The 1,127,897-nt window shown below is 37.9% G+C and overlaps 6 protein-coding genes, 1 long non-coding RNA gene, 1 other non-coding gene and 2 pseudogenes across 18 annotated transcripts; 5 read left to right on the forward strand and 5 right to left on the reverse strand.

The window, feature by feature from the left end:
• Positions 1-230: 230 nt before the first annotated feature.
• Positions 231-12,410, forward strand: CASP6 (caspase 6). 5 transcript variants are annotated; one of them, XM_071215117.1, is made up of 7 exons: positions 231-335; positions 4,930-4,972; positions 5,511-5,657; positions 6,092-6,168; positions 7,247-7,422; positions 10,182-10,341; positions 11,634-12,410. In XM_071215117.1, exons 2-7 carry the CDS (start codon positions 4,944-4,946, stop codon positions 11,870-11,872), a joined length of 828 nt encoding a protein of 275 aa, XP_071071218.1. In that variant the 5' UTR covers positions 231-335; positions 4,930-4,943; the 3' UTR covers positions 11,873-12,410. The 5 variants fall into 5 exon arrangements, with proteins under 5 accessions (XP_071071218.1, XP_004476232.1, XP_004476230.1 ...); XM_004476173.5 differs by having other exon boundaries at positions 234-343; XM_004476172.4 differs by lacking the exon at positions 231-335 and adding an exon at positions 428-524.
• A 3,052-nt stretch (positions 12,411-15,462) lies between these two features.
• On the reverse strand, positions 15,463-113,863 carry MCUB (mitochondrial calcium uniporter dominant negative subunit beta). Of its 2 annotated transcripts, none has more exons than XM_004476176.5 (8): positions 113,636-113,863; positions 30,500-30,575; positions 29,813-29,983; positions 24,767-24,871; positions 19,740-19,900; positions 17,414-17,617; positions 16,673-16,789; positions 15,463-15,691 (listed from the first exon to the last, which is right to left on the reverse strand). In XM_004476176.5, the coding sequence occupies exons 1-8, from the start codon at positions 113,735-113,737 to the stop codon at positions 15,614-15,616; spliced, it is 1,014 nt and encodes a 337-aa protein (XP_004476233.1). In that variant the 5' UTR covers positions 113,738-113,863; the 3' UTR covers positions 15,463-15,613. The 2 variants fall into 2 exon arrangements, with proteins under 2 accessions (XP_004476233.1, XP_012374141.1); XM_012518687.4 differs by lacking the exon at positions 113,636-113,863 and adding an exon at positions 112,812-113,135.
• LOC111759915 (U6 spliceosomal RNA) lies at positions 21,439-21,543 on the reverse strand. Its single transcript, XR_002793752.1, has one exon. It is a non-coding gene; the product is annotated as a U6 spliceosomal RNA (small nuclear RNA).
• Positions 113,864-158,753: 44,890 nt separating the features above from the next.
• On the reverse strand, positions 158,754-272,494 carry SEC24B (SEC24 homolog B, COPII coat complex component). 4 transcript variants are annotated; one of them, XM_058294265.2, is made up of 24 exons: positions 272,155-272,494; positions 241,025-241,759; positions 231,522-231,689; positions 222,623-222,727; positions 200,984-201,064; positions 198,254-198,477; positions 189,941-190,122; positions 185,597-185,699; positions 183,097-183,223; positions 182,387-182,496; positions 181,545-181,657; positions 174,036-174,154; positions 173,632-173,687; positions 173,163-173,369; positions 170,137-170,260; positions 169,572-169,730; positions 168,685-168,858; positions 167,944-168,054; positions 166,315-166,490; positions 165,552-165,689; positions 164,052-164,156; positions 163,171-163,263; positions 159,870-159,973; positions 158,754-159,639 (listed from the first exon to the last, which is right to left on the reverse strand). In XM_058294265.2, the coding sequence occupies exons 1-24, from the start codon at positions 272,276-272,278 to the stop codon at positions 159,525-159,527; spliced, it is 3,753 nt and encodes a 1,250-aa protein (XP_058150248.1). In that variant the 5' UTR covers positions 272,279-272,494; the 3' UTR covers positions 158,754-159,524. The 4 variants fall into 4 exon arrangements, with proteins under 4 accessions (XP_058150248.1, XP_058150253.1, XP_058150266.1 ...); XM_058294270.2 differs by having other exon boundaries at positions 198,254-198,459; positions 272,155-272,480; XM_058294283.2 differs by lacking the exon at positions 222,623-222,727 and having other exon boundaries at positions 198,254-198,459; positions 272,155-272,491.
• Positions 272,495-402,272: 129,778 nt separating this feature from the next.
• On the forward strand, positions 402,273-402,769 carry LOC105744443 (COP9 signalosome complex subunit 8 pseudogene; annotated as a pseudogene).
• Positions 402,770-403,951: 1,182 nt separating this feature from the next.
• Positions 403,952-427,018, forward strand: LOC111759914 (uncharacterized). Of its 2 annotated transcripts, none has more exons than XR_002793751.2 (3): positions 403,952-404,039; positions 416,503-416,672; positions 426,045-427,018. It is a non-coding gene; the product is annotated as an uncharacterized lncRNA (long non-coding RNA). The 2 variants fall into 2 exon arrangements; XR_002793750.2 differs by lacking the exon at positions 403,952-404,039 and adding an exon at positions 406,686-406,771.
• Positions 427,019-444,499: 17,481 nt separating this feature from the next.
• Positions 444,500-958,460, forward strand: COL25A1 (collagen type XXV alpha 1 chain). The gene is made up of 38 exons (XM_058294312.2): positions 444,500-444,881; positions 445,970-446,039; positions 721,081-721,125; positions 723,521-723,528; positions 758,676-758,693; positions 781,393-781,419; positions 781,564-781,590; positions 813,099-813,170; positions 813,910-814,017; positions 816,219-816,254; positions 835,436-835,462; positions 838,570-838,614; positions 864,785-864,838; positions 866,815-866,841; positions 870,020-870,064; positions 877,509-877,541; positions 877,959-877,994; positions 882,631-882,675; positions 901,304-901,366; positions 905,349-905,417; positions 906,380-906,424; positions 907,902-907,946; positions 908,861-908,938; positions 915,919-915,942; positions 916,568-916,612; positions 920,552-920,596; positions 926,230-926,310; positions 927,215-927,277; positions 927,900-927,950; positions 930,066-930,092; positions 937,378-937,413; positions 938,988-939,041; positions 943,555-943,608; positions 945,113-945,139; positions 946,443-946,496; positions 950,643-950,720; positions 952,532-952,570; positions 956,019-958,460. Exons 1-38 carry the CDS (start codon positions 444,585-444,587, stop codon positions 956,019-956,021), a joined length of 2,001 nt encoding a protein of 666 aa, XP_058150295.1. The 5' UTR covers positions 444,500-444,584; the 3' UTR covers positions 956,022-958,460.
• Positions 958,461-981,668: 23,208 nt separating this feature from the next.
• Positions 981,669-1,003,893, forward strand: ETNPPL (ethanolamine-phosphate phospho-lyase). Of its 2 annotated transcripts, XM_058294321.2 has the most exons (15): positions 981,669-981,949; positions 984,503-984,621; positions 984,925-985,084; positions 987,213-987,287; positions 992,283-992,373; positions 993,249-993,365; positions 995,768-995,850; positions 996,483-996,708; positions 997,620-997,774; positions 998,405-998,494; positions 998,736-998,866; positions 1,000,623-1,000,690; positions 1,002,218-1,002,296; positions 1,003,334-1,003,483; positions 1,003,772-1,003,893. In XM_058294321.2, exons 1-14 carry the CDS (start codon positions 981,894-981,896, stop codon positions 1,003,336-1,003,338), a joined length of 1,455 nt encoding a protein of 484 aa, XP_058150304.1. In that variant the 5' UTR covers positions 981,669-981,893; the 3' UTR covers positions 1,003,339-1,003,483; positions 1,003,772-1,003,893. The 2 variants fall into 2 exon arrangements, with proteins under 2 accessions (XP_058150304.1, XP_004476240.2); XM_004476183.4 differs by lacking the exons at positions 1,003,334-1,003,483; positions 1,003,772-1,003,893 and having other exon boundaries at positions 1,002,218-1,002,778.
• Positions 1,003,894-1,087,966: 84,073 nt separating this feature from the next.
• Positions 1,087,967-1,092,057, reverse strand: LOC101426107 (SANT and BTB domain regulator of class switch recombination-like; annotated as a pseudogene).
• A 16,833-nt stretch (positions 1,092,058-1,108,890) lies between these two features.
• On the reverse strand, positions 1,108,891-1,121,450 carry OSTC (oligosaccharyltransferase complex non-catalytic subunit). Its single transcript, XM_004476185.3, has 4 exons — positions 1,121,228-1,121,450; positions 1,117,465-1,117,558; positions 1,115,678-1,115,875; positions 1,108,891-1,109,480 (listed from the first exon to the last, which is right to left on the reverse strand). Exons 1-4 carry the CDS (start codon positions 1,121,364-1,121,366, stop codon positions 1,109,462-1,109,464), a joined length of 450 nt encoding a protein of 149 aa, XP_004476242.1. The 5' UTR covers positions 1,121,367-1,121,450; the 3' UTR covers positions 1,108,891-1,109,461.
• Positions 1,121,451-1,127,897: the final 6,447 nt, after the last annotated feature.

A 1,127,897-nucleotide genomic window follows, 5' to 3' on the forward strand; every position in this document is an offset into this window, starting at 1 on the left:
TTAAAAAAACAAGAAGTAAGAAAAGGAACTTAGATATGTACTTGGCATAAATAAACTAAGAAAATACAAACTAAAGAGGGAAAGTAGGTTGCTTCGGGCTCCCACACTGGGGCCACGGTTTATCCTGGGTGGCAACTTGCATCTCCCCAAGGCGCGGTTCCTCGCTGCACACGCCAGGGCGGATCGGAGGGCGTCGCCTCTCTCGATCCCCGGGGCTCTGGCACCCGGGAGCTCCAGAGCGAGAGGCAGGCGCTTTAGCAGGAAGCGCGGCCCGGGGCACCACGGGCGTCTAGGGCCGGGCGGCGTGGCGGGACGAGCCGCAGCTGGCCCAGCAGGTAGCCAGGTAGCCGTGCCCGGGCGGCAGCTGGGACGCGGCGGGCGGGGGGCGAGGGCGGGGGCGGGGGCGGAGGAGGAAGGGGCGGGGGCTGCGGCCCGGGTTGCAGGAAGCTGCGCGGCCCGGGCGCCCCCTCGGTGCTCTGCGGAGATGAGCGCGGCGCCGCGGGGCCTCGGCGCTCGGCCTGCGGGTAGGCGGGGGCGGGCTGGGGGCCGGGGGCGGGCTGGGGGCCGGGGGCGGCCGCGGGCGGGGCGGGTAGGCGGGGGGCGGGCTGGGGGCCGGGGGCGGCCGCGGGCGGGGCGGGTAGGCGGGGGGCGGGCTGGGGGCGCCGGGGGCGGGCTGGGGTCCGGGGGCGGCCGCGGGTAGGCGGGGGGCGGGCGCGCGCTCGGGTGGGCTCGTTCCACGGGTTTGCGAGACCCGAGCCAGAAGTTGCGGGCTTCGGGGGAAGCGCTCAGGTCCGGCGAAGGGGAACTTGGCTTTCGAGGGCAGGAGCACAGGCCAGGAGCCGCGCGCCCCGAGGCCCGCGGGGCCGGGCCCTCCCGCCTGTTGCTCGCGGCGCCGCTGTTTGCAGGCGTCGGGGCGTTTAAACTTCCCAAGGCTGCCCCGGCCGCGCCGTGCGTGCCCGCGCCCTGTCATAGGAGAAGCTGACTTTGTAGGGTGTGTCTTGTTTCATTTTCCTACTAATAAGTAAAAAAAAATAAAAAGAAGTAGTTGTGTAAAGTGATAATGGAGGCATAGGCGGCCTCCGGGAGGGCCCGGCAGAGGCCCCTGGAATACGGATTCCCGCGCTTGAACGGGAGGCAGCAGCCAGGCCTGGGTGGCATATACTACCTCCCAAGCTAACGTGTCCTGCGTCCAGGAAACCTGCCAATTTTTGTTGATTTGAGTTGAAACTACAGTAACTTTTTCTCTACAAAGTAATCAACTTACAGAGCGTTGTTCCTGTCCCTTAGTAATTGTATTATCAGTAAAATTTAGAACACTCAAGCATGAGCCTTAGAAGAAGAGACGCTAACAGTCGACTTCAAAGCGCTTTTGTTTCAGAGCGTTCTCTTCTTCGCTGCTTGAAGCAAGCCTTGCTGCGGAGGCGAGGCGTAGAAGTCACTCCGGTCTTAGTGGGAGAGGCCCCGCCGGGGCGGGCGGTGCAGCGCCCAGGCCCGTTCCTGCTTTGGAAAAGCGGCTCAGCGGTGCGCAGCCCGGGCAGTGGTCACTGCTTCCCCGCTCCCGCCGTTCATTCTTTCTTCATTGGCTGCTCCCTTTCTTTTCCTGCACCCCACACCCCCCACCCCTTGCCAGAGTTTGCTCCAGGCCGGACATGGGTTATTAAAAATGGGGTTCCTAAACAGATCTTTGATAGGGAATATGTGTCCATTTTCATAGATAGAGCAGTAAATGAAGAGAATGACCGTTTTAAGTACTGAAGAATTTTGGAGAAATGAACTTTTAGTTTAGAAAGGTGACTGGATTCTCTCTCGTGAGAGAAGGTGTAGCATGGTGACTGGGGGTTCAGGCTTTGGAATCTACAGGCCCGTCTGGCTTCCAGTGCCGGCTTCACTGCTCTGAGCTTGGACACGCCTGGCCCTGTGTTTTCATTCCTGTCTCATGGGCGTTGTGGAGCTGAGTGGAATTACCTTAAATGCCGGACCACCAAGGAATGGTAGCTGGTAGGATTATCTGGAGAAATTATCAAATCAGGTGAGGGGGGAAAGGAGTGATGGGTTTTATAAAAGTTCAACTTGATTAAGGAACAAAGAAGCGATGGTACGTTATGGTAGAAAGTCAAAGTTCTTAAGCCAGAGGCAAGGAGAAGTGAGAAGAGGCCAAAAACCAGGTTTAATAACAGGCAGCATTTTTGATAAATAGATGGTTTTTCTCTATGGCAACAATGCCATTTACAGTTTTAGCCAGTTCATGCAGTACAGCGGTGTTTGTTAAAATGCATCCTTCCTGAGGGGATCTCTGCTTGACTCCTACAGCTCAGGGTGGCCAGACAGTAGTCACGATGCTGTTCTATTTTCTCTAGAATCTGTAGATGAAGTTTATCAACCTTCGATCACTCTTGGGACTTAAGTTCTAAAGTCTGTCTCCTTGGCTTTCTGTTCTGATTCGACATTTGTTAAAATGGCAGCTGGACCTGCTTTCTAGTTAGTGCTGCAGGATGCACATTTATGTTAGAATTTTAGAAGTAGAGAGAGCAGATGTGGCTCAAATGATTGAGTCCCCACCTCCCACATGGGAGGTCCCAGGTTCAGTTCCTGGTGCCTTCTGAAAAAAACAAAAACAAACAATGAGCAAAATAAACAAAAAACCCAACACAAGGAAGCCAATGTGGATCAGTGGTTGAGCACCAGCTTCCCACATGCAAAGTCCCAGGTTCAATTCCCTGTCCCTGGTACCTCAAAAAAAAATAAATAAATACAAACAACTAAAATAGAGTTCTTCCTTTATTTTACAGAAGAGGAACTTGAAGTTCAGGTAGGTTTGAGTGGGTGAAGGTTATTGCCAGCCAGGATCAGAAACAAAGTTTCTAGAGTCCGGTTTCTACATCCATAGTATTTAAAGAAAGAAAGAAAGAAATCCTCACTGAGAATGCCATATCTGTGTAAATTTTAAATGGAATGTCATTTTAAACAAATTATCTTGAGTAGGTGAGAGTACTATTAGAGACAGTCCAAATTCACACCTTAAATTATAGCTAGCCAGGAAGAATTGTGAAGCTCCTCTGTGACTATGAAATACTGGCACTTGTAAAGACCCAGTCAAGCAGACATCTCCAGTGCTTTCACCCTCTAGGACTTGAGTGAGTAGCAATTTGACACATTCCTGTCAGGCACACCTTGAGTTGTCTTAGGCTCAACAACCAATGTGGTACAAAAGCTAGAGGGTGAGCCTACTGGGTCTGCTACCATTTTCTCACCAAGGAACACTCAGAGCTTTCCATGATGTGCAGGAGATTTTTTGAGACTGAGGGGATAACTGGCTTTCAGACATGTAGATTTAATGTGTTTAGTTTGAAGTTATTCTACTTCTTTGAAGTATAATTGTCTTAAATATAAAGAGGTGATATTATCAAAATAAGGTCAATCGTGGATGTCTTTTGAAAATGGAAGGAGTGTAAATCCATGGAATGCCTCCATAGAGCAGTGTTGTGGAGAGGGACTTAGCAGGGTTACTGCGATTACCCAGGACACAGGTCAGATTCAAGAGCTTTCTCTTTAGTTGTAGTTGCCTCTGAAGGAAATCTGAAGTTAACAATTCTGTGATATTAAGTACATTTGACATTATTGTGCAACTTTCACCACTATCTATTTCCAGAACATTTTCATCATCCCAAACAGAAACTTACCCTTAAACAATAACTTCCCATTGCCCCTCCACCCTACCCCTTGTAACCACTGATCTGCTTTCTGCCATGAATTTGCTTATTCTGAGTACTTCATATAAGTGAACCATACAATATTTGTCCTTTCATGTCTGGCTTGTTTCACTCAACATGATATCTTCAAGGTTTATCAATACTTATTTCTTTTTGTGGCAGAATAATATTCTATTGTATGGGTATGCCACAATTTGTTTACCATTTGTCTGTTGGACATTTGGGTTACGTCCACTTTTTGACTATTGTGAGTGACGCTGTTATGAACATCCATATATAAATATCTGTCCAAATCCTTACTTTCAGTTCTTTCCGGTATATCCTAGAAGTAGGATTCCTGGTCATATGATACACTGTTCTATGGTAGTTCAAAGTTTCACGTTTTTTTTTTCCTTTTTTTTTTTTCAAATTTCTCTCCCTACCCCCCAGCCCCCAGTTGTCTGCTCTCTGTGTCCATTCGCCCTGTGTTCTTCTGTGACCGCTTCTGTCCTTATCAGCGGCACCAGGAATCTGTGTTTCTTTTTGTTGCATCATCTTGTTGTGTCAGCTCTCCGTGTGTGCAGCACCATTCATGGGCAGGCTGCACTTTGTTTCACGCTGGGCGGCTCTCCTTACGGTGCGTACTCCTTGCGCGTGGGGCTCCCCTATGCAGGGGGCACCCCTAAATGGCAGGGCACTCCTTGCGCCCATCAGCTCTGCGCATGGGCCAGCTCCACACAGGTCAGGGTGGCCTGGGGTTTGAACCGCGGACCTCCCATGTGGTAGGCGGACACCCTAACCATTGGGCAAGTCTGCTTCCCTAAGTTTCACTCTCTGAGGAACTGCCAAACTGTGCTGTTTTCCACAGCAGCTATCCCATTTTATATTCCCCCCAGCAATTGTGAGGGTTCCTATTTCTCCACATCCTTGTCAACACTTATTACTTTCTTTTCTTTTTTTAATAACAGCCATCCTTGTGGATGTGAAGTGGTATCTCATTGTAGTTGTTGTTTTTCTTTTTTAAGAGCAGCTATAGATTTACAGGACAATCATACAGAAAATAGAGTTCTCATATACACTCTGCACATGCAGTTTTCTCTTATTAACATTTACCATTAGTTTAGGCCTCAGCTTTTACATTCACCAAAACAGAATTGTCTTGGAGTTCCTGCTATGTTTTTACATCCCTAAATCAGAAAGTAAAAGAATTAACAAAACTCAAACTTTTTTTTTTTAATAGGTGAGGAAGAAAACATGACAGAAACAGATGCATTTTATGAAAGGTAAAAATATGTCCTTTCTAATAAACATCTTTTCTGTGGTGGTAACAGCAGAGGGTCATGAAACCAAAGCAAGAATGTGACTGAGAGCTGGAGAGTAGAACTAAGTATGTCACATTTGTGCTTTTGGGGGGTTGATTTGTAGATGAGCAGGTTAATTGCTGCCCCTGGTTGTCTGAGGGCCTGGAGAGATGCCCAAAATATTTACTAATTGGTATGGCATAGGCCCTAGAGCTAGAGCTGGGGCCCAGGCCAGCCAGGCCTTTGTCCTTGGTTCAGGGGTCCTGTGATGAGGGATAAAGGCAGAGATTTTGAAGGGTTGAGGGTGGGTGTTCAGGACAGCAGCTGTTTATCAGCTAGAACAGAAGTATTTCAGGACTTTCTCTACCCGTATGGCGGCAAGGCTTTCCCAGTGAGCCTGGCAAAGGAGACAAGAGGAAGTAGCAGACTTCTGTTTACTCTACCCATTGACCTTTGTCTCACAGGAGCTCACTATTTGGAAGACTGGAAGTGATTGCTTTTTAAAACTTTTCATTAACAGGGAAACTTTTGATCCAGCTGAAAAGTACAAAATGGACCACAGGAGGAGAGGACTAGCTTTAATCTTCAATCATGAGAGGTTCTTCTGGCAGTTAACACTGCCGGAGAGGCGGGGCACCACTGCAGACAGAGACAGTCTCAGACGCAGGTAGTAGTTGTATCTACATGTTGAGAAGAGATATTTAAGTGGTCACAGAATTACTTATCAAACTGTTAGCAATGCTGAGATAAAAGAAAGAGCCAGAGTACTTGAGGTTGGGCCTCACTGGAGTGGACTCCTTTAAGAACTTGCCGGAAGTTCTTTCTTCCTTACCCTGTTCTTTTAAGTGTTAACGGGTTTTGCATTGTTTCTAACATGTTTGTATGGCAGATGAGGATATTCTAAATAGAACTGGCTCTCATGATTAAATCCTTTCTTTATCATGGGTGATCAAGGAAAACCATCATTATTAGATTTTTTCCTCTTTCCTTTTAAAGAAAAGTAAATTCCTAGATCATAAAAATGTATATTGATTTCTCATAAAGTGGTATTTGACAAAGTTGAAAAGCTCCTAAGCTAATACCAATTTAATATGTCACCAGGCTTTCAGATCTAGGATTTGAAGTGAAATGCTTTGACGATCTTAAAGCAGAAGAACTAATGCTCAAAATTCATGAGGGTATGTAGTTTTCTTACTAAATTCATCATCCTCTGATGGGACTGAGTACTCTGGTTATCCTCTCTGTAAAAATAGGTACAAATAATTCACTCTGTTGCAAAAAAAAAAATCTTACTTTAGCATGGGCTATAGACTTTGTGCATCTCTGCTTGTTATCCACCAGATTTAGAGACCCTTGCAAAGTATTGTGCCTCCAGAGTATACATTTAGCATATCACTAATTATAATCTACTACCCTAGAAATGACCAGAAGTACATTTCTAAGGTACTTTAGCATTACATGTCTAAAATGCAAATACTATAGGTTCTGGGCAATCCATAATTTCCATACCCCTCTATATTCCAGATTTTCATTGGCTTCAAAAGAGTGTTGATATACATATACTGTCTTTTAATTTTCATATCACCTTGCAATAGGTATAATAATATAATACAATTTATCATAATAATCTCTTCATGCCATAGATTTTAAAGTCCTTTGCCAATAGACTATTATGATATTTGCATATTTAAAACTTTCTTCAGAGCCCTTCTTTAATCTGTAAATCATTTCCATTTTAATTGGCTGCTTCCCAGCTTTTCTGTTTTGCTCATACTTTGGAGTGTATCTTCCTCATGTCTTAATACTCTTCTGGAAGTGTTATATACATAGGGGGCTGCTGAGTAATTGTTTCTGGGTCTTTCTAGTCTCTGCTCTGAGAAGCTCTCTGCTGATTCAGAGAACCATTTAATTTATTGCCAAAGCAACTCAGATCTGGAAGGGGGTTTCCCGTGAAAATCCCTTTTATGTTTTCCATGTCATTACTCTGTTTTAGAAAAGCTAGTGAACTTTGGCCACTCTATTACTTTGAACTTCAATAAATTGGATATTTAAAGACTAGACACAGTGTGGTATAAATTATCCTGCTTGACTAAAGATAAAATAAGTTGGGTTTTACACTTGTAATAAAATTTCTCCCCTTCCCCCAATCATATGTCTATGACTTTATATATGTATTAGTAATTGAGTTTTTCTGTGTAGTTGTTAACAAGCATCTTATTTTCATTTCTTTATGAACCTTTTGGGGGTCCTTTATAGTGTCAACCTCTAGCCACATAGATGCCGATTGCTTAGTATGTGTGTTCCTGAGCCATGGGGAAGGCAATCACATTTATGCATATGATGCTAAAATTGAAATTCAGACATTGACTGGCTTGTTCAAAGGAGACAAGTGTCAGAGCCTGGTTGGAAAACCCAAGATATTTATCATTCAGGTAAGACCGGTTATGTTATCACCTTTAAAGTCCATGGTTCTTGTGATTATAAAGGACTGAAGCAATTTTGAAAGTAACTTCCTCCAGTAATTGGAAAGACCCTTTTTTGAGTACTGGCCAACACAGAACTACCAAACTTGGATTACGTTTGAAGTGACTAAAAAAATCGCCAATGTGCTATAATCTCTGGTCCAGCCTGTCAAGGCTGAGCCTGAATGGGGTCAAGGTAGACCCTGGTACCAGAGATGGCAACTGCTGAATTAAGAGTGTTTTGCAAAAGGCAGCCTGTTCAGATTAAGCTCGGTTCTTTGTTAAGCTTGGGAACATGTAAGTCAGTGGGAAAATGCAGGAAATCATAGGTCTAGTCCTAGTTTTGCCTCATCCCATTCACATTTTCCCTTAAGCTAAGATGCAGTTTCCCCCTTGCCAAATTGGTATTACAGCTAAAAATATTTTTTTTGGCCAGAATAACACACATTGTTTGGCTCATGAGATTTTGAACGAAAAAGAAACTAATTCCTAACGTACAGTGCTGCGATTCTGTATTTCCATGATTAGTATGTCATCTCTTACTGGTAGGCTGTAACAAAAAAAGGAGATTTAAAGGATGATTGTTTATGGGAAATGGACTTTGGCCCAGTGGTTAGGGCATCCGTCTACCATATGGGAGGTCCGCGGTTCAAATCCCGGGCATCCTTGACCCGTGTGGAGCTGGCCATGCGCAGTGCTGATGGCGCGCAAGGAATGCCGTGCCACACAAGGGTGTTCCCCGTGTGGGGGAGCCCCACACGCAAGGAGTGCGCCCGTGAGGAAAGCCGCCCAGCGTGAAAAGAAAGAGCAGCCTGCCCAGGAATGGCGCCGCCCACACTTCCCGTGCCGCTGACGACAACAGACGCGGACAAAGAAACAAGATGCAGCAAATAGACACCAAGAACAGACAACCAGGGGAGGGGGGGAAATTAAATAAATAAATCTTTAAAAATAAAAAATAAAAATAAAGGATGATTGTTTAGTTTTTGGTTTGGACAATAGCATGGAGGGTTTATGGGACATGCACTGGGAGATACAGGTCTAGAATCTAAGACAAGAGGCCTGAGCTGAAGAAATAAATTTGGGAGTAACCAGGAGATGTACGGTAATAGAAACCATGGGAGCAGAGTGGTTCACTCATGTAGAGTATAGCCTGACAAATGAGTATAAAACAAAAACTGAGGGACGCCAATGAGGAATAAGCAGAGGAAAAAAGATACAACAGAGGATGGTCCAAAGAAAGAGGAGAAAATCAGAAAATAATAACGGCAGATGATTATTTCATGGAAAAGAGAATGACCAACACTGTCAAGCACAACAAAATTAGAAATAATGAATGCAGTACTATGGGAAGATAGCCCAAAAGGAGGGAAATGTTTGGCAAGTTACTCTCTCTATACATCATATTCTTCATCTGTGAAGTGTGAGTAGCAATGGCAACCACCTCATGAGGTTGTTGTGAGGATAAAACCACCTAATGAATGAAAAGCCCTTAGAGCGTTGGCACATGGTAAGCCTTCAGTACAGGGCAGCTCTTATTCTTACTGCTATTGATTTGGCCAGTGGTTTCATTGAGTTACAGGTGCTCAATATTGTATTTAGGAAAGATGGTGGAAAATAAGGCTTGAAAATAAGCCTGATAATACTAAATAAGATTAAAGGCTCCCTGTAAAAAATGAGATATTAGGGATCTTCTGTTTATTTGATAACTTTGAAATCATGTGGGTTTTATTTCTTTTGAAGCTTGTGATTCTTTAATTAACCAAATAAACCAATTGATGCACTTATAATGATACAACAAAAATGTATTAGGTCACTTAAGAGTGGAAATTAATGTTAGCCTCTGTTGAAGTCAGTATTATAGATAAGAATCTTGAGACCTCACTTTAAAGGAGCAAATGGAGGAAGGCACAGATAGTTATCTTCTTCAGTCATGCAGTACTTTTGACCTTTAACAATTAATGGCAGAACCAGGCAAACAAAATCCAATCTGGAAACCTATTTTCTGATTAAATAGAAACACTTAGGTAAATACTGTAGCCTTCAAAAGAGGGTGATGCTTGGTGCTGTGGGCGGTGGTTAATCCATAAGTAAACCACAGGCACTTGCTCCTCCTCCAGTGTTTTTCAACCACCATATTTGGTGTGTAGTTAAGGATGCCAATTTTTTTTTAACCTTAAGTAAAAATAGGAGGAAGTGGATGTGGCTCAACTGATAGAGCGTCTGCCTACCACATAGGAGGTCCAGGGTTCAAACCCAGGGCCTCCTGACCTGTGTTGGTGAGCTGGCCCATGCACAGTGCTCATGCGCACAAGGAGTGCTATGCCACGCAGGGGTGTCCTCCGCATAGGGGAGCTGCACGTGCAAGGAGTGCACCCCACATGGAGAGTTGCCCTGCATGAAAAAAGTGCAGCCTGCCCAGGAGTGGCGCCCCAAACACTGAGAGCTGTCACAGCAAGATGATACAACAAAAAAGAGATTTAGATTCCCAGTGCCGCCGAGAATGCAAACAGACACAGAAGAACACACAACAAATGGGGGGGGAGGGGATAAAAAAAAATAGTAGGGGAGCAACTTTGTCAGCTTTAGTATCCCCTAACCTGAATGCATTGTTTTTGAAGTGCCTGTAAGGTAGTTCCTGTTGATGTGCCTTGTACGTTCACTGTAAACATTGAACATTGGGAAGGAAACAATAGGTAAAGAAGGTAGTTTATTTTCTCCTCTTGCAGGCTTGTCGGGGAAGCCAGCATGACGTGCCAGTCATTCCTTTGGATGTAGTGGACCATCAGACAGACAAACTGGAAGCCAACGTAACTGAGGTGGATGCAGCCTCAGTTTATACACTGCCTGCTGGAGCAGACTTTCTGATGTGTTACTCTGTTGCAGAAGGTGTGTTGGTGTTTTAATGCTAACATATAATTGGCTCTTTGGCTAAGTTTCCTAAGTTTTACCTTCCATTGATTTGGGTCACATCTTCATGTTGGAACATAGTGATTCTGTCCTGAAGCTCACAGGCTTAGAATGAATTTCCTTGATTACAATTCAGAGAGATAAACGAAAGTGTAAAAAACCTTATAGAAAAATCATTCCTGAGACCTATTAGGTAAAACAGGTCTAAGTATATTAAATATTAGCAGCCTGCTATCAAATACTGACAGTGATAGTATCATTGTGATAATACTTATAGGAAGTTTCCACCCCACATTTCCCCCCTCCCCCACATAGTTTTCTGTTAGTTCACTGTTTGCTCACCTTCTCCAGGAGGCACCAGAAACCGAACCCAGGACCTCCCACATGGGAGGCGAGTGCCCAACAGCCTGAGCCACATCTGCTCCCTGTGGGCTGCAACGTCTATTGGCTTGTGTCATCTGCTATTTAGGTATCTGCTTATTGCAGTGGGTGCGGCGTCTAGCTCATTGCAGCGCCTAGCTTGTGGCATCCGCTCATTTTCTTTAGGAGGCATCTGGACCTGAATCCAGGACCTCCCATGTGGTAGGCAGGCGCCCAAGTGGTTGAGCCACACCCACTTCCCTCATGGGAAGCTTTGCTGAGAAATATTTTTATGAGTTTCCTTTGCTTTTAGAATAAATAATTTTTACTTCTGAAAAAATCGTCTCTCAAAACCATCACCTGGCTACCATCTTGGGAAGTTTTAGGAAATGGGGGCAATATAGAGAATTCTGATCCCTTTACCCACATGAGAATAGTTGACAGTTGGAGAAACAGTTTAAAAACCATATTATGTATTGCATATATGACTGTTTTTATAAAATATAAATACAAATAAACTAGAGAGAAGGAAATGGTGGCTATGTGTGGCAGGGAAGCATAGAGAGATTGAGAGGTGATGAGTTTTGTTTGGGTGGTTGGTTGGTTTTTGTTTATTAGTATTATTGCTGGAGTAATGAAAATGCTCTAGGAATGATTGGAGTGATGGGTACATAACTATGTGATTATACCGAATACCCTTGATTATACACTTTGGATGGATTTATGCTTTATTATGTATCAATAAAATTGATTTGTTTAAAAAAAAAAACATATCATGGATGCATTTAGTCTTCCCCAGGGATTTTTGAGAACATAAACTTCTGTAACTGAATTATAAAGGTGTTTTTCAGGCACAGTAATTGAAAGCCAGTAAACTTAAGTGGGGTTTTTCCTCTTTTTATCTTTTTTAGGCTATTATTCTCACCGGGAAACTGTGAACGGCTCCTGGTACATTCAAGATTTGTGTGAGATGTTGGGAAAATATGGCTCCTCCTTAGAGTTCACAGAACTCCTTACTCTTGTGAATAGGAAAGTTTCTCAGCGTCGAGTGGACTTTTGCAAAGACCCAAGTGCAATTGGAAAGAAGCAGGTTCCCTGTTTTGCCTCAATGCTAACGAAAAAGCTGCATTTCTTTCCAAAATCTAAATGATAGGGGCTGTTTTGTTTTTTTTTGCATCTGTATTCAAAATATATTTCGTTTCTTTTAAATTATAAATAAGAATCACTAGGTTTAAGCTTATAGTCCAGCGGTGTAATATGTTTTAAGATTTAATGTCTAGCAGAGAACTACTTTTTTTTAATAGTTCATGTTGGACATGGTGAAAGGTTTGGTACATGGATAAACAGAAAACCTCAGGGAATTACCATAAATAAAATTCTACAAGCTTTGATAATTGATTTTTTTTCTGATTTAAAAAAAAAACTTATTGAAGTAATATGACTCAAATAAACATACATGAACAATAAGTGTATAGTAATAATTGTGAACTGGTAATTGATTTTTATAGTAAACTGTATGGTTGCCCAAAATATCTGGCTAATTTAACTGTACTTTGTGACATTTTAAAATTGAAGTTTATTTTATAATGTTTTTAAAGGTTTTAGAAACCCAGTTATTAGATAATTGCCTTCCCTTAATAAAATATTTGGAGTTCATGTTTTATTAAACTTTTCTAATTCACTTCTTATTTGTGTAATTTGTAGTAGACTTGTTTTTACTTGGCTTGTAAGTGTTCAATAATTCATCTACATAGGAATTATCACATTTGGTATAAAACTTTAACTCCTACTTAAAAAAAAAAATCAGCCTTTAAGAACTATTAAGTGGCATGCGGAAGATGAACTATAAAATAGAATTCTTGGCCAATAAAGCTAAACACCTGCAAAATCTGCTTCTGTCATCATCTTCCATTTAAGTTACTACACACTGTCTAGCAGTTATCCGTTTCACTCATAGACCATGTTAATGGAATAGATGTTACTTTTAAAATTCAACTCTCAATAATATATAAAATTTGAGTAATATTGTTACTAACACTCTAGAGGCTAAAATGGTTATTAAATGTTGGGGCTTTGATAAGTGAAACTTGTGGATTGTTAATTCAAAAGCAATAGTTGGCATATGTTGTTTCAACTCCAATTTAAAGAGTGCCAGTATATACTTTATGGTTAGTGGGACATTTATACCTTTTTTGTAGTTATGGCTGGGGGGGTTCACTAGAAGCAGAATATTTTCCCCTTTCTTTAATCCTAACCCCCGACCAGTAAAGGCACCACAGGCCTTGCCATCTCCCTAGGCTCTACTTTTAAGAGCTAATGACTACAAAAATGCTTTTCAGTTCACTGAATGAACATTTGCCTGGCCCCCTAAGCAAAGATGACACAATTCTGGTACCTAAGAGAAATTAGCTTATGTTATTGAAAAGCCCTAAGAATAATTTTAAAAAGAAAAAAAAATAGTTTTCTTGAATATCATCAAAGGGTTTATTGGATTAAAATACTCTTAATCAGAGGCAGTAACATTGGTGCCCAGAGATGTGGGCTATGAAAGCTGTGTAAGCAATAGGGACACAACTGAATTTTGTGTGTGACAGTTGTCTCAGAATAAGACAAATGCTTTTGTAATAAAAATAAACGTATAATATGATTATATTCCTTTAATTTGGGTTCTAATTTGTTTGGCCTTAAACATAACTGGGCACTTGAAAGATTATAAGCTGTTCATGTCTTTAAATAACTGATGTATAAAGCTTTAGCCTAAATGACATATCCCATTTGGAAAGATAACTGTTTAAATATAAAAAGGTTGGAGTGTCCTGCATCTTATCACTGAGCTTTTATCCCCTGTATACTCAGAAATCAGTTTCACTGGTCATAAACTATAATATGACCTACGTGCAGGTCCTTTGGAGAACAAGAATTACTCTTGGATTTTAACTTGTCAAGTGGGAAGAGAAAAATCAAAAGAAGCTATGTTTCTTACGAGTTAGTTTATTTTTCATATGACTCATTTCTGAAGCCCTAAAGTAGTAGTCTTTGATAACTGTCCTTCCTATTCTAGTTCAGAAGGCAGCAAAATTTTTTCTGTAAAGAGTCAGTAAATATGATAGTGTTTGCAGGCCAGGCTTTTTATATAAACAGGTGCTGGTGTTAATTTGCTGATGCCTGCTCTAGATTACCTCATGTTCCAGAATTTCCTTTAGATCGTTTCAATTCAGTAGCCATCCTTTCCACTCTCCCTAGTCTAGAACGTTAATCCCTGAAAATATACAGGCCTTTTACCTACCGTTTTTGGGCGCCTAGAATGGGCCTGGCACATCAGTGAACAAAGCAGAAGATACTCTGTCCTCCTGGCACTTATATTCAAGTGCTGAATATCTGCCCTAGGTCAGGCACTGTTCAAAGTGTTTTATCTCATTCTCAGTAAGGTCAATGGTATTATTTTATAATTATTTTGATGAGGAGAGGTCAGGTTAATTGCCGAGTGTCTTGGTTAATAAGTGACAGGATCTGCCTGATCCCACAGCCTACTTTCTACAATAAGCTGATTTTCAATCCACACCGTCAATTTCACTCTGCTTATGTTTTCCATGTTAAATCCAGAATTCTGATCCCAGCCTCCCAGTTCCAATCAATAAATCTACTTTTCTTCATTGTATATCCTCTGCTGTAGGGAAATATCTCACAATTACACACTAGGACCTACTCTTCAGGACTTTTCTTCCCATGTTATGTTTTCCCTGCCTGAAATACTTTCCCTCATTCCAAATTCCACCTGACTTCCTTAACTTTTTTTATACTCATGGTTCTGTCGTTCTCTTGGGAATAGAGTTCATTAAAGGCAGAACATTCCTAATTAACAAAATGTAGTCTTAAGTCCAGTCACGATTTCAAAACCTTATGAAAAACATAAAAATATATTGGGGCATTTTCTTAGCTCAGTAATACTAATATATTGATAATTCAGAATCTCTGTATTTCAGAGACATTAATGAAAACAGCAAAAAAACAAAACAAACAAACAAAAAAAAAACCCAGCAAGTATCCTATTTTTATAATGAAGAAACCGAGGTTTAAGATAAAGAAAGTTTGAATGTGATTTGATTAAACTATATATATATACCATGCAACTGGTAGGCCTTTTGTTTGGTTGGGTTTTTTAAAAAAGCAAATCTCTAACATCAGGGTATCATCATTACCATTTATGCCTGCCTCATCATCAAATAATGAAAACAGTGATCTCTTGGATAGTTTACTGAATGCCACTAGTTGTAAATTTACAATGATTTATGCTGGCAAATTATTTAACCTTTCTAGGGCTCAGTTTCTTCATCATAAGAAAGGGAATAAAAATAATATATATGTAAAGTATCTAGAATAGCAGCTGACAATATATTATAAAGGTCTATAGATTTTGTTTTATTTTAAATACTAGTTAATAAAGTGACTTTTAAAATGATCATTTTGTAGCTTGAGCTGTATTTAACACTAAAGATCTTACTTCCAACTATTACGTATTAAAAAGAATTTAATGACGAGGATTCTGAATGAAGCTAAAAGAATGCTAAGCACACTGTCCATTTCATCTCACACAGGGAATCACTACGGGACAGGCTGACAAGGATTTTTAGCTAAACAGCCAAACAGAAGCAGCAGCAGCCATGCCAATTTCTTACCGAAATTAAACCTCAAATTATGAAAATCCATAAATAAAAAAACTCAAGCAAGAACTTCAAAGAATACTTGTATTTTACAAGAATTTTTTTTATTAACTAAAAAAAAGATTTAAACAGTAAAATTGAAATGCACTAGGAGATCCATAAACTTCCAGTTTCTACATTGCAAAGTCAATACATAATGGAAAAAGTCAATGACATTTAAAAATATGAGATTAATCCTTGCCATTGTGTTCCTCTCCTGGCAATCGCAAATAGAGAGAATGGCGCACATGTTTCAACGATTCCTGAGCCTGTCAATGAGAAAAAGAAAAAGTGTGATCAGAGAGAATGAGAAAGATATTAACATACTGCTTGAGAAGATTTCTGTAAGTGTAACGCTTCCTAGGGCAATAAAAATATTTAAACTACAAGTGGCAAATGCTTGTAGTTTTTATATGAACCCTTTTTTAAAAGATGAGTTTATAGTTTCTAATTCATCCTTATGTTTTTAAAAAAAATTGTTTATCCCCTTCTTAATGTCTTTTTCCAGTTCATATAAAAAAGCAAAAAGGCAACCCATGACCTATTACTTTCCCTTTTACTCTCAAATTTATTACCTTAAAAAAAGAATACTTCACAAGGCGTTATTTTAAATCTTAAATGCCCATTCCTATAAACTAGCTCCAAGAACATTCTTTAGCTTTCTTGGATTGTAACATTAAGAGGTAAGTATATCCACTAAATTTCTTTTTAACAAGCATTATATTTTTCCTACTTAGTAGTTATATGAAATAAAATATTTTAAAAAATAAAAAGGGTCCTATCTTCTATTTTTGGATTATAAATATAGTCCAGCTTTTCTTTTTTATTATTTCAGGTATGGTTAGTTTAGAAACTACAAAAGATATGATGATTACTATTAAATGAGCATACATTGAGCAAAAGATACTTTCACTTTTTACCTAAAACTTTGTTATAAAATTTCTAAGAAAAATAAAAAATCTAGTTATGTTGCTGAGAAGGCACCATCTAATAAAAGTTAATGATTAACTCAGGAGGCCAAAGTAAGAAACTGCCCAAGAAACAAGCTGTAAGAGCCCAAGCTCCCAAGTCAAAGTTTTGGGTTGGTAACCCTGATTTTCCACTTTAGCAGTGTATACTGGGAAAAGAAACTTATAAATGCCATTTGAGAGTTCAAAATTCTTTACTATAGTGTTCACCTTCCTAAAATTCTATTATTTTTGTCTAATAGGTACAAATCTGCAATTGAGGTTGATATTAGATAAGATTACCTCATTAAGGTCTTCTTTTAACTTGTTGTATCGCTCCATATCAAATTGTTGTTGCTTTGATTTCTTATGGAAGAAGTGAAGAAACTGCCTACTCTTAATTGTTGAGTAAGTATAATCCTAAAAAAAGTAAGAAAGAACAGAAAAGAACATGTATTGGATGAGCATAATGCTTTTGTGAGAAAGATGCTTGATTTAGCAACACCAAAGCAAATGTAGACAGATGAGTAAAATAATATTTACAGTGGCCATCAGAGCATGCATAAGTTGACATAAGTAAAACATTTAGTTTCATCTGAGATCAGCTGCTACTTCAGGGCTGTTTCAAAAGCAGGCTGCTAGGAAGAGAAATCACCCTTACTAGGGAAGAATGGAAAAAGAGGAAAAGGAAGATATTTGGCAAAATAACCATGAGACAAAGCTGAAGTTACTGTGTGTTCTGCATTACAAATTCAATTTTATTTAATAAATGAGGGTACAGTGTAAACATAAATTGATACATTTATCCCAACAGAAGAATTTGTGAGTTGTATTAATTACTTCTCTACAGAGGCTACATTATAGTTACTCTGTTTCTATGTCTCCTTCTAGCTTCATGAAAAACAAAAAAATTACCAAAAAATATATTATATTATACAAACTCAGATAGCACTAATTCAAGAAATTTGACTTTATTGCTTGATTTGGGTAAGGAATTCTTTGTGAAGATATTCTAATTTACCATTTTCCTAACAAACTACTCACCTGTCGAGTAACTATAAAGTATGCCAAAAAGACCATGGAATTTGCAAATGTGAGGAAGTATGTAACTGGCTCCATAATGTCCCAGGAGTACACCCACCACGTTAGCCAAGCCAGCGCCCCGCCCTGAACGGACAGCAGTGCTAACCCTGTCCACAGGAGTCCACTGGTTTTCACTTTGGAGCAAGCTTCAATTCTAGCTTTCAGCTGAGGAGAAAAAAGCAAGTAACTGTTAAAGTTCAATTTACAGGGCACCAGTTTAGCAAAGAAAACAATAAAAGAAGAAAATGAACAAATACACACCTACATTACTTTAAGGAACTCTGATATATGGAAAAACAATTTACAAAACACAATGGCACTGAATTGTATACTTAATGACAATTTTATGTTATATATACATACTACCATAATTAAAAAATATATGGACATGATGACTCATTTCCAAATCATTTAATTATTAAATAACTTTTTTAAATTATGAAGTTAATACATGCTCATGGAAAATATTTAAGGTAGTATAGAAGGGTATAACAAAGAAAAACTCAGAGGCATTCTTTAGAGGCTAATTAAAATCACATGCCTATCTTCTTTGTCTCAGTAAATTCTCCTATTAATATTTCCTACAGGTACACCTGCACCTATGTGGTTCATTATGGATTCATTCTTAACATCAAAAGACCAAAAATAATTCATATGTCTATCAAGATATTATGTAATTGTAATGTACCAATATGGAGAGATTTCCATGATATACTTACTATTAGTGGAAAAGGTAAGACTACTGTGTATAGTAGAGTATGCTCCCTTTGCTGAAAAAGGGCATAAAATTAGAATATATCTATCTCTGATTGTATATAAAAAACACTGAAATGATTCCTAAGACACCAAAAACAATGGTTATCACAGGTATGAGGGATATGGGAACTGGGAAGATAGAATTTGGAAGACTTTCCATTGGGCACCATTTTTATAATACTCAATTTTTTTTTTAAGATTTATTTTATTTATTTCTCTCCCCTTCTCCCCACCCTCACCAGTTGTCTGCTCTCTCTGTCCATTAACTGTGTGTTCTTCTGTGTCCCCTTGTATTCTTGTCAGCGGCACTGGGAAACTGCGTCTCCGTTATGTTGCGTCATCTTGCTGGGTCAGCTCTCCATGTGTGCAGCGCCACTCCTGGATGGGTTGCACTTTTTTCGTGCGGGGCGGCTCTCCTTATGGGGCGCACTCCTTGTGGGTGGGACACCCCCACGTGGCATGGCAATCCTTGTGCGCATCATCACTGTGCGTGGGCCAGCTCACCACATGGGTCAGGAGGACCTGGGTTTGAATCCTGGACCTCCCACATGGTAGGTGTACATTCTATCAGGTGAGCCAAATCCACTTCCCCTGTAATACTCAATTTTAACCCAAGTAAACATATTGCCACTTTAAAAAAAAAAAGAAAAATGTAAACTAAACAAAATCTAGCCACTCTTGAAGATTTCTTACATCTCCAGAAACTTTCTATTCATATACCAAACTACACATAAAGCCACCCATTTTTTAAAAATCACAAATGAGATAAGGTTTATAGGATGAAGTTCTTTCAATTAAAACAGACCCCTCCTAAAAAATATTAAAGTTATTTTTTCCCACCAATGATTAACTTCAGATTTTGGAAGCCATTACTACTTTCCCAGCTGCAATTCTGTTAAGTGGAGTTGGGGTCCTAAGTCCATTCTCCAAAATATATATATATATATATAAACAAGAAAACTGAGGCAACACCCCAGCTAGTACATCCCAGTTCATATAAATTTTCCAGGTTGAGAGCAAAACATTCAAACAGAAAATGAACTTATAAAGCACTGAGGAAAATGCTCTCAAGACTATAGGTAGGGAAGCGGACTTGGCCCAGTGGTTAGGGCGTCCCTCTACCATATGGGAGGTCTGCGGTTCAAACCCCGGACCTCCTTGACCCGTGTGGAGCTGGCCCACGCGCAAGGAGTGCGTCCTGTAAGGAGAGCCGCCCAGCGCAAAAGAAAGTGCAGCCTTCCTAAGAATGGTGCCACACACACGGAGAGCTGACACAACAAGATGACGCAACAAAAAGAGACACAGATTCCTGTGCCGCTGACAACAGAAGTGGACAAAGAAGAACATGCAGCAAAATGGACACAGAGACTGGACACCTGGGGTGGGGGGGGGAGGGGAGAGAAATAATAAATAAATAAATAAATAAATAAAATAAAATACCTATATATATAAAAAAAGAGATAGCTATCTTTAAAAAAAAAAAGACTATAGGTATTATTTTCATCTACACCCAATTATGATGCTTCCTAACCTGTTCAAGGGAATGCAGCTCTTCCTTAAGGCAGTCAATTTTCTCCAGTAAATGATGCTCTCTCTTTATCAGAAATTCTTCTAAATGTAATACTGTAAACAGTCTCTGAACCAAGGATCTCAAGTTTTCCATATCAGGAGCATGCTCACTACTTAGTTTTTCTGAGAAGACACAAAGGAAAGATAAGGCAGTCATCACATTTTCTCCCTCCAAGGTGTGTAAGCCCAGGGAACCAAATTTGAGCAGTGGGTACTAGGGTGCCTGTCGCAGGCCACCTGAGAGCTCCTGATTCCTGAGGAGACATTTAATGTCAGTCTTTCTCCCTTTCAGATGATTCTAATAGTCTCTCTCCATATAAAGACAATCTGGAATAATAAATCACAGATAAAAGGTCTAAAATTCATTGCCGTTTTGTTTTTCTCTTTGGAAATAATGACTTTTGCGATTTCTTTAAAAATCTGCATATAGGAAAAGAAAGAGGAATATCCATCTACCAGAATCCAGGTAAATACCTCAACTTTGCTCTTAACACATTAGTTATGGGTTCATTTTTATACCTAAGTATAACCTAATGTCCCTCCTTCCAATATTGAACCATCTTTCCCAGAACTGTTTAGGATCTACAGGGGATGGAAACAAAGGAATACTATATATTTGAAAAGCAATTCAAATGTACATTTTTAAAATCAAGGGATGTCACAAACAACAAAGCATACATCTGAAAGGAGGCTCATATACATATTTGAAGAGTCACGATTTTAGAGTTTTAAACATAGAGTTCTTTTGATTATGAATTTCTCTTCTCATTCCCCCCTCTGTGGATTTATAAATCCACATAAAATTATACTACAATTATACCTTTATGAGGGTCATAATTGTCTACCAGCACTATAAGAGAACCTTGAAGGAGATGGACCAGGTGAGGGAAGGGAAGACGGGCCTTCCCATCAGGGAGGAACAAATAACGACTGCACCAACGGAGAGTCAATACCAGCAGAGATTTCTTAGTTATTTCCTGTCCATCTCCACCCTGTTCATCAGGACTCTGTTGTGGTCTTCAACCACTTTCACGTTCTGGGCTGAAGCCCCCACAGAGAGGTGTAAACTAAAAGATCCTTTCTAGGCTTTTGAGGTTTTTAAGTGGTGCCTGAGATTTGTAGAAGACTCAGATTCTTCTTGTTTTGATGAAAAATGTGTTGATATTTAAAAGGCCTATATCCAGAGAAAAGTATATAGATGGGACACAATTTTGTCCATAGCTATAGAGTGACATAAGATACTTACCTGGCTTCAATGACTAGCCCTCCTGGCCACGCTGTTTTAGAAATATCTGAGCACCACAGAACTCACAGCTGTTACCAACCAACACAGGCTCACGACCTTTGCCTCTGACCTCTCCTAACAAAGCCAAATGTGAGACAATCTTTTTCTTCACAAGCTTTTTTTTTCTTCTTTTTTTAACTTTTAAAAAAATCTACTTTAAAACAGGACAGTTACAAAAATAATACAAGCCCCATACAGAGAACTCCAATATACCCCTATCCCCCACATACCCAGTTCTACCAATTTTAACATTTTGCCCCATTTGCCCTAGCTAGCTAGCTAGCTATCTTCTATCATCCATTCTCAGAATACAAGTGTAGGTTGTACAAATCATGTTCCTTGAATGCATATACGGCCATGTACATTTCCTAAGAACAAAAATATAGAACGCGTCACAAATTTGCATGTCATACTTGTGCAGGGGCCATGCTAAAATCTTCTCTGTATCATTCCAACTTTAGTATATGTGCTGTCGAAGCACGAACCACAAGCTGTTTATTCCTTTTATGTTTTCTATGTGGATTGTTTTTCCTACCCTGAGTTTTCAAAGCCAAACTGGCCATTGTTTTAGGAAAGAAATGGAATTTAAATAAATTAACTCTGAATTTGTAATTTTATAAATGTCATTTTCTGTTAATCCAGTATGATTCCTCTGTCATTTTCCTTCCAACCATGCTTACTGTATCCTGTTATTTAAACTGTGGGACTGGGCAAGTCCAAGTCAGCATTCAGTGGAGTACCGGTAACGCTGACAGTGAGACAATTCCTGGACCTCGCAGGAAAGTTAAGAACTCATTGACCATGAAAGCTGGTATCTTAACAGGGACTTCCATCTTCAAAGATCTCAACTGCTATCTTCTCCTGCCCTTTTTTTTTTTAACCCACCCCTACCCCCCGCCTTGTGGCTTTTTGTGTGCTGTCTGCTCTCTGTGTCCATTTGCTGTGTGTTCTTCTGTGTTTGTATTTATTTAATTACCCCTCCCCTCTTGCAGCTTGCTTGCTGTCTGCTCTCTGTGTCCATTCTCTGTGCGCTCTTCTGTCTTTTTGCTTGTCTCCCTTTTTTTTCTGTTGCGTCACCTTGGTGAGTCGACTCTCTGCGGCACTTGCAGGCGAGCCTGCCTTCACAGGGAGGCCCCGGGACATGAACCCAGGGCCTCCCATATGGGAGACGGGAGCCCAGCTGATTGAGCCACTTCCCTCCTGCCCTGATTTTAAAAGAGAATTCAGAAAAGAACTATGTTTATGAGTGTGGAAATGTGTGATTTTTATGAGTGTGGAAATGGGTGACTCATTTAATTTCTTATGTTTCTACACATAACAATTAAAATTCAAAACTTTTTTTTCTTCAAGGGATCTTCAGAGAAATGGCTGATACAGTGCTGGGGTGTGGTAGGTACAAGAAGAGCCTGGATCATAGTTATGCCAGAATGTAAGGAAGTGGTCTAAAAATTGATGGCAGCTAGTCAGAAGGACATTGTCCTTACTTACATGGGTGTTCAAATTGTCCCAGATATGACTAGTGGGCTCCTTTGTTGCTATGACCCTATGACTTGCTTACATCATTTTTTTTCAGCACTTCCTTAGTTTCTTTATCTATTTTCCTCTCCCTCCCCCCTATCCTCTCAACCTAGTTTAACATCTATTGATAGAATTTGGCTATAAAATGATCATTTTCCAACTCCAGCACCTCTCCCACATTTACCAGTATGCACCTGGCATTCTAACTGTAAGCAAGAGTCCTCCCTATTTACTTATTTATTATGGTATAGACTCATGAATTCCTCACCCCTCCAATCACAGCTAATGGGGAGTAGAAGCCGGTGCAGCCAGTACCCATGGGCACACTTAAAATTGTTGAATTGGGGGGAAACGGACTTTGGCCCAGTGGTTAGGGCGTCCGTCTACCACATGGGAGGTCCGCGGTTCAAGCTCCGGGCCTCCTTGACCCATGTGGAGCTGGCCCATGCGCAGTGCTGATGCGCGCAAGGAGTGCCGTGCCACACAGGGGTGTCCCCCGCATAGGGGAGCCCCACGCGCAAGGAGTGCACCCATAAGGAGAGCCGCCCAGCGCAAAGGAGGGAGCAGCCTGCCGAGGAATGGTGCCGCCCACACTTCCCGTGCCGCTGATGACAACAGAAGCGGACAAAGAAACAAGACGCAGCAAAAAGACACAGAAAACAGACAACCGGGGGAGGGGAGGGGAATTAAATAAATAAAATAAATAAATCTTTAAAAAATAAATAAATAAATAAATAAATAAGCCATGGGCATTTTTATAAAAAAAAAAATAGAAAAAAAATTGTTGAATTGCTGGAGGCTCAATGTGCACTAGCTTGAGAGTTAAAAACACTGAAGGCCCAGTCTTAGGGGAGCCCTCCATACTTTTCCGAGTTTTACTACCAGGAGTCCCACCAAATTCTCAGAGGAAAATCCCCTCTTCCTTCCTTGCTTCCAGTATGGAGGAGGGGAAAGTATCCATCTTGAAATATACCCAGGGATTCTGTTCTTTGTAACAAAGATGTGCCATCAAGGGAAACTACTTTACCAGAGCCTCATCTGAGCTTGGGGAAGGCCATTAATCAACTTTAGCACCTTCCATCTAGCCTTCATATCTCATATAAGGGGAGAAAAACTATAGCCTAGGAAACTCTTCTCAAGTCCACGGATTCTAGAACAGTAAAACAACAACAACAAAACAAGATTTAAAATAAGACACAAAGGACTACATATTGTTTGATTCTTTTTTAATAAAATGTAAATATAAACCAATTTATAAAGATGAAATTATATAAGTGGTTATGTAAGGGTGGGGAAGGATAGAGGGATTGAGAGGTGACTGCTAAGGGGCGTGGGGTTTTTCTTTTTGGAGAAATGAAATTGTTCTAAAATCTTTTGTGGTAATGAATGTACAACATTGTGATTATATTAAAAGCCACTGATTTTATTTAATGTAACATTTTTTGTGTGATCTATGTATCTTCAAAAAAATACAATTAAAAAAGTGAGAAGAAAAGCCATTGATTATACACTTTGGATAGAGCATACGGTATATGAATATATCTCAATAAAACTGCTTAAAAATAAATAAATATACAAGAATAGCAGCTACATACAGCAGGGCAAGCATAGAGATTGAGAGATGAAGAGTTTTGTTTGTTTGGTCTGTTTTTTGTTTATTATTATTATTATTGAAATAATGAAAATGCTCCAATAATGCCTGAAACAATGAATGCACAACTATGTGGTTATATCAAATACCACTGATTATATACTTTGGATTAACTGTATGCTTCATTAATATGTATCAATAAAACTGATTTGCTTTAAAAAAATACAGGTCCATTTACCTCAGTTTCTATTGCCCAATACACATTTCAGCTTTCAAAAGAAAATTACAAGGCATGCTAAATGGCAAGAAAAAAATGCAGTGTTAAGAGACAAAGCAAGCACCACAGACAGACTCAGAAATTAAGCATTCAAGGTCCAAAGGAAAATCTTAAAAATCTAAAAAGAGCAGAAGTTGCATTGATGGCAACTTCTACTGATCACTTTACACCCCAGCTAGACAAGCTTAAACACTGATTCTCCAATGCCCTGTTGGTCATTTGGTTAATTAAAAAGATTCTCAAGATAAGTCATGCTCTCTCTAAAAGCCTCAAAACGAAAGGCATGTGTTAAGATAGTGGGATAGCTGTGTTTCTTACCTTTTTTAGGGCACTGTACATCATACGTTATTTTATTAATGACAAGTTTAAAGTCATTCATTAGCAAGATTTCCATCAAAGTTGAAGCTGGAATCTTGCTGCCATCTGAAAGAAAAAACATAATGCAAGTGCATTTGTTTTAAAACAGTTAAGAATCATTTTCGAACACACAGAAAAATACTTTTAACCCATGCCCTTATAATACAGTACTGGACATTTGCATTTTGGTGAGCTCCCCAACACCCAAATACCTTCACTGTTGGGGGGGGAGGGGGGTGGGCAGGGTGTCCCCACCTTTGTTGCTCTATCTCCCATTAAGGCGACAAAAAACATCAGGCATTCCCTCTCCCCAGCTCTCTTGCCGGGACTGAGTGGGAACCACGCTGATGCCCCTGATCAGACTCAGTATCTGCAGATGATCATGCGAAGATCCAGAGTGAGGTGGGAACTCTATGTCAAGGCCAGGGCAGACAAACGTCCCCGCAGGTGGTTCCTGGGCTTGCCTGGTCTCAACCTTCCAATCTGATAGCCTGTTGACATATGACTTCTCTGCTTAGCCAGGGTCCATTTCTGCTGCTGGCAACACATCCCCTAACTGATACATGTAGGCACAAAGCTCTTATTTTTAATTACTAGCAATGACTGATTGTGTTCATTAAAAACTTGGTAGCCAAAAAGTACACAAACTGGCTTACCTTCCTTTCTAGCTTGTGAAAAATGACAAGGGCAAAACTGCAAGGGAGTGGGAGTGGCAGGCATAGTAGTGAGCCTAATTAAACCTAAGGAACAAATTTGTGTTCGTGTGGTTTATTTTGCGAAGGTGGGGAGAGGCAGGAGAGATTCCAACAGCAATTTCAAATATACAATTTCAAATGTCAGAAAAAAAAAAATCTCTTAGAAATTTCTTAACAAAAAATGGGGCTTGCACAGCTTTTCATATGACCTAGTTTTTGTTATTTTATATATATATATATGTTTTAAAGATTTATTCACCAGGAGGCCGTGGGCATCAAACCCTGGACCTCCTATGTGGTAGATGGGAGCCCAACTGCTTGAGCCATACCCGCTTCCCGGTTATTATATTTTTGAACTAACCTTTACTGTAACTTAGGTGTTAAAGCAAACTCACTGAATAAGAAAAAAAGGGCTCTAAATAGGGTTATCTCTTTCTACCATTTTTCTTTCTGAAGGGTCCACACATAATTATGTGAAATAAGGTCTAGGAAATGTTGGATGCATCTTTTCCCCTGGCCTGGTATTTGTGTGGCTACATTCAACTAGAGCTATTTCAGCTACCTTAACAAGAGTGACGACAGAGGAACACTGCTAGTGAATGCATTAAGAACCTGGGTGCCTGCCTCCTGTCTGGCTTTCTGTAGCTCTTTTGTTCCAGAGGCAGCAAGTCAAGTCAGCACCTGGTCTGTTCCTAGAATTTGGCTGTTTGGGTTCCTGTTCATCAGTTCAAGTGAGATCATTTTCCTAAGAATTGCCAAATAATTCAACCCACACAATGGGCAAAATTGTGACAAGCTTAGCACACTCTTTACAAGCCCAAATTAAAATGCAAGCGAATTCCACCCACAGGGCCTCTTTAAAAAAAAAAAAAGAAAAAAAAATCAGCAACACACCAATCCTTTTATATGACTTTGCAAGTGTCATTTAAAAATTTACATTTAAATGACTTCAAACCAGCTCCTTAAAACATTTTAGAAATAAAGCATTTGAATATGATTTCACAGTTAAAATACATTATCTTCTATACAACATGAATGGTAAAAAGATCCAAAACAGTCTTTTAAGGAGCTAATGTTGAATTTCTTTTTATTCTTGGGGAAGGATTGATTTAAACCTCAATAAAATGTTTCACTCAGCCCAAAGAATCCTTTTCCTCTAAGATTTTGACCAAGATAGCCATACTTTCCCCTCAGCTTGACTAAAGTGTGGACAGGCTTCTCCCGGACTGCTCCAGCCCCAGCCCACCCCACACTCTCATCTGGGCCAGAGAAGCCCTCATCTCCCTCCCCCTGACCCAGTCCTTAAGAATCCAGGTGGTCTGCTCACAGAAAAAGGAAGCATTCAGAACCAAATGGCCCTAATTGCAAACCCGGTAAAGCACTCACTCATCCCAGTGATCAATCTCTAACATCCTTCAGTACTTTTCCACTAGCTCACCCCATCCCTTAAAAACCCTGCCACTTTTGTTTCAACAGAGCTGAATTCAGGCTTAGTTTTGGTCTCTCTTGTCCTGTTGAACTGACCTTGAATAAAGGCATCCTTGCCTGTTTAACATTGTCTAGTGTGATTTGTTTGTCAATTCCTAGTCTTTCTGTGTCATATGTTTCAAGACCACTCAAAATTTTATTTAAAAATAAGCAGGATATGATGGAGTTCAATGCCATGTCAGTTGGCCTTACTTTGGAGTTTGTGTTCCTGAGTGTGATGGTCTTGAACTCAGATGTGATCTTTGTTCACAAGCCTCTCCTATTAATTTTACTGGACCTGTGGTTGGCGCTGGCGTTTGGTGTATGCTCAGGGGACCTGAATCTCTGGACTGTCCATGTGATAGCCAGGCCCTGAGCCTTAACAGACCTGTAACTCCTACCCTCTGGTTTAATGAACTTACTCCAGCCAGCTAACAGGGAGGTGAAGGTCAACCACAACACCAGGGAGCCAAGAGTGCCTACAATTGCAAGCAGGAGAATTGCATCCATTGTCCATGTGGAAACTAAGCCCCCTCTTGATCTAGAGGTGGAGGGGACATCGCCATCACAGGGTCCACAGAATGGAGGAATAAAATGTGAACTAGAGTGGACTTACTGATATTCTACTATAAAACTATTGTGACGAGTAATAGAAGAAATTTTAGCATCGAGGTGGAGAAAGCGGCCACAGTAGTTGCTGAGGGCAGGGAGATGGTAGAAGAGATGTGACGTGGGGGCATTTTGGGGATTTTGAATTGTTCTAAATGATATTACAGGGTCAGATGCTGGACTTTATATATCCTGCCAAAACCCACTGAATGTCCTGGGGGAGAGGGTGAACTACAGGGTAAACTATTATCTGTGTAGTACAGCAGTGCCCCAAAATGTGTTCACTGAGTGCAACGAGGGTGCCGCAATGATGACGGAGGTTGTTGGAGTGGGAGGAGTGGGGTGGGGGGGTGGGGGGTATACTGGAACCTCTTATATTTTTAGTGTAACATTTTTTTTAATCTTCAAAAAAATACAGGGAAGCGGACTTGGCCCAATGGATAGGGCGTCCGTCTACCACATGGGAGGTCCGTGGTTCAAACCCCAGGCCTCCTTGACCCGTGTGCAGCTGTGCAGCTGGCCCATGCGCAGTGCTGATGTGCGCAAGGAGTGCCCTGTCACGCAGGGATGTCCCCCGCATAAGGGAGCCCCATGTGCAAGGAGTGAGCCCCATAAGGAGAGCCGCCCAGCGAGAAAGAAAGTGCAGCCTGCCCAAGAGTGGCGATGCACACACAGAGAGCTGATGCAGCAAGATGACACAACAAAAAGAGACATGGACTCCTGGTGCCACTGATAAGGACAGAAGCGGACACAGAAGAACACACAGCTAATGGACACAGAGAGCAGACAACTGGATGGGGGGGCAGGGGAGAGAAATAAATCTTTAAAAAAAACAATTTACAAAAATGATGTGGTGGGGAGTGGGGAGTGGGTTATATGGGAACCTCTTATGTCTTTTGTGTTTCTTAAAAAAATTTTTTAATGTAACATTCCTTGTGATCTATTAATTTAAAAAAACAATAAATAAAAAGGAAAAAAATACTAATTTAAAAAAACAAGAAAGTCCTTACAGCAACCTTCAACAAGGCTTGATGAGAACTTTCCTTTTCCCTCCTTTCTCCTTCTGCCTAGATTCTCCTTTCCAGCCACAGAGGACTCTGCCCCCACCCTACAGCCTCTGCCTGAAGAGTCCTCCTCCTTTCTACCTGGCCAGCTAGCTCATGAACTCTAGGTCGTGACTCAAATGGGACCTCAGCAAGCCTTCCACCCCAACAAACACACACTCACATCCTTTCTCTCTGTTTTATTTTTCTCCGTAATACTTATTATCTAACATAACATATATTTAATTTCTTTATCTTGTTTCTTTCTCCTCCAAAAATGTAAGCTTTATAAGGGCAGGAACATTGTCCTTTGCTCTACTCCCAGCATCTAGAACAGTGCCTGACCTAGGAGGGGTGCTCAATAAATACATATTGAATGAATAAATTCTTCAATCTCCATTTTTCCAACTTCTGTATCTACCCCTTTATTGGTTCTGAACTTGAATATGGAAGGTGAATGTTTATTTCCTTTCAAAAATGCAACAGTGTTCATTTCCTTTTAAATAAGTTTATTCCAAGTATGCAATAAAACAATAAAATAACAATGCAAATATATTCATTTATTTGTATTTGACGCCTCTGCCAGGATGGGGTAAAAAATTCTTTAGGCTGTTTTAGGGGCAGTTGGGCTAAGACCATTTCAAAACACTAGAATATAAAATTTATACTCTAAATTTAAAATATCTAAATGATTAACCAACCACCTCTGCTAGTATTAAATAAAAAATACATACTTTCTAAGAACTAATTCTGTCAAAAAACATAATGTAATTGCTTTATAACAAAGATTAATGAATTATGTGTATATTTTAATTATGCACTGGTTATTTTAATCACTGTAATTGTAGTTGTTTTAATTATTTATATTTTGCTGAAAATTATACACTAAAGCCTGTGACATTACAAATTTCTTAGAGAAGAAATTTTCAAGTACCTTTATGAAATAAGTAACTGAAACGTGCATAAAACTTATTCTATTAATTTTTTTATTCAATGAAGTTAACTTTTTATATTATTAATATATAAAAATGAAGGGCTCATAAAGGCCATCAATTTAATATATTATGAATCAAAGAATCAACTTATTTCTAGAAAAGTAAAGAACCAAAACAAAGGTTGGGAAGCAGAGAGAAAGAAGAGCTGGAACAAAGTTGTAAACACACACACACACAAACACATATATATATATATACCTGATGTGAAGATGCCTGCAATTTTGACACCTTTATCTTCATTTTGTAGGTCCTGAAGGAATGAACCAACTGTTGATAACATTGGTTTGACTACAAATTGACAACGCTCTTTTCTGGATGGTAAAGTAAGTGTTATCAAGGGAAGGCCATGTCTATAATTAACTGTTATTTCTGTTAAGAAAAGAAAATAAAAGAGGTAATATAGGAATGGATATAATTTACTTTAAAAAAAGAAAATACCTTTAAAATATAAGAATTCTAAAAGAAATGCATGAACAGAGACTCTATATTCCTCTGAATTCCTATAATAACTTGCATTGCTTGTTCTAGTGCCTTCTTCATACTATAGATTTCATATTCCCTACCATTTTATAACATTTTGTTATACATTTACCACACAATATTGTGATCATCTGCTTAGAGTCTTCTCAGGTAAAAAGCTAAATCCATGAAGGCAGAATCTGTTGCTTTTTCAGTTTTGTTTCCTGATTACTGACATAGAAATTTGCCCCCTCCACCCCCTCAAAAAACCCTGAGAGATATTTTCGAAACAGAATAGGGAAGTACTGAGCTCAGTCTGATGGTAGGAATACAAGCAAAGTTTGTTTTGCTGAAAATTCGGTTATAACTTTATTTAGAAGAATGTAAATAAATCGGCACACAAATCAAAGAAGTAAGAGAGCTTACCATCAGGTGGCAGCACTGTACTATAAAGGTATGCCTGAAAATATTTCTGATTTCCACACAGCTTCATGGATAACATCTGTAACAAAGAAAGATTTTTCCTTTCTTAAAAAAAAACCAAACCAGGTGGGAGGGATTTCTCCAGGGCATGTATATAGGGGACATAAAAATGTTTGGATATATATTGGGTATTTTCAGAGTAGCTATAGTTACAAATGACAACTGAGGGAGTGCTGAGTTCCTAGCCAGGGGAGCTTTATCACATTCCCCAATGGAACAGCAACAATCCCCCAAGTGCAACAGCAAAGACCAACATAGAAGGATTTTCCAACAATGAGCTCTTGACACTGATGACTATGCTTATGAGTCTGTGTGCCTGAAATATGAACTAGGCCTAAAGCTGCAGTGCCTAAGAGCTTCCACGTTGCTCAAAAGTGGCCACTCTCTGAGCCAAACTCAGCATGTAAATGCATTACACTCCCTTCAGCTTGGCACATGACTCCCAGGGATAAGCCTCTCCGGTGCTGAGGGATTACTATCAAGCACCAGCTAGTGATGTAAATAGAAAAAGACTTTGAATAAAAGGCTTAACTCAGACCAGCAGAATATCTCAGCCCACATGTAGGATCATGTGTTAAAAACTACTTTTTGACCATGAATAAAAGGGGGAAAATGGCAAAGATAAATGAGTTTATATGGCTAAGAGTCTTCAAAAAAGAGTCAGGAGGTCATCAGAGGGGTTGCACTTACATACTCCTCAGGAGGACCCCAGAAACAGCCAAAGTGGATAGAACCCCAGGCACTAGTTCTCCTCAGGGCTATGGAGACCCACAGGGATAAAGTTCAGAGCCATGTCAGTGGACCCTACTTTGGAATTTGTGTCCCTGAGTGTGATGGAGTTGGACTTAGATGTGACCTTTTACACATGCCTCTTCTGTTACTTTTACTGAACCTTTGGTTGGTACTAGAGTTGGTGTAAATTCAGGTGACTTGAATCTCTGGACTGTCCATGTGTCAGCTGGGCCCTGAGCCTCAGCAGAGTTTCAACTCCTACTCTCTGGCTCATTGGACTTATGCAGGTCAGCTAACAGGGAGGTGAAGATGGTCAACCACCACACCAGGGAACTGAGAGTGCCTACAGCTGCAAGCAAGAGAATCCATGATCCATGCATCCATGATCCATGTGTAATCTAAGCCCCTTTTCAATATAGAGATGGAGTGGACATCACCATCCCAGGGCCCAAAGAATGGAGAAATAAAATATGGATTAGAGTGGACTTATTGATATTCTATGATAAAACAATTGTGACTACTAAGAGAAGAAATTTTATCAGTGACGGGGAGAAAGTGGCCACACTAGTTGCTGAGGGCAGGGAGTGGGAAGAAGAGATGTGATGAGGGGGCATGTTTGAGACTTGGATTTGTCCTAAATGATATTGTGGCGTCAGATGCTGGACATTATATATCCTGCCATAACCCACTGAATGGACTGGGGGGGGAGAGGGGGGTGTGAACTACAGGGTAAGCTATTATCCCCATGGTGCAGCAGTGCTCCAAAATGTGTTCAGAATGCGATGAGTGCCACAATGATGGGGGAGGTTGTTGGTGTGGGAGGAGTGAGGCGGGGGGAAGGGGTTTATGGGAACCTCTTCTGTTTTCTATAATGTATCCTTTTTGGTGATGTATATGTCTTTTAAAAAATACAATTTACAAAAATGATGGGTGTGGGGGGTGGATTATATGGGAACCTCTTATGCTTTTTTAAAAAAAAGATATATTTATTTATTTCTCCCCCGCCTGGGTTGTCTGTTTTCTGTGTCTATTTGCTGCGTCTTCTTTGTCCGTTTCTGTTGTTGTCAGCGGCACAAGTAGGGTGTTTCTTTTTATTGCATCATCTTGTAGTGTCAGCTCTCTGTGTGTGTGGTGCCATTCTTAGGTAGGCTGCACTTTCTTTCACGCTGGGTGGCTCTCCTTACAGGGCGCACTCCTTGCGCGTGGAGCTCCCCTATGCAGGGTCACCCCTGCATGGCAGGGCATTCCTTGCGCGCATCAGCACTGCGCATGGACCAGCTCCACGTGGGTCGAGGAGGCCCGGGGTTTAAACAGTGGACCTCCCATGTGGTAGACGGACGCCCTAACCACTGGGCCAAGTCCCCTTCCCTCTTATGCTTTTTTAATGTAACATTCTATGTGATCTATTAACTTTAATTTTTAAAAAAGTGTTATTAAAAAAAACCAAACAGGAACACTGAAGTATATTATCAGGAGATTCTTCTTGACCTTATATGACATGCAAGATGAAAAGTTCAGCTTCCCCCAAAGAAGCTAACTAACCCATTCTGGCTGTATGCTGCTTGTAACTAGAGTGTGCGGTGGCAGTAATGCACTAGGACAGGAGTTCTCAAGTTGGAGTGGGAGGAACCCTGAGAATCCCGAGATGTGTGAGAAGTTTTTAATTCAGCTTTTCTTTTTGGGTGATCATCTAAAATAAGTGGATACAAATATATTCTAAATACTTGCTTCTCAAGGATGGTCTCCAGACCAGAAGCATCAGCATCACCTTGGAGTTGGTTAGAAATGCATGATCACAGACCCAGCCCAAATGAATTAATGAGAATTTGCATTTTAACAAGTTCCCCATGGAATTCATAACGCATATTACTGTTTGACAAACATTGCTCTAGATCTATTTAATATGGCAGCCACTAGCCAAACATAGCTATTAAGAAGGTTAAATGTGGCAAATATGACTAAGGAATAGAATTTTTAATGATATTTAATTTTAATTAATTAAAGTAGCTACATGTGGCTAGTGGCTACCAAGTCAGACAGCACAAGAATAGAACATTTCTGTATGCAAAAAACATACCAAATGTAAACTATGGACCATAGTTAGTGGTAATAGTCTGATGATGTTCTTTCATAATTTGTAACAAATGTTCTACAACGATGCAAGGTATTGGTGAAAGAATGGTATATGGGAAATCTGCGAAGTATGCATGATTGTTTTTTTGTTTGCTTTTTAAAGATTTGTTTATTTATTTATTTCTCTCCCCTTCCCCACCCACTCTGATTGTCTGTTCTCTGTGTCCATTTGCTACGTCTTCTTTGTCCGCTTCTGTTGTTGTCAGCGGAACGGGAATCTGTGTTTCTTTTTGTTGTGTCATCTTGTGTCAACTTTCCGTGTATGCAGCACCATTCCTGGGCAGGCTGCACTTTCTTTCATGCTGGGCAGCTCTCCTTATGGGGCGCACTCCTTGTTCCCCTACGTGGCTCCCCTACGTGGGGCTCCTCTGCTCAGGGTCATCCCTGTGTGGCATGGCACTGCTTGAGCGCATCAGCACTGCACATGGGCCAGCTCCACAGAGGTCAAGGACCTCCCATGTGGTAGACGGACGCCCTAACCACTGGGCCAAGTCCGCCACCCGCATGATTGTTTTTTTAAGTTCAAACGTCTCTAATGAAATATACATATTTTAAAAGAATAAGAACATTTCCATCATCACAGAAAGTTCTACAGGACAAGGCTGCTGAGTCTAGAACATCTGAATGGCTGCCTTATTATGGAATGTGTTTTTAGCATTTGCATTGCTGTTTGTGTTTACAGTTGCGCTAGTGCTTAATGAAGGCCAAATGGCATCATGGTGTACTGTGTGAGCGAAGATATTGCAGGAAGAGATAGAAAGGACACTGAAGAATTGATTCATAAGCAGGTAGAACTCAAAAGAACGTGTGCCAGAGCAATTAGTACCATAGTCACAATGATGGCTATTTTATATTGATCTGGATTTTTGATGTATCATTAGCAATAAGTCTGCCATTAATTACACAATGAAGAATTTTTTTGTAAGTTGTATTTTTCAAGTTCTCAGGATTTATTTGAGGTATACTATTAAATGAAAATAATAAATTAGTGGTTAAAATTGTGTTTACTGCTACAAAGGAAAAAAATAAGATGGCACTGATTCAAATGTCTCATAATGCTCAAAATAAAGAACCTCAAGTGCAGTAGATACATGTTCCAACAAAACATGTTCTCTCACATTAATTAACTTAAGGTTATCCATTTGAATTTTCTAAAAATATAACTCACAACTAAGGTAAGGATGAAAAAGGCAGGTTATTTTTAAAGTTGATATAATTCTCAAAAAATAAAATATGTAGACATTCTTCAAGTTTGGATAATACATATAATACTGTCTGCTACTCCTAGTGAAGCTATTAGAAATTGAGAAAAAAATACATCTACTTGAGAACTCATCAGAATTAACTCTCCATCGAAATATTTCTTTAAAACATTTAATCATATAAATTATTCTCCATTTATAAAAGTCAAATATAGAAATACAGAGAATAAAAATTGAAGTCCCTCCCTTTACTTCCCCACAATCACACAACTTTCCCCTCCCTAAAAGTAATCACTGTCTGTGGTTTGATTTATATCCTTACCACTTTCACCTGAGTTAGATTCTATGCTAGAACCAAAACAATGCTAAAGACTGTGAGCCAAGTTCCTAGGTGCCAATGATAAGTCCTGATCATAAAGCACTTATTTAAAGTTTTCTCTTGTAGTATCTTAAATATATCAGACCACTGTCTTCTTGCCTCCATGGTTTCTGGCAAGAAATCAGCACTTAATCTTATTGGGTATCCCTTATATATTATGCTTTTCTTTTCTTTTGCTGTTCTAAGAATTCCCTCTTTGTCTTTGGCATTTGACATTCTGATGAGTATGTGTCTAAGAGTTGGTCTATTTGGATTTTTTCAGATGGGAGTATGTTGTGCTTCTTGGGCCTGGATATCTATGTCATTCAATAGGGTTGGGAAAATTTCTACCATTATTTCTTCAAATATTCCTTTTGCCCCTTTACTCTTCTCTTCTTCTGGCACACCCATGACACATATGTTTGCACGTCTTTTGCTGTCTTTAAGTTTCCTGAGACCTTGTTCAATTTTTTCCATAACTTTCTTCATCTGTTCTTTTTTATGTTCACTTTCAGAGGTCATTTCTTCAAGCTCATCAATCCTTTCTTCTGCCTCCTCAAATCTGCTATTATATGATTCCAGTGTTTTGTTTGTTTGTTTGTTTTAAAGATTTATTTTTAAATTTATTTCTCCATGCCCCTCCCCCCAGTTGTCTGCTCTCTGTGTTCATTCGCTGTGTGTTCTTCTGTGAATTCTTATATCCTTATTGGCAGCACTGGGAATCTATGTTTCTTTTTGCTGCGTCATCTTGTGTCGGCTCTCTGGGTGTGCAGCACCATTCTTGGGCAGGCTGCACTTTCTTTCGCGCTGGGCAGCTCTCCTTGTGGGGTGCACTCCTTGAGCGTGGGGCTCCCCTATACGGAGGACACCCCTGCATGGCACGGCACTCCTTGCACGCATCAGCACTGTGCATGGGCCAGTTCCACACAGGTCAAGGAGGCCCAGGGTTTGAACTGCCATGTGGTAGGCGGATGCCCTATCCATTGGGCCAAGTCCATTTCCTGATTCCAGTGTTTTTTTGTGGGGAGCCACCCGCTGTGAGGTCTGTTTACAACCTCCAATAACATGGCGGATTTCATAACTACTACAGCCCTGCCCCGCCATTTCCTTCTTCTTCTTCCTCTTTGTTTCTTTGTTCTCCCCTTCCCGCCACAACTCTGCTAACCACAGCAGCACGCATGCTCAAGGTGCGAAACTCTGCAGACCCGGCGCGAACTTTCAGCCAATCCCCTCCTTGGACGACTGCTACCCACAAAACCAGCCTATCACCTATGGACACGCTCCCTTTCCTCAGTATAAATCCCAATGCTCTACCCCCAATAAACGAGGCTTGATCAGAATCCTGTCTTGCCTCCATTCTTCTCGTCCCCTGCCCCCACTTCTTCCCACAGGCCACTGGAATCCGCCCCCACCAGTTCGGACATTTTTTCAATTTCATTTATTATGACTTTCATTCCCATAAGATCTGCTATTTTTCTACGTATGTTTTCAAATTCTTCTTTGTGCTCATCCAGTGTCTTCTTAATATCTTTAATCTCTTTAGCCATCTCACTGAATTTATTAAGGTGATTTGTTTTAACATCTATGATTAGTTGTCTCAACTCCTTTATGTCATCTGGAGGCTTATCTTGTTCCTTTAACTGGGCCATAGCTTCCTGTCTCTTAATTTTTTTTTGGTGTCTTCACATCTGGCTTACTAGGGTATTTATTCTGGGTGCAGTTTTCCTCTTTAGTTTAGGGCTTCCTGCCCTTTCTCCCTTGCTGGTTGTGCAGTAGGAGCCAAGGATGTAGTTGGTGTTATAAGCTGTGGAGGCTGAAGCTGCCCTCATTGCCCAGGAACCAAAGAAGCTTCTCCCAACTTTCTCCTTTGCCAGGGGTTGAACAGTGTCACAGCTGTGTGGAATAATCCAAGTTGTGCAGGCCTAGACAGTAGTTGCCCAGAGAGACTGATGAGGCTTCATGTCCTTTCTCCCCTGCCTTGGGCAGGGATGGAGCTGCAGTTGTGGGCAGCAATCCATGCAGTGCAGGTCCAAGATGACTGCAGTTGCCCCAGTAGACTTCTGATTATACAGTCTGTCCCAGCCAAAGGTATCTGCAGTTATCTGGATAGGCTGGAGCAGGGTTTGCCAGCCTCCTCCCTGCCAGTGGTGGGGCTGAAGCCTAGGCTAGGGCTGCAGGCCGATCTGGGTGAAAGAAACCATTTCCTACCATCACTGTGATTTTCATTCCTGGTTTCTGCTCAGGCTGGAGGCAGAGTCAAAATGGCATCTACTGGCCTCCTTCTGACTTGGACAGATTCACACCCTAGCTGTTCCTACGGTAATACCTTAGCCAGCCGAGTCTACTAATCAGTAGCCAAAATCAGTGGCTAACCATCTCCTCCTCCCCTGTTTTTGGGAAATGGAGCTTCCAATTCCAGCCACAGAATAGTTCCTGGGGCAGCTTGAACTGCCACAGTAGGATGATCACTGGCCTCTACAGCTTGGCTGGTAATTTCCCAGAGAGGCTGGCATAGATCCCCCAGCTTCCTCTCTCCCAGAGGTGAGGCTGGGGCTTAGGCTAGACCTGTAATCTTACCTGGATGGAAAGAAGCTGGTCCCTACCAGCACTGGGATTTCAGTCCACCCTGCTTCCCCTTGTGCCAGGCATGGAGTTAAGATGACAGCTATGGTCCTCTTTCTGACTTGGCCAGGCTCAAACTTTGGCTGTTCTCAGGATTATACTTTAGCCCGCTGAATTTACTCATCAGTAGCTGAAGTTGGTGCCCAGCTGTCTCTTCCCCGCTTCATTTTTGGGAAGTGGAGCTTTCAATTCCAGTCGTAGAACAGCTCCTGAGGCGGCCTGTGCCTCCAGTGGAGGCCGGGCATGAGCTGCCAGGGTGTGGAGCACTCTAGTCAAGAATCTTTGCAGATGGGCAGTCTCCTCCTTTTATTCCTTCAAGGATGTAGCAGGGTACTCTTCTGGTCTCCTGGAGACCCCAAACAGGTGCTTCGGCTAGCTCCAGATAGCTCTGGGCGTTTACTAACCTGCCTGTAGCACGAACTGACTCTAGGAGGGCCTTACTCTGCAGCCATCTTGCTGGTTGTCCCTAAACATGTTTATTTTTATTAATAAAAGAAATACATAATTTCCATTCAAGATAGTGATGTAAGTTAACACTTAAGGGCCCCCCAGCTCCATGCTCAAAAACAACTTCTTTATCTCTAAGACAAAAGGGGGGAAGCAGATGTGGCTCAGGCAGGTGAGTCCCTGCCTACCACATGGAAGGTCCAGGTTTGGTTCCTGGTGCCTCCTAAAGAAGACGAGCAAGGCAATGAGCTGATGCAATGGGGTGGCACAGGGAGCTGATGCAACAAGATGATACAAGAGACACATGGAGGAAAACATAATTGGAATATAACAAGGAAGGGAGCAGAGGTGGCTCAACGAATTGATTAAGTGGCTCCCTCCCATATGGTAGGTCCCAAGTTTGGTTCTGGTGCCTCTTAAAAACAAGAAGACTTGCGCACAACAAACAGACACAGCAAATGCAAACAACGAGGGGATAGGGAGAAATAAATCAATCTTAAAAAAAAAAAGCGAAACACCATGTGACAAACAGGGCTCAAGTGAGGGTCAGCTAGCTTCTGGGTCCTATAGAAAAAAAAATACGTTGCAGTAAAAAAAACTAAGTACCATCAATAGCATACTTTTCTAGGTTATCAAATTCTAAACCTGCTCATTATTTTTTAGCAATTTTGCAAGTTTGTGTAAGTTGTAGGTAATTGATAGATATGTAAATTTACCAAAAAGTGGTTTGACTTCTTTTCCAACACCCTACTTTGAAAAAATTGTCTTCATTTGTGATTCATCTCAATATTTATATAAATTTGTGCCATTTGACTATTCCTTTGAACCAGTTAAAACATCTGCTTACTTCCCTCATATTATATGCATAAAATCAAGTCTTTAATGTGTTAATTTTTATATCTGTGTGAGAGTCACGATTTCACCTTTTCCTGAAAATTATCTTTTAACAGTTTTGGAGGGTTTTCAATGAGATGCTCAATTGAGTCACTGACGGGAGCCAGGTAAACTTTGTCAGATAGAGGTGTTAGGTGTGGGTGGTTTAAGCCCAGACTAATCTTTCCTTCGTCTCTCACAGGTGAATCCAAAGTAGCAATAGAACTTTGCCAACATTGTTTGACATTTCCATTTTATACACTATAACCACTATTTCTAACTTCATTGTTTTCATCACCACAAAAGTAATACATACTCATTTAAAAAAATCTGTACATCACAGACAGCAAAAATAAAATAGAAGTCATCACTAATACCATCATCTAGAATGATCAGTTGACATACACTGATATACACGTCCCAGTTTATTTGCTATGTGTTATATTCAATTTTTCACTGCTGTGACTAAGCTGATTCTAACTACCTCTGCACATAAATCTTTGCATTTTTATTTATTCCCTTAGAGCAGATGTAGAATGATTGGATTATAATGTATTAACAATTTTAGGATCTTTTTTTTTTTTAAGATTTATTTATTTATTTATTTACTTATTTTATTTCTCTCCCCCTTCCCCCCATCCCCCCGCCCCAGTTGTCTGTTTCTGTGTCTATTTGCTGCGTCTTCTTCTTTGTCCGCTTCTGTTGTTGTTAGTGGCACTGGAATCTGTGCTTCTTTTTTTGTTGTGTCATCTTGTTGTGTCAGCTCTCCATGTGTGCAGCGCCATTCTTAAGCAGACTGCATTTTCTTTCCCGATGGGCAGCTCTCCTTATGGGGCACACTCCTTGCGCGTGGGTCTCTCCTACGTGGGGACATCCCTGCATGGCAGGGCACTCCTTGTGCGCATCAGCACTGCACATGGGCCAGCTCCACATGGGTCAAGGAGGCCCAGGGTTTAAACCGCAGACCTCCCATGTGGTAGACGGACGCCCTAACCACTGAACCAAGTCTGCTTCCCCAATTTTAGGATCTTGATATATATTACCGAACTTCTTTTGAGGATTTTTTTTTTCACATTGCTTTACTCAATGTAAGACTAGATTAGTAACAGTCTGAACCAAAACAAGCAACTGTTTTTAAATTCAGAATCGAACAAACAATCATGACACATTTGGGCATCCCTGAACCCTCCTTGAGGCTCACTGCCCAGAGAGCCTACCAGATGTCACTCTTGGCATGGCCAACAGATACCTCAGACAATACCTCCTAACTGAGCATAAACCTGATCCTCCCATTTATTTCTTTTCTTGAAGAACTGACCCACTAATCACGAGTCATCAGAATCTGAAGGTCCAGAGATATGCTAAACAACTTATTCCATAGAGTCAACTGATAAACTGTACAAGTAGGTGCAAGTTAACTATCACTTAGGCCCACAGATTCTACTTCACAGAGAGCTCTCAAATCCATCCTCTCCCCTCCATCTCCTCTTCCACTGCCCTAGTTCAGATCCTCATCATCTCACCTGTATTAATATAACAGTTTCCCACCTAGCTTCTCCCACCAATCTATTCTAATCTTCTAAAATCAAATAAAGTCAAAATATTTTAAAATTTAAAGACCCCCCTTGGCTCTCTATTGAAAAGACAAATAATTCCAAAGAAAACTTTTCATGAGTTGATTTTGGTCCACTTTTTCAGTTTCACTGTTACCTCAGCACCATCTACCTTCTAACTCTATCTCAGACATGTTGAAGTGGTGTAATTTCTTGGCTATGTCACTCTGCTGCATGCTTCCTTGCCTTTGCACTTTTTCCTTTCCTGCTTGGAAAGTCCTTCCCAGTATACTTACCTTGCATGGCTAATTCTTATTCTAATCCCTTATCTTCCTCCCATAAAACCTATGGAACTCTACCTGTACAGATATGTATTTAACATGTAGTATCCTAATTTTCTTAGCAATCACATAAGCTGCATGCTATTATTTCTCATATACTAATTGTTAGAATAGTGGCACACAGGGAGATTAATTAAGCTGTGCCAGGTGACATGGTTGAAAACAACATAGTCAAGCAGTTAAGAGCACCCACGTTTTTAAGTGCTTCATTGTACTGTTACCCTGTGGTAAAGGGTATGTGGAACAACATCTGGCCCAGGCTGTCATGTGTGCACACCCGTGGGGACTAGTGGGATCTGGTTTCAGATGAATAATAAGTAAGAGTGGTGCCTGTTTCCAGGTGAAGATGAAGTTTATATGTGGGCAGATATAAATAGTAGCCACTAAAACTAGCTTCCACACTATTGAAATCCATGTAAAAGAAGGCATCAAGTAATCTGAACTAAAGGAAAAAATATTAGGTATGCCTATTACAAACGAATCCTGAGAAAATGCATTCACAGTGATGTTCTTGAAACCAATTTATTATTTGTAAATACTATGTTTCTTATGTAAGCCATTGTACTCTAATATTTCAATGTGTTTTCCAACAGACAATAGTGGGAACAGGCAAATATAGTTACTAACTTCTCTGGATTGTAATCATTCATTATTTTCTCTCAAAAGAGTTTCCCTGATTAAAAATGGAAGAAAGAGAGAGGAAGAGAGGAAGGGAAGGGGAAGGGGGAAGAAAGCAACACATATTTATACAAGAATGTAAATTTAGGGGTCCTGCTGAGGTCACTTCAGAGCATGAAGAGATGACTGGCTCAAATGTCAAGTGCTAAGAAGAGAATATGTGTGGCTTGACTGAGAAATTATACTCAGTATGTCTGTTCTCTTTCAATCACAGTGTGGATTAACTACTTTTCTTGGACTGTCCACAGCAAAAAGAAAAATTAATTTTAATAATGATGATTCATGCAGTACCTGAGCAAAAATGACACGTTAGGTAAGTGCCGAGTGTGCTAGCATGTGCTGCAAAATGCAGTTTTATTAAGTAGGCTTAAAAAATAAAAGCAGGGGTTAGTAAGAAAAGTTCATCAAAGGAGCTTCAGCAGTTGGAGATTTTCTATGTGTGAGAGAGAAGCAAAAAGATACCATGAAAGCTTGGAGCTCAGCATGAGGTTCTACAAAAAATCATGATGCACCACAGGGTAGAAAACTAATGAACCCACGGACAAGCTTCAAAGCAAAACATGCGATTATCTAACCAAGAAGTTTAAAAAGCAGCTTAAGCTCCCAAAGCACTATTTTGCTTGCTTCACATATTCCTAGACATACTCCATATTAAATGGCACATAAAACAGGGTACGGGATAATTGAGTTTTTATTCATTTCTTAATGTTTATATTTTCCAAATTTCCTTGCTCAACTTTTTTTTTTTAAAGATTTATTTTATTTATTTCTCTCCCCTTTCCCTGCCCCATTGTCTGCTCTCTTGTGTCCATTTGCTGTGTGTTCTTCTGCATCCGCTTGTATTATCAGGTGGCACTGGGAAACTGCGTCTCTTTTTTGTTGTATTATCTTGTTGCATCAGCTTTCCACATGTGTGGCGCCACTCCTGGATGGGCTGCGCTTTCTTCACGTGGTGCAGCTCTCCTTGCAGGGCGTACTCCTTGCACTTGGGGTTCCCCTACATGAGTGCACCCCTGTGTAGCACGGCACTCCTTGAACAAGGCAGCACTGCACATGGGCCAGCTCACCACACAGGTCGAAGGCCCTGGGTATAGAACCCTGGACCCTCCATACAGTAGGTGGACGCTCTATCAGTTAAGCCATGACTGCTTCCCCAACTTTTCTTTTGCATTCATGTTCCTTCCTTCTGTGTGAAATTTTGTCCACTACATTTTTGAGTAAACTCTCAAAAAGATTCTGTGGATAGTAAACTCTGTTTATATTGCTATACATTCAATGATTTATGTCTTTCTAACTATTCTAATTATACTGATTTTCCTTTGCTTTTCTTTATCCTTTCTAGCCTTTCAATAATTTGACTGTTTGGTGGTTTTTTAAAAATATCTTAGTTTCTAGGCTGCTATGACAAATACTATGCAACAGGTTGGCCAAACAACAGGAATTTACTGGGTCATGGTTTCCAAGGTCACACATCCAAATCAAGGCACTGCCTCGAAGGCTTGCTTCCTCACAGGACTGGTAGCGTTCTGGCTGGTCAGCAGAACTTGGGTTTCTTGGCTTTCCTGTCACATGGTGATAGTCTCTCCTCTCTCTTCTAGGTTTCCAATGACTTCCAATTTATGGCTCCTTCCTATAGTTTTCTTTCCTATGCCTGAATTTCTTCTGTTTTTAAAGGGCTCCAATAATCTGATTTTAGGGCCCAAACTCATTCAGTGGGGTCACACCTTAACTAAAATAACATCTTCAAGAGATCCTGTTTACAATGGATTCATACGCATAGAAATGCAGCTCAAGACCAAGAACGTCTAAATTGAAGTAAATAATTCAATCCACTACAATACCCCTTTACTTCTCTCTACTGGTTTGTAAATATTCACTTTTTCTCTATTCTTTCCATGCTTACCCTTTACATTCTGTCATAATTTTACTTGGTTTAAAATCTAAAGTTAATCTCTCCACCCTGCTGCTGAACAGGATCATAGAAAGTATCAATCACAATTAAGAGGGAATTACTTCTACCGTATTTTAGGACCCCAAAGTTGTCATTATGGTTACTGTTTTATATAGTTGATTGTTTCTTAGATATACTTGTAAGCTTTCTAATTTTTTTGCTCTCTAGTTTTTCTTACCTACTGTTTCCATATATATTCAGTCTTATTTTTCTTGAGAAGAGTTTTCAATAAGAATAGTCTCTCAGACTTTATTTTACTGGGGAAAAAAATGATAGTTTACCTGGATATAGAATTCTAGGTTGATTATTATTTTCCCTCTAAGAATGATGAAGAAACTCCTTTGCATTCTGGCCTTGTGTGTTGCTATTAATTTGTCTTCTGTAAGTCTAATTGCTTTTCCTTTACAGGTAATCTTTCTCTGGGAATTTTAAGATCTTTCTGTATCCAGGGTCTGCAATTTCACTACAGTGTATCAAGTGAAGAGTTAAGCTCATGTACCCTAATCGAGACTTACTGTTTTCCCCCAGTGCAGAGCAAGGTAAGAAGGGCACTCACTGAGGGTGAAGAGGTGGCCCAGTGTGGGGAGTCTGAACCCAAGTGTGGTGTGGAGGGCATCCACACGCAGGGCAAGCCCCACACGGGGGCGTTAGACCCTAAGCATGGCAAGGGGAGGGTGAGCAGTGTGTGGAGTCAGAGCCTGAATGGAGTGAAGAGGGCATCTACATGAGAGGAAGGTTCAGAAAGAGGCATTGGAGCCCAAATGAAATAAGGAAGGCATCTATGCGGGGAAGGAGTGTGACAGTGCAAGAGATGGTTACATACAGGAAGACTGACCAAATAAGTAAATATTTTAAGAATAATAAGAACCAGGCGGCGGACTTGGCCCAGTGGTTAGAGCGTCCGTCTGCCACATGGGAGGTCTGCGGTTCAAACCCTGGGCCTCCTCGCCCGTGTGGAGCTGGCCCATGCGCAGTGCTGATGCGCTCAGGGAGTGCCAGGCCACGCAGGGGTGTCCCCGTGTAGGGGAGCCCCACGCGCAAGGAGTGCACCCCATAAGGAGAGCCGCCCAGCGGGAAAGAAAGTGCAGCCTGCCCAGGAATGGTACCACACACACGGAGAGCTGACACAACGGGATGACACGGAAAAGAAAACACAGATTCCTGTGCCACTGACGACAACAGAAGCAGACAAAGAGGACACAGCAGAATGGACACAGAGAACAGACACCGTGGTGGTGGGGGGGGGAAGGGAGAGAAAAATAAATCTTAAAAAAAAAAAAAAGAATAATAAGAACCAAATTTAGCCTGCTAAAGAAGGGATCTACAAGATGGAAAGGGAGAAAACTAGGATGAACTTTGTGGTGTTGGGTTAGAACTAAACGTAGTGTGGAGGATTGTGGGAAGATGGCAACGGACTAACAGAGCCGAATGCTCTCACAAAACCAATGGAGAAAGAGCCAAAAGCTGCCAGAGGGACCTACTTTGGGGGTCAGCAGACCAGGACAGTGCTACACAACTCCCAAGAGGGTGAGGAACAGAGAGAAGAAGCCAAATGACAAACATGAGTTACAAAGCCCCCACAGCAGCCAGGAAGGACTCCCCTCCCCCACCCCCAAGACATTAAGCTGGGGTAAAATATCTGGCTCACTGCTGCTGACTGAGATGGAAGCAGACACCTTCCTCCTTGACAGCTGTTTCAAGGGAAAAGGGAGAGAAGGTTGGGCTGCTTTTCTTCAGTGAAATTGGCCAGCAGAGTCTGCTTTGAATCTCCCTCTGGAAAGCTGAGACTGAAACACTTCTGTGGAAAGGTACACTGATGAGCGCCATCTGTTGGCCAGCCTTGAAATTGCATGGACAAAAACTGTTAGCACTCTGGAAGAAAATCTGCACTCCACTAGTGAGTCCCTGGCAGGACTTTGAAAACTTAAGCTGGGCAAATTTAAAAACTGAAAATAAGTTGAACCAAATATCAAAAAAGAGATGTGAAAAAAAATAGGCAAGAGAGAGAAATGGGCCATGGGAGTAAATTCACAAACATATTCAAATGCATAGATATCAGCAAAAAATTACAAGCTCAACTAGGAAAAAGGAAGAGCTGGCCCAGTCAGAAAACAAACCAGATATCCTGAAGATATACAGGATTTAAGACAATCAGTGATAACCACACAACTCTCCTAAATCATGTCAAAGAATTTAAAGAAAATATGACTAAAGAAATAAAGGATATTAAGAAGACACTGAGAGGGAACAAAGAATAATTTGTAAGCCTGCAAAAAACGAAAGACACTATGGATGAGATTAAAAATACATTAGAGGCACATAGAGCAGATTTGAACTGCTTGAAGGCAAAATTAGTAACTTCGAAGACAGAACATCTGAACTAGAAAAGACAGGTGAACAGAAAGAGAAAAAATTGGGAAAAAATGGAACAGAATCTCGGGAATTGAATGACAATGTGAAACGCAAAAACATTCACATTATTGGTGCCCCAGACGGAGAAGAGAATGGAAAAGGGACAGAAAGAATATCTGAGGAAATAATGACTGAAAACTTGCCAACCCTTATAAAAGACATAAATATCAATATCCAAGAAGGACAACACACCCCAAACAGAATAAATCTGAACAGACTTACCCCGAGACCTCTACTATTCGGAATGACAAATACCAGAGATAAAGAGAGTATCGAAAGCAGCAAGAGAAAAGAAAAGCATCACAATCATGGGAAACTTGATAAGATTAAGTCCTGGCCTCTCATCAGAAACCATGGAGGACAGAAGTGGTATAATGCATGTAAGGTATGAAAAAAAAAAACTGTCAGCCAAGATTTCTGTATCCAGCAAAGGTGTCCTTCAAAAATGAGGTGGAGTTCAGAGTCTTCACAAACAAACAAAAACCAATGGAATATGTTACCAAAAGACCAGATTTACAAGGGATACTAAAGCAGATGATGCAGCCTGAAAGGAAAAAACAAGGGTGAGAGATCTGGAGAGGAGTTCAGAAATGAAGATTATTAGAAAGGGTAAACTAAAGGATAAGAAGACAGACAATAGAATGACAGGACAACAGAGAACTGAAAGACAAAATGGATGAAGTAAGTAATGCCTTTACAGTAATAACACTGAATGTTAATGGATTGAACTCCCCAATCAAAAGACACAGACTGACAGTACGGATAAAGAAATATGAGCTGTCTATATTTTGTCTACAAGAGACCCACTTCAGATGTAAAGACACAGCCAGGTTTTTAAAAGTGAAAGGCTGGAAAAAGGTATTCCACGAAAGAGTTGGAGTAGACCAGAAAAATGTAAAATAACAACATTATAGGATATGAACAATAATTAGTGCAACTGGCAAATTGTTCCTGTGGTCCAATATTCTGTAATTTTCTTCATACAAAATAAACACTTGCTTTTAATTGAGGAGGACTGAAGAAGAGATATGTTTTTGGATACGTCATTTTTCTTTAACCTTTTCTTATTCATTCTCACTAATTTAAATAACCTAGCTGGATCAGTAATGATTTAGCATGACTACTATTGAACAAGATTTTGAGTTTTTCTGCCTTATAAGATTATGAATTGGCAAATTGTTGTCTACTGTAATTCATTCCAATAAGATGTGAAGAATTTGATTACCTAGAAATAATTATGGCCGAAATGGAAATTAAATAACTAAACCAATAATTTATTTTATTCTTAGAGATTATTATGGCCAATAGTTATAGTTATAAAAGTTAGAATTATGTTATAATTAATTTCTATTATATTTGAGTTATTATTTACATTTATAAATATTTGTTACTATGCTATTTTTTAAAAAAGATTAGTTATTTCTCCCCCTCCTTGCAGCTTGCTTGCTGTCTGCTCTGTGTCCATTCGTTGTGCATTCTTCTGTGTCTGCTTGTCTTTCTTTGTTGTATCATCTTGCTGTATCAGCTCTCCATGGGCATGGGCCAGCTTGCCTTCACAAGGAATGCCCTGGGTTAGCGTCCCAGGGCCTCCCATATGGCAGATGGGAGCCCAATCAATTGAGTCACAGCTGCTTCCCTACGCTATCTATTTTTTATAATTGATAATATTAAATCTAACCTTACTTGCACTCTCTTAAAATTTGTAAATTTCTTTCAATCTATTTTTCTATTTATTTTACAATTTTACAATAAAGGGCTTAACAGCTAAAAAAAAAGCCATTGATTACACACTTTGAAACGATCGTATGGTATGTGACTATATCTCAATAAATCCACTTAATAAACAAATAAATAATTGTGCAAGAATAGCCAAAAATAGCAGCTATGTACAGCAGAAGAAACAGAAAGATTGAGAGGTAAGGAATTTTCTTATCTGTGTTTTATTATTATTGAAATAATGAAAATGCTTTAATAATGATTGAAGTGGTGAACGCAAAACTATGTGATTGTACCAAATACCATTGATTGTGCAATCTGGATGAATTGTATGCCTTATTAATATGTATCAATAAAATTGATTTGTTTTTTAAAAAAAGTATTAGTTTCAACTCATGGTTTTCGATATATATAGATAAATGTAAAAATAAAAATTTGAAAGATGCAAATGTGTTATGGATTGAATCATGTCCCCCACAAAGACATATTTAATCCCTAAAACTATAGTCTTATGAGTGAATTCATTTGTAAATAGGATCTTCAGAGATCCTGTTAGTTAAGATGAGGCCAAACTAAATCAGAGTTGGCCTTAATCCTATATGACTAGAGTCCTTATAAGCAGAGGAAACTTGGACATAGCAGGGAAAGATAGATGGGTGCTGAGACCAGCTCAGCAATAGGTTTGCATGAAGGGAAGGCAACACAGAACTGAAGAAATAAAAGGACAGAAAGAAAGACACAAGAGAGGAAATAAAGATGGGACCAGGGGACTCACAGCTTCTGAAACTGAAAGCCTCAACCCTAGTTTCCATATTGTATTTATTTAGGAACTAACAAGCAGTTGTTTATTATTTACTATAATAAGGGACAGGTGCAACATTTATGCTAATAAGGTACAGGTCACACAAAGCTCAAATGCCTCCTCACGCAAACATTTTTTCATGCTGACCAGACATTGTTTCATCTTGTCAAGGCCTGGTGTTTCCTAAGCCTGCACTTTTTGTCTGTGTTATGGAAATGTTTCAACTTCAAACCATGTTCCTTACTGTTTTCCCACAACAGATGGGGAGAGAGGCAGCTACGTGATGGAGGCAGAGATTGAATTATGGATGCTTGACAAGCCACCGTCAGAATGCGACATACTTCAGAAAGTGTAATCCTTCTGACATTTTGGACTCTAGTCTTCCAAACTGTGAAGCAATAAATTCCTGTTGTTCAGGGCAACCAGTCTGTGGTACTTTGTTATAGCAGCCTTGGGAAACTAAAACAAAGTGTTTGTGTATATGTGCATATAAATATAAAAATTTAAATTTTATATATTTTTATATATATATATATATTTAAAAGATTTATTTCCCCGCCCCCCTCCCCTCCTCCTGCCCTGCTGTTTCTGCTGTCTGTGTTGTCTTCTCTTCTCATTTTCTCTCCTCTAAGATTCACTGGGATTCGATCCTGGAGACCTCCAATGGGGAGAAAAGTTCCCCGTCAACTGCTCAACTTCAGCCCCTGGTTTCTGCTGTGCTTCACCTTGACTCTCCCCTCGTCCCTCTTCTGATGCATCACCATCTTGCTGCGTGACTCACCTGCACGGGGCACTGGTCCACCACTCAGGCACCTGTGCGGACACTTGTACAGGTACTAGCTCATCACACAGGCACTTGTGTTGGCACTGGCTTGCAGCACAGGCACACTTTCTCTTCTTCTTTTTCACCAGAAGGCCCCAGGGATCAAACCCAGGTCTTCCCACACGGCAGGTAGAAGCTCCACCACTTGAGCCACATCTGCTTCCCTATACTTACATTTTTATGCTTATGTTTGTATGTATGTGTTTCTACGTGTATATTTTCTCTTTCTGAGAGTGCCTGTGAGCAGCAGCACCCCAATAATGAGAATATCTAGCACCCAGGTCTTGACATTCTTCTATAAGAGGAACAAGGTCTCCTTGGAGAAATGGCTGTTTCCAGGGCTGGGGAAAGGAAAGGATAAGATGAGCCTGTAACATCACAAGAAAACAAGGAAGTACTAAATGAATGATAAGAAGTATATCAAAAGGATAGAGAAGTTAGCCTGAAGGAGCTCCCATTGGCCAAATATGGAACAATTTGAACATTAAAATAAATAATGACAGTAACAGACTATAATCCATTGAAGAAAACAGAAAACCAAGAGTTCATGCTGATATAAATAAATAAATGAAAAAACTAAGTTTGATAAGCAACAAGATATGCACATTGCTGCAAAATGCCGCCACAGAAAAACAATAATTCCAAAGGAAAAATACTAACTTCAAAGGGAAGAAGTCTGGGCAGATATCACTTTGAGAGATCAAAATGAACATTACCGGTAATGGGCAAATTGAAACCATGCAATAAGAATTCACACTTTTGTGAAGTTCCTGCTAAAGATGTATAATCTGAATTATATTGACAGAAAACACGGCATGGTTTGTCTAAACCCAAACTGAGAGACATTCTACAAAATTAACTGTAATCCTCAGAAGAGTTAAGGTCATGAAAGTCAAGAAAAGAATGTGGTACTATTCCAGCCTGAAGGGGATTTAATATCTAAATTCAACTGTGATTCTGAACTTTTTGCAATAAAGAACATTACTGGGAAAATTGGCAAAATATGAGTGGGGTCTCAGAATTGGATGGTAAAATGAATCAATGTTAATTTCCTCAGTTTGATGGTCATATTGTGGTTATGTCAGAAAATGTTCTTATTTGTGGAGTGATTGGCATCATATCAACAACAACTTATCAAATAGTTCAGAAACCAAACATTCTTCCTACTATATCTAAAACATTTCCAAAAGTATGAGATTCTTTCGAATTAAAAAATTTTGGGAGGCAGATGTAGTTCAAGCAATTGGGTTCCTATCTAACATACAGGAGGTCCAGGGTTTGATACCCAGGGCCTCCTGGTGAAGGCAAGCTGACCTTTGTAGTGAGCTGGGCTGCGCAGAGTACTGCCCCGCAGAGAAGTGCAGCCCCGTGCAGGAGTGCTGTCCCATGCGGAGAGCCGATGCAGCAAGATGACGCAACAAAAAGAAACACAGAGGAGAGACAATAAAAGGTGTAGCAGACCAGGGAGCTGAGGTGGTGTAAGAGAATGATTGCCTCTCCCACTCCAGAAGGTCCTAGGATTGGTTCCCGGAGGCGCCTAATGAGAATACAAGCAGACACAGAAGAACACACAGCGAATGGACAAACAGAGCAGAAAATGAATGGAGGGATGGGGAAGAAAAAATAAATACATCTTTAAATAATAAAAATAAAAAATATTAAAAAAAATAAATAAATTCTAAAAACAATGTTTAAACAAACACTCAAATTAACTAATTAAAGAGGAGTTGCCTACTAGGGGTCAAACATTAAATAAACCTTTTTTCCATGCTAGTAGACACTGTGATTACTTAGGGAATTGAAAATAAAAATTAAAAAACAAACAAGCTCCCTAAAACTTACGTACTCTTATTTAGAAACTCCAAGAATATTGGCATTCCTCAGACATGTCAATGAAACTTAAAAGAAAAACTGTCCTACTTACCCTATGGCAATCTTTTCTTAGAGGGAAATTATTAAAAGACCATCCTGAAATCTTTGAAGAACCTACCACATATGCAGAGCTGAACCATTTTAAGATTGACTGACCCAAACTCAGCTCACTCTTTTAGTTTACACTCCCTCCCCCATGACTCATCTTGAGAAGTTTAGCAGTTGCTAATCTCCTTAGGAGGTTCACATTTCCAGGACATAATCAGTTATTTGTAAAGTAAATTTATCTACCAATCAAATTTGAATAGTATTGCTTCTCTTGGATATTAAGAAATAAAAATTGTTTTCAGTATTAAAATCTAATCGAGAATGTACCAATAACTCCAGTACTTGCCATTAACTGAAAATAGTATTTCAGCGAGTGAGACAGAAAGAAAAACTCACTGTTTTCATCCCTTTAAAGTAAGAAAAGCAACTTTTTGTGATCCAACCTGACATTTTAGGGGCATTAGGAGAATGTCAAGTATCAAGTCAAAAACGTGGCCAAAAAAAAAAAGTCCAGCTCAAGCTGAAAAGGAAGAAGATGGAGCAAGGTGACTTCAAAAAGAAACCTTTTGACTGTGGTGAAGAAGAGATACCAATGTATAATGTACAACAGCAGGAACTAGCAAAATTTGCATAGTGAATATAAATCAGAGAGTAGCAGTTCATAGTTAAATTTCTTAGTTGAAAGGCAACAAAGAAATGATACAAAAAAATAAATAAAAGCAGTGTACTCCTAAATATAAGTCTTTTGGAGCCAACTTTAATTACCCAGTTTCAAAAGACCTCTATCTGGCACTACTCTCAGTATGAGTTTTCAACAATAATATGGTGCTACAATTTGCCCTTTTCACATCCATGAGTGAGAACTCCATTATTACTGCTCTTTTCAGGGATCTCTCAATTGTACCAGAGAGATCATTAGACCATGTAATTTACTTTAAAAAGATTTCCCGAAACAAGCTGGAAACCGGGTAAGAAAAAGCAACAGACTGGTTCCTAATAACATTTGGTTGTTCAAAATTATCAAATTCCCTTTGGAAGGATGAATGCTTATCACCATTAAAGATGTTCAAAATAATGTGGCTCAAGGTCTGAAAACAACTCCCTAACTACAGTGTCAACAATATTTTGCAAAGTCAATAAAATTATCTATTCTCCCAAACTAAAGATTACTTGGAGATGTTAGTTCTAGTGTGTACACACACCACACACACTTATTTAGATCAGTACCTATATTTACAGTCACAGTGTTCATATATTACAGAAGTACCTAAAGATCTTCCCATGACAAAGGTGATAGTTACGTGGAACAAGCAGCAACTAAATAAAGGAACACATCTGGATTTCTTTAGCATTCAGATAATTCAAAGATATTACGTACTCTGTTCTGGGAAATGTAGAAGAGACTGCTCCCCTGTATAACAAGTTATGCAGCAGACCCCTTTTTATTGGGGATCTGGATACTCAGATACCGATCAATGAAACTGCAGTATACAATGCCTGAAAATATAAAGCCATTCAGTCAACAATTCAATTAATATTTACTAAGCACCCATTATGTGTGAGTGAACAGGCCTCCTTTAACCTTCTGCCAAACCTACCTAGCCTTTTCTCTGTTACAATGGAAGATACGTGTCTATGTCCCCCAAAGTCTAGCACATTTCCCCTGAGTTTGGGATCCCATCCCCTCAAGTTGCCTGAGGGACCTAACTTACCTGAATATTTTCTCAATCAGATCTTTCCCATAAACACGTAAGCATGCTTAAGCCTCTCTTGCTTTTGACCACTTTCTCTCCATCCTTACTCCCTGTATTAGTCAGCCAAAGGGGTGCTGATACAAAGTACTAGAACTCTGTTGGTATTTATTTGGGTTAGAAGCTTAGTCACAAGGTCCTAAAGAATCCAACTCAAGGTATCATAAGAGGTACTTTCTCACTCAAAGTCAATGGCCATGTGTTGAAGCAAAATGGCAGGTGATGTCTGCGAGGGATGAGCCTTCCTTCTTTCCTCTTAAGGCTCCATGGTCCCAGCTTCTTCTGATCTCAGCTGTAGGCTGGCATAGGCTGGCATAAGGCTCAGCTGCTCTGCTATCTCTACAAGGCCAGCTGTAAACTGCTATTAGAGTTTTACCATAGATTGCCCTCTCTCACCTATATTTTGCTGATGACTAAAAGTTGTACTTCCAATCCAGAGCCTCTTCTGGTGCATCTAACATGCATATATGTGTGGTAGAAATCTTTTAGGGTATCTATCCATTTACGCAATTCCCCATTTTCTGGAAACAGCCTCTACTTACACCTATAGGCAGTGCTAAGTTCCCCAGAACCGCATCTATCCTATGTGACCCCAGATACACTCATTATAACTGAGCAGGCACCTGACACCAGCTGGACCAATCAGATTCCCATCTGAGGAATGGAGAATTGAGAATCAGAGTCTCTGTTTAAACTGGAACTCTTGTACACTCTGGTGAAGTGTATATTACCACTTCAGAAATCTGGTAGTATCTGTAAACATACACATACCAGATGGCCTAGAAATTCTACTTTTAGGTACACACCAAGAAAAATAATTGCATATGTACATAAAAGGCAAATATAAGAATGTTCATAATAGCACTCTTTATAAGCAAAAACTGGAAACAATATATATATTCCTTATAAGTATAATGAATAGATAAATTGTGGTACAGTCATTGAATGGAATACTTTAGCAATGCAACAACATGGATGACTCTCACAAACATCATGTCAAGCAAAAAAGATAGGTACAAAAGAGTACATGCTGTAAGATTTCATTTATATGAATTTCAAAAACAGGCAAAAGTAACCTATGGTGTTTGAAGCTGGGGTGGTGGTTATACTTCAAGGTGAAAATAGTAATTAAAAGGGAGGGTAAGGAGTGCTTCTAGGGCACTGGTAATATTTTGTTTCTTGATCTGAGTTTGTTCATTAGTGAAAATTCATTAAACTGCACACTTGTGAATTATGTACTTCCTGTACGAATATTATTTTTCAAGATTCTCAGCTAAATCTAGACTAGACTCTTGAACTGAGAATTCTTTACAAAACAGGTTTAGGGTGGGAATAATACAAGGACAATGAAGCATAATAATAGAGAGATTAAATAAAGTGTAATAGAACTCCAGAGAAAGAAATAATTTAGAAAGTAAAGCTTTATATGGGGGTTGCTTTCAGATAAGAACATATACAAATTTTCTACTCCTAACCTAAGCCAATTATTAAGAATTCTCTCAACAGAAGAGAATCAGTACTTTTGAGGTCTACCCAGACGGTGCTAATAAAGTTGTCTTCCTTGCTTTGATGGCTGGTGTTTGAGATGATAGAAGGCTGAAAGCCACAGTTGGCAACACTATTCAATTCGTGCACATCAGCACAAAATAAAATGCTTTAAATTTATTCTACTGCAGACATATTTAATGACACAGAGTTTCCTTTACAAAATCCTTATAAAATATTCTTTTTTTTCATTCTATTTAAATAAAAGCAAAACAAAAGACTTCAACTGAAAGTCTGAATGGTTCGAATTTTATTTTTTAGCAGATATTTCTTCACTACTCTCATTTCTAATGTTCTGAATTTAGAATTACACATTTATTTTTGGACACTTCCTAAAATACAATGTATGTATTTCTATCTTCTCTCTGCTCCTTACATCTCTGCTTTCTGACCTCACTCTTCATTGCCTACGTTGTACTTTTATAGTCATTATTTTGGAGTACCAGTCTCAGGACATGACATTTACTTGGCCACTGCACCCGAGACCTGTCAAAACAGTGCTAATACAGAAATTGGCAATGACAAAAGAAAAACTCAAAGGGGAAAAAGAAATCACTACTCAGTTACCTCTGAAAGTAGCTAAACAGAAGAACACATCTTATGATAAGGAGCTCTTTTAAATCTTAGGACAAAGAGCAGTCAAAAAGAAAAGACATGAGGATCTAATTGAACACAGGAAAGATGACTTAAAAAAAAAAGAGGTGACACTAAAACCATAATGTTCGAAGCAATGACAACAAATCCAACGAATAATGGCAGAGTGAATATATTGAGTGTAGGACCACAGTTGGACCACATAGAAATGGAACACCAGCTGGGCTCTTAAGAGAAAGCCAGCCCTCCAACGGTGACGATGACATGGCCACAGAAGAGTGCACAACTGACTACTAAATGGCATGCAATAGAGGACATGTCCAACAGTCATTCAGAGGAGAAACAATTCATTGAACACATTGGAAACCTTTGTGCTGGGCCTTGAAGAAGAATAGAAGTGCAAAAAAGAAAGGCTTGGGGGAAGAAGTTATGAAGGGTGGGGCCAAAAGATGGAAAGCAGGCACCCACAGGGTATACAGGGTATGAAGGTATGCAGAGCAAAGAAATGAAGGGTCTGAAGAAAGAAAAGATGGCAAAGTTTGTAAGAATACTTTGGGTTTAATTTTAATCTACACAGGTCAAAATAACATAGTTTTTAACAACAGAAACTTATTTTCAGTATAGTAAAACCTCATTAAATTTAGATTTCTTTAATTTTGAATTTAGCATGGTTCAGTTAAAGTTTATTTTAACATAACATAAGATTAAAGGGTTTATAAAGGAAAGAAGGGCAAAAAAAAAAAGAATCTCTCAGAAATTGTGTAATCTACTGAGGAAAGAAAGCATAGTGAAACAGAAAAATATTGTGGGGGCAGTAGGTTATATTATTATATATTATAGGTTAATATTATTCTATTAATTGAATCCATCTGAAAAAACTACTCGGCTACAAATATGGGCTACTTTTCAAGGAAAAGGAAGCATAACTCAGATGGAAAAACCAAGAGCCAGAAAGAACCACTCCCAAGCACCAGAACAGAGTCCTAGTAGAAGGATATGTCAATATGTACCTGGTTAGATTTCAGAACTGTTATGAATAACTCTTGTTTGCCTCCCATTTTTAGCCCTTTTTTGAATGAGGTTCCATGGCAGTTATCCCTGTATGTTAGGTATATGGGAGACAATAACCCGTCTTTTTAGTTCACTTCTTCAGATTGAGAGGAAACAACTTGAGGAGTTATACTCCAGAAACCACACCTGAGTTGCCTCAGCTGTTCCTGGACCTGATTTAGATGATGAGATCCTGATCTCTGAGCTGATGCTTTAAAGGGATTAAATTTGGAGGGGCCTTGGGAGAAATGAGTATATTTGGCTTAAGGAAGGAATATGACTCAGTAAGGAGCAGTGGGTAGACAGTGGTAGCCAGACTTCAAGATTACCTGCAATGATTCTTGCCTTTGGTATTTATGTCCTTGTGCAATCCCTTCCCCAAATCTAGCAGGGCTAACCAGTGTGACCAGCATAATACTATGGAAGCAATGGTGTGTGACTTCTGAGTCTAGTACATAAAGGAATTAGCTTTTGCCTTACTCTCGCTAAGGAAGCCAATGGCCAAACCATGAAGACACTGAAGCAACCATGTAGAGAAGCCCACATAGGAACAGTGGTCTCCCACCAAACACCAAACTGCCATGTGAGTTAAGTCTCCTCAGAAGTTGTTCCTCCTGCCTCAGTCAAGTCTTCACATAACTGTGACCCAGCCAAAATGTAACAGCAACGTCATAGGTGAGACCTCAAATCACAACTCTCCAGCCAATATGCTCCCAAATTCTTGACCCACAGAAACTGAGAAATAATAAATGATTATTGTTGTTTTAAGTCAATAAATTTTGAGGTGATATGTTAGGCAGCAAACTATGACAAGTTTCAAAATCAGACTTCTCACTCTTTCAGATTAGACTTTTCTAGTTTACAAAATTAAGAATTTACTTTATCCACACCCTAAATAAACAGGGGTCAGCACATTACAGCCCACTAGCTAAGAATATTTTTTACATTTTAAAAATTAAAGCTTTAAAGAAAAAAAAAGAATATGCAACAACATGTGGTCACAAAACCTAAAAATGTGGTATTTGGCCTTTTACAGAATGAGGTTGCTCACCCCTGTTCGAAATATAGTCTAGTAATTCAGGGAGGTATTGTTTTCAATTTCATTCTTAGGATTTTATTGCTCTTTAATAACATTTGTTGGGGAAGTGGCTGTGGCTCAAGCAATTGAGCTCCTATTTACCATATGGAGGACCCAGGACCTCCTGGTAAAAAAAGAAAAAAAGAAAAAAGGCCTCCCAGACCTGCATGGTGAGGTGCAGGCACGCGCGTGAATCAGACACAGGTGCAGGCTATACGGCAGAGCAACACACCAAAAAAACTCCAAAAAAACAAAACAAAAAGAACATTTTTCTAGAGTAAGGAAGAATGTACAATGAAAGAATTAAGGACTTAGGAGAGGCTCTTCTCTCTCAAGAGCTGAGATTCAGACGTCTGAGAAGAGGGTGTGGCTATGGCTACTGCAGAAACTTTTCAGCCTGCTGTGGCAAGGAAATTTAGCCTAGAGAGGCTGAACTGCCTCAGAAACAGCCCCCAGGTGGGGAAAGAATGGCCTGAGAATACTGCCTAGCAGTCTGTGAGGATCTCTTGCCTCCCACACTGAATGAAAAAACCCAGAACCAGAAAATTCCTTCCTACTGATATCACCTTGCAGTGTCTCCCCAGTATCCTCCACTGACAAAGGCTAATGCTGTGCCAGCTGGCTAAGGAGATAAATTTGCAGGGCCTAACTCAGAATCACAAAGCAGGGCAAAGAAGGGTAGATTTAGAGCTGAGAGATAACAAACTGACAACTGGCATAACCATTAAATTATACTTACTCTTTTTTCCACATCCACTTTGTCCTACATCTTTTTTAAAAAGATTTTATTTATTTATTCACCCCCACACACACTCCACCCCACTGCTTGTGCTCACTGTCTGCTCTGTGTCCATTCACTGTGCAGTCTTCTGTGTCTGCTTGTCTTCTCTTCTCATCTTCTCTTTAGGAGGTACTGGGAACCAATCCTGGGACTTTCTGATGTGGGAAAGAGGCACTCAATCACTTGAGCCACTTCAACTCCCTGTTGAGGGAGTGTCTCTTATTGTCTTTCCTCTGTGTCTTTTTTCAGTTGCATCATCTTGCTGCAATAGCTCTCCACATGGCCCAGCTTGTCACACGGATCAGTTCCTTTCACCAGGAGGCCCCGGGAACTGAACGTGGGACCTCCCATATGGTACAGGAGCCCAATCACTTGAGCAACATCCGCTTCCCTCCTACATCTCTTTTTAGGAAAAACATGTAAGCAGGTTGTGTGTACAGTTTATAATGATATTCAGTATGTCATTATACTTAGTACACATGCCACAGACACTCAATTTCACTCTATTATGTAACTTATTTATCATGTAAAAAAGAGCGAGTTGAAGAAGTTTCATATTCCTATCTAGTTATCCAATGTTGGGAGGGAAAATAAAGGAAGTCTGATAGTTAAAAAGAAAAACAAATTTCTAGAGTTTCAAAGCATAAGATTGAGTGATGCTTCAAAACTAGAAATGTGTTTTTTGGTCATCAAAAACCACAAATCAGGTACCTAATGTGTGTAGTATGGCATTAAACATTATACCAAACAGAATTATACAAACTGTATATAAATGCTTTAGGAGGCTAACAGTTAATTATTTAGCAGAAATTATTTATATAATGTGCTTTCTCTGAAGGAATATCCTCTATGGCGATATCCTTTTAGGCTTGGCCCCAGTTGGGATACCACTGAACACTATCCAGAAATTGAATATCAAAGCAAAAAACACAAAGAAGAGAGAGAATAAACTATCACATAAAGAACTGAAAGAAATTATGTATGCTCTGCATGGTAGGTTGAATTATGTAGACATCTTATGTAGACATGAATTATGTAGACAATTAAGAAAGACATGTTCTTAACCTTATTTCATTCCTGTAGGTGTAAATAGGACCTTTTGAAGATGTCATTTTTAGTTAAGGCTTGGCCCACTGAATCAGGACGGGTCTTAATCCTATTACCTTATGGAGAAGGCCATAGGGAGAAAGCAAGGGAGGAGAAGTTGTAAGTCGATGGAACCTGGAAGAGAAAGAAAAGGAACTGCCATGTGACAGACAAGCCAAGGACCAAAGGATCGCTGGCAGCCAGACTCACAACACCACAGTCTTTGGGAAGAAAGTATTGCCTTGTCAGTGCCTCACATCTGGACTTCTCCCAACCTCAAAACTGTGAGCCAATAAATTCCCATTAGTTAAGCCAACCTCTTTTGTGATATTTGTTATCACAGCTGGGAAACGAAGACATTCTGACATCTATACAATGATGAAGTCTAGGAACTCCTCAAACAAGTCAGTACCTAACAAGAGAGTCCAGGGAAGACAGTATACAATGTGAGAAAAAAAGACACTTTTTGCATCTAAGAAAAATTATTTTAGAAGATTCTTCTTTAATCTGATTTAAAGAAAGAGAGAGAAGCTATGTTTACCAAATCCAATTTATAGTTAATAGTTTAAACTAGAAGAAAGCTCTAATTTAAGTTCTTAAAATTTCTCAAGACAACAAACTGAATTTTACTTCAAGGAATTCATGCTAAAAGAATGAACGAAACTTGATCTTTCATTCTTCTAAGACCCACCTAATGACTTCCGCAAATAATTCTCTAGCAACAAGTACAAAACTACTGTTCCAGATATTTTCACTTTGTTGGTTCTATGACTTTGTCCATGGTTTCCTTTACTTTGAATTCCCTTCTTCCTAGACTCTATTGTAATTCCAACCAAGGAAGAGTTACAAATTTCAGAGATAAATTGCTTGAATTTGAGTCCTGGTTCTAACTGCAGGATACTGGCTCATGTTTTTAATCTTCCCCTAAAACAAAGCAAAACAAAACAAAGAAAACTAATTTAGGGGAGCAGACTTGGTCCAGTGGTTAGGGCATCTGTCTACCACATGGGAGGCCCGTGGTTCAAACCCCAGGCCTCCTTGACCCATATGGAGCTGGCTCATGTGCAGTGCTGATGCACACAAGGAGTGCCCTGCCACGCAGGGGTGTCCCCTGCAGAGGGGAGCCCCACGTGCAAGGAGTGCTTCCCGTAAGGAGACCCGCCCAGCACAAAAGAAAGTGCAGCCTGCCCAGGAATGGCACCACACATACAGAGAGCTGACACAAGATGAACGCAACAAAAAGAGACACAGATTCCCATGCTGCTGACAACAACAGAAGTGGACAAAGACGACGCAGCGAATGGACACAGAGAGCACACAACCAGGATGGGGGGGGGAGGTAAGCAAATAAATAAATCTTTAAAAAAACCAAAAACAATCTTAATACTATTGAAAAAAAAAAAAACTAATTTAGCAGAAGGGCAGAAACTATTTTCCCTCCCAAATCAGCCTCTCCCCTAACCTTCCCCATCTCCATAAATGGTGCCATCATCTACCCAGCTGCTCTGTCTCAGGTGTAGGGAATGGGGAGTTAATGCTTAAATTGTACAGTTTCTATTTGAGTTGACTGTAAAGTTTTGGTAATGGATGATAGCACAACACTGTTAAGGAAATTCACAGCAGTAATTATATATGTGAGTGTAGTTAATGGTGAAATTTTACAATGTACATGTTACTAGAATAAAAATTTTAAAAAAACCTAAGACTGTACAACACATACATCAAACCCTATTATAAATGATGAACTATAGTTAATAGCACAATTGTAAAAACATTCTTTCATGAACTGTAACAAACATATGACACTAATAAAAGGTGTTAATGATAGGGGAAACTATGTATGTGTGTGGGGGTTCAGTATACTTCCATATAATTTTTCTGTAAATTTAAAACTTCTCTAAAAATAAAGGTTAAGTTTATTATTATTTCAAAAATAATAGGGTGGTATATGGGAACTCTGTACTTTATGAATGCTTTTTCTATAAACCTATAATTTCTCTCATAAAAAAATAAAGCTAAAAAAAATTGAATTTTGAAAAAAACGTAATAATGGCCAGCAGATTAAAATTAGTGCATCTTGAGATATGTTAATTTTATTGGCAAACAAAAGACTAATCTCTCTAGCAAAACAGTCTAATAGAATAATTTACTCATTACTCCAACATGTAGTATATATTTCATATATTAACTCTCATAGTTCTTTTTCCTTTTCTCATCTTTACTGTAACATCAATGTTTGACAGTTACCCCCAAACACAATTTGTTTTGTGATGGAGAGAAAAATATCAGCTGTTTTAATCATAATATAATAAAACACAGCAAATGCACCTGACATTCTTCAGTACAATCCTGCAAGTACAGATGCTACCCAGAATCAGAATTCTTGGCAACACAAATAACAGCAAATCCCTAACACTTCTGCCTGCTTCCAATTAGCTTTATACCAAATCCAGCTCTAACTTCAAATAGCTATAGACAGCAGCATACACCCATTTTTTAAACTTTCTTTGAAATCCAGGGAAATGGATTTGGCTCAACTGATAGAGCATCTGCCTACCATATGGGAGGTCCAAGGTTCAAACCCAGGGTCTTCTGACCCGTGTGGTGAGCTGACCCACACACAGTGCTGATGTGTACAAGGAGTGCTATGCCACACAGGGGTGCCTTCTATATAGGGGAGCCCCACACACAAGGAGTGCACCCTGCAAGGGGGGCCGCCTGGCATGAAAAAAAAACACCCAGGAGTGGCACCACACACACAGAGAGCTGACGCAGCAACAAAAAGAGACACAGAGTCCCAGTGTTGCTGACAAGAACACAAGCAGACACAGAAGAACACACAGCAAATGGACACAGAGAGCAGACAACAGGGGGGCAGGGAAGGGGAGAGAAATAAAAAATAAATCTTAAAAAAAAAAAACAACCCACACTTTAGCTCACAAAATGAAAATGAGTTAGGGAAAGCACTCACTAATCAAAGAGACTCCAATATTCTGAGAACATAATTAAGTCTGACCACCTGAAAGGATAACTATGCATCTATTTGGTGAATAACATTATATCACTTATATTTTACCCTAAGGATTTCTTGAAGAAAATATTAGGTATTAAGACAAAATTTTTAATTTATTAGAAAAATGGGGTGCCCATTCATTTAATGATAGTGAAGTATGGTATGAACACTCTTCCAGAGAAATTTGGTCCAGAGAAATTTATAATCTGCTATATCTTCCTATTTCAGAGGAGTTTTATTTCTGCTCCACCCCAAACTATATGAAAATTTTCACACATGAAAGAGGAAAGACTAAGAGATTGGACTGAAATGAATATCAGCTCTGAGGCAAAATGCAAGACTCTGACAAGCTAACTAACCTCTTTGGGCCTCAACTTATTTGTCTGAAAAAGATAGAATTGGACAGGGTGATCTCTACCATGACTACTATCTTTGAAATTCTATCCGTCTGAAAAATACTAAATAATTACCAAAATTAATATAATTAGATGCAGAAAACAGAAATTTAAAATAAAATCAACATTTACTAAAAAAGAGATAGAGAATTCTTGCAAGAAAATTGGGATGAGGAAGGGAAGGGCAGATGAAGAGCAGATTGAGGGCCTATATACAATTAAACTTAAAAGTTACTTGACTTGTCTCTTAAGCAAACTGTAGAAAAATCAGACTGCCACTCAGTACATGTCTCAGTCAAATCATAAGTCCTTACTCATTTGTGAAATCAGGAGCATGGCACATACATAGTTGTTGAATAAATGTGTGAACAACTAAATGCTTTCATTTCCTATCTCAAGGGCCAAAATGTTTTATAAGTTAAAATGAAAAAAGGTGTTTCAAAGGTACTTCAAATGTTATATAGAGGGTATACAAATTGGGCAATAGACCTGTCCACAGTGATATCCTGATGGTTAAATTCGCTCTGCCTTTCTTTTTAGCAGGCCAGGGCTGACTGGTCCAAACTGAGCCAATCAAATTCTCCTGACAATAAGAAAACTTGACCAAATAGGAAGTGACAGAGGTAGCAAATCTTATAGCAGTGACCTAGAGAGATGCACTGATCTCTGCTGCTAAGTTCCAAGAGTTGCTCTGATTCTAGTCCTTCAGTAGTTGGGCATTCAGTTCTTCCTTTGAGAAGCTACTACAATACTCTTCCAGGATATTTCTGGTTATGATGACCAGACTTGGATCCTGCTGTTTATATAAAGATGAATTTTAATTAATTCAGAAAAGGTACAGGACAATACAAACAAATTTATTGCTTTAACTGTAACATTAAAGTTGAGAAAGGAGCTACCACCTATTAAAAATCTATGTCCAGGGAAGCAGGTGTGGCTCAATCAATTGGGCTCCCATCTACCATATGGGAGGCCCTGGGTTCACATCCCAGGGCCTCCTTGTGAAGGCACGCTGGCTTGCACCCGCGAAGAGCTAACAGCCTGCACCAGTGGAGAGCTGATGCAGAAAGATGACACAACAAAGGGAGACAAACAGACACAGAAGAACGCACAGCGAATGGACACAGAGAGCAGACAGCAAGCAAGCCACAAGGGGGAGGGATTTAAAATTTCAATTAAAGTAAAATTTTAAAAAAAAATCCATGTCCTATACATGTCAATAGAAAGAAAGCTAAAGAATAATCTAGGAACTGAATAACACAGTGAACACAGAGGCAGTTGAGAATTGTGGTTATGGGTACAAATTCAAGAGAGTCTTTCTGTTAACTAGAGGAGATGTACATCACTATTGCAGGGTGATGGGAATATGGTGAAACATGGGAAAACTACAATTGGTGTGACCTATAAACTGTGGTTAACAGCCATACTATAATATTCTTGCATTAATGCCAAGCTATACTGTGTTGATTATGGAGGTGTATGGAAAAAGTGTGTCAAATGTATGCTATGGACCATGATTTGTGTAATAGTCTGATGATATTATCTCATAATCTGTAACAAATGCTCCACCAGGTTGTGGAGTTGTATGGGAAATCTACACATCTGTATGACTGTTTCGCAAGTTCACAATATCTGTAACAAAAATACATTTTAAAAAATACTATGGGTTGGGGGAAAATACAACAAATGTAAGATAAGGAATATAGTTGGGAGTAATATTTTGACAATGCTCTTGTATAGTTTGTAACAAATATTTCACACCAATGGAAAGAACTGGTGGAGGGGTGATGTATGAGACCCCTGTGTGATGTTACATATGTTTATTTTGCAAGTTTGCAATCTTTACTATATACTTATTATTTATGTGTGTTCATGTATGAATGATATACTTCAATAATAAATAAATAGATAAATAATCTATGTCCCAGTAAACCACTGTTAAAAATGACTTAATTCTCAAATAAACCCCATAGGTAGGTGCTTTGCTTCCTATTTCATTAAGGCTCTAAGGTTTAAGTAACTTGCAGGGTCCAAGTCACAGAGACCAAGTTCATACCCAGGTCTGTCTGACTTCAAAGTCACCAGGAAACGCTGCCTTTAATATTATTAATTTTATTTTTAAAAATCCCAACTCTCAAAGGATTTTCCTAACTCTGAGTAATCAGAATTTTAACTAATCTGTGAATCAATAAATATATACTATGTAATATATTTATTGTAATAACCATGTTGTTAATACTACATTTTAAAAGATTATATCTACTAAATACAAATGCCCTTACAGTCTTCTTAAAAGTAGCTTATTTATAATCACTGGAGAAGGGGATTTAGATAAGTATTTTTTTCCTTGTAAGTTTTCTCTGCTAGGAAACCTTCAAAATTTTACATATTTTCTATAAGAAATTTCTAGAAGGAATTCAGAGTCAGGGAGAACTATAAAACTAGTCAAGAAGGAAGTGAGGTAGGAGAAAACTGAGTGTCAAGTGTATACAGTGCCAACAAGTCAGTACTGTCATAGCCTGGGGCACGTAAATTTCCTTTGGGTATTGGCTCAGAATGTAGGGCATTGGCCAATGGGAACCTTAATCCAGAACACCTGTTTGAAACTGAAAGAACAATGGAAAAAGGTTAAAACTCAATCCTTTTTGAACTTTTAATACTGAAGACTAGTGCACTTTGAAATGGTCATGAAGAAAAAGACTAGAGTAGATAATATAAAAAGATAATGTAAAAAGACTACTCCCCCCCAAAAAAAACCAAAAAATGAAAAAAGGCTACCCAATGGAAAAACTGCCTTTCATTCTTCTCTCCCTTTTTCCTCCAAACATTTAATGAGCACTTCTTTTGTTTGCCATGTAATGTACTAGGCTCTGGAGATATACTGGTAAACAAGATACAGTCCCTTCTCTGTGAGACAGATGAATAAACAGATGATTGTAATACTGTTTAATGAGGTCTATGATAGAATAAGTTTAATTCCCATCCATTCAAAACTCTTTGTTAGTGTGCTATTTGTTAATTTACATATATTTTTCCAAATTTCAAAAACATTATCTTTTTTATTCCTTGTTTTTTAAAAATCTGTCTAAAATAAGCAAACATGTATTACAGGTTACCCTGGGTTTGGGAAGGAAGGAGAAATAAGAATGGACTTTTGCGGCGGCAGACTTGGCCCAGTGGTTAGGGTGTCCGTCTACCACATGGGAGGTCTGTGGTTCAAACCCCGGGCCTCCTTGACCTGTGTGCAGCTGGCCCATGCGCAGTGCTGATGCATGCAAGGAGTGCCCTGCCACGCAGGACTGTCCCTGGCAGAGGGGAGCCCCACGCGCAAGGAGTGCGCCCCATAAGGAGAGCCGCCCATCGCAAAAGGTGCCACACACACGGAGAGCTGACACAAGATGATGCAACAAAAAGAAACACAGATTCCCATGCTGCTGACAACAACAGAAGCAGACAAAGATGACGCAGCAAATAGACACAGAGAACAGACAACCGGCAGGGGGGGGTGGGAGGGGAAAGAAAGAAAGAAAGAAAAATCTTAAAAAAAAAAAAAAAAAAGACTTTTGTCTCTCATTTCCTAACACTGTTGCATTCTTTATTTACAATAAACATGTATTCCTTTTATAACTGAGAAACACATACGTACGGCATAAATTCCGTTTTATGTTCATGTTTTCAATGGATCAGCTACAGAAGTGCAAGCACAGTAAAGTCATTTTATTGTGATTTAATTATTGTTGGGGAATAACTTTAGTAATGGCATTATATTTATATGACCTGGCATAAAGCAGAGACAAGTACAAAATGATAATGCTCTATTTTACGTATTCTGTCCCTTATTTTATTACAGCATTAACTATAAAATCTTGAGGGATAAAACTTTATTTCTTCTGTATGCAGCTATTATATAACATTATATGCCTCTTTCTCAGGGTACTATAATTCAATACTGCCAACTTAAATTCCTGTACTTTGTCTTCTAAGTATTTCAAAGTACTATACAGTCTTTATTACATCTATCTCACAACATTTCTGCATGACATATGAGCAGTAACTAGGATAATCATCATCTTTTCTCAAATATGTAGGATAAAGACTGAGAATGAATATCTAAATAAACCCTTTGTGCAACTCAGACTATAAGAGGAATCTTCATTTGTATAATCTGAAACAGTTACAGAATTAAAAACACCCTTCTAGTCTCTTGGTCTTTCCTTTTCACCCCATTCTTCTTCGTCAACCAATTCAGTTCATTAATACAATCATGGGAAAACAAAGAAAAAACATTCAGCCAAACTGTTTAAGATTAATTACAGCTTAAGCTAGAAGAATGTTGAAGTTCTGGCTCCTTGAGCAAGGTGTTTAGTCTCACCTCTCTGAGCTTTAGTCTCATCACCTACAAAGAAGAGATAAATTGCTTATTCACTACCTGGAGTTGCTTAAAGGCTCAGAGGAAGAGGCTTTTATAATAAATGTTCTTTACTCTTCATCAATACCCAGCCTCTTAAACATCAATAACAAACACAAAAACATGTATTTGCTGCCATCAAATCATTGATGCACAAGAGCCAGTGGTGATAAAAACTGAACATTACTTTATATGTTGTGAGAGTCCAATGCCTGGCACTCGGAGGCTCTCAACAAACAATCCTTTCCCCATCATCTTCTCTTATTACATCTCATAAATTAATTTGAGTTTCTTCATAAATTAATGACTCTTTAGGGCACATGTATAATAAATTATAGGGTTGAAGGGAGCCAACTAGAATACTTCTATTCTATAACTTAGAATAAAAAGGTTAGAGAAGTAAGATCATTCATTCTGATGCAATAATAGTACTATCAAGTGGTGAACTATTCCCTGCCCACAGCATGCAATAAGAAAGAATACAGGGAAGTGGACTTGGCTCAGTGGTTAGGGCGTCCGTCTACCACATGGGAGGTCCGCGGTTCAAACCCTAGGCCTCTGTGACCCATTGTGGAGCTGGCCTACATGCAGTACTGATGTGCACAAGGAGTGCCGTGCCATGCAGGGGTGTCCCCCGCATAGGGGAGCCCCATGAGCAAGGAGTTTGTCCCATAAGGAGAGCCGCCCAGTGTGGAAGAAAGTGCAGCCTGCCCAGGAGTGGCGCCATACACAAGAAGAGCTGACACAGCAAGATAACACAACAAAAAGTGGCACAGATTTCTGGGCCGCTGACAAGAATAGAAGCATACACAGAAGAAGACACAGCTAATGGACACAGAGAGCACACAACTGTGTGTGTGTGTGGGGGGGGGGGTGATAAATAAATACATCTTTAAAAAAAGAAAGAATTCAGTAAGAGATATAGGCAGGCCTCACTCCTGTTTCTGGGACTGGTAAGCCAGAAGAGGTCCCTCTGTAATCCCTATTGTGGGGTTTCAGAATTTAAATGATCTCAGTATCTGAGAATCTTAAGGCATCTGTGGACAGTGTTAGAGGCAGTGGTGGGTGGATTCACCATCAGCTACCATCAGTGCTCTGTTCCTTCACTTTTTTGCACACATTAAGGACTAACTTCAGAAATGTCCTAAAAGTTTAATGTCAAGAAAAGCACATATCATAAAAAGAAATTCAACATTCAATAATGGACTTGAAACCAGCTAGGATTTCTAGTTTATCAATTTGGAGAAAGCAATTAAGTGCATCCTTTAAAAAGCTTATTGACACTTTTTAAAAAAAGATTTATTTATTTCTGCCCCCTCCCTCCATTGTCTGCTCTCTGTGTCCATTCGCTGTGTGTTCTTCTGTGTCTGCTTGTATTCTCATTAGGTGGCTCCAGGAACCAACCCTGGGACCTTCTAGAGTGGGAGAAAGGCGATCCTTCTCTTGCGCCACCTCAGCTCCCTGGTCTGCTGCGTCTCCTATTGTTTCTCTGTCTCTTTTAGTTGTGTCATCTTGCTGCATCAGCTCTCTGTGTGGGCCAGCACTCCTGCATGGGGCAGCACTCTGTGTAGGCCAGCACTCCACATGGACCAGCTCGCTACATGGGCCAGCTTGTCTTCACCAGGAGGTCCTGGGCATAGAACCCTGGACCTCCTATATGGTAGACAGGAATCCAATTGCTTGAGCCACATCTGCTTCCCTTTTATTGACACATAAGTTGACAATTTTCTTTGGTGCATGTAAGGAAGAGCCTATGGAAAAGACCCTTACATTTAAGTACAGTTTAGACTATGCAACTAGTAAAGATTAATGGTTGTATTAGTCAGTCAAAGGGGTGCTGATGCAAAATACAAGAAATTGGTTAGTTTTCATAAAGGGTATTTATTTGGGGTAGAAACTTGCAATCACCAGGCCATAAAGCATAAATTATTTCCCCCACCAAAGTCTTTTGCCACGGATTGGAGCAAGATGGCTTCCGATGGCTGCGAGGGTTCAGGCTTCCTGGGTTCTTCCTTCCAGGGTCTTGCTGCTTCTCTCTGAGGTCAAGGTTCCTTTCTTCTCAGGGATTGCTTCTTCCTGGGCTCAGCGTTCCTCTCTTCCTGGGGCTGGCTTCTCTTTCCTCTGTGAGCTTACTTCCTGGGGCTCCAGCTTAAGATTTCAGCATCAAACTCCAACATCAAAAGAACATCAGAAAACCCTCAACTCTGTCCTTTGCCATGCCTTTTATCTGTGAGTTCCCACCCACCAAGGGGCGAGAACTCAACACTCTAATGAAATGGCCCAATCAAAGCCCTAATTATAAATTACCCAGGTACAGACCAGAGTACAAACATATTCCAATATCTATTTTTAGAATTCATAACCATATCAAACTGCTACAATGGTGTTTGCTGAAAATAATACCCTCAGTCAAATCATAGGATATTTTATTTCCCTATAGGTTTTACATCTCTGCTAATTATAATTTGTTCTTAAGCTGTGTTCTAACTTTCCATTTTGTTAAAAGAACAAAATAAAAATTTATTAAGAAATTAAGTAATCCAAAAGGTCACAATTATTATATGAGTCTTAGTTTGGTGGTCCCTGAAAGCAGAGCCTCAGACAAGGATATGGGTGCCTTATTTTATCTGGGATCTGATCCAGTGAAGCAGAAATGAGAGAGTGGGAGATATGAGACAGGAAAGGGAGAAAAAAGTTAATGTAGGAAAGCGGATGTGGCTCACGCAAATGGGCTTCCATCTACCATACAGGAAGTCCAGGGTTCTATACCCAGGGCCTTCTGGTGAAGGCAAGCTGGCCTGCACGGAATGCCAGCCCACACGGAGTGCCAGCCAACACGGAGAGCTGATGCAGCAACAAGATGATGCAACAGAAAGAGACCCAGAGGAGAGATAGTAAGAGACTCAGCAAAAAAACAGGGAGCTGAGGTGGCACAAGAGAATGGTTACCTCTCTCCCACTCCAGAAGGTCCCAGGATTGGTTCCCAGAGCCACCTAATGAGAATACAAGCAGACACAGAAGAACACACACAAAAATAAAAGGACACAGAGAGCAGACAATGGAGGGAGAGGGGAAATAAATAGATAGATAAATAAAAAGCTAATGTAAAATTATTATTGAGGTCACTCCTAGAAGCAACAAGTGATTAACTGTGCCAGAATCTATGAATCTGTGAGAAATATTCAGGATATCTCCTAGAATGGTCCACCTGCCGGCTCGAGTGTTTTTCCATCCTGGTTGAAGGATGGCCTGGGGCGGGTGTTAGGGAGTAAAGGGAGAAGGGGAAATTAACTCCACTGCCCTTCAGGCTGCCCTTGATACACAGGCTCAGCAAGTTCCCTAGCTCCTGTGCTTCTGAAGAAGGTGTCAACGTGGAATGCAGAAAGACTCGGGGTAAGGTGAGTTAGCAATGGCAGGTGAGTCTGTACTCACACGAAACCATCCACCACAGTTACAGGTGGAAGGACAAAGGGGATGTAGGCAGGCACCAGAGGAATCTGCTACACATAAAATGCCAAGAGGTTATATCTGAAAACAAGTTCTTGCTTTTGCAAGGCTTTTTCCAGGATTAAACGGAAGCTGTTTTATCCTGAAAAATCCTAAGGAGTTTTGAAAGCATCTTTACCTAAAATAGTATAAAAATACATCAAAATTAGAGAATAAAATTTTTGTATATTCCTTATTTTAGGCTTGATTAATAGCTAATTGGAGTTTATCTCTACAAAGATTAACTGTAACATGATTTACAAAAAGAAAAAGGAAACACTCCAGCTGTCTAATAATAGTGGGTTAAATAAAATATGAAACTATAAAATGTGATTATTATGTACCCAGTAAAATTGTTTTCAAGAAAGTATTAATAAAGCAGATGTGGCTCAAGTGATACGGTCTCCACCTACCATATGGAAGGACCCAGGTTCAATCTCTGGGGCCTCCCGGTGAAAAGGAAGATGAGAAAGCATGCCTGCATGGTAAGCCAGTGCCCACTTGGCGAGCCCAGTGCCTGCACAGTGAGCCGAGTACCCCTGTGGTGAGCCAGTGCCCCTGCTGAGCGCCCACGCAAGCGCCCATGTGGTGCGCTGAGTGCCGCCGCAGTGAGCCAGTGCCCGCGCAAGTGAGTCATGCAGCAAGATGATGATGCAACAAAAAGATGGATGAAAGAGAAAGTCAAGGTGAAGCACAGCAGAGACCAGAAACTGAGGTGGCACAATTGACAGGGAAACTCTTTCCACATCAGAGGTTCCCAGGATCAAATCCTGGTGAATCCTAAAAAGGAAAAAGATGAGAAGAGAAGAGAGAAAGAGAAATAGATACAGAAGATCACATAGCAAAGGGACACAGACAGCAAAAACAGCAGGGTGGGGGTGGGGCAGGGGAAGAAAAAAAAGAAAGTATGAATGACACAAGAAAAAAAGTCACGATGCTATTTTGAAAGAAGTTAGTTCCAAAACTATACATATTGTTATTAGAACTGCATAAGCATATAAACAGGTAGGTGGTCTTCATATCTGTTACATGTTAAACTACCAGCCCTTTCACAATTGTACATTTACACTTCTAAACTACTTTTACACCTAATTTGGACTTCAGTGCATCAGCTAACAACGCGGTTTCTACACCCCCTCACTCCACTACCCATTTGCAAATGTGTGGGAGCCTTTGTTGGTTGTCATGTTGAAATGTGGTTTATCTACCTGAAGAAAGACAGTAGGCCTGCAGCATTTATCCAGCCTGGTTGAGGGTTGCCCCATGCAGTACAAACAAGCAGTGGCCAAGGCCGGCGAGGCTAAATGTTCTGCAATGCACAAAACAGAACAAAAAATTACCCCACCAAAATGCCAACAGTGCAAACACTAAAACCACTGAGCTGAGCTGAGGACCATGCCAGCCAGTAGGTCAGTTTTGCTATCATCTGTGCCAGAGCTGAGATGAATTGGGACTATTTATGTGCTTTATCATTATTATTCTATAAAATTGAATAGAGATGGGTAAATCAAAATGCTAATACTAGTGTTACAAAGCAGACAGATCACAATACAATTGGGACAAAAATAGGAATCAACAAGGGTGCACAGAGGGGTGAATTTTTAATAAGAAACTTGACATTTAGTCTTACGTCAACTAAATATGTATACATTAATTATAAATGAAAAGAACAAAATTAAAGACCATGTTCCAAGTACTGGAAATTCATAATCATGTATTGTATCTAAAAGGTGAAGTATCATTTGCAATTTTGTAACATATTCTTGCTTTCTGGGAAGAGACTAAAACCAAATAAAGCACATTTTTCACTATTTTACTTTTGAATGTGGTACATATTTTACAGAGTCTATTATATATGAACGTGCCTGTGTACAGAGAAAAGACTAGAAGGAAAAAATAAAAGTATTAATATAGTTATTTCTGAGTGGTGAAATTATCAGAGGTTTCAATTTTCTTCTTTACTAAAATAAAGTGGTTTAAAGGAAGACATAAGTCTACAACTCCTTCAAGAAAATATAAGAGTGGAAAACGGACTTTGGCCCAGTGATTAGGGCGTCCGTCTACCATATGGGAGGTCCACGGTTCAAACCCCGGGCCTCCTTGACCCGTGTGGAGCTGGCCATGCGCAGTGCTGATGCGCGCAAGGAGTGCCGTGCCACGCAAGGGTGTCCCCCGCGTGGGGGAGCCCCCACGCGCAAGGAGTGCGCCCTGTAAGGAGAGCCGCCCAGCGTGAAAAAGAAAGTGCAGCCTGCCCAGGAATGGCGCCGCCCACACTGCCTGTGCCGCTGACGACAACAGAAGCGGACAAAAGAAACAAAAGCAGACAAAGAAACAAGATGCAGCAAATAGACACCAAGAACAGATAACCAGGGGAGGGGGGGAAATTAAATAAATAAATAAATCTTTAAAAAAAAAAAAAAATACAAGAGTCAGCAAGACAGGCTGTCACACATGTTTGAAGTGAGTATCAGGTCCAAGTGAAAACAAAATAAAGCTGAGGCTGGATGAGAGAAAGATTTAAAGCTGTATTACTTCATTACTTCCTCACAGTTTCTTATTCTGTTGTGTAATAAATGGCTCATGACACAGACAATTCAGTTCCATTATTTATAGTCTACTAGAGATAAAGTACTATGAAAAGAATGCTTTCAAAGAACTTCAAGATATATAGAAGTAAAAAAAAAAAGGTACATGAGTAAAAACGCATACATAATAAAGACATAAAAGTTTGTCCTATTAGTAATATAAAGTAGTAAAAACAACCCACAGGATTCCCCGGCAGGAGGTAGTTACAATTAAAGCAAAGCTGATTACTGGGAAAGGAAATAACTTAATTAAAAATGCAATTTAGGGGGAGTGGCAATAGCTCAAGTGGTTGAGTGCCTGCCTCCCACATGAGAGGTCCCGGGTTCAGTTTCCAGTGCCTCCTGAAAAAACAAATAAACAAAAAATAAAATAAGCAAAGTAAATGGGAAAAAAAAACCAACTCAGGGAAGCCAATGTAACTCTGGTTGAGTGCTGGCTTCCCACATACAAGGTCCCAGGTTCAAACCCTGGGTCCCAGTATCTCAAAAACAACAACAACAAAAATGCAGTTTAGAAAAAGGGGAACACAGATATATCTTCATTCATTTAAATGTTTGTTGAATGAGATCTATCACTAATCATCTTATATTTATCCTTCCCCTATTCATTCATTCATTCATTTAAGGGAAGTTGTGAGTTTACAGAATTACCATGCATAAAATAGAGAATTCCCGTTTACTACCCTATATATTAACACCTTGAAGTATATTTGTTACAATTGATGAAAGCACTTTTTTTTGTAATTGTACTATTAACTATAGTCCATGGTTTAATTTTGGAGTCTCACTGTTCATATATCCTTTTTAAACTTAATTTTTGGCCCATGTCATCTCTGTGGTAACCTGCAGAGGTACTTCCTTTTGCTGGTCCTCAGTGGGCATTAGGGTACACAGATGATGACACCTGTCACTCACTGATCACCAGCAGTGATATGACGAGTGAGTGTTGCCAGCCAAGAGCCCCCTCTTCCTCAGCAGTATATACAGCGACTCCTCACTGATGTGCCCTTGGATGAGACAGTCTTCAAAGATAAAGAAAGATTATTTTTCTTTGAGGAGTACACTTGTCCTAAAATCACCTCCTTTAAATTACATCTGCTTTAACTTTTTGAGACTTGGCAAATAAATTCATATCTATGACAATCATATATTTCAGGATTTTATACAATATCAGCATCTTCAGGTATCTTCTTTGGGGTTGACCAGATTCCCCATAAAAGACTCATCTAGTCTGTTTAGAGGATATAATCCTGGTATTCTGCTATAGGGTGAAAGATGGCTGGGAGTCTCAACATTCAGTAACTGCTTCAGGCCAATGAGGGGAGTCATCAGATAAGCAACCAGGTGTACTGTGGACAAATAACTTGTCTCTTTAGTTTCCCAGATCTACAGATGGAGAAGTACTGTACTGGAGGTCTGTATTTAAAGTTCTGCATTCAAGGCACATAATCCACACCTGGACCTGATTCAGATAAAATGATCCAGGACTTTGAACTAATGTTATAATGTAAGACTTCTGGGGCCTAGTGAGGGGGTGATTGTATTTTGCATTTTGGAGGGATGTAAATTATTGGGCGGACTGTTACATGTAGCTTTTAAAGATGGTCTTCCAATATGAGGGATCTTTGATTGTGATGGTGTGTACATGAACCTACAAATGTGACAAAACTCTTCAGAACTAAACACACACACACGAATGGGTAAAACTAGGGAAATATGAATAAAATTGGTGGGCTGTATCAATATCAACATCTTGCTTGTGATATTATACTATAGTTTTACAAAATGTTACCTTTGGGGGAAACTGGATAAAGTGTATAATGGATCTCTCTGTATTATTTCTTACAACTGAATGTGAATCTGCAACTATCCAATAAATATTTAAATTTTAGAAAAGATAGTCCTCAATGATTTCCACCTCCTGGTATTTCCACACGTGGTTGCTGGGATGTCATTTCTGTGATTAGATTACAAAAGACTGACTTCAGTCTTGCTGAATTGCCTGTTGCTTTCTCAGCTTGTACTCTTTGGCAAGGCTCACAAGGCAAGGATCTGAGAACAGCCAGTAAGAAAGAAAGACCTCAGCCCAAGAGCCTGCAAGGAACCAAATCCTGCCAACAACCAGCTGGTGAGCTTGGGTGCAGATCCTTTCCAATTGAGCCTTGAGATAACTAGAGGCCTAGCCAACACCATAGCTGCAGCCTGTGAGAAACTTTGAAGCTGAGGCTCCAAGCTAAATTATGTCCAGATAACTGACTCATAGAAACTATGGGATAATTAACATGTGTTGTTTTAAGCAATTACATTTTGGTACGTTTTATTACACAATAGCTAACTAATACAGGTTCCTTACTATTTGTTCCTCTACTTTCTAGCTCCCATATTTTGCTGCTGTTGTCTCCTTTCCCATTCTCTTTATCCCTACAGGCTTTTGTGTGTGAGTGTGTGTGTGTGTTTTTTTCTATTCCTGCATTATTGTTTTGCTGGACTTTGGGAAAGGGCCCTGTAGATCTTCTTGACCCTCCTCTCTTTGCCATGTTTACTTTCACTGGTTCATTTACCACATTAGTCAACTGTCATTTGAAAAGTGAAAGGGAGAGGAAAGTCTATGAAGTGCCAAAATAAAAATTCCAGTGGTTAAGGGGTAGCCTAGCAGAAAAAACTTGAGTTCTTGGGGAACCAAGAATTTGTGAGGCAAAAAGTCCTGGTACTTTTTCCCTTTTAAGACATCAGGGAAAAAAGGTGGTGTCTGTTAAACCTCAAAGTTTGTCTTAAAGTAGCCTAGGGGTTAACTGACATTTGAGTCTAAATTAAACAAAGGCTCTTCTCTCTCTGTTGTTAATCTTTTTGTGAAAAATCATAGGACATTTAAGGTCCAGAAATTCACATTAGTTACAGTTTATATAAATTTTGCCTGCTTTTATACAGTGCACTTTAAAGCCTCATTTGAAAAAATCATGAACATGATTGTAAAAGCCATTTTCATCACTAGTACAATAAACTGGGAGGGCACAAGATCGACAAAATTTATGAGAAAAAAAATTAGTGAACAGTCACTTTTCAGTGACAGTTATTTTATTTTAAAAACTTCACAAGTCTAGTCAAGGAGACCAGGAGAAATTCTATGTTATAAAATGTACCCCTTTCATTTTTTTTCCATTGATTTTTTAAAAATTTATTGAAATATATCACTCATACATAAATGTACATAAACAATAAATGTATAATAGTTGTAAACTTACTACCCCTTTCATTTTAATCATTTGATCAATGCAGCATAATCACAGGGCTTTATTTTCTCCTTTTGGCTTTTGCTAGCAGTGGAATTTAAAATGCCCCAGTTTGCCATCTGCTTCATTTTCACTAGCATGAACCATACCAATAAAAAGAAATAGCCTTCAAACCATTATTAGCCTTTTTTCAGAAAGAAAAAGAAATATATGCAGAATCTATTTGAATCACAATGAGGTTTGGCCCTAATTTCAGAAATCCAAATTCATGATAGCTAAGCAACTGAATCGTTCCTTACATCTCTCTATTAAGTTGTTACTTTTTATTTTAATAATAGGGAATGTCAGAATTATTTAAATATCCTGGGTGGATATGGGGAGGGGGGGGACTTCTCTGGATTTCTCAGTGCTCCTGTTTAAAGCCTTAGCCTACCATGACATGGAAATATTTTTTAAATGATAATGAAGATAGAAAATGTTTGCTTGCACTTCCCCTAGAAACATTTTACTTTTCTCACATCATGAGGATTAGATCTATAGTCATTTGTCTAGTTAATTTCTCTAATCCAGAAGGATAGTAAAACTTCTCTGATCTCCAAAGAGGACCAAAAGGTTACAGCTGAAACTACGCCCCTAGGTTAAGCTCCTAAGGTGCCAGGCAAACTGGAGCACTATCTCCTTAGGTAGTTACAGAAGCCTGGGCCATGAACACATTTCTTGTTCATAAAAACAACAGTAATGTTTATCAGGCCCTTGGAAAGATGTATTTACATTCCAAAAGATTAGGGTAAAACCCAGGAGCCCTTCCATCCTATCTCAGAGGAGCAAAGGCTTTTCTTCTTCCTTTCAGGAGAAGAGGTGGGTGGCTGAGTGCCTTCTGTATATAAACCAAGGAAATATGTTGTTCTCTGTCCTTTGTCTATGTCCCATCAGCTCTCATCATGCTGCCTATGGGTCTGGGTATGGGGGGATTGAGGTGGCAATGTTACTCTGGCTACTGATCTGGTTGAATGTCAATAAAGACCTCTTTTCCCTCACCAGGCACCTTATCCTTCTACAGCAGGAAACAGCAGACCTAAGATCAAACAAGCATTTAGAAAAGAAACATCCACTAGGAAAGCAAATGTAACCCCTCAATATATTGTAGATTGGTGTTACATAAAAAGCCTCCTCAGAGTGAAGAGATGCATCCAGGATCATGAAACTAGAAGGTATAATAAAAACATGTCTCAAAATTCCACAAGTTCCTTTATGAAGGGGTTGTGGACCTCTTAATTTTAGCCCATCCAAATTAAATCTTGTTCTTAAAGCTGTATCAGAAATCAGGGTTATATTCAGGTCCCTCTCAGACCTTCTTTCACTAGCTGAAAGGGATCTAGGGATGTCCAAATACCTAAAAGCAAGGTTTTAGCCACAGAAAGCTGATTACTTTTTAATGTGGGCTCTCTCAAGCATCAAATGGGTGATGGTTAGATGCTCTTTGTCTTAGCTTGCTAAGGGCTGCCAAGGCAATATACCAGAAATGGGTTGGCCTTTACAAGGGAATTTATTAACTTATCAGCTTACAGTTCTGAGGGCATAAAAGTGTCCAAAATTGAGGCATCAACAGCAGATGCTTTCTCCCTGAGCTGCAGCTGGGGGCGATGAGGCACATGGCAGAATCTGCCAGGCTCTGCCTTCTCCCAGCCTCATTACTTTAGGCTTCAGCTTCCTCTCTCCCAGCTTCTGCTGATTGCAGCTTCTTGCTCTCACGGCATTCTCTCTGCTCCTGTGGCTCTCTTTCTGTGGTCTCCTCTCGCTGTATTATTCCAGTTTATAATGGACTCCAGAAAAAGGATTAATACCCACCCTGGGACATGCCCTACTGAAGTGATCTAATGAAAAGAATGTCCCTTAACTGAATCTAATTGAAAGGTTCTACCTACAACGAGTTTACACTCACAGAAATGGATTAGTTTAAGAACATAATTTTCTGGGGGCCACAAAAGGCTCGAACTACTACACTCTTTAAAGTGGCTTTTATTTCTGTATTCATTTTACTATAATAGCATGAAAAAGTAGAAAGTGGAAAACAGATGAAACTCATGGCAACTGGATGAGAGTGCACCTAGTGAGGGAAGGAAAACACTGAATCTGACATTCAAAAACTCACACACTCTAAATGCAGACTTAGAGGTCATCTAATTCTACTCTTTATTTTTCAGGCGAGGGTACCAGAGCACAAACAGGTGAAATAATTGCTAAGGTTACACACGTAGTTTATGACAAAACTAGAATTAGAACTCAGCTTTCTTCAAACATAATACTTTTTTCATTTAATCACTGTAAATTTTTGTAGCAGTTTGATATGGTTATGAATTCCAAAAATAGATATTGGATTATGTTTGCAATCTGATATGTACCTGGGCCTGACTGAGTTATGATTAGGGCTTTAATTGGGCCACGTCATTAGGGCATCAAGTCCCTGCCCCTTGGTGTGCGGGAATTCAGATAAAAGGCATGGCAAAGGACAGAGTTGCAGGTTTCTGATGTTGGGAGTTTTGATGCTGGAGTTTGATGCTGAAGTCTTAATATGGAGGCCCAGGGAAAAGAGACAGAGCTGTTCGCCTGATAGTCTACAGCTGACCTTGTGGACGAAACAGAGGAGCTGAGCCCAGAAGAACCCAGGAAGCCTGAACCCTCACAGACGTCAGTAGCCATCTTGCTCCAACATGTGGAAACAGACTGGTGAGGGAAGTAACTTATGCTTCATGGTCTGGTAACTGTAAGCTCCTACCCCAAATAAATACCCTTTATTAAAACCAACCTATTTCTGGTGTTTTGCATCAGCATCCCTTTGGCTGACTAATACAATCTTCATTCCCTAAAGAGGAAAGGGATTTTTCATTATGGCCTAAATAATATATTCCTTAAGTTTTTGTCCAACAAGAACCTTCTGATTGATTTGCATCCCCAAGATACTTCAGTACTGGGAAAAAACTGACCTGCATATGACATGCTAAATTTTTTTTTTTTTTTTTTTTTAAAGATTTATTTATTTATTTAATTTCCCCCCCTCCCCTGGTTGTCTGTTCTTGGTGTCTATTTGCTGCGTCTTGTTTCTTTGTTCACTTCTGTTGTCGTCAGCGGTTCGGAAAGTGTGGGTGGCGCCATTCCTGGGCAGGCTGCACTTTCTTTTCACACTGGGCGGCTTTCCTCATGGGCGCACTCCTTGCGCGTGGGGCTCCCCCACGCGGGGGACACCCTTGCGTGGCACGGCACTCCTTGCATGCATCAGCGCTGCGCATGGCCAGCTCCACATGGTCAAGGAGGCCCGGGGTTTGAACCGCGGACCTCCCATATGGTAGACGGACGCCCTAACCACTGGGCCAAAGTCCGTTTCCCAACATGCTAAATTTTTAACTGTAAATAAGTGCTAATATGATTTTAACAAAAAGTAAGTTTGGCCACCACAGCTCAGTTTAAACCTAGGGCCAGACCATCCTGAGTGAACTGACCAAGATTTTAAATCCTGGAGACTAATCACAGGATGGAGCAGAGAAAAGTGTAGGGTAGAGCTACCTCCAAGGGCCTTCTAGACAGCGTTCCCTCAATACCACTATGGTATGAAGACCTCTGATTCTCTAAAACACGTTTTGGAGCTAAAAATATTTAACTTCAGCAAATAGTAAAGGTTATTGTTTTTCCCTGTAGTTTTGGAAATGTAGAACCACATTATATATGGAAAATATATAGCCTAAAGGGATGGAAGAGAAACAAAGCTGGGAGAGCCTAAATGGGGTTTGAGTGGCTACTATGTAAAACAAGCATCACCTGATTTGACATTCAACCCTAAGTAAACCTCAGCACTTAAGTTAGGCTTTCAATGCCTCTGTAAACCATGATATCCAATTCTGTTCTTGGACCAGAGAGCTTAAATATCCATAGTTAAGAATACCATCCCCACTTTCACTTTTTTTCCCCAAGTGAAGTGATAGTTTTTGTGGGGTTTTTTTTGGTACTGGAGCCGGGGATTGATCCCAGGATTTCATATATGGGAAGCCAGCACTCAACCACTGAGCCACACCAACTCCTGTTTCTCTTTTATTAAATGTCAAGGAGGGAAGTGGACTTGGCCCAATGGAGAGTGTGTCCGCCTACCACATGGGAGGTTTGCGGTTCAAACCCTGGGCCTCCTTGACCCGTGTGGAGCTGGTCCATGAGCAGCGCTGATGCACGCAAGGAGTGCTGTGCCACTCAGGGGTGTCCACCGTGTAGGGGAGCCCCACGTGCAAGAAGGGCGCCCCGTAAGGAGAGCCGCCCAGTGTGAAAGAAAGTGCAGCCTGCCCAGGAATGGCGCCACACACACGGAAAGCTGACACAACAAGATGACACAACAAAAAGAAACACAGATTCCCGGTGCCGCTGATAAGGACAGAAGGGGTCACAGAAGAACATACAGCAAATGGACACAGAGAGCAGACAACTGGGGGGGGGAGGGGAGAGAAATAAAAAATAAATCTTAAAAAAAAAAGTGTTAAAAAAATGTTAAGGAGGGAAGCAGACTTGGTCCAATGGATAGGGCATCTATCTACCACATGGGAGGTCCATGGTTCAAACTCCAGGCCTCCTTGACCCATGTGGAGCTGGCCCACGAGCAGCGCTGATGCACGCAAGGGGTGCCGTGACACGCAGGAGTGCCCCCGCATAGGCGAGCCCCACGGGCAAGGAATGCGCCCCATAAGGAGAGCCGCCCAACGCGAAAGAAAGTGCAGCTTGCCCAGGAATGGCGCTGCACACACACAGAGTTGACGCAGCAAGATGACGCAACAAAAGAAACACAGATTCCTGTGCCACTGACAACAACAGAAGCAGACAAGAAGAACACACAGCAAATGGACACAGAGAACAGACAAGTGGGGCGGGGGTTGGGGAAAGGGGAGAGAAATAAAATAAATCTTTAAAAAAATGTCAGTGAGATTCGAAGCTTTTTCATCAAAAAAGTAAAAAATTTAATCGCTCTTCTGAAATGATTAATGGCCAGCCTATTAATTGTGACACATCATTTGGCTGATATAGAATAAATGACTGACTATATTCTGAGCAGCTTAATAAATATATTGGTCACTGAACTACTTCCACAATAACTTGAAGAACAAAATAAAATGAACCATTTTGACTATGGAAAGAATAATTTTATAAACATATTTTTAAAGTAAAATGAACTCGATGAGAATAGTCTCATTTTGAAATTCTCAAACAAATCCTTTGTAACAGGCCTCACTGGCAACATGAAAAATCAAGGGCCTCCACGATAATGAAAATAGACTCTGACCCAATTTTCCTGGGATTTAAACTTACTAATTCTCTCTCTCCCCTGGCCTGTTTGATGATACCTGAGGCAGTTTCCCATGCTGATAAAATATCCCACATTTCTTTCTTCCCACTTGTGATGGTTAGACTAATGCATCAACTCAGACTGGTAATGGTGCCCACTTGGCTGGTCAAGCAAACACTATGCTAATTGTAATACAAGGTTATTTCATGGACTTTAATCATCAGTGAGTTGATTGCATAGATGGCTGGTTTCATCTATAATCAATTGAGGAGACTGCTGTCAGCAATGAGTGACATTTCACATAATCAGCTGAAGTCCTTAAAAGGAGAAGTGATTTCAGCATTCAGAGATGGAATTCCAGTCTCTAATTCTGATAGCCAGTGTCTCCTGGGAACTCATCGAAGACCTTCATCAGAGCTCCTGGTTTGCAGCCTCCCCTAAGGATTTTGGACTTGTGCATGCCCATGGTCATGTGAGACAATTTTATAAAAATCTCATATTATTTACAGATATCTCCTGTTAGTTCTGTTTCCCTGGAGAACCCTGAAGAATATAACTTGGTACCTAGAGTGGTTCTTGAGAAATAGTCTTAAAAAATGGTATTTCTGAATTGATTCTGAGATTTTGCGTTTGGCTCTCTACTCTGATTAGATTCAAGGGCACTCTAATGACTCCATTTCCAATAATCAAGAGGACACTGACAGTCCAGAGTATGAGTTGGCAATAGAGATATGCAAAATATCACCACTGGATATGACTACTTCTACACTTTCAAGAGGCAAGGATCAGGTTGACAGGTGTTTTTAACACCTTAACAGAGTTTTGTGAAGGTTGGTTGTGATGTTGGTTGGCTGTTCCTAAACACACTGGATACACTTACAAAAGAAAGGGATGAGCTGAAGGCTTCAAGTTTGCAACTTAAATGCTGCATGAATGATGTGAAAGTTTCTTCTATGTGTATTCTGAAAGAAAATCTTGTTTCATACAGCTGCAAACTTGAGATCTCTGAAAACCAGACTCAGAGTCTCATTGTACAAGTAGAGTTACCAGAGAAACAAAAATCTCAACCTTGTAGGGTGTCTGCAGTTAAAGTGAGGGCATTGATTGGAAAGGAGTGGAACCCTGAGGCTTGGAATGGAGACATAAGTGTGAATGATGATACCAGTGGGGACACTGGAACACTAAACTCTGCTGAGACTGCCAGATAAACCTGTAATGGTCTTCCCTGTGAAGACCACCCAATGTCAAGCTTGTATCATCCAACCTCCAGCTTGCTCCAGAGAATCTGGACCTCTTCCCTAGAGGAGGGTACAACCCAACTTCAAGCTTACTCTGCCCAGTTTCCAGCCTGCTTCAAGGGATCGCTACCTCCACTCTGCCCTGAAGAAACCATCACACCACTGAACAAGCATAAGGGGCAGCCTACTTATGGTAAAGCTGTGGGACTCTTCACTTTGGAGAGTCTCTTAAAAGCCAATGGCCTGTACCTGATCTATCATGCTCTCTTCTGGTTGATAAATTGGGGGAGTATCCTACTCTTGACCCTGCTGCTAACCAGTTCCAAACCACTATTTTCACACATGTCCATAAAATGCTTTTATTGATTTCATCTGCCCAAGCTGGAGGTAAAAAGATGAGTAGAGCAAGGTTGCTGCCCTGCAGATCCTCACAGTCAAGAAGGAAGAAAAGTGGCTGCAATAAAGTATAGCAGATAATATACAAACTGGGCGGAGTATGGGCACTAACGTGGGCATGCTCAATTTCTACCATTGTTTGAGTGGTTAAAACCACTCCAGAGACAGCCTATTTAATCCTGTCCTACCACTTGTTAAGTGAGTGGCCCTGGACATGTGTTTAACTTCTCAGAGCCTTACCAGTAAAATGTAGCTAAAAACAATGTCTATCTCATAGGATTCCTATGAGGATGAATGAGATACTGCCTGATTAATAATAAATGTTTAAAGAATGCCAGTCAAATATTATTACCTTTATTCTTGCCAAGCATCAAGGCATTGCTGCCCCCAAGGAACAACAACCGTTCTAGCACATAATATAGAATAGTCTGGCAGGTTTATAAGCTTCTCTTTTGGGCTCTAGAAGATCTTCTTTTGTATTTACAATTACAACCCACCCTGTCAGTAAATTTATACTAAAGGGCTAGGGTGTGAAGTTGTATGTGGAGCCCCTCCATGCTGGAGCAATCTTCCTCCACCAACCCTGCCTTCCCTCTTCCATCCTCGTTTGGGGCTAAGTTGTGCAGTCATCTTAGGCATCCTTCCCAGCAGATAGTAGAGGCTGCCTTTCTCCCCCTCTTCTTAATGCCAGCTTCTAGTAACCTGACAACAGGCTCCACAATGTCCTTCACAGCTCTTTTGGAAAGCTTAGGGAATCTCATGTAAATAGGCCACATGGTAGAGGGCCATGAGAATCCTGAAGGACGTATGCAAATTGAGCCCCACTGTTACCCTCACAAAACCTTTCAACAATCTGCACAGACTCTGAAGCAGTTTTTCAGGCAAATATTTACTGAGTGCCCAATATTCGTACAGATTGTAGCCCCTGGTAAAGACTGTTTTAGAAATCCTCAGGTATCTGCTGAATTTAGAAGAGAAATGACAGCCTATTGGACAGCAGGTGCTATTAAATATAAATGGAAGCATCAAGCTCCCAGAACACTATACCTGAAGTAAGGCTACACCTCTTCCCTCAGGCTTTTCTCTGCTGGTGAGACTGAGCAACACTTTGCCAATATCCCATATGTGGGAATAAGTCAAGTTGACGAGTACTTTTGGAGTGCTGACACTGCCCCTTGGACTGACTATTCTATTCAAAAGGCAGAAGGACAGCAAAAGGAAATTTAGACTTAAATTCTCTTTCTAACTTCACATCTCTGACACAGTGCCAGGAAGGTATAGGACTAAATAATAAGGAAAAATATGTATTATATTATTAAAGATGAAAAATTAAAGAAAAATTCAAAGTGGCCAAAACTTCTGATGTGGCATCATCACCTTACAACAGGATTGAAAATATTGTACATTGTATCGACCATTTTGAGATAACCAAGTTTTTCAATTACAGAACCAATTTTCAAATAATTTCTTTCTTTCTTTCTGAATAAGAACATTCACTTTGGTGTTCAAAATAAATTCTACTAAAATAATCATTTCATATTTTGGGCACTTTACCTGGTGATCATTATATATGCAGACATAGAAAAGAATGGTGTGTTAGTATGAATCTTTTGTAGACCCCAGAAAATCTTGTTTTAAAAGTTAATCCATTCCTGTACATGTAAATCTATTGTAGATGGAACTTTTGATTCGATTCAGTTAAGGGATCTTCTTTTTTATAATTTTTTTTATTAGATCACTTCAGTAGGGCATGACCCCGGGTGGGTCTTAATCCTCTTATAGAAGTTGCAGACACAGAAAAAAGCTGAGAGACAGAGAAGTCTCCAGAAGTTGAACAATCCAGGAGAAAGAAAAACCACAGAGAGAGCAGCCTGAAGCTGTAGGCAATGAGGACCAGAGGAGAGAGGAGAGACTAGCACATGTTGCCATGCGCCTGGCTGCTCATAGCTTGGGGAGAAAGTGAGCCTGGAACAAAGGGCAGAGACTGGCTAACACCACCATTGTGTCCTACTCTGTGCCTGATTGCCCACAGCTGCAGCTCAGGGAGAAAGCATCTCTGATGATGCCTTGATTTGGACACTTTCATGGCCTCAAAACTGTAAGCTTTTAACCAAATAAATCCCATTGTAAAAGCCAACTCATTTCTGGTATATTGCTCCCAGCAACTTTTAACAAATGAAAACAAATAGGATATCCTTACTTCCCAGAATGTTCAGAAGTAACCTCAAATAATCATTCAGTCTCTCAGTCTTAGATATGCTTGAAAAGCAAGAGGGTGGCATCATGTGTGGCATAAAGTTCCAACAGTTGCTTTACTCAATTCTGTGGGAAAATTGAAAATAAAGGGCACTGGGTATATCTTTCCAAGCTTGCTTTTCAACAAAAAACTGGACTATAGTGTCTCCTATTACACTATCCCCAATCTCTGGGGCAAACTCCTTTTTTTTCAATTATATAGGAAAATACTGGTTAGCATAAAATAAGATTCCTAAAATACTGTTGGGTATTATCCAAATGGTGCCCTTTTTCACCCCTCCTCCCCCCACACACAAAAAGATATGCATGTGTTTATTTGCACATTCATTTGGAATCAACTTGCTGTAGCCTTGAAGTGAGTGTTGGCACTTTGAGCAATGAAAGAAATAACAGACGTTTAAATCAAGATTGGAGTTTCCCAAGTAAAGGACTAAAAGGAATTGAATATACAATACAGAACATACCTGAAATATGTTTTTCCTTGGCTCTCTTACTCTCAGTGTATCCATGTGTACATCACTGCTCTTAAATTCTCCCCCATGACTGACTGAAAAAAAGTGCAAAGGAACTTTCTGGTGTGATGAAAATATTATGGGTTAAACAGATCTATATACTTGTCAAAACTCATAAGATTGTGCCTATAAGATTTGTGTATTCCACTCTATGTAAATTTTATCTAAAAAAGAACTATAAATAAATATTAACTTGAGTAAGTTTGCTTCTTGCAGTGGCATGGTTTAGCAATTTAAAAACTACTATTTTCTGTGTATCCCAGGGCTAAGCAAATGAGTAAATATATTGAAATAATGACAGACAGGTCTCTGTTAAAGAAATCAGTTACAAATGGAAAGGTAAAAGAGGAGAATGTAACATGTGATGTTGGATTGGAATTGTTGACATCAAATATAAACTCATGATATATATGCTTGGGTGCATATGTAAAATATGTATAGTGTGTTATAAAGGCTATAGGAATAATATTTAAAACATATATTTATTATTATTATTATTTACTTACTAGCTTGGTCTTCTGAGATAGTGCTACAGCTGGTAGCAATGGGAACACCAAGCCGTAAGATCTTGGTTCCTAAATACCATTATCCAGTAAAATAAATCAGGGCTCTTTGGAGAACAGGCTGATTCCAAGATCAGGGTAGGGAAAACACAAAATGAGCCAGACCATCTTCCTGAAAGTAAGGAAATGTTCAAAGCATGATGGGAAGACAAGAAAAGGATATAAAAAGTCAAGCAGATGGGACTCCCACTGGTCAAATGCAGGACAATTTTAACAGCACAATAGTGATAGAACTATATTCTAACCTACTGAATAAAATAATACCCATGAGTTCCTACTGACATTGGCACTTGGAACTATTTAGATTTTGGAATTGCAGATAAAGAATTGTGCACCTATACCCAAAAGTATTTCCTGAGCTAGCCTGGAATGAAGCATTTTTCTGCAGACAGACTCACTTTAAATTATTCCTAGAGGGAAGATTAATGCCAGGATGAAGATAATGTTTGCCCTGCTTTTGGCAAAAAGGGTTTTCTGGGAACATCTATTCTACTCAAGGAGGAACTTGTTGGGCCAGGCATGGCCTATACCTTCAGTCAAAAGAAGTGGCTAAAGACCTTATACTTTAGGCTCCATCTTCCTAAGATCTTGAGTAGCCCTTTGAAGGACTACCAGAAGAATGCCAGGATGGCTACAGAAAAACTCTAAAAGGAACAAAATAGTCACCTAAATCCTGAGACTCTTACTACACTTTTATTCTTTTTTCACTCAAGCATTGTTACTGTTATTCAAGGGTTTTCAAAATGTGTTTCCAGAAATTTGCAGGAGTTCCATGAAATGGATGGGGATGACCAGAAGGAAAGACCAGACAGACAAAGGCCAGGAGCCCCAATGCCATTTACCACAGTTGCCCATTTTTACCTGTTTTATATTTGGGGTTTCTCTAAACATAGCCTTTGAAAACTGGATTCCACAGCTTAAACCTGAAAATCTTTAACTCTATGTTGTTTAAACCTTGTTAGATTTCTAATAGTTTATCATAATACTCACACATAAACTGGGGTCACAAATAAATTGATAACAACAAAATAATTCCATTTAAAACATTTAAAATAGCTATGTTAAAATGCAACTTTAAAAAGTCACTTTTTAAAAAGAACTTTAAAAAGTAATTTGTCAAGCTAATCAGAATATCAAATATGAAATTCCAAAAAACAAAATTATCTGGATGAAAGGGTCTTCTAATTTAATATCCAGTTTTTCCTGGAAAATCTGAACCAGTTCAGAGTATCATCTTTTGGAAAACCATAAATTCACTCATGGATTTCAAGAATTTTATGTGAGAACCTGATATATAACTGAGAACCATTATGTAAATAGTGATACAGCTGCATGATAGATTATTAGGTAATCATTAAAATTATGCTAATTATGTGTCTTACTAATATTATTCAGTAAGTGCACAAACATTAAAATATTTTTATTAGAGTAATTGTAGAAATCATGTAGAAAGTACAGAGTTCCCATATAACTCCCTCTCCACACGCAGAGTTTTCCCTGTCTAACATTAGTGTGGTACCATTGTTACAACTGATGAAACATTATTACAATTATATTATTATATTATATATAGTATATAATATATAATTATATTATTATATTATAGTATAGTATAGTATTAACCGTAGTTCATAGTTAATATTAAGTTTCACTCTTAATGTACTATACTTTGTATAGTACAGTTCTATTCTGGAAACCTATATACAACCTAAAATTAACCATTTTAGCGATTTTCAAGTATACAATTCAGTGGTATTAATTACATTCACAATGTTGTGCTACCATCACCACTATATATTACCAAAACATTTCCTTCATCCCAAACATAAATTCTCTTTCAACTGAGCATTGAACCCTGCCCCTAGTAATCTGTATTCAAGATTATGACTCCATGAATTTTCATATTCTAATTATTTCATATAAGTGAGATCATACAGTATTTGTTCTTTGGCTTCTGGCTTATTTCACTCAACATGATGTCTTCAAGGTTCATCCATGTTGTTATATGTATCAGAACTTCATTCTTTTTATAGCTGAATAATATTCCATTGTGTGTATATTCCATATTTTGTTTATCCATTCATCCATTGATAGACCTTTTGGTTAATTCCCCCTTTTGGCTATAAGTGACTAATGCTGGTATGAACATCAGTATACAAATAATCTGTTCAAGCCCTGCTTTCAAGTCTTTTGGGTGTATCTCTAGAAGTGAGATTTCAGGGTCATGTGGTAATTCTCAACTTTCTCAGGAACCACCAATTTGCTACAGAGGATTCACCATTTTAAATTCCCACCAACAATACAAAAGGATTCCTATTTCTCCCCATTCTCTCCAACACTTGTTATTGTATTTTGTTTTTGTTTAATAGTAGCCTTTCTAGTGGATATAAAATGGTATGTCATTGTGATTTGCATTTACACAAAACTTTTTAAAACTTTCCTTATGATTTCTTTGGTGTAATTAAGTTTAATGGGAAATTTATCATTATGTTCATTTATACCTTATACTAGAGAATATAAATATTCTATATTTTCTTCTAATACCTCTATAATTTTTCATGTTGAGCTCTTCAAATTACATGGAATTTATCCTGAGTCTTTGAGATATAAATGTATACTTTTATTTCTCCACATGGATTATCAACTATTCCAATACCATTTACCAAATATCTACCCTTCTCTTACTGATTTGAAAGGCCACTTTATAATATGTTAAATTTCCATTACAATATATTCTGTTTCTCCTACTCTTATTTCAATTCTCTATACCACTTTGACACACCTGGATCAATACTAAGCTGTTTTAGTTACAACAGCCGTAGAGAACATCTGTTGAAGTCCCTTTTCATTGCTTCTTTTCAAAATTTTCTTGACTACTCTTATTATTTTCCTAATTAAATTTCTTTTTTTTTTTAGATTTTAATTTATTTCTTTCCCCTCCCCCTCCAGTTGTCTGTTCTCTGTATCCATTCACTGTGTGTTCTTCTGTGTTCACTTCTACTCTTTTCAGATGCAGATTACACTGGGAATCTGCTTTTCTTTTTGTTGCGTCATCTTGCTGCGTCAGCTCTCCGTGTGTGCAGTGCCACTCCTGGGCAGTCTGAACTTTTGCGCTGGGCGGCTCTCCTTATGGGGCGCACTCCTTGTGCGTGGGGCTCCCCGCACCTGCATAGCACGGCACTCTTTGAGCACATCAGCACTGCATGTGGGCCAGCTCCACATGGGTCAAGGAGGCCCTAGATTTGAACCATGAACCTCCCATGTGGTAGGCGGACGCTTTAACTGTTGAGCCAAGTCCACGTCCTGAATTTCAAAATTAGTTTATCAGGTTCTAAGAAATATCCTATTGAGATTTTTATTAGAATTGCACTGACTTTATAGATTGATTTAGCAATCATTCTTTATACTCCAATCAGTGCCTACAAAAATAAGGAGTTACCAAAAATGACAGAAGCAATTTGAGATTTCAAAAAATAAGAGCCAAGGTTCCTCAAAAAGTTAAATATAGAATTATCATATGACTTAACCATTCGACTCTTAAATATATACCCAAAAGAACAGAACACAGAGACTCAGAACCTTGTACACAAATGTCCACAGCAGCATTATTCACAATAGCTGTAAAGTGTAAACAATTCAAGTGTCCACTGACAATTGAATGAATGGGTAAACCAAAATGCGGTACATACACATACAATGGAATATTATTCAGTCATAAAAAGGAATGAAATTCTGATACATGCTACAACGTGGATGGACCATGTAAACATTAAGCTGAAATAAGCCAGACACAAAATGACAAATACTATATGATTCTACTTATATGAATGTTTTTAAATTTCCTGGCTGCTAAAACAAATATCTTACAGTAGGTTGGCTTAATAACAGGGATATGCTGGCTCACAGTTTCAGAAGCTAGATGGCTTGTTTCCTCCTAAGGTCAGTATCTTCTGATTGGCTGGCAATCTTAGAAGTTCCTGGCTTTTCTGTTACCTAGCAATGCACCTGGCAATGTTTTTTTCTTTCTCCTTTGGGTTCTGTTGACTTGTGGCTTCTGGCTGCTCCCCATGGCTTTTCCTTCTGTGTCCATTTTCTTTTGCTTAAATGGATTTTAGCATATTGGATTAAAGTCCACCCACATTCACTTTGGGCACACATCAACTAATAATCCCTTCAAAGGTCCTATTTACAAATGGGTTCACACCTACAGGACCAGGGTTTAGGACCTGAATATGTTTTTCGTAGGGAAGTGATTCAACCCCAACAATGAATATTTACAATAAGCAAGTTCACAGGAACAGAAAGCAGATTAGAGGTTTATCAGAGGGTGAGGGGAGGAGGTTGGGTAGTTATTGCTTAGTGAGTATAGGGTTTCTGTGAGGGGTGATGAAAAGCTTTTGGTAAAGGATGGTGGTGATGATAGCAGAGCATTGTAATAAATGCCACAGATTGTACCTTAAAAAGGTTAAAATGGCAAATTATATATATATGTCTGTGTGTGTGTGTGTTACCACAATAAAAAAAGAAGAAAAGCCAAGACTTGGTGTGGGCTTCAGAAACTATGACACAGAGACACAAAACTTGACCCATGTCTTTTTGACAGGCATAAAAGGCAAAAAGTTCAGGTGATTTAACTCTGTACTTATTACCTAACAGAAATATGTCAGTTTGTCAGGAGAGGAATTTTTCCTGGTACTGAACTAAGAACTATAACCCTTTAAAAGGAATAAAAAAGGTAGGTACAGATTCTCAATTCCAGGGGTGGAGGGTAACAGTAAAACAAGATTTTCTTTCATTTAGCCATTTCCAATATCAAACTTTGTATGTATGAAATAAAAAGACTTTAGCATCAGAGTACAAACATCAAAATCTCCACAGAAAACACAAAAATAACTTTGTTTAGCTGATGTAGAAAAACAATTGAATTCAGTGGCTCAAACACTAAGCTCATTTTTGTTGCAGTCAACCGACTTCTTTGCTGCTGCCACAGCAAACAGAATAATTTACCTGATGATTTGCATCACCACAGCAGAATGAGAAATGCGCATCTGCTGGCTGCAAAACTTCACCCTCACTTCCATTTCATGCGTTAGCACGGATATTTTTAAAGATGAGAAAGAGATAATAATTTTTTAAAGCTGCCTTCCTGTTAGTTCAGCCACAATTCTACCTTGCCCTCCAGTCAGGTGAAGAAGCAGTCACAAAACTCTGATTTGGTTCTCCATTCAGCAAGGTGAAGCCTACTGCTAAACTAAGTAATTAAAACAAATGATCCTTCTTAGACCTGTCCTTTAGCTACCGCATGCAACTTTACAAGGTTTTTCATTTTAGATCATTTAACAGCCATTAACCACTTAGGATTTTGCTTTTAATTATTTCAAACCTATCAACAGAATTAGCTAACTAGTTTTCATTTCTACTGTGATATTTTTTAAGTACAATAGCAATAGCAAAATTACTACTTCTAAAGTATGTGAAAATAATTTATAAAGCTTCCAGCATGGGCTTTAAATCTATTTTTACATGGGTCCATATCTTATAAAAACTTAAGATTGTGATCTCAGCAATCACGTAAAACTTAAAGCTTTATAATTGGATCATTTATTCACTGCGTCTTATTAAAATCTCCTTTTTTAGAGAATATTTTCACTTCCCATAAACTTTTGTTTCAAGATTATTGTATTAGTAATAAAAAAAAAAGTTTTATGTTCCTTTACTGGGATTTGGTTCCTTTTTCTTCTCTCGTCTAACTGCCATTTTCAGCCTAACATTACATATCCTCTTTATGTCAACTCAATCTCTTAACAAATATAAAGTTAACTGTAATACAAAAGTCTCTTCTAGTAGCAGTAGTCAGGATTTTTGCACTGACCCCTCTGATTGAATTTAAAAGTCAGCTCCTTTTCCTCAGATATTGAATGGTAATTTCAAAACTTAAAAAAAAATCATCGTAAGAAATTTACCTGTCCACAATGTCTACAAAACAAATGGCACCTCTTACATGTAGCACCCTTAGGTAATCACAAACCTGTGTGGTAGTCCTACTATTTTTTTTTTTTAATGTATGGTTGAATCAGAGTACCAACAACTAAAATATGCTGTGAAGGAAAAAAAATAAACCCATACATTTGGAGTTTTTAATCCAGAGGTATGTATTTTAAGAGTACAGAACAGAAGTAGCACATGTGGTTCCTGACTTCAGAGAATGTATAGTCTAATTGCATTGACAAATACAAATGATGGGAAAAATCAATGATGTGTATAACATAATCAACTACAATGAAGACTGCGGAAGCAAGTTACTTCCTACCAACCAAGCTATGGTGGGAGTCACCCCAGATGGATAAAAGGAAGCAGAGCTATTTAGGAATAGTAGAGACAAAACTGGACCTGAGATGGACAGAAAGGTCAGTATTTAGATATGCCAGATGAAAGCAAAATGGGATATGAAAATCGGCAACCAACCAACCAACAAGTTGCTTTTCCTTGCTACTTGTCTTGTTCATTTTTACCAACCCGGAATTAAGAGAGTTTCTTTTTTAGGATTAATCTTGGATTTGCCCAAGTCTAGTTTATTATTTCAGTTTCTATACTCAAAAAAAGAAAAAAAGAAAGAAAAACTTGGACAGTGTTTACTGAAAGTCTGGGATTAAACATAAGCATACTGGAATTTAAGTTGTGGCTCTACCACTAATTGTGTGACTAACTAACTTAACCTTTTTGGGCTCAGTTTCCCATCTATAAAAGAGTAATACCTGTATGACAAGTTGCTTAGAAATTACATGAGAGAGTGTGTATATTCTTAATGAGTTTTAAAATTTTCCTACACCAACCATTCAGATTTCAAAATCTGTATTACTAAGTATTTTATAAGCATAACATTTAAGAAACTGGCCTGCTTTCTTAGGAGAAAGATGGGAAGTGCAGAAGAGAACTATTGATTTTAAGTAACAGAGGAGACAGCGATATACTAGTTTATAATCTTGCTACAAAATATGATGTTGACTCAAATTCTTTTTTTTTTTTTTGAGATACTGGGACCAGGAACTGAACCCAGGACCTCATATGTGGGAAGCCGGTGCTCAACCACTGAGCTATATCAGCTCTGGAGTTGGTTTTTTTCATTTGTTCGCTTGTTGTTTGTTTTTAGGAGGCACTGGCAACCAAACCCCAGACCTCCCATGTGGGAAGGAGGCACTCAACTGCTTGAGCCATATCAGCTTCCTCAAACTGTCTTTTTCTTGTTCTTGTTCTTTTTATTTTATTTTATTTTTTTTAAGTTGTCTTTTGAAGTTTCTTGCCCAATGAGTCTTGTATAATTTGGAGTTATACTCAACATGTAACTGAATTTGCAAAGAATTAAAATCTCTTTTAATTAATTGAAGTTAATTAACTTAATTCCTCTTCTGTAAATCTAACTGCTGTTTATTTGGAAACCTTAAAAAAAGTTTTAGGAAACTTTATACTCCAAATAATAAGTTTTCCACATGAAACTGGTATGGCTAGGTCATCATTGTGGATATATTCAAAATTTAATCGCATAGCTTTTATAGAATTCAAGTATCTATTTCAAATTATAAAACAATCAAGTTTTAGCACTGTTCAAAGCTCTTCTTCAATTGAATCAGCAAAATTTACGCCTGAAAAGGCAGAATTTTTCTCCAAAGTAAAAAAGAAAATACCTGTGGTAGCCTGGAGCACCTCAGAAAAACATGTTTTCAATCTATAGTCATTGCTGTGACTGTGAACCCATTGTAAATTGGACCTTTTGATGATGTTATTTCAGTTAAGGTGTGCCCAGCTACATCAGGATGGGTCTTAATCCTATTACTAGAGGTCTTAAAGGAAAGAGAGAGAAGCTGAACAGAACAGCCAGCTTTGAGGTTAATGGAACCAGAAAGAGAAAGAAGCCAGGAGAGGCCGCCACGTGTACTGCCATGTGACAGAAACGTAAAGGACAAGTACCACCGGCAGCGAGTCCTGGAATGCCAAAATCTTCTGGGAAAAAGCACTGCCATGATGACACCTTGGCTTTAGACATCTTCTAGCCTCAAAACCATGAGCCAATAAATTCCCATTGGTTAAGCCAATCCATTGCATGGTATTTGTTTTAGCAGACAGGAAATGAACAATACCTCATCAATAAATCAGATGAGCTAGAAGGGGCTCAGGCCTTCAAGTCAGACAGTACTATCATCACCTATCTCCCAGGATAGGTGTTCATCAATCAGTAGTATCAACACCTATCTTCCAGGATTGACATGAGAGGTACTGAGTAAGATAATGTACCTAAAGTGCTTATGGCAGTGTATGGATATCATTACATGTATCATTACTAATCGAACATAGGGAGTGCTGACTTCAATAGCTGCTGTTATTAAAAAAACACTTATTGGCTAACAATGAAAAATTCGCTTCTTCATTAAAAATGATCTAATAAAGCACCTGACATCTTTTAACAGTAAGATTGAGAATTCTGCAATTTCAGTTTTAATGAATGTTGGTATTTAAAGGAATAATAAGGAAATAATTTTGGATTATCTGGCAGGGTCCCTGACTCAGGGCCAGAAATCCTCCCATGGTGGCCTCAGGTCCACAACTCTCTCTCCTCCTATCCTCTCTCCCTGTGTGCCACTGCCACTATCCCTAGTTACTGCACCATCCCTGACGGTTCCCCTGCAACCACACCTCTTTGAATAGTCCTGTGTATGTAAATTTGCCTTTAATTATCCTAATCTGACAAGGCCATCTGTTTCCTGTTGGACCCAGAACAATACAACCACTTTCCACTCTCAGTAGCAGTCCAGAAGAGTTCCCACATCATGACATGCACTATGCTTGGGGTATTATCTTTGTTTTTCTTTGCCAATTTGATAGGCAAAAAAAAAAAGGAAAATGTTATCTGTTGCACTGTCACTTTTGTGTTTCTTTGACTATCAGTGAGTTTGAATTTTTTCATGTTTATTAAGCACTTTTGTTTCCTTTCCTGGAATCATTTATGTTCTTTGCCCATTTTTCTACTTAGATCTTAGTGTTTTCCTAATTAATTTGAATACCTAATGCGTGTGTGTGTGTATGTATGTTTATATATGTGTGGATGCAAGGAACAAAACACCTACTTGATTTAGCTTAAACAAGAATGGAAATTTACTCTAAGGACATAGAGGCATGTCTCATAAAGCCTCAACAGAGAACTTGATCTAAGCTACAGGAATAGTCTAAACCCAGGGAATGGAGCATTATAGTGAGGTTGGCAAGTCCTCCTGATTCATATTTCATTCATCCTCCTCTCTGCACATCAGCATCATTCTGTTTTATCACTACAAAATGATTCCTACTGCTACCCAGGCTACAAGATAGAAAATGATCACACCAAACAACTCCAAGTTTACAAATCTTCTACTCAAAAGATCAGCTAACAGAGAGAGGACTCCTGGACCCGACTCTAAATTCCTGGGCCAAATGGCTAACTGAATGAAGGTCATGTCATATTAAAATGGCCAATGCTGCTATAACCAAGTAAACAGAAGAATGGGGACACTTCCAGAAAAGCAAGGGACTAACATAGTCTACAAAGATGTTTTTTACAATTTCAAAACCAAGAACATGTAATAATTTTAATGGCTACTGTTTTAGAAGATCTTTTCTAATGTCTACTAGCTTTAAATAAAAGAGGATAGTTATAAATATTAAGATATTTCATCCTAATTCAGTTCCAAAAGTACGTTCAGGTAATATAATTTCTCTCCAAGAGTCTGGACTTTGATGTTTTCACATAATTGCAGGCATAGCAACAACCGTTGATTACAATGTTTAGTCACTGGCACAAAGTCAGACTTCATTAATTAAATGGCAGCACAATCCCACTAAACAGAATAAACTAAATTAGACTGCCTAGATTTATTACAAAGTGAATTTCATACGTAAAAAGGGTTATAACCTCTTAGTAGAGCAGCCTTGCTTAAGCTCAAATCAATAGTCATGAGCAGCACACCTGTGTCACTTCCAAGCAAAACCTCATCACAAACATTCTAAAACCAAACCTTTTACAGAAAGATTAGTAACATGTAAATAAAAGGCTAAAACAAACCACTACTACTAAATAGCTATTACAGTATTTAGAGGGAGGCAGATGGTAAGGGTGGACAGTAGGCAATGAAGAGGAGCTGAAATTCAGCTAGGCATCTGAATTTACCCATCTCCATATTTTGGCAGTTTCTGATTTTGTGATAATGTCAAAGTCTATGTGTCTAAGGGACCTCACAGAACATTACAGACAAAAGAAGCCTTAGACAGCATGTAACCTTACCTGCCATTTTGACCTGGGCCAGTCAACATGTCCATGGCATTTTAATGGCCAGAGGGGTTCAGGTTTGAGGCTGGAGCCAAGCTCCTGTACTTCAAAACCCAACTACCCCTAAGCAAGCCTATTTCATGGTTTCTCATTAATCCAGTCTTTATCTCCCTATATACTCAGCTTAACTCCCTCATGCACTTACCAGTCTCATATATTTTTTGGATATCTCTGTCTCATTCCCTTTGGGATTGGATTCTCTGTTCCCTGAACAGTCAACTGCTGCTTTCCTTTACATATTTTAACTTTGCTAGTTGGCACTGAAGTTTTGTCAGTAGAGGGTGCTGGAGAGAGAATACAGGAGGAAAAAGGATCTGCTTCCAGCTCCTGGTATGTTTATTCTGCAGGCTCTTGCACTTTAGGAGGCTTCTCCAGCACCAGGGTCCTGCAGCACAGGCATGGTGGCTTCTCCAGCTTGTCTGAATTCTTTGAGGAACCTGGGAATTCTGTACTTTAAAAAGCAATCTATCTACTGGTGAACAGCCAGAATGAATACAAATTGTTTCTTAAACTGTGCTGAACTCTGAGCATCCGTTCTGTCCAATCTTAGCAGTGATTCCTTGCTCTGAAGCAATATAGAATGATAGCCTTCTTCCACATGATGCCTTCTCAGATATTTGTAAACAAATATCTTAACTTTCACCTTCTTTTCACCAGACTAAACATCCCTGGCCCCTTTAATCACCTCTTTACATGAACCTTACCATTTTAATTGCTCTCTGAATGCAACTCCCTCCCCACCGGCTTGTCAGTGTCCCTTTAGAAGTACTGCCTCAGTTAACAAAACAAATACTCCTCAGTCAGACAATCTTGGTAAAACTTAAGGAAACTATCACTTGCTCTGATCAGGATGCTTCACTTCCCTTCAGTCAGGTTTGTTAGTGTTCTTTTTTTTTTTTTTTAATTCATTTTTTTAAAAAATATTACATTCAAAAAATATGAGATCCCATTCAACCCCACCGCCCCCACCCCCCTCTCCCCCCACAGCAACACTCTCCCCCATCATCATGACACATCCATTGCACCTGGTAAGTACATCTCTGGGCATCGCTGCACCCCATAGTCAATGGTCCACATCATAGCCCACACTCTCCCACGTTCCATCCAGTGGGCCCTGGGGGGATCTACAATGTCCCGTAGTTGTCTGTGAAGCACCACCCAGGACAACTCCACGTCCCGAAAACGCCTCCCCATCTCATCTCTTCCTCCTATTCCCCGCACCCAGTAGCCACCATGGCCACCCTTCCCACACCAATGCCACATTTTCTCTGTGGACATTGGATTGGTTGTGTCCATTGCACATCTATGTCAAGTGGGGTCTTAGATTCCACATGGATACTGGATGCAATCCTCCTGCTTTCAGTTGCAGGCACTCTAGGCTCCATGGTGTGGTGGTTGACATTCTTCAACTCCATGTTAGCTGAGTGGGGTAAGTCCAATAAATCAGAGTGTAGGAGCTGAAGTCTGTTGAGGCTCAGGGCCTGGCTATCATATTGTCAGTCCAGAGATTCAAATCCCCTAAATATATCTTAAAACCCAACACCAACTACAATTCCAGTAAAGTAGCATGAAAGTCTTGTGAAAAGAGATCCCATCTGAGTCCAGTTCCATCACACAGAAACACCAGCTCCAAAGAAGGGCCATCTGACATGGCAGTGAACCCCATCTGCCATGACCATAGAACCCGTGGGTCTCTTTATCCCTCAAAAGAACCAATACCTGGGGTTGTATCTACTTTATCTGTCTCTGAGACTCTGCTCAGGTGTACATAAGGGCAATCCTTCTGACAACCTCCAGACTCTTTTTTAGAGACTCATAGCCATATAAACTCATTTCTCCTTTCCATTTCCCCCTTACATTAGGTCAAACAGCATTCTGAAGTCATGTTATTATATGTAGATAGGAATATTCTGCTGATCCGCATTGAACCTTTAATTCAAGGTCATTTTCTAGTTGCATCTTCAGCTGGTATTTGGTAGTGATCCCTTGGTGCCAGGGAGGCTCATCCCCAGGTGTCATGTCCCACGCTGGGGGGAATGCACTGCATCTACATGCTGAGATTGGCTTCGAGAGTGGCCACATTTGAGTAACATGAAGGCTGTCAGGAGGAAACTCCCAGGCACAATGCTGCTCTAGGCCTTGTTCTTATTGCAGGTGTATAGGCTCACAAGCATAGCCATTAGTATCAGGAGCCCACTGCTGGACCCTCATTCCTTCCTGGTTCTTACCGTTGCACCTGGGGGACTGCCGCTGCTCCCCTAAGGACCACGACAGAGCCCCCCCGGCCAGGAACCCAGTACCCCCCCAGCTGTTGTTTTTAATTGTTTCCACTATGAGTATATCTAAACATTACCATGCACCCTGGGCATATGCCCTGTATAACTCCCTGTCAACCATATATAGCCTGTCAATAACATCCCATACCAGTATTCCTCCGCCGCCATTGTTGAACCACTCTGTGATCCAAAACTTCCCGTAAAGTGAATCCCAATGTAATGTCAGTTTCCCTGTTAGTGTTCTTGAAGTCCACTGCTCACAGGTGCCTTGTGAGTTAACTGAAATTTCCTGATTCTTTGCACATAATTTATTGTCAAGCCAGGATATGCCCATCCTATACTTTTTTCCCCACTAAAAGAGACTGTCTTAAAAAAAAATCAACTGTCTTTTTCTAGCATTATTAAATTTGTTTTCTTCTACTAATCTTAAAACAATGATGTGTGCATACCAAGCCCAGATTAGTCTGCTAAAGTGTGGAATGAGAACAGTAAATCTCCAGAAAAAGAATCTCACACAACCTAGAATGATCTTTTATGCTTTGACACTGCCGGGTCAGGCAGAGTTTACAATATGTTCATACCAGCAATAATAATATTGTATCAGCTCTTTAGGACAACTCTTACAATGAAGACTAATTCATGTTTAAAGGACACTTATATACAGTGTCCAAGTTCAGAATATATATCTAGCCATTGCAATATATAAAACAATAATTACACTGAGGTACCATGAAAAGCAATGAGAAAGGAAACATCTCTAATATCTCAAAGTTATACATTTTAAGATTAATTAATAGTGGCACTCAAGCCTGACAGCTTAAAAAAAAAAAGCCTATGTATACACTAAAAAGATGTGATTAAGTGAAAAAATGTAGTCAGTAAACATTATATATGGTCCTGTTAATAAATTTCTTTCTGAATATTCTCCTGAACTACTGTAGATTATCTCAGTAGTATATTATATACTACAACATTTTATTCTAAGACACAGCATCTTTGAACTGTCCTAAGATTTCCTTTTTTAAGACTATAACAAGATTGTCTACAGAATGACCTAAATCCACATACTAGATATGCATGATACTTTTATAAGTTTTACTACTCTTATTTATCTACTAATCACCACAATTTCTCTAGAGGAAGTCCTTCCCAAAAGCCATTTGGTCAGCATTTTCTCTCAGCTGGGCTTCTTTTCTTCCTTATCAGATGTCACTGCATAAACTTGAATTCTGGTCCCAAATTTTAATTGTACCATTAGAATTTATTTCCCTCTCTCATAGCTCAGAGTGTATAAGTGAGACTACTCCTTCGGATTAAGTTACAGCCCTGAGGGCAGCTTATAATGAACTCAACAAGGTGTCAAATGTTCCTGTTCCAGCCCAAATTAAAAATGCTGAATCTCCACCATTTCCTTTTTATGTTTTCCAGGGAGAAAGAAAGTTTTCCTGTATATATACATATTGCTGACAAACACTTGACTTAAGAGGCCTCAATAGTGCCCGGGAAGTTCAGTGCACCACAAAAACAAAACCATCCTATGTCTGGCCACAACTCTGAGGCATAAATAGCTAAATGTCCACTAAAATCCATTTTCCCTTCTTCCACAATAACTGAGTTTTAGTTGGAATGAGGCTCTCAGCCAGGATTACATTTCTCAGTGTTCCCATTCCCTCTTGCATATTCAATGAAATAGTCAATGGAATATGATCATGAGTGATATGTGACACCTTCAAGCCTAGCCCATGACACTTTGAAGCCTAAAAAACTCTACGATCTTTTGACTTTGAAAAACCACGTGTTGAAGATGGCAGAGGAACCAGTCAGCATAGGTCCCTGAATTACTGTGTTGAACAGAGTTACTGCTGACTTGAAAAGTTCACCTAAGAACTGTTACATGAGGAAGGAAAAATTGGCTTAAAGAATAGGGAAGCTTACTTATTGTGCATCTTCTGTGTTAGCAGCATAGGCTACTCTAACTTATAAAAAGATACAAAAAATTCACTGAAAAAGAGTATTGGGGGAAGTGGGTGTAGTTCAAGTGGATTGGGCTCCCATCTACCATATGGGAGATCCAGGGTTCGATTCTTGGGGCCTCCTGGTGAAGGCAAGCTGGCCCGCATGGTGAGCTGGCCCACACTGAGTGCTGGCCCGCGAGGCAAGCTGGCCTGAGCAGAGAGCTGGAGCAGCAAGACGACAAACAAAAAGATACACAGAGGAGAGACAATAAGAGATGCAGCAGACCAGGGAGCTGAGGTGGCACAAGAGATTGAGCACCTCTCTCCCACTCTGGAAAGTCCCAAGATCAGTTCCTGGTGCTGCCTAAAAAAGAAGACAAGCAGACAGAAGAAGGCACAGTGAATGGACACAGAGAGCAGACAATGAGCACAAAATAATGAAGGTGGCGGGTGGAGGGGAGAAATAAATCTTTAAAGAAAAAAAAGAATTGGGAAAGGAAAGAAAAGGGAAGGGAAAGGAAAACTTGCACATGATGGCCAAGTTCAAGTGCCGAGTTGTAATGAAAGACATATTAGAGTTGTGGTTTATGAAAATTCCTAAGAGAAATAAATCTATTGGAATAAATGCCTGTAACAACGTACTGCCTGTTGAACATTCCTTACCCATACCTTCCCTTCTTCACCCATCATGACACTTTTCTCATAGGCATTAGAACTCACCACATGACTGTTTTTACCCCTGACTTCAGAGAGCAATTCATTCCATACCTTAATCCCAGCCTTCCCGTTCTTTCTTTCCTCACATTTGCAGTGCAATGTGGCCTCATGGTAGGTATAAACCTGGCTTTGGAAAGCTGCTGGAACCCCTATACATCTTCACACTCTTCCTCTTGTTTTGCCACTGTAATAGTTTCTGTCATTCAAGCCTCACCCCACAATGACAGGTCCGAACAGCTGCAACAGAGACTGTATGGGCCATAAAACCTAAAATGGTGTCTATCTGGACCTTTCCAGGAGAAGATTACCAATCCTTGATATAGACTAACACCATTTCTCATAAAGACAACGGCTGCTATCTTTATACCTCATTCATTTATCATCACTTGTAATAGCAGAATGAGAAATACAAAGATATATATACCTAAATATATAAAAGACATGGTTTGTGCTCTTCAGGAGTTACAATGCACAGAAAAAAAGAATATGCATGGGGGAAGCAGGCATGCTGCTGAGAGTTAAACAAAAAACTCTAATACAAGGGAGTATACAAGTACTAAATGAACAGTAAAATGAATAAACACTATAGGGAGATATAGGAAGGAAAGATGATTTCTGTCTAAGTAATCAGGAAAGACTTAATTTACGGAGGTAATGGTATCAAAGCTGAACTTTGAACTGGGAATAGAACAGGAGGGTAGAAGGGAGAAATGGCATGAGGCAAACTGATTTTAGATTTGAACCACAGGTAACCATGCTTGAGGCTTCTGTAGTACCACTTTCTGAGCCTCCAATAGCATTGATCTCGTAGTTTGTCTGCTCTTCTGCTTCAACCTCTTCATTCAGAGACTTTTGGTTGGCCCAGTCAGCCACTGTACAAGGTAAGGAATAGGCTAAGCTGCTGTAACAAACAGAGTCCAAAATACAGTGGGACTCAAACAACAGAGATATATGTTTTTCTAGTAGGTAGGCAGTTGAGAACAAGTAAGATGACCTTAAGGTCAACGAGGGATCCAGGTCCCTTCTATTTTGTTCCACCATCCCCTAGGGGATTGTATGCTTTTACAAAGTCCCAACTGGCTCCTCCTCTACATCTACATTCCAGCCATGAGACGGGGGCAAAGGAAGAAGAGGATGTAGACTAGATGTTGTACTTCTTGACTCTATGTCTTGTGGGATATCCAGAAATTTGTCATATGCCAATAACTGGCTGCGAAAGATGGAAAATGTAGCATTTGGGGATAATCCAATATGCTAGAGCAAGGGCAGTACAATTATTACTAGTTATACCTGAGGAAATGGGCTAGGAAGTAATAGAATGTCATGTATTTTCAACATAATCCATCTCCAATCTAATTCTTTAATACTGTTTACTATGTTGTATTCTGTATACCACTAGTCTGGGAGAAGTCAGCAGAAGTACTATGGAATGAAAAAGATCTACGATCATACTCTTTCCCACTCTCAGATCTTCCCAACGTTCTTTAGTAAAGTAAAGGTATCAAAAGTTTCTAGTTAAAGAATCCATTTGACTTGGTATGGCTTAGCCTAAGGTTCTTTAAACTTGTAAAAACACAGAATTTGTTTTTCTGAAACATCTATTAATATCCTAGGGAAAAAATATTCTGTTGAATATCAGTTTGTGACAGTTTAATTTAATAAACATATTCCTGTAAGATTTTAATGTGGTGTCTAAAATGCTAACGGAGGTCAAATCATGAACCACATATCACATGTGCAAAAAACTTTCTGCAGCCTAATCAGAGTGCTTACTAGTCTCCCAAATTCCCTTTCAAATTCTACTCTCTGTGCATATACCTTTTATCCCATTCCAAAACTGTTTGCTAAACCCTTATCCTGCTATCAGAACTTTGTTGAAATCTCACCTCTTTTTCATCTCTGCAATCTCTAATGATGTTCCTTCCCTGAATTCTTCTAGGATTTATTGGCTCTAAAATTTATTTGACCCTCATGAGTCAACTGAGGAAAGTACTCATATCTTTTCTGTCAGTACCTTATGTACCACAACTTTTAAGATCCTTCTGTGCAAGCCTTCAGACTTGGCATCAACCACCATAACTCTTCCACTGAGATCACAGGGCTTAGGTAAAAAGTAAAACCTAATTTAGAGGCAAGAGAAATATGGCAATTACAACCTGAGACTTGCACTAAACCATGCAAGATCAAGAGCACGGCAGTGCTCTTACATCTTACAATAGAACAACTTAACCAGAGTGGGAGAAATTGAAGCCAAACTTTCAACCAAAACATTTTCAGAAATCTAGCCAGAACCTGTACTTGGTGTTGAAGGTGGTGGCAGCACAAACAGCGGCATAGGCTCATACAGCAGATAGAACCTGAATATCATTCTATTTACCCATGCTGGCCCCACAGTCGAGAAATATTGAGACAATGGTCATAGTCCTTGCATGGAACATCTAGTCCCTTTTATATTAAAAAGTCCCTAATAATACCCAAAGACCTTATATTCTAGGTTATACAAATAAATAATGTATGAATAGCAACCACTCTGCAGGATTACCTATCCAGAATTTGAACATTCAACAGACTTTGCTCTGCCCCTGAAGGGCGTCCCTTAACATGCGTCCAAGCACTGGAAGATCCATGGATAACCATACTCATGACAACTCCACACTCCACGGACAGTGTTCACCAATTCTGGAATGATAACGGAGGACTTGATAGTAAAGGTTCTGAATGTTTCCTCATGTCAGTGTCAAAATTTTATTCCTTTTTTTTTTTTTTTGGTTTGTTTTCCAAAAGATACATTTTATATTTTGCCTTGGAGTTGTATCTTACAAATAAACTCTTTTATAATTGATTTTTAAATTAACATTCTAAATTATTTAACTTATAACGATCAAACTTTTAGTACTAACACTAATAATTTTTGGCAACCACATAGTAGCACTTCATGAGTCTAAAACAAATATGATCTAATAGTTTCAGCATCCCATTTAGAAAAGCTCCTTGTTTATGGAGAAAAGAGGTATCCCCACATGTAAACAATCATCCTAAATCAACACCACACTTCAAGTAGCCAAGAAAATATGCCAACCAGTCCTGATAGAATTTATACATTCCATTAAATTATGTTAATTATGTCCTTTTAAAATCTTGATGTGAAAGTACATTTGAAATAAAACAATTTAGCAAATACGATCTATGACTACTGGTTGCAAAAGAAAATACAATACATAAAATGATCATTTTGGTAAACTTTTTAAAAATTCTCACATATACAAGGGTCATCACTTCTACAAAAATGGGTAAGAGTGCTTTGTCTTTTTCTTTCTGCTAGATTAGGTTGAGGAAAATAAGTTGAGAGGTTAAGACCTGAAGAGAACAATCCATTAAGGGACTCTGTATAATATTTCATTCTTTATTATCCATTCATTCATTCACTCCTCTATTCAACATGCATTTATTATGCACCTAATGTGTCAGGGCAGAGGCTATCAAAGATGAAAAACAAATAGTTCTGGACCACAAAAGTGCTGAGGATACAGGTGGGAAAATCATATGAGCACAACTAAGTATAATGCAAAGTTCTGTTAAGTATTGTGGGGTTGAAGAAGAAAGTGTAATTAATTCTGCCTACAGAGATCTGCTGAAGCCTCATCAAAACTGGGATGAGCGCTGGTACTAAAACTAAGTCGTATAGGGTGAGTGGAATTCAAGAGGGAGAGACTGCTGCCTGGGAAACACCATAAACACCAACAGGGAGGGGGAAAAACATGACAAGTCACAAGAACAGAATGGCTAGACTAGGGGATGCGTGAAGGTATGGAATAGAAAATGGAGCTAGAGGATGAGGCCAGAGCATAGTTTCTGGATCAAGTGTAGCTATATTTTAAAGTTTTCTTATCTCTGTTTCAATAATGACAAACCCATAAAAGTGTATTGACAAGGTCATAAGAAATCGTACTTCTCCTAAAAAGAAATTGGGCTGGCACAGAAAGATGACGCAACAGAGACACAGGAGGAAAACATAATGATAGACACAACAAAGCAAAGAGCAGAGGTGGTTCAAATGATTAGGCGCCTCCCTCCCACATGGGAGGTCCTGGATTCAGTTTCCAGTACTTCCTAAAAGGAAGACAAGCACACAAGGAACAGACACAAAAAATGCAAACAACAAGGGGGTGGGGAAAAATAAATAAATAAAATAAATCTCTAACAAAAAGCAAATAAATAAAAATAAAAAATAAATCTTTTTCAAAATAATAAAAATAAAAAACAAAATGAACAAATGACCAAATAGACATTTTAACAAAAGACACAAGCAGACATGAACAGACAGACACACACATATGTGCATACTCTCAAAAACAATAAGGATTTATCAAAAAGAATGATACATTTTTTTCCTTCCTCCAGTAATGTTCCTGGAATTTATTATTTACTGCCATGCCCAAGAGGTTGAAAATAAGCTAATTCATCTTCCCACTACAACAAAATTGAGAGTTCCCAGCAAAGTTAAATATAATAGGATTGCTACCGGTGTCCTGAGCAATTCTTAAAAGTAAAGAAAAAGTAACAACAAAATACAAAAACAACTACTCAATTTAGTAAATCTCATAAGACCTTCGTTTAGAACTCATACTTGTGATGCAATCTTTGCCAGTGTTCAGAGCTTTTTCCTCCCTGAAGTTTGCCACAGGAAATTTGATTGAGGTTCACTGATTTCACTTCCTGCTTCTTCTCACAGGCTATCCAGAAATGGTGTTCAACTCTATCTCCATCTCGTCTCTTTTCACGGTTCCCCATTTTTTGTCCCCAAACCTATTCATAGAAATTCTCTTCAATGGACCTTGTTTACAGGACAGCTTTCATGTATCATTTTTACCAATACTGTAAATCCCAGATAGAAATCTACCTGTCCCCTAAAATAGACCCCAAACAAAAGCCTAGTCTATGATGCTTTTTAGTCCCTTTATGATGAACCTGTAATTAAGATAAACATGCTAAAAAATCAAATAATAGGGAAGGGGATGTAGCTGAAGCAACTGGGCTCCCGCAGACCACATGGGATGTCGGTGGTTTGGTTCCTGGTGCCTCTTAAAGAAGACAGCGAGCTGGGACAACAGGCAGGCATGACCAGCTGACACAACAAGAGACACAAGAAGAAAAACATGATCAGAGAAACAACAAAGCAGGGAGCAGAGGTTCCAGGTGCCTCCTAAGGGGGACGAGCAAGACAATGAGCTGACAGGATGGGCAGGTGCAGCGAGCTGATGCAACAAGATGACACAAAAGACACAAGAAGAAAAGAATGAGAGACACAGCAAAGCAGGAAACAAAAGGGGCTCAGGTGATTAGGCACCTCCCTCCCACGTTGGCAGTCCCGGGTTCAGTTCCTGATGCCTCCTAAAGAAACAGACAGACAACGGCAAGTGCAAACAACAAGGGGGTGGAGAAAACTAAATAAATAAAAATAAATCTTTTTAAAAAATCAAATAACACCATTTATGAGTTCATGAAACAGGAAACTCTCAGAGTTTCCTTGGTATAGTCCTTGATAGTAGACTCAAACTATATTTTAAATCAGGTGGAGCTGGTGGACGGAGGAAAGACATAGGAAGAGTTTAGACAAGTGAAAGTAGTAGAAGAAAAGAACCCATTTGAGTGTGCAAAGAGAGTGAACTCCAGTACCACTACATGTATTTGAAAGAGAACCAGAGGATCAAAATTAGATCCTTACAGTGCAAGGGCAATGTCTAATAAATGAGAACAGACAATTATGCCAGGTGCTTGATATTGATGATTGCACTTACGAACATTTTCTTGAAAACTTGAAACTTAGCCTAGTATTATATGCTGTCTAAGAGTTACCTCCTGAAAGCGTCCTTGTTGCTCAAACATGGCCTCTCTCTAAGCCAAACTCGGCATGTAAATGCCTACCTCCCCCACCCCAGGTGTAGGGCATGACTCCCAGGGACGAGCCTCCCTATCACCGAGGCATTATTACCAAGCACCAATTAACAATGCATCTGGAAAAAGACCTTGACCAAAAAGGGGAATATACAAATGAGCTGTTGTTGTTTTTTTTACATTTTTATTTATTTATTTCTCTCCATCCCCTTATTGTTTTTCACTTGTTGTGTTTGTCTGTCTTCCTTGCTTCTTTAGGAGGCACTGGGAGCAGAACCCAGGACCTCTGATGTGAGAGGGAGGTGCCTAATCGCTTGAGCCATCTCTGTTCCCTGCTTTGTTGTTGTGTCTCTCATTGTTTTTTTCTTCCTGTGTCTCTCATGTCAGTTTTTCGTACCTACCCGCCACACCAGCTCGCTGTCTTCTTTAGGAGGCACTGGGATCCAAACCAGCAACATCCCATGTGGAAGGCAGGAGCCCACTCACCTGAGCCACATTTGCTTTCCCACAAATGAATTTTTGTGGCTAAGAGATTTCAAAGTGAGTCGAGAGGTATTCCAGAGGTTATGCTTATGCAAGTCTCAGCAGGATCTCATTGACTGCCACAGTAAACAATGCCTCAAATAGCAGGGCTCCTGAGGGCTCTAGAGATATCCAGAAACTATAAGCAGGGCAGACAGCTCAGGAATTCAGTGCCCTGTTGGTGGGCCTTACTTTGGAATTTATGCTCCCCAGTGTAAAGAGTTAGACTCCTTTACAGGTTCTCTACACATGGCTCTTCTGTCCCTTTTATTAGCACTATTCTTCATAAAATATGTCCCAGAGACTCAAATCTTTGGTCCATCCATGTGTTGGCTGAGCCCTGAATTTTAGGAGAGTTGCAACACCTATTCTCCAGTTCATTGGACTCATCCAGGACAACTAACAAAGAGATGATTATGGACAACACTCATCCCAAGGAACAGAGAATGTTTGCAACGGCAAGCAAGATAGCTCCATTCCTCTGCCCCATGAGATCTAAGAACCCTGTCAGTTAGAAGCAGAGTGGGCATCATTTTCCCAAAAACCTCAAGATTGGGGAATGAACAATGGACTAAAGTAGACTTATTATAATTCTACTATAGACTTATTATTCTAGCAATGGAAGAATGTTTATCATTTTGTAAAGGCAGTGGCCACCAGAGGTTCTAAAGGCTGGGAGAGGGAAGAATAGATATAATATGGCGGACTTTTTTGGACATTAAATTTCCTGTATGACATTGCAGAGGCGGATACAGGCCATTATTTATTTTGTCATAACTTAAAAAATTGTGCAGGACAGAGTGTAAACTATAATGTAAACTGTAGTCCATGGTTAGCAGCAATGCTTTAATGTGGGTTCAACTACTGTAACAAATGTGCCTCAGTAATGAAGGGTGTTATTAAGATGGCACAGTGTGGGAAGGGTAGGGAGTGGTGCATACGGGAATCTCTTATATTTATTATGGAACATTTATGTAATCTAAAGCTTCTTAAAAAAATTTTTTTAAACCACCACAAGTGAAAAAAAAAATTGGATTCTTACAGCAACTCAATTGAATGCACTCAATATTTACTGAGTACCTTCTATGGGCTAGGCACCCAGGAGACTGCATAACAAGAAAAAAAATTGGTTTGCCACATTTTCACAATTAACTACTTAGAATATCTGTCCAAACACCAAAGGGCTGATTTTAAAATTTCTTAAAATCTTATCATGCATCTTGTCCCAATGAAAGATGATGACAGAAATATGGTCATGATAAAAATGGAGAAAAATAAAGGTAGAGAAAAGAATATGAGACTGTGAGTAGGGTAAATATACAAAATGCATTTCATAAGGTCTTACATATTTATTAGAGATCAGTCGGAATTTTGATCTTGAGCTTTCTGGCAGCCAGTGCATAGAAAGAAATAGCACCAGCTCTCACTTCACTGTGTTTATAAAAAATCGTGCATCTGCTCAGGAGAAACCCAACTACTCTGATAATAAGACCAGACAGTCATCTCTTCCATGGGTTCTCTTAAAGAGCACCTTTTCAGTAACTACAATGCTTCAGGGGGTTGTTTCTTAAAAGGCATGTCATTGTGGAAAACTCCATAAAAAACTTGAGGGTGGCAGTGGGGATCCCATGCAATGCAGTGTAAATAAGTAGCTCAGAGAGCTGGTATTTATTAAAATCAAGGAAAACTAATATGATGGTAAGTTAAATGGTGCCCAAAAAGAAGATTCTTCTATAATACAGCTGAGATGATGCTGTTTGTTTTTTTCAACTTTTGATTTATAGCCAGTAACTTAGCCTCAAATGTCTATTACATAGTGATTTTAGGTAATAATGCTAGATACTGTTGAATATGCCATGTTTCACAAACGAAAATACTGATAATAAGAGAATTGTTAGCAATAGACTTATTTTTTTATGACAAACTAATCCTATCAAATAAAATTCAATTTCTTTTAACAGAGAAAACAGTTACTATAACCAGTAGACAAAACTGCCACTCTACTGACTTCCTAAGATCATAAAAGAGATGAGTTTTCAATCATTAAGACAACCATTCTGACATTGACAATCCTTTGTTCAGTGGGATATTTGTATCCCCTCTGACACTGACAATCCTTTGTTCAGTGGGATATTTGCATCCCCTGATAGAATTACATGGCAGTTTCAGAGACAGATAGGACTTCTGTGACCAATTAGACAAGTCCCCTTGTTCCTAAAAAAAAAAAAAAAAGGTGGGGGAAGTAAAAACAGGCCCAAAGAGAGTAAGTGACTTGGCTAAGTTCATTGGGCTAAGTGGTAGTGGGGCCACAGAGGCACTCAGATGTTCTGTCTGTCCAACACTGACTAAATTAGCTGCTCATTTCTATTCCATGACCTAACACATTCAGTTTATAAGGAGATATTAGATCAACCAATATATAATCTCAGGTTTTCTACCTTAGTTTCATAGATACCTCATTCAATGAATATTTACCTGCCAATAAATAAAACGATTTCTTAGCTTATAATTTGCTATAAAACAGCACTTACACCTAAGTCCTGGGAAGGTGGTAATGTTTAACATTTAACAGACAAACAAGACTAGAATTACTGTGAGAGTAAAGCACCGGTGTCCTTTTTAGTTTAACTATATATAATCACCAACATACAACCAATTGTTCTCAGGAAACAAGTCTGAAACTGAAACCATTATTATAGAATATAATGTACCCATTACAAATACAAGAGGGAGTATGGTAGTAAAGTGTCAGACAAAAATGATATGTTTATTAAATTCAAAAGATGAAAGCAATTTTTAAATTAACATCTTGTGGTGGAATTAAAACATTCACATGCTTTATATCTAGAAATTTAAAAAAATTATGCTCAATACCTAAGCTTCCCTCGATTTTTTAATCAAATTTAGGTGGGCAGGCAAATGTTATAGCAGGGGCACAAATTCAGAGTTTCCCAACGTTGGCAGAAGAAAACGCAAATCAAGAAAGGCACAATTAGGTAAGGGCTTTCTGTTTAGAGATGATTCACCATAATCACTTAAAGCTGCATCCCAGCATACAGAATCACTTCAAGCTGCGTCCCTGCGTACAGAAAGGACAGCAGGAGCCACGGATTGCCCTGACAACCACTCAGCCAGAGCGCAGACAAGCAAGAGATGCTGCCACCTGAACGTGACAATGGACAGTGGGCCAGGACTTGGCCCAGGCTAAGACAACTTGCTCTTGGCTCTCTTATGCTTCAGAGTAAATGTATTCTTTCAAAAGCAATTCTGATACATTAAACCTATCCACACCAGCAATGTCTTTTTTTTTCCACCCACAAAATACTGGCAAACAATTACTAACCCATCACATGAAGGATGAGAAGTGTTTATTTTTCAAAGTTACTAAATGTTCTATAAGGCGCACTCATAATTTCGGAAAAGACCAAATATAATTGGGAACACTTATTTGAGGTAATACTTATACAAGTCCTTACAAATTAGCAGTTTTGGGTTTTTTTACAAGTTAAGATTTTTAAGGGCTATCAGGATACAAACCCCACTTTTTTCCAGCTGCTTTCACAGGCTCTAGGGGTTCGAATGTCTGTGTTGCCACATTATACTGAAATAAGATGTCTTTAGCCAGAGTACCAATGTACAGTACTAGCAGGACTTTGTAATGCAAAGGCCAGGTAATTTGACTTGCAGAAAATGGTTTAGTAGTCCAAGCTAAAGCTCCTAAGGGGTCAGGATATTTCTATCAGTTTCTTTATGGTAAGATTTCAAAGCTGCATATAAAGAAACAAGAAGCTGCATATAAAGAAACAAGCCCCTGGGCTTGTTTTATTTTCACAGGCATCTTTTCCAGACTGCCACTGCTTTAGTTCTTGACAAGTAACTAAATGATATACACATATATCCACTTCTAAAGTTCAGCAAATTGACTACAGTATGAACACTGAAAACTTAAAACCAAAATTTGCAAATGAGAAGTTAAATATAAGGCTTCTTAAGAGGATTCCTGGATGCAAAAGACTAAAGTTTCCCTACTATTAGGTTTAATAAGACCACTTTATCATTTTCTACTTCTTTTAAAAGGGTACCTGCATTCTTGCTGGGATATGCATGCATTAAATTGCATTAAATTGGTTTCACCCTGTATTATAGTTCCAGATGGGAAATATAGAGAAAAGTGCTTGGAGCTGATACCTTGGAAAAAAGGTAGCTGATCCTGTGATACATAAAAAGTCTATTCAAAATGTTAAATGAATTTAATAAAAAAGTGAATCAACATTTGTGTTTAAATGGTGTGTGGTGAAGGAGTTCCTTGTATTGGGTTGTTTTAATGTATATCTTTGACTATAAAGTGTAACACATTTAAAAAGTAGAAAAAGCCTATCTCCCCAATTAGTTTATTAAGTTAATTATTTTATAGTTTAAGACATTTGTCCCCTTTTCCTGGATACCAGTAACAAAATGGCCCTCCTAATTCTCTTTCAAACATTCAGGAAAGGCATTTTTTAAATGTATTTAAATATTTCCTGAATCAGCCTAAACTCAGAAGCTCAGATAACAGTTGGAGAAAAAAACAAAAGAAACAGGAAGAGAAAGTGACAAAATCTCATCGCTTACTTTCTGCTTTTTCCCCTCAATCTGCACAGCTAACAATCTGAAACCAATCTAATAGTGGAGGGGAAACGCGCATACTACCTTAAAACAGGAACAAAGCCTCTCTCCAAGCAGACACACACACATCCTTTTAAAAGGCTGGCTGTCCTCAGCGAGCCCAGAGTTAGGGATCGCCAGTTCTTGTCAGGCTCCATCACAATCTTCGTTACACTCAGCACTTTTTTCCTCTCTACTGTTTTTTCGGTGCACGTCCGCTCTCCTCCCTTCACCTCCAAGCTACGGTTCTCCACAGAGTACAATACAACTGTGTCAGGCCAACTGTTACTCACCAACACCCACTCATGATTCACCCGTCTCTCGGGTGTCTGAACAAAACGCGAGTTTTTCTTCCTTCTTTAAAAGGGCGGAGGTGCGCGCGGTTTCAGGCTGTAAATTTTACTCCCCAATCTTACAACAGTCTACCCCCGGGACAGTCACCCCGCTCGGCTCCGTTTCTTTTAGCCACTTCGGTACCGACCACCGAGGGTGAACACGCCGACGGCAAAGCAGCGCAGGAAACTTGCTCCCGCCCGCGGCTTGGACGAGCACAGACGCTTCCCGGGTGATTTTGCTCCCTCCCCGGGCCGCAGCCCCGTGGCCCCCGGACCCCAGCTGGGCCGAGGTGACGCGCCCCCGCCGCGGCGCCCTGGCCTTCCCGCCCCCACGGCTGCTGGACTCGCGACCAAGTTTGTGCCTCGGGCGACCGCCTGTCGGGGTCACCCAGAGCACGGGGCCCGCGGAGGAAAACAAAACGCAGTGAACTTCCCGGCCACCCGAGACTCTCGCTCTCCCCGACGTTGCCGGACGCAAACTTTTCCACCCGCCTCTCCCGGGTGCCCCGCGCCCAGCGCCGGGCTCTTTCTTACGTGGGGCGGCAGCGGCCGCGGTCGCGGTCGCACACGGCTCCGGGCCCCAGGGGTAGCGAGCAGCCGCGGGCGCCACAGCTCGCGGCCCCTCAGGAGCATCATCCTGCCAGGGGCGCAGGCGGCAGTCAGCGCGGCATCCTCCGGCGTGGCCGGGCTTCTCCGCGGCGCCGCGCAGCTCCGAGCCCCGACGCTGGCTGAGGGCGCAGCCCGCCCGCCTCGCCGCCGCGCCCGCCTCCCCGCCTCCCGCGCGAGGCCGCGCGGGCTGGGGGCGGGTTAAAGGGAGGGTGTGTCTGGGTTTCCTCTTCGCCCCGCTGTACACCCAGGACCGGGAGGCTGTTTTCTTTCCTCCGACCAAAACAAAACAAAACAAAACAAAAACAAACAAGAAAGAGCGAGCGAGAACCACCCTCCCCCATCTTAGGTTTCGAGGGGGCAGCGCGAAGGCTGGGCCTCTCCTTCCTGCAGAAACCCCTCCTGGGGTGAACGAACAAGAGTCACATCACCCGAGCAGTGGACTTCGCAATTACCCATTCATTTTGGACACTTTATGCTCTGAGAGCAGCCTTTTCAACTCCACCCCCACTGGGGGGGGGAGGATGGTGGGGGTGAGGGAAAAAGAGCGTTGGGAGAGAGGGAGAGAGGGAGAGAGGCAGGGTCTCTGCAAGTTAGTCTCCTGGATGGAGCGGGTAAGCCCAAAGGAGCGGGGCTGCCAGGACCCCGCCCGTGGGCTGTGCGCATGGTTGTGCCTGCCGGCGAGGGCCTCTGGCATTGGTGGCGCTGGTTGAATCGGGCGGACAGTCCAAGGCCTACCTCTGCCAGAGATTTGCACTAGGGGGTGCCCTGAATGGGCGCTCATTAAGAGAATCTTCTCCACAGCAGAATTAACTTTTTCTTGTGAAGCGCGCTTCTAATTGAAGGAACTACACAATATAGTCTTTTGAAATACAGGGAAACCAAATGGGTCATTTAGGTTTTGGTTTTGAGTTTTAACCACGTGGAAGCCTAAGCGACTTTTTGTTTATAAAAGCAAATGAACACTATTTAAGGGCCACCTTATGACTTTCACACAGCTTACCATAGAGTTGCCAAATAAAATAAAGGATGTCCAGTTGTATTAGTCCCGGTTCTCTAGGGAAACAGAACAGGCAGGAGATATCTGTAAATAGTATGAGATTTTATAAAATTCTCTCACTTGAGCGTGGGGATGCACAAGTCCAAATTCCACAGGCAGGCTGCAAACCAGGGACTCCAATGAAGGTCCTTCGTGAGTTCCCAGGAGACGCTGGCTATCAGAAGTTGAGCTGGAAAGCTCTCTCGAATATTGAAATCACTTTCCCTTTTCAGGCATTCAGCTGGTTGGATAAAATATCACTCATTGTTGATGGCAATCTCCTCAGTTGATTGTAGATGTGATCAGCCATCTATGCAATGAAATCACTGATGACTAAAGTCTATAAATGTCCTTGTATTACAATTAGTCCAGTGGTTGCTTGACCAAACAACTGGACCCCATTACTTGGTCAAGTTGACACATTAGCCGAACCATCACAGTCCATGCCTTGTCAAATTGGCAGCCGTACACATCACCTTAAACCGTATTTAATCTCTAAATAAAATTTTTTTAAAAAGACAAATCTATCTATATATATATATTTACCTAACAATATTCAACTTTCCTGTGTAAAACCAGTAACACATTAATTCCCTACAGAATAGGGTGCAAGTCCTTGGGAAATATTCACTCTTAAACTTGACATCCTTAAATGTTATGAGATGAAATGAATACAACTTATGTCATATGATAAGGGAAAAAGTTAAAGAAAAAAAAAGAAAAGATATTTGTTTTATATACATATACAGTCATACTCAAAACAAGGAAGAAATATTCATGACCATTACAGTCCTTGTTTCTGTAACTGGTCATGTAGTTGAATTTCGTTATTTATCACTATCTTCCACAACTCATTCCATGTTCCTGTTACCCTCAGCAAGCACCTCAGCTGGCCATGGTTCTTTGACCCACCGTTTATTCCTGAAGATTCTGGGCCCTTGTTAGTCCTACTTCCACTTTATTATGGAGTGCTGCTATGCATGCACAACTTTATGGTTTGGTGAGTCAGACAAAACCAGCTTATGTTAGGTAACTCAAGTCTCATGATAACTTGGTGGCCTGTGGTTAAGCATTTAGTCTCTACTAAGGCTCAGTAGCAGACCAAGTTGTTTCTCAAATGGAAAGTAGTTATCTGCAGAGGATGGCAGGGCTTTGCTCCAAAATCCTAAAGTATCTGCATTGTGATTCTCCGATAGGGGCCTCCCAAAGGCTCCAGACAGCCTCCCTATTTGCCACTGGCACCTTTGGCAAAATTGTTTCTCTTGGATCATATGGCCCAAGTGGCAGTGCAGCTTGAACAACAGCCTGGACCTGTCACAGAGGCTCCTCTTGTTCTGGTCCTCATTCAAAACTAGCAGCTTTTCTGGTCACTCGGTAAATGGGCTGGAGTAGCACACCCAAATGAGAAATGTGTTGTCTCCAAAATCCAAAGAGACCAACAAAGCTTTGTGTTTCTTTTTTGGTCATAGGAGGGGCCAGATGCAACAGCTTATCCTTTACTTCATCTTGACATGCCCCATACCACTGGATGCCTAGAAATTTCACTGAAGTGGAAAGCCCCTGTATTTTTGTTGGATTTATCTGCTATCCTCTCTCATGCAAATGCCTTACTGTAAGTCTAGAATCATTGCTACTTCTTGCTCACTAGGTCCTATCAACATGATAGCATCAATATAATGAACCAGTGTGATGTCTTGTGGGAGGGAGAGATGTTCAAGATCCCTGTAGACAATATTATGACATAAGGCTGGAGAGTTGATATGCCCAGAGGCAGGACAGTGAAAGTATATTGCTGGCATTGCCTACTGAAAGCAAACTGTTTCTGATTGTCCTTACTAATGGCAATTGAAAAAAGCATTTGCCAGATCAATAGCTGCATACCACGTACCAGGGGATGTGTTGATTTGCTCAAACAATGATTCCATGTCTGGAATAGCAGCTGCAATTGGAGTCACCACCTGGTTAAGTTTATGATAATCTACTGTTTTTTTTTTTTTAAAGATTTATTTATTTATTTAATTTCCCCCCCTCCCCTGGTTGTCTGTTCTTGGTGTCTATTTGCTGCGTCTTGTTTCTTTGTCCGCTTCTGTTGTCGTCAGCGGCACTGGAAGTGTGGGCGGCGCCATTCCTGGTCAGGCTGCTCTTTCTTTTCACGCTGGGCGGCTTTCCTCACGGGCGCACTCCTTGCGCGTGGGGCTCCCCTACGCGGGGGACACCCTTGCGTGGCATGGCACTCCTTGCGCGCATCAGCACTGCGCATGGCCAGCTCCACACGGGTCAAGGAGGCCCGGGGTTTGAACCGCGGACCTCCCATATGGTAGACGGACGCCCTAACCACTGGGCCAAAGTCCGTTTCCCTGATAATCTACTGTTACCCTCCAAGATCCATCTGTTTTCTGCACAGACAAAATAGGAGAGGTGAATGGGGGATGTGGTGGGAATTACCACCCCTCATTCTTCAAATTCTTGATGGTGGCAGTAATCTCAGCAAGCCCTCCAGGACTCTGGTATTGCTTTTGATGTATTATTTTGCTAGGTAGGGCTAGTTCTAGTGGCTTCCACTTAGCCTTTCCTACCATAATAGCCCTTGCTCCACAAGTCAGGGATCCAATATGGGGATTATGCCAGCTGTTGAGTATGTCTATTCCAATTATGCACCCTGGAACTGGGAAATTAACCATAGAATGGGTCTGGGAGCCCACTAGACTCATTGTGAGATGGACCTGAGCTAAAACTCCATCAATCGCCTGACCTCTGTAAGCCCCTACTCTGACTGGTGGACCACAGTGAGTTTTGGGTCTCCTGGAATCAACGTGACTTCTGAGGCAATGTCTAATAATCCCCCAAATGTCTGATCATTTCCTTTTCCCCAGTGCACCATTACTCTGATAAAAGCCTGTAGATTTCCCTGGAGAAAGCTGGGAGTGTAATAGGATCCGTCCTCAAGTGGACCCAGCCTTCTCCTCATTGAAGGGACACTGGGTCTGTAAAATGTCTCAAGTCTGGGAATTGATTAAGGGGCCATGATTCTCATGATTCTCTGTGTCTGTAATTCAAATTAGGGTTTGTTCACTCGACCTAGAATTCTTCTGCTTATACAGAGCAAGTAGGAATTTTGTAGCCTGCCCATGTATCTGACTTCTAGGTACCCCATGATCTATTAGCTAACGTCATAACTTTATGTGACTCAGACTCTTCTGATTGATGCTTTGAGTCTGCTTCTGCCTTCATTTCAGTAGCCATGCACACCTTGTCTTGGTGATTAACTGCTGATACTTGACTTTTACCATCCTGAGATCCAATCATCTCCATAATATTTCAGGATTCTAGTTCCATTACCGCAGTTCCTACAGTAATATCTAGACTACAGAGAAGAGCAACCACAGAGCTCTTCAGGGAACATGGAGTTAGTCTTAAATTTTTTCCCTCATAGTCCTGATTAAAGCCGTGTCCTCTGGACATTCCTGGGGTGGGCAGGTCTTAAATGGTAAATCCATTCTAGCATTCCAATCTCTCTAAGCCTTTGAATACCCTCTTCTACTGTATATCAGGGTAAACGGGCATCTCAACCTCAGACCTTCTAGGCCATCTTTGGTCCATATTTCAGTCAGCCACCTGAACAAACCATTAGGCCCTTTCTAACCCCTCGAGCCACAGCACTGAATCCAGAATTTCTGCTTAGTGGGCCCATATCAATAAATTCAGCCTGATCTAACTTTTTATTCCTTCCACCATTATCCCATACCCTGAGCATTCATTCCCACGCATATTCCCCTGACTTCTGTCATATAATTTGGAAAATTTATGCCGATGTTTTAGAATATAGCATACTTCCTCATGGGTCATACTTTGTATTTCACCTTTGGGAATGTTGATATTTTAGTCTAGTAATAGGTCATGAAGAGTAGAGAGGTGGTAGGGGTTGGAGAAGGGGAAGGATTAGAAATGTTTTACAAACTACTGACCTCAGGGCATTCTTTTGCATTTTCTTCAGGTGAGACACGATTAATCTCTTCCTGCAGGGATTAAGAGGCAGATACCTCAGGGCAGGGTAGAGGTTGAACACTGCATGCTGGAATTTGACTGGTACCTCCCTCAGGGCTGGAAGGAGGTCCACATTCCCTGAGGCAGGTTGAGATTGCATGGTCTCCACGAGGCCAGCTATCACAAGTTTATCTGGCAAAGTATCAGCAGAATTTAGGGTTCCAGTGTCCCCACAGCTATCATCATCATTCCAAGTCTCTATCCAATCCTCAGGGTTCCACTCCTTTTCAATCAATGCCTTCACTTTAACTGCAGATAGCCAGCAGGGTTGGGGTTGAGATTTTTGTTTCCTTTGTAACTCTGCTACTTGTACAATGAGACACTGAGTCTGGTTTTCAGAGATCTTAAGTCTGTGGCTGCAGGAAACAAGATTTTCTTTCAGAGTATACATAGAAATTTTCACGTCATTCATGAGGGATTTAAGTTGCAAATTTAAAGCCTTTTGCTCATCCATTTCTTTTGTAACTGTGCCCAGAGTATCTAGGAGGAGTCATCCAACATCATTGTACCTTTCAATTCCACAAAGCTCTGTTAAAGTGTTGAAAATACTTTCACCCAAATCCTTGCCTCTTTTAAGTGTGGAAGTAGGGGAGTCCAGTGATGATATTTTGCATATCTTCATTGCAAACCCACACTGTGCACTGATAGTGGCCTCTTGATTATGGAAGAGAGAGTCATTGGTACCCTTGAGTCCAATTAGAGTAGAGAGCCAATTGCAAAACTCCCAGCACCACTTCAGAAATCCTATTTTAAAGACTGTTTCTCAAGAACCACTTCTGGTACCAAGCTGTATTAGTCAGAGTTCTCCAAGGAAACAGAATTGACAGGAGATAGCTGTAAATAGTATGGATTTTATAAAGTTCTCTCACTTGACCATGGGGATGCACAAATCCAAATTCCACAGATATGCTGCAAACCAGGGGGTCCAATCAGGGGGTCCAATGAAGGTCCTTGATGAGTCCCCAGGAGGTGTTGGCTGTTGGAAATTAAACTGGAAAATTGTCTCTGAATGCTGAAATCACTTCTTCTTTTAAGGCATTCAACTGATTGAATAAAAATCTCCTCAGTTGATTGTAGATGTCATCAGCTATCTATGCAATGAACTTCACTGACAACTAAAGTCCATAAATGTCCTTGTATTACAATTAGCCCAGTGCTTGCTTGACCAAACAACTGGGCACAATCACCTGTCTGAGTTGACACATTAGCTTAACCATCACACCAATTAAATTTGAATTTCAGATAAACAACAAATAATTGTTGTTGGAGAAAAATGGCGCTTACTGGGACACGAAGACTGATATGACCGCAGTCATTTATTTAGAAGCCCTCCCAATGGAGGGGATCTGAAGAACAGACTTCAGCCCCCATCCCCACCAGCATGGTGGGGGTCTGAAGAGAGACTTCAGCCCACTCATGGAAGGAGGGGATTTGATTTATACAGAACTTTCCTAGGCGGGGAAATGATAGTTGGTGGGAGGGGGTTGAGGGTCTGAGTGAAGTTCAGGGGCCAAAAGGAAGCCCTAGAGGTGAAAATTTTCCCTGATAGTGAGTAGAAGATAGTGGGTTAGGGAGTTATGGTTTCTTGGGTTGCTGCTAGAATAGATGTTTCTTTGGTTTGTAGGGATTTTATTTCCCTCTGATATGCAGGTGGGGAAGGTTTCCATTTCCCTTTACTCCTGTCTCTATGTGGTTTTTTTGTTTAACCTGTGGGGAAGCGCCATGCCCTTAGACACATAAGCTTATGGGGGATGGGGTTAGCCTTTCCCCAATGTGTATCAGGGGAAACTAAGCTACAGCTTGTTAATTATTGCAAGCCTCTAACAATTGTTTAGTTTAAGATGTCCCAAATATTGCATGGGACACATTAATTGCTTTAAAAAATGAAATATTTGGGACATACTTATACTAAAACATTATTTGTTATTTATCTGAAATATAAATTTAACTGGGCATTTGGTATTTTTATGTGCTAAATTTGGCAACCCTAACTTAAATCCTATGGATCAAAGTTGGCAAACAATGCAACAAGTAGCAGCTCTCTTCTGATGATAATCTCCTTTCTTTGTTAAAAAAAAAGAGAACTTGAATTTCCTTTGATAGCAAAAACTTTATCACCATTAAAGACTGATTAATGTGTTAACCAGCATCAAAATGCAATAGCCCTGGAGGGGTAATGATACATTAAATAGTAAATCCATACCAGGAAGATAAATTATTTTACTTGTATCCTTTCTTGTACTAGTTAGTGCTCCAAATGAAAGAAAGGAGCTTTATTGGGGGTGAGGGAAATGGTGAAAAGGAGGAAAAAATAGATTTTTGGAGCCAGAATTTGGGAGAAAAGGCCAGGTGAACAAACTGCTTGGAGAAGTCACCACACTGCAGACTAGAAGGGCTAGTTGGGGACCCTCTCTCTACAGTCACCAAGCACACATAGATCTTTTTGGGCACACAACAAATTTACCACAATGTGTGGGAATCTTGGTGAGACAAAATAATTACTTAAGGTGAGCCAGAACATAAATACTACTTGCATTTCACTTTGAATCTCTGATCGCAATTTTTAAAAATTGTTTTTAATGACATTCCTGTGATATAATTTACATACCATAAAATTCACTCATTTAAGTGTGCAAATTGTTTTTAGTAAATTTACAGTGTCTTGTAACCATCACCACAGTCCAATTTTAGAATATTCCTATCATCTCAAAAAGTTTCCTCCTGCCCATTCCTAGTCACTTCCCATTCCCAACCCCAGCCCCAGGCAATCTACCAGTGTCCTTTGTCTCTATAGATTTGTCTTTGTGGATATCTTTTAGAAATGAAATCACACTGGTTGTTTTAAAGTCCCTTCCTGTACTCGATTTTGCATTTCTCATTAGTCCAAAGGTCTATCTCTGATCCTTGCCCTCAGGTTTTTGACAAGCACTTCCTGTTTCTGCATATAGTTCCTACAGTTATCCTTTTTATCCGTGTCCATAGCTCCTGGACTTTCCCCCATTAAATCTTTTTCAAATTATTCTTGCTAGATAGCTTCCTTTCTATTCTTATACTTTCATTTATTCATTGTTGACTGAATCCCTACTTTAAAGTAGGTACTATGCTGGGCACTCTGATAAAGATTAATAAAGCCAAGCACGTTTCCTTGCATTTATAATCTAGCTGGAGAGTCATACATGATTGCAAATAAATACACTATGATAAATGCTACAAAATAAGCAAGTAATAAATACTATGGTACAGTCCAGAGTAATAATAATAGCATTTATTGAGAACTTACTTTGTGCCAGCAAAGTTAATTGACTGTGAAGCTAATGAAGTTCTTCATTTGAACATGCTCTTCCAAGACAATGGGTGGGTCACTAGAATTGTATATACTTGGTCATACATTTTGTAATATCTCTAAAAGTAAGATATTTTAATTGAAATCAATTAAGACCACTGTCTCTGTCACACATACCCTTGTGTCAGGTGGCAGGGTGGCCATGGACATAGTCATGATTCAACAAAGATAAAGGTGAGATGGAGATAAATTAGGTTTGGTTAAATATTTTCATGTGGCTCACAGTCATTTTTAAGTTATTGCTACCCATCCTGAATATAGTATGGTTTTCGGGAATATTCCTAGCACCCACTGCGCCAACTTAGTATTGTGACACAGAAGTGCAGGGTCACATATTTTATTGCAGTATGGATGTGTCTTTACAGTGCCAGGTTACCAAAATGTGTGGCTAGTAGAAAAGAAATTGATGATTGAAATGAATGGAGCCAGAAGGTACTCTGTGGAATATTCTTCCAAACCTTGTATCTCATATATGAAATACACTTAATAAAAGTGTTCCTAAATTTAAGAACAATTGTAAAAATTGACATATTACCAACAATGAGTTCTGATGCTAAAAGACCATTCTTTAAACTATCAATTATATAAAACAATTTTCAATCATGCTTAAGAAAAGACTTTCTATTTTCTCTATAGAAAGTATTACCAAAGTTTGTCATATGAAAAGGTATAAAAAGAGGATGTAGTTTTCCCTCAAAAAAAGTGTAGAAGTAAAAAGTTTTACAGTGATATTTAAGACAAATAATAAAAAACATTTTGTTTCTCTGAATTTTGTGCTATTTGTGATATTTTCCAGCTTTAAAATTTTTTTATTTATGGTTTATGTTTTCAATCTAAATAAGTATTCCATTTCATGTCAATTTTGTATTTTTAGCAGGGTAGATAATTCTAAGGTCATATGGTCAGAATTCAAGCCCAGAATTCTACAGTTTATGCTCTATCTTTTAAAATTTGACTTTATATTGTTCATTTCTTCTAGTATCACTGACTACCTGGACTTCCCATTGCCACAGCTGTCATATGAGGGCTAAGCTCAGGGGGAGGCAAGTGAGGCGAGTCATGCAAGTACAGGGTCAGATCCTATCTGTGGTAAGTTGAATTATGTACCCCAACAAAGAAATGTTCTTAATCTTTATCATGTTCCTTTAGGAGTGAATTTATTTGTAAAAAGGACCTTTTAAAGAAATGATTATTAGTTAGAATGGTCCAACTGAATCAAGGTAGGCCTTAATCTGGGTTACTAAAGGCCTTAAAAAAAAAAAGAAAGCCATAGGGAGGAGCTGGAAACTGGAAGTCAGCAGAAAACAGAAGAGCAGATGCAAGGAGAGAGAGACCACAGTGATGCGGCAGGAGGCAGTAATCTTTGGAACTCCAAAGACTGTGGCACATCAGCCCCAGAATGCTACTGACTCAGAGGTGAAAGAATGGTTTTGCTGACATTTTGATTTGAGACGTATGGCCTTTAAAACCATGAACCAATAACTTCTTGTTTTGTTTAGGTCTACCCAATATATGGTATTTGTCATAGCGGTATGGCAAACAAAGACATTATCTTTATTTAAAATTTTGTTATTTTGTTTATCATGGATTATTAAATTAATTTTTATGGCACTATATTATTTATTTTAAATAATTAAACTTTGGTTATTTGAAATATTTTTTACCTTAATTACAGAGTTTTTTTGGTGCCCTTTTATATTTTGTGCTCAAGGTAAGTACTTCATTCCTCTAGTCCTATTTCCAGCCCTTAATTAAGCCCATATCCTTAATTCAGACTTCAACATTCAGATTTATGTTTAAAACCAACATTCACTAACTTCTAATAAAGGTACTTCCCCAGTTCTATTCAAGGACGTCAATATAATTTGTCCTTACAGGCATTATTCAGCTATGTTCTCAAACCAACTTCTAGACACAGAACTCAGTTTTAAACAAGCTATTTGACTAGTAGTAATTTTGAACTATTGAATATGGGCACTGCCTGCCTCTCACTGGCAGGAAGGGTCTAACTTCAATTAAAGTGGATAGAAAGTTTATTTTTTAAAAAATCTTATATTCATGTCACCTGGTCTTAATTGTAAAATCATCTTACTTGAGCAACCTCTCATATATCCTCTGCAGATTTCAGTAGCACTGAAGTCAAGGTGGACAGTCAGCCTGACTGGGTGGTCCCTTTTGGTATCTTACGTGGATAGATATCCCCGCAATTCTCACTGAATTCCAGTAGTAACTGGGGGAGGCTGTTCCTTTTCCCTATTCTGCCCCCCATTTCTAATGATTGGGGCCATAAAGAACTTTGTAACCAAATGAGAATACACATTATTTTCAGACACAATACATAAGATTTACAACCTAATGACTACATATTAAGATTTCAAAGGAAATCTCCAAAAATTCTTTAAACTTGCTATCACACAAACTATGTTCCTGGAATTAAATGCAACTCCATTACTCCATCTTTAACCTTGGCATTTAAATAACACATTTACAGAAAAAAACAAAAATAAATTCCAAGGTAATTTAACATTCTCTTAATCCAAACATCTCTCATCTAAACTATGCCCAGAGAACCTATTTATTCATAAACTGTTACCGGCTTACACCCTTCCCCTCTACAGCTGCCTACAATAGTTTGGCCCTACTCATCCTATTGAGGTCAGATCATACAACTCCTCTGCTCAAAGCCTTTATATATATATAATTTCTTAAACCTGTCTCTTCCAAGTAGAAATTGTCTGTGACAGTAGCCATCCTGTTTGTTTTGTTCACTGCTTTTTCACCAGTACCTAATAGAGCCTGTCACATGAATGAATCATCAATGGATCAAAATAAAACAGGACTCCTAAGTTGAAAATTGCATCCACCTTTACAAATAACACAAACACACAGGCTCCAGTGATGGAGTGATGAATAAGAAAGATGGGTTTCTTGCCCTCACAAAACATGGTGGAGAAGCTAAGCCATTCAACAAACGATTAAATAAAGAGTTATGAATAAAGCCTATAATAGGAAAAGAACAAGGGCTACGGAAACACACAACCTTGGGTTGAGGGAAAGGCAGACATCTAGACACACGAAGAACTGAAGAATGAGTAGAAACTAGATAAAGGAAGAGGTGAAGACATGTTTCTAGCAGAGGCCCAGAGGCACAGAGTTCATAACTTTCTGCTCAAGAAATATTACGTGGAAAGTTAAAGCTTGGAATAGCCTTTATTGGGACAAACCTAACAACTGTGGGTCACAGGCAAGCATCAAGTTTTGAAGTCTGATGGTATGTGATAATGGACTTAGATTGCTTGCTTCCATATATCTGGCAGTATGAAGCAAAAAAAAAAAAAAAAGAAAAAAGTGAGGTCAGGAAATTGATCATAATAAGCAGGGAGTTTACTTTTGGTCTTCAGTCTTAAGTGGGGAAGAAATGCAAAGAAGGTTGGAATTGGTAGGTGATATGAGGGAAAAGAGCAACTCTAAGAAGGCCTTTATTTTTCTGTTGTACTACTATTTTGTTAAGACATTGACAACCGTTTATTGACTACTTACTACATGCCAGGTGGTGTGCAAAACACTTTACATACATGTTCTATGTAAGTGTCACAAAATGCTCACCACATAATTGTTATTATTTCTAGTAAGGCCGAGGGAAGTTTGGGCGCTTACCCTAGGTCACACAGCTAGCAGAGGAACTGAAATTCAAATTTGGTTCTGTTTATCTCCTAAACACATATTGTTTCCAACATAATGTGACAGCTTAAGAGATAGAATTAAGTTCTTTTTCACAATCAAATATGTCCCCACTATACCTTTCAGATAATCTTTTACTTTCTAGTTAGTGTAACATATATAAACGTTGGCTGGCATTCTTTACCTAATAGGAAGTACAATTCTTAATTTTTGAAGAGTTTGAGTCATTAGTGATCCACTGTTTTACTGAGTTACTGTAGTATTCCATTAACTTTAAGTATTAAGAGCACTCTGGAAAATCCTCTGGGTCCCAGACATAGTTCTCTCTTCCTTATTACATAGCAGCAAATCAATTCCTTTTCAATATCAGTATCAAACCTCTTTTGGCTGTTGGCATCAGAGCCCAAATGGCCAGGTGGTAGTCATATCTTTCAATTCAGTGGTGAAGCAATCTCCGCTTTTGGTAACTAAGACCCTGAAAGTTTGCAAATAGGTTAGGAGGGAATGCTCTCACTTTCAATTCTTGATTCTTAGACCTATGTGTTCCAGCTATAGGAAAAATAACCACAAAAGTTGGTTGCTTGTTTAAAGCATACACTGCATCCTGTAGGATAGCACCCCAACTGTCACTGTAACTGAGTTTTCAGCAGGACATCCCACCATTGCAACAGGCCAGCTGCTTTTGGGGGCGATGGGTTGTTGGTGAGATACTTCTTTTGCTATGAAATGAGTTTTTTCATCAGAAGCAATGTTGTAGAGGTCCCATGGTAATTATTGAGGCATTGTATAAGCCTGTGGATGGTGGTGTTGGCAGAAACACTGCAGATAGGAATGGCAAATCCTTATCCAGAATATATCTATTCTGTTGAGGACAAACTGCTCCATGCTAGAAAAGGCCCAGAGTAATCAACTTGCTGTCAGGTGACTTCCTGGTTTCCTCAAGGAATGATGTCAAATTGTGGAATCATAGTACTCCTCAGCTGAGGACAGCTTGGGTTAGGAATACAGTGGTGGTAGCCAGATGAGCCTTGGTGAGGGGTTGCCCATAATATAGAACCTATGCATAACTTCTATCCCCTCAGGAACTACAACTTTGTGCAGGGGTCGTTGAGCAAATACTTGGGTTGGCTAGGGGGAAAACGCTGGCATTCAGAGGATGAGTCACTTTGTTCATTTGATTGAGGAGGACAAATTTTGCTGCAGATGCCCTTTTGGTGTACATTCATATGAAATACCAGCATCTTCACATTCTGGGTCGATTTCATGAAGTCCTGGCAAACACCTGTTCTCCAAAACTTCTGTCATCATTTTTCCAATCCTGTTCTTTCCAAGTCCATGACCATATAACTAGTAGTTAGTCTCTGCCTATGAATATATAGACATCTATATCTTTTGGCTATTTCATAGTATAGATAAAGTGACCAGTCAATGTACTGCTTGAAGGTCTGCCACAAAGAGAATTTTCCTTCACTACTTGGATACTATACTATATACTGCATGGCAGTTCCATTGGTGCCAATACTTTGTCTTAAAACCAGGTTCTAGGCATTCCTTCCTCAGTTAACTAATCATAGGGAAATACCTCCTGAGGCTATGGGTGTGAATTCAGGAAAAGGAGGCAGAGCACAGGAGCAGACCAAGTATCAAAAGTGTGAGCCACCTGCTCACACAAATTGCTTCAGGCGCTCTTGAGCCTGATGTCTTAGATTCTGTTTTCATTTAAGGATAGACTACTGTTCAGCATGCTCAATCTTATTGCTTGGTTCCCAATGGTCAGCTCACATCACAAGGGCACTTGATGCCCCATACATATATAGACATTCAGTAGTAAGCAAGGAGCTATTTTTTTAAATACATTTTTTTAATTTTTAAAGATACTTAGATTACTAAGAGCTATTCTTGAAAGGAAAAAAGTTTTTATTTTTGTTTTTTTTCTCAGAAGGGGGTATGGCTGTGTTCCAAAACCTTAGAGGTCCATGATTCCCTAATTAAGGCTCCATACGATATTCACATTTGCTAGCTTCACTTCAAGGTGCTAGGTCAATAAAGCCAAAGAAGCAGAGTATTTTGCATTGCAGCCTGACCTCATGTAAAGCCTTCTATTTCTCAGACCTCACCCAAAATTGGCAGCCTTATAGGTTCCTTGGTATAGCAGTTCGATATTATTGATGAATTCCATAAAGAAATATTGGATTATGTTTGTAAACTGGTCTTTTCCTCTGGGCATATGAGATTATATTAGATTCAGATTACTTGATTAAGTAATCAAGTAAACCTCTTGTGTCAGTAGGGTGTTTAGTACCTGCCGCTTGGTGGGTGGGGATACTCAGATAACAGGCATGGGAAAGGACAGAATTGAGGGTTTTTGATGTTGGAGTTTGATGCTGAAGCCTTAAGCTGGAGCCCAGGAACTCAGAAAGACAGACCCTCGTAGACATCAGCAGCCATCTTGCTCCAACATGTGAAAATAGATTTTGGTAAGGGAAGTAAATTATGCTTTATGGCCTGGTATCTATAAGCTCCTACCCCAAATAAATACCCTTTATAAAAATCAACCAATTTCTGGTATTTTGCATCAGCACCCCTTTGGCTGACTAATATACTTGGTAAATGGGTCAGAGGAGCACACTGAGATATGGTCTATGTACCTTTCATAATCCCACAATGGTACAACATGTTGTTGTATTATGTGGCATAGGGAATGGCAACTTGTTTTTCATTTTGAAGGGGATTTTGCAATATGCTCCAGAATATTGAACCTCATTAACTTCCTTGAGGTGAAAGACATTTGAATTTTCATGGGGCTTATCATGGCATTATTCCTAATCTACTGCTCAGATTTTCCTTCAATTTCTATCTAGTATAATATAGTATATTATTCCTCTCATGTAACATATCTCATGTAAAGATACTGCTTCTTTACTGTTGTTTCTGGGTCTTCACTCATTTTATCTCTAACCTGGGATTTCTAATTATTCAATATTGATTCAACAAACACTTACTAAATGCCTACTATGTGCCAGGCACAGGGTACCCTGAGATAAAGAGAACATAGTTCTGTCATTTAAGGGAAGCTCTTTTTTTTTTTTTTTTTTTCAGTTTTTTTAGTTTTATTTTATATACAAAGAACTAGCATAGTTTAGTCAGGAAGATGTCCTGGACAGTCCATTCAAGGAAGATTAGTCCAACTTGATGAAGCCGATATCCTTCGCGTACTGACGGAAACACTGGCGGCACATATTGAGACCGTATTTCCGGATCAGACCATGTCGGTTTGAACAGACGCGGCAAGAGCGGGAACCCTGACCGAATTTTCGAGGATGGCTCCAGTAGAGCTGTTGGTGACCCATCTTACTCTCTGGGCGCAACGAGGGTAAAGGCAAGGGAAGCTCTTAAAAAGAACAGTTAGCCTCAGTTCCTACCCATTCTTTCAAATTTTTTTCTTTATAAGAGAAGTTGCAGATTTACAGATCATGCACAAAATACAAAATTCACATAAACCACCTGTGGAAAGTTTGATATTATTGATGAATTCCAAAAAGAAATACTGATTGTATAAACTGGTTTGTTCCTCTGGGTTTATTAGATTGTTTTAGACTCAGAGATTATACTTTTATCTTATTAAATCAAGATTGGGGCCTTTATTTGACCACATCATAAGAAACACTCGGTTTGAGTCCCCACCTACAGCTAGCCTACAGCTGTGGGCTATATAAATGGATGCTCAATAAAAGACAGGGGAGTAAATACACAGAGAAGGAGAACTCAGAAGCAGATATGCAGGGAGAGCGAGTGCTCCATAGACAAGAGCCCAGGAAGAGAGATAAGCCTGATAGTCTACAGCTGATCTTGTGGAGAGATCAGAACAGATGAGCCTAGACAGAAACAAGTGATGAGCCTTAAGTCAGCCTACAGTGGAGATCAGAAGAAGCTGAGATCTCTAAAAAAGAGTCTGGAGGCTGGCAGAAGGATTGCCCTCATGCACAACTGAGCAGAGTCAGAGAGACAGATAAAGCAGATACAACCCCCAGATAATGGTTCCTTTGAAGGCTAAAGAGACCCATGAGAGTTATGGTCATGGCCGATGGGGTTAACTATCAGGGCAGATGGCCCCTCTTTGGAAATGGTGTGTATGTGTGATGAATCTGGACTCAGATGGGATCTCCCTTCATAAGTCTTTCATGCTAATGTGCCGGAGGTGCAGTTAACGTTGGGGTTTAAGATATATTTAGGGGATTTGAATCTCTGGACCGACAATGTGATAGCCAGGTCCTGAGCCTCAACAGACTCCAGCACCTACAATCTGATTTATTGGACTTACCACACTCAGCTAAGATGGAGTTGAAGAAGGACAATCACCACACCGTGGAGCCTAGAGTGATTACAACTGAAAATGGGAGGACTGCATCCAGCATCCATGTGGAATCTGAGCCTCCTCTTGACATAGAGGTGCAATGGACACAACCAATCCAATGTCCACATAGAAGAGGTGGCATGGAATTGGGAAAAGTGGACATGGTGGACGATGGGTATGGGGAAGGGCAGGAGGAGATGAGAGATGGAGGCGTCTTTGGGACATGGAGCTGCCCTGGATGGTGCCTCAGAGGTAATCACCGGACATTGTAAATCCTCATAGGGCCCACTGGATGGAATGGAGGAGAGTGGGGGCCATGATGTGGACCATTGTCTATAAGGTGCAGAGGTGCCCAAAGATGTACTTACCAAATCCAATGGATGTGTCATGATGATGGAAACGAGTGTTGTTGGGGGGGGAGAGGGGGGGTGGGGGGGGTGGGGATGAATGGGACCTCACATATATATTTTTAATGTAACATTATTACAAAGTCAATAAAAAAAAAATTAATTAAAAAAAAAAAAAAAAAAAAAAAAGGAAGCTGAGATCATAGAGCCTTGAGAGGAAGGAGGAAGGCTGTAACCTCACAGACACCGCCTGCCATCTTGCGTCAACATGTGGCAACAGACTTTGGGTAAGAAAGTACCTCTTATGGTACCTTGAGTTTGACTCTTTAGGGCCTAGTAACTATAAGTTTCTACCCCAAATAAATACCCTTTAGCCAACAGAGTTCTGGTACTTCGCATCAGAACCCCTTTGGCTGACTAATACACCACTCAACTAACAAAAACTTCCATTGGTGTGGAACATTTGTTGCAATTGATGATAGCACATTTTTATAATTATACTACTAATAAAGCCCAAGATTTACACTGTTTATATAGTGTAGTTCCACAGACTCTAGAGGAAATAGAAGATATCATCAGAGCAATTCCAAGTACAAAGATTGAATCAGTCATAAAAAACCTCCCAACAAAAAGCCCAGGACCAGATGGCTCACAGATGAATTCTACAAATTATTCCAAGAACGATTAATACCAGTCCTGCTCAAACTCTTCCAAAAAGTTCAACATGAGGGAACATTACCTAACTCATTTTATGATGCCAACATTACCCTAAAACCAAAGCCAGATAAAGATACTACAAGAAAAGAAATACTACAGACCAGTTTATCTTACGAATATATATCAAAAATCTTCAATAAATAACTTGCAAATCAAATTGAACACCATATTAAAAGAACTATACACTGGGAAACGGACTTTGGCCCAGTGGTTAGGGCGTCCGTCTACCACATGGGAGGCCCGCGGTTCAATCCCCGGGGCCTCCTTGACCCGTGTGGAGCTGGCCCATGTGCAGTGCTGATGCGCGCAAGGAGTGCCCTGCCACGCAGGGGTGTCCCCCGCGTAGGGGAGCCCCACGTGCAAGGAGTGCACCCATAAGGAGAGCCGCCCAGCGCGAAGGAGGGAGCAGCCTGCCGAGGAATGGCGCCGCCCACACTTCCCGTGCCGCTGACGACAACAGAAGCGGACAAAGAAACAAGACGCAGCAAAAAGACACAGAAAACAGACAACCGGGGGAGGGGAGGGGGATTAAATAAATAAAAAAAATAAATCTTAAAAAAAAAAAAAAAAAAAAGAACTATACACTATGATCAAGTGGCTTTTATCCAAGGTATGTAAGCGTGGTCCAACATAAGAAAATCAATTAAACATGATATGCCACATTCACAAAACGAGGGGAGAAAGTCACATGATAATCTCAATTGACACAGAAAAGGCATTTGACAAAACCCAGCATCCTTTCTTGATAAAAATACTTAGAAAAATAAGAATAGAAGGAACCTTCTTCAGCAAGATAAAGGGCAAATAATGAAAAATCCCACAGAAAACACCATACTTGGTGAAAGAATATATTGAAAAATCTATTACAAAGCTACTAGAGCTAATAAGCAAATTCAGCAAAAGGGTGGGGTACAAGATCAACATGCAAAAATCAGTAGTATTCTATACACTAGTAATGAACAATCTTAGGAGGTAATCAAGAAAAAAATTCCATTTACAATAGCAACAAAAGAATCAAATATCTGGGAATAAATTTAACCAAAGATATAAAGGACTTACACATGGAAAACTTTGCTAAGAGAAATAAAAGAAGATCTAAATAATTGGAGGACATTCTTTGCTCATGGATTGGAAGACTAAATATTGTAAAGATGTCAGTCCTACCCAAAATGATTTACAGATTCAACACAATACCAATCAAAATTCCAACAACCTAATCTGCAGAAATGGAAGGTCAATTATCAAATATATTTGGAAGGGCAAAGGTCCCCAAATAGGCAAACCCAGCTGTAAAAGAACAAAGTTGGAGGACTCACACTTGCCTACTTTAATGCTTATTACAAAGCTACATTGGTCAAAAGAACATGGTAGGTAAATGGATGTGGCTCAACCAATTGGGCTCCCGTCTACCATATAGGAGGTCCAGGGTTTGATGCCCAGGGCCTCCTGGTGAGGGCAAGCTGGCCTACTTGGCGAGCTGGCACACGCAGAGTGCTGGCCCATGTGGGAATGTCGTCCCGTGCAGAAGTGCTGCCCTGTGTGGGAATGCTGCCCAGAACAGGAAATCCACTCCGCTCAGGGGTGCCTGCCAATGTGGAGAGCTGGTGCAGCAAGATGATACAACAGGAGACACAGAGGAGAGAAAACAAGAAGATGTAGCAGAACAGGGAGTTGAGGTGGTGCAAGAGAGTAACTGCTTCTCTCCCACTCCAGAAGGTTCCAGGATCTGTTCCTGGAGCCGCCTGATGTGAATACAAGCAGACACAGAAGAGTGCACAGTGAATGGACACAGAGAGCAGACAACGGGGGAATTGGGGTAGGGGAAGAAATAAAAAAAATAAATCTTTAAAAAAACAACAATACCATGGTACTGGCACAAGGATCAATGTATAGACAAATGGAATTGATTTAAGAATTCAGAAACAGACCCTCACATCGATAGCCAATTGATTTTTGACAAGGATGCCAAGTCCACTCAATTGGAAAAGAATAGTCCCTTCAACAAATGGTGCTGGGAGAACTGGATATCCATATGCAAAAGAATAAAGGAGGACCCATATATCACACCATATACAAAATTAACTCAAAATGGATCAAGGACCTAAATATAGGATCCAGGACCTCAAAACTCATAGAAGAAAATATAGGGAGGCATCTTCAGGATTTTGTATTATACAATAGTTTCTTAGACATCACACCAAAAGCACAAGAAACCAAAGAAAAAATACGTAAATAGGACCTTGTCAAAATTAAAAAGTTTTGTGCATCAAAGGACTTTATCACAAAAGTGAACAATCTACTCAATGAGAGAAAATATCTGGAAACCAAATATCTGATAAGGTCTTACAGAATATATAAAGAAATCCTACAACTCATAAATAAAAAGGCTAACAACCCAATTAAAAATGGGCTAAAGACTTGAATAGACATTTCTCAAAGAAGATATATAAATGGCTAAATGTCTCATAAAAAGATGCAAAACATCATTAGCTATTAGGAAAATACAAATCAAAACCACAATAAGATACCATTTAACACCCATCAGAATTCTAGTATTAAAAAAAAAAGAGGACTTCTTGGAAGATGGAGGATTAGAGATCAGAGAGACTACATCTCTCCCAGAAAAAAATAGCTGCAGGACAGACAAGAGATCATCTGGAAGACTGCTTTGGGGCTTAGGATACCAATGAGAAACCACCAAGAAGAGAGAGAGGTGAAGGAAGAGTCTTTTTTTTTTTTTTAATTTTTTAAAAAAAATTTCTCTCCCCTTCCCCCCTCCCCATCGCGGTTGTCTGTTCTCTGTGTCTATTTGCTGCGTCTTCTTTGTCCGCTTCTGTTGTTGTCAGCGGCACAGGAATCTGTGTTCTTTTTGTTGCGTCATCTTGTGTCAGCTCTCCATGTGTGTGGCACCATTCCTGGGCAGGCTTTCTTTCTTTCGCGCTGGGCGGCTCTCCTGACGGGGCGCACTCCTTGCACATGGGGTTCCTCTACATGGGGGGACACCCCTGCATGGCAGGGCACTCCTTGTGCACATCAGCACTGTGCATGGGCCAGCTCCACATGGGTCAAGGAGGCCCGGGGTTTGAACCGCGGACCTCCCATGTGGTAGACGGATGCCCTAACCACTGGACCAACTCCTCCACCCTGGAAGAGTCTTAAATGGCTGAAAAATCCTGTGAGTAAAGCTGCAAAAACAGCAGCATGTTCCTATCCCCCATCTTTTGGAGCAAACAATATTCTGCAGACTGCAGTGGCTGTGGGGTGCAGTGGCTACAGACTGAGAGGGTTGCAGGGGTCCTCTTCTGCAAGAAAGGGGAGAGGGAGGGACACAGCCTATAGCATATTCAGATTTTGGCTAATGAACTTGGTCTGCTGCTTTGGGGGGATCACATACTTCAAGGGTGGGTGGGGCTGACATTGAATTGAGCATTGTGACCTGGCAGGAAGCTAAAGATAACTGGCCTTCTCAAAAAACTGCCTTGGGCTCTTTCCTGGGGAGGCAGAGGGAGGGAGGGTGCAGCCTGCCAAAGGAGGAAAACAGCTTCTGAGAAAGTTTTTTTGTGAAGCTTGGCCAGCCCATAGGACATTGCTTCTGTGCCAGATGCCAGCCCTGGAGTTTCACTGAATGCATTCCCCCTTAATACCTGCGGTCTGAGTTGAGAGGTCTGTTAAAGAGTGCCATCTTCTGGCAGGCAAGAAAAGTGCAGGAAAGAGAAAAACAATAATTAAAAAGGCAAGAGGGAAGCAGACTCATCCCAATGGATAGGGTGTCTGTCTACCACATGGGAGGTCCGCGGTTCAAACCCCGGGCTTCCTTGACCCATGTGGAGCTGGCCCACGTGCAGTGCTGATGTGCTTAAGGAGTGCCATGCCACACAGGGGTGTTGCCCGCATAGGGGAGCCCCACATGCAAGGAGTGTGCCCCATAAGGAGAGCCGCCCAGCTTGAAAGAAGTGTAGCCTGCCCAAGAATGGTGCCGCACACACGGAGAGCTGACACAACAAGATGACACAACAAAAAGAAAGAGATTCCTGCTGCCGCTGATAAGGATAGAAGTGGTCACAGAGGAACATGCAGCAAATGGACACAGAGAACAGACAACTTGGCGGGGGGAAGGGGAGAGAAATAAATTAAAAAATAAATCTTTAAAAAAAAAAAGAAGGCAAACAGGTGAACTGGCTTAGAAACCATTACTGGATCCTTAGCCCTGTTGAGCAACTAAACAGGGGCAATCCTAAAAATCTAGAACAAGTTGAACCAAGAGTCAAAGAACAGTGGTGGCACACAGCTACTTGACAGTAAATCCTTAGCACAGAGAGCAAAAATGAGCATCAGAGTAAACTCAGCATCAGAATCAGATGCCTAGACATGAGCAAATACTAAGTAAAAGGAAGCTAGGACTCAGGCAAAGGAAAAAAACAAAGCTCCAACTGAAACACAAGACTTGAAATAGCTACTCAATGAGGTTCATACAAATCTCCTAAATCAAATCATGGAGTTGAAGGACAATGTGGCTAACAAATAAAAGACATTCAGAAGACACTGGGTGAGCACAAAGAACAATTTGAAATTGTGGATACAAAAACAACAGAGCTTATGGGAATGAATGAAAGACAGAATAAGTGAGATTAAAATACAATAGAAGTACGCAACAGAGATTTGAAATCATGGAAGAAAGATCAGGAATGCAGAGGAAATAACAACTGAAATTACAAAGTGAGAAGAACAGAGAGAAAAGAATGGAAAAAATTGAGCAGGGTCTCGAGTTGAATGATAACATGAAGTGCCTGAACATATGTGACATGGGAGTTTCAGAAAGAGAAGGGAAAAGGGGCAGAAAGAGTATTAAGGAAATAATGACCGAAAATTCTGCAGCTCTCAATGAAAGACATGAATAAACATGTCTAGGAAGCACAGTGTACTCCAATTAGAATAAATCCAAATAGACCTACCCAAGACACATAATATTCAGAATGCCAAATACCAAAGATAAAGAGAAAATTCTGAAAGAAGCAAGGAGGAAGTAAATATTACCTACAAAGGAGGGCCAATAAGACTTGTACAGATTTCTCTTCAGAAACCACGGAAGTGAGAAAGCAGTGGTATGATATAATTAAGGTACTTAAAGAGAAAAACTGCCGGCCAAGAATTTTTTATCTAGCAAAACTGTCCTTCAGATATGATGGTGAGTTTAAAATATTCAGGTAAGCAGAAACTAAGAGAGTTAGTAAACAAGGATCCAACTCTGCAGGAAACACTAAAGGGAGTTAAGTAGTCAGAAAAGAAAAGAGAAGAGAGGCTTGGAAGAGAGTGTAGAAGTGAAGACTATCAGAAAGGGTAATCAGAAAGAAAAGGAAAAATAATAAAAAATAAGATAAAACATATGAAAGCCAAAAGAGAAAATGGCTGAAGTAGTGTCTTTACAGTAATACCATTGAATGTTAATGGATTAAACTTCCCAATCAAAAGACATAGGCTGGAGGATGGCAGATTAGAAAGACATGGGACTCTTTTTGCCCAGAAAAATAGCTAAAGGACAGGCAGAAATGGCCTGGAAAAAAATATCTAGGGTTTAGGATATCAGGGGAAGGCTGGACACCATCCGGAAGAGGGGCACAGCAAAAAAATCTCAATGGAAAGATAATAGAAGCTGCAACTACAGCTTCTGGTGCCCTTCCCTCACTCTATGATCAGACAATTTTGAATTCTCTGGCCTCAGGTTGGCAGCTATAGACAGAGGGAGCCACAGGGATCCATCTCCCCAGGAAATGGGAGAAAGAGGGATGTAGCATAAGGCTGATTCAGCTTCTCAGCTTTGGGCCACCAAGTTTGGTCTGCTATGTCCCATGAGTCCTTACAGGCCAGGAAGTCCACACCATTGTTTGCCCTGGGAGCTGGCACAGGACTAGAGAGATCCAACCCTCTCAATGACCCTCCTACTGACTAGGACTGGTTGTCGAGGACACAGAAGGGAGTGGAGTTATTTCTGACCCAAGAAAAGGGAGGGGGCTCCAGCAAAGGTTAGAGAACAGCATCTGAGAGTTTGATTTGTGAGGTTCTGAATAGCCTCTAGGCAGGATCCTGTGACATCATTGCTGTCGGTGTTGCAGTGCACACACTCCCACCAGACTTTGTACTGAGAGGGCTGTTGAAGAGTGCTCTGCTGGTGGATCAAGGAGGTGCATGTGACTAAATTAAAAGTAAATAAGGAAGAGTTCTTTCTGTCCTTTACAGCCTCCTTCTCCAAGGCCCTTGGAAGCGGGTCTGCAACTCGCGAGGAAAAGATAAGAGTTATAAATGTCTATGCACCTAAGCAGGGTGCCCCAAAATCCATGAGGCAAACTCTGGCAAAACTGAAGGGAAAATAGACATCTCTTCAGTAATTGTTGGAAACTTCAACACAAAACTCACATTATCAGACTGAACAACTAGACAGAAGATCAACAAGGAAAAAGAGAAATTGAACAATATGATAAATAAGCTAGACTCAACAGACATAAATAGAATGTTGCATCATAAATCAGTGGTTTAAATATTATTCTCAAATGCCCATGGATCTTTCTCCAGGATAGACCACATGTTAGGTCACAAGGCAGGTCTCAATAAATATAAAAAACTTGAAAGTCTAAAAAGCACCTTCTCAGACCATAATGGAATGAAACTGGAAATCAATAGACAGGAAATATATGGAGGCCAAACAACATACCATTAAACAATCAGTGGGTTAAAGAAGAAATTGTAAGTGGAGTTAGTAAATATATTGAGATGAATGAAAATGAGAACACAACTTATCAAAACTTATGGGATACAGTGAAGGGAGTGCTAAGAGGGAAATTTATAGCCCTAACCACCTGTATTAAAAAAGAAGAAAGAGATCTAACTAACAACTGGAGCAACTAGAAGAAGAACAGCTAACCATTCTCAAATCAAGCAGAAGGGAAGAAATAATGAAGACTAAAGAAGAAACAAATGAAATGGAGGGAAAAAAACCAATAGAGAAACCAGCCAAAAAAAAGCTGTTTTTTGAGAAGATAAAAAAAAAAGGACAAATCTTTAGCTAGACTAACAAAAAGAAAAAGAGAGGGGATGCAAATAAATAAAATCAGAAATGGGGGGGGGGGGGAGTTATGACTGACCTCACAGAAATAAAACAGATCAAAAGAGGATACTATGAGAAACTGTATGCCAACAAACTAGACAACCTAGGTGAAATGGACAAATTCTTAGAAATGCACGGACAACCTACACTGACTCTACAAGAAATATAAGAACTTAACAAACCAATCACATACAAGAGATTGAATCAGTCATCAAAAATATCCCAACAAGAAAAGTCCAGGATCAGATGGCATCACAGGTGAATTCTAGTGAGCATTTTGAGAAGAATTAACACAAATTCTGTTTAAACAATTGCAAAAAGTTAAAGAGGAAGGAAAATTACCCATCACATTTTATGAAGCCAATACTACCCTAATACCAAAGCCAGATAAAGATAATACAAGAAAAGAAATTACAGATCCATTTTTCTAATGAACATAGATGCAAAAATTCTCAAAAATACTTGCAAGGAAGCAGATTTGGCTCACCTGAAAGAGCATCGACCTACCACATGGGAGGTCCAGGGTTCAAACCCAGGGCCTCCTGACCTATGTGGTGTGCTAGCCCATGCACAGTGCTGATGTGCACAAGGGGTGCCATGCCACGCAAGGGTGTCCCCTGTGTAGGGGAACCCCATGCACAAGGAGTGTATCCTGTAAGGAGAGCAAGATGATGCAACAAAAAGCGATACAGATTCCTGGTGCCGCTGAGAAGAATACAAGTGGGCACAGAAGAACACACAGCAAATGGACACAGAGAGCAGACAACTGGGCAGGGGAGGGGGAGAGAAATTAAAAAAAAAAAATACTTGCAGATAGAATCCAACAGCATAACAAAAGAATTATGCACCATGAAAGTGGGATTTATCCCTGGTATGCAAGAATGGTTGAACATAAGAAAATCAAATAATGTAATACACCACATTAACAAATTGAAGGGAAAAAACACATTATCATCTTGATCAATGCAGAAAAGACATTCATGAAAATCCAGCATCATTTCTTCATAACAGCACTTCAAAATATAAGAAAAACATGAAAATCCCTCAGCATAATAAAGGGCATATATCAATGGGGAAAGGTCAAAAGCTTTCCCTTTAAAATAGGGAATAAGACAATGATGCCCACTGTCACCACTGTTAGTCAATATTTTGGTACAAGTTCCACCTAGAGCAATTAGGGAAGAAAAAGAAGCAAAAGGCATGCAAATCAGAAAGGAAGATGCAAAACTTCCACTATTTGCATGACATGATCCTATATTTAGAAAATCATGAAAAATCTACAACAAAGTTCCTAGAGCTAATACACAAGATCAGCAATGTGGCAGGATACAAGATCAACACAGAAAAATCAGTAATGTTTCTGAATACTAGTATTGAACAATCTGAGGAAGAAATCAGGGGGAAAATTCTATTTACAAGAGCAACTAAAAGACTCAAATACCTAGGGATCAATTTAACCAAAGAAGTATAGGACCTCTATTTAGAAAACTACAAAACGATGTAAAAATAAATCAATGAAGACCTAAACAAATGGAAAGACATTATGTGTTCATGGATTGGAAGACTAAATATCATGAAGATGTCAATCCTACCCAAACTGATTTATAGATTCAATGCAATACCAATTAAAATTCCAATAGCCCACTTTACAGAAATAGAAAAAACAATTATCAAATTCACTTGGAAGGGAAAGTGCATCTGAATAGCCAAAAGCATTTTAAAGAAGAAGAGTGATGTGGGAGGACTTTCAGGGTCTGACTTTGAAATTTACTACAAAGCTACAGTAGTCAAAACAGCATGGTGTTGGCATAAAGATAGACACATTGATCACTGAAATAGAATTGAAAGCCCAGAAATAAACCCTGACCTCTACAGTGAACTGGTTTTTTACAAACTTACCAAGTCCGTGTTGACAGGACAAAACGGTCTCTTCAACAAATGGTGCTGGGAGAACTGTATAGACAGTCATAAATGTCTATGCACCTAACCAAGGTGTCCCAAAATACATGAGGCAAACTCTGGCAAAACTGAAAGAAGAAATAGATGTCTCTACAATAAGAGTTGGAGATTTCAACACACTACTCACATCACTAGATAGAACAACAAGAAAGAAGATCAACAAGAAGAACAACTAGAAAGAAAATCAACAAGAGAACTTGAACAATATGATAAATGAGCTGGACCTGACAGACTATACAGAACATTGCACCCCAAATCAGCATGTTACACATTCTTTTCAATTGTCATGGATTTTTCTCCAGGATAGACCAACTACATGTTGGTCACATGTGGCCACAAAACAGCTCTCAATAAGCTCAAGAAGATTGAAAGTATACAAAGCACCTTCTCTGATCATAATGAAATGGAGCTGGAAATCAAAAATAGGCAGGAAAAGGAATAATTTGCCAATATGTTTGGAGGCTAACCAACACACTTCTAAACAATCAGTGTGTGTGGCAGATTGAGATTATTTATGAACCCAAAAAGAGAAAAATTATGTTTGTCAACTAATCTATTTTGCTGGGTGTGATACACTTTGATTGTATTAAATTAATTTGAGGGGACTTTGATTAAGATTACTTGATAAGATCAATACAGGGATTATGATTGGGCTACATCAGAAGGTGTAATTTAGGTTGAGTCCCTGCCCCCTTGCTGGGTCTATAAATATAAATGGACACTCACTCAAGAAGACACAGCAAAAGAGAGAGAGCTCTGTCATTTTTAATACTGGGGTCCCAGGGAGAGATGAGCCATTCTCCTGAAAGCTTGCAGTTGACTTTGGGAAGAGAAAAGAACAGCTGATACTGATATCGAAGGCCCAGAAAGAAATGAGCCCTATGCCAGGAGAGAGGATTGGAACCCCAGAAGGGAAGGAGAGACTAGGCTAGATCAGCAACCATCTTACTTCAACACATGGTAATTGACTTTGGTAAGAAAGCAACCTTGAGTTGGACTTTTTAATGGCCTTGTGGCTGTAACCTTATACCCCAAATAAATATCCTTTATAAAGGCCAACAGATTTGTAGTACTTGGCATTGGCATCCCTTTGGTGGACTAATACAGTGGGTCAAAGAAGAAATTGCAAGAGAAATTAGTGATATCTTGAGACAAATGAAAATGAGAATACAACCTATCAAAACTAATGGGGTACAGTGATGGCAGTGCTGAGAGGAAAATTTATAGCCCTAATTGCTTATATTAAAAAAGAAGAAAGAACTAAAAGATCAAACTGAGCAACCAGAGAAACTAGGAAAAAATAAAACAAAATGGCAAACCAATCCCAAAACAAGCAAAAAGAAACACCAAAGGTTAAAGCAGAAATAAATAAAATTGAGAACAGCAACAACAAAAAAAACTAATAGAGCAGAGCACATGTAGCTCAGTGGTTAAGCACCTGCTTCCCGTGTATGAGGTCCCGGGTTCAATCCACAGTACCTCCTAAAACAAACAACAAAAAACAAAAAATAAGAAAACACAAAACAATAGAGAAAATCAGCAAAACCAAAGATGGTTCTTTGAGAAAATCAGTAAATTTGACAAACCCACAGCAAGACTAAACAGGGAAAAAAGAGAGGAGATGCAAATCAATAAAATCAGGAATTAAAGGGGTACATTGCAACTGACCCTAAAGAAATAAAAAGGATTATAAGATGATATTATGAAAAACAGTTTGTCAAAAAACTAGACAACCTAGGTGAAATGGAAAATTCCTCGACATGCACAAACAACCTACTCTGACTCTACAAGAAATACAGGAACTCGGCAAACCAATCACAAGTAAAGACACTGAACCAGTCATCAAAAATCTTCCAATGAGGAAAAGTCCATGACCAGATGGCTTCACAGGTGAACTGTACCAAACATTTCGAGAAGAATTAACACCAAACCTGTTTAAACTCTTCCAAAAAAACTGAAGATGAGGAAAATTAACCAACACATTTTATGAAGGCAACATCACCTAATACCAAAGCCAGATAGATAATGCAAGAAAGGAAAATTACAGACCAATCTCTCTAATGAACATAGGTGCAAAAATTCTCAATAAAATACTTGCAAATAAAATAACATATTAAAAGAATAATACACCATGATCAAGTGGGTTTTATTCCCAGTATGCAAGGGTGGTTCAGCATAATTAATTGACATAATACACTACATTAACAAATCAAAAGAAAAAAAAACACATGATCATCTCAACTGATGCAGAAAAGGCATTTGACAAATTCCAGCATTGATAAAAACACTTCAAAAGGTAGGTATGGGAGGAAAGTTCCTCAACATGGTAAGAGAGTATATATGAAAATCCCACAGCCAACATTGTACTCAATGGGGAGAGGTTGAAAGCTTTCCCTCTAAGATCAGAAACAATGTGTATGGCAAAGGAAGCATAGAGAGATTGAAAAGTGATGAATTTTGTTTGCTTGTTGTTTATTATTGTTATTGTAATAATGAATGTTCTCTAAGAATGACTGATGTGATGAATGCACAAATATGTGATTACATCAAATACCATTGATTGTACACTTTGGATTATTTATGTTTTCTAAGCATGTACCAATAAAATTGATTTGTTAAAAAAAGAAAGGTTAGAAACAAAAGTAGGATGCCCACTGTCACTACTATTATTCAACATTGTGTGCTAGAAGTCCTAGCTAGAGCAATTAGACAAGAAAAAGAAATAAAGGCATTCAAATAGGAAAAGGGGAAATAAAACTATCACTTTGCAGATGACATGATCCTATATTAAGAAATTCCAAAATATCTACAACAAAGCAACTTCAGCGAATAAATGAGTTCAGCAAAGTAGCAGGGTACAAAATCAACACACAAAAACCTTTAGTGTTTGTATACATTAGTAATGAGCAAGCTGAGGAGGAAATCAAGGGAAAAAATCCATTTACAATAGCAATGAAAAGACTGAAATATTTTGGAATCAATTTAACCAGGAATTTTTTATTTGGAAAAGAATAAAACATTTCTAAAGGAAATAAAATAAACAAATGAGAGGACATTCTGTGTTCATGGACTGGATGACTAAATATTGTGAAGATGTCAATTCTACTCAACTTGATTTATAGATTCAATGTAATACCAATCAAAATTCCAATAGCCTACTTAACAGAAATAGAAAAAGGCAATTACCAAATTTATTTGGAAGGGAAAGGGGTCCTGAATAGCTGAAAACATCCTAAAAAAGAAAAGTGATGTCTTATGCTTCTGACATTGAAGTGTATTATAAAGCTACAGTGGTCAAAATGGCATGGTAGTGTCATAAAGATAGACAAACAGATCAATGGAATCAAATTGAAAGTTCAGAAATAGACCTGGGAAGCGAATGCGGCTCAAGTGAAAAGGCCCCTCCTACAATATGGGAGGACCCAGGTTCGATGCCTGGAACCTCCTGATGAAAAAGAAGAAGAGAAAGTGTGCCTACATGGTAAGCCAATGTCTATGCAGTAAGCCAGTGCCCACGCGGTGAGCTGAGTGCTTGCATGCTGAGCCAGTGCCCGTGCAAGTGAGTCACACAGCAAGATGATGATGCAACAAAAGAGAGACAAACGGCAATGTCAAAGTGAAGTGCAGCAGTGACCAGGAACTGGGGTGGCACAATTGACAGGGAACCTCTCTCCACATCAGATATCCCCAGGATCAAATCCTGGTGAATGCTAGATGAGAAAGATGAGAAGAGAAGAAAAAAAGAGAAATAGCAAAAACAGCAGGGCAGGGGAAGGAGAGGGTAAAAAATTAAATAAATCTTAAAAAAAAAATAGACTCTACCTTTTAGTCAAATGATTTTTTAAAAAACAAATCAATTTCATTGATACATATTAATAAAGCTTACATTGCATCCACAATGTACAATCAATGACATTTGGCAAATCACATAGTTGTGCATTCATCATTTCAATCATTATTAGAGCATTTTCATTATTCCAATAATAAACAAGACTCATCACTTCTCAATCTCTCTTTCAGCTGATTTTTGTTTATCTTTTAATAATTTTCAGTGCTATTTTATTTTTCAAATTATTATTTTTAAATTTTTTATTCCCCCTTAGGTGACTCCCTCATCTGTCTAATTGTTGTCTGCTTGTCTTCTTTAAGAGGCACCAGGAATTGAACCTGGGACGTCCCATGTGGGAGGCAAGTGCCCAACTGCTTGAGCCACTTCTGCTCCTGTTGGTTGCATCACCTGCAGGTTGCATCACTTGCTGGTTGTGGCGCCTGCTCATTGCAGTGGATGCAGTGTCTGTTGGTTGCAGTATTTGCTCATTGTGGCATTGTTGTGCCTGCTTGTTCTGGCGGTTGTGGGATCTGCTGGTTGCTGTGTCTGCTTGTTGCAGCATCTGCAGAGCCTGTTGGTTGTGGTGCCTTGCTGGTTGTAGCATCTGTTCATTGCAGCGTCTGCTCATTGTGGTGTCTGCTTGTCTTCTTTAGGAGACACTGGGAACTGAACCCGGGACTTCCCATATGGGAGGTGGGCACCCAATTGATTGAACCACATCTGCTACTTCAACTGATTTATGATAAGCCTACCAAATCCACTTTTCTGGGACAGAACAGTCTCTTCAACAAATGGTGTTGGGAAAACTGGATATCCATAACCAAGAATGAAAGAGGATCCCTATTGCACTCCCTACACAAGAATCAACTCAAAAAACAAAACAAAACAAAAGAGTCAACTCAAAATGGATCAAAGATCTAAATATAAATGCCAGGACAATAAAACTCCTGGAAGATAATGAGCGGCAATACTGCTACTAGGTATATACCCAGAAGAACTGAGAGCAGTGACACTAACAGACATCTGCACACCAATGTTCATAGCAACATTATTCCCAATTGCCAAAAGATGGAAACAACACAGGTGTCCATCAACTGAGGAATGGATAAACAAACTGTTGTATATACAAATGATAGAATATTATGCAGCTGTAAGAAAAATGAAGTTGTGAAACATATATCATAGATGAACCTGGAGGACACTGAGTGAAGCAAGGCCAGGCACAAAAAAGGACAAATATTATATGACGCTGCTGTTATGAACTAAATATAATGAACAAACTCATGGAGTTAATAGCTAGAATATAAGTCACCAGAGAATAGAATGTGGTTAGCAAATGGAAAGCTGAGGTTTAATCTGTGCATAATTGGCAAAAAGTTGTTAGTAAATGTTTGGAAATTATAGAAGTGGTTAATAAAGCACATCATAGAATTTGTTATTTTGTAGTGTAATGCAAATGCTATAATTCTGATTGACGTGATGAATGCACAGCTCTATGATTATACCAAATGCCATTGCTTGTACACTTTAGATAAATTATATGGTTTATGAACAAACAAAAAAATAGGGTGGATTGGGGAAAAAATACACCAAATGTAAGATATGGCCTATAGTTAGTAATAATACTTTGATGATGCTCTTTCATAATTAGTTACAAATGTTACACAACAATGCTGGTATTTGTGGAGGGGTGATGTATGGGAGCCCCGTATGATATTGTACATGGTTGTTCTGTAACCTCCCAACTTTTACTATACACTTATTATGTATATTCATGTATGAATGATATACTTCCATACATTGCTTTTAAAATGAAATAAAATAAATTGACTTAAAAAATAAAACTCAAGTGTTAGAAAGGATGTGGAGAAATAGGCACATTAATTCATTCCTGTGGGAATGTAAAATGGTGCAGCTGCTTGGAAGATAATTTGGTGGATCCTCAGAAAGCTAAGTATAGAATTACCATTTGACCTGGCAATCCCTCTACTATGTACATACTCAAAAGACTTGAAAGCAGAGGTTCAAACAGATACTCGCACACCGATATTCAAAGCAGCATTATTCACAATCGCTAAAAGATGGAAGCAATCCAAGTGTCCACCAACCAATGAGTGTAAAAAAAAAATGTGGTATATACGTATGATGGAATATTATTCAGCATTAAAAAGGAATGAAGTTTTGGTTCATGCACCAACATGGGTGAACCTTGAAGACAGTATATTGAGTGAAATAAGCCATACAGTGAAGGGCAAATATTGGATGATCTTACTGAATCAAAATAATTAGAATAAGTAAACTAATAGAATCTAGAATATAGGTTATCAGGGGCTGGGTTTGGGGTAGGGAATGGGGAGTTTTATGCTTAACTTGTACAGAATTTCTATTGTGGTGGATTATAAGTCTTGGAAATGGAGGTAGTGGTAGCACAACATTGTGATTGTAATTAACAACTCTGAATTATATGTATGAATGTGGTTAAAAGGAGGGAATTTTAGGTCATATATATGTTGGTAGAATAAAATTAGAAGCTAAAACAGTACTGTACAACACAGTGAACCCTATTGTAAATGATGGACTATAGTTAATAGTACAATTATAAAAATCTTCTTTCATGAATTATAACAAATGTACCACACTAATGGAAGGTGCTAATAATAGGGAGATATATTGGGGGAAAAATACACCCTAATGTAGACAAATAGTTAATAGTACAATTATAATATTCTTTCATCAATTGTAACAAAGGCACTACAAATACAAAGTGTTAATAATGGGGGGCAGGGAGTTAAATAGGAACACTGTATGTTTTACATGATTTTTCTGTAAACCTCCAATTTTTCTAATTAAAAAAAATTAACTATAAAAAGGCCACAGATGAGTGACTGTAAATGGGAAGAAGGATCATTGGGGAGTGAGAGAAAATATTCTAAAATTGGACTGTGGTGATGACTGTACAACTGCCAATTCACTAAGTCACTGAATTGTACATTTACAATGAATGGCTTTCCTGGTATATAAATTATACTTCAATAAAGTTGTTTTTTTAAAGAAAAGGATGTATTAATGGGCTTTTACGGCATTCACTTGGAGTCTATCAGAGAAGAAGGAAGTGTTCAACATCAAAGTGAAGATAATAAAATTCTCATTTAAAATAACAAAGTTGGGCGGTGGGCTTGGCCCAGTGGTTAGGGCGTCCGTCTACCACATGGGAGGTCCGTGGTTCAAACCCCGGGCCACCTTGACCCATGTGGAGCTGGCCCACGTGCAGTGCTGATGTGCGCAACGAGTGCCATGCCACACAGGGGTGTCCCCCACATAGGGGAGCCCCATGTGCAAGGAGTGCACCGTGTAAGGAGAGCTGCCCAGGGCCAGAGAAAGTGCAGCCTGCCCAGGAATGGTGCCACACACACATACAGCTGATACAGCAAGATGACGCAACAAAAAGAAACACAGATTCCCATGCCGCTGACAATAGAAGCAGACAAAGAAGACGCAGCAAATAGACACAGAGAACAGACAACCGGGGTGGGGGGTGGGGAAGGGGAGAGAAATAAATAAATAAATCTTTAAAAAAAACAAGTGTTCTAGGGCACTCTCAAATGGAACATTTTAGGCAAAAATGAATTGGGTTAAGAATGATTTCTTATATTCTCTTCTTACCCCATTCTCTTTCCTATCACATTTAAAATTGAGCTTAGAGAGTGGCAATTAAAAGAAAAATCACAAGTAACTGAATCTCTTCCCAGACTCTACTAGCAGTGCCAAAATGGAGCCCATACTATAATACTGATTAAGCTGAGCCACGTCCCTACGTACTTTCTCTCAGAATACCTGGTACTTACACTCTCAAAGCATACATCATGTCTTCCTTGCTAGGCTATCCGCTCCATGAGGATAACAATCACATCTGTCTTATTCAATATTGTACACTTAGTGTTGATAAACACGTTTTGAATAAAAACAAATTAATGATATAGAGTAGTGATTATGCTTTTGTTCTCAGGACTCCTTTAACTCATAAAACTATTGAGTTTTGGTTTATGTGGATACCTGTCAATATTTACCATAATTAGAAATTAAAACTGAGTTTTAAAAATATTTGTAATTTAAAATATTTAACTTGTTTAAAATACACAAATATTTGTCATTGAAAATATTTAACTTGTTTACAAACAAGAATAAGCTCATTACATATTAACATAAATAACTTTTTTTTTTAAAAAAAAAAAACTATTTTCCAGAAGAAAATATAATTTAGAGAAGAGTGGTATTGTGGGAAGTGGACTTCGCCCAATGGATAGGGAGTCCGCATACAACATGGGAGGTGCAAGGTTCAAACCCCGGGCCTCCTTGACCTGGTGGAGCTGGCCCATGCGCAGTGCTGGTGCGTGCAAGGAGTGCCCTGCCATGCAGGGGTGTCCCCGCATAGGGGAGCCCCACGTGCAAGGAGTGTGCCCCGTAAGGAGAGCCGCCCAGCGCGAAAGAAAGTGCAGCCTGCCCAGGAATGGCGCCACACACACAGAGAACTGACACAAGATGACGCAACAAAAAGAAACACAGATTCCCGGTGCCGCTGATGAGGATGGAAGCGGTCACAGAAGAACACATGGCGAATGGACACAGAGAGCAGACAACTGGGGGAGGGGAAGGGAAGAGAAATAAACAAAAACTAAATCTTTAAAAAAAAAAAAGAGTGGTATTGTTTTATATTTTAGCAAATCTTTTTTATGTATGGCTTAATAGAAGACAATTAGATTCTTTTATCTGTTTCTACATTCAGTCTGTTGTGATATGCTATTTTGGTGGAAACTTATGAAGAAAATATGTGTGGATAAATGTGTGGATTATCATATCGATAATGTGGATATTCTTTTTCTTTTTAAAGATTTTTTATTTCTTTCTTTCCCCTTCCCCGTCCCCCTCCCCTCTCCCCCTCCCCTGTCTGCTCTGTGTCCAATCACTGTGTGTTCTTCTGTGTCCGCTTGTGTCAGCAGCACCCGCAATCTGTCTCTTTTTGTTGCATCATCTTGCTGCGTCAGCTCTCCGTATGTGCAGCACCATTCCTGGGCAGGCTGCACTTTTTTCATGCTGGGCGGCTCTCCTTACATGGTGCACTCCTTGTGCATGGGGCTCCCCTATGCGGGGGACACCCCTGTGTGGCAGGGCACTCCTTGCGTGCATCAGCACTATGTGTGGGCCAGCTCATCACATGGGTCAGGAGGCCCAGGGTTTGAACCTTGGACCTCCCATGTGGTAGGCGGACGGCGTATCTGTTGGGCCAAAGCTGCTTCCTTGGATATTCTTTTGATACTACACAAACATACAAGTTTTTTCTTAAAGGTTAGTTGCAGTGTGGAATCCAAAACCCTATCACTGAACTTTTTGTCCTTTGATAAAATCCACTTGTCTATTTTGTACTTTGAAAGTATCTTTTACTCGTGCATAATTCTGTAACATCATAGATGGAAAATACTGATTCACTAAAATTACACAGATCTTCCAGGTGTTGCCACATATATTATATATTTAAAAAATCTTATTTGTTAATATCACCACTGATCTCTAAAATTCTGTATTTCATTTGAAATCCTGGATTTTCATCATTGGCAACTGTTAGAGGCTTGCAATAATGAACAAGCTGTAGCTCAGTTTCCCCTGATACACCTTGGAAAAAAGGCAAACCCCCTCCTACGTGCATGGCACTTCCCCACAGGTTAAACAAACAAAAAAAAAACCACATAAAAATGGGAATAAAGGGAAATGGAAACCTTCTCTACCTGCATATCAGAGGGAGATAAAATTCCTACAGAACAAAGAAACATCTGCTCCTGCAGCATTCCAAGAAACCATAACTCCCTAACCCACATCTTCTAGTCACTGTCAGGAAAAATTTTCACCTCTAGGGCTTCCTTTTGGCCCCTGCACTTTACTCAGACCCTTAACCCCCTCCCACCAACTATCATTTCCCCGCCTAGGAAAGTTCTGTATAAAATTCAAATCCCCCCCTTCCAGGAGTGGGTTGAAATCTCTCTTCAGACCTCCACCATGCTGGTAGAGGGGCTGAAGTCTGTTCTTTAGACCCCCTCTGCTGGGACAGCTTTCCAATAAATTCTTTCTCTGCCTGTGATCATATCAGTCTCCATGTCCCAGTAAACGCCATTTTTCTCCAACAGCAACAAATACTGTTTTCCTTGAAATGACAAAAATCACTTCATTTTTCACTAAAATGTCTATCAAATACATTTAAATAACCATAAGTTTTCCATCAGTTGTTCAAGTAAAAATGGTGTATCATGGAAAAAGTGGCTAATTCAGCTCACAATTCCTGCAGTGCTTTTTCTCAAGACACCATTAGGGTGGCGGACTTGGCCCAGTGTTTAGGGCATCCGTCTACCATATGGGAGGCTGCGGTTCAAACCCCGGGCCTCCTTGACCCGTGTGGAGCTGGCCCATGTGCAGTGCTGATGCGCGCAAGGAGTGCCCTGCCACGCAGGGGTGTCCCCGTGTAGGGGAGCCCCACTTGCAAGGAGTGCGCCCCGTAAGGAGAACCACCCAGCGTGAAAGAAACTACAGCCTGCCCAGGAATGGTGTGGCCCACATGCAGAGCTGACACAACAAGATGATGCAACGAAAAAAGAAACACAGATTCCCAGGCCGCTAACAGCAACAGAAGTAGACAAAGAAAACTCAGCAAATACACACAGAGAACAGACAACTGGGGTGGGGGGGGGGAGGGGAGAGAAATAAAATAAAATAAATAAATCTTACAAAAAAAAAAGACACCATCATACTTCAACCTGCAGAAGTACTAAATGCATATTTCCCATTTTGTCACAGAATATTAAAAAGACCTATTCTTAAGCATTACAGTTTAATAAAATTAGTAATTTTTGTTGCTTCACTTGGCACATTTTTAAGATAAATTGGTGTATTTACTCACATGCATATGGTGAAGAATGCAATGACATCAGGTGGTGCTAATTCCTTGATTTCAGCAGTTTTACCACCACTGCTATCATGCCATCAGGCAAATGCCATACAGTGATAAAGACACTTAGAAGTATGAAAAGGTTTTGACTTTACAGATCCACTGAATGGGTCTCAGGGACCCCCAGGGGTCTACGAACCATATTTTGAGAATGATGATTATAGGGGATATTGTAGCACTTCCAAAAGTATTTAACCAAGGGTTACTGTAAATCTTAGTCTAATAAATTTGGGAATATTCCTCCCACAGACTGGCCTTCAACATTGATTGTAGGGTTGTTTCCCTATCACTCATACATTTCCTGGTCTTTCTGTCTTAAAATTGGCTGCACTCTTTTTATGGTGCTTTGGACTTACTGACCACTGCATGTATTTTTACCAATTCCCTCAGACCCTTTACATAAGGAATACATACTTCTAGAAAATCTAGTTTTTAAAATATTAAAAAAAAAAAACTCCATTAATGCCACTAACCCAGAGCCAACTACTAACTTCTTAATGCATTAGCTTCCAGTATTTTTACTATATATACACATAGGTATATAGTCACTTACTTAAAAATCAACAAAAATGGGACAAGGGTAAAAACAGTTTCATAATCTGCTTTATTTAAACTACCGTGTTGACTCCTTTTCATGTCAATAAACATTTATGCAGATTAACTGCTGGTTCCTCTGATCCATTCCTAATCATTTCCCTGCTGTGCTCTGCATTACAGGGAATCACATTTCCTGGACTCCTTCTCTTTTGGCTTTTGAGTTTGGTGGTTGGGATTCACTGGCAGATCAGACAGCAAGAGGAGGGGAGAAGCTAAGGCATTTCTCCCCTTTCCTTTGCCCACTCTGGTATCCCTGGCAATGAACTTCTGGGTTCTGGCAACGAGACCCTTGCCACTGGCCCTTTAGTCCTTTGGGTGGTAGGGGTTTCCTGCTAATGCCAGCCTCTGGGTTGTCTCACAATCCCTTTTGAGCAACTCAACCATTCCATCACCTGGGTAACCAATTCTCTGCATAAAACCATTTTTGTTAAAATATTAAGAGTAGTGTCCATTTTCCTCGGTGGATATGGGCTGGTCCAACACTTTTTTTTGGGGGGGGGGTACTGGGGGCTGGGGATTGAACTTGGGATCTTGTACGTCGCAAGCTGCTACTCAACCTCTGAGCCACCATCAGCTTCCCTGAGTTTTTTTGTTTTGCTTGTTCCATGTCCACACCCCACCACCCCCACCCTGCCCAGGCAGCACTGAGAACCGAACCCAGGACATGGGCACTCAACCACTTGAGCCACATCTGCTCCCTGATCCAACATCCTTTTAAGTAATTTTTCAAAACTTTGTAATGTTTTACTACATAGTTGCACTAAAATTTATAAAAGCAATCCCTTATTGTAGAGAATAGCAGTGTTTTTTATGTTCCCCAATGTAAACAAAACTGAAATCTATATTGACAATTTGCATTTCAACCTACAAAATAAGAGGTTTATCTCCTAGCATCCTTGGCAATATTGGCTATTATTTGTTATTTTTAAATCTGTGTTGGTATGAGGAGTTAAAAAAAATAGTTATCTTATTGTTGGCTTTAAACTGCATCTTACTGGGTGTTAATAGAAGGAAAAGTTTTTTTTTTCATGTCCATTGGTCATTTGTTTTTTTTTTTTAGATTTATTTTTTATTTATTCCCCCCCCAGTTGCCTGTTCTCTGTGTCTATTTGCTGTGTCGTCTGTCTGCTTCTGTTGTTTTTTTTTTGCGAGAGAATTTGCATATCCATATGCTCTTCTCATCATTACTGTACTGTATATTATCTTAAAATTTTTTTGATTTGTAAGTGCCTTTAAGGATTTTGAATTTTTGTTTATCAAATACATGGCAATTAATTTTTTACCAGGTTATTATTTACAGATTTCCACCCATGGTACTTATCCACTTTTACATAATCAACTTTGTCAAGTCTTTCCTTTGGGTACTTTCCTCGAAAAGATTTCACTCCACTCCAATATTATAGAAAAATTAATCTCATTTCTTTCTAGAACTTCTTAGCTTTTTTCTTTCCATTTTCTCCTCTTCCTCTTTTCCAACATTTATATGTTTAATGCATCTGTATTATGTATTGTATAGTATGAAAAAGAGATCTATCAGTGTTTTTCCAACTGGTTAACAAGTTGTTCCAGTATTATGAATAACCCTCACTTTACCCAATAATATAAAATGTTTACCTTTATGACACTCTTAGCCCACCCCACTCTATCCTACATGTTCCTGTGTGAAAATAACTAAATGATTAAGAATTGGAGAAGAACATAGAGAAATAGCTAATTGTTTTTAAAGATAATGAGTTTAAACACATGATTTTATATTATAAAACCATAGCCTTATTTAAAAGAACCCAGAAATAATACAGTACTTACCTTAACTGTGTTTAGAAGTCACTTAAATTAGCACAAATTTACTGGCTAATCAATAGAATGTCACAAGCAATTTATTTCAGCAATGAGGGTATAATTATTATTTGTACCCAAACATATATTTTTAAATGTAGTTACTATTAAACTAGAAACATGTAGTGCAAAAGTCTGCATACATACATCACTATATATGTTACAACTAATCAAATAATTTATAATATTCTAAATGGATAACAAGCTAAAATAACACCAAAAAAAACCATGAACATCTGGTAACGATGATATAACAAAATACTAAGTACTGATTGTAGGGTAGTTTTTGTCAATTATCTATGGGATATTATCTGTGGGAATCCCAATTATCTGCCTATGTACTTTGGGAGTTTTTGCAACATTACACTGAGTAGAAACTAAATTTCTTATCAGAATAGAAGCAGAATCTCAAGTAGATCCTAATAAAACACATTTTCATTCATGGATACAGCAATTTTAGTGGTCTTTCATAGCTCACTTAGTGGATTCCTAGTAAGTAATACTTACTGGCCCCTGAAATGAAAATCTACAGAACTGTGCATTGTTTACCAATGGGAACTAAACAAAGAGCTTTCATTTTGGATCAGCCCACGTCTCATCAGAAGGCAATGCATTACTAGCTCCTGGCTACCCTCCTCTCTTCAGTCACATATACATGTATTTCCTGTCCCCTTGTTCTTGTGTGTGTGTTTTTTTGTTTTGTTTTTTTAAGGGCAAGAGTTCAGGATGATTTATTATTATTATTTAAGGTGTTGGTACCTTTTTTTTTTAGTAATACAATTTTTTAAAATTTTATTTTTACAGAAGTTTTAGATTACAGAAAAGTTACATTGAAAATACAGGGGATTCCCATATACCCTACCTGTTCTCCCTCTAACATTTCCCCCTATTAACATGTTTCATTAGTATGGCACATTTTTATAATTGATGAACACATACTGTAGCATTGCTACTAATCATGTACTATAGTTTATACTATGGTTTACACTTTGCACTACACAATTTTACAGATTTTGACAAAATGTATATTGGCCTGTATCTGCCATTGCAATATCATGCAGAACAATTCCAGTGCCCTAAAAATGCCCCATGGTATACCTATTCTTCTCTCCCCCTTCCCTCAGAACCTCTGGTAACCACTATCTTTATATCAATATTATAAGTTCTTCTATTATTAGAATAATAGTAAGTCTACTTTAGTCCGTAGTTGCATTCCCCCCTTCTGTTTGTTAATTCCTCAATCTTGAGACTTTTGGGATGGTGATATCCACTGTTTCTGATTGAGATGGGGTTTGGATCCCATGGGGAAGATGGATAGAACTACCCTGCTTGCAGTTGTAGATACTCTGTTTTTTGGAATGGGCATCATCCATCATTATCCTTTTGTTAGTTGTCCTGGGTGAGTCCAATGTATTGGAGAGTAGGTATGTTTGTTTGTTCCTCAATCTTGAGGATTTTGGGATGTTGATGCCCACTCTGCTTCAGATTGAGAGGGACGCTTAGATCTTATGGCTGCCCCCTTGCTTTATGATAAATGCTGTTTCTGGAAGGTAGTACAGAAGGAAGGGAGGAGAAGGAAACCCAAACTACTGGTCAATATAAATTCTATCTTTGAATTTGAGAGAGAAGATAAGTAAATCACAAAATAAATGGAATATTTCTGTTTCTATTTTTCAGGAGGTCTGTTTCTTGTGCTAAAATGTGAATTTTTTTTCTTAAACTCTCTCTTTCAGTTATTAGTGATTTCACCTAGATAATGCCTGTAGTGAGTTTTCATCTTTTTTCTTTATGCCTTCAAAAGTATTTCATTGGGATGTTACTTTGAATAGGAGGACTCATGGATTTCTTAACATGTTGCTAATATGTGTAATTCACACCCTTACGAGTTGACAATAGTCATATCCACAAACAGCTATCAAATTGTTTTTAGCACACATATACACATTAATAAATAGAAAATAGAATTTTCTCTTCTCAGCTGCACCTTGATTTTTACCATAGATGCATTTCTCAAAAGCAGTATGAAATATATCTGTAAATCAAATTATATGTTCCTATTAAATTAATGTTCTAATAGGGGATGTAGGGAATTAGTTGAATTATTTGGGCCACTTTTAATATATATCCCTGTTAATCCCCTACGCAAGTGGTGAATATCAGATTTGAGGGGATATTGATGTTTATCCAGAAAGCTCTCCCAGAAAATTCTGACCCCATCCTCACCTCCTACTCTAAGAACCACTGACTTTAAGTATAGTTCCGTAAATGTATTGTCTTCCCCCCAGCGTGGGACATGACTCCTGGGGATGAGCCTCCCTGGCGTCGAGGGATTACTACCAAGTACCAGTTGATGATGTAACTAGAAAATGACCTTGAGTAAAAGGGTCAACAAAGACCAGCAGAATATCTCAGTCTACATATAATACCAGGAGTTAAAAATGCTTTTTGACCTGAACAAAAGGGGGTAATGGAAAGGACAAATGAATTTATATAGTTATAAGTCTCCAAAAAGAGCTGGGAGGTTATCAGAGGGGTTGCCCTTATGCACACCTGAGCAGAGTCCCAGAGACAGATAAAGTATATACAACCTCAGGTATTGGTTCTTCTGAGGGCTACAGAGACCCACAGGTACTATGGTCATGGCAGATGGAGTTCAGTACCATGTCAGTTGGCCCTACTTTGGAATTTGTGTTTCTGTGTGATGGAGCTGGACTCAGATGTTATCTTTGTTCACAAGCCTCTCTGGTTACTTTTACTGGAACTGTAGTTGGTGCTGGGGTTTAATGTATACCCAGGGGACCTGAATCTCTGGATTGACCATGGGAGAGCCAGACCCTGAGTCTCAACAGACTTGCAATTCCTATACTCTGGTTTATGGGACTTACCCCACTCAGCTAACATGGAAGTGAAGAAGGTCAACCACCACACTAGGGAGCCAAGAGTGCCTACAACTGAAAGCAGGAGAATTGCATCCAGCATCCATGTAGAATCTAAGCCCCCTCTTGATATAGATGTGGAGTGGACACAACCATTCCAAGATCCAAAGGATGGAGGAATAGAGTATGGATTAGAGTGGACTTACTGATATTCTGTTCATGAACTATTGTGATTAGTAATCAAAGAAAATGTGGCATTGGTGTGGAGAAAGTGGCCATGGTGGGTGCTGGGGGTAGGGAGTGGGAGGAAGAGATGTGATGTGGGGGGATTTTCGGGGGTTGGAGTTGTCCTGGGTGGTGCTGCAGAGACAGTTACCAGACATTGTATGTCCTCCCATGGCCCACTGGGTGGACTGTGGGAGAGTGTGGACTATGGTGTGGACCATTGACCATGAGGTGCAGCGGTGCTCAGAGATGTATTCACCAAATGCAGTGAATGTCTCATGATGATGGAGGAGGTTGTTGTTATGGGGGGAGGAGCGGGGAGAGGGGGGTGGGGGGTTTATGGGGACCTCATATTTTTTGAATGTAACATTAAAAAATCAAACAAAGACAAAAATAAAAATAAAAAAAAAATAAAGGTAGCTCCAATTGACTGAAAAGGGAGTTCATATAGCTCCTGGTGAGCCTCTTCCTCCCACTCAACATCCCTTGCCTCACAAAATAAACGGCCAAAAATACCTGTCCCACAGTAAAGGCTGTCAGAATTATAGGTCCTCATGCAGCTTTCTTTTCTCTATCCATAACCCATGTTGTGCTGCTTCTTTGGCTTAAAGCTACACAGCAGCTCCCTTGTAAAGAACATCAATTTCCTTCCTCCACTGTTCCCTCTATCTGCCTGGCAAAACCCCAACCCTGGTTAAATACAAGCAACTGAATATGGCTAGAAGAAAATAAGACACAGCCAATGCTAACTGGGTTTCACTTTAAGTCAATGACTCAAATCTCAATTTGGGTCCTCAGTGTTGCCTGAAAATTCTACTACATGTGACCAGTCAACTCCATATCTCACTCTCCTAAGGGACTATTTTATGAAACCTCTAACATTCCTTCCCCTTTCTCAGCTGATAACCCTGAGAAAACAAAAGCAATCAGAAGGTAACTTCTACATCCACTCACTACAAGTTTTCCTGCTTGAATAGCTCTTTTTCCAGATATCCATATAGCCTCATGTCTGCTCAATATTCACCTATTCAGAAAAGACTTTCTTGGTGATACTTAAAAACAGAATTCTCTATCCCCTTAAACAGTTCTATTTTTCTTCATAGTATTCATCATACCTGACATAAATTTATTATCTTTCCCCAATCTTCTACACTCTCACTCTAGAGTTTAAACTCTATGAAAGGGGATTTTTGTTTGCTTTGTGGATAGAACAGTATTTGGCAAGTACTAAGTGCTTAAAAATATTGGCTGAATGACAAGAATATCCAAAGACAAAAGATATTTATCTTTCTTGAAGTAGACATAATACATTTTGTTGTAGAATTACAGTATTTAGTTACCCTTAGAATACTATAGTTTTTCCTAATGTTCAAGAAGATTTTCTCTTGCTGGCGACAACATAGTATAGGTGTAAGTATACTCCTGGGGGTGAAGTGGCACATGGAAGTAGTTGGTAGGTGGGGAGAACAATGGTTTTCAGTATCAGCTCTGTCATTTATTAGTAATGTCATTTAGGATGATTCACTTAACCTCTCATTTTATCTCTATTCTAAAGAATAGAGATCCACCAAACAAAAAACCAGTCAAAATTACTTATCACACACATCACAAGCCTTTTTACTTTCAAAGTGCATCGATGAGACTTACATAGTATACAAAATAAAATTCATTCCAGTCTTAGGAGATCATTAAGAGTTTTTGTTTGTTTTTTTTTTAGTAATAAATAAGCTGTTAGTAAATGAGAGATTTTCCGTAAGAATAAAATCCCTCTCAAAATTCAAGACGGTATTCTTAAAGTCAAATAAATGGGCTAGTCACATATGTTATGAGAACTTCCTTTTGATAACTCAGAAAAAAATGCCTACTTTAAATTGAAAAGACAAATTAAGAGTGTTAGGTAAACCATTAATCAACTCTATTTTGAAAGCAGCTGTTTGTTTTTAGAATACAACCATAATAAGTACTTGGTAATATCCACAATCTAATGAAAATGTATTGATTCACATATATCACTAACTGAAATACACTATCATTTTTATCCCCAAGTATTAAATTCAATATATCCTATATGTAAAAAGCCAACCCAAACAAAAAAAGCAAACCATATCATCAAGCAAAATATTTTTAATTAGTAGGCTGATCATAAATAAATCCACATAAAAGATTTAACAGAATTACAAAGAGTTTTGTTTTTCTTTTGTGGACTCAATTCCTAATGTGTATTAGTCAACCTCATTAACTGTGACAGAAAGAGTTGTCATCCAACAATGCAGCACAGTTTAAGCAATTCATATTCTGTAGTTACATTTTTACATTTTCTTTACAAATGTAACATTTATGTACATTATATATATATATTTTTTTCTATAGTCCATGTACTGAAACTCTATTGTTTTTACAGGGAAAATGTTGAATTCATTTAATGAATACGAATCATTCCTTGTTAAAAAGTAATTCATATAAACAATTAACACAGTACCACTGCCTCTTGGCGTCTCATCAGAATTCAAGTCCAGAAATGTTTTATTAATCATAAGAAAAAAGAATTTATCTAATTTTACATTATGACATATCATTCCACATAGCTACATATATTTGCCAACTTGCAATGAACAGAGCACTGTACTGCTGCACTACGGGAAATGTGTATAAACCAATTCAAAATCTACGTGGTGAAATAGCATCATCATTTACCATTAAATTAGGCTGAAAAAAATCTGTCAAGTTCTTTCTTCCTCTTTACCTTTTGCCAAAGCCTCAGACAGGGTGCTCTGCATTAATAAATGCCTTCTCTTCGAATTTCCTATGTGCTTCTCTGACAGATGTTGCTATACCTAAGTTAAAGACCTTTTTCTTCTCATTATTCAATTTTATTTCACTTCACTTACAAATCTGCTGCTGAACATGAAGTAAAAATTCATAGTAAGAGAATGCAGCTTCTGTCCGGTCTTCAATCAAATGTTGAAAAAATTCCATTTTGGTGGGACTCTCATCTCTAGAAAAGAGAAAAGGTATTTATCTAAAGATGAGTATTAATAAAAAGCTAAGAATAATTACACATTATAAAGTTCTAATACACAGGGACTTTAGGAAAATATTAATTAACAGCATTTGACCACAAGAATATATTTTGATATTATTTAAAGTTTGCTTGGAAGACGAGCAATTTTCACAGAGACTGCACATGAAAAGACAATTTCATTATTAAGTTACAAAAGTACTTACTTTACTACGTGAAGAATTGGGCTTAATGGTCTGCTGTCTCTAAGCCAAGTTATAAAAGATCTGGTTCTTTCTGATGAAAGCGTATCTAGCTCTGGAAGATGTGTCTGGTAAAAGTAATAAAATTAGAAAATTATTTCTTTTCTCATAGCTAATAGCAGATTAGAATTAAGTCATGATTCCCACTACCACCAACCAACTGTAGGCACTATACTCCCTAACTCCAACCAGTATACGAAATTAAACTGTCGATAAATGTTAATATTTTTCAGCACAAGTCAATAAAGCATACACAGTGATTGATATGTCACTGGTATAGAGCCTTTATGTTTCTTCTAAAGGAAATAGCCAAATGCAGGGGGCTACCTGTAAGTCCCAAATTCACTTAACAATTATACATTATACCCTAATAATGGCTATTCTGAGAGAATTTCATGTTTCCTTTAGTCCTTAAATTTTAAATTCAAGGAATTTTAAAGAACATGGATGTACAAATATATTCAAACCACTTGTGGAGTTTTCATTTTTCATTTCAAAGTTTTACTGGTCTTAGTCACTGCCAATGTAGAAAGTTTAATGCTTGATCTTTGCAATATTGCCTTTTCCAACAGCTTGACCCCCCATTTCTCAGATCTTCAAAATCAGAGGTATATAATGTCACTATCTAAATGATTCTTTACTAACACTAGAATAATTTAAAGTCTTACAGTATTTATCTGTAATACAAGGAGAAACAAAATCCTCTCATGGCTAAATATATGTATTTATAATACCTAGGTAATAAGAGTTTAATAATTAAGAGATGGAAACAACTTAAAAAGCCACTTAATAGTGTACCTTGACTAGAATCACACAAAGATTTAGTGGCAGAAGCAAACCAGAACTAAGTCTCTTAATGTACAGTCTGATGTTCTTATTATTAGATCAAGTTGTTTTTCTTTGGGTGGAAAATTAATTCCCTTTCTCCATTTAAGATTATGCCTTTTATGTAAATATCTTGACAGAAGACATCTTTATTACTTAAGAAAAGCTTATTTAAATAATATATCTGAATTATTCTTCAACTGCATCCCATTATTTCAATAACTAGAGGGAAAAAGTAATGAGTTTAAAAGATATTAGCTGCTTTAAAAGAGGTGCATTTCTATGCTTAGGAGGTATAAAGTTCATTTGCTTGCCCTCGATGACTAATGGGTAAAGTTTAACTTGTAGCTGCTAATATAAGTGAACAGCTTTCCTAAATCTAAACAAATACACTATTATTTCAAAATAGTTACCTAAGTACCTGTGTGTGGTGATGAGGATTAAAGTAAAAGTGCAAGATATAGGAAAAGTATAAGAGATAGGAATCCTTGTGTATTATTAATGTAAAATGGTGCAGCCCCTGTCGCAAACTGGTGGTTCCTGAGAAAGTTAAGAACAGAATTACCACATAACCCTGCAATCTCACTTTTAGGTACATACCCAAAAGATTTGAAAGCAGGGACTCAAACAGATATTTACTTAGTGATATTCATAGCAGCATTATTCACATTTGCCTAAACATGGAAGCAAACCAAGTGTCTATCAACTAATGAATGTATAAACAAAATGTGGTACATACATACAATATACAATTATTCAGTTATAAAAAGGAATGAAGTACAGATATATAATCTAGTAAATGAAAAAGAAGCTATGTTGTTATTCTGTTTTGTTTTCCTTAATCGAGTGAGGCTAAACATATTTTCCTTCCATAAATTGTGTGTTCAAATCCTTTGCCCATTTTTCCATGTTGGGGGGGGAAGGGAAGTGTGTCTTTTTTCTTATAGATTTGTAAGAGAATTTTGTACACTACAGAAATTAGCCCCTTTTCAGTCACACAAGTTAGAAATCATTTTCCCTTTTTTTTCTGTCTTTTGGTTTAATTTTTTAAAAACCAAATAGAAATGTTTTCTTTTTATGTTCCCAGATTTATTAATCTTTTCTATCATTGACTTATATCATGCTTACAGAGGTCATCCCCATTTTAATATTTTAAAAAAATCATACATATTCACATATCTTTTTCTAGAAACTTGCCTGGTTTCATTTGCTTATGTTTAAATGTTTGAACCATTTGAAAGTTATTTTGATGTAAGAAATAAGGTAAGTATTTCTTTGTTTTTTTCCCTAATGGCTAATCAGTGGTCCCCAAAGTGTTTTTCTAACATTCGATTATTTTCACAATAATTTGAAATGTTATCTTTATCACATTCTTATTTTCACAAATTAGATCCATTTCTGTTCACTGATCTGTTTATTGTGCATATTTTCAATATGTTTTCACACATGCTGACATTATTCTCCTTTCTCAGACTTTTCCTTATTGTCCTTGCTTAATAATTCTTAGAAATGAACTCTGGGATTAAACTGCCAAATTTGAAAAAAAAAAAAAAACTCACAAAAACCAGACAAACAACAATAATAACAGAGAGTAACAAGGACCACAATGAATTTATATTAATTTCAGGAGAACTGACACATTTATAGTATCTGAAGAATAAGGTAGGCCTCTTCCATTAATTAAAAATACAGAACTACTTTCAGAATCATATTTCTCTGATATTGGTTAGCACACATCCAGTGAAGGCCTAATGGAAAAATTATATTTATTATTAGCGAAATAACTTAATTCAATAATAAAAGTTGTTGGAAAGCAGTTTGACTGTTCTTCAAAGACTTAAACATAGTGACCATATGACCCAGCAATTTTTAGGTATATGACCAAAAGAATGAAAAACATATGCCTACACAAAAACCTTTACACAAGTATTCATAACAGCATTATTCATAATGCAAAACAAACGAAATGTCCATCAACTAATGAGTGCATAATTGGAGGTGCTACATACACACAAAAGGAAATTATTCAGTTACAAAAAGGAATGAAGAACTGATGATACATGCTACAACATGGATGAACCTTGAAAACATTTTCCTAAGTGAAAGAAGCCAGGCACAAAAGGCCATGTATTTCAAGATTCCACTTACATGAAATATACAGACCAGGCAATACCACAGGAACAGAAAGTAGAGTAGTGACTGCCAGGGGATGGGGAAGGGTGGAACTGAGAATGACTGCTAACGGGTACAGAGTTTGGTTTTGGGTTGATGGAAGGAAATGTTCTGGAATTACACAGGGTGATGGCTGGACCACACTGTCAATATGCTAAAAACCACTGAACTGAACACTTTAAAATGGTGAATTTTGTGTTATGTGAATGTTATCTCAATTTAAAAAATTAAAAAATAAAAACGTTCAAGTTGTATAAAATCCACTGACCATTTTCTGTGGTACCGATGCAAAATTAGGATACCCCAGGACATCCTCTATGAAGTTATTGTCACAGCCCTTTCCAATCCAAATGTAAAAAACCTAAAAACAAAGTTAACAAAATATTAAAGCTCCTTAGTCAGTCAAGAAAACCAATTATCATTAATTTTCTCAACATTATCATGCATAAAATAGGTATATTCTTTCAAATAAAGTAGAAACCAACATGAAAATAAAAAGGAAACCTATATTTACATTGTAAATATCTATATCCAGGAATCTAGAGTAGTTCAGTTCATGTCTTCTTTACTTAAACTTCAAGGTTTCATATAAAATTTTACTTTTTCCCATTCTCGGTTTCCCAATAGGAATGTAATTCTTTAATCAGGATAATTAACTCACTGTATTTTCAGTCCATTATTTCAATTACTGTCTCTGTATTTTAACTCATGGGTTTCCTCCTACTCTGTGTCTATCCAAATCCTTTCCCTGACCATGAAAGTATTGTTTAGGAAGCTCTCTTGGCCATTCTGACACCCTCACCCCCTGTCCAACGACTTCTGAACTCCTATCATTTACAGATATGATTTCTTGCTGTACATGTAAGGTGAACTAGAGAAACCTTTAAAGACCCTTATTTGTGATAGTAAATTCTTTGGAGATAGGAATTATCTCTTTGTTTTTTCAAACACAAAAAGATCAATATAATTAAAAAATTTAATTAGGCTATGATTATAAATGATGTCCAACTGCAAAAGTCTAAAATAAATTGACTTTGTGTGCCAGTAATCAATTTATTGCCTCTCAGCTAATCCACATTTCAATGCCTGCTCTATGAGAGCAGAGCTGGACCCAGTAAGTGTTAAACTTTGTCAGCTGAGGGTGCTTACAGAGCCACAGTCCAGAAGGAAAGCACCTTCTCTTGTCAACTTCTCTGCAGACAATTTTTGAAGAGGTGGCTGAGGTACAACCCTGTCATTAACATGTACTGCACCCTACAAAGAAAATAGAATGTGAGTGCGTTTATATTACTATCATTACAGTTTAGAAGATAACAACAACCTTGGGTTTTTTTTGAAATACTGAAAATGACACCTGAGAATTTTCCAGGATGGAAAAGATTATTAATATATTACTACCATGATGAAGAATCAAGACATGCAAATGTATACAAATTAAAAAGCCTACAACATGAATATGTAAAAACATCTGCCAGATTTACCTTTGGGGGTCAGGATATGTTAAAAGTAGGACTGTTGAATCTGATGCATTGCAAACTACATTTAAAAATTTCTCTAGTAACATAACACAGTAAAGATTCCAAAAAGTACAGTTTTAATACAAGGGAAAAGAGAAGACACCACATATTTGCATATTAAAATTATTCTTGGATACCAAACTTGGTTTACAATATGATTAAAATTACAGTCTGATATCAGAAACAATCAGCACCTACAAAATATAAATGGAAATGTTCACTCTACAATTTAGCTTTGTAACAAATATTATAAAAAACAACAAACCCAAAAGGTGAATTGCTTTTCATATAAAACTATTTTTGAAGACTCCATTACTAGAGGTAGTATATGATAGTCCTACCATCCAATCAGATTCACAGCTAGTGTCTTTAATGTATTCTACTACCATAAGGGGAAAAAGGATGGAGAAATTTATTGATATTATGTTACCACCTATGGCAGTTTGAGATTATTTTATGAATCTCAAAAAGAGAAAGATTGTGTTTTTGGACTAATCTATTCCTGTGGGTCTGATACCATTTGATTGCATTAAATTCGGTTGAGGGCCCTTAATTAGATTACTTGGTAAGAATGCTTTAGAGCTTTAGGGTTGGCTGGATCTGATATAAACAGATACACTGAGAGACACAGGTAGAGACAGGAAGAGGAAGCCACCATATTTGATCCAGCCATGTAAGAGAGAGGACTAGAGTATCTCTTAAGCAAGAAGCCCAAAGAGGCTGGACCCATGGAGCAGCTCAAGAGGAAATGAGCCCTGATATATGTCTGACAGCTCACAGGAAGAAAGGAGAGCAGCAGAGACTGATATAGGAGGACAGGAAAGAGACAAGTCCTGTGCCTGGTAGCCCTCAGCTGAGCTCAAACTTTGGCAGAAATTGGTGGCCATCTTGCTTCAACACGTGGCAGCTGACTTTGGTGGGAAAGCATCTCTGACGGTGCCTTGGTTTGGACTTTTCTTGGCCTTGGATCTGTAAGCTTTTACCCCAAATAAATCCCCTTTATAAGGCCATCCCATTTCTGATATTTGCATTGTCAGCCCTTTGGCAAACTAAAACATCACCTTAGCTATAGAATCAACACACTCAAATGCATCAAATTTAAAAATTATAAATGTACTAAAAGAAGCCATACCTCATCTGTCAATCTGTCTATCCTGTATAAGTTGGGATGAATCATTTTCATTAGATGAACAAGTGGCTGAGATTTTATCTGACACATGGCATACACACGATCATCCAAGCGTGTGCTCGTACCAGTTCTAAATGCTTTCTACAAGATAAAGGAAATGCAGTTTTTCAAGTAAAACTAAAATATAACGTACAAATTTAAAAAAAAATCAATCATAGAAAGAGCATAGCCCGCAAAGTCAGATAGACCTTAATTAATACTCAGCTAAGCTATCCAATAAGTATGTGACATGGAGTGAGTTATTTAGCTTCTTTAAGCCATATTCGTAAGAAAAACAGGGAAAATAACATTTGCCTCTCTAGGACATTGTGAGGATTCAATAAGATGACAAGTATATAACACCAATTATGGTACCTAGACCATAAGACCTTCAATAAATATTAGATCCTTTCCTTAGAGTCTCTTTAGGAAGTACATATGAAGAGTGTGCTGTGAGTACACAATTATTCAAACTGCTTACACATATCAAACAAAAAGAACATATGGTTTTATAAGAATCATCATGTATTTGTACACCTTCATTTTCCACTGATCTTTCCCTATTATTCAAAACTCATCAAACACTAATTTGTATAACCCTCTAAGTATTTAAAAAAAAATCTAAAAATCTACATTTTATTTCTTCACCTATGTATCTGAGAATTAAAAAAAACAAAAAACGAAAAACAAACAACTTTATTAAATACAACAGTGCTTGGAGAACTACCTGTTTGAGAAGAGCCAGAACATAGAGAGGAAATAACTTGAGCGAGCTGGGTGCTATCAATGCAGAGTGCTGTAAATTTGAGAGAGTTGAGCCATATGCAGATAATGAATCCACCACAGCATTCACTAAAGCATCTCTTGCATCTGACAGACTTGATGAAACTGACCGGTCCACAGCTAAAAAGCAACCACAAAGAAAAGGTATTCAACCATTTAAGTCCAATGAATGCTATAAACAGATAAAATTTCCATGCATTATTTAAGAAATAAACAAAAATTGGGGGTTTTTTTTTGATAGAAAAAAACTTTCTCTCTCATCTTAAAAGCAACTGCTGTTTACACTTTTTTTTTTTCCTGAATAAATGTGACAATTAAAATTAGTCTAGATACTTTTGGACTTAAAAAAAAAATCTCTTAAGTCTAAAAACACTTAGCCACTATTAATATTAGAGAATTGAGATCATCCATCTACTTCTGGAAAAGCCCTGGTGATGTTTCTATTATTCAAATTGAAGTCAAACGTATAAATTATCATTTTTTCTACATAGCCAAAATAAACTCTTCAGTCTGAGGTTCCCCTTGTGATCCTCTGTCAAAGCACTCCCAGATCAACAAATGAGAGTAAATTATACATAAGTTTGCATCCAGATATTAGAAAGTGAGAAATGAGTGTAAAACATATTTTCTCCAAGTATACATATTTTTCTAAAACAAGAGATAATATTTTTAATACATACGCCCAAGTATTAAAAATAAAATTTATTTAAGAACAATCAGTTATGGTGTAACTAATTTGAAGTCTAGATATGATACTTAAAATTCAGATCCTTTAGTAAATATTATAACGAATGATTCTTCCTCAAATAAGTAACAATGGCTGTTTTTCTTCAGGATTATAAGGAAACAGCAAAGCTCATTTCATGTCTTAATTCATCTAAAACAAATCCATTCAAAACAAAGAATTCCAAGTTCTATTAATTTGCCAAAAGATTTTTAAAAGTTTGCATACAGTAAAATTAACTTTTTGGGGGTATATTTCTATGGTAGTTATGTAAAATGCACTGTAATGTAATCACTACCACAATCAAGATACAGAATAGTCCCGGTACTCCAAAAAAATCCCCCTGTGCTGGGGTTGGATGTTGGTAAAATCCGACACCAGCCCCCAACCCCTCACAATTACTGATCGATTTTCCATCCCTGTATTTTTCCTTTTCCAGAATGTCACATAAATAGAATTATGTGTATGTAGGCTTTTGGGTCTAGTTTTCTGCACTTAGCATAATGCCTTTCACAGTTTAAACAAGTTTGTGCATATTATCAACTGTTCATTCTATTTTATTGCTGAGTTGTATTCCATTGTATGGATTAACAATAAGTTGTTCATACTTTTACCAGCTGAAGGACACTTGGGTTGTTACTAGTTTTCAGTGATTATCAATTTCTAAAAAAGATTTTTAAACTAAAGAATAAGAAATATAAGAACAGTCTAATTCATACACTGTAGAAAATGAAAATATAAAACATAGGCTTTTAAAATAAGCACTTTCTAGGGGGAAAAAATAGTTCTAAACTTCAGTTTTTAGGATAGAAAAATATGTTTCACCTGCTCGCTCGCTTTATTACTTACCCATATTTGCTAGAAGGCAAATGGCAGCTTGTACATCGACTCCTGAATAAACATCTGCCAATGAACTTACCACCGGCAAACAAAGTGTATGCACTCTAATCCTCCGCTCACCTAAACAAAATGATGATTAAATGACCTTACAAAATACATCAGACCAAGAAAAGAATAGAACGAACAAGACAAAATTTTCTCTACTTTATTGTTCTGAATCGATTAATAGAATTTTGAGATGCAACAACAAATTTTTAAAATATATTTCTTTTAAAGAAAATTAAACATTCTCTAAATCTGAAGACAGACCATGATCATATACTATGCTTTATACTTTATTGAACTTTGGTGTTTATTTTCATATTATTCACTCCAAATTACAACCAATAGAGTAATATAAAACTTAGACCATCTAATAACAATGTGAGTTTTAACTGTTATGCAGAATTTTTTGTTTTATGGGGCAAGAAATAATGCTAAGGATAGCACAGGTGGATTTAGTATGAGTTGTTCATCAGAAATCTATGCTCTGGGGAAATAAGTTTTCCCTTAGTCAAAAAAGATTATTTATAGATTCAAAAAAATGTGAGCAAACAAAAAAGAAAAAGAAGAAAAGAAAAGAATATATATTTGATTAACTAGTGCAAATTCCATTACTTACCACTGTACTCCCCACTCCACTAAAGAGCAAGAGAAAGGAGGGAAGAATTAGCGTGGTAGGCCATATTTAATTTCTGTTGATGCAATTACCTTTGCTTGATGTATACAAGAGGGCTGTTTGAAAACACACTAAGGAAGTATCTGTCAAGCTTTCTTCAATTGACAGCTGTACTGCAAACCCAGCATCAGGATTGATGTTGGCAAGGGATAACAAATCAGTAGAACGAACAAAGAAGTTTCCATGAAAAGTGTGCATAGAAAGGCCTATGAAAGAGAAAATGTGATTATAAAAGATGAAGGAATAGTAGTATCTTTATCTCAGGTTAAAGTTTACTTTTTAAGGTCAAAGATGACTCTCATTTGAATCAAAAGGATAACTAGGACTAGGGTTACAGTGTGGGTAAAGGTTCTAAAATACTAATTCCAAAAAATAATGCAGGTTGTATTAAAGTGGGATTACACATCTAACATGTATTACTAACCAGCTAATCTACTAATCTTTATATGTGATTTAGAGTCAGAGAGAATTAATGTACAGAATTAAACAAATGAAGGTTAATGTATGACGCATTCAAGATTTAAAATGAGGTTTAAGAATCACTCAAGCAAGCATTTACTTAAACTGAGGAAATGTAAATTGAGGACTATTTAAATAATTATGCAGACAAAGAGTTTTAATTTGATAATTTTCATTTAAGATCTTTCTTCCATATTCCCCAAATGCTCCTTCTAAAATCACTTCCAATATGGGCTTTCTTTCAGGCTTTTCCTGAATAAAGCAAAACATTACATTTGCCCACTTATTTAAAAGATAGGGCAACAGTTTAATAACTATATCCTTGAAATAGGGTATGGCTAAGGGGGTCAAGAGCAAGTCCTCATGATGAACAGTCATCATTATAGGTAGTTAATATATGAATGTTCATTAAATTTGACGTAAGTATATAAAATAAAGCACTACTTTTACAATTTCATACCTTTAGTACACCTTATTCTCATAACAGCTTCAAATCCAATTTTTCTTGTGAGATATCGTTTCAGGTCTTTTTGTAACTTTTCTGCTTGTGAAGGATTGTGAGTATAGTGGAAAGATGGATAATAATAGATGCACCCTGCAGAATACTTGGACATACAAGCTTTAGAGAGAAAGTTTAAAAAGTATTAGCTACAGAAACAGTAATATTCTACTAGTTCACAGAGTAGCACAGATCCTATTACTATGAAGAAATCTAAGTCATACTAGAAACCTAAGCTGTCAGAATAAGAATAATGCATAAATCTGAGAAAAGAGAAACATTTGTAAAATGAAACTGATATAAGTTTACTGTTAAGCAGAATTTTAAAGAAATCCTGTTATAGAAACAAAATAGTAACAGCATTTTATATTTGTATAGTGCTTTAAAGTTTACTAATAATTTTCACAGATATGACCTATTTAATTCACATGCCTTGTTCCCTAAAATATCAAAAACTTTGAAGAGTTCAGATCTAATTATGTATTAAAAAGTTTATCTAAACATATTAAAAATGATATCTCCTTACCTAGAGAAGCAAGATCAGAATACTGTGAACTTAAAAGGAATAGATCCACTGCAGTCTGCTGCCCTGAGCAATCTAAAGCGAGCTTCTTATAAAAATCAGTCGCAGGACCAAGATGTTGCACAACCTAAATCAAAGGATAACAAAGTAAAAGTAGAAACCTTTATTTCTATGTCTCTCTAACAATAAGGAAGAAGATATCCTTACTCTCTGCTTTTACCAAACTAAGGAGTTTCTAAAATGACTGCACGGTTGGCACACAGTTGCAATAATAACGATAACAATAATTAACATTTATAAAGTAGTTAATACATGCCTCAATGTTTGAGATGTTTTATATATATCAACTTAATATTCACAGTAATATAAATAGCATAGGGCTTTTATAACCTCTGCTTTACAGATGAGGAAACTGAGGCACAGAAGAATTAAGTAACTTGACCAAGATTACATAGCTGGTAAGTTGAGGAGGTTGCTGGCATATAAATCCGAGCAGTCTGGCTCCAGAGTAGTACTGTTATTATATACTGCTATATAACATTATGAGAAGGTAGTAGATTAAGGAAGGTTTATCTTAATAGTGTGAGGAAACTTGAGCTGAGAAGATGGCACTGGAGACTGAAAGACATTAAAAATGAAAGAGCCAGGCTCCAAATTCTTAATCACTAATGCTACATTGCATAACAAAATGTTTTAACTCTTAATTACACTGTATGATGACTATATTAGAGTTTACTCAGGTATGAAAGAATATGTAAACCAGAAGCAATTTTTAAGCTTTCAGTCCCAGGCAAGAAAATATTACTGAAAGTTAAAATGGGGGAAAAATTGTATCAAAGAGTTTAGAAAATATGTAACAGTTTGCTCCATTCAAAACACCTTAGTGTTCTAAACAGACTGTAATGGATTGATTAACTGTATGCTAGGTATACTTGTTCAATGAATTTAAAAAAACAATTGCTCAAATTTATCTTAAAATTAGTGTCTTCCTCAAAAGGAATTAAAAAACACAATTTCTATAAAAATTGAAACATGGTGCCATTTTTCTCTGGCAAATTGGTGGACAATGAAAAACAATTCTTAATGGTGATAAAGGATGAGAATCTTTAAGAGTGCAAGCTGATTTAAAAAACCCAAAGTAAAATACATGAACTTAAATATATTAAGGTTTATGCCCTTTGACTCAGTAATTTCACTTATAGGAATCTGTCCTAAGGACAAAGTGAAGATAAATGACACCAAAAATTGGAGGTCAGACAGAACTCATTAACAACACAACAATGAATTAGATTCATTTATTATTTTAAAAAGGGATTAAAATACCCTGACCAAACCTTCATGTAATACCCAAGTGTTGTTCAGCCTATTTCTTTTTTTTTTTTAAGATTTATTTTTTATTTATTTCTCTTCCCTTCCCCCCTAGCCCAAACCCCATTGTCTGCTCTCTGTGTTCATTCGCTGCATGTTCCTCTTTGTCCCCTTCTGCTGTTGTCAGCGGCATGGGAATCTGTGTTTCTTTTTGTTGCATCATCTTGTGTGTCAGCTCTCCGGGTATGTGCAGTGCCATTCCTGGGCAGGCTGAACTTTCTTTCACACTGGGTGGCTCTCCTTATGGGGTGCACTCCTTGCACATGGGCTCCCCTATGTGGGGACACCCCTCTGCGGGGACACCCCTCCATGGCACAGCACTCCTTGCGTGCATCAGCACGGCGCGTGGGCCAGCTGCACATGGGTCAAGGAGACCCGGGGTTTGAACCGCGGACCTCCCATGTGGTAGACGGATGCCATATCCACTGGGCCAAGTCTGCTTCCCTCATATTCTTTTTCAGTGAAAATACTGGATACAACTTAACTATTCAATGACGGAAGGTACTTAATTAAATAGAGTACTTTTATATTTACTAAAGGATATTTGAGTTTCAGAGAATTTTTAAGGACCTAAGAAATGCTCACAATATAGTCACCAATGAAAAAACTAAGTAAAAAAATACAGTGTATAACTATATGATGTTTAATTATGTTTATTTGTGTGTGTTTATATGATTATATATTAGTAACTCAATAGTGAGATTAATGATTTATATTTTCTCCACTTTCCAAGTTTTATACAATTATCTGTATTACCTTTGTAAATAAAGTTTTTTAAAATTAACATTTAAAAATTTTTACATACCATACAATTTTGCTTATCTTAGATGCAGAGCTATTTATAAGGATATCATTATGAACGTATTAAATTGTAAGATCTTAGATTTAGGGACGTGGTTGTGGCCCAACTGATAAGAGTGTCCGCCTACCATATGGAGGGTCCAGAGTTTGATACCCAGGGCCTCCTGACCTGTGTGGTGAGCTGGCTCACGTGCAGTGCTGCCACGCACAAGGAGTACTGTGCCATGCAGGGGTGTCCCTAGTGTAGGGACGTTCAAGGAGTGCGCCCTGCAAGGAGAGCTGTCCCACATGAAAAAAGTGCAGGTCGCCCAGGAGTGGTGCCGCACACCCGGAGAGCTGACACAGCAAGTTGACGCAACAAAAAAGTGAGTTTCCTGTCCCGCATGATAAGAGTGCAAGCGGACTCACAAGAACACACAGTGAATGGACACAAAGAGCAGACAACGGGGAGGGAGGGGAGAGAAAAAAAAATCTTTAAAAAAAAAAAGAAGATCTCAGATTTAGCAAATATTATTACTTGTGTAATAGAAAGGAGCACTGGATTCAGGAATTCAAGACAAATCTTTACCATTAAATAATTATTTAACTTTTGTGAAGATACTTTAATCAGTTTCCTCAACTATAAAATGAAAGGGTTAGAATAAATGACTACTAAGTTTCTATGACTTGCAAACAAAGTAATAAAAAGAATAAATTACAACTCAAAATCAAAAAGATAATTTGAGTTAAATGATTTTACCAGCTTTAAAAAATTACTAGTTATGTAGAAAAGCAGAACAATAAACAAAGAGCTAATTACACAGTATATGGAAGTAGAAAAGACCATCTTGAATATGACAAGGAAAATAAACATAAAATACCTTTGTACTCGATCTTTGATTAGGATCTTCTCTGGACTGCAGAAGTCCTGCACCCAAGGAAGGTAACTGTGTCTGAAATACAGACACACGGCCACCTGTTGGAGACATTAATTTAAAGGCAGCCTGAAGCGCAGGACCAAGGGCACTGTGTGTTTCTCTCGTATGGGTGAACATATTTGGTAATGCATTCAATAAGTCTTTTATAAGCTGGGAAAACAAAGATTAAAACTGAATTACTGAGAAGGCAAGGCAAACATGTTTTTAAAACATTCCAAAGTGTAGTATGTGCCCCTGCAGGTCATTTTTGGGGATTATAAAATGATCAGTCAACAGATATACTACTTATATTGTCTTTTCTTTGCAATATGAATTACAATATTAACATGCCAAATAAACAAATGGTAAACATTTTAGTAGACAGTGAAATAACAGAAATACTTTGATAATTTAGGAAAAAAGTCTATCTCACCTCTTTACTTTCATATAGATTCACAAGTAAGCTATCCGGTGTAGGTAGGAAAACATCTATTGGGAAAACATACATTTTAATCAATAAAACCATTCAAAAGAATGTAATAAGTTAGAAAAATCTGAGCTTTTATCAGATCACACAAGTAATCTGGGCAATAATACTGCATTATTAAATATATACACTCTAAATATTACACATACATATGTTTATGTGTACGTCTGTGTGTGTATAGATACAAAGGAATAAGAAATTTAGATCAAGTATTTTCCAGGAAAACAATTATATTAAAATGAATATCAGAGTATACAAATTATTATACAGTATATGACAAGATGTATAGTATAATAACGTAGGTCCAATTCCAAAGTCTGTAGTTAGAAAGATCTTTGCTTATTACTTACCATCTATATCAGACACAATCAACATTTGAGGTTGTGATAATCCTTCTTGTAAATTGTAGAAATGAATAGTGCTATCAAAGGTCATAAATCCTATTCTAGTTCGTGAATCCCCAGGAAGCCTAGAGATAAAAACGATGATTTAAAATCAAGTGAATAATATATTTTAATTTAATAAAAAAAGACAAAGAAAGGATAACTAAATATACAGAAGCGTTATCCCTACCTAAATCAATCTATACAAGAGAAGGGCAAGGATGAAACATTCCATTTTTAGATAAAACTGCTGGCATGTTTAGAACTCATACTTCAAAAAACTGAACTTAGGTTAGTAATCAAATAAGAATTAACCAAAATTAAAAATGAAATGATTAAAGAAATAGAGGGAAATGGATGTGGCTCAACCAACTGGGCACCTGTCTACCATATAGGAGGTCCAGGGTGTGATGCCCAGGGCCTCCTGGTGAGGACAAGCTGGCCCACGTGGGAATGCCACTCTGCACAGAAGCGACGCCCTGCGTGGGAATGCCACCCAGCGAGGGAAAGCCACCAGTGCAAGAGTGCCGGATGACATAGAGAGCTGGCGCAGCAAGATGATGCAATAAGAGACACAGAGGAAAGAAAATAAGATACAGCATTATGGGGAGTTGGGGTGGCGCAAGGGAGTAATCGCCTCTCTCCCACTCCAGAAGATCCCAAGATCGGTTCCCAGAGCTGCCTAATGAGAATACAAGCAGACGCAGAAGAACACACAGCGAATGGACACAGAGAGCAGACAATGGGGGGGTCGGGGGAGGAGGGGAGACATAAATAAAAAAAACCATCAGGTTTCTTGCTAACTTTTCTCTGAAACACACTTTTAAAATAAAGTTACTCATATTTTCAATTCCAATATTATAAAAATAGTGTAGTTTGATTAGGCCTTTAAAGAATGACAAATGCATACTTCCCAATAAATGATTTAACATAATGCAAATCAGATTCTAATACATAAGTAAAAACCACTTTTAAGAATATCAAAACATTTTATCCATTGTCAAACTTTTAAAAATTGTCTGTTAGAACTCAGTTTTCAAAAATCAATACTACAGTGCAAAAGAATTACCATTTCATTGCCACCAAACTTTTCTTATTAATAACAAGATGCATGCTTCATTTTACTTGAGTATAGTTTTAAGTACCACCAACCACATTAACTTCAATTATATAATTTATTTTTTAGCAATACCTTTAAAACACTCTTGATTATAAGGTACAAAAAGAGAGTAAGTACCAAAGCAATAGGCACTATTACTATTAAGCATCTCCTATCACCTTTATATTTTTCACTTTTATTTCTTGCTGTAATCAAATATAAACATTAAAAAAATTTCCATTATTAATTATGTCCTTTTGGTTTTGTGTAGTCTATTTAATTTGCAAATAGTCACTCATCTCTGTGTAACCTGTCAAGAGTGGCAAGCTAACCCCTGGCACCTCAAAAACTCCTGACATTTCTCTGCAGAGTGGTCTTCCATTGCCACTCAGCACTAATGCTTCTTCTAAGTAGTTGTGACTAAAATAAGGACAAATACTTCAACCACGGATAAAAACACGAAAACCATGGTACTAAAAAGAAATTAAAAGCAAATCATCCAATGTCTCTGAATGTTTTATCTTGAATGTCTTAATCAGTTTCATACATAGGCTAATATCAGTGATATGTCTATTATGGTGAATATAACTAGCATTCAGAAGAGTAAGGACTTAACTCAAATGGGAGATGGAGAACCTTCAGAATCATCTAGAGTACTTCTGACAAACTACTGATACATAACTACCCCCATTACCACTAAACATGTCAAAAACCATTGCAGTAGTGAACCACTATTTTTCTTCTTTTTAATTTTATTGTTATATTGATAACAATGCCATTTTTAAAAAAAATATTTATTTTACTTCATTTTATTTATTCCCCCCCCCCCCCCCCGTTTGTGTTCTCTGTCTGCTGTCAGCACTCTGTGGTGATAAGGGCAGGCCAACTTGCCTTTACCAGGAGGCCCTGGAAATCAAACCCTGGACATCCCATATGGTAGACAAGAGCCCAATCACCTGAGCCACAACCATCTCCAACAATGCCATTTTAAAATTTTTTATTTATTTTTATTTATTGAAATATATCACTCATACAAACATATACATAAACAATAAATGTATAATAGTTGTGAACTTAACAAACATATATAACACCAAACAAACATATATAATGTCTCACCCTACCACCAATAACTTGCATTGTTTTTAAACCTTTTTAATTAATGATTAAAGAGCATTGTCAAAATATTACTACTAAACAAAGTAATTTTCCCTTAACCAATCCGATTATTATCTTTATATCATTTATATATAAACTTACATAAACAATTAAGTGTACAGTAAAAGTTGTGAACCCACAAAGCAAACATACATAACATCATACAGGGGTCCCACACATCAACCCTCCACCAACACCTTGCATTGTCATGAGATGTTTGTTACAAACTAAGAAAGAACACTATCAAAATCTTACTACTAATCATAGTTCTTATCTTACATTTGGTGTGCTTTTCCCCCAACCCACCCTATCATTATTTTTAAAATATATATATATATTTTTTAAAAGATTTATTTATTTATTTAATCCCCCCCCCCCCGCCCCCGCCCCCGGTTGTCTGTTCTCGGTGTCTAATTGCTGCGTCTTGTTTCTTTGTCCGCTTCTGTTGTCGTCAGCGGCACGGGAAGTGTGGGTGGAGCCATTCCTGGGCAGGCTGCACTTTCTTTTTCACGCTGGGCGGCTTTCCTCACGGGCGCACTCCTTGCACGTGGGTCTCCTCCACGCGGGGGACACCCTTGCGTGGCACGGCACTCCTTGCGCGCGTCAGCACTGCGCATGGGCCAGCTCCACAAGGGTCAAGGAGGCCCGGGGTTTGAACTGCGGACCTCCCATATGGTAGACGGACGCCCTAACCACTGGGCCAAAGTCCGTTTCCCTAAATATATTTTTTTAATGACAGAAGTTGTAAACTTATAAAACAACAATGCGCATGTGCAGAATTCCCAAACAACACCCCTCCATTAACACGCCACAATGTGGTGTGTCATTTGCTACAGATAAAATAATATCATTGGATTATTGCCACGCCCATAGTGTATATTTGGCTCACATTTTCCATACTGCCGCAGTATCAACACAGTACATCTTTTGCATAGATGAAAGAATATTACATTATTACTACTAACCATAGTCCATAAGCCACTCCAGCTGTCATTTTTCCCATGTGTCTCCACATTCCCAACACCCTGTAGTAGTGATATACATTTGTTCTAGATAACAAAGGACACTCTTGCATCTGTACTGTCAACCACAATTCTCACCCACCTCTTGGTTTACCGTGCTATCCAGTACCTGTCAATTGGCATTTGCATAACTAGACTACCATTTTCAGTCACATCCCCATTTATAAACTAGCTCACTGTGTGCTACCATCCACTCTATATATTTCCACAATTTTACAGTAAAGCTAATTAAAACTTCTACATACATTAAACATCAGTAGTTCATTCAGTCCTTTTCGTATCTCCTTTAAGAATCCACCACCTACCACCAGGTCTTGAAGATATTGTCCAATAATTTCTTCTAGAAGTTTTATGGTTGTTTTTATTTTTAGTTTTTTAATCCATTTTTAGTTAGTTTTTGGATAAGGTGTGAGATAGGGGTCCACTTTCCTTCTTTCAGCTATGGATGTCCAAATCTTTCAGCACCATTTGTTGAATGGATTGTTCTGCCCAAGCTGTGTGAGTTTGGCAGGCTAGTCAAAAATCACTTGACCATACCTGTGAGGGTCTGTTTCTGAACCATAAATTTGGTTCCATTGGTCTATTGTGTCTGTCTTTAGGCCAATACCATGTTGTTTTTACCACTATAGGTACGTAATGATTTAAAGTCTGGAGATGAGGGTTCACTTTTCCTTTTTATGATGTTTCTGGCTATTCAGGACTCCTTACCCTTCCAAATATATTTAATGATCGTGTTTTCAATTTTTTCTTTAATGCTTGCAGAATTTTTATTGGTATTGTATTAAATCTGTATATCCATTTGAGTAGAATTGACATCTTAATGATATTTAGTCTTCCAATATAAGAGCATGGAATGTTCTTCCAGTTGTTTAGGGCTCTTTTGATTTGTTTAACATTGAGTTGCAGTTTTCTGAATATAAGTGCTTTACATCATTAGTTAAGTTTATTCCTATTTGAGTTTCATCTGTCATATTTTATTTTCACCACTCTTTTGACACTTTTCGTTACTTTTATTGATATAATCTTCATTTCTAGAGTCTCTTCCAGGCCCCTGTCTCCTGTCTTTTCTTTTCAGGCTCTTGCACACCCTTTATTATTTCCTGAAAACCTGGTCTCTTTCTTAGAAATTCTCTCAGTTTCTGTTTATCTGTGAATATTCTAATTTCGCCCTCATTTTTGAAAGACATATATATGACATATATATGAAAGACATATATATGCTGCATATAAGATTCTTGGCTGTACGATTCTTGGCTGTAAGTTTTTCTCTTGTAGTATCTTAAATATATCAGACCACTGTCTTCTTGCCTCCATGGTTTCTGTGAGAAATCAGCACTTAATCTCATTGGATATTCCTTGTATGTTATGCATTGCTTTTCTCTTGCTGCTCTCAGAATTCTCTCTTTGTGTTTGGCCTTTGACATTCTGATGAGCATGTCTTGGAGTTGGTCTATTTGGATTTTTTTTGGTGGGAGTATGTTGTGCTTCTTGGACAAGGCTATCTATGTCCTTCAATAGGGTTAGGAAATTTTTTACCATTATTTCTTCAAATATTCCTTTTGCCTCTTTTCCCTTCTCTTCTCCTTCTGGGACACCCATGACACATATGTTTGCACACCTATTGCTGTCATTTAGTTCCCTGAGACCTTGTTCAATTTTTTCCATTCTTTTCTTCATCTCTTCTTTTATATGTTCACCTTCAGAGGCCAGTTCTTCAAGCTCACCAATCCTTCTGCCTCCTCAAATCTGCTATTATATAATTCCAATGTTTTAAAATTTCATTTATTGTATCTTTCATTCCCATAAGATCTGCTATTTTTCTATGTATGCTTTCAAAGTCTTCTTTGTGCTCATCCAATGTCTTCTTAATATCCTGAATCTCTTTAGCCATCTCATTGAATTTATTAAGGAGATTTGTTTGAACATCTATAATTAGTTGTCTCAACTTCTTTGTGTCATCTGAAGGCTTATCTTGTTCCTTTAACTGGGCCATAGCTTCCTGTTTCTTAGTGTGGATTGTAATTTTTTGTTGGTGTCTTCCCATCTGGCTTACTAGAGTATTTTTTCTGGGTGTAGTTGTTCTCTCTAGTTTAGGGCTTCCTATCGTTTCTCCCTTGTTGGTTGTGCAGTAGGAGCCAAGCATGTAGTTGGTGCTGTAAGCTGTGGAAGCTCAACCTGCCTTCATTGTGCCAGGGACCAATGAAGCTTCTTCCAACTTTCTCCTTTGCCAGGGGTAGAGACAGAGTCACAGCTATGTGGAATAATCCACGTGCAGGCCTAGACTGCGGTTGCCCAGAAAGACTGATGAAGCTTCACATCCTTTTCTCCCCTACCTGGGGCAGGGATGGAGCTGCAGGTGTGGGCAACAGTCTATGCAGTGTGGGTCCTAAGATGACTGCAGTTGACTTCTGATTTTCAGTCTATACCAGCCAAAGTTCCCTGCAGTTACCTATATAGGCTGGTGCAGGGCTCTGCAGCCTCCTCCCTGCCGGAGGCAGGGCTGAAGCCTAGGCTAGGGCTGCAGGCTGATCTGCATGAAAGAAAACTGTTAGCCCAGCTTCCCATCAGGCTGGGGGTGGAGTCAGAACGGTAGCTACTTGCTGCTTTCTGACTTGGGCTGGTTCTCACCCCAGCTGTTCCCAGGGTTATCTCAGGCAGTCAAGTCTCCCAATCAGTGGCTGAAATCAGCAGCAAACTGTCTCCTCCTCCCGTTTCTGGGAAATGGAGCTTCCAATTCCCATCACAGAGCAGCTCCTGGGGCGGCTTGTGCCGCCATAGTGGGATAATGACCGACCTCCGTGGCTTGGCTGGTGATTTCCGGGAGAGGCTGGCGCAGGCCCCCACAGCTTCCTCCCAGCTGGAGGTGGCACTGGGGCCTAGGCTAGACCTGCAATATGATCTGGATGGGAAGAAACCAGTCCCCACCAGCACTGGGATTCTCAGTCCACCCCGCCTCCCCTCGTGCCAGGTGCAGAGTTAAGATGGCGGCTCTGGGCCTCTTTCTGACCTGACAGGCTCAAATCTTAGCTGTTCTCAGGATCATACTGTAGCCCATTGGATTTCCTCATCATAGCTGAAGTTGGTGCCCAACAGTCTCTTCCTCCCCCATTTTGGGGAAGTGGAGCTTTCAATTCCAGCTGCGGAACAGCTCCCGAGGGGCTTGTGTCACCAGTGGAGGATGGGCACCGGCCTCTGCAGCGTGGAGCACTCTACTTACCAGTCTTCTCTGCACATGGCAATCTCCTCCTTTTACTCCACCAAGGACGTTGAAGGATGCTCTTCTGGCCTCCTGGAGCCCCCAAACAGGTGCTTCAGCTCTCTGGGTGTTTGCTAACTGCCCTGTAGCAGGAGCTGACTCTGGGTGTTTGCTAACTGCCCTGTAGCAGGAGCTGACTCTAAGAGCTCCTTACTCTGCTGCCATCTTGCTGGTTCTCCCCAACAATGTCATTTTAATCACTGTTGAGTGTACAGTTCAATGGTGTGCACAACTCTTACTGACAATCTTAAGTCATATCTTTCATGAGTTTTGGAGTAAAAAAAAAAAAGGAATCTGTTCAAACAACTTTGTTTTCCAGAGATTTGGAAGGCTCATTTTAAAACTAGTTGAAGTGCTGCTTCATGCCTAAAATTGATAGACACAAACGCAGGAACAGATCCAGGTATAAGCAAATTATCTACTTAACCTATTCCCTTTCCATTTCCATACTATAGCTCATTATTAATGTGCCAAAATGAAAAGCTCGCTTTCTGTCTGCCTGAAATATTCAGCACCAAATCAATTCCTTCTTTCCCTTTATCTAGCTCATTCTCTCATGAGTACAATTAAAGCTAGCTATATGGAAAAAATTCCTTGCTCAGGTGTATATTACAGCTAGATTTCTAATCCAGATTCGGATGCTTGGGTGACTCTACCCAAGTCAAGCTTTCTGGGCACCAGTGGTCAGATCTGATAAGTCAGAGGGACAGTTAGATGAGATCTAAATTCTTTATTAATATTAAAACTTATATGATTTTATGATTCTGATACCAAGTCATAAATCATAAAAACTCCAAGTAGTAGGATCCTTATTATATAGTGGATAGGAAGTTCTCTTTCAGTTGATAAATCAATGTAATCAAACAATCAAAACCAACTCCAGAGACTGCTAATACACACTTCACATTTATAAAACATATAATGAAGAAAACTATTCTTACTTGTCTAGATTTTCTAACAGTGACTGGCATAAAATTGTCAAATATCCAGATTCCACTGCATTATGAGACACATCTAAAACAAACAAGTAAACTGCGGGCTGAGGAGGACGAAGCTGAAAGGAATAAAAATAATGTCATTATTTAAAAATAATTATGTAGTTTATTTAGTAGGTTTAATTTGTTTTTTTAATTCATTATTACCACTGGATATTTACTTAGAATATTAAACAAAAAAATACACAAGTAGGGTTAATGTTCTGTAAGATCTTATGCGCTAATGAAACTGACTGACACTCCCTTCTTTCACTTTTTTCCTTGTCAAGTTGGTGGTGGACTACACATGGTAAGACAGTCATTACAAAGTAATAGTTAAATAGGTAAATTTAATGTCCTTTCTAGTAAGGAGTGAGGCTAAGAGATCTTTTAAAGAAAAATTAGCCTTGTTTATTACTTAATACTGAGCTCTATATTCCTTCACTAACTGCAGAAACATTTTTTTTTCCTATTTATATATTTTGAAATAAATTTGAAATCTGACAAACTGCCATTAGTTCCAGCTATTGGGTCAAGTAATCAAGTAAAAATGGCAACAAATTATAAATGTTAGTGCTAATCATATGACATTACAGACATTTCTTAATGATTTTATACATCCTTTTAGGATATCCAAATAACCTTTAGAAAAATATTTTTATTTGTTAAGTATAAACTTTTAGCATAATTTACTTTGTAAATTTCATCCTAGAGACAACTTTAAAATTTGAATAAGAATTCACCTAACAATAAATTACAAACACCATTATCATTGTATCCCATGACTAATTTTCACACTGAATAGTTACCATGTAATCTGAAGAAGCAATGAATTCCACAGTTGAGTTTTGAACTTCTGGTCGTTTATGAGGTTCTCCATAAGATCGCGTAAGGGGGTTATACATAAATTCCTCAGGAACTGCATGAGAATTAGGAATTCATAATAAATTTAATAACACAATTTGTGCTAAACATATACATATATACACATAAAAATAAAATACTTCTATCTTCAGTATTTATATGAGGTTTATCAAGAAGTTCTGAGTACACCTAATGATAAAAAAGAATTTCTGAAAAATACTTTTCTTGGGCTTGAGTCCTACTTATTATATTACATTGCATGGAAAAAAATCAGACAGAGGAAAGTATATTTGAAAGCAATTATAGTAAGGAGACCTAAGAAATGATTAAATGGGGAAAAAGACACATAAATGAACCAAATAGAAGAGACAAGGCTAACTTGTAAGGAGCAAGCATAATTTATCTATATGCTGTCACCTATTTAACCTTATTTTATGGCATTTTTTAAAACAGTTTTGCCCTTCCTTTCACTCTCTTCATTGTCAATTAGTTCTTGACCAGTCAAAATAAAGTGTTCCTGGCCTATATTCTCTCCATTAAAAATTGCATTAAAGTCGATTTTAAAGCAATGAGGAAAGAAATCAGGTAATGGCAAAAAGTTCAGAAAATATTTAAGATAATATTAAAACATATATTTTAAGCATCTGAAACTCACCATCATTAACTCTATAGCACAAATTGCATTTCCATCTACGTTGATCAATGAAGGATACAAAAGGGTTGATATATGTTCGACAAGATCGGCACCTCACAATGGTATTTGATGTTATCACTGGTAATTGCTGGGAAGTAAAACACAGATGTTGTAGCACAAAGAATTACCCCAGGGAAAAACAAAACACACAGACCTCTGCTCCACATACAGAACAGAAACCACAACTGTGTTTTTGTGTGGTTCGAAATGGAAGCATTTTAATAATATCCAGTGATGTACTGAGCAACACAAGTAGCTAAAGTTTTCTCCCTCTATTCTCACAAACCATCAGATATCACTACTAAAGTAATTATACCAAATGCAATAAAAGTTATTGGCTGACAAGAAAAGCATTGTTGGACAAGAAAATAATATAAGTCAGAGCTCATCTGCTAGACTAAAAAAATAACTGTGAGAAAGAAATATATACCATATGTAATACTTTGATATTGTTTATGAATTCCAAAAATAGATAGATATTGGATTACGTTTGTGAACTGGTCTGTTCCTCTGGGCATATTAGATTGTAATGGATTCAGAGGTTTCATTTTTACTTGACTAAGTTGTGATTAAGGCTTTGACTGCGCCATGTCACTGAAAACTAAACAGCAGAGGAGTTAGCTAAAGTTTTAATGCTAGAGCCCGGGGAAGTAAATACACAGGGAAGGAGATAGTGAGGAAAGAGTGAAGGCTCCATTAGACACTGCAAAGGCCCTGGGAAGAGAGACGAGCCATTCATCTGATAGTCTACAGCGACCTTGTGGAGAGAACAAAGCAGCTGAGCCCCGGGAAAGAGGAGATTAGACTTCTCTCAGTCTACAGCTGATATTGGAAGAAGCTGGGACCACAGAGCCTTAAGAGGAAGAGGGAAGTAAGTTTCTACACCAAATAAATACCCTTTATAAAAACCAACAGATTCCTGGTACTTTGCATCAGCACTCCTTTGCTGAATAAATACACCATATATTATAAAAATGCCTTTATCTTTATCTGACTATACCCAGTTCTAGACTGTCAGGTAATGATGATCCTGATGGGAATGAGGCAGAAAGAAACCAAACAGAATGTAATTAAAAAAAAAACTCTGTAAGCATAGTTTGGAAAAAGAACTCTGTATTTAAAATAGGAAATTTAGAAAATATGAAAAAAAGATAAAGAAATCACACACTATCTTCTATCCTGAGTAAACCCCTGTTAACATTTCAGTATATTTCCTTCTGGCCTTTTCCTATCCACACATAAACATTTATAATATTTGTGTTTAATTCTCTTTACATGTCCTCTTTTTTATTACACCAGTAACTACATATTAGTTGTAAAAATTCAAGAAATAGAAAAGAATACGAAAAATCAACCAGATTTTAACACTTTTAACAATTTAGTGAATACACTTCCAGAATGCATCATATATAGAATCTATGTTTAGAGAAAAAGTCTCACCTATGTATAAAGGAAATTATCTTGGTTTAGAGTATTTACTGAGTGAAGAAATTCTTACTACTAATCGCATATTATTTTATTTTCTATTTGCTTTGCTATTCTCTATTCATTCTAGTAGGAAAGTAAACTCCATGAGAAAGCTTGTTGACCTCTGTATCCTCAGCATTTAGCTTGATAGGTAATCCATAAATATTTGTTGGATGAACAAGAGTAAAAGGAACTCAGTAGCAATAGGAGGGGTAGAAAACCACAGTAGTAAAAATGTTTGAAGGGAAATGCAATTTATCAAATTTAAATGTCTTTTGATAAAATCATTTCTGAAGTTTAAAAATTTAGGTTAAATACAATGCATTTGCATGAAATATCAGAAGGATAAGTAAAATTCTAACAAGCTATATAGTAAACTAAATTGACCATGGAAACAAGAAGAAATGTTTTAATTTAACAGATTTGAAGCTTTTGGACTTTCCCTATCATTATAAAGCTTATTTGTTTAATTCAATTAGGAGCAGTTTTCCTCCCTAATTGGACATCATTTTTGGTGTTTATTTCATGTTTAATAAAGGAGTCCTCTAAATTTATCTATCGTTCATGGCCTTTCCAACTTCCAAAACTGCTTATCTTTCAAAATCTCATTTTGTGTACCCATGGGAATTACTCCTCAAACTTACAAATTGTACTCACTACCTCAGTACCTCACAGAATTTGATAAATTACATGTATTAACTATCCAGTATTGTGATTATTTGTTTTTACATTTTTGTCCCTTGATAACTAAGAATTTCTTGGGGGGCAACAGCAATGCCTTAACCAAGTCTCTATTATTAGTGTTTGCTTCAGGGCCTGTCACAAAGCAGGGGCTCAGAAAGTGTTTGTTATATTGAATCTGACAGATATGATTATTTCTAACTTCAAATAAAAGGAAGATGAAAGAAAATTTAAAGACAATATGCAATCTAAATATCTTACACGTAAGTATACATGTCAGCATCCAAAAAATTTTAAAAATATATAACTTTACCGTTAGGTCTCTGAAGGGATGTAACAACAATCCTAAAGGAAGTTTAGCTTTATTCAGTAAAGCCTGTGTCTGTGGAATATTTGTCAAAGTGCACCGAAAAGAACTGCAAAAAACATAAACAACATGGACTAACATTAGCTACCAGAAAAAAATATACTAAGTAGATATGAGTTATAGGTAATTAGGAACACTTAAGGGCATAAGTGAAAAACATTTGGGTATGTTATATTAATCCGACCAGGAAGATCCTATTTACTTCAACAGGTATATAGGTCGTATATGTCAACAGACCTAAATTAAGTACTCAACACTTTCATGATAGAAAGTACAAGACATTCAGGAAAAAAAGGTACTCCATTATGACTAACATGTGGGACATGAATAGAAGGGTATAGACAACATTTGTGAAAAGGGAGTAGAAAACATGAGTAATCTCTATCTTTAATATGCTGTTGATACTTTACAGCCTTTTCCCTCCTATTGAACTCCTACTTTTTCTATGAGACTCATCAAAGTTATAGCTTCTTCTGAAACTTCCCCACCCATGAATACCTGATCAGAAAGATTCTTCCTTTTAGGTCTGAGACCTGTTTATGCTTCTATAAAGTATAGTCTGATTTGCATTAGTTGGTTGTGTATTTTGTCTTCTCCAACTGAGAGATTGTTTGTCTCTGGGTCAACCCTAGCACTGCTCCTCTCATAGATTAAGTGCTCAATAAATGTTTTTGCATTAAGTTTAAGTAGACAAGGAATCAAAAAAGGACGAATCAAAAAGGTAAGAAGGAGCAGTATCATGGAAACCAGAAAAGGAATTTTAATAATAGTTAATATTATGTAGACAGATCCAGGATCTATGTACTTAGAAGAAAAATGAATATGATAATAAGGAATTCAGTGTTGAATTTTGAGAATTTCTGTAGAACACTGAGAACCGAAATCTCATTCCAAACAGCAATTGGGCACTAAGTGAAGGAAGAAAGAACAAAATCACCACTACTACAACCACTACCACCACCAACTGAGCAATGACTACATACCAAGTCATAAAATACATGGCAAAATTCCTGTTCTTTTGCACCCTATATCTATCCAATAATAAAACCCACTGGCTCTAATCTCAAAATATATCTCCAGAATCCAACCACTTTTCACTACCTCCATCACTCCCACCATTACCTCTTGCCAAGACTAGTGTGTTAGTCTCTTAACTGGTTCTTTGCTATCCTATCAATTCCTTATATGGCTGCCATAATGGTCTTAAAAAAAAAAAAAAAATTACACCTCTGCTCAAACCCTTCTTTTCACACTCAAGATAAACTCCAGACACCTTTTCATAGCCTACAAGGACTTAGATGACCCAGCTCTTACCTATTGCTCTGAACTCATCTCCTACTACTCTCTTCCTCACTCATTCTGCTTTATTTACTTCAACCTTGTTGTTGTTCCTTGAACTTGCCAAGCTTATTCTTGCTTTAGAACCTCTGCATCTGCTGTTCATACAGCTTGGAACAATTTTCCCAGAAAGTCACATGGCTTATCCTTGAATTACATTCAGATCTCTACTAATGGGAAAACCTGTCCTGACTTAATTAAAAATAGTCACCCTCTATGCGCTTTACCATTCCTTACTCTTCTTTATTTTTCTTCTTAGTAATACCCTGAGCATTACATTAAATTTTATTGGTTTGTTGTTTACAGTATGTCTCCTTAATAAGATATATATATTCCTTGAGATCAAAGACTTTGTTTTGTTTACTGCTATATCCCCAGCAGCTAGAATGAGTGCTTGGCTTTTAATTCAGGAGACATTTGATAAATATTTATTGAATGAATGGTTTACCTCATATATTGGCACTATTTTTATTTTACAATTAACAATATGAGACTTTGAGAAGTTAAGTAATTTATACAAAGTCTAATAGCTATTTATTAGTGGAACATATATGTATATCCAACTTTAAGGCTTGTACTCCTACTTAATCTGCTTTGTTACTTTGATAAGGTGATTTCACAGAAAAGGCATCACTGGTAGAAACATATATGCCATTGCCCTTCCTTCAGGATGCTATATATATAAATAAGTATACTATATTCAGCTACAGAGGGGATGACTAACCAGTCACACCACAAGGCTATACTTATCAACCTGATAGCAGCTTATATACTCAGAAAGATGGACAGCTGTTTTTACCCTGTAATTCATCATGTCTTACAGTTTTAGAGAAGTGATTCTGACACTGCCTTAGCTCTGATGGGGGTGGTGGCAGAGTATGTAGAAGAGGCTGAACCTTCAGAATGGCTCACTTTCTGTTTTCTTCATTGGGATTCTATATAAGATTCTGGTATGAAAAGAGACTATAGTTTTTGTTGTTGTTTTTTTAAAATGGAAAACTATTGTCTTAAAGAAAGGAAAGGATAGGCTCTAAAGAAGAATACTAACTCTCCTAATAAAAGGAAAAGACAATGTTGTTCTGTGACTCAAAAGTTACTTTGAGAGGGGAGGTTCCAGGAACAGGAATCTAAAAAGAAACTGGATCCAGACGAATATCCTATTCTTAGGGAACAGAAGCACAGAAAAACAGTCAAGAACAAAAAGTGTATGTGTTGAAGGCACTATGAAGCGAGTACAAGAGCTTTTCTATCCAGACGGTACATCAAGGCTTGTTGTCCACAGGATGCAGGTTGCCAGCTAAACTTTTCCAGGAGGTGAAGAAGTAATCAATAAAGGAAATCCCAAATCCAAATGCAGAGTGGACAAGTGAGCCTGGGGGTTAATGATCTTCACGTTCAAGATTTAACTGTATCTAAACCTATATTAAGGATTACATAAGTGAGGTTTGTGTCCTTGTAAAGCAAAGATGAAAGGAGGGAAGACAATTTTAAAGATTCTACCTTATTTAAAAGACATCCAAAAGGGGGAAATATTAAATATAAATGAGCTTTTATGGCTAAGAGATTTCAAAGGTCATTTCAGAGGTTATGATTATGCATGTCTCTGGAGGATCTCACTGACTGCCACAGTCAACAGAGCCTCAAATAGGGGTGCTCCTGAGGGCTCCAGAGACATCTGGACACTATAGGCAGGGCAGACAACCCCAGGAATTTGGCACCCTGTCAGTGGGCCTTACCAGAGAATATATGATAACCTATCTCCCCAATGTATTAGAGTTAGACTCGTTTCTAATTTTCCTACACATGGTTTTTATGCCCCTTTTAATTGAACCTACTGTTAGCACTATACATGTTAAATACATGTCCCAGAGACTTAAGTCTCCTGACTGTGCATATACTGGTTGAGCCCTCAATCTCAGCAGAGTTGCAGCCAACAACCCTCCAGTTCACTGGACTCACCCAGGACAACTAATAAAAGGATGATGACGGACAACACCCATCCCAAGAAACAGAGATTATCTACAACTGCAAGCAAGACAATTCCACCCATCTGCACTATGGGATCTAAGCCCCGTCTCAATCAAAAACAGAGTAGGCATCACCATCCCAAAAGCCTCAAGACTGAGGAATGAACAAATTTAAGGGGGGAATGCGACTATGGACTAAAGTAGACTTATCATTCTAGTAAGGAATGATACTTACAAGGAAGAACTTGTAACACTGATATAAAGGCAGTGATCACCAGGGGTACTGAGGGAAGGCAGGGGGAAGAAGAGGTGTAACATGGTGCATTTCTGTGACATTAGAATTGTTCTGCACGACATTGCAGCGATTATACATATTGTCATTACACATTTGTCAAATCCTATAAAATTGTGCAGTACAAAGTGTAAACCATAATGTAAACTATAGATCATGCTTAGTAGCAATGCCTCAGTATGTGTTCATCAATTGTAACAATGTACCACACTGATGAAAGATTTTTTAATGGGGGAAAGTGTGGGAGGTGGAGGAGGTGGGGTATATGGGACGCTCCTATATTTTCAATGTTAACATTTATATAATCTCAAGCTTCCTTAAAAATTTTTTTAAAAAGCCAACTGATTAGCAACCAAAAAAAGACATCAGACATTATTACTGGTGAAAAGTGAGGAAAAAGATTTAGGAAAAGAAAAATATAGTTAGATTGGGCATACTGCAACCCTTCATTCAAATAGAAGAATTTTTCCTAGCATTATTTGGGGAGAACAGGATTAGGTGGGGGTAGAGATGGGGACAGGACTAGATGACCTAAACTGAATTAGATGTTCCATACAAATTAAAATAGAAAAGTCCTCATTAACAAAGTTTCCAGTTAGGAATTAATGCCATCTACTTTTACTATTTTTGAGAGTCATACAACGTTTTCTTTGAAGTATATTATTTAAGAAAGTTTATAAAATAAATACCTACTCTGGGCTACAGTTTAATTTTCTGAGGTCTAAATTCAAGTTAGGTACAGGAGCCCAAACAGGAGTTGTAGGTAAAATATTTCTTTCCTGAGTGAGGTTTACAGGTCTCAGGCTTTCTGGCTGTGGAGAACTCTGAAGACTCAATCCTCCTAGACTGGAGGACAGCTGGTTCATACCAGGATACTAAAACAAACAAACAAACAAACAAAAAAAAACAAAAAAGAACATTATAGCAAACATAAATAAAATTTCTTATACTTTATATAGGAGTTCGACATAATGAAAAAGCAAGAATAAAATTAAACTCTGCTTGGTAATGGTAAAACAGCTTAATATGGAAGTTCGATTTAAAGCATACTTGGAAAAAAACTCAAAGCAAAATACTTTATATATTTAAATCTCATAATCATGCTTGAGCCCACAACAAAACTTCACCAACAATGCTTTTCAATATGAAGAATGTGGTTTCCCTGAAATTCAGATCATTCTGGAAAAGCAGGATATATGCTTGCTTGCTTGCTTGATTGATTGAAGACTTATTTTTATTTATTCTCTCCCCTTCCCCCACCGCCCCAGTTGTCTGCTCTCTATGTCCATTTGCTGTGTGTCCTCTTGTATTCTTGTCAGTGGCACCTGGAATCTGTGTCTCTTCTTGTTGTGTCATCCTGTTGTGTCAGCTCTCCATGTGTGCGGTGCCACTCATGGGCAGGCTGCACTTTTTTCATGCAGGGTGGCTCTCCTTACGGGGCGCACTCCTTGTGCATGGGCTCCCCTACATGGGGGACACCCCTGCGTGGCACAGCACTCCTTGTGCGCATCAGCAGTGCACACGGGCCAGGAGGCCCTGGGTTTGAACCCTGGACCTCCCATGTGGTAGGCGGACACTCTAACCGTTGAGCCAAGTCCACTTCCCTACGCTTGGTTTAAATATGTGTTTTTCAATGATAATTTTCAGAACAAGTTGATACCATAGAAACCTCCAATGAGGTTTGCGTTTTTTTTCTACCCTTCCTATTTTACATTTTAATATTATTATGAATTCATGACTCTCTGTAAACTCAAAATGATTTAAGGAATTACAGTCACTATTCTTTTTCATGCTTACACTACCCAATCTTTGGCCAGTGGAAGCCCCTATAGCTGGCTCTGCTGTCCAGTGTCATAATAAATAAGATACACTACTTGCTTTTGTTGTGTCTTCCTTGCTTTCTGGAATAACATTTCATACTCTTTGTATTTCAGATCTAGAACTAGTCTTTTACTACTAGTTGTAGTACTGTGTTGTTATTACTTCTAGATTTTTACAATGGGTAGCAACAGAATATAGACATTTTTAAATAGAGGTGAAAAGCAATGACTTTATTTGGTATTTCCAAATCAAATGTAAGATGGCAAGGTTTTAATTTACGTTCTGTGGTTTTTTAACAGATCTCTCATCTCTTTTGCTAATGGCAATACTTTTCTTGAAGTTTTTTGTTTGTTTTTTAAGGTAGATTCCATGTGTCTGGAGGGTGTTAAGACAGAGGAAGAAACAGGCAGGCCAAAGGGCTTGAGGAGAGTACTGTGGTTATAGAGATTTTTTTTTGGTAACACATATATAACATAAAATCAGCCATTTTAACCGTTTTAAGCTTACAATTCAGTGATATTAATTACTTTGACACTGTTGGACTACCATCACCACCTTCTATTATTAAAACATTTTTATAACCTAAAACAGAAATAGTTTCCTAGCACCACTTGTTAAAGAGACTATTCTTTCCCCATTGCATGTACTTGTCACCCTTGTCAAAAGTCAAATGCCAAAGGTAAACAGACATGGCTCAACTGATAGAGCGTCCGCCTACGAGATAGGAGGTCCAGGGTTCGATACCCAGGGCCTCCTGACCCATGTGGTAAGCTGGCCCACATGCACTGCTGCCATGCGCAAGGAGTGCTGTGACATGCAGGGGCACCCCTGTGTAGGGATGCCCCATGCACAAGTAGTGCATCCTGCAAGGAGAGCCGCCCCGCGTGAAAAAAGTGTAGCCCTCCCAGGAGTGGTGCCGCACACAGAGAGCTGATGCAACAAGATGACACAACAACAACAAAAAAGAGATGCAGTTTCCTGGTGCCACCTATAAAGCAAGTGGATGCAGAAGAGCACACAGTGAATGGACACAGAGAGCAGACAACGGGGGGGTGGAGAAGGGCAGAGAAATAAATAAAAAATAAACTAAAAAAAAAAAAAAGTGAAATGCCACAGATATATGGGCTTATTTCAAAGCTCTCAATTCTGTCCCACTAGTCTATATGCCTGTCTTTATTCCAGTAAGTGAATTTTATTTATTACCATAGCTTTGTACTAAAATTTGGAATTGGGAAGTGTGAGTTTTCTAATTTCTTCTTTTGTAGTTCTTTTTGTCCTCAGATTATATCCAACCGAGAGTATACAAAATACTACAGTTCTTTTCTCTGTATCAGAATGTACCCAACGAGACAAACAGGTTCATTTGCTTTTGTTTGTTAGAGGTTCCTCTTATCTTTCTTTTGATTTAATAATGTTTTTGAGTAAACATAATGTTTATATAATTCTAATGTCAAAAATTTACAATAAAATGCAATTTTATTGCATTTATTGTACAATAAAATGCACTCCTGATTCCTCTACCTAGAGCTAACTATTTTATTAGTTTTTTGTTTAATTCTTTATTGTTTCTATTTAAAAATATGTTAACATAAATACTGCTCTAAATATGGTCCCTTTTCCCATTTAAAAAATGTCCTGGAGGGAGTGGAGATAGCTTGAGTGGTTGAGTGCCTGCTTCATATGCATGAGGTCCCAGGTTTGATCCCCAGTACCACCCAAGAACAAAAAACAAACAAACAAGTGACTTCTCAATGGGGAGCAGATGTAGCTCAATGGTTAAACACCTGCTTCCCAAGTATGAGGTGCTAGGTTCATCCCCCGTACCTCCTAAAAAAAAATGTACTGGAGATAAATCTATATTTGTATATAAAGATATTCTTCATTCCTTTTACAATTAATTAGTACTCCACTATGTGAATATACTGAAGAATTCCAGTTAATAAATGCAGAATGAATGGCAAATTCAGGAAAATCACTATTTTACAGCCTATATTGAATAAATGATTCAGGTAATGGTCACCAACAGATGACAGAGCCACTAAGTGAAAGCTTAATAAGGAACTTCACAACAAAGGGATCAGGCTGTCACTATCTGAACCCACCAGTCAATCTTACTAGAACCACTAAAAGTGAGACATCCATATGTTTTTATGAAATACTCCAGCACCCAAAATATACCATATCCTAGCCTAGGTAAATAAATGAAACAATAAGCCTGGATATAAATATAGCCCAAGCCACTAGATATAATTTCCAGGCAACAGAAAATACACTAAAAGAACAAGTTAAATGATACCTCAAGGAAGCAATTAGCTAAACTCAGAATGTGGAACATTCTATAGCATAATTGATCCAGTTTCTCAACAAATAAAAATCATGAAAAAGGGGTGTGTGTGTGTGGGTAAATTAACAGAGAATTAAGGAAAGCAGATGTGGTTTAAGCGATTGGGCTCCCGTCTATCATGTTGGAGGTCCAGGGTTTGATTCCTGGGGCCTCTTGGTAAAGGCAAGCTGGCCTGTGCAGTGAGCTGGCCTGAGCAGAGAGCTGGTGCAGCAAGATGACAAAACAAAAAGAGACACAGAGAAGAGACAATAAGGAACACAGCAGACCAGGGAGCTAAGGTGGCATAAAAGACTGAACAGTGCCCTCCCACTCTGGAAGGTCCCAGGATCGGTTCTAAGTGCCTCCTAAAAGAGAAGATGAGCAGACACAGAAGAATGCACAGTGAATGGACACAGAGCGCACATAAAGAGGGTGGGGGCGGTGGTGGTAAATCAATCAATCAATCTTTAAAAAAAAGAGAGAGAATTAAGAGACGTAAGCAAATTATGTCGGGATTCAGACCTTGTTTGAATCCTGATTTGAACAAACCAACTGCAAAAAGGCATTTCTGAATCAAATCAGGGAAATCAGCACCTGCACTGAATTTTAAAGATCTTTAGAAAATATCAGTCATTTTGTTGGCTATAACACTGGTATCGTGGTTATGGAAGCAATGCTCCTTTTTAAATTTCTTCCTGAGATTAACTTTGAAATCTAAGCAAGAAGGGTAAAAGGGGAGATGAAACAAGTATGGCAAAATGTCAACAGTAATTGAGCTGATGATGTTAAGGGGAAAAAACACAGGGTAATAAAAATATTCTCCGAATTTTCAGTAGGGCTGTAATAGATGAGACAAAATTGATTGTAGAGCCAAGCCCATAAGAATTTAGGGTATAAATAAAGGTGTGATATTTCATCCATGAGAAAAGAATTATTTAATAAATGACAATGAAATAACTAAGGGCTAATCATTTTTTGGGGATAAATGAGATTTATTTCCATTTTGTACCAAAATAAAACCTTATATGGATTAAAGATGCAAAAGTGAAATTACGAAGAACTAAAAAACACACAGCTGTAATATTTTCCTAATCCCAGAGTTGGGAAGACCTTTTAAAGGAGACAAACAAAGAAAAAACCAACAAAATAAATTATAATATGACTACAGAAAAAATTACGTATTTCTCAAATGTAAAAAACCCCAAAACACCAAAATTAAAAACAAAATGTCAAGTTGGGGGAAAAATTAAAGAAACCAAAGAAACTCTCACAGTGGGTTACACTAAGTGCAACATTTAAAGGCACTTCAATTTTTCTAATAGAAGGCTGCTTAAAATAAGAAGGCAAGATACTATTATCTTAACTAGGACTACAAAAACAAATGGCTTCTTTACAGATGATGTTAATCTTAGACGAGAATCTATAATCTTTATTTTAGTGAACAAGTAAGAAACCAAAAAGGTCTTAGATATGTGCTTATATTGCTCACTGACCCCGGAACAGTAGGGTTCAAAAAATATTTTAAATTCAGGCTAGACAAAAATAAATCACAAGGGAAGCAGATACAGCTCAAGTGGTTGAGCTCCTCCTTTCCATGTACAAGGGTCTTGGAGTCAATCCTAAAAAATCCCTGCACCTCCTAAAAAAAAACCACTGCTTTGTAATCTTCCTTAGAGAGATACATATATTAAACCTGATTTGATTTTCTACTGCATGTGTCCCTACTAAAGAGAAAATAAAGTGCTTAAATCTGAACTCCAAGGTTTTTTGCATTCCCAGAACCAAATCTGGTCTTGGAGAGATGATTTTACTTATCTGGGTCTCAATTTCCTCTCTTACAAAATGAAAAGGAGGAGCCTGGAGAGTCTAATATAAAAAGTCAGAATTCCAAATATTCACAAGGATGTGAAGCAACTGGAACTCTCACCCACTGCCGGGGGAGGAATAAACTGGAACATCCACTTTGGAAAACTATTTGGCAGAAACTGTTACAATTAAACATATGGATACTCCAGGAACCAGCAATTCCACCCCTAGGTATACTACAGTACATGTGCAGAAAATTTCATAGTTACACTATTCATAATGGTCCACAACTGGAAGTTTATTCAAATGCCCATCAACAACAGAATAAATTTCAGCATATTCACATAATGGAGTACTGTAAAACAATGAGAATGAATGAACTATAACAACACAGTAAGCATAACATTGAGCACATGACTCTAGACACAAGAGTGCATTTGGTAGAATTTCACTCAATATAAAGCTTAAAAAATAGGCAATGTTAAACTATAGTATTAGAAATCAGAATAGTGGATACTCTTGTCTGGGTGATTAGTGACTAGAAGAATCATGAGAGGCTTCTAGCTGCTAATTAAATGAGTGTGTTCAATTTGTAGAAATCCATCAAGTTGTATGCTATGATTTGTATGTTTTAAAATAATATATTTTATATTATTTATTTATTTTTAATGTTATACTTCAGTAGAAGTGGATGATCTTTAACAGTCTACTGTTGGGAAGCGGACTTGGCCCAGCGGTTAGGGCATTCGCCTACCACATAGGAGGTCTGCGGTTTAAACCCCGGGCCTCCTTGACCTGTGTGGAGCTGGCATATGCACAGTGCTAACGTGCGCAAGGAGTGCCCTGCCACGCAGGGGTGTCCCCCCGGTAGGAGAGCCCCACGCTCAAGGAGTGCGCCCTGTAAGGAGAGCCGCCCAGCGTGAAAGAAAATGCAGCCTGCCTAAGAATGGCGCCGAACCCACGGAGAGCTGACACAACAAGCTGACACAATAGATTCCTGTGCTGCTGACAACAACAGAAGCGGACAGAGAAGACGCAGCAAACAGACACAGAGAACAGACAACCGGGGTGGGGGGGAAGGGGAGAGAAATAAATAAATAAATAAATCTTTAAAAAATAATATTATTTAAAAAAACAAAAAAAAAAACCCCAAAAAACAGTCTACTGTTTTTTTTAAAGAGGCACTGGGGATTGAATCCAGGACCTCATACATGGGAAGCAGGAACTCAACCACTGAGCTTCACCCATTCCCCTAAGAGTCTACTTTAAAAAAAAAAAAAGTTTATTTATTTATTTCTCCCCTCTCCTCTCCATTGTCTGCTCTCTGTGTCTATTCACTGTGTGTTCTTCTGTGTCTGCTTGTATTCTCACTAGGTGGTTCTGGGAACCGATCCTGGGACCATCTGGAGTGGGAGAGAGGCGATCATTCTCTTACGCCACCTCAGCTCCCTGTTTTGCTATGTCTCCCATTGTCTCTCCCCTGTGTCTCTTGTTATGTCATCCTGCTGTGCCAGCTCTCCTTGTTAGCTGGCGCTCCTGCACAGGGTGGCACTACTGCATGGGGTGGCACGCTGTGTGGGCCGGCTTGCCCCTCGGGCTAGCTTGCCTTCACTAGGAGGCCCTGGGCATTGAACCCTGGACTTCCTATATGGTAGACGGGAGCCCAACTGCTTGAGCCACATCCATTCCCTAACAGTCTACTTTTAAATACTATGGTTTTATGATGCTTATTTCAACTGTGATTAATAACCCACATTACTGTTTAGTCTACCAATGTCCCCTTTATCCATCTTCCCCTGGATCCTTGTTCTAGCCTTATGGTATAAACAGGACTCTTGTCAGAAGAATAGAATGAGGTTATAAAAAAACTTAGCATACTGAATATTAATTTTTACTTTTATTCCCAAAGACAAGTTCTTAATTTTTCCAAAATAATCTCCCAAATCAAATGGAAAAAGAATAAACCTTCCAATTCTGTAAAGGCTCAGATAGTAAATACTTTAAAGTTTTGAAAGCTACATGGTTTCTGCTTCAACTACCCATCTCTATCACTATAGTAGAAAAGCAACTATAGACAAGACATGGATATGGCAGTATTCCAATGAAACTTTATTTTCAAAAATAGCAGCAGGCCAGATTGCACAAGGACTATTGTTTGTGAACCTCTGTCCTATATCATTATGGAAGACCACTTACTACTTTAAAATAAATTTGTTTTTCCTCTTCCACCAACTAGTTTACAAGAATCAGATTCTTTCTTTGAACTTGATTTTCTTCTCATTAAAATGTAGAAATAAATTACATTATGACCAAAATTAGGAATCTGCCTAAAGTACAAAAGAATCAGACAAGATTAAATTATAAAGTGTTTTGTCTGTACTAATGGAGCCATAAAGTATATCTAACAAAATAGGAGGCAGTGCTCCCAGTTTTCCTTTTCCCCCATAATTCTAACGTTAAATTCCAGAATCAAATGACTTCCCTAATTTCCTCTAATTTTTATTCTTAGCCCACTATAAGATGAAATTTCTGTAAGGATAATCTAATAACACTATAGTTCCCTATATTTTACTTTCTCTCAACAAATATCAGTTTAAAATACTTAATTGTTCTCTACTATTGAACTGATATTATATTAATGAGATGGTTCATTAGCAGTAGCTAATGAGAACAGGTACTGATGAGCATTTATGTGTTTGGAGGCCTTTGCCACAGTTATATATCACGGGGATTTCTTCAAGTTGAGAACTGGGACAAAAGTTCCATACCACATTTATACCAAGTGATTTCCAAGGGAAAAGCCAGCTTAGTAACATAGAATTTTTTTAAAAAGCAAACCTTAACATTTAATTTTATCATTTAAAAATTTGATATTTATAACTTATCTTTTTTTACATATGAACACAAAAACTGGGATCAAATTCCACGTATGTTTGATCCACACTTATCTGTATTTGTTCCTATGCTCTATTTGAATCACCAGGAATTTCTTAGATTTGATAATAGCCTCACAATTTTTCAAAATGCAATTGTCTTTTACATGACTAAATACATACTTGAGCATACTGCTGGAATCCAGAATATACTGGGTTATTAGGCTGTACTCCAGAATTAAGTGGTGCTGTAGTATTCTGATAAGCAGGCTGAAGAGTTGGATAACCATAGCCAAAAGGTTTAGCCACTTTTGCAGGCTGAGGAGCAGCAGGAGCTGGAGCTGGAGCAGGATCAGGTTCAGGGGCAGGATCAGGAGCAGGACTGCTGGCTGATGAAGAAAGCATATCTAACAAAGGGAAAAACAGTGCTGACACCCAAGAATCAGGGTTCAATAAAGGCTTGACTCCTGGGTGATTTAGACCTTCGGTATTCTCCTTTAACTTTACAAACTTATCAATAACAATTTCAAACATACAAAAGTAGAGAGAAAAGAACAATGAACTCTCACATACTCATCCCTTGCTTCAATAATTACTATTTTGCTAATCTTGTTTTACATGTTGTTCCTATACCTCCTCCTCCTTTTTTACAGGAGCACTTAGAAGCAAGCCCCATATTTAGTATGATTTCACTGACAAATATTTCAGTTGTATTTCTAACAGATAGGAACTTTAAAAATTTATATGTAGCTAAGACAGTTTTTCTTTTATTTTTCAACAGGAATAGGGCTAAGAAGCAGAAAACAAAGCAAAGCAATGAAATAAAAATGGTGTCAACTACTCTTTTCTCTAACTTGTTTCTTATCTGATCTTGCCAGGAATTGTAAAAGTCAGTGGAGTGGTGTATTTGTACAATCTCCTAGAAGTTTGCATTATTTGGCAGAGGCAGAGCTGTGATTAAAGTACAAAAGGTAGTATCTAGAACTTGCCCAGCTACTAGAACAATGTCTGATATATAGTCATGCAAAATAAAAGTTATTTAATGAAAGAATATTCTATTTAAAACCAAAACCTATACTTGATTACAATTGTGAAAAAATTGTAGAAAATGGAAACTTCACAAGAACAAGAACGAGAATAACAACGACAACAATGACAACAATAACAAAACACTAAAAATTATCCATAGGCATGTATAAGCATTATTAATAATTTGGTATATTGACTTTTATTTATATAATGTATATTACTTATTTCTTTCATATAAAAATGATATACCTCAACAGAAATAAGACTCTGCAAATACATGTTCATAAAAGCCTCTGACATAGCAAAATCTATTTTTTATAAGTTTCTTGAGGAATCATATTTCTCTACTGACTCCAGTGTTTCTAATTTTGAAGATACACTCCTATACTTTCTGCTATCTATCATTTGTCCTGTTTTAGGGGCAAGTGTCAGATTTTGATGCTCTGGCAACCTCTAAAAGTAAAAGTAAAAGACAAGACCTTCAATGCAGTGCCATATTGCTTAAAAGCTTGTCCCTCCTCATGGTGATGGGGCCATACAATAGTTATCCACATGAGAAGTAAAGAATTTGAGTCATAAACATGGAGGTCTAAGTATTCTCCCCTTACTCAGAAAAGGGATAATGTTTCATGTGTCTATAGTTCCAAGCTTTATCCTAACACTTGACATGGAGTTCAATAAGTACATGATTATCAAACAAAACTTACTACTCATCTAATGTTACTACTACATATATTCACATCTTTCCTTAATTTTGATGGAGTATAACTAGCCAGAAAACTTGTCCAAAGTCATTCACATAATAAGCACAGTAATGAAATTAAAATTTGGTGACTAGATTTACCAAATTTGATTACATTTAATTAAAACCAAGTGGATATTTCACTTAAGATAGATTTTAGAGCTCATGAAAGATTAAAGTTTTCTACTGATACATACTATGGGGGCAGTAAGACAGTGTGCTTAGTTCTTCAGGACACTCCAACTTCAATCAAACTCTATCCTGGACTACTATCAAAGTGAAAAGAAATAAAGACAGGCAATATTATTTGTTCCATTAGGTCTAAAGTCTAGAGTCATTTAAAAAAACAGGGCAAGAGAAGGTGTGGTTGTAATAGGAGATGAAGAAAAAGGAATATCATAGCACAAGATATTATAATGACGTGACTATCAAATATTAAAAGTTCTGTATATTTTTTTCTTTGAATACTACCCATCACTCCTTTTCCCTTAAGTAATAACTAAAATAAGTTGCTGCCAGATATGGTTAAAGTTGATGTCTCCAAAACCTACCCCCCAAATTAGCTAACCTATTTATCTGGCAGAGGCAGCCAGAAACAATAGGAAAAATAAAGAGTCAAAGAATATTTATATTAAGATGCTATTTGGAAGGAATTCAAGGACCTAAGCAGAAGAACAGAAAGAGGACATTTATTTAACCAGTTAGCAGAAAAAAAAAAAAAAAAAAAAAAGAAGAGCAGAATTATTTTCTAATCAAATATCTTTTAGAGAAAGGAAAAAGATAAAACCATTATAGCAAAAATAAAATAATAAACTTAAGTCTAGAAACTGTATTCACAGTAGTTCTATGACACTTAACATTATTAAAGACTAAGAAATATTAGAAAAATGTCTCTTTTTTTCTTTTTAAAATATAGCCTGTTACACTAATGTAAAAGGTTAATAATAGGAAAACCTGTGTGTGAGGAGGTATATATTCAGAATGCTATATTTTTCTCATGACTTTTTATAAACCTGTAACTTCTGTAATAAAAAAGAAAAAAACATTTATGAAACGTTTGTTTTTCTATTTGAAAAGCAGTTGGTGCCTGATACATTTTAAAATGAATGAATTCGAAAAGCAAACACAAAACGACAAATTACCTGGATAGCTGCCTCCTTCCAGGGCATCATAACTATTGGGCATTGGAGAAGCACTGCTTGTGGTAGAAGAACTGTCAACACCTAAAAGGAAAACCAAAATATTTAGTAAGTTTAGAATGATATTTCTTAGAGCTGCCTTTTGCAATTTTGAAAAAAAGGATGTTTGGTTGAATTAGGAAAATTCCTGACCTGAGTAAAAAAATAAAAAGATTGATGTTTAAAGATTTAAAAAATCATGTATGAATTTCTATTAATAAGAACAGGGATCACAGTGAAGAGAATATGGAGCTGATGAGTGGAATAAAATTCAGGCAAATATATGTGATGGTGCCATAGAGAAGAACAGATATCAAACTACTAAAAGTACTCAAAAATGCAAATATAAATTTTAGATTGATTGAAATGTTAATATGTCATACTTCAATGATTGCATCTATCATATCTCAGTATTAGACTACTTTAAGATACTTTCCATTTTAATGATTTTTATAAGTTATAATGTTGTACAACACAGCTGTATGAAACACTCAGAAGAAGGACTCAACAGCTTGGGTCACTACTTAGCAAGTCACTAAGCTTTTCTGTGCCTCAGTTTATCCAATGGAGATTCTACAGATAAATAAACAAAGGCACAGAAAATACTACCTGCAATATTATATAAGGCAATAAAAATGAAAAGCACTCTAATAAATATGTGGTATAAGAATTTATATTATGTGTTCAATTAAAATCTATAAGATTAATAGAAAATTCAAGTAGTGATTTATGATAAAATTTGACAATAGATCACATGGATAATACAATATAATTTTCTCATTCATTCATTCACTCAACAAATATTTCATGGAGAGTCACAATCACTCTAAAGTCAGTGCTACAGAGGTCATACCTAGATCTCAACACCAATATTAGAACTGGGGTTTAAAGTACATTTTAGGTTAATTTTAAACTGTAATATAAAAAAGGAATAGGTATATGCAGTACCTTTCATTGAATAATTTTGAATACTAAAAAGAATTAGGTAAATTGACTTAAAAGTTAAAAGCTATCTGCACAGGAACATTCTATTATCAGCAAGGAACATGATTTGGAGACAAATTTGGTAAGTTACACGCATCAATTTTCTCTTCTGAAAAATGAAAAGAGAAAAAATGCCCTATGTATTCTTTTTGATGTTCTTATGAGGCTTGCATGGGATAGTAGATATGAAGCAATCTGTAAAGCACCAGGAATATAAAAATAATAGGATACTAACATTTGACTAAGTGACTTATATGTGATATACAGAAAACTGGCTGCTCATATATGCCAATACACTTAGTTAATAATGGGATGTATGGCACATTTTTTAAAATTTTGTCTTTTTTTTTTTTCTGTATTAGAGAACTCGTGGATTTTCAGAACAACTGTGCATAAAATACAGGATTCCCATATACCACCCTATTAATGACAACATGCATTAGTATGAGATATTTATTACAACTGATGACATCATATTTTTATAATTGTACTATTAACTATAATGTGGGATTCACTGTATAGTTTAGTTACATGGAGTTTTTTTTTTTTACTTTTTATTGTTACTATATATATAATTAACATTTTCCCTTTTACTCACATTCATATATATATATCAGTGTTGTTAATTAAGTTAATAAGTTTCTGCTACAATTAATACTATCCATTATCAAAACAGTTCCATCATTCCAAATAAGAACCCTGTACATTTTAAGCATTAATTTCCCATTCCGCATCCCCAACCTGTCCTGTGATAAACTATATTCTGGATTTTGGCTCTTAAGAATTTGCTTTTTCTAATTATTTCGTATGGGTGAGATCATACAATTTTTGTCCTGCTGTGTCTGGCCTAGTTCACTCAACACGATGTTTTCAAGGTTCATCCATATTGTTGCATGTAACAGGACTTCATTCCTTTTTACAGCTCAGTAATATTCTATCATATGTATATACTATATTTTATTTATTCATTCATTCATTGATGAATACATATGATGTATGTATATCCATTGATGCACACTTGGGTTGCTTCCATCTTTTGGCAATTTTGAGTAATGCCAGTATGAATACTGGGTGTGCAAACATCTGTTTGAGGCCCTGCTTTCAATTCTTTTGGGTATATAAATCTAGACGTGCGATTGGTAGGTCATACGGCAGTTCTATGCTTAGCTTTGTGAGGAACTTCCAAACTGTCTTCCACAGCAGCTGCACTATTTTACATTGTTATCAGCAATGAATAAGTGTTCCTATTTCTTCACATTCTCTCCAACACTTCTTATTTTCCATTTTTTAAAATAGCAGCCATTCTGCTGGGTGTGAAATGGTACCTCATTGTATGTCTTACTGCATTTCCCAGATGGCTAATAATGTTGAGTATCTTTTCATGTGCTTTCTGGTCATTTGTGGATATTCTCTGGAGAGATGTCTTTGCTCATTTTTTAACTGGGTTGTCCTTTGTAAGTACAAGGACATCTTTATACAGTCTGGATATTAAGTCTTTATTGGATATGTGGTTTCAAATTATTTTCTCCCATTGTGTAGATTTTAGTTTTACTTTCATGATAAAGTCTCTTTCTTTTTTAAAAGATTTATTTCTCACCCCGCCCCCCAGGTGTCTGCTCTGTGTCCATTCGCTGTGTGTTCTTCTGTGCCTGCTTGTATTTTTGTCAGCGACACCTGGAACTGTGTCTTGTTTTGTTGTGTCATCATGCTACGTCAGCTCTCCATCTGTGTGGAGCCATTGCTGGGCAGGCTACACTTTTGCACTCTGGGCGGCTCCCCTTATGGGGCACACTCCTTACACATGGGGCTCCCCTATGCGGGGGGACACCCGTGTGGCATGGCACTCCTTGCGTGCATCAGCACTGCATGTGGGCCAGCTCATCACATGGGTGAGAAGGCCCTGGGTTTGAACCTTGGACTTCCCATGTGGTAGGCGGATGCCCTATCCATTGGGCCAAATCCGCTTCCCATGATAAAGACTTTCAAAGTGCGAAAGTATTTAATTTTGATGAGATCCCATTTATCTATTTTTTCTTTTCTTGTGGTTTGGGATTAAAATCTAGGAAACTACTGCCTAATAAAAGGTCCTGATGATGCTTCTCTATGTTTTCTCTAGGAGTTTGACAGTTTTGGCTCTTATAATTAGGACTTTGACCCATTTTTATTTGATTTTTGTAAAAGTGTGAAGTAGGAGTCCTCCTTTTTGTTATTGTTGTAAATGGAGATCCAGCTTGCCAGCACCATTTGTTGAAAGGACTCTTCTTTTGCAATTAAGTGGACTTTACACTTTGTTAAAAATCAGTTGTCTATACAGGTGAGGGTTGATTTCTGTGCTCTCAATTCAGTTCCATTTGTCTGTGTCTGTCCTTGTGCCAGGACTATGCTGTTTTTTGATTACTGTGGTTTTGTAATGTTTTAAGATTGGGAAATGTGAATTCTCTAACGTCATTTTCAAGATGGCTTTAGCTATTCAGAGCCCTGTAGCTTTCCATATAAATTTGATGATTGGCGTTTCCATTTCTGCAAAGGATGTTGGAAATTTGATTCAGATTGCAATTGAATATAAATTGCTTTGGAAGAACTGACATCTTAATGATTTTTAGTATTCCATGATACACATGGAATGCCCTTCCATTTATTTAGGTCTTTGTTGGTTTCTATTAGCTATATTTTATAGTTTTCTCTGTACAAATACTTTATATCCATGATTAGATTTATACCTAGATATTTGATTCTTTAAGTTGCTAATGTGCATGGAATTTTTTCCTTTCAATTGTTCATTGCTTGTATATGTAAACACTACATTTTTGGGTGTTGATCTTGTACGACACCACTTTGCTGAATTCATTTATTAGCTCTAAGGATTTTGTTGTGTATTTTCAAGATGTTTTTGTATACAGGATCATGCCATTTGCAAATAGGGGAAGTTTAACTTCTTCCTTTCCAATCTGGATGCCTTTTATTTTTTTCCTTGCTTAATTGCCGCAATTGCTCACTGTGCTCAAACCCACAATGAGATATCATTTCACATGCATTGAACTTCCAGTACAATGCTGAATAACAATTGAGGAAGTTTCCTTATATTCCTAGTGTTTTAAGTGTTTTTATCAAGAAAGGTTTTTGGGTTCTGTCAAGTGAATTTCTGTCACCTCTTTCTTTCCCTATTATTTAAGGAAGGAGTCTAGCCCTGACAAGCAAGTGGCCCCAGGCCCTTGCTGACTCCCTTTCTGCAGCCCAAAGACTCCTTCCACTTCTCTCCTGCTGGTGGCCACAAGTGCCCCCCCACACCCTCCTGCCTTGGAGTAGGTGCTGGGCATTTTGCTGTGGACAATGTCTGTCTTCTCGGTCTTTTGGCAGTCTGTTGCTCCCTCTGCAGCCCTGCCTCCTCATTGCTGCCATGTCATTCTCCTACTTAACACGTTTGCTGGCTCCCTGCTGTCCACAAGGTTAAAGCCAGGTCCCTTAGCTGGACAGGTCCATGATGCCTTAGCTGGGCAGACAGTGCTTGTCTGGCCCCAGCCTTGAGACTGAACCCCACACTGCCTATGACCTGGCCACACCAGATTAAACCAGCCCTGATCACTCCCTGTCCTTCCAACTCCCGAGCCTTTGTACTTGCAGTACCCTTTCTTTGCAGGTCCAGCAAATTCCTCTCACCCCAACTTTCACCTGGCAGACTCCTCTTTATCCTTCAAAGCCCTGCTCAGATGTCACATCCCCTGTGAAGCCTGCTTGACTTCTCTGGGCCTCACAGCACTTTATTTAGTTCCCTTTTAAGACATTACCACCTTATACCATAATAACTTATTCTGTTTAATGATCTGACACCAGCCCGCCGCGTGCACACAGACACACACACAGAATAAGAGACCTTGCCTTACATTTTAGCAATTTAGAACAAAACAAACTTGGGTTTTGTCAAGTGCATTTTCTGAATTAATTGGGATGGTTGCGATTATGTGTGTGTGTGTTTTCCCCCTTCATGGTACTAACTGGTTCTGTTATGGTGAACCAACTTTGTATACTAAGGATAAATCCCACTTGATCATGGTGTATAATTCTTTAATACAGATTGATTTGGTTTGCTAGCATTTTGTTGAGGATTTCTGCATCTATATTCATATGAAATACTGGTCTGTAGTTTTTCTTTCTTGTGTTATCTTTACCTGACTTTGGTATGAGGGTGATGTTGGCCTCATATAACTAATTACAGGGTGTTCCCTCCTCTTCAATTTTCTGGTAGAGTTTGAGCATAATTGGAAGTAAATCTTCTTGGAAGGTTTGATAGAATTCCCCTGTGAAGCCATCTGATGATGTTGGGCTTTTCTTTATTGGGAGGTCTTTGATTACTGATTCAAGTTATTACTAGAAATTAGTTTTTTGAGATCTTCTATTTTTTCTTGAGACAACGTAGGCAGTTTGTCTATTTCTAAGAATTTGTCCATTTCATCTAGGTTATCTAATTTATTGGCATACAGCTGTTCATAGTATCCTCTTATAGTCCTTTTTATTTTAGCAGGATCAGCAGTAAAGTCTCCCTTATCATTTCTGATTTTTGTTATTTGTATACTTTCTTCTTTTTTCTTCATCAGTCTGGCTAAAGGTTTGTCAAGTTTATTGATCCTTTAAAGAATCAACTTTTGGTTTTGTTGATTCTAATTTTTGTTTGTTTGTTTTCTATTTCATTTAGCTCCACTTTCATCTTTGTTATTTCCTTCCTTCTGCTTGCTTGGGTTTAGTTTGTTCTTCTAGTTTTGAGGAAAACTCTCTGACTTGAAGTCCTTCTTCATTTTTAATGAAAAGCATTTAGAGCTATAATTCCACCCTCAGCACTGCCTTAACTGTATCCCATAAGTTTTGGCATGCTGTAATCTCATTTTCATTTGTCTCAAGATATTTCCTAATTTTGCATTTATTTCTGCTTGAATCTACTGGTTGTTTAAGAGTATGTTATTTAATTTCAACAAATTTGGGGATTTTCCATCAATTCTGAGATTCATTCTGTGATGGCTGGAGAATATATGTAGTATGATTTCAATATTTTTAAATTTATTGAGACTTGTCTTGTGACTTGACATGTGGTCCATTCTGGAGAATGATCCATGTGCGTTCAAGAAGAATGTGCATTCTGTTTTTGTTGGGTGAAGTGTTCAATGTATGTATGTTAGGTCTGCTTGGTTTAGAGTACTGTTCAAGTCTTATTTCCTTATTGGTCATCTGAGTAGATGTTCTATCCATTATTGAAAGTGGTGTATTAAAATCTACTATTAATCTAGAATTGTCAATTTCGCCCTTGAAATCTGTCAGTAGTGCTCCACATATTTTGGAGCTCTGTTGTTAGGTGCACATATGTTTACAATTATATCTATTTGCTGAATTTCAAGTATCTTCGAGCTCACTATTTCTTTCTTCTACCAGTTCCAAATCTGCTCTTGAAACCCTCCTGAGACTTGTTTCATTTCTGTTATTGTGGTCTTCAACACCAGTAGTTCTGTTTGGTTCCTTTTTTTTTTTTAATTTTTAATTTTTAAAGATATTTAGATTATATAAATATTACATAAAAAACATAGGGGACTCCCATATGCCCTACTCCCCACATCATTCACATTTACTCCCATTAACAACATCCCTCATTACTGTGGTACATTCATTGCAATTGATGAACACATTCTGGAGCACTGCCACTAAGCATGGATTATAATTTACATTGTTTATACTCTCTCCCACACAATTCTATAAGTTCTATAATGGCCTGTATCTGTCATTGCAACATCATTCAGGACAATTCCCAGGTCCTGAAAATGCCCCTGTATTACACCTGTTTTCCCTCTCCCTGACATCAACCTCCAGTGGCCACTGCCTCCACATCAACGATATAAGGTCTTCCATTGCTAGAATCACAATAAGTCTATAACAGAATACCAATAAGTCCACTCTAGTCCATAGTTCATTCCCCAATCCTGAGGATTCTGGGATGGTAATGCCCACTCCACCTCTAATTGAGAGGGGGTTTCAGTACCATTTGGCTGATGGATGGGACTCTCTTGTTTGCAGTTGTTGGCTCTCTTTGGGTTCCTTTCTAAAACATCTATCTCTTTACTAAGATTCTTATGCTGCTCATTCATTGTTTTCCTAATATCCTTTCATTCTTTCTCTGTACTTTCCTTCATCTCCTTGAGCAATTTTTTAGAAACTACCAGGGATTGAACCCAGGACCTCATACATGGGAAGTAGGGGCTCAGCTCCTTATCCTTCAGCATTTGTCAGATAATCTTATAAAAAAATTTGTTCAGTATGTTTGCATTCTTCCTTCTTCATTGGTGATTTCTGGATTTTTATTCTCTTTTTTTTCTTTGGATGGGTCATCATCTCTTGCTTCTTTGTCTTATATTTTTTTGTTGCACACTATACATTTTAATATTTTAAAATGTTAACTCTTGGATTATTCCCTTAGATGGTTTCTTGATTTTTTAATCAGTTGGTGGTAAGATAGATTTTCTTGAGCTTCAGCCCTCCTATCAGGAAAGTCTGCTCAAGACAAATGCAGTATGCAGGGTACTCCCTGTCTTTCTGGGCCACCGTCTTCTCTTGGGTCTTTGCTTGTTAGCTGTTTTGGAGGTCCCCTGTTCATGAGAGTTTAGTTATCTGCTCTGTTTCCCAGGAGACAGACCTCCTTCCTCTGGGTGTTTGAAGCTGACAAGCCTTTGCTCCACTTTGGCCACCTCAATGATTTCTTCTACTCCTTTTGTTTCCTCAAGCTGCTTTTGCATGGAGGGTAGATTCTGGGAAAAGGGGCACACTGGAGAGGATCTTGCCAGGTCAGTCTTTTTTAGCTGAAACAGGGACAGGAAGGGTGTCAAGCATATTCAAGGGCTCCCCAAAGCTGAGCTTTCTTGGCCTGCCCAGCAAATGAAACCCTTCAACCAACTGTTCTCCACAGCCCCAAGGAAGTGTAGCATCTTAAGTCTCCTTTGTTATGGTATTTGTCTGGGATGGGCTGAAACAATGGCTGCCCTCAGAGTTGGATCCCCAGCAATCTGAAATTCCTAATCAGTAGCCATGATCAATAATTGGCCATGCCCACCGCTGGTATTGGGGAAAAGGATTTTTATGTCCCTTTCTGTCACCAGTGAGCTACCCAGGGGCTGGATCCTATGCAAGTCTGCTATGAGACAGATGGATGGGAGCCTGTAGCTGTCACAAAGAAAGAACAATTTACTGTTCTTTACCAAACTTTATAAGCCTCTACCTCCTAGTCTTCCCTGGCTGCTGTACAGTGTTCTTCTGACTTCCAGAGTTTTGAAATAAATGTTTCAGACAGTTCCTACCTGTTTAATAATTGTTCTGGTGGATGGACTGAGTCCTAGACCTCCACACTCTGTCATCTTCCAACAATCCTCTTTGGCACTTCTTTTTTGTTACTTAGTCTTTGAATTTATAACTAAAGCAGAATGCTGATATATAAGGTCAAAACTCATGAAGCTGGTCTCAAATTTTTTTGTGGTGTTAAGTGCACAACACTGTGATTATACTAAAAGCCAATGACTGCACACTTTGGATAGATTGTATAGTATATGAATATATCTCAATAAAACTGCTTTTTAAAAAGCCATGAAATAAGATCATTAAGAAGTATGCATGAAAAGATGAGTGTATAAAGAAAATGTAGTATAGCTATCCAATGGAATATTATTCAATCATGAAAAGGAATGAAGTACATGCCACAATGTGGATGACTCTCCCAATCATGCTCAGTGAAAGAACAAAGACACATTTACATTTATATAAAAATATTGAGAATAAGTAAATCCACAGAGACAGAACAGATTGCGGGTTGCCAGGGACTAGAGAAAGAGGTTAATGTGAATGACTCCTTAATGAATATGGGGTTTTCTTTTGGTATAATTAAAATGTTTTTAAAACTAGACATAGGTGGTGCTTGCACAACATTGTGAATGTACAAATTTGCCCTGAATTTTTCTATTTAAAATGGTTAATTTTGTGTTATATGAATTTTATATCAGATTACTATAAAATATATCCAAGCAATAATAAAAATTATAAATCCAGAGGAAAGACTAAAGTAAACAAACAGAATCAAACTTTCCTAAACTTACTGTTCAGATTAATATATTATAGTTAGGTCATGCCATTACTGCCAACACAAATCATAATGTGACTTAATATAACTGGTACAAAAATAAAACAAAAGAAAATAACTGGTATATTATGAAACATATATATTAATATTCAGAACATACATAAAAAAAGACCTTCATAATTCCCTCACCATCCTAGAGAAAAAGGTCTAATACTTTTCATTGTCATTCAGGAAAACTACATAGTTTGGCTTCAACTTGTTCTTTCTACCCACATCACTCACTTATGCTTATATTATGTTCCTTCTTTTATCTACGATGCAGTTATACCAAACTTCTCACTCTTCAGAAGATGGAGTGGCAGGTCTTACCCCTCTTCCAAAAATAATAAGACGACAGGCAGAAAATGGCGAAACAACTGTTCTAGGGCTTTTGGAGGCCAGGGGAGTGCTGTGCCGCAGCCAGGAAGGAATGGGACAGAGAGACGGAAAAGCCACTGTAAAAAAAACTGTGAGGGCCAGGGAATGGCACCCATCACTTAAACATGAGGGCAGTAGCCACGCTATGACCCATGACAGACTGCCACTGATGGAGAGGGAATGGAGGTTTTCCTTCCTGGGAAGAGGCAGGGCACAGCAAAGGGCTATGCGTGGCTAAAGACTGCTAGGCCCAGCTCTGAATTACATGTCTGGATGGCTCGGGAAAGGGATTCCTCTGGACAATGGTTCAACACAGCCAGTGGAGGTTGGAAAAAATACACTCTCTCCTAGAGTTGCAAGAAAAGGTTTACCAGAGCTCCATCTGTGGGGCAGGCTAGAATAGTGCACTATGGGGAAATTGAAGGGCTGGGAGGAGACTTTGGGGATCTTTTCTGTCCACCTTCCTAGGGACTTTTGCAAATAGTCTGGGCCCCATTAGTGGGTCCCTGGCCCTGTTCTGATAAGGTTAAACATGGGCAGTTTTAAAGATCTTCAATAAGTTGAATGAACAATCAAAGAAGAGCTAGAACACAAAGCCAATCAATAAAATCCTACACAAAAAAGAGAAACTGACCAACAGAGTAAACTCAAAAAGAAAATCAGATGCCCAGAAATTACCAAAAATACAAGTCACACTAAGAATTAAGAAGATATGGTACAGGGCATTTTTGGGACTTGAGGTATCCTGAAAGGTATTACAGGGACAGATGCAGGACAGTGTTTATCCTGCCATAACCCACTGAATGGACTGGGGAGAGTGTGAACTACAATGTAAACTATGTTCCATGTGGTGTGGCAATGCTCCAGGGCGTATTCACCAAATGCAAGGAATGTGCCTCACTGATGAAAGGGGATGTTGATTAGGAGGAGCAGGGGTGGGGAGTGGGATATATGGGAACCTCTTGTGCTTTTTAATGTAACATTTTGTGTGATCTATTTATCTTTTAAAAATGGACAAAAAAATTAAAAAAAAAAAGAAGATATGGCTCAGTCAAAGGAACACATTAAAACTTCAGATGAGATACAGGATTAAAAACAATGACTCAATGATGTTCAAAAAAGTCTCCTAAATCAATAGAAGGAGGTGAAGGAAAATATGGCAAAAGAGATAAAGGGGAAAGCAGACTTGGCCCAGTGGTTAGGGCGTCCGTCTACCACATGGGAGGTCCGCGGTTGAAACCCCGGGCCTCCTTGACCCGTGTGGAGCTGGCCCATGCGCAGTGCTGATGTGAGCAAGAAGTGCTGCTCCCCACGTAGGGGAGCCCCATGCACAAGGAGTGTGCCCGTAAGGAGAGCCCCCCAGCGCGAAAGAAAGTGCAGCCTGCCCAGGAATGGCGCCGCCCACACTTCCCGTGCCGCTGATGACAACAGAAGCGGACTAAGAAACAAGACACAGCAAATAGACACAGAGAACAGACAACCGGGGGAGGGGGAGGAATTAAATAAATAAAATAAATCTTTAAAAAAAAAAAAAGAGATAAAGGACATTAAGAAGACAATGATGGGTATGATAGTGGTTGAAAGGGGAAGTCTAAGGTCATGTATATTACTAGAAGGAAGGCTAAAAAATGTAACAGGGGTCTATAGGGCATAGTAAAATCTCATATGAAATATATGTTTGGGTAATATTGCATATATGACTTTTTCTTTGAAACAGAACAGATGAATGTTACTGTTACAAGACGTTAATATCAGGTAAAAAAAATAATGCGGGAAAGTGGATGTGGTTCAAGCAGCTGTGCACCCAACCACCACATGAGAGTTCCTGGGTTCGGTTCCCGGTGCCTCCTAAAGAAGACGAGCAAGACAGAAAGCTGATGTGGAGGGCTGGCATGGAGAGCTGATGTAACAAGGAGACACAAAGAGGAAACACAATGAGAGACACAAGCAGGGAGTGGAGATGGTGCAAGTGATTGGGCACCTCCCTCCCACATGGGACGTCCCAGGTTTGGTTCCTGGTGCCTCCTAAAAACAGAAGCGCAGACACAGAGAGCAAATAGCGAGAGAGAACAATGAGAGGGGGTAGAAATAAATAAAATAACTAAATCTTTAAAAAATTATGCTAAATGAATGAAACTGGACACAGTACTGCATACTGTATGGTTCCATTTATATAAAATGTAAATGTAAGCCAATTTATAGAGATGGAAATAGATTGGGGGTTATGTAGGGTTGGGGAAGGATAGAGGGACTGATAGGTGACTGCTAAGGGGTATGGAATTTTTCTTTTTGGAGTAATAAAATTGTTATAAAATTTTCTGTGGTGATGAATGCATACTCTGATTATGCTAAAAATCACTAATTGTATACTTTGGATAGATTTTATGGCACACGACTATATCTCAATAAAACTGCCTTTTTAAAAAAGAAAAAAGACAATATGTAAGCATAAAGAAGAATTTGAAAACATGCAAAGAAAAATAACAGAACTTATGGGAATGAAAGAGACAATGGAGATTAAAAATATATTAAGCTGACACGGCAGGTGGTGTGGCAAGCTGACGCAACAAGATGACGCAGCAAGATGATGTGGCAAGATGACACAATGAAGGAGACACAAGGAGGAAACACAATGAGAGACACAATAAGCAGGAAGCGGATGTGACTCAAATGACTGGGTACCTTCTTCCCACATGGGAGGTCCTGTGTTTGGTTCCCAGTGCCTCTTAAAAAGAAGATGAGCAGATACAAAGAATACACAATGAACAGACACAGAAAGCAGACAGCAAGCACAAACAATGAGGGGTGGGGAGAAATAAATAAAAATGAATCTTTAAAAAAATACATTAAAGGCATATAACAACATATTTGAACTGGCAGAAGAAAGGTTCAGTGACTTAAGAGACAGGATATCTGAAACTGAACAGACAGAACAGACAGAATACAAAACATTGAGCAGAGTCTCAGAGAATGGAATGACAGCATGAAGCAAACAAACATACACATGAGTCCGAGAAGAAGAAGAGAAGGAAAAAGGGGCAGAAAGAACAGCTGATGAAATAATGGTGGCGAATTTCCCAACTCTTATGAAAGATATAGATATACAGGTTCAAGAAGGCAATGCACTCCAAACAGAATAAAATTGAACAGACCTGAGACACATACTAATCAGAATGTCAAATGCCAAAGATAAAGAGAGAATTATGAAAGCAGCAAGAGGAAAGCAACTGATTATATAAGAAGGACCCACAATAATATTAAATAATAATTTATCAGAAACCCTGGAGGTGAAAAGGCACTATAAGACATATATAAAGTACAGAAAGAGAAAAAATTGCCAGCCAGAAGTTCTTTATCCAGCAAAACTGATCTAAAAAATGAGAGTTTAAAATATTCACAGATAAACAGAAATAGATAGAGTTCATCAAAAAGAGACCTGCCCCACAATAAATATAAAAGAAGTTCTGCAGCTTGAAAGGAAAAGACAGGAGACAGGCTTGGAATAGAGGGTAGAAATGAAGATTATCAGTAAGGGTAACTAAAAGGGTAAAATGACAGACAAAAATAAGATATGGCAAATGAAAGCCAAGGGATAAAATGGCTGAAGTTAAGTACTCCCTCTAAAGTAATAACATTGAAAGTTAATGGATTAAACTCCCCAATCAAAAGACACATATCGACAGACTGGATTGAAATATGAGCTATCTATATGCTGTCTAAAAGAGACTCACCATAGACCCAGGGAAACAAATAGGCTGAAATTAAATTTTGGAAAAAGGTACTGCATGCAAATAGTAACCAAAAAAGAGCTGAAATAGCTATACTAACATCAGACAAAGTAGACCTTAAATAAAAAACAGTTGTAAGAGACAAAGAAGGATATTACATATTAATAAAATGGGAAATTGAACAAGAAGAAATAACAATCAAAAGTATTTATGCACCTAACCAGGGTGCCCCAAAATACATGATAAACATTGTCAAGGCGAAATAGACATTGCTACAATAATAGTCGGAGACTTCAAAATACCACCAGCATCAATAGCTAAAACACCTGTATCAATAAAATGGATTTGTTTAACATCTAGATAGAGGATCAATAAGGAAACAGAGAACTTGAATAATATGATAAATGAAATAGACCTAACAGACATATCTAGGAAAATTGAGCTCTCAAACAGCAGAATATATATTCTTCTCAAGTGTTCATGGATCCTTCTCCAGGACAGACCACATTTTGGGTAATAAAACAGACATCAATAAATTTTAAGACTGAAATTATACAAAGAAACTTCTTTGACATAATGGAATAAAGCTGGAAATGAATAACAGAGAATGGGAAAATTCACAAATACATGGAGGTTAAACAACATACTCTTAAACAGTAAGTGGGCCAAAGAAGAATTGCAAGAGAAATCAGTAAATACCTCAGGGTGAATGAAAATGACACCACAACATATCAAAACCTATGTGATGCAGCAAAGGCAGTACTGAGAGAGAAATTTATAGCCCTAAATGATTACATTAAAGAAGAAGAAAAAATTAAAAAAGAAAAAAGCTAAAATCTAAGACCTAACTACACACCTGAATACCTGAAAGAACTAGAAAAAGAACAACAAATTAATCTCAAAGCAAGCAAAAGGAAGGAAAAACAAATATTAGAGCAGAAATAAATGAAATTAAGAAAAAATTAATAGAGAACCAACAGAACCAAAAAGTTTATATTTTGTCCATTTTATTGATATATCAAAAGAGTATCAATAAAATGGACAAAAACTTAGATGGACTGACAAAGAAAAAAAAAGATGATGGAGGGAAGCGGATGTGGCTTAAGCAACTGGACTCCTCCTGTCTACTATATGGGAGGTCCAGGGTTCAATGCCCAGGGCCTATTGGTAAAGGCAAGCTGGCCTGTGTGGTGAGCTGATCTACATGGAGTGCTGGCCTGTGCAGAGTGCTGCAGGAGTGCTGGCTCACGTGGAGACCTGGCACAGCAAGAGGACCCAACAAAAAGAGACACAGAGGAGCGACAATAAGGGACAGAGCAGAACAGAGAGCTGAGGTGGCGCAAGAGAATGACTGCCTCTCCTCTACTCCAGAAGGTCCCAGGATTGGTTCCCAGAACCACCTAATGAGAATACAAGCAGACACAGCAGAACACTCAGTGAATGGACACAGAAAGCAGACAACAGGGGTGGGGTGGGGGGTGGAGATAAATAAATAAATCTTTAAAAAAAAAAGAAGATGCAAATACTTAAGATAAAAAATGAGGGGGTCAGGGAAGCGGCTGTGGCTCAATCAATTGGGCTTCCATCTACCATATGAGAGGCCCTGGGTTAGCATCTCAGGGCTTCCTTGTCAAGGCAAGCTGGCTCACATCCCACAGAGAGCTGACGGCCTGCACCCCACAGAGAGCTGGTGCAGCAAGATGATGCAACAAAGGGAGATAAGCAGACACAGAAAAACGCACAGCGAATGGACACAGAGAGCAGACAGCAAATAAGCCGCAAAGGGGGCGGGGGTGAATAAATAAAAAATAAATCCTTAAAAAATGAGGGGGTGAATACTAAAAGAAGTAAAAAATATCATAAAAGGATACTATGAACAACTGTATGTTAACAAATTATACAACTAAGAAGAAATGGACAATTTCAAAGAAACACAAAGAGCTACATACTACACTGACTCTAGAACAGAAGACCTCACCCAATCAATCACACAAGAGTTCGAATCAGTCATCAAATACTTCCCAACAAAGAGAAGCCCAGGACCAGATGACGTCACAGGAGAATTCTACCAATCATTTCAAGAAGAAATAATACCCCTTCTGCTCAAAACTCTTCCAAAAAATTGTAAGAGGGATGTATTTTATCAGCCAAAGGGGTGTTGATGTAAAATACCAGAAATCAGTTAGTTTTCATAAAAGATATTTATTTGGGGCAGAAGTTTACAGCTACCAGGCCATAATAAGTTACTTCCCTCACCAAAGTCTATTGCCACATGTTGGAGCAAGATGGCTGCCGATGTCTATAAGAGTTCAGGCTTCCTGGGTTCCTCTCTTTGGGGCTTGCTTCTCTTTCCTCACAACCAAGCTGCTCTGTGTGCTTAGCTTCCCAGGGCTTCAGCTCAAGACTCCAACCTCCCTTCTCTGTAGTGCAGTTTCTCTTGTGTGTCCCTGCCTGCCAAGGGGCGGGGACTCAATGTCCTACTGGAATGGCCCAATCAAAGCCTTAATCATTATTTAATCAAGTAAAAGTAAAGCCTCTGAATCCAATACACTCTAATACGCCCAGAGGAAAAGACCAGTTTACAAATATAATCCAGTATTTCTTTTTGGAATTCATCAATAATAACCAAACTGCTACAAGGGAACACTAACTAATTCTATGAGGCCAAAATCACCCTAATACCAAAGCCAGATAAAGATATTACAAGAAAAGAATAATACAGAGCAATGTCTCTAATGAATACGGATGCAAAATTCCTCAACAAAATACTTGCAAACTAAATCCAACATCACATTAAAAGAATTACACACCATGATCAAGTGGGGTTTATCCCAGATACACAAATGGTTCAATACAAAAAATTAACTAATGTAATTCACCACATTAACAAAGTGAAGGTGAAGAACCACATGACCATCTCAATTGATGAAGAAAAGGCATCTGACAAAATCTAGCATCATTCCTGATAAAAATGCTGTGAAAGAAAGGAATAAAGGAAACATCTTCAACATGATATGAGAAAGCCACAGCCAACATTATACTCATTGGTAAAAGATGGAAAGCTTCCCCTTGAAGATCAGGAGCAAGATGATGCCCAGTGTCACCACTGTTACTCAGTATTGTGCTCAAAGTTCTAGCTAGAGCAATTAGGCAAGAAAAAGAAATAAAAGGCATGCTAATCTGAAAGGAAGAAATAAAACTTCCACTATTGCAGATGAAATGATCCTTTATTTAGAAAATTCCAAAAAATTCACAACAAAGCTACCAGAACTAATAAATGAGTTCAGCAACATGGCAGGATATAAGACCAATACGCAAAAATCAGTAGTGTTTCTATACCAAATAATGAGCAATCTTAGAAGAAAATCTAGAAAAACGTTTCATTTACAAAAGCAACTAAAAGAATCAAATTTCTAGGAAAAAATTTAACCAAGGATGTAAAGGACCTGTACTCATAAACCTACAAAACACTGCTAAAAGAAATCAAAGAAGACATAAACAAACACAAGGACATTACATGTTCATGGATTAGAAGACTAATTATCATTAACATGTCAATTCTACCCAAGTTGATTTTGGATTCAACCCAATTCCAAAAAAAATTCCAAAAGTGTACTTTACAGAAATTATCAAATTTATTTGGAAGGGAAAGGGTTTGCAAATTGCCAAAAACATCTTAAAAAAGAAGAATGAAGTTGAAGGAGTCACACTTCCTGACTCTAAAGCATATTACAAAACCACACTGGTCAAAACAACATGGTAATTAGGCATATTGATTAATGAAATAGAATGGAGAGTTCAGAAATAGACCCTTACTTCTATGGATTACTGATTTTTTTTTTTTTAAGGTACGGGGATTTGGGGATTGAACCCAGGACCCCATATGTGGGAAGCTGGTGCTCAACCACTGAGCTACATTGGCTTCCCTAAGTTGGTTTTCTTCTTTGTTTTGCTTGTTGTTTGTTTGTTTTTCAGGAGACACTGGGAACTGAGCCTGGGACTTCCCATATGGGAGGTTGGCGCTCAACAACTTAAGCCATATCTGCTCCCTATGGTCAACTGATTTTTGACAAGGCTGCTAAGCCCACTCAAATGAGACATTGGAGGAATGAAAATGTTCTAAAATTGATTGTGGTGATGAATGCACAACTCTTATCATACTGAGAGTCATTGATTATACACTTTGGATGGATTGTATGGTGTTTGAATGAAACTATTTTAAAAAAAAACAAACAAGTTCTCACTCTTTACCCCGTGTACCATTTTTTCTTGTGTTCCTGCATTGCACATATTGGCCCTTTAGCCTAGATTTCCTTTTTCCTACATGGCAAATTCCCACTCACACTTCAAATTTCAAGCCCTCTGTGAAACTATTCCCATATGCCCAAGGAAAATCATTTACTCTCAAGTAGGAAGTATTTGGAGAGTAAAAACAAAGTTTTCTTCCTTTACTTGCTATCTTATTTAAACTCTAGAGCTTAGGAAAAGATTAAATTTGTAGAACAATAATGAAAATATTCCCACTTGTTAACACTAGAGGTAAGATTTTTAGTATTATATAAAAATCCCCAAAATTTCCTTAGGAATAAAATTAGTGTGAAAATGGAAGGTACTAAATGAACAGGTGACCTGAGCTCTTCTCTTGGGATAAGAATTCCCCCTGTAAGCTTCCCTATCCCATGCAGGGATCATTTGTCATTTCACCAATCAACTAATATTAACTGAATATCTATCTACTAAGTGTCAGGCATGGTTCTAACCACTGGAGGACCAGCAGTTAAATAACCCTTAAAAAAGTAAATAATTTTAATCAAGCAAAGCAAAGCTGTTTAATATAGTAATATTGTAGTTCTCTACTGAACTTAAAATTAAGTCGTAAGTCTTCATTATGACATTAATGCTGAATGGAGAAAAAGACATGTGCAACATATATGGTCTATTATTCTACCAGCACCTTGCTGCCATAAATATAGTACTTATTATTTAGGTATTTAAAACTTAGGTGACTAGTAACTAATTTAAATCTGTTGGGAATGGAGAACTGAAGAAAGCATTAAAAAAAAGGAAAGCATTTTAAATGCATGTTAAAATTACTGCATTAGTAATTATTTTTATAACACAATTAGAAAAAATCTTGGAAATACAAAAATAATAAAGATATGTGGTGCCCATGCCTTACAAAAAATAAAATGTTTTCCTTTTGATAAAGGGATAGTATCAGTAGTAAGCAAAAAAGAAAAAAAATTAAAGATTTGTTTTCTTTGGGCTCATTTTTTTCCTTTTTTCTGTTGTTTTTTTTTTTTCTTTCCTCTTACTAGGAGTTGGAGGTGTGCTCCTTTTCCTTCTTTTGTGCAGATAAAAGGCCAGAATTTAAATCCATACTTTGCTACTTAGTAGTTGTGTGACCACTGACAAGTGTTATTTAACCTATTTGGACCACAGTTACTTCATCTATAAAATGGAGATGATTATCTCTGCCTTGTAGGATTGTTGTGAATATAAAATTGATATAAGGATACAATCTTAATGTTAGTAATGACAGTTAACTTCTTTTGAGTGTTTACCATTTGCCAGGTACTGCTCTGAGCTCTTTACAAAGAATGCCTTCCATTCTCAAAACAACTATTTGAAATTGTTACTATTATTATTACTATTTTACAAATTAGTGTATTGAACTGCAATGATTTTAAGAAACTTACTTAAGGCCACAAAGTAGGTAAATGACAAAGACAGGATTTGAATCCAGAAAACTGACACAAAAATCAAAGGAAACCTATTAGCTCTTTAGGTTGGGACTGGTTCCAGTAAGTGTACAGAAATATAAGGTTTTATGAAAGTCTAAATGTTATATATTCAAGAAAAAAAAATAAGTTAAACAAGGAGAAAGTAGAACAGCAATAAAGGCTAAACTTTTTGATCAGCAAAATTTCGTTTTTTATATAAGCAAATGGAATTTTCACGTTTCACCTAATTGTAAGCAGAACAAAAATGGGAGTAATTTAGCCTGAAATACAACATACAAAATGACACATGTTTGAAATCTGTAAAATAAGGATCATGAGATGTGCCTAGGATATGAATAATATATACATTTAAAAATCATTTAACTTTGGATGGATTTGTGTTTTATTGATATGAATCAATAAAACTGATTTGCTAAAGACATTTTAAAAAAATCATTAGGACCGAGGAACAATGGCCTATCAGTAAAAATAAGCACACACTACAATCAGATCTTGGTCTCTAAAATAATTTTCTCCGCTTAAAGAATCAGTGCTTCTTGAAGAAATGGCTGATTCTAGGGTTACAGTAGGAGAAGTACATGATGAACTAGGAACATCTTATCATAGTCTTAAAGTACTTATTAAAGTAAGTATTCATGGGAGTGGATATAGCTCAGTGGATGAACACCTGCTTCCCACATACAAGGTCCTGGGTTTGATCACTAGTACCTCCTTAAAAAAAAAAAAAAAGTAAAGTAAGTGTTCAAAAGTGCATGGAGACATTTTAATAAGATACCAGAGCAAGTTTGAAAGAGTTGTCACTGGCCTAGTCTAGGATGAGGTGACATCAAAATAACTAATGAAAGTAATGGACATAATCCACAGTTTAAAATAAGAATACAAGAATCAATATGGATCTAAAGAAATCACTGAGGGAGAAGGGAAATCTCTTCTTTACAATAAAATATTAATACCAACTCATACAAGGAATATTAGAATTAAAAAGTTATTAAAACTAATGGGTAAAAAGTTTGATAAAGGACAGGACATGAATGTCTCCACAAATTACTATTAATTTTAAGTGGGGAACATAGTAAGTTTATAGTGGAGAAACCTGGCAGACACCACCTTAAGTAAGAGAATTAATATCATCAATATTAGAACAAACTGACATTGTGTCTGGGATATGATGCCTCAAGAACACAAGATTATTTTAGTGCTAATTCTCCCAGAAATGCATTACTGAATCTAATTGTGAGGAAACATCAGATAAACCCAAACTGAGGGACATTCTACAAAACCACTGGCCTATCCTCTTCAAAAATGTCAAGGACAAGACAAAGACAGACTAAGGAACTATTCTAGATTAAAGGAGCTCAAATAGACACACCAACTAAATGCAAGCATGATCCTGGGTTAAATTTGGACCAGGAAAATATCTGTAAAACATTTTATTAAGTCAATTGTTGAGATTTGAATATGGACTAACATATAACTGTGTCAATGTTCAAGTTCCTTATAACTATATTATTTTTATTCTAAGTAGATACGCACTGAAGTATTCAGTAGTAAAAGCTCATGATATCTCCACCTTAATTTCAAATGGTACGGAAAAACATAGATGCAGCTAAAGAGAATTATAAAGCAAATGGGGTAAAAATGGTTTATCTGGATAAAGGATAATAGGAGTTTCTTTTACTTATCTTACAACTTTTCTGTAAATATGAAATTACATTAAAATAAAAAGTTCCAAAATTTTTCAGAAAGATAGATGGGTATTTACATAAGAATAAAGATTACTCACCCAGCACCCTCCCCCTTCATACCTCTCAAATCATGCCAAAGGGTTTGCATACAAAAATGTACATAGTTAACAGAAACTTTTGTTACATGGATTGTTTGAAGAGGAACTCCTTCCACTCAGTGATAAAGGTAACAGAAGGAGAATCATTTGTCACATATGATAATTTGAAAGATCATCACTTATTGGTTCAGTCTTAAGCTATCAATTAATGCAAGCACTGAACTTCTTACTTTTCTCCATTGTTCTATCTATTGAAGGCAGAAAAAGATATTAACCAAGCTGCAACAGATAACCAGATGCACAAATTCTTCAACTAGCAAGATGTGAACTACTACTTCATGAAGCAAGAAAATAAACGCAAATTCTGGGCCTTCTAAGTATATGACAAGAAGGGCAAAAAGGACCTCGTAGAAACATTGTCCTATTCCTCTATCACTGTTATGAAATCCATGTTCTGTGGTTAGACTAGAGTAGCATGCAAAGCAGAAAATAAAATATTATTCCTAAAAAGGTGCTAGAGCAATCATGAGCCAAACAAAAGCTTTAGTCAGGACTCATTCATTTGCATGTGACATGGAGGAAATGTGTTTCTGAAAGAAGAAAGTACTCTGCCATCGTGAATGATGTATTCTATTATTTATTAAATGGAAAAGATGTCCAAAGGAGGAACAACAAAACAAACGAAACACTTCTTTTCAAGTGACCCAACCTTCTAAAACCCAAACCAAATAGGTTCATTGTGCTAAATCTATAAAGACACTTTTAAAAAAGACTAAGACTGTGGAAATAAAAAGAAAACTTGAGTAGGAAAAGATCAAGAAGAACTGGTGTAAAGCTAAAGCAGACCTGCTTCCTCATCCTCCTCCTCCTCTTCCTCATCATCGGAAGTTGATGACAAGGGAGTTGGTGCGGAGCTAGCTTGATTATTAACATATTCACCAAACTGCATGCCTGTAAAGTGGAAAGCACAAACACAAGAGTCAAACCAACAGGAAAGACGAGAAATAAAATTTTGACATTGCATTAAAAGTGAGAAAGAACTCTGACATTCCAAAGAACATCCCAGCATGCATATTAATATTAGCAAATTGATAATCAAAACTGGAACTGTTAGACAATCTCTGTGAAGCAGTTTAGTACAAGCAGCTTTATTATGAGCTAACAGGTTTAAGTGTGAAAAAAATACCAAGTAGTACACTAACAACATTTAGGAAACTGCAGTGATATTCCCTGAAAATTTTACTGTGCTCTAAACACGTTTACCTTCTTTGACCTTAGGGCCTTTGTGGTATACTTCGTTTGGGACTATGCATTCTTGGTGGGCAGTGATCATTTCTACTGAACTGAATTTATACAGCATACAACACACAAATACTTGGTACCTTCCTTCTGCTAATGCCACCTTGATGGTAACTCAGGTCCCATAACGGAAAAAGAATGACAGTTAAAGAAAAGAACTGTATTCAACATAATTCTCTGCTCGCAGCAGATGCTGAGAGAGTGAGAGAAACTTATAAACTATGGCCCTACAAAAGTGGCAATGACAGAAAAGTGAATTTTCTGAGATAGTATGTTATCTCAGCTTCAGCCTATTGCCTACATGTGAGTCTGAAGAAGGTAAATGACACTGGCACTCTGTGTGTGGGATATATCAAAAGAGAGATCTTTGGAAAAGGCACAACTGGTAACTGCATAATACTTTCCTTAAAAAAAAAAAAAGAAATTTTCATTAATTAATTAATCTAGTAAAATTGGGAATTAAAAAAAAAACATCTATAAGGGCCTTAAAATGGAAAATAAAAGTAATTTTCATTAAAAATGAAGATATTTTATTAATAAGAATAAACTTCCTTCTAAGAAAAATTTTATAGTTCTATTTTGAAAAAAAGGAAAAAAAATCCCAGGAACATAGTGGGGATTTTCAAGAGTACTTCATAATTTTGGAAGGACAAAGAAGCCCTACCTTATGAAAGCTACATGTTAGTCCTCTCATGCTCTCTTATTGCTTTTTAGGGCACCTTTTTGATTAATATGAATTACAAATAAATAGAATTCATCTCTATAATAAGAAAAAAATTGTAAAAGAAAAAACTTTGAGTATAGAAGAGAGTAAAGGTTAAACTGTAGATGAACGAATGTTTGATCTTCCCACTATGACTAAAGGAGGCAAGGAAAAATCTGCTAGCTTTTACTGAATCATCACTTAATATAGATAAATAGCAATTATCACAAATTCATCTGAAAAAAGTAAAAATCAGTATAAAATAAGTTCAAGCAGTAAAAGAAACAAACTTTATACCTTAAAAGACCAAATTCAGAATGGCATGTTCTGCTAACAAAAGTCCAGTTAAAATAAAAATTTTACCAATTTATAAATTAAGTTAAATTATACTAAGGAAGTTATGATTAAACATAGGATAATAGTAAAAAGGTTTATAGGAAAGAAACAGTTTCCTCAATTTAAGGTCTTCTTAAAAAGTGAAGTACTCCCTCAACATACAATTAGCATTGTGTTTAAAAACTATATAGAGGGGAGTGGATATGGCTCAAACAGGTAAGCATCTGCTTCCCACACAGGAGGTCCCGCGTTTGGTTCCCAGTGCCTCCTAAAAACAAAACAAATAAAAACAACCAAAAGCAAACAGATGGGAAAAAAAACCAACTCAGGGGAGCTGATGTGGCTCAATGATTGAGTGCCTGCTTCCCACATATGAGGTCCCAGGTTCAATCCCTGGCCCTGGTACCTAAAAAAGTATATATATATATATATATATATATGAAGAAGAAATAGGAAAAAATCCATTTACCATGCTGAGCTACAAAAAGGCCAAAAAACAAAATAAAAGCAAAAGTGAATTCAATGTTTTCCTGACTGAATATGTAGGCTGTCAACTCTGTAACTGATCAAAGAAACTAAGGTCCAGGATAAACTGATAAGCACTATAAAATAAGTATTTTCCTCTTTATATAGACTTACTAAATAAAAACAGATTTATTTTACATATTAGAAAAACATCCAGTGTTTAAATGGAAGAAAATGAGATGGTTTTACAATGCAATAGAACAAACCTATGAAAAAAAGAGTAATAACATTATTATTTAGTATTTAATATAATTTTAGATTATGATGTGGTTGCCAATATACCATATTAACAGAATGACACATAAAATCCTCAAATTTTCCTTTTCTGAAAAAGTACAATATTTTTCTTTTTCCAAAAGCACTGGAGACAAAAATATCAAGATTTAAGCCCTTTCCTCAACTGACTGACTCCTAATATGCTCTACATTTAGCCTACCTTCCCTTTTTCAAGTAAATTTTTATAAAATTTGGGAATAGAAAAGGACAAGAATATGACATTTTACTTAATCCACAGAGGAATGGTAAGAGCCCTGAAATAATCACTCCATATTTAAAGGCCCTGCTCAAAGGTTGGGTATTCACATGGAGAATGCAATTAACAGGGGGAGTTATGGCCAGAAAGAGGTTGAGAGTCAAGTTATCCCCTCTAGGAAATGTGAGTGGTTGTGAGAATTTACTGAGTTAACTCTTTGTGGACCCTCTGAAAGAGCTAGAAACTGTCAGGTCACATATAGAAGGTGGTAGATGATGACGACCTCTTCTCAGAGAACAGCCTAAAACCCACTGTAGACTCCCTCCTACTCCCTCCACCAAATGGAGAGGGAATGCTATATCCTAATTTATTCTGTATTAAACACATCTTTCAAGGTAGGAATCAAGTAAACAAGAAGTAAACACTTCAGAGAATTTGGCATGATGAACTCTGTCATTAATAGAGCTCAATATATATTTTTTTAAAGACATTCAGTTAAAATTCCTACCATTACAGTACCTCCAGGCAAAACTCTAGGAGACCATGTCTTTGGGGATGTTTAATAAAAGGTATCTTCACTCTTCCCTAGATACAGCTTCACTGGGAATAAACACAACTTGTCTTTAGGAAATAAATCCCTTGTGGAGGTTAGCTTTTTTAAATTCAATGTAGTTCAGACTTTTGAGCAACTGTAATCTTTCCTGAGCTTTAAATTAGGTGCACATACTATAATACTTTCCAGGGGTCCCCACACAAGAAGGGTTTAAAGGGAATCAATTTCCAGATCTTCAGCTTCCACAAGTATCCTAATTCCTAAAACTAATCTACCTATGAAAATGCCTGTACTAATAACAGCCTTTCTCTCATTTTACAAAGGAAATACATACTCTTAAACCTAAATCTTACTGTGACACATTGCCCTAAGGTGTCAAGAAAAAAAATCTTGTGACAAAGGGGAAAATCCTGCTTCCTTAAACGATTAATGAAGACATCCTAAATCTATAGCCTTTCTTTTTTCTTGCCATATATGTTTCAGTTAAAGCAAAAACAGTAAGAAATGCTGAAAAGAGAAGCTGTATGACATGGATTAAATTGGGGACTGTAGGTTCAATTCAAGATTCTACCACTAACATCTCTGTTCTTTATTTACGTCATCTCTAAAATGGGAATAATGACTACCTCACATGGTTGTTTTGAGGATTAAATTAATTAACATAAATTAAATGCTTAGAATGGTGCCTAACGTATATTACACATTATGTAAATGCTAGCTATTATTACTATTGAACTCTAAAAATGTGTGTTTATGTGCATTTAATTAAAACTTGTTTTCAGCTATTCTTAATATTCACCCCATAGGGTGGGCCATTAGTAAGAAAAATAGAACCTTCCACTAATCTGAGCATTATACTTACTTAGTGATGCTAATACTTTTCAAACATGTAGAATGTTTTTTAGGACTTACCAATGTCTTTCTGGATAGATTGGACAAAACTCACAGATAAAAATTTGAAAATTTCTTCTAAATTCAGTGTAAGATGTTCAATAAAGTATTTATAACCTATTTTTATCATATCATGAAATATTTATAACAATTATAGTTAATTATCACATACTTTCTAAAATATTTAATACTATCTACCTCCTATTAACACATATGTATTTGCTAGCAGTGGATCCATTAGTACTTAGGGATATATATTTTTCTTTTTTATTAAATATGAAAGAAAATTTTTATTATGGTATCTGATTTTGATTTTCATGCTTCTTATTTAAATGTATGTATATAAAAACCAAATATCCAAGTTTAATACATGCAATATACATATTTACTGCAGGAATAGTATACTAACTCATTGGCTAATTTTTAAAATCTACTATAATAGTGGACAAATTAATTCTGTAACATTTAAGTTTTACTGCTTTTAGTAATGTATCTTACAAGATACATACTGTAATTTATTTTTCATTGGAGTTAATGAAACTCCCATGAACACATTTCCTTGAACTGAAAAATTAAGTCAAACTTTCTTCTGACAAAGAGTGAAATTTAGCCCACCGCTTTGAGAATGACTACTACCTTTGCTAATTAGATTATTCAGAGATATACAGGGTAAATGACTTAAATTGTGGCTTGAAATTTTTGATACAAATCAACTTAAAAGATGGGATAAGAGATCATATTGATAAAAGTATAACAAAATTCACAATATTTTGAACAACTTCTGAAACAATAAATCAATCACTGAGGTAGGAGGCAGAAGGTCTATACTGTCTTGGCATCCCTCCTCGAGTATGTATAGCTCTGACTAAGACATCTAACCTAACTTCTCTAAGCTCAGTCTTCCTCATTTATAAAAGGAAGATGAGATATGATATGTCTGCCTCATATGATCAAGTGAGATTTATAAATTGTAAACTGCTATATAAAAGGTATTTGTAATTGTAAACTGCTATATAAAAATGATGTTACCAACTACCTAAAACCTCAAAAACATTAAAAGCTGGAAAACAAAATCTAACAAGCCATACAGAAAATTCTGACATGTAACATAGAAGATATTTGTCCTTCCTTGTCTTTCATGGTCCCCAGAAAATTATGTTTTTAAGCTAACTCATTCTTGTGCCTGTAAATGCAGTACAGATGGGGCCTTTTGATTAGATTCAGTAAAGTGACCTTAATTAGATTGCTTGATTGGATCACTTTTTTTTTTTTTTTTTTGTGGTACAGGGGTAGGGATGGTGGGCAGGCAGGGCAGGGAATGAACCCAGGACCTCAAATGTGGGAAGCTGGCATTCAACCACCAAGCCAAATTGGCTCTCCTAAATCAGCTTTTTTCACTCTTGTTTTTGCTTGTTGTTTTGTTTCTTTTTCCCTAGGAGGCACTGGGAACCAAATCTGGGACCTCCCATGTGGGAAGAAGTTGCTCAACTGCTTGAGCCATATTCGGTCCCCTTAGATAGCTTCTGACTGGACAAATCAGTAAGGTCTGACTCAAGTTGTGTCTGTGCCCTCTTGCTGGGGGTCTTACATAAACAGAGACACAGAAAGACAGCTTTCCATTTTGATCTGGCCATGTAAGAGAGGACTGCAGGAAGACAAAGAAGCCCTGAGAGGCTGAGAGAAGTCCTGGAGTCTGGAACTAGCAGAGAAGTGAGGCACAAAAAGAGGCCCCCAAGGTGTTAGGCCCACAGAGCAGCTCAAGTCTAAGGAGATGAGCCCTGCCATATGCCTGGTTGCCCACAGCTGAACTCGGGGAGAAAGTGGAACAGCTGAGGCTGAGAGAGGAGACCTGGAAAGAGACAAGCCATATGTCCAATGGCCCACAGCTGAGCTCCAGGAGACGGTAGATTCTGGAGGGGAAGGCAGGGACCTTGGCAGACATTGGCTGCCATCTTGCCTCACCACATGGCAGGATGCCAGGATCACAAGCAGCTGACACTGGTAAGAAAGGATCTCTGGTGGCGCCTTGATTTGGACATTTCACAGCCTTGGAACTGTAAGATTTCCCCCTAATAAATTGCCCATAATAAAAGCCAACCCATTTCTGGTAGTTTGCATTGATAGTCTTTGGCAAACTAAGACAGCATTTTAAAAAAACAACAAAAAACAACGTTTCTTAAGCAAAACTCTTCCATTACCATTCTCATTTACTCTATGTGAACAAAATTTCTCAGCATTTGTTTCTATGGAAATGAAAACTAGGAATAAAATCTATGTAGCCCTATCTTATTCTAAAAATGAAATACAAAGCAATGATGGGGAGGGGGACGCCAGTCATCCCAATGAAAAATGCATTTCCAATAAAAACTTTCTATATAAATAATAGCAAAATCCATGATATATTTATGTTGGTCAAATACATGTGGATACACTTAAAAGATACATGTCACATCCTTGTTTTAAAACATCAATATATACAATATCCTGAAAATTACTTAACTGCAACTATTTAAACTTTTGATGAAAAATTTTAGTTTTCAATCTGAAAATTGTTCAAGGAGTTATATGGTTATTTCGAATGTCTTTTAGGGGACACACAAGCAAAAAAAATTTGAAGCCTTCCCTTTACAAAGCATCAATAAAAAATGCTGAGTTTAGGAGAACTAAACATGGGTGTCCCTACAGCTAGGTGAGAAAAGACTAATGTCTTTCATGTATTAATTGCATTAATATTTTAATAGTCATATCAGGTCCACAGCATGTGCTATGCAGGTGGTATATTGCACAACCCTAAGAGACACAATTCACATACAATACAACTTGAACTATATAGGATAATCCTGACTCACACAAACAGTTAAGTTTGTGTATCTCATATCTATCCAAAGGCAAAGGGATCACAGTCCTACTTAAGAAAAAGGAACAATAACACCTACAATTCACATGTCTTCAGTATTATCTTTTCTGTTATTTATGCAAGGAGCTTATCTTCAGTAGATCAAGACACTGTTAATAGCCAACAACAAAAAAGTATAGTGTCATTTTTTAAAAAAGAGCATAAGATAGGCAGGTTTGAGTTAAAATTATTTGGCTATGGTTAAAATGGGAAGTTTTGTGTATATGTTTCCAGACTAAAATTAAAAATAAACAAACAAAAAAACAAAGAAAAAAACCCCATAGAACTGTACAACACCAAACAGTGAACCCTAATATAAATTATGGACTTTAGTTAATAGAATAATTATAGTAATATTATTTCATCAATTATAAAAAATATATACCATAATAAAAAGTGTTAGTAAACTGTGTGTGAGAGAGGATATAAGGGAATTCTGTACTTTCTGTATGATTTTTCTGTAAACCTGCAACTTCTCTAATTAAAAAAAAATCTTTTTCTATGCTACACACGAACTTGTGATCTTAGGTGAGTTACTTAACCTCTATGAACCTCAATTTTCTCAGTTGTAAAACAGGGATAATATCTACTTCATAAGATCAACATGAGAAGTAAATGAGATAATCTGGCACATTGTAAGTGCTCAATAAATGGCAGCTTCTTCTGTTTTCAAAATCTGTTTTATTAGTAAGAAAAAAGATAATTGTAATTGTTTAGTGGGAAGGTAGTTTTAAAATGGATTTATAGTAAGATGGTAGGATGATGTTTAAATTAAGATGGTCAAAAAATATGTGACAAGAAGAAAGAAATTAGGAGGGGTAATGTAATGGCTTAGAAGAATCAGGATTATTTAAGAAGTGGAAGGCAGTCATGGGTAGAGAAGACAGAAAAAAAAAGTCACTAGTCATTTAATTAGGGCTTCAGGTTACTTTTTATGTTTTTTCTATTCATGATAATGAATACTTTCCTACAACCTCTTCACTTTGAAGGGAAACACTTGTAAGAACTAGATTCTCTTCCTACTAAATTCACTGATATATTTGGAATCACTGTGCATTCCTTCCTGTGTAGTTGATTTTCCTATAAAAACAAATAAAGACATTTATAATATATAATCTGATAATACAAAGGACTCTGTTGACAAAATCAAATACTCAACAGATATAGGCAGTGAGATCAGTCTAAGAAATTATGTTTTTTCCTTTTCTGTCATTGTGAATATAAGAGAGAGGATTCTTCATACACAAGATTGGGAGCTGTTACTACATAAAGAATACAGTCCCTAAAATACTACTAATGACTGCTCTGGAAACACAAACTACAGATTCCTGAAAACAGTTCTGACCAAATGAAAAATAGAGTATATGAGCCTGAAACATTAATAGTTTAGGGATTTTAGCCAGATAAAAGTAACCAAGAATACTGCCAAAAGAAAGGGCAACATGGGGAAACATTGTCAAAACAAAATATCTTAATTCCTTGTCATTTATTTAACACATGAAGAGTATTAAATAAGAACAAATAAACCATATAGTTTGTTAATGTTGCAAGAGTGCAGGTAATAATTTCATTCTCATCCTTTCTCATCCCCAAAATTGAGTCAAAAGATTAGTTCCCATTTATATTAATGACAAACCCAGAAATCACCTAACAAAGGATATGCAGAGTCACTAAAGAAGGAAATTTTGGTTGTTTTATCCTAAAATAAACTAAAATAATCTTTTAAAAACAGGAAATAGTCCATGATAGAGGGATGGATTAGTACACTATAATACACTCACACAATGGATTATTAGCCACGAAATGACTATAAGGACTGTGCAGATATATGAGAACTGTATATAATTAATGTAAAAACAAAATCTAAAATATATCTAAACTATGACTGCAATTATCAAAAATATATATAATCATAAACAGAGATTGGAAGTTAATATAAAAAAAGGAAAACAGTTGGATTTGGATTGAGATTATTAACTGTATAGTTCATATTTTCATAATTATGGCTATACAGTTTGACTTTAAAATATCAGTTATTTGAATACATGGTAAAATGAATTTCTCAAATACCTTTCTGTTGTAAAAGCTCGGATGGCTGTGTAACTGGGGCCACAGGCTCAACTGGGTGAGTAGCAGCAGGAGGCATTCTGGGTGATGAGGCTCCTGACAAAACAGTGGATACTAGTGGACTGGGCTTGGAAGGCAGAACATTTTGCATAACAGGACAGGATAAAGAATCTGCAACAGAATACAAGAAACTATTTCAATCACACCAACAAACCTGAACTACATTTAAATAGTTACTTACAAAATAGTTTATTTGAAGTCCCTGTAGAAACTTTTTGTAGCATCATTTCATAGGTATCTAGCTTATCTAGAAAATAAGGTGGTTTAGAAAAATTACTTAAAAAACTGCAAACAACTCATTCAAAATGGCAGCTTTCCTAAAAATTTCATTAACTCCCTTACCTTCTTAAACAAAATGAAATCAAAGCAGTTTTTCTTTAATAACTAATAACTGCCACTATTAATATCAATTATTGTACTATGCAATGGTATCTAACGTAAGAAGATGAATACAGGAAAGTGGACTTGGCCCAATGGATAGGGCATCTGCCTACCACATGCGAGGTCCGCGGTTCAAACCCTGGGCCTCCCTGACCCATGTGGAGCTGGCCCATGAGCAGTGCTGATGTGTGCAGGGAGTGCCCTGCCACACAGGGGTGTCCCCCGTGTAGGGGAGCCCCACATGCAAGGAGTGCGCCCCATAAGGAGAGCTGTCCAGCGTGAAAAAAAGTGCAGCCTGCCCAGGAATGGCGCCACACACACGGACAGATGATGCAACAGGATGATGCAACAAAAAGAAACACAGATTCCCGGTGCCGCTGATAAGGATGGACGCAGTCACAGAAGAACACACAGCGAATGGACACAGAGAGCAAACAACTGAGGGGGGGTGGGGGGTGGGGAAGAGAAGAGAAATAAATAAAAAATAAATCTTAAAAGGAAAAAAAAGATGAATACAGGTTGTCTGCCTCTGCAGTGTTGTGGACCCCGGACTCCATAAATGTATCTTCTATCAGTTCAGATCTCATTTTGTATTGTAATCTGTCATTTCTCTATTGCTACTTCTAAGGTAAAGCCCTATTTCACATCTGATGAAGTAAGGGCCTGACAATACACCAGGTTGTCCTTCTGGAATAAGGTATATGTGAATCAAAATGATAGCTCACAGAAGTTAACTTCAGGGAGATAGGCTTTCCCAAAGTCTGACTACTGAGTAGGTGGTAGTGTATCACCTGTCAAAGGAAAAAAATTAAGTTCCGTCAGAGCAACAGAGTAAGAAATAACTGTCTCCAAAAAAAGAAAAGAAATTCCACACCCACCCACCACCACCACCACCACCACCACCCAGCACCACATCTCTCTCTTTTTAGCAAAAAAAAGCACCCAGCAAATATATGCTTGAAAAATGGTTTGACTTCAGTAGAGCAAGATGGCAGTGTGAGAGGCTTCAGGGTTCAATTCCCTCATAGCATCTTTGAACAACTAGCAAAAACTGGCAGAGCTATCTTCCTCAGAGCACCAGAAAGGAGTTAAAGGTTGCAATAACTGGAAATGTGCCAAGTGAAGAACAGGTAACTTAAAAATAGCAAGAAAAGGGAAGCGACTGTGGTTCAACTAGTTGGGCTCCTGTCTACCATATGGGAGGCCCTGGGTTCATGTCCTGGGACCTCCTCGTGAAGGCAGGCTTGCCTGCCAGTGCTGTGGAGAGCTGACTTCAGCAAGGTGATACAACAAAAAGGGAGACAAGCAAAAAAACCTAAAACAAAACAAACACAGAAGAGCACAGTGAATGGACACAGAGAACAGACAACAAGCAAGCCGCAAGGGGGGAGGGCGGAATAAATAAATACAGACACAGAAGAACGCATGGTGAATGGACACAGAGAGCAGACAGCATGCAAAAAGGCATGGGGGTGGGGGTGGGGGGGAAATAGTAAGAAAACCTTGTGGTGCTATTGCCGGCTGATCCCCCCTCTCCCCCGCCCCCCCCACTTTCACTGGCTAGGTGTACAATCAACCAGCACTCTCAATATAGGTCCCTTGTCCTCCTACAGAGAGAGCAGAGTAACCACTATGAGCATAATGATGTGCATATATGTCTGTGCCAATCTATCTAGTGGCAACCAGAAAAACTGAACCAGAACACTTGTCTCTAGCTTGCCACTCCAGAGTTTTCCCTGTACTCAGAAGCAAATTTCCTGCAGACAGCTAAATAAGTGTAAGATCCAGTAAAAAAAAAAAATCAAATTGCACTTGTCTGGGGCAAAGGTATACAACAGAGAAATAGTAAGACTCTTTCATAGGGAGAAGAGGAGGAAATAAGATCCCTGTAAACACAGAAATTCCTAAGTCACAAGTACATGCCTAGGAAAAGAAGAATGGTCAGAAAATACCAGAAAGCACCCTACACTTTTTTTGCTTTGGCTTTTCCCCAGGTTCACTGGTAGGAGAGCTAAGATCTGAAGGAGAGGTTCAGTCAGCACAGAGCAAATGCAAAGACTGTGAGAGTTGTTTTTGCATTTGTTTGTTTTTTTAGCTCCTGACAATCAAGGAAAACTAACAAATCAAGAGTGGGATATGAACTTAAGGAGTGGGATATGAACTTAAGAACAGCTTATGGACTGATTTTCAGAGCTAACAAAATATTAAAAAGCACAGTAGGGAAGCAGATGTGGCTCAAGCAATTGAGCTCCCGCTTACCACATGGGAGGTCCCTGGTTCAGATCCCCATGCATCCTAAAGAAGGCAGCAAGCAAGATGCACAATGGGCAGGCATGGCAAGCAGACACAACAGATTCACAAGAAGAAAAACACAATGAAGGATACAACAAAGCAGGGAGCAGAGGTTCCTGGTACCTCCTAAAGAAGACAAGCAGGACAGTGAGCTGATGCGACTGCCAGGCTTGGCAAGCTGATGCAACAAGATGATATAATAAGAGACACAAGAAGAAAAACATAACAAGAGACACAAAAAAGCATGGAACGAAGGTGGCTCAAGCAATTAGGCACTTCCCTCCTACATCAGAGGTCCTGGTTTTGGTTCCTGGTGCCTCCTAAAGAAACAAGAAAGACAAACAGAAATAGCAAGTGCAAATAATGAGGAGGTGGGGAGAAATAAATAAATAAAAGTAAATCTTTAAGAAAAATAAATAAATAAAAAGCAAAGTGTGCAACAAAAGATTACAAGGTAAATGAAGAAATAGGAAATGAAGGCCCAACCAAAGGAACAAGAAAAATATGAGAAACCATCACCAAAGAAGACAATACATTGGATATTCCAGACAAAGACTATTAAAATATAATTAGATATGTTCAAAGAACTAAAAGTAAACACAAAAAAAGAAATAAAGGCTATCAGAAAAATAATATATGAGCAAAACAAGAATTAAAATAAAGAGAAAGAAACCATAAAAAGGAACTAGACAAATAACAGAGCTGAAGATCACCATAACAGAAATAAAAATTCCCTAGAGGGTTCAATAGTGGATTGGTGCTGGCAAATGAGTAAAGTTGAAGATAAGGCAAGTGAAATTATTCAGGCTGAAGAGGAAAAAGAAAAAAGAATGAAGACAAGTGAACATAGCTTAAGACACCTGTAGTACACCATTAAGGGTACCAATAAGTACATGCTTTACAGAAGTCCCAGAAGGAGAAGAGAGAAAGGGGCAGAAGTGATATTTAAAGAAATAATGGCAGAAACTTCCCAAATTTAATGACAGGCATGTATATATGCATCAGAGAAGCCCAATCAACTGTAAATAGGATCACTCAAATAGATCCATGCCCAGACACAATATAAAAAAACTGTCAAATGCCAAAGACAAAAAGAAACTTTAGAGAAGTATGATGAAGCAACAAGCCATGTACAAGGGAGTATCAATAAGATTAAGTGCTGATTTCTCATCAGAAACAATGGAGGCAAAATTCCAAATGAAGAATTTTATATCTGGCAAAACTGTCTTTCAAATATGAGGGAGAAATTAAGGCATACCCAGAAAATGCTAAGGGAACTCATCACCATTAGACAAGCTATACAAGCACTTTTAAGTGAGATCTTCAGATTGAAAGAAAATAGATGGTGGATTAAAGTGGCATAAAGAAATAAAGATCTTCAGTAAAATAACTACATGGGTGATTATAAATACCAGTACTGTTGTGTTGTAGTTTTGGTACGTACCTCTACATATAGAATACAAAATGCAAATTCATTAAAAGTGATGATATATCTATGGCATCAGATACACAATGAATAAAGATATAATTTATGACAAGAACACCAAAAGGTGGGGACAGTCAGGTATAGGAAAATAGGTTGTGTATGTTATTGGAGTTAAGTTGGTATCAAACAAAATGAGGTTGTTATAGATTCAGGATGTTAAATTGAGGCCCTAGAGTAAGCACAAAGAAAATGTCTGAAAAACATATGCAGAAAGAAAAGACAATGAACTCAAAATGGTTTTACTACAAAAAAGCAAATAAATATGAAAGTAGGCAATAATGGAAGAACTATAGAACAAAAAAGGTATAAGGCATACAAAACAAAACAGCAAAATGGTAGAAGATAATCCTATGTTAGCAGTAGGTACTTTAAATGTAAATGGAATAAATTCCCCAGTCAAAATGCAGAGATTGGAAAAATGGGTGAAACTGCATGACCCACTTATATGCTATTTACAAGAGACTCACCTTAAATTCAAAGACATAAATAGGTTGATAGTGAAATAATGGAAAAATATTCCATGCAAATAATAGTCAATAGAGAGCTGGGGTGACTATACTAATATCTGACAAAACAGAATTTAAGCCAAAAAGTGTTACAATGGATGAATGATAGTATAGACTGACAAAGGGACAATTCTGCAAAAAAATTTGAGAATTAAAAATATAAATGCACCTAAGAGCAGAATACTGACAAGATTTGAAGTCAGTAATAGATGGGTCTACATTAAGAGAACGAGAGTTCAATATACCACTTTCAACAATGGACAGGCCACCTAGACAGAAGATCAATACAGAAATAGAAGATATGAATGATACTATAATCTAGTCAGACTAACAGACATTAAAGGTTTGTGGCACCCCTTTAGCAAGTATCTCAGCGCCACTTTTCCAATGTGCTCGTTTTGCATCTGTGTCACATTTTAATTAAGGTATTTACACTGTTTTTGTAGACATAATGATACCACACTTACCAAGACTACAGTATAATATAAACATAACTTTTATATGCACTGGGAAATACAAAAATTTCTATGACTTACTTTAATGCAGTGGTCTAGAACTGAACTCACAATATTTCTAAGGTGTGCCTGTACTTTTCCTCAGGCATATCATCACTACCCAGAGATGATAGATACAATATGACCATTTATATCTAGTGTCATGTATGTAGTGGACATTTCTATAGGAATGTTTATTATTATTTTTTTAAACAAGTAGCTTTTACATGCATCTTATTTTATAAAGCTGTACATGGTAAATAGCATTAATCAGACATCACTATTTTATAATATGCTATTAATATCAATCATGTGACTCTTATTAAACAAGAAATATTAAAATTAATTAAATTTTTGGCAAAATTCCAAATCTTAGCAATTAGATTCATCTTGCAAATATTTTAATTTATGTGATTTTCAAAACAAAGGGGTACTTTTGAGCCTCAAGGGAATTACAACACCTACTCTCCAGTTCATTATACTCACCTAGGACAACTAATAAGGAGGTGATGATGGACAACCACCATACCAAGGAACCTAGAGAACCCACAACTGCAAGCAAGAGAGTCCCATCTATTAGCCATATGGGAATGAAGCCCCCTCTCAATTAGAGGTGGAGTGAGCATTACCATCCCAGAATCCTCAGGATTAGGGAATGTACTATGGACTAGAGTGGGCTTACTGGTATTCTACTATAGACTTATTGTGATTCTAGCAATGGAAGACCTTATACCACTGATGTGGAGGCAGTGGCCACTGGAGGTTCTGAGTCAGGGAGAGAGAAAATAGATGTAATATGGGGGGCATTTGGGTGACTTGGGAATTGTCCTGAGTGACAGTGCAATGACGGATACAGGTCATTATGTATCTTGCCATAACCTACAGAACTGTGTGGGAGAGAGCGTAAACTTCAGTGTAAACTCTGATCCATGCTTAATGACAATGCTCCAAAATGTGTTTAGCAATTGGAATAAATGTACCATACTAATGAAGGATGTTGTTAATGGGGGCAATTGTGCACAGTGTGGGGTGCAGGGCATAAGGGTAGTCCCTAAAATTTTTATGTAACATTTATGTTATCTAAATATCTTAAAAAATGATAATAAAAAATTAGAAAACAAAAACAAACACAAAAAACCCAAAGGGATACTTAAAAATTTTTAAGAAAATGACTTAAATGAATCCACGGAGTTCTGGTACTCATCTTACTACCAAAGATAGCTATCTTTATCTCCCAGTCATGCACTCAACCAATTTCACCTTGAACTAAAAAACCATTTCTGTACCTTGAGTGATCTATCATGTCATTTTAAATTTTTTAAAATGACCTAATGAAATGACTGCTTTTAAACATTAGCCAAAATTTACTCAGAGTTAACAACAGCATAGCGCCCAAAACAAACATCCTTGGGCAGATTTTAAAAATAAAGTAACCTAAGTTCTAGTGCTGAATTATAGTATATTAACATACTTTCCTAAAATAAAGAGGCAAATGAGATGACATTTAAAGGACCCTTTTATTCTATGTTTCTGACTATTAACTCATCAACTGCCTAAAAATAACAGTATATATCCATCAACCTACTGATATTCACTTAACTCCAGTTTATACTTTTGGTTCTCCAATCCTTTACAAATTACTTAAAGTCATTTAGTTATATCTGAAAATGAAGCTAATATAATAACCAAGTAATAAAAAAATTTTGAATATTTTTGTCAATTACACAAAGGTTGAATTTCTTACAAAAGTATGCTTCATACTTAAGATTAATTCTCAAGATAATTTAATGAGTATCTAAAGCAATATTAAATAGCTTGTCTTTCCAGAACATTAAATTCAGTATTCCTTTAATGGTTTAATGCTGTATGCACCTAGAAAAACATGCTCTTAAATCTTAGGCCTTTACCTTTCTGTCACATGGCAGGATCAAAAATGACAGAGCTCTCTTTTCCTGTGTGAGTGTTTTATATCAGACCTTACAAGGGGGTGGGGACTCAACCTGAGTCACGCCCACTGACTTAGTCGAATTAAAAGCTCAAAGTGGGAAGCGGACTTGGCCCAGTGGATAGGGCATCCGTCTACCACATGGGAAGTCTGCAGTTCAAACCCTGGGTCTCCTTTACCCGTGTGGAGCTGGCCCATGCACAGTGCTGATGTGTGCAAGGAGTGCCCTGCCAAGCAGGGGTGTCCCCTGCGTGCCCTGTAAGGAGCCGCCCAGCGCGGAAGAAAGTGCAGCCTGCCCAGGAATGGTGCCGCACACACAGAGAGCTGACGTAGCAAGATGACACAACAGAAAGAGACACAGATTCCCGTGCCACTGACAACAACAGAAGCGGACAAAAAGAACACACAGCAAATGGACACAAAGAACAGACGATTGGGGCGGGGAGAAGGGGAGAGAAATAAATAAAAATAAATCTACAAAAAAAAAAAAAGAAGCAAATCTTATCACTTAAAAAAAAAAGCCTAAAGTGATCTTATCAAATAATATAATCAAAGATCCCTCAGTTGAATTTAATGCAATCAAAGGGTATCATGCCAAGAGGAAAAGATTAGTTTACAAACATAAAATTAGGATTCATAAAATAATCTCAAATTGCTACACTATATTCAAGATTTGTAAAATGATAACTTTTTCCCAATTAGGTTTTTTATGCAATAGTCAAATGACCCCATATTTCCCTGATTCTACATCTCAATAGAATTTGGTTTCATCCAGGGCCCCATTCCCATCTCAGATATGATAGGAATTACCTGAATTTCCTTTCTGTCATGAAAGTCACAAAATCCTTAAATCAAAGGGATAATAGGGAACTGATTTGTAAAAGGAGAGTTGAAAGAAGAGAGAAAGAAAATACAATTTCTAGGGAACCAAGGGCCCAGATTCCGAAAGGAGAAGACTGGAGTCAGAAGAAACTGAGCTCCAGGCTAAGCTCTGTTTCTAATATTTATCCCCAGAGGCAAACCAACTTGGGAAGGATTACAGAAGAATATGGTTCTGTATAGTGAGCATCACTTGAGATTAAGTTAGAAATACTAATTCTCAAGACTACCCCTGGAGATTCTAGCTCATTAAGTCTGAGGTTAAAAAATCCGATCTGTGCAAGTGATTGATGATGGTGCAGTCATATTTGGGGACAGGCATTTTGTTGAGTCACCCAGTCAATGCAAACTCCCTTCTTTCTGCCCTATTGCTACTATGGAGGCTACAAAGTTAAATATTTATTTTCCAGCCCTCCCTGTAGCTAAGGGTAGCCTTTAAAAATAGCTATGGCAAATGATACTTAAAGGAAGTCCGTGAATACCACCACTACATCTTCCTTTCTGTCTTTTTCCTGCTTCCTTCTGACTTGATGCCTACAGGTTTCATCTTGTTTATCTTGTTTCTATAAACCAACATGCTAAGGATGGCAGAACGGAAAGACAGAAAATACACTGAGGACATCTAGACCCACTGTATCCATCCAGACACTTCTTGTTAGGTAAGAAACACATCCCTCTTTTTGCTTAAACCACCATTATTTGCTCGTAGTTGAAAGCATTTCTAAATGATACAGTGATTAAGGAGTGGATGACCTCAAATGTATAGTTCAGACCTAATATTCTAGAGTTCTAATTTAAAATAACCTAATTGTCCAGGGAAGGATACCTCTCCACAACATCTTGGTTTAGGAAGGTCAGAAAGATTATATGTCTCTTCCTAACCCTTTCCCATCCTTCATTGCAACTTTCCAATTTGGGAATGAAAAAACACCAGTTTTAATACACAGGAAACATCTTTCATGAAAGTCATTAATTAAAAGGGGTTAACTTAGGGAAACCTTGTAGTGTTGTCAATAATCACCTTTTCTATATAATAATTGGGGCTCAAGCTGGAAAAATAACTGTCTCCAAGGGTGAATCCATGTAAAAAGGAAAAGTAGCAGTCAACAATGACTATATCTATTTGGATCCTCCCATTTTGCACTACACCTAACTCATATTAAAGATAACTATTACAGAGGTATAAAACACATCAATAAATCTTGACTGAGATCCCAATATGGCAAAAAACAAAACAGAACAAAACAAAAGCAGGTTAGACAAGGTAGATGGTTATAATTGGTTAGAGGAAGGGTTCAGGAAGATACTACAAAATACTACAATAAAGCAAGTAAAATCACAAAGGTGAGCTAATTTCCACTTTTTCTATTAGGGAATGATTTTAACCTTCATACACATAGCAACCTGATTGCAAATACACTGATTTTCAATCAGGCTTTGGTGAACTTTTTCATTCAACCTACCAGTATTTGTTGCGTTGTTTGCTGTCACCAGGGATCCAGTATGGTTTTGGACAGGATTGTCTTGGGTTGCCGGAAGGCCTGGAGCTGACCATGATAGAGTATTGTATCCTGAAAGATTCTGCTGCTGCTGGGGTTGTTGTGATGGTGGAGGAGGAAGTGGCGATGGATGGCTGATAGCTGTATGTTGACTAGGAAATGAATTATCTTTAACCGGTCTGACAGTTGGAGCATTCTGTGAGGTAAACATTTGCCCAAATGGATCAGCAGCAGGCAGAGAGGGATATGAAACACTAGGATATGCAGCATTAGAAACTGTTGACATAGCATAATGAGCACAAGTAGAGGGAAATCCCTGAGAAGCTACAGAAGAGTACATGGCTGGACTATTATAGTGATTCACAAAAGAAGAGTATGGCTGGGAGTCACTGGTATGCAAATGAGATGCTGATGATGCAGCACCTTGGAAAGATCCCAGAGTGGATCCCATTATATGAGGAGCAGGAGGACCCCTGCCATACATCTGCTGTGCTCCTGGCTGTTGGTTCACTGTACTGGTCGTCACCACATTCTGTGTTGGTACTGTATAGAGACCAGCACAGTAATCACCACACTGGCTATCTGGCGGCAATGAGGTCATCTTCCCAGGTCCTTTAGGGTAATGTCCTGAGGGAGCAATATAGTTTTGAGGATGAAATCCATACCCAGATGGAACCTGCATTTGAATCTGTGCTGGACCTGAAAAAGAAAGAACAAATATACAGAGATTGGTAATGAGGAAAGTAAAAAATATATTGTAACTAAACAGCCATAAAAGTAAGCACCACAGAGGGGGGAAACAGAATCATGGAGTAATTTTTAAGTATAGTTCCCATCTAAATGTTGACTCAATTAATTTTCTTCATAATCCCAACTTGCTATAAAAGATATAGTATTACAGACCCACTGCCGTAGCTAGCCTCCAAAATAGACTTGAACAATCCCCCATATCTTCGTGTTCACCTTTGTTTAGTTCTCTCCCACAATATACTAATAATTTGTGCAACCAATAGCATATAGCAGAGGTGATGGTATATCACTTCCAGTATTAGGTTATAAAAGCCTGTGGCATCAGTCTTGGACCTGGGTGCTCTCAGATCACTCAGTCAGGCAGAAGCAGGCTGCCATATTGTGAACAGCCCTATGGAGAAGCTGTAGTGAGGAACTGAAATCTCTGGCCAATGGCCAGCAAGAAACTGAGGCCTGAAAACAACCACATGAGTGAGGCTGGAAGGAGCTCCTTCAAGTCAAGTCTTAAGATGTCTACGGACCTGGATCCCAGCTTGACTACAATCTCATGAGAGACCTGAACTGAACCATCCAGCTAGACTGCTCCTGAATTCCTATCACTTAGAAACTGTGAAATAATAAATATTTGTTGTTTTCAGGTACTAAGTTTTGGAGTATTTTATTATGTAGCAAGAGATAACTAGTATACCCAGCATAGAAGGAGTTTAGGGTTTTATTTATTTTTTAATTATAAAAGTAACAATGACCATTGTTTAAAAAAAAAAACCCCAAACAATGAAGAATATGAAAATGTAAAAGTCTCTCTCTCTCCCTGGTAGCTGATCTTCTACTTCCCAGATGTAGCAGCAGTTAATGGTTTCTTGTGTATCCTCTGTATACAAACTTATATATGATACCCAGCAAAAGTGGGTTCTTTCCTCCCTATATACTTTAAAGACCAATTCATGAGACACCAGGGTTTCAAAGAGAAAACCCAGAGATAAACCATACAAAAGAGTACAAATTATGTTTCTGTTTGTGTGTCTATTTGTTTAATGTGTATTTTCATACCTCCAGATGGTAATATCAAATTAACAAAGGAAAATTCTAAAGAGAGCTCTATTCAAATTGCTAAAAATTAAATAAGTACATTGTGACAGTCTGAAATTCTTTTATGAATCCCAAAAAGAGAAAGATTATGTTTGTGAACTAATCCATTCCTGTGGGTGTGAGCCCTTTCAATTGGACTACATCAGTGAGACATAACTCAGGTGGACCCTCCATCCTCTTACTGGGTCTGATATAAATGAAGACACACACGGGAAAACAGAGAAGCCCAGGGGAAGGTGGCGACCTTGGCAGAGATCAGCAGCCATCTTGATTTGCCATGTGGCCAGACAACAGGATCAACAGTGCTGACTTTGGTGAGAAAGTATCATTGATTGTGCCTTGATTTGAACATTTTACAGCCACCTCAGAACTGTAAGCTTTTACCCTAATAAATTTCCCATTATAAAAGCCAACACATTTCTGGTACTTTGCATCTGCAGCCCTTTGGCAAACTAAAACCTGCATATATATAAATGACTATCGCTGGGGTCCTAAATAGAAAAACTAATAATATAAATACCCAAACCTTGACCAAATAATTTTTCAGGATGAAAAAGTCATACAGAAAATGAACTAGAGAACTATTTGGAGGAAAAAACTAAAAACTAAAAAGGTTTTCCTGAACTCCTCCACAGGTTTCTATTGTCTATTCCTACCCCCAGCAACTTCATCAAACCGTTGACTGAATTCAGGCCAACACCCAAACAGTCAAGTAAACTGGTTGGGGAAACTATATAGGAAGGGATGGGTGTAGAAAGATGGGAAAGATGAGTTTAGCTTAGAATTCATTCCACTAGGCCTGGGAATTAAGAATGATAGAGACAGAGGGAATGTTAGAGAATAAACCCTGGTTTGCATATTTGTCCTGTAATCCCCCAATCAAAATTTTTTAATAGCCTTGGGATGAAAGTAATTAATAATCCAATTGCCCATTTTCAGTAAGTGAAGAATAAGTCCTTGAAAGTTATGAAAACGTTTTTCTAAATTATGATTGTAACAAATTAAACAATTATAATATATTCTCCAGAGCTTTGAGGTTGTTCATAATTTTAGAATACTATGGAAACAAAGAGGTTTTATCCTCCTCTGGAAGAAGAAAAAATAGTCTCTGCAAATTTGTGTTTAAGCAGGGAATATATAAGACAAGACCTGAATGGATATGTAAGTTGTAGAGGGTTTGTGGAAGTAAATTTTGTTTGTTGTTGACTGTAATTTAATAAGGTGATTTAAAGGTGAAATTTTGCTATAAGGTGAAATAACTGGTCAAAAGGGTTATAAATGGTTATAAAAGGTTATAGGATATTTGTAGAAGCATTTTTTAAACTGAGTGATTTCAAAGTAAATGGCTGATTCTGAGAAGCCATTATTAAGAAGAAATTGAGTTGATACTGATAACAAAAAAGCAACTTCATTGCAGAGAAACCATGCCACCTTAAAGTTGTGATCGATGCTAACTAGGATTTGATGAACTTATTTCTCGAATGATGTATTGATGCAAAACTAAAGTTTGTTTTTCTCTATTAAAGTAAGACTAATTATTGGTCTGTTTTGAGTAGAAAGATATAAAACTTTTTTTTTAAATAATCAATATATAACAGATAAAGAGTGTGCCTTATAAGAATAGCTTCTTGTACTTCATGTTAACTTTATCATAATTAATGGTTAAAAAAAAAAAAGAGCCACTGATATTTTGGATGTTAAGTCTTTCCTGACTATTTCACTATCTTATTTGTCACTGTGTAAAGTCCTGCTGAAACATAATGTTCAAACCTCACAACTTATAATATTCTAATAAAATTGATATCATCAATTTGAAACTGTTGCAAAGAATTTGTTCACTCACACTGTAAAAAGTGAGGTGCTAAAACATATACAGGGAAGCGGCTGTGGCTCACTCAGTTGGGCTCCTATCTACCATATGGGAGGCCCTGGTTTCACGTACCCAGGGCCACCTTGTGAAGGCGCTCTCTGAGTGCCACAGAGAGCTGACACAGCAGGATGATGCAACAAAGGAAGACAAGCAGACACAGAAAAACCGTGCAGCGAATAGACACATAGAACAGACAGCAAAACAAGCTGAGGAGGGGGAGAATAAATAAATAAATAAATCTTAAAAAATATATATATATACACAATTACGAAATATTACAGACCAATCTGACCATTAAAAGACATTTAGGAGAAGCGGACATGGCTCAACTGATAATGCATCTGTCTACCATATGGAGGGTCCAGGGTTCAATCCCCAGGGCCTCCTAAACTATGTGGTAAGCTGGCCCATGTGCGGTGCTGCTGCACACAAGGAGTGCCGTGCCACACAGGGGCGTCCCCATGTAGGGGTGCCCCACACATAAAGAGTGTGCCCCGCAAGGAGAGCTGCCCTGCATGAAAAAAGCGCAGCCCTCCCAAGAGTGGTGCCGCAGACATGGAAAGCTGGTGCAGCAAGATGACACAACAAAAAAGACACGCAGTTTTCCAGTGCTGCTGGATAATGCAAATGGATGCAGAAGAACACACAGTGAATAGACACAGAGAGCAGACAATGGGGTGGGGCGGGGTGAGGGGGAGAGAAATAAAATTTTTTTAAAATCTTAGAAAAAACAGTATCAAGAAATTTAAAAAGACATTTAGGGCAATTTTTTATAAAGAAAGTAATGCTAAAGACCAAAACTGATGTCATCACTGAAATTAACATTTTCAATATGTTTGCATTTAAAATTCATAATGGTAAAAATATAGTCCCAAACTGGAAACTCATAATACTTGTGTAAACTGTGGAAGATGTTAAATGTCATGCTATTTTGACAGTTTTAAATTTTAGAGTCACATTTTATTCTGATCAGAATTTTTACCAAGATGTTAAGCTTTTACAGACTTACATTTACTTCTAAGGGAAATACAATTTATAAAATGATATTATATCCAGTATTAGCTGCTTATTTCTGATACTGAATACTTGCAGAGATCCATGTTACATTTACCGCACTGAAGTTTTAAAAAAAAAAGACTCGCCCTCATTGTTTAAAGTAAATGTACTCTAAGGTGCAAATATTATTCCAATAGGCATGTGATTATCTTAAGGAGGTGGAAACAGGAAGATAATCTTGATTCCAATGGGAATCTTAGGTTTCACAAAATAATTTGGAAAATATTTTTTTCTGTACTGCTGAAGTTTATTCATAAATACCATGTATCAAGGGAGCAGGAGGGAGCGGGAGAGCGGGAGGGAGCTTGAGAGTGGGAAGCGGCGCAATGGCAGGAGCCACTGGCAGGCGGAAGGGGACTTTACTAATTTACAGTGAGCCAGGCCGCTAGGAGCAGGGACCCCCACCCTGCAGTCCCCTTGCAGTCCCAGGAGTGCGTGTACGAGCTGGGTGCGGGGCCCACCAAGGTCCTGCCAGCTGACCAAAAAGCATCCACACAGCTCTCCAAGAAAGACCCACAACGGACCCCAGGACCAGCTGAGTGGTGACGTGATCCTGAAGGAGGTATCTGCAGAGACTGCGACAAAATTAGTGCTTCCTCAGGGTAAAACTGCAGGTTTCTAACCCTGAACTCGGAAGTCGTGGGTAGGTAAATCCCTTCCCCCTAGGGCAAAGGGCTGCAGCTTCCCCTGAGAACTACCGGCCACAAGGCAGAGTTCACAAGGCCTGTGGTCCCTTAAATGCGTGAGCCCTAAGCCCATGTTCTCTGAACCCCCACAACCCACATCTCACAGACCCCCGTACCCTGAGACTACATTCTCCTGGGCCTCTGTTTCCCAAACCCAGTACTCCCGGAAATCTGGCATTGCCCTAGCCCGTCGGGCTAACTCCGGGAGTGGGAGGGTTTAGGTGGGAGGTGTGGAGGGGCCCAAGGAGTGCAGGTTCAATTTTCTGGTGCTCTCCTTTTACTGAGTTTGGAGGAGCATACCAGCTGACTTGAGAGCCTAGGAGGAGAGGAAAGGCAAATCTGCTGAGAGAGCCTGACTTATCTAAACGCCCTGGGATAGGAAACTTGGTCAGGGGGGTGGATCAGAAAACTAACTAGCCCCTCTGTAGCACACCTAAGGGAGAGGGACAGCAGGTTCTGTTTTGCAGGATTACAAAAGCATATTTAGGGTTCCTGGCAAGGGGTGGGTGCTCTCCCTCAAGAAATTGAGACATTATTTTCTGAGAAAAGTTGGGTCACCAGGGACCCATCTGAATCTTCTCCAGGAGCCCTCATACAGCCTTCCTACTGCCCTGGGAGAGGGGAAGTGAGGAAGGGAGAAAGGGGAAGTTCAGACTCCTAAGCAGTTTATTCAATGGCAAAGAGGATTCCTGCCTTGAGGAGTTGTCTGGTCTTTCTTGTTGGCTTGTGTTTTTTGTTTCTCCTTCCTCTTTATCCCCACATGGCCCTTTTATTTCTTTTTTTCCTTTCTCTTGCTTTCCTCCCTTCTTTTCTCTTTTTTTTATATTAGGTGCTGCAGGCAACAATTCTTATTGCTGTGCTTCCTCATCCTCAATTTCCTACTTACTGTGTGTACTTATTTTGGCTACCAACTCTATCCCCTTTCCTTTACACCTTTCTATCCTCCATTATTTATTGTTTCTCTTACATTCCACCTCTTTTTGTTTAGCCCCCAATATTTCTGACTTTTTATCTCTAATACCTCTATTCTGATTTCTATCTTTTATTCACTCTTTATATTGTCCTTTTTTTCTCTTTACTTCTCTCCAGACCACACTTCCTTTTTTTTTTTTTAAAGTGGTTCAGAGGTCTTTTTTTTTTTTTTTTAAGATTTATTTATTTATTTATTTATTTCTCCCCTCTTCCCCCCTCACCCCGGCCCCGGTTGTCTGTACTCTATGTCTATTTGCTGCACCTTCTTCTTTGTCCGCTTCTGTTGTTGTCAGTGGCACGGGAATCTCTGTCTCTTCTTGTTGCATCATCTTGTTGTGTCAGCTCTCCATGTGTGCAGCACAATTCCTGGACAGGCTGCACTTTCTTTCGTGCTGGGCGGCTCTCCTTATGGGGAGCATTCCTTGCACGTGGGGCTCCCCTATGCAGGGGCACCCATGTGGCAGGGCACTCCTTGCACGCATCAGCACTGCGCATGGGCCAGCTCCACACGGGTCAAGGAGGCCCGGGGTTTGAACCGCGGACCTCCCATATGGTAGGCGGAAGCCCTAATCACTGGGCCAAGTCCGCTTCCCTCACACTTTCCTTTTAATTCATACTACATTCCTCCCCATATTCAGTTTACTATCCCATTATAGGTACTCCACTTTTTTTTACTGTTATAACCCCACACAGCTTACATGAGTTCAAATAGCCATTCTCCTAGATCTCACATTGTTCTTCTGCTAACATCCACTATCAATACTATTATTATCTTTTTCTTTTCTTACCCCTTTTGCTGTCTGTGGCCCTCATATTCTCCTTCATGGGAAATTAGCCAACAACAAGGAAATAGAAAAAGAAGAACAAAGAGACAAAGGGAAGACTTAACATGCACACAAAAACAACAACTAATTGAACCCCAACATGAAAAAACAATATCAACTAAATAAACCCATCAAAATACAATGATGACCAGATAACAACAAAAAAACTATAAACCATACCAAAAACCAGGAAAACATGACCTAATCCAATGAATAAACTAAAAACCAGGAAGAGGAGTGGAACACCAAACAACTAATTAAAGTTCTCAAAACATGTATCATGGACCAATTTAATGAAATGAAGGAAGAAATTAAGGATATTAAGAAAACACTTGGGGAGCATACAGAAGAAATTGTAATCATACACAAAAAGATAACCGATATGATGGGGATGAACAGCACAATCCAAGAAATCAAAAATACACTCTCAGCAAATAGCAGATTTGAAGAGGCAGAGGAAAGAATTAGTGATTTGGAAGACACTACATCTGAAATCAAACAGATAGTAGAATTGATTGATAAAAAGATAGAAAAAAATCCAGCAGGGACTTAGGGATCTGAATGACAATGCAAAATGCGCAAACATATGCATTATAGGCATCCCAGAAGGAGAAGAGAAGGAAAGGGGATAAAAGGGGTGTTGGAGGAATAATGGCTATTTCCCAAAGTTACTGAGGGAGATGCATGTACTTGTCCAGGAAGCACAATGCACCCCAAATAACATAAATCCCAACAGGCCTACCCCAAATAGCATAAATCCCAACAGGCCTACCCCAAGACATATACTTGTCAAATTATCCAATGCACAAGACAAAGAGAAAATACTAAAAGCAGCAAGAGAAAAGAGAACCATCACTTGCAAAGGAGGCTCCATGCTGATTTCTCATCTGAAACCACAGAGGCAAGAAGGCAGTGGTATGACATAGTCAAGTACTAAAAGAAAAGAATTTCCAACGAAGAATATCCAGCAAAGATAGCATTCAAAAGTGATGAGAGTTCAAACTATTGACAGATAAACAGAAACTGAGAGAGTATGCCAAGAAGAAACCGGCCCTTCAAGAAATACTAAAGGGAGCTCTGCAGGAGGAAAGAAAAAAACAGGAGAGACAGAGCTGGAAGAGAGTGTAAGAACAACTAAAACAACCAAAAGAGATAAAAAAAAATCAAACAACATATGACAAACACAAATCCAAAGAAAATATGGCTGATATAAGTAATTCCTTGAAAGTAATAACACTGAATGTCAATAGATTAAACTCTTAAGAGACACAGATTGGAAGATTGGATAAGGAAATATGACCCATCTATATGCTGTCTACAAGAAACACATCTTAGACACAAAGATTCAAGGAGATTTAAAGTGAAAACAATCTTACAGGCAAACAATAACCAAAAAAGGGCAGAAGTAGCTATATTGATATCAGACAAAATAGACTTTAAATGAAAAACTATTGTGAGAGACAAAGATGGACACTACATATTAGTGAAAGGGATACTCTTTCAAGAGAAAAGAACAATCATAAATATTTATGCCCCGAACAAGGGTGCCTCCACATATGTGAGGCAAACACTGCAAAATCTAAAGGAAGGAATAGATGCCTCAACAATTATAGTGGGGGACTCTAACACACCACTGTCACCATTGCACAGAACATCTCAAAAAAGAATCAGTAAAGAAACAAAGACTTTGAACAATACGTTAGAGGATCTGGACATCATACACATATACAGAACATTACACCAAAATACAGCAGGACATACATTCTCTTCAAGTGCACATGGATCATTCTCCAAGATAGACACATGCTAGGCCACAGGGAAAGTCTCAATGAATTCAGAAAGAGTGAAATTATACGAAACAGTTTCTCTGACCACAGTGGAATGAAGTTGGAAATCTGCAAGGGCCAGAGACACAGATTAGGCACAAAGATATGGAAGTTAACCAACACACTCTTAGAAAAACAATGGGCCAAGGAAGAAATCTCAACAGAAATCAATAACTACCTTGAAATTAATGAAAATGATAACAACATATAAAAACTTATGGGATGCAGAAAAAGCTGTACTGTGAGGGAAATTCATAGACATAAATTCATATCTCAAAAAAGAAGAGCTAAAATTGAAGAACTGCACAATTGGAGGAATTAGTAAAAACACAACAAACTGACCCCAAAGAAAGAAGAAAGAAAGAAATAACAAAGATCAGAGCAGAACTAAATGAAATAGAAAATAAGAAAGCGCTTGAAAAAATAAACAAAGCAAAGACCTGGTTCTTTGAGAAGATCAATAAAATTGAAAAACCCTTAGCTAGACTAACAAAGAAAAAGAGAGAGAAAATGCAAATACACAAAATAAGAACTGAGAAAGGGGATATCATCACTGACCCCACTGAAATAAAGACTATCATAAGAGGATACTTTGAAAAACTATATTCCAACAAGAAAGACAATTTAGAGGAAATCGATGATCTCAACAAACCAATCACAAGTAAAAAGATAGAATCAGTCATTAAAAACCTCCCAACTAAGAACAACCCTGGGCCAGATGGTTTCACAGGTGAATTCTACCAAACCTTCTGGAAAGAAGTAACACCAATCTTGTTTAAACTTTTCCAAAAAATCGAAATAGAAGGAACATTGCCTAACTTATGATGCCAACATTACCCTAATACCAAAGTCAAAGACTCCACAAGAAAGGAAAATTACAGACCAATCTCTTTAATGAACCTAGATGCACAAATCCTCAACAAAATACTTGCTAATCGCATTCAACAACACATTAAACATATTATACACCATGACCAAGTGGGTTTCATTCATGGTATGCAAGGATGGTTCAACATAAGAAAATCAATTAATGTAATACACCACATAAACAGATTGAAGGAAAAAAAAACACATGATCCTATCTATATTTGCAGCAAAAATTCCCCAAGTGCAATGGCAAAGACCAACTAAGAAGGATTTTCCAACAATGAGTCCCTGATACTGATGACTATGCTTATGAGTCTATGTGCCTGAAATATGAACTAGGCCTAGAGCTGCAGGGTGCCTAAGAGTTACCTCCTGAGAGCCTCCATGCTGCTCAAATGTGGCCACTCTCAAGCCAAATTCAGCATGTAAATGCATTACATTCCCCCCAGCATGGGACATGACTCCCAGGGATAAGCCTTCCTGGCACTGAGGGATTATTAGCAAGTGCCAGCTGGTGATGTAAATAGGAAAAGACCTTGAATAAAAAGGTCAACTCAGACCAGCAGAATATCTCAGCTTTCATGTAATATCAGGTGTTAAAAACTGCTTTTTGACCTGGAATAAAAGGGGGGAAATGGCAAAGACAAAAGAGTTTATATGGCTAAGAGTCTTCAAAAAAGAATCAGGAGGTCATCAGAGGGGTTATGCTTATGCACTCCTCTGGAAGACCCCAGAAACAACCAAAGTGGATACAACCCCAGGTACTGGTTCTCCTGAGAGCTACAGAGACCCACAGGGATATGGTCATGGCAGATAGTTCTGCAGCTCAGTACCATGTCAGTGGGTCCTACTTTGGAATTTGTGTCCCTGAGTGTGATGGAGTTGGACTCAGATGTGACCTTTCTATACGAGCCTCTTCTGTCACTTTTACTAAACCTATGGTTGGTGTTAGCATTGGTGTATGCTTAGGAGACTTGAATCTCTGGACTGTCCATGTGCCAGCTGGGCCCTGAGCCTCAGCAGAGTTGCAACTCCCAATCTCTGGCTCGTTGGACTTAAACAGGTCAGCTAACAGGGAGGTGAAGGTTGTCAATCACCACACCAGAGAACTGAGAGTAACTACAACTGCAAGCAGGAGAATTGCAGCCATCATCCATGTGGAATCTAAACCCCCTCTTGATATAGAGGTAGAGTGGACATCATCATATAGAGGCCCACAGAATGGAGGAATAAAAAATGGATTAGAGTGGACTTACTGATATTCTACTATAAAACTTTTGTGACTACTAATAGAAGAAATTGTATCACTGATGGGGACAAAGTGACCACAGTAGTTGCTGAGGGCAGGGAGTGGGAAGAAGAGATGTGATGAGGGGGCATTTTGGGGACTTTGGAGTTGTCCTAAATGATATTTCAGGGTCAGATGCTGGACATTATATATCCTGCCATAACCCACTGAATGTACCAGGAAAGAGTGTGAACTACAGAGTAAATTATTATCCATGTGGTGCAGCAGTGCTCCAAAATGTGTTTGCTGAGTGCGATGAGTATGCCACAATGATGGGGGAGGTTGTTAGTGTGGGAAGAGTTGGGTGGGGGTTGGGTGGTATACGGGAAATTCTCATGTTTTTTATAACGTAACCTTTTTTGTGATGTATGTATCTTCAAAAAAATACAGTTTACAAAAATGATGGGGGTGGGGGGTTGGGTTATATGGGAACCTCTTAGTTTTTTTTTTTAATGTAACATTCTATGTGATCTATTAACTTTAATAAAAATAAAAAATAAAAAAAAGGTGGAGGAAGTCCTTGCAGATATGGTAGAAATAGCAAGAGAACTAGAATTAGTAGTAGAGCCAAAAGCTGTGACAGAATTGCTGCAATCAGGTTAGTATTTTTTTTGCAACTGTTAAGTTTGAAATTATTTCAAAATAAAAAGTTAAAAGAGAAAATAAATAAACACTATGTATATTACAGAGAGAACACTGTGGATACTGTTGCTTTTAATCCAGGGTCAAATACTTTCAAGAACTTTAAAAAATAGTTTCATTTAATATATTATGAGTGGGTGGGGTATAGGGTATAAGGGAAACCTCAAATGTTTTAATGTAACTTTTTTTGTGATCTACGAATCTTTAAAAAAAAAGACAAAAATAAAAAATATATTATGAGTAACATGAGAAGTATTTGGAAGGTATTGTAAATTGAAGGAATTTTCTAACCCTCGGTTGGTTAAATCTACATAAGTAAAATGTTACTTATATATTATTTATATAGTTAGAGGTTGTATAAAATTCTTAAAGACTTAAGTTCCCACTGTTGATATTCTATCCTAATACTGATCTGCATGGTGGTATTTGTTGGTTATAGTTATAGTTATTCTTAGAAGAATGCTATATGTTATGGAAACAACCAAAATTTTCTTATCAGTTACACTATTCTGCTCTGATACTTCCCTAAAAGAGGATACAGTCAGCTCATATTCAACAAAAGGATTTTAAAAGAGAAGCAAAGCAAGTTTATAAGTAATGTTCTACCTGTAATTAACATAATCCTGGTAAAAGCATAACAACAAAATGAAACAAAATTCTATTATGGTCTGTAGTTAATGATCTCCAGAATAGCGTTATTTAAAATACTGATAAGGGAATTAGCACCTCGATTGTAAGCTCTTGCAGCAGTCACATTTATTCTTGGGCTCTGATCTCTAGTTATTTCTAAATCCTGAGATGCTTTAGTATTTGTGTATAACCTGATAATTCCCTAGAACTTTTAAGTGTCTGTATGACACTCGAGATTCAAAGCTAAAGTTCTCCAGCTCTAAAGGTGCTGAAGAAACAGCATTAATTCTAAAAGACCTCCCCAATTAAAGAAGCCAAAGAATGAATCAATTAAAGGTAAATATGATAACCTAGGTATAGACTAAGATGAATCAGTATACAAGGTAAAACATAATATTACCGATATTTTAAAACTTTAAGTACTATGGGGACCAGAAAGAAGATACTTATTTTGTCAAGAAAAGTCTTCACTGGGAAATTCCTACTATTCTCTCAAGCAATAAGGGCTTCCAAATTATTGAAAACTGTGGAACTCCACAAGGTAAACCGATAAACTCTGAAATATATACACCCTGCCTAATAAAAGGAAATGTGCTAGCAAGATGAGCCCTTGGTTTTGAGGCTGGCACACACGAAACTTATTTCTATAATGACAAAGCTAAACCTAATTATAATTGATGCCTAAGAGTCCCCTCCTGAAGACCTCATTTTATTCCTCAAATGTGGCCTGCTTCTCTAAGACAAACCCTACAAATAAGTTCACTACTTTCCTGTGGGACACGACAAGACTTCCAGGGATAAAGTTTTCCCTGGCTTCATGGGACATGGGTCCCAAAGATTTTCCTGGCAACGTGGGCCTTGACAAGTCCCAGGGATGGGCCTCACTGACAATGTGGGATTAGACAAAAAGGGGAGAAACAGAACAAAATAAAGTTTTAATGGATAAGAGATTTCAAACAGAGTTGGGAGGCCATTCTGGAGGTTACTCTTATGCAGGCTTCAGCCAGATAAAGTGCAGATTGCCAGCCTAAGGAACACCCTGAGCTCTACCTATCTATAAAAATTACTTCCTCAATATAATACAGTTCTACTCTTTTCATTTAAACCTATAATGGTCAATTTACTTATTAAGTTTATTTTTCAGAAACTTAAGCCTCCGGATTACTTCTATGCAGGTTAAACCCTGAAATTTAGAACGCCAGTCTCCTCAGGAATGGCAATCAGTTCCAACTCCAACCTCCAGGGTCAAGGCCCCCTTACAGCAGGAAGCAGTCCAAGGATCAGTCCTTGTCCAGATCCCCAAGATTGGGGAAGTAACAAAAGGGAGGGATTGTAACCTAAGGGTTAAGAATTAACAAATGATTATGATTACAAAATTATTATAGAGATGCTTTTTTCCTTATTTTTCCAGTGTATTATAGAATAGTCAAAAGTTAATCCCTGAAATGACTGAAACTGGCGTCACTTTTGTTTATTATTTCAAAACTAGACTCACCCTTGTGTATACTTACTATTGTGATGGTAATTTTAGATGGATCTTACCTTTGTATGTGGTTATTTCTACCTGATATGATGATGAATATTCCAGAGAGATTTTACTCTTGTATATGACCATTTCTAATGAAATGGTAATCACTCCATCATCCTCTTTGAAATCCCTCAGAAAAACCTCGTAACTAACTTCTGCTCTGTACCTACTGTCCCCAGCTGCCTTGGATTTCTGAAGATTGTTTTGTGATTGTAATAACTTTGTGACTCACCCCCTTTCATCCAGCCCTTTAATGTTTACTAATGAAGTAACTTGAGCCTGGATATGATAAATTATCAGATTTACTACAGTTCCAGGAGGCAGTTTTTGGACATTAGGCCACTGTTTTTGCTTCCACAAATTCTTTCTCTTTAAAACCGTGTCTCAGGGATTGGGATTGGTCTTGTTTAAAAAAAAAGATTTATTTATTTATTTATCCACCTCCCCCTCATTGTTTTACACTAACTGTCTGCTCTCTTTGTCCATTTCCTGTGTTCTTCTGTGTCTGTTTGTCTTTTCTTTAGGTGGCACCGGGAACTGATCCCAGGACCTTCTGGATTGGGATAGTGGTACTCAATCTCTTATGCCACCTCAGTTCCCTGGTCTGCTGTATCTCTTCTTATCTCTCCTTTGTGTCTCTTTTTGTTGCATCATCTTGCTGTGTCAGCTCTCCATGCTGGCCAGCACTCCCGCACAGGACAGTACTCCTGCAAGGGCCAGCATGCTGCATGATCAGCACTCCTGCATAGACCACCATTCTGCATGGGCCAGCTCTCAGCTTAGGTCAGCTTACGCATACGGGCCAGGTTGCCTTCACCAGAAGGCCCCGGAAATTGAACCCTGGACCTCCTATATGGTAGATGGGAGCCCAATTGCTTGAGCCACATCTGTTTCCCAAGAATTGGTCTTTAAAGTGAACTGGGGAAGCAGAGGTGGCTCAAATGCCTGGGTGCCTCCCTCCCAACTGGCAGGTCCTGGGTTCAATTCCCAGTGCCTCCTAAAAAGAAGATGAACAGAGAGCAGACAGCAAGTGCAAACAACGAGGTGGGGGGAGCGGGATAGGAGGGAGATAAGTAAATAAAATAAAATCTTTAAAAAAAAACAAAAAAAAAGTGAATTAGGAAGAAAGAACTCACTCTTGCTGAGTATTATAAATACATGTAATGCATATATAAGCATTTGTATAAATTTATTTTTTAAACACAAATAGGATTATACTATAGTTCTGCTATTTACTTTTTTAAAAAATTACATCCTGGATATCATTGTGTTTCTATATGTATATGCATACGCATATGTATATACCTTCGTCTTTAAAAAACTATATACTACTTCATTGAAGAGATATAACTAAACCCCCACTGATGAATATTTCAGGGTGAACTAACTTTTAATATACTTACAAAAATATATTTATTAATATATCTGTGATGAGTCCGTTGGGTAAGTTCCTAGAAGTGAAACAGGAGGTGCCAAGGGTGTGCTTTTGACCATTATTGCCAAACAGCTCTCCAAAAAGATCTATCAATGTCTACCCCTCATCAATTATGCTTAAGAATGCCTCATCTTGCCAGCATTATCATCACTTTAAATTTTGCTGATATGATAAGTGAGAAGCACTATAGTTCTTAGCTGTGATGCTGAATCTTTTCAAATGTTTATTAGCCATTTGGATGTCTTTCTCAGTCATTTTGCCTTTTTTCCTAGAGAGCTGTGCTTTCCTTAATGATTTATAAGTGTCTTATATATTAAGAAAATTAGCCCTATTTTATTACTACATGCTACAAATATTTTCCATAGGCTATTGTTTGTCTTTTGACTTCGTTCATGCTGTTTTTTGCTATAGTTATCTGATTATTATGTAGTAAAATTTATGTTTGATAGATTTTTTAAATCATACCTAGAGCCTTTCCCATTCCAAGATTATAAAATTATTTACCCATGTTTTCTTCTTGATGCTTTCATGCTTCCATTTTTATATATTTATCTTCTATTACCAAATGTCTTTATTTTATTATGAAACATAAAAGGTAACATCAATCTTAACATTAATTCTATCAATACTAATATAAATATTTTAAAAATACTATGTGCCATTCACTGTTCCAAACGCTTTACATATATTAACTTCTTTAATCCTCTTCTGAACCCTCTGAAATAAATAGCATTATTATACCCATTGTATAATATATAATAACTGAGGTACAGAACTTAGGACATTTAAATACAGTCACATATTTAGGAAAGAACAGGGCTGGTATTTGAATCAAGCAATCAGCTCCGAGTCCATGCTTTCAGTCAATGATCTATTGCATTTGCTACACTAAGATCCAGCTTTATTTTTCAGTCCATAAAGTGGCTGGTAGAGGTTTCTCTCTTGCAAGGTGTATAATGATTAACTGATCACAAGGTTTACAATGGTTAACAAACAGTGACATGCATTCCTATGACACAGAACAGGCCCTCATCCAGAGCCTACGTGTCCAGATACAGTTCATTTCCTTACAAGAATAGACAAAGAAGCCACATGATACCACCCACCCCTCCCACATCCCTAGAATTCACTACCCCTAGCCCACCACCCCCTAGCCATACCTACTGGCCCTCGGGTCTTACCCCAACCCCCTCCCACTGACTAAACATTTTCCCGCCTATAGATGTACTGTATAAATTCTGACTGCCTCTGACAGAGGTGGGCTGAAGTCTCTCTTCAGACCCCTGCCATGCTGGCAGGAGGACTAAAGTCTATTCTTCAGACCCCCTCTGTTGGGAGAGCTTCTTAATAAACTTTCTGCCTGCAATCATGTCTGTCAGTCTCCATGTCCAAGTGAGCGCTGTTTTTTCTCTAACAGTGGCCAATTGTCCCAACATGGAATTCTAGTCTTAGTTCCAACTACTTTTCTTTGGGTTTGGGGCAAATTTTAATTAACCTAGAATCTAGTTTTCCTATCTGATAGAAGGAAAAAGGTAGCTGTGTCACACCTCAAATGAAAGGAAAACAAAAGAATATTCACGAGCTTTTTAAGTGCACTGATACAAGTATACAAAATAAGTGCCACTGTATTCCTTGACATAATAATGTATAAAAATATTTCTCTATAAATGATATATGAACCAAGCTTATATTTCCTTATTCTGTTTTCAGTTTCTATGAAACAATGTAGTGGAATCTTAATTTTTTTGTTATGTAAATACATATTCTATGATAGACACAATGAAATTTTACACAATGAAGCTGGAAGGGAAAAATACTATCCACAGTTCTCCTATAATTCCAGTGGGTATACAGAGAATTGAAGCTCAAATATATTTTTTTATTAAGTTTTATAATTCACTTTTCCTATAAGTAATATTTTATAACAAGGTGATAGTTCAACTGAAAGAATGTATTTACTTATGGAGAAATAAGTCTAACAGGAAATGTTCATTAACACAACAAAAATATTAAATATTCTCTTTTTCCATATTTAAATATATAAAAAGATGGATTTGCACACTTCACTACAGTCTCACAAAAATCCACACTGGCACAATTTATCAATCAAGAAAAGAGCCAAGTTAGAGTTAGATAAATCTATTTAAGTATCTACCCACTTAATGACTGATTTGGCTCATCGATGCCACATGATCTGAAAACAGGGAAATAAGCATCAACATGTCCAAGCTACTGAAATATTCTTCTAAAAATAACAGGAATATTTTATCTTTTGAAAATTACCAGAGGTGAATTACCCACCAGAGGAAGCCTATTTACTTTCCAGTCCATCAAAGAAAATAAAGATACTTTCTCAGGCTCAGGGATATGGGAAAGATCACCTAGTTATATGTTAATGTTTACCATTCCTTATGTCATATCATGTATGAAAAAGCATGTGAAAATAATGAAAAGTAATCAAAGGATAATAAATAAATCAAGATCCCTTTGACCAGACACAAAGTACTACATATTGTATGGTTCCATTTATATAAAATGTAAATATAAATCAATTTGTAATGATGGATTTAGATTAGTAGTTATGTAGGGCTGGAGAAGGATAGAGGGATTGACAGGTGACTGCTAAGGGGTACTGCGTTTTCTCTTTTTGGAGTAATGAAATTTTCTAAAAACTTTTTATGAGGATAAATACACAACACTGTGATTATAAAAGCCAGTGATTGTACACGCTGGATAGATTGTGAATATATCTCAATAAAACTGTAAAATAAATAAATGGGATTCTTCCCATCTCAAAAAAAAATTCTTTTAAATCATGTTTTTAAAAGCCTGTACTAAAAATAGAAGCAATAAACTAGATAAGGATTGGTTTAGGTGAAAAGAAACAGCTATCTAGAGCAAGCAAAGAATATCAACGTAATATTGAAGTGTTATTTATTCTGCTTATACCAAAAACCGAGCCTGGCAAATATTACAAATACATAGTTTAAGTACACCATCTTTTTTTTATTTTTAAACAAGTCTGTAGAACAAATTATGGAAATCTTATTAGTGTTAGCATTTTCACTCACCTATATTTCCTATAATTCCCTTAGCAACTATAACAGTTTAAAATACGGTCCCCAAATTCTTTCATATGTGCTGTTTAAAGGACGGAGCCTATGTCTCCTACCCTTTAATTTGAACAGGCTTATAACAGCTTCTATAATAATTACAGAAGTCAAGCTGTGTGGCTTCCAAGGTTTGGTCATAGATAATTCAGCTTCTGCATTATTTTGATGTAACACTTGCAGGTGGAGCCCTTAGCAGTTTGAAAGAAATTCAGTTATTCCATTGCTACCATACCCTAAGGAAGCCAAATTACATGGAGCGGTTTCATGTAGGCACACTGGTCAAAAGTCCTAGTCTTAAGAGTCATCGCAGCCCAGGAGCAAGATACATGAGTAAATCAGCCTTCCAGATCATTCTGATCTCATCACTGAGTTATTCCTATTTTCTGAATCTTTCCAACTGAGGCCTTAGATGTCATAGAGCATAAATAAGCCACCCACACCGTGTCCTGTCTGAATTCCTGATCCACAGAATCTGTGAGCAAAAAAATTTACTGTGGTAACTTTAGCCCACAAATTATTTGGTACGCCTCACTCCAGAAGGCGGAGCTTAAATCCCCTCTTTTTGGATGTAGACTGCAGTTAGTAAATCGCTTTTAATGAACAGAGTGAGAAAAAGAAAAAACAGAACCTTATGGTGAAAGAATCTGGCAGACACCATCTTAATCAAGTGTCCAAGGTTAGTATCACCAGAACTAAGCTGATATCACATGACCAAAGCAAAATACCAGCAATGAGTTGGCGTTTATAATGAGAATGCATTAGGTTAAAAGCTTATAGTTCTGATGGGAAACAGATGTGGCTCAACCAATTGGGTGCCTGCCTACCACATAGGAGGTCTCAGGACTTGGCCCAATGGATAGGGCGTCAGCCTCCCACACGGGGGGTCCATGGTTCAAACCCTGGGCCTCCTTGACCTGTGTGCAGCTGGCTGATGCACACAAGGAGTGCCATGCCATGCAGCGGTGTCCCCTGCATAGGGGAGCTCCACATGCAAGGAGTGCGCCCCATAAGGAGAGCCACTCAGCGCGAAAGAAAGTGCAGCCTGCCCAAGAATGGCGCCGGTACACACGGAGAGCTGACATGACAAGATGAAAGATGATGCAACAAAAAGAAATACAGATTCCCAGTGCTGCTGCTAAGGATAGAAGTGGTCACAGAAGAACACGCAGTGAATGGACACAGAGAGCAGACAATTGGGGGGTGGGGGGCCGGCGGGAGGGAGAGGGGAGAGAAATAATAAATAAAAAATAAATCTTTTAAAAAAATAAAAAAGAGAATATGGGAATGCTATACTGTGATAACTGTTGTGTAAATCTAAAATATTTAAAAATAAAATGTTGTTAAAATACCAGTGGAAAGAAATGCTGGTAATGACCTAATAAATTGACTGTATGATACAATGCTTTAGAAAAATGACTAGTGACTACATTAAATATAACCAGAGCCATTTTCTTTTGGGGACCAAATCATGTACGCTACAAAAAACACGTAAATAGGACCAATTGTAAACAGGTCCTCTTGTAAACAGGACCTCTGAAGAGGCTACTATCAGTAAGGCATGGACTCATTTGTGAATGGGCCTCAAAATTGTAAGCTTGTAAGCCAATATATTCCCATTGTAAAAGCTAACCCATTTCATGGTATCTGCATTTTGGTAGCCTAACAGACTAAAAGAAATACCTACCCAGCACCTCTCAAATGTCAAGGTGATTAAAACAAGAAAAGGTTACAAAACTATCACAGATCAGAGGAGACTAGGAAGACAAAACAACTAATGCAATATGGTATCCTGGATTAGATCTCGAAACAGAAAAAGACTAGAAGGGAAACTGGTGAAGTAAAAATAAAATCTGTTGTATTTCACCAATATTAATTTCTTAGTTTTGATAAGTTATTGTGATTCTCTAAGACACTAACATTAGTGGGAGCTGAATGAAGAGTACAAAACTCTTCTGAAAGAAAGTGAAGACAGTATAAATAATGCAAAGATATCCTGTGTTAATGGATCAGGAAACATACTATGTTAAGATATCAGTAATAAGGACATGGACTTGGCCCAGTGGTTAGGGCGTCCGTTTACCACATGGAAGGCCCGCAGTTCAAACCCCGGGCCTCCTTGACCCATGTGGAGCTGGCCCATGCGCAGCGCTGATGTGCGCAAGGAGTGCCCTGCCACGCAGGGGTGTCCCTGCTTAGGGGAGCCCCATGTGCAAGGAGTGTACCCCAAAAGGAGAGCTGCCCAGTGCGAAAGAAAGTGCAGCCTGCCCAGGAATGGCACCACACACACGGAGAGCTAACACAACAAGATGATGCAACAAAAAGAAACACAGATTCCTGTGCCGCTGACAACAACAGAAGCGGACAAAGAAAAACACACAGCAAATAGACACAGAGAACAGACAACTGGGGCAGGAGGTGGGAAGGGGAGAGAAATAAATAAAATAAATAAATCTAAAATAAAAAGATATCAGTAATACCTAAAGCAATCTACAAATTCAATGCAATCCACATAAAAATTCCAGAAAAAAATCAGTTTCACTGGGTTAAAGCTCTGGTAACCACAAACTTAGCGGCTTAAAACAATTTAAATCTGGGAAGTGGATGTGCCTCAACCAGTTGGGTACCTGCCTACCACATGGGAGGTCTGTGTCTGGTCCTGGTGTCTCCTAAAGAAGATGAGCAGATGCTGCGCCCACCACAACAAGCTAGACACCATGTCCCTTTCTACTTCAACCAAAAAAGAATCTTACGCTCTTCAGAATTGTGGCAATTTGAGATTATTTGTGAATTCCAAAAAGATATTATATCTGTAAACAGGTCTGTTCCTCTGGGCGTGATACCCTTTGATTGTATTAAATTCAGTTGAGATGATTTTGATTAGATTATGTTAAGAGTAGGACTTGGATTTGACCACATCATTAGGGCATGCAGGGTTGAGTCCCTGCCCTCTTGGAGGGCTGATATAAAGGGGCACTCATTCAAGAAGACACAGAAGAAGGTACACAAGAAAAGAGAAAGAGCTTCATAGATGCCAGAGGAAAGAACATTGTCATGACACAGGAGAGAACTTTGATCCTCTGGCCTGGAAAGAGAAATAAGCCATTTGCCTGATAGCTTGCAGCTGAAGAGAACAGAGCAGCTGAGCTGAGGAAGCTGGGAAAAATCAAACCCCATGCCATCTGTAACAGAGAGAGAGGAAGGCTGAACTCCTGCAGAGACCGGCAAGCATCTTTCTTCAACACCTGGCAACTGATTTTGGTGAGCTGAACTCTTTAGGGCCTTGTAACTGTAAGCTTTTACCCCAAATAAATACCCTTTATAAAAACCAACAGATTTCTGGTAATTTGCATCAGCACCCCTTTGGATGACTAAAACAAGAATTCTTAATACCATTCTCACAGGACTTATCAAAGAAAGGTGTATTCAGTGCCTACAGTCTTTTTTTATTTTTAAAGATTTATTTATTTATTCATTTCTCTCCCCGATGCCACCTCCCATTGTTTGCACTCGCTGTCTGCTTGTCTTCTTTTTAGGAGGCACCAGGAATGGAATCCAGGACCTCCCATGTGGAGGGAGATGCCCAATCACTTGAGCCACCTCCAATCCATGCTTGTTGTGTCTCTCATTGTGTTTCCTCATTGAGTCTTCTCATTGTGTCATCTCGTTGCATCTGCTCACTTGCAAGCCCAATGTGTCAACTCACTGTCTTGCTTGTCTTCTTTAGGAGGAACGGGGAAACAAACCTAGGACCTCCCATATGGTAGGTGGGCGCCCAACTGCTTAAGCCACACCCGCTTCCCACCTACATTCCTTTTCTCCTTTACTTATGCACAGAAAACTCCTAGATAACAGAGGCATTCATGGTTGCACCCCCCAGAGTACCTGTCACTACACAAATAGGAGGTAAACAGAATACATGCTAGGAATTCTGAATTAAATTTATACACAACTGTTGGGATTACATATCTATTACATAAAATAAGGTTTGTGTATTCAAGTTCAAAATAGATGGTGTAGGAGGAAAACGGACTTTGGCCCAGTGGTTAGGGCGTCCGTCTACCATATGGGAGGTCCGCGGTTCAAACCCCGGGCCTCCTTGACCCGTGTGGAGCTGGCCATGCACAGTGCTGATGCGCGCAAGGAGTGCCTTGCCACGCAAGGGTGTCCCCCGCGTGGGGGAGCCCCACGCGCAAGGAGTGCGCCCGTGAGGAGAGCCGCCCAGCGTGAAAAGAAAGAGCAGCCTGCCCAGGAATGGCGCCGCCCACACTTCCCGTGCCGCTGACGACAACAGAAGCGGACAAAGAAACAAGACACAGCAAATAGACACCAAGAACAGACAACCAGGGGAGGGGGGGAAATTAAATAAATAAATAAATCTTTAAAAAAAAAAAAAAATAGATGGTGTAGGAAATAAGTGGAGGGACAAAGATCTTAAGAGAAAGGGAATGGAATTCTGTACCCAAATAATCTGGATTCATCTCAGATAGGGCAAGGACAATAAGACTAATATCATTAGTACAGTCTCTTCAGACTGAATTTAATTTCTTTAGAAGTAAGGTCATTAGTGGGAAGGGAAAAAGGGAGAGAGGATGCTGAGGCATGAGGAAAACGGAGATGTGAAATAAAGTAGAGAAATACAAAGGACTGCTAATTGGTGCAAACATTGTGGGCCCACAATGTAAAGGAGAACCTCAAGGAAAAGAAACCATCAAAATAGAACTATATCAAAATTATATAGCCATTTCCCAGGGGAAAAACAAAAACAGGTTACTAATCACAGTATAAATATTCAAGAATGACAAATAAGTAATAAAAAATACAGCAAAACACAAAAATAAAACAATACACTCGAACAAGGTTATCAGAGTCAATTTCCACTACGACACAATGATGGTTGAGAAAGAAAAAGCAACTGAGAGAGAGAGCAAAAAATAGTAATATGTCTCTAATTCTATCATAGGAGAGCATGAACATTTCCCCAATGACAAGAGACACTTTTTTAAAAAAAGATTTATTTATTTTTCTCCCCTTCCCCGCCCCCACCCCAGTTGTCTGTTCTCTGTGTCTATTCACTGCGTCTTATTTGTCCGCTTCTGTTGTTATCAGCAGCACAGGAATCTGTGTTTCTTTTTGTTGCGTCATCTTGTTACGTGCATGCGGTGCCATTCCTGGGCAGGCTGCACTTTCTTTGTGCTGGGCGGCTCTCCTTAAGGGGCGCACTCCTTGCGCATGGGACTCCCCTATGTGGGGACATCCCTGCGTGGCACGGCACTCCTTGCGTGCATCAGCACTGCACATGGACCAGCTCCACGCCGGTCAAGGAGGCCCGGGGTTTGAACCGCGGACGTCCCATGTGGTAGGCGGATGCCCTAACCACTGAGCCAAGTCCGCCGCAAGAGACACATATTTAATATCAAGAATATTCTTTTAGTTTTTTTCCTAAATTGAATTTCAAGATTTTTTTAAAAGTCAGATTGAAAGTCTTATCTTAACAAGAATATCAAGGTCAGCAAAAGTACAAGCTCCTCTACTCTACTAAGATAAATTCATACTAACGGGAAGAGGCAGAATCAGCTCTAAACACGTAATTCATTCATTACCGAACTACTAAGAAGTAGGCCTCCTTTACTACCCCTCTCCCTGCATTCCCTTGTTTCTCTTTAGTTCCTTTTACAAATAATGGCTTTCTGCACACAATTCTAGAAAACTTGAAACCAACTAAACCCCACTTCTGGCAAACTGAGGTAGATAGTATATTAGAGGAAATCTTCCAAGAACGGATTTGTGGGGGAGCTGGGCAGTTTACAAAAAAATATTAGTAAGATGAAAATAGTGATTGAACCTTAAATGCAATGCGACAGACCACACAAATTCAGTTCAGTGGCCTGTCTTTAAAAGTAATAATGAATGCAAAGCCTAGTTCCTTACTCAATGGAGTGCCTACTATATATTGCCACAGGAAGAAAACCAATGGTATCTCACATCCCAGAACTTAGTGGCCTGAAGGCAATGGAATGAACGGGGATATCACTTGCTAAGCATCTAGTAGGGCAAAGTACTTTCAAAATATTAGACCATTTAATGTAATCCTTCAACAACCCTATAAGAAAGGTATTATTATCCGCTGAACATCAGAGATGTTTATAATTTATATCAAAATCTGTATCCTTTTCACTAGCCCACACCTTCTGGATGATTCTGAGTGTGCTTAGTCTATAAGAAATAATGACTTTCCCAGGGCTGAATAATAACACAAAATCCTATAATAAACAGTGCTGACTGTGAAGATGCCCTCATTTCTAGGAAAGTCATTGAAGACTAGTACAAATCTGTTCTATTTCAATGCCTTTAGCATCAAATACTTCAAGGTTTACAGATGAATTAGGAAGCTGGTTAGCTGAAATACTACGACTGGTGGCAATTTATGTGGTTTACAAAAATTATTACAGATGTGCTCTCAGAAACCTGAGGTAAGGGAGATGGGAGAGGGGACAGAAAAAAATACTGCAAATATCTAAAGAAATACATATAGCAATAAAAAAATAAAAATTAAACCCAGACAAAAGGTGTTTGTTGATATATGGAGTGAATACATCTTTAAGATCCTTGAAATAAGTGTATCAGTTAACTTAGAAGGAATTGATGTATCCAGATAGTTACAGTATCATCATGGCAATATTTTCATGAGAGGATCTGATGCTTCCAGGTAGCTATAAATGAAGACTAGAAATCTGAGACCCAGATGCTATTCTTTTTTTAAAAATTTCTCTTTAATTTTTAAAAAATTTCTCCCCCTTCCTCCCCCCAGTTGTCTGCTCTCTGTGTCCATTTGCTGTGTGTTCTTCTGTGTCTGCTTGCATTCTTGTCAGCGACACCAGGAATCTGTATCTCTTTTTTGTTGTTGCATCATCTTGCTGCATCAGTTCTCCCGTGTATGTGGCGCCACTCCTGGGCACGTTACACTTTTCTCGTGTGGGGTGGCTCTCCTTGAGGGGTGCTCTTCTTGTGCGTGGGGCTCCCCTACACGGGGGACACCCCTGTGTGGCACAGCACTCCTTGCACACATCAGCACTGTACGTGGGCCAGCTCACCACATGGGTCAGGAGGCCCTGGGTTTGAACCCTGGACTTTCCATGTGGTAGGCGGACACTCTAAAAGTTGAGCCAAATCCATGCCCTCCAGATGCTATTCTGATCAAAAGGGACCCACTTCAGACACAATGAGATATCATTTTAAATTTTGCACGTGCTCTCAATGTTGAAAGGGTTCATAAACTGACCAGAAAGTACTGCTGAGTGAATTGTATATTTATATATTCCATAATGACCTCCAATAATTCCCTTTACTACTTCACCTTTCTTGCATTTTTGCACAATAAAATGATAAAACTGCCAATAGTACCAGCCTTGGAAAATGCATAGAGAAGGAAACACATTTTCATTTGAAAATAAACACCATTTGCTTCCTAGCAGTAAAGTTAAAAAGCAGTAATTTATTGTTAAATCTGGGTGCCTATCAAAAAGTCTTTCTGGAGAATTCACTCTTCCCAATTAAAAAATGTACTACAAAGTTATAGTAATAAAAGCAGTGTGGTAATGACACAGGGATAGACAAATAGACCAAAAGAATAGAACTGAAAATCCATAAGTAGACCTACATATCTAGGGCCAAATGGTTTTTTGACAAGGGTGCCAAGTGTATGCAGTGGGGAAAGAACAATCTCTAACAAATAGTGCTAGGAAACATGTATACTCACATGCAAAAGAATGAAGTTGGACCCATACCTCACACCATATATAAAAATTAACTCAAAATGGATCAAAGACCTTAATATAAAACTCTTAGAAGATAACATAGGAGCAAAGCATCATGACCTGGGATTCAGCAATGGATTCTTAAATATGACGCCAAAAACAGAAGCAACAAAAGAAAAATAGATAAACTGGACTTCATCAAAATATAGATTTGCCATGTAACCTGGCAATACCACTCTAGATATATACCCAGAAGAACTGAGAGCAGTGACATTAAGAGACATCTGCACATGGATGTTCATAGTGATATCATACTTGCCAAAAGATGGAAACAACTCAGGTATCCATCAACTGATAAATGGATAAACTGTGCTATATATACATGATGGAATATTATGCAGCTGTAAGAAGAAATGAAGTCATGAAGCATATGACAACATGGATGAACTTGGAGGACATAATGTTGAGTGAAGCAAGCCAGACACAAAAGGACAAATACTGTATGACAGCACTATTCTGAACTAAATATATTGTGCAAACGCATGGAATTAATAAGTAGAATATGGGTCACCAGAAAATAGAATGAGGTTAGAGAATGGAAAACTGAGAGTCAACCTGTGCAGAACTGGTAAAAAGGCTGTTTGTTAATCTTTGGAAATGAATAGAAAAAGTGAAACCAAAACACAGTGTTTGTAACCAGCAGTGTTATATGCGTATGACAGTAGTTTAAAGGGAATGTCTTAGGTCACGCATATTACTAGAAAGAAAGCTAAAAAAGTAACATGGGACTGTATAGCATAATAAAACCTCATGCGAAATATGAATATGGATAAAAATGTATATATAAGACCGCTTTTCTTTGAAACTGAACAAATGTAAGTTAATGTTAAAAGTTGTTAATATCACACAAAATAAAAAAAACTTATGCTAAGTGAAAGAAACCAGACACAAAGTATTACATAGTATATGATTCCATTTATATAAAATATAAATATAAATCAATTTATATAGATGGAATTAGATGAGTGGTTATGTAGGGCTGTGGAAGGATAGAGGGAATGAGAGGTGCCTGCTAAGGGATGTGGAGTTTTTCTTTTTGAAGTAATGAAATTGTTCTAAAATTTTTTGTGATGATGAATGCACAGCACTGTGATTATACTAAAAGCCATTGATTGTACACTTGGGATAGATTGTATGGTATGTGAATATATCTCAATAAAACTGCTTAAAAAATGTGATACATATACATAATGGAATATTACTCAGCCATGAAAAAATGAAGTTCTGAGACATGCTGCAACATGGAAGAACCTTGAAAACATTACGCTTAGTGAAATAAGTAAGGCACAGAAGGACTAATATTGTATTATGTCACTTATATGATATATTAAGAAATAGCAAATTTATAGAGATAGATTAAAGGTTGGTTACCAGGGCTATGGGGAAGAAGGAAGGGAGAGGTTTTCTTGGTGAGTTTAGAGAGTTTGTAAATAAAAATTCATAAAAAAAAAAACAAAATATCTGAAAGATCCCTTTCAATTCAAGTCAACTGGGAACAATTTTGGAGTTATACCATCATTTCAAGGATATTATTTCATTCAATTCTGTATCTAAGGCCTCAGCTTTGGAAAGAATCGCAAAAGGAAGAGTAAGAGCAGAAGCTGAAAAATCTTCAACTAATACCTCACATGCAAACACAAATAAATTTAAAAGTTCCATCTGCTGCTCAATGAAAAACTGAAGTTTAGAAATACAGCCCTAAGGAAGGAAGGTTAAGAGAAAGATATGATAGACTCAAAGAAGTCATTTTCAAATAAGTGAGAAAAAGCATGACAGCAATTAAAGCTAGAAAACAAGTAAAGGTAATGAAGACATCTCAATTTTCTGCCCCCTTTTCCCTTCCCTCCCCAAACATTCAAAGTTTCTAAAAATAAGTTTCTTAAACTCTTCTAAGATAAAGAGTTTTGAACTTGGAATTAGGAGGACTGAATTCAACTTCATTTAACAAATTCTTCAAGAATACTAACAGTTTGCCAGGTCTTGTTCTGTACCCTGAATATACAACAGTGAACAAGTGAACAAGAAACAAAGCACAACCCTCATGAAGCTTACATTGGAACTGGTGAAAAAACAAGCCATTTAGCCTTTATTTTACTGATTTCATCTGTAAAATTAGGCAATTAGACTCGGTGATTTTCAGACTTTACTGTTCCAAAAACAACTGGGCCTCCACCTCTATTTTAACCACTTCACTTTTTTCTAATTTATCTAGTAGGGCTCTACACACATTTCTTTTGGAATAACAAATTTGTTTTTAAAAAACTTTAGTAACCAAGGAACTAAGTGTTCTCTAAGGTACCATTCCAGTTTTACAATTCTGTCATCTGTGATGTTTCATACCCATAGTTACTGACCTATTTCTTTTTTTCCAAGTCTGGTATTCCAGAGAGATATATTAAAAGGCAAACTAGCTTATGTAGAACTGAAGAATAAACCAGAAACCAAATCACTGCTTAATCTTTATCTACCAAATGGCAATACCATTTAGTAAACATTAGGTTTTTTTCCCCTAAAAATTAGCAAATGAAACAAAGACAGAAACTTGATCTTCTTGTTTCTCTACTTAAACCACTCACCTCCACAAAAACAACAAAACTGTCCCTAGTTCTTTATTTCCAAATTTCTTAAGGTAACATTTAAGGCCTGTCTGAGACCTGGCCCCTTTTCATTCTTCCTTTCCACTTCAATGCCTTGGCTTTCCTACCCAGCTTTCTGGGTTTCTAAACATGCCTTACAGTTCCTAAGCATGCCTTACAATTTTATATTTCCAGACTTGTGCTCATGCAGTAACCTCTGCTTAAAGATAGCTTTCCTCCCCCACCCCTACTTGCTAAATCTCAAGGCCAGAACCAATTTAAATGTCAACAAAATACAGATCAGGTTAGAAGAAAGGCCGGGATTCTATCTTATCCACCACATGATTACCCAACTCAAAAGCATGCAGCAAATGTTGCTGAAATGAATTCATTACTGCAACTTTAAAAGAAAGTAATGATTGCAAACAGGAGAAATCAAGCATCATCTATATTTGGCTTAGAAATGTTTCACTTGATTTTTTCCTAAAGATTTAATGTTCTCATTATGCAATTGGCGAAGTAAATATTCTGGCGTTCCTTGAACATTCACAAAATTTATAAGGCCAAGATAGATATTCGCCATTTTATAAACTGTTCACTAAGACAATTTAAACTCGGAAAATCAAGAAAAGACACAATCCTTGAATCACTGTTAACATGTGTTTTAGAGTGGAATAAAAGACTTGGGATCTCTTCCTAAATTAGAGTGTTCTGGTTCCTTCACACACAACACTGTTTTAAAAGCAAACCAAACCAAACCAAGAATTTATATTAAAGTTACAAGAACACAAACAGGGATACAACACCTAAGACACTGTTCACATTCAAAACCCATTATAGTAAACAATGACTACTGAAAGTAATATTGACAAGTATGGCTGATCCAAAGAATATTAAGGCTAAACCATCACCTTTGATTTACGAAAAAAAATTCAATCACTGCTTCTCAGGATAAAGGACAAACTTCGTGTTTGAAAAAAATATCAGATGTAAAAATTAGATGTTAAGTCCAGTAAATATTCATTAGCCAATTAGAAAAAAAATAATCCAGACAATCATTTAAAGAGTACTAGCGTAGTATTACTCTCGTACACAGTACGCACATATTTGTCTAAGGTATTCGGTCAACTACTTTCCAGGGTTCTCACCTGACATACCATCAAGTCTATGGAGAGCACCCTTCCCTGCACTGACTCCCACCCGCCGGTCCGCACCGACCCATGTACATTCCAAATCGCAAGCTTAGGGAATGGATATTCTAGAGACGATCATTTTTCAGCTGGAACTCCTCCAGACTAAAAGCCTCCGACCTTAGCATAAAAAGCGGCTTTCACGTGGCACTGGCTGCTCTCGGTGCGAAGGCCTTGACTCAAAGCAAGGCCAATTCTGGCACGTTTTTGTATTTTATGAAACTGCAACTGGGAAAAACACCCCGATCTAAAGGTATTCGTTTAAATCCGTTTGACACCTGCTACCTTTCAAGCAAACTTCAATCGCTTGAGCAGCCGCCGCAGCAGCAATGACAGATCTTGAGGCCGAATTGGGTCAGGGTTACAGTTAACACTTATGCTGCATATTTACACCCTTTTGTCTGCAAACTTGAACGCTAACTTAAGTTTTCTCCGAGGCAGCGTGCTCGCTGGGCCGTAAAAATAGAAGCAATTTTCTTAAGGCAGGAAGAGCACGACGCACGCTGCTCGATGGCTACCCCAGCCTCGCCAGACCACGCACCCGGCGGCCTCGGCTCCCCGCCCCGCCTCTCAGCAAAGGGGTCGCTCGGGGCAATCCTCCTGCGCGCCGGCTGCATACCAGGGGTTGTACGTCGCAAATCCGCTCGCCTTTTCCCGTGCCCCTACTCGCCTAGGCGGTTTCGGGCCCGGGGTCCCATTACGTAAACACGCCCAGCCCCGGCGGCCCCCGGCGGGCCCGCGCCCCAGGCCCCGGCGCCCCTCCCCGCGCGCGGCCCGCACCGCCCCTCCCCCGCGCCCGCCGGCCCCGCGGCCTCCGCCCCGCGCCCCGCCGGCCGCCCCGACCCGCCGCGCCGCCGGGCCCGACCCACCCGGGTCTGGCCGCGCAGGCCGCCCGGCCGACGCTAGGCCCCGCGCTCCGCCCCGGCCGCCCGCCTCACCGTTCTGCTGGTGCGGCGCTGGGCCGGGGCCCGCGGGCGCGGCGACTCCCGTGGCGGCGGCTCCGCCGAGCTTGGGCAAGATCCGGCCAGCGCCCGGATGAGGGGACCCGGCGGGGGCCGACATGACGGCGCTGCTGGCGGCGGCGGCTCGGCTCCGGTAGGTAGGCGGAGGAAGGGAAGGCGGGGCCGGAGAGGCGAGAGGAAGAGGAAGGAACGCGCCTGGCGTCACCGAGGGAGTGACCCGGGACCGGGGCTGGGCGCCGGCGCTCGGCCGCGGGGATCCCGGCCCGCCCCGCGCGCTCGACTCCCACCTCGGGTCACCCCCCGCCCTCGAGGGCCTGGCGCCGCCGCAGCGCCCCCTGCAGCCCGGAGCCCGGCGGGCCTAGCCCGAGGCGGCGCTGGGGTCTGCGGCGCCTCTGCGGGTCCCCGCGGCCGCTGCTCCGGCTTGGGCGGGACTGCAGTCCCTTTGAGGCGGAAGGAAGGTTCCCAGTGGGAGAGGGTACCCGGGGGCCTGCTCTCACCTGGGGCGGAGGCTGGTACGACCTCGGGGACGCGGGGGGCGCGACAGTGCTGGGAGGGGGATTCGAGGATTGTGGGGTGACACACAGATCCCAGGACAACGCCAGACCAGACTGACCCACGCCCCTTTTTCCTCCCTCCCTAGAAGAGGAATGCTAGTGTTTTGTTTGTTTTTTCTAATCTTGAATTTTGTTTTCTTTAATATTCCAACGGAAATACGGTATTCAAGCTCTCCTAGGGAGTGTATAATTTCTGGGCAAAGGAAGAGGAAACATTTCCCTTTTCATATACAAACGTGAACCTCGGTAAGAATTGCACTATTCATAACTTTGTCACTGACTTAAAGGATCTAGTGAAGGGAAAGAGGAAAATGGAGTAGGGGAAAGCTAGAATACAAACCCGATCTTCCTCAAGATTTTTGCAAGGATTGGCTTATCTTGTTGGTGTTCAGAAGAGGAGCTGTGGCATCCAGAACTAACCATGCTTTCTTTACATTAGTGAAATATTTGTATCTCCCTGGCCTATCCCAGCGTGTTAACTGTCAAGCCCTGGACGATCACCCAAATCGTTTTGCTGTCTTGGAATCCTGATTCTGCTACCAGCATTCTGTACTGGAAATGAAATTGCTCAGAAACACTGAATTCAAAATAACATCTGGCAAGATGATATTTCTGGAGCCGTAAGGAATCTAATTTACTGAAAGATTTTACAAAGCATAAAGTAAAGTGTGTTGTACTGGTTTTTTTTTTTTTCTTTCTTTTTTATAAATGTTTCCTTTTCAAGTGTTTTTTGTTGTTTTTTTAGGAAGTACTAGATATTGAACTCAGGACCTCATACATGCAAGGCAGGCACTCAAACACTGAGCCACACCCTCCCCCTGTATTGTGGTTTTAGTAGCAAAGTTAGGCTGAATTGGTTAATTCTTTTTACTCTGGGAAATGGTGGTTACTGTAATTTCTAAAAGGATTGGTTATTAGTTATTCAGCCTATGGCTGATGGTAAACAATACATCGCAAGACAAGGGAAGGAAAAGCTATTGACAGAGGCACATTGAGAGCACCAATCAGTTTTTTTTTTTTTTTTCATTTTTATTTTTATTATTTTTTTTATTGACTTTGTAATAATATTACATTAAAAATATATATGTGAGGTCCCATTCAACCCCACCCCCCACCCCACCTCTCCCCCCCCCAACAACACTCGTTCCCTTCATCATGACACATCCATTGGATTTGGTAAGTACATCTTTGGGCACCTCTTCACCTCATTTTTATTTTTTATTTTTTATTTTTTTATTTTTTTTTTACCAATCAGTTTTAGTTGGCAGAATAAGTATAAAAAAAAATAAGGAGATTGGAAAAATGAAAGAAAGAAAAAATGCACAGCAGTCTGAGGCTTAGTTAGTTAAACCAAACAACCCTTATCTATTCCACTGGGTATATGATAAAACCCACAAGTCTCTGCCATCTGAGAATTTATAACCTGGTATTCTGAATGGAATGAAATGAAGGGAACTATCATTTACTGAGCATCACTATATCACTTGTTAGCGTTCTAGGGCATCACTATATACCAGGCTGAAAACAGATATTCATAGCTTTGGCCTTCAGTTTTAAAGAAAAAGATGTACTCTACACTTTTTCAAAAAACAGAAGGGATATAGCCCATTTTTAGAACTTTAGAAACACTTCCATAGAAACAGGTTAAGTTCCAAAAGTTTCACTGTTCCTAAGTCCCAGTATTCGCCAGTCCAGAGGAAGTAGGAGAGTGTACGCTCATGGGTCATAAATGCATTTCCACTAAACAGAAACGTGAGCCAATCCTTTATAGTTTTAAAACAGCTTAAGGCAAGGTGCCATCTTTTGGAGTTTATTTGAGCAGTTTACAATTCATGAATCAGGCAGCATCCAAACTAAGCAAGGAAAAGAGCAATAAGGGGGTTCCCTTTAGGGCAATTGAGAAAGCAAGTGAGGAAATGTTCCGATTGGCTGACGTTAAGTTACCATTTTGCACAGGAGGGTCTTACAAAATACATTGATTAGCATGGTATGTTTGTCCGTTCTCATAAATTATCTCTACTGGACCAAAACTAGTTTTTCACCAGGTATATTGCTTATCTGCAGTTCTGAAGGGTGCTTTCCACTGTTGCATTTTCTGGGGAAGCCCCTAAAAGTCAATTGTTTGTCTTATGAAAAATACTTTCTTGGAAAGGGATCCTTCCAGGCAACACCCAATGCAGGCAGCTATTTATTTTACTTAACAAAACTAAACTTACTCTACTCTTTTTTTTTGCTGACAGAAGTTATGAAGTGGTGCCTCATACTTCAGTGGGCATATGAATCACTGGAGGATCTTGTTAAAATGCAGATTCCTGTTCAGTTGGTCTGGGATTGGCTGATTCTGCCTTTTTAAACCAGCTCCCAGTGCAGCAGCTGCTGCTGCTGCTGATCAGTGAACCACACTTTGAATCACAAGGTTCCAAAGGGTATCTTTTCATTTATGTTTAAAATCGGTTCCTGGTGCTGGAAGTTGTCTGTCTGCTGCCCAGCTGTGGGTGTGAAACAGGGTGGGGTTGGAGGACCCAGAGCCAGCCCAGAGCATGCACTGCCAGGCCCCTGTTGTCATGGCAACAGAATGCAGATGCTGGAGCCCGCCCATAGAAGAACCATTGGTGTGACTCTGAGATGCTGCAGTGGGAACTCCAGCTCTCTGGCCCCTCGGCCCCTTGGCCCCCCAGCCCAGTGTGGTATCTTCTGAGGTTGTCAGAGGCTCTGGGGAGGTTGAGACAGGGTAAAGAGGCTTCTCCACCAGAGGCCCAGTCCCCCCATCTCCTCGTGGGTCAGACTCTAGAGGGTTTCCTCACATCAGAAGTGGCTTATTTTTCTACATTATTTAAAAGAGAAGGGACCATATTTTCACAACTCAGACACCACAAGGACCAGCGCTTCTTTATCTGGTGCTCAGTTCTCCGTCAGGTAGCATGTCCTCAGGCTGGATGGTGGCTGCTGGGCTCCGCCCAGAGCCGGCACAGCCTGCTCTAGGGACAGCCACGAGGGCCGAGGGCCGCAAGGCGGCAAGAACATGAAACAGCCCCCAGGGGGCAGGGCTGCTGGGAGGAGGGCAGTGCAGCAGATGGGGGGCTGGAATATTTCTGTAATCATCCCAACCTACTAGTGCCCAGATGCTTCTGAGCCTTTCCCTGAAGACTCATACCTGGGCTCCAGAGAAGTCTTTCCCCATCCAAAGCAGCCACAGAGCCACAGAGTGGCGTGAAGGACCACATCTGTCAACAGTGTCCCTGGGTCCCTAGCTCGGGAAGCCATCCCTGCTCCAAGTTTCCCACACTAATTATGCACACTGAAGTTTAATTAAACCATTGTTGCACTGCTGATAAGATCCCAGCTCAGGCCTACCCAGGGCTCGCTCTTTGCTCCCAATTCAGACAAGGTCTGGGCCCTAGGGGTGCTCACAGCCCTCCTGCTTCCTAGGACAGGTCCAAAGATGGGCACCCTGGCCTTTTCACATGGCCCTTCATGCTTTCACCGCATGTGCTGGCTCTTCCCAGTAGAGAATGCACAGAACTGCTCAGTGGGTGGAGACCCCACAAGAACTGCCTATGTACAGTACCTCTTGACTTGTATATGACCGCTTTAATGTAAAGATGCTGATGTACAAAAAAAAAGTCCTTTGAGGATGGAAATGACCCTTCTTGATGATCCTAAGGGAATACCTTAGCAGCAGCAGTGGGTTCACACCTGCTGCCACTTGTGTACAGATTAAAATGCGGTTTGTATTGCTCTGGCTTTCTACAGCAGCATGATGATTCCTTAGGCCTTTCAGATACCAAATAATCTCCGTATCTTCTAAATTTAAATTGGTATAATGGACGCCTGATGTTGACACTGATCCTCTTGCCAGACTTTCAACAGTGTTTCCATTTTGTCAATTACCTTGTTGTATAAAAATGGCATTTTCACAGATGGCATGATTCACTGTTTGCACATCAGAATTTTTCCCACTTGCAAATGGTTTATCCTATTTCACTGTGTATTTATTATATTCTTTTGGGTTTCTGTTTTTTAAACCTCTGCTTTTGTTATCATTTTCTTCAAATAATTCTTACTAGTACCTTCAAAATGCTCACTGCTCTCTCACTGACATAAATGGTGGGGATAATATCTGTATACATATCTTAAAGAAAACATAAACAGGGAAGCGGATGTGGCTCAAGGGATTGGGCTCCTGTCTACCATATGGGAAGTCCAGGGTTCAATTCCCAGGGCCTCCTGTTGAAGGCAAGCTGGCCTGTGTGGCAAACTGACCCAAGTGGAGAGGTGGCCCAAGTGGAGAGCTGGCCCACATGTCAACCTGGCCCGGGTGGAGAGCTGGCGTGGCAAGATGATGCAACAAAAAGAGACACAGAGAGACAAGAGATGCAGCAGACTAGGGAACTGAAGTGGCACAAGAGCTTGAGCATCTCTCTCCCACTCTGGAAGGTTCCAGGATGGGATCCCAGTACTGCCTAAAGAGAAGACAAGCAGACGCAAAAGAATACACAGTGACTGGACATAGAGAGCAGACAATGAGGGGGAAGGGGAGGGAATAAATAAGTAAATCTTAAAAAAAAAAACACATAAACACAAATAGGCCCAAAATTAATAAAAAGATGATCTGGATCAGAGCTTCCCAACGTGCCAGGGCATATTGATAGGTTGTGATGTGTTCAACAGTGTGCTAAGATATCATTTCCCCTCAGTCCTTAGGACAGCTAAAGGGGTCCTCCAGCAATGCTTAGACCATTCTTCACTGCCTGTAAGAACCCTCACCCATTTACCCCATAAAAATACGCTTCCTTTCTAGTTGTGCCATGACATGAAAGGATCTGGGACTAACTAAAATCTCTGTAACTATCTTCAGTGCCATCTGCTGGGAGTAGACAAAGTTGATAGACTTTGCTCCAAAAGAGATATTTATTTTGGTGAAAATGTTTAAGTAAAAGATTATAAGAAGTGCAATTTCTGTGTTACAGAGGATTTGGTTAAAATAAATTTTACTATTTGAAAGGATAGACTTCAGGTACACGAAAAAACCAATGTTGAACACAGCTCTGTCTTCAAAAAATGCCAGATAAAACCGCGTGGTGGCAGATGTACAATGGTTATCAGTACAAATATGAGAGCATTCTCTCATGAACTAGAACAAATGTACAATACTAATACATGGTGTTAATAATGGGGGAGGATATGGAAAAAATATACCAAATGTACACTGTGGACCATAGTTAGTGGTAATAGTCTGATAATGTTATTTCATAATCTGTAACGAATGTTCCAAACAATGTAAGATTTTGGTGGAGGGGTTTTGTATGAAATTCTGCACATTTTGCATGATTGTTTTGTAAGTTCACACCTTCTGTAATAAAATATATATATATATATATATTTTAAATGCCAGATGAAAGAAATATTGAACATACTAATTCAATTAGAGAGCCCAAACATTTTAAGAAGAATATTGACACACTGGAGCACTACTATACTAGGAAGGTATTTGCAAAGCTTATCATTCGAGAAATGTTAGGGACTTGGTAGGGGTGGGGGGGTTAAAGTAGAGAAGAAAAGACAGTGGGAAAATGATAAATTTCCTAAAATATTAGAAAGTTGTCTAATGAAGAGTGGCTAACTCCATTGCTTCAAATGGCAGAACAAGGACAAGAAATCAAATTTTTGCTAAAGATAAGAAAGAACACTTTACTGTTCATATAATCATAGCCTTGATGTATGTTAACTTCAAAGTAACTAAAGACAAATAACCTGAAACTTAATTCTTTTTTTAACAAATCAATATTATTGATACATATTAATAAAGCATACAATTCATCTAAAGTATACAATCAAAGGAATTAGGTATAATCATATAGTTGAGCATTCATCACTTCAATCATTATTAGAACATTTTCATTATTTCAATAATAATAAAAAACAAACAGGAGAATTCCTCACTTCTCAATCTTTCTGTGTCTCTCCTACTGTACATAGCTGCTATTTCTGGCTATTCTTGCACATTTATTTATTTATTTGGCAGTTTTATTGAGATATATTCACATATGATATATCCAAAGTGTATATCAATGGCTTTTAGTATAATAACCACAAAAAATTTTAGAAAAATTTCATTACTCCAAAAAGAAAAACTCCATATCCCTTAGCAGTCACCTCTCAATCCCTCTATTGTTTCCCATAACCACTAATCTAATTTCATCTTTATAAATTGATTTATCTTTACATTTTATATAAATGGCATCACACAACAGTAGTAACTACTTTGTGTCTGGTTTCTTTTATTTAGCATACTGTTTTTTTTTCCTCATTAACATCATGTAATATTTTTAAAAAAGATTTATTTCACTTTATTTCTCTCCCCTTCTCACTCTCCCCCCCCCCCCATTGTCTCTTCTCTTGTGTCCATTCACTGTGTGTTCCTCTGTGGCCACTTGCATTCTTGGCGGCACTGGAAATCTGTGTCTCTTTTTTGTTGTGTCATCCTGCTGCGTCAGCTCTCCATGTGTGCAGCGCCACTCCTGGGCAGGCTGCACTTTTCACGCAGGGTGGCTTTCCTTGCGGGGTGCACTCCATGTGCATGGGACTCCCCATGCGGGGGACACCCCTGCATGGTATGGTACTCCTTGCGCACAGCAGCACTGTGTGTGGGCCAGCACACTACATGGGCCAGGAGGCCTGCGTTTGAACCCTGGACCTCCTATATGGTAGGTGGATGCTCTATCAGTTGAGCCACATCCGCTTCCGATCATATAGTATTAACATATAGTTGTTTCAAAGAAAGACAGTCTTGTATATACAATTTTACTTGTATTTCTTATTTCTCCTGTGGTTTTACTATGCTATACATTCCCATGTTACATTTTTTAACTTTCCTTTTTTTTTTTTATGAGGCACCTGGACTGAGGATTGAACCCAGGACCTTGTATAAGCCAGTGCTCAACCACTTGTGTTTTTTGTATGTCTTGTTTGTCGTTCATTTTTCTTGTTGTTGTTTTCAAAAGGCACCGGGAACCCAACCTGGGACCTCCCTTGTGGGAGGTGGGAGCTCAACCACTTGAGCCACATCCACCTCCCACCTTTTAATAATATACATGACCTTAGACTTTCCCTTTAAATCACTTTCATAGCCACATAATAGTTCTGCTAGTTAGTAACATCAAGTTGGGCTTTTACCTTTTCTATTCATTTCCTTTTCACCAATTCTGCACAAGTTAATCCTCAGCTTTCCATTGTCTAACCTCATTCCATTTTCTGGTGACCCATATTCAAGTTATTAACTCCATGAGATTACACAATATACTTAGTTCATAGTAGCACAGTCACACAGTATTTGTCTTTTTTGTCTTGGTTTGCTTCATTCAACATTATGTCTTCCAGGTTGGTCCATGTTATGAGCTTTACTACCTCATTTCTTCTTACAACTGCCTAATATTCGTAGTGGGAATACACCATAGTTTGTTTCTCCATTCATCAGTTGATGGGCACCTGGTGTAGCAGATTGGCATTGTCTGTGAATTCCAAAAATAGATACTGGATTATGTTTGTAAACTGGTCTGTTCTTCTGGGCATGTTCCTCTTTGAGTGTATTAAGTTCAGAGGGGGAAGTGGATTTGGCTTAATGGATAGAGCATCTGCCTACCACATGGGAGGTCCAGGGTTCAAACCCAGGACCTCCTTGACCCGTGTGGAGCTGGCCCATGCACAGTGCTGATGCACGCAAGGAGTGCCGTGCCACGCAGGGGTGTCCCTTGCATAGGGGAGACCCATGCGCAAGGAGTACACCCCATAAGGAGAGCTGCCCAGCGCAAAAGAAAGTGCAGCTTGCCCAGGAATGGTGTTGCACACACGGAGAGCTGACACAACAAGATGACACAACAAAAAGAAACACAGATTCCCGTGCCGCTGACAACAACAGAAGTGGATAAAGAAGAAGACGCAGCAAATAGACACAGAGAACAGACAACTGGGGTGAGGGGAAAGGGGAGAGAAAATAAATAATCTTTTTTAAAAAATCTTAAAAAGTTCAGAGGTTTCACTTTACTTGATTAAATTAAAATTAGTGCTTTGATTTGGCCACGTCAAGGGTGGGGACTCACAGAAAAAATGACACAGCAGAAGAGAGAGTTGGAGTTCTGATGCTGGAGTCCCGAGAAGTCAACACGCAGGCGAAGAGCACAGAGGAATAGAGATGGCTCCATAGACAGGGCAGAGGCCCTGGGAAGACAGAGAGCCTGATAGTTTACAGCTGATCCTGTGGAGAAAGCAGTGCAGCTGAGCCCAGGAAGAAACAAGCCTGGGGGAGACACATTTAGGAGGCAGAGAAAGGCTGAACCCTTTCCGAGACTGGCAGCCATCTTACCCCAACATGTGGCAACAAACTTTGGTGAGGGAAGTAAGTTATACTTTATGGCCTTGTGACTGTAAACTTCTACCCCAAATAAATACCCTTTATAAACACCAACAGATTTCTGGTACTTTGCATTAGCACCCCTTTGGCTGACTAATACACCAAAGTTGTTTCTGGCAATAGTGAATAATACCGCTATGAACATCAGTGTGTGAGTCCCTGTTTTCAGGTCTTCCAGGTTTATACCCAGTAGGGGTTTTGCTGGGTCACATGGCAAATCTATATTCAACTTTTTTAGGAACTTCCAAACAGTCCTCCACAGTGGGTATACCATTCTACATCCCCACCAACAGTGAATAAGCATTCCTATCTCTCCACATACTCTCTAACACTTGTAGTTCTCTGTCTTTTTAATACTGGCCATTCTAATAGGTGTAAAATGATACCTCATTATGGCTTTGATTTTCATTTCCCTAATCACTAGTGAAGTTGAACATTTTTGCCATTTGTATTTCATCTTTGGACAAATGTTTATTCATTTGTCCATTTCTTAATCTGGTTGTTTGTCTTTTTGTTTTTGAGTTGTGGCATCTCTTTATCATGACAAAGTCCTGTGAGGTGCTAAAGTGATTAATATTAAAATTAATATTTTTTCTTTTGCTGCTCCTGCTTTGAGTATGACATCCAAGAAACCACCACCTACTACAAGGTCTTTAAGATGTTTCCCTACATTTCTTCTAGTGATTTTATGGTCCTGGCTCTTATATTTAGGTCTTTGATCCATTTTGAGTTGGTTCTTATATAGGGGTCCTTTTTCATTTTTTGGTTATGGATATCCGGTTCTCCCAGCACCATTTGTTGAAGAGACTGTTTTGTCACGTTAACATGGACTTGGGGGAAGCGGATTTGGCCCAACCACTAGGGCGTCCGCCTACCACATGGGAGGTCCAAGGTTCAAACCAGGGTCTCCTGACCCATGTGCTGAGCTGGCTCATGCACAGTGCTGATGTGTGCAAGAAGTGTCTTGCAACGCAGGGGTGTTCCCTGCATAGGGGAGACCTACATGCAAGGAGTGCGCCCAGTAAGGAGAGCCGCCCTTGTGAAAAAAAGTGCAGCCTGCCCAGGAATGGTGCCACACACACTGAGAGCTGACGCAGCAAGAATACACAACAAAATGAGACACAGAATCTGGGTGCCATTGACAAGAATACAAGTGGTCACAGAAGAACATATAGTGAATGGACACAGAGAGCAGACAACTGGGGGGGTGGTAGGGAAGGGGAGAGAAATAAAAAATAAATCTTTTAAAAACACACAAAACATGGACTTGGTAGGTTTAGCAAAAACAAGTTGGCCATATAGGTGAGTTTGTTTCTTTCCTAGACTCTCAATTCTATTTTACTGATTGATGTGTCTATCTGTATGCCAGTACCATGCTGTTTTGACAACTATAGCTTTATAATGTAATATGTTTCAAGGTCAGGCAGTGACATTCCTCCTGTGTAGCTTTTTTTTTAGAATGCTTTTGGCAATTTGGGTGCACTTTCCCTTCCAAATAAATTTGGTAATTACCTTTTCTATTTCTGTAAATTAGGTTGTTGGATTTTGATTGGTATTGCATTGAATCTGTAAACCAGTTTGGGTAGGATTGACATCTTGCGATCCAGATCCATGAACACAGAATGTCTTTGCATTTGTTTAGGTCTTCATTGATTTTTTTTAGCATTGTTTTGTAGATTTCTGCATATAGGTCCTGTGGGCTTTTTATTGCTGTTGTAAATGGAATTTTCCACACTGATTTCCTCCTCAGATTGTTCAGTACTAGTGTAGAGAAACAGTACTGATTTTTATATGTTGATCTTTTATCCTGCCACTTTGCTGAACTCGTTTATTAGCTGAATTAGCTTTGTTGTAGACATTTCAGAATTTTCTAAGTATATGATCATGCTATCTGCAAAATAGTGAGAGTTTTACTTCCTCTTTTCCTATTTTGATGCCTTTTCTTTTTCTCATCTAATTCATCTAGCTACAAGTTCTAGCACAATATTGAATAACAGTCATGACAGTGGGCATCTTTGTATTGTTCTGGCTCTTAGAGGGAAGGCTTTCAACCTTTCCCCATTGTGTATGATGTTGATGTCTTTTTCATATATGCCTTTTATCATATTGAGGAATTTTCCTTTTCGTCCTATCTTTTGAAGTGTTTTTATCAAAAAAAGGATACTAGATTTTCTCGAATGCCTTTTCTGCATCAATTGAGATGATCTTGTGGTGTTTTTCCTTCAATTTGTTCATTTATTATGTTGATTGATTTTCTTATGTTGAACCAGCCTTGCATACCAGGAATAAATCCCTCTTGTTCATAATGTATAAGTCTTTTGATATCTGTTGGATTCTATTTGAAAGTATTCTGTTGAGAATTTTTGCATCTATGTTCATTAGAGAGACTGGTCTGTACTTTTCTTTTCTTGTAGTATGTTTATCTGGCTTTGGTATTAGGGTGATGTTGGCTTCATAAAATGTGTTGGGTAATTTTCACTCCTCTTCAGTTTTTTGGAAGAGTTTAAACAGGATTGATGTCAATTCTTCTTGAAATGCTTGGTAGAATACACCTGTGAAGACATCTGGTCCTGAATTTTTCTTTGCTGGGAGATTTTGATAATGGATTCAATATCTTTAAATGTGATTGGTTTGTTAAGTTCTTTTATTTTGGTGGTGGACTTGGCCCAATGGTTAGGGTGTCCGTCTACCACATGGGAGGTCCGCGGTTCAAACCCCGGGCCTCCTTGACCCGTGTAGAGCTGGCCCATGCGCAGTGCTGATGCACGCAGGGAGTGCCGTGCCACGCAGGGGTGTCCCCCGCGCAGGGGAGCCCCACGTGCAAAGAGTGCACCCCGTAAGGAGAGCTGCCCAGGAATGGTGCCACACACATGGAGAACTGACACAACAAGATGACACAACAAAAAGAAACACAGATTCCTGTGCCGCTCATAACAACAGAAGCAGACAAAGAAGACGCAGCAAATAGACACACACAGAGAACAGACAACCCGGGTGGGGGCAGGGGGAAGGGGAGAGAAATAAATTAAATCTTAAAAAAAAAAGTTCTTGTATTTTGTAGCATCAGTGTAGGTTGTTTATGTGTTTCTTGGAATTTCTCCATTTCATCTAGGTTGTCTTGTTTGTTGGCATACAGTTTCTCTTAATATTCTCTTATGATTCTTTTTATTTCTGTGGGGTCAGTCGTAACTTTCCCCCTTTCATTTCTGATTATATTTATTCGAATCTTCTCTCCTTTTTTTCTTTGCTAGTCTGATTAGGGGTTTGCCAATTTTATTGGTCTTCTCAAAGAAACAGATTTTGGTTTTGTTGATTTTGTTTTTTTGTTTTTTGTTTTTGATATCAATTTCATTTATTTCTGCTCTAATCTTTTTTTTAAGGACTCTTTTTTATAAAATGTATTTATTTACTTTATTTTTTACCCTCCGCCCCTCCTTCCTCTCCCCATCCCCCCCCCTTCCGTTTTGCTGTGTCCATTCGCTGTGTGATCTTCTGTATCCGTTTCCTTTTTTTGTCTTCTCTTCTCATTTTTTCTCCTCTAGGATTCACCAGGATTCGATCCTGGGGACCTCTGATGTGGAGAGAAGTTCCCTGTCACCTGTGCCATCTCGGTTCCTGGTTTCTGCTGTACTTTACTTTGACTCTTCCCTGCGTCTCTCTTTTGTTGCATCATCATCTTGCTGTATGACTCACTTGTGCAGGCACTGGCTTGCCGTGTGGACACTTGGCTTGCCGTGTGGGCACTCGGCTTGCTGCGTGAGCATGCTGTGCTTTCTCTTTTTCTTTTATTACCAAGAGGCCCCAGGGATTGACCCATATGGGTCCTCCCATAGGTAGGCAGAAGCCCTATCACTTGAGCCATATCTGCTTCCCTCTAATCTTTATTATTTCTTTCCTTCTGCTTGCTTTGAGATTGGTTTGCTGTTCTTTTTCTAGTTTCTGTAGTTGTTCAGTTACATCTTTGAGTTTACCTCTTCTTTTTTAATATAGGCATTTAGGGCTATATATCTCTCAAGACTGCCTTCACTGCATACCAGTTTTCATTTCTCTCAATATATTTACTGATTTTGCTTGCAATTTCTTCTTTGATTCACTGATTATTTAGGAGTGTATTGTTCAGCCTCCACACAATTGCAAATTTATTTTCTTCCTGTCTATTAATGATTTCCAGTTTCATTCCATTATGATCTGAGAAAGTACTTGGTATAATTTTAATCTTTTTATATTTATTGAGAGCTTCATTGTTCCCTAACATGTGGTCTATCCTGGAGAAAGATCTACCGGCACTTGAGAAGAATATATAGCCTGTTGAGTTTGGATGCAGCCTTCTATATGTGTATGTTAGATCTAACTTATTTATCACATTGTTCAAGTACTCTGTTTCCTTGTTGATCTTCTATCTAATGTTGTGAGTGGGGTGTTGAAATCTCCAACAACTTGTAAAGATGTCTATTTCTCCTGTCAGTTTTGCTAGAGTTTGTCTCATGTATTTTGGGCACCCTGGTTAGGTGCTTAGATGTTTATGACTGTTATATCTTCCTGGTGGATTGTCCCTTTTATGAATATATAATGGCCTTCTATATCTCTTACAACTTTTTGCACTTAAAATCTCTTTTGTCTGATATTAGTATAGCTTGCCCTGATCTCTTTTTGGTTACTATTTGCATGGAGTATCTTTTTCCAACCTTTCACTTTCAGCAGGTTTGTATCCATGCATCTAAGGTGTGTTTCTTGTAAGCAGCATATGGATGGCTCATTTTTTTTTTTATCCATTCCTCAGCCTGTATCTTTTGATTGGGGAGTTTAATCCATTCACATCCAATGATATTACTGTAAATGCATTATTAAATCCACCATTTTATTCTTTGGTTTTCATATGTCATATCATATTTTAGTCTTTTTACTTTTTTGGTTATCCTTTTTGCTATTCTTTCTTCTATACTCTCCTCCAGGCCTCTCATTCCTTCTTTTTATTTGTTATAAGACTTTCTTTAATATTTCCTACAAAGATGGATTCTTTTTTGCAAACTCTCTTAGTTTCTGTTTGTTTGTGAATATTTTATCCTTACCTTCTTATTTGAAGGACAATTTTGCTGGATAAAGAATTATTGGCTGGCAGTTTTTCTCTTTTGGTATCCTAATTGTATCATACCACTGTCTTCTTGCCTCCATGGTTTCTGAAGAGAAATCCATGCTAAGTCTTACTGGGTGTCCCTTGTATGTGATGGTTTGCTTCTCCCTTACTGCTCTGAGGATTTTCTCTTTATCTTTCACATTTGGTATTCTGAGTAGTATATGTCTTAGAATAGGTCTATTTGGATTTTTTCTGATTGGTGTATGGTGCACTTTGTGGTCATGTAAATTCTTTTCTTTCATGAGAATTGGGGAATTTCAGCTCTTATTTCCTAAAATACTCTTTCTGTCCCATTTCCCTTCCCTTCTCTTTCTGGAACTCCCATGACACATGTTGCATTTCATGTTGTCATTCAATGCTCTGAGCCCCTCCTCAATTTTTTCCATTCTTTTCTCTTTCTGTATCACATATTCTTTCTTCTATCATTTTGAGCCTGCTATTATATGTCTATGGCATGTTTTTTTATCTCACCTATTATGTCTTTCATTCCATGAGCTCTGTTAGTTTTCTGTTCAGGATTTCAGATTCTTCTTTGCACTTGCTCAATGTCTTCTTGATGTCATTTCTCTCTTGAGCGATATTGTCTTTCAACTTATTAATTTGATTTTGGAAATTTGTGTACATCTTGCTGATTAGTTCTTTCAAATTCTGTGTCTCTTCTGGGACTTTGCTATATTCCTTTTCTTGGGCCACGTCTTCTATTTTCTTAGTATGGCTCATAATTTTTTGCTGATTTTTAGGCATCTGGTTAGGATGTAGCCTACTCAGATGCTCAATTTCTTTCTCTTTTGTAGGGATTTTGTGGCAGGAAGCTGTGTGTTACCACTGCTCTTTGATTCTTGGCTTAACCTGGATTGTTCGGATTGTCCTGCTGGTTGCTCAAAACTGGGCACTGGATCCAGTGATTGGTTGTAGACTCACTTCCTAGGGCCTTCAGGAGGGGAGCTATAGAGGCTGGAAAAAGCCTCTCCTACTTATTTTTAGTTTTCTTGTGTGCACTTCCTTGGTCTGCCAGCAGATGTTGCTCTTTGGCAGCTGTCAGTTCAATGCCTGGTCAGAATGTATTTGTTGCAGTACAGACCAGATCAATGTGATAGAGCTTCCTGCCTGGAGGCTAAGAGTCTCATAATTCAGATTTTCTCAGAGACAGTTCTCCAGCCTTCTCTAGCAGCCCTCTCTCCTTTCCTGGGTAGGAAACACCTCCATTCCCTCTGAGATCTCAACAGATAGTCCTGGTGAGTAGAGAAGGAGATTGGGAGGCTTGTGTATCTTTAGCCCCTTGTGGGCTTTCAAGGAAAACTATTGTGCAGCCCCACCTGGCCTGGAAGGGCTCCTGGGACACAGCAGACCAAATTTGTGGGTCAGAAGGTGAGTCAGCCTTAAGCTGTGTCATTGTCTCTTTGCATTCCTGGGGTGATGGATTCCGGGAGTCCCCTTTGTCTTTACCCTGAGGCCCAGAGACCTGAGAATTCTAAAGTGTCTTTAGTTTAGGGGAGGGTGCTGGCAGCAGCAGCTGCTGGTTTCAGCTCACAGTTCTGTCCTCATGATTCTCCTCCCTTGTCCCTCACTCCTCTGGGCAGTGTCCAGCCTTGTGCCCTAAACCCTAGAAGATCTTTCTCCAGGCTGTTTTAGCCTCTCTGCTAGATATTTTTCTGGAGAAGAAGAGAGTCCTGTGTCTATCCAGTCTGTCATCTTCCCAGAAGTCCAGCCTATATCTTTTGATGGAGGGTTTAAATCCATTCACATTCAGTAGTATTACTATAAACGCATTATTTACATCCACCATTTTATTGTTTGGTTTTCATATGTCATATCTTATTTTCATCTTACATTTTACTCTTCTGGTTATCCTTTCTGCTATTATTTCTTCTACACTCTCCAAGCCACTCTCTCCTGTCTTTTTCTGCTAGGCTGCAAGGCTTCCTTTTATATTTCCTCAAAAGGTGGATTCTTTTTTAGAAACTCTCTTAGTTTCTGTTGGTTTGTGAACATTTTAAACTCACCTTCATATTTGAAAGACAATTTTGCTGGATAAAGAATTCTTGGCTGGCAATTTTTCTCTTTCAGTATCCTAATCTTACCACTGTCTTCTTGCCTCCATGGTTTTTGATGAGAAATCCACACTAAATCTTACTTGGTGTCCCTTGTTTGTGATGATTTGCTTCTCCCTTGCTGCTTTCAGAATTTTCTCTTCATCATTGACATTTGACATTCTGAGTAGTATGTGTCTTGGAGTAGATCCATTTGCATTTTTCTGATTGGGGCATGCTGTGTTTCTTGGACATGTAAGTTCATTACTTTTGTGAGAGTTGGGAAATTTTCAGCTATTATATTCTTAAATACTCTTTCTGCCTCCTTTGACTTCTCTTTTCCTTCTGGAACTCCCATGACACATATGTTGTTACATATCATTTTATCATTAAACTCCCTGAGCTCAAATTTTTCCATTCTTTCCTCTCTTCTATTTTAGGTGTTCTGTTTTCTGTATCACTTATTTTTTCTTCTATCATTTTGAGTCTGCTGTTGTATGCCTCTAATATGTGTGTTTTTAAAAGTATTATTCACCATTATAAAAATAAGATTTATTTCAGGGAAAGTTCTTATTTAATCTATTAGAATAATTCATTTTATTAATAGGACCAATAAGGATGAACATCTGATCCCATACAAATGTATGGAGAAGAGAATTGATAATACTTAAATGCCATTCCTCATTTTTAAAAGTGTTATATAATTAGTAAGAGAAGAATACTTCCTCACAGTGGCAAATGGAAACTATCTGGAATCAGTTAGTTACTGATTGTTACTCTTAGAATGCAGCATTTTTAGTTTTTCTTTAAATGTAATCTGGTATGAAACATACATTACCTATAACTATTAGAAAGGAGATTAATATACTATTATTTTTATACTTTATTATTATTTACCTAGGAAAGCTGTGTACTGTCAATTTCTTCACATTGATAAGAGTTTAGCAAATTGTGCATATGAAATAATAGATTTATACATAAAAATCAATAGCTTTCTTATATATTGATAATAACCTGTTCAAAGGCAAGACATCCCATTTGAAAGGTCAATTAGGAGAAGCAGATGTGGCTCAAGTAATTGGACTTCTGCCTGCCATGTGGGAGGTACTGATTCGATTCCCGGTGCCTCCTGGAGAAGGCAAGCTGACATGGTGGGCAGGTGTGGCAAGCTGATGCAACAAAATGATGGAACTAAAGAGACACAAAGAGGAAAGACAATGGGACAGACCAGGAAGCTGAGGTGGCTCAGGTGATTGAGCGCCTCTCTTCTACATGGGAGGTTCCACATTCGGTTCCCAGTGACTCCTAATGAGAAGATGAGCACACAGTAAATGGACACAGAGAGTAGACAGTGACCACAAACAATGAGGCAAGGGGGATAAATAAATAAGGTAAATCTTTTTTTTTTTAAAGTTGTACAGTTAAGTCAACCCTTTAAAAATGTTAATTAGAAGTATAAAATTGGCAGGAATAATATACAAAGAGGTTAAATTTTACTGTTCAATAAAAACAATATATCATTACTTTTAGGTTGCATTATTTTAATAGCTATGTAGTATTCTACTATGGTATTTAATTGTTAACCACTGTGAGATTATTTTTTGACAGAAGAGTTTTAAGATATTTGACAGTTTTAATAACTGTGTTGAATTATTTCTGTTATATTCCATGCCTTTTGTTTTGTTTTCTAGTTTGCTTACTATTCATTTTGTTTTACATATCTCAATGTAGTGCCACATTGCTATATTGAATATTTCCTTTCCTTTAAATATTCTACATTGATTTTGAAAGCACTTAATAATCATGTATGTATCTGTTTTTTTATCTCAGCTGTCATTTCTTTCAAGCCCATGAGTTCTGTTACTTTTCTATTCATGTTTTGAAATTCTTCTTTGTACTCACATAGTGTCTTTTTTTTTTTAAGATTTATTTATTTATTTCTCTCCCCTTCCGCCCCCTCCCCGCCCCTGCCCCGGCCCCAGTTGTCTGTTCTCTGTGTCCATTTTGTTGCGTGTTCTTTTTGACTGCTTCTGCTGTTGTCAGCAGCACGGGAATCTGTTTCTCTTTTTGTTACGTCATCTTGCTGCATCAGCTCTCCATGTGTGTGGTGCCATTCCTGGGCAGGCTGCACTTTCTTTCGTGCTGGGCGGCTCTCCTTATGGGGCGCACTCCTTGCGTATGGGGCTTCCCTAAAAGGGGGACACCCCTGCGTGGCATGGCACTCCTTGCCCGCATCAGCATTGCACATGGGCCAGCTCCACACGGGTCAAGGAGGCCCAGGGTTTGAACCACGGACCTCCCATGTGGTAGACGGATGCCCTATCCACTGGGCCAAGTCCGCTTCCCACATAGTGTCTTCTTGATATCCTTTATTTCTTTAGCCATATTGTCTTTTGATTTATTAATTCGATTTTAGAAATTTGTATGCATCTCCTTGATAGTTGTCTCAAATCCTGTGTCTTATCTGTGGCTTTGATATATTACTTTTCTTGGGTCATTTCTTCCATTTTCTTATTATGGCTTATCATTTTTTTGCCGATGTCTAGGCATCTGATTAGGATGGTGAGATTACTCAGATGTTCTATTTCTCTCTTTCGTAGGGATTTAGTGGCAGAAGCCTGTGTATTACTGCTGATTTTTGATTCTTGGTTCAAACTGTTCTGGGTCTTTAGGATTGTTCCTGTTAGTTGCTCAAATCTGGGCCCTGGAACCAGTAATGGTTTACAGATCCGTTTCCTAGGGCCTTGGTGTGGGAGGCTATAAAGGCTGGAAAAGCCTCTCTTACTTATTTACTTTGAATTTCCTCATGTGTACTTCCTTGGTCAGTCAGCAGATGTTTCTCTTTTGACATCCCTCTCAGTTCAATGCCTGGTTGGAGTGTGTTTGTTGCAATACAGATCAGATAAGTAGGATAGGATCCTTCCTAGAGGCTAAGAGTCTCATAATTCAAACTTTCCTAGAGGTAGTTCTCCGACCTTTTCTGGCAGCCCCTCCATTTTCCCAGGCAGAAAATAATTCCACTTCCCTCTGCATCCTCAACAACCTGTCTCAGTCAGTAGAAAGGGAGAGAGATGGCCGGATTTCTTTAGCCTCTTGCTGGTTCCCTAGGTAAACAATGGTATCTCCTCCCCGTTGGCCTGGAATGGCTTGTGGGACACAGTAGACCAAATTTGTAGGTCAAAAGCTGAGTCAGCCTTGGCTGTGCCCCTCCATCTCCCCTTTCTTGGGGAGGTGGATTCCTGGAGCCCACTTTTTCTGTAGCTGCTAGCCCCAAGGCCTGAGAATTCAACCAAATACCACTGATTTTATATTTTGGATGAATTGTATGCTTCATTACTATGTATCAATAAAATTGTTTTTTTTAAAGTGTCTATATGGTGGGGGAGGATGCCAGCAGTTTGGCCTGTAGCTTTTACCTCATAGTTTTGCCATTGCAGTTCTTTTCCTTTGTCCCTCTCTCTTCTGGGAGGTATCCAGCCTTCCCCTGGTGTCCTAAACCCTAGAAAATTTTTTAACAAGGCTGTTTCTACTGATCCTCTGGTTATTTTTCTGGGAGAGAAGACAGTCCCGTGTCTTTCCAGTTGGCCATCTTCCTGGCAGTGAAAGTTTCTTTGATTTCTTTGATTCTAATACTAAGTATTTTGGTGTTATCATTGTTGTTGTTGTTTTTGAGTTAATTTTTTATTTTTAAAAAAGCTTTGGATTACATAAATGTTACATCAGAAATTTAGGGGTTTCCCATATAACCATCCCCTCCCCTTCCCACACTTTTCCCCATTAACAGCATCTTTCATTAGTGTAGTACATTTGTTACAACTGATGAATATATTTTGGAGCATTGCCACTAAGCATGGATTATAGTTTACATTATAGTTTAAACTGTCTCCTGCACAATTTTTAAAGTTATGACAAGATATATAATCGCCGGTATCTGTCATTGCAATGTCATTCAGGACACTTCCCAAGTCCTGAAAATGCCCCCATATTACACTTGTTTTTCCCTCTCCCTCCTTTCAGAACCTCCAGTGGCCACTGCCTCCATATTAATGATACACGTTCTTCCATTGCTAGAATCACAATAAGTCTATAGTAGGATACCAGTAAGTCCTTTGTATATTTCCTAATCCTGAGGATTCTGGGATGGTGATGCCTGCTCCACCTCTAATTGAAAGGGAGCTTAGATCCCATGGGCAGATGGATGGGACTATCTTGCTTGCAGTTGCAGACTCTCTTTATTCCTTGGGATGGTCGTTATCCGTCATCTCCTTGTTTGTTGTCCTGGGTGAGCCCAGTGAACTGGAGAGTAGGTGTTGCAACCCTGTTGAGGTTCAGGGCCCAGCAGGCACATGGACAGCCCAAAGACTTAAGTGTCTTGGATATACACCTATCAACTCTATTACTCACTATAGGTTTAAATAAAAGGGGCAGAAGTGCCAAGTGTAGGGAAACCACAACTGAATCCAACTCTGACATACTGGGGAGCATAAATTCCAAAGTAGGGCCCATTGGCAGGGCACCAAACTTCTGAGTTGTCTGTCCTGTCTATAGTGTCTGGATGTCTCCGGAGCCCTCAGGAGCCCAGCTGTTTGAGACAATACTGACTTTGGCAGTCAGTGAGATCCCGCTGAGACTTGCGTTAAGTGTAACCTCTGGAATGACCTCCTTACTCACTTTGAAGTCTCAGCCATACAAACTCATTTGTCTTTAACTTTCCCCTTTTTGGTCAAGGTCATTTTCCATTTGCATTGTTAGTTGGTGCTTGGTAGTAATCCCTCTGTGCCAGGGAGGCTCATCCCCAGGAGTCACATCACATGCTGGGGCATGACCTATATACACTTTTACAGGTTTTGACAAATTTAAAATGCCCTGTATCTGTCATTGCAAGATCATGCAGAACAGTTCCAATGTTCTATGTTCCATCTGGCCCTTCCTTCCCCTCCTCTCAGGACTTTTGGTAACCGCTAAATTAAAATTTAAAGTATAAGATTCACTGATATGACAAGCAAATTGAGCAGACCCATAAATCCAGAGTCTGGAAGATAGGTTAACAGGAGACAGAAAGGGAGTAGAGGCTGATGAGCTGATCCTCAATGTGGACAAAATCTATGATAAAATGGAAGGGGGTATTTGGGCAGTGGACGGGGGTGATCGTGGTACAGTGATGTGATTGGGCTCAATTGTGCTGGAATGTGAAGGGGAGTAGGGTTGGGGGGGGAGTTGGGATGGACTATCCATGGAATTAGGGGAAAGGCTGCAGGAAGGAGCAGGTGACTGCAGGTATTTGTAGGTCTGTGGTTAAAACTACAATGGTGGGAATGTTCTTTTGGCAAATATTGCAGGCGAGGGTTGGGGGGCGGATGTCTGGGCTAGAGTGCGCCTGGGCCATGATTCTATGGAATGTGAAAGTGTTCATCTTGTCATAGTATGTTATCTCAGTGGGTGTAGATCCACAAAATAAGCAAGAAAATATTAAACTCCCATCCTGAGGAGTCCTGCTGTGTTCTCAATTAGAGGGCAAGAATCTCTAGAGAACACAGGTAGTGCCTAATAAAAGAAAGCAGACCAATATGTCAGGCCCTCTATATTCTTGCATGTAACTATGAACCTTATTCTTCAAAAAATAATACAATATTTTGTAAGTGCTGATCTTTAACTCATAACTGGCCCCCATTTGTATTCCCTCATTTTACCATGCATGGATTTTGTCAATCCTTAACAGTCCCTTGATGACCTGCTTTGTTTAGCTTAGTCATGTTACTTAAGTGATTTACAACTTTAAGTATTACCTCAGCCAAACTTTGTCCCTTCCTAATGGATGTTAATTAACCAACTTATGACCCAGTTTGTAACCTGTAACCAAGTGTTTACTCCAGCCAACCTCTGGGCCTGTGCTTACACACTTCCAATTAAACAAATCAATCAATATCCCCTAACATCCCTACATCCCTATCTCTACCCTCCTGTTTGAATTTCATAAAAACCCAGTTTCTTCAATTCAGGGAGACTAGATCTGAGAATTGTCTCTTATTATCCTTGCTTTCACAGTGTAATACTCTTCTCTCTTTGAAATCTTGATGTCTTGAGATTGGTCTTTGAGTGCATCAGGCTAATAACCTGGGTGTTTTGACTGGCATCAGATCTTTCATGAGTATGTTGAAGCCCGGGAAATGTTTGATTCCTCTACGTTCTTGGCTATGTCACATAAAATAATTTTAGAACATGCCAAGTTTAGTTAGGCCAGTAAAAATAATTTATTGGGAAATGGCTGAGAAATGGGAGAAAAGGATGGAAATATGCACCAAGATTTGATGTGGGCTCCTCTAGGCAGAGAAAGCGAGATCTGGATTGTGTGGTTACCTTTTAAACAATTATTCCTCCCCTTGCTAATACTAAGGGGAGGGGCCCCAGCTATTATTGGTTACCCCACCAATGGTGGGGGCCAATGGTGAGGTTTGTTTGGAATATCTGGGGTCTCCCTTTGGTCCGGAAAAAGTCCCAACTGTGACTTCAAGGTCAAGATCAAGGTGTTGGCGGGGCCTCACAGCCATGTTGTCTGTTGGCCATGTTGTGGCTTGTCTTCTCCTCATTTCCCTGTACTAAACTGCCTCAGTATCACTCAGGAAGTGAGATATCCATCATGAGATATATTCAACCATAGGATACAAGCACTTCTACCTGGAATCCTGGAAAAGCTGTTCCCATACTGGAAGGGAAGTTCAACTACATGCTCTGTAAGCAATTCCAGGCTTCAAGACCTATAATTTGACTTGCCATTTTTATTTCACTTAATTTGATATTTTCATTAAGTATAAACAGTTTTTTTTAATTTTTATTTTTTAAAGATTTTTTTATTTAATTCCCCCCCCCCCCCCGGTTGTTTGTTCTCTGTGTCTATTTGCTGCGTCTTGTTTCTTTTGTCGGCTTCTGTTGTCGTCAGCTGCACGGGAAGTGTGGGCGGCGCCATTCCTGGGCAGGCTGCATTTTCTTTCACGCTGGGCGCACTCCTTGCACGTGGGGCTCCCCTACGCGGGGGACACCCCTGCGTGGCAGGGCACTCCTTGCGCACATCAGCACTGCACGTGGGCCAGCTCCACATGGGTCAAGGAGGCCCGGGGTTTGAACCGCAGACCTCCCATGTGGTAGACGGACGCCCTAACCACTGGGCCAAGTCCGTTTTCCCTAAACAGTTTTATTAATGAATTTAAAGTTTTAAAAAGCATGTCCAATTTTGTCTAATTTAAACATCCTTTCTGTGGGTTGTTAGAACCAGACCAATTTAAATTCAGCCCCACCTTGGTTTCTGCTAACACCAAGGTCTTGATTGAGGCAGTCCTGTCTTCCATAACCAAATGTTAAAATAGTTTTTTAGTTGCTTAGTTTAAACAAAAGTGCCCCATTTGTTTTGAATTGAAAATGAAGCCTGAAACTTAAACTCAGAGTTAAGAATAAACAAAAAATTATGCTTGCAAAACCATTATATAGATGTATTTATATTATAAAATAGCAAGAGGTTATTATCTGAAATTGCTGAAAACTGACTAGATTTAGCCTAGACCTGCAATTGTGATGATCTTTCTAAAAAGGTCTCACCCCTCTGGACTTAGCCTCTCCCTTGTATATACTTACTATTATGATAGTTATTTTAAACTGAATTTATCTGTGTTTGTTGTTGTTTCAATACTAGGCTCACCCTTGTACGGTACTTACTATTGTGATGGTAATTCTGGGCAGAACTTACTTTTGTTTATGGTTATTTCAGAACTAGGCTCACTCATGTGTATACTTGTCATTGTGAGGGTAAGCACTCTACCCTCCCCAGTTTGAATCCACAAAAACTTCTGCTCCCAGTGATTCTGGGAAGGCAGATTTGAGACATCTCAATTTCTTGTCCTTCCTCCAGTGTTAATAAACCTGCTTTCTCTCATGACCATCCCAGTGTAGACTCCAATTCATCTGCTCCAAGCATGAACCCAGGGGACCCCTGTGCCTTCTTTTCTTCTCTATACTATTCAAGGGTTGAAGTAGATTTTCTTTATTTTTTTGATTCATGATCTCTTTCAAAAAGATTCTTTGTAATATTAGCTTTCTTCTTCCAAATGAAATTAGAAATCAAATAGAGTCCTATACACAGTTGCTATGTAATGAACCAAAACATGTCCTCATCAGACTCTAGCAAACTTATGTGATATTATAAGACTTGGGCTACAGGAAACTCAGGATGGGAGAGGATTATTTTAAACAAAAATTATTCCCATGAGATATTCTTCTTTAAAATATGATGAAGTGGGGAATGTTATTCCCTAGAAATTCTCCATGAGAAAATTTCTCATGAGAAAAATATTCAGAAAGAGAAAAATATACATTCTAGGACAAGTCATATGTTTCTTGCCAAGAAGAGAGGGAGCATCCTGGAAGCCCTAGCTGTTCTGTAAGTGTGGCTGGTGGCCAGTGGCCATAAGAACTCATGGCTTCTCACTTTTACACCACGTTGGAAGAAGGTGGCAAACAAACAGGATAGAAGCTAAAACCGTGAGAGAACAACACAGAGGGACTGATGGATTCAAAGACGAGGAGGAGGGGAGTTTTAGCAAATGTAATGAGTAGAGAAGTTTGGAGACAGGAGAAATATGTAGAGATATTGTAGGAGGGCTTTACTTAGGATTGTTTGGTGAAAGACCCCTGTATTAAACCTTTAAGGAAACTTTGATAATAAAGATTTGTTTCCTTTATCAAAGTTAGCTTCATTATTTTTAAATGAGACTCCTCATAGAAACTGGATCAGTTGGAGCTCCAGTTGTTGACTGCAAAAACATATCCAAAAGCAATCTTGAGGACTAGCTGTTCCTATTTCCTGAATATAGGTAATTTAGAAGGGGAGGGATTTCCTGACTATTTTCAAGTATGAAAGGATTCTTTGCTTTCCATTGAACTCCAGTTGGGCTATAAATTGGATAACCAAAACAGTCATATAATCTATACCCTTTCTCTATAACTTAGGTCAGGGATAGTCAATAGTTCTGGTATTGATCAGTTTTCCTCCTCAAATGAAGTTTGAAAATTTTGTGCATTAAGACACTCATACTCTAGGCTTAAGTAAGATTTCTTCCACGGTGGTTTTTTTTTTTTATAATGGCTATCAGCCAACCAGACTAAAGCAACAGAAAATTATTACCAATATATGGGTTCAATGTAGACATGGAATATAGATGTTTTGATAGTTAATCTACATGTATATAAAAGTTGGCATAGTCATAATTTTGTTGCAAGATCATTAGGTACAAATGATAAGTACTGTAGACACATCTCTGTAATTAATGTCACATGTCCATGTAACAAAATAAATAAAAAATTTGAGGTAAAAATAATTGTTGCCATTTTTTGAACACCTACCATGTGTCAAATATTGTTTTAGTTACTTTAATATATTATTTTCACAAATATATATATATATTTTTAAAATCATTCTACAGATGAGAAATCTGAAACTCAAAGAAATTAAGAAACTCCCTGGGAAGTGGATTTGGTTCAACTGATAGAGCGTCCGCCTACCACATGGGAGGTCCAGTGTTCAAACCCAGGGCCTCCTGATCTGTGTGGTGACCTGGCCCACTGCAAGGAGTGCCATGCTATGCCGGGGTGTCCCCCGCGTAGGGGAACCCCATGTGCAAGGAGTGCGCCCTGTAAGGAGAGCTGCTCCACACAAAAAAAGCGCAGCCTGCCCAAGTGTGGTGCCGCACACACCAAGAGCTAACGCAGCAAGATGACGCAACAAAAAGAGACACAGATTCCCAGTGGTGCTGACAATAATCCAAGCAGACACAGAAGAACACACAAAGCAAATGGACACAGAAGCAAACAAGGGAGGGGGGCGGGGTGGGGAAGGGGAGAGAAATAAAAAAAACCAAAACTCCCCAAGATCACATGTTATTATCCCAAAAATTAGGTGAATGGGATGAGAAATGGGGGCAGTCATAGAAGAAGGAAAAGGAGGAATTGAGGTGCTTATGTACAAGTACAGTATCCAGGAGCTCACGTTGTCCTTTAATAGGATTTTCTCTTGCATGCCTTGGTTGGTGTGAAAAAACATAAGAGATTTCAAACACTGAGGAATGCCACTTTCCACTCCTCCAGCCAGCCAAGTAGCTTAAAGCAGATTACTAAGAATTTTTCTTAAAATATCTTAGCAAAACTACCCAGACATTGGTGTTCAGTATTATTTTGTTTCATTAAAAAAGAACCACAAAATATAATCTAGTTAAATCACTAAAATATACTTGTTTTTAACTCATCTTTTTAAAAAATTGTGCCAGTTTTCAAGTCTCTAAAATCTAACAGTCCCCTTCTGCTTAGCAATTAGCTTTATAAAACAGCAGAAAGCCCCAACCTTTCACTTGTTTTCTCTTCTGTGGTGGTATAAAATATCGATGGGCTTCCAGTGCCATCTGGTGGACCATGTGTGATGTACTCTGGCTTGAAACAACTGCAGGGAGAGGAGGATAATTAAGGAGAAGGATTTTGCATTCAGGAAATTATTATGAAAGGAATACATGGGAATATAAAATTTAAATGGATGAAAAAAACAGAAAATAGGTTTTTTTTTAGGCACTTAGAAAGGGTAACAATTTTTAAGTGGTGGGTTATAGACTAGGATGATACAGGGCCACAGTAATGAAAATATTCTTTAACCAATTTTGCTGGAATCCTTCAACTCCACCCTCTATATATTAAAAAAATGTATTAACAATCCCATCACCATGGACCAACATAAATAAAGCTGTGCAGTGGCCTCATCTGAAGAGACAGAAATTCTATATATCCATTTCTATTTCTATAATCCCACTTATTCTACCCCTAAAATTTCAATATTTAGTATCTATTCCTTTCTGATTAGATTATCCAATTTTTAAATGCATATAGTCCTTATAAATATAACACATCCCTAAAGAACTTGGTTGGAGAAATGGTTAGAAAATTGTGTGGCAGAGAAAAAGCAGCCAGTGCTGCTGGTCACCAAGTAGTTCAAGCACTCCATTTTCTGGTTCATGGTTGGTTTTCACTTTATGGCTGGGTTAGGCCATGAGTCCTGTTCTGTTAAATGAGTTATGAGTTAATATTTTAGGGAAGTGGCTGTGACTCAAACAGATGGGTGCCCTCCTACCACATGGGAGGTCCTGGGTTCAGTTCCCAGTGCCTCCTAGGGAAGACAAGCAGGACAGTGAGCTGATGTGACAGGCTGGTGCAGCAAGCTGACACAATTAAGGGATGTGGCCAGGAGGCACAATGGGAAACACAATGAGCAAGGAGCAGAGGTGGTTCTAGTGATTGGGTGTCTCCTTCCTACATGGGAGGCCCCCGGTTCAGTTCCTGGTGCCTCCTAAAAAGAAGATGAACACCCATAATTCTCAGGATTGGGGAATAAAATATGGACTAGAGTAGACTTACTGGTATTCTACTATAGACTTATTGTGATTCTAGCAATGGAAGAAATTATATCATTGATATGGAGACAGTGACCACTGGAGTTGCTGAAGACAGGGAGAGGGAAAAAGAAGTGTAATATGGAGGCATTTTTGAGACTTGGAATTCTCCTGAATGACATTGCAAAGACAGATACAGGACATTGTATATCCTGCCATAGTCTACAGAATGGAATGGGAGAGAGTGTAAACTACAGTGTAAACTATAATCCATGCTGTGTGGCAATGCTCCAAAATGTGTTCAACAATTGCAGTCAATGCACCACACTAATGAAAGAAGTTGTTAATGTGGGAAAAGTGGGAGGTGTGGGGAGTGGGGCATGTGGTAATCCCCTGTATTTTCTTATGTAACATTTTCTATAATCTATGTATCTTTTAAAAGTAAATAAAAATTTTATTTTAAAAAAAGATGAACAGAGTGCACACAGTGAGCACAAACAATGAGGGGGGAGGGGGAATAAATAAAATAAATCTTAAAAAAAAGTCCATATGAGTCTAGGCAATTAATTAACATTTGAAAACAAGGGAGTAGAGAATGTATGTCTTATCATATTCAGTAATTTTTCTTGGTCGATTTCCTTTGTCATTTCTCTATTTGTGAAATGAATGAACCATTAAGTATACAACCTGCTCAATGTCACCCTCTCCTACAATAGATATATGAGTGGTATGAGATATGATAAAATATAATCAAATTATTTTCATACTTACTAAAATATATTTAGCCACATGAATAAATACCACCTTTCAAAGCAGTTAATTTAGGTAATAAAATGCTTATTTCATCAAATGCTGCTATTGCTCAAGACACACCAGAAATCAAAAGCCTTCCTACTTCTTCAAAAGCCTTACTTCCTTCACTTGCTGGCTAGCCTGGACCAATTGGTAAGCCACTACTAAGCAGGGCAGGAGCTGCATAAGGACCCTTCTCCCCATAAATGATGTTATCTGATGTGACTAGAGAAGAGTTAGTTCTAGGCCCTTCTTGTCTACCAAGTCTCATCAAACCTGACCTCATCCTGCTTACATTGGGTTGTTGACAACTGAAATTTAGGACCAACCCTGCAATTGTGTAGGCCCTCTTCTAGGCCTGGTTTCCTGCCTATAACCTCCAACCGAGGTGGCTCAGTGTAGTGGATAATTTATTAGGTTATTTCTGTCTGGTATCATTTAATGCCCTTTCCCCCCTACTCCAATTCCTCCCCTTGCACATGGTTATATAATAACTTTTAGCCATGTTGCGGATATGTGAATATACTGTTGATTGGACCAAGGTAGGCACTTGACTCAAACTGAGTAAATCAGAGCCCCTTCACTCTCAGTTTGGGATTGAGAATAAAATAATCCAATCTCAGGTTGAAATCTCTGGAATGGGGGAACTATAAACTCTGAAGCCATCTTCAGGCTTAGGGAATGCTTATCAACAGTATTTCCCTCCTCGGCTATCATGGAAAAAAAGGATGAAGGATTGAATGATAGTAATGTGCAAAGAGGAATGACACAGAACTCTTCTGCCAGAATTTAAGGACCTCATTCCAGCCCATTCCAGAGATTCAGTTGCAATCCAACCCTGTATCCTTATAGTAAGTAACTCTCCTCCCTTCTCTTTAAGCTAATCCAGTAGAGTTCTGTTTCTTGCAGTCAAATGAGTTTAAACCAATACCCAAGGTTGTTGTGTGCCTCCTGATGAAGTTATAGAAGAAATAAGTCAGCCATGAAATCAATTTTACTATATTATAATCACCTTTTATGAGTTTGATTGACATTTAATATAGTATATATTCAGTACTTTTTAGTCAAAGGAATGCAGAGATTAGTAAACTAACAGCTTGTTTGGGAGGGGAAACAATACACAGAAATAGTAATAGGTAATAAGTTCTGTGACAGAAGTATAGGGAAAGTCTTTGGGACAGAGAAATTATGAATGTGGAAATAAGATTTTTTTAAAAATGTTTATCCTTTTTTACCAGTTGTTGAAATATTGACAACATGTTGGGAAGTATGTTATGGTCTGGAGATAAAATGCTGAACAAAATAATCCCTTACCTCAAGGAGCTTAAGCAAGCACAAATACATATGGAAGCCAGAGAATCACCTAACTATGTGTTGAGAGGATTTTAGAAGGCATCCAGAAGACAAAATATTTACATTGATATCGAAAATCTAAAGACTAAATAGAATTCAATGAAGAGTGGCTAGAAGAAAAAGTAGAGGAAACCATAAATAACAAAAGACTGCTATTGATACAGTTCTCTTAGCAGCATTAGATACACAACTCTCTCAGATCTTGTTATATTTCACTCTTCCGTTTTCCCTCCTGTCTGACTTTTTCTCATCTTCTTGGTCCTGCGTTCTCTTGTCTTCTCTTTCCTTCTCTTCTCTTCTCTTTCTTCTATCCCTTGCTTGGACTCATCCATTTCCATGGTTTTAACTAACAAATATGTACCTTAAACCTAATCTTTGGTGATTGAGTGTGGCAGTTTGATATGATTATGAATTCCAAAACTAGATACTGGATTATGTTTGTAATCTGGTCTGTACCTGGTCATGATTAAATTATGAGTAAGGCTTTGATTGGGCCACATCATTAGGGCATTGAGTCCCCAACCACCAAGGGGTGGGGACTCACAGATAAAAGGCATGGCAAAGGACAGAGTTGAGGGTCCTTAATGTTGACATTTTGATGTTGGAGTTTGATGCTGAAGTCTTAAACTGGAGCCCTGAGGAAAGAGAGCCATTTGCCTGATAGTCTCCAGCTGACCTTGTGGAGAGAGGCAAAGCCTAGAGAGCCTCATAGTCTACAACTGATCTTATGGATGCAACAGAGGAGCTGAGTCCAGAGGAACCCAGGAAGCCTGAACCCTCACAGATGTCGGCAGCTGTGTTGCTCCAACACATGAAAATAGACTTTGGTGAGGGAAGTAACTTATGCTTTATGGCCTGGAAACTGTAAGCTCCTACCCCAAATAAATATCCCTTTTAAAAACCAACCAATTTCTGGTATTTTGCATCACCTTTGGGTGACTAATATAGGGAGTCTTGTGAAACCTCTGAGTCTTGCACCTTCAAACAGTTTTCTTTGCCACCCAGTGGTGAGATGCTCTGGCCGATTTAGCTGTGACTTGCATCTTCCAGTAAATCCTATTGCCACCAGTAGGATGAATGTTACTGCAGGAGTCATACTTCTCCTCAAAAATCTGAATCTCAGCCTTGGTGAGAAAGATGCCTCTCTAATTTTCTAAATTTCGTTTCTACTCCCTCTTCATTGACCTAGAGGTTGTAACTGCCTTCTGAAGTTGTTATTTCTTTACCCCATAATTTTTCTCTTTAACAATTCTTTATATTAAATATTTCCAGTCAAATAATTGGTGTGACTTTTGTCTCCTGAATGGATCCTGGCTGATATAATGAGAAGAGGGACGAGTCAGGAACTACTTCACAAGAAGCACAAGTCATAACATAAAAAATTAAATAATTTCACTTTGTGAAAATTAAAACTTATGTTCTTTGAAAGACACCATTGAGAGAATGAAAATTAAGGCAGTTCATTAGAAAATACTTGCAGTACATTTATTTGACAAAGGACTTGTACAGAGAATATATAAAGAACTCTAACATCTCAACAAAATACTTGCTAATTGTATTATAACACATCAAACAAATCATACACCATGATCAAGTAGGTTTTATCCCAGGTATGGGAAGTGGATGTGGCTCAACTGATAGAGCATCTGCCTATCATACAGGAGGTCCAGGGTCCAAACCCAGGGCCTCCTGGCCTGTGTGGTAAGCTGGCCCACATGCAGTAGTGACACACGCAAGGAGTGCCATGCCACGCAGGGGTGTCCCTCACATACGGGAGCCCCACGCACAAGGAGTGTGCCCCGAAAGGAGAGCCACCCCGGGCAAAAAGCGCAGCCCACCCAGGAGTGGTGCCACACACACATGGAGAGCTGATGCAGCAAGATGACAAAAACAACAACAAAAACAAAAAAGAGAGATGCAGATTCCTGGTGCCACCAAGAATGCAAGAGGACACAGAAGAACACACAGTGAATGGGCATGAGAGCAGAAATGGGGGAGGGGGGAGGGGAAAGAAATTAAAAAAAAAAATCCCAGGTATGCAAGGATGGTTCAACATAATATCAATCAATGTAGTACATCACATTAACAGATCGAAAGGAAAAAAAATCACATGATCATCTCTCTTGATGCAGAAAAAGCACGTGACAAGATTCAACATCCTTTCTTTATAAAAACACTTCGAAAGGAATAGAAGGAAACTTCCTCAAAAAGATAAAGGATATATATGAAAAGTCCACAGCTAACATCATTCTCAATAGTGAAATGCTAAAGGCATTCCCTCTAAGATCTGGAACAAGACAAGGATGCTCATTGTCACTGCTCTTATTTAACATTGTATTAGAAGTACTTGCTCGAGCACTTAGGCAAGAAAGAGAAATAATAGGAATCCAAATCATAAAGGAAGAAGTAAAACTTTCACTATTTGCCGTTGGCATGATCCTATATGTAGAAAGCCCTGAAAAAGTACAATAAAGTTTCTAGAGCTGATAAACAAGTCCAATAAAGTGGCAGGCTATAAGATCAACATGCAAAAATCAGTAGCAACTTCTGTACACTAATAATGAGCATTCTGAGGAGGAAATCAAGAAAAAAATTCCACTTACAGTAGTAACTAAAAGAATCAAATATCTAAGAATTAAACTAAGGATGTAAAGGACTTGTACAGAGAAAACTATACAACATTGTTAAAGGAAATCAAAGAAGACCTCCTAAATACATGGAAAATATTTCACATTCAAGGATGGGAAAGCGAAATATCATTAAAAGACTATTCTACAGATTTAATGCAAATTCAATAAAAATTACAGCAGCATTTTTTACTGAACTGGAAAAGCCAATTATGAAGTTTATTTGGAAGGGCAGAGGGTCCCAAATAGTCAAAAACATATTGAAAAAGAAAAACAAAATTGTTTTTTGTTTTTTACCTGACTTTAAAGTGTACTACAGAGGTACAGTGGTCAAAACTGCATGGTATTGGCACAGGGACAGACATACTGTCTGCAGGAACTGAATTGAGAGTTCTGATATAGACCCGTGCACATATGGCCAACTAATATTCAACAATACAACCAAGCCCACTCAACTGGGATAGAATACCCTTTACAACAAAGGGTGCTGGGAGAACTGGCTATCCATATCCAAAAGAATGAAAAAGGATCACCATGTCATGCCCCCAAAAAATTAATTCAAGATGGATCAAAGACCTAAATATAAGATCCAAGACCATAAAGCTCCTAGGAGATAATGTAGGGAAGCATCTATGAGATCTTGTAGTTAAGAAATGGCTTCATAAACTTTACACCCAAAGTGCAAGCAACAAAAGAAAAAACGGGCTCCGTCGCCATTTTGCTTGCGGGCAGCCGCCCCCCCCTTTGCCTCTCCACAGAGGCTGGTAGACAGAAAACTGGAATTAGTCAAGTGGAGACCATCCGTCTTTTTTGTAAGTTTGGGGAAACTTAGGTTTTTGGTAGGATTTGGTTCTTTACCCCTTTTTCCTGAGTAGCCTCCAGTTTTGGATATAGGTGAGCTTGGGCATGCCGCTTCTGGGTGGAAATGACAGTAGACTCTGGAAATGACCCCATCCCATCACCCCCTAAAGCGATGTGCTTTCCCTTCTTTACCCCAAAACAACTGCCATCCCGGCCTCCCCCCTCTTTCCCTAGTCTGACCTCAAGCACTGGGTGAACCTGGTTGAGGGGTCACGTGACACCCACTAGTAGCTGAGGCGGCCCAGTGCGCAGGCTCTGGGCACTGGATAAAAGTGGAGCTAGTGAGTCCAGGGCCATCTGGATGGAGGAGCAAGAAACGGAAGGGGGGGGGGGCGAGGTGGAGCGGGAAGCAGCAGGAAAAATACAGCCACCGTCAATGCACCTTCCACTCTTTAATGGGGTAAAAAGTTGCCATTGCTGTTGGTGCAGTTACCATCTTGCTTCTCCTGGCCCTGGGGAAGGATTTCCCTGCCGGTGGGGCAATATGCGAAGAGGGGAGTGTGAATTCCTTTATGTGGCGATGACTAAACTAGGGAGGGATACAGAGAGGATTATCTCTAAGGAAAGAGGGAGAGACCAAAGAATAAAACAAAGACTTTCCCACTAAAAAAAGAAAAAAGGAAAAATGGATAAATGGGACCTCCTCAAAATTAAAAACTTTTATGCTTTTAAGGAGTTCGTCAAGAAAGTTATGGGAAATAGATGTGGCTCAAGCAATTGAGCTCCCTTTGACCACATGGGAGGTTCTGGGTTCGGTTCCTGGTGCCTCCTAGAGAAGACAAGCAAGACAGTGAGCTGATGCACCAGGCTGGCGTGGTGAGCTGTCTCAACAAGATGATGCAATGAGAGTCATAGGGAGGAAAACATAATGAGAGCACAACAAAGCAGGGAGTGGAGGTGACTTAATGATTAGGCACTTCCCGCCCACATGGGAGGCCCCCTGGTCCAGTTGCTGGTGCTACCTGAAGGGAAGACAAATAGTGCAAATAGTGAGTGGGTGGGGAAAAAGAAATAACATAAAGCTTTTTTAAAAAGTAAAAGGTAGCCTATGCAATGGGAGAAAATATTTGGGAACCACTTAACTGATAAAGGTCTAATATCCAGCATATTTAAAGAAATCCTACATCTCAAAAATAAAAAGGCAAACAACCCATTTAAAAAATGGACAAGAGATTTGAAAAGACATTTTTCCAAAGAGGATATACAAATGGCTAAAAATCATGTGAAAATATCCTTAACATCACTAGCTATTAGGAAATGCACATCAAAACTGCAATGAGATATCATCTTACACCTATTAGACTGACTACTGTTAAAAAAAACCCAGAAAACTACAAATGTTGGAGAGGGTGAGGAGGAACAGGAACACTCATCCACCCCTGGTGGGAATGTAGAATGGTACAGCCACTGTGCAGAACAGTTTGGCAGTTCCTGAGGAAGCTAACTATAGAACTGCCATATGATCTAGCAATCCCACTGCCGGGCATATACCCGGAAGAACTGAAAGCAGGAATGCAAACATATATGCACACCAATGTTCATAGCAGCATTATTTACTATTGCCAAAAGTTGGAAGCAACCCATGTGTCCATCAACAGATGAGTGGATAAGCAAAATGTAATATATTCATACAATGGAATATTACACAGCTGTAAGAAGGAATGAAGTTTGACACACATGATGACATGGATGACTCTTGATGACCCTATGTTGAGTGAAGTAAGCCAGTCACTAAAGGACAAATATTGCATGACTTCACTGATAGGACCTAAGCATATTGAGCAGACTCACAGAGATAAAGTCTGGAAGATAGGTTATCAGGAGACAGAAAGGAAATAGAGAGGGGTGGCAGAACCTGGGCAGAACCTATGATAAGGTAGGAGGGGGTGGTTTGGCAGCAGATAGGGGTGTTGGTGGTACAGGGATGTGAGTGCAATCAACGGTGCTGAAGTGTGAGAATGAGCAGGAATTGGGGGTTGAGTTGGACTATCCATGGAATTGGGAGGAGGGCTGGAGGAAGGACCAGATGAACTCTGGTTGGAAGTACAATTGTGAGAATGCGTTTGTTTTTCTTTTAACAAAGAAATTTTATTGATATATATTAATAATGCATACAATTCATCCAAAGTATACAATGCTACTTGATATAATCACCTCAATCATAATTAGAGCATTTTCATTATTCCAATAATAATAATAAACAACAAAAAGCAGACAAATAAACAAGAAAATTCACCTCTCAATCTCTCTACACTTCCCCTGCTGTACACAGTTGCTATTTCTGTTCTTGCACATTTATTTATTTATTTATTAAGCAGTTTTATTCAGATATATTCACATACCATATGCTCTATCCAAAGTGTATAATCAATGACTATTAGTGTAATCACAGTGTTGTGCATTCATCACCACAAAAAATTTTAGCACAATTTTATCACTCCAAAAAGAAAAACACACCATTTAGAAGTCCTTCCCCAGCCTACATATCAACTAATCTACTTCATCTTTAAAAATTGATTTATATTTACATTTTATATCAATGTAATCATACAATATGTAGTACTTTGTGTCTGGTTTCTTTCACTTAGTATAATGGTTTATTTTTTGGTCTGCTAGTAACATTTTTTAGTATTAACATATATATTTGTACAGTTTCAAAGAAAGTAAGTCTTATGCTATTTTACCCATATTCATATTTCACATAGAGTTTTACTATGCTACAGCTTTCCTTTTAGTAATATACTAAAGACCTTAGGCTTTCCCTTTAAACCACTTTCATACCTATATAATAGTTCTGCTAGTTACTAACATTATGTTGGGCTTTTACCTTTTCTATTTATTCCCAAAGATAAACACAACATTTTTACCAATTCTGCACAAGCTAACCCTCAATATTCCATTCTCTAGCCTTATTCTATTTTCTGGTGACCCATTTTCAAGTTATTAGTTCCATGAGATTACATAATATATTAAGTTTATAGTAGCACAAGCATGTTGGAATATTCTTTTGGCAAACATGGCAGGGAAGGATCACTGGAGCAGGATGCTGGTGGTGGGGTGATATGTGGGAAAGGGTGCACCTGGGGCGTGCTTTTATGGAATATGAATGTGTTCATCTTGTCAGAGTGTTATCTCAGTGGGTGGAGACCCACACAATAAAAACAAAATATTAAACTCCCACCCTGGGGAGTCCTGCTACATTCTCATATGGAAGGGCAAGAAATCTCTCAAGTACATAGGCTCTGCCTAATAAAAAAAAACAGACAAATATGTCAAGCTGTCAATATTAGTGCATGTAACTATGAACCTTATTCTTGTAAAATTGAAACTTGGCCTAATAATGTCTGTTGCCTATGAGTTACCTCCTGAAAACTTCCTTGTTACTCAAATGTGGCCTTTCTCTAAGCCAAACTTAGCAAATAAATGCATTACCTTCCCCCTGGTGTGGCACAGGACTCCCAGGAATGAATTTCCCTGGCACTAAGGGACTAATACCAAGCACCAACCTGTTTTGCATTTGGAAAAAGACCTTTACCAAAAGGAGGAAAATCAAATACAAAAGCATTTTTATGGCTAAGAGATTTCAAAATGAATCAGGAGATCATTCCAGAGGTTACATTTATGCATGTTTCAGGCAGATCTCACTAACTGTCACTGTGAACAAAACCTCAGATAGGGGTACTTCTGAGGGTCCTAGATGCATTTGGACAATATAGGCAAGGCACACAATCTCTTGAAATCAGCACCTGTCAGTGGGCTTTACCTTGAAATATATGACAGCCTATTTCCCCAATGTAACAGGGTTACACTCATTTATAATTTCCCTACAAATGATTCTTCTATCCCTTTTATTTGAGACTGTAATCAGTATGTACGTATTAAATATATGTCTCAGAGACTCAAATCTTCAGTCTGTTCATATGCTGGGTGAACCCTGAATCTCAGAAGAGTTGTTAACACCTACTCTTCGGTTCATTGGACTTGCCCAGGACAACTAATAAAATGATGGTGATGAATAACCCCCATCCCCCAAAACAGAGTATCTACAACTGCTAGTAAAATAGTTTCATCCATCTGTACCATAATATCTAAGGCCCCTCTCAAACTGGTCCCAAATTCTCAAGGTTGATGAATGAATAAACATAAGGGGGGATTGCAACCATGAACAAAGTAAACTTATTAATATTGTAATAATGGAAGAACATGTAACATTGGTATAAAGATAGTGGTTTCCAGAGGTTCTTGGGGGAGGGGGAGGGAAAAATAGGTGGTATATAGGGCATTTTTAGGGCATTGGAACTAAGAGTAAACCACAATGTAAACTATAGACCTTGGTTAGTAGCAATGCTTCAATATTTATTCACCAAATGTGCTACACAATTGTAAGATGTTATTAATAGGGGAAAATGTGGGAGAAGGAGAGGTGATGTTTATAGGAATTCCTTATACTTTCGGTGTAACTTTTCAGTAATCTCAAACCTCTTTAAAGTTTATTATATTAAAAAAGGAAGTCTTGGGAAACGGACTTTGGCCCAGTGGTTAGGGCGTCCGTCTACCATATGGGAGGTCCGCGGTTCAAACCCCGGGCCTCCTTGACCCGTGTGGAGCTGGCCATGCGCAGTGCTGATGCGCACAAGGAGTGCCGTGCCACGCAAGGGTGTCCCCCGCGTGGGGGAGCCCCACACGCAAGGAGTGCGCCCGTGAGGAAAGCCGCCCAGCGTGAAAAGAAAGTGCAGCCTGCCCAGGAATGGCGCCGCCCACACTTCCCGTGCTGCTGACGACAACAGAAGCGGACAAAGAAACAAGACGCAGCAAATAGACACCAAGAACAGACAACCAGGGGAGGGGGGGAAATTAAATAAATAAATAAATCTTTAAAAAAAAAAAAGGAAGTCTTAACAGCTCAAAACTAATAAGATAAACAATCCAATAGAAAACATGCAAAAGATTTGAGCAGACCCTTCGAAAAGTAAATGCATAGATGGCCAATATAAAAAAAGATGTTCAGTGTCGTTACTAATGAGGGAAATTTCATTTAAACCTCAATGAGATACACTTTCACATCCAACAAAATGAATAAATTAGTAAGACTGCTTCTGGGAATGTTAGTAAAAACATTTTAGAAAATAGTTTGACAGCTTTTTTTGAAGTTAAGCAAACACATACCATAATACTCACTAAACTCGCATCTAGGCATTTACCCAGACAAATGAAAATGTGATCCACATAAAGACTTAAAACCAAATATTCAGAGCAACTCTATTTTTAACAGTCTAAGTCTGGAAACAACCCAAATGACCTTCAAAAATGAATGGATAAGTAAATTGTTGTATATCCATACAGTGAACTATGGACTATTGCTAAGCAATAAAAAGGAACAAATTACTGAACATGTATGAATTTCAGAAACGTTATGCTTACAAAAATAAGTCAAATACAAAAAAACATGTATGATTCCATTTGTATGAAATTCTGGAACAGGCAAAACTAATTTATTATGCCAGAAAACAAGTCAAAAGGCCAAAGGTGGAGGGACTGACTATAAAGTGTACCAAGGGAACTTTTTGTGCTAATGGAAATATTCTAAGAAATGATTTTGATGGGAATTACATGGGCCCATATATTTGTCAAACACCATTGAATTTTTTTTTTTTTAATTTTATTATTGACTTTGTAATAATATTACATTAAAAATATATATGTGAGGTCCCATTCATCCCCACCCCCCCTCCCTCTCCCCCCCCAACAACACTCGTTCCCATCATCATGACATATCCATCGGATTTGGTAAGTACATCTTTGGGCACCTCTGCACCTCATAGACAATGGTCCACATCATGGTCCATACTCGCCTCCATTCCATCCAGTGGACCCTGTGAGGATTTACAATGTCCGGTGATTACCTCTGAGGCACCATCCAGGGCAGCTCCATGACCCAAAGACGCCTCCACCTCTCATCTCTTCCTGCCTTTCCCCACACCCATCTTCCACCATGTACACTTTTCCCAATCCAATGCCACCTCTTCTTTGTGGACATTGGATTGGTAGTGTCCATTGCACCTCTATGTCAAGAGGAGGCTCAGATTCCACATGGATGCTGGATGCAATCCTCCCATTTTCGGTTGTAATCACTCTAGGCTCCATGGTGTGGTGATTGTCCTTCTTCAACTCCATCTTAGCTGAGTGTGATAAGTCCAATAAATCAGATTGTAGGTGCTGGAGTCTGTTGAGGCTCAGGACCTGGTTATCACATTGTCGGTCCAGAGATTCAAATCCCCTAAATCTATCTTAAACCCCAACGTTAACTGCACCTCTATCACATTAGCATGAAAGCCTTATGAAGGGAGATCCCATCTGAGTCCAGATTCATCATACATAAACACCGTTTCCAAAGAGGGGCCATCTGCCCTGTTAGTCAACCCCATCAGCCATGACCATAACTCTCATGGGTCTCTTTAGCCTTCATAGGAGCCAATATCTGGGGGTTGTATCTGCTTTATCTGTCTCTCTGACTCTGCTCAGTTGTGCATGAGGGCAATCCTTCTGCCAGCCTCCAGACTCTTTTTTAGAAACTCGTAGCCATATAAACTCATTTCTCCTTTCCATTTCCCCCTTACTTTAGGTCAAACAGCATTTTAAAGACATGTTATTTTATGTAGACATGGATATTCTGCTGATCCGCATTGAATCTTCCATATAAGGTCCTTTTCCAGTTGCATCATCAGTTGGTATTTGATAGTGGTCCCTCGTTGCCAGGGAGGCTCATCCCCGGGTGTCATGTCCCACGCTGGAGGGAAGGCATTGCATTTACATGCTGAGTTTGGCTTCGAGACTGGCCACATTTGAGTAACATGAAGGCTGACAGGAGGAAATTCCCAGGCACAATGTTGCTCTATGCCTTGTTCTTATTTTAGGTTTATCAGCTCACAAACATAGTCATTAGCATCAGGGGCTCACTGTTGAACCCTCATTTCCTCCCGGTCCCCTCCGCTGTACCTGGGAGACTGTCGCTGTTCCCCTGGGGACCACGACAGAGCACCACTGGCCAGAAACCCAGTACTCCCCCTGCTGTGGTTTTTAATTGTTGCCGCTATGAGTATATCCAATCATTGCCATGCACCCTGGACATATGTTCTGTACAGCTCCCTGTCAGCCATATATCACTTGTCATTGGTATCCCATACCAGTGTCTCTCCATTGCCATTGTTGAAACACTCTGTGATCCAGAACTCCCCGAAATTTGAGGCCCAATATAATGTCGTGGTCCCTTACTAGGGAATGGCATATAGCGATGGGTTTAACGGATAGATAAAGAACTTGGATAAAGTTAGATATAGAACTTAAGGAATGTTGACTTGAAAAAATTCCACATCTTATCCTTTCCCCCCCCCCCTAATTATTCAGCATTTCTTCATAGGAGTCCTAGACCACAGCAATGCATATATATAATATACAGCATTCCCATACATCCACCATATAACCTTTTTCCTTCCACATCGATACTCTTACACCCTATTCATATCATATTTACTTAAGGTGATGTACAGAGTCTGAGATATTAGATTTCTAACAAGGTAATATCTGTGCTTACATTATGGTGCATACTTTAGGATACACAATTCTTTACATTTTTAGTTATCCTATGTTTTACAATATGGTTTACATTATCAGTCTGTCATCTCCTATATGTTATGGTGTAATATTACATGTTTTATATCCGTTCTTGTGTACTCTCAAGAAACTCCTCTCTTTCCCCCCATTTACTTTGGTTCCACACATTTAACGTCCATTTTCCCTTCCACCTTGGTGCCCACAGTGACAGCCAAGCTCCGTTTCCTGAGGAGCCACTTCCAGAGATAGATGGAATAGTGTTCAGGGCCTAATTTGCTCAACTGCCCCAACGCCCCGGGAGCCACCCTTTCTCTCGAGGGATAGAGTTCCCTCTATTTGGTGGCATTATTCCTCCCCAGGATGTGGGTCCACCCCCACTCTCACTACTTGGGATTCTACCCCTTGGTGTCACCCACTCTGGCAGAGTGAGCATTTAGACATTCTCCAGGAGCTCGTCTTGCATCAGACCCTCCTCTCCGCGCATTCTAAACAGGTAACCCTCTTTATTACATTTTGTTATGATTTCTCGGCATTTTAAAACACCATTGAATTTTAATCTTAAAATGGATTCACGCTATTGTGTGATTACAACTCAATGTTTGCTTTAATCAAAGAATTTACTACACATTACTACCAAGGGTTAATAAAATCTTTAAATATGAAAAAAGCTTTTGACAAGTGTTCTGAGAATATAAAGTACTGGAATAACTATTACTGTCTGTTCAGATATTGATGAATATTTCCATAAAAGTTTTCATAAAATTCCATTAAACCTATATTTATTTTGTATCCTGGCATCAGAGTGTTGAGTTTCTACCTAAGATGCTTTACTAAAAAAGCCAAATAACTTTCCCATAATATTGAAAGTTTTGTTTTAATAGTTTCAGAGCTTTTGATTTGTAACCTTGAGACTATGAGTACTTATCATAAGAAACTACATTTGTTTAAAAATTTTTTTAAACCTATTTGTTTACTTGGAGATACAAACTGTGTGTCAATCAATTTTTGACTGTTAACATGTTTACCAAAATCTTACTGATATGGTTTTAATGAACTCATCCAGTAAATGCTGAGCAGAACCTCTTAATATAAGAAAAATATATAAAGGCATTCCTCCTTGTAAAAAATTATTTTAAACTAGTATGTTTTTATTTATTTATTTATTTTTAAAGATTTATTTTTATTTATTTCTCTCCCCTTCCCTGCCCTCCACCCCTAGCTGTCTGCTCTCTGCTCTCTGTGTCCATTCGCTGTGTGTTCTTCTGTGTCCACTTGTATTCTTGTCAGCAGCACCGGGAATCTGTGTCTCTTTTTCTTGTGTCATCTTGCTGCATCAGCTCTCCGAGTGCGTGGCACCACTCCTGGGCAGGCTGCACTTTTTTTGCCCTGGGTGACTCTCCTTACGGGGCACACTCCTTGTGCATGGGGCTCCCCCACGTGGGGGACACTCCTGCGTGGCATGGTACTCTTTGCGCACATCAGCACTGCATGTGGGCCAGCTCTTCACATGGGTCAGGAGGCCCTGGGTTTGAACCTTAGACCTCCCATGTGGTAGGTGGATGCTCTATCCATTGAGCCAAATCTGCTTCCCACTAATATTTTTAAAAAACTCCCAGAGATTAACTTTTTGATCTTGTATATGGTTTCATTGTTTCTATATCTATTCCTAAATAGCGTATTTTTCTTTTTAGTTGTTTTTAAGTTTAAAAAAAAAGTTGTTATCATCTGCAGGGGCTGACTTTTCCTCACCATGTGTTGGGGATTGAATTATGCACCCCAGAAAAACATGTTCTTAATCTTAATCCATTCCTGTGGATATGAATCTATTGTAAATAGGTCCTTTTGATGAGGTTATTTTTAGTTAACATGTGACCGACTGAATCAGGACAGGTCATTCTCCTATTACCAGAGAGGGGCCTTATAGAAGGCGACAGAGAGGAAGCCAAGGGGAGCAGACAGAAGCTGGAAGTCAATGGAACCTGGAGGAGAAAGGGGAAGGCTCCGCCGTGTGATCTGAAATCCAAGGACCTTAAGGATTGCTGGCCAGCCAGAAGACACTGACCCTGGGAAGAAGCCTTCTAGCCTCTGAAACTGTGAGCCAATAAACTCCTGTTGTTAAGCCAACCCATTGTACAGTATTTGTTTTAGCAACTGGGAACTAAAACACTGTATTTCTAAAATTTATCCATATTGATACATCACTGGAATTCATGTGTTTTTACTGTTTGATATTTCATTATGTGAATATACATTACTTTTTTCATTCTTTCCTGACTTGATGGGTATTTGAGGTGTTTGCAGATTTTTTTTTGCAAGTTTGAATGATACTACAATAGTTTTTTACCTGTATCGTATTGTACGTGTGGAAGTGTTTATACATAGGGCTAGATTTGCTGGATTGTATATAAACTATATAAATGTTCAATTTCACAAGATAATTTCAAACTATTTTCCAACATGGTTCACCGATTTAACTCCTATCACATATATAAACTTTAAAATACATGCAGAATCCAAGCTTTCAAGAACACAATCACCAGTTATCCTAGCATTGTTTTTCCTCTGTGATTCCAATTCCCCAATGTAAGTGTGTGTAAGTGTGTGTGCTTATTTGCTTTACCTCCTTCTGTTCTTCCTGCTTACCATGTGTTAACAGTTCAAGATTTTTGTGACTCCCAAAAAGAGAACAATTATGTTGTAAACTAGTCTGTTCCTCTAGGTATGATACCATTTGATTGTATTAAATTCAGTGAGGGGCTTCTGATTAAGTTTACTTGATAAAATCAATTTAGGGCTTCTTATTGGGCTACTTCAGTAAGGCATAACTCAGGTTGAGTCCCCGCCCCCTTGGTGGGCCGATATAAATGGGCACTCATTCAAAAAGACATATGGGGAGTGAGAGAGCTCTGTCATGTTTGATCATGGGGTCCCTGGGAGAGATGAGCCACTTGCCTGACCTTGGGAAGAGAGCCAGGACTGATACAGAAGGCCTAGAAAGAAACGAGCCCTATGCCAGGTGAGAGAGGAAGCCCTAAGAGACTAACCCTATGCCAGTCTGCAACTGAGAGAAAGTAAGCCCAGAAGGGCAAGGCTGAACCTTTGCAGAGATCAGTGACCATCTTGCTTCAATATGTGGCAACTGACTTTGGTGAGAAAGCAACTTTAAGTTGGACTCTTTAGGACATTTTAACTGTAAGCTTATACCCCAAATAAATACCCTTTATAAAAGTTAACAGATTTCTGGTACTTTGCATCAGCACCTCTTTGGCAGACTAATACACCATGTGTTCAGCAATGGGGTAATCTAGTAGGAATTACAAACAAGTAAATAGCGAATTTACAACTGAGTAAAGTGTGGCTTATGCAGGCCCTCCAACATAATTTGCAGGACCAGTGCCAAATGGAAATGTGGGGAACCTTGTTCAAAGAGCAGGAAAAAAGTGCTATGAAAGGTATTAAAACATAAAATTTGCCCTTTTCTTCTGCGGTCTTAGTTTATCATAGTTTTTTATTATTCGATGTTGTTTAAAGTAAAGAAAAATAAAAAATTTTAATTAACATGAATTTGCCATTCATCTTTGTATTGCACAATGCCAGTTTTAAATGCAAATATGGGAGCAGGTATAGCTCAGTTGTTGAGTCCTGCTTCCCATGTTTGAGGACGTAGGTCCTGGTTTCAATCACCCGTACCTCCTAATAGATAATAGATAGATAGATAGATAGATACAAATATAGGAGCATTTAACCAAAATTACATAATTAGTATTTTGTAACTCATTCTTGCATATGTACTTCCTCTTTTTTTTAAGATTCATTTTTTTATTTATTTCTCTCCCCTTCCCCCCCGCCCCCGCCCTCGTCCCCGACCCAATTGTCTGCTCTCTGTGTCCATTCGCTGTGTGTTCTTCTGTGACTGCTTCTATCCTTATCAGTGGCACTGGGAATCTGTGTTTCTTTTTGTTGCATCATCTTGTTGTGGCAGCTCTTCCCTGTGTGCTTCGCCATTCTTTTGCAGGCTGCACAATTTTTCACGCTGGGCGGCTCTCCTTATGGGGCGCACTCCTTGCGCATGGGGCTCCACTATCCGGTGGACACCCCTGCATGGCAGGGCACTCCTTACGTGCATCAGGACTGTGCTTGGGCCAGCTCCACACGGGTCAAGGAGGCCCAGGGTTTGAACCGCAGATCTCCCATGTGGTAGATGGACGCCCTAACCACTGGGCCAAGTCCGCTTCCCTATACTTCCTTTTGACACAACAGTAGAGATACTATAACAAAGCTTCCTCAACTGTTTTTGTTTCATTTCTTGATATGTGCATCTTCTACCAACACTTTTTACCTTCACTTAACTGATGTATAAGGAAAGACAGAGGAAAAGAACTATGGTTTGCCCTATTTTTCCCTTTCCTTTCTCATCATTTTCCGAGTAAGTGACTTACTATTACCAAGAAGTAACATGAATAAGAAAAGACATGCTAGGGTTCCTTGTCTATTCATGTTTCTTAGAATACCATTGCCTTTCTATCTACATCTATTCTTGCTTTTGTAATCCATTCTACAACACTGTAACCTGAGTGATCTTCTCAATATCATGTCTGATCATGTCATTCCCAGTTTAAAAAAAAACACAACAAAACTTAAATGCCTTGAGAATAAAAACAAAAATCCTTACTATGACCTATAGACTTCAGCAAATTTTGTACTCACATCTTTTTTCCAGTTTCATTTAGAACATGCTTCAAATGAGTGCTCTCCATTCCTGAACATTCCTTGTAGCTCTCTTTGATTACCCTTTTCCACTTCACCTTGACTCTTCTTTACCTCTATTGTAGCCCCTCCTATACCTAATAAACCTCTACTCATCCTTTAGATTAAAGTTCACATAGCCCTTTTTCAGGGGAGTCATCTCTTACTTCTCTGACATTCTATTTATTCTTTCTCATAGAACCACCCTTGTAGTAGCTTGGTATCATTTATGAATTCCAAAAATAGATAGTGGATTCTGTTTGTAAACTGGTCTGTTCCTCTGGGTGTATTAGATTGTATTAGATTTAGAGGTTTCACTTTTACTTTATTAAATCAAGATTAGGGCTTTTATTTGACCACATCATTAGGGTGTGCAGGGTTGAGTCCCCACACCCTAGGTAGGGATGAAATAGACACTCGCACAGAAGTAGACACACAAAGAACTGAGTTTTTGATGGGGGAGAGGGCCAAGCTGTTTGCCTGATAGTTCATAGCTGGCCTTGTGGTGAGACCAGAGCAGCTGAGCCTGGGAAGAGAGACGGGGCTTATGCCAGCCTACAGCTGAGATTGGAGCCTTAGGAGGACGGAGGAAGGCTGAACGCTGGCAGGCACAACCCGCCACCTTGCATCAACATGTGGCAACAGACTGTGGATGAGAAAGTACCTCTTATGGTACCCTGAGCTGGACTCTTTAGGGCCAGGTAACGGTAAGTTTCTACCCCAAATAAATACCCTTTGTAAAGGCCAACGAAGGTCTGGTGCTTTGCATCAGCAACACTTTGCTTGACTAATACAACCTGCCTCTTCTTTGTAGCACTTACTGCATTTGCAATTTTCAATTTTATACTTATTTGGATGGTTCTTTGATTATTATCTATCCTTTCAAACATAAAGGAAAGAGAAGAAACTTATGTGATGGTTAAGTTCATGTGTCAACTTGGCAAGGGGATGGTGTTTAGTTGTTTGTTCAAGCAAAGGCCTAATTGTTACTGTGAGTATATTTTGGGGACTTAAATCATCAGTAAGTTGATTGCATCTAAGGCTGATTACATCTACAATTGAGTGAAAAGATTGCCTTTATTTTTTATATGTTTTTTATTTATTTTTAAAAGCTACATAGATCACACAAAAGAGATTGCCTTTAACAACAAAAGGAGTCTCATCCAATCAGGTTAAGGCTTTAAAAGGATTTCAGCAGTCAGAGGAGAGAATTTCCATCTCTACTTCAGCAAGCTGTTTTCTCCTGGAGAATTCATCAAAAACTTTTATCATCGCTCCCAACCTGTGTCTTGCTCTATGGAATTTGAACCTGCCCACCCCCAGTGTTTTGAGACATTCTTATAAAAATCTCATAATATTTACATATGATGACATTGAATTCCCCAGGAGAAGCCTTAAGTTGGGAACTCTGATAAATGTGACAATGAATTTCCCAGGAGAAGGCGACTGCTGAAATCCTCAGTTCTCCTGTTAGGGCCCCCAACTGATTAGATGAGTAGACTCTCTCATTGCTGAAGGCAATCTCCACTTCTGATGGTAGCCGTAATCAGCCATAGATGCGATTAATTGATGGACGACAAAAATCCAGGAAATATCCTCACAGTAACAATCAGGCCAGTGCTTTCTTTAACACACAACTGGACACCATGACCTAGCCAAGCTGATGTATGAAATAAGCCATCACAGGGCCCTTCTTTTTCTGCCTGTCACTGACAGAGTCCTTTTTGAAATCCTCTCCTTTTTTTTTTAATGTCAGTCTCATAGTATTTGCAACATCTGGTATGGTTTAGAGGTACTGTTGTCTGGGAATAGAAGTTCTTTCCAGTCCATGATATAAATTTCTAGTAAAGCAAATGAATGAATGTATAGCATTCATTTCATTTCACAAGGAAGTTGCCGTGAAAGTGGGCTATTGTAGTAAAAAAAAAAGACATTTGCCTGTTACTTAGTCCCAGTAGCCTGATCACTCCTGCCCAATCAGGACTTTCCATCACATTGTGCTGTTTGCTGTTCCAGTGCTCAGCAGACTGTGTGGATTACAATATGTACATTGGCACTTGTTATGTAGCAAGTGCAAACAGCTGGGTTTCTTGCAGTTCATCCAGTGCCAAAATATTATTTCTCATAAGACCCTCTAACTGCTTTTGCAGTTAGGAACATCAGTGACTGGGAAATCAAACATTTTATCTAGTGGTTTATTAACTTAATGCTATTTTCCAGATGTTTTCTAGGGCAGCTCCTCGGCTGTTGATTTGTGGTGGCGTTGATATTTTCTTTCTTGAGCGTTTTATTGTTTTTGAGCAGTGATATTTAATTTAGTTTTGGGAAATGTCTTTTCCAAATTCTTTGCTTCTGATGACACACGGTTGTTTTGTGTCTCGTGTTAATCCCCAAAACTACAGAACTTGGCCCGATTGTAGACATGACTAGTCAAGAGAAGCTTTAGAATTGCTGTACCAGACTTTCACTTCTATCACAGCTATCAGATACACTGATCGATTATAGGCCCATGGAATTTTAGAGTCAGATGGGACTATTTACTTTGATCCCCATTTTATTCACAAAACATAACTGGAACTCAAAGGTGATAAGTGATTTTCCCTGGGCCACACAGCTAGTTATTAGTAAAACCAGAATAAGGACCCAGGTCTCCTAGACGCAAGAGAGAGAACACGTTTTTTTCCATGCTTCTCAACTGCAGGCATGTGAATTGACTTGTCCTCTCCACTAGCCCAAGGATTCATTGATTGACAAAGAAGTCTCTAGACAGCATTTTAAAGAGGCATGACAAACTCCTGCTTCACGTCTACAGGAATGATCACTTTTACCCAGTGCCTCCCCTGCTTGTATGGCATACCGCCAGCCTTCTTTTCTTACAGGATTATGCTCACACAGATAGAATGACTTCCATGCAAAGCTATTTGCTAAGATCTGTTTCCATGTTTCCAATTTCCAATCCCTTCTTTCTCCCCACAAGCTTTCTCCTACCACACAAACCCATCACGGGCCTCTTGAAGCTTTGTCATACACTGTTTCTCCATCCACAGTGAGAGAGGGCAAAGAATCAAGTTTGCTGTGAGGGAGAAAACTTTTGAGAGTTTGACAGCAGTTTATAAATAACTCAGTGTAGATGTTGCCGACAATGGAAAGTATATATGAGAAGCACCATTTAAAAAATGTGTTCTTTGAAAATGAAAGATGACAGTATTTAGACCAAACCTCCAAAAGCTTAACAGAAATTCTCATAAAACTGTAGGTATGCTCACATTATATTACACAAATTTTAAACTCTGGATCTGGGCCGAAAACACCACCCGCTTTAGGTCTTCAAATAGGCACTGAAGAACTGCAGAATAATACCATTGACCAGCAAAACACTTTAAGATTTGATTGTAATCTATAGACTGTCAACTTGGGGGTAACTGGTAAAGTAATTTGTGGTTTATTTTTGTCTGTTTTAATTGATGATATTTCTCTGCAGCTAAGCTTACAGGAAAAATTGAAACACAGCTGCTGCATTGTAAATCCACCAAGTGAAATGAGCAGTGTCCACTGAAGAACAATAAGGGCCCCAGAATAGCTCCTCTAACAATTCTGCTTGCTTTCTTTGCTGGAATTCTTTCCTTGTAGGCTCAATGATGACTCAAGCAAATACAGTATCGAGGGCATAGAGCCCCTAGTATGCCATTGGGAAGTGAACGAAATGTGTCAACAAGGAATGAGGCCTTGAATATGAACTTCAAAATCTGAGTCAAAACACCCCTATGAGAACACACCGGATTACTCTTACTTGATTGTTCTCTCTTTTGCTGCTTGTCATCCTTTCTGCATCTGTGTATTTAGAATTGTTTGTATTACTGTCCTGTAACATCTACCTATCCAGAGCACATTTAGGGTCTGTAAACTGCAACTGTCCAGTCTGGCATCCTCTCTACATCCTCCACATCCCATTCTCTCTACCTTTAGCATCCCATGTTGATGCCCTCCTGCCTTCTGGTCCTCACACTCCTCTTTCAGCTCAATGTTTAATATAGCCTCTCTTGGCTGTTGAGTTTGCTTTTCCTCCCAGCTGCATTCACATCTCTCCTCTTTGGCTTGAAGCATTCACACACAATCTCAGGATAACAAGGCCCTTGCAAGCTTGGCTTTGCCCTAAGAATTTACCAAATCATATTGTGACCCATGGGGCAGCCTCACCCCGATTTGTCCTGGTTCCATGGATGAGGCTCAGATACTGTTTAAGAAGTGATGGTATTGAGCAGCATATTTTAAAAGACGTTTCTTATTCAAGACGGTTTAAAATAAAGGTAGTCTGGGTATTTAAAGAGGGAGTAAAAAGGTGGGAAAACTCACCTGTTCAGATTATTCAATTACACAAAAATTTTCATTCCTCAACTATTCTGTGTGAATACAATTTAGTGTTCATCAACATGTTGCTGTATTAAAATGTTCTGTATGCAGTTGGTGAATACTTTCCACTTGCCTATTAAACTCTTAGTCTGTTGAGGTCCGGGACTGAACTTTTATTTATCTTATTTTCCTTGCTGAATAGGTACCCAATAAAAAAAAAAAATTTTTTTTGTTTTGAATTTTTTATTAAGTGATGACCTACAGATCCAATGAAGGAGGGTCTCAATGTCAGTAAATGTGAGCTGTTCATTTGTGTACACATCTCATCATTTAGAGGACAATTCCTGTGGATTGTAGACCTGGTAAATCACACTGTGTGGGCATTATTCCCTCTACCTTCCTACTCAACCCCAAAACATTGACATTTTCATTCAGGTGAAATTCCATTAAAATAAATATCAGTTGGAAGAGATTGTTGTTATGGGGGGAGGAGTGGCACGAGGGGGGTGAGGAGTATATGGGGACCTCATGTTTTTTGAATGTAATATTAAACAAATAAATAAAGAAAAAAATAAAAATAAATAAATATCAGTGATGACTTAACCAAGAGAACCAATCTGAGAACCTTTAGTTAGTGAAATTGTTGTGTGTGTACATGTGTGGGTGGGGGGGTGGTAGCACAAGGCTGGGTGAAAATTAGAATGACAAATGTCAGGGAAAGGCAATATTTAGCCTGAGTGGACCTATGGAAGCAGAAAGAGAGGCGCTGTTGATAAGCCATTTACCCCTTCCCAGGTGCATTGCTTAGTGCCTTTGGAAAGGATATAGGTGGGACCTTAACCATACTCTTTACATCTCTCTCCCTCCATCACTCTCTCCTCACTGTCTCTACTCCAGCTCAGATTTTCAGTGTCTCAGACCTGGATTATTGCTAACACCTTCTTAATTTATATTTCTGCCTCTCGTTCTCCTTCCTCTAATCCATCAGATATATCATTGTCAGAGTAATCTAGTTAAAGAAAAGAACTTTGTGTCCATTCCTTAGTCATAAACTTTCACTCACTTTCATTTATTTAAATTCTCTTTATTCCTTGGTTCCTCATTCATCTCGATCCCAGATCTATCTCTAATCTAGCTTTTCTACTGATCTCCCCGTACTCACTTCAAGCACATTATCTTCCAGTTGAAGGGGACCACCCACTGCTCCTCTTAAATCTCCCTAAGCACTTCTGCCTCTAGCCTGTTCCTTGGCTGATTGCCCTACACTACAGACTCATGTATCTAAATCTTTCTCATCTTTCAAGGCCCAGTTTAAGAGCCATCCTGTCTGAAATCATTCCTGAACATCCCTCTGGAAGTGTTATCTGCCACCCCCATTTTTCTACAGTATGATGTGTTTTTGCTTTTCTTGTGATACCTACCACATTCTACCTTTTTTCATTCTTATTTGTGTGCCTAAACTGAGTGGGTTGAATGCTGTGGGTCTATGGCCTAGATTTTAATCCCAGTTTTGATTATTTATGTGACCTTGGTAACTAACCTTCTTAAGTCTTAGAATCTTCACTAGTAAAATGCTGATAATAATTGTACCTACCTCATAGGTTATTTGTGAAGAGTAAATTAAATTGAATGAGTATAGTACATTTAGCCAAGTATTGGGCACACAGTAAACGTTCAAAAATTTATGCATTATTATGTTTATTATTATCATTATTTTTATGGTCTTAATTTTTCTTCCAGACTCTAAATATCTTTCTATGGCCAGATAGTAAATATTTGGGGCTTTGAAAGCCACATACATCTCTGTCACATATTCTTTGATCAATTGATTGATTTACCTTAAAAACTAAACATCATTCTTATCTCAATGTCAGGACAAAAACAGGCTGCAGGGGAGTCATAGTTTGCTGACCCTGCTATAAAGCCCAAAGTGCCCAGATCTGTGCTTTGTTTATAGAAGTTAACTGAGAAATGCTGCCTGATGAATTAAATGAAGTTGCGCATTTGGGCTCTATAAGAGTGCCTCTACTCCTTTCGCAAATCATTACCTTTTGGAAATGATTCCATTTTGTCCTCTCCCATCCTGCACCATTCTAAGTCCTGAATACTTCCGGTGAGCCTGATCCTAGGAATAAGCTGCATGAAAACCCCAAAGCATGCAGTCAGGGGTGAGTTGCCCCATCTACATAGCTGCACCTCTCTGTGTTGTCAGTTTGCCTCTAATCCCAATCTTGCAGTAAACATGTTGTATGCAGTCAGTGAAGTTAAATTATCCTGGGGGGAAAGAGGTGAGAACTAGAACAATATTAAATACCCTATTTTTGCATTTAGATGACAGCTATTTATGTTTCTCTATGCATGTGTAAAATTCCAGCTCAAGCACTGGTTTTAATTGAATGTCTGATAAATTCAACCTTACTGTGGCAAAAGAAAATGAAAATGTTGGTATCAGCGAGTTTTTTTTCATTGCTCCCTGCATTTACATACCAACTCCTGTATTTCTTCCTTTCTCCCTTGTTTTAATCTCAGCAGCAGCATTACCTCTATTAGGCATCTTTCCATAGATCTGTAGGAAGGTGAGTGAGAGGCTTAACTTTGAGAATGATCATTCCTGGAAATTCAGGCATTTCAGTCTATTTTAGAAATAATGTGACATACTAAATTTGAAGCACAGACTATATGTGTATCTTTACTCTTATTTTAAATATTTCTTGATTTCTCTGTTAAGAAATATAGTCATCGGTAATATCCACACAAATTGCATTCCTTGCAACAAGCCAGTTTCATACTTTGAAAAGTAGTGAAATGATTCTTCACTAGGAATGACAAAAATGTCCACTAGGTGTTGCTGCTATACCCTAACTTAGCAAAAAAAAAGGTCAAAGAAATACAAAGTAACAATAATTCTCCCCACAAATTCATTATAATGATTGTTTAAGTGATTATTTTTGGGAAGTCAAACCAAAAAATAAATGGTACCTAACTCATTTGTGTATATTTTGAAGCTACCATTTAAAATTTTATTTCATACATGGAAATAAAAATGTCTTAGGTAAAAAGCTAAAAAGTTAGTACTAATTTTTATTTTTTGGTGAAATAACCAAAAGGAATATACAAAAATAGAAACCTTAGGGAATGTAAAAATTCAAAGATTAAACATATACATTGACTTCAGAGAGACTATGCTTTTTCTTTTCTTTATCAGAGAATTTGTTGGTTAACAGAACAATCATGCATAAAATACAGGATTCCCATATATCTCCCCACCACCAACACCTTGCACTGGTGAGGAACATTTATTACAATTGATGACAGCACATTTTAAAATTATACTATTACTAAAAAGTCCATGGTTAACTTGAGATTACTATTTGTGTAGTGGTTTTCCATGGTTAAGTTTTTAAAAAATTTTATTCTGATAACATATATACAACCTAACGTTTGCTCTATTAATCACATTCAGATATATATATTCCAGTAATGTTAACTGCATTTACAATGTTGTGCTACCATCACCACCATCCATTACCAAAACATTTCCATCATTCCAAATAGGAACCTTGTACAATTTAAGACTTAACTTCCCATTCTCTATCCCCACTCCATCTCCTGGTAACCTGTACTCTAGAGTCTGACTATAGGTTTGCTTATTATAATTGTTTCAAATCAGTGAGATCATACAGTGTTTGTTCTTTTGTGTCTGGCTTATTTCACTCAACATGATGTCTTCAAGGTTCATGCATGTTGTGGTATGTATCAGGACTCCATTCCTTTTTATGTCCAGATAACATTCCATTATATATATATATGTATATAAAATATATAAATATATAAAATGTAATATATATATGCATTTTATTTATCCATTCATCAGTTGATGTATACTTGGGTTGCTTCCATTTTTTGACAATGAGAATGCTATGCTTTTAACAATGTTGGAAAACTGTTGGTTAAGATAACAATTATTCATCTGGGAATCTGGGAATATTCCGTAGCAATCAAGCTGTGTCTTAAAAGAAAGAAAAACCTTAATTTTGATTCTGGTTTAAAATTCAATCCCTATTCATTTTTTCCATGTTTATAGAGCAGCAGTAATTCTTAAAATATCAAGCATAAACTGTAAATTTTATGAAGCATGTTTTCATTTGCCTTTTAAGATTGAGACAGTGAAAGTTCTCTGAAGTTATTGGTACAACAGTACCTAAGACTCAAGTTCCAGAACACTAGTTGACAATCGGCTCTTGCTTTCCACCAATATAGGCATTACTGTTGTTCTATAAAGGTAAAATGCAACGACTTGGAATATTTCTCTTCTAATGTTAGTTTCCATTTTATGCAACCTGTGGGGAAGGCGAATTACCCCAACTGTGGACTGTGCACCTTTTTTCCTCCTCAGCAATGAAACCCACAATGAGAGCTTTACTGCTGCTCTGGTACTTCCCACTTATGGAACAAATTTGCAAGGTCTGTGGCAGTGATTCATAGTTCAGGAAAGACACACCTTCCAGAAGCAAAGATGAAGAAAGAAGGATATTATGTTTAGTCTTTGCTATTTTTACCCTTCATGTTTTCAGTTAAATTGTGACTTACAATTGTATGGTTATGACGACCCATTAATTTATCAAACAGAAGCTCCATTTGAGTCAATACTTAAAAGAAAATGAATCTATATGGCCGCATACTTCCCTGTAATATGTTCTGTCATTTTACTAATGCTGAAAGTCTACCCAGTAGGCCTGGACTCACCTCGAGTAAAAATTTAGAGTTTCGAATGAATAGATGAATAGTGGTTAGTGTTTTCATTAAAAATGAACAAATGAAAAGACCAAACCAGTTTTTTTCCCTGACCCTAGTTTATAATATGCATATTACTATTGTACTTAGTAAACATTTTTAAGATTGAAGCTGAATTTATAGTACTGAAATAATCAAATCTTCTGGTTATGTTATATGGCAGGACCTTGTGGTATATACAAATGTCATTTATGTATTTATTTATGCATGTATTTCTTTAGCATCCACATCTCCCTCTGGACTATAAACACTGCAAGGACTGTTTTCTATAAATTTAGTATACAAAAAGATGCCTAAAAATTTGGGAGGGTAAATTAGAAAATGAATAAGTAAAGATAGACATTGCTGAATTAAACATATGAAATCACGGCCAAGGCTGATTGATTATGTCCTACACATTCAATCTGGATTCAAAAATAATTTGTGAGGAGAGTAGATGTAGCTTAGTGGCTGAACACCTGTTTCACACATACAAGGTTCCAGGTTCAATCTCCAGGACCTCAAGATAATAATAATGTAATTATTATTATTATTACTATTATTTGTGAATGGTGAGTTAGCCAGAATATTCCTGAGATTAAGTGCAAAAACCCACTGGTAGGAGGAGCATTTAAGATGCTAAGGAACTTACCATCTTGGTTGTTTCTTAGATTTTCAAGGTCCTTAATATCTCTTTTAGAATATAGTTTTCAGCACCTTACTTCTTGACTCTGCTGTTTGATAATAATAAACCCAATCCTTGGATAACAGTCATTCTGGTTTTATCTCTGACCTGATATGCCAGGTTCAGGGAAACACCAAGTGATTTAATTGGTGCCATTCAGCATTTATTGTATACTTTCTTGTGTTCAATTCTGTGCTAATATCCTATACACACCATGAGGTTTTCCTTCTTTGTGTTTTCTATAATGCTTATCTCTCTACCTTGAAAGCTTCTCCCTTTCTTCTTCACCTGTGCAACCACCACTCATTCTTTAAGATTCATCTCAGGCATCATCTACCCCTAATGCTTCTCCTGAACCAGCAGACTGGTTTCTCCTAAGACTCTGTGCATAGCTTTATTACAGAACTCAGTCCATTTTATTTACATTCTCTGTTTGTTTCCACATCCACCACTAGGCCAAGCTCTTCAGAGAAAAGCAATTAGAAGCAATCTGAAGAAAGCTACCGTCTATTTCCAGTACTGCATCTACCACCTTACCTGTATCAGTACCCAAATTCTCTTTCTTGCCTCCTGTTAACATGGACAGACTGATTCCATCTAAAGCCAATCCTTCCATTGGGGCACTGAATCTCATTTCTCTTGCCTACTCAATGACTTTTGTCCCTGTAATTCTTCCTCCCATCCCCAACCTTGCCACATCAGTTTCTTTCTCTAACTAAATCATTCTCACCAATAAACAGTTATGTGGTAATAGCTCTGATCTTAAAACATAAAACAAACTCACCTAACTGCATGATTCCCTCCAGGTATCATTATTTATCTGCTTCTGATTAAGAGCAAAATTCCTTAAAAGAGTTTTCTAACTCACTGCCTTCATTTTCTCACCTCTCATTTTTCCTTACCATCATGCAATCATCACTACTCACCTAACCTTGTCAAGGTTACAAAAGACCCCTATTTTGGCAAATTCAATTTTTAAATTTAATCCTCAGTTCACTTGCACTTTAATTTTCTGACTTGATTTATGTATTTCCATTGCATTTGACATAGTTTCTCTCTCTCCTCAAGGTTCATTCATGTTGTCACATGTATCAGAAGTTCTGAATAATATTTCATTGTGTGTATATACTGTTTTGTTTATCCATTCATCTGCTGATGAACACTTGGCTTGTTTCAGTCTTTTGGCAATTGTGAATAATGCTGCTATGAAAATTGTTATTGAGTCCCTGCTTTCAATTCTTTGGGTTATATACCTAGAAGTGGGATTGCCAGGTTATATGGTAATTCTATACTTAACTTTCTGAGGAACCACCAAGCTGTTTTCCACAATGTCTGCATCATGTTATAGTCCCACCAAGAATGAATGAGTATTCCTCTCTCTCCACATCCTCTCTAACACTAGTAATTTTCAGTTTAAAAAAAAAAAAAAGTCATTCTAGTGGATGTGAAATGTTTTCTCAATATGGTTTTGATTTGTGTTTCCCTAAAGGTTAATGACGTTCAACATTTTTTTCATGTGCTTTTTTGGCCATTTGTATATCTTCTTTGGGTCACTCCCTCCTTTTAATATTATTATTATTATTTTTTGTAATACTCTTTTTTTTATAATGTATTCTTTTTTTTTTTAAGATTTATTTATTTACTTATTTCTCTCCCCTTCCCCCCTCCCCCGCCCCGCCCCACCCTGGTTGTCTGTTCTCTGTGTCTATTTGCTGCGTTGTCATCTTTGTCCACTTCTGTTGTTGTCAGCGGCACAGGAATCTGTGTTTCTTTTTGTTGCGTCATCTTGTTGTGTCAGCTCTCTGTGTGTGCAGTGCCATTCCTGGGCAGGCTGCACTTTCTTTCGCACTGGGCAGCTCTCCTTACGGGGTGCACTCCTTGTGCGTGGGGCTCCCATACGCTGGGGACACCCCTGCGTGGCAGGGCACTCCTTGCGTGCATCAGCACTGTGCATGGGCCAGCTCCACACGGGTCAAGGAGGCCCGGGGTTTGAACCACGGACCTCCCATGTGGTAGACGGACGCCCTAACCACTGGGCCAAGTCTGCTTCCCCACTTTTAATATTATTATCTTAATTAATTTACATTTAGAGAAGTTTCATGGCTCACTCCCTCCTTTTACTATTATCTTAATTTATTATTTAGAGAAGTTTTAAATTTACAGAAAAACTCCATCCTTTTTAATTTTAATTTTTATTGTGAAATAGGTAATTTATACAGAAAAACATACAAAGTATATATGTACAGTTTTAGGAACAATAATAAAGTGGACACCATGTAGCACACCCAGGTTAAGAAATAGAACATTGTGGATACTTAGAAGGTGTCCTTTTCCATCAAATATAACCACTAACCTAACTGGTAATTTTTTCATAACTCCTCTTTATTGTTTTATTATCTTCATATATTTTCTTAAACAATGCATTTCTTGTTTTTAAAAAACCTGACAGCAAGCATAAACCTAGCTTTGTAGGGACAGAATGACATTGTCACTGTTAAATGAAAGCCCCAGGAGAATTTAAGCTGAGAAAAGGTAAATACTTTTGTCATTGCCTTAATTTGTGTTTCCCCGTAAGTAGACCCTGAGACAAGGATTGTGGTATAAGTAGTTGATTTAAAAGGTGATCCCATGAAACAATGATAGGGACAAAGGATAAGTGATGTGGGAAGGAAAGGAAGATAATAAAGGGATATCAGTCATCGCTGTGGGCAACTAGCGTTTAACCCTGTTGGAGAATTCTGAGAAACAGTGAGAATAACTGACTCAGAATTACCCCACTCAGGGGCAGGGTTGTTGGGATATTTTTCTACCAGTTCCCATAAGCCATAGGAAGAAGGCTAATCCCAGGTGCTAGATATCCTCTGGCCCTCTGACCTGTCCTCACAGGCAAAGCAGGCTCCACAGATGAAGAGTTACAAGCACTGGCAGTTGGAAGTCGGAGGCTTGCGGAAAACCGGTAAGCCCTGGGGGATGTGAGCAGGCGCTGGTAGCGTCTGCTGCAGCCTAGCCTGGCCTTTGCTGCTACCTTGGGAGTTTCTAAGAGCAGCCCTTGTGGGGAGGTCAGTGGGCCAGGACATGAGTGAACTGTGGGAAACACAGGGAACATCGCTCGGGGAATCTGGCAGAGCTGTAGTATAAACTAAGTACCAAGGTCCTGTAGGGATACCGTTGTGGGAGTGGGCGGCCCCGCATTTCCTGTGTCTAAACGCCACAGCCTGCCCCACCTCTCAGGAGTAGGTGAGAGAAGAGGGCTCAACTGACCCAGGCAGTAAAGTAAAGGAAGAGAGCAGGACCCTCACCAGCACCTGGTTCAGAGAAGCCATGTGCCTGTAAGGAACAGGGTGAGGGTCACCTGAGCATTCTCTATTCCGGGTAAAAAGATGGTACAATAGCATTTTGGTGAACTCGGCCCTCAACTGAGCGTCTGTCTCCTGAGTCACACTGCTCCAATAAGGACTGGTTTTATTTGTGTTTGGTGCATTGCTCTCATCTTGAGATCTCCCTTTACAGTTCACCTGAGGGTTCCCTTAACCTCCTAGGGGTTCCCTGGGGTTCTGGGGTTGGATTTCCTATTTCCAATAAGCTATAGTCTTCCTCTGTTTTGAATTACTTTTTTGTTTTAGTGGAGCATATTATCTTGTAGCTTCTTCAGAAAGATGCAGTGGCAGGGAATAATTTTTCAAAAAGATGTACTTTTTCTAAAGTGTCTTTGTTCTACCCTTGCACTTGATTTATGTTTGTCTAGGTATAGAATTCCAGTTTGGAAATAATTCCTTTCCATAAGTTTGAAGGCATCTTTCCACTGCCTTCTTGTTTTCAGTGGTGCTAAGGAATCCAAATGATTCCCACCATTATTTTTAAAGCTCTATATCATAGAAAATTTTAAATATCTAAAGAGATAGGGAAACGGACTTTGGCCCAGTGGTTAGGGCGTCCGTCTACCATATGGGAGGTCCGCGGTTCAAACCCCGGGCCTCCTTGACCCGTGTGGAGCTGGCCCATGCGCAGCGCTGATGCGCGCAAAGAGTGCCGTGCCACGCAAGGGTGTCCCCCGCGTGGGGGAGCCCCACGCGCAAGGAGTGCGCCCGTGAGGAAAAGCCGCCCAGCGTGAAAAGAAAGAGCAGCCTGCCCAGGAATGGTGCTGCCCACACTTCCCTCCCGTGCTGCTGACGACAACAGAAGCGGACAAAGAAACAAGATTCAGCAAATAGACACCAAGAACAGACAACCAGGGGAGGGGGGGGGGGGGGGAATTAAATAAATAAATCTTTAAAAAAAAAAAAAAAGATAATAAAATGAATCCTCACATATCCATCACTCAGTCTCCACAATTATCAACTCATAGTAAATCCTATTGCTTCTGTAGTCCACCCTCTACTTCCTACCCAACTTCTACTTATTTTGAATCATACTCGACATCACATAGTTTTAGGTTTAAATATTCAGCATTTATTTTAAAAGTTAGAGTTCTAAGCTTTCATAGTTCTGATAATTCATGTGTTATTTTACTTTCTCTCAAAGTTTTTTAGGAAACTACTTTTCTTCCCAGAGTTCTGTAATTTTAGAATGATATGCCCATTGTGCTTGCTTCTGTGGGCCCTTTCTATCTGTAATCTAATGTTCTTCAGTTGCAGGAAATGTTATTATATTATTTCATTGCTGGTTTCTTTGACTCATTATTCAGATGCCGGACCTCCTGGAATGGTGTTCTTCCTTTCCTTTTCTGTTTTTCATCTCTTTGACATTTTGTTGTACTTTCTGAAAGATGTTCTTTACTTTATCTTCCTACCCACCCACCAAAATTTTCATTTCTGCTATTGTATTTTTATGTCTTAAAGCTGTTTTCTCATGTACGCTGAATATTTCTTTTTTATGGCATATGTTTTTGTTTCATGGATGTAATATATTTCTCTCTTTCTCTCTTTGATAACATGATACGTTTCTGAAGCTTTTCCTCTATTCTGAAGTTGCCTTTTTTCCTTTATGTTTACTTTGGTCTTCATCTTGTGTGGTGCAGGCTTTATTCATTTGGCTTGCAATCCCTTGGCTCTCTGAGCATGAGTGAGAAGGTGTGAGACTAAAAACCTGATTGGCAGCACTGTGCCTATGAAAGGGCTTTACAACTTTGAGCCTCACTGAGGCAGAATCTGAGTGGGACATTCGTAGGTGAACTTACAAATCTTTAGATCTTGCTCTTGGACAGATCAAATGCAGTGGAAAAAGATTTTTCCATTTCTTTGCTGGAGGGTAGGGGAATAGCTGCCAGCATTCTGGGAATTGCGTTGGGGAGGAGGCTAGGGGTTTCTGCACTCAGCACTTCACTAGATACAAGGCTTCAGAGCAGCCCTCCTTTGCTTTACCCAGGTTGGGGAAGCGGGATCTGGGGATCTAACTGCTTCTTAAACAGCTTTTACCCACACATCCTTATTTAATAACACATTCACACTCAGTTTCGGATTTTACCGTTGTTGCCAACCTCTGATACTTTTGAGGACTGTGGTACAAATTGTTTTACTTTTGAAATTTCCTTGCTGCCAGCTTGGGAATTGGGTTTCTTGGGTGTGCTAAATCAGTTATCACACATCCATCTGCTTTCCAACTTCCAAAATGTTGTTGCTGCTGTTTTCCCTATACTCGTAGGTTTATGTATTTAAACAAATTCATTTATCATAGTTTTGTGGGGGTTTAGAGGGAATAAAATAGATGTGTGTGTTCATACCATTTTTTAAAATCTTCCCCCTCCTCCAATGGCTCCCTGATCTGTCTGCTCATCTTTAGGAGGTGTTGGGAGCTGAACCTGTGACCTCCCATGTGTGAGGTGGGTGTCCAGTTGCTTGAGCCACATCTGCTCGCCTGTTCATACCCTTTTAACCTGGAAGAGTCTTGAAAACTTGGATTCTGGGATACCACAATGCTTGGGGGTTTTTCGTTTTGTTTGTTTTCTTTTTCTTTACCTAAATACCATCCAATCAAAAAGAACAACTTGACAAATGTATTTTTTCTTTATTAGAGTAGTTGTGAGTTTACGGAACAATAATGCATAAAATGACAGTATTCCCATATACCACCCTATTATTAACACCTTGCTTTGGTGTGGTATATTTGTTACAACTGATGATAGCACATTTTTTATAATTGTACTATTAACTGTAGTCCATGGTTTAAGTTAGGGTTCATTGTTTTGGAATTGTAGTTCCATGGATTTTTAAAAAATTTTATTCTGTTTCCATATATACAATCTAACATTTCCCCTTTTACTCATATTCAGATAAACATTTCAGTGTTGGTAATTGTGTTCACAATGTAGTGCTACCATCACCAAAACATTTCCATCATTTCAAGTAGGAGCCCTGTACATTTTAAGCCTTAACTACCCATTCCCTAGCCCCACCCTATCCCCTGCTAACTTATATTCCAGATTCTGACTCTATGATTTTGCTTATTTTAATTATTTCAAGTCAGTGAGATCTTACAATATTTATCCTTTTGTGTCTAGCTTATTTCACTCAACATGATGTCTTTAAGGTTCGTCCATGTTGTCACATGTATCAGGGCTTCATTCCTTTTTATGGTTGGTAATATTCCATTGAATGCATATACCACATTTTCTTTATCCAGTCATTGGTTGATGAACACTTGGGTTGTTTCCATCTTTTGGCAATTTTGAATAATGTCACTATGATCATCAGTGTGCAAAAACCTGTTCAGATCCCTGCTTTCACTCTTTTCCACAGCAGATGCACTATTTTACATTGCCACCAGCAACGAATGAGTGTTCCTCTTTCTCTGCATCCTCTCCAATACTTGCTATTTTCCATTTTTTAAAAATAGGAGCCACTCTGATGGGTGTGAAACAGTATCTCATTGTGGTTTTGATTTGCATTTTCCTGATGGCTAGTGATGTTGAGTATTCTTTCATGTGTTTTCTAGCCATTTGCACATCTTCTTTGGAGAGATGTCTATTTTTTTAGTGCTTTCTAAATGCCAGGCACTGTTTAAAATAATGGGAAAACAAAACTGAACAAATTTCTGTGCTCATGGGGCATATATTTCCCTTCTTCTTTTCTGTATTATTATCCTTTTTCTGACCTCTAAATAATATAAGGACTAAGACTTGGTCCTCAGATCTCTTCTATTCTCTCTAAAAGTGTTATCGTTCAGTTCCATGGCTTTGAAAACATCTCTAAGATGATAGATTCCATTTACATTCACAGTCTTGATCACCTCCCTGAATTCTAATCTTGTATAATTTATTGTCTACTCAACATTATCACTTGATGTCTGTAGTGGGCTGAATGGTGGACCCCCAAAAATATGTCTACATTTTAATTCCTGGAACCTGTGAATGTCACCTTATTTGGAAAAAGGATCTTTGCAAATGTAATTACTCTATTGATATGAGGAGATTACCCTGGATTATCTGGGTAGACTCTAATGATAAGCCTCCTTATACGAGACACACAAAAGAAGATAGGCATAGAGCAGAAGTCTTTGTAAAGGCAGAGATGGAGATTAGAGGCTAAAGTTAAGCAATGCCCAATAATACCAAGAACCACCAAAAACTTGAAGAAGCAAGGAATGGATTCTCCCCTAGAGCCTGTGGAGGGTGTGTGGCCTTGTTGATACCTTGATTTTTGTCTTTGGCTTCCAGAAATATAAGAGAATAAATTTCTGTTGTTTTAAGATATCAAGTTTGTGGTAATTTGTTACAGCACTTGCAGGAAACTAATACAATGTCTAATAGACATCATGAGTTAAATATCCAAAATAATATTTTTAATTTTGCATGGTTCCCTGCCCCCACTGCTATTCTCCCTGCATCTCCTTTTAAATTCTTCAGTAAATATGCCATTTCTTCATGACTTTCATGATTTTATTCATTGACTTTACAATTTTTTGTTTAATTTCAAATTTACAAAAACATTGCAGAAACTAGTACAAAAAAGCAAGGACATCACAAGAAAAGAAACTGCCAACAAATATCCTTTATGAATATTGTAGCAGTTTGATATTATTGGTGAATTTCAAAAAGAAATATTGGATTATGTTTATAAACTGCTCTTCTCCTCTGGACATATTAGATTATATTGGATTCATAGATTTACTTGATTAAGGAATTATGTAAACCTCTTGTGCCAGTAGGGTGTTGAATAAAGGGTGGGGACTCACAGATAAAAGACTTGGCAAAGGACAGAGTTGAGGGTTTTTCTGATGTTGGAGTTTTGATGTTGGAGTTTGATGCTGAAGACTTAAGCTGGAGCCCTGGGAAGTAAGCTCACAGAGGAAAAAGAAACCAACCCGGGAAGAAAGGAAACTTGAAACCAGAGAAAAGCAAGCCCCAGGGTTGTAGGAACCCAGGAAGCCTGAACCCTTGCAGACGTCAGCAGCCATCTTGCTCCAAATAGACTTTGGTGAGGGGAGTAACTTATGCTTTATGGCCTGGTATTGGTAAACTCCTACCCCAAATAAACACCCTCATAAAAACCAACCAATTTTGGGTGTTTTACATCAGCACCCCTTTGACTGACTAATACAAATATAGACACAAAAAACTTAGAAACTGAATTTAACAACATATGAAAAGGATAATACATGATGATCAAAAGTATTTATCCCAGGAATGCAAGATGGGCTCAACATATGAAAATCAATGCAATACACCATATTAATAGAATAAAAAACAAAATCCAAAATAATAGATGCAGAAAAAGCATTTGAAAAAACTCAACATGATTTCACAATAAAACTATTCAACAAATTGAGAATAGAAGAGACCTTTTCAACCTGATAAAAGGCATCTATAACTTCATGCCCAATGGTGAAAGGCTGAAAACTCTCTTCCTAAGATCAGGAACAAGATAGAGATGTCTGATTTTGACACTTCTATTCAACATCTTATTCTATTCAAGCCCCTACAGGAGGTGCTAAACAAGGCAATTAAGCAGGAAAAAGAAATAAAAGTCATCTAGATTGGAAAGGAAGACTTAAAACTGTTTCTATATGAAGATGACATGGTCTTGTATTAAACAATTACATGGACTCCACTAAAAACTGTTCAGAAAAGTGATGGTTATAACACCAAAAAATCAATTATATTCTTATACAGTAGCAATAAACATGCTGGATGAAATTAAGGAAACAATTTCATTTATAGTAACACTGAAAAGAATAAAATACTTAGGTTAACAAAAGAAGCTCAAGAAATTAAAAAGGATTTAGTCAATTGGATAGACTTTCCATGTACATCAACTGTAAATCTGATAGTCTTAAAATGGCAAAATTCCTCAAAATTTTCCACAGATTGAAAGAATTCTCTATCAAAATCCCAGCTAGCTTTTTTTGCAGAAATAACAAGGTAATATAAAAATTCATATAGTATTGCAGAGAACCCAGAATAACCAAAACTTTTTTTTTTAAAAAGAACAAATTTGAAAGACTCACACTTCCTGATTTCAAAACTTACTCCAAAGCTACAGTAATCAAGGCAGTGTAGAATTGAGGGTTCATAAATATACTGTTATATTTATATTCATTTGATTTTTGTCAAGGGTACCAAGACCATTCAATGGAAAAAGAATAGTATTTTCAATAAATGGTGCTAGGATACCTGGATATCATATAAAAGAAAGAAATTGGATCTCTCACAACTTATACAAATGTTAGCTAAAAATGGAGCAAAGACTTAAATATAAGATTAAAACTATAAAACTTCCAGAAGAAAACATAGAAATACTTGTGACCTTGGGTTAGGCAATGCACAAGTTGACAAAAGAATAATAGATAACTTGGATTTCTTTGAAATGTTAAACTCTTGTGCTTTAAAATATGCCATTAAGCAAGTGAAAAGACAACCCACAGAATGGGACAAATATTTGCAAAACATACCTGATATGGGAATTGTTCTTAAAACTCAATAATTTTTAAAAATCCAATTTTTTAAAATGGTAAAGTATTTGCATAGACATTTGTGGTAGTCAGAATAAAGGTCCCCCAGTGATGTCCATGTCCTAATCCCTGGAACCTGTGAATATACTAAAAAATATTGAATTGTACACTTTAAAGGAGTGAATTATGATGGTACACAAATCAGATCTTAATAGTGCTTTTTTCAAAAACAAAGAATAGTGGAAGGAACTCCCATATATTCTTGACCCAGGTTCATCAAATGCATACATTTTGCACAATTTGCTTTATGCTTTATCCTTCTCTCTCTCTCTCTCTGCTTGTAGGTATGTATGTATATATATATTTTTTTCTGAATTCGTTTAAAAATCACTTAGAATCATTGTGGGATAATATTCAGCAGTGAAAAAAATAACCTATTGATAAATACAACATAGATGTATCACATGATAATTATGCTGAATGAAAGAAGACAGGCAAAAAGGAGTATATATCATGTGTTTCATTCACACAAAATTGTGGAAAATGCAAACCAGTCCATAGTGAGACAGGTGTGTTGTTTTCTAGGCCTAGGATGTGGGGATGGGCAGGGCAAGAGAGAATGATTTCAAAGGGCTACAAGAACATTTTGAGGATATGAATATGTTCATTTCCTTGATGCTAGTGATAGTTTCATGAGTGTGTATATATATGTTAAAATATATCAAGTTATACACTATAAATATGTGCAATTTATTGCATGTCATTTGTATCTCAACAAAATTGTTTAAAAACTCTTCAGGTTGTACACTTTAAATATAAGCAATTATTGTATGTCAATTATACCTCAATAAAGCAGTTACCAAAGAAAGTCAAAAGACAGGTGAATCTGGTAGCATGTTAGAATCCTAGTAGTAGGTGTTCTACTGAGGTTTGGGACTAGTAATGAGTGAAATGATGTCCCTGCCCTCAGGGTACCAAATTTGGAAGGGAAGCCTGAGTCTATGATACAAAGGGGAGCTACTATTCACGAATATAACTTTGGCAAAGTCAACTGTACATGCTCAGCAATGGAAAAAGAAAAGGGAAGGCTGCTGCCAAGGGGTTTCCTTAACCCTTTCACCTGCCTGACTTCCAGAATTAGCTTTTAATGAGAAATCTCATTTGGTGCTTGGATCTAAGTTGGAAGGTCCCTGAGTCCTCCCCACAGGGTCTACTTTCTGGATTTTATGGCCAAAGACTGCCTGGAGGAGATCTCATGTATTAGGACTTTCCACTTACATACAGGTGGGTCCTGGCTGGAAACCCCAACATCTGAGACCCAGGGTACAGGGACCTGTAATTCTTTACCACAGCGGGGACACTCTGCATCTGGAACTCAACAAGTAGTATTGCAGAATGACTACAGATTAGCTCAAATAAGGAAATCTGAATTACCCATAATCCCATCACACACAAAATTGTTAACATTTTAGCAAGGTCCATACAGTAGAGGACTATGCAGCTTTATACAAAAGAAAGACAAGTGGATTCCTACCTAGTGACAGTGAAAGTGCTCTGAAATTCACTATAAGAAGAAAAAAGGAAGTTACAAAATAGAGTGTATATTATCTCCATTTTATAAAAACATACAGAAGGATGGATGGCGTGATCAATAGACAGATGTGTAGAAAGACATCTGGAGGGTAACGAACTGCTCAGTGTGGAATGAAGGAAGAGGAAGGGCCTTAGGAAGAGAACTTGCCTCTTTTGTTTTCTTATGTTTTCCTATTTTGTTCACTTCTATTTACTTGGTTTTAATTTGCTACATTACATGTGTTTCAAATTTAAAAAAAAGAAAACTGAAAAAAATTCTTTTAATTCATAGGTAAAGGGCTAATTTCCTTAATATAAAAGTTCCAACAAATCAGTAAAAGGTCCAAAATCCAACTGAAAAGTGAGTAAAGAATACGAGCAGGGAGCTCATAATAAAGAAAATATAATTGGCCTATGAAAAGATTCTCAACTACACTCATACTAAGAGAAATTTAAATTAAAACAGCAAAATTATTTGTCCATTCTTAAATTGGCAAAGATCCAAAAATTTGCCAGAACCCTATGTTGGTATAAGTTTGGGAAAACAGGTACTTTCCCATACAAATGGTAGGGATATGGGTTGGTACAACTGCTAAGAAGAATAATTTGAGAATATAATCTAATTGCTGTATCCTTCAACCCATCCATTTCTAAGCATTTTTTTAAAGGTTTATTTTTATTTATTTCTCTCCCTTCTCCCCCCCCCCCCCAGTTGTCTGTTCTCTGTGTCCATTTAATGAGTGTTCCTGCTTTTTTTGTCCGCTTCTGTTGTCAGTGGCTCGGGAATGTGTGTTTCTTTTTGTTGCGTCATCTTGTGTCAACTCTCCATGTGTGCGGCGCCATTCTTGGGCAGGCTGCAATTTCTTTTGCACTGGGCGGCTCTCCTTACGGGGCACACTCCTTGCCTATGGGGCTCCCCTACGCAGGGGACACCCCTGTGTGGCATGGCACTCCGTGCGCGCATCAGCACTGCGCATGGGCCAGCTCCATACAGGTCAAGAAGGCCCGGGGTTTGAACCGCAGACCTCCTATGTGGTAGACGGATGCCCTAATCACTGGGCCAAGTCCGCTTCCCGTCTAAGCATTTTTTAAACAGATACACCTGCGTAAGTGCACAATGACCTATGTTCAAGTTTATTCATTGAAGTTTTATTTGTAACAGTTCAAGATTGGTAACATCCATAGAAGATTGATTAAATAATTATAGTTTGACTATTAGAGTACTATGCATCTATAAAAGAAAAAAATAAGAAAGCTCTTTATATGTAGACATGAAATTCTCTCATCTAAGTGAAAAAAGCAAGGTACAGAACAGTGTTTATAGTGTGCTACCATTAGGACTAAAAATAAATCTCCAAATGCATATTTAGAACAATAAACCTAGACTGTTTGGAAGGACACATAAAAACTGCTAGTAGTGGTTGCCTCTGGGGAGCAGAAAAGATTGGGAGTAAGTCTTTTCCCTGCCTATCTTTTCTAAGACTTGACTTTTTTTTAACAAATCAATTTTATTGATACATATTAATAAAGCATAAATCCATCCCAATTGTACAATCAGTAATGTTTGGTATAATCACATAGTTGTGCATTCATGACTTCAATAATTATTAGAGAATTTTCATTATTCCAATAATAATAATTAAAAACAAAAAAAACAGACAACCAAACAAACTCATCATCTCTCAATCTCTTTATGCTTTCCCTGCTGTACATAGTTGCTATTCTGTTTCTGTCTCTCTAGTTTATTTCTATTTATATATATATAAAATTAAATCAGTTTTACTGAGCTCTATTTACATAACATACAATCTATCAAAAGTGTATAATCAGTGCCTCTCAGTATAATGACAGTCCTGTGCATTCATCACCACAAAAAATTTTAGAACAATTTCTTTACTCCAAAGAGAAAAGTTTCACCTTTTTCAGTCACCTCTCAATCCCTCTATTCTTCACCAGTCCTACATAACCACAAATCTAATTTCATCTTTATAAATTCATTTTTTGCATTTTATGGAAATGAAATCACACAATATATGGTACTTTGTGCCTGGTGTCTGTCAGTTAGCATAACGGGGTTGTTTTTTTTTTTTTTTGTCTGATATTAATATCTTGTAACATTCACAAACTTTTGTTCAAAGAAAAACAGTCTTACATATGCAATATTACCTATATTCATATTTCACATGGGGTTTCACTGTGTTATACAGTCCCATGTTACATATTTTTAGCTTTCCTTCTAGTAATATACATGACCTTAGACTTTCCCCTCAATCCACTGTCATGCCCATGTAATAGCACTGCTGGTTACAAATACCATGATATACTTTCACCATTTCTATTCTTTTCCAAAGATTTACAAACAACCTTTTCACCAGTTCTGCACAGATTAACCATCAGCTTTCCACTCTCTAATCTCATTTTATTTTCTGGTGACCTATATTCTAATTATTAACTCCATGAGTTTGCATAATATATTTAGTTCATAATAGTGCTGTCATTCAGTATTTGTCCTTTTGTGTCTGGCTTGCTTCACTGAACATAATGTCCTCCAGGTTCATCCATGCTGCCATATGCTTCATGACTTTGTTTCTTCTTACAGGTGCATAATATTCCATCATGTGTATACATCACTGTTTATCCATTCATCGGCTGATGTAAACTCTTGACTTTTGAGTTATTTGAATATATTTCCAATTTTTTAAAAAATCCTTCATTACTGATACCAACACACTCCTCTTGGGCTGCCACAGTTTTGAGTCACAAATGTATTTGTTATGGTTTTCCATATCTCTGCTCCTCCTTCCCCTCTAACTCATCCTCCTTCCCCCTCTTCCTTCTCCTTGCCCTCTACCCTTTTCTCTCATCTAAGATCCTTGTTCTTCTTTTCTTCTTTCCCTTAGTATTTAAAAACAAGTTTATTTTCAATCCACCATTTCTGAGTGTTTTGCAACATGTAGATTTTCAGATTATGTAGTTCATAATAATTCTAGATACTGAAGCCTTCATTATTTTAAAATATATTTCTTGAGTTGGAAGCTGAGCAAAAAGGTCTGAAAACTTTTTAGCACCTTGGAAGCATGTATCTAATTGCTCCTTATAATGTAATACTGGGGAAGCGGACGTGGTTTGACAGATAGAGCTTCTGTCTACCATATGGAGGGTCCAGGGTCAATCCCCAGGGCCTCCTGACCTGTGTGGTAAAGCTGGCCCACACTCAGTGCTGCTGCAGGCAATGAGTACCGTGCCATGTAGGGGCGCTCCTGCATAGAGGTGCCCACGCACAAGGAGTGCGCCCCGCAAGGAGAGCTGCCCAGCATGAAAAAAGTGCAGCCTGCAGAGTGGTGCCATACACACGGAGAGCTGACACAGCAAGATGACACAACAAAAAAGAAACGCAGTTTCCCAGTACCACCAGATAATGCAAGCAGACACAGAAGAACACACAGCGAATGGACACAGAGAGCAGGCAACGGGGGAAGGGGAGACAAATAAATAAAATAAATCTTAAAAAAAAAAGTTATACTGGAATGCAGTTTTGGCTCAAGCAATCGAGCCCCTCCCTACCAAATGGGAGATCCTGGTTTGGTTCCCAGGAGCCTCCTGGAGAAGACGAGCAAGATAGCGAGCTGGCACAATGGGCTTGTGTGGCAAGCTGACACACAAGATGGTGCAACAAGGAGACACAAAGAGAAAACACAACAAAAGACACAACAAAGCTGGGAGTGGAGGTGGCTCCAGAGACTGAGTGTCTCTTTCCCACATGGGAGGTCTCAGGTTTGGTTCCTGGTGCATCCTAAAGAGAAGACTAGCAGACACAGAGAGCACACAAAGTGAATGGACACAGAGAGCAGACAGTGAGCAGAAAACAACAAAGGGGAAGGATTAAATAAATAAAAGTAAATCTTAAAAGAAATTATACCAATTTACATTTTCACCTACAGTTAGTGGAAGTGTTCCTTTCCTTGAATGCTTGACCCTAGTGCTGTCTATCATTCTTTTTAAATGTCTATTTAGTAGGCTAAACTTATATCTCAGTATTTCTATTTAAATTGTAATGAATTTGAACATTTTTCACAGTGATATTGATCATTTGATTTCTTTTTAGTATTTTCAATTATACAATACATTGATTGCATTCAATTATTGATATATAATTCAAGTGATATAGAAATATAAAAATATATGCAATAGTGGAATTAAATAAGGAATCTAACTGTATTTTTACAGAGTTAACAAAATAGTAGAAGACAGTTCTGGCAGTTCCTCAGAAAATGAAGTGTAAAATTACCATATGACATGGCAACCCCCCTTCTAGGTATATACCCCAAGGAATTAAAAGCAGGGACTCAAACAGATATTTGCACACCAATGTTCTTAGCAGCATTATTCACAATTGCCAAAAAATTGAAGCAAGCCAATTGTCCATCAGCAGAAGAATGGATAAGCAAAATGTGATATATACATACAATGGAATATTATATAGCTATTAAAAATAATGGAATTCTGATACATGCAACCACATGGATGAACAACCAACAATGAATGAGTGTTTTTAATTTCTCCACATCCTCTCTAACACTTAATTTCCATTTAAAAAAATAGTAGCCATTTTAAAAAGTATGAAATGGTATTTCATTGTGGTTTTGATTTTCATTTCTCTAAAAGCTAATGATTTTTTCATGTAATTTTATGCCATTTGTATATCTTTTTTGGAGAAAGGTCTATTCAAGTTTTTGACCATTTTTTTATTGAGTTGTCTGTCTTCTGATTGTTCAGTTTAAATATTCTCAATATTAAGCCCTTATCAGATATGTAGTCTCTCCCTTTAAATAAATTGTCTTTTTACTCTCATGAAGTCCTTCGATGCACAAAAGTTTTTGTTTTAGCTTGCTGAAAGCTGCTGGAACAATATACCAGAAATGGGTTGGCTTTTACAGTGGAAATGTATTAGGTTAAAAGTTTACATGACAGTGTCAAAATAAAGGCATAATTCAGCTTCTGTATAAAATGGTTTCCTCTCAGTTTCTGGCTCCTAGGGACTTCTCTCTCAGCTTCCAGGTTCCAGTCTGTCTCTGGCCTATCTGTGTTTGTGGCATTTTAATCCTCCATGTATAAAGAATTCCAGTAAGAGGATTAAGACCCATCCTAAGTCCTGCAATCTAACCAAAAGCCCTTAATTGAAGTTATTTAATAAAAAGTTCCCACCTACAATAGGTTAACATGCACAGAAATGGATTAGCATTAAGAATAAGATTTTCTGGGCTCTGCCCAGCTTCAAACTGTCACAGTTTTAAATTATGATGAAGTCCCATTTTCCTATTTTTTGTTTCATTCCTTGTGCTTTGGTGTGAGCTGTAAGAAACCACTGCCTAATGCAAGGTCCTGAAGATGCTTCCCTGTGTTTTCTTCTAAGACTTTTGTAGTTTTGGTTATTATATTTAGGTGTTTAACCCTTTTTTTTCCCTTTTTAAATTTTTTTGCTTGACTGATTTTGAGTTAATTTTTTATTTGGTATGATGGAAAGGTCCACCTTCATTATTTTGCTATAGATATTCAGTTTTTCCAGTACCAGTTATGCAGAGACTATTCTTTCCCAATTGAATGAACTTGGCACCGTTGTCAAAAATCAGTTGGCCATAGATGTGAGGGTTGATTTCTGAACACTGATTCCATTGATCTATATTTCTGTTCTTGTGCCAGTACTATGCTGTTTTGATTACTGTGGCTTTGTAATAAGTTTTAAAATTGGGAAGTGTGAGTCCTCCAACTTCATTCTTTTTCAAGATGATTTTGGCTATTCAGGGTCTCTTACCCTCTATGTAAATTTGGTAGTTGGTTTTTCCATTTCTGCAAAGAAGGCTGTTGGATTTTGGTTGGGATTGTATTGAATCTGCATATTGCTTTGGTAGAACTGACATTTTAACACTATTAAGTCTGCCACTCCATGAATGTGGAATAGCCTTCCATGTACATAGGTTTTTTATTCTTTTAGCAATGTTTTGTGGTTTCCTGTCTTTATATCCTTAGTTAAATTTATCCCTAGATATTTCATTCATTTAATTACTATTGTAAATAGCATTTTTTCTTGATTTCATTTTTAGATTGCTCATTTCTAGTATGTAGAAACACTACTGATTTTTGCATTTGATATTTTACCCTGAATTGTTTGTGAGCTTTGTTGTGCACTTTTCAGTATTTTATATGTATAAAATCTTGTCATCTGCAAATAGTGGAAGTTTTATTTCTTCCTTTCCAATATGAATGTCTTTTATTTCTTTTTCTGGCCCAATTACTCTGGCAACACTTCCAGTACAATGTTGAATAACAGAGATGACAGTAGGTATTCTTGACTTGTTCTTGGTCCTAAAAGGAAAGCTTTTGGGGGAGCAGATGTAGCTCAGTGGTTAAGTGCCTGCATCCCATGTATGAAGTTCAATTGCTGGTGCCTCCTAAAAAAAAAAAAAGCATGGCAGTTTTATATTGTTTATGAATTTCAAAAATAGATGCTGGATTATGTTTGTAAACTATTCTGTTCCTTTAGGCATATTAGATTTAATTAACTTCAGAGGTTTCACTTTTACTTGATTAAATTATGATTAGGGGGAAGCAGGCTTGGTCCAATGGATAGGGCATCCACCTACCACATGGGAGGTTCACAGTTCAAACCCCGGGCCTCCTTGACCTGTGTGGAGCTGGCCCACGCACAGTGCTGATGCATGCAAGGAGTGCCCTGCCACGCAGGCGTGTCCCCCATGTAGGAGAGTCCCATGTGCAAGGAGTGCGCCCCATAAGGAGAACCGCCCAGCGCGAAAGAAAGTGCAGCCTGCCCAAGAATGGTGCTGCACACATGGAGAACTGACACAACAAGATGATGCAACAAAAAGAAAACACAGATTCCCGGTGCTGCTGATCAGGATAGAAGCAGTCACAGAAGAGCACACAGTGAATGGACACAGAGAGCAGACAATTGGGGGGATGGGGAGGGAAATAAAAAAAAATAAATCTTTTAAAAAAATTATGATTAGGGCTTCGATTGGGCTGAATCATTAGGATGTCACCAAGTAGACAGGGACTCACAGAGAAAACCACACAGCAGAGGAGAGCATTGGAGTTTTGATGCTGGAGCCCCAGGAATTAAATACACAGGAGAACACAGAGGAACAGAGATGGCTCCATACACATGGCAGAGGCCCCAGGAAGAGAGATGAGCTGTTCACCTGATAGTTTACAGCTGACCTTGTGGAGAGACCAGAGCAGCTGAGCCTGGAGAGAAACAAGACCTGGGAAAGAGACTAGACTTATTCCAGCCTATAGCTGATATTGGAAGAAGCTGGGACCACAGAACCTTAAGAGGAAGAAAGAAGGCTGATCCCTTGCAGACATCACCTGCCATCCTGCTCCAACATGTGGCCAGTGACTCTGGGTGAGAAAGTACCTCCTATGGTACCTTAAGTTGGAGTCTTTAGGGCCTTGTGACAGTAAGCTTCTACCCCAAATAAATAACCTTTATAAATGCCAACAGATTTCTGATGCTTTGCATCAGCACCCCTTAGGCTGACCAATACAGAAAGCTTTCAGTCTTTCACTGATGAGTATGATGTTAGCTTTGAGTTTTTCATAGATACCTTTTATCATGTTGAGGAAACTTCCTTCTATTCCTAGTTTTCTAAGTGTTTTTATCAAGAAGGAGTGCTAGATTTTGTCAAATACCTTTTCTGCATTAACTGAGATGATTTTTTCCTTCAGTCTATTAATGTGATACATTACATTAATTGGTTTTCTTATGTTAAAACACCATTGCATACCTGGAATAAATCCCACTTGATTATGGTATATAATTCTTTCAGTATGCCATTGTGTTGGGTTTGCTAGTAATTTAACGAAGAATTTTACATCTATATTTGTAAGGGATATTGTTCTATAATTTTCTTTCCTTGTGGTAACTTATCTGGTTTTGGTATTAGGGTGGTATTTGCGTTCTAGAATAAATTAGGAAGTATTATCACCTTTTCAGTTTTCAGAAGAGTTTGAACAAGATTGGTGCTAATTCTTCTTGGAAAGTTTAATAAAATTTACCAGGGAACCACTTGGTCCTGGACTGTTCTTTGTTGGGAGGCTTTTGATTACTGATTCAATGTCTTTAATTGTTATTCGTCTGTTAAGATCTATTTCTTTTTGAATCAGTGTAGGTAGTTTGATTCTAGGAATTTGTCCATTTCTATGTTACCTAATTTTTTGGTGTACTTGTTCATAGTATCTTCTTTTTCATCATCTTCTTTTTTTTAAGGTACAAGGGCTGGGGATTGAACCCCAGAATTCATATGCAGGAAGCTAGCACTCAACCACTGAGCCACATTGGCTCTCCTGAGTTGGCTTTTTTCCTTTCTTTTCTTATTTCTTTTTTCTTATTGTTTTCTTTTCTTTTTCAGGAGGCACTGGGGACTGAAACCAGGACCTTCCATGTGGAAAGCAGGTGCTCAACTGCTTAAGCCACATCTACTCCCCAGTATCCTCTTATAATACTTTTTATTTCTATGGGGTCTGTCATAATGTCCCACCCTTTCATTTCTGATTTCAGTTATTTGTGCCCTCTATCTTTTATTCTTTGTCAGTCTAACTAAAGATTTGAGTATTTTATCAATCTTTTAAAACAATTTTTTTAGCTTTAGATTATATAAATATTACATCAAACATATAGGGAATTCCCTAAAAAAACCCTTTAGTTTCCTTGATTGTATCTATTACTTTCTTATTGTCTATTTCATTTATCTGCACTCTAATCTTTGTTATTTCCTTCCTTCTGCTCACTTTGGGTTTAGTTTTCTCTTTTTTTCCTAGAGCCTCCATTTGTGAGGTTAGGGTTCTTATTTGAGATCTTACTTCTTTTGCAATGTAAGCATTTAGAGCTATACATTTCCCTCAGCACTGCCTTTGCTACATCCTGTGAGTTTTGATACATTATATTTTCATTTTCATTCACCTCAAGATATTTCCTAATTTCCCTTGTAACTTCTTCTTTGACGCATTGGTTGTTTAAGAATGTGCTATTTAATTTCCATGCATTTGTGAATTTTTCAGTTCTCCCTGTTATTGATTTCTAGCTTCTTTTGATTGTGGTTGTAGAATATACATTGTATGGTTTCAATATTTAAAAAATTTATTGACACTTGTTTTGTGATCTAATATATGGTCATGCTGGAGAATGGTCCATGTACACTAGAGAAGAATGTGTATTCTGCAACTGTTAGGTGAAGTGTTCTTAGACGTATTTTATGTCTAGTTGGTTTATAGTGTCACTCAAGTCTTCTATTTCCTTAGTGCTCTTCTCTCTAGATGTTCTATACCTTCATTATTGAAAGCGATGTATTCAAGTCCCCTATTATTATTGTGACCCATCTATTTCTCCCTTCAAATATGTCAATAAATATATATGCCATTAGGTGCATATATATTTATAACTGCTATGTCTTTTTGTTGAATTGACCTCTTTTTCAGGATATAGTAACCTTCGTCTCTCAACAATTTTTGACTTAAAGTGTAATTTATTTGATATTAGTATAACTACCCCAGCCTTTTTTTGTTTACTATTTACATTATATGTTTTTTCCCATCCTGTCACTGTCAGCGTACTTGTGTCTCTGAATTTAAGATTAGCCTCCTGTAACTGCATATAGTTGGGTAATGCTTTATCCATTCTGCCAGTCTCTGTCATTTGACTGGAGGCTCTAATCCATTTATATTTGAGGGAATTATTGATAATGCTAGACTTTTTTCTGTCATTTTAATACATGGTCTTTATGAGTCTTTATACCATTTTTGTCCCTCAATTCTTCCATTAATGTCTACTTCTTTTAAATTTATTCAATTTTTGTATTCAGCCCTTTGAGCCCCTTCTCATCTCTTCCAGTATATATTTCTTATATATGTTTTCTGTTTACTATAGGTTTAAAATTTAACACCCTAAATAAATAACAATCACTTTTGATTTGATATCAACTTAGCTCAATACTATACACATATGCTATTCCTATATCCCTTAGTCCCCCCAACTTCTTGTTGTACTTGTTACAAATTATATCTTTATATATTATGTCCCAAAACAGAGATTTATCATTATTTTTCATGCATTTAAATTTTAGAAACTGTAAATAGTAAAAAGTGAAATTACATATCAGAAAGTACAATATAATAATATTAGAATTTATAATTACCTATAGGATTACCTTTACTTGAGGTCTATTTTTTGTGCTGCTTTGATTCACTGTATAGTGTCCTTTCCTTTCAGTTTGAAGAACTCCCTTTAGCATTGCTTGTAGGACAGGTGTAGGGTGTTGGAATCTCTCAGCTTTTGTTTATTTGGAAATATCTTAATCTCTGTCTCGTTTTTTAAAGAAAATCCTGCTAGATATAAAATTTTTGGTTGGCAATTGTTTTCTTCCAGCACTTTAAATATTTCATACCACTGCTTCCATGGTTTCTGAAGAGCAATCAGCATTTATTCTTATTGGGACTCCTTTGTACATAAAACATTGATTTTCTCTGGCAGCTTTCAGAACTCTCTCCTTGTCCTTGGCTTTGAACAGTTTGACTACTGTGTGACTGGGCATGGTTTCCTTGGAGTTTATCTTGTTTGGGGTTCATTGGGTCCTTGAATTTACTTGAATTTATTTGAATGTGCATATTCATTTCTTTCATTAAATTTAGGAATTTTTCTGCCATTATTTCTTTGACTATTCCTTCTGCCCCCTTTTCTCTTTCTTCTCATTCTGAGACTCACACAATGCCTCTGTTGGTATGCTTGTTGGTGTCTCACAGGTTTCTTATGCTCTGTTCACTTTTTTCTTAAGATTTATTCCCTCCGCCCTCATTGTTTTGCACTCACCATCTGCTAGTCCTCCTTTTAGGAGGCCCCAGGAACCAACCCCAGGACCTCCCATGTGGGAGAGAGGCACCCACAGCTTGTTGCTTGTTGTGTCTCTCATTGTGATTCATCATTGTGTTTCTTTGTTACATCATCTTGCGTCAGCTCACTGTGCCAGTCCTTTGCATCAGCTCAATGTCTTGCTTGTCTTTTTTAGTAGGTACTGGGAACTGAACCTGGGACCTCCCATGTGGTAGACTGGTGCCCAACTACTTAAGCCACATCTAATTCCTCTGGTTCACATTTTAAAATTCTTTTTTCTTGCTGCTGCTCAGCCTGAATCTTTTCAATTGTCTTGTCCTTGTCTCACTAATTCTCTCTTCTGCTAGCTCCAATCTGCTGTTGAAGACCTCTAAAGAATTCTTCATTTCAATTGTTGCAGTCTTCCACTCCAGTATTTCTACTGGTTCCTTTTTAAAAATTTCTGTCTCTTTATAGAGATTCTCATATTATTCATTTCTCGTGTTCATGTTATTCTTTAGTTCTTTCTCTGTGTTTTCCTTTATCTGCTATAGCATATTGAGGATTCTTTAAACAAGTGTATCTACTTTGCCCAAAGTCTTGTCTTCTTCATTTATGGTTTCTGGATTTACATCTTGTTCATTTGGATGGGATATCGTTTCTTGTTTCTTTGTTTGTCTTGTAATCTTTTGTTGCAAAGTGTACATTTCAATGTTTTAAAGTATTAACTCTGGGTTTTAGTCTCTCTGCTGCCTGTTCCTTAAGTATGTATCCAGCTAGTGATATGATAGATATCCCGGAATGCCAGGAGCTTACAAAAACAACCAATGCAAAAAAACCAAACCAAAACAAAAAACAACAAACCAAAACAAACAACAAAAAATGCATGTCACAATATTTGCAAATTGGCTCTGCAAATGTGAAATTCAGGGTCTTCTGTCTTTTCTGAACCTGAGTCTTATTCTGGGCTTGCATTTGTTTGTGGCCTTATAAATTCCTCTGTTTACAGTAATACAAATGCCTTCCCTACTCCCTATGAATAGGGAGTACTTTCTCCCCTCCTTATTGCTCTACTATTTGAATTAAAGTAGGTACTCCTTTGTTGGCAGGCTGCTAATTGTTTCTTACATTGCTTTAGCTGTCTGCAAGCTTCTTCTGCCTGCAGGGCAAGTTATGGTAGGGTAAGGAAGAGATGAATGTCCTGGTTCAGTCTTTATGTTGCCACCTTATAGACTGGCACTGACATACAGTCAACTGCATTATGCTCATAGAGGCTGCTCTGTACCCTCTGGAAAAAGGTCAGGGACACACAGTGGGAATGCAGGTTGGCTTCTCACAGTGCTGGGGAGTGAGTGGGGCAGAAGCCAGCAAGTATGGCAGAAGCTTCTCCTACTGTTTTTTTTTTTTAAGATTTATTTACTTCTTCCTATCCCCTAATTGTTTTTTCACACTCAATGTCTGCCTGTCTTCATTTTATTTTTAGGAGGCACCTGGAACTGAACCCAGGACTTCCCAATCACTTGAGCCACTTCCATTTCCTGCTTGTTGTGCCTCTCATTGTGTTTCCTTGTTGTGTAGTCATTTTGTTGCTTCATCATCTTGTTGTGTCGTCTTGTCAGCTCACCACGCCAGCCCCTCGCATCAGCTTGCTGTCTTGCTTGTCTTCTTAGGAGGCATCTGGAGCCCAACCTGGGACTTTCCATGTGGTAGGCAGGTGCCCAAGGGCTTGAACCACATTCGCTTCCCTCCTATTGTTTCGTAAAACTGCATTTTCTTGACTCAGCACTCATGCAGTTACTGCAACCTTTTACTCTTTTCCAGAGTTTGAAGGAGGATGACTCTGCCAGATTTTGCTAGTTATTTAGAGATTCTGTGGGGAAACAGCATCCTAAAGTATCTTATATTACTGTTGGTTAACTGGCAAGAGTTAAGAAGAACTTGAAGCAACCAGTTATTTAAAATCTACACATTTATCTACTGATTTAAAAAACACTTCTCTAATCTAAATCCTTATATTTTCTTGGATGTGTCCCTGGATTTGGAATCTGTTTCATTCACCTATCTTTCTAGAATATTGAGAGAAATACATTGTTTAATTATTGTTGCTTAAGAGTTTTATTTCTCCTCTTTATTCTATGTTATAAAAATTTGGAATTGGAATTTTGAATATAATTGTACTACATGTGTAAATGAGTTTGGGAGTGGGGAGCAGGTGTAGCTCGTGGTTGAGTGCCTGCTTCATATGTATAAGGTGCCTGGTTCAATCTCCAGTACATCCCAAAAAATGAATTTGGGAGAATTAATATTTTACAATATTAAGCCGTTTCATCTGAGAACAAGTTACTTTAATCCTTTTTTTTTAAGATTTATTTATTTATTTATTTCTCTCCCCTCCCCCCCCCCAGTTGTCTGTTTTCTGTGTCTATTTGCTGACAACTGCTTCTGTTGTTGTGAGCGGCACGGGAATCTGTGTTTCTTTTTGCTGCGTCATCTTGTTGTGTCAGCTCTCCGTGCGTGCGTCACCATTCCTGGGCAGGCTGCACTTTCTTTTGAGCTGGGTGGCTCTCCTTGTGCGTGGGGCTCCCCTACGCGGGGGACACCCCTGCGTGGCAGGGCACTCCTTGCGCGCATCAGCACTGCGCATGGGCCAGCTCCACATGGGTCAAGGAGGCCCGGGGTTTGAACTGCAGACCTTCCATGTGGTAGACGGACACCCTAACCACTGGGCCAAGTCCACCGCCCCACTTTAATCCATTTATATAGGACATTTTATATTTCTCAGTAAAATTTTATATTTTCTTTTTGTTGGCACTATATACATATTTCTTTTTTTTTTTTAAAGGTTATTTTTAATTTATTTCTCTCCCCTCCCCCCCCAGTTGTCTGCTCTCTGTGTCCATTCGCTGTGTGTTCTTCTGTGACCGCTTCTATCCTTATCAGTGGCACCGAGAATCTGTGTTTCTTTTTGTTGCGTCATCTTGTGTCAGCTCTCCGTGTGTGCGGCACCATTCTTTCACACTGGGTGGCTCTCCTTTACAGGGCACACTCCTTGCGCTTGGGGCTCCCCTATGCGGGGGACACCCCTGCGTGGCAGGGCACTCCTTGCGTGCATCAGCACTGTACATGGGCCAGCCTCACATGGGTCAAGGAGGCCTGGAGTTTGAACTGCAGACCTCCCATGTAGTAGGCGGATGCCCTATCCATTGGGCTGCTTCCCCATATGTCTTTTTTTAAAAAAGATTTAATTAACTAATTAATTAATTTGTTTGTTTTCGCCCTCCCCTCCTCCCCTCCTCCCGCCCTGCTGTTTTTACTATTTGTTTTATCTTCTCTTCTCATTTTCTCTCCTCTAGGATTCACTGGGATCCAATCCCTGGAGACTTCTGATGGGGAGAGAGGTTCCCCTTGTCTCTCTTTTGATGCGTCATCATCTTGCTGCATGACTCACTTGCATGGGGCACTGGCTCACCACACAAGCACTTGCAAGGGCACTGGCTTGCCATGTGGGCATGCCTTCTCTTTTTCTTTTTCACCAGGAGGCCCCAGGGATCGAACCCAGGTCTTCCCATATGTAGGTGGAAGCTCTATCACTTGAGCCACATCTGCTTCCTTATATAAATATTACTTGTTAATTTTACTCCAAGATATTTGGAAGTTATAGCTCCTCCCCCAGTGATTAGATTACATTTTTGTGTTCTGCTTTTGAACATTATTTTATAGCATTCAGTATCTCTGCAGCTACCAGCAGTACTGCTGCTGTCAAAATAATTGACATGAGCTTTGAATGTCATGGATCTGATAAATATTATTTATTCTTCCTGCACTTGAATGTACCCACCTCTTAGTCTCCTTTTATGACTTGTAGATAGTTGTGGATAGTTTACAGAGACCCTCAACTGGACCAAGAACCAGCTTCTCCTGTTTTATGTAAAAAGCTAAATGATTGGCTGCCAGCTTTTTTAGTGCTCCAAAGAGAGTACACTACTTGAGCTTTTGATCACAAGTGTCTGCTTGGATATTTGATTCCAGGCACTTCCTTCCCCCCCTTACAGGGTTTAAGGCCCCCTCCCCCATAGCTCTCCTAGAAATAATCAACTGCTTGTGGGGAGTGGGTGTAGCTCCGTGGTTTGAGCACCTGCCTCCCATGTACGAGGTCCTGGGTTCAATCTCCAGTATCTCCTAAAAAAAATAAAATAAAATGAATTGCTTGTTTCCATTTGAGTCCAAATCCTATATTTATTAAATATCTTTATGATATCATAGACCATATAAAAGAGGCTGTTCCTGAATCAGAAAATTTTGTAAAGACAAATGAAAATAATAGCACTTTTAATTGAGCGCTCTCTATGCCAGGCACTTTCTAAGTGCTTTACTAGATATATCTCATTTAGTCCAAACAACTTTATGAATCAGGTACTATTAATATCCTAGTGTTACAGATATGGAAACTGAGACCTAAAGAGATTAAGTAATCTTGCTAAGTAGCTGTGATTAGGAAGTCCCATGTTTAATACCATGCTATACTGTTTTCCAAAAGAGACATCTAAGTGTCTTGCACAAGGGGATGGAAAAGAAAGAACAGAAAAGAAAATCTTGTTTGCATTGGCTGTCTATAAAGTAAGAGGCAAAAACTAATTTTTATTGTTTGTCATATTTGAGGAACAGTACAGTAAAATTGTATTCAGCTGTATCTATTCTAACAATGAATTATGAAGTTCAGAGCTAGCAAAATGATTCAGAGAAACATGTTGCTTTTGAATTGCCTTCGAAAAAAATAGGAAGGCTATTTCATATTATCAAAATCAAACTAATATTTCATTTTCCTGTTTGTGTAAACAAACCATAATGAAATAGATAAGCTGAAAGTTCAAATGGATAGAGAATAAGACTGTTCTGTGAAAACCTGACACAGAACTCCTTGTTTAAGCAAAGACTAAGTATTACTTTTAAAGCATTTCTTATGTACTAAAATAGTCTGTATAATGATTTAAAATATTACTCTAAGAAGGAAAGATGAGCCTTAAAAATAGACTATTCATAATTAAACAGCCAATGTGGGGCATGGGAAAAACTGGTGATAGCCATCAACCCTTATTTTTTTTTTTTTAAGATTTATTTATTTATTTATTTCTCTCCCCTTCCCTCCCTACCCCGGTTGTCTGTTCTCTGTGTCTATTTGCTGCGTCTTCTTTTGTCCACTTCTGTTGTTGTCAGTGGCACGGGAATCTGTGTTTCTTTTTGCTGTGTCATCTTGTGTCCTTTCTCTGTGTGGGAGGCACCATTCCTGGGCAGGCTGCAGTTTCTTTCGCCCTGAGCATCTCTCCTTATGGGGCGCGCTCCTTGCGCGTGGGGCTTCCCTACGCGGGGGACACCCCTGCGTGGCAGGGCACTCCTTGCGCGCATCAGCACTGCATGTGGGCCAGCTCCACACGGGTCAAGGAGGCCCAGGGTTTGAACCGGGGACCTCCCATGTGGTAGGTGGAGGCCCTAACCACTGGGCCAAGTCCGCTGCCCCATCAACCCTTATATTGATCTGTATTACTGCTGTACATTTGATTAGACTGTGCCTTAACTTGCATAGATTCTGCATATGCTTTACAAATTCCACATATGCAGTACAAATTCTAATATCTCATGAGAAATGTAAAAATGTGCTCTAGGGCTGTTCTTTAATGGATTGTCTATAATGTAACTCTGCGTGTACTGGATATATTTTGTTTGTTTGTTTCTTTCTTTTTTAACTTAGTTATATATTAAGGTCATCCATCTTCCCAGGGTCTCAAAACCCTGCTGTATTCTCAGGATCAGGAAATATGTTTTTGTTTCCTACCCCCCCCCCCAAATAAATTATTTTTTGAGTTGTTTTTCTAGATCAAATTTTATTTTATTGCCTTCTAGATTTCTTTTACCACCAGACTATTTTTCTTCAGTTAGTGTAAAACATTTACATGACACATTTCTTACAGAAATATGTAAAGTCCTTTCAAGAGACATAAGTCATTTCATACTTTTTTCACAAAGTTATCCTCAAGATAGCCAGAGAATGCTTTACTAAATTGCATTAGTTTAGTTGTACAAAGACATGCAGCAGCAGATAAATAAAGTAAAGAAAATGTTTTAGGCAATGTAAAAATGGCCTCAATTTAAAAATAAGTAAAGCAAAACCCAGCTACTGAGGGAAATGCAGAGGGTAGAGCTGAAATTTTCATGATCGTTACTCTGCTTTGAGCATATTTATACAATGGGATTTTATGGTGAAAGTACTGGTCTCTCATAGAGGCATAGATGTTGTTAAGTAAAATAAAATGGCCTCCTGCTTTGGGCTTTGCTGGGAGAGACCTCTTTGCAGAGAAAGGATTTTCCAGAACAAAAAAGCAATTGACCTGCAGGGACTTTCCAAGAAAATGAAACAATAGAATGCATCTTACCTAATGGCAGATAAGCAACACCTAGCGATAAACTAGTTTCGGTCTAGAAGACATAACTTATCAGAATGGACATGCATTACTGATCATTATATATCTGTTTCCCAATTTGCAAGACTCCCCTATTTTAAATGGAAACTTAACGCCAGCCCAGGAGAACTTTTCCTAGCTTGCATCCGCATTTGCCCTATATCAGCTCCCCCTTTCCACTTCCTTAGCAGAGCTCCTTATCACTTTTGGATGGCTCTGCTCAATTCACAAATCATTTGTTGTTCAAATAAACTTTAACAGAAGTTTTAAAAATGCCTCAGTTTATCTTTCACAATGTCTACATCTCAATAAGTTTAATAGTCAGGTTTCTTTTGGTTACATGATAGAAACCCAACTCAGCTGTGGTTAGATATGAAACTGATTTTAATTGCTCAATGAACCTAAGAAATGATAGAACAAACAAAGTTGGTGTCCAGATCTCAAAAACAGGTGAAACCAAGTCTTCATTTACTGCTAGCATCTCTGCGTGTCTCTTTCTTTGCTTTCTCCAAATGGCAGGAAGCACAGCCACTGACAATGCCCTAAATCTTCCAGGTGTAACCACTGTACCACTGTTTATGGCTGGTCATGTCTCCTCAGCCATCCCTGAGATTATCTGCAGTTAAAAAATTGTTCCTTAATGCCCCAGGCATACACATCAAGCTCCCACATCTCTTTCTGCCTGAGGACATTCCCTGGCTGGGGGAGATGCCCACGACTGCCCAAGAGGGATGGGGCCTGCTGCATAAATACCTCACTTTCCTCATCCTTAAGGGGAACGATTCTGAGTTTTGCTCTTTATAAGCCACATGGAGGGTCCCAGCAGGAATGAGCACCCTCTGTTATTGGCTTTCCTCCCTTCCTTATCTCGCTTCCATATCTCTTAATCATGCACCTTGGGATCATCTCCCAAATCCCCTACTTGCACCCAAATCCTTGCATGGTGGTTTGGAGCTGTATATGCTCTAGAAAAGCATGTTCATGTATTGGGTGTGGACACATTGTAAGTAGGACATGTTGAGGTGCCCACTTCAGTTGAGTTGTGACCAACTCATACAAGATGTGTCTTAATCCTCTTACTGGAGTCCTTTATAAATGGAATGAATACAGAAAGAGAGAAAAATAAACAAAGCCACAGGAGCAAGAAGATGAAAGCAATGAAACCTGAACAAGAAGAGGTAGACCAGCAGACACTGCCATTTGCCTTGCCCCAAGGGACAAAAAGCCCAGGATTGCTGGTACCTTGATGATGCCTTGATTTGGGTATTTTCTTAGACTCTAACTATAAGCTAATAAATCCCCATTGTTTAAAGCTTTGAGCAGACTAGGAAACTAAAATACCTTGTCTCATAGTCTGCTTTGGGTGGAAGTCAAACTAAGACAACTGTTTTGGGCCCTCTTTGTGATCCAGTGCAAAAGTCCTAGGAAGTTCTTCTATCAGACCATTTCGAATCAAGTGTCTACACATGCACCAATTAACTGTAGCCAATGGGGCAGAATCATGCAAGGACCTAGTAGTTATCATATAGCTAGAAGGGGGAACAAGGTGTTATTGGAATGTGTTGGAACATATGGATATAATCAGTGTATCAGAGAGGAATTCTTCAAACTCAATCATTTTTTTTTAAAATAATACTATTCAAAGGTGATCTCTAACCAAAACTTCTGTACAGTGGGTGGAATTATTGAATATATCAGAGAAATATCTGAGTGGAACTGGAGATTATTTAGTGCATTTTGCTGAACAAGAAATTCAAATTTACTGAGCTTAAGAAATTTGACTGTGATAGTCAGTGGAAAGCTAAGAGTATATCCACATCACCTGGGTTCCTTGCTTAAATGTTCTTTTCTGTTCTGCCCCAAACAAGCAAAACTATGCAATCCTCTGTAGCTATCATCTAAAATCCCATTTATGATTTGGTGGGTAATCTAATTTTCAATGTATTCGATGGATCTCATTATCAAACAAATGAAACTTGACCAGAAAAGTTCTCACTTTAAGGACTACTACTTAAATAGTGTTGCTAAAATTAAGCAGCTATTTTATGTCTCAAAACATTGATTCTACTAATAGAAATATCCTCCATATCTAAATGAGCAGCTGTTTTCCTACATTAATTTGTGATATTTAGATTTTTATACTTTAGCTATTATTTTCAATGAGAAAAGGAAATCTTCCCTATGGAGAATGCACTTTAATGGAATATAGGTCCACTCCTCTCATAAGCAACAGTACAAGTATGTTTGAAAGGCTCTTTGATGTAGTAGAAAGAGCACAGGCTTTAGAAGAGTCAAATGTGGTTTTAAATTCTTTATTAATCAATACTAGGAGTGTGGCTTGAGCAAATAACCTTTCTGAGTCTCAGATTCCTCATTCATATAAAGGAGTAATAATATTAATTATTTGACTATCTCTACAACTAAGTACCTACTTTTCAGGATGACAGATAATGTATGAAGAGGATTTGACAAGGTGTAGGTGCTCAGTCAATTGTGGCCATTGTTTCCAACTAGATAATTGCCCCAAAGATTGTGCTACAACTTGGTGGTTGGAAGCATCATTGCAGAGTGAGAAACTAATCCTACCAGATGGTGCTGCAAATTATTCGAGACTGTCATAAACAGTCCATATAACCAGCCTCTAAACTTGCTTCCCCCAGGTTTGGGGCTAGCAGTTAGCAATTGTATTATTCTGTTTCCTCCCACTTCTCCTGAGGCTTAGTTCTTTAAAAAAAAAAAAAAAGACTTCTTTCACTTCTCAAAGCTGCTTAGACTTTAATTTCATCAGGCTTCACTTAAAAAATTATTTTGGGATGCGGGGGGGTGGGGTGGGGGCAGGGTGTCTCCTTACAGTGGGACTTGTTCTACACTTTCCCTGGGGTGCAATTGCTGCATTTATGCATCCTGCTCCTTTCTTAATTAAAAAAGGAACCTAAGCGGCTAGACATAGTAAAGAGATTTCTTGAGATTTAAAATCATTTGGATGGTTTTTTTGCTTTTCCATTAGTTTTCTCATCTCCAAAGCAAATTGGTAAAATAAATTTCATAGTTTCTCATAGGAATGTTTCTTCCCGGGTTAAAGTCAGTAATGTCATGTTAGGTATGAATTACAAAGCTCTAGAAATGGGGCCTATAATGGAACTGCAACTCAGCCATGTATTGGCAGTACTGCAAAGGTGAAGCTTTGATGCAGACTCAGTCACAGCCTGAATGGGTTCTCTACCGTCAAGTCTGATGGAATTGATCCTCCCAGTTCTCCCTGTTTCAACAGAAAGATATCCATAGTGTTACCAATTGTCTGTGTGAATCACTTGCTTTTTCAAAAAATCAATTTTACTGAAATACGTTCATAAACTGTATAATCCATCTAAAGTGTGCAATCAATGGCATTTGGTATAATCAGAGTTGTGCATTCATCACTTAATCAGTTGCCTCTGACTCTAATATTTTTCTTGGAAAGATGGTCCCTCCCTCACCCCAAGATGACTCCCTTGTTGTCTGCTCATTGTTTTTGTTTGTTTGTTTGCTCTCATTGTCTGCTTGTTCCTTCTTTAGGAGGCACTGAACCAGGGACCTCCCATGTGGGAGGCAGGTGCCCAAAACTGCCCAAACCACATTCCCTGCAAAGATGTTTTTAAAAACAATTTGCCCAGCATATGAAGACCATGGAACTTTTTTTGAAAGGGAAGTAACTTATGCTTAATGGCCTGGTATCTGTAAGCTTCTACCCCAAATAAATACCCTTTATAAAACCAGCCAATTTTTGGTATTTTGCATCAGCACCACTTTGGTTGACTAATATAGATATATTGATCATGAAAAAAAGGTTACATTAAAAAATATAAGAGGTTCCCATATACCCCACATCCCATCCCGCTCCCACTCCTCCAACATCAACAACCTCTTTCATCTTGTGGCACATATATTGCATTTGGTGAATACATTTTGGAGCACTATTGCACTGCATGGATTATAGTTTACATTGTAGTTTACACTCTCCCCAGGTCCATTCAATGGGTTATGGCAGGATATATAATGCCCACTATCTGTCCCTGCAATATCACATAGGACAACTCCAAGTCCTGAAAATGCCCCCACATCACACCTCTTCTTCCCTCTCCCTGCCCTCAGCAACTCCCGTAGCCACTGTCTCCACATCCATGATACAATTTCTTCCATTGCTAGAGTCACAATAGTTCTATAGTAGAATACCAACAAGTCCACTCTAATCCATATTTTATTCCTGCATCCTGTGGACCCTGGGTTGGTAATGTCCACTCCACCTCTAAATTGAGAGGGGGCTTAGATTCCACATGGCTGATGGATGCGATTCTCCTGCTTGCAGTTGTAGGCACTCTCAGTTCCCTGGTGTGGTGTTTGACCATCTTCACCTCCCTGATAGCTGAGCTGGGTAAGTCCAATGAACTGGAGAGTAGGAGCTGCAACTCTGCTGAGGCTCAGGGCCCAGCTGGCACATGGACAGTCCAGAAATTCAAGTCTCCTGAGTATACACCAACCCCAGCACCAACCACAGGTTCAGTAAAAGTGACAGAAGAGGTATAGGTAGAAAGGTCACATCTGAGTCCAACTCCATCACATTCAGGAGTACAAATTCCAACATAGGGCCCACTGGCAAGGCACTGAACTCCAGAGCCATCTACCATGACTGTAGATCCTGTGTGTCTCCATAGCCCTCAGGAGAACCAGTAGCTGGGGTTGTATCTACTTTGGCTGTCTCTGGGATCCTGCTGAGACGTGCATAAGCGTGTCCCCTCTGATGACCTCCTGACTCATTTTGAAGTCTCTTAGCTATATAAACTCATTTGTCTTTACCATTTCCCCCTTTTTTTCAAGGTCTTTTTCTAGTTGCATCATCAGCTGGTGATTGGTAGTAATCCTTCAGAGCCAGGGAGGCTCATCCCTGGGAGTCATGTCCCATGCTGGGGGGAAGGTAATGCATTTACATGCTGAATTTGGTTTAGAGAGTGGCCACATTTGAGCAACATGGAGGCTCTCAGGAGGTAACTCTTAGGCACCCTGCAGCTCTAGGCCTAGTTGAAATTTCAGGCACACATGCTCATAAGCATAATCATTAGTATCAAGGGCTCATCATTAGACCATCCTTCTTTACTGGTATGAAGACCATGGAACTTTAACTCAGGAGGAACAGGAGAGGCCACCAGTCCATTCCCAGTTAAAGCAGGAGTTCCCTCTACAGTCTCTCTAACAGATGGCCAGCCAAGTTCTTCCTCATTCAAATTGGTAAAATAAGTCATTCTAAGGAAAAAAGGTGAATTTCTGTATTTTGGGCTCCCCAGTTCTTTCCTTTTCACTCTATTCATTGTCCTCCAGAAACAGAAAATATAATATGAAAGCAAACTAGAACATGTATTTAAAACGCCCTATATATAATTGCAAGATGCAGCACACAGTATTCCTCCTCTTTTTCTTGGCTTAATTTTACTTTATTCTAATGGCATACATACACATATACATGTATGCATGTATAGATATATATGCATACATGTGCCATTAGCATAAAGTATATATATATATATGCTTTTTATATACACACACTTTGTTACAGACCACCTTAAATTATTTTTTTGTGAGTAGCATTTAAAATATTAAGTGTGATGAGACTGTCTGAGCCTGATAATGAGGACTGGCCATTTTACAAACAGCAGTCATGCACTAGACGCAGTAGCATCTCCATTTGCAGGTGTGATTTGGGACCTCCAGCAGTGAGCTTTCAATCATGAGCTGCAATGAGACTCACTCCCCTAGTGTCTTTATTTCACCAAAGGAAGGGCAATCTATAATAGCTAAAAATAGAACCAAATATGATTTAAAAAAAAAAGTACATGTAGACTTTTGTGGTATATTTTAAGCTTTATTTCTCGATTGTCTTACATAGTAGAGAATTATTTTTTCTGCCTGACTTTGTATCTGCCCCTCCAGAGACCCTTTGATGATCAGTCCTGGGCTTATATTGAGCCTTCCAGCCAAAGGCTATTGCATATATTGGGCTGCAGTTTCCACTAGTGCCTCATTTTACACAGGGATGGTGTGTGAGGCAGAGGAATGATTGTGGAGAGCCAGGAAAGAACAGCTGTGTGTCACATAGTAAACGGGGATGGCTGTAGATCAGGGCCAAGCTGGAACACATGGCCAGCTGCAGGGACAGAGCAGAGCTGCTGAAAATTGAATCCTTCCTCCCAAACTCCTGACCCTATCAAATCACAACGCAGGGCTTATTCTTACAGAGCTGCAGTTCCAAATTTTTATTTTACTCCGCACATTTGCTTCTGATTTTACTCATGGTAACCAAAAGAAGGCCTAAAAAGTGGAGAGAATAATATTTCAGGAATTAGGGTGTCAAAGTCTAATGAAACTTCACTTATGCTAATAGGCACCATAATTCAGTTATGTTTTCCACAGCTTGACTCTCCTATTGCCTATCTTTAGAATGGATGAGTTTATGCCATCTAATACCAAGCATTGAATCTACCTTATAGTTACTGTTTCTTATATACCAGTGCATCATAAAAATGAAAGATTAAGGTCACTGTATGTTTACTTGCTATTGGAGATGACTTTTTTTAAAAAACAAACCCAGTGCTTACAGAGATGAAATGCTTACTCGTTCCGGAGCACCTATGCTGCCAGAACTGCTTGTTTACCAGGTTTCAGACACTGACTACTTTCAGGACTCAAGGAACTCTAGCAATTAATACTTGCTTAGGGTAGTTCCACCTACTTAGCAGGACAATTCTACTTAACAGCCAAGATTAACTGATGATCATTTATTTGCCTAGCACTCTAACCAGGCACTTTGGAGAATTAGAAAGAAAGTAGAAGACACAGTCCCCTCCTCTTGGGGAATTTACAATTAATGAGAGAACCAGAGAAAACACAGACAAATAGATACCTTGTAATCTACTATATGAAACAAAACAAAAATCAGTTCTTTCCCCACAGTGTACTGGTGCCCTTAATAGTAGATGTGTTATTCATGTGCCAAGGTCACTAGTTACAGATACTATTGGGTGTCCAAGAAAGAAAAGTGTTCTTAGTATCTTTTCTCTCTCAGAAGTGGATAGTATATTTGGTACTATAGTTACACAATTTCTAATAAATTAAGTATACAATGCAGCTTTGACTAAGTACAGCAGTGCCTCAAGTATTAGAACTGAGGCTTGAATTTGGCAAAGTAGCTTGTCCTAAGCATGCAGTGAACATGCTGTATTTTAGAACTAAATGGCCAGAATTACAGGTATAAAATTCTGAGAGACTTTGTGATTCCATGGATCCAAGGTAGGCTTGTCAATTTAGTTAATTCATTCAGAAAAATTTATTGAGTTTCAACTACCTTCCAAACACTGTGCTAGATGTTGGGGATTTAAGAATGCCTAACAAGGAGGCCTTTCTCTACATGAGCTCATGGTTGGGCGTATATGGGTGAGGGGGAGAAGTTTGGGTAGAAAGCAAGTAAGCAGAAAATTGCATTAGCATATGGCAAGTGCTATAATGCCTTTTATTTTCTGGTCTTGGATTTTGTAGTAGGGTACAGGAAGCTGCTATCTATACTGCTCTTAAACTTTCTAGGGGAGGAAGACTGAGTGTGATGGTTCTGTTGGTAGGTACAGGTATTGAGGGTCAAAGAATCAAGAAACAAAATAGAGCTGTGCTTTCTCCTGTAATTCTGCTGTTCTAGGGACTTAATGGACAGTGCCATAAGCCAACATAAGGTGCCATAAGTCTGTAATAACAGGAGAGAGTCTGCTATAACCCTGCCTTGCCCTGCCCACATCATTTCTGCCTTCTCATCGTAGTGTACTACCAGGGCTGATTTCTGAAGGCCTGTAGGAATTCTCTGGCAGCCTAAGCAGGCTGGATATGCACAGAATTGTTACCCCTTGCCTGTTCCCCAACCTCACCAACAACTGATGGGACTTGGTATATAAATATCCTTTTATTTTCTCCTTTGGTGGGATAGCTGAGACCTGAACCACAGAGTTCTATAGAACATGTAATCTCCCCGTTACCCAGAGTGGTAAATGACTTGAAAACACACTTTTACTGGCTGTCTTCCTTTGCCTGTCTCACTTCTCCATTGCCCTTCTTTATCTCACTTCTCCACTGCCCTACTGGGATCACACCCAAATAAACTGTTTGCTCTTAAATCCTTGTCCCAGGATCTGCCTTGGGGAAACCCAAACAGTCTTTGCAAATAATTGTTCACCTACATCCTGGTTGAAAACTAACTCTGCTGAGAGACTGATAATTGGTGGAAATTTTTGGTGATTCTAGATAGCCGGTAAGGGTAGTCTCTATTAACCCATCCTTCTCCCCACCCCTCTCCCCAATCAACCTAATTTTTCTTTCCTCTGCGGACCCAAATATTCTGCAGATAAATGTCTATAAATGAATGTTCATGCACTGAGGGCTTGCTCACAGATTTCTGCTGAGCAGAGCAGATTTCAAAAACTTTTATGTGTAAAAGTTCTATTCCATGTGATCTTTGTTTTTTTTCTGAGGTACCAGACTGGGGATTGAACCCGAGACTTCTTATATGGGAAGCTGACATTCAGTCACTGAGTCACATCAGCTACCACGAGTTAGCTTTTTCATTTGCTTGCTGTTTGTTTTTTTGTTTGGTTTTTAGGAGGCACCAGGAACCAAACCTGGGACTTCCCATGTGGGAAGCAGGCACTCAACTGCTTGAGCCACATCTGCTCCCCATATGCCATGTAATCTTGACTTCTTGGCTACCAATATAAATAGATCTGGAGTGGGCTGGTTTACCAGTTGACCTAAATGATTCATTCATTCATTTGTCCATCTATTCATTCATTCATTCATAAAACACAAATTAAGAATCATCTATATGATAAACACTAAATGAGGCACACTGGAGATAGCAGTGAACATGGTAGATCTAAACTAGTTCTCTATTAGGAGTTCGAATGCAAAGTTAATGGAGATGGCAAGCAGCAAATGGTGATAGAAGCTGGGAGGAATACACTGTCTACCATACAAGAAGAGAAGGCATTATCAGAGCCCATGGGAGGGAGAGAAGCTGTGAGAGGAGAGGCCATTTAGTAGTGGGAATGTTACCAGGTGTGGCTTCCAGGTTCTAGGCAATGTCTGGGAAAGAATTCAAGGGCTTGCCACAAATTAAGCAAGCAGTCAAAGAATTTATTGCAAAGTGAAAATACAGCATTCAGGTGGTGTATGGGAATCTTGTATTTCATGTATGATTGATTTGTAAACCCACAACTTCTCTCATAAAGAAAAATATTGGTATTGATATTCAATAAAAGAAAACATAATGCAAAAAAATAATTAATTAGATACCTAATTTTAAAAGTAGCAACAATACAATTATCATGCCTTAAAACATTAACAACATGAGCATTAAAAGCCGTGCATGAATAGCATAAGCTGCTTCAGAAAGAAGTGAGTCTCATTGGTTGACAAGTATTTTGCCATGACTCATAAAGACAAGGATTTCTGCTTTGCTGGGTTACTGGTCTACTTTACAGCTTCTGGAATTTTATTTTACTGATATTTTTGTATCTGTGAAACAGCTGCATACTTATGTCTTAAAATATTTATATAAATGATATTTTCTTTTTTTTTTACATTATAGGAAAAGACTTGTGTAAATTGTGAATACAGAAACAGTGGATATACCTTTTTTTTCATTTTTGAACAGGCAAGGTATAAAGAAACAAACTTGTTAGCAAGTAACAAATTGAGGTAGATTGCATCACTGTTCCTGATTCTTCACTCTCCACTGTATTTTTCCCTTTGGCCATGTGACTTTGCAGTTCTCATTAGAGCTAGTACATTTTTGTCACCACATTGACCCTAGACTTGGCTAGTGGAATGTGGGCAGAAATGAAGGGTTCCAGTTTTGGAGCTAGGTCTTAAGAGGTATTACACACTGCCACTAAGCTCTCTTATAGCCTGGGATCCAGCATGAAATCTTTCTATATGAAATTTGAATTTCATATACTTTATACATGCCAAGAAATATTGTTCATTCTAATAATTTTTCCAACAATTTAAAAATGAAAGAACCATTACTGACAGGCACAGAGGCTGGGTTTGGACAAAAAAACAATTCTTCTATTCCTTCTTCACACTTATCTCCTAACTAATGCATTAATTTTAGACAATAATCATATATTTTATATGTCCATCTCTGCTCATGTGTGCATTTGTGAATCTGAATTCCCTTTTTTAAAGCAAATTTTTAATTGTCTTTTTTTAAAAGATACATAGATCACAAAAAAATATAAGAGGTTCCCATATACCCCATCACTACCCTCCATCCCCGCACTCCTCCCACATCAACAACCTCTTTCATCGTTGTGGCACATTCATTGCATTTGGTGAATACATTTTGGAGCACTGCTGCACTGCATGGATTATAGTTTACATTGTAGTTTACACTCTCCCCCAGTTCATTCAGTGGTTTATGGCAGGATATATAATGTCCATCATCTACCCCTGCAATATCATTTAGGACAACTCCAAGTCCCAAAAATGCCCCCATATCACAGCTCTACCTCCCTCTCCCTGCCTTCAGCAACTCCCGTGGCCACTGTCTCCATATCAGTGATACAATTTCTTCCATTGCTAGAGGCTCAATAGTTCTTTAGTAGAATACCAGTTAGTTCACTCTAACCCATATTTTATTCCTCTGTCCTGTGGATCCTGAGATGGTGATATCCACTTCACCTCTAAATCAAGAAGGGGCTTAGATCCCACATGGCTGATGGATGCAATTCTCCTGCTTGCAGTTGTAGGCACTCTCCGTTCCCTGGTGTGGTGGTTGACCATCCTTACCCTCCTGTTAGCTGACCTGGGTAAGTGCAACGAACCAGAGAGTAGGTATTGCAACTCTGTTGAGGCTCAGGGCACAGCTGGCACATGGACAGCCCAGAAATTCATCTCTCCTGAGCATACACCAACCCCGGCACCAACCACAGGTTCAGTAAAAGGCACAGAAGAGGCATGTATAGAGAGGTCATATCTGAAACTAACTCCATCACACTCAGGAGCACAAATTTCAATGTAGGGCCCACTGGCAAGGTATTGAACTCCAGAGCCATCTGCCATGATCATAGAACCTGAGTGTCTTCATAGCCCTCAGGAGCACCAGTTCCTGGGATTGTATCTACTTTGACTGTCTCTGAGATCCTGCTGAGACATGCATACACATGACCCCTCTGATGACCTTAGCCATATAAACTCATTTGTCTTTACCATTTCCCCCTTTTTTTCAAGGTCTTTTTCTAGTTGCATCATCAGCTGGTGATTGGTAGTAATCCCTCGGAGCCAGGGAGGTTCATCCCTGGGAATCATGTCCCATGCTGGGGAGAAGGTAATGCATTTACATGCTGAATTTGGTTTAGAGAGTGACCATATTTGAGCAACAAGGATGCTCTCAGGTGGTAACTCTTAGGCACCCTGCAGTTCTAGGCCTAGCTGAAGTTTCAAGCACACAGGCATGTAAGAAGAGTCATCAGTATCAAGGGCCTATCATTGGACCATCCTTCTTCACTGGTCTTTGCCCTTGCTCTTGGGGGATTGTTGCTTTTCCATTGGTGAATGTGACAGAGCTCCCCCAGCTAGGAACTCAGCACTCCCTCATTTGTCATGTGTAACTCTACCTACTATGACAATACCCAATGAGTATCTGAACATTTTCATATACCCTATATACATGCCCTGGAGAACTCCCTCCCAACTGTGTGTCCTCCATCAATGACACCCTGTACCAGTGCTCCTCCCCTGCCACATTTGAACCCCTCTCTGATCCAAAACTTCTTTAAAAATGAAGCCAAATTCAATTAGTAGGAAAATAAAATTGTAAGGATAGGCTTAAAGATTAGAAATAGAATACATACTAATTTAGAAAAAGAAAAATAAAGGAAAAAATAATTTGGGGAATTAAAAAATGAAAAATATCATAAAACTTTGTTTTTGAAGTTTTGTCTTTCACCATTGTAATAGGTGTTGCCCTGTATGTACAGTGGCAAGGCAATCTCTTCTTTCCTCAGTGTCTACATCCTTTTTTATTTTTTATTTTTATTTTGTCCTCAAAAAAGTTTTAGATCACAGTGAAGTCCCATATATGAATTCCCCTTAAATGATCCCTAATGGTTTTTAGTGTAGATCATAAGCTCTGGGGAGCTCGGGCTTGTTCTTCAGAACTCTTGACTCAAGAAGATGCTAAGTAAACATGTTCCCTCATGACAGCTGTGCCCAGGAGTGCTGCACAGACACCAAACAAAAGTGCCCACAGCCTTTTTTCCTTCAAAATCACAAAGACAGAAAGTGGCCCATAACAAAGGTTATGATCCTCTTTTAAATACACATTTGAAAAAGTAGTCTTTGTTCCCAAGATGAAACTGTACAGTCATAGAATATCAAGTAACAAGAAACTCCCCACAACATGGTTTTACGTGAACTCTTTAATGAATGTGACCTACTCTGTTTACCTCAATAGAGTGTGTGCTCATTACAATTATAATTAAGAGTTGTGCTGTCATCACCCCTGTCAACCTTAGAACACTTCCATTGCTCCAAAAAGAACAATCCTATACCCTGTTATCCTCCCCCATTGTTGACATAGTACCTTTTGCCATTGCTGCAAAAATACTATAATACTACTGTTAACTACAGTCCATAAATTATATTACTTATATTTTTCCCATGTATCACCATATTCTTAACAATTTGTAATAGAGGAACAGTCTTGAATTTGTGGAAGATTCACTCTACCACTGAGGTCACTATGTTATTCAGTCCCTAGATTATCCTCATTTTCTTTTAATTGACATTTACCTCCCTAGACTACCCCTTTCAGCCCCAATCACATTTATAAATCAGCAGTGTTAGTTATACTCACTATATTGTGTTACCATCAACTCCATCCATTTCCACACATTTACAATAAACCTTATTAAAATTCTACATACATTGAGCATCAGCATCACTAATATGAACTAAAAATGATGAGTAAGCTCATGGAGCTAAACTGTAGATTATAGGTTACTAGGAGATAGGATGTGGGTTGAGAAGAGGAAGCTGATGCTTAATGTTTGTTCTTTTTTTTTTTGCCCACTTTAATCTGTTTTATAAGCTCCCTAGTGAAACTTTTGTTTCATTTATTATTGTACTATTCAGCACCAGAATTTCTATTTGGTTTCTTTTCCATAATTTTTTCTCTTTATCGATATTCTCTATTTGGTGAGAATTTGGCTAGAATACTCAGAGAATTAAATTAAATATTTTTCTAGTAAGTCCAGTGTATGTGCTTCCTCATGGACAATTTCTGATACTTATTATTCCTATGAATGGGCCATGCCTCTTGTTCCTTTACATGCTTCATAATTATTTTTGGAAACTGGATATTTTGAATATTGTAATGTAACTATGGTAATCTGGTTCTCTCCCCTCTCTGTATATTTGCTTCTGCTTGTTGTTATTTGTAGCTATTTATTTGTTGGTGCATTTTCTAAACAATGGGCTAAAGTTGACCTATTATTATTCTACTATAGATTCATTATTATTCTAGCAATGAAAGAACTCTAATCATTGATGTAAAGGCACTGGCCACTAGATATTCTGTGGGATGGAAGAGGGAAGAATAGTTGTAATACAGGGGCATTTTTGGGACATTGCTGTTGTCCAACATTACATTGCAGTGATGTATACAGGTCTTTGCATATTTTGGCATAGTCTACAAAATTGTGCCAGACGGAGTTTAAACTATAATGTAAACTCTAATCCATGGTTAGTAGCAATGCTTCAATATGTGTTCATCAATTGTAGCAAATGTACCACACTAATGAAGGATGTTATGATGTAGGAAAGAGTGGGAGGGGGAGGGAGTAGGGCACACGGGAACCCCTTATATTTTTATGTAACATTTATGTAATCTAAAGCTTTAAAAATAAAAAATACTTATTTATTATGTCTTGTCACTCAAGTCTCTGCCCTACCACCTTTCTTGCTAATTATTGATAGAGGTTTCCATAAATGTCTGGATCCAAAATAAAAATGAAATAAAAACACATAATCCGGGGGAAACGGACTTGGCCCAGTGGTTAGGGCGTCCGTCCACCACATGGGAGGTCCGTGGTTCAAACCCGGAGCCTCCTTGACCTGTGTGGAGCTGGCCCATGCGCCGTGCTGATGCGCGCAAGGAGTGCCCTGCTATGCAGGGGTGTCCCCCGCGTAGGGAAGCCCCACGCGCAAGGAGTGCGCCCCGTAAGGAGAGCTGCCCAGCAGGAAAGAAAGTGCAGCCTGCCAGGAATGGCGCCGTCCACACTTCCCGTGCCACTGATGACAACAGAAGCGGACAAAGAAACAAGATGCAGCAAATAGACACAGAGAACAGACAACTTGGGGAGAGGGGGAATTAAATAAATAAATAAATCTTTATAAAAAAACAAAAACAAAAACACGTAATCCAACAGACATATTCTCCAATATTTTCTGAGCACTTACATAACCCTGGACATGTATTATATTTGACCTCATACTTTCCCCAGTTTATAGGGCAAGTTTTTAAAGCCTAGCCTTCTATGTATCTGTCTGTTGTTGTTGTTGTTTTTAACCAGATTCTTCCCTCCTAGGCTTTTAGGTCTGCCTTCTGCTTTCCTGTTAACCTTTATGCCAGGTGGCTATGGGTAGTATATGTCTTTATTTTCAACAATCATCATCTGGAAGGCTCTAACAAACTTGGGAGAGTTTTGAGGAGGGTGATAAAAGGTCAGTGCCAGAAAGTGTGAACCACCAGGCAGATCATAATATACACCCACAATTTTTTTTAGAAGAGGTGTGTATTTCCCCCTTTGGCACCCACAAACTACATCAAGAACATGATTCACTGACTCAAAGGCCCCCTCCAATTTGAGAAAGGAGACTCTTAGGACAGCAAGAAAAATGTTACAGTACTCCCTTAATGAAATTTAATGGATTCTTCTTGTACTTTTTTATATGATTCCAGAGTTCCCAAAAAGTTGATCTGGAAGGTTTTTGCCAGCTTAACCTTCAAAGGCTAAGTGACTTAACTGTTTGTTATTTTAATTTAAATGTTTTGGCTTATAAATTTTAGGTACAAAATCTGGGAATATCCTGTGAAGTGTGTCTGTGTCTTGTATACATGGACAAACATTTGGGGAGAGAGGAAGAAAGAATTAAAACTGTTTTCTATAAGTACCCGTCATTTAGTCTGGATGACCAACTCCATCAGGGCAAGAACTGGGCCTGTGGATTGGTTTATTCATGGTGCCAGCACAGCACGTGGCACGGAATTGGTTTTCAAATGTTTGTCACATGAATGAAGAGATGTGTATGTGGATCATTCAGCATTCTGCTGTGCAGAGTGACTCACATCATTGGTGCCTCACTCTTTGATTGCTAAATTTGTCTTTTTTGAAAGAGTTCTTATGGGAGAATATTCCTAAATGCTTGAGCCTATTGTCCATGAGCTCTGTGTTAAAATTAACACACACTAGACAGGTGAGGTTGCAGTATCTCTATTTCAAAGATATCAGACAATTTTATTGAAGTTTGGGGATGAAAATAATGACCCATTTCTCCCATGCATCCCTAACACCAACACCCCATACCAATGATCCTTTCCTGCCACAGTTGTGAATCTTCGGTGATCTATTTTTGTTTTCAGTTGGATAAACAAGTTTATTTGTAAATTTAAGTCAACACACATAATTGACCTATAAACTTCAAATAGAAGGATAAATTTTAAAACCACGTTGAAGGCCATCTCTATAAAAGTGATTTGACGGTATACCAGATGTAACATAACCCTACATCTTAATTGGCAGAAATTCAGTAAGCTGGAGCTGTGTGTCCTTCTCCCACAACAAGTTTACTCTAAGGGTCATTATACTACAGACTCTACAAGGAAAAAGAACTTTGTTATTGTTTCCTCTTGGTAGAGGAGAAAAACTCAACCTAGTTATGAGACAACCACAACACAATGAAAAGCTGCACTAACTAGTTCAGATTACTAGTAACAGATGATGCTGGTGAGAATAACTTGTATATTCTAGAGCCCTTATAAATAAAATCCCCCATTAGTGTCTGCATTATCGGCTAGAGGGTTAGTTAAATGCAGTAGAATGAGAACTTATGCAAGGTACAATGCGGCATAGCATTTTGCTACTATGAAATCAAGTGCAGTCTAGTTAGGAGAAAACCAACTGGACTCTAAAATTACACACACCTTAATGACAAGACTCCCCACCACTTGTGAATGTAAAACATTTAATTTAAAAATGTTGACACTACAATATATAAAATAGCTATTATAAATGCACATAGTGTATTCTATAGATGCCAGGACTACTTTTTTTTTTTTTTTTTTTTAAGGAAACTGTAAGTTACACTGTGGTTAAGACTTATTTCTTCATCCTTGAAAAAGCCCACATTCTATTACAGTGATGTATGGTCAGATTTACGGCCCCAATTGTTAAAACACTTGGATCAAGTCATAACCAATTTTAATGCAAAAGGACCCTGTACACATTTATCAATTCTAGAACCTTAATAGCTACCCAACAAGTCATTAACATACAGAAACATGCATCATGAGAAGCAGGAAACATCACCCATCCCTTCTGCATATTAGCAACTTGTCACTCCTGAGCAACAGCGCTCACGTCACTGAGGTCTGTGGACAGTCATTTCGCATTCATCCTGAGTGAAAGATGGAATGACTTAAGTACACATGCAACATATTATAAACAATTTCTTACAAAAAAGTCACAAATTAAACCAAAGTATTTTACAGAATTTACTACAAAACACCATAAAAACTGCCTTCTCTTAAGCTCTCTCTCCCCATCCGGCGAGCCAGCTGGAGTGCTCGGGCACGACGGTGACTCTCAGCGTGGATGGCACAGAGATTAGTATCTTCAAATAAACCCCCAGGCACGCCTCGCTGCCTCCCGAAGCGCACCGATGGCCGCGCTCTGAGACCTCAAGTCAGGTTTGAAGTCCTGGGCGATCCCCCTCACCAATCTCTGGGAAGGCAGCTTCCGGGTCAGAAGCTCGGTGGATTTCTGGCCGCGACGAATCTTTCAAAGCGCTAAGGTCCCGGGCCTGTAAGGATGGGGTTTCTCCACCCCGCCGGTAGGGGGCGCGCTTTTCCGGGCAGCCTTAGTGGCCAGCTGTTTGCCGGGAGCTTTCCCACCAGTGGATTTACGAGCAGTCTGCTTGGTTCGGGCCATTTTCTTCTACCCAAAGCCGAAGTCTTAGGGTGCTACTCCGACCGACCGACCGACCGTCGCGCCGCTTCTACTAACCCTAGGAAGAGTTGCGGCCACACAGCAAACCTACCCCGAAGATCGACCAAACCGCTCTGCGCCTCTGTGATCTAAAACCCCTAAAAAATGAAGCCAACAAAATAATGAAATAAAATTAGTAAGAAAATGAAATAATAATGATGGTTTAAAAAATAACAAATAAAATACAAAATCTTTTTTAAAACTTTGAAAAAGAAAGTTTAGACATTATGTCTTTCATCACTGTAAGATCTGTTGTCTTGCATGTACAGTGACATTTTCTTCTTTATATTCCCCCAGTGCTTTATTTTTCTTCATTTTGTCTTCAAAGAAGCTTTAGGGTACAGAAAAGTCACGTACAGAACAAAGGGGATTCCCATATACCCAATGCCCTTCCCCCTTTCTCCTCTCCCCTGTTAATAACATTTTACATGCAGATGGTACTTTTGTAACAATTGATGTACAAATATCGAAGCATTGCTACGAACTATGGTCAATGGTTTACATTATGATTTACATTTTGGACTTTACACTTTTATAGACTTTGATGAAATTTAAAATGGACTGTATCCATTATTGCAAGATCATGCACAACACTTCTAATGCCCTAAAAATGCCCTATATTCCATCTGTTTTTTTATTCCCTCTTCCTCCCCTCAGGACCTATGGTAACCACTAAGTTTCACTTTTTGAAGAAGATTCATAGTTACTTGCAATAATACAGAGGGCTTGACATATTGGTCTGTTTTCTTAGGCACTGCCTATGTTCTTGAGAGATTCTTGCCCCTCTATTTGAGAACATAGCAGGACTCCCCAGGATGGGAGTTTAATATTTTCTTGCTTATTGTGTGGGTCTCCACCCACTGATATAACGTACAATAACAAGATGAACACTGACATATTCCATAGAAGCCTGCCCCAGGTGTGCCCTGTCCTGTATGTCCCCCTAAATCCAACACCCTGCACCATAACCTTCCCTTGCCGTATTTGCCAAAAGAACATTTCTAACATTGTAGTTTTAACCACAGACCTTCAAATCCCCTCCATGGATTTTAAAAATATTTTCATTCTATTACCGTATATACTTCTTTCCCATTTCCCTATTCTGATCTGTCTGAGGAAGAGAGGTTAAGAGACAAAGAAGCAGCAATGGAGAGTGGCAAAGTCATGGAAATGTTAGAACTATAGAATTGGGATACCACAACTCTGTTGATGAGAAAGCAGCAAGGAAATCTGGTCGTGAAAACTATGTGGGGTTTCAGGGACCAGCCAGCTCTCCAAACTCCATTCCTCAGTCCCGGGAGTGGCTCTGTTGTAGGTCCTGTTCTTCCATACCTTTGGAGTCTGAGACACTGGTTTCCTTTTTTTTTAATTTTTAATTTATTTTTTTATGACAAACCTTCAGTAATCAAGAAAACTTGTGAGACAGGAGCAGATGTGGCTCAAGCAATTGAGTGCCCACCTCTCATGTGGGAAGTCCTAGAATCGGTTCCCAGTGCCTCCTAAAAAAACAAACAAACAACAAGCAAACGAATGAGAAAATCAACTCAGGGAAACCTATATGGCAGAGTGGTTGAGCGCTGGCTTCCCACATACAAGGTCCCGGGTTCAATCCCTTGCCCCAGTACCTTAAAAAAATCGTGAGTTAGTATTTTTCATTTTAAAGCCGATTAACACTGTTAAACATTAAAGACGTGATCGCGGAATCCACTTCTCTCATTTGACAGATAAGGAAACTGTTGAGGTAACACGCTGACTCTAATGATATGCAAAAAATTGAAAGGCTAGAAAAAAAATCTGAATCCACTTATAGCAAATATCAGTGTTTCTACAGAGTTCCATGAAAAAGATTTTAAAAGAAGAGACAGTATATTCTTTTTTTTTTATCCCCCCCCCTTGCAGCTTGCTTGCTGTCTACTCTCTATGTCCATTTGCTGTGTGTTCTTTCTGTATGTCTGTATTTATTTCCCTCCCCCCCTTGCAGCTTGCTTGTTGTCTGTTTTCTGTGTCCATTCGCTGGGCGCTCTTCTGTGTTTTTAATTGTCTCCCTTTTTGTTGCCTCACCTTGTTGAGTCAGCACTCTGCGGTGCTGGCAGGCTAGGGGTTCTCTGCAGCTTGCGGGTGAGCCTATCTTCACAAGGAGGCCAAAGGATGTGAACCCAGGGCCTCCCATATGGTAGACGGGAGCCCAGCTGATTGAGCCATAGCTACTTCCCAGTATATTCTTTTTAATATTAAAGATTTATTTTTTATTTATTTCTCTCCCCTTCTCCACACCCTCAGTTGTCTGCTGTCTGTGTCCATTGCTGTGTATACTTCTGTGTCCACTTGTATTCTTGTCAGCAGCACTTGGAATCTGTGACTCTTTCTGTTGCATCATCTTACTGCATCAGCTCTCCATGCGTGCGGTGCCCTCCTGGGCAGGCTGCACTTTTTCCACATTGGGCGGCTCTCTTTATGGGCGCACTCCTTGCATGTGGGGCTCCCCTACGCGGGGGACACCCCTGCATGGCAGGGCACTCCTTGTGCTCATCAGCCTGCACGTGGCTCACCACACAGGTCAGGAGGCCTTGGGGAGGGGTTTGAACCCTGGACCTTCCATGAGGTAGGTGGACACTCTATCCATTGAGCCAAATCTGCTTCCCTCTTTTTAATATTAATCCTTTTGTTTGAGGCTTCTTGGACCTATTTTTGTTGTTATTGTTATTTATAATGATCATGTGTATATGTATTTATATGTATATTTCGCTTCCGGAAACCTTGAAACCAGTGGTGTGTGGGTAAATGCTTAACAACCAGCTCTCCAGAAAAAGAGGAAGAAGACCTAATTTATAACATTTGCCAATCTCTGTGGCATAAATACTCCCACCGTGGCCAATGTCAAGTACACAAGGCATCACTGAAATGGGTGAGCATAATCAGCTCTCCCAAGTGAGTACTAGCTCCAGCTCATCATTTTTAAAAAAATTATTTTTTTATTTTAAAAGAAAATTTAGAATACATAAATGATACATGAAAAATATAAGGGGTTCCCATATGCCCCACTCCCTCTGCTCCCACACTTTCCCACATTAACAACATCTTTCATTAGTGTGGTACATTTGTTACAATCATGAACACATATTGAAGCATTGCTACTAACTGTGGACTACAGTTTACATTATAATTTACACTCTGTCCCACACAATTTTGTAAGGTATGACAAAATATACCAGCCCATCATTTTTTATTCTATACATTTAAGAATCAAGTCTTGTGCTTAAATATTTGCTGAGTGAATGTGACAGAGTAAACTAAGACTATAGGACTAGGATTTTATATTTTGGGTAAAGAAAAATATAGTGTAAATGATGATTTTAATTAACACCTCATACCATTCTTCCTGTTTATTAGTGGCATTGACAAAAGTAACAAGGGAAAGAAAAATTAAATTAAGCATGTATTTATTTAGAAAATATTCTTTAAAAATAATGCTATATATTACATACTGCAACAAATCAGGTTTTTAAATACAAGCCATTTTCAACATAGCACTTTATGGTAATAAAACACGTTGCAAATCAATTTTATTGTTCCTCTCTGCACCCTCTAGAGGTAATAGATATGATTTCCCTTTTTTTACAGATGAAGAAAGTGAGGCACAAAGAGATCTTCAAACTTTCACATAGCGTGTTAATAGAAAAACTGGGATTAGGACTTGAGTCCTGGAATTTCCCAGCTGTAGTTTACTAGGTCATATTTTCAGAAATGTGGACAATTTAAAATGAGACTTTAATTGGCCTTGGTCTGCGGGGATGGCTGTGCTTTCTATTGGCACAATGTACCAGACCTGAAGCTCATCAGGGTGCTGGCAGCACGCCCCCTTGCCAGCCCTGCCCTGCCCTTAGTACCTACTGAGAGGGGCTCTTAGAGGACCATGATTCCCATCATGTTCCTAAACTTTCCATCCCTCAAACCATGGCTGCTAGGATTAGAGGTAGACACCAGACCCAGGAGTGGCCAATCAACAGGTTTGCCTCAACAAAGCAGGACAATCCTACTCCTTCTCTCTAGAAATTGGAATAACAAAGGCTGAGAAAATTCACCAGTGTGAGAGAGTTAAAAGTCAGGATGTAAAAATATGCTGGAAAAGCCCAAGGTGGACTGTGTAAGCTAAAGTTATGCGGTGGAGGAAATTACTAGTTAATAGAAGGTTTGGCTTAGAGAACAGATATAGAGATCAGATAGAGAAATGAATAGGCAGAGAAAGGAAAGTAAATAAACGTTCAGAAAAAAAAAATTCACATTATGAGAAAGGACAATGCAGCACAGGGGAAAAAGAGAGAAATGGAGAGAGTAGCCAGCTCTAAGACTGCTCCGGTGACTGGCAGCTTTCCAGCTTCCATCCATGTATATATATGTATGTTCTGCTGCATGGAACAGGAACTCTGCATTAGTGACTTAGCCCAAAGGGGTTTTGTAGTCCTCACACAAGAAGAAGTCTGGAGGCAGATGATTCAGGGCTGGAGCTGCAACTCTGCAACCTCAATTTACCAGGCTCTTCTAGTTTTCTGCTTCACTATCCTTGGCATGTAGCATTTACCCTCATTTTTGTCATTTCGTAACCTCCAGCCTCCCATCCATTCTCATGCCAGAAGAAGGCAAAAGTGTGTTTTCCACATATGGACAAAACTTACCCAGAAGACTTTTACTTTTGTCTCGTTGGTCTGAATGATGGACTCTTGGCAGTGAAAAGTTTAGGGAGTATAGTTGTTTGTAGCTTAGCCCTTTGCTGCCAGGATAAAATTGGGAGCCCAGTTAGTAAGGGCAACGGGAAGAACTGGGTAAGTAACCAGCAGTGTCAGCCAAAGCCGCCTTATACCTAGACCCCCACCGCTTGGTTAACTTGAGTGAGACTTCTTCTTGAACTAAATTAGCACCAGCATGGAGGAGAGAGGTTTTGCTGGTCCAGAGAAATGTATTTTGGCAATCAACAGTCATAATTCCATTGCCTCCCACTTTAAGTAAATATAGCTGTCCTGTCTAGAAGAATGCTATCTTGTTTTAAAGTACTTAGAAAAAAATTAATTCCTAATAGCAATTTTGAATTTGTTAATAAGTCATGCCAAACTAAATTCATGACATTAAAACTTTTTTAAAAAATTAGATTAAAAAACAGGGAAATGTTGTATATCTAGAATGTTGACTTTGGCAAGGGATTTAATAAAATCTCTTGATGTCATTGCAAAAAAGATGGAGAAATTTGACTGAGTAATAGAGTTATTTTGAATTACTCAGTGTGTTGACAAATAGATTAATATTAACCTGAGAAGAAGTTTTTAGAGGTGACTCAATAAATTTTTTTTTAAAGATTTATTTTATTTACTTCTCTCCCATTCCCCCCATTGTCTGCTCTCTGTGTCCCTTCACTGTGTGTTCTTCTGTGTCTACTTATATTCTCATATGCAACTCCAGGAATCAATTCTGGGACCTCCCAGAGCAGGAGAGGCGATTACTCTCTTGCGCCACCTCAGCTCCCCTGTTCTGCTACGTCTTCTTATTTTCTCTCCTCTGTGTCTTGTTGCATCATCTTGCCGTGCCAGCTCTCCATGTTGGCCGGCACTCCTGTGCGGGGCGGCTTTCCCGTGCAAGGTGGCATTCCCTGCAGAGCAGCACTCCTGCGCAGGGCCGCATTCCAGTGTGGGCTGGCACTCTGCGCGGGCCAGCTTGCCATGTGGGCCAGCTTGCCCTCACCAGGAGGCCCTGGGCATCAAACCCTGGACCTCCTATATGGTAGACAGAAGCCCAGTTGGTTGAACCACATCCGTTTCCCCCAACAGACTCTTGACTTTGTCTTGTTCATTATTTCTGGTGGTGAAGAGGAGGAATACAAGTTTACTAACTCAAAGTTGGAAGGATAGATATTATTACGGATGATGGAATAAAAATATGTGAGCAGAATGGCCTTAGGTTCAAAAGAATCAAATATAGTAGAGAGAGGATTTGCCTTAATAGCAATTTGTCAGAGCAAAAACAGAAATGACTACATTCAATCCAAGCCAGCTGTGATGACAAATGAGGCTCCATTGCCCTTTCTCCCTTCACCTTATTCACCTAGAAAAGCCACAATCAAGGTGAAATCCAATCCTTACTACTCCACACCTGCATTCGTGCAGCTCAACGTGGCTGAAGAAATCACAATCACAGTGGAAGTTCTCACTTTAAATTGATGACCAAATAGACCCTTAATACTGCCATTCAACCGTAGAAACATACCGGGTTGCGCTAGAACTTTTCAATGTTTCCTTCTGCCAAATGACTATTCACACATTGAACCCTCAGTACTTCCTCCCTCTCCCTTATTCTCTCTGTCAGCTAATGTTCTTCCTTCCCCCTTACTGAAGAAATTAGAAAAGAACTTCCACAGACTTCTCCCTACCCATCTACCCACCTTTCAGCATCTGCATCCACATACACTACCTTCTTGCTTCCAACAGAACTGTCTAAAGTGTATGCCCCTACTGATGCACCAGATCCCACCCCTCTGGCCTCCACAGAGACATTCTTCCACCAATTTCTCCCTTCTCCTAAGTCATCAATTGTTCCCTCACCATTGAATAACTCCCACCAGTATTGAATCATGCTATGATTATTCTGTGAACTATACCCAGCCCTGTGTGACACTTGCTCCTTTTTCAGTGGTTCTTTCCCTGGCCTTGTGGAATTTCCTCTTTGCAGGCATGTGTTAATGAGAGTCCACAGATAAAAATTCTCTTAAGGGAAGAACCCCTGCAAATCTTGAGAGCTTTTTCTCTGTGTAGCTCTCTCCTCTCAGGCATTCTGCTCTGTGAATTCTTGTACTGCCTCTCCCAATCCTCATCTCTGTCTCTTCAAAGAAGATCTCCAAGCTACTTTGGTTCCCTCTCAATATGCTCCCTTCAGGGACAGGCTGGACAATCACTGGGTGCATCTCATTTGTTTCCCTTTTCCCAGGGATCACTGTCCAGTGCTGCCTGTTCTCTAATGTCTGAAAACCATTGTTTCATGTATTTTTCCCAGTTTGGTATGTTTGTAAGTTGGAAGGGTTAATCCAGTCTGTAGTTTTCTCCATCATGGTTGGAATTGGAGGCCCTCCAGTCTCTCCCTCTATTATTAATATTGTTGTTGTTTTTGCAATTTAGAAAATTGAGCTATAATTCACATAGCATAAAATTCAAATTTACCTTTTTTTTTTTTTTTTTTTACATACTGGGACCAGGGATTGAACCTGAGACCTCATATGTGGGAGGCCAGCTCTCAACTGCAGAGCCACATCAGCTCCTCTGAGTTGGTTCCCTTGTCTGTTTGCTCATTCTTTGCTCGTTGTTTTAGCTCATTGTCTGGTTTTCTTTTTTTAAACAAATCAATTTTATTGATGCATATTAATAAAGTATACACTTTCTCCAAAGTGTACAATCAATGGTATTTGGTACAATCACACAGCTATGCATTCATCACTTCAATCATTATTAAAGCATTTTCATTATTTCAATAATTATAATAATAAACAAAAAACAGACAAACAAACCAACAAGAAAATTCCTTACTTCTCAATATCTCTGTTTCTCTGTTTCACATAGCTGTTAGTTCTGGCTATTCTTGCACAATTATTTATTTTTTTATTAAGCAGTTTTACTGAGGTATATTCACATACAAAGTGATCTATTCAAAGTATATAATCAATGGCTTTTTTTAGCCGTTAAAAAGCCCTTTGTTGTAAAATTTTAAAATAAGGAGAAAAATAGAAATAACAAATTTTAAACAAGAGTGCAAGGCCAGGTTAGATTTAATATAATCAATTATTTAAAAAAGATAGTATAGCAACAAACATTTACAAATGTAAATAATAATTCAAATAAAATAGAAATTAATTGAACTTTTATATATTTATATTGCTATTAGGTATAATAATCTCTAGGAATGAAATAAATGATTGGTTTAGTTATTTAATTTCTATTTAGGTGATATTCTTTCAAGATAATCAAATTCCTTTTTGGGAGTTCTTTATATCTTATTGGAATGAATCACAACAGGTAACAGTTTGCCAGCTCATAACTTTATGAGGCAGAAAAACTCAAAAACTTGTTCAACATTAGTCATGCTAAATCATTGTTAATCAAGATAGATTATTTTCATTAAAGAATAAGAACAAAGGGTTAAAGAAAAAAGTATGCAAAAATATATCTCTTCTCCAGCTCTCCTTAATTAAAAGCAAGTATTCATTTTGTATGAAAAAAATTAAAGAATACTGATCACAGGAACAATTTGCCAGTTGCGCTGAGTAATTATTGCTCAAATCCATAATATTATTATTTTACATTTATCTGGTCTACTTCAGCTCTTCTTCGGTTACTATTTGTATGGAATAGCTTTTTCCAACTTTTCACTTTTAACCAGGTGGTGTTCTTATGTCTGAGGTGGGTCTCTTGTAGACAAAGTATAGACGACTCATTTTTTAATCCATTCTATCAGTCTATGTCTTTTGATTGGGAAGTTCAATCCATTAACATTTAGTGTTATTACTGTAAAGGCATTACTTGCTTCATGCATTTTGTCCTTTGACTCTCTGTTGTCATATCATTCTCTTGCCTGTCTTGTTATCCTTTACTTTACCCTTCCTTATGATCTTCATTTCTAAACTCTTCTCCAAATCCCTTGCCCTTGATTTTTCCTTTCAAGCTGCAGCACCTTCTTTTGTATATCTTGCAAATTTGTACCTTTGGTAACATATTCTATCTGTTTTTGTTTGTGAAGACTTTGAACTCATTCTTATTTTTGATGGACAGCTTTGCTGGATACAGAATTCTTGACTGGCAGTTTTTCTGTTTCAGTATCTTAAATACAGCATACCACTTTCTTCTCTCCATGGTTTCTGATTAGAGGTTGGCATTTAATCTTATTGAGTTTCCCTTGTATATGATGCTTTGCTTTTCTCTTGCTGCTTTCAGGATCCTCTCTTTATCTCTGATATTTGTCATCCTGAACAGTGTCTCAGGGTAGGTCTGTTCAGATTTATTCTGTTTGGGGTGCATTGTCCTTCTTGGATATTGATATTTATGTCCTTTATAAGGGTTGGGAAGTTTTCAGTCATTGTTTACTCAGATATTGTTTCTGCCCCTTTTCCATTCTCTTCTCCTTCTGGGACACCAATAATATGAATATTTTGTGTTTCACATTGTCATTCTATTCCCTGAGGCTCTCTTCCATTTTTTCCATTCTCTTCTCTTTCTGTTCTCCTGTCTTTACCAGTTCAGATGTTCTGTCTTTGAAATCATTAACTCTGTTTTCAAACAATTAAAATCTGATCTTATGTGCCTCTAGTGTATTTTTAATCTCATCCATCATGTCTTTCATTCCCATAAGGTCTGTTACTTTTCTTTGCAGGCTTTCAAATTATTCTTTATTCTCTCCCAGTGTCTTCTTAATATCATTTCTTTCTTTCTTTTTTTAAAAGAATTTATTTTTAAAAATCTACCGCCCCCCCATTGTTTGCACTTGCTATCTGCTCATCTTCACTTTAGGAGGCACATGGTAACTGAACCTGGGACCACGCACATGGGAGAGAGGTGCCCAATCTCCTGAACCACTTTAGCTCCCTGGTCTGTTGCATCTCCCATTGTCTTTCCTTCTTGTTGCGTCATCTTGTTGCATCAGCACTCCATGCCTGCCAATCATACCAGCCCTCCTTCTCCAGGAGGCCCCAGGAACCAAACCTGGTACACCCCCCCCCCATATGGTAGGCAGGGGCCCACTTCCTTGAACCACATTCACCTCCTCCTTTATTTCTTTAGTCATATTTTCTTAAATTCTTTGAAGTCATTTAAGAAAGTTGTGTGATTTTCACTGATTGATTGTTTCAAATCCTGTATCTCCTCAGGAGTTTTGGTTTGTTCTTCTGCCTGGGCCATCTCTTCCTGTTTCCTAATATGGCTTGTAATTTTTTGCTGATGTCTAGGCATCTGAATTTGTTGGTGGATTTACTCTGATGGCTAATTTCCCTCTCTTGCCTACTGTTTTGTTTTTCATAGCTCTTTTTGATATTTGGTTCAATTTATGCTCAGTCTTAAAATTGCCCAGCTTATGTTTTCAGAATCAGGCTAGGAACTCACTAGGGGGGCACAATTTTCCTCCCAGGGATTGGATACAGAGTGCGCTAACAATTTTTGTCCATGCAATTTCCAGACTGGCCAGCAGATGGCACTAGGCAGCGCACCTTTCCATGGAGGTTTTTGAGTCTTGGTTTTCCTGGGTTCTCTAGAGCAGAGATTCCAAGCTGGCTTTGTCTGGCCAAATTCACTGAAGAAAAGTACCCTGACTTCCCCTCCCTTTTTTCTTGAAACAACTGACAGGGCGGAAGATGTCTGATCCCCTTTCAGTTGGCTGCATTGGACCAGGTGGTTTCCCCAGCTTAATATCTTGAGGGTGGGAAGGGGAGCCCTTCCTAGCATCCGCAGGGGCTTGGTACTCATGTTTGTCATTTTGGCTTCTTTGTCTCTCTGTCTCTCACCTTCCTGGGAATTGTGTAGCATTGTCCTGGTCTGCTGACTCCAAAAGCAGGTCCCTTGGACAACTTTTGGTTATTTCTCCATTGTTTTTGTGGGGGCATTCAGCTCTGCCTGTTAGTATGTTGCCATCTTACCACAATTCTCCTGCTCGTTTGTTTTTGCTCATTGTCTGTTTGTTTGTTTTGGATTGCTGTCTGTTCATTTCTGCTCATTGTCTGTTTGTTTTTTAGAGAGTTGGCTGTTCATTGTTTTTTGGGTTTTTTTTTTTTTTTGCACATTGTCTGCTCATTGTTTTTGATTACTATCTGTATGTTGTCTGCTTGTTGTTGTTTATTTTCTTTAGGAGGCACTGGGAACTAAGCCCAGGACCTGAGGCAGGTGCTCAACAGCTTGAGCCACCTCCACTTCCAAAATTCACCAATTTAAAGTGTACTAGTGAATGCTTTTTACTATATTCACAGCGGTGTGCTACTATCACCACTAATTCCTGAACATTTCCATCACCTCAAAATGAAATCCTATACCTATTAGCAGTCACACCCAGTTATTTAATACTCCCTACTATTATCCCTTGGCAATCACTAATAGACTTTCTGTCTCTATGGATTTGCCTATTCTGGACATTAAATATAACTGGAGGGAAGCGAACTTGGCCCTATAGGATAGGGCATCTGCCTACCACATGGGAGGTCTGTGGCTCAAACCCTGGGCCTCCTTGATGCACGTGGAGCTGGCTCTTGAGCAGTGCTGATGCGCACAAGGAGTGCTGTGCCACGCAGGGGTGTCCCCTGCATAGGGGAGCCCCATGCGCAAGGAGTGCGCCCTGTAAGGAGAGCCGCCCAGCTCGAAAGAAAGTGCAGCCTGACCAGGAATGGCGCTGCACACATGAAGAGCTGACACAACAGTTGATGCAACAAAAAGAAACACGGATTCCCAGAGCCACTGCTAAGGATAGAAGGGGTCACAGAAAAACCCACAACAAATGGACACAGAAGAACAGACAACTGGGGGGGGGGGGGAGGAAGGGAGAGAAATAAATAAAAAATAAATCTTTAAAATAAATAAAAATAAATAAATAAATGGAACCATAAAATATGTGATCTTTTGTGTCTGACTTATTTCACTTAGTATAATGTTTTCAAGGTTTATCCACATTGTAGCACGTATTAGAAATTCATTCCTTTTTATAGTTGGATAGTATTCCATTGCATGTACACACCACATTTTGTTTATCCATTCATTTGTTGATGGACATTTGGGTTGTTTCCACCTTTTGGCTATTTTTTTAATATCCCCCCCTTGTGACTTTTTTTGGTGTGCTGTCTGCTCTCTGTGTCCATTCACTGTGCATTCTTCTGTGTCTGTATTTATTTATTTAATTTCCCTCTCCTCTTGTGGCTTGCTTGCTGTCTGCTCTCTGTGTTCATTCATTGTGCACTCTTCTGAGTTTTTGCTTGTCTCCCTTTTTTGTTGCGTCACCTTGCTGAGTCAGCTCTCCGTGGTGCTTGCAGGCCGGGTGGTGCTCTGCGGCATGTGGGCAAACCTGCCTTTACAAGGAGGCCCCAGGAGGCAAACCCAGGACCTCCCATATGGTAGACGGGAGCCCAACTAATTGAGCCACAGCTGCTTCCCACCTTTTGGCTATTTTAAATGATCCTGCTGTGAGCATCCATGTACAAGTTTTTGCATAAACATGTGTTTTCAATTCTTTTAGGTATACCTAGGAATGGGTCATATAGCAATCTTATGTTTAACTCTTTGAGGAATTATCACACTGTTCCCAAAGGAGCTGTACTCTTAAATTTCCACCAGCAATGTAACAATGTATAAGTATTCCTCTTTCTTGGCATTCTCATCACCGTGTTATTTTCCATTATTATATATATATGTAAAGAGAGAGAGAGCAATCTTCATGGGTGTGAAGTGGTATCTCATTGTGATTTTGATTTGCATTTTCCTAATGATGAATATTATGCCTATTGGCCATTTGTATATCTTCTTTGGAGAAATGTCTATTTAATCCTTTACCAAATTTTTAACTGGATTGTCTTTTTGTTGTTGAATTGTAAGGGTTCTTTGTATATTTTGGCTACTACCCTTATCAGATATATAATTTACATTCCATTCTTTGCACTGTCTTTTCATTTCTTAATAGTATCCTTTGATGCACAAACATTTTTAATTTTGATGAAGCCAATTTATCTATTTTTTCTTTTTTGCTCATGCTTTTAGTGTCTTATCTAAGTAATCATTGCTTATTCCAAGCTCTCAAAGATTTGCATCTATGCTTCTATTATAGGTTGAATTGTGTCCCCCAAAAGGCATGTTTACATCCTAACCTCCAGTTTTATGAATGTGACCTTATCAGAGATAGGGTCTTTGATGACGTTATTAATTAAAATAAGGCCAAGGGAGCAAATGTGGCTCAAGTGGTTGAGTGCCTGCTTCCCACATGGGAGGTCCTGGGTTTGGTTACTATTGCTTCCTAAAAACAAAAACAAAAAACTCACAAGGAAACAAATGAAAAATACAACTAGGGGAGTCGACGTGTCTCAGTAGTTGAACGCCAGCTTCCCTCATATGAAGTCCCAGTTCATTCCTTGGCCCCAGTGCCTCAAAAAAAAAAAAAAAAAAAAAAAAAAGAATGCAATGAAATGAAGTGAAATGAAATAATAAAATTAAATAAAATATAAAATAAAAAATTTAAAAAGCCAAACTGGATTAGGATGGGCCCTAATCCAATATGACTGACATTCTTATAATAAGGGGAGAGGAGACACAGAGACACAGGGGGAAATGCCATGTTAAGATGGATACAAGAAAAGAAAACAGAGCAATATCTCTCATGAATAGATGCAAAAATCTTCAACAAAATACTAGCATTGAGCAGCATATAAAAAAGAATCCTACACAGCTCTAACTGACCTGCCCCCTGTTTCCTCTCTATCTTCCTTCTTACTGCCCTCCCTGTCCCTCCCTCTATTCCAGCCATTCTGGTCTCCTTTTGTTCCCGCAACATGCCACACAGGTCCCACCTTAGAAACTGCACTGCTGAAAGACTCTTTTCCTTGATATAATCATGGCTAATGTTTTTGCTTTAAGACTTTGTTCAAATAACACTTCAATGAGGCCTACCCTGATGACCCTAATTTATACAGGACCCATCCTGATCTTCGAAAATCACCCCTCTCTCCATTTGTTATCAAATGATACAAATGAATTAATTGCTGTTAAGAAAGAAGATGCAATTTTAGACAACTTTAATAGAATCACAATTTCCAAATGAGGAATGTGTAATCTCACTGTACTCTGGAATAATGGTAAGAGTTAAAATTTGTTGAATACTTTCTATGTGCTTTATATCCGTTATTGTAACTTTTAATATTGACAGCAATATTATAAGGAAGATACTATTATTTTCTGTTTCCATGAAGAAAATGGGATGTCAATAGTTTAAGCAAGTATCTTTATTCACACAGCTAAGAACTCATAGAACTAGGATTCAAACTCAGGCAGTTGTCTCTAGAACTCATATTTTTTAATCATCTCATTAGGTCTGGAGTGTAACTAGAACTGAGTGACTGGGTTCTAGAAGCCATGTCATATGAGAGAAGACTGAAGGGAACTGACATTTCCATTCATTTCACACACATTTTCCAGTGTTTGAAGGAATGATATGGAAGAAGGATATGGTTTTTACATTAGTATAGAAAGGAAAAACTAGACCCTACTACAGAGAACTAAAAGAAAGATGCCCTCCTATTCAAAGTGACTATTTCTCTATCACAAAAATTTAATGCAGACCCTGGATCACCATCTCTTGAGGATTAGGTTTTGTAAGTGCAAGTTTAGATTTGACTTTCCAGGTTGCAGATTCTGTGATTCACCTGCCCTTCACCTGGTGGCTTACCCAGGGCAGAGTAAGGAAGGAACTCTGTGAGACTAGAACTGACACACTAGTATGAGCAAGAGAAGTCATCATATCGGTTTATGTTCCCCTCCATCCTACAGGCACCCTGGAGATGGAGGAGGGACCATTTATTTCCCTAAATATAAAAGTTTGTTCCTAAAATGAATGTAATATGATTAAGCTCACAAAGTGTTGTATTTTGCCCTTATTTGGAAGCAGGGCATGTATTAATTGGACTCACAGGAAAACTTGTCATTGCTTAGACTGGAGGACACCTGATTAAACAAATCGTTGATCTTAATTTGAAAAGAATCAAGGAGACAACTCTGACTAGATGTGTCAGAAGAGGGCATTTTGCAGATTGAGGGGGGAGGAATGGGCTGGAGGGATTACAATGGAGCAAGAATGAGAATCTGAGAGAATTCAAACCAAAATTTGCTGACTTGTCCAGAAGGCTGGACCTGCTTTGCTTCTTATCCTCAATATTAGCAGCTTCTTGGCAAATGGGAGGCAGCATAGCATAGCCTGAAATTTGGGTATCAGTCAGACCTAAGTTCACGTCCTGTCCATTTCACTTACTAATTGTGGACTGAGGACTAGAGATTTTATTAGCCACTGAGTCTCAGCTTTAGCAGCTTGATCTTCACATACCTCTAAGGGCTGTTTTCAGGATTGGATAGAGATAATATGGACAAAGCTAAGTGTTGTTTTGGTGTTCAGAAATGTTAGTTCTCTTCCCTCTTCTCAGTCAGGGAAGGGGATTTTCTAGAGTTGTGCCACTCAAAAGATGATTTGCATTCTGTTGCTAGTCCATGAACTGTTGTTAACGTCTAGAGATGAGATAAACAGCTTGCTGCAGACTGTAAATCAAGCACACAGCTTCTTTCATCTAGCAGGTCTACAATAAAAGAAAAGTTAACAGAGCTGATCAGTACTTTTAGTGACCTAGTCATTATATGTTAGTATAAGCATCTTATCTCATTGTGAACTAGTAACAAATATTTCGTGGACCAGCACTTTAAGCAGCACTGTATCTAGAGACATTATAATAAAGATTAAAACATAGAAGCTAGACCTGAGAATCAGAACTGCCTGGCTTCAAATCCTGGTTCCCCTGCTTAGTAATTCTGTGTCTCAGTTATCTCATTTGTAAAGTGAGCATATTAATAATTTCTTTGCATATTAACAGTACCTCTGTGAATTCTTTAGAACACTGCCTGGTATATAGTAATTGTCATGCAAGATTTTGTATTAATATTATTGTCCTCCCAAACATTTTTTTCCCCACTTATTAGAGTGAAAATTTGCTTTCACTCTAATATAGGTTACTTACTCTTTTGTGGATCTTTATTTCCTTTTGTACCATTTTCCTTCTTTTTCTTCTCCTTCTTTTTCTCTCTTGTCTTCTCTCCTCCCATCTCCTTTTGGGATAGATGACATCATGATCTTTTCTGCTATTTTACCAGCACTGACGTTTATTGAGTTCTTGGTGAATTCACTCATCAAAATTAATAATACTTTGGAAGCTTGGCTTATAGTGGGTTTGGACTTAAAATACTTGTCCTGGGAAAGAACATATCTACATCAGTTTTTCAGAGAAGAGAGAGAGGTAAGAGAAGTTCTGCAGATTTGTTGACATCTCTCACTCCTATTTATTAGGACAGGGCTTTCTGGGTTTGTTTGTTTTTTTTTTAGTAGCAAGAGAATTTAATGTAAAGTGGAAGTATACACTCAGGATGGGAGTGTGGGCATGCATGTATGAGTTGCATGAGTAGCCTTTGTTTTGGGGTTTTTTTTTTATATCGCTCATCTTAACACTTGTTCTTCTCTGCCTACAGAGAAACCACCATGGCCAATCTTTTGTGAAGGTTCCAAGAAAAATAAGTATAGTATCATATTTGCAAATAAATAAGAACAAAAAGTTAAATACTTTTGTTAAAAAGGTAGGTAATACAAGTACAGTGTTTCAAGGCAGTCAGAGCGCATAGCCATTTGTGTCTTGTATATGTATGCAAGATATTTCAGCTCATTAATTCTATATCCTACTACATGTTCATCTTTGAATATATCTGTCCTTGTTCATTTGGTTGGTTTTTCTTTCTTTTTTTATATTATTATTTTTTACTTTATTTTTGAAGAAGTTTTAGATTACATAAATGTTACATCAAAAATATAGGGGATTCCCATATACCCCACACTTACCCCCATTAACAACATCTTTCAATAGTGTAGTACATTTGTTACAATTGATGAACACATTGCTACTAACCATGGTCTATAGTTTATATTATAGTTTACACTTTGCACTGCACAATTTTATAGGCTTTGACAAGAGGTATAATGGCCTGTATCCATCATTGCAATATCATGCAGAACAATTTCAATATCCAAAAAAATGCCCCATGTTACACCTATTCTTCCCTCTCCCTCCCCTCAGAACCTCTGGTGACCATTGCCTTTATATCTATGTTACAAGTTTTTCCATTACCAGAAAAATATTAAGTCTACTTTAGTCCATAGTTGCATTCCTCCCTTATGTTTGTTCATTCCTCAGTCTTGAGGATTTTGGGAATGGTGATGCCCACTCTGCTTCTGATTGAGAGGAGGCTTAGATCCCATGGGGCAGATGGATGGAGCTGTCTTGCTTGCAGTTTTTTGGGATGAGCATTGCTCATCATCATCCTTTTGTTAGTTGTCCTGGGTGAGTCCAATGAACTGGAGAGTTGGTGTTGGCTGCAACTCTGCTGAGATTCAGGACTCAACCAGCATATGAACAGCTAGAAGATTTAAGTCTCTGGGACATATTTTTAATGGGTATAGTGCTAATTATAGGTTTAAATAAAAGGGGCGGAAGAACCACATGTAGGAAAATTATAAATGAGTCTAACTGATACATTAGGGAGACAGGTTATCATATTTTACAAGGGAAGGCCCACAATGGGGTGCCAATTTCCTGGGGTTGTCTGCTCTGCCTATAGTGTCTATGGGGCCCTCAAGAGCCCCTCTGTTTTAGGCACTGTTTCCTATGGCAGTCAGTGAGAACCTTCTAAAACATGCATAAACATAACCTCTGGAATGACCTCTTGACTCTGAAATCTCTTAGCCTTAAAAATTCATTTGTATTTAATATTTTCCCCTTTTGGTCAAGGTCTTTTTCCAAATGCATTGCTAGTTGGTGCTTGGTAATAATCCCTTAGTGCCAGGGAGGCTTATGCCTGGGAGTCATATCCCACACCATGGGCGGGGGAAGTTGTGAGTTTATATGCTAAGTTTGGTTTAGAGAGAGACCACATTTGAGCAATAAGAAGGCTTTCAGAAGGTAACTTTTAAGCAATATATAATACTAGGCTAAGTTTCAATTTCACAAGAACATGTTCATAAATACAAGTATCAATATCAAGGGCCTGGCATATTGGTCTATCTTCTTTGGTAGGCATTGCCCATGTACTCTTGAGATACTTGCCATTCTATTAGAGAATGTAGCAGGACTCCCCAGGACAGTTTGTTTTCATGTATTATCCTTTTGGAACAGCAATTTACCTACTTGGCTTGGTGGTTTGTTTGTAGTTGTTTTTTGTTTTTTCTTATTTATGTTCCATTTGGATAACACTGTCCTAAATTTTAATTGTTTCTGGTTTTCATTTAGTAAATAATTGAAGAATAAACATCCGCTATCTGTCCCCACTCCACATGCATCCCATTTCTCTCATATAAGGCAGGGGCTTAAACTCAATTATAGGGAGCCTTCACAAATATGTGAATTCTTATAGCAATGTAACTTGAATTGATAAAAAATAGCAAATTATATTAGTAACTTCTTGTATATTTTTAAAGAAAATGGAATTGTGGTATTTCTACCCCTCACTTTTTTTCCTTTTATTTTTCTCTACCTCCCCCTCTGATCTGTGGGAACTTCTGAGTGTGCTCAGCTTTAGTGGCACGTTATTCCATTAATAAATGTGTTTTGAGGGGTCACTCCTAACTTTCCCCTTCACACTGATGTCCTTACTGATCTTGTTGGGCTAATTTTCAAGTTTTAGAAGCTGATAGAAAGTCATTGGAATGGATATTAATGGCTTTTGAGATAGTCTCTGCTGGCTTCCCATCAACTTTAGCTTTTATGATGCTGTGAGTGTGATCACTAAGCAACTACATACATTTTAAAGTTTGCTCATTGGACTCTTAAAATAATATATTTCTGATTCTTGGCAATAATCCCAAGAATCAGAAATACCAAGAATTCTCAGGAGTGCCCAAGAAGCTACAACAAGACAATTTTAATGATGAAGCATGATAGGGAAACACACTCTTTTGGAAGTTGTGTCTTAATTTTTATTCATGGCCCTCACGAAAAATGTAGATGAAGCCAAGGAAAGAAGAACAAATAATTCTTTTAAAAAATATAGTTTTTCCATGTATGAAATGAAGACAGTATCTTTTCATTAATTGAAAAGTGCTTTCAGTCTTCTGCATTGTAGGTATTCTGGGTGTATATATATTATTCAAATAGAGAATTAAGATAATTGAGATGCAACATTAAAAGATAATATTGCCTGTGTTCTGAGTGGAAAAATTTGGTTTGGCTATCACAATTAGACCAATCAGACAATTGTTCAGACTTTGATTTCTTCTTGTCCCACATAGCTCCCCCCAACTACTCCCACCTGCCAATTCAGTCTATCACAGAGTCGGGATAACACTACCGCATCAATTTTCTTGAATCCATTGCCTTCTCTCTTCGCCTTCTGCACCTTAGTCCAGGTTACCCTTATCTCCAGCCTGGATTCCTGCAATGGTTTCTAACCATTCCCATTCCATTCTAACAGTTCCCAGGTCTCCAATCTTGGCTCTGTACTGAGGCTAGAAGAATCTTTTGCAATGCAAATCTCATCAAGACACTTGCCTGCTTAAACCCCCTAGATACCTTCCTGTGGTCTTCAAGACAAAGTCCAAATTCCTTAAAGTTCTTGTGGTTGTTTTGAAATTGGCCCCTGCCCATCCCTCCAGCTTCACTGCTAGTCACTCTCTTGCTTCCCCTTGAATTCTTGCTTTTAGTAACATTCTCACATTCACCCCACATTTTCACATGCCGTTTCCTCTTGCAGGACCATTCTACCCCCACACTCTACCTGTTGAAATATCCTTCAGACCTCAGCTTAAATGCTGCTTTATCAATGTGATGGACCCATAAACTAGTTAGATTCCTTGCTATAATGTTTTCCTTGAATTTTTTTCTTCCTTACTAAACTACAAGCATCAAAAGGGCAAGAGTTATGTCTGTCTTTTAGCTCTTCCATATATAGTACCTAGCCCAGTGCCTGACAAATTTTTGTTAAATGAATAAGGTTATTTGCACATTATCTGACATACAGTAAACATTTAATGAATAGCAGCTATCTGCATCTACATCTATATCATTTCACACTCACACATGGCTAGGTCAACATTGATGGAATAGTCTTACTGCATATAATAAGACTTACAATGAAGACTGTGATTTATAGGAAGGATATAGTCTATTTATTGAAATTACTGAAAGTGTGTAAATTGGCTCTTTACCCATACTGGAAAATAATCTTATAAATAAGCATGCCTCAGTGCTGCTGAGACTTGAATTTGAATGAGCTTTCTGTGTGGTATAGGTGGTAGAAAAGTACATGTGTAGTGAAATTTTAGTAGTGCATATTATTTGAACATACACAGAGGTTTATGGTGAGCAAATGTTTAAGTTATTACTACTTGACACATTTGCGTGGTACTGAGTGCTCACATTGTGCCTGGGTACAGTGTACAATTTAAAAGTAGATGTGGTTCCATGCCAGGTGGAGTTGCACGTTCTGATTTACGAAGGGTTACAACAGGTTTAGGTTTTGTCAAACCTAAGCTTTACAACAAAGCTTTTCCTGGCTCCTCAGCATTACGTTGGAATGTCGAGGCATTAAAGGTGAAGGAGATCCTGAAGTCAGAGGCGATGAGGTCTCTGAAGTGAGAGGAGTAACTGAGAAGCCCTAACCCTCAGCTGCTGGCTTCCAGTTGCTACTTCCTATCCAAAGGAAACGGTGGTATGCATGAGGCAAAACAAATTAGGGAGCTAGAAAATCTCAGTCTGACATTCCCGTCACTTTCTGTGATTGAAATGTTAACAACTGAAAAGTTACTTTCCCTAGACAATCTCTCATTGATAAGCTCTGTTTTAGGAACAGCTAAGCTACATATAAGTCAATGAAGGTAGTTGCTTTCCCTTCCCAGAATTACTTTATGATCTCGGCATCAGCAGAACGAAATGTGTCTGCTTAAGAGGCTCTAAAAAGTCTACAATATGTTTTCCCAAGGCATATCCACTTTTAAGTTCTCACATATGGAAATAAAGGTTTTATTTCTTAAAAATTAGAATTAGAAAGGTGCACAAAGTTTAGTCTATAACCAAATGGATAAATATCATTATTCAGTCATTCTCCTTTAGCTCAATCAGAATCTGTCAATTTGACACCATCTTTAAAGAGGAGCATCTCTAAAGGGGAGCATGAGTGACTGTGCTCTGTTAAGAATCTGCTCCCCAAAACCTGTGTTACATTAATTCTGTGTTACTATATATGCTAGAATTTGCTTTAGTCAATCTATTGGTTCTTATTGTTGTCCCAGATATTAATTATTGCATTATATACTATCTGTGTGATATATGGAGGGAGCATTGTTAAAAGATATAAAAAGGATGTCCTTTGGGGGGATGTTTATGTCTGATCATAATTAATAAAGTTAGGCTAAATAATACCTAGATTGATGTTTACTTTCTGGTTCCTAAATAAGAGCCATATGGCCCTGGGACATATAGAAGTTAATTTTTTCTCTTTTCTTCTCAAATTCTTCACTGAAGGGGTTGAATAGATAGCTGTTTGGCAAAACTTTAAAAAACAACAGCAGCAGCAGCATTTGTTTTTAACAGGAGTGACCATGGTACCTGGAAAGTACCCCAAATATGTGGATGGCTCTTACTCACTATACCCCACCCTTGAACCGGTTGGAAGCTTGGATTGGCTGTTTGGGGCTATCGCACAGTGGCACTGCCTACAGGTCCAGAGCTGGAGTAAGGCTGGTTCTCCACTCCCCAGCGGCATTTTTTTTACCCTAAAAGAATTTAGGTGTATTCACTTTACAATTTAGGTATAAGGTTTGAGAATATATAAAATATATTCATGTCATATTTTTCTAGCAAAGTGTTAATGTTTTTTTAAACATGTCCTAATCATTTTTCCTATTAATGATCTGATGGAAAGATAGAAATGTTTTTAAATATAATTTAAAAAATTAAAGCAAAATTCAGAAAATATTTATATATTTTCAAAATATGTTAGGCATGGCTGTTAAAATAATGGTATACTGTGTGGAGCTGGCCCATGCACAGTACCAGTGCGCACAAGGAGTGCCGTGCCACGCAGGGCTGTCCCTGCCTAGGGGAACCCCATGCGCAAGGAGTGCGCCCTGTAAGGAGAGCCGCCCAGCGCGAAAGAAAGTGCAGCCTGCCCAAGAATGGCACCACACACACGGAGAGCTGACACAACAAGATGACGCAACAAAAAGAAACAGATTCCCATGCCACTGACAACAACAGAAGCGGACAAAGAAGACGACGCAGCAAATAGACACAGAGAACAGACAATTGGGGCAGGGAGGATAAATAAATAAATCTTAAAAAAATAAAATAAAATAATGGTGTATTAGTATACATATTATACAATAGCATTTTCTTTCCTACTGTAGAAGGGAAAAAAGTCTACACTCATAGATATATGTAATTATTCATGTCCAATTTTTACTTATGAAGGAAGAATAGAGTTAATTTACTGATATGATTTCTGTATAAATTTTGACTGTGAATCGCTCTCTCTTTTTCTCTTTTTTTTCCCCTTGGTTTATTTGAAAAATACAATCCACACCCAGTGATTTGAATATGAAAACAATTCCTAAGAATGTGTGTAATGGCTGTTCATAGTACCACACAGCTGTTATTTTATTTAAACATCACAATTTTAAAGAGACTCTGTCATTCTGGGACATTTGATGTATGTGCGGTATATAGCCGTTCTAGAAAGAGTCAAGGCAAATCCCATTTTTATGGCTTTAGTTTTTAAATCCCAGGAAGACTTCACAGAAAGAGACTGACAAGAGGGACAGGTGGATATTGGCTCCAAGTTGGTGACAAGTTTTCAACCTCAGTTACATTCTTACAACAGGGGGGTGAAGAGCAGCTGGCAGCTTGGGAGTCACTGTTCTCTAGATGGAATTCTTGTGGTGGAGAGAAGAATGTTCTATCTGGCTCCCAATGCTTTATGAACAAAGAGCACAACTTAAGAGATTGAAGCTACTGTTTGATCTAAATGGTGGAGCTCCACTCCCATCGCCCCCCTACCCTACATCTTTTGTATTACAGCTCTGGTGATTTATGTTTAGGAAAGAATATATTTCCCAATTTATTGCTAGCCACTGATTTCCCTGAACTCAATACATTCTTCTAAAGGCTCACCTCTTATATTTGTGAGACTGGGGACAAGAATACAAATGGAAGCCCATGCATCATGTAAGTAAATATTTACAAGATATAAATCAAGTTCACTTTTAAAGGAAAGATATTCTTTAATCCTAACTTGGCTCTTCCTGCCAGAGCATGGAGGTGTGAAGGGAGCCAATCTCCTCTTCTCATCACTGCCTCCATTTGACCTTGCAAGGGCTTCATGTACACTTGTGGGAACACCCCAACTCACAGATCCAGGTCCATCCATACTCCCTTTATCACAGCCGCCCCTTAGCCACTTGTAGGCCTAGAAACTCTGGAAGCAGATTGAGAACTATTTGGGCAAGGGATTCTGGGGTCCTGGAACTCAGCAAGTCCAGAAGGGATGGTGCAGGCTTTGAGTGAGCATATCCACTTTGCCTGGCAAGCTCCTTGGAACATGGGGAAGGGTAGGGCTCAAGGAGGACTAAGATGGGACCCTCTAAAGCACAAGGTTCAGGACAGAGGGTTCTTTTGACTGGTATAATGACCTCAAAATATATAATATTGTACCCTCCATGGCCAGGTAGGGAGGAAGACTTACTTTGTGGTCAACTTCTGAGTTCTCTGTTTAATTAAAAATGGTTAAAGCCAGTCATTTACCTGGTGTTTATGGCCCATCTGCTCTCACACTAGGAATGATTTCAGTAGGGACCAGGTAAAATTCTTACTGCTGCATATAAAATAAAAAAGGTCAGTGGTTCAACATGCAAATTACTCTTCCCCTATACTTCCATAGCATTTGGAAGGATAGCTGCAAATGTGTATTGATTGTTTGGCAGTTAATTATATTTGAGAACACTTTCTTCTGAAAGGTAAATGTTAATTATTATTTCAATCCTGCAAATAAGGGAACTTGGAAAAACTTTAAATTTATGGTTACTTCATATACATAATATAGTAGGAAAGGAGCCAGCAAGAGTTTTACCTGTGCTTATAAATCAGTGAAATTTGAGTTGAGTTAGAACAGAGACCCAAAAAGATCTGAATAATATTGCCTGTTGGTATAGCTACTAGAAATTCAAAAGAAAGAGCAGAGGACGGAATCCCCATTTGCATTTTTCATAATATCACACATAGATTAGTGTGGCATGATGTGGGTAGAAAACCCCACATAATGTTAGTAGGAAAGCTAATGTTACATAGATTTCTACTTTAAAGTCCAGGGGGACCCAGCCAACTGGAAAAATAGCTAAGTTATGGTGAAAACCAAAGACCTTGTTAAAACTGAACAACCAGGTGTTTAGGGAAAGAATGGTATGAGAGACTGGTTTCTTTCCTGTGGAACACAATCATTCACTGTGAACACAGAGAAAGGGAATCTTTGTTGCAAGCTAGAGGAAGATAAAAAATTGTGTATTTGGATGTTTAAAAAACTAACCTGTGCTACAAGTCCATTTTTGGTTCACATAAAATTCAAGGAGAGCTACATTTTAAACTGAATTAAGCTATAGTCTCCAGAATAATCTTACCTGGGGTGTTTCAGTGCACAATCTATAGCAATTCAAACAGGGATAAGTTTGTTCCATAGGTGTAAGATATATTTGCTTTTTCTACATGGTTTTAAAATGATTTTTTAAAAATGAATGGATGTGGATAATCCTCAATTCAAAATATAAACCTTTGGTGAATATGTTATGACAGTGGATGAGAAAGGTTCAGAGTAAAAGATCTTGCTCTTGAAAAATAGTATTACCAACATTTTAAAAAATTGATCTGAGAAATATAAAAGAAATACTTTTTAGTGGCTTCCTGTTGCTTTTGGGATAAAAAATTTCCATGATCTGGGCCCTCCTTTGCTGTCCAGCCTCATTTCCTCAAACTCTCTCTCTGCTCTGCCCTAAACCCGTTAACCTTTCCGTGCCTCAAATGCCTTACTTCTTCCCATTTCACTCATAATGTCTTATTCTTTTCCCTGTACTTGGCTCACTCCTTCTCCTTCCAGGCTCAATTTATATGTTATTTTCTGAGTGGTTTTGCTCCATTTTGCCAGACTGATTGGTCTTCTCGTTGAAGTCTTCTCTTTAAATCCTGTACTTGCCATTCTGTGAAGAAATAAGCATCAATATTATATGATGTTCCTGGCCTTTTCCCTTCCAGTTATTAATGAGGTGCTGGTTTGGTGATCCCCTCTCCCACCTCCAAGGAGGATTTTGGGATGCAGAGGGGACAAGGAAAGCAGGGAAGAAACCAGGGAAATAGGAAATAGAGAACAAGTAGAAATGTTGGGAACACGGTTGCCTGGGGCTTGGCGATTAGATTTTGCGGGTGTGGCTCTAGGGAGTGAGGCAAATAACACGAGAGAGGGAACTTTTAGCTGTATTGCTGAAGGGAAATATTTCCTTCCCATGGTTCTACTAGAATTATCTGCTAATTCTTGGAATGGCTTCTTTGCATCATTGCTGAAACAGAATCGAATGTGTCCTGGTGTGAGCAAGGGGACATTTCTGCAGTTGTATCATGTTTATAATTATTCAGTTGTTTGTGTTATTATTTTATGCTTTTCTTTTCCCTTAATCTCTCTGAGACCACAAGAGCAGGGATCATCCCTGCACTGTTCATATCTAAATCCCCAGTGCAATGGAGCTGCCCTGGATGGTGCCTCAGAGGTAATCACCGGACATTGTAAATCCTCACAGGGCCCACTGGATGGAATGGGGGAGAGTATGGGCCATGATGTGGACCATTGTCTATGAGGTGCAGAGGTGCCCAAAGATGTACTTACCAAATCCAATGGATGTGTCATGATGATGGGAACGAGTGTTGTTGGGGGGGGAGAGGGGGGGGTGGGGGGGGGTGGGGTTGAATGGGACCTCACATATATATATATTTTTAATGTAATATTATTACAAAGTCAATAAAAAAAATATAAAGTGGATATACAAACAAAACAAAACAAAACAAAACAAAAAATAAATCCCCAGTGCATAATACCAGATCTGGCCCATAGTGAATACTTAATAAAAGATGGCTAAATGATTGATTGGTTCATTGATTGATTGAATGAATGTATCAATCCATTCTGCTTTAGATTTCTAATCTCTAAATATTACCTTTGGACTTAAAGACAAAATAATGCTTTCCTCAGGAAATGGTCTCTAAAAGAAGTTGTTCTGAGCTGGTAAATATTTCCCAATGCCTGTAATTAAAAATATTTCAAGGAGGTTATCTGTTTTCCTTGTCACATTCCTATGATGTGAAAAGAGGCAGGGATAGTGATAACACGATTATTGTAATTAAAATAAAATTCACCAAATATATAGATATAGATATTCTTTTCAAAGCATATTAAAGTATTTGTTAAAATAATCGTATCTTAGTATACCTGTTACCTAAGTTTCTTCTCTATTGAAGAGGAATATAAAACCTAGTGGTCGGAAACGGACTTTGGCCCAGTGGTTAGGGCGTCCGTCTACCATATGGGAGGTCCGCGGTTCAAACCCCGGGCCTCCCTGACCCATGTGGAGCTGGCCATGCGCAGTGCTGATGCGCGCAAGGAGTGCTGTGCCACGCAAGGGTGTCCCCCGCGTGGGGGAGCCCCACGCGCAAGGAGTGCGCCCGTGAGGAAAGCCGCCCAGCGTGAAAAGAAAGAGCAGCCTGCCCAGGAATGGCGCCGCCCACACTTCCCGTGCCGCTGACGACAACAGAAGCGGACAAAGAAACAAGACGCAGCAAATAGACACCAAGAACAGACAACCAGGGGAGGGGGGGAAATTAAATAAATAAATAAATCTTTAAAAAAAAAAAAAACATTAAAAAAAAAAAACAAAACCTAGTGGTATATATAATCTGTGCCAATTATTGAAAACGTACTATCTGCCTAGCAATGCAGTGTATGCTAAACACATACTACATCATTTACACATCTAAACAATATTTTGAGGGAAGTATTAGTACCTGATTTTACAGATAAGAATATTAAGATTGAGTGAATTGTTCCAAGTCCAAATTAGAAAGTACTGGAGCTGGGTTTCAAATCTCTAATCTCAAAGCTAATCCTGGGATGAGAATAAAATTCAATTTTTGATTTTGAGGAATAAACTTAATTTATTAACAGTTTTATTTAACTGAGTTTACAGACCTGCTCTTCCTTCTCTTTTTAAGACATCAACATAATTCATTCTGCCTTGAGTCCACACTATCAATTCTAGAACTTGACTACCATTTGCTACAATGCTAGATATAGACAATGGGTATTATTATACTTGATGAGTAGTCTTATGTTAGTTGAGTAACTTTATAGAAGTTTAAAACAACACTAAAAAAGAAACAACCCATTTTCTTCCAGGAATTCTTGGTTGTCACTTTGTTTTTTAAATCCATCAGTTTCTCCTCTGGACCATCTCCCTGTTAATCTCTATTTTCACTAAAAATCCATTTTGGCTTTTGCAATTTCATCCCCAGTGTTACTAGTCTTATAGGCCCATCTTGAAACTTTTCTCCCATGAAAGAGATCTTCACTCTTCTTAGAGACACAGGTACCAAAGGCAGCCAGATTGGTTGTAAGAAATTCCTTATTTCTTTCTATAAATATAAAAAAACAGTATTAACATTTGTTGCAAGCTTACCAAGTACCGGAAATTATTCTAAGTTTTTGACTGTATTAACTCATCTAATTCCCTTAAAAGCTTTATAAAGTAAGTACTAATATTATCCCTATTTTGGGAAGCAGACTTGGCCCAGTGGTTAGGGCGTCTGTCTACCACGTGGGAGGTCCACGGTTCAAACCCTGGGCCTTCTTGACCCGTGTGGAACTGGCCCATGTGCAGTGCTGATGCGCGCAAGGAGTACTGTGTCATGCAGGGGTGCCCCCGCATAGGGGAGCCCCACACACAAGGAGTGCGCCCCGTAAGGAGAGCCGCCCAGCATGAAAGAAAGTGCAGCCTGCCCAGGAATGGTGCCGCACACACGGAGAGCTGACACAAGATGACGCAACAACAAAAAAGAAACACAGATTCCCGTGCTGCTGACAACAACAGAAATGGGCAAAGAAAAAGACACAGCAAATAGACACAGAGAACAGACAACCGGGGCAGGAGGGATGGAGGGAGAGAAATAAATAAATCTTTAAAAAATATATTATCCCTATTTTATTACATATTACATGCTACAGAAAGAAGTTAAGAAAACTTTCCCAATACACAGTTGTTAAGTGTCAGACCAAGAATTGCACTATGGAGAGATATTCTTGAGCTCACACATTTGTGTACAGTACTATGCTTCCTCTTTTTAAGTCTTTCAGTAAACCACATTTAGGAAATATTACTCAATTATCCTTTTTTTTTTAAAGAGGCTGTTTTGTCATGGCTCATCCATTCATTTATTAATTAGAAAAAAGGTTTTGTGCACCTACTCTGTGCTAAGCCCTGTGGGGATTCAGCAGTGAAGAAAGACATGACCTCTGCCCTCAGGGATCTTTCAATTTAGCTAACAGATAAGATAATAAAAACTATATCAAGTCTGAGGTCTGGCTTTGGGGAAGGTGGGGCAGCCAGACAGGCAGGGAAGATGTCAGTGGGGATGATCATGTAAAGAACCTTCAGTTTCAAAACGTCCCTGAATCAATGTGAGAATCAGGAGCTGGAGGTTCCTGGAGGAATTGCCAGAGCCCCAGTGGAAGATCAGTTTCTAGTTCCATATCTGCTCCATTAGGACATGAATCATGCAAGGTATCTTTGGAAAAGAATACCTCTGCTATAAAATCTGCCACTTCTGAACTTGGGGAAATTTGGTCAGTAGGACAGAGAATCTGGCAGAGAGATTTCCCTGGGATCTACACGACCATCAACACCCACCAGTGGTCCGAGATGGTCCAACAAATCATGGAAGCACCCTGAGATGCAACAAGGAGAAGAATCTTCACCCTGGTTTCTCAGACATAGACCTCCATAATAGCTGATGACTTTGCGACCTTTGTTGGGCTTCCTGTAGAAGAGGCTATGAAAGGTATTTTAGAACAAGGATGGCAAGCTGATTCCACCATGAGAATGGTCATGCCCAAAAAGCTGGTTGCAGGGGCCCTGGATGTTTCCTTTAACAGGTTTATTCTCTTATTAGAACCTGCCCCAGTCCCACCAATCCCCAATGGATAGCAGGTAGCCAGACTGACAGATTACGTGGCTTTCCTTGAAAACTGATGTGTCATTCAGAGTTCAAGATTCACCTTCAGAACCCTATGTACCAAAAAATAGAGAAATGTAAAATTCTTTTCAATTCATTGACTGGATTAAGCACCTCGGTATTCCTGAGAATGCGATAAAATACATATATAATATATATTATATGCATTTTGTCCTTAAAATTATGCTGAATAGTTGTTGAAACAATTCTCATTTTGTAATATTCATCAATTTAGATGGAACCCATCAGTATTACTTGGTGAGGTTATGTCTCCTAGTGACTCATAAACGCAGCACTCCTATTTAATGTAGCGTAGTGGTTGTCAGCTCTTTTTCCTGCTCCTCCCTCCTCCCTTCCCCACAACATACACTGATCGGTACTGTTGGTTGATAGTTCTTGATAGTTGTATAATTCGCCATCATCACTACTGGGGATTCAGACCCACCCTCTTTGGAGAATATGCTCTCTTTTTCTTCCCACCTCCTGAGAATTACTATGTAAAATACTAAAATACAGCTGAGGAGCAAAAGACCATTCCTTTAAAAACCAGTTTGTTAATTTTAGACTTTTTCTGATGCTGTGAGTATCCGTTGCTGGCAGTGGAGGGCTTGCCATGAAAATACAACTTAAGACGTTCACGAAAATTGTTGTTAATCATATCTCCTTTCAAAAAAAAGGGAAAGTGAGGAGTATGTGATTTTGAAAGGGAAACTATTAAGAGAAATGATACACAATGTACAACTCTCTTTGCAACCTTTCAGTGGCTTATATTTATCCCTCAGTTCAAGGTCTTTTAGAGAAATACTGAACAAGCAGTCTTTCATTTTTTGTGTGACAGCCCTCTGAACATTTGAACTTGCTGATTGTGTCTTCAGGTATATCTTTAAAAAACCTATATTATTAGGATTAGGACTGGCTTTATGTAATTAAAGAAATACAAGTCAACAGTGATTTAATCAAGAAGGAAATTTAGTTCTTTCTCACATGACTGAAGTCTGGAGGTAGGTGATCAGGGCTGGTACACAGCTCTCCCCTTATCAGGGAAGCAAGCTGCTTCTATATTGCCATCTTTAACATGCTGCTACTGGCCCAAGATAGCTGGACCACGTTCCATATCTACATTCCAACCAACAGAAAGGAAAGAAAGGGAAGAAAGCCACTCCCACTCCACCTACTTTTGCACTCCCACCACCCCCCTTCGAGGAAGGACCAGGGACAAGACCCCCAAAGCCTTGGACATGGGAAGCAGGCACTCAACCACTGAGCTACATCTGCTCCCCAATAAGGGTTGGTTTTTTTGCTTGTTTATTTCCTTTTCTCAGGAGGTACAGGGAATAGAACTGGAGTTTTGTATGTGAGACGCAGGAGCTCAATCACTTGGCTAATCTTGCTGCCACTCCCACTCCTTTTAGGAGACTTGCTATATGTTTCACATTTGCCTAACATCTCATTTGCCAGAAGTTAGTTACATGGCTATATCAAACTGCAAAGGAGGCTGGGAAACATAGTCTGTTACCTTGGTGGCTCCGTGCTTAACTAAACCCAGAGCTCTAACGCTGTTTCAAGGAAAAAGAGGAAAATTGGATTTGGGAGACAATTAGTAAGCTTTCACATTCATGGAAATGTTTTCCAAATTGCAAAGTGTTTTATAAAAATAAAGGTGTTTTATTAAATAGAATTTCTTCCCTTACAATGCTCTTTTTTCTTCAGCTCATTGGGTTTCATTTGGTTTCTTCAGCAATTCCAATATCCCTAAATTTATATCCTTTTCTCTGATGTATTTTGGAAAGAAAAAAGCTAGAAGTCTTTCTCTATGTTTTTGCTAACATTTTTTATATTGTTATCTTTTCGTATCACACAAGAATGAAATATTTCAAAATTCTCCCAAGAGTGAAAACAATCTTTTGGAGGATATTAAATTTTTAATATTATTATTAAACTTTTTTTAAGATCTTGCCTAAAAATTTTGGGAAAAAGGAAGAAACTATTTTGAAAGGAACTGATTCTTGCACTGTCTGCACAGGAAAAAGAGAATCGAGTTATTTTAATTATATAAAAATTTCAGATAATTTTTTAATATTTTTTTTTGTTTGTTTGCCTGTAAAATCCAAAGGGTACCTCCATTCTCCATTTTATTGTTTGTACATGTATCAGTCCATGTCCTGGCATGAAGCTGATGACACAAAAGGGTCAATTTAAAAGCATTTAATGGAGATACTACAGAGGTGTGGGCAGGGTTAAGATAACCAATAAGAAATGGTGACCTCCCAGGGACTAGCATTGATGGGAAGCTGTTACCACCCCTAGCCTGAAGGGGCAAGAGGAGGAAGTGGTATTGCTGGTAATTGGTGAGAACCATAGATGTGGCTGGCACAGGAACCACCCAGCAGGAGCTATGGCCTTAGACAGAGTAATTCAGGATTGACAAATGAGAGCCTGGCAGGGAAGAAGAGGGAGTCTGGGGAGGGATGCAGAATGTATCTCCCAATTTCTCCCTCCTCCAGCAATCTGTTCTCCTGGCAATGCTTCCTATTACCTGTATCAACTGAAAGCTCAGATGATATAAATGGTAGAGGTCAACCTGGGCCACAGAGCAGGGTAGAGCAGGATCTGCAATGGCAAATAAGAATGACTAGCATGATATATAAAGGTGATACAATTATTTGAATAAACCCGTATCTCAGTCCTCTCATGGATTAATTAATGATGGCTGACATCAGTATTATGGATTAATATTCCAACCTGGCTGCAGTTTAGTTTTTCAGGTGAAAATTTCAGATACACATTTCCAATTTTAGAACATAGTACCTAATTATGTTCTTCTGGTTTGGCTGTACTTTTCCCTGGAAATGACCATAGTTTTAGAAAATCTCAGGCTGGTATATAATCTTGTTAGAAGTAGAACTACGATTATCTGATATCCTAAACTTGCTAACAAGGATCTATCAGTCGGGTTTCTATTTAACCCCTGTTGAGTGCCTTCAGAATGTTAACTAGGAGTTGGTGGAATCAGTGATCAATGACTTAACGGAAAGAAAACTCCAAAGCTCTCTTTTCCTTGAATTATTCTTCTATTTTTGCCATCTCTTCCTACCTGATGTGAAATTCCTGCCATTAGATACCACTTCTCTGGATCAGAAAAAGATATATGGCATTTTTTCTAGAAGGAAGTCCATGATGTGAACTAGAAGGAGAAGGAGACTCTTACTTTCTCCCATTAACAAAGGGCTTGATTTCTTTTCATATTGCTTGGTTTTCTTTTGACATGCATAGTGAAACAAATATGAAGGAATCTAGGATAGATAGGTTTCAATGTTTGGGACAAAGAGAACTATGCATATGACTAGGCCAAAATGATCTGGCACTGTGACTATACTGGAGAGTTGGAGGAAAATGGTCTGAATAGGGCTTTTTCATATGCGTTATCCAATTTTTCTTATTTTGATTCTACCACCACCCTGAAAGTTAGACAAGGCACAGATTTTGTCCTTTTTAAAAGTTAAAAGATTAAAACAAGATAAAACAAAACTAAACGGAGGCCCAGATAGGGTTAAGTTACTTACCAAGCAAAATGGCTCTGTAGGTTAGGCCAAGAGCAGGAAATAGAAGTTCTTCCCCATAATTGTTGTGTGGCTGTGGGTAGGCCATTTAGCTATCTGTGGTTCATTTCCTTTTCCTCCTTGTGGTGTAAAAGAATCTTTGAGAAATAAGTAGCAAACGTTCTAGAAATCCCCTTTTAAAAAACTTTGCATAATATGATAGTAGCCCAGCTTTCAAAACTCATCTAAGGTTTGTTTTTCTTTCTCTCTCCCTGGACAAAAGAAATACGTTATCAATCTACAGACTCTGAGAACCAAAATCTTTTTAGAAACTATTCTTTCTTTGCTACCTGCCACTTTCTAAAATCTCCCTTATTCTTTTCTTTACCAGTGTTAGACTTTGACTACTGCACCCAGTACCAAAATTTCAGCTACAGAGGAATAGAAACCTCAGAGTCCTTTGTCATCAATTTACAACAGGTACAAAAGTATTTTTCCTTGGAGAAATCAAGTAATTCAGAAAATTCTATTTTTAAGAAAGCAATTCACAGTAATTAAACAATGTCAAATATGTGTCACTTTGAGTAGTTATCTATTATATTTTTTACCGTAAAAACCAAGGGGCAAGGAAGAGGTACAGACCAGGTAGATGGTCCCTACCTCCAGGGAGACTAAGAGGAACCATTACCAGGGTTAGAGGAGTGATTGCTTATCAAAAATCAGTTGGTACTGCGAAGACAATCATGTGGGGTTCCCAAATTTCTGGTCAGCTTAATGATTTATGAACTCTCGGCCAAGTCTTGTCCATTTTTAGTAGCCCTTGAGTTACCAATTTGGGAGATTGTTCCTTGAGGTTGTTCTCTCCTTTGAGTCATGGGAACAGATGAGATTCCTAATAGACGCCACATGGAATGAGACTAAAAGGGGGTTGTGAACAGAATCTGGGGTGAGAAGATTAAGAGGGTCCAGTAAAGATGTCTGAGGAAGAACAACAAGGAGAAAGGCAGAAGGAGAAATGAGAGTGACATTGAAGAGGGGAGTTGGGACCCAGGCTGGGTTGTGTTCAGACACAGCTTCACACTGTTCCAAGAACTTCTGCTCCTTCTGGTGCCTAGTCATACTGCTAAGGTAACCAACCTTCTGGTTTGCCCAAGACTGAGGGCATTGCTGTGACACAGACTTTCCAGACTAAAACATGGAAAGGCCTGGGCACACCAGAATGAGTTGGTCATCCTACTTCTGCTCTGCTCCATATTTTTTCACACAAGCTAATTTTCAATGAAGGGCTCCATTTCCTCTTCCCTCAGTCCAAGAAAGACTGGCTGTACATGTTCGTTTGTTTGTTTTTCATTTTTAAAACAATATGTTGAAGTATCTCATTTTTACATTACATACATAAACAATAAGTTTATAGTAAAAGCTGTGTTTTTTGCAAAACAAAAATGCATAACATCATATACAGGTGTCCCATAAATTATCCCACCACAATACCTTGCATTGTTGTGGAACATTTGTAACAAATTATGAAAGAGCACCATTAAAGTAATACTACTAACTAGAGTCCATACCTTACATTTGGTGTATTTTTCCCCAAACCCACCCTATTATACATTTTTTGTTCATAAACCATATAATTTATTTAAAGTGTATAATCAATGGCATTTGGGATAATCACTGAGTTGGGCATTCATCCCTTCAATCAATATTAGAGCATTTTCATTACTCCAAAGGAAAAAGAAACAAGAAAAACACAAACCATTATTATATTCATATGTTAGTGCTACTAATTACAAGTCCTATAATGTGCTTTCACCATTTCTATTCATTTCCAAACATTTACAAATGGTTTGAAAATGTTTTAACTCTTTTTTTTCCATTTATTTCTCCCTCCCCCCCACCCCCCGGTTGTTTGCACTCACTGTCTGCTCTCTCTAGCTGTTCATTGTGTGCTCTCTGTAGGTTTGTCTTCTTTTTAGGAGGGACTGGGAACCGAACCTGGAAACTTCCATGTGGTAGGCGGATGCCCAACTGCTTAAGCCACATCTACTTCCTTATATGTTTTAACTCTTAATTGTGGGTTCAGTTCAAGTTCACTTCCTCAAGATCCTTGGACCCTAAAAAAACCAAAGTGTGGATCTAGGTATGTGTTTATTTAAGAGAACATTCTCAGATGGTTAAGAATATTCCAGCATATTCCAAGGCAGCTAGGGGATTGGCTAGCTCAGAGTATGCAGAAAGCCTTAAGAGCTTTACAAGATAAGCATCTCATTTAGTCAAAACTACCCCTGACATCCCGATGAGGGCACCACTTTGAAGACTCTTTTTTTAAAAAATATTTTCTATTGTAAGAGTTGGGACCTTACAAAACAATCATGCACATGCACAGAATTCCAATACAAACCCCCTTCACTGACACTCCCCACTGTGGTGGACCATTTGTTACAGGTTATGAGATAACATCATTAGACTATTACCACCAACCATGGTCCATAGTGTACATTTGGCATATTTTTTCCATATCCCCTATTAACACAGTACATCTTTGGCATTGATGCAAGAATATTACTGTATTGTTGTTGACTATAGTCCATAGGTTACATTAGTTGTATTTTTCCCATACTTCTCCACATTTACCCTGCAGTAGTGATGTACATCTGTTCTAGTTCACAGAAGAACAGTCTTGCATTTGTACTATTAACCATAATTCTCATCCATCTCTGGGTTCACTGTGTTATTCAGTCCCTAGTTATTCTTTCTTTCTTTCTTTCTTTCTTTCTTTCTTTCTTTCTTTCTTTCTTTCTTTCTTTCTTTCTTTCTTTCTTTCTTTCTTTCTTTCTTTCTTTCTTTCTTTCTTTCTTTCTTTCTTTCTTTCTTTCTTTCTTTCTTTCTTTCTTTTCTATTCTTTATTTTCTTTTAAATGTTACATTAAAAAAATATGAGGTCCCCATATACCTCCCACCCCCTCTACCCCACTCCTCCCACGTGAACAACCTCTTCCATCATCATGGCACATTCACTTCACCTGGTGAATACATTTTGGAGCACTGCTGTACCACATGGACAGTGGTCTACATTGTAGTCTACACTCTCTCCCAGTCTACACAGTGGGCCATGGCAGGACACACAATGTCCAGCATCTGTCCCTGCAGCACCACCCAGGACAACTCCAAATCCTGAAAATGTGCCCACATCATATCCTTCTTCCCTTTCCCTACCATCAGCAGCTACTGTGGCCACTTTCTCCACATCAGTGCTACAATTTCTTCCCTTACTAATCACAATAGTTCCCCAGCAGAACCATACAGTAGTTCTTCCCAGTCAAATTCCTGTCTAGCTAAGGTCATTATCTCTTATTTAAGGACTTGCATTTAGGGGTCATTTGTACAAAAAGACATCTATCTTTAAATAACGACTATGCTTATGCAAGTAAGATGGTCAGAGTATGAGAGACTGTCAGGAACGGACTGTGTCTTACAGAATAGCAGATCTCCACTTCAGCTCTAGCTTACACAAGGCTATAAATTCATAGAAAGGAATGACCATGGGACTGCAGGCATTGTGGAGCAAGTTGCTATGTAGTTTGCCGTGAGAACACAGGCTTAGGTGCAACAGAGGCTTTCAGCAAGTGACCACTTTATTACTTACATAGTGCAAACAGTTGAAAAGAGCAGAGGAAGAAATCCCACCATGGTTGTTCCCCTCAGGGAGGCCAGCTGCTCAGTGAGGGTCTGTGGATGGCGGCTCCACAAGCTCTACTTTGCACCAGATGTCAGGGACCAATTGTGGCTGATTCCCCAGGGAGATCATCTACCTGGCAGTTCCACCTGCCTCTCTGCATCAGAGATGAAGGACACTTGCACTGACTGTGTGATGAGTTTTAGACACACCAGGGGAAAGGGGCTCTGCCAGTGAGCCACCCGTGTGTCCTGGCAAGCAACTGAGGCTGATTTAGATTTAATGGCACCTGCGCCCAGAGTGAGTAGCTGTTGGTGCCCAGTAGTTGTCTGTTAACAGGTCTTCAAGCCTTCAGACAAGATGAGTGATAAATCAGACTTGTCTGAAGTGGAGAAGTTCAACAGGTCAAAACTGAAGAAAGCTAGTACTGAAAGAAAAAAATACCCTCGAAGGAAGTTATCCAGCAGGAGAAAGAATGTGTCCAAACATTATAAATGGGGTTCTCCTCATGAGAGCAAATTTCAGCATTATCTGACTATCTTGGGCTTGTTAGTTGTAACCTTATGTGTTTGTAGAGATTTTAGGCATTTTCCTACATCTTCTCACTCATACTCACTTGTTAAGATGGGGCAGTGAATGCCCCATTACCTTTGGTTTAAAACTTCCCATTGATGTGTAAATTCCAGATAGCCAATGCTGTCAACAATCTCACCATTGATGACATTGTGTACATCATCCCTGCACTCCCTACAGGATAACCCACTTTGAGCCTTCTCCAATGGGTACTGCCATTGTTCCTTAATAGTCCTGAAGTTGCATGCTTTTGTAGTTTGTCACAGTTTATTTCCATTTCTAATGTAACAATAAAGTACTAAATTTAATCATTAAAAAAATATTTAATGGCACCAAATACGTGCATTCACAAACAGGAGGGGAAGCATAACAAACACCTATACACAAACAAGCAAGAGAGGAAAAGGACGGGCATACAGGAAGGTTGGGAAATCGTCACTGGTTTTCTCCTTGACTTCCCCAACAGGCTTTGTTTAAATTATTTATGTTTTAAATAACCTTGCCCCTTGTTCCACAGACATGTTTAATTCAATTCATATAAATTAAATCTCTTTACCTAATCAGAGTATAGAATCAGAGTAGGGAAGAAAACTGGTCGTGCGGTCAAAGACTGCATGTGAATGTGGACAGTGGCTTGGAGGTGAGGAGATGCCAAAAACAAGTGCCACACAATATAAGATGGGGCACTTCCAATCACAGTTTTGACCAAGACTTTAAAGGTTGGAAATAAAACAGCACACACCAAATCACCATCATGTGTCAAGGAAAGTGCTGGATTACCTCTTCAGGACATGTTGGAGTGAGTTCTGCAAACATGGACAATACTTTATTTATCCTGGACAAATACGGAGATTGAAGAGGCTGGGAAAGAAGATTTCTTTGGGGAGTCTTGTATGAGTATCCACTCCTTCCATCGAGAGGGGAAAAGTCTTCTTGTATAGATTGTACAACTCACATTGTAATCTATGTGAGGAAGGCTTAAAGGACCCCAATAGGAAAGTGTGGCATGTGTCCCTTGGAGTTGAGACTATATGAGTACTGATACTGAGCGACACATTGTAAGACCAAAAGGAAGAGACATGTACTTTGATTCACTGCAAGCCAAGGGAGCAGGAATTTTCCTGTGAAGCTAGTGAATGAAACCATTGGGACTGAGGACAGGGGAGTAGGCTCAGCCTGGCACCAACTTGAAAGTAATTCTGCCAAGAAGGCTGCAAGGTGAGTGATGGAACTCCAACAGAGAGAGTCTGGGGTGGACTGCCAAATGCCTAGGTGGTTAGGGCTCAGGTTATTGGTGATCAGCCAGAAAAAAGTCCCCTTCCTTAAAGGAAAAAAAAAAACTAGAATTCTGAGAAAACTTCAGAACCACTTTACTAGAGAAAGGGCAAGCTCTAAGCAGCTGCCAAGCTCAGAGTGCTTCAATGCCAAATCACAAATGCACCAGCCATTTCACAGCCATCACTGCAGCCTCTCCCATCGTACCCTCTCCCTGAGGTCCAGAACTTGGAAGGACCAGAGACACTGGCAAGGATACTGGGAGAGAGGGAAGTGAAGTCAGGAGAGAGAGAAAAGCTGACCCTCTGCAACCTCTTCTATGCTGTCCAGCACACAAAAGCATCCAGGTCTAAAGAATTTTGAGTGTGGGTAGGGGGAAATCTCTACGTTAGATAAAAGTTGCACATTTTGATTATTTCATATTATTAGATATTTTAATTACTGAAATATAAATTCTTGGGACAGGGAGTGGAGACACAAAACCTATTATGGAAAAGTTATAGGACCAATTAAAGATTTCATTCAAGTTATAAAGGGAGTTGGAGAGGGAGAGGGAGGAGACAGAGAGAGAAGAGGAGGGAGGAAGGCAGAGAGAGAAAAAGAGACCTTATTGATTTACATCAGTTCAATAAGAGCCGACATTTACAAAGTGCTTACCACATACCCGGTATTGTTCTGTTACCTGTGATAATTTATTGCACGCCCACGGCAACTCTATGAAGTAGGTACTGTTATTCCCTTCATTTGATTGATGAGCAAATTGAGGCCCAGAGAAGTTAAGTAATTTGCCAAGATGACCCAATAAGAGGTGAAGCTGGGGTTTAAAAACAGAGGTAGAGTTCAGGGGTTCATGGTCTTAATCACACTATGTTTTTGCTTGTCCTCTGAGAAAATGGTTACAAAAAGATGCCATGAAACCTTTGGGAAAAAGGCCTTTGAACATGTAAGATCTGGAAACAGATACAATGGTCTGGAAACAGAAGTTGTAGGGTAGGAACCCTTTGGTACTCCAAGTGGAATTAGGTACAATGTTGCTCTGGGACTGCTGTAGGTTTTCACTCCCAGAGGACTTTCAGGAGACCTGGGTTGATGGGCTACCACTTCTGACCAACAGAGAAGACATTCTTGAAGATGAGCCCATTGAGGATCTTGCTTTTTGAATATTTACCTAATCTTTTTTTTGTTTGTTTCCCATTTGAATTCTTTTGCTTCTGCTCTGGTTCCCACCACCTGGACACCAATCTCTCCTAAGTCATCAAGGGCTAATGCTATAAGCCATTGTTTAATTATGATCCTCCTTCAACTCCAAGATGACAGTGCATTGAACCTAAAAGTTTTTTGATTAATTGGGTATCGAGTATCACATTTCATACATAATGTTCATCTTTGTATGCAATGACTCTTTATATCACAGTTTCAGAACGTGCTCAAAACTATTTAATCTGATTCATTATTCAAATAGGACTTGATTATAATAAATTAGACATAATAGAGGACATAATGAAAAAAGGTGTAGATACATTATTGCATAGAGTTAAAATTTCCCAACCTTGAAAGTCAGAGAATACAAAGTCATGGTTTTCAGGGACTCTATTACCACACCACACTTTTATTCACCACAATATAATGAAAGTTATTTTACTGCATTAATGCACAATTTAAGGCAAAATAATGAGGTAGAACTGAGGCTTATAGTACTCCTACTATAGTATTCCTACTTGTGTACCTTTTCCCTATCCCATTCATTCTGGCCATTCCACCTCAAGTTCCCACCCCATGCTGTCAATCTGTTGTAATAAAAAGGTTAGAAAGAGCAGTGATTCAGAGAAAGAAAGGTAAGATTGGAAAGTGGAGCTATTCACCCAGGGGGGTCTTGGGTCCTCCCCTTTCTCACTATAACTTCTTTTTTTTAAAAAAGATTTATTTATTTATTTAATGCCCCCCCTCCCCCTGTTGTCTGTTCTCTGTGTCTATTTGCTGCGTCTTGTTTCTTTGTCGGCTTCTGTTGTCATCAGTGGCACGGGAAGTGTGGGCGGCGCCATTCCTGGGCAGGCTGCACTTTCTTTCGCGCTGGGCGGCTCTCCTTACGGGCGCACTCCTTGCGCGTGGGGCTCCCCTACGCGGGGGACACCCCTGCATGGCGTGACACTCCTTGAACGCATCAGCACTGCGATGGGCCAGCTGCACACGGGTCAAGGAGGCCCGGGGTTTGAACCGCGGACCTCCCATGTGGTAGACGGACGCCCTAACCACTGGGCCAAGTCCATTTCCTACTATGACTTCTTATTTTCCAACTTGGAGTTGAGTTGTTAAAAGAATAAAATTTGAATAAGCTAGATATGGAATACAAGTTTTTCTAATTAATTTTTATTTCTTATCAAATTAATGTAAGCCTGTAGTTAAAATGCAAATTATCAAAACCCTACAGAACACTCTAAACTGGGTCTGAAAAAATTCAATCACATATACTATGGGGTTGTATTACTGTTAAGTGAGTAAAACTATTGGGGGGAGTCTAGAGCGGAGCATGGAAACCAACCTCTAATCACACTATCGTGGAGTTCATGTTTTGGGGATGAGTCATCAAGGGGTTTCCTTGCTGTACTAAAAGTCATAGTTAAAATCAGAAATTCCTCCTTCACCCATTTACAACCCTGACCCCACTCCCAGACATTTTAAGCTGTTAACTGCAGATATTGACATTTATACTTTTAGACAATATTTTGGGGATAACAACAGAATTTATATTATTGGGGTATCTGAATAGCATTCACTGAACAGTCAAGTAGTATACTATGATTTGGGTTCCTTTCTTGCATAAAATTTGCTATGCATTTTTTTTTTTTTAACTTTCATATGTTTATACCCAATTTTTTCCACATGCAATGGCTCAAATATATCAGTAGATCATGTGCTTAGAGTATGAAGTTCAAGTTTACCTTCATTGTGGCAATTAATTAACATTGTTGACTGGTTTACTGTAATTTGTTGAGAACTGAATGAGAAATCAAAGAATAGTCAGTTTTAAAGTTTTATCCCATTAGGGAAGTGGTTGTGGTTCAACTGATAGAGTGTCTGCCTACCATATGGAGGGTCCAGGGTTCTATACCCAGGACCTCCTGACCCATGTGGTGAGCTGGCCCATATGCAATGCTGTTGTGCACAAGGAGTGCTGTGCCACGTAGGGGCACCCCCGTGGAGGGGAGCCCATGTGCAAGGAGTGCATCCGACAAGGATAGCTGCCCCACGTGAAAAAAGTGCAGCCCACGCAGGAGTGGCACTGCACACATGGAGAGCTGATGCAGCAAGATGATGCAACAAGAAAGAGACACAGTTTCCCAGTGCCACCTGATAGTACAAGTGGTCGCAGAAAAACACACAGCAATGGATACCAAGAGCAGACAACACGGGGGTGGGGGAAGGGGGGAAAGGGGGAAAGGAGAAGGGGAGAGAAATAAATAAAATAAATCTTTAAAAAGAAAAAAGTTTTATCCCATTAAATGATTGGAAAAACTAAATGCTCAAAGCATATTTTTTGACTAATTACTCCATTTAAAAATTTTTTTTTTTTTTTTTTTTTTTTAAAGATTTATTTATTTATTTAATTTCCCCCCCTCCCCTGGTTGTCTGTTCTTGGTGTCTATTTGCTGCGTCTTGTTTCTTTGTCCGCTTCTGTTGTCGTCAGCGGCACGGCACGGGAAGTGTGGGTGGCGCCATTCCTGGGCAGGCTGCACTTTCTTTTCACGCTGGGCGGCTTTCCTCACGGGCGCACTCCTTGCGCGTGGGGCTGCCCCACGCGGGGACACCCTTGCGTGGCACGGCACTCCTTGCGCGCATCAGCACTGCGCATGGCCAGCTCCACACGGGTCAAGGAGGCCCGGGGTTTGAACCGCGGACCTCCCATATGGTAGACGGACGCCCTAACCACTGGGCCAAAGTCCGTTTCCCATAAAAATTTTTGAAAATAGAATAAAAATTATAAACTTGACAGAGGTTGCATTCATTCAATCCTTTATTCATTTTTAATATGTTTTTAACAGACATTTTTAATTTTTTTTCTACCAAAAACGGCAATTTCATTTGATTCATGAAAAGCAACTTAGTAGGAGCTTAGTCACTACAGTATTATCCAATCCCTTATTTTACAAACGAGAAAGGAAAACAAAGTTGGTTTGTAATGCCCATCAATAAAGATATAAGAAACAATAAGAAACCATAAAGAGTGATACATTTCTTAGAGCTAAACAAAAATATGATTATTAGCATATGCACTGGAAGTGTAGTTTTACTTTTTGCTGATTAATGGTTCCTGTGGTACACTATGCTTTCCTGTTACTTTACTGTTCTAAATCTGAACATTTTGCTGAAGTCCTATGCAATAGGTATTTTAAAAAAGAAAAAAAAAAATCCTAAAGTGCAAACAAATACAAACATTATAAAGTGGGAGAGTCTGAAAACATGCCTATTTATTTCCATGTTAACATGGAAAAATCTTTAGCCTTCTGGGTGAAAATTCATTAACTTAATTGACTTCTGGCTAGTCAAGTCTTCAGGAGGACAAAAATAGTCTGTGGATTAAATATATTTGCCAGAAAGTATAAAAATATGGAATGAAAGCAACATCTGAATTTTTCTGAAACCAGAAATCAAATACAACAGTAATGATGTAATCCTGCTGCTTTTTCCAGGAATGATCAATAAATGAGGGGAAATCAAGGACTTGAACTCATTAAAGAATAAAGTATAAGAACTGAAAAGAAACTAGAGCTGCATTATTCAGAAGCACATATTGGAAAGAGAAAGGCCAAACAGGAGTGTGAAGAGGAATGGAAAGAAACAAAACTGTTTCATTAAAAAGGTATTTAAGGGGCTTATTCTCCCTTAGCATGTATGTATATAAACTCCATTAATGTTAATGGAACCTAAATGCATGACTCAAGGGGAGAACAGAGTGAGTTGTATATGTGTGGTTAAATGAAGTCTAGGAAAAATCAATTACAAACCACAAATAGTAGTTTAGGAGTCTAATAGAGTTGTAAGTATCTGCAGGAGAAGCATTTAATTTTAATTAATAGAATAATGTGGTTTTCTTTTGCTAAGACAAAATCATAAAAATGACAAAAGGAAAATAATTTTAAATAAGACCAAATTTATCTCTCAACATTATGTCTTAGAGTTAAGGGAAAATTTTTTGAACTCCAGATGGTAAAATTGACCCCTTCTAATAGGTTCATAATTTGCATTCAAATTGGAATATTGAGTTATATAAGGAATTCAAATCGACTGCCTATTTTTCCTAGCTTTAACAGTTCAAAAGAGAGAGAATGGACACAAACACACACAAACACACGCAGAGACTCATTTATGTAGAAACGCTAAAAGAACGTTTCATAAAATGTAAAAAGAATGCTAGCCTTTGGTTATTACAAAAGGGAGCAAAAGCAAATCAAATTTTAAAAAAAGTATAACGTTGCACTAACTCATAGAGAGAGACCTCTTAACTGGGGAAGAAATCTGTTTATGGAAGAATAATCTGAAGGTGCATTTATTTCTTTGTTTAGAAGACCCAGAAAACCAAGAATGTCTTTCTTTGTAGAGGAAAGTTGGGGGTTACAAACAAACTTTCTCTTTATGAGTATTTAATACCTATTTATTCTTAGGCCATGATTATTAGAAACCAAGTTTTTCTGTAATTCTCTATTTTTCATAATTTTTTGTGTATTAGAAAGGTGCTCAAACGTTTAAGTGAAGAAAAATGCATGAAAGTGAGATGGATTTGAAAAAACGCAATCAATGTCTTACCTGAAGTACTTTTCTGTGAAGTGTCTTATCGGTCCTCTGCATTTGGGAAAAGTTGAGTTTAGCACTGAAAAATGCTTTAAAAGGAAACTGAATTCCTAAGAATTTATTTGATCTCTTTTCTAATAAAAGGAGCAACATTTAGAAAGAAGAATGTGAGTGAATCCTCTTTGGGGTAAATGTAATAAGAAACCGATCTTAGAGGGATTTGATAAGACACACTTGCATTAAGATTTAATCTTTTACTCTTTGATATGTCCAAAATTATGGCACTGAAATCATACCTCTTGCTGTAAAGTCAAGTCTCTAATATTGCTATCCTCTTCCCATTAACTTTATTTTTAATCATTTTAAGGGTTCTTTATATTGTAGGATCTAACGTAGCATGATTTTTGAAATAGACGACTCATAAAATTTGCACATTCATAGGACTAGCACCGATGTATGTATATATGTATATACCTACATATATATATATACATATATAGATATATATGAGTATTTGCTTTGACTGTTAGTATCAAATTCCCTTAAATTTAGGAAAAGCTAAACGTGGGAAGTCTAAGGTGAATGAACAGAGTGTAGTGTCATTTCTTTACTAACAGTGTACCTAAGGTAGTGCCTGAATCAGAGAGGAGAAATCAAGTTTAAGGTAAATACTGATTACTGCAGTGATGCTGCTGAGACAGGGCTGCCAGGGGCCCTGAGATAGAGGGTGGGGACAGGAAGCGGAAAACTGTCTCGAAGCAGTGGGAGATGGGTGTGCTATGCCACTTACATGAGGGAATTAGAAAGGACACTGCGATCCCTGGTTTAGGTAAGGGAGTGGAGCAACTGGAACCCTCGTGCACTGCTGGTTAGAGTGCAAACTGTACAAGCGCTCTGAAAAACTGCGTGGCAGCCTCTACAAAAGCTGAACATTGGCAAATCATATGATTTGCCTAAGAACAAGGGCAACAGAAATACTTGGTTGTTCACCGAAAGAGTCAAATAAGTATGTTTTCAGCAACACTATCTGTAATAGCCAAAAGATTGGATACGACCCAAATATCCATTAATAGTAAAATGAATAAATACATTGCGTTATTTTCAAGCAATGGAATATACACAGCAACAGGAATAAGTGTACTAGAGCTACACACAGCAATGTAAATGAATCTCTCAAACCTAGTATTGAGAAAAATAAGTTGGGCACAAACAAGTATGTATTGTTTGATTCCATTTATAGAACGTTAACAAGAAACAGGTCAAACTAAAATAGCAGTTCTCCAGGGGGAAGGGGGAGGGACTTGTGACTGCTTCTTAATCTGGGCACACGTTACACTGGAGATGCATTTTGTAAAAATTTATTGACTTATATACTTAAGATTTGTACAATTTTCTATTACTGTATGTGTGTTTACTCTCAACATTTACTCTCCTCCTCAAGTAAGTTAATAGAACAGGGGTTCTGAGCTAGGAGATTTCAGGGGTCCGTGAGCTTGAATTGAAAAAAAAAAAATCAACATATTATCTTTATTTTTCCTGACTTCTAACTGAAACCTAGCATTCCCTTCACTTATGAATGTATGCAATAAATAAATTACAGTAGTATTCATTTCACCTGACTGGCAAAGGTTAAAAACCCCTGTAAACCCCTATAAAAACCCTGTGGAAGTTTGGGAACGCAAGCCACAAGGAAAGAATTTTAGGAAGAAAGGGTGATGCAGACCTTTAAACAGGAGTTGGAGGAGGGACAGTCAATGGCTACGGTCTGTGATCAGAGAATTAGGTTTGGACGAAACCTTAGGTCACAATAAGTAAACAACCCAGACTGACCATTAATATTCAGAAAAATCTGAAGAGATTCGAGTTTGAGTCAGAATAGAAACAAATATGAATATTAAAAGGATAAGGTCAGAGGTAGAGACAAGCTGGAATGCCATTAGGTAAAAAACAAAGCTGTTGCTGTATGAGCTGTGTGTCACACAGTAGCTTGGATGACCTGCCAAACCCTGCTTGGGTTTAAGGACTCTTGCACAAGAGTGAGTGCTTTGTACAGTTTATATAAAGGGCTGGAGGAAAAATTACATGACTTACCATTTTATTTATAGATCATTTACTTATGTAGTCATGTTCTATTGTTATAAATTTCTCAATTTTTCTAACTAGTCTCTGATTTCTACATGTAAAACATGGTGTAGAAAGCACACTGCCTTTTTTTTTATTCATTTAATTTGCAGTCTCTCATCAATGTACAAATATAATTAAGACTAACCAAGACCCTCCCAGAAATTCTTAGTCATTTATAGAGCCTATGTAAAGTGAAGCAATAATAATAGCTAAGTTATTGAATCCTAGCTATATGCCATAACTGTCTTCAGTACTTTACATATATTATTATCTTATTATCTCACAACCACCCTGAAACTTAGGAGAAATTATTCTTCTCTAAATTAATTTTCAACTTTTTATGTTATTTAATTTTATGATATATCACAAATGTCTCCTATTTTTGATACTTTGGGTATGTTCAATTTTTTCCATGTTATAAATAATATTATAATAATATTATACATGCATTTTTATGCATGTTTTTGTTCTCTTGGCATACATTTTTTTACAAGTGGATATTTTGGTCAAAAGATATGAACATACTCTAAACTTTTGATCCATAGTTCTAAATTTATAGATTGTTTTCAAAGTCAGAGGTAATTTGTGTTTAAAACAAAACTATCATGTTGACAAATTCATGTAAACACTTACAGCAGATTTTTACATCCATATTGCTAGGGCAGTCTAGGATCTCATCACAGATCACTGTGTGCTTCAGACATTGTTTTGTGTGTGTGTGTATGTGTGTGTGTTTGTGTATGTGTGTTTAAGGAGGTAGCGGGGATTGAACCTGGGACCTCGTGCATGGAAAGCAGGAATTTAACCACTTGAGCTACATCTGCTCTCCCAAACATTGGTTTTTGGATGGATATTCCCAAAGAACTCTCTCTTAAAAAATAAAATCAATTAATGAAATTCATCATATTAGCAGGCTGAAAAAGAAAAGATATATACTATCATCTTAAATGCAGAAAAAGAATTTGATACAATCCAACATCCCATTCATAATTAAAAAAAAAAAGCAACTCTCAGTAAACTAGAAATAGAATGGAATTTCCCCAATCTGATCAAGATTATCTATGAAAAATCTGCAAGTAATATCATATTTATGACTGAAATACTAAATGTTTTCTTCCTAACATCTGGAACAAGGAAGAGATACCTACTCTCACCCCTTTTATTCTACAATCCACTAAAGTATCTAGTCAGTGCAATAAAACAGGAAAAACAAAAAGCATATATCTGTCACATGTTTTTATCTGCAGACAACATGATTGTCCATGTAGAAAATCCTAATGAATCTGCAAAACAAACAAACAAATAAAAACCTACCAGACTAATCAGTGAGTTTAATAAAATCACTATATCAATATTAAAAAATCAATTGTTTTTTCTTTAAGATTTATTTATTTTATTTATTTCTCTCCCTACCCCTCCCATTGTCTGCTTTTTGTGTCCATTCACTGTGTGTTCTTCTGTGTCTGCTTGTATTCTCATTAGGCGGCTCTAGGAACTGTTCCTAGGACCTTCTGGAGTGGGAGAGAAGCAATCTTTCTCTTGTGCCACCTCAGCTCTCTGATCTGCTGTGTCTCTTATTGTCTCTCCTCTGAGTCTCTTCTTGTTGTGTCATCTTGCTGCACCACCTCTCCACATGGGCCGGCACGCCCATGCAGAGCAGCACTCTTGTGCAGGGCAGTATTCCACATAGGTCAGCACTCCGCATGGGCCAGCTCACCACAGGGGCCAGCCTGCCTTCACCAGGAGGCCCTGGGCATAGAATCCTGGACCACCTATATGGTAAACAGGAGCCCAATTGCTTGAGCCATATCCGCTTCCTATCAATTGTTTTCAATTGGAAACTGAAAATTTGTAAAAACAAGACTCTCTTCAAATACATAAAAATATGAAATATTTATGGAAAAATATAACAAAATAAGTATAAAACCTATTTGAAGAAAGTAACAGTATATTGATTAGATACATTAAAGAAGATATAATAAATGGACAACTATGCCATGTTCATAGACTGGAAGACTCAGTATTAAGATGTCAGTTCTCCTACAGATGATCTGTACATCTAATACAAAACCTACCCAAATCCCAGAAGGCTTTTCTGTAGAAATTGACAAACTAACTCCAAAACTTTAAATGGAAAGATAAAGGAAATAGAATAGCTAAAACAATTTTTAAAAACAAGAACGAAGTTGGAGGACTTATACATTGTAATTGGGATACTTCCCATAAAGCTACAACTTTCAAAATAATGTGGTATTGGCATCAGGATAGAGATATAAATATATGGACCATAGTAGAGAGAACAGGAATAGATCTATACACACTGTTGGTTGATTTTTGACAATGTTTGCCATGGTAATTCAATGAGGGGGAAATGAGTTTTTTCAACATAGGTGCTAGAATAACTGGATATCTGTATCAGATAACATGACTCTTGACCCTTATTCCACACCATACAGAAAAATTAAATTGAAATGAATCATAGACTGACATACGAAACAAAATGAAAAGTATGAAATTTCTAGAAGAAAACCATGGAGAAAGTCTTTATGACTTTGGGTTAAGCAAAGATTTCCTAGAACATAAAAAGTATAAATCATGAAAGAAAATATTGATAAAATGGACTTCTTTGAATGAAAAACATCTGCTCTTCAGGAGAGGCTGTTTAATAATAAAAAGGCAATTCTGGTCAATTTGAATTTTATGAGTCTCTCAACTGGTGAAGTTGCCCTACTCTGATTGTGCTTTACTGGCATCTGATTTGTGTACTTCCTCTTGTACATCATTTTTTGCTTCTTTAAATCTCTTAGGTACTTTAAATCTTCACTCAATATTCTTGCTCTTCTTAGTAGATTGAGTTCTCAGGAATTCATGTTATTCTTTCACTTAATTACTGCCCTGATGCATGACAACCTTACTCATCCAGTAAATATAACTATTTATTTCAAGATTAGTCAACTGAAAGGTGGACCATACCCAATGGTATGGTCCATACCCAGAGGTCCCTGAGAAAGAAAGCAATGAGAAGTTTATTGCTAGAAGCTTTCCATGACATCTCCATGGAATAGGGGCTATTCTTAAACTATGATCACAAATTAACAATGTCTATCTTGTCTCTCCCTCTGTCTGATACCTTTTCCTTCTTATGATTTCACCAATTAACTCAAGCTCTGGTAACTTTCTCAATCCTAGGATCCTGGTGGGATGCTACAGTCAGGCTTGCTGTCTCCTACAAAAGAGTTTTTATTCCTTCTGTTCCTCTGGGTTCGACCGATTTTCTTCTATTTAAGAATAGTAGCCTAAGGGATATTCTGATCTGATATTCAAAAATTCAAAATTTGCTCTAATAGGCAGGATGACAGTTCCTAAACCCTACTCTGAAAAGGAATTCCTGGGGGTGGCCCTGCCCCTAAAGCCTAGGGCAATGAAGCTGCTGGGAAGGAGCTCTTTGGCTCTCCCAATGTCCAAGTTACAGGGATAGGATCAACTCCCAAGGTCTTATCTCAAATCCCTACAGAAAGGATTTGTAAATGACTGAAAGTGGGGGTGGGGAGGCCCTGCGGTCTAGCTTTCTGTGTAGAAGAACAGGATTAACAAGGCATTTGAAGGCTTAAAATTGGCGATCTGCTTCTTAGAAGAGGGGCTGGAAGCTGCACTTACATAGCACTTTCCATTAGATTGAGAAAATCTGGGTTGACGGATAATGTGGAGGACTGATGGGAAATGTGGTAAATTGAAGAAATTAAGCCCTCCCTAAGGAGGGAACCTCTCTTCAGCTCCAGGAGATTGTTGCCAGTTGGCAATAAAGATGGTTGCCAGATCTTCTGGCTTTTCAGAAGATGGAAATCCAGATTTTTAAAAATGGGAAATCTCCTATTTTTAAACCCTTCTCTGGGCCAAACAAAACAAGGCTGTGGGCTGAGTTCAGTCTGTGGCCTACCATTTTGAAAGCTTTGATTTATAGTCCACACATAACATGACAATTCTGTTCCAACTTGTAATCTCGAGGCTTGTTACTTCCACACGCAGTTCATTTTCTGCACATCACCTTCCTCTTTCACTCCTTTATTATTTACACACATGTCTACTTCTCCCACAAGATTATACATTCTTTCAATGGCAGAACTTGTATATTTTTCATTTTTGTGTCTTCTCTGAGGTTTACAGTCATGCTTTGAATAGTGGAACACTCAGAATGTGCTGGTTAAATAAATGTTCATTAAATAATGCATTTTCAAAGCTACTTAAAGGGAATTTGAAGGTCTACTTGGGGTCCATTCACTGGTAATCAACTTGCCAAAAAAACAAATATCTGAAAGTCTTTTGGGAATTTCTACTCCCATTAATAGTTGATTATAACTCAGCACAACTTCCTTGCAAAATTGCCTAAAATACCTGGGCAACATACAGAAAACAGTATAATAGCATCCAAGGCCTAACAAGATAATGAGGAATTGCCTCAGAGTAGAGCATAAAAGTGGAAGCTAGTGAACTGGTAAGTCTTTTGTTGGGGCATTTGTCAGCCAAGGAGGTGGCAGAGAGAGGAGGAGTTCAGTCATAAGCATAATAAGGCTGGGGGAAAGATGGAGACCTTGGAGTCTCCCTCCTTCCCTTTCCTCACTACTCCTACCTCCATCCCCATTGGCCAGGACTCTTCCTTCTCTCCCCATGTCCTCACTTCCACCCATAACATTAGATAATTGCCCTTTGGAGGAAAGAGCTTCACAGTGCTCTGAGCTTCAAGGTGATAAGAGACGCTTAGCCCCTCTGATGTCAGAATCTCATGTGGTACATCCTTTGCCCTGGGATAGGTTGGTGAATTCACTTTCCTCATTCAGCCTCTTTAATTTGCAGATCATCCTGATAAGGCTAATCCTAATGAGATGATTCTCAAAACTATGGTCAACAAAACTGCTATAATGATTCTACCTGAAGCCTGAGGCACTCTTACTCACCTTTGGTGCCTGTTTGGGCCTCATCCAATTATTCCCCTCCTCACAGAGCGAAGGATCCAGTGGGCTAAGACATGTGCCCATCGGTGTCAGGGCTGTCCCCACCCCATGCTCTGGGCGCTGGAGAGTGGAATTCCCTACCACATGCTGTCAAAGGCCATTTCCTGGGCCTGAATGGCATTCTTCCCCAGGCCCATCCTCTAAAGAGCATACCTTGCCATTGGGATGTGCATTCCTAGGTCTCAAAGGGAGGCCAAGAGGCAGGTTGTATGTGTGCACATGTGGCATACATGTGGACAGAGACTGGGCATGAGACTGGGTGCCTACAAGACCCCACATGTTGCTTGATTTTGGGACTCAAAGCAGGTTGCTAAAAAGAAACAAACTATCTGTTATTCTAGGAAATTTATGAAACTGAGGTTGTTTAAGAGTCCCTGTGTTGGACTTGTTACTATGATAACATGAGAGTAGCCAAGTCATAATGACAAAATTGTACCCAACAACAGTCTTCTTGTAAGACTTGGATTCCCAAATCAGGGAAATTTCCTATTCAGGTGCCAGATGTGTAATAGATGCCTCTATAAAGGGGTCCTGGGAAACTAATTAATAAAATGATTAAAATATATAGCTAGACTGGATCCTTGCCCAGAGCCTACTGTGCCCACTGTCAGGCTCGCCTGATGCCATGCTCTACCCACTTGCAAAGATTTCTTTTCAATGCTAATTTGTAGGAATTTACCTGATCACCTGTCTTAGATCCAGACAAATTAGTGACAGGAGCAAGGATATATAATACAATGTTAGTAATGAGCTAAATATTCACTCTGTTAATTATAATAAGTGACACTTCAAAAAAAATGAGATCTTAAATATTCTTTGAGAAGTCAACATACTCCAGGAAAAATTATATGCTTTTCATAAACAAGCCTTTCATTTTTATGTAGTAATGATTCTAGGTATATTGGAACATCAGGTCAAACATATTGTGTTGAGAGAACTGAATAAAATTTGGTTTTAAAAAACTCTCCCCCTTAAAAACTATAACTCTAATTTCATTTTAAGTTTGGTTTCATTTTATATACATCTGTAATAGATATGTTATATGTGTGAGATGCTAAACTTTGGTGATTTTTTAAAAATGTTTTCATTCTGTTGGATACTTGATATAATGGAAAGACAAGTTTAATAACCAACTTTTGTCTGCTGTTCAATTACCTATGAATTTTAAAGAACATATTGTATCATTTTTCCCTCCCCTCTTCTTCTCCCCCTTCCCCCCACCCTGCTATTTTTTGCTGTCTATGTCTATTCACTGTGTGATATTCTGTCTATTTCACTTTTTATCTTCTCTTCTTGTTTTTCTCCTCTAGGATTCACCTGGATTCGATCCTGGGGAACGTTGATGTGGAGAAAGTTTCGCTTTCACTTGTGCCACCTCAGTTCCTGGTTTTTGTTGTGCCCCACCTTGACTATCCCCTTTGTCTCTCTTTGGTGTTGCATTATCATCTTGCTGCGTGACTCACTTGCACAGGCACTGGCTTACTGTGCAGGCATACCTTTACCAGGAGGCCCCAGGGATCGAACCTGGGGCTTCTCATATGGTAGGTGGAAGCCCAATCACTTGAGCTACATCAGCTTCTATGTATCGTTTTTAAAATAGCATTATTGAGATATAATTCACATATAAAATTTGTTCATTTAAAGAATATTCTCCACACTGTGTTGTGTCAGCTACCTTTTCCCTAAACATTTACCAATCATATTTGTATACCACACAGTTTACAAAGGGTTTTCACATGATTTAACTGCAAAAATAAATTTTAATGAGGGATTGTATAGTATACAAGGTAATATTATTTCCTTAATTTTATAGATGTGAAAACTCAGGCCAAAGAGATAAATGACCCAGCCTATTTCACTCTAACCTGTGACAAAGCTTTAATTAGTCTGTTTCATCACTTTTAAGAGAAAATGACTGATAGCTCTTTCCTGGAGACTATTTCACTTCTCAACCATATTAAATTACTGAGGTGTGAATCTGGCTGGATATAAAGATGTAAATTTCCCAGCCCAGCTTAGAGACTTTCCACTTCTTGTTCATGACTATATGTACAGTGCTTAATGAATTATCTGGGACAAGGCTGTTGTTCAATAAATATTTGGTGAATAAAGAAAAAAAATAAAGAACACTGTCCAGTGGCTTTTAGTATATTCACAAAATTGTGCAACCATAATGACAATCAATTTCAGAACATTTTAATGACTCCAAAAAGAAACCTTGGACACTTTAGCAGCCAACCCCTCCCCTAATTCTCCCATAACCCATAGGCATAGGTAACCACTAACAAACTTTTTCTTTCTAGATTTGCCTATTCTGGAATTTCATATAAATGTAATCATACAATATATGGCCTTTTGTGATTGCCTTCTATCATGTAGCATAATGATTTCAAAGTTCATCCATGTTGTAGCATGTATCAAACGTCTTTCCTTTTTATGGCTGAAGAATATTCAATTGTATGGCTATGCTACAATTTGTTTATCCATTCATTAATTGATGGACATTTGGGTTGTTTCAAATTCTGGGCTATTATGAAGATTCTCCAGTCCTCAGATGACTGCAGCCCACTTGACATCTTGCCTGGAACCTCTTAGAGACTTTGAGTCAGAACTAACCAGCTAAGGCAATTCCAAATTCCTGTTCCACAGAAATGTGAAATAATAAAATTTTGTTTTATAAGCTGCTAAGTTTTGGGATAATTTGTTATACAACAAAAAGTATCTAATACAATAGTCTAGAGAAGTCCTTGCACCTTTGTAAAATAGATGCTTAGAGAAAAGCTTATGACAACATTGTTTGAAATGGAAAAAAAAAGGAGGAGAAAACCCAAGAGATAACTCAAAGTCCATCAAGAGAAGAATGGATGAATACATTGAGGTATAGTCATGCAATGTTATATGTGCAGTAATAACAATGTTTAAACAAGTAATAAACTGAATGGATCCCTCAAATATAAGTTTGAGAAAAAAGGAGTACATTTATACAAACAGTATATATTTTTTAATACTTTAAAAATTTTTTAAAAAGATCCTTGGATTACATAAATGTTACATAAAAAATGTAGGGATTCCCATATGCCCCACTCCCTATCCCTCCCAAGCCTTTCCACATTAACACATTAATTAGTGTGGTACATTTGTTACAACTGATGAACACATATTGGAACATTGCCACTAAGTGTGGATTACAGTTTACGTTATAGTTTAAACTCTCTCCTGCACAATTAAAGTTATGACAAGATATATAAAGGCCTGTATCTGTCATTGCAATGTCATTCAGGACAATTCCAATGTCCTGATAACACCTCCCCTCAGAACCTTTGGTGGCCACTGCCTCCACATCAATGATAACAGTTTTTTTTTGTGCTAGAATAACAATAAGTCTATGGTAGAATAACAGTAAGTCTACTCTAGTCCAGCATTCATTCCCCAATCCTGAGGATTCTGGGATGGTGATGCCCACTCAGTCACTAATTCAGAGGGGCTTATATTCCATGGGTCAGATGGAGGGGGCTCTCTTGCCTGCAGTTGTAGACTTTCTCTGTTCTTTGGGATGGTTGTTGTCCATCATCATCTCCTTGTTAGTTGTCCTGAATGAGTTCAATGAACTGGAGAATAGGTGTTCCAACTCTGTTGAGAGTCAAGGCCCGATTAGCATATGGGAAGCCCAAAGATTTAAATCTCTTGGACATAAACTTATCAACTCTAGTACTAACTATAGGTTCAGATAGAAGGAGCATAAGAGTCATGTATAGGGAAACCATGACTGAGTCCAACTCTGTCACACTGGGTACCATAAATTCAAAAGTAGGGCCCTTTGGCAGGATGCCAAACTCTTGAGCTGTCAGCCCTGCCTAGTGTCTGGATGTCTCCAGAGCCCTCAGGAGCCCTGCTCTTTGTGGCAATATTTACTGTGGCAGTCAAGATCCTGCTGAGACATGCATAAACATAACCTCTCATTTTGAAATGTAAAGACTCATTTTGAAGTCTTTAGCCATATAAACTTATTTTTCTTTACTCTTTCTCCCCTTTGGTCAGGGTCCTTTTTCCAGTTGCACTGCTAGTTGGTGCTTGGTAGTAATCCCTCGATGCCAGGGAGGTTCATCCCTGGGAATCATTTCCCATGCTGAGGGGAAAGGTAATGCATTCATATGCTGAGTTTGGTTTAGAGAGAGGCTACATTTCAGCAACAAGGAGGCAACTCTTAGTCAACCTATGATACTAGGCTAAGTTTCAGTTTTGACAGAAAAAGTTCATAAATACAGTCATCAATATCAAGGGCCAGTATATTTATATAAAGTTAAAAAAAAGTAAAGCATCAATAAAATGCTTAGCAAACTGAATCCAGTAGCACATTAAAAGAATTATGCACCATGTGCAAGTGCAACTTATCCCAGGACGGCAATAGTAGATCAACATAAAGAAACCAATTTATGTAATACACCAATTTAATAGAACAAAGGGGAGAAAACCATATGATCATCTTTATTGATGCAGAAAAGGCATTCAATAAAATCCAGCACCGCTTCTTGATAAAAACACTTAGAAAACTAGAAATAGAAGTTGTGGTGGTTTGCAACTGTATATACCCCAGAAAATCATGTTTTTAAAGCTAATCCATTCCTGTAGGTGTAAACCTCTTATAGGTAGGAACTTCCCATGAAGTTATTTTGGTTAAGATGTGGCCCAGAATGGGTCTTAATCTTCTTACTGGAGTCCTTTATAAATGGGATGAATGCTGAGAGAGAAAGCCATGGAAGCCAGAAGCTGAAACCCAGAGAAGAAAGGAGAGACAGCAGATGCTGCCATGTGCCTTGCCATGTGGCAGAGAAGTCAAGGAATAGCTAGCAGCCAATTTTCGAGAAGAAAGCATCACCTTGATGATGCCTTGGTTTGGACATTTTCATTACCTCAAAACTATAAGCTTGTAAGCTAATGAATTCACATTTGTCAAAGCGAATTTATTTTATGGTATCTTTGAGCAGCTTAGCAAACTAAAACAGAAGGAAACATCTTTGACATGATAAAAGGCATATATGAAAAATCCATGGCTAACAAAGACTGAAAACTTTCCCCCCAAAATTAAGAACCAGTAGTGCTGAGAAATGAATGAAAAAAAAGTGTTAGAGTGCAAGATCAGCATGCAAAAATCAGTGGTGCTTTTATACACTAGGAATGAAAAAATTGAAGGGGAAATCAAGAAAAAAAATCCATTTAGAATAGCAACTAGGAATCATATATCTAAGAACAAATTTAGCCAGGATGTAAATGACTTGTATGCAGAAAATGACAAAACACTGCTGAAAGAAATTAAAGAAAGATATCATGTGTTTATGGATTGGAAGGGTAAATATTACAATGTCAAATCCACCCAAACTGATACAGATTCAATGCAATCCCAATCAAAATTCCAATAGCCTTCTTCGCAGAAATGGAAAAGGTAATAATTAAATTTATATAGAGGGAAATGGACTTTGGCCCAGTGGTTAGGGCATCCGTCTACCACATGGGAGGCCCCCGGTTCAAGCCCTGGGCCTCCTTGACCCATGTGGAGCTGGCCCATGCGCAGTGCTGATGCGCACAAGGAGTGCCGTGCCACACAGGGGTGTCCCCCGCGTAGGGGAGCTCCACGCGCAAGGAGTGCACCCATGAGGAGAGCTGCCCAGCGCGAAGGAGGGAGCAGCCTGCCGAGGAATGGCGCCGCCCACACCTCCCGTGCCGCTGACGACAACAGAAGTGGACAAAGAAACAAGAAACAAGACGCAGCAAAAAGACACAGAAAACAGACAACTGGGGGAGGGGAGGGGAATTAAAATAAAATAAAAATAAATCTTTAAAAAAAAAAAATTTATATAGAAGGGTAAGGGACCTAATTAGTTAAACCATCTTATAAAAGGAGAGGGAATTTTGAGGACTCACACTTTCAAGTTTAAAACTTAGTACAAAGCTATGGTAATCAAAACAGTTTGGTACTAGCACAAGGAGAGACATATAGATCTGTGGAACTGAATTGAGAGTTCAGAATTATACTCTCACATGTATGGCCAATTGACTTTTTTTTTTTTTTTTGCCATTTGACTTTTGACAATGGTAGTGTATTAGTCAGTCAAAGGGGTGCTGATGCAAAATACCAGAAATTGGTTGGTTTTTATAAAGGGTATTTATTTGGGGTAGGAGCTTACAAATACCAGGTCATGAAGCATAAATTATTTCCCTCACCAAAGTCTATTTTCATGTGTTGGAGCAAGATGGCTGCCAATATCTGTGAGGGTTCTGTCTTCCCGGGTTCCTCTCTTCCAGGGTCTTGCTTCTTTCTTGGCTCAGGGTTCCTGTCTCCCCAGGGCTTGCTCCTTCCTGGGCTCAGGGTTCCTTTCTTCCTGGGACTTGCTTCTCTTTCCTATGTGTCCTTACTTCCTGGAGCTCCAGTTTAAGACTTCAGTATCAAACTCTAACATCAAAACTCCAACCTTAAAAACCCTCCAACTCTGTCCTTGGCCATGCCTTTTATCTGTGAGTCCCCACCCACCAAGAGGTGGAGACTCAAGGCCCTAATGATGTGGCCCAATCAAAGCCCTAATCATAATTTAATGACACCCAGGTACAGACCAGTTTACAAACCTAATCCAATATCTATTTTTGAAATTCAAAACTACATCAAACTGTTATAGGTACCAAGTCCATTGACTGGGAAAAAATAGTCTCTTCAACAAATGGTTCTGGAAAAACTGGATATCCACATGCAATAGAATGAAAGAAAGAATATTTGAAGAAGAAACAGCTCAAAAACTTCCCAATTTAATGAAAGAAATGAATGTACACATCCAAGAAGCCCAGTGAATTCCAAATAGGATAAACTCAAAGAGATCCACACTGAAACACAGTATAATCACTGTTGAATGCCAAAGGCTAAGAGAGAATCCTGAAAAAATCAGAGAGAAGCAACATATTACATACAAGGAAGCCTTGATAATATTAATTGCTGATTTCTCATCAGAAACCACAGAGGCAAGACTGCAGTGGGATGACATATTTATTTATTTATTTATTTATTTCGATTTATTATTTATTTCTCTCCCCTTTCTCTCCCCCCCCCCGCCCCCCCCCACTCCAGTTGTCTGCTGTCTGTGCCCATTCACTGTGTGTTCTTCTGTGACCACTTCTATCCTTATCAGCAGCACCAGGAATCTGTTTCTTTTTGTTGCGTCATCTTGTTGTGTCAGCTCTCCATGTGTGCGGCACCATTCTTGGGCAGGCTGCACTTTATTTTGCGCTGGGTGGCTCTCCTTACGGGGTGCACTCCTTGCACGTGGGGCTCCCCTATGCGTGGCACAGCACTCCTTGCGCGCATCAGCACTGCGTGTGGGCCTGCTGCACACGGGTCAAGGAGGACCAGGGTTTGAACTATGGACCTCCCATGTGGTAGGCGGATGCCCTATCCATTGGGCCAAGTCTGCTTCCCAGTTGACATATTTAAAGTACTGAAAAAAAGAAATTGAGAACCAAGAATTCTATATCCAGTAAAACTGTGTTTCAAAAATAAGGGAGAGATTAAGGCATTCCTAGATAAACAAAAGCTGAGAGAATTCATCAACTCTAGACTTCCCCTACAAGAAATGTTATTGGGAGTTAACCAGGTTGAAAAGAAAAGACACTAGACAATATCTTGAAGCCATTTGTAGAAATAAAGATTTCTGGTAAAGGTAACTACAGGGATAAATATAAATGTCAATATTATTGTATTTTTGGAGTGTAACTTCACTGTTTATTTCTTATATGATCTAAAACACAAATACTCATAAAGATATTTATAAATCTATTCTGTTGAACACACAATATATAAAGATGTGATTTGTGACAGAACAACATAGAGTGGGTGGAAAAGAGTGTAATAGTAACATAGTTTGTGTCTGCTATTAAAGTTAAGTTGATTTCAAATTAAATAAGATTGGTATAGATTTAAGACGTTAAATCTATAGTGACCACAAAGAAAATATCTAAAAATATCTGAAAATCTATACAATGGAAATGAGAAGAGATTCTAAATGATTCACTAAAAACTAGAAACAAAGTAAGCAGTAATGGAAGACAATGAAAAAAAATGGTGTAAGACTTATAAAAAGCAAATAATAAAATGGCAGAAGTAAATCATGCATCATTAATAATTCCTTTAAATTAAATGATTTAAACCATCAAAACAAAAGGCAGTTATTGTTAGAATGAATAAAAAATCATGACCAACTATATGCTGTTTACAAGATATTCAACCTAGACCCAAAGACAGAAATAGGTTGCAAGTGAAAGGATGGAAAAATATTCCAAGTAAATATAATAAGCAAAATAGAGTTGAGGTAGCTTTACTAATGCCAGATAAAATAGACTTTAAGTAAAAACTGTTACAAGGGACAAAGATGGACACTAAATGTTTATGACAGTATCAATTCAATAAGAAGAAATGAGAATTATAAACATATTTACACCTAGCAGAGTCATAATATTTATGAAGCAAAAAAACACTGACAGGAAAGAAGGGAGAAATAGATCACCCTATACGCATAGTAGAAGACTCCAATACACTAATTTCATATTGGATAGACTATCTAAAATTAGATAAATAAGAAAATAGAGAACTTGAATAATACATAATCAACTCATATATGTATATTTAACACTTCATTATACTGCAGCAGATTACACATTCTTCTGAAGTAAATACAGATCATACTCAAGGATAGACCATGTGTTAAATAAAGAAAAAAGTCTCAATAATTTAAAAAAGATTGAATTCATCTGAAGTATCTTCTCCAACCACAACAGAATGAAGCAAGAAGTCAGTAACAGGAAAACAGGAAAATTCACAAATACATGGAAATTAAACAATATACTCTTTTTTTTTTTCTTAAGTAGGAACTGAGGATTGAACCTGGGACCTTGTATATGTGAAGCAGGTGCTCAACCACTGAGCTATACCCATTCCACAATAATACACTCTTAACTAACCAATGGGGTAAAGAAAAAAATCACAATGGAAATGCCTTGATATGAATGAAAATTAAAATACAACATACCAAAACTTAGGGGATGCAGGAAAACCAGTGCTCAGAGTAATTTGTAGCTATAAATGCTGACATTTAATAAGAAGAAAGATCTCAAATCAGTAACCTATCTCACACCTGCAAGAACCAGAATAAAAAGAGTAAGCTAAACCTAAAGTGAGCAGAAGAAAGGAAATAACAAAGATTTGAGTGGACATATAGGACATATAGAAAAGAAAGACAATAGGGAGAATCAAAGAAAAAAGTGTTAGTTCATTGAAAAGATCAATAAAATGACAAACTTTTAGCTAGACCAACAAAGTAAAAAAGAAAGAGGCTATAAATCACTGAAAGCAGAAATGAAACTTGTGTCATTACTACAAACCTTTCAGAAATAAAAAGGAGTGTAATAGGATACGATGAACAATTGTATGCCAACAAACTAGATAACCTAGTTGGAATGGACAAGTTATTCTAAACACATAAGTTATCTGTATTAGCTAGCAAAAGGGGTGCTGATGCAAAGTACCAGAAATCTGTTGGCATTTATAAAAGGTATTTGTTTGGGGAAGAAATTTATAGTTACCAGGTCCTAAAGCTAAGTTATTTCCCTCACCAAAGTCTATTGCCACATGTTGGAGTGAGATGTCTGCCAATGTCTGCCAGAGTTCAGGCTTCCTGAGTTCCTTCCTTCCTGGGGCTTTCTTCTCTCTTGGCTCATTTCCTCTGATATCTCCACAAAGCCAGCTGTAGACTACCAGGCAAATGGCTTGTTTCTCTTCCCAGGGCCTTTTGTCTTTCCTTACAACCAACCTCGTCTGTGTGCTTACTTCCCAGGGCTTTGGCTCAAAACTCCAGCATCAAAACTCCAACATCGAAACTCTAACATCATGGAGATAGTGGCCACTGGAGTTGCTGAAGGCAGGGAGAGGGCAAAGGAGGTGTGATATGGGGGCATTTTGGGGACTTGGAGTTATCCTGAATGATATTGCAGGGACAGATGCCGGATATTATATATCCTGCCATAACCCACTGAGTGGACTGGAAAAGAGTGCAAACTACAATGTAAACTATAATCCATGCTGTGTAGCAGTGCTCCAAAATGTATTCATCAAATGCCATGAATGTACCACACTAATGAAAGAAGTTGTTGATGTGGGAAAAGTGGGGAGTGTGGGGAGTGGGGCATATGGGAACCTCCCATATTTTTTTTAATGTAACATTTTTTGTGATCTTTGTATATTTTAAAAATAAATTTAAAACATATTAAAAAACTAAAAAACTCCAACATCAAAACTCCAACTGTTCTGCCATTTAGTTTTATATGTGAGCACCCACCCACCAAGGGTGGAGGAACTCAACATCCTACTGAAGTGACCCAATCAAAGCCCTAATTATAATTTAATCACACCCAGGTACAGATTAGTTCACAAACATAATCTAATATCTATTTTTGGAATACATAAACCATATCAAACTGCTACAGTTACCTAAACTGACTCAAGAATAAACAGACCAAAAACATGAAAGATAATGAATCAGTATTTTAAAATTCACCCAAGAATGAAAGTGTCCAGGACCAGATGGCTTCACAAGTGAATTTTACCAATCATTTAAGACAACTAACACCGGTTATTCTCAAAACTCTTTAAAAAAATGACCAGGAAGGAACACTTCTTAACTCATTCTATGAGGCCAGAATTACCCTAATACCAAAGCCAGATAAAGATATTCAAAGAAAAGAAAATTACAGACCAATATCCTTTATGAGTATGGATGTAAAATTTTCACAAAAAACCCCATCAAACTGAATCCAACAACACAGTAAGAGTTACATATCATAACCAAATGGGATTTATCCCAAGAATTCAATGGTAGTTCAACATAAGAAAATCAACTAAGCAATATATATAACATTGACAGACTAAAGGGATGATAACCAAATAACATCTCAAATGATGCTGAAAAGGCAGTTGACAAATCTGTAGCAATTTGGTATTATTTAAGAATTCCAAAAATATTTCTATTCACAGATATCATGATCATCCCAAAGAATCCATAAGAAAGCTACTAGTGCTAATAAACAATTTCAGTAAATTTGCATGGTACAAGATCAGCATACAAAAATAATTTTTGGCCCTGGATGGTGCTTCAGGGGCAATCACCGGACATTATAAATCCTCACAGGGCCCACTGGATGGAATGGGGGAGAGTATGGGCCATGATGTGGACCATTGACCATGAGGTGCAGAGGTGCCCAGAGACGTACTTACCAAATGCAATGGATGTGTCATGATGATGGGAATGAGTGTTGCTGGGGGGGGAGTGGTGAGGTGGGGGTGGTGGGGTTGAAGGGGTCCTTATATATTTTTTTGTAATGTAATATTTTTACAAAATCAATTTAAAAAAATAAAAAATAAAAAATAAAAAAAACAAAAAAAAACAAAAACAATTTTTGTTTCTATACATTAACAATGAATAGCCTAAAAAGGAAATAAAGAAAGCAATTCTATTTAATACCATTTAAGAAATAAATTTAACCAAGGATGTAAATGACTTGTTTATTGAAAATGATAATATATTGCTGAAAGAAATCAAAGGCAGCCTAAATAAATGGCAAGAATCTCTGTATGTACAGATTGGCAGACTTAAAATTGTTAAGATGTCAATATTACCCAAAGCAACTTATATTTTCAACAAAAAATTTGAAAGGCCTATTTTGAAGAAATGAAAGAGTTAATCATCAAATTAATATGGAATGGCAAGAGGCCCCAAATAGCCAATTCCATCATGACAAAGAAGAAAAAAGTTGAAGGACTCACACTTCCTGATTTCAAAACTTAGTACAATGCAGCAGTAATCATTAGTTTGGTACTTGCATAAAGATGGAGAAATAAACCAATGGAATAGAATTGAAAGTTCAAAAATATATCCACACATCTGTGGCCAATTAATTTTTGACAAAGTTGCCAAGTCAACTCAATGGGGAAAGAATATTCTCTTCTACGAAGGGTTCTGGGGAAAACTGGATATCCTTATGCAAAAGAATAAAATTGGACCCCCATCTCAGAGCATATATAAAAATTAACTCAAAATGGATCAATGACCTAAATATAAGTTCTAAAACCATAAAACTCTTAGAAGAAACATAGGGGAAAATCTTCAGGACTTTGTATTCAGCAATGAATTCTTAGATAGGACAACAAAAACGTGAGTAACAAAAGAAAAAAAATAGGTAAATTGGATTTAATAAAAATTTATGCATTAAACTCATAAAACTTGTTTGCGCAAAGGACATTATCAATAAAGTGGAAAGACAACCTATAGAATGGGAGATAGTTGCAAACCATATGTGACAAGAACTTTATACCCAGAATATACAAAAAACTCCTACAATTCAGCAACAAAAAGACAAACTAACCAATTTAAAAATGGGCAAAGGTCTTGAATAGAGACTTCTCCAAAGAAGATATAAAAACGATCAATAAGTACATGAAAAGATGCTCAATATCTTTAAAAATTGGGTATCATTGGCCATTAGGAAAATGCGAATCAAAACCACAGTGAGATACCAGTTCACATGCACAGGGTGGCTATTATTCAAAAAAAGAAAAAGAAAGAAAAATAAATGTTGGTGAGGATGTGAAGAAATAGGAACTGTTGTGCATTGCTGGTAGTAATGTAAAAATTTCCACCGTGGAAAACAGTTTGGCAGTTCCTCAGAAATTTGAACATAGAACTACCATATGACATGGCAACTCCACTCCTAGGTATATAACCAAGGAACTGAAAACAAGGGCTTGAACAAATACTTGTACACCAATGTTCATAGTGGCATTACTTACAGAAACCAAAAGCTGGAAACAACACATCAACAGATGAATGGATAAATAAAATATGGTATTTACATACAAAGGGAATATTATTCAGTCATAAAAAGGAATGAATTACTGATACATGCTATAAAAAGGATGAAACAGGAAAGACCTCATGTTCAGTAAAAGAAGCCAGATACAAAAGGAAAATTTGTAATTCCACTTACATGAATTTTCTAAAATATGCAAATCCTTAGAGACAGACAGTTGATTACAGTTAGACAGTGGCCAGGGGATGAGTGGGGGTGGGAATGGGAGTTATTAGTTAATGGGTACAGATTTCCTGTTTAGTTTGATGGAAAGGTTTTGGTAATGGGCTATTACTGAATTGTATACATCGAGGTGGTTAAAATGGAAAATTTTGGTTTGCATCTATATTATCACAAGAACACACATATAATTAAGTATATACAACTGTTTTTAAAATTTGAAATACTACAAATATTGATGAATAAGTGGATAAAGTTTTATGTTCATATAACAGAATGCTACTTAACAATTAAAAGTAACAAAATACTGTTAAATGCAGCACTATGGATAAATCCCAGAAACATTATGTTGAATAAAAGAAGGTAGACACATAAGAATATATGCCATATGCTTCTCTTTATATGAAGTTTTAATTTGGGGAAATCTAATGTAAAATGATGTATTAACAGATCAGTTTACCTAAAGTAGGGAATTCTTCAAATAGCTGAGAAGTTGCCCTGACGCTATTCTATTGTTGTAAACTGAGACAGGACTAAAATCATTATTAGGATATAAAGGTATCATACAGCACAAGACCATTCATTGTTCCTGCCCTTTAGTGGCACTGAATCAGTAAAACGACACTCTTAAAGCAAAAATAATAACAACACCAGTAAGAGTTACGATTTATATTACTTTTAATATGTGCTAGAATCGTAATGCTTTATATATATATTTCCATTTATTCACCACAAAAAACCTATGAGTTAACTACTATTCTTGTTTCATAGATCAGAAAACAGGCACCCAAAGCCACACAGCTAGAAATTGGTAGAACTGGATTATGAACCCAGGCAGTATGGTCTTGGAGTCTGTGCTTTTAACCATGATCTGAATCAATGCTACAAACATGCTCTGTTTACACAGCATTCGACAAAAAGTTGATTTAAGTTTAATTAAAAGTTGCCTCTTGTTTGAATTAGCTATATACGTGGCAAAATATGTGAAAAACCTATTAAATGGGGTTATCATTTCTGTTTAAGAAAAAATATTCACCTCCTCCCACTACTCAAAAAAAATATAAAACTTTTGACTATGTACTAAAGAATGGGATTTTGGAGGAATTGTATTATGCAGATTATTGGATTCATATAGTTGTAAACCCCCTGCTTAGCCAGGCTTGTATAAATGTGATCAGTTTTTTTGATCTGCCTGAAAGGCAATTTTTCAGCCTGCCACTAAGACCCATATCCTCCTTTTCTGCTCTTCTGTGCCTGGAGGTAGTTATAATTTGTTTGCCTGGTTGTGGGAGAATTGTATCCTTGAAGTTTCAGTTCACTTAACTGTTCATGGCCTACTCTGTTCCCTCTAGGGAATTCTGACTTCTTAAAAGATGTTTGTATGAGAGTATTCTCCTCTAAGGTCTATGAAAGAGCATGTACAATACAGGACACAAATTATTCTACTATTTTCTTTATTAAGGTACTTAGTGAACACAACAGGTGGTTATGGGTATAAAGTGATGGCCACAATCCCCTTATACATTTGCTTCTGTTTGATAACTTTGATGGTGGACTTTGGTTAAAACCGTGGTTTCAGAACTTTCTAACCAAACTAAAACATTTTTCTTTTGTGTAATTAATATCTAAAACCAGCATATTATTTTCTCAACTACTTCCTTTGGTCAGGTAATCTTTCTAAGTCTTCATAAGACATCAAAATTTTAAGGATGCATTAATTCCTCACCTTTATGCTGTATATCCTTTATCTATATATTAGCCTCTTAGAGGGCTACAGGAATGAATTTTGTCTTTTTAAATGAACACTTTAGCCACGTAAAAAGCTCTTCTATCTTCTTTCTTTATTCTCCTCATCTTGCTCTTCTTGCTCTCCCCTCCCCCCGCTCCCCCTCCCCCCCAACTTCTTTCTCACTTTAACTTCCTGCCATGCATCTGCTTATTTATTTTTTTTATTTCTGGTGACCTAGAGATTGGTAGCAGTAGTAATAGCAGCAATGCTGAGTGCTGGGTCAGGGTCTTGGCTAGGCTAGGCTACTAATGAGTAGGGAAGAGAGATAAGAATGGCTGAACAGCTTGGCTGGTTTGTTGTTTTTGAATTGTGCAAATAAGAGGCATAAAGCAATTAGAACCTATTTGGTTTAATCTGCCTCTAGAGAGAGCATCCTAATTTTACGTGACATGGGGGAGAAAGCCTATCTCTTCAATTTTTCCCCTATGGACATGTAAAAAGAAATAGAAATAGAAATGCGTAAACATTTGAGAGATGTGGTATTGTATTTTTTTTTCTAAATTTTTTTTTCTTTCTACAGAGCCTGTTTGAATTATAGGGCACTGTGGTGGTTCCAATACCATTTATGATGCTATAAAAGATGAAAATCGATTTCCTGAAATCGTGATTGAATTAGTTTCTCATTGCTGCTATGACCAACTACCATAAGCTTAGTGGCTTAAAACAACAAACATTATTATGTTATGGTTCCAGAGGTCAGCAGTCCTAATATCAAGGTGTTGGCAGGGAATGCATTCCTTCTAGAGATTCTGGGGGAGACTCTCTTCCTCATCATATTTAGCTTCTAGATGCTTGCAGTCTTCTTCCATCTTCAAACCTAGCATTGCATCACTCTGAGCTCTATTTCCATCATCACATCTTCTCCTCTGACTCAGATATTCCTGCCTCCCTATAGTAGGTTGAATTGTCATGTTTCTAATCTTAATCCATGTTGTTTTGGATTTGAATGTAGAATCTCTTGAAAATTAGGTGATTATTAGTTAAAGTGTGGCCAATCAGGGTGGGTCTTAATCCATTTGCTAGAGGCCATATAAAGGAAGAAACTGGAATCCAGAAGTCAGAAGAGGCCATAGAGGAACCAGAAGCTAGAAGTTAGCAGAAACCAGAAGAGCAGACACAAGGAGAAAGCTATCACCACGTTACAGGAGGAAGAGATGCAAGCCAAGGAACCCCAAGGATTGGGGCAAGCCAGCACCAGAATGCTACAGAATCTTAAGAGAAAGAGGAGCCCTGCTGATGCCTTGTGTGCAGAATTGTAGCCTTCAAAACCATGAGACAACGTTAAACATTGTGTGGTATTTGCTGTAGCAGGATGGCAAACTAAGATACTCTCTCTTAAAATACACTCGTGGTTACAATGGGGCCCTCCCAGATAATCCAGGTTAAATCTTCACCTCTCAAGATCCTTAATTTACATCTGTAAAATCTCTTTTGTCCAGTAAGGTAACATATTCACAAGTTTTGGGGATTAGGATGTGGACATATTTGGGGGTCTATTTTTCTTCCTACCACATACCTGTTTACAATCAGCTAGTTGACTATTCCTACTCTTGCTTTGGTAAATTGGATTCACATGAAAAATGCCATTTTTACTTCTTAACTCCTCCATATAGGAACCAAAACAACTGTGTTCTGATGAATTACAGAACAACATGAGTTTAAACCCCCAGAGTGTTCTTGATACACACATTCTCTGTGTTTCATGCAGAGAATCGACTGAGTTTTGTAATCTTATTGCTCATGGTTGGGACATTTCTGAGTTTTTGTGCCCACCAAAGCAATAAAGAAAATCTAATTCTCTGGATGAAAGCTGAAAATCCTCAGAATTCTAACTCTATCTTCTACTAATATCTGATAGTTCTGAGAGCTTGCAAGAGTTGTTATGGACCTTATTGTGGCCAATTTCTGTAAAGAATGATATAAGAATATTGCATCACCCAAATAAAATGTGTAACCTACTCTTAACACCAGTCAAGACAGAAAATAGCCTTTCTATTGAAATGTTAAGGGAAGTGGTGTCTTGTCCAAAAACAAACAAAAAAGCTCTTCATTGTCTTTGTCTCCATATTTTTATTAGAAAACTTGAAGTGGAGAATGTGAGGAGAAGAATGAGCAATGTGGCTGGTGAGATGGCAAATGGCAGATGCCAGGTTGTGGGGGGCCTTGTAAGATATAAGACCTTCATACTAAGGACAATGGGAAGTATTGAAGGAATTTAGATGGGGAGAGGAGAGCAGGGGGATTTCAAGGCTTTATATTTTAATATTAATAGTTAATAATTTTGGCTCAGGGACACTGGATGGATGACAACTCCATTTACAAAGAAGGGAAACAAAGAACAACAGGGTTTGGAGATTAGATGCTGGTTAAGTTGGAATATTTTGTGCAACATGCAAGTGGAGAGAACCAGCAGGCAATTTGCTGGAGGGATCAGAGTCTTAGGAGAGAAGCTTGCTTTATGGATTTATGACTCAAAAGTGTAAAGATGGTAATTGGGAGCTTTAATGGAGTGTGTACAGTTAGAAGAGATGGCTTGAGACCAAACCCTAGGAGCATCAACATCAGGAGACAGACAGAGGAAAAAGCCTGGCTAAGGAATGGCTAGAGACGTAGGTGGAGAATCAGGAAGAGCTGACAAATGAAAGACTGTGTATCCCTTCTTTGGGTCCTGTTACTGAAAACACTTCTACTCACAATTAAATGTAACTTGAAAATTGTTTCCCTATGTAAAACACAGGGTCAGTAATTCCTCACCCGTATCAGAGTTATGAGGTTCAAACGTCTTTGAAAATATTTTGTAAGTATTATACCAGCAGTTCCCATACTTCAGTATGCGTAGGAAACAGTTGGAGGGGTTTGTTAAAAGATTGCTGAAACCGCCCCTGGAGCTTTTGATCAATTAGTTTCTGGGATGGGGCCCCAAAATTTGCATTTGCTTAAGTTCTCAGGTGATGCTGTGTTGCCTGTCCAGGACCACCATTTGAGAACCACTGTGTAGTACAAATGTAAGGAATTATATTTTCATGTCACAGCAAAACTCACTGAGTTCTCTCTGATGCTTTGTCTAAGTCTTTTCCTATTTTTTAATTCCTGTATAGTTGATCAACAGATATTGTTGAAACTTCTTTATCCAGTTTTATACTTAGCAATATACTTCCACTCGTGTGAAAGACAGTTTCGCATATTATTTTGTCGATTCTTTACAATAATGAGCAACGACTGGAGGTTAGTTTGATTAAGGAGGGTAGGAAAAATATATGATATTTCTATGGGGAGAAGATATTTTGAAATAGGAAGTGAGTTTTTTTTTTTGAAAGTCAATTAGATGTAGAATGCTACTTGTAACCAACTTTTAAAAACTCCATTAGAAAACTTGTAATTTGATACAGAAGGAACACCAGGAGAGTCAGGTAGGAGGAAAAACTGACCTCATTCTTTAGCCCTTTCCTAAATCCTGAGAAATGTGTACACCTCAATGGTCCTTTTTTCAAGCCTACAAAACGGGGAATCAGGAAAACGCATTAGCACCCCAGAGTACAGACGAGGAACACAGAGCAGGGAGGAGACAGCATCGCCAAGACAGAAGGAAGCTGGGGGAAGGGAGCCAGAACTTCCCCTCGCCGAGGATCTGCTGCGCGGCCGTGGGAAGAGAAGGGAAGAGGGGAAATGAACCTCACGCGCCAGCCAGGCACGCTGCCTCTGGGCACGTGGGGAAGCGAGAGGAGGGGAGAGCGCTGCCCCACCGCGAGGCAGCAAGGGCTCCCGTCTCCCGCCCTGACTGAAGATCTGAAGACTACGTGTTCGGCTTCACTTCTGTTCTCCTCGAGGCCATTTCTCCATTTTCAGCCCAGCTGAAGAGGGGGCGCCGGGTTGAGTCCCTTTACGCCAAAGCGGCCGCCTGGCCCCCCGCAGACCCCTGCCGACCCTGGCCCGCGCTGGAGAGGTGGCCTTGAGGGACTCCGAAGTTACTCAGGGGAAGGGGGAGGGGCCGCCAAGGTCTCTCCAATCACGGCGCCCGCTCCGGCGATTTGCATACATTATGCTAATGCAGGCCTCCCGCCCGGCGCCCGCCCGCCTCCTCGGGGGTCTCCGGGGCTGCGGCTGGCGGGCTGCGCGAAGGTGGATGCATTATGGTAATGAGGCGGGCTTCTGTCTGGGCTTCGGGAGGGGGGCTAGCCGCAGCCCCAGCGGCGGGCGGGACGCCGGGCGCGGGGAGGGGGTCGGGGGAGGGACCTCGTGCACGGAGAGCGCGCGCAGCCTCGCGCTCGCACGAGCATCCCGAAGGGTATTTAAGGCTCGCACACGCGAGGCTGCGGAGATACTCCGGGAAGCCGCTCTTTGGGTTTGCTCCTTGGGTTATTTCGTTCCTCCCTTCCTTTGCCCCTTGGCTACCCCCTTTCGCACCGCGCTCTTGCGGTCTCAGCCTTTTTGCCTTTAGTTGAATCAAGGTGGGAAACAGGTCGGCGTGTGGAAAAACATCGTCTAGGTAGATAGAAGGAAAACTAACCGAGAGAGACAGAGACGCAACAGGTCCGGGGCTCGGTGGCAGGGCTCGCGGCGCGCGTCTCTGCGCCTCGCCCGCAGCCCCTCCGGCGCTGCGCGGCCGCTCCCGGGGACTTCGCAAGCGGGGCCGGTCCTCTTGGGGGCTGCGCGGACTAGCCCGGGGGCTTTCATTTGGGTTTTAACTTCATTGTCACCCAGTCCCCAGACTGCGGGTGCTTTTCACTCGCAGCTGGGAGGGGAGAAGAAAGCGGAGGATGGTCCACGGCTGCTGCTGTCGGAGCTGAGGAAAGCCGAGGTCCATCTCCGCTCGCGGGCTCCCACTGAGCCAGTAGTGCAGGCGCAGGCACTGAACTTTGGAGGAATCGGCCTTTTTCTTTCCTTTTAAGATTGCTGGAGGTAGTAGAAGGTGGTAGGCGAAGCACAGGCAGCCGAGCCCGCCAAGATGCTGGTGAAGAAGCACGCAGGGAAAGGAGGGGGCGGAGAGCCAGCCTCCCAGGATTCGAGCCCCGCGGGGCAGCGCTGCGCCCGGATCTGGCCCGCGTGCGCGGCCCTGGCGGCCCTCCTGTCGGTGGTGGCGGTGATGTTCTGTTTGTACCTGGGGGTGAAAACCAACGACCTCCAGGCAAGGATCGCCATTCTTGAATCCGCCAAAGGGGACCGTTCTTTTCATCTGCTGCCGGATTCCCTGGATCAGCTCACGGCAATGGTGCAAGAGAAAGTGGAGCGACTTCTGGCTCAGGTGTGAAAGGCTGGGGTATTTTGCACGTGCATAAAACCTTGCACGGGCGCATATCTGTGTACACGACCAGCCTCTTCCCTTACTGTGTGCATACTTCGTGTGTTTGTCTGTGTGCATGTGTTAGACAACCATCTAAGCTCACTGTAGCATACCTTTGTATTTGCTCACCTCCTGATTTTGCCATCTCTGTCTCTCAGGGTCCCTTAGCCTTCCCTCATGTTTGCATGCTAAACATAATATGGAGGTCTGTAAGGCGTAAGGCTGGCTAGAATGGGGTGGTGTTTTACCTCTTTTTAGTTTTCTGTACTCACATATGATCGTTTCCAATTGTGTGGAGAATATTCCTTGCAGAGATAACATCTGTTATTTCCTTCACATCTTAAAGAGAATGTTAGGGCCATACATGTTATTAATACACACAAAGTACTCTTAAAAGTGAAATATCCCTATATATGATTTAAAATCAACAATTGCACATATTGAATGTTTTCATACTAAATGTTTAAAAGGAATAAAATAGTAGTTTTATTCATTTTGTAAAGAAGTATAGTACCAAGGGTGTTTATGAACGTAGAGCCACTGGAGCTGAGCGTTGAAAGGAAAGTCTACATTACGTTTATCAAAACCAGGGGTCGCTTTAGACAAGAGTTAGGGGGTTTTCTGGAATTTGCTCTTCCAACCGAATGGCTGTTTGGCAGTAGTTGCAGTACAGCCTGATAAAGCAGCTGATATTCATGTATAAAACATTGCCTGTTTTAAAACCCACAGCCTACAAAGAACTGCAACATGTTAGTGTCAGGCTTTTGCACTGACTGCCTGTGCTTGAGCTGGTGTTGAGTGTGGTGCTAGTTGGGGAATGAGAAAGATCTTACACAAGCCCAACCTTTTTGATACCATGTAAATGGTCATTTTCTTTTTTTAGGGCTTGCCTACTATTAGTTTTTGACTAACATCCAAGTACATATGTAAATGTTAGTTATGCAGGCTCTCAAATGTTGGTAAATCAGGCATATGGCCAGAGAGTCCCTAAAGAATTCATTTTTCTACAGTGCTAGTGCTGATTGTTAATACCTCTTCTTTTCCTACAGAAATCCTATGAACATATGGCTAAAATAAGAATGGCAAGAGAAGCACCTTCAGAGTGCAACTGCCCAGCAGGTAAAATGGAACTATTTAACAAGGTTTCCTTTGTAGCAGATCATTTTAAAACAAAGGTCCCATGTCTGTCAAGTCTACCTGTAATAATAGTAAAGAAAGAATGCAGAGCCGACTTGCTTTAATAAAATCAACATGTCTCAGTTAAAGGAATGGCAAATAAAACCCAAATATTACTTAAAGCAGCATACCAAGATTGGCTATGGGAAAGCAAAGGAGATAGAGATAATCACCAAGGAAAAAATACAAGCAAGATGATATACGAAGATGAAGTTCTTAGATTTATAGATTGAAAAATATTATTCAATTTTATTAAATTATCTTAATGTCTGTGGTAAAAAAAGACTGTAGAACATGGTAGATTCTGAATTCCTTGGTGGTTAATGTTGCATTAGTATAGGTTTCTCTTTCATTCCCTTTGGCATATGATTACTTTAGTAGGCTACTTTCACTTCCTCTCCTGTTTTTTTCATTTATATAAAAAACATTCTCTCTTCTATCTAATAGCTAAAGATGAGGACTAAAAAGGAGATTAGTTCTTTATCTTGAACTTCTCATTACAAACTATTGCATTCTCAATGACTTCTCAGAAAAGATTTTTATAGTTTTGCCATTTTTCTCTATGGCTTTAGGGAAATACCGTAATAACAGCATACTAATAGAAGGATGGAGAAGAGAAACATCAATGAATAAAACCCCTGAGTATTTATTAAATCTTCATTCACAGACCTCTGAGGGTTGGTAGTCATCTGTAGACTTCTTCCCAATTTAGAGGCTCTTGAAATGTGGTCCTTAGGAAACATCTAGTGTATTCAACTGATACAAGCCATGAAAAACTCCTGAGTCTTGATATTTTTGTTTCAGATAAACTTTGTTATTGCATTTATGAACATGTTAGTTTCTTTGATCATTATTCATGGAAAAGTGAGTCACTTACATTTTCTTTAATGTCCAGGATCATGACACTTAGATTTAATACTTAGACTTAACTGTATATATGAAAAGGCTAGTTCCTATTTTTTTCCATATTCTGAGATTTTTTTTTTTCCTGATGATGGCTTGATTTGACACAGCTAAACCAGGCAACATGTTTAGCAATTTTTAATGCTGACCCCAGTTTGTACATCATAAAACTGTTTAATGTTTATGTTCTACTACATTGTTGACCAAACTGTATTTTTAAAATGAAGTCATTTTTTTATTCAGAAGAAATAGAAAACATAGAATTAACATTTGACATTGTGGGTTTCATTTTCAGTTGTTTCAAGTTGGCAAAGACCTCAGAAATCAGAAATTCAAGGAAGGCATTTTTCTAGTGTAGGAATTAATTTATAACAACCTCTTCAGCCTGTAGGGATTATTTAAATTCCCAGGACAGTTGGTACAGGCCTTCATTGGTTATGTATATAGTTCTTTTGATAGCTGTGTGAAAAATAACTAATGTTTAAATAATTGGATTCCTAGAGAACGTGGGAAAAAGAAGAAAAGTGGCAGCCACAGTATTGAGGTTCAGTTTTCTGTGAAATTATAACTGCTTCATGAAATTTATTTTCAGCTAGTTACTGAAGTCTAATTTATAATCTGGAAGACAAAAATCAAGAGGAAAACTGTTCCATTTATGGCTTACTTTGTTGTTTTGGGAGATCAATTTGAATTATTTGTCATCCTAACATATTAATTTAGGAATACATGGCAGTTTCCTTGGCTTTTTTGTTGGCTTTCAGGAACAATTGCTTTTCTTCCTTGCTACCACTAGAGCTCCACATTACATCAGTTTTTACCTGTTTACTTGAGAGAAACATCTGAAGGTGCATATTCCATTACACAGAATCAAACAAGTTTCTTGCCTACTAAATCACTGTTATAGAAATATTCCCTTCTGCTTGTGGAATATCAGACATCATCAAAACAAAGGCATTATGTTGAAAACAGTATCCCAGGGAAGACTACGTATTTTGGATTGTGGTCAGAGAGGTATTGTCTTAAAGAATGAACGGGCTGGCCAAATGGATTAGGAAAGAGATACCAGATTTCCCACCTGGTTTGGCTCTAACTCTGGTTTGCAGTGAATAAGAGTTGTCACCCAGACATCTGTTTGTCGGGCAGAGTGAGGCAAGTTTGTGACCTTCGCTCAGTTCCGGTGGACAGATGCCCACCCCTTGAAGTTGACACTCTTGTTGACAGTCTCAGCCAGAGAGCCAAGGCCTGAGAGCGAAAGAGTGAGATGATATTATCTTCACTTTAATTGCTTTTGGTAGAACTCAGTCTCAGTAAGGTTTGTCTAGGTAGACTACAACAAAATCGTAGAGTTTATAGATTGTTTTTTTTTAATTTATTTTTATTTTTATTTTTTTTATTGACTTTGTAATAATATATAGATTGTTTATATACACAGTAAAGAACCTTTATGGGAGCTGGATGAGAAAGACTATTTATTGAATGACTTCTAATTGCAGGGGTTGTACTCTCTCATTTAACCTTCACAATAACTCTGAGAGCTAAGTATTAGTAATTTCATTTTATAGATGCAGAAACTGGAACTCAAAGAAGGTGACTAACTTAACATAGTAAGGGTAAGGTCAGGATTCATGCCCACATCTGACAGAATAAAAAGCCCAGTCTATTGAGAAATGGAGAATAGGTATAGGTTCCAGAGCTGCACAGTTTTGGAATGGAATCCTGGGTCTGACGCTAAATAAATGTGCGATCTTGGTTAAACTAGTGAACATACATCTCTGTCTTACTTTCTTCATCCATAAAAGATGGTTAATAATACCTTCCTTGCAGGTTATTATTAACTTAAGCTGCCTGACATAATAGTGGCTATTCTTATTGATAGCAATTACTAGTACTTTGCTATATTATATGCTAACCGTCTCTAATCATGGAGACACATGATAAAGGTGGGAAAACTGAGACCTGGACATGCTGTGCAACTTACTCAAAACCCAAAGATAAGTTAATGGTGGGTTTTGTACTAGAACACTCTGTTCAATTAAACAAATATATTTGTATATCATTCATGCAGATAATCAAACTAGTCAGTATCTCTTGGTGCTTCATCAGTGATGGCTGGTCTTTTACAGATATTTCTAGTAGACTCCTAAGTCAATTTTATGGAAATGGCAGGAAAAACTTTATCTTTTATGTAAGCCATGATCCAAGTAGGTAATGCCTGAACTTAGAATAGCATGGAGACACTTAAGACGGTGTTTTTACAGTTTCAATTCCAGAGGTTTTAGAAAAAAAGTAGTTTAACTATTGAACTCATTTTCACATTATACTTACTCTAGAGCTTTATTGAAGTATATTGCAAAGTTCACCCATTTTAATTGTATAATTCAATGAATTTTTGTAAATATATGGAGTTGGGCAACCATCACCACAATCTAGTTTTAGATCGTCACTCTCATCCCTAAGAAGTCAAATTTATTTTTCCCATGCACTCAGGAGAAGTTCTATTTCTTGAATATTTGCTTTAAAGGAACCCCAAATTAAAAAAAAGCAAAACCCATAGAAATTGAAGCTCTGTTTAGTAGAATGTTTGATTTAGCAGTAGCTGAGCCATGGAAATTTAGTTGTAATCTGTGGCTTGGCCTCTGTAAAATTTGACTCTTATAGGAAAGGATAAGTTGGCTTTTTGCCGTGGCTGTGGAATTCTGTTTTGTACTCTGCTTTTAGAGTCCTACAAAACATCTATGTAAACCAGGCATTCTTATGGGAGGTTTTCTATGTGCCAATTGATAAAGAATACTGGTTGCCAATCAAAAGATGGTTAGATCCCAAAAGTTTCAGTAGTGTTGCCCGCCCAGGGTATTAGGTATAAGAACCTCTGTGGTGTATTGGATAGAATGCAAATGAGGAATAAAGAATCTAGAGTTTCTAATCCTTGTCATTAATGTGTTATACAATCTTGGACAAGTTTTCCCATGAATTACTTTTACAGACTCCATTTTCATAGCCCCAAAGTATGAGTGTTGGACTAGAATGATTTTAAAGGGCATTTGTGGATTCTCCAGGATAAATGGGGAGACTGATATGTGCCAAATACTGTGCTGGACACTGGGAATACACTGACGAACAAGGCAGACTTGGTATTTGCCCTCATGGAGCTTACATTTAAATGAGAACAATAGACATTTATTTTGAAATGACATGAATTTATCGGTCTGACAAGTGCAACCAAGAAAAAGTATAGTGTGTTTTGGATTGGAGCACATGACATGAATCTCTTCCATTTTGTAAATATGAAGGATTTTTTTCTTTTATCTGGGAAAAAAAGGAGAAAAGTGTAATTTTCCTTTAGGAGAAAATTTAGGTTTTGATTTAAAAAAGAAGCTTTAGCATGGATAAAATTTTGATTTGCCTAGCCTTACCTAAATTTTGAACTTTCCAAGATTTTTGTGGTAAAATAAAGGCACATGATACCTGACAAACCCACACTGATACTAACCCCAACAAAAAAGGGACATATAATATATAAAGGCTATCGTAGATAGGATGATGGTTTTTTTCCTCCTAATTTCCCCCTGAAAATAGATTTGTGTTGGATAAGAAGGACTGGACCACAACTGGACCTAGCCATTGTACATTCACTGATAATCCTTAAATGTAGGACAACTAGTCATCTTCTTGGGGAGATAAGCTAGAGATATAAGGATATACTAGGTAACTAGAGGTCTCATGCCATCCTAATCCATGACAATGATTGTATACAAATAAGAATAATGTAGGCTAGTAAAAGTATATTTGATTCATAAGTTTGAATGATTCAGCTTATGTATCATTGATACACCTTATGTATCAATGATAGATAAGCTGTATAAGTGACTGACTTTGTGGTAACTTCCAAATTTGGGGTGGAAATAAGTGTTAACTGTAGGTAGCTTTAAGGTGGTGTACCCTATCCCAACATATAAGAAGAACCTTAAAATTACTGTGCAAAACATAAATTTTTTTTTGATAATGACTTGGGCATTTTGAACTCTGTCCAACTTCTATAAATTTTATTTAATTATATAAAATTGTCTTTCCTACTAGCATGGTTTTTCACTTATGCTGAACATTTTTTCCTAACCAGCCACACAGTGAATGGAAAGAGTACATCAAGTAAGGGGGATAATAGTGTGTAGAGTTTCAATTATGGAAGGTAAAAAAATAATTGGAAGTGGTTTGCAGAAAGAAAGCAAATTTAAAATGCTATTAATATTATTTAAACTAGTCTAGCAGGCATTCTTCTCCTCTTGTAAGGCCAAACAGTACAATGTGATGTCTGAGAGTCTGAAAGCGTTCATGTTAAATTGTTTCAGTCCTAATGAGTACAACAGTTTGGGTGTAACACTTTTAGTTGGTCCAGTACTGACAGCTGGCAAAATGCCCTGTCACCCAAGGGAGTAAGGACAAATTGCCATTTGAAGCAGCATTCTCATTTCTTAGCTTCTCTTTTGTTTATCTTGGCTATAAGTAATTAAGAAGTCAATCCTTCAAATATTCTTTTCCTTAGTAATTCTGTTTTTTCTACTGTGATCTAGGAATTATTTAAGAGAAGGGTAAAAATTCCACATATAGCTTAATTCCTTCTAGTGCATTTAAAGAACATGTTGGTACAAGTAGACTCTCAGGGCCTTAATAACCTACTGTGCTTCTGATTGGCTTGTAAATGTGCAAAGCCAAGCCAACTCTACGCATTTAGAAGAAGACGATCTGGATGTCAAAAATAGGTTTAGTAATTGAGAAGGGGGAGCATCCTTTTATCTACGGGGTTAGGTAAATGAAGAGCTCGAGGTGGTAGTGGGGGACAGGCCAGAATCAGGAATGTTTTGCAGTCCAGGGAGGAATGCTACTGGACATTTACCAAAATAATGTCAATCTGTGTTATTTTGAGTGGAAACCACCCCAAACCAGTCATTTCTACCACCCGCATCCTACTACTTTATAAACATTACTTGGCATTTGATGGAAGCTGAGAATGTGAAAACAGTATGTAACTGTTAAATACAGTAGCATCTCCACCCTCCCTGGCTTGCCAGTATGGGTGAAGTTCCTTGCAGTGGTTTAATGCACCATGATATTTAACACTTGTTTTTCAATTTATGTCAAAAATGACTGCAGTATACCCAAATTTTAGACATGGGTAGTTGTTCTTTCATTTGGGATTTGTTCAGCAGTCTCTCAATTTAAAAATATTGGCACATTAAAATTGACTCTTAAAAGGGAGGAAATGCAGAAGGGTGGTATACGGGAGTAAGTGGAAATCACTTAGAAATTAAAACAGAGCACTTTTTCATTGGCATCATATATTCCTTCAAATGACTGTTCTGTCATTCGAATGCTAGGATTCCTTGAGGAACTGCCACCAGATGGCAGGCATCTTCTCTTTGCGACCTTAAGGATAAGGAACAGAGCTGGACACCCTCTAGGCTGCCAGCTCCTCCCAATTAAAACTCGAGCTGACTTCTTTCTCTTGACTTCTGTTTGGAAAAGATTGAGGGAGGAAGCAAGAAATTCTTCCACCTTTATTTGAAGTCTGGTATGTCCGATCAGGTTTAAAATATTTAAAAGAATCTAGTAAATTTCACATTAATATTGTCAGAAAGTTGAGTTTTTTAGTAGATAAATTCACATATATGAACTTGAAACTAGTATTCCAATAGCTAAAATAAATGAGCTAAATGTAATTGAATTTGCCAGTTTGGGATATTGTGCCCACATATAAAAATTTCTCCAAATGAAAGATTATTTGATATCACTATCAGGCTTTTGATATCTTGTCTGCAGATGTCTCTTTTCAAGTTTATTTGCCACATAGAATAAGAGTTGAAATTCATTCTTTATTTTTGCTTATATAAAATTCTTTAGCCTGGTGACTAAATTTGTCTTTTTGCAATAGAGGCCTTTATTTGCCAGGAATGCCAAAACTGTGTCTATTTATTTGGATATTAATAGTTCAGATTTTAGGAGCTTTAGGCTCCTGGATTATGTACAACAAGTTTTTATTCTCGTATTTGAAATGTGGTCAGCACATTTTTTTGGTCTTTATTTATTTTTTTAATATTACATTAAAAAAATATGAGGTCCCCATATACCCCCCACCCCCCTCACCCCACTCCTCCCCTCATAACAACAACCTCCTCAATCATCATGAGACATTCACTGCATTTGGTGAATACATCTCTGAGCACCCCTGCACCTCGTGGTCATTGGTCCACATCATAGCCCATGCTCTCCCACAGTCCACCCAGTGGGCCATGGGAGGATATGCAATGTCTGGTAACTGTCCCTGAAGCCCCACCCAGGACAACTCCAAGTCCCGAAAACGCCCCTTCACATCTCATCTCTTCCTCCCACTCCCTACCCCCAGCAGCCACCATGGCCACTTTCTCCACACCAGTGCCACATTTTCTTCGATTACTAATCACAATAGTTCATGAATAGAATATCAGTAAGTCCATTCTAATCCATACTCTATTCCTCCATCCTGTGGATCTTGGAATGGATGTGTCCACTCCACATCTATATCAAGAGGAGGCGTAGATTCCACATGGATGCTGGATGCAATTCTCCTGCTTTCAGTTGTAGGCACTCTTGGCTCCCTGGTGTGGTGGTTGACTTTCTTCACCTCCGTGTTAGCTGAGTGGGGTAAGTCCAATAAGCCAGAGTGTAGGAGCTGAAGTCTGTTGAGGCTCAGGGCCTGGCTATCACATGGTCAGTCCAGAGATTCAGGTCCCCTGGGTATACATTAAACCTCAGCACCAACTACAGTTTCGGTAAAAGTAACAGAAGAGGCTTGTGAACAAAGATCACATCTGAGTCCAGCTCCATCACACAGAAACACAAACTCCAAAGTAGGGCCAACTGACATGGCACTGAACTCCATCTGCCATGACCATAGAACCTGTGGGTCTCTGTAGCCCTCAGAAGAACCAGTACCTGGGGTTGTATCTACTTTATCTGTCTCTGGGACTCTGCTGAGGTGTGCATAAGGGCAACCCCTCTGATAACCTCCTGGCTCTTTTTGGTCAGCACATTTTAAAATTCAATTTTTTACATTTAGTGGCTGAGCAAATTACATGAGTTGCAGCTTGATATAGTTTGTACGTTGTGGTAATGTGAAGACTTAGAATATGTCTAACTAGAAGTAGCCTGGTGGGGTGGGGATAGAGTCTATATTTTCTTTCTTTACCAAGATATGTCATGGAATGAGAGTCAAAGGGGAAAAGCCGCAATCTCTCAGAATCATAAGTCTTTACCACCATATTTAGAAAGCCTGGTATTTTAGAGTTCCCATTTTAATGAAATTCTGGATAATGGTTAGGGAGCCAGAGGAATTCTCTATTATAATTGTTTCTGTAGACATCCTTTTCAGTCTTGAGGCAGCTGATGGAATCAGAAAAATCTCAGGAGTTTTGTCTTTTAAGACTGTTACAGAGCCAGAATTGTGTTCTTGCTTTTGTTCTGTCAGATACTAGAATTAAACATACAGGAAAATTGACATATTTCTTTCCCAACATTCCTCTATTTTAGATCATTTCTGGTAACTATCTAAGATAAATTGTTTTTATTACACTTCTAGAAATTATGAAACTCCAATTCATGGTCTCAGGGGCCCTACAATCAGGCTGGCATTTTTAAGGTATACATGGTATGATCATAAAATAAAGTTAATTTCCACAGACCATACAGCAAACTCAACCTTAGAAATGCTGGCAAATTCTAAGATTCCTAGGTGAACTTTGGAACACTCAAACTCATTTTTTGTTGTTAGAATTAGGGCATAGGGTCAGAGTAGACTAAGTTTGAGTAGAAACGAGCTTCTTAAATGACTTCATTTCTGAGACGGTTAACAATCAGGTTGGGGGTCAAGTGGGTTAAGTGGGTCAAGGATCAAGTGACCCTTGGAGGCAGATCCTGACACATGCTAATTTGTAAGTGATCCTGTGGTAAAATTGTGTTCTTCTTTCTGGGGGAGTGGGTTGAGAGTTCAATTCTATCAATCTCATTGATGAGCTCCTTGGCAGGGGTTACGGTTTATATCTGAATTTCTAGGATTTATTGCAGACTGATATAGAAGGTTCTCTATTATGCTTCATAATGATTATAATGAAAATCTGTCAATTTGGTTTGGCTGAGGGACTTTTATATATATCTTATATTGGCACTACTAGTCTCATCCCATGCCTTTTAAACATTTTCTGAGAACTTTGTGAGCCATAGAATGTTAAGGCTGATATACTTCTTAGAGATCAAGTAGTTCAGGATTCAGGATTTTATCAACATTTTTAAAAGTAGTTGAATCTTTAAAAAAAAAAAAAAAAAAAGAAATCTTATTAGAAACCCCAGTAGGTGAATCAGATATAATTTTGGTAGAGGGCAGAGAGGCAGGGCCAGACCCCTTCATGGTCTTCCTTTCTGCTTCCACCCCCACCACCCTGCCATGGTAACCCCAAAGAATCTGAAGACGCCATAGCACACAGTCAGAAAATTACTGGACTTCCAATTCCCAGTGTGATCCAAGCTCCCATGTCTATATAAACCATATATCTGGGAACACAGGATTCATCTTTAAAATTCTGTAACTAGAAGCATTATTAGAAATGATGGAGGTAAGCTTATTTATTAAAATTAATGGAAAGCTGGAAAGTTGGGTAAGTGCATTGTGTAACTGAGCATGGCACTGTTCATTTGAAAATCGGCAACTCACTTCATCCTTTTCCTTAGTCACTCATTTTTTTTTAAGTCTTCAAGTCACAATAATGCTCTTGCTTTTATGACAGTTTTCTGTGGTTTTTGAAATTTTCTACTTTGTGATTTTACGTGTTCTTTAATTCTAGCTATTAAAATGAGGCTTTTTCACTAAGGTTACAGCAATCCTTTATCTTTTTTTGTATGTTTATTGAAAGCAGCTGTTTTGTTGACTAATTGCTTTTTTGATAATAGTTAATACTTAGCTTTCAAAGTAGTATATGAAAAATACCTTATCTCCATATGATATTGTTTGTAGAAAATCCATGTTGTAAGAAAATGGTTATTAATTAAAGATCCATATAAGATCTTTGAGACATTCTCACTTGATTTGATTTTTGGTAGTATGTAAACTAATGATGTCTATATCTTGAAATTTAAATTGACAGCACAATGAGAATATGTGTCTGTTTAAATAATACTAGGAAAAATCTACCAGACTTAAAAATATTTGGGCCAAAAGTGAATGAGATGTACAGTACATTACATAGAGAAAGTGCAAATCTGGCTACAATCATGCTGCAACAAATACTGCAAAAGGAAATTTGAAAGGCAGTACTCTACCTCCCATTGAAATGAACATCCACTGTCATCAGCAGTGCAATTTACTGTATGACTAGCTAGTTGTGGACAGTAGTTTGGCTGAGCGCAGCATCTTTCTCAGTTGTCTTGTAGGCATAGATAATAGAATGACACAGTGTCTGTGGAGGTGACTGAGCTTTGGTGAGCAATTTATTTTCTTTTTAATATGCAGTTTCAAACTATGATTTCCACGGAGTCTGGAAGAGAAAACCACTTCTAAAACTATTTTGGGTACTTTGCCTTCTCAGCAAAGATAGCTATGGTAAAGTAGCAATGTTAGGAAAGGTGGCCAATAATAAAGGCTGGCAAGATCACATATGCCAACCAAAGCTATTGTAAGCTGCAGAAAAGAGATTTAAACCAAACAAACTATATCTCATAAATCTACTCCAAAACATTACAGACATATTGACAGCTTCCCTGGAGTTTAAGCAGCAAGACTGACAGTATGGCTTAGTACTACCATTCATGTCATGCATCTGGAAGATTTTAATAAAAGAAAAACCCTAGCAATGAGAAATTACAGCCGTAAAGAAACTGGGACTTTTATGTTCTTGCAGATAGTTTCCTTCCGCATTAAGTTATTTAATACTCTGAATTTCAGCTACTTCTGTGGATACTTTCCCAAATATTGGTTTGGTCTGCAACAAGTTCTGTGTGAAAAATACTATGTTTTGGTGATAAATTTAAGTTGCCATTTTGGAATATTAAAAAATAAGCTTAATTTATATTTTATCGCAAAAGGTCCCCTAGAGTTGAGAGGTCTGAGACTACTTTCTGTTTTCTGTATGTGAACCCATGTCACATTAAACTCAGAATGTGTTTTATTCTGTTAAGCCTTCATCTGTTTGAGCAGAAAACCATTGTTTCCAGCATCAGTCCTCAAGAAGCAATCCCCAGATGGAGAAATTTTATAAGCAAAGTTACCCCCTGCACATGTACAGCATGTATCATTTTTCTCACCATTTTCTTGTCTTTTCTTTTTTAGACTTTTCTCCTTTTGTTTAATTGTAATTGCCACTTCTCCCTGGCATTTTCAACTTTCACACTGCTTTTGAAGTTATAGGGTCTGATGGCATTAACCTGTTCATAGACCTCCTGAAGACAAAAGCAACACAGCAAATGCGTCCAAAGACAGATGAACAATGCTTGGCCCACTGTCAGTGAGCAGGTGTTAACTCTAATGCGATTTGTTGTTGGAGGACAGAATGCACAGGATTGTTTTGAGGATGTAGCCTTGTATCTATGAAACCGCAAAAATAGAGGATCCATATTTCTAAATAAGAACCCACCTTCTGGTCAGGCACTCCCCTTTCTCTCCTCCCCTTTTCTCTAGCATGCAAAAAAACTATTTTGTCTCCACTCCTTGATGATCCTACCTGGTTTCTGCTGGCCTTTGTTCAGTTTGGGGCTTCATTACCCTTAGGTCCCAAACCCTGTAGGCCATTTCTGGGTAATAGCTGAAATATGGTTAAATCCAGCATCATAACTGAGGAAATATCAATGGTAAATTATCAACTCTCCTTCTGAATTTCAAAGAGTAGCTAATTATTCTCTCAAAAATTAGTGTTAAAAGACAATTTTCAAAGAAAGGTAAAATCATGACTTTAATACAGATATAAAATGAACATGTGTTAAAAATTTTACATAACTCATTATTAAAGAGGGAACTAGTAAGATACTACAACCAGTTTAAAGGTTGTAGACATTTGAAGTTCCAGAATATTGAAATTGATGTGTAAATGGAGGCAAAACAGGTCTTTTCTGCAATGGAGGAAAGAAATTATTTGCACTCTACCGGTCAGAATTTGCATGTCTATAGACAATTTTTTTCTTTCCTAATTAGTTATCTATAATTTACACAAATGTAAAATAGACACCTGAAAATCAGAATCAGATCAGTGGAATGGGTATACTTTAGACAATACATAGTTTTCCATTGAAGCACAAAATTTCCCTATATCACTAAAGTGACTACACAGAAGAAAATTCTGTAAGTAAGCAATTTTTAAAAAATTAAATCTTCATAATCATAATAATTATTATTCTACCACCTCTCCTGCTTCTATATTATGGGTTATATGGTACTTCATTTTGTTGTTGTTAAAATTAGTTATTTAAAGCAGAGTTCCTTTCAGTTTTGGCTTTATATTGTTTATATACTAGGCCCGTGGGGGTAGTGTTAGGCCTGCATTACTGACCTGCTTTTCCTAGTGGCCTTTAAAAATGTAATACTGAAAATTTGTTTAAGGTTGAGACCACTTTGAAAGAATCAGCCTTCTGTATTTAAGTTCTAGTGAATACAGTTCCACTAATGTTAAAGAAAGAGTTCCTGACAGTTACGATATAATAAGACTTTAAGATCATCTTTAATCATAACAGAATTTGAAAGGGGTGGCTTTGTGATTTGAAAAAAACTTGGTGAATAAGTCAATATAATCTTTGTGTTTTATATTTTTCTTTCTATGTATATTTAGCAATAGAACAATCACAATGTATCATATCAACTCTACAAAAATTTGAAGCATCTTCCCTTAGCCAAGGGTATAGACTATCCTCTTTGGAAGCAGCAAATTTTTAGTTACTCATGGGCCTCATAAAGTTGGTTAAGAAAGGCCTGAAATCCCTTTTCTTGTGGAGGATCCATTTTACGTTAACCCTATATGAGCCCGTGGTCACCTCATGGATTTTGTGTTATTATTTTGGCCGTCCTAGCTTTTAATTCAGAAGTCTTATATCATTTGGCTTTACCTTGGATACTTTCATCCGATTTCCTCCCTGTTCATTCATGTGTTGCTTCTTCACATACCTTATTTTTAGTCCAAACTTCTAATGATTTATTTGCCCATTCTTGACCAGTTACCTCTTGCCTCAGCCCTGTACTGTTTTATCTTTCTCCACCTCTATCACTCCCTACCTGCAATATTCATTTATCATATCATCCCAAACATCTTGTCTTCAGCTACCCAGGTATATGGGTGTTCTCTGTTCCTACCTGGCTCAGTTACTACCACCTTTTGATTGAGCCCACTCTGATTTGAGCAGAAGAATGGTTGTAGCTAGATAATGAACCTATGTATATATCCTAAGAAGAAAATATGTCAGAATAGGGGTGCTGGGATATATTGAAGCATATGTTCTGGTAGTCTGGTATTATGGTGTAAAGGAGAGAATTAATTTTAAATATAAAGTATTTTGAATATTAGTATTTAAAAATTAGTTACGTTATCTGAGTGGTACCTGACTTTTCAAGTGCAACCAGCTCTGGCAAAGGCAAAAAGGCCATGTGCATTATAGTCTTAAAAAGTCTTTTTATCCAATTAGTGAATAAAATATTTATTACTGCCTTCTACGGGTGAGGCTCTGTGCCATCAGCTTTAATATTTAAAATAAGTAAGCTGCTAAGCTCTTGGAACAGAATAATGGTGTCGAATATGCAAACTGAAGACTTCAAGGGAACTAAAATTATGAAAGTATAGTCTGTAGCCAACTGTATTCAGTTTTAATGGATCTAAAACTACAATAATAAATATTATTTGAACTCATAATTCCAAGTCATTTACATTTCATGATTTCATACAAAGCAACATATTAGAGAAACTGTCATTTGCATTTATAAATTTAAAGAAAATTGAAATGTTTTCTAATGAGTATTATGATGCTTTGCAGAATTCTAGTGACACATCAATTCTTTATCTGAAGATAAATGATCTCAGTAAGTTGTTAGGTCAAGTGTCACACTTTTAACCTCTCCCCAGGCTACCTTTTTTGGCAGTTATTTTTAAGGAGCCTTGTGGGGTCTCTTATGTGTTGGTTCAGAGTCTATGGTCATATTTTCAAGTGAAGAAAGGATCTTTGGGTCTTGGCTAGACTTTGTATCGCCAAGAATGGAGACCCACTCAGGTGGCCTTAAATTAGTAGTGCTGGGTTTCTCAGCCTTGTCACTAGTGCTATTTGTGGCTGGGTAATTCTTTGTTGTGGGGGTGTTCTGTGCATTGTAGGATGTTTAGCAGCATTCCTGGCCACCCTTTGGTTGTGACAACCAGATGTCTCCAGACATTTTCCAGATATCCCCACGGCAGCAAAATTGCCCCAAGTTGAAAATCACTCTTTTAAGGATAACCAGTGAATAAGGAAAGCCAGACTATCAACTCTGGAGCCAGCTGTCCTAGAAGGAAATGGCGAGTGGTCAGAACAATCAGGATGTATTGTCAACCTCTCAGCAGAGGCATCCACTGCCTTCCCTAAGGGCTCAAGACTTCGGTCTCTAGGTCTTTGGCTCTTGTCCAGCCTGCTCTCCCCTCCACTCCCTCTACCTCTGCTTCATGACTTGTGTTGCCTTATGGCCAAGGTGTTGTTCAAGGTTGACCTCTTTCTTTGTGTTTTATTACAATACTGTTGTTATTAAAATGATACATACATGTGGCAAAAATTGCAAACATTTGGATTCAAAATGGTATATGATGTTACAGTCTCTCACCCCAGAGAAGCGCACTGTTATTAGTTTGTTGTGTATCATTAGAACTTAAATTGATTTACAGCCTTCTTTTTTTTTTTAAAGGATTTATTTACTTCCTGAGCCACATGTACTCCCTGTGGGCTGCAGTGTCTTCTGGCCTGTGGCATCTGCTTGTTGAGGCAGGGGTGGCATCTGCTCGTCCTCTTTTCGGAGGCATCAGGACCCAAACCCGGGACTGCCCATGTGGTAGGCAGGGATGCCCAAGGGGTTGAGCCACATCTGCTTCCCTACAGCCTTCTTTTTAAAGGCTGTAGAGTATTTTACTGCCTAGATATGCTATGATTTATTTGGTGAGAAAACACGTTACTTTTCAAAGTTCAAATACTATACCCTGTTGCTGGTTTTCCTGTTTCCTGAGAAAGATCCCTTTGATTCCTTTTTCTGTTCTCGACACAGTTTCCAGCAGTACTCTGTGTACATAGGAGCTTAGTAAATGCTTGGTGACTAAATATAATACTAATGTGGTGTGCTGATGATGAATATTAAAAACCACTCTCCATAAAATAGAGCTCTGATTTGTAGCATTTGCAGATTTCTGGGGTGTAAATATTCTCATCATGGTTGATTTCAATTTACCATAGTGACATTAGGAAGTGATAAGTTTTAAGTGTCCATTTGCTTTTTTTTTTTTAAAGATATATTTATTTTTGTTTATTTATTCCCTGCTTCCTCCAGATGGTTCTCTCATCTCTCTGCTCATTATTTGCTCACCTTTTCCAGGAGGCACCAGGAACCAAACCTGGGACCTGCCACGTGAGAGGCGAGCCACTTCTCCTCCCTGCGGGCTACATAGTCTGCTGACTTGTAGCATCTGCTTGTTGCAGTGGGGGCGGTGTCTACTCTTCTTTTAGGAGGCACCGGGACCAAATCCCGAACCTCCCATGTGGTAGGCATGTGCCCCCAACTGGTAGAGCCACATTCGTTTCCCTGCTTTGTTTTTAATATATTTCTTTGTAAGTTTATGTAATTTAATTTTTAATAATGACTTTAATAATGGGCTCACAAAACCCCAAAAACTCTCCTGAGTCAGTACAAGCTGTACAAGCCGTTTCTATCATCTTCCGGCATTGATATCCTTGTCTCCGTAGAGTGTGTTTGCTGTCCTTGATAATGTTGTCTACAAGTGGTAACACTGTCTCTGATAATGTTTTAGAATCTCAGTGATAGGAGGCTCTTTAAAGGCTATCTGGACTCATATCTGATACTTGAATGCCCTCAGTGACATTCTGGTTAAATGACCATTCAATTTATGACTCTCTTGAAACAGTCTTTGGACAGATTTGTCAGAAAACTTCAACTTTTTGTTTGGGTGTAATTTGTCTCCTTATGTATCATCCATCACTTGATACTATTCACCATTCCCATTCTGTCATAAAAGACTAGTTGAATGCCTCTGTCCTATGAAAACTCTTCAATTCATACTCTCTCTCTATTGTACTTCCTATTGCTGGTTTTATTTTTGGGTAAATGCCCTTATTACAATCAACTACTTCTTTCTTAAAGCACAGCACAGTGATCCGAGTGAAGCTCCAGATGTGGCCTGACAGGCAACTAGAAGGGAGAAAGCAAGAGAAGAAACCTTCCCTAGTTTTAGCTATTATACTGCTAACAACTGCAGCCTAAAAATCACAGTAATTTTCTTGCTGGCCCTGTAATTCTGTTGACTGACACTAAGTTTAGCACTGATGACAGCACTCAAGTAATTTTTGTATGTTTTGTTGTTAAGTCCTCTCTTCCTCCTTTTCTGGTGCAGTTTGTGTTGATGGGGGAAGGAGGGCAAATTCAATACTTTGTATTTATTTTCACTACATTTTCATCTATTTTTATAGAACCTAAAACCCATCATGTCAGGATTTGTTGGTATCATGGTTCTGTATTTTGATAAATTTCCTGTTCCTCTTAGCTTTGTATTATTTGGAAATATGATGAATCAGCCAAAAGTGTTTTGTTCTGATTCTGAGCATAACAAAATGAACACCAAAGAGTTGAGGACAGATTCCAGGGGCTTTCTAGTAGTTTTCCCCTTTTGATTGCTATTGGTCTTTTTATCAGTACCTTTGGAATTGCCTTTTTACCAGTGATTCGTCTACTTAATTTTCCTTCATGTATTGCTCAGAACATCATTTCTTTTTCATATTAATGAATATTCTGAAAAAGAAGGTTTTTAGATAAATAAATTAGAGATGTGCTGGATTAAATTAATATAAACAAATTTATTTACTATAGGATTTATGTTTTGAATCTCCAAAATGGAGACTATAATGCATCATGCTTTCTTTTTTGCTTTTAATATACTTAAAATTTTTTTAAAAAGACACTTAGATTACATAAATGTTACATAGAAAACATAGGGGATTCCCATATGCTCCACTCCCTAGACTTCCCACATTTTCCCACATTAACAGCATCCTTCATTAATGTGGTACATTTGTTACAATTGTTGAACACATTTTGGAGCATTGTCACTAAGCATGGATTGTAGTTTACATTGTAGTTTACACTCTCTCTTGCACATTTTTGTAAGTTATTACAAGATCCATAATGGCTTGTATCTGTCATTGCAATGTCATTCAGGACAATTCCCAAGTTCCGAAAATGCTCCCAAATTGCAGTTATTTTTCCTCTCCCTCCCCTCAAAATCTATAGTTTCCACTGTTTCCACATCAGTGTTAAAGTTTCCTCCATTGCTAGAATCACAATAAATCCATACTAGAATACCAGTAAGTTGACTCTAGTCTAGCATTCATTCCCCAATCCTGAGGATATTGGGATGGTGATATCCTCTCTGTGTCTAATGGAGAGGCGGCTTAGATCCCATGGGGCAGATGGATGGGATTATCTTGCTTGCAGTTGCAGACTCTGTCTGTTCCTTCAGATGGTTACTGTCAATTCCTTGTTAGTTGTCCTGGATGAGTCCAGTGAACTAGAGAGTAGGTATTGCAACTCTCTTGAGATCAGGGCCCAACTTGTACATGGAAAGCCCAAAGATTTAAATCCCTTGGACAGGACATTCACCTATCAACTCTAGTACTAACTATAAGTTCAGATAAGAGGGTCCGAGGGGCCATGTATAGAGAAACCACAACTGAGTCCAACTGTGTCACACTGGGGAACATAAATTCTGCCTACTAGCAGAGCTCCAAACTCCTGAGTTGTCTGCCCTGCCTATAGTATCTGGATGTCTCCAGAGCCCTCAGGAGCCCTGCTATTTGAGGCAGTGTTTACTTTGGCAGTCAGTGAGTTCCTGCAGAGATGTGCACAAGCGTAACCTCTGGCATGACCTCCCCACTCACTTTAAAGTCTCTTAGCCATGTAAACTCATTTGTTTTTACCTTCTCCTCCTTTTGGTCAAGGTCTTTTACCAGGTGCATTGCTAGTTGGTGCTTTGTAGTTATCCCTAGGTGCCAGGGAGGCTCATCCCTGGGAGTCATGTCCCACACTGTGAGAGGTGGGGAGGTAATGCATTTATTTGCTGAGTTTGGCTTAGAGAGAGGCCACATTTGAGCAACAAGGAGGCTCTCAGGAGGTAACTCTTAGGCACCCTGTAACACCAGGCTAAGTTTCTGCATTGTATTTTCTAAACTTACATGGGCACGGAACACTTTTTTCCCTTTAAGATAAAATGACACCACTAAAAGCAATTTGTTTTATGGGTTGGTAAATGGTTTTTCAAGAGCAAAATATAGGGAAGTAGCATAGGGATTTTTAGAACTTTACCTGAGATTTTCTAGGGTTCATAAAGAAAGTGTTTCCCAAATTTACGGAAGGAGAGCTTGGTAAATTTGTAGAAAGAAGGAGGAGATGGAGAAGAATGAGAACAAAATATAGTAAACTAGTTTCATGTAGGACTAAAGTCTGAGGTTGGAAAACAGACTCAGATACCAGGCAAGTAACATAAATGTGTGAACTGGGTTAGGTAATAGGGACTAGGATAAACTGCCTTCCAGATTCTAGTGTAAGACCAGCTCAAAGCATTCAATATTTTTTAAAGTACCTTGCCAAAAAAGTAAGCCTTTGGGTGTTATTTATTCTCTCTAAAAGCTGAAATTTATTATTGTAGATACTTAACTACTCATAGGGATAGTCCTTTTATCTTTCGAGAAACATTGAATAACTCATATTTTATATATATTTCTTCTTTTCCAATACAGTTATCCTCCCTAGTTAGCATAGCTTAGTTTTCTTTGTGACATGTATCAGGGTATATAGCTTGTTCCTATTTTCATGAAGGATATTATAATATTTTCTTTTTTGAAAAATGTGATCTTAATCCTTTGTTTCTTTAATACTCCATCAAGGATAGAGCAATGTAATTAAAATTTTAATTTGGCATAATACAATTAAGTATATAATTTATATCAAAACGTTTTATGTAGAGTCTAGTCAAGGATTCTAATAATATATAGCTCAAATGAATGCTTTCAAGACTTCAAAGGTATATCTAGTGTAATTTTTAAAATGTATTTTCTTATAAAGGTAGAAAAAAAGTTTTTCACAATGGTATCATTCCTTTTACAGGAAGAGCACACTCATAAAATTATGCTAAATCTGTGTGTGTGTGTGATAGTCATACAAATTTGCACTAATTTAACTATTCCCCTCTTTTTATATATTTAGGCTATTTCTAGTGCTATTATAAATAACTTTGCAGGGAATAATCTGATATGTAAGTCCTTGTGTGCATCTCTGATGATTTCTTGTAAGCAGGATTGCTGATTCAAATGTTATAAACATTTGTACAGCTCATAAGACATGCAACCAAATTGTACTTTAAAGCATGAATCATAGGGATGGATCTTATCACACCTTTATCAGCATTGTGGTGAACTCTTGAATGGGGATGGATGACATAGCCATAGTATAAGAAATTAGCAAACGATCTTTAGGGATATTTTTAAAAGCTCTTGAGTCTATAAATAGAAAAGTAAAATCTGTTCAGAACTTCTTCCAAAGTCTTTTCATTTCCCCATGTTTTAGCTCAAACCAGTAATGTTTTGTTGGGTACAGGCTTTAGAACCTTTTTTCCCCTTCACTGCAACAAGTTTTAGTTCTTTTCCAATTCTGGTTTCTGGTTCAGTTTTTTTGCTGAAGAGGGAAAAAAGCATTGTAGTCTTCTAAGTAGAAAAGAATATTCTAATTATAATATCATTCTTTATGTTTTGTCCTGAAGGCTTTGTAAGAACTTTGGTTTCTATTGTTCTTTACCCTTTGGGGAGCTGGATTTTAAATCCAGCCAGAAATCCATCAACATTGTACTGTATTTTTTGGAGTAGGTGAAGAGCTGCTTAGTATGAACCTTGGTGTTCATATAAAGGAACGATTTCATTGAGAGATGAACTAGTTTTAAAAACATACTTGAAACAAAAATATAATTTAACATGTGTGAATCATCTGTTTCCCAGTGAGGCTGGTGTTCTGTTGCCTACACGATGGCATATTGATATATCCATAGGCTTAACTTGGAGAATTTATGATTATACTAACAACAGTACTTTTAATTGTAACTTAGAACAGTCAGTGTTCTAAGGAAAAATGTTTTCAAGGAAGAAAGTTTAGTATAATGAATAACAACAGTGCTTATATTCTTATAAAATGAAGCTATAGTCTTAAAAAAAAACTACTCCTGGTCTTTGTTAATTAGCTGGGTGTACTCTTTAAGCCAGTTTTCTTGGTTGGGTATAATCTTTAAACCAGTTATAATCTATAAACCAGTTTTCTTGGAAATAACCAGATTAATAACAATTTAGTAACCATTTAAGAACTTGGAAATGGCTAAATGGCTTTTCCTGTTATTGAATGCTATTGAGCTTCCCGAATGTAAAATATGGTTTAAATAGATTGTTTAGTACTTAATAACTATTAAGTTACAACCAGCTTATATCCTGATGCCTCCTGTAAGGGGCCATCTGGTCATCTAAATGTTCTAAAAGCAGTTTGAGAGGTAGTGTGCTTGTTCTTGGAAAACTAGAATTTCTAATGTATGATTTAAGAGAACCCTAAAATGTCAAAAATAACTGCATTCTTGAATGTTCAATCCAGTCCTCTAACTTTTTAAAACACTTAAACAATGTCCTGAAAAGATTTATTTAGTCTTATTATAATTTTAGTTTTAAAAAGTTGTACATGGTAACTAGTATGCAATAATTCATAGTTAATAATTTTTATTTAGAAGAGGCTTTTCCTATACTATTTGGATAAAAAAATGAAGCTTTTTCTCTTAAAGATAAATATTGAAAAATATTTTCTTGCATTGTCTCAGTAATTAGTTTTCCCATTTGTGTTAGTCAGCCAAAGGGGTGCTATTGCAAAATACCAGAAATCTGTTGGCTTTTATAAAGGGTATTTATTTGGGGCAGAAACTTACAGTTCCAGGCCATAAAGCGTAAGTTACTTCCCTCACCAAAGTCTGTTGTCACGTGTTGGTGGAAGATGGCTGCCACGAGTTCAGGTTTCCTGGGTTCCTCTCTTCCCAGAGCTTGTTTCTCTTCAGGCTCAGCTGATCTACTCCTTTGTGTGCTTACTTCCCAGGCTTCAGCTCAAAACTCCAGCATCAAAACTCCAACTAACTCTTCTGCTATGCTGTGTGGTTTTCTCTGTGAGTCCTTGAGCACCAAGGGGGCAGGGATGCAACATCCTACTGATGTGGCCCATCAAAGCCTTAATCATTATTTAAAAAGTGAAACCTCAGAATCCAATGTAATCTGATATGTCTGGAGGGACAGACTAGTTTGCAAACATAATCTAATATCTGTTTTTTTTGTTATTTGTAAACAATATCAAAGTGCCACACCATTTAATATACAAGTCTAACATTTTCCTATATTTCTTTCTTTAGCTATATATATCTATATATATCTTTATATATCTTGAGCTATATTGATGTGTGTGTTTTGTTGAACTATTTGAATATAAGTTGTAGACATTATGATGCTTTCCCACTTCATATTTCAGCGTGAATTTACCAAGACCAAAGGTATAACCACGACACTGTGATCATACTTGTGTTTGTTTGCCAGGGCTGCTATGACAAATACCACACAATGGATTGGCTTGAACAATAGCAATTTATTGTCTCAGGGTTTGGAGGCTAGAAGTCTAATAACAAGGTACTGGCAAGGCTTGCTTTCTCCCAGAGTCTGCAGTTTTGGCAATTCTCCCTCAGATGTTGATTTCTCAGTCCTTGTGCCTGCTCCTCTGATTTCCACTGAGTTTTGGCTCCACTGACTTCCTTTGCTTGTAAGGACTCCAGTCATATGCATTAAGGCCCACCCTGATTCAAATTGGCCTCATCCAAATAGGATCCTTGAAGATCTCATTCACTGATGTGTCGCCTACCTTCATTAATAATAACCTCCTCAAAGGTCCTATTTACAGATGTATTCACACCCCGGGAATGTGGATTAAGACTTGAACATGGGAAGCGGACTTGGCCAGTGGTTAGGGCGTCCGTCTACCACATGGTTGGTCCGCGGTTTAAACCCCGGGCCTCATAGACCCGTGTGCAGCTGGCCCATGTGCAGTGCTGATGCACGCAAGGAGTGCCCTGCCACTCAGGGGTGTCCCCACGTAGGGGAGCCCCACACGCAAGGAGTGCGCCCCGTAAGGAGAGCCACCCAGCGTGAAAAAAAGTGCAGCCTGCCCAGGAATGGCGCCACACACACGGAGAGCTGACACAACAAGACGATGCAACAAAAAGAAACACAGGTTCCCCTGCCACTGACAACAACAGAAGCGGACAAAGAACACGCAGTAAATAGACACAGAGAACAGACAACTGGGGTGGGGGGAGAAGGGGAGAGAAATAAATAAATAAATAAATCTTAAAAAAAAAAAAGACTTGAACGTGTCTTTTGTAGGGGACAAAATTCAGTTCCCAGCAGTCTGCCCTCTGGGCCGCAAGCAAAATACATTCACTCCATCCTTATATTCCAAAAGCCTTAAGCCATTTCAGCAACAACTCTAAGACCAAAGTCTCATCAAAATCTGCAATGGGTATGGTCTGTCCTGGGGCAATTTGTCTTCTGTCTATGCCTCTGGCAGTTAGTTTAGTGTCCAAATTTCCTTTACTTAAAAGGACTTCAGAGAAGCAAATGTGGCTCAACTGATAGAGCGTCGGCCTACCACATGGAAGGTCTGGGGTTCAAACCCAGGGCCTCCTGGCCCATGTGATGAGCTGGCCCATGCACAGCGCTGCTGCATGCAAGGAGTGCCCTGCCACACAAGGGTGTCCCCTGTGTAGGGGAGCCCCACGTGCAAGGAGTGTGCCCTGCATTGAGCCGCCCCACCCGAAAAAAAAAAAAACGACTTCATTCATATTGGGTTAAGGCCCACCTTGATTCAGTTTGCCTTAACATTTTCAAAGATCCTGTTTAAAATGAATTTATTTTGTTTTTTGTTTTTTTTTTAGTTACCAGGGCTGGGGATTGAACCTGGGGGAAGCTGGCACTCAACCACTCAGCTACACTGGCTCCCTACAAATGAGTTTGTGCTCACTGGACAGGGTGTTAGGGCTTGAACATGTCTTTGTGGGGTACATTATTCAGTCTTCTACAAGGGCAATAAAGATGAAAAAGTATTTAACATTTATCTTGTAGGAAATACAACAGAAGAAAAGGGAAACATTTAGCTTGAAAAAGACAAGACCAAGAGGAGGTGGTAATGATTTTAAGGAAAGCATGGTGGTGGTCTTCAAATATGTTTGTATAATACAAGAGGTCAGAACTTGGATCAAGGAGTGGACTTCAGCAGGGAACAAATTTCTGTTAAAATAACAAGGCTATTTAAAAATAGCTCCCTTTTGCTGTGGTAGTCTCCCCATCATTGGAAATATTCAAGAATTGCAGTAACACAATATTGTGAATATAATGAATAGCGCTGAATTATATATTTGAATGTGATTAAAAAGGGAAGTTTTAAGTTGTATATATGCTATTAGAAAAAAAAAGTTTAAAAACCATAAGACCGTAAAATGCAAACAGTGAATCCTAATATAAACAAACTATGGACTATTGCTGATGGTATAATTTATAATAATATTATTTCATCAGTTGTAAGAAAGGTATGAGCCTAACACAGTGTGTTAATAATAAGAGAAAACCGTGTGTCAGGAAGAGGGGCTATATGGGAACTCTGTATTTTCTGCAGGATTTTTCTGTAAATCTACAACTTTTCTAATTTAAAAAATGCAACAAAAAAACAAAACAGAAAACCCAGTTGCAGTAGCAACAACTGCACACAAACAACTATTAAGTGCCTACTATGTGTCAAGCACAGAGTTAGGTGTACAAAAAAAATAACAATCTTTATTCTTGAAGGCTTATCATTTAGTAAGAGGACACACACATGTAATAAGAATAATTAATTGTCCATTTATGAGAACAATATGTATGGAGAAAAGTGAACTTGGAAAGAGATTGATCCATTGAACAAAGGATATGCATTTACCCAGAGACTCCATGTGGGGGTAGGGAGAAGTTGATTGGAAGGAAAGAGGTCACATGACTTCAATCAAAGACATTGTAGAAAGACTCCACTTTGGTACCAGGTTGGTGGCTATATAGCCTCTAGGGTCTGTTATAACTCTATAGTCCTACCAAGTATTTGCTTTATAAGAAACAAAAAAAAACAAAACAAAACAAAAAAAGCTTTACAGAGATAAACCTAACATTATACTTTTTTCTTAAATTTTGCCTTGGGTTGAATAGAAATTGTCATTTCTCTTAATATTTCTTGTACAAAGAGGGATGGTGATAAGATTATTAAAACTCTGGGAAAATGCCCATTGGCATTAAAGAGCACTTGTTTCCATGTGAAGACAGATTCCTCTCCAATCCTCTTTTTTTCCCCTCAGGGGCTCTGCATGCTCTATAGTTGACTACACTCACTGTTCTCTATTCTGTGTGGCAAGATGGTACAAAGAGGGTTACTCACATCTTCTGTCTTTCTTTGTGCTCAGACACACTAATCTTTTTGTTAGGCCATGGTTGGTCACCTCAGACCAAACGCAATGAAACCTCTAGGGAAAAGTGGCTTAAGATGAACTTTTTGTGACAGACAGCCATCAGTTCAAAGTCTGTTTAGTGTCAGGGTTAAAGGAAGCTATAGTGGTCCATGAGAAGAGGCTCTCAGGGGGTCCTTTTACAGGTCAAAAGGACAGATGGTTTTCTCCACTTGAGATGGTATACAATACACAATAGATCCAGTACTTGCTTTCCCACCGTGCTACATGCACGCCTTCTTCATAGTGGGAACATACAGTTTTTATAGACCTAGTGGGGGGACATTTACTTGTTGCCACTGTTCTTTTCAGCTGTTTTGTTGGTAGGGTAAGACTGCCCTTTTGTTGAGAGACAAAAAGGGGTTTATAAAACTTTGGCTTCATAAAGAGGGCCATTGTGTATATATGTACCTTCTGTGTAAAAACTAATTTGGTATTTTAAACACAATCAAAGGGAAGTTCAACAACCAGTAACTCTGGATTTCCATTATTTGTGGTAAGAAATAATCAATGGTTTTGTGTGCTAACACATACTGAAAATTTTCATGGAGAAAGTTAATCACATGTGTATTGCAAAAGAAGGTAAAGCAATGTCTAATGTTCCTAGACAGTTTGTGTTTTAAGTAATTGTCTATACCAAGTGCTTTTAAAATTCATTATACCAGTTTAGCTTGTTGAATTTAGTAATTATTTTCAGTTACATATAAAATATGAATTTCCCATTAATAGTTAAAGTCTTAAATATTTAGTGTTTTACTTTAAAAAGAAAATAGTAGTTTGTATATTTCTCTGAATTTTTAAATTGTTTTATCAAAAATTAATTGGCAAAATAATTCTTAGTATTTTAAGTACTGCCTCTTTCCCTTCGGATATTTTGGAATATTTCCCATGCATTCAAAAATATTAATACAAAATATTAGATAAATGAACATTTATTATACATTCATTTTATGGAAGATAATAATTTCCCTTCTATAGTTGTCACCTATTCTGTGGAAGTGGTTTCTTACTCTATAAATGAATCCAGAGCTAAAATGAGTGATTGTTGATTCATTAGAATCTTATTAAAGAAGGTATTTTTCTTTTCACGTCTGTTTTGTTATATCCAATGCATATAGCTTTTAAATTTGAGATGAAAGTGATCTTTAAACAGCCAATCAGGGTATCTTTAATGAGAGCATCAGAAATCGGAACTGAGTTTGGATTATCTGATTTATTTTTAAATAAAAAAGATAACTAGAACATTTGATTGACAGGAAAATAAAAGATATTTTGAAAAATTTGAGATGGTTCAGTGCATATGCAAAGAAACATCATATTACTTTATTGATTTTAACGTGAGTGGTACTGACTGTGCTGAATATTTGGAGGACAGAGGATTCAGGTCTGTATAACAGGTGATATTGCTTTTTACCATATAAATATTACATTTTTTTCTTTTGAAGACTCCTTATGTTTTTATCAGTAGTTGTTTTTTCTGGTTTAGAATTGATCTTGCATTAATTATTTCATTTTATCTCTGTAACAACCTGGGCAGCAGATATGACAGCATTACTATCAAGATCTGCATATAAGAAAACTGAGACCCAGAATTAGTATTACTTATCCAGGACGGAGATGTCAGGCTTTTCTTTTTCTATGTATGAGGGTGGATTTTCTGCTGATGCACAGAATGATATCCTTAAAATAGGATTGTTGATAAACTGAAGATGATGGTCTTTAGTATTTTTAATAATATTTGAAACTATTGGGTCAAATATAATTGCCTTCAACGAACTGATTATATCTATTCTTAATGATCATATGAGAATGTATTATTATTATTTTTTGAAGATTTATTTATTTATTTCTCTTCCCTTCCCCCCAACCCTGGTTGTCTGTTCTCTGTGTCTATTTGCTGCGTCTTCTTTGTCCGCTTCTGTTGTTGTCAGCTGCATGGGAATCTGTGTTTCTTTTTGTTGCATCATCTTGTGTCAGCTCTCCCTGTGTGCGGCACCATTCCTGGGCAGGCTGCACTTTCTTTTGCGCTGGCGGCTCTCCTTATAGTGCGCTCTCCTTGCGTGTGGGGCTCCCTACGCGGGGGACACCCCTGAGTGGCAGGGCACTCCTTGCGTGCATCAGCACTGCGCATGGGCCAGCTCCACACGGGTCAAGGCGGCCCGTGGTTTGAACCACGGCCCTCCCATGTGGTAGACAGACGCCCTAACCACTGGGCCAAGTCCACCAAGAATGTATTATTTTTGACAATGTAGCATTTTATCATTTTCTGGCAAGCAAAAATGTAAAGGTTATATTAATTTTTGGTGTATTAATGATTATTCAATAGCCTAATTTGCTGATGTAGTTCAGTGCCAACTTGGTCCTTCCACAGGACTACATGAGACTCTGAGTGATAGTAGGCTAATTAAAAAATTATTAGCATCTAGTTTCATAAAAAATTGGGGATTTATTTCTTATGTAATTAATTTTTAGTTAAAGATGTCATTACCTTTTATTGGAATACATCTACTTAGTAATTTAGACAATTACTATAATCTTGGTTCTTGTATAAATTGAGAACCTGGTAAACATGAGATATTTTAGTGGGACTGTGGATATAGGGGATTAACAAATGAAGCAATCCTACATGTGGCATCTGATCTTTCATCCCCTTTGTCAACTCTAATGTTCTCACCTACCCTCTGTTGTCCCTCTCCCCCAGTTTATCTGCATGGGGGTATATACTGGGACATTTATAAAATTTGAATTTTATATCATGCTTAAAACCTACTTCGGATTCCTGGTGCTCTTAGGATGGAGCCCAAATTGATCCCAACCTACCTCTTCAGGCCTACTTGACACAGGCAAAATTTCCATCCCTCAAATATACTTTGTTCCTTGTGTCTTTGCCTGACCTTTACTGCCTGGAATATTCTCCACTTTTCTGCCCTTCCTTTAAGAGCTGCTCAAATGTCAATTCAAGTGATAAGATTCCTCAAATCAGCTAGGTAAAGTTAGAGGCTCTATTAGCACTTTATATATTGTTTTCAAAGTAATACCACTCTGCATCTCAATGGTTTATTTTTGGTCATGTCTAGCCTAGCACAGTGCTTGACCCATTGTACATTTTTTATATTTTACAAAGTCAATTAAATGACTTGTTCTAGATAATATTCTCATTATTACCTCTGTTTCTACACCCATTAAATAATGGAGTTGTATTAAATGATTTCCAAAATTTATTCTTGCTTTAAAATTTGACAATACAAAGGCAGTAACAATTTGGTGTATTTTTTTTTTTAAGATTTATTTATTTATTTCTCTCCCCTTCCCGCCGGCCCCAGTTGTCTGCTCTCTGTGTCTATTTGCTGTGTGTTCTTCTTTGTCTGCTTCCGTTGTTGTCAGCGGCATGGGAATCTGTGTTTCTTTTTGTTGTGTCATCTTGTTGCGTCAGCTCTCTGTGTGTGCGGCGCCATTCTTGGGCAGGCTGCAGTTTCTTTCGTGCTGGGCGGCTCTCCTTATGGGGCACACTCCTTGCGCTTGGGGCTCCCCTACGTGGGGACACCCCTGTGTGGCACAGCACTCCTTGCATCGGTCAAGGAGGCCTGGGGTTTGAACTGCGGACCTCCTATGTGGTAGGCAGAAGCCCTAACGACTGGGCCAAGTCTGCTTCCCATTTGGTGTATTTTAATAATGCTATATAGTAAGTGGTAGCTCATTTGCACACTCTTGTACACATTAATGAAAAACTTCATTCGCTACTCCATGATCGACTCCTTGATTATTTTACTCACTTTTTCAAAAATTTACTGAAATACATTGCATATTAAGTTGAATGATAATTTCTTGAAAATAATGTTTACAATGAAAACATTGTTAGAACTCAAGAGGATTTAGGACTTTTTGCCTGCCAATTCTTTGAAAAAAGTTTAGCACAAATCCTGTAAAAGTTATATACTTTTTTCCCAGGTTCTCAAGCCCCATCTTAAAATATGAAGTAGAAAGGAAATCAACAGAATGAAAAATAACTATGGTTTCCAGGGTTGAAGATTTTTATATAAACAACTCCCTTGAAAGATGCTGGTCAAATTTCTCATCTGCACAGTGCAAAGTGAATAACTGGCACTCAGTAATATTTAATATAATGAATTACAGAGGCTGAGAAAATTTAGGCCTCCAAAGAGCAAATCCAAGATGGTAGCCTGGATTTTCACATTATGGTGAAGACAAGGTAGAAGTTGATATAGTTGGTCTCCTGGGAGTGCTTCATCACACACGTGAAAAAGCTATATACACCTAATTTATTTTAGCAAGGGAAATACTATTCTCTTTAATAGCCACTTATTTAAGGTTGAAGAGAAAGGAAGGCCAAAGGAAATAATATGTTTTTCAGCTAGGTAAAGTAGAATTTAGTATGGTATAAAATGTGGCATTTTCCCTTCCATCTTCCTTTAAAAGCCAGCATTAGTGTATTTGCCCTCATTGAATTTACATTTTAATTTTTGTTTTCCTACGCTGTTAGGTATTTTGCATATAAATATTTTTGAATAAAAGTAGTAATGATAAAGGAAAATAGCACTATATTCTAAACAGATGCGGAAAAAAAGAATGTTGATAATTTTCCACTGAGGCCCCTGGAAAGAGCTCAGGCTCTGGAACCAGATAGAACGGGCCTGGTTCTGGCTCAACTACTTACTAACTGTTTGGGCTTGGGCAAGGCACTTAAATCTTTCAAGACTCAGTTTCCTCTTCTGTAAAACAGTAATATTTATATTTACCTGGCACTATTGTTTTAAGGATTAGAAATAACATATAGTCGGCATCTAGCACAATGCTGACACACAGATATTCAATAAATGGAATATAATAATTATAAATTACATTGTCTAAGCATTATATAATTATGGTCTTTAGATTCTAATTTTTACTGAAAGAACTATATGCCTAGATTTCTAGTCCCTAACATAGGATCTGAAATATAGTAGAGTTGCAATTAACATTTAATGATTAATTCAATTTGTATAGTATAATTTTTGTGTAAAGAGGGTCAGGTCACATATACCATTAATGTCACGTGGTATTAATATGAAATAGGTATACATAAGGAAAAACTTGCGAATGGAGAACTATCCAAGTTTACCGAAATCCCTGAGCTGTCATTATATGCAGGGAACAGTACTGGACTGCATCCTCTATGGGAAGGCTCCAGGAGAGGGACCTCAATGCTTTACGTATTTATAGATAGGGATAGGTGGAAAGGCAACAACAGTGAGGCAACCTTGAAGGAGGGAATCAGGGAAAGCCTTTTGGTTTAGGAAGTGGTCTTATTAGAAACAAGTGCTTTTGGAGCTTAGAGGACTGGACAGCTTGTCCTTCTGTTGAGCCTTCTGTTGAGCCAGCTCATCTGTGCCGGCAGCTCTTGGCTGAGCCTCAGGGCATCTGGATTTGTTTCCCTTCAATAGATGAAGTAGTCCTCTTAGAGCAATTACCCTTTCCCTTTATGGTTCATACATATTAGGTTATCATGATTGGCCTGGAAACTGTTTCATAAATGACAGTATTAAATTTGTACATGTCTTTGGCTCCATACATTTTATTTTAGAATATTTTGTAATTTTGAGCAGGCTATACCGGTTCATTACACAAGATTAAAAAGGCAAAAGAGGAAGTCTTTCTCGTCTACCCCTTGGCCAGACTGCTTATCTACCCAGAAGAAATCACGGAGATCTATTTCTTGTGTATCTTTCCAGAGGGCATCTGTGCATACAAGTGTTTATGTTCCTCATGCTCTATAAAACTTGGACAGTGGTCATCTGTTTTCGACGTCACAACAGCAGTAACGGACAACATAAAATATATCCAAGCATTGTGATTAAATGGCATAGATACTTTTCCTCATTATTACAGTGTTGTGAAAGGAAAACAAAACAAAGAAAAATGGAAGTCCCTGAAATTATTGCAGATATTCTTTTGTCACCCAAGTCTCTGAGTGCATATGCCTTTACCTGGAGAAAATAATGTTTTGTTGAAACAATACTCTCTTTGTAATATATTGCAGATATTAACACTTTTCTTTATAAAGCATTCAAAAATAGTGTGACGATTTTCTTGCAGTCCAATACAAGTTTTAGATTTCTCCCCCAAATAATTTCTCCTAAAATGTACAATTATTACTTACTAATGAATTGATCTTGATGATTGCCTAAGTAAGAAGAGACATTATGAGTTAAATCCCAAACTCAGATGAAGTAGATTTAATTAAACTCTTCCAGGCTGTTTTATACTATGCTATTCATAAAGTGAAGATGTAGCTTTAATGACTAAAGAAAAAATACTGAAGAGTTAACATTTCTTGTTTGATTATTTTTCTCAAAACTTACAATGGAATTTTGTTTAATTTGAGCAGGGACACTGAACGTTTTCTTTTAGTTGGGCCATTCTCTAGTTTCTTTAATTTTTTTCCTTTTTAGATTCCTGTCATCTTTCCAAGTACAGTTGAATAGGAAGGAACAATTAATGCTTTGAATGTGAAAATGTTGTTTGTTATTATGAGTTTAGAAGACCTTTATTCAAATAACAGGTAAATATGGGATTTAAACTGATTTATTGGGCCTTGTTATATTGCCAATGAGAATTTACCCTTGTATTTGCCACCAGAAGTTTCTGACAGTATATTTGGAAAGGTAACTAAATTGACAATTTTTAACACACACACACACACATACATACACACACACACCATGTGGACTTTTCCCATCTGGTTTTAAGAGCTATAGCTCAGCACTTGGGTTCATTAACTTTTCCACCATGTGATTTTGGATGATCTCAAATTGAAGTGATGCAGTTAATTTAATTAAGACATAAGGCAGAATAAGCTTGGCCACAATAGTGAAGGCTCTCAGAAGACTCCCAGAAAGCTGACAGCACAAAAGCCATGGGTTGAGTTTTTAACTATAATTGCTAGTTGGTTTTCACTTGAAGAAAACATGTAATTCAGTTGTATGGAAAAAGATTTGTATCCTTATTTTTTATGTTATTTTTTTCTATATTTTCTTTCTAAAATGAATACTTTTTATATGGTAGTAGTAGATGTAATCATTTGAAACTGAGAAGGTCATACTACTAGTCAGGAGGCAAGCATTTATTTATGAAAGCCAGTCCTACATTATTTGTACATTCTCATGAGGACATTAGTCACATTAGTATATTCTCCCCTGTCCCTTATATATTGTTTTATAAATTTAGTGCCAACAACTTAGCTAATCTGTAAAGTATATTTTGGGGGATAGTGGGGCTTTTTAGAGGGCCTAAAGTTACACTGCTTAAGCATAAGCTTGATACTGGCATTTTTTCTTCAAACCACTCTATTATCATACGAGGATTTCTGGAGGCCACTCAATTGTTGCTTCACTATTGTAGAGATAATTGTAGCTTTTTCTCAGCTCTCATACCTGGCCTTCCAGACAAACAATAAAAATAATAGCTGACATTCATCATACAAAGTACCAAGCACTGTGTTAAGTAATTTTCATGCATTATCTCAATCTTTACAATAATCTTTTATCCTAATTTTATAGATGGGATAATTGAGCCCCAAAGGTTAAATAAGTTTCAGATATCATGTAACGTTCAAGTTGCATTTTTAGCTCTTATCTATTATATCTATTGCCCCTGATGAGAAGATCCTACTAAAAAAAATTTGAGCAAAGGGAATGTTTGGAGGTAGTAGTAGTAGCATGAAGGATGGATAGGGACTAGAAAAGTGCCTGAGATGAGAGAAGGGCTCTGGCAAAGGATTTGCTGAATATGAGAGGAAACCAGGGGAAAGGACTATATTCACTGATTTGACTTGGTTGCTGCTTTTGCGTTATAAAAATGTATACCCAGAAGCGGACTTGGCCCAGTGGTTAGGGCGCCCGCCTACCACATGGGAGGTCTGTGGTTCAAATCCTGGGCCTCCTTGACCGTGTGGAGCTGGCCCATGTGCAGTGCTGATGCACACAAGGAGTGCCCTGCCACGCAGGGGTGTCCCCCATGTAGGGGAGCCCCACACGCAAGGAGTGTGCCCTGTAAGGAGAGCCGCCCAACCCGAAAGAAAGTGCAGCCTGCCCAGGAATGCTGCTGCACACACGGAGAGCTGACAGAACAAGATGACGCAACAAAAAGAAACACAGATTCTTGTGCCGCTTGCAACAACTGAAGTGGACAAAGAATAAGACGCAGCAAATAGACACAGAGAACAGACAACGGGGGCGTGGGGGTGGGGGAGAGAACGGGAGAGAAATAAATAAAATAAAATAAATCTTAAAAAAAAATGTATACCAGTAAAATTTGTTACACTGTTTAATTCTTCTTCCTTAGGGTTGAGTTTCTGAATATTTATCCTCTTACTGTTGCCTCTTTTCAGTAGCCATTTAGTAGGTAGATAATAAAAAAGAGCAATTTACTCTAAAGGTAACATTTAGGATGGTCTAGTGGTATGTAGCATAGGGCCACAACAGTGGCTGTTCTGTAGAATCCTGAGCATTGGTATTCTTAAAGTTATTATATCTTTAATTCTTTATATCATTCAAATGACAAAAATACAAAGACTTTCTATTTTTTCTTTAATAGTTAGTGTTAACACATCAAAAAATGCATGCAAAAATAGTCTTTCTGCTTTAATTAAAATTTTTTATTATTTTTAAAATTTTTTGTGTCTTATTTTTTTCACTCTATTTTCAAAGACTTTAGGTTACAGAAAAGCCACATTAAAAATATAGGGATTTCCATATACCCCATCCCCTCCCTCTCACATTTTCCCCTATTTTTCTGTCTTAATTTTAAGTTTATTTTAATGAAAAAAGTATGAGAACAATGTCACGATTGATTGAAAAGATATGCTAAAGAGAAAACATAGTCAATGTGTTTAAAGAAAGCAGAGCTGCTTAAACTGTCATTTGATTTTCAACTCAAGAGTATTTATTTCAGATGTAACCAAGTCTGAGAACTTAGCCCATGCTGAATATTTTGCAGTGTTTCAGTCCTCTAACAATATATAGGTTAATGCTTACACTAGGAGAATTGAACTGTTATAGCTTATGGTTTGCCTGAAACTTGAGGATTTTCTAATTAAATACTGAATGATCAGTCACTTTGCTGAGCTTACTAAATCATGAATTTTTCCAGCTTAGTGACATGGTTGAAATTGAAAATGTCAAAAATGTCTGAACAAAAGCATGATTCATAGTCTTGAATCTGAATTTAATTTTAATTTTCTTTTTATTAAAATCATTATAAATAGAATAACTAGAAATTATGGTGTACACCTATTAACCTTTCTTTTAGCAATTCTGTGTTTCTAAGTTGTAAGACATTTACTTTCATTGACAAATGTATTAGCAGTCTCTATATAATAAAATTAATTACCCATCGGAAGCAGAGCTACATGACCCCAAATTACTGAAGCCGGAATTCATTACTGTGAATGAGTGGGATTGCTGAAGATGTTTGTGAACCTAGGGCATCAATAATATAATGTGTTCCTGGATTTAATTTTAAATCTTAGAGGGATTTGATCTCTAGGTGAGAGAATTTGAAATCTAGATGAGGGACCTGATCTCTAGTTAGGCACAATAAACTCAGACTGAATTTATCACTCCTTCCTCCCTCACCTAATCTACTCCTCTTGCTACTCTAAGTGAATAGAGTCTTTGTCTATATCAGACTCTTAGGAACTATCCTTGACTTCCCTTGCTTGCCGCACAAGTTTCCATTCACCAAGTCCTATCTCTTCTCCTTCTAAATATCCCAAGTCTGTTCACTTCCCTCTGTTCCTTCTGCCCTCAGATCTCTCTTTCTTGGGTGACACTAACAGCCTACTGACCTGTTTCGCCTACTCGGTTATTGCTCTCCTGCAGTCCATTCTAGTCATCTTAGGCAGAGTGCTCTTTCCAAAATGCCCATCTGTTAAATCCTGAATGAAGCCCACATGTCTGAACATGGCTAACCCAAGACTTTTGATGGGGCCTCTATCAGTCTTCCTAGTCTCATCACTGTCTTCTCTTCAGTGCCCATTAGCTCTATTGGATGATTTTCTTTTCTGTCTTGCATACTCTTTTTTTTTTTTTGTCCCTGCACTTTCATTGATAATATTCCCTGTCATGTGATACTTTTCACCATCCTCAGCCTGCAGTTCCCTGTTTAACCTCTTCTTTCCTGAAATCTTCTCCACCACAATAATGCAGAATGTTGTTAATATGGGAAAGTGTCGGAGGGGCAGAGAGTGGGGCATATGGTAAGCCCCTATATTTTTTTATGTAACATTTATGTAATCTGAAGCTTCTTTTAAAATAAAAATTAAAAATTAAAAAAAAAGAAATCTTCTCTGACCTACCTCCTTTTTTACTCATCAGAGCAGTGGATTCAGTTCTTCTGCTATGTGCTTCCAAGGAAGTATGGATTTTATAGGATTTGATACTTTTATTTCTATGGACACTTAAACTCCTTTCTTCTTGTTGAGTGGTTGGTTACATTAACCACTAAGTGACATGGAGAAAGAGAACTTTCTCTTGCTTACCATTGTACACCACAAGCTTCTCAGGGTACCTGGCACATAGTAGATATTAAGCAAATATTTATTTAATGAATAAATGATCTGTGGTTTTTATTTTTTTGGTAATAAAGAAGAGGAGAATTTATATAATATAAGTAGTAGAATGCACGGGGCTTAGGACACAAAGTGAAGCAGGAATATAATCTAAAATTGTGGAGGTAGAAAGGGCTTTGCTTTAAACAATGTTTTGATGATCAATCTGTCTACCACCTTCAGAACAACTTCCAGTAAAACAGTCTATGGTCTTCCTCAGTAATGGATTGCAGGAACCAGCTGAAAGTAGGCAGTCTTTTCTAATATCTAATCTAAACTTCTTTATGCAGATATAAACTCATTTCTAATCTCCCTTAGGTGAAATGAAGAGTCATTTATGCTTGTTATTACAAGTTGTTCCAATTTGCCTTCAGTATCCAAGGCTTTTTTCTTTTCTCCCTTTCATTCTTATCTTTTGGTCTTTTAATTATTTTTACTGGTGGTATTTGAACCTTTCTGAGTATGCCCTGTTAAGTCATAAGTGAGATGATCAAGACCTGATTAATACTGAGTGCACTGAAAGAAGTTCTACTCTTTAAAGTCTCATTATTGCGGTTTTAAAGAAATATATAGCTCCAGTAACTCTCCACCATGATATATACTAAAGAACGTCATAACCAATCCAATGTCCACATAGAAGAGGTGGTATTGGATTGGGAAAAGTGGACATGGTGGACGATGGGTATGGGGAAAGGCAGGAAGAGATGAGAGGTGGAGGCGTCTTTGGGACATGGAGCTGCCCTGGATGGTGCTTCAGAGGTAATCACCGGACATTGTAAATCCTCACAGGGCCCACTGGATGGAATGGAGGAGAGTATGGGCCATGATGTGGACCATTGTCTATGAGGTGCAGAGGTGCCCAAAGATGTACTTACCAAATCCAATGGATGTGTCATGATGATGGGAACGAGTGTTGTTGGGGGGGGAGAGGGGGGGTGGGGGGGTGGGGTTGAATGGGACCTCACATATATATTTTTAATGTAATATTATTACAAAGTCAATAAAAAAAAATAAAAATAAAAAAAATAAAATAAAAAAAGAACGTCATAATTTGCTGTTTAAAAAATCATTGCCCCCATTCTGAAAAATTTTGATGGGTAAATTCAAGAAAATCATTTCTTTTAATAAAGTACTATTGTGCATTAAGAGCTTAAAATTGCCCGGTGAATGTTAGTATGTGCACCTCTTTCAGTCTTTTGTCCTAATTGGTCCTAATTATGACTCCTTTGTCAAAGGGATTCTTTTTTTTTTTAAAAGATTTATTTCTCTCCCCTCCCCCACTCCCCTACCCTGGTTGTCTGTTCTCTGTGTTTGTTTGCTGTGTCTTCTTTGTCTGCTTCTGTTGTTGTCAGCAGCATGGGAATCTGTGTTTCTTTTTGTTGCGTCATCTTGCTGTGTCAGCTCTCCGTGTGTGCGGTGCCATTCTTGGGCAGGCTACACTTTCTTTCGTGCTGGGCGGCTCTCCTTACACGGTGCACTCCTTGTGTGTGGGGCTCCCCTGCTGGGGACACCCCTGCATGGCACGACACTCCTTGCATGCATCAGCACTGTGCATGGGCCAGCTCCATGGGCCAAGGACACCCGGGGTTTGAACCACGGACCTCCCATGTGGTAGGCGGACACCCTAACCACTGGGCCAAGTCTGCTTCCCGTCAAAGGGATTCTAAAGTAAGAAAAATAGACTTTGTCAAATAGAGGACATTTTTTTTTTTTTGAAATTGACTTGTTGATGAACCTTCAGACCTAAAAAGGTTATGTCTATATAAGTATTATGCTGACTCTAATATTTTAATTTTGTTTAATAAGTAAACTTGCTTATACTAATGGGCATTTTAGAACCTTAATTATATCAGGTATTTAGGAATATAGTAGGTAAATGTACTGGAGGATGAGACATGCTCTAAAAATGTACAAGTCAGAAATAAACGTCACTCTAAAAATGTACAGGTCAGAAATAAACATCACTCTGGCCATAAAGGCATGTTCCCTTATTCTTACATTGGTCAAAAGTGCCCTGTTTTTTTTCGGGGGCATGGGGAAGGAAATAAAATGGGTCAATTAAAGGCTACATGAATGTTTTAAATTACTGTATGTCAAGATTGATGACTATACTATACTGCATGTGTAAGTCAATAATGATTTGCTGTGAAGTACCTTGATACGATGCTTATAAAGAAGTGGCCAAATTCTGCCTATTAAAGGGGAATAAAATTAACTCCTTTATATATAAAAGCTGATTTCAATTCAAGAAATATTTATCTGGCAGTTAAAATGTGTTTAGCACTAAACTATATACTCCAAGGAATGCTATTTTTCACTTTAAGAAGTGAAAGGTAGTCCGATCTCAAAGATGTAGGATATTATGATATATACAAATAACCATAATTTGAAATAAGGCTGCTTGATCTCTTAAACGCTTTTTTTTTAAAGATTTCTTTTTTATTTATTTCTTTCCTTTCTCCCCACCCCCAGTTGTCTGTTCTCTGTGTCCATTCACTGTGTGTTCTTCTGTGACTGCTTCTATCCTTATCAGCGGCACCAGGAATCTGTGTTTCTTTTTGTTGCGTCATCTTGTTGTGTCAGCTCTCCGTGTGTGCGGCACCATTCCTGGGCAGGCTGCACTTTCTTTCGTGCTGGGTGGCTCTCCTTACGGGGCGCACTCCTTGTGCGTGGGGCTCCCCTACGGGGGGGATACCCCTGCGAGGCAGGGCTCTCCTTGCGCGCATCAGCACTGCACATGGGCCAGCTCCACATGGGTCAAGGAGGCCCAGGGTTTGAACCACGGACCTCCCATGTGGTAGGCAGACACCCTATCCATTGGGCCAACTCTTAAACACTTTATGGTTTTTACCACCTCCTAATTTTTATAGAAAATCTTCCTTGATGGCTTTATTTTAAAATAATAATAAAAGCAACTTGTATCATTATTTTTTAGCGATTACTTTACACAGTTTTTTAAATAAATACATTGTGCCAGTTTTTCCACTTGATATTTCCTCTAAACTTAAATTTTGAAAAAAAAATTAATGCTTTTTATCCCTGATTATGATGCAATATAATCTTCTTGAGGGAAAATGCAGATTGTAAGAACTTGTAAAAAGATAATTCTACCAACCGAAAACAACTACTGCTAACATTTTAACTTATTTCCTTTTAGGACTTTAAAAAATGCTAGGTATATATTTATATAGTTGAGATCATATGCTATACACAATATTTTATTCTAATTTTTACTTTATGTTCAATAAACATTTCCCATGTTAATAAAAATCTTTATAAATGCCATTCTCAATATCTGCATGGTAGAGATATACATAATTTATATAACTATTTCTGCCTATTTTATATATATATATGTATTTATGATCAAACTTAAAAATAGTATAGCTTCAAGGTAAGGCTTCTTTTTTTTTTTATGTGTTAAAGCAATATTGATTATTTGTTTAGGTAGAAATATATTTATTTCCTGTTTAAGTTCCCAAACTTTACTCCTTCCCCATTTTACACAGTTTCTTTTAAATGGATCTACAATTTTCCCAGTTCACTTTACTATGTCACACTCTCCAAATTGAGTCGATTTATGAAAACGTTTATTCTCTTGCCCTCTTCTGCTCATTCCTCATTGAATAAAAAGTTATTTTAAAGAGCTTACAATATGACACCCAGGAATTGGAAGAAAACACCTTCATGAAGTTGATGTTGAAAATGGAGGTGGATAGCTTTAAACAAGGACCAGGGTTAGAGTAAGGACCGTTTTCTCACCTGTTCTAACTTTGTACCTGGGGCAGTTATACCTTGCGTCATAAATTAGGAATCTGGAGTCCATAACTTTTGACTGGAAAGTTCGGAGAAGATGATGGGAAAAAGGTACTAATTTAGCTGGATTTTCAATTATTGTATTTGATAATTCAATATTTGAGAATGGGAGGATCCTTCAAGTAGAGGAAATAACTAGAACAAATGCTTTAAATTTAGAGGCAGTCATGAGATCATTTTTTCATGGTAGTATAGCATAATGTTTAAAAGTGCAACTTTAGAGGCAGATTACATATGTTCAAATCTTGGCTCCACCACCGCTATTATTATAATTATTAATAACATTTATGTTGGCATGACATACAATATTTGGCAAAGGTAATAACAGTAATAATAGTATTGATTATTTTATTGTTAATATACTGGTAATAATTGTTCTAATATTTATTGTGCACTCATTGGACTATTCAGGCACTCTTTCAAGAGTTTTACATATATTCATTTTATTCTCAAAATAATTATATGAAGTAAGTACTATTGTTTACTCCAATTTTATTCATGATAAACTGAGGCATAGATAAAATAACTGATGTAACCAAGGGCAAACAGATAGTTAAATAGTCATAGAACTTGTAAGGCTATTAGGGTTGGATTGGGGAGAATTTTACATGTAAGAATGTTAATGAATAGTGGAAAAGATTAGGAGGATGAATATTATATAATTAGTGGGAAACCATTTTCATCTCTGCACAGAGGAATAATATGGTGAAAACAGTGTTTTAGGGAGGTTAAGTTGGAAAATATGATGTGTAGATGGAAGCTGGGAGACTACAAGCTACTGTGGTCATTCAGCTGTGAGATTATAAGTGTCTGAGTATGGGTGGTGGCAGTACAGAAAGGAAGGGCAGGAAAGGAAGATTCAACTGGGCTGTAACTGTTTGGTGAGGGAGAAGAAGCTGTCAATGATGACTTACAGGTGTTTTACTTAGGCTTTTGGTGATATCATTAACAATTGGTTGCCTGCCCTCATATTTAACTAACTTCCCAATGCTCAACATTTTTAACTAATCTTTAGAAATTCTCTTTCCTTCTTTATGTGGGTGACCATTGTTAAATCTTGGTTCTCTTCTTACGTAATTCCTTCATCAGAGTTCTTTTCTGTAGTGCACAATCTTCAAAGTCTCAATCTGGGACCCATTTCTGCTTCTTTTATATAGCTACTTCATTATAGAGTCCATGTGATGTCCAATTACCTTTAATCTGGAGGCAGTGTGATCTAATGGAGGGAAACAGATCTGGGCTCAAATCCCAACTCTACCATGGTTAGTCATGGAAGAACAATATTTCTGATCATAGCTTTCTCATTTATAAATGGAAATGATACCTACCTTATGGCGTTATTATGAGCATTAAATGAGCTTAGGGAAAGGGCCCAAAAGACAGTAGGCCCTCCATGAGTTTTATTTGCTCCTTTTGTTCACTTCTGTCCAAGCAAAATATTTTCCATTAGTTCAAGTTGCTTTCCTGATGAGGAATAGCCATGATTTTCTTTTGCTTTCCAGATGTTAAATTGTATATTATTGTCTTTTATAGATATATAGTATGGTGATTATCTTTCTGTTTTAAACATGGAATGAGTTAATACTGTAAAAATATAAGATATGAACTACAAAGAGATGTAATAACTGGTTATATGTGAAATTACATTTCAGACTGGGACAAAAATTTATCTTTAAATTGGATTCTTGAGTGCAGCATGAAGACAAGCTGTGGGAACATGATATATGAAATATAAAAATTTCCAAACCCCTTACATTTCTAGAAATTTTATTTGTACAGATGTTATGAATGATATAATGATTGATCTCTAATGTAGCAATTAGAGTAGGAATTTCATTTGGTTAAACAGATGCTATTGTGAAGAAGATTTATTGCAGCAGAATACTGACTCATACAGAATGAGAGGAGTCACCTTTTTTTGTAGGTAAGTGAGTTTAGTTAAACTTGCTAAGGGGAAACTAGTCAATATAGTGAAGTTAATATAGTGAAGTTAGCGAAGTTCCAGTTAGGGATTTGTAAATGACCAACAGGCGACTTCTCTCTGATTCCGTTAACTTTGCTGGGCTCCAGCATCTCAGAATATAATGTTGAAAATAATCTGAGAACATTACAGTCAGAAGAGATTTTTAGATATGATCTAGTACAACTACCTTGTTTTACAAAAGAGGAACTTGAGGCTTTAATATTTAAGGGGACGTGACCAAGACTCCCAGTAATGATAAAGGCAAGTCAGAGATCAAACACAGGTCTCTTAATTCTCAGTGTTCTTGCCACTTTGCCACAGAAGCCCCAAGAACATTAATACTATTTCAGCCAAACACTGGTCCACGAATGGCTTCTGTAAAATTGAAAAAAATTAAAAGTAGGACTTGGAACCCAAAAGTTCTAAAATCATTAATGTTGGTTACTCGTTCTGCTTCATTTAAAAAAAAATAAATTTAAACACCTTTACTGTCACAAAAATTCTGGTATCTCTCAAATCACCACCCTTCGGGGCAGGCATTGTGTGAGCACTGTGTGCGCAGACATTCCCCTGCGTATGCGAGCCCCAGCTTGAGAAGATGGCACCCTGAGACTCACTTATAGCCAGATTGTTTACAATTGTATGAAGAAAAGTAATTTAACTGTCTACACATTTTTTGAATGAAAACAAAATCTTACCATTTTAACTATTGATAAAAATTTAAAAATATTTGGAAATATAGCACCAGAAGACCCTTTAAAAATAATATGGTCAATTCCTTTTGTTTTCTTGTCTAGGTTAAATCAATACCAAAACCCTCCCCCCCAAAAAAACCCAGACAAACCCCAAAACAATGGTTAGTATGTTCATTATGTTCATATCTGTGGATAGTTGCACTACGCGACTCCTTTCTGAAAGGCGTCAGAGTCAGGTGGAGGAGGTAAGATGAACATTGATGAACAATAAAGGAAATGGACTCTGTCCTAAATCCCAGTTGTGACTCTGGATTGTCACTTGAAATTGGAAAAATATTTGTTTCACGTATCTCAGTAAGGGTACAAAGGTGGAATGGATTTTAAACTTTCGTGTGTCCAAAACTCTTAAGTTTTGCTTGTGAGTAGTAGAGTTACATCTTCTTCTTGCATAATCCAAGTTTCTGGTGTTTTCTTTCACCCGTATATGAGTTATATGGTCATATGTGGAATTTATAAGAACTACAGTATTCATTGTGAGATAAATATATATGAGATTATTGGAAAGTATCAATATTTTAAAGTTGCTGAGTGTTTTAATAAGATGAATTTGTTGCTATTTTGGTTTTTCATTAGCTTCTCACTTCTTCTTTCCTGGCCTTGGGGGAAAAATGTAAAGAGGTTTTTTTAAAAACAGTCTAGCACATAATAAAAAAAAAACTATTTGAATGAACGAACAGTAGTTCGCATTTGGGAGGAGGTTGTAGTGGATGGGAGGAAGGGATTGCACGTAAGAATTCTCTAGGTGGCCTTTTCTAGCCACAAGTATTCATACCTTTTCCCATTCTGAGACACTCTGCCTGGGGAAGAACTACTGCTTTGGAGCAATGAGTTAAAATAAATTTGGACAACACCCAAACCACAAGATCTTGAGCTTTGCACCAAATTTTCAACTTCAGTGGGGTCTGAGTTTGTTTTAACAATGTGGCACTTTTTTTGTTTTGTGATTTAAGTTTTATTTTCAAATTAATTTGGAGTATAAGATGAAATTAAGCTTTAAATGTATGAATTTAAATACTAGAAGGATACTATTTATGAGCAAAATATTTTTTCAAGAATTCTTGAAAAATTGCAGGAGTCACATTCTTATTGTCCCAAGTGACAGAGCCTTCCCATCAAGTAAAAATTTCATTGAGAAGAGGAATTTTCCCACCCAAACAGGATACTTTATAAAAATATTTCAGCTCTCAGATTTCACATCATAGATAAAGACAGCATTTTCATTGTCCATTGACTCCAGTTCATCCTTAACAGCCAAGGCGATTTTGTTAGCCTTGTATTTGCATTAGTGTTTTTTGAAGCTAAGACAAATCTGTGAAAGCATTTAGCCCAATGCATCATAGAAGCTCAACAAATTCTTATTTTCTCTTTCCCTTTACTCTCTTCTCAAGGGATATCCCAAGACATACAGATTTCGTTTTAAGAAATTCTCATATATATTGGTTTGAAATCTCTGTCAAAAATCTGGAAAAGTCTATCTGCTAGGCACCATGTCTAATTTTCAGGCATATTAGTTAAAACATAATAACTGGAAATCTTATTAAAGGAATTTCATTCAAATCAGTTCAATTTAACCAAAAGTTATTTACTCTCTACTACAAACAAGGCACTTAGGGGATAGTGAGATGAATATAGCATTGTTTCTATGTAAAAGTTTATATTTCAGGGTTGGTGAAAATTAGTGAGGTATATTGTTAATGTATTACACAGAGACATATATATATATAAACATATATACATAACACCCTTTTAATGATACTATGCAAAAGTAGCCCACAGCAAACTAACTGCTAAATAGCCTCTCTGCCACATTAGTTCTGTAACCTTCAATAGGTTAACTATCCTCAGACTCAGTCTCTTCATCAAATGCTAGTGATAATAATAATAGTAGTAATAATATTCTACCTTCCTGACAAGATTGTTGTGAGGATAAAATTAAAGCACATTTAAACTATAAATCCCCTTATGAGTTTTAATTATGATAGTGATGAAGCAATAAAATACATAGCTTTCCTAGCTCTCTGCTGGAATAAAATCAACTGTACCACTTCTTCCCACAAGAGTCATCAGAATTTTTGGTTACTTTTCTATTTAAACACAAACTATACTTTTTTGTTTTAAAAATACCCATACAATAAGTACTTTATTCTTTTAAGTTTATTTTCATTTGATGTTGCTCAAAAGGTGGATTTTAGAGCAATTATGGGAAAAAACACCTAGCCTTTTGAGTAGCAGTGAGGAGAATGTGAATGCTTAAGAGTATTGTAAAACTATGGCTAGTAGATTTATTTCCCTAAAAATAAATATTGTGTCTTAAAGCTTTTCTGTTGTTTCAGTCATATTAATTCCTTACAATTTATATAGACAACTATTTTTATCTCATTTTACAGCAAACCTATCGGGTATTATCTGATTTTATTGGAAATCAAAGAAATCTGGGGAAGGTGGGTTTGGCTCAATGGATAGCGCATCCGCCTACCACATGGGAGGTTCAAGGTTCAAACCCAGGGCTCCTGACCCATGTGGGGAGCTGGCCCACACACAGTGCTGCAGTGCTGATGCGTGCAAGGAGTACCCACTGTACAGGGGTGTCCCCAGTGTAGGGGAACCCCATGGCAAGGAGTGCGCCCCATAAAGAGAGCCGCCTCTTGTGAAAAAATTTCAGCCTGCCCAAGGAGAGGTCCCGCACACATGGAGAGCTGAAGCAGCAAGATGACACAACAAAAAGAGACAGATTCCTGATGCCACTGACAAGCAAGCAAGCAAACACGGAAGAACACACAGCGAATGGACACAGAAAGCAGAAAACTCAATGGGGTCGGGGGAAAGGGGAGAGAAATTAAAAAAAAAAATCTTAAAAAAAAAAAACTCAGGAAGGTTACATGACTTACCCCAGGATACAGAGCTCATTATGCCAATAAGTTGTCTAGAATTCTGGTCTCCAAACCCCTAACTCATTATCTTTTCATTATCCACACCCCTTCTACTACTAGATGACCATCTCTTCCAGGAGGAAAGATGGGTCTTAACTTTCATTTCTCTTTTTCTGTTGGTCAGTGCAGCCCATAACTACATCAGTATATTTCCAAAAGTATGTATGTTTTCTCTCCCTAAATTAGAGTACTTGAAGAAAGCTGGTATGAATTAGCAAAATATAAAAATTATAGATTATTTATATGTAAGCATAATTTAAAAAATTATTTCAGGTACATACAGAAGTCCAGTTTCCTTGCTAACAAATATTTTATCGATAGAGGAAAGTAGAAATCTTTTTGGGCCCGTTTAAATGAGTATATAAAACTTAGTGTAATTAATGTTCTAAAATACTTAAAAATAGTTTTCCAAGGAGGTTTAAATAATTCACGAGTAATTACCCTAGCAATTTTTTTCTTTTAATTAAATCCTTTCTTTAATACATACAAAGGTGAAGTTATATCCTGTCTTGATCACAATATGACAGATTTTGTATTATTGGCATTGTAGTTACTACTTTCTGTATTGCATTCGTGCAGAACCTTTTTTTTTTTTTTTGTCTCTCCTCTTAGATTTAAAATTAGTTATAGCTGGAGAGAATAAGAAAGTATTTCCTCCCAAGCCTCTAATTCTGTGTAGGGCCAAAGAGGAAAACAGGTAGTTAACAAATATATTCATTATGCAAGTAACTGTATTATGCCTGAGAAATATAAAGATGATAGAGATATTAAGATGGCATAAATCTTGTTTTCAAGGTACATAGTCTCTTAGGAGATGCCATGTAAGAAATTATCTACCAAGTATATGAATTAGTTAGGTTGGTTAAAAGATCTCGTCCTTACTCCAACAGTATCCAATCAGTGTTCAATAAATGTATGACTGTATAAGTGCGTGTCCCATGCTTTATACACCACTAGTCAACTTTTTATGAGTGCAGTCAGGAAAGTCGTTGGAATATTTTGGCACAGAAGCTGACCTGCACAGTGCTTCTTCACTTATCAAAGACTCTAAATGTTTAGTTTCCTTGCATTCATTTCCTCGTAAACATTAACCATTATGCTTTGTGTATGAAAAATGGTGCAGCTGTTTGGTGACTGTTTCACCCACCCTTCACTAATCAGCTGTTTACCAGAGAGCTGGATTGATGTCTGATGAACAGATGATCTGCGGGGAATGAGAGGAGTAGCCTAGCAGCTGGGAGGTTAATAGGGCTCTGCCTTGGGGTTGACACTGGCTCTATTGCGTTGCATGGGTAGAGATTGATGCCTGCTTATCAGATATGAAGATAGGCAGATGCTGATAATTTTTTGGTGGAACAGCTCTGAAATGCTGTGTCCAGGGAGGCAAACAGAGTGTTAAACTCTGTAGAACCTAGTAGGATGCCTCTCTAGATTCATGTGTCTTTACCACTGCTAACTGAAGGAATGGCTGGGGCAGGGGAATTCTTCAACACAACTCTCTGGAATGAGCTAATGTATAGGATTAAGGAATATTCTGGACACTTTTCAGCAAAATAAACCTTCTCCATAGTTGAATAAATACTTCTTTATATGGAAATAAAGATTCTGAAAAGGGAACTGTTAATCACTAATCATAACTCTGAATAAGCTAGGTGAAGAAGAATCACCCTGGCTAAGTACTAGAGACTAATAGTAATTATAATCATAGCAATAAATTTATTTTGGGCTTTGTAAGAAGGTAAAACGTTCTCACATGTATCTTTACTCTGAAACAGTATAGTCTTTTCTCTGTTCTTACTCTTTTCTGACTCTATCTCTCTTCAGCATTTGACTCTTTCCCTTGGCTTTTATGGCAACGAACTCTCCTAGTCCTCCTCTTTCTTTTCCCACTCTGGACCTCTGTCTTCTGTTGGCTGGAAGTACCCCATGATTTCTCATTTGGACTTCTCTCTTAAGTCCTTATATTATTTAATCTTGATGTCACCTATTCAGATGGATCTCAAATCTTTACTTTCGTTTCTGATCTTTTGAGTTGAAGCCCTGTATTTTTAACTGCCTAGTGGTCATCTGTTCAGATGCCTTAGTTTTTAACCTCAAACTTACCATGTCCAAGATTAGCTTCATCGGTTTCATAGACTCCTCTTGCTGGCTGTCTACCATTTGTTTGTTTGTTATTGATATCCCTATCCTTTAGTCATTCAGGTCTTCCTTTCCTGTGGTTCTTAAAGCCCCAGTAATTATACTTAAACTTTTACATCTGTCCTAATTCAGGTTCACCTTACCATTTGTAGGATCTTTTAATAATCTTTGTGTTGGTCTCAATTGCTGTCTTTTGTTGTTGTTGTTGTTACATAAAAACATGAATTGACTTCCTTCCTTTCTTTTTCCTTATATGACACTCAAAGCCTTCCATGGTCAGGCTCTTTTACACCTTTCCTGGATCATCTCTCTTTACTCCTTTTCCACTATACAGTATGCTCCAGCCGATCTGGAACACTTTAAATTCTTCAAACACACTGCAGGAAGCTTCTGATTTTAGATCTTTGATTACACTCTCCCCCTTAATTTCCATCTTTTATAGTCCAGATCAGGTCTCCCTAATTAGAAATAATATCCTCATCATCTGATCCTATAGAACAACTATTCTGTTTTATTTTAATGATAATTATTGCAATCTGCTCTGAATTCTAAGTTTTATTGATATGCCTTTTATCCATATAAGCTTCCTGAAGGTAGTTCTCATGTTGGTTCCGTCTTCACATCCCTTACACCTCCCAGACCAGAGGTCTCCTCCTGGTTAGTTTAACAAGTTTGTAAAAAGAATAAACAAATTCCTAAAGAAGTTTACCAGAGAGAGAATAGACAGGAGAAAGAGGACAGGCTCAAATATATGGAGAAGAATAAGAATTATGGTGTCAATTCTTTAGAAGAATTAAATTGGAAAACAAGTTAATCCTAAAATATTTATACAACCTTAAGATTTGTTAGTTGAGCATTTATTCAGAAGCATTTTGATTCAGCTATAAAGACGTATAGTTATATTAATTATAATAAACATGCTAAGAAAGTTTACACAGTCAGATCTCAAATTACTTCTGAGAAAACAATGCCTTGAAATGATGGAGTACTTATTATTATCAGTTGGAATACCATTCTCTTTCCCTATGTTGTTTAAATATTCAATTATCAGAATTTCTGTCTGTTGATATACATGAAAATGACTTAGTTCTTAAAGCTTACTTTGACTCTATTCGTTTACTGCTAGAAAGAGTGGTAATCTTACTGCATAGATTTATCATTTGCATTTAATATCTGTGCCTAATTTCATATTAAGATATTGGTATTTGCATGAGATACCTTAAGGACAATTTAAATATTGATCACAGTCGTTGCCACTGTTTAAAAATGTTGCTTCTGAACAGCCTTAGGTAATTTGAAATATCTGCTGTGATAGTTGTGTATCTTCATGTTTAAAAAAATGATGTCCTGTTACTTTGAGTGTCCCATGGTTGGTATTTTTTCATTTTGTGCATTATGTATGCTTTTTCAGCAATATATTTTTTGTGAGTTATTTAATAAAAAACAAAAACAAAACTAGAGGATTGTTGACTAAAAAACAGCAACTGTCAGGCCTAGCTCTGCATACCTCCCCTCCCACTGTGACTTTCTGATTTTCCGTCAGCAGGCCTAACCCTGCCAATTATCCTCATGACAAGTCCCTACTATACAGTGGAAGACCTCTACCATCTCTAATCATTCAGCTACAGTTATATTAATTGAAATTCTGTCCTGTCCTTGTGCCTTGCTTCTTAAAATAAGGCTTTTATCTTTTTTTTCTTTTAGATTCAATTCTTCCTTTGTACTATAGATTTAGTAAATTATCATTTGCCTAGTTATTAGCCAATACCCTGTCTTGGTAATCACTATTGTGCTCTAGTTCCTCAGTTCTTATATCCAGAGTAAACACAGATTTTGGTCCAGAATAGGAGCTCATTTAATATTTGTAGAGAGACTTGATGTCTAGAATCCTCCCCTTGAATTCCAAGTCAACCTGCTGCTTGCTAACTGCATTCCACAATCATCCAGGATTCAGAGTTTATCCTGCCTTTTCATTGCCCATCACTGTGCTCCACTCATATGGTGGGAAACCTCTGTTATTTCATCCACTTGATAAACTTACAATGATGCAAGTCCATCATTGTTGACTTGTCTGGAGTGGCCTTTTGATAGCTGCTCTGACTTCCAAAATAAACTTTCTACACCTTCATACCAGTTAATCATCTCTTGCATGCAAGTCCCAACCTAGATGGCCAAGTTCTAAAAGACCTTGTAGATTTGTCTGTTTGACTATAATAAACTGTTGGTCTGTTATAGGAGTGTCCATATTTCCTGGTTTACTTAGGGGAGTTTTGGTTTTCACTTGCTGTTCTGGTGTAATATTAACAGAGCATCCTTAATTCTCAAAAATACCTTGATAATTTTTAGATAATTTAGATAATAAAGTATATAATATGGCACCCAACCTCAGTCCTAAGATATGCTAGTAACTGAACTTTTAAAAATTTGTCTTATCTTTGTCATTTATAATGCCATATTGAGAAACTTTGAGGTTTACTTTTTTTAAATCAAATAGCATAAGGTAACTAGTTTAAGTGGTTTTGAGTTTTATAGCTATTTGAAATAAAGACTATAAATGCAAATATAAAATAACAAATGGACAAGTCATGATACAAAAATTTTTTCTCAGGGTTTACAAGTTTATTATCATAGATTTAGGAATTCCTGGGAAGCCAATCTTATGAGTTTTGCTATATGACCTTCATCAAATATTCGGTGAAACAACACACTGCCTAGACATTTAAGTTTGAGTGCTTGTAATTGTATATGTTTAGTTATGTAAGCTCTTTTGGGGACCATATTGCAAGTGCTGCAGTTATTGAAATGCTTAAGTGAGGAATGATAAGAATTCCAAAATATAGCATCAGGATATTTTAAAAAAATGATCAGATACTTTTTATGTGCAGTGTAGCAGAAAATGACTAGGCCCTGGTAATTATTCTCAGAGCTGCTGTCTGTGAATTAAAGCTGAAATAACTTGAATTGCAGATGCTTCAACTTCTTTTTAATCATTTTGTAAAATCCCTTAAAACTGTTGCAAATTACTGCAATAGAAGGGGAACAGTGGGATCGTATGAGTGTATTTAAATGCATTATAATCATAGTAAAACCTATGCGGTGACATAGCACTTCTTCTGATAAACTCTGTGAACTTTACAGATGTTATGATCCTGCTTTTTTTAGTATTTCAATGGATACTAAGATATTGGAAAACTTAAAATGCTAATCCACAGTATATACACTCTGTGCTTTTCTATTGTACTTGTATAATTTGTCTTGACTTAGGGAGTTAAATGTCTAGATTTCGTGAAGAGGAAAGCAAATTTTCTTCTGTTTCTTTTCCTCTTTTATTCCTCTACCTATTCGAGGTTGGTAAAGAGGATAGTGTTTTGGGATGATCAGCAAAGGTGGGAGTTTACTGAACTCTGGGGGTGATTTGTGTAAGTATGAGAGTCCTTTATGTAGGAAAGTGCCTCTGTCCACCAGACTTATTTCTTTGACTTCAAATTTCACTTCCTCCAGTACTTTGTTACATATGTAATTATGTATTAAAATAAACAGACTTAAGAGAATCTGACTCAAAACCCTGATTTGATAATAATAGAAATGACACTGAGAGGATTGATCTTCCTAACTTCTATTAGCACTGCACCTCCTGTACTGGGAAGATGGTAATCTATGTCAGATTTAAAGACTTCTAGGGAAGACTTCACTGTCAGAGAAATTTTCCTTGCATCTAACCTGTGTGCTTTATATTGAAATTTAAGGCTATTTTTTTTTTGGTTCTGTCCTCATTGTAGATAGAGAACAGCTGGTCACTGGAATAACTGACCAAATACCTTAAGAATGTTATTAAATCATCCATCAGTGTTCCCTTAACCAGGCGGGATAATCCCAGTTTCTTTCATCTTTCCACATAGATATTACTCCGCAACTCTTTAATCATCTTTGTGGCTCTTCTCCACTACAGTAGAGTTAAATTTGAACCCTACAGATTGGGCACAGGTTTTTAAAAAACTGTTCTTTTTTAGAATAAAGAGTAACTACCTGGTCCTACAAAGCTTTTGGCAGAGTTACGTCTGTACCCAGAGGCCCCTTTCTTCCCAGAAGCAGAACTGGTTTCTAGACATTTCCTTCCAAATTTACAGAACAATTTCTTCCACATGTATTGATGGCATGAAGACTCATGGGATCAAGAAGAGAAAAAGGCTTCATTTTAAGGTGATACTTTCCTTAGCTCATATTTTCTGTCCCCTCCCACACTGAAAAATGTATTGTAATATTGTATGGTTTATGAGTATCACTATTAGTGGTTGAAGAAATATTTTAAATAGGGTAGTTAATATGGAGAAAGAGAAGTTATTAAAAATAATAAACACTACTTAGAGAAAGCATTTTTAAATTTTATGAGAAATACAAGAAATTTTCTAAATTAATAATGAATAATAATTACTGTATGTAAAGAATTTTTCAAACACTGGACATAAAGATTTAAGAAAACTTTAGTAAAATAAAAAAGCTAGTCACTTCTATTTATTGCCGTAAAAGTGGTAGTGTCTAGAAGCAAATAATATAAATATCAAGGCATCTTTTACATAGAATGTGAGTTTTAATAACAGGGAAGGATCATTCAATCTTATTATGTAACTTCTGGTCTACAGGGATTATAATATAAGCCTTTTCCAGTTCAAACTCTGTTTTATGAACCTAATGTTGGCTAGTATCCCAAACCATAAAACTACCATTCTTAATTTGACCTTCAACCCCACCCTCACCTCTTGAAAATCTTTGACAAATTGTGTGTTGGGGTGTGTGTTTATTGCAGGGAGTAAAGTGGAGTGTGTATGGGTTAAGGACATTCATTATTCCAAGGTCAGTGGTTGTCTTTTAGTAAATGAAGGTAAAACTTCTAACAGAATAGCCTGTTAGAATTGCTGGTGGAATTGACGTCTTGTTACAGTTATACAACTGATGCAAAGCCAAGGAAATGTGGCTGTGAAACACAGCAGCTACTGGACTGTTTGTAGGAAAAACTGGATGACAAGCATATAAACACGTGCCAAGAAAACAGTATTCCTCTTTATAAAGGCTTAGTCTACTGATGTCACAGTTAGAGAATGTGGCATATACAAAAGATGAAGCCTATCAGCCGTTAATAAATATTCCAGAGCCAGGGCTCTTGGTCTTTGTTTTCAGCTCAACTGCAGGTTTGACACAAATCACGGACACTAGGTAGAAAAAAAGTCAAGACTATATATGGTGCCTTTCTGTCAACTATTTTTTTTAAATTTTAGTGTAAGTACAATAGAATTGTATTATCCTTGTAATAAAAAAGACTTATGAACACATCAGGAATCTGTACAAATGAATTAAAGTCATGGAGGTAGTTGTCGGGGGGTGAGATTGGGGTTACGAGGTTCCACTAACTCTACTTCAACAACAAATTTGAAATGTTTCCTGTGTTGTAAATTAGAAACTACTTGTTTTTAATTAAGACCATCTGTAAGCTCAAAGGACTTGGGGACTAAAGGAGTGCCAAGGTGAAAACTGGTAGTGTTTATCTGAGTCATGTGTTCCTCAAGCCAAGTATTTTTTGTGAGGTAAATGTTTCATAGATTTGAGTTAGCACATGACCTATTTCCCTTAAAGGTTCCACATTGAGTGACTAAGAGGTGATTTAATGGTGGTATACTCAGGAACTACCTAGAAAATAAGACCACTCTGTGGTATATATAAGACTTAATAGAATTTTTAGCAGTAGGCCTTGATGGTTAAAACAAGGTTTTTGTTATTTTAAGGATTGGACAGAGAAAGTAAAAGCAAAGAGACGTGGCACTACAGAAAATATAAACTATATAGGTGACATTTTGGAAAGAAGAGGCCATTTAAGGGAGAAGCAAGAGATGTTGCAAAGCTAAAAAGGAATAGCTTCAAAATAGAACAAAAACAAGTTGAATCTAACGAGTGGTATAGGTTTCGAGAATTGAGAGACACTTTAGAGATTATATAGCCCAATCCCTTAAATTTATAGCTAAAAAACTAAGACCTAGAAAAGTCTTTATTTTGTCTCTGTATTTTTCTACAGAAAGGCTGGTGGGGATGAGTACTAAGGCAGTGAACAGTTATTGAACATATAAATTTGAGAAGCACTGTATAGTGTTCCGGAAGAATTAATTTCTATTCAGATTAACAAATAATAACAATTGCCCTCAGGAAAGTACTCTTAAGGAAGTATTGATTTGTACCTTTCATTTTTGGAAAGGATTTATAATTTAATATGGGACAAAAAGATGTACAGGTGATTATAATGGAGTAATAGTAATTGTATTTAATGGACTGCCAAAGTATTGAGAACACAATTTAGATGTATTATCTCATTTAATTCTCATACTGACCTTATAAAGTCCTGTTGTTGTTATCTTCCCTACTTTACAGTTTAGGAAACAAGCCCAGAGAAGTTAGAAAACTAGCTCAAGTGGCAAAGTTAGGGTTTGGACTCAGATCTTTTTGTCTTTGGAGACTCTTCATAACTGTGATATCACCATTTTGCTTGAATATATAAGGCAATATACTAACCTAATCCAAGACAGATGTGAAAGAACGTATAGGTGGCATTCGAAGAATGCACAGAGAACTGGGAGGTGGGTCTGCTGGAGATGGTGGCCTTGGTCTTGGCCTTTGAAGGATGGTGGATTTTAGACAGATATTAATGGAAAGGAAAGATGTTTTGGGCATGAGACACAGAGACAGAATAAAAGTAGAGAGAAAGAAAAGTTCTGGGGCAAGGAGAGATAGTGTTAAATTGACTGGAGTGAGTGGAGGAGCAGTGGGAATCACAAATGGAGAGCCAAGTTGAGATCATGCTGTGAAGAGCCATTGGCCAGGATTCTGTACTTAATTCAGTAAGTAAGGGAGATTGATGTGAATGTTTTGATGATGAAAAACTGAAAGAAAGGATGTCTGTAGTTTCATTGGGAGTGAGAGATACTATGGAAAGGATATGTGATATTTTCTTAACATCACAGGAAATATTAATAGGCATCTTCTTGGTTGTTGCCAATTTTAAAGTCATATTTGTCTTTTAGAATATTTCTCTAAAAAAGCCCTTAATTTATAATAATTAAAATTACAGATTAACATTCTAGTAATTCTTTTTCTAAGTCTTAATTTTTTTTAATGAGGTACTGGGGATTGAACCTAGGACCTCATACATGGGAACAGGTGCTCAACCACTGAGCTTCACCTGTTCCCCTTTCTAATGTATTTTAATGTAAATATTCTATTTTGTAGTGATTTTATTTTTAGAGGAAGAAGTCCATCAAAATAAGACTATATTCCTGAAAGTTTTAGAATACCATATATGCTTAGTAATGAAGGGATGGATTCAAGAATAGTTGTTTCAAAGGTTACTATCAAACCATCCCTTTACCATTAATATAAATGGAAATTTGCTAATTTTGCTTGAAATAATACTTTGGATAACCCCCTTATTTATTCACTTGATTTTTATTTCTACTTTTACTGCCTGGTTGAAAGTTTATATCCTTGTAAATTATGCATATGAAAAATTCCATTTTGGCGAACCATAATTTTCCCCAAAATATATTGAACTCTAAAAGAGAACTTTTCAAAATATCTTAGGTATGAGATGTTTTATTCATCTCCATTCATGGATGAATTTCCCTTGCTTTCTATTGTCCTGAGTGTGCCATTCATATGAGCCGTCAAGACTCATCACTTACTATTCTTTGTAAGAAATGGTATAACATTGTTTTTGTTTGCCTGTCTGGTTACCCATGAAGGAGAGCTAAGTACTATTACTGGATATTGATAGTACCTAGAATTTTTATGAAATAGGACATATTGTAAATTATATCTCTTGTACATGATTGAGTCAGATCACACTCAGCTTTTTAGCATGTTCAACTGATCAGCTGGTAGAATAGCTGCGAAAATTTTTTCTTTATCAGACTTTATTTTTACATATTTCTGAAACATTTTGGAAGGCCTTCCTCCATTTTTACTGCTCTTTCTACATAGGTTAAAACTATACAACAACCTGCTTATAAATTTTTCCTTTTACACATCAAAAATAATGTTTAGAGGAGCAAAAAGAGCCTACCTCAGTCTGTGTTTATTCCATATTAATTCCTGTTGAGATCTAAATATCCTAAAAAGGATTAATTTTCAAACTCCGTAACTTTTAACAAAGTTTATGTTTATAAATTGATATTTCAAAAATGTAAATCATTAAAGGGAAAAATTGAACCAGAGAATGATCTCAAAACAAACAAGATTATTTTAAATTGTTTTAGGACAATAAATAACAAGACATTTCTAGAAATTAGGTATTTGGAAGCAATTCAGAGTTAAAATGCCTTTTCTGTATTAGGATGACTTATTCAATAGAAACAGTGTTTAGCAATCAATTATTTTGTGCCAGGCTCATAGACTGAGCATGATTTATTAATTTCCTGAAATATTGAATGAGGGAAGTGGCCATTTGTGATTGTACCCATGAGTTTTATGAGAGCTCTTAAGAATGAGCTGAAGAAGTTACAGGTGTTTGGGGAATGGCTTTGGGTTTCATCCAATTCAAGACTAATGTTCTCTGCCAGGTTCTCTTGCCTTTTCTGCCTGGCAAACTAGAAAATGTATAATAACTCTTATTTAGAGAAAATCAATCTTTGTTATATTAGAATATTTTTATTTATTTAACAGATGTATTCTTGAAAATTTGTATAAAACAAAGTTTTATAAAGTAGGTATTTTAAATACATATTGGGATTTCTAATTTAAGTGATTATAAAAGGGAAGAAACCTTTTGTAAAATGAATCATTTCACTAAAGTTATATTTTTTATACCAAGTGTTTGTATTTTGGTGATTTTTTGAGCTGTTATTATGTTACAGTAGGATATATTTTTTACCTTCAAACAATTTCATGAAATATATGAATTAAATAACTGTGCAATGTAAATAATGTGTAGGAAATCAGTATCACATACTGAGCAACTACAATGTATTGAATCCTATGGATGCAAAGAAGTGTGACAATCTGTGTTATAGAGGAGGTAACCCTAGCTCTAACTGTGCAACCTATGCACGAGAGAAGTGGAGGGCATACCTAGACCTAACTGCACAATCTGTTCCCTTAGGGTGGCTACACTGAGACTAAAGTACATAATCTGTTCCTTGGGAATGGTTACCCCTGTTACTGACCAGTCTGTGCTATAGAGAACGTTCTACCCAAAACTGAATGCACAATCTATGTTATAGAAGAGTTTATACTTAGAGTTAAGGGCACAAGCTCTGCCATAAAGGATGCTGTACCTAAATCATACTGAACAATTTGTACCATAGAACAATTTGAACCTAGCTGCATAGTCTGTCCTATGGCAGAGGTTATACTTAGACCTGCTGGCATTATTTGTGGCATTGATGAGTTACTTCTAGATATAACTGTATAGTGTCTGCCATAAGAGAAGGTAGACAATTTGTGCCATAGAAGAGTTTACATATAGATCCAACTTCACCATCTATACCATAGAAGTGGCATCTAGATCTAACTTCGCAGTCTGGTTGTAGAGAGGTAACACCAAACCCTAGCTACACAATCTTAGTAAGAGAAGAGGCTACTTTATCCAGCTACAGAGTGTATGCCCTAGAGGAGTTTACACCTAAACCTATTGCACAATCTGAACCAGAAATTGGGTCTCACCTCTACCTTGCTGTTTGTTTCATGGGTTTTCTGAACTAATTTGGTAAGGTCTGTATTCTTTGTCATGTGTGCATACTGAAGTATCTGGTTAGTTTTGCAGTCCGCTAATGATTAGACAGAGGTTTCTTTAAGTGCCTTGAAACAATGTTTCCCACTCTTTGTTAAGGGGCCCTGTGTATGCTGGGACATCCCTACACTGTTCTGGCAGCTTACAACTCTTTCTTAACCTTCACTTCCTGCTTGCACAGAGCCTCAAGGTCTATCACAGGCGAGAGATCAGGTCCTTCTCAAGTCTGTTCTAGGCGTGCACACAGCCTGCATATAATCATGGCCTTCTACACCCTTGGAAATCTATTGCAGCTTTTCAAAGTCCCCTTTAAAGATCTTATTCACAAGATTTTCCTTTCACATTTTTTGGTCAGCCTCTTATTAGCTCCAGCTACTCTTGCTGCTTCAGGCAGTTGCAATGCTAAACAATTTCTGTTGATTGTTTTTAACAAACACCCTGGCTCTAGGGTTTTTCCCATTGAATGAGGTGAAAACAAAACAAAACAAAAAAACAACTCCTGAGAGTAAAGGAGTAAAGTTTTTCCAGGAAACTGCCAGATAGGTCAAATAGTGACAATTTTCTTGGGATGGGGCTTTTTGGGGACCTCCAGACCTGTTCTGCCCCATCCCCGGCTGCTGGGTTGCTGGTCTTTATGGCTACCGTGTTTGCAAGGCCACTGATATTCAAGGCTATTTGGAGAATGGGAATGGGTAAGTTAAGATACCACAAAGCTCCCTGTTCTTATTTTTTCTTCCCTGTTCTTACTGAGATTCATCTGTGCAGGGAATAGATTAACCACTGAGGAAAAGTTTGTAAGGAGTAAGTAGGTAGGAAATCAGAATATACTTGTGATGAGAAGTAGTCTATTACATTTCTGTTCCTGATTTTGGGTACTTTGCTAAGTATGCATGTTGTATTAGGAAGCAGTAGCTATGATCTGCACAGCATAAAATTATTCATTAATTGGAAAAGGATGACAGAGATGTACCTATCAAGTGACATTGAATATGGGACATTATGTTCTTTGGCCCTGAGAAACTTATAATAAACTTCTGCAGAACATGGAAGCACGAATAATGGGAGTTCATGTACCATAATAATGTCAGATGGCTCATTTATTAGTCATTAATCACAATATCTGTGTGGAGTAGGTCTATTATAATCATTAACTATCTCCTGTGTGATGAATAAATTGAATCTCAAGGATGTGAATCACATTACAAAAACTCAGATAGATTATAAGTAGTAGGTTTTTGTATCAGTTCTTCTAGTGTTTACTCAGTGCTCATTTAATGAGCAAATGGAATTAAATATGATGTCATCAAGTAATTACGAAAAAGAGAAAAAATCCACATACTTTCAGTATCTCTGCTTCCTGGTCTTCATAAGTGAGATAGTTTTATAATGAATGAATCTGACAGCCAGGGTGCTATGGAAAGAAATCTAAGTGTAATTAACATGTGAGGACAAAGAATGAAAAAGAGAAAGAGAACATGGATTAAGCAACCTCAAAATAAAATAAGTAATACATTTATTCAGCACTTAATTATGATAGTGATTATATTTTCATTAAGCAGCACGTTATTCTGAAGTGCTAAGTGAATTGGACTGCTATTTAGCTGATTAGCATTAAAATCCCATGTCTCCCTTAAAGAAATAAAAACAAACCCAGGTCCTTTAGCTTATAACATGCAGGTTAAAGCCATACTGAGTAGGAAGAAAGAAGGCAAAACATGATCTTCAGTACCCAAAAGAAAGTTGTTGCCAATGTTTGGTCTAATTCCAATGTTTTGGACTTCCTCTTTTCTACTGTGGATAGCAATTATCACTTTTTATTGTGGCTTTGAAATTTTAGAACAGAATCCTTGTGAAGTGCATCAAACATTCTTGAACTGTTTTCAGAACATTCTTTTCATGGAGCCATGGAACCAGCTGCTCTTCTGCCTTAGTCAGTATTTTGCCATTGATGCTTTTAAGAATGTGTGTATAATAAAACAGGATCTGAGACATCAATCCAGTTGCAGCTATTTTAAGAGGCTATCATAGCAAAATGAGACACTGATTTATACTACATTGTTCCTTCCGGTCTAGCCAAGTGATTACCTATGTATATCTTTCAGAAAAACAATTCTGTGGATGTAACTGTGGAACAATTGAGTTGACTCTTTTTTTTTTTTTGTGGTAAAGGAGAACATAGTCTTTTATTTAGGGAATTTGTTTTTGGAGGTACCAGGGCAGGCGCTAAACCACTGAGATACATCTGCTTTCCTATAAGGGAATTTTTATGGACTAAGGTTATTGATATTTTCCTTAATAGCTACATAAGTATTTTTAAATGTTGGCACAAACATTTGTCTGAAAATCTTTCTATTGGAGACAAAATTTGATTGATTCTAAAAGTCAAATGTTGAATTAAAATTTCAGGCAAAAAGGCTAAAAATTGTTAAATCTGGAGAAAATGGGGGTATACTGGAGTTCTGTGTGTTGTTTCTATATTATTTTTGTAACTTTTCAGTGAGTTTTGAAATTATTTCAAAATAAGTTTTAAAAAGCTAAGGCAAAATTTACAGGAGTATTGCCTAGCATCAACATTTGTTCTTATTTAATATTCAGTGTCATCATGTAATTTTTATTGACTGAAACTGTAATACTTAACTATCTCACTTATTTTGTGTGCTACCTTAGAAGATCAACTCATATGATACATTGTTCGAAAGACCTGAGGGAGAAATTGTCAGCATGGATTATATTATATTCTCTTGCTCATGGTGTGGTTTATTAACAAAGTATTGATGTTTGTACTTAGAAGGTGAAGGCACATTTTTCTTTTCTTATGCAAATTATGTACAGAACTGGGTCACTACTGAAACCAACAGTAATCATTTAGATTTTTGGTAATATCTGGGCTTACCCAAGAAATTGACTGTGATGACTTCTGAGTTCTTTGGCAATATACAGTGCTAAAGAACTATCATATGTTGAGTAGTTATATATCACCAAATTCGATGTTAGGTGCTTTTTTACTTTAATCTGTTTAATTTTCACAGCACACCCTTTTGGTGTAAGATTTTAATTTCCTTGTTTTACAAATGAAGAAACAAGCTCAGCAAGGTTCTAATATGCCTAACATTAAGCATTTTGTAACTGAAAGAGCTAAAGTTCAAACCCAGGTCTGCCTGAATTACAAGGTCATGGCTTTCCATTTTTCCATGTTGCCCCTTAACAATGAAGAAACATTTCTCGCAGTAAACACCCATAAAACTGTTTAGAAAATCCCATTCAGTTTGTGTGATCAGGATGGAATTCATAGTAAGTTAAAAACAAAAAGTAGAGCTATAGTGATTACCCAAATACTTCTTTTATTTCATCCCTGACTACACACCTCATGTCATGTAAAAAGAGTCACTGCTTCCCTGCAGTTGTCTTTCCTGGATTTCTCTCTTGCCCTCTTTGATATATAATATACACTACACGCAAGAATGTAGTGCAGTTTGAGATTGGCTTAAGTTGAACTGACGGTCACCGAAGTCTTATATGTAAAATGAAGAAGTTGAGCAAAATAATAGCTAAATCTTAGAACTTCCACATTCCAGAATTCAAAGATTTATAGATTAGTTTTTTGCATAACTTGAGATTTCACCATGAAGATTTTAATACTGAAATGTAATCAATATGTAATAACAATAGTTATATGTCATAATTACATTGAGCAATTCTCACTAGCCATAGTTAATTTTATTGATTGATTTAAAATTTTTGTTAACAGTTTTGAGTTTGTATTTTGGGCCATATAAATCTATTTCTGTGTCACTTCATTTCCATTTTTTCTCGGTACTAACTGGCTTAAGTGCTCTGTTTGAAAGTACTTTTTTAAAATTCCATCAATTAAATGTTCTTGAAATAAGACCTTTGGATTGGCATACTGACATTAGCATAGACATTTCCCTTTAAACAGCACTCATGGCTATGAAAATATTATTATACTTCATAACATCTTCTGGACACTAATGTACTTGCATTGTTAAACATCCATTCCCTTTTTAAAGCTACATCTGAAATTTTAAATGAAATATAACAACTGTTGATTGTCAAGAGGCAGGAGAGATATAAATCATTGAAAATGTTATAAATAACACTATTTATGGTACAATAATGCATTTTATTGCAGCATTACATCACTCTGAAATATGACTTTAGAAAATACTGCACCGTGTGTATCAAATAAAAAACAAGACTCTCACCTTGATGCTGAATATAGTTAGATTCACAACACAATACCTCCAAAATAACCAGGAAGAGCTTTCAAATGTAACTACTTAGAGGCCTGTGTGTGCATGTGTGTGTAGGGGGGTGAGGGCAGGGGAATGAGGGGAGCAAATCTTAAAGCTAATTTGTATTTTCACCAGATGCCTCTTCTAGGATTTTCCCTAAGTTATTAAAATGTCTTGTACATTTTTGTTCATTATCACTTCCAAATTTTACTTACACTGTGAAATTACTGTATAATTGTACAAAGTGATAGTTTAGTCAGTTATGTAATTGGGCTTATAAAAAGATATTTTGTTTAAAGAAATGATGCAAGTAATTCTAAGTTAGGCTCTTCATAAATTAAGAAGCACAAAAACATTTCCTACATCTTCCTCTGCCACAAAAATTGTCAGGAATTCCATGATATGCCAAACACTTTAGTGAACCCTGTACACCAGGGGATGATGGACCTCTCAAATTTGAACTCTAGTTAAGAAGAGGATCGATAGAGTGGTGAAGCACATTTTCACATTGTAGGAAAAGCCTTGATAAAATTCATTTTAGATGCTTTATTGGCCAGAGAAAGAAAAGAAGCCCTGAAACTTTTCCTTGGGATTGATAGGTGATAAGGCTAGATTAATCCTGACTATAGTAGTTTAATATGTTATATAGGGATTGAATGCTCTTTTAATAAATCTCTGCAATTTTTCTGTGTACATGTTAGCATTAAACTTTTATTTTATTGAGAACAGTTGTTGTGAATGATTTTTAGAAGCAGTAATACCTGCTGCAGTAGAAGTATAATTGGAGTGCCTAATGTCCCTGGGAACTGATTGCTATGTTTCCAAAATGTGGTTCCAAGGCTAACTGCCTTGTGATAAACTGGGGGATTATTTTTCACTCCAGACTGGTTAAATCAGATTTCCAGGGAGTATGGCCCAGGTATCTATATTTTAAAAAAATACCCCAGTTGATAATGTACACTACAGTTAACCAGTCTCATACTTGGTTGGTAGAAAACCGGTATTTTTGCCATATTTTAGTAAGGTAATTTATATACTGAAATTGAAGTACAGATGTAGCCTCAGTGAAGTAAATCTAATATGTGGAAATACAAACAAACCCTAGGGTGGGATTTTAAGTTAAGGGACTGATGTTGAAACACATATGCCAAAAGTACAAATGATGTTATTCCTTTCAGGGAACCACCATCTATATTCTAGTGACTTGGTTTTAGGGATTCCAAACATATTTCAGTGGGCAATTCCAGTCATCTTTTTTGAATTTCCTTTCACAACTGTTTCAGAGCCTGATTCAACACACTCTAAAGCCAGTCTGATTACTTTTTCTTCCTCCTCCTCTTTCTATTCATTTTTCTTATATATAAATGATATTATCCAGCATGTTCATCAATGTTATCACAAGTCTTGGCTCGGAATGACCTTTGACTACTTCTAAAAGTAATATTCACTTTTATTTTTTTAATATTCATTTTTAAAGAATAAAAACACTCTGTGGATATTAAAAATATATTTAAAAAATTCCAAAACAGGTGTTCAGAATATATTTAGAGCAGTGAAATAAAAGCCAATAGAGCATCTTCAAGTATTTACTCTGAAGTGGATGCTATAAATTTTGAGATCTGTAATTAAAAATCAGTAGATCTAGTATACTTTCTAGATATATATTCATATATCTTTGTTGATATCAACATCTTATGTTCAGTACTAGTCACACTATTTTGTATGCTGTGTCTGGTTGTAAAAGACATTGTATAATAATAAACATGGAGAACTTTATTGTTTGACACCTTTTCCGAGGCCCTATAGATATAAGACATTTTGTTAAAACAATAGGCTGGTAAACAAGATCGAATTAAAAAATACAGTGGATAGAACATAGTTTCCTATGCTCTAAGGAGTTTTGAGTTTACTAAGAACTTTACAGTGTTATAGGAAGGGAGTTATCATCTTTACCCAAATAAAGATACAATTTTAATTTTTCTAACTATTTAAATCAAGATGGAGGCATGCCTCACTTCTTTCTCACACTCCTCTGTTCTGATTGATTTTTGGTATTGCCCAGCTGCTAGACAATATCACCAACTAATTCCCCACACTCCTAAACTGTGGGGATTTAGCATTCTAAATTCAGTAATTTAGGACTAAAAACCATCATTGGTGCAGTTTTGTTAGTGATCTTGGAATGAAATAATTCCTAATGTTTCCATGGAAAAACGTACCCTGTGTTTCTAAGATAAAACTTAAGAACAAGGTTGAGACCTGCTTGGTTAGAACTGATATCTGAGAATAGCAATATTTATTTTTGGGTATGGTCCACATCAGGGGCCTGATTAATAGGCAGAAATGAATTGGAAAGATGCAAATATCTATATCATAATATTTAAATTTTTAATTTTAGAGATACCAGAAAATTAAAAATTAAATGACAGCATGAGGAGACTTAGGCTGGCAATAAAGAAACATTTCTTGATAGTGTATGGACTTAAAACATTCTTAAGAAACTGAAGCATTTGTCCTTTACAAATTAATTCCTGGCCTATTTGAGCTGGCTTATGTGTCATACCAACTGAAGGCAAGAGGATCGGTTTCCATGATCCCATTCTGCTCTCTGACTGCACTATGCACTCATATGCTTACATATACACACGACGCCTCACATTTATTGTTGGGAAATAAATTTCATTGGGATTACATATATTTTTAAAAATTTATTTTTTTATTTTAAAAAACATTTAAAAAATTTATTTCTCCCCAACACCTCATTGCTTGCACTCACTATGTGCCTTTAAGGAGGCATTGGGAACCAAACCTGGGACCTCCCATGTGGGAGGGAGACACCTAATTGCCTGAACCACTCTGCTCCCTGCTTTGTTTTGTCTCTCATTATGTTTTCCTCCTTGTGTCTCTTGTTGCACCATCTTTTTCCGTCAGCTTGTTGTGCCAGCCCGTCATGTCAGCCCACTGTCTTGTTCATCTTCTCTAGGAGACACCAGGAACTGAACCAGGACTTCTGTATGGTAGGCAGGAGCTCAGTTGCTTAAGCCACATCCGCTTCCCTAGATATATATTTTTTTATTAATGGAAATAATCATGTTAATTTCCAGATGTACACAAGACAGAGAGTTATTGAAACACCGAAGTAGATTTTTAGGAACTTTGTTTAGTTAGGGAGTTACATAAAACAATAGAGCTTTTCCATTCAGCAATATAGATTTACTTAATCTTGAGCCCAGGACTGACAGCCTCCTTGGGGAGTATGTCTGGTTTATAGCTGTGAAGACAACATGACCTTCTTAAACTCTCTTGGGTCACTGAGGAAATAGTTGAGTAGGTGTGTGAAGTAAAGACTTTAAATTGTACATTTAGTATTAATGTAAAGGCAGATGGAATTTATAAATTAAGCGTAGTAAAATATTTATCTATGTTGTAATTATTGAGGTTATTGTTAAATTGATACATTTAATTATTAAATAGCTTAATATTAGTTATTGAGAACATAAATTCTTATACTTAATAGAGGTCCAAAAATGTATGAAGATGAACTTGGAGCTCTAGAAACTGCTTTTTAAGAAATATAATTGTCTCAAGTGTTGAGAAGTACTGGAATTGAGGTTAAAGAATAAAAGTTATTTGGAGCACTGTGCTGGAATTATAAAACAAGATAATAAATATAATCACAAAAATGTGATTAATGGTTAGTTTCATTTTTTAAAAGTTTGTTAGCTTCTCTTTAAGCACTTATACATATTGTGCTTAGATTTTGCACACACTTAATTCCTCTATCCCCTATTTTAGGGGTTACAATAGCAGCAACATTTGTTCGTGATACTGTTCTTCAGGCATTTTTTTTTAAAGATTTATTTTTTATTTATTTCTCTCCCCTCTCCCCCTCCCCTCCCCCCCCCCCCCCCCCCCAGTTGTCTGCTCTCTATGTCCACTCACTGTGTGTTCTTCTGTGACTGCTTCTATCCTTATCAGCGGCACTGGGAATCTGTGTTTTCTTTTTTTGTTGTTGTTGCCTCATCTTGCTGTGTCAGCTCTACGTGTACGCAGTGCCATTCTGGGCAGGCTGCACTCTCTTTTGCGCTGGGCGGCTCTCCTTACGGGGCGCACTCCTTGCGTGTGGGGCTCCCCTATGTGGGAACACCCCTGCATGGTAGGGCACTCCTTGCGCGCATCAGCACTGCGCATGGGCCAGCTCCACACGGGTCAAGGAGGCCCGGAGCCTGAACTGCGGACCTCCCATGTGGTAGGCGGACGCCCTGTCCATCGCGCCAAGTCTGCTTCCCTCTTCAGGCATTTTCATTTTTTTGTCCTGCAAAGTCCTTCCAATTTATAATACTGATGTAGACTTACATGATAGAAGCATAAAAATATAGACTGTTAATGAATAATAAAGTATTTAAATTTCTGGTAAGATCAGGAGCTTGTGTTTCTGTAGGTTGATCAGTGAAAGGAAGGCCAAGACTGGTAGATTTCTAGTAACATTGGCTCAGTGCTTTCACATAGAAGGTATAGATTGTGTCCCTTAACTGAAAACAGCATTGCAGTGTCTTCATAATCTAGTATGCAAAACCTGTATTGCTTCAAATAATAGAAGTGTTAAAAAAAAAAAAAGCGGGTTTTTAAAAAAAATTTATGTCTCAATTGCCTTCTAATCCCATTTTCTTGTTATAATTGATATGAATATATGTTTTGGGTATTAAAAATTAAGAATTTACACAATGTGTTTTAAGGACAACAAAAATCTGGCTGGATTTGGATGCATTTCTGCATACTCTTACAATATTAACTGTGATTTTATCCATCACTATTTCAAACAAGTTTAGCAATTTGCTATAATTCCTAGAAGTATAAATTTTAAGACAGAGATGACACTTTAAGAACAGAGAAATTTACATAAATTTTCATTCTACTCTGGTTTAATGGTGATTAGGTAAATTTGAAAAATTTTGAATGGCCTCAATTTTCAGTGACTTTATTCACACAGTGGGCAATATAGGGCCCCCCCCCCCCCCTGCCCCCGCTGTACAGTTTAGTCAGTTATTCATCCCAAATGATTTAGTTCTTGACATTGTGCTGTGCTGGAAAATTCTTGCTTCCTATGAAGTTTTGACTTTAAAAATCTCCCTCACATGCAGTTTGGTTCCATATTTCAGCCATAATATTTCCTGGAAAAATATCTACACATACCAATAAGATATTTGTCTACTTATATTCTTTTCAGAAGAATTATAAATACAGAGCCTCATAAACAGTATGATACTGAAAACAGTGAAATAACAATACTATTGGAAATAAATCTTATTATGTTTTTACTAAAAAGAAAGAAAATTGTTTCCATGTGCTTTAAAGGAATATAAATTTAGTTTCCAGAATTCAGATTTCAATAAAGTACTTTTGAACTTTTTTCTATTATAATCTTAGTAATGTTATCCTTATGAGGTTTGATTTTATCTTAATAGTAAAATGCATTTTTATATACATGAGAAAAAATTCTACTCACTATAGAGAGTTCTATTTGTTTGACAGTAAAGACCTGATGTCCAAATGATACATGGTACAAATAATTTAGACTTCAAATCTTCATTTAAAAAAGTCATTAAAATTCTCTACATTCCACGGGGTGGTGGGGAACCACAGGGTGCCTGCTGGAAAATCTTTTGGATTGTCTTTGTATCTAGTTGGAATTGCTTTTGTTCATGAAAATCTGTTACATAGAGTCATTTCTGAATATCTCATCAGTTGAGATAAACCACAAGTACCTAAAGTGAACTGGATGTCTGTTTAATCTCAAGGAATGAATCCTTGAGTCCATAAATAGGGTTTCACTGAAGAGTAAAGTCAGTTAATCTTTAATGAACCAATAAAAGAACTATAGTTGAAATGGCTGACATCATACTAAATGTCTTCCAGAAAACACAGATTTTCTCATAATGCTTTTTGATTGAGTTTTTCCCTTATAGGATACACAAAGACTCAATTGATTAAGAACTCATAATAATTGGTGGCTATGATATGGGTCCATTGCCATTATTAGATTAGAAGTAAGGCTATAAATAATATATGGTTTGTTCTAACCTGCTTTCTAATTAGAAAAAAATTATTACATGTAACTTTTCTATTGCATGATTGAACACAGAGACAAATAAAAATAACTTGTTTTTCAAGAGATTATAAGAGAATAGAAAAATAAAAATCAAAAAAATTTATTTTAACAGGACTTTTAAGGTGTATTTTTCACTTTTTAGATGTAGCAATGAATCTTGTTTAGTAGGGTATCTTAATTTGCCAGGGTTTCTATAACAAAGTACCGTGGGCTAGTTAGATTAACAACAGAAATCTATTACTCATAGTTCTGGAAGTCTAAAATCCAGGTGTTGGCAGGGTTGTGCTTTCTTTTCAAGGGGAGGCTTCCTTGCCTCTCTTGGATTCCGGTGGGTGGTGGCGGTCCATGGCGTTCCTTGAGTTGTGGCGGCATAACTCAATCTCTGCCTCTGTCACAGGTCTGTCTTTCTCTCTCTCTGTTTCTGTGTCCAATTGCCTCCCCTTGTAAGGATACTAGTATTACAGGATTAGGGCCACCTTAATCCAGTTTGACATCCTCTTTAATAACATCCTCAAAGATCCTATTTACAAATAAGTTCACATTCACAAGACATGTCTCTTTGGGGGCTGCAACAATTCATAACAAGAGGGTACCAAAGGAAGTGGAGTTTTGGGAAGGTAAAATTGTAATTTCATGCTGTCATGTCATAGAAGGCTATCTCCAGAAGAAAAAGTGTGGGAAGCACACTTGGCCCAATGGATAGGGCATCTGCCTACCACATGGGAGGTCTGTGGTTCCCCCAGGCCTCCTTGACCCGTGTGGAACGGGCCCATGCGCAGTGCCGATGTGCGCAAGGAGTGCCATGCCTCGCAGGGGTGTCCCCCGCGTAGGGGAACCCCACATGCAAGGAGTGTACCCCGTAAGGAGAGCCGCCTAGCGCGAAAGGAAGTGCAGCCTGCCCAAGAGTGGCTCCACATACACGGAGAGCTGACACAACAAGATGATGCAACAGAAAGAAACACAGATTCCCGTGCGGCTGACAACAGAAGCGGACAAAGAACATGCAGCAAATAGACACAGAGAACAGACAATGGGGCGGGGGAGGGGGGAGAAGGGGAGAGAAATAAATAAATTAAAAAAAAAAAGAATATATATCCAGCATTTTCCTGAAGTTAGGAGATTTATGTGGTTTCTGGCATAGGAGCTGAGAGAATACAGAGGACTTAATTTGAACAAGGACATGACAGAGTGACAAATTATATCAAAATCCGAAATAGTTGCAGGCAAAATCTTAGACAGAGGCTGGATTGTCCTGCATTTGGATACAGTTTGTAACCTTCATGGGGCTTCCCTTGTTAAACTGCCATGGAGAGTAAATTTAATTCAAAGGCCAAAAAGAAAAAAAAGTAGCAACTGATTCTACAGAACTTTAGTATTTAGTAACACTTTCAACTATAGCACAACAATACATCATGTTTCCTAATCTACAAAGTATTATGGTGCCTCAAAATCGTACCTTTTCAAACATCAGCCCATATTACAGGATTTATCCTGAAGGTGAATGTTGATTCATCTTCTCCATTATTGGCAACTGAGAAATGATTTTACTATATGACTTTTAGTTATTTATGGGATTGTTGTCAGTTATTCTATATGAACAAGTCAACGTCGGGGAAAACACACACTTCCCAAATGAAGACGTGAATATAGAATAGTGCCTAAGAGTGTAGGCCCTGGATCCCAATTGCTTGAGTGCAAACCTGGCTCACCACTTAGGATTTGTGGTAATATTGAGAGTTACAGGACTAGATCTCTGGCTAGGCAGATCTCACATGAAACTAAATTGACATTGAGACCCATTGCATTACATGTTTCAAAGCTTTGTTCTTATGCTCTAAATTAGAATATTAGTGGTATCTTTCTTTTAGGGTTTTTTCGAGGATTAGATTAATCCACAAAAAAAGGGCTTACAAGTCTACCCAACACATAATGAGTTTGCTTAAAATTTTTAGCTATTTATTACTATTATTCTTATTATTTATGTAATATATTTCAAGTAAATATTATGCTAAGGGTTTTGACCATTCATATAATTTCCCTGGAGAAATGGCTGTTCAAATCCTTCACCCATTTTAAAACTGGGTCATTTTTCTTTTTATTGTTTGTTGTAAGAGCTCTTTATATATTCTACATACAAGTCTCTTATCATATACATGATTTGAAAAAATTTTCTCCCATTCTGTGGGTTGTCTTTTCATTTTCTGATTGTGTCCTTTGAAATGCAAACGTTTTTTAAAATTTTGAAGTCTGATTCCAAGGTCATGAATATTACTCTTATTTTTTCTTCAAAGAGGTTTAGAGTTTAAATTCTTACATCTCCGTCTATGATCCATTTTGATTTTATATATGGAAGGAAGTAGGGTTCAACTTTATTCTTTTGTATGTGCATATCCAGCTGTCCCAGCACCATTTGGTGAAAAAACTACTCTTTCCCCCATTGAATTGCCTTGGCACCCTTGTCAAAAATCATTTGACCATAAATCTAAGTCCCTTATCCTTTTTAAAATCTAGACTTTTTCTAATTTGTTCCAGTTATATGGAAAGGTGTGATTTTTCTTAAAGATATTTAATAATAAATTGTCTTTCCCTTTTGTTAAGTTGATAAATTTTTAGTAATGGCAGTTTCTTCCATATTTCTACACTAAATTTTTTATGGCTCAGTTTTCTTTATTTTCATCAGTCAAACCTTTGTCTTCCTTAAAGTATATTACTAAATTAACCTTCTCTTTAAAATGTTTATCATTACATTCAGAGGTAAATATATTAATCTGAATGGAAGTTGGTTCGGCTAGCAAAAGAAGGAATTTTGAGTGACAAATCCATTATATTTCTAAATCTCTAATTCCTTTGTTGTAAACTAACTTAAAATTTCTAAAGGTCGCATATTCATTTGAAGTCGTGTAGTTTTGGTAGTTTGGATTCCTTAATTCTTCTTTCTTTCTTTGTAACATTTCCACTTAGTGTACTCTTTTTAAAATATATATATTTTTAATTTTTAAAGAAGTTTTAGAGTACATAAATGTTACATCAAAAATATAGAGGATTCCCATATACCCCCCTCCCCCTACCACACTTTCCCACATTAACAACATCTTTCATTAGTGTGGTACATTTGTTACGGCAGATGAACACATATTGAAGCATTGTACTATCCAAGGACTACAATTTACATTATAGTTTACTTTGTCCCACACAATTTTATAGGTTTTGACGAAATGTACAGTGGCCTGTGTCCCATCATTGCAATGTCATGTAGGACAGTTCCAATGCCCCCAAAATACCCCTATGTTGCACTTGTTCTTCCCTCTCCCTCCTCTCAGAGCCTTGGGGCCCCTGCTCTTATGTCACTGATACAAGTTCTTCCACTGCTAGAATAATCACAAGTAACTTTATCCATCCTTGCTTTCTGCCCTTACGTTTGTTTATTCCTCAGTCTTGAGGATTTGGGGATGGAGATGCCCACCTTGTCTCCGATTGAGAGGGGGCTTAGATCCAGGAGGCACTAATGTCTTGCTTACATAGATTATACCCTAAACTCACATGATTTTTTTTTATTTGAAGAATTTTCATGGAAGGATGAACTATTTATTTGTATAGATCAGAGAACTGAGATGTCGAATTTTGTCAAAAACAAAAAAGAAAGAATAAATACCTTCCTCAAACAACAACAATAAAACACCTAGAATACACTAACATTGGGATAAAAACCAACAGATTTTCTCAGTAGCCAAAAAAGGTAAATATTGTATAACTAAAAAAGAAGTATGGAATACTTCTAATATTAACAAAATTTGAGAGGGACTAGAGGATTTTCATAGTTCTCAAAGGGTAATTTTAAAAATCTGGTAAAATTTCCTAAAGAGAAATACACGAAGAAATTCCTCCAATGCCCTTTTTGTAAACACCAATACACTCAAATTACTACTTTAATGTTATTCCTCAGAATTTCATTTTCATGAGGCACTATCTTTTGAGGTTCTGCATAGCCTGTAAAACAAACCACATCTGTTTTAACAGCTTCATTTGCTAAAATTTCAATATCACATTTGCCGTCTTTTACTTTTGTTTCCTCTGTCTTTTACCAAGATTGTATTATTAATCACAGCCTCTAACTTAAGCTCTAATACTTTCATGTCATGACAAGATGGTGTTATTGGAAAAATTTCCATTAGGTATTAAGATTTTGCGTGGACCTACAAAAAGTGAAGATAAGATATGAAGGTAAGTTAAATTTTTTCCTTAGGGGCCTCACTGGAGAATCAAAATAAAATAAAATCTGCATTCCCCCTCCTTTGTTAACAATGACTTGGAAGTATTAGTGTAGGATTTTATTTAACTGATTAAAATTCATTTTCCCAAACATCTTTAATGGATTTGAAGAAGTTCATGGTAAAGTACTTAAGGACCACCTCATCAAGTAGAGCTAAATAACTCCAGAAATGTGATTCTCTGGATTCTCATTTCAGTCCTGATTTTGTCTTCACGAGCTCAAGTTAATCATCTCTTTCATCTGCGTAATGGGTTTGGTAATAGCTAAGAGGCTAGCTTGGAAATACGTCCAGTTCATGTCAGTACCTCACTGCATATAATAATGATAAACCTGAAAGTCGCAAATTACATTTTAAAAATAGAAAATTATAAATACACCAGTGTATTTCACCATTCAGAGATTAACATTTTAAAACTGATAATCCTTTTAAAGCAGGGATTCTTAACAAGGGGTCTGTGAGCTCGAACTGAAATTCAAAAAAACATTATTCTTGTTGGGATGTGTTGTGCATATATCAGTCAGCCAAAGGGGTACTGATGCAAAATACCAGAAATCTGTTGACTTTTATAATGGGTGTTTATTTGGGATAGATGCTTACAGTTACCAGGCCATAAAACGTAAGTTACTTCCCTCACCAAAGTCTTTTGCCACATGTTGGAGCAAGATGGCTGCCAACGTTCAGTCTTCCTCTTCCTCTCAAAGCTCCATGGTCCCAGGTTCTTCCAATATCAGCTATAGGACATCAGGCTCTCTAGGCTTTGTTTCTCTCCCTGGGGCTCAATTCTCTCTGGGCTCAGGTTTGTGCCTTTCCACAAGGTCAGCTGTAGATTATCAGGCAAACGCTCATCTCTCTTCCTGGGGCCCCTGCTGTGTCTGTGGAGCTGTGTGTATTCCTCTTTGTTCTTCTCCTGTGTGTTCACTTCCTGGACTCCAGGACCAAAACTCTCAAATCTTGTCCTTTGCCATGTCTTTTCTCTGTGAGTCCCACCCACCAAGGGTGGGGATACAACGTCCTACTGACATGACTCAATCAAAGCCTTCATCATTATTGAAAAAGTAAAACCTCTAAATCCAATATAATCTAATATGCCTGGAGGGACAGACCAGTTTACAAACATAATTTATCTATTTTTGGAATACGTAGACAATATCAAACTGCCACAGTGTGGGTATGATATATTTATTAAATAATATAGTGTATAGTGTGGACTTTGTAAGAAGTCTGGTTTTTACCTGACTGGCAAAAGTTAAGTATACCTGTTTTAAAGCTAATCACCTCATTAATTTAAGGGTATATTTTAGATTTTTTTTCAATGAATATCAGGGACCAAACTTTTTTTTTTTTTAGGTACTGGGGTGGGGATTGAACCCATGACTTCCTATGTGGGAAGCCAGCACTCAACCACTGAGCCACATTGGCTACCCTGAGTTGACTCTTTTGGTTGTTTGCTTGTTGTTTTTGTTTTCATGAGGCATCAGGGACCAAAACTGGGACCTCCCATGTGGAAAGCAGGCACTCAATGGCTTGAGCCATATCCACTCCCCAGGGACCAACTGTTTTTACCAAAAAATAGTGTGAAAAATAATATTTGAATATACTAGATTGGGAAAGCATTTCTAATGAATTAATTAAGAATAATTTCAATTAAATATGTAATACCTTCAGAGTTAAGGATTTCTTTTTTGAATAATTCATAATACCAAAGAAAGAAATAGCAGACTAATAAAAATAATTAGATTACTGCTATCTGAAGAGTTACTTTTTGTCATTTGAGGTAAAATAATTACCCATGGATAAAAAGTTGGGATTTCGTGTCAGATTTTCTATTTCTTAAATTCTTCAGAATACAAAAGAAAGCATTTGTTACATAAACATTTGCTGTAAAAATTAGACAGAGATATTAAGCTACTACATAAGAAAAATAATCTGCCATTACACTTAGAATTTCCTTTTTAAAACTCCTAGTACATATTTTATTTGTTAGTTGTTTCACAACCAGCTTTAGCTCAATATAAAGGCAAATGTCGTAAGTAGGCAAAATTTGTCTTTGGTATCTTCCACCTCTCCCGTCTTGAGATTCCTCCCTTCCCTTAATACACATTGTGTATCACCTTTAATTGCCATAGTCTGCTACTATGGCAGCTTAGGTTTCTTCTTTTTTGTTATTATTGGACCATCCATCCATCCATCCAACAAATGAAATGACATCTGTTGTGTGCCAGGTGTTTTTCTGGGCACTGGGAATACAGGATAGAATGAAATAAAATCCCTTCCCTCATGTACTTGCAAATTCTATAAAGAGTTGACAGAAAACTAATTGATTAAATATACAGAATATCTGTTGATAATAAGTATTACAAAGATAAAGCACAGAAAGGGGTTTACAAAGTCTGGGGGCACATGGGCATGGTATGTAAGTAACAGCTACATTTCAGTCAAGGTCAATGGTAGCTAGTTGCCCTGATAAACGGCTCTGTCTAAATCTGTAGCAGGTTATCAGTAACCTGTTGACTCACCCATGTAGCATATTTAAAAGGTCTTTCTGTAAGTAACTCCTTAAGTTAGAGTGGCGGTGCAAATAAAGATTTTTTTCTTTAGAAGGTAGGGAAGACAGATTTGAGGAAGGTCTTTTGCTGTGTTCATTCATCCAATAAGTGCCAAGTGCATATCATGTGCCAGGACCTGTGCTAGGTGCAGGAGATGCAATGGTGGGTAAAAAAAAGGTGGCTTCTGTCCTTGTGGAACTTTATTTTATAGGGCTGTCTTCCCAAAATCATAATATAATGCAGAAATCATTGTTGGATAAAAAATTCAGCAGCTGATTGATATATGGGGGAAGAGTCACTTCTGATCTGATTTTATGTTTCCTGCTGATCTCTAGACAAAAGAATTGAATGTAATCTCTTTAATTGCTTTAAAGACATTTCTTAAGGGAGAGGGAACAATAGGTGTAACATGGGGCATTTTTGAGACATTGGAATTGGAATCATTCTGCATAATATTACAGTGACAGATACCAGTCATTATACATTGTGTCAAAACCTATAAAATTGTGCAGTGCAAAGTGTAAACCATAATGTAAACTATCGACTATGGTTAGTAGCAGTGCTTCAGTATGTGTTCATCAGTTGTAACAAATGTTACAAATGAACGATGTTAATGTGGGAAAGTGTGGGAGGGGGAGATAGCGGGGTATATGGGAATCCCCTATGTTTTTGATGTAACATTTATGTAATCTAAACTCCTTTAAAAATAAAAAGTATAAAAAAGAGACATTCTCTCTAAGTATTCATTACTTATTGACTATAAAGTTCATGTTTAAAAATTACAGGGAGGTGAGAAATTTTTAGTGTAAGTGTTGATGGCTGATAACTATATTGTTTATAGATAAACTGTATTGTTTCCTTTGGTTTTAATATGTTGAGTTATTTTTACAGGAATGTTATGGTGAAAATTAATGTTGTGAACTGTATAACCCAGATGTGAATCATGAAAGTTGGTATAAAGCAGATTTTAGTTGATGATTTGTTTATTGACTTTCAGAATACAGAATAAAAAGAAATCATGTACTTTCATTTAAGAAAACAAATTTTCATTCAGTACAGGACAAATCAAAGTATGCTGAGTAGCTCACCTAAAAAAATGACCCATGTTGTTACCCTGGTTTCCTGCAGACTGTGTATATCTGCCAGCTATTGTTTTACTAAGATGAATGAATCTCTGCCAAAGGACTTAAAAGCTCTTTTAGAACTATAAAATTCCTTAGTGTACAGGAACAAAATTTGCTGAGCTAAATGCTCATCAAAAGGCAATGTATCAAGCTAAGGGAAAATTCTCCAGACACACTGCAGATTGTACATTTAGATTTTCTTGTATATCATGTTAAAACAAAAGTTATGGAACGCATCTGTTACTGGTCTGAAACCCAGATTAAACCAGAATGGAACCCTACTAGAGCTCTCTTGCTAGTGTTATACAATTCATGCTAAGATGGAAGGGCAGCATGCATTTACTAAGTGCTTTGTAAGACTGCTGTCTGGCATCTCTGACACACAAACATCAGCAGTTCTGATGCTCTCCAGTATTACTGAAGCAAAGGATAGATGATTCCTTGCTTTCCTGCTGTGTTTTATCTCGGATTGGTGCTTTTTCCCTGCAACCTGGCATTCTTCCAACAAGCAACTTGTTTTACAGATTTTTTTTAATATCCTAGCTGAAACTGTCAAAGTCCTGTTGTTAAGAAATAAAATATATACATTTTAATAGTTGTAAACCTATAGTTTATTAGTTTTTCTAAAAGAGTTGATAATCTAGGGATTTTTTTAAAAACTGCTGGTTTCACATACCAACAATGTAGATTGACTTGGAGGCTACTCCCAGTTTCCTATAGTCCACATATATGAAATAGTTATTATAAAGCCAGGCAATAACATGCTCTGTATTCCCTTTAAATGTTTTTGGTTCACTACAGTGGAATCTCATTTTAATACTATTGTATGTAATAAGCTATTTGGTATTACGAAATTTTCATTGTATTTTATTACTGTTTTTTTTTTTTGACTTGGGATTAGTTTGATTAAAATGGCCCATTTAAGAGGTCAAGGACACAGATTTCATTCCAGTAAATAAAAAGTTTTATTCTCTTTCGTGACTGCATACTCCCCCTTTAATCACAGCTTAGTACTCTTACCAAAATGTGTTACTCATTACAGGGAGAACCCAGATAAAAGGGTGAGGGTGGATTGAGGCTAATCCATCCTGCCTATGGGATGCTATCTTCTGATGTATGAGAGTTGGGTCACTTTCAGTGATGTAGGGTATCATGTGGAAGACACTATTTTTCCTATCCATGTGATAGACATCATGTTATAAGAGTTTAGTGTACTACTTTTGTCATAAAATATGGAAGTGGATTCTTAAGATAGAGGAAACTAATTTGTATTTTGTTGAGGAAAAAAGGCAGTATTAAACTAAGATTATGATGTGGACAGATTAAGTTAGGACATTGTTCTATATATTATTGCGTAATAACCTTGCTAAGTCTTAGTGGTATCAAGCAGCAACAATCATTTAATTGGTTCTTGAATCTTCAGTTTGGACAGGGCTAATCTTTATTCCGTGTGGAATCAGCTGGGATAGCTTCGGCAGGGCTGGAGCTTCCATTTCTAAAATGGCTCACTCACGTGGCTGACAAGTGGTGCAGCAGTGTTGACCACGGTTCTCAGTTTTCCTTCACATTCCCCATTGCACTGCTGGGCTTCTTCAAGAGCATGGCAGCTGGGCTCCAAGAGCAAGTCTTTCAAAAGGCAGGAAGTAGAAACTGCTAGCATCTTAAGGCCTGGGCCTGGAAACGGACTCAGCATCTCTTCTACCATGTTCTGTTGGGCAAATAGTCACAGATTCCACTTATATTTAAGGGGAGGGACCATAGACTTCACCTCTCAATGGGAGTTATCTCCTCATGGACATTTCTTATAGTGAGGAGAAAAGGCTATCACTGGCTCGGTAAAAATATAAGTACTTGGGTACTTACGTAATCTTAGATAAGATTCTGTCCCTCACAACCTGAAACAAGAGAATCAAGTCAACAGATACCATGAATTGATAATTAGCATTCTAGAAACCCACTCTAGATTTTTTTTAGTGTTTTCTGTTTCTAAACACATACTGATGCATGAGCCCCCTGTAGTAAACTTGAAGTCATCACCACTTCTGGGTAGAAGCTTGTCACTCTGTCAGTGGTCTCCAATATTTTCCATTGCACATCTTGACTATTACTTGAAAAAAGAAAATATTTTCTTTTAAATATATGGTGAAGTACGTTAAGTAGAGACTTATGTCATTAATTCTTATACTTTATATCATTTCTGCAGCAGAGGACGATATTTTCTTGCTTTCATTCCCGTTAGTGAAATATTTTGAGCCTGCACCATAAATTTTATACATGCACCATTGTACTAATATTTTATATACTTTAAGAAACATACAAAAAATAGAAATTAAAAAGTAAAAGCTAAAAAATAAATTTAAGAAGTTGCAATAGTTTGTTCTCACATGCCTGGCACCACGCATTTCATTTTTGAGAGCCTCTAAAGTACTATTTTCTAGCCCCCCTTCTTTGGCTTCCCACTTCCTTCTCTATCCATTTGTGGTAGGTAGTCTGTAAAAAATTCCTTTCATCCTGGTGTGGGCATACTGCTCTAGCTATATCAAGAAGTGGAGTGCAATTCTCTACTACTTTAATTTAGGTTAATCTTGGTGCTTTGCTTAAACAATAAAATGTGGCAGAGTGATGTTCTGGGACTTCTTCTGAAATTTGATTAAATGAAACCTTGTAACTCAGTCCTAGGCTTCTTAGAATGTCTGCTGTTGGGATGCTCCCTTTTGGAACTCAGCTTCCATGTTGTGCTAAAGCCCACCCACCTAAAGTGTTTATGTGCAGGTGCTCCGGTTGAAAGGCCCAGCTGAACTTCAGCTGAAAGCCAGCATCAATGGGTGAGTGAATCAGCTGGAACTATCAGGCCAGCCAAGCCATCAGATGACTGCAGCCCCTGTCCATACATATAATCAAGTTAAGAGACTCCAGTTGAGAAACACCCAACTGGACCTGTAAACTATGAGAGGTAATAATAAACTGTTGTTTTAAGTCTCTGAGATTAAGGGTGGTTTGCTTTGCAGCAATAAATAACCAGAACACCATTCTTCCTTATTCTGTGTCATAGAGCTCCCATTTCTTTATGACTTTCTACTAGTTATTATTAAAGAATTCTCATACCAACATTTAAAAAAATGTGTATTATTTTATAGATAAGGAAACTGAGACCCAGAGAGTTTAATTAATCTCCTCAAGGGTAAACAAACAATTAGGAAATGAAAGGCCTGAAATTTAAAACGCAGGCATTTTAGGATATGAAAGCCCACTTTCTTTCCACTACAGTATTCTTCAGGTAATAATGAACAGCCATTGTGAGATAATACTAGATATTATTTAATATGGTTGACTTGAAATGCTGAACAGACCGTACCAGGTGGATGCTCCAGTTGTATGCCTGGGTTCCTAGGGACTGGGGAAGAAGTGAAACAAACAGCAAGATTAGAAATATATTTGACAGGAACAAGGCAACTACTGTTAAGGAGTCCCCAGTAGTGAGGGTGTCTCTAAAAACCTGCAGAGGTACCCTGCAAAAGAAAGAGTGTTTAAATATCTTACAGACCCTTAAATGGAATGCCAGCCTAATGGGATGTAAGTTAAGTAAGAATGTTCTGCTCCCCATACCTCTTCTCTCTCTGTAGTTACTATCACCCGTTTCCCACCTCAGCTACCATCATGGGCGGGTCAGAATGAGCAGCTGGCAAATAAGAAAGGAGGTGATCCCCAAAGAAAGAAGTCCCATAATCCTTTTCCCAGCTGGTTGGCTTTTTTTTCCCTCCAGGGTAGGTGAATAAGCTTGACGATGGAGTGCTGTTGGAAGCCTTAATTTTAATTTGGGATTAACTTCTAGGTATCAGATTGAGACTGCATTTTGCAATTAAAAGAAAATAACAGGCTTTTCTTTTTAATCTAAGAGTGATCCAAAAGGTCACGATCATCTGAGTTTTCTTACATCCAGGTCATGGAAAGAACTAGACTCACTGTGTAAATTGTGAAGAGACAGTGCAGAAAAAAACCATAAGATTATATTGTGATTTTATCATTTGAATTATGCTGATTCAACTCACCTGTTTTCTAAGTAAAATATCTTGTAGCTAAAATTCACCGTGCTGTGTGTTCTGGGTGGGCAAAATCCTAAGGGATAGAGCTACTATTTTGAATATGGTAAGATTATGAACTCTTTTGGAATAGCAGTGAATTCTAAAATTTTACACAAAAGAAGATCCCTTAGTTGAAAGATCAGAGACATTCAGACCTTCTAGACCTTTTTATAAAAATTATAGAAATTTCGGTATAAAATAGAAAATTTTGTAAAATTTATAATTATAATTAGTTTACATTAATCATATAATTATAATTTTATATTAAGAAAAATCAGTATAAAGTGGATTTTTCTGAAGACCAGATTATGTGACTTAAATTTGCTTTACCAATTATGCTATTATGAGCTTTTTAGCTCTCAAGGTGATTTTCTGAGGCTAGGCTCTCCTTTATGTTGCACCCTCTGTCTTCCCTTCCTGAAGCTGGTGCATTGCTGGGCTGCAATAAAATTAAAATCTAATAAGAACTGTATATTATATAATAGTAATAAGTCTGAGCATCATACAGTCTTTCCAGTGAGATTGGTATATTATATAGAAATGTTTATATAATTATGGATAATAATTGTTTTATTTACCAAAGGTAGTTGAAAGAAGGTAAAGGCAATTTGGTGATGTTATTTTAATACAATTTTCTATTCTTTTTAAATAGATTTTGTAAATGAAGCATTTTACCCAAAGACGTTAAAATTTACTGCCTCATATCTTAAAAGAAATACAGCTTATCGGTTAATCGTTTTGGGGTTTATTTTACAATTTCTGTTGCCTTTATTTGTATTGAGTGAAACATATTTTGGATGAGATTTTATCTCTGAAGGCGTTCACTGGGCTATTCAGTCAAATATGAACATTTTAGGACCTCATTTTTTTTCTGGCATAATCTATCAGCTGTTTGGTACAATAAAAATAAAGTCGTTAGCATTTAGTATTGTTATGTGATTAGCTTCACCTGCTTTTGGAAACAGAAATAGATAGGGGCTTATTCTAAATATTTGTGGAGCAGAGGACACCCACTGTTATTTGGCCATCCTTTGTTGCATAGACCTTTTACCAGAGTTGTTAAATTTACGTGAAAAAGTCATCTTGCTTTAACACAGACATTTAGTAGAAGAGGACCTGCAAAAGCAATGCCTCTATTTAACATTATTATATGGAAGAAATGTTCACTGTGTATAACCAACAGTGTAAAAATGAAGTAGTTCATTTAATTAATTAGTATTTATTATATAGCCACCATTTTCTCAGCATAGTGCTGAGAACAAGAGGTATTTAAGTATAAGAAATAGTCTAATTTATGTTTCTGTGTGTAAATGAGGGTAGAAAAAATAGGGCAACGATACTGTTAGAGGCGCACCTTGTATTCCTGTGAGATGGTGCTGTCTCATGCTACTGCTTTTTGGCTTAGTATCAAGGAAGTCAAATGTGGTATGATGAAGGAAAGCTGTGTGTACTAATGCATATGTGTGCCCTCTTTTCAAAATGGAGACAACGAAAAAACTTTTGTCTTCGCTTTTCTCCATAATATGATTCTTTTTGTATCTTCAATAAAGTTAAGTTTTTGCAGTTTAAAAAATAATTCTAAAGTCACTGTGTTGTTTACCTTTTGATAAATATTACTGTTTTTAAACTACCTGAATAAAATCTAAAAATGTACATTTTTCTTATTCACTAATAGTTTCTTTCTTGAAAAAAGAAATTTTTCTTTCAAGTATTTTAAGTTTTGTAGGGCAGAATTGAGGTAGTGGCTATACCCTCAGCATGTGGAACAATATCTACTAAAAAGAAATCCTTCAGTATATGCTTGTTCAATGAATGAAGGTAGACCGAAGGAAGACAGTGTGATGTGTGACTTAATTATTTTTGATGTGCTGGGTTGCCCATGTTCAGAAGTGTTACAGCTAGCTGGTAAATGGAAACTACTCCTTCACCCAAAGCAGTTTTGCCCAGACTTATGCATGCAAGGTAAAATGAAAGGATCACTTGAGTTGTTAATTATGTGTCAGCTGCTTCCAACGTATTATTTTCATCTTATTGCATATTCTGATTAGCAGGGGACACAGAATGGCTGAGTGTGTTTGTCTCTTCCTGTGATGCTTTTTTAGGCTGCAGGACACGTTATAACTGCTAGGAAGAGTGGTGATTTCTGTTGGGCTTGCTTTAGAAAGAATAGGCAAGGCCTTTCTGTGATTTTGGAAGTAGTTAAAGAGTCTTGGCAGCTTGTGTCAGAGTGTCACGCTGAAAACATTTCTGTAAGAGAGCATCTCTGTATTTTTACTGGTAACTGCGAAGGTAGGTGTGTCTGTTTGGATGAACTGTAAATTAAAGCTTCACTTTCTTTGGCTTCTGACTTTTTTCAACAGTGTGAATATTCTTTAATGAGCAATAACAATATGATTAGTAATCACTAACTCATTAGGCATAGAATTGAGACAGATCTTGAACTTGGGGGCAATATTTTATGCTTATTTGAAAACAATAGTTAATTTCTGTCACCTTTGACCGTCTCTTGTCAGATAAACAGCTGTTTTCTCATTAACATTTGCTCGAGGAAAAACGACACAATAGAAAATTAGCACTGTGAGAAATTTCAGTGAAAAGTGGCATTCAACACCTGAGCTCTCTGGTGTTTTGTCAGTTATAGAAACCTCAGGGACAAGCCATCAAGAGTGAGAGTAGACTTGTTCTGAGGACCTTAAATGATCCTCTTGCAATTCACTCAGGCTCTGATATTACCTTACATCACTCTTAACTGTGCTCCAGGAAGACTGCCAAGATGTTAAAACTCCCCCCCTTCACCCCCCACAGCTAACTGATGATCTGATAGGGGATGCTTTGACTCAGCTATATCACATATACACACAGTGAGTTACAGAGGCAGCTGGCATGCTCCTCACTGATTTCTTTGTTTGGCAACTTCCTAAAGCAGCATGGGGCGTGCTGAAACACTTGGCACTTCACCTAAACGGAAAGAAGTCTGTTAGTTAACCCCAGCGTGAGGGTAAACAGGACACTAACCAGGGTCACTAAAATGTCCAGTACCAGGTTAGGGGATATAATTTATGGATTGGATTTTTAAACTTCTGACTTTGTTGTTTTTGCAATGATCAATTCTTATTTCTAAATTCTTTGTAGAAATTAACTACTTGAAAGCAGATTTCAAGTATACAACTAAGGAATGTTAACTGAAAGAACCCCATTTGGTGGAGTTTGAGGCCAAGTTCAGTTGATTGGACAGGTCCTTGGGGGTCGTTGATGTATTATAGCAGACAGTAGACATGAGGGAGTTGTCAGACTGCCACCTGGGCTTTCCTTTTCCCACTTATCCCCTCCCTGGCTCTTGCCAAATCTGCTTTGCATTTGAAGTTGATTGAAATAGGTCTCAGTGTTAACCTGTCAACCGAAACCCCAGTGATTTAGAGAGCTGTTGTTCATTTCAGTTGGTGCAAGAAATTGAAGTGAAAAATCTGGATCCTTTTAGAGCATTGGAGATGACCAAACAGAACAGCATCTGGACTTACCTCCAATTAATGGAAAAGTGTTGTCAGGTGCAAGGGATGAAATTTCTGGAAAAACGGTGGTTCTTTGGTGCCCACAGTTTGTTATGGGTAATGACTGGGGCTGCTCAGAAAGCCCCTGGAAAGCATTATAAAGAATTACACCATCTCGGATTTAGGTGGGTTTACTCTTCCTAAGAGCACAAAATGCTTTCACTTTTAGATTATCTCATTTATCTTCATAACATCCGTGAGAAATAATTTGTACACTTATCATTGTTCCTCTTTTTATGGAGAGAGGAGATGGGATTCCAGGGGAAACCAGAAAGCTATGGCATGTTTATGTTTTGCAATATTTTTCTTTCTGAATAGATGTAAATACTTTCGAGATTCTAAACATACCTTTATTACACAAGAAAGCTATTTATTTTGGGTGAGTTGTGTAGAATGGAAGACTATTAACTATTTTGTACCATAAGATAAGTTTAGTGAAAGGTCATAAATTCCTATCTATTAAATCACTATTTCTATATATTATGTGTATTTTTGGTGAATTGAAAGGATGGTGAATGAAAAAGAATTTGTTCTGAAAAAATGATTTGAAATAATCTGGTTCTTGGTCCCTGAAAACTGGAAATTTAGCTTGTGTAGAAGTAATGAAAAGAAGACAGAGGCTATTTTCCAGGGCAGACAGCAGCCCATCATGAACTCCTTGGTCATGGAATCTGGGAATTGACCCAAACTTAAAGCATTGTCACTGTATTACGTCAGAGATGATGTGATGAAAAATGATGCAAAATTTTGGAAAGTAAACTGAGCTTTTTAGAAAGAAGATGTTTGTAAACTAAGTGTAATGTTAAGAGAATCTGATTTCTATTTCAGGGAAGTGTTTGGTGAAACTTTATTAGATAGGATACAGGTTTTTCTGAAGCAACAAAGAATATAAAAATAATGTGGTTTAATCACGAGAGAAGTTTATGTCCTTTCTTATACACCTGGTAGGGGGGCAGGCTGGTTTGGCAGCTTGACATAATCAGGAACCCAGGTTCCTTTGGTCCTCTATATTTAACATGAGACTTTCATTTTATTATCCTGTATGGTTGTTCTTATCTTCCTTACTATGTCTGTATTCCAGTCAGCTGGGAGGGGGAAGGGCAGTGGAAAGCCTGCTCTTTATTTATTTGTTTGTTTTTTATTGGTTTTCAAAATGTTTGTGCTTATGCATGCTTGTGTATGTTTCTCTGTGTGCATGTGTGAATATATAATTTCCTACATGCTACCATAACTGCAAGGCAGGTGTTATCTCCATTGAACAGATTGAGGCTCAAGGTGAAAGTGCTTTTGTAAGGTCACACAGGTACTAGACAATGGGATGCCCTTCTCTGCTTCTAGATGTGATTCCTACCTAAGGTGTGGAGATGTAGATGGTGCTGTGAGAAAACCTCATGCTAATGGTTTCCATTGTTGGACCCACTAATCCTCTCAGCCCACTGAGCCAGCACCAGATGCTCTTTATTTTTTGAGAGCGTAAATCAGATGTCCTATGTGTCAGTTTCTCTCCACAATCCATTCACCAAAACATAGTCTCATGGCCACACCTAGCTATAGGAATGTCTGGGAAATATAGTGTTTAACTAAGCAGCTGAATGCTAAACTAAAATGTGAAGGCTAGATTACTAAAGCAAGAAGGGAGAGCAGTTATTGTGGAAAAATTTTAATTTTTTTATAAGACATACCAGCTCTATGATTGTTTTAGAGCTGAACACTATGCCATTCTGGGTAATATTGCAGATTAATTCATTTTCTCTAATTGTTTCCTTAACTCAACTAATGTTAATCATGTAGCTGATCATTAGGATAATAAATTACTCATTTCTTATATTAAAAAGGCAAGTATCAATTCCTCACTTTTTGACCTTGCTTCTTAATATTTTGCATTGGGGTAATCATATTCTGATTAAGAAATTACATGCACACACATACACACACATATAGTAAAGTTTGGAGGAAGGAATAAGAATTTACTTACTTATCTATTCTGTATTGCAAAACCAAATTTACCAATCATGGTAGAATAAAAAGTATCATTTAGCTACAAGAGAGGGTAATGGACAAATTTCCATTGAGCCAGAGTACCAGAAGTAATTTTTAAGGTCCTGAGTGTATATTTTCCTTCCTTTGTTTCTGATTCTGTAGTTACTGTAACATTTTATAAAAATAAGCTTCTTTCAACATACTTTAGAAAATGTCTTCAATGACAGCATAGAACTTATGAAAAGATCAAGTGCCTTCCTGTTTGATATTGAAAAAAAATTAGCCATGTTGTGTCTATAAGCAGCCTGTTCTGTAAAATAAAGTTCCCTGTGGTTTCAACTGCATAGTTGATCATATAACCTTAATGTGATATTTAAATTATTTTCTGAATATACTACTGCTGGGTAGTAGTTTTTATTTTGTTCATTGCTGTTACAGTTTTCTTTCTCTTTTTTTGCTTTCCTGGTGTAATAAAAGAGTGTGTAATGTATTATTTTTCCAAATTATACCTAAGGTATGAGGAAAAGGAACTTTCTAGTTGTGGTATTTTCCTCATTCCCTGGTACAGAGTCTTTCAGGATTAGTATCTCAAAGCTATAATGCAAAACTGGTAACTTTAAAAAATGGTAAATTCCAATTTGGAGTGACCCTGCCATTTTGGAATTGTTTTTTAGATCCTTTAGAATAGAATGTTTTCCTTTACAATTTTGAGTTATACTAATATAGGTGTATTGTTAAAAATCATAATTCTTGTAAGAAAATAGAACTTTTTCCCCCCTTCTGCTCTCTATCCTCAATTTCCATTCCAAGAGGCAACTAACTACTTGAAACTATTCAGCTATTATTTCTATTATTTACTTCTCTATTTCTAAATAATATGCTCACAGGACTATTTTTTAAAAATCTTATACATTATCTATTGATGTTTAACTTTGTAAAATGAGGATTATTGTTATTCCTGCAACCACTCTCTTCCCCTTTCTGAAACCCCCAAATGCATATTATCTTTCCCCTCTTATTTCATTATAGCTATTTTATTTTTTGTGGTTCAACCAATATTTGGTGATTATTTTATTAATGTTATAACTATACAGAAATTAGTCACAGGTGAGCCACACAGTTTTCTATGATTATATTTTTCCTTTGAAATTAAACATTGCTTTATTTATTTGCTTACTTTTCTAAAGACTCCTTAATCCTCACTTCACCTCAAGATACTCTGCTAAAACTATCAAATTCCTCTCCCTATGGACAAACTCAGAAAAGCGTTAGGAGTCTTTGTTTTCTTGGTGACATCCTTGAGGAGCTCTTAACTGCTCCTCCCTTGTGGACTGCTGTTCTCTAGGCCTGCTAAGTTGTTGTCCTAAAGCTTCCCCTCAGTATCACCCCTTGAATTCTCTTTGCTTCTCCCTCTGCTGCACGGATCCCACATCCTCTTCCTTCAAAGAGTTCTTATGTTTGATATATTATATCAGCCATTATTAGTTCCTGAGAAAGTAAATGGGAAATGAAATTTATGAGACCTTTCATGTCTGAAAATCTCCTTAATTCAGTTTGTGTATTTGATTGTTACTTTAGTTGGTAATCATAATTCTTACTTGGAAATAGTTTAGCTAAAAAATTTGAAGGCACAATTCCACTTGTCTTCTAATTTTCATTATTGAAGTTAAGAATTCTCAAGCCATCTTGATTCTCTAGTCTTCATATGTGCCCTGTTTTTCTATCTGTGGTTTTATGGTAGCTTCTCTTTATATACAATTTTCTAAAATTTCAGTATATGTTTTGTATGGGTCTTCATTCATATGTTAAGGTGACTACTCAAGGGGAGTTATTCAATCTTTTTTAGTTCTGGGATTTTTTTTTTTTTTAGGGAGGGTATGGTATTATGTCTTTGGTTATTTCCTTCCCTGCATTGCCATTATTCATCCTTGTTCTCATTTTCTCTTTCTTCTGGAATTTTCCTGTCAATTGGATGTTAGATCTCCAGGAATGATACTCTAATTTTATTATCTGTTCCTGGCTCACACACATTTCCACATCTTTATAGTGTATCTTCTGGGAGTTTTCTTCAACTATATCTACAAACCATCTATTAGATTTAAAATTTTTCTTTATTTTTTTTTAATCTTCTAAGAATTCTTTTAGTTTTCTGGAAGCTCCTTTTTTAAGATCTCCTAATTTTTTTTTCATGGGTGTGTTGTCTTCTGTTTTTCTTTCCTTCAGCTCCTTACACTGTCTTTCTCTGCTCAGAGTTGCTTTGCTTTGGTTTCCATCAGTCATGTTAGAAGCTTTTTTCAAGGTCTGATGATCATTGTGTGTCCAGATACTTTTTTAAAAAGATTTACTTTATTTATTTATTTCTCTCCACCCCTTCACTGTGTCTGTTTATTGTGTGTTCATTTTCGTTTTTAGGAGGCACTGGGAACCAAATCCAGAATCTCCCATGTGGGAGGGAGGTGCCCAATCGCTTGAACTACTTCCACTCCCTGTTTTTTGTTTTTGTTTTTTGTCTCTCTTTGTGTTTTCTGCCTTGTGTCTCTTGTTGCATCATCTTGTTGTGCCAGCTTGCTGCGCCAGTCCATTGTGTCAGCTTGCTGTCCTACTCATCTTCTCTAAGAGGCACCAGGAACCAAACTGGACCTCCCATGTGGTAGGTGGGAACTCAATCACTTGAGCCACATCTGCTTCTCTGTCCAGATATTTTAAGAAGAGGGTCTGAAAAACTGAGGAATCTAGATTTGTAAAAATTGATTGGGTGATGAGGCTCCAGCAATTTAGTTGATGAACCTGCAGATGTCAGTGTCTGAGGGTTTTTCCTTTTTGGGAGCTTGGCAAGGAAGTTAGTATGTAAATTTCTACTTAATGGCGTTTCACCAGCACTCTCAGTTGAACCTGTGTTACTGAGTCTGGATACTTTGATTCATTTTGTCCGTAAAGTAAATCTCCAGGCTTCTCCCAGGGGAGAGGTGGAGCAGGATGAAGAAAGGATCAGAGATTATCTGCCTGTATCTGTTCCTTAGACAGACTTAGCCAATCAAGTAATTATCATCCCCAACCTTCACCCCTGGTGCCTCCAGTTTCTCAGTTTTCAGGGTGCTGCATAAACCAGCTTAATTCGTGTTGGTGCTCCCTACGAAAAGTTCTTGGTTTTTGCTTCCAGCTTCCAAAATTTTATTGGAATCTTTCATCTGCTGTTATCTCATCCCTTCTTCTCTTTTCCTTTGGGGGTTTATTTCTTTAAAAAAAACTTTCATAGTTGTTTTAAGGAGGGAGTGGAGATAAATATGTGTGTTTTTCTGCACTGTTTAGTTGGAAATTCAGAATAGAATGAGTCAATTAAAAACATATGACCTTAAAGGTCTGATTTTGCTTAGAAAAAAATAGAAAGAAAGGCCTGGTGGTTAATAGTTTTAAGTAATTGAAAATGGATTATTCAAACTAAAATGTCTTCTATTATCTATGTTTCTAACTCAGATTTAAGGAAATAGTGTCATTCCTATTTACCTATATAATTCCATAGATGGGCTCTTAAATGTTTTTACAGTCTCAACTTCAAGCATAGTCTGGCACTCAAAAACTGTGTTCTTAATGATTGAATGAATTTGTATGTAGCTCTCTCTCACTCTCTTTCTCTATCACAATAGCCTTCCAGTCTCTGTATTCTCTATTGCATATAACTTTTGAATAAAGTCATCCTTTTTTTCCCAATGTCTGGTATTTTTCTTTATCTATCTATCTATCTATCTATCTATCTATCTATCTATCTATCTATCTATCTATCTATCTATCTATCTATCTATCTACCTACCTATCTATATGTCTATCTATATGTCTATCTATCATCTATCTATCATCTATTTCTAGCATCGTCATCTGTATCTACCAATCCACCCATCCACATTATTTTTTAATAAGCAAGATTATAGTAACATTGTCTATTTAAATTAATATGGTGACTTAGAGTTTACAGATAATTTTTGTGTACATCATCTAATTTTTATCAAAGATATAAATTTTTTTATCCGAACTTGGTAGACAATTATTTATTCATCAGTCATTTATTGTGAACTTCTTGACCTTTTAGAATATTTTTTAACCCTTATTATCAAAGTTCACTTTAAAAATCAAAGTTTGAGGTTGAGAAAGAAAAACTTGTAACAGGAAGATGTGGCTTAAGAAAAAGACTCAAATGAGATGAATATGTTAACATGTCATGTCTTTTATTTTATTTGATTTATAACTACCAGGAATTTGAAAAATAACATTGTTTGTCATTTTCCTTGGCCTTTTCACAACTGTGACCCTATATCTGTTTTGGTTTATTTCTACTTTATTTATCTGAATAATCAGTCAAAATTGAGACAATTTGAAATAAAAATGAAAACAGAACATTAATTTGTGGACAAAACCATGTAGGGCTTGGATATAGTGCCAGATTGAAGAATTTTTATTGTTGGTCAACTATAAAAGGAGAGATAAGTAAGTGGAAAGATACTGCTTTTCAGTTGTACAATTTTATTGCTCTGAGGTCATAATTTTCTGTCCTTCATTTATTTCCATGGCTTTTTTTCTTCTTTCCAACTTCTACCAATAATTGAGAATTCAGTCTTAAATCAGAAGCTTTAGTGAAACACATAAGAATATAGCATATATTATTTTTTATAACTAGCAATCATTAAAGCACCTTTTCACTTACACAATAACCTTTTAAAGTAATTATTTTATTTCATATTAAATTATCTCAAAGGGTGTGGGTGACTAGGGTATCTAGTATACTTGCAGAGTGGGATTTGGAAAAAATATAACAACAGTTTGGAAAACATTGTCTATCCATGCTATTGCCATGTCTGTATAACTTCTCAAACTTTGTTTCAGTTTTATGAATGTCTTTTTAATTTTATTAGACCCAAAGATTTGAACTGCACTATGTTCTTGTATTTATTAATTTCATTTTATAAACTGAAGTATCTCTAGTAATACTGTTCTTCTTCAGAAGTCTAATATTTCTACCTAGATTATACCATTTTATCTCTCTCAAACTAAAGATAGAACTTCATTTTCCTTTTTTAGTATTTATATATGTGTGTGTTTGTGTACACACATATTTTTTCTGCCACCATTTTTTTTTGTGTTTAATTTTGTTGTTTAGTTAGAGTGGGACTCTTCTATTATCTCGTCCCTTAGAAAGTGATTTGAAAGTGTTTTTCTTCATTTACATATCCTCAGATATTTTTATTTTTTCTCCGTTATTTTGAACTCTGTTCTCTATGATAAGTTACTGGACCAAGTATACAATAGAAAATGGAATCATTTTCTCTATAGTAGTTTTGTGTTAAATTAGTACTGAATATGGGCAGGAATTAGGAAATGATTGAATGTGGTTGGTGAGGAAGAGGAAATTACTGAAGATCACTATAGGCTGTTGAGATTTGTTGAGAATATTAAGGGAAAAAGAAAAGACAGGAGAAGAGGTAGTTATTTTAAAAATACAAATTTGTTTTGTTTCTAGTGGCACAGCCAGGAGGAAATATATATCAAATAACTGAATAAGCAGGAAACAAGTTGAGGATAAAGGGTTTGGATCATCTATATCTTAATGGCAGCTGAAGCTGTCCAAGTAGATGAGATTGTTAAAGGAAAGATGGAAAAGAGATGAAAGAACTGAAAAGGGACAATAGGGAATACAATATAGAGAAATAGAAGAGAAATAAGAACAATAAAAGAGACTGAGAAGATATGGGCATCCCAGAAGTAAACTGGGAAATTGTAAGAATTGGAGATAGTAAACAACACTGAACATGGAAAAGTTGACAAGATGGGAACTTGAGCAAAGACCTATGGGTTTGACAATTTTAAGGTTATCGGTACAATTTTTTTCATAAAGTATTAGGAGTGGAAGCCAGAATGCATAAGATAAAATAGGAAGTGGAGGTTGTGATGGCAGATTCCAATTTCAGAAATGTTGATAGGGAAAAGAAGAGAGAAGAGAAGATAATTGAAAGGCATAGTTGTGGAGGCAGTGGCCACTGGAGGGTCTGAGGGGAGGGAGATGGAAAAACAGGTGTAATATGGGGGCATTTTTAGGATTTGGCAATTGTCCTGAATGACACTGCAATGACAGATAACAGGCCATTATATACCTTGCCATAACTTGGAAAATTGTGCAGGGGAGAGTGTATACTACAATGTAAACTATAATCCATGCTTAGTGGCAATGCTCCAAAATGTGTTCAATTGTAATGAATTTACCACATTAATGACGGATGTTGTAAAGGTGTGAAAATGTGGGAGGGGTGGGGAGTGGGGCATATGGGAATCACTTATATTTTTTATGTGACGTTTATGTAATCTAATTTTCTTTAAAATATGTATATATATTTAAAAAAAGGAAGGCATAGTAAAGTTGAGCAGTGAGACTTCAGCCTCTTGTGTGAAATTTACTACTGGTGAAAGACATTGAAGATACAAAATGGAAAGGGAATCAATGATAGAATGAGGTTCCCATTTAATACTTACTGGCTCAAAATAAACCAACATTTATGTGATTGACTACAGAGTGGTTTACATGCATTTTAGGAAGTTTAAACTTTAACATGTAAAAGTGTGTACATCAATTAGTTTAGGCTAGGTTATTCTGTGACAACCAATAATCCCCAAAACTCAGAGGCTTAAAACACCAAAGTTATGTTTCTTGTGACACTCTAGGTATGTTATGTAAGGGGCCAACTGGGGGGTCTTGCTGCAGTGGATCCCAACTTAAGGACTCAGGCTGCTATAGTAGCTCCCTTCCTGTGTGCTGCGAGTCACCCTGGCAGAGTAACAAGTCATGGTAAATTACACATTGATGTTTATAAAGCTTCCAACTGGAAGTGACTTTCAGTCACCTTTTATTGGCCAAATCAAGTCACGTGATCATGCTGCCTTCTAAGGGATTGGGACGAGCAGTCCTCACACACGGCAGAAAGGACAGCTAAGTGGAATTGTTATAAATGTCCCTATGCCTATTATTTGCATTGCTGTATTGATTTATACTTACCAAAAAATTTTGTGCTCAGTTTTATGAAAAGGTTAAACTTTTCTCCATGAATATAATTCTGTATCAAATCTTTGCTACTAAGGTAAAAATAAGATGAGATAGATTTCATTTCCACTTACAATGCCATTTTTTGGAAATATAACTCTAACTAGGTATGAGAAGTACATAATCATGGTGGAAGAGGTGGAAAAGGAATACACTGGACTTTATTAATGATCATTTTTAAATGAAAATTTAAAAAAATAATATTTGTTAGGTAAAATTTATAGGGATTTCTTTAGAACTAGTTGACCAAATACTCTTATTATTCTTTAAAAATTCTGGATAATTCCTTTAAATATATCAAATGCTGTAGAGGAGGAAAATAGAAGATGAAGCAAAGATCAGAATTTGGCTGCACCAGTCAGATTCTGAGGCTCACAGTTTGGCCCTGTACCTGTGTAGTCACAGTTTAAAACATGCCCTGATGTCCCAGCATGGTAACGTTTTCTTAGTACAAGTGACCATGTACGTTTGGTGTAACATGCATTCCGTTCCCAATTATAGTTTATAAATACTGTGGAAGTATTTAGTGTTCAGAGCAAGAGGTGTACTTTATTATCCTAGTTTCAAGTACCAGAGTAATCTCTCGAATCTGACATTCTTCACAAATGCGTGTATTAAAAGTCTTCAGGGAAGCATCCCAGACATTTGTATCATTATTATAAAGTTAAATTGTAAACCATTTTAAGTGTGGGCATGACAGGAGTAGTAATTTTATGGATTTTGAAACACTTTTCTTGTCACAGCTGAAACATTTATCTGTAACACTTTGCTCTGTCTGTTAGAAAGTGAGGTCCAGTGCTAGTGTGGAGAGCAATCAGGGTGCCATTACTGTTGTGTGAATATCCATTTCCTTGATGTCCTTTAGGCTTCCAAGAATCTCTCTGTGGGATTTGATGTTTCAGTGAGCTTTACCTACTTATCATTTAAGTAAAAAGAGTCTCTCTCCAAAGTACTGATAAAGTTCCTTTGGAATATTTCAAAGGAATTGAAATCAGATGGGAAGAAGGCTGCCAGAGAGATAAAGCAGAATGTGGTTTGAACATTGGTTTTCTTTTGCTACAGTGCAGAGTATTGATAGTTACCCGTTTTGTGTGTGCGAATAGATAGAGTGTGGTGTGGTTAATAGAGTAGATTTCACTGTTCAGGGAGCTGAGAAGAGATGAGTTATTTCTGACAAAACCTTTTCTGACCAGTGTTGTATTGGGTTAAAAAGTCTACAAAACAAGTCACACTGGCCAGAACCCCCACACTCATCTCTAGAATAACCAAGGTAAGAAAAAACAGAACAGGTTCAAAGCAAAAGCAAACAGTTGATATAAAGAAAGTCACAAGAAAAATTAATTTTAAGACACACATGATCCAAGAAAAATACAAAACCCTGGTGTCATCAAGGAGCGGGCCTTGTTTAAAATAGATTCTTATTAATGAGAAAATGTGTTGGATGGATATAACACTGGCAACACATTAGAGTTTCATGTGTATTATGAATAATCTTAGTTTACACTAGAGTGGTATTCCACTGATACTTGCTAATTATTTCATTTCATAGAATATAAAATATTTTGACAGGATGAGTAACATTGATATGTTGAATCAGTCATCTTGAAACTATAATAGTTGCATATTGTGTCATATTTAGGCTTAGAAATTTTAGTTCATTTCAATTCTAGATTAAGGTGTTGGTCTGGTATTTTAAATGGAGTAAGAGTTTAGAAGTCTGTTTAATATTGGTTTTATGAAAATGAGATATAGGCGTAAATTTAGATGTTTCCCAATGTGCTTGCAAATTTTAATGTAAAATTTAAAATATTCTTCTATGACTTTAAGTACTTAATATTTGAGCGTGTGTTTTGAGTAAGAGTTTAAAAATATGTGTTTGTTGGATTTATATCTTTCTGATTATTAGATATTTTTAAATTATTTTTTTTCTTTTTTATTGAGTAATAGATTTTAAATGGACCATGAGTAATAAGAAATAACAACACTATTCATCTAAATGTAATGAATTCTAACATTACCTGATTATTATATAAAAAAGCAGCTCTTGTTGATGTCACTGTTTCTCTGGCTAACACTGACTGACACTTGATGCTGCCTGTGTGGCTTGGGTTTAAATGCTGGCTGACTTCTGGGGGACAGATAATGAGTCTATCTCATCACCTACCTTGAGATGAGGGGTCCGTTTAAATCAAACTCTTCCATTTCTTTGCAGTTCCCACCATCACTGCTCCTGGGTGTTGGCTCCTGTTGCCCAGGGGATGGCCATCTGGAGTGGGAACCATCAAGTGGCTCAAGCCCAGCCACTTTCCACAGTGTCCATGAGACCATACTAGACTCACACTTACTTTGCATCCCGGGTGATAGGAGGTCTGGCTGCCTCACTGGCTGTCCTTCTCTCTCTAGGTCTTTTCTGTCCTGCTTGGATAGGCATAGGTGGGGAAGAGTCAAGTCCACTGCCCCAGTGATCAACTGAAACTGACTGGAGAACAGAATGGTGGTCTCTTCCTTATGGGGGGTGGGCAGGTAAGCGAGTACTTCCTTTCCTGTTACCACAAACATGCACTCCCTGACAAGGTGGGTGACTCGGCTCTTTCAGTCTTCCTTTCTTCCCCTCATCCTCAGTTTTCTTTTTTTTTTTTAGTATATGTAGGTGTGTGTGTGTGGGGGGACAACGACTGTAGAACCCAATAGGGTTCTACACCTTCTGAATAAGACCTAGGGGGGAGACATTGACCTCCAGTTATTAATGACTATATAATGTGTGGTACTTAGTGCCTCTTGGGTCTCAACTGTGAGTAATAGTCAGGAGCAACAGGGAACTCCTGCTCAGCATCCTATTACTCATAGAGGAAAACAAGACACTGAAACATCATGGGTCTCTGACAGAAATTTATACAGTGGAAGAATAAAGGAGAAGTAGAGGTGGTGATGAAATCACTTCTGTGTTGTACTTCCATAAAGTGAAATTACATCTGTGGTCACTGGTTACTACTTTCTCTTTCTGTGTGTCTTCAATTTGCCCACAAGATTTAGGTGTTCCTCCAAGTTGTGTTTTCATTTTCTATTCTCATTCTTCATTATATTGTGGAACAACTTTCCTGTCTATTTGTCTAGCCTCTACTTCCACTTCTATTGGGATGACTGCAAAATGTACCTCTTTCCTGAGCTCTGTTGCCACATTTACACTTGCTTAATTTATATCTTTACTTGTATGTCTTGCCAAAACTCAAACTTAACATTTTTCAAACTGAATTATCATATTCCCTTAAACCAGTGTCCTAACTTTCTATTATTTCATATTTAATGACATTACCATTTTCCTGGATGCCTGAACTGAAATCTTGTCATCTTTTCCTCCTCCTCCTTTTTTACCTTCTAGTTGTTCCCAGTTTCTCTGAATTAGTCCTTCCCCAAATCTCTCACATATATCCATGTCCATTTCTACGGATAACATTTAATCAACTTATTACTTCTTGCTCAGACTATTGCAACCCCTCCTCCCCTGCCCCGATATCCCTGCCTTTAGTCTGCAAACACTTTACTACACATAATCACTGGGCTTATCTCACTAAAGCAAAGATCTAAGTTTTCATCAGTGACCCCTTGGTTATTTCTTAGTCTGACATGTCTGGCCATCCACCATGGGGTCACTTTTGCCTTTGGCTTCTACTGCTTCTCCACACGCCCACTGTTCTAGTTAAACTACATTTTGCTGTGTTCCAAGTAGGTTCTGTATTTCCCTTGGTGATCTCTATCTCTAATCCCACCTGCCCTTCACTGCTCAGCTCAAATGATCACTTAATTTATGAAGCTCCTTCTGACACTCCTTGTTGGAATTAACCTCTCTCTGACCACCATCCCTGTTGCACTTAATTTTATTTCTCCTAGAGAACTTACCACATTCTCCTTTGATTATAGTAATTTATACAAATACTATATATATAGTATAGTAATTATATATAGTAATATATATAGTAACTTCCCATACCAGTGTGTAAATTGCTTTGACATAGAAATTGAATAGTGCATTTCTCTATATGCACTCATATAGTTGGTAGAATAGAAACTCACAGTTTTACTTAGATGCTTTTTTTGTGAGATCTTCTTTAGAGATTCAGTACTTTGTGGCATACTATTTTAAAAGCAGGATATTGCTGCATGTGTAAGTGCTTCTCATTGTTCTTATTGCTTTCAGCATTCCATAAATTATTTGAACTGTTATCTCCATTTTTTAAACAGTATATATTACATCTTTTAACCCAACATGTGTGGAGACTCTTAAACCTGAATGCACTCATTCTGGAAAACAGGGGAGTCCTCAAAGCTGAAGGTGGTTGGCAGAAGTGAGCGGCTTTCAGGGAAGGGGGCTGAAAACAAGTGGACTACTAAGCCCTCAATATTTTTGAGCAGCTGCTTGGCTTTCTGTATTTTGTGTGTCCCTTTCTTGTGGGTGACAAGTACCAAACCTCTGACGGCACATAAGGGAATTAAAATGTGAGTTTGGGGTTCATGGTGTCAGCTGTTTGAATTTGTCACCCTGAGGCTTAACAAGTAGTGATTCTATAATATGTATTTTGAGTTCTATTTGCTGAGATTTATATGTATACTGGTGGGGTGTAGAAGCACGCATTCTATTCTCTATTTTGCATTCTTTCTTGGTTTCCCACAAGAATGTGCTTTCCCCAATTTGCTAGGCAAATGTATAATTTATTTCATTGCTGAATTTACTATTAAACCAATTGTTTTCCTAGTGTGTGGAACTAATGTAAACAAAACCAAGAAACATGGCCTATGCCTTCTTTAAAACACTATTCCAGCAAGCTCTCTGCTTCAGGATAGTGATCTGGTGTGTATTAGCAACTTTGCTAGAAAATGCTGAAAACAATTTGTCGTCTTCCCTTACAAGTAACACTACTATAGACTGTAAGGGTGATATGCTTTGTTTAACAGATCTAAAATAATTTAAAAACTTGTAAATTATGGCCATTCCCAAAGTCTTATTTTGAATTATCATTTTGCTGCTTCCTTATGTGAAGCAACAGATGAAAAGTTGCTGCTCTACCACTCTGAATGTCAGGTAGGAGGAGTGTACCCAAGTTTATTAGTTAGCTTTAAAATCTACAGGCTAAAAAAAAGAAGATATATGGATTATGAGACAATATGAAATTGCAAGGCTTAGAATATTTAGTCTCTCCTAAATAACTGAGGAAGTCTTATTATATCCATCTGTTCCATATTTATTCAAGGAGAAATTAAATCAGCTGGTCAGATAGTTTCAGACCTATAGGAAGCTTATTACTTAAAAAATTTCCATATGCCCAGTCATATCATTAAGATTCCTAATATCTTACATAACTTTCTTTTAGACAACTGACCAACCCACTTTCCTGCCTTATAACTTTAATCTCTCACATGCTCCTTCCAAAGTTGCTTTATGTTCCAGAGTTTCCAATGATCTCCCAGGGGCTATGCAGACATAGCAGTGTGGAAATGTGTTTTTGTTGGTTTGGTTCAATATTTCTTTCACAGAATTCCACACTCAACACCACCCCCAATTCCTGGGGTTTAACCAGTAGTGATTCTACAATGTGTATTTTGAGTTCTCTTTGCTGAGATGTACTAGTCGGGTGCAGAAGTCAGGATTAACTGTGGGATTAATTAGGTAAACTCATAGTGGATACTCTCTGAAATAGGAACATCTTGATTTAGGTTTTTATTAGTTATTTCCAGTTTTTAATTTCATTTCTTTATTTTTCCTTATAAGAGAAATATAAGCCCATTGTGTAAAATTCAGAAAATATAGAATTGTATGAAATAGAAAAACACACTCATAATCTCACCAGGAACATGCAGGGCTGAAATTTTGGCATATTTCTTTCAAATATTTTAGCTATGAATTTGTTCTTTGCTCAATAAAGATCACACTATAATGTTTTATTTTGTACTTTGCATTTCAATTAATATTATTTCATAGATATTGCCTACCTAAGTCATTTAATATTCCTTATAAAATAATTTTTAGTGGCTGCAAAATCCTACAATATTAGGTTGACAAAAGAAAATTGCTTATATTTGGCATACATGTCACATGCTTCAACTTAATATTTTACTGTATCCAAACTTGTACATTAAAATTTCTTCTAATTTTTCATTATCATCAATAATACTCTCATTAACAATTTTGTGCTTAAATCTGCAACATTTCACATGTTTTTCCTTGTGGATAGATCAGTTTTATTATTCAACAGTGTCCCATAATGTCCCTGTTCCTGAGTTCCTAATTTTGATTTCTTTTTTTTTTTTTTTTTTGAGGAGGACAGGACTGGAATAGACCTTCAAATAAATTTTTACAGAAGACTGTATATTTAGTATACTTTCACATTGCATATATAAAATTATTTTATTGCCTTTGTATATGAAAACAAACTTAATTACATATGGGATTCTTGGTAAGCAGATCTCTTCCCTTAGAACTATGAGTATATTGTTTGATTGTACTCTAGTTTTTGAGTTGAGGAGAAGACTGACATTCCTTGATCGATCCTCCCTGTCTCCTACCTTTTCTTCCCTCTTCCTTCCCTCCCTCCCTCCTTCCTTTCTTTCTCCTCCCTTCCTCCATCTGAATGCTTAGTGAATGGCTTCCTTATTCTTGTGATTAAAATATTTGTTAATGTATTTCTTGGCACTGACTTCTCTTCATAGATTTTTGACTAAAATGTGATGCACCCATTTCATTTGCATATACATGATTTTTTTCAGAGTAGGAAAACTTTTCTTTGATTTTGTCTTTCCTTACAGTTTCTGTTCCAGTTGCTCTGGTCTAAACAGCACAATAGTGGTCTGGCTCTCCAGTCTTTGGTCTAAAGACATGTCATCTTCTCTCTCATTTTTTTCATGGACTTTTTGCACCTCAAGTTTTTCTTTTATATCACTGACTATATTTTTGGAAGCATAAATTTTGCCCTTTGTGGCAGGTGGCAGTTTGGTATTATTTATGAATTCCAAAAATAGATTTTGGATTATGTTTGTAAACTGGTCTGTTCCTCCAGGCATATTATATTGTATTGGATTCAGAGGTTTCACTCTTACTTGATTAAATTATGATTAAGGCTTTGATTGGGCCACCTCAGTCGGACATTGAGGGCGGAGACTCACAGAGAAAACAATAAGGCGCGGGAGTTAGTAGGAGTCTTGATACTGGAGTTTTGATATCGGAGCCTTGGGAAGTAAACACTTGGAGAAGCAGATACATGAGGAAAGAAAGAAGACTACATTAGACACAGCAGAGGCCCTGGGAAGAGAGACAAGCTGTTTGCCTGGTAGTTTACAGTTGGCCTTGTGGAGAGAGCAGAGCAGCTGAGTCTGGAGAGAAATGTGCCCCAGGAGAGAGGTGACTTATTCCAACCTACAGCTGATATTGGAAGAAGCTGGGACCATGGAGCTTTAAGAGGGAGAAGAAGTCTGGACCCTGGTAGATGTCAGCAGCCATCTTGCTCCAACAAGTGGCAACAGACTTTGATGAGGGAAGTTAACCTATGCTTCTAGGTAACTGTGAGCTTCTACCCCAAATAAATACCCTTTATAAAAGCTAACAGATTTCTGGTATTTTGCATCAGCAGCCCTTTGGCTAATACACCCTTTGCTGTCTTTATGCTCAATTTCATTCTATTCCTGCTTTGTTAGTTTTTTATCAAAAAAAAAAAATTAAGTTACCATTCATTAAAAAGTACCATAAACAAAGGAAAGGTATAGGACAAATATTTAGTGGGGGGGAATCTCACCACATATATATATATATATATTTTTTCAAATTCTACTCAATTTATTCATTTTTTAAAAAAGATATTACATTAAAAAAATATGAGGTCCCCATTCGCTCCCACCGCCCCCACCCCACCACTCCCCCACCAACAACACTCTCCCCCATCATCATATCACATCCGTTGCGTCTGGTGAGTACATCTCCAGGCATCGCTGCACCCCATGTCCCGCATTCCACACCATAGCCCACACTTTCCCACGTTCCATCCAGTGGTCCATGGGAGGACATACAACATCTGGCAATTGTCCCTGGGGCACCACCCAGGACAACTCCAAGTCCTGAGAATGCCTCCACATCTCTTCTCTTCCACCCCTTCCCCGCACCCAGCAGCCACCATGGCCACTTTTTCTACCTCAATGCCACATTTTCTCGATTATTAACCACAATAGTTCATGAATAGAATATCATTAAGTCCACTCTGATCCTTACTGTATTCCTCCTTCCTGCGGACCTTGGCTTGGTTGTGTCCATTCCACATCTATGTCAAGAGGGGGTTTAGATTCCATGTGGATATTGGATGCAATCCTCCTGCTTTCAGTTGTAGGCACTCTAGGCTCCATGGTGTGGTGGTTGACATTCTTCAGCGCCATGTTAGCTGAGTGGAGTAAGTCCAATAAATCAGAGTATAGGAGCTGAAGTCTGTTGAGGTCAGGGCCTGGCTATCATATTGTCAGTCCAGAGATTCAAATCCCCTAGATATATCTTAAGCCCCAGCACGAACTACAATTCCAGTAAAGTAGCATGAAAGGCTTGTGAAAAGAGATCCCATCTGAGTCCAGCTCCATCACTCAGAAACACCAGCTCCAAAGAAGGGCCAACTGACGTGGCAGTGAACCCCATCTGCCATGACCATAGAACCTGTGGGTCTCTTTAGCCCTCAAAAGGACCAATACTTGGGATTGTATCTACTTTATCTGTCTGAGACTCTGCTCAGGTGTGCATAAGGGCAATCCTTCTGACAACCTCCAGACTCTTTTTTAGAGACTCATAGCCATATAAACTCATTTCTCCTTTCCATTTCCCCCTTACATTAGGCCAAACAGCATTTTAAAGTCCTGTTATTATATGTAGACAGGGATATTCTGCTGGTCTGTTTTAACCTTTAATTCAAGGTCATTTTCTAGTTGCATCATCAGCTGGTATGTGGTAGTGATCCCTTGGTGCCAGGGAGGCTCATCCCCGGGTGTCCCACGCTGAGGGGAATGCACTGCATCTACATGCTGAGTTTGGCTTCGAGACTGGTCACATTTGAGTAACATGAAGGCTGTCAGGAGGAAACTTCCAGGCACAGTGCTGCTCTAGGCCTTGTTCTTATTTCAGGCGTATAGACTCACAAGCATAGTCATAGTATCAGGGGCTCACTGTTGGACCATCATTCCTTCCTGGTTCTTACCGTTGCACCTGGGGGACTGCCGCTGCTCCCCTAGGGACCATGACAGAGCACCCCCGGCCAGGAACCCAGTACCCCCCCAGCTGTTGTTTTTAATTGTTTCCACTATGAGTATATCCAAACATTACCATGCACCCTGGACATATGCCCTGTACAGCTCCCTGTCAACCATATATCGCCTGTCAATAACATCCCATACCAGTATTCCTCCACCGCCATTGTTGAACCACTCTGTGATCCAAAACTTCCTGAAAAGTGAAGCCCAATATAATGTCAGGTTCCCTTACTAGTAAAATGGAATATAGCAATGAGTTTAAAGGTTAGATCTAGAATACATATTGATTTGGAAAAATTCTACGTCCTGTCTTTTTCTTTTCTTTTTTCCTAATTATTGAGCTTCTCTTCACAAGAGCCTTAGATCACAGTAATTCATATATACAATATACAGTACTCCCATACATCCACCATAAAACCTTTTCCCTTCCACAGCGATAATCTTATAACTTATTCATATCATATTTACTTAAACTGATGTACAGACTCTGAGACAATAGCTTTTCAAACAAGGTGACATCTCTGCTTACAATGTGGTCCATACTTTAGGATATACAGTTTTCTAAATTTTTTAGTTATCCTATGTTTTACATTATGGTTTACATTATTAGTCTGTCATCCCCTGTATGATTTTGGTGTAATATTACATGTTTTATATTCATCCTCGTGTACTCTCGCGAAACTCCTCTCTTACCCCACATTTACCTTGGTTCCATCCATTCAACATCCATTTTCCCCTCTCCTTGGGGCCCACAGCGACAGCCAATCTCCATTTCCCAAGGAGCCACGTCCAGAGATACTTGCAACAGTGTTCAGGGCCTGACTTGCTCAACTGCCCTAATGCCTTGGGAGCCACCCTTTCTCTCGAGAGATACAGTTACCTCTATTTGATGGCATTAGTCCTCCCCAGGATGTGGGTCCACCCCCACTCTCACTACATGGGTCTCTACCCAATGGTACAACCCACCCTGGCAAAATGAGCATTCAGACACTCCCCAGGAGTCCGTCCCGTGTCAGACCATCCCCTCCGAGCATCCTAAACAGGTAACCCTCCTAATTATATTTTGATACGGTTTTCTCAGCATTTTACTCTCAACCAACACCTGACACTCTCCTATGTTCGTATGTTGCCCCTTCCTCCCCCCAATTTTTTGGGCAATATTACCCATCCGCCCATCCCCAGCCCCCCTCAAACCTGCAAAGCCCCACCCAAAGGCAACCCCTTGCCCCCATTTTATCTCTTCTTTGTGTTCATATTTACCGCCAGCTCATCATAGATTCCACCCCTGCAGACGTCAGCTCACATCCTTCCTCCCCCCCCCCCAATTTCCTGTAAGCCTATCTTCCAGTCTCTAGCTCTCTGAGGCAGCTTGCTTATTTCATATCATTGAGGTCATGTAGTATTTGTCCTTCAGTGCCTGGGTTGCTTCACTCAACATAAGGTTCTCAAGATTCGTCCATGTTATCACGTGTGTTTGTAGTGTATTTGTTCTTACAGCCAAGTAGTATTCCATTGTATGTATATATCACATTTTATTGATCCACTCATCTGTGGATGGGCATTGGGTTGATTCCAACTTTTGGCGATAGTGAACAATGCTGCTATGAACATTGGTGTACATATATCGGTTTGTGTCCTTGTTTTCAGTTCTGCTGGGTATATACCCAGCAGTGGTATTGCTGGGTCATATGGCAAATCTATGGTTAGTTTTTTGAGAAACCGCCAACTGTCCTCCAGAATGGTTGGATCCTTCTGCATTCCCACCAGCAGTGGATGAGTGTTCCCATTTCTTCACATCCTCTCCAGCATTTGTATTCTTCTGTTTTTTTCATAGCTGCCAATCTTATGGGAGTAAGATGGTATCTCATTGTAGTTTTGATTTGCATTTCCCTGATAGCTAGAGATTTGGAGCATTTTTTCATGTGCTTTTTAGCCATTTGTATTTCTTCTTTGGAGAAGTGTCTGTTTAAATCTTTTCCCCATTTTTTCCCATGGGTTGTTTATCTTTTATTTTCCCATGGGTTGTTTATCTTTTTATTTTCAAGATATCTGAGTTCTTTTTATATGCAAGTTATAAGTCTCTTATCAGATATATGGTTGCCAAATATTTTCTCCCATTGTGTGGGTTCCCTTTTTACTTTCTTGACAAACTCCTTTGAGGTGCAGAAGGCTTTAATTTTGAGGAAGTCCCATTTATCTATTTGTTCTTTTGCTGCTCGTGCTTTTGGTGTGATATTCATGAAGCCATTTCCTATTACAAGGTCCTGTAGATGTTTCCCTACACTGCTTTCCAAGGTCTTTATGGTCTTAGCTCTTATATTTAGGTCTTTGATCCATCTTGAGTTGATCTTTTTATAAGATGTGAGATGGTAATCCTCTTTCATTCTTCTACATATGGATATCCAGTTCTCCAGGCACCATTTTTTGAATAGGCCATTCTCTCCCAGTTGAGAGGGTTTCTCACCACATATTAAAGGTTGATAAACTTGAGGTAAAAAAAATTCTTTCAACTAAAAAGAGTATCAATAATCTATGACAAAAATGGGCAGAGGAAATTATGACCTCTTTGCAGAAGACTACAAATAGACAAATGCAGGAAAAATGTTCAACTTCATTGGTAAAAAAATTTTAATATAATATTTTTAAATATGCAATTTTGAAAAATAGATATGCTAAAATGGATTTGGTGAAATGGATAATCACAAACATTGCTGATGGGAGAGCAAGCTTCAACAGACTTTCTTAAAACCAATGGCTGACCAATTTTGTTTGTTCTATTTGACCGTGTGTTTGTGAACCAAAGTAGGGAGGGACTGTAAAGGGGAACACAAGCTCTATAGTGTCATTGTAACATTGTGGTTAGGATCTGCTGATTAGGTTTCCTGATTAGTTTCTTTAGACTTATTATTAGTGTGACTCTTCTTCTTCTGGAGGGTCTTCAGAGGTACTTTTGCAAGAAAGTTGGAAAAAATTGCTTCAGAGGCTGCTTAACAATATAATATTTTAACTAGGAAGGAGAAGATGTCTATATTTTCACTTTTAAGCCATTTTCCTCAGTGATATACTTCAGTTGTTATAGTGTGGTAGAGGTCATCACACCTCGATAGCTTGGGCAGTTGGTATAACTTATTTTAATGAAAATATCAAATTTCTTAATTTCAATATTCTTTGCCATATGATATCACTATAGTCCAACAAAGTTTCCAGTCACAGAGGTTGAGAAAACAAGATTTTATGAAGTAATATGTAGCTTCATGTTGAAGCTTTGTCATGATGTGTAAGTATGAGTTAATGCTAACTTATATAGGTCTTACTGTGTCAGTTAAACTTTTAAGCACACTGTGTATATTAACTTGTAAATTCTCCCACCAATTTTATGAGGTAAGTATTCTTTGCATAGTTTACAGGTGAGTAAACAGGTACAGAGAAGAGAGGTAACTTTGCCCAGAGTTTTATTGATGGTAAGTGTCAGAGCTGGGATTTGTAATCAGTCAATGTGGCTCCATTACCTGTGCTTTTAATCATTGTATTAGGTTATCAAAGCCGAATACTGAAGTTCTTACCTTAAAATCCAAAATTCAAAGTATTTTTGAATCTCATTAATTTAAACACAAGTAAATGGACCCAGAGAAGTCTTTGAGAAGAAGAAAGGAAAAGTTAATTTTTATTTCATATACACACACGTACACACACAAGTATATACATGCATATACATACACGCAATGCATCAAACATGACTCCATACATCAGTATTAAAAAAAGGAGTATCCCACCACAATAATTTCTATAACTTCTCTTTTCTTTCCTATAATTTGAAAGTAATTTTAATAATATTGGCTTTTTAATGTATGGGAACACCACCAGTGATTACCAGTATCATATCTTTACCTGTTTTAGGTAATGATGATAAACTGTTATTAGTGCATTCTTTATTTTCTTATACCCTTTTCCATAGACCATCACTAATTTAAATTTGTGAAAGGGATGAATGCAATTTTGAGTCTAGTCTTAGGCCCTGGAAGAGAGCAAATCAGATGCTGATGTTGAACTTGTGGCCTTGGACTTCCTTAGAAACATTCTCTAATCAAATGAGCTCCTGGGAAGAGATTATTTACAACTGGAAGGCAAACATTAAGTAAATGTTTCTTCTTCCCACATTTGTTTAGATGGACTCAGAATTATCCCCAGTTGGGGAAGGTATATTTTATTGTTTCCTGGGTATAGTAACGATGGCCCATTTTTCAGACTATGGAAAAGCCTGCCCTTCTGGAGGGGACCATTTGAAAGGCTCTCAAAGTAGGCCTTCCATTGCTGCTTTTGTAAATATGTTACAATAGCATGAAAGATGAGGTCTGGTATGTATTCACAAAGGATATTAACTTTAAAGTAAGAGATTGCTTTTTTATGTTCTGAAAGATACTTTTTAATCCAAATAGATAAAACCTACATCCAAAGTGAAATTAAGAAAACTTTTTTTAGAGAAGTTGTGGGTTTATAGAAAAATCATGCAGAAAATACAGTGTTCCCATATGCCCCTTTCATACACAGTTTTCCCTATTATTAACACTTTGCATTAGTGTGGTACCTTTTTTACAATTGATGGAACAATAGTATTATAATTATACTGTTAACTATGATCTATGGTTTACATTAGGGTTCACTCTGTGTTGTACAGTCCTATGGATTTTCTCTTTTTTAAAAATACTTTTTCTAGAAACATATATACAATTTAAAATTTCCCCTTTAAACCACATTCATAATTCGGTGGTGTTAGTTACATTCACAATGTTATGCTACCAACACCACCATCCATTAGCAAAACTTTTCCATCAATCTAAAGAGAAACTCTGTGCCTGTTTAAGCCTTAACTCTCCACTCTCTATCCCTACCGTAGTCCCTGGTAATTTTTACTCTAGTTTCTAACTCTGAATTTGCTTATTCTAATTATTTCATATCAATGAGATCATAAAATATTGGTCCTTTTGTGTCTGGCTTATGTCACACAAGAGATTGCTTGCTTTTTTTCTGAAATTTTCTACTGTATTATATTAAATTTTTCCCCTAATTTTTACCTCAAATATCCAGAGATAACAAATACCTGAGAAAAGAGATAAATGGAATAAATATAAAAAAAGGACATAAAGTGAATAGAGATTAGGAAAAGCCTTATTTATTTATTTATTTTTGCCTGTAGGATAGTGAAGTGCTAGAACTGAGTTCTCTTAGTTTACTGAGAAGACTGAAACAAAGAATTGAAGTGATTTCTCCGTTGTGCCACAGTCAGCAAGACAGCAATGGGAAGGAGAGCTCAGTGTGGTTATCTTTCTCTTATAATAGACGGCAGTCCCTGCAAGGCCTGGGAGAATAATGCAAGGTTATTGTTAGAGAGAGTCTTTCATTATTATTCTTCCTCCTATATTTGATAGATCCAGGAAAACGGGAGAAAGTCTTTCAGCCTTCTAATTATAAAGAGAGTAATCTATAAAAAGTTTTTTTTATCCAGAAAATAGGCAAGAGGGATTTGCATAGCAGAAGGAACTTAGATTTGAAACTATGGCTCCATTACTTACTAGTTAAATGATCATGGAAACGTTAATTAATCTTTCTGGGCAGCAGACTTGGCCCAGTGGTTAGGGCATCCGTCTACCACATGTGAGGTCCGCGGTTCAAACCCCCAGCTTCCTTGACCCATGTGGAGCTGGCCCATGTGCAGTGCTGATGCGCAAGGAGTGCCGTGCCACGCAGGTGTGTCTCCCGTGTAGGGGAGCCCCACACGCAAGGAGTGCACCTGTAAGGAGAGCCCCCCAGCGGGAAAGAAAGTGCAGCCTGCCCAGGAAGGGCGCCGCACACACGGAGAGCTGATGCAGTAAGATGACGCAACTAGAAGATACACAGATTCCTATGCTGCTGACAACAACAGAAGTGGACAAAGAAGATGCAGCAAATAAACACAGAGAACAGACAATCGGGGTGAGGGGGAAGGGGAGAGAAATAAATAAATAAATAAATCTTTTAAAAAAAATCTTTCTGAGCCTTAGTTTTCTCATTTACTCAATCACAAGAAGAACTATAATAAGCAAACATTTCCAAGTCCTTGACTGGCTTGTGATATGAGTAATCGAGAGAAGTAAAACTATTATTATGAAGTGCATAATCAGGAAAGAAGCAAAACTGTGTATACCTTTTATTTTAAAACAGCACTTTTTTAAAACCTTAGCAAGATTCTCGAATGCTCACACCACTTTCTTTTCTACAGATTTTTGAATTTCAAAACACCAACTAGTTTATGCCAGTGAAGATTTTCCACTGACTCATCTTGTTCTGGGGGCCTTGGAGGGCAAAATATCAGAATCAAGAGACGGGCAGTCCCAGGAGACAGATTTAATTTCAACTAGAGAAAGAACTTGGAGCAGTTTGGGTTCTCTGAATAAGGAATGAGCTACCTCAGGAGGTGGTAAGTTCCTCATCTCTGAAGAAGAAGCACCTGGCAGGAGTATTGTAGTAAGACTTCAAACAGTGGACAGGAAGTGCTCTATGTGACCCCAAAGATCTCTCTGGAATTCTGTGATTCCGGAATGTCACTCTCAGGAAATCTCTTACTTTAGAAAAGGGTGTATAAATGGAAATTTCCCTCAGAGTCTAGTTTAGACTTAGAAAATAAAACTCTGATTGGCCTGTTCAGGTAGCCTGGAACTTGAGGTTCATTTACATTGTCTCTCAAGTCTTAGGGCTATTGGCCATGACTTTGGAGTTAAATGTAGTCTAGAAAGTACTTTGTTTGTCTGACACCAGCAGCCAGTGCAGCAGACTTGGTTCTTACCTTGGTGTCTAACACTTCATTAGGTTCTGGACATGATTCTTTTGTTAGATGCCAGTACAAGCATTTCATTACAGCTTCAGGAAATCATGAAGAGATAAATGTTAAAAAGAATGTTTCCAAGGAAGATATTAATGAAGTGTTAATGCATCTAACCCTCTTTCCAGAGGAGAATCCTCTAGAGGGGTTTTGGATTTATGGGTGTGAAAGTTAGTTCATGCCAATAGAATCTTTAGCTTCATTTAGCAACAAATTAAATATGAATATTAATTAAAATTCCTGATTTAGCACTTCCTTGTGAGCAAAATTCCTTGAAAACGTCTGTCTGGAACAAAGCCATTTGCTTACTCAGTCATGGAAACCTAGAGCCAAGAAAACTAATATATGTGTTTCCTAACCCTGAGGTGCCAGACAATAATAACATTGTATTCTCCAAGCTGAAGAAGTTTAGACAGCAGCATTTTCTTCATGAAGCTGGCTTAAAAGGAGACTTGTGAAAGAACCCTTCAATGAATTTCTGGAGCTCAATCATTTTTTAAAGCTGCTGTGTATTTTGAAGGCAATAGTAATATAGGCTTCATAAATACTTTGTTTAAAAAAATCAATTTATTCTTACCATTCCAACTTAGACAATGGAAATCACAACACCATTTTGAATATTTTGAATAGCTGTCATTAAAATTCAGCAAGGGGCACGTATGGGTCTAAGTATTGTGTCCTCGACAAATTTGTCTTAGGTTTGGCATTTATTTCAAATGACAAAGCGTAGTGCACAGTACATAGCATTTTTTAGCATTAGAGTTTATATTTTCAAGATGCCCTGCAGAATCTGAAATGTTGCATTATAGTTCTTGAGCGATATAAAGATAAAAAACTATGCTTGATCTATTTCTGAATCATCTTTAAAATGACTTTTTATTTTTAAAATCACTTGGGATAGTGAAAAGAAAGAGGAAGGCACAAAGAAGTGAGGCAAGCTTGTAAAATGAAATAAAAGCCTTTTTGTGTTTCCAGTTAATTACAAAATAAGTGCTTGTTCTTTGAGGTGTGGTTGATGAATGAAAACTCGTTTTTTTTTTAACTTTTTATTTTGAAAAAATTTCAAACTGATGAGACAGTTGCAAAACTAATACAAAACCCATACAGAGAATTCCAACATATCCCTTCCCACCCCCAAATCCACAGATAGACCAATTTTTTAAAAAAAGATTTATTTATTTATTTCTCTCCCCCCTCCCCCCCCACCCCAGTTGTCTGTTCTCTGTGTCTATTTGCTGCGTCTTCTTTGTCCGCTTCTGTTGTCAGCGGCCCAGGAATCTGTATTTCTTTTGGTTGCGTCATCTTGTTGTGTCAGCTCTCCATGTGTGCGGCCCCATCCCTGGGCAGGCTGCACCCTCCCTCGCGCTGGGCGGCTCCCCCTCCGGAGCGCACTCCTTGCACATGGGGCTCCCCAGCATGGGGACACCCCTGCGTGGCAGGGCACTCCTTGCGCGCATCAGCACTGTGCATGGGCCAGCTCCACACGAGTCAAGGAGGCCCAGGGTCTGAACCACAGACCTCCCATGTGGTAGACGGACGCCCTAACCACTGGGCCAAGTCCGTTTCCCCACCAATTTTAATATTTTGCCACCTTTGTCTTATCAGGAAATCTCCCTCACCCCTCTACCTACCTATCTTCCTACTTATCAGTCAGTCAGTCTAATCATCTATCATCTATTTTTTGAATATTCGAAAGCCGGTTGTACACATCATGCTCCTTGAACACATAATACTTCCATGTACGTTTCTTACAAAAAAGAATATTTACTCATGTAATCACCTTAAGTGCAGTTATCAAGTTCAAGAGGTTTAACATTGATATAAAGCTTACATTCTGTATTCCATTTTTTTTCTGTTCCAATAATGTCTTTTTGAGCCTTTTCTCCTCGATTTTTAGATTCCATCTAAAGTATCATATTTTGCATTTAATTGTCATTATTTCTTTAGTTTTTATTTTTTTCCTTTTTTAAAAATTGTGGAAACATATGTACAACATAAATCTTTCCATCCCAAAACCTCCAAAGCATACTATTAAGTGGGATTAATTGTGTTCACAATGCTGCAGTACCCTCACCACCATCTATTACTAAAACTTTCTCTTTACCCCAAACAGAAACCCTGTACTCATATTGCCTTAACTCCCCATTGCCCCTGTGCCCCACCCCGGGTAACCTGTACTCTATTTCTGCCTCTGTGAGTTTGCATATTCTCAGATGTATTCTTTATAGTTAACATGGTGCTTAAATTTAACCTCCTAAGTCTATAACAATCTTATTTATTTTGATATCAACTTTACAATTTAAATAACATATTATATAAACTATACTATGTTCCTATCCCTTCGTCCCCTTATCTTTATGTCGTTCTCATCACAAATTATGTATTTATACACTATGAGTTCCAAACCATTGATTTCTCATTACATTTTATGCATTTGCCTTTTAAATTCTGTAGGAAGTAAAAAGCAGAGTTACAAATAACAAATACTATAGTACTAATATTTATATTTACCCATGGCACTATCTTTATTGGAGATCTTTATTTCTTCATGTGGCTTCAACCGTCTAGTGCTCTTTCAACCTTCCAAACTCCTTTTAGCATTTCTTGTAGGGGCAGTCTAGTGGTTACAAAGTTCCACAGCTTTTTGTTTATCTGGGAATGTCTTAATTCCTTCCTCATTTTCAAAAGATGATTTTTCTGGACACAGAATTCTTTGTGGTAAATTTCTTTGTTGTAAATATGTCTTCCCATTGCTTTCTTCCCTTCATGGTTTCTGATGAGAAGTGTGAGCACTTAATCTTATTGAGTCGGCTTTGTACGTGACCTGTTACTTCTCTCTTGTAGCTTTCAGAATTCTCTTCATCTTTGGTATTCAACAGGTTGATGAAAACATGGCATGGTAGGTCTGTTTGCGTTTATTCTGTTTGGAGTTGAGCCTCTTGGATGTGTATGTTCATGTCTTTTAAGTTTGGAAAGTTTTCAGTCATCGTTTCTTGAATACTCTCTCTGCTCCTCTGGGACTCCCATGATGCATGTATTGGTACACTTGACAGCATCCCACAGGTTCCTCAGTTGCTATTCACTTTTCTTCATTCTTTCCACTTTGTGCTTCTCAAATTGAATGATTTCCTTTTTTTTTTTTTTAAATCTTCAGAACCTGGTTCTTTCTTCTGCCAGTTCCAGTCTGCTGTTGACCCCTTCTAGGGGATTTTTAATTTCTGGTACTATAGTCTTCAGCTCTGTCTGGTTCCTTTTCATAATTTCTGTCTCTCTATTAATACTCTATTTGTGTTCATCTCTGGTTTTCCTGATTTCTTTTAGTGTAGGGGTTCTTAACAAGGGGTCCATGAGCTTGAATTGAAATTCAAATAACTGTTATTCTTGTGGGGATGTGGTAGTGTGGGTGTGATATATTTATTAAATAATGCAGAGTATAGCGTGGACTTAGTAAGGGGTCTGTGGTTTTACCTGACTGGCAAAGGGGTCCATGGAACAAAGAAGGTTAAGAACCTGCTTTAGTTCTTTAAGAAGTCCATGTTTTCCTTGAGTTCTTTGAGCCTGTATAAGGCCGTTTTGTAAAAGTTTTTTTTCTGTAATGTCTAGGCCTGATTCTCCTCATTGATGGTTTCTGATGCTTTATTCTTCTCCTTTGCCTGGGCAATCATTTCCTGTTTCTTTGTGTGTTTTGTAATTGTTAGTTGGAACTTGGACATTTTGATATTTTAGTGTGTTATCATTTGACTTTTGACTCTGAGAACTGTTATATCCAGCTAGTTATATATGCTTATATCCAGCTAGTGTTATGACAGAGCTTTCCTTGAATCCTAGGATCTAAAAAAAAATGGGGGGGGGGGGGATAAAAGAAAACACTTTTCCTGGTCTTTGCAGATTGATCTGTGTTGAATGCTCTTCTTCAGAGTTTATTCATACAATGAGTTTGGAGAATAGCTCCAGGCCAAAGTGCATGGACCGCCCACCCCTACCCCCCAATCCTTTCTGTGTTTGCTTCTTGTCTTGGTCGTTCACTTGTGGCCCTAGGATTTTCCCCATCTACTTGAACATACATTTCCCCTCTTTCCTAGAAAACAGTTTCCTCACAGTCCTGGGCACTGCACTGTGTGTCCTATTGTTGTAGAATTTGAGAGAGGTTCAATTATTTGCATGTAGAGAGTCCAGGACTCAGGAATGATTTTGAGAAGGAAAAATGATTTACTGACGGCTGGCTGGACTCAGGAGCTTTCTGTTGCAAACCCGAGCCCCTTCAAGATTTTTGAGTCGTTTTATACAGAGAGGAAAGCCCAAATGGTTCTTTTGTTCCAGTTCTCAATAGGCTTGAATTAGCATATATTTTCCACATCGTAGGTAAGCTTTTACCATGGACTTCATACATTCTAGATAAGCTTTTAGTCCATTTGGTTTGCATTTCCCCCGAATATTTGAAGTTTATAGAGTTTGCATTGATAAACTGTTTCCTGGGACTGGAGTCGTTGCCATGGTCACCAAGGGCAGGACTGCAGCCTCTCATCATCCCACACCTACAAGTCAGGACAGCCAGCTTAGGTTAAGGTTATCTCCGAAGAGACAAAGAGCCTCCCACCCATAGCCCACATCACTATAGCTAGCAACCCTTGACCCAGGAGGCACGATTTGACTGCTCTTACACAGCATTTTGTTGGAGCAGTCTGTGAGCTGCCTTCTATGCATAGGGCAAGTTCTGGGACAGCGAGCCCCTCAGGCTACCACCAGACAGATTGGGCAAACATACATTGACCCACTATGTATGAGAGGGTTACTCTGCTTTGTCTGGAACCAGGACCAGAGATCCACACTGGGAGCATGGGCCAGCTCCATGCTGAGCTAGTGAGGAGGCTAGCTAGGGCACAGAGCGATCCTGCTGTCAGTAGCCCTTTTCTTCATTCAGTGCCTGCCTTATTACTGCAATCTTTTAACTGTTTTCTGAAGCTTTGAGAAAAATGTTTCTGCCAGTTCTTGCTGGTTGTTCAAAGCTTTTGTGGGAGGCAGCATCTCACTCCACCATCTTGATTGGGGTCATCAGTTTTCCTCCCTCACTCTTGCCTTTCATTTCCTTCTTCTTTCCTCTTTTCTGTATCTTGTGGCACATGGGAATGGGAGCAGAGGATCAGTCTCCGATGTTGTATGTAAATTATGCTGGTGGGAATGAAGAACAATTTGGCTGCTTTTATTTATTTTAAAACCTGTTTTAATATGTTTATGGGCATGGAGGAGGGATTCTCTCCCTGTTGCCGTATTACTTAGGTTAATGATCCTGTGAGATTAATACATGATAATTTTAGTGATTGCATGTAATGAAAGTAAATAGGCCAATCCTTGTCTTAAATATTTCTGCCACTCTGGTAAGTAGGTTGAGGTATAATGAACAGTGAAGGGTGACAAAAAGGACTTGTATAAAACTGGGTTGATTCTTTTTCTTTCTGTTTTTTTTTTAGTTTATGCCCTCTATTGTTCTCAGAAGAGCAGCTTGCAGGCTTGAAGCTTAAAAGGCTGAGAGGAAACCTTTACTATATTTTAGTACAGAAAGTTCTCAGGCTTCCAGTTTGCAATTTATCCTAACACCTGCTGGGGTAGATACCAGAGTTCCAAATTGGCCAATTCTATTGGCCTTGTAGTGCAACCTTACTCACTTGTCCCTGAAATGTGGGAACTCTAATTTAATCTCTAATTTCAGTTTTGTTTAATGGAAGAATTTGTAAAACAATTCTACAAATTTTACATTGTGCTATCTAAATTAATTCTGTTTTTAATTCTTACCTGGGCATTCTGCGCACTTTAGCAATCTGTTAAAACTGTTGGCTGTGATTTGTGTCTTTAAAAAAAAGATAAAAAAAAAACCAAAACTGTTGGGAAATGCCAAGAGCAAGTATTCACCAGAAAAATTGCCCAAACTTTTACCATGTTCATCAAATGCTTTACTCTTAAGCAGTTATATTGATTTTTAAAAGTGAAGAATATCTTATTCAAACACAATTTTATAGCAGATAGGATTAATATAATGATAATAATTTATACTTTTGAGGTCCTTTAGTAGTGACAAAATTTTACCCTCCTGCAAATTGCTACTATTTATTTAAAAACAATAACTAACAGCCTTGACATTTAGCAGCTGGTCTTTACTTTTAAAAGATTTTGTATAGAGATTAAATCTATGTTAATTTCATATATACTTCATAAAGGTAAATGATGTTTTACTGAATTATTAAATTTAATTTCTGGGTAAAATAAAATAGTCACCATTGGAGTAAGGGGGCTCTATGGATGGAGCTCTAGTTCATGTAGCCCCTGAAATTGAGTATATAGTAGTAGGTGTTCTTGAATTTTCCGAGGAGAATGCCCAAAGCTTTCTTTAGATTCACAAAGGGGTCCTGTCCTCCACCACCAAACACATACAAAATTCAAGAACCAGAGGATTCACAGAAAGTAGAAAGGGCTGGCAAAAATTTGGTGGGCTAGTAAAAAACTTTAAGGATTCATTTCCAAGAATTCTGTGATGTAATGGCACTGTAGCTCCGTGAGAAGGTGCTTCTTTATGTACAGAAATCACCTCATTTAACACAGATCTGCTGAAAGAGCTCATAAAACCAGGGCTGTATATAGGATATTAGTGCTATGATTTCTAACATTATATGTTGAATTCTACTTTTCCTTCTAAAAAATTTTATCTCTAGAAATGTCACAAATCAAAACATTGTTTTAGTAGCATTTTACAAATATTAAAATTAGACAAACAATATTTTATCTTTATGGAAAATTTAAGTATCTTGTAAAAAACTGTTTTTATTTTCTAAAGTTAGAGCCCTTTATGACATTATTTCAAGGGGATCTTCAGACATCAAAAATACATATTTGAAGCTTATTTTACAAACTTCTTAGTGGAAACCCCTTTAACACGAGGACTTTTTTGTATTTTTGAATTCTCAAAGCCATCATCATTATTATCATCATCCTCACCATCCTCACCACCACCTGTGCCAACCACTGGTCTGCATACTTTACATGCATTAATTCATTTACTTATGACAACAGTCTTATGCAGCAGGTACTACTTTTATCCCCATTTTACAGATAAGGAAGCTGAAGCAAAGAGAGGTTCAGTGACTTGCCCAACATGCTCTCTATGAAATGGTCGAATGATTGATAAATCATTAAATTTCACTATCATTCCATTTTTTCTTTATTTCTAGTCACCAGAACTGGCCTGAACACTTACACATTTGACTCCTTTTCTGGAGCTTCAGAGCCAAAATTATTTCAGCAATTATCTTTGTATTTTGGGGCCATTTTGCCTTGTGGCTAAATGATTATGGTCATTCATGTGCATTTACGAATTAATTTGAGATCTGTAAGAAGTTTGTTCTTTTTTTTAAAAAAAAGATTTATTTTAAAACAATTTATTGGGAAACGGACTTTGGCCCAGTGGTTAGGGCGTCCGTCTACCATATGGGAGGTCCGCGGTTCAAACCCCGGGTCTCCTTGACCCGTGTGGAGCTGGCCATGCACAGCGCTGATGCGCGCAAGGAGTGCCGTGCCACGCAAGGGTGTCCCCCGCGTGGGGGAGCCCCACGCGCAAGGAGTGCGCCCGTGAGGAAAGCCGCCCAGCGTGAAAAGAAAGAGCAGCCTGCCCAGGAATGGCGCCGCCCACACTTCCCGTGCTGCTGATGACAACAGAAGCGGACAAAGAAACAAGACGCAGCAAATAGACACCAAGAACAGACAACCAGGGGAGGGGGGGAAATTAAATAAATAAATAAATCTTTAAAAAAAAAAAAACAAAAAAACAATTTATTTCTCTTCCCCACCCAGTTGTTTACTCTCTGTGTCCATTCGCTGTGTGTTCTTCTGTGTCTGCTTGTATTCTTGTCAGTGATCCTGGGAATCTGTGTCACTTTTTGTTGCTTCATCTTGCTGCGTCAGCTCTCTGTGCAGTGCCACTCCTGGGCAGGCTGTACTTTTTTCACACAGGGTGGCTCTCCTTGTGGGGTGCACTCCTTGCGCATGGGGCTCCCCTACACGGGGCACTCCTTGTGTGCATCAGCTCTGCGCGTGGGCCAGCTCACCACAAGGGTCAGGAGGCCCTGGGTTCAAACCCTGGACCTCCCTTGTGGTAGGTGGATGCTCTGTTGTTGAGCCAAATCTACTTCCCTTATCTAGTCTTAAATTTCCTGGTCTCTGAATAAATTCTGAGGGCAAAATATTAAACACACATAATAAAATGAAAGCCTTACTTTAACAAGGCATGGTCTTACCTTAGCATATTTATGCTTCTAACATTTATGTGCACTAAGAGTAGAGTTAACATTTTCCTAAAATCACATGATGCTTACTGCACTGCAGCATCTATTTGACCAAAGCCCTGAAACACAATAATTAAAATATGCAAATCTCTTCATAATAGACTATGATTTTATAGGCGTTTCTCATGGAAAATCCTTATTGATTTCGATGTGAAACATTTTGTCATTAAGTTTTAATTGTTAATTGAATAACAAGAACCATGCATAGAACTTTCTAAACCTATATTTAAAAAAGCAACATTCTGATAAACTTTTTTAAGTTTCCAAGTACCCGAACTCTACAAAAGGCTGCATTACCAAAAATAACTACTTATAAACTTCAAATTTCACACTGAAGCAAAGTGTTAAAAATGGAAAACTGTGTGTGAGCAAGGTATGGGAACTCTGTACTTTTTGCAATTTTTTCTGTAAACCCTCAACTACTCTAATAAAAAATAATAAAAACAGATTTTCAAATTTAGTTTTGAAAAATATAACACAGAAAATAATCAATAATAAAGGTTTAAGTACCTTTATGATATCATTTTGCATAATGAGATTTGTAAATCAAATTGAGATAAATTATTACACATTCACGTGAAAACTACCATTCTCCACTGTAACACTTAAGGGTTCTAATAGGGAGTTTGGTTTCTGAAATCCTAAAAAATGGAAGTGAGGAGCAAATGTTTAGGATCACAAATGCCTATCAGAGGTCTCAGATGACCGTAGTGTAACAGAAGGGGACGTACATGCATAGCTAAATGGTACAGGGCTTTGAAATTAGCAGCCCTGGTGTGAGCTGCCCAAACAGTTGTTGTGTCAGGTGCAGGGGGAGGGGGAGGTGAGGACAGTTTATGCAGGTTGCTTGGGTATCTGTGACTCAATAGAGGATGTGCTGCTTTTGCCAGGTTGGCGGAATCTCAGAGATGCTGATTTAATATAATGGGGCACAGGTGGCAACTGTCACCTTGAAGGTCCTCCTGTCATTGGAAGCAGACTGATTTGCTGTGCCTTTGGACTAGGAAGGAAGTACATAATTTTCCATATTCTTGTCCCTTGTGGCAGAAGAAACTTGGGAAAACACTTTAGGACAGATCTTTTTTCTTTCTTTTATGCAATTCTAACATTTGCTTAAATGTGTATGTATCTTAACATTACCTATCTGAATGATTAATATTCAACATCCCATAAATCACAAGACCAATTTTAGGTACAATATTCTATTAGGTTTGAGCCTCACAAAGTTTCTGGGGGGTAGGTTGGCTACATATTATAAAATGTATTTTTTTTCAGAGAGGAAACTGAGGCTTAGAGAGATTAGACAGTTTGTTCTCAGCCTCATAGCTGTCAAAAGTAACATTGACTGTAAATCTATATCTTTTGGCTCCATACTCAGTGTTCTTTATATTATTCTGGACAAAAAGTTCTGGTTATGATGTTTTTCTCTGAACTCTACAATATTCTTCAGACTAAAACCTCTGGGCCCATAGTTAAGAAACCCTTACCTAACACAGTTGAAAAAGTTTTTAGTTTTGATACCTTAAGAGAAAGGTAATTGGCAATTCCCTCTTTTAAGGAATGTTTCAGATGTTTGAATTTGTTATATCTTATTTGAATAATTGGCATGGGAATGTATGTGGGACATATAAACTGTCAGAATAGGAAAATTAATTTTATTTTAATAGTTATGAATTAGGGCAAAAAATTGAAGTCAGTTCCCCAGAAATCATGACTATTAGTCTGTATTTAAGCCTACTATAGTGGATAAAGTAGATGTTTTGTGTTTAATTCATTTAATTCATTTTGAAGCATTACACTTGAAGTACTACGCAGTTCTTTATAAAGCAGCAGTTTATGAGAGCTTTACCTTTCACTGTCTTCCTCCACAGAATTAACATTTTTCTCCTCTCCTTTGCATCATTGTATAGTTAATTTTGATTACAGGAAGTTCACAGTCTCTGATGTTTGTGGCCAACAGAAGTAGATTTAACTGGGGCCATGATTACACAATGAATCACATTATCTGACAAATCCTGCTCTCAAGTTTTAAATTATTCAAAAGTGTTTTTGTTGGGAGTGTTGGCACATCCTCATTAACGTGGAGCTGGTCAACCAGGCTGAATCAATCATGCAGGGAGAATTTGTGTCCTGCCAGGCTTGTCACTTCCTGTTAACTCACCAGATAAACTTGGTCTGGAACTCATCTTGGCTGAGAAGAGTATAGGCTGTATTGATAGCAGATGGTGCCCACTACATTTAGCCTAAAGCTTCAGCATCAAAATTGGAGTAACAGGGTCTGGGAATGGGAGTGGGTCCAAGGAAGAAAACTGTTGGAATAAAAGTTAAGTAGTTCACTTTGGTCACTGGAATAAAACAAGATCCTCCAGGTTTAATGTTTGGAGAAGTGTTTTTTGCTAACGATCCCCAGAGGCAACGGTGGGTGGGTGATTCCATAGGCTGTTGTTTGGGTTTTCTTTATACTACGTTTCACTTTTCTTTATTTTTGTTTTTTTGTTTTTCCTTAAGTTTTTATAGTACATTTTCAACATTTTTATTATTTTCCCCTCAGCCCCACTAACTCTACAGATAATGACACGAAGTTTCTGAGAAGAATGTGCCCTAATGGTAAGCTAGGCAGTGACAGAATGGGCTTCTGGTCTAACCAGTACTCTACTTCAAGTGTTCATCTCTCATCATCATAGAAGAGAATGTCGTTTTCTGATTTAGAAACTTGGTTTTGTTTCTTTGCATATTTGTTCCTGCTGTTTGTCCCTAGACCAAGAAACCCATATACAGACACACCAGTTTATTAGTTTCTTGGAGCCACTGTAACAAATTATCACGAGCTTGTGGCTTAAAGCAACAGACATTTATTTTCTCACAGTTCTGGAAGATTTTTGAAATTAAGGTGGAAGCAGGGCCAGGCTCCCTTTCAAAGGAAATCCTTCCTTGCCTCTTCCAGCTTCTGTGGCTCCAGGTTTTCCTCTATTTGTGGCAGCAAAACTCCTCTGTCTGCCTCCATCTTCACATGTCCTTCTTGGGACAACTCGCTCTCTCATTTCTTAGGAAGAATCCGTCATGGGATTTAGGGCCCCACATAAATCCAAGATGACCACTTGGTCATATCTGTGAAGACTGTTTTCCAAAGAAGGCCACATTCACAGGTATCAGGGGTTAGAAATTGGGTGTATTATTTGGGGCTGTGCGAGTGTCAGGATTCAACCCACTAATCACCCTTAGTCTATCTCAATTCACTCAACTCTACTCTCTTTATAGGAACTTTCTAATCTTCACTGTTTTCATTCCAACCTTCATTTATTGACCCTTTCTAGCCTCTGGGAGAAGCATTAATTATAGCACTTTTCCTGCATCCTTCACTCTGATAAATCAAGTCCTCTCTCTAAACTCTGTGTGAGATCCTTAAGGACAGGGACTGTACTTTAACTTTGTAGACTCAGTGGCTGTACCTGGTAGGTGTCCAATACATGTTTTTGCATAGGTGAATGATCATAGGGCCATTAATGGATCTTTTCAAACATTTTTGATCTATTACACTATTCTCTAATGCAGTTACATCAAATGGTATCTTCACTATAGGGATTGACTCTTCTTGGAAAGGACATTTGGCAGGTCATAAAGCATAAGCTAAAAATAATTTTTAAAGAGTTGAAAAATACAGACCCCCTGTAAGGATGAGGGAAGAACTTATTAGATGCAACCAGACATCTCTCGGTCTTCATTAGGGACCTGACCTGTGTTTTCAACTCTACCGTGGCTTTTTGTGTGGCTGTGGATATGTCTCTTGAAGTATTTTATTCTCAGAATATCTGAGACTAATTATTTCTAAAAATTAAATACCTTGAGGGGAATGGATAAACCTCATGCTTTGTGAGGACTTGGATAGACTGACTTTATATATTAGCAGGGAGATATTTAATTTTTAAAAGTATGAGGAGAAAAAGCCACATGCTTTAAAAAAATATCAAAATTGCAATTGTGTACTTTGTGTGAAGAACTCTTACGGAGTACTGTATAGTTCAACAAACTTGTGGTTCAGTTAGAAAAGATTCCCTTTAATCTGCATTAATATAAACTAAAGTTGGTAAATAATGATTACTTCATGGAATATTCATTGAATATTCATGGAATATTCATTCATGAATATTCATTCTTAGTGCTCCAATTTTCAAATTAAAATATATTAGCTGCATAAAAACCCAGGTTTGGATTTAGTGCAAACTATTTGCTTTGTAATGCTAGAAACTTGGTGTCATTTCTCATGAGCTTGACCATGACCAGAAGCCCATGGAAGCTTCCCTATCCTTTTCTTGGCAATCAGTAGAACTTAACACTCAACTAAAACAATGGTCTATATGAATGATGAAAGGCAAGTCCGTGGTTTTGCGTGAGAACAGTCAATATCTTGCTCTTGCTCTTTCAGTCACCTTCTGTTCACTTGTTGGTGAGGGAAGGATTCCTGGCCCCAGTGCCATTAGATGTCAAAGCAACACATAATATTGGGCCTTAATTTTAGGCCTGACACATGGTCTTGTGATTCATGGATTTTTAATGTTTCTGGGTACAGAGCAGAACACATTTTTCATAAGCATCGGAGATTCAGATGTGATAAATTATTACTTGGGGTCTATAGACAGAATTTAAAAAGTGGCCTAAAGCTTATGTTTTCTTGGGGGGAGGGTAGGGCAACATACAAACATAGGAGATTGTCAGGTATTTGGTTGAGAGTACAATGCTGGGAAAACTTTTTCAAAAATATGATAAGGAAGATTACCTATTTAATATGCTTAAAGGGGATAATCCGACGCAGGACAGGCTCCTAGGGAGTATGTGAATGCTCATTTTGCCATAGTGGGTTATATCATAGGATAGAGCCCCATATAATGAGAGTGAAGGTAGACCCACATCCTCAAATAGAGGAAATTGTATCTCTCAAGAGAAATGGTGGCTCTCAGTGCATTAGGGGAGTTGAGCATATCAAGCCCTCAACACTGTTACAAATATCTCTGACCATGGCCCTTCAAGCAATGAAGATTGACTGTCACTGGGGGCCCTAAGGGGAGGAGGAAAGAGGTATTGAATACTTGGAACCAATGTAACTGTGTGGGCAATAGAAGTGCTCCACAAGATTACACAAGGATGGATATAAGACATATTAAATTACACCAAAAATATATAGGTGCTGATAGGCTAAAATGTAAATCATAATGTAAAACATAAGATAACTAAAAATTTAGAAAATTATGTAGTCTAAAATATAAACCACAATATAAACCCAAATGTTACCTTGTTTGAAAGCTATTGTCTTAATATCTGTACATCAGTTTCAGTAAATATAATATGAATATGTAAAAAGGATTATTGCTGTGGAAGGGAAAAGGGCTTTATGTTGGATATGTGGGGGTACTGTAAATTGTATATACAAATTACTGTGATCTAAAACTTTTGTGAAGATAAGCTTAATAGGAAAAAAAAAAAGAAAAATATAGGACGTAGACACTGAGGAAAAGACAGAAGTAGGTACCTTGCCAATTTGCATACAGGGCAACACTCATTGCAGTGATGGAAGGCAAAACATCAAAAACAAAGCTTTTGCGTTTTTAAATTTTTTGATACCCCAATTTATTTTTACCTTAATTTTTCTACATTAATATGTATTCTATATCTAACCTTTAAGCTCATCACTATATTCCATTTTACTATTAATGGAACCTGGCAATATATTGGGCTTCACTTTTGAAGAAGTTTTGGATCACAGAGAGGTTCAACAATGGCAGGGGAGGAATACTGGTGTGGGATGTTATTGACAGGGAACACATGGTTGGTAGGGAGTTCTCCAGGGCATATATCCAAGGTACATAAAAATGTTTGAATATTTTCATAGTGATTACAATTAAGAACAACAACTGAGGGAGTGCTGAGTTCCTAACCAGGGGAGCTCTATCACAGTCCCTAAAGGAACAGCAACAATCCCCCAAGTGCAACGGCAAAGACCAAAAAAGAAGGAAGGTCCAACAATGAACCCTTGATACTAATGACTATGCTTGTGAGCCTGTGCACCTAAAATAAGAACAAGGCCTAGAGCTTCAGGGTACCTAAGAGTTACCTCCTGAGAGCCTCTGTGTTGCTCAAATGTGGCCAGTCTCAAGCCAAACTCAGCATGTAAATGTGTTGCCTTCCCCCCAGCATGGGAAATGACTCCCAGGGATGAGCCTCCCTGGTGCCGAGGGATTACTACTAAGTACCAGCTGATGATGTAACTAGAAAATGACCTTGAATAAAAGGGTCAACTTGGACCAGCAGAAACTCTCCATCTAAATATAATACCGGAAGTTAAAAATGCTTTTTGACCTGAACAAAAGGGAGAAATGGAAAGGACAAATGAATTTATATGGCTAAGAGTCTCCAAAAAGAGCTGGGAGGTTATCAGAGGGGTTGCCCTTATGCACACCTCAGCAGAGTCCCAGAGACAGGTAAAGTAGATACAACCCCAGGTATTGGATCTTCTGAGGGCTACAGAGACCCACAGGTTCTACGGTCATGGCAGATGGAGTTCACTGCCACCTCAGTTGGCCCTACTTTGGAGTTTGTGTTTCTGTGTGATGGAGCTGGACTTAGATGTGATCTTTGCCCGCAAGTCTCTCCTGTTACTTTTACCGGAACTGTAGTTGTTGCTGGGGTTTAATGTATACCCAGGGGACCTGAATCTCTGGACTGACCATGCGATAGCCAGGCCCTGAGCTTCAACAGACTTGCAACTCCTACACTTTGGTTTATTGGACTTACCCCACTCATCTAACATGGAGGTGAAGAAGGTCAACTACCACACCAGGGAGCCAAGAGTGCCTACAACTGAAAGCAGGAGAATTGCATCCAGCATCCATGTGGAATCTAAGCCCCTGCTTGATATAGATGTGAAGTGGACACAACCATTGTAAGGTCCACAGGATGGAGAAATAGAGTATGGTTTAGAGTGGACTTACTGATATTCTATTCATGAACTATTGTGATTAGTAATTGAAGAAAATGTGGCCTTGGTGTGGAGAAGGTGGCCATGGTGGCTCCTGGGGGTAGGGAGTGGGAGAAAGAGATGTGATGTGGGGGCATTTTCAGGGGTTGGAATTGTCCTGGGTGGTGCTGCAGAGACAGTTACCGGACACTGTACGTCCTCCCATGGCCCACTGGGTGGACTCTGGGAGAGTGTGTGCTATGATGTGGACCATTGACCATGAGGTGCAGTGGTGCTCAGAGATGTATTCACCAAATGCAGTGAATATCTCATGATGATTGAAGAGGTTGTTGTTATGGGGGGAGGAGTGGGGGGAGCGAGGTATATGGGGACCTCATATTTTTTGAATGTAACATTAAAAAAATAAAGACAAAAAAAAGCTTATGTTTTCTATATTCTATTAAGTTTTAATCCTTATAAAATTAGAAAAAGAGCAATACTGAATACAAAAGAACTTACCTGACAATGATTATATTTTGAGCTTATGGATGATTTATTTTTAACTGAATGTAGTTATTGACATATTTTGGTTTGTGTTTTTAAAATTTCTAATATTTTTTTTTGAAGATACATAGATCGCAAAAAATATTACATAAAAAAATGTAGGGAAGCGGCTGTGGCTCAATCAGTTCGGCTCCTGTGTACCATATGGGAGGTCCTTGGTTCACATCCCAAGACCTCCTTGTGAAGGCAGCTGGCCCACAGACGCCACGGAGAGCTGACTCAGCAAGGTGATGCAACGAAAAGAAGGAAGACAAGTGAGAACACAGAAGAACCTGCAGTGAATGGACACAGAGAGTAGACAGCAAGCAAGCTGCAAGGGGGGGAGGGGAAATAAATAAATACAGACGCAGAAGTACATACAGAGAATGGACACAGACAGTAGACAGCACACAAAAAGCTGCAAGGGGGGCGGGGGATAACTAAAAAATAAAAAATAAAGCATCTCCCAGTCCGAAATCTGATGGAATAGAAGCTGGAAACCTTAAAAAAAACAAACAAACAAAAAAACCACACACACATATATATATATATATATATATATATATATATATATATATATATAAAAGAGGTTCCCATATACCCCCTCCCCACTCCTCCCACATCAACAACCTCTTTCATCATTGTGGCACATTCATTGCATTTGGTGAATACGTTTTGGAGCACTACTGCACTGCATGGATTATAGTTTACATTGTAGTTTACACTCTCCTCCAGTACTTTCAGTGGGTTATGGCAGGATATATAATATCCAGCATCTGTCCCTGCAGTATCATTCAGGACAACTCCAAGTCCTGAAAATGCCCCCACATCACTTCTCTTCTTCTCTCTCCCTGCCCTTAACTATTACCGTGGCCACTTTCTCCACATTAATGCTACGGTTTCTTCAGTTCTTTCTCTGTGAGGATTTTTATAATTGAATTTCTTTTCCAATGGTATTTTTGCATTTGATGACTCATAGAGATTGTTAGAAGTAGTTACTTTAAATTTCCTACTGAAACAGTGTGTAACTTGGCATGTCCTCATATACGATAATATGTTATACCACTTTAATGCAATTTATTAATATATCAAAGTAATTTTTCTCATTATATATCAGCTAGATAGGACTCTAACTGAAGGACATTTATATAGCTCATATTGCACTGCATTGTCTTACCATATTTTAATAGTTTTAAGAGCCTAAGGATCAAACTTTTCTATACCCAAACCCCCTAGATAGAATGTTCATTCACCCTAAGATATTTTATTATTATTTTTTTTAAGATTTATTTATTTCTCTCCCCTTCCCCCCGTACCCCAGTTGTCTGTTCTCTGTGTCTGTTTGCTGTGTCTTCTTTGTCCGCTTCTGTTGTTGTCAGCTGCACGGTAATCTGTGTTTCTTTTTGTTGTATCATCTTGTGTGTCAGTTCTCCGTGTGTGCGGCACCATTCCTGGGCAGGCTGCACTTTCTTTCGCGCTGGTCGGCTCTCCTTATGGGATACACTCCTTGCGCATGGGGCTCCCCTACGTGGGGGACACCCCTGTGTGGCAGGGCACTCCTTGCGCGCATCAGCACTGTGATGGGCCAGCTCCACACGGGTCAAGGAGGCCCGGGGTTTGAACCGTGGACCTCCCATGTGGTAGACGGATGCCTTAACCACTGGGCCAAGTCTGCTGCCGACCCTAAGATATTTTAAATGCTATTTAGTATGACATTTTATTTTAAGGATTTGCATAACACCTTGTGTTTGTAGATTTCTGACCAATCATGGTGGCTGTTTATCCTATAGTACCCAATGATATACATTTGATTATTTTTTTTTAAGATTTTTTTTTAATATTTATTTTTATCCATTTCTCCTCCTCCCCCCACCTCCCCATTGTCTGTTCTCTCTGTTGACTCACTGTGTATTCTTCTGTGCCTGCTTGCATCCTCAGTGGCACTGGGAAACTGCGTCTGTTTTTCATTGCATCATCTTGCTGCATCAGCTCTCTGTGTGTGTGGCGCCACTCCTGGGCAGGCTGCGCTTTTTTTTTTCATGTGGAGCAGCTCTCCTTGTGGGGCGCACTCCTTGTGTGTTGTGCACCCCCATGCAGGGGCACCCCTGTATGGAACGGCACTCCTTGCACACAGCAGCTCTGCACGTGGGCCAGCTCACCACACAGGTCAGGAGGCCCTGGGTATTGAACCCTGGACCCTCCCATATGGTAGGTGGATGCTCTGTCAGCTGAGCCATGTCTGCCTCCCTGATTTGTTTTTCCCATTTAACTTAGATACATTGAGTGTTTGACAGGAGTGACTGGTTTAAAAGCCCACAAAGCATTGCATTGCCATTCTCAGTGTCAAGAGTTCCTAAGATGTTGCTTATTTTACTGAATTGTATTAAAGGATCTTTCCATTTGTGAGGAGGAATCTGAATTTGTGTATTTTAACAGGACAAAAGGGAGTGCAGTCATTCATTGTAGAATTGACATGGGTTGTGGCAAAGGGGAATAATCAAGATGGATTATGGTCATGCAGGCAGGACCCTTAGACCCACAGGAGGCAAGTGGGATCAGATTTTGGTCACAGTGTGGACTTGCAGAAAGGCTGAAATCAACTAATTTCCCCTTCAGGTCCAAGAATTGGCATTACTGAGGTGGGGATGCCTTTCCTACACCACTCCCACCCCTTGCAGGGTGTCCTTGCCAAGTGCTACCTTCTTACTCTACTGCATTTGATCATATTTTATTGTTTGCAGCTATTCAAATATCTGTTTCCTTTACTAGACTATGGACTCAGTGAGGGCAACAACTGTAACTGTAATGTTTTCTGTCTTTATTCCCATTCCTTGGCACAATGCCTGGCAAAATAAGTAGCTGTTGAACCTCGAATGGAAGAAGGAGGGAAGAAACTTCAGTACCAGGGAATGTTCTTAGTGAGGTCAGTAAGCAAATGGCTCCTAAGTAGTCTCAGGCTTTTGGAACTGGTGGCTCAGATGACCCTGCAGGACATGTTAAGCCTTTAAATGCCTGGAACTATTATGTCATGTCCTAGTCCCTTAAAACTAGAAGAACTTCCTATTAAGCTTCATTCCCTCAGGATGCCTCTGGCTCTGCATCAACATGGAGGTCCAAATCCTTTGTAGAGATGGGTCTTTAATTAAAGGCCTTGAGTGACTCTACATCATTGTTATCTTGCAGAACACAGGGTAGTAGCTGGGGCCATGGTAGAGGAGTCCTGGATATTAATCACCTGCAGAGAACAGATAATTTTACTCTGTACACTTTCAAGGTATGTGACCATCATTTATTCTAAAAATGTTGAACAGCAATTATGTGCCAGGTATCATATCAAGTACCAACTATTAAAAGATGAATTAAAGAAAAACCCAACCTTTACCTTGGAAAAATGCAGGGGAAAACAAAGTGTAAGCAAATGGCTGTGATGTAGAGTTTTTCAGTGTTTACTATGTTATATGCCACCCTTCAACTTTATATTTTGAGGAGAGAAGATAAAAATCACCTGTCATGTACAATTTTTATACACCAACTAAGTGAGGCAAGAGATGACTATTGGCTGAGACTCAGGAGGGAGTATCTGTGCTAGGTGCACAGAGTTCTACATAGGCCTTGCTGTGCGTGAGTCTCCAGGATGACTTCTACTCCTGTCCAGTCATCTAATTCTACTCCATTGGTCTTTCAGTGGACAGCAGGTCTAGGAGTGCAATGTTTGCTCAGTCTTGGTGTTAGGGTTAACATTCATTCATTCAGTCAATTACTATTTACTGTGCACTGAGATAGTTCCATGAGAAAGACAAACAGATGTTTCCCTCATAGAGCTGTGAAATGTGCCTGGCCCATACTGACAGTTGATGGAGGAACTGGAGAACAGCGTGCAGTGTCCATGTGAAATGGTCATAGAAGAATAACTTGGGTCTGTTAGATCAGCAGGTCATATCTCAAATCAGACCTCAACAACAACATTGAGGGAGAATGTATTCCTATTAACTGTTTAAAAATCTTATATGACATCTGTATTATTTCTGTAACAGAATGTTTAGAACAAGTAAATATACTGCTATGCTATATTCATTTTAAAAAATCTTGTCTAGTTCACATGAAAATGAGTTGATTTCTCTTTCTGCTCCTTCCTCTCCACCTATCCATCCCATGTCCTCCTTACCATGCAGTATTGAGAGGCATGCCATGGACACATGTACTATGAATTGAGGTAGCAAAATTCTGTTTTAGTTTCCTTGGCTCCTCAAATAAATACCATGAAAAGGGTCAGGTTTAAACAATAGGAATTTTGAAGCTAAAAGAAAGTCCAAATCAAGACATCTCAAGATGGTGCTTTCTCCTGAAGACTGTTGTGTTCTGGGGCTGGCTGCTGGTAATCCTGGGCTCCTCTGTCACATGGCAAGGCACATGATGGTATCTTCTGGCTCTCCCTTCCCTTCCAGTTTCCACTGTTGTCCAGCCTCTTGCTTCCTATAGCTTTCTCTCCCTATGAGTTTCATTCTACTTACAACAGACTCCAGCAAGAGACCCATACTGATTGAGGTGGGCCACACCTTAACTGAAGTAACCACAACAAAAGGTCCTACTTACAAAGGATTCACACCCTTTGGGAATGGATTACATTTAGAAACATGTTTTCCTGGGGTACATACAGCTTCAAGCCACTACAATATGAATTCGGGAGGCAGTTTTTTTTTTTTTTTTTAATTCAGAAAAGCTTTTAGACATGCACATACAACAAGAGTGTTCTCACTGGATAGGGATGTTCAAGCCCTTGAAAAGAAATGTGAATTTAACTGTAGTAAATTCAGTTCTTTACTTGAACTACACAGATTTTGTGAAAACTGCTTATCTCTGTATGTATTTAGAAAGATCTAGTGTCGATATCCTATTTCAATAACTACAATTTTTAGCATATCATAAAAATTTTATCTGTCGTTTTCACCATTCCTATCTGGGAATTCTTTCTTTTCCCTAATGGATAAAATATCAGGAGAATATACATAGGATACTTATTTAATTTCCTCCTTACTCTCATTTTTTTCCTATAGAAAATAATAAAGTTGTTGATTCAGTAAATTTTATGGAGTACACCCTCAGTTCAGATTAATTCAATGACATATTTATTTTCCCTTGAACTAATGTTCATAATTAGAAAGACTAAACCCTTTAATTTTAATATTTATTTTATTGACGTATATAATGGCTAATCAGCTATTGTATATAATACACTTATACTTGCATGTAATGAATAGTAAGCATAGTTTTCAAATAGGCCATGGCGTTTTACATATTGTATTCTGTAAGTCTTATGGCTAATTAAAAAATACCAGTATAATGATATGTTGCTCTGTCATAAAAAATATAAAATGTTTTATTTCTCCCTTTTGTTTCTTTCATTTTGGAGGGAAAAACAATATTTATATGACTTTAGGTAAGCTTTTACAAATCCAAGTAAATTGGTTGAAGAAAGGGTACACTTCATATAGTATGATAAAAATAAGCTGTTATATAGATCCAGCCTTAACTAAAATCTCTACAACTGTGATGGAGTCTGATCAACTCAGTCAGAATGGTTCAATTCAGTCTAAATATGTATTTAGAAAGTTAATATCTGTCTATCTATCTATCTATCTATCTATCTATCTTTCTATCTATCTTTCTATCTATCTATTATTTAAACATAGTATCTGCCCTCAAAGAGTATGAACACTAGAGCACTAGAACAGGTGAAAGAAAAAACAAGACAAATAAATAAGTGTAAGTGTCATATGGAGGTTAACAAATTGCTGTGGCCACACTGCTGACCGTTCCAGGCTGAATTAGAGAAGGCTGGGTTAGGAAGGTTGCCAGACAGAGAATGGAGAGGACAGGAATTTTAAGCAAAGAATGTAGCATGTACAGAGCAAGATTTGCTGAAGAGTACAGGTAGGCAGAAGTGAGGATTGCATGTAACCAGAAACACTCAGGGAATGAAATAGAATAGTAGATGAGACCCAGGAGGTAGGTTGAGGATAAATTTGTGAACAACTATTTAGGAAGTTAGAGAATTAAAAGTCATATGTTAGAGAATGGGGAGCATGTGGTAGCTTTTGAGCAGGCGGATGGCATTATCAGATTTTTTTAGCAAGATGATTTTCAGAATGATATATGGAGGAGGGAGACGCTGGGGAGATTAGACTGGAGACACATGCAATAGTGTAGGTGAGAGATGCCAAGAGACATGCTAAGCCATGAGGTATGGGGATGGAGAACAGCACATTTGGGCATTCCAATTAATTCTCCTTGAAGTTTGGTATAAAGAGATTTTTAAGAAGTTTGGTTTAATAATAGTTGATTCTCACCAATATGATTAATGTTTCATTTGTCTTATAAGCTCATGGTACTTTCTGAGTCAAATTTTGGAGTATTTGAATCACAGCTTGGTTTAGTTTTGTCTGGCTCCAGATTAAACTTTTGGCACAGCTCTGAAATAGCATCTCCTGCAAGGAAACTTTAATATGATATATAATAGCTCCTGAGAGTCATATATGTCTACAGGAACTGGAACTTCATTGGTATATTTTGAGTTTGGCAAATGATATACTATAAATAATAATATAAATTTGTCAACCTTTTATTAATGGATATCCTAAGTATTGTTTACGTGTATGTTTGTGAGCAAAATGCATGTAATAAAAGAGGTTGGCATGCCGCGATAATTACCTTTGTCTATTTGTAACTAAAAGAAAGAACCATAACTCGTAGAGGAATTGCAATGCAAGAGAAATATGTCGCAATTCCAAAGTAAACTAGCAAACTCCCACTCTCTTGCTGGTACTTGCTTTTGATTTTTAAAAAATTTATGTGGTAATATTTCTTCAGTCCATCACAGCAAGAGTGTTTGCAGTACGTTCATTGAAAATTTTCAGCATTATGAAGTCAGAATATAAAGCAGGAAAGCAGGGTTGCAGTAGAGGAAGAGTTCAGATGGCTATCACTAAAATATCAACCTTGAAAGCAGCCCTAGCCAAGGAATTGCCACAATTCATTTCATTGCTCATCAAGATACAGAACCACCTCCAGGAGAAGTGATGAGTTGTTATAGGAGAGCTGGGTAGTCAATTTTAAGTTCATCATTCTTTCTTAGGATCCTCAGCGATGGTAACCTAAAAACCCAACTAGCTTCTGTTATCCAGGACACCTCTGCCCAAATTTGCTGGTTTAAGAAATTAAGGTTATGTATGAATGGAGGGCAAGATGAGTAGTTTTGATTGAATTATTTCTCTAGTTCCATGAAATTATTAATCAATCAACCTTTTGTCCCCATCTATCTGAAATTACTGATAAATTGTTGAGTCACTCTTGATTACTTCCTTTTATAGTTTGCTCCCTTAGTATTTGCTACTTTCCTTTTGTTTTAGTTTTACTTGTTCAGTGATGGTTTTATAATAGACTGTAGGAGACTGTATCTGTCTTGTCCATGGGGTATGTTTAGAGCTTAACACAGGGCCTGGCCCCATGCTAATGAACATTAAATGTGGCTCAAAAGAATGGGAGGAAAAGGAAGAGAAGGAGCAAGGGAGGCAGAAAATGAAGAAGGAAAACTGGTTTTAGAAGATAGAAAAGAGAATAAAACCTTATAAATTAAATTACGGTTACAATTACAATTATAGTGACATTGTTCTTACGAGTATAACATAATAATGGCACATTTTAAGAGGAGTGCCTGGAACAATAAATATTTGTGTTTGTTGAATGTTTTCAAATTTGTTCTTCATCTGTTCAAGAAGCCATAGCCAAAAAGTCTTTCTTATTTCTTTTCATTTTGTGCAACATAGGTGGAATTAGTGATTGAGAATATAGAGGAGTTATGGGGCATAACTCAGAAAGAACTTGGCTCAACTCTTGATATGTCCCTTGCCTCACTTTGCAGCCATATATTGCCTAAGATTTGCACACATGTTATCCTGAATGGGACTCTTGAGAGAGAAAGATGAGTTTTATAAAATGTACTTCTGGTTCAATTTCAAGGATTATTTAAACCTACTTAAGATGTTATACAAATTCCTATAGGGTTCTTTCCCCTTACATACTTTTGTTTAACAAGGCAAAGTTCTCATTTTCCTTCTACTTTGTAGAATTCTAAAGAAGGCACATTTATTTTAAAAATTAATAATGAAGACCTTATTGAACATATTTGCTTTATAGAAAATTGGTTAAACTTAATTTCCCAGTTTCAGAGGCACATCATTTACATGATACTTTTCTACTACCTATAAAAGCTTTTCTTCTTGAAGTTCTCCCAGTCACTAACTGGAATGAAAGAAAACTGTCATAGCTCTATCAAAGTCAGGAGAAATGCTGAATATCACTCAGCAATAATAAAATAAACTTCTACTTCTAGAAAAAGCTATTTGTCACAAGCTTTAATTTGCATATTTGACTTATATTCAGTGAATACTTTATTTGGTGTTACTTTCCAGAGAGGTAAACAATGGCAAAGTGCAACATTTAGAATCTTAATAGAGTCATGTTCTCACAGGGCTAGAAAATCTTTTCATTGTAAATATGCTTTACTGATAGATGTCCTGACACAGATCAGTGGAGTGCAAAGCCCATTTCACAAATATTTTTATGTTTAGTGCCTGGGAAATATTGACACTTGTTCCAACTCTGCATGCAGAGTCCAAATAAACAGCAGAGTCACACAGCATCACTCTAAGACAGTTTGTTTTATTTGTGAGCCAAAATTAATAGGGAAGATTAGAATCGTGTGCACCAGATTTGTTGGAAAGCTGATTTAGTTGAATTCCTAGCCAAAATGAATGTAGGAAAATGAGACACTTATTTGGTTGAGGACATAAAAGGAGGGAAAAGTGATGGAATGATAGTTAGATCAGCAGAAAGGAGCTAATGAGTCCCAGCTGTATTTAAAAGGAATGCTTTTAGGATTTTAAGCACAAGTAGTGATGGAAGGAAGGAGATTGGGACAATTGATCTAGCAGACATGCCAAATAAAACACATTTGTTGTTCGGTAGGGAATCTGGTATATGCTACTGAATACCTTTAGCTCATCTTATAAGTTGTAACTAAAATTACATACACTTACACATCCTCATGGACAACTCACATTGAATTGATCTGCACTGATTTTGAAATTTAGAAACTATATATGCATGGAGCTTATTAAATAGAAAATCTGAATTAATTTCATCCTTTGTGTAAGTATTTTTAAAAAGTAAAAATGGAAATATAAACCAAAAAATGTCATCTTTTTAAAGCAAGGGCTCAAGAAATCATAATTTTTTACATGGACATTTCAGGTGCTTTCAGATGGTAAAAATGCTTCAGCTCAAAACATTTTTATTGAAGGCTATGTTTATATACAAGCCCTCTTCTGGACAGAAGCCCTGCGTTAACACAATATTTATATTTCATTTAGTTTATTTTTTAAAGTTCCTAATGGAGGGAAACTCACTTAAAAATAGTTGATTCCAGCCTGGATTAGCAAATGCTTCAACATAAAGTGTATAGGAAATGGGCATTAACTTTAGGTTGCATGGAAGCTTTGGTGTGTGATTCTGCATCTTTCCTCCATGGAAATGTTAGTGAGGATAATGTATGTATTAGTAAGGAGCATCAGGTGTGTTCTGGTTCCAATGAGATATTTTAAGAAATGACAGGATATGATTGATATTTTTAAAGGATAAAAATAAAAATGCAGGCGGCGGACTTGGCCCAGTGGTTAGGGCATCCGTCTACCACATGGGAGGTCCGCGGTTCAAACCCCGGGCCTCCTTGACCCGTGTGGAGCTGGCCCATGCGCAGTGCTGATGTGCACAAGGAGTGCCCTGCCATGCAGGGGTGTCCCCCGCGTAGGGGAGCCCCACGTGCAAGGAGTGCACCCCATAAGGAGAGCCGCCCAGCGCAAAAGAAAGTGCAGCCTGCCCAGGAATGGTGCTGCCCACACGGAGAACTGACACAACAAGGTGACGCAACAGAAAGAAACGCAGATTCCCGTGCCCCTGACAACAACAGAAGCAGACAAAGAAGATGCAGCAAATAGACACAGAGCACAGCCAACCGGGGTGGGGGGGAGGGGAAAAATAGATAAATAATAAAATAAATCTTAAAAAAAAATAAAAATAAAAATGCTGCTAATATTATGGATATAGCATAAGCATAATGTGAATTGTAATTTTTCTTACTGGTTAGCACCATCATGACCACTAGTTCTTAGTTATTTTTAACAATGTATGGAGTATCCACAATTCCCTTTAAAGATCTTTAAAACTGTTAAAACCTGTATGCATGCACTAATTTTTCTCCATGTTCTTCTGGTATTCTCTTTCACTCTGATGGCTGGAAATTACTATAGATGACCCTGATAAATGACTTAAAGAGAAGAGTTGAGAAGAGAGAATTGAGAAGTTTTTGTCTTATTCAGTCTAATGCATAGGGTCTTTGTAGTCATGCTGCATATTTTTCTTGAAAGTTAGAAATTTTTTCTTAAAAAAATTAAAAGCGTAATTTTATAATAATTGACTGCCCTTTCCTAATTATTAACTATTGAAATTAAAGCCTAACCTTGGGTTGATGCACATCTTTAGATTATTATAACTAATGTCAGAAAATATACAAGCTAGTTTCTATGGGCAGATGATATTACATGACTATCATCATACATTGTTTTTCCATTTGAAGGTAATGGTTTTAGTTGCGAGCATTTGAAGGATGCCTGCACTGCTAGTTCAGGTATGGTGTCTAAAGAGACAGAATGAGTACTGCTAGAGCTAAATGGTACTAAAATTATACTTCTCTGAGCCATCCAGCCAGGCTAAATAATAAATTATTGAAAAGTAGGAAGATGCTGGCTTTTCAAACTAGTCCTAATTGTGATTATTCAGAGAGAGACTGGGCTGAAAGTCTCAAATTGCTCGTATAGCATGGAAGAGAACCATTTAGAAAACATGATTTGCATAATTTTATTCAATCTTATCCATTCACTAAAATATGTTCCCTAAAAACCTGTTGAATAGATGAATGAATGAGATGACTAATCCCTTTTAAGTAAATGATTAAAATGCACATGTTAACCTTGTCTGAATTATGAGTCTGAAATCGTATTGTACTTGTCAGGATAGGCTCTCTGTGGTAACAATCTCAAGTCCAATCTCTTAACATAAAAATGTGTATTTCTTGTTCAGGACACAGTCCAATGTGGGCATAGAAGGTTGGGGGTGAGGGGTGATCTCTGCTCAGTGGCTTCATTCAGGGATCCAGGATCCTTTCATTGGATGTTTGTGCTAGTTCAAGCACAAGTCCTCCTCTCTGATCAAGCAGCGATAGGAGCAGAGAAAAACCAGGAGGGTTTGCATAGAAGCTTTTGCACAGGCCAAGCAAGCCTCTAAGGCGGTCCACATTACCTCTGCCCACATTCCATTGTGTGTCCCAGAGAAAAAGGGAACAGGGTCTGGTGAATACATAGCATTCTTTTCCACAAGCATTTCTTAAGAAAACATTTTGTAATTCATCATTTTCACTAATTAAAACTGAGCCATACTACTCGTTAATCCGTATCACTCAGGTTTTACTACTTAGATTAAGTAATTACTTAGCAGAAGTGTTGAAGCAATTTGCAATTCTGTGATCATCAACATTGACCATTTTCACATTCTCTCTAACCTGAAAGGTCAGGAAATCCCTATGAATTATTTATTTTACTTTTATAATTAGAAATGACTCTTCGGTGTATTGCAACAGATCAGAACCAGAAATCAGCAGGATTTGATGAGCACAGACGCAGGTGGTGTCTCATAATAAACCTGATATGAGGAATTTGGATCAGTTCAAGAGCTGAGCTGGCTTCCAGGTGTTCTTGTTCCCAAAGTCAGACTTCAGTTACCTGCCAAAGAAGTAAAGCCTCATTCATCAGGAAACACCTTTAGCCATTTATGCTGTTTAGGCTTCCAAAGGCTGCTGTGCAGCACTCAAAGTAGGATTTCCTGCTGAGGGGAAATGGTTGATCTTCTGCAATTAGTCTACTTCAATTTCCCTGCTGCTTCTCTTCTGTATGCTGCTAGCCTGCCTCTCTTATACCCTCAGTTCCTTCACATCTCATTGCATATTCTTGTCATATAAAACAAACAAACAAAAAAACTCTGACAAATTTATTGCTACATGGCTGCAGCAAAGGCTAGTCTCTATTGGAAAGAATTTTAGGGCTTATGAACTGGCGAACCTAAAGTCTGTGCCACTGACTTAGTAACATTGTACAAATCTCTAAACCTTGCTGGACTTGATCAAAGCAAATAACTCAGGCTTTCATTTACCAGGTAGGATGACTTTTGTCTTAGCCTGGGATGCCCAGTAAACAGAGCCTGAGTCTGCAGCTTACTAGCTTGTGCTTCATTGGCAAGTGCCAACTCAGGGAAGCCAAAGTGAGGGGTAAAGGGATGCAAGACAGGGAAGGTGGAAGGTAGATGATCAGACACAAGAGGGCAGATTTCTAACCCGAAACTGCTCTGTTTCACAGGACATCATCAGAGAAGACATCTGAAGTACTGTGTCAGAATAGTCTGTTGGGGGTGAGGGTGTGGGGGAGAGAAAAGAATTTATCCTTTGGCTCCCTCCAGTTAAAATTAAATTCCTATTAGTGAAAATTCCCATGGATGGTTATTAACTCCTCTCCCCTTCCAGGTTGTGTCTCCTGGTAACTCCAGGCAGTGCCAGCGAAGCCAGTTCCCCTTGTGTTTGGTGCAGCCATTCTCTTCTCGTTGGACAGTGCTGTGCCGGGCTCCTGCATCTGTAGTGGGTGCCTTAACTGTTGCAGGTACCTGGCTCCATGACCAGAGGAATGGCTATTGCTGGGGCCACCCTGGCAGAAAGCAAGGCAAGTGTGCAGATCTGGGGCACATAAACTGAGTCCAGTAAACTTTTATTCTTTCCATCTAATTCTTTTTAGTCATACTCATTCTGATTTCTATAGTTTCCATATTGATCCAACTCATTTTAGTGTGGTCTTGAGCCTACACATTCCTCATTGCAAGCAATTGCAAATACAATGTAATTAGGGAGAACAATAAAAATCAGGTACACGAATAAACACTATACTTTTAGGGAGTAATAAGTGGCATGTAGAAAACAAAACAGAGCGATGTGTAGTAATTAGAGGTGGCCTGAGAATCAATACAGCTTGGTACTTAGGTGCTTTTATCAATTCTTTTCCTTTCTCTGCATTACCCTGCTGTTTTAATTTGCTAAAGACTGCCAAGACACTATACCAGAAATGGCTTGGCTCTTACATTGGGAATTTATTAGTTTAAAAAGTTCAAGTTTCAAGGCCAAGAAAAATGTCCAAATCAAGACTTTATCAGGAGCTGCTTTTGCCCCAAGCTACAGCTGTGGGCATTCAGACACATGATAGGGTGCAATGGTGGCATCTGCCGGTCCCTGCCTTCTCCTCCAGAAGCTTTCAGCTTCTGGCTGCTCAGTCTGTGCCTTTTTCTCTTAGCTTCTAAGAGTTTTTCTCTGTATCTGCAGCCCCCTCTCTCCCATTTTTAAAGGACTCCCACAAGAGGCCCAAGGCCTACAGTGGGCTATGTCCCACTGAAGCAATCCGATAAAATAGCCCTCAGCTGAAGCCAATCAAATCAAAGGGTGCTACACCCACAGGAATGGACCTATTTAAGAACATAATTTTCAGAGGACCATAAAAAGACTAAAAATACCACACCTGCTAAACTCAACAAATCAAGTTCTTATTCTCAAGTATGGTCTCCCTGGAGACTATTTACAAACCCTTAAATTTAATTGACTAATGTCTATTTTTGTGCCTATGAGTACACAATTCCTTAAATAAAAAATGCCCTGAACCTCTTCTTAGTCAAAATGCAATTCAAAACTTACCTTCTTTATGAAGCTTTTCCTCCTGATATACTTTTCCTCTGTTAAATGTGCATATGTCTGTATTTATGTCAAGTGCACTATATTACAATCACTAGAACTGAATTCTATTTTATTAATATCTTAAAATTTTTCTAAAGTCCCTTTCAGTGTTGTTTATTCAACATTATTGTCCTGGTTCCATATGCAGAGACTTGAATGTAAATGTTGAAAGGTCTGACAGAGCCCACACAGGAAACTTCAGGGTCCTGCAGAAAGGAGGAGTTTGGAGTGAACCACTTCTTCATACCTTGCAGTAGATAATACAGGATTCTTGGTCAAATCACTTACTAGTTCTGTGAGCTCAGGCACTTCCCATCTTAATTTTCTTATCTACAAAATGAGTTTTACAAATGAGCTCCAAGGTCTTTTCTAGCTTCAGCATAACTTTAAAATATTAATATTAGCGTGATAACAGGAATAATGTATCTGTTTCTGTTTTTTTGTTTTATTTAAATATACTATAATGTTCAGAATTTAAGTGTGTTTTATTATATAAAACAAAACAGATATTTGGCTTTCAAAGTTTAGAGTAGAGGAGAAACACTAGGGTGTTGGATATAAAGATAAATTTCATTATATCCCTTCCCTAGCAACCTATGTTCAGTGTGTCAGGGATGGGGGTTAAGGAAGTTTATGTTTAAACAAGCAATCTAGGTAATTCTATTATAGGTAGTCCTTGATGTAGGTATCTAGGGGTAAAAAAAGAAAGAATTGATTTCTTAGGTTATAAGGCAAAGTAATAAGAGGAAGTAATTTGGTTTTCTATCAACTAGCACAACCTTGACCGTACTGACACTTTGGAAGGGGTAATTTTTGTTCGGGGGCTGTCCTGTGCAGTGAGGAATGTTTCGCAGCATCCTTGGCTGCTATCCACAAGCTGCCAGCAACATGCTTGGCTTCTATCCACAAGCTGTCCTCTAGGGACAAAATCACTCTTTGTCTTATTTCCAGGCTACTATGGCAAATACCACACAACAGGGTGGCTTAGCAACAGGAATTTATTGGCTTACAGTTTCAGAGGCAATAAGGCTGGTAGGATTCTCACTGGTCGACAGTCCTTGGGTTCCTTGACTTTACTGACACATGGCAGTATTCTCTCCATGAGGACCTCCTCTTTCTCTTCTGATTTTTTGACTTCAGCTTCTGTCTCTTCCCCATGGCTTTCTCATTATAAGGCCTCCAGTAATAGGATTAAGACCCATCCTGATTCAGCCGGCCACACCTTAACTAAAAATATCATCTTCAAAATGTTCTATTCACAATGAGTTCACACCCACAGGAATGATTAAGAATGAGAAAATGTTTTTTTTTCCTGGGGTGCATAACTCAATCTGCCATGCTCCTGGTTAAAAATCACCAAACTGAACTAGAACATGCTCTAGTTGAAATCCATATAAAGGAGTTGAGATTTAGAAATTATTTTTATATATGTAAAATATGAATTATATTTTATTTATTGGTTGTATAAAATGTCCAGAGTCTAACAATATTCAAATTTATAAAATAAAATGACTATGATTAAAAGGAATAAAATTATATATTAATAGTATGTAGATTGGTAAAGGGAGTTTTGGATATGCTTAGATTAAAACTTTATTTTTTGAGTTTAAAGAACAGTGAATCTTAATGAGCACTTTTAGTTCCTCACTTATAGGTCTGGCCTAAAATATGTCACTGTCCAGTGAGGCCAGTGGTTGGGACATATAACTCTTCCTGCTGACTACCGCGTCACTGCCAGTCTACTGGATCAACAATAGGCCACTCTGGTAGTATTCATAGCAAACGTGCCATATGGTACAGATGTGCAGAACCCACTTCACAAGAGAATTTTTAGGTGGTAGTGGCTTATCCATGACAGGCCGAGCTAAGCCAAAGTTAGATACAAGAATATAAAGTAAGCAAATGTCACCTCTGTTTTTCTTTATCTTGAGTTTTAAAACAAATTGGCTTCTATAATCTTAAAGTTGAATAGTATAAATTTGTCATATTTTTTATTTGTGGTTAATTATGGCCAATTTCCAGGGCAATTTTATTTTCTTCAAACAGTTTTCTCTATTTCTAAACATAACTTAAAAATTTTTGTTTGACTTCATTTCACTCATTCAAACAGTTGCTGAAAATGAACCAAAGATGTTCTTTTCTTCAACCTTACACATATGCTCAATTTTTAGGAGCTCTGAGATGAGCAATGGAATTATATTTTCTTCCTAGGCCTTACTTAGTCATGGATACATCTTGAATCGAAGTTTTAAAAAAAAGCAATATAGATTTCTCTAATACACTGTAGGCTAGAGAAAGCAATGCATATTTGGGCCCTCATCTTTAAACTTTAGTCATAGGCTTATTATACTATTCCTAATCAAGTATGGTGTCGTTGGTAGTTTCTTTATTTACATAATCTAAGAGAAATAGGTTTTGTCACTGTTAACAAATTTTATTAGTTTATACTTTGAACTCTCTGAAAGTACAGGATTTTAAGTGTTTGTTTTGTGCTATCTATACTTTGGTAAGCAGTTTTATTCCGCATCTGGCTGGATCGTTCTGATAGCCTTGTTATTTTTATACAGATTATTTTGTTTCTGATGCTGACAAGCCTACTTACTTTTACATGGCTGAGCCTCCCAGCCAGCTCATTAACATTTCTTCTGTTCGTCATTCCACGTGCAAAATGCTAGAAATGGTCCTCACTGTTAATAATAAACAATAAACCAAACCCTCTATTTGCAGTTACTTCTCAGCCACATATCCAGAACCCTTTCTCATGAGTTTAGCATACTTAAGATAGGGATCTTTTTCCAACAAGTTTCTTCACAATTAATGCTCTCGTAGTTCCATCTCTTTTTATTTTGCATTCTGTACTGTGAAACCTGCATCATAATATCCAATTACTTACTGTTAACCTTTATAGTTTTTTATAGTTTTTTTGGAAGAAAGCCTTAGGGTGCTAGTACAGTGAGGGCACCTAGTAAAGGCTGGAAGGATGTTGATGAAAAGTGGGGAGCAGCAGATTCGCTGTTACATTTTACTGTTCTTATGCGTATCTTTATTAGTGAAGATAAGTGAGAACTGATTGATTGTATAAATTATCCTTTTATTTATTTATTTTAAAGCCACCAGAGTCACCACTCTTAATGCTGGAAACACTTGGAGAGATGGCAGTGATGCCACTTGAGTAATATATTTAATTGAAGATATGACAGTAACTTTAGCTTTAGTCAAAGCCTCATGTGCTGTGGAATTTTTAAAGATATTCTTGCCATTGTCTTTTTTGCATGTAGGATGCATCTTATATTTTCATTTGTTTTGTTCTTGCTCATTGTCTTCATCTTTATTTTGAAGTAATTTGAGAAACTGTAGCACATTTAGTAAAAAGGGAATTATACCTGATATTTAGTAACATTGGAAATGTATGTTTGGGGATATTTCCACCTACAGCAGAGTTGCTTTTATCATATAAAATACAGTGGACTCATAAGAATATCACTGGTAGGCAATGTCTTTATTAAACAGCGAATCAATATAAGAAACTCCTGTGTTTACATTGGATACCTGATGAAGGAAGGGCAGTTGGGTGACTTCGGGATAGTTGTGGCAAGAAAAGTGTACAATGTACCCATTTCTTCCTTTTGAATTTTGAACCAGATGATTATATTACCTACTCAAAAAAATAGTGCTAAAGCTTTAGAACTCAGGGTATTCTCTTTAGAATTCTTAAGCTTATTCCTTGAAATCGTTCCATAAATCGTTGAAGCATGGGATCCTGTATATGCCTCTATTAATCCACTGATCACATTGAACACCAGTAATTGTCCATGTCTCTGCCCCCCTTTTAGACAGTCTTGAGGGTACAGCCATGACACATTCTTCTTTTTATTTCTAGAGCCCAGATTCACACCTACAGTATTGTAGACACTTGATATGTATTTGTTTAAACACAGAGTAATTAAACTTATTGTTTGATAGTCTTTAATGCTTTTATCTACCTTGCCTTATCATCATTGTGCTGTATGTTCAACATGTCTGGAATAAAAGAATATACCATATAACAGAATGCTTTGTCTGTTTTTTTTCTTTGACTTTGATCCGTGAACATTATATAACAAGAGCAGCCCCTTACCCTGCCAGGAACCCTAACACATTTTGATAAGCTAAAATGGAAAACTATTTTTCTCTCTTTCTGGTTTTTGATTTTAATTGTCCTGGCTTTCCATAGCTGGACGCTGCAAAGCTTTTTAAAATAGAATATGTTTACTGAAAAAAATCAATGTAAGTTTTACAGGAACATGCAGGAAAAAGTGTTTTTTTTTTTTTTTTTATAAAGACACAGTTTGACATATATTTTTTCTTTAGCCCAACAGGTGGTTTGACAACATCTATGTAATTTTATATAGCGGTATTCAGAGGCTTTAGCGCTGTAGATGATGGCACGCCAGTTATGTCCAGGCCTTTGATCCTGGGTGTGCTTTGGTGTCAGGAATGGCACGGCACTCCACAGTCTGCTTTGCAGCAGTGGCTATATGGCTATGTGCTTAGTGCCATCAGGTTGGTTTCTTGTGTCAGCGACTGCTTCTCCTGGGCACAAATAGTCAGCTGTACTTGTGAAAGCTGTATTTTAAATATATGAAATGGTTATCTTGTTACCAATATCCTATCAACATTCTTAAAAGAAAGGATTGGTGATTTTAGAGTAAATGAAATATAATTGCAGCAACTTTATTTTTGCTTCATCTAGTTAGAACAATATATTAATGTATCAAGAACACAAAGCTATTAACATGCTTTTGTATTTATTGCCATCTTTCTTTAAGGGAAGTTAAAATGCCTTGTATATATTGTCTTCGGTGTTCCTTAAAAGAGTCATGAAACAGTACAGGTGAATATATGAGGGAAACCCCACAGGAAGCATCAAATTTAATCTGCTGACTAAATTATGAAACAACTTGACTCTCTGCACTGTACTCTGGAGGTCATCTGCCATGGATAGTTTCATAAACTGAGTTAATTGAAAATGGTTATGATCTTGCAAGAGTATGCTCTTTGGGTTTTAGTTGTCTTAGCTGATAATTTTCAATGAAATTGATCCTGAAGAGATGAGATTTTTCTAATCCTGGTGATTTTTTTTGAGTCAAAATTCATTTTGTGAACTTTCATCTCGATTTCTTCAGTAATTGAGAAATCCCTAATACACAGCTCCTACTCTTCGGTCACTTTGCCATTCCTAAGAGTTTAAAAAAAAAAAAAATTTCTTCATTAGACTAGTTGTTGGTTTATAGAGCAATCATGCATGAAATTCAGGATTTCCATGAACCACCCCATTATTAACACAGCATTGGTGTCAAACATTTGTTACAATTGATAAAAGTACGTTTTTATAATTGTACTATTAACTAGAGTCCATAGTTTGACTTAGGGTTCACTGTGTAGTGCAGTTCAATTTTAAGTAGTTCAAATTCAGGAGCTATATATAAGGCAGTTAACACTCAGTAAAAGGTTCTGTGTAGTTGTGTGATCCTGCATTGTATCTTGTTCACTATTTTATTGCTTTTGCTTTTGCCCAACTTTACAGTGGAAGAGGTGCTCCAGATATTATAACAGGTAGCTAGAATTCACATGCAAATTAACATAAATCTAGAGCAGTGACTCTTGATTTTTGTGGAGTCACAGACTCCTTTGATAATCCAGTGAAAGCTAGGGCACCTCTAAAAAGAAAAAATGACACATGGAATGCTTTTTAGCATGTGCTCTTAGGAGTTAAAAGACTCCCTGGGTCTTTAAGGATCAAGAGGGTGAATGCTTCAGGGCTCCATCCTTCCACAGTCTTTGAATAACCAGTAAGAACTGGCAGAAACATCTTTCTCAAAGCTCCAGAAAACAGAGGACAGCAGTAACAGGGCAAGTGCCAAATCAAGAAAAAAAGCCATTTAAAATAGTTGGAGCTCATGGAGCCCTTGCCAGCACTCCCCAATCCCTCACCAGCTCAGCACAGAGCTGGTCCATGCTCCCAGTAGATCCCTGGTCATGGTTTCAGAGGGAGTAGAGAAACCCTTATGCACATACTGGGAGCATGTGTGGCTGCCTTGGGATTTGCCATCCTCTAACTTGCCCTGTTATAGAAGGCTGTTCACAGAGCTCTCTGGAGAACAATCAGGTGGCTGCCTGGGATGAGGGATTATTGACTGTAGGACACAGAGTGCAGTGCCCTAGATGGTGAGGAAATGGATTCCTAGGGAAGGGGGGCATTTGTATCCCTGTAAATGGGGGAATTCCTAGGGTCACATGCTCAAGCCCAAGAAAAGTTGCATGTAGAGAAAGGATCTGTGCTCTGACCTGGAGAGATTGTCTAAACTCATTGTGTAGATAAGCCGCAAAGGAGAGCACTTGCACAGGTCAATCTGCAAAGACTGGGAAATCTGTTTTCTTTTTCCCTTTTTCTTCTTTTTATTTTTGTTCACTTCTGGCATTCAAAGAAAGCTCTGTTATAACACTAGCTGGATATAATCTTAAGGAACAGATACCTCAGATTCTAAATTCTAGTGATAATGCACTGAAATATCAAAATGTGCATCCAAGTTTCAACCAAAGACTACAAAACACGCAAAGAATCAGGAAGTGATGGTTCAGACAAAGGAGAAAATTAAAGCATTAGAAACCATCAATGATGAGAATTAGACATGGGACATACCAGAAAAAGACTTTAAAAAATGGTCTTAAATATGTTTAGAGAGCTAAAGGTAAACATAACAAAGAACTAGAGGAAATCAGGAAAACAAGAGATAAACACAAAGAGAATACCAATAGAGAGTAGCAGAAATAAAAAATTCCCTGGAGAGTTCAACAGGAGATCAGAGCTGGCAGAAGAATCAGTGAACTTGAAGACAAGATAATCTGGCTTGAGGAGTAAAGGAATAAAGAATGAAGAAAAGCAGAGTATGAGGAAGCTGTGGGATATCATCAAGCATATCAATATATACATTGTGGAAGTTTCAGAAGGAGAAGAAAGGCAGAAATGAGCAGAGAGAATATTCAAAGATTCAAGGGAATCTTAATAAGATTAAGTGCTGATTTCTTAACAGCAATCACAAAGGCGCAAGAAGGAAGTGGGAAAACATTTAAAGTGCTGAAAGCAAAAAATGCCAACCAAAAATTCTACATCCAGCAACACTGACTTTCAAAAATGAGAGAGATATTAAGACATTCCCAGATAAGCAAAAGCTGAGGGAGTTTGTCACCACTAGACCCTCTCTATATGCTTAAGAGAGTTCTCCAGGTTGAATAAAGAAAAGGGCAATAGATAGTGGATGGAAAAGGATGACAGGGCTAAACATAAATGCCAGTAATAATGTATTTTGATTTGTAACTCCACTTTCTACTGCCTACAAATTTAAAAGGCAAATGCGTAAATCAGTGGTTTTGGGCTCATGAAGTATTAACATGTAATTTGTGACAAGAACTGCGTAAAGGTGGGGGGGATGAAACGGTGTAGGAACAGAGTTTATATACTATTGAAATTAAGTTGGTATCAAAGCGAACAAGTTTGTTAAAGAGTTTGGATGTTAAAATTTAAGCCCTGTGGTAACTACAAAGAAAATATCAGAGAATAAGCAAGCTCATAGAGATAGATTAAATTAGAGTACAGGTTGTCAGGGACAGGGGGCAGAGGGAATAGGGAGTTAGTGAAAATGTGTGTAGGATTTCTGTTTGGGGAGGTAGGAAAGTTTTAGTAGTGGTGAGGGTATTTCAACATAGTGAATGTGATTTATCCCATTGAATGGAATGCTTGGGAGTGGTGGAGATGGGGAAATTTATGCTATGTATATGTTCCCACAAGAAAGAAAGAGAAAGAGAGGGAGAGAGGGAGAAAGGGTGAGAGGGAGTGAGAGAGGAAGGGATGGAGGGAGAGAGGGAAGGATGGAGGGAGAGAGGGAGGCAGGGAGGAAGAAAGGAAAGAAGAAAGAAAGAGCAACTAAAGAGACAATGACAGTTAAAGGCAATGCATGATCATGGGCAGGGCCTGACAAGGAAGGAGAAAAGACTTAAATTGGGAAACGTGAGAATTTGGAATATAAATCGTAAGCTTTATATTGATGCTAAATTTCTTGAACTTGATAATTGAAATTAAGGCAGATACATAAGTGAATGTCCTTGTTCTTAGGAAATACACATGGCAGTATTAAGTGTTCAAGAAGCATGACATATAAAATGTACACTCAAGTGTTAAAAAAATGGATTGATAGACAATTAGTTGAATAGATAGACTGATGGATAGATTGATGAAATGATACAGCAAATGTGGCCAAATGTTAAGATTGGTGGATCTGGGTGTATGAGGGGATTGGGGTATGCTGGAGTTTTCTGTAGGTGTTTATATTATTTTTATAACTGTCCTGTAAATATGAAAGTATTTCAAAATAAAAAGTTTAGAATTTAAAAGGAAAGACTCCCTGAATTGCAAGTCAGAATCCTTGATCTAGGTAGGGTTCACTGGCAACCAGAAACTGCATGAGATAGAAGGAATTTTATTCTGTTTCATGCTATTTTCTTGTTTCTGTGTGATTTACAATGAAATCTAAATTTCTTCCTCCCCCCCCCATACCTCTCATCCTCTTAAATTTCCCCAATAGGCCCTATAGATTTATATTTCAACTGATGAGTTTGCTTAGTAGTTGCTGAAGTAATAGCAACATAGTATATATAAATTTGGGCCAGTTCCAAAAGTAATTGTCAGTGATGGAGAATTTAAATGGGAAACCAGATTTAAAATCACTAACAGATAAATTCTCTTCATATCTTACAGTTTCGACCATTAAGAGTCAAATATTTTTAACTAGCTAATTTTGTAATATGATGTATACCTTGCTGTGGTACTCCTCAGTTTTCTCAAAGTAGGAAAGGAAAAAGATCAAGAGAGCTCTCAGTATTTTAGTTGTACTCATTCTAGTCCAGGGAGGCCTACTTCAAAAGCTGAATTTGAAAGGTCCTTAGCTTTTGTCTAGAACAGACAACATGCTTGAGGAAGTTCCTTAAGTTTTTTGTTTCACTTGACATTGACACACTAGGTCAGATTTGTCCCGAAGGGCCATATCTAAACAGCTTCCTTTATATGTTTCTAATTGGGATTCTTTCTCAGGAGAGCTAAATTAGAGCTCCTGCAATGGGAGCGACAGCACTGGCAACTGACAGCATCAGGTCAGTTCTGCCTCGTGAGATGTGTAAGAGAGCCACTTAGAGTTCGTTCCTATAGACTTTTGACAAATGGCCCTACTCTATGAACCTAATAGACAGTTTTGTTTTTCTTCTGGATCAGTGCCCCAAATTATGGTTTCTCCTTAAGCACCTTGCTTCTGCTTTCTTCTCTTTGCTGTTGCCTTTTGTTTGCCATGATTCTGTTTGTTCAAAGGCATTTGCTGATTTTCTTGGTTATGTATCATATCTAGTATTTTTATGTAACAGTGCCTGGCTTAGTAACACTCCTGCATTTATTTACCTTTATGAAAATTCATTCTGTTTGACTGAACTTTACAGAACTACCAACACCAGAATTGTTCTGCTGGTCTGTGTGTTTACAAAAACAACACAAGCTTAATTAAACTATGATGAATTACATTGAATATTATAATAACAAAAAAATAATTAACAATGACAAGATATGATCTAAGACTCTTTAAAATCCATTCATTTGTTGATTGCCTACCATGTATGAGAACCTTTGAAGAGATATATTTAGTATATTGATTTTAATCTTATTTCTGTAGCATATTAGTTCACAGATTTTCTAGGATTCCATTTTGGGTAGCGTTGAAACCGGAACTGTTTACAAAGATTTAAAATTGCCTCATACATCTGAATTCAGTTACTGGAATGTAAGTACCTTACGGTGTCCTTTTAGAATCCTGTTGTTTTAGAGCTTGCGAAGTAATTTATGACTGTGAAAATAGGAGTGATAAATTGGAGACTGAAGTATGTGTTGCTTTTTCCCAACAGTCTAAGGGGTAATGGGGGAGGTCAGACAACTGTAAGTCTGTTTCTCTTTCTTGAGTTCATAGTGCTCTTGTAGAAGGAGAGGAATTGTTTCTAAACAGTGAAAGCAAGAGTGCCAAGTGGCTCTTATCTTTAAGTACTGTAAAGTTTGATTAGCTTTATGCTCCCTTGCCCAGAGTTGCTTAAAAAAGGATTATTTAATATTATGGATATACTTAACACCATAAACATCCTCCCTGCCTTGCTTTGAAATAACTTGAGTGATAGCAGAGCTTCCTCAGAGCTCCGAAAGATCTAAGTATATGGCAGAAAAATAGAAGCTAAGTAGGCTGTAAAATAGGATCTTTTTTTCCCCTTTGTTTACTAAGGATACATTTACCAGGCCCTTCTCTCTTACCCGTTAATGAAAAAAAGACAGAGTATCTAAATGTTAGTAAGGATTTCTCCTGATTGAAATCTCAAGAGTGGAGAAATTAAATTAAATTTGAGAAAGACTTTCTGCATAATTCGTTTCAGTTGATATACCATGGGATTTTAAATTCCTCAGGTAAGAAGCTTTTTCATTTTCTGCTAATGACTTCAGTTTTCTATTGCTCATTTGCGTCTGCTTATTTATCACAACACAGAATGCTTTCTTTTGCACTCATATTTAGGGTTATTTGCATGTTTTTGCTGATGAGGGAACTGCATCAAGTGTGCAATGAACAACTGTCCTGCCAAATCTCCATCAAGTTTGTGCATGCCCCATAAACACACCCCAAAGTCATGACCTGCAGTTCCTTGTTTTATTCAGAACTGCCTCCTCAGCAATCCCTTCACTTGGGCTTTAGGGAAAACGGAAGTGTGTATTTGTGTGAGTTTGTGTGTGTGAGAGAGGGAGGAGAGCGAGGGGTTGTGGCTTAGAAAGAACCTGTGGTTAATAGAATCCTAGGGAGAGTGTTCACGTGGCAAAGGACCTCAGGAAATGGTCTGAGGAGGTACTGTCTGTGAGCTGTGTAAGACAGGTGATCATTTCTGTTGGTGTGTATTCTTAAAGGTTCTCGTGTGTAGAAATTCTACCATCTTCTTGGCTAGTCTTTAATTGCCACCCAGACAGAAAAACTGACATTTAAACTGAGGTTCAATTTACTATAATTGTGATATTCAAAATCCCTGAAATATTTCTAGTTTGTAAGTAAACGAACTTAAATAATTTTCTTTCTGCTGTTGTAAATTTTCCTTTGTCGAAGCATATTTCTAGATATTTAGAGGCAAGGGTCATGTGCCAGTAGTACAGAGTAAGGCAGGACTTCCTCAATCCTGCCTATGCTACTTGGCAAGCTACTTACTCCCATGTTTCAGGTTCTGAAAAGGGACAGAATGACCCTGACCTTTCAGGGGTATAGTAAACATTAATTGAGCTAAAGTATGTTTGTAGGGCAATTTAATTAATGATAACTATTGTTTGGTCTTAACTTTTTATAAGTTTCCTATAACCTGTGACTATGGTAAGCACATAAGAGGCAATCAGTAGAAATTGAGTAATTTTTTATTGATAAATAAAAATAAACACCTATCAATTCTATTGAACCAATATCAACTCCCTTTTGTTGTATTTTCAAGTGATTTGTATTTAACAAAAATCTCTCAAGGAGTAAGATGGTGACCACTGTGTTTTGTTAAGAAGAAAATATGTGGTTATTCTTTGGAGTCATATGCATTTTATAATACAAAGCAAAACTCTCTGCTCTGAAATGTTTTCCTGTGGCTTAGAACCTAGCTTTGAACTACTGTTCATCTTGTTGTTTTGTTTTTCTCTAGTCATTTTTAAAAGTTTTAATGGCATAATTATATACCATTTAAAATGAAATTTAACTCTCTGTATAGTGAAATGTATTTACTTCTAGCATGGGAATACTGCTACTTTTACATTTAATGTTATCAAGGTAGAAGAGTTTTTAAGGAAAAAAAAGCAAAATAACCTTGAGTATTTCTAAGTGTAGGGTATTTTTTCTTCTCATAGTTGCTGTTTCTGAGTTTTTCCTGACCAACTATAATGAAATGCATTCCTGTAATGAAAACCCGTTAGGATTCAAGAATAGTTTTTGAACTCCATTTATATTCTTCTAAGTTAAATTTTGCTGCCTTGATTTATGTTACAATAATTATTGTGTTATTAATATTCTCATGGGTTCATTATTAAGGTTTTTTTTCAGTTATACATCAATACACTTTAAAAAAGAGTTCCCCATCCCCTGTTATTGTAGGGTAAATGCCCTTTCCTTTCAATTAGAAAGTTAAGTTTTCTCTTGAAAATTAACTGTTCATATTGAGAGTCAGAAAATTGCAATTGCAATTCTTCTGAACACCTATCTATGTTTTACCTAGGAATATCATTAGGGAATAATGGACTAGAGCTAGCCAAGTATTCAATTAATTGGAAGTTTAGCAACTCGTTTAGTTTTCTTAGACTTTTCTTAGAAAATTCACCGTAATGAATGCATTTTAATGCAGGCTAAGTTAGCTTTATTCACTAGATATTAACCATTTATTCAAGGCCTATGTTGTCCAGTGTAATTATATCAGATTAAATTTAGTCATATATACAGAGCATCCTTAGAAAGATAAAAGATCCTATTTCTATTAATCAGTGACAGATTAGTCAGATTTAGAATAGTTGAAAAAGAAAAAAGAAAATAGTGGTTCTTCTACCCAACAGTTTGTGAGATTTTATTTCTAATTTTTCTAAGATTCCTAAGGACAGCTTCAAAGTCTTCTTGTAACCAATTGTACTAACTAAAGGATTTCAGATGTCGTTGCTGGGTTAATGATGTCAAACTTTTTTTTCCAAGACAATCAAGAATTTTTTAAAAATCATGGTATTGGAATTGTATATATTTTGCATAGATCACTTCTCCCTCAGGGGATTTTAATAAAACGTGATGCTGAAGCTCTAATGGATATAAAATAATTGTTCTGTGTTATTCTGTGGTTAATGTCATTTACATTATTATGGGGGGGGGGTTGATTAAGAGAATGCCAGCTAATTCTCATCTTAGAAGAGAAGAAGGGTCATTCTAGGTAGGAAGAAATCATTCAATGAAGCATTTGTTAATACGCAGGTAAATTTCAGTGGGGTATAAATGACCTCTATTAACATTTATACATTTTTAAATCTAGGTGAGATTCACATAACATAAAATTAAACATTTTTAAACATTGCTGATGTTGCACAACTAATACATTATTTTTACAAGGTACTAAATAATATTAATGTCTATGGAATTCTTAGATATTACTTTTGTCAAGTTAGAGAACTTTTAAAAATATTTCAAATTTCTCTTTTTGAGGCCAGTCCTAATTAATTTTCAACTAACCAGTGAAGAAAACAGGGTTTTAGGAAGTGGATTTGGCTCAACGGATAGAGTGCCTAACACATGGGAGGTCCAGGGTTCAAACCCAGGGCCTCCTGACCTGTGTGATGAGCTGGCCCACGTGCAATGCTGATGCACACAAGGAGTGCTGTGCCACACAGGGGTGTCCCCCCGCGTAGGGGAGCCCCATGTGTAAGGAGTGCACCCCGTAAGGAGAGCCACCCAGCATGGAAAAAGTGCAGCCTGCCCAGAGTGGTGCCGCACACACTGAGAGCTGATGCAGCAAAATAACACAACAAAAAGAGACACAGATTCCTGGTGCCACTGACAAGAATATAAATATATGCAGAAGAACACACAGCAAATGGACACAGAGAGTAGACAACTGGGGGCAGGGGTGGGGAAGGGAAGGGGAAAGAAATAAATAAAAAATAAAATCTAAAAAATTTTTAAAGAAAGAAAACAGGGTTTGATATCCAACAATTGCTTCTTTTTATGTGCAGAGATAATAAGGTTGGAAATATTAAATTAATAAATGAATAGAGAACATAATCTATTATTTCAAAACTTCAATCAAGAAATATAATGTCAAGAATAAACAGTTTCTTTCACAAGAAATTCAATGATAATTTGGTGTGTAGATTATCTTGAGATCTAAAATTGATCATTCAGGAAGTGGACTTGGCCCAATGGATAGGGCGTCCGCCTACCACATGGAAGGTCTGTGGTTCAAACCCCAGGCCTCCTTGACCCATGTGTAGTGCTGATGCTCGCAAGGAGTGCCCTGCCATACAGGGGTGCCCCCACGTAGTGGAGCCCCATGAGCAAGGAGTGCGCCCCGTGAGGAGAGCAGCCCAGCACGAAAGAAAGTGCAGCCTGCCCAAGAATGGTGCTGCACACAGAAAGCTGACACAACAAGATGATGCAACAAAAAGAAACACAGATTCCTGGTGCCACTGATAAGGATAGAAGCAGTCAGAGAAGAACACACAGCAAATGGACACAGAGAGCAGACAACTTGGGGGGGGGAGGGGGGAATAAATAAAATTGATCATTCAGCTGTCAGGCTGCTAAAGAATATAAATTCATACAAGATATATTCCAGTATTGAAATTTGTCACTGGACATAAAGGCCCAAATGTTAAGTTTCAATTCTCATAGAAAAATTTGTTTACCTCACTTTATTCTAGATGCAATTTTCTTACCTTACATAACTGTCGATTATTTTAATGATAATTATTTTTGAAATATGCTGTTAAAATATATTAGATAACTGCAAGAAACCTTTCACCACATCTCTATAGTTCTCCTTTTTCACCCAGCCTGAAATAGAACTTCTTGCTATGTAATACCCCTGGGGTTTATTCAATGTATAAATTCCCAATTTCTTGACAGTCTAGAAATTATGACCCCCAGTTTTTACTCATCGCAGAAGTACCCTTAGGAGGTATTACTTGATTAACTAGATAGGAGAGAACTGCCAAAGACTTTAGAAACTTAAGAAGCCTAATAGATTCTCTTTTTAAGAATCACAATGGGGCTAGACAGCTTTTAGAGAAATAAAAGAAAGATAGATCAGACTGTGATCATTCGTAGAATTACAGTGGTCTATGTTTGGCTTTTCTTTATCTCAAAATAACAGCAGCTGATTTGTTTGAAACAACTTAGATAAATTAGACAACAGAGACTACACACACACACACAATTATATGTCCATATAAAATTATTTCCAGCAGACTATCAATCCAGAAATTTTCATTAAATATGAACTAGAAATGGCCTTTTGATCATTTATATGTGTCTGTATTATCATCCATCTAATTCTGTAGAACAGCCAGCTATTATATGCCTTACATCATTTTTCTTATATATGATGTCCATTAAAAAAATCCCAATTGTTTAAGAAAGAGGTTGTAAATAAAATACAGGTAGCACTGTGCCAGATATTTCAAGATGACCTCAATTCAACATCCATATAGATGTCTGATTCGCTGTGTTTCATAGACTCATTTATATTTAGCAACTGCTAACCTCAATGACATAGCATATATTATCCTTATGGCTTGAAGTCAGAACTGTGTATGTTGCCAACATCATAACTTTCAGATTGTAAATTCCCATGGTCAGAGATTATATTTTATTGATGTTATTTAAAATCACCTCAGAACATAGTATTGTTGCACTTCATTAGGTTCAATTAATACTCATTGATGGACATTTAAGAATAGTATAGTTTTCCATATATTTCAATATTTAATGGCTGAAATTTAAAATATACTAAATTGTTAATATTTTTTAATGATGGCAAATGATTCATTAGGAAAGCTGTTCTGAAATAGCTCTTGATCATTGTCTATTGGCAATTGTGGATTCATTATCAAAGTGATTTGATTCCACAATCATTTATAAAATTCTTACTATATGTAAGCACTTTCCTGGAAAGTGAGTCTACAAAAATAAATAGACAGTTCACAATCAGGAGTTTAAATGGAAGTTGAAATTGAGGATATTTTAGAGAGATAAATATGATAATACAAGTAAAATGTGCTATAATAATGAACTGTTAGGGAGGAAAGATCAATTGATTCAACTTTTATGTTCTTGAGGGATGACTTTCAAAGAGGAGGTGAAGTGAAGCTGCATAAAAATAATGCTGGTGGAAGAAAGAGGAGAAGGGACATGAGTGAGAAGAAGATTCTGAAGGGAGAAAAGCCAAGACATGCAGGCATGAATGTTTGGGAAATAGTGAAGAGGCTGGTACAGGTACACACTGAATGTATGTGCAAGGCAGGCAGTAGAAGAAAAGGACCAGAGATTAAAGCCAGAACGTGAAGGGTCATTGAATTGTGCTGAAGTGTGGCAGTAAGGAGCTGCTGGAGCTTGTGAAGCTGAAGAGTGACAAGATCGAAGCTGTTAATGAATAATAGAATTATTGCTGCAGTATGGAGGATGAATTAGAATTGAGGAAGATGGGTGGCTGGAAGATGATGAGTGCCCGGGACAGGGCAGGGACGGTGTGAGCGGAGACCAGGGGACAGACTCAGGAGATGTTCTATGAGTGGTAACAGATGAACAGACATCCAGGAGAGTTTTACTGCTTCTAATGTGGGTACCTGGCCGGATGGTAGAATGGATATTTGCTTTGGGCAGATTGATTTTGATCTTCTTTTGCAAAAGTAAGAAGAAGTTGTCCTTCTTTGCATGTTAAGTAACACTGTGAATTAATTGCAAATGTCTATAAGTGAAATCGACCTCCTTTACTATTTTTAAATATTGCTATTAGATGTTATTTCTGTGAGTTTAATTCCTTCATCTGGAAAATGGTGTGTTATGTTGTTTAGGAATTAAATGACTGCCTTTGCTAAAGTTCCAAATTCTTTTCCCTCTAAATTAATGCTGATCTAGTTTATTTAAATGGCAGCATTCCTATAGTGAACAGAAATTGTACAACAATGGCAGTGAAGCTGAAGTTTTTTATATTTACTGATACTTTTTCTCTACAATGTTTATTTTCACTTTAATTTATATGCCTTTTACCCATTTAAATAGCCTAGGAAGTGAAGAAGCCCTGTAGTAAAAAACTGTAAAAAGGATGAGTCTCTCCTGACCACTTAGCTCAAGGATCCTTACTATTTCTTTTCTCAGCCTGGTTAATTTTTCAAACAATTCATTGATATAAGCAACACAGTCTCACTTTAAAATTTCTTTTCTCAGCCTGGTTAATTTTTCAAACAATTCATTGTTATAGGCAACACAGTCTCACTTTAAAATTGCTAATTGAAATACTCTATTTACTGCATTTTCAATGGATGGATTATAATCACAGAACACAAACAAAAAGAATTAAAAATAAACCTGATTTACAGATACCTTTTGAAAATAAACATTTGAAAAGTAGTTTTGCATAACTAATTTTCCTGGCCAATGCTTCAGAGAAGTAAGAGATTCCTTTGGGGCATGCACAGGTCCATGGTGAACAAAATGAGGCCTCTTTTTCTAGAGCTAGTGGGTCCTGATGGCGAAATCCAGAACCTCAAGTCAGATCTCCTTAGGTTGGAAAAGAGGAACAGATTGTACTGCTTTAGTGCTAATCTGTAAATGTGTCTACAATTTCGAAGTCTGCATCTAAATTCACTTAATCATTGGGAATTTTAAACAGGTTTTGAATAACAAGCGGAGATGCAAGCTCAGATTACAATTAGGAAAATATAAGTGAGAAATGGAAATGCTGCCAAGTGCTGGTTATTTTTGTCCTTTTGCTCAGGCCTGCACAGTAGAGAATACTGTGATCCTCTCTGGTCCCTGCAGTTTGGGTTTAGACAGTGTTCATGGCCCTTGTTTCCATCTCTGCATCAGGCAAATAAGAAATGCTTTATTTCCAGTATATACACAGGCTTGGTCGAAAGATGTTTCCAGATTCCTGGCACACATTGATGCAACATTCTCAGGTCCAGTAGTTACGCAAGTGTAAATTTTGGAGGTCATTAATTGAAATAAAATAATGGGAAATGAGAAAAGGAAACTCCATATTCAGTCTGAGTGGAAATCAACTTCTCTGTCTTGAAGGGAAATTGCTGCAGGGGGACATGGAATGCATCACTGCTGCCTCTTGACAGGTTCACCTTGGAGAGACACAAATTAAATCCTTTCAGTTGCTGTTTTGAAGCTAAAAGTGTTTGACCGATTCAGCCTCTGAATGGTGTTTAAGGAATAAAGAGAAAAGAGCAGGAAGTTCTAATTGGCAAATTACTTCTTGTTATTTAGTTTGGCTTCCAAGTTGGAAATTCCAATAATGAGGAGCTTTGTGGGACTTGCCCTTGAGCAGAACCGGGGAGGGGGAGGCGGGGGTTGCTCTGTTACTATTTAATGTGAAGATATTCAAGAAACATATTGTAACATTTAAACCATCATTTTCTATTAAACAAATATTATAGTATAATGATTTTTAAATCTTTCTCCATGGATGCTTTTATGATTCTGAACCATCTAAGTGAAGTGTAAATCGCAAATAAGACCTAAATGGATTTTTCTTGTTACATGGTATTTATAGGGGTATTATTACTTAAAGACAGTTTCTCAAAATATTAGAAAAGATATGTTTACCTATCACTTATCTTAACTACTTCATCATGGTTTTTCTAATGCTGATTAGAAAAAAATTTTCAAGAAATTTTAAAAAATAGTCATTCTAAACTGAATTTATAGCAAGGTGAGCATCTCTTTTTCATGAAGTTTTCAATTGTTTACTCAAAAACGTGCGGAAGACATTTTTTACATTAATTGAGACTTATGCACTTAAATTTGAAAGAACAGGCTTCTATTTGCCTAGTTGTCTTACAGACTAATATTACTGTAGCATGGAAAATTAATTTCGTATTTGAAGATAAATCAAAGTGGTTAAAAGGAAAGTACTTTACGCTATATCTTGATAATAGTACTGAACTTTAATATTTAATCAAAAGTTTAAAAAGTAATGAAGTAAATAATTAGAGTTTTGTTCAATGGAAGACAATTTTAAGAAATGATTTTGTTCCTTTTCATTAAACTTTACAGAACGTGGTCACATCATTTAGATAAATAAAAGTTAAGGTTTTAGTTAAAAACATAGATTGGCTTTTAGAGGAGGAAAAAGACCTTTCCTTTCTTGATTATTAGAACTTTCCACAGTCACTTAAAAGCCTGTGACTTGACTAAAGGATTTATGACATAGTATTACTTGACACATTTGTGCAGTCGAAGTGACTGAATTAATTATCAGTTTCCTTTTTTATGATTAAATGTCTCACACAGGAACAATTCATATAATGCTTTTGGAAATGCTAATGCATCCTGAGGTACTAATTTTGCCTTATTTCTGAATACATAAAAAATTGTGTCTCCCCAAGTGCGCCATGGTCTTGTACTATGCTTTGAAGTGTTCCACAGAGATGTCCGTTCACACTGAGCTGTAACCAAATCAGACTTCTTTCCATTCCTGAAATGCTCCATACTCTCCCTTGCCTCCAGACCTTGACTGGGACATTCTTTCTTCTCTTCCTTTGTGCCAACTCACATATGCACTATAGATTTCAGTTTGAGTATCACTTCCTGGAAAGCATTTCTTGACTGTAATCTCCCAATCCCCCTAATTTAGGGTAAGTGTTCTTGCTCCTTCTTCAATTATATTAATAGTCTGTATCAGACTCTTTCAATTGTATGCCTTTTCTGCCAAATGGTAATTGTCTATTTTTTTTCTGCCAGAGATGTATCCCAACACCAAGGCTTCTGTCTGGCTCAGTAGTAGGCACTTATCAATAATGCTGGATGAGTGGCTAAATGAATACCAAGATGCATAAAATATGGCCAATGCATTCAGCAAGTATATGGCCTCATATATGAATTTGTCAGGGAGCCACCATATGTGACTTCTTCTTAATTCATTTTATTGAGCTAGATATCAAGTCTGTTGCTTAAAAAAAAGAAACAGATTCCTGGTTTGTATAACTTTCCTTCATTTTCTTCTCTGATTTTTATGACCTAATAGTTAGACCTATGTTGCAGATTGAAATTGAAGCTTAGAGAATTAGATTAAGAAATATAAGCTACGTTTAAGTAAAGCTTCAATTGGGTTATAGAAACCAGTCTTGAAAGTTGAGAGCAGGTTAAGAATAATCAACTGAATTTGACTCAAGAATAGTACATTTGCTTTCATTCCAGGTGGAGTCTTAGATGGTGTTAAAATTTTTGCATTTAAAATAGGGACATAATATTAATAGATTGAACATTATGACTGGTTTCCCTACCCTCAAAATAAGGTCAAATCTATATGATTATGCATTTCTTTTCTTTTTTTGGTTTTGAAAAAATGTATAATGGCTTGTATCCATCATGGCAAGTCATGCAGAACAATTCCAGTGTCTCAAAAAATGCCCCATGTTACACCTATTCTTCCTTCTCCCTCCCCTCAGAACCTCTGACGACCACTGCCTTTATATCAATGTTACAAGTTATTCATTTACTAGAATATTAAGTCTACTTTAGTCCATAGTTGCATCCCCCCTTATGTTTGTTCATTCCTCTATTTTAAGGATTTTAGGGCTGTGATTCCCACTTTGCTTCTGATTAAGAGGAGGCTTAGATCTCATGGGGCAGATGGATGGAACTGTCTTGCTTCAGATGTAGATATTCTCTGCTTCTTTTGATGAGCATTGTCCATCATTATCCTTTGTTAGTTGTCCTAGGTGAGTCTGATGAACTGGAGAGCAGGTGTTGGCTGCAACTATGCTGAGATTCAGGGCTCACATGGCATATGAACAGCCAGAAGATTTAAGTCTCTGGGACATATATTTAATGGGTATACTGCTAATTATAGGCTCAAACAAATGGGGCAGAAGAACCATGTGTAGGAAAATTATAAGTGAGTCTAACTCTGATACATTGGGGGAGATGGTTTATCATATATTCCAAGGTAAGGTCTACTGATGGGATGCCGATTTCCTGGGGTTGTCTGTCCTTCCTATAGGGTCTAGATATCTCTAGAGCCCGCAGGATCACCACTACTTAGGCTGTGTTTACTGTGGCACACTGAGATCCTCCTGAGACGTACATAAGCGTTAACCTCTGGAATGACCACCTGACTCTCTTTGAAATCTCTTAAGCATAAAAACATTTGCATTTACTATTTCTGCCTTTTGGTTAAAGTCTTTCTCTAAATGCATCGTTAGTTGGTGCTTGTTATTAATCCTAGGTGCCAAGGGAGTCTCATCTTCAGGGGCCATGACCCATGTTAGGGGGGAGGCGGTGAATTTATATGCTGAGTTTGGCTTAGAGGCAGGCCACATTTGAGCAGCTAGGAGGCCCTTAGGAGGTAAATCTTAGGCAGTATATATTACTAGATCAAGTTTCGATTTCACAAGACCAAAGTTCATAAGTACAAGCATCAGTATCAAGGACCTGGAGTATTAGTCTCTCCTCCTTTGCTTGGCACTGCCCATCTACTCCAGAGATTCTCACCACTCCATGAGAGATTGTGGCAGGACTTGCCAGGATGGGAGCTGAATATTCCCTTAGTTATTCTGTGGGTCTCCACTCACCAAGACAGCACCCATGACCACATGAACACACTCACACTCCATAGAGGCATGCCCCAGCTGCAAGCCCCCACATCGCCCCCCCCCAACACACCAGACCAGTAATCCTCTCCTACCACAGCTGCAACCCCTCTGCCTCCCCAAACCTCCCCCCAAACAAAGCCAACAACAGCGAAATAATAATAGTAATAGTAATAAAAATAAAAAATTAAATTTTTTTTGCATTTTGCCTTTAACCATAAGATCTGTTATCTTTCATGTATATTGACAATTTCTTCTGTATTTTCCCCCACTGCTTTATATTTTTTTCCCACTTTATTTTCTGAGAAGCTTTAAGTTACAGAAAAGTCACATAGAAAATACAGGGTGATTCCCATTTATCCCACTTCCTCCCCGCCCCCCCCCCCCCCCCATCCTCCCTACCAGTAACATCCTACGTGAGTATGGTACATTTGTTACAATCAGTTAACAAATATTGAAGCATTGCTACCAAGCGTGGTCAGTGGTTTGCATTAAAACTAGCATGGCCTGTATCCATCATTGCAAGATCACGCAGAAAAACTCCAATGCCCCAAAGATTCTGTGTTCCACACATTCCTCCTTCCATGCATTTCTTTTTAAATTTAAAAATTGTGACGGACAAATTCTTTTTAGTGAATAAAGACAATAATGAAGTGTAGGAAGAAATACTAAATGTATTTTAACTTTTAAACTTCTTCCAATAGTAGGCTCTTTTCACTTTATTCATTTCTTCAATTCCTATTCACTCCTCTGTCCAATATAACCTGTCTTCTACCTCCGTGACTTCATTGGAATTTCTTCTGGCAAAGCTCACCAATACCAGCTTGCTATCCAAAGTAAGGGACTACAGGTTCTTATCTTATTGGAGTTTTCTGCTGCATTTAACTCCAGATCACTGTCTCATTTTGAAACTTTCTCTACCTGGCGTGGGGGGGGGGGGGTGTGGAGAAGGGGGACAGCAGGGGGTTGGTGATCATGACACCATTCCCTTGGTTTTCTTCTTTCTCTTTTCTTTTTTTTTTTTTTTTAAAGATTTATTTTTATTTATTTAATTCCCCTCCCCTCCCCCGGTTGTCTGTTTTCTGTGTCTTTTTGCTGCGTCTTGTTTCTTTGTCCGCTTCTGTTGTCGTCAGCGGCACGGGAAGTGTGGGCAGCGCCATTCCTCGGCAGGCTGCTCCCTCCTTCGCGCTGGGCGGCTCTCCTTATGGGTGCACTCCTTGCGCGTGGGGCTCCCTTGCGCGTGGGGCTCCCCTACGCGGGGGACACCCCTGTGTGGCAGGGCACTGCTTGTGCGCATCAGCACTGCGCATGGGCCAGCTGCACACAGGTCCAGGAGGCCCGGGGCTTGAACCGCGGCCCTCCCATGTGGTAGACGGACGCCCTAACCACTGGGCCAAAGTCCGTTTCCCTCTCTTTTCTTTTTAACCTCCTTGGCAATTACTTTTCAGCAGTCTTCCTGAGCTCCTCATATGCCCACTCCCTAATTCCAAGGACTCTGCAGGTTCCATTTTGACCTTCTATTTCTTCTTGGGCTACAATATATTACTTGCATTTCGTCTGTCATCTGTATTCTGATAACTTCAAATCTCCACCTCAGACTTCTTCCCCGTGTCTCAAACTTGTATTTCCACATCCCTGTTGACTTTTTTACCTAGATGTTCTGCAGGCACCTCAGACTTTAAACTTGTTTCTTCTCTGTATCTCCTTGCCCATCTCAGTTGATGGCTCCACTCTATATCTAGTTCACAGAATGAACCTGATTCCTCCTATTCCATTACTCACTCCTATACACCATTATTTAAATACCAAGTTCAAGTGATTTTACATTCTTAGTCTTTGTATTTCTCAACCTTTTGCTTCCCCAAACACCTGACGGCTATGGCACACGTTATAGGAATCATATATTTACGTCATGATGTCAGTGATTCTCATCAGAGGTGGGGAGCATTCCTCTGGGAAGTCCTTAGAGGGAGTGCGGGGGCCATGGGTAGTTGGTTCTAATGGATTCCCAAGATTGAAAATCGCTGTCCTAAGCACTGTGTAAATGAGTTCTGTTTTCTTCCTTCCAGATGCTAAGTCCAAGCCCTTCTCAACTCTCTTCTGGACTATTGGAATACCATTCCACCTTTGATCTAATCCAACTTTCTAGAGTTGCCAGAATAATTATCTATTATAAAAACCTGTCTATCATGTCCTGCTTAAGAACCTTAATGGCTGCTTATTACCCAAGAAAAGAACACGTTCTACAATCTGGCCTCTGCCTCTCTTTACAGATCTTTGCTTTTTATTTAAGGCAAATGTGGAATTTATCTTGGGACTCCCATACCTTTTCTTACCTCTTTGCTTCCCTCTGTCTCAAGTATTCTTTCCCATTTTCATTTGTCATCTCTTAAAAGAAATACTTCCTGACCCTCCATCCCTCTCTTAAAGTTTTCCCAAGGTGTGTTAAATGTTTTCAGAGAGAATTTTGTGAAAATCATAATCATTGCACTTGCCAATTTCACTATTATTATCTGTTCTTTTCTGTATTTCTTAATTGAGAGTCTTTTGAGGTTGAGAACACTGTCTTAACCACCTTTATGTCTAGTGACTAATATGTCTCTATTTGTTCATAGTATTTGTTGAAGGTAAAGGTAAATTAATAGATTTGTGCAGTTATCCATTCTGTCACTTAAAAAATATTTATTGAGTGACTATTATTTTCCACACACCATTCTACACACAGAGGGTTATTGAAATAAAAAAATAAATAGGCTCCTACCCTTATAGGCTCTCCATTAGTATGTATTATATTACATGCTAATCTAATATTCATTGATATTTACATGACATTGTGATAGGAGAGATTTTCCTGATAAACATTGAACAAGTTAGGTTCTATCTTAGGGAACAATTTACTCTCTGCTTATAATTTTCTTAATTTGTAAAATCTTCCTCATGGGTAAGCATTAATTAGGTGGGCTTATGAATAAAAGCTATGTCATAATAGTAAATGTTGGACATTAGTAAAAAATACTATTAAAATAAGAACTAGTGTTTCAGTGAAAATTTTTCTTCTATTACTTTGATCATAGCATCAATCCTTCCTTTACATTATATAACTACAAAATGTATTGTTCCTTCTGTAATTACAGAGATTGAAATTGTGAAATTAGTTTCCTTACAACTGTTTCATACTAAATATCATGCCAAGAAAGAAAGGAATTATGTACTATGTTTGAAACCAGGAATGAGGGATAGATCTGTGGATAGATCTCAGCTGTAGCCTAATGTTAGTGGATGCTATTCTAATTTATGTTATAAATGGGTGCTATTTTATGCTATACACACACACACACACACATACATACATACATATAAAGTTATTTTCAGAAGGAAGAAACAAGGTGCCCAAATCAAGTGTATCATTTGGAAAAATGTAAGTTAATATGTAAAACTCATACTCCTGTTTTGTGCCACAGTATAGCACTATGAATTAATAAATCCCTACAGCTCCAAATATTACTATGAAGTATATTTTCTACCTGCAGATAGAGAAAGGTAGAAAATCAAAATAGAACATATCTGAACATAGAAAATTTTTAGAATGAAGTTTTTGTAAGAGGCTTTGAAAGATTAACCTTTCTATTCTTCCCTATCCTAAAAATGAAAAATCTGTATCATTAGTTCCTCATCTTTAGAGAAGGATAATACATTATCCCAGAAAACTCACTCCAATATATATATGTCAAAACGCATATTATATTTCAGTATGCTTTCCTATTAGCTAATTTGAATTTCTCCTTTTATGTAAAAATTGATTATATGATTAAGTTTAGATACAATTCACTTAAAATGTGATTGTAGAATCAAACTACTGGACAACTTTTTGGGATTTTATTTAAACTATTTAAAAAAACTAAAATCTTTTATATATTGTTAGGAATAAAAGTGAGTAAAACCACATCTGAGGTAAGACCCTTATATCATGTATGCTAATCACACATAATCCCATATTTCTGTTCCAAGAAAAATCAGTTCTTTAAAAAGGTATTTTAAGTAGTGTCATTGAAAATATTTCTTGGAAATCTGGGAGCAAAATTGTAATGAAAAATTTAAAAACTTTAATAATTTATCTTAAAATATCATTGACAATTTTTTGCACCGTGAAATCTCCAAGTGTAGCTATGATAAAGTTAATTAGTGACCTTTGGGAAGTGGATTTGGCTCAATGGATAGAGTGTTCACCTACCACATGGTATGTCCAGGGTTCGAACCCAGGGCATCCTGAGCCATGTGATGAGCTGGCCCATGCGCAGTACTGATGTGTGCAAGGAGTGCTGTGCCACGCAGAGGTGTCTCCCGTGTTAGGGAGCCCCACGTGCAAGGAGTGCACCCTGTAAGGAGAGCCGCCCCGTGCAAAAAAGTGCAGTCTGCCCAGGAGTGGCACCGCACACACACAGAGCTGATGCAGCAACATGACGCAACAAAAAGAGACACAGATTCCTGGTGCCGCTGACAAGAATACAAGCAGACACAGAACACATAGCAGTGGACACAGAGAGCACATGGGGGCCGGGGTGGGGAAGGGGAGAGAAATAAATAATCTTAAAAAAATTAGTGACCTTTATCTCTGTCAAAGAATGGTACTCCATCCTCACTGGCTCTGTTGTAACGTGGTAGCTCTCTGCCTCCCATTGAACAGTGTCGTTGGTCATGGCTGTCCAACAGTAACATATGCTCCAGGTCGAGGCACTATAGGGGTTCTGATAAAGCATTGTCAGATAAACTGAATTGCAGCTGTTGACATACATATGCTGGGGTCCTGGCAAATGTGAAAGCTGGGAGAATCTGCTGCTGTGTTTTATTTGTCTTGGTATGTGCCTCCCTGATATTTGATGTGTACCACACTTTTCCTCTCCCTAGTACACACCGTATCTGGATAAGATGTATATGAGGAAAGATTTTACTGCCTAGTTGGTGATATTATAATCACGTTTTTCCTAGCCCTGTACATTGGTCGTGGACCCCCCTCACTCTTTCTTTGGTTATTCCAATTGAATATCTGTGAAATATGTGGTATTAAAAAGCAAAATATATAGAAATATAGAGACAGTAAAAAGATCAGTGTTTGCTAGAACTTCAGGGGGAGGGGGAAAGGGATAAGCACTGGTGAGACTACTGGGTATGAAGCTGTAATGGCAGATGCACGTCGTGATGCATTTGTCAAAACCCACACACGTTAAGGTGAACATCAACACATACACTAATGATATCAAATAATCCATGTTTCCTGCTTTGGAAACACCTAGGAAAGAAAATATTTGATGAATAGAAGAAACCTAACTTGGATTTAAGCTATGAGTGAATCCAAGGAGCTTTGATATAGGCTCACAGTTCTAAACTGGATATTAATCAAAGCACTTCATTATAAACTGGAGGCTGTAGTTAATAATAATGTATTATTGTTGGCTCGTATGTGCTACACAAATGCAAGTTGTCAATAATGAGGGCAATTATGTGCCTGGGATGGAGTTGTAGGGGTGGGGTGATATATGGATATATGGAATCTAAGAACTATCTTCTCAATCTATAAACATAAAACTGTTCTATTAAAGGGTGTATTATTTAAAATATGTACTCTTCCAAAGATAATTTCATTAACTTAGGCGGTGAGTACAACAGTATATTTAAAACTTTATTTGGAATAATCTTGCTTTGAGTAGTCTTTTACATGTCAGATACTTTAACATGTGAAGCTGTGCTGTCCAATAGAAATACAATGAGAACCACAGATGTGAGCCATGTGTGCAATTTAAAATTCTCTAATAGTCACACTTTAAAAAGGAAAAAAATAAACAGATTAAAATTAATTTTAATAATATATTTAACCCAGTGTATCTTAAATATTATTTTTCAAAATACAATCAGTAAAAAACTTTAACGAGATACGTTTTGCTCTTTTTTTCATACTGTGTTGAATGACTGCAAAACCAACTCTGTATTCATGTGATACCTATGTTACCATTGATGAAACAGTGTTACTATAATTATACTATTAAATATAACCCATAGTTTACATTACGATTCACTGTTTGTGTTGTTCAGTTGTATGTTTTTTTTATTATAAATTTTTATTCTAATAAAATTTTGGTCAATTTAAATTTTTCCAAGTATTAACAACTGCAACCTAAAATTTTCCCTTTTAACCATATTCAAATATATCATATAATTCAGTGGTGTTAGTTACAGTCACAATATTATTCTACCACTACTACCATCCATTACCACAACATTTCCAGTAACCCAAATAGAAACTCTGTCCTTTAAGCATTAGCTCCCCATTCCCAGCTCCCACCCTGGGCCCTAAAAACTGTATTCTAATTTGTGAATCTAAGAACTTGCTTATTCTAATTATTTAAAATTGGTGAACTCATACAACATTTGTCCTTTTGCATCTGGATTATTTCAGTCAGCACGATGTCTTCAGGGTTCACCCATGTTACCGTGTGTGTCAGAACCTCATTCGTGTTTATGGATGAATAATATTCCAATGTATGTATATACCACGTTCTTTTTATCCATTCATCTGTTGATGGACACTTGGGTTGCTTCCATATTTCGGCTCTTGTAAGTAGTTCCTTTTTTCTCTCTCTCTCTCTATTTATTTTAATGTTACATTAAAAAAATATAAGAGGTCCCCATATACCCCCCACCTCCCTCACCCCTAAATAGTTCCTTGATGAACATTGGTGTCTATATATCTGAGTCCCTAGATTTCAGTTCTCTGGAATATAACATTAAAAATGGGATTGCCGTGTCATATGGTAATTCTATATTCAACTTTCTGAGGAACTGCCAAATTGTTTTCCACAGCGGCTGCACCATTTTACGTTCTTTAGGAGGCCTGGAGATCTGAACCTGGGGCCTCCTATATGGTAGGTGGGCACCCAAGGCCTTGAGCCACATCTGCTTCCCCACCTTCCTTCTTTTGCAAAAAGATATCTGGTTTTCCCAGTACCATTTGTTGAAAAGACCATTCTTTCCCCATTGAATGAACTTGGCACCCTTGTCAAAATTCAATTGGCCATAGATGTGAGCATTTATTTCTGAACTCTCAGTTCTATTCCATTGGTCTATATGCCTGTCCTTACACCAGTACCATGTTTTTTTCTAAACAGCTTTATTGATTTATATTCACATACCAAACATTCCATCCAAGGTGTACAATCAGTGGCTTTTAGTATTATCATTGTTGCGCATTCATCACCAGAAAAAATTTTAGAACAATTTCATTACTCCAAAAAGAATAACTCTATACCCCTTAGCAGTCACCTCTCAATCCCTCTCTCCTTCCCCAGTCCTACATAACCACTAATCTAACTTCATCTTTATAAATTGATTTATATTTACATTTTATATAAATGGAATTATACAATATGTTAAACTTTGTCTGGTTTCTTTCTCTTAGCATAATGTTTTTTTTTGCCTGATATTAATAACTTGTAACATTAACATATATTTCTTCAGTTTCAAAGAAATACAGCCTTATATATGTAATATTACCCATATTCATATTTCACGAGGCTTTACTATGCTATACAGACCCATGTTATAATTTTTAGCTTTCCTTCTAGTAATATACATGACTTTAGATTTCCGTTTCAATCACTGTCATACTCATATAATAGCACTGCTAGTTACAAACACTATGATATGCTTTCACCTTTTCTCTTCCTTTCCAAATATTAACAGATAACTTTTTTTACCAATTCTATATAGGTTAACCCTCAGCTTTTCCATTCTCTAACCTTGTATTTTTTAGTGACCTACAGTCTAGTTATTAACTCCGTGGTTTTACACAATATATTTAGTTCATAATAGCACAGTCATACAGTATTTTTTCCTTTGTGTCCAATTTACTTCACCTACCATAATGTCCTCCTCGTTCATCCATGTTGTCATATGCTTCACGACTTCATTCCTTTTTTTTAAGATTTATTTGATTTATTTCTCCCCCTTCACACTCCCCCCATTGTTTGCACTTGCTATATCTGTTTGTCTTTTTTGTTTCTTTAGGAGGCACCGGGAACTGAACCTGGTACCTCCAATGTCTGAGAGAGGCGTCTAATTGCTTAAGCCACCTTCATTCCCTTCTCTGTTGTGTCTCTCATTATGTTTTTCTTCTTGTGTCTCTTGTTGCATCAGCTTGCCCTGATGCCCATTGTGTCAGCTCATTGTCTTCTTTAGGAGACACCAGGAACCAAACTATGGACCTCCCATGTAGTAGGCAGGAGCTCATTCGTTTGAGCCACATCCGCTTCTCATGACTTCACTTCCTTTTATAGCTGAATAATATCCCATTGTGTGTATAAACCATAGTTTGTTTATCCATTTATGGACACCTGGGTTGTTTCCAACTTTTGTCAATTGTGAATAATGCTGCTGTGAACCAGTGTGCAGATGTCTGTTCATATTACTATTCTCAGTTCTAATGGATATATACTGAGTAGTGGTATTGCCAGGTCATGTGGCAAATCTATATTCAACTTCCTTAGGAACTGCCAAACAGTCCTCCATAGTAGCTGTACCATTCCACATTCCCACCAACAGTGAATAAGTGTTCCTATCTCTTCATATCCTCTCCAGCATTGTAGTTCTGATTTTTAAATAGTGGCCATTCTAGTAGATGTGAAATGACATCTCATTGTAGCTTTGATTGGCATTTCCCTAATTGTTAGTGATGTTGAATGTATTTTTCATGTGTTTGTCACCATTTGTATTTCTTCTTTGGACAAATATCTATTCAAGTCTTTTGCCCATTTTTTAATTGGGTCATTCGTCTTTTTATTGTTGAGTTGTAGTGTATCTTTATATATCAAGGATATTAAACCCTTATCAGATATGTGATTTCCAAATATTTTCTTTTATTGAGTAAACTGCCTTTTCACCATCTTGACAAAGTTCTTTGAGGTGCAAAAGTATTAATTTTGAGGAAGTCCCATTCATCTGTTTTTTCTTTTGTTGCTCGTGCTTTGGGTATAAGATCCAAGAATCCACCACCTACCATAGGATCTTAAAGATGTTTTTTACAGTTTCTTCAAGTAGTCTTACGGTCTTGCCTTTTACATTTAGGTCTTTGATCCATTTTGAATTGATTTTTGTAAAGGGGGTAAGATAAGATCCTCTTTCATTCCTTTGGCTATAGATATCCAGTTCTCCTAGCACCATTTGCTGTTTTATTCCAGAAATGTGGGCTTGGTAGGTTTGTCCAAAACCAATAGGCTGTAGAGGTCGGGGTTTATTTCTGGACTCCCAGTTCTATTCCACTTATAGATGTGCCTATCTTTATGCCAATACCATGTTGTTTTGACCACTGTAGCTTTGTAATATGCTTCATGGTCAGGCTATGAAAGGCCTCCTACATCGTTCTTCTTTTTTTAGAATGCTTTTTGCTATTTGGATGGACTTTCCCTTCCCAAAATTAGGAAATTGCCTTTTCTATTTCTATAAAGTAGGCTGTTGGGATTTTGATTGGTATTGCATTGAATCTATAAACTGGATAAGATTGATATCTTTATGATACTTAGTCTTCCAGACCATGAACACAGAAAGTGTTCCCATTTGTTTAGGTTTTCTTTGATTGCTTTTAGCATTTTTTTATACTTTTCTGAATATAGATCCTGTACGTCTTTGGTTAAATTGATTCCTAGGTATTTGAGTCTTTTTGTTGCTATTGTGAATGGAATTTTTTCCTGATTTCCTCCTCAGATTGTTCAATACTAGTGTACAGAAACATTACTGATTTTGCATGTTGATCTTTTATCCTGCCACTTTGCTGAACTTATTAGCTCAAATAGCTTTGTTGTAGACCTTTCAGAATTTTCTAAATACAGGATAATGTCATCTGCAGATAGAGTTTTACTTCTTCTTTTCCTCTTCAGATGCCTTTTATTTATTTTCCTTTCCTAACTTCTCTGGCTAGAACTTCTAGTACAATGTGGAATAACTGGTTGTAGTGGGCAGTCTTGTCTTATTTCTGATCTTAGAGGGAAAGCTTTCAGTCTTTCACCATTGAGAATGTTGTTAGCTGTGGGTTTTTCAAATATGCCTTTTACCATGTTGAGGAAGTTACTTTCTGTTCCTAGTTTTCTAAGTGTTTTACTAAGAAGGGGTGCTGGATTTTGTTACATATCTTTATCAACTGAGATGACATTTTGTCTTTTTTTCTCATTTGTTCTATTAATTTGGTGTAATACAATAGTTGATTTTCTTACATTGAACTACCCTTAGATACTAGGGATAGTTCCCACTTGATCATGGTATACAATTCTTTTAAAGTGCTGTTAGTTTCTGTTTGATAGTATTTTGTTGTTGTTTTTTTTTTTTTATATATCTATATTAATGAAGGATATTGGTCTGTAATTTTTTTTTTTTTCTGTATTGTGTTTATAGGACCTTGCTATTAGGTGATATTGGCCTCATAGATTGAGTTAGGACATATGTTCTCCTATTCAATTTTTTGGAAGAATTTGAGTAGGATTGGTATTAATTTTTCTTGTACTGTTTGGTAGAAATCACCAGTGAAGCCATCTGGTCCTGGACATTTCTTTGTTGGGATGTTTAAAATTCCTGTTCAAATCTATTTACATTTTATTCGTCTGTTGAAGTCTATTTCTTCTTGAGTCTGTGTAGGTAGTTTGCATGTTTCTAGGAATTTGTCCATTTCCTCTAGGTTACCTAATTTGTTGGCAAACAGTTCTTCATAGTATCCTCTTATAATCCTTTTGATAAATAGTAATGTATCCCCTTTCATTTCTGATTTTGGTTATTTGTATCTCTTTTTTTATTTGTCAGTACCTAAAATATTGTTGATATTACTGATCTTTTCTAAGAACCCACTTTTAGTTTCACTGATTCTCTCTATTGTTTTTTCATTCTCTATTTCTTTTGTATCTGCTCTAATATTTGTTATTTTATTCCTTCAGCTTGCTTTGTGTTTAGTTTGCTCTTCTTTTTCTAGACCCTTCAGTTGTGAGTTTGGGTCTTTGATTTGAAATTTTCTTATTTTTTAATGTAAGCATTTAGAGCTATAAATTTCTTTCTCAGCACTACCTTTGATGTATCCCATAAGTTTTAGAATGTTGTGTTTTGTTTTTATTTTCTTCAAGATATTTCTAATTTCCATTTGTGACCTGACATATGCTCAATCCTGGAGAATGACTCGTGCCCTAGAGGAGAATGTGTATTCTATTGCCATTGGGTGAAGTGTTCTGTATATGTCTGTAAGATTTTGTTGCTTTATGGTATCGTTCAAGCCTTTGATTTCCTTATTGATCTTCTCTCTAGATGGTCTGTCCATTATTGCAAGTGCTGTATTTAAGTATCCTACTATTAATGTCTTTCTCCCTTTAAATCTGCCAATATTTGCTTCATAAATTTTGGGGCTCTATCCCTAGGGGCATGTATGTTTATAATTGTTATTTCTTGTTGAATTGACCCTTTTATCTTTATATAGCGACCATCTTGGTCCCTTATAACAGGTTTTGACTAAAGTTTATTCTGTCTGATAATTAGTATTGCTATCCCAACTCTCTCTCTCTCTTTTTTTTTAAAGATTTATTTTATTATTTATTTTTCTCCCCTTTCCGGCCCCCCATTTTCTGCTCTTTTGTTTCTATTCGCTGTGTGTTCTTCTGTGTCCACTTGCATTCTTGTCAGGTGGCACCGAGAATCTGTGTCTCATTTTGTTGTGCCATCTTGCTGTGTCAGCTCTCCATGTGTGTGGTGCCACTTCTGGCAGGCTGCACTTTTTTCATGCAAGGTGGCTCTCCTTGTGGGCCTCACTCCTTGTGCTTGGGGAACCCCTGTGTGGGGGACACCCCGGTGTGGCACGGCACTCCTTGTGCGCATCAGCACTGTGTGTGGGCCAGCTCACCACATGGGTCAGGAGGCCCTGGGTTTGAACCCTGGACCCTCCATATGGTAGGCAGATGCTCTATCAGTTGAGCCACAACCGCTTCCTGCCAACTCTCTTTTGATTGTTATTTGCCTGGTATATTTTTTTCCATCCTTTCACTTTGTCATATCCATCATATAGTTGGGTCATGTTTTTATCCGTTCTGACCATCTCTGCCTTTTGACTTGGTAATTTAATCTGTTTTCATTTGAAATAACTCCTTGTAAGCAGGACTTTCTTCTCTTATTTTGCTATTAGGTCTTTGTATGTCTTATGCCTCCTTTGCCCATGAATTCTTCCATTAATGCCTTCTTTCATACTTATTTGATTTTTGCGGTATACCAGTTTGATTCCTTCTCATTTCCTTTTGTGTATGTTTTTCAGATATTTCCTTTTTTGTTACCAGGGTTTTAAAATTTAATATCATATAGCTATATTAACCATGCTTTATTTGATACCAATTCAATAGTATAAACAAACACCATTATTATACCCTTGTGTCCCCCTACTTTTGTGTTGTACTTGTTAGAACTTATACCTGTATACATTGTCTGGCCATAACTATAGATTTTTCAATATTTTCATGCATTTTAATTTAAAACCTGTAAGAAGTAAAATGTGGAGTTAAGTATAAAAAATGCAATAGAATATTACAGAAATTTATAACTACATATATGGTTACCTGTACTGGAGATCTTTATTTCTTTATCCATTTCTATCCACTGTCTAGTTTCCTTTCCTTTCAGTTTAGAAAACTCCCCTTAGCAACGTTCAGGGCAGTGTTAGACGTAATGATCTCCCACAGTTTTTGTTTATCTGGGAATGTCTTCATCTCATCCTAATTTTTGAAAGATAGTCTTGCTAAATATAAAATTGCTGATTGGCAGGTGTTTTCTTTCAGCACTTTATGCCTGCATGGTTTCTGATGAAAAATCAGCACTCACTCTAATTGCTATTTCCTTACATAAGATATTGCTTTTGTCCTGCCGCTTTCAGAACTCTTTCCTTGTCCTTTACATTCTAGTTTGTCTACTATACGTCTGGGCTTGGTTCTCTTCTAGTTTACCCTCTTTTGGAGTTTGTTGGGATCTTTGAATATGTATATTCTTGTCTTTCTTGAAATTTGGGAAGTTTTCTGTCATTATTTCTTTTAATATTCTATCTGCCCTGTATTAGCCACAGGGGTGCTGATGCAAAATATGAGAAGTCTTATGGCTTTATAATGGGTATTTATTTGGGGTAAAAGCTTACAGTTACAAGGCCCTAAAAAGCCCAGCTCAAGGTACCATAGAGGTACTGTCTCACCAAAATTGGCTGCCGTGTGTTGAAAGAAGGTGGCTGGTGATCTCTGCCTGGTCTCTCCTTCCTTCTTCCTCTTAAGGCTCCATGCGCCCAGCTTTTTCCTATCTCACCTATAGGCTGGCATAGGGCTTGTCTCTCTGGGCTTCCTATTAAGTCTGGCATACGGCTCATTTCTTTCCAGGCTTTCTCAGCTGCTCAGCTCCTCAGCTGCAAAGTGTCAGGTAAATGGCCTAGCTCTCTCTGGGGCCCCAGGATCAAACATGACAGAGGTCTCTTCTGTGTATCTTCTTGAGTGAGTGTCTGTTTATATAGGCCCACCAAGGGGGTGGGATACAACTTGAGTCACACCTTACTGACTTGGTTAAATCAAAAGCTCTAACTTGAGTTTATTAAATCCTTTGAATTTAATACGGTTCTGGAGTATCACACCCAGAGGAAAAGACCAGTTTACAAACATAATCTTTCTCTTTTTTGGGATTCACAAAAAAAGTCTCAAACTGCCACATGACCCTTCCTTTCTTTATTCTCCTTCAGGACTCCCATAAAACATATATTAGTATGCTTGATGGTGTCCCAAATATTTCGTAGGCTATGATAACTTTTTTCCATTCTTTTTTGTTTCAATTCCTCAGCCTGGATAATTTCAATTGTCTAGTCTTTGAGTTCACTTATTCTTTTTTTAAAAAAAGATTTATTTTTTATTTATTTTTCTCCCCCGCCCCCGCCCCAAGTTGTCTGTTCTCTGTGTCCATTTGCTGTGTGTTCTTCTGTATCTGCTTGTATTCTTATCAGTGGCACCAGGGAATCTGTGACTCTTTTTGTAGCATCATCTTGCCGCGTGAGCTCTCCGTGTGTGACGCCACTCCTGGGCAGGCTACAGTTTTTTTGTGTGGGACGGCTCTCCTTATGGGGCTCACTTCTTGCGCATGGGGCTCCCCTACATGGGGACACCCCTGTGTGGCATGGCATTCCTTGCACGCATCAGCAAGTGTGTGTGGGCCAGGTCATCACACGGGTCAGGAGGCCCTGGGTTTGAACCCTGGTCCTCCCATGTGGTAGGTGGATGCTCTATCAGTTAAGCCAAATCCACTTCCCACTGATTTTTTTTTTTTGCCAGCTCCAATCTGCTGTTGAACTTCTCTAGGGAAATTTTCATTTCACTTATTGTAGACTTCAACTCCGCTATTTCTATTTCCTTCTCTTTTTAAAAAATTTCTATCTCTTTATTGAGATTCTCATATTGTTAATTATTTTTCTGATATCCCTTAGTTTTTTTCTCCATATTTTTCTTTATTTCTTTGAGTATATTGAAGATCATTGTTTTAAAGTCTCTGTTCCCTATATCTAAAGTCTGGTATTCTTCATTGATGTTTTCTGAACTTTTCCTTTTCTCCTTTGGGTAGGACATCATTTCCCCATTCTTTGTCTTGTAGTCATTTGTACATTTTAATATTTTAATCTGTTATCTCTGGGATTTAGTCCCTGAGCTCTCTGTTTCTTAAGTCTGTATTGAGCTAGTATGATACCAGGAGCTAACAAGCAAGCCAACATAAGAAACACCTTTCAGAGGTATTGAATAGATGGAACCAGTGTAACTGTGTGGGAACTAGAAGTGTCTCACAAGGTTACACAAGGATGGATGTAAGACATGTTAAATTACACCAAAAATATATAGGGGCTGATAGGCTAAAATGTAAATCATAATGTAAAACATAAGATAACTAAAAATTTAGAAAATTGTATAGTCTAAAATATAAACCACAATGTAAACTCAAATGTTACCTTGTTTGAAAGCTATTGTCTCAATATATGTACATCAGTTTCAGTAAATATAATATGAATATGTAAAAAGATTATTGCTGTGGAAGGAAAAAGGGTTTTATGTTGGATATGTGGGAGTACTGTATATTGTATATACGAATTACTGTGATCTAAAACTTTTGTGAAGATAAGCTTAATAATTAGGAAAGAAAAGAAAAAGATAGGACATAGACACTGAGGAAAAGATGGAAGTAGTTGCCCTGCCAATTTGCATACAGGGCAACAGTCATTGCAGTGATGGAAGGCAAAACATCAAAAACAAAGCTTTTGCATTTTTAAATTTTTTGATACCCCAATTTATTTTTGCCTTAATTTTTCTAAATTAATATGTATTCTATATCTAACCTTTAAGCTCATCACTATATTCCATTTTACTATTAATGGAACCTGGCAATATATTGAGCTTCACTTTTGAAGAAGTTTTGGATCACAGAGAAGTTCAACAATGGCAGGGGAGGAATACTGGTGTGGGATGTTATTGACAGGGGACACATGGTTGGCAGGGAGTTCTCCAGGGCATATATTCAGGGTACATAAAAATGTTTGAATATTTTCATAGTGATTACAATTAAAAACAACAACTGAGGGAGTGCTGAGTTCCTAACCAGGGGAGCTCTATCACAGTCCCTAAAGGAACAGCAACAATCCTCCATGTGTAACGGCAAAGACCAAAAAAGAAGGAAGGTCCAACAATGAGCCCTTGATACTAATGACTATGCTTGTGAGCCTGTGCACCTGAAATAAGAACAAGGCCTAGAGCTTCAGGGTGCCTAAGGGTTACCTCCTGAGAGCCTGCGTGTTGCTCAAATGTGGACAGTCTCAAAGCCAAACTCAGCATGTAAATGTGTTCCCTTCCCCCCAGCGTGGGACATGACTCCCAGGGATGAGCCTCCCTGGTGCCAAGGAATTACTACCAAGTACCAGCTGATGATGTAACTAGAAAATGACCTTGAATAAAAGGGTCAACTTGGACCAGCAGAATATCTCAGTCTATATATAATACCAGGAGTTAAAAATGCTTTTTGACCTGAACAAAAGGGGGAAATGGAAAGGACAAATGAGTTTATATGGCTATGAGTCTCCAAAAAGAGCTGGGAGGTTATCAGAGGGGTTACTCTTATGCACAACTGAGCAGAGTCCCAGAGACAGATAAAGTAGATACAACCCCAGGTATTGGTTCTTCTGAGGTCTACAGAGACCCACAGGTTCTATGGTCATGGCAGATGGACTTCAGTGCCATGTCAGTTGGCCGTACTTTGGAGTTTGTGTTTCTGTGTGATGGAGCTGGACTTAGATGTGATCTTTGCCCACAAGTCTCTCCTGTTACTTTTACTGGAACGGTAGCTGTAGCTGGGGTTTAATGTATACCCAGGGGACCTGAATCTCTGGACTGACCATGCGATAGCCAGGTCCTGAGCCTCAACAGGCTTGCAACTCCTACACTTTGGTTTACTGGACTTACCCCACTCATCTAACATGGAGGTGAAGAAGGTCAACCACTACACCAGGGAGCCAAGAGTGCCTACAACTGAAAGCAGGAGAATTGCATCCAGCATCCATGTGGAATCTAAGCCCCCGCTTGATATAGATGTGGAGTGGACACAACCATTCTAAGGTCCACAGGATGGAGGAATAGAGTATGGATCAGAGTGGACTTACTGATATTCTATTCATGAACTATTGTGATTAGTAATAGAAGAAAATGTAGTCTTGGTGTGGAGAAAGTGGCCATGGTGGCTGCTGGGGGTAGGGAGTGGGAGGAAGAGATGTGATGTGGGGGCATTTTCGGGGGTTGGAGTTGCCCTGGGTGGTGCTGCAGGGACAGTTAACAGACATTGTATGTCCTCCCATGGCCCACTGGGAGGACTGTTGGAAAGTGTGGGCTATGGTGTGGAACATTGACCATGAGGCGCAGCAGTGCTCAGAAATGTATTCACCAAATACAATGAATGTCTCATGATGATGGAGGAGGTTGTTGTCATGGGGGGAGGAGTGGGGCAAGGGGGGTGGGGAGTATATGGGGACCTCATATTTTTTTAAGGTAACAATAAAAAAGTAATTAAAGACCAAAAAAAAAGAAACACTTTTCACAGTTTTTGTATTTTCGCTGTGCATTAACTGGTGCTCTCTTTCAGAGTGTAGCATTCCTTTCATTAGTATCACCTTGATGTAAATGTGAAATGCAAATCCCTTTTTGTCTCTTCTGAGACTGTTTTGTCTTGGACTTTGCTTGTTCCTGGCCTTAAGGATGGTCTCACAGGAATTTGAATGCTTCCTTTATTCCCTATGAAACAGACTTTCTCCACCTCCCAGATGCTGTATTATATGACTTACAGTTACAAGGCCCTAAAAAGTCCAGCTCAAGGTACCAGACTTAAAGCAAGTACTCCTTTGTCCCAGGCCACTTGGACTTAATTGTTCCTTACACTACTTTAGCTGTCTCCAGACTGTTTCTACCTGCAGGGCAAGTGAGGCTGAGACCAGTTTCCTGGCTGCCTCTTTTATGTTGTTACCCAGTAGATTGGCACTGACATAAAGGTACTACAGTGTGCACATAGGGGCTACTCTGGTCCCTCTGGCACAGAGCCTGGAACCCAAAATGGAAGTACAGGCTGGCTTCACCCCATGCCAGGGAAGGGGGTGGGAGCTGCCAGTAAGGGCACCACAAGATGTTCTTACCATTTTTTGAAGATGTGTTTTTGATTCATCACTCACCCAGTTTCTACAACATTTTAATTGTTTTTTGGAGTTTTGTGGAAGATGTCTTTGCCAGTTTGTACTAGATTCTATAGAGGAACTGCACTCAGGGACCTCTTAGCCTGCCTCTGGTCAACGAAGTCCACATTCTCCTTCTTACTATTTCCTTGAACCCATCACACTCACTTCTCAATTCTATGGTTTTGCTTATTTTCTCAAGTTCTCCTCCCCTTCCATTTTTAGCTATACAAATAATATTGCTCCTTCAATGATCAGCACAATTTCTACCTCATAGAGATTTTCCTTAAAAGCTGCATTCTGTGTTTCTGTCTTTCTGGTTTGAATTCTTACACTGGTTTTTTTTTTTTCTTTCTGTGCTGTTCATTTTGACAACTATGTACATATTACCCTATATTATTACTTGTAAAAAATGTGTCTGTCTTTTCATGTAAATCTTAAGTATTTTGAAAACACAGAATTTGTGTGGCTTTTTAAGTGCCTTTACGATGTGGAGACATGCATAATACTGTGCAAATAAACACAAGCTGAGACAGAATTGAGATTTAAATACTCCTGTTGATTTGACTTTAATCGCCCTCATCAATATGGCCTATCTTAGTCTCCACTGTCTAGAGGGATTTTATTGATTAATGTGTGTATGTTCTGTGGGAAAATGGGTTTAATAAATAATGCTGCCTTGTGAAGTGAAGGAATTTCCATTCCTTATCTCACTTCAGAACCACACAATTCTTTTATTCTTAAGCAACTTCGTCCTTGCAAGTGAGAGAGGTATTTTAGAGTCTTTCCCAGAAGCACTTAATAAAGTTGCTCAACTCTATATAAATCTTCACAACTTGTTAGTTTGGTAAAAACAATCCAGATGAAATGAATACATGGTGTGGTTTATTAGCACAAATTCTATCTTGTTGTGTAGCTGAAAGATAGCATTTGACATCTCTCAAGGAAATGGGACAAATTCACGAATCAAAGCCCATCTTACTCAGGTTTCGGTACCATCTCATCTTTTAATCACCATTTAAATCATATGTTGCTTATATTAATCATAAATTGTCCTCTGAACGTTTTTGTGCTCTCTAGAACATTTGATTTTTTTTAATTCTGAAGAAAATTATGTTACTCTATAATATATAATAAGTTTGTGAACAGTATTGGGAATATGAGAGAAAAAATAGAGAAATTACAGAAATTATTTGAAAAATAAAAGATATACCTCATTAAAAACTGCTTTATATCACTGATTCCCAAGCCTGGTTGTACCTCAGAGTCACTGGAGAGCTTTCACAAAATGCATTTCCCCAGGCTCCCTTTAGATACATTAAATCAGACTGTCTGGCCTTGGAACCTGTGTTGTAAAATCTACTCAGTTTCAAAATCCACTACTCTGTTTGCACCTAGTTCTGACATTGTTGCAGTACTACAGGTTTTTTATCATGGCCTAAAAATTGTAAAAGTAATACTGATCTCAGTATTACTGGGCAGTCAAGCCAGAAGGAACCTCAGATACCAGCTTCTCTGATTCTCTCTTATCTAAAGGAGATTTTGGTGATTAGACAGCAGAAAATACCATGAATTCACCATTCTAAGTTTCCTTCCAGCATACCATCTGGCCTTATTTTGGTCTTCCACTAACCTAAAGTCACTGAGCTAGTGTAGGATGCATAGCAAGATAACAGCCTAGTTATGATCTCTTCTCAGTAGTAGCTTAACCCTCAAGGGGGGGTGGATGTTCTTTGGAAAAGACGAGTCACTTAGCTGTAGGTATTTAAGTATTTTCAGTAACAGAGAGACCAAGCAACATTTGGCATAGAGCTGACTGCAGTGCTAAGTCTCTTCTATGACTTATTGGCAGAGATCTTCCTTAGAGATGTGGGAATTCGGTTACCAAAAGAAAATTGCATATCTTTAGATACCCAGAGGAAGTATATCAGGGAATAATTCTGTCATTTCTCATCATTTTTTGACAATTTCGATTCTATTTAACTTTTGTTTACACAATATTTAAAACCACTTGAACTGAAGAACATACAAAGTACGAGCATTGTCATAACTGTGCTTTCTTTTTACATGGGTGTCTGGGAATTGTGTTTCAAGTTTATGGTGTATACAGGATTAATATTATACACTGTTTCTACTCAAATGTTCAATAAAATCTTGTTTCTAATTAGATACGTATTGTCCATAGATAAATAATATACAGTCAGTATCTCAAGTAAAAAGAGCTAACATTTATTGTCTACTATGTATCAGTTGATTTTTATGTCCATTTAATCTTCATGCTATCCCCCAAGGATGGATTTACTGTCCTATTTTATTTTTCTTTACTGATTAGTAATCAAAGGCTCAGAAGGAACTTGTTTGAGGACACCCAAGTGACCCAAGTGGAAGAGCTGTGTTTGTGTTACACATGAATGTGTGAATCCAAATCAATAATTTTTCAACTCATTTGCTGTTTCAACTAGAAGTTACTTATGTACCAATATCTGTTCCTCCATTAGTGTATTGAAAAGAAAAATGGATCAATTTATGGCAAAGCAGTGCTGAGGCTTCATTATTCCTTATAAATAAATGTTTAATTAGAACAGCACATGATAAAGACTGAAGGCATGGACCTAATATTCATATGTATCAAAACACTTTAGAATATTTTGTAACTATGAAACAATATATTGTACCAGGGTAGTGTTCTTCCTGGTTATGAGTGATTTTTATTCAATTTTTTTTGAGGCATTAATCTTTCTTCATTTCTGTTATTGTGCTCATCTAATTCTCCAATGAATCAAAAAATGAGTTGTGAAATGAAAATGTAAAATGGAAAGGAAGAGCAAAGTTTTCTGTGAAGTGGCTTCCCCTAACTTTTAAAATGAAAGTCCTCATCTAATATTTGGAAAAAATGCAATATACTCTGTTAGCTCATACTAAGTATCTGGTGCAATTTAGTTTCTTTTGCCTTTAAATGAGAACTCCCATGCTTTGGAACATTATTAAAATGTTCACTGTTTTGAGTGTATATTACACTCTAAGGTCATTATTGTTGTGTTTTTTTTTTATTCTTAATACAAGACGTAGAGATATGGTAGTGAAATATTTTTAAGCTCTTATCTCAAATCAGAAGAATTAGGTTAAGAGGCCTTCTTGTTTTCAGGAAGGTATTTAAGATGTGAGTCTCATTGTCTGCAACAATATTCCATTTCCTTGAGAGTCCTTCATTTAAAAGAAAGTGTGTGCAAAATGAAGTAAATTGACTTCTAATGGTTCAATTTGTCTTATTTAGAAAGAATGTCCACATTTGTCAAGAAAATGTGTTTTTCATTCTTTTTTTATTCTTGTTTGTCAGGAAAATTATGGAAATATTGGTTTTTTTTAATTATCTCTTTGCATTTCAGTGAGCAAAATAATAGAATTTTCCCACATACATATTTTCTTCCTAAACAAGAATAGTACAACATGACAAAGCACATAGAGAATATTTATAGAGCTTGGTAAATGTATAAAAAACTTTGGGAAAGCAAATTGGAATTAAGTGCTTTTCTTCTGGTCTTTTTGTTTCCCTCTGAGGAGGAAACATTCAAAGGAAGTAATTTATCTGAAAAGGTTACAAATAGTACCTACTTAATAATAGTATCAGAAAAAATGGCAAGTTTGTTTCTATGTGATGTTGAAATCATTTTCAATTGCTCATGCTTCTATGTTTATATGTACTACCAGTTGTAATTTTCATCTTATTTGGGGCTGCAAAAGTAGGACAACTGTCACTTATTTCCTACAGGAATTGTTCCTGTCTTCAGTTTACTCTTCAGTGGAGATAGATCACTGATTCTAAGTGCTGAAAATTGACCATGATGATGATGTTAAGTTACTTTTTCAAACAACTACCAGCCCTTTTCAACCAATGATGATGGGTACACCGACCTTTGTATTAATGATTTCAAGAAAAATTCAGTGAAATGTCGACAGTTTTATACCCTAGAAAAACTTTGTTGAAGAAGATGTATTGAAACAACTTATTTTAGTCTCGATTTTTGAAGATTCATTGAGGGCTGATTTAGATTGTGCATGAAAATATACCCATTGAAAGAAATTGAGTGTTCAGCACCCTGCCAGCTGTATTTAGCAGTTTCCTGTCATTTAGAAGTGTTACTTCCTGAGAAGGCTATTTTCCCTTTCACTAGGGATAAATCTGTGTTGAATAGATTTACCTAGATTACAGCAATAGCATTGAAAAAAACAGCCTTGTAATCATTCCTGATGTAATACCATCATGGTTTATTCCCTAAAGGAAAGCAATCTGCTCCCCACAGCTCCCAGCCCAGCCACACACATAGAGTTTAAGTTTACACAACCTTTTGTTATTTCTTAGTAGGAAAAGAGTTTCCCATCTGTAGATACAGGGTCTGTTGAGAAGTAGTCTTCTTGAGTAAAGTAACTTCTTTTAATATATATGCTTACTTTTGTTGTTTTTGTTATTCAAGGGGAAAAATAATAACATTTTGGGTTTTCTTTGCTTTTTAGAATTCTGTAAGAGTTAAGAAAACTTGATAAACAGGCTACTCCAAACTTTCAGGACACCCAGCCAACTGTCAAATACAGTTAGATACACTTATTAAGAAATTCTCATTTATAGTAAAAGAAGGGATAAAAATCATATTTTTTTAATCTTCGGTTTGTTTTTCTGTACAAAGAAGAAAGGTAAATGTGTGATTGTTTTTTTAAGATAATGGATGAGCATTACTTAATTATATAGTTCTGTGTTTTGCTTATTTGATTTTGAGTAAAATTCTTCCTTTTTTGGAAGAGGACAATTAGAAGAAAGTGGTGGATCATTTTGCATTTAATATTGGGTATTTGCTGTAGAGGGACAACTTTATTCCATTTCAACTAACACACTTTTTTTTTTTTAAAGCAATGCCTCTCCTAGCAATAAAAGATTAAAAGCCAGAAGGAAAATAAAGAAAGCATTTCAATTTGGGGACTTTCTTTGTGATCGTATATGACATTCATTTTTTTTTTCTTCTGAGTTTTGTTAGAACAGAAAAAATTTTGAAAGTTTGTATATCATTAAGGAGAGGTCATAGAATGGAAAATTTCATGAAATCATGTATTTTAAACATTTATTTTAGAAAATGATTATAGCTAATAATGTCTAGCCTCCACTGAATACTTTGCCCACATAATTGCGTGGTGTATCTTAAATTACATTTAGGACATTAATTAAAACCTTGAATTTAAGTCAGGATAAAATGCTGAGAAAGATATAGGAGAAAAGCTGAAAAACTATGTATCTTAGTGCTTAAAATTAAAAACCAAGTAAGTAGGGAGCAGAAATTTTTAAAAAAACCATCATTTTGCATAAAGTAAAATGCTGATTTTATGTTAAATACCTGAAACAGAGTAGTAGAAAAAAATGGTCCTAGAAAGTAGCATTTTCCCTCTTGTATTTCTAGATTTGCATTTTGTGAATGTTCTTTTTTCAAGTCTAACATGCTTTGAGCCTTTAATGTAAAATCATTAATGTAAAATCTGGGAATGGGGAGAATGTTAAAGTAACATGTAGATTTTACTTACCTATCCCTAGGATCAGGAGAATGAGGGGTTTCAAAGATGAAGGAGAAATCCTAAGGAGATAGAGGTGGCCCCAGACACATGTCCAACAGTTGGCCTCATAGGAATGCCTTAGAATAATTACAAATATATCATGGTTCTTTACAGAAATGTGAAAATAATCTCATCTGTCAATTCTAATATCATTGATAGAATATTATTTCTTTGTAATTGTGAAATGTTATTTCCTAATCTTTAACTCAAATATAAGCATATTCTACATACATATTTTGTTAGAGAGATGTTCAATATACATATTTTTAAAATTTCTATTTGCATAAGCCCTTATTGATTTGCATAAGCCCTTTTCCTCCATAATTTAATCACATTAATTAAATCATTCATTCACTCATCCATTCAACAAACATTATTAATATGGGCTAGGGACTTAATTCCTCATTTAGCATAGATTTGATTATGAAAATAATGAAAAATAATTTTTCATTTAGAAGGACATATTTACTGGAATGATATAATTTTGCTTTGGTAAGTAATGATCTTGATTTACATGTAAACCAAAAAGTCTGTTATTTCAGGTAGTAAAATCGGGTACTCTAACATCAGATCCTTTTTCTTTTTTTTAAGAAAGAAAATACCCTTATAAAAGTTCTTGTTGACAGAAAGAAGCTGGTTGAATAACTCACACCTCAGGCATTGTGTATGTACTTTACAGTAGATTTGAAAGATATCAAATACATATTCTTTGGGAAGAAATTTCACAGCCCTTAAATAGTGAGTTTAATTAGAAGAATATTTGACTTTTCTTAGGTAGCCTGAGTGGGTCTGTGATTGCAATAATTTATGTTTTATCTTGGCTTTTGAAATGAGCCATTTGCAGATGACTAGCTACAGCAATTATCTGGCATGATTAGTGATGAACAGCACAAGATGAAATATTTCCGAAGGCTTTACCATCTTTGTGCTTTTCTACTCTATCCTGTTTCCTTGAAATCTGAAAGGCTGACAAATTGTGTAAATAATTCAAGAAGTATATTTCTGTCTTCTCATGGTCATGTATTTTTCCTGGAAAGTCATAATGCAGTAGATTTTGTATCAAATTGACTTTCTTGTATATCTAAAAATCATGCACGTGTCCTCTTGTTTTTTTCCATCCTTGATATACTCACAGCCCAAAATGTCCCTCAATTAAGTACTATGAATTGTTTCACTGAGACAGTTCATTGGGAACTCTTTACTTCACAGTCCTATAATCAAAATGCAGTTGTAGGGGAGCAGATGTAGCTCAAATGGTTGAGCACCTTCTTCCCATGTATGAGGTCCCAGGTTCTATCCCCAGTGCCTCCTAAAAACAAATAAACAGAAAAGCCAACTCTCATTTCAGAGTTGATGTAGCTCAGTGGTTGAGTGCCTGCTTCCCATGTACGAGTTCCTGGATTCAATCTCCAGTAAAATGCAGTTATATATGTTACAACTTATGAGTAATGTCTTCCCCCAGCCACCTGAGATGGCTCCCTCACCTGTTTGCTCATTGTTTTTGCATTTTTTCTTTTTCTTCTTGCTTGTTGTCTGCTTATTGTCTGTTTGCTTTTTCTTTAGGAGACATCAGAAACTGAACCCAGGACCTCCCATGTGGGAGGTGGGTGCTCAACTGCTTGAGCCACATCTGCTCCTAGTAATGTTTTTCTTTCCTAATTTCCATAGCACTCTCTTTGTAGGCATCTTGGTACATTTCTCATTTTACTCACTTTTGCTTCTGAACTTACGTTACTTGAAAGAAAGGATCATATCTTATTCATCTTTGTATATCCCCTTATGGAACTATCATAGAATTTCCCACATAGATGGTTCTCAATAAATGCTTTTTAAATGAACAAGTAGCTATGTGTCTATGCTATCATAAATTTTTCTATCATCCCTTTCAACTTTTGGAAGTCCCAGTGTTTTTTCTTTATCCGTTTTAAAATTTGACACTTTCATTTTTACAGATAAGATTATTGAATCTATAACAATTCAGATAGGTAAGGAGCAATCCCAGCTTCAGCCAGAGCAACTCCTCCTTTATCGTTTGTATATGTAATCCAAGAGTCACTTTTTCTAGGATACATGGGAAGTAGAGGGGGTATTTTTTGCCCACTTGAGACATCCCCTTGCCAGCAGCATCTCCTGCTGAGATTGAAGTCCTGCTGTGGCTGCTTCTCACATTGATCTAGTAGGAACTAGAATTTGTGAACTAATTGCCTCTCTGATAGAACTATCCTTACACTGTAAGTGACCATGTAAAAAACCACAATTCTTCCATTGCCTAATAACTTAACCTCGCCAACTTCTCCCACTACAACACCTCCCCTCCACCACCACCCCGACACCCCCTCGACCCCCCATGGCAGTTTGAGATTACTTTATGAATCCCAAAAAGAGAAAGATTACGTTTGTAAACTAGTTTATTCCTCTGGGTATGATATCCTTTGATTGCCTTTGATTGTATTAAACTCAGCTGAGGAGACTTTGATTAGATTATTTGCTTTGGGCTTTTGATTTGACTATGTCAATGGGCAATGGGAGTGACTCAGGTTGAGTCCCTGCCCCTTACTGTGTCTGCTGCAGACAGACACAGGAAGGGAGAACTCTGTCATTTTTGATCCTGCCATGTCACAGAAAGAAGCCTCAAACAGCTGAGACCCCTGGGAGAGATGAGCCATTTGCCTTAGAGTTTACAGCCGAGATTAGGAAGAGAGCAGAACAGCTGAGACAGATATAGGAGGCTGGGAAGAAAGGAGCCTATGATAGAAGAGGACTACAGGATCTCCTAATCACGAAGTGTCAAGAGGCAGGCCCGTGGAACTCAAGAGGAAAGGGTGAGCGCAGAGAGGAAGGCAAACCAGCCAGAGATCAGTGGCCATCTTGCTTAACACATGGTGGCTGACTTTGGTGAGAAGGCACATCTTAAAGTGCCTTGAATTGAACTTTTTATGGTTTTGGAACTGGAACTTTTTACCCCCAACTAACCCCCCTTCGTGGAAACCAACAAATTTCTGGTACTTTGTATAGAAACTCTTTTGGCAGAATAATACGCTCCCCAACACACACTACACCACTTTCTGTGGTTTATAATAAATTTTGTCCAAGGAATGGGGATGGTTGATGGAAGTTACACCATAGAAGAAAAAAGGTTTAAATTGTTGTGACTATTCCTTTGGTTCAAATGAAAAGAACACAATAAGCCCTATCTACTCCATTTTCTTGCTTTGCTTACTGCTTGAAGTCTACCTTCTAACTTTTGATAGAACTCTTTGAAAATCTACATTTTGACTCTACCTGCCACCCCCTCATTCCACCGCATAGAGTTCATTTCTCTAGAATTCATCCTCCTTTCCACACAAGAATGATCTCGATTTAGGACGAGGGTGAAGTGGTGTTTTGTGGGGCAGTGAGGCTCCCACAGAAGAGAATATATAGGTTCTTTTTTTTTTTTAGGAGTTACCAGGGATGAACCCCAGGACCTTGTACTTGGGAAACCAGGGCTCAACCACTGCGCTACATCCACTCCTTTATACAGGTTTTGCTACTTTGATTCTGGATCCCATTGAGGCCTCCCTACCAGTACAAAGTATAGCTCTACTTCATTCTTCATAATGTTTAAGTGGACAACTACTGAATCAAACACACATGTCTCCACACACATGAACACACACAGACACCCTTCCCTAATATAAAAGTGATTTTTTTGATAGAGCAGTATAGATTCATATGAAAGAAATATACTTCCCTAATGTAACCTAACCTTCCCACAATCATTTTGTGCTCATACCACACTCAGAGGCTGATGTTGCATCAGAAATGAGTCCATTACCATGCTTTGTTTCAAAGTAGCAGACCTATGAATCACCTGCCACTCTCTGGCTGCCTTCTGGCTATCTTGCCATGGTCTTGAAATTATACTTTTCTGTATCTTATGCCATTTCAAATTCCAGATTAGAGTATTGCCGACAATAATCTCTGAAAATGGAATGGAGAAAAATAAAGGGATTTATTTTCTTTCTGTTTAACTAAATCTCCCAGAAGTGGAGGTGGAGCTACTCTTTCAGTTACTGTTTAGAATCTACTGAATAAGATGATTTCTAAGATTCCTTTAAGACCTATAATATTACAACTCTAAATAATATTACAAAGATGTTTCACATTATTTTACTTCTTGTTTAAACATGTGAATTTCATTTTGGACCAAAATCATTTCAATGCATTTTGTTCCTATTTTACAAGTCTTTCATTAGATGTCTGTATTCATAATTTTTAAAATAAGATCCTGCTTTCCACTGTTGTAGCAATTAGTGGTCTAATTGTCCAGTTTGACTGGAGTTTGATTTTGCCTGAATAAGTACTTTATTCAAACTGTCCTTTATTATGTTGGTAATTTGCTTATGCCATAAATATGTAGCCATTCATTCTTTGTAGTGGCTGATGATGTAGTTCTACTGCAGTTTAAATTCAAAAGAACTTTTAGCATCCATGTTGCCATTTCAGTTGTTACCAGTACCCAGTACCGTACATATTCTGCACAATTGGATGAATTAATTAACAGCCACTTTACTACCTCACACTCTACTACCGGCTAAAACAATACAGGAATTCCTATATACCATAATGATACTCTGCCTAAATGTGCTTGAATCCTATGCTCCAGCCTTACTGAAATATTTTTAGTTTGCAGGATGCATGAATGCTTTCTTACTATCTCCATGACTTTGACATGCTGTTCCCTTAGCCTGAAAGCCACATTCTATCACTCAACCCCAGGGACTCTCCACCACCTTTTACACCTGGATGACTCCTTTCAAAACTTAGCTCAGCTGTCATATCTTTGGGAAGCCTTTTTCAATTGTGCCATCCCCTTTAAGTCTGGATTGAATGTCCATCCTGCATTTGTACATTCATATAATTCTTCTGTCATTGAAAGTATACAGTTTGTAAATATCTGTCCTAAACTGTGAGCCTGTTGAGCTCAGGAACTGTATCGTTTATTGACAGTAGAAATAGTCAATTTATGTTTGATAAACTGATGGAAATATTGGTTGTCAGTAATTCATTCTGTTTTTGTTTTTAAATCCAGGTGCAGGATGATACATGCAGAATTTGCTAATTACAGATTATTCAAAAATCACAGATTTTTAAACTTCTTAACATATTAGGATCTTGTACTAGAACTATTATGATTGCTATTTTTATTCTCAGGGTGAGGGAAGGATCTTGGCAATTATTGGTTACCTGCTGTATGAGAGGCCTTCTGCTAGGTGTTTAGCACATTTTCTCATTCCATCCTTAGGACAAACTTTTAAGACTGACTTTATCATCTTCATTATATATCAAGGAACTAGTCACTCACAGATATTAAGTAATTTGTTCAATTTCTTATCTACTAAGTGGCAGAGCCAGGATTTGAATGCTAGGTCAGTCTATTATTTGAAGCTCATATTTTTGTATCACATTTCTTGACTCTTTTTAGATACATACAGAGATGCTTATAAAAGTTTGTAGTGTTTATGAAGTGCTTATGAAAGGTTACTGTAAGGACAGTTCCCATTTAAGGAAATAGCATTAAAGGGGCAATTCATAGAATGGTTAGCTCAGTCATCAAGCCTTCTTTATCACCTAGTTTACCATAAAGTTATTTAATTTTAAATGTGTTTGGTTTAAATGTATCCATTAAACAACAACAGAGTTAGCATTTTCAAAAGCTATGTTCATATAAAAAGCAAGTCTTGGATATACTGAGTTTTCCAAAGGTAATAGTAACCCAAACTAAAAAACAAAATTACATTTGGAATCACACACAAAAAACCCCATACATACTAAACCATCAAGACAGAACTTTGTGCTTAAAAAATCTCTTGTGTTATTAGATGATCACTTTGGAATTCCCTAAAATATGATATTGCTGCTCTGCAAAATGTCCAGGATGCAGGGTCTGGTTTGCACATTTGTGACAAATCTCTTCCCAGAGCTGCAAAACAATTTGTTTCTGTCATCAGGGGGTTAAAGAAGCAGTTTTCTTCCTGTGCTGTTGAGAGACTTTTTTTCCCTAAGAGGTCAGGGAAATACATCAGAAGAGGAGATTATTCACAGTTACCCCAGTGCTACTAAAACAGTTGTTTGTTTTCTCTCTTTCCAGTTGGGAAGCCTTTCCTATTCTCCACTTATCAAAGAAATTTAAGAACTGCACCTATGTACTGACACCACTGATGATTCATTCAGTTCTTTGGTTTTCCCATATCAGTCAGACTTTAACTTGTCTTTATGGGTGTGCTTTAATTCAGAGCTCAGCTGAATTTGGTGGTCCTTCTTAAAATCTTTGTGGACTTTTGCCAATTTTGTAAAACTGTTACACCAGTCCAACAGACTTTTGCATTCTTGGCAAGGTTCCACTAAGAGAACTGGGTTAAGAATAGAAAGAACATTGCATAGAGAAATAGAAAAACCTTTGTGGAAATGTAATGGAGTAGTTCATATTACATACCTACTCTTTTTTTTTTTAGTCTTTTGCTATATGTATTTTTCAGGTTATATTGAACTTAAAATTAACTTTCTTTAGGACTACTTTCATTTTTCTTTCTTTTTTTTGAATATAAAATAAGGAAATATTTGTATATAAGGTTTAAATTTTAAAAAGCTTAACATGGACTGGAGAGAGATATAAGGGATAAAAAATGAAAGTAGCTTTTTTTACTGAATGGCACAGCAAAGTAGAAATATTGTCTTTTATCATTTATTCATTCATTAAGTAACTTTTGAAGGCAACTGGAAAGAAAAATTCTCAAGATTTCATAATTAAATTCATTAATAGTAATAATGACAAAAATAATAACTAACACTTATTGAACATTATTTCATATTTATAAACTGTTCTCAGTGCTTTACATATATCATCTTATTTAATCTTCATAAGAATCCTATGTGGATTAAGTAAGTTATTATCTACCTTTTACAGAAGAAGAAAATGAAGCACAGAGAAGATATGAAATGTTCCCAAGGACATATAGCATTTCAGTTAGGGTATACTTATAATAGCAAGTAAAAGAAATTACTACATAAAGGATATTTACTATTTCACTTAACAAGAAATCTAGAAGTAAGGCTACTGTATGGTTGATTAACTCAACAGTACTGTCAAAGGCCCATCTTCTTCCATCTTTCTACTTTTCTGTCCTGAGCAAATTCACTTTCCCTCTAGACTCGCTACCCTCTAAGACAGCTGCCATATTTTCAGGCATCATAGGTAGAATCTACGTCTACAGGCATACATAAAAGGGAAAAGCCCTTTTCTCACTCTTTTTAAAGAAAGAGGAATCCCTTGCCCAAAGTGCTCAGACAGTCTTCTACTTATGTCTTGTTGGCCAGAATTGCATCATATATTCAAGCTTAAACCAATCATCAGGAAAGGAGAAAAACACCACCAGATTGATTTAATCCAATACAAATTCACTTCCTGGAACAGGAGAGGCCCTTAGCCACTCCTAGAAATGTACTTTTAAAGAAAATGAGCAAAATGGGATTTTACTAGCAAATAGGTTGGGGGATATGATTGTTGGGAGGTGGCTGACACTGTCTACCTCATATAGCTAAAGAGTTGTGGCCTGAAAGTCTAACTCAGTCAGTCTGCCTCCACTGAGCCTGTCCTCCTAGCCATCTTGCTGTGAGGTTTATTACATTAGATCATTATGAGTTCTAATGTACTTTTCTCTAATCTTTTACTTAAGAAAAATTGACTATAGTCACCATCTTTAATCACCTCTGCTTCCCATGAGAAGAAGTAAGTTACTACAGAATGATATCAGGGGGATCTTAGGCCCCATTTGGAATATTTGGAAGATCTTCCTTTAACAACAGTATTTATTGCCTATGTTTATTGATAAGAAAATGGAAATATAGTGAGGTAATTTAATTTATACTGCTAAATCAATTCAGTAATTCATTTACTCACTTTTCTTTTATTCAATAAATATTTATATAGTGCAAATAAAAACAAGAAGGTAAAGCAAAAGACTATGAGAAAAATCAGACAAAAAGAAACTGGAGAAAATATCCAGAAGACTGGGGAAATCATAATCTTAATCCTAAAAAATTAATGTGAAATTTTTCCAGTGTCTTTTTGGGGGGAATTTTAAATAATTTTTTTGTGCTGTACTCAGCAAGGTTTCCAAGAGAGACGTTCTAGAGGAAGGATTACAAAGCCAAGAGAGAAAAAGCACATTATTGGTTATTTGAATTGTGCCAGAAAAAACTTAAATAAGCCATGACATAGGCCCTGAGATGGTGAGTCATAGTGTGAAGAATTTGTAAAGCAAGGAACTGAATGTGGATATAGGGCTAGATATAACAGGAAGCCAGAAGGATATATTGAGACTTCAAATCTAGATTAGGTTAAGGACAGCTGAAGAGTGACTGTGGGATAGGGTCAGTCTAGGACACATTTTCCTGGACTGGATTTTGGTTCTCACACTTGTTATAAAGCTGTCAATTCCTGCTGTTTGCAGAGATGTAGCAGGGAAGACAATGCATTCAGAAAGAACAGTAGTTGTGAAAATATAGCATAATACATCGAGTATTTCTTCATGGCTGGAGTAAAGACTCCATGGTTGGGTGTACAGGGAGAGGTTAGAGAAAAATTGAAAGAGAATCCAGAGAAGGATTTTTCAGTGCCTAGGATGCCACATGAGGTTTTAAACTCATCCTATAGGTGATGAATCCTTGAAAGATTAATATGATCAGCTTTTAGTTTTGGAAAGATCATTATGGAACTGGTTTGGAGGTAAATCCCAGGGAGATGGGGCTAGAGTTATGAAGATAAGGTAGGACACGGTTGAACTAGGCCAGACAAGAGTAAGTGAAGGACTAAACTAAGACAGTGGTAGTAGAGATGGAAAGGGGGAAAGAAAATATGTCTTATCTGGAATCTATAGTATTTGGAAACAGATGAATGGCATGGCAGAGAGGTAAGGGTCAAGGATAAATCTCCAATTTCTTGTTAAATAGTGGCACCATTACTCTTGATTGAAATTAGAGGATGGGGAGGAGCAGGATTATTTGGGAAGTGTGAGTTTGGGACAAGAAAGTGGGAGATGGAAGGAGGAATGAAGGAATAGCTTAAGAAATTCAGTTTTGTACAAATTACATTTGAGGGACCTCAGAAATTTGCCTGTGTGAAGTTGGTAATATTGACCTGGAGATCAAGAATGACATGTGAGTTGAAGCTAGAGATTTGGGAGTCAATATTTAGGTTGAGTCACTCAAGTAGGTAAGATCCCACAAGAAAAACAGTGAACAGAGAAGAGGGTAAGGAACACAAACTTTGAGAAATAGTAATATTCCAGGGACAGAGAAAAGAAGTAGTTTATCAAAAATAAAGTGGAATTATGAGAACTAAGAGGAAAGAAGTTTCAAGCAGACAGCAAAAACACAAAAACCTAAGCATTATGGAGAGCAAGTGAGGCTTTTTGGGTGAGTACTAGCTGGTATCAACCTTGGGGAACAAATCACAGATCACTGATTTGGTAACTTTTTGAGAGTGCCTTGTTACCTCTAGCCTTCTGATTCAAGAGTGCTGGAAAGCATGGTCACAAGTTAATAATATATATAAATAAAACATTATCGTGGTAATAGTCTGATGATATTATCTCATAATCTGTAACAAATGTTCCACAATACTGTAGTGTGTTGGTGAAGGAGTGTTTTATGGGAATTCCATACATGGGCACAATTGTTTTATAAGTTCACAACTTCTCTAATAAGAATATATTTAAAGAAGAAACAATAATTAATATCATTTTAGTTCTTTTTCTAATTACCCGAATGAAAGATTAAAGGAAGGGAGAAGGATTATTTATAACGTAACAAAAAGCCCAAAGTTGAAAGATACTAACAGTTTTTGGTCAACAGAAAATAAGTGGCAAATAGCTATAGATCAGCAGACACAGTGAAGGGTGAAATGGTGTGGTAAAGATACTTGGTGCCCACTCAAATTTCTAGGTGCTCCTGTGACAGGGCAGACAGTACCTTTGTCTTTTGTGATGAGGGGTGCCGAATATCCTCTATAGCCTGCATCCATGACTGAGCAGTAAAGTGAAGGTTTTCCTCTGGTTTGCACTTATTCAGGAGGTCCTGGAGATTGTACCCAGGACCTCTTACGTGGGAAGCCGGCACTCAACCACTGAGCAAAGTCACTCCCCTAGTGTGCACCTTAAGGGAAGCAATGAGGTATGAGTGAAAAAGAGAGAAATTTAAAAAGACATGGATAAAATGTAACTTTTTGACCCTTCTCATAATCAGTAGCTATTACGCTCTTCTCCCCTGAATGATAATTCATGCAAAAGTTTAAAACAAAAGCTCTTCTCAGCAATTATTTGTATCTGTGGTACATACTCAGTCTCTTTGTATATTTTATATTATTCAAGGTGTCTATATCAGAATTACTGGGATATAACTATATATATATATATATGTTTCTGTAATTTGTATTTGTGTGGGTGTGTGTGGTGGTTAGTTTCTTGACTGCTAGATCAAATACCATGCAGTCTGTTTGGGAATTTATTGGCTTACAGTTTTGAGGCTATGGGAAGTCCGAAATCAAGACGTCATCAAGGTGGTACATTCTCCCAAAAGAATATGGCGCTCTGGGGCTGGTGCTGGCAATCCTAGTTCCTTGGCTGCTCTGTCAAATGGCAATGTACATGGCAGCATCTTCTTTCTCTTTTAGGTTTCATTGACCTCCTAGGTGCACCATCACAGTATGCATGCATTCTGTGGATTAGAGTGTTGTTAGCTGCACATACAAATAAATACAATCTAAACACAGTATTTGATTTCTCTGATGGAAGTTGACATTTTTAAGGCTAAAGTATGAAAGAAAACAAATGCTTCCTATCATTATATGCTATAAATAACTATCTGTATTCTTGCTTAAGATATAGATATTATGAAAATGGACCATGTACACAAAGAGGTTTTTAAAGTATTTAAGAGCTGAAGGTGATATTATTTCCATTTATACTTTAAGAGGGGGGTGGGGGGGAAGAGTTGATCATATGAAATTCAAAGTTAAGTGGAATTTAAGGGAAAATGCTGTTATACACTGATCCCTTCCATCTGCTTGTTGGTAAGCTGTATATGTATTAGGAGCCCACAATGAGAAGAAAAACAAAAAGCTAGGATTTATTTTAAAATATGACTTTGTTTTAATGTCGTTAGTGGTCATTGGTCATCCTCTTATGTAACACAAAAGTCCATTTGATATTTGATTCTGTTTAAAACAACAGAATATCTGTTAAGTTGACTTCACAGATGTCAATATTGGTCTACAGGCTGTTTTATCTGAACCAGAGCTGATATTTTTGATTTCTCAGTTTACTTTAGGTAAAATCAAATGATGAAAGGGGAGAGATACCTGATCCTCATCTTTTTGTGTTTCTCTTGTCTTTTCCTCTTTCTACCCTCAACATCTCCAACAGGTTCTACTTGTCAATGGTGAAAAAAAATTTATCTTTATTAAATGACAAATTTTAAATTTTCTTTTCTCAATAGAAATAGGCAAAACATTTTATATCACGGCTCAAGTGAATTATATATAATCCATGTTACTTATGAATTGTTATGTTGATGTATAAACTTTAAAGTATCTAGTCATCTTTGAGGATAAAATAGAGAAAAAAATCTGTAAATATAGACTATGTATAAAATAATTCCTGAAGTCCTTCACTGACATACATTTAGAAACCTAGAAAAAAAATACTACCTGGGGAATTCATAGTGGCAAAAAACTATCTTTAAAAAAAAATTGCTTTATAATTTTTATTAGCACTTTTTGTCAAAATTGTTTTATTGAGATTTATGGTGATTTTATCCTGATTTTACCAGTAGGATTTTAATCAGACAAAATTTTAAAAACCTTCGTTTGTTGGAATACATATTACATTTTAAATGGATAATGGAATTACAAGTTCATATAGTCCCAAATAATAGATGGGGCTAAAATTTTGCTCCATCAATTTCTACTCTTGGATTTAATATATTCTGCACACTAAAGTAAGATGTAGGGGAAAATACCCTTAGTCATACCTTTTCTTATAGCCTGTCTCATTTATTAATATTCCAATGTTTCTGAGACTGTTTTAAAATTTCTTTGTCATTAATAATGCCACGTTAGTTATGATGAAAAAGCATATCAGTCTTTAGGTAAATTATGCAATTTCAGAATATTCAAGGTATTTATTAGATAAATTTAAGGTAAGGAAATCATCCCTTATACTATCAAAGAAAATATAAATATGAATTCATTAATTTTAAGTTTTAGGAGTTGGAGTAGAAATTTCACAGCCCACCACTCCCAAATTTTAAAAAATATTACTTGTGGCTAGTGTCATATATTGCTGAAACAATTATCAATAATAGGAAAATATAGGGTGGGAATAGGAATGCAGGGAAAAAAGAAAATTTTGTATAGTTTGTTGCTATGTTAAAAATTTATGTTTCTTATATGGTGATTAACAGTGTTCTTTTTCCTATGTTCTTATCCTAATCATAGGAGAGTTATCATTCATACTGAAAATGTAGAAAGCCCAAGTAGTTCTTTCATTAAATGTAATAGAGGATCATGTCTATCCTTAATAACAACATATTCTTGAGTAAAACTGGAGTTAAGATTAACATAGGTAAAGTAATTTTGAGGGAAAACTTTACAGTTTCTATAAATTAACCATATTCAATAAAAGGAAAAATTGATAGGTTTTATGAAGGAACCTGAAGCATATTTAGAAGTAAAAGCTGCTTCATGGTATGTAAAGGTATGACGAAGAGAATTGGGGGTTTTGTTTAATATCTTTACCTTCTGTTTCCTTGAGAGAACCATCCTTAAGGATAAGTACCAGAGCTTTCCTAGTATCTTTTTACTCACTTTAACATGAGGAAAATAGCATATTTCTTTTTTTTTTTTGCATATTTCTAACTGATAGAGATTTATTCACTACTCATAACATTCTATATTTCTTTCTGTTACATATTATGAAATTTTCACAAATGAAATGATCTAGTTTCTTATAATATTTTAGCCATTTGGTTTGAAAAAAGTGAGAGCAGATTTTTTTTCTTTTTTAAAACATACTTTTATTGTAGAAAATTACAGACAAAAATAGAATATCTTAATGAACCTAACAATTATCAATAAATGGCTCCTATACCCACCCGTGTCGCCCACCACTGTCATGATTATTTGAGACAAATCCAAGACAAAATATTATTTCATATGTAAATATTTCAGGATATATAAGAAGTTAGGATTCCTGATGATTTCTCTTTTTTTCACATAATAAACTTTATTTTTAAAGTTTAAGATTACATAAAAGTTACATTGAAAATATAGGGGATTCCCAGACACCCCATTCCTTTCCCCTCCCAGATTTCCCCCTATTAATAACATCTTAAATTAGTGTCTACATTTGTTACAATTGATGAACAAATATTGAAGCATTGCCACTAACCAAGGTCTATAGTTTATATTATAGTTTACCCTCTTCACCCTTCAATTTTATGGGTTCTGACAAAATGTGTAATGGCTTGTCTCCATCATTGCAGTGTCATGCAGGACAATTAGAATGCCCTAGAGAGGCCCTGTGTTCCACTTGTTCTTCCCTCCCTCTTCCCTCAGACTCTGCTAATCACTGTCTTTGTAGCAATGCTACGAATTCTTCTTTTACTACAATATTAATGTCTATTTTGGTCCATGGTTGCATTCCCCCCTTATGTCTGTTTATTCCTCAATCTTGAGAATTTTGGGATGGTGGTGCCAGTTCTGCTTCAGACTGAGAGGGGCCTTATGTCTTCTGGGGCAGATGGAAGGAACTGTTTTGCTTACAGTTATGGATACTATTTGGTTTTTGGCATGGGAGTTGTTCATCTTGATGATTTCTTTTTTTCTTTTAAATGCTGATCTCTTAATATCGCAAAATATCCAGATAGTGTCTTCATTTTTTTGATTATGTTATAATACTTAGCAGTCTTTTAAATCAGCATCCCAACATGTTGATATGTCTCTGAAATTTTCTTTCATCTATAACTTGTCCTCTCTTTGTTCTTTCTTTCTTTTTCTTCTTTTTGCTGTTTTTGAAGAAACTGGGTAATTTGTAATTTGTCCTCCAGTTTTCCAGTCTGGATTTTATTATTGCATTTCTATAGGTGTCTTTTTTTTTTTTTTAAGGAGTTACTGAGGATTGAACCTGGGACCTCATGTGTGGTAGGCAGGCACTCAACCACAGAGCTACATCCACTCCCCCCATAGGTATCTTTTTTTTTTTAAGATTTATTTTATTTATTTATTTTTCTCCCCTTCCCTGTCCCAGGTATCTGCTTTCTGTGTTCATTCACTGTGTGTTCCTCTGTGTCCACTTGTATTCTTGTCAGTGGCATGAGGAATCTGTGTCTCTTTTTGTTGTGTCATCTTGCTGCATCAGCTCTGCATGTGTGGGGCACCACTCCTGGGCAGGCTGTGCTTTTTTCGCGCTGGGTGGCTCTCCTTATGGGGCACACTCCTTGCGCATGGGGCTACCCTACGTGGAGTACACCTCTGCGTGGCATGGCACTCCTTGCGCCCATCATCATTGCGCATGGGCCAGTTCATCACATGGGTCAGGAGGCCCTGGGTTTGAACCCTGGACCTCCCATGTGGTAGACAGACACTCTATCCGTGGAGCCAACTCTGCTTCCCCATAGGTGTCTTTTTAATGTGTTCCTCTTTTCTCTGTATTTCCTTAAAATTGGTAGATAGACCTAGAGGCTTGCTCAGAATTGGATTCAAGAGTATATCATAATAGGAGTCTGGGAATTAAAAAAGTCAGATTTTTTTCTATCGTTCTCCCTCTCGTTTGTTATCTGATATTGATGAATATTGACTGGAACCTTTAATTCATTCAGGGCTGAATAAAGGGGAAGGTTTCTAATTCTGGTATTCCTTCTTATATAAAGAAGGAATATTTATATAAGGGCTGAAATACTTATATAAAGGAGAACTTCCCGTTGTCAACTATTGAGTTATGCTGACCTAGGATTTCTATAGAAAAGGAGGGACTCATGCTTTATTCTTTCCCTCTATTTATTGATATTCAAAATAACAAACATCTTCCAAAGGTGTTCACTGTGTGTGTTTTTAAAATATTATAATAATCTCTGGGTTTGATGTATAACCACATTGCAGTTATTGTCCTTATTATGCTCAAATTACCTCTTCTTTGATCCAAGTTGACTCCTGAGCTTTTTAAAAATCACTTTTATTGAAGCATTTATTAAACCATACAATTCATCTAAAGTGTGAATTAATGACATTTAATATAATCAGAATTGGGCATTTATCACTTCAATCAATATTAGAGCATTTTTTAAAAACTTTTTTGTGCCTTATTTATTTTTCTTCCCCTCCCCTTCTCCTATCTTGCTGGGTTTTGTTTTGTTTTGTTTTGTTTTGTTTTGTTTTGTTTCTGTCTGTGTCCATTTGCTGTGTGATCTTCTGTATCTATTTTTCTTTTTGTCTTCTCTTCTTGTCTTTCGCCTGTAGGATTCACCGGGATTCAATCCTGGGGACCTCTGATGAGGAGAGGTTCCCTGTCATCTCAGTTCCTGCACCATCTCAGTTCCTGGTGTCTGCTGAGCTTCACTTTGACTCTCTCTTTCATCTCTCTTTTGTTGTGTCCTCTTGCTGCGTGACTCACTTGCATGAGCACTGGCTCACTGTGCGGGCACTCAGCTCACCATGTGGGCACTTGTGTGGGCACTTGGCTCACTGTGTGGGTACTTGGCTTGCTGTGCGGGCACTTGGTTTGCTATGCAGACACCAGGCTTGCCATGAGGGCACTGGCTCACCATGCAGGCATGCTTTCTCTTCTTCTTTTTCACCAGGAGGACCCAGGGATCGAGCCCGGGTCCTCCCATATGGTATGCGGAGGCCATGTCACTTGAGCCACATCTGCTTCCCAATGTTAGAGCATTTTATTGCTCCAAAAAAGGGAAGGAAAAAAAAAGTGAACGATACAAACACAAAAAACCTACCCCTTAGTAGTCACCTTTCAATTTCTATATCCTTTCCCTGCCATGCATAACTACTAATCTATTTCTGTCTCTGTAATGTATTTGTATTTACATTTTGTATAGATGGAGTCAAACAATGTGTAGTACTTTTTGTCTAGTTTCTTTCACTTAACATGCTTCCTTTTTTGTTACCACTGATGGAAGATTATTAATATTTTATTATACACTACTGTCACTAATTTGTTTTGGTTGCAGTTTTGCCTAAATATCACCCTGGAATTAACTTTTTGTAACATTAACAAGCATTTGTTGTGTTTCAGAGAAAAACTTTCTTATATATGTGCTGTTAACCATACTCCTTTTTTCACAAGAAGGTTCGCTGTGGTATACAGTCCCATGTTTCATGTTTAGCTGTCCTTCTAGGGATATACAGGTCCTTCGACTTTCCCTGTCAACCACTATCATACCTATATGTTAGTGCTACTAACCCATGCTGCGCTTTCACCCTATCTGTCATTTCTAAACATTTGCAAATAACCTTTTTACCAATTCTGCACAGATTAAACCTCAGCTTTCCATTCTCTAACCACATTCTATTCTCTGGTGACTTATATTTTAGCTCTTGACTCCCTGAATTTGCTCATTATATGTAGTTCATAAAAGCGAAATCATACATATTTGTCCTTTTGTATCTGGCTTGTTTCACTCAACATAATGCCTTTCAGGTTCATCCATGTTGTCACATGCTTCACAACTTCATTTCTTTTTACTGCTGAATAATATTCCATTGTATGTTTATACCAAAGTTTGTAGATCCATTTGTCCGTTGATGTACTCCTGGGTTGTTTCATCTTTCGGCAATTGTGAATAATGCTGCTATGAAAATTGGAGTGCAGATATCTGTTTGTGGCACTAATCTAGTAACGGTATTGTCGGGTCACATGGCAAGTCTATATTCAACTTCCTTAGAAACTGCCAAACAGACTTACACAGCGGCTGTACCATTGTACATCCCCACCAACAGTGAATAAGCGTTCTTATCTCTCCACATCCTCTCCACCACTTGTATTTTTCTGTTTTATAAAAATAGTGACCAATGATGTTTAACAGTTTTTCATGTGGTTTTTCTCTATTTGTATTTCTTCTTTAGAAAAATGTCATTTTAGATCTTTTGCCAGTTTTTTAATTGGGTTGTCTTTTTGTTGTTGAGTTGAGAGTCTTTTTACATATCATAAATATCAGACCCCTGTCGGATGTGTGATTTCTAAATATTTTCTCCCATTGAATAGGCTGCCTCTTTACCCTCTTGACAATGTCCTTTGAGGTACACAGAAGTGTTTAATTTTGAGGCGGTCCCATTTATTTTTATTTTTTTCTTTTGTTGCCTCTGATTTGGGTGTAAGATTTAAGAGACTTCCACCTATAACAAGATCTCGAAGATGTTTCTCTACCCTTGAAAGGAACCCTTTCAGTGGGAAATGATATTTCAACACCACAACTCTGGATACTTTTCTTTTTGAAGTAAGAGCAATTACTTTAAAATTTGTTTACCAATTTAAGGAAAAAGAGATACATGGTTATGTAGCAAATAAAGTATTGTTGCTTACAGGCATGATCCAGTGGCTTCAGATGTCATCCTAAATGGCAGGTGGGAAATTCATTTTCATTTTAATCACAGAATAATCAGCTAGAATGGACATCAAATGCATAATATAAGGCCAAGCAGGAAGCAAAGTATTTGGTATTGCTGCCAAAGGAACATAGATTACAAAGTCCCACTGAGTTTGTCCAGAGAGTTAACTTTTTAGCCTACAAGTTTTGATTTGTAAATTTATTTTAAAAATATATATAGTTAGAGAAAAATAATAAATGTTTGAATGAAAAAAATATGTATACTTGGGCACTAAGAAAAAGAATGAATTTGCTAAGAAAACAAATATTTTGAACATTGTGTCTTACTTATTTTGTATGAGAATGTTTGAGTGTATTTGAAATTAATGGAATTGGATTTCTTCACATTCTAGCAAGAATGAGTGTTTCAGAAGATTGTTGAGTTCCTATGGGCCTTTATGAAAGTTTTTTCTGTTAAACAATCTTTTGTTTCTTAAATGGTAGTGCTGTTAACATATAGTGACATGATTTTGGTATTAACATTATTTGTTAATATCTATTTATACATTGCAAGGTAGTATCTTTAAACCAAAACATAATGATGATTATATTAAATATAAATAGTCTAAACTCACCAATATAGAGCACAGTGTTGTTTTTAAGTATACATAAAACATTCACCAAGCAAGGCTACATTCTGGACCATTCAACAAGGCTTAATAAATTTAAGAGATTTGCAATCGTACAGAATGTATTCTTTTTTAAAAAGATTTTATTTTTTATTTATTTCTCTCTCCTTCCCCCCACCCCTCCCAATTATCTGCTCCCTGTGTCCATTCGCTGTATGTTCTTCTGTGACCGCTTCTATCCTTATCAGTGGCACCTGGAATCTGTGTTTCTTTTTGTTGTGTCATCTTGTTGGGTCAGCTCTCCGTGTGTGCAGTGCCATTCTTGGGCAGGCTGCACTTTCTTTCACACTGGGCGGCTCTCTTTATGGGGCACACTCCTTGTGTGTGGGGCTCCCCTACGCAGGGGACACCCCTGCATGGCACAGCACTCCGTGCATGCATCAGCACTCCGTGCATGCATCAGCACTGCGCATCAGCTCCACACAGGTCAAGGAGGCCCGGGGTTTGAACCGCGGACCTCCCATGTGGTAGGCGGGTGCCCTATCCATTGGGCCAAGTCCACTTCCCCAGAATGTATTCTTTGACCATAATGGAGTTGAATCAGAAATCAATAATAGAAATATATCTGAAAATTAAATGACACACTTTAAGTTACATGTAAGTTAAGAAAAGATTGAGTAATTAAATATGTATTTACCCATATAAACTATTATCTATATATTGACAGTTTTATACATCACATTTTGCATATAAATACACATGTGCAAGTATGAAAAGTTACAAGTTTCATAAATGTTTGAATATATTTGAAGTTAATGGAATTGGAAAAGTTGAAAGTACCTGATTGACTTCTATGTGGCAAACTAGATAATTGTACTACTGCTCTGTATGATGGAAAATGCTCCTCATAAAGAATTTAATTCCTAAGGGAAACAAAATATGACGAAAACCTAAATATAATGCATTGCATGTTACTTATTAAGCTTTTATGAAAATGATAGTCTGGATAATGTTTAAGGGATGATTTATTTATGGAATGAGGTTCACTGAACTCTTTGTTGTGGGTTGTCTTAGGGGATGGAGAATAACATTTCAGCAATCGCTCAATTACTTCAGGGTGTGTGGAGAGGACACCCAGGAGAGGCACTGGAAGGATCTTAATTTTGTGAAGGATACAGCCAAATGTCAGCTGAGTGGGGCCTTTGTTTGATTCTCACACTGTGTAGAAAGCATTTCATGAACAAGAAAATAAACATATGGAGTAAATTATTGGGAAAGGCAAGTAGAGGGAAGAACATAAATGAGTTTAAGAGACACCTACACTTGATTCTGGAGAAAGTGTATATATGCACATTTTTTACATATATTTAAACCTCGGTGTTTAAGGGGTATCCCCTCAAATTCACAGTGTTTATAAACAATTCCATTTCAACCTTATCTTCCACAAGGTGAGATAGACGTAAGTTTGAGGCTCCTAGAGGTGCTAAATGTGCCTTACTTTAGCAAATTTTGCAGCTGCTCTCTGCAACTTTTACTCATTAACTTAACCCTTCCCTTACATTGAGGGTTCTGTTTTACCTCTTGGTTCCTCTTCTAATTCATTTTTCCACCCACCATCATGACTAAATCAGACAGGGTTTAGCAAATTATGCTGACTATTTGTGGTTCTTGGGTAACTCCCTTTGAGTTCTCTTTTGAACCATTTTCAAATGGTTCAGAGCAATTAATTTACACAAACAGTATTCTTTTATCACACTTTAAAAGGACTGTTTTGTCTTTCTATTATCCTCATTCCTTATTCCTCTAAGATCCACTTAGATCTTCATTTAAGGCCCCTTTTAAGTATCTACTTATAAATTTCTCTGTAATGCTGACCCAGAGACTAGAAATAGAGTGCTAATAAACTTTCAGGAATTATCAGAGAAAACAAAACTAATGTGGGTGAGGTAGACTTTTCATAGCTATCACTATGTGGTCTTTTAATCTTCAGTTCTGAAGTCTGATTGTGAAGCAATTGAAATTGGGAATACTTAACTGTATCTTGGATTGCAGTATATGGCATATAACATCCTTCTCAGAGTAGGTGCTGCAACTCTGCTAAGGCACAGGGCCCAGCTAGCACATGGACAGCCCAGAGATTCAAGTCTCTTGGGCATACACCTACCAACTCCAGCACCAGCTATAGATTCAAATAAAGGGAACAGAAGAGGCATTTGTAAAGAAATCATATCTGAATCTAACTCTGTCACACCAGGGAGCACAAACTCCAAAGTAGGGCCAACTGGTGAGACACAAACCACTGGAGCTATCTACCATGACTGTAGGACCTACGTTACCCCTGGGAAATCCTCCTGACTCATTTTAAAGTCTCTTAGTCATATAAACTAATTTGTCTTTTCCTTTTCCCACTTTTATTCAAGGTATTTTTCCAGTTGCTTTGCATGTTGGTGTTTGGTAGTAATCCCTTGGTGCCAGGGAAGCTGATCCCAGGGAGTCATGTCCCATGCTGGGGGAAGGTAATGCATTTATATGCTGAGTTTGGCTCAGAGAGTGACCATATTTGAGCAACAGGTAAGCTGTCAGGAGGCAATTCTTAGGCACCTTACAACACTAGGCTATGTTCCAACTTCAAGGACAAAGGTTCATAAAGTTAGTTGTAAATAATCAAAGGCCCATCAATGAACATTAGTCATTGCTGCTGTACTTGGGTGATTGTTGCTGTTCCATTAGATCATGTGGCAGGATGGGAATTCAGTATTCTTTCAGTTGTTATGTAAATCTCTACCCACTGTGGCAATGCTCCATGAACACTTGAACACATTTATGTACCTTATATGTATGCCCAGGTGAACTTACTCCCATATATCCCCCATCACTGACACCCCACAACCGTGATCCTTCCCTGCCATATTTGTAACCCTTCTGTGGTCCAAAACTTCTTAAAAAATGGAGCCCAGAATATCGCCAATACAATTATTAGGAAAATGAAATAAGAATGATAGGTTTAAACATAAGAAATAAAATACATAATAATTTAGAAAATGGAAACTAAAATAAAGTAAAGAAAAATTGGGATATTAAAAAAATAATGAAAAATAATAAATTTTTTTGACATTTTGCCTCTCATCACTGTAATTCTGTTGTCCTGTATGTACAGTGGGATTTTCTTCCATTTCTTCCCCAGTGTCTTATGTTTTTGTTTTGTTTTGTTTTGTTTTTTGTCTTCAGAGAAGTTTTAGGTCACCTACAGAATATAGGAGACTCCCATACACCCTGCATCCTTTCCCCTTCCCCCCTCTTGTATCAATAACCTTTTTACATATGGATGGTACATTTGCCACAACTCGTACACAAATATTAATACATAGCTACTAATGATCAATGGTTCACATTATGGTTTACACTTTAGACCATACACTTCTATAAAATTTTTGATAAAATTTAACATGTTCTGTATCCATCATTGAAAGATCATACAGAACACTTCCATTGCCCTCTAAATACCCCCTCTTCCATCTCTTCTATTCCTCCCACTCTTTCCCCCCAGGGCCCACAGCAACCACCAGGCTTCACTCCTTGAAGGACAAGATCATAGATACCTGCAACAATGCTGAAGACTTGATACATTAGTCTGTCCTCCCTTATTAGGAGCCACCCATGCTCTCAGGAGACACACTCCCCTTTGTTTGAGGACATATCAGACCTCCCCAGTATGGGAGTCCAACTCCTTCCAGCTCGTTATGTGGGTCTCCACCCACTGATAAAACACAGAAAACAAAAAGGAACTAATATTGTTTTTAGTTTTTGTAAATTGCTTTGGTTTCAATGAATAATACATTTTAAAATTTTCCATATCATTATTTGATATTCTACTTTTTAATTTTAATAACAGCTTGTATTCTTTGTCCAAATAATTTAATGTTGCTCCATTATTGAACTTTCAGCAATTCCTCATTTTATGACTGCATGTATTACTATAATGAGCAATCCCAGACAAATCCTTGAGTACATTCATTATTATTTCCTTTGGTTAATTCCTGGAAGTAATGTACCAGAAATTATGCACAAGTTGTGAAACTGCTCTTCAGAAAAATTGCCCCAAGTTTCCTTTCCCAAGCAGTCTATGAAAGTGTCCATTTTCCTGTGAATTTATGTTCTCATTTTTAATCTACCAATTTAATGAGAAAAAAATCATATCTCTTTGGTGTTTTAATTTGATTAAGTATAGTCACCCATATATATTAGTAGTTGAAATATTTTTTTGGTACTTTTTTGTTTTGTTTTGAGTTTTCGATTTTGCAAATTAGCTATTCAAGTATTTGTCCACTTTTTCATCTATAGTTTCATCAGAGTTTTTAATATATTAACTATATGCTCACACACACATATTTCTCCTGGTTATTTACATTTTAGATTTATTTATGGAGTTTTTTGTTATGCAGAATATTTGACTTTCACATATTCAAATGTATCATTTCTTTTTTTTTTTATTTATTTATTTAATTTCCCCCCCTCCCCTGGTTGTCTGTTCTTGGTGTCTGTTTGCTGCGGCTGGCTTGTTTCTTTGTCCGCTTCTGTTGTCATCAGCGGCACGGGAAGTGTGGGTGGCGCCATTCCTGGGCAGGCTGCTCTTTCTTTTCACGCTGGGCGGCTTTCCTCACGGGCGCACTCCTTGCGCGTGGGGCTCCCCCACACGGGGGACACCCTTGCGTGGCAAGGAACTCCTTGCGCGCATCAGCGCTGCGCATGGCCAGCTCCACACAGGTCAAGGAGGCCCGGGGTTTGAACCGCGGACCTCCCATATGGTAGACGGACGCCCTAACCACTGGGCCAAAGTCCGTTTCCCTCATTTCTTTTACTTTATGATTTTTCTAATCTTTGGGAGAACTTATTTTTAAAAGATTTCCCATCCTGTTTTATGTCTAGTATTCAATTATTGATTCCATGAATATTTATTAAATACCTATTCTATGTCAGCTACTGTTCTTTGTCTTGGAGATATGATGTGCATGATAGATGTTTGTTTTGAAATCAGGTGTCTTTCCTGAATTGTTAGCTATTGAAACTTATTCCCTACTTCTGCTGATCTGGAAATAAACACTCATTGGTGCTGGGATTGTATGTTACAATGACACAGGAACAAATTAGACATGAAGGACAGGAGATCTCTGGGATCCACTCTTAGGTTGCAGGATTTGATGTGTCATTATTTCATCCTTCCTGTGACCTGAAAGCAAGGGTTTATGGCAGTTTTCCAGTTTTTAAAAATTAATTTCTTCACCTGGGAGAAGGGTGACATATAAGAAATTATCTGAAATCACTTAAGAAACTTAGGTGGGATGATTTCATGGGTGGGATTGGAGTTTCAAGACTGAAAGTTGACCAAAAGTTAACACGGAGTTCATGTGTTTTAATGGATTATATTTAATAAAAAATGCATGAGAGAAAGACAAAATGTGACTCTAAGTAGTGGTATTAAAATGTGATGGTAGGACTGGAAAAAAAAAGGAGTTGTAAACTTTAACTATGTAGTACATGATTGTGATAACAAGAAAAATGAGTTTAAAGTTAGCTAAGGAAACTTTAAAACAGTATTAGAAGATATAATTTAAATCTAAATAAAGTTAAAATTTGTTGCAAATACCTCTGCCTTCATAAATGTGATTATATAGGGTACCTTTTACTTCAAAATTATTCCTTTGTAATCTTGCCTATTTCTCTTATGCCATCACATTTTCCTAAATTTTTCTCTCATTATTTATTTATGACTTACATATAAAGTCATTTGTAATATAGCCAAAACATTACTTTAATGGAAGTTAAATAGAACTTTTGGTAAAAATGGAATACTGTATGTTTTACATAAGACATAGCTACGTAAAGCATTAAGTGTATCTTGCCTCTTATCTAGAAATTCAAATGCATTTGTTGGATATCAGTCCAATGCTGGTATTTCCAAGTCAGTTTAACATAAGCTTTGTAGTAATGTACATTACTAGTCCTGATTTGTTGTTAAATCTTCCTTTTACCATGCAAAGCAATCTTTTCTTTGAATCTCAGCTACAAATTTTATAAAAGATTCAGGATGGTAGTTTCGACTTCACTGTATTACCCTGCTATATACAACACCTCTTAAAAGAAAACATCTTAAAGAAAAATAGTATAAAATAATAATGGAGCTAACATTTATTGTGCATTACCATGTTCTAGGCGTGCCCTGAGTATTTTATGGATTACTTCCTTTGAGGTACTAATATTATCATCTCATTTTACCTATAAAGAGACTGAGTTTGGACAGGTGGAGTCCTCTCTCCCAGTTCACAAAGTTTGTTAAGGGAGCCAGGAAACAAACCAAGGTAGTCTGACTTGAATACCCATGCTTTTAATCACTACATAATGCAGATTCTAAATTATCTGATTTGGTTTTCAAATTTATCAGTTTTTGTAATTAACAGTGCTTATATAAATGTCCTGTGCTTGAGGTAGGCTGGAAGTACAGGCCACATTGATCTTTACGTCCTTGATGAGTTTTTTTTTTCTTGCCATCAGGGGAAATTATCTGACCTAGATAGTATAGTTGTTTAAATTAGTAAAGGAAACGAAAATAAGTAAAGACTCCTGACATCTTTAGTGACCTAAGATCAAAATTTTTTAAATTTGGTTTGGTTTGGTCTGAGAATAAGAGGATTTAATTTTCACTCAGAGAGTGAAAATGATTTAATATCAAAGATACTTCCATTATCCTTAAAGCAAATTTCTTATACCACGCAGGAAAATGTTCACTCAACTAAATCATATTCTTTGGAACTTTACATCTCCATGGATTATAGGATTCCTCAGGTAAAGCAAGTGCTGGTATCACACACAGAAACATCACGTTGGCCAGAGCAATGAATGCTGTCAGGTCTCCAGTCTCCCTATGTTTCTCTGCCTGACCATCACATTTTGCATCAGATTACCCTTCCTCTGGCCCACAGAGGCTTATCTGCATGACAGCTTGGGCTTTGGAAACTAGATATCAACTTAAGCAATTTAGCACCTCTGTGTCTGCCTAAAGAAAAGCAGCACACAATAAATCCAGAAAGCTTTCAGGAAGTACACGATATTGATGAAGGGTCATAAAAGTGCTGTCTGGAGCAACAAAAACCCTTCGTGTATATGCATTTATGTTGGGATAAAAATAGTTTGCTGAAGCAGAGGACTTCACAAAATCAACATACCATCTGTCCTCCAATAAATGGCATTGCTCCATCATTTCAAATGATTGTTATTTACAGCTTAAAAAATTCTATTTATTGCTTACATAAGCTACTATAATTTTGATTAATGCAGTACTCATATGAGCAACAGCTACCATAATCATGGAGGAGAAATTGCTGTTTTTTTAGGAGCTCTATAGCTGGGGTGGTCTCCTGAATCTTATCCTATGAAAGACCTGGTTTTGGTTAGCGTTTATTATTATTGTTATTACAATAAAAGAAGGTGAACTTGTAAAAAGTTTCTGTTAGGTTAATTCATTGATGAATGGCTTTTTAAATCTATAGAACTTATAAAAATAATACAGCAAACTGTAGAAGAGAACGTTTTTTCATTGCTGAGAAAACATTGATGGTAGGACAGAGTTTGTACACAGCATATACACTGTTTTTCCATGCATGAAGAAAACATGTTAAATGTTAAATGATGATGACAATGTTCATTTGGCTATCATATCACCAACCTAGTGTTTGCCTATAGATATTTATGCCTTCAATCCAACTCAAAACACTTTCACTCCATGTCAGTTTCCTCCATACAATAAATGAGTTCATTTCCAACTTCTATAAAATTCTGAACCTTTGGAAGTGCAAAAGGCCAAATTTCTACTGTGGTCAACAATTTTTATTGCCACCTTCATGTGATTAATTCTGTGGAGGTAGACATGCCTTCACAGTTTGCAACGGACAATGATAGTCTAACAGACAATTTTATCTCCTCTCTCATTTCCCAGATAACAGTTTCTAGTATATAAGGAGACCTATTGAGTCCAGCTAGACCTTGTGGTTTTTTGTTTGTTTGTTTGTTTTTTAATATCCTGATCTCCCACCCCATAATCATTCAGTTTACTGTTCTTTCTTATCTAGAATACTACTTTCAAAGACTTTTCAGAAGGGCAGCTAACTTTCAGAGTGTGGGAAGATTTTGCTTAGGATCCTTCAAGCTTTCTTAAGAGAAAGCATTGTCACTGTATGATCTTTCAGTATGAAGCCTTTGTGCCCACATATTGGCTGCATATGTGCTTCACTCCAGCAACGTGTGCTTGAGAAGATAAGTCACAGGAGAACCCACGGTCCCTGTCCATTTCCTGGCATTTGGGTTTTGCATCATTATGCCTTCCTCCAAAGAAGAATAACAGGGTGTTCCCTTTGTTCCCCAAAGCATATCTGAGCATCACATTTTCATTATTCCTAGGTTAAAAAAAATTCCAGCATATTTTAAAACAATTACATTTATCATCCATTACTCTAATGGAAGCTGAGTTCTTATATGTCTGTGGTGTTCTGACAGATGCAGCATAACATGGATTCTTGGTAATACTTGACTCATTTATCACTTAGTATCAATATAATGATAGTATATTCACTATCATTTAAAGAGTTAGAATCTGAAGAAAATCTAAAATTTTAATTTATCAGTTTGAATATTTGACTAACTCATTTTGCTGTAAATGGTTGAATTTCCAGTGAATTGCAAAAATATTCAAGCTGAAAATGGATTTATTTGGAATAATGTTTGCCACATTAACAATGAATGGTGGTTGATTATTTGAGAGTAAAATGAAGTGAATGGTATTCTTCTAAATCTTTAAAAATTAGACCAGACATCCGATGCTGGAAAACATGGAATGGTGAGTCCCCCTCCACAGCCTGCAGAGGGAAAGTTTTGGTGGTTAAGATTCCGTAGACAGGCTGCCATAATGCTGCTGCGCCTCAGTTTCTCTGTCCAGACAATGGGCAACTACAATGTTAACTGTAGTCTCTTGTGTGGACTAAATGTTTGATGTTGGGCACTTAAAAAAAAATTAGACTAGAAAGACATGTGGACTAGTGATCCCAATGCATGCTCTATATATTAAAGCTGATTTGGTCTTCTCTAATCATTAATCTAATCATTCACCTTCTGGGCTTTTGAAAAACCCATTTTCAAATGTAGTCTTTGTAACTCATCAGATGGCTTAAAGGAAAGTTTATTTTGGGTTTTTGGGCAGGATTTGACAACTAATCATTAAAAATGCCCGTTTTCACTGATGAATGTCTGAAATCCTAAAGTTTCCAGACATAAACAAAGTGAACTTGAATGTTCAAGTGGATTATGGTGATGTATTTAATGATTCTCTTCTGATGGAGTCTCTATGACAAGCAAATGTAATGGAAATGAGGAAAATTAAATTCAAGGATTTTCCTTATGAAACCTCAGTTCTTCTGGCAGAACCTGAATGAGGACTTGTTCGACTAGTGGGTCCTAAATACTATCTCTTATCCATCATGTGCCTGTGGTTTGGATGTGTTTCCTTTTGTATTTTATATAAATACCAATGGAGTAAGGAATAGCTCATTGTTCCCATTGGAAGAATGTTTTACTTATGTAGAAAGTTTGTACAAAACCCTGGAAGACAGACTTTAGTCATCATTCATTCATTCATTTATTATTTCTTTCATTCAGCAAACATTTATTGAAGTTCTGTTGTTTTCCAGATATGATGCTTAATTTAAATAGAAACAAAATATATTAAAAAAATTAGGGCGTTTGAAATTATGGTTTCTTTGATTTGTTACCGCTGTTCTCTAATTAAATTCCTTAAATGGTTAAAAACATTTTTGCAATGAAAAGTGTTGAAAAAAATCACAATAAGAGTTGCTATGGATTTAGGAAAAGGAAGAGGCTTTTGATAATTTTGAAGTTGCCAAACTATTGCCATCTAAATCGCATTAAGAATTAGTGCAAAAAGCATGCTTTTAAAAAATTTGGTTCCTGTAGGCTTTGTCTCAGATTTTATTTCACAGAAATGTAATTAGTTCTGGAAAATTGTCTTAGTTCTTAGGTCACAACATTTTATTTTTAAGCCTACCTTTTAGCTGTATGCATTTTAAAAGAAATAATTAAACTAGTTGAGGTAGCAAAGATTTGCACACCACGGTATGGTTGGGAGCTCCATGTTAATGGAGAGAAGTCTAATGAGATATTTAGTTTTAGTTTACATTTTTCAAAGAATGATTAAAGTCATGGCTGTTATTTCCTTTTAAATTTATCGTTTTAAGCTCCACATGTGCTTGAAAGATGATTTACATTTGAGACTTCTTGTTTTGTTCAGGTCCAGAGTAGGAAATTTGGCCGATGTTCAGAGTTAGATTTCCCATTGATTAAAAAGTGACTGTAATTTTACTTTATTTTGTAAAGAGGTTGACAGAGTTAAAACAACAACAACAACAAAAAGTTAACAATAGCTCTTTTAACCCTCAACCCTCACAATCTCCTATGAACATAGATTATTGTTAACCCTCATTTTATAGGTGAGGAATTGAGGGTCACACGAATGTCGTGAGTTGCTCAAGGTCATGCACCTTTGGCAAAGCTGAGAATCTTAGATTTTCTCAGGCCAAGCTGTGTGCTGTTTTTTCGCTATGTGCTAGCTGCCTCCAAGAAATCTTGGGAAATAATAAAAAATGGTTTGCATATAGAAGGCACTTGAGTTGACTTATAGACATTCTTGATTATATGCTTATGAAATTCACACATTTTTGCCTGACTATTAGGGGAGCAAATTTTAGCAGTTTTGATGAATCTGTAATTTAGCTCAAGAATCTTGTAGTTCAGGATAGCTTCTAAGAAAGTTAAAATGTAAGGGAGTGGCTTTTGAGGCTTCTGGGTTGCCCCAAAGAAAGTCTATTCTTCATGGAGAGCGATATTGGCTCCTCTGTGTGGGGCGTAATGGTGTGGCTTTGTCCAGGATCTCACTATGGACCAGTGGTGGTGGCCCTTGTATTACGGACATTTTCCCTGGTGTCACAAATACCTCTCTTTATTGCATTAGAGGGCTATAAATTTTTCGTGATCTCAAGCTGTGTTTTAACCCATCACCTCAAGGTGGAAAGCTCAGTATCACATTACTGTTTCCTTGGGCTGTCATCCATTGCCCCTGACCGACATGTCATTATAAATGATTTTAGAGTCTGCAGGTCTTTCAGCTTTGGGCTTGGCTCTAATCTGAGGCATAAAGAGCTGGCTCACATCTCAATGAATCTTGGAAAACTTGCTCTTGCACTGGTGTATACACGTGGAGCAGCGAGACTCTTCAGAGTAAGTGGTGATGTGTCCTGGCCTATTTCAGATTAAAATGGATTCCCTCTGATTCTAGTGTTAAGGACAACAGTATTGTACAGGACTTTTTTCACCCGTCGAGGTATTAGTCAAACATGTGGGCCACTATTTTACTAGTTAGCAGGAAAGGGAAAAGCTGTGCTGGAAATGATTTGGCTGACTCCTGAAAGAACTCTTAGGAAGTGACATATGCTCTTGCACACTCTTGCTGTGCACAAGGTACTGTGTTGTGTTGTGGGTGATGGATAAAAGTACATGACAGACAGACAGACACACAAAGACAATTTGGATTTAAATAACTGCTCAAGCAGTGGTGTAGGATATCTCACAAATAAATGCATGAGAAATAAGATGTGCAGGCAATTGTTGTAGGAGTTCTGAAGGCAGAGGGAATTCTTTGGGCTGAGGAAGACTTCCTCAGTGAGATGCATCTAAGTTGCATCTTAAAGTGTAATGAGATTTGGATGGACAGAGGGAAGGAAAAAGGGCATTCAGAAGCAAAGAGGGAAAAACTGCAGGCCTCGTAGGTAAACAGGGAGACAAGTCTGACTATAGCTAAGGAGTTATGGTAAAGGGAAATTTAAGCAAAAGAAATGGAAATGAAGGTTGTGGGACAGATTATAAAAGCCCTTGAATGCTAGGCTGAGACTGGACTTTATCCTGAAGCATTAAAAAAATGCTTCTACTGATTTCTACTAACTTCCCACTCAACCTTTCATATATGGCCCTTCATCTCCCAGGAGGGTTAGCCAAATTTGTTTTATTGCCTTTCAGGTTGGGAAAAATAAGAAGGCAGCCAGCAAATTTAGATTCTTTCTGTACATTAAAAATATATAAGCTTTTCTGAGGTGAGGTCCTTCCTCAGACCATTTAAATTTTTATTTATCTCTTTGATTGATCCAGACTTCAAATATTAGCAACCTTGATTTAACTTTGGAGATGGACACTCATGTCTACTAGAGGTAAATCACTGTTTAGTGCTGAGTCTAAACGGCAACTTCACTAGTTGTTACATCGTATCATGCCACTCAACTATAGTTCTCAATGATGTTAATTCAGAAAATAAACTTTCAAGAGGAATTTCAAATTGATATGTTCTACTTGGCATTCTGGCCAAGAAGTAAGTGTTTGAAACCTAAGTAGTAAAGAAGGTTTTTTAAAAAATAGCACTTACAAGTATATTATCTTTAATAAGACATTTGGACATAACATAACTACATTTCATCACTTGCAAGCAATATGTTTAGTTCTGGGTGGTATAAATTCTAGGAGTGTATATTTTAAATTTAATTTCTGAAAACATTTTCAAGGCTTCCTAACAGCTTCTTGAATTTTTGATAAGTGCAATAAAATGACTGATGACAGATACCTTCCTCTGTGTTTAATTAGTATGAAAAGTCATTCACAAAAGGAAAAAATATACTTTTCTTCTAAAAGGCAGACTATGGAAGAAAAATAAAGCAACCTTTCTAAATAGAAAATAGTAGAATGTAAAAACATAGATTAAACATTGACAAATAAATCAAAAGCTTGTTATAGGAGTTATGTAAAATTTTCAGCTCGCTATGCTTTTTCTAGTTCAAATGTACTAATTTCAACTTAAACTCTATTTAGAGAAGAAGTAATTTTGCTTAAAAAATAACTTCTCTTTATTCTGAAATAGAAATGCTTTATATTTATATGTACACTTTATTTGGAAATAGAAATAGTTTCCAAATATATGTAACGAGTTTTGTAAACTCACACTTCCTCCTGAATTTATAATGCTCCCTATCTCTGTCACTTCAGCTGAATCTTTGGAAAAACATATTGCCTATTCAGCAATTACAGTTCTAAAATCTATTAAATAAATCACATGGCAGGCATAACTGTCCTAAATGCCTCAAGTAGAGCTGATGCCATTAATTTAATCTTTGTTGGTATTTGAATTTATGATCATTCAAATAGGAACTTAGGTGAATTTGCCCTTTGCATTACTTATAAAAGAAGAGAGTAAATAAAGTCATTAGAGTTATATAAGAAATTATACCTAGGTGCTTTTGAATTCTCCATTTAGTAGAAGGGAAATGAAGCTAATAATTATTAAATATAGGTGTTACCATACCCCTTTATTCACATCCCATGACGTAGGCATTTTAGTGGAAATTGAAGATCAGAAATGAACCTGACCTTCCCAAAATAGATTGAAGTCATTGCATGGAAAAACTTCTTTCCTGGCATTTTCATGGGTGTGACTCCACTCTCTTCAGCCATTAAATTTTTAAGTGTGAGGTCATTCTGATTTATTTATTTTTTTCTGTCTTAGAAATGACCTGATCTTTTTGGCACTTGATGATTCTAATTATTCTTTATCTCTAACTTCATTAGGCTATGTTTCCAGTTTGATTGCTTTGTGTCAGTATTTCTTGGGGCATAACGACCCTTTTGATTCAGATCTAGTTTTTTTGGTTTGTTTTCCTTGACCTACTCCTTCCACGTTTCCCACTGCACTTGTCCAGGCTTCCTCAAGTACTAGTCATGTGCAGGGGCAGCTCCCTTTTCATTCTTCTCTGGAACGTTTTGTTAATAAAGAGTTGAAGTTTCTGGCAAAGATGACATTTATGTTTCTGCTTCTTTTTCCTTTGTTGTATGTAAATGATTTCTGAAAGGAAAAAGGGGTACCACTATTAAAACTAGAATTGCCTGAGAGGAAAACTCTTGAAAGAGTTCTCTATATTCAGTATCTTCACTTCCTTACCTCCCACTCTCTAAAAGGCTCCAGTTGCGCTGCCACTGTCCCCATCATGCTCCTGTCACAATCACCAGTCATTCTTGAAAGTTACCAAATTGCTAAATTCCTTTGCTGATCTTCTCTGGGGCCACAGAGAAGTATTTGGCACAGTTGAGCACTGTCCTTGAAATTATTTTCTTATCTTCCTTTACACCACCCTCTCTTATTTCTCATCCTGGCAGAAGCAACTTCTCTTCTGCATCTCTTTTGTGATTTTTCTTTCTCTTCAGAGTCCATACAGAGAACTAGCATACCCTCCATGCCCCCCAGATCCACCAATTTTAACATGTTGCCATATATGCTCTATCTATCCCTTATCTATCATCTTTCTATTTATCCCTTATCTATCATCTATCATCTCTTTCATCTATCTGATCTATTTTCTGAATATTTGAGAGACAGTTGTAGACATCATGTTTCTTAAACACATACTTCCCACATTTACCAAGAAGAAGGATATTCACTATGTAGCTATGTTAAGTACAGTTATCAAGGTCAAGAAATTTAACATTGATATAATGCTTACAGTTTATATTCCAGTTTTTTCATATGTCCCAATAATGTCCTTTTGAGACTTTTCTTCTCAATTATTAGACCAGCTCAGGATCATGTATTGCATTTAATTGCATTTAATTGTCTCTTACATTGCTCTTTAAAAAAAATAATTATGGATACATATATGCAATGTAAGCTTTCCCATCTCAACCACTTGCAAGCATACCATTTAGAGGGATTAATCACATTCACATTGTTGTGCTGCCTTCACATCATGCATTACCAGAACTTTCTCATAACCTCAAACAGACCTCCTACACCCATTATGCTAAACATCCTAAATCTGTTAACAATCTTGTTTGGTTTGATACCAACTTAACTTCAATAGCATACACGAATTATTTTCTATATATCTCCATACCCCCACCTTCATAGTTCTTATTGTAAATTAATATTTATACATTGAGTTCAAAACCATTAATATATCATTAATTTTTACATATTTGAATTTTAGATCCTGTAGGAAGTAAAAAGTGGAGTTAGAAACCAAAAATACCATCGTATTAGCATTATATTACCCATATTTTTATCTTTACCTATAGATTTTTATTTCTTCATGCAGCTTTGATTTATTACTAGTGTCCTTTCCTATTAACCTGCAGAACTCCCTTCAGCATTTATTGTAGGGCTGGTATAATGGTAATGAACTCTTTCACTTTTGTTTATCTGGGAATGTCTTAATCTCTTCCTCATTCTTGAAAGGCAGTTTTGCTGGATATAGAATTCTTAGTTAACAGTTTTTGCTTTCAGCACTTTAAGTAGGTCATCTTACTGCCTTCTTGACTGCATGGTTTTTGATGCTTTAAATATTTAAGTTACCCAGGAATCTATTCTGGAATTCTGCCCTTTACTACATATAAACTATTTTGGGGTGACCTCTCATCTAGTCTTAAGATTTTTTATTTTTAAGAAATATTTATTTTTAAAAAGATTTATTTTATTTATTTATTCACCCCTCCTCCGTCCCATTGTTTGCATTCACTGTCTGCTCTCCGTGTCCATTTGCTGCGTGCTTATCTTCTCTTTAGGAGGCACTGAGAACCAAACCCAAGACCTCCCACTTGGGAGAAAGGCGCTCAATTGCTTGAGCCACCTCAGCTCCCTGCTTTGTTGTGTCTCTCATTGTCTTTCCTCTTTGTGTCTCCTTGTTGCATCATCTTCTTGCATCAGCTTATCATGTCTGCCCATCGCGTCAGCTCACTCTCTTGCTTGTCTTTTCCAGGAGGCATGGGGAACTGAACTGGGTCCTCCCATGTGGTAGGCAGGAGCTCAGTCACTTGAGCCACATCCACTTCCCTTAGGTTGTTTTTTTTAATTATATATATTCCAATGACTTTCCAAACTAATATCTACAGTCTTCACTAATATGCAGATCTTCAGATTCTTTTTTTTTTTTTTAGATTTATTTATTTATTTATTTCTCTACCCTTCCCCCCCAACCCCGGTTGTCTATTCTCTGTGTCTATTTGCTGCATTTTCTTTGTCCGTTTCTGTTGTTGTCAGTGGCATGGGAATCTGTGTTTCTTTTTTTCTTTTGATGCGTCATCTTGTGGTGTCAGCTCTCCATGTGTGCAGCGCCATTCCTGGGCAGGCTGCACTTTCTGTCGTGCTGGGCGGCTCTCCTTATGGGGCTCACTCCTTGCGCGTGGGACTCCCCTACATGGGGGACATCCCTGCACGGCAGGGCACTCCATGCGCGCATCAGCACTGCACATGGGCCAGCTCCACACAGGTCAAGGAGGCCTGGGGTTTGAACCATGGACCTCCCATGTGGTAGACGGATGCCCTAACCACTGGGCCAAGTCCGCCGCCTTCAGATTCTTATATTCAGCATCCTGCTTGACATATCCATATAGATTCTTCATTACAACCATTCAGCACATAAGCACTGAGTGCTCAGCATTTGTTATGCACTGTTCTAGATGCTGGGACACCTCAGTGTTAGAACAGGATGAAGTCCTGTCCTCGTGGAGTATACATACTTATTTGACCAAGACAGAAAGTGACAATCGAGCAAATATGTAGGTGACCTGATTTTTGTTAGGACAAATGCCATGAAGGAAGTTAAGACAGGATAAGAATGATGGGATATGGGAATAACTTTTTTTTTTTTAAAGATTTATTTATTTATTTAATTCCCCCCTCCCCTGGTTGTCTGTTCTCTGTGTCTATTTGCTGCATCTTGTTTCTTTGTCCGCTTCTGTTGTCGTCAGCGGCACGGGAAGTGTGGGCGGCGCCATTCCTGGGCAGGCTGCACCTTCCTTCCCACTGGGTGGCTCTCCTTATGGGTGCACTCCTTGCGCGTGGGGCTCCCCTATGCGGGGGACACCCCTGCGTGGCGCGGCATTCCCTGCGCGCATCAGCGCTGCACATGGGCCAGCTCCACACGGGTCAAGGAGGCCCGGGGCTTGAACCGCAGACCTCCCATGTGGTAGATGGACGCCCTAACCACTGGGCCAAGTCCGTTTCCCGGGAATAACTTTCTGAGAACAAATCACCTGGAAGGCTTTTAACTGACTTCAAACTAACAAGATTAACAAATAAATTTTAAAAACTTGTTTTAAATTATGTATTTTGCACTCCCATCTTTTTTATACACGTAGCCCTGCTGTATCTCCCTGATGTCATTTCATACCACTGACCCATTAAACTCTAGCCACTCTCTTTTTATCTTTAACTTGAACATACGAAGCTTGTTTCCATCCAGGGAGTTTGCTCTGGCTATTCCCTCTTTCCCATGATTGCTTGACTGGAGCCTTTCTATCTTTTTGTTATTCATGTATTAACATGGCATCTTTTCAGAGAGAATTTCTTGTCAATACAATATAAAGTAGCCACATAGCTTTTCTATTTTACTTCCCTGCATAGCTCTTTTTGCTGTGGGGAATTTTCCTTATTTGTCATAATGTCTTCCATTGGAATTTGACCCTCATAAGAGCAGGGAGACTGTTTACTCTTATAAATTCAGTGCCTACAGCAGTACCTTGTTCTTAACAAATATTGCTGCATGTATAGAGACCATTCATTCATCAAAGTTGACTGTAGGCACTATGTACGTTTCCTGAGACTAAGTTGAATGCAACAAGTTCCCTACCATCTATAAGTCTGCAGATTTTTGGGGGGTAGGGGAGATGGGGCAGACAGACAGGTAAATCAACTACTTTAGAATCATTTATTATGATTCTTATGTTGATAAAGGTACTCAACTGTTTTACTGAAAAAATGCATGTATTACATCTATTTCTTGAATATATTGAGTGGTGTTTTTTAAAAAACATGTTGACAGTTACTATTGCTTTTATAATTCAATTAATTTTCATATCATTAAATGCTTTAGATAAAAGAGATCTTGCTCTAGTCTTGGATCTGGGACTAAGTTCTAGAGTGATAAATTAATCTATCTGGGAGATTTACTCATCTTTAGCATGGGGATGGCAAGGTTAAAATGAGATATTTTAAAAATTGAGCAGTACCCTAAAAATGTATCTTAATACTATCTTATAATTAAATTCATTATTATTTCTGGTTCTAGTGGATAGGGGAAATTGAATAGACATACATTTTATGACCTCTGTAAATAATAAATATGAAGCTTAGCACTGTGCATAGAATGTTGTATACAATAAATGCAAGCTATTATAATAAGTATTTAAAAAGTAGTATTTTCATGCAATGACAAAATTACTTGGTCCTCCCCCTAGAATCCAACACTGTAGAGTTCTCTCATTTATGCATCTTAAAGGTTGTGTTTTTGGACCAATAAAATTGGAAAAGTAAAATTTAGTCTTGTTTAATAACTTCTACATATAAAACACAGAACTGTTAAGAATTATAACACTATATATTCATTATGAATTTTATTCAGGATGAAATCTTTATTAGCCGGCTGGGAATTGTTTTATATATATGGATTGAAAACAATCCAGCCCTCTCACTACTAGAAAGTTTGAAGAGTTTATGGTTTCATATGGAATTTTGAAACTTGAGCTGGTTCTTGGAAGTTATATGTGTTTAAGAGTTCAGAACCACTGATTGGAACCTTGGTTCACTTTTGCTTAGTTGGCAGAAGAACCTGCAATCCTCTTCCCGTGCCTACCTTTCTTAACAAATTCAGAATTGTTATTGTCATCTAATGATATTAGAAATCATAAAGCCAAGATAATAGAAGATATTTTTAGTTTATTTTGTTTGCATTTAACTCTCATTTGGGATCTTCAAATTGTTATACCTATGCAGATTAGGAAGGTTTTTTTTTTTAAAAAAAGTATAAACCCATTATCTATTTTTGAAAATTAGAGAATAATGAGGTTAAAAAATCTAGAGATAAAGCTGCAGGTACCACCACTGACTTGATAATTATGGATTATATGAATATCTGTGACTGCTAAGCTAAATTTAATGATCTCCATTGCCCAAATGTCTCTTAATAGGTATTTTTATTAGTATCTAAGAAAAATATTTTCTTTAAAGGTAAATATTTTTTCCTAGCTGTTAAATTCTCTTCTTGTATCTGCAAAATAGTGTTTTGGTGAACATCTATGCAGGGCACTGTATAAGATGCTTTTTAGAAATTAAAGTCAACTAAGTCAACTAAGACAACATAAACTTAATTAATATTCTCAAATTTCATACAAGATTGATAAAATTAAAACTTACAAAGCACTTTTAAAATGCATAAGAGTAGCATAAAATCTGTGCATTTCTAGTTTTTTGAAATTTATTTCAAACTTTAAATATATGTATATTTTTAATGAAAAAAAGGAAACGTAGAGCCCATTCATTACCACAGAAACCTCAAAGTATTAAATAACTTCTGTACTAACTTTCTGGATGCCAATCAAGTTGTGTGCTGTTTTAAAAATATAATGATATGAATAATGTATAGAATAATGTATAGAACAAGGCTGTATTCCTCAGTCCGTTTCAGCTATTTGACCCAATATTTAAGTATTATGGAAATTCTAATTATTTAAGAAATATATAGGTAACACAAACTATGTAGAGAGCAATAAATTTTTGAGGAATATACATCCTAATGTATATCTTGAGTAGCTATGTTTAATAACAGAGCTTATTGAAATAAAGGAAGCAGAGTAAGAGTAATATGCCTTCCCAATGTGTAGCAGCTCAGTCAGTAGTGGATTAAATGTTCTTAATGAACCTGAAGTGGTCAAATAGAGCAGATGATCACTGAATGTGAAATAAGGACCTTGTACATTATAGAAGAGTCTACTTCCTATTGCATCCATATAAGGGGAGAGCCAACTTGTATCTTTCAGACATGGGTGGTGCAGGAATCACTTCAGAGAAGGCAGGAGGGCTTTCCAGGCTGGGTTAGGCAATGGTGTTTTTATGCCTGGTGCCATTTCAGTAGGGGCCAGTGGGATAGGGTGGGGAGGGTCGGGCCCGGGGATGGACAGTGTGGTTACATGTCCACGCTTTCGGTGCACAGCCCCCTTATGGCTCTGCCCGGCCAAAAGTTTGTGCGTAATCCTAAGGATCCTCAGTATATGCTTCCTTATATGCTGCTTCCCTTGAAGAGAGTTTTAGTTGGTTTGCTTTTACTAAAAGAAAGAATACTGTCACAGCATGAATGTTAGTGACATTACTGAGGACTGAGATTCAGCTCGAGCTCTTAAGAGTACTTGAATGTTGCTTCTCCACCAGCTTCCTGGGACATTTTGCCCATATACTGAGTGGTTCATAGGCAGGTCCATATTCAGCCTTTATTATACTCATATTCTAAATTGAAAGGATTCTGCACAGACTAGGTGGCAGCAGGCACCCTGTTGGTCACTGGCTGCTGACCCTTTTCTTATTCCTCTTCCTGTCTCTCCCCCTGCCTCCCGCTATGTCAGAGGACCTATCTGTGAACTTGTTTGTGGCATTGGTAATGCTTTGGGCATTTTCGAGGGACGGTCAACAGACTCCTGTAAAAGTGCCTGAAGGGAGCCTGATGTGTTGAAATAACAGCTTTCTTGGGCTCCTACAGATAAGAAAGGACTCCTCCAAAAAGAGCTAACGGAAGTTTTATTTGAATAGCCAGATGCATGTGACGGATTAATGTTGATACTCAAGAAGTAATTGCAACAGTCAAGCATAGGGCAGTGTGTAACATTGATTTCTTATTTAGAAGCATTAAAAGACTTACTTATTTTAATGACATTATCAGGAGTGCCAATTAGAGAACAGTTGGCATTTTTTCTATTTATTTTTGAATACTCTTCATGTCTATCTGGTTCAAATCTTATATTGAATATCTCATCATAAAATATATCTTAAAACAAAGAAAGGAGAGAGATTATCTGGAATGTAGCCATTTAAGGGCTGATTTTCCTCACTTTTCTTCCCACTTACCATCATTACTAAACAAATTGGCATCTATTCCTTCAGTTTTATGGATGTAGAGAGTCAAACATGCAACATATGTTTTAGTTTATCAAGTAAGATTCCTTTTTCTCTTTTGGTACCAGAATGTTTTTGAGTCGAACATTCAGCGTCCTTTGGCTAGTATGTTAATTATGCATTATTCATAGTGAAAGGTTCAAATTTGTTATGCTGCAACTGTTTAGTCCTTTACAAATGACTCTGATAGGTGACACCCTTTTTAAAGTGAATTTCTTTAAAAAATAGTGTAGTACTGGAGCTTCTTTGGCAAGTGACCACTTGCCCTTTTGTTTTAAGTCTAGAAACCTCATGTGCTTTCCAACGGAGCTAACCATCTTCTGGTGGGAGGGTCCTCCTGGGCTTCTTCAGTAGCTTCCTCTCAAATTACTCCTTCAGCTTCCTTGACTCTGGATTTGGTGAAGTTTACAGTAACTTCTCCCTCATCCTTATAAAATGTACTGGGTGTGTTTTCAGGGTAAAGAACACTTGTATGCTATCATTCAGTCTTTTAGCAAATACTTATGGAACACTCCATGTTCTAGGCAATGATCTTGGTACTAGAAGTGCAAGGATGAAGATGTTCACTTGGAGCACACGTGAAGAGACTTAGTAGGTTGGTTTTGCTGAAAGGGAGGGTAGGGAAATGAAGAGGACCCTTTATTATTTAGATATTGCAGAAGACCCTGAATGCTAAAGTTTTTATATTTTATCACTGGATGATTTTTTTGAGCAATATAAATGTATAAACAGAGATGTGCTTGAGGAAGATTGAAGAGCAGTATGTTTAATATATTGAATAGAGGGAAAGACTGGAATGGAGGGCCTAAATTGATGTGGAGTCAGTAGAATAGGAGAATGGATGCCAGATGTATTACAGAATAAACAGTTTATGATAAGATTGGAACCCGAGAGACAGGGAGTATGGTATGGCTTTTAATAAAAATGAGATCCTTGGAGTATGTCTGAGGGGAAGATAAGTTCTGTCTGAAAAATGTTGTACTTGAGGATATCTGAAGGATACTTACTGGACATATAAGACAGATATAAATAGAAGCTTGCATCTTGTATAAGCTAAGGGCTGGCACTTTAAATGTGAGACTCAGCCAAGTAAAGGAGATGGAGACCAGATTGCAGAGGATGGGAGACTAGAAAGAGAAGAGAATGGGACTAAGATAAAAATTTGGAGAAGAGGCACATTGATATCAAAGAGGATTGAAGGGAGTGGTCAGAGAGGAGTGGTAGAAAAATTAGGATCACTTGGTGTCACAGAATCCAAAAAGAGAAGGACTAAGTGCTGCCATGAAGTCTTAATATAGAGATTTAAAAAAGAAGGGGGAAGCAGACTTGGCCCAGTGGTTAGGGCGTCCGCCTACCACATGGGAGGTCCGTGGTTCAAACCCCGGGCCTCCTTGATCCGTGTGGAGCTGGCGCACGCGCAGCGCTGATGCACGGAAGGAGTGCCCTGCCACGCAGGGGTGTCCCCCGCATAGGGGAGCCCCACGCGCAAGGAGTGCGCCCCATAGGGAGAGCCGCCCAGCGCGAAAGGAAGTGCAGCCTGCTCAGGAATGGCGCTGCCCACGGAGAGCTGACCCAGCAAGACCGGCTACAAAAAAAGACACAAATTCCTGGTGTTGGGTGCTGCTGATAAGGATAGAAGCAGTCACAGAAGAACACACAGCGAATGGACACAGAGAGCAGACACCTGGGGGTGAGAAATAAATAAAAAATAAATCTTTATAAATAAAAAAATAAAAAAGAAGAAGGTCATTGGGTTTGGAAAGTTATTGGTTACTTTTGAGAGAGTTGTTTTAGAATTGTAGGGGTAAGATACCAGAATTCCAGAAGGAATAAGGCGTACATAAGTTGTTATTTATGATTGCTATTTGAATAAACAGAGGAGCATTAAACATTATCTTCCAGAAAACAAAACAAAATGAAATGAAACAACCTGAAAACCAGCAGGTAACCCCAGATGTGAAAACCACCAATTTATGCAAAGTAAGAGAATGGTATTGCTCTATATGAATCATGCTGGGCACACAAAGTATAATGGAATATGGGCTTGGATAATGGGTATAAAAACCTAATGCATGGTTCTCGGTATAGCATTACTTTTATCATTACATACCAGAATAAATTTTCAAGGAACTCAATTTACTGTAAAAAGTGGTTCAGGCTCCCCTGTAGTGATAGAGAGATTAAATGTGTGATGTGAAAATAAACATGCTTCAACCATCTGGGTCACTGGGAATTATCATATCATGAGAGTTTGCGGTGGAAAATTGTTTTTTCCTACTTTATATTGTATTTCCTTTTTGAGAGGTAACTTGTAAACAGTTTCTCCTTCATTACAGCTTTAGTTTTTGAATTTCAACTTTGCAAGAATAATATTAATACTGTAGCCTTAAGTAGGGAAATTTATTCATTTTTTCTCTTTCATCAAATGTTGTTTAATTAAGTCCCTTCCAAATTCTGTACCAGGTGAATAGGACATGTGGTTCACTGTACAGAAACTTCCAGTACCATAGTAGAGACAGCTGAAACAAATTAATGCAGTGAGTTGCTGTAGCTTCTAACACAGAAGTACATAATTTGAAGGGGACATAAAACAAGGGATCTCTAAGTTCTACTTGGGGGCATCAGGAAAACTTTTTGGAGAGTTTGTATCACTTAAGATGAGCCTCAAAATAGGTGGATTATTATTCTTTCTTTTTAAAGAAGTCATCTTTTTTTCATTTAAATTGTTTTTCAATGGCAGAATATGAAAGAAATAGAGAATAGCAGAAGAAGAAAAGAAGGAAGGGAAACACATGAAAACTGTGGACATGAAAGCTATTCCTTTTTAAAATCTTTTTTTGTGGGAGCTTATTACCGAGGACTGTCTACTCACTGTAGGTTTATATGTATAAAATTATTTGAGAAATTATTGATGTTGTATCTTGATCATCTTGAATATGTAATTAAAGGAGGAATGAAGCAGTATGGAGAGGATGGAGTAATATAAATTGTTATACTTTCCTTTAGATTTTTTTTTCATATTTAGGCTTTTTAAAAAATTCAAAGTCACTTTTTTTTTTTTTTTCACTTTAAGAAGCAGTAACTAAATAACTAATTTTTCACAGTAAATCAAATGGATGACTGTTGTGGAGTGAATAGACTCTTAGGCAAATACTTGGATTTGTTTCCAAAAGGCCCTGAAATAGATGAATGCCTCTTTGTTTGGAAGCCCTATTAAATTTTCATTACAATATCAGATTTTTAAAGTTGCTTGTGTCCCTTAGAAAGTTTTATTTTAGAAACAACTGTATTAGACTTGTTTTAGCTACTACAATTTTTCATAAATTTCCTTCTCTGATTGTATTTCCTACCAATAATATTCCATGAGATTCTTTTTTTAGGAAGAAAAGTTTTGTTGAAAATATCAGCCTCTGAAAACATGGTACACCTAGATCAGTTTTGGGTCATTACTAATGCTTATTTTAATTATTATAGTAATAAGAAATAAAAACAAATAGAATCAATACTATCTGTCTTTCCAATCTACAGAACTTTAATATCCCTTTCCTTTTTTTCTGAATAGATGATCTGGATCAGATTTATTTGAAATGAGGCAAAAATTTCTGGTGGGTGACTTTTTTTAAACTTTATTTTTTATTTTGGGTGATAGAGTTTTGAAAGCTGGCATAATGATATAGTTCAGGGGTTCTTAACCTTTTTTGTTCCATGGACGCCTTACTAAGTCCAGACTATACTGTATATTCTTTAATAAGTGTATCACATCCACACCAATATGTCCCCACAAGAAAATGTTTTTTTGAATTTCAATTCAAGCTCACGGACCCCTTGATAAGAACCCCTGGTACAGTAGATTGAAAGAACTTTGTAAACCAAAGTAGATACAACCCTAGGTACTGGTTCTCCTGAAGGCTATGGAGATCCACAGGGTATATGGTCATGGCAGATAGATTTGGAGTTCTGTGCTATGTCAGAGGGCCCTACTTTTGAATTTGTGTCCTGAGTGTGATGGAGCTGGGCTTAGATGCGACTTTTCTACACATGCCTCTTCTGTCACCTACTGAACCTGTGGTTGGCACTAGGGATGCTCCATACTCAGGAGACTTGAATCTCTGGACTGCCCATGTGCCAGCTGGGCCCTGAGCCTCAGCAGAGTGGCGACTCCTGCTCTCTGGTTCATTGGACTTACCCAGGTCAGCTAACAGGGAGGTGGCGATGGTCAACCACCACACCAGGGAACTGAGAGTCTACAACTGCAAGCAGAAGAATTGCATCCATCATCCATGTGGAATCTAAGTCCCCTCTTGATTTAGAGGTGGAGAGGACATCACCATCCCAGGGTCCACAGGATGGAGGTATAAAATATGGACTAGAGTGGACTTACTGATATTCTGCTATAAAACTATTGTGATGAATAATAGAAGAAATTTTAGCATCGAGGTGGAGAAAGTGGCCACAGTAGTTGTTGAGGGCAAGGAGATGGTAGAAGAGATGTGATGTGGGGACATTTTGGGGATTTTGAGTTGTCCTAAATGATATTGCAGGATCAGATACTGGACTTTATATCTCCTGCCATAACCCATTGAATGTACTGGGGGAGAGTGTGAACTACGGGGTAAACTATTATTTATGTAGGGCAGTAGTGCTCCAAAATGTGTTCATTGAGGGTGATGAGTGTGCCACAATGATGGGGGAGGTTGTTGGTGTGGCAGGAATGGGGTGGAAGGGTGGGGGGTATACAGGAACCTCTTCTATTTTTTTTTTTTAAAGATTTATTTATTTATTTAATTTACCCCCTCTCCCCTGGTTGTCTGTTCTTGGTGTCTATCTGCTGCGTCTTGTTTCTTTGTCCGCCTCTGTTGTCGTCAGCAGCACGGGAAGTGTGGGCGGCGCCATTCCTGGGCAGGCTGCACTCTCTTTTCACGCTGGGCGGTTTTCCTCACGGGCGCACTCCTTGCGCTGGGGCTCCCCCACGCGGGGGACACCCTTGCGTGGCACGGCACTCCTTGCGCGCATCAGCGCTGCGCATGGCCAGCTCCACACGGGTCAAGGAGGCCTGGGGCTTGAACCGCGGACCTCCCATATGGTAGACGGACGCCCCAACCACCGGGCCAAAGTCCGTTTCCCTGTTTTTTAATGTTTTTTTTTTTTGTGATATATATATCTTCAAAAAAATACAATTTACAAAAAAGTGGTGGGGGGTGGGGAGTGGGTTATATGTGAACCTTGTGTTTTTTTCTTTTTTTTTAAAGATTTATTTTGTATTTATTTCTCTCCCTTCTCCCCCCCACCCAGTTGTCTGCTCTCTGTGTCCATTCACTATGTGTTGTGTCTGCCTCTATTCTTATCAGTGGTACGGGAATCTGTGTTTCTTTTTGTTGTATCATCTTGTTGTGTTCAGCTTTCCGTGAGTGCGGCACCATTCCTGGGCAGGCTGCACTTTCTTTTGCGCTGGGCAGCTCTCCTTAGGGGAGCACTTCTTGCGCGTGGGGCTCCCCTACACGGGGGACACCCCTGCGTGGCGCGGCACTCCTTGCACGCATCAGCACTGCACATGGGCCAGCTCCACATGGGTCAAGGAGGCCCGGGGTTTGAACCATGGACCTCCCATGTGGTAGGCAGACGCCCTATCCATTGGGCCAAGTCCACTTCTTTCTTAAGTTTTTTAATGTAACATTCTTTGTGATCTATTAACTTTAATTTAAAAAAAATACAAGTATATTAAAAAAAAGAACTTTGTGCATTTTTCCATTCATGCTGTGAACATGTATTAATCACTTCATATGTGTGAGATAGAGGAGATACTCAGTAAATTAGCATGGTATCTTAGGAAACTATGGAATATGTATGAAACGTGGAGTATGTATGAAACATATGTGTTGAACAATATGAAGACCAGCTGTACTACTCACCAGCAGCGTGGCCTTGGGCAAGTTACTTTATGTCTCTGAATCTTTCCCTTAATTGTTCAGTGTGGGTAGTACTACTATGTTCACAATTTTTATGTGAATCCAATAAGAAAATATGCTTCTAAAGCAGTGCATGGCACATAACGCAGTAATTTAAGGGAGTTGATTGCAGTGCACTAATTCAAGTGAGAGGTGACAGCTGAAAATGGAACAATTTCTTTAAATGTGGGGAGGAAGGAATAGATTTAGGAAATTCTTCAATTTAGGAGGTAAAATCGAATAGTACACTTGTGCAAGAATCTTAATAAATAGGAGATTGTTTGAATTTGAGATGTATAAAGAATATAAAACATGGGAATCCTGTGTGATAATCATGGACCCTTAGATTTAATATCTTTTGTTAGTTACATAAAATACATGGCTGGTCATCAGTGTCCTTAAAGTAAGTTTAATAGAATATTTAAAAATTACTGCTATAAATTGGGTTTATATAGTTGATTAAAAATAAGAGACTTTGGGAAAGAACTAGTCAGCTTGTTGCAGTTGGACACATTTGTGTAAGGGTATCACAGATTTGTGGAGCCCTAGAGGTGATTTAACCCTTGCTTCTTTTATATAAATGAAAAATTTTTAATTTCAAGATTCCCTCTTAGGTAAATATTATATTCCCATATGTATATTTCAAAATTTATAGAGAAGTTATTTGGTATAGTGGGTGAAGAGCTAAGATTCTGGAGCCAGATGTCTAGGTTCCTCTCCTGGCTCTACTACTTACCTTTACTTCTGTGTGCCTCTGTCTTCCTAGCTGTAAAATGGGGATAATAAAGTTGACGCAAAGAATAAATGGAATAATATTTATAATAGCACAGTTACTGATGCATGCTTGTGCTATACATGTATTAGTTGTTGGTAATATGGTGTGATGATGATAATGGTGATGATGATGATGATGATAACACAATTGTTATGATGACAGTGTGCAAACAGAAGCTGGCACAGTCCAATTTTCCTGAGTAAAGCTCTCACACTGATGTGTGTAAGCAGGTATATACTGAAAGGAAAGAAACCCATTTGACTCACTTCTTATTTCTATCCCTGTTATGATGTGAATTTGAATTCCATTTCAATGATTCCTGTTTCACATTACCTTGTTGTCTCTAGCTATTTCAGTAGGTGTAATGAAATTCTCAAAATAGATTACTTTTAACCCAACTCCACTCTTAGAAATGGAAATAAATAGGACTTTTCAGGACAATCGGTAGCATGTGACACAAATACTAGTATGTCATCTTCAAAGTGCTGGAAAATTCTGCTCTACATAATAGAAATATTTTGCCTTCTTAGTTTTTTGCACTAAAAAAAACAGAATTTTCCTAGCTTCTGCCCCCCAATAGGACAGAATTAACATTTTCATTGTGTGTACTTTTTAGCTCTCTGGGAATGAATTTCTTATGGCTCTTATTATAGTTAGTTATTTTTATAGCTCTGTCTGCATACTGGAATCATATAATGGATAAGGCCACTGTATTATTTTTCAGCTTTCTATCCCTAGTACATAGTTCAGAAAGTGCCAACATTTTTTTGGTAGAATGAATGTATATATGACTCAATCTAAAAGGATTGCCCAAAAGATTGTAAGGAAAATTTTCAGTTTAACCAAACACTATTCTATATAGTTAGTGGGTTAATAGAGAATAATGGAGACCATTCTTTTACAGAACAATGAGAACATTCATGTCTAGCTGGGGAATCTGTCTGGACACCAAGAACAAATGAAAACAAATGAAAATCTCGGATAGAAGAAAATCTATCTAAAAGATTGTGAGGCTTTCCTTTATTTCATTCTGACTCTAAGGATTATTCTGCAACTGTATTTCAGAAAGATCTGTCTTATTTAACACCATTCTTTCATTCACCTCCTGAACAAAAACACAGTAACCCTGACCATCAATCTGTTTCTAGGAGGATTAGCGGAAATTTTAAGATTCCTCTGGCCTCGTGGCTCTGTAAGCTTGCCAGTGAAAACATGCTTTTTTCTTTTTGCCTTTTGCATTTGGTGTACCATGTAGTAAGCAGAAACAAGTCAGGGCTAAAGTTCCGAAGGCTTCTTTTCCCCCTATACTCACATTCCGATCGATGCCTCTAGAGCCAGCATGCTACAGTTGCCTGGCATACCAGGGAGATGTTTGGGATTAAAGACAAGGTAAGTAGGGAGAGCATCCCAGGATATCAGCATGGGCTTCCCGTGAGTCCACCTGCGATGCCGAGAAGCCAGTGCTGAGCATTTTCACTCCCATTGCAACATACTCCTCACTGTGCTTCTGCTTTGCAATTCTTATAAAGTTTTTTCCCCTAATGGATTTTAATGTTTTTTTCTAGAGATAACTCTTCTATATCTTATAAACCTTACCCATTCATTTGAAGGGCTTATGATAATTAGTATCATTTTTCCAGAGCCCACTTGAATTTTTTTTTTTTGGAGGTACCAGGACTGGGGATTGAACCCAGGACCGAGTATGTGGGAGGCTGGTGCTCAACCACTAAGCCATATTGGCTACCTTGAGTTGGCTCCCTTGTCTGTTTGCTTGTTGTCAGCTCATTGTTTTTGCTCATTGCTTTTGCTCATTGTTTGCTTGTTGCTTGTTTGTTTTCTTTAGGAGGCACCAGGAACTGAACCTAGGACCTCCCGTGAGGGAGGTGGTTGCTCAACTGCTTGAACCACATACTCTCCCCCTCAACTTGAATCTTTTTTTTTTTTATTGACTTTGTAATAATATTACATTAAAAATATATATGTGAGGTCCCATTCAACCCCCCCCCCCCCCCCCCCCGACAACACTCATTCCCATCATCATGACACATCCATTGGATTTGGTAAGTACATCTTTGGGCACCTCTGCACCTCATAGTCAATGGTCCACATCATGGCCCATACTCTCCTCCATTCCATCCAGTGGGCCCTGTGAGGATTTACAATGTCCGGTGATTGCCTCTGAAGCACCATCCAGGGCAGCTCCATGTCCCAAAGACGCCTCCACCTCTCATCTCTTCCTGCCTTTCCCCATACCCATCAGCCACCATGTCCACTTTTCCCAATCCAATGCCACCTCTTCTATGTGGACATTGGATTGGTCAACTTGAATCTTGATCTCTATTTCTGATGCCAGAAAGAGCTGTGTAAAACATCTTTATGAGAAATATTTTTTAAAACTTGCTTTTTTCATTTTATTTTTTCTTAAGAAAAGCCTAGTTGACAGTTCTGAAGATGCAAATTGTCATGTCTTTTACTTTATTCAGTTAAAGAAAAATGCAATTTCAAGAGGGGCAATATGTGATAAATAAACTCAAAAGACATAAAATTATGTGTTTTAGTTACACCGTGCAAAACAGTCTGAAAGAGCATCATAAATATCAGAGACTAGTTTTAAATAATGCCAAGTCTCCTGCTTCTTATTTAAAAAGAAAACAAAGCAAACACTTCAACACATTCTAGGAAAAGATTTACGGGTGATATCATCCCAATGTTTCTTTGATTTCTGGAAGGTATAGGAAAATCAGCGGAAAACTAGAGAAACTCCAACACCGTGAAAGGTTTCTGAAGAGACAAATAGGGCAAGCAGCAGTCTGGGCACACTGTGGAAACGGTCATGTTCTGGGCTCAGCCAAGAAGAAAAGACAAGAAAACCTCCCCATCGCTAGTCCTCTAGGAACAGACCACTGCCATCCTCTCCCTCCCAGAATAATTCTTCTGTGGGTGCTGGCCAACAAGTTGAACATTTATCTGTCAAACTATTCTAAATGTGAAAATTTCAGTCCCCTAAGAAAAAAAATAGTGAGTGGGGAGACTGCCCTTGTCAGATTTATAAATGACCTCTTTGCATTGCAGATTTTGCTTTCTCCTCTAGTTTTATCCTTCTGCTCTTGATCTTAGTATAGCTTTCAACCCCACTGATTATGACATAGCTTGAGGGGGTTTCCTCTGCCTGTTTCCGTTTTAAAATGATTTCATTCTTAAGCATCGGACATGTGACATCATGTATCAATGGCTGCCCATTGTTCTGGGTTGGTGTTCAAGGCTGGTGTTCTAAAATGGACTCGACTTCCACTATGGGCCTATGGCAATTTAAAATCTTTAGGCTGCCGGAGGCTAGTCTACTGCTAGACAATATTAGCTGTCAGACTTAGTTGAACTGTTTAAAGATAATGCTGCTGTTGTTGTTTTTTCCAAGGTAATTATGGATACACAGGTCTGGAAAGTTGATAGTTCATCCCATTTCACTGAAGCAATGGTTTGGTCTGTGCTTAAGTATTGCTGTAGATATGGAGCCACCATCTCTTGTTCTCTACTCTATGTCTGTTTTTAAAAAGTTATAAGATCTTTCTTTATGTGACTTTATGCTTCCTGATTTGGTTTTCCATTTTCATTTAACCCATATTTGCTTTATCAAACTGTTCATTTACTGTGCAGTAAGGTACCCATCAGCTTATCGGATGACTTCCTTTACACATAGCAAGCAATAGCAGTCATTGCCAGTCCCTGTGCTGTACTTACTAGCGTAATAGGATTCTTCTTGGCTGATCCTGGAATGTCACCATTTCCAGAGTGAATATTGGGATATGCAAAATGTTCTTTATTCTTGTCTCAATTAGGAGTCTGCAGAACATCAGGGTTTGGCATATATTAGCATTCAAGTGCTAAATTAATTAATAAATGAATAAGCTACTAGGCTTAATAAAAAATTGACAGTGGGATAAAAGAGTGAATTCTACTTAAAGAGAAGGTTTTAATTTAATTGTCTCAGTTTTCCAGACTGCTGTGACAAGTACCACACAACAGGTTTTGTGTTAACAGGAATTTATTGGTTTTGAGGCTGGAAGTCCAAAATCAAGGTATCAGTAAGACTATGCTTTTTCCTGAAGTCTGTAGCATTCTGATGCCAGCTTGTTACAAACCCTGAGGTTCGTTAGCTCGTATCTCTGACTCCTGTCACATGGCAATGTCCTCTCCTTTCGTCTGCTCTTCTAGTTTCCACTGACTTCTGGCTTCCAGTTTTTTCTCTTTATAAATCCTGCAGAAATATGGATTACACCCCAACCTCATCCATTTGGGACACACCTTTACTAAAAATAACATCTTCAAAGAATATAGATTAATATTACGACCATGTCTATGAAAAAATGGTGTTAATAATAGAATGGTTTATGGGAAAACTACACCTAATGTAAGCTATGGACTATAGTTAGGTAGTAATATTTTGATGTTCTTTCATCAGTTGTAACAAATGGCCACACCAGGGCAAGGTGTTGGTGGTGGGGTGGTGTATGGGAATCCCGTATGTTATGCATCATTATTCCTAAACCCATAACTTCTCTAATTAAAAAAAAATAAGATGTCTATGTATTGGGGTACATAATTCAATCTAGCACACTTAGATTGTTTAAAACACCTGAAAAATCCTATTTATATGGCACTTACATCTAGGGAATTCTGCTAAATGCTTGTGATATTTTAGATATATTTGTTGTGAATGCTTAAACATTTAAATTTTTCATAGTCAGTGGGAATTCCCTTCTGGGACTGATGTTTTGGCACTTAGGTGGACTTTCAAATGAACATGCACAATCATGCAGATTGTTCATTCGACTAAATCTGAATGGCTTTTATGGAGGGTAAAATATGCACAAACAAATACACATACTGAGTTAACTAGGTTTTCCTTTGAGACTACAGTTTTTTCCAGTATTAATGGAAGTCTTTGGGGACAAATATAATTTAATATAAAACATTTGCTCTTCCACAATTTTATGAGAAGATTTAATACATGATGAAGTCAGTCTTAATACACTTTTATCTTTGTTCTATGTTGTCATTTTATCTTTTTCAGACCATATAATACCAATTCTTATGACTTTTATCCCCTTAAAATAAGATTCTAGTCATGTCTTGAATTTAATCTCCAGTTTTTAGGATAAAGTTTCTTCTTCATTTGTGTATATACATAGTTCTAAAATGTTTCCCATTTTACAGTATATTTAGACAAGTAATCTAGTAATTAAATGTTTTGTTAGATGGAAATGTCAAGAATCACTTTAAAATTAAACTGTAAAGAATAAAATAATGAAACTAATAATGATATTCCATTCTGGTAGTTGAGACGGCCACTTTAGATATTAGCAACACAGTAAAAGTTGGTGTTTCTGGATTTTGAATTGATAATTGACTATTATATTTCCATCATAAAACTGTGAGATGATATTACCATGTGGGGGATGTCATCAGCCTTTAGAGGACTGTATAGCTGTTACTGAGAAACTCAAATCTTCTATTTTGGTGAAATTACATTTTCTTTGTCTTTTTGCTTCTTTTTTATGGATACATAAAGAAAAAGCTTGCCTTGCTTTAAAGTATTTAGTCTCACGCAACTATTTTGTATAGAAAATGTGAGTTTGTGTCACCAATTTTTTGCATGTTACACCTCTTTCAACCTCAATAAAACAGAAACTTTGTATTTTACTAAGGCCTGATTAGCACCATTTTACCATAATAGCTTTGTAAAAATGTATTACTAAAAAAATTAGGTTTTTTTCTTTTTTGGATGAAATATGTCTTTATTGAGCTAGAAAATTCAGTTGAATGCCTATGATGGCACTTTTGTAGTGTAAATTGTTTAAGCATATTCTCATAATCAATGAGATTAGTGCAAAGAGCTCCCTTTGGATTTTATGTTAATCTTATTACTAAAACTAAGTCATATCCTCAGGAATCCAACTGCCTGTGATTAAAATTGAATGCAGTTTAAGTAGTTTAGGAGTACATTTTGGATTTTACCCATTAGCTAAACTTGTTTAGCATTTTGTATTATTTGGCATATCTTTATTGTACACTTCCTTTTCTGTGACAGCAAGGAGAATTTTTAAGAGTAACTTAGTCTTGCTTAAAAGAAGGAAAAAAGAACCCAGTACCATTGTGAATGGGGACCCTAGAATTGGTCATAGTCTCCGGAGCCACCTTGGTTCAGTTTTCAAATAGTCCACACAGTCACACCATATCACACAGAATGGTGATTCTGCCTGTATAATCTGCATCTTACTTACCTTTTTTGTGGGTCTGGACAAAATGACATAGTTTATTTTCCTTCTATGTATTGAATTATTACTTTTAGTGTGGCTACTATGTCCTGGAAATGACACTGAAAATTTATAGAATTCAAGGGTGAAGAACAAAATAATAGAGACTTGAAGATATGTCTATGAAAAGATATTTTAAAAATTGAGTGTCTCTAACCTCTAGGGAAAGAAAAGAGGAAAGCTGTGATAGGATCTTATAATATATAACTTAATGCTTGATAGTAGAGGAAAATGGATAATCAGTGGACCACACAAACCGATAGAGCTGCAATAGTCCAAAGGATACATTTTACTGTGTTTCAGTGCTAAACCTTAAATATCTAGCAATTAATTATGAAACACTATGTATGAATCCAAAATTTCAGGGGTGGTTATTAAAGATCTGTTGTAATTGTTTTAATCTTTTAAAATTAATACACACCAGGTTGGGGAGCCAGCTCAAAGAATGGAGATAAATTTTGTCCTTAGATCTTTTGAGTAAAAAGCTGGAATCTCTGGTTTAGTGGCTCTCAGTGGCCTCATGATGCCCAGGCACAGGTTATTTCTAGAGTAATTTTAAAATCATGGAGATATTTTAGGGGAAGATTAGCAGCAGGAGCTATATTCAGGAGTTAAAAGATTTTATTCTGAGGTGAGAAGTCCAGGTTTGGTTTCTCTCCTTCCTTCCACCTCTCTCCCTCTTTCCCTCCCCCTCCTCCCTCCCTCTCTTTCTCTCTGTCTCTGTTGCTGTCTCTGTCTCTCTTTCTCGCTCTCTCACACACACAGGTGGTTTATCAGAAGTTCTCTGAGATAACCTGGATTGTGGGCAGAACAGCATAGTGATCCCATCTGGAAACTTAGTGGCTGATGGTAAATCTGCCTGAGCCTGAGAAAATTGGATTGTGGGTACCAGCTCAGAACACAGTGGGGAAATGGAATAAGCCATTAAGGTCCTGTTCCATGCTGCAGGGTCAGGGCCCCCTCCTGTTGGGGGTTGGAGTGTGTGATACTAAGCAGTATGAAGTTTTATGTGGGCCCCCTATAGAGTTATGTAACTGATTTAGCACATCTGGGCAGGGAACAGCTTGGCAGCTGTAGTGCTGATTGCAACATTTTATTATTGAGAAATAAGAATTCTTGGTGGGATTGGAGGTCTGTAGTGGTTGGGGTGCTTGTTATTTCAGAGGCTTCAAAAGGCTTCAGAAAGAAGACAAAACTTGCAGAAGTTTCTGCAAGCTGAAAATTTATGTGTTTATATTACAGACCTCGGAAAGGACAAAAATTGGTGAAATCATTATCACCCACCAGATTTGAACGACCCATGTTGATCCAATAATTGCAGGGAGAGTGAGATTCCAAAATCTGGGATCCTTCTGACATGAGTGTGTTATGCTTTAGGCGGGGAATAAAACTTCAATGATAATGTTAACCTCAAATACTAATTTTCAAGAGAGGAAATACTTCTCATTATTTTAATCTTTCTGAATACTCACCCTTCCAAAAGGCATAAACTGAGTTTTATTAGATTAAAAAAAATGTTCAGTCTAATAAGGAAAGAAAGAAATGTGAGTTATAGTCAAAATGGCATGGCACCGATATGGAGAAACTAGAACTACTGAAGTCGGGGCATGATGGCTTCCTCTAGGTTTCTTAACTTTATTACATGAAAGAAGTTAAGAACCTGCTGGTTTAATTAGGCCAGTAGTTTATTGAGAAATGGGTGAAGAGAACAGGAATACCCACATAAACATGTACTCTAGAGAGAGAGAGACTGGGCTTGTGAGGCTACCTTTATTAAGTTATTTCTTCCTTCCCTTCCTAAATTGGAGGAGGAGTCCCAGCTGTTTGCTGTTCTGATTGGTTACCCCACCTGTTACTTCTCAGGGGCAATAGTGAGGCTTTCTGAGGGTATCTGGGGCTTCCCCTTGACCCTGACAGGATCCGATTGCAATCTTACTCCAGATGGCATCTTGTGGAAGGGCTCATGGGATCTTTCCGGCTTTATTCTTGGGGGTGGTCTTTCCCTCAGGGGGTTTCCTGGTGGGGTTTCATGACCACGTGTCTCATGGCCATGGTTTCCGCCAAGTCTCAGCCACGGCTTATCTTCCCTTCCCCTAAACTAACCTGCCTCACTATCATATATTTCTGGTGACAATATGAACTAGTATAAATGTCTTGGAAAGCAATTTGGCAAAATGAGTCAATTGCCACAAAAAATATTTTGACCTCTTTAACCCAGGAGTCCTATTTTTGAGATTCCTTCCCAAGGAAATAATCAATCTTATGGAAAAAACCAAAAGCCCAAAGATGTTCATTATGATATATTGTAAATACCAGTCAAAATGTGTGCAGCCCGATGATGAAAGAGGTTCTTGATGCAGGAGGAGTGGAGTGAGGGGGGTGGAGGGTATATGGGGACCTCTTACATTTTTTTGACTATAACATTTAAAAAGAACAAAGAGAAAAAAAAATGTGTGCAACCAAAATGTTCAACAGTAAGATCAGGATCAAAGATTATATAATTTACTCTAAAGGAAATATCTATTTAACAAAATATGATTGAAAATAATGATTAAGGAGATTGATGGAACATGACAAATGCTTATGACATGAAAGTAAGCAAAAAAAAAAAGATAAACATTAGGTATGTAAAACAAACATATAAGCATATGGTACATGATGCTCTAAATTTAAGTACTGAAAGTTGTCATGAAATGTTTTAAGCATACTTAAAGAATTATAGGTTTTCTTTAATGTAATAAAGGTATGAGGTAAAGGAATTAATATTTTTTGAAGGCTTATAGTATGTGTTTCAGCCTGTGCTTTTCACATCATTTCTCACTCCTTATCATAATTATTTACTTTCACAAGTCCTCGTTATATCATTTATAGTACTAATCACAATATATAAATATATAATATATTTATTAGTTTACTTATTTGTCATCTTTCTCCCTTCTTTGTATATGAGCTCCATGGAACAGATCTTGTTATACTTCACTTTCTCTGTTTTAACTGTAAGACCTAGCTCAGGGTCAGGCCATAGCAGATCCTTGTAATATTTTTGAATGAATAATAACTACTCTGTGAGATTACCATTATCATTTACACCTTATAAAAAGAAAAGGAAACTGAGATTTTAAAATTATGTTTTATACAGAGAATAACATATCTAGAAAGTAGTGGAGCTGGAATTATAACAATACAACACCAAACCTATGCTCTTTCACTCAGGCATGCTGTTGGTTGTATATTTTAAACCATCAAATGGGAATTTTCAGATCATTCAGAGTAAATTTAGAAATTTACTTCCCCAGAACTCTTTTTCCTGAGTTTGTCTTCCTCTTCCCTCCCTGTTTCTTTCCTTCTCTTTCTTGCACTCCTTTTCTCTTGCTTTCTTCCTCTTTCTCTCTCTCACCAGCTGTCTTTCTCTCTCTCTCTGTCTTCCCACTCCCTTCTTTCCTTCCTTCTTTTCATGGCATTGTTTTTATTTAAAAAGTTGTAGGTTTACAGGGAAAATATGCAGGGTAATATAGAGTTCCCTTACTACCCCCTCACATACACAGATTTCCCTATTATTAACACTTTACATTAATGTAGTCCTTTTTTAAATTGATGACACAATATTGTCATAATCATTCTATTAACTATTGTGCATAGTTTTTACATTAGAGATCACTATGTTTATGATCCCAATGTTTATCTTGTACAGTCCAATGTTTTTTAGAATATTTAATCTGGCAACATATATATAATTTAAAATTTCCCCTTTAATCCCAAAGCAAGTTGAAAGAAAAGAATAACAAAGATTAGAGCAGCAATAAATGAAATTGAGAACAAAAAAGCAATAGAGAAAATCAACAAAACCAAAAGCTGGTTCTTTGAAAAGATCAATAAAATTGGCAAACTCTTACCTAGATTAACCAAGAAAAAATAAAAAAAGAGAGTAAGAAGATATAAAGAAATAAAATCAGAAATGAAAGGGGAGATGTTATGAATGATTCCACAAAAATTAAAAGGAGATAAGTGGATATTATGAGAAACTGTATGCCAAAAAATTAGACAACCTAGATAAGATGGACAAATTCCTAGAAATGCACAAACAACCTACATTGATGCTACAAGAAATATAAGAACTCAACAATCCAATCACATTTAAAGAAATTGAATCAATTATCAAAAAAATCCCAATAGAGAAAAGTCCAGGACCAGAAGACATCACAGGCAAATTCCACTAAAAATTTCAAGGAGAGTTAATACCAATCTTCCAAAACTTGGAGAGGAGGGAAAATAACCCAACACATTTTATGAAGCCAACACCACCCTAATACCAAAGCCAGCTAAAGACACTACAGGAAAAGAAAATTACAGACCAATCTCTCTAATGAACATAGATGCAAAAATTCTCAAAAAAATACTTAAAAATAGAATCCAACAACATTTAAAAAAATTATACACCAGCGACGGACTTGGCCCAGTGGTTAGGGCATCCGTCTACCACATGGGAGTGCCGCCGTTCAAACCCCGTCCTCCTTGACCTGTATGGAGCTGGCCCATGCGCAGCGCTAATGCGAGCAAGGAGTGCCCTGCCACGCCCAGGTGCCCCCGTGTAGGGGAGCTCCATGCGCAAGGAGTGCACCCTGTAAGGAGAGCCACCCAGAGCGAAAGAAAGTGCAGCCTGCCCAGGAATGGCGCCGCCCACACGGAGAGCTGACACAACAAGATGACACAACAAAAAGAAACACAGATTCCCGTGCCGCTGACAACAGAAGTGAACAAAGAAGACTCAGCAAATAGACACAGAGAACAGACAACTGGGGTTGGGGGGGGAAGGGGAGGGGAGAGAAATAAATAAATAAATCAATAAATAAATCTTAAAAAAAAATTATACACCATGATCAAGTAGAATATATATTCCTATTATGGAAGAGTGGTACAACATAAGAAAATCAATTAATGTAATATACCGTATTAGCCAATTGAAGGAAAAAAACACATGATCATCTTAATTGATGCAGAAAAGGCATTTGATAAAATCCAGCATTCTTTCTTGATAAAAACACTTCGAAAGATAGGAATAGAAGGAAAGTTACTCAGTTTGAGAAAGCGCATATACGAAAAACCCACAGCTAACATCATACTCAATGGGAAAAGATTGAAAGCTTTCCCTGTAAGATTGGGAACAAGATACATAAGCCCACTGTTACCAACTGTTATTCAACATTGTGCTAGAAGTTCTAGATAGAGCAATTAGACAAAAAAAAAAGCCGTCCAATGGAAAAAGGAAGTACAGCTTTCACTATTTGCAGATGACATGATCCTGTAGTTAGAAAATTCTGAAATGTCTATAACAAAGCTAATAGAGGTAATATACAAGTTCAGCGAAGTGGCAGGATTCAAGATCAACACACAAAAATCACTAGTGTTTCCATATCTGTATACTAGTATTGAACAATCTGAGAAGGAAATCAGGAAAAAAATTCCTTTTACAATGGCAACAAGAAGACTCAGGGAAGTGGATGTGACTCAAATGATAAGGCCTCCACCTACCATATGGGAGGACCTGAGTTCAATCCCTGGGACCTCCTAGTGAAAAAGAAGAGAAAGTGTGCCTGTGCAGCGAGCCAGTGCCTGCTTGGTGAGCCGAGTGCCTGCACAGTGAGCCAAGTGTCCACACAGTGAGCTGAGTGCCCATGAAGCGAGCTGAGTGCCTATGTGAGTGCCCGCATGGTGAGCGAAGTATCCATATGGCAAGCTGAGTGCCCATGTGAGTGCCCAAACATGGTGAGCCAGTGCCTGTGTGGCGAGCTGAGTACCCGCATGGTGAGCCAGTTGCCCACATGGAGAGTCAGTGCCCATGTAGCGAGCTGAGTGCCCGTGCAACAAGCTGAGTGCCCACGTGGTGAGCCAGTGCCTGTGCAAGTGAGTCATGCAGCAAGATGATGACTCAATAAAAGAGAGATGAAGGAGAGAGTCAAGGTGAAGCTCAGCAGGAACCAGAAATTGAGGTGGTGCAATTGATAAGGAACCTCTCTCCACATCAGAGGTCCCCAGGATCAAATCCCAGTGAATTCTAGAAGAGAAAAATGAGAAGAGAAGACAAAAAGAGAAATAGATACAGAAGATAACATAGCAAACAGCAGGGTGGAGGAGGGAGGGAAGGGGAGGGAGAGAAAAATAAATATTAAAAAAATAAGACTCAAAAACTTGGGAATTTAACCAGAGATGTAAAGGGCCTATATTCAGAAAACTACAAAACACTGCTAAAAGAAATAAGTCCTAAACAACCCAGGTGTCCATCAACTGACCAATGGATAAACAAACCCTGGATATACATGGATATGCTCATGATGGATATACATACGATGGTATATTATTCACCTGTAAGAAAAATGAAGTTGTGAAACATATGACAATGTGTATTAACCTGGACGATAATTATGTTGAACGAGGCAAGCCAGGCACGAAAGGACAAATATTGTATGATTTCACTATTTTAAACTAAATATAATGAGCAAACTCAATGAGTTAATAGCTAGAATATGTCACCAGAGAATAGAATTTAGGTAGGGAATAGGAAGTTGATGTTTAGTCTGTGCAGAATTGGTAAAAAGTTGTTTGTAAAGGTGTGGAAAGGAATGGAAATGGTGAAAGAACATAATAGGGTTTGTAATTAGTAGTTGGAACATATGCATATAATAGTGGTTTGGTTTTTGTCGTTTTTATTTTGAGTAATGAAAATGCTCTAATATTGATTGACGCTTTTTTAAAATTGAAGTACATCATCCATACATGAACATACATAAACAGTAAGTGTATAGTAAAAGTTGTAAACTTACAAAATAAACATGCATAACGTCATTCATGGGTCCCATATATCATGCCTCCACCAACACCTTGCATTGTTGTGATATACTGGTTACAAACTATGCAAGAGCATCATCAGACTATTACTACTAACTATAGTCCATATCTTATATTTGATGTATTTTCCCCCCAACCCATCTTATTTTTTAAAACAAATCAATTTTATTGATACATATTCATAAAGCATACAGTTATCCAAAGTGTACAATCAATGGTGTTTGGTATAATCACATAGTTGTGCATTCATCACTTCAATCATTATTAAAGCGTTTTCATTATTTCAATAATAATAATAATAAACAATGAAACAGACAAGCAAACAAGGAAATTCCTCCCTTCTCAATCTCTCTGTTTCCCCTTCTGTACCTAGCTGCTATTTCTGGCTATTATAAAATGTTTATTAAGTAGTTTTATTGAGATATATTCACATACCTTATGATCTATAGATATATTCACATATATATGATATATAGATATATCCACATACCATAGATATATATATGTGAATATAGCTATTAAAAAAACTTCATAAAATTGTAAAATAAATAGAAAAATAGATTGAAAGAAATTAAAAATTTTAAAAAGAGTGAAAGTGATTAATACTTACTTTTCTGAGGAACAGCCAAGCTGTTTTCCTCTGTGGCAGCAGGATTTTGTAATCCCAACAACAATAAATGAGTGTTCCTATTTCTCCACATTTTCATCAACATGTTATTTTCTGTTTTTTTTTTTTCAGTAGTAGTTATTCTAGGGGGTGTGAAATGATATCTTATTATGGTTTTGATTTGCATTTCTCTAATGGCTAATTATATTTAACATCTCATTTTCATATCTTCTTCAGAGAAATGTCTATTCATATCTTTGCCACTTTTTAATTCGCTTGTCTTTTGTTGCAGAGTTGCAGGATTTCTTTATATGTTCTGGATATTAAATCCTTATTGGACATATGATTTACAAGTATTTTCTCCTATTTTGTAGGTTGTCTGTTACCTTTGTGATAAAGTCCTTCTGAGGCACAGTTTTTAAAAATTTTGATGAAATACTATTTATCTTTTTTCTTTCGTGGCATGTGCTTTGGGTGTAAAGTCTAGGAAACCCCTCCCTAGCAGAAGGTCCTGAAGATGCTTCCCTACATTTTCTTCTAGGAGTTTGATAGTTTGGGCTCTTATATTTAGGCATTTGATCCACTTTAAGTTGATTTTTTAATAGGGTGTGAAGGAGGGTTCCACCTTCATTATTTTTGCAAATGGATATCTAGTTTTCTCAGTACCATTTGTTGAAGAGACTATTCTTTTCCCATTGAGTAGACTTAGACCCTTTCAAAAAATCAGTTGGTAATAGATGTGAGGGTTTATTTCTGAATTTATGCAATTTTGATTGTTCTAGCTTGGCAAATAAGTTTCAGAATTGGGAAATGTTTTTCCTCAAAATTCATTCTATGATTTTGGCTATTCAGGGTCCCTTACCCATCCATATATATTCAGCAATTGGCTTTGCCATTTCTGCGGACAAGGCTGTTTGCATTTTGATTGAGATTGAATGAATATATAAATTGCTTTGGGTGTAATCCATATCTTAGCAAGATTTAGGATTCTAATCCCTGATCATTGAAAGTTCATCTATCTAGGTCTCTTTTAATTTCCTACAGCAATATTTTATAGTTTTCCATGTATATGTCCTTTATCCTTGGTTCAGTTTATTCCTAGATATTTGAATCTTTTAGTTGCTATTATGAAGGGGATTTTCCTTGATTTCCTTTTTAGATTGTTCATTACTAGTATATAGGAACACTACGGATTTGGGGTGTTGATGTTGTACCCCACCACTTTGCTGAATTTATTAGCTCTGATAGCTTTGTGGCTTTTTCAGGACTTTCTATTCATAGGCTTGTGTGATCTGCAAAAAGGGAAAGTTTACTTCCTCCTTTCTAATTTGGAGCCTTTTATTTCTTTATCTTGTGTAATTGCTTGGCTAGAACATTCAGTACAGTGTAGCAATTACAGTGTGAATCCTTGTCTTGTTCTTGATCTTAGGAGGAAATATTTCAGCCTTTCACCACTGAGTATTATGTTAGCTGTGGGTTTTTCATATATGCCCTTTATCATGTTGAGGAAATTTCCTATTATATCTAGTTTTCTAAGTGTATTCTCAAGAAGAGGTGCTAGATTTTGTCAAATACCTTTTCTGCATTGATTGAGAAGATCGTGTGTTTTTTTTTTCCTTTGTTCTATTAATGTAGTGTAGTATATTAATTGATTTTCTTATGTTGAACCATCTTTACATACCAGGGATACATCCCACTTGATCATGGTGTATAATTCTCTTAATATGCTGTTGGATTTAGTTGCTAATATTTTGTTGAGGATTTTTGCATTTATATTCATAAGAGTTATTGTGTGTAATAATCTTTTCTTGTGGCATCTTTATCTGGCAATGGCTTGAGGGTGATGTTGGCCTCTTAGAATGAATTAGGGAATGTTCCCTCCTCTTCAATATTTTTTTGGAAGAATTTGAGCTGATTGGAGATAAGTTTTCTAGGAATGTTTGGACAAAATCCCTTGTGAAGACATCTGGTTCTGGAGGTTTGTTTGATTACTGATTCAATATCTTTATTAGTAATTGTTTGCTGAGATCTTCTTTTTCTTCTTGAGTCATACAAGGTACAAGGTAATTTGTAGATTTCTAAGAATTTGTCCATTTCATCTAGGTTATCTAATTTATTGGCAGTTGCTCATAGTAACCTCCTAACAGTTCTTTTTATTTCAGTGGGTCAGTAGTAATGCATCCCCTTTCATTTTTTTTTAATTAAAAATTTTAAAGATTTATTTACTTATTTATTTCTCCCCCACTCTGCCTTCCATTGTTTGCATTCACTGTCTGCTCTGTGTCCTTTCACTGTGTGCTCATCAGCTTTTTTTTTTTTTAGGAGGCACTGGGAACTGAACATGGGACCTCACATGTGTTAGGCAGGCACTCAACTGCTTGAGCCACATCCACGTCCCTCCCCTTTCATATCTGATTTTTGTTTTTTATCTCCTCTCTTTCTTTGTCAGTCTAGCTAAAGGTTTGTTCATTTTATTGATCTTTTTCAAAGAACTGATTTTTTATTTTGTTGATTCTCTCTATTAATTTTTTTGTTCCCTGTTTCATTTATCTCCTCTCTAATCTCTATTTCCTTCCTTCTGTTTGCTTTTAGTTTAATTTGCTCTTCTTTTCCTAGTTCTTCCAGTTTTGAGGTTGGATTTCTGAATTGAAGTTTTCTTTTTCAATGTAAGCATTTAGAGCTATACACTTGCCTTTCATCACTATCTTCACTGCATTCCATAGGTTTTGGTATTTTGTATTTTCATTTTCATTTGCCTCAAGATATTTCCTAATTTTCCTTGTTAGTTCCTCTTTAACTCATTGGTTCTTTAAGAGTAAGTTGTTTAATTTCTACACAGTTGTTAATTTTCCATTTCTCCCTCTGTTATTGATTCCTAGTGTCAATCCCTTGTCGTTAGAGAAGATACACTGTATGATTCCATAATTTTTTAACTTTTGTGAGCTAACATATGTCTGTCCTGGAGAATGACCCATGTGCACTTGAGAAGAATGTGTATTCTGTTTTGGTTGGTGCAGTTTTCTATAGATGTCTGTGATGTCTACTTGGTTTAGTGTATCATTCAAGTCCTGTACTTCCTTATTGATCTTCTGACTAGATATTCTACCAATTATTGAGAGTGATGTGTTAAAGTCTCCTACTGTTAATGTAGAACAATCAATTTCTCCCTTCAAATCTGTCAGTATTTGCTTTAATTATTTTGGATTTCTGCTGTTAGGTGCATATATATTTATAATTGTTCCAGCTTCCTGTTGAATGTACCTTATCAGTATATAATGACCATCTTTGTCCCTTGTTTTATGTTTAAAGTACATTTTATCTGATATTAGTATAGCCAACCAAGATCTCTTTTCATTACTACTTGCATGATATATTTTTTCCATCCTTTTACCATCGTCCTATTTACATCTTTGACTTTAAAGTGAGTCTCTTGCAGGCAGCATATATTTGGGTCATTCGTTTTTTATCTATTTTGTCACTTCCTTTCTTTTTACTGTAGAATTTAAGCTACTTAATGCAGGACTTTCTTCTGCTGTTTTTGCTATTGAGCCTTTATATATCTTATACCTTTTATGATCCTCGATTCTTCCAATAATGCCTACTTTTATATTCATTTGATTTTTTGTGTTTTACCATATTGAATGCCTTCTCTTTTCCACCTGAATACATTTTTCATCTATTTTCCTTGTGGTTATCTGGGGGTTAAAATTTAACATCCTAATTATGTAATAATTATATTTGGTTTGATACCAACTTAAAAAAACATACACATATACTTGTCTGTATCCCTCCATCTTCCCACCTTTTTTGTATTTGTTACCACTTATATCTTTGTTCATTGAATGCCCAAAACCATAGATTTATCATTACTTTTTATGCATTTTCATTTTAGCACATGTAGGAAGAAGTGGAGATACATACTAAACACAATTTATATTACCCAAATGGTTACTTTTACTAGTGATCTTTCTTTATGCAACTTTGGGCCACTGTCTAGTATCCCTTCTTTTCATTCTGAAGAACTCCCTTTAGCATTGCATGTAGGGCAGGTCTAGTAGTGATGAACTCCCTCAGCTCTTATTTATCTGGAATTGTCTTCATCTTTCCCTATTTTTGAAGGAAAATCTCACAAGATATAAAATTCTTGGTTGGCAGGTGTTTTCTTTCAGCACTTTAAATAGTTCAACATACTGCCTTCTTGCCTCCATGGTTTCTCATGAAAAACTGGCACTGAATCTAATTATAATAAGATTGCCTTGTTCATAGCACACTGCTTTTCTCTTGCAGCCTTCAGAACTCTCTCCTGTTCTTTGCATTTGATAATGTGATTAGTATATGATGAGTTATGTTTTTCTTCATATTCATTCTGTTTGGTATTCTCTAGTCTTCTTGGATATGCATATTCACATCTTTTCTTAAGTTTGGGAAGTTCTCTGTCATTATTTCTTTGAGTATTCCTTCTGCCTCTCTCTCTCTTTTTCTTTCTTTTCCTTTCTTCTCCTCCTCTCCCCTCCCCTCCCTCCCTCCCCATCCCTTCCTTCCTTTCTCTGGAAGTCCCATAATGCATAAATTAGCATGCTTGATGGTGTCCCAGAGGTGTGTTAGGCTATTTTCAGTTTTTATAATTTTTTTTTCTATTCCTCAACCTCACTCATTTCTATGGTCTTGCCTTCAAGATTGTTGATTCTTCCTTCTGCCACTCCATCTACTATTAACCTCTATAGATTCTTACATTGTGGGAATTCCCCCACTGGAAAGTCCCTAACAGCTGGCACCTAGAGCTATCGACAAGGTGCCCGAGGCAAACGGCAGGAAAGTAAAAGGCCCGAAAGTAACAAAGAGCGCCTGGGGCAATAACCCAGCCCCTTTCCAGGAAAAGGCCACTGAAACCAGTGAGCACAGACGCAATAACGGACGGACGGTAACCAGCACTAGAGCTCTGACCTACGTCTCACTTCACTCAATATCATCCAATCAACCTTTTACACGATCCTTCAAAAAAGAGCATAAAATAGCCTCCCCCCTTACAATAAACGGAGTTGCTTCCTCCCATTAAGCAGTCTCCGGAGTCTCTTTGCTGTGTGGTTACCGTGTGGTTGCTGTGTGGCGTGTGTAATACCTCCATGGCCTGTCCCCTCTCCCAAGAGCCTCCGCCCCGTGAGGCTGGAGCGCCTGGGGGAGCACCCAAGACGGAGTGACTAACCTCGGTGCTCACCCTGCGGGCAGCTGACGCACTGAGCGGCCTGGAGAGAGGCACCGGCGAGCGCGGCGCACCTCTCCAGTCTCTCCAGTCGGGTCCCCGCTGCCCTCCCCACGCGCCCACTGTCTCCTCTGCCGCTTGCGGGGTTGAGCGGCGTAAGTGGGGTAGTGAGAGGCACAGGACGGCGGGCGGTTGAGAGGGAGCTGCCCTGAACGGCAACATTACATTCTTTTCTTTGCCTCAACCTTCTTTCACTTGGAGGGCAAATTCTGGGTGGGGGGTGGTAGGGAACGTGGCCGAGTGGAGTTTCCCAAATTAGTCCTTCCCAGCTGGGATAGGGCTAAGGATACAGGAAGGGAGTGCAGCCCAGCTCCAAAGTTCCCTGGGGTAAGGACAAGGGTGGGTGCCAAGAGCCTCTCCCCCCATAGCTGAGCTTTTTTGACCTGCCAGCAAGGTAGTTGCAGCGCTTCACCTAACTGCCGCGCACAGCCCTGAGGATGAACAGCAGCTTTCAGTCTCCTCTGCAGCCAGCTTGGTCTGGGGCCGGATGGATCAATGGCTGCCCTCAGAGCTGGGCCCCCAGTAATCCAAAGTCTCTCATCAAAAGCTGTGATCAGCAAGCAGCAGTGTCCACTCCTGACCCAGGGGAAGGCGGTTTTTATGTCCTTTTCTGTCACCAGCGAGCTAGTTAGGGGCTGGGTCACGGTGGCTGTATGCCCTGAGAGTGGGGAATGGGCAGTGGTAACAGATGTCCAGAGAGAGCAATTTACTATTTTTCATGGTAATTTAGTAGCCTCTTCCTCCTGCTCTTCCCTGGATGTTATACAGTGTTCTCTTGGCTGCTTGGGTTTCAAAATAATTGTTTCAGACAGTCCTTGCCTATTTAGTAGTTGTTCTGGTAGAAAGACTGGAAGCTAGAACTTCCTATTCCATCATCTTCCCACACTCAACACTTTAGCTTATTCATAAAATGTTGCTTTTCTCTTACAGCTTTCAGAACTTTCTTTCGCCCTGGAATTCCACAATTATTTTGCTATTTTCTGGGCATGGTTTTCTTTGAGTTTATCCTGTTTGTAACGTTTTGGGGTTCCTGAATGTGCATGTTAATGCTTTCATTGAAAGTTTTCTGCCATCACTTCTTTGAATATCCTTTTTCCCCTTTCTCTTTTTCTTCTCTTCTGGCATTCCCCTAATGCATACAAAGGTGTGTGTGATGGTGTCCCATAGCCGGAATCATGTCAGTTGTCTTGTCATTGAGTTCACTGCTTTTTTCTTTTGCCAGATACTATCTTATGTTGAACTCCCTAGGGATTTTTTAATTTCAGTTTTGTAGCCTTCAACTCCATTATTTCTGTTTGGTTCCTTTTACAGACTCCATCTCCTTTTTGAGATTCTCATATTGTTCATTCATTCTTTTCCTATATCCTTTTGTTTTTTTGTTTGTTTGTTTGTTTATATCCTTTAGTTTTTTTCTCCAAGTTTACCTTTATTTCTTTGAGCATAATGAGGATAATTTTTTAAAGTCTTTGTCTTGTAAGTACAAAGTCTGGTCTTCTTCATTGATGTTTTGTAAATTTTTATCTTGTTCCTTTGGTTGGGACATCATTTCCTTTTCTTTCTCTTGTAATTTTTTCTTACACATTGTACATTTTAATATTTTAAACTGTTAACTCTGAAATTTAGTCCTTTTGCTGTTCCTTAAGTGTATCCAGCTATGAGAGATTTCCTTGTATGCTAGGAGCTAACACATACAGACCAATACAAAAAACCATCTTTCATAGCCTTTGTAAATTGGTTCTCTGTTGGCTAATGCTCTTCTTCAGAATTTAGCCCTCGTATAAAGAGATCAACCTGAGGCAAATTTGAAGTACCAGATTCTCTTCATCTTTTCTGAATCTGCAGCTTGTCCTGGCTTTGTGCTTACTTATGGCCTTAGGAGTTACCCATTTACTGAAATTCTAGTGCCCATCTACTTCCTGCGAAAGAGACTTTCTCTCTCTCCTCGGAGCTCTGTTGTGTGACTCAAAGCCTATAGCAGGTAATCCTTTTCCCCAGGCTGCTTTGCTTAATTTTTTCTACACTGTTTCAACTGTATTCAAGTTACTTCTACCAGAAAGGCAAGATCTGGAAGGATGAACTAGAAAGGAGTTTCTCATTTCACTGTTTCATGCTGCCACCAGAAAGATTTGCACCGATATACATGCACCAGAATATGCACAGAGGTTACTTGGCAACCTCTGTAACAGGTCCTGGCACCCACAACGGGACCACAGGCTGGCTCACACTGGACCAGGGAGAAACTGCAGGAGGGGCCAGTAAAAGCACAATGAGCTTTGTCTATCATTTTTTTGAAGCTATGTTTTCTTGATTTGGCACTCACCCAGTTACTGAAACCCTTTAACTTTTTTCTGGGTTCCAAGAAAAATGGCTTTGCCAATTTTTACTAGAAATCCAAAGATTCTGTAGGGGATCAGCACAACGGAAAGCTTACACCACCATATGGTTGACCAGAAGTCCTTCCCTCCCTCCCTTCCTTCCTTTCCTCCTTAATTCCTCTTTCTTTCCTTCCTTCCTCCCTTTCTTTCATTCTAGCTGTCAAAAATGACAAATCTGTTGCATGTGCACCAGGCTCTTAGAATAAATATCCTACCTACTCATTACTGTATTTCTTTGTTGAATTTATCCTTTCATTCAAACATAATGATCCAAATGATGTCTTAAGTTTGGGGAGCCTTAAATATGTCATTAAGAAGACCTTGATAAAAGAAAAGGGCAGGCATCCCACCTGTGAAAAAGCAGTACTGGTGGGGATTAGTTTCCAAAGTCCAGCATGAGGCTTCCTGCACTGGCCAGCTTCCAAGTTACTGAAGATACTTGCATAGCTGGCCTTGGAGGAACCACCAGAAGCAACGACACATACCCCTATAGACATCTGGAATTTGGATAGAATTGGAACTAAACTTAGAAGACAAGTTTTTGATTTAGTTTACTGTTGGACTCTTTGAAATTCCCTCAATGCATCAAGTCAGAGACCACTGGTACTGATTACCTGAAAAAGACACTATTCCAATGTCTTTGGTTTTATTTAAGATCTGACTCTTCTTTCAATTTCCCAAGACATACTTTAATTTGATGTTGGATTAGATTGGGAAAAATTTTCACCTCCCTAGTCTTGTTCCTTCTATTCCAGCTTGCTTCTTTCCCTCCTTAAATCATAACCATAATATTGGCCTCAAAATAATCAGTAGGCACAAATGACAGTCTCATGCATGAGATATTACTTTCATGTGTGACCTAAAGATAGCATATAAGCTACTCCTTGGTAAAGAAAACAACAACTCTTCACCAGGAGATGGAAAACATATTCTTTTGTAAAGAAATATTTCTACTGTGCTTCCTGATGTCCTAAATGGTCCCCAATGTGATGAAACAAAATTTGGGTTCCTGCCTGGCACCAAAATGTTGTCCCCTGGAAATATGAGTAAAAGCATTTCTGTGACTCTGATTTTCAGAAGATAATATTTTCAGTTATTTTTTCCCTGAAAGTCAAAGAGTTCAACTATTTAATGACAAGGCTGCCTGTTGTAGGACACAGGCTTACCTATATCTTATTGTAAATGTTACACCTGTTCTATTGTAGATGTTGCCGTTGTTCTCTATTATTGTAGATGATGTTGCAGTTCAGATAGCAAACAGCTACTTGGTAGTTTCCAGTAAATACAATGTGGAAACTAGGGTCGATGCTCTCAGTTGCAGAAGTTGTGAGTCCCCTGGTCCCATCTTTATCTCCTCTCTTGTGTGTCTCTCTCTCTATCCCTTTATTTCGTAAAATTCTGCATCACCTTCTCTTCAAGCCAACCTATCGCTGAGCTGATCTCAGCAACTGGTGCCCAGTGTGGGGCGTGAAGGGAAGAAGGCTCACAGCAACTGGTGCCCAACATGGGGCATGAAGGAAAGAAAGCTCACTGCAACTGGTGAGCAGGGACCCGAAGGGAAGAAGGATCTCGAGCGAAACTAAAGTTGGTGTAATGGCGCAGAGCCCCAAGTGGTTTGGAAAGCCTTTGAAGTCCTCTAGGGTTTGCTTGTATTTCCCTAGGAGATGGAGAATATCCTGTGTGGGTGCCAGCTCATTGGATAAAGCCATACCATGAACACCAAGAGACAACTTTTGTGGAACCCAGAGCCTCTGGTCATGCAAATGGAGAGATGGAAGCTGGAAACTGCATGGCTGGGTCTCATTCTGAAGACTAGAATGGCTTTACATCGAAGTATCTAAAATACAGAACTTGTTCAAGCATGGCATCATAAAGCAAGTATGGCTTGGGGGCAGAAGGAGATTAAGAAGAAAATTGAGAGGAGGAAAACTGCAAAAGAAATGTTGAATTATAAAAGGAAGCAATGAAGAAATTCTAGATTAATAGATTTGGAACTGCTTTTGTGTTTGTTCAATGTCATTGTGTGTGTTGTAATTGTTTCAGTGTGTGTGATTGTTCAAAAATGAAAAAGATAGAAAAAGAAAAAAAAAAGAAAAGAAAGGAAGGAAAAAACACAAAAGAGAAAAAGGAAAAGGGAAGAAAAAGGAAAAGAGAGAAAGGAAAAAGGAAAAAGAAAGAAAAAGGAAAAAGAGAAGAGAAAGGAAAAGGAAGGAAAAAAGAAAGAAATAGAGAAAAAGGAAAAAAAGAAAAAGAAAAACAGAGAAAGGAAGGATAAAATGAAAGATGTAAAAGTTAAATGAATATTGGAATAGGTAAAAGGTTTGTGGGATGCTAACTGAATTTTAAGGTGTATTTTGTCCTAAATTAAAATGGTTAGTTTTATAAAATCAGAAATGGAGATAAGTGGGACAGAACTCATATGCATATAGCAAGTTTAAAAGTACTGTGTAGCATTCAGTGAGATATTGTGTTTTATAAAAGTAAAACAAGCCTGAATGAATACAAAAAGTGCAAAAACTGTGTGAAAAGGTCCGCAATGGGCTTTTGCAGTTCTTCAAGGTTTTCTGCCCTGGCCTGATGGCAATGAATCTGGCTGCATAGAAGAAACCTGTGGCAGTGACCCTACTAAGAAACATCAGAGACAATGGTATTTTAAAGACCTGGAATAGGCAAACCATTGGGACAAGCTGTAAGGTCCCTGGTACTCTCTGCTGTAATTGATAAAGGACAATGTTTTCTCATGTTAAAAGAATTTGTAATATTGTTGGAATACCAAAAATCTTTTATCCCTCACTAAGATGTGTTATTTAGGAAAGGTCCTTCATGGGAGTAGGAGGACCTCCAGCAGGCTGCTTTAAAAAAATAAAAAAAGAGGGAGAAGGTGGATATTGACTTAGCCTGTGAATTTGATGTGGTCCCAGGTCCCGTGAAGATGCTAAGAGTGCTATATAAACTGGGGAAAATGAGATGTTTTTCATCGAGTACTGGCTTATATAGCCTTGTTAGTTGGGAATCTTAAGCCCCTGGGAAATGAAACATAGTGCGTGCTTAAGTGATTTGATGAACTGTAAGTGATACATAAATGTACCTTGTTGGGTGTATATGTAAATATCTTGTTTCAAGTTTGAACAATCCTGGGACTGAATATATTGAGAAAAAATTTAATGAGCATTGTTCAAACCTAAAAGTGAAAATATCATTCAGGAAGCTTTGTTAATCAGTTAAACGTCATTTGCAAAAACAGAAAGGGGGAAAAGTTGTGGGAACCTGGCTTACCTGTTCCTTATTGTAAATGTTACACCTGTTCTATTGTAGATGTTGCAGTTGTTCTCTTTTATTGTAGATGATGTTGCAGTTCAGAGAGCAAACAGCTGCTTGGTAGTTTCCAATAAATATGAGGTGGAAACTAGGGTTGAGGTTCTCGGTTCCAGAAGCTGTGAGTCCCCTGGTCCCATCTTTATCTCCTCTCTTGTGTCTCTCTCTCTCTCTGTCCCTTTATTTCGTAAAGTTCTGCATCACCTTCTCTTCAAGCCAACCTATTGCTGAGCTGATCTCAGCAGCTGCCCATTGAAGCACAATGGAGTCTCTCAGATATTACATACATTGAAAAAGTATGGATATTTAAGGATGCAAGTCCTAAAGATGATTTCAGGAGTGCATCAGATGAAAGAGATTTTTTAAAAATCTGGATATTTTTATACTCCTATTACAGAGTGATGTCTTGTAAAACTTGTTATTAAACTTTTCTGGTAAAGAACAAGAATGAGATAAAAAGCACAATTAACTCAAAAGAGTTCTCTCTTATAGTCATTAGTGCATCATTGTGATCTCTCTGTGTGAAACCTGAAGAAAATTTAAAGGCTATGTGTCCATAGGAAAATTCTTATAAGAAATCATGTATACTGTGTAAGAATGAAAATAATTTCTATTTTTAAAATTTATTTCTATTTTTAGAATGAGAATTTATCTGAATATATTATACTATAAAGTTGACATAATAAAATTTGAGTTTTGTTATTCATTTTTGTGTTCTTCAAATATCTATTAATACTTTATCATGAGGGTTCTAGAGCCATCTAGACACTGTAGGCAGTGCAGCCAAACTCCGGAATTCAGCACCCTGTCAGTGGGCCTTACTTTGGAATATGTGTTCCCCACTGTAACAGAGTTAAACTCATTTACAATTTCCCTGCACATGACTCTTCTGTCCCTCTTATTTGAACCTAAAATTAGCCCTCTATTCATTAAATATGTGTCCCAGAAACTTAAATCTTCGGTCTGTTCATATGTCGGTTGAGCCCTGAATCTCAGCAAGAGTTGCAACACCTACTCTCCAGCTCATTGGACTTGCCCGGGACAACTAAAAAGGATGATGATGGACAACACCCATCCCAAAAAACAGACAGTATCTACAACTGCGAGCAAGACAGTTCCATCCTATGACCCATGGGGCTTAAGACCCCTCTCAGTCAGAAGCAGAGTGAGCATTACTATCCCCAAATCCTTAAGATCGAGGAATGAACAAACATAAGGGGGGATGCAACTATGTACTTAAGTGGCTTTTGATTATTGTAGCAATGGAAGAACTTGTAACATTGATATAAAGACTGTGGTCACCAGAGGTTCTGAGGGGAGGGAGAGGGAAGAATAGGTGTAATATGGGCTACTTAGGGGACGTTGGAATTATTCTGCATGACAGCAATGGTGGATACAGGCCATTATACATTTTGTTGAAACCTATAAAATTATATGGTGCAAAGTGTAAACTCTAATGTAAACTATAGGCCATGGTTAGTAGCAGTGAGTCAATATGTGTTGCACTTGCTGTGTCTGTTTGTCTTCCTTGTTTCTTTAGGAGGCACTGGGAACTGAACCCAGGACCTCCGATATAGGAGGGAGGCATCTAATTGCTTGAGCCACATCTGCACCCTGCTTTGCTGTGTCACTCATGTTTTTCTTCTTGTGTTTTTGTTGTGTCATCTTGTTGCATCAGCTTGCCATTCCTGCCTGTCATACCAGCTTGCTGTCTTCTTTAAGAAGCACTGAGAACTGAACTAGGAACCTCCCATGTGGTTAGGCAGGAGCCCAATTGCTTGAACCATTTCTGCTTCCCTCCCCTATATTTTTGATGTAATATTTATATAATCTAAAGCTTTCTTTAAAAAGAAAAAATTAACTAAAAAAAAAAATACTCTATCATTCTCCTAGGTACTAGGGATTAAGGATGAATTACTCTGGTTCCCTCTCCTCAAGTGATTGATAATAGTAGATGGAAACAGACTTATATAGAAATAATTAAGTTACAACATGGTAAGTGCTGTAATGATGGATGTGGGCAAGATGATACACAAAAAATTTATGGAAATACTATGGCATAAGTACCAACAAATCAGAATTGATGCCATCCTCAAAGCTGAAACGGAGTTTTTGAGTCCTCTTTCTAGGCCAGGTGTTACCTCCTATAGTACACATTTTGTGTGGAGATCAGGGGCTTGCAGATAAGGCACCAGAATGGCCAGGGTAGTAAGAGGGGAGGCACATTGGGGGTACCTCCCAAACCACCACCAACCGGGGTGGCATGGCAGTGCTAGTATGTACCAGTTGCAAGTCAGCTCTAGATTTGGAGTGTTATAATTCATTTGAAAATGAATGTCCAGATATTTCCATCACTATTATTATGGACTGCTATTTTAAATTCACTGAGTACATTTCTGCAGCTGTCACTGAGCTTTGGTTCAAATGATGTATGGATCACCCTAGGGCAGGTGGGGCATGTGAAAAGACTTTGATAGGACTCTGTTCAGCTTCAGGTTCTGGGTTTAATGACTGATCAGCATCTGTGTGTCACCAAGGATATTACTACTACAGAAGGGTTGTTATGTACTACCTTTAATCTGACCATATTGCATTTCATCATTGGTTGTTGCAGTGAAATGGAAAACCCTCCCATACAGTGATTACTTTAATCCATTATCGTAAAGAAGGCCTGGACAATCTTAGCTAAATCTCCAGGCTTAATGACCAAACTGGAAATAGTCTTTAAATAAAAGCAGAGGTCGTTTGGTAGCTATCTTAGTACAGTTTCCCCAAAATTAATATTAGATAGTGTTGGTTATTTCATCCACTAGAGTAGAAGAATGGAATTAATGCAGAAGAAAATTTTTCTTTAAGTACATGTACATACTCAGTAAAGCACCAAAAAGGTGTTTTCAAGCCATTTGGCATTTTCTGGGTTATTGCCTCAATATTTTATAGCACAACAAAATATATCTGACAGGCAACTATAGAAGAAAATATCTCCTGTAATGTAGAACTGATCTGACCAGATTATAATTGACAAAATTGAACAAGGACTGACCATTGATTTATCACAATTGTGATGCAATTCAGTGGAAGTGATCCTACTTCCGAACAGTCCTCCTATTTCTTCATGAGAAAGGCAGAGTGTAGCAAATTCAAACAACTGTGGCTCATGATTGTGTGTACTCAGGCAGAATGGTTAGGACTCCAGAAGGATTTGTGTGCCTGCATCATGCCCTGGGCACTTCCCCTGCTCAATCCCTAAGGAATTTCTCAGCTGCAGTCATCAGTCCACATGGTTGGACGAGCCTGAAAGAAGCAGACCACATTTCTCTCATTCGTTACCATTCCCTAGCTCTTGCCACAGTTCTGAGAAGCCAATAGAATTGTGGGCTCTGGCTAACCTCCCTGTCACTGCATTTGATAAACCATCCATCTACCTCTTACCCTCCTAAAGGAGGAGCGTCTGCCCTTGATACAAAACAAATCTGGCAGCAACTGTTATTATTTTACCTGCCTAATGCTGAGGCTGCCTATATGGATGAGAGACCAATTGACTTAGCTGGCGTTCTTGCATTTACTTTGGTGGGAACATGTGTTACTACTTTTGTAGATACTGGAGAGTAGTTGTGGTCATTTAGTTAGAAAATGGAATTTTCTCTTTTGCTTCTCATTGAATCATGTTGTTGGAAGGAAACATGGAATTGGAGTACAGTCCTCTTATATTACAGATAAAAAAATCTTAGACTCTGCAAAACTCGATGACAAGAAGGAGTTCTTTATCCATTGATTATGTTGCCCTCTTATTTCAGAGATGATTCAACTCAAGACTCCACTGATGGAAATTCTGAGTTAATGGAAATATTGGAAAGGATTTGAATAGAAGGACACAGCACTAGTGGGTTTGGTCTCAGTTTTGTGACCGTTTTACTTGAGTGAAACTTTGTAATTATGTCTATGAAACTGACCCTTAATGCTATAGATGGCCAAATAACAGGAGCAAAGGCTTTCCAAGTTTGGGGGCTTGTCCCTTAAATTCTAAAGGGCTGTGCATCTCATCTTCAAAGGGGAAATTAAGATTCTGCAGATAATCAATTCATATAAACATACCAATATTCTGATACAGTTTCCAAGGTAGACATATGACTTCTGTGTTAATGATAGAGGGACATTTTGTTTAGTCTAGAAAACATATGTAAATAGAACCACCAATTTTTTTTCAACAAGGCTTTACTCCTTGGAGCCATCTTCAAGTTTCGACCTCTCCTAATCATTTCCTATATCCAGTTCAGCCTCCAAGTTTGATTCTTCTCATCCATTATTACTTTTAGCATATAATTTTCTGTCCCATTGACACTGGTCCCTTTATAACCTATGCCTAAGCTTTTGTAAAGCCTAATAATTGGCTTCCCTAACTCCTGTCAGATCAGTCCTCCCAAAACACCATTTTCTTCATGTCATGATCTTACGCAATTTATAATAGCTTCTTATTTCCTGTTGGAGAATTTCCTTGCCTCTCCCCCTGCCATGTGAGGCCTTCTGTAAACTGGTCCCACCTCATTTTATCCAATCTTGTTTCAAACAATAAGGTGGTCGGTCCCATGGTTAGGTGCAGTGCACGGGGTTAGCTGTGTTTATTCATGTCTTACTCTACATTCTCCTTTATCTTTTTTTAATCTACTGTTCTAGGTCAAGCTAAAGTCTCTCTGTTAAATTTCCCCCAATTCCCTACCTGAGTTCCTGTGGTATAATCAGTGCCATATATAATGTAACACTGTATTATATACTGGTTAACATTGTTCTTTGATTGTTTCTGCTTTAAGCCTTGTATTTCTAACAAGATCAGGGGACCTTTTTAAAAAGAAACCATACATTCACAGTGCTGATAGCATAAGGCATCTCTATCTATTCTTTGATTTGAAATATTTTAAAAGTAAAGAACTGCTTAGATATGCTCACCTTTATTGCAGCATAAAGTATTCATTGAACAATCAAAATCAATCAGGTTTCCGGGGCATTTACTTTATTTATAGTAATCCTTTTTTATGTTATGTATTAACAGCTAGCTTCAAAGCTTACTTAATAATTTCTTAATGAAGATTGTATAATGAAGAAACCTGAATATGGGGAATGATTAAACCTGATTATGTCATACATATTCATGAATATGCATGTAGATGGAATGTAGGTAGTGTCAGAATGGATTAAGATACCAATTTTCCCATTCAAATATAGATATGGAGAATCACTACAAATGGAAATATTTTCTTTTGAACACATTTTATACAAATTTCTTTTGTGCAAGAAATTTATTTCCTTATATTGTACAATTGTCTTATTCAAGATACTTTTTCTAGTCTCTTGAATAATGTACCTAATGTGCCTACCTAAAGGTACATTAAAAATGTGAGCATAAGAAATTTTGTAGACCTACCACCATTTTCTGAGCATCGAGGGTTTTTCTATATTGAATACTATTAATATTTTTCTTAGAGGTTTTCCCCCTAATGTTACAAGGTATCATAATACAATGCCATATTTTAGAAACTATTTTCTTTTATGAAAAGCCCTTATGACAGTCATGTTGCAAAGAAAGGGGGCTCAAATTCTTCTTTAAAATTACCCTCATCTTCCTACCCTAAAGTTGTAATACTGAACTTTAACCTCTGATAGTTATTTACAGAGGTTCTACTCTACTTTCTCAGGGGTCTTTTGATAAGTCCTTAAGATTGATTGGCTTTTGTAGTGAGCCCTTAAACATACTGCTTATTGGCCTCAGACACATATCCAAATGTAGGCGTGCTTTGAGGCTCCCTTCTTTGTTAGAATAAAAGATGCCAGATGGAAAGCCAATTAAAATATGGTGTGTGCTTTATTATTTAAGGCCATAAGAGTGCTTGTCTATCAAAATAAGAACCTTTGTGCATTTTTTTAAACTTTGTCTTAGTTCCTACACAATATAGAAAAGAAACTCACCTTCCAAAGTTAAAGTCACATTGCTCTTCTGCAGTTTCATTGGAAAAGGTTTGCTTGGGGAGTGATGGGAATAGCAGCAGTAAAGTGCCAAAGTTATAATGAACTCATATATGGAAACATTTTATTCATTGAAATACACTCACATTACTTCTGTATTCTAGGGAATTTGCCTGTCAGGATGAATCTAAGATTTAACCGTAAGGAAACAACTGTGTTTATTTTGAAAGAGGCCATGAAACTCTGTGAGGTGGTTAGGATATTTTGAGTATTTTGTTTTGAATGGCCAATTGGGACTTGTTTTTCTGGTGAAGATCACCTATTTAGCATTTTCTATGGGAGGTCAACCATTATCCTACCCTGTACTGCATTTGGCTTTCAGTAGGTTTAATAAGATAATTAGACATTTTATAGAGCACTTTTTACATGTATGACATTTCCAAATACATAATCATAGTACTGAGCAAATTAATCCCTTAAATAGGCAAATAGCAGCTCTTCCTTAAACTATGGTTTGAAGTATGAAATGCCATTCCTATTCCTGAAAAAAAAAGGCAAAAAATTGTGTACTTTAAAACCTTGTTAAAATGTTTGTTAAAACTGGTAGTGACATTGCCAGAAGGCAGAATTTATAATACAAAAAGAATGGCAAGAATCAATTCACAGGTATATTGAAAAAAAAAACAGGAGAATGGGCCAAGTACGTTGCAAGGGTTGAGAGGATTGTCATTCCTCTATTATGTTTTTGAAATTAAATTTTAAGTAAGGAGAGGACAATGATAAATGACAAGGGATTAGACAAAGAGACTTTATCTGGCATGGAGATTTGGGATTGAGGAATAATGGGGCATTGTTAATGGGGTTGGTTGGTGAAAACCTTCTCTGTTGGGCCACCGAGTATATACTTCTTTGGTAAGGAAGCTTATTGATCAGGGGAATTGCATGACAAAAATATGTTAAAATGCATACCCTAGTGTTTGTATGCAGATGGATATGAGGGACACCAACAGTAATTCAGTGCTGAAGATCAAGGACCCAAACTGAAATTAGCAATGGGAGTAGAAAGAAAGGGATATACGAGAATTGTTTCAAAGAAAAAATTAAGTAAAATACTAAATTTCTCAAGAATAGGAAGGAAGGATTTAAAAAATTACTTTGAGCTTTCAAGCTTTTGTGAGTGAAAAATTGTCTCATGACAGCCCAAATTCTGAAGGCCATGCAACTGTTAATATTTTGGTAGGTAGGGGATACTTCTCTTTTTCAAAATCTTGAGCCTGAGGTGATACTGGGAATCCAATATGTGGAAATTGCCCGTTGTCATTTGCAACAGGACTGGACAAATGAGAAACATGTGGAAAATAATTATAATAGGTAACATTTAAAGAAGGCTTACTCTGTGCCAGACATGTTTCTATAACAAACGGATCAATCTGTTTCATCCTCACAAGAATGAAATGTATTCTGTGATACACCTCATTTGAAGATAAGGAAATTGAATTGAAGCACAAAGAGGTCACACAGCTGGCAAGTGCAAAGCCACAGTATGAACCCAGACAGACTAACTCCAGAATCTGTGCTCATCAGTAATATGCTATGTATTTCAGGAAAAACAAACTCTTAGGGAAGTGACAAGGCATTCATTGATGTCTCATTCATTCATTCATTCATTCATTCATTCATTCAACCATGTAGGGTTGCCAGTATTTGCTAAATGTAATGCTTGACCACAAAGCTGAATAAGACTGGATTCTACCTTCTTGGTGCTTGCTCAGAACCTGTGTGAAGGACAGATGTGTGAACACACAATAAATTACCATTCAGGGTGTTAAGATGAGTGTGAGGGAGGGGCAATAAGATCACACAAGTTCACCTGCTCTGAGCTCAAATAGTAGGTAGAATTAGTCAGGCAAAGAGAAGGACTCCAGGAGGAAAATGGGAGCAGAGACCAGTGGGAACAAGGGCAGGCAGTTGGAAACAGCATGGGGTGGACAAGTGTTGTTGAAGCATAATGTTGGAAGAAGGAGAAATAATTGGGGGCTGAATATTGTGGGTCTGACTAGACATCAAGGCAATGGGGGGGGCACCAAATGGGTCACTCTGGGAACTGTGTCAAGCTAGATTGCAGGCAGATAAGGATTAGAGGCTATTTTTTTCCTTTGTTTTCTAATTCTTTAAAGTCTTGTATCAAGCCTAATATCTGATAAGTAGAATCCAGCATTCAATTTTTTTTTGCACTGTGCTTTGCAGCATGGATGCATATATGTCTTCATAGCTGCTCTGTGCCTGGTAACTCATAAGTAAAAATATCTCATTTGTCCACAGAAGAGCTCTGATGTTGTAGGTGAAAAAACAGGTTCTGAAAGGTAAATCTGTCAGAGTCACTCAGCTAGTGTTTTGCTAAGACAGGTTCAAACATAGGTCCATATGGCTGGTTTCAAAAGTGGTGCTCCCCTATTTATTATTGTTTTAGCCAGAAGAAATACTGCAAACGTGTTATTATTCCAGCTTTCAAAAACAGTGGTCACCCATTAAACTCACTTTTAATTATGTGCAGGTACTCTTCATACAATAGTGAGACAGTCAATATTCCTCCTCTCTAAAAGCTCGTTATCTTTTATTTGTCTCATTTTAAATTTTTATATGTTAAAAATATGTAAGTATCTAAAAGTTTATACTTATTAAAGGCTGGTGTGCATGGTATAAAAGTGTATTAATCAAGCATGTAAATGCATATTTGTCTTTTACTGGTCACATTCCTTTAGGTTAACTGTGAATATTTTCAATGTGAGTAGAGAGAACTGTTCCTTTTTAGCTTTGTAAAATAAAAGCTTATTAACTTTTAACCAGTAATTACTCATGATTATTTTTCAATAGTACGTTGCATACTTTATAGGAATTTTTGCACTTAAAAATATATGCTTGATAAACTAGAATCATAAATAGAGGACTGAAGAAATACCTATGAACTTATTCTTTCTAAGTTTAAAGCCCACATTTTCCTTGATGGTAGCTCGGTGTCTTTGTATTGGAAAACACAGTGTTCCACAGTGTGCTAAGTAAACGACCAAGTCTTTGGTTTTAGAATTCTCGAGTCAGGTGTCAGACTTTCTGGGTATAAATCCCTAACCCCTCATTTACTAGCTGTGTGAACTTGGAAAGTCACCTTATCTTTCTACATCTTTGCTTTCTAAAATTGTATTGAGGTCACACAATTAGAGTAAATAAATGATCTGATAATGTAATGTGCTTAGCCCAGTGCCAGATGTGTGATGAGCACTCATAAATAATGACCATCTTCATATCCCTTTTGTTATTCCCAAGTATTTTGTACATTTCCTTCCTTACCTCCTGAGGTCCCCAAGATTCTATGGGTTTGTTATATTCCCTGACTTAAATGGACAGTCTCTTATTCTATCACCCCTGCTCTAATACTTTAGTATATTTGTAATTTCATGCTTGTTTCATCAGGTCACCTGATTCTATGTTGCCCTTTCCCTCTGAGGCAGTCCTATTCACTATCTAACGATTTGTCTTGCTTTTTTGTTTATTCATTTTCCAAGGTTAATTTCCAGTGTTAAACCAATTTTGTTATTTTCTTTCATGATTATTTTTGGCAATAGGTATCCTGAATAATTAATTTAGCATCAACTTAAAGAAATTTGGGCCATTAATATGAGTGTAATGATATATATAGTTCTGCAGTGTTTAATTCATCCATCAGAAATTTGGCAAAAGCTTGTGACATTACAAAGCCATTAATGAAAACAAATCCCGGTTTCCACTAACCTACTTTGTTTTTTACTTTCCCATAAGGAAGATTGTTTCAATTTCTGATAAATTAAGAATTAACATTGATTTATTTTTGAGCATGAGAAAGACTATATTCAACCGTTGATCTTACTTCTTTCTGTTGGTTTAAAAATCTCCTTTTCTTAAATGATCTGTCTACCACTCTGGATTACATTAAAAACATGTAATCTAGAAAGCTCATTTACATTCTTTCCAAGTCTGGAAGTTAACATTTTTTTCATTTTAATATATTACATTGTATATATAACAATCACTCTTGTTACAAAGCATAAAATCTCACAACAAATCACATTTTACCTATTCTGCAACCTATTCTCTGACATCTTGCAGTCCTCTCCCCAGCAAGCAGAAAAAAAAAAGCTATCATGATAAATCCCCTGTAGGATCATGGGGTAAAACATTCTGTGCCATAATAATGAAACACTTTATGTGTGGGAGAAGAATGATAGAAATAACAACTGTGCCACATCAGACCTCATTAAAGTCAATGAACTGCAACATTGGACTGTTTATAGTTTTGAGCAATTTCTATTGAATATTCTACTATATTTATTATCTAAATATTGAAAACAGCAATAAAGACAACTCATTTGTTCAAATTCTTTTGTGGAAACAAAGCATCTACATAAAACCCAGAAAATATTTCATTACACTCAGTTTAGAAATCCCTTTCTTTCATTGGTTAAGTGTCATGATTTTCCAGTATGTTCATGAACATCTCCAATTATCTTATGAATGTGGACATTTTTTCCCTACTTTAAAATATGAAAATATTAACTTGGGTAAACTTGAAATGCTTCATTTAAACCTAGCATTGCGGAGAATTGAACTTACGTTGAGATAAGTGCGGGAGAAGGTTTAGAAGACAATTTTATTCCATTGGCCCCTCTCTATAAGGAAGAGAGCTCAACCAATTTAAAAATAGCTCTAATCATCACATAATGTTTAGAATTAGATTCACCACAATTTTGATATAATTCACCCATATACATTTCATTTAATAACAATGATTAAAATTCCACTTTAAAAAAATTGGAAAACTATAAGAATAGATAAAACAAGGTTCCTAATGTCAATATATTTTATGAGAAAGATAAAGACATACTTTGCCAGGAGGGCATGCCATAACTACTTAGGAACTCTTCTAAGGAAAAGTGTATTCTGGAATACCTAGCCTATTTTCTTCTAAACCAGTGGTTTTTAAACTTTGTTTGGCTGCTATTACTTTTTACATCTAAACCAGTATACACATATATGTACTTGCAGTTGACTTTAGGCAAACTATTGTGTACACTGTTAATACAGCCACTTTTATTATCCATGGATTTCCTCTTTTATCTTTTTTATACCTTCCATGGGTTACATTGTTTTTTCCTGATTCAGTGAATACAAATTCTGCACATAGTTTGTTTCATCAGTCTTTTATGGAATTGTCAAAAATTTCTTGGAATGCAAACAAAATTATAAGCATATTTGAGAAAGTAGTATTCATAAAATGATGTTAAAGATTTAGTATTTTTATTTGATTCTTAAATTATCCTCTAGGAATTTGACAAGGCAAATGTAATTACAAATCTTAGAGACCAGTGCATTATAAATATTCATAACCTTATTTAAATTATTATATGGCCTGATTAGGGCTTGAAAATCAAAGGTTAGCAATTTTATCTTTGGTGTTTATAACTAAAATACAATGAATACTTTTACTAACAGACACTATTAAAGTTTATGGATTTTATTAGTCCAATAACACGTAAGAATAGAGGTCCTGAAACGTTGCTAGTCTCTCTTGAATTGTTAAAGCAAATGAGAAATATTTTTCCAACTTTGCACTTGAGCTTACTACCTTTAATGTCAATGCTATATATCTGCAAAATACTCTAATGAGAGATACAGAGGTCAACTATTGTAAACTTAAATTATTACCTATTATTTATTCTGATTAGCTTTCTTTTTAAAACTAACAAACCACTGAGATGATAAACTTGAGAAAATTTGAAACAAAAACACCCATAAAAGATGTTTAAAAGAAACAAGCCTGTGTTAGGTGTCAAGGACATGCTGATGAACAAAACCTTGGGCAGTAAATCTCCTGACTAGAACAGTTCTTTCTTGTAACAGTTAACTGGTAGGAAGCAGTGCTGACCTGCATCAGGTAGTCCACAGGCAGCTTGGCCTTACAGGTTCATGGACTGATAAGCCCCGTGCCGGTTAGGGGGATGCGGATGAACAAGAGACTCCCTGCCGTCCCAGGCTTAAAGAATGCATCTGCCCAAGTAGTTATAAAAATATGAGGCAGGCCATGAATAAAAGTAAGGCGTTTAAAAAGTTTGTGTCGGTTGTGTCCAGATTCTCGGTCTTTTCATCTGTCACCTCCAGAATGTGACTTCAGTAACGAGAGGGTGTGTGTGCCAAGGATCACTGACTCTGGAATCAGGAAATGGTACCTACTATGTGACGGTGGCAGGTTGCTTCCCCTCCTGGGCCTCCGTTTTACTTTGCAGAAATGAGAATCACTGATTTATAAACTTGTTTTAGTAAGGTATTTTTACTTCAAATTGCAACCCAATACGGCCAACTGGAGCTGCTCTGGTAGTTCAGAAATGAAGCGCAATATGAAAACCTTTGGGTGGGATGATCTCCTGGGTATGCTGTAGTAAAGTGAAAAAAACTCCATTTTATGAATATGGAGAGAATACATTTTAGTTTATATTCTACTTCTACCAGGCATTTGCTCTTTAAGCCTTTTACTTCTAATTGTGGAATGAAAGGCTTTGGTCCATGCTGAAAGAATTTCAGGCATTAATGAAATAAGCAAGCAGGTGGGAGGACTTTGGGAAAGCTCTGAATTTAATCTATGCCTACTTGTAAGGTTAATCCAGAAGCCCTGAAGGTAGACTTGGTTTAACTGGAGAATTGGGGAGGATGGTTCAAAAAGGATGATCTGCAGTCTCCTCTGTGCCCAGACAGGGTCCTCCCTCCCCAAAGCCAACTGCAGCTGTTAAAGCGTGTTCCTGGGAGCAGCTGGGCTGGAGGGGCAGCCTCTGTTTGCACACATTTCTCCTCCAGGCCTCCTACCTAAGCACAAGGCTGCCCAGAAGGGCTTCTCCATCTGCTCCCTGCTTCTAATTCACTGTTTCCCTCCCTGACCACAGGCTCAGTTTTCTCTGATCTTTCCTTTGCCTTAACATCTCTGTCATTCTGCCTCCAGAATTCTGGAGGAGAGAATTTGTTTTTTGGAATAGTTACTGTTGTTTAAGGTACTTTACACTTTTCTCTTCTGTCCTTAAAAATCCCTATACTTCTGGAAATGAAGTGAAAGCTTTGAATAAGAAGTTTAAACTTTTTATTAGACTGTATCAAATTATTTAGAAGTCTTATTGTATTTATTGAAGAATATGATGGCAACATAGCGTGGAAATAAGTGGTTTATAAGCTTCAATGCATTAATGAAAAATTAAAAGTCATTTAATAATGCACGTATATAGCACTATACAATTTTAACACTTACATTAATTGTATTCATTTGGCTATTAGTCATTACCCTGATATTTTAGCAGATGGAAAAAAAAAAGAATTAATTTGGAGCTTGCCTCAGTTCACCCAGTAGTGAAAACCTATAGGTCTTTTAACTCTGTCCTGGGTTCTCTTCCTTGTACTAAATTGCCTCACTGAATGTTTTGATCAGAAGGTAATACTGACAATCTCTAACAAATTTACTCGCACACATATATAGCTTTTCTGTTCACTTACCATGCTGACTAAATATAAAGAGAAAATTTAAGTAAAGAAAAGGGGCACCCAAGTAGGTGCCTTTACATACATGCATTATTACCTCCTTTGTGGAAATTTATTCATGAATTAGTTCTCTAATGACCAGTGTGCAAGCTTTACTTTGCAACCAGGTAGCTACATTTTTCTCTGTTCTCAGGTTTTTATGACAACACACCAAAGCACACACGTATAGGGCATGAAACCTTCCCTGTTTTCTATGGATATTTGATAACAGCTGTCCAAAAAGCAGGCACAGCCAGAAATGTATGTTAAAATAAAAAAATAAGAGGCAAACAAACAAAAAACTAAAAACAAACAAACAAAACCCCAAAAAACCCAACCCCAGTCAATTCTGAATTTGGAAACTTTTCTCTAACACTTCTGTGTGTTTAATTGTTAACCTTTAGGAGAGGTAAGCATATTTTTAAAATACAAATAAAATTCTTATGAAAATCTCTTCTCAAGTTTCCAGAAAGGTTTTATTTAAGCTCAGTCTTAAATACTAGCAGGAGCGAAGACAAGTGAACCGATCCAAATAATAGAGGTGGAATTGACATGTGTTGGTAATTCATCTGTTAAGCCAGAGAAAGAAGAAGGTGAGCTCTATGTTTCTCCAGGTGTTTGGATGGTGGATGGGAGGATAGTGATTCATGACTGAGAGAGAAGGGCAAGAAGGGCCATGTTCGAGGTGGGCAGATGAAATGTATGGCCGTGTTGAGTTTTGTTTAAGGTGCTTGCTTAAAGTCATCCCATAGGCAGGTGAAATGATGTAAAGATTCACCCTACTCTACAAGGATGAAAATAGGTTCAGGAGGATCCCATGAATTGAAAAAGGGTCTTTAGAGAAGATAAACATGGGGCAGTGTTTTGAAGAAAATGAATGGATTAGAGGAGAGAAGAGAGTAGTTTCTTTTTTTGTTTGTTTTGGTTTCTTAACCTGCTTAGGAGAAGAGTTTCTGTTGGATAAGTTGATGGCAACCAGTGTTAATCCTATACGTTATTTTCTGCTTACATGCTACTACTACCATCTCCTGGATTTCTCTCTACTGCTCCAAATTTGTCAGAATGAATGAGGAAGTCATGTAGCTCTTTCTCTGCGCAATGTGGAGTGAGAGCATGTTTAGGACAGTTGTAGATCCTACTGTTTTCTGTAACTCACTTTCTCAAAACTACTCTGTTAAAAGAACAATCATACTACTAGACCCCAAGGTATGAGATATAACGTCTTTATACCCACCCAGGTTTATCATCTGTCTTCACAGCTGGCCAACTTCTTCCAATTTCCTCTGGTTTCTGCCATTTCCTACAATCCTGTTATCATTCATTACTGCAATACTTCATTGTCTTATTCTTTTGTTACTGCACTTGTCCCTAGCTGGCTCTTCTCTGTACATTGAGTTCTTTTATTCTTTTCCTTTAATCCATCCTTCAAACCACTGCTGCATTGAGTTTCCTTAAACACCAACTTTATAGTATGCCTTTGCTCAAAAACTTTCCATAAGCCCCTGTTAATCTTTCATGGAACAGCTAAACTTTTCTTCTTGCTTTTCAATGCTGCTTAAAATCTGAGACTGTTTTACTTCTCCCTCTGTATTTTTCAAGTCTTCCAACATCATTCTACTTGTAGCAGGTAAGTCTCATCTGTTCAATGTAAAGCTACTATGTTTGTTTTTAATTTTGCATATAATCTCCTTTTTGATATATTCGCTCTGAGTGAAAGGCTCACTCTTTGCCCTTCTCATCCATATCCAGCCCTGTCCAAGTTTCATATCTTCTACATACTTTGACACTTCAGTATTCATTGATTTTTCCTTTGTGATACTTACAACTTTATGATGATACTAACTTACTTAATTTAATTATATATGTAGTCTTGTTTTGATAGCAAACTTATTTTTCATTACTTAAAAACATGAGATTGTGACACACTCATTGCATTCACCAAATGCAATGAATGTGCCACAATCATGAAAGAGGTTGTTGATGTGGGGGGAGTGGGGGGGTGCAGGGGGTATAAGGGAACCTCATATATATATATTTTTAAAGATTTATTTATTTATTTATTTCTCTCCCCTCCCTCCCCACCCCCGTTGTCTGTTCTCTGTGTCTATTTGCTGCGTTGTCTTTGTCCGCTTCTGTTGTCAGCGGCACGGGCGGAAATCTGTGTTTCTTTTTGTTGCATCATCTTGTTGTGTCAGCTCTCCATGTGTGCAGCTCCATTCCTGGGCAGACTGCACTTTCTTTTGCTCTAGGTGGCTCTCCCTACAGGGCGCACTCCTTGCACGTGGGGCTTCCCTATGTGGGGGACACCCCTGCATGGCAGGCACTCCTTGCGCACATCAGCACTGCTCATGGGCCAGATCCAAATGGGTCAAGGAGACCCGGGGCTTGAACTGTGGACCTCCCATGTGGTAGATGGACACCCTAACTACTGGGCCAAGTCCGCCACCTCTTATATTTTTCAATGTAACATTTTTTGTGATCTATGTATCTTTAAAAAAAAAAAAAAAGATAATTAAATGAAAATTTAAAAAATTTTTAAAAAGATTTAAAAAAAAATAATAAGGGGTGGATGGAAAAATATATAAAATATATGCTATAGATCATAGTTAATGGTACTAGTCTGATATTATCTCCTAAACTGTAACAAATGTTCCACAACAGTGTGATATATTGATGAAAGGGTGTTGTATGGGAATTTCACACATGTGCATGATTGTTTTTTTAAGCTCACAACTTCTCTAATAAATATATATTTTAAAACAACACATAATAGAAAGTATTAATTTCAAATCATTTCTAAATTACATGAGCTACATTAACCAAAACAAACATGTATTTTCTTTTTTTTTTTTTTTAGGATTTATTTATTTATTTCTCCCCTCTCCCTCCATTGTCTGCTCTCTGTGTCCATTCTCTGTGTGTTCTTCTGTGTCTGCTTGTATTCTCATTAGGTGGCTCTGGGAACTGACCCTGGGACCTTCCGGAGTGGGAGAGAGGTGCTCAATCTCTTGCACCACCTCAGCTCCCTGGTCTGCTGTGTCTCTTATTGTCTCTCCTCTTTGTCTCTTTTTGTCCCATCATCTTGCTGTGCCAGCTCTCTGCATGGGCCAGCACTCCTGTGCAGGCCAGCTCACTGCAAAGGCCAGCTTGCCTTCACCAGGAGGTCCTGGGTATCGAACCCTGGATCTCCTATATGGTAGATGGAAGCCCAATTGCTTGAGCCACATCTGCTTCCCAAACATGTGTTTTCAAGAGCGTTATGAAAGGTTACATCTTAAGAGAAATCTTGTCCTAGATGAAAGTTTGAATAAATATATTCTTATGTCTAGAAAAAAAAAGACCCACAAGGTACTAGAGGAGGTCGAAATTGAATAGGTAATGATGGCGATCCTCCTACTGGTAAGATCATACTGGGAACATCAGAAACCTTTGGTATCGACATTAACCATGTCATCCATCACCATGGAAGAGAAACAGCTTCCTGGTTCCTCAAAGAAGCTGAATTCAGGGTCAGAGCAGGGCAGGTCTTAGTCCAGATACCACCAATAACCCAGAGACCATGTGAATGTCCAAATATAGGCATACATTTACTTATCACAGGTAGGTACATCATTTGTAAGGAAGAGAAGGCACCAGCAGTGTTAGTGGTGGGCCAAAAGAGCTAGCCAAAAGGTTCTGACGAGATTTGAGACATGGGCCTTTCTGCAGTGGGTTTATAGTCATTAGTCTTTGAAGTATTAACATTATGGTTGATTTGTACTCATTTCTATCTCATCCTGACTTTTGCATCTTCTTTCAAGCAAGAACTCTTTCTGAAGCGTAAGCAGTACCAGTTGTAATGAATTTTCTTATTATGAAGAACAATCTGGTTGTATAGGCTCCCTCTATTTTCTGTAATTCATTCTTTACTTCATGAATTCCTGCTTGTAAGTTTTCACTTCCTCCATGGCCAGTAACTTCTGTTTTTTCTCTTCCCAGTCATATTCTTCTTGAACCAGGTTCTTTTACAGAGTCATGTATTTCTGCTGATAGAATTCATTGAGAACTTATCAGCAAGGATCTGGTCAAATTCTGTAAATGAGTCATGTTCCAGCTTTTATATTTGTTCTTATAGTTCATGCTTGACTGACACTTCATCGCTCAGTTTGGAATGGAAATGGTGACTATATTTTTCAACTATTGGTAAAATTGGTTTTGTCTAGGGAACATCTATCAGTTGCCTTTTCTGATTTTTCAACTTCTCACTCTGATGATCTGCCAGCTGTCCATTGTCAAATTCATCTCATCCATTACAATTTTAATTATTTTTGCCCTTAAATTCAGAAGCAAGACCAAATTTCTCATCTGCACAGTAGACTTATTCAGAACTTCAATTTTAGTCCCTTTGTAGGCAAGATCTTTATGTCTTTTGGGGAGTTTTGTTTAATTTATTATTTCATTTAATTGAGGGTATTGTTCACTCCAGCCTTCTGTTTCTTACAGTAATTATCACATGCTTCTCTTAAATCTAGTATTTTCTTTGTAAATCCAGTAGAGTTTACGTTCCCATTTTGTAATCACTTACCTTCAGTCTCTCTTTCAAATATTATGGCAGTCTTTGTAAAAGCTTGTCATACCCAATAGATTTGTCTTGTCAAATGTCTTTTCGGTTTCCTTACATTCTGTTCTTCCTCAATTCTAAATACAGCAAGCAGATTTCTCACATTTGATTATTTCTTTAAGACTTTTGACTTAGTTTCTTGCTTTCTTCAAAAGCTATCATCGCTTGATTCTTGATTCTTTTTTTTGAGTTGTCAGGACTGGGGTATAAACCCTGGACCTCATATGTGGGAAGCCAACGCTCAACCACTGAGCCTCATTGGCTTGTCTGAGTTGATTTTTTTGTTTCTCTGCTTATTGTTTGTTTTTAGAAGGTACTGGGGACAAACCTGGGAGCTCCCATGTAGGAAGGAGGTGCTCAACTTCTTGAGTCACATCCACTCCCCTTGATTCTTTTTTATAGTATATTTTTAAAGTATACTTCAGGGTTTTTTTTCTCAAACTGTTATGCAGTCTATTATTTTTACTTGAAAAATTCTATTATTTAAGACAAATATTTTTTAGGGGTGAATTGGCAAACAAGCCAATTCCCAATTAACAAATAATATAGGCTTCTAGGATATGTCAGAAAAATCAAGACCGGGACCTTCTGGCATCTTTGTTGGGGGTGAGAGAGCAATCAATCTAAGTCTCCTTCATTGTCATTTTTCCTCTGGTAGTTTCTAATCTCGTCTATTTATCCTTGAATATTCATAAGTTTCCACTTCCATGTGTTTAAATGTGAATTATTTTTACATGATACTTGGGGTGTAAATTCATTCTGAGGATTCCTGTGCTCAATTCTGGAAAAGTTGTATCTGTGATTTCTTTATCAGTGGCTTCTCCACCATTCCCTCCATTCTCTTTCTTTGTATTCTATAGATGGCATTAGTTAAATAATACCTCTTAACATATATTTGTATATATCATGTGTACATAGAATTTTGTTTTCTATTACTACTTTATTATTTTAATTTATCTCTATGGACTGTATTCTGTACTTTCCAGCTTATTAGTTTTCTCTTCAACACTGTTCTGGCTATCATTTGACCAGTTTAATTATCTTTTTTAATTTGAATAGCTGTATTTTTTATTTTCAGGATTTCTAAAGAGTTCTTTTTCAAATTTACTTCTTCTTTTTACTGTTTTGTTTCTTAAATTTAAAATCCCTTGAACTTCAAGAGAAGTTATTTCTTGATATTATCTTAGAGTGTAAATAATATACTGACCTTTGCTAAATGGTTTTTAAGAATTAATTTAACCTGGAGAGAATCTATGATACTGTTTTTGAAGTTATTTGCTGCCTTTCTTAGCATTAGATTTCTCATTGTGTTTAGGAATTTTTGTTTTTCATAATTAATCATGTGTCTGGAGCAGAAGAAATTGTTAGAACATAAAATCATTGTGCCATCTTGACAGCATGATAATAACAATTTTTCAGGTGTATTGTTTTATCTTTCCAACTTTTTTGCCTCTAGAAGGCAGGTATAAATCATTTTTAAAAAATTATCATTTATTATCTTTTCTTTCTAAAGATATATAAATCATACAAAATGTTACGTTAAAAATATAAGAGGTTCCCAAATACCCCACTCCCCACAACCCCCTCTCCTCCCACATCAACAACTTCTTTCATTAGTGTGGTACATTCATTGCATTTGATGAGTACATTTTGAGCAATGCTACACAGCATGGATTGTAGTTGATGTTGTAGTTTACAATCTCTCCAACTCCATTCAGTGGGTTATGGCAGGATATATAATGTCCTGCATCTGTCCCTGCAGTGTCATTGAGGACAACTCCAAGTGCTGAAAAAGCCCCAAAGTCACACCTCTTCTTCCCTCTCCCTGCCTTCAGCAACTCCCGTGGCCACTGTCTCCACATCAATGATATAATTTCTTCCATTGCTAGAGTCACAATAATTCTGTAGTAGAATACCAGTGAGTCCACTCTAATCCGTATTTTATTCCTCCGTCCTGAGGACCCTGGGATGGCGATGTCCTCTCCAGCTCTAAAATGAGAGGGGGCTTAGATCCCACATGGATGATGGATGGAATTCTCCTGCTTATATATATGATCTCTAACCCCTGCTAGTCAGACCACAGACTTCATGAGCATATCATACTTGCTGAATAATTTTTAGTTTGAGTGGTTTATTAATAGAAAAAATCTGATTCCTCATCTAAAGGATCTTGTATGTATCAGAATATGTCAATATACATGTGTGTGTGTATAAATGTATACTTACTTTTCATACATATTTGAGCCCCAGTGGGTTTATTTTGAACCTCAAAGGTCTTTCTTTACCTATTATTATTTACATGATCCTCCTTTTCTTCCCAATCTATCCAGCAATACCTTGAATATGATGAACACCTCCCTTTTTCTAGAATCTAGAAAGAAATCAGAAATTTCTTATGACTGTTTTGTACTCTGCTGGAAAACTGCTTCTCATAATATTTTCAATCAATTTTATTGCTTGATTGTTTTTAACCTCTTACAAAACACAGATGGCCAGACTTATTCTGTGTAAGGTTTGAGGGGAAACCAACTGGCCCACTGATGTTTTTATTTTGGATGATAGTGTTTCCATGTGGAAGCCAATAGCTCAGGATCATGTTGAGAGTCTGCTGGATACTAAGACTTATACTGCTTGTATTTTGAGCTTTCTAGAGGTTGGAAGCCATCAGTCCTACTTAGCAGCTCATTCTTTAAAACCAGGCAGTTCTTTATTTTCCTTGGCCTTTTTCTCCAAGCAAATATTTTAAGACCTTCAATTCTCATTGTGGGCTAATTATTCTCTTCTATTTGCCTGAACCATTATTCAGAGGGAGCTATTCTTACCCAAAGAAATGAGAACAGAAATTATATAATTGAGAATAATAGCTTGAAAGCTGTGACTGCCTAGAAACTTGTGCTGTCTGATGCATATTAGCTTGGAGGTCCTTACAGGAAACTCACTGAAAAAAAAAAGTGTTTCCCTCCCCCTTCTTTTTAAATGGAATCATCATAAAAGCTAAATATTTGTTGAATGACAATAATGAGATAAACCTTGTAGACCTATTGTATTTGTAACCTATAGTTGCTACCTAAACACGTCCTAGTTAAAAGAGATGGGGTTTAAATCTCTACTAGAGAAATTTCAAAACATGAAAATTCACATTTAATAAAATGGAAATATTTGTAAGGATTATATCCATTACTAATATATACTTTCATCTAATTTCCGACTAAATATTTTCAAAAGAATTCATGATAGATCAGGCTGAAAAGATACTATTGCCATTTGTATATAGTACTTCTAATTTACTGAAAATTTCAGAGAAAAATTCTTCCCTGATAATCATGAAATCTTAACACCACAAACTTGCGTAGCAAAACCTGTCTTTATTGATGATATCCAAGTAGGATATTCAGAACAAAATTCTGAATCTTTAGTGTTCTTAAGTAGCACTAGATGATAGACATCAACAGCAGCTTTTATAATTAAATGAAGCTTAAGAGTTATTCTGAAACACCTAAGACTAAACGTGCTAGCTGTGTGAAATATTTGGTCCCTTTCTTCAAGTTGGTGGTTGAAGATAGACTACTGGTGATGTTGAAACCAGGAAAAAATGTTAAATCATGCTCAAATAATTATTCTTCATTATTTCAGGCCCACCAGGGAAAAGAGGTAAGAGAGGCCGAAGAGGAGAATCTGGTAAGTCTCTCTTTCAGCTGCTCTGTGTCATTCATGCTTTAGTTAGTTTCCTGCATCTGTTCCTCCTAATTAATGATCATATTGTCTTAGAGGTTGTGTGTGTGTGTGCTTCAATCTTTTCTACTAAATCTAGAATGATGTTTTTTTAATCTTCTTATTTCCATCAAACTGTGTGAAGCAAATTTTATCAAATCTTGTTAAGTACAGTTTAATAACGATTGGCACCCAGTTTTAGTTTCCTACTGTGTAGTCTGCCCTTCCCGTGTAAAATGGAGGGTTTCTTAGTGGCACACAGTGTGGTGGCACCATCCGTGCTACCATCTGTGTAAGGGGTCAGTAGATGTTTGTAGGTTTCCTGCAAAAACGCCTGCCTTCCACAGAACATGAATTGCACTCCAGAAGCCCACTTTGTACTACCTTCCAGTAACTGCTCCTCCTCCTAATGCTATCACTGTTCTGAACTTTTCACCTGATTTCTATGATATGGAAATAGAATCTGTAGTATTAAAAAATATCTTCCTTCAGACACTGGGGCACATGTCTTAGAAAGCTTTATTATTATTTTATCCAATTGACACAATTTTGTCATGCTTTTACTATCGTTCTTTCCAGAATATAGGAATTTTTTTCTCCCTTGTATGACTGTAGAATTTTAGCGATAATAGGAGCATTAGCAGTCAATCCAGCACTTCCTTTCTGTAGCTGAGGAAAGAGAGGCCCAGAATACCTAGGTGATTTGGCCAGGGCCATGTAATTATTTTTTTGAAACAGACCAATTGTTCTAACTTCCACTTCAGTAAATTTTTTGCTTTCAGACTTAACCATTATATGCAAAGTAAAGCAGAAATGTCAAATAAAACTTTTTTGAAACCAAGATATCCAAGTGAGTGAATTCACCTATTGTTTTACTTGTTTTATGAATTTTAAGATTCTAGAAAGTATAAATAAATGTGAAAACTCATCAGGCTATCTATCCTTCCTTGCAGGATAAGAGGAAGTTAATTTAAAGTCTGATTGTAGACAGAGTGCTGAGAAATGTTCTTTTCCAGTATTCCCTAGGAGTATTTATCTGTGTTAGGAACCATCAATTGCCAAGCGTTGAGGTGGTAGAAGCACTAACCTATCATGAATAGCAGACAATAGATTGATGTTTCTTGCCCCTTATCCTCTTTCTTTTTAACAAGATGTCAAAGTAAAAAGGGTTGCGATACAGGCCATTGTCTATCTTGTAATAACTTGCAAAAATGTGCGGGAGAGAGTGTAAACTACAACATAAACTATAATCCTTAATTAGTGGCAGTGCTTCAAGATGTCTTCATCAGTTGTGGCAAACGTACCACACTAATGAAGGATGTAGTTGATGTGGGAAAATGTGGGAGGGCTAGAGAGTGGGGCATATGGGAATCCCCTATATTTTTTGTATAACAATAATGTAATCTAAGTTTCTTTTAAAAAGTAAAAAAAATTTTAAAGTATACTGAAAAAAAAGTAAAAAATCTTTATGAAAATCCATTAATTTGGGCTTCATTACTTGAAGAATGTTCTCAAAAGTCATCTCCAAAGCTCAGTGAATCTAAATTACTGGAAACATGTATAGATATTACTTCATGAACTGTGGAGTTTTAAAATATAGGATGCTTTATAAATTTGTTTTGAGGAAAAGGAAATAATAAAGCATTGATGGAGTTAGGGAACCATTGAATTGGTCTTTCTGTCAAAAGAAATGAAAATGATAGAAAAAAAGTTTTGTAGAACACATAAAAGGACATGCCCTACTATGTTTAGGCTACTTAGAGCTGGTGTTTATAATTGGGCATATAGTGGGTGAAAAATTTGAAAGCCTCTTAAGTTTTGCCTGTATTTTGATGAGATTACATAGTATTAAAGAAACCTAAAGAAACTTTAGGACTTAGTCTTTCATATATGCAATATTATTGACTGAAAACCTTCTCAGAACAATTAATGGGGACGTTTCTGATTTGGTCATTTTGCTGATCTCAAGAAGCTATAAATTAGTTACTCTATATAAATGACCAAAGATCCTTGTAATTCATATTTACCTAAAATTGAAGGTATATAAATCAGACAATTCTTACTTAAAGGTATGTGAACCCCTCAGTAATCCATAGATGAGCATCAAGAAACAGAGAATTCCTTGGAGTTTTATGTATATTTTATGTGCATATATAAATATATTTTCTAAGAAGGCCTCAAAAGGTCTGAATCTAAAAAAATATTAAGGAACACTAAATTCTAAATGACTTCCTTGTCTCTTGTATTGTGCTGATGATTTTAGCAATGCTTTAAATCTTTGATTTACTCTTAATATTTTGCATATTCACTGATTCTTCTCTTCCCCCTTTTTTTCTTTCTCTCCCCCTCATCTCCCCCATAGGTCCTCCTGTAAGTATATTTGCTGCATTTTGGCTCTTCTACATTATCAACATCACGTATGTTAAAACTTTGTAAAAACATCAAAATATAATCTATCAAGTATAAAAATGTTACTTACCTTGTAATAGTTACTTAAGTGGTGGAGCTGAACATTGCTTGGGAAATTATTTTTATTTGTACTCTTCTGTGATCTTGTGATATGTTGAAGTGCAATATGCATCAATTTTTTTAAAAAAACTTTGTTTTTTGATATGATCATAAGCCAATTACTCTCTTGGGACATCTGGAATAACTTATAAAGGTCCTGATTTTAAATGCTTTTCCTGGAATTCTGAGATTTCTTTTGCAAGCAAATCTCCAAGCTATTTCACACTTCTTTTTTCATCTGTTTAAACTTGAATCTGAAATATTTGCATTTGCCAGTCCAGCAAATGTAGATGGCAAGATGGTGATGGACATGATACCCCCCGTGGGCTTCGTCCAGGACTCCCTCCTTAGGCAACACTTTCTTTGAAGCCCCTTGGAGTTCTGCCTGCATAAAGAGCATGAGATGGAGCCCTTGGAGAGTTTCACTTTCTTTTTTCTTTCCCTGGGTAGGTCATAGCTGCAGCATTCCAGTCTGCTGTGCACTCACAGGAACAGATTATCTTGTCAGCTTTGAGCTAGATGTGTTTTTGAGTAATATCCTGGATATCTGTTGTCTGACCCCAGTGTTTACACTGGGTACTGTGCATTTACGGTAGCAGTGATCATTGGCCTTGAGATATTTTCTCATCCCAAATAGCCGGTTTGCTCCAGGGTTCACAGACTCCACATTGGCAACTTATCTAACAGGCCAGCATGGTCCAGGGAGACAGGCTTACCAGATACTCGTTTACTTTATTCAGAGGAAGCATTGGCTTCCAAATACCTTTTGCAGTCTTCCTGCCATATTCAAGAATGGGACATAAATCATGTTAGAAATGACTTTCCTTCTGTAACTGAATTTCAGCTCTTGCTTAATGCTAGACAGATGGCATGCCCCAGGTCTAGGAGCCTTTACTCTTTGGCTTCATATTTAAGCCTCTGTCTTTAAAACTAGAAACAAACCACTAGTACCCAGAGGAAACTCCGGAGATTACAGCTAGAACAGAGTGTTCAAAGCTTCTTTAGGTGGATGTAAGTATTGGGCATGCCAAAAGGTAGTTAAATGTCATTTCTGTCTTATGTTGACTTTCAGTTTTCTAGTATTTCCTCTTTGCCCCTTAAAAATTTAGGAAGCCATATAGTTTTTGCTCTCTTGGGCCTTCTAATAATCTGAATTCTCTACCTAAAGATTTCAATTGTTCTTCCTTTTCTTATTGCTTAAAAAGAAAGGAGATCTAGTATTTATTAAGCCCTTACTATATGACAGGTATTATTTTAGGAACTTTACATGTGTAATTTCATTTTGTTCCCACAACCACCATCTGATGTTATTCTTCCCATTGTACACTGAGGAAACTGAGGCTCAGAGAGGTTAGTTGTGAAAAGTTGCGTAGCTACATGGTTTGCAAAGTTGGAATTCAATTAGATAGATCTGATTTCAAACCCGCTCCACTCACCACATTATTCCCTATTTCCTGTGAATTGTAAGTGTACTATAATATGAATCATTATCAGATAAGTTTGACAGGTCATGGGTTAAATTATATTCCTTGATACAAATAATTACATGTAATAAAAGCATAACATAAAATGTAAAATAGCTAATCTAAAACATAGCAAAAATACTGCTCCACTGCATTTTTTAAAAAGATTTTATTTATTTATTTATTTATTTTATTTACCGCCCCCCCCTTGTGGCTTGCTTGCTGTCTGCTCTGTGTGTCCATTCGCTGTGCGTTCTTCTGTGTCTGCTTGTCTCCCTTTGTTGCATCATCTTGCTGCGCCAGCTTTCTGTGGGAGTGGGCTGTCAGCTCTCCACGGGCACGGGCCAGCCTGCTTTCACAAGGAGGTGCCACAATGCGAACCCAGGGCCTCCCATGTGGTAGACGGGAGCTCAATCGATTGAGCCATAGCTACTTCCTCCCAACTGCATTTTAAGGAAGTTATAATATGTTTACAAAGTACTTTAAGATCAAGACATCAGGTATAATCATGAGTTTTCATATTGACTGATAGAGAAACCAAGTTGCTAATATTCAATAAGATGAAAATCTATTGATTTTGTAAAAGAGAGGTATATTTATTATGCTTTGTTTACTATGCAGTGGAGTCTTACTATAATACTTAGGACTCCATTTCGTGGAAACCCTTGGGGGGGATTTGTTTTAATGAAATCCTGTTGAACTTTCAGTGTTTAAACCCCAGTTTATGATTTCTCAGAAGTACCTGCCTTCCATCAGATTTTGCTATGGGGTAGATGGCCCATTTTAGTTTCCTGGCTGCTAAAACAAATACCATACAATGGGGTGGCTTAACAACAGGAATTTACTGGCTCATTGTTTCAGGGACTAAAAGGCTTGCTTCCTTCCTAGTCAGTATTTCCTGGCTGGCCAACAGTCTTTAGGGTGCTTTGGCTTTTCTGTCACATAGCAGTGCACATGGCAGTGTCTTCTCGGTTCTCCTCTGAGTTCTGTAGACTTCCAGCTTCTGGCTGCTCCCTGTGGTTCTCTCTCTGTAGCTCTCCAGTGATAGGATCAAGACCCATCTGATTCAGGTGGGCCACACCTTGCCTGAAGTAACTCATCAAAAGGTCCTGTTTACAGTGGGTTTACACCACAGGAATGGATTAAGATTCAGTACATGTTTTTCTGGGGTACATGACTATAAGCCAACACATGGCTTTATTACAATTTCCATTATATTTCTTATATGTGAGTAAAAATACTCATCAGATACAATGAATGTGCCACACTGATGAAGGAGAGTTGTTGATGTGGGAGGAGTGGGGGGTGTGGGGAGTGAGGTATATGGGAACCTCTTATATTTTTTAATGTGACATTTGTGTGATTTATGTATCTTTAGGAAAAAAATGGTAAAAAAAAAGAAAAAAAAAGTTAATGAACAGTGGCAGCATCATGATTAGATAGATTTAATAACAACATATTTATGTAGAGGCAATATCCAACTACTGACAATTTAATTTTTAGTGACCATATTCTTCCTATTTTTAGTATCATTTTAATTTATATGTATAATATTTTTCTGTTTTACCTCTTTCCCCTAAACTGAAATCTAACAGTTTCTGCAAAGTTATATTCAGGAAAAATTTTATTTTTCGAATTTCATGTTATTTAGAAAGTTTTCAGGGGCACAAATGTAGCTCGGGTGGTTGAGCACCTGCCTCCCATGTATAAGGTCACTGGTTCGATCCCTGATACTTCCCAAAAACAAACAAATAAAAAGCCCAACTCTCATTGGGGAACAGATATAGCTCAGCAACTGAGTGACTTCTTCCCACATACAAGGCCCTGGGTTCAATCCCAGGTATCTCCTTAAAAAAAGTATTCAACTATCTCCACAAATAATAAATTGGATAAAATATCAAGGCACAAGTTGCCATTTTAACTGAAATTGCCCTTTCAATTGCACCTATTTCACCCCTCAGAGGGTTCTGGCTACCAACAATAACGTCATATCTATGTCAGTCAAGCATAATTATAGGGCTTGATAGACTGATAAAAATCCAGTTAAAACAGGTCTCCTCATTCTTTTCTGGCTACAGTTGTAAGACTTGTTTGATTCTGTTGCCTGTGAATATTAGAATGGCACTTCCTTTTGAGGCAAAAAGATGGACAAATATGATGCACAAATATGTCCAGAATATTAAATAGTCTTACTTCTGGTGAGCAGTCATTGGCACAGAACCTATATCAAGTGACTCCTTAGAACTTCCTTCTAGCTCTGACCTCTGTAGAACTGTGGCTTCACATATACATAGAAACAAAAAAACATACTAGTAAGACTTCTTGGCTCAGGTGAAAATGGCAGATTTAATTGTGACTAAAAGCCGCCTTTTTCTCATTGCCATCAAGAAGTAATATTCTCATGTAAAATTTAAAAAGTCCATACTTAATTATAAAATTTAAGTGAGGAACTTTTCATTTGTACTTTTATCTGATATGGATTTGGAAACCTTGAATTTAGGCATGGCTAATTGTTTCTTTTTGTTAGTTTCTCTTTCTTGCATATTGAGATCATTTATAATTTAAAACTTGAAATACAACTTGGATGAGATCCCACATATCAATTTACTCTCTAAGAAGTTATTCATCTTTTTACTCAGCCTTATCCATTTTGACAATAGGTATTGCTACCTTAGGAGTCTCAACTAGAAAAGACTGCCATGGAGCAATTTTATGATAATGTTTATAATTTATTTTTATGTGAACAACAGATACCTTTTTTCCTGTTTTCTTTCTCATAAATGTAACATATATTAAATTATTGCTCTAAAAGACTCCATGAGAATGTTTTCTGCCCTAGTTTGTATATCATAAATGGATTTGCTGGAATGATTTGCCTGACCATTGTGTTACTTGAATCCAAATAACATGAAATTGTACCTTCTATTTTTGGATATTTAAAAAATGAAAGCATTTCATGTTTCAATAAGAAACAAAGAATTCGATCAAAATTTACAAAATTATTTCACTTTCAACTAGAAGAGCTATTATATGGGTTTGACAGTGGTTGAAAGGGAAAGTCTCTCTAAGGACATGTATATCACTAGTAGGAAAGCTAAAAATTATAACATGGGACTGTATAACATAGTAAAACCTCATGTAAAATACAATTGCTTACATTAGACTGTTTTTACAAAATATAAATACAAATAAACTAGAGAGATGAAAACAGAATAGCAAATATATATGGCAGGGAAAGCATAGAGAGAGGTGGTGAGTTTTTTGTTTGTCTGTTTTTTAATTATTATTGGAATAATGAAAATGCTCTAATGATTGAAATAATGAATATGCAATGATGTGATTATAGCAAATACCATTGATTGTACACTTTGGATGGATTTATGCTTTATTAATATGTACCAATAAAATTGACTTGTTAAAAAATTTACAAAATTATTTCAGTTTTCAAATGTATCAAATTTTGCAGTTAGCTTTGACTATTTTTAGAGAATGTAGGAAACAGTCTCTCCATCTTTTTGCTTCAAAAGGAAGTGCCATTCTAATGTTCACAGGTCACAGAATCAAACAAGTCATAATTGTAGGCAGAAAAGAGTCAGGAGACCTGTTTTAACTGGATTTGTATCAGTCTATCAAGCCCTATAATTATGCTTGACAGACATAGATATGATGTTATTGTTGGTAGCCAGAATCCTCTGAGGTGTGAAATATGACGCTGTCATGCAGCCTATTCTGTTCTACCTACCTTCAACAATTGTCAACTCAGTTTGAACCCTGCACTCTTGTTGACAGATGAATGAAGCAGATTTAGCCAAGTTAAGCTTACAATGATATTTCTGCCAATGTGGTAGATGGATTAGGAAAAGAACTCTCTGAAGACCTTTTAAATGGAAAACTCCCATATCTTTATTTCACATTGCAAAAAAACAATATGATTTTAAGTTAATAATAAATCTTTTTTCAAATATGCTAATAACTATAATTCATAGTAACTACCTACATATGCCACTTAACCTACCAATTCTTCTAGCCTAGTGAACTAGAGATTTATTAAACCCATTTTACAGATGAGGAAACAGGCTTGGGCAGAGTAAGTAATTTGCTCTCACATCTAGCAGCAGGCAGAACTCGGCTTTGAATCCAGTACTGTTTCTCTTCAAAGACCGTTTCCCCCATATTTCTACAGTTTAGTATATTTCTCAGTCAAGTAAGGTTTAAATATTACTACCTTCTTTGGTATCTTCTTTTTATATCCTACCCTACCCTCTAGCATAAATGGTTCATACTGAGCTTTTCTTAGTTATCTATAGATTGTACATCTTGTATGTGCTCTTTCATGCTGCTAGTTACTAAAGTATACTGTAAGTGATTTAATTCTCATCTGATGGAAGCAAATAATATGGAGGTACAAGCTTTGACTCCTAAGTCAAGAAAACTGGGCATAAAATTACCATGGAATTTTTCAGGAAATGTTCCTTTAATTCTTTTTGTTGTAGTCTTAAGTATTCAAACATTTTGATTTGTTTTGAGGCTCAAAAGAGTGTGCTTTTAAATGCGTCTTAGTGAATTTGCTCCATAGTAATAGGACATTATTATTGGTGAAGGGAGCAAATCATTTACTTGTAGAAAGCAGTGCTGCTACTGAATACTAGGAGGAATAGATACTTTCAGATGTTGTCATCATAACAAACCAAGAAAACAAACAGAAACCTGGAACCTCAATTTGTAGCTGCTTGCAGACAGTTACAACAGAATGACTATCTCAGAAGCTATTTCATTTTAGAACCATAACACTGGTTTATTTCTTGGAAGAAAATGTAGAAGGGAGTGCAGCTATGAAGTCTTAACATGGAATAGACTCCTCAGTGTCTTGTTATATCTTCTGGCCAAAATAAATTTGTGAGTACTCCAGGCTGCTATGTCTGTAGAAGCAATGTGTTCAGTGGCATTTTGTTGAAATGCTCCCTCTGCTATTGTTCACAAGGCCATAGTGTCCAGTTAAGCAGAGCTTTGGAGTTCTGGAAGTGACAACAATGATGGGTATAACCATGCAAACTGGTATAAATAGAGGTATTTAATTTAAAAAGAAAAAGAAGAAGAAATAGACTTTAGAATATTGACAATATTTCTCTCTCTAACATTATTTTCTTGTGATATTTCTGCATATCATAACTTTAGCTCTTATAACAGACAAATCCTGAACTATTACAATAGAAATGTTTTACTCAAACATGGTGAGGGGCAATGCTTCATGCAAGGACCCAAGCTTTTGGAGATTCTACCATAATTAGCATGTGTCTTCCAACGTCATCTGGCATGGACATATAGCCACAGGAAGAGAGGGAGTGGAGGTCAGATGGGATGATTTCGTGGACCAGTACTGGTAGTGGTTGATAGGACTTCTAATGACATTCCTTTGGCAAGAATCGAGTCACATGTTCACACCTCATGGCAAGGGAGGTAGAGAAATGTAGCTGTCTGCTTAGAAGGAAAGGTAGATTGATTTGTTGAATAGCCAGTTTTTTGCTGCTCACTCTGGAAATAATTTCATAAGACATAGGAAGAACTAGAAACCCTCAGAGAGATGTGCATGGGTACATCACTTGGATAATAATGTGACTTCTGTCTATAACATTTTAAAGAGGAAAAATATGTATTAAAGCTATTGTGATGGTTAGGCTATTGTGTCAACTTGGCCAGGTAAATGTGCCCAGTTGTTTGGTCAAGCAAGCACTGGGCTAACTGTAATAACAAGGGCATTTATGGACTTTAGTTACCATTGATTTTACTGCAGTGGTAAATCATAGATAGCTGGTTATAGTTACATCAGTCAGGGAGATTGCCATCAGCAGTAAGTGACGCTTAACCCAATCAGTTGAATCCCTTAAAAGGGGAAGTGATCCCAGCATTGAGAGAGAATTTCCCAGCTCGTCTTTAACAGAACTCATCAAGAATCTTCACTGGACTTTCTCCAGAGCTCTTGGTTGCAGCCTGCTGCAGAGCTTAGACTTGTGCATCCCCACAGCTGCATGAGAGATTCTGATAAATCTCTTACTATTGACAGATATTCCTTGTTGATTATGTTTCCCTAGAGAACCCTAATACAGCTATTATCATGGGAAGTGATGTGGCTCAAGCGATTGGGCTCCCACCTACCACATGGGAGGTCCGTGGATTGTTTCCCACTACCTTCTAAAGAGGACAGTGAGCTGGCGCAATGGGCAGGCGCAGCAAGCTGAAGCAACAAGATGGTGCAACAAGAGACACAAGAAGAAAAACATAATGAGAGATACAACAAAGCAAGAAGTGGAGGTGGCTCAAGCGATTAGGTGCCTCCCTCCCACATCGGAGGCCTCAGGTTTGGTTCCCAGTGCCTCCTAAAGAAACAAGGAAGACGAACAGACACAGCAAATGCAAATAACAAGGAAGTGGGGAGAATTAAATAAATCTAAAAAAAAAAAACTATTATCATTAGAAACCTTAAACAGGAAATGAAATAAAAAGGAAGAGGTTAAAAAAAGAGCAGCCTAAAAGTTAGTGGTTTGTACAAAGAGTAGGTTATTAATGACAGACCATGAGCCCCAAGTCCTCAGGCCTCTTCATGACCTCATTGATAATGAAGGTTTTTTTATCTTTAAGTACTGCCAAAATCTTTAAGTATCAGCAGACACTGCTGTGGCCTTCTCTTTCTTCTCTGTACTGTTTCTCATGCCTCTGGGTGGTTTCCCTACCTTGTACCTATAACAGCACTGGGTCTAAGATGACCTCCTCAGCTGGTTATTTAAGGGCAATTCCGGTTATCTCTTGTTTCATATTCCAATTGTATCACGCTTCTAGTAAAACTTATGTAAAAAAATGATTCCAACACTTCTAGAGTCACTTTTAAGAGATTTGTGGAATGAGCAGCTGCCATTCTTATGGTGGGAACTGATGATTAGAACAACAACAACAAAAAATGAGAGCTTAGAGATGATTCTTCCTCTCCCCAGGAATACTTGGTAGGTGAAATAAGAGAGAGCTAAAAGATTATTTTTTTTTTATTTTGACTAAAAAACAAAATATACCACGTAGCACAAGGCAGTCAGAATTTCTAAAGAGGAAACTGAAAAAGGAACCTCTAGGCCTTCACGCTCTTGGCTGCTGGCTGGACACCTGCATTCCTTCCTAACGTCTGTCTGCTACCAAACCGGGTGTCATGTTACCTTCTTCTGTTTTGCTATTTCATGATCAAATACTTAGTCACCTTCCTAAATTCCTGGGGCTGTTTGCTGATATAGATGCATAAATATATTTTAAGGGTCAATTGAGGGAAGTAACTATATGACCCCTGAGAATTTGTGAAGCAGTAGCTACCCTTATTCTAGAAAGCCATTCTAAAACAAATTCTGTTACAAAACAGTTTGGACTCATTTTCCATGTTAATGTTTTGGACAATTGTCTGTTGAGCGGTTTGAGGACATACGATTTTCCCATGAACGTCTAAGCATGTAATAATCTTCACAAGCACATGATTGGAGTGTAGAGCTCAATGTTCCCATTCTTCTAAACTAGCCACTTAAAATGCCTATTATGACTTCTTGTACAAAGAGTGGTTTCTGCTTAATTTCTGATTATGTGAACACTATGCAGTTGGCCTACATTTGGTCTAACTTAAGTGACCTACTTGATCTGAAGTTGATCCTGGGCTGTAATTTGGAAATAATTCCCTCCTTTAGCTATTAAATGAACTTTGGTTCTTGCTTTGGCGACATTTGATGGAATTTAAAAGAACACCAAGCCATGTAATCTAAAGTCTTGCAGGTTACCTAAATGTTCTTATACTGATTTTATCATTTTTAATGGTAATTTAAATGACCTTTTTTTATTTTCACAAGTTTTCCTGCCTTCTTAAGGTGCATAGGGTTAAATAAAATAAAACTTTTGCTTGTTTTACTACTTGTTAATATCTTCAGCCTCAGAAATACATATAAACATTTGTAGCTTTTATTTCTGTAGAATTTTTTTAGAAAGCTTTTCTGTGTAGTCAAGGATATAAATAAAGAATGGAATCATTGGATTTAGAGGAGAGGTTTTAAAGGACTGTTAATAATTAGCTCATACAGATAGTTAAAACATAGAGCACATTCATTTACTGATTCATTATTCAAACTCATACTGAATATCTAGTATGTGCCATGCCCTCTGCTAGATGATAGGGATAAAAGAGCAATTAAAATGTGGCCCCTGTTTTCAAGGACCTTAGACTCTAGTGGGGAGCAAAAGCATAGCAATAATATGTGAGGAGAGGCAAATTATTAATAGTAAAAGGCTACTAAAAGTCAACTGGGCTTACTAATAAAAAGGGCCTTGGTGATGTCTTCAGATAAATGTCTTTTCAAGCTATATTTCAGATCCCTAATGAACATGGGTAAATATACCTTCATGCTTGTCCCTTTATCTTCCTCTTTTCCCTCCTCTGTGAATCCTTCATCATTCCTCTCTTGTCCCTTTTCTCAATTCAGCTTTCTTATTCCATGGGTGTAACCTTGTAACCTTATGTGTCCTGACTTGAGAAGCATTCTTGGCTAATAATACAGTACATTTAATGGAAAGTTCAGAGATCCAAAGCCCTTTCAGATGGACCATTTGATACTTACACCATATGAGTAGGCAAGGCCGATAGTCATGCTTTCTCTGTCTTTTGTTTTTTTATATTTTAGCAGATTTATTTATTCCCCCCCCGCCCCCCCACCACCACATTGTCTGCTCTCTGTCCATCCACCACGTGTTCTTCTGCGTCTGCTTGTCTCTTCTCTAGGTGGCGCTGGAAACCAATCCTGGGACCCTCTGGAGTGGGAGAGAGGTGACCAATCTCCCGTGCCACCTCAGCTCCCTGGTCTGCTGCATCTCTCACTGTCACCTCTGTTTCTGTTTTTGTTGCATCATCTTGCTGCGCCAGCCCTTCATTCCAGCCAGTCCCAGCCAGCTTGTCTTCTCCAGGAGGCCCCGGGAATTGAACCCTGAACTCCCATATTGCAGACGGGAGCCCCATTGCTTGAGCCATATCTGCTTTTACCATAGGTGTAAGTGGCACTTAGAGATGGAGAGTGACATGCCTTCAGCCACATGGACCGTAAGTCGTACGTGCGCAGCACAAAGCTCTGGAGAGTTCATATTACTTTCTACAGCAAGTAATATTACATATTACTTTTACAGCAAGTAAATATAGACCCACCCATTTTTTAGAGAAAGCTCTCAAAGGATCTCTCCTGCTTGACATATTTGAGGATTCAGCATTTCTGGAAAAGTGACATTTGCAAACTGTGCAAAAGAAAGAGAGATTCCTGATAGCATTTCTGCTGCCCAGAGTTCACATTGGGAGTCAGGAAAAGGGCAAAAGAGTGAGCAGGTTGGCAGGAGCTGAGATGAGATGAGCGAGAAGGTCCAAGGGAAACGCACGGGCGGCCTAGGTTGTAGACCTTCCCGAGAGTCAAGGGCTTGCTCTCAGTGAGTCTGTCCCTCCTGGCTTTTAACCTGCCACACTTCACAGTGTTCCCTGGGAGAAGAGAAGTGGAGATGGGAGAGCTAGAGTGCTTAGGCAAAGCCAAAGTGGCTGAATCACCACTTCCCTGTATTAATAAACAAATGCAGTCCATGTTTGCATAGTTAACCCATAGACAAAGAAGGAGCATTGGCAGGCATAGTGGAAACCCAATCTGGAAACTACAAATTTAAAAACAATTATTTTAAATTTCATATCACAAACATCTTTTTAGAGGCTTCCGTTAGCTACATCTGTGTTAGGATATTCTTCTGGGAGTAGAAATATAAGCACTCCAGAGCCTTGTGCTGCCCAGACCCCATGGGTTTTAGAGGACACATGAAAGCATACTTTAGCCCTGTGCTGCAGACACGGTGTTTTATTCTGATATATAAGTTCATTCAACAGTAGTAGACACACATACTTTTTGTCTCTTGATTTGCAGTTTTGGGAACAATTTCAACTTGCTCCCTTCCAGAGAACATTATTAACAACCAATTGGCATACAGCTTGAGGCTTTTTCACAGAAGAGAGTGAGAATTGAAAGAGTGGATTATAGAGTTCTCTACAGGCACTGGGATAATTTATCGCCCTTCTGTTGTAATGGCTGAATGTATATCTTTCACTGTATGTGGCCTTCCATTTAGACTCTTAATCAATGGTTAAGAATAAGAATTGGTTTTAAAAAACTGTCCTTGGAGTGGAACTAATCAGCTTGTGGTTTTCTTTCAGGTAGTTTGACCATTATCCAATATGCCCTATAAATAGCCTCTGATAGGAAATGACCTAAACTTCCACTTCCAGTTGTGGAGATTATTTATCCTGAAGTCCCCTTCACCTCCACCCAACCCTCTACTTTGCATATTACAGTTAAGCCTCTAATCATTGAATCTCAATGTCTGGAAAGTTGATCTGGCATTGCCATTACATACAAACATACTTTGGACATTATATGGCATGAGTTGAAAAGAAATATTTTAGAATCCTTGTATTGTTTACCCATTTGAAAGTCGTGTGAAAGACCAGGATTTATCCTTTTGCCTAACTAGATCCCCTGGGTTTTATTTGTTAAGAATGTTATTTTCCCATAGGCATTAGTTCCCCTATTTGGAAGGGGAAAAATCCCTTGTTTTATCCTTAGTTCTATAGGTTAATAGAGTTTAGGAGGAGAGAATTTGAAGACTATAAACCGTTGGCAATTTCAGATCACTGGAACATTTTGAACAAAATGAAAAATTGCTTGACCTTGTATCAAATATCATAATTTGTAAGAAACTCCCTCAGAAATTGTTTATTTCCTATAATACGACGTTTCCAATGTACATGTATTTAATCAAAAGCACAAGGCAATGAACTTAGATTGCGAAACAACCTCCTATCCATCATTGTGAAGATGGAAGCTTTTATTTTGTCATTAAAAAGTATCATTAAAGTTAGGCAGTTTCTTTCATCACTATTAATGTGTAGAACTTCCAGTATTCTCTAGAAATTCCAATAACTCAAGTACCTGGTTCATTTTCTAGGCTCATGTACTTTTAAAAATTAAATTAATTAGAAAGATTTCATTCATGTAAATTCTTACTAGAAATTGACACGTCTCATCTCTCTGTAGTAGTAGCAACTCAAAATCTTGCTGTATAACCTACTTTAGGACTTTCAGTGATTTATAATACTCATTTATAATACTCATTGTTATATATAATATTCTTACAATACTCTTATAGTAAATTAGACTATTTAGGATAAGCATTCCTTTTTGGAGGGGAAAAGGTCTGATTATTATCAAAGGATGGTTTATTTTAGAATGTTTCTTGTTTGGGAACCTTAAGTCAGCATTGTTTCAGGTGTGAAATTTTTCCGTGGTACATCCTGCTTTTGTGGACTGACAAGTACCTACAATGGGTGGCATACTATTAAAATCAGTATGTTAAATCTCTTAGAAAAGGATATCTCTTCTGTTATGTATTTGTTCTCACGTTTTCACCCTGTGCTGGCAAGTCTTTTAAATACCTTGGAACACCAAGAATGGCCTAATAAAAAGGATAAACGTTAAAATTTTTATCCTAAATTACAGAACTTCTTTATTTTAAACTTTAACCTAAAATAGCTTAGTATTGTTTGACTTTATCCATCAAGGGCATCATATGAAGCTGGGTAATATGAATATACATGCATATATATAACTGTAGCTCCTTGTCTAAACATCTAAACATCCTCATATCAATACAGTAGAATATCAAAAGCCCTTGACGGAGTATTAAGTTTTAACATTTGGCATTTATAGATTTTTTATTTCTTTTCGATAAATTTAAAATGATGCATTTGTAGAGATATACCCAGATATTGACTCTTCATTTGAAATGGCTTTTGTAGCTCAGTTTTCTGCTCAGTTGGAAAAAAAAAATTAGAAGAAAGATCTTTTTAAATCGATTAAAAATAAAAATTTGAAGCAGGACATTGAAAAGAACTCTTCTGTAATAATGAAAATAGACATAATGAATAATGGTATACAGTAAGTTGTATCTAAATTAATTCATTTCTAAGGGAATATCATTAGAAATGCTCTGGAATTTAAAAAGTTCAATTCATCAAAGTAATCATGCCACATCTGTTACGGAGATTCATGTCTTGCTTAACTGCAGCCAACTAATTTTCCAGAAATGACATTTTTCACAGTTTATTGTGTTTTCATCATCATGGCACAAGCCACATCAAATATAGATCTTGAGTGATACTGGCACAGATGAATTAGCCATGTGCATTCTATTTCTGGAAAAGGAGGTTTCAGTTTCTTACAAGAAATGAGAAGTTTTATATAAAAATGTCTTTCAGTTTGGAGACAGCCATAACCTTTTCCAGTTTTGTTTTTGAAATACTTAATGTGGTTAAGAAATAGAGCCACACTATGAAAAGTTTATTATCCGTTAACTTGCGTTAAATCTCATAATTTTGTTAATCATTAATTATTTTTGTTTTACTTTTATTAAATGAGAAAAAATTCAAAAGGTTTGAGAATCTACTATCGATTTGAATTAAAATATTTGAATAATTTGACTTTATTAAGTATGATTTTATTCATCTTTTGGATTCAGATCTTTTATTAAGTCAAGGTTCATATTTGCGCAAATGAAAGAATGAAAACTTATTACAGAATGGCATTCGACTGAATGATAGCCAATGCTTTGTGCAAAGGATATTGCTGTAAAAATATATTTCCCTTTTTTTTTCTACAATTGTTACAGGAAAATATGATTTTACAGCATTATTAAAAGGGTTTAGGGTGGCGGACTTGGCCCAGTGGTTAGGGCGTCCGTCTACCACATGAGAGTTCTGCGGTTCAAACCCGGGGCCTCCTTGACCCGTGTGGAGCTGGCCCATGAGCAGTGCTGATGCGCACAGGGAGTGCCCTGCCATGCAGGGGTGTCCCCGCGTAGGGGAGCCCCACACACAAGGAGTGCACCCCAAAGGGAGAGCCGCCCAGCGTGAAAGAAAGTGCAGTGTGCCCAGGAATGGCGCTGAACACACAGAGAGCTGACACACAAGATGACGCAACAAAAAGAGACACAGATTCCCATGCCACTGACAACAACAGAAGCAGACAGGGAAGACGACGCAGCAAATAGACACAGAGAACAGACAACCAGGATGGGGGGGAAGGGGAGATAAATAAATAAATCTTTAAAATAAATAAATAAATAAAAGGGTTTAATGTTTCTCAGTCTTTTCTTACTTCATGGAAAGGAAGATACTGGAAAGAATTTAGTCAAAGAAGATAACAAAACTGGGGAAATTTCTACACCAGGAAAGAGGCAGATTAAAACTCCATTCTCTAGGATCACAAAACAGAGGGGTTCTAAATTTATTGTTTCCTTCGACAATCTGCACCATGTTTTGGTTGAATTGCTTGACCTCTCTCTTCTGATTGGGACTACCTTTTGCTGTTCCTGCCTGTTATCACATCTCTCTGCAAGCAAGGGGACCAGATTCCTCTTTACTCCACATTGTTCATGTGGGAATATACACAGGAGCTGAAGGTCCCGGAACTGCACTCCACCTGCCCTCTGACATCGGGGAAAAATCCTCCCTCTGCTTAATGGCAGAACCAGGTCCTTTGACTTCCTTTGTGAATAAGGACAGGGCTACATAATTCTCATGTCCTAGTTCATGCTTCATAACGCCTGTACACTCTGTGTGCGTCTGTGTTTATATGTTTTGTGTGCACTGAACTGAAACTTCTCCCTGAACTCTCCTTTCAGTAAAAAAAAAAAAAAAAAAGGTTGAGGTTTGCAGTTTGTCAAAAGCTTTGAAAAGATTACTTTAGCAGACTTTATTTCTAGAAGTTTGTACTACCTTTTCACCTCCTTTAGGAACAACCTGGATGGATAACCTAATTTACACCATGTACACCAATTATTAATACAAACGTCTACCTTGGCCTCCTTCCTCTCATTTGTACAATTTCTGAGATGGTCAGTTAGCCCTGCCCCAGGTGGGACACAGAGCTGGCCAAGCATGGCGCATGTGCTTTATTCTCTCCTCAGTAGACTCGGAGCATGCTGCGGCTGCAGCCGACAGAACGCTTCCTCTTATCCCTCAGCGGTTATTTAGAATTATTCAGAAAGAACCCGCTGAGCTTCTTCAATAGAAGTAATTTAGCCGCTGAATGGCATTTCCTGTGTATCTTAACTGAGAACATTTATACTATGGAAAAAAATGAGTGTATTCAGGAAGTGCTTGATGATAACATCACAATAGCTAATTAAGTTCCAGTATCACTAACTGTGTAGCATTTTCTGTTAAAATAAAGATGGTTTATTTTTCAAAACAATTAATTTTGCTGCGATGAGAATAGAGGACTTTAATTTTTCATGATTTAAGCCTTTCAAAAGGTTTTCCAATTGCTTGGAGGGAGGGGGAAAGCCCGGTAAGTATAGGAATCTGAAAATGTATTAATCAAGAGTCCCTTCGTGGACTGGGGATACCCCTTTTGAAGAAGGGTACATGATTTATTTTTCCCTGTTGCTTTAGCACCACCACAGTGCCTGGCATTGAGTAGATATTCAATAAATATTGATTGAATTAACTTTAAAAAAAATCAAATGTTTATTGTATTACTTGGATGATACAAGATGCTCTGAGTAATAAGAGGTGAATAAGGTAGTATAACATAATAGTTAAAAAGTGTAAGCTCTGGATACTGGCAGGCTTGACTTTATAGCCCAGTATTTCTACTTACTGGTTGTGTGATCACAAGCTGCTCAAGCTCAGTTTCACGCAATCCTGGCGAGGAAAAATAAGATGATGTTCACAAAACAAACAGCACAGTGCTTGGCATACTGAAAAAGCATCATAAATGTTAGTTGCTCACACAGCACCTGTTTAATAGGAGAGCTAAGATACCAATTCCTTTAATTTAAGGCTGTATTTAGTGTCATAAAAGAATTCTAAAAAAGATCTGTGGCTTTTGGAAAGAAATGAAGTCCCCATCTATTGTAGGCAAGCAGGCAGGCTTGTGAAGGGGATGAACGCTCCAGAGCATAGGTGGGGTTTTGAGAAGTGAGTGGGCAAGTGGGCCCGCCAGGCAGCGGGTGTGGCTGGTACAGAGGCGGGGCAGGCTCAGGAGCCTGTGGACTGGAGGAGGTCACAAGGGCCATAGGTCTCTAGTGGCTGTAGCCAAGGATGTTGACTGCCAGGTCGAACCAAGCCCTAATTTAGTCAAAATGAAATGTCATTACCTTTGATAAATTAAAAATGAAGTTTTCAAATTCAGTCAGTCCATCTTGCAGGAACTGCCTGATTGCTCTAAACGTCCGTACTTCTTCCTCTGGCGTTTCAGCAGTACTTCATTGACAGTCTCTGTAAACCTTAGAGTTTTGTGATTCAGCAGGTAAAGTTTATTTGGCCTTGTTTCTGAAGATTTAGGAGTGGATGATTCATGTAAACTCTATGATAGCTCATTATGAACCTCTGAAGTGTTAGGCAACCTCAAGAGGAATCTGAGTATATTTAAACAGTTCTGTGTTTGAAGTCTAATTATCACTTTCATCCAGCATGTTTTCTTCAGATGTATGTGTTTAAAGACATGTCTGAAATGGCCCAACTGTTTTTCTAAAATTGATCCATATTCAGGCTATAGAAAATCAGGTATCCCCATCTACTCATTTCAAGATTTTACATTAATCCCCTTTAGTCACAACAAACTAATTCATAGTAACTTACAATTTTCCATGCACAAGTCAGCTCATTCCCATAAATCCAAGTTCCATCTCAGACCTACTGTGCTTGTCAGTGGGATGGTCCGGTGGTATGTCCTGATATAATTGTAAAAGCCTTTTCTGGTTGGAAATTTTCTCCTTCATGTGTGAAATTTGACAAAGAATATGAAAATATTCTCAACAGCAATAGACCTTAGGAAAATGCACAATGAGATATCACTTCACACCTACTAGGATGGCTATAATAAAAAGAAGATGACAAGTGTTGGCAAGCAAGGGAGGAAATTAGAACTCTCATTCATTGCTGTTGGGATAGTAAAATGGTTCAGCCACTTCAGAAAATAGTCTGGCTTTTTCTCAAAAAGTTAAACAGAGTTACCACATGACTAGCAATTCTGTTTCTAGGTATATGCCCAAGAGAACTGAAAATCTGAGTCTACACAAAAACTTTTACATGAACATTATTTGTAATAGCCAAAAAGGGGAAACAGCTCAAATGCCTGTCAACTGAAGAATGGATAAACAAAAATTGTTATATTCATATAATAGAATATTATTAATAACCACAAAAAGGAATGAAGTACTGCTTCATTCTATAACATAGATGAAACTTGAATATACTATGCTAAGTAAAAGAAACTAGGCACAAAAAAACACATATTGTATGAATCCATTCATTGAAATGCCCAGAATTGTCAAATCCATAAAGACAAAATACAGAATAGTGATTGCCAGGGTCTGGGCAAAAGATGGAAAAGATATGAAGCTTTCTTTTGGAATGATGAAAATATTCTGGAATTAGATAGTGGTGATAGTTACACAACCTTGTGAATATACTAATAACCACTGAATTGTACTTGTTGAGGGGTCAATGATATGTATGTGAATAACATCTCAAGAGTTTTTAAATTTAACATAGGGCACCTTCCATGCCATTCAAACTGTTGAAGAATTTTATGTTCCCTTCTATAAAATTGGCCCATATCATAGTCAAAAACAGCTATAATATGAGGTTTATTGTATTATGCACACTCCTGCCCTTTGCCCCAAGGTTTTTTTTTTAATTTTTAAAAAATTTATTGAAGTATATCACTCATACATAAACATACATAAATAATAAGTGTACAGTAATAGTTGTGAACTTACAAAACAAACATATATAACATCATACAGGACTCTCATTCCTCACCCTACCATTGTTGTTAAACCTTTTTAACTAATGATTAAATAGCATTGTCAAAATATTACTACTAACCAAAGCATTTTCCCCCAACCCCCCATTATTATTACTATGTTTATATCTTTTTGTATGAACATACATAAATAGTAAGTGTATAGTAAAATTTGTGAACTTACAAAGCAAACATGCATAACCCATACATCAACTCTCCACCAACACTTGCATTGTTGTGAGAGGTTTGTTACAAATTATGAAAGCATATTGTCAAAATCTTACTACTAATTATAGTCCTTATCTTACCTTTGGTGTATTTTTCCCCCAACCCACCCTATTATTTTTTTTTAAATATTTTTTTATGACAGAAGTTGTAAACTTATAAAACAATCATGCACATGTCCAGAATTCCCAAACAACACCCCTCTATCAACACACCACACTGTGGTGGAACATTTGTTACAAATAATATAATATTATCTGATTGTTACCATGTCCATAGTGTGCATTTGGCACACATTTTCCATTCTGCCCCATCATCAACACATCAATAGTATATCTTTGGCATAGATGCAAGAATATTGTATTATTACTGCTAACCCCAGTCCATAGGTCACTCCAGTTGTATCTTTCCCATTCTCCACATTCCCACCACTCTGCACTAGTGATGTAAATTTGCTCAAGCTAACAAAGGACACCCTTGTATCTGATCTGTACCATCAACCACAATTCTCATCCACCTCTTGATTTACTGTGTTATTCTGTTCCTAGAACATTCTCTAGCATTCTGTTAATTGGTGTTTACATACTTAGACAACCATTTTCAGCCCATCCCCATTTATAAAGTAGCTGTTAATATGTTACCATCCACTCTATACATCTCCACACTTTTACAGTAAAGCTAATTAAAATTGCTGCAATCATTAAACATCAGTAGTCCATCTCTGTCCTCCTATTATCTCCTTTCAGAATCTACCACCTACCACCAGGTCTTGAAGCTATTTTCCTACAATTTCTTCTAGAAGCTTTATGATTATTGCTTTTATTTTTGGTTTTTGATCTATTTTGAGTTAATTTTTGGATAAGGTGTGAGATAGGGTCCTCTTTCCTTCTTTTGGCTATGGATATCCAGTTCTTTCAGCACCATTTGTTGAACATACTGTTCTTCCTGAGCTGTGTAGTTTTGACAGGCTAGTAAAAAAATCACTTGGCCCTACATGTGAGGGTCTGTTTCTGAATCATCAATTTGGTTCCATTGGTCTATGTGTCTATCTTTATGCCTGTACCATGCTGTTTTTACCACTATATCTAGGTAATATAATTTAAAGTCTAGAGAGGAGAGTTCACTTTTCCTTTTTAAGATGTTTCTGGCTATTCAGGACCACTTACCTTTGCAAATAAATTTGATAATTGTGTTTTCAATAAAAAAAATGCTGGAGGAATTTTTATTGGGATTGCATCAAATCTGTATATCAATGTGAGTAGAACAGACATTTTAATGATATTTAGTCTTCCAGTCTGTGAGCATGGAATGTTCTTCCAGATATTTAGGTCTTTTTAAATTTCTTTTAACATTGAGTAACAGTTTTCTGAATACAAGTGTTTTACTTCATTGGTTAAGTTTATTCCTGACTATTTGAGTTTTATCTGTCATATTTTATTTTCACCACTCTTTTGATACTTTTAGTTCCTTTTATTGATATGATCTTCATTTCTAGACTGTCTTCTAGGCCTTTCTCTCCTTTCTTTTCTTTTCAGCCTCTAGCACACCCTTTAGAATTTCCTAAAATTCTGGTCTCTTGGTTAGAAATTCTTTCAGTTTCTGTTTATCTGTGAATATTCTAAACTTGCCGTCATTTTTGAAAGACTGTCTTGCTGGATATAAGATTCTTGGCTGGAAGTTTTTCTATTATAGCATCTTAAATATATCACACCACTGTCTTCTTGCATTTATGGTTTCTGGTGAGAAATCAGCACTTAATCTTATTGAGTATCCCTTATATGTTATGCATTGCTTTTCTCTTGCTGTTCTCAGAATTCTCTCTTTGTATTTGGCATTTGACATTCTGATTAGTATGTGTCTCAGAGTTGTTCCATTCAGATTTTATCAGATGGGAGTACGTTGTGGTTGTTGTACATGGATATCTATGTCCTTCAATAGGTTGGGAGATTTTCTACCACTATTTCTTCAAATATTCCTTCTGCCCCTTTTCCTTTCTCTTTTCCTTCTGAGACACCCATGACACATATGTTTGCTTGTCTTTTGCTGTCAGTTAGTTCCCTGAAACCTTGTGCAATTTTTTCCATTCATTTCTTCATCTGTTCTTGTGTATGTTCATTTTCAGAGGCCATTTCTTCAAACTCACCAATCCTTTCTTCTGCCTCTTCAAAACTGCTATTATATGATTCCAATGCTTTTTTTATTTCATTTATTGTACCTTCATTCCCTTAAGATCTGCTATTTTTCTATGTATGCATTCAAATTCTTCTTTATGCTCATCCAATGTCTTCCTAATGTCCTTAATCTCTTTAGCCATCTCTTTGAATTTATTAAAGAGATTTGTTTTAACATATATGATTAGTTGTCTCAACTCCTTTATGTCATCTGGAGGCTTATATTGTTCTTTTAACTGAGCCATAGCTTCCTGTTTCTTGGTGTTGATTGTAATTTTTTGTTGGTGTCTTGGTACTTGGCTTACTAGAGTATTTACTCTGGGTCAGTTTTTCTCCTTAATTTAGGGCTTCCTGCCATCTCTCTCTTGCTGGTTGTGCAGTAGAAACCAAGGATGTAGTTGGCACTATAAGCTGTGGATGCTCAAGCTACCATCATTACCCTAGGGACCAATGAAGCTTCTCCCAACTTTCTCCTTTGCCAGGAGAAGAGACAGAGTCACAGTTGTGTGGAAGAATCCAAGTCATGCAGGCCTTATCTCTAGTTGCCCAGAGAGACTGATGAAGCTTCATGTCTTTTTCTCCCCTGCCTGGGGTGGGAATGGAGCTGCAGGTGTGGGCAGCAATCTATGCAGTGTGGGTCCAAGATGACCACGGTTGCCCCAAAAGACTTCCAGTTATTCAGTCTGTGCCAGCCAAATGTACCTGCAGTTATATGGATAGGCTGGTGCAGAGCCAGCCAGACTCTTCCTGCCAGAGGTGGGGCTGATACCTAGGTTGGTTTCTCAGCTGATCTGGGTAAAAGAAAGTGGTTCCTACCATCACTGTGATTTTCAGTCCTGGCTTCCTCTCCTGCTGGGAGCAGAGTCAAAATGGTGGCTACCATCCTCTTTCCAACCTGGACAAGTTCAAACTTTACCTGTTCTTAGGGTTATGTTCTAGCTAGCTGAATCCACCAATCAATAGCTGAAATTGGTAGCCAACTATCAACCCCTTCCCTGTTCCTGGGAAATGGAGCTTCAAATTCCAGCCACAGAATAGCTCCTGGGGCAGCTTATGCTGCCAAAGTAGGATGATCACCAGCCTCCATGGCTTGTCAGGTAACTTCTTGGAGAGGCTGGTGCAGGTCTCCCCCACCACCCCAGCTTCCTTCCTGCTGGGGGTGGGGCTGGGGCCTAGGCTAGAGCTGCAATCTGATCTGGATGGAAAGAAGCCGGTCCCCACCAGTGCTGTGATTTTCAGTCTGCCCCCTTTCCCCTCGTGCCAGGCACAGAGTTAAGATGGCAGCTACCAGCCTCTTTCTGGCTTGAACAGTTTCAAACTTTATTTGTTCTCAGGATTATACTTTAGCCCCCTGAATTTACTCATCAGTAGCTGAAGGTGGTGCCCAACCATCTCTTCTTCCCGTTTTTGGGAAGTGGAGCTTTCAGTTCCAGCCATGGAACAGCTCCCGAGGTGGCTTTTGCCTCCAGAGGAGGATGTGCACCAGCCTCTGTGGTGTGTAGTGCTCTACTTATGGATCTTCTCTGCTGGACAGTCTCCTCTTTCCATTTCTTCATGTATGTTGCAGGATTCTTCCGGTCTCCTGGAGCCCTCAGACAGGTGCTTCCACTAGCTCCAGATAGTTCTGGGTGTTTACTAACTGCCCAATAGCAGGAGCTGACTCTAGGAGCTCCTTATCCCACTGCCATCTTGCAGGTTCTCAGTATTTTTTAAATTACAAACAACTTTTCTATTTGACTTTCTTTCAATAAGTTTCTGGTCCCCTCATTTCTTCTTCTCAATGCAAAACTGAAAAAAGGAAAAGAACTAAAAATAATATTGTAGGTTGTGGATATCACTGCTTTTTAAGCAATATACAGATCTAAGGATTATAAGGAAATTCAGAATATTTTAGGCAAGAAATTATATGTTATACATAATTATGATTTTGAAGTCCTTAATGAATAAATATAGCATATAAACTACCTTTTTTATTGTTACAGATTACTGAGATTATATTCTTGCAATTTAGTCTAAATATGTAGAAGCATAAAACAACTGAAAACTTAAAATTATGTTAAAAAATAATTATTAAAAATGTACTGGTAAAAAATAATGCATCAACATCTGACATTTTACTAATTGATAAAAGTAATTGTACAGCTGAACTTACTAAATATAACCTAGTGGATACATCACAAAATAATGTGGGCAGAATAGAAAAATATTTCTGACAAAGAAATGGAAACAGATGACCTCATCATCTTCCTATCTCCCCAAACTCTTGCCATCAACCTAAACATCTTAAACAGCTTGGCATCAAAGTTCCTTTACTTCCTTGACAACAATCTTCATCAGCTCTGCACAACATCTCAGCAACTCATTCCTATAGCTTCATCATGGGCTTTGCCATCCCCTTGAACTGTTCCATGTCTGAAATCTTCACTTCTAATTGACCAGCCTCCTGCCATCACTTCCTGGCCTTGCTGGTCCCTGACTTCCCTTCTTCCCTCTCAGGGTACCTGGTCCAGTCCTTCAACACCTCCCTTTTCTCCAGTCCATCCTCAGTTCACACTCAATCTCTGACCACAGCCACAGACCACTTTATCCCAGTCCCTCTGATTACCGTCTAAGGGAATCAGTTTCTACCCTTTTGACATCCTCAGTCCTTTATCTTTCTACACACCTTCCTGAAACCTCACCATTTTGGGTTGATCAAATGATCTGATTTCTCTTCTACCCACAGCCTGTTGAACTGTTGAGAAAACATAGCACAACTATGTGAATTGATTCTCTGATGATGTTTTTCTTGCTTACAGATTTATGGTGTCCAAACGCAGAGTTCATGGGCAATACTTTTACGATTCATCACTTCCCCCATTCTGCACAATGACTATTTGAGCTTTCACCAATCTCCCCAGCCCCATCCCTGATTGTACTCTAGATCTTATCTTTACAAGTAAGAGAACTATCTCCATAATCTCAGTTTCGTTCATTCCACTCTCTGAGCAATGCTCTGCTTTTTCCAGTTTACTCACTCTCTCTAGCCAGTTGATTTTAAAAATTCCTTAACTGTAGTGACATCTCCATTTACCCTACTACTTTTTCACAGTTCCACAGACCTTCCATGTTCTTACTTCCTTCCCTCCTAAAAAGTTCACATGTCATGGTCCATCATTAAAATCATGCTCTTGCATAATATACCCATTACTCCTTTTCTCTCCTCCCTCTGTCCCAGCCTGGGAAAACACCAGTCCTGGTTAAATTCCATTTATCCTCTACTCTGAATGTGATGGAGAAAAACACACAAGCCTATTAACTGGTCTCACTGTAAGTTCACAACCACTAATCTCGAGAGCCCTCAGTCTTGCCAAGCAATATCCCTAATTCAGTCACTCTCATACTTTCTTGGATGGCTGTTTCAAATTAGTTAAGTTGGATTTTAAACCTTGATGTGGGTGGCTTTCATCTTTACCACTCTACCAGAAATATTCTTGTCAAGGTCAGTGGTTACCTTCACCATGACATTCAGTGATCAGGTTTTGGTCCATATCTGCTGGACCACATTTAACACATTTGATAACTCTCTTCTTGAAACACTTTCCTTGTTTATGTCTTTGCACAACATTACTCTTTCAAGGTGTTCCTCCTACCTCACTGGCCACTTTTTCTCAGTTTCCCTTATTAGTTATTTTTCTTTCTATTGTCTCTAAATGTTGGAATGTCTGTGGGCTCAGTTGTTGGACATTTTTTCTTCCCTATGTAAATTTACTCACTAGACGCTATTATATAGTTCATCATTTTAAATATTATTTATAGGTCAAAGACTTACAAATTTATTCTTCCAGTCTGGACTACTCCTCTGAACTCTAGATTTGCATGACTATCTCTTTAACATACTCATTTAGATATCTCATAGGCATCTCAAATTTAACATCTCCAAACTGAAGTTCTTCAATTCCACCTTTACTATCCAAATGTGCTCCTTGTACATTCTTCACCAGATCATGTCACTTCTCTGTACACCTTCCCCATGGCTTTCTGTCTCACCCAGATCAAAAGTCAAGTTCTTCTCATGACTTACAGAGTAGTCCATGATCTTCCCCCTCCATCTCAGTGACTTCACTCCTTGACTGTTTTCCATCATAGACTCCAGGTCAGACACACTGTTTACTATTATACTTGAACACACTAAGCACACTTCCACCTTACAGGGCACTTACATTTGATTTTCCTTCCCCTCTTCAGCGAGTCCTTGCATGGACCACTCTTTAAAATAGCACCACCACTCTATTGCTCTCCAGCTTCTTAACCCTCATATCATTTTCTTCTTAGCCCTTCTCACCACCTGCCACATTATATATAAACATTCTCTTAAAGTCTCTCTCATCCAACAAGAGTAATAGCAGGGATTTACTATGTCCCCACTACGTTTCAGAATGCTTGGTACACAACTGATGATGCAACTGGAAAAGGACCTTATACGGAAGGTTCAATGCGGATCAGCAGAATATCCATGTCTACATAAAATAACATGACTTTAAAATGCTGTTTGACCTAAAGTAAGGGGGAAATGGAAAGGAGAAATGAGTTTATATGGCTACGAGTTTCTAAAAAAGAGTCTGGAGGCTGGCAGAAGGATTGCCCTCATGCACAACTGAGCAGAGTCAGAGAGACAGATAAAGCAGATACAACCCCCAGATATTGGTTCCTTTGAAGGCTAAAGAGACCCATGAGAGTTATGGCCATGGCCGATGGGGTTAACTACCAGGGCAGATGGCCCCTCTTTGGAAATGGTGTTTATGTGTGATGAATCTGGGCTCAGATGGGATCTCCCTTCATAAGACTTTCATGCTAATGTGCTGGAGGTGCAGTCAACGTTGGGATTTAAGATATATTTAGGGGATTTGAATCTCTGGACTGACAATGTGATAGCCAGGTCCTGAACCTCAACAGACTCCAGCACCTACAATCTGATTTATTGGACTTACCACACTCAGCTAAGATGGAGTTGAAGAAGGACAATCACCACACCATGGAGCCTAGAGTGATTACAACTGAAAATGGGAGGATTGCATCCAGCATCCATGTGGAATTTGAGCCTCCTCTTGACATAGAGGTGCAATGGACACAACCAATCCAATGTCCACATAGAAGAGGTGGTATTGGATTGAGAAAAGTGGACATGGTGGACGATGGGTATGGGGAAAGGCAGGAAGAGATGAGAGGTGGAGGTGTCTTTGGGACATGGAGCTGCCCTGGATGGTGCTTCAGAGGCAATCACCGGACATTGTAAATCCTCACAGGGCCCACTGGATGGAATGGAGGAGAGTATGGGCCATGATGTGGACCATTGACTATGAGGTGCAGAGGTGCCCAAAGATGTACTTACCAAATCCAATGGATGTGTCATGATGATGGGAACGCGTGTTGTTGGGGGGGGAGAGGGGGGGGTGGGGGAGCGGGGTTGAATGGGACCTCACATCTATATTTTTGATGTAATATTATTACAAAGTCAATAAAAAAAAAAAAAAGAAAAAAAAAAACAAAAAAAAAAAAAGGATTGTAGACCTAAATATAAAAAGCTAAAACCCTAAAAAAAAAAAAAAAAAAAGAATGCTTGGTACAGTGTAGATGCTTAATAAATATTTGTTGAATGATTTAATAGATGATCAGCCTTACTCTTCCCACACCACACTCATCCTATCCCCAAGAGACTTCTACTTCAGAGTCCATTGAGGTTCAGGTATGGAATATTCATACTTTCTCACTCCATAATCCAAGTTTATCTGTATCTGAGGGCACCTTTTTCTCCTTTTCTTAGACAAAATGGTATCACTTCCCCTAAATCATATTCTCTGGCTTCACCTCCTCTTATGTTCTCTTACATACTGATTTTGCTCCATAGGCAATTTCTTTTCTCTCAACTGGCAGTTTTCTGTCAGCGTGTAAATATTTTCAAATTCTTTCTACCTTACCACTAAAACAAAGAAACAAACTTCCCTCAATCCTGTATTCCTTTGAGTTCTTATCCTTTTTCTTATTTTCCCTTGACACACAGTTACTAGAAAGAATTGTCTGCTGAGGATGGCAAATACTTAGTGGATATGGCTGTGATTTTGACTTTTTGACTTCTGTAGATATTGCTGATTAATACCACTTTCTTTTATCACGGTCAGAACCAGCCTCAGAACCCTCTTAACATAGTATTGCAAGCAGTCATTAACAACTAATCAGAGTTTCCATCAGTGGAGCTTACTCCCTTCTTAATTTCTTTACCTCACTACTCAGTCAGTTACAATAAAGCTGACCTCCTACTGGTTAAGTGCAGTGGTCTCTTTGAATTTCTTATTTTAATCAACTTTCAAAAAAATTCCCTCCAATCTTAACTTTTGTAACTCTGTTTTTTTTGTTTTGTTTGTGTTTTATTCTTTTCCTCCTGTTTCCTTTTTGAGATACTATTCCTCTCCTGTCCCTGAAATGCTTATATTTCTCTACCCAAAAGTTCTTAACTTGGTGTGAATGATTCCCTAGAGAGTCCATGGGTAGGTTTAAGGAGATTTTTATGGTGCAAATTTTTGAGTGTTTTATATATGATATTTCTACTAGAGCCGCTATAGCTTATATCTAGTTCAAAGAAGGAGAAGAATCACTGCTATTTGCTTTCCCTAGGCTATCTTGTCTAAACCCATGGCATCAGCCACCAGCATGATGTAAGTAAGAGCACAAAAGTGTCAAGTCAGACAAACCCACATTCATATTTCAGCTTCCACTTTTAGATGATGATTGTCTCTGGGCACATTACCTAACCTTTCTGAAACTTGGTTCGCTCAGCTACAAAATGGTGAAATGACCCCTAATTTTCAAGGTTACTATGACACAAAGAAATGCAATTTATAAAGGACTTGGTGTTTTGTAGTAGTCAGTAAATGGACCTGTTTTGATGTAGCCCCAAACATCTGGGCTTCTGGAGCACATAAGCTTGTCGACTTATAGAACCTTTCCTCCCAATTTTAAAATATTTTTAGGGTTCCGCCTCCCTGGAGCAATAAGTATTGTGTGACTCATGCATTATGAATTAATTGACTCTCTGGGTGTTAGAAATCCATCAGCGTGCATTTATTTATGTAAAATGTCTAGGACAGCTGCAGAAAGCATTGTCAAAGTCTATCTCTTTGCACAATATTTGGAAATTGTAATTGGTCACTTATACAAATTTAATCAAACTGAGAGATTTTCTATAAACTGGCTTCCAGTATTCATCTAGAGCCAGCAAAAGAGTACATTTTTAAAGTCATTTTGAAAAACATGGAGAAACAAAAATTATTCAATATATAAAATATAATAAAATTTGGTAGGGCAATAAAAATTGCCTTTGCGTTCCTTAAAAGGCATATGTTTTAAAGCTATGGAAGTTGAGCAGGTGTCTCTTCTCACAAGTATTCCATATGTATATTGTATCCTATTTAAAATGTGCCTGTAAAATTGAGCATTTATTTACACCTTGGTAACCATCCTGATTCTATACCAGTTGCTCAAAAGGCTTGAATGAGCCTTATGTTTTAAAAGTTTATTACACATGTATTGCCAAAAGCATAAATTCTCTAAGTGATTCCTTGAAATAATACAGTAACATCACATCTTAATCCAAATATTTTGTTTTTCCAAAACAGCAAAAGTTACAGCAAACTCTTTGCCTAGCAGGGATCCCCAGTGTCTGTATGGAGCTCTGACCTCCTGTCATCAGTGTTTGAATACATAACTCCCCTGCTCCTAATCTACTCCTAAAAGTGATGTGGAGCATACACCAACTTAATTTAAAACCCTTACTTATTGAATTTTAGGGAATATATTTTAAGAATTTTGCAACATTCCGTCAAGTAATTAAAACCACCCTGAATTGAGAGAAAATTGAAAAATGGAATTCAAAATCGCTGACCTAGATCTTTAAGTGAATGAATCTAGTATGGAAAAAATTTAACAAATTAACTAAGTAAGACTCTGTTTAAAAGTTCTCTGCTGTGAATTAAGTACCATGTGATAATATTTTTGTACTTAAGACACGGGTCTAGTAAAGTTTTTCTTTCTCTTTTTATATAGATAAAGATAGAATTATAAATATGTATCTGAAAAAATACATATGTATGCACACATAAAATCATATCCTAGAAAATATATAATCTGTATTTTATACTCTACAATATGAAGAAATATAAGATATAAAGGTATATAAATTTCATAATTGGAATTTTACTGTATTTCTAGTGTTTATCATGAGAAAATAATCGGGGATACAGTAATATATTTCCATAGAAATATGTAAGCAGTATTTATGATAGAAAACATCTTGAATCAGCCTCAGTGGAATATTAGGCACTCAATAAATTTTAGTGATATAAATGAATGCATAAATAAGAGACTTTATCTTATGTTCTACAAATAGAAAGTTATTGACAATAAAATCCACACAGTAAAATTCTCTATTTTTATTATGTTCCACATATGAACAATTAATCATAAGGAACAAAAGGTAAATATGGTATTGGTTTAGAAAATATAATAATATTTTTAATTAATATGGGAAGGATTCATTTACCTGTTTGAGTATTTATGAAATACATTCAGAAGGAATTTATTTTTTCTTGACCTTGAACCCAACAAAATCACCTACATGCTTGTTATCTCTCTCAAATTTTAAAAAAGAAATATCTACCACCCTCGAGACTATAGCTATTTAATTTCCTCTAGCATAGAATATGGCTTTTCCTTCCCAGAGGTAACACCGCTGAGGATTAAGTATTTTTTGAAAGAAAGCTTTAAACTGAAAGAAACTTATCTAAGTAATATTATGTGACAGAAGCTAAGGTTAGAATTATTAATATCTATCCTGTAGGGTAACACAACAGGTAATATAAATTATGAATAATGTTTATTTCAGTCAAGGAAGCAAGAGTCCTTGGAAGCATGAACAGCTTACAAACACTGGAAGATTATTTAGGGGCTCCAGCAAAGTCATTTTTAAATTAATGCACATAAGCCATAATGCTTCATTTCCTCAATTGCTTTTTTCTCTAGTATAACATTTCATATTGATTTGTTTTTAAATTAGTAGACGTTTTCTACCTAAACTTGAATTAGTTGAATGAATCATTGGTATTGAATATATGGCCTGCTTTAAATCACCATGCTATATTTGTGTAGCAGTATATAATTTACAATGTAATCTTCATGTTTTTTTTTTTTAAAGATTTATTTTTATTTTATTTTAATTCCCCTCCCCTCCCCCGGTTGTCTGTTTTCTGTGTCTTTTTGCTGCGTCTTGTTTCTTGTTTCTTTGTCCGCTTCTGTTGTCGTCAGCGGCACGGGAAGTGTGGGCGGCGCCATTCCTGGGCAGGCTGCTCCCTCCTTCGCGCTGGGCGGCTCTCCTCATGGGTGCACTCCTTGTGCGTGGGGCTCCCCTACGCGGGGGACACCCCTGCATGGCGGGGCACTCCTTGCGCGCATCAGCACTGCGCATGGGCCAGCTCCACATGGGTCAAGGAGGCCCGGGGCTTGAACCGAGGGCCTCCCATGTGGTAGACGGACGCCCTAACCACTGGGCCAAAGTCCGTTTCCCTTCATGTTAATTATATTTGGAGCCTTCATCAAACTAGAGAGGGATTTTTCTTCAAGGTAGGACTCTCATGCGTTCTCTTCTGTGGAAAAAGTGTGTTGGTAAGTCTTTCTCTGAAGTCTGTATTGCCTTAGTTCCAGTTTTATTATCTAAAGATTCCATTATGAAGAAGACTCCCTCTGGAACATATATGTGTTTACTGTGTGGTGAAGAGAATTAGAAATCCCTTTCTGGAGTGTTAGACTGAGCACCTACATTCTGGAAATATAACACTGTAAAGTAAGAAGAGTAACCTTTAAAATGGTTCTTCGAAATGATGTTTGTCAACCAACTTTGGACCAGTCAAAATTTTCTCACCTTTCTGCAATTCAACAGTTGTTTCTGAAGCATCTTTTATCTTGGGCTCTGAGATTGAAATCGGAGAGAAAAATATGGCCAAATTCACAGTGTATTGAGGTGGGCAAGATCCCTGCTTCCCTTGCAGCAAGTGTAAAATGCACCTGTTCTTATTGGCATAGATGCCAAGTCGAACTGTTGCTCTTGAAAGGTTAGGGGCCCTATTGAGATGGTATGATCAGGAGCTAGGAGATGGTTCTGTGATAGGATCCTTACTGGTCCTCAAGTCCTGCTGCCACCAGCACAGTACGTTGCCACCACTCAGAGTTCTTTGATGTGATTCATAAGTGTCATCTAGATGCTATTTTCAACCTAAAAAGATAAGTAAGCTTGATGTCCAAGTGTGTGGCTTTGAGAATTTTCAAGGAATAATTAATTTATAGTCATTTTCTTCAAATGATCTTTTTAGACAGAAAGGTTCCAAAATGAAAAACATAGAAATAATTATTTTTAAAGTAATTTTTTTCCATTCAAAAGAATAAAATAAAATATAAATTCAAGTATATTTAAATAAAAGCAATAGTCAAGCTTGGATCTCTGGGTAATGGGATTTTGAGTTCTTGAGGCAATTTATTACCTAGAAGTAGAGGCAGCACCTTTTAGTGCATGAACAATACTCATATCCCCCTAATTTTGCAAATGAAAGTATTTTTACTTGAAGTATATCACAATAAAGATATATATGAGTACATTATCATTATTTAAATTTCAAAATAAGATTGTGCTAACCATGGTCAGTGGTTTCCATTATAGTTTACATTTTGCACTGTATACTTTTATAGATTTTGATGAAATTTTGTGTGCCTCTGTGTGTGTTTGTGTGTGTGTATGTGTGTTAATGGAAAAAACAGCATTTGTCCCAAATGAAAAAGAATGACACATTTCCCATTCATAAAGAAGTATTATTTAGTGAGGCTAATGACTGTTGATTTGTTGACTTAGAGAAGTGTTAGCACTTTCTGGATACCATAATCGTGATAGTGTAAACAAAATGGTTAATATGGCACATTAATTGCCTAAATTAACATTACATATTCCAGTGATATGTCATCTCATTTATCATGCTTCATTGTGGTTCTCTTGCCTCACCAAACTTTCACCTTGTTTTGAACACTTGTCATGTCAAGCATCAGCTACTGGCTGATTGTTTTCTACCACACTGATCTGATTACTGGTTTTTAAAGTCAGTTCCTCCTGCTGTTTCCTTTTCTTCACGCTGGTGCCTAAAGCTGCCCTTAGGGCATTGCATTTAGCTGTTGACAGTAAATCTCAGTATTCTCCACCTTTATATGCATGTTCCTAACTTGAGTATTTCTGTGATTTAAGTGTTTCCCTTGGCATGGCTCTTGATTATAGAATCATTTTGATTTGAGTTGGGGAAAAATAGGGCCTTCCCAGAAATTCCACTTTAAACAACTCAATTTAAGTTGTGTTATATGTGCATGAATCAAAATTCATTACTCATTTGGGGTATACTTTAGAAAACTGGAAAACAAAGTTCCACAGTAAAGTATTAATAATGTTCACTCCCTTTAAATAAGAAGAGAAAAATATGCATAAAAAATGAAAATACATGCATTCCTCAATGGTCTGCTCACATACAACTTAAGGAAATACTGAGGTATTTTTTAAGGCAGTTCATCTGTGCCTAAGTCCCTGTTTCCCAGGGCCCTCATTCACAAGGGGGTTGCTAGGATGCTCTTCACCTTGGCTTCTGGTCCACCTCTTTCCTTGCTTTGTGCTCCCCCTTCTGCAGCTGACACTGCCACAGCTGCAGAAACCCTTTTCCCTTATCACTTCCTTCGTTTGGCTGGTAGCTTTATTATGATTACTATAAAATTCTAGCTCCCAGACTCTGCCTTCTTACAGATATTTTAGGTGTCTGCTGGTGAATGGTCTGTTACATCATATTGAGTGAGAGGACTTGGCACAGGCAATCTAGAATCCTGTGTAATATTTGTAAGGCTTGTATTGTATAATCTATGTTTAAGAGCAAAGTTAACAGATACTGTATGCATATATCAGGGAAGCTTCCCTACCAACCCACATCCACCCCTTTTTCCCATATTCCCCACACTACACACACACACACACACACACACCATATACTCTGTATACACTGAAAAATCATATCATGCTTTAGAGTAATCTGGGTTCCCCAGTATTATATATATTTTCCAATGCCTATGTAAAAGTTAATTTTTAAAATTTTATGGTCATTTACTATTTGTTTTCACTATCATTAACATAAATTCCATAAGACACTGTATATTTATATATATAATAACTTATAAATGTATGTACATATGTGCTAAAATTATTTGTTCATTGTAATGACAAATGTTATATTAGAGATGTACAGGAAAAGTCTGACATTTGTAGAACAGCGTAGGAATCAAAAAAGCTCAGCAATTATGGTAAATATATTCTTTCAAGTAAGTCTTTCTGATTTGAGAGAATTCTACATCCTAATTTTCACATTACACATATAATAGATGTATCCTGAGGTTCTATGAAAGATGTGTGTTCACATTTCTGAGTATCCTTAGCTCTAAATATCAGGGAATCAAAAGCTCAAGGCATCCAGAGAGAGAGAGAGCCTGCATCTTGTAATGTCATCCAGTATGGAGATCTGGACAGAGCCGTAGTTTACATGAAGGTTGAAAGTCCTGCCTTTGTAGATCTTCCGAGTTTTACACTGATTTGAGAGCTAGATGTGGCCCTCAAGAAGCTTTGCTGAACTGGTTTCTGTGTGATATCAGGAAACAGGCTGGTGTGTCTGCTGGTCCTGCATCTGCACCTGGAAATAGAGGCAAATACAGTAGTAGCCCAGGAATGGTTGAGAGATTATGCCTGATCATTTGAAGAGTGTTCTTGTACCATTGTTGATCTGAGCAAGTCTGCATCTAGGTATGAGCTTAAACTTGCAGAGTGAAAGACAAAATGACCTGGTGGAAAATGCATGGACATTGTAATCAGTTTTGGAATGAATTCTGGTTTTCTACTTGAGGCTATATGATCTTTGGTTCTGAGCCTCAGTTTCTTCATTTGTAAAATGCAGAGAGTTTTAAAGAATATATGAAATAACATATTCGAAAGTGCCTGGTACTTGGTGTTCCCTTGTTACTCTCTTTCTCCCTCTCCACCACTAATGAGTGCAGGGGTGGGGTGTATGTAGCACCCACAGTGACTTCGTTTGGCTCCCCTTCCAGGTTTGGTTAGATTTAACCTAGCCAACCACATTTTCAGTTAAAACTCTTGAGAATCATCTGGTCTGTCCTCAGTGAGAACAAGTACCTTGAGAAATCCCAAGCCTGGAGTGGAGATAAGTGAGAGAGAGTTGCTAGGTCTTCTCTGAGGGCTGTATTAGTTCCAAGCTTTTCTGTATAATATTCAGTGGCATGCAACTGAAAGATAGAGACTATATTATTTATTTCTTTTAAAAATTCCCTAACTCAGTGTGAACTTTTTCTTTAATCTCAGCAGGCACAAAACCCAATTGGAGATGTTAAGGTGATATGTAATCAATGCTTTCATTCATAGGTGATTTTTCTTTAGCTAGAAGCATTTATGATTACGCTGCTCTGCAATTTTTATCAGCTTAAATAACAACAAAGTGACATTCAAAACGGATTAGATTAGCCAGAGGTTCTATAATCTATTGACTGTGTAAAGAATTATGTGGTGTTATTTAATTGAGCCAAAGATCTCTCATATCCTTTTTAATGCCCTTAGGTTGAATTGTGCAGACTAACAGATAAACACATTTTTAAAATAACTTAAAATATTACTGAAGCAATGAGAAATGCAAAGACTCAGTGAGTTCTAAAACTAAAATATCTACCTTTCCCCCTTAACTCTGTGCCTTCTTTGAATTTGTAATGCATAACCTTAGTCTGTTCTGGAAAAATTTCCCTTTATATAACTCATTCACTACAATAATGTGAGTTGTAGTATTCCTTTTGTCTTTTCTTTCACTAAATTCTTGAGGATGCTAAAACCCTTGAGTCATTTTAGAGTGAAATGTGATTGACCTTAATGTGAGGACTTTAGATAAGTAGCATAGTATGAAAGTATTAAGATATGATAAATTGTTTTAAAACAATTTCACAAAGTGAAATTTGTCAGTAGTTAGGTAGTATCATCTTCAGAAATACTTTGTAAAGATTTTCAGAACTGGTTTAAGTTTTGGCAATAAAAATATTCACTTATGAAAACAATTTTATAATTGTTTTTCTTTTCCTGTTTTCAATTTCAGGGTCAACCTGGTCCCCAGGTAAGTGAATTATTTTCTAAAGAACTAATTCCAACTCAGGAATCCCCAATGTGGAGGTTTCTCTGCAAATCTTTTCAAAGTATATAAAAATACTAGAAACTGGTAATCATGACACTACACAGTAGACCAAATATTTCCCAGGAGTAAAGCCTCAGGGCCCCTTTTGGGTTGTGTAAGCCACATCAGCTGTTCGGCCAGATGGCAAGTTTAACAATGTACTATCATATAAAGCAAAACCCTTAACTGATCTGAAACAGTGCCACAGAACTTTAAGGTAAGATAGAGTGTCTTAGTTAATGTCGGGTCTGAGCTGGTTTACATTAGGTACTGATTAATCATCTACTAATAATGTTGCCGTAAATCCATGTAGACTCTGATAATTTAGACTAGCTATTTTCCTAGCTATTTTTGATTCATTATAGACAGATAATGAATTTGTCCTACATTTTCAATATAAACCAACTACTGAAGACATAATTTATAATTAAATGTGAGTGCAATCAGTAGAAACACTTTTAAGTCCTAATTCATATCAAAGAAAATGAGCAAATTATAGGAGGAAAGGAATGTACACAGATGAAAGTATAGAAGGGAATTATCAAAAAAGAAATCAGTGAAAAACAACTAATAAACTCAATCTCAATACTAATAGTTATCTGTATGAAATTATAGAGAAGGAAATACAATTATTAATATTTTAATTTTTAATACCATAGTAACTGCAAATAACAATTAATTATTGAATTTCTCTTAAGTTTCTTTTCTTTGATATACCTAGTGCTATTTCAGTGCTATATCTTTGGACATTTTTAGAATATCTTTGTCAGTGAATATCATGAATTAATAGTCTATTGTGTACTAATTCTCTACTAGGCTAAAAGAATATTATTTAGAGTCTTTATGAGTTCTGTATATAAGGATGAGTAATAAACAAAAATCTCATATCCTTCCATAGACCATTCCTTTTCACACGAAGTTCCTAAAAAAGTTTGGCCTTCAATTTATATTAATATTTGAGAATAACTCTCATTATTTGAGATTTTCATTTTCATATTCCAAGTTGACTCAAGGTAGTTATTGAGGTAGAAAGTCCACAAAAGAAAGTGAGAGCTTGAAACCAAATTTGAAACTGCTACATTGTAATGGCATGAAGACAAAGTGAAAGTCCTGGAGGATACAGTTGTCCTAGGGGAATAGAAATGAGAACACAGAATCAGAAGAGTAAATGACTCACCCAGGGTGGCACTGTAGACAGCAGAAGTCAAGTCTGTCTCTAAAACATTCATTCCGTGGTAGCACTCAGCTCTTGAGAAAGGAAAGTGAGCCAGCAGATGATAAAAGAAATTGGAGTGTTGGTTTTGAGGGGAAATTATAATCTTTAACGTATTTTAAGGTTTATTAGTACCTTTGTCTTGGTCTATTCCTAAAAGAGTCCTTGAGATAAGGAGTTTGCTTTATTTGGGAGTTGATCCCAGGAAGTATTGTCTGTGAGTGGAGAAATGATACAAAGAAGGGAAGAAAACCAAAAACAGATGCATTAAACAGCAGATTACTGCCATGGACACCTGGGGCTCAATCGTGCTGGGGAACCTGTGAGAGCCTGTGTAGAACATGCCTCCACGTCATCCCACTGAGGGACAGGAGGCTGCTGTATTTATCCACCAACCTCCCTAACTTCATAGTTGAGAGTCTTGCCTGGGTGTTAACTCCAGAGCAGTTCTGGTCTGCCCCGGCAAAGGGGCACACACCAGCAGCTAGAGAAATGCAGGAAGCTATAGGGGCCCTGTATCCCAGCCTTGCCTTGAAAGGGGGAAGGGAATGTAAGCGAGCACCTCTGCTGCATTTGTCCCATTGACAAAATGAAGAGTGGAAAATTCAGATATCTATATAAAGAGTTGGAAAATTGGAGATAAAGGGGGTGCTAAAAACATTCTTAGTTAATGAGACGTTAAAGGAAGTAACTGTGAAAAGAAGAGCACAGAATCTTGAGTATGCAGCCACAGTGAATGAGTAGAACAATGATAAACAGTACAGGAAGTCAAGAATGGACAGAACCAGGAAGATGATGAATCACTGTAGTTAAGATTGGAAAATATACCATGAGACTTTAGAACACTTTCATATCAGGTCTTACTTTTACAATGACTCTTCAGTAAAATAACGCCTACCTATTTGCCTATTCTTGAAAATTTTGGAAACTTGCAAGAAGGAGGGAACTGACATTTCAGAATGATGACTTGCTCTGGTTTGCCATTTTGCCTCTAGTAGACACTCTAATCATGTGATCCTTTAGTTCCAAATGTCTTCCTCATATCTCAAAAGGAAAGCAATGAATAGGAGGGACAGGTCTGAGGGAAATGGGAGACCAAGAAATACTCTCACATTGTTTTCCGTGGCACAAAAAATCGGCAATTTTGTTGCTAGTCAAGGAAAAGTCTGACCTTCCTCTTCTGTTACATCATTATCATATTTTACCAAAGAAACTTCCATTTTTAGATCTTAAAATTAAACAATTCTTAATGAAAGTTTTCATTTTGTACTTGATCATTAGCTTAGCTTTGAGATTTTTATAAATTATAGATGAATTGTTTTATGTAGGCTTCCTGTACATCTATATATTTCATTTTTTCCATCACCTATTGTAATGTAATGTTTTCCCAATTCCTATTCTTTTGGAGTTTTCTTTTGCAAAAGATGGGTCTTAAACAGTCTTTTTAACTCTAAGAACAGATTTTTTTTCTATCAAAAATGTGAACACTTAAAAATATCCTCTGACTCTCAGGACTCTCAGGACAACTAATAAAATGATGATAATGGAAAACTTCCACCCCCCCCAAAGAAACAAAGAGTATCTACAAATGCAGAAAAAACAGTTCCTTCCATCTGTCACATAAGATCTAAACCCCCTCCTAATCTGAAGCAAAGTTGGCAGTATTATCCCAAAAGCCTCAAAATTGAGGAATGAACAAATATAAGGGGGGAATACAACCATGGACCGAAGTAGATGTATTAGTATTATAGTAATGAAAGAACTTGTGACATTTATATAAAGAGAGGGGTTACCAGAGGTTCTGGAGGTGGTGGTGGTGGGAGATTAGGTGGAACACTGGGCCTTTTTAGGCATTGGAATTGTTCTGCATGATATTGCAATGGCAGATATAAGTCATTATACATTTTGTCAAAACCTATAAAACTGTACAGTGCAAAGTATATATAACCATAATGTTAACTATAGATAGACCTTGGCTAGTAACAATGCTTCAATATTGGTTCATCAATTGTAACAAATGCACCACATTAATATAAGATAGTATTAATAGGGGAAATGTGGGAGGGGGTGGGAATGGGTTATATGGAAATCCCCTATATTTTCAGTGTAACTTTTCTGTAATCTAAAACTTCTCTAAAAATAAAAGTATATCAAATAATATGAGAAATTACAAAAGAAGCCCTGTGTAGTAGATGTGATTATCAATATGTATAGCAGAGTTATAGTGTTTTATTTAATATATATTTAACACCTTTCCATGAGTCCACTTTTCCTTGAGTAGATTTATATAGACCACATTAAATCTGTTTAACACATATATAAACTACGTATAGTGAATATACAGGTAAAATGCATTTAAAAACAAATTAAGAAATGCTTATGGGTTTTGAATAGTTGAAAGGATTCTTTTATTTGATCCAATTTCATTTAAAATTTCCATGCTCTGTTATTTAGCTTAGTAAGATCATTCACATACAGTGTATTTATAGTAACATGGACTTGTAATTTTGTATATGTCTTTTCCTGTCTTTCTCTTTCACCTTTCTTTTTCTTTTCCTTCTTCTCCTCCTCTTCCTCCTTCTTCTGTTTTTGCTTAAAACGGATAAACATTTTTTTCCTTAAAATATCAACTTTTTCATTTCCTCATCTTTTAAGATTTTTGAGCTCAAACTCTTCATATCTTTTATATTACTTATCTAAGATTTGATAGAGCACATTTAACCACATTTCTTCCCTACTAATCCTGTCCTGTCCTCCAGCAGTCTGTCTCTTTAGCACATATATTGTTAGTTGTCAGGAAAGGGAAGGGCATGAATGTTCTAAAACTTTCTCTTGACTCTTCCCTCCCCTCCTCCTTCTGCAACAAATTAGGGAGGGAGAGGATGAAAGAGTTTGCCAACTAACTTGCATTCAACAGACAAATTTCCTTACCCAATCCTCAAGCCCCAGGGCTCCCATCCCCTCCCTGAATCCTAGCCACTTCATCCAGGGACTCTTCTTACGTAGACTACATACTCCATGGAAAATCCACACTCCCTCTGGCTTTGGTGAAAGATATATTTTAAAAATCCCGAATTCCAACTCTTAATGGATTTTCCATAAAGACAATATTACCAATTACAATTGATTTCTGTTGTACAATAGGAAATATTTTTAGGTACACAGGAATTGCATAGACTTTTGTGGATTTAGGCTGGGAAAATAAACCTAATTTTTATTAATATTTGAATGGGAAAATACAACCAGGGTTCCAAACAACTAATTTCCAAAGAGTTGCAGATGTTTCAGTTGAGGGATTGTGCAAATTATAATTAGTAACTTTTTAATTCATGTGCAAATGTTTATGTCAGTGATCTTTTCTTGTATATGTTGAATAGTCCCACAACATCTTATTCACAGTATTATATAACACAAAGCTCTTCCTTTAGGGAGTGAAACACTGCTTCATGTTCTTTAGTAAGGGCTTCCTGATTAAGATGTTATTTGAAGACTGAATGTAAAAAGAGAAAGTTTCCATTTTCAGGGAGGTCTTCTGATCATCTTATGAATGCTGAGACAACTTAGATGATTTAGCCTTGATTGTTAAAAAATTGTGAAGACTGGAAAACCAAATGCCGGTGAACCATTACAGTGATAGTGTGAAAAATTGAATAAGAAAATAGATTTACCTAAATGGGTGAGAAAATGGCTCTTGACAAGAGAAATGAGATGGTGAAAGCGTATTAGGGGGAAAAAGTTCTAGCAGCTGTGGTTAAGATGGAAAAAGGACCAGGGAAATGAACAGAAAATATATTGCTGTGAATCCACTTACTACTTTGAAGGAAATCAAAAGCCTGGAGAGGTAAAGATGTGGAATAGAGTGGATAGTGGTCAGAAAGACTTGGGAAAATGATTGGGTAAAAAGAGGAAAAATAATAAGTGACAATGCTGTGTGAGAAGGGCAGAATAAAGGAAAGAAAATTACAAGGGGGAAAAAACAAGACATGAGCATTGGTTGTCTCAACATACATGTAATAAGGATCTTTGGGGACTGTGGCCAGATTAATCTACTGAAATACAAGTCATCTTCATATTTCTTCATTAATTCACTCGACACAATTCAATTCAGTCCATCAACCAGTGTCTTTTTAGCCCTCCTATGATTAAAGCCCAATGCCAATGCCAAGATGCTGTGGTCAACAAGACAGACTCAGTCTCTGTTCTCCATCTTGTGATGGTTCCTCCAGGATTAGTAGTCAAATTAACGTGTCAAAGTTCTGTCTACTCTGGCAGACCTACCACTTCTGAAGGTGACTTTAATGCCCCCTGCAAGCCCTGCCCTGCAGCTGCACATCTGCAGAGTCCCCAGGCTCTGGATCAACCACATGGGGCATGTAAGGAGGCCTTTTCCAATGTGCAGACTAGGGGTCAGTATGTTTGCTGTGAGTGTGCTCCTGGTGTCATGCTCCCTCTGGTAACCTTTCCTGGCTCCCCAGACCTACGTTCCCTTTCTATGTTACTCTCCTTGTCCCAGGTCCCCCTCTTCCTTTCCTCTCTAATACCAAGCATAGAGTCAGGGTGCTCTGAGTCTAGCTAGAACTTGCTAAAGGCAGATGAACAATTAAATCCTTCTAGCCTAATGCCCACCAGACAGATTCTTACCCCGACTTATCCATTGCCATTCTGGACACTGAAAAGGCATACCTGTTACTGGACACTCATTGCTGCAAGGGAAACAAGTTGGAAAGTGAATATTTAGCTTTTCCCTGTCTTTAAAGTAGAAGCATCAAGTGTGGGATCGACTGTGATGTTAACCAATACCATCAAATATATTGTCAGATACAATTTTCCTGGCATGGTTTTGATTGTCACTCTTCTGAGCCCAAAACTTTTGAGCTTTGGTATGTTTTTCATTTAGAGTTATGTTAGAATCTGGTTCATTGCCTGACATTCATATCCTTTCATTTGGCCTCTTTGTCTAGCTCTATCTCCCATTAGTTTTTTATTAATTTAATTAATGGTCTTGTTCGTGATGTTTCACCCAAACCAAGTTAAACTATTTCCTTTTTCTCTTCAAATCTGTTTTTTTCATTTGCCTTTTCTTAGAATAGTCTTTTCTTTAGAACTGCTTCCCTCCAAGTCCCTAGACATACTCGGTTTCCACACTTCCAAATATGATCGCCCCTCATAATTGAAAGCCTCTTCCTCCATCAAGCTGTCCTTACTGTCCCTTAGTTGAATGTAAACTAACTGTTCTTGCAAATTCCCATCACATGTTATCTGTACAGCTTTTTATATAATTTTACACTTAAAGTAAAGGAGGCATTGACTTTGAAGCCAGATAGATCATAAATCAAATACTAGCTCTACCACTTAGAAGTTGTGTGATCTTGGACAAGTTACTCAATCACCTGGAGTCTCATTTTCCCCATCTGTAAATCCTTGATAATCATGTCTTACCTTGAAGCATGGTGTGATAATTAAAATAATATATGTAAAATTTCTAATGTGGTGCCCGGTACATGACAACTCCTTAGTAAATATTAATTCCCTTCTTCCCCTTCTTTCTATTTTATCATAGTTGTATCAAAGAATCACAGTTGTATCATAGTTATATCAAAGGAAACCATGGTTTCCTTTCTTTATAGTTGTTTGTTTGTATTAATATTGAATGTTTTCTGAAAATAGATATTATTAATCCAGAGCCATATTTATGATCTATTATTTTTTCTAACAATTCATTTTGTGTGGTTCAAGACTTGGCTTTGATTTGTAACAATGAAGACTATTATATAATGTATTTCATAGTGGTTGTATGAAATACCACTTTGTTCAAACATTAATATTCTCCCAGTAGTAAATAACTTAATGCAAGTTGTAAAAACTAGTTGTTTTTTAAAAATCTTCTCAGAACTACATCTTGTATTATTTTAAAAAATACATCAGCCTTTAATTTGCCCAAAAAACCCCATCAGTACCTTCAAAAGAAACGAATGACAATAAAATAGGGGAACAATAGCATTAAATAAAAGATTCCCTTCCATACCAAAGTCATTTCTTTTGCCTAATTTTTTTTTTCTAGCATTTGAAAGCTCTCCTCGTGACTCCTCTTTGGTGTTGCACATACAGACAATATAATTCCCTTAGGGATTTAAAGGATGAAAGTGGCATGTATGTTGTAATTCTGCATTACTCAGTGAGAAAAATATGTAAGAGAAAACCACAAGCAAATACCACCAGACAACTATACATAGAGGAGTTTGGCTTCTATTTGTTTTTCTTTTCAGAGTCACTTGAAAAGCAGTGAAAGATATAGAAAAATTATTTTATCATTTTGCCTTTTTTACCAAATCACTTTTTCTTTTTCCTTTTTTCTGACATTGTCATTTCCATTTCCAAATGTTTTGCTAAAATTTACAAAAGTGAAGTTGTATATGCCCTGTAAGGAACTATGAAATTTTTTTTTATATTTTGGGCATTTATATAGCTTCTAACTTTCTAGTCATATGTTTTTAATTATATACTAAACTCCTTCTAGCCTAACACTTCAACAATTCCCATATTTCATGTTTGTGTTACAGCCCAGCCTTTTTCAGATCCATATAGTTTGACTTGGGGACAAAGAAGGGCATATATGTTCTCTAAGAAACTAGAAAAGTGTGTGTTTGTGTGTGCATGTGAAAAGTCTTTATTTTGCTCACTACATAATAGAACTGTCATAGTAAATTAGTAACGTATTATTCTATCCTGAATAAATGATGGTTTTACAATTTACAACATATTATCATCCCCCATTATGTATATTTAATATGTGCATCTTAGGTGTTTTTAGCATAATATGAAGTAGTTGATATACTTCAAATGGCTTATATCTTTAAGAGTACGTGTAGTTATGACACCTTGTTGTTGTTTTTAACTATAATCCATTATCTTTATTTTTATGTGGTCATTTGTGTATTGAAAAAGGTGTAGCATCATCTCAAAATGTAATTTTAGTTTATAATTCTTTCCCAGTGAAATTAATTGAAGAATTTCTCTTACTATTCCATGCTATATTTTCTATCAAATATATTCCTTTTAATTCTGTCTGGGTAAAGGAGAATTACACCTAGCATTTCCTGAATAGTTAAGTTAATCCTGCATTGCTTGGATAGGTGGAAGCTTTTATCCTTCCCTCCTCTGGGCTTCCACAGTACCCCAGGCATGTTTCTATCATTGAAGGTATCAGACAGATTTTCACTGTGGAGCTGGAACTTACTTATTTTTGTGTCTTAATTGCTTTGTATATAGTATAGGACATGCATAATTCATTTTTGCTTTATAAATATATATGTTTAATAATTCAGATTTAAGGATAATTTTGTATTCATTTGATAATGAAATAACTTAACCTACTGAAAATACCTGCTTTTCTTGGTGATTTTACAGTAGCAGGGGAGCGGTTGTAGCTCGGTGGTTGCAGCGCCCGCTTCCCATGTATAAGGTCCTGGGTTCATTCCCCAGTTCCTCAGAAAACAAACAAACAAACATACAAAAAACCCTAGCAAATTAACTATGAAGTACATTGGATAAGGTTAATGGTTTGGACTCCTGACACAGATTCCTGAGTTTAAATCTTCATTTACCACTTGCAAGTTGTATGACTTTGGGCAAGTTATATAACTTTTCTCCTTCAGTTTTCATATCTAAAATGATAAAAAGAGAATGATTGGTTTGACTTCATACATGACTTAGTAAAGTACTTAGAGTAGTGTGTGACACACATAAGTTGTATTAGTCAGGGTCCTCCAGAGAAAGAGAACCAACATTTTTTTTTTTTTAAAGATTTATTTTTATTTATTTAATTCCCCTCCCCTCCCCGGGTTGTCTGTTCTCTGTGTCCATTTGCTGCATCTTGTTTCTTTGTCCGCTTCTGTTGTCGTCAGCAGCACGGGAAGTGTGGGTGGCGCCATTCCTCGGCAGGCTGCTCCCTCCTTCGCGCTGGGCAGCTCTCCTTATGGGGCGCACTCCTTGCGCGTGGGGCTCCCCCACGCGGGGGACACCCCTGTGTGGCAGGGCACTCCTTGCGCGCATCAGCACTGCGCATGGGCCAGCTCCACATGGGTCGAGGAGGCCCGGGGCTTGAACCGCGGACCTCCCATGTGGTAGACGGACGCCCTAACCACTGGGCCAAAGTCCGTTTCCCAGAACCAACATTTATACACACACGTGAGGACTGGCAAGTCCAAATTCCTTAGGGCAAGCAGCAAGTTGGGAACTCTTATGAAGGTTTCAAAGAATTCCCTCGGAGAAGCTGGCTGGATGAAGTAGAGATAGAAATTCTTCTTTCTGGCTGCTGAAATCAGTTCTCCCTTTAAGATTTAAAAAGATTTTTCTCAGAGCTGAAGCAATCCCCTTTGTTGATTGCAGATGTAATCAGCTAGAGAAGCAATCAACTGACTAATAAGTTAAATCCACAAAATACCCTCACGAAAACAATCAGGCCAGTGCTTTCACTTGACCAAACGCTGGACACCATAAGCTGGCCAAGTTGGCATATGAACTTAACCACCACATAAGTGTTATTATTAAGGTACATTTGTGTATGTATAAACACCCACATACATACTTTCTCACATAAGTACTCACTGAGACAGTGCCATAATGATTTTATCTTGCCCGAGTAGGTGGATAAACCTCTAATAGAGTAAAAGCCTTGCAGCATATAGTTGTTTAGAAAAAGTAACTCAGTCTTTAAGAAATACATGAAAAGTAATTTTATAGTTGTAGTGAGAGTTACAGTGTAGCACTCTCCATCTAAAACAAACACTTATGCTTACATTTGTAAGCCAGTATAATTATGTCTAAAGATAGAGAATTTTAGTTCAAATTATTGTTCTTTGGGGAAATAAAATTAAGTTACTTCAAAATGTTTCAAACTTTAAAAGTTTTATGTGTAAACTTTCTCAAGTATGCATTATATATGTTTATATATTTTATTTCATATATATGTGCTTACAAATTCCTTGATAATTTTGATACCCTCACCAAAATTCTTAGTAAGGCTAAATCTTATTTTCTCTCTAAGCTTTTCTAGTTTTTTCAATTGATACCACAGTTTTAATACAGAATGTTGTATAATGCAGAGTTTAAAATGGGGGCTTTGTTGCTATAAGATAGTGAGTGGAATGATAGCTTCAGAAACATTTTATTCTATTTTCTTTCTCTCAAATAGACACCACTTTTGAGCACAGTTAAAATAATGACTATAGGAGAGTCTACTACCTTCCTTAATTTAATGCTAGGCTTTAATTTCACTTTTCTTTCAAATGGGCATTGTATTTCAGTGCTAAGTACTTAAGTGCTTAGATCAGACAGATCCATTATATTAATTCAGGTTAAGTAGATTTTATTCTTTTTAAAAAGTATGTGGAATTGGAGATAAATCAAAGATGATGCCTTTTCATTTGATATGGTTGAATAAGCATCATTAATTATAATTTTGTTGAAAGAATAATAGCATACCTTTCTTGACACTTTTTACCTGGTACCCTGAGCTATGTTTGGGATAAAAAGCAGCATGGTAAAAAAAATTTTTGTTTGTAAAAGAACTGTTAGTCTTTTCAGTTAAACCAGGGCCACCATTTACATTTGTGCAAACTGTACACTGCACAGGGCTGCTCAGCAAAGGGGCAGGTGCAGTCTGAAATTCAACTCATGTTTCATTTGCTGTGAGCCCTGGCATGGGGCTGCATCTGCACAGAGGAAAAGGCTCCTTTTCTAAGTAGCACAGAATCTGCATTTGGGCTGCCTGGACCCTGAATGGAATACATGCGATTTACCCAGAAGAAAAGCAGCCAGAGTCTTAGTGGTGGACATAGTAAGTCTGATGAGAAGAATACATCCAGGAGGAATGTAGAGTGGGCAGTAGAGAGGGACTGCAGGAAGCCACATCTGGAGATAGAGAGGGCAAGTAGTAGCTAAAATCATGGAAATTAATTATATTTCCAAGAGAGTGTGTGTAGAGGGGAAGAGAAGTGGGGAGGTAGGGAGGAGAGCAGTTAGTTATGAAGTACAGGAAGAGAAAAGGATCCAGGGAAGGAGACTGAGAAAACCCCATCAGACAAGAGGAGACCCAGAAAAAAGTGCTGTCAAAAGCTAAGGGAGGCATGATCAGCCATATTAAAGATTGTCACTGGGTTTGCATTTAGGAAGTTATTTAGTGACTTCAGTAACTTGGCAATTTTCAAAGCAGTAGTGCCAAGGTTTGAGAAACAACTCAGTATGGAAAACTTTCTAAATGTTTGGAGTCACAAGCAGAGGAGAAACAGGAGCCAAAAAGTATCTGCATATGTTTGAGATATGAGAAAAGAAAAACTTTCATTGACTCCAAGAGATTGTGCAAAGTTGTTTTATTCTTTTTGCTGTTAGTCATGACTCCTTTGAGCTAGTAACATGAGTGAACAGTCAATAAATTGTAGTGACCCCAGAAGGCATGATTTCTGGCTGAGCTCAAACTCATCCTCATAAGCATTAATTGGAAAAATGCTGGACATATACTTATTTCTGACTTCTTGATCATCATCATACTTTTCAGAAAGTACTAATTTTAGCCCTGAAGTCCTGTTAAAGACCTCTGTTGCAGGAAATCTGCTAATATATTTATTGGATACTTATCATGTATAAGGTGGTACAAGGTTACACACTTGAATTAGGAAGAGAGGAGGGGAAGGGAAATAACATTTACCAAAGACCATATGTTCTTTTAATTGCTTCCCCCAATTCCCATACGAGGTAATTACTATTTGCTCCATCTTACAGATGTGGAAACTGAGACTCAAAGAGTTTAAATACCCGTCAGAGGTCACACACTAATACTTATTAGTCAATGTTTATTACACTTGCCCTTATTCCTTTCTCCCTTCCCTCAAGAGCCTGGTTGTTCAGTAAGAGGCACAAATATCATATACAGCAGGATGGGCCAAGTTTCATAAGAAGGTACAAGTACTTTAGGAGTACAAAAAAAGAGAAAGAGCATATCCACAAGAGGTCTAGTAAAGGCTCAGGGATTAGAAGTCACTGAGATGAGGCGTCAAGGACTGACTGTTAAGACAGTGAGATTGTGGGGAAGGTGGAGAGGGAAGGGGATGTTCTAAGCAGAAAGAAATGCATAAGCAATGGTACAGAGAGTGACAGGGGTGAGGGCCGTTCTGAGAATAGCTGGTATTTAAGTCTGGCTGGAGGAGAGGATCCTTACAGGGAAATCAGGGGAGATCAGGCAAAATGGAAATTCAGGAGCAGTTTATAGAAGATTTAGGACACAGTCAAAAGTTAATACTACATTTTCTGGGAATCTGAACCAGTTTCTAAAAATTTTACACCATATAACTTGCAAGAATTTTCAAAAAACCTTCTCAAAAGGAAGAGAAAAGAGTGTCATAAACTGACATAGACCCATCACCCAGCTTCAAAAATTATCAGTCGCTAATATTGTTTAATGAATCCCTTTCCCCTTGTTTATTTTGTTTTGTTTTGGTTGATGTTTTTTTAAAGCAATGTCTAAATATTATACTGTTGCATTTGCAAATACCAAAATATGAATTTCTAACCAGATAGGGACTTTAAAAAACATAGCCATTGTTTTATTGTCAACCCTAATAAAATTAATGATAATTCCTTAATATCATCAATACCCAGACCACATTTAATTTCCTCCAATTGTCTCAAAAATATCTTTTTACAGTTGGGTTATTTGAATCAAAGACCAAAGTCTACACTTGACATATAAGTGTTAAAGCTCAAGGCTCTTTTATTCTATAAGTAGTCTTTTCTTTTTCTTTTTCCCTGCTGGGATGGTTAATTTTGCATGTCAACTTCACTAGGCTATGGTGCCCAAGCTGATCAAACATTAGCCTAGATGATGCCATGAAGGCGTTTTGTAGATGTGATTAAGATCTACAGTCAATTGACTTTAATTAAAGGAGATTACTCTTGATAACATGAGTGGGTTTCATCCAATCAGTTGAAGGCCTTAAGAGCAAACTCTTAAGTTTCCTGGTGTGATGGTTTGAAACTGTATGTACCCTCCAAAAAACATGTTCTTAAGTCTAATTCATTCCTGTTGGTGTAAACTGATTGCATCCAGGACCCTTTCATGAGGTTACTTCTTTTAGGGTGTCACTTACCTCAGACAGGATGGATCTTGATCCTATTACTGGAGTCCTTTATAGGTAGAATGAAATTGAGACACTGAAAGAAAAAACCACAGGAAGAAAGAAGCTGAATGGAACCCAGAGGAGAAGGAAGAGAGCAGGAAACCCGTCCTGGGCTTTGCCACGTGGCAGAGGAACCAAGCACCACCAGCAGCCAGCTCCAGAATGCTACCGTCTTCAGGGAGAAGGCGCTCCTTGACGGTGCCTTTATTTGGATGTTTTCCCAGCCTCAAAACCATAAGCAAATAAATTCTCATTGTTTAAACCAAGCCATATAGTGATATTTGCTTAAGCAGTAGAGAAGACTGAGACACCCGGAGAAGAAGAAATCCTTCCTCAAGACACATCAACTCTGTCTGAGTTTCCAGCCTGCCCACCTTGGATTTCAGACTTACTAGACTGCAAACTTGCATGAGCCAATTCCTTAAAATCAGTCTCAACACATATATCCTATTGGTTCTCTGGAGAATGCTGACTGATGCACATCATTGATTTTTTAGGACATTTGTCCTATTGAGAGAGAATGTGCCACCTTCTGAAACAGTCTAATTATTTTCTCATGGTGTTATTATCACACCCCCCATCTGTATTTCTTGTAAAGTGCTAGCTTAATTTAAGGTTTTATTAGGTTCAGTTTCAATTTTTAGGGGCAATATTTTATAAAGGTGTGGTATCCTTCCTATTGCATTATAACTGGAAGCACATAATATTTGGTTCATCAGTGGGTCAAGTGTTGGCCTGATTCCCAACAACATTTCAGCCAATGAGTTTTGCCTCCATCGAGGATCATTGCCTATAGCAATTCTTTCATTGTGTGTTGCAGAAGAGGCCCCTGAAGTTTTTGGGTTGAGGAATTATAGGTTCAGAGATGTGCTTTAACACTAATGGAAGATGTTGTTAATGGGAGAAAGTATGTGTGAGGGAGTAGGGTATATGGGAATTCCCTATATTTTCAAAGTAACATTTATATAATCTAAAGCTTGTTTAAAAATAAAGAACCCCTGTCTCAGATTAAATAAGAAAAGAAAAAAAAAAAAAGAAAGAAATGTGTTTTAGAAAAACTAATCTGACAAAATTACAAAGGATGGAGTAGAGTGAGGAAAGACCAGGTAAGTCTTGTTGGCTATTCTAGTTATCTAAAGAAGTAAGTTTAGGAGTAAGGGTGCTAGCATCAAACATGAAGAGGTGGAGATAGATTCAAGGGATTTTGTGGAGAATGAAATCTATAGGACTTGGCAGTAGAATAAATTTACTAAATCAAATATGACACTGAGGTTTTAGGCTTAGAGAAGCAGTGGTATCTTTAATGAAAATAGGAAAATCAGGAGTCATAATTAACTTGTTGCAGAACTCTTGAAGTTTGGTTTGAGAATGTTGGGTTTGAGCTGACAGTGGAATATCTTGGCTTAGACATCTGGTAAGCAGTTGGGAATGCAGGATTGCAGCTTGGAAAAGAATTTAGGATATGTCAGGTAATAGTTAAAGTCTTGAGGGTATATTCGATAGCTGATGAAGGGAGTAAAGTGAACAGAGAAAAGATTCAGACATACAGTTGAGCAATCCCAACATATATGGGCTTTGTCAACCCTTTCTCCCCAAAGTAGCAGTTTATTTTGTTTTAGTTTAGCCCATGAGCACTCCTTTCCAGGGCCCTTCGAGTTGGCTGAGCTATTTCCTTTCCTGTAGCTCAGCTTTCTTCCTCCTAATGGAAAGAAATGCCCCCAAGACCAACGTGTATTTCAACTCAGGTTCCTTTACTTTTACCAAAACTAGACTGTAAAATTTATAAGTTCTATTCTTTTCTGCTACCATCCTTTTCTTTTCCCAAATCTGTTTTCTTTTTTTCTATGACAAACCTATTCCTTAGGAAAGTTTGGTGGAGACTGAAAGGAAGAAGATAGGGCATTAAAATGAGGGGAAAAAGGGCAATGACAACGTTTCTTCTCCTTTTCTTTTGGAGAAGGAGAATGGCTGTGTTTAGGAAGACTGAAGGAAATAATTCAAGGGAACGGTAAAGAAAGTAAAATAAACAGCAGGGCATGGTTGAGGAGAAGGCAAGAAGATGAGTAGGTACAGAGAGGAGGGTGAAAATACAGAAAATTCTGGAAATAGAGGACACAGAACTTGCAGAAGCTCCTATTAAAAGATTTTGATCTCAGTCATCTTTCAGTGACGAGGGAGCTCAGCGGTAGGTTGGAAGTTTGAGAATTATGCATAAGCCTCTCCTAGACTTAACTGACAGTCACATTTTTCACTTCTGAATATCTACTTAGACTCAAACTGATATCCTATCCTTATTCCTAAGTTATGCTTAATTACCCTTAATAATATCAATGTTACTTTATAAGCTAGTACAGATGAAGCAAAGAATCAAACTAACCTTCAATCCAGCTTTCTTAAGTAGCCTGGCAAAACTATGTTGGGAAATTCTATCAGGAAAAATGCTGAAATAGAGGACTGTAAATTAAATCCAAGGTTTAAAGATGGATGCACCTCTAAATACATTGGAACAATATTAAGGACAGTAAGAGTATTGTTGCATAGCTTATACCATTAGCAGTGAAACCGCGGGCTACTGTGGGCATTTAGAAAACAAGGTGATACATTCTTTCCACAAAAGAAATGTTTAAGATTCTAATCTTTCACCATTGAGTTCATTCTATTTTGACCTCTTAAGAATAAGTTTTTAAAAAAATTGAAAAGTTAAACAAAAAAATTTTTCGCAATGTCTTAAAAGATTTAGGTGCAAGGAACAATAGTAGGAAGGGACCCCTTGGTTGTGAATGGCAAGAGCTGTAATTTGGCTGCATTTCATTTGTATTGTGTTGGAAAAGACAGCCAGAGTGAGCGTCCCTGATCCCTGCTGTTTCATAAGCCCTTAACTCCATTGAGCTACATCAGTCTTACTTTTAAGGGTCCTTTTTTAACGTTTGGTTTTTCTAAATTTTCTTTTAGTGCTAAACCCTACTAATTGTTTCCTTATGGCAGCTGCTTATGGTTTAAGACTGATCATGGGCACATATAGTCCCTTGTTCAGAGCTCAAATGAACATCACAAAAGACCTTATAGTTATGATCTCATGACAGAAAATACCCAGAAAATAATAGCTGTGAAAATTAGTTTTCTAGTAAGTGGAACTGGTTTTGATATTTTAAATTTCTGTGTACATGCACCCCCTTTTCCACTTGGTCTCTCTCAATGTTCAGTGAAAAACGAAAGGTGTAAAGTCTGAAGCTATAAATCAGTTTATAGCTTTAAGTCCCTTCCCTGGCTTAGCAGAGTTTGGCACTATAATAAACACAGTTCTTCTGCAGCAACTCTGAATCTGGTTCTTGTATGGTTCTTGATATGTTGCTCCTTTGAAGACTGAGAGCTTTATTGCATTCTTCTCTTTCTGGTTGTTTTAATTCAGCAAGATTTGGTTGAGCACCTGATCTGTGCTAGGAGTGAGTAGGTAGTTCTAGGGCCTAGAGTTTGCTTTATTCACTGGAGTAATGTGGTTAAAACTGCAGTGATTTGGGAGGGGGGGGTGAGGGGGAAATGGGGTTGGTTGTATAAATAATAGTTCCTGAACAATAGAGATAAGCTAACTTGAACATGCATATTTTCCAAGTGTTTTCAATCATCTGCCTAGCATATTTCTCAAAGTGTTGCCTTTTGATTTTAGGAAATCAGTCTATTTGTTTACTTCAGCCTATGGTCATGTATCTGAAAAAGATATTTTATTTTACGTTATGTCTACCATGATTAAAAATATCAACTGTGGACTTATTAATCACTACTATAGATAGACCAGGCATTTTACAAGATGCTTTGTGTTTATACAGATGAAAAAACTGAGGCTTGAAGTTAATTAGCCTGCCAAAGATAACATAGGTGATTGCAGCAGGATTTCAGCCTGGATCTATTTGGCTCCACTGCTTGGTCTCTTAACCACCAAGATACTGATCTTGTTGGTTCTACCTCAGAAGGGGTCTCCTAGAGCTAGAACGTCCTCTGCATCCCCACTGCCACAACCTTGATTCAGACTTTCACCAGTTCTCTCTTGGACCAACGCAACAACTTCTCAAGAAGCCACCTTAGCTCTCTGTGCTCTCAGAGTTCAGCATACACACTTGTTCTCTATAGTCCATTATTAGGTCAATGAGAGAAAGGGGTCCAGACTCCAGGGTGTGGTTGACCAGCCCTCCTAAATCCCTCTTTCCCACTGCTATGCGCCTCCTTTCCCAATCCACCTGTGTTCCTCCACCCTGAACTCACCTGGCCCTGGCAGCATGCTGTGCCCTCACACCTACTCATGCTCTTTGCTTCTGCCTGAACTGCTCATCCAGCTCAGGCCCTGTGTCTCTGACCAATTTTCAAGAACCAATTCCAATATGATCTTTGACTCCAGCTCTCCTACCTTCTTTCTTCTCTGTACTCCCACAACACAGCATCTGTTACACTGATGGCAACTTTATTTTCATGTCACTCTCCAGACTCGGAGCACATTGCCTGGCTGATAGTAGGCCATAAATGTTTAGAGAATGAAACCTGCTTGTCCTCATAACTCTATGGTAGTGAAAAGTTTAATTAAAAAAAAAAAGTTTTGTTGTATTTCAATAATAAAAGTGTGTCTGGAATTAAGCTGAACTTATCTACACTTTTCTAGGATAGAAATCAGAGCTCCATTCTTATTCCGGCAGCTCTGGCTGCCAAGAATTCCCAGTGTATGCTTTTTAATTTAAATCTCTGGCAGAATTTAAGGTGTTTTCATAATTGTCCTCTTTTTAAAATGATTACTTCCTTTCCTTATGCCAGTTCAAAATAGACAAAATTTACAATTCTAGTGATGAAAAGCCTTTACTGTGGTACCCAACTTCTTTGAATATATGTCTTCTCCAGCTATATTTTTATTACTTTTATGACATTGAAATCCAATAGTTTCCTGAACCTCATTCATTGTGACTCTCTTTCCTTTTAGTTTGGTCTTATCATTTAATTGAAATCGACAGTACAGCATGGGAAAAGAGCTAAGCACCATAGCTATTTGGGCAGAAATAGATTTTGGGAGGCTGAACCTGGGATAAGTAAAGATCTGTATTTTAGTCTTGTTAATGTAAATTCTGAATTGGAAGTCATTTGGATAGGGGCTAATTTGAAGTTTGTGGCTGCAATTCATGAATAGTTTGCTAGTAAATTAATAATACAAACTATTCTTTTTGCCAACTGCTGAATAACAACACTAATTAAAACTTTATCAACTTTAAGTATTTTAGAGGTATTTGTAATTATATAAACTTATTAGAAAGACCACTGCAAATATATATGCTTATTTATTTATTAAGGTGGTCCTTATAAGAGATCTGTTTCCAGTTTACTGGATTAGAACAGAAGGTCAGGAATCCCGGGAAAGGCCTTATATGAGGCTGTAATCACTCTTCCCTTAGGGCGACTAATTTTATCTTACTACCTTTACGTTGACTTCAACCTTGTTTTTACATCAAAATCTTATCTTCAAATAGATACCAACCAGGCATTGAGACTCTTATCCCAACAACAAATATATCCACTAAATATTAGATTGCTAGCTTGGTGTAGTTGGAAGCAACAAATGCTATTAGGCTTAAAATAATTTCTAATGCAAATATTTATCAATTTGTATTGCTGTCCATCTGTTAATTTATATGAGTAAGGTTTTGTTTTGTTTTTTTTACTTTAAAGGCAAAAAACCCCTTCTTAAATAATGACTGGCTTTAATTTTAAGGGTTAATAATCAAAGAAACTTTTGTTTCATTTGCAATGTTTGACTTCGGAAAGAACCATGGCTCCCCAATTTTGAAATACTACTGTGTTTCCTAAGGTAGCGTCCCTTTCTACATGGAAGAAGGTCCCATTCAGAAAGAAGAGTGGTATTTCAGGCAGAGCCCCAGAAAACACCTGCCACTAATCCTGGTAGCACAAGTGGGGGTCTGGAGTGTCCAGAGGAGCTGCCACAGCTGTGAGTGGTGGTGACCTCTGCTTCGGTTCTGTCTGGAGCTAGCAGGTGACAGGACGCCATTCTGTCTGCTCAGATACACTCCCTTTTGAAGCAACAGGGGTTTTTTTTCATCAGTTACAAATGCAGATTTTCATGTGTTTGTGACGTAAGCATCTTTGCTTATGGCAAGCTGGCTAAAGAACTATAGGTGATGTGTCTGGCCTTGGCATTAGTAACTCAGCGTTGAGAGTCTGTTCCCATTTAGAACTCTGCAAAATCATTTCAGGAAAGCTTTGACCGCAAACATACCATATAACATAACAAAATCCCTCTGGTTGTTTGGTACAACTAGAGAGCTGGCCTCTGAAATGTCGTCTGTAAAAGCAAACAAAACTTTAAAGAGGAGGAGTCTTTTTTATGGGGGTTGGGGTGTTGGAGGTTGTGCAGCGGTTCACAGTAACAGCTGACCTTAAAGTAGCTGGATTTTCTGTGGGTCATTTTTCTTAATGCTAGTATGTGGGAAGGGTTTGTCTGTAACACTGGGCTGTTAGCTTTTCCAGGAGAGGGGCCATGTCTTTCTAAATCTGTTTTACCTCACTATACCCTAGAATATTGGCAAACTTTGGGTGTTTGACCAATGTACGTAGACATCAAAATAGAGTTAACTAACATGCTACTTAAAACTAGAACCTCCATTTTATTTCTTAAACTTAATATTAAGTGTCATCTTATTTTCTTTAGGTTTTTTTACCCCATCAAATATAAAATCCTACTTGTATAGTATTAGCGAGCATTTAGGGTGTGTTTAAAATTACTAATTGGATTTCTTAAAACAATTTTATATTGGTAGGCACAGAGGCAGTGCTCATTACTCACTGATTTACTGAAAACATTAGCAAAAATATTAATGAAAAAACAGAAAAAATCAAGAAAAATAATTTTCTTAGCTTCTATTTTTTAATGGCACAATGATTTTTTGGGTAACAGAAATCATTACTGATTTCATTATGATTCTATTAACTTAGGCCTCTACTTCTAATGTGAGATCTTGGGGCCAGTTTCTATGACCCTGCAGGAAATGCCATCTGAAGACCTTTTGGGGGATACCAGTTGAAAACAGGCATGAGAGCATTCTTTCTGAGGATCTAATTCTAGAGCTGTATCCCAACACTTAGCATCCCAAACTGCTGCGTTTAAAGTCACACATACTGGGCTAAGGTCCTGGCTCACTCTCTTCCAAGAGACCTCTTCAAGCTTGAGTAGTCCATGAGTTTCATCTTTTGGGCCATTAATAGAAGGAAGATGATGATATTTTTCTCACTGGATTGTTGTGAAGATTAAATGCAATATCAGGTGCAAGTTCTTTGCTTATGGTAAAATATACAAAATATGACATGATATTATTATTGTTGTTGTTTTTATTGGTTCACAGCTACTATCAGACATGCCATGACTGAGAGAGGGAATTTGGTACAGTCCCTCTGTAGCTGATACTTAGCAGAAGGAGATATTTTGGTAGGCAGAGCATTCTTATGTGTCCACCTGCAATGATGCTCTGGAAATAAGAAAAGGGCCCTTTACTTTTTCAGAGCCTGGGCTTTACTTCTCATCTAGATTTTTTCCTGATTCCTGGCCCAGATAAGAATGGAGGCAAGAAATTATAGTTAATTCTGAAATGCTCCAGTTCTTCAGGTGGACTAAGCACTGGAAGAAACATGACTTCATCCTGAAGAGCTAGAAAAGGCAGCATTAGTGATACCTCCAGAATTATTTTTTCCTGAAAGTTTTTTTGTTCAAAGGTAAAGGAAATTGCTTTGTGGTACAAGAATAGACGAGTTGCCCATGGAACAAAACAGAAAATCCTGAAAAGACATACATATATATGGTCATCTGATTTCTAACAAAGGAATAAAATGAAGAAAATATACATTTTCTGTAAGTGGTGTTGAGTAATTTGCTATCCGGATGGGAATAAAACATCTTAATTTTGACTTCACATAATACACAACATTAGTTCTAGATGAATCCAGATCTAAATATGAAAGCATTTAAAATAAACATTGAACAACCCCTTCATGACCTATTGGTCTGAAAAATGATTCAAAATGTTCATCAAAAATGCCATCAAGGAGTGAAAAGATAGTCCACTGAGCAAAATAAGATATTTACATTAAATATAGTTGACATATCAAGTATATATAGAGAACTCCAAACTATGTTTATTTCTATCTATACACATAGATATGATATATAATATATAGAGAACTCCCACAAATCAGTAGGACAATTCTCGGAAAAAAAAGCAAAAGATATTAATAGATACTTCATGAAAGAGTTTATCAAAATGACCAAAAAGTGTATTAAAAGGTTTTAAACTTAATTAGTCATCAGGCAAACACAAATTAAAACCACAATGTGAAACTACTACATACCCACCAGAATAATTAAAATGAAAAAAGATGGAAAATGCCAAGTGTTGGTAATAGTATAGTATGGGGGAAATGAAATCCTCATGCTCTGCTGATGAGAGTGTAAATTGTTACAACTACTTTGGAAAACCATTTGGGGTATCTACTAAAACTAAACATATGCATACTCTATAACCTACAATTCCACTACTGGGCATATATCCAACAGAAATGCAAACAATTTTTACCAAAAGACATACTAGAATGTTTATAGCAACATTATTTCTAATAGCCAAAGACTAGAAACTCCTGGAAACAAATGGCTCTCAATAGCAGGAAATAAATAAATTATGATATATCCACACAATGGAATATTATAAAGCAAAAAGATTCAACAACTTTCAAGTACACACAAAATTATGGATGAATTGCACATATATTGAGCAAATGAAAGCAGACCCATACTGTATTCTATTTTTCTAAAGTATAAACACAGCAAATGAATCTCTGTTGTCCGAGGTCAGGATAGTGGTTACTCTTGGTGGAGGGTAGTGACAAGAAAATGTCACAAAAGAATCCTCTGGGTTACTGGTAATGTTCTATTTATTGAGTTGGCTGTTAATGCATATATGTGTTTGGTTTGTGAAAATAAATATATAGCATGTTATACACATATGACATGTGCTTTTCTGTGTATGTATGTATTAAACTATTTTTACATTCTAGCCATATTTACAATTATAGTTTCAAACCCAAATTTCTTTGAGAAGCCTCGTTGACAGACATATCTTTGTGCTCCTTACATGTATCTTGCAACACTAGCTGATATGTTCATGCTATAACATGTTATCAATAACAATTAAATTAAAATTTTTTCTCTTTCTTTTTGCAGGGACCTCCTGGTCCAAAGGGTGACAAGGTAAGAAAATGTGTAGCAGAAACAAAAAAGTTAGTGGATATCCATATTGATATGACCATACTGCATAATATTTCAATTTTTAAAAATAGATCATCATATACAGACTTTGTGCTAAATCTGTAATCTCATCTTCCTACATTGCAGGGAGAACAAGGTGACCAGGGGCCTCGGGTAAGTAGTACTCTTCCTATCCTGGGTAGAAAATTAGTTTTCAGCTCTAAATTTATTGAACGAAAGTACCCCATCTTTGTAACTGCCTTTATATTGCATGGTTTAGTAATGACTGGCAAAATGCCATACCACTTATAAATGAAAAAGCCTTTTAATAGCTAATGTGTGTATCCTTTGCATTATCTTAACTTGATGCTTGTAAATAGAACACTGTTCAATAATTAGCCCTACTGACTAAGGGTCAGAATCACTACTAAAAGTCAACAACCACCACCTTTCCAGTGGCTATTGAGTCCTTCAGAGTTGCATGCATTATTTTGTAGTATAGAGGCCACGTGGATTTCTACTGAATTTGGCCTTTTTCTGCAATTAAACTTCACATGCTATTACTTACATATGTTTTATTACAGAGAATGAAAATATTAATACATTTTAAAATTTCTTATTCTTCATCATAAGTTTGAATTTCTTAATTTTATAGATTTTTTAAGTAGATAAAAGGTGAAAAATACTTTAGCATTCTAGGGTCGTTCTAATATTCTTCCCAAATGTAGCTCTTTTAACCATTATAATACAATGGTGAATGCTTTGTTCTTACCTTGGTAGTGCCAAGTCCTCTGCTTCACATCTGTGCCTTATTACCCAAATGTTCAGACATACTGTTCCAATGATGTAGTGGCTCCGTTCAGACATACCTCTCAATTTTCTCATGTCACTATGCACAAAAACGAGCATTTGGTTAAAAAGAGTCATTTTTTACAGTTGAAAAGCACATTTAATACTTTCAGATTGAAAACCAAAATTATGTGGGTCCTTTTTTTTTGTAAAATGCATTGTGCTTAGTTTATTATTGAATTCATTTTACTGCAAAAGAGACTCGATTGTAAAAGATACAGTTGATGCAAATTTGTAAGGCTTGCAGTTTTATTATCTCATGTTTCCTAAATTAGATAAAATTTATGCTATGATTTACTTTTTCTTCTAATCTTCAGTCATTTCTTAATACTGATATGATGATTATGCCTTAGAGCATTTCATTTCTCATGCCAGTTATTCTAGCTGATGACTAGGTTCAAGCTAAAAGCTCAACTTAATGGTCAAGGAGATTAAACATGATATTTACTGTCACAGATATAAATGGAATAAAACTCTTATAACCTTAAATGATTAGAATATAGCCACTTGCTCTGTACCTGGTGATTATTTCTCATGGCATGTCTCCGTGTATTGAGTATCATTTCTTTCTACACACATATCAAAATCACTCAACTTGCCCTTTCCAGGTAAGAGGGAAACTTTCCATTCTGAGAAATCTTCTTTTGGCAAAGGAAGTGAAGGGGTGGTTCACAGCTTAGCTGTCATCAGTGTGTACACAGTCCTCTTTTTCAAAAAGGTGTGTTGGCTTTCATCGTTCCAAAGAGTGATGATTGATTATAAAGCTAGGCCAAATTTTCTGGATGAAACCTGAAACCATGTGAAATTCACCTGGTTTCATGTTGCATTACAAACTAGAGCTTGGACTTGGTTCCTTGAAAGTTTGGCCAAAGTTCATGAACTATTTTGACAAACCCAGACTGCCTTTCATACAGATTTCAGCCAGTTTTCACACGGAATGGGCCACATTTCACTCAACCCAGGGGCCATTTAGCATTTTAGGTGGAAAGTGGCAAAAATTGATCCCATTTTCCAATGGATTTTGCTTTGTATTGAAGGAATTTGGATTGAATTCATAATGGTGGGCAAATTTTGATAGGTAATAGCAAAGTGTCCTGGGAAATATCTGTGAAGGAGAATGAGAATCCATTGAATTGGCTGTCTTTTCTTGTATTCCTAGTTTAGATAAAAGGAAGGTCATGTTCAGTGCATTTAGAATTTTATAAACATTAATTTCTAGTAAGATGAGTATTAGGTAATTATTATAAAATTTTAACATCTCAAGATATTAAAAAGAAAAGTTTATTTTCCAGAAAAATAAAAAATAAGTTAGAATTGGAAAAATCATCAGTTTAATGAAAATTAATTTTGTCCACATCCTCTTTTCAGGGACACCACTCCAGCTGGCTAGAGATTCTCTTTTTTAAAATGTGGATCTTTATATTTGCATGCTCTCCCCATTTTCATCCTATCATCATTCTTTTTTTTTTAAGGAAGTACTGGGGATTGAACCCAGGACCTCATACATGGGAGACAGGTACTCAAACACTTGAGCTACATCTGCTTTACATCATTTATTCTTAATTCCATTTTTTTTTTTTTTTTTTTTAGCATTTATTTCAAGTGATTTCTTTCTTCCCTTAAGTAACTTAACATTTTAACCTCTAAACTCCATCACCTCAGTTCTTTATTAGGTGACTTTCCTATTCGGGATCTCTACTGTTTTCCTTGAGTATGATGATCTTCATTTTTTGCCTTGGCTCCCCAAGTGTCAAATAAGAATATGTTAGGTTATAGTATATGAAGCAAATTAGGAAAAACTTGAAAAACATATAGAAATTAAGAATTGAAACTATTTCAAAGTACTTGGACATATCGTCAGCAATACACATTGAGCATCTACCCTGTTCAAGGTATTGTTCATATTTTAGATTAACTATAAATCTGTCCATTTTTTCTCTCTCTTCTACTACCACCAAAGTCAAGCTACAGTCATCTCATGTTCTTGATTACTGCAATACTCTTCCGATTAATCTTCCACTTCTACTCTTGACCCTGTATAATCCATTCTCTACATAGCAGCCAGAGAGATTATTACTTTATGTTATAACTTAGATCATATTACTCCCATATTTAAAACCTTAGAATGAAATTCAAACTGCTTTCCTTGACCTCCATGGACCTTTATGATCTGGCTCTTACCCACCACTGTAACCTCATCTCTCGCCAGTCTCTCCCTCCATATACTACACTCTCCATGTTCTTCAAACTCAAGGACTTTCTATTTGTGAGAGTGGTCATCTTGTGACTGGGTCCTTTTTATCAATGAGATTTCACCTCAGATCTCATATCTTCCAAGAGTACTTCCCTAACTTTCAATGTAAAGCTAAAAGTATATTATTTTGTTTATTTAGTTATTTGTTATCTGTAAAATATGCCCTCCCCTTAGAATATAAACTCTACGAGAGCAAGGACCTTGCCTGTTTTGTTCATATTTTCATCACCTAGAATAGTAAAGACTTGATAAATATTTGTTGAATGTATGGATATAATATAATTATATCATTACTGTCCTCAAGGAGCCGTAATAATAGCTGTAGATAATCTCATTGGTATATGAATAAGAATACTATGTGATTGTATATGTTGTACCTTAAAAAGCTATGCCTAGAAGATGTTAGAAAAGTGAACATTTTCTGTTTTAAATGATCGTGGGAGACTATGGAAGAGGCAATACTTGAGGATTTGATAAATGGGTAAACTTTGGAAGATAAAGTGAAGAGGAAGAAAAAAATGATACAAGCAATATTATCAGGTAGGAAATGACAAGTTATTTGGGAACCATAATATTCCATTTACCAAGAGACTAGGTTAAATATGAAAAGTTGTCTCAAGTAAAGTTAGTTGAAGTTATGTTATGGAACATTTTGAATGTCTAGCTTGATGAGCAGTAGGGAGCCATTGGAGATTTTATAGTGCATGTGTTGGTGAATATTAACACTGGGCTATTTAGTGTCATTATCAAAAATTCTTTATGAAAATCTATTTGGTACTAATATTCAGTATGGACTGGAATTAGAGAGACTGAAAGTTGGGTAACCAAATAGACCAGAAAATGTTATCAGCTATCCAGGACAAGGTCTTATGGGTCTGAGCTATAAGGCTCATGTCTAGGCCTTAGTGGAGAGGTCAGCATAGAGAATGGGCTGGCTCAACCAACAATCAGGGATCCAAAGAGGAAAAGGGACACTCTGAGCAGAAAACACAGTATCAGTTGAGCAGTAGGTAGGGGTTGAAGTCTGTGACAAAGAAGAGATTCCAAAGGAGTCATCAAAACATGGAAGAAAGCACCATGTTTCTTTGGGGGCTAGGGCATGGGTGTACTTGTCTCAAATTGTGAGAAATTTGGGAAAATTGCTGATGTTATATAACTAAATGATGATTAGTATGACGTATCTGAATACTTTGGCCTTTCACTCATGATTGCAAGGAGGCTTCACATCTATATTAATATCAGCAGAAAGAATAAAGGAAGAAGAGTCTGTATCAAGAAAACAAAGTCTTTTCCAGGAATTTCGTAGCAGTCTTTTGCTCATTTCTCATTAGCTACACTTTGTGCTACATAGTTGCTCCAAAGCTGGAAGGAAACCAAGGAGAATGGGATTGAAATGAAAGTTCGGTCATCTCGCCAACAGGGTTTACCACAAGTACCAAGAAAATTTTGAGCAAAGAGGGAAAACAAGACTCACACTAGTAGAAGAGATATTAATGAAAGAGAAGTCTTGAAGCAGAGGGTGGGAGATGGATCCTGTCTGAATTGGATTTACATTCAGGACCTGTGGCTATGTGAGGACTTGTGGCCAAGTAAAGAAAAAAAAAAAAACAGGGAATAAAATTGAAAGACACTGAGGTACACAGTTCAAGAAGATTTGATGCTAATTGAGGTGGAGGCTGAAACTGAGAAAGAAAATAAAGATAAGACTGAAGTTTCTGTCTTGATACTTGATGAAAATGACCAGAAGAGAGATAGGGGGATAAATGAAAAGTTGAATTTTAGTTATGTCAAATTTGTAATCTTGGTGAGACATTTCATTGGATAGTTTAGCAAGCAGTTGGAAACATGGGACTAGAATTCTGAGGTATTGTCATTTCATAGCTGAAATGTCACAGAATGAGAGTTGAGACCATAGGAGTAGTAAAGGTGATGAGTATAAGAGTAAGGAGAAAACTAGCCTAGCATAGATCCTTCAGAAATACTCATGTTTAGGAAATGGAACAAGGGGGGAGGGATTGCCCAGCAAAGGAGTGGGAGCATTAAAAAGTAGGAAAAGGACCCTGCAATGTCTTTAAAGAACTATTAATACTTTTTTAAAAATGAGGATGGTCAACAGAATGTTTTTAATTTTAAAAAAAATCCCAATGATGAGGTTTATAAAAGGCCTTTAGATTTGGATTTGGGAGTCATGGAAATTTTTTAAGAGTATATTTTGTTAAGTAGTAGGAGTAGAAGTCAGATTAAAAAATATAAAGTCAACTATCTTTAGATTTTGTTGGTGGCATGTGAGTTAGTGCAGAAAAGAAGTAGGCTAACTTTTTTGGCATTAGCTTTCTGTCAGTGTTCATTGAGCCAATTTTAGATATAACTTCCATAAATATCATTTGGTTTTATTCTAAGAGGCACTATGATAGATTTCCACAGATGACTGCATCCTGACATGAGATTTGAACATTCCTCCTCAATCTCGGAAAGACATCATTACGGATTTGACAGTAAATTTTGAAATTCTTTTTGCAGTTAAACATTGCTTTTCAGAGTCCATTCTCTAGGCTATATGGCTGGGATGATGCTATCAGTCACCATGCCATGCTCTGTTTTCTTCATTTCATCCTAGTAGCTTTGTATTGTAGAGTTTGACTATACCTTGTGTTCAAGCAGAGATTGATAACCTGTTATAAGGGAGAGTAGGGTGATTCCTAGACTGACTGAAAGTTGGACCAGGAAAAATGCCTCATGATAATAGCAGTAGCACTCACTGAACACCTTTCTGGGTGAGTTGCACTCATTATCCCTAAGCCTTACTTCAGCTCAGAAAGTAGGTTAACAGGAAGACAACGTAGGAAAAGAGGATGCACTAGAGGAAAGTAATTGTCCACATGGGCTAGAGTCAAGCTGGGCAGGACTCAAATTCCAACTAACCACTGTCTTTCTCTATTATTATTATAAAGATTAAATAAAATAATATATGAAAATCCCATGATTAGCACTCAACCAAACATAGCTGTATTATTCTCCCTATTTTCAAATGAGAAGCTGGTTCTAAGTAACTTACCCAAATTCACAGAACTGGTAAGTGATGGAAATGGATTCAAGCCCAGGTCTCTCTGCCACGAGGGTTTGCTGTTTCTGCTGAAGTAGACTGCCTCCCGTCAACAGGGAGTTGTGATAAAGTCAGCAACCTCAAGTGGAATGATAGGGGCTACAGAAATATCTGTGGTTAAAACAATGTGACTAATAATGATAAATAAATATGTTGAGTGCTTAAAATTCACCAAACACTCTTTGAAGACATATCTTATTTCAACACCCCTATGAAATAGTTATTTCTATTATCCCCGTTGAATAAATGAGAAAACCAAGATTTAGAAAGTTTAAATCTTCTGTTCAAGGTCACAGAGCCAGTCAGTGTCTGAGTCAGTATTTAAACCTAGTTACTTATTTCCTTTTCTACGTAGTCTCTCATTTATCCTCCTAAGTAATTCTGTCGCTTAGTAACACAAACATTAACATCACCATTGTTATTTTTCTGATGAGTATTGAGCTCAAGTCTGTTGTCCAAGCCCTTCCGCAAAAGACAATGCTAAAAGTCAAACCCAGATCTCAACCCCAGTTCCGCTCTCTTTCTCCTCTAACAAGCCAGCTGCAGGTGATTGCCAGGACCCTTTTCCACTTCGATTCTGAGAGTAAGATTGAAGATGCTCAGAAACACAAACACTAATAGGTAGAGCTTTTTCTTTGCAATCCCGATAGACTGAGTTTTCACAATCCATACGCTGTCAACTCTCCAAAAAAAAAAAAACGCACAGAGGAAGGAAGGACAATCTTGACCCCCTTCCGAGGGTTACAAACGCCCAAGTGCCTTGTTATAATAAAGTTTTACTTCTTAGCTCATTGGCACCAATTTTTAAATGGTATAATATGAAAATCCTGGTCTATTTGCTATTAGTGATTTTTTTTTCTTCAGTGCAACCAGATAAATGAAGTCTGTTTCCTGCTGTTCATACTGCTAGTCACATGTTCTACAAGGTATTTTGTTGTTTCTGCTTTTATTCTGAGTCTTTCATTGCAAAATATTGAATTACATTTTGTGATCAGTAACAGAACCTCAGTGTCAAGTGTATAAGACTCAAGACCTTCTGGGCCTCCCCCATTGTCACCTGTACCCATCACCCATCACCACCACCATCTCTTTTCATTTTTAAAGAGACCTCTTGCTTTGTGCCCAGTTCATAAGGGCTTCTGCCTCCATCATGAACCACTGCCTGGGAGTCGCAATCATATCCAGGGCTTCTTTGTTCATGACTCTTATTAATTTCTATAGCTTCGTGATTTTGAAACATGGCCTTAAAAGTAAGCAAAGTCATTTTCATGTTTAATACTTTTTATTAGGTTACTGTGTTCTGAAATTGTGGAAAATTTATTAATTAATCAAACAGGCAATAAAATGAACAAACATCATGAAGTTATCTTTTGACTGTATATCATTCTTCTATCAGTTGGCTACCATCACCTTGCCAGATATCATAGATCCCTGATAAATTGGAGATTTAGTGGTTATTGGTCTCAACATCATCTGCCAACAGCTGGTTTTAAATGAACCCTGGGTTCTCACAGTTTCAATATGCCACCCAGGAGTTCTGCTTAACTAATTTTCAAAAAAATTTTTTCTCCTCACAGTGTGTTCAAGTGAATTTTCAAAACAGCTGGGACTAGGCAAAACTGATAGTGTCTTAAAAACATCTTCAGCAGAGCAGATTAAGTTCCAGAAAAGGAAAGCATTTAGAAGTTTATTTTATTATCTTAACCTTTGTTGACTTGAATGATTAAACAGATTCTTTGGCTCTGCTAAAACATTTAGGCCTGGATATTAATTTGATTTTCTTATTTACTTAACCCTTGTCTTTCTCTTTAGCCTTAATGAATACACTACTCATCTGGTACTGAATGTATTGCCTGTGAGAAGGGACTAGATATAACACCATGGAAAGAAATAAATTGTGAAAAATTATTTTAATGCTTTCCAGACTTAGGAGAAGTTGGCATGGAAATAGAAAGCTCATTAAAATTTGCAAACATTCTTGTTATAATTTATAATCAGAGTTCTCTTTTGAGTGTTCTTTGTCATATTTCAAATCACTAAGAGTAGCTATATTGAATTAAACCCAGGAACATTTATAAATTTGTCCTAATGTAGGTGGATTTTAAAAATAAATTCTTGCAGTCAATTCTTGTTGATGTGCAGACAATTTTTTCCTTGGAATTCATTCATATAAATTGTATATCACAGTTATTATTTGAATGACTGTGCCCATAAGATGAGAAAAAAGAGAGTTATTAGGAAAGACTGAGGAATAGTTACTACTACAATATAAGTAAATCTATCCCTACAGAATAAATATAATAATCCAGTTGTATAAACTTTAAGTAAAGTATTTATAAGTAAGAGGAATATTTCACAATACCTTTATACTAAAACAACAACGTGGCAGCAAAAGCCTGGGATTTGAGCCCTTAACTGGAAATTCTATTAATGACCATAGATATATTAAAATAAACCCAAATCCAAACTTAAGCACATCCTCTGACGGGGAATTCTGAAGAATGATCTAGTTTATGTAGCCACTAGATTTCCTTTTGGTCTTTTGAATTCAGTGACTTTCATGTTCAAATAATTATCTCATTTCATTTTATGAAGAAAAAGAAAAATTTCATTTGTCCACACGTTTTTACTAACTTCATTATTCTTTCACTTTCTTACATGATTTACATTTCTTGATATACACCTTACTATCTTCTCAGACTAGCATGCAGTGTCACATTTTTCTTGAAATTAATTGAAATGAAAGATTTTAGATGAAATAGAATATATATGGATATATATTTATTATTGTTCTATTTATCTTTCTTTGGTTGAGTTTTTACAAGGGCTCTTTTGTTTCCTATGAAATATTGGCTAAATGATTCCTTGAGCAAAACTTTAATGCTCTCTCACAACACAAAACTGTACAAAGATTCTCTTTGTCTCATTTTTAAATGAGTTAATTTTTATTTAAATTCAAGCACAAGTTTTTGAGATTTATTAATTTACCTATCATGGAGCTATGATTTCCATTAATGTTTACTACAGTATCATATAATAAAATGCTGAGGAAATGTAGATTTGGGATTGTTTATTTTCAATATTACATAAAGAAGAGGAAGTAAGCCTTTTAGTAAATATATTAAAATCAGTTTATGAAATGGACAAAAAATTCCAATTTATATTGCAATTTTAATATCTTTGAATAATGAGTATCCTGCAAATAGAAGTACAGTAGTTTATAAGCAATTTACTCTAATAAAACCCAAAATGATTATCACCGTCCTTTTTCCATCACCCCCAACTGCACAATTTTAGTTGCAACTGGCAATGTTTGAAGTGAATTAGCCAAATAGAAATCAAGAAAACATAAACCAGCAGATATTAATGGTGCAGCAGAATTTGCAGAAGGAAGCAGAGGACAAGGCTGTATTTTTGATTCTTCCCTTCAGAATGGGTGAAATAAGGGCTTGTACATTGACAGATCATGTTCAGGGAGAACAGTTCCTGTAGGTCTCAATGAGATGGGTCTCTGGAAAGTCATTTAATGCCAGACAGCAGCATCCTTTCATAAGCATACCTACACTAATGTGTCCAGCAGTCCCTTGTAGCAGACACAGCCTGTAAATCACAAGTGACAAACAGGACTGGATTTGTAGGAAAAAAGATGTCAGTTGCAAGGTTCTACTTCAAATGCAATTCTGCCGTGACTTTAGGGGCAGTTAGGAAGCTTAGATTTTTATCTCTTAGAATCAGTTATACTTTTGTTTGAAAAAAATGTTGATATTTAGAGAAAACCTTACTGAGCACTAGTGACCTTTTCTATTTGCCCAAATGAAGCTTTGAATGATTTAATACAGGCATTCACACACACACACACAATAATGTAATGCTTTCATACTTTTACATACCAAGAGCATGTCTGGGCATTCTTATCTTGTTCTGTTAGCTTGTGAATTTAGCATAAAGCTGTTGGTAAACGCGTTTTAGTGATAGAAAAGATAGTATCAAGACCCTCCAATTTAGCTTCCAAAACATCAGAGAATTGGTAGCAGAGAACACTCCTTCCAGGGAAGTTAGTAGAGGAAGCTATAGGCCTGAAGGAATTAATTAGAAGAATGAAGAAATAGGTAAAAGATGGCTGGTGAGCAAGAGGAGAGAGAAATTGGCCTGGTGAGGTCAGTGCTGTTTGAAGCCCATGAGATGTGATGTAAGATAGCAGAAACTGACTGTAACTCCAGGAAGTGCAAGGGAAAGCAGCTGGTAATTCCTGCTCATTCGCCGTTCTTCAAAGGACCATGTCAGCCTGAACATTCTGAGTTTATTGGCAGGAGAGAAAAGAGACGCCCAGAGACATCATTAAATCTTTAATTAAGGATCCATTCAGTAATTTTAAAACAATTTTGAAACAATTCCCTAGGCCTTTCATCAGGCTTATTATTTTTAGAAACTGTTATTCTGTTTTTCTAGATTGTTAAAATTGTGAGCTAGCCTTCAGATATCTCATCAAAACCTTGATCTCATCTCATCACTTGTAAGAGTGACTTTTGATATCACTGAAGAGAAATTCTTTCACTGATTAAATTGGAAGTATAAAGTGAAGGATGTAACTGGAGAGCTATGTCCAAATACAGTACAGACCAGAGAATCTTCTAGGACTTGCCTTAATTCTAAGTGACATATACTGTCCTATTGTGATAGAATTTTTCAAGATTTACAAATTGTTTCATATATTAAGAATTGTCAAACATTTCCCTTTTTTGCAACCAATGATTTAAAGGATGTGTATGTATTACATCAATTCCCACTAACAGGAATTATTCTATTCATAGATATATTTTATTTATACATATATGAGTATGTGAATAATTTACTCATAATTGTACTCCTTTGTAATATCTTTAACAGAGTTCTCTGTAAATACAGAGTATTATTCAAAAATACACAATCTAAAGTCATACAAATGTGAACCAATTCTTGTTTATACTCTAATTCCTGTTCAGAAAAGATAGGTATTGCTCAAAGCAATCTATGAGGTTTCCTGGATTAAATCTTCTATAATTTTTAATAAATCATATTTTCAGTGTGGCATCTCAGGGGTACTGAAAAAGAACCTAAATTAACTTGTAATGCTTTAATGCTTGATTTTCTTCCTGTATGTGATAGCATACAAATAAATCCTTTTTTAATATTCCTTTGCAAAGTTAGATAGAAATGAGCACAGTGACAGTCCTTGACTATCACATCAAGGTTAGTTCTGATTTTGCAGTAGAATTCAAAGATATTCTTTTTCATGATATTCCTTAAGGGACAAATATTGGCCTTGACTTGCCATCAGAGGAATATTTGAGACCCAGTTGAGAAGACATCAGTTACCTTTCTATAGATATGTTATTTCTTTATAGTTCTTAGTGACTGAGGGAATCAAAAGTTCCTAGAATACCAGCACCTGGATTTTCTTTTAAGAATGTTCACTTTTATGATATAAAAGGGGCTTGAACTTATTCCTTGCATTTAGCATTAGTTATAGCAGCCCCTTGTATTTTTTGAGCCTCCATTCTTCTCTACTCACAATCTGTTTTTATGCTACCCAACTGTTCTTTGAAAAGGTAGGCATTAGAAAGATTGTAAGTCATTGGAATAGTTTTATCAGATGTTTAGAAAATTACAAATCTTTTATCTTCATTAGTATGGCTGATCTTTGTCATACAGCAGAAAGCCTCTTGATAAAATTTAACCATTTTATTGATTTTTTTAGTATATCTTTGATATTATGTTTTGTTGTTTAATAATTTTTTTTATCTATGTGGCAATCAGTATAATAACTTTGATGGTGGAAACAATAACAAATATTTTACCACTTAACAATGTGTTGTTCTTTCTCTGCCAAGTAGATAATTACTGTGGTTAAATTAGGAACTGTCCCCATACCCACATACCTCTTTCATTTTCTGACATAGGTAAACATCCATTATTTATACTTTGACAAAGTAAAGTTTCTAAAGGATCTTCACTGTTATAGGAGACTCTAGAATACAACATTATAAAGTCATTCTATTTTTGTTGCCCTTTTTTTTTTCAGCTCTATACAGAAATACTTTTATCTTAAAACCTATTGTTTAGCAGTCATTTACCATTATTTGATACTATCATAGAAGGAAATGAATCTTGAGAGTTACACAAAGAAAGGACTATCTGGAGATCTATTAGACATTTTGGATTTGTTCAAAAATTAATGTAGAGATTTACAACTTCACCATTCATTTTACACATTTAGACAGAAAAGTCAAACAAAATCAAAATGGAGAAAGCTTGCTATATTGCCAGGACAATGCTGAAAGTTAAAACTGTAATTCTATACTGGTCTGTGGTATTACTTCCACTTTGGAGCCATGTAGTTCTAATAAAATGTGTCAGAGAAGAATGCAAAGTTTGAGTCACGGTATCTACCCAGAATTTTATATAGTGACTGTTACAATAACTCAAGATTTTTAGAATGTGTCAAATGAAATTGCATGTGCCAACAAGGTTGTAGTTTGAGAAACTGTCACAACTTATATGGGGTTTCTTTTTAGGGTAGAATCTAACAGCCTTGGTTGTAGCAGGGGAAAGTTATTCAATGTCCTCGTTTTTCCTTATTATTGAAATATATACAATGTTTTGTGCAATCTTCCCTCTATGTGTTGAATTAATAATTCTCAGTGGAATAGATTAGAGGTTGCAAACTGGTAGCCTGTGGACCAGATTCTGGTGATAAATTTTATCTGGTTTTCTCAAATGAATTGCTAAAATTTTTAAATTGGGCAGTGTTACATAAAATATAATTTTTAAAGTTTTTGTTGAAAAATTAGGAGATCTGGCCCCATTGGGTCCACATTCTTATAAAATTTCACTTGGCAGAAACTGCGTGATGGAAGCTTGTCTGCTTTACTTGGAGCATGCACTCCACATCAGTACATGCCAGCCAGCCCACTTCATTTATTTATGTATGTGCACAATCCTTGTTGGCACTGGAGTTTGCAGTACCTGGATTAGATACTAAAGTTATTTTGCTTCTAATATTATGATGACAGATCTTATCAAAATATGGAGATAAACAAGTCAGAAAGCAACTAATGAGGAATCATTTATTTTCTAGGAAAAATCATTGTTGCCTTTAATTTGCATTCTATTTGTTTTAAAATTACATAGAATTCTTCAACACAGGTGGTTGTCAATCCATTTCTATGGAATTTGTTTTTTGTTTGCTTGTTTGTTTTGGTGTACCAACCCTGTTCAAAGGTTAAAATTCAAACAAGTTCAAACATGGTAGTTTTATGTCAAAATTCCTGTACAATTTATTCTAGCTTTTAAGCTTTTTTTGTTTGAAATATAAATTGCAGAATAACAAGATCTTTTAAAAGTTACCCCAATTGTACATAGAAGATAATAGTAATTAAATAACATATAAATAATGTTAAAAAGGTAAATTTTATTTCTTTAATTATTCATGTTTAAAATAGAAACATCACTGACTTTGAAGGCTAACACTTGAAAAATCACTCCTCTGGGGGGAAATGTGGCCCCAAATTTAAGAATTTCATCTAGGTTGCTTTTAAAAAAACTACACATACTGATTTAATATTTAAGATGATCTAGATATCTATGTAGGTTGTAACTGAAGTTCATAGTTATTTAGAATCATAATATAAATTTAGTTGCATATGTTTTAAAATAATTTCCTTTATATTAATAGTCAGTTTGTTGAAATAGTTAAAATATCTCCCCAAAACCTTGACCTTACAATCACTTGAAGGAGTGTCCAAGGAAAGTGTTCCACTGATGAAGCAGGAAGTACATAATGAAGGATGTGACTAAGTGAGCTTTGTCCAAGTATAGGACAGACCATTGAATCTTCTAGACCTGCTCTAGTTCTATGTCATATTTATTGCGCTATTCTGATTGTCTTTTTCAAGGTTATCAAATTGTTTCTCATATTAAGAATTTAAAAAGCTCTTCAAGAAATAATCGTGCAATGAATGTATCATGATGATGGGAGTGAGTGTTGCTGGGGGGGGTGGTGGGGTTGAATGGGACCGCATATTGTTTTTTTAATGTAAAATTTTTATAAAATCAATAAAAAAATAGATAATAAAAAAAAAAGAAATAATCGTGTTTTAAGACTTATGTTTGGGGAGGGGTTTTTGTTATTCTTCTTGTACAATTGGCCTAATGAAAATGTTTCATCTCACAAACATTTCTAAGAAAATTGCCCTTTTAGAGACACTGATATTAAACAAGCTTATGAATTGTTTGGAATTGCCCCTTATAGCTGTACTTCAAATATTAAGAGGAAGAATTAATTTGCATCATTATTACTTGACCCCTTTTACTCTGTGTCCTCTTTGATATAAAAATAATTTTAAACCTGATTTCTCTGAGTGCAACAAATACAGAATTTGAAGGTGTGGTTCAAAGGATTAAAAACAATGTAGCATCAAAAAGGATGTGATAAGGTAAATTATACTGCCTTTTATGGAAAAAAAGTTGTATGCATATAAACAGTTTTTATTATAGTGTGTTTAACTGACTGATACAGTGATTTAAAATTGGCTTTTTATTAGAGTTTTGGAAATCCTTTGTCACTGCCAGAACGAATATCTAGGTAAATCTTGATTTTCTTATTTTAAAAGGGAGTTGAGGGGGAAGATATTGTTGGTAAGAGAAATTCCCTTGCTGCCCTATCAAATTTTCTCCTATAACTGCAAACAAAATCCATTTCCCAGCTAGCCACATTGCCTAAAAGCCCAAATAAGGTAAGTTTAATGCAGTCCCTGGATTTTATTCCAACACCTGCAGGAAAAGGAGCCCACTCCCTCACAAAGCAGACTAGTCGATTTATTGACACTTCTAAATATGACAGTTCTTTAATCATTCATTTACCAATATTTATTGTACCTTCCTACCCTGTCTGCTGTTCCCTACTTTTTACATATTTAGTTTTAGTCCACCTTCTAGAGGAGTTACTCTTCCACATGACAGCCCTTCGATGGTTTCAGAGAAACACTGGAAGCTCAGGCCAGGTTGAACCCCAAAGCCCTTCTAGTCCAAGCCCTCGTCAGCTACATTCCCAAGAGGTGGCAGAACCCTGCTGTGCCTGGTGGGGCTGAGGCCATGCACTCTGCGTAGTGCTACTTCTGTTTAAAGACATCTCATCTCCTCCTGCCCCAGCCCCAGCTCTTTCTTCCATTCCTCGAGTTTTGTTCCTCTTACTGTTCTTACTATCCTTCTTAAAGAATAATATCCAGAAATTAAACAGATAATCTAGGTGTGGCCTAGCCAGAGTGAAGTGGAATATATCCCACCTGCCTAGCTTTTTGTTTGTTACTAGTCAGAATTAGATTAGCTTTAAACAACATTGGCAGCCATATCATATAGTGATGGATGTAGAACTTTAGTATCAACTTAAATGCTAAAGTCTTTTTTTTTCCTCTTATACTAACCTTAGCTGCTCAACTGTGTATTGAGAAGACTAGTCTCAATTATTGATACAAGCGTTTCAGGGATCAGGTTTGAGCATGTGAACCGTGTGATCAATTAAATGGTATTATCTTGGTAGATAGCTCCATCAGTTATAAGTCTACCTATTTTTATTTGTTTTTCAGTTCAAGTTTCTCAATTTAGTATCTAAAGATAATGCAAGAAAAAGCAAATAAAGACAGAAATATTTTTATTTTTATTTTTATTTTTTTTTGAGGTACTGGGGACCGGGGATTGATCCTGGGACCTCATATGTAGAAAGCCAGTGCTCAACCACTGAGCCACATCAGCTCCTCTAAGTTGGTTTTCTCATTTGTTTGCTTGTTTTTTGTTTTTTGTTTTTGTTTTTAGGAGGCACCAGGAACAAAACCTGGGACTTCCCATGTAGGAAGCAGGCACTCAACCACTTGAGTCACACCTGCTCCCTAAAGATAGTAATTTTAAACTTCACTCCTTCCACAAATTTTCACAAATTCTCAATAACCTAATCTTAACTTAGTTCAATAAAAATTTTAACAATATGTCTATAATGTGCAGGATCTACCCTGTTGTTTTCTTTTATTCTCCTGCTCTCCACAGTTCCTAAGAAATTACCTGAATAGTTTGACAATTGTTTTTGGCAAATGCATAGTATACTAGAAATCATTTCTTCAGGTTAAGACATGTGAACTAATATAAATTCCCAAAATTTTCATTCTAATTTCTTTCCTTTTGTTGACCTTTAGTTTACTACTGCAAATATTTGAGGCAATTTTTAGTCCTATATGTATATATATTTCCATTTGACAGAGACTTAGAAGCCACATAGAAATTGACTGCTATTGCTTTTTGCTATCAATTGTTAACATTTTACTCTTAGTTGACTGAAAAAAAAAATAGCCCTAACCTTACATTTTTCTCCTCTATCTGATTCTACCTGACAATTCTCCCCTTGTTGCCCTTTGTGTTTTCCACCAAGCCCTGTGAGGCTTTGTGCTTTTGGCACAGATCTCAATGTTTCATGCTACTCTCCTGTTTAAGTCCTTATTTTTACCTTTGCTTCCTTTTAACCCTTTCCTTCCTTACATCTAATTAGGGTAGTCATAATAAAGGAAATCCCACAAAAAAATTGGAGAGTGGAAGAGAAATTAAGTACCTAGTAATTCACAAAAAATTGGATAATGAGATAATATAAATGTTGACTCTGTGGCAATTCTTTGAAAATATTATTCCTTCAGTCAAATTTGTTTAATAACTTCCCCCAAACATTAAACAAGTGAAGAAACATTGGAAGTGGATTTGGCTCAACTGATAGAGCATCCGCCTACCATATAGGAGGTCCAGGGTTGAAACCCAGGGCCTCCTGACCCATATGGTGAGCTGGACACCCGCAGTGCTGATGTGTACAAGGAGTACTGTGCCACGCAGGGGTGTCCCCCACATAGGGGAGCCCCACACACAAGGAGTGTGCCCCGTAAGAGAGCCACCCCACACACAAAAAAATGCAGCCTGCCCAGGAGGGGTGCCAAGATGATGCAACAAAGAGACACAGATTCCCAGTGCCACTGACAAGAATGCAAGTGGACACATAAGAACACACAGTGAATGGACAAAGAGCAGACAATTGGGGGGGGGGGGATAGTAATAAATAAAAAATCAATCTTTAAAAAAAATTTCTTAAAAAAAGAAGAAACATAGGGCATTTTCACTATCAGTCTTTTTGGAGGTTATTCTCAACTGTATGCAAAGTTGAAGCTTCATCTCAGAACCATAAAAATGACAAATTATTCTTCTTCCCTTTTGTGCTCCATAATAGCTGATAACCCATATCACAAAAGGAGAATGGTTGGCAGTGCCTTATGTGCAAATAAGTAAGTAGGTCAATTTCAATAATGATATGAAAGGGATCCATCTTGCAATTTCTTAGCCACATATGGGAGTCATAAAAGTTGTACCTGATGAGGTGGTAGAACTGGCTACTTATCTGAGTATACCAGCGGCAACCTGGTTTTTAAAAGTAAATTTTGCTCCGTATGGGTGCTGAAATTGAAGACCCATTGAAGAAAAACATTTTTCGATCTATGAGATACATCTGTGTTATATAAACCAGGCTATTGCTTTTAGATCTTAAGACATTAGAGAAAGATTTTTTTCTCTTGGCATTGGTTAGTATAATACCATCACTTCATGTATTCAAATACAGAACACTGCAATCCACAGTGTTTTCGTTTTGTTTTTTTTTACTTTTCTTTTTCCTTTACTGGTCAGTAAGGCAAACACTTCATGTTGCTTTCTATGACAAGTTCATCTTTACTCGACATTTTCAGATGGCTCATTATCATCCAAATGTTTGAAATTTGAAGTTACAAAAGGGAATTTGAAGTAAAAAGTTTCAATATTGTTAGTGTGGTTACTTCAAGGAAGTTATATATACAAATAAATATCACTGTTTAAAACTAAATTTAATCATTATATTACGTGATATACAACTTAATATAAAAATATACTACATTTCATTAAATAACAACATCATCATCTACAACCAGGAAATTAAAACCAAAAAGTAAAAATGTTCATATTCTAACTTTTAATATCTCTATCATTAGAAAGTTTAGATTTCATTTCACGGAAGTCAGGAAATTCTCTTCTGAGATTCCCTAAGAAGCCATAACTCTCACATAGGTTACAACAGCTTCTTTCATTAGGAGCTCAAATCAAGGAGCTCCTCCCAAATGGACCCATCACTGTGGAATGTAGTACTTCCTTTTCAAAAAGGAGTTGCACCTTGTTCTGTTCTCTTTCCTCCTAAAGGTACTGTATAGCAATCATATTTTGAAGTTTTTATGACTTTAAGAATTAGTACTCTGAATTACAACAGGTGATTGATGCAATGAGAACTTGTAACCCTTTCTTTAAATACTAATGCAACCAAATAAAGTTACTCCAACTGGGCTAATTCTATTATTTCCTTTCTGAGGCAAAGCCTTTCCACAATTGCTGTCTCGTTTTCTAGCAGCACGTAGAAGCACTAGTCAGAACTCTTTAAAGGCTGGGGTCACAGCCTACCCTCAAATCTATTTGTTTGACCTATAAAATGTTTTAAAATGAATTTCAATTGGTAGCAAACATTTAAAATCTGACACAACCATTTTTAAAAAATCAATTTCTAGGCTTCTCTTGAGGCATGTGAAGGTTCAGCAGCCCTAGTTCTCCTTTCCCATGTGGCAAAAATCACTTGAGTAGTCACTGCTTTCTTTTAGCTCCAGCTTTACGCTTCTTTTCAGCCAAGTAACGTGTTCCCTTTTATCTTACAGCATCTTCTTTATATATGTTATCTGCCTGGTCCTTATAATTATTTGAGTTTATTCCATCTGTATAAATAACATCAGATATAAAGATAGTTATGAGATGCCCAATCTGTCCCAAATTGCAGCATTTCAAACCCTTATGAAACATTCAAATATCAGGGTTACTTTCAAACTGTGGACTCTATTTTAGTCTTGTGTGAAACACTAAAATTTTAGTATATGGAAAACACTAAAAATTTAGTATATGGACTAAAGAGGCATATTATGTGTTGAATTGTGTCCAAAAAAGATATATTGGTGCCTAACCCCTAGTACCTCATAATACAACCCTATTTGGAAATCAGGTCATCACGTATGTAATTAGGTAGGTTAAGATGAGGTCATACCAGAGTAAAGTAGACCCTTAATACAATTCGACTGATGTCTTCATTAGAAGAGACATAGACACAGAGAGGAGAAAAACATTTGACAGATGACACATTCCAAGGAGAAGGCAATTTCAAATACAAATTACATGAAATTCAGATGTGACTGGATCAGAAGTTCACTTCTGCCTTAAGTTTTTAAAATGGGGATAGTTAAGTAAATGAATGCAACATTTGGTAATCAAATTTATGTTCTAAACATGACTTCTGGAGAATTTAATTATAAAAAAGAAAATTTTCATGGGTCCCTCTTTGCATTTACTTGTAAGCATATATGCTAATTATAAATATTTATTTATTAAAGCAATTAATTAAAAGATAGATACCAGATAGCAATTGATCAGGCTGGTTTTGATTAATATATAAACTTACAATTATAAATGTGAATTTATTTTTTTAATGAATTTATTTTTAATTTTTTAAGATAGTATAAATTATAGTATTTTATAATTATAAATTAGAGTATAGTATATATAATCATAGTATAGTATATATAATAGTATAGTAAACTATAATATAGTATACTATATATAATTACAGTATATATAGTGTGGTATACAAAATAATTTATTATAATTATATACTATAGTTTAGTATAGTATATAATTATATACTATACTATTATATATACTATACTATTATATTATATACTATAGTTTAGTATAGTATATAATTATAGTGAATTATAGTATATATATTAGTATAGTATATATATAGTATATATAGAATTATAGTATATATATATTAGTATAGTATATATATAGTATATATATAATTATAGTATATATATAGTATATATATATATAGTATATATATAATATATATATATATAGATATATATATAAAATATTTAGACGGGACATTTCCCAGACTAGCCTATGCTAACAAATTTTACTTTTCAAAACCAAATTCATTGTCTTAAATTTAAAACTTACTGATCTTTCTGTAATCTTTAGCTCTGTTAGAAGCATCTTTGTCAACTTTGGACCAAGTCCACAAGCCCTTCTTGAAAACATCAGAGCCAAATGTGTTTCAGAATTTAGATGTTTGCTAACATTAGAAAGTTATTATTGTTTGTGCATTGTATGTTTATCTAACACTCTTAGAGAAACCTGGGACACACTATAATCAATCCATCATTATTTCTGCAGTAAGCATACGCATCTTCACAACTAAAAAGGATTGTTAAAGGCCATACATGTGCACACATCTGTTCAAGTAAGTTTTTGCTACCAAATGAGTTTGCCACAAATTTAGAAAAAGCTTCGGTAAAACCTATGAAAAAATATTGTATTTTTAGAGATTTGGATTTTGGAATTGGGGTCATGGATTCTATCTTCCTCAAGCCCACTTGTGGCATGTCACCCTCATTCTGTAAAATCTTAATGTCTCCCACTACCTACAGAAGAAAACTTTCCCCCTTCTAAGTATCATTCTTGCAAGGACTCTCATATTTGCAACCTATCAATTTTCCAGGCTCTTCCCCCAGAATTATGTTATCCACTCCAGCCAAATTTAACTTACTAGAGTTCCCTGAGCATACCCTTTACCTCTTTGGCCTTTTCCAAAGGCCCCAACCCTGTGCCCCACCCAATGTTCCATTGTCCTATTCATCCTTCCTAGCTCACCTCAAATTCCACCTTATTTATAGGAGCCTTTCTCCATTCCCCAGTCAGAAGGTGCTTGCCCCTCTAATTAGAGCACCAATTTAGTGTATTTTCCATTTGAGTTGGTGTTCCTATGATAACCTTCCTCCCCACTAGTTGTAAACACCTACAGCTTCTTTTACTTGGCATATAGAGTGGGTTTAAGGGACATTAGTCACATGAAAGAATTCATGATGTAGTTAATTTCTCTCTTGCATTCATCAGTCTGACTTCCTGGAGGAATCCTACATCCTTCAGTCATGGCCATTACCCTTATCCTGACCTAAACCCAAATAGAGAAAAGGGTCCATGTTCCATGGGAGAGTACTTAGAACTAGACCTAATCTCAATATCCTAGATACATATGTCTTTGGAAAAGGAAAATATATTTTCTGTTTGGTTCCAGTATTCATCTTGATAATATTATTCAAGAAGGAAAGGTGCCCATGCCTTTGAAAGTGGCCAGGTGCCGTGCGTCTAAAGGGCTACTCCTATTCATTCTGCAGGTCTCAGTTTAAATACCACTTCCCTGGGGAAGAAGAATAGCTGACCTGGGTGAGGTCCCCTTTCTATGCACTCCCATAGCTTTTGTTTTTATAGCAATCATCATATTCACTTATTGGGTATGAATCTCAATTCACAAACTGAGATAACAAATATGATTTAATTTTCTATAACAACTCGATTTCAGAATCTGAGCCTTCATCCTTCTGAGCAGACCAAAGGGAAAAAATCTGTCTCTGTAATTTCCACACTTCCCTCCTCCTTTAGAGTTCTGTCACACATTCTGGGCTCTTCTATAGTATCACATTCTTTGGGGGTGATAATTGGGGGGCTGCCTGGTCTTTGGTCATCAGTACCTGTGTGGAGGGAATCTTTCTGCCATTTCTGTGCCGTGCCTCAGGCTGCCCATAGCCCTGTCCTTCTGGACATGTCACATGGCTATTTCTTCTTTGACATTTGTTGCCTTTCAGGAAGTGCTGTTTGGAAGTAGAGCTTAGTCCCTCTCTGTACTTGGGGACAATCTTGGGGGAAAATCTTTAGATATTTTTTGTTTCTAGAAATGTTGGTGGGTAAGTTGTATTTCTCACCCAGTCTCAGACCTCCTCTGAGGCAGTAGGCAGATGGTCAAATAAGAGCTTGATTGGGAAACAAACAAATTTTAAAAATGCAGTTGAAAAAGAGTATAGATAAGTATCTCAAAAGCTATCCCAGGCACTTTTATAATTGCTTGTTTTATTTCTGCCTTGGGACGAGATCCATCTTGTTTACCTCTCTAATCTCAATGTCTGTACATTGCCTTGTTTATAGTAGGATCTTATTAAATTCTTATAAATGAATGAATGAATGAATAGGAATGAAATTTGAAAACAGTGAAGAATTGTAGGAAGTATAATGGTGAAGAGAGTAGATTCTGGAAACAGATGGCCATGATGTGGATCCTGGCTCTGCTATCTATAATTAGGTGAACAAAACCCTTATCTTTTTCATGCCTCCATTTCATCATCTGCCAAATGATTGTTGTGAGGATTTAAAGTTAATATTTATAAAGCTCTTGGGAACAATTCCTGGTACATAGTAAGTATCATATTCTGTTGACCACCATTATCTTCATTACAATTATTATTATTATTATTAAGAAACCTTAAAACAAGACTGCTCTCCTGATGCTCATTTAGCAAGAATAGCTCTGATCCAATTACAGCAATTTTTATGCAAACAAAATTCCTACACTTTTATTTTTGTATATCCTCCTAGACCTCAGGGTGGGTTTCCGTTTCTCCCCAATATCCTGAGTTTGTATACTTCTCTCACTCTCTCCGGCTGTTCAGTGCTTGTTCTGGAATCCTACTTCTTTTCAAGCAGTCTCATCTTTTGTTGGTCTTTCTTCACTGCATTGTCTTTAGAAAACACTTTACAACCACCTCTGGAATCCCCTATTAGATCATATATAAAAACTAATGTCTGTCTTTTGAACTATAAGTGTAGTTTAGATAATTTTTCTTAAACTTTGCACATGCCAGTATTGAGGCTTATCTTTCATTTTTCTGCCTACTTAGATCTTATGCAGCTTGTCTTCACCATTTTTGTGGCTATAGTGTTTAAGAAGAGATTGCATTTGTCTCTTTGTCTTCCAGTAGTTTGTAAATTCGTATTTATAACTTATGGATAAAAAGATGGTTCCTAGGGGGACGAGGAACATACTAACATGTATGATAGAAGACAATAGAATGGAACTTAGAAAATGTATAAAAAAGAAAATTGGCCTTTTGAGCCTAATATTACAGTCAACTACAGAAGGCTAATTTCCCCATAATTGATACAGCAACCTTTTTAAAAAAATCATAGTATTTTTCTAAAAGAAGTTTTAGATTACATTAATGTTACATAAAAAATATAGTAGGTTCCCAAATACCCCACCCTCATCCCCTCCCACACTTTCTCCCATTAGCAACATCTTTCATTAGTCTGGTACATTTGTTACAAATGATGAACACATACTGAAGCATTGTTACTAACCATGATCTATAGTTTATATTATAGTTTACACTTTGCCCCACAGAATTTTATAGATTTTGACAATGTCATGCAGAACAATTCCAATGCCCCCAAGATGCCCCCATGTCAATACTATTCCCCTCAGAACCTCTGGTGGCCACTGCCTTTATATCAATGATACAAGTTCTCCCATTGCTAGATAATCATAAGTCTACTTTAGCCCATATTTACATGAATGTTTATTCATTCCTCTATCTTGAGGATTTTGAATGATGATGCCCACTGTGTTTCTGATTGAGAGGGGGCTTAGACCCATGGGGCACATGGATGGGATTGCCTTGCTTCCAGTTGTAGATACTCTGTTTTTTGGATAGAGAGCAGTTTTTGTCTATGCAATTTCCAGACGGGCCAGCAGATGGTGCTCATTAGCATACTTTTCCATAGAGGTGTTTCAGTGTCCACCTTCCTGTGTTCCTGTGTTGAATCTTCAGAGCAGAGATTCAAAGCAGGCTCTGCTGGCTGAATTCACTGAAGAAAAGCATCCCAACTTACCCTCCCTTCCCCCATGAGACAGCTGGCAAGGAGAAAGATGTGTCTTCCCCTCTCAGCTGGCTGCAGTAAGCCAGGTGTTTTACCCCAGCTTAATATCTTGGGGGTGGGGAAATGGAGCCCCTCCTGGCAACTGCAGAGGCTTGGTAACTCACATTTGTCATTTCAGCTTCTTCTTCTCTCTGTCCCTCCTGGGAGTTGTGTAGCACTGTCCTGGTGTGTTCACCCCCAAAGCAGGTCCCTCAGACAGCTTTTGGCCCTTTCTCCATTGATTTTGTGAGAGAACTCAGCTCTTGCTGTTGGTCCATTGCCATCTTTCCCATAAAGTTCCCATTTTGACAGTTGTTCCACTTGTTCTATATCCTTTAGTTGCCTTTGTTTCCTTGAAAAGATATTAAGACCATAGAAAAGGAAAGAGAAAAGAAAAGGAATGATAGTAATAATTTTTTAAAAAGATAGAAAAGAAACCATAAAAGAGCCAGGAAAATAAATAAGTAATGAGTAAAAAATAATAAAAAATACAGAGGAATAAGAATAAAAAAGGTGGAATAAAAAAATGAAACAAAGAAATAGAATAAAGAGACCAGAAAGATAAGAAGAAAAAAGTTAAGAGGAAAAAAAAAGACAAAAGACGAAAAGGTAGAATGAAAAAAAGCAACAGAAGGGGAAAATGAATGAAATAAAAGAAATAAGCTAAGGAGAAAAAAAAATAAGAAAAAGAAGAAAGGAAATAAAAAAGATAAAACAACAAAAAATCAACCCAGGACAAACAGGTTTTTCTCTTAGGCACCTAGGAATCTTTTCAGGTTGCTGCTGTTCATCAGTCAATTATGCTGCAGCCTGCCCTCCACAGGTAAAGTAACCAGTTTTAGCAAATAAAGAATAAAAAAATAAAATAAATCATAAAAAAAAATAGATCAAAAAACCTAAAACAAAACAAAAAAACAATCTATACATTCCTTGTTATAAGGTGCTGACTATGTGTCTGACAATCTGGTGGATCACTCTCTAGATCCCTCCTCTTAGGGGATACCAGGGATCGAACTAGACACCTAGTATTTGAAAGGCAGGGATTTCCCCACTGAGCTACACCTACCCTGCAGGTTAGTTGGGCTTTTGAAAGCTTATCTTGCTCTCCTCACCCTCTTTCTTTCAGGTGAGTCAGGCTTCTAACAGTTTGCCAGCTCTCTGCCCTGACTTCCTTCTCTCCCAGGCCAGTTAGATACCTGACTGCTTACCTCCTTACTCACATAGGTCCTCTCTTTCCCAGGACAGCTGGGCATGACAGCCTGCCTGACCAGGCTTTCCCTCTCCCTACGGAAGAGGGCTCTGCTGGCTGGGGTCTTTCTGAGATTCAAAGGAGGCTCAGCTGGCCAAATTCACTGGAGAGAAACCATTCTCTAAATACAGCAGTCTTTTTCAATCAATTATAAATTCCCTGTAGTTTATTTTTCTATTCATACAAAGAGATTACGCAATATGGGATGAATTAACAACAAATTTCTTTCTCTTAATTCCTTCCTTTCCTTATTTGGCCTTCTAGCAATTCCTGCATTAAGCTAAAGTTATTATTTTATCTAAATACTTTTGTATTTCATTATAATATTCCCCATCTGGTATCTCTTAGGTGGAAATCATTTTATCAACTTCTAGTAATATTTATATTTATTTATGCTGCACACATGGCAGCCCAGTGTGATGGTTGTTTTGTAATGCATGATGTATTTTGGGCAAACAGAATCATGATGCTATTTATATTATGGAGAAACTCTGGTATTTTCATTTCTCAGCATAATATTACTTTTCTTCCAGTATGATTTGCTACAGTGGCTCCTTGAACACCTTTGTAGTTAAAATAATTGAGTTTATTTTTTCCTCCTTACCCCCACATCCTCGGGTACACTTGCTTGTACTTACCAGTGGACATCCATTTTCAGGACATATTAGCTATTGTTAAGCTGTTCTTACCATAGGTCATTTATGTGCATTTATCAGCACAATTGGTGATATAATAAACAGTGAAGTATGTGTGTCTATCACTTGAGTCATTTGCCTCTAGAGGATTTTTATGAGAAGGACTGGCATTTCTCCTGCTTCTATAACCACTCTTTTTTTCTAGCCCTTTTTGTGGTTGCCCTTTCCTCTACTCATCTCTTAAATGTGTCTTTCCTAGGGTTCTTGCCTAGGGTTCTTTCACTCTACAACAACCCTGCATAATTTCACCCAGCCCTCTGACTCATACTTCCCACCTCTCTCCTGACCATTTTATATGTACACTATCACTCCTTGGCTGCTCACAGACACTGCAAATTCAACAAGTCCTTAACTGAATTCGTCATGCACATCACTACTCTAGTGTTCCCTCTACTCTCCTTCCACTGTTCATGCTAGAGACCCAGGACCATTCTCTGATCCTCATTCTCCCTGACATCCTCAGCTAAGCTACAAGACCTGCAAACTCTGCCTTCTTTTTTTTTTTTTTAAAGATTTATTTATTTATTCATTTCTCTTCCCTCCCCCCCGACCCCAGTTGTCTGTTCTCTGTGTCTATTTGCTGAGTCTTCTTTGTCCGCTTCTGTTGTCGTCAGCGGCATGGGATTCTGTGTTTCTTTTCGCTGCATCATCTTGTTGTGTCAGCTCTCCGTGTGTGCAGCACCATTCCTAGGCAGGCTGCACTTTCTTTCGCGCTGGGCGGCTCTCCTTATGGGGTACACTCCTTGCGCGTGGGGCTCCCCTACATGGGGGACACTCCTGTGTGGCATGGCACTCCTTGCGTGCATCAGCACTGCACATGGGCCAGCTCCACACGGGTCAAGGAGGCCCAGGGTTTGAACCGCGGACCTCCCATGTGGTAGATGGACGCCTTAACCACTGCGCCAAGTCCGCCGCCAACTCTGCCTTCTTGATAGCATTTGAAACTATTTATCCCTCTCCTATTTTGGTACACAATCCCTCCTCTAGACTTTTGTAATGTTTCATGGCGAGGAAAAGTCCAAAACTGAGGAAACAGCAAGGCAGTGTTTGCTTCCCAAAGACCATGGTGTTCTGGGGCTGGCTGCCTGCAATTCCTGGTCTTTGACTTTTTTTCGTCACATGTTGGCATCTTCTCCTTTCCCCTCTGAGCCCATTGACTTCTAGCTCCAGGCTACCCCTGGTGGCTTTTCTTCTGTGTGCAATTTCCTTTGCTTAGAAGGACATCAGCCATACTGAATTAAGACCTACCTTCACTCAATTTGTGCACACCATAACTAATAACACCTTCAAAAGTTCTGTTTAAAAATGGGTTGGTTCAACCTGCAAGATCAGAGATTGGGATTTGAACATGCCTTGTGTGGAGGACATGACTCAATCTTCAACACCCTGTGAAGATTGAGGTCTTGCTCCACCATTAAATGTAAAAGTACGTAGCCCTTACAAAGCTTAACACAGCAAATGCTGCATAGAAGGAATTCAGTTAATGCTTCTTAAATATTGTTGAATGTTAGCCATATTTGAACTTTCTAGTACTTAAACTATAAAGCAAGTAAAAAGAAATTATGAACACATAAATTGCATAATTACAAAGGTTAGAATTTGAAGTCCTAGATTAAATTTCTGGTTCTATCTTTACCTTATTGAATCCTTTTGACAAAACACAAACTTTTCTCCTGATAATGAAATCACATAACACTCATCATTACTGAGCACACAATGAAAATGATAACATCATCTTGAATTTATGGCTTCTAAGGAGTTAGAAACATTTCTTAAGAATTATTTATTTTTTCAGCATCCCTTTTGGATAGGATTATATCTTTCCTTCTAGAAAATAATGAAGGGAGATATAACTCCTCCAGTAATGATGTCAAAACACAGGTTCTGCGATAGTTGCCTATTTCATAGAATGTCATGACAATTTATGAAGTTGCCTGAGTCTTTGTGGTCTCAGGAGGAAAATGGGTTGTATCAGGTGCTTTTCCACTCTTATAATCCAATTTCTCAAGAATTCACAATATTTGAAATATACACATTATTTCAGTATTTCAACCTATTCCTGGACTCTCTCTTTAGTTTTTTCTGGAGACACACATTTTTTTTCCACACCCACTCAAACCATCTGTGTACCAGGCATGTTTGCTGAGATGTAAAACTAACTGAAATAAGTCCATTCCATTTATTTTTTAAAAAGAGTATGACTAATCATAATGTGTGGGGGGGGGGGGGGAGGGGGGAATGGCATGGTTAATGAAAAAGTATATTCTCTGTGTGAAAATCTAGAGAAGCCCAGAAGTTATATAGCCCCACAAAGCCATGACCTCAAGATCATGTGTCCCCACCAATGCTTTTCAAACTTATTCTGCACAAAACCCCTGCAAGGAGCCCAGCACCAGCACCTACCTGCGATCCGGAGGTCTCTCTTTGAGACGGTGTTTTCTACCATCATCAAGGGGTCAATTTTTAAAAATTATGCAAATTTTACATGTTACTCCATAATGTTTGCTTTACATAAAAACATTAAAACTATTTACCACTTAATTAAAATGGATTTTTATGGGAGGTGTACCATATTTATTTTTGCCTTTAAACGCTCCTCTGGACACTGATAACCCTGAGGGTTAACTTTAACCCAGTTTGAAAAGCACAAGGCTTTGAGTTTTGTTAGAGTTCTAGAGAATTCTTCCACATGTCCCTTTTTTACTTTGCAACATGTAAACTCCTGGAGTCCTTTTGCCTAGCTCATTAATGAAATATTTAAAATGTACCTCTAAGCACCTAATTGGTAGCATCTCCACTATGAATATGATTGAGGGCTATAAAATCAGCTTCCTCAAATAGAGATTTACTGTTTGAGGCAAAGGGTCTATCTGAGGTGAGAATTACCTATCCACCTCCTTGCTTAGATCTCATGGACGCTGGAAACCAAACTAAGAAGTCATAAAACTTAATGTTTGTGTGTGGCTGTAAGCGTTTAGAAAATATAATCCAACTGCAAGCTGGTCATACTCAGATATGGTACAAGAAGTGATTTATTTATAGATTCAAATTTCAAAATGTTTGTAAGGCCCACCATGTGTGCTTTTACAAGTTTTTTAATTTTAAATTATTTTTGGTAGATAATCCCGTTTAAAGTGACAATATGATTTATCACCACTAATCAAGATTCTGATCCTTCATTGACTTCTTGTTGGTATCTGTTTTCATTCTTTGTTACATAAATATGAGGTTTATATATAAAATTCTGACTGTGTAATATAGGGCTAATGAATCACAGATGGAAAGATGCTGGCACATTACCATCTAATAACATTTAAAACTCATATTCCATAGTAAAACAAAAGCAAATTGTATACATCTGTTTTCCAACTTGCAGCATTTTTGAATTTGTGTGGAGGCTGTGTTTAAAGGACTTTTGCTTAGGGAGAAGAAAAAGAGGATGCAGGTCACCTCAAAACTCTACAGCCACATAATAGCCTTATCAGAAAGGATTTGGCAAAAGGAATAAGATTTCCTCTGCTTTGCTTCCAGAGAAGTCCTAGCTCTAAAAAATGAGAAGCAAAGAACTTAGGACTCAGAAATGTATTCACACTACAAAAAATTTTATTGGCTCTCTTAAAAAGAAAAACGTATCCCTAATATGGATGAAAATAGGAAGAAAAATATCTTTGAAACTAATAAAATTTAAAACTTAGAAATCTTCTGGCCTTTCCTAAGTAGACTATATCCTCATAATAGATCTGGATGGGCAGAGAGGAAGGGCAGTGAGGAGGAGGGAAGGTAGATAGGAAGCATGCAGAAACTCGAGACCATGGATTGCTGTGGTGGTTGTTTATTTTATTTTTATGATAAACATGTTCTGTGATAAAAAAAAATAAAGTTTGAAATAAAAGACTCCAAGTTCACATGTTGTTGGGAAAGAAATATAACAAAGGCAAAATTTCTCTCAACCTACTCAGTTGATAACGTATGTGGGGACAAGTTATGACAAGCCCTTGGAGTACAGGTCTCTGAAGCATCTCTCTCCTGTTTTCATTGGTTTAGGAATTCAAAACCACTTTCCTGCTTTCAGGGGTTGTGTGAACTGTCAAGTTCTTTTGGAAAAATAACGTGACAGAAGTAATTACTGCAGAGTATGATTGTAAATCTCCCTGACAAGAAATACTTTGGTTATAAGAGACAGATTTCCATCCACCACCTCTGCAGGAATTCCTGAAACAGGAGAGAACCAAGAATTATCATATGATTTGAGAGAAATTTTGATATGTGGGTGGTAAAACTGTTTTCTGAGGCTTGTTGCACTTATTTCGAGGTAAACTTCTGACCAGACAGCAATATTCTGTTTAGGACTGTCATCCAAAAAAAGAATTAATACTCGTATTTTTTGTCCTGACTTGTAGAGTAAACAGAATATCAATGGAGGAAAATTTAGTGTTGTTTCCTAACAGTTTATGTAGTTATCTCCATTTTGTACTAAGATTTTGTACATAAGATTCCAGAAATATTCAGAGTAGCAGACCCTTTACACCAGTGCCTACACTGATCCTAGCCTATCTGCCAGAAGGGAGAGGTACAACGAGTTCTCAAGCTCTTCATTCCCTCTAAGGAAGGATTCATTTGTCTAATTTTGTGTACCATGTGTCCAACAAGACAAAACTTAGAACAGGGAAAGGGAGGCATGACGTACTTGCTTGTTTTGTTTGTCCACCAGTGAAATGTCTGTGTGACGTTTGTGTCGTGTTGTTTTGGTGCTGTGCTATGTCCCCAGGGTCTACCAGGCTTCCCCACAGTGGCTGCTCTGCACAGTAATCAGATCCTCACCGTCAAGGTTTGTGGTTGGTACCCATGCCTGCTCAGTCAGAGCCTGCAATCAGCATAAGAGTGAGCAAGAATAGTTAAATTGGCTTGCCAAGTTCCATTGCTTCATCTCATTATACATTTAAAGTTATTGGTACATGGGACTTCATCTATATTAATGAAGTCAAATATAAATTAAGGAAGTGTATCTTGACCATACACAAGAGTAAGACATTGAGTTTGAGCAGGGACAATGAAAAGAGGCAGGCATACTTATCTAGCACTGTGCCAAGCCTTGCTGGTTTAATTAGCATGTATTCCAATGCTCTGATATTTAATGTCAATTAAATAACCCTAAGTGCTCTAGACTTTGAGCATCATTAAAATGGTAGCCGGGTTCATGCCACAAAATGCTGGTTGCAAATTCTGACAGTAATTGAACTGGTGCTTTGTCTGTGGACTTTCTGCTCCGAGTACAATATGCAGAGTACCTTGAGCTTACCTGGTTCTGGGATCATACTACATTAAAAAAGATCCAGCATTCACAGGAAAGAAATTGTGGTGGACAAAAAGCATTCATTTCTAATTAAAAATCTGGTCTCATTATTCTGTTTCAGAGTTATATTCTTTCAAGAAGAGCCAGAGGGTCTGATGTCAGACACAAGTGCCAGTTCTATTTTGTTTAATGATTTTTATGCATCTAATGTGTATATATTTATTTCTTTCTTGGGGCCTTCTGATGTCTATTCTTCAACTCTCTCATCTCTGAACTTCAACCTTTGACCTCACCTGACTGATCAGATGGTGTTTCCTAAAATCAATCATGGGTTTCTCTCTGCTGATCAGCAGCTCATTAAACGCCGCCTGATTAAGGTAGTGCTTATTCTTGCTGAATCTGATTTCTTCTTTACATTCAGTTATTGCTCTGTATACTGTTGGCTTTACATTTGTCTCTTATGGGTGGAGGAGGGAGAGGTGTTTATTTATTTATTTGGTAATATCCTAGAACAAAATTATGTTCAGTGTGCTATATTTGTATGAAATATATATGAAGATACCAAGGTAAAAAGGTATTGAATGATAATTTTTTTCTTAATTAGAAAATAAAACAGCCTAAGTTGGATCCAATAATAGATCTAGTTCCTAAACTCTCCACCTTTGGTAATGTATAAATTCTTATGTAGGATGACAAGAACATCATGTGCTTAGTTTTCTAGGTTATAGAAAGGTAGATAAATTTGTTCAACTATGAATACAGGCATTTCATTAAGCAAGATGAATGTAATTGATGCAGCTTTGGCATAGATGAAGTTATGCAAAAGTTTTGTGCAAGCTCTGAATCTCGCTGTAACACGTACACGCCTTCCCAGAGCTGCGAGGGCTTGGCTCCTCAGTCGCTTTGATTTTAATGGCATCTCGTCAGCTCACCAGCATGAATATTTATTTGCTCCCTGCTGGCAGGCAAATTGCCTGCAGACTTCATGTTTCTGATTGCTCTGGTTCTTTTCACAGTGTAAAGGTGGATTCGATAATATGAATGTAAAGTGTTGAAACAAAGACCTGGGCTTTGTCTTCTTTGGTCACTGTGGGTCTGTTCCCTTCTGCGTTGCAGGGCGACCAAGGACAGACGGGGCCCCCGGGCCCTCCCGGCCCTCCAGGCCCAAGAGGGCCTCCTGGGGACACAGGGAAGGATGGCCCCCGCGGAGTGCCAGGAGCGCCTGTGAGTTGCTTTTGGGAGCAGTCGTTCTCCCAGGTTTTGTTTTGTTTTAAGGGCTAAAAACTGGGATGGAGTGGGGTGGGGAGGGGACGCAGGGTTAGGGGACAAGTGGTGGGTTGAGACAAGTGGGTGATGGGAAAGTAGCTGCACAGGGCAGGGCAGTCCTAGCAGCAGCTGCTTCACCGCTCAGTGGGGAGCCCACTGAGCCCACCAGCGAAAGGGGTTTCCAGGTAAGCTTCGATACATTTCTGATTGGAGATGCCTGCTAGGTGGGAGATTAATAACACTTTCCAAAGGGTCAACAGCAGAGAAAATAAAGTTCCATATTATGGAAAGGAAAAGAGGTAAAACTTTCTAATATTTAATTCCTTATAAATAACTTGACTGAAAAAAAAAACAATAACTAATGGTTAAAACATGATGGTATGGTTTGAATATCATGCGTTCTTTGTATGCAAGTCATATTAACAGAAATGATTTAAAAGTGAGCTCAATATTTAGTTACGAAGATTGGCCAAGTGTCAATAATAAAGTGGTACAGGACACTACAGATAAATTGTTTGGATTAGTAAAAACAGCCCAGCATTTAAAAATAATATTTGGAAAGGGCCAAACACACTTGGGTTTATATTATGACTTTATGACTTGAAATTCAGTTTTATTGCTGAATTATATTACTTATTTAACTTACTGCTTTAACTTAAATTACTTTCACTAGTGTTTTCATAGTACAAAAGTAATAATGAAGGTATCTACAGAGTAGAAAATTTGGAAAATAAAGACAACCAAAAAGAAGAAACTAAAAATCAGCTAGTCCTTAATGTTTGGGTGTATTTCTTTCCAATTTTAGGTGCATACATTTATTTATTTTTTCCAAAGAGGGATTCTTTGTAGGAGTATGTGAAAAAGTTTTATGAGCCCATCTTCATAAGCCCCATTTCCCTTTCTGAAAGCTGCTATAAATTTGCTCACATGAAATGAGGAACTGACTTTCAACATAAAATTTGCTAGTTGTTAAAGACTGCTTTCAGTGATTCAAGGGAGATAGTGAATGGTGTATTCCTAATATTGTTTTCTAATGTCTCACATTTCTTGGGATGATAAACCAACAGAAAGAGTGACCAATACCTTTAGGGGTATTTAACAATGCCCAGTTGCTGGTTGCCAACAGAAGTAGATGAATGTCTCTTCAAATACAAAACGTAGTTAAAATCATTTTCGTGTTACAAAATCAGAGTGTTGGGTATTGTATAGGACAATAATAGAAATAAATTTCAAAGCAGAACCTATAAGAAACAAAAATAAACAATATATGACAAACTGTAAACAATCCAAAAATGTCATCTTTGAAATGTATATAGTTTATTTAAATGAAAAATATAACTATTTTGCACAAAGAACAAATTACTTTTTAAATTATTCCACAAATATAATTTGAACTGGATTTATGGTCTCAGGGTTCATTTGTATATGCTATCATAAACACAAGAAAAGATTTCATAAAAATAAACTAGGACATTTTTAAAGACCAACATCTACAGATATTGGTTTATAAGCACAGTTTAAATATATATATCATTGGCCAATTACTGACATTATAATTATGTGACAAGAAAACATGATAATCAATTCCATATTAATGAGTATTAGAAAATGGTGATAATGATATAGCAGAATTTTCTTTATCAATTTTAATAAAACCTATTCATTGGCCATCATTAATCCAGGCTGACCAAACTTCAAAAACAACCTGGTTCATTTTATTTTTTTAATTCCTGTACCAAGAGCAATTGTCTATCTGTCCTATTAAAAAAAGAGAACATCAGTCATGTTTTCATCATTAAAAAGAAGAGAAGATAAATGGGATGTTACTGTAGTTATAAATACTTTTCTAGGACCATTAATTGACTTAAAATATAGTCGTCCTACCAGTTTTACTTAGAATACATTCTAGGCATAATTTCTAAATCTCTGCTTGAAGCTAGATTCATCTTATTAAATCCTAAAATGTATTGTACTTGAAGAAAAACAATCAGCTCTCCTTTATTTGTGTTATGTTTGCATTGCTCCATTTAGCCTGAAAAATATATTTGACATTCACTTGCCTCAGTTGGTATTGTGTGAAAAGAAAAAAAACAAAGAAATGATTGAAATGAATTATTATGTTTACAGCATTAATAAAATTATTATGATTATTTTTAAAGGGTGAACCAGGGAAGCCAGGAGAACAAGGCTTAATGGCAAGTATATCAGTTTATCTTTTCCTATACTGAAAATAACCTATAGGCAAGATTTTGCGTGAAACACATCTGTCATGCAACCTATAACAAGAGTGAAAATTGGTATGAGTTTTAAAATAATATAGCCTATCTACTACAAGCTAAAGTCAAAACTACACATCTATAGAACTGACACAAGAGAAAAAGAGAGGTATTCCAGGTGCAGGGGAGAGACAACAAGACTTTCAGGGAGGTCAAAGAAGAGAATTTGATTTAAGTAGCTCTGCTGTGAGGGAGATTAAATGCAAGTGTGTGCCCATTAACGTCAATGAAATGAGTTTTCAAAGTGTGACTAATTGTGAATTAGCCTAGCAAACCTTCCACAGTCATTCTAGGAGGTTTGTTTTCATTGAAGGGCTCCACCTACAGAAAAACACTTGTGCATTTCTGCTTTCTACTATTTAAAAAAAAGGGACATGAAATTGTTCCATGTAGATTTGCCCGTAGGTGTTCAGGTCCCAGTTCCTCATAATTTGTTTATCCTTTGCCAATGGAAGAGAATTTGGGGCAGCCTTGCTGAGCCCTGATGAGTGGAGTTTCTTCAGCTTAGTTCTCCCTCACTCTTCCTCTCTGTCACTTGAGCTGCTTTTCAAACCTACTTTAAGATGTGAACAATTATGGGGAACACAAGGTAAAGCTACAGCACTCCAGATTACAGAGGACAGCTTTGTCTCACACTCATGCGGAATGAGTGGGATCAAAGACCGCCAGGGAGCTGGCAGGTGATGGCACTAACCTCAACCATTCCCAAGCATACCACTCAGTGGGATTAATCACAGTCACAATCAACATTTACATTTGATACAGATAATTTTGTGTTTGGTACTATAATGAGTTCCTTTTAAAAAGATCCCTTTAAAAAAGACCATAGATTGAAAAATTAAACAAAATATTTGTTATTTGTGTTCATTTTACATAGAATACATTTAGCTCTCAATATTATGGTGTCACAGAGTGTGAAAGAATTTTGGAAAACAATATAAATTTTGAAATTGCTTTAAGCAATTGAATGCACCTGTAATTTCTATTCTGTATAATGGTCAAAACATGCTCCTCCTATACGGTCTGCTTACATTGAATACTACCAGGAATTCTCAGGAGCTCTTATTGCCCCCAGGTCTTATTGCCTAGTCAGATTTTTATTGTTGGCATTGGCTTTCTACCCTGATGCCCAAAGCAGAATCCTAATACACAAAGTTCTAAAATAAAAGATCTTTTAAAAAATTATCTTATCCTCCTTAAATACATATATATTAAGGATGCTATATGAATAGCATATATCGAACATGCTACATGAATAGCAGTAAATCCCATCTCCCTGTACTTCCTTAGCTTGCTGTCATTCTATATAAATGCTAAACCTAGTCATAAGTGAATTATGTTATTATCTTAATGTGCTCTAATTTCCCCTTTCGGAAAGTAAAGCAGCCTTCTCAGATGAAGGAAATCCTGTATGTCTTTTTCTATAAACCATTTTTGCTTCCTTTTAATTCTACAGATTTGGATTGTGTTTTCATTTGTAAAAAATGCAGCCAAGAGAATTAACTGAAATAGCAAATGTTCTAAGGATAGGTATACTCTAGTGATATTTTAGTGTGAATCGTACTGTTTTTAAAAATACAAAACCCTTTTTAAGAAAGAAAACTCCTGTTATATATAAAGAAAAGTAGACAAATGATAAGTGTACATCAATGAATTTTCACAAAGTGAACATACCTGCCTAACCACAAACCAGATCAAGAATCAGATTATCAGCCCCAGAAGGCCATCTTCAGCCTGCAGTCGCCATCCCCCTCCCCAAAGTTAACCACTATTCTGACTTCTATCATCATAGGTTAGTTTGGCCTGCATTTGAAGTTTTATTAATAGAATCATACAGTGTTGCAATTTTGTGTCTGGCTTCTTTTATTTGACATTATATTTGGGAGATCATCCACCTCTGTTTTAATAGTCTTCACAGCTGGTTAAAAAAAATCAGGAGGACGAACCTCACTTCCTTGACTACCCCATTAAAACTACATCACTCAGATAGCAGTAAATCAATGAAGAGTCTGTCTACCTTGGGCAAGTCACTTAACCTCTCAATTTCTCATCTGTAAAGAAAGAATAATAATGCCCTCTCTGCCTTCCTTATAAAGTTGCCAAAGGCAAATGCAATAAATTAGGGGAAAGCACTTTAAAACAATAATGAAGAAATATATGAGTATGTTGTTATTATCACTCAGTTATTCTATCTAGAGTAAATTATAGGTGAACATTAATTTATATAACAGATGTATTCTGTAATGTTTTGGAAGAATAAAATTTTCATAAATCAACATACTTTAAACATACAGGGGAATTTTGCTATTTAAAGCAATCCTATACAGTTTTTGGGGGAAGACAATATAATCCTCTAATACCTATTCCCAGAAAAATGAATTTTTATATCTTGTATTTGCTAAAAAGTGAATTATTTCTATGATTTTTAAAAAGACTTCATTGAAAAACTTCATTATTTTAGCTTGAATCTCACCTGTATATTTTACTGTCTCAAAGAGAGAATAGAATATTGAAAATATAATTGCAAATAAATTTTTATGAGGAGAGAAATTTCCTTAGGAATTTTCTTTCATATATTACATGTGTGTATGTTTTTGTGCATGTTTTAACTCAAAGTCTGGTAGGGAGAAATGTATGTTAGATCAGTAATTCACGGGAACCTGATATGGCTCAAGTGATCAGTAGTTCAGGTCTCAGAACTACTTAAGGTTACATAACTACAGTCTGTGATCCTTTTTACTGATCTATAAAATATAAATAATTCCTATTCTATCTGTTTCTGGGTAATGGTGAGAAGCCAGTGAAATAATAATATGGAAATGCTTTATGAACCAAAGAGTTCCATAAATGGGAATTATTACTCTTAAAACAAATATCCAGTGCAAAACTTGGTGTATATAAAGACTACTCTATGAAAGGTAAGGGCTAAGAACAGTGAGATAATAGCTATCAATTAAATTTTGGTGTGTCAAATACTGCAGTTGTAATGCAGCATATTCCTTTTGCCCTGAGGTTTTTTTTCCTTTTCTTTCCTTTTCCCTCCCTCCCTCCCTCTTTCCTTCCTTCCTTCCTTCCTACCTTCCTTCCTTCCTTCCTTCATTTTTGCTTTCTTCTCCTATATATCAATCCCATCATCTTACATTATCAATTTTTGTAACACCCCCCCTCACCTACCAGTTGAAAAAAAGGATAAAAAATAACACGACTCTCATATTTTCCACAGTATATAAAACCCACTACATTTATTTGTGTGCATTGTAGAAGAGTATTTGCTTCCAGGAGGGTCTTGAGAAACATTGGAGAATTTTTTTAAATGTAAAATGTTCCTGGTGATAAAATTAAGAAACCAGGAATAACCTAAAATTAGCTCTCACAAACCTGTTCATGGAAATGTCAGGTGGAGAATTAATTTCCATAATTCAGGATATATATTTTATATTACAAAAATAATCATCTGGAGCACAAATTCCAAAATCAGGCCCACTAGCAAGGCAGTGAACTCCAGAGCCATCTGTCATGACCATAGAACCTGTGTGTCTCCGTAGCCCTCAGGAGCACCAGTACATGGGGTTATATCTACTTCAGCTGTCTCTGGGATCCTGCTGAGATGTGTGTAAGTGCAACCCCTCTCATGACCTCCTGGCTCATTTTGAAGTCCCTTAGCCATGTAAACTCTTTTGTCTTTATCATTTCCCCCTTTTATTCAAAGTCTTTTTCTAGTTGCATCACCAGCTGGTGATGGTAGTACTCCCTTGGCACCAGGGAGGCTTATCCCCAGGAGTCATGTCCCACACTGGGGGGAAGGTAATGCATTTACATGCTGAGTTTGGTTTAGAGAGTGACCACATTTGAGCAATATGGAGGCTCTCAGGAGGTAACTCTTAGGCACCCTGCATCTCTAGGCCTAGTTGAAATTTCAAGCACACATACTCATAAGCATAGTCTTCAGTACCAAGGGTCCATCATTGGACCATCCTTCTTCACCAGTCTTTGTCCTTGCACTTGGGGGATTGTTGCTGCTCCATTGGGGAATATGACAGAGTTCCCCAGGATGGGAACTCAGTACTCCCTCAGTTATCATGTGTAACTCTATCCACTGTAACAATACCAAACAAAGATCCAAACATATCTATATACCCTATATGGATGTCCTGGAAAACTCCCTCCCACCCATGCATCCCCCATCAATGACACCCCACACTAGTGCTCCTCCCCTGCCATAGTTGAATCCCTTTGTGATCCAAAACTTCTTAAAAAAAAAAAGAAGCCTAATATATTGCCAAATTCAACTAGTAGGAAAATGAAATAGTATTGAGAGGTTTAAAGATTAGAAATAGAATACATAATAATTTAGAAAAACTAAAAGTAAAAAATAAATTGGGGTATTAAAAATGGAAAATATCATAAAACTTTGTTTTTGGTGTTTTGCCTTTCATGACAGTTATAGGTGTTACCCTGCATGTACAGTGGCAAGATAATCTCCCCATTCCTTCCTCAGTGTCTTCATCCTTTTTATTTTATTTTTAATTTTGTTTTCTAAACAGTTTTAGATCACAGTAAAGTCACATGTACAATATAGGGGACTCCCATATGCCCAACATCAAACCCTTTTCCCACTTCCCCAGCAATGAACTTTTTACACGTGGATGTTATATTTGCTATAGCTGATATACAAATATTGAAACATAGCTACCAACCATGGTTCCATTATCACTTACATTAAGGTTTATATTTTAGATAGTACACTTTTCCAAATTTTTGGCTACATTATGGCTTACATTACAGTTTACATTTTAGACTATAGACTTATATAAATTTTTGGTGAAATTTAATATGGCTTATATCCATTGTTGCACAAACTCGTGGAACACTTCCATTGCCCCCCAGTTACCCCCACTTCCATCCATTCTCTTCCTCTCTCCCCCTTCCCTCAGGACCCATAGTGACAACCACGCTTCACTGCTTGATACTTACAACAATGCTGAGGGCTTGACACTCTAGTCTGTCCTTCCCCATTGGGAGCCATGCTCTCAAGAGACACCCTCTCCTCTATTTGAGAATATCAGTCCACCCCAGGATGGGGGTACAACACTTTCTAGCTCATTGTATGTATCTCCACCCACTGATATAACACAATATGACAAAATGAGCACTCACACTCTCCCTAGAAGCCTGCTCCAGGTGCACTCTGTGCCAAATGTCCCCTGTCAAACACCCCAAACAAGTAACCCTTCCTTTTTATAGTTTCTAAAGAGTTTTCTCAACATTGTAGTTTCAGCCACATACCTGACACTCTCCCATGTCCACCCACTCACCCCAAACCCTCCCCCCAATTCCATGAACCATCTGATCCATCCTCTCAACCCTAGCCACCCTCAAGCCTGCAAAACCCACCCAATAGTATCCCTATGCCCCTATCTTATCCCTTCACTGCACAACTGCTTACCTCCACTTTATCATAGATTTTGCCGATGTAAGCATCAGCTCACAGCCTTCCTCTTCACCCCTATTTCCTGTAAGCCCATCGTCTAGTCTCTAGCTCTCTGAGACAGCTTGATTCTAAGTATCTTTTTAAAAATTAACTAAAAATATGTTAATAGTTAAAAAAAAGAGTGCATCCTCTATGACTCCATTTATACAAAATCCAAACAGGCAAAACTAATCTGTGGTGATAGAAATCAAAATAGTGGTTGCCTGGGGTGGCAGGAGATTGACTGGGAGGCACACAGGGAAATTTTCTGGGAAATATTCTATGCCTTGAAGAGAGTGTGGAATACATGGGGCTATGCATTTATCAGAATTTACCATATTGTATCACTGACATCTTGCATTTCACTGCATGCATATTATATCTCTGGAAATGGATTGAGAATTTGAAGCTCGACTCTGCCTCTCTATACCAGCTGTAAAATGAGGGTGACGAGAAGTACAGCCCCTCCTCCTGGGGTGGTTGTGAGGCTGAGATGAGGCTGGTAAGGGCTCCAGAAGAGCGAGGGCAAGCAGCAAGCACTCGGCAAACGTTCACTGTGCAGATTGTACGCTGAGTGGCTAGCAAAGCACACGGGGCACGGGCAAGTACTTAACCCTTGTTGAACTAAGTTAATATGAGTTTAGAAAATTCCACGGAATGCTCAGGCTGCCATTGTCCTTCAGGCAAACTCCATTCTGATTTGGAGAAGAGCCCGTGCTTACAGAGTAAATTACCAAGTAAAAAGTACCCAAAAAAGCATTTTATGCCCTCTTCTACTGCAGAGTTTTCCTCAGAGATAAAGTGTTAGGCCTTACGAGTATGCCTGTTTAAAAATTTGCTTACTCTTCAGAAAGAGGCCATAGAAATTTATCTGTTCTGCAACTCAATAATCTCATTTCACAGTTAATTTAAAAGTTTACTTGTAAGATATTTATGTTTGCATGGAGACATTAAAGCACAATTTCAGTAAGTTGATATTTTATTCATGTAGAAGAGAGTAATTGAAAGGCCTCTCCCTAAAGTTTTTTTTTTATTAAATAATATGTGATTTAAAGATATCAGTAAAGTAATGCATGTATGAGGGAAATAACCATGGCATTATTTCATAGCTTTTACTGCAGAGGAGTGGTGAAGAGCGTGGGCTCGAGGGCCGGATGGCCAGGGCTCAAACCCCAGCTCCATCACTTACTAACCTTGTGACTTAACTTGTCTGTGCTTCAGTTCCTCATCTGTAAAATGGGGCTGAAAATAGGGGAGAAATTTTAAAGCTTACCAAGGGGATAACATGAGATTATGTAAAATATTACAGCTAGGCTTCATTCTGAGTAAGCACCCCACTGATATTACCTGTTATTATTATTGTTACAAATAGACTTCCATCTGCCAACAGTGATAAATACAGAATAATAAACACTAAATTAAAGCATAAGTATCCCAGCAAAATAGGAACAAAAATACATTCCACAGGGTACCAGGAAAGATGTCATTGCTACAGTTAAACACTGAGTACTAGAAAATCTAGAAATGATTTTTATCATCATCATTTTAATTATGACATTGGAAGACTGAGATATAGTTGGAATAACAAGAAAGCCAAACTAGAGAAATATTTCTTTATGAGAGGCTCCTATCACAGATTGCAAATATAGTGGATGATTTGTTGATCCGAAATCATAATCTTCTCAGAGATTATACATTTCATATTCTAAAGAACTGCCATATAAAATATCTCATTTAATCCTCATTACAAATCTATGAGAAAAACGGAGCAAATCCTGCCATCCAACATTTTCCAGTTGAGACAACTGCATTTTCTGCATGTAATTTATACACAGGAATTAATCATCTTGAGAGGGTAGCACTTGTTCCCCCTTTTATAACATAGCCGAACATGGCTTTGCTAAGAAAATCAGCCACTACTACTCAAGGCTTGGCATGATTCAAAAGATCTTCTGTTATTTATTACTATTATCATTATTATTATTATCAAAATAAGGCAGGATTCCAGAACATTGTGAAGAAACAGAAAAATGAAAAGAAGTTCCACTACACAAAGACAGTTAACCAGATGTCACCTCTCTACACATGCCTATTCTGTCACTTTTACTGAACCCGTGCTTGGCGCTGGGGGTTGTGTATGCTCAGGAGACTTGAATCTCTGGACTGTCCATGTGCCAGCTGGGCCCTGAGCCTTAGCAGTGTTGCCACACCTACTCTCTGGTTCATTGGAGGTACCCAGGTCAGCTAACAAGAGGTGAGAATGGTCAACCACAACACCAGGGAACCAAGAGTGCCTACAACTGCAAGCAGGAAAATCACATCCATCAGCCCTGTGGGATCTAAGGCCCCCTCTCAATTTAGAAGTGGAGTGAACATCATCATCCCAGGGTCCACAAGAAGGAAGAATATAATATTGGTTATAGTGAATTTGCTGATATTCTACTATAGAACTGTTTTGACTCTAGCAATAGAAGAAATTGCATCATTGATGTGGAGACAGTGGCCATGGGAGTTGCTGAGGGCAGGAAGAGGGAGGAAGAGATGTGATAGGGGGCATTTTCAGGACTTGGAGTTCTACTGAATGATATTACAGGGACAGATGGCAAGATATTGTTTATCCTGCCATAACCCACTGAATGGACTGGAGGAGAGTATAAACTACAATGTACACTATGTTCCGTGCGGTGTGGCAGTGCTCCAGGGTGTATTCACCAAATGCAATGAATGTGCCTTACTGATAAAAAGGGATTTTGATGGGGGGGGTAGGGTAGTCGGGTATATGGGAACCTCTTAGGTTTTTTAACACAATGTTTTGTGTGATCTATTTATCTATAAAATAAAAGCAATAAAAAATAAGAAAAAAATCATCTGATGATTAACAGCATCTATGATAGAATAAAAAGACCTGCAGCTCAAGCAGTTCCACATTTATTTAATCCCACCATGTATCTAGTCTGTAAACATGACCTTCAGATTTTCCAAGAAGTTCAGGATGAGATTTTTAGAAAACAGAATCTTGAGCTTTAATAAAGTAGACACTATCTAAATAAGCATAGAACGAGTCTATTTTATAAAACTAGACCCAAGAATAAAACCAAGGATTGGCTACAGTTGGGAGTGCTAAATTTCTGGGACCTAGCATAAGTGATCTTTAATTTTTAGTTCTCTTTTTAGAAGTTTAAATAACTGTTAAAATAGTTAAGATCTCTTTCATTTTGACATTTTTTGCTAATGCAAAGTCTAATAAGCCATCTAATATTGGACAAATTATAATATTTAGGCTCAAGTTCTGCATCTACAAAAACTGGTGAGACTAAGTAATAGCTTAACCCTCTTCTAGTTTTAAAGTCTGTTATCCTACCATGTTTTCATTACAAATGCACAGATCCATGTTAGAGAATCATTTATCCATGTTATATATATATATATATATATATATATATATATATACACACACACACATAACTGTTCTGTAAATAGTTAAATGCAATGAACAGTCATATATTACCTTTAATGGAAGATAGTAATAACTGCCTTCTTCATAACTGTAACTTCAAAAACACAACTACAACAAAACTTTTAACTTTAGACTCTTACCTCCTATCATTAAAATGATGCAAAATATGCCACTCATGGATATTAATGAAATTGTAACTAATCCTTTTCACGAACTTCTCATGTCTCATCATTAGATTATAAAGAAACTCTTCCAAATAAAGTTTGATCCATGTAATGCCTGTGCCTTTCACTTGCAGAGTCTAAGGCAGGAGTACAGATGGAAGTTCTTAAACAGTATGCCTAAGTGTTTAAAAGTTATGAATCAAGCTAATAAACTGTTAAATAGCATATGTTCTATGCCTTAATCTTAACAAATACATCCTCATTATGAAGTGAGAAGTTCAAATGTAGAATGCTTGCACTTCTTGGAATGCCAAGCTGGAGTGTGATGCCATGGAGAGCGCTCTAACTCAGCCCCACCCCTGGCCCTTGGTCTGCTCCCTCTCTCCCCCACACATGCTCCAACCTTCATCTTTAGGAAACACAGGCTCTGACATGTGGACATTCTTGGATGCCCACAGAACCAAGGTCCATCACCTAACCCCCAAATATACACCATTTTGCTCCATCTTCCAGTGCATTATTGTACACATTAGTAGTATGGTCCACCTCCAAAAGAACACTTGAGAAAAAGAAGCAACCTGCCCTTGAAACAAGCTCATATTGTTGGGGCAAGGAATATCAGCATCTCTAGTACCTGAAGCACAGTGTGAGGTGGGGGTGTGGACTACAGATGAGCATGTCCCCTTGATCTCATGATCTCTTGATCCTGACCCCACAAGGGCGAATGTGGCCAGAGAATAGCTCTCTATGGCTTGGGGCCCAAAGCAAGACCCTTCTCGCCCACGTCTGGTGGCAGCAGGCTTTTGCTTTGTAACTTCCTTTGAGAAAACTACACACAGACACATACTTTTCCAAAATAAGTTAGAAGCCATGTTCTCCCCTCCTCCAAAGCATTTATCACATTATATTGTAACTGTGCGTAATATTAGGGTGTTCAAAATGTGAATGACTGCGTGATATAAATCAATAAAACAGGTACTAATACAAAGGAATCCGTTTTATATATTTCTCCCAACTGAAGTCATTGTACCCCAGGGTTGGATTAGCTAGTAATAAATTCAACAGTCCAGCAGAATTACTACAGAACTACTTTTTCTTCTGTGTCTTCATATAATCATTCACGCATTATGGATTATTTGGTATATTTTTCATATATATCATATATGGGATATATATGCTTGTGAATATGTATGGAATAACTAAACAACTGATTTTCATGTGAACAGTGGAAAAGTAACTACATCAATTTATAGTCACATTATGTGGCTAATTTTTAAGTAGAGTATAAAAGATTAGAAGAAATCTTAGAAATCATTTAGTTTTTGTACTTCACAGATAAAGAAACAGTATCAGGATGATTAAGTAACTTGACCAAAGTTACAAAGCTAGTTAGTGGCAGAATTCAGTTAGAATCCAGCTCACCTGATTGCAGCGTATACATTTTACAGCCTCATCTGTACTGTCCAGTAGAGTAGCCACTAGCTATATGTGGCTATTTATTTAATAAAAATTAAATTAAACATTCTTTAGCTCAGTTGCACTAGCTACATCTCAATAATGACATGTGGTTAATGGCTACCATATTGGATTGAGCAATATAGATAATTTCCATCATTGCATAAAGTTCTATTGGACAGTACTGCCCTAGATAGAAAATAGACCTGAATAGTTTATGAGTGTATATTATAGTCTTAAATTTAAGGCATTCTTCTGTTGATTACGGGATATTTCAATTTTAACAGCAAGTGTTTCTCAGCATTGTTGATTTAAAATAGGAAAAGCACTTGACCTTCACTCAATAGAAATAATTTTTACTGAGTGTAGTGTAGGGTGATAGGCTTTTGTGAACCATAAATTTGTTTCCTTTATGGTACACTATGGGAGTATGTTGCCTGTTAATTTTTCTTTTTCTCTGGGTCATTTCCACTTTGGGTTCAACACAAGAAATAGTATATTAACTATTTAGATGGAAAGGAGTGAGCAAATTTCAGCCCTGGGTATCTGGTGTGAGGTGGCACAGACTCTGTTTTGACACCTGATCATAACACAGATTCTGAAATAACTAGATCTGTCTTTAATCTACTTGTGGTATTTAATGTTCAATATTTAGTCGTAGGTTCTGTTTTTGTCAAATGGTAATAAAAAATGCATTGCTTCTTAAATTTCCTGAGCTTTAAGAGACCTTCCTAAAAGAGGTCACAGGTTTGTGATTTTGAAAAACATCAATGAATCATCCCGTTTTAATATTTTCCCTAGGAAGTCAGCACATGAGATAGAGAAGTTAGAAAGAATTTACTCTTTTATTAAAAAATTAAGAATTACTACAACTTCTTTAGTGAATGTTCATGAATAAGTATAATGACATACCATCTTATTGATAGGCTCTAAATGAGAACTGTTTTAGAGGCCCTTCTTCAAACAATAGATATCCTAGAGTGATATTGAAACAAAAATCCCAGATAACAGAAACCACTGCCTCAAAACTGGGAGCTTTTTCCAGTAAATAAGGTATGACTATTTGGTAAAATAATGGAGAAAATTCAGCAAAAGAAATATAACAGTGCTTATATTCATTCATACATTATTTCAGTTTAGCCAGTACTTACTTATTTTCTAGGCTAAGTGCTGAGTTGTATAATACAGGCCTGAGAGCTACTCTTGGGGATGTCACTGCTTGGTCAAATGGATTTTAAAAATATGTAAACATATTAAAATACAGCCACTTAAAATGTGCTAGAGAAACACTGAAGATAATATAAGCTCTGTCTGAGTGCCTTGGAGAAGGCTTACAAAGGTAATGAGTTATGAACACTGAGCCTCGAAGAATGATTAAAAGCTTCACATGAGGACTACTAGAAGAAGGACACAGACTGTTTGGGAAAATATAAATGATAAAGTGTGTCTGAATACAGGGTTCATGAAAGACTTGAAGCAAGGGATGAGGCTGTCCCTTCTCAGTGCCATCTTGCTTTTTTCTTGTTTATTCTGTGTTCCTTCTCACCCAGTACAACTAAATCATTAGGTTTTAGACTCAAAGTACTACTGCATGCTTGCTTATATTCTAAACATTTCCCAATCATTTCTAGGTTGGCATTTCCATGCACTTAAGCTATGAAATCTGAATCTTGTAAAACATCACTTGAATTATACTCCAGACAAACATATAATAGTGGCTAGAGTTTGTTTCCCAACCTCCACACATCAAACATCCAAAGAGAACATGGACTTTTATATAAGTACATCTTAAATTATTCTTTCTTAAGGAAGACAAATTTCCATTATCTATTTCAACTTTCCTCTTACTTTTTATAAACCAAGTTTAGGCATTTTCTTAGCTCATGATGCTTTCGCTGGGATTAATATCTTTGAAATACTTGCAACTGAAGTCTGTTGGACCAAATCCTTGAAAACGTGTGATATTAAAGTTTCATGACTCCATAAATTAATTATACGTTTTATCACTTTTCCCTATGGAACTGAACTTTAAAAAGTCTATTCTTCATTTTGCCTAACCTTTATTAGATCACAGAAAAATTCTTACCTGAAAAGGAAATAATTGTAAATGGTTTAATGGTTTGGGGCTTTTATTCTCCTCTTCACAGATGGACCACCTTTTTGTTTCCTGTACTTTTTATTGCAGAAGCCAGTTGTATATTCTTATATCTAAAAATGGCCAGCAGCATTTCAGAGCTTCAGATTTTACTGTTAGCCATCAGGGACGGAACAGGAACCGTGTCTGCCCCCTGCTCACAGAGAGCATCATTTCCTAATAGCAGGCAACCGGAACTTGCCTGAAAACACCTCCCAAGAGGCATCCTAGAGCACATCATTTAGAAACTCTACATCCTGTTTAAGTAATTAATACCTCAGTCAAATTCGTGTTAACATTGGTGTCAGAAAAATTCATTTTTTTCCATTTCATGAATGAAATTCATTCATTTTTTTTTTTCATTCCATGAAAAAAAGCAAGGTTCCCCACCCCCCCCCAAACTGGAAAGTACAACCAATATATAATGGTTACAAAATCATCCAGTTCTTAATTGCCTTCTTTAAAGATTAACAAGTTGGTAACTCTACCTACTGTTGGCATGATGACTTTCTGAATTGCATTAGGGCCCTTAGACCTACATTCACATCCATAACAATCTCGGGGTCAATGATATCATATAACTGAAATGAGTTTTGCTTTGTGTTTTTAATATAAAAGCCATGGGTGGAATTCCTCCACTTACTCTTACACCTAGAGGTAATCTGGAGGCTATTAGAATAGGCCAGCAAAATTAGAATAGCTCAGGTGAACAAAGGGGTAAAATATCTTGCCATTCCTATCTTGAGACACTATTTTCTATGTTTTGTTTTGTTTTTTGAAAACTCAGTATACTTTATGTTTTCATTGATTGATTCTTATTTCTGTCATATTCAAAGTAAACACTACTGTGCTTACCGTCTCCTACAAGGCCGTGCAGATGAGATCTCCCTTCCTGTCCTCTCCACCTCCTCTCCTTTTGACTTACTCAGCTACAGCTTCCTTGCTGTTCTTTGAACACACTGAGCATGTACCCAGTTCATGGCCCTCATACTTACTGGTCCCTTGTCTGTGATACCCTTCCTCCTGGCTTTCTGCTTGACCTCTTTCAGAGCTGTTGTAGCCTCAGTACCTAGAACGTTGCCTGGCACTCAGTGGACTCTCAACAAATATTAAGTGGATGAATAAATGAGTGAATTCAAAGGATTCACTGAGCAATTACTATGTGCCTGTGTAAGATCGAAGGCATTTAGGGTGAAGGAAGAAGTCCTAGACAATTCTAGTACTGCGTGGTGAGTTCTGTGGAAGAAGTGCTATCATAAGAGTGTTTTGGGGAACAAAAGAAGGGGAACTAACTCCAAGGAGGGGGCACTGAGCTCTGAATTACGAAATAGGTCGAGGAGGGAAACGGACTTTGGCCCAGTGGTTAGGGCATCCGTCTACCATATGGGAGGTCCGCGGTTCAAACCCCGGGCCTCATTGACCCGTGTGGAGCTGGCAATGCGCAGTGCTGATGCGCGCAAGGAGTGCCGTGCCACGCAGGGGTGTCCCCCGCGTGGGGGAGCCCCACGCGCAAGGAGTGCGCCCTTGAGGAAAGCCGCCCAGCGTGAAAAGAAAGAGCAGCCTGCCCAGGAATGGCACCGCCCACACTTCCCGTGCTGCTGATGACAACAGAAGCGGACAAAGAAACAAGACGCAGCAAATAGACACCAAGAACAGACAACCAGGGGAGGGGGGGAATTAAATAAATAAATAAAATCTTTAAAAAAAAAAAAAAAAGAAAAGAAATAGGTGGAGGAGAGAGGACCAGAAAGCAGAAAATCCATTATGTACAGAGACGCGGAAGTGTGGCTCATGTGGTGAACTACAACTGTTACCAAAGCTTGGATTTTTCTCAAAGGCTGTGAAAAGCCATTGAAGGCTATTTAAGCTGAGGAAATTAAGAACGCATTATCCTTTTTAGAATGTTCATTCAGGCAGCAATGTACAAAAAGGACTGGAGGAGACTAAAAGAGGAGTGGCCATTAGGTGGGTGTTAGATTAACCAGTGAAGAGAGAAGAGAGTTTGAACAAGAGCATAGTAATACAGCTAGAGAAGAGGACTGGGCTGAGAGAGAGAGTCTTGAGTATGTATCTGGTAGATTCTGAGCAGGAGGAGTAAAGGAGCAGTCTCAGGCCTGAGCAACCTGCTTTTGGTACAGGCAATCACCAACACAGGAGCTGTCGTGTTTATTTAACTTACTTGCTCACCCTATGCTGAATATTGTACACAATCTTTAGAAATGAAGGGGAAAGATAATAAAGTGTATAATGAAATTTCTTATTTGTTTCCAAGTTTTTATCATAACTTTGCATAGCTTTTCCATGGTCTTTTCTGAAAGATCATAAAAAAGTTGGTTGTAGATGTATCTATAGAGTAGTGAAGTAGTCATTCTACATTTAAGTTTTTTTTTCAGTGACTCATGTGGTTTTTATCATTTGAACAAAGTTATGTCCATTATGGAAAATTCTTCCATGAAGAAGTTCAGACATTTTGCATCACCCAGATCTTATGTTGAAATAAATATAATTTAAGGTTCAAACTATATTTGACATATATGGAGTTAAGCTGAAAAAAATATATCTTGATCTGTTGAGATTTTGTGTATCACCCAGTTTTGAATTTTGAGACATATACAAAGAAAATATGTTGAAAGTTAAAGAGACCAGATTATTTCCATCTCTACCAGTAGTATACAAAGTATATACAAACAAAAATGTGCCTGCCAAAGAAATGTCTAAGGAATGGTCTCTTGATTGATTATTAAGAATGGCTAAAAATATTATGACTAGTTTGGAAAGCCAATTTGATCCAGACTTATTAAATCATGGAGATACAAAAAGAACATGGAATTGTTTTAGAAATCTTGGAACAGAAGATCAATTCACTTATATATTATTTTAGAAATAATATATAAACAAGAATTAGTTTGAAAAGTGAATAAAGAACTTATAATATTCTTTATCCAAGTAGTTATACAAGTGAAAATATAAATAAGTTTAAGAAAGGTTAGATCACTTAGTCAATGGCACTATGGTATTTGCACATTACCTTATAAATTTATGTTTGTACTAGAAGCCGCAATACTAATCAAATGTAAACATCTTAACTAACTGGTGGCAACATATCCTAATTTCAGAATCAGTTTTTGAGCAGAGGAGACTTAATTTGTAAGTTTAAATTTAATGACTGCAATGTCACTGATATATAATGAATATATAAAGGATGTTCAACACACACATACATAAAATCTTGATCAGTAAAGTAACTGTATGGGGTATGGGGAGAGAATACTTACTCAACTCCCCTTTACTTCCAATTGCCTCTTAGTAATGGATGACACTATCCTTGGCTTGCTACTCTTTTTTCCTGCCAGTGATTTCAAAGAAGTCTATGCACATTTTTGGTAGCTGAGAATATATCCTTGGCAATGTATTTTTTTAAAAATATGTTTTTAATTTATTTTTAAAAGATACGTAGATCACACAAAAATTGGCAATGTATTTATGAGTAATCTGTAATACATGTATTCACCTTTCAAAATTAATGTTATAACTTAAAAAGTGGTTTTATTTTTATAGTTTAGCAAAAATAGTAGTAGTTTTCTAACAGTGAAGAAAAGTATTTATTTTCTTTATGGCCTTTGATTTTCATTAAATATTATGTTAAAATATGTAATTAATATTTTAGCGATTTCAGAGTTGAGTAGTCTAAGTCTACTTTGATGTGATCATGCAAAACAGACCAAATTAGAAAATGGCAGATGTGTTAGTCTCTAGTTAAACATTTGATTTAAAATTTTCTTCATTTTCATTTGAAATATTCCATTTCAACATTATATACCAATGCAGTGAAAGATCCAATTTTAGTGAACAGAATTTTTTCAAGTGGCAATATTAGGTTTACAATGGGAAACAAACCTTTGTGAGTTAAGCGTATACAGTCTCAGTCTAAACATTGAATTAATGCGTTTTTTGTTATATGATTTCCTGTCTAACATAAACAATTTAAGAAATAAATACTCTAGAGACGCCTGGGAAAATGGAACCAGAGATAATAGTAAAACCCAAGTATTGTTTTCATTCTCAGAACTCCTATTACCACAGCCTCTAAATACTGCCTTCATTCAGCATTAGTGTTCACTTCCCAAACAATATACCCAAGTGAGGAAATCATTCAAAATGTTTATGTGGCAGGGAAAGGAACTAGTGGAGAGGGAGGCTCTGATATGGATGTAGGAGTAATTGATGGAGAAAGATCCCTGTGGGCAGAGGCAAGGATGAAGTCCAGAGTCCACCAGAAAACTCACCCCGTGCAGGAGGAGGGACCCTTCGACTGCTGTGGGAAAGAGGTCCTTGTGGATTTGGATTGATGAAGGACACGATGTTCAGGAAATTTACACCTGATAGCCCCTATTTCCTCTGGAAAATCTAAAATAGGGAAAATTTTTAAAAGAGGATATGGGATAGAGAGATTGTGTGATCACACAGATATGCCAGATAACAAGCTCACTAAAAAGTTAGTTGGTTGAATAAATCAAATAAGAATATAAAGATTGTATGGGGGGAACTGAGGTAGTTCAAGTGGTTAAGTGAAAGAAATACAGCTATAATTCTATTTGTGTCTATTTTAAAATAAAAATGCTAAGCAGTTCCTTCCATTTATGCAGGTTTGTTTCCTGGTACCTTCTGAAACTAGCAAACAAACGAAAAAACCAGCTCTCATTGGGGAGTGGATGTGGCTTAGTGGTTGAGCACCTGCTTCCCATGTACAATGTCCTAGATTCAGTCCCCAGTACCTCCTAAAAAATAAAAAGCTAGTATGGCATGTGTTACTTTCAATAACCCAAAACTGATTAAAACAGGAAATTATTGGTCTTCTTGTAAAAATAACTTACGGAGAATACATTTTCTAAATGTTCTTAACAATTGTGTTTTTTATAAAAATGTGTGCATGGAGAAACAGATGTGGCTCAAGTGACTGAGCTCCTGCCTACCACACAGGAGGTCCCAGTTCTGCTTCCCAGTGCCTCCTAAAAAAGACGAGCAAAACAGCAAGCTGACGGGACAGGTAGTTGCAGCGAGCTGACACAAGATGACGCAACAAGAGATGTGAGGAAAACATAATGAGAGACAAAGCAAAGCAGAGAACAGAGGTGGCTAAAGTGATTGAGTGCCTCCCTCCCACATCAGAGGTCCTGGGTTCGATTTCTGGTGCCTCCTAAAAAGAAGACCAGCGTACAACAAATAGACACAGTGAATGCAAACAATAAGGGGGTGGAGAGAAGTAATCTTTTTTTAAAAAAATGTATGCATGGTCAATTCTTCCTCCAGTGAGGGCTCTAGTGCTTTATTCAGTGTTACTTGTTACTTGTTGTTAAATTACCTTTTGTTTCATTGTATTTAAACTCAGGAAATTCAAGAGATACTGATTAACTGAAATGACATACATTGAAAATAAGCTACCTATTAGTTAAGCATAATGGAGTGAAGAGCTTGCTACATGAAATGATGGATCATCCATAACTTTGTTAAAATATACCAAAAATAAATATATTTTTGCAAAAAATGGAAGAAACTGCTTAATATTTTTATTTTTAAATAGACACAAATAGTGAGAATTATAGCTGTATTTCTTTGTGTTCTTTTCCATGAATACTCAATGGGCAACAGTCCCAAACCCATGTGCCTTCCTTTCAATAAAGCCAACAGAATGCCAACACTGACTTTGTGGTTGCAAAGCTGCCAGATCTTAGAACTGCCACACTTCCATTTTATGTGTAAATCAGCTCATTCATTTCCCTAAATACTGCATCTCTCTTTTTCCCCTGAGTATTACCACAGCCCACAGCATCTTTTGTTTCCTTGTCTGGTACACAGTAGGTACCATGATTGACCTTGGCATCTCCTGATTTGTAAACAAGTTTGGGGGCAGGTCAACTGGATACATTTCCTCAGAAGAAGAATAAAACATGTTTCTTTGTAATGCTATTCAATTATTTCCTTTGTAAATCTGCTTACTGAAGTTTTGCAGGTGCAAAAGTAATGTAGGGTGTCCATTTGCTGGGGGTCTGCATTAGATTTTAACTGGTTCTAGCTACGACATATCCAGACTTCTAAATTAGATTGATAATGATAAATTTGCAGATATTTGAAGAAGCAGAAGCTCTGAAATAGCAGAGATTTTTTTAGGGAAAATTCAGAATCCTATTGTATATACTTAATGTTTTTCCAAAGAGTTCAAGAGAGAAGAAAAGGCCTATTGTGTACTTGCAACTGAAAATTTTCATTTTTCTAAAATACAAAATAGCAGCAGATTTCAGTCCAGCTTTTAGGACAGGCTTACAGAATAGGAGAGTTTTAATTGGTTATTTACGCTTAAGTGGCTACACTATTATGTTAATTGAATTTCTTTCTTTTTTTTTTTTTTTTTTTCATTTTTAGGGTCCTCTAGGGCCTCCTGGACAAAAGGTAGAGTATAAACAACAGTACTGTGAAAGTAATTATGCTCCTGCTGCCTAATGTCTAGCAAGAATCTTGAATGGAATTAGCTACTGTAAGTCACGCTGAAGCAATCAGTCTGGTTTGTACATTCTGCTTTCTCAAAATACAATCATGTATTATGAGCTGTAGGAGTTCTAAATGACTCCAGTATAGAAAATTTAATAAATCCAGAGCCGATTCTTTTCAATCTGCCTGCTGCACTTGTAGGTTATTAAAAAATTTTTGTTCAAATCCTAGTAAAACATTGAAGCCAAACTTAAAACATGAAGGGGCATATGACATTGCAAATTAAATGCATGGTTTTGCTCAAATATATGATTGCCAAATGACCGTAAAACTGGCCAGAACTGAGGATGTAGATGTTGTTCGGTTGGCTGTTTTCAAGTGGCCCAATAGTGTCTTCCTTTGTTGAGGTGACCTGAAAAGTGACTTCCTGCTTGGCCTTTCAACATTATCCTCAGTCATCAAAACTGATCATTAAATTTGGTTGGAGAAGATCTATGACTTCAAAAATTACCAATACTACTGCACGAATTGTATCAATAGCAGGTAGATGGCCCTTTGCCAACAAAATATCACTGAGTTCCCTTTCCCCATTCCATTCCATTCCTTACCCCAGCAAGGGAGAAAAAAGAATATTTAACCTACAGAAAACTTTTTAAAAAGTATTTTAACAGGTGGAAAAGTGATTATTCTTTATCTTTGGAATCCATCAAAGATAGGGAATTTTTTATCCCCCAAGCACTGGGCATGTGGCATCTGTTGAAACATAATCCTGCAAACTAAGTAAAAGCCAGTGAGTTGTGAGACAACTTGTGTGTAGGAGAAATTTGTCCTTTGCAATAATGTCTCTATTAAGCATGGTGTGAAATTGTAAAGCTACCCTAATCCACATGCGACCTGGGTAAAATTACTGCTTCAGGCCTCGGGAAGTCCTTTAATGACCCACTCAATCTGATCACTGAATGCAGTAAGGAACTTGCCATCTCAGTTTGTTTTGCATATGATTACTATTTAATAAAGTATTTTTAAAATTATTACTAAAGAAATTTGATATCATACAACGACCTAGGAAAATCTGTTTTCTAGTGCTAGAAAAAGAATAGGAACATTGTATTTAAAAATGGTTTCTCCAGAGTCTAAAACGGAGCCCTAAAAGGAAGGAAATGACATGAGTATTTGAAAACATTTATTATTAATGTTTCTGTATCCAGTTAGATGTCTTACATTTTCTCAGGCAATAATTAGCTTTCTTGTTCTCAGCTCACACCATCTATGTCCAACCATCCATACTCACCCTCCCCCATGCATGCACACATGTGGGTGCACAGATACACACAACATACGTGAGAGGCACGTACACACTCGCACAGGCACACTTGAATTAAAATTTGTGTGTAGACACCATGTTGTTCCTGGTCAGTGTTTAAAACCTGTGACACCATTCTAGTCTACTTTGAAAGACAGATATTTACACTCCTGTGACTTGAATAGACCCGCTTCAAAGTCCAGGAGGGAAGTGCTCCAAATCAACAAATAAGAGTTAATAACACTGGTCCTTTATTTGATTATTTGTGTAACAAGTACTTGTTATTTGAATTACCTTTTATTTCAGGGTATTTAAACTCATGAAATTCAAGAGTTACTGCTACTGCTACGTTTTTTCCAGATGGAACTAAGCCTATTTATTTCTCTTTCTTTTAATATATATTTTTAACTTTTTAAAAGATACTTAGATTACACAAAATGTTATACACAAAAATATAAGGGAGCCCCATATGCCCCATTCCCCATACTTTGAACCCTTCCCACATTTACAACTTCTTTCATTAGTGTGGTACATTCATTGAAATTGGTTAACATGTTTGGAGCATTGCCACTAAGCATGGATTAAAGTTTACATTGTAGTTTCCACTCTCTCCCACTCAAGTCTGTAGGTTATGGCAGAGTATGTAGTGGCCTGCCATTACAGTGTCATTTGGAAAATTCATAGTCCCCCAAATTTTCCCATATTACACCTCTTTTTCTCTCTCCCTGCCTTCAGCACCTCCAGTGGCCACTGTCTCCACATTTATTTCTTGAAAGCACCAAAATACAGAGCCATGGGACTTTAGGGTAGATAAGAATATCAATTTATGATGTGAATATTTAAAAAATCATATTTTGTCTAAGTGGATATTTAAAAACAAGGTTAAATTTCAATTCCATTGTTTCTGGGGAAGCTTGATAATCCTGCCTGTATTATTATATTTTTAACCAATTTATCTTTAATTGTGGTAAAATATACATAATATAAAAACATTTTAACCATTTTAAGTGGGCAGTTCTTTGACATTAAGTACATTGACAGTATTGTATAATTTTCACCATTATCCCGGGCTCTGGGCCCCTGGCACTGTGCAGAAGTTGCTGGCTCAGCCTTCCAAGCCTGGGATCCCTGCGTGCAGTCTCCTAGCCCAAGGGCTGCAGGGATTGTGCCAGCTTTCTGAGGTTCTTCCCTTTGAAAGAACAGTATTTGGCACCTGTGTTCATAGTTTGTAGGCTTCAGGAGCACAGAGATGGTTGACTGCCCACCATTTCCCCCCGTTGTTTTCAGTGAGTTTCGGGAGATGACAGGAAAAATGTCCTTTCTTTCCATCTTAACCAGAAGTCTAGTTGTTCTTCTAGTGAATGAGATCTGCACAGATACTTGAAGTTCTTTGACCTTCCTCTGCTTGCCCATCTTTTCCTTTTCTCTTGGTTTTCATTTCTACCTGAAATCTCATTGTTCTCTCTTTCAAGCTTATTGTATTATTTAACATACTAGATAAGAACTGAAAAGCATAGGCTCCCAAACATAGCCTGTAGTACATTTTAAAATAAACAGACTACTGAGTGTGGTGGAGAAACATCCTTCCCAGAAGCAAAAAGTTCCCACTGGCATACTTAGTTGTTGTAGAGTTATCACGGAGTATCATACAGCAGGATGTTTAGCAAGGTAAAATTATGGCAAACATAACTAATACAATATAAATTTAGAACAGAGGTATTTTTTGATTATGATATCTACTTAATATAATCTCGTTTCTCCTTAGGGTTCTCTTGGAGCACCTGGCATTCCAGGGATGAATGGGCAAAAGGTGAGCTCTATAGAATAGTTCTTTTAATAATTCGGAGATCTTTAAAATAATAGAATTATTCTAGTCAGTAAGGTTAATAATAATTTTATATGCTTATTAAATACATTTTCTATATGTCTGAAATACAGGGAAATTATGGTGCAAATGATCAAAGTAATTTAATAATCAGAAACTCCTCATGTAATTTTCCACTTTGAGTATTTGGATTGCATTTTTTGTATTTTATATATGAGATTCAACTAGATCTCATAAATATATATGAAGTAGGGAAAATGCTATGTTTAACATTAATTTGATTAAATAAACACACTCTATTTTTGTCATGGTAAAACAAATATATCTTATTTCTTTGGTTATCAAAAGTAACTTCTACAGAGCAAGCCTTTTGAGCTGGAATCCAGAAACAAGTTCTTTTTACTGTTAAGTAAAATAGGGAACTGTTTAGACTTGCCAAGTTATGGTACTACAAATTTACTATAATTATTAGAATGAGGAAACAAATAAGTGAAAAGGAAAAAACATCCCCAGAACTCTACATACACATTCTATTTGTATGTGTACATTTATACCTGTAACATACTTACGTGTTGGACAGAATGTCTAGCATCGCCTCATAGATTTGCCTGGTACCCCATGCTCCCCAACAGCCCTTCCATCTGAACCTCTACGGAGACCACTGTGGTGGCCAGCAAAGCCACCTGCTAGGCCAGAGAGCTTGGCCTGGCCCCTGGAAATCCTGTGATCCATCTTTTTGTCTTCCCAGAGGTTTTAAAATCCATGTGCCCTAGATTGTATTCTAAAATCATGAGGAGCCTAACCCATACAGAAAGAACTCTGTGACATTTTATCCATCTTTTCCATCTTTTTCTTCTCTAACAGTAAGACAAAAATCATCACAATTTTAAATCGTCTAATAGTGGTTAAGAGCAAAAGACTGCCACTTAGAGGCACTGTGCATTTTGTCAGTTTTTGAAGTTTCTGGACCTCATTTTCCTCATCTGTAAAAAGGAGATAGACAATAACAGTTCATACCCAGTAGAATCAATGTGAGAATTAAATGAGTAAATATAAGTAAAATGCCATTATGGCAGTATTTGGTATTACCATGGAACTTTTTCTTCATTTCATTTTAGTGAAATTCTGGAAGGTTGATTAAATTGTTTCAAAGGGCTCTCTGTTCCAAGAATTACTCAATTCCTAGGTGAAATGAAAGTACTTTTATTTCACTTTCAGTATCCTTTAGTCCACCAACAAAATACTGCTCCACCAACAAATACTGCACACTCACCAGGAGGTAACTGTCCATGCAGGAGGTAACTGTCCATGCCTCAGCTCTATTTTTCCACTTAGTAAAATGCATATCCATTTGTTTTGCAAATCCTGGTAAAGACAAAAGATTACCTTTCTGTTTAGAACAGAAGATCATTGTATTATTTCCTAGTGCTGCCTTAACAAATTAGAACAAACTTGGTGGCTTGAAAACAACAGAAGTCAATTCTCTCACAGTTCTAGAGGCTTCAGGTCCTTAGAAGGTTTAGGAAATACTCCCTCCTTACTTTTCTCAGGTTCTGCTGACACTCCTTACCTTGTAGCTGTATTTCTCCAATCTCTCCCTCCGTTTTAAAGTGACTTTCTTCCTTCTGTGTATCTTTGTGTCCTTTCCCTTCCTTATAAGGACTCCAGTCATTGGATTTAGGGCTCATCCTAACCTTCATTTCAACATAATTGAGTCTGCAGAGACCCCATTTCTAAATAAGGTCACTTTCACAGGTACCCGGAATTAGGGCTTGAGTATGTATTTTTAAGGGGGCACAATCCATCCCACTACAATCACAAGTAAATAATTGAAAGTGTGTTCATTCTAGGGTGGCTTTTTATTTTTATTTTTTTCTTTTTCCCATATACCCCCCACCCCCCTCACCCCTCTCACCCCTCTCCTCTCCCCATAACAACAACCTCCTCCATCATCATGAGACGTTCATTGCATTTGGTGAATACATCTCTGAGCATCGCTGCACCTCATGGTCAATGGTCCACACCATAGCCTACACTCTCCCATGGTCCACCCAGTGGGCCGTGGGAGGACATACAGTGTCTGGTAACTGTCCCTGCAGCATCTAGGGTGGATTTTAAAATGACTTAACTCAAGACAATATTTATAAAGGACAAATTAGGGGTATAGCATAAATATAGTTTTTAACATTGATAAAAAACAAAACTTGTATGCCGTGAAGGTAATTTTTTATTATTCTTTTTACCATTTCTTTTTTCAATTTTGAGATGATCATGAAAATTTTTAGAAACCTTTAGCTAAACAAAAAACTTTAAAATTGTCACATATACTCTTATGAAGACTAATCTTTATTTTTGCAAAGGAAATATGCAGTTTCCTTCACAAGAGAAAGAGATATGACATTTTGACATTTTTTTGTCCTAGTAATCAAATAATTTCTTGAAATTGTATTTCAAGAAAAAGTACAGTTAATACTTTTAGTTTATGTCTGATTATGCATCTTTACAACATTTTAAAAGTGTTTTCTGTAAAACCTAGGAATTAAATTTCATCTTTCTATGAAGGCACTACCACGATTTAGCTTAAATTTGTTTTTCCTATTCCATAGAAATTAACCTGAAACTTTGTGTATGGAATTTTTGTTAACCTAGACATTATCTAATATTTGTAACATCTGCTATGTCATCTTTAGGAAAATACAGGACTGAAAATGAGTCCTCCTCTCTGAAGCAGCAGATTATTTAGATAGTAAGAACAAAGTTTGGAATCGAGTAATAATTTTGTTCTTAGAACACATGAAATGGGTTTCGAAACTCGAGGATTTGTTTTTCTAAGAAAGGAACTTTCAGTGACATCATAATATATGTTCTTTAAAAAAAAACAAAAACCTCAGTATCCTTAATCTGTCTTGAGAACACATTTAATTCCTACCTTACAGTCTCACTTTTATCAGAGAAATACTTTTGATGCTTAGAAAATAGTTTTCAGACAATGGTTAAGGGAGGGTAAGATTTCTAAGCTCTCAGAAATATGGCATATAAGAACTAGGAAATAAAAATGTTTTTCTCTTGTTTCTTGAAAAAAAAGAAAAGTAAACTATTTTAAAGAAAATCTTTGTTTTTCACTAGAACACTCTCCGTCCATTCAGATTGACAAAATTGGGGATTAGTCTTCGCCAATAAACATAGTAGTGACCTTTTACACTTATTTTCCTTTAAATTATGGTCACCTTGACTGCTAATCTGAATATTTATCTTTTGATGGTCTTCCAGTTCTTCATATTGTATTAGGAGGAAAGACTTAAATAAGCAGTAGCATGGTGTTGAACTTTGATCTAGTCTCTTTTGGAATGACAATCTACAAAGGGTTACTAAACATCCTGTGAGAAGTGAAAGGCAGTGGATTACAATGCAAAGAGCATGGTCTCTGCAGTCAGAGAATGTTTAATATATTTGTCAAGACAAATTACTGACTTTTCTAAGCCTTAAGTGTAAAATATAGATACAGACCTTGTAGAATGATTGGGTAATGTATCAATGGATACTATGTAATAGATACTCAATAAATATAATATACTACCTGTATTAATAGTAATCCACTTACAGGTAAGAATTTCTGCAAATGAGCTAGAGCTGTAAGCCTAGACACTTACATTCAGACAGGGATCAGAAGCCAGTTGAATTCAAGAAAGGATAAAATGAATATGCAAAAATTATACATGAAGCTAGTATGAGTGTGTTTCTTCTGTGTTTTTTCCCCTAATACTGAGCATTTGGAATATAAGTGCTACAGCTATGGGGAGAGCAAAGATACATCTTTCATTATTTCAAAAGTTCAGTCATCAGAGTGGGGTAATTTGGGAGCACAGTCCCAAAGTCAGGGCTCTCGAAAAGTCACCCTTGTCTCATCCCAATTCAACCAACATCTAGCATCCTCTGTTCCCAATTCTGAAAGACATTTCTGTAATTTGTGATTGTTTTTAACAGCTGAAGTAACTAAGACAAGTTTAATGCCAATTTTTACCAAAAAATCTGAAATGTTTCTCTCTTTTCTGGCTAATTGTATTGGATTCTGTTTTTTGTTTATTTGTTTTGTAATTCTTGTGACTTGATCTTCTTAATTTCAAAGGAATAATTAATATTTGATTTGTGCTTCATAGTTCTTTCTCTTTCTCACACACACATACATGCACATATACGCATATGAAAATATGTACATGTGAATATTTTGCCATTTAAATCTACTTCAGGTACCCTAGGGAAGTGAGCCATTTAAAATAATTCTGTGGTGAAATCATTTTTTTAAGCTGAAAATTGTTTAGCAAAATAAATTGCTGCCCACAATTTTGGTTTGTATACTCATATATCTGAACATTAAAAATCTGAACTCTTAATAGGTGTCATTAGAACCCTGTATTTTTCAACTCTTAAACATTTTCTCGTTAATTGGTATCTATGGAATAAATCACAATAATGACAATGTATTTGAATAGTAACTTTGTCTGCACTTTGCAAATGCTATGGAAGAGAAGTCTAATTTGTACAACTCTTGGTTCACATCCTTGTCCCCTGTTACCATGAAAATGATATGAAAGATTTTCAGTGTCAAAAACAAATTTTGGGAGATGGTGGAGTAGAGAGCTCCAAGAGTTAGTCCTTCTACCAAAAACAACTATTAAACAGGCAGAAACTGTCAGAAACATCTATTTTGAAACTCTAGAGGCCAAAAAGAACACTATACAGCATCCAGGAAAGAGTGGAAGGAAAAAGCTGAAAAATTACAATAAAGAAATGTAAACTGCTCTCTCCATGCAGCGGCTCTGAAGGTCATCCTCAACTCTCATGAGAGGCTGCTGCAGGTTCCAGTCCCTGGCTAGCAGGTGGTGACAGAAAGGGACATAAAAATTCTTTTCCCCAAGAACAGGGGTGTGCACAACTGTTCACTGATCATGTATTTGATCAGTGATCAAGTACAAAAATTGGTGGGGGAAGAGAGGCATATAAGAAAAGGATATGTGCATGATATTGAAGTTTAGTATCAAACCAAATAATTATTATATATTTAGGATGTTAAATTTTAACACTATGGTAACCACAAGGAAAACAGATGAAAAATATCCAGATACATGAGGCACACACTAGCAAAACTGAAGGGAGAAATAGATGTCTCTACAATAATAGTTGGAGACTGCAACACACCACTCTCAGCTTTGGGTAGAACATCTGTACAGAGGATAAATAAGTAAACAGAGAGCTTGAATAATATGATAAAAGAACTATCTAACAGACATTTGTAGAACACTACACCCCAAAACAACAGGATATACATTCTTCTCAGGTGTTCATGGATCTTTCTTCAGATTAGACCACATGTTGGTTCATAAGTCACATCTCAATTAATTTAATAAGATTGAAATTGTGCAAAGCACTTTTTCTGATAATAGAATGGAGCTGGAAATCAGTTAAAGGTAGAAAAAAGGGGAAATTCACAAATATATGGAGATTAAACAATATACTCTTAAATAACCAGTGGATCAAAGAAGAAATTGCAAGATAAATCAGTAAATATCTCAAGATGACAGAAAACAAGAACACAACATATCAAAACTTATGGGACAAAAGCAGTGCTGAGAGGGAAATTTATAGTCCTCAATGCTTACATTAAAGAATAAGAAGGAGCTAAACTCAAAGACCTAACTACACACCTATAGCAACTATGAAAGAAGCAGTAAATTAATCCCAAGGCAAGAAGAAAGAAATAACAATGATTAGAGCAGGAAAAGTGAAGTGGAGAATAAAAAAGCAATAGAGAAAATAAACAAAAGCAAAAGTTTGCTCTTCAAGAGGAACAACAAAATTGACAAACCCTCAGCTAGACTAACAAAGAAAAAAAGAGAAGATTTAAATAAAATAAAAAATAAGAAGGGGCTAAATACCACTGACTCCACAGAAATAAAAGTGATCATAAGAAGATGCTATGAACAACTATAAACCAAACTAGACATTGATGAAATGAACATGTTCTTAGAAACACATGAACAACCCACACTGACCGTAAAAGTAATTGAAGACTTCAACAAACGAATTACAAGAAAAGAAATTGAAACAGTCATGAAAAACCTCCCTAATAAAAACAAAAAGGAAAAAAGAAAAGAAAGAGAGAGAGAGAAAAAAAAAAGCCTCCCTAAAATGAAAATCCCAGGACCAGATGGCCTCACAGGTAAGTAGGTAAATTCTACCAATCATTTAAAGAAGACATAATCCCAATCTTGTTCAAACTCTGCCAAAAAATTCAGCAAGAGGGAATGCTACCAAACTCATTCTGTGAAGCTAACATGACCCTAATACCAAAGCCAGATAAAGATTGTACCAAAAAAAAGAAAATTACAGACCAATTGCTCTAATAATATAGAACAAAAATCCTCAACAAAGTACTTGCAAACTGAATCCAAAAGCACATTAGAGTTATGCACCACAGTCAAGTGGGTTTTATACCAGGTATGCAAGTGTGGTTCAGCACTAGAAAATCCATGCAACACACCACATTAATAAATTGAAGAAAAATCACATGATCCTCTCAATTGCTGCAGAGAAGGCATTTGACAAAATACAACACCCTTTTCTTAGGATTTATTTTATTTATTTCTCCCCCACCCCCTTGTTGTTTTGCATTCACCATCTGCTCTCCAAGTCTGTTCATTGTGTGCTTGTCTTCTTTTTGGGAGGCACCAGGAACCAAACCTGGGACCTCCCATGTGGGAGGGAGGCACCCAAAGACCTGAGTCACCTCCACTCCCACTCGTACCTTTCATTTTATTTCCTCATTGTGTCTCACCATTGCATCATTTTGTTGCATCATTTTGTTGTGTCAGCTCACTACTACTTGAATTAGTAGACAACCTCAGCAAAGTGCTGGGATGCAAGGGTAATTAACAAAAATCAATAGCATTTCTATATACTAACATGAGTAAACTGAAGAGGAAGTCAGAAAAAAAAAAGCCATATATATTAACAATTGAAAGAATCGAACAGTTATGAGTAAAGTTAACTAAGGACATAAAGGACCTGTATTCTGAAAACTACAAAGCATTACTAAAAGAGACCAAAGTAGACTTAAATAAATGGACGTACATTCCATATACATTCATGGATTGGAAGACTAAATATCATTAAGATGTTAATTCTACCTAAACTGATTTACAGATTCCACACAACCCCAATAAAAATTCCAACAGCCTTTTTTTTGCATAATTGGAAAAGCCAATTATCAAATTTATCTGGAAGGGTAAGGGCTCCTTAATAGCCAAAATATCTTTAAAAAGAAGAATGAAGTTGGAGAACTCTCACCTCTTGCCTTTACTACTTAGCTACTTAGCTAAGTACTTAGCTACTTAGCTACTTAGCTAAGCTACTACTTAGTTACTTAGCTACAATGGTAAAAACACATGGTACTGGCATAGATATAGACAGATGACCTGTGGAATAGAATTGGTCTGTGGTCAAGTAATTTCTGACAAGGCTGTCAGAACAATCCATTCAACAAATGGTGCTGAGAAAACTGGATATCCATATCTAAACGAAAGAAAGAGAACACCATCTCACACCTTATCCAAAAATTAACTCAAAATGAATCAAGGACCTAATATAAAAGTGATAAACATTAAACTCCTAGAAGAAAATGTATGGAAACATCTTTAAGATCTTGTGGTAGGTCGGGGTTTCTTAAACCTTATACCCTAAGCATGAGCAATGAAAAAAAAACCAAACAGATAAATGGGACCACCTAAAAAAAACACACACACACTTATGTTTCAAATGATTTTGTTAAGAAAATGAAAAGACAGCCTACTCAATAGGAAATATTTTCAGAAGTCACATATCTGATAAGGATTTGATTTCCATGTTATATAAAGAGATCACACAACTCAATGATAAAAAGACAAGGAACACAATTTAAAAATGAGCAAAAGAGGGAAACGGACTTTGGCCCAGTGGTTAGGTTGTCCGTCTACCACATGGGAGGCCCGCGGTTCAAGCCCCGGGCCTCCTTGACCCGCGTGGAGCTGGCCCATGCGCAGTGCTGATGCGCGCAGGGAGTGCCATGCCACACAGGGGTGTCCCCCGCGTAGGGGAGCCCCACGCGCAAGGAGTGCACCCATAAGGAGAGCCGCCCAGCGCGAAGGAGGGAGCAGCCTGCTGAGGAATGGCGCCGCCCACACTTCCCGTGCCGCTGACGACAACAGAAGCAGACCAAGAAACAAGACGCAGCAAAAAGACACAGAAAACAGACAACCGGTGGAGGGGAGGGGAATTAAATAAATCTTAAAAAAATAATAATAATAATGAGCAAAAGAGTAGAAATTTTTCCAAAGAGGAAATATAAATTGTCACACACAAAAAAACACACATGAAAGCATGCTCAGCATCCCTAGCTATTAGGGAAATGCAGATCAAAACTACAATGAGAAGTCACTTCAGCTTTAGAGGATGACCATAATTTAAAAAACAGGAAACTACGAGTACTGGAGAGGATGTGGAGAAGTACTAATACTCTTTCACTGTTGTAGGGAATGTAAAATGGTGTAACCTCTATGGAAGACAGTTTGGCAGTTCCTCAGGAAGCTAAATATAGAACTACCTTATGATCTGGCAATCCCAATACTAGGAATATATTCAGAAAAACTGAAAGCAAGGACAGAAACAGGTATTTGCACACCAATGTTCATAATGGCATTATTCACAATTGCTAAAAGATGGAATCAACCTAAGTGCCTGTCAACCAATGAATGGATAAACAAAATGTGGTAAATACATATGACAGAATTCTGCTGTAGGGATGCATATAACAATATGGATGAACTTTGAGGATATTATGTTGAGTGAAATAAGCTAGGCACAAAAGTGAAAATATCATGTGGTCTCACTGATATGAACTAAATATAATGAGTAAACTTAACAAGAGTTTAGAGTATAGGTTAGCAGAAGACAGAATGTGGGTTGAGAAGGGGGAGCTGATGCTAACTGTATGTAGAAGTTTAATAAGGTTGATTGTAAATATGTAGACATGGATAGAGTTGATGGTAACATTATAATGAGTATGATTAACACTGCTGATTTAAAAATGTGTTTGACCGAAAGGGGTAGTCTAAGCAGACTAATGTTCTTTGAAAGACAGCTGGAGGATAATCTAGGGCCTCTATAATATAATGATTTCAGTGGTAGAGGAGGATTGTGGTTAACAATACAAATACAAGTATGTTCATCCATTACAAGGAAAATACAACTAATGTATTAATAACTTATAGACTATAGCTAGCAGTAACATTGTAATATTTTGTAGCAAAGGCAAAGTAGGTACTATATCTATGGTAATGGTTAGAAAAGAACATGGGATTTAGTTTTATGAGATGTGAATATGATCAAGCATTTAATGTTTATTTTTTTGTTAAGTAATTCTCAGGCAGAACATGCATTTCAAAATGTTCAACACGGAGGTAAACATTTCAAACAATACCAAACAATATTCAGTGAAATAGTAATATCTCACAAATACCAGATCCACTTCTTAGAATCAACCACTATATTTAGGTTCTTGGATAGTTTACCAGGTGTACCCCTATGTAATAATATCACCTGTACGCTACATTTCATACTCAAAAAATAGAGGTCTCTTTCATCTTTTTAAATGCCTGCTTGGGATATGTCATAATTACTCCATATAGACAGTCATTTGGTTGTTTCAAAATTTTCAGTATTATAAACAGTGCCTCAGGGAACAATCTTGTACAGATATGCTTTTGTGTACTTGAATATTTTGTGTACTTGGATACATTTCTGTAAGTGAAATTGCTGGACTAGAGTATAATAATTTTTAAATTCCTTCATCAATGGTAAGCCAGAGATGGTGGATATTGTCATCTTCACTTTACTGATGAGGAAACCGAGACTCAGAGAGGTTAAATGACTTCCCCTAAGTCATACAATTTTTTTTTCATGGTAGAGCTGTTGCTTCAACCCACATTTTGGGACTTGAGGGATCACTGCTCTCTCTGCTCTTGCAAAAGGATTAGAGCACAATAAATGTCAAGCTTTTTTTTTTTCATTTTCTTCATTAACAAGTAAGTAGACCCTGGTCATGTTATTTAACCAATCTGTACTCATTTATCCATCTTTTGGAACACTAGAGAAACAATTTACTCTGTTTTTAGGATTAAATAAGATAAATGTGACCAGGCAGGATTTTTTTAAGTAAGGCTGTGATAATTTGTTAAGCTGCCTTTTGTTTGATATTTTATTTTTTGAAATAAAGTTTTAAAAATAAGGAAGTACAGGACCTTAATAATACATTAAACCATCTAGACTTAATAGACATATATAGAACAATTTACCCAAGGAAAACAGAACACACATTCCTCTTGAGAGCATATATATCATTCTCCAGGATAGACCATATGTTTGGTCATGAAAAAGTCTCAATAAATTAAAAAATATTGAAATATACAATGTTTATTCTCCAGCCATAAAAGAATAAAGCTAGAAATCAATAACAGAGGGAGAAAGGGAAAATTAACAAATGTGTAGAAATTAAACAACATACTGTTAAACAACCAAGGGGTCAAAGAGAAAATCGGAAGGAAAATTAAGACATACCTTGAGGCAAATGAAAATACATATACAACATACCAAAACTTAGGGAATGCAGCAAATGCAGTGCTAATAGGGAAATTTATAGCTCTGAATGTCTACATTATGAAAGAAAAAAAGACTTCAAATCAGAGACCTAACTTCAAAACTGGAAGAAATAGAAAAAGAAGAAAAACTAAACCCAAAGCAAGCGGAAGGAAGGAAATAAGGATTAGAGCAAAGATAAATGAAATAGGGAAAAAAAAAAACAAAACACACACACACACACAATAGAATCAAGAAAAACAAAAGCTAGTTCTTTGAAAAGAGCAACAAAATCACAAAACTTTAGCTTGACTGACAAAGAAAAAAGAAAGAGGATATAAGATAGAAATGATAAGGAAGGCATTACTACCAACCCCACTGAAATAGAAGTGAATATAAGTGGATAGTATGAACAGCTTTATGCCAATAAATTAGATAACATAAATGAAGTGGGCAGATACTTAGAGACAGACAAACTACCTACACTGACTCAAGAAGAAATAGAAGGTCTCAACAAACCAGTTACTAGTAAAGAGATTGAATCTGTCATCAAAAACCTCCCAAGAAAACCCCAGGAAAGATGGTTTCACAGGGGAATTCTACCAAACATTTCAAGAAGGCTTAACACCAATTCTGCTCAAATTTTTTAAAAAAATGATGAAGAAGAAACACTCCCTAACTCATTCTACAAGGCCAACATCACCCTTATATCAAAGCCAGATAAAGATACCACAAGAAAAGAAAACCACATACCAATATCTCTTATGCATTTAGATGCTAAAATCTTCAACAAAATACTAGCAAACTAATTCCAACAGCATATTAAAAGAATTATACACCACAATCAAGTGAGATTTATCCCTGGTATGCAAGGTTGGTTGCATAATATAAGAAAATAAAGTAATGTATTATACCACATTACCAGAATGAAGGTGAAACAACACATAATCATCTGAGTCAATGCAGAAAAGGCATCTGACAAAATAGAGCACCCTTTCTTGATAAAAACACTTAGCACACTAGGAATAGAAGCAAACTTCCTCAATATGATAAAGGACCTGTAGGAAAAGCCCACAGTTAATATCCTTCTTAATGGTGAAACACTGAAAGCTTTCCCTCTAAGATCAGGATCAAGAAAAGGATGCCCACTATCACCATTGTTATTCAATATTGTACTGCAAGTTCTTGCCGGAGCAGTTAGGCAAGGAAAAGAAATAAAAGGCATCCAGTTTGGAAAGAAAGAAGCAAACCTTTCCTTATTTCCAGATGGTATGATCCTATACACAGAAAATCCTAAATCCACAAAAAAGCTCCTAGAGCTAATAGTTGAATTCAGGAAAGTAGAGGGGTACATGATCAACTCCCAAAAATCAGTAGTGTTTCTATGCACTAGCAATGAACAACCAAAATAAGAAATCAAGAAAAAATTTGATTTACAATAACAACTAAAAGAATCAAATATCTAGGAATAAATTTAACCAAGCATGATGTAAAGGACATGTTCACAGAAAACTAAAAAACACCACTAAAAGAAATTAAAGAATACCCTAATAATGGAAGGATACTCCATGTTCATGGACTGGAGGACTAAATATCATTAAGATGCCATATTCTACTCATGCATTTTATAGATGTAATGCAATCCCAATCAAAATTCCAACCACCTTCTTTTCAGAGTTGGAAAAGCTAATCAGCAAATGTATATGGAAGGGTAAGGGGCCCTGAATAGCTAAAGCCATCTTGAAAGAGAAGAATGAAGTTGGAGGACTCACACTTCCCAATCTTAAAAAACTTATTACAAAGTCACAGTAATCAAACAGCATGGTCCTTGCACAAAGACAGACATATAGACCAGTGAATAGAATTGAAAACTCAGAAATCAACCCTTAACATTTATGGCCAACTGAATTTTGACAAGGTGACAAAAACCACTCAATTGGGAAAGAATATTCTCTTCAACAAATGTCTTTTCAACAATGGTGCTGGGAAAACTGGATCTCCATTTGGAAGAAAAAGAAAGAAAGAACAACCTCACATCATATACAAAAATTAACTCAACATAAGAGCCAGAACTATCAAACTCCTAGAAGAAAATGTAGGAAAAAATCTTCAGAACCTTGTGTTAGGCAATGGTTTCTTAGACTTTACACCCAAAATACTAGCAACAAAAGATAAAATAGGTAAATGGGACTTCATCAAAATAAAATACTTTTGTTCATCAAAGGACTTTACCATGAAAGTAAAAAAGACAACCTATATAATGTGAGAAGATACTTGGAAACCACTTATCTGATAACAGACTAATATCCAGTATACATAAAGAAATCCTTAAACTTAACAACAAAAAGAGAAACAACCAAATTTTAAAATGGGCAGAAGACTTGAATAGACATCTCTCCAAAGAAGATATACAAATGGCCAGAAAGCACACAAATAGATGCTCAACATCATTAGCCATCAGGGAAGTACAAATCAAAACCACAATGAGATACTGTTTCACACCCGTTAGAATGGTTGCTATAAACACACACCCACACACATATGCACAAAATACAAAGGTTGGAGAGGATGTAGAAAATTAGAAACATTCATTGCTGGTGGGCAATGTAAAATGGTGCAGTTGCTGTGTAAGGCAGTTTGTTGGTTCCTTAGAAAGCTAAATATAGAACTACCACATGACCTGGAAACCCACTACTAGAACTGAAAGCAGGGGCTAGAACAGTTATCTGCACACGTATGCTTTGGCAGCCTTATTTACAACTGCCAAAAGATGGAAGCAACCCATCAGCTGATGAATGGATAAATAAAATGTCATATGTATATGCAATGGAATATTCAGCTGTAAAAAGGAATGAAGTCCTGATACATGCGACAGTATGGATGAACTTTGAAGACATTATGTTGTGTGAAATATGCCAGGCACAAAAAGACAAAAAGTGTATGATCCCACTGATTTGAAACAATTAGAATAAGCAAACTAATAGAGTCAGAATGTAGAATACAGGTTACCAGGATATGGGGTTGAGATAGGTAATGAGAAGTTAAAAGCTTAAATGTACAGGGTTCCTGTTTGGAATGATGGAAATGTTTTGGTAATGGATGGTGGTGATGGTAGCACAACATCATGAACACAATTAACAGCACTGAAATATATATCTGAATATGATTGAAAGGGTAAATGTTAGATTGCTTATATTGTTACAAAATAATTTTTTATAAAAAAAAATCCGTGGAACTCTACTGCATAAACAGTGAACCCTAAGTTAAACCATGGTCTTTAATAGTGCAATTCAAGAGTGCCATCGTCAGTTGCAACAAACGTTCCTCATTAATGCAAGGTGTTGGTGGTAAGGTGGTATATGGGAATCCTATATTTTATGCATGATTGTTCTGTAATCCCACTTCTCTAATAAAGTAAGGAACAACAATAACAAAAAAATTCTGTTGTCTAGGCAAGCTAGAATTTTCCTGAGGCTCCAAAGGAATAGAGATTGTTTCCAAAGCAAAAGACAAACACCAAACTATCTTGTTTCATGTGTTTTTTCAAGTGTATTCTAGAATTTATTACTATTTTTAAGACTTCAAAATATAAAGAAAAAACTGATATGAGTGTGTCATCTGTTAATTTATCCCAGACAGCTATGTGACTTTTAAGTACCTTTATTTTTAATCAGTTTTTAGTTATGCTATTTGGAATTCCTTTTCATCTCTTATACATGGATCTCCCAGTTTTTAACTGACATTAATCTTCACAGCATACTTCTTTTTTTTCCTCCCTCCCCCTCACCCCTCACTGCTTTGCTGTCTGTATCCATTCACTGTGTGATCTTCTGTGTCTGTTTCTTTTTGTCTTCTTGTTTCCTCCTCTAGGCTTCACCAGGATTCAGTCCTGGGGATTTCCATTGTAGGAGAGAGGTTCCATGTCGCTTACACCACCTCAGTTCCTGGTTTCTGTTGCATCTCGCCTTGACTCTCCCCTGCGTCTCTTTTGTTGTGTTATCATCTTGCTGCATCACTTGCTGTGCAGTCCTGGCTTGCCACCCAGGCACGCCTTTACCAGGAGGCCCCAGGAACTGAACTTGGGTCCTCCCTCCCATGTGGTCGATGGAAGCCCAATGACTTGAGCCACATCTGCTTCCTCACAGCATACTTCTAAGGGCATTCCCCCCTCCTCAGATTGCTCCCTCTTGTTTTTGCTTGTTTTTTTTTTTCCTTGTTGTTTGCATTCATTGTTTTTGCTTGTTGTCTGTGTGTTGTTTTTTAATTTTGTGTGTTTTTTGTTTTTTTGCTCATTGCTCGTTGTCTGTCTTTTTTCCTTGGGAGGCACCAGGAACCAAACCCAGACCTCCCATGATGGAGGTGGGCACTCAAACTGCTTGAGCCACATCTGCTCCTAATGGCATTTTTATTGTAAATTTATTTAGAGAGAAGATACACTAAAGCTCTCAGACCTCCAAGGTTAAGCCATTTATTTAAGCCTACTCACTGGACTAAACAGTGAATTCAGTGTTTTCTATTCTTGATCCACTTCTGTAACATATGAAAACATTATTTTCTTTTTCTACCTTAACTCTACCATGTAAAGAGTCTGAGTTAAATTCCTGAAAGCTTTGAGAATGTTGTAAGTCTATTTGTTTTCAGGATAGTTAGCTTCAAATTTTCCTATATCAGAAGCAAAAGTTACAATTATACTAAGAAACTGTTAAATTACAACACTGTTCAGTGCCATGATGGAGAAGCCGAGGGCAGCCTGGCCTGGTGTGAAAAGTCAAAGAATGCTTCCCTAATAAGTGATTTAGATAAAACTTAAAGGATGAACAGGAGTTGGGAAGGGTAAGAGAAAATGTTACTATTCTCACAGTACTTTCATGTTAAAACAAATTTTGTTCCTAAACACCGTGTTCTTAACCACTGTAGGGTTTCTATATTCATGGAGTCTATTTTCCCTTCAGGTTTCTGACCGCTTTTAAAATATTAAGTCCATACGAACCACAAAGCCTGTTTTTTGTATCATTAGATTTGATCTCCAAATGGCACCTGTGATTTTGAAATGTGTTTTAAAAGTAAAGCTGCAATGAAACAACTTGTTATAACCATCATATCAGGTTATTATTTACCCACTTCCATCCATTTGATGCCAGTCCATATTACTAAGGGGCTGATATACCTTGTCCAGCTGTGACACAGCATTATGGGGGTAATTTTTGAGAAACTGAATTTCTTTCAGGATTCTTCTCTCCTACTTAAGTTGCTCCATGCAGAGAATAGAAGCAGTCTACTTTATTTAGCTTTTACCAAGTGCCAGGCATAATGTATGTATATATACTAGCCCACTTAATCTTCACATCAGTTCTGTGAAGTGCATACTATTGTTTTCTCCAGTTATTATTAATGAGGAAACTGAGGCGCAAAGAGGTTAAATATTTTGCCCAGGATCATCCAGGTAGTAAGTGGCATAGTAGTGGATAAAGTGTGGATTTTAAATTCAGAAAAGCCTGGATTTAAATCCCAGCTTTGTTATTCAGTATTTTTATTACCTTGAACAAATTACTTACCTTTTCTGACCCTTAGTTTCCTCCTTTGTCAAATGAGGATTATAATATTTACCTCCAAGTATAATCAGTAAAAGTGAATGAAGTAACATATGTAAATATGCACTCAAAGATATTAGTATTACATAAGAACAGACTACTTCCCTCTCTGAGTTGGAGATATTAATAGCTCCATGACTCAGAAACCTCTTGGCCATATAGACCATTTTAATTTTAATAGGAACTATTAATAATTCCTATTAATAGGAACTATTATCTCTTCATGGACATTTAGAGTTTTACCAGTTGTACCATTTAACCTTTCTGTTAATAATTAAGCACATTTTTCCTAAGAGAAAAGGAATATTATCATTCAACCTATATATAGATATATTATTAATTACTGTACTTTCCGAAAGAACACATTAGCTGGGTTTTTAAGACTGAAAAAAAAATGGCATCTTATCAAAGGCCCATTGTGTTTAAGTCATAGAAAACATAATAGAAGCAGTTTTAAAAATAAAGGTATTTAGCAGAGCAAGTGTAGCTCAGTAGTTGAGTGCCTACTTCTCAGGTATGAGGTCCCAGGTTCAATCCCAGTACCTCCTAAAAATAAAAAACAAAATTTTAAGGTATTTATGCTGACATAACAATGTAACTTGAAAGTCCAGCCCTCGTGCAGGCTACAGCATTGCTTGGCTCTGGGAACTAAACCGCATTGCTAAGAACTCAGTTACTTTCATCTCTTCACCATGCCTTCCACGTGGCTGGCTCCATCCTAATGCCCACTCTCCTCTTTGTTGGAAAGTGACTGCCAGTCACTCCTAGGTCTTCATCTTCCTTGTCTACATCCAGAGAAGAAAAGAGTGTCTTTCCCCAAACATCCAACAAACCTTTCGAGCTTCTTTGAGATTAGATGCACACAGACCTTGGACCTCTGCTGGGGGAAAGCCTGATGCTGACGGGCTTAGACCTGGGCTACTGCTGCTGCAACTTCCCTCTTAGCAGCCGCAGTCGTGTGGAGAGGTGCCAGTAAATACTAATTAGCTAATTTAAAAGAGAAGACTGTGGCACCAGTGCTGTATCTGACTTATCCCAGGCCCAAGAAACTCATCCACCTCACTAATCCTCTTCATCCATTATAATGTTTTATCTTCCTTAAGCATAAGCCTGTCTTCTTTATCTCTTTTTAATCGTTTTTCCATTAGTGCCCACAGAGAATGACTATTTTCTCCAGAAGAGAGAACCTGGTGCGGCATCATGCTCTCAGGCTGGTTGTTGTTCACCTTTGCACCTGTCATGAGTTATTTAAAAAGGAAATACCGAACAGTGCTCCCCTTGCCAGGCAAGCAGTGCTCTTCTTTGGGGCCTGTTTTGTCCCTCTTGTGTCTGTGGCCCTCTCCACAGGGTGAGGAGCCCAAAGGGACAAGGGGCCATCCCTCCTTGGAGCCCAATCTCCCCTCTTCTAGACCGCGCTGCAGGGACCCTGTTTCTTTCCAGTGTCTGCTGTTCTGAGTCTGCGTCTTGGAGCCATTTGGCTTTTTCACCAGGTCCATCTTCCCAAGGGTGTGCACACTAAGTCTTTGGATGGCCATGGGGCAGCTGTTGGTGGGAGCTGTGAATAGAGCTGGCAGAATGGGGTGTCCACACACTACCCTAAGGCCCTTCCTAGTGAATAACAGAACCGAAGTTGGGAAGAGAATGGGGATGTGGAGAGAAGGGAGGCCACGAGCACGTGGGGCGAGGGGTCTTCCATGTGTGCTCCTACCCAGACCTTCAAATGTCAGGGTGTACTCAGGGCAGATAATGCCTCTCATTGATGTAAACCATATCCAAATAAACTCAATCTAGCTATTTTCTGTGATTCCCAAACTTTCAGGTATCTCTCTGCACTTCAGGTTCTTTATTCAGATTCTATTGTGTACCTTTCTGTCTACATTAGCAGTATAGAAACATAAGGGTTAAAATTATTAACCAGAAGACTTATTTCTGAAATAGCTCACAGTAATATTCTTGATACAACCTTTGTGTTTTCTTCATTTTTTGACATTTACAATTGTAAAAAGAAACATAATGAAGGCTTGGTTAATAGGTATAATTTAGTTATTACTTTAATCAATTTAAGATCCATTTCAACAGATTATGTGAAATAGAATATTTTTATTAAGTTCCTAGTTGATATACCCATCTATTTTTGTACTGATTAGTAGCTATGTTACCAGTGTGGACAAAGAAATTCCATTTTATGGAGAGAGTTTGTTGATTAGATAAACAAGACAAAACTCCCCTAGAGGGGTACCTGCTGTCTGACACATAACCAAACCTAACTGCACAGGCTAAGGGTTTTCTGGTTTTCCTTTCCCTGTGCTATGAAAGCCCTCTCTGCCTCAAGGAAAGAAAAAATTGAGTCTGAAGTAGGAGCTGAAACTACCGAACTATTCCATATAAAAGAGAAGAGAAGCAGAATTCCCAGTATAGTCTATGAGGAAGGGAAGGAAGGAAAAGGATGAGATGGAAGAAAAGAAAGAAGTAAGTGAGGTGGAGAAAGACTACAGCTTTGTGATGTGACTTCTTGCATGTTCCCCAAACATCCAATACTGAATTCACAAAATGCCCATGGAGAGTAGCTTTGTGCCTTTCCATTAAAATATTTCACTATTAGAATATATTAGAAATATTAGGAAAAAAAGCAGATTTGGAGTGAGCTCATGAGGTGAATGATGGCACTTGTGGAAACTCTGAAAGGACCTTATGGGACCGTTAGATGACACTGATAATGTGTAAAACCAACATTGCCCCAGCTACTGCTCACCCTTTTCCTGGAGTACAAGGGATGAGAAAAGGGGCAGAAGAAAGAAGGAGACATCCAAGGATATGCACATAATACCGACCCAGCCTCTAGCTCACACCCACAGGCAGTTGTTGGAGCCTCGAGTCTTCTATATAACCCCTCTCCCCGACTGTCCTGGAGGGGCTTATGGGCTTTCCTTGGAAACCATTAAGGTTTTACCGGTTCCTGGCATCATGCCCTTCATGGGACTCCTCCCCTGCACTCACTCCCAGCCTTTACTCTCAGCCTTGGCTCTTCAGTCCTGATATTTCAGACTGACCCTGGACCCGCCTTCTTCTTGGGTCCCCTTCTCTTTTCCCATGTCGTGGCTGAGACAGGAGTCCTCTCTCGCCACCAGGGTCAGAGCCCTTTTCCATTTTCCCAGGAGGGCCTCAGTCTGTACTGAGCTGAGGCTTCAGGAGGTGAGGGAGTAAGCTGGGTGAGGCCTAGGGGAGGAGCGCAGGTGGTCCATTAGGACCCCAGGTGCACAGGCCCTGAGCAGGCTTCTCTTAGGTAATGGAGCCTCACCCTTTCCTGCCAAGGCTCGTCCTTGTTTGTTGAACTAATTTCCCTCTCCTCTTGATGGATTCTTTCTAAGGAGGCTTTTCCTCTCAGACATAGGCCCACTAACAGGCCACCAGACAGGCCTAAACATGCCTGAACCCTAGGGCAAGGCGAGCTCCCTGCGATGCTGGGCTTGGGGTCAGAGACAGGAGTGGAAGAGGCAGCCACATGTGGCAGCAGCTGTTTTGTTTGGGTGGGTCTGGCTTTACTTTTGAAGGGAAGGACTGCCTGTATGGCATAATATTTTGTTTTCTGACTATCTCTGAATCTTTTTTATAAATGTAAGAATTGTTGCTCTGGTAATATATGTATGTATTAATATATAGGCACAGCACTTTTTCTATCTCTTGCTCCCCCTCAAAATAATTGATTTATGGCCATAGGTAATATTTCCTTTTTAAAATATTTAAACCAGTTTTTAATTAACATTAGTAATATGTGCACATGGTTTAGTATATTTAAACAATGGGAAAGGATATGAAATTTAAAAAATTAAAGTTCACCATTCCTTACCACACCCTAGCCTCAAACTCTAAAAACACCACCAAGAGTATATCATTGTGGATATTTTCTTTTGTAGCCTTCCAGAATTTTTCTGGATGTCTGTACATCCCTTACCTTGCATTTTTCACTTAGCAATAAGTCTTGAAAATCTTTCCATATGTGCATTTTATTCCTTTAACTATTGTGTAGTATCCCATTAGGTGGATCTACTATAATGGATTTAACTAGCTCCTTATTTATAGGGTGAACATGTAATGTATCATCTAAACTTGAGTACCTTTGGGAGCAAAAAGTCCTATTAACAATCAGGTTGGAACAACAGGCAAACTCAGGTTGCCTCTTTCCTGACCACTGAACATGCTTGCCCATTGTCTAACATCAGGAAACTTGTTTAACATTTATCTCATTTTTAATATTTCTAAATTTTAGTTATTAGAAACAGCATTGCATTAAAATCTTTATAATGGATTTTGGTGAACTTCTGCTAGTACATCTGTAAGATAAATCCCTAAGACATCCATCACCACATGACTGGAGGTTTAAATTTGTAAAAACCCACAATAACTAGTTCAATAGTGGGATTCTTTCATCGCTGTTAAAGAAAATACAGTACTGAAAAGGAACAGATTTATTTTGACAAGGTGAATGTAAAATTATATTATGCTAAAAATTTAAAGCTATGACCCATTTTAAATTCCCAGTGCCAGATTGGAAAACAATTGTGAATGAAGCGAGGTGAGCAATATTATTGCTCGATGACCTCGTTCCCTTTAGTGCTGAATCTTAGGAAGAAGACTTTCCTTTGAATTTTTACATATTCTTTCAAGTTGTCCTGGAAAAGCAGCACTTGAAATAATTGTGAAAGTCTTGCAGAATGTTTTACATTATTGTTCTAAAGAATGTTTGGTTAAAAAAAAGTGAAAGCAACAAGTCGTTTTTCTTAAAAGTCAGTCCAACTTATTTTCAGCTTAAGTACACAATTGTTCATTTGGGAGTAATGTACTAAGGAATAGCCTAAGAATTAAAGTATAGTAGAATAAACCCCGTCAGTCTGCCTACAATTAATATATTAGCTGCTGTTTTGCTTTATTACCATCTATGGAATGTCCTCAGTATTTTTGAATATGAAATGCAGTCAGAAATACACGTGTAGATAATCCCACAAGGATGAGACTAGTTTTATAACCACCACGAGACAAAACAAACAAAAACAAAAACAAAAACCTAAGTTCCATTTCTTTTGTCTGTGCCTTTCTGATATATTTGTCTGTGTAGGTACATTTTTATTGTTATATAGTAATGTAATCTTCTCTATTTGAAGATTCCTCGTGCTAACATTTTGTCTTTATATATCTGAAATATATCAAACTGTATATGACTTACTTAACCTCTCATTAAGACTTCCCTTTGATTTCCATTTATCATGCCTCTTTAATGAAGTGCAAGAAAACTTTGCTAAAAAACAACTTTTGTGATCTCAAATTAGACATCCTTGCAAGTTCTTTATGTGCATATCCTTTTTTCCCTCTCAAAAGTAAGCTCTTTGGGGAAGCAGCTGTGGCTCAATCAGTTGGGCTCCCGTCTACCTTATGGGAGGCGCTGGGTTCAGATCCCGGGGCCTCCTTGTGAAGGCAGGCTCACCCTTACGCTGTGGAGACCCGCAGGTCCGCAGGTGCCACAGATAGCTGACTCAGCAAAGTGTCCCAACAAAAAGGGAGACAAGTAAAAACACACGGAAGAGCGTGCAGCAAATAGACACAGAAGAGCAGACAGCAAGCATAGCCACAAGGGCAGGGGGGATTAAAAAAATAAAAGTAAGCTCTTTGGTCACAGGCATCTGTCATGTCTATTTCATCTTTACATTCCATGAAATACTCAGCATAGAATAATATACATCGTAAATATTCACTAAATGTTAGTTGATGATGATGCTTTTCAGAATCCTGTAGCTTGGCTTCGGTGCTCAGAATTGCATGGCACTTCACCCTTACATTACTTCTACACAACCTGGGAAACTAATTTTGGACAATAATTGAAAGCTCCATAGCCTGCTAATTTAAATTTCAGTCTCTCTTGTTTGTTTGTGTTTAGGAACCAGGGGCCTGGGATTGAACCCAGGACTCCGTGTGTGGGAAGCCAAGCCGCACTGGTTTCCCTGAGTTGGTTTTCCCACCTGTTTCGCTTGCTGCTTGTTTGTATTTTTTCAGGAGGCACCAGGAACTGAACCCGGGTCCTCCCATGTGGGAGGCAGGAACTCACCTTCTTTAGCAACATTTACTCCCTTCTTGTTCTTTTTCTTTTAATTTAGGCAAAATTCATATAATGTAAAACTAACCATTTTGAAATAAATTATTTAATGGTGTTTAGTACATTCACATTGTTGTGCAACCACCGCCTCTATCTAGTTTCAAAACCTTTTCATCACCGTGAAATAAAACCCCATGACCCATTAAGCAGTTCCTCTCCATTCCCCCTCCCACTAGACCCTGGCAACCACCAATCTACTTTTCTATCTTTATGGATCACCCATTCTGGATATTTCAAATAAAATCATAGTATGTATTTTTCTTAATATAACTTCTTAGAAAGGTAAAGTACTATCGGTCATTTTTCCTTCTTTTCATTCTTCTTTGCTTCATGCATGAAACAGTTAAAACTTTATTCACTTTTCAACTTTGAAATTTTGTGGGATGCTTATTTTAATTATAAACACATGAGAAAATATTGAATATTACAAGTGGTAAAAGAAGTGTAAAACTGAACAACTGTAAGCTCTCATTTGCGCTTATTAAAACTAGCAACAAAAATTAAGAATATGAAACCCAATGCTGATGAGGTTATGCCAAAAGTAATGCAGATTTGGTAGCTCTAAAACCTGATGAAACATTCAGAAACCTTTTGGAAAACAATTTTAGAAGTATGCAGTGAGTGCCATAAAAATGCTTCCATTGACTGTAGAAGCAATGCAGGGAATTTGCCATAATGAAATAATTTGACAGAAAAAAAATGTAAGTATATTCACAGAGGAGTTTGTTTAATTCATCCTTTTCATGCTGAATCTGTAAAAGATTATTGCTACATGCAGTGCTAGAGGAAAAAAATCATTAAATACCTTTCTTTTCCTTAAGTATAGATTTTTTTATTTTTATGTAGCAAATTGTGCATTAAGGAGGAGGATAGTCCCAAAGAAAAAGAAATAAAACATCAAATTGATTTAGCATTGCAAAATATTGCTTGGTTATGATTTTTATAATAAATGTATCTTCCTATATATGTTTTCAAGGGTTCATTTCTACTAAGGTTGCATTGTTTGAGCATGTGCAAGCTGGAATATTTAATTACCCATAGGTGATCAAATCATGATTCTTTTTTCCCTTTTATTAAAGAAGTTGTGGGTTTGCAGAACAATAACGCATAAAATACAGGTTTCCCATATACCACCCCATCACCAACACTTTGCATTAGTGTGGAACATTTGTTACAATAGATGATAGCACATTTTTGTAATTCTACTATTAATATTAAAGCACATGGTTTAACTTAGAATTCACTGTATGTGTAGTGTAGTTCCATGGATTTTTAAAAAAATTTAATTCTGTTACCGTATATATAATCTACCCTTTTTATCACGTTCAGATTTATATTTCAATGCTGTTAATTGCATTCACAATTGCTACAATCCCCACCATCCATTACCAAAACATTTCCGTCATTCCAAATAGGAACCTTGTATGTTTAAGCCTTAACTTCTCATTACCTATTTCAACTGCGTCTCCTGGTAACCTGTATCCTAGAATCAGACTCTAAAAGTGAGAGTTGATTTCTGAGCTCTTAACTCTATTCCATTGGTCTAAATGTCTGTCCTGGTGACAAGACCGTGTTGTTTTGATTACTGAGGCTTTGTAGTAATTTTTAAGATCGAGAAGTGCATGTTCTCCAACTTCATTCTTCATCTTCAAAATGACTTTAGTTTTTCAGGACCCCTTCCCCTTCCATACAAACTTGCTGATTGGCTTTTCCATTTCTGCAAAGAAGGTGGTTGAAATTTTGATTGGGATTTCATTTAATCTATAAATTGCCCTAGGTAGTATTGATATCTTAATGATATTTCATCTTCTAATCCCTGAACATGGAACATTCTTCTATTTATTTCGGTTTTCTTTCTTTTTCTTTTAGTAATATTTTATAGTTAATTCATCTTTAATAACAAAAATTGGAAACCACCTGATTATTCAACACTGGGGAACTGATGAAACAAATGATTACCCGTGACTCTGATAGATAATAATCAAACTATTCACAAGATAATCATGAAGGTCATGTGAAAAGAGAATGTAAGGTATAAAGATAATAAAAAACCAGAAATCAAACTATGTAATATGCTTATAGTTGCTTACAAATATGTAATCATACGTAAAAAGACTCTAAGGAAACAGAACAAAATGAAATTATTATGGAGTGAATGAATTCCAAGTACAATTTTTTGTTTATTTTATTAGATTATTTTGACAAGACATAGAAATTTAAAAAAGGATCAAGTGGTAGTCCCTTGATGTTCATATATTAAGGAGAATGCTATGCAGATACCTAAGCAACATCTCTCTTCCTTCCTTCAAAATCTTAACATGTGTTTTGTCCAGTTCCGGATCTTAACCTTTTTACATATATGTATATATAACTCTGGCTACCATGGTTATTCTTTGAAAGCCTAAACAAAGTTTGTATTGTTCCCTGGCAGCACCTCATGTCAGTATTAAACCATGAGTTATGATATTAGCACATCCTGTTGTGGATTCTTTGAAGGCAGATTCAATATTTCTTTCTCTGGTTTCATAGTAAGTGATAGTCCTCTTTCAGGGTGTATTCTGTTTCCAAGCACTTACTCTTTTGTTATGTATAAACGGCCTATCAAAAATTTCCCATAATAGCCCTCGTTTTGCCAGTTTACCAAAGCAAATGCAAGAGGCACAATCCCTGCCCTTCATCGGCAATACATTTTAGGCTTAGAAAACATTCTTAAAAATCAATTTGGAGCAGATGTAGCTCAGCTGGTTGAATGCCTGCTTCCATGTATGAGGTCCTGAGTTCAATCCCTGGTACACCAAAAAAAAAAAAAAAAAAAAAAATCAATTTAAGAACTAATTTCATTACTCTCAGTGTAAAAAAAGTTGTCCAGTAGTTGGGGCACACTGTGAAGGATTTTGGTGAATGTTTTTAAATGAAAATTAAATTCTAGTTGAAATAGGATTGAGCTACATGGACGAACAGAGGGTTAGGGTATCTTTCCTGTGCTGGATACTTTAAGAGGGTTAGGGTATCTTTCCTGTGCTGGATACTTTAAGAGGCTGTTTCTCTTTAGAAAACAGTTGCTAATTCAGAGTCTAGAACAAATGATACATGTGTTCTTCTTTCTCAAATGGGAAAATTTTCTCATCTTATAGCCATTATCTTTACCCCCCAAAGCCACTTTGACAATGATGGCCATAAGTCTGAATATTTGCTTGGAATTATTTTTACAGTAAAATTGGAACAAGGAACTGTCATTTTCACTTTTTACTTTTATGTTAAATATGTCTAAATTAGTTAAGTAGGTGTTCAAGGATGTGTATGTTCTTCAGAAATTGAGATTTGGGAATGCTTATATCATTAACCCTGACATTAAAAAAATAACAAGTTAGTCTTCATTTTCCTAAGCTGATGAATCATTTAAAAGTTTTCCGTCGAGAGGCTTATATTTCCTAGTGTGTTCTAATTGTGCCACAACAATAAATATTTATTTGATTCCTACAGTGTACCCAGCAACATGCTAGATATTAATTTCCTTTGTTAAGTTGCTTCAGGTTTCTTAATGGGGACCAGACTGAACAAAGGAAATTAATCCCATTGTGTCTTTGGTATCTAGCACAGAGAATTTTAAACTCAATAAACCAAGTCACGTTTATATTAGTAGGCACTTATTTTCTGTCTACTTCTATAGCATTATCAGGTGGTTGTCCTTTCTAATGATGTAACGTACTAAATTTGTCTGTTTTATTTAATAGTATTTGTTTTTCATTTTGAGGGTGAACCTGGGTTGCCTGGAGCAGTAGGACAGAACGGAATACCAGGGCCAAAGGTTAGTTCAAATAAAGCCTAACAGAGTCGTGTCATCTGAGATGAGTTTCCATGAAATTTTGTAAGCTATTACCACATTTTATATCCCAGTGGTTTACTTGAATGGAATATTTTGTCAATAATATCATATGCTAGAGGCTTGGAATTTTGTGATTATTGTATAAATTATGTTTGTGATTCTCATTAGTAATGAAAAGGCAGAAAAACAAAAAGGATATGATTCTATAATCCTTATTCTGGGTGCTTAAAGTAAGAAAGCCCATAGTTCTAATACGACCGTAGTCTTTCACTGCTTAGCATTTAAATACATAGGCCACTCCATTGTGCCTAACATTAGCATAATGTTTGTAAGATTTACTAAAATGATGTTCACGTGACTCTCCAACTTTTCCTCAAGATTTGACCACTTCCAACACTTATGCAACGTAACCAGTTAATTGTGTAAAGAGCAAAATAAAGATGTGGCATGTTTAAAATTTAAAAGTAAAGAGCAAAATAAAGATGTGGCATGTTTAAAATTTAAAAATAGATGTACCCTGAATTACTAAGTAAGGAAAAAATGTAATGAGGATTGTTTTTTGGATTCAAGTTTTTCTTTGTTTCTTAAAGAACAAATGAATCCGTTAAATATAAAAAAGATTGGTGACAGTTTAGTTTATCCAAACAGGCAGACAAATCCCAAGTTCTTTGATGAACAAAAATCCTTTATAGTGCAAAACTAATGTCTAATCCCATCAGCTGTGCTGGTGTGTACCCGAAACCACAGATGCTTGTCAGCTGATTTTACAGATTGCATTGCCATTGACAGGAGCCTAGGACAGACTTAAAATTTATAGACCTGTCCTTTTTCCTTCAGGAGAGGATGAAAATATTCCTGCTGGAACCACAGCCATGTTCCTGTCTTCCCTTTCTTGCTCCATGCTAAAAGTCAAGTGATGGGAGTGAATGCTTAGTGCATGTTCCTGTTGCTAGTCTGAGGTTGCCTAGCGACCATCCAAATGCAGGTTGAGCAGTGAAGGTGGCTAGAAATTCAGAAAGCCAATTGGCAGGTTGACTTTCAAGGAATGAAAAGAGTCTTGTCTCCAAACTAATTTCCAGAGTGGGTTATAATTTTAATGGAACACATTAATCTCCTTAAACCATTTTTTAAAAGTAGTCTGATCTCTTGGCTATACTTACTCAAGATTTTCATAAGAGAAATATTTTCATAATGTGTATGATTTATTTTAGAACTTTCCCATTCCATCCTGTCCTTTCTTGCTTAAGGTTTCCATGGATTCTCTTCAGAGCACAATTTTAGGTTTGAGCTCTCATGCCATCCTGTTCTTCATTTTCAATAAGGACCTCGCTCCTAAATTCACTTAGATTCCATAGCTTCTGTCTTTCCTGAAGTACCAGTGCCTCCTGTAATACATGTCCCTGACTACAGCTTCTGGATACCAGCAAGTTAAAGAGAATTTTTGACATTGTTAAGGGGTCCATCAGGACTGAGTGGTTATGGTTATTTAAGGGGAAGACAGACTGGAGGACCATACTGGGGCTCTGGCCCCCTGTAATGATCCATGCACCAGGGGATGCTATGAACGAGTGGCTTGGCGGAAGAGCAGGCTTGTCGACTGCCTTACTGATGCTGAGTTTGGGCAGAATAAGAAGTAGTAAACTACTTAGGAAACTTCTCAAGACATTGAATCACCATGCTATTGTTCTCCTTGGTACACCAAAAGCCAATTTTTGGATCATAATCTTAATCCTCTAAGGCAAAAAAAAAAAAAAAGATTTTATTTGATATTGATATCCACACTCAGTTCTCCAGGAAACTCACCTTATTTGTTTTCATGTGGGGACCATGTATAACCAAGATAGAAAGAATCACAAATAACTTCCCGAGTAGGCTCACTAGCTTGTTTTGTTTGATGTCTTTTAATTTCATGTTTTGTAATTTAATATGTAACTCAGTCTCTTTTTTATTTTACTCAGGGAGAATCTGGAGAACGAGGAGAAAAGGTGAAAATGATTCTGCTTATATTTCTTTCTTTTTTTTTTTTTTTTTGCCAAAAAGGTGTCCAAACTGAGCTGTGTACATATATATAAAATGACTACAGGTGTTTTTTTTAATGGTAGGAAAAATGGTATAATTCTTATGTATAGACAAAAGTTTGAATACAAAGCCTTAGAGAAATGGAGGGAAAAGGAGCAAATTTAAACATTCTATGTCGGACTTTAAATGGCTTTCAAAAAACCTTAGGTCTGCAAATTTTCTGTTCTAACTTCTTACTTATGCCACTCCAGTCCCTTTCTAAGCAGCACAGCTCTCTCTACTACTTCTTATGTCACTAGGTTAAAAGGATACAGATGTTTACCTGCAACAAATATACTGAAAGCTGCCCCACAAAGTATTCCTATAAAAACTAAAAAGAGAAACAAAAGGAGAAGCAGCATGCTGCATGGTAAATTTCCCTTCAACTTCTTTCCTTACTACTTTGGGACCTGTCCTGATTATTTTTAGATTCCCCGCACATAGTATGGTGCTTCTTTTCTTGGATCTCATGCTGTTTACCTCAATAGTGATTGAGAAGTGTGCTTTCTGTGTAGGAGACTACCAATATGCCACATAATGCTATTCATGGGATCTTTCTGACCAAGCAGTATTATGACCACAGTTCTCAAAGAAGTTCATCTAAAGATCAAGCAAACTTCTTGATTATAACCCTGTTTTTCAGCATTATAAAGCAAACAGAAAAATACATTTATTTGAATGGGGAAAAAAAATGGATAGTGGAAAAGGCAATTACTTAAAAGCATGGCTCAGAACAATGCCCTGGGTCAGTACTCCTAATAGGAAAGTTTGTTTTGTTTTTTATCAAAGGGTTTTTCAAACAACTTTTAAAGCATGTTAATAGGCTGCCTATCAAAAGTCCATCATAACCGATTATCAGTACATTTATTTGGCATCCAACTAGACCACAATAATTGACGTGAAATTAATTAGACATCAGATGACTCTTTTGTGTAGACATTAAGGAGGAAAAGTTGCAGTGCCAGCACAATTCCTGGGATTCATCAGATAAAGTATCTCAGGCACCCGTGGACCACCATGGTGCTTTGTCCTGACAGACAAATGCCTGAGCAGGTTAACTGCATGCTTATTTGGAACATTAAAAAAAAAATTGGATGGGAAGCAGATTTGGCTCAATGGATAAAGCATCCGCCTACCACATGGGAGGTCAAAGCTTCAAACCCAGGACCTCCTGGCCTGTGTGATGAGCTGGCCCATGTGCAGTGCTGATGCGCGCAAGGAGTGCCGTGCCACACAGGGGTGTCTCGCATAGGGGAGCCCCATGTGCAAGGAGTGTGCCCCGTAAGGAGAGCTACCCAGCGCAAAAAAAAATGCAACCTGCCCAGGAGTGGTGCCACACACACTGAGAGGTGACGCAGCAAGATGACGCAACAAAAAGAAACACAAATTCCTGGGCTGCTGACAAGAATATAAGCAGACACAGAAGAACACACAGCAAATGGACACAGAGCGCAGACAACTGTGGGGGTGGGGGGCAGGGAATTGGAGAGAAATAAATAAAAAATAAATCTTAAAAAAAAATGCAGAGAGAAAAGTAAAAGTCTCCCTTCCCCACTTACTCACTCCCCTCCCCCAAGGAAAATTTTATTATCATTCATTTCTTCCTTATCTTAAGAAAGTTTTTATAGGTTAGAAAATTGACCTCTTATGAAGGTAGAGAAAAGACTTTCTAGCCTATGGACTATATGGAGAATAATATGTCATTATCACTATTATGGGCTACCATTTTGTAGGTCTTATTACATGCTAGACACTGTCCTAATTGTTTTACATGCAGTGTATTACTGATTTCTTAAAGTTCCATGAAGTATATTTTTTCTTTACATTACACCCAATAAACTTGATGCTCAGAGAATTTCATGAACTCATTAAGTGCTAGAGCTAGGTTCAGAACCCAGGTCTCGCTCACACCAAGCCCATGATATTTCCACTATAACATGCTGCAAGATTTATCTTAAAGAATTCAGAATTTAAGGAAGTAAATATAGATATTAAATGAATGCCTTTTCTTCTTTTTTTAAGATTTAAAAAAAATCCCCCCCCGTTGTCTGCTCTCTGTGTCCATTTGCTTGTGTTCTTCTGTGTCTGCTTGCATTCTTGTCAGTGACACCAGGAATCTGTGTTTCTTTTTGTCGCATCATCTTGCTGCATCAGCTATCCGTGTGTTCAGCGCCACTCCTAGGCAGGCTGCGCTTCTTTCTCCTGGGGCGGCCCTCCTTGTGGAGGTGCACTCCTTGCACATGAGGCTCCCTTACGCAGGGGACACCCCTGCATGGCACGGCACTCCTTGTACACAGCAGCATTGCCCGTGGGCCAGCTCATCACACAGGTCAGGAGGCCCTGGGTTTGAACCCTGAGTCTCACATATAGTAGGCAAATGCGCTATCAACTGAGCCAAATCTGCTTCCCTGCCTTTACTTCTAATACACTGTTTTGTGGGTACAAGATAGATGTCAGTGAGGGAATAGGCATAAGATGTCTCAAAAATCAAAAGGAAACAAGCTCTCCAAACTCATTTTAATGTGATTAAAAAAAAAAAACCCAGCTTTAAAATAAACTTTTCATTTTATAAATCCAAAACATGCAGGCTCTGATCAATAAATAGTCCATAACCTTCAAGGGTATTGTCATGCACTTTAAGGGTCTTGAAGAAAGGAGAGGATTTATACAACCAGAAGGAAAGAGAGGTTGGGATTCCAGGTGGCAGGAATGGCAGGAGGAAGGATGCGGAAGGGGTGATGGCATGGCATATTGAGGGAATTGTCAGGAGAAAGTCTTTAGAGTGGAGGTTTGAGCAGGGGAGAAAATAGATGGGGCTGAGGAGGCTGTAAGTGTCAAAATAGGGTATTAGAAGGCAGAGGTAGAAATTAGTTAAATTTCTGTTAATATCATGGAGTACTTTAAAACTGTTCAGCCATGTCCATTGTAATAAAATTTCTTTTGATTGCAGCCAGTCAAGTTAAAGTACATTAGCTTTATAGAACATTTACAAGAGATTTTAATGTACAATGCTTACCAGAGAAAACTTAAAATAGTGAAAAATACTCTTTACTTAATGTTACCAATATATTTCACATGTATTGCTCCCCCCCCCCCCCCCCCCAGGGTGATGCTGGAGAGAATGGCCCCAAAGGTGACACAGGCGAAAAGGTACAATTTTTGAAATGTGAAAGGATGTGTGTATGAGCAAGTAATATAATTTCACATATAAGATAAAGGTAGTTTTTAAGAGGTAAGCTTAAGATAACAAGATTAGTGACAAATCTACAGGATTAGAAAACATTGAAATATTTGACTTATAAAAGGTGATTATTCTACCAGCTGCTGGCTACAAATTTAAATATTTTTGAAAGTAAAATGGTATGGTACAAATTCTAGAATATGTGTAACTAAGTTTCCAGTAATATGGCTTTCAAGAATTAAAAACACACGCTCAAGTGCAAATGGGATACTTCCTTTATACCCAGGAATATAAAAATAGAGTTTCTTAAATGATTCAGTTTGTCCCAGTTTTAGAGGAGAACATGCCAGAGGATAGGGCTGAGATTTTAGAGTTTGATTCTAAATCAATGTGACTTAATTATAGCCTTTAATGCCGTCTTGAAATTTTGCCTCAATTTGAAATCCACCAAATCTTGCTATCTGGTCAGTCTGTGTCTTCCTTTTTCTTTTTTATTTTCTTAAACCATTATTAGCATTTATTTTGCAGGAGCCTTGTGGCTGTCTTCCTACCTTCCTCCTCTCTCTTGTCCCCTTGTCTATACTTTATGGACATCTCTGACATAGGAAGAATGTTTTACTTCATTTGTACTTCGTATTAGGAATTAAGAATAAAATCTTTTAAGACAGTGAGAAAAGAATAGAGTCACTTAGATTTTAAATTAAATCAAGCAAAGTAATTGGGTGATGAAAAAAGTATTATTCCTTTAGGTTTACAATTAAGATTATTACTGGAAATTTGTATAGTACAGATAGGTAATGGTTAGCCATTAAAGCCCCACGCGCAAGGAGTGCGCCCGTGAGGAAAGCCGCCCAGCGTGAAAAGAAAGCGCAGCCTGCCCAGGAATGGCGCCGCCCACACTTCCCGTGCGGCTGACGACAACAGAGGCGGACAAAGAAACAAGACGCAGCAAATAGACACCAAGAACAGACAACCAGGGAAATTAAATAAATAAATAAAAATCTTTAAAAAAAAAAAAAAAATCCACAAAGTAGAAATAAATTTATCTTCCTCATTCTTACAAATATTAATATAAATATGGGGTGAGTGATAGAAATGAATTAATGTCACCATATAGTATGTTTGTGTTTGAGGAATAACCACGGTCTAGAAATTAGAGTGGACATTTGGTTTCTTACAGAACGGGTTTCTCAATCTCAGCACTCTCAACATTTTGGGCTAGATAATTTCTTGTTCTGGAGGGCCTTCTCTACTTACTAGATGTCAGCAAACACCCCATCCCCCCAACCATTATGACAGCCAAAATGTCTTCAGACATTGCCAAATGCTCCTGTGGGCCATAATCACCCCCTGGGTTAAGATTCCCTGATGCAGACTTATGTTACTTATCTGTCAAAGGTAAGTATCATACTACAGTCAAATATGGTAGAAAATGTAAAATGCTAATGAAAGCTTGGTATACTCCAACTTCTCTTGATGTGAAAATTCAAAAGCCCCAGACATATTAACCTCAATGATAGAGTTAATTTTCTTTTATTTAATTAGAGAAATTGTATATTTACAGAAAAATCATGCATAAAATAAAAGTTCCCAAATACCCCTCCTTTTTTAACACCTTGCATTGGTGTGGTCCATTTGTTACATTCTTTGAAAATATTATTATAATTATACTATTAGCTATGGTTTATGTTAGGGTTCACTGTGTATGGTATACAGGCTTATGTCATTGATTTTTTAAAATTTTTGTTCTAGTAACATATACAACCTAAATGTTGCCCTTTTAGCCACATTCAAATATATAGTTCAGTACAGTTAATTATGTTTGCAATGTTGTGCTACCATCATCACCATCCATTACCAAAACATTTCCAACACCCCAAATAGAAACTCCGTACAATTTAAACATTCTTGTTCATGCTTAAAAAAGAGGTCAAAAACTTTTTCTGTAAAGGATCTAAAAATAAATATTTTAGATTTTGTTGCCCATATGGTCTCTGTCACAACTGCTTAGCTCTGCCATGGTAGCGTGAAAGCAATCACGGCCAATATATAAACAAATGAGTATGGCTGTGTTCCAACAAAACTTTAAATCTGGACCCTGAAATTTTGATTTTATGTGATTTTCATGTGTCATGAAATATTCTTGCTCTTTTGACTCTTCTGCAGCCATTTAAAAATGTAAAAACCATTCTTAGTTCACAGGCCATACAAAAACAGGTGGAAGGCTGGATTTGACCCAGAGGCCGTAATTGCCAACCACTACATAAAAGAAAGGAAATCTAAGTAGAGAGCAATTTCTAAGCATGAAAATAATTTGTGTAAAGTCTGAATTATGCCTGTACGGATTTATGTAGAAGATGTGTTTTTGAAGCTTCATTTTCAGAACACAGGTCAATAATTTTTCTTTAATCACACCTTTTTAAAAATTTAATTTTCTAACATTAGAACATTTTTCTTTTAAAAGACCAAATTTGTCTCAAAGGAATACTGTTCTTTTTTTAATATTAATCCAAATCATTTACTATACAGACACACACATAGTAAACTCTCAATGAATGTTAGCTTTTCTTACCACATAGAATTGAAATCAACTAGGTTGGTTGTTTTTCTTTTGTAACAAAAAGTTTTATTAGTCAGCTGAAATTAAGCACAAGAATGCTTCAGTTAAGAAGGAAATAATTTCTATAAACTTTCAATGAGTCTAAGCGGGGATTGTAAATAAGAATCTGTAACATATAATATGTAATCTGACCTGGAGCATTCATCCCTGAGAATGCTGTAATTGGAATATAATTTTTGATGTGTTTTTTAAACATTTCCTGCTTCTGTCATGTAATTTGTTTCCAGCATGTTGGAAACACTCTCCTCGTGGCCTTTGTGTTCAGTATGGGAAACTCATTCATCATTTACCAAGTTTGGGATGTAAAATCGAAAAATGCTTCTTTTGTGCCATTGATGTAGTAAATTACGTCACTGATTCACTTTAATAGGACTTTTTTTCCTTTTGATCCAACTCAGCACCTTTGGATGGTAAAGCAATCTAAGTCTTTCCAGACTGGTCATCTGGAAATGCTGTGGAACTATAAAAACCATTAGGCTGGGTTTTCTCTATGGCCAACAACCACCGTGCACTCTAGGTTTAAGAATGACCTGCCGAAGACTGATTTCAATCAGTATAGAGTTATTATTGGAAGGTTATGTTCTAGTCTTTGGAGTGTTAATCCCACCAACTAAAAAACACGTAGAAATGGATTTCTTACCCATTTCCCTCCGCTTGAAGATAGGTATCAGTCCAATTCACTGAATGGTTTGACCATGCCTCTCTATTCACAATTTTATCCATTGATTCAAAAACTACCCCTTCATTTCATTGGTATTATTTTTTCTACATTTTGCTTCCCCAGTTTCTGTATCTACAAATATGCTACTTTCTTACCTTAGATGACATGGCATCTTTGATTTACATCCTTGACTATTTTCCCAAATCACAGCCATCTTTGGAGCCACCAACCCTGTGATTTTTTTTAAACAAAACTAAAGATCCATCACAGTGAGCACTCCTTTTCCAGTCTGCATTGGGCATCCTCTAACTTAGCACATTATTCTCTTAGCTTAGAACAATTTTGCCCTCTCTGTCTACTTCCTCCAAACTCTTCACCTCTACCTCTCTACCTTCTAACCCTTAGCTAGCTCCTATTTCTAAATTCAGGCCTCTGAAACATTCATTTCTACATCATTTCCTTGTAGTAGTCTTTCAGCCTCCTCTAAATTGGTTAGGTCTCCTAAAACACACTCCCACAGCACTCTTTATAATCCCTTTTATAACCTTTTTCATGGTTTATTGTAATTTCTGGCTTAATTGAACATCCAGATCACGGAAAAATAAAAACAAACCAACAAAGCAAACACTATGGTGACAGACTGCTCTATTTCCAACACTAAGTCAAGTTCCTGGTATGTAGATAGAGCATAATAAGTATTTATTGAATAAGCGAACTTTTTAAAACTGTGTCTGATTTTCGATGATGGTAGAACTTTTCCTGTCCCAATGCATTTGTTTGTCATGTGTGATAAAGTACAGTGAGAAACAACAATCACTGTCATTTCTGGGACATGTCCTTTCATTGCCTCTTTAATCCTCACAACAATTCTAAGATATGGGCACTAGTATGAAGAGGTTTAAGGATCAGCCCAGCTCGAAAGCAGTGGTTCTTTCTCCACAGCCTGTGCTTTTAGCCACTGCGCTTTTAACTGTGTGTTAGGGCAGTAGATAGCTGTCATGTGGACAACATCCTTATACCAAATAAACATTTATCAATACCATTTTAATTTTATATTTGTATAGTATGTGAACCACATGACAATAATGGCTGAGGGAATAAAGGGATATATGTAGGATTTGGGTGTTGGTACAGATATGTAAGTTCATGCGTAAGAGTTAGGACATGTAGTTTTGTCCAACTGCATATGAAAAAAATTACAAAACAACTTGGTGGACACAGAATTTCTGAAAACACAGTCTCTTCTTATCCCAGATTTTAAAAGAAAATCTATTCATATTTATATTCAATAATATTTGTGTACATAGATAGTAAATGACCATCATAATTGCAGGTTAGGGACAGGGATTTTAACTGTGAACCTGTCTCCCCTGCTCCTTGCATCCAGGATATGCTTGGCACACAATTGGTGCCTAATAAATATTTGTTAATTAATTAATGAATGATAGAAATAAGTCACCACATTCACTTCATATATCCACACATGCTTTATCAACATATACATGTAATTGTCTACCAAATGTTGTGTTTGAAAATAATCACAAACAAAAACAGAAACTCTGTGGTTGAATGAACTATAAAGTCAGATTCATTTATCTCAGTTATCTTCTTACAATATTTCCCAACTAGACCTTACCCTGTGCAAACTTTTATTTCCAAACCAAGTGACTCATCAAGCTAAAAGTATACTTAAGGTAGTTTTTGTTCCCCCCTAATTTAATCCTTTTTAATCCTGTATTCATTTTCACTTACGGGGGAAGGAGGATTATAAATATTCACTGTTTTATTTCCACTTCTTCCAGCATTATCCTTGAAAATGTTTAACTTGTGAATGTCTTTCACAATGCCTGGCTGCTTAAAAGTTATAAAAATTCCTTGAGATTTTACAGTTCTAAGTGTTTTTTTAATAAAATAAAAATACTCATAGTTGTCCACCAAAATAAAACTGCTCAAATTTATACAAATAAATCAGCATTTCTGGAAACTCTCCTTTTCTTGCCATCCTTCTATGAGAATTAAATCTAGTCCTTATTCACATTAGTAGATTACCGTGGGATTAAAATACTGAAAAAGAAAATGTTTAAAGTTAATACAAGCAACTTGCTTTTATTTACAAGTTTACTATAGCCTTTATGCCCCTGATGTCAATTCTAAGTGAACCAATTTTTCTTATTTCAATAGAAAGAACAAGGTGTTAGAATTTAGGAAGTCCAAAATTTATTTAACCTCAAATCACTTTTCTATTCCTCATCTCTTAAATCTTCCTGTCTCATGGGAGTTTGGTGAGGTATAAATGAATTGAAAGAAGGGAATTTGCAAAATCAGAGTTGCTTCTATGAATACAAAGGTATTATTGTGCTAAATATTACAACCTGACTCATTCATGTTGATGGCTATCAGACTTGATTTAGTAAAAAGAGACATGTGTTATTTTACTAGCCACATTTATTTTGCTTCCTGTTTGGTGCTCAATGAATGTTCGTGATTAGGAAGAGAAATCAGTGTCATCCTATAGTAAGACAGTAGGATTTAGGGTCCTCTTCTTCATTATCTTTAGTCATGTTTTCATTGTTTCTTGAATAATAGCAATTACAGATGGCAAAGGAACTCACATATATATCAGTTTCCTCTATAACCTAATTTACGATTTCCTTCTTGTTCTTATACTTTATTTTCCTTCCTAGAGCTTTTTTTTCATTTTCACCTTTTACTGCTGACCTGCTTAAAAAATTATTTTTGTGATTTGCTCATTCATTCACCATATGTATGTGTTGAGCATATACTATGGCCAAGTACTGAATAAAAATAGAATCTGCTCATATACAAACTGTTTAATGGAGGGATAGCCAATGAGTAAGCAGAAAACCTGAGTTCACAGTTACAAGATGAGCTACACTGGGCTTGAAGTGAGCACAATGCTACATAGTAAGATGTTTGCCTGAGGGGGGGTGTCTAGTTGGTCATTAAAAGAGTCTTAGAGGCTATGCCACTTGAGCCGAGACCCGGAGAAAGAGAAAGTGCCAGAAGACCATAGAGGAGGAGAATAAGTGTTCCATGTACAAAGGTCTGAGGCCTCATCTCTGTCACTAAAAGAGATTTATGAACTGCTTCCGGAATCTAGAACAAAGAAATAGACACCTGGACCAGCTTCTTGATGACCTGCACAGATGGGGCAGCTGAGGAAACCTGAATCTGTGCCTTCCCCTTTGTGGATGTTTCTGTTTTCCAGATGGTCTCAAATCACTGTTTTCCCTCTTTTTCCTTCTAGTATGTTCAGTGACAGAAGGGGCTAGAAGGAGCTTGAAGATCTAAGCCCTTTGCTGACCTCATTTCAAAAATGAGCTATATTCCCAGCTATCCTCCATATTCTTTCCTCTACTCTTCTCCACTTGCTTACTTATATCATATTTGTTTTAGAAGTGTACTCACTCTTTGAGACCTGGGTAGAATATGGTGCCTTTTTAAAAACCCAATTCTATCTCAAGATTTTATCTCAGAATTTACATGTGTCCCATCACCCACAAGTCATCCATCATCCTGTAACTGCGGAGTAGCTCTGTTACAATGAAATAAGTGTAACACTTGAAATGTGGTGTTCCTGTGACATTGCTTTATGAGGAAACCAAACTGACCTGGTGCATGAATTTTGCCAACCCAACATCATTAACCCTTTGACTTGATCTGTTGAACCTCAATTTTCTAAGACTAACAGGGTCAGAGAATTCTTGGTAAATGATAGCCAGTGACATTAACAAATTACAGAAAGAGAGAAAACCAAAAGTTCCAGATCCCTGAATTATTAGTTATTGCTTCAGAATGCATTTTTAACACTGTGTCAAGAGAAGAGATCCATATGTGTATATTGATATTTATTTTAAGGAATGTAGTCCTTATGCATTCTGCAGTCAAAGTATGCATTCTGCAAACTTTTAGGAAGTTCACTGCTTATCCTGGAAATCACTGACATCTTAACAGCTGACATATTGATACAAAAGCTCATGGAGGATAGTGAGACCTGAGTCAGGGCTCCTTTGAGTGCCTCTGTGGGAACGGCTGCCTGCACCAGTGTGATCTTTTCTAGTCTCACCATAGCTCTACTTTGTGGAATAATCTCTTGTGGATTTCATTTTAGGGTGATCCTGGATCGTCTGCTGCAGGAATTAAGGTAATTCTAGGCTTCCAAGCATTTGTACCCCAAGGTCACGGTTCTGATTTTTGTAAGCTTTTACTTTCTCTTCTCTTTCACCAACTTTGATGGGTTATAACTCTCTTCCTATTCTCCTGCATGCTCAGCTTCCAAACAAAACAGAAAATTTCTCTTGGAAATCTGATAAAGGCCTAAATAAACAACCTTGGCATGTCTTACCTTCCTGCTTGGCTTTTATCAAAATGTGGGTTTGTATATCTAAAGGGCAAAAATGTGTTCTTATGTCTAGTAAGAGACAGAGCCTCAGAACAACATGAATAAAGTGCATGTGATCAAGCAGGAGGCCATGCTTATCTGTGAAAGTACCCAGAGGGCTGAGCGTTTTGGAAAATTCTTGTAAGACTGTCCCTTTCATTGTTGGTTTTCTTTGGCCAGGGAGAACCTGGAGAATCTGGTCGTCCAGGGCAAAAGGTAATATCTCTCTCTCTAGTGTGTGCTTTGTACTGTCTTATAGTCACCATTTTATATCTGTTATCCACTCTGTGGTATGAAAACAGTAATGGAAAAATGATGCAGTTTTCATGCTTTGTATATAAACTATTATTCATTATTTTACATTTTCAAGTATCTTGATGCTGGACATAGCAAAATGTGAAAATAACCTTTGTACATGTAAATGGCTGATATATGAACTAAAGTCTGCAAATACTCAGCTGTTTGAAACCAACTAAGATCAATTGGGTTGGAATGCCAACAACTTATCTTGCATGTTTAAAGATAACTTGCATGTTTTTAATCTTTCTTGAGAAGAAATGCATATTAACTAAACTGTCTCAATAGGGAATAATGGGCAGCTTTTAAAAAATTATTTTCCTCTTTCTTTCATTTAAAATGCTCCCCTTCTGTTAATTTTTATGCAAATTATATCATTTTATGCAGTGAATGTTACATTATGCAAACCAAATTTGTTAATAAACTAAATTTTAATTCGAGACCCTGGCCAAACCATTTTAACTAACTCATCTTTGGATACCTTAGTTTTTTTTTATCACCGTGTTTCACTTTAACAATAAATTAGAGGACATGTAGTGAATATGTTTAGATTCACATTCTCATTTGAGTTGGAGTCAGGAAACAACTGTTAGCAGTTCATGGTCTGAGCCTTTGGGTCTCAATGCCCAGTGCAGTCAGATTGTAGATAACAGATGTGTTGTAGCTTACAAGGAAATGTGAATTCCACATTAGGTTAAATCTCTTAAGATCATGATTCTGATTTGGTCTAGCAGTAGCTGATGTTTTAGAAAGATGGAATTTACCTCATTAACAGAGGGGGGAAGAAGTAATAAATCCTATTGTAGCAGTTTGGAACCCTAAGACATCCTAAAATAATGTTCTCGCATTCTTAAAGTCATTAAGAGGACTATTATTTTGTTTTAAACATTTAGGATTGAAGCAATTTTTTATATGGTCTTTCATATTCTTTTAAAGTTTCTCTAATTTAAAAGCACATTTTTCTCTTGAAATTAATAGTCTAGGAGTAATGGTTTATTGTCCCAGTTTCAGGTAAAGTTGAGACTTTTCCAAGAGCCCAGCAGAACTCTGCCACTTTTACTGTAAATTCCTAAGATTTCCTACAAATTCATTATGTTAGAAATTTTAAATTAGTGATATAGTCAGAGATCCATGGTCTGCTTTTGTTTGAAAAAGCAAATATTATTCTCAGATGATCAAATTTTTTTTATTTCTTAGACTTTAAAAATTAAAGTCCAAGATTCTCTCCAGATCTGTAATCTGCTGAGAGATGTCTACAAGACTGCTCTCTTTAAAAACAACAGCAACCAAAAAAACTACTCTGTTATAATCTTTAATAGGTTTCACTGTTTTCAGAGTGAAAAATCCAAATTGATTTCAATTGCTTAATAGAACATTACCTTATCATGATTATTTAGTAATATAGTTTAGATTCCTTTCTGAAAGTTTATAGGTTTACAGATGGAAATGTTGGATTTTCTTCACATTTCATTAAACACTGATTTTAAATTATTTTTAGAGAAAGGAGTAAATTCATTACAAGCTTATAATGCAGCTGAATGAATATGTCCACCAAAATGAGCATCTTTTTTGTTACTATTTAGGCTAGATTCTACTCTTCGAAGCAATTCCATTTTCCCACAATATTTATGACTTCTTTTTTCTAATACCAGGATTTTATAATATTTATCCTAAAACTGATTTAAAAATCACATATTTCCACACATGCTACTTTCTGAGATTAGAAAAATGACAAACTGAAATAAATACAGAACAAGAGATCTCCCTGTCTTCCACTGCATTTTCCTCACCATTGCCAAACCATGTTGTGGGTTCACGGGCACTTAAAGGTCTATGGTACAAAGGCCCCAGGAAAGTATAAGAAGGAGCAAAAACAAAACAAAAGCATTGATTAGCTTTCCACTCTGGATGATTTCCAGTATAAAAGTTTGCTATTTATAGTAGCATTCATAATGTAGGAAAGAATTCATTGCAGACATTTTTCTTTTATAGCCTCAACACCAGAGTATGTGATTGATATGTGAGTCCGTGTGTGTATTTTGCACATGTATGTATTCGTACAGTGAGTGAGTGTGCAGATTTAAGAATGAAAGTGTGTTTAACTACACAATCCTGTGCTTCCTCACTTCTGCCACATCCTTTTTAAGTATTAATTTTAAAAGAGTAAAATTACTTGATTCCTCCTAAGAGAGGATTGTCACAGTTGAACTATTTTAGCATTAAATTGCAACAGTAACAGAGTCACGGGGTGAAAGCAGAGCCCCAACTTTGAGAGCATACCTGGGTCTCCCGTAATGGAGACTTCTTCAAACTGTGACCCAGATCGACCTCCCTGCTCTGCATGCCCAAGAGCTCAACGCAGGGAGCTACTAAACCAACGAATAGGTGAGAATGGCAAACTAACTGAAGAACTCTCTCTTAGTTTGAAGTTAAGCCTTCATTGTATAAAGATAGAGAATTTATAGAGAAAGAAATATCTTCCCTAAAACTTTAGATCATACACAACTGGGGAAATAGTAAATATTTCATAATCTTCCATTATATGTCATCTGACTGATTTGAGCTAAATGCTCAAAGTCTCTAAGTATTCAATCTACATTATAAAATGTTCCATAATGTCTTACACCTCTTTCTTATTGTTAAAAGACAAGGGTTTTGAGTCTCTGTGTGCATGTGTGTATAAAAATCTTTCTTTGAAGTAGCCATGAGATCCTTTTAATTTGGTGGAAAGGAAGGGTACGGTGAAGACTGGTTGGAAAACAGCATTACTACCTATATATTTTCACAAATGTTTCAAAAAGAATGTCCTGAGTTGGGGGACTGGGGCAGAGAGGCTTTTCAAAAAAAAAAAAAAAGGAAAACTATAGATTTCAATATGTTTACTATTATTGATTGCCTATTCGACTTCAATTTAATGTGTTTTCAAAGGCCTTATGCTTTTGTACAGTAAAACAGAGACTTCAGTAAAATATGGATCCAAATTCTTTCAACTGGACCCACTTCAAGTTTTTGAGTAAATGGGGAAAGGGAAAGAGAAAAGAAAATCAAAAGTACTATGTTGTATTTATGTCAAGTTTAATTTATTGGGACAAGTATTCTTTGAATGGGATAACAAATCAATTCTTAATAGTCATTCGTTAACAGAAATAAAACCAGAGCAATTGAAAAAAAGTTGTTTATTTGACTTGATCTCATCTTAGTCTTGTTGTTTTCAATGCACACTTTCATTTATATAGTTTCAAACAGAATAGTTTTTTCTTTTGCATTCCTGAAGGACCTTTGATCAAAACTATCAAGAAAGTCATTCACCTTTCAATGTCTGACCTCACAGCTTAATAAATAGTGTCTGAAGTCACACTGTGATAATACCAGAGGAATTATAGCTCTTCACTATTTGGAAATAATCATATTAAAGATGGAATGTTTGACTGTTCTTAGTAGGTTTTCCTTGGGATAAGAATAGTTATAGCAGTTAGATTAAAAGAAGAGCCTCCCTAGTGAAGCTCCATGGTTGCGCATGCACTTTGCATTGTACAAGGTCCCAGGTTTAATCCCCAGTACCTCCTTTAAAAAAAAAAAAAAGCCCTCTCTACTACTTTTGTTATTAGTTTAATGTTGTTGTAATCCCACTTTCCCACTTACTGACCATCATGAAATGATGTAACTCTTGCACCTTCAGATGTTATTTCCACCAACAATAATCTCATCAGCCTGAAACAGAGTGGACTTTGTTTTCTCCTGCAGTTCTTTTATACTTCTTTAGTGGAATTCAGAAGATTTGCTAAGCAATATAACCTCCTGTCACTATACTTTGTATTTAAAGTAATGTAGACAATTCTGTGAAAATGAGGTTTAGTTTGACTCCAGTGAGCTCACCAAAATGTACCACTTAATCTCAAACCTGTATTCAGGAACAGCTGCATAGTGCCATTAGCCTTAAGCTGCTAGCAGCATTGCCCAGACTCAAACAAATGTCAGAAGTATAGGCTGGAGTTAAGTATAACCTTCACCAGTCATTTATCTTCTCATCATTCAGGAATGGAAAAGAAAGCTTACTATCTTAATCTTAATCTTACTTTTAAGTGAGCAGGACATTTAATGTATATTGTTTTGATGTGACCATCTGTTCATCCAGCCAACTCTTGATAATCTGAAGTGAGAGGGTACTGGAATAAGATACATTATTGGAATGCATGCATAACCCTCCTCTCAGTAAATAGCTTCAGGCTCCCCAACAAATCTTTGACCAAAGGAGTAATAGAATGTACTCAGAGAAGTTCCTTCTCCTTTTACTCCTCTTTCTCACCTTCTCGTAGAGATGATAAAGAGCATGAACTGGCAGAAAGAGGGAAAATCCTGACTAATCTGCAACATGGTCAACAAATCCCTGAATCAAGAGTTGACTGAACTATATTATCTCACCAGACTTCCTGAAACTAGGCATCATTTTTAATATATGCAGAAAGTATTCACCTAGGAACATTTGCCGTGTTTTCCTCCAGATACTGTGCCTGAGTGAATACCGCTCTATAATGCTGTGTGATTTTCCTATTAGGGTGAACCAGGGCTTCCTGGGCTTCCTGGACTTCCGGGGATAAAGGTAAATACTATGCTGACAGTCTTGGTTTCATAGACCTGTAATTATTAGAATCACCCAAATGGGGGGAAATAGAAAAAAATGAAAAATACAAATATAGCAGTGTTCTTTAAATACCCTCCAGCCATCTCAACCAATTACATTTTTAAATTAAAAGTTAAGCATAGGTTCTGCTAAAGATTGCTGTTGATATCTGAATTATATGTTCAGCTCTTGAACCAACGGTGCCATTTAAATAGGATGTGAAAGCCACTTCATCCGCAGTCATGGGAATTCTTTAAAGTCTAGAACATTGTATTTTAATTTTATTCTTAAGATCCTGTCAGATTTTGACTAGAAGTAGAGTATTAAACATCCCTATAAGTCTAACATTCAGGCAACTGATTTTTTGTGATTCCCCCATTGTAATAATCCCTCGAAATGATTTGTGCTTCCACTTGTGTCAACAATTGTCCTGCAAAGTACAAGTCATGTACCTAAAAGATTTTGGTCCAACATACACTGTCCCCATAAACTTTCCATGTATCTTTTAAAATAATTGCTTAAAGCTTAGTTTGAAAACATTTTTTAAAAGGAATAGAAAATTTTCAAAATGTCCCAGAGCAAGTGACAAGGCTTAAAGTTGTATCACCATACCTGTAATTACTCCTTTAAAATCAGCTTCTTATTTCAAAGTTTTTTTTTCAATTCTGAAACTATTTGATAAGGTAACGTAATGTAAGTAGATTTGTTTCTATATCATTCTCATCTCATAGTTTTGACTCCATTTCTAGTCTACATTAGAGCACTTTAATATTCCTGAGAGCTGTATATACTGTTTTATGAAGATTAGGTTTAGAATTTGAACTACTTGAAATAATATGATTTTTAAAAAATAAATGTTAAAATATTGAGTTCCCAGAGATCATATGGTATCATACGTAATCTTTTAATAGCTTGTTTAGTATAACTATTGGACAGGAAAACTATGTCTTCTAGGTTGACACTCATAAATTTTATTTTTGGTATTTTGTTTCCAGATGAGTATCATAGAGGTTTAGATATGTCCTTTTAATATATTTTTGTTCTTTGGCTTCTGCAGTGGAAAAATATATGCTTATGAGGACAATTTACTAAGTAGCCAAAGTCACTATCTTTTCTCTTGGTGTTTATCAAAAATAACTTCTTAAATTAATATGTGACTTCATACTGAAGAGTTAATTTATAGCAGTTCCTTAGTAATTTCTAACAGAAAAAAATAGCTTAGTACAAATGATTGGAAATCATAAATTTTAATACAAATTTAAGAAAACTATATTCAGAATTAATGAAAAAGAACCAGGTCCCTTCATAAAAAAGGGAAGGAGAGTATTTAAAAGGAGGGGAATTTTGAAAGGGCTGGGGCAGAGTTCCCTGCAGCAAGAGGGGTGCTGTAATGCCTGCTTGTCTGACAGGAGCCTCTGTGCTATGAAATTCACATCCTCCTGCTCAAGGCAATTTCTTGGTGATAAAGAGTGCATGAAGATGAAGGAATTGGTTTTTCCCCTTCAAAACAAACAAACAAACAATGTGTGTGTGTGTATACATATATATATATAAAATTTCAATTACTACTATTTTTTACCATTATCTTTATTTTTTGTTCTCCAACATTGTAAGTATCTCACTAGACACTCAACATTTCCCTAGTCATCTGAAAACTTGTCTGAGTATTTTGATGCTTTCCAAATTGGGAGGGATATTGTTGATTTGCCACCTCCAGTAAATGCTTTTACTCATAGGATCACAGGAAACTACCAGACCTCCTTCGTCAATGTAGGTCATGTAACTCTTATATTTTCCTTCGTTTTTTTAACTCTGACAAATTACTAATGAGAAGGAGCTATCAGTTGGCTAAAACTCTTTTCATCCTTGACTCCAGATACTTTTCCATGTAATTATCAACGGATGTTGAGTAACAATCCAGTATTAGATCACAGATTCTATTTTTGGTTTAATAAGCTTTGTCTTCTTGCTTTCATTCAGGATGTGAGAGATATGGTTTCCTAATGATAAAGTAGGTAGTCAGTATAATTAAGTACATTTTAAAAGATGGCAATTCAAGGACCCTTCGAGGTCATTAGCAATCATTGGAAATTTTTAAATGTAGAGTTTAATGTTTATAATTTTATGATGTAGCTTCATTGACTTGAGGTATTCTTTATTTGGTTCACTTACTTTACCTCTATAAGGTAGCGAGCCTCAAGGCAGTTAACCATGACTTCATGGCTTGAATGAGTAACAGCATGTAGAAGATGAAACCACCATGTAAGGATTTCAATTGTGTGGCAGCAAGAACATTAGTCATAATCTTCCTAGGCTCGTGTGTTTGTTTATGCTTTGGAAATGCTTCCTGTTGCTATTCATCCCCTTCTTATCTGCTGGTACTACAGAGAGCATGCAAATGCCAGCCATTATTTCTAAGACGTTGAGGAAACCAGCCATGACATACCAGGGAAGCTTTGATTCACCACCTGTTGCTCTCGGGGAATGGGTGGAAACTTAATGAGCATCCAGATGCCTTCCACACAGCTTTCAGGAAATGAGTAAAGTGCCTAAATACAGACAGCAGACTCACCTATCTATCATCTCAGGGTATCATTCAGAGAAGAGTGTTAATACCTTAGGCATACATAATAAAAGCCATGAAGAGCAGGAATGTTTTAATTTCAAACTACTCTTAAGCTTTCTGCACAACTATTCAAAATCCCTCTCACCATGTCAAAGGATTTGGAATTCCTATTTCATGCATTCATAGTACATATACTGTCAAGATATTCAGCTGGGAAAATTAAATTATGTACAATGTACCATGCAGGCATTGATCTTTTGGAGTAGGATTTTAACTCAGAAGGCTGTTTTTATATACAAGCCTCCATATATATTTTTAATAGGTTAAGCTTATTGTAACTAGCTTTTCTGATATTACATATAAGGGTAAGATTCTAAGTTCTTAAGTTTTCAAAAATTTTCTGTCCATACTTTGCAAAATGTAAATACATTTCTTGCCCCTTTTTATGGTTAACTTGCCTTAGTAATTAAGCTGTAGGGAGCAGTAAACAAGAGCCCTGACTTTAGAACCAGACCACCTGTTTGCAAATCCTGGTTCTACCCCTTAGCAGTTGGATGGCCTTGAACAAGATATGTCATCTCTGTGTCCTTCAGTTTCCTCATAAGATGGAAATCAACATTGCACATGACTCAGAGAGTTGTAGCAAGGATTAAATGAATTAACATACGTGCAGCTCTTAAAATAGTGCCAAGCATACATTAAATTGTCTTAGTTTCCTAGGACTGCCATAACAAAGTACCACAAAGCAGGAGGCGTAAAACAACAGAAATTTATTGCCCCACAGTTCTGGAGGCTAGAAGTCCAAAATCACGGTGTCAGCAGGGCCACGCTTACACTGAAGTCTGCAGGGAAGAACCTGTTCCATGTCTTTCCTGGCTTCTGGCAGTGGCTTGCCGGCAATCCATGGCATTCTCTCCTCCTCTGTGTGTCCTAGTCTCCCCTTCCTAAAAGGATACCGGTCATATTGGATTAGGACCACCCTAATCCTGTTTGACCCCATCTTAACTAATAACATCTTCAAAGACCCTATTTCCAAGTAAGGTCACACTCACAGAACTGGGAATTCGGCTTGGGCATGTATTTTGGGAGGACACAATTCAGCCTAAAACAAATGTTACATAAATGTGAGGCATTGTTATTTCTGTCTCTCAAGACAGCTCAGAATATTGGAAACATTGGTTACACATCTGTTCCACATAATCTTTCCTCCTGTGAGTAAAGTTAACTATAGAACATGTAGCAATTTATGCTCTACAGGGTTAACAGATGTAAATTCTGAAAACTCCTTTGCAGTAATGGGCAAACGTTAACTTTAAAAGCAAGACGATAACCTGCTTTCTCTTGAAATGTGACAGCACACTATCCCTTGTCCTAGTACCCAAGAGTATTCCAGGAACAAAAGATGAGGGAACACAATGTTCTGGACATAAGATGTAGTGCTCTTGAAGTTCTTCCTGACACTGTTGACAGGAAAAGCATGACATGTAGGATGAAAATTTTTCCCAGGCCCAGTCACAGTTTTGCCTAACCTAAGGCATATTTACAGATACAGATTTTTGATACTTGCTTACCTCCTTTCAGCATACACCATCAGTTTGTCTCACCATATTCCGAAAGTAAATTTTTAAAAAATTGTTGTAGGACAAGGGAGACATAATTTAGTGAAAATTACATTCAATCAAAAAGAGCGTATCAGCTAAGTGGGAAAGAAGTATTTATAGTATATCTTCCCTAAAAGTTTGATGGTTTTGCCCTGGCTTCCACATTAGTGAAAATTAGGAACTAGAGGATTGGGAAAGTGAGAGACAGTAACTACTTCTTTATACCTCGTTATCTGAAATTGTTCCTGACACTCAATCATATAAAGACTTACTTTTATAGGTCCCAGAAACATTTACTTTGGCATTCTTAGGTTTAAGTATACTGCTCAGTAATCTAATAGAAACATATCTTCTAAATCCACTGGAGATGAGTTTCCTTCCTGTGAAACATTTTAAAATTAGTAGAGGGAAACTTTTAGAAGTAACACAGGATGTGAAATGAATTCCTAAAAGAAAAAGGAAGAGAACAAATACTGGTTAAAGGATAACATTATGTTATTGTTACCTATAATTATTTCCTGCTTGCACAAAGTCCATCTGAGCAGTTGAGTAATTCAAGAGTCCAATTAGGAAACTCATGCCACCAGACATCAGAGATTTTTAGCAGTTATAATGAAATCTCTAATATATACAATGATTGTGCTTTCATGACGTAATTCTAAGGAAAAAAATATCCAAATGGCATGTTTTCCGGATTTTAAATAAACCTGCTGTTGTAGTTCACTTTTAACATAGTGACCAAGATGTTTTAATTTATCCTCAAATTTTATCCTTAAGGGAAATAAGTGTTCAGTGGCAGACTTTACTTTCTCATTCTTTTTTCCTTCCTCAATAATTTTACAAATCAATCATTATCAAAACTGGCTGCATGGAGGTTCTTATTACAACAAATGTTCTTGCTGTTATCCTCAAAAGCAGGTATCATGCTGACTTGAATTCTAATTAGCCTTTAAGCAAGAAGAATATTATATGGCTAATGCAGTCAATGTCAAGACACATTACTCAAAATTATTGGTGATGCTTTTAGCACCCAGGCAAATCAGTATATATTTTTCAAACCCTGTTGTACAATGAAAAGTGTTGGGCAATGAAAATTGGATCTTCTTTGGGTAATAAATATCACGGAAAATATGACCTACTTTAAGCTGGCATGTTAGGGGTTTTAGACAGGTTTAACATTTTATATTTTTTGCTCCTCTAATTGATAATGACTTATAAAAATATAACAAATGGTAGTAAATGAAAAACCAGAGATTTTTCTGTGGGTAAGAGCTAATCAGTTAGGACTTTCTGTCTAACATTCCATTTAACAGATGTTAAATTCTGGAAGTCCACAGGGAAACTCCTGGTGAGCCATTTCTGTGTGTGTGAAGCTGTCTCTTCCCTTCTTACCTTGATTGATAATTCCATCTCAATATTTGTTGACTGTCTTCATCTATATGAAGGACATTCTTTATGTAATTTGAGAAAATAGAGTAAAATGAACTGTCTCAGTGGCCATTTTGAACATAAATTGAGGTCATCTGAAATACTTTCTTGCTATGTATTAAAAATGGGTTTGGAGAATATCAGTCAAAATTTTATTATGGAATTCTAAGACTTAATAAGACCTTTCATGGTCATTGTTAGATTTCAGAAAGGTTATATTCTTAAGGAATTTTCTAGCTTTCCCTTGCCTTTTTGTAGTAAAGAAGACCAAATTTTGTTGCTTTTTTTTTTAGTTGGGAAAGGTGGTTTTCTTTCTTTCTCTCTTTCTTTCACTCTTTCTTTCTTTTTCTCTTTCTTTCCTTATTTCTCTCTCTCTCTCTTTCAGCTACAATCTCAATAGGCTATTTACCAAATGGGTTGCAGGAAAATGGCTTCAATCAAAAACCTTATTTATATGGTATCTTCCTTTTATCTTATAACCTTTGGATAAATTTCACCATGAAGGGTAAAGAGAATAGAACTCAAACTCAACTTCCTGTAGTTAGATCTTGTAGTTACTTCATTCTATGTATACACATTGCCGATTTATGAAAGAAAGGAGAGGGAGAGAAAGAGAGAAACAACTCTAATACTGATATCCTAATCAACAATGGATGTTTTTGGTTGGTACAAAAACAGTGGAATTTTTCAAATCTAGTATACATGAGTTACTGTAGCTTATATTCATTGAATTTAATACTAGGAAGTTGAAGTTGTGGCTGCCAAAATGGTTAGCTGTGATTACAAAGATCATTGTGAGACCCTCAGGCCTTCCACAGTTGGTCATGTGAAGATGTACCTCTGGTATCAGCAATGCTTATTCTCCATAGAGCTGGTACTGCATCCTTATGTACCCTGATTACTTAAAGCTGTGTTCAAAGAAGCAACCTGGGTTAGATTTGCAGATGGATCTGCTTGCTGCTGTCGTTGCTGTTCCAGCACTTCACTACTAAGCCTACATTGTGCTTCATCCTGGATTTATAACAAATTGAGACCAGGTTTGTATATTCATTGATAGTGAGCTTGGCTAATTAATTAATTTAAGAAAGAAAAGTTCAGGGGAACGGATGTACCTCAAGTGGTTAAGCACCTGCTTCCCATATATGAGGTCCCAGGTTCGATCCCTGGTACCTCCTAAAAACAAAAACAAACAAACAAGCAAACAAATGAAAAAACCAGCTCTCATTGGGGAGCAGATGTGGCTCAGTGGTTAACCTCACATACAAGGGCCTGGGTTCAATTCCTGGCATGGGTACCTGAAAAAAAAGAAAGAAAAAATAGCCAAAGTATAAAGCTCATGAAACATCTCAGGAAGAAATCTGATACATTATCCAGAACAAGGTCAGAAAATACGACGAAATTTTTCTTCATTTTGGAACTTCGTGCTGCCTTAGTCCCTTATTACAATAGCACCAAGAGGGATGAGATTTCAAATTGCCCTCACAAGCACTTAATCACTGGTTAGCATGAGGTTTGGGGAGCAGAATACAGTGCCAGGTTTCAACTATGTTTTAGCAATTAAAATTTTGGATTGTATTAAGGGTTCTTATAAAGGGTTGTATAGATTTTTTTTTCAATATTTATTTATTTCTCTCCCCCCCTTTTCTCCCCCCCCCCCCCCCCCCCCAGTTGTCTGCTCTCTTTGTCCATTCACTATGTGTTCTTCTGTGACCACTGCTATCCTTATCAGCAGCACTGGGAATCTGTTTCTTTTTGTTGCACATCTTGCTGTGTCAGCTCTCCGTGTGTGTAACGCCATTCTTGTGCAGGCTGCACTTTCTTTCGCACTGGGTGGCTCTCCTTACGGGGCGCACTTCTTGCGCGTGGGGCTCCTCTACACGGGGAACACCCCTGCATGGCACAGCACTCCTTGTGCACATCAGCACTGCGTGTGGGCCAGCTGCACGTGGGTCAAGGAGGTCCAGGGTTTGAACTGCGGACCTCCAATGTGGTAGGCAGACACCCTATCCATTGGTCCAAGTCTGCTTCCCTGTATAGATTTTATTTCCAGGCTTTGGTTAAACCATAGCTCAGTAATTATTTTAGGAGTTAGATGATATATGTTTCATAGTTTTCCATGTTTATTACAAAAATAGATCAAGATGGATGTTTCCAGAAGCAGTGCAAACATAGTAATATTGTATGGCTCTAATTAAAAACAAAACAAAACAACATAAAGCATTAACAGAGACGAAAGTAATAGATTAAACTTGGATGCAATTCCTAGGGTAATGATGGAGGAATAGAACATTTAAGATGCCTGTTCCTCTCCATTCTTCTTCTCTATCCCTCTCTGCTGCCTCTTCTCTCTCTCTCTCTCTCTTTACCTCCTTGCATTTCCCCCGTCTACTCCTTCTCCTGCGCTTCTTTCTCTTCATTCTTTTAATTTTTCTTTCTTCCTTTAGTTAAGCACTAACCAGACCCATATCACTAATGAGTAGTTTTCAGAAATTGTGAATTTTACCCAATATTACTTAATTTCAGCCCCCAGTAATTCAAAGGACTTGGAAATTATTTCTAGTTGTTAATTCAATACTATTGATGATAATACTTTTTAAGCAAATTTTTGTTGTCTTTTTTTTTAAAGATACATAGATCACACAAAATGTTACATTAAAAAATATGAGGTTCCCATGTACCCCACTCCCCACCCTCCCACACTCTCCTCCACATCAACATCCTCTTTTATCACTGTGGCACATTCATTGCATGATAATACTTTTTGATAATCACTGCCGTCATTTAGGCTTACTATATCCTTTTAATGGCAACAAATACAGGTGAGAAAATTGAGACACTTGGAGTTTCTGTTGTCCAAGGTTACTCAGTGAATCAGACAGAGGGTTGGAGCCGAAGGCAGGTCTCCTCCTCTTTTTATCAACATTACCTTTTATGCCCCACTTCATTAGTCTAGGACTCAATGTAATGGAGGTGATGATAGTATGTTGCTTAGAGTGATGATTGATTTTAAGTAGGGAGTGCTCAGGGTTCATGTTTACTCATAACTTTTTATAGAAGTATTAAGTTCTTTTGAATGCTAGTTATAGGTGCCAGATTGCTGTTATCACTTAATTATTGGTTGTGATATTAGGCAAAGCATATTAGCTGTTAAAGGAGGCTTGGTGATTATCTAGCCCAATCCACACTTGACAGATAAGAATCTTGAGGCTCAGAGAAACTAAAAGACTTTTCAAGTGCTAGACCATGGCAGAACACAGACTGAAACCCATCCCCAGTCTCCCATCCAGAGCTTTTTCAACTCTTCATAACAAGTATAGTAAAATAACTACTTGAGTATAAAAAGTTTTGCAGCCTCAAATATGCTCTAAGAATTGTAGAACTAGTTCACGTAAAGTCTCAAATCTGTATTCACTTAGGTCTCTAAAGTAGTATTATTCAAAGTCTGCAATGAGATTAAGTACAAAAATTGAGAATAAATATTTAGAAAATTGTACTGTAACTTTATATCTCTTGAACTTAATAATAATAATAATCTGGCTTATATTTTACATGTTCTGCTTTCTGAAATTTCATTTTTCCATCCATTCATGTTTTTCATATTTTATAAAAGTTTTGGTCCATGATTTAGTAGAAATTAAAAATAAAAAATCTGGTCCTCTCTCCCTTTCTCTTATGCTCTCTTTCTTCTTCATCTTTCCATGTGCTGACAAACTTTTTTTCACTAAGCCTTTCTCATTTCTTTCTGTTCCTCCCTTTCTATTATAATTACTTTCTTCACATTATTTGATTCTCCAGTACTGCATCCAATAAGCCATCAGGTCAGGCAAGTACTACACTCTAATACTGAGAAGGGTGAGTGTGTGGCCAAGCCCAAGTCCTCTTTAGTGGGCAGGGGAGTGGAGAAACTAAGATTAGTCACAGCGTATCTATTTTTTCCTTTATACATTTGTGCACACTTACAATAAACCCATTCAGAGTAAAAAATATATTTCTTCTCATGCAAATCATGAATAGCTATCTTGGAATTGCAGGTAGCATAACAATAATAATTAACTTTTAACTTACTGGTACTTCTGCAGCATTATTCCCAGAATTGTTGAATTGCCAAATTCAAAGTCTGAGAAAGCATTTGAGAAAACAGACCCGAAATGTGAAGTAACTTATCCAAGGGGGCAAGACAAATATGGAATCCAAGTGTTTGGAAATTCTTACACTTTTCTCATTTTAAAAAAATTATAGCTTGACATTTTATCTATAGAGATGTTACATTCATGTTCCTCTAAATTCATCAGAATGAATCTTCAAATTGGTTGAAAGTATTTATACACCGAGAGTATCTATGGAAATATACCAACAATAGTCATCTTGCTCATTCTACCCCTAGTAGTCATACAAACAACTGATAGGTGCTAGGCACTGTGTTGAGCTTTTTGGATGCAGATCTCATTATCTTATAGAAGATGTTTTTCACCTTTAAGTTTTGATTTAGATCATTACAAATCCTGGAATATGGATTTTTTTCTCTCGCTCTCTTTTTTTTTTTTTTTTTGTTACATTCAAAAAATGTAAGAGGTACCCACATACCTCCCACCCCGCTCACACCCACGCCACCCAAATCAAAAACCTCTTTCATCATCATGGGACATTCATTGCATTTGGTGAATACATTTTGGACACTGCTGCACCATGTGGATAATGGTTTACATTGTAGTTTACACTCTCCCCCAGTCCACCCAGTGGGCCATGGCAGGACATACATTGTCCAGCATGTGTCCCTGCAGTACCACCCAGGACAACTCCAAGTCCTGAAAATGCACCCACATGATATCTCTTCTTCCCTCTCCCTACCCTCAGCAGCTATCATGGCCACTTTCTCCACATCAATGCTACAATTTCTTCCATTACTAATCATAATAATTCCATAGTAGAATATCAGTAAGTCCACTCTAATCCATACTCTATTCCTCCATCCTGTGGACCATGGGATGGTTATGTCCACCCCACCTCTGTATTGAGAGGAGGTTTAAATTCCACCTGGATGATGGATGCAATTCTCCTACTTGCAGTTGTAGGCACCCTTGGCTCCCTGGTGTGGTGGTTGACCTTCTTCACCTCCCTATTTGCTGGCGGGGGTTAGTCCAATAAACCAAAGGGTAGGAGTTGCAAGTCTGCTGAGGTTCAGGGACTGGCTGTCACATGGACAGTCCAGAGATTCAGGTCTCCTGAGTATACACCGACCCTAGCACCAACCACAGGTCCAGTAAAAGTGACAGAAGAGGCATGTGTAGAAAACTCACAGCTGAGTCCAACTCCATCTCGCTCAGGAACACAAACTCCAAAGAGGGCCAACTGACATGGTGTTGAACTCCAGAGCCATCTGCCATGACCATTGAACCTGTGGGTCTCTGTAGCCCTCAGGAGAGGCAATACCTGGGGTTATATCTACTTTGGCTGTCTTTGGGACCCTGCTGAGGTGTATGTAAGCATGACCCCTCTGATGACCTCCCAATTCTTTTGTCCTTTCCATTTCCCCCTTTTATTCAAGGTCAAAAAGCAGTTTCTAACACCTGATATTACATGAAAGCTGAGATAGTCTGCTGCTCTGAGTTGACCTTTTTATTCAAGGTCTTTTTCTAGTTACATCATCTATAATCCCTCGGCACCAGGGAGGCTCATCCCTGGGAGTCATGTCCCATGCTGTGGGGAAGGTAATGCATTTACATGCTGAGTTTGGCTTAGAGAGTGGTCACATTTGAGCAACATGGAGGCTCTCAGGACGTAACTCTTAGGCACCCTGCAGCTCTAGGTCTAGTTTTCAGGCACACAGGCTCATAAGCATAGTCATCAGTATCAAGGGCTCATTGTTGGACCATCCTTCTTTATTGGTCTTTGCCATTGCATTTGGGGATTGTTGCTATTCCATTGGGGAATGTGATAGAGCTCCCCTGGCTAGGAACACAGCACTCCCTCAGTTGTCTTTTTTAACTGTAACCACTATGAAAATATCCAAACATTTGTATGTACCCTGTATACATGCCCTGGAGAACAACCATCCATAAGACCCCACACCATTGTTCTCCCCTGCCATAGTTGAACCTCTCTGTGGTCCAAAACTTCTTAAAAAATGAAGCCTAATATATTGCCAGGTCCCATTAATAGGAAAGTGGTATATCATGATGGGTTTAAAGGTTAGATATAGAATACATACTAATTTAGAAAAATTAAAGTAAAAATAAATTGGGGTATCAAAAAATGAAAAAGCTTTGTTTTTGATATTTTGCCTTCCATCACTGCAGTAGGTGTTGCCCTGTATGTACAGTGGCAAGGCAATTTCTTTCATTTCTTCCTCAGTGTCTACATCCTTTCTTTTTTTTTCTTCTGATTATTAGTTTTGTCTTCACAAAAGTTTTAGATCACAGTCATTCACAAATAAAATAGAGGGTACTCCCACATATCCATCATCAAACACTTTTTCCCTTCCCCAGCAATGATATTTTTATATGTTCATACTTTATTTGCTGCAATTGATGTACAGATAATTGAAACATAGCTTTCAACCAAGGTTCCATTTTGGTTCACATTATGGTTTATGTTTTAGACTATACAATTTTCTAAATTTTTAGTTATCTTACGTTTTACATTATAGTTTACATTTTACCCTATAGACTTTTATACATTTTTGGTGTAATTTAACATGTCCTATATCCATCATTGCATGATCTTGTGGAACACTTCCATTGCCCCACAGTTATCCTGATTCCATCTATTCAATACCTCTATCCCCCTTTCCACAGCACCCACAGTGACAATCAGTCTTCATTACTTGAAGGACCAGATTGACAGATACTTGCAACAATGTTGAGGGCTTGACATACGGGACTGCCCTAACCCATTGGGAGCCACCAATTCTCTCGAGAGACATAATTCCCTCTGTTTGAGAACATCAGTCCTCCCCAGGATGAGGGTAGACCTTCACACTCATTGTATGGGTCTCCACCCAATGATATAACCCACTATGACAAAATGAGCACTCACACACTCCCTAGAAGCCTGCCCTGTGTAAGAGGTCCCCCTTTAAGCATCTTAAACAGGTAAACTTCCTTACTATATTTTCTAACGAGTTTTCTCAACATTATAGTTTCAACCACATACCTGACAATTTCCTATGTCCAAATGTTCCCCTACCCTCCCCTCAATTTCTTGGGCCATCTGACCCATCCTCCCATCCCCAGTCCCCTCAAGCCCTCAAAGCTCTACCCAAAGGTATCCCTATGCCCCCATTTTACCCCTTCCCCCTACAAATACTTAGCTCTAGCTTATCATAGATTTCACCCATGTAGGTGTCAGCTCACAATCTTCCTCTCCCCTCAACTTCCTTTAAGCCTATCATCCAGTCTCTAGTTCTCTGAGACAGCTTGGTTTACTTATTTCATATCAGAGACATCATGTAGTATTGGATATGGATTCTGATGTATATTTTTGCTGTATCAAATGGTTATATATTGAGAATAAATTGCTAGGACCACAAATTTTGTTTCCATCATGGGAATGATTTTAATTTTTTAAAAATTCTATGAATAAAAACTTTTCTGAATTGTAGTTTTATACTAACAACATAGCATATATCCATAGTTTGTAATGCTGAGCTCAAAAAGTAGGTCGTTTGGAGCAGAAATTCTCCAGTTATTCTATAACTTCCTATTAAACAATCCACACGAGCAGCCTTCAGCTAAATTTATCTCCCAGTTTCATACATTAAAGGAGTAATCCAACTTTGACATTTTATGTACCTTTTGACCATTATTTCTTTAGTTTTCTTGCCCTATCAAGCCACAATGCTGGCATTCTAACAATGACAGTTTAAAATTGCTCAGTTTGGGTTGCCTTCACTCTCTTCATTCTCTTCCACTTGCTGTTGACAGCACCAGTATGAAAGGAAACAAAATTGGCTTTGTAATCTTGCTGATCTAAATGATAACAAAAGTAAAACTTTTAAATGCTATCTAACTTGAGATGGTGAGTAAATAGATGGAAGAAATGTATAATATATATTATACACACACACACACACACCCCTATGGAACTTGAGAGAAAACAAGATTAAATAAAATGGCTCTGAAATGATTAGTGCTCGTCTTAACTTATTCATGTGCTATTCATGGTGCCCTGGTGTATGGGACAAACCAGATGTTAAAGACTCTGCCTTTTCCCCATTTTTCATAGATGTAAAAAAAATTTTTAACTCAATAGACCATAAACTTAAAAGACAAGTATTGTTTCAGAAAATGCCGTATTTTATTGTTTTCACCTCAGAAGTAGAGCTGTTTTACTTACTGTTTGTCTGCTTAAATCTGCATTTCCCTGCGTATGATAGACAACACGTGCATGTCACATGCGCCTATCACAGATCTCAGCCTTCTATTCTCAGTTAGCCCTATAACGTCTCATTGTAACTATGATTTGGATTTTTGGTTCAGGTAATTGCCTTAGTTTAAAAAAAGAAGAAGAAGAAGAAAAAAAAACTAAGAGAAACCTTTGTATTTATTTTTTACTTCATTAAAAGCAATTCCATTATAGTTCCAATTTCCTCTATTGCATTTCTCCCGTTTTCCCTACTTACACAAATATATGTGAATAATTTTCTATTTAGCATTCCCTTATTTCTCATTAATTAAATGAGGCCATGTATGTAAAACAGCTCTGAGATTTATTATAAAGTCAAATATAGTGATTTCTCCTGTTAGAAAACCTATGGAATCTCAGTTTTGTAGAGATTGATTTACTCCAAAGATGACTCCCCAAAAGTGTTTTGTCTTTCATCTCTTTTGCTTACCCGCATTTGCCTGACCCTATTTCTTTTCCTTATCCTCATCAGTAAGAATTTTAACTACAATTGAATAGCCACTTCCTTATTTTCTACCCCATAAAGAATTTACATAGCCTTAGATTGTCATTGTTTTTCTCCTAAGTATTTTTAAAAGATTTTCAACCTTTGAATTTTACATCAATCCTTGTCAAAGAGACAAGGATTTTTTTAAAGGGATTGTATTCATTTAGGAAAATTCAAAAGGTATGACTATTATCTCCTTTCCCTTACTTAAAGGAAGAAAAAACTATTCTTAGTAAATCTGTCACTTCTCTACCTCCCACAATCCTGGTATATTTCAAACCTCTTTTTGTTTTGCAATTCCAGTACCCCAGCAGATAAAAATCATCTAAAATGATGATATATTTACATGAAAAAAAATTAGGATTAATTCTTAAAAGAAATTGAAGAGAGATTGAGAATAGTGCCATGCAAATGGCAAGGTGACAAGAAGTCACCTTGTATACACCAGTTAGGTTACAGAGTAGTAGTAATACTTCTGCTACTAATAATAATGGTAGCTAATATTTCTTGAACCTGTAAGTTGACAGTAATAATAATAACAAGCATTTATTGAATACTTACTTTATGCTAGGGAAAGTGCTAAGTTGCTTTGCTTGCATTATCTTATAATTATGTATCTTGTCTAAGCTACACCTAAACTATCTGGCAACTCAGAACTCCAACTTACAAAGTCAGTCTTTAATTCAAGTCTGTACCTTTGTACACAGCAGCAGTTCTCAAACTTTTTGAACTTAGAACCCCTCTAAGTTCCTAAAATTATTGTGGCCCAAAAGAACTTTTGTTTATATGAGTTTGAGTTCTATTGCTGTTCACCATATTGGAAGTTAAAACTAAGAAATGTTTTAAAACCCATTGCATGTTAACATAAATAACATGTTTTCTGAAAAAATAACTGATTTTTCCAAAACAAAACAAGTTTTATAGGAAGAGTGGCATTGCTGTACATTTTTTTTCTTTTTTCTTTTTGGAAATCTCTTTTATGCCCAGCTTAATAGAAGGAGGCTGGATTCTCTCGTATGTCCCTGCATTCAAACTATTACAATATTTTGTTTTGGTTGAAGGTGTAGCCGCACGCTGATCTGTAATTAGACAAGGGAGCCTTTAAGGGGAATTGTAATTGTGGATAGTCTTCTTTGATACTTCCCCCAAACTCCACAAGAGGTAGTTTCTTAAAGGTTAAAGGAATCTGAAACCACATCAATTAAATTTTCCTACTCTGTACACCCCTAAGGGAATGAAAGTAAATAAGGCAAATCATGTCTTCATTTCACTATGAAAGTCATTTGGCCTTTCAGATTCCCTGAAATGGTCTCAGGAGTTCCCAGGGATCCCCAAAGCAAACTTTGAGAACCACTGTTGTAAGTTTAGGAAGGTAAGAAACAACCCAACCAAATCAAGACCATAAATGGAACTGTTCATGGCTTATTTACTTCAATAATTGTTTTTAACCTCAGAAAGGGGAAAGAGAACACCGCCCTGGGTCCCAACATCATTTACCATGAACTCATTGGCGGACCTTGGCAGATGCTGTAAACTCAGTGGCCTCCTGTAATTATCTCCTCCCTCTCCTGCCATGATATAGTGGTAATGGATATAATACCTCTACAGTGATTGAAAGCTCTAGAGCAAACATAAACCTGTGACCCTATAGTTAAATGTACAATTATTCTCCTTGAAGAGACTGAAGTAGAAATGTGTCACTATGTATAGATATGGCAGATGCTTTATCAGAGTGACGTGATGGCATGATAAATAGCCAGTATGATAGTGCGTAAATTGTTGCAGCTGTCAAACACATTGTCAATTTTTTATCTTGAAATAAAAATTGTACCTGAGAATAATGTTTAAAGTGATGTTCGGGGAGCAGATGTAGCTCAGTGGTTGAGCACCTGCTTCCCATGTATGATATCCTGGGTTCAATCACTGGTACCTCCTAAAAAGATAAATAGATAGGTAGAGAGGTAGGTAGGTAGGTAGGTAGGTAGGTAGGTAGGTAGGTAGAGGTTGTAGTGTCTTTCTACTCATAATTAAGGAGAATTTATTACATAGGTCTGTTTTTAAAAAAGACAGGGGAAAAAATCCCTCATGTCTAGCTACTGAGATCACAAAGCCTTATTTATTTGTATGGTTATGAAAATGCATGCTTCATTTTTAAAATAAATTAATACTAACATGAATAAGAAATGTGTTTTTGCAGCATAATAATAATCTTTATTAGTGTGCTTTAATGGTGCTTCTGTTTGCTTTACTAAACAGTCAGATCATTTTGTTTCTACTTGAGGATATGCAAGTTTTGTCTACCTGTAAACTCACAAGATATTAACTTGCATTCCATTTTCATAACAGTAAGTCATTACTAATGATACATGTGGACTTCAGTACAGCTTTTTTCTTAAGGGTGGAGAGGGAATATTTCTTTGTATTTGTCATTTTACAGGGAAAAACATTTAACTTGTAAATAAATGTACTCCTTCCATTTTGGTTTATGAAATAATTTAACTAGAAATAGAATGATTATTACCGATTTCTCTGAATATAGTTCAAATAGTTATTTTAAACATTAAGAGGATCATATAATACTATTTGTTCAGATTTTACTTTTCATTATGTATAAGGATATGGGGAATAGAAAAAACAACAGTTATAGACATTTCACAAGCAATGAATCTGAAACACATCTCCCCCTTTTTTCTTAAACCAGTGCCATGTGCATCAGAGCTACAGATAAATCCATTTTGAGTTGAATGTCTATATAATACATAAATGAATGAGTCATGAATTTTGTGTTGGTGATATTCTATTGTTCCCACCCAATACCCAAGGTTTTATATAGCATATTTTTAATATTTGAAAAAATATTTGATGACATTTTAACACTTTTTATAGAACATCCACTCTCTATCTTTCTGCTCATTCCCACGTATCATGAAACAGGGCCTGAAAATCACTGCTTTAGAAAAAATTAAACATATGAAACAACATTAACAACTGCTCCAGAAATAATCCAAGGTGTAAAAAAAAAAACAGGAAATTTTGGAGCTGTGCCATTTACTTCTTTGCTTTAAAAATTGATTTCAGAAAGCTAGACTCTTAACATTTGAGCTCATGTATTTAAAAAGAAAATAAAACTGTATGGATATTCAAGAAAATGTGAACACTGGTTTCCCCCAGGCAACAGAGCTAAGATTTAGAAAGTGTGGCAAGGAGAGATATTTTTCTTTTCATGTTGAGCATTCCTTAATCTCACCCCTTGCCACTTCCACTCTAGTTCTTAATTGCTGCCTAACATACTACCCCAAAATTTAGAGGCTTAAAACAGCAAACCTTAAGTATCTCCTGGTTTCTGAGGGACAGGAATGCAAACACAAGTGGGTACCTCTGGCTCAAGTCTCCCATGAAGTTGTAGTTAAGAAGTTGACGGCAGGGCTGGGTCTCGTTGGAAGACTCTCCTGGGGTGGAGGATTGCATCCAGGCTCACACACGTGGCTGTGGGCAAGCCTCCGTCCTCACTGGCTGCTGACCCGAGACTTCAGCTCTTCACCACTTGGACCTCTCATTAGGGCTGTTCACAATGTGGAAGCTTACTCTCCCCAGTGCAAGGGATCCATGTGAGAGAGAACAAGAGAGAGAGCCCCAAGATGGAAACCAGAGTCATTTTATAACTTAATGTCAGAAGTTACAGCCCACCATTTCTGCCGTGTTCTACTCATGAAAAGTGAGTCACTAAAGCCAGTCTACACTCAAGGGGAGAGGATTACACAAAAGCAGGAATGCCAGGATGTGGGGGTTCCCTGGGGCCGTCTTCCAGGCCATCTACTGCCTCAAGGCACACTGGGTCTTACCTTGGTAAGTGGTAAGAAGCACTGGGCGACAGATAAGAAAGGAAAATTTAAAGATATTTATCTGCATTCTCTGTCACTTTTACTTTCTAAAGATTCTCCAGAGCTTTGTTTAAAGTGTTTTCACTGATCAAAACCAATTCTGAATAACTTTATTGTCAGTAGCTAATCATAAGCAAGAAAATCGTATGTGGTCAAGGAAGGAAAATCTCAGTAGAAGAAAATCAGTTTGATTGACTTGCTGTCAAGTGAATAACAATTTTGTATCTCCATCTTTTTAAAGGGAGAACCAGGTTTCATTGGTCCTCAGGGGGAACCAGGCTTACCAGGGTTACCGGGAACAAAAGTAAGTGGAGTCTTTCACCCCTTTTTTCTAAAATTTCTTCATATATTTTTAGTCCATTGTGTTGAAAGAAATGTAGGGTAGCCTTAATATCTAGATCCAGATATGTTTTTCTTAATAGAAAACTGAAGCAGCTTAGTCCTCCCATGACAGCACTTCTAATGTAAATATCATATTAAGTAGAGAAATGGAAAATTAGTTCCATAAAGCCTTAGGCAAGGCAACAGGGTGCTGGAATATATTCGTTGTTCCAGTATTCCCCAAATTGCCCTAAGCTCTATGATGCTCTTAGCCTACTGCCCACATGGAACAATGGGGGAATTCTAAGGAGGGGAGAGAGAGCTCATTTAACTCCTGCTCTTCATCACTGATTTTAGATTCAGTTGTAAATCAAACATTATTACTACTCCTCCATCACTCCCTAGATTTCAAAGGCAAGTACTGATGTCATATAGATTCCTCTTATCCCAAAAAGATCCAACCTAAATAACATCTGCAGAAAGATTCTGTAATGGAAACCATTGCATGATCCTCTACTTGGCAACCCTAGAGAAGCCCCTAAAAGCAAAATCTAAATGCTGCCACGTAAAAAATTATGTTGCCGCAGACATTGTCAGGCCCATAGTTCTGTTTTTATCTGCCCAGTAAGACGTAAAGAGGTACAGCTCTGCTGATGGAGCTTTCCTCCTGACAGACTCATGAATCAAAGGAGGGGCAAAATTAGATCAAACTGCATTCTTTTATTTTTAAACCATAGCAGTCTTTGCCTCAATGTGCAGTGCATCTACCAGAAATAAGCAAGGAGATGATATCCAAGATATTGAGAAATATATTCATGATCTCTTCTGGCAGAAGGGTCCTCATTTCCACTGGTCAAATGAAAGTAACTCTAATCCTACTAAATGGAAACTGTGTGGCCTAAGGGAGACTGAAACTCTGTTGAATTATGCAAAATTCTATTTTCATAAGCAATTTTCTTTTTCACATAATGAGTTGTCAGGCTTATTAACAAAATAAGAAGGAATTTCTGTTTTAGCCTGAACAGATTCACCCAAGAAATGTGCTTTCTGGAATAAAAAGAGGAAAAATAATGAGCATTCCCTTTTACTGAAAGAGGTGTTATATTTATTCAGGCATGTAGCTTTAGAGCCAGGTGAGAGAAAGGAGGCATCCTCACTAGTGAGCACAGCACACAGCGAAGGGAGATATGACCAGTCTAGGAGAAAACCAGATGTGAACAAGATTTGTAAATATTTGTGGCATTTGGTTTGCTTAACAAGGGAAAGAGAAGAAACACAGGCAGTGGAGTTCATATGAAAATGTCTTTTAATTCACTGATGTTCAACTATTTAGCAATTTTTAAAAAGACCCCAAATGCAGATATTTAACATCAACATTAATTGCTGTTTATAAAGAATCTAGTACGATTTTATAGACCAGATACTTTTATAACTGATACCATTATAAACCTGCAATAAAAGTAAAGAATGTACTTATACCTGTTTTGTATTTCCTCAAGAAAGGACATAAACGGGAAATTGGTTTTATTAACAATATTTTGAAGTTAGTTTTCAGCTGAATTGCCTGTCTAACATGAATTCAGTAACAGAATGGAAAAAAATATGATTTTAAAAATCTCTTAATTGAACCCCACTCTTTTCCAGCTGTGTAGCATTCTGGGTTTATATCAGTGAGTTAAAATTTAAAAATAAATTTACCCTCCTTCTTTACTCCTAACATAGAGCAATCATAGTAAGAAAAGATCTGTAATGGCATATAAAAATCTATTTACTCAATCCTCAGTGTCTTTATCACTTCCCAGGAATAGACCTCTGTCAGCCCAAAGAAATGGGATTTTATTCAGAATATTTTAGGATACTTTGAATGATATTGTTTATTCATTTATTTGATAATTATTTTTTGGCAGACATTTTTCTAGCATTGAGAGTGAGGAGAAAAGGCAACAAAAACAGTCTTTACTCTCCTGAAGCTTACATTCCAATAATCTGTGAGGGAGAGGTGGAAGGAGAGAAAGAAGTAAACAAGACAATATCAAAGAGTGGTAGAGAACTAATTAGGGCACCATGATAAAAAGTGGTTCTGTGTAAAGTCATATAGACTCCACTCCTATGGTATATTAGAAATGAATGATTATTAAAGAAACACCAAACTACGTAGTTTTTAAAACAGAAATTCCTTACATGGACAGAAGTCCCTCAGTCTCTACTCTTTGGAATATCCTCCTCTGGATCATCCTTTCCATCTCCAACATCCAGTCAAGTCCTGTTCCTTTCTCCCAAACTCTCCATTTTCACACCCTCCTCAGTCCATGCTTAGAACCTACTTGAATCCCCTGCCTTCTTGCCCTGTCTTTCTTAATCCTTTCCCCAATTTCTCCCACCTCTCCTGCAAAGCAACGAGGGCATCCCAAATAGGCATAATATAGCTAAGGGTCTTGGAATTTTTAGCTTTACTTCACCTATCATAGATCTAGTTCTATTTCCTCTTCCTTCCCAAAGTGAATCTGTTCCTTCAGTAAGGAAGATCATCAACAGTCTCGATTCCAAACATGTTTGATTATTGAAGTGTATCCATCAAGCAGGACACCAGGCACTTTCTACTCTGTGGGTAGGGAGTGTAAAATGGCACCCTCTTCCTGGAGGGCAATTTGGCAAGCTTTTAAAATGTTCATACTTTTTGACCCAGGAATTCCTTCAGCTAGGACTTAGCCTAAGAAAATGATCAGAGATATGCAAAATATTTACATACAAATATTTCTTTCTTGTTAGTTTTTGGGGTTTTTATTTATTATTATTATTATTATTATTATTATTATTATTGAAGTAATGAAAATTCTCTAATGATGATGGAAGTGATGAACATACAACTATGTGATTATACCAAATCCCATTGATTGTATGGATAAATTGTTTTATTAATATGTATTGATAAAATTCATTTGTTTAAAAAAAATAACAAATAATGGATCCAAAAATTGAAGACTGAGCACAGTCAGCTTTAAAGGACAACTTTCCTGCTTTTAAAGCTTTGTGACTTTGGGCAAGTTACTTAACCTCTAATATCTTCCTCACTTTCTTTGAGGAGTAAATGGATAATGCATGTAAAGTTTTTCATGCAGTTCCTAGACTCATCAACAGTGCACTAGTCAACAGCAATAATTATAAAATAAGCCCTACGCCTCTCAGGACATGACTCCTCTCACCTCCAAGAGCCAGAGGACCGCTCGGGACCCAGGGGGTCCCCTCTGCTGTCACATACAGCCTTACATTACTCCCCAAGTCCTAACTATTTTTTGTGCATCTTGTCTAACTAGATCACTAGTTCCTTGAGGGCAGTAACCATATTTATTCTCCACAGGTTAAGAGGTAACAGCTCTGTGCATCGCACCATTCTATGCACTTGTCATTAATAAATCATGAGATCAGTACTATAGTTTTCTCCCTTTTATGGAATAACTGGGGCTTACGGAATTAACCAGCCCCAGAGCACAAGCTGGTAAATAGCAGAACGACCCGCCTAGAATCCAGGATGTTGAATTACAAAACTTGTGATTTAACCACTTTGTCATGCTTCTTCCCATTATATTTAAGAGGTGGCTGTTAAATAAAAGCATATGTCCTGTGTCCATTTCCTATTTTGAGGTATAATGATGGTCCGTATCAATTCCTTTTAAAGACTTCCTATTTATCAACATAGGTATCTGATAGGCATTTAGCAAATCATTTCCTTGTCTACAAAATGGGAATGATAAACTAACTTGTCATAGTTCTTTCAATTATTAAATAAGATAATCATGTTAAGTGATTAATATGGCAATGGGTACACCATCTTCCTGGAGGGCAATTTGGTAAATAAGTGGTAACTCTCTACTCTCCTTCATTCTATTCAACTCATTTATTAATCCCCAAGGACCATCCTGGAAGGGAGCCGGGTTGCCACTTACATGTTCTGCAATTTGTGACAGGGTGAACGAGGGGAGGCAGGGCCTCCTGGAAGAGGCGAGCGAGGGGAGCCTGGAGCCCCTGGACCAAAGGTCAGTTAATCTTATATTGGAAAATCACATTCTTGTGTCTAGAAATAAGTGCCACTTTTTCACACATTTTAGTGTGAAACTAAAATAAAATTCCTTAACAGGTATTAAAACAGCCAAAATGTCAAATAATCTATTTAATGCGCATTGGTTGGGTCTTTTCAAAAGGCATTCAATGATTCATCTTCTCGAGCTTACTCTCTTTTGTTAGTGAGCAAATTTAATAACACATCCAAGTGTAAAGGGCAGGTATGCTGGCATATCAGTACATTGCCACACAATGTGTTTTAAAATTTACTGAGAAAAATTTCTGTTGATATGTGCTGTGTTCATTTTTGTTGGTTTGTTTTTTCAGGAGGCACTGGGGATTGAACCAGGGACCTCATACATAGGAAGCAGGTGCTCAACCACTGAGCTAAACCTGCTCCCGTGTTAGTTTCTATAGTAACCTCAGGATATGCAACACCTTGAAGATAGTAGAGCAAAAGATTTATTTGTTCAGTCTTTTCTCATCTAAACTTTCCTGCAAACTAATGTGGTAACACTTTATTTTAATAACCCATCCTGGAGACAAAGAAAATGATTTGCTCTAATGAAAAAGAAATTTATGTGGACAGACACCATTGAGACTAATGAGAAATGTTCACAGAAGTCTCCCACTGGTGGGAGAGCAGGCTTCAGAATTAAAAAGGAATGGAAGCTGGTGGGGAGACTGTATTAATAATACAGTGACGATGCTTACATTTAGTGTCATATATAGAGAGTGCTATATACATGCATCTATTACATGTAATTCTATATAACCATAAATATGGAGTGTTGCATAGAAAGAACCATGTATTGAGGCAATTAAAATAAAGTGTTTCCATTTTTCTTCATTACTCTGAGTCGCTACTAATTTCTTTTTTCTGTTCTTATCCCCTCTGTCATTTTCTCTTCTTCATCTTCATATTCTCCTATAATAGGGGAAACAAGGTGAATCAGGAACTAGAGGCCCAAAGGGGTCAAAGGTCAGTAACAACATTGGGTAACCATTTTAAATGTAACACGGGGCCATCAAGAGTTGTGCTTTTGGCCTCTTTCACAGAGACTTTTTCCTCTGATGATATCTCAGATTAATTGGTTTGCTTCATCTTGTTTTTTTGTGTTCTTGTATTTCAGACTATTTTTTTTAGAGCAGTTTGTATTTCCTGGCTCATAAATATATTCTTTTATATTTAAGCACTTTAATTTAAATTTTATATTCTATAATCTTATTTTTCATACCCTAGATATGAATTTTGATAGATGTTCAAATTATATTGCTTTTAAGTTAGTTGCCTCCCTTCAGAGCATTAAAATGTTATCACCAGTTGAAATTTTTCTTTTACTGTGTTCCCTTATAGTATCTGCAATAACGTATAGACTATTAATAGAATCATGCTATCTAAAAAGCTATTAGCTAATAACGTGGGAAGATGGATGCAAAAATTAGGAAAAGCAGCAAAATTATTAATGCTCCATTTCATAGCAGATGTAATTATGATTGCTAATCATATTAACCTAATGTGGATAGAAGTTATAATCCTTTTTCCCACTTATCTTTCCTGGTGCCTACCCAGCATATAGGAATATATATATAAAGACATATAAAAAGGCTTTGAATTCCGTATACGAAAGAGGCTCTAATAGTTTAAGGCTGTTTTAAAGAATCATCAGTCATATGTTCAAACCTCTTCTCCACAGTTTTGATTTAGACTTCTGAGAATTTTGAGCATTCTGTGAGTGTACATGGGCAATTTGGAGCTTGTAGTGTTCCTGCTATCGCTCCAGGTGGAGTAACAACACCATAAATGGAGATATTTTCATATTGCATTTAAAAAAAAATGAGCTGAGTTTGCCCTGTCCCTGGACTTCAGCTCTGGGAGCCTGGTCCAGACAGCTGCTCTCCACTGCAGCACCTTCTGAGTATTAAAATGCCGGTACCTGTACATAAACATTTCCTCAGATCCCCATCATTGGGGTGCTAAGCACGACCTTTCACTCCTACTTCTCCCTAGAAATGAGCTTTCTGTTCCTTGCCTACCCAAACTGGTTATATTTTTCTTGTCAGAGAATAGACAGCCTATTGCTTGGCTCTTTTCCCTTTTGCCCCAACTCCATTTAAGGCAAGGGCATGGCTCAAATCTGAAAGATAAAAGCTTTGCATGTCATAGAAACCATTTGCTTTGCTTTTGAAGCTCACGCCTGGCAAAAAAAGTCACCCCGTATCTTGTCGTTCCAAGAAATGCTGTTATCTGAAAGGAGAATTTCAGTTTCATTCAAGATGCATCTTAAAGAAGCGGCTGCCATTGGGTGATTGCCGCTGTTTTTCCACCTCAGGCGTTCATAAAAGGGTGCCACCGGATGGCAGGAATACAGCCTTAGATTTGCTGAGATTCCTAGGCCATTGGCCCCGCCCCTAATTCGGTTTTTTTTTTTCCCCCTCTCTCTCTCCAATGGGGAAAGGGTGATCGTGGAGACAAAGGGGACCCTGGCGCTCTGGGACCGAGGGTGAGTATGCCTCTCATCTGAGCTTTGGCCCATCCACGCCCAGTTTGAGGTACGCGTCCCTGTGGCTTTTACAAGACACGGCACTGATAATGCCCAAGGAGAGCATCACAGGCAAACTAGTATAATTACTTCTACCCTCCTCCTTTTTTCTTCTTTTGTTTACCAGGAGCAATGTGTGTGGGGATGAGAAAAAGGTCTAACTCACTCTTCCTATCTATCTCCCTATGCTAAATGAGCAATAGCAAGCCCATAGCCACCCAGCTAATAGAATTGTCCTGTTTTTTCAATTAATTCAATTATAAAAGAAAGCAATAACCCATATGTTCAAAGCCTTAAAAAAAAACCAAGCAGGCAGGGAATTAGGACATGACGAATGAAAATTAAGTGGCAGAACTAATGACTAGGGCAGAAACCTTCAAAGAAATATATATTCTTCCTCTTGTTCCCTATTTGGTTTAATTTTAATGATATTCTATTCCTGTTGGGAAAGCTAAACATTTCCTATAGAACAATGTTCTGTCCTCTTAAAGATTGAGGACGAAATCCATGAGGTGTAGATAAGAAGAAAAAAGTGAGGAGTTGCTTTACTAAATACAGGTAAAGTCAATAAAATCTTGCAAGTCACATTAGGTTAGCCAAAATTTTATAATTTTCAGAAAACAGTTGTAGAGATTGTTATACCTGTTTCTTATCAAATTTCGTATATTTAACCTACCAAAAACAGCAATTTTAAAGTGATTTACCTCCTTTGAATAAGGACAAAACTTTAATATAATTATTTATTCCAAAGTGTAGTTGGGCCTTTGTAAGGAAGTAATGGTCAGAGAAGGCTGCAAGTTGCTATTTCTGTTCTGTCACAGTCCCTCTACATATTCTCCTAATTCCCATGATTTTTCCAATTGTTTTTTTCATAGGGACCACCTGGTCAAAAAGGGGACCAAGGAGCCACCGAGATAATAGACTACAATGGCAACCTCCATGAAGCCTTGCAGGCAAGTGAATTTCCATCCTGGACATAGACAGAGAATGACCCTGATGAGAATCCCTGTCTGTGAATATTAACTCCCATACCCCTCTGATCTCAGAACACTCTGCTGCTTAAAGTACACCTTCTCCTTGTTCTCCTGAATCCATTCTGTTTTCCCTGCCCCAGTTTATTCTCTTTATTTACAGCATTTTCAGTATCTCCATTTCACTTTCTCCTTTTCTCTCCCTTCTACCTTCAAATATGCTTAAGTCTTGTCAGGCTCAAACTTTGTATTAGTTTGCCAAGCTTCGCCTCCTTGCTTGGAGTGGGAGCTGTAATTCTGGAGCTGGAGCTGCCTGTGTTCCAATCTCAGCTCTCTTGCTCACTAAATGCACAGCCATGGGGAAATTATTTAACTTCTCTCTGCCTCATATTTCCTGTCTCTAGAATAATAATAATAGTATCTACTTCACAGAGTTGTTGTGAGGAGTAAATGGTTAAATATGTATTATGCATTTAAAACAGTGCCTGGCACATTGGTAAACACTGTATAAATATTTCCTTATTTTCACTACTATTCAGTTCTTTTCCTTCCATTTACTAAAAAGGCATCGTACTATGTGGTTTGACTCTACCATCTTTGCTTCCTATTCATCCTTTCATGCTTAGAACACTGTATTCCAGTCTCTATCATCATTCTTAACAAAGATCATCATTCTTAACAAAGATCAAAAATAGCTTCTGGATCAAACTCATTGCACTCAATGCCTTGGCTTTCCTGTGACATTTATACTAAACTGTCTTCTTTTTAAAACTTTTCTTTTAAGTATCTCAGAACTGCTGCTGTCATTTCTTCCATTTTCCTTCTCTGATGGATCTGCTTCTATTTTGATAATTTCTCTGTCCATTGCCTAATTTTTCATATTCACATGTCTCTTCTTTTCTTGTTATAATCACCTCCCAGTTGGTCCTCCACTTTCTGGCTCCCAAATCTCCCATCTCCAGCTCTGATCTGCATTTACCTCTACCTGCATAAGGATATTCCCACTATGGGTGCACCATTGCCTTATGAGCTTCCACCACCACATACCATTAAACTGATTATCTCTCCTCCCATCCATCAAACTGATTTCCTTTCTTAACTACCCAGTTTCTGTTAGTCATACCATGAGTATTTGAATTCTTTGGATAGAAATTTTTGAGTCTTTTCAAAACAACTCTTAGTCTCTTATCCATTATAAATTGCCAGATGCCGGATACTGCTATTTCCTCTTTTGAAGTACTTCTTTTTTTTTTTAAGATTTTTTAAAAAATTTATCTCTCCTTCCCCTCCCTAATCCCCCCCATCCCCCCACCACCCGGTTGTCTCCTCTCTCTGTCCATTCGCTGTATGTTCTAATGTAACCGCTTCTATCCTTCTCAGCGGCACCAGGAATCTGTGTCTCTTCTTGTTGCATCATCTTGTTGTATCAGCTCTCCGTGTGTGCTGCGCCATTCCTGGGCAGGCTGCACTTTCTTTCGTGCTGGGTGGCTCTCTTTACGGGGTGCACTCCTTGCACGTGGGGCTCTCCTACGCGGGGGACACTCCTGCATGGCACGGCAATCCTTGCGTGCATCAGCGCTGCACATGGGCCAGCTCCACACGGGTCAAGGAGGCCCAGGGTTTGAACTGTGGACCTCCCATGTGGTAGGCAGACGCCCTATCCTTTGGGCCAAGTCCACTTCCCTGAAGTACTTCTTGAGCTAACCTCCTTCTCTCCATTCCTACCACTAGTACAACATTCTGTTTATTTCATCCCTAACACTGTATCAGCCTCTTGACCTATTCCTATGGTCCTGGTGACTCCTTGCCATTCTTTTTTTCCCTCCTTTATTTTTAAGGAAGCATTAGATTACATAAATATTACGTTGAAAAAAAGGGATTCCCATATAACCTTCCCTTTCCCTTCCCCTTCCCACACTTTCCCCCATTAACAGCATCTTTCATGTTTCAAGCTACCAACCATGGTCTTGAGGATTTGGGAATGGTGATGCCCACTCTGTTTCTGATTGAGAAGGGGCTTAGATCCCATGGGGCAGATGGATGGGACTGTCTTGCTTAAAGTTGTAGATTTTGTTTTTTGGGTGGGGGTTGTCCATCATCCTTTTTTTAGTTGTCTTGGGTGAGTCTAATGAACTGGAGAGTAGGCGTTGACTGCAATTCTGCTGAGATTCAGGGATCAACCGGGATATAAGTAGCCAGAATATTTAAATCTCTGAGACATATATTTAACAGGAATAGTGCTGATTATGAGTTCAAATAAAAAGAACCATGTGTAGGAAAATTATAAGTGAGTCTAACTCTGATACATTGGGAAGACAGGTTATCATATATTCCAAGGTAAGGCGCATTAGTGGGGAGCCAATTTCCTAGAGTTGTCTGCCCTACCCACCGTTTCTAGATGTCTCTAGAGCCCAGGAGCACCGCTGCCTGAGGCACTGTTTACTGCGGCAGTCAGTGAGATCCTCCTGAGACCTGCGTAAGCAGAACCTCTGGAATGACCTCTGTACTCGCTGTGAAATCTCAGCCATAAAAATTGTGTTTTAATATTTCCCCCTTTTGGTCTACATCTTTTTCCAAATACATTGAATACATCCCGTCACTCCAGGGCTACTTTTCCTAAACCATCGCTTATTTTGATTGCTCTAATCTACACAGAAACCTAAATGACTCTCCTGTTGCCTACTATATCAAGTCCAAATTCCTCAAATGACTTTTAAGGCTCTAATCCTGCCTTTTCCATGCAGATTTTTTTTTTCTCCACAATATACAGTCTCCCCTGGGGTGGTCAATTTTATCCTAGTGGTACGAATTCTCTCCTTTTGCTCCTAGGTTCATCCCATTCTTCTTTCTTTCACCCACCTAAGCCTTTCCAACAATCCACTACTGCCATGCAGAAGAGTTCTTTCTCTTAATCCTTTTAACCATTAGCAGCAGAACCCAATAGTTTAACATTTAATTGTTCGCAAATTGCATAATTAATTTCAGTCGTACCTTTCACCAGATTGTAAATTTATATCTTGGTGACAGAAACATGTCTTATGCTTTCTGTATCCCCCAAAGTACCTAACCCAAGAATGGGTATGTAAATATTAAATAAACGGTTATTGTTTAATGAGTGAGTATACTTAATTCATGTGCTTGAAATATGAATTATCATAATTCTCTACTTAAAAGCCAAATTATTCTATTTAAATCTTTCTCTGCCACTTGGCACCTGTTTCATTTTACTAACATTACCTAATTGTGATATATCTGCACTTCTGTAGGTACTTTGCTACCGCTACCATTTTTAACTAGTGAAATACTTACTAGTTTTTACAGAATCTATTTTCAACTCATCCTACTTTGCTGTTCTTTTCTTTCTATTCCTTCTGGTAAAATGTAAAGAAAAGCGGGTTTACTGTTTTGAAAAATGTTGTTTGGGCAGTGTATTCAATCAACAGCCTGAATTAGTGTACCGCAAAGTAAGTAGTTAGACCTAAGCAGTTGCCTCTGGGATATGCTGCTTTCCAGAACCTGTTTTCTAAAGTATTGCCTCTCCCCCTACAAGTTGACATGTTCATGTGGAGAGAGGGAGAGGTAGAGACAGAAAGTACAAAGTTTTATTGTACCTACTGTGTTTGCTGAAGTTCTTATGAAATGTAGAGGCAACACTTTTTAAACTTAATTTATTACCAATATTATAAATTTCCCTCAAGCTGCTTCCAGTGTTCCATAATTCTTGTTATCACACCTTTAAGAAGTATTCGTTCTCTTATCTCCCAATAAATGCTCCAATATTATTGGCCATTTTTTGTGGCCAATTGTGAAAAAATCTTTTATAGCAGGGGTTCTTAACCTTTTTTGTTTGACAGACCCCTTTGCCAGTCAGTTGAAAACCACAGACTCTTTACTGAGTCCACACTATGGTGTGTATTATTTAATAAATATATCACACCCGCACCAGCATTTCCCCGCGAGAACAATGTTTTTTTGAATTTCAGTTCAAGCTCATGGCCCTTTGTTAAGAACCCCTGTTTTAGAGCATTCTTTGCATGAGGAGGGCCTACACAGGCAAGCTACCCTTAGCCTAAAACTGAGATCTCTCTTTAGATCTGTTACTAACTAGCTGAGTCATTTTGGGAAAATTTCTTAATGTATCTACACTTCATTCATCTCTTCTGTAAAATGAAGATGTTATTGGGATAGCATTTTTCCAAGACCACATCAAATCTAATATTTTTCTTAGAGTTATGTTTTTAGATAAGCTTTGACATTTCTTGCTGAAATGCCTAAAAATACTGAACCTAATAAAAAATCTAGAACCTGCATCTTGTTATGAAAGACTGTATTTTCTCTCTTGGTTTCTTTCTGTCACCTCAAGTTCTATATGACTGTATACCAGTCAATATCCGTTAAGATCAACTAGATCATGCTTATCTCTCAACCTAACAATTTATTATTCTTATTGTATTGTTAGGACAATTATATGTTATGCTTGTAAATAGTTTTTATTTTTTCACTTCAAACCTATTTACTAGTTTTTCTAACAAAGTACTGTAATGGACAACGGGTCCCTAATAAAATCAATTTACACTAATAGCTATTAGATTGAGACTAGGTAGTAGAAATTTACTTTCTAATTCTCTGAACAATAATGAGTAGTCACAGTTTTGCAGGTTTTGTTTCATTATTGTCCCCTTTAAAAGATATATCAGCAAAAAAACTAGAATAATTAGATAAATAGGAATCTATTAAAGTTATAAACATCGTACATTAGAAGTATAAAATTTTGCTCTTACTTCTACTAAAAATTATTTACCTATACATTTGACATAAATCATTTTTTATTTTTATTTAAGGTGGTTATGTCTCCACAATTAGCAGTAAGACACCTCTTTCTTAATTCAAGTTTTTAAAAATTTTCATCACTATTTAAACTAAACCTGCACTCTAGTGTGAGTCATCGCTGATTTTAAACTTTCATCTTTATGAGAAATGAAAGAAAATAATTTTTAATTCCAAAAAGATTCAATTAAACATCTCAGGGACTAAATCATCAAGCAGCCTAATTGATAGGCTTCAACCAATTTACAATTGCCCTAGTGCATGCCTTCCAGTTCACTTTATGTCTTACTGGAAAACTAGATGTCTTTCTCCATCACTACCTAAAATTCTGGTTTTTAAGTCATTATTTGAGTGCAAGAGAAAGCCCTGCTGAGTTTATGTAGCTTTACCTTAAAGGAACCAGATACAAAAAATCCAAAGTAAGACATCTTTAGGATTCTCTGGGTGTCTGAACACTGGTGCTTCAGTATAGTGGTTAAAAACTAAATGTTTGTAAATTAGGTTAGTTTGCTGTCATTTGTTCTTCCATTAACTCCATTATTTGGATGGAATCTATCCTGTATTTCAGGTCTCCCAAACATAGTTATTTAGCAAAATCATTTAAGCCTCAATAATATTATTTTATTATGATAATGCCTTAAATTTAAAAATTATATTCCTTAAAGTTTAAAAAACTGAAGGTAAGCCTATGTCATGTTTGTGGGGCAGAGGGGAGAGAATGAAATAAGACTAGGCACATACTGGAAAACTTCAGAGTGTTCCTGTCTAGACTCCTTTCTCTTCCTAAGGTTTTATGCTTCTGCTTTCTAGTTTAAAATGTAATATGTAGCAAAGTGGGTTGAGCAACTGCTTTGCATGTATGAGCCCCTGGGTTCAATCCCTGGTATCTCCCTAAAAAAAAAAAAATATGTAAATGGAAGGCAATGGTAAAGAAATTATCTCTACTCTATAATTTACTGATAGCCTGTTTATATGACTTCTCTACATTATAACAAAGAAGTAGCTTTTTTTTATAACTCTAAATCTAGCTCTAGCTCTAGGTGAATCTCCTCAGAATAAAATACAGTGTTTCTTGTTACACAGATCTAATGGTTTTTTTATAGCCTTGATAAATTTTTTGTAGCCTTGCCCTAGAAGCACCAATTTTCTTTCCTACTGTGTTTTCTCTGAAGCTGTAATGATCATGACTGAGTTTATCTTAGAACACTAACTTTGACCATTTGTACAAATGTTTTCTAAGGAATATTGACACCATGTCACCAGAGCCACAAGTATTTGAAGTGAGATTATTTTTTACATCAGCAATAATAAAAATAACAACCTGAATTAGAGGTTGGAATGGAGTAGTGGAATGCAAAGTGATGGTGTTTTAAACTGATATCCTCAAGTTTACATGTAATTGGATGCTTCCCTATGACCAGAATTTCTAATGGAAAATGTTCTCCCCTTTATGAGTTCATAAAATTGGTATAAGCTCTTTCTAGAATTTTTAACACAAAACATAGCCTAGGAAATATTAATATAAAAACATGATTTATGGGGTAGGGATCCAGTGTTTTGGAGATTCATACTTTGAAAAAGTATATTCTCTAATAGAACTCTAGCACTTTATCCTAATAAATGACAAATCCATGTCAATTCATATCCTCAGTCATAGCACCATAAAAAAACAAGCTAATTATAATGCAACAAATAAGCTACAGGATAAATGAGAAGAAAAAATATTATTTATGCAATTGGATATTTCAGCTTTTCTTTAATCAAAGTTCTCTCTAGAACAGGTCCCTTATTGAACAGCAAAGTCTCCTTACTTCATGGTTTTACTGACAAACCTCTAGTGTATGCCTCATCACTATATATTTTTTATAATACAAGGTGAATTAAAATTTTGATATTTTCTTTTGCCTTCATCCACAGACTTCTAAAATAAAAGTCTATAAATAATTTTTAAAAAATTATTTGCAGTTCTGTATTCGTTTGAAGACAGGATAATATTTTCTCAGTGCCTTACTCTTTCTACATAAGATGTCAAACTTGCCAACATATTCAAAAAGTTTATTATTTCAGAAATGTCTTATTGTACTTTGGCCCACAAAAGAGGTAACTCTGTGTTTATCAATACATTTTCCCAACAGAAAATTACCACCTTAACTGTCACGGTAATTCCTATTGCATGACTTTTTGTGGTTTATGACTTTCTATTTGGTGTTCATGCATGCTAGTCATATGGTACTAATATAGCCGTTCTTTTTGTCTGATACTTAATATGATGTTTCCTTATATTAAACATCTTTTATGACATTTTGCCCCAGTTGAAATACCTTGTTTACTTAGTGAAAAAGTCAAGAAAAATAAGCTATTGCTATTTTTCTTAAAATTCCTTGGTCCTATCTTGATAATGTACCTTTAGTCTTTAGTGCTTGGGAAATCAAATCCTTTTTTTGGTAAGGGGGGAGGGTGTATCTCTAAATATAGGAAGTATTAGTAGGCTAAATCATCCCAAGAAGGTAAATGTGAGACATGGCAGCAATTTTACATTGTCTTACAGAATCAGTCCAAGTGCATCTTCCATATTATTTTGAATTATGTGTTATATTTTAGCATATGAGTAGGTAGTTTTTATAATTATATGACCTGTGAGATTTTTCCCCATTGCAAATCAATTTTTGGGATGTATGATTTTGACAGAAATAGGAAGGTATATAAAACATTTATTATTTAAGGCATGAATCTTAATACATATACCTGCTACTTTTTAAAACTTTGTGTCTTTTCTTGATTTAGGGTCCCCCTGGACCTCCAGGACCTCAAGGAATGCAAGGGCCCAAGGTTATTTATGTCAATTGTTTCATTTACTACATACTCATGGGGCAGAGAATCTTGTATTAAGTATATGGATCTTGGAAAATCAGCCTTACAAAACAATGGAGAAGCTGAGATCAGCTATAATGTTGAAGAGAGTTAAGAAAATAAATTCTGGGATGAAGTAAGGGATATCAGAATAAAAGAAAATTAAGAAAAATGGGAGAGATATTTCATTTATTTGAGGGGGAGGGCATAAAAAAGAAAGGTGAATATAAAACAAGAAAAATTGAGTTCTACAGAAATTATGAACGTAAAGAAACACTGCATGTGGTATATAAAAAAAGGAAAAGATTTAGAGGTGGACTGAAAGGAATTTACTCTGACACTAAGGAAGATCTTACCCTCCATTTCTTTTGTAATAAAAACACGAGACGTTTTAGCATGATGCATTCACAAAGAACAATTTTAGGAATAATTTTTCAATCTTTTTTTTTTAACATACCTCTCTATTATACACATTCATACATTTTATTTTTTTTTTTTTTTTTTTTTTTTTTTTTTTTTTTTTTTTTTTTTTTTTAAAGATTTATTTATTTATATTTAATTTCCCCCCCTCCCCTGGTTGTCTGTTCTTGGTGTCTATTTGCTGCGTCTTGTTTCTTTGTCCGCTTCTGTTGTCGTCAGCGGCACGGGAAGTGTGGGCGGCGCCATTCCTGGGCAGGCTGCTCTTTCTTTTCACGCTGGGCGGCTTTCCTCACGGGCGCACTCCTTGCGTGTGGGGCTCCCCCACGCGGGGGACACCCTTGCGTGGCACGGCACTCCTTGCGCGCATCAGCACTGCGCATGGCCAGCTCCACACGGGTCAAGGAGGCCCGGGGTTTGAACCGCGGACCTCCCATGTGGTAGACGGACGCCCTAACCACTGGGCCAAAGTCCGTTTCCCACATTCATACATTTTAACATCATATCTTATCTAATGAAACATGCCAATGACAAAAGGTAGAAACCTAAAATTACTTGAATATATCTAGAATTTGTTGTTAGTGACAATTTTATTGCTTCAAACTAGTGCTTAATTATTTAACCATGTTTTATCAGTTGATACACAGCCAGTGACTGACTTTTCAGAATAGCGTTGTCTGAGCTATGTGTTGAAATAGACTTTCATCATGGATTTTGTGGAGGATTCAAATGATTTTGAAATTTATCTTTTGTTTATGCTTCTTAAAGTGGTTTATTTGGTAAGCCCATCATACACATACACACCCACACACATTGGCTTTTGCACTCTTTCTAGATAGTTACAAATGGAATTTTAGTACATAGGAAAAGCAATTTTCTATTACATAAGCAAATTACATTATTCAGGTCCTTGCCTATCTGAGTTGTATTTGGAACATAGATCCTAACTTCAAACAGATTTCATGTATAACATTAATGTAAGTTTTGAGATTTTTAACTTTCTATTCTTCTACCATGTTCTGGTCCTTAAGAGATGTAACACAAAGAAAGTTCCAATCATATACACCCAGTCTTTATTCCTAGTGAGCAAGTCTGCCTGGATCCCTATATAATATTTTGGTGATCTGGACCAGACAATCTAGAAGAAAATCTGCAGATTCCTTTTTCCTCTGTATAGAGTCAACCAAGGTTTAAGTTCCTTGCTTCACCTCTTCTCACCGCCTACTTTACTAGGTCTCCAAAGCAAAAATTGTCCCCAAAGCTAAAAACATACCTCATTCCCTGAAAATTTCAAAAGCTTCCTTCTCTTCAGCCTAAAGGCCTATACAAGCTGAAAAGATACCCATCCCTTGATGCCAACAGACAATAAGGGCCACGTGGCCAAAAATGCTGCATCACTGAAGCCTGCATCCCTCTTGTTTTATAATTCAATTGCTATTCATTTATTAATTCAGTTATTTGATAAGTAATTTTTGAGCCTCTACTTTGTGATATAGACAGTGGTAAAGGGTTTCAACAAGCAGCTTAAAGCCTAGGGAGAGAGACAGGCAATTGAGGCATAACTACTAATAAATAGAATAAGTGCTTGGAATAAGAACAAGCGCTACTGGCAGGCAGGGGAGGGCCCCTCTCAGTGTGGGGAGTCAAGGAGGCTGTGAGCTGAAACTGAAAGACAGGGAGAAGGGCCAGACAAGTGGTGCGGGGTGAGGGTCATCAGACTTCCTCACATCTCACCCCTGCCACCCTTCCCATACACTCCCCCTTCCCGCCTCCCACACTCCCCCATGAGTCTTGTACTCATGATCTTGGGTGGAAGGAAAAAAGAAAAGAAATATGCCCGTGCAAAGTCCTAAGAAGTCTTATTCCATAGCCACTTAAACCTTACCATTTTACACGTTCACAATTGTTTAGCTGATTTGGTGCATTTCTCCTTGAGAAGGCTGAAATAATTGGGGTAGGAGGTGGCCCAGACCAAGAGCCTGGAAAGTCAGCCGCGTTCAAGAATTAAACCCACTCTTACCTCAGGACTCAGACTGAATGGGAATCTAGGCAATTACCATTTCTCCTCCCTTTATCAGACAAGAATTGTTCGATCCCTTAGCATTAAATAAATCTTTACAAACAACATTTGAGTAGTGAAAGATAAAGCCATTAATAACTCATGAATTATGTTTCTCTTTAAACATTCATGGGGCACATTTTAAAGGTAAAAAGCAAAGCAGTCATTATTGGACCCAGAGTGCTGACAAGTTTTCAGTCCCTGAATGGAACGAGGGCTTAGCCAGGTGCATCGAACCTCAGCAGACTTGCTTGTGGCAGAATAAACTGCTGCTACCACAAAGAGCAGGAAATCTGAAAAAAGGAAAGGCGCCTTTTTTCCTTCCTTTTTTATTTCATTTGTTTGGAACCACAAGTCATGCCTTACTCAAACATTGGAAGGCTCAAGTTTCATGCTGTGGCCCATAGCTCTTAAAGTTTTTACCAGGGAAAAAAAGCTCTAGCCATTTCAATTTTGTGGTTTATAACATCACCAAAAAAGCCTTTGTAGAAAATACAGCTTCAAAGCTCCGTTGGAATCTGTCTGTGTTGCAGGGCCACTCACACCTCGGAAGGTTGTTTTCACAGTTTCTGGGGTGTTGGAATCAGGGATTTTTGTAATGGGATCTGCATACATTGATACAAAATAATAACTAGTCATTCAAGGAAGTTGTTTGTGTAGTATCTTTAAAACTGAAAGGTGGCTGGACATTTGTTGTATGAATAAATCTTTAGCATATTGTTTAAATTTGTTTTTATTGGAACATCTTGAGTTTAAAAAAAACATAAATCTGTATATTTTGAGTTTGTCAAGGAATCTGATAAATCATAATATGAGTAGTAAATTTTCATTCATTCGTAGCCATGATATAGGAAATTGAATTGTTCCAAAAGTAATTTTATGTGGATTAAGATATTATCTGATTTATTATGTCCTTCCGTGAGACTCTCTTGGAAATAGCACATTCACAATTATTATGAATTTGTATCCAGTATTCAAACCATGCCAGCTAAAATATTACAAATTCATGAGGCTTTGCATTTTAATCTTAGGATAACTCATATTTTGCCTTTTTTCTCAAATTGGAAAATAAGGTAAATCAGACAGATTTTTTTAAGGAGGAAAAAGTTAACTAAGGCAAAAGGTTGTTGCTATAGGATATGGTCTGCAATCAAATGATCTCTATCAGTGTACTTTCACCAATTTTTTTTCTTTAGCCTGCATCTTGCTTGGGGAAAAAAGTTAAAACACTGAATTAGCTACATATAAGTATTATTATATATAATCTTCAAGGAAATTTTACTTCACTTAGCTTAGATATGTGCTATAATATAATATTCTTAGATTACAATGGATTTCCTGAAAGTCAAATTATACACTTACCAAGCAGCACGATTTTTTATTTAGTATAGTATGTCACGAATGATAAATGGAGGCAAGTCATGACTTCTTTATCTTAACAGGGAGAGCCAGGTTCTCCAGGAATCCCAGGAGTTGATGGAGAACAGGTAATTTCTGAATGTACAGAATGTCAATTAATGCAGCATTACTGATCATTACTTTTGTGTTGGTATGATATCCTCTTCTTTTTCCCACCATCTGTTCTACAAACTACATTAACTCTAAAGCAATTGGTTTAAAATTAGACATTAGTTTTGTTGGGGTTTGTGGGGGTTTTTTTGCAGAAAGATATATTTTTGTTTTGTTCTTTTTTTTTTCCCCCAAATTCTACTCAATTTATTCATTTTTTTAAAAGATATTACATTAAAAAAATATGAGGTCCCCATTCGCCCCCACCGCCCCCACCCCACCACTCCCCCCCCCCCCCCCCAATAACACTCTCTCCCATCATCATGTCACATCCATTGCGTCTGGTGAGTACATCTCCGGGCATCGCTGCACCCCATGTCCCGTGTTCCACACCATAGCCCACACTTTCCCACGTTCCATCCAGTGGGCCATGGGAGGACATACAACATCCGGCAGTTGTCCCTGGGGCAACACCCAGGACAACTCCAAGTCCCGAGAATGCCTCCATATCTCTTCTCTTCCTCCCCTTTCCCGCACCCAGCAGCCACCATGGCCACTTTTTCCACATCAATGCCACATTTTATCGATTATTAACCACAATAGTTCATGAATAGAATATCATTAAGTCCACTCTGATCCTTACTGTATTCCTCCTTCCTGTGGACCTTGGCTTGGTTGTGTCCATTCCACATCTATGTCAAGAGGGGGTTTAGATTCCACATGGATATTGGATACAGTCCTCCTGCTTTCAGTTGTAGGCACTCTAGGCTCCATGGTGTGGTGGTTGACATTCTTCAGCTCCATGTTAGCTGAGTGGAGGAGCTGAAGTCTGTTGAGGTCAGGGCCTGGCTATCATATTGTCAGTCCAAAGATTCAAATCCCCTAGATATATCTTAAACCCCAGCACCAACTACCATTCCAGTAAAGTAGCATGAAAGTCTTGAGAAAAGGGATCCCATCTGAGTCCAGCTCCATCACGCAGAAACACCAGCTCCAAAGAAGGGTCAACTGGCATGGCAGTGAACCCCATCTGCCATGACCATAGAACCTGTGGGTCTCTGTAGCCCTCAAAAGGACCAATACCTGGGGTTGTATCTATTTATCTTTCTCTGAGACTCTGCTCAGGTGTGCATAAGGGCAATCCTTCTGACAATCTCCAGACTCTTTTTAGAGACTCATAGCCATATAAACTCATTTGTCCTTTCCATTTCCCCCTTAATTTAGGTGAAACAGCATTTTTAACTCCTGTTATTATATGTAGACAGGGATATTCTGCTGGTCCACGTTGACCCTTTTATTCAAGGTCATTCTCCAGCCACTTCATCGGCTGGTACTTGGTAGTGATCCCTCGGTGCCAGGGAGGCTCATCCCCAGGTGTCATGTCCCATGCTGGGGGGAAGGCATTGCATTTACATGCTGAGTTTGGCTTTGAGACTGGCCACATTTGAGTAACACGGAGGCTGTCAGGAGGAATCTCCTAGGCACAGTGCTGCTCTAGGCCTTGTTCTTATTTCAGGCGTATAGGCTCACAAGCATAGTCATTAGTATCAGCGGCTCACTGTTGGACCCTCGTTCCTTCCTGGTCCTTACCATTGCACCTGGGGGACTGCCGCTGCTCCCCTAGGGACCACGACAGAGCCCCCCCCCGGCCAGTAACCCAGTACCCCCCCCCCAGCTGTTGTTTTTAATTGTTTCTACTATGAGTATATCCAAACATTATCATGCACCCTGGACATATGCCCTGTATAACTTCCTGTCAACCATATATCGCCTGTCAATAACATCCCATACCAGTATTCCTCCACTGCCATTGTTGAACCACTCTGTGATCCAAAACTTCCTGAAAAGTGAAGCCCAATATAATGTCAGGTTCCCTTACTAGTAAAATGTAATATAGCAATGAGTTTGAAGGTTATAGAATATGTATTGATTTGGAAAAATTCTACATCCTATCTTTTTCTTTTCTTTTTTCCTAACTATTGAGCTTCTCTTCACAAAAGCCCTAGATCACAGTAATTCATATATACAATATACAGTACTCCCACACATCCACCATAAAACCTTTTCCCTTCCACAGCGATAATCTTATAACTTATTCATATCATATTTACTGAAACTGATGTACAGACTCCGAGACAATAGCTTTCAAACAAGGTGACATCTGTGCTTACATTGTGGTCCATACTTTAGGATATACAGTTTTCTAAATTTTTAGTTATCCTATGTTTTACATTATGGTTTACATTATTAGTCTGTCGTACCCTATATGTTTTTGGTGTAATAGTACATGTTTTATATCCATCCTCGTGTACTCTCGCGAAACTCCTCTCTTACCCCCACATTTACCTTGGTTCCCTCCATTCAGCATCCATTTTCCCCTCCCCTTGGGGTCCACAGCGACAGCCAATCTCCATTTCCCAAGGAGCCACGTCCAGAGATACTTGCAACAGTGTTCAGGGCCTGACTTGCTCAAGTGCCCTAATGCCCTGGGAGCCACCCTTTCTCTCAAGAGACACAGTTCCCTCTTTTTTGATGGCATTAGTCCTCTCCAGGATGTGGGTCCACCCCCACTCTCACTACTTGGGTCTCTACCCAATGGTACAACCCACCCTGGCAAAATGAGCATTCAGACATTCCCCAGGAGTCCGTCCTGCGTCAGACCATCCCCTCCAAGCATCCTAAACAGGTAACCCTCCTAATTATATTTTGATACGGTTTTCTAAGCATTTTACTCTCAACCAACACCTGACTCTCTCCTATGTTCCTATGTTGCCCCTCCCTCCCCCCAATTTTTTTGGGCAATATTACCCCTCCGCCCATCCGCAGCCCCCCTCAAACCTGCAAAGCCCCATTGTTTTGTTCTTAATACTCCTTATCAATCTACCAGTGACTCCTCTGTGAATTTTTTTTTAAAGATTTATTTATTTATTTAATTCCCCCCCCCCCCCCCCGCCCGGTTGTCTGTTCTCTGTGTCTATTAGCTGCGTCTTGTTGTCTTGTTTCTTTGTCCGCTTCTGTTGTTGTCAGCGGCATGGGAAGTGTGGGCAGCGCCATTCCTGGGCAGGCTGCACTTTCTTTTGTGCTGGGTGGCTCTCCTTACGGGCGCACTCCTTGCGCAGTGGGGCTCCCCTACGAGGGGGACACCTCTGCATGGCGCAGCACTCCTTGCGCGCATCAGCACTACAGGTAGGCCAGCTCCACACGGGTTAAGGAGGCCTGGGGTTTGAACCACGGACCTCCCATGTGGTAGATGGACACCCTAACCACTGGGCCAAGTCCGTTTCCCCTCCTCTGTGAATTTCAATAGCCTTATAAAGTCATTATCAATTTCATAAGAAGAGCTTAATTTTTGTCAGTGAATACAAATAATTCATGATTAAAATCAGTGACAATAGTTTCTACAAAATTCCACAAAATACCTCTATGTCATTATTTTAACAATGCTTTCTGTTCACAATTTAAATTACACCTAATATACTAGTTCTTTAGAAAAGGCAGGAACCAGCAGGGTACTTGCAGCTTTGCAGATTGTGACAGATCTGAGAGAGTTTCCCCTAAAACTGGTGTGGGCAAACATTTCAATGAAGGGCCAGATAGTAAATGTTTTAGATCTTAAGGGCACATACGTTCTCTGTCTCATATTCTTTTTTTTTCTTCCTAATATCCCTATAAAATGTAAAAAATATATATATTAAAAAATAATTTTTACAAGTCATTCAGACCATACACATCATTGCTGGGCTAGATGGCCCAACACCAGCTCTAAAATAATCTGACCAGTAGAATATGAACGGTACTCAGAATTCAGAATCAAATCCTGGAGTTAGTTCCAAGATCTTTGATATTTTCTGGGTTTTCATTATTTAGCCACGACATGACTAAAATCAAGACCATAAGAATCAGATTTTTTATATACTTGGTGAATATCTTATTCCTCAGGACAAAATATTACATTAAAAACTCAGTTTAGGAGAAGAGTTGTTTTTAATATTAGATTTGTATGTTGAAATCATGCGAGTTCAGTAAAGATGTGATAGTTAAAAAAAAAGATACTTTAATAGCTTTCTACATCAGTCAGAGATAACATTAGAAATTTCTCCCACTGTTAGGTATTTATAAATTCTTAATTTGATGTGCATAGTGACCTACACCATGACCCCTACATAAGCAACAGCTGGGTGTTCTTTCCTGTGGGCTTTCGCAGGTCTTCCTCTGCTACTAAGTCCAGTGCTTAGCTATCCTGCTGTTCTCCAGCACTGGACTCCTAAGACCACCAGGGCTGATGGACCAATAAGTCCCACCTATCTATTTAGGCACCCAGCCACCCACCAGTGGAGGATTTTGAATAAGGGTCTATGAAATAGGTTTAGTTTACAAGAAAAGACACATTCCTGTCCTTAATGTAGAGAAGATGAGTAGGTTTGTGCATCCTGGGGACATTTACCATAATAACTTTGATCATCTCTGCTGAAGAATGGATCCTATGCTCATATTGCAGTGGATGAAAATGCTTAACAATACAAATTAATTTCAGTATGGGTATCACAAACTTCAAAATACGCTGTAAAATGAGAATAAAAATAGCATCCTGGGAAGTGAATGTGGCTCAACAGATAGAGCATCCGCCTACCTTATAGGAGGTCCAAGATTTCCATACCCAGGGCCTCCAGGCTGGTGTGGAGAGCTGGCCCACATGCAGTGCTGCTGCACACAAAAAGTGCCAAGCCACACAGGGATGCACCCATGTAAGGTTGCCCCCCGTGCAAGGAGTGGCCCCTGCGCAAGGAGAGCCACCCCGTGCAAAACCACAGTCCACCCAGGAGTGCTGCCACACACACAGAGCTGACGCAGCAAGATGACGCAACAAAAAGAGACACAGATCCCCAGTGCTGCCTGATAAGAATACAAGCAGACACAGAAGAACACACAGCAAATGGGCACAGAAAGCAGACAGTGGGGTGGGGGGGAATAAATAAATCTTTTTTTTTTAATCAATCATTTAAAAAAATTAGAAGATCATCCTGGCTCACCTCATAGAGATATCGTGAGAACAAAATTAAAAGACTGAAAAAGTTCAGGTGTTTTTCAGCATTAACTGAGGTTTAGTGTGCAGTAAATGAATTACCTGTGTGGAGATTGGACCAGTGAAAACTGAAGGTGATTGAAACGTCTGCCTGCATTTGAGGGGGATATAGCAGGTCGGAGTGGGAGAAATTTGTTTGGACTTTTTGCTATAGCATTAGGTTCTGGTTCAAAATGTATATTGTACTGTTGAGAATTAAATCTATTTATCTGTTTTCAGGTTGGTGAGATTCCATATTTTAGCTGCCAGATAAAAATATGAAATGAGGAGAAATGATGTCAAAACCTAAGTTTATGTTATTCGTATTTAGATGGCCTAAGTAATAGAACTGAACCCTTTCTACTACATAGGAAAGGAGTATTGATTCTATGTAAATGGTCACTATGAGAAATAACTACCTAAAAATGAAAACCAGAACATCCCAGCATAGGACCCATGTTGAAAAAATTGATCTGGAATTCTGTTTTCCCTAGGATGTAACTATTAGGAGTAAGTATGATTCTTACATATAAACTTTATCTTTTGTAGGGACTCAAAGGATCAAAGGGAGAAATGGGGGACCCAGGCATGCCAGGTGAAAAAGGAGGAATTGGACTTCCTGGATTACCAGTATGTTTATACTTTTTATGATGTATTTTATTAAGATAAATGAAATAATCCAATAAAAAGAGCCTTATATTATTAGCTATAGTCTCATATAGTGGTTATATATAATATTGTATAATATTGTATGTATAATATTTTTATTTTGAAATATTTCAGACATAATCATGTTCCATCTAGGACACTAAAATGAATTTTAAAGCATCTAGCCAAATGAATTATAAAATAGACCTTCAAGTTTTCCTAAATTATTTTTACTAAATGATAGTAAAATAAGTACATTTGGCCACTTTAATTTGGTATGAATGAGATGGCTATAACCGATCAATCTGAAATAAACCATAATCAAAACAAAAACAAAAGAATGCACAGCAATTTAAAAATGAGCTGCTTTGGAAGGTGTTCTGTTTATAAGTATGATTTAGTAGGATGGTGTTTTTATGGGGGGTTTTTCCCCTAATCTTTAATGAGAATTTGTAGGGACATTGTAGGAAAAAAATGTAGAAAACCTTACTACCCTAGATCTTTTTAAAACAAGGGAGTGTATAAATAAATGTCAAATAAAAACTACAAGACTTATCTTTGCTATTTAAAATGAGTACCACCATGAGAAATACAACATTATAACCTGATATATTTAACACTGCTTGCGTTTAACCAATAGGCCTAACCTAGTTTTTATTTATTTTGTATATTATTTTACCCACAGTCCTAGGGATTTTAGTGAGCTTACTGTTTTAGGCTAAAAAGCAAAGGAATAAATCCTTCTTCTATATTTGCAATATATTTATATAAATATTTATAATATAAAAATTACAAGAGAATGGTGGGTTTGGGGGAATTTTTCAGTGTTGCTTGCCCTGCACAAATAACTTTCACCAGTGTAACTCTGCTTACCGGTTATTTATAGGGAGCCAACGGAATGAAAGGAGAAAAAGGAGACACCGGATTGCCAGGCCCCCAGGGTCCTTCTGTAAGTCCATAGTGGACTCCCATGGTTCCTGAAAAACCCTGAAACAAGTCTGTTATTTACCTAGCTCAACCTGTGCCAGATGGCTTATCACCAGTAGAAAGACCATGAACCTCTCTGTTTGTCAAACTGCAGAAGTATCTGTCGGCCTTGTACAATAAGAGACAAAGTGTCTCAGCGGCCTGAGTTAGAAGCAGTTTTTCAGAAGACTGTCTAATCCTGAGGAGAAAATCAATGGTTTTCCCACAGCACTTGTGGGTAGAGCTCTGTGAATATAGAACATACGTTCTTTTTTTTTCTCCAGAGCCCTGTTTCTGCTTAGTGAAATATTTGAAAGTTTAATAGTGGTTGTGGCATTATAGAATTTCTTGGTAATCAGTTGCTTCCTTTCCTTTTAATGTACTTTTGATTTATTTTGGCTTTGCAGAACTGTTTTCTTTTTTTAAGATTTTTTCTTCTTATGAAGGAATTTCTAAACCTAGAGAATCAAACGCATCACTTCTTCCAGAATCCTTCTTCCTCTAAAACTATTAATGGCCTTAGCAGAACCTCAGTGTGGGATTCCAGCTGAATTGCCTTATCTAAACGAAGTAACCAAATCCATGTTTATTTTCTGGACATACAGATCATAGGCCCACCAGGCCCACCAGGGCCCCATGGCCCACCAGGCCCCATGGTAAGTTTCCCTTCCCTTCTAAATGTAATTGCTTATTTATGAGCATGTTGCTAGAGAAAACATGAACACATCCCTCCAAACAGCCAGCTTGTGTTTTGTCCTGTTTGTTGAATGTTAGGAAATATGAGGTGCTTTGAGGCACACTGACTTTACAGTGTGTCCATCGCTCCTTCAATCACATATGCTGCAAAGGAGAGTAGTTTGTTATAGATAAGATTGTTGAGGAAAGACAGATCTGGCAAGAATTTCTCCTGCCTTTAGTGTATGAACACTGGCAAGCCATTTTAACCAATCACTCCTTTAGTTTATTAGTGGTAAAATAAGATTAATAATCGTAGCTATTAAACAATGTTTCTATCCAACTTTGAGGTTTGAGGTCCTTTAATGAAATGTTCAGTGAAAACATTTATAAAATAATGTTATAAAAATTGGAGCTGACTTCCACAGATCTATCTTGCCAGTCTTTCCCTTATCCCTTACTTATAGTACTTTTGTTGATTCATTGTGCAGCCCCAGTGTTTCCTGCAGGTATCCTAGTGACCAGTGCAGACAAGTGACCCTGCCTTCATGAAACTTATGTCTAGTGAGAAAGACAGCCATTAAACAAGAGTAATTCCCCAATGGTTAAGGAATGACGGTTGTATAAAGGCTAAAATGTCCAGAATGCAGAATGCTTGAAACACTTATGACTGGGTGGGGCAGGGGCAAGTCAGGCAGTCTATAAGGTTACATTAATCTCTAAGGTTGCTCACAAACCAAATGTCTTCAGTCATACACATTAAATAAATTGTGGTCACTCTTTACTCCTGTTATGCCCTAAGAAAGAACATCACTGGAATGATTTAAGCCAGACTATAGCTCCAAATCTAATCATCTACTTCTTATTAACTACCATTTCTATTCCATAGCATGAAACAGTTATAATTGACCTTATTTTCTTTAAGTTAAACGGTTCATTGAAAATTAACCAAATGACAGACTTTTGGCTTTTTTATACTCCCTTCACTTAAGTTGGAAGGCTAGTAAGTTAGATAATGCTCCATCCTGTTCATATTATAAAATTAATTAGTGTCAAAGAATTTTTAACCCTTATTAAAATGAGATAAGGATTCTTGATAATATAACTGCCATTTCCTGAAAATGTTTATCCACAACTTATCTAAAGGGGAAATATTATTCTAATGTAGACATCATAACAAATATTTATGCACTGCTTGATAAAGAACTTTTTTCCTGATGGATATTAAAATACTCCTCTCTTCAAATAGTTAATTAGTTAATCATTTGAGAAGTTTAAAGCAATCCATAGTAAATTTCAATTAATTTTGTGTGACTAATTAGTTTCTGTAATTAGATTTTTCCACAATATACATGTTTTGTTTTGTTTTTATGCTGAACTCATGTATACATTACGACTTTTTTCCATTAGTAAACAATTGTTAGAAGACCCTTGAAAAAATTCATCTTTTATGCATTCTGAATAATAAAGTTTAGACCTTCTGTTTTAGGATCCTTTCCTTCATATTAAATAAGTGATGCTCTGGGCCCCAATCTCAGCTGTCATCTTCCATTTCCTTCCTCCTTTAGATTCCTCAACACTTTGGATCTGAAGGAGTTAATAATGGAAAAGTCTCCTCTTTCCCAGGCTCTTAAACTCTTTCACTTCTCTCTGGCAAATTACCTTTTAAGTCCTACCTCTAGTCAGTTTAAACACACTAGGCATCTCAAGTTATTCCACTGAAATTTTTTTAAAATGGGGATTTGAGAAATAGGAGTAATATGGGTTTGAAATACTTTTTTTTTTTCTTCCTTATAACCCTAGAAGATTCCCTGTCCCTCCCACAGGTAATTTACCTCATAGTGTTGTTATGATGATTTAATGAGGTATGAATAGTAGACAGAATTGCTATTAATGAATTTCCTATTACAGAAGAATCCAAGCACTGGAAGGAACTTTCGGTAGGTCATAAAGTCTGTTCTCCTGCCTCTAGCTATAGCTCAAACAAGAAGACTCTTGTTTTACATCTCCTACTTTTGTTACTTTGCAATAATATTCACTTCTGCTGGGAAACAGTGAATCAATTCTTAATTAAAAACTGTGTTTTCTACTTTCAGGGACCACATGGACTTCCCGGACCAAAGGTAATCTAACAAATCCCTTGATCATTTGATTTCTGTTTCCTTGTTAATCATGGAGAAGCATGACGGAAGCATGTCTGTCCTGTCTTATTTATTTGTCAAGTAATGTTGATACACTTTAAGCCTTTAAGCATCCAGATGTTTAACTCTCATGACACAAAATGACTTAAAACAAATTAAAGTGCTATTGCCTGGAGATGACTTATTCCTCGTTTTTCCTTGGCATTATGTAAGTTTCTTAAATTACTATCATGATGTACTCAAATCAGCCATTTAGAAGTGAACCTGAGGAGGATCTCAGACCAGTCCAGATGATCTTTTTTATTATAGTATCTATAGTTTATATTTGGATGTTATTAATTTATGCTTTTGCTTGCCATATATAGTAGTGCCCTTGAAGGCTTTAACTATCCAGCACTTTAATTTTGTATTCCTCTAGAGGTCACTGATCTAGAATGGTCCATAGTGTACTGGGTGTGCAGTGGTGGGGGGAAGGTTGCATCACACACATGTATTGTATTCTCTATTCTTTGGGTTAATGGAAAAACAATGGAGAATAGCCTGTCCATGTCAGGACTAGTACAATTTGCATGATAATTTCAAACTGTTCAACCTGTTGTGTAGATCAGGAGGGCACCCTGGAGGAAATGAGCCCTAAAGGACAAGCTCCTACTTCCAGGGAGAGTATGTGATAAGGTTCTAATCAGCTTTGCCACTGACAGTCTGTGTCATCTTGGGCACATTAGTTACCCTCTGTTATCCTTGACTTACTCAACCACATAATTTACCTGATAGTATTGTTGTGACGATTTAATGTAGTATGATTATAAAACACTTGGAAAAGTAATGCTGCTGATGTTGAAGAACTTCTAATAAATGATAGTTTTATTATTTTCTATCTTGTATTTTGAGAAAAAAATTCCACAGCTAGTCCTCAAGGCTGATTAAGAGAAGGTTCAAAGATCCTTGAGAGTTCCCCTGTAGTGAGTTGGGGCATTAAAAGGGAGGAGGGGCACATCAATGCAATGTTAGCTCTAGGCATCAGAAAACCGAGAGGCAGCCTATCCTTTCCTGTGGCACCCTCCTTTCGGGGTGGCAGCAGGAATTGATGTGACTCAGTTTCCTCCTCTGGGTCAGGCAGGTGACTTAACTGGGGATGGGAGGAGTTTGTGCTTGTTAGAACGAGGTAATGTCAGTAACAGTATCTCAAATGCCATTGATTATAGTTTGGGGCAAGAGTACTTTTCTGGGGATCACAAGAGAGTCATCAATCAGCTTAGTGACCTGGGTAGGTCTAAACATTTTGGGCCTTCCAAAGGCCCCACCCCCACCCCCTCCCTAGCTTTGGGCTAGGTCAAAGCTTCCCAATCTTGGCTTCTCCTTGGATTTTAAGGCCCCACCCCAGACTAGACAAATCATAATGACTAAGGCTAAAACTACCAAGATTGCTGTTTAAAATTCCATAAATGATTCTGATACCCATTCACCATTAGATTAGGAGAAGGTCCAAGGTCTTTTTGATCTCAAAGGTGCTTTGATTTATTTCGTACATGCCTAACTCAATTTGTTACTAAAGTCCATAGATTTCGGAGAGTTATAAGGTTGAAAAGACCTCACAGATTATCTACACTAGCCCTATGATTTTACATATAGTAAACAGTAGACCCAGGAAGGTTAGGTTATTTGCCCTAAATTACACTGCTAGTTAATAGCAGTACTGGGACTAGAATTCAGGTCCAGACTTGAAATTTGTCTTTTTGTCACTGGATTTGATTGTTTGTAAATTTGTATTCTCAGTTAATACCCACTTCTATCAATACATGGTTCCTCACCGAAGGATTTCATAGCCTACAAAGGCTGACCTGACTGTTCATCATCTCAAGACCACTTCCTGTGTCCATGCACATGTAAAGCCATGAATCTCAAGTCCAATGTTGGCAATTGAGCCTTGGTCCTAGTCTGGCATTGACTGACTCTGGCAATTCCTTGTGTCACATAGCATCCTTCACCTACCATAACATATTTGGATTTCCTAAAGTGGTAGTACTGCAAGCATCCTCTCTTCAAAATCCAGAAAATCCCTTAAATTATGCCATGTTCATTATTTTGTGACTCCCCAGATGAATGTAGCTCAGTGTTTTCAAAAATTTCCTGATGTGAAGACTCACCTGGGAAGCTAATTAAAAATATCCATTCTTATGCTCCTATAGTCTGGGTGGGGCCCTGGACTTTATTGAACACTCACTGATGTTCATCATCTTGTGAGTTGGGAAAATATGATCCAGGTTAATCCCTTCTGCTATGTGAGCAGAAGTCCCCTATCTTGCTCTCCAGCAACACTCTAAAGGATATGTGAGTCTGCAATTATCCTCCTTTCACAAGTCCTTCAAGATTTGCTAGAGAAATTAATCCCTGTACTTTAAAGATGAAAAGCGTGCCAGTCAGAACTCTTGCTAGTTGTAACAGGCTCCTCTGGATAGAAAATAGGTATACTGTATTCCTAGATTTTTAAAAAGCAGAGTCAAGAGAAATTATGACTTACCCTGGTTTTTGCAATGTCACCTTGATTTAAAGTTGTACCTCCTTTATTCTAACATTGGGCAAGCAGACAGTTAGTAAAACGACATTTAAATTCTTTCATCTTCATATTCTCTTCTGGGAATCACAATTTGTTGTCTGCTCTATTGATTAATCCATGTAGGGTCCCGACTTGGCAATATCAGTGAATGAAGACTTACTAGATGGCATTACTTCAAACATCAGCTGCTGCATTTTTAACTCATTCCCCTGGGCAAAATGCTTAAAGGCTTAAAATATCTGTATATAACACTGCCCTGCATATTCCAGTTTTCCATTCCAGTAGAGTGGTTTTTTTCCTACTAAATCTCCCTTAGCATACTGCACTCTGATTGTCTTTGATTTGCTTGGTTGGAACAATATAATGACACTAATTTTCTTTAAACATAACTCAAAAATTGAGGAACTCAATCATATATATCTTGATTGTAAAGAAGACATTTTCTTAGGTGTTTTGCTTCCCAGAATATTACTGAACTGCCAATTTATCTAAATGTTTTTAATTAAAATAAAGTTGAATTAAAATTTTGAACTTATTTGAGATGAATCTAGCCTGACTCTGCTGTTAACTAAAACTGGAATCTGCAATCATTTCGGAGACTGGCTCTCTTTTCTCCCAATTTAAACACCCATAATAGCAAACAAAATTGGCATTTGCTTTTGCGTTTAGGGTGAACCAGGGTTAAATGGTGTTAAAGGATTGAAGGGTGAAGCAGGTCAAAAGGGTGACAGAGGACCCCTTGGTCTTCCAGTAAGTAAAGAAAACTTTCCATTTCAGTGCAAATCTCAGACTTTTCTTTCTACCCTAAGTAACAACTCTGGTTTACTCAGTGGCTATTTGTTGAGACTTTTGTAATTGGAAAACATGTTATGTTGGAGTGGAGCTTAGTCCAGTTGTATTTATTCTGATGCCTGCTTTTTTGTCAGAAGGAAGATCCCCTAACAAATACTGCTATAAATGTTTTGCCATTCTTCAATTACATACATGCCAGCCTTCCTCTTTTAGGGCTAATAGCTTTTCTCCCATTCCTCTCTCCCCTCTAAAAAATATTGTGCTCATTATTTCAGAATTTCTCCCAAACACTTTCATAGTTAATATACTTTAAAGTCCTCTCTCAATTGTTTTTTCTTCTCAGTAACTAAAACTGTAGCCCTCTCTTGGTGGCAGGTATGCAGTTGGCCTTTATTAATGGCGTTAGGTAAAAGCCATAGCCCCTTACATTAATCAGTCATATCATGTTCTCAATGTTTTGTGTTGTATGTTTTGGAAGTGACCTGTTATGAGGTCCTTGTGGCAATATTGGCTAGTATGAAAGAAGTGTTTTGCAGTTACTGAGAGATTTTTATTTTTAATGGAAAAGGGATTTCCTCCTCATGCCTTTATGCCAGCCTTCTTTACATAACAACTAAAAAAGTTTTCTAAAGTGATTAATACAAGGTTTTTAAAAAAATTATTGGAATATATCACTCATACATAAACATACATAAACAAGTATATAATAGTTGTGAACTTACAAAACAAACATATATAGCATCAAACAAACATATATAACATCTCACCCTACCACCAATAACTTGCATTGTTTTTAAACCTTTTTAACCAATGATTAAAGAGCATTGTCAAAATATTACTACTAAACACAGTATTTTTCCCCTAACCAATCTGATTATTATCTTCATATTGTTTATATATGAACATACATAAACAATTAAGTATATAGTAAAAGTTTTGAACTTAACAAAGCAAGCATGCATAACACCATACAGGGGGTCCCATATATCAACCTTCCACCAACACCTTGCATTGCCATGAGACATGTGTTACAAACTATGAAAGAACACTGTCAAAATCTTACTACTAATCATAGTTCTTATCTTACATTTGGTGAGTTTTTCCCCCAACCCACCCTATTATTTTTTTTTAAATATGTTTTTTTATGACAGAAGTTGTAAACTTATAAAACAATCTTACACGTGTGCAGAATTCCCAAACAACACCCCTACAGATAAAACAATATCATCTGATCATTACCATGTCCATAGTGTACATTTGGCTCAGATTTTCCATACTGCCTCAGTATCAGCACAGTACATCATTTGCATAGATGAAAGAATATTATATTATGCAAGAATATTAAATCATTACTACTAACCACAGTCCATATGGCACTCTAGCTGTATTTTTCCCATGCTTCTCCACATTCCCAACACCCTGCAATAGTGATATACATTTGTTCTAGCTAACAAAGGATACTCTTGCATCCATACCATCAACCACAATTCTCACCTACCTCTTGGTTCCCCATGCCATCCAGTTCCTAGATTATTCTCAAGCATTCTGTCAATTGGCATTTACATAACTAGACTACATTTTCAGTCACATCCCCATTTATATAAACTAGCTGTTACTCACTGTGTGTTACCATCCACTCTATACATTTCCACAATTTTACAGTGAAACTTCTACATATGTTAAACATCAGCAGTCCACTCAGTCCTTCTCTTATCTCCTTTAAGAATCCACCACCTACCACCAGGCCTTGAAGATATTTTGCAATCATTTCTTCTAGAAGTTTTATGGTTCTTGCTCTTATTTTTAGTATTTTGATCCATTTTGAGTTAATTTTTGGATCAGATGTGAGATAGAGGTCCTCTTTCCTTCTTTCAGCTGTGGATGTCCAATTCTTTCAGCACCTTTTGTTGAATGGATTGTTCTGTCCGAACTGTGTGACTTTGACAGGCTATCAAAGCTCACTTGACCATACCTGTGAGGGTCTGTTTCTGAACCATACATTGGGTTCCATTGGTCTATTGTGTCTGTCTTTAGGCCAGTACCATGCTGTTTTTACCACTATAGGTAGGTATTATGATTTAAAGTCTGGAGATGAGGGTTCACTTTTCCTTTTTATGATGTTTTTAGTTTCAAGCTTTTAGGTTATTATCTACTCAATGAATACAGATAAAAGGCAACAAAGAAGTTATAGACTATATTACTAAAATATGACATAAAATCAGTAATAAACTATAATTTATACATATTTAAGGTATGAATATGTAAAAAAAATTGGTGACCACTCATTCCTTTTGTCCCTATGGGTACTATGCTTTAAGATGCAAAGGTATTCTACTTGATATTCAGTGCTTTAGGCAAACTAGGCATATTGTAGATGTTGAATATTTATTCATTTACTGAATGAGTAATAAATTTGTGAATGATATAAGCCTCAGATTAAAGGTTAAATTATACTAATTACATTAATAGACCACAAGCATAAAACCTCTATAAAATATACAAGTTATTCATTAGGCACTCCAGATAGATATAATATTAGCAATGAGTATAAAATTTTACCATTCACCCATTTTTTCAAATATTAAAATAATGTTAACTCCAAAGAGAGTACACAAAGGCAAAAGAAAGTTTTCGTTTTCTACTTTATTTTAACCTTAAATCTGATTTCTTTCTAGTTTGCCTAATTTTAAATTTGGGGCTAGTGATAATTAGCCAAATGCTCTACCTATGCCAGCATTAAATGAACACATGCATTTATTTTTTAAATTTAATCATTGCTAATTCAGGGTGTATTTTGAAGTTATAATAGGATTATACAGAAGGAAATTTAAAATGAAAACTAAAAGTACACAAAATATATATATACAGCATCATTGATAAAGTTTGCAACTGGAATAGATTTTTCCTTCCATTTTGTATTAACTGCATTTGAAGCATAAAATGAGGAGTTATGCAACCTTGCCAAGAGAATTTATAGGGCCAGTGCTTCATCTTTCTTAAATACTCCTTGTTCTAATCAATATTTTAAAAGGACTCTAAATATTTGAGCTTGAGATACAAAAGCCATATTAAAGAATCGTGCTTGCCCTCGAAATAAGCATTGGAAATGTCTTTTTTTAAAATCCTACACTGTTGGTGCACATTCCAGAGTTCAAGAAAAAGAAATGCATATATTGCCTGAGAACAGAATTAGATTTTTAAAACATTTCCCATTCAGGGTCTGATGCAAAGTTTATTTGAAATGAATTGAGGAATGATTTAGTTTGGGACAGTTTTTGTTTGTTTGGTCTCAGGATTTTTTTTTTTTTCCTTTTCCTGTTGGTAGAAGTCCCTCTAGTGGTGAACAGTAACAACAGCCCAGAAAACTGTATCCTTCATGTAAAAATCCGAGAATTATCCTGGCATGTGAAAACTCTGCAATTGTTATTCATAAACACAATTTTAACATGTAAAACTGGAGCTCTTTTCTTGTCCTCTAAAATGCTACACTCGATTATTATAATGAGCTTTTTCTTAGGAGGATGGCCATTATTTTTTCTTCAGAATGTAAAGAAATATATTGTGAATAGTACAGTCTTTAACAACTAAAGTTCATAAGGACATTAGGTAGCAGTACATGGCTGTTATTGGCAATTACTCTGTAGTCCACTTTATAAACCTCATTACCTTGCTTTCTAAATAAGAATTTGTCTAAATAAAATGTCATTAAAATGCCATTATCTGTGAGGTGTTTATTGTCATGTGTTGTTGTTGTTGTTTTTTGACTAACAATTTGTAGCAATGTGATATTCACCCAGAGCTCTGTGACTGCATATTATGTTGTTTGAACTGTTACATTTGTTCATTGGTACCTCATACTAATCTTTGTTCTTGTCATTTGTGTTACACCCACCAACCCTGCACCAACCAAACACACAGGGAGCATCTGGCTTAGACGGAAAGCCAGGATCCCGGGTGAGTCAGTCCCTTGTCTTGCTCTGACAAGCTTTGCAGCTCTGAACTTATGCGTCAGGACAGGCCCCTTTGCCCAATGCCCTCCTGTCCAGTGATGAGGGGTACATAGGGCTGGAGTGAAAGGGGAAGGCAAATGAAGCTGGTGTCAGAAAGAGGAATGTGGATAGAGACTAGGTTGCAGCTCTGTCTGAAGTACAGTCTAAACTGCCAGAACATCTTTCTGAAGTCCAGGTTCAGATCTAGATAAATTGCCATTCTAAATATCCCAGACAAGTCTTTCCCTAATAGATGGACATTGCCTATAATTCCATGAGAGAGGGCCTTTGAAGGGATTTAAATGTGTGAATCTGTCCTTTGTTTTTAACTTGCATTTCCTTTTATGTTAATATCCATCATAGGACTGAACCTTCTTCCTTGAAACTCAAATCTTTGTTCACAGAAATAAGACTTTGTCTGTCTGCTGTCATTTTGTCTCTTTTCTTTGTTTAACAGTTTCATCTCTTAAATTTCAGCCACAGCTCCATCTCTGAAATTTTATTTCAAAAGAAATCTTTTAAAATGAGCTTTAAGAACAAGCAATAAGAAAAACATCAATTAAGATGTTGAGAATTCATCAACATTAGAAGGAGTTTAAAACTCTGAAGTCTTTGATATCACAAACTCCTAGCAGAATAAAACAGGATAATAGAACAGAAATAGAAATAAATACTATGGGAAAATTATGCTGGAATAGTTCCTGCATTTGAAAATGTTAGAAATTCTTTGCAAATCTGAGCATAGTCTTCCTGGCAATGAGCAAATATACTTGAAATCCTTGTTACATTTTTAAGAATCTGAAAGAAACTCCAATTTTCACCTATAAAAGCCTATTTTAGGCAGCTGTTATTTTTAGTGGACCTCAGTGTTCCTATATTCATTCAAGTATCACCTCCGCTGACACAGAAATCTTAATTATGAAATAGGAGGCCAGAAGGCAATTATGCCATGAAATCATCTTGGCTGCCTGGTTTGGGTGTTGTAAGCCTAGTGACTTCAGCAGAACTTTCAAGAATAATTCCTTCCCTCCAAGCCCCTGCTGCCCCAGCAGAGCCACAGAAAGTTTGGTTTGAATGATTAATTCAATTACTCATTTATTCAGTAATATTTTCAACACATATAACTGTTCCAGCCTCTTATAAACAGCTAAGAACAAGGCTTCAGAGTATCTTTGGCAAGATGTGGACAGTGGGGAAGGCAAGGTGGCTATGAGGAAGAGGTAACGTCAGGGAAGAGCAAGTACTTTATCCTTCTTAAGGTCATGGGGGCAAAGTCAAGCAGTTCCATTTAGTGGGAGGAACTATATAATTAAATATGATACATGCCTTTTTGTGTGTGCCCTTCATTGAAATATACCATTATCTAGTTCATCCTTTTTGCATGAATTTCTTGAAATAAATAAAGTGCTTGGGAAGGAGATGAGTTGTCTTACTAACATTCAATGGTATTGTTCACCCAGGAAAAGTCCAGGATAAATTAAACTACTTTTCTTGCAGCCCTGTGGTATCTCACATGATTTTATTTTATTTTATTTTTAGGGTACAGATGGCCCTATGGGACCCCATGGCCCTGCAGGTCCCAAAGGAGAAAGAGTAAGTTGTTCCAGAGGTGTTTAAGCTTTGTATTAAAGTATATTTTCCATTTTAGTTGAGCTGAACTGTTCACTTTTCAGAAAAGAAATTAAGAGCTATCTAATATTAAATGTAAATAGATACCATCTTGAGTTACCTTCAGAGTCCTAACACTGAGAGGTAAGAACCACAAAGTATAAAATAGAATATAGCTGTCTTAATTTTAAAAAATGCATACATTTTTGTAGCTAAAACAAATAGCTCAGACTATTCTTCTTTAACCATAAGGATGATGTTTTCATTTGGCCTAAATCCAGAAAGTGGAAGTCAATGGGGCTAAAATTTCCAGGACTACGTATACTGGTTGGTAAAGCTACTGTATTCATTCAAAGTAAGTTATAACTTTTTTTAAAAGGAAATTACAAAACCTAAGTATATTCCTCTGTGCAGTTACATATGCCTCCCTCCTTTTTAGCAAAAGAATAGCCTTTCTTTAACCATAAGGAAATAATTTCAGTGCATTATAAAACAAAAACCTTTCACTCCTCTCTCTATGCTAGTCCATGTTTTCATATCCTTTGGAAGAAAAAAACATTCAGAATGGAAGATATATAACTAGCCCAAAAATGTATCAGCAGCAGATCATCTGTCTGGAACTTCTCTCCCTCATTCTCTATTTTTTTCCTACTTTTTCTTTTCCTCACCTTGGAAAACTCAGAAGTGTGTGTGTGTATGTGTGTGTGTGTGAGTGAAATTGTGTCATCAGTCTTCCTAGTATCAAGCTTGTGATATAAAGAAAGTATCCTGATAGTGAGAACTTCAAAATACTCACTGCAAGTTTGTGGTCTTTTAAAACCAGGTAGATCTTCATCCATCTGGGATATTTGCTTTAAAATAGAGGGCTATTTAAGAATTTTGCAATTTTTTTGGGCATGCCTTCAAAAACTGTGTTCTATGAAGTCAATTCATTCATTCAGTAAATATTTATCAGGTGCTACTATGTGCAAAACACAGTATTACATCCAGTATGAAGTGGAAACATTCTCCTCATACTTACATAAAAACTGTTTTGCTCATTTGTTCTAGTGCATGGAATGATAGCATTATACTTGATTCATCATTCCACAATCTCTTTTAAATACTTTATACATACTCAATTCTGCAAAGGAAACAGCTATTTTCCCTGACCTTTAGAAAAGTTTACAATCTAATTGCAGAGGGAAAAAAAATTTTCAAGCAAGAAATAACCAGAGAATGAGGCCAAAGTGAATACAAGTAGTACAGACTGTGTATATACAATGAGAAAAGCTGGCTTTATTCCAAGAATGCGTCAGAGCTGAGTCCTAAAGTAAGATTTAACCTAAAGAAGTATATATTCTCTCCAAATGTGCAATTGTCTTGCTTCTAAGAACAAACCAATGTCTTCTGAAGATAATCTTAATTAAAAATAATATTTAAATGCTAAGAGCCCCAACGCTGCTGACGTAGATGTGCTTTCAAGCATTAAATCAAGAAATCCAGTGCATGTGCTAAAAATGGAGCAACAAATCTTAAGCAATCTTTTGGCAGAATGCCCTGGGGCTCAAGAGGGTTTACTGTTTGGTAAATCAGCTGCTACTTCCGATGGCTCCACAGTGTCACAAGAGTATCAGGTCTCACTGCTGAGCAGAATTAACCAGCAGAGCAAATGAAATCGCTAAGAATTTTGGAAGGCATAGTTTAAGTCAAATGGTGTGCAGTGTAAAGTGTTACACTTGTATTTACTCAGCATGTTAACTATTTTAACTGGATCAAATATCCATTTTCTCCAAGAGCCCCTCACTCAAAGTGCTAAACTGGAGTGCGATTCTCAAATTTAATTGACTAAGGTACCATCTGGACTCTCTTGACAAAAGTTTCAAACTTTAAAGAGGTAGGAATCAGGAAAAGGAGGCATTCTAGAATAATTCTTCAGTGTAGACATGAAATTAAAGAGTCTGAGTGTAATTAGACCAGCCTAAAAGAACCCAGACGTTTGACAGCAATGTTATTTATAAAGTTTCAAATATATGATTGACAACATTAGTATTCAATTCCTCAAGTACCTGATGCTCCCTTTCTTCTTGGGGATTGGAACTGCTTCAGAAGGAACTCAGTAAAGTATGTTAAATTTGAGAGGTTCAGAAGTTCCTTTAGAAATTACTTAATCCAGAAAAAGAAGCAGCACTTTCAATCTGTGTTAATATTTCATTCCTCAAAATATTCAAGCTGGAACTATTAGGATGCTTTTAGATCTGAGTGACAGAGCCCCAACTCACAATAGCTTAAAAAATAAATACATTTATTGTTTTATATAAGACAATATTCTAGGAGGGAGTCTGGGCTTTGCCTTTGTGCCCTTTTCCATGAGCTGGCTTTGTTTTTGGACCACAGGCCAGCTGGTTGCAGCAGTTCCAAGCTTCATATCCATTGAGTCAAAGACAGAAAGTGTAGAGATGGCAGTCTCCTGTTTCTCTTACTTAATAGTGAAGAAACAGTGAGGAAAATATGATTCCCCATTGCTTCCCAGCAGACTTTCCTGACACTTCTTTGGCCAGAGTTCAGTCATATACACATTTCTGAAGGTGTAACTAGTGAGTAACAGTCCAACTGTCATTATTAGCTTGAAGTAATTACCTGAGGAGGGCAGTTTTGTAAGAAAAGTTCCACAGAAGAAATGTTCCAGAGGTAGTTTTATTCAAATAAGCCATGGTATACTTGTTATTAAAACAAAATAGTTCCATGGAGGAGGAGGAAGGAAGGGAGTAGGTATATCAAAATAACCTGTGCAGTTTTGTCAAATTAGACCTACTTGAGCTGAGGTGAACCTTCCCTTTCAATCCCCACTTCCCACTACACATACACACACAGTTTTTAAAATAGTAAATAAACACTACCAGATCAAACTGAAAGAAAATGATTTCAAATGACTGTACTGTATGTTGCCAAACCCTTTTCATTAAAAATAAGATCTCTAATTGTACAACACTAATAATAGCTACTATTTATGGAACATATTATGTGCCAACAAACAATTTCCTATATTATAGTCAAGTCTAATTTTCAGAACAATTCTTGCAAAACATGTATTATTATTAGTCTCACTTGATAGCCAAAAAAAAAAAAAAGTAAGGCATGGAAAGGTTAAGAAAATTGTCTGAGGCCATACAGTCAGTAAATGACAAAACTGGAATTCAAATTTACACCTGTTTCATTTCAAAGCCCAGACACTTCCCTAAATGTAATTGCTGCTCTTTAGTAACAAACATAAAGTAACAATGAATAAAATTTCAACAAGCTTTTACCATATTTATTTTTAATAGTCTCATGTATCTTAAAGAGCTGTATTCTGTGCACCTCTGGATGATGGTGCCAATTAGTTCTACCAACCCCTGAAGTTTAGATTATAGAAGAATTTCAATATTAAACTGAAATTTGTTCACCTGGGAATCTGGAATACAGAGAAACACAAGCATAGCATTTGGTTCCACATGGACCGTTATCAGCAGAGTTTGACAAAGATTTACTATTCAAGTTTTTCTAGGTGTGACAAAAGATGGTAACATTTTCTATTTGACGATCCATAAAAATATCACAGTCCTGAAGTAACACTATTAATTACTTTAGTAATTTAAGGCACTTTAATGGTCACTTTAAAATAACTGACATACACTTGAATTTCGGAGACAGCAGCAAAAGAAAACACTATTTGAAATACAGAACATCTCTTTCTTGTACTAGGACCATGATTATTTCATATTCATAGATGCACTTCTAATAACTCCTACCTTTATAAGCATTCATGATTATCATTTAAGCAGGGGCAAGCCATTTTTTAAATAGGCAGTCAGAGAGAGAGTAATTAAAGTAATATATACCACCTTACCAGGCATTTAGTGGAAGGAATAAGTTTTAAACTCTATTTTTTTGGAAAATAAACAAAACACATACATGACTATATTGATTTGGATTGATTCATTTGTTTAACAAATAGTTACTGACGCACCAGCCACTCTTCTAAGTACTTCAAATGCCATAGAGAGCAAAGCTAGAGACTGTGGCCCCACAAGGTGCATATCCCAGTGAGGGCAACAGAGAATCAACAGGTTCACCCGTGTCTGTCTCCCAGTGAGGTAAGTGCCATGAAGTAAAATCCAGCTCTGTAAAGGGAGGGGGCCGTCAAGGAAGGGCTCACTGAAGAAGAGACATTTGATGGGGCAGCCAGGGGAGGCATTTTTCTTACTTCTTTTAAAAAAGTGGTAACTTGAAATAATTAACAAATAAATGCTTCACACTAATGCCAAAGATACCCAGGTGCGTGATTCTAGACATGCAAATTCTTTCACTCAGCTGGACAGCAGGGTCCCTTATGTCCTTCTCTGTAGTTGACATTAGTAAAATATGCTATTGTGAATTACTTTTACTATATCACTATATCACTGACAAATATCACTGACATACCGTTTGGACATAGAGGCGTGTGTGTGTGATTTGATCTTTCCACCTGTCTTTTTAGGGTGAAAAAGGAGTTACAGGAGAGCCGGGACCCAGAGGGGCCTATGGTCTGCCCGTGAGTTCACTGCCCCGTGCATCACCACCACCTGCAGCATGCGGAGATGACCTGTCCCTGAGGCCGTTAGCCCTTCCTTGTGGGCACACTAATCACATAGAGGAGCAAGGAACAACCCACTGATTACCCAGAACACCACCATGACGGTGTCCTGCAGAGAGATTTCACAGTGATTCAGCCCCTCTCCCTCCCCCACGCGCCCCCATGGCCTCAACATGTACAGGCACACGCACGCACTTCCTGAGCCGGGGAGAGTAACAGATTGCCTATGGGATAGACAGTGCTTGCCTGAAAGCAGGATTCAGACTGTCAGATAACGCCCTCCCTGTGCCCTTTGCCTGGACGCCCATAGCTGGCACTTCCTGGAAGGCCACTGTACTCAAAAATGTGTGTGGAAGCTTTATTTAAAACAACTTTATTCAAATATTTTTTTCTTTTCTCAGGGGTTATATTCTAAAACTACTCTTAATGAAAGCGCATGCTCAAATCAGGTTGATGTTGACATGAATTTTCTATTTCTGATCTTTTCTAAATTACTATGATGGCAAATGATCTTCAAAACCTAGAACATTAATAGCATTCTATCTTCTGAAAATTCTCAAACACATGGCATTCAAATTAAGGCCTCAGGTTTGCTCCACAAATATTCTCTTTGTGATGATTATATTTGATTGAGCAGACTAGGATAGGACTACAGTAGAAACATATGTTAAGATTTTTAACCTCTACATACCTTCCACATACTTTTAAAAAACTGAAATAATAAACTTAAACCATAATTACTTCAGTGCTAAAAAGATGCTGGTTTTGAAATAGATTTCAAAATCTAATTGATGGAAGCAAAGCAGCCTCTCAGTGATTTTGGACAGATCAGCTGTGTGACACAAAAGGGTCGTCGCAGTGAAAATCGTCTGTGGGTGAAGTTACCCTCCTTGCAAACAGCCTCATGTCTCCTTTTATATCTAGGGTCTTCATTTACAGAGCTGACTTAGAAACAGTTTTAAGTCACTACCTTCTCACCCTTTATATTGAGACAAAAGATGCACGCCTAGGCAAATTAAAACTACACTAGCAATAAGCACTTTCCACATTCCTTACTCGTTTATGAGCTAATGACTAAGTTACTGAATTGAAGTGGCACAGAGCATTGATTCACATACTTTATTAGTGCTAGTGTGTGTTTTTATTTCTACTAAACAGTATTTCTGCTTTTGATTTAGTCCTGGTCTGATAACTTGGATACCAAGTATCATCAAATTTCCGCAAAATATCAGCTTATTTAACCCTATATATAGTCAAAATTCTAGGAGACTTAACTGCAACACTAACAGTCACTTCACTCGATTTAATGAAAGAAATTTGTGTTACTAATCAATAGAGACTTTCACATTTCTGTAGAAGTAGCTCTAGTATTAGAGTTGCATGCCCAGGCAACCTTAAAAAAAGCAATAACTTATTCATGAAACTTAGGAACACTAATGTAGCTACTATGGTTCTTTGGCAGGGGAAAGATGGAGAGCCTGGTCTTGATGTAAGTAATACATACGATACACACCTTCTATTATAATAGATGCTGATGGTCTCCATCATCAATAACCTCAAGAATACTTCTTGTTTTTTTCCATGCATCCAGCTGTTATATTGCTGTGCATGTAGTCAGCAATATAAGCCATACCACTGGTATTTGCATAAGAGAATCATAATAAGCTGGTATAAAATTAATAACTGACAGGGGATATGGCACTTCAGAATACTTTCCCAAATTAGGGACGTTCTTAACTTCAGCAGTTGAACCATTTACATAAAATTATGCATAAAATCAAAATAGCCCTCACATGCTACCCTTAGGGAATGATGTATTATGTTTATTCTGAAAGCTGTTACATAATAATTTTTCCTTTTAATGTAAAGACCCTATATATCTATGCTAACATTATTTTATAAAAATAGAGACTATCAAAAGGAAATTCCTCTAGAAGCCTTCGCTGCTTATCATGTACTGGGTGAACCATAACAGTAGCAAAAGTAATAATTGCCACTGTTTACTGAGCACTATTATGTGCAGGCATCATCTGGCACTTTACATACATCATTTCATTTATGCTTACAACACGCTCAAGGAAATAAAATGCAGGGAGGTAAGTGATTTGCAAAGGTCACACAAATTAGTGAACTTGAGTGGGTTCAAACTGGTTTCCTAATATTCTTTCCATTCTACATTTCTTTTTTTTTTTTTTTTTTTAAGATTTATTTTTATTTATTTAATTCCCCTCCCCCTCCCCCGGTTGTCTGTTTTTCTGTGTCTTTTTGCTGCATCTTGTTTCTTTGTCCGCTTCTGTTGTCGTCAGCGGCACGGGAAGTGTGGGCGGCGCCATTCCTGGGCAGGCTGCACTTTCTTTCGCGCTGGGCGGCTCTCCTTACGGGTGCACTCCTTGCGCGTGGGGTTCCCCTACGCGGGGGACACCCCTGCGTGGCAGGCCAGTCCTTGCGCGCATCAGCACTGTGCATGGGCCAGCTCCACACGGGTCAAGGAGGCCCGGGGCTTGAACCGCGGACCTCCCATGTGGTAGACGGACGCCCTAACCACTGGGCCAAAGTCCGTTTCCCTCCATTCTACATTTCTTAAGAGATAAAACAGTAAACCTATTATACATAGATAGCTGAGACATTAGAAAACTTTTATTTCTAAGTACTACTTTACCTAGTTGAGTTTTGCGTTTGACATGTAGTTTTTCTTTGTATTTCAGTTCAGAAACATGAAGTCCTAATTTTTTTTTTCAATTTAATTTTGCCACAGGCCAATAGATATTTCTGCTTTTCTTTTTATCCTATAGGGCTTCCCTGGTCCACGAGGCGAGAAAGGTGATCTAGGAGAAAAAGGAGAAAAGGTGACTTCTCCATCCTGGCATGTGCCTTGTTTTGCTCTTTCTCCTGCTACCTGCTTTGCTGTTCAAGCTGTGGGATTCCATCGTACACCTCATCTTTCTCTGTGCCCCAAAAATACACTGTTATCTGATCTAAAGAATCAGGTCTTCAAAGAGGAATGAGAAGGCTTACACTAGTGGAAATGAGAGCATTGCCAGCCTAGAAGAAAATTTATAATCTCTTAGATTTCCAATATAGTCTTTTGACCAGCTGACACCAACGTGGCAATAATTTAATGCCCAGCAATTCTTGCAGATGGAAAAAAAAAGGCATTAATTGTATTAAAGGAAAGTTAAATAACACAAATCTGCAATGATATTGTCCAAGTTCACCTAGCCCTGTAAAGCCAGCCTCGTGTCTTCTTAGCATTCCCAGTAGAGAGATGGAAGATATGCTCAGTCTCTTCATTTTTTTTTGGTTGGAAATGGGGCAAGCAGTATGACTAATAAACCATAGTGTGTCCATTATGCAGAAACGAGGACCTGCTACTTTCAGGCTCGGAGCTGACAGCTGTAGCTTTTTAAAAGTACAAATTTTGGATTTTATCTCAGGTATCAGCACCAGGATATATAGGACCCAGTATCAGACAAAATGGTTTTATGTCTACAATGAAAATTTGGATTATGGATTTTTAAAATAATTTTGCCCTTTCTTCTTCCTTGTTCTTTTCTTTCTCAATCTCTTCTTTCTCAGTTTCTGTCTCTCTCTTTCTCCCTCTACTCCCTTCTCTTCTTCTCTCTCCCTGTCTTTGTTTGAGTCTTTGACCTGATAAAAGATATAAGAAGAATTTTTTTCCTTGGCAAAACAAAAACTTAGCTCCTCAGCAGAATAGTGAAAATCTGTAAGTTGATGGCCGAAATTGCACTTGGACAGTGGAGAAGTAAGCCAGTTCTCTTTCTCAGACGAATTTGTGTCTGCTGTACTTAACAACACAGTTTTTAAAATCATATAAATTTTCTCAAACAGTGAAGTTCCTAGCTGTTGAAAAGCAAGGCCAAATCAGAGTTGTCCAACAAAGTAGAATATTAAGCTTGCTTTGTATTCTTAAACTTTACTTAACCTCCCACTGGTAAGAGAGATCATTTGAAAGCACCTGCACATCACCATTTTCATCACATTTTCCGTTCAAGTATTACGTGCTTTCCTAGGACCTTACATATGTTTTTTAATATGCATAACATCTCACTAAGGCTGGTATTATTAGTATGTCCATTTCACAGACAAGGTAACTGATGCATTAAAGATTCTTTTAATCTGAATTATAAATTCTAAGCTATAAAATATATGTGCTTTGAGATAAATTTTGCATGGAAGCTTTTAGCCCAGGTGTACGTGCTTTGATGACTGCCTATATTTGTATTTTTATGTACCTAATTGGTTTAAGTCTAAAATTATATTCACTCAAAAATATGTAACCATTATAAGGATGCTCATTTTGATGCTTTTAAGTAAGCAAGAAACTACTAGTAGTACAACTTAGGAAAACATAAAGCTACAAAGTTAATTCTCAGAATAACGTAAACCACTCACACAAAAATATTTCCATATCTCAGCATCTATTTAGGAAAATTAGATTCTAAATTTGAACGCTTTCTGCATACCATTCTTTGATATGGAAATAAAAATTAGCAAGGGCCCTCGTGTTCATTCTCACAACAGATGATTTTCTGTTACATGGGGAATTACTACCTATTTTACAAACTACAAATGGGTATTGATTAACAATCACATTGATACTTTATTCTTTGTGCAGAAGTGTATGTTTTCCATAAAACTTGAGGTTAACTAAAATATTACTGAAAAATAATTCCCATAACCTATCACACTCAACATTCATATGACAACACTTTTCTGTTGAGAGGTTAAGCTGAGTTGATTCACCAATCAATGAACTGAATTTTAAATTAATAATACCCAACATACCTGGTCTCAGTCATGCCTTGGTGAAGAAGAGTCCCCTGCCTCCTAGGAGGAAAAAGCTGGCCTCAACAAGCTTAAGAAAACTTTATGTCATGGCACTGAAAAGTTATCTGCTAAGGCAGGATGTTGATTCTTCGGGCACGAGTGAGCAATCTACTCCAGAATGCTTCTCGCACTTTGGCCCGGTCATACCTGCACTCTCCTCCCCTGCCTTCCAGGCTGTCTTTGATAGTGGTCAACTGAACCACTCAGAATTTTTCTTTCTTTTCCCAGTATTAAAGAAACCCAAATGTTTTTTATTCTGACCCTTCTGATGCAATCTTTTTGGAACACAGGAGATAAATGAGGTGCTTTCATGCATTGTCAAAATTAATGTATTAATTTGTGTCACATTTTCTGTCCTGTCTGTCTTTTCACCTTTGAATATTCATGTTGTTTTACTTCAGAAGGTTTTTATTTTAGTCTTATTGTAACTGCCATCCTGATTGCAGAATGAATACACTAAATATGGATTGTATAGAATTTTGTATTCTGTACCACACCAACTGCCTGTCTATAAATATGCAGAGATGTTTATGTTAATGTGAAGCAGCTGAGGTGCATTCCTTCCTTCTCCTCCTTTAGCCTCCTTTCCTTAATTCCTCCATCCCTATGATCCATGCAGACATCCCACGACCTTTACCTTGATTCCTAAATACTAATTTCCATGGCTACATTCCTACCATATAATTATCCTGCCTACTTCATTTTTAGTGTTAGCACAACTAAGTCCAAACTGCTTTTCCCATTTTGAATAGACTTCTTTTTTTTTTCGCCTTTGTTATATTGTAAGCTGGAAACTCATTTACCATTGAAAACACCTGGCATGAGATCAACAAGAAAGTGAATTAAAGAGGATCCCTGGGTTTATAAATGTCACTTTCTCCAATTGGCATCACTAAGAAGTATTGGCACTTTTTAAATCTGTTCACCTGACCTAATAAAGGAAATTCTATGCCTTAAAAACCTTTAGTTTCCTAAACAGGAATGTTAAAAGAAACAGAAGCACATTTTAATACATTGAATTTTTTAATGAGAGCTACAAAAAATATAAGATTTAACACATCTTGAAAAAATAGAAGCTGTTAATATTCTTTCTTTTCCCTCTGGCTCCAAGTAGTTTTCCTCTGCTACAGGAATAGAAAAAGAGCAAGTTGACAGGTACTGAAAATTGGGTGAACTATCCATTATTCCTCTGAACTTCCCTGGCCACTGGCTGGCTTCAGTGCAATAGGTGTCTGTCATCCCAGCCAGCCCCGTGGCAGAACACCCAGTTCACAATGACTAAGGCATTGTGGTCTAAGTCAGCACTGATCTTTCTTTCTGAGGTCTCCTTCTTTATTCTTGTGGGGCATTTTAAGGAGATAAAGTCCCACATAAGCTGCCTAGTATCCAACCATGCACTATCATTCTGAAAGTATAATTTATTTTTTATAACAATATGCCTTACCTAAACCAGAAAACAGTGGTAAATGCCCTTCCAGACGTTTATTGACTGAACCATCTTTTGAACCACTATTATTTCCCCCCTAAATAAAACCTGTCTTTTGTCTAAACCCTTGTATTCACAGGGGGAAAAGGGAAAGAAAGGCAAAAAGGGGCCAAAAGGGGAGAAAGGAGAACAGGGTGCTCCTGGATTAGATGCACCTTGCCCATTGGTATGTGTGACTCATGGAACTCTGTCTCCAGATGTCGTGTGTGCAGGGACGAGATGGGAGAGGAACACGCTGGAAGGACCAGTAACAGGAGGACACTGTTTGGGGTTATCTAAAATGGACTTTAAGGCTACAGGAACATCTATCTTGGGTTTTCCTAATATGTTCCACACCTTATCCCTGGCCACTAGCTCTGCCTGGCTTGTCAAACTTCAGGCTTCAGTGTACAACTAACACCTGAATATCTGATCCGATGAGGAACCAGCACTAGCTCGTCCCCATGCCTCAAGAGGTCACCCTTCCCCAGACAAGCCCTTACTACAGGAATATGCCTCGCTGGCTCCATTTCATTTTGTCCATCTTCTCCACATGTTACTCTTCCCTTCAGAGTTGCTCCTCTTCCAGCCTTTTGTTGTTGTAGTTATTTCTTGAGCAGAATGTACGCTTAAATGATTTCTTGTGATAGTAACGTTATGAGTTAATCTTTACAAACAGGGATTCCGTGGCGTTAAGGGGGAAAAAGGGGAGCCAGGCCAGCCTGGCCTGGATGGGCTGGATGCCCCTTGCCAATTGGTACAGTATTTCTCTTTCCTACCCTCCTGCATGCGAGTCCTTTGCTTATTATATATTCATCTCTCTCGGTGTAAAGCGGTGCTTTCTGGAGCCAGCTTTACATAACCAACACACTAACGCATGTGCATGAAAACGCTCCTTCAGCGACTCTCAACCACGTGAAGAGAGCAAGCGCGGGCTTCTATCATGACTGCGCGTTAACCTCCTGGCGTTCTCCTCACGCCTGACGTGGCCATCACACCTGTGTTCTTCGGAATGTTAATTTATTCAGTAAATATAAAGATTACATTAAAATTTCATCAGCATTTTCTGTATTAAGGCACTGCTAGGCGATAACTATTATTTTCACCCCTACGTATAACTTTTTTCTCTTTTTGTTTAAAAGAAATAAAGGCAGTTCTCCTTCTGTCTGGCTGTAAACAAGGCCAGACCTACAGAGCAATGCTTCTGTGGTCAAGTTAACCAATTCAAGGGAATGCAGTTAAGAGACGGCAGGGAAGAAAACCAGACTTCTCTGAGCTTCTCAAGCTGATAATTGTCTGCAGCCCAAACCCTTCTCTTTGTCATGTAACCTTTTCAATATAATGGTCTCTCCTTCTGAAACTCACTTGCCTAAAGTAGACCGAATTCCCATCTCCATTAGCATGAACTCAAAATCCTCCTTATACTAAAATCTAAAATTCTACCAGTCAATCCTTCTCCTTGTACCAATCTGGCATTACTGATTTTTTTCCCCAAAAATATTTTATAAAGCTATTTCCAAAAAAAATTTTTTTTCACATTTAAGAGAAAGTATATTCCTATCCTCTAAGGTATAAAGAAAAATTGTAATGGTTGAATTAATGATTATACATAGTCTGCATGTTCTTATATTTTTCTTCTGTTCTAAGCATGATTCTTTAAAGATAAATTTGTACTTTTCAAGCCTTTTAAGAGATTTTTGTCAATTTTTGTAGTTAGAAAACCTCAAGATGAAGTGCTAAGTCTTTTGTTTGCTTGGTGTTGATAATATATCATATCTTATAATCCTTTTATTGGAGGAAAACACGGGCATGCTTTCATAATATACCAACTCATCCTGCCTTATTTATATCATTTGTATCTGAAGATCCTTACACTTTAAATTGAAATAATTAAGGAACATTTAGGAACCTCTTGTTTATTCAGAATTCATTAACTGATTTCTGAAGAATTTTAACAGATGGAAAAATAGTTGAATGCTATAGATAAGACTTTATTATAAAAATACAGATAGGCTGTCTGTATTTTAAGTCAATTAATCAAATATACTCTACTATGCCTCCTTTAAATATAGGAAAGTGAAAAATACCGATATGTTAAGATCTTTAAACTTCAGATAGAAATGACTTATCATTGATTATTCATCATTATCATTCATTAAGCCATAGACCATAGTAACCAGGAAGAGATGTCATTTCACTTTATTTAATAAGGATAATTGTAAGTTGTGTTTTAATAAAATTAAGAGATATAATGCAGGTTTATCATCTAAAGGTATAACTGTGAGTGGAGCACTATGCTTTGTAAATTGCTTTTCCAAAACTAGGTGTAGCTCTTTCTATATTTTATGTATTTTCAAAATATGTACTCACTCTGGAAAGCACTTGAATTTTCTTCATTTTAACTAACATTGGGCAATACATTGGGAGCTGTAATTATAAAAAGATGGCTGTGACTGAAGCCACTTAATGGATAGAGATATGTTTTTTAATTAAGCCTGCGAGCATGTGAATTATGAAGTCTGATCACTCTTGTGGAGCCTGAGGAATCTGTTTTTCTCCTTAAAACAGGGACCGGATGGATTACCCATGCCTGGCTGTTGGCAAAAGGTAGGCTGTGTTTCAAATGATTTCTGAAAGAAGCACTATCCCTTTCTCTAATTCTCTGCTAGCCTTTTCCATTCAGAGCAGATCTTTTAAATTTGACATTCCTAAAAGTTGTTTGGGTATTAAAAACAAAAGATTCCATCTTCCAGACTATCTCTTGATGAGCATGTTTACTGCTGATTCTTACTAAGCTGATAAGTGAAAACGAATCTGCAAACAAGTTTGGAACCTCCTCTCTCTCATTCTTTGGAATGGAAAGAGGCAGAGTATCTTGATAATGGTTTGCTTGTTTCTCAATAAACTCCTTTCCTCCTACTGCTGATAATTATTTCTAATTGTGATTCTTTTTCTATTTATACTCAATCACTTAGATAAATATGCTAATACATGGTAGAACCCTGTCAATATTAATCTCAAAGTTATGAAAGCAGAAAATATATGTATGATGACCAATTTTTTTCTTAAACGATGTCTTAATTTAGAAGGACCTGGTTACATTTAAGTTCTTGTAAAAAGGCTGTGTTGATAAGTCCTTTCATAAAAATGATATGATTTCATCTAATCCTCAAAATAACCCTATAAGATATTATCGTCAATGATACCAGAGGAAACTGAGGTTCAGAGAGACTAACTTCTTCCGAAGACACAAAACTAGCATTTAAGAACCAGGAAAAGTAAACAATGGGAAGCAATGGCAGAACTTCAATCAGGAAAGATTCCTAAATGAAGTATGCTATTCAGAGAATACCAAGCCTTTGCGTAGTAATGGTGTGAACATAATTATGAAAGAGTCTGCATATGCTACTGAAAGAGAAAGGAATACCACTAATGCAAAAAAAAAAAAAAAAGGAGAAGTATGCTTGCTACTTTGATCAATGAGGATCATTTTCTTCAATATCTTGTAGTTTATTCAGCAAAACTACAGCACCGCTATATAGGATTGTAGAAAGATGGGAAGAAACTGACTCTCTTAGTTGCCTCTCACCCCAGCAATCCTGGTGGTGGGGAGAGCTTGTGTAACTCATTCTGTTGCTTAACCAGTTTTATCCATCCACACCAGAGAAAGAAAATCCTTTCCCTCATTAACATCATTTATTTAATAGCGTCCCATACTCCACTTCAGGCTGTGAGATAATTTGCTTGATCTATCAAAGGTCAAATGGTTCTCAGGAAAATGGGTCTGCATCATATTCTTCTTCCCTGAGATAACTTTCACTATCAGAACCCCCATTCTCAAAAGTTTTAGTAACATCCTAAGCTGGAATTACCATTTATTCTCTAGCTCTTGCCCTGAATATAATAATGTAATGATGTTTTAATTCAGTAATATGGACACTTTACAAAAAAGGAAGATGTAAAAGGCCTACTTTGTCCAGCCTTCCAACACAACACAGAACCTGGGGTTCATATTGGTTTTTGCCTCCGATTGTCTTTTTGTAAGAGCATAATAATGGCAAAAGAAGGGCAAATCTAATATTAATATGAATAGCATTTAGGAAATCAAAAATTTTCCTTTTAAATATACATTTTTCCACAGAATAGGTACAGTGTTCTAAGTAAGGTTAAGGATTTCATGAATCTAGCATCTTCTTATATGAAAAGTAATAACTCCAATAAAACTTTAATATTACTTAACACACTCCCAAATACAAAAAAAAAATTGCAAATCCTTCTTACCAATCCCTCCTGACCAAAAGAAAAGAGCAAGAGTGGGAAGTAAGGAAGGAAGGGAAGAAGGGAGGAAAGGAGAGAGGGAGGAAAGAATTAGAAAAATTGAAAAATTCTAAATCTCTTATGTGGTTAATTTAGCCATTTCAAACATATTATCAACTCTAATTATTTTTTAAACAATATTTTAAAAATAAGGCCAATAGATTGCATTTAGGAAGTCCTATTTTATGTGAGCCATCCTTTTAAACACTGTTATATCTGTGAGGTCCTAAAACACAGTGGCAAATGTTTGTTGGACTTAAAATTCCGATGTGGCAGTGCTATTCATCACTGTGATTAATTAACAAGTCCCCTTGGTTTACTATCTCTACTACTTTTTCATGCAGAACTATTTGATCTTTGTTTAAATTACTTTTCCCCCTGAATATAGTTCAATTTCCTAAATTTTACCAACACAGGAAAAAGAGTTGCTAAACTAGAGCTGAAGAATAATGATGTACCAGTTCACAGTGTAATTACTACAGTGGGTAAATGGCAGAATTATTTATTAAGAAAAATCTACAGGCTTTTAAGTTTATCATCCATCCTCATCTAACGATTAAAAATCATTTAAGAGGAAAAATTCCTCTTCGCATAATATTATGCCTTCATCTGTTTTAATGTTTCAATAAACTTAATTTTTTCCAGGAAGGGCTGATAGGGTTGAAGAAGAACCTTGAGCAAGGTGACAGGTTTTTAAAATAAAGTTTTAAAAGCTGAGAAAACAAAATAAGAATCTTTAAAATCTGTGAATTTTTGACAAAACCAAAATTGCATCAGATTTGAAATGTGAAATAAGAGTTTGGAAAAAGGAATACTTCCCACAGGCACATTTTTTAGCATTGACATGGCATGCATAAAACATTGAGTGAACTCCACCTCTGAAGATCACATAGCATGCAGCCCACCCACCTAAGATAAAGAGGAAAACCAGTGCTATTAGTTAAAAAACTGAAAGATGACTTTTTGTGGATAAGTCCTTTGTGGGTAGTTGGGCAAAGAGACCTTTATCATTCCCCTCTGTTCTTTGGGCCAATTAAGAAGTAAATTCTAGTTTTCTCACTGCTTTTTCTTTGAGTAAAAGAGTAAAAGTCAAGAAGGCCTCTAAGATCTACTCTATAAGCTTATGCCTCAAAGACCACTCTTCCTCGGTCCTTGCAGACCTGGGAAAACCGTAATAATTATGGCTGCTCAAAACAAGGAACCAGAGATCCGTAGTATCTTAGATCACAGAACCTTTAGTACACCTTGAAGACCTGATAGCCAAAAAGTCTACCTTGCACACCATTCGATGCAGGGCAGGGCTTGCAAAAGGAAAGAAAAAATGAAAACTGAAGGATAGCAGAATATTATTATAGTGAGGTATCAGTGCAATAGAAAATGCTAGTGAGGTCAGAATCCTCTTCCACAATTGTGTTTTTATGATGGAGGAAATACATTTTAATTATAAAACATGATAAAATTCCAATTTTCTGCTTTCCCAGAACATTGACTGAGACAGTTACCACAGACTTCTCAGTGACAAGTGAAAAATGTGGGTTGAACCTGGGATGGAAATTTTCATGACATCCTAAAGGTTAGAAGAGCATTTTATGGGGCACCTGTCAGGTGCTCGTTTGGCTCATTGAAAAAGATTCTGTTCAAGGTTCTACCAGTTTTCTGAAAATCTGTTAATTAGGAATTTTATTCCTAGATTACTAACTCTATGTATTTATCTTTTTTGTTGTTTATTTCTCTGCAGTGATGAATCTAACCTTCCAAGCATGAAGTTGTGTATATAATGGTCCACTTTTTATATTTATAGTTGAAAACTGAATTGCAGATTTTACAAGTCTGAGATATGTTTACATATAGCTGCTTCTTCTGTTTGCAATAGTACACGTTTCCATCTTTTTTCACTTACATCTGAAATTGGGCAATATGAGAAACCAGTAGGATGCCTGCAAAATTATACATCAGTATTTCTTTATCTTATGTCAAGATATGTATTTATATGGGCATTGCAGTAATAGAAAATGATAGTTTTGGCTATTTTCTCACTTTGGGCTTGATACATGGACAAAAAATGCCATGGAATAGTTTACATGAAATTGTGACCAAATATGGATTCAAAGTTATGAAAATGGACCGTACTGACTGATTTTAGAGTTTAGCCTAACTTTCTTATTCACCTTCAGCATTGATTCATGCCCATACCCCTCACTGAAACCACCTAAAAAAAGCATGATTGTGTGCCAGACCTGCTTGTTGTTATACAACTTCAGATGCTAGCATGCCTCTTGATGAGTTCTTTGAACACGTCTGAACTTTTATTCCTTTTGTCATCTCAAGGGGGTTACACCGTGGCTTATTGCCAAAAAGAGATAATGTGGCTGAAAACACACATACAAATTGTCTTGTATTTTGAGGGAGTTGCAGTCATCTACAGCTTCCAGTATTGTGGGCTCACATGGCTACCTTGATTGAAATATCAAGGCGTTGAGCTGGTTGCCACCACCAGTTTTCCTTGGGCCACCCTCGGCAGTGAAGACACGGGAAGAGGATCAGTTCGGCATCCCGCACTGACTCTTGACCAAGCAGGAAAGAGGTTTACAAATGTAAAAACTCAGAACAGCAAAAAAAATTTTAATTTTAATAAACTGAATTCTAACAAGCGTTGATATGGGTGCTTTTGGAAAATGACAGCAGCACAAAGCACTTCTTTGGGGGTAGGTGATTCTTGGAATGGCAGCCCATGTTTCTGAGGACAATGGACATGCACAACCCACCAATGTTCAAGTTGCTGAGAACAACACATCCTGAGAAGGGGTTGGCCAAGATAACCTCTCCTGCAGGCACAGAGAAGCTCACTGTTCAATCTCTACAAAAGTTGATGTGAGAGCTTTCATTCTAGGATTCAACCGGTGTCCAATATTTTCTGCAAAGTTCTAGAAACAGAAAGATATTTTCCATTCTTTTTAATATTTCTTTACTTGCATGTCGCAGGGATACTTTACAAAAGATTTATTTCTGTTTTTGTCATTGTTTTGAACAATTTTTAAACAGCATTCTATGAATCATAATTTGGTACCAATAGTCAAAGTGACCTCTTACGACCTTCTCTTTTGTTCGATAATTGAAGAGAACACAAAAGAAGCTCCACTTTCTGTTTATTGTAAAGAATCAAAGTTAAGCTTTTTTTTCAGTACTTTTTAACCTTTTTTTGATATGATGAATATATTATGGTCATAGTGTTTATCAGTTAAGATAAAGCCAAGATTTGGTCACATTCATTAGTATTAATTCATTTCTATTTCTTATAGTTTTATTTAGATCTAAATTTTGTCTATTTAGATTTCTTTATTCTCTTTTACATTTTTAATTATTTGATCCTCTTAAGCCACGACCAAATCTGAGATGTCAGAAAGCTGTGAAATATAATTGCCAAAAAAAAGAGTATTTTTTCATCTAAAGTACGCTTTAAATTTTACTTGAGGTACAAGGCTGAGCTTTACGTTGCACAACAAAGAGTTGGTAGCATGTTTTGAAATGGTTATTCTAAGTTGAAGGTTTACCTTGGAGAAATACCTTCAATGAGGAGTAGTTACCCCTTCAACCCATGAAACAATATAATTTCCCTTCTGATGCAATGCCATTTTCTAGGGAAATTACCTCATAATTGGCAAACAGTGAAAATAGTCAATATAAGATCATAAGACAAGGATCCTAAGATCATCATTATCTCTTTCAAATTATATAGCCAAATAATCAAATGATCAATTATACGAAATGGCTTTTTTCCCCTAGGTTTTCAAGGTTGAAATGATTTCAAGCTATTAGATCAATCTAATTGGTGACATTTCTAGTAACATTCCACACCCAAAATCCAATTTTGCATTTTAAAAATATTAGAGGGCATTTTCTAACAATTTCTTGTGTAACATGGTTAAGGTAAGGTATCCTTTAATGTCTAGTTAAATTTGTCTCAACATGGTATGGAAAAATGAACTAAAGCATGTAGTGCTATAGACTCTTGAGGAAAACAAACTATAGGATCTTGAGAAAAGTCTGTGGCTGTATTTCTTCCTTTCTATTCCTGGTAGAAAGAGATACTAAGATGGATCACTGTTAAAACTTGAAGAGCTTTCAAAGAGAATCCTCAACCTTAAAACAGAAACACTTCATTTACCAAAAAAAAAAAAAAGTTCTAACGCACCCTTTAACCCTTTACAGAATAGTGTTCTGCCCTATGTGTATATCAAATTTTTGCTCTATAACTGATTTTTCAACATTGATTTTGACTCCATGATTAAAGAAAGCTAGAAACTCTTCTTACATTTATTTCCTTGGGAGAAATAAAGAGATGATACTCATCTTTGTTCAGTAGAATTGCTAGGTCTTAACCACCATGGATAATCTTAAACTTTTAATTACTAAAATATTTTCAAGCATCCATTCTATCATCAAAATATCCTCAAATAACTTCCAAATGAACTAATGAATTATGTTTGGTGATATATATGTTGTGTAGATATATATTTTTCTTAAAGGTCTCTTTCCTTTAATTTATATTACTGGATAGATGATTGAAAAAAGATACATGAGAGGCACATTGGAAATAAGTCAAGATCAGGTTCTATTTCTGACAGAGTATCTTTTAAGGATGCCGAATTTTTATGTGTTTTAGCTTTACAATTGTTTTCCGTTCATGTTGGAGCTAATGTATTTCTTTTTTTTTTCTTTATGAACAATGCAACTCTACTATGGTTAATTTCATTTCTCTGTTTAATAGCATTCCTAAGCTATTTGTGTGGGACTTTATTTTTAAAATTCATGAATTTGCTATAATTATGGTTCAGTGGCCAGTCTTTCTTAAAGCAAAACCAAACAAAATGTTGTACCTGTAGATGATATGTGCCTATTTGGATTGTGGGTTCCCTTATTCCATGTTTATTTCATTTATTGTATGCCTTTATCAACTTTTATTCTCATCTTTTAGCTTATATACTTTGATTAAGCTTGAGAGAAACCAGCATTAAACAAGTCTGTAATACCATACAGAGTACCTGGCGCACAAATATACTTAGATTTTTTCTTTTTTCTTTTTCATTTTTCACTATCAAAAGCAGTCTTGAAGACTTTTTCTTTCTCACTTGATTTTATAGAAAACATGAGAATATCTTTAATTTTTACCAAACAAAACTTCATCTTGAATTTACTGTCTGTGCATGATGTTCTAATGGGACAGCAAGAACTTATATATCCAGTAGTTCATACTATATATCCTTTATCTATAGTATGTGTATATATATCTACTAGTTTAAAAAATGGTCAAATCAGCATGACTGTACTTATTGAAAAATTGTCCTAGGTGTCGTATATTTTTATCACTTAGAAGGTCTTTTAAAATGTTACAGTTAACATAATTTTTACCCTTTTTTTAAACCACTATATCTCTTCTTACTCATAAATGAGTTATACTTATGCAGTGGTGTTTTAATATCTTCTAAGTGGTCATAAGGAATATACAGATATTGATATTTGAAACTTTATTTTCTTCTGTTTCTTGATAATCAGAGTATATTAATATTTCGCATTACCAAAAAACAGAGCTTTCTAATTTCTACCAAAAAAAGGAAAAAGAAAAACTGCTATTTCCTGGAAGTCAAGCCCTAATCTTATCTTCCCAAAAATACTAAGTAAGAACAATCACATGTGATCGTGGCTCTTAAAATCATACATCGCTATTGGAATTTAATATGGTTAAGCAAATATGTTTCTGCTAAATTGTTTAGAATATAAAGATCTTTAACCCCTACTTTCCCACTTTCAAGTTGAAATATCTTCATATTAGCTAGCTTTACTATGTGCCACAGCAGAGATATCCCTCCAACTTAAATTTTTAGTGGATTTTCCTTTTGGTAGTCCAATATTAATAAAAATATGAATGGCATACCTGATTCTTAAAAATATATTTAAATGCATAGAATTTTCTGTGCTGGTTGTGGACAGAACTGTAATTTGGGGAACAGGAAGACTTTTTCAGCCTGCTCCATTATGTTTGATTTATTAATAACAAAGAAAGTACCAGCATTTCTCAAAATGCAGTTGATATTCTCGCATATATCAAAAATAGTAATAAATTGGATTCACAAAATAATGTCTTACATACTGTTGACATTTATGTGAATATTCTTTATATTGTTGTAAATGTTTCATGCAACTTAACATTGTTAAAAGATGTATGTATCTGATTTTCCTTTAGAAAATATATTTTATTTGTATTTTTTACATTCTAAAGTTCATCTCTATGTGCAGCTATTTTTATATTGCCAAAAAATCACATAAATACAAAATAAGAGGAAAATGGAAAAAAATATTTTGGCAAGCATTACACAGAGTATTTTTTTTAATGTTTTGTGGGCCAGTCTCAATAATTGATTAATCTGAGAATGTGTTGTGTCTTATAACTGTAAATATGGCACAAACCTCCCAATAATGTAAATAATTGAAAGACTGAATTTTCCCTGTTTGCTTTCTTTTTTCAGTTTCATTGTAATTTTTCCAGCTGACATTGCTTAATCAAAAGTCACCTATGGTTTTTGATTTGCAGTTTGGCGATAATTGCATTGTGTTCGGTTCCTAATTTGTTCTTGATTTTTTTAAACTTGTTTTCAGAGTTCCTAGTTTGCGAGAAGTTGATCTTCAGAATTATTTTTACACTATTTATGACTTATTTTCATAATGTAAAAAGTGTGTAATAAGTACAATATTAATCCAAACAATGATAATGAATTGTATTGTTATAAAGCTTTATTGATGTTCATGAAAACCTTAGCCTGTGCTCTCTGATTCTATAAGGAATTTAATTCTACTGTTCTATACTATTGTAACTCACCATTCATTTGGTGCACGTATATCACTGTAGTGATTTTCTAAAACTAGTTCTTTCTGGTTTTTAAGTGGTAATAGCTCCAATCTGAGCTTTCTCTCTAAATTTACTTTTCTACCTGAATTTTCCATTTTAATGAATTAAACTACTTTATACCCAGTTGACTCATCACCCTCTCCCACCCATGAAATCAATCATCATTGTGCCTTTAGAATATAGTACATAATGATCAATAAGTATTTATTGGATTGTCAGTGGCAGTGCTTCCATTAAGGGCATCAATTCTTTACATGTCCTAAAACATGTAAAAAGCATATTTTTCAGTCTTCATCTTTCTTGCTCTACTAGCAGCATTAAATGCAGTTGACCACTGCTACCTGTTTTTTCCCCCAACCTCTGCCACTTTTTTTTAAACTTTATTTTGTACATTTAATAATTGAAAATATACACAATTAAAAACTAAAAAGAAAACAGTTGAATAAAAACATACATTTCTTAGTTAAATGTACTGGATACCTATAAATTTTTTTTTAGTCATACAATATGTTACACAATATATTTGGTTTATAGTAATGCAATCATACAGTATTTGTTCTTTTGTGTCTGACTTTATTCAACATAATGTCCTCCAGGTTCATTCATGTTGTCACATGCTTTATGCTACCCTTTTAAATGCTCTTTTCTTTGGTTGCCTTATCTCTACACTCATATTGTTTCCTATTACTTTTCTTTCTCATTTTCCTTTGCAAGCTCTTTCTCTTCTATCTGATCATGAGGGATGAGTCTCAGAGCTTGCTCTTAAATCTTCTATTTTTCTTTTCCCCTTCTTTGCCACACGCTCTCTAGGAGAGCTCGTTCACTCCCATGAAAGCCAAGTTTCTATCTCCATCGCAGACTTCCTTCTTATTGTTAGAGGCGTGCCCACCTGCCATCTAGGCAAACAAATAGGAACATGAAATCATCGAGAATACCACCACCTCTCATCACCCACCCATCCTCTCATGCATGCATCTAGTTCAGTTCCAAGACCTTCAATTTTACCTCCTAAATGTCTCTCAGATCCACCTGCTTTGCCTTGGTTGAGGTGCTCCTTATTTCTCTCTCAGACATTTGGAAGAGCCTTCTCTCTGGACTCTCTGCCTCTAATAATTGCTTCTCCTCTACTGCACCCCTATATTACTGTGGGGGTGGTAATTCAAAGAAAGCAAGTCTGGCTGTGTTTTATTTATTTATGCATTAATTCCCCTCTTTCATTTCATATAGGTTTTGAGACAAGTTAAAAGAACATTACAAAGAAATTAAAATATGTAAATAAGTTTAAAAATAATACTCAGGAAAACCATATATAAAAGTAGTTTAAGACCACAAAGTGAACTATTATGAAAAAATATGGCAGAATTACACAGTATAATTAAACTTGAGCAACCAGTGTGGTACTGTGTTCCTGATGTTCATAGCAAAAAGGGAAATAAATCAGTAACATTTTGCATTTTCTGTAAGGTAAAAACATACTAATTCTTCAGAAGAATGAAAGCTGATTGAAAATAAATACAATGGCAGGTCTTCATAGTGTTCCTTAATGTAAGCTAAGCACATGGGCCAAAACCACCTAACACTGAAAACAGTTATGCAGAGAAATATAGTCATATTATTGCTCTGCTTAAAGTCCACCAGTAGTCCCCCACTGTGACTTGTCCAAGGTACACATTTTGAAAATCACTGTCTAGTCTATCTTAATGGAATATAAGTGGCATTTATATAGTTATGGTAATCTTTTTATTGTGAAACTCTTTGGGGAATTATCTCTTCTTTGTGCCTTAACTAAAACTCCGAGCTCATTCTTGTGCAGTTCTTTCTAGTAGAGGCTGCTAATTCTCCCACAGCCGTCTACCTTAAGGGCAAAGAGAAAGGCAACCTCATTGCTCCTCAATACCAGTTCCAGACAATTTTCTGTCCTTGTATATAATGCTCTACTTCTTTGAGGCTCATGTTAATTCTTTACCAGTAACCTCTACACTTCTTTGTTGCAGTCATCTACTGACTTCCCACGTATTTCCCTTCACTCATTGAAGACTTTGGGACCTGGTTCATGGTTTTTTCTCTACCCTAAGTGCTGCCCATCATCATAAGTGATTTAAATGTCAACATGGACAATGCAGCCAACACCTCAGTCCATTGTCTCCTCAGACTTCATGTCTAGTGTCTTTTAACTTTTTATAAATACTTTCAAACTTAGAGGGCAGCTACAAAAAAAAAATGCAAATCCCGTACAGAGAACCTCAACATATCCCAAAACCCTCCCCCAGATATGCAGACCCGCCAATTTTAATATTGTTGCACCTTTGACATATGATTCTATCTATATATCTATATATCTATCCATTTTCTGAACACGAGTATAGGTTGTATACAACACACTCCTTGAACACTTAATATTGCCATGAATATTTTCCCAAAACAAGGATAATCACTTATGTAACCACCTTAAGTGCAGTTACTAAGTCCAAGAAATTTAACATTGATATAAAGCTTACGGTCTTTTCTCATTTTTTCATATGTCCCATGATCGCATCCAGAATCATGTATTGCATTTACTTGTCATTGTATCTTTAGCTAGTTTTTTGTTTTTTATTGTGGAAACATATATACAACATAAACTCACCCATCTCAGCCACTTCTAAGCACACCATTCAGTGGGATTAATCACACAATGTTGCAGTACCCTCACTACCTTCTATTACTAAAATGTTCCCATCTCCGCAAACAGAAACCCTCACTCATTATGTATTAATTCCTCATTCCCCTACCCCCAGCCCTGGTAACCTGTATTCTAATTTCCATCCCTATGAGTTTGCATATTCTCTGATATTTTCTTTATAGTTACCAAGGGACTGACACTTAACATCCTTAATCTATTACAATCTCACTTGCTTTGGTACCAAGTAGTATCACAAACTATGTTCTCCTACCTTTATGTAGTTCTTTTTACAAATTATATTTATACATTATGAGTCAAAAACCATGGATTTATCATTACATTATATGTATTTGCCTTTTAGAGCCTGTAGGAAGTCAAAAGTGGAATTACAAACCAAAAATAGAATTGTACTGGCATTTATATTTAACCATGTCATTACCCTCACTAGAGAACTTTATTTCTTTATGTGACTTCAATCTGTTATCCACTGTCCTTTCCCTTCATCCTTCAGACTTCTCCTTATCATCTATGTAGGGCTGGTCTAGTGATGATAAACCCCCTTAGCTTTTGTTTATCTGAGATTGTCTGAATCTCTCCCTGATTTTTGAAAGTCAGTTTTGCCAGATGTAAATTCTTGTTGGCAGTTTTTTACTTTCACTTCTTTAAAAAGTCAGCCCACAGCCTTTTCATTATTCTTAATGAGAAATTGGTACTTAATCTTATTTAAGATTGACATGTGGCTTCTCTCTTTATCTTTGGCATTTGACAGTTTGATTATAATATGCTGTGGCATGGGTTTATCTGAGTTTATCCTGTTTAGAGTTCCTTGACGTTCTTGGATATGTATAGTAATGGCTTTCATTACATTTCAGAAGTTTTCATCCATCATTTCTTTGAATAGTCTCTCTTCCTCTTTCTCTCTCTCTTTTCCTTCTGGCACTCCATTAATTTATATATTGGTACTCTGGATAGTGTCCATTAGGTTCCTCAGGCTCTGTTCAGTTTTCTTCATTCATCTTTCTGCTCCTCAGACTGAAAGATTTCAATTTTCTAATCTTCAAGGTCACTGATTCTTTCTTCTGCCACCTCCAATATGCTATTGAATCCTTCTAGGGGATTTTTAAATTTTTATTATTGTCTTAAGCTCTGTTTGGTTCCTTTTCATTATTTTCACCTCTCTATTGAGCTTTTCTTTGTATTCATCTATCATTTTTCTGATTTTTTTCAGTTCTCTGTTTGTCTTCCTTTAGATCTTTGAGCATACTTAGGACCATATATATCTTTTCAAAGTCTTTGCCTGATATGTCCCACATCTGGTCCTACTTTGTGATGGTTTCTAATGCTTTAATCTTCTCCTTTGTCTGGGGCATCACTTCCTGTTTCTTTTGTAGTCTTTTGGTGAAACCTGGATTGTTTTGGTATTTTAATGTGTTATCACTGGAATTTATATTCTGAGATGTTTGTTCCTTAAGCTTGTATCAAATTAGTGTTATGATCAAGTTTTCCTTGAATGCTGGGACTAATCGAGAGAGAGAAAGAGAGGGAGAGAGGGAGAGAGGGAGGAGGAGGAGGGAGGAGGGAAGAGAGAGGGAAGGGAAGGGAAGGGAAAGGAAGGGAGGGGAGGGGAGGGAAGGGGAGGGAAGGAAAGAAAAAATACCTTTCCCAGTCTTTGCAGATTGGCCTGTGCAAGTACTCTCCTTCAAGGCTTTTCCATAAATGGGTTTAGAGAGTAGCTCCAGGCCAAAATATAGGGACCTCCTTCAATCCTTTCAGCACATTCTTTTTGTCATGGGCATGCATGTGTGGCTCTGGAATGCCCCTGTTTACGTAAATACAAATATCCCCTCTTCCCTAGGAAAAAGTTTCCTCATGATCCCTGACACTGCATTGTATGTCCTAGAGCCTGCAATCCTTTGCCCCAAGCTGCACAACTTGACTGCCATTCCAGAGTCTTCTGTAGACAAGCTTTGTGAGCTGCCTTTACATAAAGGGAAAAGTTCTGGGACAACAATTTGCTCAGGCCACTACCAGGCAAACTGGGCCAGACATACAAGCTCCCAATACAGGATGAGGATTACTCTTCTCCCTCTTGTACCAAGACCAGTGATCTGCGCTAGGAAAGTGGGCTGGCTCCACAGAGCTGGTGAGGTATGGAAGGGGCCAGCCAGAGTGCCGAAGGATCCTACCGCTTTTATGTAGACTTTTGCTTGTTTTGGTGCTCTCCCTGTTACTACAGTCCTTAAACTCTTATCTGGAGCTTTGAGAAGGATGTTTCTGCCAGTTCTTGCTGGTTGTTCAAAGCTGCTTTGGGGGAATGGAGCCCTGAAGCATTTCATTCCACCATCTTGATTGGAGCCTAATGGCTTTTTCAAAACCTTATTTTTTTTTTTTAATTTATTGTAACATGTAAACAACATAACATTTTCTATTTTAACACATTCACCTATACAATTCAATGGTGTTAATTACATTCTTAATGTTGTACTACCATCACCACCATCCATTACCAGAACTTTTCTAAAACCCAAACACAGAAACTGTATATCCATTAAGCATTTCTAATGACTTTTTTGCACCCTCCAATTCTGTCACACACATCCCTGACACACTCTGATTTTGTCAATTTCTGGTACTGCTCCAATTCTGAAAAAGTTCATTGAAACCTCTTGCTCTGAGTTTCAACTCCTTTGCCCCATTATTCTCCCGTTTTCCCACTTGGCAAAGGTCAGCCCTATAATAAATTCCTCCATCTACCTTCTCTCCATCATTAACTGCTCTGGTCCACTCTATACCACAGAATAAAATCACACAACAATAGAGATCAGCCCCACCATAAATTCAAAGTCTTCATACTCACCTGTGCATTCAACTACCAAAAACCAGTAAACTTTCCCTATTTGCCTATTCTCACTGTCTAATTCTTCCAACTCCATAACAGTAAAGATAACTTCTTTTAGGGCTAAAAGATTTATTAATTTTGAAAGAGTATTTTCCTCATGATTCATTACTCTTCCCAGAAATACAAGAAATGGGGGGAAAAAACCTGATTGTTATGTTTTCAAAAAGGAGGAAATATAAAAAGAGGGAAATTAAGATATAACATTTGATAAAATTCAGTAGTTATTCCTGATAAAAACTGAAAAGGAGTGGAATTTCCTTAACCTCATATAAGAATGTCTATACCAAAATCTTATAGCAAACATTTTTTAATAGCAAAAAGTTGAAAAACATTCTCTTTAAAATCAAGAACAAAAAAAGAATATCCAATATCACTCCTGTTCAATATTATTTTGAAGGTCTCAGATAATGAAATTAGAAAAAGAAAAAAGGTGAAAGAGTTAAGAAAAAAAATCTGCCTGTATTAGTTTTCTATGGCTGCTATAAGAAATCACCAAAATTAAGTAGTTTAAACCAATGCAAATGTGTCATTTTACAGTTCCATAGTTAAGTACAAAATGGGTCTCAGCTAAAATGAGGGTGTTGGCATGGCTACATTTGTTTCTGGAGGATCTGAAGGAGATCAGTATCCTTGCCCATTCTGGCTTCTAGTGGCATTCCTTGGTTCACAGCCTCCTTCCTCCATCTTCAAAGCCAGCAATATCAGGCTGAGTCCTTCTGATGCTGCTATCTCCTTCCACTTTTTTTTTAGAGAGTTATTTTGCTTATTTATGCCCCCCTCCCCCATTGTTTGTGGTCACTGTCTGCTCTCTGCGTCCACTTGCTGTTTGCTGTCTGTATCTGTTCATCTTCTTGTTAGGAGGCACCAGGAACCAAACCTGGACCTCCCATGTGGAAGAGAGGTGCCCAATCACCTGAGCCACCTCAGCTCCCAAGTTTGTGTCTCTCATTGTCTTTCCTCTTTGTGTGTCTTTTGTTGCATCATCTTATTGCATCAGCTTGCCATGCCTGCCCACTGCACCTGTCTGCACTGCCAGCTCGCCTTCTCCAGGAGGCACCAGGAACCAAACTCAGGATCTCCCATGTGGTAGGCAGAAGCCCAATCGTTTGAGCCACATCTGCTTCTCCCCTTCCACTTTTCCCTGTTATTACTCTGGGCCCAACTGGATAATCCAGGATAATCTCCCTATTTTAAGGTCAGCTTATTAGCAATCTTAATTTCATTAGCAAGCTTAATTTCATTGGCAATCTTAATTACTCTTTGCCATATCATATAAATGGGGTGATGGATCTACAACCTCTTTGTGGTGGTAGTTACATGACTATATACATTTTGAAATTCATCAAATTGTGTACATAAATCGGTGAATATTATTGTATGAAAAGTATACTTCATGATATATTAGTTGTTTGATTTTGAACTTCATATTAATGGAATCATCTTTTGAGGAGAAAAGACTGGTAGGGGACATGAGGGAGTCTTCTGGAATGCAGAAAATTTTCTATATACTGATCTAAGTGGTGGTTACAAGGAGATATTCACTTTGTAAAAATTCAGTGAGCTGTATCCTTAAGATTTGTGCGTTTTAGTGTATGTATGTTATTATACTTTAATTTAAAAGTTTACCAAGAAAAAAGTAAAAGAAGAGCATAGTCAATTTCAAGCCAAAGTATCCGAATTTTTGATGTTTTTATTCTCCATTTTTTATAGTTGTCTCACTCACACCTAATATGAGAGCTATTTTTAAATTTTTTTTATTTTTAGTTTTATTAGAGAATTTGCCTTTTGAGTCATTCTAAAGTCTAAGGAAATGTTTTCGTCTTTTATATACAGGTCTTCCTATTTGATTGTTTTAACTAAATAAAAGTATTTGTTAAAAAACTTTAAATAAGGGGACTTCCAGAAAGATGGCTTTGAACTCAGAGGGCTGCTGAAGAGCATCTTTTCACAGTGAGGGAGGAGATAGGAATCAAAGTATGCATGTAATTGTAATGGTATCATGTGAAATTGATAATAATAATAAGAGCTTCCATTTAATAGTACTCCATGGTTCAGAGTACTTTCTATATAGTGTCTCCAAAGAATAATTATACTTTGAATTCATATTGTACTTGACTTATGAAGCATGAGGGCAGCTTCACCTACAAAGTTTGGGCACCAAATTTTATGCCCATCACCTCCCCTGGGAAAAGCAACATAGCTTCAGGAAAATATAATAGGAATTATTTGCATTGTATCCCAAGACACTAGTGGGTGTAACATTCAGACTTTCAGAAAATCAAAATCTGATTCATAGAAAGGTAGGGAAAGTGGTGGGAGGTGAAACATGAATGGATTTGAGATACATGTAAGGAACTGGAGAATAATCACCAAGTAAACATACAGATAACTAGAAAACCAGCATGAAGCATCCCAATGGTTTTGAAGGGTCATCGATGATTTTTCTTTTTAATGTATGTCAACAGGGAAAAGGTTCAAAAGAAGCCAGGAGAACTGTGTTTGAGTCCTTTTAGGTACTAAGAATTGTATAAACCTTGTGAAAATCAGGTTCTTCATCTGTGAAATGGGGATAATGCTGAGCAGCCTGCCTCTCTCTCAGCGTTCTTCTAAGAATCAATAAAAGTGATTCAATACAGTCATTGGAGACATGCATCCACATACAGGGGCTCGACTCTCTAAGGACCCTGTTGGTGATTGCAGACCAGAGTGGGGAGGGGAGAACAGAAAAAATGAAGTTGAATACACATCTGACAGGTATCACCTTGGGAGATTTGCTTTTCTATCCCAAAACTCAGGGTACTCAGAAATCTGCTTGAAACAGAATTATTTTCTCAGAGTGATGCAGATACGCTCTGCTGAAAGCTTTAAAAAAAGAGAAGGCTTCATACTGAAAAAAAATTTAGTGTTCTTTTGAGGTTGATTATTTACAACAGATTTTTATATAGTTAACAGAGGAATTTACTTATATTTCAGACTATATCAAAATCCATAAGTTAAACAACTATGACAGATAGGTAAATACCTCACAGCTTGAACTCACTCATAGCATTCATTCCATAGGGTGCGTTTTAGTTTCCTGTGCTGCTTAGGCAAATACCATGAAATGGCTTGGCTTAAACCATGGGAATTTATTCTCTCAGTTTTGAGACTGGGGAAATGTCCACATCCAGGCATCATCGCGGCAATGCTTTCTGCCTGAGGAGCAGTGTTCTGGGACTGACTGCCAGTGATCCTGGGTACCTCTGTCACCTAGAAAGGCACATGGTGGCATCTGCTGCTCTCTCTTCTCTTCTGGGTTCCACTGATTCCAGCTTCTTGCTCTGGGACTTTCTCTCTGTCTAAATTTCACCCTCTTTTAAAGGTCTCCAGTAATAGGATTAAGATCCAGCTTGATTAGGTGGGACATACTTTAACTGAAGTAACCTCATCAAAAGGTCCTCATCAAAATGTGTCCAGATCCACAAGAATGGATTAAATTTAAGAGCATACAGCTTCAAATCATCCCAGGGAGTAATAACTTAAAGTGTTTTCCTTTTTCCACCTACTCTCTAATGTTTAGAAAACAGATGGATAAATAGCTCAGAGAGATGGCTGATGACAACATGATAAAGAGATGATAATGAGGAGAGATTAGATAATAAATAGATGATAGATCAATGATGGGTAGATGGATGGATAGAAAGATACAGCAACTTTAGCAAAATGCTAAAAGTTAGTGGGTCTGGGTATCTGAGTAGAAGGTATGTTGGTGTTCTCTATTTAGGTTTTACATAATTTTGCAAGTATCCTGTAATTTTGAAATTATTTCAAAATGAAAAGATAAATTATGTTCTTCTCCAAGACTTCTCACATACATGATTTTTAAAATGCAAAAGTATATGTCATGCAAGAGATGAAAAGAATGCAAAATAGTGCCCATTTTTAATATTTTGCCCTATTAGTTTTGTTTAATGGCCCCATTAAACTTTAACATATTAGAACTTTAATTGTTCAATAGGGCTATATTATAATTTCATTGTAAATAAGAAACTTTAATTAAATTTTTAAAACTCAGAATATTTACAGTTTCATGAATAGCTAGGGTACTGTGTTCAATATTAGGAAGTAATTGGTGTCAAGACATACTCATGTAAAAATAAATAGTGTATTAGGTATATGGAGAAAATTAACTTGCCCAGTCCCTCATTTAATTCAAGATTATCAAAATACATTCTTTTAAATGTGAAACTGAATACTGTTCATGCTTTGCCCAATTTTCTTTAGCAGTACCCTATCCTTTTTTCATGTATTAAGCTACAAATTCCAGACCAAGAGAAAATTGTTACTTAGTTTTTAGTTTTCATGAAGTTTTCTACCTTATTCATACCTGACTTCCCCACAAATACCAGACATAATCAATACACTTTATTTCAATCTTCTACTTAATTCTGAGGGATAGAAGTGTATTTATGCTTATCTCACCGATAGAGGGCAGACAGACCCTGAATGCCCAGAAAAGTTATTTAACCTTAAATGTGCTTGGACCCAGTTTCCTTACAAGCTCACATGTGATAAAGAATTATAGTGCCCAGACTGTAACTTCTTCTGGTTATGTTAGCTACTCCAAATCTAATTCATTTATTTGAAATGTGTGTCCTCTAATGTATACATCTTACACATATATATCACATATGTCTCAAATAATGTCCTCTTTCTCTTTAGGAAAATAGTATCATAAAGCAAGCAAGCAAAAGCACTTCTATAAGTCCCAAATCTAAATAACACAAGCATACTAACAAAACCTGAGACATAAAACTAGCAGGTTTTTCCAGTAAATCCAGGGAAAGGTATATACTTGATAAAATGCTGGCAGCCAGGTGTTAATTTACACAAAGATTTATATTCCAAAGAAACTAAACTCTAAATATTTGCCCCAGAAAGCCCCACCTATTCGAAAACGGGCAGACAGGACCTGCCTGGGTGCTAATGAATCTTGATTATTAAAAATTAAAATAATAATGCAAATCATTTTTAAAGAGTAATATTATACTTTATAAAGTCACCTTTATTGAATCAATAGCAATTTCTAAAAATTCAATTAATATTTTCATTACATTAAAAAAGCAAAATTATTTCAATATTTTTCTTATACCTACGTTCCCCACACCCATCCTTTATTCAACTCAAAAACACTTTGGCACTCGTCATATACAAAGCACCAGAATAAGATTAATAAAGGAAGGCTCCCACTGTCAAGATATTTGCAATCTATAGAGACAAGAAAAAATGACTCATAGGAATGTCCAGAGAGCTTAAAACAAATTATATATTAGTAGTACAAAGAAAGCCCTGTAGGGGAAGCCAAGAAGAAATCTTAAATAGTTCTTAGATTCATGTTTCTTAAACTGAAGAAAAAGTGCTTTCATAATATCTTCATGGTTTTTAAGTCCTGAATCAGGATTCTCTCAGCAAATTGAGTAAATTCTGACTGAATTTGGCAGAGGTTCTGGCACACTTGCTAATGAATTTGTTTCTACATATGGGCCTTTTATATAGAATCTTTTCTATAATAAAAAGGAGAAAAATTTTCCAATTACTGATGGACACGGCAAGCAGAGCAGCTGAGTGTTGACCTGTGGGAGTGAATTAGAGTCCTCGGCTGTTCCCTAAAACCAAGGTTGGTTCTGAGCTGTGGGGGCCCTTGAGGTGGAAAAGGGAAGTTGCCAGCAAATGGAGCATCTCTTCATCCCATCTGAACTTATGAACACTCTGTGACCAAGTACAGTTAGACTAGGGAGAACAGCTTGTACTTTTTCCCTCAACCTCTACTAACTGCCACCTATGTTTACTGAGGTACGAAATACATAAGTTGGTAAAGGATTCTGAAAGGTTTGGGCATTTGGGAAGAATGGAAATAGAATTTCCATTCACTTCTGAGCTTGTCAAGGATCTATAATATATAACCTTACGCCCCATATTTACATGGCTAGTTTAACTCCATAGGGTTATTATCCTCCAAACACTCCATCTTCCGCCTTCAAATCATATTCTGTGACAATTAGCAACATCTGACTAATACACATTTTACAATCTTTCTAAGATTGATTTCCTGGCCCAAATTTTACCACCACTGTAAAATAAAAAGAATCAGTTGCCTAAGATTGTTAGCATTATGTCTTTAAAAAAAAAAAAAAGGTTCTATATAAGCTCCAAGGACTTACCTATGAATGAAATAAAACTTGCTATTACTACATTATCAACGTATTACATAATAGCATCTTTTCCTGACATTTCCCAATTTGAAAATCATTTCACATTTATTAAGTCATCAGAATCTTACACAATCTATAAAAACTGAAGCTTGGCAAAGTGAAATACCTTGTAGCAAATCCCTCACTAGAAAGTGAGGAAGGGAGACTAGAATTCAATTCTCCTGGCTCTAGCTCTGGCCAGAATGGGCTTCAGATCCCTAATAATAAGAGCTGAGGCTGCCAAATAATATGGAACAAAGACACTATTATCAGGAGATTCAGGACCATTTTAATTCAAGATTAAGGAAAAGGGCAGGAGACTGTGCTTTCAGAGCTAGGGCGTACAGCCAACTACCAACCCTAAAACCTCCCAGGTAACTCAGGGTTAGTAGATTTTATAACTTCCTGAACTGGGGATAGCAAACGGTTTGGTTGGGGACCAGCAATAATTCATTAAAGTAGCCAAGCAAATTAATGGTAAGAACCAACACTTATTGAGCATTTAGCCTGTCAAGACTACATAGATGATTCATTCAGCTCCCAGGAGCCATATGGGCTAGCTACTCTATTTAACCTGAGGAAATCAAAGAACAGAAGAACTAAGTGATTAGACCAAAGTCACAGGACTTGAACCCAGATTCGCCAGCCTATGCCACTTCTCAGGAGAGTTCAGTTACAATCAGAGCAATAAACTGTTCAGCTCCACAGTGACAAGAGGCTGGGGCTTTTTTAGTTTTCCAAAACCTGCTGTTTAAAAAGAAAAACAGAACAGTATTTAGTCTGGCATTAAAAATTCTAGCAGTTGGATGTATACTACATCAACAAAGGCAAACTGATAACTGTCGACCTAATGCAATAATAGAAAACCAACGTGAACGGTGAGGAACCTCTGAGGAACGTTACAAAGTAGAGTGTGCTGCCCTGAGGAAGAGCTGGAACACGGTCAAGTCAAAGATTCTGTGTTTGATCAGAATTTCAAGGACACTATCACTTGCAAATATAAACACAGGGTGTATTTCTTAGAACTGATATTTTGTTCCTAATTGTGTATTCATAGCATTTTAAGCATCTTTACCCAGAAGTAAAGAATTTTTACATAGAATAAAGTGAAGAGCTTTTTTAAAGCTTCTATGAATCTTCAAATCTGATGTATGTAATCAGTTTATTCTCTTTAATTAATTCTTCTGAGGTAAACAGAATAGGAATCCGGATTGTATTTTTTTTAAATGAAAGAGCAAAGTCATTGATTAATGTCCTGCCATGACCAGTCATTTAACATATATAATAGTAATAATAATAATAATAACTAATAGTCATTAAGCACTAATTGTAATGGCAAGCATTATTCTAAGTGTTTTACTATATTATCTTATTTGATACTCACAACAGTCCTAGGAGATTGGTACTACTATTTGCCCCATTTTTCGTAAGAAGAGGTTGAATAATTTAACCCCAAATCACACAGTAAACAAATGGTGGAGCCGAGATTTGAAACAAGCAGTCTGATTCCAGGAACTGAGCTCCTAACCCATATGCCTATGGTATATCATGTAATTTAAACGTCTCCATAATCCTGTGTCCTGTGAGATCTTTTTTTATGTCTGAGAAAATTGTGGCTCACATGGGTTAAGCAATTGAAACAGAGCACAGTTTCAAATTCAGGTCAGTTTTTCTCCAAAACTCCTGCTCCTCCTACCACATTTTCCCTGAAGACATAGGGTGGTAAAGGTGAAGAAAAGAGACAGGCTTGGGAAACAGGAGCTTGACAAATGTACCCCAGATGTCAGCTGGGGTTTCCCCTGCCCCTTGCCTTTCCCCATTTTGTGAGAAGTCGACTTTTCCCAGGAATGACTAAAGACTGTTTTCTTCTTGGCATCTCTGCCTCCAGTTCCCTGCTTTTCCTGAATTCTGGTTCCCTACTCTCTGCTGTGGACCCAGTTATGTATGGATTAGCTCTTTTCCCGTGATTTCCAGAAAACATTCAGGGTGTAGACGGTAGGTATAAGCATGGACTCACCAAAGGCTTGCTGGGATAAGGGATTTACATGACTGCATCAAAGCAAGCAACTCAAAATTGGATATTGGGCATCCCTGATCTTCAGAAAGTTTCTTGACCTTGTCTTCTACTCAAGTCCCAGCTTCCCCCATGCAGCTTTTCTCTCTCCTCATCTTTCTTTTCTTTTAATCCCTCCATCTCCAGAGCAAGAATTCCTTCCCCTTTCCTGGACTGAGCAACCCAGTCCACTGACCCTGCTCTAAGGCCTATCATTTCATATCCAGAAGCCTTCTCAAAGCATTTTGCTTTCCACAGCCGATTTCTTTAACTCTGGCTTTTAGAATAACAATTCCCTCCCCACTATCCCTACCTCCCCCCCTACTACAAAGCGCACCACAGATCTTTGTAATCAGGAAAAATACGGTGGGAGAGGGAGGTAAGGCTACAAATTCTGAATGTCAAGAAAACCTCAATATACTTAATTTTTTAAAACTTTTTTGCATGTGAAATAGTTACAAACTTACAGGATAGCTGAAAAAATCATACAAAACCCATACAGCGAGCTCCAACATGCCCCCCAGATATTGAGATCCACCATCAATATAATTAATTAAAAAAATTTATAATGTCAAATTAGACACCCTTTTATTTCCATTTTCTAAAAGTTGAGCATACATATTATCTAACCTTTGCTAGGTCTGCTCTGCCTCCATATCTGAGTCTCAGTGGTAAGCCAGGAAGAAAAGAATCTTCTTGGACAACAAACTTACCAGCCATGTGGCTCCGAAGCCCTGCCGGTTCCCAGGGAGGCTGCTTCCTGACACTGCCATGGAAGAGATGGCAATCCCATGCCCATGGGTATTCTTGTCGTGTCTCCCATCATTCCTGTACTTAGTACCTAAAGAGAATTCTTATCATTTCTGGACTTTTTCACCAAAAAGAAAGCTAATACATCACTCAGATGCTGGGCAAACCTGAAACTGTTCGGTTTCGTAGCAACCTTCCAAGAGAGAACTTTCTCCAGGAAAAGCAGCTGATGCACTCAGTCTCTGCCAAACCTGCAAACAGTTTTGTCTTAACCCTATACTGGAGAAGGTTAGCTTGGCAGTATGCAGAAAAGAATAAACACACAAAATTTCTAAAGATGGATTTTCAAGAAGAGGGTAGGTAACAAATGGCACACCAGGTGTGCCACTGAGCAGTTAGTTGGGCATACTGGAAGGGACACAGGCTTTAGGGTAAAACAAAACTGGGGTCTTGTCTACCCCAAAGCAGCTGTGAGGCCATGGGCAAATCACAAGCTTCTCATTTTCAGTTTCCTTCTCTGAAAATGGAAATAATATTATATACCATGCTGGTGCTCAGATTGGAGATAATGCGCCTACCATATACCAACCACATGGGACAGAGTACAATAAGATGTAGCTGTGATTGCAATTACACCCACTGCTAAATTGGGGATCTCATTTTAAAATAATTTCTGAGGACCTACTATGTACCAGGCCCTGGACTAGACACCAGAGACAATGGAGAACAACAGGTCAGACCCAGTCCCTACCCTGTAGAGCTTTCATTCTAGGGAGGAAAAATTGGCCTTAAACACATAATATTCATTAATTGTTAGTTATTAATTACTAGCAAGGCCATTAATTAATCAATAATTTAAAACGACTGCTATTTTAATGTATTTATTAACAAATACTATTTGTGTTTATTAAATAATTATAATAATTTGAGAAGTATGTATTAAATTAATGAATGATACATATTTCCTTTATTTATTTATTACAATTGTGACAAGCGCTATGAAGGCTCAGTATGGCATGCTAACAAAATATTCAACAGAGGGAGGTCAGCTAGCTCTGATTTCCTAAGGTGGTGGGCAAAGAATGCGGGTTGGGAGCTACCATGAGCAAGTGTCAGTGAGGCTGCGAGGTGAATGACTTTTTCATTCATGAGACCGAAGGTTGTGAGTGAAATGGAGATAGGTAGAAGTGGGAGTGGGTTCCAAGTGAGCCTCGTGGCTGAGAGCTGGAGGAGGCAGCGGTGCAAAGGCCAATGGGATGCGAGCCAGAGAGAGAGGCAGAGGCAAGGTGGGGCAACACAGGCCCTGCAGGCCGTGTTCAGGATGAGGGGCTTTATTCCTAAAATGAGTGGGAAGTCACTGAGCACTTAGCAGGGGAGTGGGATGATCCAGCGTTCATATTAAATCTGTTAGGGTGCTGCGCGGAGGAGGTACGGGAGGCGAGCTCAAGCACAAGCGTGGAGCCGTCATTTAGCAGCTGTTGCTATAGTCCAGGCAGGAGATGGTGCGGTCTCAGACCATGAAGAAAAGAGATATGTTGAAATGGCTGCACAGAGATCCGTGTAGTTTCCTATACAGTGTTTCTCAAACTTGCTTGATGATGAACCTTTCTGAAGCTTGAAATAATTCCATTCCATTTCTGTGGGTCTGGGACGGACCCTGAGAATCTGCGCTTTAAAATAAGCTTCCCAGGTGATTCTTATCATCAGACAAGTACCTGAAAAAAGTACCTTCCTTGCCCATGTAAAATAAACCCAGATGAGCGCAAAAAAGAGGGTGCTTCTCAACCAGCAGAAGCTCCATTATAAATTTTCTCATCTTTCCAATGAGAATTAAAACATCTTCAACTATATTTCCAAGGTTCAAAACAATGTTCAATGTTTTCTGAAAAAATATTCCTTGAAATATGAATTTTTTTTTAAGTTTATTTTATTTATTTATTCCCCGCCACCCCTTGCTGCCTGTGCTTGCTGTCTGTTCTCTGTGTCCATTCGCTGTACTTTCTTCTGTCTGCTTGTCTTCTCTTCTCGTCTTCTCTTTAGGCAGCACCAGGAACTGATTGGGACCTTACAACGTGGGAGAGAGACATTCAATCACCTGAGCCACCTCAGCTTGCTGGTTTGTCATGTCTCTTGTTGTCTTTTTCCTCTGTGTCTCTTTTTTGTTGCGTCATCTTGTTGCGTCAGCTCTCCGCTTGGGCCCGCTCTCCATGCAGGCAAGCTCACCTTCACCAGGAGGCCCTGGAAACTGACCCAGGACCCCCCATATGGTAGACAGGAGCCCAATCACTTGGCTCACCTCTGCTTCCCTGAAATATGAAATTTTGAGGAATATGAATGGCTGTACAGTTGTCAAGAGAGGTGAGAGGCAGACAGGCCCTGACTGTGAGAACTCTGCAAGAAGCTGCTGGAGCCCAGAGCAATGGAAAGCAGCTTCAGTCTAGACCTTTATAGAAGTGCAGCGCTCAAGGACACCTCCACACGCTTGGCTTTGTTACTTGCCCCCCACCTATGCCACAGCAAAATATCAGTAACTTGTATGGATCAGGACCTTGGAAAATTCTTTTCAGTATGAGCCTAGTTATGCATTCTCCTGCTGGAATAATAAGGAATCTTTTTGCAGTCTACCTATCCATTTATACTTTCTGTATATTCATCCACAGAGAGGCAGCATAGCATAGTGGTCAAGAGAAAAAATATAAGAATCAGACTCCCAATGTGCAAATCTGGCTCTTTCACTTATTAATGGGAGAAGTTACTTAACATTTTTGTTTCTCAATTTTCTCATCCGAAAAACAGGATAAGTATGGTATCCATCTGTATTGGTTTCCTAGGACTGCTGTAATTAAGTGCCACAAACTGGGTGGCTTAAAATAACAGAAATTGATTCCCTCACAGTTCTGGAGGCTGTCAGCAGGGTCTGCCTCTCAGAACCTGCAGGGTAGAAGCCTTCTTTTCCTCTTCCCTGGCTAGTAGCTACAGCACGCCCGTCTGCCTCCATCTTCACATGCCCTCCCCGCCCCATGTGTCTCAGTCTTCACATGGTGTTCTCTTCTCTGTGTCCTCTCCCTTTCTTATAAGGACACCAGTCATATTGGATTACGTATGACCTAACATCTTAACTTGAATACATTCCATCTTGAGTATTGCATAATAAATTGGGAGAATATTTTTTTGTTGGGAACGTACATTTCACTCACTTTTTCTTGTTTTTCACAGACTAGACAATTAAAATGTCTTCTCATAGGACGACTGAATGGATTTCTTATTGTCACAAGTGTGTGTGGGTTACACCTTTTCATTTGAGTCATGCACAAACATGCTGTGCTTGGCCAAATCAGATGGTTGAGAAATCTGTGACCTTCAGGTCAGGACTCACTCTAATGCCAATCAATAAAGTCAGGACCAAAATTGAGTGAACTTCAACTTCTGGGGAGGAAAGGCACTACAACATAACTCCTAACAAATAACCACACATAAGTCCTTGAGAAAATACACACACACAGAAGTACCATCAAGGCACTTAACCACAATTAAAGAAACTTAAGCCAATATCTTGTTAATTTACTTGTTTACCTGTTTCCTCTATCTTTCTAGAATAGTGCTGTCCAATAGAAACATAATGAGAGCCACCTATGTAATTTTAAACTTTCTAGTAGTTACATTAAAAAAAAAGAAATCAGGTGAAAATAATTTTAATAATATACTTTACTCAATCCAATGTATCAAGGGATCATTTCAATATTTGCGATTGAGCTATTTCACATTCCTTTGTTTATATCTTCAAAATCCAGTGTGTATTTTACATTTACAACATATCTCAGTTCAGACTAGCCCCATTTCAAGTCCTTGATAACCACATGTGTGGCTGGTAGCTATGTGCTAGAAAGGGCAGGTCTCGACTTTTGAGCAACCAGGGCTGAGAGCTGTTCATTGTAGTTCACAATTCTGCCCCCATCATCTAAAGTATTGCTTGGCATACAAAAAGTACTCAGTATATTTTGAATGGGTCTGGTGGTGGCGGCATATTGGAGGCAATAGTTTTGGAGGTAAGGATCAAAACTTCCACTTGGGGCAAGCTAATTCCGAGATGTCTTTGAGACATCCAAGTGAAGAGGTCAAGAAGGAAGTAGCTATGAGAGTCTGGAATTGAGAGGAAAGGTCTGGATAGAGATGTACATTTGGTTTTCATAGGCACATAGGTGGGGTCTAAATCCAAAGGAATAGAGGAGCTCACTCAGGAAAGAGTGTAGAAAGAGAAGAGATGGGTCCAGGGCCCCACCCTCAGAAACACCGACATTTAAATGTTGAGGGAGGAAAGAGAAAAATCAGGAAAGTGCAGTGTTGAGAAACCAAAAAAGTATTTCAGCGAAAAAGAAGTTTTCAGTGTTGCTAAGAGGTCAGGTAAAAAAGGACCAAGAAAATAAGAGCATCCAGGTCTTAACAATAACCCTGTCACACATTCCAGAATCATGATTTCATTTAAGGTCTACACATAATGCTTTTTTGAGTCAAAGAGTATATTTTTAAATCCAAACAAATTTAGCCTCAGAAAGTACAAGAAGCTCACCTAGTTTAGGGAAGAACCAGATCTGGAATCCAAGACTCTTAGTCCAGAATTATTTAAGGAAGATATTTTAAGGCTGAGAATAACAAGGAACAGTGTGAGCTCCAGGGTTGTAGAGGGCACACAGTCAACTGTGACCTTACTGGGTTTGAGTGGTTTAAGAGTGGACATACTGTTGGAAACCTCTTTCAAGTGTGAAACTAGACCAATATTACACGATTGAGATTTATTGCAAGTCTTCCAAGTGCCTTTTGCCCTTCATTTACAACACTTAGATTCTTAACATGCTGTTTCTCACAGGTCTCTATTTCTATACCCATCTCAAGCAATGCAATTCTGCCACTCCAAAAGTGTGTTAAAGTAACTATAATAGCAACATTATCAAGAGAAAGCACATTTTCAGATATTTATTGAATGTGTTTTTATAGGCAAATTAGGCTTTCTGTGCTGCCCTGTCCAAATACATAGAGAATAACATTACCTAGTGTTAACTCTATGGCTAAGTTGTGTGACCTTGAATAAGCCTTTACCTTTCCTGTATCTCAGTGTTCTTATCTACACAAGAGAGGGGTTAAAGGAAATGATCTCTAGTTCTTCAAATAATTTATAATTTAATGTTATAGTTCATTAAAATTCCCTCTGTTCACATATATAACTTCAAATTTGATCAGTGAGAGAAGACCACCCTGAGGGAAGCCAAGAAACCTGGGAACAGATCTCCAATTCCCTTCCAAGTAGATGTGTAATCATGGAGCAGGGCTTAACCTCACTTGCCCCATCTGTTGAATGGGATCACAGCCACTCTCATGTTCATCTCTCAGGGGTGTTTTGAAAACTGGATGAGAAAAGTCACGTGAATGTGCTTTATCATCTGAATAGCATAGAAAAATTACAAGTGTAGTTACTGTTAAAGTAGATGTTTGAAATACTTTATACATTATCACTCCCAACTGGGATTAAAAGCTGATTTCCTATAATTTATACTTTGCACACTCGATTTACTTGTTCTGAGTAAATGGTAGATTGTTATTGAAATATGCTTAGCATGAGAATGAAGAAAACTGGAAAGTCTTGTTATCTCCAAGAAGTGCCCATCTTTGAATGTTTACCAAAAAAGAATGGGATACCCTGAAGAAGAAAAAAGTGTGAGGAGAGAATTCAAAGGCAGAGGAAGGAGAAAGGCGAAGGCAAAGCAAAAAGGCGAGTTGAAAGAAATAACAGGGATGGGGAGGGGCAGTGGGCATTAGCAAGGCAGGGACAGGAGCCAGTTAGACTGGGGGCGGGGGTGGGTGGCGAATGAGTGGCTAGTCCAGTGACATGACAAGCAGTCACCAGGCGGAGGAGGGGAGGAGAAGGAGGGGCTTGGCGAAGGGCAAAGACGGGCAAGACATAAAAAGGAGATGACCCCGGCTGGCTGATGCCACCAGTGACCCCTGACTGTCAGGGAATTCCCTAAAGGCGAATAACGTCAGGGTAGGGGAGCCGGGGCCCGGGAGGGAGGCGCACAGACTGACCTGGGAGACCCTCGGCAGCGCGCGGCGCCCCGCCACCATGTGCGAGCTGTACAGCAAGCAGGACACTTTGGCGCTAAGGAGGAAGCACATCGGGTAAGGACTCCCCGACGAGCCGCAAAAAGAGAGAAATAAGCGCAGGGAAGCGGGCACTGGAGAGAGCGTGCGACAAGGCGCACAGAAGCTCCGCAGAGGTAGCCGCCCGCGGGGTGCCCGCCACCGCGCCCGGCGCTCCTGCGCGCCTGCGCCCGCGCACCTGCCGCGCCTCCGACAGGGGCCGCCGCGGCGGAGGACGAGGCGCGCGCCACGAGCCGGGCTGCGGAAGCCTGCGCCCGGGAGAGCTGGGCTCCAGCAAAGCGCGCCGAGGCCGCCTCCCCGCGCGCTCAAGCGCCCGGGAGAGTTGACCAATAAGGGTTAATAGCCCTAGAGGGAGAATACTATTCCCAACGCTCCAGCCAGAAAAACTTTTGGGAACTATGGATTCAGATATTGTGGTATGGCTATGAAAACAAACTCGTCCTGACAAGTTTTGTTTCAAGTGAACTTTTCCATCTTGCATGCTTGGTTAGGGGTAAAAGGTTAATCCAGTAGAAAAACTTCGAAACCACCTCCGGTTAGGAAAGCGAGCACTTTATTTGCAGATGCAGCTCACCCACCTTGGGCTCCTCAGCTATGCCCTCCCGTCGTTTCCAAATTGCAACGTTCTCCTTTGTCTGCTTTTGTTTGCCGGTGTTATAAACATCTTGGTAATATAATGGTACAGGACAGGATGTAAAGTCAGACCTGGGTTCTGGTCCTAGTTCTGTGTCATTATCTGCATGACCTCTGTTAAATTACCTTAAGTTCCTCTTGTATGAAAGTAGTGAGAATAATCTCCTTCACAGATAAGGACACATGAGACTAATAAATGTATTGGTGTGTTTTGATCTGGTTTTAAGGATACATGTAAATATAAATGATTGTGGCCACTAGACAACCCTTAACCGCTGTGAAATCAATTGGATATAAATTAATGTGTAATTAACTTGAGAGCTGCAAGGAGAGAGACTGGGTTACACAAGAAAGAAAGAACGATTAATCTTCTTGGGAGAAATGCTGGGCAGATTCTCAGACTGGCTCTTGACCTCAACCCGGAGGTTCTGGATGGTTTGGGAGACCTTGTATGCTAGCTGGATCCCTGTCAACCCGGCGATGGGATCAAAATGATCAAATTGCTCCCGCCTGCTACCCCGTCACCAGACCTTTTTCTAATCATGTCTACTTTCTTTTAGTTTTCAAGCCTATAGATGAAAACGTAATCATTTCTGACACAAGCAGAACAAATTCTGTGAAAGGGGACTGGATGAAGGGGGAATTTGAGCTGAAGGCTCATGGACATGGTGGCAAGTCGGCTCAAAATGCAAGATGAAGTCTACAGGTTTAAAACCATATTCATAAGAGAGGTGTTCTATGGATTTTAACTCGTTGGTATTAACTAACTGCTCAGTTTGAACTAAGTAGAAATTCTCCTAAAATATTATTTTCATTTTAGCTGCTTACTACCAGCATCAATGTATAACACAATCTGTTGGGCAATTTTAAAATTTAAGATTACCTATTGTCACAAAAATCAAAATGCTTTCTAAACACTGGCATATCAATTTAATATATAAGTATAGAATTATTCCCCAAACTACCTCCTATGTATGTGGTGTTTTTTGTGCGTACAAAATCACCAAAATGAAAATATATGTTCAGTTTTAGTTCTTAAATGTCTATATAGAGCCAAGACCAGAAACCATTGTGATGTTTCCATGCTGCTAAATTTTACACTCCTGGTGTTCATCCAAATAACAAAAACCATGGGAGATTTTTTTTATGCTAAGAAAAGTGGATTAGGGTTTAGAAAAATAATTAAATTTCATTTTTTAAGAAGACAAAATCCATTTGATATACAGCAGGTACCATTCAAAATACATGAAAATGATCTCCTAAAAAATCTCCATCATAGTATTTAACTTGAAGGTACTCATATTTCACTTTTAGAGTATTCATTTTTTTATACATTAGATTACAGAGAGAAAGAGAAAGTCCTGGCTGCTAGCTCAGGCTATGGCATAAGATAGCCTAGTTTCAAAATCTGTTTTTTTCAATTACTAACTATGTAACATTGAGCAAGTTATTTTTCTGTGCTTTAGTTTTCTCACATATAAATAGCAGAATGATAATAACCCCTATTTGGATTGAAAGGATTAAAGAAGATATTATTTGTAAAATATATATTACAGATTCTGATACATACTAGGCCTCAAAAAAAAAAAAAGGTTTGGCTCTTTTTCTGGTATAACAAAATTTCCCAAAGGAAAGTTAATTATTTGTATGGTTAGAGCTATCATGGAAGTTGATTCGTGTGCCTCTGAAGAAAGTTGTTAAGTCGTGGCAAATTTAATAAAACAAACATAAAAAATTGGAGTAGTGTCATGAGGGGGGATTGAGGAAAAGGTTTCAGGCTGATATGCAATGAAAAAAAAAAGTGCATGTCACCCAAGTTGTGTTTTCCCTTTCCTTTAGGTAATTGTAGTTTTCCACTGATAGTGACCTTCATTCATTAAGAAGGAAAAGTACTGAGCAATCCTCTCAGACCAAAATGCTTCCTTTCATTATTTCTAGGCCCTCATGCAAAGTTTTCTTTGCTGCGGATCCCATCAAAATAGTGCGAGCCCAGAGGCAGTACATGTTTGATGAGAAAGGTGTACAATATTTGGACTGCATCAACAACGTTGCGCATGGTAAATGTCCTCTCTGTTGTATTTTGAAGAACAAAGTTATGGGATACCACAGACTTGGGACTGTTAATATTTGTCCCAGGAATTGCACTGACTGCAATTCCTTTGTTGAGCAGGCCAGGAGTACCAGCATGGAAAAGTTGCTGCAAGATGTAGAAAAGAAAGAAACTCAACTTACCTGCCTTCCTCCTTCCCTCCCTCCCTCTCTTCCTTCCACTTCCTTCCTTCCTCCCTTCTGAATTCCTCTCATTTCCCAGGCACTTAGAATTGTAAATTATTTCTTGGATTTTGTCTCCTAAATTTTAGTGGGACACTGTCACCCTGAAGTGGTCAAAGCAGCCATGAAACAGATGGAACTGCTAAACACAAATTCCCGGTTTCTCCACGACAGCATTGTTGAGTATGCCAAGCGCCTTTCAGCAACCCTGCCAGAGAGACTCTCTGTTTGCTATTTTACAAATTCCGGGTATGTTTTGGGGTTTCCTCCTCATCCCGCTCCCACCATTCTCTTTGTCAATTCTCTCACATATAACTTTCTTTTTTTTTAAGTTAGGCCAGTAGAAAGAATTGATTTGGGAAATGGGGGAAAGAACAGAGCTTGGTGAGAAATGGGAAAGAAAGCCCGAAATACACACCAAGATTTGGTGCAGGCTTCTCTAGTCAGAGAGTGAGCTCTGCCTCGCATGATTATCTTTTAAACTGTTAATTATTGCTCCCCCTTCCTAAAGATAAGGAAATAGGCCCCGCTATGACTTTGGTTTTGATTCATGGTGGAGCACAGATGTCTATACAGCTTTCCTAAGATCTTTGAGATTTACGAAGTGACCATGCATCAGAGACCTGACCATCCTGGTTTCTCTGCTTCACAAAGTGAGCCTCGTATAGACAGGACACTAGACAGTATGTTCCAAGACTTTTGAGCACGGCGTGACGATTAACCCGTGCATGCTGCACAGCTTTTTGTTACCAGTTTCCTTGGTGAAAGATGGGGAAAGCATAACCTTAGCTATCCCTGAAGGACAGGCACTTGGGTAGTAACCATGACAAAAGTACACAAGCTGGTGTTCATGTGAGAAACCAATTAGTCAGTTGACACCATCTCTTTGGGCAGTAGAGTAAGTAGTAACTAAAGATTTGATGGGCCACATAGTTCTTTCAAAGCATGAATAAAGAATTTTAGCAAAGAAAGAACTCTACTAAACAAGCTATAATTTTTGTTACATTTTTTATTTGTTTGTTTTCTTAGATCATTAAACATATTTCCCCCAGCACAAACACAAGGAAGGAGGAATTCAAATGAGTAGATATGTTCTAACTTTTTAATTCTGTAAATTCAAATTATTCATCCATTCTATGGAATATTATGCAGACATTAAAAAGTCTTTGAAAATTAAAAATACATACTTAATAGCATGAAGAAGCTTGCAAAACAATATTTTACTGGGGGAATTGGTATATACAGCACAAGCTTATATTTTTAAAAGATTTTTATATATTAAAATCAACTATTTAGAAATTCTGGACATGTTGGATTATATGATTGAGTGACTCACTCTTCTCTTTTTCAATGAGATGTTCTAAAGCCAAATTTATAACCAGAACATCATTCTCTTTTTCCCTTGTAAAATTTTGTTAGGATCTAACTTCTTATAAAGTAGTATTCTCTTCAATAAATGAAATAGCGTAAGATTCAACTTTAATTTCTAAAGAATCCTATACTATCAAAGAGGGATAGCACTAAACATCATGTCCCCATAAACAGGAGGTGACAGACTAGGATTGGACAAAGAATATAGTCATGAAATCAGGCAAGCTTTATTCCTGAGTCCAGGCTCTGCCTCTTTTTAGCTGTGAGACCTTAATCTGGTTACTTAATCTCTCTGAGACTGCTCATCCATTAAAAGGAGACGGTAGGGGAGCCAGTATAGCTCAGTGGTTGAGCACAGGCTTCCTGTGTACGAGGTCCCAGGTTCAATCCCTGGCCCCGGGAACCTCCAGAAATAAATGAATAAAATTTCAAAAGGTGATGGTAATATTTGCCTTGCAGAGTTGTTACAGAGAACAAATACAACTAAAACATTCGGCATGGTGTCTGGTGTGTAGTAAATGGTCCAGAAATGTATATTTCCTTTCTCCCTGCTGGGTAGTATATTTAGACACTGTAAATCAGATTTTAAAAATTATGATCTTCTCTTCATAGATAAGGAAACTAGTGTCAAACATGGATTGGTAAAACATAGTTAGGTAGCCAGGCTACTGGACCTCAGACTCCTATTCCTTCTGGTGAGATCAGTCTTCTCGTTGTCCTCAAAGTCAGTCATCTACTGATTCAGGAGAACTGGGCTACTGTTGGAAATGGGCAACATAGCCTTCATTTTTATTGGCTTTCTTCTGTATTCTCATTCTTTATTGAAAACTTATGGGGAATTTGCATTAAAAGGGTGGGGAAGTTTGAAGAAGGAGAAGACTTCAATTTATACTCTATAGATTTCTGAATATTTTGAATCTTACAACCTTTGTAATTAAAATTTTGAAATTTTAAAAGAAAATCGCTTATATTACATTGTGCCCTCTCTCGTATGTCATCTTATTAGCTCTGAAGCCAATGATTTAGCCTTACGCCTGGCTCGGCAGTACAGAGGCCACCAAGATGTGATCACCCTTGACCAGTAAGTCTTAGAAACAAGATTCCTAAGGAAAAAGCTCCTTCAGAGACAAAATTGCATTAATCCTATCCGAACCAATACTATAAACAGATGTGGAGGAGTGTGGATATATGGCACATATTTATTATTTATTAAGATAGCCAAGCCAGCTTAAGCCCAGAGAACAGTTAATTCCTGCTAAGTACTGCAAATGGGAAATGTTCCATTGGGTGCCATTGTTGGGGCCTTATAGGCTTTGAATGAATCAGGCTTTTTTTCCACTCATTAAATATTTATCGAGCTACTACTACTATGTGTAAGTAATCAACTAACCTTTTTCTAAATAAAAATAAAATTCATTTCTTAAAAATCCAAACCTTCCATTCACTCTTGTAACTATCCACTGCAATTAATTTAGAAGCCAATTTAGAGCAAATTTTTAAAGGAAATAAGCAGCCAAGTAAAATCTAGTGTTTTCTCATTCATTCTTGACTATTAAAAGTCACTACTTAATCTTACCTCTGAAACATGAAGTGATTAAATTTTATTTATTTTATTCACTCTCTGAAGGTTGGCCTGGGACTTGAATAGCATTCGTTTTTCTTTTCCTTTTATTTTTCTCCACACTCCTTCCCCCCATCACCTCACTAACCTCAGATGCAGAGGGTTGAGTTAAACTTGTGCCTCATTTCCTGGCCTTCTTTAAGCTCCTCTTACTATATGCTTTGGTTGACGTATAATTTTTCTATTGTTACCCCAATAAATTACCACAAATTAGTTATGTGAAAAACACACAAACACACATTTATTATTTTACAGTTCTCTATGTCACAAGTTCTATGTGGGTCTCACTGGGTTAAAATCCAGGTGTCAGCGGGGTTGCATTCCTACTGGAGCTCCAGGGAAGTATCCATTCCCTTGCCTTTTCCAGCTTCTAGAGGTCTCCTACATTCCTTGGCTTGTGACCCCTTCCATTTTCAAATCAGCAACCTCATCACTCTCACTTCTGCTTCCATCATCACTTCACCTTCTCTGACTCTGACCCCTTGCCCCTCACCTCTTTCTTTGACTAAGAAGGATCCTTGTGATTACTTTGGACCCACCTAGATCATCCAGAATAATCTCTCCATATCAACTCCTCAATTTAATCACATATGCAAAGTGCCTTTTGTCATATAAAGGGATTAAGATATGGACACCATTATTCTGCCTGCCATAATTGGTTTGTTTTCTATCTCTCTTTTTTAAAGCAGTTTTATTGAGATATATTTCCATACCATACAATCCATCCAAAGTATACATTCAATAGCTCTCAGTATAGTCACAGAGTTGTTCATTCATCACCGCAATTAATTTTATAACATTTTCATTGCTCCAAACAAACAAACAAACAAAAAACCTTATCCCTTATGCCCCCCTATTTTTGACCCTTAGCATTGGTATGGTACCTTCGGTATAACCGATAAAAGAATATTAAAATATTACTGTTAACTATAGTCCATAGTTTGCCTTAGGTGTACTTTTTCCCTCATACTACCCAATTATTGACACCTTGCGATAGTGATGTACATTTGTTCTAGTTCACGGAAGAACATTGTTAGATTTGTACTACTAGCCACATTCATCATCCACAACGTTCACGATGTTAGACAGTCTCATGTTCTCTTTTATTCCCATTCTCTATAATCCTTGTCCCCTCCTAAATTATAGCCAACTACTCTAATGCTTCATCCATATCTTTTATTTCTGTATTCATACAAAATGTGTACTACTTTTTGTGCTTCAATTTTAATTGTATAGATATTCCTACAGATCTATTTGTGTTGCTGACTTAGCACTGTCTCAAGAACTCTATGTTGCTAGGTGTATATCTATTTTATTCTTCTAACTCAACACTGTCCAATAAAAATAAAAAGCAAGCCCCAGAGCTTTTATAAGTTTTCTATAGCCACATTTGTAAAAAGCAAAAATGAAGCAGATAAAATTAGTTTTAATAATTTTAACATTTTATTTAACCCAATATATACAAAATATTGTCATTTTAGCATGTAATTAATATAAAAGATATTTTACATTTTTGTGTATGCTAGGTCTTCAAAAACCAATGTATATTTCACACTTATAGCTCATCTCAATTCAGACTAGCTGCACTTCTGGTGCTCTGTAGTCACACATGGCAAGTGGCTACCATATTGCACAGTGTAGGTCTACAGTATACTTCAGTTATGTCTGGTCTTTGGGATGACAAAAATTGTTAATACTTCAGATTTACCTGATCCTAATTAATGGAGTGAGTATCATAAAAATAACATCTATTTCAGTTAACCACTGAAATATAGGCAAAATATTGATCCTTTCAACATGTAATTAATATAAAATACATTGTGGGGTTTTGCATTACAACACATCTCTTTTTGTATAGGTCTTTGAAATCTGGCATGGACTTTACAGTGACAACTCATCTCAATTCAGAATAGCCGCGTTTCAAGTGCTCAGTTGCTGTACGCGGCGGCTGCCGCAGTGGGCATCACAGTTGTAACTAAGGCATAACGTTCCGCAGTGATGGACACCGCGATTGTCCTCTACTCCCAGCAACCATAAGCAGCTCTGCATTGAGCATCCTTTACATTCTTATACATGTCCCCTTTCAGACCTTTCTGAGAATTTCTTGAGGGATAAATATCCAGAAACAGAATTGCTAGGGCATAGGGTATGCTATAAGCCTAATTAATTTCACTAAAAACTGCCAGATGGGTCTCCACAATGGTTGCAACAATCTACACAGTACATAACAGTTCCTGTTTTCCCATTTCCTCACCAGCATTTGGCATTATTCAGACTTCTAATTTTTACAAATCTAAGTTATAAAAGGATGCCACACTGTTGTTTTTAATTTGCATATTTTCTAATTATGAGTTTGAGCATCTCTTCATATGTTTATTATATTTCTCTTCTGGGAATTATATGTTCACATTATTTGCCCATTTTTCTGTTGTAAACGCTGTCTTTTCTTGTTGGCTTCTAAATCAGAAGATCTCAACCTTGACTGTGATTGAGAATCACCTGGGGGAAAATTTTTTTAATGACAATGCCCAGTCCCCACTCCAGATCAATTAAAGAAAATCTGGGAAGGTGGGTCCCAGGAAAGAGTATATACTTTTAGTTCTTCAAGTGAGCCTAAATGTAGCCCGAGTTGAGAACTACCATTTTAGGCATTAATCCCTTTTAGCTTGAGACGTTTTGAATATCTTTTCCCAATTGGTCTGTCTTTTAATTTTATGCATGGCATCCTTCAACAGATATCTTTAATGTCTATAAAATCAAATAGATAAAGTTTTATCTGGTTTGTTACCATTTATGTATGGGTGTATCTCTGAGCTCTCCTTCTGTTACAGTGGTCTTTGTTCTTATTTAATACCATATTAATTTTTCAAAACATTTATTTTATTTATTTAGTTCTCCCCCTCCCCTTGTTGTTTGCACTGTCTGCTCTCTGTGTATGTTTGTTGCATGCTCTGTGTCTGCCCGTTGTTTTCTTTTTTTTTTTCTTTTTAGGAGGCACTGGGAAACGAACCCAGGACTACCCATGTGGGAGGGAGGCACCCAATCCTTGAGCCACCTCTGCTCCCTGCTTGTTGTGTCTCTCATTGTATCTCCTCATTGCATCATCTTGTTGCATTAGTTTGCTGTCTTGCTTGTCTTCTTTAGGAGGCACCGGGAACTGAACCCTGGACCTCACATGTGGTAGGTGGTTGCCCAAGTGCTTGAGCCACATCTGCTTCCCTCCATCCTAATTTTATTACTCTGACATTGTAAGATGCCTATTATCTGGTAGGGCAAATCTCTCCTGTTTGCTTTATCAATTCTAATAGACCTTTTATAATTTCCTTTCCAGGTCTCTCAATTTTATCTATGGACAAGAAACAGAAAAAGGAAAATCAAAGCCTCCAGTATTTTAAGGAGAGAAAGGAATTCCACAGCCACCTGATAACCTCTTATTCATAGTTATTCTTAAGGGTTTTTTTAGGAGGTACCGGAGGTTGAACCCAGATCTCTTACATGGGAAGCAGGTGCTCAACCATTGAGCTACATCCACTCCCCAATGTGAATTGGTTTTTTTGTTTGTTTTTAGGAGGTACTGGGGATCAAACCTAGGACCTCATACATGTGAAGTAGGCACTCAACCACTTGAGCTAAATCCCCCACAGTTCTTCTTGAAGTGAGCTCCATTTCCTTCCCAATTAGCATTTGCCCAATGTTTGCAATTGGGCTTCCTTTGGAAATCATCCCAAAGAGAAACACATGCCCATTCTATAAAATTGTTTTTGAAATTTACTGGACTATAGCTAACAAGTTTAAATGATACATGCGCATGAAGTTTTTCATGAAGATATAGAAAGTAATTTTTCATGTTTAGGTAATCTAATTTAGCAGATCTAACATAGTCCAAGGAAATTACTTCTTTCTACTAAAAAGAACTAGTCTCCAAAGCCACATACTTGGCTTTGCATGTGTTTTATTGTTTGTGTAAGGGGAACTAGACAAATTAAATGGTCAGTCTTGCCATGAAAAAATTAAACCCAATATAGTTAAATCTGGAACCAATGTTGAGGTTTTTTCCTGGAAGATATTCAATACTATATATATTTTTAACTTTTTATTTTGAAATAATTTCAGACTTACAGTTACAAAAATAATACAACACCCACACAAAGAACTCCAACAACACACCACCTATCCAGATACCCAGATACATCAACTTTTAGTATTTTGCTACATTTGCCATGTTATGCTATCTATTCATCTATCTACCCATATATCTGCCTGTCTGTCCATCTATCTACCTATTTTATAAATACTTGGGAATAGGTCGTATGCTCCTGAACATGTAATACTTCCATATACATTTTCTAAAAACAAGGATATTCAATACTACTTTTAGTAGTATGCAATACTACTTTTAAAATACTAGAAAAGCATCCTTTGAGCAATTTTGCTTACTGTTCTTTTTCTTTTCAGTGCTTACCATGGTCACTTGTCATCTTTAATTGAGATCAGTCCTTATAAATTTCGAAAGGGCGAAGATGTCAAGAAGGAATTTGTACATGTGGTAAGTATCCTGGGAATCCTAGAATCAGAATGTTAGACTCAAAGAATACCTACCGATGATCAAGTCTCCAACCCTTCCATCAAAATGAACCATGAAAAAGAAACTAAGATCTAGAACAGTTGTGCTGACCAGCTAAAGTTAAAGAGCTAGCTAATAACAGGATCTGGTGTAAAATCCATTCGTGAGTATTACATTAGGCAAATTAGGATAGTGGTATAGTATGTTAGATAGAACTATCTCTTTTTCATGTGTGCTCTTTGATCTTCAATTAATTTTTCTATCACTGATTTCAACTTGAATTTCAGAGTTAAATGTATATGACTGCCTTAAAACTAAATTGTTTGATGCTAAATTATTATATAGATTTATTGAGTAAAATAAAGAATCAGTGGAATTAATTTGGTGTGTTTATATTAATTAAGAATAGGAGACTTTCTTAAGAAAATCAGCAAATACCTTCTTTTATACTTTTAAAATCTAGAAACAGTGCTAAGGCACACTTTAGTTTTACGAATGAATACAATTTAAGATTTGATAAGTGTTCGTTTATTTTCAATATGAAATAGTTAGGATGTTTCCATTAACTTACATTTTCAAATAGTGTAATTACACTTGTTGATTTGAGTTTGCTATTCATGGGAATGCGGACGAAGTCTGGACCTGGGAGCAAATCCAAGCTCCTTTTCACAGTACTAAAACTTCAGTTCTTCACAGAATTTAGAAATCTTAAGGGAAAAGAACAAAAAAGCAAATCTAGAGGCACTGAAATCCACATGTTTACTTTCTAATATGCCCTTGTTGGGAGATACATTTTTTAAAAAATTTAGTTGTCAAAAGGACAAATAACAAGAAACTAGATTGTTTGATGTTTTCAGGCACCAACTCCAGATACTTACAGAGGAAAATATAGAGAGGACCATGCAGACCCAGCCACTGCTTACGCAGATGAGGTGAAGAAAATTATTGAAGAAGCTCATAAAAGCGGAAGGAAGGTTTGTATTTACAGCTTTGGAAATAGTTTAACATCTTTTGTCAAATGGATCGAAATCATGGTAAACTGGAGAGATGCAAAAGGACTGATCTAAATTTCCTTCTGTTCTTCTTTGGTTACATTTTTTTCTAGTGTATATTTTAAAAACTGCATTATGATAGCCATGCCTCTAAGACTATCTACTTTTATTTGTTCCACAAATACAATCACTATGTCCATTTCCTCTGGAATATAGGATCTGGTCCATAGGAGCTGGATAAAAGGGAATGAAGAAAAGTCAGAGCCTAGAGATAGACTAGTCCAACTGAGAATAGCATCAGGGGTTAATATAGAGTGAAGGGAAAGGAAGAGTCAGGGTGGCCTGGGCCCCAGGGCTGGGTCAGACTCCTGGACCCACAGAGGAGCCTTGGGACCTACCTTGAAATGGATCGACCTTCCCAAAACCACAGGGCCTAGGGAGGGCCTGCGTCTAGTTAGGACAAGAACAGAAAATATTCTTCTATCTGGACCTGGACTTCTAAAACAGAACCATGATCTTCCAGACCAGGAAAAAGCAGTTTCCATTTTCTCAACCTAAGCTTAATGTAAAGGACTCATCCCATTTTGGCGTTAATTATGTGGAGAGGTAATAGGACGGATCCATTGCCTTCAAATGGCTCGCGGCATAGACGTGGCAATGAAAACAATCTTAGCTGAGATAAAGAAGCCTTTGCTTTTCCATTTAGTGCACATGCTTTGTCTAAATGACTGGGTAATCATTTACTGTTTTTTAATATAGGAGAGTCCCATATGGAAATCACTTAAACTTCCCACCCCCACCACGGCTCCCTCACCTGTTTGCTCATTGTTTCTCACTCTTAGTCTGCTGGTGTTCGTTTTTCTCCGTTCTTCCACCCCATCTCCCCCTCCCCCCAAGGCTCCCGCACCTATTTGCTCGGTGTGGTGTTTGCTCATTGTTTGCTCGTCAGTTTTTTCTTTAGGAGGCCCTGGGAACCAAACCCAGGACCACCCATGTGGGAGGTGGGTGCTTAACTGCTGAAGCCACATCCACTCCTTGTTTTCTTTCTGTTTTTGTTTTTTGGCTTGTTGTCTGCTCATTGTTTTTGCTCTATGTTTGATCATTGCTTGTCTTCCTTAGGAGGCACCAGGAACTGAACCTGGGGCTACCCATGTGGGAGGCAGGCACCCACTTCTTGAGCCACATCTGCTTCTCCATTTGCATTTCCTAACTGTTTCTTCTTTTTCCTCTCAAACCATTTTCAGTACTTCCTATGTAATATTTCTATGCAGAGAAGAAAAAAAATGATCTAAAGCTCTGTTGTGGGGCGCTTCATACTCTCTTCCTCTTCTAATGTAGCCTGTACTTCTTTATACAGACAGTAAGCACTGTTTCCAGTGGAAATTTTACATTTACAAGATCATATGGACTTTCTGCTGCTAAAAGAATGTTTGCATAATGTTTTTTTTTCTTTTTTGAGAACTTTATCCTTTAATAGTTATTGAATTGATGCTGTCTCTTAAGGGCCAATGCAAACATTAGCAGTTCTTAAAACAATGGGTAAATATAAGATGGATACTTCAGAATATTAGATGTACTTGTGAATTTGTGTAATTTTAGACCAGAGATTTCTTTAGCCCAACAGCCTCATTTTACAGATACTAACTAAAAAGTGAAGGACTTAACCCAAGGTAATACAGTTTCTAAGGCGCATTCAGGACTAGAACCTTGATTTTCTTAACCTTGTATCTCATCTTCTTTCTACACTTTCCCTTTTTACTTCAGCATTATCTATTTTCTGCTTTTCCTTTCTTAGCCTCTAGAATCATTCTTCTGTAGTTCCTCTTGTGAATTGCTTAATTCTGTTGAATTAAGCCTGGTTCAGGGCAAGAACTAGAAATATATTATATATAGTATATACAATATAGCAACCATTGTGTGTGATCACAAGCCACCCTCCCATTTCCTTAGGGCAAATTCCAGCCCCAAACAGTCCTGTTTTACCGGACTGTAGAAGCAGGCACCAGGATGATACCTTTGGAATCTGGGTAATTTGTTAGAGGTCCATATCAAAGACTGATCAAAACATTAATCTCATTCATTTTATCCTAATGAAACCACTGCATTTAAATGAATTATGGAGAAATGGAAGGCAGCCTCTCATCTCCTACCTTTCTCATGGTGGTTATCTTGAATACCCTAGAGTTTCAAAAACGAAGGCTTCGGACCAGTTGCTTTTCAAGTAACTGACATCTTTTCTTTCCTTCTCTTTTTTAATCAAATGGCCTATTTGCCACAGGTCTATCTCCAACCATTTTTTAAATTACTGGCTTTATAAGAAACCCTCTTTTTTAGGGGGTAGAAGGAGGACCTAATGAACTTTGACCCCATCTTCTCTTGTGTAGATTGCTGCCTTTATTGCTGAGTCCATGCAGAGTTGTGGCGGACAAATAATTCCTCCAGCAGGCTACTTCCAGAAAGTGGCAGAGTATGTACTTGACTTGGGCGTCTCTGGTAAAACTCAGGGCACTATGGCAATTTTTTGATGGAAACTGCTGATATTTGGCAGGTACAGTTTTGTAGGGCTGTACTCTGGTTGTTAGATTATTGAAATACTCGCAGACCAGCTGCCACTCCAGTGCTGCTGGACACTGCCCCATCTTCCCAAGATCCAGCCAACGAAGCACTCGCACCTGGTCTTGCAGGAGGGCCTCCCACCCCCAGCTCCGGCCCGAGGTTGGCATCTTCTCTAATTGGCTAGTGCCCAGGCCTTACCAATTAGTCAATATTTGAAGATTAACCTTGTTAAAAACTAATTCTTCTTCAAATCTTTCTCTTCCCACTTACAATGCTGTAATATAGCTTACTTTGAGCAGCATAAGCCCCAGCAGTATAGAATATATGTGATGTAGAAACTATGTGATTATATTGGAAAGTAAATGACATCTACCTGAGTTGAACACTGACATTTTTTATTAAAAAAAAAATGTTTTAAACAAAGATTACAGGCTACAGGTTAACAAAAAAATGTTCTTTATGTCTTCAATAACCTGTGTCTTTCTGGGTGGCTTTGGGAACTTTCAGTGACCTGAGGCATTAGACTGACCCTTTGCTTTTCAGATATATACACAGAGCAGGGGCTCTGTTTATAGCTGATGAAGTGCAGGTAGGCTTTGGCCGAATTGGGAAACATTTCTGGAGCTTCCAAATGCATGGCGAAGACTTTGTTCCAGACATTGTCACAATGGGAAAACCAATGGGCAATGGCCACCCAATGGCATGTGTGGTAACAACCAAAGAAATTGCAGAAGCTTTCAGCAGCTCTGGGATGGAGTATTTTAATACGGTAAATTTTGCTTTCTGACTTTGTGACTAAGAGAAAAAAAATAATGAATGTTCTTATACTTCTTGACGATGTGATAAAAAGTAAAGTTTAGAATTGCTAGCTAACCACCCCAAGACCTAGCCAAACTATGATCTAACCAGATTTTATTCTATTTGGTTTAATTCTCCTTGCATATTTTCTTATGTATCTTTTTCCTTCCTAAAATGTTATTACTAATTGATAGATGGCTTTTCTGCTAAACTCTGAAAGTTATGATATTTGCATTAACAGATGATATAACCTTCCAGTGTGTTTCGTATTATATTTAAATACCCAAAACACTCCTAAAATATTTAGGTGGCTCGTTCGGTACTATAAATGTTATATGGCTGTCATATGAGGTATTCAGTTTTTATCTTTGGAAAATTTTACTTCCTTGGTTTTGCCCCTAATAGTTATAGTCTTTAAGCTTGAAGTAATTACTATAGATTTGTGAAATATGCACAACTGGACTTGTTACAGCTAAAAGTAAGATTCAAATCTAAGGATATAAATTGCCTGAAGGAAATGTCATTGCTTAGCTGTTTTCACTAAACCCTTCAAGGGCAGAAACCTGTGTTCCCCTCACTGAACCACACTCCCAAATCTTTAGTTTCCAATGCAATGTCTGTTTTTTGTTTGACTGAACTAGTAAATTCCCTGAGAGTCCTTCATACCGATAATGCAGCATGGAGAATATAATTTGAAATGGACTTTTACCCAATCCTGAATGAACAATTATGCTATATTCTAAATCCAAGAAACTATTATCACAAGAGAAAATTTAATTGACATTAAATCCTCACTTGCTTATGTTTGAGCCAAATTTCTCATGGATGAGGCAATGCCACTAATTCAACGGCTACATTTTCTCATCAGTCTTTTTTTCACAGTATGGAGGAAACCCAGTATCATGTGCTGTTGGTATGGCTGTGCTGGATGTGATTGAAAATGAAGACCTTCGAGGAAATGCCACACGAGTAGGGAAGTATCTTATTGAGTTACTGAACAAACAGAAGGCTAAACACACTTTGATAGGAGATATCAGGTATGTTTATCATCAAGTCATCATGCAATTATTAGTCTTTCCAGAATAAAAATAATTATTTTATCTCATAAACCCAAAATAAATTATATAAAACTAAATCTAGAAAACACTGAAAAACTAGGAAGCAAAAATCATTCTTAATCCATACCCAGATATCATCACTGTTAACATTTGGACGTATATCCTTCCTGACCTTTGTATTTTAAAACAAAAAAATAAAACTGGTGTAATTTTGACAAAAGTTAAATAATTCTATATAAGCTATTAAAAATAAGTTAAAATGCTATCCTGGAAAACTGGACATTTTTCATAGATGTATATAAACATTTATTACCATTATTGACCTGAAAAACTAAATAGCATGGAAAAACTTGTTTTAAAACCTTTCTCTTTTATAATTAAGTGGGAAGGGGAAGCTGGATGACAAAGAACTAGATTCTTTCAAAACCTAGAAAGAGCTGTGAATGCTGGATTCGTATCTTGGATTAGTCAGAATCAATACTAATTACCCTTAAAGATCATCACATTCAACTTCAAATTAAACTGAAGTTTGGGGACAGCATTAATCTTTTGTGACAATGAAGTACTTGATAGAGTGTGTGTCACGTTTTCTTTCTTCACTCTCCTCAGGGGTACTGGCCTTTTTATTGGAATTGACTTAGTGAAGGACCAGCAGGAAAGGACTCCTGCCACAGCAGAAGCTCAACACATCATCTACAAGTAAATCCACCCCCCACCCCCCCGCCCACTGGGGGCCTTGGCTCTGTGAGGCCCACCCACTTGAAAATCTTGTTTTACTTCCTCCCACATCTCCGAGAAAGGGAAGTTTAAGACACTTGCCTTTCATGAACGTGGACGCTTTGCATGTGGAACACTAATGTGCACCATGGTCAAGTCACTGTTCTAGAATAATCTGAGTTAACATTTGTATGCACTCACTAGTATATCTTGCATTCTTTAGGATGAAAGAAAAGCGGGTGCTTCTCAGTGCTGATGGACCCCACAGAAATGTGCTTAAAATAAAACCACCTATGTGCTTCACTGAAGAAGACGCGACGTCTATGGTGGATCAACTTGATGGGATTCTAACAGGTCGGTCCTCAGATCTTTAGGATATGTCCTTCCCTGCCCCAACTCTCAACCTGGCCTGGTCATACAATCTCTGTGCATCTTGTTATTCAGGACAAAAGCAACGGAGGAGGAACAACTTGCATTTAGAACGAGAAGAAACAATAGCTGAAAAATAACAACTACATGGACTCAGTTAAATCAGTTTTCAGTTTGCACTTATGCCACTCCAAATCTAAACTTTCACTAAACTATTACACTGTTGGTTTTTCAAATTGCCATTTATTTTCACTTTCCAATATCCAGGATATATAAAACTTCATGTCTGCATTATAACATGAATCACAAATGCTGCAGTGGCTAACATTCCAGGTGAAATTTTTTAAATAAAAATTACAGGCTACAGGTAAACAAATTTTTGCTGTATGCTAAATCATTTGACCTTGTGATTATTTCACTTATAAAATTTAATTTTTGATGACTTTTGTCATCCAAAATTAGCCTCTCTTAGGAATGTATCTTTTGTTTACACATATTACACAATTAGGTTAATTAATTTTTCTAGTTTTTCCATCAATACCTCAATGTTATATGAAACAGATAAATGGAAATGTAATTTTAACAATTATAATCAATTCCTAAATATCTATGCAAATGAAGCAAAAGACAAGTTGGGAAAATGATAATCAAAGAAAAGAATTTTTTACAATTAATCTTCCCTCACACTTCTCCAGGCCTCACCCCAAACTGAAGAACAGTGAATTAGCAAATAAGAGTTTTGAATTCTGATCCAAATTTCACCACTGATTTCATCTTACCATGGAAGTGGAAAATCACTTAACCTTACTGTTATTTAATTTCCCCACCAAAAAAAGTAGAAATAACAGTAATACTTACTTTTGTTATGAGCATAAAATAAAATAATTAGCACTGTCAAACCATGTTGAGAAACATAAAGCACTGTTGAATGTTAGATCATTTTTTTTTTGCTATAGTTACCACTCTGAGATTCAACTTTACTGTTCCCTTATCAGCCTTTTGAGGTTAGGATAAGGTTGAGAAGTCATGAATCAACATAGCAGACAAAATGGATAATTCATGTTGGAACCTGAGAGTTCAGGCTAAGTTACCTGTAATATGGTCCCTGTCTTCAGACTCAGAGAATGCTCACACCCAAACCCGGCAAGCTTTGCTCACAGTTCTGTGCCTACTGCAGTCCCAAGGAGAGTCAGGTGGAAGAGCGCCAACAGGTTGAGGCAAATCTGTCACCATTACTTAAAAATCAGTATAGGGGAGCGGATGTGGCTCAAGTGATTGAGCGCCTGCTTCCCACGTGGGAGGTCCTGGGTTCGGTTCCTGGTGCCTCCTATAAACAGCAACAACAAAAACAAACAGCAAGCAAACAAACGAAAAAACTTCTCAAGGGAGCTGATGTGGTTCAGTGGTTGAGCATCATCTTCCCACATATGAGGTCCCGGGTTCAATTCCTGGCCCCAGTACCTAAAAAAAGAAAAATCAGTACAGAATTTGAGCATTATTCATGTTGACTCAAAGCAGTGTCTTTGAATAAAGTAGGCAAGGCCTAGGGAATACTCTATAGGCAGGCTCAGTGCCACTTGTAAAGGATAATGTTGAAATGCTACAATCAAATTTTAATAGTTGACACTTTCATTAACACATTACACTTCATCTAGGATATTCCTGTAGGTACCAAAAAGGTGTTTTGTTTTTAAAATGTTTATATTATTCTGTCTTTTTCATTCTATCTTTCTGAATTTAGTTTTAGAAGCAGCCACTGGAGCCCAAACTGAAAGTGTGATCTTTGAAAATACTCCATGCAGAACAAAGGTAAGATTCTGCTACTTTATTTTTAGAGGAAATGGTTAAAACTTTGGGAATTTCAAAAGAAAGAATGCAATCTTTAAAAAATGTACAATGAGGGAAACAGACTTTGGCCCAGTGGTTAGGGCGTCCGTCTACCATATGGGAGGTCCGCGGTTCAAACCCCAGGCCTCCTTGACCCGTGTGGAGCTGGCCCATGCGCAGTGCTGATGCGCACAAGGAGTGCCCTGCTACACAGGGCTGTCCCCCGCGTAGGGGAGCCCCACGCGCAAGGAGTGCACCCATAAGGAGAGCCGCCCAGCGCGAAGGAGGGAGCAGCCTGCCGAGGAATGGCGCCGCCCACACTTCCGTGCCGCTGACGACAACAGAAGCGGACAAAGAAACAAGACGCAGCAAAAAGACACAGAAAACAGACAACCGGGGGAGGGGAGAGGAATTAAATAAAATAAAAATAAATCTAAAAAAAAAAGAATAGGAAGAAGCTTTAAAAAAAAAAAAATGTACAATGACCTTTAGAACAAAACCAGCTTCTAGGAGAGTTGGCTTATTGTTGCAATTTTTAATGTCCAATTACAATATTTGAAAGGCAATTGTCACACCATTTGAAAGGAATAAAATAAAAGAACCATTCTTACAAGACCATTCCCTTACCAAAAAGAACTCAGGCCTGCAGAGCGTGTCTTGAAAATACAGGCATGATAACATGTCTTCTAAACTCCTTCTGTTCGCCTCCAACTCCCATACACCATTCTTTAAAGCCAGCAGAAGCATTAGCAATGTGGCTCCAAAATGCCAGCCTCAGTCCTGAAGTGAACTAAAGTGTAAGCTTCAAATGGCAAACTGGGCCTGAGAACCATCCGGCACCGAGTGGCCTAGTTTCTGTATTTGATGTGCTTCCAGCAGAGGGCCTTTCCATTTTCTCCCTGCGCTGGCCAGGGTGTGGGAAAGAGCTCCCGGAGTCTGAAGAAACAGGGAGGCGAAAACTAGAGCGGCTCTGTTGCATAAGTTGTTTATGACTTGATGTAGAAAGGCACACTCGGGGCCGAGGGTCTGCCTGCACATCCAGTGCCATCAGCAAAGTTCTTTTCAAGATTAAAAACGTGACTTGCTAACAGGGCTCTTTCTCTTTCTTTGCTAAGGACACAAACCCATTATAGAAATCAATTATTATCTGATGTTCAAAAGTAACCTGTTGAGTCTAAGATAGAATCACTGCAATAAAAACTGACCAAGCATTGAAAAGGAGCTTGCCAAAAAGGGAGTTTGCCCCAGGAAACCTCACTTTGGAGTTAGCAAAGTCAACACACATTTTTATGAAATTTTGGCTTAGAGACCCAGATTTTATGGTGACATCACATTTCAAATGCCTATTGAAGTTACTAAAAAGGTTAGGAAGGAATAGCCAATGTTGGGTTGGTTGGTTGGTTTTTCTCTGTGGTTTTTTTTGTTTGTTGGTCTGTTAAATCAGCCTCATGGAGGCTCAGTGGGTTTGGAGATGGATTATCCACTGGAATTTTGTGTCCTGTCTTGCAGGTGCCTAAGGAAGCACACTCAGAATTGCTCAGCGACAGCTCCACTGACTCCAAAGAAAATTCTAATAGAAAAAGAAATGGTTTGTGCACTGATAAACATTCACTGCTCAGTAAGAGGCTCAAGACATGAAAAATAAACAAGATGAACGTCCAGAGTTATGGAGAATGAGTGGATATGTCTCTTCCGTTAATGGTTCTGTTGTACTCAGTAGAGGTGGAACTTTCATTCTGTTTAGATTGTAAATAAAAAGGTCAATGAGTAATAAGGATCCATTAAATGATAATCAAACTATGTCAAAATTATTAGTTCAGCATCTAACCTGTTAATTCCTTACTTGAGATTGCTGAGCATTATTTCTTTTATTCTACAAAATTTAAACTTGCAGTCCAAACAGTAAGTTGGCAGTGTTACTTCTCATGTTTTAATGTTTGAAATTAGAGAGCAAAGTACAGTGGAATCTTTAATTTTGGAGACAGTTCATGAAAATATGAATTCTATAATGATTTAATATATAAGTGTGTATATAGATTTATACACAATAAAAGATGATATCAACCAAAACATTTTTTATTAGAGAAGTACCCTTCTTTTGCAGAGAACATTACAGCTGGGGACGCTAAAATCAAAACCATTTGAAAAAAATTACATATGGCAAATATTAAAAAGTGAATGAGCATCAAATGCAATGAATGTACCACACTAATGAAAGAAGTTGTTGATGTGGGAGGAGAGGGGGCTGTGGGGAGTGGGGTATATGGGAATCTCTTATATTTTTTAATGTAACATTTTGTGTGATCTATGTACCTTTTAAAAAAGATAATAAAAAAATGCTAAAATTTTAAAAATTAAAAAAAAATGAATGAGAAAGCAGAAGTGGCTCAAGCGGTTGAGCATCCACCTCCTGCATAGGAGGTCCTGGGTTCAGTTGCTGGTGCCTACTAAAAAAAACAAAAACAAACAAGCAGAACAAATGAAAATTCCAACTCAGGGAAGCCCTTGTTGCTAAGTGGTTGAGCACTGGCTTCCCACATGCAAGGTCCCAGTTTCAATCCTCCACCCCCAGTGCCTAAAAAAAAAAATGTGAATGAGTAACTCATACCTCTGGTGATGAATTAGGTTAACCATGATCCCATGGGGACTAAGAGAGGATCAAGCGGTTTACACAGGAATGCTCACACAAAGTAGTGTACTGGGACAGCACAGTAGACAAGATACTGCCCTCAGGCAAGAGACCATGTTGCCTTGGACAAGTCACCTACCTGTGAGGTAAGAGATTGATTTTTAACCAGGCATCCTTCTCCTCATCAAGTTTATGACCACTTCCACACATCCCCTTACATCTACAGGCACATGTTTCTAGCCAGAAATTGGCAAATGGAAGTGAGGAAACCCAAAACATCAAGGGTCTCTTCATTACATGCTGGTACCATGAGACATTTATGCAGAGACTATTACACTGAACTGGGAAAAATTTGATTTTCAGCGTTCAGTTTTCCCATTATCTCTCTGTTGCCCTCCTAATAATTATTAAACCTTGTGTTTTGTTTCTTTTAGTCCATAAAGAAGATATAATTTTGCTGTGGCTGACTCATAAGATAACTGAGAGGACTGTTGGGAGAGGTAGTAATTTAAAAACTTCTTCACTGAGTTTGTCATAAATTAAAATGCTATAAAAATGCAAGGCCTCCTTGTTAAATATTTTTTAACTTCTAAAATTATAACTGTGGCTTTGTAGATCCTGGCTAGAGAATGTCTGAGGTAGGTTCCTGGGAGCTAGAGAATAAGACAGAGAGGGAATAGAAGTTTCTGTGGCTTTCTATTGGGGAACAAGATAATTACAAAGAATCAGACACTGCCGAGACCAGCATTCCTGTGAGTATTTCTTGTTATTATGCTCAGAAAGTGCTTGTCTCCTCCTCGTATTGGAGCCTGGTGTCCATGATCAGAAGAGAAGGGAGGAAGGAGAAAATAATCTATGGGAAACGGATGTGGCTCAAGCAGTTGGGCTCCCATTTACCATATAGGAGGTCCAGAGCGCAATGCCCAGGGCCTCCTGGTGAGGGCAAGCTGGCCCACACAGTGAGCTGGCCCACGCGGAGTGCTGGCCCACATGGGAATATCGCCCCACACGGGAGTGACGCTCTGCGCAGGAATGCTGCACTGCGACGGAGTGCAGGCCAACGCATAGAGCTGGAGCAGCAAGATGACGCAACAAGAGACACAGAAAAGACAAAATAAGAAGACAGGGTAGAAGAGGGAGCTGAGGTGGTGCAAGAGAGTGAATCACCTCTCTTCCACTCCTGAAGGTCCCAGGATCTGTTCCCAGTGCCGCCTAATGAGAATACCAGCAGACACAGAAGAACACACTGTGAATGGACACCGAGAGCAGACAACGGGGAGGAGGGGAGAAATAAATAAGTAAATCTTTAAAAATAATAATAATAATCTATACCTGTGGCATGAGTTTTCCAAGTATAAAAAGATACAAAATTAAGACTTTATTCTTCAGCATACTCCACTCTTCTCCATCACCTGTAAATCAGGTTGTTATGACACTGAGAGGATATAAATAAGTGACCCCTTCCTGAATGCCACAGATACGCCTGTGTGTGAAGTCCCAGGTTGTTGCCTCTTTTCTGTGGTGTCAAAAGCAGGGGTCCTTAACCAGAGGTCTGGGATCTTGAATTGAAATTCAAAAAACATTATTCTTGTGGGGACATGTTGGTGCAGATGTGATATATAATATTTATTAAATAATACACAGTATAATATGGTCTTAGTACGGGGTGTGTGCTTTTCACCTGACTGGCAAAGGGGACCGTGGAACAAAAAAGGTTAAGAGCCCCTGAACAGATGCTGTCAGTTTGGGCTCTCCCTCCCCTCCGCCCCCAACAAATGCTAAGATAGAATTAGAAATATACAAGATTGATTAGGGGTAACATCTGTGAAAGATAACGGAGAGGAAGAAGAGGGGGAATTAGGAAATACCCTCAGACCACAGTGCAGGCCTAACCCCTGTGAAAAGAGGAGACAAAAAGGCAAATTGGGAAGCTGCAGCTCTGAGAAAGCCTCTGCCAGCACACTGGGAGGCTCCAGTACAAAGCAATGACCAGCCCTGGTACCCTGCCCTCTCCAGTCATGAGCGGGAGCTCCCAGCAAGAGCACGTCCTCAGATCAAATCCCCAGGGTGGCGGGAAGACACAGCTGGGGGCTGTCCTCTGGCGGCCCTCCCTGCCTCAGGCCATCTCCTGAAGGGATGGCTGAGCAGCACCCTCCCACGGCGGCCACAGGCTCTTCCTTTTGGGGCACAGATCCACCTCTGCATATATTCAGGGGAACAGCTTCTCAGTGGTTCCCATGGGTCTCCCTGCCTGAGAAAAGATTTAGAAGAATGAGGTTGGTGAGGCAAATTACCATTCTTGTTATGCAAACAGTTCAGTACTCATCTCCCCCTACTATCTAAATTCCACCAGCCATCAGCTTTCACTGCTGCGTGTCCTGATAGTGTTGTGTCCCCTGAGGCCCTCATAACCATGGCACTCTCAAGCCAGGGCAGCTCTACTTGTCCTTCCAATTACAGTTAGGCAGGGAGGACCAAGAGACACACAGTGTATCTTCTGAGTTCCACATATATCCCTCCCACCCCATCCTGCTAATCAACATCAAATATACCTGCCAACATGGTGACTCCTCACCTGCTGCTCCTACACACGAGTCCAAGGCTCTCAGGTGTCACCCGTAGCTTGAAGTTTAACTGGACCCTTGCTGTGTCCCTTGGCACAAAATGCACTGCCTTTGGGGACCAGGTCTTCAATCCTGCAGAGCCCCAAGTTTCAGGGATGGGATCACTGATGGCAACTGGGATCACCCCTGCTTCCAACCCTTGGATCTAGGATCCTACTGGGGACGCAGTGCTATACAGAGGTCTCTGACACAGTGCTTACATTGCATCCTCAAGGACAGATCCCTATACTTGCAGGATGTGACCTCTGAGCTGGTGCTTTACCCGCACCTTCAGCAGTATTCCAATGCTTTGTCAGGCTGGCTGCTCCTGGATGTGGTGTGTAGTACAACCAGCCAGGCTCCTGGTCATGGGCCCACTCCTGTATATCTTCACTGTAAAAAAAGGATCCTCTCTTTGGATGATTCCATGCCTGCAAGTCAAGAACTCTAAGCCATCAGCTGGTGGTGCTGGCTTAGGCTCTTACGCAAATCCTTACGCAAAGCCTGCAAAGGCAGGCTCTTACTCAAAATAGATGTCTACTGCTGTGAGAACAAAACATTGGCCCTGCCAGGACGAAAGGGTCCCCTGTAGTCAACTTGTCACCAGGTACGTGGTTATTCTCCTCGAGGAATAGCGCCATACAAGGCACAGAGCATCGATCTCTGGAAGATTTGGCATTCAGAGGTGGCAATAGCTAGATCAGTTTTGGTAAACTAGAACCCGTGCTCTTGGCCCAGGCATAGCCTCCATCTTCGCCACTATAGCACTCTGTTCATTTGCCTGTCATGCTCTTGGAGTGACTGATGACAAAGGCTGTCTAATATCAACTGGCCAAGCCATTTTGTCTACTTGGTTTTTCAGTGCCTCATCTGTTGTAAATGCTTTTCAGTAGATATTAATTTGTGATACAAAAACCTTAACAAGTTAATATTACTGCCATATACCCATTCATATGTCCTAATCCCAGATCTCCTTTATCTCAGATGTTCTAATATTTCCTTGCAGGTGGCTGGCCAGCTAATGAGGCCATTCACAGCTGCTTATAGCTCCATATATAAACTCACTTCACTTTTCCTTCAGACAAAGTGGATGGCCAGTGCACCACTCAAAGCTCTGCCGCTGGGAAGATTTTCCCTTACCACCATCTTTTAAGGTCACCCTTGAGTTTGGATGTAATGCAGCCACCATCCATTTGACTGAAGTAATAGGCCCCTGAGTCTCTGTAGGGTTTACCTCCCACTCTCTACCGCATGTCCTACCGAGGCCTCAGGGTATGGGCCACCCCTTGCTCATCAGCATAACGTCCCTGACGTAATGGACAGCTATAATATTCTGCAGGGTGCCCATAAGGTCTAGGCAGGGGGAGGGGGAGCATGATATTTGCTGTAGATGAGAGGTCCCTAACAGTTTTTGTTCCACACAGCCTTTTGCCAATCAGGCAAAAACAAATTACCCCTTACTAAGTCCATACTATGCTATGTATTATTTAATAAATGTTTCATTCCCGCACCAACATGTCCCCACAAGAATGTTTTTTTAAATTCAATTCAAGCTCACCAACCCCTTGTTAAAAACCCCTGCTGTAGCATTCTTTAAAAAAATTTTTCCAGTTTATTTCCCCCAATTTTTTATTATGAAAAATTTCAAACTTTCACAAGTTTCACACCCATGTACCACTTACCTAGATTAACCAATTGTTCAACATTTTGCCTCATTTGTTTTCTGTATGTATGTATGTATCTCTCTAGCTAGCTATCATCTATCATTGATCTATCTTCATCTATTTATCTATAGCTATCTATCTCTATCTGCCTAACTAAATACATACACACACATATTTGACTTAGGCTGAGCCATTTGTACCATCTGAGATTTCTTTTCGGTTGAGCCATTTGAGATTTAGTTGCAGACATCAAGACACTTAAACCCTAAATACTTCAGCTTGTATTACCTAAAGGACAGTCTCCTACATAACCACAAATAAATGATCATTGTAGGGACATTTAATGTTGATTTATAGTAATATTCTCTAATACACGATTCATATTCAAATATCCCAAATTGTGCCAATAATAGCCACATTTTAAATTCAGAATCCAATAAAGGATCATACAGCATTTAGGTGTCACTTCCCGTTAGTGTCCTTTGATCTAGAACATTCCCCTAACTTTTTTTTTTTGCCTCTATGTCCACAAATGAGACTAGTCTGTAATTTTCCTTCCTTATAATGTCCATTTCCTATTTTTGTATTGGAGTTAAGCTGAGCTCATAAAACACGTTCAAGAGTGTTCCCATTTTTCTATTCCCTGAAAGACTTCATGAAGATTAACATTACTCCTTCCTTAAATGTTGGGTAGAATTCACTGCTAGGTCATCTGATCCTAGCATTTTCTTTGTGGAAAGGATTGAATTACAGATTTAATTGATTCCTCACTTAATTGCATCTTGATTAAAGAACATACACTGGGAAGTGGATATGGCTCAAGCAACTGAGCTCCTGTCTACCACATCAGAGATCCTGGGTTCAGTTTCTGTGCCTCCTGGAGAAGACGAGCAAGACAATGAGCTGACACAACGGGCAGGCACAGCAAGCTGATGCAACAAGATGATGCAACAAGGAGACACAAAGAGGAAAGAAATGAGACAACAAAGCAGGAAGCTGAGGTAGCTCAAGTGATTGCGTACTTCTCTCCCATTTGTGAGGTCCCAGGTTCAGGACTCCTGAAAAGAAGACGAGCAGACACAGAGAGCACACAGCAAATGAACACAGAGAGCAGATATTGAACCCAAACGACTGAGGGGGAAGAGCAGGAGGAGGAGGAATAAATAAAATAAATCTCAAAGAAAAAAATTACATACACTGATACACTGTATGCTATCATTCCTCTGAAATTTCCTGAGACTTGCTTTATCCCTCAGCACATGATCAATTTTGGTAAATACATCTTGTGTACTTAAGTGTGGATTCTGCAGTGTTGTATGCATGTCATTACATCAAGTTTTTGATCATGTAATTCAAATATTTTATATCCTTTTGGGATTTTTATTATGGAGAGATACATGTTTAAAAATCTGCCACAATGCTTATGATTTTTCTATTTCACTTTGTAGTTCTATTTCACTTTTGCTTCATATAGTTAGACTACATTACAACCTGTGTAAAAATGTGTAACTCTTATTTGGGAAAGAGTCCTTTCTTTCTACCCTTTTATTTCCAGCCTTTCTGTACCTTTATATTTTAGATGTGCCTCTTAGAAATAGCACGTAGATTTGCATTTTTATCTAGTCTAACAATCTTTGTCTTTTAATTTGAGCATTTCTGCTTAATGTAGTTCTGATATATTTGAATGTAAATATATCATTTTATTAATGGCCATTTATATTTGAGTATTTTTTTCCATTCTTTTCTGACCCATTAACTTGGAAATTGTGTAGCATTTTAACATTTTTTAGTGGTTAACAGAGAATCATAGCACACATCCTGGACTCACCAAAACCCATTATCAGGAGAGCAGACGTAGCTCAGTGGTTGAGCATCTGCATCCCATGTATGAGATCCCAGGTTCAATCCCTGGTGCCTCTTTAAAAAAAAAGAATTCCGTTATCAACTAGGACTTTGTCCTCTTCCTGGTCAAGGCAAAGACTTTAGAATACCTTGATTCCATTTAACCTCTCTGACAGGCATGGTATTGTTGTATTTTTTAATTCTGTAATTTTGAACTTAATAATATGCTATTATATTGTTTTTATACAGTAAATATTAATTTAGGTTTTACCCACACATATGCTTTTAATTGATCTTCATTTCTTCCTGTATTTCTGACCTACCATCTGGGATTATTTTCCTTTTCTCAGAATATCATCTTAGTATTTCCTTTAGTGTAGGCCTGGTGGTGATTAATTCTCTCCATTTTTTTTTGTTTGTCTGAAAATATTTTTATTTCATCCTCATTTTTGAATGTTATTTTTCTTGGTTTAGAATTTTAAGTTGGAAGTTATTGTCTCTTAGCACTATAAACATATCAGTCTAGAACTTTTTTTTTTTAGAGATTTATTTATTTTTATTTATTTATTTCTCTTCCCTCCCCCCCCCACCCCGGTTGTCTGTTCTCTGTGTCTATTTGCTGCGTCTTCTTTGTTCGCTTCTGTTGTCATCAGCGGCATGGGAATCTGTGTTTCTTTTTGTTGCGTCATCTTGTTGTGTCAGCTCTCCGTGTGTGCGGCGCCATTCCTGGGCAGGCTGCACTTTCTTTTGTGCTGGGCGGCTCTTCTTACGGGGTGCACTCCTTGCGCATGGGGCTCCCCTACGCGGGGACACCCCTGCGTGGCACGGCACTCCTTGCGCACATCAGCACTGCGCATGGGCCAGCTGCACACGGGTCAAGGAGGCCCGGGGTTTGAACTGCGGACCTCCCATGTGGTAGATGGACACCCTAACCACTGGGCCAAGTCCGCCGCCATCAGTCTAGAACTTTAATGATATTATTTGTCTCTGGCTTCCGTTGTTTCTCTTGAGAATTTACCTAACAAATTAACTGTTATTTCTTTGAAGGTAATCTCTTTTTACTTCGATGTCCTCAAAGATTTTCTCGTCTTCACCAGTTTTACTTTATATTTATCCTGCTTAACGTTCTTTAGGATTCCTAAATCTGTGGTTTGATGTCTTTCATTATTTTTGGGAAGATCTTAGCCCTTATCTCTTCATAAAGATTGCTTCTGCTACATTCTCTTTCCCTGGTCCTCCAGAGGTCTCAATTATACAAACACTAGTTCCTATATATGCATGCATTATGCTCTCTTCTGTATTTTTCTGTGCTTTGTTATTTTCTTCTTTCCAGTTCTTCAGCTGAGACAAATGTGCTATGAAATCCATCCCTTGCATTTTTCAAGTTATTATATTTTTCAACTTAAGAGATTTCATTTTGTTCTCCTTTATAGTTCCTGCTTCTCTAGTTATGTTCTTAATCGTGTCTTTTCTTTTTCTTGAACATAATAAGCAGAATTATTTTAAAGCCTGTGTCTAAGAACTCCAGTATCTATATCAATTGCCTGTTTTTTCTGTTGGCTCTTGTTCATGTTGTCTTTTGTTGTGTCCTATGTTATATTTTGTTGTATGCATCAGACATTGCATTTTTTAAAAGATTTATTTATTTATTTATCCCCACCCCCACCCCGATTGTCTGCTCTCTGTGTCCATTCACTGTGCATTCTGTGTCTGCTTGTCTTCTCTTTAGGCAGCACTGGGAACTGATCCTGAGACCTTCCGGAGTAGGAGAAAGATGCTCAATCTCTTCGCCATCTCAGCTCCCTGGTCTGCTGCATCTCTTACTGTCTCTCCTCTGTGTCTCTTTTTGTTGCATTATTTTGCTGCACCAGCTCTTCGCTCAGGCCAGCTTGCCACATGGGCCAGCACTCCACTCAGACCAGCTCTCCCCTCAGACCAGCTCACTGTGTGAGCCAGGTTACCTTCATCGGGGGGCCCAGGAATCAAACCCTGGACCTCCCATATGGTAGATGGGAGCCCATTTGCTTGAGCCACAGCCACTTCCCCAGACATTGTATTTTAAAAATCATTTTTATAAATAATTCGAGGCATAAAATGTTTTCTTCCTCCAGAAAAACTTGATTTTTCTTCACCCAGGTGCCTAAGGCCTTAACACCCAGAGATGAGCTCAATAGGCCACCTTTGCTCCTAAGGCGTCACCCTTTGTGGTTTGAACCCAGAGTAACTCCTGCCTTGGTGGGCCCTGGATTACAGTGTCTGTTCCCAGCCCCAAAACTGTCAAAATCTCTGCTCAGGCAAGTATCTTGCTCATCAAAGTAACTTCCTAAGGTTAATACTTAATCTCTCTTGAGAAGTGTTTGTTGCTCAAGCAATTGGGCTCATGTCTGCCATATAGGAGGTCCAGGGCTCGATGACCAGGGCCTCCTGGTGAAGGCAAGCTGGACCATGTGGCGAGCTGGCCCATGTTGAGTGCTGGCCTGCACAGAGTGTTGGCCTGTGTGGAGTACGCGCAGGAGTGCTGCCCTGAGCAGGAGTGCTGGCCCATGCGGAGAGCTGGCACAGCAAGAGGACACAACAAAAAGAGACACAGAGGAGAGATAATAAGAGACACAGCAAACCAGGGAGCTGAGGTGGCGCATGAGAATGATCACCTCTCTCCCACTCCGGAAGGTCCCAGGATCAGTTCCTGGAGCCACCTAATGAGAATACAAGCAGACACAGAAGAACACACAGTGAATGGACACAGAGAACAGAAAATTGAGGGAGGGGGAAGAAATTTTAAAAAAAATTTTTTTTAAACTTAATTGCTCAAGACAGCTATATCAAATTAGGTTACATTTATGTTCACATTGCAAAAGTTCTTAGTCATTTGAGTATTTTTGGCAAACAGTCAGGAATGTTATGTGTTTTTCTTATTATTCGACTGGCAAAGAACATATACCAATATATGTGCCAGTTTTGTCATTTTCTTGTTTGCCTGTACTTGCATAATTAATATTATCTTTGATCCAAGATGTCTTTGCAGGAATGCTTTTAAACCACTTGTCCATGTTCTAAGAGTTGATTCAGTTCAAAATTAGGTAATACAAATAAGTCCACTTAAGCGAGCGTTCTTCAATTGCCATATGTGGCAATGAGGCAAAAGTAAACAATGATGCCACTGTCAAGTTCTCCACTCTGTGGAATGTCCATCCTTTTCTCAGTATTATCTGATGTACTATAGGGGCATGGAACCTTTTGACAGATAGACGTAGTGAGTGCACTAGTATCAGTGGGCATATTAAATATTGGTCAGGTTCAATATTCTTTTTTAAAAACTGTTTTAATATTTTCTGCCACAATCTAATAGATCCATGTACATACACTCCACTACAGAGACCATGGATTATCTCATTTAATCCTTGCACTTCTATGACCTGGGTACTATTGTTATTTCCCCACTACTACTAATGAGAAAATTGAAGCACAGAGATTAATTTCCCTAGGAATACACAACTAGTAAGTGACAGAATTAGCATTTTTCCTTATTGCAATATTAGGTGAGAGTCAATATTATCATAGAGACAACTGACAGATTTACAATGCTAGTCAAAAGAGAAAAAAGTGAAGTTTAGGATGCTAGAAGAAATTAGCTATATAGATAAGCAATAATCTTGTCACCTTTTCTTACTTTATATTTTTATGGCAAAGAACCTTTTCTTCTTCTTCCACAATTCTCACTATGCTTTGGTATAAGTGTTCTGTTTTGTTGCAAATTATTATAATTAGCTACTTAATTGACTTTTCTTGTTAGAATATAAAATCTACAAGAACAGAAATCTGCTTAGCACATTGCCTAGATTGTACTAGTTTCCCCAAAATGTTAGTTGCATGACTGAATGAATTCCCTAGAACTCTATTAAATGTGGTGGCAGAGAAGAAATAGAGTTACTGCAGCTAAGTTCTGCAACGAGGACAGAGATGTCCTTGCAATATGTATTGCAATGTTGGAGATTTGACTTGACCTGAAATATAAATCAATGTGTAGCATAGGGCAATGTTCTCTTGGCATGTTATTTTAATCAGTCTTTCACCCAATTTGATTTTTCTCCTCTTTTCCATATAGTTTCTTACACTCAACATTATTCACATATCTATTTTTCTCTTTTAAATTAAACCAACCTTCCCAAACTTATTTTTTCCTCCTCTATCTCTGTCCTATATACCCTCCTTTCAAAAAACTTTCACAGGAATATGGCATTAATGTTGGTTTGGTAGCAAAGTAGAATCATAAATATTTGAATATGTAGAAAGGTCTTAGAGCTTATCTAGTTCCTTTTTTAAGTTGTGTAATCCTCCGCCTTAGGGATTCTCTGGAAGCTTAGTAAGGGGAAGAAGGACATGATGACTTGTTAATTCAACTAAAGCAGATCGATTTCCACATAAGAAAATATTTGTAAACCACATCCTTGGTTCAGCCCCCTCGTTTGACTGACAGATAAACTGGAAGCCACAAATGTTGAGGGACAAGATGAGGTGTCCCACATCATTAGAGGCAAAGCTGGGACTGGCACCCAGATGACTCTTACTCATGGGCAAATACTTTTTCCTCCACATCTTGAATAAAAGAGGGAAATGGTAAAAACAAACAAGTTTATATGGCTAAGAGACTTCAAAATGAGTCAGGAGGTCATCAGAGGGGTCACGCTTATGCATGTCTCAGCAGGATCTCAGAGACAGACAAAGTAGATACAACTCCAGGCACTGGTGCACCTGAGGGCTACACACAGGTTCTACAGTCATGGCTCTGGAGCTCAGTGCCTTGTCAGTGGGCCCTACTTTGGAATTTGTATTCCTGAGTGTGATGAAGTTGGACTCAGATGTGACTTTTCCACACAAGCCTCTTCTTTCACTTTTACTGAACTATGGTTGGCACTAGGGTTGGTATATTCTCAGGAGACTTTAATCTCTAGACTCTCCATGTGCCAGCTGGACCCTGAGCCTCAGCAGAATTGCAACACCTACTTTCCAGTTTGTTGGACTTCACCTAGGTCAGCTAACATGGTGAGGATGGTCAACCATCACACCAAGGAACCGAGAGTCTACAACTGCAAGCAAGAAAATCCCATCCATCAGCCATGTGTGATCTAAGACCCCTCTCAGTTTAGAGGTGGAGTGGGTATCGCCATCCCAGGGTCCTCAGGATGGAGGCATAAAATATGGATTAGAGTAGACTTACTTGTATTCCACTATAGAATAATTATGACTCTAGTAATGGAAGAAATTATATCACTGATGTGGAGACAGTGGCCACGGGAGTTGCTGAAGGCAGGGAGAGGAAAGAAGAGAAGTGATATGGGTGCATTTTCAGGACTTGGAGCTGTCCTGAATGATATTGCAGGGACAGATGCAGGACATTATATATCCTGCCATAACCCACTGAATGGACTGGGAGAGAGTGTAAACTACAATATAACCTATAATCCATGCTGTGTAGCAGTGATCTAAAATGTATTCATCAGGAAACGGACTTGGCCCAATGGTTAGGGCGTCCGTCTACCACATGGGAGGTCCGCGGTTCAAACCCCGGGCCTCCTTGACCCGTGTGCAGCTGGCCCATGCGCAGTGCTGATGCACGCAGGGAGTGCCGCGCCACGCAGGGGTGTCCCCCGTGTAGGGGAGCCCCATGCATAAGGAGTGCGCCCCGTAAGGAGAGCCGCCCAGCACGAAAGAAAGTGCAGCCTGCCCAGGAATGGTGCCACACACACGGAGAGCTGACACAAGATGACGCAACCAAAAGAAACACAGATTCTTGTGCCGCTGACGACAACAGAAGCGGACAAAGAAACAAGAGGGCAGCAAACAGACACAGAAAAACAGACAACCGGGGTGGGGGGAGGAGGGGAGAGAAATGAATGAATAAATAAATCTTTAAAAAAATTTTAAAAAATAAAATAAAATGTATTCATTAAATGCAATGATTGTCCCACACTAACAATATGCACTTTTATTCTCTACTACCCCTAAAATATTGCTCTATATTATTCTTGAGGTTCCTAACTTTTTCCTGTATCTTTGAGATTTCCAAGTTGTTTCATTTTCTTTCTTGCTTGCTTGCTTTCTTGCTTTCTTGCTTTCTTTCTTTTTCTCTCTCTCCCCTCCCTCCCTCCTTCCCTCCTTCTCTCCCTCCCTCCCTTTCTTTCTTCCTTTTTTTTGTGTTTCTTTCTTAAACTGTTTCTTTACTTAGTTATTCTTTTCTAAAAAGTTTCATTTTTGCAGATGGCTTTTCTACAAACACAAATTTCTTTGTGATATCCAGAATCATTCACCGAACAGTTCTTGCCATTGCCCAATGGGCTTATTTTAAAAGTGGCCTTGGAAGCAGTGATGGGGGCTGTGTGTAGATTCAGCAACATAGACTTCCACTTCCCAAGGCTAACCTGGCTACACTACTGATTGCCCAATCTGCCAACAGCTGAGACCAACTCTGAATCACAGTATGGCACTCTTCCCCAAGACAGCTCAGCCAGGTACCTCGTGGCAAATTGACTATATTCAGTCAAGGAAGGGATAGTGTTTTGTTCTTATTGGAGGAGATGGTCTGAATATGGATCTTCCTGCCATGCCTCAAATGCCTCTGCCAAAACCACTATTCATGAATGTACAGAATAATTTATCCATCATCATGTTATCCCACATAGCATCACTTCTGACCAGGGACTATCTTTCAAATTAAGTGTGGCAATGGGACCATGTTCATCAGATTCATTTGTCTTATATGTGCTTCATCATCCTGAAAAGGCTGGCTTGAAAGAATGGAGGAATAACTTTTTAATGACTCAGTTATGGTGCCAACTAGGTGGTAATATCTTTCAGAGTTTGGGGAAATGCCATCCAGGATGTGGTGTATGGTGTAAATTAGCAACCAATATGTGGTGCCACTTCTCCCATAACCAGGATTCATGGGACTGGGGAACAAGGGGCGAAATGAAAGTGGCTCATCTCATGATGATCACCCCAAGTGATCCACTAGAAAAAAATGTTTGCCTCCCATCTTTTAGGCTAGGAGCCCAAGCATTAGGCTTCAGAGCAGCAGCTTTAGGCTCTGCTGGTCTAAAGATATTGGTTCCAAAAGGAGTATGTTTAATTAAATCAAATGACATACCAAAGGTAGCAAAATACTAATGGTTGGTATGTCTGGATATGTGCATGGGGTGTATTGGAGTTCAATGTACTGTTTCTGTATTATTTTTGCAATTTTCCTGTAAGTTTGAAACGGTTTTAACATTTCTCCGTGACGGTCTACCCACTAGATCTATATAACCTTCACGAAGATCCTTAACCTCGCTAAGCCTCAGTTTCCTCATCTATATTTGGGATTGTTATTAAAACCTGAATGAGATCAATGTAAAGCACTGAGCACAATGTCTGACCCACGGTAAGCCTTCAATAGATGGCAGCTGTTATTATTGTTGAGACCTCAATAATGTCAAGTATTTCTGAAAAATGAATCTTGCCATTTTGCTTGTTTCAACTCAAGTGCTGATACCAGGAATGACAGAAGCAGCTCTATTTGGTGGTGACCTATAAACTTAATCATGTGTTGTGGTGGTTGTTTTTAATGGTACACGTTTGCCTTTAAGAGTGATGTTGATAACTGAGGGTCACAGAAGCCTTAAGGGGGCAGCATTATAAACAAGCTTGAAAACACATGTTCTTCCATCCACAGTCTCTTGGCCCAAAGCAGAAAACAGAGTCCCAGGGACATTAACTACTCATTTATGACTTTTAATAGACAAGATTACTATTTTCTATCTTCAAAGCAGTCTACCAAGTGTGACTGCATTTTAAAATTCTGGACAAATCTAAAAATGCATGCTTTTTTCCAGGGATTGAGCTAGGACCTTGCACATGGGAAGTAGGCACCGAACCACTGAGCTACACCTGCTTCCCTAAATGCATGCTTTTTTTTGTTTGTTATTGATTTTTTTAATCCCCCCCCCCCCTTGTGGCTTTTTGCTTGCTGTCTGCTCCCTGCGCCCGTTTGCTGTATGTTCTTCTGTGTCTGTATTTATTTTATTTCCCCTCTCCCCTTGCTGCTTGCTTGCTGCCTGCCCTGTGTCCATTTATTGCGCACTCCTCTTGTGTTCTTGTTTGTCTCTCTCTTTTGTTACGTCACCTTGCTGGGTCAGCTCTCCGAGGTGCCTGCGGGGTGGGGGGCGGGTTTGCTCCGCGGTGCTTGCCGGCCGCCCGGCTCTCCACAGCATGTCCGCGAGCCTGCCTTCACAAGGAGGCCCCGGGACGCGAACCCAGGGCCTCCCATAGGGTAGACGGGAGCCCAACTGATTGAGCCACAGCCACTTCCCTAAATGTATGCTTTTAAGACCATCAATGTGATAAAGTAAATTCCTCATATCTCAAAGTGGAATGGCAAAGGCCACGGTTCAAAGCATTAAAGGACCTGGAGTACATTAATACTTTATTAGTTGATGGGTACCTTAGTTGGGGTTCCTTGAAAGCAGAGCCTGAGACAGGGATTCTGTACATGTAATTTACCAGGGGAAATGTTAGGGAGGATTCTATAAAGGATGTAAGGAAAACAAAGAGAGGGCAAGGAAAGAAGCCCAGCAAAGATCTGGCTTCTGCTGAATTCCTCAGCAGATTCTACAGACAGCTTTAGAACACAAATTAACCCACCTTCAGTCAAGGAGCCCAGCCTTTACCATTTCAGGAAATCATTGGCTGCAGGACAAGAAGGGGCTATTTTATTGTGGTCAAAACTTATGAACTGCAGTGCCACACAATAATATGGATAAAACAGAAATATAATATTAAGTGAAAAGTAAATCCAAAAGCTTACATATAGCATGATACCCCTTTTTATACAGCTAAAAATTATAATTAATAGGCTTATATTGCTTTATAAAATACATGCAGGTAACCAAAAAAAAAAGTATATAGAAAGCAAAACAAGGTAAGGATGAACACAGTATGATGGTTATTACAAGTGATGGGAAAGACAGGATAGGTTATTGAAGTACCACATGGTTAGTTTTTTATTTAGGTGTTGAATTCTTAGGTATTTGTTGTATTATTTAAAGTATCTAATTAAGGAGTTCTTAACCTTTTTTAGCCCTCTTAACCCCTTTGCCTGTCAGGTGAAAACCACAGACCTCTAATAAGTCCACACTATACTGTGTATTATTTAATAAATATATCATATCCGCACCAACACTTCCCCACAAGAATAAAGTTTCTTTGAACTTCGATTTGAGTTCACAGACCCCTTATTAAGAATCCCTGATCTAATTAAATAACTGAGTAAAGTAAATGCAGACCCTGCATCCGTCAGTGATCAGAATATATTATGAACCAAGGATTTTGATTGATTCAGTTCTGTGCATATATGGACATATTAATAAATTTTTTAAGTGGCAGGGAAGAAGGAAAGAAAGATGGAAATGGATGGAAGGAAGAAACCACTAACATGAGGGAACCTGAAACAGAAATCATTATCTCCCCCATATTGGTTATATGACATATGTATTTCTTTGCTTCCCACTGTGCTTTGCCCATTCATGGTATTTTTAAGATATAGGCATCACCCTGTATTAAAAATCTGAAGAACACATGAACTACCCATTTCATAGTCCATTCCTAGGACTGTACATTCTCCAGATAAGAATGTCACAGGGAGAGTTTACTCCTGTTTTCTATCCAGGGGGATCTGTGGTGGGGGTTACAGGGTGGTGGGGATGGGATGGCGAATCCTTTTACCCTTTAATTACAGCAGCTAAAACACTCTTCTCAGATTTTTGTGGTATAAGAATTACCTGGATGGAGGCAGATGTGGCTCGGATGAGCCACTTCTCAGGTTGGCTTCTGTCTACCTGGGAGGACCCAGGTTCGATCCCCGGGGCCTCCTGGTAAAGGCGTGCCTGTGTCACAAGCAGAGCAGCAAGATGACGACGCAACAAAAGGAGAGACAAAGGGGAGAGTCAAGGCAAGCTGCTGCAGAAACCAGGAACTGAGTTGGCACGGCTGACAAGGAACCTTTCTCCACATCAGAAGTTCCCGGGATCGAATCCTAGCAGCAGATTGTGGAACAAATGGACACAGATAGCAAAAATAGTAGGGTGTGCAGGGGCAGTAAGAATTACCTGGAGATTTAAAAAATATATAGAAATTCACTTTTGTAGCTTTGGGGAAGGATCAGGAATGATGACATTTTTAACAATCATCCCAGATAACTCTGACACAGGTAGTCTGGGAACCACACTTTGAGAAATAATTGCTTGAGACTTGAAACAAGAGAGGATTTGAGTAGCCAACAAAGTTGCCAGTAAGAAGTAGTGGCTCAGTGAAAAATAAGAACCAATTTTATTGTGGGCAAATTAACCTTTATAAATTATAAGGCAATCAGAGAAATTCTTCTTTTTCTTTTACGCATTTAGATTGCATTACCACTGGGAATTATATTGGTCCTTGGAAGTTACATGTGAGTGTTTGTGTGTGCAGTTTCACGTGTGTTTATAATCCAATAGCTACCTCCTGGACACTTAGCAGAATAAACAAGTCTATCTGCAAAGCTCACACTGGGAGGGAGTCCAATGCCCACCCTATCTGGGTCCTCTCAAATGGCATGCCAAAGCTCACTGCAGATCGTTTTGCAGCCACGTGGACTGCTCATCATTGAATCTTTGTGTTTTTTTTCCTTTTTAACAAATACAATGGTATGAAGTGACCCTTAAGGTAGAGGGGAAACTGGCATTTGGATTTCAAATATTATTAGGCTACTCCCACATTTGTCTTCTCTAAATTAAACAAACCTAAAGCCTAAAGCCTCTGTAGTTAGTTCCTTTGTGCCTTACATGAAAATGTGAAAAGTTCTCATTGTATTGTTACCAAGAACTGCTTTGAGATTCTAAAACAAAAGAATCGATTTCTATATTCAATAGGAAAAATCTCCAGTGAAGAAGACAAAATTCTAACAGAACTTTCAACCTTGGTCACTTTTTCTCTACCAATAACAACAACAACAACAATAAGGAGAAGGAGAAGAAATCTACAGCTCTGCAAATGAAACTTAAGTTTCTCTAAAATCCTTTAGCATGACGGATGGGATCCAACTATCAAAGGTAATTTGAATAAATAAGATTTGTTCCAAAAATGCATAAAATCCTTTCATTGTAATTGTTTCCATGTGTCTTTTGCAAAACTTCGTAGAGGTCAACTCCAAGAGTGATATAAAACAGCCTTTTTTTTCTAATGCAATGTTTGCATTAGATAGTCCCGCATTGGAGTTCTATCTGATTGGCTTCATTCTGGTGGTATAATTTGTGAATGCAGACCGCCCTGAGCCCTGGAGAGGGAGTTGCTGCCCTGAGTCCTGGAGAGGGGTGGGAGGGGGCAGAGTATCCTTGAAGTTAACAGTTGACAAGGATGCAGAAACTTTAAAATGAAGATGTAGTAAAATATTATCTCAATCCCTATAATGAAGTCATGAAAGTCTTGACTTTCCCTGAGTGGCCATGTAGTTTAAACAATGCCTTAATTTGGGTTTTCCCAAAAGCAGACCCTGAGACAAGGATTAGGGTGCAGGTAGCTTTCTTTGGAAACAATCCCAAAAAAGCAGAAGTAAGAATTGGGGTAAGTGAGAGCAGAAGGGGAGAAAAGCAACAGTGCAGGGATTACACACTGGGCAACCGGAGCGCCTGAGCAAGCGCTGTGGAACACATTTTAAAATTGTCCCAATGAAGAATGGGGAGAATGGAGAATCTTCTTACCTACTCTCTTCTCCACTGGTTGTGAGAGATCCCAGGGATGTTAAAGCCCCCACACTTCATAGCTGCATCTGTTTGCCTGGGAGTAAGCTCCCTAAGCCTACAGATGCAGTTGCTTGATGTGGTGCTGGTGAACTCGAGTGGTTCAAGGGCACTGGACTTCAACAGTATCTGACACAGTGACGCCCACTGGGATTTTCTGGACAACACTGTCCAAGACAGATCTTTGAGTGAGACTGATGCTGTTGGCACAGTCATACTGCTTAAATGAAGCCCTGGGACCTTCACCTCTTCCTGGATATGAGCCTTTGCAGGGGGTCCTGAAAAGCCTACTCATGGCCCAAGAAGCATCATTACCACCACTTTTGCCATTAGACTTCTCACTCTGAAACCAGGGCCGAGAGGCAGGAGGGATGTGTGTGCCTGTGTAGCAAGTCCCACTTTCAGTTTGTTCTTTACTCTGTGCAGAGGAGAATTCACTATGAAACAAAGTTTAAGCTTCAGCACTCCCTCCCTTACCAATGCCCTTTGCAAGGCCCCATTGTGTTGACTTGGTCATTTGTTTCCACAAAATTAGCAAATTAGATTTTTGTATTCTTTTTCTTAAAGAAGGCCCAAGACTGAATAAGTTTCTGGTCTTATAAAACCTAGATTTGCTCCTGGATCCGAGGTGGTCTGATCTGGGATTCCCTCATGACAGTTTTCACATTTCGATTTAATTATTTTTGCTTTTTGATTGCCTAATCTTTGCTTAATGCCGTATCTTGAGTCTCCTCCCTGTTATATTTTTCTCTTCCCTGTTCTTTCTTCATCTTTCTTATTCACTCAGGTCCTTTCTGTGATTTGCTAGAGCTGCATGGAGGTTGGAATGAAAAAAGGGTGGTATCAAGGACCACCTTTGTGCCCCAGGCTGAAGAACAAGGGGTTTAAAATAAATTAACAATAGACAAAGTCCTGATTCTACCATGTGTCAGGCTCAAAGTATCTTATTCTCTCTTGTGTGTGTGTGCCTGTGTGCTGTACATACGTATCTGTGGCAAATCGAATTATGACGCCCCCAAAAACAAGTTCTTAATCTTAATCCACATTCCTATGAGTATGAACCTATTTGTAAACAGGACCCTTTAAAGATGTATAACAAATGAGATGTTAAGGTGTGGACTCATTTGTAAATTGGATCTTCTAAGATCTTACTTAAGTGTGGCCCAACTGAGTCTGTAATACTGGAGGCCTTGTAAGAGAAAGCCAGAAGCCAATGGAAGCTGGAAGACAAACACACGGAGAAAAGGACATGGCCCTGTGAAGGAGGACTGCCATCACCAGAATGCTGCTGATCCTGGGCCCTGTCAACTCCTGCATTTGGGACTTTTGGACTTGACTCTAAAACCATAAGCCAATAAATTCTTGTTTAAGTCAACCCATTATGTAGTATTTGTCATAGCTTTCTCCCCCATGGGAAAAATATTCCCATTAAAGGATGTCATTAGTTAGGGCTAAATATTAACTTGAGTAACCTCTCATGATTTGGAACCCTTGTCTATCTCTATTTCTGAAAATATTCCCATGATGGGACTACTGTCCGTATGTTCATGCCCAGAAGTATGAGATTTGAATGCGAACCAAGAACACCCACTACCTGGCTTTCCCACCCCAGCTCTGGAGCATTTGTTGTGCTTAAAAGCCTGTGACTGGGGGGAAAAATTTTTTTTAAAGCCTGTGACTGAGAAGTTGTCCTTCCTGGTAAATGCCAACCCAGGGGAGCCATTTTAAAACCCATCCAGGCTACGCTAGAGAAGGACAGGAGAGAAGATGTGGAGGCAGGATGCTCATCCGTGCCCTCAGCAAATATATTTTGGGCGCTTCCTGTGTTCTTGCCATGAGAGCAGCTCCTGGCAGGAGAAAGCGGATGTAAGCAACACAATTGTAATACAGAATGGTGTATGCTGTAGATTACCAGAGTTCTTAGAGACTGTTAAGAGATCACTGAAAAGGCAGCGATCAGTTGTGTCCAGAGCATCCTGAGGTCTTCATACTCCGGAGAGGTTGTAAGAATGAGAATGTAACAGAGAAAGGTAAACACCCCCTTCCAGGGAGAGGACACAGCACACTCTAAAGCCCAGGGTCTAGAGTGGGAATCAATGAAAGGAAAGGGTGGGTAGGAGAAGAGAAGAGACAAGGGGAGGGAGCCGAGGAAGGTAGTGGTGCAGAACGAGATAAAGGCAACAGGAGAAAGAATTTGGACACCTTCTCCTACAGTATGAGGGGCCTAAGAAGAGCTTTCAGTGAACAGATTTATATCATGTAAAGATCTTTCTAGGGTAGTTGCAGTATGAAGAATGAAGAGGTGAGCCTAGAAACAATGGAAGAGGTACTGCAACTGTGTTCGTTTTCTGGTGTTGCTATAAAACATTTAGTGGCTTAAAACAAGGCAAATTAATTTTCTTGCAGTTCTGGAGTTCAGAACTCTGAGTGAGTTTTCAGAGGGCTAAAATCAAGGTGTTGACAGGGTTAGTTCTTTCTGGAGGTTCCAGGGGGAGAATCTATTTCCTTGTCTTTTCCAACTTCTAGAAGCTGCTGGCACCTTCCCTCATCTTCAAATTGTATTACGATATCACTGCCTCACTCGCTGTCTCTCTTTCTATTCTGTCTCTATTTTCTCTCCCTGTCTCTCTCTCTTTCTCTGTCTCACTGCACCCCCCCCCACACACACACACATACACACACACACACACTCTCCAGGAAGAAAGGAAGGAGGAATTGCGAAGGGGGACCCGTTGGCGAGAGGAGGAACCTGCACGCGAGGAAACCACTGCCCCTTTGTCCTTGCCGCCCCTGCCATGGCAGTGGGGCCAAGGCCGACTGCATCCCACTCGTCAGATCCGTGCTGGCCCCTGGGTGGTCGACCAGATAATGTGCTGAGATGGGGGTGAGGAGCGAGTGAGGGTGGTGTCGTCGACCTTGCCATCACTCATCAGCAAGAATGTTACCGTAACCACTGCGGTTATTTAATTTTATCATCCTTGTCCTCATTCGAGAAACTGAATAAAGTCTCTGGTGATCCGAAAAACACACACACACACATACAAAACACACACAAATTGCGTTACTCCAATCTCTGCATTCTTGATCTACCTCCTTTTTCTTCCTTGACCGTCTTGCCTCCCTCTCATAAGGACCCGGATTCTATCAAGCCCACAGGATAATCCAGGATAATCTCCTTATCTCAAAATCCTTTACTTACTCACATCTGCAGAATCCCTTCCCCAGATTAAGGTAACAGGCACAGGTTCCAGGGACCAGGAACATCTCTGGGGGCAGGGAGAAGGGCATTTTTCAGCCTACCGCAGTGATACTTTCCTAGTGAGAGACATGCCAAGTGAACTTTAAACTACAAGGGAATAGATGGAAATGAAAGAGCTCCAGGAAGGAAGAGTATAATACTTCCTTTTCTTTTTTCCCAATGCAGAATGAGAAGTTTTTTACAAATGAACAGACAGATGACAAATACACTCAGGCAAAAGGAATTAGTCTTTTGGATGCCCTAGGCTTTTCTTCTTATCCAACGCTTTGTTAACTTTTCGGGTGTTTGTTCTCATTATGTGAATGTTGTGAGTCTTGGGCCGTAGTGTACATGGAGTAATGCAAAATGTGCCAACAGTCTCTCAAGAGACTTTCATCACAGCATCAATATTAGGTTATACTGGAATGAAAGCACATTGCTGTGTAAGTATTTGAAGAACACGTCTTACCTCAATTACTGTCTATCGGGGTCACTGGGAGCAGCTCTGTCGCATATTTTTTTCCTCCCACGGAGTGAAGCATACGCTTTATACTTCTATGGGTTGAGTTGTGTCCCCCAAAAAGATATGTTGATCCTAACCCACAAAACTGTGAGTGTGACTTATTTGGAAATAGGATCTTTGCAGACGTAATCAACACATACCCCATTCAATATCAAATAAGAAAATGGCCAAATGAATTACAGAACTGACAAGGACTCCATTCCCCTGGTTACTTTATAAGGGCTCCTAAGGAAAACGTCTTCAGGTAAGGAGAATGTAAAGGGTGGTAGATTCTGCCAACCTGCTCGCCCACTTACTCCAACTTCTCACATCTCTAATTCAATGTAATCCTTTCCATTTCCAGGATCACCCTTGAGGAGCCGGGAACTGAGCATTTTTGATTCCTCCAAAATAATAGAATAAAACTACTTATAGTCTAAACTACCCGAGGAAGTGGTGACCTAAGAAAACCCTTGGAGAATTTCTTCCCACCAGAACTTAAATTTCTCCATGCTCTTATCTATCCTGCGGCTCCTTTACCTGATTTGTCAATTCTGATTCTCAGAAGAAAATACAAAACAGATTTTTAGAGGTTTAAAATTTCTGCTGACCCTTACTATATGTTAATCACTACTACTGCTGTCTTAGATATTTTAATTAAATGTTACTATTTTATTACTGGACCCTCACATAATTTTCTTACCAAAGGCACACTTTTATAGCCATAGATATATCTAAGTACATTAAACTTCTTTTTTCCTGAGTAGTTCATGTAAGATCATTTTTGTTTTTGTTTTTAAAAGATACTTAGATTACATAAATGTTACATAAAAAATGTAGGGAAACGGACTTTGGCCCAGTGGTTAGGGCGTCCGTCTACCATATGGGAGGTCCGCGGTTCAAACCCCGGGCCCCCTTGACCCGTGTGGAGCTGGCCATGCGCAGTGCTGATGCGCGCAAGGAGTGCCGTGCCACGCAAGGGTGTCCCCCGCGTGGGGGAGCCCCACGCGCAAGGAGTGCGCCCGTGAGGAAAGCCGCCCAGCGTGAAAAGAAAGAGCAGCCTGCCCAGGAATGGCGCCGCCCACACTTCCCGTGCCGCTGACGACAACAGAAGCGGACAAAGAAACAAGACGCTGCAAATAGACACCAAGAACAGACAACCAGGGGAGGGGGGGAATTAAATAAATAAATAAATCTTTAAAAAAAAAAATGTAGGGGATTCCCATATGCCCCACTCTCTACCCCTTCCACACTTTCCTCCATTAACAACATCTTTCATTTGGGTGGTACATTTGTTAAAATTGATTAATACATATGGGAGCCTTGCCATTAAGTGTGGATTATAGTTCATGTAATATCTTTGTAAATCTGATCTTCATTATCCCATAGCAATGATATAAAACACAACTGGCAAAATACACACAAAAACTCAAAAATTACAGACATCAAACATCTGGTTTGCAAACTGTTCATAATTGGTGGATTATTTTTTAATGGTATTAGGAGAACTAGCAGCCACCTGGGGAAAAAAATTAAGTTAGATTCCTTGTTCACAACTTACACCTAGTTAAATTCCTTTAGGTAAAAATTTAAATGTTTAAATAAATGAATATAGGAAAAAAATGGGAGAATTAAAAAATATATAATCTTGAAGTGCAGGAGGCCTTTCTAAATATGTTTTAAAAATTCGGAAACCAAAAAAGAAAAGATTGAGAAATTTTACCATATAAGACTCCATTTGCAAAAGCTCTTTTTCAAAAAATACATCTACTTGAAAACAGATATGTGTGAGACTTGTCAGAGATTTGTAACCACAGAAATTTTATTTATATGTTATATATTCCATGCATTTATGTGTGTGTGGAATAGTGGGGTCTTCAGAGCAACTGGTTTCCCTGTGTCTCCAGTGACACACAAGTCTATATGCTGTATTAGAAAGTTGGCTTTTCCCTCCTTGTCCAACTTGTACTGAGAGGCTGAGCATGGGATAGTAGGAGGGAAAAGGTCATTGTGAAGAAAATGACTACTGGACTGCCTATTAAAGAGGGAGTGGATGTAGATCCCCCCAGGGCCCACTGGATGGAACGTGGGAGAGTATGGGCTATGATGTGGACCATTGACCATGAGGTGCAGCGATGCCCAGAGATGTACTTACCAAATGCAATGGATGTGTCATGATGATGGGAGAGAGTGTTGCTGTGGGGGGAGTGGGGGGTGGGGGCAGTGGGGTTGAATGGGACTTCATATTTTTTGAATGTAATATTTTTTTTAAAAAAGTAAAAAAATAAAAATAAAAAATAAAGAAGGAGTGGAGTGGAGTTGAAAGCTCATTGCCTTGAGAATCTTGGAATGGGCAGTACCATCTGTAGCCTCTTCCCAACTGCCACCTCAAGTTATGTGTGAGCCCTTGGATAAGGGCTTAGAGTCTTCCACAGGAGAGCTCTACCTTTCTTACTCTCATGGGGTTTTGAGAAAACTGGAAGAGAAAAAGCCTATGGAAATACGAAGTGCTCTATAGGTTGGGGATTTTATTATTGACAACAATTACAGTGACATGGGGCATGCAAATTGAATGTATGTCTACTCATTCATGCCACTGTAGTTTTTTTTTAAAGATTAATTAATTTATTTCTCCTCCCCCTACCCACCCCCAGTTGTCTGCTCTCTGTGTCCATTCACTGTGTGTTCCTCTGTGACCTCTTCTAACCTTATCAGCAGCACCGGGAATCTGTGTTTCTTTTTGTTGCGTCATCTTGTTGTGTCAGCTCTCTGTGTGTGCAGCGCCATTCCTGGGCAGGCTGCACTTTCTTTCGCGCTGGGCGGCTCTTCTTACGGGGTGCACTCCTTGTGCGTGGGGCTTCCTTATGCGGAGGACACCCCTGAATGGCACGGCACTCCTTGTGCACATCAGCACTGCGCGTGGGCCAGCTCCACAAAGGTCAAGGAGGCCCGGAGTTTGAACTGCGGACCTCCCATGTGGTAGGTGGACGCCCTATCCATTGGGCCAAGTCCGCTTCCCCCAGTGTGGATTTTATGACTGTCCCATGGTCAAGAAATTTTGGGGAAAATACTGAAATGCAGCAATGCTTGGCTTTCTGATGTAGAGGGACCGTAGTGGTTATACATGTTGTAATGATTCCTCTAGGAAAATTGTTGGTGGCTGGAGAAGCCTGGGAAGGTGACCTGAGCTCTGAGTGGGTGGAGTCAAGTGGGGAGAATGGGAGAAGCTCTGATGCCCTGCCCAGTTCTCCTCAAAGGGAGAGGAGGTATCCAAGCAGAGCCTCAGTGTGAGCAGCCAGAGTGTGGTACAGCTTAGACTTGACTGGTGTTCAAAAACAATCTGATGAGGGTCGTTTAACACCAAAAAATCAGTAAATGAAATACACCACATTAATAGAATAGAGGAAAGAAACACTTGACTATATCAATTGATGGAGAAAAGACATTTGACAAAATCCAGCACACTTTCATGATAAAAAAAAATTAGAAAACTAGGAGTAGAAGCAAATTTCCTCAATATAATAAAAGGCACGTATAAAAAATCCACAGCTAACATTATACTCAATTGTGAAACACTGACAGTTTTCCCCCTAAGATCAGGAACAAAGTAAGGATGCCCATGGTCACAACTGTCATTCAACATTGTACTGTAAGTTCTAGCCTAAGCAGATAGGCAAGACAAAGAAATAAAAGGTATCCAGATTGGAAAGGTAGAAGTGACACTTTCCCTATTTGCAAATGACATGATCCTATATACAGAAAATCCTGAAAAAATCCACAACAAAACTACTGGAACTAATAAATAAATTCAGCAAAATGGTAGGGTCCAAGATGAACAGGCAAATATCAGTAGTGTTTCCATACACTAGTAATAAACAAACTGAAGAAGAAATCAAGAAAAAAATTCCATTTACAATAGCAGTGAAAAGAAACAAATTCTAGGGAAAAAAATCTAACCAAACATGTAAAGAACTTGAATCAGACAACTACAAAACATTGCTAAAAGAAATCACAGAAGACCTAAATAAATGGAAGGACATTCTTTCTTCATGGATTGGAAGACTAAATATTGTCAAGATGTTAATTCTACCCAAAGTGATTTACAGATTCAATGTACAAAGTGATTAACAAAGTCAATGTAATTCCAATCAAAATTCCAATAGCCTTCCTTGCAGAAATGGAAAAGCCTGCTGTCAAAATTATCTGAAAGGGGGAAGCAGCTGTGCTCAGTCAGTTGGGCTCCTGTCTACCATATGGGAGGCTCTGGGTTCATGTCCCGGGCCTCCTTGTGAAGGCAGGCTCACCTGCATGCTGCAGAGTGCCACCTGGCCCGCAAGTGCTGCGGAGAGCTGACTCAGCAAGGTGACACAACAACAAAAGGGAGACAAGCAAAAACACGGAAGAGTACCCAGCAGATGGACACAGAGAGCAGACAGCAAACAAGCTGCAAGAGGAGAGGGGATATTTTAAAAAATTATATGAAAGGGTAAGGTACCCAAATAACCAAAGCCATCTTGAAAAAGAAGAATGAAGTTGGACAACTCACACTCACCAACCCTAACCTATTACAAAGCCACAGTTATCAAATAAAGCATGGTACTGGCACATGGAAAAGCATATAGACCAATGGAATCAAATTGAGAGTTCAGAAATCAACCCTCACATTTATGCCAACTGATTTTTGACAAGCGTGCCAAGTCCCCTCAATTGGGAAAGAACAGTTTCTTCAACCACATGGTGCTGGGAAAACTGAATATCCATATGAAAATGAAGGTGTATTCCTACTTCACACCTTAGACAAAAATCAACTCAAAATGAACAAACAACCTAAATATAAGATCCAGAACTATCTGACTCCTAGAAGAAAACACAGGGAAGCATCTTCACTATGTGTTAGGATTGTTAGGCAATGATTTCTTAGACCTTTTACTCAGAGCACAAGCAACAAATGATAAAGTAGACAAATGGGACCTCAAAAAAATTAAAAACTTTTGTGCCTCAAAGGACTTCATCATGAAAGTAAAAGGGCAACCTATATAATAGAACAAAATATTTGGAAAAAACATATCCAATAAGGGTTTGGTATCCAAAATCTATAAAGAAATCCTACCACTCAACAACAAGAGGACAAACAATCCAATTTAAAAATGAACAAAAGACTTGAATAGACATTTCTCTAAAGAGCATATACAAGTGACCAAAAATCACATGAAAAGATGCTCAGCATCATTAGCGATTCAGGAAATGCAAATCAAAACAACAATGAGGGAAACACATGTGGCTCAAGTGGTTGGGTGCCCACATACCACATGGGAGGTCCCAGGTTTGGCTTCTGGTACCTCCTAAAAAAATAAGCAAGACAGCAAGCTGACAATGATGGGCTGGCATGGTGAGCTGATGCAATAAGATGACACTATGAATTGAAACAAAGAAGATACACAAGGAAACACAATAAGAGACACAATAATCAGGGAGCAGATGTGGCTCAAGCAATTGGGTGCCTCTCTCCCACATGGGAAGTCATGGGTTTGTTTCCCAGTGCCTCTTAAAAAGAAGATGAGCAGATACAGAGAGCATACAACGAACAGACACAGAGAGCAGAGAGTGAGCACAAACAGCAAGGGGGCGGGGAACAGAATAAATTAAAAAAAATAAATCTTTAGAAAAAATCACAATAATGGAGCAGATATAGTTCAAGTGGTTGAACACCTGCTTCTCACCTAAGAAGTCCCAGGTTCAATTCCCAGTACTTCCTAAAAACAAAACAAACAAATGAAAAACAGAACTCTCATTGGGGAGCAGATGTAGCTCAGTGGTTGAGTTCCTGCTTCCCATGTACAAGGTCCTGGGTTCAATCCCTGGTTACCTCCTTAAAAAAAATGAGATACTATCTCATACCCATTGGAATGGCTGCTATTTTTTTTTTTAATGGATATGACAAGTACTGGAGAGGATATGGAGAAATAAGAATACTCAATCATTGTTGATGGGGACGTAAAATGGGGTAGCTTCTGTGGAAAACAGTTTGGTGGTACCTTAGAAAGTTAAGCATAGAATTGCCATATGACCTAGCATTCCCACTTCTACATATATACCTAAAAGAATTGACTTGGACAGATATTTACATACTGATGTTCATAGGGGCATTATTCACAATTGCCAAAATGTGGTAGCAACCCAAGTGTCCATCAAACAATGAATGAATAAATAAAATGTGGTATATACATACAATGGAATATTACTCAGCCTTAAAAAGGAATTAAGTCCTGTTACATGCAACAACATGGATGAACCTTGAAGACATTGTGTTGATCATGTTGAATGAAACAAATCAGACACAAAAGGACAAATATTGTATGACCTCACTGATATGAAATAATTGGGATAAGCAAATTCAAAGTCAGAAACTAGAATATAGGTTCCCCGCAGCCAGGATGTGCATAGAGAATGGGGAGTTAATGCTTAAACTGTAGAGCATTCTATTTGGGTTGATGGAAAAGTTTTCATAACAGATGGTAGTGATGGTAGTACAACACGTGAACATAATTAACTGCATTGAATTATATATTTGAATGTGATTAAAAGGAGGAATTTTAGGTTGTATATATTTACTATAATAAAAAAACAAAACACTCAAAAAATATAGAACTGTACAACACAGTGAATCCTAATGTAAATGAGGGGCTAACTTAATAATACAATTATAAAAATTTCTTTCATGACATGTAACAAATATACCATGCTAATGTAAGTGTTAATAATAGGAAAATGGTGTTTTAGTTTCCTTGGCTGCTCAAAGCAAATACCATGAAATGGGTCAAATTAAACAATGGGAATTTACTCACTCACAGTTTTGAAGGTGGAAAAATGTCCAAATCAAGGCATTATTGGAGCCCTTTCTTCCCCAAGGACTGGCTGCCAGTGATCCTTAGTTCCTCTGACACATGATAAGGCACATGGCAACAAGGCCCTTTTCCTTGAGTTCCATTGACTTCAGCTTCTTGCTTCTGGGGCTTTCTTGCTGTCTGAATTTCATTCTCTTATAAAGAACTCCAGTAATAGGATTAACACCCACCCTGATTGAGTTGGGACATACCTAAACTGAAGTACCCTCATCAAATAGTCCTCCTTACACTGGGTTCCCACTCACGGGAATGGATTAAATTTAAGAACGTTTTTCTGGCACACGTACAACTTCAAACCACCACCAGTGGTAAAAGGGAACTCTGTATGTTATGCATGATTTCTCTGTAAGCCTACAACTTCTCTAATTTAAAAAAAATAGGAAAACAGAAACAATCAGCTATAAATAGGGCTTAAGAGTGGATATCAGGGGACAATGCTTGGAGGAACGCAGAGGGAGGTTAACCAAGATAAGTGTTATTTATTCACTTTCAGTCCGCTCCTGTTATCTTGGGTCGAGAAAATAGTTAAAACAGTCATATACTGTCTTTTGGCAGGATAATGATACATGTACCTAGGCAGGGAAGCAGAAGCTAACTGGCACGGTCCATCCAACTCTTACGACCCTCCTCCCTCCTGTAGGATGTCTACAATCTCTCCTCTGTGCAGAGGTCTCAAGGACAGAAGGGCTCAAACCAGACTCCCTGAGATGCTCTTTCCCTGGCGCCACCTTCATGGCCCCTGCAGTCTACTCCCAAGTACAAGAAGGAAAATAATCCAAGCCAACGTGAGAAGGAAAAGGAGTTCTGACCAAAACGTGGCAACTCTTAGTAAAGATGACTCTCTTGGTAACTACCAGAAATAGTTGTTGGGTTCCAGACATTGTCACAGAATATGAAAAGGAGAATCACTGAATTTATAGATACTCATTGGAAGGTTGCATTGACACACATATGCACACACAAATTATATATAAAGAGATAGAAATTTAAGATGGTTATGTGATGTGCCCAAGATCATACAGCCCTCCTCTGAAGTGGACATTTTTTGGTGGATCTGCTCAGTTTATAACATAATGACCCCTTCTTGGAATTTTCCTTATACACGGGTGGATCTCTTATAGCCCAGTTTGTGCTGGCTATTACTGATTGGACCTGGGCTGTACATCCAAGTTGTGCAAATCATATGCTCTGCCACAACATTTGAAACTGAAACCAGTAGTGATTCATGATTCTTTGTGTGGCTGGAAATATAATGTGTAAATTCAAGAAATGTAACTTGAAAATATATTAGAAAGCCACATTCCCTCTGCCACAAAACTTCATGCACAAAGGAGCAGAGAAATTGGTCAGCAGAAAAGGGTGAAGCAGAAGTGCAGAAAATATTAGAAAAACAAGAACAAGCCCTGGGGATCTTCTAGGTCCATCTGCCAGATTTCACTGAGCCTAAATGCATTCCTCTCTTGGGCTCATCTCGTGTCCCTATTTCCCATCTTCCACCCCCCCAACCCTCATCCTAAGTTAGGTCAAGTTACTTGCTTCTGTTACTTGTAACCAAAGAATACTAATAAAATCCCTTGCATTGAATGTAAGCAGATATTAGTACAGGGATGATTCTCCCTGCTTGCATTCCTAGCTCTCAAGCAAGGAGCCTCCCTGGTCCTACCTTCTCCCATTGGTCATTGAGGAAACACTGTGACAGATGTACAACTGGGAAGTGCTTTTCTGAAGGGAAATTGCTAGGAGCAGCAAGATGTCTACATTTAGGGATGCATATAAAAAGTGGACCACAAAGGGTCTCTATCCTTTTTTCTTCCAAGCATGCAGATTCAGCTTATTATAGTGGAAAGAGCATGGACATTGAAATTGAATCTAGATTTTTCTCTATCTCTGTCTTTGTGTCTTAAAAAAGTCCTTCCCAACCCTGAAATTATGAAGATATACTCCAATAAATTTTCAGAAAGATTTTTAGCCTTCCATGTTTAATCAAGGTAGAATTGGCTTTCATATAAGTGTTTTTCTCCATATGATTACCTATTGTCCCAACAACATTAATTGAAAAATCCATCTTTTTTCCACTGGTCTACAGTGTTATATCATGTGCCCATATAAGTGTGAGTCTGTTTCAGGCTCTATACTGTTCATTAGTCTATTTGTCCATCCCTACGGCATCACCACACTGTCTTAATTAGTCCAGCTTATATGTTTTTGTATCTGATAGAACAGGTTTACCTACCTTGTTATTTTTCTTCTAGACTGTCTCATTTATTCTTGGCTCTTTGCATTCTGTATAAATTTTAGAATCAGCTTATCAAAATTTGATTGGAACAACCAGCAAGATGGGGGCAGAATAAGGCACTCCTAGAGTAAGCTCCTGCTACAGGGCAGTTAGTAAACACCGAGAGCTATCTGGAGCTAGCTGAAGCACCTGTTTGGGGGCTCCAGGAGACCAGAAGAGCATCCTGCAACATCCTTGAAGGAATGGAAGAAGGAGACTGCCCATCTGTAAAAAAGATTCATAAGTAGAGTGCTCCACACCACGGAGGCCAGTGCCCGTCCTCCACTGGAGGCACAAGCCACCTCAGGAGCTGTTCAGTGACTAGAATTGGAAGCTCTACTTCCCAAAAATGGGGGAAGAAGAGACAGTTGGGCACCAACTTCAGCTACTGATGAGTAATTCAGCAGGCTAAAGTATATCGTAAGAACAGCTAAAGTTTGAGCCTGTCCAAGTCAGAAAGAGGCCAGTAGCCGCCATCTTAACTCCACACCTGGCATGAAGGGAAGCAAGGTGGACTGAAAAGCACAGTGCTAATGGGGACCAGCTTCTTTCCAACCAGGTCAGATTACAGCTCTAGCCTAGGCCCCAGCCCCACCTCCAGCAGGGAGGAAGCTGAGGGACCTGCACCAGCCTTTCCCAGAAATTACTGGTCAAGCCATGAAAGCTAGTGATTATCCTACCCTGGCAGCACAAGCTGCCCCAGGAGCTAATCTGTGGCTGGAGTTGGAGGCTCCATTTCCCAAAAACAGGGGAGGAAGAGACGGTTAGCCACCAATTTCAGCTGCTGATTAGTAGACTTGGCTGGCTAAAGTATAACCCTAGAAACAGCTAGGGTGTGAGTCTGTCCAGGTTGGAGGGAGACCGGTGGCCACCATTTGGCTCCACCCCCAGCCTGAGAGGAAGCCAGGCTGACCAAAAATCACAGTGATGGCAGGAACTAGTTTCTTTCACCCTGATGGGCCTGTGGCCCTACACTGGGCTTCAGCCCCACCTCTGGCAGGGAGGAGGCTAGCAGGCCCTACATGAACCTATCCAGGTAACGGCAGTTACCCTTGGCAATTCCCAGACTGAATGATCAGAAGTCTACCAGGGCAATTGCGATCATCTTGAACCCACACTGCACAGATTGCTACCCACACCTGCAGCTCCATCCCCGCCCTAGGCAGGGGAAAAGGGGCGGGAAGCTTCATCAGTCTCTCTGGGCAACTACAGTCTAGGACTGCACAACTTGGATTATTCTGCACAGCTGTGACTCTGTCCCTACCCCTGGGAAAGGAGAAAGTTGAGAGAAGCTTCACTGGTCCCTGGGGAAATAAGGGCAGCTTGAGTCTCCACCGCTTATAGCACCAACTACATCCTTGGCTCCTACTGCACAACCAGCAAGGGAGAAAGGGCAGGAAGCCCTTGACTGAAGAGAAAAACTATACCTAGAACAAATACTCTAGTAAGCCAAATGTCAAGACACCAACAAAAAATTACAATCCACATCAAGAAACAAGAACAGGGGAGTGCTGAGTTCCTGACCAGGGGAGCTCTGTCGCATTCCCTAATGGAATAGCAACAATCCCCCGAGTGCAACGGCTAAGACCAATAAGGAAGGGTGGTCCAACAATGAGCCCTTGAAGCTAATGTCTATGCTTGTGGGCCTGTGAGCCTGAAATAAGAACTAGGCCTAGAGCTGCAGGGTGCCTAGGAGTTACCTCCTGAGAGCCTCCGTGTTGCTCAAATGTGGCCAGTCTCGAAGCCAAACTCAGCATGTAAATGCATTGCCTTACCCACAACATGGGACATGACTCCTGGGGGTGAGCCTCCCCAGCACCGAGGGCTTACTACCAAGTACCAGCCGATGAAGTGGCTGGAGAATGACCTTGAATAAAAGGGTCAACTCAAACCAGCAGATTATCTCAGCCTACATGTAATATCAGGAGCTAAAATGCTTTTTGACCTTGAATAAAAGGGGAAATGGAAAGGACAAATGAGTTTATATGGCTATGAATCTCCAAAAAAGAGCCGGGAGGTCATCAGAGGGGTTGCCCTTACACACACCTCAGCAGAGTTCCAGAGACAGCTAAAGTAGATACAACCACAGATATTGGTTCTTCTGAGGGCTACAGAGACCCACAGGTTCTATGGTCATGGCAGATGGACATCAGTACCATGTCAGTTGGCCCACTTTGGAGTTTGTGTTCCTGAGTGTGATGGAGTTGGACTCAGGTGTGATCTTTGTTCACAAGCTTCTCCTGTTACTTTTACCAGACCTGTGGTTGGCACTGCGGTTCAGTGTATACCCAGGGGACCTGAATCTCTGGACTGTCCATGTGATAGCCAGGCCCTGAGCCTCAACAGACTTGCAACACCTACCCTCTTGTTTATTGGACTTACCCTGGCCAGCTAACAGGGAGGTGAAGAAGGTCAACCACCACACCAGGGAGCCACGAGTGCCTACAACTGCAAACAGGAGAATTGCATCCATCATCCAACTGGAATCGAATCACCCTCTTGATACAGAGGTGGAGTGGACATAACCATCCCAGGGTCCACAGAATGGAGGAATAGAGTATTGATTAGAGTGGACTTACTGATATTCTATTCTGGAACTAATGTGAATAGTAATGGAAGTAAATGTAGCATTGAGATGGAGAAAGTGGTCATGATATTCACCAAGTGCAATGAATGTCCCATGATGATGGGAGGAGTGGGTTGAGGGAAGTGGGGGAGTATATGGGAACCTCATATATTTTTAATGTAACATTAAAAAAATTAAGAAAGAATGAAAAAATAAAATAGGGCAAAAAAATAAACACAATACAGTAAACAACATTGAAGAAAAAAATTATTAAAGAAAAGAAAACCTTTCCCATTACTGTAACATGTCCACATGCTAACCCATTATGCTTTTGCAATTGTGGTACACATGCAATTGTGAACTCTGTGTTATTTCACATATCTTATTACAATATTTTTTAAGCATTTATTAAAAAAAAAAAAAAAGAAACAGGAAGATATGGCCCAGTTAAAGGAACAAGAAAGCCTCCAGATGACATTAAGGAGTTGAGACAACTAATCATAGATGTTCAAGCAAATCTCCTTAATAAATTCAATGAAATGGCTAAAGAGATTAAGGATATTAAGAAGACATGGGATGAGCACAAAGAAGAATTTGAGAGTATACATAGAAAAATAGTGGATCTTACAGGAATGAAAGGTGAAATAAATGAAATTTTAAAAACATTGGAATCATGTAATAGCAGATTTGAGGAGGCAGAAGAAAGGATTGATGAGCTTGAAGAAATGGTCTCTGAAAGTGAACATACAAGAGAACAGATGAAGAAAAGAATGGAAAAAATTGAACAAGGTCTCAGGGAACTAAATGACAGCAAAAGTGTACAAACATATGTGTCATGGGTGTCCCAGAAGGAGAAGAGAAGGAAAAGGGGGCAGAAGGAATATTTGAAGAAATATTGGTAGAAAATTTTCCAAACCTATTGAAGGACATAGATATCCATGTCCAAGAAGCACAACATACTCCCATCTGAAAAAATCCAAATAGATCAATTCCAAGACACATACTAATTAGAGTGTCAAATGCCAAAGACAAAGACAATTCTGAGAATAGCAAGAGAAAAGCAATGCATAACATATAAGGGATACACAATAAGATTAAATGCTGATTTCTCACCAGAAACCATGGAGGCAAGAAAACAGTGGTATGATATATTTAAGATACTACAAGAGAAAAACTTCCAGCCAAGTATCTTATATCCAGCAAGACTGTCTTTCAAAAATGAGGGTGAGAGTAGAATATTCACAGATAAACAGAAACTGAGAGAATTTCTGAGCAAGAGACCAAATTTTCAGGAAATACTAAAGGGTGTGCTAGAGCCTGAAAAGAAATGACAGGAGAGAGAGGCCTGGAAGAGAGTCTAGAAATGAATATTGTATCAATAAAAGTAATTAAAAGTGTCAAAAGAGTGGTGAAAATAAAATATCACAGATAAAACTCAAATAGTCAGGAATAAACTTAACCAACAATGTAAAGCACTTGTATTCAGAAAACTGCAACGCAATGTAAAAAAGAAATTAAAAAAAAAAAAAAAAGACCTAAATAACTGGAAGAACATTCCATGCTCAAGGATTGGAAGATTAAATATCATTAAGATGTCAATTCTACTCAAATTGATATACAGATTCAATGCAACCCTGATAAGAATTCAACCAGTATTTTTTTAAAAAACTGAAAACACAATTATCAAATTTATTTGGAAGGGTAAGGGGTCCTGAATAGCCAGAAACATCATAAAAAGGAAAAGCAAATCCTCATCTCCACACTTTAAATTGTATTACCTAGCTATAGTAAAAAAAAACAGCATGGTACTGGCATAAAGACAGACACATGCACCAATGGAACTGAACTGATGGTTCAGAAACAGACCTTCACATGTAGGGCCAAGTGATTTTTGACTAGTCTATCAAACCTACACAGCTCAGGCAGAACAGTCCATTCAACAAATGGTGCTGAAAGAACTGGATATTCATAGCCAAAAGAAGGAAAGAGGACCCTATCTCACACCTTATCCAAAAATTAACTCAAAATGGATCAAAAATCTAAAAATAAAAGCAAGAACCATAAAACTTCTAGAAGAAATTGTAGGAAAATAGCTTCAAGACCTGGTGGTAGGTGGTGCATTCTTAAAAGAGATAAGAGGAGGGCTGAGAAGGAATACTGATGTTTAATGTATATAGAAGTTTTAATTAGCTTTATCGTAAAAGTGTGGAAATGTATAGAGTGGATGGTAACAAATGGTGACTAAAAGCGTTTTATAAATGGTGATGTGGCTGAAAAAAGTAGTCTAGGTATGTAAATGTCAATTGACAGAATGCTCGAGAATAATCTAAGTAATAATCACGGTAAACCAAGAGGTGGATGAGAATCGTGGTTGATGGTACAGATGCAAGAGTGTCCTTTGTGAGCTAAAACAAATGTACATCACTACTGCAAGGTGGTGGGAATATGCAGGAGCATGGGAAAAATACAACTGGAGTCACCTATGGACTGTGGTGAGTAGTAATAATATAATATTCTTGTATCGATGCCAAAGATGTACTGTGTTGATAATGGGGCAGTATGCAAAATATATACTATGAAGGTGGTAACAATCAGATGATATTATCTTATCTGTAACAAATGTTCCACCACAGTGTGGTGTGTTGATAGAGGGGTATTGTTTGGGAATTCCGCACATGTGTATGATGGTTTTATAAGTTTACAACTTCTGGCATAAAAAAATATATTTAAAAAATAGTAATAGGGTGGGTTGGGGAAAAAACACACCAAATGTAAGATAAGGACTATAATTAGTAGTAAAATTTTGACAATATTCTTTCATAATTTGTAGCAAACATCTCAAGACAATGCAAGGTGTTGGTGGAGGGTTGATGTATGAGACCCTTGTATGATGTTATGCATGTTTGTTTTGTAAGTTCACAACTTTTACTATATACTTATTGTTTATGTATGTCCATATATGAATGATATAAAGATAATAATAATAGGGTGGGTTGGGGGAAAATATTTTGGTTAATAGTATTATTTTGACAATGCTCTTTAATCATTAGTTAAAAAGGTTTAACAATAATGCCAAGTTTGGGGAAGTGGATTTGGCCCAGTGGTTAGGGTGTCCGTCTACCACATGGGAGGTCTGTGGTTCAAACACTGGGCCTCCTTGACCCATGTGGAGCTGGCCCATGCACAGTGCTGATGCACGCAAGGAGTGCCGTGCCATGCAGGGGTGTCCCCACATAGGGGAGCCCTACATGCAAGGAGTGCGCCTCGTAAGAAGAGCCGCCCAGCAAGAAAGAAAGTGCAGCCTGCCCAGGAATGGCGCCACACACACGGAGAGCTGACACAACAAGATGACACAACAAAAAGAGACACAGATTCCTGTGCCACTGACAACAACAGAAGTGGACAGAAGAAGAACACGCAGCAAATAGACACAGAGAACAGACAACTGGGGTGGGTGGTAAGGGGAGAGAAATAAACAAACAAACAAACAAATAAATAAAGCAATTAGAAAATTAAAAAATAAATAATGCCAGTTTTCGATGGTGGGGTGGGTTATGAGAGCTGGGTATGATATTGTATATGTTTGTTTTGTAAGTTCACAACTATTACTATACACTTATTGTTTATGTTATATATGTTTATGTATGAGTGATATACTTCAATAGATTTAAAAAGTGAAAAAAAATTTTTGATTGGAATTACTGAATCTATAAACCATTTTGGGGAGAACTGATACATATATACAATATCATTCAATTTTTATATAAAGTAAAAAAAAAAAACAAGAAAAACTGATCTGTAATGTTCAAAGATGGATACATTTTAAAATATAACAAGGAGCTGACTAACCATAAAAGTCAATGTTACCTCTAAGGAATAAGAGGCCATGATTGAGAAGAGATACATAAGTGGCCTTTGTTTTATTTCTTGACCTGTATTGCGATTATGTGGGTGTGATGGTTACACTATTGTGTCAACTCGACCAGGGAGTTGTGCCCAATTGTTTGATCAAGCAAGCTGTGGCTAACTGTAATACAGGGGCATTTATGGACTTTGGTTACCACTGACTTTACTGCAGTGGTAAATCATAGATAGCTGATGACAATTAGATCAGTCAGGGAGATTGCCATCAGCAATGAGTGATGCTTAACCCAATCAGTTGAATGCCTTAAAAGGGGAAGGGGAAGTGATTCCAGCATTGACGGAGAATTTTCCCAGCTTGTCTTGGACAGCCAGCATCTCCCAGGACAGCCAACATCTCCCAGAACTCATCAAGAACCTTCACTGGACTTTCATTGGCCTGCCTGCGGAACCTGGACTCGTGCATCCCCACGGCTGCATCAGAAACTCATAAAATAGCATACTATTGACAGATATCTCTTGTTGATTCTGTTTCCTTAGAGGACCCCAACCAATACAGTGGGTATATGCATTATAATTATTTATTAAAAGGTGCATTTATGTCTTATGTAATTTCTATAGGTATATTTCATACTAATATATATTTTTTAATTCTAACTCTGCCTTTTGAAAATTGTGGGACTTTTGTTACATTAGTCTTTTTGAGCCTCAGTTTCCTCTTCTGTAAAAAGGAGCTAATACCTTCACAGGTTTGTCTCTTCTTACAACATTGCAAGCAGCACTGAAAACAGTGCTTAGCACGTGGCAGATAACTTTTTTCAATGCTGATTTCTTTCCCTTCCTGACAATCTCGAGTCAAATCAGAGCCAGAGATGAGAAGACAATCTCTGTAACGATTACGTATTCAGGAGTCGCTGCTCACTTACATGCAGCCTTGAACTTACACTCTGTCCTGTACAAAAAGAATGTTGACTGGACAGGGAGGTTATCTCCTGCTCTTTCTAGGAGTCATGCCATCTGTCAGTTTCATCAGCTTAGGAGTAGGACAAAGTGAAGCTCGTTCAATAATGCTTATCTCTAAACCCAGCCATTTGCCAGAGCCACCAATTGGCAATGGGATTTCTCCCCACCCCTTTCACTCTGAACTTGGGTCTAGAGAAAGTGAACTTGTAGTCTTTGGCCCCTATTGGAAAGCATTACCAAGGTGTAGAGGTTTTATTTTTTTAATAAATCATTCTGGATTGAGATACCTTTAAAAAAAAAATGCCACCAAGCTCCTGTGTTATATGTCCATTGCACATCTTATGTGCTAGGGATAAGATTGGTCCCTTAATAATAAGAATTAAACAATAATAGCTAAAATATTTTTGAGTGATTGCTGAATGTGCCAAGAATTTTGCTAAGCATTTAAGGTGTGTTTTTTTTCTTTAATCCCTGCATGATAATAAATATTGTTTTGATTCCATATTTTACATACAAATAAACTGGGGCTCAGAGAAACTACAACTTGCCCAATATCCCACAACTAGTAAATTATGGAGAAATTTACCATATATCTAAATTTGCATAATGACAAGTTACATACTCAGTGGACATGCACACTTACTCTATACAAACCAGCTCATAAGCCACATCTCCTATTTCTCCATTGGATGACTGTCACAATAATGGTATATTCTCCAACCTGTGTCATTTACCTATGACTGGTGGCCAAATATCAATGCACTGACAAATAGCTATGACAATTCCCCTGATCAAATTTGCTCAATGAGTATTAATTTACCATGATAGATATGAGATGATGGAGGAGGAGGAGCACACATCTTACTACTCCCAGTATCACAAGTACATTTTATAGCCAAATTGTTCCACATCTAAAGGAAATAAAATTATCAGCTATACAAAAAAGTGGCTGCTAGTCAGGCCTTAGAGGAAAGAATTGTGTGGTCGCAAGAGATATCCAACCCAAGCTGGACCAATAAGATCCTCTGCTACAAAATTTGGGATTGGAAAAACAAGGAGCTTGCATCTCTTTGTCTAGTCTCATAAACTCAGGAGCTGTGAGGAAGCAATATATCATGTGCCCAGAGAAGCTGAGAAAGCTGTTCACTAGAGAAATGCGGTGAAACATGGAAAAAGAAACAGAAAGCTGGGCCTGGCAGGGCCCTCAATGACCACTTTGTCAAGCTTATTTCATGGTATGACAATGAATTTGGCTACAGCAATGGGTCGTGATATTATACTCCATGTGACCTCTAAGGGATAAGAGCCCCCTGGACCACCAGCCCCAGCAAGAGAGAGAGGAAGAGAGAAGCAGTCAGCTGGGGAGTCCTTGCCCCAACTTGATCCCAAACACTGAGAATCTCCCATCCTCGACACATGTCCACCCAGATCCCCTAAAGAAGGGGATGGGGCTTAGAGAAACCTACTTTTCATGAACCATTAATAAAGTACACTGTACCCAACCAAAAAAAAGGAGGAAAAGGAGGAGGGGAGGGGGGCAGAGGAAGTAAAAAACAGGGACAAGAGGAAGAGTTCCTCATTCTAGCCCCTTCAAGAGTTTGGCTGCACATCTGTGTTGGGTCCCCTGACACATCCCTTATCCTTTGAATTGGTATCTTTTGGATGGTTTCTGGCTTAAGATAGTTAGAATGTGGAAGAAGGAGTTACAAGGAAAATAACTCCCCCCCCCACACATACACTTTCCTATGGTAAAGCTTAGAGGATATCTATTTGCCTCCAGCAGAGGCCCTGAGCTTCCCTCAGTGTGCGTTGTGGTGCTTCGTGGTCTCTATCCTAAGCTTCTCCTCAGTGCTGAGAAGTGTTGCTTAAATAGCTTGTCTCACCAGCACTGTCATGGGACCCTAAATGCAGGCTTAGATATCATGTAGAACCTATTTTTATAATAACCAGACAGTCACCAGTACCTGTTCCTTTTAAAAACAACCCCAAAAGTGTGGTACTCTAAACCACCAGAAGTGTGCATGAAATAGCCATGGACTATTTTCCAAAAGAGAACTAGAGGGCCCCAGCATGGTATTGCGCACAAAGTAGAGGTTCACAGTGAAGGGATTGCTAACCGTATCCACACTGGAATCATTTGGGGAATTTTGAAAATGCTGATGCCATGTTCCATCTGAGAGATTCTGCTGGAATTGGTCTTGGGCAAACAGCATCAGGAGTTTAAAAATGCCCTATCTCCCTGGGTGATTGTAATGAGCAGCTAAGGGTGAGAACCTCTAATGCAGAGCAGCTCTTCTCAAACGTTGACCTCAGAACTGCCTGCCGAGCTATTAAAGAAGACAGAGGCTCAAGCTGCCGAGAGTAGAAATAGCACATGAGGGTTTGAATTTTTTCCCAAGTTCCTGCAGATGATTTTGATGCAAACCAAAGTTTGAGAACCACGGATACAGAGAGAAAACATTGTTAACAGGAAGTTGGGCAGGTTTTAGGAAAAGATAAAGGTGGTAAGAATTTTATTGACAAAACTCTACCTTCCACGGCACTTAGTTTAAAGTAACTACTGTCTATTTAGCACCTGCTGTGTACCAGAAATGGTGCTTTACATTTATTTCTCTATTCCTCACAATGACTGGAGTTTTTTAGCTGAGGAAGTAAAAAGACAGGGAGGGGAAGTAACTCACTAAAAATAAACTCCTAAGTGGCAGAGTTTGGATCTTTCCCCGAACACCAGTCATTCTCAGACATCACTGTGCTTCAGAACCTTCAGGGGCGCTTGCTGAAAATGCGTTCCAGGAGCTGTCTGACAGGGATTAAGTTCAGGTGGCTAGGCCAGTTCAGGAGTCTTTCTCCCCAGAGCATCCCAGGTTAGTCTGATGTAGGTAGTTCACAGACAGCTTTTTGATAGAAAGTTTCCCAACTGTACTGCTTCCCCTCAATGGTGCCCTGACATAGTAGATACTAAAATAAAATTTTTTTAAATTACCAGGAAAGGAAGGAAGGGGAGGGGAGGGCAGGGAGAAGGAATCAGCACTAATTATTGCTATAGTAATAAGTGCAATGACTGTGACTCAACAGTTATAAATATGAAGGGACATACTTCATGCATCTGTGGGATTTTTCTGCCTTTATTCCTATTTGATGTCAAAGAACCAAAATAAGAAACTCTGAAGGTTTGGGGTTTTAGAGGCAGAAAAGGGGCAGAGCCAGCAGCCGGAAGCAGATAGGGTAGATATATTCTTCTGCAGAACCACCAAAGTGGCCCCAGGTAGCAGCAAGAGAAGTATACAACTCCAAGACAGTCTCTTGTACATACAGCTCTTCTGTATAGTTTGGTTTTGACACCTACAAATAAAACCATCCATTAACACATAACAGAAAATTGCAGAGGGTCAAGCCTACAATTCCAGCTGACATTTCACTCTGCTTAATGCTCTCACTGTAGTACTCTCAGCCAGAAGGAGTCCATACTTAAAGAAAAGGTTACAGGCAAAGTGACAAGAATAAAGTACATCTGGGGACTAAATGAGTCTTCCTGCAGAAGCAGGAGAGAATCACTGTAAGTTAGACACTTGTCCCCAAAATCTCCTTCTTGAAAAAAATTAATTTCTAAGTCCTAGTGACACAATATTTTATTCAACCACATTTGTGGTCAATAAAAGAATCTGGAGAGTCCCTCAGAGTCTGTTCGCTGACAAGGACAGAACTATATTTTAATATTGACCAAGGGCCAACCCACCACATTACAACATCTCTTCCTGCTTCACCCCCCTCTCCAATTCTCCGCCACCTCCACCATCACCATAAATTGTCTGTCAAACCCAGGGAAAACAGTTGAGCAGGGGCCCAGAGAGATTACTTCAGTGAACATTTCCTCATACAATGAAACATGACTAGACACAGCAATTAACCTGTGATGGGCTTTGACTAGGTTTTTGTTGAATGAATGAAGAAACAAATGAATAAATAAGTTAAAGAATTGTTGAACCCAAACACAACCTGGGAATCAATGTTAAAAATGTTATATAGCAAGGAGGGGAAAAAAAGACAAATGCTATGTGTGGATGATTCAGAAGTACTGCAGAAATTGCTCAATAAATGATTGTTAAATGAAAGAAGACTAATACTGTTTGGGACACCAGTGCAGGTGAAGCCTATTTACTCAAAACTCTTGGCAGGGTTTCCAAAATTTGCCTAATAATAAGAATCATCTTGTGTTTTCTTTGAAGGCTCCTGCCATGGCGATTCTCTTTCAATAGGTCCTACAGCAAGGTCAGTATTTGCAAAGTCTCACATACCCTGCAGCCAAGGTTTTAAGGTACTTCGCTATTTTTCTTCAGTTTAGTGGAGACTGACCAATTCATTGATTTAATCATTATTGAGTTTCTACCATGTGCCAGGTACAGAGATAGGCACTGCTGATATAGCATGAGCGCTTGCCTATACAGGAGGTCAGGGTCCCTGCCCTCATGGGGCTTACCTAGGGTAGATATCAAACTCATTAGTTATCTCTAGCTGGAACAACTCATTAGCATCTGAGACTAACACACACAAAAAAACCCACCTTTGTGAAGTTCCTGATCTATAGAGGTTGAGGAGTGGGAGAGGATATGCAGAAAGAAACCACTTAAAAAGGATTAAAATTCAAAGTTTAAGAAGATGCTGGAATGTATGCCAAAGCCAATTTTCTTATCGTCACCCATGACCCTGAGAAGGGACACATTCCCTAGTGCTCCTGGTTGCTTCAATGACAATCCCAATGGACCCAGGGTTTAAGCTCTGTCCTGACCAGCACAGGAATGTGCCTATCTCTGGAGCCTATGGGACTTGACTTAGAACAGTTTCCAGAAGATAAATATAATTACTTCAACAGATGAGTGAAGATTTCATTGTTTCTGAAGAGCATTTGCTGGGAAATTCTCCTCAGGGAGGTGGTGGGGAGGCTGGGGCCATGAGTACTTCCATCTTTATCTCTGAAGAGGAAAGGGGGTAGATTTTGAAGTTAAGGAGAATGACTTGGAATCCAGTTGTAGCAATTTGATATGGTTATGAATTCCAGAAATAGATATTGGATTATGTTTGTAATCTTGTCTGTACCTGCACCTGATTGAGTTATGATTAGGGCTTTAATTGGACCACATCTTTAGGGCATGGGGACTCCCAAAGGATGGGGACTCACAGATAAAAGTCATGGCAAAGGACAGAGTTGAGGGTTTTTAATGTTGGAGTTTTGATTTTGGAATTTGATCCTGAAGCCTTAAGCTGAGCCCTAAGAGGTAAGCTCACAGAGGAAAGAGAAGCAAGCCCCAGGAAGAGAGGAATACTGAGCCCAAGAAGAAATAAGCCCTGGGAAAAGAGGAACCCTGAACCCAGAAAGAAGTAAGACTCTGGAAGAAAGGAACCCAGGAAGCCTGAACCCTTGCAGAGGTTGGCAGCCATCTTGCTCCAATACATGAAAATAGACTTTGGTGAGGGAAGTAACTTATGCTTATGGCCTGATATCTATAAGCTCCTACCCCAAATAAATACTCTTTATAAAAACCAACCAATTTCTGGTATTTTGCATCAACACCCCTTTGACTGACTAATACACCAGTCTTTTCTGCTTATTTATTTTGTTAGTCAGGGTAACTCCAAGAGCCTCAAATTTTCTTGCTCCTCAAGGTCGTGGTGAGGATTAAATAACAGCACACATACAGAATGCTTTAAAAAAAATTACTCCACCATAGTCAGCAATCAATAAATCATTGCTGTTAGTATTTTTGTGGAGATGCAAAAAGGGGTAACAAAGATCTTTATCTATGGATACCAGTTTTCGTGGCTGACATCTTGACATGTCTCAACCTATGAAGGCTTGGAGTTTTCAACTTACCTTCCAGAGTTGCTACAGTTTTTCTATATATGATATATTCATTAAAAGTTTTTCTCAGGAAGTAGATGTGGCTCAAGTGATAGGGCTTTCACCTACCATATGGGAGGACCTGGGTTCAATCTCTGGGGCCTCCTGGCAAAAAAAGAAGAAGAGAAATTGTGCCCAAGTGGTGAGCCAGCGCCCGCACGAGTGCCCACATGGTGAGCTAGTGTTCACACAAGTGAGTCACGCAGCAAGATGATGACACATCAAAAGAGAGACAAGAGAAGAGTCAAGGTGAAGCACAGCAGAAACCAGGAACTGAGGTGGCGCAATTGACGAGGAACCTCTTCCCACCTCAGGGGTCTCCAGGATCAAATCCTGGTGAATCCTAGAGGAGAGAAAATGAGAAGAGAAGACAACATAGACAGCAAAAACAGCAGGGCTGGAGGAGGGGAAGGGAGAAAATAAACAAGTAAATAAATCTTTAAAAAAAAGATTCAATCTTTAAAAAAAAAGTTTTTCTCATTCAAAGGGTGTGAGTGTGAGGATTAGTGGGTTTAACACCTACATAAGAGAACCACAGGGAAGCGGATGTGACTCAACTGATAGAACGTCCGCCTAACATAGAGGAGGTCCAGGGTTCCACCCCAGGGACTCCTGGCCTGGGGGGTGAGCTGGCCCATGAGCAGTGCTGATGTGCACAAGGAGTTCCATGCCATGCAGGGGTGTCCCCCACGTAGGGGAGCCCCACGTGCAAGGAGTGCACCCCGTAAGGAGAGCCGCCTCACGTGAAAAAAGCACAGCCTGCCCAGGAGTGGTGCCTCACGCACAGAGAGCTGACGGAGCAAGATGATGCAACAAAAGGAGACACAGAGTCCCACTGCCACCGAGAATGTAAGCAGACACAGAAGAACATACAGAGCAGACAACCAGGGGGAGAGGGGGAAGAAGGGAAGAGAAATAAAATAAAATAAATCTTAAAAAAAAAAGAGAGAGAGAACCACAAGAAAAGACCTAGCTGTGTAACCTAGGGTTAAGAATGAACAAATAATTATGATTGCTAAACCATTACATAGATGCCTTTATATTATAAAATAGCAAAAGGTTAATACTTGAAATTACAGAAGCTGACTAGAGTGGATCCCACCCTTTTAGCCAGCTCACTCTAGACTTAACCTCACCCAAGTGTTCACTTACTCTTGTGATGGTAATTCTAGATTGAGCTCGTCCTTGTGTATGCCAGCTACTCCACCCTTCTCTGTTTAATATCCATATAGAAAACCTTGTGATTGACCTCTACTCTGTACTTTCCTATCTCAGAACCTTGATCTTTGAAAATGATTGTAACTTTGTAACTCTCCCGTGGTTTGGGGCCCACTCCCAGCTTCTTCAGTCCCTTAATGTTTATTAGTGAAGGAAACTGTCTCCAAATCCACCCCAAGTTTTCATTAGCACCCTGATGTTATAAAATATTAGAATTTCTGCAGATCAGGGAGGCAGTTTGGGGCCAGAAGTTCACTGTGTTCCATTGCTTGTGCAACCAATAAATCTCTCTTTGAAACCCCGGTGTCTCAGGAATGGCTTTAAAGACACATAGGGTGTGTTGCTAAGGTTTCCACTACAGATGCAAGGAAAGGAAGGTCCTCGTGCTTTCTGTCTCTCTGGTGGCAGCCAAATTGAATCGGGGAATACGGGGGGAAAAAAAAGACACATCGGGAAAAAGAACCTGCTTTTGCTCAGTATCAGCTGAAGACAAATTTCCAGGAACTCCATTTTTACCTCTAATCCCTGCCAAGTGAGAATTATTTCTGGTATGAAAATTATGACTACAATATATTTAAGATTAAATCATTGACAGTACTGATTCTGCTTGTTGTGGGATCTGCTTGTCTTCTTTAGGAGGCACCAGGACCCAAACGTGGGACCTCCCATGTGGGTGGCAGGTGCCCAGTTGCTTGAGCCACATCTGCTCCCCAGTTGCTACTTATTTTCAACGTAAGGCCATTTGGGTACCAAACTAGGAATGGTATTTATAGGAGATTATCAGTTTTTTCCATCACCCTACCCCCTCACACTTAAACGCCCTCCAATTCAAGATCATGATTTCTAGTCAGCTCAGCTTTCCAGATTTCAAATTTTCAGAACTTTTTATTTTCCATTGTATACCTCACCCAAGATTCTTCTGTTTCACCTCATTCTCATTCCCTTATTTCAACAACTTTGGGATTCTGTGTTTGTTCAGAATACTCCTTTTATTCTCATACTTTTTGTCCTCTGTGTAGTAAGGGCTCCTTGCTTCTCCAATACCTGCAACTGGAGACATTATAAAAGACCTGAAGAGAAAATGCTCGTTGAATTTTATTTTATTTTCCCTTCCCTGTCATCATTTCTTCTAATATGACCATTTCTGAGAATCTATGATACAAGTTAAAAATGGTTGATTCATCTCTAAAGTGATTGATAGATTTTAATTCTTGCTTATGTCCCAAAATGGATGACTCTCAGAGGACGCAACATAAGACTTACTTATATCTGAGGAATGTTGACAATTGTCTTAAATTCTCGCTGTCTCCATTTACCCACCAGAGAGAATGGAAATCTCATCAAATTCCTACCAACCTCACAAGGGTATTATAAAGGTTAATGAGGCAATTTCCCAGCAGTTCTTTGAGTGCTGGGAGTGTATGGATATTATTATTGCAATATTATTGAAGAACTTCAGTGCTTATAAAATAGCAGACAGTCCCCTCTGGCTATTAATAAGAATTCTAAATTTTAATTTTTCAGATCTTGGTGTATTCAGTTTCTTTCATCTCTAGAGTTTTGTCGAGCATTTTATTGGTATTTTGAAGCCATGAAATTCTAAAAGTCATAAAAATGAGAATGTATATTTATAAATCAAAAGTTCATAAGTATTTATATATATGTATAAATATTTATATGCAACATTAGGGATTTTATATATGATACTAAAAAGTCCTTCAGAATATAAACTTCTGTAAGTATAAAAATTAAAGACTCAAGGGAAGAATGGTTTTCCTCCTGATTTTCTTTTTTCCTGCTACATACCTTTCCAGCTGCTCATTCTCTGCCTCCCTTATTGGTTCTACCCTCAAAATATATCACTTCTAGCCCCATCCTCACTGTCCCTACCCTGGTCTAAGCTATCAGCATCTCTCTCCTATATTATTACAATTAGCCTCATAACAGCTACTGTTCTTACAGGATATTCTCACCACAGCAGCCAAACTGATCCTACTAAAATATGTTAAGTCAAGTTATTCCTCTGTCACAACTCTTCAATGATCTCCCTTCACCTTCAAAGCCAAAATCAAAGTCATTCCTATGTCCTACAGTGCCCTCCATGAGCTGGTACTGTGTTCTCTCTCTAAACTATTCTCTCCTACTGCTCTCCCCCTGTTCACTCAACTCCAGCCACACTGGACTCTTTACTGATCTTTTTTTTTTTTTAAGATTTTTTTTTTTTAATTTCTCTCCCCTTTTCCCCCACCACCCCGTTGTCTGCTCTCTTTGTCTATTCACTGTGTGTTCTCCTGTGTCTGCTCACATTCTTGTTAGCAGTACCAGGAATCGGTGTCTCTTCACGTCATCTTGCAAGTCTGCTCTCGGTGTGTGCAGCACCACTCCTGGGCAGGGTTATTTTTTTTGCACAGGGCGGCTCTCCTTGCAGGGTGCACTCCTTGCACATGGGCTCCCCTACATGGGGGACATCCCTACAGGGCACCGCACTCCTTGCTCACATCAGCACTGCTCGTGGGCCAGCTCACCACATGGATCAGGAGACCCTCGATTGGAACCCTGGACCTCCCATATGGTACGCAGACACTGTCAGTTGAACCAAATACGTTCCCTTTACTGATCCTTTAACTCAGTAGGCTCACTTGAACCTCACAGCCTTTGTACTTGCTCCTCCTTCCACTCTCCCCTAAATGGCCCATGGTTAGTTCCCTACGTCTTCGATTTCCTTACTCAAAAGTTACCTTCTCTGAGAGGCTTTCATTGGCCATCCTGTGAAAAATTGCAAACCCTCCTGCCCTACTCCTCAAATTCATATCCCCTTTACCTGGTTTTTTCCTTCCTTAGCATTTCTCATGCCTCCCCATATTAAATGTTTCACATATTTATCATCTGTCTTCCCCGTTGGAATGTGAGTTCCATGAGGACAGGGATTTTTTTGTCTGTTCACTGCTGTATCCAGTGCCCAGAACAATGCCTGAAAAAAAAATAAGTATTCAATATCTATTGAATGAATGAATGAATGAAACAAATAGATGAACTGTTTCACTGTGATTGGTAGATTGCTAAGAAAATAAAATCTGAAATGAGCAAATATTGGCATCAAACCACCTCTTTGCTGTGGACTGGGCCAGACACTCTTCATCTGTGTGCCTGTAGCTTTCTGCTGCTAATGAAGCATGTGGTTGGGAAGTGGATGTGGCTTAACTGATAGAGCGTCCACCTACCATACGGGAAGGTCCAGGCTTTGATACCCAGGGCCTCCCAACCCGCATGGTAAACTGGCCCACGTGCAGAGCTGCCGTGTCCAAGGAGTGCTGTGTCACACAGCAGTGCCCCCGCGCAGGGGTGCCCACGCACAAGGAGTGCACCCTGCAAGGAGAGCCGCCCTGTGTGAAAAAAGTGCAGCCCACCCAGGTGTGGTGCCGCACACATGGAGAGCTGCCGCAGCAAGATGACACACACACAAAAAAGAAACATAGTTTCCCAGTGCTACTAAGTGTGCAAGCAGACACAGAACACACAGTGAGTGGACACAGAGAGCAGACAACGCGGGGGGGGGGGGGGGAGGAAAGAAAGAAATCTTTTAAAAATAAATAAATTAAGCATGTGGTTGGCTGCCCTCATGCCATCTCCACAGCCATTCTTCCCTGCTGGCAATGTCCTTCCCTGAATAAACTTAATACATGCTCAAAAAGGACTGGTTCTCCACAGAGTTTGTCTGGCTGCTCACTGTTAACTAAACAACAGAGGCGAATGGGATTTTTGTCCTTTTTCAATATTCTACTAGGTTATCAGGTCTCAATCTTATTGCCCTTGCCTCTTAGTTTTGTTCTCAAATCCAACTGGTGATGATTTCTATCCAGCTTTAATTAAACCCTTAAAGAATTGGCTGTATTATGATTTTCGACTTCCATAGTCTGACTCTCAGTGTCAACCTGAGCATAAACATTTAAGTAAGATAGCATTCATCATTCAACAAACATTTATAGAGCTGCAAGGTTCCAGGCACAGAATGAATAAGGTACAGTCCTTGCCTTTGAGGAGATCAAAGTCTAGGCAGGGCAGGGAGACATGTAGACTAATTCAATACAAGGTCATAAGCTCAGTGATGGGCAAATGTTTATGGGACACTGAGCAGAGAACAACAAAGTGAGAAATGAGTATTGAGGGATGACAAGGTGCTTGAAAAAGGAAAGTACATTGTAGTCAGAATAACTACATTCAATTCTATAAACTTACAACACGCCCTGCTTTACCCGATATAACATAAGAGTCACTTTCATTGTGTCTTAAGGATGAACAACGCTCTAAAACTCCAGTTAAGAATAACCATTTTTGACAAAATTTTGTACTTTTCATTTATGTGTGATTTAATCCACCCCCAGGAATTCCCCTCTGTGGTGGTCGTCAGATTGAATAAAGTACCATAGGATAAAGTCATCCAAGGTGCCTATTTGGTGTGTTTTCCACCAGGGTCTCACAGACTGTTAGAGCCATGCCCTTAGGGACCAGCTTTGCCCAAAAGTGAGCTCCTCCACTGATGTGGAAGCTAAGGTCCTGGAAGGAGAAGTGCACAGTGAAGTTAGGTCACCTTGTCTCTCAACGGGACCTCATTTAAAACCATACCAAGTGTATGTATCAATAATTGCAACTTGTTTCCAGCATATTCCAAGCCGGCCTTACAGCTTTTCCCTAGCCCTCTCTGCACTAGCTGTTTTGGTTGCAAAGGGCCTAAGTATCCAGGAGAAGCCAGTGCCAGAAGACCTGACCTGACCACTCACCCATATCTCAAACAGTCCTTGATTCACCCCAAGCTTTGCTTTTAAAGATCCAAGGTGGCCTCAAGGGCTGTGAATCAAGCTCCAACTGTAGTTCTTCACTGGATATTAAAACCCATCACATCTCTGCATTGGAGGTTTTTTTCAGATTTGCCAGGGTATTCCTGAATGAACCAGATTCCCCTGTGGAGTGGGCAGGAATGACTGGTCTCTGCTGAGTGCTTTGTCTTCCCCAGCTGGCCGTAATTCTGCACCATAAATGCTCATGGTCCCGTGTAGACCAGCATCATCTAGCAGGGACATTGGGCTCTTCCAGTTTTTGGTTAATGGGGCTTATTTTGAGGTACCAAAGGGAAACGAGGACAGGAAGCCATCTTCAATGTCAAGTAAGCCGCCTTGTGCAGTCATCAGGATACCACAGTAGGGTGGCAGTGTGAAAGTTCCCAAGACTGGGTCATCTAGTCATGTCTGCTCTATGACCTCCATGAGTCCCCTCGGCAGGCCAAGAGGTCTTTTCAGTACACACAGTTACAAACTCTTTAGGGTCTTTGAACCATTCCATAAGAAACAGCATCCTTGAGAAAGATCATGATGCTGGAGAAAGCCCAAGAGTTTTAAATAGGCATGAAGCCCACAAAGTTCCTGATCTTTTCAGTTTTAGTTCCTTAAAAACTGGGCTGCTGAATCTCAGCAGAGTTGCAAATCTCAGCAGAGTCCAGTTCATTGGACTCTCCCAGAACAACTAAGAAAAGGATGATGATGGACAGCACCCATCCCAAAAACCAGAGTACCCACAATACAAGTAAGACAACTCCACCCATCTGTCCCATGGGATCTAAGCCCCTTCTCAGTCAGAAACAGAGTGGGCATCACCACTGCAAAATCCTCAAGACTGAGGCATGAACAAACATAAGGAGGGAATGCAACCATGGACCAAAGTAGACTTATTATTATTCTAGCAATGGAAGAATTTGTAGTATTGATATAAAGGCCATGGCCATGAGAGGTTCTAAGGGGAGGGAGAGGGAAGAATAGGTATAACACAGGGCATTTTGGGACATTGGAATTGTCCTATATGACATCGCAATGACAAGTTCAGGCCAGTATATATTTTGTCAAAATATGAAATTGTGCAGTGCAAAGTGTAAACAATAATGTAAACTTTAGTCCATGGTTAGTAGCAATGCTTCGATATGTATTCATCGATTGTCACAAATGTACCACACTAATGAAAGATGTTGCTAATGGGGGAAAGTGGGGGAGGGGGGTATATGGGAATCTGCTACATTTCTGATGTAACATTTATGTAATCTAAAGCTTCTTTAAAAATAAAAAATTTAAACAACAACAACTGGGCTGTTTTTAAGACTGTTTGAAGGGTTTAAAAGTGCTGAGCAAGGACCAAGCACATAGCCAGAATTTTATATGAGTGATCATTCCTTCCTCTGAAGCATACAACCATATTAGATCATCTTGAAATAAGATCAGTTCCTCCTTAGCTAAGCTGTGGATCTGGCCACTTCTTTGGGGGCAGATTAGGGGGAGCAATAATAACACCTAATGCTTGTTGAGAGCTTTACCTGTGTTATCTCCTTTAATCTCTAAATCCTCGCCCTGCTTCATTTTCCTTATAACACTTGTCTAACCGACACTGTATATTTACTTGTTTGGAATACTCCTCCCTCTCTAGACTATAATCACCATGAGAAGAGGAACTTCACGTCGTTTCTGTTATGTCCCTGACATCTGGAAGAAACTTGGTAACGAGTAGTGCTCTCTAAATACTTACTGAATGAATAAATGTAATCTTCCAACAACCCACAAGATGAGTACTATCATTATCTCTTATTTCAGATAAAGAAACTCAGGCTCTGAAGTAAATCGTCACACAATGAGTAGCTGGTAGAGGCCAGACTGAACCCCAGACAGACCTCAGCACCCCTATGCTTAGCCAACGGTGTTCTCCTGCCCCTCGGCCCACTGCCTAAGTGCTCTGGGAAAGAAGGCTTCTTTCCAAGCTCTTTCCTATTTGAATTGGACTCAGACCTAGTTTTTTGGTTTTTGTTTTTTCTTAATGAAATAGTTGTTCCCTTTGGAACTGATGTTATCCATGATTACCAGCAGCATGATTTTTATTCCCCAGAAGAACAGGGTGTACTTGGCCATCACTGTAGCCAAAATACCACATTAGGAGCAATTGTCAGGTCCAGGGAAGGAACCCACTGGTGCAGCCCTAGAACCTCAGCTGAACTGATGAAATATCAGTACCTCTGAAAGTTAGGGCAAATTGGGCACAGGTGTTGCACAATGATGCTATAATCTGAACTATTATGCAAAGAAAGACTTTTCTGACAGCTGATTCATGTTTTCCAAATGATGAACCATTAGTTCTTCATAAACATTAAAGAAAAATCAATTGACGTGTCCTAAGTGAGGAGTGTCAGGTTCACATCACTTGCAGCCTGTTGGAACTGTCCAAACAAGACAATTTCAGAGGGAAAATCTTCAGGTATGTCTAAGTCAACATAAAATCCTGAAAGGACAGAAGTAGCTAGAGGTAAAAGAAGTCTTAAAGTTGGGAAATAATAATTTTTGTCACAAGTAAACACGTCAAGAGTTGATAGTGATAGAATTAAATTGAGCTGGAATTATACCACTTGAGCTAGACTTACATCAAGTGGCTTCCATTTTACAACAATTTGTGAAGCATGACAAATATTTATGGATAAATACTGTAGTACTGACATATTAGCTATATTCTAATAAGTTTATTCAAAAAGGTTTATTTGTTTACAGACAAAATAGGTATCATTACCTGGGATTTACTTCAAAGTAAGTGGGGTGGGGGGAGTTGGGGGGATTTGGAGGGCACAGATGAAACAAGATGAGTAGACACTAAGTGAAGCCAGGCAATGAGTGTGTGGAGGGTTATTATACCATTCAGTCTACTTTTAAATAGGTTAAAAGATAAATAAATAATAAAACAACTTTTAGAAAAGATTCATTGAACACTGACAATGCACACAGGACTATGCTATGTACTCACAGGTATGCAAGCCAATGCACTCAGGAGCTTAATGTCCTAGAAGGGGAAATAAAGCATCAAAATACAAAGTGAATTTGTAGTCAATGAATCAAAACACAAAGTGGGTGTTAGTCAGGACCTTTAGAGAAGGAGAGAGAAAATCCCCAAGGATTGAATTCCAATGCTGTGCTAATTGAAGCAGCCTATCTTACAGGGGTGGTTGACACTAGTCACATTGTATAAATATCTGTTCGCTTGTGTGTTGTGGGCTATGGGGAGAAACTAGAGGAATAATTTTCATAAAATTTTTGGCTAGGAAAGAAACCGAGGGGTTTGTAATGATGCACACAATAGGTGCAGTAAGATAGTGTCAGATACAAAATGGTTTTGGAAGAATTACATAAACCACCTGCCATTTTAAAAGGAAATTGAAATGTTATAACAAAACTGGGACATTTACAGAAATTGAACAAATTTTAAAGGCTTTAAGGCAGGTATAGCAGAGTGTATGTGGCTGCCGCCCACACAGGAGGCCCCAAGTTCAGTTCCCGGTGACTCCTAAAAACAAAACAAAAAAACAAACAACATGCAAACAAATGAAAAAAAAACAAATCAGGGGAGCCATGGTGGCTCAGTGGTTGAGCACTGGCTTTCCACACACAAGGTCCCAGGTTTAATCCCCAGCCCTGGTACCTAAAAAAAACAAAAAACAAAAAACAGGTATACTATGATGTTTCATGATTATGTATTATTGACCATTGCTGAAAATTAATATTATTAATTAAGCATGGTAATTAGTTTGCTGTGGATACAGCAAAAAAAGAAGACAAAATAATCACATAGGTAGATACAGTCATTTGATATAAATCTGAGCTCATTTCAGCAAATGAAGTGACAAAAGAGATGGCACTAAGGAACTGAACTAATTCATTTCAAATATTGAATAACAACATTTGATGATAAAGCAAACTGTGTCCACCATAGTAATAAAGTAATATATACCCTAAGGAGCACTGACCTAATTATGCTAAACTTGAAATGCCTTGCCAACTTCATTTTGCCTTAGGTGCTGGGCATGCTAAGCACACAGTGTTCTCGCTGCTTTCTAACCAGGACCTGTTCCTCAGGGTTGTGTTTGCAGTAAGCAACCTTAAGTAATGAGCAGACTTGCTTATTGCTCACCATAAAATCAGTGGATTCCCCAGTCTCAATGTACTCTGGCTGCCATGTGCACCAACAGTTTGAAAAACATCCACATGGACCCCTCCACATCACCCCTGTGGGACCTTGGGCATTGGTGGGGCGGGGGGGGGGGGTAGTTTGGAAATTGACACCAACATGAAGCTTGTGCCATTTTCTGTACTACGAGCAATAAAGTCTTTAGTCTCTAACCCAGGAGTCTCATGTCTTCTGCCAACAACCATGACGCAGTAACCGACTTATTATTAACTTACAAATAGGGTAAAATTTTAGACTCTTTGGAAGAACTTGTCCAGATTATAAAACTGCCAAGGTACCAACTTGTCCCTTTTGTAACAATTGTCAGTGACCCTAGCAAATTACTAAATGTGGCATAGATGGAAAGCAAGTTAGTTGATTTACTTTACTGTTCAAAGTAACATCTCATGTGGCATAAACATTTCAGATGAAGATGTACTCTCATAACAACATATGTACAGTGTGACTGGTTTTTATGTAGCTTTAAATGTATACATAGTCCTGACCTCTGCTGTCATTTACTTGTTAAATATTCTTTAAACAATAAGTGACAAAGGTGGCATCTCACGTTTGAATATATTTTAAACAATTGCTGCTAACTGTCCATTGTGACTGAGTGAATCAGCCAAAGATGTACCAAAGATGGCTGACTAGAGGCAGCAAGTAGATGGGGAAGTTTTCCCAGATCAGCTGGCAGACCTCAGGAGTTCCTGCTGATGAAATTAGCTGTGTGGTTCTGTCCCTCAGCTTTGCTAGTTCAGAAATACGATTTTGTCTGCACTTTGGAATTAGTCCCAAGGATGTGACTAAGTGTACAAGAGTTTGATTTATAAACACCAATCCCAATTTATTGAATGAGTGTCTAACACAGTGTCAGTCCTGCCCAAAGCCCCTGTTCTGAGAGTGGCCTCGTGGTCACCCACCCTCAGGTATAACTGCTGGGACCAGAGGAGGGCATCTGGCATGTAGATAATTAAGGCATCATGCCTGGCTTGGAAAAATAAGCTGGGGAAAGTAGATTTTTTATCTCTCTCTGGATTTTAACTAGGAAGTACAGATAGAATAAGTCTGTAGCAAAAGAAGCTACATGAATATATAGAGAGAATCTATCAGGAAATTAGGGGGTGGAGAAATTACAGCAGGGATATAAGGAGTCAAGGTAAATTCTAGTTATAAGGAATCAAAAACTATATGTAAGAGTTATTAGATAGGGAAGACATTATAAGAAACAGTAATACCATGTGACCTGGTATTATTCTTATATTTGCCTGAGGGGTTATATGTATGCACTCACTGAATATTTATTTAGCATCTATTATGTCCCAGGTACTGTTCTACATCCTGCCTTCATATAGCTTATATTCAAATATTGATAAAAATAAAGGAGTCAATTGTATAGTATATTAGACAGTGTTAAGTAGTAGGGAGAAAAATTAAGTAGGAAAGGTAGAGGTTGTGGGTTTTAAAAAGGGCAGGCAATGAAGGCCTCACTGAGAAATGACGTTTGAGCAAAGACTTGAAGAAGGTGATTGAATGAGCATCTAGGTGCTGGGCGAGCAAGTGCAAAGTCCCCGAGGCATGCATGTGATTAGGTGTGTTTGATGAACAGCAAGGAAGGCGGTGTAGGCAGAGTGAAATGAACAAGAGGAGATGAAGTCAGAGGATAGTGGGGGTGAACATGCAGATTGTCTAGAGCCTTTTGGGCCATTGAAAGGACATTGGTTTTCATTCTGAGTAAGAAGGGAAACCACTGAATGATTTTTATCCCCAGTATGGATTTTGTTTTTGTTTTTGTTTTTGCCACTGAAGGATTTTGATGAGAGGAGTGAAATTATAACTAGTCCAACTAAGAGGTGGCTTTGATGAGTAGAGCCAAAACCTGCGGATTAAGTGAGCCTAAAAAAAAATGTCTTAATAAAGATAGTTTGAGGCACTTTTACCCATTTAGAAATCATCTTACCAATCCGGTAAAAACTTGAATCTCCTGGCAGAAGGCTTCTTCTCTTCCAGGCAGTGCAAGAGTAACCTTTCCATCTGGTTTGAGGGTTTCCTTTGCCATGGTCCAGGCTAATCCTCCCCTTTCTGTTCCTTGTCCTCCTACAAAACAGCTACACTACAAATGGACAACTTCCCCAGGGCTACACCCAGGCCACTTCGTTTGGAGTGGGGTGTCCCCAAACTTTTAGTTCTATATGCAGTTCCATGATTTATAATCCAGGATGACTAATCACCTCTATTTTGGGAAGCTTTTATTACTTTAATAAAGATGGTCTCATTTTCCATTTTTTTCATAAGTCTTAGAAGCTAATTTCATGACTGAAGCCATAAGCTACCTATACAAGCAAACAAGTTCCTTGATTTTTTCTGCTCTCATATCTGAATTTAGTAAAAAGAATTGCAGAAGCTACACTATGAAAAGGAAGGGAGGCACATACATATTATCTTATGTAGAATTAAATAAACATACTTTCAAAGAAAAGTTTTATGAAATCATACTTTCTAAATTCTACCAAAATTAAGGCCATGCTAAATAGTAGTGATTCATAATAAGTAGACTAATATATATGTACTTTTTACACTTTAAGGCATTCTTCAAAAGTTGTTTCTACTTAATTCCCCAAACATATATCAAGTCCCTACTATTGAGGCAGGCTAGCCAGGGAAATGAGAAGATGAACCACAACATGGCCGACAGACAACATGGCCGTGAGACCCACTGAGACCTTGACCTTAATCTTGAGGTCCCAATTTCTCTTTCTGGGACCTCCTCTTGGCCCCAGGTATTCCAAACAGTCCTCACCATTGGCTCCCACCATTGTGGGGCAACCAGTAACAGCCAGGGCCTCACTCCTTAGTATTAGCAAAGGGAGGAATAATTAATAGCTTAAAAGGTAACCACACAGGGCAGAGCTCACTCTCTCTGCCTAGAGGAGCCAACACCAAATCTCTGTGCATATTTCCATCCTTCTCTCCCATTTATCAGCAAGCTCTGTACTTTTCCCCAATTTCCCAATAAATTCTTTTTACTGGCCTAACTAAACTGGCATGTTCCTAAATTCTTTCATGCAACAAAGCCAAGAACCTAAAGGAATCCAATACTTCCCCGGCTTCATTTGGTGAGCCAGCCAGGAAACAGAAAGGCAAGTGATGTTCCCCAACTCCTGATGGAGACCGGTGAATTTTATAACCTGTCTGTGCCCTCTTTTGATTCTTCCATTTTAAAGGGGTTCCTGGATAGGCTCCCACAGGACATAAACTTCATCTGCCCAGACTTCCAGCTCTCTGTCTGGAAGGTGACAAAGGACAAGTTCCCATGCCATTTAGATCCAAGGTAGTTCAGGATGGCAGGCGAAACCACCCTTGAGACCTGACTGGGCATATGGTCTGAGTGGAGAAGGAGTCTACCAGGAGTTTACCAGGCCTTCTTTGTGAGTTCAGAAAGGTTATCACTCATTGCATCATTTCCTTAAACCTCTAGTTAACTCCTTTTAATTAAAAGTGCCTTTAACCTTCCAACTACTACTGTCCTCATTTTGAATCTGTGAAATGCTTTAAAATGTCTTAGAACCTGGAAATACATTTGTTAGCAAAACACGAGCCCCACCCTTGGTAGTGCCCTGAGGCCTTGTTCTTTTTCCACCCTGGGGAGGCCCTGAGATTGTCTGAAGGGCTTGGTCCCTGAGGGTGTTTGCTGGCAAGTCACAGAACAATTAGTGTCTAGGTTTTTTATGGGTTTTAAATGTCAGGTTTAAATGAGGAACTCAGCTTCTGGGAGCAGCTATGGGGTGAGCTCCATCATAGCCAGCTTCTAAGTCCTCTGCAAAGTAGCAAAGGTGTTTAAAGGTCCCTAGTCAGCCCCTTTCCCATTAGGAAAGGAACCAGACCCAGATGTCCCCAAGACCTCTAAGGTTCTGAGGATGCCCAGAGACAAAGCTTCTGATCCCAGACTGTAGAGACAGTGAGCAGGGCTCCCCAATTTCCAGGACACTGGCTCAGTGAGCAATCTGTTCAACTAGGTCTAGTGGTGGGATACCCCCAGACTAAAGAATGCATTTTATCCTCCTCTAGGATGATAGGTGACTCTTAAATTGGGACAACCTGGCTACCACCATCTTCTTTATCCTTCTATTGAGACCATGCATCTTTAAAATTCTAATTAAGTTTATTTCTTCTAGAATCAGTGCTTTCCAGAATAAGATATTAGTCACCCAGGGATTTCAGCCAGTTCCAACCACTGTCTTGGACCCATCTTTCCTTGATGTCAATTGAGTAGCAGAGAGGCTTATGCCCAGTCAGGCAGGGATTACTGCCCTAATCAGCAGGAAGTAACTACAGTAGAATGATCATTGTCCCTCAGCACCCCCTTAAGGATAAGGGCATGAACACTCTGAGGGGGGTTGAGGAAGGTTAGTCAGGGAAACAAGGAAAAGAAGAGCCACAACATGGCCGACAGACAACATGGCCACGAGAACCCATTGTGACCTTGACCTTAACCTTGAGGTCCTAGTTTCTTTTTCTGGGAGCTCTCCTTGGCCCTCGATATTCCAAAGAGCCCTTATCATTGGGCTCTATGACTGGTGGGGTAACCAATAAAGCTGGAACCCCTTTCCTTATTATTAGCAAGGGAGAGGAATAATTAATAGTTTAAAAGGTAAACACACAGGGCAGAGCTCACTCTCTCTGCCTAGAGGAACCAACACCAAATCTCTGTGCATATTTCTGTCCTTCTCTCCCATTTCTCAGCAAGCTCTGTTCTTAAGCCCCATTTTCCAATAAATTCTTTTCACTGGCCTAACTAAACTGGCATGTTCCTAAATGTTTAATGAAACGTGGCCAAGAACCTAGTGGAATCCAACAATTCCCTGGCTTCACTATAGGCTAAACCCCATGGACATTTCTCAGATGCAAAGGTGAGTGAGACTAAAGTGATACAATGCAGTAACAAGAACTACGGAGCAGAAAATTTTGTAGAGAAGTAAATAAGAAACAGAAGCAGAACTTGAATTCAAGCACTTTGCAATGTAATTAACTCCTTTATAAATATTAAAGGATTCCACATTCTTGGAATGTTCCATCATGCTTAAGAGCCGAGATTCAGATCCATCCCAACACCAGGTTCGGCATGTAGCATCTGTGCAGCCTTTGGCAGGTGGCTTAATGGCTTCAAGACTTTGTTTTCTCATCTGCCAATTGGTCATAATAGTACTACTTCACGCATTTTTGTGAGAATGCAGTGCGTTAATATATGAGAAGTACTTCAAATACCATCTGACATGCAGTGTTGTCAATAATATTAGCTTTTTTTTTACCACCTATAGTTTCTTGGACAACAAAGCTTTTCAACAACAACAAAAAATGTTTCAAGGGGAATTCCCTGCCAAGAATTTGGGATTTAAAAGGTTAAAACTTCTAGAGAATCAAGTGCTGCACTAAGGCTAGTGAATCAGCACTTTCTTCTCCCTTGTTTATTCCAGGTTGTTCAGAAACACTGATTAACATGCTGGGGAAAGAGAGCCAAACTGAATTTGAATTACAAGGGAAACAACAAGCCTTCCTGATATCCAGGCAATTTCCTCTTTACAGTTTTACTTTAGTTAAAAACCTGGTTATGTGACATTTTCAGGGAGTGGGCATAGAAAGAAAAAGCAGATCTGCTAGACCCTGAAGCCCCACTGATACTTGGTATGCGGCCTTTCGTGGGACATCTCTGTTCTTCTCGAAGTGCTGACCAGGCGTGGCATGGGGGCAGAGGACACCAAACCATGTGGTCTCAGATGTATGACGAGCTTGTTGTCATGACCTCCACAGTTTACTCAACCTCTGGTCACCTCAGAGAAGAGGCATTTACACCAAGGGGGTATGGGACCTTTGGCAAGGGAACACTCGTCCAAGCTTAGTAAATGGAAGGATAGTAGTTTGTCCTGGACTACCATTGAGAGGTTTTTCTAAATGTTTGACAAATCCTTAATTTGATTGTTAAAGCAGTTTTTAGTGGTATTGTCAGGATAAGTGCAGTTTGTATCATTTTTAAATTAATTAAGCAAAGTTTTAGGAATATCTGAATTTTCAACTCATTGTCTTGATTTAGGTTGGTACCCAGGGCAGGGAAAATAATGCTACTGGTATTTATTTCCTTTTATAGCTGAAAAGATATAGCATATTAAAACTTACGTATAATTTTAAAATATTATTGAACCTTATTTATAATCGCAAAAGCCTTGATAATATACACTCTACAGTGCATGAGTTCCCAGGAGATACGTGAAGGCCACAGAAGATAAGGCACATCAGTTCCTTCACAAAGTAATCATGGACTAAGGTCACTAACTCCAGGGTCTCAAATCATGGAACTTAGAGTTGGGACAAGTCTCATTTGATCCAATTTTCCACAGGGACAAATTTCTTCTCGGTAGAGTGGTGTTTCTTTGAAACGCTTACCATGCATAAAAAAACATAATTTGAGACAGTTCTAAAATCATAATTATGTAACTCTGAAGCAGCAGCAACATTGTGCCTCAGCCAATGCTTGGCACAGAGTACACACTCAATTTTTTAAAAATCTCTGAACTCATAGTTGATGAATGAATGATCAGTCAAGTAAACGATTCTCTTTTAGGAGCTCTATCACCCTTAACTCAAATACTATTCAATTATCAAGAGCCCCATCTGCTGGTCAAATAGAATTCATTTCTAGCCCTGCAGATATTAATAGAAAATCTATGTGCCAGAAAATGAAAGATTAAAAAGAATACCAAAGGTAAAGGAGGCATTAGAGATCATCTGATCCAATCCATTCCTAAAATGAAGAAGCTTATTATAGTAATAGCACATGCCTAACCAGTCCATAAGATATGGAAAAAAATTAATTTATCAAAATTATGGTTCAAGTATAGTAAATCGGGAAAACATTGACTAAGGCAGAAAAATTTTAGTACGAATTTTTTAAGATGAAAGTACTCCACAAATTAAAGATGCTTCCTGGTTTAAAATTGCTACCTGCTCTTTTCAGGGGAAAAGGTGATATGGGAGTTTGGGCTTTGAGTCAAACTAATATTTGAATGGAGGTTCCACAACTGCTAGCTCTTTCTTGATTGAGATATTTACCTTTCTGGGCTTAATACCCACAAAGTGTGTGTAATAAAACTCCATCCACCTATCTAAAACAAAACAGCTGGCATACAGTAGGAACTCCAAAACTGTAAGAGGAGGAAGAGTTGTTGCTCTTCAATAGCTAACAACAGGATTGTTGGAAAATTGAAGTAATACATGTGAAATTTATTTGTAAATTTAGAAAGTATATGACTGAAAGTTATTATGAGTTGGAGACTTTAAGTGATTCTCCCAAATTACAATTTTTATCATCAATTAAACAAAAAAAATCTTAAACAGAAAAAGAAAAAAAGAAAGAAGAAATGTGAAACATTCACAGTTTTTCTTGGACAAGCTTTATTTTTGACAAACAAGTTTTCATTTGCTACCGAGAAAGGCTTTCTATTTCCCCTTAGCTTAAAAACTCAGCAATTACTTCTTTAGTTCAGCTCTTTCTTGTAAAGTTAATTGTAGGCAGCTAGAGGAATCCAGCTGACAATTTCTGTCTTTTGCCTAGAAATCTCCCCAGCCAGATCAGGCTAATTAGGTCCCTTTCTGTTTTCCACGTTAAACAGTGCCCAGATTCCCAGTACCCAAAGAAGCACTCTTCTTGCCCCTTTGGTCACTGCCCCCGCCCCCCACTCAAGGGTAACCACTATCCCTCTAACACCACGGGAAAGATTGGCTTTCAAACAACTAATTAGAATACACGATGAGAAATGCATGATGTCCTAGTAGAAACTATAAGGGTTTTAGAGCTAGGCAGGCTTCAGTTCAATCATGGCTGATCTCTGAGAAATGGAGTTAAAAATATCTACTAAACTGAATCGTTGTAAGGATTGGAAATAATATGTATAAAGTACCCAGCTCGGTGCCTTCCTTTGTCGGCTCAGTCTGCTATTTCTTTTTATGACACTAAGTGATCCAGAAGTTGACTGGGGCCCTTATTAGAATTAAGTGAGATAATATATGTGAGGGCCCTTTTAAAGGTTGAAACATATTGTACAAGTGTAAAGTGTTACATGAAAATATCCAGGACAGGGAAGCGGACTTGGCCCAGTAGTTAGGGCATCCGTCTACCACATGGGAGGCCCGTGGTTCAAATCCCGGGCCTCCTTGACCCGTGTGCAGCTGGCCCATGTGCAGTGCTGATGCGCGCAAGGAGTGCCGTGCCATGCAGGGGTGTCCCCGCGTAGGGGAGCCCCACGGGCAAGAAGTGCGCCCCATAAGGAGAGCCGCCCAGCACGAAAGGAAGTGGCGCCGCACACATGGAGAGCTGACACAACAAGATGATGCAACAAAAAGAAACACAGATTCCCATGCCGCTGACAACAACACAAGCGGACAAAGAAGACACAGCAGATAGACACAGAGAAGAGACAACCGGGACCGGGGGCGGGGGAGAGAAATAAATAAATCTTAAAAAAAAAAAAAAAAAAAAAAAGATTCAGTACAGCATTTGTTCTGTGGGGTTAAAAATCTTTAGATATTCTCCTGTCATCTCTACTGGTTAAAATAGTGCAGACCCTGCTGGGAACTCTGCCGAATAGCCATTCCAGCTCCGAGTTCTGCTGAAGTCCTGTTAACCTGGTCAGACCTGGAGGGCTCTGTATTTGGACTGGGCCCATTCTGCTGTCAAGAAAAAACTCTTTTTCTGAAGTGGAGCAACTGCCAACATAAGCACTTAATGCCAGGTGTGAAGGTTCATCCTCGACAGGAGGCATCTGAAGAAATGCGCTTATGAAGAGGAGATGCCATCCATTAACTAAAGGCAGCTCCTTGGCCTTCACCCGAACAGCGGTGTCATGCTGCTAAGGAACCATTTCTACCCTGCCATGGTTATAACATAAATCATAAAAACACCTTTTAAATGGACATAAAAATAAAAGCAGACATTCCACGCTTCAACTATATTTATCACACATGCCTGTGTGTGCACCTTTCCACGACTTCCATCCCCAGGGGAGAATATGTAATCATGAATTTAATAAAACTACAGAGTGTAAGGGGGGAAATAAGTAAAGATGAGTTCGTAGCTATTTATGGAGCATGTAGTATGTTCCGGAGCCCTATACATTATCTCATCAAATTCTCAGAACAACCCTAGGAGGTAGGTATTATTATCTTCATTTTACTAAGAGGAAAAGGAGGCTCAGAAAAGCCAGGTAACTTGTCCAAGGCGACACAGCTGAAAATTGGCAGAACTGGAATTTGAATCCAAATCTGTTGACCCCTGTGGCAGTCTGAGATTATTTATGAATTCCAAAAAGAGGGATTACATTTGTAAACTGGTGTTTTCCTCTGGACATGATCCTCTTTGAGTGTATTAGATTCAGCTAAGATGTCTTTGATTAAACTTGTTAAGATTAGGGCTTTGATTCAACCAGGTCAGTAGGGCATGGCTCTGGTTGAGTCCCTGCCCCTTTGGTGGGCTGCTATAAACAGATAATCACTCAAGAAGACACACAGAAGAAGGCACAGGAAGAAAGAGAGCTACACAGACACTGGAAGAGGAGAGAACTTGGTCGTTTTGGTCCTGCCATGTGACAGAAAGCCGAAGGCTCAAACAGCTAAAGCCCTGGAGAGAGCTGAGTCATTTACCTGATAGTTTGCAGCTGAAGAGACCAGAGCCCTGAGCAGCTGAGGAGGTGGGGAAAGAAATGAGGCCCTCCAGCCTGCAGCTGAGATTGGAAGAAGCTGGGCCCATGGAGCCTTAAGAGGAAGAAGAAGGCTGAACCCTTGCAGAGATTGGCAACCATCGTGTTTCAACACATGGCAATAGACTTTGGTAAGAAATTACTTCTTATGGTACCTTGAGTTGGACTCTTTAGGGTCTTGTAACTATAAATGCCCTTTATAAAAGCCAACAGATTTCTAGAACTTTGCATCAGCACTTCTTTGACTGACTAATACAACCCCAAACCCAGAGCTCTGTCTGTTATTGATTTCGAGCTTCACTCCATTGTGGTCAAAGAAAATGCATTGTATGATTTAAATATTTTTGTTTTTCTTGAGACTCGTTTGTGACCTAACGTATGGTCTATCCTGGAGAATGATCCATGTACACTCAATAAAAATGTGTATTTTCTTGCTGCGGAGTGAAGTTCTAAATCTGTCTGTTAGGTCTAGTTGTTTTAGAAAATCATTCCATTCACATCTTCTATTTCCTTATTGGTATTCTGTCTAGATGTTCTATCCATTTTTGAAAGTGGTGTATTGAAGTCTACTATTATGAATGTAAAACTGTCTATTTCTCCCTTCAAATCTGTCAATATTTGCTTCATATATTTTGAGGCCTGTGTTGTTAGGTACATATATATATTTACATTTGGTACATCTTATTGAATTGATTCTTTTATCAGTATATAATGATCCTCTTTGTTGCTCTTAACAGTTTTTGACGTAAAGTTTATTTTACCAGATATTAGTAAAGCTACCCCAGCTCTTTCTTGGTTACCCACATGGTGTAGCAGTTTGAAATTACGTATGAACCCCAAAAAAGAGAAGAATTATGTTTGTAAACTGGTCTTTTCCTCTGTGTGATACCCTTTGATTGTATTAAATTCAAAGGGTTTATTTACTTGATAAAAGATTAGAACTTTGATTCTACCACATCAGTAGGGTGTGACTCAGGGTTGGGTTCCTGCCCCATTGGTGGACTGATATAAATGGACACTCACTCAAGAAGTTATAGAAGAAGACACAGGAAAAGAGAGCTCCATAGATGCCAGAGGAGAGAAGGCTCAAACAGGTAAAGCCAGAGGAGAGCTGAGCCATTCACCTGAGAGTTTGCAGCTGAAGATACCAGAGCCCTGAGCAGCTGAGAAGGCCCAGAAAGAAATGAGCCCTATGCCAACCCGCAGCTGAGATCAGAAGAAGCTGGGTCCATGGAGCCTTAAGAAGAAGAAGGAAGGAGAGACCAGGCAGAGTTTGTCATCATCTTGCTTCAACATGTGGAAACCAACTTGGGTGAGAAATTTTCTCTTAAGGTGCTTTGAGTTGGACACTTTAACTCTGTAACTATAAGCTTGGACCCCCAAATAAATACCCTTTATAAAAGCCAACAGATTTCTGGTACTTTGCATCAGCACACCTTTGGCTGACTAATATACATAATGTATCCTTTTCTATCCTTTCTCATTCAACCTACTTATGTTTTTTAATTTGAGTCTCTTGTAGACAGCATATTGTTGGTTCAGGCTTTTTTATCCTTTCTGCCATTCTCTGCGTTTTCACTGGAGAGTTTAACCCATTTACATTCAAAGTCACTACTGATAATGTAGGACTTTCTTCTGCCATTTTGCTATTTAGTCTTTCAAAGTCCTATACATTTTTTTGGCCCTCAATTCTTCCATTGAATAGCTATTTTCATATTTATTTGTTGGGTTTTTTTTTGTATTGTACCATATTGAGCCCCTTCCCATTTCTTTCTGGTATATTTTTCATATATTCTCCTTGTGTTTGCCAGGGGCTTAAAATTTAACATCCTAAACATATAATAATATTTGATTTAATACCAACTTGACTTCAATAGTCTACACATATGCTGTTCCTATACCCCTTTATCTTCCAGCCTTTTTTTTGTACTTGTAACAAATTGTATCTTTGTATATTGCATGTCCAAAACCATATGCATTTTTATGCATTTGCATTTTAGGACCTGTAGGAAGTAATAAGTAGAGTTACATACCAAAAAGTATAATACAATAGTACTGGCATTTATAATTACCCATATAGTTACTTTACCAGAGGTCTTTATTCTTTTATGCTGCTTTGAACCACTGTCTCTTGCTTTTTCTTTTGAGTCTGAAGAACTCCCTTTAGCCTTGCTTGTAGGGAAGGCTTATTGTAGTGAACTCTCTCAGCTTTTGTTTATCTCGGAATGTCTTCATTTCTCCCTCATTTTTTAAAGATATAAAATTTTTGGTTGGCAGTAGTTTCTTCTCAACACTTAAAAAGTATTTCAACCCACTGCCATCTTGCCCTCAGGGTTTCTGATGAGAAATACATTTAATCTAATTGGGAATCCCTTTTACATAACACATTGCTTTTATCTTGCAGCTTTCAGAACTCTCTCATTGTTCTTTGCATTTGACAATTTTATCAGTATATGAGAGGGCATATTTCTCTTTGAGTTTATCCTATTTGGTGTTCTCTGGGCTTCTTATTTGTGCATATTCATGCCTTTTGCTAAGTTTAGGACATATTCTGTCATTATTTCTTTGACTATCTCTTCTGCCCCTTTCTTTCTTCTCTTTCCAGGACTCCATAAAGAGTATAGTGGTTCTGGCTGGTTCCACAGGTCTCTTAAGCTTTTTCACTTTTTCTAACTCTTTATTCTTTCTACTTCTCAGCATGACTCTTTTCAATTTTCTTGTCTTCAAGTACACTGATTCTTTCTTCTGCCAGCTCCAATCTGCTGTTGACACTGTCCTGGGAATGTTCCATTTCTATTATTGTGGTCTTCAACTTCAGTAGTTCTGTTTGATTCCTTTTTAAAACTTCTGTCTCTTTACTGAGATTTTCATATTGTTCATTCCATGTTTTCCTCATATCCTTTAATTCTTAATCTGTATTTCCTTTCATCTCCTTGAGCATATTGAAGATCATTTTTTAAAAGTCTTTGGAATTTAAAAAAGACCACAATCTGGTCTTCTTTATTTGTATCCACTTCCTTTAGATGGGCCATCATTTTCTGTTTCTTTGTTTATCTTATCATCTTTTGTTATACCCTGTACATTTTAATATCTTAAAATGTTAACTCTGGGATTTATTTTCTGAGATGTCTGTTTCCTGGGTTTTTATATAGCTAGTGATATGACAGAGATTTTGAATGTCAGGAAGTAATAAAACCAAGCAAATCTAAGTAAAAATGAACAAAGAAAAAACACCTTTTACCATCTTTGCAAATTGGTTTTCCTTTGGCTGATGCCCTCCTTCAGAGTTCAGCTCCCCTATCAGGAGTTTGAGCCCAAGATAAATGCAAAGTGCAGGACTCTTCCTGTCTTTTCTGGTCTTGTGTCTTGTCTTAGGCTTTTGCTTGCTAGTGGCCTTAGGAATTCCCTGTTTACATGAGTTTGAATGCCCCCCCCCCTTCTTCCCAGGAAACAGACCGTCTCCCTCTCCTGGATGTTCCATTGCAGAACATAAAGCAGGTAAACCTTTTCCCCAGGATGCCCACATCAACTGTTTCTTACACTGCTTTCATTGTCTCAAGCTGCTTTTGCCTGGAGGGCAAATTCTGGGAGAGTGCATTCTGGAGAGGAGTCTCCCAAGTCAGTCTTTCCCAGCCAGAACAAGGTCATGGATCCACAAAGGGAGTGCCAGTCAGCTCCAAACTACCCTGGGAAGGGAGTGAGAGAGAGATCAAGAAGGGTGCCAGGAGCATCTTCCATGGCTCCCTAAAGCTATGCTTTCTTGACTTGGACCCTGTCCAGCCAATGCAGTCTTTAATTGTCCTCTGCAGACTTGAGGAAGCTTACCATCTTTAAATTTCCTCTGCTGTCTTTGTCTACGGTAGGTTGGACCAATGACTGCCTTTAGAGCCAGACCCTAGTTATCCAAAGTAGCTAATCGAAAAACAGTGATCAGCAATAGGGCTGTGTCCTCCCCTCCCCTGGAGCTTGGGGAATTGGGTTTTTATGTCCTTCTCTGCCACCCACAAACCATGCAAGGTGCCAGATCCCACTATTGCCTGACTTCACTCTAGAATGAGTGATGGCAACTGCTATACCACAAAGCAATTTGCTAGTATTTACTGCAATTTACCACCCTCTTCCTACTCTTCTCTAGATACTATACAGAGTTCTACTGGACATTCGAGTTTCTAAATAGTTGATTCAGAAAGTTCCTGCCTATTTAATGGTTCTTCTGTTCAAGCGACTGATTCCTGGAACTTTCCACTCTGCCATCTTCCCCAAATCCCCTTCAACCAATATACCACTCCATTAATGGATAGAACATCTACAGAAATGATCAATAATGAAATAAATGACTTGAACAATACTATAAACCAACTAGATCTAACAGACAAACATTAACTACTTTACCCAACAATAGCAGAATACATATTCTTCTCAAGTGCACATGGATCCTTTTCCAGAATATACCATATGTTAAGTTATAAAACAAGTCTCAGTAAACTTATAATGATTGAAATCATACCAAGTGTCTTCTCTGACCACAGTAGAATGAAGCTGAAAATCAATAATAGAAGGAGAACCAGAAAATCCACTAATATGTGGAAATTTAAAAACACAGTCTTGAACAACAAAAGGGAAAGAAGAAATCCCTTGAGAAATTAGGAAATATCTTGAGACTAACGAATATGAAAATACAAACCACCAAAATTTACAGAATGCAGCAAAGATGGTACTGAAAGGGAAATGTATTACTATAAATGCTTACTTTAAAAAAGAAGAAAGATTTCAAATTGGTAACCGATTCTCACACCTGGAGAAACTAGATAAAGAAGAGCATGCTAAACCCAGGTGAACACAAGGAAGGAAATTGAGATTAGAGATACATTCAGTAAAGAATAGAAAAATCATAGAGAGAATCAATAAAACCAAAAGTTGGCTCTTTGAAAAGAACAATAAAATTTACAAACCATTAGCTAAACTGAGAGAAAAAAAAGAGAGAGGACACAAATAACTAAACTCAGAAATGAAAGGGGACATTACTATCAACCCTACAGACATAAAAAGGATTATAGAAAGATAATACGAACAATTGGATGCCAAGCAATTAATGACTAGATGAAAAGGAAATTTTTCTGTAAATACAGAAAATATTTTCACTGACTCAAGAAGAAATAGAAGACTTTAATAGATCAATAACAGGTGAAACATAGACTCAGAAACCGCCCAACAAAGAAAAGTCCAGTATTGGATGGCTTCACTGGTGAATTTTACCAAGAATTTAAAGAATTGACACCAATCCTGCTCAAACTCTTCCAAAAAAATGAAGAGCAGGGAATACATCCTAACTCGCTCAAGGAAGCTAGTATCACCCTAACACCAAAGCCAGAAAAAAGTACCACAAGAAAAGACAATTACAGACCGATACCCCTTATGAATATAGAAGCAAAATCCTCAACAAAATACTAGAAAACTGAATTCAAAAGCTGCATTTTAAAATTATATACCACAACCAAGTGGAATTTATCCCAGGAATTCATGAGAGGTTCAACATATGAAAAATAATCAATGTAGTATATCACATTAACAGAACAAAGGAAAATAACCACATAATTATTTCAATTGATAGGGTATGGGTAGGTAATAGAGAGTTAATGCTTAAAATGAAGAACTTCTATTTGGATTGATAGAAAAGCTTTGGTAGTGAATGCTGGTGATACTAATTCATTATTGGGAATGTAATTATTAGCACTGAATTATATATTTGAATGTGGTTAAAAGGAGAAATTTTAGGTTGTATATATGTTACTAGAATAGAATTTTTTTAAAAAATCCATGGAGGGGAGCAGATGTGGCTCAAGCAGTTGAGTGCCTGCCCTCCTCCCACATGGGAGGTCCTGGGTTCAGTTCCCAGTGCCTCCTAAAGAAGACAAACAATTTGAGCAGACATAGAGCAAAACAATGAGCAGACCTTGAGCAAAAACAAGCAGACATTGAGCGAAAGCAATGAGCAGACAACAAGCAAAAATAATGAGCAAGACTATGAGAAAAATGATGAGCAGACAACGAGCAAAAACAAACAAGCAGGCAGCAGATGCGGCTCAAGCAGTTGAGCACCTGCCTTCCCTTTGGCAGGTCCTGGTTCAGTTCCTGGTGCCTCCTAAAGGGAAAACAAAGAGACAATGAGCAAAAACAATGAGCCAAAAACAAAAACAAAACCAACAAGAGCAAACAAAGAGCTAACGGACAAGGGAGCCATCTTGGAGTGGGGGAGGGGAGAATCCATGGACCTGTACAACACAGAGAACCCTAAGTTAAACCATAGACTACAGTTGATAGTACAATTATGAAAACGTGCTTTCATAATTGTAACAAAATTACCACACCAAAGCTAGGTGTTAATAATATGGCAGTATATGGGAGCCCTGTGTTTTATACATGATTTTTCTGTAAAGCCACAAAGTCTCTAATAATAATAATAATAATAATAATAATAATAAAATAGATAGTGGTGTTTTGAAGTCTCTTACTATTAATGTAGAACCGTTTATTTCTCACTTCAATACAGATATACCTTGTTTATTGTACCTTGCTTTATTGCACTTCACAGATAGTGTGTTCTTTACATATTGATGGTTTGTGGTAACCCTGCATTGAGCAAGTCTTATCAGCATCATTCTCCAACACCATGGGCTCCAAATATCCTCTTCTCTCTAAGAAAGAGTCTTTCCTCCCTGTCTGGTCCCAGGTGATCTGCTGTAGGTTTTAAAGCCAGTAATCCTATGTCCCAGGCTGCTGCAATTTGATTGTTTCTTTCAATGATTTAGCTGCCTGTGAGCTCCCTTCTGTGTGCAGGGTGAGTTCTGGGATGATGAGCCAGAGATGAGTGTCCTGGTTCAGTCTCTCAGGCTGCCATGCACCCTAATACGCACACAGGGGTTACTCTGCTCCTTCCAGAACTCAGACCAGGGACCCACACTTGAAAGCATGGGCTGACTTTGCTCTGGGCTGGGGATGGGGTGGGGAAAGGGTCAACAATTGATACCATGATATTTTCCTGCCTTTTTCTTCTCCTGGGGTATTGAATCAGTGCAAATGCAGGCTGACCACTGTCTGCAATAAGTGTCCTTATTGCTTATACTGTAAAAACACAAGGATCAGGGAGGTCAGTGGAGACGGAAGAGAATTGTCAGATAAATGACATATACACACAAAAAGGAATAAGAGGGAAGCAGACTTAGCCCAGTGGTTAGGGCATCCATCTACCACATGGAAGGTCTGCATTTCAAACCCCGGGCCTCCTTGACCTGTGTGGAGCTGGCCATGCGCAGTGCTGATTTGCGCAAGGAGTGCCGTGCCACGCAGGGGTGTCCCCACACAGGGGGGCCCTACGTGCAAAGAGTGCACCCCGTAAGGAGAGCCACCCAGCGCGAAAGAAAGTGCAGCCTGCCCAGGAATGGTGCCGTACACACGGAGAGCTGACACAGCAAGATGACGCAACAAAAAGAGACACACATTCCCGTGCTGCTGACAACAACAGAAGCGGACAAAAAGAACACGCAGCAAATGGACACAGAACAGACAAGGGAGCATGGGGGGGGGGGGGGGGGGGGAGAAGGGGAGAGAAATAAATAAAATAAATCTTTAAAAAAAGAAAAGGAATAAGACCCCTTACCCCAAACAAACCAATTCCCACCCCACCTATGATGCCCTTCTGTCAACTATTTAGTACATGAGGTGGGGTGAGGAGACCAAAATCATAAAAACTAAATGCCAAAGAACTGAAGATGTTGGGTGGCAGGGGGAGGGAGAGGAGGGAGCCGCCAGCAGGGCAGCAGGCGGATCTCAGGCGTGGCTCCCCCCACAGGATGAAATGTTTCCATCAAAACTGCATACCCTCAAGGCCTGGACATGCTTGATTTACACACACGTGCGCATCTGTGTTCCTAACATATAGGGCACCTACTGACACAGTCTAAGGCATGCACACATGTGCCTACAGCACACACACGTGTGCCAACAGCACTGACAGGCTCACGCTCATGCACACCTTAAGGCTGCAGAAAGAGAGACCCTGAGGAGTGTGGAGGAAGTGAGGCAGGCTGGAAGCCTCCCTTCTCAGAGGCTCCGCACCCCCAGTGCTGCCAGAGACCCTGATCCCTACCCCCTCGCCTAAGTCCAGGGGGCCCAATACCGCAATACTGTCTTGGTGCAAGGTATAACAGCCGACCTGCCCCCCTCCACCAGGGCAGCGAAGGTGGCAATTCTGCTGCCACCTCCTCGGATGGGGCCAGACCCAGGGCCAACAGGAGGCACAGCTAGCTAGAGGAATGCCTGTTAACTCACAGAGCTGGCAGGGAGGATGGCCTAGCTCCCAGGTGTTCCTCCTGCCTCATCACTGGGTTCGGGAGAGAAGCATGAGGGACCGGGACGGCAGGGCCGGGAGTTCTCCATGCTGCACCTGCTCAGGTTCGTTGTGTTCCCCTGGCAGCGTTGACAGAGGGGAAGACGTCCCCCAGCCTGGTCCAAAGACTTGCCTGGCATGGCCCCTCCCCAAATCCCTACTTACTACCCCTCCCACCCTCTCTTTCCTACCATTTTTTTTCTTTACTTTTTATTTCCTACCATCTTTGAGTTGACCTTTTCTTGATGTAGTACTTGCTCACTTACTACAACACTTTAACTGTTTTTTGCTGCTTTGAGAAACATGGTTCTGCCAGTATTTGCTAGTTGTTTAAATATCTGTGGGCAATGGAATCGTAGAGTGTATCACTCCACCATACTGGTGACCGGCAGGACTTTTTTTAAAGAACATAGGCAATTTGGAAATCATAAAGGAACTAGACCCTGTGTTTCTGATTCTCAGAAAAACTAGAAGTAGTGAGAATGAAATAATGGAGGCATGAGAGGATTTTAATATTTGAAATACTGACTACTATTATGCAGTGCAGTTATGTTCTGTATAGACATAAGCTAGTGGCACTGCTACCAATTAATCAAAGCAAAACAAAACAAAAAATAGCTTTCTAAAAGATAAAGACAACCGAAGATGGAATGGACTACCTTGAGAGGTAAAAAGCTTCCTATCTGTTTTAGTTTGCTAAGCTGCTCAAAGCAGATACAATGATATGTGTTGGCTTTAACAGTGGGAATTTACTAGCTTACAAGCTTACAGTTTTTAGGCTGAGAAAAGTGTCCAAATCAAGGCATCATCAGGTGATGCTTTCTTCCCAAAGACAGGTAGCTGGTGATCTCGACTCCTCTATCACATGGCAAGGAACATGCAGTGTCTGCTGGTCTTTCCCTTCTCATCCAGGTTTCCTTGCTTTCAACTTCTTGTTTCCATGGCTTCCTTTCTCTTTGTCTGAATTATACACTCTTTTAATGGATTCCAGTAAGAGGATTAAGACCTATCCTGGGTCATGAGTTCACTGAAGTAACCTCATCAAAAGGTTCTAGTGAAGATAGGTTTCACCCACAGGTATGGATTAGCTTGAAGAACACGATTTTCTGAGGTACATACAGTTTCAAACCACCATACCATCATGACTCAAGTGAAGTTAGAGGACACCTAACATGAATAGTGAAATTAGGATTTGGATTTTTTTCTAATAATTTGTGACAAATTATATGAACTAAATTCCTTAAACTTGATTACAATCTTATAAAAAGGTAGCTAGGCAACCGGATGAAACAAGGCTGGGGAAGCAGGTAGGATGGTCAAAGAGGAGTGAAGAGGTAGAAGTTTCCATTCAAGGAGAACCTTTCAAAATTGGCTTTTTATTTTACAGTTTATTTTGGTATAATTGGCATATAATCAACTACATATATTTAAAATGTACAATTTGATAAAGTTTGACAATTGCAGCCTTATAAACTATTACTGCAAGCAATCAAGATAATGAATTTATATATCACCCACAAAATTTTCCTTGTGTCCCTTTGTGATCTCTTCCTCTGGCATCTGCCACTCCACCACCCCTTCCTCCTTGTGCAACAAGATCCAACCAAATACAAGTCCTTTGCCTGACATACCTCTTACAAGTATTTTCTCCCAGTCTGAAATTTTTAATTTTCTTAACAGTTCTTTTGAAGAGCAAAAGTTTCTAATTTTGATGAAGTCCAATTGATTGATTTTTTTTCATTTACAATTAACATTTTCTTGTGTGCCAGATTTAAGAAATCTTTGCCAACTCTAAAGTCATGAAGATTTTCTCCCATATTTTCTTTTAGAAGTATTATGGTTTGGGCTCTTATATTCAGCCTCATGATCCACAGAATTAAATTTTGTATATTCTGTATATAAGTGAGGTAAGGGCCATTTATTGGCCAATAATGTTTATTTCAATTAAGAAATGTTGTAGTAGTTTGAGGCTTTTGTGGACCCCAGAAAATTATGTTCTTCAATTAATTCATTCTTATGCATGTGGACCTATTGTAGGTGGAACCTTTTGATTAGATTCAGTTAAGGGTCATTTAATTCAATTACTTCAGTAAGATGTAGCCCAGAGCATATCTTTTTATTTTTTATCATCCACCCCATGACTTTTTTGCATGCTGTCTGCTCTCTGTGTCCATTCACTGTGCGCTCTTCTGTGTTTTTGCTTGTCTCCCTTTTTTTGTTGTGTCACCTTGCTGAGTTGGCTCTCCGCAGCACTTGCGGGCCAGGCAGCGTTCCATGGCACCTGCTGGCTGGGTGGCTCTCCTCAGCGTGCGGACAAGCCTGCCTTCACAAGGAGGCACGTCCTTCACAAGGGTTCACGTCCCAGGGCCTCCCATATGGTAGACAGGAGCCCCACTGATTGAGCCACAGCCGCTTCCCCCAGGGTGCATCTTAATCCTCTTACTGGGGTCATTTATAAACTGGATGAATACAGAGAGAGAGAGACAGAGAAAAACTCACAGCAGCTGAGAGAGAAGGCCCTAGATCTGTAAAGTTGAAATCAATGGAACCTGGGTGAGAGAAAGTTACAGGAGCAGAAGAAACCAGAAGGTGAAAGCAACAAGACCTGGAGAAGAGGGAGAGACAGCAGACGCCATCATTGTGCTTGCCATGTGACTGGAGTCCAGGATCGCTGGCGGCCATGTCTTCAGGGAACAAAGCTTCATCTGATGAAGTCTTCATGGCCTCAGAACTGTAAGCTTATAAGTTAATAGATCTCCATTCAAAAGGTAACCCGTTGCTGATATATTGCCTTGGCAGCCTTTAGCAAACTAAAACAAATGTGAATTCAGAATTAATGTAATATAAAACTCAAAGTATTTGGCAAAAGAAATCCTATTAACTATTTTATTAAAATGTTTGTGGTACCTGTGCCATGTTTACAGGCAGACATTAACAAAATTAAAAAAAGCACATTCTGAGAAAAATAAAATTCTGCTTTGTAAGAAATCAATTCAGTGGCACAGTCCCCGCAGGGGAGAAGAATCTACCTTTTAAAAATCGGTTAAAAATCAAAAGAACAGGGAAGCAGATGTACCTCAACTGATAGAGCGTCTGCCTACCATATGGGAAGGAGATCCAGGGTTCAAACCCAGGGCCTCCTGACCTGTGTGGTGAGCTGGCCCATGTACAGAGCTGCCACGCACAAGGAGTGACGTGCCCTGTAGGGTTGTCCCCCCCCGTAGGGTAGCCCCACGCGCAAGGAGTACACCCCACATTGAGTTGCCCTGCGCGAAAAAAGCGCAGCCCACCCAGGAGTGGCGCCGTACACATGGAGAGCTGACACAGCAAGATGACACAACAAAAAGAGACACAGATTTCCAGTGCCACTGAGAATGCAAGCAGATACAGAAGACTATACAGTGAATGGTACACAGTGAATGGACACAGAGAGCAGACAACAGGAGAGGAAAGGAGAGGGAAATAAATAATAAAATAAATCTTTAAAAATAATCAAAAGAACATATTTTTTCATCTAGTTGTGACCCTCACAGCACTATTTACATGTACAAACCCAAATCTTTTTTATCAGAGAATATGATAACGACAAGAAGGCTCTGGAATGTAACATGTACTTACATACAATGTACTACCAAAACATTTCTTTTGAAAACAAACATGTTATAATCTATTTTAAAAGCATCAAACAATTGAAAAATATGTAAACTGGAACAAATTCTCCAAACAGAAATCCAAAGCCATGCATATAACATCAAATAACACCTAGTTTCATTTATTAACTAAAACATTTACTTAAAATAATGATTTCTATAAATGTAAAATGAGCGTAACTTTTCAACACTTCAATAGAAATTGCTGTTCTGCCAGCCATTATCAAAATCTTTTCTCTACATTCTAAAATAGACAAAGGTGATGACAGCACAACTCTGTGATGAAAATCAAAGCCACTGAGTGTACACTTTGAATGGACTATACAAAGCATGGAACTGTGTAACACAGGGATTCCAGAGGTGGATGATGGACTGAGATTAACAGGACAAATATGAGAATGTTTTCTCCTGAACAATAACAAATATATAGTATTAATATAGGGTGTTAATAATTGGGTGGGTTAGGGGAAAAAATACCAAATGCAATATATGGGCTATTACTATAAGTATAAATATTTCGACAATGCTCTTTCATAGTTTATAACAAATGATTCACAAGGATGATATGCATGTCTGTTTTGTAAATCCACAAATTTTACTTTTTAAGTATGTTCATGTATGAGCGATTCTACAAAATCTATTTTCTAATTTAAATAATTTCAATACTTAAATTTTAAGGCAAGTAAAGACCAAAAAATAAAAACAGTGCGTGCATCTAGTGTTGTTCAGAGACCTGTACATATGAGTAATTTCCAAACACAAGATTTATTATATACTTATGCTTTGGAACAAAATTTCCCTGCATACCCTTCTGCCCGGTTAGAAAAATTAAAACATGGTCTATAGAATACAATGTGTGATTTTTCTGGAGCATATGCAACTTTTTACCCATCAAATGTATTTGGGAATCTCTCCTTCTATATATCTCTAAAGTAAATAGTAATTATTATAACTGTTTTCGGGGGCTATTTGAATGGCTATAGAAATATGGTCAGGTTTGAGAACCCTGAGAATAGTACATTGGGTGTCTCATACAACTGAAATGACTTGCTATCCTAAAACTCTGAATGATTATTTTAACAAATTCAGAATGACACCAGCTTGAAGGAAGAGGTAATAATCTATAATTTCAGCTCAACTGACCAAGAGACAAGCATTATAAAGCGAACAACAACAACAAGAAAAAAAGTTGAATTAACCTGTGCTTCCCACAGAATAATGTTGCAAAAGAATGAATACTTCTGTCTGACATTGGAAATACCTTGCCTTCAAACTTTATTTAATGCAGTCATGAGATCTGCCGCTCCTTAATATTCATGCAAATTTCATCATGCAAACTGTCATTCTCAATGTTATCCCAAGATTTACAACCCAAAAGACATAACATACATTCAGTGCCATGCATGGCTTTGCTATCGGCTTGTTCCAGCCTACTTCCTTAAGGCCCTTGGAAGTGGGTCTGCAACCCATTCCTGAGTCCAGGGCCCAGATTTGAACAACTAACAGGGACAATCCAAAAGACCCAGAACAGGTGGAATCAAGACTCAAGATCAGCAGTAATAAACAAACTCCCACCACTAAATCCCTATAAAAGAGAGAGAAATTGAGCATCTGAACTCACCCTCTGAATCAGATGCCTAGACATCAGCAAAAAATTACAAGCCGTACTAAGAAAATGGAAGAATTGGCCCAAGAAAAGGAATAATATATCAAAACCCCAGATGAGACACAAGATTTGAGACAACTACTCAATGAGATTCATACAAATTTTCAAAATCAAATTAGTGAGTTGAAAGACAATATGGTTAAAGAGATGACATCAAGAAAACATTGAGCAAGCACAAAGGAGAATTTTAAAACCTGAAAAAAAAAAGTGACAGAGCTGATGTGAATGAAAGACACAATGGTGAGATCAAAAACATTCGAGGAGAGTGGATGCAATTCAAGTGGTTGAGCACCTGATTCCCATGTATGAGAGCTCAGTTTTGATCCCCAGTACTTTCTAAAAACAAAACCAACCAAACAAATGTAAAAGCCAACTCTCACTGGGGAAAGTATGTAGCTCAGTGGTTGAACCCCTGCTTCCCATGTACAAGGTCCTCGGTTCAATCCCCAGTCCCTCCTAAAAACAAAACAAAAACAAAAAAACTTTAGAGGCATACAACAGGAAACTCAAAATGTTAGAAGAAAGAATAAGTGATAAAGGAGGAAGAACAGCTGAAATTGAAGAGAGAAAAGAACAAAGAGAGACTAGAATGGGAAAAAATTGAACAAGAGTTCAGGGAGTTGAATGATAACATGAAATGCAACAAGTTTTGTGTCAGGGGAGTTGCAGAAGGAGAAGAGAAGGGAAAGGGGGCAGAAAGAATATTTGAGGAAATAATAGCTAAAAATTTCCCAACTCTCATGAAAGAAATGACCTTACTTATCCAATAAATGCAATATAACCGAATCAGAATAAATGTGAATAGACCTACTCCTAAACACATACTACACAGAATGTCAAGTGTCAAAGATAAAGAGAAAATTCTGAAAGCAGCAAGGGAGAAGCAAACCATCACATACAAGGGATGCCTGGTAAGACTTAGTGCATATTTCTCATCAGAAACCACAACAGTGAGAAGACAGTGTTATGATACAATTAGTATACTGAAAGGGAGAAACTGCCAGCTGAGAATTCTTTATCCAGCAAAATTGTCCTTCAAATATGAAGGTGAGTTTAAAATATCCACAAACAAACAGAAACTAAGAGAGATCATAAAAAGGAATCCACCTTTCCAGGAAATATTAAAGGAAGCCTTACAACCTGAAAGAAAAAAACAGTGGAGAGAGGCTTGTAGGAGAGTATAGAAGAGAGGATAGCAGAAAGGATATCCAGAGAAACAATAAAAAGACAGGCAAAAATAAGATATGGTATATGAAAACCAAAGAATAAAAAGATGGAAGTAAATAATTCATTGACAATAATATCATTGAATGTGAATGGATTAAACTCCCTACTCTAAAGATATAGACTGACAAAATGGTTAAAAAACATGAGCCATCCATATCCTGCCTACCATAGACTCACCTTAGGCCCAGGGATAAAAACCAGCTAAAAATGAAAGGCTGGAAAAAGACATTCCATGAAAATAGTAACCAAAAACAGAGCAGTGGTAGCTATACTAATATTGAACAAAACAAACTTAAAATGAAAAAAAAAAAAAAAAAGAGATACAGAAGGCCATTATGTAGTAATAAAAGGGACAATCTAGGAAGCGGATTTGGATCAACTGATAGAGCGTTCGCCTACCATATGGGAGGTCCAAGGTTCAAACCCAGGGCCTCCTGACCCATGTGGTGAGCTGGCCCAAGCGCAGTGCTGATGTGCGCAAGGAGTGCCATGCCACACAGGGGTATCCCCTGCGTAGGGGAGCCCCACACACAAGGAGTGCACCCGGCAAGGAGAGCTGCCCCATGTGATAAAAGCACAGCCTGCCCAGGAGTGGCACCACACACATGGAGAGCTGACGCAGCAAGATGACACAACAAAAAAGAGACACAGATTCCCGGTGCCACTGACAAAGAATGCAAGCAGACACAGAAGAACACATAGTGAATGGACAGAGAGAGCAGACAATGGCGGCAGGGGGGAGGGGAGAGAAATAAATAAAAAATAAATCTTAAAAAAAAAAAAAAAGGGACAATCTGCCAGGAAGAAATAACAGTCATAAATATCTATGCACCTAACCAGGGTGTCCCAAAATACATGAGGCAAACTCTAGCAAAACTGAAAGGAGAAATAGATATCTCTACAATAATAGTTGGAGACTTCAACACACCACTCACATCATTAGCTAGATCAATTAGACAGATCAACAAGAAAACAGAGAACTTGAATAATATGATAACAAGCTAGACCTGACAGATACATACAAAACGTTGCACCTAAACTCAGGGGATTATACATACTTCTCAAGTGCCCATGGATCTTTCTCCAGGATAGACCACGATAGGTCAAAATGCAGGTTTCAATAAATATAAATAAACTGAAATTATACAAAGCACCTTCTCAGGTCATAATGGAATGAAGCTGGAAATCAATAATAGACAGGAAAGAGGTAAACTCACAAATGTGTGGAAGCTGAACAACACACTCCTAAATAATCAATAAGTCAAAGAAGATATTGCAAGTGAAATCACTAAGTACATTGAGATGAATGAAAATGAGAACACAACTTATCAAAACGTATGGGATACAGCAAAGGCAGTCTTGCCTACATTACAAAAGAAGAAAGAGGTCAAATCAAATATTTAACTCAACAACTGGAGAAACTAGAAAAAGAACAGCAAACCATTCCCAAAACAAGCAGAAGGAAAGAAATAATACAATTGGAACAGAAATAAATGAAATAGAAAACAAACAAACAAACAAAAACCAATAGAGAAAATCAACAAAACCAAAAGCTGGTTCTTTGAGAAGATCAATAAATTGACAAACCCCTAGTTAGACTAAGAAAGAAAAAAAGAAAAGATGCAAACAAATAAAATTGGAAATGAAGGGGATGAAGTTACAACTGACCCCACAGAAATGAAAAGGATTGTAAGAGGATATTATAAGAAACTGTATGCCAACAAATTAGACAAACTAGATGAAATGAATAAATTCCTAGAACTGCACAAACAACCTACACTGATGCTACAAGAAATGCAAGAACTTGACAAATAATCACATTTAAAGTGATTGAATCAGTCATCAAAAATCTCTCAACAAAGAAAAGTCCAGGACCAGATGGCTTCACAGGTGAATTCTACCAAGTATTTCAAGAAGAATTAACACCAATCCTGTTTAAACTCTTCCCCAAAAATTGAAAAAGAGTAAAAATTACAAACACATTTTATGAAGCCAACATCACCCCAATACCAAAGTCAGTAAAGACACTACAAGAAAAGAAAATTACAGACCAATCTCTCTAATGAACATAGATGCAAAAATCCTAAACAAAATACTTGCAAATAGAATCCAACAGCATATCAAAGGACTTATACATCACAACTAATGAGGACTTATTCCACTATTAAAAACATAAGAAAATCAATTAATGTAATACACCACATTAACACATTGAAGGGGAAAAAAACACATGGTCATCTCCATCAATGCAGAAAAGGCATTTAACAAAATCCAGCATCTTTTCTTGATTAAAACATCTTGAAGATAGGAATAGAAAGAAAATTCCTTAATATGATAAAAGGCATATATGAAAAACTCACAGCCAACATTGTACTTCATAGGGAAAGTTTGAAAGCTTTCCCTCTGAGATCAAGAGCAAGACAAGAATTGCCCACTGTCAACATTGTTACTCAATATTTTACTAGAAGTTCTAGCTAGAGCAATTAGGGAAAAAAATAATAAATGTTATCCAAATAGGAAAAGAAGGAGTAAAACTCTTGCAATTTGTGGATGACATGATCGTATATTTAGAAAATTCTGAAATGTGAGCTAATAAAAGAGTTGAGCAAAGTGATCAACACGCAAAAAGAGGAATGTTTCTGTACATTACTACTGAGCGATCTGAGAAGGAAATCAGGGGGAAATTGCATTTACAATAACAACAAAAGACTCAAATGTGTAGGAATGAATTCAGCCAAAGAAGTACAGGACCTATATGCAGAAAACTACAAACAACACTAAAAGAAATCAATGAAGACATAAACAAACAGGAAGATATTCTGTGTTCATGGATTGGAAGACTAAATAATATGAAAATGTCAATCCTATCCAAACTGATTTATAGATTAAATGCAATATCAATCAAAATTCCAGCAGCCTACTTTACAAAAATAGAAAAGGGAATTACCAAATTCTTTTGGAAGGGAAAGTGCACCTGAAGAACCAAAAGTATTCTAAAAAAGAAGAGCAACATAGGAGGAATTTTACTACTTGATCTTGAAACATATTATAAAGCTACAGTGGTCAAAGCAGTACAGTACTGGCATAAAGAAAGACACATTGATCAGTGGAATAGAATTGATAGTGCAGAAATAAACCCCCACTTCTATGGTCAACTGGTTTTTAACAAATTTACCAAGTCCATGTTAACAGGACAAAACCAAAAGAATGAAAGCGGACCCCTATTTCACTCCCTATAAAAGAATCAATTCAAAATGAGTCAAAACCTAAAAATAAAACTACTTATATTATAAACATCTTAAAGACCTTGTGTAGGTGGTGGTTTCTTGGACCTTACACCCAAAGCACATGCAACAAAAGAAAAATTAGAAAAATTAGATGGCCTCCTCAAAATCCAACACTTTTGCACCTCACAGGACTTTGTCAAAAGGGCAAAAAGGCAGCCAAATCAATGGGAGAAATTATTTGTAAATCGCACGTCCATTAAGTGTTTTATATCCATGATATATAAAGAAATGTTACAACTCAACAATAATGATAAACTACCCAATTTTAAAATGGACAAAACACTTGAATAGCTATTTGTCCAAAGAAAAAATACAAATGGCAAAAAAACACATGAAAAAATGTTCAACTTCACTAATAATTAGGCATATACAAATGAAAACTACAATGAGATATTTCACACCTATCAGAATGGCCACTATTAAAAAGAGAGAGAACTACAAGTATTGGCAATGACGTGGAGAGATAGGAACATTAATTAACTGTTGATGCAAATGTAGAATGGTGCAGCCACTATGGAGGACTATTTGGCACTTCCTAAAGAAGTTCAATATAGATTTGCCATGTGACCATCCAATACCACTATTGGGCATATACCCAGAAGAACTGAGAATAGTGGATTGAACAGGCACCTGCACACCGATGTTCATAGCGACATTATTCATGATTGCCAAAAGTTGAAAACAAAAACAACCCAGGTGTCCATTAATTGATGAATGGATAAACAAACTGTAGTGTATTCACATGAAGGAATATTATGCAGCTGTAAGAAGAAATGAAGTCATAGAGTGTATGACAACATGGACGAACCTGGAGGACATTATGTTGAGTGAAGCAAACTAGACACAAGAGTACAAATACTGTATGATTGTGCTACTATGAACTAAATATATGTGTCAACTCATGGAGTTAATAACTTGACTTGAATATGGTCACGAGAAAATTGAATATGGGTCACCAGGAAATAGAATGAGGTTAGAGAATGGAAAACTGAGGGTTAACTTCTACAGAATTGGTAAAAAGAATTTGGAAATGAATAGAAAAGGTGAAATCCTAAAATAATGTTTGTAACTAGCAGTACTATTGTGTTAGTATGACAGCGGTTTAAAGGAAAAGTCTAAGGTCATGTATATTTCTAAAAGGAAAACTAGAAAAGGTAACATGGAACTGTATAGCATATTAAAACCGCATGTAAAATATGAATAAGGGTAAAATTGCAAATATAAGACCACTTTTCTTTGAAACTGAATAAATGTATGTTAATACTATAAGATGTTAATATCAGGGGGGAAAAAAGCCCATTATGCTAAGTTAAAGAAACCAAACACAAAGTACTACATATTGTATGATTCCATTTATATAAAATGTAAATATGAATCAATTTATAAGATGAAATTAGACCAGGGTTGAGGAAGGATGGCTAAAGGGTGTGGAGTTTTTCTTTTTGGAGTAATGAAATTATTCTGAAATTTTTGGTGGTGATGCATACACAGCATTGTGATTATATTAAAAGCTATTGAGGGGGAAGCGACTATGGCTCAATCAGTTGGGCTCCCGTCTACCATATGGGACCCCCTGGATTCACGCCCCGGGGCCTCCTTGTGAAGGCAGGCTCGCCCACACGCTGTGGAGAGCCGCCAGCCCGGGTGTTGTGGAGTGCTGCCCAGCCCGCAAGTGCTGCGGAGAGCCAACTCAGCAAGGTGATGCAACAAAAAGGTAGACAAGCAAAAAATGCAGAAGAGTGCAGCAAAACAGAGAGCAGACAGCAAGCAAGCCACAAGGGGTGGGGAAGGGGAAATAAATAAAAATAAATACTGACACAGAAGAACGCACAGTAAACGGACACAGAGAGCAGACAGCACGCAAAAAGCCGTGGTGGGGGCTTAAAAAAAAATCCATTGATTATACACTTTGGATAAATCACATGATATGTGAATATATCTCAATAAAACTCCTTAATAAATAAATAAATATGCAAAAATAGCCAGAAATAACAGCTATATATAGCAGGGGCAGCATAAAGAGACTGAGAGGTGAGGAATTTTCTTGTTTTTTTATTATTATTATTGTTATTGAAATAATGAAAATGCTCTAATAATGATTGAAGTGATGATTGCACAGCTATGTGATCATACAAAATTTGCCTTTGATTGTACATTTTGGATGAATTGTATGCTTTATTAATATGTATCAATAAAATTGAATTGTTTAAAAAAAATTTTTAGAAGTCATGGTTCTTAAGATCCTCAAGAAGTGAACAATTTCAGATGTCTAGGAGTATGCCTTCTCCCTTATTAGTTACACAGAAGGTGCTTTATGCAGGACAGCCTTGAACAAAATGACTTTTAGGCCTTGTGTTTTCTTTCCTCTGTGCTACTTTGCCAAGCACTGACTGGGATGGAGGCCTTGATTTGTGTTTCCATATTGAAATCCCCTGCAAATTCTTTTGCTTTCTGCAACTTGCCTTGGTGTAGATCACCCAAACACATTTTTATTAGGAGTATTGTAATTTCAGATATCTGCTACTAATCATCTCTCTTTGTGCATCCTGGTTGAATCTCAAGGATCTTGTGGCATCCCGCTTATTCTTCTGCATTCTTGCAGTGAAAGGAGACGCATTTCTAGAAGCTGGCTTCTCCAAGGCCTGTTCTTTCTTCTGAGCACAGGGTGAAAAGATATACTTCTTGGTTGCTTAGTGAACTTCTTTGGCTTCTCCTTTTCCCTTTGTTTCTTGGATACTATTTCATCTCTAACTTCTTCTTCAGTGACCTCAGATTTGGTAGTATATTCTTCTTCTTCTGAAAATAATGACTTGCTTCAGTTGCAGACGCCAGTTTTTCAGGGACGAGAAAGCACTGAGCTCCCCAGTTTTGGGGCCCGTAGCGTATTTGGGTCCAGTAAAGCATCACAGTCTAAATCCTTTTCATCACAGGAGCCAACCTCAGAATCACTAACTGTGTCTTTTAAAAAAGGCACAACAATGACATCTCTGTGCTTAGGCAGATCATCCAGTATTCTAGTAGTTGGACAGGGCAGCAAATTCCCACCTTCACCTCAATCACAAAGAGCAACCAAATGCGCCCTCATTTTATAAGCCTTTGTAAGCTGAGTGGAATAAAACTAGAATCTTTTAGTTACAAACGGATAAATTCCAGTGCCAAGAGTATTCAATGAACATCCCACAGTAGAATACACCACTACTTCTGAATGATCCTGCAATATGAAAATTCAATACAGAAAAAAGCCCGATAACATTTCAAGCAAGTCAGTCAATTGATCATTCCCCTCAACTGCCAATATCCATCTCTCCAAGACTTTAATTCTTCAAAAAAGACTATTCAAATACTCACGAGCATCCCAAGTCTGATCTCTTATGTGAATATAGATAATATTTCATGTTGATCCACATTGATTTTTCCAGGAATGCAAGAATAAGTCTTTCTGTTTCTTTTGTTAGATATTTACACAAAAAAGGACCTATATCATGTCCCTGCACTACTCTGAGATCTAGATTCAAGTACTCAGGGTCAAACAGGCTCAAGCTTCTCACAAAAGAATTTGCTCCTTAGCTTATCTTTTTTTGTCCTTTAAATCATGGGCTTCACTGTTCATAAACAGATCAGCTATACATGTAATAAGATTTGCATTAATAAAGTTCATGTTGCACAGGTGTTGTTGCAATACTGAATGCACTGCTCAACCAACAAATCCATTTATAAAAATTCTGATGAAATAAGAATCAAAATGACATTTCCTGACTCTAAAGTAGGGATCTCACCATCTTTATTCCTTAGTGTTCCTTTTCGACATATTTTATCAACCAGTTGAAGAGGTGAACATCACAATGAATTGAAATGGTTACCTCTTGCCAGTGCTGAGCATCCATAGGTAAATATTCAGCAAAGTAATTCATTTCTGATATCAAAAGATCTCATGGGGAGGGAGTGGGGTATATGGGAATCCCCTATATTTTTTATATGACTTTCCTGTAACCTAAAGCTTCTTTGAAAATAAAGTAAAAAAAAAAAAAGACACTGAGGGAATACAAAGAAGAAATTGTAAAGTCACAAAAATGATAACAGATCTTATGGTGATGAAAGACACAGTACAAAAATATATTTTTTGGCTTTCTTTTTTGGGAAGTCTTGAATTACAGAAAGGTTGCCACCATGGCAGGGGAGGAATACTGGTGTAGGTGTCAGTGATGGGGTATGTGTGGGGAAGGATGCACCGGGGCATGTCTCCGTGGATTATGAATGTGTTCCCGTGGTCATGGGGTGTTATCTCAAGTGAGTGGAGACCCACATAATAACCAACAAAATATTAAATATTAAATTCCATCCTGGGGAATCCTGCTACATTCTCTAACAGAGTGGCAGAATCTCTAGAGTACATGGTCAGTGCCCAGTGAAGGAGGACAGATCAATACACCAGTTCCTTGATATTCATGCTTGTACTTATGAACCTGATGCTCGTAAAATTGAAACACCAAATGCACTGAATGTCTCATGATGATGGAGGAGATTGTTGCTATGGGGGGAGGAGTGAGGTGAGGGGGGTGGGGGGTATATGGGGACCTCATATTTTTTTAATGTAATATTGAAAAAATAAAGACAAAAAAGACAAAAAAAAAATGGAAACTTAGTGTCATAATAACTATCACCTAAGAGTAACGTCCTGAAAACCTCCTTGTTACTCAAATGTGGCCTCTCTCTAAGCCAAACTGCCATCCCACCTGCGTGGGACATGACTCCCAGGGATGGGCCTATCTTGAACTGAGGGATTATTACCAAGCACTAACAAGTGATATATTTGGAAAAAGACCTTGAACGAAAGGGAGAGCTATTAAATACAAATGAGTTTTTAGAACTAAAGGATTTAAAAATGAGTAGGGAGGTTATTCCAGAGATAACGCTTATGCACATTTTAGGAGCATTTCACTGACTGCCACAGTAAACAGTACCTCAAGCAGGGGTGCTCCTGATGGTTCTACAGATATCTGGACACTTTAGCAAGGCAGACAACCCCAGGAAATTGGCACCTCCTTGAAATATATGATAACCTATCTCTCCAATGTAACAGAGTTAGACTCAGTTATAATTTTCCTACACATGGTTCTTTTGCCCCTTTTATTTGAACCTATAATTAGCACTATACCCATTAAATATGTGTCCCAGAGACTTAAATATTCAGTCTGCTCATATGCTGGTTGAGCCCTGAATCTCAGCAGAGTTGCAGCCAACACCTAATCTCCAATTCATTGGAATCAGCAAGGACAACTAACAAAAGGATGGTGATATACAATGCCCATCCCAAAAAACAGAGAGTGTCTATAACTGCAAGCAAGACAGTTCCATCCATTTGCCCCATGTGATCTAAGTCCCCCCTTAATCAGAAGCAGAGTGGGAATCACTATCTCCAAATCCTCAAGATTTAGGAATGAACAAACATAAGGGAGGAGTGCAGGTATGGACAAAAATAGACATTATTCTAGTAATGGAAGAACTTGTAACATTGATATCAAGAGAGTGGTCACTAGAGGTTCTGAGGGGAGGGAGAGGGAGGAATAGGTGTAACATAGGGCATTTTTGAGACATTGGAATTGTTCTGCAAGATAGTGCAAAGATGGCTTCAGGTCATCATACATTTTGTCAAAATCTATAAAATTGTGTGCTGCAAAGTGTAAACCATAATGTAAACTATAGACCATGGTTAGCAGTGCTTCAGTATTTGTTCATCAATTGTGACAAATGTTCCACACTAATGAAAGATGTTATTAAAGGGGAAAATGTGAAGGGAGGAAGGGTGTATATGGAAATCCTCTATATTTTCTATGTAACTTTTATATAATCTAATCCTCTATATTTTCTATGTAACTGTTATATAATCTAAAACATCTCTAAAACTAAAGGAAAAAGAAAAAAAAATTCCATGGGCGAATAAAATCTTCTTTCAAGTCTTCTGCTTCATCACATATATGGATCATCATATTTGACTGTTCAGATTCTTCAGGCTTTTCTCCACCATTACAAGTAGCACCATTTTCACTTTCTGAAGAACAATTTCTTGTGGAAGCTATACTATGTTTTCCTGTTTTGGAAACTGCATCCTGACCAATCAGAGCCTCCTGAAATTCTCCCTGAGTGTCAGGAAGTGAGGATTTTGAGATATGTGGCTAAAGTTTCAACAGGACTATCACCAATATTCATTATGGGATTATACTGGTTGTCAACAGGTGAGGTTCCACTGCTCTTCAGTTCTTTAAATCTTTTTGCACAGTCTTTGAGTGTTAATCCAGGTTTGAATCTTGTCACAGATCTCCAATTAAGGGTCTGAAGGATTCCAATCACTGGATAAAGGATCAAGCCCAAGGAAATTGTTGTTTTCTGAATATCCACAACTCATACTTTGGAGCTTTTTGAGCAGTCTATATAGTATAGTGGTTAAGAGTGCAGACTCTAGAAAGAATTTGCCCAGTCTTGAATCTCAGTTCTACAACTTACTATATTATTTGGTTCAGATTACTTAATCTCTGTGTCTTGATTTCCTCATCTCCACACGGCCACAGCAGCCCTTGCTGCACCTCAGTCACCAGCTCTAGCTGGCATCACCTGTACTCATGCCATGAAGTGCCCACAACCAGCAACCCCAGCTCTGGGACCCTTGCACATTGCCCCCACCCCCTGGCTCAGCCAGGGATCAGTACCAAGAGACAGGTGAGCCCCAGGGTCCAAGGGTCACTGATTTTTGTTGGGTTGTTTTGTTTTGTTTTTTCTTTGCATATGGCTGTCCAATTTTTCCAGCACCATGTGTTTTAAAAGACTATTCTTTCCTCATTGAATTGCCTTGTCACTTTTGTCAAAGATCAGTTGGGGAAGTGGATATGGCTCAAGTGATAGGGCTTCTGCCTACCATATGGAAGGACCTGGGTTCAATGCCTGGAGCCTCCTGGTGAAAAAGAAGAAGTGAAGGCATGCCTGTGTGGTGAGCCAGTGCAACGTGGCAAGCCAAGAGTCCGTGCGGCAAGCTGAGCGTCTGTGCAAGTGCCCATGAGGTGAGCCGGTGCCCAGGAGGTGAGTCAGGTGCACACATGGTGAGCCAGTGCCCATGCAAGTGAGCCATGAAGCAAGATGATGACACAAGAAAAGAGAAACAAAGGGGAGAGTCTAGGTGAAACCAGCAGAAACCAGGAACAGAGGTGGCACAGCTGACAGGGAACCTCTCTCCACATCAATCCCTAGGATTGAATACTGGTAAATCCTAGAGGAGAAAAAATGAGAAGAAAAGACAAAAAGAGAAACAGATACAGAAGATCACACAGTAAATGGACACAGACAGCAAAAGCAGCAGGGTGAGGGGAGGGAGGGTGAGGGGAAGGGGGAAAAATAAATCTTAAAAAAAAAATCAATTGACCAGATATGTGTGGGTCAATTTCTGGACTCTTTATTCTGCTTCACTGATATATTTGTCTATCCTTATGCCTACAGGGCTTTTTAATCTTTTAAAATGTATTGAAACTCATCTCAAGGTCCAGCATTTGGGCTATCATGGTAAATATACCATGTGCACTTTAAAAGAATGTGTACTCCTCCATTGTTAGGTTCAGTGTTCAGTCAATTAAGTTAAGGGGTTAATAGTCTTATTCAGTTCTTCCATGTCTCCATTGATTATTTGTCTAGTTGTTCTATCCATTGCTGAGCAGGAAATGTTAAAAATGGCCAAACGTGATTGTGAAATTATTTTTCTCTTCAATTCTGTCATTTTTTTGGCTTCATATACATTGAAGCTCTTATTAGGTGCATACATGTTTATGACTGCAATTTCTTTTTGATAGATTGACTCTTTTATCACTATGAAATTTCTCTATCTCTGGTAGTACTATGAAATTTCTCTATCTCTGGTAGTGATTTTTGTCTTGAAATCTATTTCATTTAATGTTGTCATAGTCTTATTCTTGCTATTTGCATGGTATATATTTCTTCCAACCATTTATTTTGAGCCTGTGTCTTTATAATGAAAGTAATTCTGTTATAGATGGTATATGGTTTTGTGTGTGTAGTGTGTATATATAATCTGGCTATCTCTGACCTTTAATTGAAATGTTTAGTCCATTGATATTTAATGTAATTATGGGTATGGTTGGGTTTGAGACTATTCGTTGTTTTCCACTTGTCTCCTCTGTGTTTTTGTTTTTGTTTGTGTTTGTTCCCCTGTTTCTCCTTTCCTATCTTTTCTTTGGATTATTCAAATAATTTTTAGAATTTGATTTTATTTCTCATATTGGCTTTTAGCTATACTTTTTAACATTATTTTTAATAGGAGTTGCTTTAAAGTTACAATAAACTTCCTTGTTCCACAGTTCTCTTACAATTAATAATGTCTTGCATTATATAAAATATAGAAACCTGGCAAGTATATAGGCTCATATACTGCCTCCTACCTTTGTCATAGTTGTACATACAAAATCTACACACATTATTAACTCCATGAGACAATGTTATAATTCTTGCTTTAAGTAGTTATATGTATTATAAAGAAATTAAGGGAAAAAATTAAAATTCTTTTGCATTTACCCAGAAATCTACCATTTCCTACACTTTTCATTCTTTTATGAGGATCTGAGTTTCCATTGGTATCATTTACTTTCAATCTAAAGAACATATTTTATGCTGTTTGACCTAAAGTAAGGGGGAAATGGAAAGGAGAAATGAGTTTATATGGCTACAAGTTTCTAAAAAAGAGTCTGGAGGCTGGCAGAAGGTTTGCCCTCATGCACAACTGAGCAGAGTCAGAGAGACAGATAAAGCAGATACAACCCCCAGATATTGGTTCCTTTGAGGGCTAAAGAGACCCATGGGAGTTATGGTCATGGCCGATGGGGTTAACTACCAGGGCAGATGGCCCCTCTTTGGAAATGGTGTTTATGTGTGATGAATCTGGACTCAGATGGGATCTCCCTTCATAAGACTTTCATGCTAATGTGCTGGAGGTGCAGTTAATGTTGGGGTTTAAGATATATTTAGGGGATTTGAATCTCTGGACTGACAATGTGATAGCCAGATCCTGAGCCTCAACAGACTCCAGCACCTACAATCTGATTTATTGGACTTACCACACTCAGCTAAGATGGAGTTGAAGAAGGACAACCACCACACCATGGAGCCTAGAGTGATTACAACTGAAAATGGGAGGATTGCATCCAGCATCCAGGTGGAATCTGACCCTCCTCTTGACATAGAGGTGCAATGGACACAACCAATCCAATGTCCACATAGAAGAGGTGACATTGGATTTGGAAAAGTGGACATAATGGACAAAGGGTATGGGGAAAGGCAGGAAGAGATGAGAGGTGGAGGCGTCTTCGGGACATGGAGCTGCCCTGGATGGTGCTTCAGAGGTAATCACCGGACATTGTAAATCCTCACAGGGCCCACTTGATGGAATAGAGGAGAGTATGGGCCATGATGTGAACCAATGTATATGAGGTGCAGAGGTGCCCAAAGATGTACTTACCAAATCCAATGGATGTGTCATGATGATGGGAACGAGTGTTGTTGGGGGGGGGAGAGGGGGGGTGGGGGGGTGGGGTTGAATGGGACCTCACATATATATTTTTAATGTAATATTATTACAAAGTCAATAAAAAATAAAAAAATTAAAAAAAAAAAAAAAGAACATATTTTAGCATATCTTGTAGTGTCAGTCTGTTGGCAACAAATTATTGTAGATTCCTTTTATCTGAAAATGTGTTTCATCTTCAATCTAGAAGGATATTTTTGCTGATTTGTGAATTTGGGGTTGATAGGGTTTTTTTCCCCTTTCTCTTTAAATATGTTGTTCCACTCTCTTTTGGTCTCCATGGATATTTGAAAAGTCAGTCATTAATCAGAATACTGTTCCCCCATATTTAAAGCGTTGTTCTACTCTTGTTTTCATTATTTACTTTTTATCTCTTACTTTCAATAATTTGACTATGAGGTGCCCTGGCATGGCTTGTGTTTATGCTGATTGGTATTCAGTGATCATCTTGCATTTGTAAATTTGTCTTTTATCAAATTTTGGAAATTTTCAGCCACTATTTAGTCAAATATTTTTCCTGTCCTATTCTATTTCTCTTCTCCTTGTGGGATTCCAATTACATATAGGCTGGATCATTTGATCATTTGATATTATATAACAGGTACAAAAATCTCTGTTCTTTTTTTTTCCCCCCCCAAATCTTTTTTTCTGTGTGCTCTTCATCTTGGATCAATACTATTGTTCTATTTTCAAATTCACTTACTGTTTTCCCTGTCATCTCCGTTCAGCTGTTAAAGCCTACCCATTGGATGTTTTTATTTCAGATATCATAATTTTCAGTTTTAGATTTTCCATTTGAGTCTTTATTGTTTCTACTTCTCTGTGTGATTTCCTTTTCTTCCCAATTGTTAGCATATTTTGTTTTACATCATTGAAGATGGTTGCATTATCTGCTATAAAATCCTTGTCTGTTAGTTCAAATATTTGGTTTATCTCAGAATTTACCTCAGTTGATTTTCTTTTCTTTTGAGAATTTCATTTCTTGGTTCTTTGTAGTTTGGGTAATTTTGAATTGTATTCTAGACATTATGAATATTAAGTTTTTAAGGTTCTGTTATCTGTTCTTTTTCTCTGAGTGGTGTTTCTTTTGTTTAAGCAGGCAATTATCTTGGTTGGACTTGAACTGGAAACTTGGTTTCTTGAGTGGCAGTTCAAGTCTCATTCAATTTCGTTTTCTTTGGCTGAGCTGTTTTGCTTGTGCCATATGTGTTTGGTTCAGAGATCAATCAGAGATGCGAGCAGATAGAAATTAGGCATCTCCTTTCTGACTCTTTCCTTCCCCACTCTCTTTAACAGCCATGGCCCTTGGCCAACTGTGGGTTTTTTTCCCCAGCAACTCTGTTTCCTCACACCTCAGGCTGACTACAATTAGCCTAAGGGAATTTACTTTGTATAGCTTCCATCCTCCCTTCCTCCTTGCTTGTACCTGCCAACAGAACCTATTCACTCTCCAGAGCTTTGAAGAAGTTGCTTTTTGTAATAGGTTCAGATTTTACAGTTGTTTTCTGTGAGAAAGTCATCCAATAGGGTCTTACTCTACTATTTCCATGCCAGAAGTTCTTTTAGTCATTTAAAAAAAATTTTTTAACAATTTATTGAAGTATATCATTCATACATGAACTTATATAAACAGTAAGTGTATAGTAAAAATTGTGAACTTACAAAACGAAAATGCATAATATCATACAGGGCTGGCATATGTCATCCCACCATAACTTGCATTTTTGTGAAACCTTTGTAACAAATTATGAAAGAACATCATCAAAGTATTACTACTAACTATAGTCCATATCTTACATTTGGTGTATTTTTCCCCCAACCCACCCTATTATTTTTGTTGTTGTTATTCATGAACCATAGAATTTATCTAAAGTGCACAATCAATGGCATTTGGTTTAATCACCAAATTATGCATTCATCAGTTGAATCAATTTTAGAGCATTTTCATTACCTCCCCCCCCAAAAAAGCCCACTATCATACCTATATGGTAGCACTACTGATTACAAATCCTATGATGTGCTTTCACCATTTCTATTCATTTCCAAACATTTACAAGCAACATTTGCTGATTCTGCACAGATTAAACCACAAATCTCCATTTGCTAACCACATTCTTTCTCTGGTGACATATTCTAGTTATTAACTCCATGCGTTCACTCATTATACTTAGTTCAAACTAGCGAAGTCATACAATATTTGACCTTTTGTGCCCAGATGGCTTCACGCAACATAATGTCCTTCAGGTTGATCTATGTTGTCATATGTTTCATGATTTCATTTTTTCTTACAGCTGAATAATATTCCATCGTGTGTATATACCACAGTTTATTTATCCGTTCATCAAGTGATGGACACCTGGGTCGTTTTCATCTTTTGGCCATTGGGACTAAAATTGCTATGAACATCGGTGTACAGATGTCTATTTATGTCACTGCTCTCAGTTCCTCTGGGTATATACCCAGTAGCAGTATTGCCAGGTCATATGATAGATCTATATCTAACATCCTTAGGAATTGCCAAACAGACTTCCTCAGTGGCTGTACCACTCTACGTTCCTACGAGCAGTGAATAAGTGTTTCTAAGTCTCCATAGCCTCTCCAACACTTGTAGTTTTCTGTTTTGTTAATAGTGGCATTCTAGTAGCTGTGAAATGCTATCTCAATGTAAACTTGGTTGCATTTCCCTATTAGCCAGTGATGCTGAGCATTTTTTTCGTGTGTGTGTGTTTGCCATTTGTATTTCTTTAGAAAAAATGTCTGTTCATGTCTTTTTGCCATTTTTTTAATCAGATCATTTTCTTTTTGACTTGTAGGATCTCTTTCTAATCATGGATATTAGACCCTTGTCAGATATGTGATTTCAAAATATTTTCTCCCATTGAGTAGGCTGCCTTTTTATCCTCTTCACAAAGTCCTTTGAGGTGCAGAAGTGTTTAATTTTGAGGTGGTCCCATTTATCTATTTTTTATTTTGTTGCTCATGCATTCAGCATAAGGTTTAAGAGACCCCCACCTACATCAAGGTCTTACAGATGTTTCCCTATGTTATCTTCTAGGAGTTTTATGGCCTTGAATTTTATGCTTAGGTCTTTGATCCATTTTGAGTTGATCCTTGAATAGGGAGTGAGATAGGGGTCCTCTTTAATTCTTTTGGTTATGAATATCCAGATCTCCCAGCATCTTTTATTGAAGAGACTATTCTGTACCAGAAAAGTGGACTTGGTAGGCTTATCAAAAATCAGTTGACCATAGAGGTGAGAATCTATTTCTGAACTCTCAGTTCAATTCCATTGATCAATGTGTCTATCATTATGCCAATACCATGCTGTTTTGACCACCATAGCTTTATAATACACTTCAAGGTCAGGGAGTGGGAGTCCTCCAACTTTGCTCTTCTTTTTAAGGATGCTTTTGGCTATTCAGGAACCCTTACCGTTCCAAATAAAATTGGTAATTGAATTTTCTATTTCTGTAAAGTAGGCTATTGGGATTTTGATTAATATTTCATGAAATCTTTAAATCAACTTAGGCAGACTTGACATCTTCACAATGTTTAGTTTTCTGATCTGTGAACACAGAATGTCTTTCCTTTTGTCTAGGTCTTCTTTGATTTTTTTAGCAGTGTTTTGTAATTTTATGAATACAGATCCTTTATATTCCTGCTAAATTAATTCCTAGATATTTGAGTCTTTTTGTTGCTATTGTAAATGGAATGTTTTTCTTGATTTTATCCTCAGCTTGCTCATTACTAATATTTATTTATTTATTTAAAAATTTATTGTATTTATTTATTCCTGCCCCCTCATTAATTGCAGTTGCTCTCTGCTTTCTGTGTTGATTTGCTGTGTGCTCTCTGTGTCTGCTTGTCTTCTCTTTAGGTGGCACCAGGAAATGAACCTGGGGCCTCCCATGTGGAAGAGAGGTGCTCAGTCACCTGAGCCATCTCAGTTCCCTCTCATTGTCTTTCCTCTTTATGTCTCTTTTGTTGTGTCAACTTGTTACATCAGCTCACCATACCTGCCTATCATGCCAGCTTGCCTTCTCCAGGCACAGGGGACCACCGATCCTGGGACCCAATCCCAGGACCTCCCATGTGTTAGGCAGAAGCCCAATCACTTGAGCCACATCTGCTTCCCTCATTACTAATATTTAGAAACTCTATTGATTTTGCATGTTCATCTTGTGTCCTGCCACTTTGCTGAACTCTTTTATTAGCTCAAGTAGCTTTGTTGTAGATAGTTTGGGATTTTCTAACTATAGGATTATGTCATCTACAAACAGTGAGCATTTTACTTCCTCTTGTCCAATTTGCATGCCGTTTATTTCTTTTTCTTACATAATTGCTCTAGCTAGAAGTTCTAGCACAATGTTGAATTACAGTGGTGTTGTGAACATCTTTGTCTTGTTTCTGAGTTTGGAGAGAAAGCTTTCAAATTCTCCCTGTTGAGTGCAATGTTGGTTGTGGGATTTCATATATGCCCTTTCTTATATTGAGGAAATTTCCTTCCATCCCTATCTCTTAAAGCATTTTTATCAAGAAAGGATGCTGGATTACGTCAAATACCTTTTCTGCATCAATTTAGATGATCATGTGGTTTCTTCCCTTCGGTTTGTTAATGTGGTGTACTATGTTAATTGATTTTCTTATAATAAACCACCCTTGCATATCAGGAATAAAACCCATTGATCATTATGTATAGTTGATTTTATATGCTATTGGATTCTATTTGTTAGTATTTTGTTGAGAATTTTTGCATTTATGTTCATTAGAGAGATTAGTCTATAATTTTCTTTTCTTATAGTATCTTTATCTGACTTTGGTATAGGATTATGTTGACTTCATGACATGTGTTGGGTAATATTCCCACCTTTTCAATTTTTATTGGAAGAGTTTAAACAAGACTGGTGTTTGTGTGTGTGTGTAGGAAGTACTGGGAATTGAACATTCACACATGGGAAGCAAGCACTCAACCATTGAGCTACACCCTTTCCCACAGAATTGGTATTGATTTTTCTCAAAATGTTTGGTAGAATTCACCTATGAAGCTGTGATGGTTAGGTTATTGTGTCAATTCGGCCAGGTAATTGAGCCCAGTTGTTTGGTCAAGCAAGCACTGGGCTAACTGTAATACAAGGGCATTTATGGACTTTAGTCACCGCTGACTTTACTGCAGTGGTAAATCAGAAGCAGCTGATCATAATTACATCAATCAGGGAGATTGTCATTAGCAATCAGTTGAATGCGAACCCAATCAGTTGGATGCCTTAAAAGGGGAAGTGATTCCAGCATTGAGAGAGAATTTCCCAGCTCATCTTTGGACAGCCAACATCTCCCAGAACTTGTCAAGAACCTTCATCGGACTTTCATTGCAGCCCCTGGTTGTGGCCTGCCTGCGGAACCTGGACTTGTGCATCCCCACGGCTGCATGAGAGACTTTTATAGAACCACATACTATTGACAGATATCTCTTGTGGATTCTGTTTCCCTAGGGAACCTGACTAATACAAAGCCATCTGGTCCTGGACTGTTTTTTTTGTTGGAAGATTTTTAATGACTGATTCAATCTCTTTAAGTGTGATTGGTCTGTATTTCCTATAGAGTCAAAGTAGGTTGTTGTGCATTTCTAGGAATCTGTCCATTTCGTCTAGGTTGTGTAATTTGTTGGCATATAGTTTCTCATAGTATCTTCTTGTGGTCCTTTTTATTTCTGTGAGGTCAGTCATAATGTTTCCCCTTTCATTCCTGATTTTATTTATTTGCATCTTCTCTCTTCTTTTCTTTGTTAGTCTTGCTAAAGGTTTGTTGATTTTCTCAAAGTACCAGCTTTGGTTTTGTTGATTTTCTTTTTTATTATTATTATTGTTTTTGTTCTCAATTTCATTTATTTCTGTTCTAATCTTTATTATTTCTTTCTTTCTGTTTACTTTGGAATTGGTTTGCTGTTCTTTTTCTGGTTTCTCCAGTTGTTTAGTTAGATCTGTGATTTTCAGCTCTTCCTGCTTTTTTAATATAAACATTTAGGGCTACAAATTTCCCTCTCGGCACTGTTGTCATAGAATCCCATAAATTTTCAAAAGTTGCATTCCCATTTTTATTTGTCTCAGCACACCTACTAATTTCTCTTGCAATTTCTTCTTTGACCCACTGATCATTTAAGATTGTGTTGTTTAGCCCCCATATATTTGCAAATTTTCCCCTTTCCTGCCTATTACTGATTTTCAGCTTCATTCCATTATGATCAGAGAAGGTTTATATAATTTCAATCTTCTTGAATTTATTGAGAGCTGCGTTGTGGCCCAACATGTGATCTATCCTGGAGAAAAATCCATGAGCACATGAGAAGAATGTATATCCTGTTGGTTTGGGGTGCAATGTTCTGTAGATATCTGTGATATCTAACTCATTTATTGTTCAAGTTCTCTGTCTCCTTGTTGATTATCTGTCTAGTTGTTCTATCTATTGATGTGAGTGGCATGTTGAAATCTCCAACTATTATTGTATAGATGTCCATTTCTATTTTCAATTTTGCCAGAATGTGCTTCATATATTTTGGGGTACCCTGGTCATGTGCATAGATATTCATGACTGTTATTCCTTCCTGGTGAACTGTGACTTCATTAATACATAATGGCCTTCTGCATCTCTTATCACTTTTTGCATTTAAAGTATTTTGGGGAGTAGAGGTAGCTCAAGTGGGCCTTGGTTCAATCCCCATTACCTCCTAAAAAAATCTGTTTTGTGTGATTCCAGTATAGCTATTACTGCTCTTTTATTGTTACTATTTGCATGAAATATCTCTTAGCAACCTTTCACTTTCAGTCTATTTGCATCCTTGGGTCTAAGGTAAGTCTCCTGCAGATAGCATATGAATGGCTCATGTCTTCTTATCCATTCTGGCAGCATATGTCTTTTTTTAAATGATATCTCTTTTTTATGTATGTATTTATTTATTTATTTTTCCCCACCCCCTCACTGTTCGTATGTGTTGTGTCTGTTTGCTGCGTGCTGGTCTTTTCTCTTTAGTTAGCACCATGACAGAACCTGGGACTTCCCATTTGGGAGGGAGGCACCTGAGCCACCTCCACTCCCTGCTTTGTTGCATCTCTCATTGTGTTTCCTCATTGTGTCTCTTAGTTGCATCATTTCACTACATCATCTTGTTGCATCAGCTCGCTGCACCAGCCTGTCTTATTTAGGATGCACTAGGAACCTAACCTGTACCTCCCATGTGGTAGGCAGGAGCTCAGTTGCCTGAGCCACATCTGTTCAGTACCTGCGTGCTACCACTGTTCTTTGACCCTTGGTTTAATTTGTTCTAAATATTTAGGATTGCACTTGTTAAACTGCTCAAACTGGGACTAGGGGTGCAGGCCAGTTTCCAAGGGCCTTTGAGAAAGGGGCAGTAAAGGCACCCAATTTCCTCTTTTATTTAATTTTTTTCTTTTTTGTGGACTTTTCTGGTCTAGCCAGTCGATGGCTCTCTTGGGCAGACCTCTCAGCTCAGACCCTCAGGTGGGTAGGCGGTGCAGGAGCAATGTCCTCAGGGCTGGCCTCTGGTCACAAACAAACATTCTCAGATGCTGTTTTCACCCTTGGCCAGCCACACCTTCCCTCCCTCTGCTTCCTCTGCAACCAGTCTAGGGCAGTAAGAAGGGTGTTTGAGCAGGCAAGTTATCATTAGTTCCCTCTAGGTTTTCAATGCAAACAATGTCACAGCCCCACCAGGCCTGGAAGTGTGGGACTCCAATGCAGCAGACCGAGTTCTCTGGCAAAAATCTGAATTTCCTGAAGGCTGTGTCCCTCGCTCTCCTCTTTCTTGAGGAAGAGGCCCCCTTTCGGCTTCAGTCTGCAGCCACTGCAGTGCACAGCTACTGCCATCCACAGACTGCTATTTGCTCTGTAGGTGGGGGAAGGCGGTCCCTGCCGCTTTGGCAGCTCTACTCATGGGATTTCCCAGCCAGCTCAGACTCCTTTCCTTCACCCCTCTGTCTTCTGTGTGGTGTCTCACCTTCCTCTGGTGTTCTGAGCCCCAGAGTAGCCCTCCAGACAGTCTCAACCTGACCTCTAGCTATTTCTTCTGGAAGAGAAGTGATTCTTTTGCCTCTCTAATCTTCCATCTTCCTCGAAGTCTTTTAGCCGCTTTTTAATGCACACATTTGCCTTTTTTCCTTTGATGAATTTTGAATCACAACCAATTTTTATTGTCTCTAAATGTCTAATTAAACATATAGTGAACAGTTTCCTATTTCATTAAATATTCTTCCATAATTAAAGGGTTTATATTTGATTCAATATGCCATAATTTATTTACTTAATCCCATATCACACTTCATTTAGTATGTTTCATCTTTGCTATTATAAAAACACTACTATTAACACCCTTAACATACATCTTTATGCAAATCTTATTCATATGCATACTTAGAGATAATTCCTAGAAGCTGAGGTTATGTTTATTGTCTCACTAGCTGCCAGAGTAGACAAAGCCTCATACAAAAGTGCTCCTGGGGGCTCTAGGGACGTCTAGACACCAGAGGCAAGGCACAGCCTCATGAACTCAGCAGCCCGCGGTGGGCCACATTTGGTGAACAGGTGGAACACAGGACATTTTTAGGGCAGTGAAATTGTTCTGTATGATACTGCAGGGAAGGACATATGACATTATACATTTGTCAAAGTCTATAACATCTTGTACAGCTTCAATATTGATTCATTGATTGTAACAAATTTACCACACTAATATAAGATGTTAATAAGAGCAGAAACTATGCATTTGGCGGGGGGAGGCTATATGGGAATTCTCTATAATTTTGCTGTAATTTTTCTGTAAATCTAAAACTTTTTAAAAAGTTTATTTAAAAAAATTTATGTAAAAAATTTTTTAAATGCTACTATAAATACCCTTGACATACATCTTTATGGATACCTTACGCATATGCATATTTAGGGATAATTCTTAGACATGAAAATTGGTAAGATGAAAGATATAAATGTTTTCAAGTTTTTTTAATACATTGTCACATTCTCTCTAAAGAGATTATGCCAATTAGTATTCAGTGTATGTTTTAGTTTGCCAAAGGGTTGTTGATGCAAAGTACCAGAAATGTGTTGGCTTTCATAAAGGGTTTTTACTTGGGGTAAAAGCTTACAGTTCCATGGCTGTGAAAAGTCCAAAATGAGGCACTATCAGAGATGCTTTCTCACCAGGTCAGCTGCCACATGGTGAAGATGGCAGCTGATCACTGCTGAGGTCTCTCCTTTCTGCAGCTGTAGGCAAACCTGGCATGGGGCTTGTCTCTTACCAGGCCCTCTCTCTGTCTCTGGTCTCAGTTCCTTGAACCTCTTAGGGGCTTCCTTCCTTGCACCTCAGCTGTGGGTGAAACTTTTCTCACAGCCCAGGATCAAATTTGGCAGCTTCTTTTTCCTGTCTGTCTGAGTTTCTGTGTTTCTATTTACATCAGACCCAGCATAGGGGTGGAGACTCAACCTAATTCACGCCTCACTGTTGTAGTCCTATCAAAAGCCCTAAAGCCATCTTATCAAGTAACCTAATTCAAGGCCTCTCAACAGAGTTTAATGCAATCAAAGGGTATTATACCTAGAGGAATAGATTAGTGTACTAACACTTTATTTCCCTTTTGGGGATTCATAATGATGTGGGCTATGGGTGGGAGGCTGTTCATTCTTTCATAGAGATCCTGAGCTGTATGTATCCTGAGCTGTGCATGTGGGACAGTGAGAAGCTGCAGCCCTGCCCTTGGTGACCATGTCCCGGGAAAAAATTTAGCAATGCAAACTCTATATACATGCCGGTCAGCCCAGAGAGATTCTGATAGCAGTGATGCCAAAGCTTAAATAAAATTGGGCTTGGCCTCGAAGGGGAAATATAGTCTGTGCATGAATTCAAAATTATCTGTGTCCAAGTGTGCCTAGAAATCCAATTGAGTAATATAGGCCCTTTAGACTTTGCATGTTCAGAAAGGATGTGTATTCAAGGTTGTATCCAGACAGAATGTGGGTGATATGTTAATTCAAAACCTATCTGGTACTCAGACAAACAACGAAGGAAGAAAGTCGTTTTCTTTGATAAAAGCACCATTTGACTCTCCACCCTATATAAAAGGAACTTGAGAATCTTGTTCTACTCTCCAGTTTTGAACAGAAGGCTCCTGAGTCTGGCCGGCAATAAATAAATCTTTGTCAGTCCCAAAATTATTCCTGAGTCCTGGACTTTCTATTTGCAAATAATTGAACATCTCTCAACTTCTACAATAAAATAATTTCAAACTACCGGTGTATGATTACACAGTGGATATTTTTTCATGTGTTATAGACAGTTCTTTTTCTTTTAGGAAATTACTTGGTTGTCTTTTGTGCATACCAATATGGTATTTCATTTTTAGAAAGCTCTAATAGTTTCAAATACCCTCCTTACATTGTGTAAAAATGTATCTTCCTTAGTTTTTTTTCTGGAATGACAACAGAGTGAACTGCAGGACAGCTTTTTTGATACTTTAAGACAGTTCATTATTCATCTTTTACTATTCAACACTTTTTCTTGCTCAGATTCAGCATTCCCAGTTTATTCAATACTTACAAAGCTGACCTGGTTTCCTGAATACTTTTACCATTCTAGTCACCCTTTTCCTTTGACAGGCATAGTTTAGAACAGGGATTGGCAAAACTATAGCCGATAGCATTTTTTTTTTTTTTTGGCATGGCCCTCAAGCCAACTTTCAAGTTTACGTTTTAAAAAAATCAATTGGAGAACACTTCATGACACTTAAAAATTATATGAAATTCACATTTCAGTATCCATTAATAAGGTTTTATTGGAACACAGTCATGCTCATTCATTCTTGTATTGTCTATAGCTGCTTTTGCACTATAATGGCAGAGTAGATGTGACAGAGACTGGCCCACAACCCATAAAATATTATCTGGTCCCTGGTCTGAAGGTTCTCAAAATGTGGACTCAGGACTAGCAGCATCAGTGTTACCTGGGAACTTGTTAGAAATGCAAATTCTCAGACTTCATCCCAGACCTACAGAATCAGAAACTCTAGGAGTAGGCCCAAGCAATCTGTGTTTTAACAAACCCTCCAGAGTATTCTGAGAAATATTAAAGTTTGAGAACAGTAGTTCTGTCCAATAGAAATATAATGTAAACCACATATAGTAGCTGTATTTTAAAAAGTAAAAAGAATCAGGTAAAATTATACTTTTAATATTTTAATTAACCTGATATATAGAAAAATACCATCTTTTCAACATGTAATCAATATAAAACTATTCAGATATATTATTTTTTGTACTGTTATCTTCAAAATCCAAATCTATTTTACACTTACAGGTCCTCTCAGTTCAAACTAGCTGCATATCAAATACGCAATAGCCACTTGTTCTGAGTGGCTACCATATTGAAGAGTGTACATAGGTCTACAGCATAAAGTTTTTTTGGTTTTGGGGGCTTTTTTTTTTAGGAGGTACCAGGGAATGAACCCTGGACCTCTTACATGGGAAGCTAGAGTTCAACACATGAGCTACATCATTCCCCCATACTTAGTCTTTGGGATGGTAAGTATTGTAATACTTCAAACTTACCTAATTCCAATTATTGGAGCAATGGTATTAAAAATACATCTAGTTCAGTTAACCAAACACATGGCATGGTATAAGAAAACATTTCAGCAAATTTACAAGTGTTATAAAAAATAAAACCAAAAATATGACCAAAAGCCAGTAATAGTTTTCCTTGGTACATATTAATCCTTCTACTATTAAGCCCTTCAACTACAAGTTAGCAACCACACCTTACTTTCTAACATATTTTCCAAATCAAAATAAGAAAACTACCAGTAAATACCTGGAACAAACTGGTCAAACAGTTCTTCCCATGGGATTTTTGGATTTGGAATCAGTGATGGACTCAAGGATATTTCCTCTAGAGAGTAATGACCAAGATAGGTTGGCAGCCATGATTCCCACACTGTGAACATGATTCCCACCATAACAGAAGTGACTGGTCTTACAAAAAAACATGAAGCAGACCCATAGAGTGTGTCAAAAATGAACGAGGGTCCTTACAGAGTCAATTCCTAAAGTCTGGATCCTTCTAATAACCAGCAGCAATCCTATTTGTGTAAGTTCATGAGACACTCCAGTATCCTAATAAATTACCCTCTTTGCTTTACACTAGCATGAGTTTCTCTCATATGCAACTGAGTCTTAATACATAGTAATACATAAAACAAGGAAAAATGAGTAAGAGAGATTTTGACAAAAATGTGTTAGTGCTTGAAACTTCTAAGCAGTTAGTAACTGATAGTTCCAACAAATTAAAAGCTTCCCCCATCCCAAGTCTGGGTCCAACTGCTCTTCCTATATGACCCTAAGACAAAGAAAATTTGTCTTTTGTTTTGTTTTGTTTTTAATAATCACTGGATTATAAACTTTACTTGGATAAGGCTGAATATTTTTTGCTCACTGATATAATCCATCATCTGGCACATGTCATTCTCAAATAAATAAATATATCATTCTTATAGTTTGTTGGAAGAATGCTTTTCAGTACCAAAAAACAGCAGCATGTAATGGAATCAATTGGTCTGGTATATGGAAGACTTGAGTTCCAATTCAAGCTCTATAGCAAGTGACCTGTTCACTCACTATCAAAATGGTCTTTTTCTTCCAGCTTTACACTTCAGGATTTACTGAGTATGTAAGTTACTCCACACTTCCCAGTTCAAATAAACAATAACAGTACAATCTCCTATAAACCAGATATATAAAGTTCCCTCTCATTTTAAATTTAAAAAGAAACCAAGTGTTTTCTTTATAAGCCTGTGACAAAAGAGATGTGCTACTTACATCCTTTCAAGAAAGGACTTGCTGTCCAGGTGCAAGAGTGTGACTAGCAGCTAGCATCGCTAAGCTGAGGGGTTCACCTCAGCTTTCTAGCTAGTCACTTTTATTTTGGGGGTTGCATTTATTAGTATTTGACATTTTACATTTTCTGTCCATTGGTTATCTGATTTCCACTAAGAACATACAGTCCATGAGGATGGAGATGGCATGTCTTATGCGCCACTACATCCTCAGTAACTGTTAAATTGTACTTGGCATATAACAGGAACTCAATATTTTTTGAAATCTTTTTACCTGAAAAACTACATTTAGATCAGCCTTGGAATTAGAAAAGAAATTCATCTGAGAGGAAATTATTCCGTAAACTTAAAAGATTTTAGGGTAAGAACTGAATTGAACCTTTAAAGAAGCAAAGCTCCTGGCATCAGGGATAACTGGAAGGACTACCTAGAAAAAATTAGTGAAGAAAGACCATACTAGTCTTGAACTGTTTTTATATATGCTCAAAATTGTGTCAATTGAACACGAATGCCTATAGGGAACTAACTTTCATCTAACACCATCACTTTCACAACAACTCTGAGATCTTCAAATTCAACCTATGCTTGAATCTGGGAGGGGTATGCAGTTTTTACCTTACAAAGGTATCATTCCAACTACATTTTTGAGACTCTGAGATACTAATGGTAGCTAAAGAAAGATACAAGATGGGACAGAATGATTATAGTCAGAAAGGTTAGTACTCAATTATCAGTCACTTAAGAAACAAATATAAAATATAAAACAAACAAATTAATTAGAAAAATTATTTATTTCTGCTCCTTTCATATATCTTATTGTTCAGGAAACAATTTTACATACGTATCTGAAATAACATACTATCACACATTCTGTTTAAAGGCAAAGCACCATAGGTAAAGCTGATCAACTGTCCAGCATTCTCAAGTTAAAGGATCTCGCTTCCGGATTTTACATTAATTTCCAAAAATCAGAAATTCCATCTCTAAAAACTGCTAAGGGAGTTGTAAAAAAAAAAAAAATCACTTTATTCAATATTACAGTTGTATAAATGGAGTATATTTCCTTCTGGAAATGAAAAACTAAGAAGAAAATGTGACATAGCATCATTGGTATGCCAGCATAGGTCAGAAGGAAAAAACACTGTGATAAGATTGTCTCTCCGGTATTACCAAGAAGAAATTCTAGTCCAAGCTTTAATAAGCTTCCTATGTTTCACAAGATGTCTCTTCCTCTGCTGCTTTTCATCCTTTTCCACATTTCATATTAAAGGATTGGTACAGCCTTTAAAACTTCATTAACAGGAGCAAATCCAGTATCCATTGATTTCTTCTCAAAAGGCACTCTAACCCATCAGATAGCCTCTGTAAAGATAAAATTTATAAAAGGAAGTAGCATTTCAAAGTGAACAAATAATTTCAGAATGAATCAAATGACAATTCAAAAATATTGTGATTCCTTATTATGGTTCTTATTTCATGTCTTACCCCCATCTCAAATAAAGAAATTATGGGGCCTGAGTTCCATTATTCTTCCCCCTCAAAGTATAACAAAGTTACAAACCCCTAAGGTAACAACATAAAATGAGAAAAAGTTATGTAAAAGTTAAAAAGTTAAGACTATTTCCTCTGGACTCACTATTACTGCAAAAACCACAAACCTATTTACAGAAAGAAACTAGCTTGAATTTCTAAAAACCATAATACTGCCAGAAAAGGTGGGATAATCTGGAACTATTTACACTTGTGAGGTGAGCCACTGAGTCAAGAAACAGTCTGCAGAGTAGCATCTGACCCTGCACTGCTATTCTTTCAGGAAATGTCAAAATAACTGTCAGGAGCTCTAGCCTGACACTGCCTGGCACAGAACAGACACTCAAAAATGTGATTTTTCTCCCTTCTAGCTTCTGGATCATTTGACTTCCTATCCAGCCTAAATCTGTGCAGCCCATGCAATTTCCCCAGAACCGACATCCTTTACCTTTTGCTGTTTCAACATGGCCAATCCACACTCTAAATACAGAGAACTTTCATCTAACATAATCATCTTTATGACAGCTCAGATACAGATATTCAGCTTTTGCTTGAATGTTTTCCAGGATAGGGACTTGCTACCTCCCAAAGCATCCTGCCAACTGCTTTTCATTTTATGGAAATTCCTGAGATCCTTATAGATTCATGAGCCATTGGGAGAAATAGAGATCCCTTGTACACTGATTCCAGGTTACCCCAATGTTAACATTTTGCAGAACTATATAATATAACATCACAACTTGGTTGTTAATGTTGATACAATCCACACATCTTACTTAGACTGCTTATACTTACTTGTGGATGTGTGAAGTTCTTTACAATTTATTGCCAGTATAGGATTATGTGTCCCCTACTCTAGACACACAAAGTCAAGCTATTGAACAGTTCCATCTCTACAAGGTTCTTTCATGTTGCCCTTCTATGACCACACTCACCTCCCTCCTGCCCTTGCTAACCACTCTTTAACATTCTAGTCTAAAGGATGAGATCATCAGTATCCTAACATATCCTGTAATCTGCAAGGAAACTGAAATTAATGTATAAATTAAACCCAAAACTTTTCATACTCTCTACAAAATAATTAAATAAAAAATCTCTTCGGATATACCAAACATTTGCTACTATAATGCTGGATACTTGACAAAAAGGGTACTTAAAAGACCTAAGTCTCACAGGCTAATAACTGCACCATGCAGTGGAAGTTACTTAACAGCTAGCTTACATTATGAAACAAAGGCACTGAGGACCCTTTAGGGATAGCTAGCATGGTTTCCTCTCATCGGCATATGTCGAGCATTTGGGACAGCTTTGTCTTTATATCACTATGTGATGGTATTCTTTCTTGTAACAAGTGTGTGGCCTGTGTTGATGTACTATAAATCCATAGATTATTGTCAACCTATATTTAGACAGAAAGAAATACTTAAATGGACATCTTTTTGTTTCAAAGTTGCCAAACAAATATATACTGCCAGCTTAAGAAAAATACAGGAACAGTTAAGAAGTGTTGTAATGCTATAAAGATACTTTCTTGGAAGAAAGAAATGAGAAGCAAATAAAGCAATATACTTCTTGGTAGAGAATAAAATTAAGCTTTTTGAAACATATCTACTATGGTTTCTCTTAGAATCATTTAGCCCTCTCTCACAGTTCAGAAACTTTCCTGATCTTTATTATATTCATGCCTTTGAGAATTTTCAACAATTATAGACATATAAGGTCAAAGTAAATCAAGAACTCAAAACAACAAGTAGGGATAGCAGAAGCCACCATGAAGGATCTTCCATTTAACTTTAAGGCATTCATCCTTTTGACAATCATCAGCCTTCTGTGTGTAAGGCAGACACTGTGCTAGGATAACACTAATACAGACATTTCTCAAAATACTGTGATATACACTATTGCATTCAATCCTTGCAACAATCCTAAAAAGGTGGGTGAATAAAGATTATTCCCATTTTACCGCTAAAGAATGTGAAACTGGGGGGACAGTATGTAGTTTGCTCAATGTCATGGGTGAGAAAGCAACAGCACTGGCACTGAAACACAAGACTCCTCATTCCTGGTGCACTACCTTCTCTGATGGTCCTAGAAACAAAAATCTCACTTTCTTCTTTTAGAAACAGTAACGGTTTTTTTAAAATTTTGAAATGGTAGCCAGAATCCAACTTGAAACAAAGAACTCTTATGGTTTTGTTTTATCTTCTTAATATAAACACAAACTGACATTGATATTATGTTTGAAAGCTCATTTAATCTTGACAATAAGTATCTGAAGTATATCTTTAACTTCATTTAACAAATATGGGATTGAGTCCAAGAGAGTCTTTGGCAATTAGCAGCCAATCCAAAATTGAATTCCGAATTCTTCACTCATTCTACTACACACTGTACTCAGCAAACTACACCTTTTTTTTTTTTTCTTTTAGAATTACCTCTCTCATTTGCTAAAAATGAACCCTGTATACTAGACTGGTTACTGAAACAACCCAACTTTTTCAGAGGCCAGACTCTCTACAACCTTAATTTTCCAGAATATAGCTCCAAACACAGAAGCAAATGAGGACTCTCAAACACCTCATTTGCCAGGCCATTAAGGTCTTCTTCAGCCAGGACTGATTTAAAATGTAACAATAACCAAGCTATGTTTCCTCAAATCACAGAAGAACCAGCAAACTGAAAAAAAAAGGGGGCGGGGGTGGGGCAGAAAGGATGAAATTAGAATAGGTAGACACTGAAAAAAATGACAAACGACAGGTTTACACTGAGGAAATAAACCAAAAAACTGAAAAGTAGTACTACGTACTAAAACGTAAAATGATCTTGAATCAAAAAGGTGAAATTATGCTTACTGTTCATAGCGCCGATCAAATAATTGGTATTAAAAAAAATAAATATTTGCTATACAAATGTAAGTGTTAAGGTGGGAATAAAACACTTCAGAAAGAAGTTTATGAAAAATGAATAAAATAAAGTTTTTTGTGCCTGCAAAGTTAAATTTCAATTATATGGAAGAATCACCTATAGACATGATCTTATTCACCATATAATGTTAAGTATTACTAGATTCTTATTTTTCACTTTTTATTCTGTTCCCCTCTCCCTGAAACATCTTTCCTGAACTGACACCAAGATCTTAGGGTTTACTTGTGGGATTCTCAGTTTTTCTCATCAGGCTTAATAAACACTATTTGACAGGCTAAACTGGCAATTTTTGTCAGTCTTGAGTAAAGCTGGTCCTTTGTCCCCAGTTACATAACGCTATCTATTTAGACTAATTTTATATGGCTTTACAACAACCTTCCCTAAATGTAGGACCACATCCATCTATTCCCAGCCAAACACTGCAGGCCACTTTTTATTTTTATTATTTTAATTTTTAAGATTCTGCTTTAGGTCAAAACTGCCCTAATAGTGGAGGAGGCTAAAGACAGTATAACAACCATTCATTATTTTTAAGAAGGACCAGGTGCCAACTTATATGAAAGTCTTCTGTGCCATGTCCAAACACTGATTTTTTTTTTAATTTAAAGATTACACAAACACAATTTCACATACATTATCTTATGAAGTATATTACAAAATTTTTTCTTTTCAAACTGAAAATTGCTCCTCTGTAACTCTGCTTAAAAAATTAAGCACTAAAATTGTTCACTTTAAATATACTGCATGTAGGCAAATAATAAATCATTCATTTTATTAGCATCCATATTTCTTCAAAAGACAACACATCAGATTAAATGTTTTAATTAGTAAAATTTTACCAGTAAGGGAGACAAGATCAGGTCTTTATGAAAGCATATACAGAACCAGTAGTACTGTTTCAGTGCTACTGTTTTCTCCATTCTAAAATCACATCTTGCTAAAGGTGATGTAAGACTCTGTGAAAAAGAATTAGATCCCGGAGTTATCATAGTGCATCTTATAGCACAGTTATCCTTTACTCCAGATGCTAGTAACTGGTTACTGGTATTTTTTAATGTCTTTTTTCCCACATCATAGAGTATGGTATCATAGACAATGTGTGTGAAAGAAGACACATTCCTTCCTTGCTGAAGGTACTAACTACAACCCTACTGTGGGCAATGTGTAGCCCAAAGACCTGGCTCATCATTGTCTTCAGGGATGCAAATATTCCTACAAAGGCAATACTGTTGCTTCCCTTTACTATCTAAAACTGTCATTGTTTCTCCCGACTCTACATCCCAGGTACCAGGCATTCAGAGTTGTAAATGAGAAATCATACCAAAGAAGGAACCAAAAATTTCTTCATCTTACAAACTCAAATTCTAGATTTAGCTGCATGACAAGTTATAAAAAGTAGTAATGCAGATAACTGTTCTGCCTTGATTACAAAACATAATCTGCAATCACCTTTAATTATATCTTAATATATTCCTGAAACTGTATTTCCCTTCCCCCAAGCCGGATTTTTGTCAACAATCTTGGATACTGGCCTATAGAATGGGGATAGGAAGACAAACATTGGAATAAATAACTGGGAAAGACAGAGACAATCCAGACAATTAAAGATATCCCAAAGCTTTTTGGTAAGCAATAGAGATCACTGATCATCTTAAGCCAAAAGTGCCTGAGCGAAAGGATAAAACACCTCTCTTTTAATGTAATATACTCACATCCTCTGTAGGGTACCTAAAAGTTTAAGGTAGAATGACAGAATGGGAACTCTTCATAGAATGGTAACAAATCTGGTTCTATGAGCAAAGCTCACAACCTCTGTTTTGATATATGCCTCCAGGGTTCCTTTCTGTTTTGGCTATTTGCTTCTGTTTGGTTGTTAGTTTTTAATAGCCTTTTTATTCTAAGAGTCTCTTCTTTTCTTAATTTGCTACAGAACACTTCAATTTCTTCCATACCAGAATACCTCAGTCTATATTGACTTATTTTTAAAGGGGCAAGAAAAAAAGAGTACAAAGAGAGAAGGATGGGGTACCAAAGACTTCTTACAATTTGGTCAATGATTAAAACTGTTTTCCCTAGACAAAAATAAGAGCTGTTGGTAGAGGAATCTGAAGGGGTTATATCTCCACACAGATAGTCAGCTGACGAGGGACACTGTTCTCTTCCCATCCTGCCATAGCTAGGACAGAAGGTGGTTGTAAGGTAAGTGCTTCTGACTTTCTTAAGGAAGCCTGCCCATTTCATCCAGATATGTTACAGGCAACAGATGGGTTAAGCCAAAGGACAAGTGAACTTGTAAAATTCAAATACACTCCTGTATTCCCTTTTATGCTTTCTATAATAAAATAAGGAAATAACAATCTAAGAAATTAGTATAGTTGACACTTGAAGCTGAACGAAAAATGAACTGGGGAAGAGGAATGGGTAGTTAATGCTTAATTGCTATGGAATTTGTTTGGGGTGATGAAAAAATTTAAGCAATGGAAGATGGGGTTAGAGGCACAACTCTGTTTTTGTAATTAACACCACTGAATTATACATTTGAGCAGAGATGAAAAAGGAAATTTTAATTTGTAGAAAATTTACCACACACACACACAAACACAAATAAATTCAAAGAACTGTATAACACAAAGACTGAACCCTAATGTAAACAGTGGGATAAAGTTAATAGCATAATTATAATATTGTTTCATGAACTGTAGCAAAGATACCACATTCATGCAAAATGTTAATAACAGGGAAAATGTGTATGAGAGGGGGTTATATGGGGAAGCTGTACTTTCTGCTCGATGTTTCTGTAAATCTACACCTTGTTACACTGAAATAAAAAGTTTTAATTGTTGAGGATATAACAATTCTCTCCCACCTACGATACTAAGCTAAAATAAACGAATTTTCCCATGAACATGCATTGGTAACAATCAGGATGAAGACCTAGTTTTCAGTTTTGTTACTAAGTAGCTATAACCTTGCGCAAGTCACAAATTTTCCATCTGTTTACATGAGGGCTAAATTAAATGTGATTTTATGGTGTTCAATTAATCATTTTACCAATTTATAACACAAGTTAAGTTGCTGATTACATAAAATACTTAATAACTTACGGTAGTTTCATCCTCATGAATACTCTAGCCATGAAAAAACTCAATAGGACACAGACGAATCCAATGAATAGGAGAAGAAATCTATTAAGTTTTGGAATGTTTGGTGCATTGGATCGGTCCAAGATTATGAATCCTAAACCTCCCATTGTAAACAGGAAGCTGGATGCAAGTCCTTCCATAATATATTGTCCATTTACTCTGAAAAAGAAAGGAAAGACCTCAGCAAAAAAATAGATGAAAACTCCCAGAAAAATGTAAAATTTTTTCTTCAGATTGTAATTCTTATTTCTACTTAGAGCTAAAAAAATTTTTGCACTAACTTTTTATTCTTACTCTTACAACTATTTTATTACATTTCTGGATATCCATTCCTTCATTCATTCAACAAATAATTTATTAAGAGCCTATTATGTGTCAAGCACTATTCTAGTGCTAGGGATACAACAGAAAACAAGAGACAAAAATCTTTGTCCTTACGGAGCTTATATTTAGAAAGTCTTAAAACCTCAACTAACACATCTGTCTACATAAAATTAACACAAACTTTTAGCTAAAAATATGCCAACATTTGATGTACATGAACTTTTTACTCAGAACTTTAGTTTAGTTTTCAAAAAAATTATGCAACTTCAAATTTCTACTATCAAGTTCAAATTAATCTTGAATTGGTTAAAAATGTTTTTTGAGGTTTTATGGTAAAAATTACTAAGCATCTTTGTTTCAAAGGGAAATATTTTCAAATCAAGTGTTCTTTTGAAGGCTCTATGAACCCACAAGGACCATGAAGAGGCTTCCAGCAATCAGTAAATTTGTGTATATATATGTGTATCTGATTTTTCTAGGGATACAGAGTTTTAATTAAATTCTTAAGAGTTCATGGACTTTGAAAAGTTCATTTTTCTGTTAAATAGGTGATTTAACTATGCATATAGAGAGAAGGTATACGATACATTTTGGTTAATTGCTTTAACTGAAAATGTAATACATGTACCAAGTTCAAAATTCAAACAGCCCAAAAAAAGGACATTGGGAAAAATTTCCCTACCATCAAGACTCCTGTTATCTAGATACCCTCCCCAGAAAACAATGATAATCTTTTCAGGAGTATTCTACACACATAATATACTTAATGTAAAAATAAATGTAAATGAAAATACACAGTTACGTTTAGGTAAATATTTTTAGGTTACTAAAATCCAAGTGGATTTTAGTAGGCAATACTTGAGATAAGCACCGCTCAGGCGAACCAAACCACACTGGATTAGTGTTTCAGTGCTGAAATTGAACCCCCAAGTCTCAAAATTGTTGTTCTTATTTAACGGTATGGTTCAAGGGTCCACGAACTTTCTCTTAAATGGACAGACAGTAAAGACCTTAGGCTTGTGGGCCATATTGTTTGCAAAGTAACTACTCAATTCAGCTGCTATGGATTAAAAGCATATAGACACTAGATAGTATATAAACAAATAGCCTTGGCTTGCCCATTTTGTAACAACTTTACAAAAACAGGTACCCTGGTTTGCTGAACCCCAGAACAGACTATAAATATATTCTTAAATTGATATCCTTCTTTAAATACATGATTACATTAATTATTATGAAATACTTTATTTAAAAAATTAATATATTTCTACTCCTGTTCTTGCCATCTCCAAATCCAGTATTTTAAAACAGCTGTTGTCTAAATATAGATGGATCCCAGAGGTTTCATTATATTTTTAAACAAGCAGGCATGCCCCAGCAACATTCTTTCCCACCACCAAATCATTCAAAAAGGTATCTTTTACCTGTAGGCCAGAAAGGCTACTGGCCTCTGATGCCCATGTTCATCAGTCATAGAACCAACACTTGGAGGTTCAACAATAACATCATAAATTATTCCTGTAATGAAAACAATAGTATACATTAACTGGATTCCTAGTTTTAAAAATAAGAGTTTTCATTTCTCTATAGACACATTTGTGCTTAAATAAGACTACTTTGATTGAATCATTATAATCAAATGAGGCCCAACTCTCTCCCTAAGCTCCATTTTGATAAACCTTTCAGAAATTCATCTCAATGTGGTTTTTTTTATTTTGGGTTTTTTTTTTTAAGATTTTATTATTTATTTCTCCCCACCCCCTCATCGTTTGCACTTGCTCTTGTCTGTTTGTCTCCCTTATTTCTTTAGGAAACACTAGGAACCAAATTTGGGACCTCCAATGTGGGAGGGAAGTGTAATTGCTTGAGCCACCTCCGTTTCCTGCTTTGTTGTGTCTCTCATGTTATCTTGTTGTTGGACACAACCAATCCAAGGTCCACAGGATGGAGGAATAGAATATGGATTAGAGTGGACTTACTGATATTCTATTCATGAACTATTGTGATTAGTAATCGAAGAAAATGTGGCATTGGTGTGGAAAAAGTGGCCATGGTGGCTGCTGGGTGTGGAGAATGGGAGGAAGAGATGAGATGTGGAGGTGTTTTCGGGACTTGGAGTTGTCCTGGGTGATGCTGCAGGGACAATTACCAGACATTGTAGGTCCTCCCATGGCCCACTGGATGGAACGTGGGAGAGTGTGGGCTATGATGTGGATATTGACCATGAGGTGAAGCGATGCTCAGAGATGTATTCACCAAATGCAATGAATATGTCATGATGATGGAGGAGAATGTTGCTATGGGGGGAGTAGTGGGGTGAGGGGTATATGGGGACCTCATTTTTTTTTAATGTAATATTAAAAAAATGAATTAAAAAAATTTTTTAAAAATGTTATTTTGTTGCATCAGTTTGTCACGGCTGCCCATCATGCAGCTGTCTTCTTTAGGAGGCACTAAGAACCAAACCAGGGACCTCCATGTGGTAGGTGAGAACCCAACTGCTTGAGCCACGTCCGCTTCCCTCAATGTTTTAGAATGACTTGTAAAAATATTATCTCTAAAAGAGATATGCATTCCATAAATTCAAAAAGCATTCCATAAATTCAATAATAGTGCCAAAAACTCAAGAATGACTCAAAAAAAAAGGAGATTTAATATTTAAAGGCTATATTTTAGCTGAAGAAAATGTTGCCAAAAATGCATGGATTTGTTTCTATAAATTGAGAAGTAACTCAATTCTAGAAAAGAAATTTTCAAGCTTATATGTAAAATTAGGAGACATCTAAAAATCATACTATCAGTCAGACTGGCAACACCAAATATTCATGGCCAACAACTCAAATGGGCACTTATTGATCCATCAATGTTAGGACAATATTTTCATTCTCCAACTGTCAACATCTACTCTTTACCTTCTCCACCATTCTCAAATTTCTTTAGCCCAGCTCTTCTCAAGCATATAGTTCATCTTTGACTAGCAAAACAATAATGCATAGGAATTCCCTTATTTTCCTCCCACCAAATTTACAAATCCCTGGCACCTACATCCATCCTCACCTCCTTCCCTCCACCTACAATAAAGGAAAGTCCCTCCTCCTATCAATGTGGGATCCTTTCTATAGAAATCAAGATCCCATCCCTTCTTGCCTTCTCTGGGATTTCGTTTCTTTGACTGTATCTTCCCTCTCCTGTATTGTCAACCACTCCTTTGCTACTGGTCAACCCTAACTTGACTCCAATCCTCCTAGTTAATATCCTACTTCTATGCTTCTTTTTCCAAAGGGAATCAGGCTTCCTTCTTTGAAAGAATTAGGTAAACTTGCTGTCTCCCCCTCATCACTTACAGTTCAGTCTCCAACTCACTCCAATCTAGCTCCTGCCACCACAGACACTGCTCTTGCTAAGGTTTAACCAATGGCCTCCATTTTGCCAAATTTAGTGGACACTTTTCAGTTCTCATGCTAGGAGGCTTCCCAGCAGCAATCAATCTAGATGACTAAAGCCATATTCTTGAAAACATCCTCATTCATGACTTTTTTTAATTCTCCTTTCCATGTTTTGCTGCTTCCTCTCTAGCAGAATCTCCTCTTCTACTGTATCACTAAATGTTGGGAGTTCCTCAGAGCTTGATCCACTGTCTTACACTTCCTTCTTTACTATTCTCTCCCTAATTAACTCATCCACTCCCAGGGCTTTCAACTCTGTGCTAAGACTATCAATGTGCCAAGGCCTCTCATTTTCAGATTCTTCCCTCTTCAGTACCAACCATACTATACATACAACTATACTTTTATATCCAAGAAAAGGCAAAGATGGGGAAGCGGATATGGCTCAAGTGATGGGTCCCCCACCTACCATATGGGAGGACCCAGGTTCGATCCCCAGGGGCCTCCTGGTGAAAAAAAGAAGAGAAAACATGCCTGGATGGTGAGCCAGTGCCTGTACACCAAGCCAAGTGCCCACACTGTGAGCTGAGTGCCTGCGTGGCGACGCGAATGCCCACGCAGTGAGCCAGTGCCCGTGCAAGTGAGTCATGCAGCAAGATGATGACAAAACAAAAGAGAGAGAAAGGGGAGAGTCAAGGTGAAGCGCAGCAGAGACCAAGAACTGAGGTGGCACAATTGACAGGGAACCTCTACACATCAGAGGTTACCAGGATTGAATCCCAGTGAATCCTAGAGGAGAAAGACAAGAAGAGAAGATATTCGCAGGGCGAATGGACAGGTACAGCAAAAACAGCAGAGAGGGGGAGGAGGGAGGAAGAAGGACAGAGGGGAAGGGAGGGGGAGGGGGAGAGGAATAAAGGCAAAGATATAAAGAGCTAGTCTCTTAAAAGAATAACTATCTTCGCTGTTTCTAATCTGTACAGCTTTAACTTTAAATTTTCCAAATTAAGTACACCTCATCCCCCATTCTTGAGTAAATTTTGAACTGTGATTTGAAAGGATGGTGGCTTTAAAAAGATTGTAGTCAGACTGCCAACTCACCACTATGAAAAGCAACGCCCCTTTTCAACGTTGTATTTCAAAAAGACAGGGTAAGATGGTAATTCAGAAGCATTTAATAGTAATGCTATTTGCCTTATTCTTTAAATTCTCAACTCTGCTTTCTGAAACAAAGAACATTCTGCAAATCTCATCTATAATGTAAAATATTTATCAAAACCGTGGTTTCGGGAAATCTCGTGCATATTTACTGTCGATTGGGGCAAAAACCACCACCAGATCGTGGAGGATGAGCTAATAAGCCAAATGACTGTCAACTGTCTTCCAAGGTTCCAGGGACCTTAGAAAAACAGAAGTTAAAAGTCTCACACTCTTCTTTTCCATGGAAGCAGAGTGGGCCAAACTAGACTTTCCCAGAACAACTTATGGCAGGCAATTAAAAAAAAAGAAAATCTAGGCTTGAAAAGTATATTCGACTCGGATCCCTGGGAAAGGAGGAAAGGTAAAGCAATGAGAGAACACAAGTTCTCTAGAAATTCAGAACAGGGTCGTGAGGGAGGGCAAAGAAAGCCGTGGGTCTTCAAACTTGAGATCCCAGCACTTCCCGCCTCCCTCCGAAAAAAAATCGCGAGCACAGCGAAGCCTTCCCCGGGGCTGAGAGTCAGGGAGCAGAAGCGCCTCTCCGGGCGGGTCAGAACCTCCAAGCCTCAGCGCCGCCGGGGCCCCAGCCAGCGCGAGTTACCTCCGGTGATGAGGAAGTACGACACCACCACCAGAGCATACACAGTCATGGCCGACGGCATGTGCACCCAAGGCGGCTTCTTCAGCTTCAGGTTGGGACATTCGAGCACTAAGAATGGGACTCGGTACAAAGTCTCCATGTCGGTAGCGGCAGGAGCAGCTCTAGGGCTCCTGCCCCACACGCCGCCCGGAAACACCGCGGCCCTCCCTCTAGCCCACGCGTGCGCGAGGGAGGGAACGGCAGGTCCGCAAAGCTCAGAGTAGTTTAATGTATCCGTAGATGAAAAGAAAAGTACTACATAAAAGATAAATAAAAGAATTAAGTGTTATTTATTTTTTAGTGCTTTTAAGCTTAACTGGAAATAAGAATCTAAGTTTATTGCCAATGGAGAAAAAAACATTTATGTACCTTTCAAGACCTGCAGGGCTTCCGACGTGGCCCTGCTGGAGACGCCAAGGGAGCAGAATTTGTTCTAAACCCTGCCCACCCCCGACCGAGCGGATTTAGAAGCCGATTGGACACCGGGCGTTCTGGAAATTCCCAGAGCTGGAGGATGAATGGGTTTAGAAAACTCGGCCTTTTCTAGTAGCGGTTCTTTTCAAAATATTGAGAAAGTCCTGGATTGTTTAGCTTTTATTTCCCAACGTGGTGATGGTGGTGGTGGTGGTCGTCGTCGTCATGATGCTGATGACCATAGTAATAAATAATTGCTAAAATAATTTATTGTTAATTAAAACAACAACAACAACTCCAGCCCAGCTCTATTACATATGTCAACAGTACTTTTCAAAGGGATGCCTAATGCCGATACCTTGACATAACCAATCCTTGTCCTTACAATCTCCTCCTCTCTCAGCCATGCCTATTTCGGTAAATAGCAAAATCATTCCTGCCAAAATCCTTAAAGTCATCCTGATTTCACTCCTTATTAACCCTCCACATTCAAAACATCAACAGGTCTTTTGGGCTATACTACCCAAAATATCCCTAATCCTACACTTCATTTCCACTGCTACTACCCTGGTGCCAGCCACCATGATCTCTAGCCTGGGCTTCTGCAATAGCAGGAGGCTCACCCCTAAAAACCATTCTCCAAACAGCAGACAAGATGAGTTTTCAAACATATAAATCAGATCACATTACTCCCCTACTGGAATGGAATCCAAGTTTCCTTTTAGGACCTACAGAGTCCTACATGATCTGGCCCGCTCTCAGCCATCCCGCTTACTGGACCATGCTGTCTAAAGTAATACACACTCCCTTACGTTCACAATTACCTTGTTTGTTTAATTTGTGTTTCTATTAGTTTTTGTTTAGAACAGGGGCTCACTAAGAACAGGAATGTTGTCTATCTTATTCATTGCTGTATCCCCATTGCCTAAAATAGTGCCTGGTTTATATGTGTATTCAATAAATATTCTTGGATGACTTAATGTCACTGCTATGATTTCCAGCATCATCAGTAAGGGGAAATGCTGACATCATGGGCTTCCTGATGTAATGCAGTGGGAAACAAACCTATAAAGTAATCTTGCCAGGAATATTTGACCTGAATCTATCACAAGCAAACAGACAAATCCAACATATAGGAAATGCTGCAAGTCTCTTCAAACGAACTAGTGTCAGGAAAAACAGTAGAGTCTGGGGTGCAATGAGTGAACCTTGATAGGATCCTCAATTTACAACGAAAACCGAAATTAAAACAGAACAGTTAAACAACTTGAAAGGACATTTGGGGATAATTGGGGAAATTTGAGAATAAACTCAATGGTTGATGTTATTGAGTTAATATTGATGGCCTTACATGTGGTGCTGATGTTCTGGTCGTGGAGGAGACTGTCCTTGTTCTTGGGAGAGAATGTTTTTGTTCATGAAATATTTAGAGGTGAAGTGTCACAATGTATTCAGCTGATTGTCCAGTAATTTGGCAAAGGGGAAGTGTGTGTGTGTGTGTGTGTGTGGCAAGAAATGGAGCAGGTGTGGCAAGAGATGGAGCAGGTGTGGCAAATGCTATTAGTTGATAAATCTAGGGAAGAGAAATGAAAGTGTTCTTTGTACTGTTCTTCCAATTTTACAGGGCTTGAAATGTTCCAAAATAAATTTTTTAAATGTAAATTGCAAAACTTTGAACTCTTATGGGCAAAACTAAATGATAACATATTTGTGACTGAACTATTCCCAAGTATTTCCTGAGGAAGAACACTGCTAGTAATTTATACTATTTTCTTTAAAAAGAGAGAAAGAAATCAAAACTTATTTTTTTCTGACATAAGAATATAGTGTTAAAAATTGTGAATGAAGTTTAAGAACCTTGAAATTTCATATTTCATCTTGTTTTCTTGATGTACATGTTTTTAATTGCACCCAAGTTTTCCTTTGTGATCCTGGAGGGGAAGTGAGTGGATGGGGTGGTCGTGGGCTGAAAGTAGACATGTCTGTTTCTTGATCTAAATGCTGGTTAAGCAGGTGTATTCACTTTGTGAAAATTCATCTAGCTGTGCTAGATTTGTGCCCTTATCTGTATGTATATATTATGCAATGAAATTTACATTTGAAATAATTTGAAAGAGACAAAAAGAGAAAGCCATGTGCATTTTCCATCTTAGAATAAGATACAATATAATTAAAATATTGCAGTTATTTCTTAAAGGCCATCACATAGTGTTTAAAACCCAAAAAGTAGCAAAAACTACCAAAGATCAGACAGGGATTTAAATCTTTCTGCATTGAAGTAAGTGTTCTTTTTGAACTCCATTAAAATCTTTGGGCACTTGCCTCTTAGTGAACTAGTTCCCAGATGGAAATACCTCCCATATTACTTGAGAAATTTACAACCCAACTGGATAAAATGCATGAAAATATAAGATGGAGAATTAGTCCTTGAGAATGAGTTAGATAGCCTAACATTTCATTGTTTTCTGTTTTGTTTTTTCCTACACATTTTAAGGTTCTACAAATGCCAATTTCCTTTTTGAGTGAGAGTTAACAGTGACCGATGATATAAATCCAGAACATACTGGTAGATTTATTATTGAGCCAATATCTTTAAAAAGTATTTTTATTTTTTGTTTGTTTTACTGAGACCATGCTATTTTGCAAGATGCCATGAATTGGTTCTGCACTTTTAATTAGTCAATGACTCAATTTTTGAGAAGTGTTTTATAGACCATAATAACAATATATAAAAAATATTGTGTTATCTAATTTACAGGCAAATGAGACTTGTTGCTTTTACTGTTCAATAGGGAACATTCTCCCAGAGTCTGAGTCACTCACCTAATAATAACCTTGATGTTGAGAGAGGTACATGTCTCAAGATATGAAAGTGCCACTAATAGCACCATTAATGAAGTACATTCATGCCAAAACCAGCATTTACATGTAAAAAGTTCTTCTGGGGATCAAGAAAAAATCTCAACAAGTGTTTATTGAGTGACAACTCTGTAATAGGCATTGTTTTAGGTGTTTTAGGTAATCTAAATACAAATGCCTTCTAATGCAGTGTTAGCTTGTGGAGTTTGTTGTTATTTTAAATTTTGAAAATTGTTTTTAAAGTATGCAAGTAAAACATAGATGTATGCTTATTGGAAAATAAATAAATAATTCAAACAATATATGTGTGGAACAAGTTTCCCTTCATCAATACTCCCATTTTAGTTCTCCCTCCAGAAGGGGGGAGAACCCTAGCATTATTTCACAAGTTCTAGAAGGCAAAACTGGAATAAAGGAATAAATATAAGCAGCAAATGGAAAAATCTTCACACTGTTGTTCTTGACCCATGAAGGGATGGCTATTACAGTAGAAAAGTCGAGGTGGAACCAGTGGAACTGCCATCACTCACTGAAATAGTAAATCAGAAGTGAGTGCAGAGATTAATGCTTCCATCAAAGACTTGAAAGATAGAGAGTGGTGATTCCTAGCATACTACATTCAATTTGCCAATAAGGCCCTTGCAAAGGAAAGTGGATCTTGGAGAACAACATTATATTATTATAAACTTAATCATGTGGTGATGCCAATTGTAGCTGTTTCTCTGTATGTGGTTTTGTCGCTGGGGCATATCAACACATTCCTCTGCACCTGTTAGGTAGTTATTGATCTGGAAAATGCTTCTTCTTCTTTTTTTTAATCTATATTTATTAGTAAAGACCATCAGCCATCAGAAGAAGTTTGCTTTCAACTGGCAAGGCCAGCAATACACCTTCAAAGTCCTATCTCAGGACTATATCAATTTTCCATCCTATGTTATAATCTGACTTACCAGGGTCCTTAATTGTTGTATTAGTCAGTTAAAGGGGTGCTGATGCAATGTACCAAAACTCAGCTGGCTTTTATAAGGGCTATTTATTTGGGGTAGAAGTTTACAGTCACACAGCCCTAAAGAGTCCAACTCGAAGTACCATAAGAGGTACTTTCTTATCCAAAGTCATTTGCCACATGTTGAAGCAAGATGGTGAGTGATGTCTGAAAGGGTTCAACCTTCCTCTTAAGGCTCCATTGTGGTCCCAACTTCTTCTGATCTTAGCTGTAAGCCTATATTAGTCTTGTCTTTCTCCCTGGGGCTGTCTTTCCAGGCTCAGCTGCTCTGTTCTCTTCCCATCTCTCTTCCTGGGGTCTCTACATGTCTAATGAGCTGTCTCTCTTCTTCTGTGTACATCTTCTCTGTGTTGACTTCCCTGTGAGAGTCTACTTTATTAATCTACTTAGGTGGCAGGGACACAACCCTGCATGCCCTAACATCATGACTGAACCAAAGCCCTAATCTTAATTTAATCAAAGGCATCTCAGCTTAATCTAATACAATCAAAGGGTATCACACCTAGAGGAACAGACCAGTTTATACACATAATCAAATATCTTTTTTGGAATTCATAAATAATATCAAACTGCCACAAGTGTCTTTTCATTCTATAGGACTTCACACTAGGCCATTGTATTGATGATATCTGATTGAACAGAGTGCTTTTAATAAGAACTAGCCCTACATTGGTAGTAGATACATTGGTAAATCGCAGGCATACTGTAGGATAGGAAATAAATACACAAAAATATTCAGGGGGCTTTCAATGAATTTCAAAAGGTCCAGTGATTTGGGGCACATTGAAATATTCCTTCCAAGGTGAAAGATACATCGCTGCATCTAACTGTTCCTTCTACTAAGAAAGAGGCACAATGACCAAATGATCTTTTTGCATTTTGGAGGCAACATACACCTCATTCAGTATTCTAACCTATTTACTGAGAACTCTGATACACTGCCAATTTTGAATGGGACCCAGAACAAGGGAAGCATCTGCAACAGGTCTAGCCTATTAGGTAAAATTCTTTGCCACTTGGGTTGAATGACTCAGCAGACCCAATATTACTTGAAATGTAGCAGACAGGGATATAGTGATGCTCTGTAGAGCCTTGACAGGGCCCTATCAGTAAATCACACATAGACCCCTATGATTTTGGGCCAAATCTTTGCCATCCTCTGCAGAAAACTATTATCCTGTTGAGATAATAGTATATTATTAGTATAGACTAAGCTACTGACTATGGCAACAAATACCATGAAATCTGAATTATCCATCACCAACTTGGTATTATGTGACCTATGAACCCATAAACTTGGGTGTACACTGCAGCATTCCATCATCAAATGAAAGTGTTCTCTGTGAGATCAGGCTCAAGAAGGTCTTAAAGGCACAAGTACATTGTATGAGAAATAGTCCAGATATACATGACTCATGTTCCTGCCACATTGCCTCTTCTCTCTCAATCTACATATATGGCATTATGGAGGGTGTCCTATGACCAGTTGATAGAAGAATGAAAAATAGGGGCCTGTTTTACAAATAGTTTTGTACAATATGCTGGCACTAGCTGAAAGTGGATGGCTTTGCACTACAGTCTCACTTGGCGAGAAGGGTGGACCTGAAGGAAAGTGGTAAGGGGAAATCTTCCCAGTGGGAAGAACTTTAGAAGTGTATCTGGTTGCTCATTTTGGTGGAAGGAGAGATGCCCACAAGTACTGGTCTACAGTGATTCATCAGTAGTGGCTAATCATTTGCTTGGATGGTCAGAGAATCAGAAAGAAAACAATTGAAAAACTGGTGACAGGGAAGTGGATGTGGCTCAACTGATAGAGTGTCTGCCTACCATGTAGGAGGTCCAGAGTTTGAACCCAGGGCCTCCTGGCCTGTGTGGTGAACTGGCCCATGCAAAGTGCTGACGCGCGCAAGTCGTGCCGTGCCACACAGGGGGGTCCCCTGCGTAGAGGTGCCTCACGCACAAGGAGTGCACACTGCAAGGAGAGCAACCCCACATGAAAAGCACAGCCCACCCAGGAGAGGAACCACACACATGGAGAGCTGATGAACAAAAAAGACATATATCCCCAGAGCCGCCTGATGAGAATACAAGCATGCACAGAAGAACACACAGCAAATGGGCACAGAGAGCAGACAATGGGGGGTGGGGGAGGGAGGGAAGGGGAGAGAAATAAATGAAAAAAAAAAAAAAGAAAGAAAAACTGGTGGCAAGGAGCTGGGGAAAGAGGTTTGTGAACAGACCTCTCTGTACAGTTATAAATGTGAAGATATTTGTGCCCTATGTGAATTTTCACCAAAGGGCAATCTCAGCAGATGAGAATCTTCATAATCAGGTGGATAAGATGCCTCATAC

This window comes from Dasypus novemcinctus, chromosome 1 (assembly GCF_030445035.2).
Source record: "Dasypus novemcinctus isolate mDasNov1 chromosome 1, mDasNov1.1.hap2, whole genome shotgun sequence".
In the NCBI taxonomy this organism is placed as follows: domain Eukaryota; kingdom Metazoa; phylum Chordata; class Mammalia; order Cingulata; family Dasypodidae; genus Dasypus; species Dasypus novemcinctus.

Excerpts from the sequence above, each read along its gene's own strand:
- MCUB (XM_004476176.5), bottom strand. The coding sequence starts at position 113,737 with ATGATGCTCCTGAGGGGCCGCGAGCTGTGGCGCCCGCGGCTGCTCGCT. Across the intron at positions 24,872-29,812 it reads TGCAGGCATCTTCACATCAG|ATGGCAGCAAGATTCCAGCT; the intron begins GTATATATATAT and ends TTTTTCTTTCAG. Across the intron at positions 17,618-19,739 it reads AGCTGCATTCCCTTGAACAG|CTGAAAGCTAGAATTGAAGC; the intron begins GTTAGGAAGCAT and ends TTTTCTCCTCAG.
- OSTC (XM_004476185.3), bottom strand. The coding sequence starts at position 1,121,366 with ATGGAGACTTTGTACCGAGTCCCATTCTTAGTGCTCGAATGTCCCAAC. Across the intron at positions 1,117,559-1,121,227 it reads GTACTTCCTCATCACCGGAG|GAATAATTTATGATGTTATT; the intron begins GTAACTCGCGCT and ends TTTTCATTACAG. Across the intron at positions 1,115,876-1,117,464 it reads GTAGCCTTTCTGGCCTACAG|AGTAAATGGACAATATATTA; the intron begins GTAAAAGATACC and ends TTTCTTTTTCAG.
- SEC24B (XM_058294265.2), bottom strand. The coding sequence starts at position 272,278 with ATGTCGGCCCCCGCCGGGTCCCCTCATCCGGGCGCTGGCCGGATCTTG. Across the intron at positions 182,497-183,096 it reads GTGCTATAGAGTTAATGATG|TTCCTGAGGAATTTATGTAT; the intron begins GTGAGTTTCAGA and ends ATTCTCATGCAG. Across the intron at positions 164,157-165,551 it reads TAGACAGATTGACAGATGAG|GGTGCAGTACATGTTAATGA; the intron begins GTATGGCTTCTT and ends TTTTCTTTGTAG.
- CASP6 (XM_004476172.4), top strand. The coding sequence starts at position 485 with ATGAGCGCGGCGCCGCGGGGCCTCGGCGCTCGGCCTGCGG. Across the intron at positions 5,658-6,091 it reads AGAGACAGTCTCAGACGCAG|GCTTTCAGATCTAGGATTTG; the intron begins GTAGTAGTTGTA and ends ATATGTCACCAG. Across the intron at positions 6,169-7,246 it reads AATGCTCAAAATTCATGAGG|TGTCAACCTCTAGCCACATA; the intron begins GTATGTAGTTTT and ends GGTCCTTTATAG.
- COL25A1 (XM_058294312.2), top strand. The coding sequence starts at position 444,585 with ATGCTGGTGAAGAAGCACGCAGGGAAAGGAGGGGGCGGAGAGCCAGCC. Across the intron at positions 835,463-838,569 it reads TAGGGCCTCCTGGACAAAAG|GGTTCTCTTGGAGCACCTGG; the intron begins GTAGAGTATAAA and ends GTTTCTCCTTAG. Across the intron at positions 946,497-950,642 it reads TAGGAGAAAAAGGAGAAAAG|GGATTCCGTGGCGTTAAGGG; the intron begins GTGACTTCTCCA and ends CTTTACAAACAG.
- ETNPPL (XM_004476183.4), top strand. The coding sequence starts at position 981,894 with ATGTGCGAGCTGTACAGCAAGCAGGACACTTTGGCGCTAAGGAGGAAG. Across the intron at positions 993,366-995,767 it reads CTCATAAAAGCGGAAGGAAG|ATTGCTGCCTTTATTGCTGA; the intron begins GTTTGTATTTAC and ends TCTCTTGTGTAG. Across the intron at positions 998,495-998,735 it reads GCTCAACACATCATCTACAA|GATGAAAGAAAAGCGGGTGC; the intron begins GTAAATCCACCC and ends TGCATTCTTTAG.